The 1,153,433-nt window shown below is 42.9% G+C and overlaps 1 protein-coding gene and 1 pseudogene across 1 annotated transcript; both read right to left on the reverse strand.

Annotated features, from left to right (window-relative positions):
• Positions 1–23,297: 23,297 nt before the first annotated feature.
• LOC126266933 (chondroitin sulfate proteoglycan 4) lies at positions 23,298–574,308 on the reverse strand. Its single transcript, XM_049971625.1, has 22 exons — positions 574,148–574,308; positions 550,324–550,466; positions 530,148–530,453; positions 518,266–518,560; positions 513,723–514,025; positions 431,519–431,803; positions 378,039–378,236; positions 349,192–349,547; positions 269,437–269,692; positions 221,984–222,339; positions 203,977–204,088; positions 166,758–167,102; positions 161,828–162,250; positions 147,004–147,297; positions 136,168–136,725; positions 120,098–120,290; positions 101,008–101,163; positions 97,094–97,355; positions 71,021–71,192; positions 59,597–59,857; positions 37,389–37,712; positions 23,298–26,163 (listed from the first exon to the last, which is right to left on the reverse strand). The coding sequence occupies exons 1-22, from the start codon at positions 574,241–574,243 to the stop codon at positions 24,682–24,684; spliced, it is 7,176 nt and encodes a 2,391-aa protein (XP_049827582.1). The 5' UTR covers positions 574,244–574,308; the 3' UTR covers positions 23,298–24,681.
• LOC126268513 (U6 spliceosomal RNA) lies at positions 472,723–472,788 on the reverse strand (annotated as a pseudogene).
• Positions 574,309–1,153,433: the final 579,125 nt, after the last annotated feature.

A 1,153,433-nucleotide genomic window follows, 5' to 3' on the forward strand; every position in this document is an offset into this window, starting at 1 on the left:
AGGCTGTCTCTTTCCGCCATACACTTAAATGAGAGCGAAATGCTCGTTAACTCACAAAAAAGAGGTGAGCGTGTGGTTCAATCAAGAAAGTCAAACGTTTTATGGTGATGGCCTCTCACTGGGAGAAATGTGTTCGTTGCCAGCGTGACTATGTTAAGAAACACATATATAGACATGAAGAATAAAGACGTAGAATGTTGATTGAGTCTGTTCTGATTAAAAAGCTTTAAGAATTATCATAAACAAAATTTGGACTCTTACTTAATATCAGGTCCTTGTAGCTAGCTGTGAAAAGCAGATCTGCGAAACGAAACTCTGATGCAAATTAGCTAACTTCATAGTCACCTCTTCTTGGTAACTGTAACGACGACACATCCTTACCACTCTTGAGGTGTGCAAGGGCTGAAGAAGTCTGCAGTAGTGCCTCAAAATTCTAATTTCAGCTTGGCCTGTGTACTCTGCTCTACATTGGAGAAACCTCTCTCACTGTCTCTCTCTGCAGCTCCCTGCAAACGACCTGAGGCAAGTGTCTTTATGACTGCCTTAAAGTTAGTGTTCTAGATGGTGCACCTGAGACAAGTGTGTTCTAACTTTTCTCTACGAAACTTAGCTAGTTTAGCCAACACTGGTGTCTCGACAAACAACTGCTGGAGACCTTGTGAGTTTCGACCACGGATAATAAACAAGTTTCACAATTGACCACTCTTGTGGACTTTGTTGTGATTAACCATTAACGTGTTAATTCTCCCATGACTTGGGGAAGAAGACAGAAAATCTCTTCCATTACATGACAGATATCCAGTCCTGTCCAACGAAAGTACGTACATACACGAATGTGTGGGAACTCGCTCCCACTGCTAAAATAATTACTACGAGCCAACCAGAGAACCTGTGACTACATTTTGAACAACATTCCGGCAGTCCACACCTGGGCTTAACGCCTGCCCACATGATTCGTGGGCTCACGTTTTCTATTGTCTTTGAGTTTTTTATCTTAGATAAAAAGGTTTCCTTGCGCTTCTCACACAATGAAGTTTTATGGCACACTACCCTGTCTCCTGAACTTTCCTGGTGAACTGGGATGGAAAACTGTCACCCATTGCTATCCACCTGCATGGAGAACGGCTTCGGCAGAAAACAACTTTTTGACTCCTCCATTCCCCTTGGTGAGCTAACCTTTCACGCACCAGCTAAAAGCTCCAAGACTGCAGAATAACGAGGCTGCCTCAGTTTACCAAGAACAAAGGAGGTATAGAAATAATTAAAGATGCAGTCATTGTCAGAAGTGAATACTGATAGCATTTCTCATGCAGCCTTAGTGTTTTGACTTAGCAGACTATTGGGATCTGCATATTAAATTACAAAACTTGGTAAGGAACTGTTAGGTCTCCTGCCATCTCTGCAAAAGGGTTAGTTTTCGCTAAAGTGAGGTGTCGCAGGATGTGGGTACTGCGATGTTCGCGTACGTCTGGTTAAAGTTAACCATTTATATCGCTCATCTGGTGATACATTGGGCCGAAAAACGAACGAAGGGTAGCGGTTTGAAATTTTTAAGTGGACTGAGAGGGCTATATATAGTACAGAGAGTACAGGCCTGGAGTTAGTTTTCTGAGCAGCCTGGAGTTAGTGTAAGGTCATAGCAGAATGTTCATGGTTTAGGAGTCCTTAGTGTGTACAGCGATGAAGACCAAAACCATATTTCATATTACAAATTATCTGAAGCAATTATTTCTAAATCGAACAACACAATGCAATAGGCACCAACTTAATGAAGCAGTGCAATTGTTAAGACACTGACGTCATATTTGAGAGGTCATAGTTTGCTCAATCCAGGTATCCTGAATTTAGGTTTTCCATGATTTTCGTAAATTATTTTAGGCAAATTCCAGATTGGTTCCCTCAAGGTCATGGCCAACGAACTGTCCTATTCTCATAAAAGCTAACTCTATATTCTGTGCGTATACCCTGATGCAAAATCACACCAAAAAATTATTAATGTACAGCACTAAAATTTCTGGAATACTTTTACCTAGGAAAGATATTTAAGTGATTAACGTTGCAAGATCACATGTTAATATAACTGCTGGGATAGGTTTCCATGGGTGTTGCACTTGGTCTGTTGGTTGCAGTCCCTCAATTCGCCCCGTAACCATCACACGGAATTCACTGGCACCAGCGCATAACCTGCCTTCTTAACAACAGGCCTCCATCCTGTCCTCCAACGAGCTCTCACTTGACAGCACTGAAGTCGGAGATAGCGGTGGTTTGGGGTCGCTGGAATGCACATTAGAGGGCGCCTGGCTCGAAGCTGTCCTCTTAGTAACCTATTTGTGACAGCTTGTTATGCCACGGTAGTCCCAACTGCTGCTCAAATTCCTTCTAGAGACGCAGTACTATATACAGTAGCCATAAGCTGAACATGATGATCTTCCCTCTTGGTAGTGCCACCTAGCCCTCCATAGCCCAGTCTTCTTGCAACCATACATTCTCGTGACAGCCGCTGCCAGCATACATATACAGTGGCTACATTCCTGCCAAGTCTTTATGCAGTATCGGAGGAGGAACATCCAACTTCTCGTTACACGATCTTCTTCAAACGCAGTGTCATATTAATAACAGCGTCTTTGACGCATCAAAGCCATTATTGTCCAACATGAAATGCAATCTCAGAGGTAACTAACGCTTACGACTGTAGCATCGCTTTTTTTTTTATCCTCATAATGGTGCTATTGGCGCCACTCTTCTGCGACGGACGCAAAACTTGAATAGACGTCAACATTCAGATGTAAGAACACGCCTACCCCCTTTCGTTTACGTCGCACAACCTCTTGGTGTTGCGAACTTTTTACATCAATGTATAATTTGTTTTTGTTTCCGTTGTACTAAAATGACAAATCATATCTCTGGACGAATAAATAAATATTATACCTTATCCTCTATGCAGGGAAGTACCTTTTTGCATTGCTTCACGGAACTACCAATTAACTGGTAATTGCTACAATGATCTTAGAACAATTTGTCCTCTTTAGGGAAATAACTTTTTCTCTTGTTGATGGAAAGTATCAATTTACTGGCTGGAGCTGCGTTCGTGCCACAGAGTAAACCAGAATTGGTGATGATAGCATTAGCGATGGTGGCGAAAGGAGAATATCCTGTGGGAGTCTTTTGTGTGAGAGTCATACTCTAAATTAATGATTGCGCCAATCCCAGACAAGTTTCTAGATTAAGGTTACTGGTATACACTTTTATTTATTTTTATAATGTGAGGTTTTACATTTATTTATTAAACGGTGACGTTTGGTACCAATTTTTACTTTTTTCAGCGGGCTATAATACTAATGAGGCATTAGTTACGTACAAAGTGAAGCTGAACTCTTCGGAAGTCTCTAACTGATAATATAAATGGGTTTGTGCATTTTTCGAAAGGTGGTTAGCTATAATACGATTAGCCAAACTTACTCTCATTTTTAATATAAGTAATGAATTTTATAAATGGGCTGAATGTATTGCTAATAAATCAGTCGACTTTTTAGTATGCTTCAGATTTCGAATGAAGTACTATGCGCATTGTATCACTTTCCAAGGACTTTCATAACATAATGTTAGATACAATTTTTGAAGCTGTGGAACTGACGAACTCTTCTACTCATCGACCTACCAGCGAAGGAGCGAGGCAATCTGGAATGAGAGATGGGAAGGGCGTCTTTCTTTCGGGGATGTCTTCCATTTCCTTCCCTTCTTCCCCTAATGAGGTTTCATTCTATTGCACTTCTACCCATATTCAACCGTTCCATCGAGTGAGTCTACTACGTGGCATATTCAAAACCTGTTTTTACAGGGCAGCGTGAGTTAAAGCAATGTCCAATAGCTTCCTGTCGAAATATTTTGTTTAATTTTTTTTATCTGAAAGAAGTTAATATTTTCTATACGAGAAATGATATTAATCATCAAATGAAAAATTGTTCTGCCAAATATAGAGTAAATATTGTACTTAATAGCTTACAAGGAGTGGCATACCTGAATAACATATGATATTTTCAGCGAAATGTTAACAGAACCTTTGATTATAATAAGTGGAAGATTGTGGTAAGATCATTGAAGGATCAAGAGGACCATATTGTTGCAATGAGTGATGTTAACTGTATATCATCTACGGAAGGTCCCTTAAAGAAGAACCTCGCTTGGTATGGTGTACATGAAGTTTACGCTGTGGAGAAAAGGTAACGCTAAATGATAATGTTGCAGGTTAGGTTGTGCTGGGAAACTGCAGGCTCTGAGCACTATCGGACTTAACATCTTAGGTCATCAGTCCCCTAGAACTTAGAACTACTTAAACCTAGCTAACCTAAGGACATCGCACACAACCATGCCCGAGACAGGATTCGAACCTGCGACCGTAGCAGTCGCGCGGTTCCAGGTTGAAGCGCCTAGAACCTCTCGGCTACACGGTCCGGCTTGTGAATCAATTATCTACGTTTTATTTATGTTTTCTCTCTCTTGAAAGTGCCATAATACCATATATACGCTGCGATGTATTTGTTTTTGCCAATAAATATTTTAATTAAACTTAGTGTTAAAATCTCTGTTTGCTCTTTCCAAAACCGACGTCACAAATAGAGGTTTCCGTGAAACAAAACTCAATCTTGGAATGACCTTCGATAATTTCCTGTAAAAGCACAGTTATTGCTTTGATCGTGACCCCCCATGCCTCTTACAATCTGTATCTAACAGTGTGTTTTGCTGTATCCCTCCTCTATTCCGAGTTAATCCCTACTATGCACAGCTAAAAACATATTTCCTTCTTTGACATTGACTGAATCTTGCCATGACCTAGAATATTGTATCATTTTATATGAAAAAATCTGCTGCTCTTTTCAAATCTTGATTCAAATATTAGGGTCCCCACTTTAAAGAAATAAGTTTAGGCTCCAATCATGTTGAAGATCACTGCCATCAGTAGCAATGCATGACTCTTTTTCCCGCCTACAACTTGTATCTGAAACGATTTCCTGTATCTCGTCTCTATCCCGATTTATTCCCCATTATGGATTAAAATGGTCCACCCTGTAAGTTGTGAGCGGTAAATAACTTATAACAGTCCAGTGGGGCAAGCCCAAAGTTATTTTTACGTCTGTACACTACTCTCTATTCAGAATGACGTGCTCTTTTCTGCTTGCCAGAAACTCTCCAATCCACCTCCATAGCTGGTTTGATGTTCCGCATGCTTGCCTTGTGTTCATGAGGCGACGGCGCGGAACTGTATTGAACGCCAACCGGAAGTTAAGAAACATGGCATCTATTGTGCGCCTGTATCTGCTGTTTCCTGCTCTGTGGGTCCCGTGGACTATCGTTGTTTTCGGAGCCCATGTTGGTACCTTCAGAGGAGATTTTCGGCCCCTAGAAATCTCATAATACGCGAGCATAACACATGTTTCAAAATTCTGCAACAGATCGACTTGAGAGATTTATGTCTTTAGTTTTGTGCGTCTTTTCGACGAACGTTCTTGAAAACGGAAATGAACTGTGCTTTTTTTTTCATTTCTCAGGAATACTTCTCTCCAACAAAGCCCTGCGGTACACTGAGGCTACAATACAGCTAGTGCTTTGACATACTCTGTCTAAAGCGTATTAGTACGCCTTCAGGTCCAGTGGCTTTCCTTCCGTTGAGTGATTTCAGTTGCTTTTCTCCGCATGGTGACATGCTTTGATTTCATCCATTTTGTTGCTCGGGCTACGTTTTAAAGGAAGTATTACAGTACGATCTTCTTCTGCGAAAGAGTTTTGAAAAAATGTTTAGTATTTCGGCCCCTTCTGTGGCGTCCTTCGTTTCAGTGCCAATATGGTCAAAGAGAGTCTGGGCAAATGGATTCGACCGGTGAGCAAGCATATGTACAACGTTCTCTTCGAATTCTGATGATATTTAAATGAGATCAATGCAATTAAGAAAGATGTTATTTATATATAGCCTACATGATAACCTCCATATAATCACATATTTGTTTTGTATTTTATTCTTTGCTTGAGTCCTCCTTAGGGGGCGTGCGGCGGTTGGAATTCTACAGCAGACATCCCCACATCTACTCTGGTCCCATTTTATTATTAATGGAATTATAAAAAACATTTTACACAGGCATGATGAGTATTTTGTTTATAGCTTTTAGTTCTTTATGTGCTTAGCTATTGCTGAAACCAGACACTTAAAATAGCTTATGTATTTAAAGATCATCGTTAGTTGGAAATAAAGTTTTAATATTTGAAGCAAATAATAACAGAAGAAAAATATTTCACTACCATTAAAGGAAAATTGTTTAAATATTAAAAATGTTGAAAAGCGAAGCTGCTGTAATCTGAGAAACAAGATAGTGGATAAAGTCTGGATCTGATAAATATGACACGGTTTTTGGGTTCTGAAAATTCAGATAGAATTTATGAGACAAAGGGCTTTAGGTCACAGCTTGACTAAAAGAAGTGATGTGTTGATATGGCTTATCCTGAGGTTGCAAGGCACAGTGAATTTCGTAATGGGAGGACGAGTGTGTCGGGGTGGTAGAGGAAGAGAAGGAGTTAAATTCTACAGGAACAACAAGGCTTGACTCCATCGCGCACTGCACGGTGGCTTACGAAACATGTATGGAGATGTAGCCTAAAATTAGAAGGGTGCGGCATTTATGCAGTGATAAGAAAAGTCTAGGCATGCTATAGGGATTGAAACCTGCCACCGCTTAAATTTCGATTAATAATCAGCACTGGCGGCCAAAAACTTTCGGCATAAGAAATCACCCTCATTCTACCATCGGCCTTATCAAAAAGGGCGGAAGAGCGGTTAGAGATTCAGGGCACTCTCTTGCCCTTGGGGTGGGAAACTGCCTCTATAGGCGGAAGAATCAGCAATGACCAACAGCATGAGTCTGCAGAAGCCAATGGAAACCACTGCATTAAAGGCACATAACGTGTAGCCACAGGACATGCGGCCTGTAATTGGTCATGACGATCTCACCCCTGGCAAAAGATTCCGGCATAGACTCCATTCGGATCTCCGGGAGCGGTCTGCCAATGGGGAAAAAGATTGAATAACAAACGAAAAGATAACGTTATACGAGGCGGAGCGTGACATGGCAGAAGTATGAATCTGGTAGGGAAGCTACAAAATCTGAAAAGGGAAATGCAAAGGCTCAGTCTAGATACAGAAGCGGTCAGTGAAGTGAAATGTAAAGAAGACAAGGATTTATGGTCAGATGGGTATACGATAATATCAACAGTAGCAACAAATGGTATAACGGAAATAGAATTCGTTATGAATAGGAAGGTAGAGCAGAGAGTAAGTTACTGTGAACAGTTCAGGGTTGTTCTTATAAGAATCGACAGCAAATCTACGCCGAAAACAAGAGTTCAGGTATACATGCCGACATCGCAAGCTGAAGATGAAGAGATAGAGAAAGTATATGACGAAATTGATTGGGTAATATAGTACGCAAACGGTGGTCAAAATGTAATAGTCATGGGGCTCTGGAAACCAGTTGTAGAAGAAGAAGCAGAATAAAATGAGGCTTTGGACAAGGAATGAGAGAGCAGAAAGAGTAAATGAGTTCTGTAATAAATATCAGCTGTAACAGCGAATAACTCTGTTTAAGAATCATGATAGGAGGAGGTGTACATGTAAAAGGGCGGTTGATACGGGAAGATTTCATTTACTCGTAGATTACATAAAGGCCAGGAAGAGATTCCGAAAACAGATATTGAATTATAAGGCTTACCCAGGAGCAGATATGGACTCAGATCACAATTTAGTAGAAGAGTAGGCTTAAAATTAGGAGATTAATGGGGAAGTATCAATACGCAAAGAAGTGCTACACGGGAATACTAAGGAATGCCGAGATACGTTTGAATATCTCTAAGGCTATAGACACGGCAATGAGGAATAGTTCTCTAAGCAGAATAGTTGAAGAGGAATGGACGTCTCTAAAAAGGGCAATTACAGAAGCTGAAAAGGAAGACATAGGTACAAGAAGGTAACCGTGAAGAAACCGTGGGTAGCAGAAGAAATACGTCAATTGATCGCTGAGAGAAGGAAGTACAAAAATGTTCAGGGAAATTCAGCAATACAGAAATACAAATCGCTGAGGAATGCAATAACTAGGAATGGCAGGGACGATAAACTCCCTGCATGATACCCATGCTGTGACCCAGAGGGCCGGCCGCGGTGGCCTAGCGGTTCTAGGCGCTTCAGTCCGGAACCGCGCGACTGCTACGGTCGCAGATTCTAATCCTGCCTCGGGCATGGATGTGTGTGATGTCCTTAGGTTAGTTAGGTTTAAGTAGTTCTAAGTTCTAGGGGACTGATGACCTCAGATGTTAAGTCCCACAGTGCTCAGAGACATTTGAACCATTTTTGAGCTAAAACGAAATCGAAGCATGGAAAATCTGAAGAAATCGAAAAAAAATTATCGAAAGGACTGACTCAGCATTCAGGATAGTCAAAACAACCTTCGGTGAAATTAAAGGCACGGGTGGTAACATAAAGAGTACAACAGTAATCTACTGTTAAACTCAGAGGAGGGAGGGGATAGGTGGAAAGAGTACATTGAAGGCCTCTTTGAGGAGAAGATTTGTCTGATGTGACATAGGAAGAAACAGGAGTCGCTTTAGAAGAGATAGGCGAGCCAGTATTAAAATCAGAATTTAAAAGAGCTTTTGAGGACGTAAGATCAAATAATTCAGGAGGTATAGATAAAATTCCACCTGAATTTCTTATATCATGGGATCAGTGGCAACAAAACGACCATTCACGTTGGTGTGTAGAATGAATGGCTCAGGCGATGTACCACATGACTTAAAAAAAAAATCATCCACTCAATTATAAAGACTGCAAGTGCGAGAATTATCGGACAATCAGCTTAACGGCTCATGCATTCAAGTGTCTGACAAGAATAATGTACAGAAAATGGAATAGAAATTTAAGGATGGGTTAGATGACTATCACTTTGGCTTTAGGAAACGTTTTAACTTTAGAAAAGGTAAAAGCACCAGAGAAATAATTCTGACTTTGCGGCTGATAATGGAAGCACGAATTTCTCGACCTGGAAAAAGCATTCGACGATGTAAAATGGTGCAAGATGTTCGAAATTCTCAGAAAAATAGGGGTAAGTTGTAGGGAGAGACCGTAATGTAGATTATGTACAACAGCCAAGAGGGAACGATCAAGAACGAAGTGCCCAAATTAAAAAGAGAGTAGGACAGGGATGTAGTCCTTCGCCCCTTCTGTTCAAGGAAGCAATGATGGAAATAAAAGAAAGGTTAAGGAGTTGGATTGAAATTCAAGATGACAGGATGTGAATGATACGATTCACTGATGACATTGCTATCCTGAGTGAAAGTGAAGGAGAATTACAGGATCTACTGAATGTAATGAACGGTCTAATGAGTAAAGAATACGGACTGAGAGTAAATCGAAGAAAGACGAAAGTAATGAGAAGTAGCAGAAATGAGAACAGCAAAAAACTTAACATCAGGATTGATGGTCACGAAGTAGATGAAGTTAAGGAATTCTGATGCCTAGGCAGCAAAACAACCAATCACAGTTAGAGCAGGGAGGATATCAGAAGCAATTAGCTCTGCGAAAAAGGGCATTCCTGGCCAAGAGAACTGTACTAGTATCACACATACACCTTGATTTGAGGAAGAAATGGATGTGACACATGGACTGTTGGAAAACCAGAGGAGAGTAAGCATTTGAGATGTGGTGCTACAGACGTATGTTGAAAATGAGGTGGACTGATAACGTAATGAATGAGGAGGTTCTAGGCAGAAACGAAGAGGAAAAGAATATGTGAAAACATTGACAAGGATGAGAGACAGTATGATAGAACATCTGCTAAGACATCAGGGAATAACTTCCATGGTACAGGAGAGAAATTCGTGGCAGGCCGCATCAAACCAGTCAGCACACTGATGGCACATAAAAAAAAAGAAGTGTTCCGACTCAAAACTCGACGGCATCAGTATATTTTAGTCCATTTCTCACCGAAAATTGTTTAGTAAGGCCTGTAAAAGATGATAATGTTTCATGTTATTAACGTGCTGTAAAGTCTGAAGAGGACTTATGCTTCAAAATATGAATTTTCGTTGTAACTGTTGACTCTGAAGTTACGTTGAACTTTTAATGTGAAAGGCTCTAGTTTCGATAGATCTTGAGACTTGATGGGTTAACGGTTTGGTGTATAAAGTAACTGAGATTAAATAAAGTTACATTTCAGATTTCCTTACTTGTAGATTTCAAGTACCAGATATTTAGAATGGTTTTCAGTGGAAGGAGACCGTTTTCGAAAGAAAGTTTGCACGTTACAAACAGAGCACATTTTTCGGATGGATGTTGGTAATATTATCTTAAATACGAATACTAAAAGAAGTGGAAAATCATTAATTACGCGTTTATTTGTAGGCTTTTGAATAAAAATCTCTTTAGCATATTTTGGTGTTAGGGAAGTCTGCGGTCAGCCGTCCATAATAAACGCATGTGAAAATTACGACCGGAACAGCCAAACTGCCTCATTTCCTTTTGAAATTAGATTTGACCAGAGAGTGTGTTATACTGAATAATAGGAGTATGATTAATTATTCACGCCCATGCAGTCAGGCGGTACAATAGTTATTCTGAAACAGCATTTGGTCAGATTAGCTTACGGAATTTATTTAAAATGATAAATCCCAATATAGGAACAGTATAGCGCAAAATGTCTGCAGTGCTGTTCCTGTCTGCAATAGATTAAGGCACTAATAACCGGTTACTATCATTTATTTCTGGCTTACAGTGGTTACTGTATAACTCGTAGCAGTTATTACTACTATGAAGTAAAAAATTCAAATAATTATTCTCTGCAGCAATATAATCCGTTTATAGAAATGAACGTGTAATCCATCTGCGGGGCATTGCAGTTATTTTTTTGTCACAGTATAGATTTAAAGACCAACACTAAACGCCGGCCGATGTGGCGGAGCGATTCTAGGGGCTTCAGTCTGGAACCGTGCGACTGCTACGCTCGCAGGCTCGAATCCTGCCTTGGGCATGGATGTGTGTGATGTCCTTAGGTTAGTTAGGTTTAAGTAGTTCTAAATTTTAGGGGACCGATGACCTCAGATGTTAAGTCCCATAGTGCTCAGAGCCATTTTGAACCAACACTAAACCAATGGACAGTATTCATTGGGCGTTCGGTAAATGAAACACTCGCCGTACTGTGTGAACTTCTGAGGTGTGCTCATCTGCGTTTACGACAACCAACATGATGAATCATCAATATCTATGTTTGTTTGTTATATCGTAAGCCATTTAAATACGATAAATCACAAAATGTGTTGTTTTAGGTTGCCACTGGATACGTCATGCGATCTTGACTACTACTCGCGTACACACATCAGGGAGGATCCGAAGTACTGAGTACTGCCCTCCTTCTTCCAGGTAACAGGGATATTTCAATTCGGGAACGTCAGCACAATCGCTGCGAGGAAAGCGCAGTGCTTCTTCCGAGAAGTGTCGGTATCACTGCTTCCCTGTGCAATCCATTTGCGAACGCCATATTGAGTGTCAAGAATAGGTGTAAAGCAGATTGATGAATTCTTTCCACGAGCGTTGAAATCGGTATAAGCACGTTATCTCGTCAGTATGGGGGTTCACATGTGACAATAACGCAGTTACTCGATGGCCCCATACCATACACATATACAGACACTCACACACGCTGAAGCACACACACACACACACACACACACACACACACACACACACACACACACACCTTGCGCGCACTACAAGCCTGCTGCCAAAGAATTGGTTAATTTAACGAAACGTACCACAGAATTCTCTTTTCACCCAAAGAAACCTCTCTTTAAACCAAGTAATATTTGTACCTGTCCCTGCAGTTGTCAAACCGACTTCTTAACTAACTGCTGATGTGTAACACAGAGCAGACGTTTCTTGATTGTCCCTCCTGTAGACTCAGGAGATATCATCATACTACACGCGATTAACTAATCTTCCACGAGGCCACAAGAGTATACAATATTTTTACGGAAATATTATCAGTAGTTCGGTGTCTTGATTTTTTCTTTATTACGAGGATATTTTTGGTAGTTATGACAGCATAACATTCTCCAACCATCTACGAGTGTGTGGTCCTTTTCCATTCTTCATATTCTCATTGTGATGCAAATGTTCTTTAAATAGGACATTGGATGGGTTTTATTCCGTAGACGTTCTTAAATCTCAAAAGCAGTGTTTTAAACCTTGCCATAGAACTGAAAGGTGACAAGCTCAAACAGGGTATCCTGTTCGTGACACATGAATGATCTAAAGGCAAGTGCCTGCGAGGCATTGGGTATCTTAATGAACGTTGTTGGGTATTGTCAGTTAAAAAATTAATTTGTTTCGTCAGAACACTAGAGACTTGAAAAACAATATACATGATTTTCTTGTATGCCTAGAAGATGTGGAAAATTCTGAAGTGGTAGACGCTCTGTGCCTCCCTGAAGGTGTAATCACAAAGGTGGAGAGGCTAAATATCAGACATTAGAGAGTAATATCATTTTCGTGTTAAGTTAACAGGACACAAGAACAGAAATGTTATACGAACAGTTTTTGTGTAGGTCAGAACCTAGAGGCAGTGCTTTCCTTGTGTGGTGTTACTACAGAATACTTGTCTAGAAATTGTAACAGTCTACAGATCATCTCCAGAAAACCTTCAACTATTTGCGAGGAACCTAGATGTATTGTTCAGCTGTCATAGACGGAGAAAACAATTAATAGTTGGTGGAGATTCCGATGTAGATATCTTAAAAGATACGGACAGGAAAAATGAATTTGAATAATTATGTGCGTGCCAGAATCTAGTTACAATAGTCATTTTTCCAATTCGTGTTGATAACATTTATAGACACGTGCTCAGGTTGAATAAATTTATGTGCAACCATTCGTTAATCGACTATCTGATCAAGATACACCTTTAATGGAAATAAACAATGTAGCACCTTACAGCCCTGAGACAGGTGCATACAGAACACTGAGGCTTATTCATGAGAATCTCATGTAAGAGGAAAAGGCAATTAAGGTAAGGCCGGAATAAGGCTAAATCTAACATTACTTGCATACTACAAAAAAAATCTAATATTTTAAGAAAACCCATTAAAATGTTCAACAAAATATACGTCCTGACAAAACCAGGCAGAATATAATAGTGCACATAATAAGATTAAAAGTACATGACATATTGTTAAATGTGAGACATGATAACCAGTCAGCGTACAAGAAACCATAACAGTTAAAATAAATGACAGTATTGTTACTTATAATTCACAAGTTACAAGTCTGAAAAACAGTTTTTAAGTTTAGCAGCACAAATAGGATAAGGAGACTAGACCTCTTTGAACGTTTCAAAACATGCAGTTTTTGTTGATTTGCTTCAAATGTTCTCTGTGATGTATGCTCTGTTCTACTGCTTACCCCAAGTTCATAAACTTTGTTATCAAGACACAAGACGATTCACAGTGGGAAAAATATTTGACATCGCTGCCAATGTGGAAGGATGTAATTCCAATAGCGGCCTATGAGGCATTATGGAAATTATTAATGTGCTCAAAATTGAGTTCTATTCAACCCGTTACAACGTCTACACAAAAGCGGACGAGAAGCGTATCGAGCAAGCAGAGCAACGGGTGACGGAGACTGATAAAGAGCCCTGTAGGACAACATTGGCCACGAAGAAGATGTGGGACCTCCATTTGGATCTAAGAGGATTGCTGTGTGGTCCAGGGATCTCTGACTAGAGGTACAAGGGTCATTCTGTAAGTAGCCACTTTTTTGGCTACTAAACTCTACTTTTCAACGTTATCTCCATTCAATGCGATATCCTTACGCCACATTACTAAGAGGGCCTGTATGCCCGAATGGTACCACCACTTTACTGGTCGACGTCGGAGTCAACGTCTTGGTGCCTCGATAACCTCCCCATCATCCACGTACTGCTTCCCACGGAAAGCATCCTTCAGTGGGCCTCGCAAGGTGCAAGCAGCTCCGCACAGACAGTCCTTCGCTGCTCTTTACGGTCTTCTGTTGGCGAGGAACGCAGCGGGCACGCAGTTCTGACTACCGCGACTGATGGACCATTGCGTCAGAACTATCAACTAAGATGTCCAGCTGTGCAGCGAGGTGTTTGATTTTGATCCGTTGATCACTTCGAATGAGATTGCGCGCAGTACTGAAGTCAAAGCTTTGTGCGGCCGGCCGGCACGTGGGAGATCGGACAGGTTTGTCCGACATTTTTACAATAATGATAGACGCCTCGCCCAAAGACTCGCAGTGCTTTTGTTCACTGCTAGATCTCAGATGACATTCTGCAAGAGCCTGTGAATATCTGCGAAGCTCTGATCTTCTGCCAAAAGTAACTCAATGAGAGCTCTCTGCTTGGAACCAGTCTCCGATGCAGACGCCATTCTGAAAACCATCTAAAGCGCCGCCACCTATTGGAACTTCATGAAACTATAGGGGTTGAAGTAGAAATATTCCACCGTGTCCAACAACAAGTTCAGAATTTTGCAACGGAAACTACCCTAGAATATATATTGCATTACTTATTGAACGCCTGTCGTATATTTAAGTAGAAAACGAGTAACCCAGAACTTCAAATGCGTTTTTCCCGAAAGCGTTTTTTTTTTTTTTTCAAATTGGCAGGAAACGTAGCTCGAGAATAGTACATAAGATTCTGATGCTGAAATTGTTAATCAAAGCCAACGGTCTTGTCGCAGTGGTAACACCGGTTCCCGTCAGATCGCCGAAGTTAATCGCTGTTGGGCTGGGCTGTCACTTGGATGGGAGACCATCCGGTGTGCCGAGTATTGTTGCCCTGCGGGGTGCAGTCGACCATTGTGAGGCAAACTGAGGAGCTACTTGATTGAGAAGTAGTGGCTCCGGTCTCGAAAAGTGACCTACGGCCGGGAGAACGGTGTGATGGCCCGATTCCCCTCCATATCCACATCTAGTGACGCTTGTGGGCTGAGGATGACACGGCGGCCGGTCGGTGCCGTTGGACCTTCCAAGGCCTGTCCAGATGGAGTTTAGTTTTAGTTTTTATTCTTAATTCAATTCTCTGTCAGCATGCGTGACCGTTTTGCGCTATCTTCATCTCATCTACATCTACATCTGCATGATTAGCGCCTACTCTGCTATGCCTGGCAGAGGGTTCAGTGAACCACCTTCAAGCTGTTCCACTCTCAAACGGCGCACGGGAAAAACGAGCAGTTAAATTTTTCTGTGCGATCTCTGATTTCTCTTATTTTATCGTGTGATCATTTCTTCCTTTGTAGGGTGACAACAGAATGTTTTCGCAATCGCAAGATAAAATTGGTGATTGAAATTTCATGAGAAGTTCCCGTCGCAACAAAAAACGCCTTTGTTTTAATGATTGCCATCCATTTCACATATCATGTCTGTGGCACTATCCCCCCTGTTTCGCGGTAATACAAAACGAGCCTCCCTTCTTTGAACTTTTTCGATGTTATCCGTCATTCCCACTTGAAACGGATCCCACACCGCACAGCAGTACTCCAGAATCGCATCTTCTAACTGCTCTGCCAGTGAATCACGGTCTTTGGTTTACTCTACCCTCAATATTATCTGTGTGATCGTTTCAATTTACGTTCTTTGTAATCGTAATCCCTAAGACTTTAGTTGAATTTACAGCCTTAAGATTTATGTGACTTATAGTGTAAGTGGATGTCTTTCAATATTCATGTGAATAACTTCACACTTTTCTTTATTCATGGTCAATTGCCATTTTTCGCACCATACAGATATCATTTTGCAATTCATTTTGGTCATCTGATGACTTTACAAGACGGTAAATGACAGCATCATCAGCAAACACTCTAATATGGCTATTCAGATGCTGTCCTATGTCGTTGATATAGATCACTTCCTTGCTGAACGTCAGATATTACTCTTGTTTTACTCCATGACTTTCCGTCTATTGCTACTATCTATGACCTTTATTATAGTAAATCACGAATTCAGTAGCACAATTGAGACTATATTCCATAGGCACGCAGTTTGGTTAGAAGACGCTCGTGAGGAACGGTGTCGAAAGCCTCCTGCAAATCTAAAAATATGGAATCAATTTGACATCCCCTGTTGATAGCACTCGTTACTTCAAGAGTGAAAAGAGCTAGTTGTGTTTTACAAGAACGATGTTTTCTGACTCCGTGCTGGCTATATGTGTCAATAAATCGTTTTCTTCGAGGTAATTCATAATATTCCAACACAGTGTTACAAGACCGTACTGCAAATCGACGTTAGTGATATCGACTTGTAATTCAGCGGATTAGACTATTTCACTTTTGGCGTATTGGTATGACTTGAGCAATTTTCCAGTCTTTAGGTACGGATCGTTCTGTGTGCTAGCGGTTGTATGTAACTGCTAAATATGGAAGTATTATATCAGCATAGTCTCAAAGGAACCTGACTGGTATACAATCTGGACCGAAGACCTTGCCTTTATTAAGGGTTATCGGCTGCTTTTATACACAGAAGATATTCACTTCTGTGTTTCTCATCTTGGCAGTTGTTCTTGACTGGAATTCAGGAATATTTTCTTCGTCTTCTTTGGTGAAGGAATTTCAAAAGTCACGGTTTTGTCTCGATTTTGTGGGTGAAGAAAATGGTATTTATTCCAGCACTTTACTATTTTGTTAGATCTTAATATTTTTACGGTAATTTATCCTATGTGTTGTGATGAAAATATATTGAGAATGTATTGTACAAAATTATTTTTTTATAGGCTTCGGGATTCCGACCAAGTTTTTCTTCCACCCAGTGCAGCGGTTACAAGGAGCGTCCGATATGCACACAGAAAGGATTACTTGAATAAAAAAGTGTAAGGAATAAAAGTGGATTATTCCCTGACGTCATTATCCCCATACGTCCTGCAAATGTTAATGGCTTCCTCCGCTGCTGTCACTCCTGGGAAGAATATGCCAGAAATATTCCGATTTCTCCAGTTGGCACAACATCTTCTACCGTCTACAGCTCCACTCATTATCTCCACATGACGAAGTCAGAATATGTAAACTCAGAGAGCAATAGCGAACTACTATAAAAATGACAATCGTCACATGAACCCGTAGCAATCGAAATACCATCACGCAAAAGAAAAGCGCTACTTATTTATGTACCAACCTAATAGACCAGAGCATGCGGTACAGATCATGCAAGTTTCACTTAGTTTAATGCCGTCTTCCTGAGGTTGCAATGGTATGCTATGGTATACCCAGGAAAATTTTTCTCTAAATCATTCTTCTCTGGCTAAATGATTTTTTTGGAAGTAAAGCCATGCGATGGATCGAAATGTCTATCTTACGCATCTTGCTTGGTCTGAGTGTTGATCAGACCGCAGCGTAGATTTTCGAAACATTAATGGTAAAACCAGCTGGGTAATTAGAACGTGTCATACTCCTCTTCAACTTCTACAACTCAACGTTGTTAACTCACCAGTGATATTTACCTTGGTATCCTTCGACGATCGAAAGCTTTCACATATGTTTCTCGCCCCTTTTTTCAAAGAAGTGGAAATATAGGGTAAAATTCCCTTGGCTGTTATTGGTAGCTAGTCGTCAATGGCTAGGTACTGATGGCTGGGAGGAATGTAGGTGTTAATATATATTTTTTGGTGGGATGGAGGGGGGCGGGGATGGGGAGTTATTAGTCAGGCTTGATGCCACGCACCACGACATTCTCTTCTGTGCCAACCTCTTCATCCCAGAGTGACACTTATATCCTACATCGTCAATTATTTGTTCAATGTGTTCGATTCTCGCTTTACCCCGATTGTACTTACCGTCTGCCCCTCTGCAATTACCTCTAGTACCTTACCGCTGAAGTTTTGCCTGATGTTTTGGCATAGGTCCTATAATTCTGTTGTTCTTTTCAATGTTTTCCACATAGTTCCATCCTCGCTGATTCTGCAGGAAACCCCTTATTTCTTATGCTATCAGTTCACCTCATTTTCAACTTCCATGTATGAAACCATTTCATAAATTCTTCGATACTCTTCTTTTCAGCTTCACCCATTGCAAACGATTCACTTCCATAGAACTCTGTGTTCCAGAAGTACATGCTCAGAAATTTCTTCGTCACTTAATGGCCGTGTTTGATACTAGTAGCTTTATTTTGGGCGGGAATGCACTCCTTGCCTGTGTTAATCAACCTTTTATGTCTTCCTTACTACGTCCGTCATACGTAATTTTACATCCAAGGTAGCACAAATTTCTGCGTCGTGTTTCCCATTTTTGATGTTAACTGTACGACTTATATCATTTCTGGTACCCCTCATCACTTTCATACCTCTTTGGTTTACACTCAGTCCACATTCTCTGCTCAGCAGACTGTTCTTTCGTCCAGTACGTCCTCTAATTCCTTCTTGCTTCCATTTAGGTCAGCAACATGATCAGTGAATCTTATAGTTGAAGTACTTCGTCCTGAATTTCCGTCTCAATGCTGAACCCACCTTTTATTTCCGTTTCTTCGATGTACAGGTTGAACAGCAGTGGAGAGGCTACGTTACTATTGTACCCCCTTATTAATCCGAGCACTTCGTTAATGGTCATCCATTATTTTTGTTCCTTCTTGGTTCATATTGTATAGTATCCTTTCCCTATGAATATTACCTATATTTACAGGAATTTCACACATCTTGCACCGTTTTATACTGTCGTAAGCTTTTTCCACATCGACAGACTCTAAATAGCTGTCTGGGTTTTTGGTAACTGGTGCTTTCATTATGAACCACAAAATCAGAACTGCCTATCTGATACCTTTACCTATCCTACAGCCAAACCGTATCTTCTTTTCCATTATTCTGTGTTTCATTTTTGGCAGCAACTTGGTTTCGTGAGTTGTTAAGTTAAACGGATGAAAGTTTTTGCACCTATGTTCCGTTGCTATGTTCGGGATTGCGAGTGTAAGATTTTTTCTAAAATGGAATGGTATGTTATCAGTCTCATATATTCTGCACACCAACTTGATTAATTATTTGGTTGCCGCTTCCACAAATAGTTTTAGAAATTCCGAAGAAACGATGTCTGTCCCTTCTGTCTTATCTGATTGTAAATCTACCAAAGCTCTGATGCAGTCGGTCTGTAACACTTGGTCCCCTGTATGATCCATATGGTCTTTCTCTATTACGTCAAACAACAGTTCCTCACGCTGTAGAGGCTTTCAGTGTGCTCATTACATCCATACGCTCTCTCCAATACCTTTAACTGTGAAATTCCTTTTGCACTCTGTACGTTGACTCCTTTACTTTTAGTTTCACCAATCTTCGTCTTTACTTTTCTTTATGCTGAATCTCTGTTTCCGACACCGTTTCTCTTTCAATTACTTCACATTTCTCATGCATCCGTTTCGACTTAGGTTCCTTGTACTTCCTACTCATTTCATTCCGAAGTGAATAACGTTTTTGTATTGCTGTCTTTTCCTAAGCATTTTTGGTACTACCTTCTTTCGTCCATCAACAGAAATATTTCTTCTGTTACCAAAGATTTCCTTGCAGTTATCTTCGTGCACCGTATTATCTTTCCCACGGTTGTGATTACTCCTTAGAGAACTGCCACCATAGTTTATCATTTTTCAGTACTTTTCACGGTGGTTTTTTTCTGATGATTCTCTTCAGGTTGCTATTCATCATTGCTAAATTGTGGTCTGAGTCTACATCCACTCCTGGACACGTCTTATAACCAATATGTGATTTCGGAATCTCTGTCTGGCCATGACGAAGTCCAACTGGTACATTCCAGTGTCCGTAGGTATTCTCCAAGTCTACTTCTTTCTCTTGTGATGTTTGAACATTATATTCGCTACTGCCAGTTGAGGTTTACTGCAGAAATCTATTAGTCTTTCTTGCACAGGATTCAGTTGGTACGAATGAAGACCTTTCTGATGAAGTACCCGCCACACAGATGAGGTATTAATTCTTGTACTGATAGATGGAAGTGTTTCTACAATATCAAGAATTTTTTCCTCTCACAATGTGGAGCAGATCCTGGTCGACCAACATTATGGGTAGGTTGTAGCATTCCTGTTGGTGAAGTGCTTGAAAATACTACTCTCCTCGAAAGGCACAGTTGTGGAATCTTTCTCTATATTCTGTTTCAGCCGCGGCCATATTACCATCACAGAATCCGTAAACAAAATCATGCTCAAGTATTCCTCGGTAGTAAACATTGAGGATAGTACTACAGGGGCTTCACCTTTGCAGCTGTTCGCTTCAGCCGTCTCAAACAACGCTAAACAAAAGAAACACAATATCAATAACTGAACACCCTACATAGTTACAGAGCCGTTGACAAGGGGCAGCTAACCAAGCAAACGTAATGGCTGGCAGCGTATGATGTTCAATACGGCGTGCAAACACACCGACCATCGAACACCCCTCTTTTCACGTACGTGGACGAATACGGAGAAATGGTACTCAAATTTCATCATGCAAATAAAGTCCTCTATCATCTACTCAAGGACTGACCTTCTACTCAAGAACTGACCTCATCTTTTGATACATATGTAGGAAAACAGCCTTTTAGGTCCTTCAGTTTTCATATTTCTTCTGCACCTGAAGGAAGGTTCGATCAGTTTAGACAGATGTCACAGCCGTAGTGAATCATCAAATTGCGTTTTCGCAAGACACTCGTTACAAGCATTCCCAACTGTCTTCAGTCTGCATACGTATGCAGATTGTGGCAGCTGGGAATGTGGGTCTCGCAGGAAGCGTGAAAGAAATAAGTCTCTGTAGTCGCGCTGTTCATCTGTGTCCTCGGTGGCTCCGATGGAGCGACTGCCATGTAAGCAGGAGATCCCGGTTCGAGTCTCCACCGGAGCACACATCTTCAGCTTTCCGCATCGAGGTATATCAACAACACGTGTCGGCAGCTGAGGGTTTCAACTAATTATCACAAATTCCTGCAGCCTGTTCGAAACAACCTGCTGACAAAACGCCCGTCCACATGTTGAAAAGACTGTTTTGATTATGCTGCAGAAGTTTCGCTGATAAGCCCTTACAAAAAGTGGTTCAAATACCTCTGAGCACTACGGGACTGAACTTCTGAGGTCATAACTCCACTAGAACTTAGAACTACTTAAACCTAACTAACCTAAGGACATCACAGACATCCATGCCCGAGGCATGATTCGAACCTACGGCCATAGCGGTTGCGCGGTTCTCGACTGAAGCGCCTAGAACCGCTCGGTCACTCCGGCCGGATAAGCCCTTACATCTACCCTCACACAGTCCCGGTCTCCCTCTATGCGTTTTCCATATCTTAGGAGCCATGATGTATGAGATTCGTGGCTGTCTGTCTGCTTCGTACGAAAAACTGCAAGCATGGATAGAGTTATAGTCCTGTAGCAAAACCACGAACATTTTTCCGTGAAGGAAATGACCGTTTTGTCTCACAGTGGGATAAACGTATTAACAGTTATGGCAATTACTTAATGAAATAATAAACAGTTTATTTACATTTTACCAGCTGTTTCTTTTTCATTTGACCACCCTTATATAAATAACACAGTAAGAATGGGAGACCGGTCTCACACTCTGTTTCCATGGTTACACAGTAAAGAAGAATTACCTACGCAAATTCCAGATTTTCTTAAATTATATTTTGAAAATTAATTCACTGTGGAAACGGTGAAATGGGGAGAGGGAAGGATTGAGGGAGGGAGGGAGGGGGGAGAGAGGTGGGAGAGGTAGAGAGAGAGAGAGAGAGAGAGAGAGAGAGAGAGAGAGAGAGAGAGAGAGAGAGAGAGAGAGGGAGAGGGAGGGAGGGAGGGAGGAGGGAAGGGGGATGTTCCTATTGTCTCTGGGACGCAGAGAATGGAAGAAGCCTAGCAATACGAAGAGGTATTAGACCTTTGGAATGATATAGAACTTTTTTCAGATAACTTACAGAAGCGATAGATGTGTAAATTTGTAGCAAATAACCTCAGGTTTTATCACGTAGTGCATCTGTACCACATTCTACTACAAGGGGAGCCAGTCTAGTGCTCAATTAAAATGGCTACTTTCACTGCTGTGGAGCATACTTGTGTGTTTTGGTTTCATGAAGCGAACTTTTAGAATAACTGTTCGGCGTAAATTTCCCACCGAACACGCTAAAGAACCTCTAAGCAGGCTCAAAATTTACTCTTGGCCCAAGAACTTTGTTAAGGCGGGCTATTCCCTGCGACGTGATAAATCACCAGGTCGTTCGCGTCTCGATGATTATAAGGATATGCTTGAAAACTTTTTAATTCCACATACCCATTAAGGTGACGGATGGTGATAATTTACTACCAGCAAGACGGTGCACCACCTCATTTCCTCGTGTAAGTTCCAGATTTCCTCGATAATCGCTTCCCAGGTCGGTGGACTGCCCTTGAAGGGCCAAACGCATGCCCCCTTCGCTCCCCGGACTTGACACCATTCGATTACTTTCTATGGCTTTCGGTAAAGATCTTGTGTATGCCCTCCCCCCCCCCCCCCCCGACAAACAATTAAACCGAACTTAAAATTGAATTTTTCATGCAGCAGCAAAGCTACGCCCGACTTACTGCAACGAGTGTGGAAAGAAATTGACTACCGGTGGGATGTTTGCCGCATCGCAAATGGTAGTTACATCGAACCAAAATGACACTTAACACTCTAATGTGAAATGTGAAGTTGTTTGCTACAAGATGACACCTGTATCTATTCTGTTAGTTATCTCAATAAATTTCTATATAATTCGAAAGCCATAAAGTTCTTTTTGACTCATCCCGTATTAAGCGGACCAACGTAATGCATTGAGCGTATTGTAGACGAAATGAAAACAAACGGCTTTTGGTGTCATAGAATATCAACATTCGTGACCACGTAATTTTACATGCTTTGGTAAGTCAATGTAATGACTCATCGAATTCGACAAATATACGCAATTCACTCAAGTAAAGGGATATTATTTTCGAATACTTTGGCTGCCGAAGCGTCTGCTTGAAGGATGTTGAGGGCTTCAGGCAGGACTGAAAGCTCAGTCGAAGAAGTCCCAGTATCTACCTGAAATGATTCTAAGAAACCACACGAAACCAATAGCTAGAGGCCACAATTTGTAGGATGTTGATCCTAATTAAGAGTTCATTCTTTCATCAAGTGACCATCCCTCTCTGTACGGGTTCACTATTTCAGACTACGACCTCTTGAAAGGATTAAACGATTTGGTAGATGGGTTGTTAATAAAACGCCGACATTATTAAATAACAGTGTTTCAGAAAGTCTTCTTTTATTTCTAATAGTCATTCCTAAAAAAATACATTCCTGTATCAAGTCATTTCCACATTTTTCATACATACAATCATATATTTTTACAGTATTATCTTGTAATTGAGCCGATAGTCACAGTTTCATGTAAGTGAAACCAGTATCGAATGACAGTTGCGTTGTCACAGAAACAAATTCAGTATATTTTAAAGCAGTATTTCTGTAACGAGTCGGAAGATTTTGTATTATGTAGTGCCACACTTGCTGCAGAAAGACAAAGAGTTTATAAACACTGTAGCAGTCGAGGAAAGACCTGAACGTCTTTGGAGAGCAGGATCGTAGGTAATCGATAGGTCACAATATTATGTGACTGCGTCATCAGTATGTCAGGCATATGCGTAACAAAGTTCTAAAAAATAATTACTCTTACGATACACAACAAAATAGCCACTTGTCCGAACAGCTGTAGAGACAGTGCAGTTCACGATTTGTGTTTTGGCAACTTTTTTTCAGATTTTTTTTGCGCTTTATTTCCATTGTAGAGTTCGAATGATTATTGAGAGCTCATATAGTGATTTTTTCATTCTTGTTACTTTCAACGTGAAATATATTTTTTTAAATCTTAGATACTTCGCGAATAAACGTTCTCCAATTAGCTGTGTTAATGTCTAATGTATGTGTTAGTTACTTCTTCACATACACCTTCAGAATACACAATTTTATCGCCCTGTGTGCAGTAGTTTCTGAAACTGCGGACTGTGATATTAGTTTCTGTGTCTAATGAGCAATAATTGACCATTTCCTTGACACTCAATTTTTCACAAATTATTTTGTTATTTCATTGAGATAGGCATATTTGTTTAAGAACGTCCCAGTCCTGTTTATTGTGTCCATTAGAACGGACAGCATTTAACAATTTATAATGACGGGGCAATTCTGTTAAAAACTAATTTATTAACTTATCCGGGAACGTCACCAGTAGTGTCCGACATTTCCTCCTTTCACTTTGATTACCATCTTTTTTTATTTCACTTGCGTGTGAGAAGCTGAATGCTCACTGTTCATTCCTATGGATTGCTCACGAAGGTGTAGATGAGTAGCTAGTTACTTTCGTGTGAACTCATTGCAGGTTGTTCTGTATCTCACAAGTTACTGTTACAGACTTGTAAGTTTATATTCAAGATTATGTGTACGCAATAATTTCTTACGCTTTTGTAGCAGATTAACGACAACAAAATTCCCTTGTTTCATATATCTGGGAATCCGTGCGAAATTCTTTAAGTCTTACGAGCGTCCATGCTGCCGTAAGCGACAGTTTCCTTGGCCCTGAGATGTGCGCTGTTTGTACTGCAATTTCAATGTGCTACGTTGCCATGAACTCTCATACCCAGTACTGGTTCCGTCGCAGCATGGGGTTGTTTGTCCGTGGAGGATACGCGATTTCGGACGCATCGTAACTGCTCCACTCCTCCGTCGGTTCGTCGGCGACGCCGTAAGGGTACCGGGCATTGAGTTCGCCGTCAGAACCCGCCACGGACTCGACAGGTTCCAGAGGAATCACTTTGCACTGGAGAACGGACGGCGGCGGCAGTCCCGAACCGAGCGGAGTTGGGGAGCCGTTTGCCGCAAACCGTTTGGCGCTGATACCGCCGCGTTGGAGGCCGCTGGGGGAGGCGGGGGCCGGGGGCAGGAGATCGTCTGGGGGCGGGCGAGGCAGTGGGGGCGGCGCAGACAGGTCCACCTTCGACTGGACAGTGCGGCCGCTGGCAGCCGCCCTGGCTCTCGACGAACGGCACTTGACTACAACCGCGACGAGAACAGACACCACTACCACCCCCAGGACCATGCTCACGATGAGCACGTAGTCACTGCTCATGACAGTGCCGGAAGACTGCTCGCTCTCCCGACTGACGGGGCTCTTGGGCCCCGGCAGCGGCTGCGGAGGACCCCTCGTGGACTGGACGGCGGCGCCCACGTCGCTCGCCGCGTCGCTGACCACTCCCGCGGCCATCTCTGGCCTGACGAAGAACCTCAGCTCTCCGCGAGCGGGTTGGAAGATGGAAGCTCTCAGCACGAACTGGAAGGCGTCCTCTGCCCCGCCGGGCTCCAGCCGTGGCAGCGCCCTCGCCACGTAGTAGATGACGCCGCTCTCGACTTCCTCGTGCGAAAACTGCTTCACCTCGCGCTCGCGCTCCTTTCTTTTCTCGCCGGAGCTGCGGATGATCTTCTTGATGCGGCCCAGTCTGGGCCGGCGTTCCACCAGGTACGTCGGGTTGCTGTTGGTCAGCTTCGCCAGCGGCGTGGCGTCGAGCGCGTGGAGACCCAGTCGGTTCTTAGCGCCGGTTGTCGGAGTGAAGTTGCCGATCCTGACGAGCGGCTCGACGCTGACCTCGACGTCTATTCCGTCGACGACGACGGCCGGAGCGCCGGAGGCCCCGTCGGGCAGCCAGGCGCGCAGCTGGAAGGCGTCGCTCTCGGCCGTCATGTCGGACTGCATGAACATGACGCGCTTGGCGTCCAGGTCGGCCTGCGAGAACTCGCGGGCCGGCGAGTCGTGGACGTAGACGGCGCCGTGGCGCGGCGGCCGCGTCACGTTGTAGCGCACGTCCTCGGGCCGGCCGTTGGTCGACACGACCAAGTGGTCGGCCGTTAGCAGCGCCACGCTCGATCCCTGCTGCAGCGCCACCGGCCGGCCCAGAGAAACGTTGAGCGTGAGCGGCAGCACGTGGAACGTGAACACCGTGTAGTTGGGGTTGAAGCGGCCGTCCCACACGCGGAAGTAGAACGTGGCCGGCTGGAGCGGGCCCGAATGCTCGTAGATCAGGTTCCCAGCGTCGATGTCCGCTTGCGTGAATCTCACCACCTGCCGTAAGAGAAGAGGATCATGAACTCTTTGTAGCAACTTTGTAATTTTTTAAGTACATCATATTCGCCATTGACTACAGAAATTATTTATTTCACAATTTCAATTTCAAGAAGAGAATAAAAGCTTTCGAAATGTGGTGCTACAGAAAAATTCTGAAGATTAGATGGGTTGATCACATAACTAATGAGGAGGTATTGAATAGAATTGGGGAGAAGGAGCTTGTGGCACAACTTCACTAAAAGAAGGGATCGGTTGGTAGGACATGTTCTGAGGCATCAAGGAATCAGCAATTTAGTATGAGAGGGCAGCGTGGAGGGTAAAAATCGTAGAGGGAGACCAAGAGATGAATACACTAAGCAGATTCAGAAGGTTGTAGGTTGCAGTAGGTACAGGGAGATGAAGAAGCTTGCACAGGATAGAGTAGCATTGAGAGCTGCATCAAGCCAGTCTCAGGACTGAAGACCACAACAACAATATTCCAATTTCGGAATTTGGACCATTTTAAAATGGTACTGTGGCCGAAATGGCCGAGCGGTTCTAGGCTCTTCAGTTCGTAACCGTGCGACCGCTACGGTAGCAGGTTCGAATCCTGCCTCGGGCATTGATGTGTGTGATGTCCTTAGGTAAGTAAGGTTTAAGTAGTTCTAAGTTTTAGGGGACTGATGACCTCAGATGTTAAGTCCCATAGTGCTCAGAGCCATTTGAACCATTTTTTTGAAAATGGTACTGTAAAAGATTTTGCTTCAGTACATGTCATATTTTAGAATTCACCGTCAGTAATAGGCCTTTTTTTGACGATGTCTCCTATACATGTCAGAGGATTTTAAAGTCGAACATGTCCTGAAGCAAAATCTTTTGCAGTGCCATTATAAATTGGCGCAAAGGTCGAGAATGGAATTATGGCGAATATGATGTCCTTAAAAGAATTCTACATTACTGTGAACCCCGACCATGATACGTTAATCAACTCCGGGACTGACTAGATACACATTTTTGGATGTGTGGTCCGCCAGTTATGCAGAACACCGTTTTTCTCAGTACCCAAATATGTTTCGGCACCAGTGTGCCATCTTCAGTGGGTTTTCGTTTTTATTTATTCTGCAATGTGAACATTTTTGTTAAATGATTATAAAATTATGTGCACTTTTATTTCAAACAACAGATCGTTTCTTTTTGTAAATACCTTTACATTTGGTGAACATGATTTTTCTGGATCACTTGTGTTAATTATTACAGGTAGCTAGTCATCCGCAACCAAAAGATGTTGATGAGAAAGTTTTTTGCTGGGAGTTAACCGGTCTTCTTGAGTGCAATTTAGTCTTTCGCGTCTAGTTTCGTAATGCAAATTTGGCGCCGAACTCTCTGGTGAACAAATGAACACTGACTGGGCCGGGACACATAACAAGCCACAATCACACTGTGTTCTGGTGTAGTGAAAAGCGTTCTACTACGTTATTTGTGGAACATATTTGTCATAGTTACGTATGCATCACAACAGCTCAGCATGATGCGGAAAATGGAAGTGCTTCCCACACGAAAATGTAAGTAAATACGAAAATAGGCGCGAAAACATCGCAAAAAACTAAATTATATTCTAGACGATAGGTGAACGCCCAGCAAAAAACTTTCTCATCAACATCGTCTGGTTGCAGACGAATAGTTACCTGTAACAATTAACACTAAAGTGATCCAGAAAATTCATACTCACCATATGTAAAGGTATTTACAAAAAGAAACGATCTGTTGTTTAAACTAAAAATGCTCATAATTTTATAATCATTTAAGAAAAATGTTCACATTGCAGAATAAATAGAAACGAAAACCCACTAATGATGACCCAGTGGTGCCGAAACATATTTGGATACTGAGAAAAACGGTGTTTTGCGTAACTGGCGGACCTCACATCCAAACATTTTAACTGCAAATACGGCCAATACAAGGAGCTGCAAATGAAAAAGATAGATACACATTCTTTACCTCTCTAAACCGTCGGATGTGTAACAGAGTATATGTGTTTGCGATGAATTTGCTTGATTTGTAGGTTACGAGTCCAAAGCAGTGACGCAATTTACGGGGTATAGAGGCTAATAACATAATTTTTTCAAGTACTTTTTCTTTTGAGAAACAGTGAGTAACTACATGATGTTGGATTCGATTGGGAAGTATCTGCTCAACGACAACAATATTGGTATTATAAACAAGAGCAATGGGAGCATCGGTCGTAACAAGTTTCAAATAATTTATTACAGCAAGTCGATTTCAGTTACTCCGTGACAATCTTAACTGGAACTATTGTAATCTTTGAGTCTCGTCTAATAAAATTACGTGTTACAACTTCAACATATCAAAACTTGTTCGTTAGTTGCTATGTTCTTCTCTATTGACCCCAAGATGAAGTTATAATTCGTGCTTTTATCACAAAAGTCTTCAAGAATTTAATATTTGCACTGAAGATGGTCATGCACTGAGTGAAATGAGTTTGCTGCAATTAATTAATGTCAAACGTCTTATCAACAATGCTGCCCTTTTCTTGTTGGCAGTTACAATAGCTACATTTTATGCGCTTTTAACTTTCTGAAGGGCAGACATCACAAATATATGCTTATGTGAGAAGTGAAACTAGTTTTTCTACTTTACATATTTGTGGAATTTTTACATTTACGTTTGATATCGGTAGTTATTAACAGCACAGAGTTCCAGTTGACAGTTTCAATCTGAAGCATATGTGTTAACAAACTGTTGTATAATAACTACAATAAATCTTATATTACTGAGCATTATTAGTAATAATAATAAAATAACTTCCATGATTTAAAACTTTGATTTAACTATGTAAAGAAAAGTAATAAAAAGTCAAAAGTTACTCTGTTAGCAAATAAAATTAAACGGCAGGAATCTGCGAGAATACAAGACCTGGAGGAAACCGAGGCGTTGGTAATTGCTCAGGATAAAAAAATCGAAGAAAAGAGTTGCATGTACTTTAGGTGTATCCTAAAATATTGTGTATAGTACAAACAATTTTCCTCTGAGGATTTCATTTTTAAATGAGATACTCATTGCACATAAATAAATAATGTATTTCAAAATAATAACTTGACTGGAATCTTCAGCTTTGCAATGTTTCCTGAAGGAATTAATAGGCAGCAGTTCATGGTAAAATATCCTGTAGCAAATAAAGAGTAACTAAACTTGCTTTAAGAGACATAAGAGACAGGAAAACATGAAAGATGATCATTCATAGACGAGCTGAGAATTCTAATGCAAACGTACAATCTTCCGTCTGTGGAACATTGTGAAATTCTGTAATGGATTTCATAGACCTCTAGTTTTGAAGTGGAAGGAAACATATCTATAAAGATCACCTTATCTAACAAAGTGAACGTTGATCCCAGTACTGGGTGGGGTAGTGCAAGATGTTAACGTCTCCAGTCGCACTATTGGAAATGCGGGACTGGGGAAATTAACATTGTTCACTCATTTTGATGTGTACTCCAAAACAAATAACACTCCGTTACCACTTACAGCACCTCCAGATGAAATGGAATATTTCGTTGGTAGAAATGAATTAAGTCGCATTCACTACCATTCAAAATTTGTATGACTCAGTCAGCAGCAGTATTCAAAAAGTTGTTGTTTACCTCTTTCCATGCCTCTCTAACTTGCTTCGTTTTCCGAAATTCACTCTCTACCTACACGTATAAAAGACTAATTCTACACCACTAAGCTTGCTATTCACCAATTATTTTCGATCTGTCAGTACGTGTATCCACAAAAAATTAAGTAGTCAATATTCGCCGATGTCTGTCAAAACTGTAGAGTTTGAACTCTTGTCGAAATCACCATTCACCAGATCAAAAAACTGAAGCAGAACACGTTCATTGCGATGGATCAAACGGCACAGTTTTCATTGGACCTTACCATATATCCCGGTGAGGCGCAAATAAATGTAAAATAGTATGAATAGTGGAGATAAAAAAATGGTTCAAATGGCTCTGAGCACTATGGGACTTAACAGCTGTGGTCATCAGTCCCCTAGAACTTAGAAAAAAAAATGGTTCAAATGGCTCTGAGGACTATGGGACTCAACTGCTGTGGTCATTAGTCCCCTAGAACTTAGAACTACTTAAACCTAACTAACCTAAGGACATCACACACATCCATGCCCGAGGCAGGATTCGAACCTGCGACCGTAGCAGTCGCACGATTCTGGACTGGGCGCCTAGAAAATAGTGGAGATACATAATGTTGCTAATATAACGGGTAGTGAAGATGAGTAAAGTACCACAGGAATACTTAGATTTTGTATCAGTAACATCTACAAATCTTACGTGTTGGTGCGAGAACCATGATGACTCTAAGTACGAGGAGATAAAAAGTTACAGTTATAATATAATTAATTCGTAATTGTTTTCAGTGACCTGATGAGGTTTCGGATATGGGATCTTAAAAGAAGATAAACAAATATGTTTGCAGAAATTGATAGTTTTGTCCCCGAACAGTGGAACTGTAGTATTCCAACAGCTGCAGCTTGATACGCATTAATGTACTTCACGTTTTTGGAAGGTAATGTCGACAGATGGAGTGCATTTTTCACATATGTGAATCATGCTACGCCACTACTGAACCAACAACATGGACCACTTGTGAGTGAAACTCGCATGAAAAAATTGTGACAATAATTTTAGCTTGATGAATGACTCGTAACGAAGTGTTGATTGAAATGTTTCAAATATGATATAAATCCCTTGTCTTTCAGAGTATTCCTGCTGATTTAGAACGAGTATAATGCATAAGATACGATATCTGCTTCTATAATTAGGGATCGGTTTTCTTTGGCATGTACAACAGTTTGTATAACTTGAATTGTGCCTTTATTCTGAGCCACGTTTAATCATATCGGTCAACGCAGTTGCAGTCCACAAACAATTTACTGCAAGCGCTTTCTTGCCGAACGACGGCAGGCCAAAATGAAGAATCTTCTGCGTTCCTATAACGTTTCGAGCAGTCGAAGGAGGGAATGTAGACTTTGATGAACTCAAAATGTTTCACACTTTGAAGGTCACCATCACTTATTGACCAGTTCGCAGATTTACATCACCGCTCTTGTTCTTTTTGAATCAGACTTTGACAACAGTTTCCCACGAAGAACACGGTCGAGAGTCGAAAATAATAATAGGCTAGTTGCTGCAGCAAACAGTACAATTAGTAATGCCAATATCTATATCCTAGTAGTGCTACTACAATTACTGCGTGTTGTCACTACCTCGCAGAGAAAATTAGCAGGTTTTTAACTGCATTTGCCAGCTATTAGGAATCGTGTACGACGCCTTCAGCGTTAAACACTTATCGTTCCAGGACGATCGTAGGTGATTGCTTAACAGTGTGTGGAAACACGGACTTGCATTCAACAGGTGTTCAGGCGGCAACTTCGATATCGTGCTCATCTTGTGACGTCAGTCTGGAGGTAGTGTAAACACAGGACACAGGGCATAGGACACCAAGTACTACCGCAATCAAGAAGGCAGCGATGCCGGGAGCCGAAATGTATGTGAAGGTAGATAATACGCAGTCCTTAAATGACATAGTTATTTAACATAAACCTAAATTGACAGCGTCGTGTCGTAAGATGATGTGCAGTCCGTTTTGCGAAACAACCGTATGAGACAAGAAGTATTTGACCCTACAGAACAGTTGTGTGCACTGCGTGGAGAGGCCAACACAGGCCTAACCGTAAAGCTAAAATGAACACCCATCCGGGTGCATAAGGCCTAAAGCGACACAGGCATCACAACAAATCGACGGTGGCAAAACAAGACAAACATTGCGGTAAGAAAGTAAAATTCAGTGAGACTTGCGTACTCGCCAAGCAGATAGGGATGCTGAAGCACAAGATCAGGGAGGTCGCTTAAATATTAAAACAGTGTTTCAATATGTATAGAGAGGGGGGCTATAGGTCTGCATTTTCATTGTTATCAACCGTTGCCCAGCCATAAACCGCCGCTATGCGACCCATATCTCCCATGAGTAAAACAATTATCGACACGCTATTCCCCTATGACTGACAATCATGGCTCATATTGAATGGGAATATTTGTTCTGTCTTGGAATCGTCAGTCTTCTGCCTAGTTCGATGTGGCCAGCCACGTATTCCTTTCTTCTAGTAACCTCTTCATCTAAGAGTATCACTTACTTCCAACGTCCTCAATGATTTGCAGGACGTGTTCCAATCTCTCTCTTCCTCTAGAGTTTTTACCCTCTACAGCTCCCTCTGGTATCACGAAAGTTATTCCCTAATGTCTTTACACATGTCCTGTCATGCTGTACCTTCTTCTTGTCAGTGTTCCTTTCTTCACCGATTCTGTGGAGAACCTCGTCATTCCCGATCTTAACAGTCCAGATTAATTTTCAGCACCATTCTATAGCACCAAGTCTCACACGTTTCGATCCTCTTTTTTCCTGGATTCCCCACTCTACTATTCAACAATACAATGCTGTGGTCAAAACGTACGTAGTCAGCAATTTCTTCTTGAGATTGATGTCAATGTTTGATACTAACACACTATCCTTGGCCAGGAATGTCCTCTTTGCACGTGTAAATCAGCTTTTTATGACCTCTTTGCCTAGTCGGTCCTGTGTTATTTTACTTCCAAGTTATCAGAATTCCGTAACTTCGTCTACTTCGTGGCCTCAAATTTTGATGTTAAGTTTATCACTACTCTCGTTTCTGCTGCTTCCCATTACCTCCGGCTTTCTTCAGCTTGCTCTCAATTCATCTTCTACACTCATTAAATTCTTTGTTCCATTCAACACGTCCTGTAGTTCCTGTCCACTTTCCCTGAGGCTGGCAATGTCAGTAGCGAATTTTAGTATTGACGCACTCCGATCTTGAATTTTAATCCCACTCTTGAATCTTTGTTCGTTGACGTACAGATTGAACAATAATTTCAAAGACGACATCCCTGCCTTACACTGTCTTTAACTCGAGCACTACGTATGTACAATAACAAGAATGTGTATTATACGTCTTTCACTCTAGCTTACTTCTTTATTTCCGAATTTCAGACACCTTGCACCGCTTCACATTAACGAAAGCTTTCTTCACATCGACAAATTGTACGAACGTTTCATTTTTCTTTAGTCTTGTTTCCAGTATCAATTCCAACGTCGCCCCTCTGGAGCCCTTACCCTTTAGAAAGCCAGACTGATAGTCATGTAACAGATTTTTATTTTCTTTCCCATTGCTTGTACGTTTTCCTTGTCAGCAGCTTGGGTGTAAAAGTCGCTTATCTAATTATGTAGCAGAGCTCGTGCTTATCTGCCCTTCCAATCTTCGGGACTATCTGGATCATATTTTTTCTGTATGCCTCACGGTATGTCATAGATTCTACACACCTACTTTGATGTCGCTTGGTTACCACTTCCCCCAATGATTTCAGGAGCTTTGAAGGAATAGGGTAATAAACAGCAGCAATTCTCCGGTCCTTCCACTATAGGAGACAATCAACAATTTTTTTAACTGTGACGTAATATCATATCCAGTAGAGGGGTCGTGACGAAATATAAGACAAGGGGACCATCAACGACGCGGTAGAGGAAGATACGGCAACAGTGAACGACATGTCAGTAACACATATCTCTGACCGCAGAAGCGTGCGTACTTACGACATGGTTATTCTACACTCCTGGAAATTGAAATAAGAACACCGTGAATTCATTGTCCCAGGAAGGGGAAACTTTATTGACACATTCCTGGGGTCAGATACATCATATGATCACACTGACAGAACCACAGGCACATAGACACAGGCAACAGAGCATGCACAATGTCGGCATTAGTACAGTGTATATCCACCTTTCGCAGCAATGCAGGCTGCTATTCTCCCACGGAGACGATCGTAGAGATGCTGGATGTAGTCCTGTGGAACGGCTTGCCATGCCATTTCCACCTGGCGCCTCAGTTGGACCAGCGTTCGTGCTGGACGTGCAGACCGCGTGAGACGACGCTTCATCCAGTCCCAAACATGCTTAATGGGGGACAGATCCGGAGATCTTGCTGGCCAGGGTAGTTGACTTACACCTTCTAGAGCACGTTGGGTGGCACGGGATACATGTGGACGTGCATTGTCCTGTTGGAACAGCAAGTTCCCTTGCCGGTCTAGGAATGGTAGAACGATGGGTTCGATGACGGTTTGGATGAACCGTGCACTATTCAGTGTCCCCTCGACGATCACCAGAGGTGTACGGCCAGTGTAGGAGATCGCTCCCCACACCATGATGCCGGGTGTTGGCCCTGTGTGCCTCGGTCGTATGCAGTCCTGATTGTGGCGCTCACCTGCACGGCGCCAAACACGCATGGGACCATCATTGGCACCAAGGCAGAAGCGACTCTCATCGCTGAAGACGACACGTCTCCATTCGTCCCTCCATTCACGCCTGTCGCGACACCACTGGAGGCGGGCTGCACGATGTTGGGGCGTGAGCGGAAGACGGCCTAACGGTGTGCGGGACCGTAGCCCAGCTTCATGGAGACGGTTGCGAATGGTCCTCGCCGATACCCCAGGAGCACCAGTGTCCCTAATTTGCTGGGAAGTGGCGGTGCGGTCCCCTACGGCACTGCGTAGGATCCTACGGTCTTGGCGTGCATCCGTGCGTCGCTGCGGTCCGGTCCCAGGTCGACGGGCACGTGCACCTTCCGCCGACCACTGGCGACAACATCGATGCACTGTGGAGACCTCACGCCCCACATGTTGAGCAATTTGGCGGTACGTCCACCCGGCCTCCCGCATGCCCACTATACGCCCTCGCTCAAAGTCCGTCAACTGCACATACGGTTCACGTCCACGCTGTCGCGGCATGCTACCAGTGTTAAAGGCTGTGATGGAGCTCCTATGCCACAACAAACTGGCTGACACTGACGGCGGCGGTGCACAAATGCTGCGCAGCTAGCGCCATTCGACGGCCAACACCGCGGTTCCTGGTGTGTCCGCTGTGGCGTGCGTTTGATCATTGCTTGTACAGCCCTCTCGCAGTGTTCGGAGCAAGTATGGTGGGTCTGACACACCGGTGTCAATGTGTTCTTTTTTCCATTTCCAGGAGTGTACTTTTATTCGCCAACAAATGTATCACGCGTCACGTGTACTTGGAAATTTTCCGACCGGTTAATAGAGCAACAAATGGAGAGGATGTTCGATTATCCACCAACACGGAACACTACTACAGTGACATATAATGTTCGCCAAGTCGATGAATAGATCTATATGAACAAAATTGGACTTGCGGTATTACACACGTGGCTCATATTAAATGCACATAAGATCCGAATAATCGTTTCACTTTGTGTATCTACATTTATGCGGTGTGTGGCGGACGGTACATTCAGCGCCACTATAGTCTCCCACCTATTCTGTTCTACGCGTGTGCTCCGTCATAAGGGCAACTGCGATGCTTATTCCACATGAGGTGTGTTGGAGGAGCAGTGTGTTGCATGACTTCGTGGGACATGCGTTCACGGAATTTTGACAACGAAGCTTTCAGTGATGCAGTTCGGTTCTCTTGTAACATCTGTCACTGTAGTACGATGAGCATCACATTGGTGTTTTTGCGGTTACTAAACAAACTCGCGACGAAACGTGTGCTTTCTTTGGAACTAATTTCCTCTAGTTCTCGTGCCTGCTATCGGTCGTTGGATCAGGTTTTAATGTTCAAGGTGAATATTAATGCGAGGACTCGCATACGATGCAGTCCTTGAGGAAATACTTGAGGAGGATTTAGTGTTTTCTAGAGTAATTAACACAGGCCTACTTAGAACAGAATAAGACTTAAGGCTAAACGAAGCTGATCATGTTGCGAACAGTGCCATTATCTGTCCCATTATGAAGCGTAGGGCATCACTGAATAAAACTTACTTGGTCTGCCCCAATAACGTGCAACTTATTCTTTGAAAGTCGACTTGTAGACTGGTATAGGCGAAGAAAGATTTGTTAAAAAAAAAAAAAACTGCCACTGCTATCAGATATTGATATGGAACGGAGGAAAAAGGTCTGTCAGCATTGTGTGGTTGCGAAATATGGAAATATGTGACGCAGCCGAATAATGTTGAAAATTAAGTGAGAGCATTAAATACGAAATGGAAAAGTAGTACAAAGAGTAGGTGAGCAAAGACGTAAACTTAAGATGATGATAAAACGAATAAGCAACAGGCTAGAAGGGCATCTGTTGAAGAAATGGGCAATCTGGCGTCGGAACTTAATTGATGAAATCATCTTCGGTTATGATACATCTACATCTACATTTATACTCCGAAAGCCACCCAGCGGTTTGAGGCGGAGGGCACTTTACGTGCCACTGTCATTACCCTCCTTTCCTGTTCCAGTCGCGTATGGTTCGCGGGAAGAACGAGTGCCGGAAAGACTCCGTGCGCGCTCGAATCTCTCTAATTTTGCATTCGTGATCTCCTCGGGAGGTATAAGTAGGGGGAAGCAATATATTCGATACCTCATCCAGAAACGCACCCTCTCGAAACAAGATAGAAGTCGTCACAACGTGTTGCAGCAACGTTCTGAGTAGTTTCGTAGTAATTGGGTTCGTGTCCAATCCATAGCTTTATAGCCGCCGGGCTGCACACTTTTCTGGCTAGTAGACCAACCTTCCGGTGGATACGTGTTTGCGCCGGCCGGAGTGGCCGAGCGGTTCTAGGCGATACAGTCTAGAACCGCGCGACCTCTACGGTCGCAGTTTGGAATCCTGCCTCGGGCTTGAATGTGTGTGTGATGTCCTTAGGTTAGTTAGGTTTAAGTAGTTCTAAGTTCTAGGGGACTGATGATCTCAGAAGTTAAGTTCCATAGTGCTCAGAGCCATTTGAACCATTTTTTTTATACGTGTTTGGCTCACCCGTTGGGCTCTCGGCAGAGGAATCTGTGTACCAGCGGCTATGAAGGAACGAACTAGACATAACCCTGACAGTTCACCTGAAGATGAAGACCAGGAAACTTGTCGAAACGTTGCGACAACAGAATGTCGCGACTCGACTAATAATGAACATTTATCAAGACTCGGGCGAACAAGGGTTTTGTAAGTTAAATGCCTTTGAGATGATCGTTGTTCGAATTCCGTACTTCACAAATCATCGGCATTTCGTCTTTTGTTGTTAGTTGGGATCGCTCGGTACTTCGGTCCGCATAGTGTTGAGAGCTTGTCAGAGAGGAAGTAAGGCAGGTAGTTACCGTCTCGTTGGCGGCGCCGAGCGAGGCGTTGGCGGCGTTGACGAGGCGGCCGGCGCTGGGCCCGCTGATGACCTCGTAGACGAGCTGGGTGGGCGGCGTGTCGTCGTCCTCGGTGAGCAGCAGCTCCCTGGAGAGGGCGCGCGCCTGCCCCTGCACCACGGTGGCGTGCGGCGCCGGCGTCATCAGCCGGAAGGGCTCGTCGTTGACGGGCGACACCGCCACCGGCAGCGTCGCGTTCAGCAGCAGCACGCTGCCCGGCTCAAGCCGCAGCGAGAAGCGCACCTCGTCGCTCAGCGTGTCCGACCCGTCGTGCTGGTACACCACCTGCCGCCGCCACGGAGGTGTACACTTAGCGTCCACAACAACTAAAGGCTGCGTTTAGAGCAGCAGTAAAAACTACATTTTGCCGACAATATATCCCAACAATGTGACCAGCAACAGGAATTTCGCCGGCCTTTGCGGCCGAGCAGTTCTAGGCGCTTCAGTCCAGAATTGCGCGTCTGCTACGGTCGTAGGTTCGAATCCGGCCTCTGTCATGGATGTGTGCGATGTTCTTAGGTTAGTTAGTGAAAGGTGGCTGCACTGAGTAACAGCGCCAGAGATTTCGCCAAAGAGTATTATTCAGCCGCCTCCACTGGCAGTGCTTGCTCAAAAGTTGCTGTGGGCAGTTGTAGTTCTGAGGTAGGCGTGATCAGTGCTTGATGAGACGATGTCGATAGAGTACTAGTTGTGAACATGTCGTGTGCTCTTGTTCTGTTGGGCAAGACACCATATGTTGTTCGATTGGGGATGCTGTAATGATCAGAGTGTATTTTTCTTCAATATATATGAAGGTAAAGAAAATTTTTTATTTAAAATGTCCTAAATAACAATGCCTCTGGGTCACTGGTTCAGTCAACAAAGCATCCGGCTCGTGTTCTTGTATTAGACTGTAATTCTGGTTTATATATGCAATTATAGTATTTCTAGTTTTTTTTAAATAACTTCTGTGTAAATCGTGTTTAAAATATCTTGTCTTATTGAGGAAGAACCGTGCCAGATGTGTACGTTGAATCACACTTCCACACGCAGAACAGTTACATTTGTGCTTTGTTGTTTCGTAGCTTTATAGTTGCTGGGGACTTAATTAATTAATTGTGTAAACGGAAATTTCCTTTCATTATTTGTTGTTATTCTATGCAGTCAGATTGCGGAGTAATACTAGTCAGGGCCAACCGGTTACGAGACTTCGTAATCGGACAAACAGCGACTAAAATTAAAATTATTAGCATTTTATTTAATTAAGCCCCCATGCACGTGGCGACCGCTGCTTCGGATCGTCCCTTGGAATTCTTTTGATAGGAAAAATAGCAGACAGTAGTATTGTTGTAGTAATTTGTAGTTTAGTAATTGTAGTCTGTATTGCATGTGTAGATTTGGTACTTCAACATTTGTAGTTGTCTTGTCATTCTTCTAATGGAATTTTTGCAATATTTAATTTTTAATGTCTTGTATAGGGGTTTGAGAATATTGTACGATTATCAAGATTTCAATTGTTCGTTAATAGTGTTTGTCGGGAAGCATTTTGTGTGAATAGTATTGTTGGTGATAAAGTGTCATATTGTGTGTAATTTTCGTATAGTGACGAGTTTTTTACGTTTTGTAAATAATTACGCGATCGATGAAAAAGGCAAAAATGATGGATAGTGAGAATGACGAAATTGTTAACATGGCGAACTCGCCAATACAGGGGAACAGTATGACGAATAATGAAGTAGAAAAAAATTTAATAAGTCGGGAAAGTAGTCCGGAACCAGTTCAAAATTTTTCACAATCAAAAAGTTTTCTGAATACGAGATTAATGACAGAAGATTCTGGAATAGTATAAAACTGATAGCTTTACTGCTACGACGAAGGAAGTTACTTTTACGGGAAATGTTAGGGGCGAAAAGAATTTCGAACAAGTTAATATGGAGCAGTGGATGAGTGCAATATTAAATTTGGGATCACGGTTAGACTTACAAATAGGAACAATTAAAACTGAGATGGGAACAATGGAAACACGGTTAGACTCATTGGGATCACAGTTAAGATCTGAATTAAAAACAGAGATGGGAACATTGGCAACACGGTTAGACTCACAAATAGGAACAATTAAAACCGAGATGGAAACAATGGAGACACGGTTAGACTCACGAATAGTGACATGTTTTAAGAACTTGAACGATGAATTAAAAAAAGAAATTAGAGAAGAAGTACAACCGATTTTGAATGCTCGCAATAATAGATTAATTTCAATATAAATCAGACAAACGGAACAGGATAGTGAACAGGAAAAAAGAGATCGCGTGATAGTACAAAAATTTTCAGAGTTAAATTTACAACGCGCACACGATAAGGAAGAAATATTTGAAAGAATCGAGGAATATGTACCAAATGACAGAATAAATAACCTAACACAACAGTATGAACAGTTAATTACTAAATGTGTCAATACTGAAACCCGAGTGGCTACACTTACGGAAGACGTAAATAAACAAACAAACAAAACAAAAATAGGTAACTTATCGGAAAGAGTTGAGGAGATTTCAGATAAATTGACAAATGTTAGATTAAATGGGGACAGAGATTCAGATGATACAGCTCCATTGCCATTTTCAGAAAGCGAAGAGTACCAGAACATAAATAAACATGTTGAAAATCAAGGAAAATTTAGTGAACGCGTTAAAAGGGAATTTGAGGCGTTACGAAAGCAAGTCAAACAAATTGAAAGCGAAATCGTAGGAAAAGACAGCAGAAGAAATTTAGAATCACAGATAGCAAAGGGCTTTGAAGAAAATAATTTATTTTATTTACGAGAAGCAACAAGAGAGCGCTAGGCGCCCAAACTTGACAATAATGATTTTTATCATGGTTTTCTATCGGCATATTGGTCCGAAAACACACAACACAGAGTCAAACATAGTCTTATTATGCAGCGTAATTTTAAACAGTCTGAGTTCCGCACGCCGGCAGAATACTTCGAAGACATGATTCGAAAGAATCAATTCCTTTCCAACCCTTATAGCCCGACTGAGTTAATTCGCATTTGCTTAACTAAGCTGCCACAATCCATAAGACAAATTGCTTTAGCCGGAAGATGTAAAGACGACATTGAGACCTTTAAGACTTTGCTACAAGAACTTGAGTATGACAATGACGACGGGACTTCTTGTAATTTTTTCAGTAACGGTAATCACACTAGATTTTCTGAGAGAAGGGATAATGATCGGAATGGACGTTATATGGGTAATTTTGAGAATGACAGGCGAAATAGACAGGACAATAAATACCAGCCTTATGACAGTAACAGACGTTCTAACAGAAATTACACACACAATTATAATAACGGAAACTTCTACCGGAATGATAAATCATACGGAAACGGTAATCGGTATCATCAAGTCAGAAATTATTCATACAACAGTAGGAATTCTTACTACGGAAATAACCAGGGTAGAAGGTATAACAATAATTTCAGAAGTGACAGTCGAAATTATACAAGAAGTAGTCATGCAGATAGATAGGAAGACAGAAATTTTAATAACAGACACAACCAAGAATTTAAGTGTAACAGACATGAGGGATCTAATTGGCATTCTCCGCGTGACAGAAATTCAGAGAGACAAGTGCAAATCGTAGAAATTGATCCGCGAAATGACGCGAATAATCAAAGACGTGACGCAAATAACCGGCAATGACTTGTGGCTTCGGCTTCTGGCAGCAATATAGACGGTTCAGAAAGCAATAACACTACGACGCTACACTACGTACGCCTGTAAGACATGAGAGACATTTTGCTAGACGAAAAGGAAAATAATGTAGACAAATTTTTACATCCTGTTGTTCAAGTATGTGTGGGTAAGAATAAGTTCACTGCGGTTTTAGATTCTGGGAGCCCATTGAATGATATTAGTGAATCAGTTTTTCGTATATGTGTAAGAACTATTGCTTGTCCTGTGTTACCTGTTTCTAAAACTACAATTCGAGGAGCTATTTCTGGAAAAAGTGTGGAAGTCAAACAACAGACTAACTTAAATTTCATTTGTCAAGGATACGAAATTTCTGCTAATTTTATTATTGTTCCATTACTCAGTACATAAATTATATTAGGTATGCAGTTTCTTAACACACTTAAGGCAATTTTAAACTTTAAGGAAAGAAGTGTGAACTTGACTGTTGCTGGAATGGCGAAATGTTTAAAATTTTTCGAATGTTTAACAAAATCTGAATCAGACACAAAATGTTTAAGGTTTCTTACGTCTGATGTTTTCGCTGAGCATTATGACGACATTATGTTCATTCATGACAACGACAATAGATAGAGAGACGGGCTGGATGATATAATTAATAGCGAAGAACTAATTAATGAGAAGGTTAACAAAGCTGAAGTGCCAGATGACGCTGGAAGAGAAGAACTGCACCAAATTCTGACTTCACATGCTACAGTATTTAGTCATCACACAGGAACTATACAAGGCTTACAATATTTGTTTAAAGTAAAAGAACACACATCATTTCGAGGAAAAACGTACGCTATTCCTTTGGCTTATAGAGACAAGGTTAAGAGTGAACTTCAATGCATGTTAGATCAAGGCATTATTGAGCCAGCAGTCAGTCCTTATACCAGCCCATTACACGTCGTTCTTAAAAAGGATGGGTCAATTCGTTTGGTTCTGGATTCCAGACAGATAAATAATATCATCATTCCTGAAACTGACCGTACACAAAATTTAGATGAACTTCTTCAACATTTCCATGGAATTAAAGTTTTATCCACGATTGATACGCGAGCAACTTTTTGGCAAATAGAACTCCACCCTGAGTATAGAAAATACACGGCCTTTTTAGCCTTTGGTAACTGTTAATCATTTCGGAAATTACCGTTTGGACTTACTATATCTTCAGCAGCATTCATTCGTAGGTTAAACGAAATTTTACCTGTTTATCTCAGTGACAATATTACCTCATATGTTGACGATATTCTTATTGCTAAACGTTCGTGGAGTGAGCACAACAAAATATTGGATTCATTATTACATATTTTAGCAAGAGTTGGCATTACAGTGAACTTGGAGAAATCTGAATTTGGTCGTTCTCAAGTGAAATTTCTTGGTCATATTATTTCTACAGAAGGTATCCAGAGAATCTAGACGCTATTCGTAATTATGCTGTTCCTACTACAAAACGTTATGTTCGTAGTTTCCTTGGTGTCTGTAATTTTCTTAGACGCTTTGTTAGATTGGATAGTTTGGCCACACCTCGTTTGTGTGAACTATCTGGAAGGAATTCTAATTGGTGTTGGGATGAGGAACCTCAATCAGAATTTGAACAACTTCGTGACACTTTAGTTGCTGCTCCACTTCTTTTACATCTGGATTTAACCAAAGATTTTAGTTTGACGACGGACTCATCATACAAAGGCCTAGGTGCACACTTATTTCAAGAGATAGAAGAAAACGGCGCTGTAGTACAGAAAACTATTGCATTTGGAAGTCGTGTTCTCTCTAAACCAGAAAAGAATTATTTGATTACTGAACTTGAAGCTTTGGCTGGGCTGTTGTATAGGCTTTCACAAAATTTCGCATATTTTTGTATGGCAGACATACTAAGGTTTACACTGATCATCGAGCTCTGGAATTTCTTATGTCAACAAAATTAACACATGGAAGACTGTCACGATGGGCGCTGTATCTACAGGAATTTGATTTTAGTATTGTTTACAAAAAGGGTATTATTGCTGATGCTTTATTACGTGCACCTATGGGTTTGAAACAAAGTGCTGAGGAGGACTGCCAAGAAAACAATTATTGTTTGATGTATATTCAAGGTGTTGTGTTTAAAAATTTTATTTCGTCTTCGCTCCAGGACATCGCTAAGGAGCAAAACAAGGATCCAATCTGGAAGGAAATTAAGGAGAAGTGGAGGGGGAAGGAAAACGTAGCGATTAGACAGTATTATTTACTTCGCAATGATATTTTTTTTAAACGAAAATCGGTCGACAACTCTGTTTGGTTAGTTTGCATTCCTGATGAGTGGGTTAATAAATTGATTTGGTATACACATTTCAGTTATTCACCCTTTGGTCACAGAAAATGCTTTCATAAATTACGAGAAAATTGCTATTTCAGTAATATGGAAAAACGTATTCGATCTGTTCTTGCCAAATGCAAATTATGTCAAATGGCTAAGCCGCCAACTATTTCTCACAGAGTGCCGTTGTTTCCTATCATTCCACCGAAATTAAAGGACATGGCTGCAGTCGATTTGTTCGGTCCAGTGGTTCGTTCTACTAATGGTTTTGCGTACATTTTGGTAGCAGTGTAATTGACATCAAAATATGTGTTTTACACCTTTACGCAAAGCAACAGCTCGTTCAGTATCTAATGCTTTCATCAAACATTTTCTTAAAGGCGTGGGACTTGTTGATAAGGTTATATCAGATAATGGATCACAGTTTCGCTCTAAAATTTGGCTTCGTACTCTACGGCGTCGTAAGGTTAAATCAATTTTCATTTCACTTTTTCACCCTCAATGTAACGCTTCAGAGAGGTGGATGAAGGAAATCAATAAATTGTGTCGACTTTGTCATCAGAATCATAGAACGTGGGATCAGTATCTTCATATTTTTCAAAACATTCTGAATGAACTCCCTAATGATTCAACTTCTTTACCGCCTATATTGAAATAAAAAAATAAAGCACCGACAAATCGCATTTCTGAAATCGTTCCTTTTCCGCGTTTCTGGAAACTGCGGCATTCTGAAGTTGTCAACCTGCCTCTACAAAATATTGCATCTGCGGCTGCTAGAAGAGAGAAATCAGCTAAACGTCCTGGTCGTTTAAAAACCTAGTCAGTTGGTCAAAAGGTGTTAATTAAGTCTCATCGTTTGTCTCACAAAGGAAAAGGCTTGTGTCTGCTTTATAACGGGCCATATAGGGTTCGCTAAATTATTCATGATAACACTGTCGAAGTAGAAACTCTCATATCACGGCGCTCTAAGGGAATACATCATATATCGAACGTTATAATTTTTGTGGAATGACGTATTTTTGAGAAACTAACAGTTATACGTAAACACGCAGAGAATACAAGGATACCGCGCCGTTTTTTGGCGGCGGCACATACTCAAAGCAACAGTGAAGTCTGCGCGCCGCACAAGGCAGTCGTTGACCGCAAACAATTACTTCCCACGTCACGCGTACCTACAGCTGATCGAGAGCTCAGTGCGAATGCACTGGCAGCCGTAAACAAATACACAGTCTAATTTCTCCGAATAAATTCAGTAGAAAGCTATAGTGACTTGATGAATTATGTTATTAACGTTCAGTATTTGTCAGGATACGGTTGTATAAAATATTTAAGAACTTCAGGTAAATTCCGTGTGTGTCCGATGTTAAGAGGACTTGCTATCTAGAAAATTTCAGGAAGAATGTAATTTCGAAGAAGAAAGTAATAAACTAAAAAGGTAACTATTAATTGAGTTTATTTTTCAGGTAACATATTTCCACTTAGGTACGTACTTTAAACGTAATTCGTTGCTCGCGATTACGTGATTTATACTTTGTGTTAACTGATTTTGACACTGATTGATTGATGAACAGGGTTGTTACTTATGTATATTATGCATCGCTTGGCTACACTGCTTTTTCACTGATGTCACATTTTTTTTAATTATGTGCCTGCTGCGCATATTTATTTAAATTATAATTGTCACCAGATTAATTGTTCTGATATGGTTATGTATGTAAGTAATACTTTGTGACTTATCTGCTTGCGCCTTCATGTTTACTTATTAAGATTACATATGAACATTACATTGCCCCTAAAGACGGAAGAATCAGCAATGATCAACGACATGAGGATGCAGAAGGCAATGGAAACCATTGCATTAAAGACACGTAGCGTGTATCCACAGAACATGTGGCCTGTAGTTGAAGAAGTGTCATGATGATCTCTCCATTGGCAAAAGATTCCGGAATAGTCCCCCATTCGGATCTCCGGTAGGGGACTATATAGTAGAGATGAAGAGTAGGCTGAAGTTCAAGACATTACTCAGGAAAAATCAATAAGCAAAGAAGTGGGATACGGAAGTTCTAAGAAATGACGAGATACGTTTGAAGTTCTCTAACGCTATAGATACAGCAATAAGGAATAGCGCAGTAGGCAGCACAGTTGAAGAGGTATGGACATCTCTAAAAAGGGCCATCACAGAAGTTGGGAAGGAATATATAGGTACAAGGAAGGCAGCTGCGAAGAAACCATGGGTAACAGAAGAAATACTTCAGTTGATTGATGAAAGGAGGAAGTACAAACATGTTCCGGGAATATCAGGAATACAGAAATATAAGTCGCTGAGGAATGAAGTAAACAGGAAGTGCAGGGAAGGTAAGACGAAATGGCTGCAGGAAAAATGTGAAGATATCGGAAAAGATATGATTGTCGGAAGGACAGACTCAGCATACAGGAAAGTCAAAACAACCTTTGGTGACATTAAAAGCAACTGTGGTGACATTAAGAGTGCAACGGACATTCCACTTTTAAATGCAGAGGAGAGAGCAGATAGGTGGAAAGAATAGAATTAAAGCCTCTATGAGGGTGAAGATTTGTCTGATGTGATAGAAAAAGAAACAGTAGTCGATTTAGAAGAGATACGGGATCCAGTATTAGAATCGGAATTTAAAAGAGCTTTGGAGGACTTACGGTCAAATAAGGCAGAAGGGATATATAACATTCCATCAGAATTTCTAAAATCATTAGGGGAAGTGGCAACAAAACGACTATTCACGTTGGTGTGTAGAATATATGAGTCTGGCGACACACCATCTGACTTTCGGAAAAGCATCATCCACACAATTCCGAAGACGGCAAGAGCTGACATGTGCGAGAATTATCGCACAATCAGCTTAACAGCTCATGCATCGAAGCTGCTTACAATAATAATATACGGAAGAATGGAAAAGAAAATTGAGAATGCGCTAGGTGACGATCAGTTTGGCTTTAGGAAAAGTAAAGGCACGAGAGAGGCAATTCTGACGTTACGGCTAATAATGGAAAAATCAAGACACGTTCATAGGATTTGTCGACCTGGAAAAAGCGTTCGACAATATAAAATGGTGCAAGCTGTTCGAGATACTGAAAAAAGTAGGGGTAAGCTATAGGGAGAGACGGGTCATATACAATACGTACAACAACCAAAAGGGAATAATAAGAGTGGACGATCAAGACCGAAGTGCTCGTATTAAGAAGGATGTATGACAAGGCTGTAGCCTTTCGCCCCTACTCTTCAATCGGTACATCGAGGAAGCAATGATGGAAATAAAATAAAGGTTCAGGAGTGGAATTAAAATACAAGGTGAAAGGATATCAATGATACGATTCGCTGATGACATTGCTATACTGAGTGAAAGTGAAGAAGAATTAAATGATCTGCTGAACGGAATGAACAGTCTAATGAGTGCACAGTATGGTTTAAGAGTAAATCGGAGAAAGACGAAGGTAATGAGAAGTAGTAGAAATGAGAACAGCGAGAAACTTAACATCAGGATTGATGGTCACGAAGTCAATGAAGTTAAGGAATTCTGCTACCTAGGCAGTAAAGTAACCAATGACGGACGGAGCAAGGAAGACATCAAAAGCAGACTCGCTATGGCAGAAAAGGCATTTCTGGCCAAGAGAAGTCTACTAATATCAAATACCGGCCTTAATTTGAGGAAGAAATTTCTGGGGATATGCGTCTGGAGTACAGCATTGTATGGTAGTGAAACATGGACTGTGGGAAAACCGGAACAGAAGAGAATCGAAGCATTTGAGATGTGGTGCTATAGACGAATGTTGAAAATTAGGTGGACTGATAAGGTAAGGAATGAGGAGGTTCTACGCAGAATCGGAGAGGAAAGGAATATGTGGAAAACACTGATAAGGAGAAGGGAAAGGATGATAGGACATCTGCTAAGACATAAGGGAATGACTTCCATGGTACTAGAGGGAACCATAGAGGGCAAAAACTGTAGAGGAAGACAGAGATTGGAATACGTCAAGCAAATAATTGAGGACGTAGGTTGCAAGTGCTACTCTGAGATGAAGAGGTTAGCACAGGAAAGGAATTCGTGGCGGGCCGCATCAAACCAGTCAGTAGACTGATGACAAAAAAAAAAAAACATTTATTTGCTTATGCTGATATAATGCTAATGACCTGTTTATTATGTGAGATATATATTTGCTGCAATGCGTTTGGATTGCATATTTACACATTTCTGCTTTGTTGTCATAACTATTCATTAATTTGGTATATAGAAATGCTGATGTACGGTGTACGAACATGGAGTTTAGGCCACACTATGGTATTAATTATAAATAGTTCGCTTGGTAGATCCTCGTTATAGGGATTGTGCTACATACACTTGTTAACATTATGTTCTCTACTGGTACATTTACTCGCCATTGCATGTTTTGCTTACGTTCAGTGCCTTGTATTTTAAGATAAGATAATGAACTGCTATAATTCTACGAACGACATTGGTACAACAAACTTCATTGAAGTCACATGAGCTGGGGTTTTATGGAAGCTGTTTAAATTTATGCTAATAGGAAGGAAGCTAACGACATAACATACCAACATTAGGTTTAGACCATTGACAGTTGTTACACTGCATTCTTCGTGAGCAATTGAAATAGCAAGTGACACTTGACACAATAAATACTCCACATGTTTGCTTCTGTTTTGACATGATTCTTGAAGTGGTGTACACACTGTGAAATATTACGATCATTCACAATCCGTACTCGTACTTACTTACTGAGAGTTATTCAAACTATAGGCCGTTAGAGGTCATGTATGCATCTCTTTTATTTAATGATGGACAAGGCAACCAAAATGTATTTTGTAATTCATAATGAGTAGAAGATTTGGGTCAGATGGATTACACAGAGGTTGTGTGTGGACATTATGTCTTTGGATTGTATGGGATGATGAATTGAAGTTCGCACTAGGATTTTATCTGTACTTGTTCAAGGAGACTGTCTAGAGGAAAGAGTTGTTATGGAAGTGAAATGATATTGGCCATAAGGTTTATATGTATCGACGTATTGAAGAGGTATTATTGAGGTATTGAGATTGTGAGAAGTTGATGATTATTGGAGTTTTGGTGGATAAGAGGTAAGGTAAATTATACTGGTGATAAGGTTTATAGGTATCGACGTATTGAGGAGATATTATTGAAGTATTAAGATGATGTGATGCTGATGATTATTGGAGTTTTGGTGGATAAGAGGTAAAGTAAGCGAGGAACATACTTTTTTTTTGTTGGTTTGTATGGAACAAGGAGGATGAAGATGGCAGACTAGAACACTAGAAGATTGTCTACACACACACTTTGTTAAATCAATAAGCAGTATATGCTTTCTTTTTGGAGAAAGGAAGTATTTGCATATCATGGCACACTGACAGTTGTTGAGAAAAAGTTGGGTTGGCAAACATTGGTCTTGACACGATGACTATGACGTTGACTAACTATTATTGACTGTTATACACTGTACCACTACTACTTGATACACATATTGGGCATCAAATTTTGACAGAATTGCATTTACACAGTTAACACCATTCAATTACACAGTATTACTTAAATGTGGATGAAAGATGTGTGAGTGTGTTTTGTGTGTTTTCCTTTCCTAATCCCAAATAATTGGTACTGACCTATCTCCTAAATATTATTTTACTTGTTTGTTGTGGCTTGCACAGACACCCATAAATATTATAGGTTTACTGATATTTGTGTATTTGAAATAGTTAATATCACAATTATCTGTTATCATTTGTGTGTTTATTATAATTTGTTAGTTTAGTGTAAGAGCATTGATCATAATTTTGTAAAGCAATTGTGTGTGTGTTCAAACTGTTGTTCGTGCTTGCACCATTTATCATTGATAGTTGCACTTGGAAATGTTTATTTTGTGCTGATGAACTCTGAAGAACTGCCTAATTAGTGATAGTGAATATTATGGACTGTTACCTGCACTTGTACAACTTTGATAGAACTGCTACTACTGATGATGTCACTTGTTGCTGTCTGAGCCTGTTCAACATTACTGGGTGCCACTGATGGAACTGCTTCTACTGAGATGATGTCACTTGTTGCTGTCTGCACCTTCTCAACATTACTGGGTGCCACTGTTGGAGCTGTTTAAATACTGCTGATGAAATGTTATGAGACTGCTGTTTGCACCTGTTGATCATTGCTGGGTGATACTGTTGGAACTCTCAACTACTCTGAGGAGTGCTACTTGTTTATTGAACTATTCAAAGGATTTTATGTGAATATATGTATAACCTGATTTTTTGTGTGTTTACTGTTTATGAAATGTTATGAGACTCTTACTTGCACCTATTCGTCATTGCTGGCACTATTGATTGAACTGTTTAACCACATGATAGTTGTGTAAACTATAATGTAAAATCACATGTATGCAAGCATTTATATTCCTTACTGTATTTTATGTATTAGGTTATTGAAGGGTCAGTGCATCACCAAAATTTTTTTAGTTATATGATATTTATTTATTAATATTATATTTTATTTTTATCTGTATTTTTTGGACGAGTTTGGTGGTATTTTCACCACTAATGCAGGCAAAAATACCATCAAATTCTAGTCCGTGGAGGAGGGGCATATGAAAGGTGGCTACACATTAACAGCGCCAGAGATTGCTACAGAGTATTATTCAGCCGCCTCCACTGGCAGTGCTTGCTCAAAAGTTGCTGTGGGCAGTTGTAGTTCTGAGGTAGGCGTGATCAGTGCTTGATGAGACGATGTCGATAGAGTACTAGTTGTGAGCATGTCGTGTGCACTTGTTCTGTGGGGCAAGACACCATATGTTGTTCGATTGGGGATGTTGTAATGATCAGAGTGTATTTTTCGTCAATATATATGAAGGTAAAGAAATTTTTTTATTTAAAATGTCCTAAATAACAATGCCTCTTGGTCACTGGTTCAGTCAACAAAGCATCCGGCTCGTGTTCTTGTATTAGACTGTAATTCTAGTTTCTGTATGCAATTATAGTATTTCTAGTTTTTTTTAATTACTTCAGTGTAAATCGTGTTTAAAATATCTTGTCTTATCGAGGAAGAACCGTGCCAGATGTGTACGTTGAATCACACTTCCACACGCAGAACAGTTACATTTGTGCTTTGTTGTTTCGTAGCTTTATAGTTGCTGGGGACTTAATTAATTAATTAATTGTGTTAACGGAAATTTCCTTTCATTCTTTGTTGTTATTCTATGCAGTCAGATTGCGGAGTAATACTAGTCAGGGCCAACAGGTTACGAGACTTCGTAATCGGGCAAATAGCGGCTAAAATTAAAATTATTAGCATTTTATTTAATTAAGTCCCCATTCATTAGGTTTAAGTACACTACCGGCCCATTAAAACTGCTACACCAAGAAGAAATGAAGATGAAAACGGGTATTCATTGGACAAATATATTATACTACAACAGACATTTAGTTACATTTTCACGCAATTTGGGTGCATACATCCTGAGAAATCAGTACCCAGAACAACCACCTCTGGCCGTAATAATGGCCTTGATTCGCCTGGGCATTGAGTCAAACAGAGCTTGGATATCGTGTACAGCTACAGCTGCCCATGCAGCTTCAACTCGATACCACAGTTCATCAAGAGTAGTCACTAGCGTGTTGTGACGAGCCAGTTTCTCGGCCACCATTGTCCAGACGCTTTCAATTGGTGAGAGATGTGGAGAATGTGCTGGCCAGGGCAGCAGTCGAACATTTTCTGTATCCAGAAAGGCCCGTACGGGACCTGCAACATACAGTCGTGCATTATCCTGCCGAATTGTATGATTTCGCAGGGATCGAATGGAGGGTAGAGCCACGTGTCGTAACACATCTGAAATGTAACGTCCACGGTTCAAAGTGTAGTCAATACGAAAAAGAGGTGACCGAGACGGTTTACCAATGACACCCCATACCATGATGCCGGGTGATCCGCCAGTGTGGCGATGACGAATACACGCTTCCACTGTGCGTTCACCGTGATGTCGCCAAACACGGATGCGACCATCATCATGCTGTAAATAGAACCTGGATTCATCCGAAAAAATGACGTTTTGCCGGGTGCACCCACCATCGCAGGCGCTCCTGTCAGTGATGCAGCGTCAAGGGTAACCGCTGCCATGGTCTCCGATCTTATAGTCCATGCTGCTGCAAACGTCGTCGAACTGTTCGTGCAGATGGTTGTTGTCTTGTAAACGTCCCCATCTGTTGATTCAGGGATCGAGACGTAGCTGCACGATCCGTTACAGTCTAGCGGATAAGATGCCTGTCATCTCGACTGCTAGTGATACGAGGTCGTTGGGATCCAGCACGGTGGTCCGTACTATCGTCCTGAACCCAGCGATTCCATATTCTGCTAACAGTCATTGGATCTCGATCAACGTGAGCAGCAATGTCGCGATACGATAAACCGCAATCGTGATAGGCTACAATCCGACCTTTATCAAATTCGGAAACATGATGGTATGCACTTCTCCTCCTTACACGAGGCATCACAACAACGTTTCACCAGGCAACGCTGGTCAACTGCCGTTCGTGTATGAGAAATCGGTTGGAAACTTTCCTCATGTCAGCACGCAGGTGTCGCCACCGGCGCCAACCTTCTATGAATGATCTGAAAAGCTAATCATTTGCATATCACATTATCTTCTTTCTGTCGGTTAAATTTCGCGTCTGTAGCACGTCATCTTCGTGGTATAGCAGTTTTAATGGCCAGTAGTTTAGTTCTAAGTGTAGGAAACTGATGACCTCAACTCGTGAGTCCCATACTGCTTAGAGCCATTTTTGAACACGAATTTCAGCCATATATTCGGTATCATTGGTAACACTGTTCCCTGAAAATGTCTCCAACAATACGTTCCGGGCCGGATGTGTTTCTCGGGCCGCAATATGGCCAGGACTTGCACAAAAGCGAACTAGTGGAAGTCAGTGCACCTCTCTTGCATGTACATTTCACAAAGAAAATACAAAGGGCAATCAAATGAAAACGAGACAGATGGAAAAAATTCTGATAAACTGTATGTTACTTCCAAAGTAATTTGTATAGGCCTAACTGTTAATACATTTAGGCATGTCCTCTCCTTGTTAAGCAGGAGGACAGGACCACTGCCTATAGAAATATTACAGTTTCCAACACAGTGTCAGCTGTAATTTCATAATCAGTTTACTAGCAACCTGTTTCGATGATAAAATTCATCATCAGGCCCTGTAAATACGAGGGTAATTTAGCATGTGTGCCCCACTTTTTTAAAAAAAGCCAGGCAAACGTCCTAGTTGGTGCTTCACATTTGATGTTTGTTCTGATCGCCGGTGAAGTTTCGAAGCGTTGTGGCAGGATGGTAGAGCCGTAGTACAGCGTCAAAATGGCGTCTTCATACGACTCACGGTACAAGCAGAGTGCTGTTACTGACGTCCTCTGTGCAGAAAAAGAAACCGTGGTGAACACCCATAAAGTTTGTATGCAGTCTATGACAATTCAGCACTTGATAGGAGTACAGTTGGGCGATTGGTAAAGAGAGTTACAGCCTCAGGAAATGGAGAAACAGAGCTCCATGACCAGCCAAGCTCGGGACGTTCTGTCACAGCCACTGCTCCACACATGCCGAATCGGGCGGATGCCATTATTCGTGCCGAGTGGCGCATCACAACTCGAAAAGTGGTTCTAAAGTCGTCGGTCAGCATAGGAAGTGTGTCTGAAATGATCGAGACTGTCAGATATTCAAAGAGCTGCTCACGATGGGTTACACGAATGCTCACAGCAGGCCACAAGAGTCAAAGTAAGGTCCTTTCATCTTAATTGTTGCAGCGTTTTGAGACGACGGAGTGGCTTTTCTGTCACTTTGAAGATGATGAGAGGGTTACTCATGCTGTGAAAACATGGTTACGCCTACAGGACAAGAGCTTTTACCAGCAGGGAATACATGCCCTTCCATAACGTTGGCGTACGGCCATAGAACATGATGGACACTATGTAGACATGTTGATGTATATTGTCACCAAATTCCGACCCTTAACAACAAATATGTTCTGAGAAAAAAATCTGTGGCGTTACTTATTGAACGACTCTCGGACATAGTGCATGAATTTTCCCGAAAAGTATAAACCAGAAACTCCCACGTGAAAATAACCGGTATCCGCATAAGATCTTGTGGTAAACAACTACACCCCCACTACAAGAGCTGGTGCAGACACCAGTTATTTTCAAGTGGAACTTTCTGATTGATACCTTTCGGGAAAATTCACCCACTGTATATTTACTAGACTTTGGAAACAGGTTGCCAATAAATTGATATTAAAACGGCAGCTGGCGGTAGTGGTGAAAACTGCGATGTTAATGTATTTCAAAAATGGTTCAAATGGCTCTGAGCACTATGAGATTAACTTCTGTGGTCATCAGTCCCCTAGAACTTAGAAGAACTTAAACCTATCTCAGCTAAGAATATTACACACATCCATGCCCGAGGGAGTACTGTCGCGCCTAGAACCGCTCGGCCAAAACGGGCGGCGTTATTGCATTTAATGCATTTATTCCAATGTGAGGCAAGTGGTCAGCGCCTTCATAGAAGAATGTTTAAGATTGACTACAGAACTATTATTGTGCCGAGGCGTGGTTCTCGTCGTCCGAAGGAAATCTACGGCCGTGAATGTCTTTCGTCAGGGCTTCAAAAATATGGAAATCGCATGGGGAGAGATCAGGATTATATGGAGGATGTGTAATGGCTTCGCTGCGAAGGTTCTGCAGCCTGGTCGAAACTACAGGCGCGCCAGCTCCGGGAAAGACATGATGAGGCTTTTCTTTGACTGCAAGACACCATTGATGAACCGCAGCCGTCTAGAACGAAATTAGAATTATATTAATACCTTCCCGCGAGACCCATATTCTCACCTTGTATATCCACACACTACATTAGTAGTGTACCACCCCAAAACACTCATTACTCGTGGAAGACATTCTTACCAAGTCCCGTAAGAGTTCGGGGAATATGTGTGCATCCGCACAGAAGAAAAATGACATGACCGGTGTTGCCAGAACTGTATATTTATATGGATATATTGTCTGTTCTTAAGGACATGTCCAAAAGGAGCACACATTTTCACCTGTCCCCGGTTGATATACATCAACGCTCGTTAGCAGCTGAAGGTATTATGATAATTCTTATTTCGCTTGTCTGATGAGCTACGCCACCTCTGCACCGTATTTTTAGAGTCGTTCGCCGTGCCTTATGTGCGGCGCGTGCTAGAGAAAATGAGGAACTGGAAGAAACTGTTGAAGAAAGAGGAATGGTCGCTTTGCCATACGTAGGCAGTGTTTCTTCGAAAAATTCGGAAATTTGAGTTTAGTTCCTAGGAAACCAAACTGCAGAGGTCATCGGTCCCTAGTCTTACACACTACGTAATCTAACTTTAACTAACTTGCGCCAAGGACAACACACACACAGCCATGACCGAGGGAGGAGTCGAACCTCCGACAGGGGCAGCCGCGCGGACCGTGGCGAGACGCCCTAGGCCGCTTTCTTCGCAAACAGGAAGGGTATAGGAGAAACAAAGTGAAATAATTCTTTCGTCCGACAACGAATCTCAGAGTTCTTTTAGATCTTGGTTTAAGACGGCCTGGTGTCTATGAGATTCTCTGTAGAAGCGGGATCTCATACCTTGGACGAACGTGTCGTACCGTGGAGGACAGATGTGTCGGACATTGACGAAGTGAAACTGTGGACTAAAAAGAGGAATCTACAGTGGCCTAGCATTGCCTCAGTACAGGACATTGCATGGAATACAAGTACACCGAAATTCTGTCGTCCGCGTCTTCGTACTGGGACAGCGTTATTAAAGAAGCAGCAGAAATTCGCAGCTCGACTGCTTTGCTTGACAGGGACACAGGATTCCACTCAACACGGCATGAGATACAACGCTGGCCATTTTAAAAATTACTGCGAACACAAAACATAAATGTTGGTCTTACGAGGGATGACGCTGCGGTCGTTGACTTAGATATTTGTTTGACACGACGGGGACGGGTACACGTCAGCGCAGACACATGTTCCGGAAAGCAGCTCCCGACAGAGGGCACTGGGGTGGCCGACGGCAGCGTACAATGTAATTGACAGCCTCTGTGCGTGCGTTCATCGTCCGACAGGTAGCGTAGCTGTCCCTCTCGCTAACGATCTGCATGCCTGTGCTTTCCTAAATTTGGCGCGTTCACGCCTGTGCAGTTTGTTCTCTGACTGTCGTAATTAGCAGCCTGAGAATTGTGTTCGCTGCACGAAGATGTCACTAGTTGTGCCGACGAAATATTGTGGAATTTTCACGACATCAGACGTCTAGCCCAATAACCGAATTTGCAACTAGTCTGTCGGGAAAGCCTCGAGCAACACAATATGTACATGTTTTGGCAATTATGTACCTCTATAGTACTAGACCATGTTAAGGAGAACCACACCAAATGATTCTGTTAGTGTCGTGATGACTCTTTGGTGCTACCAGAAGCTGCAGTTTGAGCTGTGTCTGTCTCTCTCGGCTGATGATGATCCAGAAGAACAGATATTCCCCATCGATTCAATTACACTTTGTGTACCCCGAAGAAAAAAATCGCAACACCAAAGAGTAATTAATTTAGAGTAATGAAATTTCGGGAACACATTTGTCTAGGTAACATATTTAAGTTATGAACATTGCAGGATCACAGGTTAATAGAAGCGCGAGATAGGTCATTGCAAATGTGAAATGTTTGTACGATATTAATCGATGTAACCGGTAGAATATTGAAAGCAAGCATGCAAACGTGAATGCACTGTGTTGCACAGATGCCGGATGTCACTTTGTGGGATGGAATTCCATGTCTATTGCACTTGGTCGGTCAGTAATGGGACGGTTAATGCTGTCTGTGTGTGACGCTGGAGTTGCCGTCCGATGATGTCCGTTATGTGCTCGACTGGAGACGGATCTGGTGGTCGGACAGATCAAGGCGTCATACCGATACTCTGTAGAGCATGCTTGATAGCAGCAGAGATCTGTCGACTAGCGTTATCCTGTTGAAAAACACCCCCTGGAATGCTGTTAACGAACGGCAGCACAACATTTCAAATCACCAGATTAACTTAGAAATTTGCAGTCAGGGTGTGTGGGATTACGATGAGAGCGCACCCCAGACCGCAAACCACAGCAGTAGGTCCCGTGTGACTATCACGCAGACAGACTGGTTGCAGGACCTCAACTAGCCGCTTTCTAACTAACACACGCCTATCGCTAGCACCGAGGCAGAACAAGATATCATCAGCAAAAGCAACAGACCTCCACTGTGCCTTCCAATGAGTTCTCACTTGACATTAATGAACTCGCAATCGACGGTGGTTTGGGGTCGGTGGAAAGTACAGCACAGGGCATCTGGCTCGGAGCTGCCTTTAACGTAACCGATATGCAACACTTCGTTGTGTCACTGTGGTGTCAACTCCTTCTCACTTTGTTACTGCAGATGCTTTGCGTTGCACCAGAGCCATACGCCGAAACGATGATTATTTCTTTCGTTGTGCCACGTAGCCATCCAGAGCCATGTTGGACTGTACATTCCCGTGACTACCGCTGCGAGCAGTCATATACAGTGACTGCATTCCTGTCAAGTCTTTCTCCAATATCGTAGAAGGAACATCCAGCTTCTCGTAGCCGTAACAGCGCCACTTGATGCGACTGGCACGAAATTTGAATAGGTAATCATCTTTCAGACGTAAACACACACCTACCAACTTTAGGTTATGTCACACAACTCCTTCTTGGTGTTGTGATTTTTTCTATTCGTGTATCAGGACTACTACTGTTTCTAGTCATTTCCTGAAAAGAAATGAGTAGGAACCATGATGCTAGGCTGGTTACACAAGTTCCAATTTTTTTGGGTCGTCCCTACCTATTGTAAGGTAACTAGTCCTCTCATTTAAGCGCCTCTGAATATCGATTTTATTTTGTATTGCTGAGAGGTCTCAGCACATCTGAACCTGAATATGAGGACTGATCCGCATCAATTGGTACTCCTAATATCATCTAAGAATCATGACGCCGAAAAAATGTTTTGTCGCGAACAGTGAAGCTCCCAGCAAGTTTACAGAAGTGAGAAAATTTTGCCTTCCTGATTTTCGTTATGAATTGTATACTGCTAGTTTAAGGCGGATGGGCGCTGTATGACTGAACAAAGCTTTATGTGCAGGTCAGTAATGGAACGAGACATACGTCTCCTTGTTGTACACTCATGGAGAGCTAAACGAGCTTAGGAAACTAACCTTGTTATCTACATCTACACTACCTGACCAAAAGTGCCCAGACACCTATTATTGGACATTAATATGGGGTGTGTCCATCTTGTACCTTTCTGGCAGGTTGAAATCTGCTGTGGGCACTTTCAGTGAGGTATCTGAACGTCCGTGGAGGAATGGCAGCCTATTATTCCTCAGTAGCAAAATCGAAAGGAGGTAGTGTTGGACGCTGACGTCAAAACCGAAATCGAAGTTGTAAATCATCCCACAGGTGTTCTTTGGTTTCATATGGGTACTCTCGAAAGGCAATTCACTTCAGCAGTATTGTTGTTCACAAACCAGTGCGTCACAATTCGTGTTTTATGAAAGCGTGTCTTGTCAATAGATACAATCATCGTCGCCGACATGTTTCTATACTGTATGCGTTAAAATGTGACTTCTGAGGAGCTGCTCTACCACTTTAGTCCGCTCTTCTTAACTCCCGGCTCTCAGTCTTTGCGTTAGTTGGACTGATGGTAGTACTTTGCAATTCACGAGTGATTCCTTCCGCTGATTCCATGCGATTTTTTTACAGTCACTCGCAGTAATGTTCGACGGTCGCTCTTCTGAGTACATGGTGTCTTCCAGGTTTTCGTTTAGTTACAGTAATTCCTTCGCGTCTCCACATTACAGTCACATCACCTACAGTCGACTTGGGCAGCTTTAGAAGAGTAGAAATGCCCCTGATGGATTTGTTATTCAAGTAACATCCAATGACTGGTCCACACTCGAAGTCACTGTTCTCTGTTCTACTGTTAGTGCTTCTCTACTAATAAACCAGTACTCCTCGCCTCTTTTATAACTAGCGTGTCTGCCTCTCGTGCATCTAATGATGAAATCTACATTTCATAGGGGTGAATGGATACTTTTGATCAGATCTATACTCATTGGAATGGGTACGGAATGCTAAGATGATTACGCAGGCTCTAGTGGCTACTGTCATTGGAGTTAAACTCTGTATTGTTAGGCCACATCATATTTATTCTAAACGACAGACGTTTTGACCCATCAACTGGGACCTTCTTCAGAACATTGTGGCGTCCACTGTTGGTTGAACACTGTCAGAGACCAGTGCCATGTTCTGTTACAAAGGAGACTTTTCCCGTGCATGTTCTGGAGAAGCAGGATTATAGGTTAAAATTCTTGTGGGTACCATTGGTGGGCGAACGTCATGGATTAGAAAGGGATTCTTCCTGAAGTTAAGCTTGTGAGTAGTTATTGGTTAAAATTCCTTGGTGGGCCATCATCAGTGGCGAGAAATGAAAGGGGGAGAGCAAGAGACGGGGAAAAGGGCCCTGGAAGTCACCTTTGCGGACAATAGTATCTTGGATATACAATCCCCTCTTGCTCTGACCATTACGTTTCTAGCCAACAATGATCGCCAACCAAAAGCAGCAGAAGAAATTTTAACCAGTATCTCTTTTCCGGCACAAGTACGGGAAAAATGCCTTTCTTACCAATGAAGTTGGCCCACCAATGCTAACCACAAGAATTTTGTCCAATAATCCGACATCTCCAGCGCAAGCACGGGAAAATTCCCATTTATAAGACAAAGTGACTCTAGTCTCTGACAGTGTTCAGTCAACATGGGCATCCTGAAGGAGATCCCAGCTGAGGGGTCAAAAGCTTAGTTTAGAAGAAATACAATGGCTAACAACACAGAAGATTGTAATTTCGGTCAGAACACAGTTTTCCCATAGTGACAAACTTGCTGCCAGGTGACGGATATACTGCTGCAAAGTGATATTATGCCCCATTACACTCCTGATGTGGAAATCGAATGGTCTGTAAGCCACTTTACGTGGACATTTGGACGTAATGAGAGAGCGCGTTACCTCTCCGGCGTCCATCTCGGACTGGGTGAAGATGGTCTCGTTGTCGCTGCCGCTGATGATGAGCTGGCCGTGCTGCAGCGGCGCCGCCAGGTCGAGAAGCAGGCAGGCCACCTCGACCTCGGCGCGGCTGTCCAGGAAGGCGGCCACGCCGCTCGTGTTGATGCGCACCTGCGCCGACCCGCCCTCCTCCACCTGCAGCGTCGGCAGCGGCAGGAACTGCTCCAGCCCACCGGACGACACGGAGATGTCCACGTCCACCACCTGCGGAGGGCGGCACTCTCTCAGCTACACCCGTTGGCAACAGCGGAGGGTCTTAACCGTACAGTCAATCGACATTGGTTTTTTTTTCGGATGAAGCATAAAGTTCTCATTATCATCTCCAAATAATAAAGATAGATTATCAGTTTATTCCTTGTTTGTAGGTTCATGCCTGTAGCCGTGGTATAAATTGAAGCCCCCACGTTACAGTAACACAGCACGCTGCTAGAAGTGCCAAAACAAAGTGGCGAGTCCAGCTACAAATTAGCAATGGGCTTCTCATATTGTTTCATCTCTTTAGACATTGTCTACGTTACTGTAGCGTGGGTGCTTTGTCATACAACAAGACCACAGGCAAACAGACAAAAAATTAATTTAGTAGCTTTATTTTTTATGCTGATAGTTAACAAAGACTACTCTTCATACACTAATGGCCACTAAAATTGCTACATCACGAAGATGAAGTGCTACATACGCGAAATTTAACCGACAAGAACAAGATGCTGTGAAATGCAAATGACTAGCTTTTCAGAGCATTCACAAAAGGTTGGCGCCGGTGACGTCACCTACAACGTGCTCACACGAGGAAAGTTTCCAACCGATTTCTCATACACAAACAGCAGTTGACCGGCGTTGCCTGGTGAAACGTTGTTGTGATGTCCCGTGTAAGGAGGAGAAATGCGTACCATCACGTTTCCGACTTTGGCAAAGGTCAGCTTGTAGCGTATCGCGATTGCGGTTTATCGTATCGCGAAATTGCTGCTCACGTTGGTCGAGATCCAATGACTGTTAGCATAATATGGAATCGGTGGGCACGGGAGGGTAATATGGAATGCCGTGCTGGATCCCAACGGCCTCGTATGACTAGCAGTCGAGATGACAGGCATCTTATCCGCATGGCTGTAACGGATCGTGCAGCCACGTCTCGATCCCTGAGTTATCAGACGGGGACGCTTGCAAGACACTTTGAACAGTGGACGTTACATTTCAGATGTGTTACGACTCTTGGCTATACCCTTCATTCGATCCCTGCGAAACCCTGCATTTCAGCAGGATAATGCACGACCCGTGTTGCAGGTCCTGTACGGGACTTTCTGCATACAGAAAATGTTCGACTGCTTTGCTGGTCAACACATTTTCCAGATCTGTCACCAATTGAAAACATCTGGTCAATGGTGTCCGAGCAACTGGCTCGTCACATTACGTCAGTCACTACTCTTGATGAACTGTGGTATCGTGTTGAAGCTGCATGGGCAGTTGTACCTGTACACACCATCCAAACTCTGTTTGACTCAATGCCCAGTCGTATGAAGGCCGATATTACGACCAGCGTGGTTGTTATGGGTACTGATTTCTCAGGGTCTATGCACCCTAATTGCGTAAAAATGTAATCACATGTCAGTTCTAGTATAAAATATTTGTCCAATGAATACCCGTTTATCAACTGCATTTCTTCTTGGTGTAGCAATTTTAATGGCTGGTAGTGTATGTTTTTGTGCTGAGTGTACCATGAAAGAAGCCTGTCGTTGGAGAAGACTCCGACCATGAAGACTGGTTTGAACCATTTCTCTCAGGGAGACATTACGGCTAAGCGACGGTATGGTACCCATGCTATGACCTCTACGTAGTAACTCGTTTTATTTATGAGATATTTAGATAACAAAGCCATTTCCATTTATCACTACAACTGCACACAGGAGATCCATATAATGGACCCCTCTAATCCATTCACGCGTTTGATAGATTATAAGGAAACGGTTGAAGGCACCGGAGCTGGTGGGAAGCTCGTCGTTTGCGAGCATGTTCTGTAGCCACAGTATGAACTAATCGTGTCAGGGAGTTCCATATGGGAGAATTCACGTAATGTCTTCAGCAGAAATGAACAGACTATATGAAACTGTAAGTGACGAGAAAATTCTTAATATGGTTACGTTGGGCAGAACATTACAACAAAGACTCAACTGAGAGGATTTTGCTACTCTGGGAACTATCTCCAAGAAATTTTTATTTATTTATTTATTTATTTATGCATTTATTTTACCTGGCAAGATTAGGGCCTTCAGGCCCTCTCTTGCACCTAACCAGGCATACTCAGATTGAACGAGTTACAGTTTCTACATAACATTAAGGACATATAGCCTATTATGCAGTATTGATGTTAAAGAAAAAAATAGATATTATAACAGTAGTACAATGATAATTATAACAATAAAAAATAATTTTAACAATCAAGAACAATAATGATAATAATAGTAATGACTATGTATATGAAAGTAAACATACTTTTCTTTTCTGAATGTCAGTCCCATTGTTACTTGGGAATTTTCTCGTTATGTTCTTGCAGCTTGTGAGTTATTCCCATCGAGCAGAGACATAAGACGATAGAATGGGGTGAAAGAGATATATAAGAGGTAGATAGGTTAGAGGAAGAGAGATAGAACGGTAAAATTCGAAGCAGTGATGGAGAGGAGAAAGAAAGAGATGGGAGGGGCACAAGAATGGTGGCTATACCGTCCCTAATATGTAAGTTTTGAGTTCCCTCTTGAATGTTGAGTAGTTCTGGATAAGACGCAGATCACAGGGGAGCGCGTTCCATAGTCGTATGGCTGAGATGGAGAATGACATGGAGAAAGATTTTGTGTTATGTAAAGGTACAGCCAAGATGACAGACGTATCCGATCTGGTGTTGCGATTGTGGAATGATGATAGGTGTTTAACGTGAGAAGATAAGTATTGGGGGCACCAGTGGCTAAGAAATCGATGAAGTAAGCACATCGTGTGGAGATCGCGTGCCTTATGTGGGCGCATCCAACCTAGCTGCGAGTATGAAGGACTGATATGATCATACAACCGAATATTGCACACGTATCTAACGCAAGCATTCATCACTAGCTCGAGGCATCTAGAATTGTCACTATTTGTGCCGTGTTGAACTACATCGCAGTAGTAAAGATTAGGCAAGACTAGTGTTTGGACTAATTTTTGTTTAACATGGGTTGGAAATATTTTTCTAAATTTTTGAATTGCATGTAGGGAGAAGAGCGATTTCCGGCAAGCTGTGACTATTTGTTCTTCCCAGTTTAGGTGTTCATCCAAGATTATTCCAAGGTCTTTTACTGTTTTTTGGTATGGTAGTTGGGTACCATTGAAGACTATTTTAGGGACTGTTTCGCGAAATTACCGGCTGATTAACTTTGGATGAGATATAAGTATGACCTGGGATTTCTTGGGGTTTAGTTTCAGACCTAGGTTCTGTGCCCATCGAGAAACAGAGGAAAGATCTGCGTTCATACTCGCTACTGCGCCAGCAATGTTTTTGGGGTTTGCACTTATGTACAGTTGGATGTCGTCGGCATAAAGATGGTAGTTGCAGGAGTGAATCACTGAAGAAATATCATTAATGTACAGTGAGAAGAGTAGTGGACCAAGGACGGAGCCTTGGGGAACTCCAGAGCGCACGCTTTTCCATGATGACTTTTCCAACCCACAAATGACTTGTTGACTTCTGTTTTTGAGGTAGCTGTCGAAACAGTGTATTGCGCTGTTTGAGAAATTCAGCTGTTTCATTTTAATTAGTAATATATCGAAGTCAACTGTGTCAAAAGCCTTGCTAAAGTCAAGCAGTGTTAGGATAGTAGCTTCACGTCTGTCCATAGCATGTTTAATGTCATCAGTTACTTTGATTAATGCGGTTGCTGTACTATGGTGCTTTCGAAAGCCTGACTGACATTCGTCATGGATATTATGAGTTTTGAGGTAATCCGTCAGCAGTTCATGGACGATGTACTCTAGGGCTTTAGAAATTGCAGGTAGTATGCTGATCGGCCTGTAGTCACCTGCCGACTTAGGGTTGTCAGTCTTGGGTATAGGCTGAATTAAACTTTGCTTCCACTCAGTAGGATATGTACTACTGACAAGAGACAGGTTGAAGATGTCTGTGATAACTGGAATAATAGTATCTACGACGTTCTTAATCATGCCAATGCTCACTCCATCATTTCCTACTGCCTCGGAAGAGATTCTCATAAATGCCTTGTGTACTGTGCCTGTAGTGACATGTTTTAGGAAAAACTTGTCTCTCGAGAGATTGATATCTTGGGGCTGGTAATTTGTCGCTGCGTGGCAGTTTACAGCTGTTGAGAAGAAATCGTTTAATTCTTCTGCAGAAGCTTGATAAACAGCGTCAGATCTTCGCTTCCCTATACCGAAACTGCTCAGCTTTTTCCACAGTGCAGCAGGTTTTGATATGCCACATACGACAGAGCGGGCATGTCTGATTTTGGCATTCCTCACGCTTTGCTTGGTTCTGTTTCGGAGTTTCCTATAAGCTTCGTACGCCTCAGGAGTTGGGTTACGCTTGAAGGCCCTATGTGCAGCATCACGTTTATTCATTAACTGACGTAATGCAGTGGTGAGCCACGGAGCGGGAGCTCTCTTTACCTCGACAGTGCGTTGAGGAGCATGTTTATCATACAGTGCAATAATTTTGCAACCTAATTGCCGAATTTTTCCGTCTAAAGTCGGTTCATTGCTTATATCATGCCAAGAGATGTCTGAGCAATCCTTTTGAAGAGCGTCATGGTTAAAATTTTTTAAGTTTCTGTAGGTTACCAGGTGAGATTTTTCTTTGGTAGTATGCATTGAGTAATTTAAGAATATCACGACATGAGCAGAGAGTCCCGGAACGGACGTCTGATTGGCGCGGATTATTTTATCTGGTCGCTTTGTTGCTATTATATCTATGATTGTGTGGCGTGTGATGAGTTGGGTCCATCGGTGTTAAACTCATATCATTGGAGTGGAACAGTCGCCTTAGTTTTTCGGCAGAGGGAGATTTTAACTGTAAGTCGATGTTTGTGTCGCCCATAATGATTATGTCACGAGTGAGGACAGGGCAGACTGAAAGGAGGACATGGCACCGACGTTTGGAGGTTTATAGATTACTCCAATTAGCAGTTTCTGATTTGATGTATTTATTTCGAAAAACAAGAACTCTGCTTCTCGTTCGCCCTTTGCATCCGATGTGCATAGTACAGTAGGTGTCAGATCAGACCGAACATAGGCACCACCCCCGCGTCGTCTTTCACGATCTGCCCTTAGGAGAGAGTAACCAGCGATTCGGATAGCGTCGGAAGAAATGTTTGGTTTCACCTAAGGTTCAGAGACGAGGATAATGTGGAACAGCGATTGGCAGAACAGGTCACAGAACTCGTCGAAGTGAGCCGTTAGCGACTGCGCGTTCGCGTGGGCCACAAAGAGCCCGCCGCCGGAACCGGTCCGTCCCATTGTGGCCGCCTGTAGGACCGAGCGCGCTCCGTTTACCTGCTGGCCGGAAGAGGGACAAAAGCTGGATTTCGCGGGACTCGTTAAAGATATCATCTCATTTAGAGTAGGTAGTAAGATCGGAGATTGTACTGCACTAGCGTCTCTCTCAAAGTGGAAGCTGTGACTCAAAACAAGTTTTTCAGCGCAGTATGTGAGCAACTTTTTACGCTGCTTTTCAGCAACAGCCCTTTTGTCTAAGTTGGAGTTGTGGTCCTGTCATCTGAATGTCAGGTATGCCAATCAGGAAAACTCACCGCGAGGATTGATGCACTGAGCCCACCGACGAACGAGGTTGAATCTGATGTAAAACATCGTGTCCTGCTATGTGAAGAAGTAACTGCCTGATGCACACCCTCCGCGACCCTTAAAAGCCTTTTATAAGGAACCATGTCGTCATAACCGCGTGGAAAGAGATCAGGACTATAGAGTGGGTGATCGAGTGTCCAACTCTTGAGATGGTGTTTCTTGCGTTGATCGACCGGCGTCTTGTGTCGAATCTCGATCAGCATGGAACTTGGAGCACCATTCCAAAACTATAGTTTTCGATAGACATGTTGCCCCATTCACAGTCTTTATTCTCCGATGGATTTATACCGGTTTTTGTCCTTCGGCAGCCAAGAGAAGAATAACAACAAAGTGGTCCTGGTAATAACGTCGCCATAGTTCACGTTACCGCTCCACGTTAGAAAGACATGAAAGCCATATTAATCCCTTGCTACATCTCGCTGCTTGTATAACCGAATCGGAGTTGCTATACGTTGCATATACGAGGGCGAGGCAAATGAAAACCCCAAATTTCTAATTGTTGTTGTTGTTGTTGTTGTGGTCTTCAGTCCTGAGACTGGTTTGATGCAGCTCTCCATGCTACTGTATCCTGTGCAAGCTTCTTCATCTCCCAGTACCTATTGCAACCTACATCCTTCGAATCTGCTTAGTGTAGTCATCTCTTGGTCTCCCTCTACGATTTTATCCCTCCACGCTGCCCTCCAATACAAAATTGGTGATCCCTTGATGCCTCAGAACATGTCCTACCAACCGATCCCTTCTTCTGGTCAAGTTGTGCCACAAACTTCTCTTCTCCCCAATCCGATTCAATACTTCCTCATTAGTTATGTGATCTACCCATCTAATCTTCAGCATTCTTCTGTAGCACCACATTTCGAAAGCTCCTATTCTCTTCTTGTCCAAACTATTTGTCGTCCATGATTCACTTCCATACATGGCTACACTCCATACAAATACTTTCAGAAATGACTTCCTGACACTTAAATCTATAGCCGATGTTAACAAACTTCTCTTATTCAGAAACACTTTCCTTGCCATTGCCAGCCTACATTTTATATCCTCTCTGCTTCGACCATCATTAGTTATTTTGCTCCCCAAATAGCAAAACTCCTTTACTACTTTAAGGGTCTCTATTCCTAATCTAATTCCCTCAGCATCACCCGACTTAATTCGACTACATTCCATTATCCTCGTTTTGCTTTTGTTGATGGTCATCTTATATCGTCCTTTCAAGACACTATCCATTCCGTTCAACTGCTCTTCCAAGCCCTTTGCTATCTCTGACAGAATTACGATGTCATCGGCGAACCTCAAAGTTTTTATTTCTTCTCCATGGACTTTAATACCTACTCCGAATTTTTCTTTTGTTTCCTTCACTGCTTGCTCAATATACAGATTGAATAACATCGGGGAGAGACTACAGCCCTGTCTCACTCCCTTCCCAACCACTGCTTCCATTTCATGTCCCTCGATTCTTATAACTGGCATCTGGTTTCTGTACAAATTGTAAATAGCCTTTCGCTCCCTGTATTTTACCAATGCCACCTTCAGAATTTGAAAGAGAGTATTCCAGTCAACATTGTCAAAAGCTTTCTCTAAGTCTACAAATACTAGAAACGTAGGTTTGCCCTTCCTTAATCTAGCTTCTAAGATAAGTCGTAGTGTCTGTATTGCCTCACGTGTTCCAACATTTCTACGGAATCCAAGCTGATCTTCCCCGAGGTCGGCTTCTACTAGTTTTTCCATTCGTCTGTAAAGAATTCGCGTTAGTATTTTGCAGCTGTGACTTATTAAACTGATTGTTCGGTAATCTGTCAACACCTGCTTTCTTTGGGATTGGAATTATTATATTCTTCTTGTAGTCTGAGGGTATTTCGCCTGTTTCAAACATCTTGCTCACCAAATGGTAGAGTTTTGTCATGACTGGCTCTCCCAAGGCCGTCAGTAGTTCCAATGGAATGTTGTCTACTCCGGGGGCCTTGTTTCGACTCAGGTCTTTCAGTGCTCTGTCAAACTCTTCACACAGTATCGTATCTCCCATTTCCTCTTCATCTACATCCTATTCCATTTCCATAATATTGTCCTCAAGTACATCGCCCTTGTATAGACCCTCTATGTACTCCTTCTACCTTTCAGCTTTCCCTTCGTTGGTTAGAATTGGGTTTCCATCTGAGCTCTTAATATTCATACAAGTGGTCCTCTTTTCTCCATAGGTCTCTTTAATTTTCCTGTAGGCAGTATCTACCTTACCCCTAGTGAGATAAGCCTCTACATCCTTACATTTGTCCTCTAGCCATCTCTGCTTAGCCATTTTGCACTTACCGAAGGATTTCTACTAGCTCTCGTGTTTTTTCCTACTTGATCCTCTGCTGCCTTTACTACTTCATCCCTCAAAGCTATCCATTCTTCTTCTATTGTATTTCTTTCCACCATTCCTGTCAATTGCTCCCTTATGCTCTCCTTGAAACTCCGTACAACTTCTGGTTCTTTTAGTTTATCCAGGTCCCATCTCCTTAAATTCCCAGATTTTTGCAGTTTCTTCAGTTTAATCAACAGGTCATAACCAATAGATTGTGGTCAGAGTCCACATCTGCCCCTGGAAATGTCTTACAATTTAAAACCTGGTTCCTAAATCTCTGTCGTACCATTATATAATCTATCTGGAACCTGTCAGTATCTCCAGGCTTCTTCCATGCATACAGCCTTCTTTTATGATTCTTGAACCAAGTGTTAGCTATGATTAAGTTGTGCTCTGTGCAAAATTCTACCAGGCGGCTTCCTCTTTCATTTCTTTGCCCCAGTCCATATTCACCTACTACGTTTCCTTCTCTCCCTTTTCCTACTACCGAATTCCAGTCACCCATGACTATTAAATTTTCGTCACCCTTCACTATCTGAATAATTTCTTTTATTTGATCATACATTTCTTCAATTTTTTCGTCATCTGCCGAGCTAGTTGGCATATAAACTTGTACTACTGTAGTAGGTGTGGGCTTCGTATCTATCTTGGCCACAATAATGCGTTGACTATGTTGATTGTAGTAGTTTACCCGCATTCCTATTTTCCAATTCATTATTAAACCTACTCCTGCATTACCCCTGTTTGATTTTGTGTTTATAACCCTGTAGTCACCTGACCAGAAGTCTTGTTCCTCCTGCCACCGAACTTCACTAATTCCCACTATATCTAACTTTAACCTATCCATTTCCCTTTTTAAATTTTCTAACCTACCTGTCCGATTAAGGGATCTGACATTCCACGCTCCGATCCGTAGAACGCCAGTTTTCTTTCTCCTGATAACGACATTCTCTTGAGTAGTCCCCGCCCGGAGATCCGAATGGGGGACTATTTTACCTCCGGAATATTTTACCCAGTAGGACGCCATCATCATTTAATCGTACAGTAAAGCAGCTTGCCTTCGGGAAAAATTACGGCCGTAGTTTCCCCTTGCTTTCAGCCGTTCGCAGTACCAGCACAGCAAGGTTGTTTTGGTTATTGTTACAAGGCCGGATCAGTCAATCATCCAGACTGTTGCCCCCGCAACTACTGAAAAGGCTGCTGCCCTCTTCAGGATCCACACGTTTGTCTGGCCTCTCAACAGATACCCCTCCGTTGTGGTTTCACCTACGGTACGGCTATCTGTATTGCTGAGGCACGCAAGCCTCCCCACCAACGGCAAGGTCCATGGTTCATGGAGGGGATATTTCTAATAACAAATCGAAATTTCACGCCGTTATCTTCTAAGTTGGTAAGCGTGCCACAAACAGCGTGCAGAATATCCTGTAGGTGGCAGCATAGAGCAGGTGCACATATACTGTCGCAGTATCAGTATAAAGATGGCCGCCCCACTTGCGACTTACACCAGGGAAGAACAGCGTTCTGCTATTCGGTTTTTTCGTGGTGAAGGTGTGAAACCTATGGAAATTCATCGACGAATGAAGATTCAGTACGGAGATGCGTGTTTGTCACAGCAGCAAGTCTACGAATGGAGTAGGAAATTCGCAAATGTGACTTCAGTGGAAGATACTCCTCGTCCAGGTGAGGCACAACGAGTTGTGACTCCACAGAACATTGGAGCAGTTGAAGCCATATTGAAGGAAAATCGCCGAGTGACACTGAATGACATTGCGGCATGTTTACAGATTAGTCATGGGACAGCACACCATAGTGTGCATGATGTGCTCCAGTTTCACAAAGTGTCTGCAAGATGGGTGCCACGGCAGCTGACTCCTGAAATGAGAGAACGACGTGTTGATGGATGTGAAGAACTTCTTCGGCGCTTTGAACGAGAAAGTGATGGCTTCCTTGCAAGAATCGTTACTTGGGACGAAACCTGGGGAGAGCGAGCAAGGAATGGCGCCATTCCTCATCACCAAAACCAAAGAAGTTACGAACAGAGGCATCAGCAGGGCAGATTATGCTGACTCTCTTTTGGGACGAAAAAGGCATCATTTTGGAGCATTACATGCCTACAAGGACCACTGTCACCAGTGCATCATACACAGATCTCCTAAAAAATTATCTGCGGCCTGCAATCAAAACAAAGCGATGTGCATTGCTGTCAGCAGGTATCCTTTTACAACATGACAAACAAATGCCCGACACTGCCCATACAACAGTTGCAACAATCACAGACTTGCAGTTTGAGTGTCTTCCTCATCTACCATACTCAGCAGACCTTGCCCCAAGTGATTTCCATATGTTTGGACCATTCAGAGACGCAATAGGAGGAAAGAAGTTCCGGTCTGATGAAGAGGTACGACACGCTGTGCATGAAAAGTTGCGCGGACTACCAAAAGAATTTTTTTCTAAAGGAATTTATGCACTTTGTAAGTGCCGAAGGACTTGCATTAAGCGTGGAGGAGATTATGTTGAAAAGTGATACAGGTTTGTACCACTTCTGCACAATAAATAATATTTAAAAAAATATTTAATGTTTTCATTTGACTCACCCTCGTAGGCTACAGGAATGCCCTCAAACGGAAACTTTTTCATCTCCCTTATAGTTTACCGGCATACGTATGCACAATGTAGGTTCGGATTAAAGGACTCATTTACTTTTTCAAGCAATCAATTAGAGAAGAAACTTCTTAAATAAGAAAATTGTTTTGGTAAACATCTCAGAACAATTAAATATGACATCCCTCATCAAACAGAATTAAGATGGAAGACAGCTCTAAATGTCATACACTTCATAAACGTATTACATCTGTGTAATGTTTTAGGAGTCATATCTGCACAGGAACGACATTAGAGAACAAATTTCCGATCATCAACCATTGTGATAAACACAAAAATTAAATTGACAATTTCGTTCCCTCTCTCGAATTTAAATGTATTGCTGCTCAGACTGTGATATGGAACAACAACAGGTGAACACTGGAACATAAACGTTTCTGTCTCGTTGCAGCAATTTGGTTCTTGCTAAGTTACTCACCAATACGCTTTTCTACGAACTCAGAATTGTATGGAGTTACCTAAAACCACTGGCGATTTCACAGGCAAAATAAAGCAATACAAATACGCGATATTGAAATTTTGTGGAAGATACTTACATGACCCAAGATTGACTCGGCGAAGTCGGCGCGTATGTCGACAACGAAGGAGTCGTTGGTGGAGAGGCCAAAGAACTTGTGCGTGTTCTCGTACCAGACGCGGCTCTCGTTGACGTCACGCTGAGTGAAGTTGTCCGCCAGCTGCAGCTGCCTCTGGGCACCCTGTGCGCCGCTGCACACACACGCCATGGGCGAACGCGTCAGTACAGTAAAACTGCGAACTCTTTTGTCATACGCGTCAGGTACACTTCACTCCCAAGATCAGAATATGCACTAGCTACTGGGAAAATGTATTGTACTGAAGTTATTAAGCACTATGATAGGTAGAAGCAAAAGACAGGAAAGGATGTTACTGTATTCATTTCCCTTGGCTTTTTCAGTGCATTTAAGGTCTATGAGATCTGGAAGGAGAGAGAATCCTGACGAAAGAGAGTACCACCATACCGGACAGGATCAGTAGTATTGTCGGACTGTTCGCTCAATGGCTCAAATGGCTCTGAGCACTATGGGACTTAAGATCTATGGTCATCATTCCCCTAGAACTTAGAACTACTTAAACCTAAATAATCTGAGGACAACACAGAACACCCAGCCATCACGAGGCACAGAAAATCCCTGACCCCGCCGGGAATCGGACCCGGGAACCCGGGAGCGGGAAGCGAGAACGCTACCGCGCGACCACGAGATGCGTGCAATATTCGCTGAATGTTGGACGATCGTAAGCAAACGCAGGAAGCCACTGAAAACATTTCCACTTAGTGTAATGAATGGCAGGTCTGCGTATGCGTGGGTAAAGTAAGGATAATGTATATCAAAGAAAAAGAACCCTATATTTACTACTTTGATGGGGAACATCTTGAGCACGTCACATACTTCAAGTAATCAGGGTTAAAGCCACGATGCGACGTGAAACGGGACTATCAGACGAAACCGGTATTAGGGAAAGCGAACGGAAGACAGATCTGTTGGGAAGGTTCTATGAAAGTGGAGTGAGTGAACTGCATCCAAGGCGCTAGTCTAGCCAATCCAAAGTATGCAAATGGTTGAGATGGCTCTAAGCACTATGGGACTTAACATCTGAGTCATCAGTCCCCTGGACTTAGAACTACTTAACGTAACCAACATAAGGACATCACACACATCCTAGGCCGGATTTGAACCTGCGACCGTAGCAGCAGCGCGGTTCTGGACTGAACCTCCTAGAACCGCCCTAAAGCACTGTTTCAGTACCTGTACGTCTTATCAAAGAGGCATCGCTAAAGATTTTGAACGAATTCAGGACGGTATGACACATAGGAAAAATGTTACGCAGTTTCTGAGAAGCACAGTATTCGAGGAAGCCCGTGATACCATTTAGCTGACACTACCGTACATCTCGCGTATGGGTCACGCATAACATAAGTGAGATTAGGGTGAGTACCGAGGCATACTGGCAGTAATTTGTTTCTCTAGCCCATTACGCAAATGGAGTAGGACAGGCGATTAGCGATATTGGTACGAAGTGCCCTGCGCCTTCCTGTATTCTGTGGCTTGGAATACATATGTAAAGAATAATTCCGTGATGATGGGGAGGGGTAAATGTATTAATTTGAAGTATGCGAACTGGTCGGGACTCAAAAGTTACAGCCGGCCGCGGTGGTCTAGCGGTTCTAGGCGCTCAGTCCGGAGCCGCGCGACTGCTACGGTCGCAGGTTCGAATCCTGCCTCGGGCATGGATGTGTGTGATGTCCTTAGGTTAGTTAGGTTTAAGTAGTTCTAAGTCCTAGGGGACTGATGACCATAGATGTTAAGTCCCATAGTGCTCAGAGCCATTTGAACCATTTCGAAAGTTACAAGCGAAAACCGTTCTGATACCGTTGACAGTGGACCTCTTTCACTGAAAGCACTTTGCTGTCCATTTTTTGAGGGGCGGTGGTACGGACCTAATCAAGAACAGAAGTCCAGTCAACATGGGTTCGCAAGTACATACCTTAACAGCTATGAGCACTTGTTCATTTATTAATTTTTGCTACCGCGAAACACATTTCTTCTACTGGCCAGGTGATGGTAGCTCTTTAAGTTGTGCACTTTAGAACCCGTGTTCACTAGACAATTTTTTGTTGATTAGGTTCCTAGTATCTCCTCCCCAAAGGAAAGACCTTGCAGTAACAAAGGTCCACTGTCAGCGATTTTCGCCTATAACTGTCGACCCGGTCCTTTCCGGACCAGGATTCTTTAACTCAAACTGATACATTTACTCTTCTCCAACATCGCTGAAAGTTTTTAACATCATCACGGATTCGTCCTGTAGTTACAAATATGCCCTTCATAGGCATGCTATTTATCTAAAATTAAACTAAACTTCGCCCGAATAGGCCAAGAAGCCTAGCGGTACCGACCAGCCGCCATGTCATCCTCAGACAGGCGTCACTGGATGCGGATTTGGAGCGGATGTGGTCAGCACACTGCTCTCCCGGCCGTATGTCAGTTTACGAGACCGGAGCCGCTACTTCTCCAACAAGAATGTATAGAGCGGTCAAAATAAAACTAACCAGTAAGATTGTTACAATAATACAATCGCAAAGTTTTCCAGTATGCGAAGTCTTTTCGGATAGTTACACTTTTTATTCGCTAAAGATCCCATCTGCGCCACTCTGCCACTACATTTGGCATTGCAGACTTTGCTGGACGTTTTGCCAAAATACTCCTATCCTTAAACATTTGCGCAAAGTGTTTCGCATACGTTTCCCACAAACTGCACTGCTCACAACAATAGGGAATGGACACGTGTATCATCGTCAACACTGTTTCGTGTTGCATTCAGCAGGTCACTAAACACGTCTGTTATTCTCAGTCACTCAGACGTAATGACACAGGAAATACCTGGGAACACACCTTGCGGGAGGTGCAAATCCGCAGACATGAGAAAGTAAACGGGTGTTGTAGTGAAATCAGTGTTCCCGGCATTTTCTGTGATGGGAAATCCTCCTGTTCATTAACTGGCGTCATGTTAGTCTTATATTTTACGGGATAGTTTTCTTTTGTTGGAAAGTATAAGTTGTCATTGTATTCTCTTGCGTCGTCCATTTACTTGTTTATAAGTTGGAATGGTGATAGTTCTCCATGAAACACAGCGCCTCGTTATATTGACGAACACAGTGAATTGTCACGACGTTTTTTGTCGGTAAATGAGATGAGATGGGAGAGAATCTGCGGACTTATGTGCTCAGCGTGATGTACTGCGATCGTGTATCAGTCTTGCAAACACAGTGATACTGAAGTGGCTGCACCGTCCGGTATGAATCAACACAATACGACGAGATGAGCGTCCCGCTGTTGACAAACGAGACCACGACTCTGTTCAAACCCCTGAGACTACTGACGGTATGCTCGACCTCCAGTGTAACTCGTCTAGCATATAAATCACGCCGGTGGATGAAATGCGAACTAGAAGGGCTCTGCCCCATGGCATACTGCAGTTACTACTTATGATTACTATATAACTGTATAGATTATATTAATCAAAGTTATAAGGGGGCCTTACAAGCTCTAAAAGAAGAAAAGGAAAAGAAAATAAATAATCGATCAAGGCAGCTGAAGAAAAGAAGACGAGATTTTTAAGCAGTCCACAATATAATGACTCGGAAATGTTTCTGAGAAGATGTGACAAGATACTACAAAAATCTTGTAATATGAACTATTGAAGACAATAAGAGTACAAACACAACAAAAGAGAAACGTAAGATGACAGATGGCACTGTAGCTGACATGCGTAACAGTTTCAAAATTTCTTTACTTTTTTTTACACTAAAAGAGATGAATTGGTAACGTCTCTACTTAATAATAAAAACAATGACATTTTGAAAGTAATACCAGGTAAGACATACAAATCCATATGGTATTTTCTAAATTATTTATGGCATGACCACTTCACAAGATCGAGGCATAAAAGACCTATGGTCTATCAGCATTCTGTCCGTAATGTACAAGATCTTCAGTAGAATTGTATGCAGTGAATATAGCACAAGTGATGTTTTGCAATTGAACAAAATGAATAATGAGTATGAATTAACGCTTTTTGGACATTAACAGGTTTTGAGAAAGATTTCGATTCAGGGGCAACAAAGCCTGAACCGAAAGTCCTTGAGAAAAAGGGCAATAATTCAACCTGTGAAAGTGTACCTAACAATAAATTCGTCAATACTTCAAGTTCTATTATTCATGATGTTAGCGAAAACTACTACTTTCTGTTTTGAAAGACGACTCAGGGATTCAGCATCACCAAAACTATTCTCTGCAGATCTAGAAGAATTCCGCGGATCCTTGACGTGCAAAAACGAAGAATGAACACGTATTAAGCGGACAGTGAAAATTTAAAAAAAAATCGAATTTTTTTGCTTAAAATATTATGTGAGACGGCTGTTATAGTGTTCCTTTTAGTTTGCCAGAAACTCCGTTATCGAGTTACAAGGTGATTTGTGAAAAAGTATCTCTGTAAACTATTCACAGAGGGAACAAATAGTCGATAGGTAATTTCAACGAAAGCCCAACAAGCATTACGGAAATTACGAACGTACTCGAACTTGAGATCTGACCAGACTGGTGCAACTTCTGCACAAAAGCGGACGAACAGTGTATCGAGCGAACAGAGAGGCGGATGACAGAACTTGCCTGCAGGACAACTATGGCCACGAAGAAGATGGTGACGCACCTCCTTTTGGATCTGGAAAGATTGCTGTATGTTCCAGGGATCGGTGAATAGAAGTATTTTTAACATAAAATATGCACCTCAAAATTTTAAATACTTTTTCTCGAAACCGTATTTTTCGTATTGACGAGAAACACAACTTGAGAACGGTACAAACGATTGTGGTTAGAATTTGATGGCGGTATTCTAAACTGAACTATCTGCCATCTTACGTAACCGTTTCGCGATATATTCAAAAAATCTATTTTCTGTGCACGGTTTTCTCTCTATTTTGTGGGCGAAGAAAATGACATTTGTTAGAACATGGCTCTTCTTTGTTATAACGTATTTTTTTTCAATAACCCTATGTACGCTGACAGTAAATATATTGAGAATGAGTTATACATAATTATTTTATTACAGGTCTAATAGGAGGGCTTCAGAACTCCCGCAAATGATCGATGCTCTGGCAATAGTGGTCCATTCCTCCTGGTGCGTCGGTTACAGGATGAGTCCGATATCTACACAAAATTATTTATTGCAGACAAAAGTGTGAAGAATGAAAATACGTCATCAGATATGGCATTAGTTTTTCTTTTACGAGAACAAAGTCATGAAAATCACCTTTTTTGTGGCACTGAAAGAGGGCTACCCCCTTAATGAAACATATCTGAAATACTTTTGAAGGAGGAAATGACAAATGGCTGATGCTGACGATGCTACTATAAAATACTGTTACTACTATTATTACTACTACTACCAACAACAACAATAATAATAATAATAATAATAGTGATAACGGTATTGTTAACGTTTTATAAAGGATTTAACAGGATCTATATTTTTCAGTTAGGAAGCTTCGTGGTACTTAATACAGCGGTGGCCTCGTAATAACGTTTTACAGCGAAGCCTTTTTGCAGTCTCACAGTCCTCAGCTTTTACGCCATTTATATCTCAATAAACGCTAACTCTCTCATCCTTTATTAGCAAAGACGCAATTTATGTGCTATACGTCACTGTGACATAATAACAAGGGAACCTTGTTACAAGCAGGATTTCCCACTAGAACCTTTACTGCTCGCTCAATCATCCTGTAGATTAATAAATGATAACAGAAGTCCTATATAAAGTGCACATCTCTTCTGGTAATTTACATACTCATGTTAGCGTGAGTGGTCTGATGACGCTGAAATCGGAAGGATAGCAAAACGATTTCAGTGCCCGCGGTTGACTGTGTTAGATCGACATTTACATCAGTCACCAAGAAACATTACATCACTTAAACAGTCTGATACCTACTGTCGTTCATTCCAAACAGTTTAAATCTCACATTTATGTTTTTTTCGTTTAATTATAATATTACACAATTAAGGTTCGAAAATTCGACATGGTCGTACAAATAAACTTTAGGCGTAGGTAACACAAATGTTACTACAATGTGATTTAAAAAAATGAGGCTTCCTTTCTCTCACGGCAGACAAATTTCAACTCTAGAAAAATGTGCAACTTACACGTAATGCCACCAGTTAACACTTTGAGTTTGCAGATGTCAGTGAAAATCTAATATCTTTGGATTTTCCGATATTTCGGAACGACAAAGCAGTAGATTTAAGTGATCTTGTATTCGATAATACGATTGTAACAGATTAGATTAGATTAGATTAGATTAGATTAATACTTGTTCCATAGATCATGAATACGACACTTCGTAATGATGTGGAACGTGTCAGGTTAATAAAAGATGTCTGTACAAGAAATTACATTACACAAAATATTGCATGACACTAATGATTAAGTTTTTTTTTTTTTTTTTACTTACTTTATATCTAAAAATTCAGCCAATGAGTAGAAGGAGTTGTCATCTAGAAATTCTTTTAATTTATTTTTAAATGTTAGTTGGCTATCTGTCAGGCTTTTGATGCTGTTTGGTAGGTGCCCAAAGACTTTTGTGGCAGCATAATTTACCCCTTTCTGTGCCAAAGTCAGATTTAACCCTGCATAGTGAAGATCATCCTTTCTCCTGGTGTTATAGGTATGCACACTGCTATTACTTTTGAATTGGGTTGGATTATTATCAACAAATTTCATAAGGGAATATATATACTGTGAGGTTACTGTGAGGATCCCTAGATCCTTAAATAGATGTCTGCAGGATGACCGTGGGTGGGCTCCAGCAATTATTCTGATTACACGTTTTTGTGCAATGAATACTTTTCTACTCATTTACAACAGGAGATACATACCTCAATAATAGTAGCAAACATTTGCAGTAAAACAGAAAAATTAAGTCAGTTTCTTACTGAAATATCATTTGCATCACGAGCAATTCGTACCAAACGACTTGGCGGATGATTAGGGTCCGCGTAGTTCTACGGAACATATAAGATGGAATGATCATGTCGTTATTCGTCACATATACATAGAAGTTGTTTCACAATTCCTTTTACACTCTTATAGGGTTTGTAGAAGGGACTTCGATAAAGTTACGATAAGGAATTCTTTCTTTCGCTGGTGCCATGTCCCGTCCTGACGCAGGGTCAGCATGGTTAGGAACGGGGTTAGCAAGTTTGTGGAAAGGGTGACCGGATGCCCTTCCTGCCGCCCCAGTTCGGTCGCGGGCTTCGAGAGCGTCAGTACCGAGTAATAGGAAGACGTTACTTAGACTGCGTTTTGCGAGCAGTGATGATGATGGAGTCCCATACTGCTTGACAGAGCGCAGGGGAAAGATGCCGTACCGCCGTACTAGGCAAGGTCCTGATGGAGGTGGTTTGCCGTTGCCTTCCTCCGACCGTAATGAGGATGAATGATGATGAAGACAACACAACAACACCCAGTCATCTGGCCGGCAGCGGTGGTCTCGCGGTTCTAGGCGCGCAGTCCGGAACCGTGCGACTGCTACGGTTGCAGGTTCGAATCCTGCCTCGGGCATGGATGTGTGTGATGTCCTTAGGTTAGTTAGGTTTAAGTAGTTCTAAGTTCTAGGGGACTGATGACCACAGAAGTTGAGTCCCATAGTGCTCAGAGCCATTTCGAGACCACGAGCTGCGGACTTGCGAGCAGTTATGGAGTATAAACGATACTGAATGCAGCAGGCACCAGAAGAACAGGAAAGAAGGTACAGTTATTTTATTTTTAGAAAGAAAGTATCGTATTATTAAGAAAGTTTATAGTTGATTTTAGCTCCCTGCCAACGGCCAACGGCAACTTCTCTCCTTCCGTGTTTGCGACGTGCGACATAACAAGAAATACGTGGGACCGCATACAGCCATGCTCTCTTTGTGGCTACCGATATTTGTTCAGAGTTGCTGACCTCTCGGCGCCGGTGAGTCGGTCGCAGGGTGGCGCGGCGGTGAGCGGATCGACGGGTGAGCTTTAATGGGGAGGTGGAGAGAAGACGTGCGATTGCCCAAGGAGGGGAGGTAGCCCTGTCGAGGTGTTTTGATAAGGCACTGTAAAGGCGAGAGTTGTAACGGCTGTTTCTTGAGATGGTCGGCGCAGTCGAGGAGTTGGTGGCCGTTAAGCGATGACATTTTATTGGCAAATTGTAGTGGCGACCTGCTTCTCTGATGTGTTTGGACTGATAAGGTCACATCATTTCATTCACATTTTTCACTGGCCATGCACCTTCTGCCTCCCGTATTACAAGTGTACCTCACTTCAGACAAACTACCGGCCGTTGTGGCCGAGCGGTTCTAGGCACTACAGTCTGGAACCGCGTGACCGGTACTGTCGCAGGTTCGAATCCTGCCTCGGGCATGGATGTGTGTGATGTCCTTAGGTTAGTTAGGTTTAAGTAGTTCTAAGTTCTAGGGGACTGATGACCTCAGCAGTCACATAGTGCTCAGAGCCATTTGAACCATTTTTTGAGACAAACTATTAGCGAGTTCTGTCGGCCGCTGTGACCGAGCGGTTCTAGCTCCTTCAGTCAGGAACAGCGCTGCTGCTACGGTCGCAGGTTCGAATCCTGCTTCGAGCATTGATGTGTGTAATGTCCTTACGTTAGTTAGGTTTTAGTAGTTTTAAGTTCTAGGGGACTGAGGACCTCAGATGTTAAGTCCCATAGTGCTCAGAGCCACTTGAACCATTTAGCTAGTTCTGAGTTATGAAAATCTGTTAGTAATCCATGTGTAGTCGAACCCTACGCAATTTATGGCACCATTTTGATGGAACTCGTGTTGCTTGGCGTCTAGTAGCGTCGGCATTCTGCCTTACCATCCCAACCGTGGGGCTTATTGTGGCTAATGTTTTAAAACTGATTGTTTAGTTTGTTCCAGACAGTCTGGTCGATCTGGAACTGTATAATGTACGAAGGAACGCTAACTCCGTGAGGCACTTGTGCGGAGATTTGAATGTCGGCATCTACCAAGGGGTTGATTATCATGGTGGGTTTGGGCTACACCTTCGGGTTCTGGCTTGTTCTAGTATCTGACGGAAATGAACGTTCCGTTGAGACGCAGGTGCACCCAATAACAGGCCTCTGACCTAACCGTTTGAAGGGGAGGAGCACCTGGGAAGTGAAGTCGGACGCACCTGCTGTACTCCTCGCCCTCGGTCGGGCCGATTAATCGGGTCCGAACGGCACAACCAGGTGTGGCCCGTGTTGGTCGGCCCGCAGGACGTTCATGTCCGCACTTGGCAGATGCAGTGAGCTATGAACTACACTCCTGGAAATTGAAATAAGAACACCGTGAATTCATTGTCCCAGGAAGGGGAAACTTTATTGACACATTCCTGGGGTCAGATACATCACATGATCACACTGACAGAACCACAGGCACATAGACACAGGCAACAGAGCATGCACAATGTCGGCACTAGTACAGTGTATATCCACCTTTCGCAGCAATGCAGGCTGCTATTCTCCTATGGAGACGATCGTAGAGATGCTGGATGTAGTCCTGCGGAACGGCTTGCCATGCCATTTCCACCTGGCGCCTCAGTTGGACCAGCGTTCGTGCTGGACGTGCAGACCGCGTGAGACGACGCTTCATCCAGTCCCAAACATGCTCAATGGGGGACAGATCCGGATATCTTGCTGGCCACGGTAGTTGACTTACACTTTCTAGAGCACGTTGGGTGGCACGGGATACATGCGGACGTGCATTGTCCTGTTGGAACAGCAAGTTCCCTTGCCGGTTTAGGAATGGTAGAACGATGGGTTCGATGACGGTTTGGATGTACCGTGCACTATTCAGTGTCCCCTCGACGATCACCAGAGATGTACGGCCAATGTAGGAGATCGCTCCCCACACCACGATGCCGGGTGTTGGCCGTGTGTGCCTCGGTCGTATGCAGTCCTGATTGTGGCGCTCACCTGCACGGCGCCAAACAGGCATACGACCATCATTGGCACCAGGGCAGAAGCGACTCTCATCGCTGAAGACGACACGTCTCCATTCGTCCCTCCATTCACGACTGTCGCGACACCACTGGAGGCGGGCTGCACGATGTTGGGGCGTGAGCGGAAGACGGCCTAACGGTGTGAGGGACCGTAGCCCAGCTTCATGGAGACGGTTGCGAATGGTCCTCGCCGATACCCCAGGAGCAACAGTGTCCCTAATTTGCTGGGAAGTGGCGGTGCGGTCCCCTACGGCACTGCGTAGGATCCTACGGTCTTGGCGTGCATCCGTGCGTCGCTGCGGTCCGGTCCCAGGTTGACGGGCACGTGCACCTTCCGCCGACCACTGGCGACAACATCGATGTACTGTGGAGACCTCACGCCCCACGTGTTGAGCAATTCGGCGGTACGTCCACCCGGCCTTCCGCATGCCCACTACAGGCCCTCGCTCAAAGTCCGTCAACTGCACATACGGTTCACGTCCACGCTGTCGCGGCATGCTACCAGTGTTAAAGACTGCGATGGAGCTCCGTATGCCACGGCAAACTGACTGAACTGACGGCGGCGGTGCACAAATGTTGCGCAGCTAGCGCCATTCGACGGCCAACACCGCGGTTCCTGGTGTGTCCGCTGTGCCGTGCGTGTGATGATTGCTTGTACAGCCCTCTCGCAGTGTCCGGAGGAAGTATGGTGGGTCTGACACACCGGTGTCAATGTGTTCTTTTTTCCATTTCCAGGAGTGTATTTGTAAGAGAAGTGTCTGATGTAGATTATTGCCTGTATAATTGGGAATCCGTATGTAAGATTACTCTTCCTTTTAAATAGATATATTTAGGCAAGGTTTTAAAACTCTCTGTAAGTGAACTTAGGATAGCCCTTTGGGCGAGCGGTGTTTTCCGTTTTCTATAAAATGGTATTACCTGTCTCATTCGAAAAGTTGTTACACAGTTGTTGGTAACTAAAGCAAACTGATGGGCTTTATGTATAAATGTTCTCTGACTGGGAATTTATTATTATAAATGTATTATTCTTTATTTGTTAATACTAAATACAGTAATTTACAGTGCATGAGTAAAGTTATCCTTTTTAAGGTATTGCCTTTCTCATTGGAAGAGTTGTTATATTTGGTTGGGTATTGAAAGCCAACTGATTGGCTTCACGTATATATGTTCTTATTTGTTTATGAAATTGTTATTCGTGTTCATTGACTTTAATAAATACGGTGAACAATACAAGGTGAATGCTCCCCTGCCTCAAGGTCCAGTCCTTCCGCTTAGTGCTTTGGGCGTTTTATGATACGCAGGGGTAATACCGGTTTCACACTTGACGAGGCAAGTGTGCAGAGTTCGTCCTATATGGGTGAAATGTATACTCTGCCAGTAGCAGAGGCTATGGCACAGTTGTCTGTAAAACATATTGTGATTTCTTGAAGCTCCTTCCCTTGGTATCACCACTCATGTTTCGCTCAAGAAAACTCTAATCCGTCATGAAGTAAGCACTAACTACAGTAGACTAGACTGCTCGTTATGTTATAATGCTGTGCGCCCCTATAGCTCCCGGTCGGGGCACACATTTTGTTGTTGGCCTAGACATTTCACTGCCCTCTCGCTAAGCACCATACTCTCATCTGGCTTCGAGGACAGGATTTAGAATACCTCTTTCAGAGTGTTCCACATACAGTCCTCGACTTCGGGTACAAAACTGTGACCGAGAATCCTCATCCGAAAACCATCTTACCGATAAACCTTTGCTTGTTATCTCCGCAGCATCTTCCTTGACCCCCTCAAAGTTGGAGTGTGCCATGCCTATCCGTCGCATGACGCAAAACCCTTATCCACGTTCTCATGCATCGAAAAAAAAGAGAAGACAGAATGTGTTATATTTTGTTGTATTTACTGTTTTTCTAATATTCTCGTTAAACTAACAGTCTTTTGTATATGTTTACATTGTACCTTGGAGAACTGTTGCATTATTTATATATATATATGTTCCGTTAGTTTGTTCAGTAAAATATAAAGAAGATAGCTGAGTCTTCAGTGCGACGGATTGCCATCCTACTGCCCCGAGTTAGACTCCCGGCTGGGTCGGAGATTTTCTCCGCTCACGGACTGGGTGTTGTGATGTCTTCATCATCATTTCATCCCCACCAGGCGCGCAGGTCGCCCAGTGTGGCGTCGAATGTAGTAAGACCTGCACCAAGGCGGCCGGAAATGCCCCACAAGGGGACCTCCCGGCCAATGACGCCAAAGCCTCATTTCCATTTCCATGTTATTATGCTACTTCGTAGTTACTTCATTATTATTGCCTGACAGGTTACTTATACTAGGGAACAGATAAATGACCAACACAATCACCATCAAATTAATATCTACTTTGTTCAGTTATATGAGACGAAATTAAACCCCAAGATAAATGTCCACATTAATTATGAAAGTAACAGCTACAGAAATGTAATGTAAATCTGACGTGACAACATTGGCGGGGATGCCCCACTGGATGGATTCAACAAGCTATCGGAAAGAGGGTCCTTCCTGCGCGTACATTGTCTCCTCTTTTTGTGGATATGTGACAGTTATGTCTTGTGTGTATTTATAGAGTGTAGGATAGTGTACTGGATATGTGTGTAGTGTAGTGTTATGTTTCGTTTTTGTATGATGATGACTAGGAAAAGGAGAAGATGAAACACGGAGCTGGCATACAGGTTACTCCTCGAGAACAGCACCAACGGTGTCGCCGAGCTTAAAAGTCCCCATCCGACGGACGGATCACTATCAGCAGTGTCACGAGCGCTCACGAGACACTGCGGAGAGGTTTGGATTGGAGTCATGGACGTTAGCACGAAGTCCGGTGAACAGGAATTTTACGCCACCACCTCTTCTCCCCAGCCAAATACTGGCATTGAAAATTTCATCTACCACCAGGATTTGAACCGGCTTACCTCCAACGCGAGGGCCAACGTAGCAGCCTTGGCTACAGGGTCTTTTTGTAATAATCTATGACAGGAGTGCGTCAGGGGAAAAGGGAAACGGAATGACACTCGTGTGGAGTATCGGAGATCGTGTGTAAATTATAGTCAAAGTATTCCAGTTATTTGTTTCAGCCTTTATGTCAGTGTCTGCGCCTAACCAAGAGTTCAACAGTAAATGATAACAACACGATGCCATGTTTTTGTGCTATGGAATTTATATCGCCGTAGTTTTAGATTTATTACACTTGTCTTGGAAGATGGAGTATTTGATGTAAACATCTACGTTTAATACACCTGGTGAACAGTTTCTATAGCAATTTTCTCATACTGGGCGCCGCAGTTGTTGGTGTACTCTGCTAACCCTTTTAGACAGACAATGGCCGTCAGTTCTCTATTTCATCTACTTTGTAGTTACGACTTTTGGACATAATTCATTATGCACAGGATGTCACACATTTAAAAAAAATACGTGGTATCCATGAGGATGATATGATGCTCAGTAAATATTTAAAGCTGAGTGGCAGCGTCTCCACGAAATGTAATGTGTTTATAGACGATTTTGATGACTTCTTTCCATAAAGGTTAACAAAATAGATCCACTTTTCTGAACTGAAGGAAGCAGTGCAATGTATGCGAATACACAGTCTGTTTTTCAAGAATCGGAACAAACTGCGAGAACAATCGCTTAGAAGCTGATGAAGATATGTCCGAAATCACATCCTTTTCTGATACAGTCGACTTTGTCATACTATGCAGCATCCTGTGCAGTACATGACAGTGATCAATATCAACTTCCACTTACACACGAAATGTCGATATCGGTTCAAAAATGGTTAACATGGCTTTGAACACTATGGGACTTAACATATGAGGTCATCAGTCCCGTAGACTTAGAACTACTTAAAGCTAACTAACCTAAGGACAACACACATCCATGCCCGAGGCAGGATTCGAACCTGCTACCGTAGCAGCAGCGCAGTTCCGGACTGAAGGTACCGGCTCACTATTAAGTTTGGGCGGGGATTATTGGCAGTTGCTATGTGGCAGCTGTCCACGATGTTTCAGAAGCAGGGCGCCTCTGCACTTCTTCTGGTTACTCTGCCGCCTCCGTGGAAGACGTCCTTCGACTGCAGTAAAAATCATGTGGCAGCTACATGAGACTGGGAAAGCCAAATTTCAATGGAAGGCGCAGAATCACCTCAAAAATGCTTTTCCTGGTCGACGGAACGAAAGACGTTGCCTTTGTGCATGGTCCATTCTGTTTCAGAACGTTAGCACTTCGGACTTTTCTCTGTGAGAGCACGTCAGAGATGCTGTATATGCAGGGTTTGTCTGGGACATTCAGACAGGTGTACTGAAACGAAAGCGGCGGTCCATGTAGCGGTGTGTGCAGAAACTTCGAGGTTCCTCGGAAATCCATTCCACAGCCATATCCCAACGAGAGGCTAATTGCAGGATATTGCAAGGTAATTGCATAGTTTGAATGAAATGGCGTCTACTATATCCTAGAGGAGGGGGAAACTAGTCTTTAACGCCCCGTCGACAACGAGGTCATTGGAGACGGAGCACACGCTCTGATAAGGGAAGGATGTGGAAGGAAATGGGCCGTGCCCTTTCAAAGGAACCATGCCGGTATTTGCATGAGGCGATTTAGGGAAATCAAGAAAACCTATATCAAGATGGCCGGAGATGGGTTTGAACCGATGACCTCCCGAATGTGAGTCCAGTGTGCTAACCAATGCACCACCTCGCTCTGTTACCATATACTACTGAACACAAGATCATGAAACATAATTTGTTCCTTATCATCTCAGATTTCTTCCCCGACATCTATAACATGGCACAGAAGTTATTCGGGACGGCATGCTTCCTCTAAGCAGATAATCCACAACACCGACTCCCCGTCACGGATCGCTGCTCACTGCTAGAGGGCGCTTGTCCGTTAATTGGAGGCTTTGCCGTTGATAGACCTTAACTAGTGCTATCAGATCTGAAGTTTAAACCACTTTGACCCACTAGTTTAAACTTCACACTAGTTACTGCCCGCCATCCATGTGGAGCACCTGTTGGTCTCAACGCGGACTTCTAGTACTGAGTCACAAACAGTTGATTTCATCAAAGTGTACCAGCCTGAAGACGGCGTTGACGCAACGTCGAAACTAGTAGCCAAATAAATATAAAATCTTAAGTATTGCTGGAGGAGTTTCACTTTAAATAAAAATTATACCAGCTGTTTCCCATCTTCTGAATATGGATGCACGAAGATTAAACATTAAAAGTCATCTTTTAACATGCGTAATCAATAGCTAGTCTATGCGTACAGACTCAGCCGTTCTGACGTCACTTTGATTGGACACTCACAAACAGAAATAAAATTCGCGGTAAGATATGACTGTGTGCGGATTAGCGGCAAGAAAACCGGTTTTTGGCGGAGTATAGCCGCCAGGTCAGTCAGGTACTGTAGCGCCGTTACAGCCAGGGTGGATCAAAGAAGTAAGGACATGTTGGCCTCTGGTGAACCAGATGGTTAATGAGCCACGGCAGAAGCCGTGGTTTAGAATTAAAAAAAGGTTCTAATGAAAAATGGTTCAAATGCTCCTAAGGTCTATGAGACTTAAAATCTGAGGTCATCAGTCCTCTAGACTTAGAACTACTTAAACCTAACGAACCTAAGGACATCACACACAACCATGCCCGCGGCAGGATTCGAACTTGCGACAGTAGCAGCAGCGCTATTCCGGACTGAAGCGCCTAGAACCGCATGGCCACACTGTTCGAATCCTGCCACTGCGATATTAGTCGTTGCTTCCATAATACAGTGAGTATTGTCGGTCATAAGAGTTTGATGAGAGGATTTTATATTACTTACTCTGGATGTAACATACTTGTTCAACCAGGATTCAATTTTAAAATGTCTTTACTGGGTGCTCTAACTGTCTGTGGAAAATATAAGTTCGACGTGATGTTTTTTGTCTTTTGACTGATGTACTTCCACTGTTTGCACGTTGCAACATGAGGTTTCAAAATTTGAAATGTCTTCTGACAGATGTAGTATGAATTCAATGGCCACTGGTGTGGTTTTCTTCTTCTTCACTGACAGGCATAAGTACTATTCCTTCCAACTGCTCGTCAGAAATAAATCGTTTCGTCTTAGTAGTCACACAGAAATTATTGAGTTAGATACATGAAATGCTTCCTCATTAAACAGTTGCAGAAACATTACTGTTAGCGATAATAATGAGAGTGAATGAATGTTATAAGTGCCCTACTTTGTTGTGCAACTTCAGACATTTAGTTAACAAGCAAGCAAAGAGCAGCACTGATATACACTGAAGAGCCCAAAAAACTGGTACACCTGCGTAATGCTGGCCGTGATGGCCGAGCGGTTCTAGGCGCTTCAGTCCGGAATCGCGCGACTACTACGGTCGCAGGTTAGAATCCTGCCTCGGGCATGGATGTATGTGATGTCCTTAGATTAGTTAGGTTTAAGTAGTTCTAAGTTCTAGGGGACTGATGTTAAGTCCCATAGTGCTCAGAGCCATTTGAGCCATTTGAACACCTGCCTAATATCATGTAGGGCATCACCGAGCACGCAGAAGTGCCGTAACACCACGAGGTATGGATTCGGCTAATGTCTCAAGTAGTGTTGAAGCGAATTGATACCATGAATCCTACAGGGCTTTCTGTAAATCCGCAAGGGTACGAGCGGGTGGAGATCTCCTCTGAACAGCACGTTGCAAGGCATCCCAGATATGCTCAACAATGTTCATTTCTGGGGAGTTTATTGACCAATGGAAGTGTTTGAACTCTGAACAGTGTTCCTGGAGCAATTATGGACGTGTGGTGTGTCGCATTGTCCTGCTGGATTGCCCAAGTCCGTCGGAATGCACAATGGATATGAATGGATGCAGGTAATTAGACAGGATGCTTACGTACGTGTCACCTGTCAGAGTTGTATCTAGACGTATCAAGGGCCCTATATCACTTCAACTGCACGCGCCCCACACCATTACAGAGCCTCCACCAGCTTGATATGCCTCCTACTGGCACGCAGAGTCCATGGATTCATGAGGTTGTCTCCATACCCGTACACCCGATACAATTTGAAACAAGACTCGTCCGACCAGGCAACATGTTTCAAGTCAACAGTCCAAAGCCGTTGTTGACGGGCCCATGCGAGGCGTAAAGCTTTGTGTCGTGCAGTCATCAAGGGTACACGAGTGGACCCTCGGCTCCAAAAGCCCATATCGATGATGTTTCGTTGAATGGTTCGCCCACTGACACTTGCTGATAGACAATCATTGAAATCCTCAGCAATTTACTGAAGGGTTGCACTTCTGTCACGTTGAATGATTCTCTCCAGTCGTCGTTCGTCCCGTTCTTGCAGAATCTTTTTCCGGCGGCAGCGATGTCCAAGACTTGATGTTTTGCCATATTCTCTATAATCACGGTACACTTGTGAAATGGTCGTACGGGAAAATCCCCATTTCATCGCTACCTCGGGGATGCTGTGTCCCATTGATCATACGTCGACTAGAACACCACGTTCAAACTCACACAATAAATTGACAACCTGCCATTGTAGGAGCAGTAAGAGATCTAACAACTGCACCAGATATTTGTTGTCTCATAAAGGTGTTATCGAGGACAGCGCCGTATTCTGCCTGTTTACGTATCTCTGTACTTGAATACCCACGACTATACGTTTCCTTAGCGCTTCAGTGTAAAAAAGCAAGGAACAAGAAAGTGTCCCAGTCATGTAAAAATTAAATTTTGCAATCTATGTGTGTACATACCGTGAATTTTTAAAGAGTTGTGTCATTTTATCACTAGGGACACAACAGTATCATATTAAGTATAACGAGGAGGAGAAAAACAGTTAATACATTTAAGCCTTTAGCTACGTAGAATCCGTAGAAAAACAAAATCACTAAGTTAATAGCTCTATTTTTTTAAAATAAAACTGTTGTGGACGAACAAACTCATTTCCGGATCATACTGACTGAAGGATAACAGCAAAGTTAAATGCAGAATGTAGTGAAATGCTGACGCCCAGAAACGGAACGACCCGCATCGATCACATGAGCACATGGCCTGCTCGTAATAGGTTTCCTAAGGTGAAAGGAGAGACATCGCAGTTGCCAGCACCGTTCGTAGTTTTAGACTGTGAAGGGCCAAATACGAGATGCATTCAAGTTCTAAGGCCTCCGATTTCTTTTCTCCGGACTGCAAAGAGATAGAAATATGCGGATTGTTTTAAAATGAGGCCGCGTTCATTGTCAATACGTCCCAGAGATGGCAGCACCGTACGGCAGATGGAATTTTACCGACAGCGGCGAGAATGAGAACTGTTATAAATACTTAAAATGGCGACGTTTTCCTTACTTGAACAGCGTGCAATCATTCGTTTTCTGAATTTGCGAGGTGTGAAACCAATGAAGTTCATCGACAGTTTAAGGAGAGATGTGGTGGTGGAGTTATGGATGTGGCGAAAGTGCGTTTGTGGGTTCGACAGTTTAATGAAGGCAGAACATCGTGTGACAACAGACCGAAACAACCTCGGGATCGCACAAGTCGGTCTGACGACATGACCGAGAAAGTGGAGAGAATTGTTTTGGGAGATCGCCGAATGACTGTTGAACAGATCGCCTCCAGAGTTGGCATTTCTGTGGCTTCTGTGCACACAATACTGCATGACGACCTGAAAATGCGAAAAGTGTCATCCAGGTGGGTGCCACAAATGCCGACGGACGACCACATGGCTGCCCGTGTATGTTGCCAAGCAATGTTGACGCGCAACGACAGCATGAATGGGACTTTCTTTTCGTCGGTTGTGACAATGGATGAGACGTGGATGCCATTTTTCAATCCAGAAACAAAGCGCCAGTCAGCTCAATGGAAGCACACAGATTCACCGCACCCAAAAAAATTTCGGGTAACCGTCAGTGCTGAAAAAATGATGGTGTCCATGTTCTGGGACAGCGAGGGGGTAATCCATACCCATTGCGTTCCAAAGGGCACTACGGTAACAGGTGCATCCTACGAAAATGTTTTGAAGAACAAATTCCTTCCTGCACTGCAACAAAAACGTCCGGGAAGGGCAGCGCGTGTGCTGTTTCACCAAGCCAACGCACCCGCACATCGAGCTAACGTTACGCAACAGTTTCTTCGTGATAACAACTTTGAAGTGATTCCTCATGCTCCCTACTCACCTGACCTGGCTCCTAGTGACTTTTTCCGTGGCCGCACATTCACCAGCCGTGCTGTTATTGCCTCAGCGATTTTCCAGTGGGCAAAACAGACTCCTAAAGAAGCCTTCGCCGCTGCCATGGAATTATGGCGTCAGCATTGTGAAAAATGTGTACGTCTGCAGGACGATTACGTCGAGAAGTAACACTAGTTTCATCGATTTCAGGTGAGTAGTTAATTAGAAAAAAATTGGAGGCCTTAGAACTTCGTATTGTTGCCGGTACTGGAACTGCGTAAATGAAAACATGAGCGGTCTACAAAGCTGCGCCAATAATGAGGCACTGCCAAAGAGACATGTACACAAAATGTCGTTGGTAGTGGTAGACACGCAAGCAGCTGTGCAAAGCCCACTTTGACATTCACGCCTCTGCTTTCGCCTTATTACGATAGCTAGCAACACCACCCCTTTCCATTGACGTCTGTGAATTACAAAGCTATTTTATTCTAGTTAGTATTTTGCCTCCTCGCTGTTCGCCTGCCACTTCTGCTTTCGGCATAGCACTCAGGACTAGCGGGTCGTCTTCTCCAGTAATGCGGGCGCTCCTCGCGAGACAGTCTTGCGCCGAGGAAGGCAAGCACTACTTGTGTTTAGGAAACATTACTGAGGATGGACAGTAACACCAGCTGACCCACTAAGATCTACCAGGCGCCAACAACGTGGCCATCGACGAAAGCGAAGCTGCAACCTCAGGGACTATGTTTCATCCCCAAGTCACATCTTTACCGAGCGATGTGCGATAACCTTGTGTCTGTGATCTACTTAAGACGCGGCATGATCGCTAGCAGCAGCATTCGCCGGGTTGAGCCAAGAATTATACACGCGAGCAGTGTTCTTGTTGATATGACGTAGTCCTGCCACCTGGCTGCGCACATCCCCACCGCTACTCCACGTTGTTTGGATGTGCGGAGAGGGAAGAGGAACAACAGCGAAAGTGGTGCATTTGAATGGTGTTGCAGATGCACTACATACGTTTCTCAATAACATAGATCAGAAGCAAAAGAAATTTTGAGAATTAATTTATTATTTTGGGTACGCTGAAGACATGATTTTTATCTGATACTAGTTGTCGGCATATGGACAGATGCAGAAAATTTCGCATATTTTCGCACCCATGTTGTCACGTAGTCGTAATTTATTTAGTGTCATAATCGAATACTCCTTTCAGACACATATGTTGATCGAAATATTTTACCTTGTTTCCTTGCATTATAGAGACCTGTATACTCTTCACGTGGAAACTGACTTAGACCTCCTGGACAGATTTAAACTAAAAGAGTTTGTCTTTTAAATGGGAATTACATAGGAGATCAATCAGTCACATGCGTAGGGGCGGTTTCATCTGAGATGGCAAACGGTCTCGAAAACATCTCGAAAACAGATCTAAGATTGTAATGGCCTCAATACGATAATAACACTATCCTTATAATAGTTTAAGAACCACAATGAATTATTGGTACCTCGCATTTTTTAACGCCAATTAGTTTAGGGAATGGGCGTTGCTTTTTTCAATCTGTTCTGGATGTTCCATTTTCCGTTCCTGCTCTCCCTCTTTCCCTGATAAATTCAGTAATAGCGGGTCTAAAATACGAGGGTTGGAACTTAAATAGTGGCAACTACTTATTCACAACCGGTAGAACAGAGTTACATGTTTGCACCTGCTACTGTCCTTCAAAGTAGTCACCAGCGTTGTGTATAACCCGTTGCCAGCGATGTGGAAGGCGTAGTATACCGTTAGCAGAGCCTGTTCTGTTGATGGTGCGAATGGAGCGGTCTACTGCCTGTCGAATCTCTGGAACAGTTCTGATGCGAATGCCACGGAGTGGTTCCTTCACCTTCGGAATCACAAGGACGTAAGTCCGGGGAGTATGGTGGATGGTACAGTACTTCCCAGTCCCATCGACCGATCAGAGCAGTCAAAGCTTGCGCTGAATGCGCCCGCGCATTGTCGTGCAAAATGATGGGTGGGTTGCGCAGAAAGTGTCGCCGCTTCTTTCGCAAAGCTATTCGCAGGTGATGCTCCAAAAACGAGCAGTAATACTGTGCATTGACGGTCTGCGGTGGAGAAACGTAATGCGTCAGGATAACGCCATCGCAGTCGTACACGAGACTCACCACAACTTTATACCGCTCCATTCGCACCATCAACATCAGGCTCTGCTAACGGTATATATCGCTGGCAACAGGTTCTACACAACGCTCGAGATTACTTTGAAGGACAGTAACAGGTGCAAACATGTAACGCTTTTGTATCGGCTGTGAATAAATAGTTGCCAATGTTTAAGTTCCAACCCTGGTAGAAAAATCGTTCCAGGATTGTCCCTTGACTCCAGCAACATACTTTGCGGTAATATAGACACTCCCCACACTCTTCTTTCAATTCCATAGAAACTATTACACAGTTGAGTGAAATAATGTGTGCGACCTCAGAAAATTTACTATTTGTACCATTAATTTCATCACGTGCTCCATATCTTTAAATTTAGCACACAAAGCTTCTTTATGTACATAGAAATGAATCAAGTCTTTCGATCGATTTTCTGCTCTTCCATCGTCAACTAAACCTTTAAATTTTTTTCTGCGTGCTGTTGTAATGCTATTGCATAGCACGTTTCTGGTATCTATCGAATATGCTGCTGTATATCTCGCACCATAAGACGAGCCTCTTGCCAGTCCACGAAGGCCCAAGGGTAGGGTCGCTGTGTCATTCTCTGCCTTGGGGCGTCATGTGGCTGCAGTATGGATGGGCATGTGGTCATCAACTGCTCTCCTGGCCCTTCTGCAGCTTTTCCAGACCATGGAACCGCTGGCAGTCGATCAGGTAGTTGCTCATTTGGCATCATGAGGTGAGTTCGGCCCTTTATCAGTCCTCTCACCAAGGAAATATTCTCCACAGTACAGAAAATCGAACCTAGGTCTTCTGAATTGCAGACATTTACACTGAGCTATGGAGGCGGACGTATGTCCCATAACAGATATTGAGGATTAATATCCTTCTATTCTGTGATTCCCACTCATTTATAAGGCTTCTCAGTCCGCAGCTCGTGGTCGTGCGGTAGAGTTCTCGCTTCACACGCCCGGGTTCCCGGGTTCGAATCCCGGCGGGGTCAGGGATTTTCTCTGCCTCGTGATGACTGGGTGTTGTGTGATGTCCTTAGGTTAGTTAGGTTTAAGTAGTTCTAAGTTCTAGTGGACTGATGACAATAGATGTTAAGTGCTCAGAGCCATATAAGGCTTCTGACGATAGATAGCTAGACTGCCACCGTTTGTATTGACTGCCACTGGATCTGTGAACTTCTTTCATGCAACTAACAAATAGTGAAGGTAAACAGCGGTGACGCCATAGTTCTGCCGAGCTGAAGAAATCCGAGCCGACCGAAGAATACCGCACTGCAGTGCGAAATGAAATGTTGCGCTATACCGAGTATTCCGAGAAGTACCGAGAGAAGCCGAGACAGCCGAGCGTCGGCCTGCACACGGCCCGTGCAGCGTGCTAGCGTGCAGTTTGGCACGACGTAGCAGACATTTGGATATACTAATGCTCCGGGCTCTTCACACAGGACACCCTGTGGCCCATTAAACGAAGCCCTAAAGGAGCCCAGCCCAGGGTTCTGCATTAGCACCGCACCGTGACGTCACTACTGCAGCCACGAGGGATGATGTCCCACAGCAACCATACCGAGCCGGCAGCCACTTATCTCGGAGCCTTCTCCATCGCTGGCATTCCCAGTAGTCGATGCTACTGGACTGCTATTGCTTCTATGGAACTTGCACTGAGTACTTGTGCGTAGAAGTGACTGCCGCTAGTGACGTCACTGAGGATTCTGATTGCGTCATACTAGTACCAGATCACACCTGTATTTTAGTTTTGATACCGAGCGAGGTGGCGCAGTGGTTAGCACACTGGACTTGCCAAAGGGAGGACGATGGTTTAAACCCGCTGATTTAGGCTTTCCGTGGCTTCCGTAAATCGCGTCAGGCAAATGCCGGGATCGCTTTGAAAGAGCACGGCCGACTTCCCTTCTCATCCTTGACTAATGCGATGGGATCGATGAAATCCCTGTTTGATCCCCTCCCCTCCCCTAAATGAACCAAACAGCCTCAGTTTTGTTATTCCGACTTTCGCTTATGATGAAATTTGCTTTTGTGTGTTGTACAAATAATGCTACCTAGGATTCATTAATCATGAATCATGAGCGGTGCTGCAGCTCGCGTTGGTGCTGTTTGTAGATTTCCGCCCTCTGTTGGAGGCGAGTTACAATGAGGGATGATGCTCCACAGCAGCCATACTGAGCTGGCAGCCACCTATCTCGGATCCTACTCATCCTCCATCGCTGGCATTTCTTGGCATGGTTGCGGTTGTTTGTCGTCTTCTCATCTTGACTGGCGCCACTCGTTTCGCCTGTCAGCTAGTGGCAGCAGCGGCGGTTATCGATATGTAGGAACTGTTGTCCTATCTTTGGGGCGACGTGGAGGAGCCAGGTCCGCGCAGTGCGAGAACATGCCGGGACCGCTGTGGCGCGCATGGACTGGGGCTGTGGTCACGAGGGTACACGACCTCGTCGTAAACCGGGTCCAGCAAGCTTTAAGATGAGTGCATTTCAATCCTAGTAGAGCAGAGTCAGTCACCCGTTTGGATCCCATAGTACGTCTGCGATATTGTGACAGATTATCATTGTGCCCTAATGTTCAGTTTGGTGGGTCAGTATACCGATTAGTATTTGAAGACCCTATTGTGTCAGAAGCACCTGGCTCAGTGATTACACGGTGTGGTAACTCAGCTGCGAATTAATAAAGCAGTGAAGAGATTTGTTTCATTCTGCCATCCGTTGTCAGAGATCTCACAGTGAGTACAGTGTACGTCTGCGTGCCTAATGAATTTCATGGCACTCATTTGGAACTTGGTTCTGGCTCGCTTTGTGATTGTTTCCGCAACGACGAATGGTTGCTGTTTCTGGTGGGTTAAATTTGGGTTTTGCCTCGCACGCAAATCGAATGCGGCTTTAGTTACTGTTAGTTTGTCTGGTGTTCTGTACTGGGATTTGTTTGTTCAGATGTTCGGGTTTGTGGAATCGGACGGAAATCTGGTTGTGGTTCCTTCCTTGTCCCGGGCGCTCTAAACACAGTATTCTGGGGACGTAGTGCAGGCCGCCGGTTCCGGCTCGGACGTCAGGTAGCTTCAACAACATTATCATTAGTCATTCGTTAGACTGCCACTGGTCTCAGTTACCATCTTCTGAAGTGAATGCAAGTCTTGGCTGCCTATCTCATCGCTGGAGAAAATGTTTGTTGGCGGACCTTCTCAGAGGTCGATTCCTGGAGCAGCGTCTGGATCAGTGGCTTGTTTTTTGGTTCAAATGGCTCTGAGCACTATGGGACGTAACATCTGAGGTCATCAGTCCCCTAGAACTTAGAACTACTTAAACCTAACTAACCTAAGGACATCCCACACATCCATGCCCGAGGCAGGACTCGAACATGCGACCGCAGCTGTCGCGTGGTTCCAGACTGAAGCGCCTAGAACCACTCGGGCCGGCGCTTGTTTTTTGATTAACTTTTTGTATTGTATTTGCTGTTTTACAGCAGATTTCAGTTCTTTTATATGATTGCCGTTCCTGGCGTGTAAGGCCTTCAGCCGTGATTGTGGTCATTTGCTTTAAAATCCTATTTGGTATTCATATTTTATCGGTAAGCCTTAAAACCTTATGTACTGCCATTCCTGGCGTCTGATGTCTTCTGCGGTGTTTGTAGCGACTTGCCTTTAATATTTCAATACCTGTAATTTGTGAGTTGCAGCGAGTTCTTAAACAAACTTAATTTATTGCCATTTGTAAGTAGGCTGTTTAGGATTTTTTATTGGTAACGCCACGTAGCGCTCTGTATGAAAATCACTGGCTGTGCTGTGTGCAGTCTGTGGCTGATTTGCATTGTTGTTTGATACTGTAGTGTTGAGCAGCTGGATGTTAACGGCGCGTAGCTTTGCAGAGTTGTAGGTGAGCCGCCAGCAGTGGCGTATGTGGGGAGTGAGATGGCGGAGTTTTGAGATCGGGTGATCTGGACAGAGACAGTTAATTTGTAAGACTGGATGTCATGAACTGATATATATATTATGACTTTTGAACACTATTAAGGTAAATACATTGTTTGTTCTCTATCAAAATCTGTCATTTGCCAACTAAGCGCCGGCCGCGGTGGTCTCGCGGTTCTAGACGCTCAGTCCGGAACCGCGCGACTGCTACGGTCGCAGGTTCGAATCCTGCCTCGGGCATGGATGTGTGTGATGTCCTTAGGTTAGTTGGGTTTAAGTAGTTCTAAGTTCTAGGGGACTGATGACCACAGTTGTTAAGTCCTATAGTGCTCAGATTCATTTGAACCATTTGCTAACTAAGCCTATCAGTAGTTAGTGCCTTCTGTAGTTAGAATCTTTTATTTACCTGGCAGTATTGGCGCTCGCTGTATTGCAGTAGCTCGAGTAATGAAGATTTTTGTGAGGTAAGTAATTTGTGAAAGGTATAGGTTAATTTAGTCAGGGCCATTCTTTTGTAGGGCTTATTGAAAGTGAGACTGCGTTGAGCTAAAAATATTGGCTGTCAGTTTAGTGTCGATCAGAATAGGTAAAGAGCGAAATGTCTGAGTACGTTCAGTTCAGCTCAGCTGTTTGAAAATCGAATAATGCAAGATGTTTATCAGCACAGTAATTCATTAATTTTTGTAAGGGGACGTTTGAAACTGATTATGGCCCCGTCCACAATCGTATCCGAATCCTGCCTTCCCTGGACTAACAGGTTTCAAATCATCCACTGTTTGCTTGCTTACTACGAAGGACATAGAAACCGTAGCGCATGTGGGCCCACCTGACGAAGAGCAGGCGGCCGAGCTGCGGCTGGCGCGAGACGGCGTACACGACGTGCCTTGGCCGCGGCGCCTGCCAGTCTGAGGCCGTGGCCAGCAGCTGCTGCGGCGAGAGCGCGGCGCGCCGCTGCGGGAACACGTGCAGCGCGCCAGAGGCGGCCGCGCGCAGCGACACGGCCCGCACGCGCGCCGTCACGTTGAAGGGGCCCACCGTACGCGCGCCGTCGCTCACCGACACCTCGAAGCCCGCGGGGACGCTGCCACCTGTTGGAGCACGTGACACGCCTCACATCACTCCGCCACACCCCAGTTCAACTCCCACTGCGTGCGCCCGCGTCTGCGGTGCCATCTCGAGTCGCTACCGCATATGAAGTGCAATCAAACAAGGTTAGCAACACAGTTCCTTGTAACAGTTAGGCAAAGCTGGTCGCGGGGCAAAGAGCAACGTAAACAGGTCGCCGGTACGGCGAACGCAGCCGTCATGAAAACGACCTCCAGTTTTGCTTCCCTGCGAGCAGACGTACCAGTCTCCCAATGTCCTACCAGATCCTATCTGCAGAAAATCTGGATTTAACCTTGTGGTTAGATAATCGGCGGGACGATGACATGAGTGGAGAGAGATAGACAGGTAGGTATATACATATATAGATAGATACATTACTGGCCATTAAAATTGCTGCACCAAGAAGAAATGCAGATGATAAACGGGTATTCATTGGAAAAAATATGTTATACTAGAACTGACATGTGATTACATTTTCACGCAAATTTGGGTGCATAGATCGTGAGAAATCAGTACCCAGAACAATCACCTCTGGCCATAATAACGGCCTTGATACGCCTGGGCATTGAGACAAACAGAGCTTGGATGGCGTGTACAGGTACAGCTGCCCATGCAGCTTCAACATGATACCACAGCTCATCGAGACTAGTGACTGTCGTATTGTGACGAGCCAGTTGCTCGGCCACCATTCACTTGACGTGTTCGGTTGGTGAGAGATCTGGAGAATGTGCTGGCAAGAGCAGCAGTCAAACATTTCCTGTATCCGGAAAGGCCCGCACAGGATCTGCAACGTGGGGTCGTGCATTATCCTGCAGGGATCGAATGAGGGGTAGAGCCACGGGTCGTAACACATCTGAAATGCAGCGTCCACTGTTCACAGTGCCGTCAATGCGAAGAAGAGGTGACCGAGACGTGTAACCAATGGCACCCCATACTATCGCGCCGGGTGATACACCAGTATACCGATGACGAATACACACTTCCGATGTGCGTTCACCGCGATGTCGCCAAACACGATACGAAAAAATGACGTTTTGCCATTCGTGCACACAGGTTCGTCGCTGAGTACACCATCGCAGGCGCTACTGTCTGTGATGCAGGGTCAAGGGTAACCGCAGCCATCGTCTCCGAGCTGATAGTCCATGCTACTGCAAACGTCATCGAACTGTTCGGGCAGATGGTTCTTGTCTTGCAAACGTCCCCATCTGTTGACTCAGGGATTGAAGCGTGGCTGCACGATCCGTTACATCCATGCGGATAAGATGTCTGTCATCTCGACTGCTAGTGATACGAGGCCGTTGGGATCCAGCACAGCGTTCCGTATTACCCTACAGAACAATGTTTCAACTGGCAACGCCGGTCAACTGCTGTTTGTGTATGAGAAATCGATTGGAAACTTTCCTCACGTCAGCACATTGTAGGTGTCACCACCGGCGCCAACCTTGTGTGAATGGTCTGAAAAGCTAATCATTTGCATATCACAGCATCTTCTTCCTGTCGGTTAAATTTCGGGTCTGTAACACGTCATCTTCATGTTGTAGCAATTTTAATGGCAAGTATTGTAGATAGATAGAGAGAAAGAGAGAGAGAGAGAGAGAGAGAGAGAGAGAGAGGAGAAGAAAATTTTCAACCATTAGATACGTATTTCTTTATAAAATGTTACGGACAAATTTGGTAGAACTACTCTTACAGGCAATATTCAGCTTGTCCCCAAAAAAAGCCGACACGGTTAATGGGCAGGTTCCTTAAAAAGAAGTAAGTAAAGAAGTCCAGTAAACATGGGCTCTAAAAGGCATACCCTAAGAGGTATGAGCACTTATACATCTTCGTTAGTGTGAAACACACCCCTTCTACTGAACAAGTGCTCATACCTCGTAAGATATGGACTTTCGGGTCATGGTTATAAGGCATTTTTGTCTTTATATGGTCCATATTACCACTTTCCAAAACATGAAAAACAATTATCTTGCAGTGGAAGAGATGTGTTTCACAAAATCGAAGTTGAACAAGTGCTCATATCTCTTAAGGCATGCACTTCAGAGTTCTTGAATTTTTTTCTTCTTCTGGTGTCAGGAACCTGTTCCCTAAGCTTGCCAGTGTTTTTTTGGACACCTAATGTACGCTTTCCCCGCACTTCCCAGTGTGCATAACTGTTATTCACAACTAAAAGATATTTCATATGACGGTGTTTATCATATAACGCATCACACAACGTATTTTTAAAGCCTTTTGGCGCCCGATATTTAAGCATCTGACAAAAAAGAGTGAACCACTCAGAACACATGGTCGAGCCTCAATGAAACTTCGTACGCTATACGTCATCGGCGGCTATGTAAATGGTTAGAATTGCAATTCTCTGTGAAATGCAGACCGACCATCAGAAAACATCTGGTTCGTGTGTTTTCCAGGCCCGGTGGGGTACATAAAAGGCGTGAAAAATCGTTTGATCACTCTAAAGGTCACGGAGATGCCGGGTACCCATGTGAGACAACGTTATCAGCACCTGACGGAATTTGAAGAGCGGCCTCATTGTGGGTCTCTAGTTGGCCGGCTGGTCGAAGTGATCAATACCCTGATTTGTGGGGCGTTCGGATGTGACAGTGGCGCGATGTTCGACTGTATTGGAACCTTGATGGCAACCATACTAGCCGCTAAGATTCTCATCGAACACGTCTGACCACCAAACTGTACATCAACCTCATCGTAACCCATTCACATGTGTGTCTGCCGTCCAGTTCTGTGTCATTTCTCCTGTGTGAAGGTGACTGGTAGCAGCTACATTAGACTATTACCGCTACACGGGTAGAGTGCCATTAACTCTGCAATACAAACCGATGCGTCTGGAGTACTACTGAGACCGAGCAGCGTGGACTGAATGGTATCGCACTGTCTTCAGCAATGAGTCGCGGTTCTCCACTACCCGGCTGATCACCCTCAGCAAATGTAGTGGCGACCTGAAGAGGGAACCCATTCTCATAATACTTTGGAGAGACAAAGTGATGTTATTTGCGGTAACGTGATGAAGAGAGTTACCGCGTTTGACTTTAGGTCACGGTGGTTGTGGTTGAGGGAACTCGGACTGCACAACTGTATGTATTGAACATCTGATGTCTTATGTCTCATGTAACAGTATTATGGTGCCATTCTTCTGCAGCACTACCCTCGTCCGCATACGGCACAGGTCTTACTGAACTATCTATGTGGTGGTGAGGTAGTCCCGTGGCTAGCAAGTAGCAAGTCCCCCATATCTGTCCCCCATAGTACAAATATGGGGCCATTTCGGACGGCAGTTTCATCTCAACGCCAGGGTACAGAAGACCAGTTACAAGAGTGTGTGCCAGCTTGCCTCAGGGGAGGACACCCTTCCCAATCTTCCCAGACAGAGGAAGTGCACCGTCTTACTGATAATTGGGCTCATATTTGCAATGTTCTTTGCAAATTTAATCGGATTTTATATTAATTGAAATAACATCTCATAGCCTATCAACACGTCATATTTTAATTAGTTTCCTCCTCCACTCCTGGATAGTTTACTATTTCTGTCAGTGTATGATACAGCACGTGCTTGCAAAAATGCCGCGGCTTTGAAACAATTTTTGCTCCTTCTGTCGATTGTTGCACCGTGATACTTACCGCTGTGAACAAAAATGATCTGGTGCGAGTCCAGCTGGGCCTGCGTGAACTTGCGGACGTGCAGAGACGGCGCAGCGTACAGCGCCACGTGTCCGGCTCGTGGAGACGATACGATGAACGTGAGGTTGGCGGCCGACGTGTCCGCGTCGGCGGCAGCTGGAACACGCGAATGGTTACATCAACAAAATCCCACTATACAGATCAGTAGCAACTGTGGTCGCGACCATTCTGGTGCTTCGCCAGACATTTCTCAGCTAGGCTACGCTAACCTAGTGGAACCTATCGAGAGTGTGTATTACGGTCGCATGTTAAATTAGCACTTCACTATTCAGTGTCTGATATTCTTCCGAGCCACTCAAACAGCGGCCGAAGATAATGAATATAACGTTACTCTTTATGTGTTTCTGCATCAGTCATGACCCCTGGGGTCTCCTCTCAGTATCATGTCTCCCATCGCATCTTCATCTACGTCCTCTTCCCGTTATATAATATTGGCTTTCAATTTTCCTTTGTATAGGCCCTCTATACACTCTTTCCGTCTTTCAGCTTTCCCTTCTTTGCTTACGACGGGTTTACCATCTGATCTTTTGACATTCATTTTGGTGCTTCTCTTTTCCCCAACCTTTTTTCTGTAGGTAGTATCTTGCACTAGTGAAAGTTTCTTCTAAACCCTTACGTTTGTTCTCTAGCAAGCCCTGCTTAACAACATTGCACTCCCTGTAAATCACGTGTTTTAAATATTTGTATTCTCTTTCGCCTGTTTAATTTACTGCATTTTTAAATTTTCTCTTTTCGTCATCTAAATCTCTTTTGTTATTCAAGGATTTTTGCTAGGCTTTGCCTTTTTACCTGTCTGATCGTCTGCAGCCTTCACTATTTCATCTCTCAAAGCTACCCATTCCTCTTTTACTGCATTTCTTCCCCTGTTCTAGTCACCTTTTGCCTAATGGTCCCTCTGCAGCTCTCAACAACCTCTAGTTGTTTCAAGTTATGCATGTCCCATCTCCATAATTTCCTACCTTTTTCGAATTTCTTTAGTTTTAATCTACAGCTCATTATCAATAATGAGAGTCGACATCTGCCCCCGGAAGTATCTTATACTTTAAATTCTAGTTCCTAAATGTCTGTCTAACTATTATGCAATCAATACGAAACCTTCCGGTGTCTATAGATCTCTTCCACGTATGCAACCCTCTTTTCCAATTCTTAGACCAAGTATTGGCAATGATTAAATGATGGTCTGTGCAAAATACTTCCTCTTCCATTCCTTTCCCCCAGTCCACATGTACCTACTATTTTTCCTTCTCTTCCTTTTTCTCTTAGCCATAACAGGTGTTCTCTTCCTTTTCTTACTTAGCCGCTCCAGGTGGAATTACGAGCATGCTAGTTGCTGGGATGGAGGCCATGCTTGACATGCCCTCATTACACCTGAGGGTCAAATGGAGGCGGCGGCAGGGGCAAACAGGCGAAAACTGGAAATAGCTGGATACCGTTAGGACATCTAGAACCCAATACCAAAAAAGGGAACAGCAGCGCCATAGAAACTGGTATAGGCAAGGGTATCCAGAAAGAGAGATATGTAAACAGGAAGAATATGGCCCTGCGGTCGGCAACGCCTACATAAAGCAACAGGTGTCTGGTGCAGTTATTAGATCGCTTACTGCTGCTACAATGGCAGGTTATTAAGATTTAAGTGAGTTTGAACGTGGTATTGTAGCCGGCGCACGAGCGATAGGATACAGTATCTCCGAAGTAGCGGTAAAGTGGGGATTTTCCCGTATGACCATTCACGAGTGTACAATGGATATCAGGAATCCGCTAAAACATCAACTCACTGACATCGCTGCAGCCGGAATAACATCTTGCAAAAACAAGACTAACGACAGTGGAAGAGAATCGTTCACTATGAAAGAAATGCAATGCTTCCGCAAATTGCTGCTGACTTCAATACTGGGCCATCAACAAGTGGCAGCATGCGAACCATTCAACCAAATATCACTGATATTGGCTCTGGGAGTCGAAGGCCCGTTCATGTACCTTTGATGACAGCACGACACAAAGCATTACGTCTCCCCTGGTTCCCTGGCTGGACGAGTCTCGTTTCAGATTGTATAGAACGATTGGACGTGTTCGGGTATGGAGACAACCTCATGAATCAATGGTCCCTGCATGTGAGCAGGGGGTGTTCAAGCTGGTGGAGGCACTGTAATGGTTATCGCGTGAGTAGTCTAGATACAATTCGGACAGGTGACACGTACGTAATCATCCCGTCTGATCACCTGCATCCATTCATGTCCATTGTGCATTCCGACGGACTTGGGGAATTCCAGCAGGACAGTGAGACACCCCACACATCCAGAATTGCTACAGAGTGGGTCCAGGAACACTCTTCTTAGTTTAAGCACTTCCACTGGCCACCACATTCCCCAGGCATGAACATTATTCAGCATATCTGGATCGCCTTGCAACGTGCTATTCAAAAGGGATTTCCACCCTTTCGTAATCTTACGGATTTATGGACGGCCCTGCAGGATTCATGGTGTCGGATCCCTCCAGCACTACTTCAGATATTAGTCGAATTCATGCCACGTGTTCCGGCACTTCTGCAAGCCCGCGGGGGCCCTACACTATACAAAGATCTGAAACATCTAAGTCGAAATACGACCCCGGGATATATTCAGGCACAGCTACTAAAGCCTTCGAAGAGGCTGCCATGACAATACTAATCCATATAGTGTGCAAGGTGTAAGAGACAGACAAAACACTCTCAGACAGCAAGAAGAACGGAGTAATTTCAGTTCCAAAGAGAACAGTTTCTGACAGTTGTGTAAACTATCGAACTTTCAGTTTAGTATGACATGGTTGCAAATTAAAACGAATTGACAGAAGAATGGTAAAACTGGCAGAAGCTGACGTCGGGGAAGCTCAGTTTGTATTCCACGCGAGCCATTATTGGCCGAACGACTTATCTTCGAAGATAGGTGAGACAGGGTTGTAGCCTATCCCTGATGTTATTCAAGAGAGAGAGGTAAGTTTTGCTATATGGGGAGCAAAATAACTGATGATGGCCCCAGTAGAGAGGATATTGTACGTGAACTGGCAGTTGCAAGAAAATCATTTCGGAAGAAGAGAACTTTGTTGACATCTAATATAGATTTATATGTTAGGATGTAGCTATAAATGGAAATGAAACATGAACGATAAACAGTTCAAATAAAACGACAATAGAAGCTTTCGAAATGTAGTACTACAGAAGAATGCCGAAGATTAGATGGGTCGGTCAAATAACTAATGAGAAAGTAGAGAAAAGAATTGGGGACAAGAGAAATTTGTGGCAAAGCCGACTAGAAAAAGGGATCTTTTGGTAGGAAACATTGTGAGATATCAAGGCATCACCAATTTAGTATTGGAGGGAAGTGTGGGCGGGTAAAAATCGTAGAGGGAGACCAAGAGATGAAAAAAGTAAGCAAATTCAGAAAGATGTAGGTTGCAATAGTTATTCGAAGAGGCTCGCACAGGATAGATTACTTGAATTACGTAACCATTACGGCACCTCAACTCAACCTCTCGATACCAGAAATATTCTACTGTGTTTCTGTAAAGTAGTTAACATATTTCCGAGACAACATTCATTTCATTAATGTAGAGGTATTTCGATGCATCGATATGTTTATATTGCAATTATATTATTTTTATATGTATTCTTTTTTTGTCACTATGATCTTTGACGTACTTGTAACTCTTGAGTTTTGGGCACGTAAGCGATTATTAGTTTGTTGGAGAGTCGGACCTTGAGAAGGTGAAGTCTTGGACGTCATGTTGGAAGGACGCATATTGTAGTCAGCTTATAAAATGTGAACTTTAACAGTGAGGAAGATGTTTTCAAGTATGTTTTGTATTGTGAAGTGATGTTTTGTGTGTTACGTGATATTTCAACAAAAGCAATAAAAAGGAAGTGTAACTTAAATTCGAAGTGCTTATTATTTTTTTACATCACCGCTGTGCTAACTTTCAAAGGTTTAATCTTCCAGAATGGTTTGTGAAACACATCAATAAAACTTTTGAATACCGCAGAATAAAACCTAGGCCTCTTTCCATGCGAGCTTGGAATCATCACCTACATTTTCGACGAGATCAGCGTGGGAAACACGAAAAGATGACTGCCTAGTTTATTAATTATTACATGAAATGACTTTATTAACTATGCTCTAATGACACCTTCCACATAATAACTTAGTTGTTGCCCGAAAATGCAGTATTTAGCAGCGTGAGCAATACCACAATCATTATTAAATTTTGACCTTTGTTGTGGTAAGGTTGTTAGAAGCTGCACCAAACCAGTCTGCGGACTGAAGGCCACGACAACAATGAGGCTAAGCAGGAAAGTCTACGCATCACGCCAACCTCCCTGGCAGCCCCCTTCTGTTCTACTTTGTTCCACGATATTACAGCCCCTTAAAATATCAAATATCTTATTACAAACAAATATCTTATTACAAAGGTGTATATTCATCTCGGACTGCATTCCACAGAAGTCTCAGAGTTTATCTGGAACTATGATTGAAACGTCAACACATGCGCAGTTTGGCATCTCGGCGAGATCTGCGAACCTCTGAGTGGCTTCAACGGTTTACGGCATACGCGAAGTAAGTTATGCATCCATTTCCTCTCAGAACACAGGCCACGATTTGGGCAATAGACAGTTTTGCACGGTACCAGCGTTGTATCTGCTGGGGGTGACTAAATTTTATCCCGCGTTTTTCACAACGCTAGCCGAAGTTGGCTCCTGCAGTACAGAAATCGAGTCATTGCAACTATTGCACAGGGTGGGTAGAGTGGTGTCTGGCGTTCATAATGGTGTCTCTGGCTACACGCATCAGTTTATAGTGGAAGTAAGGGCGCTATCGAGGCCCTGCACTCGACGCACGTGGCGCGACCGCCAAGCTGGGGCTGCTGGTGGAACGGCAGCCGGGATGGGTTCATTTCCTGGCGGCGCACATAAAGACAGAGTCGTTACCCGATGGCCGTGCCGTGCCGTGCCCCACCGTCAAGCGGCACCCTTGGTCCGATATTAGGGCGGCCTAACTGCTAGCGCCGGCTTTGCGCCGCCGCCACTACTTTGCATCCCCGCGCCTGCGCCGTGTTGCCAGCGTTTGCTTGATCGCCTTTTCATACAGCCGAGGCTTGAACTTGTGGTTGGAGAAGCTACTCTCAGCAGCAATTTACAGGGAAGTGACGTCAAAATGGCGAATCTTCTCTAGGTGAAAGATCAGTAACTAAGGACTGGAAAGTTGCACAGGTTACACAACAATACTCAAGACAGGAAATGGAAGTAATCCGCTGAATTACACACCATTATTACTAACATCGATTTGCAGTAGGATTTTAGAACCTCAAGGAAAACAAGTTGTTAATAAATAGCCAGCACGGATTCAAAAAATATCGGTCTTGTGAAACACACTAGCTTTTTATTCACACGAAGTAATGAGTGGCGTCGACAGCGGATGTCAAATTCAATTCATATTTCTAGATTTCGGTACAGCGTTTGACATCTCTGTTCACAAGTGACTTCTAATAAAATTGCGTGCCTATGGAGTATATCCTCAGTTGTATGACTGGATTCGTCATTTTCTGTTGTAAACGTCACAATTCGTGGTAAATGACAGAAAGTCATCAAGTAAAACAGAAGTGATATCTAGCGTCCCTCAAGGAATCTTACAGAACATCTCCTGCTCGTAATCTACATAAACGATTGAGGAGACAATCTGAGCAGCCCTCTTAGTTTGTTAGCAGATGATGCTGTTCGCCCCCGGTAGTTGAGTGGTCAGCGCGACAGAATGTCAATCCTAAGGGCCCGGGTTTGATTCCCTGCAGGGTCGGAGATTTTCTCCGATTAGGGACTGGGTGTCCTAATCATCATCATTTCATCTCCATCGACGCACAAGTCACCGAAGTGGCGTCAAATTGAAAGACTTGCACTCGGCGAACGGTCTACCCGACGGGAGGCCCTAGTCACACGACATTGATTGAGCTGATGATGCTGTCATTTTCCGTCTCATGATGTCATCAGATGATCAGACACAATTGCAAAACGATTTGCAGAAGATATCAATATCGTCCGAGAAGTAGCAACTGATTTTGCTAAATCTGTGAAAACCACACAAATCTAAAAGCTGTGAACTCAACTAAATACTTAAGGGTTGCAATTAGGAATGGCTTAAATTAGAACGATCACATAAACAATGTTGTGAAGAAAGCAAACCAAAGACTGAGATTTATTGTCAGAACACTTAGAAGATGCAACAGGTCTGCTGAGGAGACTGTCTACACTAGGCTTGCTTGTCGTCTTCTACAGTATTGCTGCGCTGTGTGCGATCCACGTCAGATGCGATTAACGTGGCACACCGAAAAAGTTCATAGAAGTGCAGGTTGTTTAGTGTTATTGCAAAATAAAATGGTACTAATTTATCCAGTGAATACATGCTGTTCCAAACTACCAGCACATTGAGGACCTTCCGAAAACGTACATGTTGGTACAATTTGTTGTCAATACATGACGTGAAATGTCTTATGAGTGATTAATAGAATTTTCTTATTTTGTTGTTTCCATGTTATAATTTGTGTGTTATATTAGAATGCCTTTTCAGGGGACCAGTGCATTGAAGATTTATCAGAAACACATCAGTCTTGGTACGATTTGTTATAATTAAATGTCAGTTAAAGGCATGTTATTGGTAAAGGCCTTCTGGAGATCCTACGGCGAGAGATACTGTCAAAAATTGTACGAGTCCACTGTAGTGTAGTGGAGAGAGATGTGAAGCTACATAGTCGAAAGAAGTATGTTTGAGTCGAGATGTATTCAAATATTTCTTATACAGCTACGCGTTTGTAAAAGACTCTGGGACTCCCTTCTCCCTTACGGTGTAATAGAAGTTCCGTAATATTCAATGTTCTGTTCATATAACAGCACGCTCTCTCAAGAGTGCATTTGTCAAGTTTTGTGAACTTGGCAGGGAATATCGATATTCAAATTTCAAGAATGGACGTCAGAACCACATTACATTAACTGCTGAAATTACGAAGATAACTCGATAATCTTTTTCTTGTACCTTTGTTCCTTAACGGTGCAGGGTCGGCATAGTTAGTAATGAAATTAGCATCGTTAATTCAAGGACTGGCCGGATGCTCTCCCTGTCGCCTCTGCGCTACCCCCACGACGATATTTGCCTCAACTGTCTGCGTGTAGCGTCATTCATGAGAGAGGGATGGGAAAGCCTTTTTTTTGGTTTTTTTTAAGTGTTTGTGAAACGTGTAACTCAGACAGGACTTGGGTACCACCCCTGTATTCACCTAGAGGGATGTGGAAAACCACCTAAAAACCACGTTGAGGCTGGTTAGCACACCGACGTTCATCGTCAACCCACCGGCGGATTCCATCTGGGGCCGGCTCCCCTCCCCGTGCCGGAAGCGGCGCTGTAACAATCACGGCTATCAGGGCGGTTCGAAGGTAACGGAATGATGAATATTATAAATGATATGCTGATGTAAGTACTTTCTTGCATATTCATTAAGAAATATATAATGCAGTGCACTAGAGGCGAGTCGAGTGACAACTTTAATTTTTTGATGAGGCTGAAGAGTATAATTTTCAACTAATTGTTTTGTTTCTTTCTCTGCCAAAGCAATTACACGCCTTTCCTTTTAACATTTCAAACAGAAAAACGCGTACTTAATATGTGGATAAATCATAAGGCCTTCTGTTGTCTTACTGGAGTTAATTACACTGTGTCTGCTGATTCGTTCGTAGTACAATATCCAGTCTATAAATGTCTTCAACCTATATGTACAGAACATTAAGTGCCTTCCACAGCTGAATAATGAAATCTACTATTAGTACAAGTGCATGTTGAATCCAAAACGGCCTGTAATTGCTTTCGCAAAAAAGATACAAAGCAGTTTGCTTCAAAATATACAATTCAGTCCCATTAGAAAACTTAAGTTGTCCCACAACTCAAGAGCTTCACACATATTTGCTAATGAATATGTTTTAAGAGACACCAACTGAAAATCAGCTTGGAACCATATGTTCATCTTTGGCAGCCTGTTATCATTTAATTTGTCGTTGGCGAAGATCATTGTTTGGGAAGATTGCAGCAGGTGACAGAAGTGGTGCCTAAATGTGAACTTAAAGGAGAGGAAAGAGTTGCTCAGCTCATCGCAAAAAGAAATACCCCATGCGAAGGATAGCTCACACCAGCAGAAAATCATGTTGTGCATTTGGTGGAGGAACAGAAGCATTGTTCATCATGTATTACTACCAAGGAATGAAACGAAAACACCTACTGCATATACTAAGCAGCTAAGACGACTCCCTGTTGGCATTTAAAAAAATCTGGGTAAACCTGTGTTGCTAGCTTCGTAAAAACGGCACGAACCTATTCACCGACCAATATAAAAACAATAAGTAACAATGCAAATTCCAATTTATTTTAGTCCAGTCGGAAGTAAATGTTTTCGATTTCATGATTTTCTTATTTTTGAGCATCACAGTGATGTATAATAGCCTCAATTATACTGATTTTGCCATTTTGGATGCACAGTGATCATCATATTAACGCCACATTATGATGATCACTGTACGATCAGATGTTCAATACGACGTTCGCGACGTGTCTGCAGTATGCGATGATACTGATTAGTATATAATAATAATAATGAATCACATTCGTAAACGACCACTCACCCTAACTGCAATAATGCAGAAAAGAAATAAAGGAATGGTCAAGTAGCAGGGACATAGAAATAGAGTAATTAGAATAAATGTCCATCACAAAAATGGACAGGGAGTGTGTTCAACACTTGATAATTTCGGAATTTATTCATTACAAGATGCGCGCTGTAAAGAATAAAACCGACAAAGAGCACAAAATATTGGTAATGATGGTGCAAATATTAAACGTGGTGACAGGTACTTTGGCCACACAAGACTGTCATTCATAACCAACGACATAGCGCAAATCATTGTCAACCCAATGATTCGGAAACAACACCAGATTTTTGAATTTTTAACTGCAACATTGCAACGGTTACTCTCTCTCGGGATAGACTGACATACGTTTATTTAATTTTATACGAAACTGTTTGTAAACAAACAGGGTCTGGCGTCAGCCATAGAACACACGGAATAAACTTGATAACCTCTGTTGCTCATCTTTGCCTTCTGTTACATTATTAAATTTAAAAAAGTGGTTCAAATGGCTCTGAGCTCTATGGGACTTAACTTCTGAGGTCATAAGTACCATATAACTTAGAACTATTTGAACCTAACTAACCTAAGGACATGACACACATCCTTGCCCGAGGCAGGATTCGAACCTGCGACCGTATCGGTCACGCGGTTCCAGGCTGTAGCGCCTAGAACCGCTCGGCCAAAACGGAAGGCTTAGTAAATTCGACAATGTGGCTTGAGGTAATGGTGCCCGTACATGTAATGACAGTTTTATGTGACTGTTTTATGGCACAATTATTCAATGAATGTCACATACGTTTGTTTTATTTCTGCTGTGGCACCTGCATTATATAACCATGTTATAATATAGTTCGATAAGGGCTTCGTTTATAGAAAGTCTTATCGTGATAACCGCCGCGGGGGATTAGCCGAGCGGTCTAGGGCCCTTCAGTCTTGGACTGTGTGGCTGGTCCCGGCGGAGTTTCGAGTCCTCCCTCGGGCATGAGTGTTTGTGTTTGTCCTTAGGATAATTTAGGTTAAGTGGTGTGTAAGCTTAGGGACTGATGACCTTAGCAGTTAAGTCCCATAAGATTTCACACACATTTGAACATTTTTTGATAAACATTGTGGTATTTGAAAATAGGCAAATCCCGCAATCATGAATGTACAGTAGAATAAAAGATCTATACAATCAAATGACGGAACTTTGTGATGTTGGCGTTGGTCAAAACGCGTTGATCGTATAAGATGATGCAAGGGGTAGCGATTGAAAATGGACAGTGACTATGAACTGCAAATAGTTTTTATATTATGAAAGCCCCAAAAAATTTAATATTTATAAGAAATTAAAGAAATTATGTATATTTTCATGGAAGAGGAACATACCTGAAGCACTTCTTAAACTCAAGTCCTGTGTACTTTGTATAGTCTGTCTTCTCGTTATTCCAGTGTTATGTTCAGAACTGCCAGCAGTATACTGGTGCACCCGTACTTACGTGCTGGGATTAAGCGATGAAATTCGGAAGGAGCCACTCGGGTGCAACCACGGACTCAACTGGACTCGCCAGCCAGCGCCGCCACATTGGCGATGCAACGCGCGGCTGGCCCGAAAATATCCGCGCAATATCGCCGCCGACCCAATCTCGCCAGCCAGCCGATACCTGCCGGCTCGGAATAAGGAAACCGGGTCGACTGCCTGACATGTCGGTTGCCGCGCCGCATGGAAACCTCCCCCGGGAAGCAATAAACGGCCGAATATGTTGACTCTATAACAAAACAATAAAGCAGCCGCGGGGCGGAAGCGGCGCGCAGGCCGCCGCCATAAATCCGCCCTCCAGATTTATTCCGGAAGCCTGCCCGCACGCCTGGAGAGGGGTGGGAACTCAAGGAGGCGGCGACTCTTGCCCCCCCCCCCCCCCCCCCGCTCCTCTCACCATCCCCCCGACCCCACCCACTCCCACTGGCGAGACAGTATCAGCGAGCTGCTCCCATCCGCGCCGAGCGACTTAACAAGAAACAATTAAGCTACAGAGGTAATAAAAACTGTTATACTCGCGAAGAGTTCGTGAGCGGCGTACGGCGACCCGTCCACAACCTCACCACCGGCCGTTACTTGCGTCTTTCCACCCCCACAGCGAGGCTCCCCTTCCCTGCATCGCTCCACATCTTTGTCTCCATCGCATCTTCTTCATCAAACTTTATTATCCTCTATAAATGGCAAGAGGGGGACGAAACGCGGGATGGTGCGTCTTAAATATCCCGTCTCGACTCACTTCATTAAATGGATTCCTTAGCCGGCGGCCAAAAAAAAGTAAAACGAATCTGAAGCGTTATACTACCACTCTAAAAGACGGCAATACTGCGGAATCATTTGACTGTATAATTTCCTGCAAGTTACATTCCACAACTTCAGCTCTTAGTAGAAAATATTTAATCATAAAATATTATATTGGTTATTACCTCTTCGATATCCGAAGTGTTTCGAAATTAAAGCGGCTTGCTGGTCTCTAGTTGTAAATCAGATCAAGTATTTCGTCCAATAGCTATCGAAATAAAACTGCTGGTAGTTTCAGATGAACAGCACGCTAGATGACATCTGTAATTTCCATTTGCGATAGTATCCTTGTTTGAACCACTGAATGTTTCCTGTTACCTAACGAACTTTTCATCGAATGAACTAACTTGTAGTTTTTGGATATTTCATTTCCCGCAAATACTGATACCCATTTGTATACGGTTAAGTGCAAGTGGGCGTTTTATCTTCTAACGTTTGCATGAATTTTTCGGTGACTGAAATAAATGGTTTATGAATACATACTATTATTTTTACAAAAGGTTTATTCTAACACATGATATGTTCGTAAAATTACTTCTTGATTTATTTAGAAAACTTTGCTAGTAAATATAAGGCATCACTTAGAATAAACTGTCAGTTTAGCTGTCAACTGTATTTCACGAAAATATTCTACAGAAATATAACTTACGTGATTATAGCAATTAGGCAACGAATAGTCGGCAATTTATTCACTAATGCAATACGGGCATCTGTTCCAACTAGATGTGAACTGACATTTATGTATAACTTTTATAAACGTAAGTACACTCACCAAATGTATCCATCTACTGGTTTACTTGATAATGGCATTATAACCGAAACAAGCATCTAGTGCAGAAGAAACTCCACTATTTAAATTATTTCCAGTTTACATGGAACTACACATTACAAATCTCATATTATGAAGTAACCTATGCTGCGTGCCTGGTCGAAAAGGGAATACTTCGAAAGACAATTGTCATAAAGTTTTAAGTGATTTCTGGGTGAGAACCCCTGTTTAACGGAAGTACGGTTATAGTCCTAATAATGCGTTGGTGTGTGGTAAGCTGACTACTGAACTCTTGCCTATGCTACTTTTCGATGCTTTATCGCAAGCAATATCTAATTTACCACGGGTAACACATATTATGTTACCGCTTTTAGAGGTGTCAATATTAGATTTTCCCTTTGCGTTTTTCAATGATGCTTTAATACATATTGTTAGGAAGAGGAAATTTGTTTATCACTCAGGCTTTATTAACATTGCATTTTAATTTTCAACTTTTAATTTCTCGTAGATGGGGTTCAGTGTTTTCTATACTAGTTTGTAAGTGGTTTAGCACAAGTTCATCTGCCCGCCCCACCCCACCCCACCAACCTTCTCGCCTTCTATAGCGACGGTTTTATTACCGTCATCTATGACGCCTCCTGTTAACATCTTCCGCATTGCAGAGCGGTCGGTACAGCCTTATGTCTGCTCTTGTGTCTGCCGCTCGTTCACGGGACGGTAAGTCTCTTTCCGTTTACTGCGTTCATGATTGGAAATTGTCTCGGTCTGTCACTAGTCTATAACTTTGTCTGCCCACGTTGTCTTTATCCAAGATTTATTTCTATAGGTTCTAAGCAATCCCCTTCTTTTTAACTATGGACTATCACCCTTAGCACGCTGTGTGTTTCATAAATTGGACATGAATGACGGGGAACGGCTCGAAGTCTGTTATCCTTTTGCTATGAGTTACTCAGTCCTATTTAGTACTTTTTAGGTAAGGTTAATACGATACTGTACTTCAGTATCCCTTTATTCCTCAGACCGTTGTTAAGAATTCTTTGTGACATTTTTTTCATTACTAATTTCTGTACAGATCACCCGAGGATGCGTTTTCAATTGACATGTGAACGGTCGTAACTTTGAATAAAACTATTTTACAGCCATACCGTATCATTTCATTCAAAATCTTCAATTATAATTACAGATACCTGCTTAAGCTTTTGTATAAAGGATCGATCGCCGCAGTCCTACACGCTGGAATGTGTCTGACTCGCCAGCTATCTTCACGCGCTATTTCAGACACATTTTTATGTCTTACTGGGTTCTGACTGTACCATGCTTTTAACTTTATGATGTTTTTGATAGCACATCATCTATACGTTTACTCCTCGGGATGTCTATGAGTTAATCGAATATACACATCCAGTTATCCTTTTTGCTTATATATCACATTGGACTGAGATTTATTGAAAGACAGAAATACGTATAGATAACGATGGCAGTTCTTAATGCAATTTGATTACATCCGGTATCAGAGAAACTGAAAGCAGAATATCAAAATATCTCACTATAGCTAAATTAATCCAAGTAAAAAGTTATATTTTAATTAATATTAAATTAATTACTGTAATCACTTTGACACATTAATTACTTTAAGAAAATTCATCACAAGGCTCTTTGAACGTCAGAATCGACTTTGCAAAGCCAGTTTTATTACTTACAAATGGTGGTTACACATCGAAAGAGCTGGCATTTCTCGAAGTATAGCACTGAAAATTGTAATCAGTGTGATATTCGAATCTGACCTGCCAACAGTAATGTTATACTGCCTTGTGACCTGTTAGTTATGAAGTAAGTACATAAGTTTGAGACAGTAGTGTAGATCTCAATACAGACAGGACAGAATGCTATACACGTATTCAGGCACCAACATGCAACAGCTACACCCAAGACCAGCTGAATCTCTCGTATGAGACACACGTCAGTCAGTTATCGTTATCTGCTACAAAATTTATTTAGCGAGTTTAGGTTGAGAGCATGTCAGCCACATTGAATCAATTGCCGTGTAAGCGTGAGTGACATATGTCTGCTTCTTGTAAAATAAAATTATAATAGCTTAACTTGGTTTCTTTTACTTCATGAGTTCCCACCCATCAACTATAAACAGTATTTCACAGATAGTGAATCGGTGGACTTACAGCTGTGGGCAAAGCTTACGAGCTAAAACGGGGATAGGTGCTGTGCAGCTGACGTTTTACACATACATTGTTTACTAGATTTATGTTAACACCTGCCTGAAGTGATCAGGTATTCCGCAACGTACAGCAAAAACTTTACGGAGATAATGGAAACATCCAATCCTTGGCTCCTTTTTACACTGCCTAAATAGTTTTGTATGGTGCAATTCTCTGCAGGAAACAAGAAAGGCATTACACGTACGAAATAAATAAAATTTAATGTTCAAGGTAGTAGAGGGATAGGATCCAGTAACCTGAAGACGATATACATCTATATCCACAGACATACACGGTCAATCATTGTTAATGTGAAGTTCATGGCAGAAGTCACGCTCGAATATCTTCCCGTTACAGTAGCGTATGGAATACGGAAAAATAACTGATTACGTGCTTCTTTGGGTGCGTTAATTAGGCTATCTTCTCTTCACGGTTCTTACCTGACCGATACGTCGGGGGACGAAGAAAAACTCCAGATTCTTAACTTAATATTTCTGAATTGAAACTTCGTAAGTGCTTTCACGGGATAGTTGACGTCTATTTTGAAGCGTGTATCAGCTGAGGTTATTCAACACATCCCGTAAGTTCTTCCGCAAGAGAACAAACCTGTGACCATTCCTGTCGCCCTTCCTCGTATACGACGTATACCTCCTGTTAGTCTTATCTGGAATGTGTGCCACATAATTAGGCATTATTCTAAGATAGAACCCAAAGGTGCTTTGTGAACAATCTCTTTTGTAGACTGACTACAGTCAGTCCGACTGTCGATCAGTTCCAGTCATTCCACCAGGAAGGAACTACACAACTCGAGTTGTCTGTATTTCAACCATGCCTAGACGGTCAATACCGCGGTTCGACTGCGTCGGCATTGCTACCTTGTGGCAGGAGGGGCTCTCAACAAGGGAAGTGTCCAGGCGTCTCTGAGTGAATCAGAGTGATGTTGTTCGGAAATGGATGAGATACAGAGAGACAGCAACTGTCGATGACATGCCTCGCTCAAGCTGTCCAAGGGCTACTACTGCTGTGGATGACCACTACGTACGGATTTTACCTTGGAGGAAGACTGATAGCAACGCCACCATGTTGAATAATGCTTTTCGTGCAGCCACAGGACTTCATGTTACGACTCAAATTGTGCGCAATAGGCTGCATGATGCGCAAATTCACACCCGACGTCCATTGCGAGGTCCATCTTTGCAACCACAACACCATGCAGTGGGGTACAGATGGGCCCAACAACATGCCGAAGTGACCGTTTAGGATTGACAGAATGTTCTCTTCATCGAAGAGTGTCGCATATGCCTTCAACCAGGCAATCGTCGGAGACATGTTTGGAGGCAACCCGGTCAGGCTGAAAGCCTTAGACACACTGTCCAGCGAGTGCAGCAAGGTGGAGGTCCGCTGCTGTTTTGGGGTGGATTTATACCATAGCGTAGAGAATAATTGAGTGTTATTAATAAAACTGAGATTCGCCTACTCGTCCCAATAGCCGTGACTGTTAATGTGACGCCGGCTGGTGTGGCCGAGCGGTTCTGGACGCTACAGTCTGGAGCCGCGCGACTGCTACGGTGGATGGTTCGAATCCTGCCTCGGTCATGGATGTGTGTGATGTCCTTAGGTTTGTTAGGTTTAAGTAGTTCTAAGTTCTAGGGGACTGATGACCTCAGGAGTTAAGTCCCATAGTGCTCAGAGCCATTTGAACCATTTTTTTTGTTTTTCTTTTTTTTGTTAATGTGACCCTTCCAGGACAGGAAGATGCAAGCTTCACATGATGGAGTAACAAAAGGGGCCAATGGATATGTTTTTCAGGCGGTTTTCCACATCCCTTTACGTTAATTCTGGGCTTGTACCAGAGTCCCGCCACTGTTACACGATTCGCAACCATTCAGAACACTTAAGCTCACTTCCACGGAAGTAAGACTACACGCAGACATTTGGGGTCCACGTATTCCATCCAGTGTGTGTGTGTGTGTGTGTGTGTGTGTGTGTGTGTGTGTGTGTGTGTGTGTGTGTACAGGAGTTATTTGGCTTTGATTTACCCTTATTTAATTCTACGAATTTACCACGTGACATTTATTCTGTGATGTACTGAACGTTTCTACATAAATGCGCCAAACAAATAGAGTGAACTATAGAACGTTACTGCGGCTTAGTCTTTTATAAAAATAGAAAGAAAATCCATTAAAAGTAATACAGAAACATTAAACTGCATATCGTAGATGCTGATGCGACGAATTTCTAGACACGTTCTATTTGGCGCATTGTGAAACCGTTTCAGAACGCCACAGCAGCAAATTCTGTTAAAACATACTACAAAATTTTATCAACGAATGTAAGACACGTAATAAATTGTGGTAATTCTCTCTTCTTCTCTACAAAAAGAGTGATATGTGAGCTGTGACACTTGTTGCAGTCTAGTGAAATGTTCTTGGATTCATGTTTTCACAGCCTTACGTCAGGTATCCATACACACTAGGATTAACCTATGTTTAGTGATAGAAAATCAACGAAAAAGGTTTTTAGGCAGTTTTCATATCAACAGTCCCTAGAATTTAAGGCTGTTATTTCATGGTATAAAATTTCACTTTATAATTTATGATTGCAATGGCAGCTTTTTCTGCTGTTACAATGTCGTTATTCACCTATATTGAAGAATAAAGTCACTATGGTAGTTCTATATATTGCAGTTTCAGTGGCCGGTCCAACTGTCATAATGCTTCAGCAGGGAATTGGGAATTGCTGTTGTTTCCAGTGGGTAGTACAATGTGGCAAGAAAATGCCTTTACACCTGAACTAAATGCATGTAACAGAGTAACAAGTGAGATATTTAAAATTTGAATCGCATATCTCAGTCATTGATATGGAACAGTGCTCCTCAGATTAATTGCAATGTGGTTGCTGCGTAACTACCACGTGAATCCTGGGGCAGAGGATAAATTTCGTGTGTAGAGCAGTTTATTGTTTTCCTGTTTGTCTTTGGAGAAGAACAATAACAGATAACTTCACTTTGGAAGAGCGCTTGGTGACAAGTGTTTGAATCCATGTCCAAAGCACAAGAAGGAAAATGTTTAGCAGGGAATGGAGATGTCTCGCGAACAGTTCGGTTAGGAGCCACCAACTTTACTGACGTCGATCACGCGGGAGATGAAAACTTCTCGCCTGGGAAGTGTATCGGCTGTCTGTCGCTCCGGTCATCCATCAACATAAAGGGAAACGTGTGCCGAAGTTGGTGCATCAGTGATGCATTTGCCCTGCAAGTCGACCAGAAAGCGTGCTGCAGAAAGTGGAGTTACAAGAAGCACAGTGCAGTTCCACTTGAAAATGGGCACTGCAGCTGCTGAAGTAAATGAGTAGGCAGACATATAGTCATATGATTCTGTGCAGGGTTAAACGTGCTGCACGTGTACGTATAAACGCCTGAAGATGAACAGAACATGTTTGAAAAGCGTTGCATTATGTTAGATTAAGCACAAAGTAAAATGTGACTGGTAGCAGAAACTTGAAATAAATAATTATCCCACACAGTTACGGTGCACAAACATAGCCATTATGGCTGAAAATAATTGTGATTCTACCAGACAATTTGTGAAAGTATTTCGTACATTAGATTAAAGTTATTTAAAACATGTCTTGAAGACTTTATTTTAAGTAACATTTCTCTATATGTATGTATGTATGTATGTATGTATAAACGCCAGAATATGAACAGAACATGTTCGAAATACGTTGCATTATGTTAGATTAAGCATAAAGCAAAAAGTGAGTGGTAGCAGACACTTGAAATAAATAATTAATCCACACAGTCACAGTGCACAAACATAGCCATTATGGCTGAAAATAATTACTGTCATTAAAATGGCAATGAGGGAGTTGCAACTGTAAAATAGCTTCCTGGCGAACCTTTAATATAATTATTACGACAGAAAATATTTTGTATAAAAATGCGTTGGTTAATTGGACTTCTGAAATTCGCGCTAAAAAGCTCTCGGTGGTCGCGTGGACCTATTATGATGTCTCTGATTAGTAAGCTATCGGTCCGACACTAAGGGTCTTACGGGTCTTTGTACATTTCCCTCAGTATCTCGTTGACGAACAAAATCGTATGAAAACAATTATGCCCATCCTAAGGTGCTCATGAATCTGCTCCCGAAACACTTTATGGGGCTTGATTGGGAGAAAGTGGGTATCAAAAGAAATCAAGTTTCCATGAATTCGAATTTACTCCAGGCTACTAAAATTCCGCTATCGATTTTCTAAAATTCTTAGCAATTTTACAAACTGGAGCACATGTGTTCAACTGGGAGCGGCAGAGAATTTGACACCAGAAACGCTACATTTGAGATGTGAAGAGATCGTTAATTCATATCAGTTGTCTCCTGAAAAATTCAACCGAAGGGGACCGTACAAAATCAGGACGTCTGCGTTATTTAGTGATGATACCTCACCCGGAGACCTTCCTACTACTGGCCGCGATATTTCTTGAGGTAGGAGGCTGCCCCACCCATTGGGGCCCCAACAGAGGAGTCTGCGGCCCAGCGGCTATAGATGGGCGTTACTGAACATGAACATGACAGTCCGACTGAAGATGACGAGTAGAAAACTCGTCGAAAGGTAGCCACAACAGGCCGCCATGACTCGGCTCTTAACCAGAGAAGATATCTTCAAGGAAATTCACCGAGAAAGCCAGCCCTCACAGGAAGACATTAACCTGATTTAAATGTTCGTTGTGCGGGCCGTTGATGTGGAACCTTATCTAGAAATCTGGGTGTAAATGCGGCCTTCACTTCATTCCAGATGTCGAATGCGATCTGTTAGTTATAACTATGAAACACGTGTACAAGGTCGTCTGTACTACGGGGGGAGGGGTGTGGGTGTCATGTTTTCCCAGTAGCGAGGTAATGGCGTTCAGCATCAGCAGACAGGTTAAGGCCAAACGTTGTGCCGCACGGGACTCACGTGACCTAGGATACAATGTACCTGTTCCGCGCACCAGAGTGCTCGCTCCACAGCTAGGTATTCCCGGGCCACGGTCAGGAAGAACTCACCGAGGTGAGCGGGCGTGATGACGGCGGAGGCGCCGTCCCAGACGACGAGCCCGGTGTTGTTGACGAGCGTGGGCGGCTCGTCGTTGACCGGTGCCACGTGGACGCGCACCGTGGCGGGCTCGCTGCGCTTCTCGCCGGCCACGCCCACCACCACCAGGTCGTCGCTCAGTGTCTCGCTGCCGTCGTGCTCGTACTGCAACACACACCCACAGGACAGGATATCAACGGTCCTGTGCCGTTACCGCCAAAACTTACAAATGCGGACTACTTTCCAATTAATTTTCCTTTCTAGGAGGTTGTTGACTACGACACTCCACTCGGAATTGATAAAAGCTATATTATTACTCACAGCGAGTGGTCCATGTAACACCATCCAAGTTCATACAGTCGCAACACCAAATTATAATTAATATAGAGTAATGAAATTTCGGGACTATGTTTGTGTAGGTGACATGTGTAAGTGATTAAGATTGCATGTTCACAGCTAGATGTAAGCACGAGATAAGCCTTTGGAAATGTGAAATGCTGGTGCATTAATAACCGGTGTCACCGCTACAATGCTGAAAGTAATCTACATCTAACTATCCACTGCTACTACTACTACTACTACTACTACTAACAGCGACAAACACTCCACCACCGGTTGCATGCAATCTATCCTTTCTAAACACCGTCTGTGCCTTTGTAAAAATCTCGGCAGAATTTATCTCTGGCTTCACCCAGCTTTCCATGCCTATAACGATTTCAGCTTCGGTGCTTTCTATCAGCGCTTGAGGTTCCGGTACTTTACCATCGCAGCTTTAACAGTTTACAGTTACAATTACAATTCCGATTGCTGCTTGGTGTCGGCCGTTGTGGCCGAGTGGTTCTAGCCGCTTCAGTCTGGAACCGCGCGACGGCTACGGTCGCAGGTTCGAATCCTGCCTCGGGCATGGATGTGTTTGATGTCCTTAGGTTAAGTAGTTCTAAGTTCTAGGGGACTGATGACCTCAGATGTTGAGTCTCATAGTGCTCAGAGACATTTTTTGCTGCTTGGTCCCCGCATGTCCTGACTTTGTCCCGCACCCTTTGAGACTGTTGCCCTTTCTGTACTTGATCGAGGTCATATAACCTTAAAAAAAAAAAAAAAACAGCCCAGTCCACGCCACACAACCCCTGATACCCGTGTAGCCGCTTGCTGTGTGTAGTGGCCTCCTGACCTATCCAGCGGAACCCGATACCCAACCACCCTATGGCGCAAGTAGAGGAATCTGCAGCCTACACGGTCGCAGAACCGTCTCAGCCTCTGATTCAGACCCTCCTCTCGACTCTATACCAGAGGTCCGCAGTCAGTCCTGTGGACGATGCTGCAGATGGTGAGCTCTGCTTGCATCCCGCTAACGAGACATGCAAAAATCCATTGATTGCGCCGTACAGTTGCAAGACGTCATTTTCTTGGCTGCAGTTCCGTGTCGGTTGTAATTCGTCGGTTAGTAAAGGGCCGGTTAATGCTTGTTGTTGATGACGCTGGAGTGGTGCTCGCCTGCAGACAGATGCGGCGCTCTTATAGGCCAAGGCAACATGCCGACAGATGTTGGGTTGCAGCACGTTGTGTTACAACAACGGCATTTAGGCGAGTATTATCCTGTTGGAAAACATCCCGTAGAATGCTGTTCATGAATGGCAGCGCAAGAGGTCTTATCATCAGACTGAAGTTAGTTCCCAGTCGGGTTGCGTGGGATAGCCGCGAGATTGCTCCTGCCGTCATACGAAATCGCACCACAAACTCCAGGTGTAGGTCTAGCACCAAGTCAGGTTTGTTGCTGGCCCTCAACAGGCTTCCTCCTTACGAAAACATCGGCATCACCGGCCAGAGGCAGAAACAGCTTTCATCAGAAAACACATACACCTCCATCCTGCCATCCAGTAAGCTCTAGCTAGTTACCACTAAACTTGCAATTAGCTGTAGTCTGGGTTCAGCTGAATCCCCACTAAAGGGCGCCTGGCTCGGTTCTATCCCTGGAGTAACCGATTTGTAATGGTTTGTTGTGTCACTGTAGTGCTAACTGCTGCTTAAATTGCTGCTGCAGACGTAGTACGCTGAACACGATGGTCTTCACTCTCAGTATTGACACGTGGCCGTCGGGAGCCCGGTCTTCTTAGGACCCTACACTCTTGTGACCAGCGCTGTCAGCAGTGTTGTGCGGTGGCCACATTCTTGCCAAATCTTTCTGGAGTATCTTACGAGGAACATAAAACTCCTTGAAGCCCCGTCAAAGTCAGTGAGGTGTTGGCAATGGCGTCTCTGTCGCCTTAAAGGCGTTCGTCACTAAAATCAACTCAAGACGTGCACTCTCACACGTAACTAACGATCACGACTGTTACAGCGTTTATTTAAAGCATACCTAGTTTGTAAGCTCATACTGGTGCACTAGCTCCACTCTTATGCAACTGGCGCGAAATTTGAACGGACATAATGTATCAGGTGCTGGAACACGCCCACCAACTTTCGTTTATGTCTCTAACCATTAACGACCAAGTTGATGGTTGGAGGAACAACATCGTTTTTACAGTCTGTGGAAACCAGTTCATAGATGTTGGCCACTAACATAATCGCGTATATGATATGGTGTCTTGAATCACGGAAACTGTTTGCCATATTATAAAATTATCGAAGGAACAGGTGTTCCATTTTATTACATAATTGAACATATAAGCCCCTCAAACCTTCAGTCAAAAGGATGGACATACAAAATCAACTGTATGTTTGCAGTTACCGAAGAAAATAACTGCCTTATAATTGTGTAGGCTTCCGCTGCCAGAGTCAGTCGACGTAAAAGATTTCTGGGTATGGTATCGCGTCATAATGTATAAAGCTACTGCAGCAGTAGATTTATTAATTATGACGCGGTACCATACCCAGAAAACTTTTATGTCGAATAACTACGGCGTGTGTGTGTGTGTGTGTGTGTGTGTGTGTGTGTGTGCGTGTGTGAGTGAGAGAGAGAGAGAGAGAGAGAGAGAGAGAGAGAGAGAGAATGTTTTTTGGTATTGGACAAGGTGCGTTACACAACTGCTACGGAAGCTACTGTTAAACAATACAATTGGCGAGAAGAAGAATCAACTCGGCCAGTCTGTCTGGACACACCCACAGAATACAGAAACGCTGACGGAGAGGTCCTACCAGTTGATGAAAAACAGGTGTGAAATAAGGCATTCCTCCATTTTCTGGCAGGTTATGGAAGATTTTGCTTGTGTGCGTATGTGATGACTGCTAAAAGGAGTTGTAGCCCGTAGTCGCCCTCAAACGTCCAGTTTCCTCTGACGCCGCAAAACACGCAGGGGGACCGCTGGAGAAGCTGACAGTGGGTGTGCAATGCCCATGAGTTTCACGTACATTCTAATTGACTGACTGCTTCTTTTCATTTTTTTGTAGTGACTCCTCTGACTGGCTTATGCAGCCCGCCACAGATTCCTCTCCTGTGGTTATCTCTTCACTTCGAAGTAACATTTGCACCCCCTAACCTCAGTTATTTGCTGGCTACATTCCCATCTCCGTTTTCTCCTACAGTGTTTACCCTCTGTGGCTCACTCAGGTAAATTTATTTATTTTATTTTATTTCATTAACAGTACAGAGTAACCCACGCCTTGAAATGTACAGTGGGTCGGATGCTTCTGACTCTAATAGCAAGGATTTCTCATTGTTACAATCGCGTTGATATACAGTTGTTAATGATTTTTTTAAATAATTTAAAGAACATAGTATATAAAGATTTCTGTGATGTTACAGCGAATTGAATGCTTAAACATTGCTAAAATGGTTCCATATAATTTGTTACTACCGAGTTGATGAGAATATATTTTGTTGTTGTTGTTGTCTTCAGTCCTGAGACTGGTTTGATGCAGCTCTCCATGCTACTCTATCCTGTGCAAGCTGCTTCATCTCCCAGTACCTACTGCAACCTACATCCTTCTGAATCTGCTTAGTGTACTCATCTCTCGGTCTCCCTCTACGATTTTTACCCTCCACGCTGCCCTCCAATGCTAAATTTGTGATCCCTTGATGCCTCAAAACATGTCCTACCAACCGATCCCTTCTTCTAGTCAAGTTGTGCCACAAACTTCTCTTCTCCCCAATCCTATTCAATACCTCCTCATTAGTTACGTACTCTATCCACCTTATCTTCAGTATTCTTCTGTAGCACCATATTTCGAAAGCTTCTGTTCTCTTCTTGTCCAAACTAGTTATCGTCCATGTTTCACTTCCATACATGGCTACACTCCAAATAAATACTTTCAGAAACGACTTCCTGATACATAAATCTATATTCGATGTTAACAAATTTCTCTTCTTCAGAAACGCTTTCCTTGCCATTGCCAGTCTACATTTTATATCCTCTCTACTTCGACCATCATCAGTTATTTTACTTCCTAAATAGCAAAACTCCTTTACTACTTTAAGTGTCTCATTTCCTAATCTAATTCCCTCAGCATCACCCGATTTAATTTGACTACATTCCATTATCCTCGTTTTGCTTTTGTTAATGTTCATCTTATATCCTCCTTTCAAGACACTGTCCATTCCGTTCAACTGCTTTTCCAAGTCCTTTGCCGTCTCTGACAGAATTACAATGTCATCGGCGAACCTCAAAGTTTTTACTTCGTCTCCATGAATTTTAATACCTACTCCAAATTTTTCTTTTGTTTCCTTTACTGCTTGCTGAATATACAGATTGAATAACATCGGGGAGAGGCTACAACCGTGTCTCACTCCTTTCCCAACCACTGCTTCCCTTTCATGCCCCTCGACTCTTATTACTGCCATCTGGTTTCTGTACAAATTATAAATAGCCTTTCGCTCCCAGTATTTTACCCCTGCCACCTTTAGAATTTGAAAAAGAGTATTCCAGTCAACATTGTCAGAAGCTTTCTCTAAGTCTACAAATGCTAGAAACGTAGGTTTGCCTTTTCTTAATCTTTCATCTAAGATAAGTCGTAAGGTCAGTATTGCCTCACGTGTTCCAACATTTCGACGGAATCCAAACTGATCCTCCCCGAGGTCTGCATCTACCAGTTTTTCCATTCGTCTGTAAAGAATTCGCGTTAGTATTTTGCAGCCGTGGCTTATTAAACTGATAGTTCGGTAATTTTCACATCTGTCAGCACCTGCTTTGTTTGGGATTGGAATTATTATATTCTTCTTGAAGTCTGAGGGTATTTCGCCTGCCTCATACATCTTGCTCACCAGCTGGTAGAGTTTTGTCAGGACTGGTTGTCCCAAGGCCGTCAGTAGTTCTAATGGAATGTTGTCTACTCCGGGGGCCTTGTTTCGACTCAGGTCTTTCAGTGCTCTGTCAAACTCTTCACGCAGTATCGTATCTCCCATTTCGTCTTCATCTACATCCTCTTCCATTTCCATAATATTGTCCTCAAGTACATCGCCCATGTATAAACCTTCTATATACTCCTTCCACCTTTCTGCCTTCCCTTCTTTGCTTAGAACTGGGCTGCCATCTGAGCTCTTGATATTCATACACGTGGTTGTCTTCTCTCCAAAGGTCTCTTTAATTTTCCTGTAGGCAGTATCTATCTTACCCCTAGTGAGATAAGCTTCTACATCGTTACATTTGTCCTCTAGCCATCCCTGTTTAGCCATTTTGCACTTCCTGTCGATCTCATTTTTGAGACGTTTGTATTCCTTTTTGCCTGCTTCATTTACTGCATTTTTATATTTTCTCCTTTCATCAATTAAATTCAATATTTCTTCTGTTACCCAAGGATTTCTAGCAGCCCTCGTCTTTGTACCTACTTTATCCTCTGCTGCCTTCACTACTACATCCCTCAGAGCTACCCATTCTTCTTCTACTGTATTTTTTCTCCCTATTCCTGTCAATTGTTCCCTTATGCTCTCCCTGAAACTCGGTACAACCTCTGGTTCTTTCAGTTTATCCAGGTCCCATCTCCTTAAATTCCCACCTTTTTGCAGTTTCTTCAGTTTTAATCTACAGGTTATAACCAATAGATTGTGGTCAGAGTCCACATCTGCCCCTGGAAATGTCTTACAACTTAAAACCTGGTTCCTAAATCTCTGTCTTACCCTTATATAATCTATCTGATACCTTTTAGTATCTCCTGGGTTCTTCCATGTGTACAACCTTCTTTTATGATTCTTGAACCACGTGTTAGCTATGATTAAGTTGTGCTCTGTGCAAAATTCTACCAAGCGGCTTCCTCTTTGATTTCTTAGCCCCAATCCATATCCACCTACATTTCCTTCACTCGAATTGCAGTCACCCATGACTATTAAATTTTCAGCTCCCTTCACTACCTGAATAATTTCTTTTATTTCATCATTGATTTCTTCAATTTCTTCGTCATCTGCAGAGCTAGTTGCATATAAACTTGTACAACTGTAGTAGGTGTGGGCTTCGTATCTATCTTGGCCACAATAATGCGTTCACTATGCTGTTTGTAGTAGCTTACCCGCATTCCTATTTCCCTATTCATTATTAAACCTACTCCTGCATTACCCCTATTTGATTTTGTGTTTATAACCCTGTAGTCACCTGACCAGAAGTCTTGTTCCTCCTGCCACCGAACTTCACTAATTCCCACTATATCTAACTTTAACCTATCCATTTCCCTTTTTAAATTTTCTAACCTACCTGCCCGATTAAGGGATCTGACATTCCACGCTCCGATCCGTAGAACGCCAGTTTTCTTTCTCCTGATAACGACATCCTCCTGAGTAGTCCCCGCCCGGAGATCCGAATGGGGGACTATTTTACCTCCGGAATATTTTACCCAAGAGGATGCCATCATCATTTAATCATACAGGAAAGCTGCATGTCCTCGGGAAAAATTACGGCTGTAGTTTCCCCTTGCTTTCAGCCGTTCGCAGTAACAGCACAGCAAGGCCGTTTTGGTTAATGTTGCAAGGCCAGATCAGTCAATCATCCAGACTGTTGCCCCTGCAACTACTGAAAAGGCTGCTGCCCCTCTTCAGGAACCACACGTTTGTCTGGCCTCCCAACAGATACCCCTCCGTTGTGGTTGCACCTACGATACCGCCATCTGTATCGCTGAGGCACGCAAGCCTCCCCACCAACGGCAAGGTCCATGGTTCATGGGGGGAAGGAATATATTTTATACAATGCAAATGTCAAAGAAAAATGAAAAAAAGAAAATGTAACACAATGAGCGTGGTTAAGAATAATTTGTAATATACAGAGGGAAGTGATATGCTGTATTTGGATGAGTAATACAGTCTAAGAAGTATGTTGGTTAATAGTGGCCTATTTCTACCTATTTCAGAAACGAAGGTCTCGGTACAACCTCGAGGTATTCTCATCCAAAATTGTTTGTGCTAATGTATGTTTACAGAGATTATACAGATTAAATACTGATTGAGCACTTCAAGCATGGAATACATGAGTGTTAGCTTCAATGGAGAAATACACTTATGTTTGATACTTGTTAGTTGTTGTTAGTTCATTGCTACTTGAATACATTATTCCTTAAATAACTTAATACATTTCTGATAAATAAAATTCATTGATTATGACTTTGAATAAAGAAGAGAATATACTTCTGTCTGCACACAATAAGACGAGCAATACATTACTGCTTGTGTGCAGTGTGCTTTAAACACTTATGCAGGATGTCGTTGGGGAGAAGGAGCCTCGGAATTAAAGTTCTTTGAGCCTTCTCCTCCCAAGCGACGTTACCTTATTACTAAGGTCTTAGTATGTGGTGCCGGTGTTTTTTGTTTTATGATTGTTGCGTTGTTTGTTACTGTGTTGTGGCATGCAGTGCCAAGCATTGTTGGTTTTGGTCCCTTACATGTTGATCCCTTCTAAATCATGTTCACTTAGTGTTCCTTCTTCGGTTTCGGAATCTGTGCTCGTGCTTATGTCCTCCTATGTGGTTTATTGTGTTGTTTGTGCTTGTCTACGCCTTCTTCCACATGACTTTTGGCGCTTGTATTCTTCGTGCAGAGTGTTCGATACAATATCGGCTACACTGTTTGTTATGATCCAGTCATCGGGACTGCGTATTATTCTGGCGATGTCTTTGTCATTCTGTATAGGTCTTACTTGTGCTAGCGTGTTGCACAGCAGTGTGACATGTTCAGGTGTCCCAATTTCTCCGCATACGCAACCTTTATCGTTAGTTAGTCCCATGCGGTTTAATGTACCGGATACGGCCCAGGGCCTGTCAGGAAATGGACCACCCCCCCGGCTTAGGTCGTCATGTTTCAGTTGTAGTCTTTCGAGTACATCAGATGCATCCCACGCTCTCTGGCATGTTTGAATCCGCCATTGATTCATTTGTGTTTTGTTCATAATGTTGGTACCCGTAATTTCGGGGACTTTATCGGCCTCGTCCCTCTTAAGCCAGTAAAGTACAGCTCTATAACGTATAGTTATGTTCTATAGGGCAGGTCCCCATCACAATGCAAAGTGCCTCTAGTGACGTAGTGCTGAAGGCTCATTCTCAGGAGTACACTACGCTGACCTCGTCTTGCAGTTGTCTTGTTAGTCTGTATATTCAGTCTGTGAGCCCAAACACTTGCGGCGAAGCATGCGATGGATTCAAATATCGCAATGTGGTAGGTTCTTATCGTCGTAATAGTTAATTTGTACTGAGTTGTGTTTAGTCTTGCTAGTTTGTGCATAATTTTGGAGGCTTTGACAATTGTCAGTTTTATATGGTGGTGAAAGGTCTGTATTTCCTCTAGATTCAGTCCGAGATAACATGTGGCTTGCTTCCTCTGTATGCTTGTATTGTCTAATTTTATAACTGCATTCCTCTGTAGTGGTCCTTTGAGCAGTGAATATACAGCTATGTTTAATTTATTTTCTTTGCATCGACTGTTAATTTTCTGAAGCAGTTGCGTGCCTTTTGTCTCTAGTGCTGCTCTCGAGTTGGCTGACACCACTACGAGCAGGTCATCTGTGTAAGCCAACACACGACTGTCCAGGGTGTTCAGCAAGAGCACGATTGTGATATCCCAGAATATTGGTCCACAGATCGAGCCCTGTGGACACCCCTCTGTTATTCTCTTAACAACCTTCCGTGTACCATAACCTCCACTTCACCAATCTACCTCTGCAGTAATGGAGGAGGCTGTTGTAGAGGGAAGCTGTTGCCTCATTTCCCTAAACCTGGCGAAGAGGTACGGCTATGTCGATTAGAATGGCTACCGCGTGTTTGTCGCTGATGCTATTTGTAACTGTCAGTCTTCGGTTGATGGCGTCTTCTATTGATCCACCTTTCCTGAATCCGAACTGAAGGGGCGTTAGGCCGAGGAGATGTCTATGCGATTGTAAACGGTCACACAGGAGCCTTTCCTGTACCTTGCCGAGAGTGTTTGAGAGACAGATCGGTCGGTGCGTTTTGAGGTCTATTGGCTCTTTGTCTTCTGATTTCCTGATTATTACAACATTAGCAGTTTTACAGAGGTTTGGAATTCTACCTGTTATTAGTGCCTCGTTGAAAATGTTAGTAAGAAAAGGTGTGATTTGTGAAACTGTTTGTTTTAATGTTTCTGAAAGTATTTTGTCTGGGCCAGGTGCTTTTCGGTTTCTAAGCCTGCTGATTGCCGTCGCGACATCTTCTTGTGCAAATGGCATGGTTACACTGTCACTCATGTATGGTTGCCTCATGCTCTCTCTCTTAGGTCAGCGTGGTTTCGCTCGTCTTGTGTGGGGTCGTCATCTGGGAGGAGCCTGTTCATAAGATATTTTGCTGTGCTTCTCCATCCTCTGATCATTGTGCCGTCAGCTCGTTTTAGTGTTGACAGAATTGTCGGTGTCTTAACTCTTTCTGTTTCTATCTTGAATGGTTGTCCCCAGATGTCGTTCTGTATCTAGGTGAGCCGTGGTAAAAATTGCTGTTTTGAAAAGCGCGCCGCTGCGCGTAGTGTAAATCAGTCGCCTTCCGTTTCTGGCGGTGGCGCCGCTGTGGCAATCGCAGCTTTGGTGTCTCCCTCTGGTGGGAAAGGGGAAAAGTTGCCTGTTCACGCGCATTTAAGGGGCGATATGAGCCCGGCAGGCGGTCAGTCTGTCAGTCTGCGTCGGCGAGTCTGGTCATTTGGTCAGCCAATTTAGTCTGAGTCTGTCTCTCGTCCGCATTGGTGAGGCGGTTAGTGTCTTGTCTCTTGTGCGGAGTGCTAGCATGTGTCAGGCCGCCAGTCTGATCGAGTTGGCTCAGGCAATGGTCATTGGCGGTTGGATCGATCGGTTGGTCGGTCACACACTGGGACACAAGATGACTTGTCCGCCTGGAGCGTCGGTGCATGTGAGGTCGCCATGTGAGTCCAGTAGCCACGCCGTACAGCGAGGCGTTGTGGCTTCGCGGCCGACATGAGAGCAACAGGAGTCAACCCACAACGTCGGTCTGGCCGGTGCGAGCAGCGACGCCGTGAGACGGGAGATCGGAGCGCCTTCCTGCGTCCGTTGAAGCGGCTGGCAGCGGACGGTTCGGGAGAGCGTTTTGGAGGTGCTGCGCCAGATCTTCGCCAGAAATTGCAATTCTTAGAAGTTGAGTGATTCGTGATATGTTGTTTCAGTTACTTATTAAATTCTACTTGTTTTCTTGGTCAGTCTCTCGTCCCCAGCTTGCTCGTCTGTCTCTCGTCCCCTTTTGGTAGGCAGTTAGTGTCTGTCTGCCTGTCAATCTGCCATACGTTAGTAGCTGCCTCTGTCATGTTTGTCGGATTCGGTGTTAACAAATTTATTGCTTAAGGTGTAAAGGCCGAATTCGTGAAATATGTTTTTATCTTGCCTATCATCTTACGAGGTGGTATATGTGTAATGTGGAACATGTTCGTACATTTTACGTAAAACTGCATTTAATGGGTTTTATTTAAATGGTCATTTTAGTATATTAAGTTGCCACCCTTCTACCGTAAGAGTTCTTTTTAAAAAAAGTTGCAGTTTCGGTGGCAACTAATCTTTTATGTGAGTATTTTGTACCATTTCCATCCCTCTTACGGGGTGCTTAGTTTATGAGTTTGTGTGAGTTGTTAAAATTTTTAGTTTAAAGTAATCTGGTGTGTTGCAGATTTGCACCAGTGTCGTCTTTCAGAGGTTGTTGTGAGCGGTCGTGACTATGGCCGTGTTAAAAGGGAGCGGCAAGGTTCTCAGCGCGAAAGCTCATACTACACTCCTGGAAATGGAAAAAAGAACACATTGACACCGGTGTGTCAAACCTACCATACTTGCTCCGGACACTGCGAGAGGGCTGTACAAGCAATGATAACACGCACGGCACAGCGGACACACCAGGAACCGCGGTGTTGGCCGTCGAATGGCGCTAGCTGCGCAGCATTTGTGCACTGCCGCCGTCAGTGTCAGCCAGTTTGCCGTGGCATACGGAGCTCCATCCCAGTCTTTAACACTGGTAGCATGCCGCGACAGCGTGGACGTGAACCGTATGTGCAGCTGACGGACTTTGAGCGAGGGCGTATAGTGGGCATGCGGGAGGCCGGGTGGACGTATCGCCGAATTGCTCAACACGTGGGGCGTGAGGTCTCCACAGTACATCGATGTTGTCGCCAGTGGTCGGCGGAAGGTGCACGTGCCCGTCGACCTGGGACCGGACCGCAGCGACGCACGGATGCACGCCAAGACCGTAGGATCCTACGCAGTGCCGTAGGGGACCGCACCGCCACTTCCCAGCAAATTAGGGACACTGTTACTCCTGGGGTATCGGCGAGGACCATTCGCAACCGTCTCCATGAAGCTGGGCTACGGTCCCGCACACCGTTAGGCCGTCTTCCGCTCACGCCCCAACATCGTGCAGCCCGCCTCCAGTGGTGTCGCGACAGGCGTGAATGGAGGGACGAATGGAGACGTGTCGTCTTCAGCGATGAGAGTCGCTTCTGCCTTGGTGCCAATGATAGTCGTATGCGTGTTTGGCGCCGTGCAGGTGAGCACCACAATCAGGACTGCATACGACCGAGGCACACAGGGCCAACACCCGGCATCATGGTGTGGGGAGCGATCTCCTACACTGGCCGTACACCTCTGGTGATCGTCGAGGGGACACTGAATAGTGCACGGTACATCCAAACCGTCATCGAACCCATCGTTCCACCATTCCTAGACCGGCAAGGGAACTTGCTGTTCCAACAGGACAATGCACGTCCGCACGTATCAAGTGCCACCCAACGTGCTCTAGAAGGTGTAAGTCAACTACCCTGGCCAGCAAGATCTCCGGATCTGTCCCCCATTGAGCATGTTTGGGACTGGATGAAGCGTCGTCTCACGCGGTCTGCACGTCCAGCACGAACGCTGGTCCAACTGAGGCGCCAGGTGGAAATGGCATGGCAAGCCGTTCCACAGGACTACATCCAGCATCTCTACGATCGTCTCCATGGGAGAATAGCAGCTTGCATTGCTGCGAAAGGTGGATATACACTGTACTAGTGCCGACATTGTGCATGCTCTGTTGCCTGTGTCTATGTGCCTGTGGTTCTGTCAGTGTGATCATGTGATGTATCTGACCCCAGGAATGTGTCAATAAAATTTCCCCTTCCTGGGACAATGAATTCACGGTGTTCTTATTTCAATTTCCAGGAGTGTATTAAAAAAATTTTGTTATTTCTGCCTCTGAAGAAATTGTAACTTGATATTTACAGGGTGTTTTCTGATTATAATTTTAAATCTGTTTAAAAAAAGGGCTATTAGGAATAAAATTTCCATTTATTAAAAAAGAAATAATCTTTTAATTTGTTCCATCACTTACCATTGGCAACTACTTCCACGCTCACATAGTGTGATTAAATGTGTTAATGATGAATCGCTAGTAAATAAAGTAAATTATTTAAGGAAAGATTTTGAAAGTAAATTCACGGTTCACTGGGTTTTTACAAATTTGGTCCAGTAGTCCTGCCTTGTTGTCTTTAGCTGTTTTTGGTATATCTGTTTAGCGTCACGACACAGATGAAGTCTTATCTGTCTTTCAGGAGCTGTCTTTGCTTGTTGGTGGTACTTTCTTTTGTGCCGTGAATCCTTCCTTAGTCTTGCCAGTTCTGTCGACCACGGTTGTTTCTGTCCCCACTGTTTTTGCCCTTGGTATAGCTGCTTCCTGTGCTCTTTGTAGGACCTCTGTCAGTTCATGCGTTTTGTAATCTATACCGTCTAGAGCAGTGTGTAGCTACGCCGCCTCAACAATGTCTCGAGCTCTTTGCCAGTTGGCTCTTCGTATGAGTAAATGCTGCTGTTCGTTGTCCATGTTACGTGTATCGACATATCTGGCCGTGGCTATGACGATTGCGTTGTGATCGCTGTAGGTGGCTCTATCTGATTCCCTCCATGTATTGACTATTGGAAGAGATTTTGCGTACCCTAGAGAAAGGTCTATGTTGCTGACACCACCGGCGTCTCCGCGGTAGCCAGGTGGCTGACCCTCCCTATTCTGTATGAAGAAGTTGCATTCATTTAACACGTCGAGCACTAGTTTCCCTCTGTCGTCAGTTCTATTTGAGTTCCACAAGAGGGATTTTCCGCTGATATCAGTTAGAATGAGCAGCTTCTTTCTTTCTGAGTGTCGTGCAATGCCTTTTATTTTGTCTAGGAAAGGTTCTATATCATACGAGTACTGAGCGTAAATAGACGACATGAGCCACACCTCCTGTCCGTCTGTTACTTCTGCTGTGGCAATGTGTTCAAAGCAAAACTGGGTGATCGGTGTTGCTATGAGAGTTTTATTAACTACTATTATCGCGGCTTTTGCGTTTGGTGTTCCAGCTATTGTGATGTAATGTGAGGTACAATGAAAGTTAATCCTTGATGTCTTAACGCATGATCAGTCATCACGTCAGTACGTCCTGTCAATTTTTCCGTAAGTTCCTCAATCCGCCGATGTATAAATAACAATATAATAGTAGTAATCAGAATGTGAGCTGTGCGGAGGGCTTAGGGCTTATCCATTTCTTACCAGCTTAAGTAATTTACAATATTTTTCCATAGCACCATATTTCGAACACATTACGTCTCTTCCTTTTCGGTTTTCCTGCTATAAATGATGTATATAATCATTTTATTAATTAAACTTGCTTACAACCGGTGCTTCGCTTACATACACTGTATGGCCTGCAGAGACTTTTTTGGTGTTTTCATTTAACGGAATTTTCATGTTGTTTATTAACTGCAGCACCTAAGCTTCTCACGCTAATTAAGGCCATACAAGCATGGTCTTTTCGGAATGTACTTCAGACCAAAAAGCATTTCTGTTAGCCGAAGTCCTCAGTTTTTTGTTAATTAGGCCATTTGGGTTATTTCTTTATAAAATTCCTTTACTTCACGTCTATACTCACAAATTTTTTGTCAAAAGACTACTGGTTTCGGTCTATAATGTCCACCATGTAAGAGAGGTTATGATGGCCCTAATTAGAACAGATTAAATAACGAAATAGTATCTAGGGTTAGCTGATTGCCGAACGATATTCGAGAAATGGAAGAGGATGTAGATGAGGATGAAATGGGAAATACGATACTGCGTGAAGAGTTTGACAGAGCACTGAAAGACCTGAGTCGAAACAAGGTCCCGGGAGTAGACAACATTCCATTAGAACTACTGACGCCCTTGGGAGAGCCAGTCCTGACAAAACTCTACCATCTAATGAGTAAGATGTATGAGACAGGCGAAATTCCCTCAGACTTCAAGAAGAATATAATAACTCCAATCCCAAAGAAAGCAGGTGTTGACAGATGTGAAAATTACCGAACTCTCAGTTTAATAAGTCACAGCTGCAAAACACTAACACGAATTCCTTACAGACGAATGGAAAAACTGGTAGAAGCCGACCTCGGGGAAGACCAATTTGGATTCCGTAGAAATATTTGAACACGTGACGCAATGCTGACCTTACGACGTATCTTAGAAAATAGATTAAGGACAGGCAAACCTACATTTCTGGTATTTGTAGACTCAGAGAAAGCTTTTGACAATGTTGACTGCAATACTCTCTTTCAAATTCTAAAGGTGGCAGGTGTAAAATACAGGCTATTTACTATTTGTACAGAAACCAGATGGCAGTTATAAGAGTCGAGGGGCATGAAAGGGAAGCAGCGGTTGGGAAGGGAGTGAAACAGGGTTGTAGCTTCTCCCCGATGTTATTCAATCTGTATATTGAGCAAGCAGTAAAGGAAACAAAAGAAAAATTCGGAGTAGGCATCAAAATCCATGGAGAAGAAATAAAAACTTTGAGGTTCGCCGATGACATTGTAATTCTGTCAGAGACAGCAAAGGACTTGGAAGAGCAGTTGAACGGAATGGACAGTGTCTTGAAAGGAGGATATAAGATGAACATCATCAAAAGCAAAACAAGGATAATGGAATGTAGTCGAATTAAATCGGGTGATGCTGAGGGAATTAGATTAGGAAATGAGACACTTAAAGTAGTAAAGGAGTTTTGCTATTTGGGGAGCAAAATAACTGAAGATGGTCGAAGAAGAGAGAGTATAAAATGCAGACAGGCAATGGCAAGGAAATCATTTCTAAAGAAGAGAAATTTGTTAAGATCGAGTATTGATTTAAGTGTCAGGAGACGTTTCTGAAAGTATTTGTATGGAGTGTAGCCATGTATGGAAGTGAAATTTGGACGATAAATAGTTTGGACAAGAAGAGAATAGAAGCTTTCGAAATGTGGTGCTACAGAAGAATGTTAAAGAATAGATGGGTATATCACATTACTAATGAAGAGGTATTCAATACGATTGGGGATAAGAGAAGTTTGTAGCACAACGTGACTAGAAGAAGGGATCGGTTGGTAGGGCATGTTCTGATACATCAAGGGATCACCAATTTAATATTGGGGGGCAGCGTGGAGGGTAAAAATCGTAGAGGGAGACCAAGAGGTGAATACACTAATCAGATTCAGAGGATGTAGTTGCAGTAGGTACTGGGAGATGAAGGTTGCACCGATAGAATAGCATGGACAGCTGCATCAAACCACTCTCAGGACTGAAGACCACAACACACAACAATCGAGAAACGAATTTGGGAAGTGTGAGTAGCTAAGCAAGGCCATTAGTACTGCCGCGAGAGCGTTTGTTGCAAGACCCGGCAGGTTAGTCACCTGGACGAGCCCGGCCTGCAGCTGGGCCGTGGTGAAGCGCAGCAGCGTGGGCGCCGAGGAGCCGCCCTTGGGGGAGGCCGGCGCGAGCCGCAGCCTGCCGGCGCGCGGCGGCCGCGCCACGCGGAACTCTGTGACCTTGCCGCGGTAGTACTCTGTGGCGGCGGGCAGGAGGGCGGCGGCGGGCAGCGTGGCGGCGCCGCCCTCGCGCACGTGCACGGCCTGGGCGGCGACTGCGGCGGCGGGCGCCAGGTACAGGCGCTCCGGCACCACGACCAGCTGCAGGCGCAGCCCGCGCAGCCAGCGCACGCCATTGCCCACGTCCAGCGTGACGTGGTCGCGGCTGCGGTTGGCCGCCGCCTGCACGTACAGCAGCCGGCCCTCGTCCACCGTCGCCTGGTCGAACTCCGACAGCGAGCCGGGCAGCGCGCCCGCCTCCTCGCTGGCGTTCCAGCTCGGTTGCGCCGACAGCGACGGGGGCTCCAGCTCCAGGTAGCCGTAGGCCGGCGGCTCCACCACCGTGAACACGATGTCCGTGGGCGGGATCTGCGGGTGCATCACCTGTGGGCGACCGACAAGGCATTAAGACACAACCCACCCTACAGCGGCACACACGGCGTTAACAGTCGACTTTAACGAGGTGCCTAAGAATGGCACATTAACCAGTTGTTTCGCAGCTGAATCACTTTAATAATACACTCCTGGAAATTGAAATAAGAACTCCGTGAATTCATTGTCCCAGGAAGGGGAAACTTTATTGACACATTCCTGTGGTCAGATACATCACATGATCACACTGACAGAACCACAAGCACATAGACACAGGCAACAGAGCATGCACAATGTCGGCACTAGTACAGTGTATATCCACCTTTCGCAGAAATGCAGGCTGCTATTCTTCCATGGAGACGATCGTAGAGATGCTGGATGTAGTCCTGTGGAACGGCTTGCCATGCCATTTCCACCTGGTGCCTCAGTTGGACCAGCGTTCGTGCTTGACGTGCAGACCGCGTGAGACGACGCTTCATCCAGTGCCAAACATGCTCAATGGGGGACAGATCCGGAGATCTTGCTGGCCAGGGTAGTTGACTTACACCTTCTAGAGCACGTTGGGTGGCACGGGATACATGCGGACGTGCATTGTCCTGTTGGAATAGCAAGTTCCCTTGCCGGTCTAGGAATGGTAGAACGATGGGTTCGATGACGGTTTGGATGTAACGTGCACTATTCAGTGTCCCCTCGACGATCACCAGAGGTGTACGGCCAGTGTAGGAGATCGCTCCCCACTCCATGATGCCGCATGTTGGCCCTGTGTGCCTCGGTCGTATGCAGTCCTGATTGTGGCGCTCACCTGCACGGCGCCAAACACGCATACGACCATCATTGGCACCAAGGCAGAAGCGACTCTCATCGCTGAAGACGACACGTCTCCATTCGTCCCTCCATTCACGCCTGTCGCGACACCACTGGAGGCGGGCTGCACGATGTTGGGGCGTGAGCGGAAGACGGCCTAGCGGTGTGCGGGACCGTAGCCCAGCTTCATGGAGACGGTTGCGAATGGTCCTCGCCGATACCCCAGGAGCAACAGTGTCCCTAATTTGCTGGGAAGTGGCGGTGCGGTCCCCTACGACACTGCGTAGGATCCTACGGTCTTGGCATGCATCCGTGCGTCGCTGCGGTCCGGTCCCAGGTCGACGGGCACGTGCACCTTCCGCCGACCACTGGCGACAACATCGATGTACTGTGGAGACCTCACGCCCCACGTGTTGAGCAATTCGGCGGTACGTCCACCCGGCCTCCCGCGTGCCCACTATACGCCCTCGCTCAAAGTCCGTCAACTTCGCATACGGTTCACGTCCACGCTGTCGCGGCATGCTACCAGTGTTAAAGACTGCGATGGAGCTCCGTATGCCACGGCAAACTGGCTGACACTGACGGCGGCGGTGCACAAATGCTGCGCAGCTAGCGCCATTCGACGGCCAACACCGCGGTTCCTGGTGTGTCCGCTGTGCCGTGCGTGTGATCATTGCTTGTACAGCCCTCTCGCAGTGTCCGGAGCAAGTATGGTGGGTCTGACACACCTTTGTCAATGTGTTCTTTTTTCCATTTCCAGGAGTGTAGATATGACCTGAGCAATCTATTCTCTCAATCTTAAACAATTATACATACTGAAAGGAACACGCAAACACTTCGTGTTATTTAGCATGGTGAGAAATTTCGCCACACATAGACTTTTCATTTTAGGAAGGTATGTACACCTCTTGCCATTAAAATTGCTACACCAAGAAGAAATGCAGATGATAAACGGGTATTCATTGGTCAGATATATTATACTATAATTGACATGTCATTACATTTTCACGCAATTTGGGCGCATACATCCCGAGGAATCAGTACCCAGAACAACCACCACTGGTCGTAATAACGGCCTTCATACGCCTCGGCACTGAGTCAAACAGAGCTTGGATGGCGTGTACGGGTACAGCTGCCCATGCAGCTTCAACACGATATCACAGATCATCAAGAGTAGTGGCTGGCACATTGTCACGAGCCAGACGTTTTCAATTGGAGAGAGATCTGAAGAATGTGCTAACCAGGGCAGCAGTCGAACAGTTTCTGTATCCAGAAAGGCCCGTACAGGACCTGCAACATGCGGTCCTGCATTAGCCTGCTGAAATGTAGGGTTTCGCCGGGATCGAATGAAGGGTACAGCCACGGGTTGTAACACATCTGAAATGTAACGTCCACTGTTCAAAGTGCCGTCAGTGCAAAAAGAGGTGACCGAGATGTGTAACCAATGGCACCCCATACCATCACGCTGGGTTATACGCCAGTATGGCAATGACGAACACATGCTTCCAATGTGCGTTCACCGCGATGTCACGAAACATGGATGTGACCATCAGAACCTGGATTCATCCGGAAAAATGACGTTTTGCCATTCGTGCAACCAGGTTCGTCGTCGAGTACACCATCGCAGGCGCTCCTGTCTGTGATGCAGCGTGAAGAGTAACCGCAGCCATTCTCTCCGAGCTGATAGTCCATGCTGCTGCAAACGTCGTCGACCTGTTCGTGCAGATGTTTGTTCTCTTGCAAACATCCCCATCTGTTGACTCAAGGACCGAGACGTGGCTGCACGATCTGTTACAGCCATGTGCATAGGATGCCTGTCATCTCGACTGCTAGTGATAGGAGGCCGTTGGGATCCAGCACGTCGTTCCGCATTACCCTCCTGAACCCACCGATTCCATATTCTGCCAACAGTCATTGGATCTCGACCAACGCGAGCAGCAATGTTGCGATACTATAAACCGCAACCGGGATAGGCTAAAACCCGACATTTATCAAAGTCGGAAACGTGATGTTGCGCATTCCTCCTCCTTACACAAGGCATCACAACAACGTTTGCGTATGAGAAATCGGTTGGAAACTTTCCCCATGTCAGCACGTTGTAGGTGTCGCCACCGGCGCCAACCTTGTGTAAATGATCTGAAAAGCTAATAATTTACATATCCCAGCATCTTCTTCCTGTCGGTTAAATTTTTGCGTCTGTAGCACATCATCTTCGTGTTGTAGCAATTTTAATGGCTAACAGTGTACGTGTTGATAAAATGGGGGCAGCAGCCACTCGGATGGAGGCTATTCGGGGAATAATATCAAATAGGTCGCGAAATGGAAACGACAGTGAAAATCCGATGAAGCTTCACACATACGTGTTAGGTTGGGTCTCTAGTACGCCTGTCAATCGCGTCACTTTGATCGTTCCTGTCCTGAGCCTTCAGCACGTAAAGATGGCTAGAACAATGTTGTCTATTGCGAAGTGCGGATGCCAGCTGAGTGATTTCGCCGAATTTCATGCAATCCGACATGAACTTGTTGTGCACTCTTCTTCACGACGATTCTCAGCTGCAAAGTGCAGAGGCAATGAGGACGCCCCTACAGCGATTCCGACGGCAGTTGTTTGATCGCGCACCACATATCCTGGACTTGGACTCTTACATGAATCGCTGCCTGTGCTGTTTATTTTTGGAACACAACCTGCGACCAGGCTAGGTACAGAAGTGATGACACTTTCTGCTGGACCTGACCGTCATTTTTCAGGACAATGCTGAAGCTCGTACAGTTCCAACTATTACTGATTTGTTTGACGGTCGGGGCTGCTAAGTGCTATATCACCTACTGCACTCCCCTGACTTAAGCCCTCGTGAGTTCAACTCGATTTCTAAACTGAAGGAAACACTTCACGGCATTCGCTTCAGAACTGCTACAAATTCGTCAGGCACTAGATCGCGCCGCTCGAACTGTCAACAAAACTGACACTGCTAAGAGTATACTATGACTTCCACATCGCTGGCAACGGGCTATACACGATGCTGGTGAGTACTGTGGAGGTCAGTAAAACTTTGAGACCCATATCTATTTTGTACGTGCTGTAAATATATAGTCGAAACTATTAAGGTTCCAACACTGGTAGATTTCTTTTCGTACCATTGTGGATGAAGCCACATTATTCATTATTCAGAGACATTGCCTCATTTCGCAGCATACAGGTATCATGTCTAAGTCATTTTGCAATTGGTTTTGATCTCCTGTGCCACGGCCGGGACTTCAACGAGGTCTTCTGCTGACTAAGCAGATATGCTAACCATTATTACACCACGACAACACTATGGCTAACAGCGCTGCACGAACTATCCTCGTCAAGTGCCCTCAATAACCCGAACTTCAGTGCCAGCCTTCTGCCCATTTTCCCCTTCTTAAATCGTTAGTATTGCCGAGATGCTACTTCAGTACCGGTCTCACATGTTTCAAGAAAAATGTAATTCCATCAGGTCACCTTCTCAACACCTCCTCTATTCTCAGTCTTCTAAATTCGCACCCTACAGTTTCCAGTGTCTGGATCTTTCTTTACTTTTTTTCCAGCTCTCCATTTTAAAGCCTGCACCACATAGTATTCGGTCAATTTTTTTCTTAGATTTTTTATTCAATGACTGCCATAGCAATTGCCTCTTTTTGTTGAAATCTATCTTGTTTACCGCTATTCTTGATGCTATTTGCAGGACACATTTTGGTTCTTCCTTAGTAATATTTACCAAGCAATTGAACTTTGTAACCTGCTCTAGTTGTGGTCCGTCAGTCGTGATTTTGCTCCACTCTTCTTTCTTTGTAATCTCGTGCTTTTCGTCCTTCTCTTGTTTACTTTCATTCTGAATTCTTAACATCTGAAGAGCCCAGAATAATAATGAGCCAACTCCATTTTTATAAATTTTACAGAACATTAATATTTCACCTTAGAAGCTCTTCTTGACCTTAATGTTCAGTAAAATTTACACTTATTTTCTAAAACTGAAAAACGTAATTAGTTTTACGTATGAATAGTACACGAAAACCAAGAGCTAAGTCCATTTTTTTCAGTTTTTGAGTTTTCACCAGTACGTGAAAATACGCTGCAGACCCAATATTTCCTACTTTAGTAAGTAGGAAAAACAAGCTCAGATATACTGTAAATGGGCTTTCAACAGAACCTGTAGAAGGCAAGAAAGAGGTCAGCCAATATGAAAAAGGAGAAATAAAGGCTTTATTAAGTGCTAGTCTTCAAAGTAAATAACGATACAGGTTACAGCTCTAAAATACCGTCGTTGTCAAACATTGTCGTGTTTATGTGCATTATTATCACATGAAGCTTACGTGTCCATGCCTTTATATATAGCGCTAAAATTGCTGCAGTTTTTTGAAAATATCGTTACAGAAGGTGAGATATTGTATGAAACCTGTCGTGAAAGTATGAAATGAGCAGAAAAAAGCCAAACTAAAATATTATTTTACCATCTCATAAGATGGAAGACAGCTGCCATTGTAGGTTACAATGTTTTGACAACGTGGCTGGAGATAAAAACATGGTATTTTAAAAGAATTAAACTTAATGGAATCTGAGTTTTGCAGAATGCTAGTTTATGTGGTCCCATTTCTGTACTTCCAGTACATCTTAGAAAGCTTGTGAAAGATGAATGTGAAGCAAAATTTAACAAGTTCAGAGTTCAAGGGCAAATAAGACACGGAGAAAAAAGTTGCTGTTTGTTGTAAGGCATTCGTGTTGATACACAGAATATAAAAAATAAGATTCAATATTTAGTGTCTAGTCTTCGAACTGCCGGGAATGCCCCTATTGATAAGAGAGGAAACATGACAACAGACACCGGACATCAGGATATTCAACAGTTAATGGCATTGAGAGATATACGAGTAGAAATAGTCATTTTGGGTTAAAAGAAAGTACACCCCTCTGAGGAAAGTGTTATAAGTCAAATGTTCAGTTTATTCAAAGAGCTTACCCGAGAGTTAAGGTTTCTTATGAAATATATATATATATATATATATATATACATATTTAATGAGAAACGTAATATTGCCTTCTGTTCCCGACACAGACTCGTGTAGTACCTATAACAAATATAGAGTCAAAGTAAAATGCCTCGAAGTGGAAAAAGATAAGTGCACTGAACTAGCGTAACTAAGGCGTATTGAGACTCAAATGAAGAATCTGAATACCTTACATCAGTTTCACAAGTTGTAAAGCAACACTTTTTACACTAGGAAGAAAAAAATGAAGGAGGAAAGCTGAAAGTGCTTGGAAAAGGAAGCCATATGTATGGGTTTTAGCAAGCATCTGCCTCTCCCTAAAATTACGTTTAATGCGATATACTATAAACGACAGTTACTAGGTATGCTTTGAACACCTAAAGTTGCTCAAATGCAGAGAGTACATTTTTCCTTTTCCCGGATGTGTTGCTGGACGAGGTGGTGCTGATGTCTGATCAATGATTCGTACATTTTGTTAGAATTAGCTTGACATAGCAGTGAAAAATCTTGATACATTGTGTGTTTCTGTTCTGGCCACAATAAGAGCCACACAATTATTCGATTTTTGCACAACTTGATTACAGTAGAGATAAGATTTGACACTGTAGAAGTAATTTTTTCAAAACGAGGATATTCTCATGTCTATGTTATAAAAACATGGTACTTACAAACCACGTAGCTCACACAGTAATCCTCAAAGATATGACAGAGGTGTACACATCTGCTCGCTCAAAACCTTCAGCATTGAATATTGATGAAGCTAATTTTGTCAATGGACAGAATTTCCGAATCCCTTAAACAAGCAAAAGTGTCCCTTTCCTACACATCCACTTATAGAACTCGTAAACAGAAGTCACCTGACGCTTGTCAAATTAAGGACGACTTATAATGGACTTTGGGAGACTACTTCTTTGAAATCTTCTCATCCAGCTGAAAAATCTTAGACTGGTAAGGCTCTACGATAGTCTCTAAAAAGATATGTATTATTATTACTATATAATTTCAAATTCTACAATGTTCTACTTTACACTTTTAGGCCTACTAACCATGTGTCGTGAGAATTACCAGGATCTGCATGTTCTGAAAAATTTCTGTGGCCAGAAGCAAAAGAATATTACGGCGGTCTTCTGGTTGAAGTTCGCAGAATAGGCAGTTTTGTATTGCTTTTTAAATAAAGTTTGATTCTTACGAGGACTAATCTGAAATTAAGCTCCGATCGGTCACGAAATGGAAACCACTGTGAAGATCTGATGAAGCTCCACAGTGTCTCTACTATGCCAGTCGGTCGTGTCACGTCGCTCTTTTCGATTCTGAGTGCAGAGGAAACACTTAAACGTGCCTAGGAAATTGCGTCTCCCACCAGGCATGAGGGACTTTTGAGGTATTTCGCCTGATGTCATGCAGTCCACATTACACGACTGCCATATGGTTCCTCCTTCTCAGCCGCACTCTTCAGGAACAATGAAGATGTTCCTTCAGTGTTTTCGATAGGAAGTGTTTGATCACCCACCAATACAGCCCGTAACTGGTTGTCCCTGAGTTTCACCTCTGCTCATATGGACTGCTAGTTTTGAAGACAATACGAGGGGCGTTTGAAAAGTCCGTGCAAAAATTAAACTTACTTACACGTTTGGGGTAAACCTTTTTTATTTTTCGATATAGACTCGTTTTAGACTTACACACTCCATCCAACGCTGTTCTCAGTTGTTGATTCCTTCCGAATAATAGGAATGTCCAAGCCTGCAAAATAGCTACTAGTTACGTCAATCACCTCCTCGTTTGAATAAAATCTTTGTCCCAGCAGCCATTTCTTCAAATTGGGTAACAAATAGTAGTCTGAGGGAACCAAGTCTGGAGAATAGGAGGGTAGTGAAACGAGTTGGAATCCTATTTCCATTGATTTTGCTACCACAAGTGCCGAGGTGTGTGCTGGTGCATTCTTGTCATGGTAAAGGCTTTTTTGCGGTCAAATCGACTTCGTTTTTCTTGCAGCTCGGTTTTCAAACGGTCCAACAACAATGAATAATATGCACCTCTAATAGTTTTACCCTTTTCCAGATAGTCGTTGAGGATTATCCCTTGTCGCCATAAAGTTTCCGGCTGAAGGAACGGTTTCGCCATTTTTGGGGCAGATTTTCCCTTGGTAACCCATTGTTTAGATTGTTGTTTGGCCTCGAGAGTATAGTAATGTATCCATGTTTCATTGAAAGTGACGAAACGACGCTTAAAGACCTGCGGATTCTCCCTGAACAGCTGCAAACCATCCTTGCAATACTTCAAACGATTCCGTTTTTGGTAAGGCGTGAGGAATCGCACTACTCATGTTGCGGGTAGCTTTCTCAGTCCAAATGTTTGTGCAAAATATTATGTACTCGTTCATTCAAGATGCCCACAGCACTACCAATCTCACGCACCCTAACTCTTCTGTCATCCATCAGCATACCGTGGATTTTATCAATGGTTTCTGGAGTCGTAACCTCCACAGGGCGTCCAGAGCAGTCAGCACCACTTGTGCCCATAGCCGGCCGCGGTGGCCGAGCGGTTCTAGGCGCTCCAGTCCGGAACCGCGCTGCTGCTACGGTCGCAGGTTGTGTGTGATGTCCTTAGATTAGATAGGTTTAATTAGTTCTATGTTCTAGGGGACTGATGACCACAGCAGTTGAGTCCCATAGTGCTCAGAGAGATTAGAACCATGTTTTTGTGCTCATATGGCCACTCCGAAAATTTTGAAACCACTTATAAACTGTTCTAATAGAAGATGCTGAGTCACCATAATGTTTATTAAGCTTCTCTTTAGTCTTCTTAGGCCTTTCATAAAAAATCTTTAATCACCAGACGAAATTCTTTTTCTTCCATTTTTGGCAATCACTCGACTTCCTTGATTCACACGAATGCCAAACACAAAGAAGTATACCAATATGGCTGAAACTTTGTGTGCGTTCTTTACAAAGATGCTACTAACTAAACATGACGTCGATCCGCGCCGGTGGTGCCATCTCGCGGACTTTTAACGGACTTTTCTAGCACCCCTCGTATTTTGGGAAAGTCAGCGAGCTGAAAACCAACACAGAGAATTTGTGGATAGCGCAGGCGACTGCCTTCTGCGACGAGAGTATTTGAAAGTTGGCACAATGCTACGACAAATGTCCAAGTCGGAGCGGCGACATTGTAGAGAAGTAGCTGGAAGATGTGACTAACTGTTGCAAATAAAACGTTTTCGATTTTCACCGTACTATCCAATTTCGCGAGCGATCGGACCTTAATTTCCGAATAGCCCTTGCCGTTCAAGTAATAAAGGAAAGGCCCACCCGGTTAGCCGAGCAGTCTAACGCACTGCTTTCCAGAGTGGGAATGAGCGCCTGGTCCCCGGCACGAATCCGCCCGGTGGACTTGTGTCGAGGTACGGTGAGCTGGCCAGTCTGTGGTTGGTTTTTAGGCGGTTTTCCATCTGCCTCGGCGAATGCGAGCTGGTTCCCCTTATTCCGCCTCGGCTACACTATGTCGGCGATTGCTGCACAAGCAAGTTCTCCACGTACGCGTACACCACCATTACTCTACCACGTAAACATAGGGGTTACACTCGTCTGGTGTGAGACATTCCCTGGATGGTCTACTGGGGGCTGAACCGCACAATGACCCTGGGTTCTGTGTGGGGCAGCAGAGGGGTAACGTGGACTGTGGTAGTCGTTGTGGGGCTGTGGACCACTGCGGCTGCAGTGGGGTCGTAACCTCTCTGTCATTTGTAGGTCACCAGTTAACATACAACATACAATAAAGGCAAAGCAATTCTCTTGCTACTTCCGGTTCATGGACTCTGCTCCTTCTTTCCTTGAGTAAGGCACTCTTGCCCGTGCCGTTAGCTGAGCTGTCTAACGCACGACTTTCTGGAGTGGGAAGGAGCGCCTGGTGCCCGACACGAATCCGCTTAGCGGACTTGTGTCGAGGTCCGGTGAGCTGACCAGTCTGTGGATTGTTTTTAGGCGGTTTTCCATCTGCCTTGGCGAATGCGGGCTGGTTCCCCTTATTCCGCCTCAGCTACACTATATTGGCGATTGCCGCGCAAACGGGTTCTCCGGGTACGCGTACACCACCATTACTCTACCACGAAAACATAAGGGTTACACTCATCTGGTGTGAGACGCTCCCTGGGGGCCGAACCACACAATAACCCTGGCTTCAGTGAGGGGCGTCGAAGGGGTGACGTGGACTGCGGTAGTCATCGTGGGGTTCTGGACCACTGCGGCTGCGGTGGGGACAGAGCCTCTCCGTCGTTTCTAGGTCCCCGGTTAACATACAACACAATACGAGGTAACATGTAGCAACGAAACCTTTTATTTTGTTATTTAGGTCTGCCACAATTTCATTGAGCATCTCCTCCTATTCAGCCAACACCGTCGTCAGCGAAGCGTGTAAAGAGGAGAGGTAAGGAATCATTCTCAGAAGGAAAACAAGTGCGACTGAAGCAGGCCAGGGGCCGACCTTGAGGACGTCGGACGAGACGACGACGCTGGTAGACTCCTCGACGAGCAGCGTGCGGTTGGCGGCGACGACGAGCGGCTCCCAGTAGGCGGCGGGGAAGACTCGCACCAGCAGCTGGCCGTCGGCCGAGGCGCGCCCGCCGGCGTCGACGCGGAAGGCGACGCGGTCGCTGTAGTAGTCGGAAGCGTCGTGCTTGTACAGCAGCGCGCCGCGCTCCACGTCCAGCTGCGAGAAGCGCGACGCCGCGCCCTCTCGGCCCACCACCAGCTGCCCGTGGCTGGGGCCCTCCGTCACCTGCGAACACAGCTCACACCGTCCCATTACCCGTCCTAAGTACCCCAGCATGAGGACCATTTTTCAATCCTGAACAAACTGGCAAACGAGATCTCACTTAAAGTGATAGAGGAATTTCCTAGGAATAACGATTAAGACTTCATTGCAAACCGATCTGACTCCGTGCACTTGTCCCGTTCCGCCGACGCGTGGACTTGGCCGGTAGCCTCACGGCTGGAATCCGCCACGTCCGGGATTATGGGTGGGGGTGGGTTGCGCCCTATTCCCGATCAAGACATCCACCGATTTTGACATTAGGTGAAGTTAGGTTAGATGTAGGATAAGCTAGGATAGCAACACTAGCATAGTACTGCAGCGATCAACAACTCCGGCCAGCCCGGTGGATTAGTTCGGTGAACAGGGCCAATATCGTAGGTTTGTACAACGCTGGCACGTCTGTAACGCTGCAGGTAGAAGTAGATTAGCATAAGTAGAACAACATAATCAAGACGTAACAGTAGTGCCCATAGTGAGAGCAAAATAACTAGCGTAGAGTAAGCTGTAGTATTAACACTTGAATTGTATTAATTAGGACCCACTAATTGCATAAAGTGGTGGGTTGTTATGTATCATATATACTGAAGAATAAAGTTTTTTTTAAAAAAAGAGAAAAAAACTAATTGAACGGCCCATGAAGTATCACCCCCTAGAACAGACGGCTGAAACTGTCTCAAAGAGGTGGAACCTCACAGCTCGTGAAGGGTACAGTGGCCGATGTGCAGTGACCAGTTTTCGTCTAAACCACTGAGCGAGTTTATTCGTTTGTTCGGAAAGTAACCGATGACAAAATCGAGGCTCACACCCTGCAGTCTTTCTCAAACGATTTTGCAGAAACTATTTGGTAGAAAAACTTAATTTTTGCTTTACTTCTAGCTTTATATGTCAGGTTCATGATGATGTCTCCATCATTTCCTTAATGGTTATAGTTATTGTGATAAATACGTGAAAAAGAGAATGCGAGAAATTCGGAAAAGTGTGCAATGAAAAATAGAGGTTGCTATGCTTTTGTATTTGGCGCACATTACATAATAAGTTGCTGTGTATGAAATTTAACTAGCATATTGAAATGTTCTTTAGACTTGGGTAGAGGTACTAGCCACAAAAAAAAATGTTCAAGTGTGTGTGAAATCTTATGGGACTTAACTGCTAAGGTCATCAGTCTCTAAGCTTACACACTACATAACCTATATCATCCTTAGCACAAACACACACAGCCATGCCCGAGGGAGGACTCAAACCTCCGCCGGGATCCGCCTATTTGCCACCAATCTCAGAAAATTTATCTGATGTAGAACACCGATTTGCGATGTCGCCGCGCCAGCGATGAAGCCAGACAGAAATATCCACAAGAGTCCAAACTTCCTCACAGATTAAAACTGTGTGCTGGACCGAGACTCGAACTCGCGACCTTTGCCTTTCGCGTGCAAGTGCTCTACCGACTGAGCTACCTAAGCACGACTCACGCCCCGTCCTCACAGTTTTACTTCTGTCAGTACCTCGTCTCCTACCTTCCAAACTTTACAGAAGCTCTCCTACAAATTTTGCAGAACAAGTACTCCTGAAAGAAAGGATATTGCGGAGACATGGCTTAAAAATGGTTCAAATGGCTCTGAGCAGTATGGGACTTAAGTTCTGAAGTCATCAGTCCCCTAGAACTTGGAACTACTTAAACCTAACTAACCTAAGGACATCACACACACCCATGCCCGAGGCAGGATTCGAACCTGCGACCGTAGCAGCAGCGCGGTTTCGGACTGAAACTCCTAGAACCACTTGGCCACACCGGCCGGCATACGTGACAGTAGGATGGCCTGCCTGTAGATGCAACACTTTTGGATTTCTTTATTGGAGTGGCACTTGTTCCTGTGACCGCGTTTCATATTGTGTTGTTAATGTGGCAGGGAGATTGAAGTGCATCTCTTCAATAAAAGAGAGTATACAACTCCAGTTACACAAAAATTGGCAAAGGTTGCACAGCATCTGATTGAAATACGGGAAATGGAACATAAAGTAATGATCAGTTATAAAGGGATCACAGCAATTACCAACACTTTTAACTTTTCTTATTGCGTAAAAATGTCAGCAAGAATATGAAATGTGTAAATGAACGTGGGCAGGTCGATAACGGGGCATCAAAATGCAACCATAAAAATGAACAGCCGATCTGAAATGAATGTTTTACCAGAGAATATACAGTCCATCGGCCTACCTGGTAAAAGCAACGAATATCGAAATTTTATTGACTCCATACTGTCATGGAAGAGGAATAAAAAATACCTCGACTGCAGTCGTTACAACATAACGCCGCAGTATCTAAAATATATTCTAGAATGTCTGCCTGCTTAGCCGACAGTCACTTCTAATGTACTGAGCCTCCAAATACACACATCAAAAGTTTTCATCACCTCGGTTCTGAGACTTCCAGAACCTGTACAGAAAATTGGAATAGAGATCAACATAAACATCATTTCTGCCCTATTTATTGCTCATGAAAGGCACATATCGCATGTTGTACCACCATACAGCTAGACCTTCAGCGGTGGTGTACACACCGGTATCTCTAATACCCAGAAACACGTCGTCTTACATTGATGCGTGCAGTGTATTCGTTGTGGCATACTATGCACAAGTTCATCAAGGCATTGTTGGTCCAGATTATCCCACAGCCGTTGCGACGCCTTCCATGACCACGCCGGTCCTACATAAAACTACCCCAAAACAGCAAGGAGCCTCCATCTTGCTGCACTCGATGCACAGCCTGACAGGGTTGCCTGCAAACATGTCTCCGACGATTGTTTGGTTGAAAGCGTAAGTGCCACTCATCGGTGAAGAGAACGTGATGCCAATCCTGAGTGGTACATTCGGCATGTTGCCGGACCCATCTGTACCGTGCTGCATGGTAGATGGACCTCGCCATGGACCTCGAGAGTGAAGTTGCGCATCATGCAGCCTATTGTGCACAGTTTGAGTTATAACTCGACATGCTGTGGCTGCACGAAAAGCATTATTCAACATGGTGGCGTTGCTGTCAGAGTCTTCCGAACCAAAATCCATAGGTAGCGGACATCCACTGCAGTAATAGCCCTTGGGTGGCCTGAGTGAGGCACGTTATCGACAGTTCCTGTCTCTCTGTATCTCCTCCATGTCCGAACAACATCGCTTTGGTTCACTCCGAGACGCCTGGACACTTCCCTTGTTGAGAGCCCTTCCTAGCAAAAGTAACAATGCGGACGCGACCGAACCGCGATATTGACCGACTAGGCACGATTGGACTAGAGACAACATGAGCCGTGTACCTCATTCGTGGTGGAATGACTGGAACTGGTCGGCTGTCGGACCCCCTCCGTCTAATAGGCCCTGGTCATTCATGGTTGTTTACATATTTTTGTGGGTTTAGTGACATCTCTGAACAGTCAAAGGGACTCCGTCTGTGATACAATATCCACAGTCGACGGCTGTCTTCAGGAGTTTTGGGACCTGGGGCGATGCAAATCTTTTTTTGATGTGTTTATTAATTGGCGGCATGGTAGCTCAGGATGTTGGTGAGAGGATTAACTGCCCTCTATAATAATAAAAAAAAAACCGTGAGGGAATGGTTCAACTATGAACTTCAACTGGTGTCATGGGACATCTGGCCCGAACGAAAGCAACGATCAATACCGAACAAAATGAGATACAGAAAGTGGGGACGTGTTTCCCTACCATGCAGCGGGCCCTGGTTCGACTCCCGGTCGCGTTGGGGATTTTCCTCCGCTCGTGCCCTGGATGTAGTTGTGTCCTCATCATCATCATCTCGTCTTCACCGACGTACAAGTCGCCTAATATGGAGTCGCCTCAAATAAGACTTTCACCAGGTGGTCGAACTACCCCGCATGAGCCTGCCGGCCATCAGTGTCACACGATCACTTCATGATTTCATTGTCTGGAATTAGAAATTTTCCCATCAGACCTAAGTTTTTACTAAAATTGTTTCCCTCCATCGTTCCAGAAGAAAATAATGCAATTCGTTTAACCGAGTCTACAGTCGGAACTATGGCTACGTGCAATTATTAATCACGGAGTAAAACAGCAGGTGAATTTATTATCAACTTAATGGCTTTCAGAGCCAAACTACTGTTCAATTACATTCTTCAAGGGATGAAAGGGAAGCGTCGCAAACATCTATCACAGCAGTAGCTACAAATCACTTGACAATATACTGCATAATCATTATCGGTAACATAATGATGAATCATCTAACAACAAACTGGCACATCTGTACCTGGCGAATCTGTTGCAGTTCAATCCTACAATTGCTTGTTAGGATTTCACAGATTAGAAGAGACGTTTTGTGAGTTATTACTTAGCTATTGAGGCACATGTTAACGTTTTTAATAACTATGGTTTGCCGAATCTGGGGACCAGGACGTCAAATATACTATTGACAAAGACAACTTTTCCTCGATTCTGATATTGTAACTTAAGTATCTGCTGAAGAATGCCACATCCGATGGGTAATGTTGTTACTGATCTAGTCCACATTTCTTATCGCACCCTCTGTAACAATTATAGGTCTCAAAATATAGACCTATGCCAGTATCTACTAGAACCAAATACGGCCACCAATCGCCTTCGTCATTTTTTTTTCTTCCGTCTTCCATTCAGTACTCATTAAAGCAAGGTGTTCTGTTGTAAAATTTTCTTGGTCTCAGCCAGATATCTAGCAGACTTTGAGTGCATGGCGGGATACCCAATTGGGAATGTCCGGATGGGGACTTACTTCCCAACATTTTCGTTACGACCAAGGGAAATATCACGAAAGCTTTGTTCAGCTCCTGGGGATTTTAACTTTCATAAATACCGACGTCGCTGTGTCACCAAGCGACGATGTACGGAATGTCTCCTGTAAAGCAACATTGTACTATGCCCCTTCTGTATTTTTCTCTTCAGATTTCCGCCAAAGCCGCTTTAGAAAACGAAGAAGCCTGGGACGTGCACATTCATGTGTCATCACCGTCTAAATCGATTACGCCTTCGTTCCTTCACTGTCGATGGATATTATTAATGGTACAATGTCACCGTCCGTTAGCGGAATAAATGTTTTTATCGCACCCGTCAGCGCAACAGGAGCAATACTTTCAAAGTCGCTTAAACCGACAGCCTTCGACTCCGTGTCTCCCAAACACCGCAATCAATAACGTATTTAGTTTTTATCTACCCAGACCATGCAGTCCACTCACGATGAACGTTTCTGTTTAATTCAGTGAAATGTATAGGGTGCTGTGGGACCATATGAACCAAAGCACCTTTTTGTAGAACTAACCATTACGTAATTATTACGAAACAGATAAGAAAATTTAAAAACAGACAATGAAGGCAATACAATTTTAAGAAATAAATACAGTTTATTGTACTTAATACTTGCCGTACAGTGCAAAGCGCTAACTTACTGCGAGGAACACGTGTACGAATGTAAAGGTTTTACCGCAATGAAGGCTTTCAATTTAGAAGGAAAAATGTAGGGTTTATCAATCGCATTTTTCATCTCTGATGGAAGCTTTTTGTGTGGTCAGCCTCGTGACTTGTTTGATAAGGCCCACCACGATTATTCTCTCTCTCTCTCTCTCTCTCTCTCTCTCTCTCTCTCTCTCTCTCTCTCTCTCTCTCGCTCTCTCTCTGTTACACACACACACACACACACACACACACACACACACACACACACACACACACTCAAACACACACATTGCCATATAAAATTTCTATAGAGGAAGGCAGTGAAGCCAGAGCAGAGCCCTGTGACACCACTCCAATCAGCAAACAGATTCACAGTTGTTCTTTGTTTATTTACTCGTATACTGGATTTATTTCCTATCTATGAAAACCTATACTACAACTTTTACCCTCAATCTGTAATGTTACAAGCTATAGAAAAGTAGAGCATGTTCTACATAATGAAATGCCTTTGTCAAATCAAAAAAGATACCTACTGTCCCCAAATTATTGTTCAGCCCTAAAAGTGCCTCAGGCACAAATGAATACACTGATTTTCTGTTGATGCTGCTACCCTGGTGTCTCATTGTTACGATGTACCTGCCATGTGGTAAACATAGGATTCTGGACACTGGTTTACTGGCAATCAACAATTAAGGCGCATCGTCATTCTGATGTTAGAAACCTACAATGGGACCGGAGTAGTAACTCGCGTCTATTTCAACAATGCAATCAGACATTTCAAGGAATTCTAGGAATTTGGCGTTGGATCTTTCGAATGTAGTGTGATGCGGACTGATAACAACGAAATACACTCTAAGACAAAAAAAGTAAATAATTAAATTAGAAAACAATAAAAAAACGGACACACCACGAAGTGATTATCTGAATGGGATGCAAATCGGTAGATGTACATGCTTCAAAAACAAATGATCACAATTTCAGACAAATTGGATGATTTATTCAACAGAAAGAGCTTTAGAAACTGAGCAAGACAATAAAGCGTAGGTACACCTCTGGCCTTTATGCAAGTAGTTATTCGACTTGATATTGGTCTCCTGGGTGATATCGTGTCAAATTCTCTCCAATGAGGGCTTTAGATAGTAATAATTCCGAGCTGGTTGGAGGACTCCGTTCGTATTGCTCCAAACGTTCTCATGTGGGGAGGGATCCGGCGACCTGGCTGGTGAAGGTAGGCTTTTGCAAATACAAACAGTAGGAATTCTCCTCGCGTGCGGGAGGGAACTATCTTGCTGAAATACAAGCACAAAATGGCTAACCACGAAGGGTACAAGACAGGACGTGGAATACTGTCGACGTACCGCTGTACTGTAAGAGTGCCGCGGATGACAACTGAAGGAGCCAGAAACGGCACTGCAGACTACCACTCATGGTTGTCAGGTGGTATGGTGGGCGATATTCAGGTTGATATCCTACCACCGGGAACTCTCCAGACACGACTTCAGCCTGGTATCTAGTTAACTGTCGTGGAACTGTCTTCAGTGATGAGTGCCGCATCGAACTGAGCGCAAAATACCAACGAAGACGTGTCTTGAGACTCCCCGAGCCAGTGAGTTTCAACCTGACTCTCGCCAGCCATACTGCCCAACAACCTGGAGATTTGGTGTGGGCTCCGATGTCTTTCACAGTAGGAGCCCTCGCCGCTTCACCGTTACAGCACACCGTTACATCGAAGATAGTGTACGCCCCGTTTCGTTACCCTTCGTGACAAGCCGTCCTGGGCTTATATTTCAGAAAGACGATGCCCGCTTGCACACGGTGAGAGTGTCGACTACTGCTGGTCTTAATGTCCGCCAAACCCTGCCTTGGCCAGCAATGTCGCCGGGACTCCCCCCAATTGAGAACATTTCGAGCACTATGGGCAGAGTCTTCCACGTAGCTCGGGATGTTGACGATCTGACGCCCCAACTGGAACAATTTGCCACTATATTCCTCAGAAGGACAACTAGCAACTCTAACATTCAATACCAAGCCGAATAACTTCTTACCTAAGAGCCAGAGGTGGACCAGCATGTTACTGACTTGCTCAATTTGCGAAGCTCTTTCTCTTGAATAAAACATGAAATTTTTCTGAAATTGTAAGCTTTCGTTTGTCTGTACATGTTCGTGGCAACCGGATATTTTTTTTTATTTTTGTCTTAGAGCGTATATTGGTAACAGAAAAAAAAACATGCGAAGAATATGTATAAAGACAAATGTTGATGGTGTTGAGACAGCAACCAGCCACAAATTTATTTTCAGTTCTTTTATGCAAAGGGTACCGTTACCTGTTTCGAATCGTTACGATTCATCTTCAGTCGGCTTTTATGCTTTCATTACAACATTTGGTGCGTATTTTTACAGATTAATTTTTCCTAAAATACACATAATACATAATTATAAGCACGCCACAGAGATGGTTGCGTTACAGATTTTCATTGGACGTGACTTACCTGAAATGTCGGTTTGGAGTGTTTGTTTTCATAACATTCGTCAAACAGATGTGGACACATTCCCACTGAATTCTTATCGTTGCAGACGTAAATTTTTCTCACTGAACACACTGGATTTGTCACAGAAAAGATTTCTAACACGCACCACATGTTTTGATACATACAAAGTTCTTACAAACATATGAGTGTCGAAGATGCTCCGATATATCGTAACATTATGAAGATGTCCCATGTTTGGAAAAAGATCATATATTCATTTTTGCAACTGAAAACAGCAAACTTATTTAAAAAGAAAAATATCACAATCAGCTTTTCCACAAATAATACATTACAACAAAAAGTAATCCATGATGTAAATACCTCTAAGAGTCCCTAGGGTAAATCAGAAATATTCAAACTGAAATGCGCATGCCCAAAATTCTACATTGGACAGACAGGCAGAATTTTTGAAGTTAGATACAAAGAATACAGTCATGCTTGACAACTTGAGCAAGTCTGCATTTGCACCAAACCATTCAGTGTGAAACATTGAGAACAACTTAAAAATTTTACATCTAGCAGAAAAAGGAGCCACTATGAATATATTAGAAATGAACAAACCGAGTTAGCTAACGCCCCTTTCCTGAAAAATTTTCAACAATTATTTTCCATGCTCCAAAGCAAATAATATTCCTAAGCCTGTCTGCATATCAGGTAGAAAATTTGTATGTTATTACAATTCTCATGATGCTAAATGTAAATAAATAATGTAGTGTCTTACCTATACAGTACAAAAAAATGGAACAACTTTATTATTAATGTAAGAGTATTCGCTGTAAAACTCACAAAACCAATGTCTCTCTGTACTAGTGTAAAGGGGGTTTGAGTTGCATTAGTGAATAAATGATCTTTTCCCAAACTTGGGACATTTTCATAATGTTAGGATACATAATAGCATCTTTGACACTCATATGTTTGTAACCACTTTGTACGTATTAAAACATGTGGCGCTTGTTAGTAGTCTTTTCTGTGACAAATCCAGAGTGTTCAGTGAGAAAAATTTACGTGTGTAACGATAAGAATGTAGTGGGAATGTATTCACATCTGTTAGACGAATGTTATGGAAACAAACACTCGAAATCGACATTTCGTGTTACTTACATCCGATGAAAATCTGTAACGCAACCATCTGTGTGGAGTGATTATAATTATGTATTATTTATATTTTAGGACAATTAATTTGTAAAAAACGCACCACATTTTGTAATGAAAGCATGAAAATTGTCTGAAGATGAATCGTAACGATTCGAAACCGCTGACGGTACCCTTTGAATAAAGGAACTAAAAATAAATTTGTGGCTGGTTGCTGTTTCAACACCATCTACATTTGTCTTCAAATAACAATCACGATCTCAAACATGTCATCATATGACAAAGTTGCAACAGGTGTAAGTTTTAAATATAATCTCGAAAATAAAGTTATAGATTTTACTAGAATAAATTTCTTTTATTTCCGTCTGTGATCACAAAATTGTTAGGTCCTTAGACTACCGACTTCGGTCAGCGCTGACTACCTTCAGAGCTGTTTTTACAGATCTGTTTTAACGGATTTTAAGGTGATCGTCGCTGACCGAAGCCTGTCGTGCAAGGGCCTAAAAATTTTGTGATCATAGAAGGAAATAAAAGAAATTTATTTTGCTGTTTCTGGCTCACTGTTCTGTTGTGATATAATTTTGTTTGTTTGTTTCCATCTACGTCTCAGCAGGACTGGTGCGCAATGAAATCTGTGCAAGATAGCGCCGTAGCACGACGCTAAATTAGTCGAAGCAAAATGATGGAGTCCAGCTATAATGTGGAGTATCGCGCTGCTACTCGTTTTCTGCATTTCAAGGAGAACAACACTACAACCTGCTGTGCTGAGTTGGTGGGAGGTTACGGGAACAACACGGCATCCCATAGCTCAGTAGTCGGGTGACGTAGACTCTTCCACTGTTGCAAAACGAAGTGGCTAACCAAAATTTTGAAACATGAGCTAGAAGAGTATGCTCTGGCGTTCGAAGGCCGCTATATCAGGCGATACTGTAGAAATTGGAAGTCATTGAGAGGTCAATTTTTAACATTTTGCACTACATTTGTAACATGACAAAGATCGCCTCTTGTGGATACCACGACCACTCACCGCGACTACTCACACCCGTTAAAAAATCTCGCCGAAAGCAGCAGTGCAAATGTTGCAGTGGCGTCAAGCTTACCCAGATGACATCTTCAGGCACCTCATCACCATCTGCAACTGTTGAGTTATCACCGTGACCCTGAGTCAAAGGGAGGAAGCAAGCAGGAGGAACGTAGATTCACGAAAGCCGAAACAGACGAAATACCGTCCATTAACGGGCAAGACCACGCTCTCGTCTGGACAGTCTAAATCTCCTGATAGTGTTACAGGGCGCTGTCAAGACTTTTCCAGAGTAGTACATCTGTCGAAATTAATTTCAGCGGAGCCTGTCCGCTTGCTGGTATAAGCGGCTCATCGAAGGTAGCAAACAAGCACAATAACAGGGAGACGACATGCCAATCGGGTTCTTGTAATTTGTTATTTTTGTGGAACACCAAGTTCATAACTTAGATATCAATCCGAAAGGCAGATCGATGTAGCTGTCAAAAATTCGCGAGCAAACAGACTTTGACGTTTAGAAGTTTTGGTACCCGAAAATAGAGTACGTCTTTTGACAGGCGATGTGGCTCGGTGGTAATGCTTTTCTGCCGAGTGGGTAGTCTGTATTCGATTCCTCATCAATGCAGACATTTTTTTTTAAAAAAGGTGCATATTCTACAAACACTTCTGTGAAGCGTAAAAAGAACAAAAATGGAAAACCATCAGTAGCGCACGAGACTGGTATCGCTAGTTGGAGTCTCGTTTCGGGCATTTTTCCGTATTTTTTTGTACTGTTCAGTTTAAATATAAAATTCAATAAATATACGCTAATTAACACAAAGGTAATTCAAAACTGTCAAAATACAGTGTGCAGATCCGTTTTCTTTGTTTTCAAATGGCTAGTTTCGGACCAGCTGGACATTTTTGAGATCAGCTCTTATAGTTACAAAATAAACTGTCTGGAACTGAAAGTTTACTGTCATAATTCGTGACAGTGAAATTTCAGTTCCATATTCGACAGCATACTCTGAAACTGTAACAAGTGATCTTAAGATGGGTAGCTGGTCCGAAACCAGTGTTGTGAAAATAAAGAAATCGATCTGAAGACTGAATTTGGACAGTTTTTGTTATAAATAACAATCCCGGACAATCTTTGACGATGAATATGTCTAGTTTTTATACAAAAAGCTAACTGGCATTTTTATAAAAATGCAAGTCTTCTTATTTCTAATTACAAATCACACAAAACTCCAGTTTTCATTGCAAATATAAATTTTAAATTACCAATCTCTTCTACAAGATGTTTACTAAAGTTTGTTTCAATAGAGAAAAACACCACTTTTTTCTTCTTTATGTATTTCACTCTTAATAAAAATGCACATAAAAGATGCATCTCTTTCTAAAAATTTACCATAGGCGAGAATGAAACCCCACCGGGCCACGTGGCGGCAAGTACTATAGCACAGCCCCATACTGTCTGTTGGATATCCGATCTCAGTTTAGCGTATTAAAGTTAAATGGAAAAACTTCAAAGTCGATTTTCTCGAGAATTTTTGAGAGCTCCATCGTATGCATTGTGTGACTGTTATTTGAGTTATGAACTTCACATACCACCAACATAAAAAAAAATTACGGGTAACAGATTTCTGTATGGTCTCCTAGTAAGAATTTGTTACATTTCCTTTAGTTCACGTCTATGGTAACCGGTATTCTGTCATCAGACAATCGGTTTCGAACTATAATGAGCATCTTCAGATCTGTTTTATAAAAACAGTCTGATGACAAAATATTTGTGGCCATACACGTGAACTAAAGAAAACTTTCTCTGTATGCGGGTCACTGTTTAAATCGCGACCGTATCGCAGCTTCTATAAGAATTTGTTGTCTGTCTAGCGCTGAAGCACAGAGTGCTGTACTTTATAACCCGTACTAGCATGAGCAAGCTAGCGCAACCGGTTAGCCATGTGGTCTAACTCACTGCTGTCCGGGCGTGAGGGCGCGCCTGTTCCCGGCACCAAACCGTCCGGCGGATTAGTGACGAGGTCCGGCGTGCCGGCCAGCCTTTGGATGGTTTTTAAAGGGGTGTTCTATCAGCTGTAGCCTGTTGTAGGGTTGTGAACCACTGAGAGCTACGGTGGGGACGAAACTTCTCCGTCGTTTCTTGGTCCCCAGTTCCATACGATGCAATACAGGAACAAGCTATAATATATGTTGAAAAGTTGAGTAAAAGTATGACCAGTCACATTTTTATGATTATTTAGTCATGCTGCTTAGTCCATTTTCAAACAAGCCCTGGTTAAGGTTTTAATCTAACAATTCGATTGTGCGTTGAAAAACTAACGAATATGAAAGCAACAAACCAGTTTGTGGTGACTGAACTGTAGGTTAACCTGAGGTGAAGTTTGGTGGGGAGGTAATAGTCTATTTGTAAGTTGCTGAATCCAACGAATTTGAAAACAAGAAACCTGAGCGTATTGACAATCTGTGGCTTAGCCCGAGGTCTAGCTCAGATTGAAATGTGATGGTTTGGTTGTGAGCTGACCCAGGAACAGATGTAAAAGCAAAAAAACTACCTAAAGTGTCTTCGCTCAGCAGAAACGTAAGAAAATCTCAGCACAATTGTCAACCCACAAAAGAGGCGTCCAGCGGGGTGTTTTTACTCCATGACAATAACTCACCTCATTCCGAAGAAGACACAGTCACACATGCTGCTTCTTTGGGCTATTATATCTCTGCTCATTAATTGGGGAATTATTCTTCCGACTTGATACCGAAGGACTTCTTCCTCTCTCCTCGCATTGCTTGGCAAAATGAGGACGACGTGATTTTGCACTTGTACAAGCTATGTCTCAGCCATGTCATGCATCTTTAGAATATGTCGCATTGAAGGATGAATTTGTAGAGGACTACTAGCGGAAAAATGCTTGTATTAGAGCACAAAAAATGCGAATATATTCCTAATTAATGTACGAACTGACACATTCTACTTTCGTCATCACCTTTCATAATTTTCCCAAAACTTTTGTCAGGCATATACATGTTCTTTTTAACATTCAATTCACCTCTCCTTCCCATGCACTGTAACTTGCTCTCATCCATTAGTCGATGGCATTAAGTTGCTCATAGCCATGCCTTCTTTACACTACCACAGCTGGGTATGTCACTCATATCAAAATATATTTATGGGTTAGTAAAATTTTGGTAGTTTACCTACTTGAAATTGAAATAACTATATAATTTTACAACTCAGACTGGAGTTTATGTACACACAAATTTTGTACTGCTTATTTCTCCATGATACGTTACTTCCTTATTTATTTATTTATTTATTGTTCCGTGGGACCAAATTAAGGACAAGTCTCCATGGTCATGGAACGAGTCAATACATGAAATTATAACACGATAGTAGAAATAGATAAAATGAAATATAAGAAACATATTCAGGCGACAGGTCGTAAGTTTAAATAAAGAAAATCGACAATGTATCACTGGAATTTGCTTAATTTTTCAGCTCTTCCAGGAGCTCCTCTACAGAATAGAAGGATTGAGCCATGAAGAAACTATTCAGTTTAGACTTAAAAGTGTTTGGGCTACTGCTAAGATTTTTGAGTTCTTGTGGTAGCTTATAGAAAATGGATGCAGCAAAATCCTGCACTCTTTTCTGCACAACAGTCAAGGAAGTGCATTCCACATGCAGATTTGATTTCTGCCTAGTATTAACTGATTGAAAGCTGCTAACTCTTGGAAATAAGATAATATTGCTAACAACAAACGACATTAAAGAAAATATATACTGTGAGGGCTATGTTAGAATTCCCGGACTGTTGAATAGGGGTTGACAAGAGGTTCTCGAAATTACACCACATATAGCTCGAACACCCCGTTTTTGAGCCAAAAATACCCTTTTTGAATCAGAAGAATTAAGCTACGTTTCGACCTCTCAGTGGTTTTTACGTACCTATTTCATATGTGCAAGGAGGGTAACTTTGAGCCGCCGTGTCTCTGCTAGGAATATAGATATCAAGAAAATTTTCAAGGTTCTTCGCGATCGGGATCTTAGTAATATATCATTAAAATTTCAGCCATTTGCTGCACATATTCATCTAGGAAAACGATACACCATTTTGTTACCCAAAAACGTGTTTTTCGTGATGTGTAGGAAACCGCCCATGAATTAATATGTGCCTCCAGAAGTCCATTGAGGCGCGCAGTAGACCACATATACTCCAATGAGAGCCAGCCGATTTCCTCGATTTTCCTAAGCTAGAGGACAAGTGTAATATTCAAGCTTTGACCCTTTACTGGAGGACAGTTACAGTAAGAAGATCCTTCTGTTGATTATACAAATGGATCCTCTTTCATGATCGCAACTTAATTTTTCGAAGTGATTTTATGACTCCCACTAGTAGTTCATTAGTATATAAACCATTATTACCTGGTAGGAGATCTTCTCGCCCCAGACGTTGAGGTTGGTCTCGGCGCTGAGGTTCCACGTGCTGATGACGACGCCGCCACCCTGCTTGACGATGACGCCGGTGTTGTTGACGACCTCGACAAAGGGCGGCGAGGCCCGCACCTCCAGGATGCCGTTAGCGTAGAACTGGCCGTCGGTGATCCAGAGGCCCACCTTGCCGTACTCGTCGCCCTCGTGCCGGAAGAGCACCCGGCGCTTGTCGAGGTCCTCCTGCGTGAACTCGAACAGCGCCTCGTTAGGACTGGCCGCCTGGAAGATGCCGCCGTTGGGGATGCCGCGGCGCGTGTACAGGATGTCGGACGGCTTGGTGTCGATGTCGGCATCCGAGTAGCGCAGATCGTCACCTGTCAGCAGCCGCTCCCCTCCCGTCACCACGCGGAACACCTGCAGGCAAAACCCACCTGCTGAGACTTCCTGCACACTCAGCGCATATAAGCGAGTCGCTAATTGGAAGCGGCTAGGCATCTCACAGATGCTTCAATAAACACGAAGACCTCCAGTCACGACTCCTAACGATATCTGCGGACTAGAAAAGAAAATCGCGTTGTTCTTAGACAAATAACGTTCCCGAAGAACACATGTGTGATATTCACTAGCGTCTGAAGGTTAAGCATAATCACGAAAACGAAAAGTGAAAAGGTGAACAGTCACCCAAAATTCATCGTAAATATTTACCTGGGAATCCTTCTTCTTTTCATTTCAGTTTATTGACTTTCGGTTCGTACCCATTCATCCATGTTACTACTGGCAAGACGTTATGACAGTAAACTGGAGACGATTTTCTTGTCGCTTACGACGATACGAACGTAATGACTACAAAATATCTAGTCCCCGAGACCCCACCTGCTCGTTCTGTACGTGAAATGGGTACTCTGTGCCGTGAATAGCTGCACACCCAAAGGTAAACCTTAACAGTGAATGATACTACTCTTAACTCAGTCTTTTGTTTGTCCGTTACAAGGAGCAGAGCGTCGCGTCTTGATGAAGTTGACAACTTAATGCCTCAAAGACGCCATTTGGACCCTGTTTTGCAACCTAGAACACTAGGCCACCTGGAAGAACGTCAATCACAGAGGGGAGTCTCAGTAACCCTGGATGTAAATTTTTTTGTTTATGACACAGTCATAACCGCTTTCGTTGACAACGCATGAACCTGTGTTCAGTGAATGCCGCCTTTAGAACTTGCAGATGGTCACTGGATGGCCGAAAGCGGTTATGACCGTGTCATAAACATGTGACTGCGTCCATAAATAAACAAAAAAATTACAAAATAATCAATTACCTTCTCCATAGACAAAATGTCGTTTTTTCCAAACTCCTTGGATGTGCCACAAAGTGTCATTTTGAGGCTTTGGCGACGGTTTCGAGACGCAAGAGATGTTCGTCGTAGGCCAGAACAACGTCGATCAAGAACAGCTACTCCACAGCAAGCCCGATCCCTAGATACAACTGTCCGACGACATCGGAATACAACTACAAGACAACTGGCTGCAGTGCTTGCAGCTGCTTCAAGAGTTGCTGTTTCCCGTCAAAATTTCTATCGAAGGCTGAGATCTGCATGATTTTTTGCCAGATATCGGCCGTATGCATTCCACAGAGATGGGCCAAATGTATTCTGGAGCCTGAAGAAACTAAATAGGGCAATGAGTGAATGGAGGAATGTGCTATTTACACATGAATCCCTCTTCAGTTTGAGAAAGTTGAATATTACCCCGGAGGGAAAGTGGTAGCCGGAACAGCGTGGAAGGAGACCAGTTTGGTGGTGGTGGCTTGATGTTGTGGGGAGTCATCATGAAGAATGAGCCTACGGATCTGCATATCATTGTTGGCGGTCAGAGGAGTACTGTAAACGCTTAAAAGTACAGAGATGAGGTACTGATCCCACATGTTCGCTGTTTCAGAGGTGCAGCTCGTCCACAGTTCCTCTTTACGGCTTTGGTGGATAAATTTCTTGAAGGTGAAGACATCCGTTACATGGACAGAGCTGTAAGGTAGACGAAGAATCTGAATCCTATAGAACATGCCTGGGTTACGTTACGGGTCCGTAACTGCGTTCCGTCAGCCTCCACCAAGGAAAATTCCAGACATCCATTCTGCTCCTGCTGAGGAGTGAGATTGACTGCCAAGAGAGCTCTAGAACCATCTCGTAGAGAGTATGCCACGCCACTGCGGAGCGTGCCTGTCAGGGGTAAAAATATCCCTTAGTAACAGCCTTTTTTGTGGAAGAGATTTCCAGTTGTGTTATTTTATTACAAATGTGTATCTTAGATATCAGAACTGTTCTAAATTATGGTTCGGGGCATGCTGTATCCCAAACATATGTAGCTTGTTCAGTATTCCTGCTTGTTCAGTATTCCTTATACGGCAGTATATCCTCTTTTCATAAGTATGCTTAATTTTGGACACCTGTGAATATGCAAAGAGTTCATATAACTATAGTATTGAATAAAATGTCGCATCAAGTGGTTAAAATGTCACCAGCTCTCTAAGTACTCCTTGACCATTGTGAATTGGAGTGACTGCTGATGGGCTCCTAGGACGCCCTTATATTGTATGGCTTCCAACTGTGACGTCACTGGCGCGCACTACATCGCTACATGTGGGCATTCGTCGATTGTGCCTTCCATGTGTGATTGATGGATCCCACTTGGCATAGAGTTGCGGCTCGCCGTCTCAGAAACGATGTTGTCATTCATTTCTATTCCGATGCCTTCTTTAATCACACATAGTCCAGAAGCCGTTAGGGATAGAGCTAGTACGTAGAGGTGAGGTTCGTCACATTGTCTGAAGTAACCATTTTTCTATAGCACGCTAAACTAAAGTGGGTTTTTCGGGGTAGGGTAGGCGATAAAACTTCTGGCGTTCTTCCTCTGTTGTGCTACAATGCGAACTGTTTGTCAAACTTATGAGTGGCCCTTCAGTATTCTGAGACCTGCCGAACCTTTAACTGGTCTCCAGAATGTTTGACAAAAGCCCGATATCGATTTGACTTAGTGTCTTTTCAGCAGGCGACTTCTCTTGCCCGACACGGAGCTACAGAATTACAAGAACGTAAGTTTCTTTTTCCCGCTCCTCGTTTCCTGTCTTACTGCAATTCTAATTTGGGTCTCAACTTCATATTTCTTCTCTAGAAGGAGACTAGGTCAAAATAATACATTTTTCTGCTTTGTTTTTCTTTAAAAGAGCTAGCAGAATATTCAAAAACGATCAAAAATGTGATGGTTATTTAGGACTTGATGTATTAGTTGTGTGCGTTGGGTGTTGAGCTTGTTGTTCATTTAATTTTTGCGCACAGTATATCGACAATCGGCGCAGTTGATTTCTTCAAGTACTACGAGTTGAGCTGAATTGTGTAGTAACTGTTCAAACTGCAATCTGTCTGTGAAGTACTGGTGGAGTAGATCAAAGGGCGTACCGGGCACCTCAAGTCGAACTCGGCAGTAAACAGCGGCGCGAGGCCAACAGTACTTCAGAATCTGATGGCAGTCCGAAAAGCAAGCACGCTTATCAACACAGCTCATAGTTTCTGAAGAAGACGACTGGATCGGTCGTCGAAATATCTTCCAGAAAGAAACAAAAAATTACAACAACTCAGCGCAACACACGAACGCACATGATTGACTTCAAAAACAGTCATAAATTACATTACTTTATTTCCAAAATGTGGTTCCTTTCAGCTGTCATATCATTAGTTCCCTTTAAGCGATTTAGAAAAACAACAGAAAATTAGATATGATTGGTCGGATGGGTTTGTAAACTCCATTATCATGAAAGCGAGCGCGGTGAAGGAACCATTGCAGCACGTAACTTGGACCAGGACTTGAGTCTTGGCGTTTCACTTAGATAAAGCCACCTATATAGCAATGGTGACCTGCCTAGAAGTATCATCACAGTGTTTTCCACTTTTGTGTGAAAAATTTATTCTGGAAAGTTTCTCTAGGATTTCGCTGCAGATCCCCTCTGCACTCCTGCAGCGCTAGCGAAGAAAGTTACTCATGAGAGTCCTGGGGGATGGGAGAAGTGGGACTTGGTGAGCTTTTAGGTTGTCTCATGTGTCAGTAAGAGCGAATTCAATACGTATAGGTCGAGTATGCTTCTGTCAGATTTAAACTGTCCATTCTGTTACATTTCATTTTCAGCCATCTAGCTGTACGTTTCCTGAATCATTTAGGTGAATTCTGGGACGAGTCCTTAAATACTCCGCCGAATTTTGTAGGAAATGTTTTAAGATAGGGCCTTCTGCCTTTTAAAATTGAAATTCTTCTTTCTAGGGCCTAAGACGTTAAATGATATGCTGATGTGCGGCCTTCAGTCCAGTTTTAATACCTATTAAATTAATGTTCTTGTCATGCCCTTAAGGTATAAGATTGTTATGCTTTTGTATGGGGCCTTCAGCCGAATTTTGCACAAAATAGTTTAAGATAAGGCGTTCTGGCTTTTGATTGAAACTCTTCTTATTGCTTAATATGCGGCCTCCAGCCAAGTTTCATTAAAATTAAATTACTAAACCCTTTAGTCTGTTTACATTTAAGAGTTAGAAAATATTCTTGAGTGAAACCTCCAGAAGAACCTTGTATTTCAATTTCTTGCTTAGGCCTTGTGTCTTGGGTTTTGAGTGTCGCCTTCAGCCGATCTAAAGTTAATCAAAGGAGGGTGATTAAAGTTCTGAGTGTTTAGCATCCTTGTTGTAATATTGTGTGTTGATGAACAAAGTTTGTACGTTGAGTACAACTGGCAACAACTTATTTTGCCCCTTTCCACAACCTAATCCGCTCTATCCTGTTAGCCCAGGAATTTCAACCAGCAAATGAGTCGCGCTACCTTGCGTGTACGTAGCAGCATCGCCCTCAAACGGAAATTTTTTGATCGCGTAAAGGGCTGAGCCACTTACCTTATCCACCGCCCTGACTGGCGTGTTGTCGTTCCGCAGCAGGACGTCCACGTGGAAGACGCCGACGTACTGGAAGTCCTCCTCCTCGCTGGAGAGCGCGACGAAGTGGAAGGAGTCGCGGCGCGTCTCCGAGTCGTCGTGCACGTAGAAGACGCGCTCGGTGAGCAGCTCGCGCGAAGAGAACCAGTTGGTGGCCTCGCGCAGCGTCTGCACCATGCCGACGTCCATCACGTCGAGCCGGCCGTGGCGCGGGCCGTGCGTCACGTTGTACAGCAGCTGCGTGATGCCCGCCGTCTCCAGGTCCAGGTGCGTGCGCAGCACAGGCTCGCGACCGCCCTCCGTCACCTGCGCACGTGGTGCCGCTGCTCCACTACCACACCCCAAACAACGCTCCTTATTCATACCGCTACCTCCTACTGCATCGCCTAACCCACGCGAGTTTTAGAGGGCCATTACTGTTTGCAATACGTTCAACTCATCTAGGGTAGGCTGTTCCAACTTTGACACTTGGACAAATGCTCCAACGGCCGCCACTCATCGCACTTGTGAGCAGGAACGGGTAGAGTATGCTACAGGCAAGACGACCATCTACACATACATCCACATACAAATTCCGCAATCCACCATTCGGTGTGTGGCGGAGGGTACGTAGTACAACTTGCATCTTCCCTCCCCGTTCCACTCCCAAACAGAACGAGGAAACAATGACTGCCTATATGCCTCTGTACGAGCCCTAATCTCTCTTATCTTATCTTTGTGGTCTTTCCGCGAAATATAAGTTGGCGGCAGTAAAACTGTACTGCAGTCAACCTCAGATGCTGGTTCTCTAAATTTCCTCAGTAGCGATCCACGAAAAGAACGCCTCCTTTCCTCTAGAGACTCCCACCCGATTTCCTGAGACATTTCCGTAACACTCGCGTGATGATCAAACCTACCAGTAACAAATCTAGCCGCCCGCCTCTGAATTGCTTCTATGTCCTCCCTCAATCCGACCTGATAGGGATCCCAAACGCTCGAGCAGTACTCAAGAATAGCTGGTATTAGTGTTTTATAAGCGGTCTCCTTTACAGAAGAACCACATCTTCCCAAAATTCTACCAATGAACCGAAGACGACTATCCGCCTTCCCTACAACTGCCATTACATGCTTGTCCCACTTCATATCGCTCTGCAATGTTACGCCCAAATATTTAATTGACGTGACTGTGTCAAGCGCTACACTACTGATGGAGTATTCAAACATTACGGGATTCTTTTTCCTATTCATCTGCATTAATTTACATTTTCTATATTTATAGTTAGCTGCCATTCTTTACACCAATCACAAATCCGGTCCAAGTCATCTTGTATCCTCCTACAGTCACTCAACGACGACACCTTCCCGTACACCTCAGCATCATCAGCAAACAGCCGCACATTGCTATAAACCCTATCCAAGAGTTCATTTATGTACACTCCTGAAAATGGAAAAAAGGACACATTGACACCGGTGTGTCTGACCCACCATACTTGCTCCGGACACTGCGAGAGGGCTGTACAAGCAATGATCACACGCACGGCACAGCGGACACACCAGGAACCGCGGTGTTGGCCGTCGAATGGCGCTAGCTGCGCAGCATTTGTGCACCGCCGCCGTCAGTGTCAGACAGTTTGCCGTGGCATACGGAGCTCCATCGCAGTCTTTAACACTGGTAGCATGCCGCGACAGCGTGGACGTGAACCGTATGTGCAGTTGACGGACTTTGAGCGAGGGCGTATAGTGGGCACGCGGGAGGCCGGGTGGACGTACCGCCGAATTGCTCAACACGTGGGGCGTGAGGTCTCCACAGTACATCGATGTTGTCGCCAGTGGTCGGCGGAAGGTGCACGTGCCCGTCGACCTGGGACCGGACCGCAGCGACGCACGAATGCACACCAAGACCGTAGGATCCTACGCAGTGCCGTAGGGGACCGCACCGCCACTTCCCAGCAAATTAGGGACACTGTTGCTCCTGGGGTATCGGCGAGGACCATTCGCAACCGTCTCCATGATGCTGGGCTACGGTCCCGCACACCGTGAGGCCGTCTTCCGCTCACACCCCAACATCGTGCAGCCCGCCTCCAGTGGTGTCGCGACAGGCGTGAATGGAGGGACGAATGGAGACGTGTCGTCTTCAGCGATGAGAGTCGCTTCTGCCTTGGTGCCAATGATGGTCGTATGCGTGTTTGGCGCCGTGCAGGTGAGCGCCACAATCAGGACTGCATACGACCGAGGCACACAGGGCCAACACCCGGCATCATGGTGTGGGGAGCGATCTCCTACACTGGCCGTACACCTCTGGTGATCGTCGAGGGGACACTGAATAGTGCACGGTTCATCCAAACCGTCATCGAACCCATCGTTCTACCATTCCTAGACCGGCAAGGGAACTTGCTGTTCCAACAGGACAATGCACGTCCGCATGTATCCCGTGCCACCCAACGTGCTCTAGAAGGTGTAAGTCAACTACCCTGGGCAGCAAGATCTCAGGATCTGTCCCCCATTGAGCATGTTTGGGACTGGATGAAGCGTCGTCTCACGCACTCTGCACGTCCAGCACGAACGCTGGTCTAACTGAGGCGCCAGGTGGAAATGGCATGTCAAGCCGCTGCACAGGACTACATCCAGCATCTCTACGATCGTCTCCATCGGAGAATAGGAGCCCGCATTGCTGCGAAAGGTGGATACACACTGTACTAGTGCCGACATTGTGCATGCTCTGTTGCCTGTGTCTACGTGCCTGTGGTTCTCTCAGTGTGATCATGTGATGTATCTGACCCCAGGAATGTGTCAATAAAGTTTCCCTTTCCTGGGACAATGAATTCACGGAGTTCTTATTTCAATTTCCAGGAGTGTAGATAGAAAACAACAGCGTACCTACCACACTTCCCTGGGGCACTCCAGCTGAGACGCTCACCTCCGATGAACACTCAACATTGAGAACAACGTACTGGGTTCTATTACCTAAGAAGTCTTCGAGCCACTGACATATTTGGGAACCAATTCCATTTGCTCGTACCTTAGTTAGGAGTCTGCAGTGGGACACCGAGTCAATCGCTTTCCAGAAGTCAAGGAATATGGCATCCGTCTGATACCCTTCATCCATGGTTCGCAAGATATAATGTGAAAAAAGGGCGAGTTGCGTTTCGCAGGAGCGATGCTTTGTAAAGCCGTGCTGATGCATGGACAGCAACTTCTCTGTCTCAAGGAAATTCATTATGTTCGAACTGAGAATATGTTGGAGAATCCTGCAACAAACCGATGTTAAGAATACTGGTCTGTAATTTTGAGGATCAGTCCTTTTACACTTCTTATATACAGGCGTCAGCAGCGCTTTTTTTCAGTCGTTCGGGACTTTACGTCGGGCAAGAGACTCGCGATAGATGCAAGCTAAGTAAGGAGCCAATGCGGTAGAGTACTCTCTGTAAAACCGAATAGGAATCCCATCAGGACCTGGCGATTTGCACGTTTTGTGCGCATGCGCGAACTTCTTGACCATCAGTGCCCGTGGTCGCTCGGCCGGTGGAGCATGATCGCATACCATTTGGCACAGCTGCAAAACTGCGCGCACGTCAACCGCTTGCCCAGCGTTGCTCTCTTGCGCTCGTGCTTGCCCTTCCAGCTGCCGCGAAAGTGGCTCAGCTGTGGAACAGCCTAACCTAGTCACAAAGTCCGTGAGGCGGTTCTCAGAAGGCTGCACGCCAGAAGACTAATGCAATGCGGTAAGTCCTGCAGAGGGTCGATTGATGCAGGGACTGGCATCTGACGGTCAATGTACGAGGGAGAGTCAAATGAAAACCTTAAATATTTTTTAAAATATCATTTATTGTACAGAAGTGGTAAAAATCTGTATCACTTTTCAACATAATCTCCTCCAAGCTCAATGCAAGTCTTCCAGCGCTTACAAAGTGCATAAATTCCTTTAGAAAAAAATTGTTATCGTAGTCCGCGCAACCACTCATCCACCGCGTAGCCTACCTCATCATCAGAACGGAACTTCTTCCCTCCCATTGCGTCTTTGAGTAGACCAGCCATATGGAAATCACTTGAGGCAAGGTCTAGTGAGTATGGTGGATGAGGAAGACACTCAAAATGCAAGTCTGTGATTGTTGGAACTGTTGTAGGTGGAGTGTGGGGACTTTCATTGTCATTTTGCAAAAGGACACCTGCTGACAATTGGAGGCCGCAGGTGATTTTTTAGAAGATCTGTGTATAATGCACTGGTGACATTGGTCCCTCTAGGCATGTAATGCTCCAAAATGACTCCTTTTTCGTCCCAAAAGAGAGTCATCATAACCTTCCCTGCTGATGGTTCTGTTTGAAACTTCTTTGGTTTTGGTGATGAGGAGTGGCGCCATTCCTTGCTCGCTCTCTTCGTTTCTGCTTGGTGGAGGTGAACAGAGGTCTCGTCCCCAGTAACGATTCTTGCAAGGAAGTCATCACCTTCTCGTTCAAAGCGCCGAAGAAGTTTTTCAGAAGCAGGAGTCAGCTGCCGTGGTACCCATCTTGAAGACACTTTGCGAAACTGGAGTACATCATGTGTGTGCTGTGCTGACCCATGACTAATCTGTAAACGTGCTGCAGTGTCATTCAGTGACACTCGGCGGTTTTCCTTCATTATGGCTTTAACTGCTGCAGTGTTCTGTGGAGTCACAACTCGTTGTGCCTGACCTGGACGAAGAGCATCTTCCACTGATGTCACACCATTTGCGAACTTCCTACTCCATTCGTAGACTTGCTACTGTGACAAACAAGCATCACCGTACTGAACCTTCATTCTTCGATGAATTTCAATACGTTTCACATCTTCACTATGCAAAAACCGAATGAAAGAACGCTTTTCTTCCCTGATGCAAGTGGCAAGTGGGGCGGCCATCTTTATACTGATACTGCGACGGTATGTGTGCATCTGCACTATGCTGCCACCTACAGGCCATTTTGCATGCTGTTTGTAGCACGCTTACCAACTTACAGGATAATGGCGCGAAATTTCGATTTCTTACTACAAATTTAATGTTTTCATTTGACTTACCCTTGTAAATGTTACCAACACTGAGGTGACAAAAGTCATGGGAAAGCTCCTAGTATTTTGTCTGACATCCTTTTTCCCGGCCTAGTGCAGCAAGTCGACATGACATGGACTTAACCAGGCGTTTGAAGTCCACTGCAGAAATATTGGGGCATGGTCCCTCTACAACCATTCATAATTGCGAAACGTGATGTTACAGGATTTTGTGCACGAAGTGATCTCTCGATTATGTCCTATAAATGTTCGATGGGATTCATGTCGGGTGATCTGGGAGGCCAAATCGTTCGCTCAGACTACCCCGATCGTACTTCAAACAAGTTGCCAACATCTGTGGCCCACTGACATGTTTAGAAGCCGATCGAGGTGGCGCAATAGTACAACGGACTCGCATTCGAGATAGCACAATGGACCCGCATTCGAGATGACAACAACTGAAACTGGCGTCCGGCCATCCTGTTTTAGGTTTTCCGTGATTCAGGCAAACGCCTGGATGGTTCCTCTGATACTTCGTGGCCGCTTCATTTCCCATCTTTCCTTCACCTAGTGGGACCGATGACATCGCTGTTTGGTGCCCTCCTCCAGATCAACGAAACAAACAACATTTTTGGGAACATGAAGTCCATGAATAACTGCAGATTGCATCCAAGTAGCCTATCATACCCATTTTCAGCCAACAATCTGGGAGGATGTACGTCCCTGTGGGTCCATCCAGTGCAGATTGGCAGCCAAAACCTCAGTCAAATTCATTTGCCATCTTTCATTAACTGGCGACACTACAGAATTTGATCATTTCGCATTTTTATGTACAGTCAGAAACTCTCTTAATGAGAAATGCAGAACCGTATACAGATTTGGTTTCTGAAAAAAAAATTCATTAACTAATAGCATATTATTTAAGAAGTAACGACACTGATTATGAATTATTTCGTTAAATTTTGTATTGATTTTTAATAATGTTTTCAATAAATGTCATAAACGAAAACGTTTAAGGTGCTAGTACATTTAAAAACCCATGTATTTCTGTTTTAGCATTTTTCTTATATTTTGATAGTTGGTTTTGATTTACTATTTGTTACCAGCGCTGTAACAGAGTCGCCATTTCTGGCGTGTTTTTAGTGTGTGAACTGTGTGAGATACAGTGTTGTCGATGAAAGTGTTCATGGAGGGTTAGCAGTGATGGTATTTTCCCTTGTGCTAAACTGTAAGTAAATGTAGATGAGAAATCTGAGTAGGATAAAAAGAGAATTAGAAGAGAGGATCAATAAAGATCATGGAGGATTCAAGCAGTGAACAGTGGGCGACACTTCCGCTAGAATATGTATGTGTGAGGAAAGAGAGACACAAAGTAATCGGTTACATTTTATTAGTTTTTATTACTCTTGAATATCTTGATTTCTGCTATAAATAGCCATCTTCAGTGCATTTGATTTGCCATCCAACAAAATCGCGGCAGTACATGTTCAAATGTGTCTGAAATCTTATGAGACTCAACTGCTAAGGTCATCAGTCCATAAGCTTACACGCTACTTAACCTTAATTATCCTAAGGACAAACACACGCACCCATGCCCGAGGGAGGACTCGAACCTCCGCCAGGATCAGCCGGCAGTACATGTAACCATATGATCTTAGTGGTGAATAGTGTTTCCTTCTACCTATACACTTGCAACATCGTGTGGTAAGATGAACTGCCACAAGTTCGTTGGATTCTAACTCAAATGCACTGATGATGGCTATTTATAGTCGACATCAAATGTGCAAGAGTAATAAAATCTAAGGGGACTGCTGTGTGCTTCTCTTTCCTAATAGTCTACGGTCGCAGTGCACAACAGTTCCTTACGGAATCCAAGTTGGTTAAGCTAGTCGTGAGCGAGCGAGGTGTTTTGGTACGGGGAAAATAGCAGAAGTTGCAGAAGAGAGGTTCGAAGACTGGTGATGCCACTAAATAAGGACACACAAGTGAAAGCTGGATTCTTGAATCAGGAAGACGACACTAGGTGAGGCCTTACCACAATTACTCAAGTGAGCGAGCCCCGTGTGTCATCGGAAAAACCATTTGGAGGCATGAAAATTGCAGTATGGTATTGCTAAAATTAGTCAAGCTGCTAGGAAGTAGAAGGGTAGTAGGGTAAAGCAGCCAAAGACATGTTTGATTCCAAGATTTTACTATCTTTAGCTACATACCAGCAAGAAGCATGTGCTTGCCGGACGCTGTGGACAGGACATTGAAGCCTTTAGAAGTATTTTTCCAGTGTTATAGTTTGCTCAGAGTCAAGACAAAAATATAGATAGGCAACGGGAGCCGAACAGAACTTTACTGGCCCTCAATGTCATCTCAGATGGGTGCCCTAGTAACCTATTCCGTCCACGACATTTTCGGCAATATCAACGGAACTCACTCACACCCACTAGTTTATCACTGTAAGTCGCTCATGCCCATCCCCCGTTCTCACTCACTCATTCAGCCCAACTCGTTGTCATTATCTTTTTGTGCCTCTCTATAACTGACTTCTGCCTGACAGCCAGTCTCCTTCGTTCCGCCCTACTACTACTGCCTCCTCTCACTGTCGCTGTCTCCCTCTTCCTCTCTCTTACTTCTACTGTATCATTCGTTCCTTCCCTCTGCCATTGTCTCTTCTCACTGTCACTATATCTTTCTTCATCGTGGTCATTGTCATATACTCCGTCTCTCTTCCTTCCCTCTCCCATTGTCTCTTCTCACTGTCACTATCTCTTTCTTCATCGTGGTCATTGTCATATACTCCGTCTCTCTTTAAAACTGGCTCTCACCAATTTCCACACTCTACTTCTCTTTATTCCTCTCCCACTGGCACTGTCTACTTCAATCTTTTCCCAGCGTTGTTCTGTCACTGCAGCTGTGTCCAATTGTCCAATTGACACTGAGTCCTCTTCCTCACACGTTTATTGTCTTCTTTGCTCTTTCTATACCACAACCACTGTGAACTATGTTCCAGTATTTACTACTTTTCCACCTCTTTCCCACTGCCATTGTCTTCTTCCCTCTCAGCATAAAAAAGCATGAATATGTTCACATGCCAAAATTTTTAGGAACTTTTGTAAATGTGCTGTAACTGGTGAATGAGGCAGCTGGTACCCCACTTTTCAGTCTGAGCCGTTTAAACAGAAGCTTATACGCTCTCTTTGTGCCCTGATAGGAGCATTTTTCAGCTAGTTAACTTCTTTTACCTGCCACAGCACGGGATATCACTCATATGAAAAGAATTTAATGGGCCAGTAAAATTTTTATAGTCTGTTATTGCGAAATTGAAATTACACAAAATAATTTTACATCTTACGTGTATAAAAATTTTGCGTGTGCTTCGGTACTAAAATGTGGTTTCCAGAATACTTCTAACGATAATGGAATCATGGAGTTCTTTTCTGCGTAGTTCTCCGTGATATATTGCTTCATAAACTACGTTTCCGCCTCACAGTGGAATTTACATGAGCATGAGTATTTAACGTGTACAAATAGGATACCTTCGAACACCTGTACCTCGGAAGACGAGAAAGTTATCTAAAACACTTTTGTCTCGCAGTTCTAGGCGCGCAGTCCGGAACCGTGCGACTGCTACGGTCGCAGGTTCGAATCCTGCCTCGGGCATGGATGTGTGTGATGTCCTTAGGTTAGTTAGGTTTAAGTAGTTCTAGGTTCTAGGGGACTAATGATCACAGCAGTTGAGTCCCATAGTGCTGAGAGCCATTTGAACCATTTTTTTAAAACACTTTTGAAGATGTTTGATATCGGAATCATAGGAATATATCGTAAAAATTACACCCATTTGCTGTACATATTTGTCTTGGAACCCACATCTCGGTTTCGGTATCCGAAAGGCCATGTTTTTGGTCCGTTTCTCGGAAATAGACCAGTATTTAAGAAAAGGGAACGATGACACTTCTAGATAAAAGCAGTTTGAGCAGTTTGCTGCAGTTATTTGTCATTTAAATCTCGCCTCCGTATTTCACATACTTATTTTACGTGTACATGTAAGGTAACTTTGAACCTCTCTATTTGAGAAAAGAATAAAGGTATCAAGAAAATTATCAGAGCTGTTCGAGATAGGGGTCTTAGGTCCTATCGCAAAAAATGTCTGCTATTTTTGGTGCATAGCCGTCTTGGAACCCTGCTTTGTAAAAATGCTGAAATTACCTTTTCTGGGGTTTTCTAAGGAACCACCCACGGATTAACGCCCCTTAAAGCCCCCTGTGGACCACATTAAATCCAAAAAGAACAATCCGATTTGTTCCATTTCTCTAACCTGCAGTAATAGGTGTATAACACTCATACTTTGACCCCGTACTGCAGGATACTGACAGTAAGGTGATCCTTCTGTAGGGTATACGAATGGTCCTTAGCCCAAATGCTATCCAAAACACTTGAGCCTATCTTTCTACGACCAAAACTTTTGAGGGATGAGCCTCGGAAAAACCCTGTTTTTATGCACGACGTTTTGGATCATATTAGGCAACGTATGATGTCACATGAATATCAAATGGCTCTGAGCATTATGGGACTTAACATCTGAGGTTATCAGTCCCCTAGAACTTAGAACTACTTAAACCTACCTAACCTAAGGACATCACACACATCCATGCCCGAGGCAGAATTCGAACCTGAGACCGTCACATGCATATCGATCAATCCAAGTAGGTGACCTGATGAAGCACGAGGTCAAGAGGAACGTAGTCTCACTGGCATTTTAATTAATCCTCTAATACTTTACTTTTTGCTAATGAATGAATCAGGCTAAGACAGTAAGCTATTTTTCTTTCACGACCAGATAAATGAAAAAAGGAGAAGTATTGACTAAGCAAGCTGACTGTAAGGTTTTCTGATCGCTGGTGAAGCCTTGTAGGTTGTATACTAATCATTATGAAAGAGTTACTTTTGCCTACTTTTCACTTCAAAAAGATTTACTTTTTATTTGTGTCTATGTCTATTCAATCTCAGAAAGACTGTGATGATATTAATTTTGTTCTGAGGATCACTGAGTAGACGATTCATAGTACATGGTGTTCACTAAGAAGCTTTCCTTTTATATGTGTGAAATGTTACGTAGGATGAGGTTAGTACTCGGGATTTTGAGTCGTGTTCAGAAGTGGACAGACAAGGCAACACACACACTGTACTCACGGGAGCAAGCCTCGGCCACTGATGTCAGTGTGCAAGAAAAACACACCATCTCAAAGGGCAGGCCCGCCCTTGTGGCACAAACTCACAGGAGCGAGAGGGAAGGAAAGTAATAAACCACACGGAAAGGTAGATGGTCCGGACTTTTGCCGTCACAGAGAGTTTTAGTCGCATCGGCGCTGCATAGTCAGAATGGGTACTCTCAAGGATGGGGCAGCCAATCATCGATGCAGCCATTTTCGAGAGCTTGGAATGCAGACTAGCTGGGCCCAAACAATAACAATATAGGTAAGGCAGCCAGAGTAGGTAATCATGTGAATTTATGAAGGTCATACAACCTCTTCAACCGCAGAGGACTAACGTTTCAACCCATCGGAGCAGGATTATGTAAGGTGGACAACTGCACTAGTAGACGGTGCTCCAACATACTACCTTCTGACAACATCATCAGGGACCTGTGTCTGGTAGAGCTATGCCAAATGACGACTTAACTTTTCCCTCTTTATGAGACACATCTGCGTCTGGTTGATGATAAAAGGATTTGTGAAGCACCTCCTGATGGACCAAAACCATTAGATAGCCCGCGGTGTTTAATATTTCTGTGTTTTTGTTTCTCTTTATGGGAAATACCTGCGACTCACCAATGAGAACACTGTTTGAGAAGCAGTTTCCTTATCAGTGATGCTCTTACAGATGACCTACCCTAATTAGTAAAGCTGTGCCCCACGATCATCCCATACAGTTTGTGAGAAATGTCGATCTCCAAGACAGTGATAGAGGTCATGGAAACCTCTTCTCTTGCTTCGGACACGACACCAGGTGCCCCACCTCGTCATCGAAGCAAAGCGATGTGTCGCGTGGTAAGTTCCTGAGAGCACTGAACCCCTGCCGCTACAGAAGCGGCAGCCAGGAGATGATAACGACAGCACCCACTTCTATGAGCTGAGATACGTCATCTCTCTCTGTTGTGTGCAAAAGTGAGGTGTGACGCTGTGCTTAGAAATGCTTAGTCGAACAAAGTCAAAGTAAATAAACGAGTAGCTTTGCCTTTGTTTTTTTTCATTTTTATGTGATAGATTAAAAGGCACTGTATAAGAAAAATGTGTATCTTGCTTATATTCTGTGCGTTTTCATATTGCATTCTATTTTGTATGAGTTAAAAGTGCGTCAGTTTAAGATTCACACTCTGTTACTTGAATTCAATATATACTTATGAACTCTGCTTAATACACGTTACACACACAGTTAACCGTCTTCAAGTTATTTATAATCTCTTGTGCAGCACTTAGCAATTATGAATGTAGATTCCTGTTTCGTATAATCACGAGCGGAGCAGAGTTTTCATCGTTTTCTTTTTGTGTTTATGATTCAATCTCTGTGCCATTTATGGTCATTAGCTGTTTTTTTTTTTAGAATGAATATGGTTCAAATGGCTCTGAGCACTATGAGACTTAACATCTATGGTCATCAGTCCCCTAGAACTTAGAACTACTTAAACCTAACTAACCTAAGGACATCACACACCACCCAGCCATCACGAGGCAGAGAAAATCCCTGACCCTTAGAATGAATAAAGCTTTAACAAAAATAACTTTCTTATTTACATAAATTATGCAGTAACTGTTTCGTCTAACAATTCAATTTTCAATTATCTGTATTCAAATTAATCTTAGTGTTATTTTTAATTGTTTTTTATAGTATGATTACAAATCAGTACTGATAAGCAAGCCAAAGTGTCATATTTATACAAACAATCCTGTCGGAGGAACATCCGCAACCGAGCATTACACCGGAGGTCTAAAACACCGCCACAGTTGTAAGTCTCTTTTATTTAACACACTACCGGTTTCGGGCTCTTATAAGCCCATCTTCAGGTGTCGTACTGAAAACAGCAAGGGGCGGGAGATAATTTTTACAGGCAGCAATACACATAAAAAGGGAAAATTTGCATTGAGTTTTACGGTTCATACATAAATGTTATGTTGCAACTTCCACTCAGTTTTATACAGTTCTGTACAGCCCTGTTCAGCACGTTCCTTTACCACGCATAATGCACTTTTAACGTTCTTCATGCAACTTTTTAACTGATGTTTCCTTTTTATTCTTCATTTTAAATGTAAATCACTAATTGAAATTGTGAACGGCCGGGATAGTGGCCCCACGTTCTTCATCCCGTCAACAGATGCCAGTACTTTTGCCACTTTGGTTTACCAGTTTGCTTCCTCCTTCGCGTCCGCTACTCCATACTCTGCACTCTTTGTACACGTGCACGTTTTCACAGCACCTAACCCGACCGGCGGCTTTTAAATGTTTTTAGATTTATGTTTTGTTTTGTTTTTATGTGTATTGCTGCGTCTAAAAATTATCTCCCGTCTGTTGCTATTTTCCGTACGACTCCTGAGGATGGGCGTATAAGAGCCCGAATCCGGTTGTGTGTCAAATAAAAGAACCTTACAACTGTAGCGCTATTTTCAACCTCTATCCTATTTATGGTTGATTGAGTACTATTGTGAATCACTGAAAGGATGACTTGGAAATCAGCTGAGCCATCACCAGGATGAAAGAGGGAATGAATGTGAAGTACGAAGAAATCTGAAAACTGTAAAGCACAAACATGAACGAGAGTTGTATTAAGGAATGATTGTGAAGTTCCTTTTGAAAGAAAGAATGGGGTTTGTAAGCTGGTTTGGCAAACTGAAGTAAAGCCTTCAATGCATGAATCATAGTAAGGAGAGAGTGTGATGGTTCTAGAACTGAATGAATGATGTCTAGATTAATTCAAATGCTACTTTTAGCAGAGAACAGCATCTATGTTTCCTTAAAGATTCCTTATTACTGTGTTTAGGAGAGCCTACAAAGAAAAACTTGTTTTGGTATTGTCAGACCATGATGCATCTTGTTGCGACAACACCACTGGAAATTCTCCCCAGTTTCAGATGTGATGAAGGGCGTCACTTCATCGCGAGGCTGGAATGTCTCATGTTCATGACATCTGATCTAACTTGTCGGAACCTGCGTCATTTCTCACACTGATTTACGTATATCTGATGCTGATGTCAAGGGTAATATCAGTGACTGCCAGTATCAGACCTCCACGACCTGTCTCAGTTTTTTTTTTTTTTTTTTTTAATCTGGTTAGTTATCCCATGTCGTATACTTCTGCCATTGCACACTTCACTGGGTCATGGTAATCCACAAAAGTGATGAGGCAAAGTCGGGTGGCCCTCAAACCCTTCTGCAATCAATCGAGTGGCAGTCCTCTTTCAAAAGATAGCCCACGAGAAGTCAGGGATGAGCATCCAGTCCTGTAACCACAGGTACGGTCGCTGAGATGTGTTCCAAGATAGTGCACGCAGGTGTAATAAACAGTGTCCAGATGGCGCAGTAGTTAAAGCAGCTGCCTAGTAAGCAGGAGATACAAGGTTCAAGCACCGCTCCGGCACACATTGTCACGCATCACCGCTCATTTCACATAAAGTCATGGTGCAGCTGGCAACAATAATTTCTCACCTTTTTTCCTTCCACCTCCACCTTCAATTTACATAATATCCTGCCCTTAGTTAGCGTTGTTATATATTTGCAAATAGGAATTTTTCATTTCTCTGTGTTTCATCAATCACGATAACGGCTTTTTTGTATATGTTCATGTGTGAGCTTACATAAAATATTGCTACAAATTAGTGTCAGTTTCAGAATTAGACAAACCTCTTTAAAGTCAATGAATTTTCAATACAGTTTGAAAGAACCAACATACAGTACTGGGGCCATTAATTGATATTGTTATTCCAGTGTGAAACTGATTCATCTCAGCATCTGAGTTCATGGGGAGTGATCTGATCTCAGCTGGCCCCCTCTGATGCGGATCATTGTGACAACCAACACGTGTGACAAGCTCAGTTGGCGACTTGAAGACGATAATTTACGGTACCTTGCATGGAAAATAGCCAGTAGCACTACGTGTAATCAAGAATTAAAAATAATTACGGCTGTAAGAAAATAAATGTTTTGCAGGAGTAAGAGTACTGTCTGTGGTCCACTAAAATTTCAAGTAAGGAAAATATTTGTGAACAGTTTTATACGGGGTGGTGCCATGTGTCTTACCGAGACAAGTCACTAGTTCGGAAGGAGCAGAAATTCTTCGAGGCTTTCTGGATGTGGAAAAGAACTGGTGGTTTGAAATGGACAGATAGAATGAGGAATTAGGTGTGTTACATACAGTGATTGGGAAAAGACCAACACTGAAAACAATTAACAGTTAAAGTAATTGTCTGAAACGTTTCATTGGAAGACACTGTCTCATAATGGATGCATTAAAAAGAAGAAGAAGATATCAGGTAATTGATAACATCGATGTAAATGCATCATTCATAGCTACGAAAAATTTGGTAGAAAACAGGGAAGAATGAAGCACGTTGATCAGCTTTAATCACAAAGAAAGGTTTGTTTAAGACAAAAACACTAATTTAGACTGTAAGGCAAAATAAAAGTACTTTACTTAATTTGCATCATCCGCCAGCATATAAAAACATTCAAACCATTTTTCTAAATTAGTGGATACGCATTTAATATGGCTGTAAGGTGATCAATATACACTGTACATGGTATGCACCACTTACCGTTGCACTGTACACTGTATACAAAATGCATACCTTTTAATTCTCATTGACTTCAGATGCTTACACTTTCATAAGACCATTTGGTACTTCCAGTACTGACACTGATTTTATAATGGTACTAATAAATCGTAAAGAGCTGGTATCGATACTAGTTATTGAAACAGAGAAATTGATAATTACACATACCAGTAGTACAATAATGCCCCTACACCTGCAGGTGCATACATACGTCACTATCTTCTCCGCCGAACAATGCACTAAGTACCTCAACATGTATATTTATTCCGGAGTATGCTAATCATTACGTGATCCTCATTAGTCCGATATTAATACTCTCACTGAAACTCTGTAGTGAAAAGTAGAAAATATGTTCAGTCTTTCACAGTACTTTATTACTGGCAGAGTTACAATAAGTTAGCTGCTCTCTCCCAGACAGAGAGTCGTCTGCACTTGTTTATGACCAACTGAGGGAGAAAGCTGACATAGTGAGATCTTTGTTCGGTCGATTCATCTGAGAACTAAACTTACGAGAGCTCATTTAGTGGGGCATTAGGCTCAACACATACAGTGTTTAAAGGGTATAAGTGCAAATATTTCCATTGTTGACTGTGGACGATGTGCTGAACAACATTACATCAATATTTATGCATTCTTCAGGCTGGCAGAAATAGGTATTACTGGTAGTGTGCTTTTAGGTGGGCTAGTTCCTAAAAGTACATGCGGCGAGGGCACGCTATTAATGCTTCTTTTCTCCTTAGCAACATATCAGGAAGTGTAGACACGTGGACGCAAAACGGTTAGTCTATACTTACATGTGTAGTCAGCTTAGTGGTGCAATAAGACCGTGCAGAAAACATCAGGTCGTAAAGTTTGTGGGAAGACTGTTCGACACAGAGAAAAAACAACAAACACATTGATATGTGTGTGTATTAAGGAACCACATATAAATACGTTTGCACTCTTACCTGTTATACACTATAAGTAAGCTCCGTGGGACCACCCTTTTCTTAAAACTCGCTATCTTGATCGGAAGCAAAATATCACCCTGGATAACGGTCTCTGGTGATACAGTGGGAATGGTGTTTATTGTCGTACGTCTCTGGAAAGCCTGAAGGCCGGCTTAGGTAATGCTGGTACATATGCATCCTAGGACCGCCAGACACAGCGAGACTAACCCAATCTCAACCATTTTTGCTACGAAGTCTATGAGATATCAAGAGTTCTTATGGAACCATAGCGCCTCTGGGAATTTCGAGTCTATATGTAAACCACCGAACGGATGTGAGTCAGTAGCTCAAAGAGTTGCTATCGTATTAAGGGTAAAAGTTGTGGTATCCAGACGTCAGCTGTCCCGGGGAAATTCACCTGGGAGGAGCAAGAAAAACGTCGGTGTAGCAGGAAGCCGACAGATGAATTTGGACACATATCTATGGTTGTTTACGCGGCAATAGTCAAAATAGGAAAAAGGCCAAAATGTGCGTCGACCTTCTTTCCTTTTTTTTATTCATTTTCTGATTATTTTGATGGAGCCTGCCACGATTTGTTCTCCAGACCTAAACTCTTTAAAGTCGTACTGGAGTTGAAGTGTGCGGTGCGTTGCGTTCTCTATGCCTAACTTTCATTTCCTCAAAACGTTGTATCCAGCCCCTTCTGTTTCGACACTGTGTTACAGACTTCTCTATTTCGTCAAAGCCGGCTTCTCCTAACACACCACTAAAAGCCATTAAAACTCCTCTTTTGTCAACCACTCTCACAAATGTTCACACTTTCTAAAGGAAATTAAAGTTCCGGCACACCGTGCAAATGTCATGCCCTCAAGTTCAACACCCTGGAATAGAAGCGAAAGGTCATGCAATATACGTATCATACAGTGACATTGTTATCTTTGACTTTATTTCTGCTTCCAGAGTTCTTTGGTTCTGAAATCATCACCCTCCTAAAATATGCTATTACCAACAATAAAGTAATGACCACGTCCGAAGGGTGGACATAACCTGCATAAACTATCAAGTACTGTGCCTATAAGGAGACGAGAGTTCCTTAAAATCACCCTGCCGCATTGGATATATTTTTTTAATGCGCCACCAGTTTTGGTTGCTAGTAACAGAGGCCAAACTGCATAGTTCTTCCAAGTAATGGCGTTCGAACTAAAGATATTCATTTATGCCTCCACGGCATCTTCCCGAACAGAAGATTTACAAGTAGTTAGTTTTATGACGACAGAAAGCAGATAGATTGGCTATGATGGGGCAACAACTCCATTTATTGGACCGGAACCAGTCCTGACAATCACCAAGGGTGGGATCAAATTAGAACTACGGAACTGGCTTATGAAACAGCACGTAGGATATTGGACCAAGGTCTATAAACAAGTACATGGTAAGGTAATGATGCTCCAGCCATTTTTTAAAAGAAGCTCTGTAATCCTAAGACTGAAAAGGAAAAAGATCAAACTCATGACTGACTGATGACGGGCCATGGGAATTTCAAAAAACACCTAAACACAATGGGTATAACGGAAGAAGACCCTAAATGTAGGGTCTGTGATGAGGGTGAAGAAACTGCATCACACATAATCTTCGAATGCATATCATTGGAGTGTAAAAGATACAGAATCTTCGGGACAACTAGAACTGGTAGAGGGATCCCTTGCACTATTTAAGTGCCCTGTTTGGTTTCATTAGATATACAGGGAGCGATACCGCACAATAAACCTAGTTTCGGTGCGGGCAGTGGCGGGTCAGACCTAAGCCGCTTTGGCTTCCCTGTTAAAATGAATCAATCAATCAATCAGTGACGACAGAAGAACAAAAACGGTGCAGTGGCACCAGTACAGAAATTCTTTATTGCAGCATAAGCTACACATCGGCAGCAAACCTGCGTAATAATGTTACACAACGTCTAGAACAGGGGTGCTCAACCCGTCGATCTCGATCGACCTGTCGATCACCATAGCTTTATGAACAAATCTTTCAAAACCTTTGACAGAGATCTTTTTAAATGAGCTGTTTTGTAAGATACCAATTTGTTGAAAATTAGTGTTTCTCACACTATTTGTAGGCTGTAAGTCTAACAATAGTGTGTCCGCCTCTTCTTCCCTCGAGGGCTATTGGAAAATAGCGATGTCTCGATATATTTCCGAGCGATATCGATACAGAGAAGCGATTTCCCTTTGAAGTGGCAATTTCATGCACCGATGTTATCGTTTTATAATATTTTCTCCGGAATTTTCGGTAAGTATTCCAAATTGTTCTTTTGAAACTGTAGAAGAACGTAATTTTACTTTCACCGTGTGAAGGAATCTTACTACTATTTGAGCTTTCATCACATCCAGCCTCTCTCTTCGACTGTGTGAAGCAACTATAATTGGCACAAAGAAGTAGTCCGACTTCACTGTATCGTGGCGGTGTGTATGTAATAACAAGATTTCCGACGTGAAGAAATAGCACACCAGCTCTGTTAAAAAACAATTTTTAACGCACCTAGTATGTTATATCTCCACAGAGGCATTCTTCGAAAACAGTAGCTGAAAACGATGAACAAAAATCTAAATGGCAAGATTGGTCTTTGCGGTGGGCATAGGTGTGTGAGGGGGAAATGTTGACGCAATCGGCTCTCGGCCCAACTAACAGAAAATGCACGCAATTTTAGCATTACATTTGCTAGGTCGTCAGCGTTTGCAGAAATGAAAAACAGGAAAGTCGACAAGAATTATTCCGGACAAATCTGATAAGTGACGAAACAGAACGACGGGCCCATTGGAAACCTTTTATTGTCCCACTCACATGCAGTAACCACTGTTAGCACAGTGGTTACCGCTAAGCGTGAATTTGCACCGTTTTCCTTTCTATTCTTGCTCCAAGAGGGATAGGCAGTCTGTTAGCTTCTTGATGTACAGAATATCTAACAATAAATCAATACTTAAATATATATCTCTAAATCCGGCAGTATAATTAGAATGCCCAGCCGACATTTTTATAGTCCAATGCGTCGATAATTTTGTTGTTTACGTATCGATAAATCAATACCTCCCTTCGATATATCGACGTACGCTAAAAGCATCAAGTTAAATGTCGATATATCGGACTTCCGATATTTATTAAAATATCTGCATTTCACCACCTTTAACGCTCTTTCCCAGCAACAGTGTTTTCTCTGACATCGTGAGGTTACTACTCGCGAACGGTAACGTGGCGCGTCGCCAGTGGGAGTTGAGGTGACCGGGGAGAGGGCTCATGGTTTCCTGCGGGACTTGATCTTTGGACACAACACTTACAGAAATTAAATATGAAACATTTAGCTTAAATACGGTTAGAACTTACAGTTCAGCAAACGTCGTTTGATGAAGAAAATGCAAAGAAGTATACGGTCAACTTAAAAGCAGTGAATACGGAGTTTCGAAACAGGTTTTCAGATTTGAAGGCAATGGAATCTGTTACAGTTTTCGTAGCTCAACTTTTTCAAAATTTCGATGTGGAAGACATTTGAAGTAAAATGAATGCTCTTTTCTCTTGTAGTGAAAGTGAACTTAGAAAGGAAATGGCCGGCCGGTGTGGCCGTGCGGTTCTAAGCACTGCAGTGTGGAACTGAGCGACCGCTACGGTCGCGGGTTCGAATCCCGCCTCGGGTGCGGATGTGTGTGATGTCCTTAGGTTAGTTAGGTTTCATTAGTTCTAAGTTCTAGGTGACTGATGACCTCAGAGCCATTTTTAGAAAGGAAGTAATTCGATCCGATAATGACGTTTCCTTAAACTCAGAATACTATGAAGAAAACTTTTTGAAATTAGGTAGTGTAAAAACCTACCCTAACATTATGAAAGTGGCATTGTAAGTTTTCATCAGTTTTTGGACCAACTTACGTATGAGAGACAACGTTTTCAACGATGAACACAGTGAAAACTATATTATATTAAATTTGGCAATGATATGCAAAGCCAAGGATCTCATCAATTTTTTCACTATTTATGATGGTATATATTTTAGTTTTTTTCATTTCTTGAAAATTGAGTAGTTGGCTTACAACAGTTCATGGAGAGAATTTTGTCTTTTATCTTTTATTTTTGTAATTAAAATGTTTAATTTTGGCTACGGTACTGTTTTGTACTTAAACTTTTGTAGCAGATATCAAGCCTAAAAATGTTGAGCACCCCTGGTCTAGAGTGTCGCATTTCTCGACTACACACTCAGTTCCGTGTCCGAAATGGACGCCTAGAGGCTGTTTTCATGGCGCCGTACACGATCTTCTCTACACGAGGTGTCTTCAGCGTGTGTGTCGTGTTTATAGTATGGCTATTACCGGGATGCTTACGCACCAGCGGCGGTAACTTGATTACCGCAAAAGCGCTCGGCGAAGCCGTGAGTGCGCGCGCCCGATCCATTAGGTTAAGTGCGTCCTGCATAAGGTGGGCCTACGCACCACCCTGCTGGCCACTCCGAACGCGTCGGTAATTAGTTACCCAGGGGGCCACGAGTAGGTTGGGGCCAGAGGGGGAGGAGGGGGAGGTGACAGGATGGGACAGTCTGACAAGGCTCCCCGTTCTCTCCCTACAGGTGTCCGCAGCGCGGCGGAAAAGAACCAAAGGCCGTTCTTTATTCGCTTCGTGTTTACGCCGAGCGAGCTGCCCCAACAAAGAACGCGAAGGGTCACAACGGAGTAGACAAACAGCTTTCTTTAGGGCACCCTCGCGGTGGAGGCTTCAGTTTGGACGCTAATATATAATGCCAAGGTTCTGACAATGATTATCAATTATCGCGGCGGCTGAAAAATATCTTTGTAATGAAAGGACAGATTTTGAAATAAATTTCGCCCTTATGTCATAACCTTACTACTGTACAGTGCCCTTCCTTCTGGTGGTGTTATACTAAGAGGTATTGGATTCAAACACTAACTATTTAGGAAATCATCGTCATCAGGAAGAAAAGACGTGAATGCGGACGCCTTCATTGGAACTTGCGATAATGTTGTGGTTCGAAATTTCAAATCCGTTACAGTGCTTCGAAGGGTGAGAGCATGTGAAGCTGTTGAAGGAGGTCTGGTTTCTTAACTGGTTGCTTAGTACTATTGGAGAGTAATGTGTAGTGTTCTGGTACCGTTCCTGTCATCCCAGTCTCATTCACAACATCGGTAAAAACACGCGACTACTGAAGTTCCCGTAAACCATGCATACTCTCTCTCTCTCTCTCTCTCTCTCTCTCTCTCTCTCTCTCACACACACACACACACACACACACACACACACACACACACACACACACACCGAGGGAGACAGAGAGAGAGAGAGAGAGAGAGAGAGGGGGGGAGAGAGGGAGAGGGAGAGAGAGAGAGAGAGAGAGAGAGAGAGAGAGAGAGAGAGAGAGAGAGAGGGGGGGGGGGGAGAGAGGGAGAGGGAGAGAGAGAGAGAGAGAGAGAGAGAGAGATTGAGCATTGCAAACAAATGGAAATCCGCCTCCACAGAAACGTGTCCTAAAACGGATATCAAGGCTTACCTAAAATGGTTCAAATGGTTCTAAGCACTACGGGACTTAACATATTTAACTTAGAACTAGTTAAATATAACTAGCCTAAGGACATCACACACAACCACGCCTGAGGCAGGATTCGAACCTGCGACAGCAGCAGCAGCGCGGTTCCGGACTGAAGCTCCTAGAACCGCTAGTCCACAGCGGTTGGCAAGGATTATCTCACTAACTCCAATGTTCATTGACAAATGAGAGATGACTATGCATTGTTTTGGAGATTTCATACTCTATATTGTCAAAATTGGACATCACATTGGAAAGGAAATAGCTACAACGACTGCTCCACTTTTTTTATTGTCTTCATCGTCACCTGCTTCACAGGGTAGGCTAAAAGGGTACAGTACAGACCGACATTGAAAACAGACACAACATTCTTCGTTATTCTTGTCAGAACAACATATTTTTTGTAATAATAACTCAATTTCACTTAATACACCGATGCCGGCTACCAGTGTAGGAAGGAATGACAACTTATTTATTTAATTGATCACATGTGCACTCCCACAAAATAAATCCCTACATCCAATTTGGTGAGATCTGCGAAATGAATGCATGTATAGTCCTCTGGTAACCACAGACAGTGAATGTGCAATATATGATCATCGTTGAGACGGTCCTTTGGTTACCTTTAGTGGAACCAAAGAGATTAAATTTACCTGAGCTTTGAGCGCCTGAAATGTGGCTGACCAATACGGTAGCAAGGTGAGGCCCCACTTCGGCAGAGGTGCGAGATGACCTGAAGAACGGCCATGTTTTCATCACTCTGCCGCGGGATCTTGTGTTGGTAAGACCTGTCTTAGGTGTGCTCCGTAAAGACAAAAGCGTGGAGACATGATATGCATGTGAAATACTTAAGAGTAGTTTGGAATAATAATTTCTCTATTTAATGAACTTTTGTGGGGAGAATTAAATGTCAGGCAGGTAATATTAAGGGGATCGTAGTTATCATCGGAAGTGACCAACAGTCACAATGAAACCACGTGTAGCAATACGTTGAAATACTTCCGAGTGCTAAAGTTAAGCTGAATTAATGGCGTGTGTACTATAAGTTGGAAATATTTAAGAAATGGCGTGTGCACAACTTGAAAGTAGAGACGAGTACTTCCACATGGTGAGTACTGTGTCAGTCTCAATCTGTGTATGAGACAAAGGATAAAGAGAAGTACTCGTCCATGGTATCAGCTGAGGACTCGCATGTGTGACGAATATGTTCTTAATATTACTTTGCGTGTTATGTTTCCGTGTGACGCTTGATTAAAACTATAATACTCTGAGAGTGAAGCAAGGTGAGTCAGGTGTCTATCAGAAACGCCACTTGGCTGCATTGCACAGGAAGACGTGCATATATCCTGCAGAGTTCATGGTAGGAAAGAAAAGTTACGAAAAGGTGCAGAGTCGTGTGAAACTGGGATGAATACTAATTTAAGTGGGAAAGCTAAAAGTGATGTGATTATGACGTTGTGACTATTCCTTGTGTTGTATTCCATGTTGCCAGTGTGGTGTATTTCATGTAATTTAAGTTAGTGTGTTTTGCATGAGAGAGTAGCAAGATAGGTACAGAGGCAGTGGGTTATGCGTGTTCCTTTTGTACCGCTCGGGATGGAGGAAAATTTTCGATGGTGGGTGTGAGAGTCGAAGTGTGAGATATAGCAAAAGATCCACCATCCTATCCAGAAAGGGCACTGTAGTGTTAGATAATTACGAGACCATAAGATAGAGAATCACCAATGTAAAGCCATACCCACTGGGCGGAGTTTATCACGTGTAATTGTTGTAGAAAATGTAATGGTGTGTTTAGGTAATAGAATTATCGGAATAAAAAAGATAGTGAAAAAGAAAAAGATTGGTGGCCTTTTCCTTCGAATAGTATGTTGTCATGATATCCATAATTTATAATGTGTGTGCCACTCATATTCAGTGTAATGACCACGTGTTGATCAAAGTCGTTGGGTAAGAAAGAAAATGTGGTATTGCCAGTGCGTAGTGAACAGTCAGAGTTGTGTATATTACTAATAGTGAGATGTGCGTTATCCGTTTCCGTTGCGTAATATTCAAACACTAGAATAACTTGTAACTTTTATTGTGAGAACTACAGCTCATGTTACTAGATAAATAAGAATGAATCCACTCGCTTGGCAGTCCACTCATCTTGCAGGCGTGACTGCTTGATGCCACAGTATGTGCAAGGCGTGTGTGTGCCTCTCATAATTTCGACCCTGCCAGTATTTTGATGTTAGGGTTTGCTGTTAAGATTTTTTTTGATGGGATTTGTTAATATTTTTTCGTATATTGTGATAGTTCTAAGAAGTAAATTTTTTTGTTTGCAATTTCTTTCTGGATTGGTGAGGATCTTTTATTTTTGTATTTAATTCGTTTCTACGTCGTCCAAGGTAGGAAGATCGTTGTATAATTTTTTTTTTTGCTTCATGTCCGTAGTAACTAGGTCGCAATCGAAAAGTGTAGTCACCATGGAGGAGAGTGGTTCTGGGGTGAACGTAGCAGGCGGCATTGTGGAGCAGGAAGTAATTGTCTATCTTGGGTTAATGAGCGAGAATTCAGAAGGGGCTGAATTGGTAAGCGGACCGCGTCTAGGCGATCTGTTTGGTGGAGGGGTTTGTCCACAATCTGGGGCTTTTCCTGATGACGCGGGCGAGCCGGGACTAGGTCAGGTATGCAGTGAAAGTGAAGCTACCCTTAGCGAAGCTACGGTTTCTCAGTCAACGAGGTGAGCGCACCGAAAGTAGCAAATGACAATGTGCTACTGCAGTTTTTACAGAGGATGGATAGAGATAATAAGAAAGGATTGGAAGCGATGGACAAAGATAATAAGGAGAGATAGGGAGAATAAGGAAAGGTTGGAAGCGGTGGATAATAAGGAAAGGTTGGAAGCGATGGATAAAGATAATAAGGAAAGATTGGAAGTGAATAAGGAAAGAGTGGAAGCGATGGAAAAGATAGTAAGGAAAGATTGGAGGCAATGGATAAGGGAAATAAAGAGGCAATGAGGAAGCTACACACAGTTATCGATGAGCGTCTTCCCGCAGTTAATAATCGGTTAGATGAGGGGGAGAAGAATCTGGGTGCGTTGAAGCAAGTATGTGACGACGTGAAAGAAAAAGCCAATAACTTGGAGGTACAAATAATTGCAATAGAGAGTGATATTACAGACCCTGGGGACGTGTTGCCAAATGAGCGAATCAAAGAGGTTGTGGAGGACTTAATTGCAGATAAACAAGGGGCATTAGACAGCGTGGAAGCTCAAGTCACCCGGCAGGATGTGTCGCTGAATAGACACAGGGATGAAATTGCGGAGGTAGTGATCAGAACGAATAAGATTAGTGCAGATGTAGAAAAGATCAGTGTAAGAGACGAGACAGGTTCTGACAGTACGCAGCGAGAGGTTTATGCCGACCAGGAGGAGAAACAATTACTATTACAGTTTAAAGAGGCACAATTAGAAATAAATAGGAAACATAGGGTAGAACTAGCAGAGTTGCAACTTACGTGCAGTAGCGAAGGTGACACACCACCAGGTAGATTGCAGACGGAGAGTGAGATAAATTCTAAAAAGGAAAATAGGCAGAAAGAGGTAGACGAATTCAGAGAGTAAAAAGAACGGTGGTGTCGGATAAAACAGGCGGCAAACCCAACTGGATATAGTCCAAGGCTGCCTCAATTTCAAAATTCATTACCTTCATTGTGGGGACTGCACCTCAAAATGAAGTTTGTGTGTAACCATTTGAGGGACGAGGCTAGAGCGAAAATGGAGGAAGTTATTAAAGACTGTAGTAGCTACAAGATATTTTGTGACAAGTTTTTAAGTGAATTCTGGTCGAAAAGTAAGCAGGACCGAGTTACGGAAAGCATTTTGATGATGCCAAATTGTAACGAAGGTGGTGTAAGAGATCCAGTGGCTTGCTATCAGGAAATTCTGAGTCGAAATACGTATTTTGGATGTGACATACGAACCTGGGGAACTCATTAGCATCTTTATAACGAAGTTGACAGTGAAATTGCGCAGAGATATAGTGAGAGCAGGCAGAGTCTTAGACGATTCTGCGTCACTTAACCACTTGTTACAGCTACTGATTAATGAGAGAAACATCGTGAACGGAGACATGACTCATAGGTCAGACAGAGTCGAGGATAGGAACGGCAGAAACTATCAGAATGACAGGAGAGCATGGAATCCTAGCATTTCATTCTTGTCATAATTGATTGATGGATAGGAGAAACTAATCCAAGATATCAGCCCTTAGCATCTTGCCTTAAAAGACATGCCGCTGGCTGAAAATTGTATATGTAGCACACATACTCTGCTGATATGTAGGAATGCAAATACCATACTTCTGATCAGAAAATAAAACACCAGTAATGGCATCTGTTAGGCTGGTCTCTCAGAGCAAAATTTGCAAATTTTTATTTCGAACACTAAAGTAAAAGGACTGTTTCCTCAAAACAAATCAGTTGCTAAAAATGTTATGTAATAATGCCAATGAGTCCAGTTTAATTAGTGCGATTTGATTATTGTAGGTACTTATCACATAATGTAGAAAGTCAACATTGTTATCTGTATGGCATGGGGTACATTTATACTGCTGTTACAGGTAACATCAGTAATGTGATCCAAGTTTTTAAATTAGATGCCATCTGATGTATAGTATGTGATTGTCGTGGTGACAGTTATAATGAAATGCTGCGTATGGTTGTTCGGAATCTGGTGTTAGGGAAAGAGGCCACTAGCACCAAAGTTTCTAACACTTGTGCTGTCCCTTTCTCATAGCTTGTATATTCTCTGCACACGTTTAATTTTCATGTAAGCACAGATTCCTAACTAGCAAATTCTTTGCTGTGTATAGTGGACCATTCAGAGTCAGGTGGATTGTCCACGAAAATGCTGTACTGATTGAGACGATTAAGGGAAAACAATTGCGTGGGCGTCATCACATTTCTAACATCAAATTATGGAAAAGTTAAGGATAGATCGAAAGTAGACAAGTTATGGTAGATAGTCAGTGTATTGATCTGTGAAGTGTAACGTTGTGCAGGGTCAAATCGAACATAAGAATTTTCAGGTGGGATGTCAGGAAGTATGACGGAATAAACTGCTCGAATGAGTCACGAACAGGAGGCGACAGAGTGGTGTATGTACGTATTATTGTCACATGAATAACGATCAAGCAGAAACGACGTGATGAGTAATGAGTGGATAAAGATGGTAGATAGTGTGAGAAGCGACGTGATAAATAGTTTTTGATAAAGATGATATTTAAGGAGAGAAGCGACGTGGAGCAGTGTGTGTAATAAAGAGAGATTCGACGTGATGAAACAGTGGTAAATAAAGGTGAGTAGTGTTAATAATATGGAGGTGTCTTAGGTGTATGTTACAGAGAGGCCTGTGTATGCTGCAATCGAGATTGATGCCAATGGTGAAGGAACACCAGGACAACTGCACAACGTGAAAGGACGTAAAGGGAGTATGAGATCCAGATGATGAAAGTTGTGGAATACTGACGTAAGATGTAATATAAGTGTAAATCTAATTCTTACCATAACATTTGCAATAGGGCAAAAATAATATTTTTTGTGGTTGTTGAAGCCTGGTGCCAGTACAACTAATCAAAACAGTACCAAAATGTGTACAGTTATTTTGCAGGATGAATAATTTGTGTATTTTGTGTTCTTAGATGAAATGTCGCAATTCTAAGTTGATATTTAGCAGGATGAATAATCGATAAAGTGAATGCATAGGTAAGCCGATGGAGAGAGGTGCCAGCGTGAAAGGACGAATTTGGAGACTGGAATGCTATCTCCTAAACAACTTCATGTGTTATGTGGTTGAGTATAAGGGAGCAAAGGTATGGTATGTCGTCGTGAGTGTGGTGGTGTTAAGGTTAGCTAACTTCTTGACCTATTCTGTTGGTGTATAAATGGATTGAGTGAGAAAGAAAATGTGGTGTCAGTTCAGCGAGAGTCGTAGAGTAGTGTGATCAATGCGGACACTCCTGTAAAGGGGATGCTACCGATCCATAACTTAAACATTATTGTGCTTTGTCGTCTGATTTGGATGAACCTCGATGGCAGGTCAGGATACGACATCATGTGGATGGTACATACAAGTCCTAGAAATGTTGTAATATATAATAAAAGGTAAAATATGTAAAGAGATACTAATTCCGGTCTGTCACAAGCACAAAGGTGCATTCTATGTTGTAGATTTAGAGTCATCAGCTTCTAAAATGTTTATTGTGTTAGGATGTTAAAGTAGTTTAGTATTTAACATTATGTGGTAAGTAATCGTGAGCTGTATAGATTGTCTCTTATTTTTTGTTAGAACACTTTCAAGGGGTATTAATTTCAGTCTGTCACAAGCACAAAGGTGCGTTGTATATTGTAGTTTTAAAGTCAACGCCGGCCTGTGTGGCCGTGCGGTTCTCGGCACTTCAGTCTGGAACTGCGCGACCGCTACGGTCGCAGGTTCGAATCCTGCCTCGGGCATGGATGTGTGTGATGTCCTTAGGTTAGTTAGGTTTAAGTAGTTCTACGTTCTAGGAGACTGATGACCTCAGGTGTTAAGACCCATAGTGCTAAGAGCCATTTGAACAATTTTTTTTTAAAATCAACAGTTTATAATATGTTTACTGTGATAGGATATTGAAGTAGTTTACTATTTGATATTGTAATTGTGAGCTGTACAGATTGTTTCTTATTCCTTTATTTTGAACACTTTCATGTTTTGTATGAGGGACGACAGGTACAATCAATAGCACAAGTGTGGGCTGTATATAGAAAAGGGATATATGTTGATGTTGTATGTGTAGTAAACTAGGGTGTATGAGTTTATGTTTTTTAGAACAAAGATTCTTTTATTACCAATGTATCTAATAGATCATTCATGTAATCAGTGAGTATTTAAATACTGTAAGAATATACTTTTGTCTGTATGTTGCTAGATGCACAGAAGGGTCTGACTGTCGTAGCGCTGAGGTGCCCATGCGCCCGTACCTACATAAAAATGGGGGAGGCCAAGCTGACGCCGCCATGGGAGAGGCGACAGAGCCGCTGCGCTCCCCACTCCACTGCCGGTCGAGGTACACTCCCCAACCCCTCTACAACAGGCCAACGGCCTGGGGCGACACGCACCTACCACCAGTTATTGTAAGTTGCGCCACGCTTACGACTGGAGACAGTATCCCGCAGAGGCAACAGCGGGTGGTTTTCTGCCCAACGGCTCGCGCTGCGGCGGCGCGACGGCAGAATGAACGACGCGCGGCAGAGTCCGGCGGGCATTTTTTAACAGCAACTATTAACTAGTACTGGGCTGTGGAGCCGTGACACAAGATGACTGCTCGTGTGTCTCAATAAGGTGGAAAGTGAAGGACTGGTGTTTCCACGTTGTGAGTGGTGGAAAAGATTTTGTCTTTAGCAGACAGGACGATTGTTTTGTTTTGTCTTTAACACTGAACGGTGGGATCCATAAACTTTTGGCAGTGAATTGTTAAGTGTGCCTTGTAAAATGCATGTGGCACGCTTGGTATACTTAAAGAGCACAGTTGTCGTTTGTGACTAATTATTGTATGAACGCAAGAAACTTAAGTGGAACATTGACATTTGCATTTGTACCAGGAGACATTTCTTTACTTGGTGCGGGAATAAGTGCTGTTTGTTGGAACTTAAGACTTTTAATTACACCATAAACTGAAAGGGCAGGACCGTGGATAATAATAGTTGCAGGGCCATTTCTGGACGACCAGATTCGTGTGGATGGTACTCTGAGAGTGACTATGACATTTGTCTTTAATGTGAGATACACTTCACTGTTCAGTGCTTGTTCAAAATGCCAATTTGAGCGACTTAAAGACTTTCGTCCGGGTAACCATGGGAGAGCTATCACACCGAGACAGTGTTTCTAGGAAAGGTATCAGCAACTTTTTGACCCCAAGTAAAAGGGAATAACGTATTTGTAATTGTGTAAATAATCTGTATATTGAGCAGGCAGTAAAGGAAACAAAAGAAAAATTTGGAGTAGGTATTAGAAACCATGGAGAAGAAATAAAAACTTTGAGGTTCGCCGATGACATTGTAATTCTGTCAGAGACAGCAAAGGACTTGGAAGAGCAGTTGAACGGAATGGACAGTGTCTTGAAAGGAAGATATAAGATGAACATCAACAAAAGCAAAACGAGGATAATGGAATGTAGTCGAATTAAGTCGGATGATGCTGCGGGAATTAGATTAGGAAATGAGACACTTAAAGTAGTAAAGGAGTTTTGCTATTTTGGGAGCAAAATAACTGATGATGGTCGCAGTAGAGAGGATATAAAACGTAGACTGGCAGTGACAAGGAAAGCGTTTCTGAAGAAGAGAAATTTTTTAACATCGAGTACAGATTTAAGTGTCAGGAAGTCGTTTCTGAAAGTATTTGTATGGAGTGTAGCCATGTATGGAAGTGAAACATGGACAATAAATAGTTTGGAGAAGAAGCTTTTGAAATTTTGTGCTACAGAAGAATGTTGATGATTAGGTGGGTGGATCACGTAACTAATGAGGAGGTATTGAATAGGATTGGGGATAAGAGAAGTTTGTGGCACAACTTGACTAGAAGAAGGGATCGGTTGGTAGGACATATCAAGGGATCGCAAATTTAGCATTGGAGCGCAGTGTGGAGGGTAAAAATCGTAGAAGGAGACCAAGAGATGAATACACTAAGCAGATTCCGAAGGATGTAGGTTGCAGTAGGTACTGGGAGATGATGGAGCTTGCACAGGATAGATTAGCGTGGATAGCTGCATCAAAGCAGTCTCAGGAATGAAGACCACAACAACAACCACCAATTATGTTATATGTTTCATTCCTGAAGGGACAGCAAGTGTAACTCTATTTAATTAACATAGATGTTTAGAATAGTTAGTGATTTTTTTGTTCGTTCTGGGCTATCAAATTCACGTAGCATGCTTATTAGAATATTTGGTACAAGGATGCTTTAATTATTAGCCATTGTCGTAATAATAACGTAGCGGCTCTTGTAGCATTGGTTGTGACAAGGGACAAGAGTTTGCATTGCACAACAAATATCGGAATTAACTGATGCATTTTGATGTCGTGGACGATAATAATCTTGTTGGTGTGTTGACTGAAGCCACTTATTTGCATTATCACAGTGGTGATATTTCACATTGAAGTGTAACGGAGGCTAGTCGAAATGCAAGTTCTTGTTGTCTAAATATATAACAACAGAGAAATTAGCAGTAGAGTAAAATACGAGAGTTACTGGTAGATTCAAGAACTTATTACTAACTGTTTACCGCGTGTATTGATCAAAGTTGATGGACTGACTAGCTCAGCACCAGGTATTTGTACTGCTGGACAAGGATCAGGTTAAACTCACAGTCGAGTAGTGGTGGTAATTGCTTAAGTGATGATAGCTAATGAGGTATGACATGATGTCTTAGACAGACTATATTCGTAATCAGTCTCTAATTTGTGGTATATTTCATTGTTATTTTTCTCAGTTTAATTTCTCGGTAGGTTTGACGCACATTTTAGAGTAATGATATGGAGCCTGACATTCTACATGTAACTAGTGTACGCATTTTTTTCTTTTACTTATTTTGTTTTGTATTTAGACATTGCCATGTAAAGACTATTACAATGCAATTTATGAATGTCAGATTACTTGTTCTATGTTTGGACGGTGAGCTATTAAAAATTTTATGAGTAAAATTAGTATTTTTTTATTTGTTATAGAATTAGTGAAGTTTGGATTACTCCTAAAAATTAACAGAGATCCTGGTAACTAAGCAAATTTTTATCTCACCATTATTTTTTATTTGTACGATGTACTGTTTTATTTGTCATTTGGATTGTTGTAAATTTGTATGTGTACGTTACTCCGGATTGTGGAGAGTACAGTAATACAACAACTGTGTCAATAGTTTGGTAAAGTACCAGCATTTGGTCGTCTATTTGAGGTCACAGGGGCTAAGGTCTCCTGCTGGTTATCATCATGACTTGATACGTTTGTTCTATTACATCTTTCTTTAAAAAAAAATTGTAACTACCCTCTCATTGCAAGGATAGTACCCTGCCATTTTTTTTCTGAATGGGTAGCCGGTGGTGAAAGGGTACAGTACCAAACGAAATTGAAAATAGACACAACGTTCTTCGTTACTCTTGTCAGAACAACATATTTTTTGCAATAAAAACTCAATTTCACTTCATACCGAAGCTGGATTCCAGTGTAGGAAAGAATGACAACTTATTTATTTAATTGATCACATGTGCACTCCCACAAAATAAATCCCTGCATCGAATTTGGTGAGATCTGCGAAATGAATGAATTTATGGTCGTCTGCTAACCACAGATAGTGAATGTGCAATATATGATCATCTTTGAGACGGTCCTTTGGTCACCTTTGGTGGAACCAAAGAGATGTAATTTACCTGAGCTTTGAGCGCCTGAAATGTGGCTGACTAATACAGTGGCAAGATGCTCTCCCACTTCGGCAGAGGTGCGAGATGACATGAAGAACGGCCATGTTTTCAGCACTCTGCCGTGGGATCTTGTGTTGGTAAGACGTGTCTTAGGTGTGCTCCGTAAAGACAAAAGCGTGGAGACATGATATGCATGTGAAATACTTAAGAGTAGTTTGGAATAATAATTTCTCTATTTAATGAACTTTTGTGGGGAGAATTATATGTCAGGCAGGTAATATTAAGGGGATCGTAGTAATCTTCGGAAGTGACCAACGGTCACAATGAAACCACGTATAGCAATACGTTGAAATACTTCCATGTGCTAAAGTTAAGCTGAATTACTGGCGTATGTACTATAAGTTGGGAATATTTAAGAAATGGCGTGTGCAGAACTTGAAATTAGAGAGGAGCACTTACACGTGGTGAGTACTGTGTCAGTCTCAATCTGTGTATGAGACAAGGGATAAAGAGAAGTACTCGTCCATGGTATCAGTTGAGGACTCGCGTGTGTGACAAATTGTTTTTAATATTACGTTGCGTGTTATGTTTCCGTGTGACGCTTGATTAAAACTATGATACTCTGAGAGTGAAGCAAAGTGAGTCAGCCGTCTATCAGAAACGCCACTTGGTTGCCCATTGCACAGGAATACGTGAATATACCCTCCAGAGCTCATAGTAGGAAAGAAAAGTTACGAAGTGGGGCATTGTCATGTGAAACTGGGATGAATACTAATTGAAGTGGGAAAGCTGAAAGTGATGTGATTATAACGTTGTACCTATCCCTTGTGTTGCTTTCCATGTTGCTAGTGTGGTGTATTTCATTTAATTTAAGTAAATGTGGTTTGCATGAGAGAGTAGCAAGATAGGTACAGAGGCAGTGGGTTATGCATGTTCCTTTTGTACCGCTCGGTCTGGAGGAAAATTTTCGATGGTGGGTGTGAGAGTCGAAGTGCGAGATATAGCAAAAGATCCACCATCCTATCCAGAAAGGGCACTGTAGTGTTAGATAATTACGAGACCATAAGATAGAGAATCACCAATGTAAAGCCATACCCACTGGGCGGAGTTTATCATGTGTAATTGTTGTAGAAAATGTAATGATGTGTTTAGGTAATAGAATTATCGAAAAAAAAAATGTAGAGGAAAGAAAAAGATTGGTGGCCTTTTCCTTCGAATAGTGTGTTGTCATGATATCCATAATTTATAATGTGTGCGCCATTCATATTCAGTGCGATGGCCACGTGTTGATCAAAGTCGTTGGGTAAGAAAGAAAATGTGGTATTGCCAGTGAGTAGTGAACAGTCAGAGTTGTGTATATTACTAATAGTGAGATGTTCGTTATCCGATCCCGTTGCTCAATATTCAAACAGTAGAATAATTTTTAACTGAATTGTGAGTACTACAGCTCATGTTACTCGATAAATAAGAATGAATCCACTCGCTTGGCAGACCTCTCATCTTGCAGGCGTGACTGCTTGATGCAACAGTATGTGCAAGGCATGCAGGTGCCTCTCAAGGCCAGCATATCTTTTACAGCGCACCAATCCACCACCTTCCCGATCTTCCCAATCATTCTTACAGGGCTCGTTACGAATCCATTTTTATTTACAATTTGAGTCACTGTTTTGTATGGTAACTTTTTGCATTATACACCAAATACGTCCACTGCAAGGCAGCGCAAAACTGAATTTGTTATGTTGCAATAATCGTGCTATTGCCTTTTAATTAGATATGATTTAAGCTTTTTAAATCATTCACAATAATTGCAATACATTATTAACATACATGAATGCATAGAAGGTGCGAGACTCCTTTTCACACGGTAAGAACAGTCTATCCCAAGGTCAACAATTGATAATAACTAAAGAGATAATTTAGACCGAAACTCTAATGATATTGTATATACTGGAAGAATATTTATTTTTCGTTCTTCATTTAATGGTTCTTAAAAAAATATCTATTAACTACATTGATCCACATGAATATGGCAATTTTCGTCCAGAAATTATTGTGCGAGTATTCAAGGAGAAATTCAATGAATTAACTCATGCTACAGTAACGAAACATATCTTTGGTAAAATTCACGCAACTGAATTTAAAAAACAGTCCATATTTTAATCACTTTGTGTGAAATTGATAAAGTTGTGAACATTTGTGATATCGGTAGAGTCATTTCTTGAGAAACCCCAGATATTCAAATGCACTGTAAAGTATACAAATACATTGCGAGATATATAATGCATGGATGGTGCCCTTAATCAAAAATATTACTGTAGGAGAGATGGCAAATGCATGAAATGTTCCTAAAAAATTGTTTGATATCAGAGAACAATCAGTTAATGGATATCCATTGTACAGATAACATGATAATGGTGTTAGTGTTAATGTCTGAGCACAAACACTTGACAATGGTTACACTGTACTATACAATCCATATTTACTTGCTAAATGTTATTGTCATATGAATGTTCAAGTTTGTACTAGAGTTAAAAGAGTTATATATGCGAACCATGGAAGAAGGGGAAGTTACCGCTTCCATATCCAGATTTCCAAAAAGCATTTGACACTGCGTCGACTGGAGACTGTTAACTAAGGTACGGTCATGTAGAACAGGTCACGAGACATGTGACTGGCTCAAAGACTTCGTGAGTTATACAAGCCGATACGTTGTCCTCGACGGCGAGTCTCATGGAGACAAGGGAATCGTCAGGAATGCCACAGGTAAGTGTGATAGCGCCAGTGTTACTTTTTGCACAAGTAAATGATCTGTCGGCGAAGGCAAGCAGCAATCTTCGGCTGTTTCGTGGTGATACTGTCGTGTACGGCAAGGGCCCGTCGGTAAGCGACCGTAGGACGACACAGGAAGTTTTAGACAAAATTTCTAGTTGAAGTGAGGAGTGGCAGCTGACTCTAAATGTAGAAGAATGTAAGTTAATACAGATGAGTAGGGAAAGAAAACCCGTAGTCAGCGAATGCAGTATTAGTAGTGTGAAACATGGCACAGTCACGTCGATTAAATATCTAGGCGTAAGGCTGCAAACCGATATGAAAAGGACGATCTGGGTTTATTGTGAGAATTTAGGAAAGTGTGGTTCATCTGTGAAAAAGAGAGCGTATAGACTGCTTGTCCGACCCACTCCTCTTATCGCTCATTTGGGATCTGCACCAGGTTGGATTAAGGGAAGACATCGAAGCAATTCAGAAGCGGGCATACATACATACTTTAATCCTTGTTCCATAGATCATGAATACGATATTTCATAATAATATGGAACGTGTCACTTTAGAATAAGTTTTCTTTACACAAAATAATTAATTAATTAATAATTTTTTACAGTTACTACTTCATAACTAAGAATTCATCTATTGAGTAGAAGGAGTTGTCGTTCAGAACTTCTTTTAATTTGCCTTTAAATGTTGGTTGGCTATGTGTCAGACTTTCGATACTATTTGGCAAATGACCAAAGATTTTTGGGGCAGCATAATTCACACCTTTCTGTTCCAAAGTGAGATTTAATCCAGAATAGTGAATATCATCCTTTCTTCTAGTGTTGTAGCTATGCACATCGCTGTTATTTTTGAATTGGGATGGGTTATTAATGACAAATTTCGTAAGAGAATATACGTATTGCGAAGGTACTGTGAAAATCCCGAGTTCCTTAAATAAATGTCTGCAAGGTGATCATGGGTGGGCTCCAGAAATTATTCTGATTACACGCTTTTGTGCAATGAATACTTTCTCTCTTAATCACGAATCGCCCCAAAATATGACGCCATATAAAGCAGTGAATGAAAATAGGCATAGTAGGCTAATTTACTGATATGTTTATCACCAAAATTTGCAATAACCCTAATAGCATAAGTAGCTGAACCTAACCGTTTCAGCAGATCATCGATGTGTTTCTTCAAATTCAGTTTCTCATCAATGCACACACACACAGAAATTGTGAGTATATTACCTTAGCAACAGCCTTCCGTTCGTAGTCTTTCTTTCAATGGTGTTATGCCATTTACTATACAGAATTGTACAAAACTGTGTTTTCTCAAAATTTAGTGAGAGTCCATTTGCAGAGCTACTAGATTTGTTACCGGTAAGTACTTGAAACACACAAGTATTACGGGGATGTATTGGGAAGTCAGGTGGAAATCGGTTGAGTGAAGCCGGCGTTATTTTCGAGGAACATTACTGAGTAAATTTAGGGAACACGCATCTGAAGCTGACAGCAGATCGATTCTTCTACCGCCAACGTACCACGAAGATAAGTTCAGATTAATCACAGTTCCTTCGGAGGAATACAGAAAATCGTTTTCCCCTCCCTACATTTACGAATTGAACAGGAAATGAAATGACTGGTACAGGTACAACGCACCGTACATAGCCTTGTGGAGTACGTATGTGGATGTAGGTGGAGATACGAATCCGACGAAGCTGAAGGACTTCTATTAGAAAGTAACAGTGTTCTCCTATTAGAACAAAAAATAATAACTGAAGATGGCTAAAGCAAAATAATATAAAATGAAGAATGGCAATGGCCAGGAGAAGCATATCTGTAAAAGAGAAATTGGTCGGCATCCAATTTCATTTCGTGACCTACTGATACGACGGAATTGTATTCTCCTGGAGACATATGGCCTTAAGTTTACCTTCGATAAAGACAAAAGCTGAACAATGAATTTCAGTTTGTACTACAGGTGGCACTAGCACCCAGATTATCTGCGTTACTAGGCGGATGTGCTAACCTCTGCACCTCCGTAGCATCGTGGCTACCACAGCTGCATAGACAATCCTAGTACAATACCCTCCTGAAGTTTGTGTTAGGGAGGGCGCTAGAGTGTAGTAGTCTGTGCACCTGTGGTGGCACCAGTTCTATGGTGTTATAGTGGTTAGCACTTCTGCCTAGCAAGTAGGAGACCTGGGATCAAGCGCCATCTGTGGTAAAAATTTTAAATCATTGTTCTTGTTCTGTCCTTACCGAAGATAAACTGAAGTTTTAGGAAGTTTTTTTCAAAAGGTACCTGTCTGGATTGTAGCACTGGATGGAAATCAAATGTGAAAAAGTATAAGATTTTGAATTGTGGGGCTAAAAAAGAATGCTCAAGATCGAGTAAGTAATGATGACATATTGAATGTAATCGGCGATAAAAGAGTTCTGTGGCACATCTTGACTAAAAGAAGGGATCATTTGGCAGGAAGTATACTTGGACACGAAGAAATTGTCAGTTTGGTTATTGAGGGAAGTATGAGGGGAGACGAAGGCCGAACACGGTAAGTAGGCAGAAATGAATGTAGGCTGCATTAGTTATTCAAAGATGAAGGACAGAGTAGTGTGGAGAGATACATCAGACCAGTCTTTGGACTGCGGACGGAAACACCAACAGAGTGAGCGCGCGTCGTAGGCGGAGCACTGACCTGGAGGCGCTCCAGCGTGGCGCGGACCTCGGCGCGCGTCTTCACGGACGGCACGTGCACCAGCGACAGCGAGCCCAGCAGCGGCTCGCAGCCCGGCGCAGTCACGCGGAACCTGGACACACACAGGCAGCACGGCTCTGAGACGCTGCCCACTGCTCTTGGGCGGAGGTATTGCAGAATCTCAAGAATTCCATTACAACTGACCACCCAGAGGCTTAATTGGAGTAAAAAGAGTAAATGGTTCCACTGGCTCTGAGCACTATGGGACTTAACATCTGTGGTCATCAGTCCCCTAGAACTTAGAACTACTTAAACCTAACTAACCTAAGGACAGCACACAACACCCAGCCATCACGAGGCAGGATTAGAACCTGCGACCGCAGTGGTCACTCGGTTCCAGACTGAAGCGCACAGAACCGCATGGCCACACCGGCCAGCAAACATTTTAAACTGGTGCATTGAAGGAGATAGTGTGTTGGTGTTGCTGACAAATAAAACTCCCCCCCCCCCCCCACCCCCCACCCCTCGCCCTCCAGATTTAGTGGTAAGATGGTCCAGTGAACAGCCCGTTAAAAACTGAAAGATCAAGCATGAAAACAGGAAGAAGGTGTACTGAAGCGTGGAAAAAGAATCTAAATAGAATTGGTGAACGGTCCAAGCTAGAGATGTGCAACATCGAGCGAACTTCAATAGCCATGGCGTCGTGGTTATGTCGTCTGCGCCTCGGAAGTTTTCTTTTCACAAAATTGTGAATTGCCCGTCCAGTATGAATGAGATTTTCACTCTACAACGGAGTATGCGCCGATCTGAAACTTCCTGGCAGATTAAAACTGTGCACCGGACCGAGATTCGAACTTCGGACCCTTGCCTTGCGGGAAGCGCTCTACGATTTTTTTTTATTTTTTTATTTTTATTTTTTTTTGCGACCTCATTTTGTTCGTTATTGTTCGTCGCGGACATCCCATGACACCTGTTCAAGTTTACAGTTGATCCGTTCACTCAGTTCTTTTGTCACAGAGGGCAGCTACCCATTTGACGGAACACGCTGTGATACCGTGCCGGCTAACCATCTGAGCTACCGAAACACGACTCACGCCCCGCCCTCTCAGAGCAGATAGAACACTTGCACGCGAAAGGCCAAGGTCCTGAGTTCGAGTCTCGGTCCGGCACACAGTTTTAATCTGCCAGGAAGTTTCATACCCGTTCTGTCATTGACGTGCCAGTTCGCTGTATTCAAATTTGTGTATGTATCATGGTGTAATGTCCGTTTGGAACTGCGAGGTTTAAGGAAGGGGAATCCAGTCGTTCGTGGCTCCAATTCGTTTTACACAAGTACCACTCTTGCATTCCGTTCTGGAAATTCTGACTCTTGAATTCCTTTGTCGTAACACAGTTCACACATGTTTATTTGATGTTTTCGTTCTGTGAGAGGTCTATGGAGCATCTCGACTGCGTCACTATACATCACATTTACTTACGACGGTACTATATTCTCACACAATTTCACGTATTCTGTGACCAACGTATGGTATGGAAATTGCCAAGATTAGAGCAGGAGAACAGACACGTCGATGACCGGATGGAAAGTACATAATTTGTTGTAGAAAAAATGGAGTACAAGGAAGATTTGAACACTGTTGTCCCGCTTTGCCGTCCAGCACCGTGGCCACATAACCACGATGCAGTGGCTCTTGCACTTTGCCCCATGTTGCACGTTTTCGGCTTGGAACGCTCACAAATGTTCTGTTTTGGTCGTTTTTTTCACATTTCAGTACACCATCTTCCTGTTTTCATGCTTGATCTGTGTTCCTTTGTTGACGGGCTACCCACTGGGACAAAAAAAAAGTTGAAATGGCTCTCAGCACTATGGGACTTAACTTCCAAGGCCATCAGTCCCCTAGAACTTAGAACTACATAAATCTAACTAACCTAAGGACATCACAGACATCCATGCCAGAGGCAGGATTCGAGCCTGCGACCGTAGCAGACGCGCGGTTCCAGACTGTAGCGCCTAGAACCGCTCGGCCACTCCGGCCTGCTCCACTGGGACATTTTACCACTAAATCACTAAACCTGAGGAGAGAGAGGGGAGGAGCGGGGGCGGGGGGGGGGGGGGGGGGGGGAGGGGTGCGATGGGGAGTTTCCCTTGCAAGAAGAGAGGATCAAAGCTCGCCCAGCCATACTAATTCATGATTCCTGTGTCGTTTCTCTAGTAAGGGATGTTGCAGATTTATAGTGTTACCGTTGTTCAGTCCCATTCTGTTTCCAGTGACTACTTTGTCAGCGAAACGTGAAACTCTGACCTTCCCACATTTACATTAAATTAACTCTGACGGTTCAGCGAGGTGTGTGGGAGTAGGCCTCGGTGCAGCTGCCAATCTGGCAGTTTCACGAGTTCACGTATCTGAACTGACGGAAATGCCAAATGTTACGCAATGAAAATTTGACATGAGAGTCACTTGTAAATTTGCGATTTCTTTTCATCACTGTTACAATTACGCAATAGTTAATTAAGTGAGCTTGGTACATTTTACTGGGAGACGAAATTGTTCGATTTCTCTCCAGAAGCAAGTGGGTCTATGGCTTGGCAGAATGCGTTCTCATGGTGTCTCAAAATCACAGCCAATTTTCGTGAAAATGGAACTGTTTCCCAAAATGGTTATTGTGGACACTTCCTGGCAATAATCTGCTTGTCACAGGCACACTACCACCAGGTGCTTTAGGGCTGAAATTTGCCTTTGTAGTAACACGTCGAAAAGGAGCCGTCTTCTGGTGCATCCTTGGCATCAGAAAATTCGTGCGTTCCTTGCAAAGTAACGTCTTAACTACAATAAGCGGTGCAGATGGTGTTGACTAATGGAGAGAGACTATTCAAAACCAGTGCAAACCACGTGAATCGTAATAATGCTTTTTCCTAAGTTTCATTGGAAAGTTTATGCTCCTGTCCCTTGTTTTTACGTCGAAAAAGGAACATACTCGTTCGTCAGATTGACAGCAGCATGCAGTTTCCCCACCGAGTGAAGCTCGGGATTTGCGTACAGTTCATGAGGGAATTTGGATTCGAGAGACTTCGCTTCTCGGCTGTCGTCTGGTTCTGGCACCCTGTTTCTGTTCTTAGAGAATTTTAGTTTCACTCAGGCAGTACAAGCCATCTTTTAAGAAGCTCTCCTTTAAAACATTTTGAAATCTCATACGTATATTCTCATTTTTGCGAGCTGCCCTAATGTGAAAGTGTTACTCATTTTTGATTAATTAATCGAGGTCCTAAGGAGTTCGAAGTCATTTTATTTTAGTTTGCTACAATTTTCAGGACATTGCTCTGCATTATTCACTGTACATTGTTCTCTTCATGAGATTAAATAAAAGTTTTGTATTCTCGCTCCAACTTACATCTGGAGATCCCTAAATTCTTACAACATTCCTATGATTAGGTTACCCTTAAATAATAAATAAAAGGATTTGCATTTTAATGATATTTGCTTCATTGTGACTAGTTTCTATCGTGGGCAGTGAGAAGGCACTATTTTTAAAGATAAAAAGATACAGTGGTGTATCGAGTATTAAAGAGTTATATGTTTTACTGTATGAGCAGTTGGTGGATAAGCTATTCAGCCATATTTCGAAATCTTTCGTGTCTGTTAATTATGTCACTATTTATGTTGTTTGTGCCATACGTCCCATGTAGGAAGATTTTGCATTACTCACATTTAATTTTTGCAGGCACTGAATCAGAAAATTACCGTACCGTCAAGTCAGTGAGATTGAGGGCGCTAATGGCATGTAAGAAAGTGAGGCGTCCATCCGGAAAATTGCTGTTGGTATGTGACGAAGTGTTTCGGCAGAGCAAAGGGTATGTGCAGAATGGTTCACGGAAGGCCGTAGAACACAACGAGACGGCTCAGGCGGCACTACCCAGACCACCCACAGAGTAGATCGACACTTCATACGAATGGCATTGCAAGACAGATCTGCATCCTGCTCGTCTCTGGCGCAACAGTGTAACAATGTAACACATCTTACGCTATCAGGGGTGACAATATGTCGCCGTTTATTGCGGCAAGGGTTATGTGTGCGTCGTCCACTTCTCCGTCTACCTTTGACCAATGTACAGAAACATGTTAGAGGCAATGGTGCTTCGAAAGGCGGCGTTGGGGACACGATTGGTATCAGACAGTGTTTTCGGACTAATCCACGTTCCTTTCGACTGAAAATGATGGCGGCATTTTGGTTTGCCGCAGACAGGGGAAGCGGCATCACAGTGGCTGCATTCGCACAAGACATACAGCGGAAATTAAAGCTCTTATGGTGAGGTGTGCTACTGGTTACAACCACGAATCGCAGTTGGTGCGTATCCAGAGCACTGTGATAGTGTGATCTACGTGAATGACTCCTGCGACCCGTAGGCATAGCCTTTTTGCTTAAGACCCCAGACGCCATTTTTCAGCAAGACCGCATGTTGCTGCACGAACACGTATCTTCTTGATGTTACAGGATCTCAGCGTTTTGCCCTGGCCTCCAGGTCATCAAACTTGTCGCCAATCGAAAATGTGTGGGGTACGTTGAAAAGACAAGTGCAGCGCCGTGACCCAACGTCAGGCACCACAGCTTAGCTTTGGAACCAAGTGAATGCAAACTGGATGGTTATACCATATGTCGCGATTTGGGCCTTACATGCGTCGATGCCATCAAGCCTGGAACAAGTTATCAGGGACCATGGCCGACGTTGCGCCTACTAGGCAACAGGGCACGCTGAACGGAGGTGACTGAAATGCTAATCATTTCTGCAGGACATACTAATATACATGTTCTGTAAATGTGGACGTCCTATCTCTAGTCATTCAAGGTGTTCTATTTTTTTCTGACTTTCAGTGAACATTAGCTAATGATCACCGATCGCCACTGTGTAATTCACTTTCCTTCGCTGCGCATATGCAGGAGCGCATGTCTGAGCAGTCGGCAGACTGCGTGTCAGCCAGCAAAACCGTCTTCCAAAACTTTCTGCAGTCAATCGAAAAGTGATTTAATGTACGGTATAAATAAAAATAAGGCACCTGTAATGTAATGTGACGTTCCAGATTTCAAGAGGATGACTAAAAATCTGTGTTTAACACTGAATAGCATAATCTTGTTCGGAAGTAACACTGCTCCGTCTCAATGAACTTTATGTCCCACTGCGTGCTTCCAAGATCCCACATTATCTTCAAGTGGATTTGTTGGTTTTGGAATTTATTTATTAGTAAATATTAATCAGTTGTAGGACTCGAGAACTAGCCATTATGGACGAAATAATAAGCCTGTGTACGTTGAGTGTACACTGTCAGTTGAAATCAAAGGGGCATAATCGTTAATCAACGTAATTTGGCCATTAATTGATACAGTTTTCGAAAACTACTTCGTACACCAATGCACTAGGTAAATCGTCATTATGTTGAGATTGTATCATGGTTCATACCGATGGGTGCAGTGGGTTAGCCTCGGTAGCGACGCCATTTTCGGTTGTTTATCCGAAGTTGCTATTTTGTAAGGTTCTGATACTTGTTACCGAACGGTTGTCCCGCCGATTTTCCAACTGTAACGAGTGCTGTTTAGGTTTCGGTATGGCTGATTTGTTCGATTCGATGTGATTTATTTACATCTAGAATTCGTTATTTTAGACATATTGAGTGGTTTCAGCTTGGGGTTTAGTGATTGTGTTACTGAAAAATCACCAGGACTCATCTGGGTGGAAAGTGAGTTCATAATAGCATGTCTTCCATCCTTAGAAATTTGGTTTTGTATTGTTGTTACTGTGAATGATTGTAACATCAAAAAACAGTTTTGATCTGTATTCTCACAAAATAATTGTTATTATTATGTAATTAAGAGTTTAAAAATCATTAAATTTCAAAAGGTTGACTCTACTTACATATATCACACGAGATGTAGCTGAAATTAGTAGTGACTTCGCGTACTTATTTCCGCAAATGTTCTGCTTAATAACTATCGAAACACTTTTAAAACTTTCAAATAACAATTGAACCGAACTTTCTGAAGCCTGATAGAGGACACCCCCCAAAGTTTCATGCATTTACGGCTTACACCCTCTTCATTCGGCAACTAAGTCAGCCAGCGTCTCTCTCGGCTGGAATTAGGCGGAATGAAGTACTGAATGCATGCGAGTTGTAGTAGCCAAGCGGAGCCGACACGGTAGCTTAGCGTATACGGTCAGAGGCTTAGCTGCCTTCTGTAATAAAAAAAAGACTGAGTTCATGGACCAACGACGAACTGAAACGGGTGTCTTCTGACGTCCGCCCCGAGCATATGCAACGAACTAAAACGAACAAAATGAGGAAAAAAAGGAATAAAGTGGGTGAGGCAACAAACGGCAGTACCGAAGGTCGTAAGTTCGCATAGCGCTTGGTACGAAAATATATATTTGCTGTTCGTGTTTGTAACATATTCTGAGGCTTCTGTAATCGCCAAAGTTAAGTATTTTCTAAAATATTAGTTGTTATTTAAATGTAAGGGCGCGCTTTCTCAATAGTGAGTACCTTCGATTTCGTGAGTTCTATATGTTTAAGAAATGAAAGATGAAATTGCTGTGCGTGAAACAAGATTTATATTTTTTCTTGTCACAAATAATTCACCTTTTTTCTGAATACGTAGCGATTTCCGTGTATGTGGGCAGACAGGAATCTAAGAGCATAACTTAAACTATTGCTAATGAAACTAGCAGCAAATGCCTTTATACTCTTGCTTGTCACAAGTATTTATCTGCGATAGAATTTTTAACAATAGTAGACAGAGGTGAAAGATCCCCGCCATAACATTTTTAGACTGTCAGTCCATATATGAAACATTTTGATCCGTCAGATGCACGTTATAAACTACGTCAAGCTTCAAAAGCTGCAGTAGCCACACGCTCTCGAAAAGGTGTTTTACAATTATGTTTTTAAGAACCAAATTGTTGATGTATCTTATAGGGAAGTAGACTACTTCATCATTTAGACCTTTAGGGACGTATTGACTTGGACTAACAACAATAGGATAGTAAACTTGAGAATATGAAGTTAAAAATTATGCAGTACGATATAAAAAAGTAAAACTGTGAATGTCACACGTCTTCAGTGTGTCTCGTCATACTCACGTAGGGACATGGGTAGTTATAGAAAAGTAGGAATGACTCCTACAAAATCCGTACAGCTGACAACACTACGTTCAAGGCATGTTGTTAATTTTATTTATGCTAGCTGGTGTAAAAGAATCAGAAAACATGCAAACAAAGCAATGTGCAGACTGAAAACGGAGAATTTTTGTAATCTTAGCTGGAGGAGGAATGAAATTATTATATTATACCTATTATATTTTGACTGGTTGTTTTTGTTGATATTCAACAGAATTTTCGCAGTTATTATGACTTTTTTGGTTTCAGATTTAAAATTATTTTATGTATCTAATATTATTTGTTTTACGAAGAAATAGATCTTTCTTATATTCCACTGCTTTATTTTCTGTCATTATCGGATACATGCCACATATGATTTCGAATAATCAACTTTCACTTTCACAATCATTCTAATAATACGAAAACGTTTACTTGGAGTACTTACCTTTTGATTATAGGAGTAACCTACCAGCAGAATTTAGTGTGAAGGCATCTATTCTCAGGTACATAATAACTTTTCTGTGCCTCTTATGTTGTGGCATAACACGTATGCAATCTCGCCACATCAGAAATGAATAAAATGGTAATTTTAGAGTGTACTACATTCACCACACCACATTCTCCCCACATCCGCCACCTATTGGTAATGTTCTAAGGACACCCAAGTCTAACAGTGCGCATTTCATACAGATGTACAGGAGATTTCAGAAAACTGTGTGAACAGAAGATAGAACACCTTTAACGATAGCCAACGATGTGGCCAAACGCGACACAAAATTTTGCGGTCCGTCACCAGTGCTCGGGTTAGCTGTCTTTCGTATAGTTCAAGTGTTTTGTTTCGATTTTCATTGCCAATTTACAATACGTGCGGTTCTCTTTGGTCTATATCGTCCGTAAATGGTTTACTGTTGTTGACAGCCATTCATCCTACGACAAAATGACACTCCAAAAGGCCATCAATTCATTCTCGTTCGAATTCTGTAGCTTGCTCATAAGCTGCCCTTTGGACTGGTTAGATTCGACCAGGCATAGTGGTCTTTTATTCAAGCAGCCCGCTGCACGACAGCAAAACACAAAATGTGACACTCCTCTATAGCCCGTTCATTACCGACAATGTATGCTCAACAGTCGTTCAAACTGCTCCGCCCAGCATAAACGCTTGCTGTCACTCCGTAATTGTAAACATTTTCACGTCACGCTTCGCTTTGAATTTCCTTTAAACATTATACTCGTACACGTTTCCTTAATGGTATTCCAATGTGCAGAAACAATAATGCTTTTGCGGGAAGCAGCTAGGTATCAAATTGTACGCATTTGTTGTACAAAATGTTGTTAGCGACATTACAGCTACAGTGTTAATTGTGACACGCCAAACATTTGTCGTTCAGGCGAAAACCACCAAATTGCAGCAAACGCTCGACTTTCTCTTTGTTTCGGCAGGAAACTGTGTATGAAGGTACTAAACTGTTTGCCTGTGCCAATTAACGCAATTAATCTGAAATTATTCTCAGGACATACACTCAGTTTTATATCTTTGGCAATAGACGCTAGTCATTAGCCACAAGTGACAAGGAGAAAGTTAACACTCCTTTTATCAGGCCGTAAGTTATAGTATCTGCTAACTAGTTCGATGTAGTTCGTATTGCTGTCATCAAAACAGATACAGCCACTCCAGCATCAATAAATCAATTTACAACACAACAATACTCGTACTGAGTACGGAACACTACTCTATGCAAAAAATAATTGAAATAACTACCAGAGAGAAAGTTGAGGAGAACAGGACATATGTCCTTCATTTGTCGATATTTAGAACTATGATAAACGACAAACGTTGTCATAAAGTGCGCACCTAACAATATTAATAGCTGGTAAAGATTAGGTTCAGGATGGGATGCAAAAAGAGAAAGCTTGAATCTCTGTAAAAACATCGCATCCGACAATGTCTTATGGCATTATATAGTTGTTTTCTGACAACTGGTTACCTATTTGACTTCTGTGTTTCTACTTTTTTCCGTGGATAAGCAACACGGCCAACCACTACTTATTAGAATGCTCAAGGTATACGAGTTGGCATAGCTACCGATTATCAGTGGACAGTATCAATGTTTTCGCAATCGATGGGGTCGAAAAATTACTGTTCAAAGCTAACATGGTAGCATTTAAATTAAACTGTTTCTCTCTTTTTTAACAAGAAAATAACACAAGTGCGACTTGGATCAAGTGTGAGATAACAGATGTAGGTCTACATTCGGAAATGTGTCAACCACAGCTACTATATTACGCGAACGAATAATGTTCGACCAAACAAATAATGAAAGTGACACGAGATAAAATAATCTAAATTACATCTTGTGACAAGACCTGTCACAACATGTACTGGATCCGAGGTTTAAACTTAATTTTGCTCATGTATGACGTTTCAGTCATTGTTTCCAGACCTGCAGTAAATGAGACTCTTGCTTTTCAGAACTACGCTACATGACCCGTCGGAAAGAAGATTAGATCCATTATACGTGAAAAGTTAATATGCTCCACTGACTAAAATATAATCTTCGTACATCCATATTTAAACTGGATGATAGTGGGACATCAGCTTGTATCATTTTCATTGAAAATGAAACTCCTCTAGCTGTACGTAAGATTTCATATTTATTTCGCTACTAGTTTCACGTTGTGTCAACGCCATTTTCAAGCCCGTTCGCTCTGTGATATCAACTGTGTATGGCTGAGTACTAGAAGTTCGCGGTGAGACCAATACGTGCTCCACATAAGATGCTGCCACAAAAACGTCCATCTTCACTTCACTAACCAACAATTACTTTTGTTTTTGTTTTATAACTCACATGTCAGCACCGGAAATCCATACCTACACAATAAACCCCTTCGTTGTCCCACCTGCAACCTGCAAAGAATTTCCAAAGTGGAATACTACGCCTTGACACTATCTGTAGGGAAATGAAGAGCTTAAAGGAAAAATAACTGGCAGTAAACTGTGTTTTTTTTCTTGTTTTTCTTTTTTTTGAAACATAGGACACTATGTGACATTTATTGATATATGTGAATCCGTATCTCGTAGGTGGAAATGAATATTAAATCGAGGTCCTGATAATGCATTGGAAGAAGACTGAAGCAGACAATTGTAAATGTGATTCTACCAACTGTAAAAATACTTTATGCAGCAATAACGGAGAATCGCCGTTCCGTATGGCATGAGTAAGTTCCCATCAAAAAATTTTACGAATATCAACGGGACAACCATGTGTAAGAGTATATAGTAATTGTAAATGCTACTGTTATCAATGTTCCTTTGGTTTTTTTTTGCATCGTATCGGAACTGTAATACTGACTTCATCTCTTACGAAATTAATATGACATCAGAGAAATGTTTTGAAGATGTCAGCCTGGAAGAAAATAACATCCAGTATCTACTTGAATGATAAAATGATCCAAGCAATTTGGTTTTCCTATGAAAATAATTTTTTTTCTCACTTTGGAAGTATCAACAGCGTGTACTATTTGCTTCGCTTTTCACTTGTCTGGAATACACGCGGCCGGCCAGGGTGGCCGAGCGGTTCTAGCCGCTACAGTCTGGAACCGCGCGACCACTACGGTCGCAGGTTTGAATCCTGCCTCGGGCATGGATGTGTGTGATGTCCTTAGGTTAGTTAGGTTTAAGCAGTTCTAAGTTCTAGGGGACAGATGACCTCAGAAGTGGAGTCCCATAGCGCTCAGAGCCATTTGAACCATTTGAATACACGCAAAGCTCCGTTTGTTTTCATCCACGGCACGATACAGCTGTCCCCATCACTAGGCCCAGAGTCAACTCGGCAGGAATGTACTCTGGCGCAGGAGCAGTAAAATCAATTGTAGAGCAACTGATGAGTTGGTTAAAGAAGAGAGATCTCAGAGTAACAACTTAGGTAATTGAGGTTAACAACGGCAATCATGAAAACAGCCGTTTTCTGCAGAAAAAACAAAGCACAAAAAGAACCAGAGTAATTCCAGGGAGTAGGAGTGGATTTAACTGCACCGTGAGCTCAACACACACACACACACACACACACACACACACACACACACACACAGGGAGAGACAAACAAGCGGGCTGCTTTGACAATAGAGAATGCCGCACCGCCGCTTACTCTGCTCTGTGCACGGACAACATTCAATCATCGTTTAGAGATTACAGCATTCGCCCTTTTCAAAGAGATGCACGTGGAAACGACTACCCACAGCCCGCTTCGTCCGCCGCACCACTAGTGTATAAGGCATTCAATTCGCGACGCTCACAACCGTATTTCACGTTTCTACAAAGCTCTCATTAGTGTTAATTCAGTGAGGGTACTTTTGTGTATTTGGTTAGTAATACATGGTGGTACATGACACAAAAGTATTTCGGCAATGCTTACAGGATGTTTTCGACAGAAACTGTTGACCCGTTCGCCGCACTTACGGATTTAAGGAACGGCATCATTAATGATATTCAGTTTTTTACAACTAGCTATTTTCGTTTTTAGGACTACAGGTAACAGGTACGTGCTGTACCATTGCTGCTGCGGGACTCACATATTCTACATGTCCAAGTTAGCCGTACTGTCGCTGATATTTCGAAAAGCTTCAAGATAGGAACAAAACGTTATCGAGAAGTGGCTAAACGCTAAGTGATGAAGCTCGCCACGCGGTCAATATTCGCAACTGTTTTATCTCTTAATCTATTGAACCACATAGTTTAAAAACTGAACTTTGTTCACAGGAAGAGTAATCAATAATTAGAAGGCTAAGAGGTGTAGTGACATAAAACACTCGTTAATTACACAAGAAACATTTCTTACATATAGAAAGGATATACTGTATGTCACGTGGCACACATGGAGTTCCGTGTTTACGTCACTTTAGAGGCAGAAAAGGGGTCCGCCGGCAGTCTTCGCATATAGCATATTTCCTGAGAGTTTTTAAATCAACCAACATTATGTTTCTGAGTCCTCTTATTACTAGATTCGACTGCCGTCATAAAATACATAGTTTCTTAATCCAGCAGTCATTTCATTTTATTGAGATTTAGTATATTATTATTGCTCTTTCTTGCATCCTATCTTACCATCCAATTTTCCGCCCCACATTTCTTCTGTGGCATACATTTTTTGATTCTCAGTCGTTTTGCTCTGACTGCATGCATTACTGTTGTTTCCAGAGCTTCTCTTTCAGTCCCATTCTGTTGTGTCAACCAACAGAAACACTTTCAAAATCCTATCTCCATTGAAAGTAAGTTTCTCTTAATCTGTTGCGTTATTTCCCATGTTTCTTCTTCGTACGATGACATACTTTATATAATAGTTTTACATCTCCTGATCTCCTTTCCTGATGTAATACATATGCTCCATAAAACTCCATCTAATTGTTTGGTTTCTAGTCTCCTTTTGAGAAATGAGGTTCCTAATTTAGCTTTTACTGGAACAATATCTGTTAATAATGATTCCCAAATATTTGTATGAGTCCGCAGATTTTACTATCTCAAATTCCAACGGAATATCTTTACTCATTCCTCCAGTGACCAATCATTTTGTTTTCTGTAAATTATCGATTAAGCCCCATTTCTGGTATTCTCAGTGCAACTTTCTTACCATGCTGTTAATGTCATCTCAGTCCTCTGTAAAAATGGCTTGGTCAACAGGCAAAATGCAAAATGAAGAGGTTTTCAGCGCTCACAAACTCACTCATACTACGACAGGAATATTTACATGACCTTAAGGCAGGATTCACTGTTTTTTGTTTTATTTTCTCATTTCAGAGTTGCAATTGCAAACCTACGCCCACAGTTATGCGCTGCATCTATTACAATCTCTGGCTCCCTTTACAGTTTTTACCCTCTTGCAGTCATGCTTCCATTTATCATCCGCAACGTCAACTCTGCCTCCCTGGTGTTCAAAAATGGTTCAAATGGCTGTGAGCACTATGGGACTTAACTTCTGAGGTCATGAGTTCTCTAGAACTTAGAACTACTTAAACCTAACTAATCTAAGGCCATCACACACATCCATGCCCGAGGCAGGATTCGAACCTGCGACCGTAGCGGTCTCGCGGTTCAGACTGGAGTGCCTAGAACCACGCGGCCACTCCGGCCGGCTCCCTAATGTCTTTACCTTTTCTAAAGCCAAACTGATTGTCATCTATCACATCCCAAATTTTCTTTTCCATTCTTCACAGTTTATTTTTGTCAGCATCTAGGACGCATGGGCTGTAAAGTAAAATCTGCGACAATTATAGCAACTTGTCGGCTCTTACTATCTTCGGGATAGTGAGGATGATATTTTTCTGAAAGTCTGTTGGTATATCGTCAGTATTATACATTGTCCACACGAAAGTGAATATTCTTTTTGTTTCCACATCCACCCAATGGTTTTAGAAATTCTGGTCGAATGTTATCCATCCCGTCTGTCGTATTTGATCATAAAACGGCCAAAGTTCTTTTAAATTCTCGTTCTATTGCTGGTCCTCAGTCCCTTCCATATCGACGCCTGGTTCTTTTTCTGTCACGACATCAAACAAGTCCTGCTCCTCATAGAAGCCTTCTATGTACTCTTCCCACCCATGCACCCTCTCCTCTACATTTAACAGCAGAATTCCCATTGCGCTCTTAGTGTTAGCACCCTTACATTTAATTTCACCAAAGGTTGTTTTGACTCTTCTGTGTGCTGAGTCAGTTCTTTCGACAATCATTTCTTTTCCAGGTTCTTCACATTTTTCATGCAGCCACTTCTCCTTATCTTCCATGCACTTCCTATTTACTTCATTTCTAAGCGATTTGTATTTCTGTTTTCCTGAATGTCTTTCATCATCTGTGTAATTCTTTCTTTCACCGATCAGCTTCTTCTTTTACCCATGATTAATTCGTGGTTTCCTTCTTTGTACCTATCGTTTTCTTTCCAACTCCTGTGATTGCCCTTTCTAGATACACTCATTCCTCCTCAACTGAAATGCCTACTGGGTATCACAGTATCAATAGCCTCAGAGAACTTCAACCGTATCTCGTTATTCCTAAGTACATCCACATCTCGCTTCTTTGCTCACTAATTTTACCTGAATAATCACTTAACATTCAGCCATCTTCATCATTACTAAATTGTAGTCTGGGTCGATATCAGCTCCCGGGTATGCCTTACAATTCTGTATCTTATTACGAAATCTCTGCCCGACCATGAAGTAAAGTAACTGAAATCTTACCGTATCTCTCCGCCTTTTCCTAGTATACCTCCCCCTCTTGTGATTCTTGAATAGATTATTCACTTTACCAACTGAAATTTATTCAGGAACGTAATTATCATTCTCCTCTCTCGTTCCTACTACCAATATTATCTTCTCCCGTAACCTTTACTTCTACTCCTTCCCCTACAACCGCATTCCAGTCCCCCATGACTATTAGATTTCGATCTTCCTGGTGCTGAATGACCCGTTCGGTATCCTAATGTACTTTCTCTGTCTCTTCATTTTCTGCTTGCGACATCGTCATCTGTACCCGAATTATTGTTGTCGGTGTTGGTCTGCTGTCGATTCTGATGAAAATAATCCCATCACTGAACTGTTCACAGTAACTCACTTTCCGCCCTACCTTCCTATTCATAACGTGGTGTACTCCTGTAATACCATCTTCTGCTGCTGTTAATATTACCCTATACTCGCCTGACCAGAAATCTGTACCCTTCTTCCATTTCACTTCACTGATCGTACTATGTCTAAACTCAGCCTTAGCATTTCCCTTTTCAGATTTTCTAGCTTCCCTACCAATTGAAACTTCGGTAATTTCACGCCCCGAATCGTGGAACGCTATCTTTTCGTAGGCTGTTCAATCTTTTTCACATGGTGACCTCCAACTTGGCATTCCTCTCACGGACAGCCGAATGAGGGTTGGTCGAGATTATTTTGCCAATGGAGAAATCATCTTGGCACCTTTTCAATTACAGACCACATGTCTTGTGAATACACAGTATGTGTCTTTACTGCAGTGGTTTCTTTTGCCTTCTGCATCTTCATGCCGTGATTCGTTACTGATATTCCTAATTTTTCGGGGAAATTTCCAACCTCCAGGCGTAAGAAAGGGCGCTGAATTCTTGCCTCTCCTCCGTCCTCTTTGACAAGGTCGTTGGCAGAATGAGGGTGAGTTCTTATGCTGTAATTCTTCGGCCGCCATTGCTTATAACTTTTATAAAAAATTTAAGTAGTGGTAAGATTCGATGCCGGGTAGATGACGTTTTGATTAGTATCCAGAAACGTACCTTTTTATTGTGCTTCATTTTCTTCGTTATTGTTCTTGGAATTTCACCTGTGTGGAAGTCACATCACAGCTGTTCAAGCTGGTAGTTTGGTACTTCATTAGTTTTCTTATTATAGTAGGGAACCCTAAGACGAAACACGCTGAGATACAATGCTGGCTTCACGAGAACACGGATGTTCGTGTCACTAATCAGTTTAACGATTACCTTCGGATGTTTCCTACTTCCATATTCAAATTAATATCATAATAATTTTTTAAATAATACACCACGTAAGTTAATATGACTAAAAAGTATAAAATAATACCCATACACAATCCTAATACCCATACACAATCATAACCTCGTACAGATAGCTCCGAATATTTCTGATTGTGAATGTTTAATACCTATGAAAATGCTTGTAAGATTGAAAACGAAAAACTTGGGATGCATGTAAGTGATAATAGTAGTGGTGTAACTGACGAGAAGTGTACTACTCATGCAGAAATTATATGTTGCACGTGTCCCACTGCTTTTGTTTTACATCTTACAAAGATTTTCATAGCTAATAAAAATTCACAATCACAAATTTTCATAACTTTCTGTATGGGATTAGGAAACTATATCGGGGTAGGAGAAACTATTTACACCTTTCATTGTGATTTCGAAACATGACATACATGAAAATGCATTTTTATTTAAATTATTGTTTTCCGTTTCTTAGTCTTATTTGTGTGCAATCTTGGAATCGGTGTCAAACATTTTGATGAGTTTATAAGAGAGATTTGTCTTATATTTCAGTTTTACTTCAGTTTGTCTTCACCTGATTCAACCAGCACGTTGCTTCCTCCTACGTATATCTCACGAAAAGAACGGGAAGGTGAAAATTAGAGGTTCTAAATCACACGTAGCCTAACAAGCAATCGCTCTCCCCACGAACCATTCACAATTGGAACAGGTACAGGCAGAAATGGTTGTGGTACACAAACTATCTTCCGCCACACACTGGACAAGAAAGCGTACTAATATTGCCATATCAATCAGTTCTGTGCTATACTGAAACCTTCAGTCTTGTAGCTCATCGGAATATCAGTTTAGAATAAATTCCAAAATTTGTACCGAAGAGACAGACAAGAAAAAGATATCCATATCCCCCCCCCCCCCTCCCTCCAATGTCTCTGCTCTTTCTGCATTCAACCATTAACGCATGTCGATACTACCCATATAACACGCCAGTCCTGCAGGGGCAGCCAAGATGTCATGTGTTATCAAACTATTTCATCCCCAACCACATCCATCTACACAGATCGACGAGAAAAGCAAGTTAATATGGCATTTACATCCAGTTTGTGATCTATGTATAGAAGTTCAAGTCCGTTAACGCATCGAGAAATTAGTTTGAAATCATTTGTGAGATTTGGGAGGAATTGACAGACAAGAAAGCGACCTTATAAAAAAGTGGTAAAAAAGTGAATGTAGCTCAAAAATGTTTAACTTGTTGCAATGAAACGCTTAAAATACCATGAGATTTATAAACACCATGGCAAATCTATTTCGTGGGGCACAACACAGTGTCAGATATGCTGAACCGTTTTTATCGAGTTTATTGACAGTATAACCCAGCGGATACGAGACCTGTTGCAATTTTTTAAAATTTATTTTTCAGGCTGACAAACATCGAAGTCAAGATCGAACATGAAATCTTTTATTGGATTGATTACTATTTTCATCCACGTTCACATTATATAACATTCTTGATTAATGTTGGAACAATTACGGCTACACAGATCATTACAATCTTTCTTAAAATGACAAAATCTATACCTGGCATTATTGAGAACAGCTTTTCATCGTTCGTGTCTAGTGTAACTGAAGATTAGTCATAAAACAAAGCCGTTGTGCCATTAAAACTTAGTAACTGGCACAACCAGTCCTTACATCACTTCGTAACAGAGACTTTAAACATGAAATGATGAAAATATTGACTTTATAAGGGCACAACACCTTTGTGTTGTGACCATCGGTCAATTAGTCCGACGACGAATGATGAAAGGCTGTTTTTAATTATGTTATGTTATGTAGTCATTTTAACGGTTTGTGAAGCCGTAATGATATACACACTCATCAAGAATGTTTTATGACCTGCAGTTTAACAGATTTTTAGCCAAAACTAATAATCAATCGAAGAACGATATTGACTTCTTGGGTTCCCAGTCTCTGACATGATCAGTTTTATCAAAAACAGAACTTTTGCAATTTTGCCGTCTTGGATAAATTATTGTGACTATCATCGATACATTTTTTTAGACAACATAATTGTGTGGAGAAAACAGCGATTAATTTACTTATAATCAATTATTCAAAATGACAGTCACAATCGCTTTATTTATTTTGCGGCCAACCGGTTTCAAACAGCGATGGGGTCATCTTCAGGGAAATTTACGCTATTTGGTCGCTCGCTGGAGTCGTCACCCTGCCTGTGCACGGTTGGTAACTAGTAACAGTTGGTAATAATGCGGTTGTGACTGTCATTTTGAATAATTGATTATCATGTATACACTCGATAACAACAGGCTCACAGGGCGAGTAGAGACGGACAGGGGGCTATTACCTGATCTCGTCGCGCACGTGTGAGTAGGCCTTGCGGTGCAGGCGGTAGCGCAGGCGGCCGGCGCGCAGGTCCAGCTGGGTGAAGGTGTCGGCGAGCTGTAGGTGCTGGTGTGGTGGCGAGCCCTGCAGGTGCAGCGCGCCGTACCGCGGCGCGGCCGTCAGCCGGTACTGCACCAGCGCCGCGTCGGTGGGCAGCGGCGCCGTGCGGAAGCTGAGCTGCGCGTCCGTCAGCAGCGCGTCGCGGCTGCCGTTGAGCAGCAGCTCGTGTGCGCGCTCCGCCACCAGCTGAAGCTCCGTGAACGTCACGCGGAAGTCGTACGTCTTGGGGCTCTCCACGTCCAGCACCGACACCTTGAACTGAACACAGCGCCACCGTGAGGTCTCGGCACAAGCTGTATTCTCGTCGTCACGTGTTTAACATTGCCCTATGCATTCCTTCGCACAAGTTGTTACATCGCCGATGACGCCGCATTCCTTGCCATCGCCTCTATTCTCGAATGGTCCCAACGCCTTCTCCAGAATCATCTTGACCTTTTTGCCGCATGGTGTAACCAGTGTCACCTGAAAACCAATCTTTCCTAGACCCAGGCAATCAACGTGAGTCGTACCACTCGCTCCTTCTGGCTCCTAGATTTATCCCCATCTTCGCCAGCCCAGTCCTCCTCTCCCTCACCATCACCTACCTTGGCCACACCATTGACCTTCACCTCACCTGGATCCCTCATCTCCGCTCCATCCAATCCAAGGCCTACAACCGCCTCCGCCTCCTCAAACGCCTCTCTGGCCAGACATGGGCGTTTCATCTCTAAACCATTCTCCACATCTACAAATCCTTAATCCATACCATCCTCTGTTATGCCAGTCCCGCCTGGATATCTGACCCCCAAATTCTGTAAGTCCCTACAGATCCTCGAACGCCATGCATTCCGCCTCACCTTCTGTATACACCTCCCGTTCCCCACACAGATCCTCTACACCCACATTCCTTCCCCCCATCTGCTACTATTCCTCAAACATATCTGCATACTCTACACTACCCGCCACCTCGATCCTGCTCACCTCCTGGTGGCTCAACTCCTCTCCAATCCCCGTCCTCTGCCACGCCTTTACTGTTGTGTCCCCCCTACTCTCCATCTCTGCACCCTTCATCTCCCGTCCCAAGGTGGCTTCTGTCAACTCCCCCTCGGTCCCTCCATTTATCACTCCTATCAACAAGTTCCGGGAAAATAAGGAATACAGAAATACAAGTCGCTGAGGAATGAAATAAATAGGAAGTGCAGGGAAGCTAAGACGAAATGGCTGCAGGAAAAATGTGAAGTTATCGAAAAAGATATGATTGTCGGAAGGACAGACTCAGCATACAGGAAAGTCAAAACAACCTTTGGTGACATTAAAAGCAACGGTTGTAACATTAAGAGTGCAACGGGGATTCCACTGTTAAATGCAGAGGAGTGAGCAGATAGGTGGAAAGAATACACTGAAAGCCTCTACGAGGGTGAAGATTTGTCTGATGTGATAGAAGAAGTAACAGGAGACGATTTAGAAGAGATACGGGATCCAGTATTAGAATCGGAATTTAAAAGAGCTTTCGAGGTCTTACGGTCAATTAAGGCAGAAGGGATAGATAACATTCCATCAGAATTTCTAAAATCATTAGGGGAAGTGGCAACAAAACGACTATTCACGTTGGTGTGTAGAATATATGAGTCTGGCGACATACCATCTGACTTTCGGAAAAGCATCATCCATACAATTCCGAAGACGGCAAGAGCTGACAAGTGCGAGAATTATCGCACAATCAGTTTAACAGCTCATGCATTGAAGCTGCTTACAAGAATAATGTACAGAAGAATGGAAAAGAAAATTGAGAATGCGCTAGGTGATGATCAGTTTGGCTTTAGGAAAAGTAAAGGCACGAGAGAGGCAATTCTGACGTTACGCCTAATAATGGAAGCAAGGCTAAAGAAAAATCAAGACACGTTCATAGGATTTGTCGACCTGGAAAAAGCGTTCGACAATATAAAATCGTGCAAGCTGTTCAAGAATCTGAAAAAGTAGGGGTATGCTAAAGGGAGAGACGGGTCATATACAATATGTACTACAACCAATAGGAAATAATAAAAGTGGATGATCAAGAACGAAGTGCTGGTATTAAGAAGGGAGTAAGACAAGGCTGTAGCCTTTCGCCCCTACTCTTCAATCTGTACATCGAGGAAGCAATGATGGAAATAAAAGAAAGGTTCAGGAGTGGAATTAAAATACAAGGTGAAAGGATATTAGCGATACGATTCGCTGATGACATTGCTATCCTGAGTGAAAGTGAAGAAGAATTAAATGATCTGCGGAACGGAATTAACAGTCTAATGAGTACACAGTATGGTTTGAGAGTAAATCGGAGAAAGATGAATGTAATGAGAAGTAGTAGAAATGAGAACAGCGAGAAACTTAACATCAGGATTGATGGTCACAAAGTCAATGAAGTTAAGGAATTCTGCTACCTAGGCAGTAAAATAAGCAATGACAGACGGAGCAAGGAGGACATCCAAAGCAAACTCGCTATGGCAAAAAAGGCATTTCTGGCCAAGAGAAGTCTACTAATATCAAATACCGGCCTTAATTTGAGGAAGAAATTTCTGAGGATGTACGTCTGGAGTACAGCATTGAATGGCAGTGAAACATGGACTGTGGGAAAACCGGAACAGAAGAGAATCGAAGTATTTGAGATGTGGTGCTATAGACGAATATTGAAAATTAGGTGGACTGATAAGGTAAGGAATGAGGAAAGGAATATGTGGAAAACACTGATATGGAGAAGGGACAGGATGATAGGACATCTGCTAAGGAATGAGGGAATGACTTCCATTGTACTAGAGGGAGCTGTAGAGGGCAAAAACTGTAGAGGAAGACAGAGATTGGAATACGTCAAGCAAATAATTGAGGACGTAGGTTGCAAGTGCTACTCTGAGATGAAGAGGTTAGCACAAGAAAGGAATTCGTGGCTGGCCGCATCAAACCAGTCAGTAGACTGATGACAAAAAAAAAAAAAAAAAAAAACACAATGGCGGACGAGTGCCGAGGATATTTTTGACTCATCTGGCTGCCGATCTCAGGCCTATCTTTTTCACTAACGTGGCGCTCCGCCCGTCGGATCTACTCTCTCAAATCAGCATGAGCACCTGGTCTCCTCATGCCTGCGATAAATTGGTGGATTTTCATGGTTTATCCGCTGAGCCAGGACTGCAGTACGTTCTCGACAGGCCAGAGGACATAGCAGACTCATTTAGCAGCTGCGCTGTGTCTCGCTGAAAGTATGTTTACAGACGTTATTTTACTGTAGTATATTTTTATATTTCGAAAATGATTTCTATCGTTCTGAGGAAGTTAATATGCGCTATATTATGAAGAATATTGCGGCAGTCTCCGGCAATTTCTACATTATCTACTCATATACAGGCTGGTCCATTGATAGTGACCGGGCCAAATATCACACGAAATAAGCGTCAAACGAAGAAACTACAAAGAACGAAACTCGTCTACCTTGAACGGAGAAACCAGATGGCGCTATGGTTGGCCCGCTAGATGGCGCTGCTGTAGGTCAAACGGATATCAACTGCTTTTCTAAAAATAGGAACCACCCATTTCTTATTCCATATTCGTGTAGTACGTAAAGAAATATGAATGTTTTAGTTGGACCACTTCTTTCGCTTTATGATAGATGGCGCTATAATAGTCACTAACGTATAAGTACGTGGTATCACGTAACATCCCGACAGTGCGGACGGTATTAGCTTCCTGATATATTACCCGTGTTAAAATGGACCGTTTACCAATTGCGGAAAAGGTCGATATCGTGTTGAAGTATGGCTGTTGTGATCAAAATGCCCAACGGGGGTGTTCTATGTATGATGCTCGGTACCCTGGACGACATCATCCAAGTGTCCGGACCGTTCGCCGGATAGTTACGTTATTTAAGGAAACAGGAAGTGTTCAGCTACATGTGAAACGTTAATAACGACCGGAAAACAAATGGTGATGCCCAAGTAGGTGTTTTAGTTGCTGTCGCGGCTAATCCGCACATCAGTAGTAGACAAATCGCGCGAGAATCAGGAATCTCAAAAACTTCGGTGTTGAGAATGCTACATCAACATCGACAGCACCCGTACCATATTTCTATGCACCAGGAATTGCCTGGCGACGACTTTGAGCGTCGTGTACAGTTCTGACACTGGGCACAAGAAAATTTACAGGATGATGACAAATTTTTTGCACGCGTTCTACTTCGCGACGAAGCGTCGTTCACCAACAGCGGTAACGTAAACCGGCATAATGTGCACTATTGGGCAACGGAAAATCCACGATGGCTGCTACAAGTGGAACATCAGCGACCTTGGCGGGTTAATGTATGGTGCGGCATTATGGGAGGAAGGATAATTGGCCCCCATTTTATCGATGGCAGTCTAAATGGTGCAATGTATGCTGATTTCCTATGTAATGTTATACCGATGTTACTACGTTTCACTGCATGACAGAATGGCGATGTACTTCGAACATGATGGATGTCTGGCACATAGCTCGCGTGCGGTTGAAGCGGTATTGAATAGCATATTTCATGAAAGTTGGAGTGGTCGTCGAAGCACCATACCATGGCCCGCACATTCACCGGATCTGACGTCCCCAATTTCATTCTGTGGGAAAAGCTGAAAGATATTTGCTACCTGACCCACCGACAACGCCTGACAACATGCGTCAGCGCATTGTCAATGCATGTGCGAACATTTCTGAAGGCGAACGTTACACGTATTGTCAAATGCATGGACGGTGACGGACATCATTTTGAGCATTTATTCCATTTATGTGGTATATACAGGTAATCACGCTGTAACTGCATGCGTTCTCAGAAATGATAAGTTCACAAAGGTACATGTATCACATTGGAACAACCGTAATAACATGTTCAATCGTACCTACGTTCTGTATTTTAATTTGAAAAATCTACCTGTTACCAACTGTTCGTCTAAAATTGTGAGCCATGTGTTTGTGGTTATTACAGCGTCATCTGTCACGAAGCGATAAATGTGGTCCAAGTAAAACATTCGTATTTCTTTACGTACTAGACGAATATGTAATAACAAATGGGAGGTTCCTATTAAAGAAAGCGCAGTTGATATCTGTTTGACATATGGCAGCGCCATCTAGCGGGCCAACCATAGCGCCACCTGGTTTAACCCCTTCAAGTTAGACAAGTTAGGGTCTTGTAGTTTTTTCGTTTGACGCTTATTTGGTGAGATATTTGGCCCGGTCACGATCAGTGGACCACCCTGTATACTGCAGCGCAAAACATGAGGACGATAGTATCTGTCGCATGATATGTCTCTCCCAAGGAACATAGCTCGATGTAAAATGGCCATTATATAGGAAGAACTGCTACTATTTAGTGCAGAAGGTAACTAAAAGAAATACGCAATGAGGCCATCAGAAATGACGCTCCTGCTCAAACATAATAATTACACTCGTGTCACTGCCATTGATTATGGTCTCCTCGACATTACAGACGGCGAGAAACAATTCTCAATAGGGTGTCTGATCTATACGGACGACAGTGCGTGCTCTGCAACGTGCTCCCATGCTGATCACGAGGTTGCAGAGAGCTCTTATGGTAGGGTGTTCCATTGTGCTACAAGCGCAGTTGAAAATTGCTGGTTGGTCGTTTAAGCACGTGAAGGTGCTGGCGTATTCCCAACTCATCCCACAGGTATTCGATGGGACTGAAGTGCTGTCAACGGGTAGGCTAGTCGATTCGCCGAATATCCTCTAGTTCCCAAACCTCCCCCACCTACGATGTTCGATGCAGTGGCTGATTGTCATCCATAAAAATAAAGTCAGGGCCAAATAATTTCATGGAAAAAAGCGTACAGTGTCACAATATTGTTGAGTGGCGACTGTTATGTCTTCAAAGATTTGGAGGTCACTAATGCCATGCAGCTTTATGCTCGCCACACCATAAAGCCTGGACCACCAACAGGTCATGTTCGACAATGTTTCTTGGTGCATTACTTGCTTCCACCTCTCGGCATACGAGAATTGTCCAGCGCTGTCAAACATGATTATTTTTGTGGTCCAGGTATTACTCTGTGGGAGGCATAATATTGCATCCTGGTACTGATCTCCAAATCTTTCGACACAGTACCCTCATCGGTCAAACTTATCCAGACCCAGTACTCCTTTCTCTAGCGCGTCTTTTCAGGGATACACTTAGGCCTGACTTCAGTTTTGTGGATGACAATGCGCGATCGCGTCGAACAGCGCAGCGTACGTGGAGAAGTTCTTGGAATGAGAGTGTACTTGCCCGCCCTTTCTCCCGAATTAAATTCTACCTAGCACATATGGGATGAGTTGGCGAGACGCACTTCAACTCCTCCACGTGGACCAACGACCATTTGGCGTTTGTCACCTGCGGTGGTGACGGACTGGAACTCATTGTGTATCTACTACAGTTACTTTCTGCATTAAACAGTTGCAGTATGGTCAAAATTACATCAGCTATGTAGCTTAGCAGGGACACACATTTCGAAAGGTACTTTCGAACTTGAGTTTTCCACATCAGTTTATTTCTCGAACGATAAATTACATAAAAGGGGTCAAAAAGTGGATTGTCAAAAAGCAACATTCCAGACATGTGCCTCTGACTCAGAGTCGTAGGCATTCGTCTGAGAACTGTGGCCGTCCGCTGTGGCCGAGTGGTTTTAGGCGCTTCAGTCTTGAACCGCGCTACCGTTATGGTTGCAGGTTTCGAATCCTGTCTCGGGCATGGATGTGTGTGATGTCCTAAGGTTTGTTAGGTTTAAGCAGTTCTAAGTCTAGGGGACTGATGGCCTTAGAGGTTAAGTCCCATAGTGCTTAGAGCCAATTGAACAATTTGAGAACTGTGAAGGTTCAATATGGTAAAACGGTCCAAAAAATTGTAGCTTCTAAGTCAGTGTGATTAAAAGATACCGCCACTTACAACACATATTTAGATATTCGCAAATTCACTCATCGAAGTATGCTGGGTATTTTTCTTTGATCTAGAATCATGAAATTTGGAAAGCAAGGTTTCAGACTACAACTAAACGAGAAAATCAGAAAACTGTTAATTTGTAATTATAAGACATTGAATTATTTTAATCGTTTGTTATCGTAGTATTCGTCTGTTCATTCGTTATGCCCCCTTTTTCTCAGAAATAGATAGACGTATACCTTCCATGTATCAATATCGAAACTCGGACTTATTGAGATTTTTACTTTTATTCCAGTTCATGTAACGTGCATGTAGCAATTTCCACAAACAATGTATGTTGCAATCCTTCATTAGACTTGCAACAGATAAAAGCTTCTATCATCTGAAAATCACAGGAAAACTCACGGACTTTAAATCCGCTTGTCTATGACCAGCTGGGGCTTCACTGTTTCCGAGAACTGCAGGCCATGGCTACACTAACGAACAGTCGGGGTGACACAGCCTGCGGGTGTTCCAGAATCCATTGGAAACTGAAATATCCGTGGTCCGTCGCTGAAAACCTCTCCTGTGTTACCCGCTATGAACCCATTCCTGCCGCAACTACGAAAACCTGTACCAAGGAATTTAATATTTAGGGAGAATAGCAGCAAAAGCAACTAAAAATAGAGCATTGAAATACATGTATATGTTTTAATGTACGAACAAAACACAAGGGTTTTATTTTAGTTCTGTCGGACATATCCATCGTATGTGATCCAGTTATTTACTTATTGCGTAGTAATGTCAGTTTACATTAACAAAAAGAATACCAAACGAGATTATAAACATCATAACACAGTAACGTCACTTCACGTCAGCAGGTCCCGTAAACTCTCAAGACGAAACGAAACGAACAGCGCACCAGTAACACAGTCTTTCATTTTCTTCTGTCCCCTGTGAACAGATAGACACTGATCAGCCAAAACATTATGACGACAGACCTGCTATCGATATAAACTGATCCAGGCGATAGCAGCGACATCTGGCGAGGAATGATTGCTTGTTAGACAAACGCACGGCGTCTGTAGTATCAGTGACCATGCTGGCCCTATGTAGACTGGGAAGGCGCGAGATCTATCTAAGACTGATCGCGGGCTGATTTTGATGGCCCGGAAGCTTGGCCGTCCGGAGTGGCCGAGCGGTTCTAGGTGCTTCTGTCTGGAACCGCGCGACCACTACGGTCCCAGGTTCGAATCCTGCCTCGGGCATGGATGTGTGTGATGTCCTTAGGTTAGTTAGGTTTCGGTAGCTCACAGTTCTAGGGGACTGAGACCTCAGATGTTAAGTCCCATAGTGCTCAGAGTCATTTTTGAACCGGAGGCTTGGCAAGAGCGAAACCAAGATGAAACCAAGGTGAAACCACGTCCAGACGTCGTCGGGTTGGGGCGCCACTCTTCATAACAGATGTCAGACGTCGTAGGCTGGGCACGCGGGTCAAACAGGGCAGGCGGCGAACGGAGGGCAGAACTAACATCAAACTTTAATCCTGGGCAGAGTACAAAGGTGGTTGAGCACATTGTGCACCGAACACGCCTAACGGTGGGCCTCCGTAGGCGACGACCCACACATGTGCCAATGTTAACATCACGACATCGGCAAGTGCGACTGAAACGGGCACGTGACCATCGGCGTTTGAGGCCTGATGAATCCCGATACCTTCTTCATCATGTCGATGGGAGGGGGCGAATCCGTCTTTTCCCAGGGAAACAGCTCCTTGATGCCGACATTGCGAAATGGAGACGAGTTGGTGCTGCCTCCATTATACTCCGGGGAATATTCACTTGGGCATCCTTAAGTCCAGTGGGGCTCGTGAAAGGCACTTTTTCCGCCAAGGAGTAGCGTACACTGTTGCAGACCACGTACACCTCTTCATGATCATGTTCCCCGAGGTCAGTGGCATTTTTCAACAAGATAAAGCGCCAAGAGTGTGGTAGAGTAGTTCGAATAACACAGTAGAAAATTCCGATTGATTTGCTGGCCCCCAACGTGCCAGATCTGAACCCGATCGAACAAATCGGTGATGTGACGGAACGTGGCGTCAGAGTTCATCGACCGCCTACCAGGAATTTATGGGAACTAGGTGACTTGTGTAAGAAGATGTGGTGCCTACTTTCTCCAGTGACCTGCTAATGTCTCATAGCTTCCACGCCACGACGCGACGCTGTTGTTATCTGTGCCAGAGGTGGACATACAGGCTGTTTGGTAGGTGGTCATAATGGTCTGGTTGATGACTGTATTGTACTATCGCTGCCGAAATGTTCCCCGTACTAGAGCAGAGGTGTACCGAAGGGGAGATGGCGTTATCTATGCAAAGCACGGGCATCAGCTGATGCTTATCCGTCATCTTGGTGAGCCTAGGAAGTCTGTTTCTCCGGTAAAGCCCTTTGTTAAATCTATGCTAGCATTAATGAGTTGAACTCTGAAACAATATACTTTCTTGGATGAATACTCATCATCGGAGAGTTGAAAACTTATTTTTTAACGCCAATTCTCCGTCGTCAAGCAGAGCGTACATTGCGGCAAAACAACCAAACGTTTTATTCCTGTTTTCAGTGATCGAAGAGCAGAACTGTAGCACGAACACTTCGCCAAGACTCACCAATATGGCGTAGGAAGGCTTCACTTTTTCGGCTTAAGGACGTCTCTCTACATACTAGCCTTCGTGAGCTATACAGACGTCCCGATAGGACGCCAGCGTACGGATTCAACTCGATGCTTTTTGCAACTCTAAAAAATGGGTGTGAAATTTAAGCCCCGTCGGGGCAGTGAAGGCTTAATAAGCGATTGTATGTGTCAGCATAGATGTCCACCCTGCGCTACCCTCCGCACGAGTAGCAGAGGTACGCTCCGAGGATTGGGCTGCAGCTGTTGCATGAGTCAATCACTACCGCCGCACCATAAAACGCCAAACGTTCTCAAATCGCTGCACACTTTTCTATTTATTTTCAGCTGTAGTTATATTATCTCAACAGCGTATTAGAACCACTCTTTCTCAACAAAACAAACTCGTCCCTACAACATTACGTAATGCTGCCAGTTCTTAAAATCATTTTCCTTATCAGGAACTTGTCTTCGGAACAAACTTCCTCTGAATGTCAGGGAGATAACTTCGAAAGACTGTTAATGGCCCACCTTCTGCGACAGGTAAACAACAGCTCCATTTTCCACTTTAGCTATATTAGGATCACAGTCTCAAGTGATTTTAGCAGCGTTCCATTTTCAAATGATTACTCGTAACATGTATTTTCGTCCTTCAATTTGTAACACATGTATATGTTAGGAGTAAGCATTTGAAAATGGCACTGGAATCAACTGCCCCTTTGAAGTAACTAAAATGACTGTTATTGTACTACAGCTAGGGTGGAAAATAGTGTTGTGGCACCCGAAATGAAAAAGAAGTCTTACGATACCATAATAGTTGTGTCTTCTACGTACTTATCTGCAGCTTACTGTAGCATCCTAAGTCCTCCTCCTCTAATGTTCCGTCATATGCATATTTCTCTATTCAGTCTGATCTTTCTTTAAGCTTTATGTCACTGTCAGTTCAAACTTCTCCTCCGCCATTTTTCTTTCCGTTTCTGCTAGTATTAAATTATTAAATACGGCTTCAATAGTGCTAAACTAATTAATAGTATCTTATTTTTGATATCTGCTATTTTTTATCTTCCTATTAACAAACTAGAATCACGTAACAACTTCAATTAATTACTGTTATTTCTTTGTCGTTTCGTATTTTTGCAATAGTCCTTCGAGTTATTCCCATGTTGTCTTTACTTTCTTCTGTCTGTGTTGTTATCGATTTCTTGTTTCTTCTTACTTGAGAACCTTAAAATGTTGCTCTTAAAAAGTCTCCTTTCTCTTATTTTCGATTCGCTCATGTTGTATCTATCTGCTTCTTTCCGTGTTTCTGCAACAGTTACAATTGTTGATTTCTTTTTCCCGAAAACAGGAACATTTGTTTCTTTATCGTGCTCTCATTTATTACGTAGCGGTGCCCAAGAAAGATTATTTTTTGCTTTGCCATTAATTCTAATGTCCTCTAAATTTTCGTATACCTCATCGATACTTATCATTATCCAACCATCTGTAATTTGTGTGAACCCATTATTTTTCTAATAATACGTCATTCAAATATCTGTATTCCGTTCGGTTTATAGTTCGTCTTTAAACGTCCACTTGTATATAAAGAGTTTGGCCTTACTAGTGTAGCATAGTATTTTAGTTAGTTCTTTTAGTTATACATTTCGTTTAGTAGATACTTTCTGTCAAACCATATGCCCTTTCTACTTAGTACCTCCTAAATATACTTAATATTTCTGGATCATTCTGTTCTTTAGTTTCATATAGTTTCTCCAAGTTATTTGAATGTACCAACTCACTGTATTATGGCTAACTGTGTTTCCATATATTCTGCAGCATTTTTTATATTTGTCTTTCATGTTTACTTTTTAAATTACGAGGCTGTACAACTCATTTTTTTCCAGAAGATGTATCTGAGTGACCCTTTCGGTCAGATTTTTTTCAAAGTACTGCAAAATAATTGGAAAATGCTACGCAGTTTGCCTTAATTGCCTTTGTTTTCTTTCCCTGAATTACTGGCTCAATTTTGTGATATTTGGATTTTTTCCAAATTGCAGATTCTTAGAACTTTTTGTAAAATGCAGTTAAACGTTATAATTCTTGTTGTCTAACATAAATTTTTATTTCAAATTGCTGGATACGTTTCCCAAACATTTCGCTTTAGATATAGTATTTGATAAACTTCCATGAATAATGTTTGTTAATTGTGTTTGAACGTCAAATTGTCTACTGATTTTCTCTATTGTTTCTCAATATACTGAAAAATGCTTTGTTGAGGTCAGTAAATGGCACTATTAAATATACGTTTGCTGCTTAATGTTGTGTTGAGTTATTAATTATCAGTTTAAAAAAAATTTCCGAGCACGGTACGCCCTACCGAAAACCATGCTGACATTTTACCAGTTATTTGGCGAAAGTTTCTTCAGCTCCCAGAATATTTTATGTGCCACTGGAAGAAGTAACGATTTTTTGTTGACCTTTTTTTTCTCCCTTTTTGTGTGGCGGGTGGATCAATGCTTTTTGCCACACATTTGGAATCTTTCCTGTTTTCCAAATATTGTTAAACAGTATCTGTAGATCATTTATTCCCATTGGTTCAGGTCATTTCAGTAATTCTGGCGTAGTAAAATTTTACCATTTGCTGTGTTGTCTTTGGTTTTGATTACTTAATGCTACTATTGTTATTATTATTATTCAGTATTATTATTTATGTTGATCATTATAATTATCCTCCTAATAGTATCTCAGATATACTTAAATGAACCACAAGTACAATTAAGAATTGAGAATATATAGAATATAAAAACCTGAAGGTCCGAATCTGATCCATATTAGGAAAAATTAACAAATATACAAATAAAAAGTTGACTATATGTGAATCGTACCGAACGATACATAGCGAACAAACAATAAATATTTAAATGTCACTTCTTAAAAAATTATTAATTAATAAACACTAAAACTCCGGAATAAGGTTACGAAAGGGTTCAGGCCGAAAGCATAAGGTAAACGAAAATACGGGTGGCAAAATTGTTGCGCTAAAATAGGCTATTTTTCGAGCGTGAAATATGTGTAAACTTTAAAGGCGTATTGTACAGATTTCACCGTATAAGCAAATACTGAAGCCACAAAATCGTCTTGCAGTCTCTCATCTCTTTCAGTATTCGAGTTCGATGACTATAGTTCAAACTGCCACAATGATCAGTTTTTTTGAAGGCACCAATATGGCACGTATGTATCGTGGAACAACACATTCCTGTTCATATAAAACATTCGACGCAGAAAATCCACCAAAATTCAATATTATTTCTGCTACCTGCCGGATCGGTAGCCATCGACTATTGTTTTAGATATATTTCTCGAAAAAACTAAGTTCTACATCCTTACAGCGTCTTTTCAACGATTTTCCTCGCGTCTGTTTCACTCCGGAGTACGAGGGATAAGATCACGTGGTTACGGTTGAAAGAAGAGGGAGAGCGACTGTCCAATGAGATTTGAAACCAGAACTACGTAGACCAACAATTTATCACGATAATTAGCAAAAACACTGAAGACTTTGCAGGATTTAGTATGTGTCACTGTATCATTTTCTCTGCAATAATTTCGTAATGGTTGATACGTAAGGAGAGCCTATAACCAAAGGCGTTACAACACCCAGTGCACTGTGGACGATGTCAGATTTCTGAGCGTTCATTTGTTTGGACTAGGATCGAACGAAGTGTGGACAATCTAGAAAGATCACCTACTACAATAAACCTAGAAAGAACATGTACTAAAATAAACCTAGAAAGAATACCTACTACTGTGCAAGAAGTTCAGAAACAGATATGGTTGCGTGATGGCTTTGCGACTGTTAGATATGGGCAGGTGGTGTGATATGCGATCTCTGCTTGGTCCAAGTCTAAATGTACGAGCTGCAGGCGATAAGCAAAGATTCTGTTGCGTTGCTGACACAGATTTTCATCAAGTGTCTACAGACGAGTGGTCGTCAAAGAGCCCGCACTGACACTGTGGGGTGTCAACTTGCATAGGTACCGATTTTACTATTAACTGATAGCATACGTAAATCGGTATGTTGCGAGCCCACAGTGGACTAGACGGAAGATTGGGTCTAACGTCCCGTCCTCATCGAGGTCATTAGAGGCGGTAACTATAGTAAAGGACGCGGCAATCTGGTCAGGTCGGATCTCTGGACGTCAAGATCATTCCGAACATTTCGCGCAGCCTGTTCTGTGTTTCAGATTTCTGCCACTCTCAGCAACCCAAAAATTGTGACACTGTAATTTCCTGACGAAGTGGTCTCGTGTTGTCTTTGTCAGGCGTTTATTAACTGATTAACAAAAGTGATTTTACAAGATCAGAAATATTTGATAAATGTTGTAAAAAGCGCTTCTTACCCCTCTATCCCTGAAGTAGTTCACGGCAGAATTCACCAACGTCAGGTGAAATTGAGAGTCTTAAAATAATAACTTCTCTTTTAAGTATTTAAGTTTTTTACTGAACAGGAAAACTATACTCTTAAGAAGCTCTTTAACTTCAGTCTATGTTTTTGGATTCGGCTGTTAATTGCCAGATGAACACTATTACGAAATGCGGCTTAGAACCGCAGGCCGCAAGAGTTCGTCTTGATTCGGGAGCACAGTTTGACGACTACTGCTGTAAACAGTCTGATAATTACCACTGGATGTCGAAAACGGATTCTGAATTATAAATATTTTTCTGACTGTTGTCCGGAGAAAATAAAGTTAATTGGCAAATTACCTACTCTCCATTTCATAGACGGAAACGCCTTTTTCTTGCTGCAATCTATTTACGTTCCAGGTGCTTTTCAGCTTTTATATTTAGACATTTTCAGTGAATTTAATCGCGAATAAAACAGATTTGGTTTTACATACAATACTCGGAGATCAAATTGTTCTCCCCATAAAATGACATTAATGAATTACTACCTGGAGTTATTCGTTCTTTTTTTTCAGCCGCAACCTGTATTTACACTCATTCTGCCATAGGTTAGATTTCGCCCTGTCATTTAGCTATAAAACATCGACACATTTTCACATCACGATCTTTTTTTTATAGTTCTGATATTTTTTTAAGCTAGCTGCTGCGGAACGCCACTACTGGTCTAACACTAACTGCAGATTTTTCTTGGGACAATGTGATTTCTCTCGTTACTGTGTCTTCACTCGGTGGCTCTTTTCTTATTTGATTAAGGCAGTGTCGCCAACCTAACGAAGTAAATGATGCAGATCTAATGATTGTTCACTTCTGCTCTCTCACTCTCTCTCTCTGTAACTGTGCGTAGGTGTGCGGTTTTTGTGTTTGTTTGCGCATGAGTGTGCGTGCATTTTTCTTTTACTGCAGAGATGTTAATGTAATTCCAACACATTTGGCGTGGAGGATGTTGTACTGTGGATAGTCTGGAGGGGGTCTCAGAAATTTGACTGTGGATGTAATAGCAAATATTAAATGACAAACTCTGTCAGCATCCGTAATGCAACGGCTTTTATTAACCACTAATATCCCAAACTGAAGCGCATACGATTAACGTGTTCGAAATGTATACTGGCGTATAGCAAAAATATAATTTGTCTTTGGGAATTTATTTTGGAACGATAGACTATAAAATATTTCCCAGAGCGGAAAAATTTTACACTTACGTGTAATTACAGCCTCATCTACTTCCCTGTATCTTTTGTATCAAGGACTATAAAGAAAACTTCATTGCTTTCCAATGTAGAAATAAATAGATATCAGCCACGTGCAGTCACTGACATTTTAAAATTGCTATAGTTCAATCTCTTTAACGTATGATCTTCCGAAGATCTCAGAAGCTTTGAAAAGGTATCCACTTACACCCTTGTGGACCCATTACATTAACCATGGAGCCTAATAAGACCTCATGTACTGACAACTTCACAATTTTCCACTTTGTACCGGCAAAGTTTTCGAGATCTGATACAGCGGCAGACCCTGCAGTGCAATAGCCAAATATTTTACGGGGATGTCGATTAAAACATGCCGCGCGGGATGGCTCGGCTGTCTGCCTGTGGTTTCAGTTTTGTTCGTTTGTTTTTTTCATGGACGAAGCTACGTGGAAAGGCTTCATACTGACTCGTAAATTTGAGAAATTCAATTACGTTCCAATTCACCGGCACAGGAATTTATAACGAGCATTTTATGTCATTCACATACTGTCAGATAATATCAAAGAACCATTGCTAACGCATTACCAAATTGCTTCATGAAATCAACAAGAGATTGCAGGTCATTTTTCCATCTCTGCTTAACGACGCCCAACATTCCTTTTCCTTTGAGGTGTATATTTATATATTACTTCAGGTATTCCTTCTTCTGACATTCTTTGAATGTGTTCAAGCCATTTCTTTCTCTAATCTACCATTTTCTGATGTATGATTTTGACACCCAGTTCATTCTTTATTTCACTATTTTTGATCCGATCGATGCGTCTGTAACCAGACAACATAAAATGTAAGAAACAGGCCAATGTGAAGTAATCTCTTAACCAATCTCCATTATAGTTTGCAGTATTTTGTCTTGGGAGTCTCATCCCTGCTAGTTCCGTCGTCCACCATTGTCTGGCTGTTAGAGTCCAACTCTGTGACTCATACATAAGAACTGGTACTTCCATCACATTATAAAATGTTTGTACCGTCATTTTTGTAAGATTTTTTTGAGGCGCGAGCTATTAACAGTACCAATCAACTACTGCTATATATTTTCCCGTGCTGTGTGTCACTTAAACTCGATAAAGTCTTCTTGTTTCTTTGAATGTAGATACTTCACGTTGGCCTGTATCTTAGATTTTATGATGTGTGCTGGTTCTCGGTTTCGGATTGGAGGTCTCCTTTTGTTTTTATGTGTCATCCATTTCCATAAGGCTTCAGGCAGAAATTATTAAATGTTCTACAACAGGTATTCTATTAATCGTCATCTACATGCATTTGCAGGTTTCATGCGTTTCTTTCCTCTTTGCCTCCTCTCGTGCATATCCGGCAATTACACTCACCAGCTTCCCCAATATCTTTAACCTTAAATGTATTAATCTTTCATTTATGGAGATACATGATTGCAACCATTTTCTGTGGGTACTTTTCATCATAACTGCTACTCCAACTCTTACCCATTCATTTATACTTACTGCACTCTATATCATAACATAATCATCAGGTGTTTGGAGCCTTGTAGTTTCTTCTTTGTTCCTGATATTACCGCCATATCAGTTTCTGCAGTGTTCAATTCTCTTGCTACTTCTTGTTGTTTAGTGCTCATTCTTCTAACATTCCGTGTCACTATTTTACACATTTCCCCACTCCATTCGTCATACTTTTCGGATTTATTATGAAATTCCATTAATAATAGTTAATCAGCTTCGTTAATTCTTTCGAGTTGGTACTTGCTCTCCTCTGCAAAACTCGTGTGTTGAGTTGGGGGTGTGGTAGTAGTATTGGGAGTTTCTTTGTGAAACGGTGTGGATGGATGTATCGATACCTTTTTAATCACGAAATTGAACAGTGACAATCACCAGTACGTTTTACCGCGTGCGTCGCCGTGCTGTTCTATATTGTTTTGTGTTGCGAAAATGTACTGTGATTAGCGGTACGGTACGTTGTGCAAGAGCCCTGCAGGCAACAAGTTTGAATAAGCAGAGTTTACATTCAATATTACACTATGCTACGTGCTCAGGAAAACTGCGAATATTAAGTGTTTATATGCTAGAGCCTGGATTAATTCTGTTACGCTAATTCCGATCTGGCGTTTCATGCAACATATAGTACAATAAGCTTCATTGGGCTTTCCACTGTATGAAGACGGAAATGAATAGAAATTAATCATCCATTCATCTGTTGCTTCAGTTCAGCTATAGTGAAATACAATTTCAAGCTAAAGGACAGTCCAGCATTAGTACGTTAGTTCGTTTTGCAGCAATCTATACATATTATAAATTTAATTTCCCCGCCATGCTTTTCGGTCTGTACGTGAGGACATTACTGTAGGGATCTTGACGAGGTTTTCACTAAGACACTGATTCACGAGGAAATTTTATGTGTATAATTTTTTACTGATAATTACTGTATGGCAGTAGACATTTAAAAGGTAATGGTCGAATCCTACATATCGAAACCCACAATGATTATTTTTTATGCAGGAAGAATACAACAAAGAAATGCAACAGGTAAATTTTAGCTGCTGGAACTATTTTTTGAAAACTTTTGAAGTTCTTTTTTGTCGCACAAAGAACCAAATGGTTCAAATGGCTCTGAGCACTATGGGACTTAACAGCTGTGGTCATCAGTCCCCTAGAACTTAGAACTACTTAAACCTAACTAACCTAAGGATATCACACACATCCATGCCCGAAGCAGGATTCGAACCTGCGACCGTAGCAATCACGCGGATCCGGACTGAGCGCCTTAACCGCGAGACCACCGCGGCCGGCGCAAGAAGAACCGATTGCGACAGTGGTTTGTACAGCGCTTCCCGCCTAGCGCGGTCGAGGAATTTGGTTGTGTTGTTTGGGGAGGAGACCAGACAGCGAGGTCATCGGTCTCATCGGATTGGCGAAGGACGGGGAACGAAGTAGGCCGTGCCTTTTCGAAGGAAACATTCCGGAATTTGCCTGGAGCGATGTAGGGATATCGTGGAAAACGTCAACCAGGATGGCCGGAGCGGGATTGAACCGTCGTCCTCCCGAATGCGCGGTCGACCGTGACGAGAAAACGTAGTGCCGTGTAGTTCTGATATCCAGAGCGACAGAAGCGAATTTGAAGCACGTAGACCGCACGAAAAATTCACTAATTATGAATGTTTTGAATAAGAGGCAGGTAAATAAGTAAATAAATAAATAGCGAAATCGCTATGAGAGCCATCTTTCAAGCTTTCACTAAAACTTTTTTCTTACCAATAGTTTTACTGTTTCTCGAATGACTCCCCTCAGAAACTTAAAAACTTCTGCATGCGTTCGAAACTGTTCTGCTCTCCTTGTTATTGCTGTTTGATGATATTACTGAACAATTTTTATTCCTCGTTTCCCTGTGTAACAAAATGGATCAATGGCTCTGAGCACTATGGGACTTAACATCTGAGGTCATCAGTCCCTTAGAACTTGGAACTACTTAAACCTAACTAACCTAAGGACATCACACACACACATGCCCGAGGCAGGATTCCGACCTGCGACCGTACCAGTCGCGTGGTTTCGGGCTGAAGCGCCTAGAACCGCTCGACCACCGCGGCCGGCCCCTGTGTTACAAATCCAACAACATTTTGCTTGCACCTTTCTTTCAAGGTTCTGGTAGAAACAAGAGCAGAAGTCGTGCCACAGATAACTGGTGAATCATCTTCAGATTCCACGTCTTTGGATTCTCAGATTCTGCATCGTGTGTCGGTTCAGTCACATGAAGCCCATTGTGATTAGAATCAGTATACTGCCTCAAGCCACATCGGCCCTTCAGCCTGATGCGACAGTTTCGTATAACAGTACGAACTTCCACATAGGTAACTCATCGGTTTCCTGTCCAAAACATATCATCCTACGCCCTTAGTTTTACTTCTTTGTACCTTTTTTCCTAAAGCTTATACCTTATAGTATGAGGTTCGCTTTTTCAGGATGTGGCAAATTTTATTTTATTTTGCTCTGAGGCAGGATACCATTCCTTGCACCACACAATCTAAGGAAGAGAAGTCCTGTCCGCTATCTGTCTTTCATGAATCATGTAAATATTTTTCTCTGTGTTATACTAATTTATCAGTCCAGTATTTATTTAAACAAGCGTAGGAAACTTCCTGTAGACCGTACTCGAGCTGGTCGGTCTACCCGACCCTGGTCGTTAATCCGAGTCTGGCTCACTTCCCCGTCTCGCAGTCTAGCGAGCTGCGCACTACGCTATATGAGCGGATCAGACAAGTCTTAACTTCTAAATACTGTAATTTTTACGAAACTGCTAATATAATTTAAAAGGATGGAAGGCCATTTAGTACAGTTCTTTAAGCACTCCGACAGCAGCAGCAGAAAAAGTGAACTTAATGCTGATATCTCCGTTGTTAACGTACATCGTGTTCGGGCTAGAAGTATACATAAACAAATGATTGTAATGAAAGAACTCGTCGTTTTATGTGGTTGGGTAAATGAGTAATCGACTGAGACACTCGTGAACGTGTGGTCCTCACCATTTTACGAACAGCTTTGAGTCGTACTGCGCATGCTCACAAATGTTTACTGTGCAGCAGGCAGTCATACTCTGGACAGCCAACATTGTGGGGCCACAACAAAACGTTCAGTGTGAGCTACACGTGTTCAGCGGCGTCCAAAGAAGATAATGGAATGGGGATCCTGCTAGACGAGAAACCATTTATCAGTGGGTCAGAAGTCTTCGAGAAAGGGAAGTCTGTTTTCAAGTGCTGGAAAAATCCTAAAATGTCGATGAATGAAGAGACCGTAGAACGTGTGTGTGAAGCATTCGCTAGAAGCCCACGTACATACATTAGACAAGCTAGTTGGGAATTAACTGTCCCCCATTGGACGGTGCACAACATTGTGCACAAACGTCTCCAGTTGCGTGCTTACTAACTCCAACTTTTGTATCACATTAAACCTGAGAATCACCGGACACGATGTGATTTTGATGTTAAAATGTTGCATTGCACAGACGAAAAGAATGACTACCTTAACGTTCAGTGACGATCGACATAACTTTAGAATGTCTCGAAATGAGATTCCAGGAGATGTGACTAATAACGAAAAGGACACACCAAAAGTTAATGTGTAGTTGTGATTACATAAACATGGAGTGTTTGTCCATTAAACGGAGTCTACAGTGACAGGGCACAACTATCTTGAATGTTGGCGTACCATGCAGTTCCACAGATGTCTGACGACGTCATTTTCCAACAGGTTGGTGCCACACCCCACTGTCTTGGAGATATTACGATATCTCTCCCTGAGACTTGTCATGAGCGTTGGATAGGAAGGAGGGGGGCGGGGGGTTAGACCACTTGCCTAGCCCCCTCAGTCTTTCACAGAATTTCAGTTTATGGGTTTTTATGAAGAACGTTATTTATAAAACTAAGGTTCGAGATCAATTCGATATGACAAAACGGATCTACGCCGCTGTAGAGGCCGTAGCACCTATTACGCTTGTGAACATCTGTCGAGAAGTGGAAAACCGTTTCGCTATCTGTCGAGCTAACAAAAATGTCCGCACTGAACTGTACCAAGACGCTTAAAAAATTTGAGCTCCTGTGTACAATGTTGGGCAAGTAAACTTATACAACTTCATAGTTTCTGAACTATAAACAAATGTTTTTGTGTACCTCTAGCCTGGTCACCCAGTAAAAGGAGTAGACGAATGAAAACATGGCAGATGGAAAAAATTAAGTAAACTGTTTATTATTTCAAAACTAACAATCATAGCTGTTAAAACGTTTATCCCACTGTGGGACAAGACGGTCGATGCCTCCATGGAAAAAAAAAAATGTTTACAGTTGCCTACGAACCATAGTTATACCCAGGCGTGCACAACCCGCCAGCACAATGCCCATCTACATGCTGTTTCTACTAAGCTGCGTAAGTTTCGCTGAGAAGCCGTTACACATCCTCCGTGCTTCCTGGTCTCTCTCGATGCTGTTCCCATATGTTTGGAACCCTGAAGAAAGACAGTCGTGGCCGTACATTTGCTTCGGACGGATATGTGCACGCCTGGATACAACTGTAATTCTGTAGGCAACTGTAAGCCTTTTTTTCTATGAAGGTTGGATTGGATTGGATTGTTTTGGGGGAGGAGACCAGACAGCGAGGTCATCGGTCTCATCGGATTACGGAAGGACGGGGAAGGAAGTCGGCCGTGTCCTTTCAAAGGACAAATCCCGGCATTTGCCTGGAGCGATTTAGGGAAAACACGGAAGACCTAAATCAGGATGGCCGGACGCGGGATTGAACCGTCGTCCTCCCGAATGTGAGTCCAGTGTGCTAGCCACTGCGGCACCTCGCTCGGTCTTTCTATGAAGGTATCGACCGTCTTATCCCACAGTGGGATAAACGTATTAACAGCTATGAGGATTAGTTCTGAAATAATAAAAAGTTTCTTACTCTTTCCGTCTCCCTCGTTTTCATTTGACCGCCACTTAAAGCTATGGATAGAAACTATGCGTTATTTTACACAATTCATTTGAGTGAAAACAGGATGAGGGTATCTTAAAAAATTCAGCAAATATGTAAGGTGTAAAGCTTAATTGAATCGCAGTGTAAAAGCAAAATGATACATCACCATGGTGAAATTACAGAGGGATAACTCTGTTGTCATACCCATTATAAAATATTCGTCAAAGTATTTAATACAAGATTAGCCTCACTGAACGATGCTCTAATTTCTGGAGTCCGATTTTAATTCCGAAATGAAATATGTTTTTCAGAATGCGTTTTTACGTTTACACAAAAAGCCACAACAATGGGTTTTATTTACCTTTTTACTGTGTTCGTAGCCGATGAGAAGACATTTGACAGAGTGAAACGAAATGCATTATGGGAAACACTACTGAGTATAGGAATCCCAGAGCCCTCACTTTCCGCTGTACAATGCCTTTACGTAAACCAGAAGATAAAGGTTGATCGCCATAAAAGTGAATCAGTTTCAGCAAGCTTTTGACGACGTATCAGACAAGAGTGTCTTATTTTACACACTCTTTTTCATGTTTATTCTGACGGGGTCATGAGAATTTTTCTTAAAATATTAACGATGCTTTTAGTATTAGGAGTATAAATTGGTCTAGGGGTAGCGTCTTTGGTCCCGGGTTCGATCCCCGCCACTGCCTAAATTTTGATAAATAATCAGCATTGGCGGCCGAAGACTTCCGGCATAAGAAGTCAGCCTCATTCTGCCAACGGCCTTGTCAAAGAGGGCGGAGGAGCGGATAGAGGTTCAGGGCACTCTCTTGTCCTAGGGGTGGGATATTGCCCCTAAAGGAGGAAGAATCAGCAATGATCAAAGACATGAGGATGCCGAAGGCAATGGAAACCACTGCATTAAAGACACGTAGCGTGTATCCGCAGGACATGTGCCATGTAGTTGAAGAAGTGTCATGATGATCTCTTCATTGGCAAAAGATTCCGGATCTCCGGGAGGGGACTGCCAAGGGGGAGGTTACCATGAGAAAAAGATTGAATAATCAACGAAAGGATAATGTTCTACGAGTCGGGGCGTGGAATGTCAGAAGCTTGAACGTGGTAGGGAAACTAGAAAATCTGAAAAGGGAAATGCAAAGGCTCAATCTAGATATAGTAGGGGTCAGTGAAGTGAAGTGGAAGGAAGACAAGGATTTATGGTCAGATGAGTATCGGGTAATATCAACAGCAGCAGAAAATGGTATAACAGATGTAGGATTCGTAGGGCAGAGGGTGTGTTACTGTGAATAGTTCAGTGACCGGGTTGTTCTAATCAGAATCGACAGCAGACCAACACCGACAACGATAGTTCAGGTATACATGCCGACGTCGCAAGCTGAAGATGAACAGATAGAGAAAGTGTATGAGGATATTGAAAGGGTAATGCAGTATGTAAAGGGGGACGAAAATCTAATAGCCACGGGCGACTGGAATGCAGTTGTAGGGGCAGGAGTAGAGGAAAACGTTACAGGAGAATATGGGCTTGGGACAAGGAATGAAAGAGGAGAAAGACTGAGTTCTGTAACAAGTTTCAGCTAGTAATAGCGAATACCCTGTTGAAGAATCACAAGAGGAGGAGGTATACTTGGAAAAGGCCGGGAGATAAGGGAAGATTTCAATTAGATTACATCATGGTCAGACAGAGATTCCGAAATCAGATACTGAATTGTAAGGATTACCCAGGAGCAGATATAGACTCACATCACAATATAGTAGTGGTGAGGAGTAGGCTGAAGTTCAAGACATTAGTCAGGAAAAATCAATACGCAAAGAAGTGGGATACGGAAGTTGAATGGAGAGATTCGTTTGAAGTCTCTAACGCTATAGATACAGCAATAAGGAATAGCGCAGTAGGTAGCACAGTTGAAGAGGGATGCACAACTCTAAAAAGGGCCATCACAGAAGTTGGGAAGGAAAACATAGGTACAAAGAAGGTAGCTGCGAAGAAACCATGGGTAACAGAAGAAATACTTCAGTTGATTGATGAAAGGAGGAAGTACAAACATGTTCCGGGAAAATGAGGAATACAGAAATACAAGTTGATGAGGAATGAAATAAATAGGAAGTGCAGGGAAGCTAAGACGAAATGGCTTCAGGAAAAATGTGAAGACATTGATAAAGATATGATTGTCGGAAGGACAAACTCAGCATACAGGAAAGTCAAAACAACCTTTGGTGACATTAAAAGCAACGGTTGTAACATTAAGAGTGCAACGGGGATTCCACTGTTAAATGCAGAGGAGTGAGCAGATAGGTGTAAAGAATACATTTAAATCCTCTACGAGGGTGAAGATTTGTCTGATGTGATAGAAGAAGAAACAGGAATCGTTTTAGAAGAGATAGGGGATCCAGTATTAGAATCGGAATTTAAATGAGCTTTGGAGGACTTTCGGTCAAATAAGGCAGAAGGGATAGATAACATTCCATCAGAATTTCTAAAATCATTGGGGGAAGTGGCAACAAAACGACTATTCACGTTGGTGTGTAGAATATATGAGTCTGACGACATACCATATGACTTACGGAAAAGCATCATCCACACAATTCCGAAGACGGCAAGAGCTAACAAGTGCGAGAATTATCGCACAATCAGCTTAACAGGTCATGCATCGAAGCTGCTTACAAGAATAATATACAGAAGAATGGAAACGAAAATTGAGAATGCGCTAGGTGACGATCAGTTTGGCTTTAGGAAAAGTAAAGGGACGAGAGAGGCGATTCTGACGTTACGGCTAATGATGGAAGCAAGGCTAAAGAAAAATCAAGACACGTTCATAGGGTTTGTCGACCTGGAAAAAACGTTCGACAATATAAATTGGTGTAAGCTGTTCGAGATTCTGAAAAAAGGAGGGGTAAGCTATAGCGAGAGACGGGTCATGTACAATATGTACAACAGCCAAGGGGGAATAATAAGAGTGGACGATGAAGAACGAAGTGCTTGTATTAAGAAGGGTGTAATACAAGGCTGTAGCCTTTCGCCCCTACTCTTCAATCTGTACATCGAGGAAGCAATGATGGAAATAAAGGAAAGGTTCAGGAGTGGAATTAAAATACAAGGTGAAAGGATATCAATGATACGATTCGCTGATGACATTGCTATTCTGAGTGGAAGTGAAGAAGAATTAAATGACCTGTTGAACGGAATGAACAGTCAAATGAGTACACAATGTGGTTTGAGAGTAAATCGGAGAAAGACGAAGGTAATGAGAAGTAGTAGAAATGAGAACAGCGAGAAACTTAACATCAGGATAGATGGTCACGAAGTCAATGAAGTTAAGGAATTCTGCTACCTAGGTAGTAAAATAACCAATGACGGACGGAGGAAGGAGGACATCAAAAGCAGACTCGCTATGGCAAAAAATGCATTTCTGGCCAAGAGAAGTCTACTAATATCAAATACCAGCCTTAATTTGAGGAAGAAATTTCTGAGGATGTACGTCTGGAGTACAGCATTGTATGGTAGTGAAACATGGACTGTGGGAAAACCGGAACAGAAGAGAATCGAAGTATTTGAGATGTGGTGCTATAGACGAATGTTGAAAATTAGGTGGACTGATAAGGTAAGGAATGAGGAAAGGAATATGTGGAAAACACTGATAAGGAGAAGGGACAGGATGATAGGACATCTGTTAAGGAATGAGGGAATGACTTCCATGGTACTAGAGGGAGCTGTAGAGGGCAAAAACTGTAGAGGAAGACAGAGATTGGAATACGTCAAGCAAATAATTGAGGACGTAGGTTGCAAGTGCTACTCTGAGATGAAGAGGTTAGCACAAGAAAGGAATTCGTGGCGGGCCGCATCAAACCAGTCAGTAGACTGATGACCCAAAAAATAAAAAATTTTGAACCTAACAGTTTGATGACGACCAGGTAATGCTAAAAATTAGATGCAAACAGTAATACAAAAATTAAACCGGCTTGCTGTTACAAATGGTGTAAAAATTTCAACTAGTGAAACTGAAGTGATGGCATATTGAGGATCTGAACCAATAAGAGAACAGTTTGTACTAAATGAATAAATAAATAATCGTATTTTATACTGACGTGACGAAAGTCAGGGGATACCTCCTAATATTGTTTCGGGCCTCCTTTTGTACGGCATAGTGCAGCAATTCGACTTGGCAATGACTCAACAAGTCCTTGGAAGTCCCGTGCAGAAATATTGATTCAAGATGGCTCTACAGACGTCCATAATTGCTGAACTGTTGCCACTGTAGGATTCTGTGCTCGAATAGACCTCTCGATTATGCCCCACAAATGTTCAATGGGATTCACATCAAGCGATGTGGGTGGCCAAACAATTCGCTGGATTTGTCCAGAATGTTATTCAAACTAATTCCGAACAACTGCGGCCCGGTGACATGGCGCATTATCATCCATAAAAATTCAATCGTTGTTTGGGAACATGACGTCCATGAATGGCTGCAAATGGTCTCCAAGTAGCCGAACATTCACAGTATCCAATCCATTCCGTGCAAACACAGGCCACACCATTATGGAGCCGCCCCAAACCTGCACAATGCCTTGTTGACAGCTTGGATCCATGGCTTTGTTGGATTTGTGCCACACTCGAAATCTACCGTCAGCTCGTAAAAAGTGAAATTGTAACTCATATGACGAGACCATGGGTTTTCGGTAGACTAGGGTCCAACCGATACACTAACAATCGTAAGTGAGGCGCTGCGGACGATCACATCCTGTCAGTGAAGGTACTAGGGTCAGTCGTCAACTTCCATAGCCGATTAACGCCAGATTTGGCCCACTGTCCAAACGAATAAGTTCGTCGTACGTCCGACATTCATTTCTGCGGTTATTTCATGCAACTTTGCTTGTCTGTTAGTACTGACAACTCAAAACCAAACGCCCTGCTCTTGGTCGTTAAATGAAAGCAGTATGTCACTGCGTTGTCCGTGGTGAGAGGTAGTCCCTGAAAATTGGAATTCCCGGCACACTCTTGATCCTGTTGATCGCGGAATGCAGAATTCTCTAACAATTTCCAAAACGGATTGTCCCATGTGTGTAATTCCATTCAAAGATTGTTATTTCCGCATACAAACTTCGTTAATTTCCGTAGTGTGGCCATAATCACGTCCTATAGCGTTTCACGTGAATCACCTGAGTACAAATGACAGCTAGGGTAAAGCACTGCTGTTTTACACCTTGTTTACGCAATACTGCCGCCGTCTGTATGAGTGTATATCGTTAGCCCATGATTTTTGTCTCTTTAGTGTACGTACAGGCAATCTGTGGCGCAATGAGACGTAACGTTGAAAATGAAACCCTAGTCCAGTAATATAAAATTATAGCTCTTCCGTTATTGTATCGATGCGACGGTTGAATTTAAACGTCTGACCTATTAAGACAAATTGAACCGTCTGAAATGAGGTTTCTCCGATATGTAGCGTGACAGTCCCTTCTACATCACAAGAATATTGCTAGACAGAAATTCAAAGTGGTGTCAGTTACAAGTGTTATGAAAAATTACACAATAAAGTGGAGGGATCATGTTCAGTGTACGGTAGACAACATAACCACTCACACTGTTTTGCGATAAAGTCACAGAGGAAACCAAATATTGGTCATCCTTTAGAAGGATGGTGCAAAAATGTCTGTGGAGGAACAGGCCAATAGGTATAATCCATTATGTCGATGATGATAATGACTAAATGTTATGACTATTTACGATCGCCAAAGGACACGGGATTACAAATATACAATTTTGTTGCTGTAACACTGTTCCGAGGTTGGTATTAGTTCGTCAAAGAAAGTATGTTTCGTACGGAGAAACTCGTAAAGTCACCTTAGGAATGACCAGCAAATGAGCCGGAATACTAACAGTCTCCTTGACAGTGTCGGTCGCTGTATTTGGCTGTATTGGAGGTATAGTCCCGTTACGCATGTCCAGCCTCATGTGAGCGTGTTACTTCTGAAAATTCACTGCGTTGGAAATAAATCGTTTCATCGAAGGAACACGCCAAACAATTCTCAACAGTAGGGTAGATAAAACGAACAGATTTTATTAAACGTTTTCGACAGTTATCCCGGAGATATTTTGAATTTATTTTCGTTTGCGTAACAACTGAAACGTATTGCAAAACAAGCGCTGCTCTTATTGCTCAGTGGGCCTTTACAGTTTCAGTGAGGTGAAATCTGCTGTCTCCAACTCGTTTAGGAAACTGTCAGGCATCGCTGGTCCACACAGATCACGTCCGTGCCGGCAACTGCCGCTGTGATTCCTCACAACGACTCGGAAAAGGGATACGGGAGCATTCAGGGCTCGTGTCGGTCTGCCAGATTCATATCACGTAGCCGATCAGAGACGGCAGCGGAAGAGCAGTCGCAGTTCACAAGCGGCGAGCAAACCGATACGTCGCGCGGCAAATTGCGACTTCAGAGCCACGCAGGGCTCATAGCGGGCACCGCCATCAAATTCCTCTGAAAAATACATACCGGCTCGGCGTCTCCAGCGCTCTCTAGGCGTCTGGTGGATTCAGACAAGATGAGGAAACAATTCACGCCAACGGCTTCGCCGAGAGCAGTGGTTCCCTACCTTTCATAGACGATTACCCTGAGTGCAATTAAACATTAGGTAGTTCCCCGGCTCCGCCCCACTCACCACCCCTCCCCGCCTCCCCCCCCCTCCACCCCATCACCAACATTAGCTCCTACTTAAACCTAAGAATAAAAAATAATTTTCTTTGAGGATTTTTATGTCTTGACTGATGGACGATTAATTATAGTTAGTTTTTGTGTTTTAATAAACCACGGACTATGAGTCAATGAGACGATCGGCGGTGCTTGTGTGTGAAAATATATATGTGAGTGTTTCTAACTATCACGACGCGACCGTACGGCGAACCTACTGAGATACATGACTGGCTCTACGAATTTTTTAATGGCTTCAGGATTCTCAACAGAAAGGAAAGTAACGTTCTGTGTTTTGTAAGGACGCGTATCAGTCTCGTTGAACTACTTATACACATAAACGATTTATCACGTTGGATCAGGAGCATTGTCAGGAAACGCTGAACATGTTGAAAGAAATTTCGACTTCGTATAATGAATGATAACTATCTTTAAATCCGAATAAATGTAACATAGTATCCACGAACACGAAACGGCACCAGACAGGACCTGATTGCATGAGTTGTGGTGAAAATCTGGACCATGCCACACGATTCAGATATTTAGGGGCAATACTCGGAGGCATTAAGAAATTGGTTGAACATGGAAAATCAGTAAAAGCAAACTCGAATGAAAGAGATTTGTTGGAAGGATTCTGGGAAACTGCTCACCATTAGTGAAGAAAATCTCATATAAAACGCCAGTGCTGTTTTGTTCTTTGGAGGCTTTACTATATAGGCATGGCAGCAGACATCAAACGAATTCAGACAAGTGTAATTAGGATCGTAACGGGTTGGCCCAATATATACACGATGTGATCAAAAGTATCCGAACACCAGGCTGAAAATGACTTACAAGTTCGTGGCGCCCTCCATTTGTAATGCTGGAATTCAATATGTCGTTGGTCCACCCTTAGCGTTGATGACAGCTTCCACACTCGCAGGCATACGTTCAGTCAGTTGCTGGAAGCTTTCTTGGGGAATGATCAGCCCATTCTTCACGGAGTGCTGCGCTGAAGAGAGATATGTCATGAAGTCGACATTCCGAAACATCCCAAAGGTATTCTATAGGCTCCAGGTCAGGACTCTGTGCAAGCCAGTCCATTCAGGGATGTTACTGTCGTGTAACCACTCCGCCAGAGGCCGTGTATTATGAACAATTGCTCGATCGTTTTGAAAGATGTAATGGTCATCCCCGGATTGCTATTCAACACCGGGAACCAAGAACGTGTTTAAAACTTCAATGGAGGCCTGTGCTGTGGTAGTGCCACGCAAAACAACTAGGGGTGCAAGCCCTCTCCACGAAAAACACGACCACACCATAAAACCACCGTCTCCGAACTTTACTGTTGGCACTATACACCCTGGCAGATGACGTTCATTGGGCATTCGCCACATCCACACCCTGCCATCGGATCGCCACATTGTGTACCTTGATTTGTCACTCCTCACAACGGTTTTCCACTGCTCAATCGTCCAATGTAGTGGAGGTACACCAAGCGAGGTGTCGCTTGGCATTTACCGGCGTGATGTGTGGCTTATTAGCGACCGTTCGATCATGAAATCCCGCCTAACTGCCGTACTACAAATAGAACCTGCAGTAGAGCCTGATGCAGTTTGGAACTCCTATGTGATAGTCTAGATAGATGTTTAACTATTACACATTACGACCCACTTCAACTGTCAGTGGTCTGTGTCAGTCAACAGACGAGGTCGGCCTGTACGCTTTTGTGCTGTACGTGTCCCTTCATGTTTCCACTTCATTATCACATCGGAAACAGGGGGCATGGGGATGTTTAGGAGTGTGGAAATCTCGCGTACACTCGTGTGACACAAGTGACACCTGATCACCTTACTACGTTCGAAGTCCGTGCGTTTGCCGAACGACCCGTTCTATTCTCTCACGATGTCTAATGACTTCTGAGGTCGCTAATATGGAGTACCGGGCAGCAGGTGGCAGCACAATGCACCTAATATGAAAACGTATGTTTCGTTGGGTGTCCGGATACTTTAGATCACATAGTGTATTTGGTGTTCGTTTTCTCGGACGTATCCGAAAGAACAGGCACGATTTTGGTCTTGCAGCCATTATGAACCAAGACACGAAGGAACTAATCACATTGGATGCCACTAGTCATTGATTTAAATCAATGGCGGAAGTGGAAAATTTGTCGCAGAGCGGCATTTGAACCCAGGTCTGCTACTTACTAGGTAGATAAGCTGATTACTACGCCGTCCGGATATAGTGGTCAACGGAACTGCACAGAGTACCCCAGCACGCCTCCCGTCAGACACAAATCTCAAATTTTTCACACACCGCTGACGTCGTTCCTCTTGCCCACTATCCTCATTGCTTGCTGCATTTTGCCGATTTCCGTAAGAGGTGGAGCGTGGTGCGCATCCACACTGGAGTAAATCAATGGTTTTAATCAACTGAGGTATACTGTGAAGAGCCAAAGAAATCGGTGCACCTGCCTAATGCCGAATAATCTTCGTACATCTATATTTAAATTGGATGATGTTGGGACATCAGCTAATATAATTTTTAATAAAAATGAGACCTCTCCAGCTGTACTTAAGATTTCATATTTATTTGGCTACTAGTTTCGACGTTGCATCAACGCCATCTTCAGGCCCGTACACTTTGACGTCCTCCATGTGCAGCACGTATTGGCCTCAGCCACGCACAACTGATATCATCAAAGTCGAAACTAGTAGCCAGATAAATATGAAATCTTAAGTACAGCTGGAGGACTTTCAATTTAAAAAAAAAAAAATGTCTTGCAGGGACCCCGCGAGCACGCAGCAGTACCACAACACGACGTGGTATGGACTCGACTAATGTCTGAAGAAGAACCGGAGGGTTTTTCCACTCCGTAGCAATTGTGGACGTGTGAGATGTCGCACTGTCGTGCTGGAATGGAATTTCCCAAGTCCACCGGAATGCCCAATAGGCATGAAAGGATGCAGGTGAACAGGCAGGACGCCTACGCACGTGTCATCTGTGAGAGTCATATCTAGACGTATCAGGGTCCCATACCAGTCCAGCTACACACGCCCCACACCATTACAGAGCCTCCACCAACTTGAACAGTCGCCTGCTCACATTCAGAATCTATGGATTCATGAGGTTGTCTCCTTACCCGTAGACGCCCATCCGCTCGATAGAATTTGAAACGACACTCGTCCTACCAGGAAACATGCTTACAGTCATTAACAGTCTAATGTCGATGTCGACCGGTCCTAGTAAGGCGTGCTTTTTGTCGTGCAATCATCAAGGGTAAACGAGTGGGTCTTCGGCTCCGAAACCCCACATCGATGATGTTTCATTGAATGGTCCTCACTCTGACACATGTTGATGTCCCACCATTGAAATCTGCATCAATTTTGCGAAAGTGTTGCACTTCTGTCATGTTGAACGATTCTCTTCAGTCATCGTTGATCCCCTTCTTGCAGGATCTTTCTCCGGCTGTGCGAAATCGAAGATTTGATGTTTTTCGGATTCTGTGCGTCGACTATAAAACCGTGTTCAGACTCGCTTAAATCTTGATAACCTGCCGCTGTAGTAGCAGTAACCGAGCTAACAATTGCGCCAGACACTTGTTGTCTTATATAGGCGTTTCCGACCGCAGCGCCGTATTCTACCTGTCTACATAACCATGTATTTGAATAGGCACGCCTATACTAGTTTCTTTGGCGCTTCAGTGTGTATGAGGATAATTAGCAAGGGCTCCTATATCAGTATTGTGTGGGTACGTTGAGCATCTGGGGAATGACGGGAGGCGTGCTAGGGTAGTCCGTGCAGTTCTCAGGACCATTGTGTCTGAATAGCGCAGTGGTCGTGCATATGGCTTGTAAGCACGAGAGCTGTGTTCGAACCCCGAGCCGGCTCATATTTTTAACATTGTTTTTAGTTTAAATCATTAATGTCATTAATTTATTTGGGTTTTGGGATTGTATAGGAGTCTTTTAACAAAGGCGGTGATGTTCTCTCCAAACCACCCTGAGCAAATCAGAAGATTTTGTAGTGGAATATTACCATGAAAGATTCACCTGCCACAATCACATTTTGTGAGTAGCGACCATGCGAATTAGGTGAGAGAGATTAGTTATTTTCGCCGCACACATTAACTGAGTGGAACAGGACAGAAAATCGCTTACCTCATACCAAATACCCTCCCTGCCACATGCCACATGCATGGCTTTCCAGTACATTTGCATGCAGCCAACATATCGTAATTTTCTGGCAGGCCTTCTAACATGATTTCATTTCAGTCGTTCGACTACATAAAATGGTTATCACATGTGGCCACTAGAGAACACTGCTCTGAATGGATATCAGTCCGGATGGAAAATGAATACTAAGGTAATTCAAATATAAGAAAACATATTATTATAAATCAAGTAGTCATTAACGTTTGTAAACGCACATATATTGTATTAACTGACGTTTCACAAATGTCACTACCCTCTGAGACACATTCAGTAGGCTAATCCTTAGACAAAAGATGATTTTTTCTGTATCATTTTGAGATTTCGAAGCGGCATCTGGAGTCCGAGCATTCCATGATAATTTGATGCATTCGTACTTTCGGGGATTTATTCCAACTCGTCATTAGCCGGAGAAGAAGCTTTGAACCACTTATTTAGAAAAACCGCTCAGTAAGGGAACTTCATAAACTGCGTGTCACTAGTAACTTCACTGTACTCATAGCAAACGAGGATATATATGCGTTATGGAAGTCACTTATTTCCCTTGTTATATAGCACAATGTGACGTGGTTTACCTAAGGCATTCATGATTATCTACCTGTTCAGGTATCTGAACTGTAGATGAGTGGTCAAACTGTTTACTTCTAGATACGATTCAAACCCTGCACCTATAGCCAATGCTAAATAAGCAAACATTTCATCACGTACTGGGGCTTGAATAAAACACCAAGTATAAAGGTACGTGAAATACCTTATTTTTGACTAGCATCAAACAGCAAGTGTCTACGTGAAATTACACAACGAAAATTTGTTTCTTAGACCAAGTGAGTGTACGATTCCAATTCAACAACATGGAAGACGTAAATATGATTTCATTCAAAAAGAAATGCACACATGCTTAAACTTGAAGTGGCCTAACATAAAGTTGGACGATGTTTCCAACACAATACGTAATCATATCATTAACTAAATCAAATTTTTCACCAGTAGCTGTATGACTGAAACCGCAATGACGAGCGAAACCAGTTTTTAATTAGCGGGATTCGATCCCAGCACCTGTCACTGTGTTTTTATGATCACTAAGACACCTTAAATATAGGTTTATTTCACTAGTATTCAAAAAATGGCTCTGAGCACTATGGGAATTAACTTCTTAGGTCATCAGTCCCCTAGAACGTAGAACTACTTAAATCTAACTAACCAAAGGACATCACACACATCCATGCCCGAGGCAGGATTCGAACCTGCGACCGTAGAGATCGCGCGGTTCCAGACTGTATCGCCTAGAACCGATCGGCCACCCTGGCCGGCTCACTAGTACTCAAATGGACGTGTGTGTGAACTAGAAACAACATGACTTAAAGTTCCGTTCTGATTCTGAGTCGAACCCCAGACGTATCGTCGTCGTAGAGTTTACGTGAAAGGACGTTAACTATTGCTTTATTTCCACCAGCAGCTAGGAGTGGCGAGTTTCAACGTGAACTAGTGTGAGGCTAAGTTCCTTTCTGACTGGGTGTCTAAACCAACCAACACATATCGTTATTGTTGATAACTCAGTTTTTGTGTATGTATGCTAGCATGAAGTGACATAATGAAAATTTTTGTGCCGGAGCAGGATTCGATCCAGAGCCTCGCCTGTGGTGGAGATCTTGCAGAGGTTCAGTTGGAATAAGAGGTTCATGTAATGTTAAAATAACAGCTGATTCCTCAAGCTGGGGGGGCTATCAAGTACGGGGTCCCACAGGGTTCGGTCTTAGGTCCTTTACTGTTCTTGATATACATTAGTGACTTAACATTCCATATTGATGAAGATGCAAAGTTAGTTCTTTTTGCTGATGATACCAGGATAGTAATAACATCCAAAAACCCAGAACTAAATGATGTAATTGTAAATGACGTTTTTTACAAAATTATTAAGTGGTTCTCAGCAAACGGGCTCTCTTTAAATTTTGATAAAGCACAGTATATACAGTTCCTTACTGTAAATGGCACAAAAATAAATATAGACTTGGAACAGAAGTCTGTAGCTAAGGTAGAATTTTCAAAATTTTTAGGTGTGTCCATTGATGAGAGGTTAAACTGGAAGCAACACATTGATGATCTGCTGAAACGTCTGAGTTCAGCCTCGTACGCTATTAGGGTTATTGCAAATTTTGGTGATAAGAATCTCAGTAAATTAGCTTACTATGCTTACTTTCATTCACTGCTTTCGTATGGCATCATATTCTGGGGTAATTCATCGTTGAGTAGAAAAGTATTCATTGCTCAAAAACGTGTAATCAGAATAATTGCTCGAGCCCACCCGCGGTCATCCTGCAGACATCTATTTAAGGATCTAGGGATCCTCACAGTAACCTCACAGTATATATATTCCCTTATGAAATTTGTTGATAATAATCCAACCCAGTTCAAAAGTAATAGCAGTGTGTATAGCTGTAACACCAGGAGAAAGGATGATCTTCACTATGCAGGGTTAAATCTGACTTTGGCACAGAAAGGGGTAAATTATGCTGCCACAAAAGTCTCTGGTCACCTACCAAACAGCATCAAAAGCCTGACACATAGTCAACCAACATTTAAAAATAAATTAAAAGAATTTCTAGATGGCAACTCCTTCTACTCATTGGCTGAATTTTTAGATATTAATTAAGGGAAGGAAAAAAACTAACTTAAACATTAGAGTCAAGCAATATTTTGTGTAATGTAATATCGTGTACAGACATCTTTCATTAACCTGACACGTTCCACATTATTACGAAGTGTCGTATTCATGATCTATGGAACAAGTATTAATCTAATCTAATCTACTCGAGGCAACAAGGAAAGGATGGATCTACTCTGTATCGAAGGAGCCAAATCCCGCAAATAGAAAGATCAGATTTCAGATCCCCGTCCTGCCCTAAACTTTTCTTCATATCATTCTTAGCTGCAGCAGGCACACACAAAACCAACAGTGAAAAGTAATTCTGCTTTTTTACACCTGTCGTGCTCTTGAAACAACAGCTATAGGTGCAAGTTAACAACAACGATAGGTGCAAGTTTCGACTCCCAATCAAACTTTGTCTCATATCGTTTCAAGTACCAAACTTAATCTCCATCCAACGCAACTTTTACTTCATCTCACATTTTAACAAGGGGAGATTTTGTTATTTGTGAATGAAAACATATTTCACTGTGTTATTTTTGAAACGCGGTAAGTTACGTAATGTAAACCTGTGAGAAAACAGGTAAATCTGATTGTTGAACAAACTATAGTGTATTTGTAAACTGTTTTGCTTCCGAGGTTTAGTTCTTACGGTAAGACGTCATGAAAGTATAATATGAAATTTAATTTCCCTACAGGCGTGTTTAGAACATTATGACGTATGGGATTTTAGAACCAAATGAACAATACACTACTGGCCATAAAATTTCTGCACCAAGAAGAAATGCAGATGATAAACGGGTATTCATTGGACAAATATATTATACTAGGCCTGACATGTCATTACATTTTCACGCAATTTGGGTGCATAGATCCTAAGAAATCAGTACCCAGAACAAAGACCTCTGGCCGTAATAACTAACTTGACAGGCCTGGGCAGTGCGTCAAACAGAGCTTGGATGGCGCGTACAGGTACAGCTGCCCATGCAGCTTCAAAACAACGCCACAGTTCATCAAGAGTACCGACTGGCGTATTGCGACGAGCCAGTTGCTCGGCCACCATTGGCCACAGCTTTTCAATTGGTGAGGGATCTGGAGAATGTGCTGACCAGGGCAGCAGTCGAACATTTTCTTTATCTCCGAGCTGGTAGTCTATGCTGCTGCCAACGTCGTCGAACTCTTCGTGCAGATGGTTGTTGTGTTGGAAACGTCCCAATCTGTTGACTCAGGGATGGAGACGTGGCTGTGCGATCCGTTAAAGCCATGCAGATAAGATGCCTGTCATCTCGACTGCTAGTGATACGAGGCCGTTGGGATCCAGCACGGCGTTCCGTATTACCTTCCTGAATCCACCGATTCCATATTCTGCTAACAGTTATTGTATCTTGACCGACGATACAATAAACCGCAGTCGCGATAGGCTACAATCCGACCTTTATCAAAGTCGGAAACGTGATGGTACGCATTGCTCCCCCTTACACGAGGCATCACAACAACGTTTCGCCAGGCAACGCCGGTCGACTGCTGTTTGTGTATGAGAAATCGGTGGAAAACTTTTCTCATATCGGCACGTTGTAGGTGTCGCCACCGCTTTGAAAAGCTGATCATTTGCGTATCACAGAATCTTCTTCTTATCTGTTGAATTTCACGTCTGTAGCACGTCATCTTCGTGATTTAGCAGTTTTAATGGCCAGTAGGGTATTTTATTACTGACTTAAAGAAAAATCAAAATTTATACCGGAGGTTTTATTCATGTGTGTATCCATTTCATCTGAGCATTAAAACGAGTAAACACTTACAGTACCAATAAACTGAACCCAACATTCAGAATAAAAGTATTTTAATACATATTGATTCTTGGAACTTGCTTCTTAAATTAAAATGAAAAGAAGAATTGCGACTTTAATCTTTGATAGTGGTGCTCCAGTTGTCTATAGCACACCAAAAACTTTTAATTGCCTCCTCGTTAGACAGGCATCCTTCTGTGCTGGAAGCTTATGGGAGAATTCACTTTTTTCTGTCATCATAATGGGACTGGAATCACGGTTTATGATTCTCAATATGTGACGTACAAGGCCATTAACCCATTGGCTGGTCTTAACGACACCGGAACAGTCTCTCGAGTAAGGAAAATTGTTATATTGTGGTACGCTACTTGAAATGACACTTTCTCAGTTCGAGGCGCTGCTCTACAGTGGAATATAACAGGTAGGATAGTGTTCTTGAATAAAGGAGGCCACTAGGTTTTATAAGCAATAGTTATCGTCGCTGTCTACAACGGTGACTGTGACTATTATTTCTATATGCTTTAGTAATCAATGGTACATTTTCCATCAGTGTGTCTACCATATCACATTTCTTTACCATTCTCTTAACGAAACAAAATCTGTCACAGGAAGGAAGGAATGGGCTCTCAATGGGAAGACCTGGTTTATAGGCAGAAATCTCACTTTAATGTCATTCTCAGTTTCGGCAGAACACCCTCTGAGTATATGTGCAAGTCTTTTACAGGTTTAGGAATTCAAAAATTAACATACCTCATCAGAGCCATAGATGATTAGTGAAGTTCGTGTACCAAGAACTGACGTCGGCATCACACTCTAGTGGTGAAACAGTTACGTTGAGAAACCTCGCAAATCAGTGACCTGAGTTTCAAAACCAAAGCAAATATTTGCGATAGGCCATTGCAAAGAGCACACTTGGGCGGTTTCTACATGTGATGACGTGTCTCTTCTTCAACTCTCATTTTGCCACATAAAACGAAAGTGTCAAAGAGAGTGACGTAAGGGATTTTAAAAATAACCGGTTGATTTAAGATCTTTCGTGCTTAGCTTATAGTTGTCCTCGGTCCAGTACAAAAATTTTCGTCAGGCAAAGAGATTTGGTAACTGATACTAGTAAAAAATAAGATATTTCATCAATTACAATCGGTCTTTTGTTGGAGTTTCCATCAGGCATAAAAACTTTTCTTACCTAGCATTGGCTACAGGTATCGCTTTTGAATCAAATCCAGAGCAGAACGGTTTGGAACTTCATTTCAAGATCAGACATGTACACAGATAGATTCTCATTATACCTTAGATAATCAAAGTAACTTTGTGCTTGAAAACAATGACGTTAGGTAAGTAGATTCGGGTGTCGTCATGAGTGAAGTGTAATTGCAAGTGGTACGCTGTTGACGCTGACGCTTCCGTAGAGCGATTGACGCTGTTCATCTCGGTTTTTATAAGTACGTAGTTCAAAACCACTCGCCAAGGAAGCGACGGGTTGAGAGATTTTTACAGAAGCATGAATTGTTAGAATTATCGGAGCAGTTTTGGTTTCCACATATTCTTGCAAATCTCAAAATTTTCTTTTGATTAAGAATTGATGATGATGATGAGTCCCATACTCCGTTTACCGAGCGTAGGGGAGCGACGCGGGAGACCCGCGCCGCCATACTAGGCAAGGTCCTAGTGGAGGTGGTTTGCCATTGCCTTCCTCCGACCGTAATGGGGATGATTGATGATGATGATGAAGACGACACAAACACCCAGTCATCACGAGGCAGGTGAAAAATCCCTGACCCCGCCGGGAATCGAACCCGGGACCCCGTGCTCGGGAAGCGAGAACGCTACCGCGAGACCACGAGCTGCGGACATAGCCTAGCGAATTATTTAAGGGACATAGCTACTATTATTAGTTGTCTCAGAATTTCAAAGTAGAAGCATTCGAGAAATGTTTGTTATTCCAAGAATTTTGTGTTTACAAGCATTAAGAGCAGTCTCTTTTTTAAATACGTGTCCTCATACTTGAAACATTGTGGTATTAATTTACGTCTGATTGATTGCCATATAGAGCAGGGACGGAAGTGGTCTCTAGTGGTGACCTGTGGTAATCATTTTATATAGTCAAACGGGAGTACCGAAATGAGATCAAAGGATCCACTACAAAGTTGTATCATGTGCGATGCACGCAAATTAGTTAAAAAGCAGTTCAGGTTGTCCTGATGTTTTGACCATGTCAGTACATATAGGTGCAACCTCAAAAATGTGGAAACAATTCATGGTGGCACCTTAATTTCCGATCTGGGAAAATCTGCGCATCTAGCAATTAACACTGAAGCACCAATCGTGGCCATGGCATTAACGTATATATATAGAGAGAATGAATGTATACATTGTATTGCTTGATATAGCTCTAGTACCGAGTTAAAAGCTGCGTGCGTTCATGACAGTTTATTTGTGCACTGAGCTTTGTGCGCTGAATTGCACATGAAAATGCTAGATCCAATGTTAATGAGCGCATCGCAATTTCAGAGCGTAAGAGATTTTAGCGTGGTCTCTCTAATTGCAGTTGGTGGACGCTACGGTCCTGCATGTTGTACGTTAGTAATAGCGTCAGTATGTATTCCTTCGTTGCAGAGTTTCATCTCTGAACCTCTTCCAAAGAAAGATTAACATATCCACCAATAACAAGTAGTCATCTCGGTCTAATCACCATCAACGCACGGTAGACATTAAAAATGTGAAAGCATTTTTCAACTCCCTTTAGGTTTGAATGAAAAGACAATCATAATAAAATTTTAAAAAAGAAAAACGAAGGTCTACTGAGTCCGAACGGTAGTTGCTATTCCCCATCGTTTCATGTGAGTTTATTTTTTTATGTGTAATGATCCATTCGACGACGGGAAATTAAACCGTAATATTTCTCCCTGATCAGAGGGGCGGAACAACACCTCGGAAGAAATTGAGTGTGAGACGAAACGCTACACTCTATGGTTCACTTGACATGGTAAGGATGTCCATAGATATCGTTACTCTGGGTCTGAGAGCTACCCTTCCCAAATGGCTTAACCAGAGCACCACCTTCCACTGTCTAGCTCACGAATCTCAACACTTGCTTTCGTGGATAATCACTCTAGCGAGCCATCCGAGCACATCTGACGATCCGACTCAAAGAGAGCAACAGTGAAGACTGTTTCCTTGTAAATTTCTGATAGCCACTAACTATCGTGTAATTCTTCACACTCCACAGGAGTTCAGAGGCACCACAGTAAGATACAATATAACAGATAATTAGTGTAAGAGGCAGCCGACAATAACTACCTACAACCTAGTAGTGATCAGTAAGAGAAGCTGAAGTGGTAATGGATGAAAGTCAGTTGTTTTCAGGGAGGGGACAGAAGCAATTCTGACATTGCACTTAGAGTTGTGGAAAGATGATTTGGCGTTCAGAAGTATATAAGCCAAGGTTGCAGCTGTGTACTATTTTTGCTGAAGTTTTTTTTTGCGTCATCGGTCTACTGACTGGTTTGATGCGGGCCGCCACGAATTCCTCCCCTGTGCTAACCTCTTCACCTCAGAGTAGCACTTGCAACCTACGTCCTCAATTATTTGCTTGACGTATTTCAATCTCTGTCTTCCTCTACAGTTTTTGCCCTCTACCCGTCTAGTACCATGGAAGTCATTCCCTCATGTCTTAGCAGATGTCCTATCATCCTGTCCCTTCTCCTTATTAGTGTTTTCCACATATTCCTTTCCTCTCCGATTCTGCGTAGAACCTCCTCATTCCTTACCTTATCAGTCGACCCAATTTTCAACATTCGTCTATAGCACCACATATCAAATGCTTCGATTCTCTTCTGTTCCGGTTTTCCCACAGTCCAAGTTTCACTATCATACAATGCTGTACTCCAGACGTACATCCTCAGAAATTTCTTCCTCAAATTAAGGCCGGTATTTGATATTACTAGACTTCTCTTGGCCAGAAATGCATTTTTTGCCATAGCGAGTCTGCTTTTTATGTCCTCCTTGCTCCGTCCGTCATTGGTTATTTTACTGCCTAGGTAGCAGAATTCCTTAACTTCGTTGACTTCGTGACCATCAATCCTGATGTTAAGTTTCTCGCTGTTCTCATTTCTACTACTTCTCATTACCTTCGTATTTCTCCGATTTACTCTCAAACCATACTGTGTACTCATTAGACTGTTCATTCCATTCAGCATATCATTTAATTCTTCTTCACTTTCACTCAGGATAGCAATGTTTTCAGCGAACTGTATCATTGATATCCCTTCACCTTGTATTTAAATTCCACTCCTGAACCTTTCCTTTATATCCATAATTGCTTCCTCGACGTACAGATTGAATATTAGGGGCGAAAGGCTACAGCCTTGTCTTACACCCTTCTTAATACGAGCACTTCTTTCTTGATGGTCCACTCTTATTATTCCCTCTTGGTTGTTGTACATATTGTATATAACCCGTCTCTCCCTATAGCTTACCCCTATTTTTTTCAGTATCTCGAGCAGCTTGCACCACTTTATATTGTCGAACGCTTTTTCCAGGTCGACAATGTATATATGTAAAAATCAAGAAAAGGGGAAAAACTAGAGAAGGAATGAAACTGTTAGGGGTACAAATGCTGACGATATTGTTCTGAGACGACGTAGTACTCGTACATCTGCCAGAAAGGAAGGAACACTCAGCTCTGTTGAAAGCAATATTCAGCATACCTACCACTGAAAAAGGAGAAGTGAAGGTCATGAGCAAAAGCCCTTAGGAAGGACTACTTTACTGTATTACTGAAGCAAGTACGATAGCAATAATAGACGGGCAAGGACGAAACAAGATTTCTTAAATAAATGATCTCTGTTAGTATCAGATACGGATCAGTAAATGAGAAAGAAGTTTCTGACAGTTCAGAGGACAGCGCTATGTGGAAGTGAAACGTGGGTCAATCGACATCCAAAGAAAACTGGGGCATTCGATAAATGAATCTGTCCACGAACGTTAAAAATTAACTACGAAATGAAAATGTGCTAGAAAGGATAGATGAGGAACGATGTCTATGGGACATTATTACCAGAAGAAGGGACACGTTTGTTGGACATCAGCTGCGGAATAATGAATCTGGCGCTGAAGGAGTAATAGGAGGGAAAATTGTACGAGCGAATCAATATAAGGAAAACAGATTATGGAGGGTTTAAGAGAAAAAAGATTAAAAGGTTAGCACACGTTTGGAAAAAGACTGTACTGTCCACAAATATGCCGGTAGAAGGTAAAGAACGAAACCAAATAATGCTTGCCAGACCTAATGATACCTTAACTTTGTCTCACAGAGAATTGTGTAAGGTAATATTTAGGGAAGACATACACAGTCTGATCAAAAGCTCCCGTATACGCCTGTGTAACGCGGAATTAATCAGTAGCTGTCACGAGAAACGGACCCACCGGTACAACAGGAGGGCGGGAGTGTTGGGTGGATTGTAGAGAAGAAGTAACAGAGGAATTGGTCGGTCTGGAGAACTCAGTGAATACGAACATGGTGTAAGCTTCAACTCCTCTAAAGCTGCACAAGTCGATTGTTGGTGACGTGACTGTCAAGTGTAAATGTGAAGAAACAATCACAGTTAAACCAACACCAGGTAGATCTCATGGACTGACTGACAGGGTCCGTCAAGAACTGCGGAGGGCAGTTGTAAAATATTGCATGAAGTCAGCGGGACAAACCACTTGTGAGTTATGAAGTGATAAAGTGCTGCCATTAGTCTAGCTGGCATAATGATTGTACTAAAAATAATGGCTTGAGCAGCTGCTCTTAAGCAACACGTTTCTGCACTCAGTGCTAAGCAAAGGTTAAGATGCCGTAATGAGCGACATTACTGGACAGCGGGTGACTGAAAGCGAGTGGTTTGCTGCCACGAATCACACTATACCGTGTGTCAACCCGATGGAAGGGTTTGGGTTTGGCAAATGACTGGACAACGGTACATGCCGTCATATGTAATGCCAGCAGTGAAGTGCGGAGGTGGTGGCTACCTTAGTGAAACTAAGAAAACACTAAGTGTGCAGGGATGTAAGTACAATGTGCACTGAATGTAGTTTGGAGACAGTCGTTTTTTATATCAGCATGACAACACTAGCTCTTCTGAAGCAGCATGAGGCAATGGTTTTATGGCCAGTAACATCCCTGAAATAGACTGGCCCGCCCAGAGTCCAGGCCTGAGCGCAACGGAGAACCTTTGGGATGAATAGAACGTCGCCTTCGTTCCAGACATCCTATATCACCAACTTGTTGGATTTCGGCTGTTGATGGAGGAAAAATGGTCTCCGTTTCTTCCCCAGACATTGAAAAACCTCGCTGAATACGCCCCCAGCAACGTTCAAGCATTCATAAAGTCGAAGGATGGGCACACCCCATATTAATGTCTGTTAACATGTGTCAGGATACTTTTGATCAGATAGTTTATTGGGTTTCAGTCAGACAGTGAAAATGTGCTGCCCTAGCTCAGTTTGACAGAGATGTAGGAAAATAAAAAACAAAAAATGTTCATAAGCGATTAAAATCCAGGGTGAAAAGATGTCAATGAGAACATTCGCTGAAGACATTGCTGCCGTCATAGAATATTGGAAGGGGGGGGGGGGGAGGGAATAAAGGAATAGTTGAATGGAATGAACGGCCTAATGAGCATAGTACATGGATTGAGAACAAACCGCACAATAATAAAAGTAATGAGGAATAGCATAAATGAGATTAAAGATACACTTAACATCGATATTGACGACCACGAAGCAGGTGAAGTGGAAGAACTCTGTTGCCTTGGAAGCAAAGTAACACATGGTAGATGAATCCAGGAGAACAAACAAGGCATGCTGACACAGGAAAAGAGGGCATTCCTGGCAAAGATAGGTCTGTTAATATCGGATATCGGCCTTAATTTCAGGAATACATTTCTGAGAATAGACGTTTGGCGTACACCATTGTGGCCAAGTGATTCGAGGACTGTGGGCTAAATGGGAAGAGAAGGAAAGCGAAGTGATTGAGATGTACTGCTGTAGAACGTTAAGGAAAATTAGGTGAGCTTACAAGATAATAATTGAGGGAGATGTCCGTACCATCGACGAAGAAAGGAAGATGTGGAGACACTGGAAGTATGTAATGATTTCTATGGTATTATACTGGACTGTAGAGGGCAAAATCTGTGGGGGAAGTGTTAGGGATGTTCACTCCAAGAGTATAAAAAAAGGAACTGACACACCAAGAATCAACTATCCGAATCGAACGGAAATCGGTAGATATACCGTAAATGTGCAGACAAACAAATGATTAGAACTTCAGAAAAATTGGATGATTTATTCAAGAGAAAAATCTTCACAAATTGAGCAAGCCAATAACGCATTGCTCCGCTTATGGGGCTTATGCAAGCAGTAATACAGCTTGGCACTGATTGAGAGTCGTTGGATGTCTTTCTGAGGGACAACCTGCCAAATTCTGTCCCATTGGTGGTTTAGGTTGTGACAACCCCGAGTCATTTGGAGGGCCCTGCTCACAATGCTCCAAACGTTCTCAATTGGGGAGAGATCCAGCGATGTTCCTCACAAATGTATGATTTCGAAAGCAAAATGACAAGCATTAGAAACTTCCGTAGTGTACATGTCTTGCTGACATGTAAGCCCAGGATAGCTTGCCATGAAGCGCAATAAAATGCGGTGCAGAATATCATAGACGCACCGTTTGCTCCAAGGTTACTGGGGACGACAACCAAATAGGTCCAGCTATGAAAGGAAGTAGCACCCCAGACTATTCCATACGGACCACGTCCATATCTCACCACTGACTTCTAGTATCAGCCGCACGCAGTTGACGTCAAGAAGTGGATGGGCCTGAAGAGGACGTTGTTACAACGTTGAAACTAGTTGCCAAAATAAAATCGGAACCTTAAATACAGCTGGAGGAATTTCTTCATTATTTAACATAAATTTACACCACTTCACGTCCCACTGTCCTCCATTTCACATGTGGATGTACGAAGGTTAGCCGTATGGCGGGCGACAGCCAGGTTGGTGTCCCAGCGCTGTCCAAGGGTGTCTCCAGTCCCGTCTTCGGATTGGAATCTCATTAACTGGAATGGAATTGCCTTCAGTGATAAGTTCCACTTTGAATGACCTGTAATATGTCGATGATATTCTACACCCTGTTTTGTTGCCTTTCGTGGGAAGCTCTCTTGGGCTTACATTTCAGCAAGGTAATGCCCGTCCGTACACGGCGAGAGAATCTACTGGTTGTCTTCGAGCTTGCTAAACCTACCTTGCCCAGCGACGTCGCAGGATCTCTCCTTAAATGAGAACGTTTGAAGGATTATGGGCCGAAGCCTCAAGCTATCTCGAGATTTTGACGATCTATGGGCCAGTTGCACAAAATAGCCCTCAGGAGGACATCTAACAACTATAGCAATCAATGCCAAGCCGAATAACTGCTTGCGTTAAGGGCCAGAGGTGGGCCAGCGTGTTATTAAGCTGTTATATTTGTATAGCTCTTTCTATAGAATAGTTAATTCATTTTCTTATTGTAATCATTTGTTTGTTTGTAATTATACATCACAGATATTGATTTCCGTCCTATTCCATCAATTCCTTCTGGGTGCGTCTTTTTTTATGTCTTAGAGTATTTTCAACAAGTACTGATATGTTTATGAAGTCTTTCGCGACGGTGTCTTTGCATAAAAAGATCTCGGTTTACTTGATGCGTCAAATTTGGATCAAATCCCAAGCTTTCGATGACTACCTCCGTCTTCTTTGTCAGAGGTGAAACTGACTGTCGTGAACCGGTGAGGCTTCCGCTTTTATAAGCAGTGGACGGCTTCTCATTGGCTGGATGACGTCACGGTGAAAACGGCGCGTACCGAGGTGGCGGCCTCTATATCCATAGATTTTGTTTGCGCGCCTTATCCAGCATTGCTTGCAGCGCCATCCATCGCAACAGGCGGTATCAACTGCGCTCTTCCATGCATTTCTGAGTGCATAACCGGAGTCTGTGTTGAAATTATTTTGACAGAGTCTGATTTCAACTGCATCCCTAATGACAGAGTCCCAATAGAAGCGTGGGCAAGTAGTCTTGTTTCATGAAATAAAATCTTAAGTTTATTTAACAAACTGTGCTCAGCCACCGTTTATTTTTCTAGGTACCGGTATTTCAGGTGACGCTGATGTTCCACACAGCTGTTGCCCTCCAAATCCTCGAACACCATGCGCTCCAACTCACGTTCCGCATCCGCCTTCGTCTACGACCTCATCCCCTTCTCTCACCTTCTCCTTTTCCTTGAACACATCTGCACACTATATATTGCGCGGTGCCTTGATCCCCCTCACCCCCTGGTGACTTCCTTCCTCTCCACTCCCAACCAGTTGCCGCGCCTTTACCGTTGTGTTACACTCTCTCTCCATCTCCACACCCTTCACCTCCTTTCCCAACGCAACTTCCACCGTCTACCCCTCCTGGATGATGAGCTTTGCTGTGACATCTACCCTTCCTACCAACAGTAACCCCATCTTCTTGCCTCCTCCTCAGGGCTCCCTCTCCTCCTCCTCCTCCCTCCTCCTGAGCGGCTTCCCCCTCCTACTCCCCCTCCATCTCTTTTGTCTCCTTCAATGTCTCTGCACTCCCTCGTGCCCTGACTTCCCTCTTCAACTCCCACCCCTTGCATCTCCTGCCTCTTCGTGTACCCATTGATGCCCCTCCTCTCTTCATCCCGCCGCTTCCCCTGCTGCCCCTTGCTGTCCCCTCCTTTTCCATCCTCTCTGCCCTTTTCCTCGGCACATCGCGCCTGGCAGTTTTTATTCTTCGTCGTGTGTGCTCCAAATGGGTTTTAAGTGTGTTGTTCCATAGTGGCTTTACTACTGTGGCCGACTTTTAACGCGTGCATGTCCATTCATTTCCTTCTCTGTGTCTTCTCTGAGTTTTGAAGAATCGCCAACTGTGTTTTTTAACTTTCTGGTGACTTTTTTTAACTGTCATCCATGAATGTCTCCATTTTAGTCTCTATTTTTTACCTCCATTTTCTTTCGTTATTCTGTTTTAAGTTCCCCTTTATCACTGTATGTATGTAACATTTTATTCTTATTTTAAGTTGTCCTGTCATTGGGCTGAAGAGCGGCGGATTGTGCCGCCGACAGCCCTCCCCTGCCCATATGGGGCAGGGGAATGAAATCACAATAAAGGGAAAAAAACGGTCCACTACAGCCAGTTTTACCCCTGACGAAGATAACGGAGGTAGTCATCGAAAACTTGGGATTTCATCCAAATCTGACGCGGCAAGTAAACCGTGAACTTCTTATGCAACAAGTAACGATGCCTGGCCGCATCGGTCCGGCCTGAGGATTCTGTCCCGGTGCACGTTGCTAGTGGCGGGGCTTACCTTGAAGTCGTCGTGGGCGGGCGCGCCCTCGGTGTGCACGTAGCGGACGAGCCCGCGCGCCAGCTGGTGGTTGGTGAAGTGGTCCACGTTGACCCACTGCGACGGCGTGGAGGAGGGCCCGTCGGCGCCCGCGCCGCGCAGCCGCTGCACGTGGCCGAACTGCGGCGGCCGCACCACCTCGTAGCGCACGTCCAGGCTCGGGTCGTCCGCGTTCACCGCGAAAGACAGGTTCCCCGGCTGCAGCCGCGCCCACGTCCTGCGCAGGCCCACAGCGCCAACTAGAGTTTCATACAGCGAGCAAAACATTACATTCGACAATCATGTGTGTTTGGCAATTCTGGCTATGGCAGCCATCAACTTTTTTTCCAATTTTACACTTTTCAATTGAGCAAAGATACAGTAACTGACGGATAATGTCAGCGAACTGAGGAACGAACGACATATAGTACTGCAACTGCACTTGTCATGAGAAATTGCGCCAACAGAGTAGTCTTGTAACCTCATTGGCTGCTGCAATGTAAGATGTAGGGATTACCCTCAAGCCCGCATCTACATGGTGAACAACATTTCATTCGCTGACTAGTTTGCTGCCACGAAGTCGTCTCGTGTGCCAAACTTTTCATCGCAGAGTAGCAATTGTAACCTACATCCTTAATAATTATTTACTAGATATATTCCAGTCTCTGACGTTATGTCAGTACCTCTATCGGTTCTCCCTTCTATTCCAGTCTCGTATTGTTCGTGGAAAGAATGAATGACGGTATGCCTCTGTGTGGGTTCTAATCTCTCTTATTTTACCCTCATGGTCTCTTCGCGAGATATACGTAGGAGGGAGCAATATACTGCTTGATTCCTCGGTGAAACTTCAACAAAAGCCCTTACCGAGCCACTGAACGTCTCTCCTGCAGAGTCTTCCACTGGAGTTTATCTATCATCTCCGTAAGGCTTTCGCGACTACTAAATGATCCTGTAACGAAGCGCGCTGCTCTCCGTTGGATCAACTCTATTTGGTACGGATCCCACACTGGTGAGCAGTATTCAAGCAGTGGGCGAACAAGTGTACTGTAACCTACTTCCTTTGTTTTAGGATTGCATTTCCTTAGGATTCTTCCAATGAATCTCAGTTGTTACCTCCTGGAGTCCCCTCTAGTACCATAGAAGTCTTTCTATGATGTCTTCACACATGTCCTATCATTTTGTCCCTTCACCTTGCCAGACTTTTTTTCATCTCCTATTCAGCCGACTGGAATGGCCGAGCGGTTCTAGGCACTGCAGTCTGGAACCGCGTGGCGCTACGGTCGCAGGTTCGGATCCTGCCTCGGGCATGGATGTATATGATGTCCTTAGGTTAGTTAGATTTAAGTAGTTCTAAGTTCTAGGGGACTGATAACTTCAGAAGTTAAGTCCCATAGTGCTCAGAGCCATTTGAACCATTTGAATCTCCCCTATTCAGCGCAGAGCGTCCTCATTCCTTACCTTAACTGTCCACCTAATTCTCAACATCCTTCTTCAGCACCACATCGCAAATGGTTCTATTTTTCCGACAATGCGTGTTTCTCTACCATACAATGCTGAGCTCCAAACGTACATTCTCAGAAATTTCTTCCTCAAATTAAGACATATGTTTGATATTAGTAAACTTCCCTCCGCTCTATTTGCCAGTGCTAGGCTGCTTTTTATGTCCTTGCTTCATGGGTCTTGGATTACTTTGCTGCCTAGGTAGCAGGATAACTTACGATCGTCTACATTGTGGACCCCAATTGTGATGTCAGGCTTCTCCCTGTTCTCATTTCTGCTACGTCTTCTTACTTCGTTTTTCTTATGGCTTCCTTGCTTTGTCTATTACGAGTTACTTTGCTTCCCAAGTTGCAAATTTCTTCCACTTCACCCTCTTCGTGGTCGCCACTATTGGGATTAAGTTTATCGTTACTCTCATTTTTCGTACTCCTCATTAATTTTGACTTTTTCCGGTTTACTCTCAATCCACTTGCTGTACCTGTTACACTGATCATTCTTTTCAACACATCCTTATTCGCTTCCATTGAGTGTAATAATGTAATCAGTAAATCTTACCATTGCCATACCTCACCCTGAGTTTTAAATCCACTCTTCAGCTTTTATTACATTTTCGTCATTGCACCTTCAAAGCGTAGACTGGAAATCAGGGGCCGAAGACCACATCCCTGCCTTAAACTCTTTTTAACCGAGCACTTCGTTCTTGATCTTACAGTCGTATTGTTAAAACTAATTATTGCTACACCGTAATTCAGATTTTGTTTATAATTTTACGGGAGAACCTCCCAATACTTTGTCGCGAATATTTTGGTAGCCAGACAGAGACGAATAACTTCGTGTGTCATCGACATCAAGACGAATGACCCACCAGATATGTGTTTCAGGCTACGAAGTTTAGTCTTTACGAGGGGGGCCCAACAATACAGCCTTGCATGTAGAAGGGATCAACAGTAAGAACAAAGGGATGTCCTTCCTCTCCAGTTAAGGAATTACATTGGCATGAAAGAAAACTGTCTACTGAAGTTTAGACAGCGAACAGATACTGGAGGACCTCTGGATTAATACACATCAACTGAAAACTCTGGAGGAACTTGTAACGTTACCGATCCGTTTTGGATATTTTCTCTGGATGATCTCCTTCTATCACTAATTTCCTGTTGGTTACTTAGTGTTTTAAACAGTTATTAAGCAAATTTGCAGAACACTTCCTAACCTTATTTTTCAGTTTTTCATATTTATTGATACCAAAAGCAGTAGCTTGTAACTTTGGTGGATATAATAACACACGTCAGCAACTCACATAATCCGCTTGTGACCCAGTGAGTGGCAACACAGATAATTAAGACAGTAATTGTGTTCTTTCAGTGCTAGACCACTACCGAATAATAAATACTCACTGACCTGAAACTGGTGTATGAATTTACGTATCGACTACCTGTTGCAAGACGAACCATATGGAGGAATTACAAAATGCTCAAACACTCAGTAATTACATACTCAATGAAAATACAAAAGACGAGATAAAAGGTAATACACATACACGGTATTTGGTTTAATTGTAAACTGTATAATGAAAAAATGGTAAAAATGGTAGGTACTACTTGATGATAGGGACGTTTTAACGTGCACCTCGAATTACAAAGCCCATTTTCTGGGAAGTTAAATTCTGTAATTGCAATATTTTGTTAACTAACGTGTTACTTTCGCGAAAAGTATACATTTAAAAAGACTGATAATGGAAGGACTACTTATTAGTATTCCAACATTCTCGAATACAACAACTTTGATTAGGAATAAATATTTAAATATCTAACTTCCCGAAAAAGTAAAATGAGAAGGAGAGCTTTTAAATATGGTACGTTAATCTAAAAATAAATAATTATCATGAGGATAGAATGCTGTGGAGGACATGGTCGTAGTTACGCGTAAATTTAAATAATTTCATCAGAGAAAAGAGTGAAAGAACGCTTTCTTTCTAAAGATAAATGGAATATTGCGTTTGTCTTCACACAAAAACGAACCTAAGAAAGTACACTGATACAGATTGCTTTTGGCAACGGATATCAGGCTTCCGAGGCAAAAAAGCGCACCATAAATTTAGAAACAAAGAACTAGCTTCTGAAACCAGCGACAAAACAGTAAACAAGAATGAGATCATAATGATAAAAATAGATATACACTCCTGGAAATGGAAAAAAGAACACATTGACACCGGTGTGTCAGACCCACCATACTTGCTCCGGACACTGCGAGAGGGCTGTACAAGCAAAGATCACACGCACGGCACAGCGGACACACAAGGAACCGCGGTGTTGGCCGTCGAATGGCGCTAGCTGCGCAGCATTTGTGCACCACCGCCGTCAGTGTCAGCCAGTTTGCCGTGGCATACGGAACTCCATCGCAGTCTTTAACACTGGTAGCATGCCGCGACAGCGTGGACGTGAACCGTATGTGCAGTTGACGGACTTTGAGCGAGGGCGTATAGTGGGCATGCGGGAGGCCGGGTGGACGTACCGCCGAATTGCTCAACACGTGGGGCGTGAGGTCTCCACAGCACATCGATGTTGTCGCCAGTCGTCGGCGGAAGGTGCACGTGCCCGTCGACCTGGGACCGGACCGCAGCGACGCACGGATGCACGCCAAGACCGTAGGATCCTACGCAGTGCCGTAGGGGCCCGCACCGCCACTTCCCAGCAAATTAGGGACACTGTTGCTCCTGGGGTATCGGCGAGGACCATTCGCAACCGTCTCCATGAAGCTGGGCTACGGTCCCGCACACCGTTAGGCCGTCTTCCGCTCACGCCCCAACATTGTGAAGCCCGCCTCCAGTGGTGTCGCGACAGGCGTGAATGGGGGGACGAATGGAGATTTGTCGTCTTCAGCGATGAGAGTCGCTTCTGCCTTGGTGCCAGTGATGGTGGTATGCGTGTTTGGCGCCGTGCAGGTGAGCGCCACAATCAGGATTGCATAAGACCGAGGCACACAGGGCCAACACCCGGCATCATGGTGAGGGGAGCGATCTCCTACACTGGCCGTACACCTCTGGTGATCGTCGAGGGGACACTGAATAGTGCACGGTACATCCAAACCGACATCGAACCCATCGTTCTACCATTCCTAGACCGGCAAGGGAACTTGCTGTTCCAACAGGACAATGCACGTCCGCATGTATCCCGTGCCACCCAACGTGCTCAGAAGGTGTAAGTCAACTACCCTGGCCAGCAAGATCTCCGGATCTGTCCCCCATTGAGCATGTTTGGGACTGGATGAAGCGTCGTCTCACGCGGTCTGCACGTCCAGCACGAACGCTGGTCCAACTGAGGCGCCAGGTGGAAATGGCATGGCAAGCCGTTCCACAGGACTACATCCAGCATCTGTAAGATCGTCTCCATCGGAGAATAGGAGCCTGCATTGCTGCGAAAGGTGGATACACACTGTACTAGTGCCGACATTGTGCATGCTCTGTTGCCTGTGTCTATGTGCCTGTGGTTCTGTCAGTGTGTTCATGTGATCTGACCCCAGGAATGTGTCAATAAAGTTTCCCCTTCCTGGGACAATGAATTCACGGTGTTCTTATTTCAATTTCCAGGAGTGTACAACCACGATCCTTAATGTACCACTTTCTAACAAGATTGAACAATGCTACCGGAAAACGGACGTTAAGGTCAGTTTTCAGACAACTGATAACGTAGAAAGTATGCCTTTCCCATCGAATAGATCGAAAACTGGATAAATTTAGAAATTTGGGGCGTACACAATAAGTTGTAACGGCTGTGACCGCTATTATTTCGGCTGAACTGGTCGTTCAATTGACACTCGGCTTAGGAAACACTTGTACAGTCAACATAAAAACAGCTTTCGGTATGCAGAAGCGGGCAATACGAGACACTACTCTTGGAACATAAGTATTACACAATGTGCCTGAGGGAAGCAGGTTAGTTTTGTTAAAGAAATTTGAAATTTATAACAGTAGGAACAGGGTGGGAGCGGCAGCCTGAAAGCCATGGGCTACAAATCCCATCACCCTCCATCGAATGGCGCCTGCAAACTCAACAACGGCTCTGCCTGCGGTCGCGTCATCCACGATGGCGTGTCGTCCTCACTAATTGCCTTTAATATTAAATATACTTTACTAATTGTTCCATATTATGCACTGACTAATAAGTTTGTTAATTTAAATAGTTTTGCTTATGAATGACGATGAATTATGTCGTGTGATAAATTACAACATATGTTTGCTTCATCTATTTTTGGCCACACGACATTTTTGATCTTGTTAAATGGCATATTCTTTACCCTTTGCAATATGCACTGACACAGATTTAAACTTTTTTCTCTTTTAAAAAAGGTGGAAAAGAAAAATCTTTTCTCTCGCCAACTACCTGCACTCCTGTAACTAAATGTTAACGCGCATTTTTCATGTAAATACAACAGTCAGTATTGCTGAAACTATGAGTAGGTGGTGGGGGGTGGGAGTCATGCTTCACCCAGTGTACGTGTATGTCTTTAGTGTTTTGACAAGTTAACCAGTGTGGCGATGTAGTATATACATTTTATGATTTACTTTTCACTTAAAGTACAGCTTACATGGGATGTTTCACAGTGAATATTTTACAATTTTGGAGAATCATATTAGTTTTATGCGCGGTTGACAAAACGCAAACATTTGTGACTTACTTCTACCTTTTCAGAGACAAGTTTCTGCTTGCAGTTATGGACTGTTCCGAAAATATTATATGCGGACGTTTCTGCGTATACAATTTTTTTTACTATGTTTTACGGGCTTTTTCTCTCAGTTGCTGTCACATATAGAACGATTCGTTCAACGAAATAGTATTTCCTCTTAATAACTATTTATTTTTCGTATTTGTTGCCACTACATAATATATTTAACTTTAGTTCTTTGTAAGCTGTACATAACAAATTTTACCTTAAGATTTAAAATAAGAATATTATGGACGATGCAACGGTGTTGTACACCGCGAGTGAATTTATAATACTACATGTGATATGTTAATTCCCTGTATTTTTTATAAATAAGGCCAATAGCAATTTTTACATTGTTAATTAAGAAATTATTCTTCTGGTTTGTTAATTGTCATATCTGATGATAGTAGTTAATCAACCGAAACTGATCATCACTTTGAAATAAAGATTTTAATGTTAAATACGATTGAGACAATACACAGAAAATTTTTAAACGTTTCAAAAAGTGTTATAGATAGTTTTAACAATTTTTGTTACTTTAACTTTAGTTAAAAACGTTGTCAGTGCTCTGCCGAGCTTAGTGGCCTAGGAGTAATGCGCATACCTGGAAAGCGGAAGATCATGGGACCGAAGCCAGGTCGGGATATAAAAATTTCCAGTCTGCCTTTACTCTAACCTTCACTTCTCAACAGTGTCAAAAGGCGCCAGGAGCGGCACTTAGTACCGATTTCACTTTAAACTATGGTTCCCATTTTCGCAGTATGAAAACTGGAGTAGGATAATGGCAGAAAACTCGCGGAATTGGCTTCTAATAGACAGACTATACTCCGCCATCGAGCCATATGCCATTATTATTTTCATTATCATCATCTTCATTAATCTGACAACTATACACTGAATAATAACGTTAAGATAAACACAGTATGGATAGCAATGTAGAACTTTCAAGTATTAATAGCATACGCATATTACGTGTAGAACAGAAAACAAAAAAGGAGAAAAATTTAAGGAATGGAATTATAGTTTTATTTACATAAAACAGTTTACTGTGTCAGTCAGCAGGACGGTGTGGCTGAGCGGTGCTAGTCTCTTCAGTCTGGAACCGCGGGACTGCTACGGTCGCAGGTTCGAATCCTGCCTCGGGCATGGATGTGTGTGAAGTCCTTAGGATAGTTAGGTTTAAGTAGTTCTAAGTTCTAGGGGACTGATGACCACATATGTTAAGTCCCATAGTGCTCAGAGCCATTTGAACCATATAATTATTGTAAAGGTGGTTCGATGAACCCTCTGTCAGGCACTTAAGTGTGATTTGCAGACTATTCACATAAATGTAGATGTAGAGATCTAAACCACGGTTGCAATTCAAGAATGATGAAGAGTTACTCGAAGTTTAAGTGAATGGTTCGTACAAACAGTTTGGAACTAACTGGGATACCAACGTACTGAGGAATGATGAGATGTAATGAAGTCCTTAAGGATGTGGCTACCTCCATAAGGAATGTCGAATGGGCAGTTCAGTTAAAGAGTAATGGAAGTCTCTAAAGAATGCCAATCACACATTTTGGACAGTCAGACACAGATACAAGAAAGGTATCTGCGAAGAAACTCTGGGTAACAGAAGAAGTACTTCAGTTAATTCACGAAACAAGGTAATACAAATCTGTTCAGGGAAAGACAGGACTACTGTAATATAAATCACTGAGGAATGAAATAAGTAGGAAGTGGAGGGTACCCAAGGCAAAATGGCTGCAGGAAACATGTGAAGAAGTCGAGAAAGAAATGATCGTGGGAAGGACTGACTCAACGTGTGGAAAAGTCAAAACAACCTTCGGTGAAATTAAGAGTAAGAGTGCAGTGTCAATGCCCTTATTAAACGCAGGGGAGAGAGCAAATAGGTGGAAAGAGCACGTTCAAGGCCGCTGTGAGGGGGCGGACTTGTCTAATGACATCACCGAAGAAGAAATTGGGGTCGACAGAGAAGATATAGAGGATACAGTACTAGAAGTTAAAAAGGCATTTGAATATTTGAGAGCAAATAAGGCAGTAAAGAGAGACAACATTCCTTAAAAACTTCAAAAATACTTGCAGGTGTATAGAATCTATGAGACTGGTGACACGCCATCAGATTTTCGGAAAATTTCATTCACACAATTTGCAAAGTTCATGCACCCAAGTTCCTTGCAAAAATAATATAGACAAATTTGGCTTTATGAAAGGTAGAGGCCACAGAGAGACAGTCCTAACGTTGCTCATGATAATGGGATACATGACTGAAGAAATATTAATCCACGTTCATTGGTTATGTCGTAACAGAAAAAGCAGTGGACAGTGTAAAATGATGCTATGTGAAAAAATTTAAAAAAAATACACTCCTGGAAATTGAAATAAGAACACCGTGAATTCATTGTCCCAGGAAGGGGAAACTTTATTGATACATTCCTGGGGTCAGATACATCACATGATCACACTGACAGAACCACAGGCACATAGACACAGGCAACAGAGCATGCACAATGTCGGCACTAGTACAGTGTATATCCATCTTTCGCAGCAATGCAGGCTGCTATTCTCCCATGCAGACGATTGTAGAGATGCTGGATGTAGTCCTGTGGAACGGCTTGGCGCCTCAGTTGGACCAGCGTTGGTGCTGGACGTGCAGACCGCGTGAGACGACGCTTCATCCAGTCCCAAACGTGCTCAATGGGGGACAGATCCGGAGATCTTGCTGGCCAGGGTAGTTGACTTACACCTTCTAGAGCACGTTGGGTGGCACGGGATACATGCGGACGTGCATTGTCCTGTTGGAACAGCAAGTTCCCTTGCCGGTCTAGGAATGGTAGAACGATTGGTTCGATGTCGGTTTGGATGTACCGTGCACTATTCAGTGTCCCCTCGACGATCACCAGAGGTGTACGGCGTGTAGGAGATCGCTCCCCACACCATGATGCCTGGTGTTGGCCCTGTGTGCCTCGGTTGTATGCAGTCCTGATTGTGGAGCTCACCTGCACGGCGCCAAACACGCATACGTCCATCATTGGCACCAAGGCAGAAGCGACTCTCATCGCTGAAGACGACACATCTCCATTCGTCCCTCCATTCACGCCTGTCGCGACACCACTGGAGGCGGGCTGCACGATGTTGGGGCGTGAGCGGAAGACGGCCTAACGGTGTGCGGGACCGTAGCCCAGCTTCATGGAGACGGTTGCGAATGGTTCTCACCGATACCCCAGGAGAAACAGTGTCCCTAATTTGCTGGGAAGTGGCGGTGCGGTCCCCTACGGCACTGCGTAGGATCCTACGGTCTTGGCGTGCATCCGTGCGTCGCTGCGGTCCGGTCCCAGGTCGACGGGCACGTGCACCTTCCGCCGACCACTGGCGACAACATCGATGTATTGTGGAGATCTCACGCCCCACGTGTTGAGCAATTCGGCGGTAAGTCCACCTGGCCTCCCGCATGCCCACTATACGCCCTCGCTCAAAGTCCGTCAACTGCACATACGGTTCACGTCCACGCTGTCGCGGCATGCTACCAGTGTTAAAGACTGCGATGGAGTTCCGTATGCCACGGCAAACTGGCTGACACTGACGGCGGCGGTGCACAAATGCTGCGCAGCTAGCGCCATTCGACGGCCAACACCTCGGTTCCTGGTGTGTCCGATGTGTCCTGCGTGTGATCATTGCTTGTACAGCCCTCTCGCAGTGTCCGGAGCAAGTATGGTGGGTCTGACACACCGGTGTCAATGTGTTCTTTTTCCATTTCTAGGAGTGTATATTGGTAGGGTATACGGAAAAACGTATAATATACAATACTACATGAATCAACAGGAAAGAATAAGATAAGAAGGCCAAAAATGAAGTGCTCGAATTAAAATGCGTGTAAGACAGGAACGGAAACCTTCGCCCACGCTGTTCAGTCTCTGCACCAAAGAAGCAATGATGGAAATAATAAAAAGGTTCAACAGCGCAATTAAAATTCAAGGTGAAGGGATATCAATAATAAGTCTCACAGATGACATAGCTCCCTTCAGTGGAAGTGAAGAAGAGTTATAGGATTGGTAGAATGCATTAAACAGTCTAATGGGTACAGTTATAGAATTCTTCTACCTTGGGAGAAAAGTAACCCATGACGAACGAAGCAAGGAGGACATAAAAAGCAGACTAGCACAGACAAAGAGGATATACCTGGCTAAGACCAGCTGACTGGTGTCAAAAAATAGTTCGTAATTTGAGGAAGAAGTTTCAGAGAACGTGCGTTTGGAACACAGAATTGTATGGTAATGAAAGATGGGCAGTGGGGAAGCGGGACAAAGGAGAATCGAAATGTTTGAGACGTGTTGCCACAGAAGAATGTTGGAAAACTAGGTGTACTGTTACAGTAAGGAATTAGGGGGATTCTTCGCAGACTCGGCGAATGAAGTTACGTATGGAGAACACTGATAAGAAGAAGGAGCAAGGTGGTAGGACGCCTGTTGAGACATCAAGGAGTAACTTCAGTGGTACAACAGGGATATGCAGAGGATAAAAACTGTAATATATCCAGGAAATAACTGAGGACGTAGACTGCATGTGCTACTCTGAGATGAAGAGGATGGCACAGAGAGCAATTCTTAGCGAGCCACATCAAACCATTCAGAAGACTGATGACTCAAAACAACGCAGAAAATAATTTGAAAAAAGTGAATACCTAATAACCTGCAATGGAGACTGACACACGTTGGTCTCTTGTTCGGTGGGTGAAGGAAAAGCACGGAATGACATTACGGGGAATGAATGAATAAATAAATACGTTCGGAAGCGCTGGTAGCATGGTATTCCACTGTCAGGAAAGTCGTACTCGGCAAAAGTGATAAGCGTTAATAGGAAACGGTACAAAATTTCAGCGAACGAGACCTGAAAATTATCAATTATGGTCATAATTAAAAGTACGCAGATTTTCATATATACTAAATTAATTAAGTAACATACACACAGAGGAAAAAGTGAATCCCTCTGGTATCACTCGGAATTCGGGATTCGTTATTTTTTTTTAAATCTTTCCCAGTTATTGACGCGATCACTACTACAAATGCGTTTTTTTTTTTTTTTAAAAAAAAGCCTGAGGGACGATATTCTGTTCAGTTCTGCTGATATGCTTCCTGCTGCAGAGTTATCATTAGTCAGAACCAGTTAAATTTGAAGAGCGATATATTTGTGAAAACGACACATTGTGGGACAAGAATAAAGGACTATTCACACCAGATTCTTTAACTGAGTTAAAACTATTTTAAAGGGAATGTTACACACAACTTCACCCAACAACCGGGTTACGGATTGTACGTATTAGTAATAAATATGCTCCTTACGAAATAAGGTAATTATAATGAGACAGATGGAAATTATACTTCGTTACGAGGAAAGGCGGTGTGAATCGACTGCACAGTTTAAAAGTAACATGAAGCTGAAAGAAAGAAAAAAACGGCGATGTGCCATGGACAGGGACACTGTGTTGCGAACATCCTACCTCATGAAGAACGCGCACAAAGACATAAAAGGGCTTCAGAGTCATAGCTATACTATCAGAATAAGTCAGCTGAAAAAAGTGTAGCGGCGAAAGGCTGGTACTTAAATGGCATAAAATTTACAGCGAATCACCATCAAGACCTTGCAGAAATTATGTGTTGTTGAAGTCAAAACTACCTATCCTAATATAGACTGGATACAAATGGATAGAACTACTTTGTACCTCTAACTACACAACGTTTTCGCTGGGTCACCATCACAGAATAACTAGAGTTGGGGATTATGTCTAGCACTGATAAATGTTTTCATAATGAGATCAGATGGTTTCATGAGGTGGATGGAAAATTCGCTTGTGTGTGATCCATGGAAAGCTGTGTGTTTCGATTCTGCGGTTTAAAAGTTACATTAAGTTACACCCTGTAGAACTAAAAACATCGATATTTTACTCATATGTAGTATCGTAAGGAAGTGTCGTATTCATGAAAGTATCCAAAAAGTTATCTGTGCTTTATCGATCGTTATCAAACTCTCCAGCTATGGTTTTAAAATCTGTCTGCAATACAGAGAGATAAATAATGTTTCAAATAGAATAATACTGACATTATATCAGGGAACGTTATAATTTTCATCACAGATAACAATTTTTAAAAAGATTAGAATTTTATAGAATGAGATTTTCACTCTGCAGCGGAGTGTGCGCTGATATGAAACTTCCTGGCAGATGAAAACTGTGTGCCCGACCGAGACTCGAACTCGGGACCTTTGCCTTTCGCGGGCAAGTGCTCTACTGTACATCTGAGCTACCGAAGCACGACTCACGCCCGGTACTCACAGCTTAGAATTTTATATATCAAATTACTGAACACATTATTAGAAAAACAGCGTAACAATACCGAAAATAAGAAAATTAAATCATGCCTAATCTTACGATTTATATATCTACGATGTCATATACTTACAAACCTGCTACTGTCTTTGGGGTCTAGCGGTTAGCATTGCTAATCCTGTATCGCGAGAACCCGGTTTCTATTACTGACTAGGTCGGAGATTTTCTGGGTATTTATGTTTGACTAGTTATCATAGCTTATATTCTCCACAAAGCGTTCCACCAAAGTAGAGCTAAGTAGAAAGACTGTACCATGTGGCGAAAGAATTCCGCCGGACGTTGTGGCCGTGCGGTTCTAAGCGCTTCAATCTGGAACCGCGCGACCGCTACGGTCGCAGGTTCGAATCCTGCCTCGGGCATGTATGTGTTACCCATGGTAACCAAAGTGTTTGGTATCTCAAAAGGCACGAAATGGGAAATTTTTACCGCATACTCAGAAAGCGGAAAAACAGCATCCGCTAAGCCATAAAGGGGAGGAAAATGTGTAGTTAGTGATCGTGAAATATGGCCATTCAAGCGGATTGTAACGAACAATATGAGGTCGATAGTCGCAAAACTCACTGCAAAACTGAATGACGCACTCGCGAAACAACAAAAAGGGAGCACCGTAAGCTGGGAATTTCAGGGCGTGCTGAAATTACAAAACTAGTCATAAGTGATGCAGGTACCCCTAACAGGCAAACGCGATGCCGATGCCTTTACACCTGGGCAATTGCGCAGTGGAAGAAAGTTGTTTGGTTGTTGCACACTGTTTCCAACTTATGGCTGAAATAACATCCCAAGACTGAAAAGCAGCGGACACTCATCTCGTGCTATTCCTTGGGTCCCATGGGCACTCTGCATGGTCGAACTAGTGGCGAGGACTATGTGATCAATTCGGCTGAGCAGGTCCATCCCACGCAGAATATCGTGGTCCATAGATGCGCAGACGGCAGTTGGGGGAAGACACTGCAGGGGAATTCCTGAGTGCTGGAGGGAAAGTGCCATTCTAAATTGAAGCCTACACTCGCATTTTTTTTTATGGAGCCCCTCCGTGCCCACGCTTTCATGGTGACCATTGAAAAAGATCTGTGACCTATGCTTTGGTGAGTATCTGAAAATAATTCCGCCGAAAATGCAGCGATTTACTTTCGCCTGATTTGTTAACCAGCTGTAACTTTCAGATAAGCATCAGGAAAACTAGCTCTGAGCACTATGGGACTTAACATTTGAGGTCATCAGTCCCCTAGACTTAGAACTACTTAAACCTAATAACCTAAGGATATCACACACATCCATACCCAAGGCAGGATTCGAACCTGCGACCGTAGCAGCAGCGCGGTTCTCGACTGAAGCGCCTAGGACCACTCGGCCACAGCTGCCGGCGAAGCATCAGAAGTGGTGAACTTCGACAAAAACCTACTCCTTTCTGAGCCGTGGCAGCTGGCGCTATGGTGTTCTACTTGGATAGCTGATATAGATATTCAGCTGCCTTGCTATCTTTGACTGCTCCTCCCGGCGGTTTTCCGGGTGAACGTGCGACGGAGTCTCCGGTCGGCGTTGAACGAGCCCACTTGTGTTGGAAACAAGCCTGCGTCCCTAACCGTGGTGCATGGGCCTCGCCGTGCTCGCCGCCCTTATTTTCTATCGCGCCGGATGTACGGTGCCAATCACTGTGCGTCTTGACGTACCAAACTGTGGTGGTTCGTCGTATCATGCTAAACAGCTTCCCAGCTGGTAATTTGCAAGCTCCAAGAAGATTGCTGAAACAGATTGTGGCGTGGGTAGCTGCCGAAGATTGTTCTGAACTTGGTTCCACAGTGGCTATTTTAAGGAGGCTGATGTTCCGCATTTCGTTTCTTACCATCTGTGAAGCGTGTGTTTTAAGTGACTTTCATGCAGGCCTTAACAAGTTAAAGTGTATGGTGCTACTACTCTTTTGAAATATCGTTAAACGAGAATTATTGCATATGATTTATTATTCACCGTGCCTACTGTATATGAATTTGGTTTCGGACGCAAAATATGTTTCTTATTCGTGTTTATGTAATTCAATTAAAGTGAAGATTTGTATATTGCTTCAGTAAGAGGGCAAATGTTCAACTTGATTTTTTAATAAAGTCTATTTTGAGTCAAATTAAAATAGTAAAACAATCAGAAGCTGGTCCATCACCGGGCTTCCTACTTCCTTTAAATAACTGTGGTGAAATTGTAATTTTAGATTTTCTAAAGAATTGTGTAATACCGAGGTTCAATTTCCATTGTTATCACGTTAAAATCTGCTTCTTTTGTCAAAGCACAGCGGAGTTTACAGAGCCTCACCTCACTAATATGTTGTGCAGACGCAGTTGAGAGAGAATTTTGAAACTGTGGTTTATTAAGTTTATTAATTGCATAATTGAGGGAAAGCATGGTCAGTATCTTATGAGAAAATAAATCCTCGGCACGAAATAAATGTGTAATGCCTTCACTTATGTTGTTCCCAAACCACAGAGTTTCTTGTTTCACCAGTATAGATGGCCCTTAAGATTACATGTTTTCATCTAAAATGTCAGTAGTCACTGAAATAACCCGGCAGATAATGAAGTTTTGCATAATAACCATTTGGAAAAATACTCTCCTGCTTGTGTGCTATCATTGGCCAAAATCTCATTTCGATATCTCAAAGCGTTTATGAAGTCCGAGGAATGTTGTGGATGTTTCACTCTGGTTTTATCGCTGGCGCTACGCGATCTCCACTAAGTGTGCTACGTGAGATCAGTTTTCCCGAGATCGGTGACAGATAGAACCCTCCACCTCAATATGAAGAAAAATTTTATATTGTAGCTGAATTTCATACGCAACAAAGTATGTAATATGCACCAAACGCAAAATCATAACGGTCCACATTCTTCTTTGAAAACTGTTTTAAATTTCACGCAGTGTCCTAGTTCCACGTAAGTACTAGAATAACTATGACCATTAATGTAATCAAGGACACATCACCATAATATTGACATATAAAGCTACTAGTGAAGCAAAAATGGATTTTTTTTATTTATTAGTTTCTGTAAAATCGTTTGAGAAAGACTGCAGGGCATGCGTCTCGATTCTGTCACCGCCGAACGACGAAAAGACGGCAGACTCTGTTTGCTTCCCCTTCCGAGCAAACGTATAACTCACCAGGCGCTTTGGTCGAAAATGGGTCACTGTGTATCGGCCATCGTATCCAGCGTGGACTCTACACGGTTTAATCCCCAGTGATGCTGTGTTACAAGAAAGGGCGCCCTGTTCACACAGCTCGAGTCACCCAGTACGGATTTTGTGAGCACTAGGATGAACTGTCGCGTCAACTCTGGCCACCACGGTCACCATATTTGAGAGTTAATGAGACTTTGCGATCTGATTTCGAGACAAGGGTGGGTTATGGCTATCGAGTCCATTATCAGTATCTACACTATCCGCTGTTTAGCAGTAAGAATGATATGGTTACTTTGAAAAGCGTACATGACCCATATCTGTCTATTCTGGGACGACAGGAAGCCGTTTTAAGTTCCTATGGCTTTCCTACATCGTATTAGGCATAGCAATGTGCTAGGTTTATGGTATTTCCACATTTTTGTCCTCCCCGTGTGTATACTTCGACATTCCCATACAGGAAACTGCTAAAATGTTGCTGGCACTATATCATCTACAATAATGAAGGATTTTAATTTACGCTTAGAAATTAAAAGCTAATCTTTTGCAACTTGTAAGTCGCTAGTTTATGCAGCAGCCTGTGGAAACGGTTCTTGGGCAATTACCTTGGTCGCAGACTGGTCCATTATACAACAACAAAAGATGTTTTGCGTTCTCAATTTAAACAATTGTACGCACATCAAAAAAAGTTTTGGATCACCCAGGGTCCCAGAACTCCTGAAGATAGACGTTGACTGTGGGTATTGTATCACAGACACAATCCCTTTGGTTGTTCAGAGATGTCACTAACCCCACCAACCAAGCATAAGCAGCGCCTATTACACGGAGGCGTTCCGTCAGCTGAACAGTTTCAGTCATTGCACCAGGAAGGAGGTACACGGCTCGTGTTGTCTGTAGTTCAACCGTGCCTAGAGGGCCAATGCAGCGGTTCGATCGCGTCGGCATTGTTACTTAGTGCCAGGAAGGGCTCTCGACAAGGAAAGTGTCCAGGAGTGAACCAAAGCGATGTTGTTCGGACATGGAGGAGATACAGAGAGACAGGAACTGTCGATGACATGCCTCGCTCAGGCTACCCAAGGGCTACTTCTGAAGTGAATGACCGCTTCCTATGGATTATGGCTCGGAGGAACCCTGACAGCAACGCCACCGTGTTGAATAATACTTTTCGTGCAGCCACAGGATGTGAATGCCATTCTCCGACTGATAGTGCAACCGTATCGGGAGAATGTTGGCGAGGCGTTCGTCATCATGGACGACAATGCGTGCCCCCATTGTGGACATCTTCTGAATGACTTCCTTTATGATAACGACATTGCTCGACTAGAGTGGACAGCATGTTCTCTAGAATGAACCGTATCTAATATGCCTGGGATATACTGGAAAGCGTTGTCTATGGACGACTGGACCCACGAACCACTCTGAGGGATCTACGTCGAATCGCCGTGGAGGAGTGGGACAATCTGGACCAACAGTACTTTGATGAATTTGTGGATAGTATGCCACGACGAAAAAAGGCATGTATCATTGCAAGACGACGTGCTACTGGGTATTAAAGGTACCGGAGTGTACAGCAGTCTTGACTACCACTTCTTAAAGTCTCGCTGTATGGTGGTACAACATGAAATGTGTGGTTTTCATGAGCAATAAAAAGGACGGAAATGATGTTTATGTTGATCACTACTCCAAGTTTCTGTACAGGTTCCGGAACTCTCGGAAGTGAGGTGATGCAAAACTTTCTTTGATGTGTGCTGTAAGTAAACTTGTATAATGTGCTGTTTTATGCACATGAAAGCTTGGAGTGAGGTCCGGTTTAAAGTGAATACGTTCCATAAAAGAAATATTTTTTAAGACATGAAGATAACAGCAAAGACTATCGAAAACTTTGTTTTAAATAAAGAAATATTTACGCAATGTTGGCCCTAGGAAGTTCTTAGTAAGTACAACAGATCGCTCCATCTGCCTTCTCAAAATGAGAAAATTCGTCGAATTGACAAAGTCGTAGCATAGCGACATGCACATATACAGATGGCGGTAGTATCGCGTACGGAAGGTATACAAGGGCAGTGCAGTGGCGGAGCTGACAATTGCTCTCAGATAATTCATGTGAAAAGGTTCCGACGTGACTACTGTCGCATGACGGAAATTAACAGATTTTGATGGGGGGATGCAAGTTGGAGCTATACTTATGGGACATTCCATTTCGGAAGTCGTTAGGGAATTCAGTATTCCGAGATCCACAGCTTAAAGAGTGTGACGAGAATACCAAATTTCGCCCGCTCGGTTAGCCGAGCGGTCTAACGTACGGCTTTCCGGAGTGTGAAGGAGCGCTTGGTCCCCGGCACGAATCCGCCCGGTGGATTTGTATCGAGGTCCGGTGAGCCGGCCAGTCTGTGGATTGTTTTTAGGAGGTTTTCCACCTGCCTCGGCGAATGCGGGCTGGTTTCCCTTATTCTGCCTCCGCTATACTATGTCGGCTATTGCTGCGCAAACAATTTCTCCACGTACGTGTACACCACCATTACCATGCAAACATACGGGCTGCACTCGTCTGGTGTGAGACGTTCCCTGGGGGGTCCTCCGGGGGCCGAACCGCACAATAACCCTGGGTTCGGTGTGGAGCGACGGCGGGGTGAAGTGGACTGCGGTAGTCGTCGTGGGGTTGTGGACCACTGCGGCTGCGGCGAGTCGGAGCCTCTTCGTCGTTTCTAGGTCCCCGGTTAACATATAATACAATACAATACCAAATTTCAGACATTAGCTCTCACCACGGACAACGCAGTGGCCTATGGGCTTCATTAAAAGACCGAGAGCAGTGGCTGTGTTTGCATGAAATATATTTGGTCCTCTGGTCCTACTGAACCGATCACTGACTATTAATGGTTGTGTTCAGCTGCTTGGAAACAATTTGCTGTCATTCATGGACTTCATGTTTCCAATCAACGCTAGACTTGTTATGGATATCAACGCACCTGGTCACCGGAAGATAATTGTTCGCGATTTGTTTGAAGAACATTCTGGACAACCCGGGAGAGTGATTTGGCACCTACACCGTACATGAATACCACTGAACTTTTATGGAACTAAATCGAGAGGTCAGTTTGTGCACTGGAGACACTGCCGCAATAATGGCTAGCTATAGATGCAGCATGGCTCAATATTTCTGGAGGGGACATCCAACAACATGTTGAGTGCATGCCGAGTCGAATTGCTGCACTACAGCTTGCTAAAGAAGGCCCGCCATGATATCAGAAGGTATCCCATGACTTCTGTCACCTCGGTGTAACGTATCTGTATGCAGTGTTTTGAGGAGCCATTTGTGTTTCAAACCGTGTAGGATTGCTACCAGCCCATCGTGGTGGTGATAAACAACTACGCGAAAATTTTTATCAGTCTGTTCTGGGCACAGAGATGGAAAATAACAGTTTTCTATCACGTTTACTCAGTGATGAGGATACGTTCCATTCCAGTAGAAAAGAACAGGCGCAACGTACGCATGTGGGGAAACAGTATCTGCATACCGTAATCAAAAACACACATTCCTATCTTTCACATGTTTTGTGTCGGTTCCGGAGAAAATATTTACCGACTGTTCTTTTTTGCAGAAAATACAGTTACAGAGACCACGTGTCTGGATATGTTGGACGTCTGCACTTTGCCACAAGTGCGAGAACACGCAGAAAATTTGAATTTTGAACAGGAAGGAGCTCCACCGCAGTGGCATTTTCGTGTAAGAGCGTATTGTAAAAAAGCGCTGCTTCAACGATTGATTGATAGCAAAGCTGTCGTCACACGGACTTTGCACTTGAACGCCAATGCTGAGCGTGCCCAGTTTCTGATGTCACGCCATGAAAAAAGCACACCCGGAGGCTTTATGGATGCGCAGAGCTGTGTCGAGAGTGTCAGATGTCCGTTTTGGAACGTAGACCAATGAGGTGGAAGAACGCCACCTACTTCACAAGCAGGCCACCTCTCTTTTCAGTGCAGAATAGCGAGACGCCATATCGGATTTCAGTTGAAGGCCATATTTGATGAGTTTTATTTTGTAGTTTACGTATAATGAATATATGCTGTTTCAAATACCAGGACACTGATTTGTCGAAAACATGTAGTCATAGGTGCGATTTGTTTTAATCCCCGGGTTCGATTCCCGGCGAGGTCAGGGATTTTCTCTGCCTCGCTATGACTGGGTGTTGTGTCATGTCCTTAGGTTAGTTAGGTTTAAGTAGTTCTAAGTTCTAGGGGACTGATGACTATAGATGTTAAGTCCCGTAGTGCTCAGAGCCATTTGAACCATTTTGTAATCCCCGGTGGTTAAAGAATTTTCATGTTGTAAGTTGTATGATATAAACGTTTGATGTTTCAAGGTATCAACACATTGACGATCCACCCAAAACACATTGTAGTACTGCGATTTGTTTTAATTAATTGTGAGTTAATAATATTTTGGTGATTAAAGCGTCCAGGAGATGGTAACATACAACACATTTTCACAAGTTACCGAAGTTCACCATCATGTAATAAGCAGATACAAAGAATTACGAAACCGTGTTTGTAGTGTGTCGCAGGTGCGCCTCCCGCTATGTACCTCAAACTTTATATTCACTTTCACATTTTATAAAAGACTCTGAGACTTTCTTACTAATTTAACAGAAATAAGTTCTGTAATATTCACTGTTATATAAGTATAAATGTACTCTCTCTTAGAAGTGAGTTCATTCGATAGGCTTCATTTACAAGAGACCTTGCACTATTTGCAATAACATATTTTGCACTTTCATGTTTCAGCTGCTGTAGCTCACATATTCTAAAAATTCTCTTTATGAACAGAATCACTGATCAAATAAGAATGACTTTTTTAATAGAAAGTGAGAGTGATGAGATAATTTTTTATCTCATGTGAAAGACTACTGTAAATTTGTTCTGATTATTTATAATCGAACTTTAATAAATTGATGTTCTTGATGACTGGCCATTCAACTTCCCTTTTTGATTCATACAACGTTCGTGGTTACTGAAGTTTTTATTTAGATTTACTGCAGACAGAACGTGATTATCATATGGGCAATGGAGGAAACGTGCACTTCAATAGAGCTAACGTGGGAACTATACATTTCATAAATAAACTGTGTGATGTGAGGGTCAGATATGGCCAAGGACTGCCGCCCGAGTGCGATGCGGTCGCGTTACCACACTGAGGGACACTTACCATGTGTACAGGCGTTCTGAGCGAACAGCAGCATGGTGGAGATCACGTCAGCACGTTGCAGATTTGAATGTCACGGTCCCTATGGAGACGGCTTAAGGTGCGTATGGAACTCGCATTGCACCACTGTCCTTGAATGTCACCTGATCTCGCTACATGTGATTTTTTTGTGGAGCAACATGTCCATGCATGTGCCTCTTCCTCCAGGAACGCTGAGTGAACCTCAAGCCGCATCCCATCAGGAGTGAATGCAATAGCTCAATTCATCTTCGCTATAGTGTTGAACGAGTATGGTTGTTGCCTGGATATAAGTCGTGCGTCCAGTGGAAGACACACTGAACACATGCGATTGGACTCTTTCTCGGCGTATTCCACTAATGAATTCTCCTCGGGATATCAGCCGACTGGTGGCGTCGTCTTGTCGCAACGTTACAATCAGTTTCGTACCCATCATATTCTGGCGAAGATGACGAGTACGAAACTCACTGAAACGCTGCGATAAGACGACGCCACCATTCGGCTGATCACCTGAGAATAATTCATCACACTGAACACATGCGGTACGTAAATGAAAACTTTGATCCTAGTCGTACTTGCAGAAAGTACACCAAATTTGTATGTGCAACCAAATTAAAGAATATACCATCGTAAAATTCGATCGTTCGTCTGAAAAAGCAAGTGAAAATTTACCCCTAATTTCTTTCTTTATTAATGTAAAACACAAAATCGCATGAATCTGTTTGAAACTTAATTTTTCCCAATGTGGTTGCATTCCAGCACTATTTTTCTATGATGTCTCTTTCTTTTCATGTATCGTTAGCTATTAACGGTCTAAACACGGCGCGGGAGCAGTGACTGCCACAACCCCACTGTTCGCGGATGTATGTATTATTCGTAAGTATCCTCAGTTTCTGTTTATAGGAATACCCAGGTTTGCATTTCCCCAGATCGTTGATCGTGTCTGTCTCCTGTTTCCTTGTATAGTCATTGAGAAACTATCCGTTGAACTGAAAACATCACAAAGGCGACAGTCTATATCGCGCGGTCAATAATGCGCGTCTTTACTTTGTCGGATTTCCCTTTGCTTATACCTTTGTTAGTGCTAGCCGTCGCTGCATATTGCGATAAACGCAATGCACATAATTACATTTTTGTTCCATTTTGCTTTTCCAGCAATAACTTGTTGAAGTTACACCTCAAATATTTCATGGGCTGTGTGTGAGAGCCTCGACGAAAGTGAAGGAGAGGAGGGAAGTATGAACATGGACTTCCACAGTAGCGATTCAGAACAATCTGGCGAGAAACATTCCTATTCCTTAGACGAAATCCCAGGCAATGATTACCATTTTTACGTCAGGAAAGATGGGGAAACACTTAGTATAAACAACTCCTTATCTCTGTCCAATAAAAAGAAATCAAAAAAACACTGTAAAAGTACTACCAGGCCTGACTCTCGCGCAGAAATATTTCCTCGGAATTGGATACGATTATGATGTTTTGTTTGTGGGGCGGTCAACTGCTCGGTTATCAGCGCCCGTACAATTTCGCAATCTTTACACAGTCCAGTCTCGCCACTTTCACGAACGATGATGAAATGATTAGGACAACCCAAACATCCAGTCCCCGTGTGGAGAAAATCCCCAATCCGGCCGGCAATCAAACCCGGGACTCTGTGATCCGGAGGCAGCAACGCAAGCCACGAGACCACGCGTTGCAGGCAGGATGTGTTTATGAGATTCATTCCTACAAACATGATTTTATGTCACATAAGAATACAAGACTATTGTACGTTGTTTAAAATGCAAATATTTCGTATGTAAGAATCACTCAACGCGCCAAGTAGCTTGCGGTTGCTGTCGTCGAACAGCAGATGGGGAAATGGAAGAGCAGAGCGAATGATTTTTGGTATTTTCATATTTTTATATGGTGTACTTTGTAATATCATTAGTTTCAGTTAATATGAGAAACACATGTGTATGACTTATACAGTCATTACTCAATATTAAACATTAATAAAAGCAAAAGTATTGCTATTATAATATAAAGCATAGTTACGTATTCAAAAATCATAAAAGAAGATTGTATACATGGAAGAAGCCTGGAGATACTGACAGGTATTAGATAGATTATATAATGGTAAGACAGAGATTTAGGAACTAGGTTTTAAATTGTTAGACATTTCCAGGGGCAGATGTGGACTCTGACCACAATCAATAGGTTATTAACTGTAGATTAAAACTGAAGAGACTGCAAAAAGGTGGGAACTTAAGGAGATGGGACCTGGATAAACTGACTAAACCAGAGGTTGTACAGTGTTTCAGAGAGTGCATAAGGGAACAATGGACAGGAATGGGGAAAACAAATACAGTAGAAGAAGAATGGGTAGCTTTGAGAGATGAAGTAGTGAAGGATGCAGAGGACCTAGTGGTTAAAAAGACGAGGGTTAGTAGAAATCCTTGGGTAACAGAAAAAATACTGAATTTAATTGATGGAAGGAGAATATATAAAAAAGCAGTAAATGAAACAGGCAAAAAGGAATACAAACGTCTCACAAATGAGATCGACAGGAAGTGCAAAATGGCTAAGCAGGGATGGCTAGAGGACAAATGTAAGGATGTAGAGGCTTATCTCACTAGGGGTAAGACAGATACTGCCTACACGAAAATGAAAGAGACCTTTGGAGAAAAGAGAACCACTTGTATGAATATCAAGAGCTCAGATGGAAACACAGTTATAAGCAAAGAAGGGAAAGCACAAAGGTGGAAGGAGTATACAGAGGGTCTATACAAGGGCAGTGTTCTTGACGACAATATTATGGAAATGGAAGAGGATGCACATGAAGATGAAATGAGAGATACGATACTGCGTGAAGAGTTTGACAGAGCACTGAAAGACCTGATTCGAAACAAGGCCCCGGTAGTAGACAACATTCCATTAGAACTACTGACGGCCTTGGGATAGCCAGTCCTGGCAAAACTGTACCATCTGGTGAGTAAGATGTATGAGACAGGCGAAATACCCTCAGACTTCAAGAATAATATAATAATTCCAATCCCAATGAAAGCAGGTGTTGACAGTCCGGAAAATTACGGAACTATCAGTTTAATAATTCACAGATGCAAAATACTAAAGCGAATTCTTTACAGACGAATGGAAAAACTGGTAGAAGCCGACCTTTGGGAAGATCAGTTTGGATTCCGTAGAAATGTTGGAAAACGTGAGTAAGATTAAGGAAGGGCAAACCTACGTTTCTAGCATTTGTAGACTTAGAGAAAGCTTTTGACAAAGTTGACTGGCATACTCTCTTTCAAGTTGTGAAGGTGGCAGGGGTAAAATACAGGGAGCGAAAGGCTATTTACAATTTGTACAGAAACCAGATGGCAGTAATAAGAGTCGAGGGGCATGAAAGGGAAGCAGTGGTTGGGAAGGGAGTGAGACAGGGTTGTAGCCTCTCTCCGATGTTTATCAATCCGTATATTGAGCAAGCAGTAAAGGAAACAAAAGAAAATTTCGGAGTAGGTATTAAAATCGATGGAGAACAAATAAAAACTTTAAGGTTCGCCGAAGACATTGTAATTCTGTCAGAGACAGCAAAGATCTAGGAAGAGCAGTTGAACGGAATGGACAGTGTCTTCAAAGGAGAGTATAAGATGAACTTCAACAAAAGCAAAACAAGGATAATGGAATGTAGTCGAATTAAGTCGGGCGATGCTAAGGGTTTTAGATTAGGAAATGAGACACTTAAAGTAGTAAAGGAGCTTTGCTATTTGGGGAGCAAAGTAATTGATGATGGTCAAAGTAGAGAGGACATAAAATGTAGACTGGCAAGGCAAGGAAAGCGTTTCTGAAGAAGAGAAATTTGTTAACATCGAGCATAGATTTAAGTGTCAGGAAGTTGTTTCTCAAAGTATTTGTATGGAGTGTAGACATGTATGGAAGTGAAACGTGGACGATAAATAGTTTGGACAAGAAGAGAATGGAAGCTTTCGAATTGTGGTGCTACAGAAGAATGCTGAAGATTATATGGGTAGATCATATAACTAATGAGGAAGTATTGAATAGGATTGGGGAGAAGAGGAGTTTGTGGCACAACGTGACTAGAAGAAGGGATCGGTTTGTAGGACTCAATCTGAGGCATCAAGGGATCTACATGTACTACATTTATACTCCGCAAGCCACGCAACGGTGTGTGGCGGAGGGCACTTTACGTGCCACTGTCATTAATTCCCTTTTCTGTTCCAGTATTGTAGGGCAGCGTGGAGGGTAAATATCGTAGAGGGAGACCAAGAGGTGAATACACTAAGCAGATTCAGAAGGATGTAAGTTGCAGTAGGTACTGGGAGATGAAGAAACTTGCACAGGATAGAGTAGCATCGAGAGCTGCATCAAACCAGTCTCAGGACTGAAGACCACAACAACAACAGTTACGTATACATTTATCTAAACCGCTAAATTGGTACCTCAGTCAAAATAAATATTTGTCTGTGACGTTTAATGTCCTTATATTGTACAGACATTATACAAGTAATAATACTGATGGAACCATTTTGGAAACGCGGCACCCAGATCCGTGCGTGGTATCTCATGAGAGTTTGACGCACGCGGTATTTAGAGGGTTAATGTAATATTGATTCCGCAGCAATTAATAAATCACCTTTATGACTCACAATCTCTTTAACTAAAGAATAACGAGAAATCATTTATTTATTTTAATCTGGTACTTCTCGCTAGTAATTAACAAGTGATAACATTCTATTCGAACAGTCACAAATAGAACGGTGTGTGAGCGTTGCTACGTGTAATAATACTTTCAGAAGAAAATTTCAGTATTTGTGTGAAGGAAACTCGTGAGTGCGCTGATGGGATTGTGAATGTTGTTTGGGAAACGAACTGTGCAGACAGATAAGTATGCTACTCGCCGGTAGAACCGCCGGAGGACTGCTCACTCTCTTCACTTTTCCTCTCCCTTTCGGCTGCCACTTTCGCAGACCAGTTTATCGAGGCCGAGAGCGCCTCCGTGCAAACAGCCACTGTCAACACGAAGTGATCGATTCTTCAAACTGCCCCCTCACACTGGAGGAGAATGGTTTCGAGGGAATAATCAACGCCGAGCCCAGAAGGGCACTCAATCAAAAACCGACATCTGTCGCGCATTGGAAAACTTCACTATGGGTGCGAGTCTGTGTTTGACTTACAGAGTGGCAGAGAGTTATCAGCAGACGCTTAAGACTTCATCCTTCTTTACCTCGTGTGTGTGTGTGTGTGTGTGTGTGTGTGTGTGTGTGTGTGTGTGTGCACTCGCGCTCACGCAAGCATGTGTATATTACCTGCTAGTTGTGCAAAATTTTTCTTCAGTCTGTCAGAGACGTCTCAGGCCTTTTCATGCCGTTCATCTTCACGCACTAGTTATGTTTCCTATTACGAACTTTCTAGCTGCACAGGTACTGAGCTGATATTTCTTAAAGCTTTCAGAGTGACGGAAATATTGCAAAATTGCCTTCAGGATTCAGAAATGTAAAAATTTGCTCTTTACAAAGGGAAAGCATCTAATATCGTACGACTAAAATATCAGTGAGACACGGTCTGAATTGGTCAACTCATGCAAACACATGGGTGTAACAATCTTAGGGATATGAAATGGAACTACCGCAAAGACTCAGTCGTAAGTAAAACAGGTGGCATAAAGAGTTTGGACAAAAATATGCAGACACCATAAGACATAAACGCAGTTGCTAGCCAAGTCTGCACTGTTGTATTTGACAACGGACGGAATCTGTGCTATATCCTCAGTAGCCAGCCGGTATGGCCGAGCGGTTCTAGGCGCTTCAGTCTGGAACCGCGCGACCGATACGGTCGCTGGTTCGAATCCTGCACCGGGCATGGATTTGTGTGATGTCTTTAGGTTAGTTAGGTTTAAGTAGTTATAAGCTCTAGGGGACTGATGTCTTCAAATGTTAAGCCCCATAGTGCTCAGAGCCATTTGAACCATTTTTATCCCAAATGCGCTGGAAGCGCCAGTCATGGCGAATTTCTGGTGCTCGTATGGTGGGTGCTTTAGTAATCAACGTAACCGAAGAGTCTGGTGTGTGAAGAGACACAACATCGAAGATTTATACTGCATATAGGGAAAGACGGAAAGCACCTTCCGCTAAGTCACAATGCGGACGATAAAATGTCTTGCTACCAACTGGCAGTAACTTCTGTCCGAATGTAAGTCCCAAGAGTGAAACATGGCGAGAGTTCAGTGAAATTTTGGATAGCCATATCGTGGTATTCCTAGGGCCTCATAGTTATTTTGCAAGTTTCCATCACTGCCAAGGATTATGTGACCATTTTTCTGTTCAGGTCCATCCCGTGGTACATGTATGTCCCCCAAACTTAATGCTCTGTTCCAAGACGACAAGACTCCTGTTCACCTAGCTCTCATCGTCTGGCAATGGTGTTCTGAGCACGAAGATGCAGCACGGAAACCATATGTTGTTGAGCATTTGTGGCCTACTTTGGAGCGAAGCGTGCCTGATCGCTGTCCTCCATCATCGGTCACTATTTTGGTACACGGGTCCCTTGAAAATCATACACGACATGTATTTACCCTTTCGGAGACGACTGTTTTCCTACGTCGTATTAAACGTGGTAATGTGCTGTATTTATGATGTTTCCATAATTTTTTTAACCCCCCTCTTTTTATTTTTCAAGTCACACATAGAAGCTGCGCGCATGTAGGGCAATGATTGAGTGGAGAAGCTATGTAAATTTTATGTCATCTATAATCGCGCATAATCCGAGACGACAGGAAGCTGTTTTGTACGCCGACGGTTTTCCTACACCGTCTTAGGCATTGTAATGGTTCATGTTTTTGTCGATTCCATATTTTTGTCCAACCCCTGCACTGCGTTTCGCTGATAGAGTACTAGAGAAACCTAATCAATCTGCAAAGCAGATCGCTTGCAAAACACCCGTGCAACACATACATTTCTGTCCAGTCACCTTAATGTGATCACCTGTCAAAAGCCTGAATACCCACCTTCTGCAACCGGACCGCTGTGCGTTGTGCAGGACGGGAGTCAATGAGGCTTTGACAGGTGCTGACAGGGATGTGGAGACATGCTGACTGCAGTGTCACTGCCAGCTGCGCTAGGTTTCTCTGTTCAGGATCCATGCAACCAAAGAACCAGATCAACGTCGTCCCACGAGTTCTCGATTGGGTTTAAATCCGGGGCGTGTGGTGGCCAGAGGAGTACGGTAAACTCATCCTGGTGCTCTCTGAACCACGAACGTAAACTGCCTGCTGTGTGACATGTTGCATTGTCCTACTTGTAGATGATATCGTGCCGAGGAAAAGCAAACTGTGTGTAGGGTTGGACAAGGTTCCTCAAGGATAGATACATACTTGTGTTGATACACTTGGCTTTCCTTCGAAAGACGAGATCACCAAGAAGATATCACGAAAATATTCCCCAGACCATAAAGCTCCATTCTCCGGGCCGGAGCCATCCAAAGATTGTTGCAGTCACGGACTGTGCGGCTGGTCTTGGCGGAGGTTCGAGTCCTCCCTCGGGCATGGGTGTGTGTGTGTTTGTGCATAGGATAATTTAGGTTAAGTAGTGTGTAAGCTTAAGGACTGATGACCTCAGGAGTTAAGTCCCATAAGATTTCACACACATTTGAACATTTTTGATTGTTGCAGGGTGTTTACTCTAAGACGTTTCATGCAGATATAGCATGGAATGTGATTCATGTGAAAAGGCCAATTTCGCCACTCAGTGGAAGCCCAGCTGCGGCACTAGCCTCAAATTCCAGCTTTAGACGCCGACCAACAGTAGTCATCATGGACCAGGCGCCTACTGCGAAGGCAACTTTAGCTGAACAGTCACTGAGGAGACACTATTGGCAGCCCCTTCTTTCATCGGGGTGGTCAGTTGCTCAACAGTTGCGCGTCTATTCGCCTGTACACGTCTCCGCAGCCGTCGTTCACCCTGTCATCTATGGCCTGTGCTCCACCACAGTTCCCTCCGTACCGGTTTTGGACAGCGGCATTTTTCCATACAAACTATTCATAACAGTTTGAGTCTGTACAATATTTAAACACTGCTGCAAGTAAATGCAAATCAACTGATACTTTCACAAGCCGAGACACTGCCGCGTATAAAACAGTGACCCGTATATACAATAAGTCTCCTTTAATTTACGCCTATTGACACAAACTTTTTATTAACAGATTACCAGTTTCGGTCTATAATGACCATCATCAGATATGTTTTATAAAAACAAAGTCCTGCATAAATCTGATGATGGTCATTATAGACCGAAACCGGTAATCTGCCAACAAAAAGTTTTTGACCATAGACGTAAATTAAATGCAACTGATACTTGTTATTTTCGTAATTAAAAAGTTTAGACCCAAAAACGATAAATTTAAAGTTTCACTTCCACACCAACAGCTTCCTAACGATCCAGCAGACAGGTCTAAAAGGGAAATCGGCGGGTTCGGCCAAAAGGGAATACTCAACTAATACAGAGAATTGTCACAGCTTTGTTTGACCCATGAGAGGGTGTTATGGAAATGCTGAATAAACTGAACTGTTGCAGACAGACACGAAGTGATACGAGAAAGTGTGCTTACAAAATGTCAAGAGGTAGCTTTAAGTGATGAGTCTAGTAGTGTAGCCCCTCAACGCATTGTTGCCGTTGTGACCCGTGAGGACAATATTAGACTAACTACAGCGCGTTCAGAGGCATTTAAGGGACCGTTCATCTCGCTCCCCATGATAATTACCGCTGTTGTGCACTCCGCAATGGTTTGAGTATGGCTGTAGAATTAGCTGTAACTATTTGCGAAGCATAAACCTATCGTTAATCTGGGATACGCCTTGTGCTATCAACGTGTTTATGCGGCAGGAGTAAAGGAACGAAGATGTTCGACATTTCAATTTCAAAATTTTTTCGTGAGAGGAACACGTTACGTGAACCACATCAATTCATGCGGTCGGTAATCGTGCTAATAAACATACTTACAAAATTTTGTTGATGTATCTCATATACATGGAAGAAGAAGCTTTTTAAATTGTTCGAAGAATGGCCAATTTCAATCACCAACTTCCTCCTCGGAATGCGAAAATATTTTGTTCACGCCTACCTACGTAGGGAGAAAGGATCGCCATGATAAAATAAGGAAAAACAGAGCTCTTACGGAAAGATATAGGTGTTCGTTCTTTCCCCGCGCTATACGAGATTCGAGGAATAGAGAATTGTTCGTGGTGTTTCGATGAACCGTCTGCCAGGCACTTAAAGGTAATTTGCAGACTATCGATGTAGATAAACACGGAAGCAGTATTGTTCCATATGTGGCTTAGAAAACGTTTGCACATTTTCGCATATGATAACAGTAGATGGAGAGAGCTGGAGTACAGAAATTCCGTCTCAAGTGGCGGAGGGAGGGGGGGGGGGGGGACGTTTGGAGAGCAGGACGGCTATTGGGTTCGCCTATACTACTAATGTTACTAAAATTAAACTGCCGACCCCATGAAGATACTGGAAAAGGAGAAGGAAGAACTATGTGCTTGTGAAACAGGAGGTGTACTGTTTTTGTTAGTTTACACGGTTGGAACGACTGATGTAGGAACTAATGAAGGCTTTCGAGGAATGGGGCAATTCAGGAACAACACTTCTGGAAGGTTATTTTGGAAGAGGACCCAATTGTACATTGACAACTGGTTCACAAGTACAAATGTATCCCAGTATTTGCATGACAGACGAACAGACGTACTGAGTATGGTTCGTGTGAATAGACAAAAAAGGCTGCAAGAGTAGAATGCAATTTGCAGCGAGGAGAACTGGAAATTAGCTGGACGAGCGCGCTAATGGCATTGAAGTGGCGCGTCAGAAGAGATGTGCGTATGTCGTCAGCATGTGATGCAGTTGAAATGGCATCGACAGAAATAATAGACCGCCAAAGCAATCTGATGTGAACTGATACCAAATGTAAATGAGTGTCTTCGGATAGGTACGAGATAATTTTACAAATTTACTTTTTGAAACTCTAAACATATACAAAATTTCCACGTTATTTACTAAGTCCACACGGGGGAAAAACCTGTCTATGTAGAGTGGCATGATACTACTGCTTGTAAATTCATATCAATGCATCATGACGAAGGAACACAATGATGACGTTGCTGATTCGAAGACGAAAAGCTCTTTCGATTATTGTGAAGTGTCGTAGTATTGACCTGGCTAGATCGGGGTTGAGCCGAAGTTTTTCGGCTGCGTCTCAGAGGCACGAACTAAGCAGCTGGTCTATATAATCGATATATGAGTGTCGTAGAAGGAGAGCAGAGGAAGTGGCGAGCAGAGCGATGAGCAGAAGGTTGGCGTGGCTGTCTGCAGGTAACAGTGATCACCAAGAAGGGGCACACGGTGGAAGCGGCAGTAGGTGGTGAGGTCGGAAGCTGCATCTCCCAGTTGCTGCTCGACTCTCCTGCACCACCGTGCGTCAATTGGCAACGCTTCAGCGACGACACAGGAGCGTGCATCTGATGTTCGACTATGTTCTAAGACAGACGGTACGTAAATGGAAGGTATCGGCAGTATAACCAGTGAAGCGACTTTTTTTGCCATTTGGTTGTACGAGGGTCGGTCAAAAAGTAATGCCTCCCATTTTTTTTCTATTTAAAAAAATTAAGTTAAGTGAAAAATTTGAATTTGGCGCCATTCCTCAAACCTTCTTCTGCAATCCACTGCAGTAGTAACTTTCTGTGTCAACAGGTGGCAGCACAGCAGAAGTTTGTAAGATGGCCGACATCGATGTTCGTTTGAGACAGCGTTGTGTGATTGAATTCTTGAATGCAGAAGGTGAAACGCCCATACGCATTCATGAAAGACTGAAGAAGGTGTATGGTGTTGTGACAATGGATGTCAGCACTGTTAGACGATGGGTTCGTCGTTGTAAGTTAGCTGAAGGGCAAACACCGTTGACTGACGAAAAGCGGAGCGGCAGGCCGGTGAGTGCAGTGACTCCACACAACATTCAGCAAGTTGATGACATCATTCGTGGTGACCGTCGGGTGACTGCAGATGAAGTGTGTCGCATTATTTCTCTTAGTAAAGGCAGTGTGATCACGATTATTAAACAATTGGGGTACTCAAAAGTTTGTGCACGGTGGGTTCCAAGAATGTTAACCGATCAGAATAAAGAGGCAAGGAAAACAATAGCCTCCCAACACTTGCAGCGCTTCCGTTTGGAGGGAGATGAGTTTCTGAAAAAAATTGTGACCGGGGACGAAACATGGGTGCATTTTTTTGAACCCGAATCAAAGAGGCAGTCAATGGAGTGGCGTCACACAAGCTCGCCGAGGAAGAAAAAATTCAAAACTGTGCGATCGGCAGGGAAAGTTGTGGCAACAGTTTTCTGGGATACAGAGGGTGTGACTCTGGTTGATTTTTTGGAGCAGGGATGCACAATAAATTCTGTTCAATACGTCACAACCCTCAAAAAACTTAAAGCACGTCTTCAGCGAGTTCGCCCAACAAAATCAATGGCAGATGTTCTTCTTTTGCATGACATTGCAAGACCACACACCAGTCGTCACACCTCTGACGAGATTGTCAAAATTGGATGGGAAGTTTTGCCTCATCCCCCATACAGCCCTGACCTGGCACCATCAGACTTCCATCTGTTCCGGCCACTAAAAGAAGCTCATCGTGGGATTCATTTTGAAGATGAGGAGGCCGTCAAAACATCTGTGCGTCAGTGGCTTAGGAAGCAGAGCTGTGATTTTTACCGTGCTGGGATACATGCCCTTGTTCAAAGATGGACCAAAACTGTAGAGATGGGCGGAGATTACATTGAAAAATGACAAAATGATCCTCAATGTTGTGGTTTTCAACCTATGTAATTGCATTTAAATTTCCTGACAATTAAACGTAGAAAAAAAAATAGGAGGCATTACTTTTTGACTGACCCTCGTACCTCAGAACGTAATGAAAGTGTATTACAGTTATATTCGATTCAATTAGAATCTCTAAAGAAATTAGGACTCTTGCTCTACCATAGCTTACGATTCGTAATTATATGAACTACGTTTAGTTTTGTTGTCTTGTTCACGTAAAGTGAGAGAGAAAGAGTAACGTCTGAACTTTTGAGAAACAGACCGGTCAAAGGGATGAATAGGGCGTAAGAAGTAAATTCGTTTTAATTATCGGGTGTAAGATGTTGAGTGTATTCCGCATGTGGTTTTTAATGACGAGAAAAGCTTTATAAATTTTCTGTCTTATTTTAAAACTAGTGTTGTTGTTCAGAGCTCAGTCTGATTTGTAAAAGCATAGTAAAGCAGTTAACAGTACATGTAGTCGCAATTTTTATTAACTGGTGTTCCATATAAAACTGAAAAGAGAGGTTACTTATGTAGACAGTATTTCGAGAAGTAATCTTTTTTCTGAGAAAGGAGTAATACGACAAAACGTGACACAACTGTATAGCAATTTCTGGTTCTAGTTTGGGCTACTGCTTTCAAATAAATGTTTTTAAATTTTCTCTTTTCATTCAGTAAACGTCCAGTGTGGCCTACTATCCTAAATCAGAGTCCTGTCATTGTTTAAAAATGGCGATGGCACTTTACAACCACACCTGAATCACCTAAAAATAACGCTCCCCGGTCAGTGACGAGCGTACGCAGAGGCTTTTGTTAACGCTCGACGCCAGTTTTGTAACGGCCTTGTCGCTACTGCTGTCGAGGCTGTGATGCCACTGTTGTTACCGTAGGCCGAGTTTGTGAGTTCGTGAAACGGCTGAAACGTCTCCTTAGAACAATTATACATGACTGTGCTTAAACTGACACAAAATATTTTCTTTAGCGCAACGCAATCTGACTTTCAAAAATCCCCACAAAAGAATGGCCCTGACTAACATTAACCTATACGTTTCACAAATCGCTTACCTCACAAAAATTCTGGGTTCTCGAACAACTGCAGTACAGCGAGCGCCAAAGCGTAGTACTACGATACCTATACGCAAAGCATTTCACTTTTGTTTATCATGAGGTAAGTACATTGACGTCTGCAGAACTTAGCTTCCGGAGGACGATAACTACTACACTTCCACAGAGATTATCTTGCAACAAGACGCACAGTTTAACGCTACAGTACACGTATTTTAGTGATTAATTTTGTACTTAAAACATTTATTTTTAAATGTGATTTTTCATACAGAGCGCTATGTGGCGTTACCAATAAAAAACCTTTCATACAGAGCGCTATGTGGCGTTACCAATAAAAAACCTAAACAGCCTACTTACATTACGTAAGTAGGCTGTTTAGGTTTTTTTCATTGGTAACGCCACATAGCGCTCTGTATGAAAAAGCACTGGCTGTGCTGCGTGCAGTCAGTGGCTGGTTGGCATTGTTGTAATACTCGCCATTGTAGTGTTGGGCAGCTGGATGTTAACAGCGCGTAGCGTTGCGCAGTTGGAGGTGAGCCATAAGCAGTGGTGGATGTGGGAAGAGAGATGGCGGAGTTTTGAAATTTGTAAGAATGGATTTCATGAACTGCTATATATATTATGACTATTCAGGTAAATACATTGTTTGTTCCCTATCAAAATCTTTCATTTGTTGGTAACTGTGTCTATCAGTAGTTAGTGCCTTCCGTAGTATGAATCTTTTTCACCAAAAATCTTCGTTACTCGAACTACATCAATACAGCGAGCGCCACTACTGCCAGCTAAATAAAAGATTCAAACTACGGAAGGCACTAACTACTGATAGGCATAGTTAGCGAATGAAAGATTTTGATAGAGAACAAACAGTGTATTTACCTGAATAGTCATAATATATATAGCAGTTCATGACATCCATTCTTACAAATTTCAAAACTCCGCCATCCCTCTCCCCACATCCACCACTGCTGGCGGCTCTCCTACAACTGCGCAACGCTACGCGCTGTTAACATCCAGCTGCCCAACACTACAATGGCAGACAACAATGCAAACTAGCCACAGACTGCGCACAGCACACCCAGTGATTTTTTATACAGAGCGCTATGTGGCGTTAGCAATCGCTCATTACTTGGAAAGATACTTACTTCTGTCTGCACACGTGATAATGACAATCGTCTTTCTACGAAAGTTGAGGGAATTTGTACTAACTTATGAAATGTCACATGACTACTGAATGATATTTTTATGCTTTGCCTTTCATAATTGCTTATTCATTTGATATCTGGTTTCCAACTGTGTTGCAGCATTGGTTTTATAAAATAAAATTAAATGCATTTCCTAATGTAAAACTTTCGGTCAACAGATCTATTAAATAATAATTTTATGATCCACGTTCTTCGATAAAGGAGCACTTGGAAAGGAAAGAACAATAAGATGGGATTAATAAGAGTAACTGCAAACATAATTTTCTTTTCAACTACTTGGTAATATCTTTTGTAGAATTAGTTTTGTGGTGCACCACTTTAATGACATAGATATTAATATGTGAATAGACATTTCCCTTTTCTGCATTGTTGTCTTTACTGTAATATTTTTTCTGCTTGAGCTTTGTCATGTTTAGATATAAGTTATTGCATTTGCTGCTGCTGTTTACCAGGTGTTACTGAATTTCACTTTGTATTACTCTATTAAGCCAGTTTTACTACTGATTTATTTTTCTTGTTGCTGTTCATTGCTTCATATTAGTTGTAATGTTGCATTTGCTTTGCTAAGTCCTATATTGCTGCCTTTTATGGCCAATTTGAATTTCTTTGTTATTGTCGTTTGTGTGCTGCATTGCGTCGTCCCTTAGTTTAGCATCTGAGCTCGGTAGATTTAAGTTAGCTTAAGAGGGGGTAGACTATATAAGAAACTAACTATGATGAATTGGAAGAAATGCATTGAGAAGCTATAACAAAATGGTTTGGCCAAAAAGGTAGTGTACAGTGGAGAAAAACTATTTTTGAAAGAGGATATGAACAGAATATAGAAAGCATGCTTGGATAGGGTTTTTTTGGCTGGAGCAAATGTTGAAATAAGAGGGACGATCTATTGAATGAAGTTTTGGTTTGGACTGCAGTACCAAATGTTACACTGAAAACAAACCCTGTCCTTTCCTTTTGTGTTATCCCACTATGTGTTTGTGTACACTTGTGTATTTGTTTTCTTCCTGTCTCTGTGTATGGTTTCATAGAATTTTTTCTCTTCTAATACCAAGCTACATTCACTATGATGAGGAATACTGTTATCCTCAAATATAATTTGCATTAATAACATTTATTTACTTCGTAAAGATGTTTACACATTATTTATTCTGTTTTGTTCTAATGGTCAAAAGTTATTCTGATCTTTTATGTATGCATTTATGTCATAATTTATGGAACACTGATGTATTTGTTATTTCCATTCTTTTGTAAAGCCTGTATTACTGTAATTGTTATCTGCATTGTTATGTTCTTTAATGACGTATTTTGTACCTTTGTTATTGTATTCTGATGTTATAAAATTGTAATTGACACCAGTTCATCAAATTAAGTAACTTGTAAATTACATTTCACTGCACACAGTTCTGTTTGTAATAGTGTATGGACTATATGTGAGAAGTAGGGACTGATAGTGTTTGCATTTGTGTTAATACTTCAGTAAGAGACTAGATAACAGCATTGCTGGTTCTAAGGATATTTCAAACAAATTCTTTGTGAGTGGACAAGTGGTGGTTTATGGACTTGCTATATTGTCCACAAGACTCTTCGATGGTGATTGTGCACTTGCACAGCCGCAACAGTTGGCTGCTAGCCATCTCTACAAGGACTGTAGTCGGTCTGCACCTTTGAAGACCCACCAATACCATTATTTCTACAAGGAGTACAGTGGGTCTACATCTTTGATGGCTCACCAATACCATTATTTCTACAAGGACTACAGTGGGTGTGCATCTTTGATAGCCCACCAATACCATTATTTCTACAAGGACTACAGTGGGTCTGCACCTCTGGTGGCCCACCAATACCATAATCTCTACTAGGACTACAGTGGGTCTGCTCTGTGATGACCAACCTACCAATATTCTTCAAAACTTCGACTGACTCTGCTGTGGGTTTGCTCTGTTGTGGCCCATTACTTGTCAGTATGTCAAGAGTCAGCACTGTCTTTCCGTTGGAAGGACAACACTACTTCTTCAAGACTGCATGGAAATCCACTTCTTCCGTGTGCATTTTCCTTTACTGCTCAGATATTGAGCAAAAACACTGCTATTTTACTGTGCTGAACGATCAGGATTGTCTTTATGGACTGTGAGAAAATTTTAGCTTTTGACTAACATTGCATCGATAAGGGTGTGCATTTCATTTCTTTGTTATTGTAATTATGAATTTTTTTTCAAATCTGTATTGGTCACTGCCCGAAACAATTTCTAAAATTTTTTGTGGGGAGCATGGGAGCTATGTAAGTAGGCTGTTTAGGTTTTCTTTATTGGTAACGCCACATAGCGCTCTGTATGAAAGGTTTTTTTATTGTTAACGCCACATAGCTCTCTGTATGAAAGGTTTTTTTATTGTTAACGCCACATAGCGCTCTATATGAAAAATCACTGACTGTGCTGTGTGCAGTCAGTGGCCGGTTGGCATTGTTGTAATACTCGCCATTATAGCGTTGGGCAGTTGGCTGTTAGCGGCGCGCAGCGTTGCGCAGTTGGAGGTGAGCCATAAGCAGTGGTGGATGTGGGAAGAGAGATGGCGGAGTTTTGATATTTGTAAGAATGGATGTCATGAACTGCTATATATATGATGACTATTCAGGTAAATACACTGTTTGTTCTCTATCAAAATCTTTCATTTGCTAACTGTGTCTATCAGTAGTTAGTGCCTTCTGTAGTTTGAATCTTTTATTTAGCTGGCAGTAGGGGCGCTCTCTGTATTGCAGTAGTTCGAGTAACCAAAATTTTTGTGAGGTAAGCGATTTGTGAAACGTATAGGTTAATGATAGTCAGGGCCATTCTTTTTGTAGGGATTTTTGAAAGTCAGATTGCGTTGCGCTAAAAAAAAATATTGTGAGTCAGTTTAAGCACAGTCATGTATAATTGTTCTAAGGGGACGAACGTTTCACGGCGTCTGGTGCTATACATCTCTAAGACAATTTCTCCCTTCCACCGTTACATAGCTAGGACGCAGGATCAGGTAACAGGATAGGATGACTATGATGATGATTTTTGGGTTGTGGGGCGCTCAACTGCACGGTTATCAGCGCCCGTACAAATTCCCAGCCTTTGTTCAGTCTAATATCGACACTTTCATGAATGATGATGAAATGAGGAGAACAACACAAACACACAGTCATTTTGCGTCAGGTGAAAATCCCTGACCCGGCCGTCAACAGGATAGGAGAACGAAGGTTCTACAACACTCTAACGTATTAGTAACAAAGTCACATAAGTAAGTGAAAAAGGTTTACTTATCTTTGTGACTTGTCGAATAATGAAGCCTGCAACACTGCATGTAACATAACACAAAAAGGCCCTCAATGGCTAAGAGCAAATAATCGTAGGTAAACTTCACAATACATAGCAATTCCAATTTACAGCTAGTCTGTTCACTTCTAAGAGTTCACTTACGACGTTCCCTGTCTTTAGTCAATTCTTGACGATTATCTATAACCGAGCGGGCGAGAGCTGCTCTTCGGTCTTCCGGATGGGCTTCTGTCCTTTGTCGTCCAGTCATTGGCGCATTTATTCGGCCGGTATCTGGCCGAGGCGAAGTCGATGTTCTCATCCTCAGCGCCGTCCGTGACTCTGGCACCAGCTCACATCTTTGCGCCTGTGGTGCCTTCGCCCTGGCTGAGTCTTGTTCGAATGACACACTACAGGGTAGGTAGTTACGGGCCTACGGCGCCAAGAGGAAACCGGGGCGCCTGGATTCCTCGATCGGTGCTGGTATTTCCCGTAGGCTTGGTCCTAAAAATAAAGTTCTGCGTGTGATTTAGGAACGTGGAAAAAAAAGCCAGCAGTACTGTCACCAGCGCGCCATTCGTTTCATTACTGGTTTCAGCTGGTGGGCTATTGTTAATGCCGCTGGTCGCACTGATTATATTGTTGTGTTTCTCAACTATTAGTGTACAGGTTGACTTTGCTTTGGTTACCAGTTGTTGTCCATGTTAGGCATTATTCTCCTTTAAGATGACGTTCTATCCGACCCATTGAGCGCCATGAAGGAGCTAGGTGATGCACGAAATAACGAACGAACTACTGAAAGAGAACGGGAGGATGCAGTCCTAGCTAAAAAATTGGGCGAACATATTTCTAGTCGTGAAAACGCCAGCTGGAACCATTCTGTCGGTAGCAGTAACATTAAATGTCAATATGACAAGCGTTAACGGCGGTGAAATTCGTGACTACAGTGGTATTTCAGTCAGGAGTGGAAACGACATCGTTGTTGATGGTTACGCAAAAAGGGTATTAAAGGGATGAGACTCTTCTGTTAACATGGACCTTCCAGTATCTGAAAATGATGTATTGGGGTGGGGCGTAAAATTTGCGGAGTGTGAATGCACACCCAAAAATAATATAGGCCTGTCAGGATATCCATGCCCTTTATGGAAACATTATCGTTTGCAACAAGGAAAACAATCAGAAGAAATCATTTTATTGTTGTAAAAAATGTGAAGTGCGAATGTGTTTTGATCCCCGTTTCGTACTATACCATACCTGAGCCATTTGGTGAAATGTGGCCTTCTCCTTCATTGTAAAGTCTGCTTAACGTCAGGAAACAGGTAAGTAAATAAATATATCAGAGATGTTAAGTCAGTGAGGCAGCAGCCGCCGTCCGATAAACAGCAGTAACACGGAAGTACCCGATAGTGTGACATCTTACGAGTTCGTAACAACCAGTCAATTATTTAGTTTCATCTGCGTGCTTCGGTAGTGCTAATTTAATATTTAACAGACACAGTTTTGGTTTTTTATTTTATGTTGGAAGGTAAACCGATTTTGTGACATATTACAAGTTCCTAATCAGGACCAAATTATTTAGTCTCACCTGTGTGCTTTGGTAGTTTAATTTTTGAATACCTGAATGTTAATCCAATTTACCAGACACTCTTGTTGCGTCTTTGTCAGTGTCTACAGTAGAGATCCGCAGCGTGTTTGGATACTCGTTTGACTGTGTATTGTAGTTTTCCACATTCTTTAGAATGGATTGCGAATGTGATTGCTATGTGCGGATACCAGGCGGTTGTTGATACTTTGCTCGCAGCTCCAGGCGGTGTTTGCGTCTGTTAATCGGTTTAAGGCTGCAGTGGATGGGAATCGCTGTTGTGGGCCGGCCGTGGGGTCAAATGGACATCCAGAACTACCCTCGAGTCTGCTGACCGGTCAGCGCCGGTGGCCAGCTCAGTTACTGCCCTTATTTAGGAGAACCCCTCACCCACTCTCAAGTGTGAGGTCGCCTCGGGGTGTGGTAGGCAGCGAAAGACATTCAAAGGGGCCGCATGTAAGGCCTCAGTTATGTGACTTCCTGGCAGCTTAAAACTGTGTAGTGGACCAAGATTCGAACTCAGGACCTTTCCCTTTCGCGGCCAGGTGCTCTACCGTATGAGCTACCCAAGCACGACTCACGCCCCACCTCACAGCTTAATTTCAGTCAGTACCTTGTCGCCCACATTCCAAACTTGTCAGCGAAAGGCAAAGGTCCCGAATTCGAGTCTCGGCCAAGCACACAGTTTTAATCTGGAAGGGAGTTCAACATCAGCGCACACACTGATGTAGAGTGAAAATCTCAATCTCAATGGGTAGTTTGACAAACAGGTTCCAGGTGCTGTCTGTGGCTGACACTGTCTGTCAGCTAGAAGCAGTCGTTTGTCCCGTTTCAGAGGATACCTCTCAGCCTGTTATTAGTAGATCAGGGCAACCTCAGAAGGTGGGATGAAGGTAGTTTTGAGCCCCAATGCTATGCGCATTATGGAGCAGTGGCTGCCAAGGCGGGGAAGAAGACCAATGTGCGTTCTGTGTGCATACTGGGTACAGTCATTTCAGATGCGGAACAGGTACTTCCAGATGAGCAAGGCTGCAGTCAATTACACATGGAGGCTTATGTCGGTACCAATGATGTGTGTCACTTTGGATCGGGAGAGATTCTCCATGGTTTTGAGCGGCTATCAGAAGTAGTAAATTCTGCCAGTCGTGCTTCCGAAATGGAAGCAGAGCTCACCATGAGAGGTTACATGTACTCTTTTGCATGTCTCCTCTCATCAAATTTACTAACGTTCTATGTCATTCCATGGTAGTAACAGGCCGAATAAAGTTACTGTAATGAGAGTATTAGTACTCAGAACCCCAGAAAATAATGTTCACTTGATTCCTATACATGTTGGGTTAGTTCCATAGGTGGCCTGAGCGAGACAAGCATCGGAGGACGTGGGACACAGCATTTCCGGTTGGGGCTGCACTTCCCTGAATTCTGAAGGGTTCGTACAAAAGGCTTAAGCGCCTGGAAGAATGACTGACCTCGGTCGAGTTTCGCCTATTGTATGCAGGGTGAAACGACCTGCAAGACGTCCGAATGTCACTGCAGTTTATGTGTTTACCGTTCCGGCGCGTCCGGAACGCAGATTCCTGGCACCGACTGACTGCATTGTCCTCTTGATTCTGAGAATTCCTTGTGGACCTTGCCCTGCTGGGTGCGACTGTCTGGCGCCGGATGGCCGGTGGTCTAGGCAGGTTGTTTTCGTATCCGGTCAAACGGCAAGTTCAGTGCCCTCTGCTGAGTAGCAGAGGCGTGATTGGTCAATTTGAACTGAGGCTAGTTGACGTCATAAAGCCCCGCTCGAAATTGGAAGGAACGGTCGCTATTAGCGCGAATGGTGTTCTGAGACAGTGTGGGGGAATTTTGGAATCAGAACTGAATGCTGATTCTCGGATTTCGAGGAGAGCAGGGAAAAGAGCAATGTTGGCTTCGCTCTTGCGTTGCGTGGGCAGCAGATGGGCGATCTGATCTTCCCCAGAGTTGGACAGTCTTGCGACTTGGTCGCTCTTTTTCGAAAGAATTTACAGTTCTTCGGAAGGCCTTCGAGGCCAGGGGCTGACACAGAGTTGCTGCACAGCAGGACGCTGTCTACCGACTACGTGCTGTAGATTTCAGTACTGGTACAGTATTTTGCGGCTCCGGCATTTTAGGACCTTATCAATTTTATACTGAATCCCTCAGCAGTATGCGCGCTCGCTTTGCTGCGAGTCCACCTTGCCTGTTTCTCCATGTGATCCCATATGAGCTCTCACTACTAATTGCAATACCGCTATATAGACAGGAGATTAATATTTGATTCATTAGGACCTCCAGTCATTATCGTTAATCTATTGCATCACAGAGAGTAGGAGCCCCTTATTCTTGAGCCAAATCTTATTCTTATAATATTTCAGTGTACCCTATCCTTTAACCTACTGTTTGTGTCGATAACAATGTGCATTTATGTTCGGATGTATAATAAATCGCATTGTAATATTTAATCCGCATATCATTTCGTAGATATATGCAGAACTCCATTTCCTGTTGTTTCTTTTTTTCTGAGTAGATTACGATTTTTTATTAAATTATTGTGACTGTGCGCTCCTTATTTTACCAACTAGCATCGTCCACCATCATTTTCTTCCGTTACCGTTGTGCGCATAATTACTTAGGTGGTAGATAAGCAGGGGGTCGAGTGCATGTCTCCTTCTCATGCAAAATTCGTCTGTATTAAAGAGGCACAAACTCGTCTCCACCCCAGTACCTCGGAGCCATTTGCAGCATAGTATACAGGACCGACTTCGGACCTCTGATACAGAGTTGAGTGGAGGGTCTGAATCAGAGGCTCAGACGATTTTGCGACCATATAGTTTACAGATTCCTTGACTTGCGCCTTAGCGTGGTGGGGTTTAGGTTTTCGCTCAACAGATCAGGAGTTAGTTACAAGTAGGAGGCGGCTACATTGGTAACAGGTGGTGTGTGGCGCGGACTGGACGTTTTGTTAGGTCAGAGTGTCTCGGGGAAACACAGAAAGGGCTTTAGTCTCAAAGTGTGCAGGACTAACAGTGGAAGAACGTGGATGTAGGTACCATCGGTATAACAGCTGTGAATTGTCGAGCTGTGTTGGAAAAGTACCAGAGCTTCAAGCGCTAATAGAAAACACTGATGCTGAAATCGTTATAGACACTGAAAGCTGGCTAAAGCCGGGGATAAGTTCAGCCGAAACTTTTTGCGAAAGACTAACGGTGTTCACAAAGGATAGGCTAAGTACAATTTGCAGTTGCATGTTTGTTACTGTTAGAAGTAGTTTATCTTGTAGCGAAATTTAAGAAGGTAGTTCCTCTGAGTTAGTACGGGTGGAGGTCATTCTTCGCAACCGGCATAAAATAATAATCGGATCCTTTTATGGACCTCCAAGTTCAAAGGATACAATTGCTAGAGGTTCAAAGAAAATTCGAGCCTGATTTCAAACACATAACCGACTCATACAGTTATAGTTGATGGTGAATTCAATTTTCCCATGATATGTTGGCGAAAGCACATGTTTAAATCCGGACACACGACTGAAACATCATCTGAATTTGTGCTGAACTCATTCTCTGTAAATTATATCGAGTAGTTAAGTCATGAGTCTACTCGAATAGAAAACGGTTATTAAAACACACTTGACCTCTTAGCAACAAATAATTCTGAGCTAATAACGAGCTTCAAAACGGATACAGGCGTTAGTGAACACAGGGTTGTTATAGCGAAACTAAATACCGTAACTCCCAAATCCTCCAAAAATAAACGAAAAGTATTTCATTTCAAAAAAGCTGATAAAAATTTCCTTGACGCCTTCCTGAGACAAAATCTCCACTCCTTTCAAATTAAAAATGCACTTGTCGACTAAATGAGGCTTGAATTCGAAGATTTAGTATCGACAACAATTGAGAGACTTATACCAAATAAATTAACAAACGACGGAGCTGATCTCCCATGGTACACAAAACAAGTCAGAACACTGGTGCAGAAACAACGAAAAAGTTTGCTAAATTTAAAAGAACGCAAAATCCCCTAAATTGTCGATGTTTACAGAAGCTCGAAATGTAGCGTGGAATTCAGAGTGAGATGCTTGCAATACTTTCCACAATGAAACTTTCTCTGGAAATCTGGCGAAAATCAAAGGAGATTCTGGTCATATGTAAAGTATGCTAGCTGGAAGACACGCTCAATGCCTTCTGTATCCGATAGCACTGGAAATACTATCGATGAGAGTGTTACTGAAGTTGAGTTACTAAACACAGCCTACCGAAATTCCTTCACCAAAGAGGAAAAAGTAAATATTCCAAAATTCGAGCCAAGCACAGATGCCAACAAGAGTACTTAGAAGTATATTACCTCGGAGTAGTGAAGCAACGTAAATCAGTTAATAAAAGCAAGTATCCACGTCCTTACTGTACACCAGTTAGGTTCCTTTCAGGGTATGCTGATGCCACAGCTCCATTTTTATTTAACAATCATATACAATCGCTCACTCGACGGGAGATCTGTACAGAAAGACTGGAAAGTTGCACAGGTCACCCCAGTATTCAAGAAAGGCAATTGGAGTAATCCACTAAATTACAGGCTCATATCATTGACATCGATATAAAGCAGGATTTTGAAACATATACTGTGTCTAAAATTGAAACTTATCTCGAAGAGAACCGTCTAGTGATACACAGTGAACACAGATTTAGAGGACACCTTTCTTGTAAAACACAACTAGCTCTTCACTCACACGAAGTGTTGAGTACTGTCGACAAGCGATTTCAGAGTGATTCCGTATTTCTAGATTTCCCCGAGGTTTTTGACACCCGTACCTCGCAAGCATCTTGTCATCAAATTTCATTCATATGTAATATCATCTTAGTTATGCGACTGGATTCGCGATTTAATAATTTACGGAAAGACACCGAGTAAAACAGAAGCAATTTCTAACGTTCCTCAAGGTAGTTTTATAGGCCTTCCGTTGTTCCTTATCTATATAAGTGATTTAGGAGACAATCTGAACAGCCGTCTTATGTTGTTTGAAGATGGTGCTGCCGTTTACCGTCTATTAAAGCCATCAGAAGATCTAAACAAATTGCAAAATGTTTTAGAAAAGATATTTGTCTGGTGCGAAAATTGGTAATGTGTCCTAAATAATGAAAAGTGTGAGATCAACATCATCCGTTAAACGCCGGTTACACAATAAATCAATCAAATCTTAGCCCCTAAATTCAACTAAATACCTAGGAATTACAATTACGAACAACTTTAATTCGAAGGAAGACATAAAAAATGATGTGGAGGACGCGAAACAAAGACTGCGTTTTATTGGCGGAACACTTAGAAGATGCAACGGATCTACAGAAGAGACTGCCTACAATACGCTTGTTCGTCCTCTTTTGGAGTACTGCTGCACCCTCTGGGATCCTTACTAGATAGGGTTAGCGGAGTACATCGAGAAAATTCAAAGAAGGGCAGCACGTTTTGTATTATCGCCAAATATTGGAGATAGTGTCACTGATATTATACAGGATTTGAGGTGGACATCATTAAAACCGAGACTTTTCTCTTTGCAGCAGGACCAACTCACGAAATTTCTATCACCAACTATGTCATAATGGTAAAATGTTTTGTTCAAGGCGACCTGCATATAGAGAAACGATCAACATAACAAAATCACGGAAATCAGAGCACGTGCAGTAAGATATAGTTGCTTGGTTCTGCAGCGCGCAGGTCGAGAGTAGCATAATAGAGAATTATTGTGAAGGTAGTTCGACGAACTCATTGCTAGGCGCTAAAGTGCGATTTGCAGATCAACACATTATGGAAAAAGTATTTTTGAACAGATAGTGCAATAAATATTGCCATGTAGTTGTTCCTTGTAACTGTTGTAGTTTGTCTGCTATTTAAATTGTTCATTTGAATTCTTGGAAAGAGCATTTTTGGTTTTGTAAGTAAAAAGTAAATTGTATTAGAATTCCTGTTAAAAAGGAAAGATACCTGTCTGGCTAAAATGGGGTTTTTCATTCGAAAGACCTAAAGTCTGGCTGTCATTTCTACGAAATAATAAAATACAAAGGAAGTTATGGCAACAGTAATAATTTAAAAATATATATATATAGTTTCATGTGGTTGTCGGCCTTGGAAACAGAAAACTAAATACGAAAAATATAATTCTTCATGCTTTCCCGGCGATCTGTTGACATCTTGGATATTCGGGAATCCAGCTGGATGTTCGCATCGTTCTCGCACGATATTTCAACAGCGTGCCTCGCGGTCTTATTCAGGTTCTACCTGAGACTGGTCCTTGGGTCGATCGAGTCCAGCATGTATGCCTGGGAGGAGCTGGGCGAAGATAGATAGAGTACCCAACTTCTCAGATCGGGTCTGACACACCTCAGATGACAACCACAACCGTTGAGGAGGTCAAAACGGGCGCCGACGGCAGTCGGAACATCCGCGATTGGAGGGGTCCGTTGAAGCCGAGTCTGGCGGGCGCGGACCACAGATGGAACACTCGACTCGGCGCGGACCGATTAGGGAACGCCCAGCTCCTCCCAGGCATAAATACTGGACTCGATCGACCCAAGGACCAGTCTCAGGTAGAACCTGAATAAGACCGCGAGGCACGCTGTTGAAATATCGTGCGAGAACGATGCGAACATCCAGCTGGATTCCCGAATATCCAAGTTGTCATGAAAAATATAGTTCTCCATACTCAAATTCGTCCTTTAGCACTGACTATTCATATGCCCAATTAGTGTTATGGAAATCGATTAACACGTGATTTTGTGGTGTTAAACCCCTCCTTATTTTTGCGGCCAAGCAGAGAACGATGGACAGACCTTGTTTCCTTTTATTAAACTATTTTATTTGATACATTGATTCTACATGTCTTGAAACGTGTAATGCCAGAGTCTGAGAGCGTGTTAGAATTTTTAGTCTTTGCCCGCTGTCTACGTTTATTGCCGCAAATAATGTAAATAAACCACCAAAAATAGGATATTTCAGAAACAGATTGTTCTGAGTGGTTTTAATAAACAGGTTAATCTGGAGAAGAAAAATCGGTGTAATCGAAAACTGGTAGTTTCAACGATATACGCCATCCCTAGAGCATAGCGGCAAGAACGCTCGTGATCGTTGTTTCCGTTGTTGTAGTGTATTGTTACCGCCACGCCGCGATTTTCTGCACAGTCTTTCAGCCCGTCACCTTCTCCGTCAGAGTAAATACCACTGCTAAGTAATTTATGGAATATGTAGCTATTTCGAAACACTGTATATACAAACAAATTGAATGAAGCCACAGGCGGGTAATAAGTAACTACACAAACAAGCCTAAACATCGATTGGTACTGTATTTTAAAGTATCTATATCCTTAAGACACTAAAAGCATACAATTCTGTATGGCGCGTATACTTCATCATAAGCTCACCGGACAAAAAAAGTAATGATCCCTAGACAAATCATTACGAGCATAATTTTATAAGGTGTAATTCCGACCCTAGACATGACATCCGCTGCATTCAACTAGGTAGTGATTGTGCAGATATATCGCATACAGATTAAGCCACTCGCTGAGAATTTCATCTCGCAACTCCAACAAATTGAGGGGACGCTGATGTTGGCGTTTTACCCACTATTACAACACGTACCACAAATTTGTCCACAAATTTTCTGTGTGGTTCAAGCCAGCTGATTTTACAGGCCAGTCGAGACGTGATTGGGGAGGCACAGGTTGTTGAGAAAAGAGTCAGATATTCTTCCAGTTCGCTGAATTTGCAGCTGGTGTCTTGGAAAATACAGATACCAATAGCATACGCATCATGGAGATGTTGACAGAAAGGCAACACTTGATCATTTGAGATGTTTAAATAAACATGCTGTTTAATATTAGTGGTGACCTCAAGAGCAGGCCCAATTCATGATAACAACTCCATCCCCAAAACATCAGACCTATCTCCGGCTTGAACCTGACGTTCCACACATCCGGGCTGAAATGCTTCATTTGACCTACGGTGAACGCGACAGCGTGCGTCATTGGCTATAGTGATACGTCAGAGCACACTACGTTTCGACAGTCAGCTACGGTCCAGGTTCGATGATTTCCAGCCCGGCTTTATGCGCCTGTGGGGGCAATGGTCTCTTGCGAGATGACTTCTCCACATATTCGTTGCATGGCGATTCTGTCGCAATATTCTCCGACTGACTTGCTGTGATGGACCTTCATTCACGGTCTGCAGCGATTCCTGTCCGTTTTGGATGCGATTTTGATTCACAAGCTGTGAAATTCTTCTTCAGTGCCTCTCAGTCGGGATCTTTCCCCAACAGCAGTTTCTGGCGTCCTGTTTCGTGACCAAGTTGTGTTACCTCCCTGCTTGTAGACACGTTAAACAATCTGCCGTGAAACACCAAAAAATCTGGGAACTTTACACACACTATGGTCATGGGAAAGGCCAAACACGATTGCCCTTTTTTATCTGTCCATCATGTCCTTATACTTATCCATGTTTACGCACAATGCCCACTTGAAAAATGAAATGTTTCAATTATCGCTGCTTCTTAAGCTCACGTAGAGACAATGCGTGAACGGATGAGCACGTCACTCGATCGCTGCGCTATCTATAAAGCCTTAACGATTCATCTGTGCCTGCACACTGGGGAGACTATTTTTTTTGCCCTGTCAGCTTATTTAACCCTTTCATACGCTGCTTTTATTTGCATTGAGGATTGTTTGTAGACGAGCTTACGAGTCAAATACGTCAGCAAAGCTAGTAAAAAAAAGTCTGTTTTATGTATTTTTTTGCCAAATTTTACAATTTTTGTTTTCACTTCACAAGTACAAAGACGCGGGTAACAAGTATCCTTGGTCTGTTATAAACAGAAACTATAAACAGCATGGACCTTATAACCGTCATCGCTTCTCCAATCTGTTATGTTCCAACAAATTAGGAAATAAGTACGAATTCTGTTAACTACGCGCCGTGTAGCCAGCACAATGCCTGAACAAGAAAACCTGTGTAACCGAGACAGCGGAGGCACGCGTGAATTTCGTCAATTTTATTGAGTCGCTGATAAATACACGCAGCATTCACACTCGCCTAGCCGTAATATATGTGAACACTGTTATGACTGGCGAAAAAGCTTTGCAAATAACGCGATGTGGTACATTCAACGGTAAACGTAGTTTTATAACATTTGCCTGACAAGGACTGTTCCCCAGTGGAACAGTCTGGACGATTGACTGATCTGGTCTCGTAACACTAATCAAAACGGCCTTGCTGTTCTGGTACTGTGAACGGCTGAAAGCAAGAGGAAACTACAGCCGTAATTTTTCCCTAAGGAATGCAGCTTTACTGTATGGTTAAATGATGATGGCGTCCTCTTAATCGGGCAGCTGGGTTGGAAAATTTACCAAGGGAAATGGATAGGTTAAGGTTATATATAGTGGGAATTAGTGAAGTTCGGTGTCAGAAGAAACAAGACTTCTGGTCAGGTGAATACAGAGCTTTAAATACAAAATCGAATAAGGGTAATGCAGGATTAAGTTTAATAATGAATTAAAAATAGGAGTGCGGGTAAGCTACTACAAACAGCATAGTGAACGCATTATGCTGGTCAATGTAGACACGAAGCCCATGCCTACCACAGTAGTACAAGTTTATACGCCAATTAGATCCGCCGATGACGAAGAGATTGAACAAATGTATGATGAGATAAAAGCAATTATTCCGATAGTTAAGGGAGACGAAAATTTAATAGTCATGGGTGACTGGAATACGGTAGTGGGAAAAGGAAGAGAAGGAAACGTAGTAGGTGAATTTGGAATGGGGGTAAGAAATGAAAGAGGAAGTTGCCTGGTAGAATTTTGCAGAGAGCATAACTTAATCATAGCTAACACTTGGTTCAAGAATCAAATGCAAGGAGGCTGTATACATGGAAGAGGCCTGGAGATACTGGAAGGTTTCAGATAGATTATATAACGGTAAGACAGAGACTTAGGTACCAGATTTTAAATTGTAAGACATTTCCAGGGGAAGATGTCGACTTTGGCCACAATCTATTATTTATGAACTGTAGATTAAAACTGAATAAACTGAAAGATGGTGGGAATTACAGGAGATGGGACCTGGATAAATTAACAGAACCAGAGGTTGTACAGAGTTTCAGGGAGAGCATTAGGGAACGACTGACAGGAATGGGGGAAAGAAATACCGTAGAAGAAGAATGGGTAGCTTTGAGGGATGAAATAGTGAAGGCAGCAGAGGATCGAGTAGGTAATAAGACGAGGGCTAATAGAAATCCTTGGGTAACCGAAGATATATTGAATTTAATTGGTGAAAGGAGAAGATATATGATTCTTGAACAGAGTACTTGCTATTAATAGCGGAAATATATTGCAGAACACAATTTGACGTTCTTCGCTCTTATTCTTACTACCAAGTCCCGTACCGCCTTTCTTTTTCTGCTTCACCTACAACCGCATTCCACTCCCACTTGAACTATTAGGTTCTCATCTTCCTTTACGTACTGAACTACCATTTCAGTATTCTGATATACTTTCTCTATCTCTTCACTTAGGCAGCAAAATAACCCATGACGGACGGAGCAATGAGGACATACAAAGGAGACAAGCTCGGCCAAAAAGGGCATTCTTTGCCAACAGAAGTCTACTGGTCAGTCACAGGTCTTGATCTGAAGAAGAAATTTCTTAAAATGTACCTTAGGAGCACAGTATTGTATGGTTGTGAAACGTGGACTGTGGGAAAACCGGAAAAGATGAGTATCTAACTATTTTATATGTACAAGAAATGTATTTGCAGTTGCAAATATTGACAGCCATCACATTTATAATGGAATGACGAAAATTAAAGCTTGTGCTTAACTGGGACTCGAACCCGGATTTCCCGGTCATCGCGAGTGGTTGTCTTACCATTAGGCTATCCGAGCACGAGCACTTCGATTCGTCGTCAACCATGTGTCTACAATCCGTCCTCGTACATCCATTATGTATGTTACCGTACAGCTAAGACGTTTTTACTTGAAAGTAGCTTCCCCAGTGTCGGCGGGTAAATAAGATATTGCAGTGCCTGTGTTATTCAGATTTACGATGCAATATTCATTTGGACATGCATGCATGTCACTATAGAAGGGGTAGGAAAAGGAATGTATGGAAAACACTGACAGGGAGAAGGGATAGAATGGTAGGACTTCTGTTAAGACATGAAAGGAATAACTTCAGTGGTACTAGAGGGAACTGCAAAGGGTAAAAACTGTAGAAGAAAACAGAGAATGGAATACATCCAGCAGCAAACAATCGAGGACGTAATTTGGAAGTGCTGCTCTGAGATGAAGAGACTGACACTAGAGAGGAATTCGTGGCGGGCGCATCAGACCAGCCAAAAGACTAAAAAAAAAAAAAAAAAAAAAAAAATCAAGGAAGGGCCTTTCCTTCACACAGTTTTACTTTAATAGGTATATTTAGAGCAGGGCAGTGCTTACCAAAACAACTCTCACTGTGTCCTACATCGCTAGTGATGGAATTCCACTCCCATATACCTTCGCCACACGTAGAGCCACATCCTGAGCTAGCTGAGTTTCATACAATGGCAGCAATAATTTTTCCCACAAACTATGTCTGGAGTGGTGCCATCAGTAGGAAACCAACAGTAACTCATTCCTGGAGAGTGTGAGCCACAGTTTGAACTATTCCAAGGCAATATGTGCCTAGTGCAGACAATGAGACACTGTAAACTTTGTTCAGCCAGGCGGAAACCAGCACCGGCACATACGAAAGCCAGTCCATACAGGACACAACCAGAGATGTACAGATTTTCCTCACAGCGTCTCCTGCCTTCACCTATCTCCGCTGCAACCATTAAAGCAGCTCAACTTGCGGCAATGGAAACACAACAGTGCGTGTGTACTGAGGAGCAGTGGCCAACGGAGGCCAGCTTCGGTTGAAGCAATCCTGGCAAGTTTTCCGGGACCCGTTCAGACTGCTACCTCTGATCCATCCAACGTCACTATCCATGTATATGCGTAGATAGTTTCACTGCAGCTCATTTATCATAATGAACAGACCAAACTTGAATGAAACGTGGGAGACATTAAGAATTGGGGAATATATACCGCTCACGAAAACGAGCAGCTTCAAATAAATCGGTAGGCGATTCGCAATGCAAATTGCGTAAAAAGTTAGTAAACACTCATTCGGGAATCCCAAGTATGTTACGATCTGTTTGTAAAGTTCACTAACAATATCCCCACTCCATACATATAAGAGGGTAAAGACTCGGTGGCTGACCAGTGTGTAGAAATATGTGCAAAGGACTTGAGCCCATTTAGCGGTATATAGTCTTTCTGTATTTAGGCTAACTTTTGGTGATATACGAAAAAAACATGGCTCGGTGGATATTAAAAACACATTCTGAAGGGATGCAACGTAGTGCGAGTTTTAGTAAAAAGGAAAATCTACTCTCTCAGAAAAGTACTTTCTAGATTAACATAACATGATAAACGAACTTCGCGTTCGCCAAAATGCATTTGGGGAATTTAGAGTGAAGTATTTTGTCCACTTAGAATGAACTCAGCTAACCCGCAACACACACCCTGGACAAAGTAGTTAAAGCTGGTTCAACTAGGATCATACCTGGCGTGAACACAATAAGGTTACAGAAACTAGACTTCTATAGTCTTCCTTCAGTTGGCGTTGTAGTATAACAGACATCTTAATGTTCTTAGGTACATAGGATCCTAACTGTGATAGAAGGTTCTGCTTCATACAGAAATCGTATATAAGAGGTGACTTTATGTGATTATTACTGACAATACTCGAAAGAAGGTGAAGTTGCAGAGAAAACTACTCATGTCGAAATAAAGAAAAAAGTCCGAAATGCGCCGGAAAAATAAAAAATAAAGTCCGCAGTTTTTTGGCGTACAATGACACAAAACGGATATATATCTCATTGAACCTCGTATTGTGAGGCTCGGGTAAAAAAACGTTTTCCAGCAAATTTATTGTTTTTGAATTTATTGTTTTGGATTACAATTGGTGTTTATTACCATACTGTACAAATACGTCCATAAAAACTCTTAAACAATTGTTTATTGGTGTTTGAGAGAATGAGGATGTGAGTAAAAATTGATTCCACTGTAACGGCATAATGCCGCCACGTCGATGCCCAACTTCCCTTTCTAAACTAAAAATGTCTTTCGCTCTGGAGTTTGATGATGTGCGTAGGTATTTATAAAACAAAGCCATATTCGCCGCGCGGAGTTAGCCGATCTGTCTCAGGGGCTGCAGTCGTGGACTGTGAGGCTGGTCTCGGCGGAGGTTTTCGAGTCCTCCCTCGGGCATGGGTGTGGGTGTTTGTCCTTAGGATAATTTAGGTTAAGTAGTGTATAAGCGTAGGGACTGATGACCTTAGCAGTTACATCCCATAAGATTTCACACACATTTGAACATTTTTGAAATCGATATTCGTTTCATGTTAAAAACCAGATCACAAGGACTAAAACTTCTCCACACCGATTACAAACAGGGTATTATTGTGTTTAGCTTGGCTTTTACATTCACTTACATTTGCAATAGCTGTTTACACACGTGACGTTCGAAAATATGATTTTCTAGTTGATGTGACCACACACGTTTTACTTTATGAGAAACAGTGTTTTTTATATTCGTATTGTCCATCTAGGAACCGTATTGTATAAGCTTTTGAAGTTTCATCACCTTAAGTAAAATGACATTAAGCCTACTTCACAAAAATGGTTCAAATGGCTCTGTGCACTATGGGATTTAATATCTGAGGTTATCATTTCCTCAGAACTTAGAACTACTTAAAGCTAACTAACCTAAGGACATCACACACATCCATGTCCGAGGCCGGATTCGAACCTGCGACCGTAGCAGTCGCGCGGGTCTGGACTGAAGCGCCTAGAAACGCTCGGCCACAGCCGCCGGCTAGTCTGCTTCAGACACTGACGTTAGTTTATACTCGTAAACAGCACGTTTCAATTACATGCATGTTGAATATGCTTTATATCTCTCCGCATATAAAACCTTATCGTCCTGCACCTCGTTTTACTGTGGGAGCACGGAGATATCTCGAATACTATCAATGCTTTACATAAAAGGTAACTGTTTGTAAGCAAAGAGGAGGCATTTATCTTCAGTCGTCCTTTTTTCAGACTAAGATTAATATGAAGCTATTACAGTACATCCCACCATCAAAACAACTGATGCAATGAGCTCTTGCTAAGGCTATTTTCACATTTCGTGTAAATCTTTTAAAAATATACAACTCTTCCAGTATTCTAAACCGCGTTCTCTGTCTCTATAGTCACATGCGCTATCTGTTGTGCCACAGAGCATTTGCTTCTAGCGTCGGCACGGTAGCTCAAAATGTTCGGTCAGAGGACCGGCTGCCCTGTGTACTAAAAAGAAAGCGGTAACTCTGCTGGGTTTCTCGCCATGAATAAGTGAATAATTTTGTTGTGCTTTGGGTCGTATTTCATGACTGGTAGTCGACAATCTAGACATAGGATAAGGATCCATTTGCTAAAATTTCACAATTCCTTAGTTTTCAGCAGTTTTAGTGATGTTGCAGAGAGCGGGGAAAAGAATTTAAGTCCTTGCACAAATTGCCGCTCTATATGAGTGGAGCATGAACGCATCAATTTTCGAAAGGTTTCCACTATCAGCGTTCACTAAATTCCTTTCTGCTGTTACTTAAAAGTTGCAAATGCGTTTTGCATCACCAAATAGCTGAAATATTTGCAGAAAAAGCACGTAAACAACCTAGTATCTTCGGCTAACACTCCTGTAACACACATATAGCATCGTGATACTCATAGTCTGTGATATCACCACCGACTCTGCCAATAACAGGGCGTTTTCGACCACATGACTAAATAGTGATATTGAATGATTTTTTCATCAAAATAAGAGATATTTTGTGAGAATATTGACCGTAAATGCGATTTGAATGTTACAATCACTTCGAATATCAACAATCCGAACCACATTTTTAACAAAGGAAAATAGCGTATTATATAAGAAAGGGTGACGATATTTTTTTCTCTCAGTGGAGATTCTCTACCGACGAAGTGTACTTGATTTTGGTCAGGCCAACAGTGATACACACGAACAGTAAAATAATGAGCAATAAGTTTTTCACGTTGCTTGTCACAGGTGGTTGCTCCCGTTTAGCGCTTAGTGCACAACCGTAACATTGCATGCTATTCTGGAAGTTTAACATGACCATCAAATACATTTTATAACACTGACGGAATCAGTTCTTATTGCGATTATCGATCGATATTTCCTACATTCCGAGAGAGCATTCGGTTGTGAATTTCCAGAAGAGCAAACACAGACTACGCTGCAAGTTCCGTGTAACATCATTAGTTAATTACGTCTTCCCTGACGTCCATTTGGCAGAGCGTAGAAAACTGTTTGGTTGCAAACAGAAAACTTCTCTCATTACAGCAACATCTCCACTAATCCTACAGTAATTAGTTCACCAGCGAACAAAACCTCCAGCGTAATTACATCGATACAAATATTAAGGTAGTAAATTATTTCTAACTCTCCAAGCAGTTTCTGAAGATGTCGTCTTTGTGAGTCTGCGAGGACACTTTTAAGCAAATGAGCCCTGTTCTCGCACGCGATTTAAATAGAAGTGGACAGATTGTTTGCAAGCGGTTCCTCCGGCAAGACGGAGAAAAACGGACGGCAAAAAAGAAGGCGACAGGCGAGCGAGAGACTGTTGTTCATTCCACGCGGCTGAAATTTATTCCGCTCGTGCCCTTTAAAAGCCTCTTTAAGCGTTGGCCAAAGGCAGCCGTAAATTGTTTCATTTTAAAAAGTCTCTCCGAAGCGATCGTAAAGAAACGTTCTGGCTGCATTTTTTGTCAGGAAATGACTTCCTTTGTGGCGGAGCGTTTCAATTACCCGTGACCTCCATTCGAAAGTCAGAAACTGCTGACTCTTCACTGCAGAGCAGATGTTATTAACCCTTTCTTTTAATGCCATACAGGAGCGTCACTTGAAATGAATGCCAGAATAATTAATATGTCGAGTATGTGCTGTCTCTTTAGGTTATTGCAGAATTTGGTAAGATTAAAGTAGACGTTACATATTGAATAACGTTCCAGCACAGAACTGAGTAAGCTTTTCACTCTGCCACTATTTTAACGTCGCACAAGCGCTGTCTGCTGCCTACCATAACAGGGTCGCTAACATCGTTCTTACTTCTTTGATGATATCTTCTGCTCATTTCCATGGAAATTACCGTTTTGTTACTTTTCGTTCTACCCTGAAACATTTTTAAGCATTCATTTGTTCTCAAATCTGATATTTAATACCTTGGCAGGCTCCTCTTAGTAACTTCTCGATAGTGGCAATTATAATCAGTATTGTGTTAAACTTTTGGTTTCATTCTATGAGTATATTGTAAATGCAGGATTTTTACATTTAGAATCTAATAAACGAAAGAAAGGAAAGTTATCCTTTAGCGTTACCTCCAGTATTATACACAACCCCAAAATTCAATGAGGGTTGAGTAGAGGAGATCCAGTGTTTTAGGCAATGCACCATCTCACGCCGAATCGTAACTAATGGTGTGTCATGACGTAATTTTTTCCACTTAATGGGTGGATTACATACTAGGAAGCGCAAACTGTACTATCTTTAACAGGGTGAGACAGCTAATACAGGTCATCCCAGACATATCCAGAGAGAATAAAAACATCGAGGGGCCCATTTCCCCAAGTGATAGCGGACAGTTGGCGAATTTACAATTCTCATCTACTCTAATTATGAGAAATTTACATCATTCTCGTTATGTCTGCGGCGGTCTATCTTAGCTGCCTCACCCAATTCGAGATGAATCACAAGCAAGGTGTTAAAAAGTTGTAGTTCATGGTTGATGTAAGTCTTATTCTGAAGAATCTGAGAAACAATTTAACAATTTCTGGCCACATTATACTTCCCAAACAAGTCGTTGAAGACAATAATTTGCCACTTCCAAATGTCACCACTGAGCTTGTTGTAATGTTGTATTCCCTCGAAAGTTCCAAGCAATACTCAGATTTTCTCTTTATTAAAAAGAGAAAATCTGAGTATTGCTTGGAACCTTCGAGGGAATGTAAAAGACCAGAGCGTTACGTTGAAATGAATGTTGGTCCACCTTAAGCATTTTAAATCATGATGTTTGAGCGTCTGTTAAATAAGCAATAGAACAGCAGACACTCCCAGGTTGTGCTGCGTCGAGTGGATACATTATCCACGTGATTTTCCGCCGGTTGAAATTAATGATTAGGTGGAACAGAAACACTGCAATGTATAAGGTTGTTAATGGCAAACACGGTGATGCTCAGCAATTTCCCATGAGATTTATTACGCCGTCTCAAAATTTTAAATTGAGAAAAAGAGATACCAGGAAAATGGTAGTAGTTCTAGCCACAATCACGGCAATTAACAGTCAGAATTATCTTCTGCATGAAAAGCTTTCCACTGTGTTTTATTGTTCAGGCTGTCAAGGTTGCCCTGGAAAATATTTTAAGCATGGTCCGAGCAAATAATACACAGTTCCAGATACCCTCGGTTTTAGGACAATTCTGCAGCTTATTGCCGTCTCACTGTTCTTCCGTCCGTCACCCTGCAACGCAGTTCTCACGTGTCTCATTTTCGGAAAATGAGACCTTGGTTGTTACTGAAGAACGAAGAAACCATAAACGCATCAACTTTCGTAAGGTTTCCGCTATCATCTTTCACAAAATTCCTCTCCATTGTTAATCAAAAGTTGTAAATGCGTTTCCCATCACTAAATAACTAAACTTTCGGCAGAAAAAGTACGAAAACCCACCAGTAACTTCGGCTAATAACCCTATAACGCAGATTTAACATCGTCCTACTCTTAGCCTGTGACGCCACTAAAGCTTCAGCAAATAATAGAGCGTTTTCAGTCACGCGATCAGATCTTGAAATTTAATGATTTTGAAGCTGTAATTACATAAAAATAATTTTATGAGCATATTGATCGAACATACTATTTGGCTGTTCGCTGTACAATGCAGCCAAGGTTACGGTATTCGTTGAAAATGGTTTCCATGTGCCTTAGTACATGCGTGTATGCTGTAGCATGTTCTGCCTCACACGTTCACACTGTCCAGGCTGCATCCGAACAGTGTGAAAGTCAGCATGAATTCACTGCTCCCGTGTCTCTACATCTGGAATAGTCTCTGCATACACGATACTTTTGAGATGGCTTCATTACCAGAAATCACATGGGTTAAGTTCCGGTGAACGAACAGGCCATGAAACTGGACCCCCTGGTTTGATCCATCAACCAGGGAAGACACGTTTGAGATGCGTCCTGGCATTAAGAGCGAAATAAGCTGGAGCACCATCATGTAGCAGACACATAACCCTTGGTATCATTTACGACACTTCCTCCAGCAGGGGAGACAAAGTCACTCCGCAAGAAAGGCCAATTGATCTGGCCGGTTAGGCAACGTGGAAGGAAGACTGGTCCCGAAACTGTCACCAATAATCCCAGCCCACACATTCCGGCTGCACCGACGCTGATGTTTTGCTGTCACAGTACCATGGGGGTTCAAATGGTTAAAATGGCTCTGAGCACTATGGGACTTAACTTCTGAGGTCATCAGTCCCCTACAACTTAGAACTACTTAAACCTATCTAACCTAATGACATCATACACATCCATGCCCGAGGCAGGACTCGAACCCGCGACCGCAGAGGTCGCGCGGTTCCAGACTGTAGCGTCTAGAACCGCTTGGCCAACCCGCCCGGCATACCATGGGGGTCCTGGATACTATCCCACAGATGACTGCTATGAAGGTGTGAATAGGATGGATGACAAATCTCTGAATGGTGGTAGCCTGGTGAAGAAACCAGAGACAAAGCTGCTGCCGATGAGGAAAGTCTGCCGCTACAGCACACACTATATGTGATAGGGATAGTAACAACTGTCGTGGAAAATGTTCAACGCAGTCGTTTGCCATGCCCTGTAAAGGTACCTGCCAGGTACTGACACCGCGGTCGCCTTCCACGGTGTTAATCACATTTTCCTACATGTCTGGTGTCCGAACATTTCGGGTACGACCTTCACGATATCCTGCTTCCTGAAAGAACCCTGTCTCAGACAAATGATGAAACACTGCTGCAAATATTGAATGCTGTGGTTATTGTTGCCGGGGATAGGTCTCCTGATACAACCTTGTTGCCCATCGCCCGTTGCCATTTGCCTTTCCGTCAGTAAGCATCATGTTGGCAAGCTCTCAATTCCAATACAGAACCATTGTGTACACTGATGTATCACATCCACTACAAGCTGAGTGAGCAAGAGAATTGAGTCGGACAAATTACCAATTACTATGAGAGGAGAGGGCGCTAGGGCATGACACATGCTATAGTATTAGCGAGTCTGAAAAAAAGCTTCACATGGACTTATGCCCTATTGCGAATGTTTTCCGATGTAGAGCACGTTTAATATCACTTTTATACGTTTTTCATTAATAACTCGAAAGCCGCACATTCCCACGAAAACGTGCCTCAATACACAATTAAACTAAAGAAAGGTTCTATTTATTTTTTGTCTACGACTAACAGTTTGCGCGGAGAGATTGCGGGAATATTGAAAATCTTGCGCGACGCGCGTGCGCTGTAGCTTAGGTGCTTTTTGTAGGCCAGTTTGAGGTAGTTTTACGACTTGATAGACCACAAGCATCCCGTATAAAAATGTTCGTCTGAACTTCCTCTATATTACTGTGGTACGTTGTAACCAATGACAATGAATGATACAGAAAATAAATAGAAATGTTCATTAAAAGTGTTCTATCTCGGAAAGCATTCGGAATAGGGCATATGTCCAAATAAAGTTGTTTAGCCCATAAGAAGAGGTACTCATCAGCATTTAACTTCTTCTTCCTTCTCGTAGTCAAAACAAATGGCATGCTTGGAACAAGAGTACCATAAGGCTGTTTAGCCAACAGTCCTGTAGTTTTAGCAATAGTCCACGTCTTCGAAGCCTGTCAAAACACCTACCTTTCCTCCTGACTCACTCTGTACATATATACGTATACATAAAATTCCAATTGCTGTCAGCTGTCCAGGTATTGCCCCCATCGCGATAGGTCACACCAGGAAAATTTCCCAATACAGAAGTCTTCTGGAAACGAAAAAGATTTCTTTTCAAAAGGACAGCAACACGTCGCAGATAACGTCAATAACCTCTTTCTTTCTAACAGATTCAGAGTTTCTGGAGTCGCCGTGGTTCCACAGCAAACTAGTCGTGTCCGGCGTCCCCTAGGCTCTTTAACGTACGCGCGTTAACTTGAAGCCGTCCACTCAGGAGATATAGGAGGCCGCATATTGTTTGACCTTAATTATATAGTAGACTTTTCTTTATCATAGAGAACGTGGTACGAGTACAAGCTGTTTCAGAGCATCTGAAACTTGAGAATCTCTCAAAAACGCGTAGTTTTGGCTACAATGACAGCTAAAATGACGGGACACTGCATATCGGTTGGTAAAAGCTTCCTGCAGTTGACGTTTTTAGTGTTATTATATGTGCTACGAAAACATACCGTTTCAGTGCTACGGCACAATTGCGATGTACCAAAAGCGTTTCTTTTTGGTACAGTTTACATTTTAAAAATCAAACGTCGTTTGTAGGTACAGTCTTTAGACAGTGTATGACATATAGGGAGAACCAGCTTCCTCGTCGAAGCTGTAGTGCAGATTATAGTCTTCTGGATTCCGAGTACTAGACTGCTTGCCGCAGTCGTACGGCTCGAACGTCTATTTACGTTCTTCCGCGGAGCTTCACACTCGCAAGGTTGTTTACTTTCTGTTACTCTTCGCTAATGCTTGCACTTGCTATCTAGAATGGCTCATACGGAAAGTCTGCCATCGAGATCAACTATTGAATTTCCATTACCGTACGCATTTGAAGTGTAACAAATTATACGAGAAGAGATTAAAATTGAATCACAGGATAATACTAGAATCAACTTCTCTATCACAAGCAGTGCGGTATAAGACAAACTGATCAGTGACACTGTGTGTGACAAGATCGTACGGAACAAACAAGATGGACTTAGTTTAAGACATTCTGACAGTTATGTCGGAGCTGTAACTATTGATGATGCGGGGCATGGATTAAGAACTGTCAAAGTACTCGAGTTACCGTTTGAGGTTCCGACTGGCATCGTGGTTACCGCTCTACAACTCTATGAGAAGGTAAATAAAAATCTAAAACCTTTACGACGTACCCAGAACTTAATTGGGTGAAAGAAGTGCAGGTGAAGCTAACAATAAATATGCCGTATTATCTCACAATTTGTAAGCTGCAGAGCGATAGTCATTTATTATGGTCAACCAAAACCTTGCTCCGGCTGTGGTCAGGATGGCCACGTTGGCTCAGCATTTCTGCAACGGAGAACTGGAACTGTACAAGTACCGACAGCCGGCCGCGGTGGTCTCGCGGTTCTAGGCGAGCAGTCCGGAACCATGCGACTACTACGGTCGCAAGTTCGAATCCTGCCTCGGGCATGGATGTGTGTGATGTCATTAGGTTAGTTAGGTTTAAGTAGTTCTAGGTTCTAGGGGACTAATGACGACAGCAGTTGAGTCCCATAGTGCTCAGAGCCATTTGAACCATTTGAACCAAGTACCGACAGGTGAAGCTGTAGCAACACCTATGGCGACAGCCTTCCTTCTCCGGTATGCAAATGTGTTCCGGAAGAACGCCCCACTCAACAATGACCTCAACCAGCTGCTGGACAGTCGCGTCGAAGAGCCGACGACGGCCCACGAACATATTGTCGGTGGCGACGCCCCCCCCCCCCCCCCCCCCAAATCGAGCAGCAACTACTAACTACTGGTGCGTACAATACAGAGATCGGAAGAGAAAATGGACATCCATCGTCGGATGGTGACAATGGCTACCTTCGTCTCAGGCTACTGTGGTGACAGATTCAACCGCCCACATTTGGATACAGAAACGCACACGCGTAAGCAACGATCCTCGAAACGGCACAATAAGCGAGCCCTCACCTCGTCGAACGACTGGTTAATATGGACGAAGGGCGACGATCAAGAAAATAACGAGGAAAGGGCCACCTTACAGAGGCTACCGAGGCCTCACATCCCGAACACCACCATCACGACAGCAGCATTCGCCAAGAGCGAACTGAAAAGCTCGACAACACAGAGCTACCAGCAGTCCGCTGTAATCCAAGTCAGTAGAAGAGACGACACAGACTGACGGGGTTGGAAAGACTCGACCGACGGACAACTTTTCCGAAGGAGACTCTCCTGATGATTGTGAAGGGGGTCCACCGGAGGTCGCTACAGCTGACAATACGGGGGTGCCACCACTTTAAAATTAGAAAAATAGCCAACGTCCGCGGACAGGACGAAGCGACTTAAACAACAGATGGTGTGAGCTTCCATAGCCGAAAAAACTGCGACGGAACGAAGACAAACATATTAGGTGGCTTTTATCAATATCAAACCATACGGTCTCAAATAAAGGTGTCTTTGCTCAAACATATGTTACACGCGGCGGACATCGACAGCGTCCTCTTCCAGGAGGGCTACGTCGACGACTTTCCTGTCACGTACGGCAACGAATCCTCCGTCTCACGTGCCTCCAAAACTAACAGCGGCATAGCAGTACTTCTCAGAGAAGGCTCCACGGCAGAGGATGTGCTGTAGCTACCGTAAGCGTGAGGAATAGCAATTACGGTGATTAGTATACGACTCATCAACATCGACTCACCGTGCGGTACAGACAGGAAATGAGAGCGTTCCCGCTTCTTCGCAGAGGAAACTGCCCTGCTCTTCCATGGTCGACACGACCACTTAATCCTTGGCGGAAATTTTAATTGTGTACTTCCACCCAAAGCTCAATTTCCTCGATATACCCGTGCCCACAACTACGAATGCTGGTGCAGAATGTGCGTTTGGTTGACACCTGGGAGCATGCCCATGACCACTGTCATTCCGCTAGTCGCCTCGACCGAAGTGGAATTCTGTCCTACAACCTGCATCGACCATACGGCGTTACATGCACGACATCCCTCCTGCCGCAGTATCCGCGATCCTTGGAAAATGAAGGTCGCCCGACTGAGGGACCCAGCTTGTCGGGACGTCATTGAAGGTGTTTGCAGATATTGTGAACGACGCCTTCGGGAGTATCCCATGACCTTGCGTTGGCGGATGGATTATGCTAAACGGGCTCTATGCCGTGTAATGACGACATGTGGCCGTGAACAGGCAGTGAGGTGACGTCAGACGGTGGATTTCTGTTTCACGCTGCTACGGGAATGGGCCTTCTCCGGAGCGACAAGGCCAAAATTTATATCCATCATGCGACGCCACATCGAAGGTGCAGTGGTCATGGTTTGGACATTAGAACAGGTTACAGGAAAACGCCCATCGATGTATCACATCGTGAACGAAAGCAAAAACCAACGAAGAGCCCTGGGACGTGCAGCAAACACCCTACATCACAATAAGAAATAGGCAATGTCTTTGCAGAACATTACACTTAACTTCACACTGTACTGGATACCGAAATCATGGCCGTCAGCGAAGCCACACAGACTATTCCACTAGAGGTGAAAGCACAATTGATGGAGGAGATTGCAGAAGAAGGAGCGGTGAATAAATCACGGGACCTGAAGGTTTCGTTTTGCGATCCTTTAGGGCATTTAGCTATATGATGGCATCGAGAGTGACCGCTATCTGCCGCAAAATTAATGTCTCCTGACGGGCCCTTAACGCCTGGTTCCGTGGAGGGGCTGATTATCTCGACACATAAAGCCTCGGGTGGCTCACGGATACGGGAATAACGACCACTCACGCTCCTTATCTGTGACTGTAAAATATTTGAAATACAGCAGTGCGCCTCCGCAATTTGCGACTCGAGATCTCACTCGATCAAACGTCGAAGTCGAAACGATATGCCTGTGGCTTCGGATGGGATCCACAAATATGGAACGGCCACTGGAAGCCGTATAAATATGGACAAGTCAGTGACGCTGAATATTGTTCTTGGACTGACGGAAGAATGTGTAGCAACTTTACGGCTCTGTAATGCGTATGGATTGTTTTTACCAACGACATACGACACACAACAGCGTACAACTAAAAGAGACTAATGCAGTCAGTCCGTACAGGCGACAAAGGTAGCATCACACGGGCATTAGACGTGCTCCAACGGGTCACATATGCTAACATCTACCTAGCGCCACGAATTACCCGCTCTGACCAAGTACTCCCAATGCCGATGATGATGGCACGACAAATACTGGCGGCACTCGGTTCCTTCGTGAGTGCAGATGTTCTATTTAAAACAAGATACGACGCCCTTACCCTCCCTCCTGGTGAGGTTGCACTGGGTCTTGCGCATGTTCACGAAAGAGCGGTGGAGCTGTATATCAGCACGATGTTAAAATTCTGGAGACGACATAAGACATGTCTGATAGGAATATTAATAGAAGAATGTCTGATAGGAATATTAATAGAAGAACTGGCACCAGTTTCTCGAACTGCACCAGTGACGATACCATACATTTCCCAGTCACTTCTCCATACAAGTGCTTTTTTTGTCGAAACATCCATCGGATACTAACAAGCGGACGAACTAGGTATCCTGATGAGAGGAGGCAGCCGAATACCACTTGGCATTTGATGTGGCTGTCGATACACCAAGTTTCCTTAGAACAGGGAAACGTGCAGTGTGGTGCCTAATAGTTAACGGCAAAAAATCGCTCGATCCAGACTCCGTGCGATACATATGACGGATTCACCACTGTGCCCTCAATGCCAATCTCTATACTTCGATAAACACTGCCTCATATGCGGCCCCTCGGAACAAGTGTAGCGTACGGGACGTACTAACCACCTTCTAAAACAAACGTTGTTGAGACGGTCCAGAGAATATGATGGACTTTTGGACCTTTTTGGAGGAACGACCTCTGAAGATAGTGTGCAATCCGAAATACCGACAGTAGTTCTCTAACTTCCTACGGAGTGCTTTACAGGATTACCTCATAGCTAGAACGTGAGGATAGGAGGAGGTAAATTATCACTGCGTTGAAAAAATTGTAAGGTGTCAGGCAAATCCAACACCTTCCATGAAAACCCTGACATGATAAGCAAATCCAGTAGTATGTCACATAGCTCCGAATAAATCGTGACATTAAATTAACCAAAGTAACACGAGTAACGAGTGAGCAAATGGAATACCACAGACTAACACAAGAATGCCTAAATTCATGTCATACCTTCCCACCTTGAGACAGACGTAGTTCTGAGAAGAGAAACGAGAACAGAAGCCGAGAGCAGAACAGTGTTAAGCTAGAAGGCCCTACGATAAGGGACGGACTGGACACCCACGTCGCCAGTTAACCACTAGGACAATGCCAGCTGCAAGTTTTAGCGTGAGAATTTTTAGCGTCTTTGTTACGTCAAGGACCACCCCCCCCCCCAGCCCATGTTAAAAGCTAGAGCCCTCCGGAAAAACAGTACATATCTTACGATAACACAAAAAGGGCCACACCACCCGCAAGTTTTAGCTTGAGACTTTTTCGCGTCTTTGTCCCATTAGGACAACCCCCCCCCCCCCAGCCCAGGAACGGCAACAACTATTACAGAGGGAATAACGACAACAGGAACGGGTACTGGAGAACCAATAGACCGACAAATTATCAACAAAGAAACCACTATCAACAAGCTGAACAAGAAAAGCGAATACAGATAGAAGAGGTGGAGGTAAGACCACCAAACCCCGATAAACGTTCGAATTGACAGCTAAGCGCCCATGCCAAAGAGAATGACGCACCGACCCAGGACAATTGCAGCACCTTGAACAGAGAAGTAAAAATCTTATCACGAGAAGAGAAGAAGGAAGAAACAAATCCGCAGGGACCAGTTGAAAACGAAGACAAGAAAATAACAATATCATATTGGGACGAAATTAATTGGGAGAAGACTGACGAGGAAGATGAATTACCAGAGGCATGCACATCGAATGTAGGAGGAAAGGAAGAAGTAATGAATATTGCAGAGCTATTTGATATGGAAACCAGGGAAAGCGAATTCAATGAGGATAATGCACAGTCGACAGAAGTTGAAAATAAGTTACAAGTGGGCACACAACCCAACGTATATATTGAAGGAAGTTATGAAGCGATAATTAGAGCATTTAGATGCGGTTATGTGGAAGTAGCGACGAAAAAGGAGAAGATAGACGAGGATGAGGAAAAAGTAGAGGATGTAGAAGAAAGCGTAAATGAAGGAAGAAATAGAGAAGAAGAAATAAAACAGAGAGAAGTAGCAGTCGAAGCTTATCTACATCTACATCCGTACTCCGCAAGCCACCTGACGGTGTGTGGCGGAGGGTACCCTGAGTACCTCTATCGGTTCTCCCTTCTATTCCAGTCTCGTATTGTACGTGGAAAGAAGGATTGTCGGTATGCTTCTGTGTGGGCTCTAATCTCTCTGATTTTATCCTCATGGTCTCTTCGCGAGATATACGTAGGAGGGAGCAACATACTGCTTGACTCTTCGGTGAAGGTATGTTCTCGAAACTTTAACAAAAGCCCGTACCGAGCTACTGAGCGTCTCTCCTGCAGAGTCTTCCACTGGAGTTTATCTATCATCTCCGTAACGCTTTCGCAATTACTAAATGATCCTGTAACGAAGCGCGCTGCTCTCCGTTGCATCTTCTCTATCTCTTCTATCAACCCTACCTGGTGCGGATCCCACACTGCTGAGCAGTATTCAAGCATTGGGCGAACAAGCGTACTGTAACCTACTTCCTTTGTTGTCGGATTGCATTTCCTTAGGATTCTTCCAATGAATCTCAGTCTGGCATCTGCTTTACCGACGATCAACTTCATATGATCATTCCATTTTAAATCACTCCTAATGCGTACTCCCAGATAATTTATGGAATTAACTGCTTCCAGTTGCTGACCTGCTATTTTGTAGCTAAATGATAAGGGACCTATCTTTCTATGTATTCGCATCACATTACACTTCGCTACATTGAGATTCAATTGCCATTCCGTGCACCATGCGTCAATTCGCTGCAGATCCTCCTGCATTTCAGTACAATTTTCCATTGTTGCAACCTCTCGATACACCACAGCATCATCTGCAAAAAGCCTCAGTGAACTTCCGATGTCATCCACCAGGTCATTTATGTATATTGTGAATAGCAACGGTCCTATGACACTCCCCTGCGGCACACCTGAAATCACTCTTACTTCGGAAGACTTCTCTCCATTGAGAATGACGTGCTGCGTTCTGTTATCTAGGAACTCCTCAATCCAATCACACAATTGATCTGATAGTCCGTATGCTCTTACTTTGTTCATTAAACGACTGTGGGGAACTGTGTCAAACGCCTTGCGGAAGTCAAGAAACACGGCATCTACCTGTGAACCCGTGTCTAAGGCCCTCTGAGTCTCGTGGACGAATAGCGCGAGCTGGGTTTCACACGATCGTCTTTTTCGAAACCCATGCTGATTCCTACAGAGTAGATTTCTAGTCTCCATAAAAGACATTATACTCGAACATAATACGTGTTCCAAAATTCTACAACTGATCGACGTTAGAGATATAGGTCTATAGTTCTGCACATCTGTTCGACGTCCCTTCTTGAAGTTCAAATTCACAAGAGAAATTCCTAAAAAGACTCATGTATGATTCAGTGGAGGGTTCGTTGATGCAAGAAGAAGAAGAACAGAACCAACCCTTTCAAATTCAACCACTTGTGAAGGCCTTTGTAAAGCATATCCCAGTCAATATTGTAATTGATAGCGGAAGTGAAGTGACTGCGATCTCAGAAAATTTATTCATGCAGTGTAATGCCAATGAGGAATTGCCAGTTCCGAAAACACGTAAGATTAAAGTAAGAGGTCCTATTAGAAACAATGCTGCGTAAGTTACGAGACAAACAAGGTTAACTCTTTCGTGCCAAGGTCAAAAGATCGAAGCCAACTTCGTGATTATACCTAAACTAACTGTAGATTTGATTATAGGTGCAGATTTTTAAAATGGGAGACGAGCGATAATAGATATGGGGAAAGGTAGCGTAACAATCGGGAATGTCGCACTTCTCTTTGAGCAAAAGCTAAAATTAGAAGAAATACCAGTTATAAACAAACAATTAGAGAATGACACGAGATAAAGAGGATGAAGAATTAGAATGGTATGCACAAAAGGGGAATCGCCTCAACTCATGTTAGAAGTCCATAAAGAAATCGACGAAAATATGCAAGAAGTTCAAGGTATCTCGGAACACAGTAAAAGAGAATTAGAGGGTATTTTACGAGATAAAGCAGAAGTATTTTTACCTAAGACTGGCAGTATTAAACACTTTCAGTACAAGTTTGAAGTAAAACAGCACAAACCATTTAGAGAGCCACCCTATACAATCCCATTAAGCTACAGGAATAAAGTATTCCAGGAGATATCTAAAATGTTAGATGACGATATTATTGAACCAGCTGCCTCCCCATATAACAGCCCGCTCCATATTGTACAAAAAAGAGATGGGAACATCAGGTTAGTGCTTGATTCCAGACAGATCAACACAATCATAATCACTGAGACAGATCGCCCAAAAAAATTAGAGGAATTGATACAAAACTTCCACGGTGCTAAGATATTTCCATTAATTGATTTATGGAGTAGTTTTTGCCATAGAATTGGCCCCAGAATGTAGAAAATTTACAGCATTTATCGTATTCGGTAGATGTTACCAGTTTAAACAATTGTCATTTGGTTTAAACATATCATCAGCAGCGTTTATTAGGGGATTCAATACTATACTCAGTCCTGAAATTTTACAAAAAATTACTTGTTATGTTGATGATGTGATTATAGCAGAACCCTCTTGGGAACATCACAGAGACACATTAAATCAGTTTTTACAGATCATGAAAGAGCATGGGGTCACAGTAAATATAACAAAATCCAAATCTGGAAGGCGAGAGGTCAGATTTCTAGGACACATAATTTTCGAGAAAGGGGTAATGCCCGACCCAGAAAAACTAACGGCAATCAAAAAATTCTGTACTCCATATAGTAAGAAAACTCTCAGAGGATTTCTAGGTCTCACCGGATTCTATAAAAATTTTATTTGGATCGACTCTCTCGCAACACCACGCCTATGTGCATTGACTGGAAAAAACACGCCATGTGTGTGGGATCAACAAGCCATTGAAGAATATTTAAAAGTGAAAAACGCACTAACAACGGCACCGATTTCAGCACATCCTGATCTAACACAAAATTTTTGTATGGGCACTGATAGCGCGAAAATAGATTTAGGAGTTGTTTTATTCCAAGAATACGAACAGGCAGGGCTAGGATCATATAGAACAATTGCCTTTTCCAGTCGGGTACTCACAAAAAGCGAGAAAAACTATTCAGTCACGGAGCTGGAAGCATTGGCCATTGTATGGGGCTTCCAACGTTTTCGATACTTCCTATTCGGAAGAAAAACAAAAGTATATACTGACCACAAAGCATTAGAATTTCTGTTATCCGCCAAACTAACTCATGGGAGGTTAGCCAGATGGATGTTAATACTACAAGAATTTGACTTCACTATTACACACATACCAAGACCATAGAATGTATTAGCAGATGCTTTATCACGATGTCCACAGGATGCATCCTATAACATAAGTTTGGAAGCAGCAGAAGACCAGTTTACAATGTACTATATGAAATAAGTACCTTTCGAAAACTACATTGCGACAGCATTGAAAAACAAAGGCAAAGGACAGGACAAGGATCCCGAAATACTAGGACTCAAACACAAGTGGAGAAGTAAGGATTTTCCAGACATTCGACAGCACTATCTAGTGAAAAACAATGTTTTATTTTTTAGACGAAATGTTGCAACGAATGAGTGGTTAATTTATATCCCAGATGAACTAATTAATATGTATGTATGGTATACACATTTAAGTAATGGCCACTTTGGACCAAAGAAATGCTTTTTAAAAATAAAACAAACAAGCCATTTTCCTAATATGGAAATACGAATTAGAACAGTATTAGTCAAATGCAAAAAATGTATGTGGGCTAAACACGTCACTTTCCAAACCAAACCACCTATGTTTCCAATAATCCCTAAAAGGTTAAAACAAATAGCTGCACAAAAAATGGATATATTTTCATATTTGTCGTTTTGGAACTTACTTCTAAATATGTTAACTTGACACCAGGTCTTACTATAAGTAAAGCATTTAGACAAGATTTTCTCAGACAAGTAGGTCGAGTGGAACGAATAATTTCTGATAATGGCCAACAATACAAATCAGTGCAATGGCAGAACACGTTAAAACAACACAAAATAAAACCCATCTACATATCTAAGTACAAACCAAGCGTAAATCCAGCAGAACGATCTATGAAGTACATAGGCACTTCATGCCAATTATATGCAGGCAAAAGACACAACACTTGGGATACATACCTTAAAGATTTTCAAGAAGTAATAAATGAAATGCCACATAGCACTACACTACTACCTCCAGTTACTGTACTTAAAAATATTGAACCCCCAAACATAACCAGAGAAAATGTTAGATTTCCTATTGTACCACGTAGACAGCACAAACAAGTCATAGCAACTGCACTATCCAACAGCAGAAAGGCAGCCACTAAAAGAAAAGAAAGAGGAGATAGAACAGCAATTCTCAGTAGGCCAGAAAGTATTTGTAAAAACACACCATCTCTCCAGCAAACAGAAACACAAAATACATAAGTTTTATGCTGCATACAAAGGGCCTGTCATAATTAGCCGAACTGATCATGATAATACTGTGGAACTAATGAACCCAAAAACAGGCAAAACTTGAGGACTTCACCATGTGAGCCATATCAAAAAGTTTGAGATTAATTTTATTACTGCTAAATAATCAGCACAATATTTCAAGATTATGTTGCAGATAAGATCGTCAGGAGAAAGGAGAATGAAGAGAGAGGAAGGTGGGAAAAAGAAAGTAGTTTCAATAATAGCACCAATAGTACCATAAATTGAGGTGAAGTGATAAAGTGTAGATAGTCTAACAGCATGAAATACTAAAATGCTATACACCATGACACTACACAAAAATAAAAAAAACGAATTTGAGGATTCTTGAGTAGACGTTAAGACTCCAAATATCTTAGAATTGTAACATGGAAAGGGCGCCGAAATTTGTAAAGCTTTTTAAGAAGGCGCAAAACAATGTAGGTACCAGACATATTTTAGATGATTACAAGTAAAACTTTTTGTAAGAACCATTGTAAAAACTCCAACAAAGACCAGACGCAACGACCCACAAGTTGCAACACGAGAAGTATCAAGAAAGAAAAGGACGTAATTAACAAGACACGAGGACAGCGAGACCAACAGAGTGACCTTCTTGTAAAGAAAGTGGGCAATAAATTTGCCCGCTAGGCGGAACCCTGCTGGGATGCGACGGGACGCCGAACGCCGGATGGGTCTCCGAGCGCCCCGAATGAACGGAGCGAGCAAAAAACGGCCCGACGAGAAGACGGCTTGGGCAAGCCACTACTGGCAAACAATAAGTGTAAAAGTCACACTAATGCTATTAAACAGCACGCTGATGCACAAAACTGAAGAAAACTTCCACAAAGTAAAATATGACACGCCCAAACAATTTATCAAACTGTTACTAAGAGGAGAACTGCAAAGAGACTAGTTATCAATAAATATTTCCATATCCTGCCCAGCAAAGAACCAAGAAGCAAGTAAGAAGCAGAGAAAAAGCAGGAAGAACAGAAGTTGAAGATTCGCAAGATTGAGATCAAGAAAGAAAATGGGTGAAGAATAGACGATATACCTTCCCATATCCCTATCCTATTGTAAACTAGTCGTCTGCGAAGTATTACAACGAAAAACGACCGCTTTCAGCGACACATAACGATGACTTTCACTCATACAAAGCCAGTAAACCACGAGATTATGCACTCACAGCTCCATTCCATTATGGGACCTCCACAACAGCAACACACACTTGCAAAGCCACCAAGGAACGACGAACGAAGCTGTACATCAAATACTTGCCTACATCCATCTCGCTAAAGTTCATCACCTTTGTGCAAAAACATTCGCCAAGCTCATGCTTACACATTCACAGGATTGTGTGAATGTGTGAAATCAAATTATGTGATGTAGGAATTGTGCAAAAGAAACGTGTGAAAAACTAAATAAGTTAAGCACACCAGACAGCTAATAACTACATAATAAGATATTGACTATGGACTTAAGTAAAAAATAGACTATCGATAAAAATAAGTCATTAGTTCTGAAATGGACAGTATATAAAGAACGAAAGTAAGGTATAATAAACACTAAAACAATATGCCACTTATTTTCTCCTCATAAAAATAAAAGAATAACTACATTTTACTTATTTTCTCCTTATAAAAACAAAGAATAAAAAATTAACTTGTTGGATGTTTTCCCTTTTTCTTAACATTTGTACCATTTGTTAGGATAATATCTCAATACTTGTGTATGTATATTTCTTTGTGAAAGCAATTCTTGGAAATAATTCTTATTTGTTAGTGTAACAATGTTGAAATGAGTGTCTAGAAATCGATGAGGGGTCCCTAATAGTGTGAACAGGAAGCACTGGAATACCTCTTCATGGAATTGTACCGTTGAATCGGCAAGGTGTCACTGCTGCCAGTTACTGTGACGAGTTCCTGGGACCTCATGAGTGGTAGTTGCGAGGTGCTGTGGTACCAGAATTCGTATTGACAGACGATAATGCTCGACCTCATGGAGCACGGGTGGTTGATGTTTTCTTGGAAACACACGAATTTGCACACATTGCGTGGCCTGCTTGCACTCCCGATATGAATCCCATACAGTACGTCTGGGACATAATAGGGACACAGGTTTTATCACGTCAGCGCCCACCATTACTCTACAAGGCTTGTGACCAGTTCTGCAAGAAGAATGGGCGTTATTGCCTCAACATGAGATTGATGACATCATTCACAGCATGCCCCGCCGTTGCGAGACCTATATTGCTGCCAGAAGTGGTCACACCCAATACTGAGAACAACAACCAATTGTCAGAATTTGAGTGTAAATCCGTTAAGTAGGAAAAAACGAAGAACATTCTTGTCTACCGTTACGAATGTTGCAGTTATTTACGTTCTGTACTCTCTACATTGTTTCTACTTTGCTATTCGCCACCCTAGCTGAATGGACAGCACGCCGGCTTATCATGCCGCGGAGCCCGGGTTCAGTTCCCGGCTGAGTTGGAGATTTTCTACGCTTAGGGACTCGGTGTTTGTGATATCTTCGTCGTCATCATCTCATCCCCATTGACACCCAAGTCGCCGAAAGGCTCTCGCCACACGACATTTCATTTGTGGTAAAGTAAAGGCAACCTCGCAAAAATTTCAGTTTGTTGCTAAGAGTGAGTCAAATGAAAACCTTAAATTTCTAATAACAAATCAAAATTTCGCGCCGTTAACCCGTAAGTTGGTAAGAGTGCAGAATGGCCTGTGGGTGGGAGCATAGTGCAGATGCACACATACCGTCGCAGTATCAATATAAAGATGGCTACTCCACTTGCATCTTGCACCACGGAAGAACAGAGTTCTGTTATTCGGTTTTTGAGTAGTGAAGGTATGAAACCTATTGAAATTCATCGACGAATGAAGGTTCAATACGATGATGCATGTTTGTCACAGCAGCAAGTCTACGAATGGAGTAGGAAGTTCGCAAATGTGACTTCAGTGGAAGATGCTCCTCGTCCAGGTCAGCAAAACGAGTTGTGACTCCACAGAACATTGCACCAATTGAACCCATACTGAAGGAAAACCGCCGAGTGAGACTGAATGACATTGCGGCACGTTTACAGATTAGTCATGGGTCAGCACGCCACATTGTGGACGATGAGCTCCAATTTCACAAAGTGTCGGCAAGATGGGTGCCACGGCAGCTGCTCCTGAAATGAGAGAACGACCTGTTGATGCTTGTGAAGAACTTCTTCGGCGCTTTGAACGAAAAGCTGATGGCTTCCTTGCAAGAATTGTTACTGGGGAGGAAACCTAGGTTCACTTCCACCAACCGGAAACGAAGAGAACGAGCAAGGAATATCGCCATTCCTCATCACCACAACCAAAGAAGTTTCGAACAGAACCATCAGCAGGGAAGGTTATGCTTACTCTCTTTTGGGACGAGAAAGGCATCATTTTGTAGCATTACATTCCTAGAGGGACCACTGTCACCAGTGCATCATACACAGATGTCCTAAAAAATCATCTGCGGCCTGTAATCAAATCAAAGCGACATGGATTGCTGTCAGTACGTGTCCTTTTGGAACATGACAATGCAAGGCTTCACACCGCCCGTACAAGAGTTGCAACAATCACAGACCTCCATTTTGAGTGTCTTCCTCATCCACCATACTCACCAGCCCTTGGCCCCAAGTGATTTCCATATGTTTGGACCACTCAAAGACGCAATGGGAGGAAAGAAGTTCCGTTCTGATGAAGATGTATGCCACTCGGTGCATGAGTGGTTGCGCGGACTACCAAAAGATTTTTTTTTCTAAAGAAATTTATGCACTTTGTAAGCGCTGGAGGACTTGCATTGAGCGTGGAGGAGATTATATTGAAAAATGATATAGCTTTGTACCGCCTTCTGCACGATAAATAATATTCATAAATATATTTAAGATTTTCATTTGACTCACCCTCATATATATATATATATATATATATATATATATATATATATATATATATATATATATATATATTGTTGTCTTCAGTCTTGAGACTGGTGTCATGCAGCTCTCCATGCTACTCTATCCTGTACAAGCTTCTTCATCTCTCAGTACCTACCGCAGCCTACATCCTTCTGAATCTGCTTAGTGTATTCATCTCTTGGTCTCCCTCTACGATTATTACCCTCCACGCTGCCCTCCAGTACTAAATTGGTGATCCCTTGATGCCTCAGAACATGTCCTAGCAACCGATCCCTTCTTCTAGTTAAGTTGTGCCACAAACTCCTCTTCTCCCCAATTCTGTTCAATACCTCATCATTAGTTGTGTGATCTACCCATCTAATCTTAAGCATTCCTCTGTAGCACCACATTTCGAAAGCTTCTATTCTCTTTTTGTCCAAACTATTTATCGTCCATGTTTCACTTCCATACATGGCTACACTCCATACAAATACATTCAGAAACGACTTCCTCACACTTAAATCAATACTCGATGTTAACAAATTTCTCTTCTTCAGAAACGCTTTCCTTGCCTCGCCAGTCTACATTTTATGTCCTCTCTACTTCAACCATCATTAATTACTTTGCTCCCCAAATAGCAAAACTCCTTTACTACTTTAAGCGTCTCATTTCCTAGTGTAATTCCCTCAACATCACCCGACTTAATTCGACTACATTCCATTATCCTTGTTTTGCTTTTGTTGATGTTCATCTTATACCCTCCTTTCAAGACACTATCCATTCCGTTCAACTGCTCTTCCAAGATCTTTGGTGTCTCTGACAGAATTACAATGTCATCGGCGAACCTTAAAGTTTTTATTTGTTCTCCATCGATTTTAATACCTACTCCGAAATTTTCTTTTGTTTCCTTTACTGCTTGCTCAATATACGGATTGATAAACATCGGAGAGAGGCTACAACCCTGTCTCACTCCCTTCACAACCACTGCTTCCCTTTCATGCCCCTTGACTCTTATAACTGACATCTGGTTTCTGTACAAATTGTAAATAGCCTTTCGCTCCTTGTATTTTACCCCTGCCACCTTGACAATTTGAAAGAGAGTATGCCAGTCAATTTTGTCAAAACTTTCTCTAAGTCTACAAATGCTAGAAACGCAGGTTTGCCCTTCCTTAATCTTCCTCACGTTTTCCAACATTTCTACGGAATCCAAACTGATCTTCCCAGAGGTCGGCTTCTACCAATTTTTCCATTCGTCTGTAAAGAATTCGCGCTAGTATTTTGCAGCTGTGACTTCTTAAACTGATAGTTCGGTAATTTTCACATATGTCAACTCCTGCTTTCTTTGGGATTGGAATAATTATATTCCTCTTGAAGTCTGAGGGAATTTCGCCTGCCTCATACATCTTACTCACCAGATGGTAGAGTTTTATATATATCCTGACCCAGGCACAAGGAGATTCTTATATGGAGATGACGTAGCCCTTGCTACGCGGAGCTCATGCTTTGAAAGAGTGGAAAAAAACCTGCCAACAGCACTTAGAACACTGTCAAGCTACTACAATCGGAACCAACTCAGACCAAACCCTTCGAAAACAGAAGTGTGTGCCTTTCATTTAAGGAACAGGAAAGCTAATTGTGAGCTACATATTGCATGGTCAGGCATCCAACTCCAGCATCATTATGCTCCTAAATACTTGGGAGTCACTCTGGATAGAACTCTGACATTCAAAACTCACTGCAAGAACACCAAAATCCGCTCGAAACAACCTAATTAGCAAACTAACGGGGACACGGTGGAGATCACATCCACAAACTATTCGCTGTTCTGGAATGGCACTGTGCTTTTCTACTGCTAAATATGTTTCCCCAGTCTGGTACAGGTCGTCTCATGTTAGACAAGTAGACATTGCTCTTAATGAAACCTGCATGTTGATCACAGGTTGCTTAAGACCTACCCCAACTGATAAGCTGTACTGCCTGCCTGAAATAGCGCCACCATGGATACGCAGAACAGTGGCTGCCAACAAGGTGAGACTGAAAGTGGAACAGGACAGTGCCCATCCACTGCACGGACATAATCCACCACAGCAATGGCTGAGATCGCGAAAGAGCTTCCTGTGAATATCCGAGAAACTCGCCATTTCACCAGAAAAGGCAAGGATGGAGTTATGGAAGAAGTCGACGCCTCACCTGCAGACGCCAGAAGCTGATGAACTACCACCTGGACACAACAAGAGCTGGCTGGTGTGGAAAATTTTTAGATTACGATCAAGAGTTGGACGATCCAGAGACATCCCGAAGAGATGGGGCTTCATAACAGAAGATATGTCCTGTGATTGTGGACAAGAACAAACCACAAGCGACATGCTGCAGTGGCTTTTGTGCCCTACATTCTGCACGAAGGTTGATCTCCTGCAAGCCACCCCAAGCGCCCTGGAGGTAGGAAAGTACTGGGCACATGTAATATAAATACAATTTGTGTATATACATGTACATATTTATTGATGTGTATGGCTACTGTAAATTTGTATGTTTCTGATTCGAGGGTGAGTCACCTAACGTTACCGCTGGATATATTTCGTAAACCACATCAAATACTGACGAATCGTTTCCACAGACCGAACGTGAGGAGAGCGGCTAGTGTAATTGGTTAATACAAACCATAAAAAATGCACGGAAGTATGTTTTTTAACACAAAGTTTTCAATAACGAAGTGGGATAGAGTGTGTCCCACTGGAAACGCGTCGACGTATGTGGTATCAGCATGATGGTGCACCTGCACATTCGGCAATTAACACTAGGCTGACCCTTGACAGGATGTTCGACGGGCGTTTCATAGGACGTGGAGGACGCATAAATTGGCCAGCTCGTTCTCCTGATCTTACACCTCTGGACTTCATTCTGTGGGGTACTTTAAAGGAGAATGTGTACCGTGATGTGCCTACAACCCCAGAGGATATGGAACAACGTATTGTGGCAGCCTACGGCGACATTATACCAGATGTACTACGGCGTGTACGACATTCATTACGTCAGAGATTGGAATTGTGTGCAGCAAATGCTGGCCACCACCCTGAACATCTATTGGCCTGACATGTCGGGACACACTGTATTCCACTCCGTAATTGAAAACCGAAACCACGTGTGTACGTGTACCTCACCCCTCATGGTAATGTACATGTGAGTCAGTGAAAAAGATTTTACAATGCAACAAACGGCACTGATTACGTATTTGTTTATATGTTCAGATGTGCTAACAAAACTAACGGGGTTCCATTTAAAAAAAAACGTGGCTTTGTGCTAAAAAAACATACTTCCGTGCATTTTTTTATGGTTTGTTTTAACCAATTACACTAGTCCCTCTCCTCACGTTCGGTCTGTCGTATATATTCGTCAGTATTTGATGTGGTTTACAAAATAATTCCAGCGGTAATGATAGGTGACTCACCCTATATACACTCCTGGAAATGGAAAAAAGAACACATTGACACCGGTGTGTCAGACCCACCATACTTGCTCCGGATACTGCGAGAGGGCTGTACAAGCAATGATCACACGCACGGCACAGCGGACACACCAGGAACCGCGGTGTTGGCCGTCGAATGGCGCTAGCTGCGCAGCATTTGTGCACCGCCTCCGTCAGTGTCAGCCAGTTTGCCGTGGCATACGGAGCTCCATGGCAGTCTTTAACACTGGTAGCATGCCGCGACAGCGTGGACGTGAACCATATGTGCAGTTGACGGACTTTGAGCGAGGGCGTATAGTGGGCATGCGGGAGGCTGGGTGGACGTACCGGCGAATTGCTCAACACGTGGGGCGTGAGGTCTCCACAGTACATCGATGTTGTCTCCAGTGGTCGGCGGAAGGTGCACGTGCCCGTCGACCTGGGACCGGACCGCAGCGAAGCACGGATGCATGCCAAGACCGTAGGATCCTACGCAGTGCCGTAGGGGACCGCAATGCCACTTCCCAGCAAATTAGGGACACTGTTGCTCCTGGGGTATCGGCGAGGAACATTCGCAACCGTCTCCATGAAGCTGGGCTACGGTCCCTCAAACCGTTAGGCCGTCTTCCGCTCACGCCCCAACATCGTGCAGCCCGCCTCCAGTGGTGTCGCGACAGGCGTGAAGGGAGGGACGAATGGAGACGTGTCGTCTTCAGCGATGAGAGTCGCTTCTGCCTTGGTGCCAATGATGGTCGTATGCGTGTTTGGCGCCGTGCAGGTGAGCGCCACAATCAGGACTGCATACGACCGAGGCACACAGGGCCAAACCCGGCATCACGGTGTGGGGAGCGATCTCCTACACTGGCCGTACACCTCTGGTGATCGTCGAGGGGACACTGAATAGTGCACGGTACATCCAAACCGTCATCGAACCCATCGTTCTACCATTCCTAGACCGGCAAGGGAACTTGCTGTTCCAACAGGACAATGCACGTCCGCATGTATCCCCTGCCACCCAACGTGCTCTAGAAGGTGTAAGTCAACTACCCTGGCCAGCAAGATCTCCGGATCTGTCCCCCATTGAGCATGTTTGGGACTGGATGAAGCGTCGTCTCACGCGGTCTGCACGTCCAGCACGAAGGCTGGTCCAACTGAGGCGCCAGGTGGAAATGGCATGGCAAGCCGTTCCACAGGACTACATCCAGCATCTCTACGATCGTCTCCATGGGAGAACAGCAGCCTGCATTGCTGCGAAAGGTGGGTATACACTGTACTAGTGGCGACATTGTGCATGCTCTGTTGCCTGTGTCTATGTGCCTGTGGTTCTGTCAGTGTGATCATGTGTTGTATCTGACCCCAGGAATGTGTCAATAAAGTTTCCCCTTCCTGGGACAATGAATTCACGGTGTTCTTATTTAAATTTCCAGGAGTGTATATATATGTGTGTGTGTGTGTGTGTGCGCCTGCGGATGGGGATTTCGATGCCAGGCAGCTGCATCATTTCTGTGCCACGGCGTGTTTTGGCTACGTGTTTGCACTTCGTCACCTGCCTGCGCTTTAGCTGGGGATCAGCGGGGCCTACCTGTGCGTGATGACGAGCCCGGTGTTGTTGATTAGCGTCAGCTGCAGCGGGTAGGCGGCAATGCGCAGCACGGCGGCGGCGCTCGTCTCGATGCCGTCGGACACCTGCAGCGCGAGCCGCGCCTGCGCGCCGGCCGGGGCGCCGGGCGACGCCGACGCCGGCGGGTGGGCGTAGGCGACGAGCCCGGCGTCCAGGTCGCGCTGCGTGAACGAGTCGAGCGGCCGGCCCGGCTGCAGCGCGCGCTCCACGTGGCCGCCGGCCGCGTCGCGGCTCAGCACGGTGAACACCAGCTCCTCGGGCGGGCTGTCCGGGTCCTCGGCGCGCAGCAGCGACCGCGTCAGCACCTTGCGCGTCCCCTGCGGCACACGGCGCCCTCCTCACCTCAGCCTGCTAGCTCGAGGACGGGGACCAGCTGAGCTGGTAGCACGGGCTGGCCAAAATGAAACTGACCCGCTGAAATGTTCGTGCACCTTAAGGTAGGCGACCCAACTTACATCAACCGCACTTGGGGCAGTTGACGCAAACTGGGTTTCCTATCTTAAAGTGCATGAAATGCAGGGGGACTCAAATGTCCGTTTACTTTCGAAAATCCAAGACTTCGCGGAACAATGTTGGTCGAGGTTGAAATGATCTGGGGTTTTATTGAAACAAAAAGTGCACAAAATGACCAACAAATGGCCCTTCGTGTGACACAAAACCAATAATTAACACGACAATTGATTTTTAACACAGAAATTTTTTTTTATTTATGTTAGGGGCTAAAGACACGTAAAGTAATCTGCTCTATGCTAGTTTTCTCTAACAATCTACCCATCTAGAGACTACAAAAATTCTTGATTTTTGTTGGTGCCATTATGGCATGTCAACAAACATCAAGAACGTTTTATAATCTGAAGAAGACTAATTATTTAGCCGAAACTAGTATCCCATTCAAATAGAGACGATTTCTTGCGCGTTCTTCTTCACATAGGTTTTTAGTCCGTAACATAAATAAAAAAAATACAACATACCGCTTATCTCCAGGTTGACAGTGTGTCACTACCAATAATGAAATCATACGGATCGAGGTTTGGGTACCTGGGAGGCCAAGCATGAGGGATGTTGCACCCCACCACTCGATCCTCACCAAACGGTATGCGCAAGAGATCTTTTATGTGTACAGAAATATGGGGTGGAGTGCCATCCTGCACAAAACCGTACCTTCCAGCAGGTACCTGTCAGGATGAGCTGACTGCCTCCCTAACTACAAGTCATTTTACGCGCAATTATCACGCGACGTCACTGACGCTTGCTGTTCGGTGCTATCTGTTGGTCAGTTTTGGCACACTTTTTCGTTTAAATAAAGCTCCATGTTATTTCAGGAATGTGTTCCAGTTTTCACCTCTCTACCTACGTTATTCTATCATGAATTCACGTGTTTTCAAAAGTTATCTTACTTTCGGGTGATACTGTACTTTCTGGAACAGTTTCATTTTTCCCACTATGTGATTTAAGATACTCACAGTAACCAGCATAGTAAGACTTTACTCTCGACAGTAAACTTTCGTCAGTATTTACACTGCTTTACATCTGAAGCAACAGCATGCAGTGTCTGTGATCTCCCTTCTTTATTATAACATTGCTTTTTGACACACCATTTACTTACTTTTCTTTTGTGATGTATCATAGGCGTACAAAATTTCTAAAAAGACAATTTTTTTCATATTCGACTGTATTTACTACATACTAGCTGCATATGCAGCATTTCTCAGGTATGTCTTTCTTCCAATTCTATTAGCCTATTTCCTCCTTCTCCCTCCCTTTCTCAATTTACCCTCCTCTCTCCACTCTCCCTCTCCCCTCTCTCTGGCCACAACCTCCACTGTCTATCTCCATCTGTTCCTCCCTCTGTCCGGGATGTAGCCTTTCTCCCCTACTGTAGAATCTGTACAACGAAGAAGCAGTGATGTAAATAAAGGAAGTGGAATTAAAATAAAGGCTGAAAGGATATTAATGATACGACTCACTAATGACCTTTCTATCCTGAGTGAAAGTGAAGAAAAACTGAATTATCTGCTGAATAGAATGAGCAGTTTAACGAGTACAGAATATGGGTTGAGAGTAAAGCAAGGAAAATCTAACCTAATGAGAAGTAGCAGAAATAAAAACAGCGAGAAACTCAACATCAGGATTGATGGTCACGAAGTAGATGAAATTAAGGAAATCTTCTACAAGGCAGCAAAATGAGCAATGACGGACGGAGCAAGGACGACGTCAAAGGCAGACTAGCACTGACGTAAAGAGCATTCCTGGCCAAGAGCACTCTGCTAGTGTCAAACATAGGCATTTATTTGAGGAGGAAATTTATGAGAATATACATTTGGAGCAGAGCAATGTGTGGTAATGAAACATGGACAGTGAGAAAACTGCAACAGAAGAAATCGAAACATTTGAGATGTGGTGCTACAGAAGAATGTTGAAACTTAGGTGGACTGATAAGGTAAGGAATTAATTTTGCGCAGAGTCGGAGAGGAAAGGAATATGAGGAAAACACTGGCAAGGACAATGGACAGGATGATAGGACATTTGTTAAGGCATGAGGGAATGACTTCCATGGTACTAGAGGGAGCTGTAGGGGTCAAAAACTGTAGAGGAAGACAGAGAATGGAATACATTAAGCAGTTAGTAACCAACGGCGTTTTTATGTCTCTATGTGAACGGATGTAGGGATTTTGATACGGTTTTCAGTAATAGTCTAACTAACGAGGAAACTTTGTGGCTATAGTATATATATTCCCATTCCTCAAGTCGTCCAACCGTAGCAAGTGCTCACCGTGGGAAGTCGAGGCAGATCGCTAGAAAACTGACAAGTAATCGTGCGTACAGTCTTTGTTTTTACAGTATAACTTTTAACTCTGCGCCGATTTCAATCTTCCTGGCAGATTCGAAATGTGTGCCGGATCCAGACTCTGACAGGAGAAGTCTGTCGATCGTAGTCTACCGACTGAAATCGTAGTCTACCGGTGGAATATCCAACAACTTACAGGCCGTAGTGGAAACAGAGAATGTGAGTGCGGTATGCCGACGTTGGAGAGTTGAATTTGGAACACCACCACGGACAAGAGTGAAAATTACAAGAATCAGAGATAAGTCTGAAGTCGAAGGAACGGTGCACGATTTGAAGAAGGGACATAGCGGGCGAAAGAGAAATTCAAAGGACAATGAGAGTGCTAATGCAATAATCCAGGCATATACACGATCCCCGAAGAAATCTGTGAGGCAATACTCTCTTGAGATTGAGATCTGCAGAAACAGTGTTCATAGAATTTTGCGGTTTCAGAACTTTAAGCTTTACATTCCAAGACTTCTCCATGCCCTTAAAGAGTATGACCCTGACAGGCGAAACGAATATTGTGAGTGGTTCATTAACAGATGTGAAGAAGAGCAACGTTTACAAGAAACAATTCTTTGGTCAGATGAAGCTAGGTTTAAACTTTATGGAACAATTAACCGCCATAATTACGTGTACTGGACCAGGGAGAATCTATACGTAACCGAGCAAAGGCATTTTAATAGCAGGAGTAACAGCCTGGTGTGGTCTGTCTTCTAAATGGTTAATCGGGCCATAATGCTTTGACAACACTGTCACAGGCGACTCGTACTTGCAAATGTTGGTTATGAGAACTCCTGGTCGTAGAGTTGTGTTTGGAAATGAAGATTATTACTTCCAGCAGTATGGTGCGCCACTCACTTTCACCTGAATGTGAGGGCATTTCTCAATATTACATTCCCTGACAGGTGGATAGGACAAAGACGGAGTGTGGAGTATCCCGCTCGATCTCCAGATTTAACTCCTTTAGACTTCTTCCTGTGGGTTACTCTCTAGAAAACAGTTTAGGCTGCGAGACTACGCACGCTGGAATATGTTAGAGAGCAAATCGAGCAAGCCTGTGATGATATTCCGTTGTAAACAATAAAGTTGGCATGTCGCTCTGTTGTAAGTCGTTGCCGATTGTGTATTGCGGTAACCAGTTAGAGGATTTACCATCTTAAGTCGGACCATGAGGCACCTAACATCACTAAATTTATATTCCTAGCCCATTTTCAAAGAGTGCTTACATTATTTTGGGACACCCTGCATATCGAAATAAATGTAATGACAAGAACGCCACACTATTAATACCTTTCATGTATTGAACAGATAAATGAAATGAAATGTCGTGAGACTAGAGCCTCCCGTCGGGTAGACCGTTCGCCTGGTACAAGTCTGTCGATTTGACGCCACTTCGGCGACTTGCGCTTCGATGGGGATGAAATGATGATGATTGGGACAACACAACACCCAGTCCCGGAGTGGAGAAAATCTCCGACCCAGCCGGAAATCGATCTGTCGCGCTGACCACGCAGCTATCGGGGCGGACGTATTGAACAGATGAAGTAACAGTACACATCTGTGAAATCATCGGAAAAGAGCAATGTACCACTGTAAATCTCTAATGGTTTATACTGAAATGTACTGTAAAATGAAATCGAAAATGTGTTACGTATGGAAGTCAAGTCTGCTGGCAAAGCGAATTTAAATTGCTGAGCCAATTAAGAACATGGTACCTCGCCTTGGAATGGCTTTAAAAGTGTACACATTTCCAAAGACGAAAAACTTGGAAATAATGACCTTACAGCGCAAACTCTTTGGGTCCGATACTTCCGTTTGCCTATACAACCTGTACGTATTGGAGATCCCACGAGAAACAAAGGCCTACTAAGATATTGCTCAATCCGTGGACGGTACTGCATACTAAATATTTTGTACTTTGTAATTTCTTCATTAACACTTCTCGAGCTAGAGGAAAATGCAGACCACTGTGAACGACTAGAGATAGGACGTTCACATTAACAGGACATGTACATTAGTATGTTGCGCAGAAATGATTAGCGTTTCAGTCATCCTGGTGCAGCATAAGTCTTGTTGCCTAGTAGGTACAGCGTCTGCCTCGGACCCTGATAACTTGTTCCATGCGCGATGGTATCGGCGCTATATGGCGAGAATGGCGTCCTGTAGTATAGTCGGCCATGCTGCAGTCACCTGGTTCCAATGTTCATCTATGGTGGTTGGCATTGGGCCATAGCGCTGCACCTGTCGTTTGGCCATATCCCACCTATTTTCGATTAGTGACAACGCGTGGTGATCTGGAGGACCAGGGCAATGAGCTGACATCCTATGACACCAACAAGGCACGTGTTCGCGCAGCAACATGTGGTCGTGCATTGTCTTGCTGAAAGTGGCCTCTGGAGTGTCGTGCAGAAAGGTATGTCTACGGGTCGCAGGGTATCGTTCACGTAGGTCACACTGGCCACAGTGCCCTGGACACACACCAGCTGTGATTTGTGGCTGTACCCAGTAGCACCCCACACCATAAGGCCTTGAGTGCGTGCTGTGTGTCACTGTGATGCCACTCTCCCTGTCTGGGCGAACCAAAACGCGGCCACCAATTTGAAACAAACGGAACCTGGATTCGTAAGGAAACGCTACCTGACCCCATTCCTGTACACAGTGACAACATTCCATACACCATTCCCGTCTAGCATGTTTTTGCACGTTTGTCAAAGGTAGACGAAGAAGTGGACGACGCTCACATTACCCACGCCGCCGTGGCCGTGCGGTTCTAGGCGCTGGAGGCCGGAACCACGGGACTGCTACGGTCGCAGATTCGAATCTTGCCTCGCTCATGGATGTGTGTGATGTCCTTAGGTTAGTTAGGTTTAAGTAGTTCTAAGTTATAGGGGACTGATGACCTAAGGTGTTAAGTCCCATAGTGCTCAGAGTCGTTTGAACCATTTGTTCGCATCCCATTCTCTCATGCCAATAATGCACCCTCATTAAATCCCACTGATTTAGTGGTACAGTTCGCGCTTACGTTTGCGAGGCAACGAGAGCTGCAGGCACACTTTACTGGTAGGTGGTGTTACGGCGCGATCCCGATGTTGACATTGAACTCGCGGGTCGACATGGTTGAAATGCTAATCATTTCTGCAGAACATAGTAATGTTCATGTCCTATGAATATGAACGTCCTATTCCTAGTCATTCAAGGTGTTCTGTTTTTCTGAATATGAGTGTATGCAAACATACCCTGGGGCTGAAAACAAGACGTGGGGAATAAAGCCCATCCACTCGCATATGAAGCATCACATTAGATGAAACTACGTTATGAAACCTTCGTATCACATAAGCAACATCTAAAGCCCCAGAAAATGACGAGTATCACCTAATTACAAAAATTACGTCAGCAAGGGGTTGACCAACCGGCAGCAGTAGAGTACTACAAAACTGTGTGAGCCGTGGCCGGCTCGCAGTTTGTCACAATCGAGTGTCGTCTTATTCCTCCCTGAGCTACTGCCACAAAGAGTTGCTGACTGGCCTCCGTCAGTGGCAGTAGCAGCGCTTATCGATACCAGTACTGCTGTGCCATCTTTGGTGTAACCGCCATATTTTCATGTGTGGTGTGTGTGTGGCAGTCCGTCGGTTGGGACACAGCAGCGAGGAAGTCCCCGCGGAGCGACTCCAGGCGGGGGCCGCTGGCAGTGTGCACGCGATGTCGGGTGTGAGGCGCTAACACCGAAAACTACAAAGTTCGTCGCCCACCGAACCTGGACACTGGAGCTCAGTGATCAGTTAACCTGTTATGAAACCTCAACTGCTGTGATATCTCTTCGTTCACTGCTTTCTGGGCAGTTCGTGCCAGCAGCAAAGTATGGTGTGTTGGAGTCGGCGAAATTTTGCACCCGTCTTCTTCTGTGGTGTTTAACAATTGAATTGCTTGATGCTTATTAGTGAAGTGCACCAGTGGTATCATCTGCCTCGTTACCGTTAACGTTCCAGTTACCTGGTCTGTTTGTTAGTGAAGTTTTCCAAAAGTGTGTTTTTCTTCGTCATGCTGAGTGCTTATGGAAAAAGTTCAAGGCAATCGTAAAATGCGTTTCAGACAGGTACGTGCCGAGTAAAACTGTGAGGGACGGGAAAAACCCACCATGGTTCGACAACAAAGTTAGGAAACTACTACGAAAGCAAAGAGAGCTTCACTGCAAATCTGAACGCAGCGAAAACCTCTCAGACAAACAGAAGCTAAACGATGTCAAAGTTAGCGTAAGGAGGGCTATGCGTAAAACGTTCAGTGAATTAGAAAGTAAAATTCTATGTACCGACTTAACAGAAAATCCTAGGAAGTTCTGGTCTTACGTTAAATCAATAAGTGGCTCGAAACAGCAAATCCAGACACTCTGGGATGATGATGGCATGGAAACAGAGGATGAGACGCGTAAAGCTGAAATACTAACCACCTTTTTCCAAATCTGTGTTACCGCACAGCAGTTCCTTCTCTAAATCCTCGCAGAAACGGAAACATGGCTGACATCGAAATAAGTGTCCGAGGAATATAAAAGCAACTGAAATCACTCAACATAGGAAAGTCCACTGGACCTGACGGGTTACCAATTCGATTCTACACAGAGTACGCGAAAGAACTTGCCTCCCTTCTATCAGCTGTGTACCAAAGACGCTAGAGGAACGGAAGGTTCCAAATGATTGGAAAACAGCACAGGTAGTCCCAGTCATCAAGAAGGGTCGTCGAGCAGATGCGCAAAACTATAGACCTGGATCTCTGACGTCGATCTGGTGTAGAATTTTAGGACATGTTTTTTGCTCGCTTATCATGTCGTTTCTGGAAACCCAGAATCTACTCTGTAGGAATCAACATGGATTCCGGAAACAGCGATCGTGTGAAACCCATCTAGCTTTATTTGTTCATGAGACCCAGTAAATATTAGATACAGGATTCCAGGTAGATGTCATTTTCCTTGACTTCCGGAAGGCGTTCCTTACAGTTCTGCACTTTCGCCTGATAAACAAAGTAAGAGCCAACGGAATATCAGACCAGCTGTGTGGCTGGATTGAAGAGTTTTTAGCAAACAGAACACAGCATGTGTTAAAGTAACCTCTGGCGTCCCACAGGGGAGTGTTATGGGACCATTGCTTTTCACAATATATATAAATAACCTAGTAGATAGTGTCGGAAGTTCCATTCGGCTTTTAGCGGATGATGCTGTAATATACAGAGAAGTTGCATCATTAGAAAATTGTAGCGAAATGCAGGAAGATCTGCAGCAGATAGGCGCTTGGTGAAGGGAGTGGCAACTGACCCTTAACAAAGACAAATGTAATGTATTGCGAATACATAGAAAGAAGGATACTTTATTGTATGATTATATGATAGCGGAACAAACACTGGTAGCAGTTACTTCTGTAAAATGTCTGGGAGTATGCGTACGGAACGATTTGAAGTGGAATGATTATATAAAATTAATGGTTGGTAAGGCGGGTACCACGTTGAGATTCATTGGGAGAGCCCTTAGAAAATGTAGTCCATCAACAAAGGAGGTGGCTTACAAAACAGTCGTGCGACCTATACTTGAGTAATGCTCATTAGTGTGGGATCCGTACCAGGTCAGGATGATAGAGAAGATCCAAAGAAGAGCGGCGCGTTTCGTCACAGGGTTATTTGTTAAGCGTGATAGCGTTACAGAGATGCTTAGCAAACTCAAGTGGCAGACTCTGCAAGAGAGGCGCTCTGCATCGCGGTGTAGCTTACTGTCCAGGTTTCGAGAGGGTGCGTTTCTGGATGAGGTATCGAATATATTGCTTCAAAAAATGGTTCAAATGGCTCTGAGCACTATGGGACTCAACTACTGAGATCATCAGTCCCCTAGAACTTGGTACTACTTAAACCTAACTAACCTTAGGACATCACACACATCCATGCCCGAGGCAGGATTCGAACCTGCGACGGTAGCGGTCGCGCGGTTCCAGACTGTAGCGCCTAGAACCGCTCGGCCACTTCGGCCGGCATTGCTTCCCCCTACATATACCACCATAGGAGATCACGAATGTATAATTAGAGAGATTTGAGCGCGCATGGAGGCTTTCCGGTAGTCGTTCTTCCCATACGCGACTGGAACAGGAAAGGGAGGCAATGACAGTGGCACCGTAAAGTGCCCCCCGCCACACACCGTTGGGCGCTTGCGGAGTATAGATATAGATATAGATGTAGATGTAGATGTATATGTTGATGCTGTCCGATACGGCGTGTAGTTCGACAGACTTTGGTCTAGCTCATATTTTTGAGTGGTTATTGTCTCTTGACTATAATTAGACGCCAATATTCAAGACGTAATGCTGCTGGTATCTTCATCCTCTCTGACTTTTCCATTGTCGAGCTGTTTGTCGGGCGGAAGGGAATCGATTACGTTGTTGGTCGGTCCTTCAGCTGCCCCTGGGTCGGGTTGCCATCCGATTATTTAGTATTACGCTTGGCTGTCTGTCTGCTTAAACTTATGTTAGAGTTACCTCCTCAGGCCGATCCTGGGGAGTACTTCGGAGCACCACTGTTCTGTCGTTTTAGATTGTGATTTTCTTTTAATATCAAGTAGTGTGCAAGGCCTTCAGCCGTCTATTAATTCAGCTTGTTTTAATATTAAGACAAGGCCTTCAGCTATCTTAAATTAAAGCTTTGAAGATTCCTGTTTAAACTAATGTTTTTTAAAGAAATGGGGATTTTGCCCATTGCAAATCCTTATTATTTTCCAAGCCTTAAGCCTTGAGTTGTTCTATGTTCAGTATGTGGCCTTCAGCCGAACTTAACGTGAAATATTTTAAGATAAGGCCTTCAGCCGTGTTGTTTTTGAATGCTTTTAAGGGCATGTGTGATTAACTGTTCTAGGAAAATGAAGATTGTATGTTTTGTGCAACTGACAGTAACTGATTTTGGTCCATTTGCAATACTATAATCTGATCCGCTCTGTCCTGCGAAACCAGATTTCACTGTGTCCGTCCAGTGCTCGAGTTCGAATCAACAACTGGATGATGACCGAACCACAAGTAGAAAGAAGCGGCGGACCCACCACTAGCATCAAGACTACACTCACCGACAAACAGTGTGTCGGTGTGCAAGGCAACAGAAACGAATCATGTAATGGGGACCATGTGAGAGCAAACTTCACCCTCCAGGAGTCACCAGAATACATCATCATGTAGGAACTACAAGAAAACAGACGTCCAAGTTAGTTTTTGTACATGTACTGGTACCAACTGCCTGGGGATAGAGCAATGTTTGAGAAACTGAAAAAAAGGAAAAAAATTCAAACACAACAGAAAACGGTCAGAGAAAGGAAGGAAACTTGAGTTTTAATGTTCAATCATCGATGAGGTCACTCTAGATCATGGTCGACCAAGCGTGCGAGTCGCATGAGCGCCAAGGCTCAGTCTGTCTCTGCTTTGCTCGGTTTGTAACACCATAGCTCTAATGCTGTACTGATTTATTTTGCTTTTGTTTCATTTAATGTTACATCATTGAGCTTCTGTAAATGTGTTTGTTTGAATCGATAATATAAAATTTTATACTTCTTTCTTTGTAAGAACTTCGATGTCATGATATGATTCTATGCAATGTAGTGTATCTGTCAATTAAATTCTTTGTCCCATTTGGAGGGAACAAAACTTACTGTATATAATTGTAATTTTGTGTGAATAATATTTGGTAGAAATGTCAATATGTGCAAATGTTCTGTTTTATTTATTATATTTGTTTGCTGTTATGTAAACTGCTGATCCTCGCTTACGGTTCTTAGTTAGTTTGTATGTAAAAGGTGTTGTACTTCCCCTCGGGGACGGAACTGTGTAGCGCGCGCAAATTGTGGTTGGCCTAGGTAGAAAAGGTGGAACAAGAGTCAGTCGGGGGCGAGCCACCAACCGGGGACGAGCTACGAGTCGGGGATGAGCTACGAAACTGTGCACTGCCATGTAAAAGATGCATATTGTGCTGGTTCCGGGAGAGGCTTTTTCTGCTACTTTCCAATGCCTCGGATGGATGGATAAATAGCTGGAATTATTCTGGAATTTGTATCTATCATCGCCACCAAGAAATGACAGAGTCCAGCAATTCTACTTGCAATTCCACCTATCAACACGCAATCGCCACCACATTGCGCAATCACTGTAATGGAGCACTATAGTAATGTACAGTGAAGGATCAGCTTAATGTATGTGTTAGTGTGCTCAAATATAAGGGAATTTATAACTGAATTTATGTACCTACCTTGATTTTTCTCCTTGTCATAACACCTCTCAGGTTCCTCTCCGCTTGAACTAAAGTGATTACCGAATGTCCCTACTGAAAGAACATTAAAGACCAGTGTTTTGCTAATTAATGCCTCTTGAACATAGTAAAAAGTGAGTTAAAGTTAATGATGCTTTCTGAAAATAATTTTCCTAGTAAAACTGCTTATTAATGTGTTGTTGCCAACTTCAAATTAAGAGTTCCTAAGAATGATGCTTATAAAGTTTTGCTTAGTAAATGATCACATTATTGCCTGTTGTAAATCGCAGAAGGTGAGTCAGTATCTTACATATATGTTAATTTTGTCTCGCAATGTAGTAAAAGTGGAAAACTGCCATGTGTAATGTTATATACTCATGTTTGCTAAGTGTTTGTCTCTGTTGTGTATTGGAAGTGCATATTAATAATATAACAGGATCCACAGTTTGCCGATTGTGTTAATGCTAGGTAACAAGTAAGGGGAAGACCACTCATTATGAAAAACATTATTTCTTTATTCAAATGATAGTGAGAAGCAACCTGTTAGTGGATTCCAATTAACTTTCATTTTAAATAGTAAAGTATTTAACTGAGAGAAACTTAACCTATATCCAGTTAATGATTCTGCAGTGAATAGTAATAATAACGTTATAAAGACCATGCAGTTTGTGTAAACCCTGAAAGTAGTAGTGAGTTTCGATATGTGTTATAATCTTGCAAATACTTGTGCTGCTCTAACTGTTAGTTTCAATCTTACGGTAAACACACTTGTCAGAGTTCACTGCACTCGCCTGTAACAAAGTATAGGTTGTGTTTTTCCATTAAAGTTACTAATAACTATATTCTTGAACGAGAATGTTAATAATTTTCTTGCCTAGTTAGGCTGGGGACCGTTTTCTTTATCTGTTAAACAGTGCAGAGAGGCAAAAATTTTGTTTGTTACTGCTCAAATATTTACGTAATTCTGACTTTCATTTCCGATAAGCCACCTCCGTTAGGTACAACACGGTCAACTTAACAAAATTCCTCTCAGAGGGTAACACTGCTCTGTTGCGTTGTACCATAATCGCTTTAATAAAATAGTTTTATTTCACAACCTGCTTCAAGCTTTAAGGTTATGGTACAGCAGTAGCAGACGGTAGTGTTATAGGTTCTTCTCGAAGGTACACGGTAAAGCTCGACATTTCACTTAATACTGCGGTGTGGTATTTTTTCCTCAGCACAACTCTCTTCAGTTCACCAGAATAGTAGTGTCAGCGCTGTTAACCCTTCGCTATTCGTTTGTGGTATAAATGACGTTCACAGATCCATTGACTGTTTGCGCAAAAGAGGCACTCTAGCGACCACTGACAAGCCTTTAGGAATGAATGGAAATGGGAGAAGAGAGGCTTGGGAATTCTCAGTATCTATGATGTATACGGTGGATTCGCATAATCGACGGGTACTGCTGATTTGCTGTGAAACGACATTCTAGTACACGCAGAAAGCATTTAAAGATTTAGTTGACTGTCAAAGAGCAAACGATTACAACGATCGACAGACGGGGTTCATTGATCCGTACATCAAGAAGCAATTTGTGCTAAATTGCAGACATGGAGCACCTGAAGGAACTGGTATTGGAATAGTAAAACCTCTGTACTCACACGCATTATTCTTCTGTCAGTTGCAAGAGTATGGATACTTTTTTGTATCACTACAAAGTACGTTGGTTAAGTCAAGGAGCATCGAATCCTGTATAATTTATGAAGGAAACAGAAGACCAGGAACGAAAATATTAATTTCTGGAATAGACTGCAGACCTCACATTTTAAGTGCGCTTCATTGCACACTGCCCACAGCAAGACACTGCAGGGTGAGAAACAAATTATTTCTGATTTGATGAGGATGCAAGAATAAAACAAAATCGCGTCGTAGAAAGGACAAATTGTGGCAAACACTGCCCATTTCCCTAGGCCCACTGCCTTAGGAAAAGAAGAAGCAAAAGCACTTGAAGTTCGAAAAATTAATTGTTGTTTTTGAAAGAATTACAGGAACAGTCTCGTAACTTTTTGGGGACACACCCAATCTTGCATCTATTTTCGAACTCTTTTCGAGACCGTGTGGTGTTTCACCTGAAAGCGCCACTGTGTATGTGCAGACGTAACTAACTGATTTACAAAGCGATTTCAGTTTTAAAGACAAAGCCTTTTATGGTAAACCTGTCAAAGGCGTCTATATTTCTTTCCTGGGGTAGAGTTCCATGTCTCCATAATGAGACTGCGGAAGTGCTACAAGATTTCGGTCAACATACTTACGTGTAAACCCTTTTTTCGACTTCGAAACTAAATAAAGTCTATATCATATGGCACTCTGAGTGTCTGAGTGAAATTGTCTGCGTCCGTCCGTATGCCAACAGACAGTACCAGAAAAAAATTATATTGTCTTTAGTGTTTCAAAAATAATTAAATAATACTGAAAATTTGCTTTGCTTTTGATCTCTGTTTTTGAGAAATGTGAGGTTGAGAACTAAGTCTTATGCAGTGCGACTGCACTGACTTTAAGTGCAGCATGTTCTCAGTTTCTCCTTCATGCCCCAAGTCATGCTCAGACAATCTGCAGTGACAATGCGGGAAATGTGCATTGAGGTTGACTGCTACGGCACTTGTGCCAGGGCATGGCATGCGAACCGAATACTTGGTCCCCCTGTTGTAGACGGAGGCTTAATCAGGGGAAGGAAATCGACTGCGTCTTTTACTAAGGAAAGTCCCTACATTTATCTTAAGCGATATAGGATAGCCTGGGAAAACCTATATCTAAGTGCCTTGACAGAGATTTAGACCGCCTTTCGAATGCGATCCTAACATCGCTGCGCCACCTCGCACAGTATCAACAGCTAAAGGGGACAGGAACGATAAGAAGCAAAAGAAACATCAAGTCTTTTGACACTGTCCTGACTGTGATTTTTCTGCTTTTCTTCTTGCTTTAAGAGAACTGCCACGATACAATTATGACCAACAAGTATATCCCCAACATATACTTTTTCTGGCCTTCTAGAGATGTATATCCCCGTAATATTCCTTTTACTGCCTTTATAACCATGAAAAAAATTGCCTCGTTTTCGTCAAAGGACGTGTGGACACATTTCCTGTGTTGTGGCACATGACACTGGGCATCGTACAAAAAGATCCGACTTGGTGTATATCTATATAATCAGAAGTACGTGACGTGAACCTGTCCACAAATTTCCTGCCAGTTGACTGTAGGTTTGCATATCTGGCCATCGTTAAGTAACTAACTCTTATCGTTTTCTACCAACATTTACTCCTAGTGAATAAAATTCTCTCGCTGTCGGCAGCTGAGAATTCCTTTGGGAATAACGAGATGCTCTAATAACGAGATGGTCTCAGCAGGCGGAGAATACGACAGGCGAATTCTATAGCGCTACAGATCGACGAGGAAGATCCCAACTGGGAATGTAGTTTCTGGTACTAGCGACTTAGAATTTTTCTTTCCTAAGAAATGTAATGCAGGTTATCCTCCAACTTCTCACGGGAGTTAAACCTTGGCGCGCTCGATTTTACTGATACGCTGGAAATGCGACGTTGCCCTGGAGTAAGGTCTATCTGCCTATAGTACATATCGTCGTGTCAGAAATCAGTTCTTGTTATGTACACGTCTGTGTGTAGGTAGAAAGGAAAGAAAGGGAACATCAAAGATTACTCTAAAAGGAATATTCAGAAACCACGCATTTTTCTTAGCTTATTCTCCGAGTCTTCTGCATGTTGTCAGCCTAGGACGTAGGTTGTAATTTAGTTTTATTTCCATGCTCGATAAAGCAACCTGTCTAAGACCTGGTTCGTTCATAATACCTTCTTTCATGTGTCTGTTCCCGTTATTTGTTCCTTATGTGTCGCTGAGAAAAATGTGTGTATAGTTCTCATTAACTGCCTTAAGTGTTAGGTACATTGGCAAAACTGTTACATGCAGATTACAATGCTCGAGTTTTTCACAATCTGCAGTAATGGTCCCGACCAAATTTGCGGACGTTTGTGGGCTGATAACGTGAAGACAGTCATGAATCTTCTACGGCTTTTGCGATTTAGTGTGGACCGTGAGAGAATTAGGTGACGTCTTGGATGCATCAGCACATATTCAAACGTTTCAAAAAAGCGCAAGAACGGCAGAGAATTCACTCTTTGCGCATCAGTATGTTCTCTAACAGAGATGGATGAAGTTCCAGATATGGGTCAACAAATGACATTTGTTCGCGGATTATTTGCAGTAAATATTGATGACTTGTGCGGTCGGATAGTCACAACACACTGTTTCGTAGCTCACCACACATTTCATTTCCTGGCGTTTTACCGAAATCGTTGGGGATTTCGACCCGGCGAGTTTTGCTTATTTCCTTCTTTCTGAGATCAGATGTAATTTCTAACGCAATATAAACAGTTTAAGGGTACAAGTGTCGAGTATACTACATTTCCGTACATGGTTTAAACCTATTCTCTGTGTTGCATTAAGTGTTTGTTGTGTTTATGAGACGGTGCTACGATGGTACATCAGGGTCCGCCGTAACGAGTGTGGGAAACCAACAAAAGAATCACCCGTCGGCTGCTAGTGTATCAGACTTACAGTCTACACCCCTGTGAGTGGATTCGATGGATATCTCAGTGTGGACGTCTATCTCAAGCACTAAACCTAATGTCGACACACTAAACCTCATGACGACGCACTAGCCGGCCGTTGTGGTCGAGCGGTTCTAGGCGCTTCAGCCCGGAATCGCTGCTGCTGCTACGGTCGCATATTCGAATCCTGCCTCAGGCATTGATGTGTGTGATATCCTTAGCTTAGTTAGGTTTAAGTAGTTCTAAGTCTAGGGGGCTGATGACCTCAGATGTTAAGTCCCATAGTAGTCAGACCCATTTGAACGACGCACTAAATATTAAATCTCTGTTGATCCATCATGGCTAGGAGAAATCGGCTGGTAAGTACTTATTCAATGTCAATAAACTTCACTAACAGTCGTATACTTTAAGATATTTTATTTTATTCTGAAACCACTTATCGTATAGCGCCATAAAACATTGAATATCGTGAATTCCAACAGCAGCTTTCTGTCACATTTTCGTATGAAGCATTTGTGTAACGATAGGAATTCACGATATCCAGTGTTCGGGGTCGATGTACGATCAAGTCGTTTATTTGAATAACGACGCATGGGGCCTGTAGGTGAGAATATAAATTGCCGAAACTGGTTACTTTCAGAATAAGATAAAATATGTTAAAGAATACGGCTGTTGGTGAAGTTTATTGACATTGAAAAGCACTAAATATTATATCGTAGAAGCAGGTCTATGATGGATGAATACGTAACTGCTCAAACATAATACCATGGTGTACTTACTTGAACAAATTAAGTCAATAACAACTGACAGTTTGTTGGTGCACTTTACTCCAAATAAGTGTTAACTATGACGGAAGTTTTGTTACTTATTTTCGAAGTGAAACGTGACGGTATTTTCAGTGTCGTGTTATAGCTCTGATGAACGAATAACGAATGATTCCGTTTAAAAATCTGTCCCTTTATAAATGTTTTATCGTAACGCCCTGACGACTCCGATTTCAGATGGAGGATGAGCTACAGCGGATAAGAACCGACCAAGGAAACAATCTTGTTCTAGTCTAAATATTCGTGCGGGTATTTCGGTGAATTGGTTTAGGAAACCGAAGGAAGCTTCAAGGAGAATAGTCTGAACAGTACTAGTCATCTGTGCGTTGTAACAGTACATAACATCATAAGGTAGTTGCGACAGCATCCATACGTAATGATACAATTTTAAGTGGAGAAAAGGTAGACTGGCATTTATCGCCCCGCCAAGTACTAAGTCACTGCTAATGGAATACTGTCTTCTATAGCAGAAAAAGGGAACAGGAAATCGAGCGTCTCTTTTCCAAAGCAACAGAACAGAATTTTCCTTGATCGATTCAGGGAAATCGTGAGAAATCTACAATGAAGAGCCAAAAAAACTCGTACACCTGCCAAATATCGTGTAGGGCCCAAGCGAGCACGCAGAAATGCACTCGACTAATGTATGAAGTGGTACTGGAGCGAACTGACACCATGAATCTTGCAAGGCTGACCATAGATCTGTAGGAGTACGAGGTGGTGGAGATCTCTTCTGAACAGCGCGTTGCAAGTCATCCCAGATATGCTCAATAATGTTCATATCTAGGGAGTTTTGTGGGCAGCGGAAGTGTTTAAACTCAGAAGAGTGTTCCTGGAGCCACTCCGTAGCAATTATGATCGTTTGGGATGTCGCATTGGCCGGCTGGAATTGCCCAAGTCCGTCGGAATGCCCAATGGACATGAATGGATGAAGGTGATCAGGCAGGATGTTGACGTACGTGTCGCCAATCACAATCGTATTTAGACGTATCAAGGGTCCCCTATCATTCAGACTGCACACGACTCACACCATTATAGACCATCCACCTGCTGGAACAGTCCCCTGCTGACATCCAGGATCCGTGGTACAGAAGGTTGTCTCCTTACCCGTACACGTCCATCCGCTCGAGATACAGTTTTAAACGAGGCTCGTCCGACCAGGCAACATGTTTCCAGGCATCAACAGCCCAATCTACGTGTTGACGAGTCCATGCGAGGTGTAAAGCTTTGTGTCGTGCAGTCATCAAGGGTCCACGAGGGAACCTTCGGCTCCGAAAACCCATATGTATCATGATTCGTTGAATGGTTCGCACGCTTACGCTTATTCGTTGAATGGTTCGCACGCTTACGCTTGTCGATGACCCAGCATTTAAATCTGCAGCAATTTGAGGATGGGGTTACACTCTTGTCACGTTGAACGATTCTCTTTAGTCGTCGTTGGTCCCGTTATTGCAGGATCTTTTTCCGGTCGCAGAGATGTCAGAGATTTGATGTTTTACCGGCTTCGTGATATTTACGGTACATTCGTGATATGGTCGTAGTGGAAAATCTCCACTTCATCGCTGCCTCGGAGACGCTGTTTCCCATCGTTCGTGATCCGACTTTAACAGCATGTTCCAAGTCAGTTAAATCTTGATAACCTGTTATTGTAGGAGCAGTACCTGATCTAACCACTGCGCGAGACACCTGCTGTTTTACAGGCGTAGCCAACCCCAGCGCCGTATTCTGCCTGTTTACATGTCTCTGTATCTCAATACGCATGCTTATAACAATTTCTTTGGGCTTTAGTGTATATGGTCAGTGAAATTTGAACAAATGCCGAATGCGAGTCCAGTAGCTGAGCCAGCGCACCATCTAACTCGATGACAGTTTAGAAAAAAAGAAAGGGCAACTGGAAATTAGAGACCCTCAAGGAATGATCGAACGTGAAATTTTGTTCATATGTTATATACTTTTTGTACTTTATATGGCTACAGTCAAAGTGTCATACGTCTATTGAAGCCTAAGGATAACAGTTTCATTGTCTTGTATAGTCTCCTCCTTTTGTGCAATAGTACAGGGAGAGGACCATACGACCCGTGCGAGTGCAGGGGATCGATGTGTGGGCCAGTGTGTATTCGCTAAACTAGTGCGTACGTGTTTGTCTTCCTTGCCCAGAGTGAGCAACCGGCCTATGCCGACTTAAGCGGAGCGGTCGTGCTGAGCGGGGCAGTCGTGTGCTGGAAGATGAGCGGACAGTATCTCCTCTCATGGGTTAGGTGTTGTACTTGATCATATCGCCCTCTGTTGTGGCCAAGCGGAAGTCTTCTACTTGGGGCCTTTGTTTCTGGTGCATATCCTGCAGGCCAGGCGTTGCTGTTAACTTCGAGAAGCTCCTTACGGAGGAACTGGTCCCTAGCTCGTTAACTAACACTGGTACACGACAACGACGGCTATGAAATCGTTACTCCACGACGGTCACGGACGAAAATTATTTTGGTGGGAACCTTTTGTTCAACATTGCTTTTCGCATTTTACCGGATACTGGCACTGAACTTTAAACTTATTGCTGTCAGCCTTGATAGACAGTTTGTCCTTGTATTCAACAGCCTTGTTTATTCTGAGTGATAACGTATTCGATATTCCTTTGAGTCGGATGATAACGGTTGAATACTATGTATTATATGAATGCGTGGAGTCTGTTCTTTCGCACATGTCTGAAAGAGTAAACACCATGCATTCATATAATTTACACGCCTAGGTGGGCAATGGATCCACTTACTTCAATGCGGTTGTCTGACCTTATGTTGAAATCTCAGAGCAGCGAACGTGGAGTCGGTGGACAGGAACTGCGGATAGCTGGCGCTCAGTGGGCACAAGGATAGGCGATGAAGCGAGCCGAGACAGTCCGCGCAGCTGCGACAACGCTGTGTACCGAATGGTGCAGCGATTAACGCACCTGCCTAATAAGCAGGAGATCCCGGTTTCGAATCCGTGCCCAGTGCACATTTTCACTTGTCACCGCTGACTCTGTGCAGTGTCCCGCTGTTGTTGACAGCAGTGATCTCCTTCAATTTACATCATTATTACGTTTCTTCTTTCTTAATATCATCACCTCAGCTGTGTAATCATTTTAATTTAACAGTTGTTTGTTGTTATTAAGCAATATGGTTTTCTAGAGAACGGAAGCGGAATATACTTAAGAGCACTCAACCGTAACTATCTTTCTATGTATTCTACAGTAATTTTAAAGGATTTAATGCTCTAACCAACTACGTTTGAGCATTTTGGGTGCTTTTAGTAGCCAGATTTGATTTGCGTACTTTTATAAACAGTCTTGATCACGATTTATTTATCAAGGTGACCGGTTTCCACCACTACTGTTGTCATCTTCAGACCATTGAGTAGAAACCTCTTTCTGTTGGAGAATCACTCTCTCCAACAAAAGAGGTTCCTACTCAATGGTCTGTAGATGACCACAGTAGTGATCGAAACCGGTCACCTTGATAAACAGATCGTGATCAAGACTGTTTTTAATAGTAAATATTTGTAAGACACTGATCACTGACTTTCCCGTAATGTATTCAAAAGATTCGATTTCTGTTTAAATTGATGTTTTAGCTGTCTAAATGCCGTTTTTAATTATTTTGCTTTCTACCTATTACAATAATTCGTTATTCGGTATCCTGTCTATTAGTTATTATCATTCGAAGGCCCCAATTGGTTAGTTATACCAAAACTGGGAAAACAAAAATGTATTTCATTTACTGTTCTGAAACAAGGGTTATTAAACAATATAGTTAGTTAAAGTTTCTATTTTTTGTTATTTAAAAACTTCACTGAGGGAAAGGTTGTTAAGCATTTCATCTAGCTGAACAATAAACTTTTCGTTAATTTTAGAGATATTTCGTTTACATTTTAAATTGAGTAAAAGCTCTTTTATGATGAAATATGAAAATATTTTTGTAAGTAGATTTATATTTGCCATTCAGTAGGAGAATAAATTAATAAAAACTTTGTGCTAGTATCCTAGTTGAAAATTATCCCCTGCAGCTTACCACTTCCAAAACTCCCTCTGTCTGCCCCCCCCCCCCCCCCAGCCAACCGTTACCACATAGATACGTGGAATTACATTTTGGAAGATCGAGTTAGCTCAGCGCTACCTATAGTAGAGAAGACTTTGCCGGAAATTTTGAACCAGCCTAGATTCCACAACACCAGAAGCCAGAGGTAGAGAGACTGACAATCGAGTTTGTGTACGCAAGTTTACCATCGTGAAGAGCGCGTTAGGCAACGAGAGCTTATGCGTTGTTCTGTTGCTAAAGCACCTCTTATCACGTAGGAGCAGTGACAGAACGGACTGGATGCAAATCTGTATGTTTTTCTCGTCTCGCATGTCTGATGTATTCGAACAACAGACGCTTCCCAAAGCGATTGTCTTCTCGCTAACTGTTGTCAGTGACACCATAGTTGAATCTGTTCTGATATATACACACATGAACAAAAAAATTATTTTTTTGGGCAACACTGTTTAGAAATACATTCCCAACCTTTAGTTTGATCAAGGTCTAGGAGGTTTCCCTTGGTCATCATGCAAGTGTCGGAACTGGAAATCCCCTCACAAATTCGCGTGTCTCACTCCTAGGCTTTTGGGTCATTTGACTGAAAATGACGAAGTCCTACAACAGCTTCTCAACGGTTCAAGATTTACTGTCGATTTGTGAGAGGAAATTTGTCGAGTTGGACCTTTTCTCGCAGCCTGGAACCAAGAAATCGATTCCCTACTATCTAATTGACAGACTTAAATGTGAAAGTCTGTCATATGCACGCTGTGTAGTTGGCAACGACTGTTTGTCCGAACGTGTGTCCTGAGACATATCTGTAGCTCACTATCGTTTCAGCAGGTAAACGTTCCCTTCAACTGAAGTCCCAAGGTTTAGGTAATTATTTGAAAGTGTCATCCAAGCTCACCTATGCTCACAGTAGGACAATACCGAAATGAATCCGGCTACAGGGTCTGATATCGTCCTGGCAAGTCTAGGATATTTACTTGCGGAGTAGAGTGTTAGACCCAACATAAACTGGTCATCAAATCACAAGTAACATGATACCGCCCAAGAAAGTGGAAAGTATTTACTGAGCGGATACTATATTTGACCCAACAGATCAACTGGTTACGAAATGACAATTGGTATCAGCTCGGTTTCTGATTTTTGTTTAAACTTTGTACACTTTTAACAGTCCATCACGACAACATAATTTGTAAACAGCGAAACGTTCTAATTAGGCGAATTCGAGAGACATTTTATACGTCGATTATATACTGGTGCGTTGCGACCCCGACCGTGGGATGGCGGCGGTCATGTTGCGCTCATATTTCTTTAAATTTGTATTTTCGTCAACACTAGCCATACTATTTCATATATATTATGTTTCAAAGGTGAAATTATGAAAATAAATGTGCAATTCCATGAAATTTTATTGAATGTTCAATGTTAGGATGGTTGTTTACCAACTTTTATTGTTCGAACAAAAATTAATAGACTTTGGTTTATATAGGCAAGTTAAAAACCTTATCAGGCGCCTTCAAACTTGTTCAAGTTTGATTTACAATGAACGAGAAATTGCTTCACACATCACCAAATTCCAGCACCGATGTTTACGAAAATGTTGCGTTAAGTGTGGTTTGCATCCGAATTGTCAGAAGAAATACACATTGTTCAGAATGTCAACGAGCTTTGTGTTTCCCTAGATACTCTAAGGATTCCTTGTGGTTGAGGGGAAAATTTCTTTCAGGCCCCAAATAAAAATCGTGTTTTTATGTCTCTTCCTTACAGACGCTAAATTTATATTTCGGCTGGGTGTTGTAAGTAAAGAAAGCGGGCATATAGCGGCTGGAAACTACAGCTTTCATGAACTGCTTAAGATCTGTGAATGATATTGACTTAATAGCGAATCGCAAAAAACATGTGCAAAATATGCTTTCCAAATTTGAAACATGGCAAGGGAACTAGAAAAAATTATGATAGTAAAGAAATTGAAAATGAAAAGAATATATGAAATCAGAACTGAAAGAAGTTAATTACGTTTAGTGATAAAATAACACTGTGCAACAATGAAAATGTAAATCGAATGAAATTAGCCAATTCCTGTCAGTTCTAATGTGCTGATCGCGAACATCACAAAGACAATTCAAAATTAGCTCTACTTTTCATTTTACATCTTTAATTATGTTGAGATAATTATATACGAATTCTTATGTTAAGTTTAAAATCAAATATTATAAGGGTTTGTCAGAGTCATAATTACTAGTAACAATGGATTACATTATTGTCCCTGGTCTTACTTGTGTGCAATATTTTGGATATAAACACTTGATACCAATAGTTAGTAATATTTTTATTTCCCTCCTCTTCAACTTCAGTGACTTTATTAATGAATGTAATAATTTTTACAAATTTGTTTCCAGATTAACTGCCAGTTGTTCAAGTTGTCTACTACTGAAGTGAACAAAAATACCACGAGTTTGTGTTAACAGTGCTGACACATTATGCTATGTGTGTGGAGAAGTGATATTTGCTTCACAAAAGCATCAAATAGCTCCATTGATTAAAAAAAGCTTACAGTTCTTATTCTGGGTGCAAAATAGGTGATCAGGATAAACCCTTGGCACCACATGTGGTCTGCAATGCATGTGCCAGCAACCACAGGAATTCGAAGAACGGGAAAGGACGTTCAGTGCCCTTTGCAGTGCCCATGATCTGGCGTGAGCCAAGTAATCATGTCAGTGACTGCTACTTTTGTATGGTTCCTCCTGTCAAGAAGGGAATATCTAAGAAGAAGAAGAAGAAGAAGAAGAAGAAGAAGAAGAAGAAGAGGACAGTGATTTATCGTAACATTCCATCTACCATACGTCCAGTTCTACATGGGAAATGATTGCCAATACTTGAACTACCGGCAGAGTACGAGATTACTTATGATGGGGATTCTGTATGTCCTGAACCATATACATCATAAGATCCAGAGTTTCTTCCAAATATATCATCAACTGGTGATCCACAAAAACTGTCTCAATATGAGTTACGTGATCTCATTAGAGATTTGGAGCTCTCTAAAGCAAATGCTGAGATTTTAGCATCAAGACTGCAGCAGCGCCGGAAAGCAATGATATGTTTCATTCTAGCAGAGAAGAGAGCAACAATTCATCCCTTTTTTTAACATCCAAGACAGTCTTGTGGCATGTGTAGACATAAATGGCCTAATGAAGGGTCTGAAAAAAATTATGACCCTGAGGAGTAGAGACTCTTTACTGACTCGTCGAAGTTGAGCTTAAAAGCAGTGCTTTTATAAATTGGTAACGAGCTTCTTTCTACTTCATTTGGGAATAGTTTGCATATGAAAGCGTCATACCAAAACATGAAAACTTTACAAGAAGCCATCAAGTATAGTGACTCTCAATGGCAGATTTTTGATGACTTGAAAGGGGCTGCACTGCTATTAGGTATGCAGTTAGGGTGTACTCTATATTCTTTCTTTTTCAGTGAATGGGATTGCCGAGATCGTGCATTTCATGACAAAAAACATGAATGGCCCACCAGAAAATCTCTTCAACCGGGTGTAAAGAACATTAAGGATGAAACTCTAGTAGCCCTAAAAAGATTCTGCTTCCGCCCTTGTACATCGAGTTGGGTCTCATAAAAAACTTTGTTAAGGGAATGAGCAAATATGTTGACGTGTTGAAGTACTTATGCCGAAAATTGAATTACTTAAGTGATGCCAAAGTAAAGGAGGGCATCTTTGTAGGCCCACATATTCGAGACATTTGATGGAATCATACAACGTGATGAAAAGCAGGCATGGGAATGTTTTAAGACAGTTTGTTGACAGTTCTTAGGGAACAAATGAGCAATAAATTACAAGGGAATTGTAGACAACATGTTGTCTTATGAAAAAATTGGTTGCAACATGTCATAGGAAATGCATTTCTTATGTAGTCATCTTTGACTTCTTGCCCAAAGATTGTGGTGCACTAAGTGATGAACATGGGAAGCTATTTAATCAAGATATTGCCACGTTTGAGAAGAGGTATGCCGGAAAGTGGTGCCCTACTGTTCTAGCAGATTACTGCTGGACTGTCACAAGGGATGCTTCCGAGTATGTGTATAAACGTCAAGCCAGCAAAAAGGGTTGTCTTCTGAAATTATCTCTGAACAAAATTTGTAATTGTATATACTGTACATATGGACATTTAACATTTGTAATCCTTTATATACATTTGTGACCAGTTAAATTATATATTTTTTTGTGCTTTATGCAGTTCTGGTACAAAGTAGACTTACAAAGTATTTTCATTCATGTAATATTATCTTCATTTCTTCTTAATATTTTACTTTTGTTATTCCAGAATGGCACTGAAATTTATCCATGCATAAAACACAATTCAAGTAATTATTCACTTAAAATTTGTTGTGCTGAATCTTCGAGCATTAATGCATATTTAGTTAGTGAGTTATTCATGTAGACTACCTTTCTTAAAAAATTACAGCTAAATATTTATGAAGATGATGATTCTGTATCATTTTATACTGAAATAAACGTCACTAAATCATGCAATTTACACATTTTTACTTCAAATTAATTATTTGTAACTGTCAAATTCATCTGGAATGCACTACCGCATAGTTGTGAAAGACTGACACTAATGAACATGGAAATATGGCTATAGAAAAGTAATGGTATATCCAAAGAGATCAAGAAGCAGTATAACATAACAGTAATGAAAAACAGGAAAATGAAAGTTTTTGGGCTTCTGTTTTCGGGACCGATGACCGTAGTAGTTTTTAATGGCGGATATAAGAGGGACATAAAATGACCAATACAGGGATAACAGAAAGTATTAGAATTAAATCAGACGACGCTGAGGAAATTATATTGGAAAAAGGGGTTTGGTGTTTGGGCAGAAAAATACCTGATGATGTCCAAAGCATAGCGGATATAAAATGTAGACTGATAATGGTAAGAAAAGCGTTTCGGAGAAAGAGGCGTTTGTTAACATGGTGCACAGATTTAAGTTTTAGGAAGTATTTTCTGAAAGCATTTGTACGAAATTTAGCCGTGTTTGGAAGTGAAGCACGGACGGTAAGCAGTGTTGGCAAGAAGAGGCTTTTGAAACTTCATGCTACAGAAGAATGCTGAAGATTAGATGGGTAGAGCACGTAACTAAGGAGGAGGTACTGAACAGAAAATAAAATAAAAGAAATTTGTCCTAGAACCTGACTAGAAAAACGGATCACTTGATAGGACACATTCTGAGAACATACTGAGACATCGAGGCATCACAAAATAGTGTTGGAGGGAATTGTGGGGCGTAAAAGTCGTAGGAGACCAAGAGATGAACACAGTAAGCAGCTTTCGAGGGAAGTAAATTGCAGCAGTTATTCAAAGACGAAGAGTCTCGCACAGGATAGAGCAGCATGGAGAACTGCATCAAACCAATCTTTGGACTGAGGACCATAGTAACAACAATCAGTTACGCAGTTTCGTTTCATGAACTAAAGGCTCAGTTTTAAAAAGGATACTTTAACTTTACTTTAGTTTCGGCTTACTGAGAATGTAGGGTTGTGTTTAGGGGATTTGTGATGTTTATAGACAAAGTAATCATCAGTGTTTTTCCAGGAAAAGACTGAAAGTTTGATGAAAATGAAGATTTGCCTGGCACTTTTCTCAACCCATAAGATTATGATGTGACTAAAGTGCATCGAAAAAGCATGCAGTGATTTAGTAAACTGAATGCATGTATTTCTTTTTTTAGAAAAAAGCCGATTAAAGGGGATTTATTATAATGTGACGAGTCATTTTTGAGTCAAGGAGATGTTGTTCGAAATCTCTCCGTTACTTCCGGGGATACGTCTTTTCGATTTAAAGACATCATTTTTAAAAAAAAAAAAAATGTTGGTATTTAACGTACTAACAAAGAAACCAAGTTCATCAGTTTAAAGTTACCATATAATAATTAGTGAAATGACAACTTTTATTTGGATAACACAATGGAAGAACTACAATTCGTGCAATACTTTTTATTTCTGTATAGAATAAAATCATTCTGTCCCCTATTCCCATTGAGCTTTGGTAAAAGTTGCTGTTTTGAAGAAGGCGCCGCAGCGCGTAGTGTGAAGCAGTCGCCCTCCGTTTCTCGCGGTGGCGCCGCTGTGGCAATCGCAGCTTTGGTGTCTCCATGTGGTGGGAAAGGGGGAAGGTTGACTGTTCACGTGCATTTAAGGGGCGCTATGAGCTCCCTAAGTGGGTCTGTTGAGTCAGTCTGGGTCAGTCTCTTGTCTCCAGCTTGCTAGTCTGTCTCTCGTCCGTGTTAGGCAATTAGTATCTGTCTGTCGTGCTGAGTACTAGTATGTCTGTCGTTCGGATCAGCCTTTAATCGGTTGGTCGGTGGCGCACTGAGACACGAGATGACTTGTCCGCCTTGAGCGTCGGCGCATGTGAGGTCGCCACGTGAGTCCAGAGGGCCGCGCAATAAAGCGAGGGGTAGTGGAGTCGCGGTCGACACGAGAGCAACAGGAGTCAACCGATGACGTCGGTCTGGCCGGTGCGAGCTGCGACGCCGTGAGACGAAAGATCGCTGCTCCTCCCTGCGTCCGTTGAAGCGGGTGGCAGCGGACGTTTCGGGAGAGCGATTTGGGAGTACTGCGCCAGGTCTTGTCGAGAAATCGAAGTTTATTAGGAGTTAAGTGATTGGTGATATGTTGTGACATTTACTCGTGTTAAATTCTACATGTTTTCTTGATCAGTCTCTCGTCCCCAGCTTGCTCTTCTGTCTCTCATCCGCGTTTGTTAGGCAGTTAGTGTCTGTCTGTCGTTCCGAGCTTCCTATGTAATGTTTGTCGGATTTTGTGTGTTAATGAATTTATTGCTTAGAGTGTAACGGCCCAATTCCTGAAATATGTTTTGATCTTGCTTATCATCTTTAGAGGCGGTATCTGTGTATTGTAGAGCATCTTATCTTGTTTGCCCGAACTTGTAGAATTTTATATAAGACTGCATTTTATGGGCTTTTATTTAAATGATCATTTTAGTTTATAAAGTTACCACCCTTTCACCGTAAGACTTTTCATAGAAGTTAAAATCAAGTTGCACCGTCGGTGGCTAAGTTAATATTTTAATGTTTAGTATTTGTACCATTTCCATCCCTCCAACGGTGGTGCGTAGTTTGTGCGCTCTTGTGTAAATTGTTAAAACCTTTTGTTTAAAGTAATCTGGTGTGTTGCAGATTTGCACCAGTGTAGTCTTTCAGATGCTGTTGTGAGCGATCGTAACTACGGCCCTGTCAAAAGGGAGCGGCAAGGTTCTCTGCCTGAAAGCTCATATAGTCAAAACTTGTTTCTTTCTGCCTCTGAATAAATTGTAACTTCATATTTAGAGGGTGCTTTCTGGTTATAATTTGAAATCTGTTTCTTTTAAAAAATTCTTTTAGGCACTATTAAAGTAATTAAAATTCCGATTTGTTAAAAGGAAGTTGGTTATAATTTCACTATTTACTCCCTGTTAACTACTTCCATGCTTACATAATGTGATTAAATGTGTTAATGCTCTTGATGAATCGCTAGCAGATAAAATAAATTTTGAAGTATATTCTTTGAAAATAAATCACGGTTCACGCATATTTACTTAAAACAAATAAATAGAAAAAATTAGTAAGGCCGACCATGCTGGTTCTATTTACTCTATTCTCTGGGGTGAATGGATACACCAAGATTTTTTTAAAATGTTATTGAACCATGAGTTAGATCCCAAATGTGATAAAATTTTAAAAATAGGCGCAAGAGCTATAACTACATAGGCGCAAGAGCTATAACTACATATAATTTTGATTTTGATATTTCTTTTAATATTATCTCTTCTCTTTTTTTATATTGAAAACTGTTCCGATGCGCCTCATTTTATGACAATTACTTAATTACTTATACGTTTGTAAACAAAAAAAAATATATCAGACTTGTGTACGAGAGTAGCTCTCGAATGTGTATCAATTATAAAGCAAAATGGAAAAAAAATCGTCTTTTGGATGGCTCGAGGGAGCAGCAAAATGACACCTTTCCCGGCGGAAGCTTCCAGACACGTATCCCCGCGCGTTTTTTTTCCAGGTGTGAGAAACGAGGAGTGAGAGAGGAAGCAAGGCGAGTGGGACGGGGTGGAGGTGGAGGTTGTGCCCGGACGGCGACGGAAACGAATGCGCGCGGCGCGCCATTCATCATGCAGGCGCGGGCAATATAGTGGGCGAGGCGTGCGCCGCGGGTTGCCTACCTGGGCCAGGCGCAGCGTCTTGCCGGGCGGCAGGAAGAGCAGCGGCGGGTCGTTGACGGGCGTGACGTTGACGTGGAGCGCGAAGCGGTGGCGGCCCTGCAGGTAGCCGGGCAGCGTGAACTCCGCGTCGGGCGACAGCTCCACCTCCAGCGAGACCGCGTCCTGGTGCTGCTCCGAGCCGTCGTGCGTGTACCGCACCTGCCAGCCGCACACGGAAAGAAATGTTACTTGCTGTTTATCCGTCCACTAAAAAAAATGGTTCAAATTGCTCTGAGCACTATGGGACTTCACTTCTAAGCTCATCAGTCCCCTAGAACTTGGAACCACTTAAACGTAACTAACCTAAGGACATCACACACATCCATGTCCGAGGCAGGATTCGAACCTGCGACCGTAGCGGTCGCGCGGTTCCAGACTGTAGTGCCTAGAACCGCTCGGCCACACCGGCCGGCCATCCACTACACAATCTGAAGAAAAGCATCCGAACAACCTCAGGTAATTCGGAACTGACCACTAGACGTCACGAGAGGAGGACCCGACAGTAGCGGAGATTCGTGCACCTTCGGCTGGCTTACACTAGCAGCCGCGGCTCCAAGCAGCAAACGCGTACAGCAAACAGGAGCTGGCTTATGTATCCATATGCACTGAAGTAGGATATCTTCTTGCCCTCTTCAGCGCTTTGTCTGCCTTTAGTACGTGATGGTGGTTGTTGTGGTTCCTAGAGAAGCGAAGATATTTTGAGGACTGCGGTACCCAGTTTTAAGGTAAGTTGCTGTATTTGGGTTGGTTGATTCGGGCGAGGGGACAAAACAGCGATGTCATCGGTCTCACCGTGTTAGGGGAGGATGGGGACAGAATTCAGCCGAGCCCATTCAAAGGAACCACCCCGGAATTTGCCTGAAGCAGTTTTAGGGAAATCACGAACAATCAGGATGATCGAAAGCGGGATTGAAACGTCATCTTCCTGAATGCGAGGCCAGTGTGCTAATCACTGCGCCACCTCCGTCGGTGCTTTATTTTGTCTACCTGTGTTGTGTAAGGAATGACATCTACCAAACGTTTCATGATGATTTCTGTAAAAGAAGTACAATACGACGAGATTCCACTGCGTGTTCGTCGTGGAGTACAAGCCACCAGCCTGTCTTTCAGTATCGTTCAGAAGTAATTTCAATTTTTAAATTATATTTTCTACTTTTTACTTCTTTTCAGACTGAACTGGGACGATATGGGAAAAGTAAGAGTAAAATGGAATAAGGAGCGGATGAAAATGGAAGCGAGCGAGGGTGGCTGCTGAAGCGTTTTGAACGATTAGAAAAGAAGAAGATCGCCTCTAAAGAGACAGTATAAAAGCAGAAAAAATGAAGACTGAAGGACAGTAGAAGAAAGCTGTACTTCAGTCGCGTGTTCCAAAATAAACACACAGAGAGTGGCCGTAGAAAGTCAGTTACAAAACGGCGAAGTAAACGGGAAATAATGGGTCAACAGAAGAAACTAAAAAGTGCACTCTGTGTTCGGAGTCATTTGAAGAACGCAGAGTACTGTGAACCAAGTTCAGAGGCTAACCATTTGTTGGATGTGTGGATCAGCAGAATATACTATATTTTATTGAATGTCTCTGTAAAACAGTGAGCTGAACATTGGCGAACTAACCTGAAATCGTAACAATAAGTACCCATGGATATGTGTTCTATTATTGCTCAATAAGTGCCATTGCACGTCGTTAACAACCAATATTAGAATAGAAAGACAATGGTCGATACTCTGAGGGACATTCTACGAACGTTTAGTTTGTAGTTGTTTTATGTTCGGTTTATTCAAGTAATATAGATGTAAAATCATCACTAAATTGTGCTATTCATAGAACATGTGTTGAGACAATCAAATAATGTATTCCGATTAACCACCACAGTTTTACAGTAAGGTCAAAAAAATTTAGCCGGCCAATACTGCACGGCTCTCCCCTATAAAGGAAGGTGGGCATTATTGTCAATAGGGAAGGAGTTGGTCAGGAGACCTGAGTGGTCTAGTCATCGAATATAACCTGAGTAGCAAATCCATCGAGGAGTCGACCATTGGTGAAGTGATTGTAGTGGAAACGCGAGGGAGCGACTCATGTACTGAAGGACAGGGATCGTCGAGCATAGCAGGGGGGATCCTAAAGCAGTGGTCGTCAAACTATGGCCAGAGAGTGACATGCAGCTCGAATCAAGAATACATGCGACCCGCCGTTATCATCCGAATGTTACAATAATATACATCCAGCAACTAACAGCCGAAGTCAAATACGTCAACTAACATAAAGAGCTCCTTTAGAGTGTAGTTTTCTGCTCAGTAAGAAATAAAACTACTGAGTCATTAAAAGTGTGCTTAATTTTAATTGAAATTGGTAAGTTCGGCTGTGGAATGAGTACAGTTGGGCGCTTACCTTAGAGGCAGAGCGTTAAGCAGGGTGGCGCCTGATCACTGCAAGGTTAAAACCTACAGGGTGTGAGAGGGACTACGCTTTATTGTTTGTCTTTCAGGACTGATAATTCACGAAGTTGCGCAACTGGTTCGACACGTAAGTAAAATGGATACTTGTATTCGCATTAACCCTTTCGTGGTTGATGGATCATATACGTCCCACTAACTTTGAGCGCCAGTTCGAGTGTCGGGATACATGTTACCCAGCTCTGCACGGTGCTGCCATCTAGGGACGACTGTACTGGACCTAACAAAAAAAATCGGGACTGCACTGCAAAGCCAATAGAGAAGCGGTGACTACTTTTGTTGACTGACCTGTATATATAGCCGCTGCAACACCACTTATTTGTGTCATTCTTCAGTTTTCATCATTTCTCACTTTCCAGCGATGTCTGAAGTAAGTAATTCATCATATTATTAACTTAATAATCATTTTTTAGTACAACTACTGTGTGGAATGTATTTCTCAGTGACTGTACTATCTTATAATCGAAATAAACTTAGTGGAACACATGTGTCCCAGCAGACATTTGTAAAGATTAGCAAGGAAATTGATTAATGGGTATTCATCGAGGAAAAAGAGGGCATCAATGCCCACTTTCTTCCCTACAAAGAGAGGAGTATCTAGTGTGCCAGATGACGTCCGGCACGTGAACGTAGGCAAACATGTACCGAAAGACAGTGGCACTAGGAAGCGATGCAGATTCTGCAGCATAAAGTATAAAGAGAAGAGAACAAAAGTTGTTTGCACTGCTTGTGGTGTACCACTCTGTACCACACCATGTTTTTCCAAGTTTCATGACATGTAAAATTGTGTAAGTATTGATCATGTATCATGAAAACTGAAATTAATGAATATTTTTACACTGGCTCTACACAAATAAAAAGATTACATGCATGTATAATTTGTAGTTATTTTATTCTCTGCAAAGTCCTGTTTATGGATAAAAAAATAAAATTACAAAATCAGTCAGTCAGCAGAAAAGGTATCTTGCGTTGGTTCATGGGACATGTGTGTCCCACTCCCTGTTGTTAAAAAATGGACAACTTAAAAAATATTTTGGTGGTGAAAATGTAATCATGGGACTGAAAAGAAACTGTTATCACCTTAATATTTTAAAAATCTGTAAAAAATGAATTTTATCCATGAAAGGGTTAGAGATGGTCATTATCTAACGTGGTACCTTACTTATTTGTAACAATGAACATTAAATTAATTAAGGCTGCTTAATACACAGCAGTGAATACAAGAAACCTGGGATTTAAATAATTTATGAAACCCTTGTGATGCTGTTTCATATTCAATTCTGTACTTAAATATGAATACAGATACTGCACTGCTGAGCCAAAGAAACTCACACACCTGTGTAATATCGTTTACGGTCCCCGTGAGCACGCAGAAGTCCCGCAACCTGAAGTGAGATGGACTCGACTACTGACTGAAGTACTGCTCGAGGGAACTGATACAACGAATCCGGCAGGTCTGGCCATAAACCCCTAAGATTACGAGGGGGTGGAGATCTCTTTTAAACAGCACTTTGCAAGGCATCCCAGATATATTCAATAATGCTCATGGCTGGAGAATCTGTCTGGTGGCCAGCGGAAGTTTTTAAACTCAGGAGAGTGTTCTTGGAGCCACTATGTAGCAATTGTGGACGTGTGAGGTGTCGCACTGTCGCGCTGGAAAGGAATTGCCCAAGTCCACCGGAATGCATAGTGGACATGAAAGGATGCAGGTGATGAGACAGGCCGCTTACGTACGTGTCTCCTGTGATTGTCATATCTAGACTTATCAGGGTCCCCTATCAGTCCAACTACACACGCCTCCACCAATCTGAACAGACCCCTGCTCACATGCATAGTCCATGGATTCATTAGGTTATCTCCATACCCGTACACATCCATCCGCTCGATGCAATTTGAAACGACACTCGTCCGGCCAGGCAACATGTTTCCAGTTATCAACAAACCAATGTCAGTGTTGGGTCTCATGTACGGTTCAAATGGTTCAAATTACTCTGAGCGCTATGGGACTTAACTTCTGAAGTCATCAGTCCCCTAGAACGTAGAACTACTTAAACCTAACTAACCTAAGGACATTACACACATCCATGCCCGAGGCAGGATTCAAACCTGCGACCATAGCGGTCACGCGGTTTCAGACTGTAGCGCATAGAACCGCTGGGCCACTCCTGACGGCTCTCATGTAAAGCGTAAAGCTATGTGTCGTGCAGTCATCAACCGTACACAAGTGGGCCTTCGGCTCCGAAAGCCTATACAGATGAATGGTTCGCACGCTGACACTTGTTGTTGGCTCAGCACTGAAATCTGTAACAATTTGCTGAAGGGCTGCACTTCTGTCACGTTGAGCGATTCTCTTCAGTCATTGTTGGTCCCGTTCTTGCAGGATCTTCTTTCGGCAGCAAAGATGTCGGAGATTTGGTGTTTTACCGAGTTCGTGGTATCAGCTGTGCACTCGTAAAATGGTCGTACGGGGAAGTCCCCACTTAAGCGCTACCTCGGAGAGGCCATGTCCCATCGCTAGTGTTTCAACTATAGCACTACGTTCAGACTCACTTAAATCTTGATAACCTGCCATTATAGCAACAGTAACCGATCAAACAAGTGCGCCAGGCGTTGCCGACCCACAGCGACGCGTTCTGCCATTTCAAATCTCTCTGTATTTGAATACGCATGTCTATATCATTTCTTTGGCGCTTCAGTGTGTTATTAATCAAAGTTGTCCGCACACATACTAAAACAGACAACACTTCACCTCACTACAGTAGTCTCAGAATTGTTGGATCGGTGTAGTTGGCAGCATTCTGAAAAAGGCCTCAGTCAGCACGGACTGTTTCGAGTGGTGTTGACATGATGTGATCACCACTTGGGGCCCGGCAGTCAACTTACCGCTCTTTATTATAGCTAGTCAATTACGAGCTGCCATTATACTGACGTATGTACGTAAGTTATCAATTAATAATTCGACTGATACATATGCTGTCCGAATTGCCGCCCCACAATGTCAGTATTGGCTCTTGAGCAAAAACGTTTTACGAGCACTGTGCTAAAATATCGCATGAAATCAGCGGAGGAAATTACTCGGAGTTTCTAACTGCTACCAGCAGTCCATTTAGCACCATAGCGATGAGTAGGTAGTTAAAAATGAATGAGGAACATTTATCGATAAACTCACTATAAGCGACACATTACTGTGGTCAGTGTTAAGCTACGCTTGTGGTACTGTAAGGGACGACGTCACTAGTCAGTGGATGACTATAAACGAGTACTGCGTAATGATGAATCACCTTATGCTCCATGGCACCCCGATGGAAAGGTTTGGTTTTGGCAAACGCCTGGAGACCGTTACCTTCCACCGTGTGTAGAGGATACAGAGGATGTGGTGTTGCTTTGTGGCGGTATTTTTCGGGGTCAGGTTGTCATCCTCCCAGTGTTCCTGAAAAAACGTTAAATGCGGGTGGATATGAACACAGTTCACAGTAGAGGAGCTGTTCGATAACGGTCACTTTATCTACTTGAGAATGCTCTGTGTCATAAATCAGCATCTGTGGGCAATAATTTGTGGACAATAACATTCTTGGAAAGAAGCGGCCTGTCCAAATTTCCGACTTGAAACCTGTAGAACACCTCTCTAGTGAGATACTATGTCGGCTTCCTTTCATATCCCACGGTGCAACATTATTACCGTATCTGCTTTCGCTCTTGGGGGACGGATGTGCTTCCATACGTCGACAGACACTGACACCTCACTGAAACTGTCCCCATTAGAGTTCATGACAAAGGCGAAGGCTGAATGCAATCTTTTTAATGTTCACTTATAGGTGTCCAGATACATTACAACAGAGAAGAGAGACCGTTAGAATTTATGTTTGCGGTTCTACATTATGAATTTATTACTTTATCTATGGTCTTCTCCATTGTTTTATAATTGATGCTCCGAGCTGTATTGAGCGCTCCAGAAATGGATTGCGTCCACAAAACTATACCTCGATTAAAACAAAAAAATGGAATACAGTCAAGCACCGAAGAGGCTGATGTGGGCGATTTGCCTTGGACGGCTAGCACAATATGACTACAGGAGCAATGGTTGTACTCTTCAGTTCTGGACACGTTTGCATGCTTCCTGTCAACGAGCAGTGTTGTGTTTGCTTTGGGGGATGGTAATAGCGTCAGTTTATTGTTGCGTCCTTCAGAATATATGGAACACGTCTACGGAAAAGAGAACCAGGCTGCCGGTGATTTAGGTGGAACTTGGTTACCGACCATGGTCTGCCAAAACACATGCGAGCTTGTTGTGCGGGCCTAACTCTGCTAAACTCAGTCTTTCTCGGAAGTACCAGGTACAGCACAACATTTCAATCACTATTGCGGTGTCGCATTTTTCGGTCGGCACAATTCACTTGAGTTCGGCATAATCGTGGTGTGAGCGCTATTTACTCTTCACTATTAGTTCGTGGTATGAAAGGCTTTCACATGTCCAGTGGCTCTTTGCACAGAAAGAGGCAGTTTAGTGATTTATCGTCACAAGTATTTAAAGTGAATGGGAGTAATAGAAGAGAGGGACAAGGATTTTCAATAACTATTATGCAGTCGTATAATCGAAGAGTACAGCAAATTTGTTGTGAAACGACATTACAATACCATGCAGAAAGAATTTAAAGATTTAGTTGACAGTGAAACAGCAAAAAATTACAAATCAGGATAGCCGTAAGGTTACAAAAACAGCTCTTCTGTCGAGTGTTGTAATCAATGTGCGATTCGCTCACTTTGGTGACCAGAGAAATATCCAGAATCAGAATATTTAGATATTATTGTCACATACACAATTTTTAGAGGTGTATTGGACTTGATGTTCTATAAATGTAACTGCCACAGAATTTTTAGCAATTTCCTTACATAGTTCACACCCGCAGAATTAAATCTGTATTCATTTTGTGCTACCTCTCCGACAAAACTGCCTTAGCTTCATCATTCAATAGTATCTGATCTTCTATTGGAAGAGAGATAATTAGAGCCTGCAGCCTTCGATGTGGGTTGTTGGCGTAATAAGACAGAAAAGTATACGTACTGAAGTTTCATCATCCTTGTACCTTCTGATCGAGCTTGCTAAAGCGACCCATAATAATTTCATTTGAAATCATCGGAAAAAACAACTGAAGTAAATTAAGTCCAGTTAATATTGTGTAACTCTTGGTTCTGTAAACACAGATTCATTTGCAGTTCCGCTCAGTTCCAGAAGTGAGATTATATGACAGTGCATCGATACTTAATACTATATAAAGAAAAGATATGAACAAAGAGGAAACTACACTGTGATAATCTGCCTTTTAACTTTCTAGAACACTCACTTCGACAATTTGAATTCCCCTTAGAACTGAGGATGTAGTCAATAAAAGGTGTTTAACTAACTAGTTCTCCCTTGATATTTTCTTCCTCTTACAGGAATTCCGTTTCAGGAGAGCTGTGGAAATTTGTAACCCTGTAAGTCACCGAAATAAAAGCGAGTTCCACATTCAAGAGACACAAAAGGTCTATCTAGAGCACTATTTCAAAAATCTTTTACACTGTTGTTAGGGGGTTCTGATAAGTCTTTGAGTAACTACGAGATCTCTCTTTCTGCTCAAGACTGCTAGACAACCGTACATATTTATTGTGTGAACTGGATGAAACAGTGGAAAGAGAAAGAAGTATTGTTTTCTTGATACTGATGGGCCTTCCGCAATGATCGGCCGGCAGAGTTATGACGCTCGTACCTGCAATTATCAGAGAAAATACTTCAAGATGAAGCCATAATGACAGATACATCACAGCAACGCTAATACAAGTATTAAAATAATTAACCCCACTTTATTAAGAATATCGTAAATACGACCGAGATCCTGAGCATTCAGTCGGATCTATGCAAGTAGTCTACGTTAGAATTCTATTTACGGGAAAAATTAAGTATCTTGTGAATTGATAGTATTGTTACAGCCAGTGACTGATTTGCTTTTCTCGGTAATCAAAAGGTATTTTAAGTTTTATACTTCTATGGTCATACATATAGTCATTACCAAAGTATTAACCAACTTTTTCTTATCCAAGTTCTCCGAGGGAACCGAAGTAAGAGGATAGTTCCTTGTTGTGATGACATTCTCACAAACTGGGTTAAATTAAATTCAAATACGTCTTACAAATGCGTTGGCTCTGTGATAAAGACAATACAAATATATGAAATGAGGTGGGGCTATCGAGCTTACATATCTGTCACCAAGAACGCCTGAGTTGAGAACCATGTCGAGGACTACTGTTTATATTACTTTGGAAACGTAGAATTGTTTCCAGTTGATGGTTTGTGTCGTGGAGTGATGTTAAAACCCTCTTCAATGTCGAACATAGCAGAAAACTAAAATACACTCCTCCCGCATGAAGGTCCAAAGGTACCGGCTGGCCGCCGTGTCATCCTCAGCCTACAGGCGTCACTGGATGCGGATATGGAGGCGCATGTGGTCAGCACACCGCTCTCCCGGCCGTATGTCAGTTTCCGATACCGGAGCCGCTACTTCTCAATCAAATCGCTCCTCAGTTTGCCTCACAAGGGCTGAGTGCACCCCGCTTGCCAACAGCACTCGGCAGACGGGATGGTCACCCATCCAAGAGCAAGCCCAGCCCGACATCGCTTAACTTCGGTGATCTGACGGGAACCGGTGTTACCACTGCGGTAAGTCCGTTGGCGCGAACATAGCAGAAACGAGTCTTCAAGACCGAACCACAGCTTTGGAAATATCGGCTACCAATCCACTATAGCAATCGTGGAGCTGCCCCCATCAATTCGACGAATACAGTATTTTTACAGTCTGCTTCTGTTCTTCTTAACAGCACGACGTTTCTCAAACAATTCCACACAGCGGTATATATGCTCCGCCAACGACCTTGCCTCTAGGGTAACATGGTTCCCGTCAGATCACTGATGTTAAGCGTTATCGGTCTAGGGCAGCACTTGAATGGGTGATCGTTGTTGGGACGTGAGGTGTACTCAGCGCTTGTGAGGCCAATTGAGGTGATACTTGATTGCGATCTAGCGGTTCCGGTCACAAAAACTCTAACGATCGCGAAAGCGATGTGCTGACCATGTGTCCCCCAATATCCGCACCCAGTGACGCCTATGGACTGAGGATGAGATGTCTGCCCATTGATACCGTTGATTCTCAAGGCCTGTTTGGACGGAATTTGAGTTTGATATGTGCACAGCATAGGGGAGTTATGTAAGAATTTTACGAAGGAGGATCAGGTAGTGATAGTGGGTGGAGCATTGAGCAGTCTCGATAGGGGCCGGGAATATGATGTAGGTGGTGACCTGGTAAAGATAGCTACTCAAACTGGTGGCACAAATTTGCAGTTCGTTCAAATGTCTCTAAGCACTATGGGACTTAACATCTTAGGTCATCAGTCCCCTAGACTTAGAACTACTTAAACCTAACGACATCACACACATCCTTGCCCGAAGCAGGATGCGAACGTGCGACCGCGATCGCAGTAGCAGCGAGGTTCTGGACTGAAGCGCCTGGAACCGCTCGGCCACAACGGTCGGCTGTGCAGTTCTGGCAGCTGTTTGAGCATCATGATCGAGCTCACCTTAATGTGGCTGTTAGGCGCGTTAACGTGGGGCTGGGGAGGGCGCCGGTGGCAGAGCGCTTGGGTCGCATCTCAATGGTGCCAGTTGGGTCTATCAGTAGATCGGGTTTCACGAGGGCATGGCCTGCACGTCAGTAAGTATGGGAAGGGGATTCTGACTAAGCTTATAGGTCACAGTGGAATGGGTGGTGGTTGTTGTGTCATTCATAGAAAAAATCCTGTAATAGCTGGTGTTAGAGATGCACCTTTTTTAGATTGAAGTCAGCTGATAGGTATACCTGCTTAAAGGAAGTCCCTCTAACTAAGGGTTCACCTTCCGAGGACGTAATGATTCCAAGTAGAGAAGGAATTAGCATATTTCATCAAAATATAAGAGGTATTAGAGATACAGTTAATGAACTGCTTACAGATGTTTACTATGAAATGATTGGAATATCAGAGCACCACTTAAATAATCTGACAATTCTGAGGCTTCTTTTACCAGGCTACAGATTAGCTAGCTGTTTCTCAAGGAGTTCCTTGCGGGGGTGAGTGGTGCTGTACGTAAGAAACAGTATTCCATTTGGGTCCATAGACGTATCACGACACTGCATTGAGAAGATATTTGAATGTTGTAAAGCGGTAGTTGAATTTAGTGAAACTAAACATCTAATTGTTGTTGTTTATAGGTCCCATAACTCCGACATCAGAGCATTTCTGCTCAAGCTAAAGAGGGTTCTTGATAGACTTTGTAGGAAGTACCAGAAACTAGTTATATGTGATGACTTCAATATAAATTTTGTATATGATGGTGCAAGAAAAAGGATGTTGGTAGATCTCCTAAATTCATATGATCTGATGCAAACTGTGTTTTTTCCAACTAGGGTGCAGGGGAACAGTATCACAGCCATAGACCATATTTTTATTTATTCTTAATTACTAGATGGGCATTCTGTTAGTAAATGCGTGAATGGCCTTTCAGACCATAATGCACAAATTTTAACACTAAAAGGCTTTTGTATTCAAATCAAAGTCATATTTAATTACAAACTATGTAGGAAAGTTAATCCAACAGCAATAGAGAGTTTTTTAAACCTTGTCAAGGAACAAGAGTGGAAGGATGTTTATAGTGCCGGTAACACAGATGATAAATACAATGCTTTCCTTAACACATTTCTCTTGCTCTTTGAGAGTTGCTTTCCATTAGAACATTCTAAGTGGGTAGTAGCAGTAATGGGCAGCCTGGGTGGATAACTAAAGGGATAAAGATATCATGTAGAACAAAGTTGGAATTATATCAAAATGTTAGATGTAGTCCCAATCAAGCTACAGTAACCAATTACAAACAGTATTGTAAGGTGCTTGAGAATGTTATCAGGAAGGCAAAGAGTGTGTGGTATGCAAACAGAATAGCTAATTCACAGGATAAAATTAAAACCATCTGGTCAGTTGTGAAGGAAGTGTCTCGTCAGCAACACAAGGTCAACGATATAAAGTCAATTCACAGTAAAAATATTTCTCTTACTGATAAATCAGATTTATGTACAGTATTTAACAATCATTTACTAAGCATTACTGGTGAATTAAATTAAAATTTACTTTCTGCAGGAAATCATATGACTTTCTTGGCAAATGCCTTTCCCAGATTGTGTCTGAAACACTCCTCTGAGATACAGTTAAGAGGGAGATTGAGTCAATAATTAAATCACTGAAGACTAAGGACTCTCATGGTTATGATAGAGTGTCTAGGAGAATATTAAAGTACTGTGCTGCACATGTTGGCCCTGTATTTAGCCATATTTGTAATTTTTCCTTTAGGAACGGTCAGTTTACTGAGCGCTTAAAGTACTTAGTAGTAAAGCCGCTTTATAAAAAGGGAGAAAGGGATAATGTAGATAATTTTAGACCTATGACTATGCCATAAGTGTTTGCAAAAGTTATTCAAAAAGCTATGTATGTAAGGATAACTTATCATTTTATTTCACACGATTTGCTATCAGATGTACAGTTCGGCTTTAGAAGTCGTTTAACAACTAAAATGCTATATTCTCTTTTCTCTGTGAGGTACTGGATTGGTTAAACAAAAGGTTTCGAACGCTTGGCATATTTTTTTTATTTAACTAAGGCATTTGACTGTGTTGATCACAAAATATTGCTGCAGAAGTTGGACCATTACGGAATACGGGTTGTTGCTCACAATTGGTTCATCTCTTACCTTAGCAACAGGCACCAAAAGGTCATTATTCGCAATGTTGATAACGGCTGTGATGTGGGGTCTGAGTGGGGCACTGTCAAGTCGGGGTGCCCCAGGGATCAGTGTTGGGGCCACTCATATTCCTTATTTATATGAATGATATGCCCTCTAATATTATGGGTAACTCTAAAATATTTCTGTTTGCTGATGACACTAGCTTGGTAGTAAAGGATGTTGTGTGCAAATAGTGCAGTACATGACCTCAGTTATGGCTTGTAGAAAATAAACGAACGCTAAATCGCAGTAAGACTCAGTTTTTACAGTATCTAACACACAATTCAACGGAACCTAACGTTTTAATTTCACAAAATGGGCATACGATTAGTGAAACGGAACAGTCCAAATTTCTAGGTGTTCAGATAGACAGTTAGCTGTCGTGGAAAGCCCACTTTCAGCATCTTGTTCAAATATTTAATACTGCCATTTTTACTATTCGACCAGTATCTGAAGTGAGTGATCGTTCGACACGAAAATTAGTCTACTTTGCATTTTTCATTCGCTATTGTCGTATGGTATTATATTTTGGGGTAACTCTTTTCATTCTAAAAGGATATTTTTGGCTCGGAAACGGGCGGTTCGGGCAATAAGTGGTGTTAGTTCACGAACCTCTTGTCGACCTCTGTTCACGAGTCTGGGTATTTTGACACTGGCCTCGCAATACATATATTCCTTACTGTCGTTTCTTGTTATCAATATTAGTTTATTCCCAAGAATAAGCAGCTCTTACTCGGTTAATACTCCACAGAAAACAAACCCTCAGTTGGATCGGACTTCCTTAACTCCTGTGCAAAAAGGTGTGCAATATACTGCTGCATCCATTTTCAGTAAGCTGTCACTCGAATTCAAAAATCTTAGCAGTAATCCACGCGCTTTCAAATCGAAACTGAAGAGTTTCCTTTTGGATCACTCCTTCTATTCTGTCGAGGAGTTCTTTGAAAAATTAAGCTGATTTTTATTGTGTTGCTGATAGCGTTTACTTAAACATATGTACTTACTTTTTTAAGGTTCATGAACATTACTTTCATCTGTTATTACGTTTATGTTGTAACTTCATGTACTGACACGTTCCATGGCCTTGGAGATATGCTTCTCAATTTGGTCCTACGGAACTTGACGAGTAAATAAAAATAAATAAAATAAAAACTCACATATGCTTATCTTGTGCTGCAAGCAAAAACATATACCGCGAAAATGAAAGAATGCAAGAGTAATATTGTTGCGTAACAGAGAAGGAAATAATAAATGTGAGGACCCCAGAAGGATAAATATTTTGACACAGCTTGTAAATTTTATGCAAGAATTTTAAACAAAATACTTAAAACAACAGCAGTAGGATAACAGATAGGATTTGGAAACGGAGAATCAACGACTGACGCAGGTTTTTTTATTTTACAGCAAACCTTTGATTGCCAACTGGTTGCTGATTTTTTCAACCTCTTCAAGTTTACTTTCAGACTATTGCAGAAATTTTACCCATGTTTAAGGTTTACGACAGATTACTGACAAGCAGAGAGAGTTTAACAAAGAGACAAACTGTTTCTCTAGATTTTGAGAAGGCTTTCGGTATTATTTTTAGAAAAAGGTACGCAGAATAGATAGAAGTATGCCACGCTACTCCCATCTAGTATCAATTGGGCGCATACCTCATTCGTGATTATACACCGCAAACGCAATTTCCGGGGAATAAAAGAGCGCTACCCTTTACAGCTATGAAAAGTCTGTACAAACAAAAATCTGTGGTCTTGTAGCAGTAATATGCAAGCCGTATGTACAGAAGCGATACAAACAAATAAAGGGGACGAGACCAGCCTAAAATCACTGCTATTCCTTCATGACCTTTTAGTGATATTTTAAAGAGAAGATGATTTACAAAGACGAATTTATGAACTAAATAAAATATGTACAGATTATCGTATGAAGCTACCTTCTAGTAAATATAAGCCAAATGAGATCTGTGGAAAATATTCAGTGAGAATTAAGACGAGACTGGAATAGAAGGGAGAACCGATAGAGGTACTCACGGTACCCTCCGCCACACACCGTCAGGTGGCTTTCGGAGTATGGATGTATATGTAGAAGATAGTAGTTAGTATTAAAAAAACCGGACAGGTAAAATATATTAACTATCTTGGATACAAAATGTAGTATGAATACGGAGGGTATGCCGATTACGTTGAATAGATCCGAAAATATCTGTGCTACAGTTAATAGAACTTTGAAGCATAAAACACAGAAAGAAATAAGACTGAACGTATATAAAATAGTCACATTATCAGTTCTTTTATATGGAAGTGAACCGTGGGTACTGAATAAAAGACCAGGAAAGCAAGTACAGGGAACAGAAATATGATTTCGTCGAGAAGTGATTGGATGTAAAAGACTAGATGGAATGCGTGATGAAGATCTTCGAAAGGATTTGAAAATTAGGAGTGTGAAAGAAGAACTGGTGTAAAACATGAAGAAATGGAATGGACACCTACATAATACTGGATGTAGAGAGAACATCACGCCAGATAAAGAACCTCTAGAAAACCGAGGAAAAGATGCGAACCATAAAAGACCACATACGGCCTAATACGCAAAGTGCAGAGAAGAAGAACTGCCCATCTCGATCATCTGATCAGATTCAGGGATCACAAAATTATTTGCAACAGCCTTGATGGTAAGATCCGCTCTGTGGTGCCAATTAAAAGAAACACTGTTCTGCGTCGCTGTCGTCAATGGTAAAATGACTTTTATAGTCAGTACTTAATATGGGTGCAGTCACAAGGGATTTTTTTATTTTATTCTACGTCACAGTAAGGTCATTGCAGAACAGACGTATATTAGGCCTCAAAATCAGCATATGATCAAAACCGGTACTTGATGAAGTTTCATTTAGAAAGTTCGCAATTTTGTTCTGAAATATGCTTTTCATTTACGAATTGTGGACACTAGCTGCAGATATTGTTCAAAAGTAGGTCGAGGGCTTGAGAAGGAGCGCACTGTTGAAACAGAAGTTAGTAGCTTGGCCCTAAGTCTGTCAGAAACTGAAGGCTTACTTATTATCCCCTGCGGCAGGCTTAACCGCAGTTTGCGATTCCTTCCGCAGACAACCGTGAGCCAGGTCCCTAGAGAGGCAAGCTACCAGAACTCCTGATACTGCCACAAGTTTGAGGGCAGCCGACGCGCAACACACCAGCCTGTATCTCTCAGCACACCAAGAAGGATGTGCGGGCTAGGGAACGAATTACCTCTACACAGGAGACTAACGGAATCAAGGTTGTCAAAACTCCTCGTTCATAATGTCTGAAATGGCACAGATGTGCGAGGGTTGGAAATTTAATACTGCCAACAATTTATTTACAACGTGTACAAGTGAGATAAATGTTACGAAGTTTTACCATCCACTAAAATAGTGACAGGCGTTTTAGAATTTGTTTTGATAGTTCGAATGGAGCGGCGTATTGCCCGACGAATCGCTGTAAGAGTTCTTAAGCGCATGCGGTAAAGTGCTTCCTTCTATTAGGAATCCATTTGAAGTCACAACGGCTTAGTTCCAAAGAGAATGGCGGGGGCACAGCAATTCCCTGCTCCATCTATCGAACAAACCAGTCGTAACATGCCCATATACGCCAGAGCAGAGTCCTACAAACTGAAGCGCGGATTCTGCAAGAAGAGTCACCGTATCGTATTCTAAGCTCTTCATTTCTGGCATACATCCTGCGACTAGCTTAGAGAAAGAAGCGGTGACAGTTTCTGCAGGATCCGCCCACGACTATGCAGGACTATGCTCGGTAGCATATGGCGCAATTTGAGACTGGTATGTTCGTTCAGTGGTACTGGGAAGTGCTGTACCACCATCAGAGTTAAGCCCTTGTGACTTTATCTTGACCCTAAGATGAAGGAAGAGCTTCGCGGCATTCGCATCAGAACTGTTACAGGGATTCGTTGGGCCCTAGATCGCTCCATTCAAACCATCACCACAACTGACGCTGCTAAGGGTATCGAACGATTTCCACATCACTGGCAACGGGTTATGCACAATACTGGTTACTGCTTTCAAGTACAGTGAAACTTTGAAACGTGTATCTATTTTGTATGAGTTGTAAATAAATTGTTGCCAGTATTAAAGTTCCAACTGTCTTAAGACAATGAGTTCATCCTACCCTCGACACTGAGGTTTTCTGTGATTCCCTAAAGTCAGTTAAGGCAACTACCACAACGGATTCTTTGAAAGGGCATTGGCGGTCTCTTTATCGACCCTTCCCCAATAAGAGCTTGGGTTACGTTCCTAATGGCCTCGCCGTCTACCGAATGTTCATCCGCAATATTCCTTCTCCCTCCTCGTTGTCTTACCTGCAGTAGCTGCAATTTCTCAATGTGCTTGACTCTTAATTAAATCCGGTCTCTGTCTTTTCATCTCTGCTGCTTATAATTAATGACTATTAGAGAATATGAAGAAATATTAAAAGCAAAAAAGGCATGGTGTGGGATACCTGACGATAGAGTGCAATGAGGGTACAGGCATAAGTGTCTCGGACCACACTGTTCAATGCACGTTGCTGAAAATGCATCACACGACCCCCTCATGCTGACGAACGTATCGTCAGTAACGATTACAATGGGTTCGGCATCATCGAGACTGGACTGTGGATCGATGGAAACATGTCGTCTAGTCGGATGAACCACATTTATTGTTACTACAGGTTGATGCTCTAGTGCGAACACGTAGTTATTTATGTCAGCAGGTGCTCGAAACGCAAGCTGCAAGGCAGGCATAGGATGGTGGCGACAATATTATGCTATATGGGGCATTCACATGGACATTCATAGGAGCTATGGTAGTAAATCAAGGACTGTATAGGAACTCCGTAACGTGTACGCAGACATCTAGTACCTCCTATCACTGCAGTCGACCGGACTGGCCGTGAGGATCTAGGTGCTGCAGTCTGGAGTCGAGCGACCGCTACGGTCGCAGGTTCGAATCCTGCCTCGAGCATGGATGTGTGACTGATGACCCAGAAGTTAAGTCGCATAGTGCTCAGAGCCATTTGAACCAAGCCTATCACTGCAAACCTACGAAGGACTTATCGAATCCATGCTACACAGATTCACTGCCGCATTGCATTCCAGAGGTCGTTTCGACAAACTTCACACATAATTACTAACTGTTACGAATATTTTTCTCGCTGACGCATCATACAAAATGATTTGCCACCGAATATATTCGCAACACCGTTTACGGACAATATCTATATACACTCGTACAACTGAATATACCTGTAGAATTATATAATTACATGACACAAAGTTCAGGAGATGAGGTCACAAGTGTTCAGTTGCGTGAAAAACTTGTTTTTGCTAAAAATGGAGTGCAAATTAACCAGATTATTTTCATGTATAATTTGTATGTCCATCCCTGTGATTGACGGTCTGCGGGACTTCAGATATTCACTTATTTAATAAAATGAAACACATGTAATCGACGTTTTGATGTTAATTTAATATATTGCAATCAGCTGTGTAATTCAGTGCATCATGGCTTAACTGACGCTGAGGGGCTGAAATCCAGTCGTATACACGATCCCATCAGTGGTCTACATCTATGAACTGACTTCCGTAGAATATTGTAAAAGAGAGACTGTGTCTGCAGCTAACAGCTATCAACTTCCTGGTTGCAGTATAGTAAAATAACAGCAAAATCGATGGCAGCAGGTCTTTCATTTTATTACATACTTTCATCTGGCAAAGAAACTTTTATAGGTATGAGTATTTAAATAAAGAGATATGTAAACAGGCAGATTACGACCCTGCTCTAGGCAACGCCTATATAAGGCAAGAAGTGCCTGGCGCAGCTTTTAGATTGGTTACTGCGGCTACAATGACAGGTTCTCAAGATTAAAGTGAGTGGTGTTATGGTCGGGGCACGAGGTATGCGACACAGCATCTCCAAGGTAGCGATAAAGTGGGAATTTTCCCGTACGGCCGTTTCACGAGTGTACCATGAACGTCGGGAATCCGATAAAACATCAAATCTCAGACATCGCTGCGGCCGGAAAAAGATCCTGCAAGAACGGGACCAACGATGTCTGAAAAAAAAAATTGTGCAACGTGACACAAGTGCAGCCCGTCCAGAAATTGCTGCAGATTTCGATGCTGGGCCATCAACAAGCGTCAGGGTGCGAACTATTCAACGACACATCATCGATATGGCCTTTCGGAGCCAAAGGCACATTCGTGAACCCTTGATGGCTGCACGACAAAAGCATTACGCCTCGCCAGGGACCCGTCCACATCGACATTAGACTGTTGATGACTGGAAACATGTTGCCTGGTCGGACGAGTCTCGTTTCAGTTGCATCTAACGGTTGGACGTGTACAGGTATGAAGGCAACCTCATGAATTCATGGACCCTGTATGTCAGCAGAGGACTGTTCAAGCTGGTGGATGTTCTGAAATGGTGTGGGGCGTCTGCATTGGAAGTGATATGGAACCCCTGATACGTCTAGATACGAATCTGATACGTGACACGCACGTAAGCATCCTGTTTGATCACCTGCATCCATTCATGTCTTCTGTACATTCCGACAGACTCGGGCAGTTCCAGCAGGACAAAGCCGCCCCCCACACGTCCAGGATTGCTACAGAGTGGCTTCAGGAACACTCTTCTGAATTTAAACACTTCCACTGGCCGCCAAACTCCACAGGCACGAAAATTATTGGGTATTTCTTTGATGCCTTTCAACATGCTGTTCAGAAGAGATCTCCACCCCCTCTTACTCTTACGGATTTATGGACAGCCCTGTAGGATTCATGGTGTCAGTCCTTCCAGGAGTACTTCAGACATTAGTCGAGTGCATGCCAAGTCGTGCTGAGGCACTTTCCTACACGATATTAGGCAGGTATATCAGTTTCTTTGGCTCTTCAGTGTAGTATTTAATAATGAGAGCACTTACTGGCATCCAAAAGACTTCAAGCATAGCTCTAGACATTTTTTTATACTTTTTCTCACTCATTTGCTTATCCTCAAATATTTAATACATTAACTCATTTGTAAGGTAACTACGTTTGAAGCGGTTTTATACGTGGTAGTTCGACTATTTAAAGTATAGAGTGTTTACCGGTTTTTACTATAATGGAAATAAATGGCCATATTTGCGGAATATTCCAAACGTTATTTATGTCAAGTGATCACTGGTGGACTCTTGGTTCAAAAATGGCTCAAATGGCTCTGAGCACTATGGGACTTAACATCTATGGTCATCAGTCCCCTAGAACTTAGAACTACTTAAATCTAACTAAACTAAAATCAACACACAACACCCAGCCATCACGAGGCAGAGAAAACCCCTGACTTTGCCGGGAATCGAATCCGGGAACCTGGGCGCGGGAAGCGAGAACGTTACCGCACGACTGGTGGACTCTGTCAGATTCACCTTATAATGAAGAAACACAGACAAGCTTGATTCGTAGTGATCTGAATGGAAGAGTAACTGTGTTTTACAAGCTATAAGTTTGGTTTGTGTGATTAGATTGTCAGTCCATTTACCCCAAGTAGATGTACATCTGTGTAAGACTGCACGGTGGTATTTGGAAACCGTTGATGTAGGGACAATAGGGACTAACATCTAGTCGACGGTTAGATAATTAGAGGACTAGCTTCGATAGAATGAGAATTCGCAAGGAAATTAACTATATTTTTTCAAAGGAATCGTTCAGGTCCAGCTTCATGTTAACACAGTCGAAGAAAACATGATGGCCAAAAAGAATCTATTACTATCATACACTAGCCTTTATTCGAGGAAAATAGTTTGTGAACATAGGATTGTATGAAAATGAATCGTGGACTGTGGAAAACTGGGGAAGATCAACTGGAGCGTTTAAGGTGTGGCTCTGTAAAATGGTACCGAAAATTGTGAGGACTGATAAGAAGTAAAGTCCTCCGCAGAATCGTCAGGGAGAAGAACGTGTGGAAAACTCTGGCAAGGACAAGGGGCAGGATGACAGAACGCATGTTAAGATATCAAAATATGACTTCCATGGTTCGGAGAGGGTGCTGGAGAGGGTAAAAGCTGTAGGAGGAGACAGAGTAGAATGTATACAACAAATGACGATGCTAGTTGCAAGTGGTACTACAGATGAGGGGATTGCCACAGCAGAGGGATTCGTGGGGGGCTAATGCCGAATATTAAATAAAATAAAATAGAAAGCTTGAGGATACCAAAGATGGATGCCATTCCATCGGAAGAAAAAGTGTTGCCCACAACAAGCAAAATGATGTGGAGGAGGCAATGGAAGCAAGGTATACGAACTTTGAGGAAATTCGAGACAGAAGAAAATGGTGACTGGAGGCGAAGAAGCGGCGTCGGCCGTAGACATCCACAATAAAATGAAACAGCTTGAGGGAAACCATGGTAAACAGAAATGTGAAAGGCTGTAAGGTGATTGGCATACCACTTTTTCCGATGCGAGTCCACTTCATTAACCACTTGGCCACCTTGATCTGGTTTTTCTCCTTCCATTCTATGATTACTTATCTAGCAGCCTCGCCCAATATATTCTAAAGGCTTGGGTACAGAATGTATCTGTTAGTGCTAACGACTACACCGTAATTTTCATTTTAAAGTGAATGCAGATTTTTTACAGTAATAGCCTTGTGCGACTTATTTGAAACTCTACGCCCAGAGATACGTCTCAAAGATTTTTAGTAGTTAAATTTTACGTGTAACCCCCCCTAACTAGTGGGTAATTTCACAAAATATTGTGGAACCCTTACAGCCTGTAAATATGCTTATGAGAATATAGATTTGTACTTATGACTAATAATGGCGCTAAATTATGGTTAAGGATGGCAACTCGGTCGTAATAACAAGCGAATGGGATCTTAACGACTCTGAACATAGCCCAAACAAATAAATGCGCAATACTGAATGGAAGGGGTAATAAAAAACTAAATAGGTAATGAGTGTATCCTCCAATATGGTGGTACACTATTAGAATATCAACGGACCACATTTTACGCGACCTAAATCTTTGCCGCACGTGACTAAAGCGCTATAGACGAGTCATGAAGGAAAGTGTAACCAGTAATTGTAGAGGAAACTCAGAGATCCCTGAAAGTGTGATCAACAAATGTTTGCTCTGCTACGGCGTCGCTAGAGATGAGCTGCACTGCACATGTCGTCACTGACTCCTTGCTCGGTCACAAAAACTTCAGCGAAATGGAACATCTTATAGTCAGTCACCGAAACGCTACGTGGGGGAAAAGAAGATGGCAGTGAGAAGGTGATAGAGGGTAGAGTTACAAAAGCATTAGCTTGGTAGTTGGAGTGAAAAAGCGGAAAGGCTAACAGAGTTCGTCAGAGAGATTCGGCAAATATTTGTTGATAAACTGGTCAAAATCACAAGATGCAGATTATATCATGGTCAGTCAAAAATTCAGAAATTAGGTATTGGATTGTCAGAGGTACCGAGGAGCAGATACTAAATCGGTTTGACAATTCAGTAATGAGGAAGAGTAGACTGAAGTTTAATAGAATCCTCTGGGAGAGTCAAACTGCAAAGAAGCCAGACACTGATGTACTGCTGAATGTGGAGATGTGTTCGATGTTCTGTAGCACTGTATATATTGCAAATAACGCAGACATACCTCTCTTAAAGGGCGATCACGGAAGTTGGACAGACAAAGATTGGTGCTAGCAACGTAACTGTGAAGAAACCTTGGGTAACAAGAGATGTTCTTCAATGGATCAATGAATGAAGGAAGTACAAAAGTGTACAGCGAAATTCAGGGATACGCATATATTAGTGACTCAGAAATTAAATAAATAGCAAATGCAACGGAACCAAGGCCAAATGGTTGCAGAAAAAATATGAAGAAATCGAAAAATAAATAGTCGTCGGAAGAACTCATGTAGTTGCTAACAAGAATAATACATTAAGAATGAAACGACAATAGATGATGATCAGTATGGCTTTATGGAAGGTAAGAGCACCAGAGAGGTAATTTTCAGGTTGTAATCGATAACGGACGGAAGACTTAAGTAAAACAAGGCACCTTCATAGGATTTTTTGATCTGGAAAAAGCGTTAGACGATATAAAATGATGAATGATATTCAAAATTCCGAGAGATACAGGAGTAATTTATACGGAAAGACAGACAATAAACAATATGTACAAGACAAAGAATCCATACATATTATAAAAATGGATATATGTGTAAAGAGTGCTAACTTTTCTTATGAATGAGGACAGTATACCAAAAACCGTTATATCATTTGTAGACTAATAATTGTAGTTATTACACGTAGTATGATTTTAGGTTGGTTAGTACCTCCGAGCACGCGTGTCACAAGTAAGCCATTGTCGTTTATTTTCCCTTGGGCAGCAGGTTAGATACTGAGTCTTCACGTGTCAACGCTAAAGGGATAGCCTATACTGACAGGCGCATTCCACATCGTGGCGCAGTTACGACTTCGCAGAAAACATCAGATAGAAAAATTATGTGTTGTGCTTGTAGAAAGACTGTTAGATGCAGAGAAAAAGCAACTAGCATACTGAAGTGGGTACACATTAAGATACCACCCATATAAAAATCTTTACCTATACCTTTAACACCCTGTACGTGTTTATATGTGTGTTCCACATCCCCTCTCGAACCACTTGACCTATTTCAACCAAACGTTGAACATATTTCACTTACTGTCTGGACTGGATCGCTTTTAGCGTTAGGGCCACTTACTTATCACAGGAGTGGTGGTGGTGATGGTGGTGAAAAAGGAACGTAGCCCACGATACACAAACAACCTTACTTCAGTTATCCAGTACTTAAGAATGAGAGCACCTAGTGATTTGCAACAAAGTTTAGACATAATGTCAAATCTTTACGAATCTTTTTCTCGCTGATAATCTCCACAAATTTATGAAATGAAAATGTTTATCTATTACCACATTTTCGCTGTTCATTTAGTAAAATCGGCGCCTCATACATGACGTTTCAGCCTATTACTTCGTTACTATTAATTGTATTCACGACAAATTTTGCAGGCGGTATTGAGGTATAACAGTGAATGTTCGTAAAAAAATTTTGTCATTCCATGGGACATAACTCGAGAGATACGACTTCATAAACATTGACCTAAGTGAAAATGAAACTGTAAGGCGAAATTAGGTAGAAATACTGGTGAAATACGTGTACATATGTAGGTGAAATACGTTAAATATATGTGAAATGGATATGACATGTGTATATGCGTTCAAGACACGGGTGGAAAGCTCATCGTACACCCCTCGAACGATTTCAACCAAACTGGGTAGGCATACTACTCGTAGTTTCCATGTTGTTGGGGATAAGAATCACCAGAGACCTTCTAGAACAGGGAAATGAAAGAGGAGGAGATGGAGAGAGACAGGGGGACGAAGAGATAAGCAGAGAGTGTGGGGGGGTAGTGGATGGACAGAGAGAGGAGAGGAGAAAATAAAAAAGTGGGGGAAATGACCTGAGAGGGAAAAGAGGATGAGATGGGCACAGTATAGAAATAGGAGTAGAATTACAGGCAGAGGTGGAAGGAGAAAATAGACTAATAAAAGACATAAATAAAAACATGCCTGGATAACGCCAGGTACTCATGTAGTGCACAATAAGAATGGAAAGACGGGAACTATGTAGGGGCTACTCGGATTAAAAAAGGTGTGAGACAAGGATGTAGCCTTCCGACCCCACAATTCAATTTGTATTTCGAACAAGCACTGGCTTCAATAAAGGAAACGTTGAAGGCTCAGATTACAGTTAAGGGTGGGAAGATATCAATGGTATGAGCCGTTGATTAGATTAGTATCCTCAATGAAAGTGAAGAAGAGTTAGAGGACGTGTTGACTGAAATGTACTGTCTACTGCTTACATATTATGGACAGAGTATACCAGAAAAATACGAACGTAATGAGAAGTAGTAAAAATGAGATAGCGATAAACTGAAAATGAAAACTGAGGACCACGAGGTAGACGATACTAAGGAATTTTGCTCACTTTGAAACAAAGTAACACATGACAGACAAACCATGGAGGGCGTAAAAAGAAAACCACAACAGGCATAACGGGTATGGTGAAGAGAAGTCTACTAGTATCAAGGATCTCTCTTAATGCAAGTAAGAAATTTCTAAGATTGGGCGTTCTAGCCACAGCATTGTATGGCAGTGAATTTTGAACTGCAGGAAAACCGGAAAAGAAAAGAAGTGTAGAGTTTGAGAAGTGGTGCAACAGAAGGCTGTTGAAAATTGGGACTGCTAAGGAATGAGAAGGTTCTCCGCAGAATCGGCGGAGAAGGGAACATACCGCAAACAATGACAAGAAAAAGGAGCAGATAAATAGGATGTGTGTTGAGACACTAGGGAATATTTTTCATGGTACTAGAGGACGCTGAAACTGTAAAATCTGTAGGTGAAGACTTAATGAACACACGCATAAGTGGCCGCATGTGGTAACCGTGTGATCCAAGGCACCTTGTCACGCTCCGTGTGACCCCTCCCCCGTAAGAGGTTCGAGTCCACCCTCGGGCATGAATGTCTGTGTTGTCCATACCATAGCATAAGTTCGTTTAAGTTAGATTAAGTAGTGTGTAAGCTTAGGGAGCGATGACCTAGGCAGTTTGGTTCCATAAGATCTTACTACAGATTTACAATTTTTTACACGCATAAGTAACTGAGGACGTCTGATGCGAATGCTACTCTGAGATGAAGAGATTTCCCAGAACTTTCCCAGGACTTTATCAGCAAAATTAAGACTTCCGTTCGTCTTAGCTAATACTCATTGTACGTGATAGTCCCGTTTCACAATGCATCTTAGTGCTACCTCTAAATACCTTTACGACCCATATGCACATAACGTCCGCTACTAACCTGTTAATCCGATTCTGTGCCGTTCTTTTGTTTTAGGAATTACAAAATTAGGTAGGAAATCGGTATGTTATTGTACAAGATACGAGTGCCAACAGAGAAGCCGGCCGTGGGGGGCCGAGCGGTTCTAGGCGCTACAGTCTGGAACCGCGCGACCGCTACGGTCGCAGGTTCGAATCCTGCCTCGGGCTTAGATGTGTGTGATGTCCTTTGGTGGGTTAGGTTTAAGTAGTTCTAAGTTGTAGGGGACTCATGACCTCAGAAGTTAAGTCCCACAGTGCTCAGAGCCATTTTAACCATTTGCACCAACAGAGAAACAAGTGTCTGAGGACTGCAGACTGAAGATGAATGTAACAGAACCTGAAGGTGACGGTGGCTAAACACACTTGCTTCAGTTTGAAATTTATGAAAGCTAGGGGAAAATAATTCGTGATTTCTGGTATAGTATTTTAATACTCTCAGTCTTGAGTCTTAACGAGAAAGTTAAAGATCAACCTCACTGCTGTGGTTATGTGAGTTGAGTGTCAGCCTAGTAGGCGGTGCCCGTATGCTTACATCATGTAATCGGCAAAAATTAAAGTTATGTTATTTGGATACTGCTTGAAGAACATGCGCAAATCTGCAACACACTTCTCATGTTCCACAGTAGATTCGCTTCGGGAGAGTGCCTGAAAGTACGCAGACGTTCTTCCAAATACTTGGGGCTCATACCGCGCTGCGAAAGCTGTACAAGTCCGAACAACATGGCGCGAGCTCCGGCCGCCGGGGACCTAGGGCCTGGGGCGGGGCGAAGCTTCGGGCGGCGCCCTCAGCCATCAACCTTATGGATGCCTTCACTTTATCGCCAGAATCTCGGAGCTGAACGCGCCCGCTGAAATACCCGACCATTCTTCTTCACGAATATAAGCTCTCCGCATTATGCGTGAGTGTAAAATGAAGCGCAATATTTCACGGCTGCCCTTACTGAAGCACTGTGCTTGGCGTCAGGGAACTGATGTTAAATCATGAGGACGTGCAGCTTTTACTGATTGAATATGCTGCCCCTAAACTTACAGCTACCGCGAAGGATTTCTATAACGTACGCCGGTGTCTTTCGCACCCCAAAAAACAGTTCCCATTCCTAAAAGGTTACCTTGGTGCCACGCAACTGTACTACTTACACCAGTTTTTGAGCCAAGTACTGATTTCTGGTTCGACGAAACTTTGGAACGAAATTGATGTACTGTTTAAAAACGGTCATTTTCTAGCTCCGCCGCCAACTGGTTTACCTCGGAGTCGCTTTCAGTCAATCTGATATAGTGGATTTTAAAAGTCTGATTACAGTCTTGTTGAAATGAAGAGTCCAGACTGAATATTAGTGGTCTGTATGACACTTGAAATTAAATATATATAAAATAACGATCGAATAGTATGTCAGTTTATACCTCTCATGGAACGGAAATAGGAGAGAGTAATCAATTCGATTCGTATTCAAAATTACGAGTAACATAATGTATTTTTATGAAGTGGGTGATCTAAGAGCAAAAGTTATACTAAAAGCTGGGACAACCAACGGAATGAAGACTGACAGTTTCGCTCCTCTATGTTTGAAAGTTTTCATATTTAATTGTAAAGTCCACAGAAACTACTTGTCTACTAGTATTTGTTGTGAACTACGCGAGAAGTTAGGGTCATCATACCTTTAGCACTGCTGTAAGGTGTATAATAATTTAATAGCACTCAGTATTACTATAGAACACACACCGCTAATAGTTAACTCTAACTTTATTATTTCAACTTTGGAATAAAGTTCCACATATATAGAATTGGATAAAATTTAAAACCTACTTAAGTTTAAAATTTACTTCAGAACCGAACGACACTTATGTTTCCATGGAAGGAAAGACGGATACTGATCGGAACTCATAGCGTACTCATGACAACACATCATTGATTTCTTGTAAGCTTCCTTCTTTTTCGGTCAATGCGGTCCGAGGCATTTTGCTCTGATTGTTGCCAGCATCATATTTAAAGTATCAGGGAAGCAGGTTGCTAGCTTTACTTGCCCTGAGTCCCATTGGGTATTACCCCTAAGGGTTGAGGGACTAACCGATGGATTTGGATGTCTTTGCCGTATGAGCACAAAGGTGACCACGACTCAGAATATGTCCGAGATGCCCTGCCTTATTCCATAGTAACTGGTATCCCGACTGTCGGGACCACTTACTTGGCCACCCATACGTTGACACGCATGGGAGAAGCAAGTTTACCCAAGAGACTCATTGGTTCAGCAGTAGAGGGTAGGAGGAGTCGGGGCAGACGAAGGAGAAGGCACCTGGATTCGGTTAAGAATGATTTTGAAGTAATAGGTTTAACATCAGAAGAGGCACCAATGTTAGCACTGAATAGGGGATCGTGGAGGAATTTTATAAGGGGGCTATGCTCCAGACTGAACGCTGAAAGGCATAATCAGTCTTAAATGATGATGATGATGATGATAATGCGGTTCACAAACTTTCGACTTTAGCAACAAGTCACCTCCGACTCTGAGGCCCATAACTCGCCTCTTTCTCAAAGTAGGTCTGCTCTACCTGTTTCCAGGTTTGAAGACTTCGACTGTAAACTATGTAAAGGAACGATCGATGAGAAGCAGAGTTACAGCATGCAGAACATGGTAAGTGATGTTATTTATTCATATTAGTTGGCACTACCACGATAAATCGAGAAATGGCAACATAATCTCTAATTTCAGATTCTCACTACATGGCAACTTTGTCAGGGTGTGTACACATAAACAGTGGTAACTGCCGGAAATATAGCTGTCAGTGGTAGTAAAACTGGTGGTGTTCGTGCCAGGAAAATGCTTTTCTGAGAGGAGTTTTACGAATTCGAGGATGATATGGGTAACTATGATTTCACTAAAGATTCTGAACACGTTACAAAACGCAAATGCTCTTCAAAAGTTCTTATTAATCATGTAAATATGAATATTTAATTAAGCAAATAAACAATGTTTAGCTGTGTTCCTTGCCATAGTTAACGTGAATTTAAGTGACAAAATGAGGGTAGAAATGTTAAAGGCCATTCTTCACATTGTTTACATGATGCAGTATAGTGATTGCTAAAATTAATTTTTGTATTGTGCTGAATCGAGGCTTTTACAATTTATAATTGCAATAAGTGTTAATTCAGATCTTAATATCAAAAAACTGAAACAATTCGGTTCTTCTAAAATTGTATTTGTCGTTAATATGCGCAGCCCGTAAATATCGAGAACTCAACGATAAATCACTCACTTTGCAAGTCAACAATGTTACATAATTCTTCACGAATTTTTAAGAATAAAATTTTAGGTAGAATTTGTCATTTAAAAAATTTCGTAATTGTGAGTATATTTGAAATAATACCTTATTTCTACAAGAGAATCACACTGCATGTGCTTGAAATAACCCACTTTGAGATGTTACTGAAACTTCACTGTGCGATTTCTCCAAATAATCAACTTGACGCGTACCATCGTTTATAGTTGAGATCTTCATTTGGCGAACTCAAAGAGGCTTGTGAAATTGTTGACGCATTGAGTTCTTGCAGGAAATTAGCCCTGATGTGTAGAATGGACTTGCTTTTGAACCAGACACGGGCATTCTCGGTAATCATTCCGTTCCCTCCGCTAACAGTGTTGCTCTCCTAAGAGATGCCTTCTGGCAGGAGCTTTGGCATTATTATTTCCCACTTAATGTTATTTTTACATAGTGGAAGTATATCACAGATCACTGTCAGTCCTATTAGCGATTAAGTGAGCGCACTAGATTCTGGCCACATTCTGCAGCATGGACTATGCATTGCCTCAAAGAAACAACTTTACTTGGATTAGGGTGCTGCAGTCGAAAGCTAGCATTCCTAAAACACAGTTAGAGGTGTGGATGGATAATACAAATACTCTCCGTATCTGCAGATGTTTTATCAATCACGGCGTATATCAACATTTCTAAAGTAATTTCAGCTGTTCGGTACTTAGGCTCAAATTTTGACTGAATTTTGCTCGTAATTTACACTGAAAGAATACATACGTAGGCACCAATCAAGACCAAATTTTTATACCACATAGCCTGACATATTCTTGGTACTTTTCACAAGCTACAGTTCTCTGCTCTAATGACTGAAATTTATTTTGTGAAGTTTTCTGCAGTACGTTTTCTCTGCAACGGGAAGTCAAAAGTTTGTCATTCCAAATTTTTACATAGTGCATATTCTCAAATATTTATGATGTAGTTCTCCATAATAAACGTAGCGCTGCACCGTTGCGTGTATATAACCACCGACATGTAGGCTACGGATTAAAAATGCATTTCTATCTTTCCGACGTGCTTGTGGCAAATGCCGAAAGGTGAACTATGGAAACGTCACCTCCACATGCGTCCAAACAAGACCAAATTGCTTTTATTCTTTTATTGGCTGCTGAAGGGCGAACACCAATAGCCATCCAGCAGAGAATGAAGAATGTGTATTCTGAAAGCATGTCTCTTGGAAACCAATTGCCACTTACGGAGCTGCTACTTCATGATAAATAACGTTCCCATTATCGCAAATACCGTAATGCACAAGTTACGCTACCTCAGATGAGAGATACTCTAGCACCCGCCCTAGAGTCCTGATCTCTCCCATGCGATCACCGAGTGAGGTGGCGCAGTCGTTAGCATACTTGACTCGCATTCGGGAGCACGATGGTTCAATCCCACGTTAGGCCATTCTGATTTAGGTTTTCCGTGATTTCCCTAGACAGCTCCAAGCAAATGCCGACATGGTTCCTTTCAAAGGGCACGGTGGACTTGCTTCCCCATCCTTCCCTAATGCAGTGAGAGTGATGACCTTGGTGTCTGGTCTCCTACCCAAAACTACCCAACCCTCTCCATTGCAATCCCTTAAAAATAGCCTTCAAGGGTCGATGGTTCCTATCAGATGAGGATGTGTAGCAGACAGTCACGGACTTCTTCACGAAGCATGACACGATGTTTTACCAAACGGATGTCTTCGACCTGGTGTGTGGGTGCGATTCTACCTGACTGGCATTTCGATTCTAGACTGCACGGCCTGCGAACGGAAACTTTTTGATAACCTCTTATTTTAATCACATAACCGTACTACTCTTCTGAATGGTATAAACGTTTCAAATTTTATTAAGAGAAATTTTTATAGATCCACTAATTTTATATCGCACGTTAGTTAGCATGTGTCTGAAAGAGAAACCGGAATCGGGCCATGCAGAATTAGCCGAGAGGTCTCAGGCGCTGCAGTCATGAACTGTGTGGCTGGTCCCGGTGGAGGTTCGAGTCCTCCCTCGGGCATGGGTGTGTGTGTTTGTCCTTAGGATAATTTAGGTTAAGTAGTGTGTAAGCTTAGGGACTGATGACCTTAGCAGTTAAGTCCAATAAGATTTCACACACATTTTTTCGGAACATGTGATCCAAACTATGGAGTGTACCAAAATATCTTCCATATTTCGTTGTGGCAGCTTTCGGTAGTTGCATAAAATACAGCTGTTAATAAAAAAAAAAAAACGTGATTGCTTCACACATAGGGGCAACTGCTGTCACGACGAAAATAGGACGTACCTGCAATTGTGGCGGGAAATAAGAATAATGGGTTGCCTTTACATTTGGCCTTCGCCGATATCAAAAATTTATCTGCCCTCTGCAGGACACAGTGCTTTCCAGCCAGCTTAGTGGCACTCCATGCCGAATCGGTAATAACAGCAACCGAATACAACAATAATTGAAATAAATGGTTGAAATTCCGCAATAAGTTGTATTAAGAAATATCCTTTAGTTATTGGTGGCGACTAATTTATGACATTGTGACTTCGGACGGAGTCGTCGAGCGGTTCTAGGCGCTACAATCTGAAACCGCGCGACTGCTACGGCCGCAGGTTCGAATCCTGCCTCGGACATGGATGTGTGTGGTGTCCGTAGGTTAGTTAGGTTTAAGTAGTTCTAAGTTCTAGGGGACTGATGACCATAGATGTTAAGACCCATAGCGCTCAGAGCCAATTTTGAATGCGATGTGTGCTCTTACTTACGAAGACGGATGGTTTGAGAATGGACACAGTGTCCAAAAATAGACAGGAGCAACAAATAATGGATACTTCTTAACGCAACTTACGACGGGATTCCAACTATTTATATCAATAAGGAAAAAGTTGCCGTTCTATTTCACCTTCAGTATGCCGGAGGTCCAGAAACAACAATAGTTAAACCTATCGACCGTATGTCGCCCAAATTGATGAAAATCGTAATATTAATTCATCCTAAATTTATACCGCCACATAATTAAACTGTGAATATTCATCTCGTAGTGGGCTTTGATTTAAAAAAATAATTAGTACCGTAGATGTCCGCTGATACATCCGCATTCGCGCAGAACTCTACTCACAGGATTTGGCGTAATACTCCGCCAGTTTTTGTCTTCACTCCTTCGGACACCGGGGATCACAGTCAATGGGTAGCCACCCACAGATCCAGATTAATATGAATGTAAGATAACTCCCTACTTAAAGTACAAATCAGATAATTTTGATATTCGACCGTACAGGCTCAATGTGACTCGTCACTACTCTTTCCCAGAGGACTCTCCTTTCGATATTCGTATCTCGTAGCATTTGGCTCTTTTGAGACTGCCGCATAGTTTAACAGTTTGTAAGAAGCTGTTCGCCATATCATTTTATGTTCGTGACTGTGAGCTAGTGCTGTTTCTTGTCTCATCTCAAGGCCAGTTTTCGGCTGCACTGGGGAAGGAATTATTGTTCGTATATATCTGAGTGCTGTGGGGTCCATCCGACACATGTGACAGACCAGACATCACCGACATCACCCGTAGTGACGTGCGTGGTGCATAAATTGATATGAAAGATGGGGTAGTAGAGGAAACGGGTAGGTGAGAAATCTTGACCTCCAGCTGCAAAGGTCACTGTGGCGATACAATGGCGAAAGTGAAATTTTGTGACGGGTAAGGACTCGAACCTGGATGTTTCGCTTCTTTACAACAGTTGTCATAACCGCCTCGGCCATCCGGACACGTTTTCCGACCGCCCAAAACTCTCAGCTGGAATGCAGCGTCCTTCGTTCGTTAACCTCATCCAAGTTATAGATTCCCTAGGATTTGAGACAGACCAGATACTACTCATATACATATTTCTGTAAGAGCGCTACTACTCCCTAACCAATGTTTCAGTGTGGGTGCACTAGTATCAGCCCAAATACACTCCTGGAAATGGAAAAAAGAACACATTGACACCGGTGTGTCAGACCCACCATACTTGCTCCGGACACTGCGAGAGGGCTGTACAAGCAATGATCACACGCACGGCACAGCGGACACATCAGTAACCGCGGTGTTGGCCGTCGAATGGCGCTAGCTGCGCAGCATTTGTGCACCGCCGCCGTCAGTGTCAGCCAGTTTGCCGTGGCATACGGAGCTCCATCGCAGTCTTTAACACTGGTAGCATGCCGCGACAGCGTGGACGTGAACCGTATGTGCAGTTGACGGACTTTGAGGCCATATAGTGGGCATGCGGGAGGCCGGGTGGACGTACCGCCGAATTGCTCAACACGTGGGGCGTGATGTCTCCACAGTACATCGATGTTGTCGCCAGTGGTCGGCGGAAGGTGCACGTGCCCGTCGACCTGGGACCGGACCGCAGCGACGCACGGATGCACGCCAAGACCGTAGGATCCTACGCATGCCGTAGGGGACCGCACCACCACTTCCCAGCAAATTAGGGACACTGTTGCTCCTGGGGTATCGGCGAGGACCATTCGCAACCGTCTCCATGAAGCTGGGCTACGGTCCCGCACACCGTTAGGCCGTCTGTCGCTCACGCCCCAACATCGTGCAGCCCGACTCCAATGGTGTCGCGACAGGCGTGAATGGAGGGACGAATGGAGACGTGTCGTTTTCAGCGATGAGAGTCGCTTTTGCCTTGGTGCCAATGATTGTCGTATGCGTGTTTTTCGCCGTGCAGGTGAGCGCCACAATCAGGACTGCATACGACCGAGGCACACAGGGCCAACACCCGGTATCATGGTGTGGGCAGCGATCTCCTACACTGGCCATACACATCTGGTGATCGTCGAGGGGACACTGAATAGTGCACAGTACATCCAAACCGTCATAGAACCCATCGTTCTACCATTCCTAGACCGGGAAGGGAACTTGCTGTTCCAACAGGACAATGTACGTCCGCATGTATCCCGTGCCACCCAACGTGCTCTAGAAGGTGTAAGTCAACTACCCTGGCCAGCGAGATCTCCGGATCTGTCCCCCATTGAGCATGTTTGGGACTGGATGAAGCGTCGTCTCACGCGGTCTGCACGTCCAGCACGAACGCTGGTCCAACTGAGGCGCCAGGTGGAAATGGCATGGCAAGCCGTTCCACAGGACTACATCCAGCATCTCTACGATCGTCTCCATGGGAGAATAGCAGCCTGCATTGCTGCGAAAGGTGGATATACACTGTACGAGTGCCGACATTGTGCATGCTCTGTTGCCTGTGTCTATGTGCCTGTGGTTCTGTCAGTGTGATCATGTGATGTATCTGACCCCAGGAATGTGTCAATAAAGTTTCCCCTTCCTGTGACAATGAATTCACGGTGTTCTTATTTCAATTTCCAGGAGTGTATTATTGGAATCAATAATTTGCGAGAGGGAGTTACTGGACGAGGAACACTGCGTTGCAGTGTGCCTTAAGTAAAGGATTTCGATAAGGCGGAAAGCGTTTTCAGGTGGCCAAGGCTGCACAAATTTTCAACTTTTGCGACTGCATCACCAGAATGTCCTGAGGGGTGGAAGTCACTATTTCCCACCCTTCCTTTCCCTTTACTTTCTCCGTGCAACAACCACCCACCCCATCCAATCGTAGTAAAACCCCCAGGAATGTCTTAGTTTAGCCAGTGGGTCAATAGACGGTGGTAGAAGAGGCGTACAGTATAAGTGACCAAGCTTTCCCATCCGAGTTTTGCTGTAATTAAGCCCCCCCGTCTCTGAACTGACTTCGTGAGCCGCCGCGTAGAAATTCTGCGTAGCAATTATGTAGAGGTGCTCTGGTAGTTTTATGTCCCCTGGCGGAGCCGCAGCAGCACCGTCTGACTCTGAAAGTGAAATGCTACTGTCTATGTTTTACATAATGACGCGGGAAGAAATTTTTTGATCAAGTAATTTTTGCACGGGATGCCTTTAGGGTGCTTTTAAGAAACACCGTACAGTGATCTTGTTCACACTGACTATAAGCTAACTATTGACGGTGAGAGAGCATGGTCTGCGGCATGACTAAATCGAAAGTCTTTCTATCTACGACTGCCGACTGTGGCGCACAGTCTGTAACTTGAGCGTACAATCGGTATAGTTCGTATAAGATCGTACACTACGGTTATGCCAAAGTTATTCGTTATTTACTAATATCGACAATTGCTGGCTTTTCAAAATTAATGTGAGATACTATTAATGACCCGTAGACTCCTCTTAATGTCTGAGTGACAAAAGGCAATTTTTGTTAGCAAGTATTTATTAATAACAATTACTTGATTCTCACCAAAATAAATGTACTTTCCCTACGTATCTCTTTTCTGAGATCACGAGCAGTTACTGCTTCGGCATCTCCTCCCACAGGCTCTGAAAGCCCCAGATTGCCAACCATCTCTGAAGCCAGCTTATGAACCCACTGCTCGCTCCTTGCTCCATACGGGTTGCAGCGCTGATACACTCACTACACGTGTATGAAACAAATAAACTGGAAATAAAGTAAAATGCACTGTTATCTGCAAACGAGGGGTACTTCAAACCCATCTTCTATTTCATATAAATTATTGTTCAGTCTGAATGCATTGGCGTCGGAATTTTGTAAACTTAGTAAGTGAATGATAGTCAGAGCCGATTAGGTGGATTTCTGAGCAGTAATTTCCCGTAACGACCATTGTTTCCTTACACCAGCGGCAGAGAAACTCTGAAAAGTCCAGACAGGGCGCAACACCTTGCAGAAGCGCAATACGCGGTGGCAGGTAATAGTCAATGACAATAACTATAATCTGTACCTGCTTCTGATTCGATGGAAGGAGTAGTTCTTAAATAATTTCACGGAGCGGTTTGAATCTCTCGAGATGAGATGTTAGTCCTGCGGCCCGCGTGGTGTGTAGAACTCGTGGACCCTCTGGGGCGGAGGTGATGTTTCAGCAGCGTGTTCCAGCAGTCGGTAGAAAGTGATCGTACGTGATCAACAGGACAGAAGATTAAGAAAATAATCCAGTTCGCAGGTGTAGGTTTGGGGTTAAATCATTTCAGTTCGTTAGGAGAGCGTTGTCGTTAAACGAGTGAGCAGCGCTCAGTATGTAGGTACCTCAAGTTGGGCTGAGGACCGAAAGAGCTATCTGCACTGAGGTGTTAGCGAACGAGGCAGACTGCGCGAGGTTTCCGTTGAAGCCAATAAACTACATTACTTCCGATTAAAACATGATTATGTTGTTTGTATGTAGTTCTGCTATTGACTTTGAATAGGATTTTATTGCTGTAGAGAGTATTGGGAAAAATTATTACTAATCACTTTGAAGCGGTGTATGAATTTCTAGCGGCGTACGTATTCCATCCCTGTGATTGGATATCGGAATCTCAATGAGAGCAGTTCGTATGACCACAGGGCTGTTAATTATTGATTAGACGTGAGACCCTTATTTACATTGATTTTAAATGGGTAGGAGTTTTCAGAATCAATACGGGTCCGCCAATAAACATTTCCGTAGGGTAATTCGTTTCGCGTGTCGCAAATCGCCAAGAGTAAGTGGATACAGCCAGCGGACTCGTGACTGCATGGATGCTCCAAGGCGTGAGCTAAAGGAAAGTTTCAATGCGTCAGGTATAACAGTTAAATTCCTCTTCAGTGTCAAGCTCCATCAGATGCCTCTTTTCATAAGCGTTAACCGTAGTTAAACTAAACTAAGTAAACTCCGCTCGAATAGGCTATGAAGGCTCGACGGTACCGACCAATCGCCGTGTCATCCTCAGCCCACAGGCGCCACTGGATGTGTATGGAGGGGCATGTGGTCAGCACACAGCTCTCCCGGCCGTATGTCAGTTTACGAGACCGGAGCCGCTGCTTCTCAGTCAAGTAGCTCCTCAGCCTGTCTCACAGGGCTGAGTGCACTCCGCTTGCCAACAGCGCTCGGCAGACAGGATGTACACCCATCCAAGTGCGAGCCCAGTCCGAAACTGCTTAACTTCGGTGATCTAACAGGAACCGGTGTTACCACCAAGGGAAGACAGTTGCCGTTAACTGCCTTTATCAAAGCTTATTTGCCTACAATGATAAAATATTTTACAGACTTTTTTCTCAGGTATTTGACGTCTTTCCCTGGGAACTGTACGTACCTACCCCTGCAATTACTTCATGGTTAAACGAATATCAGTATCCTTTTGTTCATGTCTACAGGAACCACTTCACTTTAGTGCTAAACTTTGCGACATCTGGATTTTCTAATGTTTCACAGGCTTACGAATGTAAGTAGCTTCAGTTATTTACGCCAATACGACTCTGGAACGTGCAGTACATTCTTGTTATGATTACTGTTGACGCAACACCGCTCGGAATGGCAATTGGGCAGAAAGCAAATGCTTATAGATTGAAATTTTTGTCCGATAACGAATCCAACCTACTGCTGCAGTGCTGTGTTAGACGCAATGGTATTTGCTGTGCACGGTATTTGTTTCTAAACCAGTAGTCAGTGAACCGTAGAAAGGAATGCGTGTTAACAGCGCAAGCGAGCTAAACTATGCAGCTGCAACATTTCCCTCTAGTCAGTTTATAATATTGCATTCTGTACACCAAAATTAACATGTGCCACTGAAAGCATCCCAAACTACTGGAGACGTGTTAGTGGCCGAAGAATATCGCTTTAAACTGACTGTTTAATTAATCAGGTGAACATGAAAATTTGGGAAAAAAACTGAGAATTTACAACAAGGTAAGGGGTTTGTAACCAAATAATAGAATTTTGGTTTTCAGAGTCTTCAGAAACAGTGAACGTGTAACTATTAAATTAAAATTGCATGCAATTTGTAGATAGGAAGCGGCAGAAATTCTTAGCGAGATTGCTAGAATCAAATATATATCACCTGATAGCATCTTCAGCGGTATCACGCGATATCATCCTCGTTGATATTTAGAATATCATCTCCGACCTATTACTTACTTCTGTGCTCTTCTACTGTCACTTACAGTATTAATGGCGAAGGCATTATTCGCTGCGGAACTGACAGATTGCTATTTGCTAATCAAACAGTGGCTCAAAAACTGAAGCTGGAAAACTGTTCATTCATGAGAGTCATCTGACTTTTCGTTCCAGTCGACCAGCAGATGGCAGAAAGAAACTGAAAAGCAACTTTAGAAGATAATAAAGGATGAGGTGTCGTTTGTTTACCAGGGCCAACCAATAAATAATGCTGAACAATTTTTTTCTCAGGATATTCTTAACAGCTAGAATTTGGTGACTATATCAATCAATATATTTTCTTTTATGTCTGCTGTCTTTGTACAAATCCTCCATCACGTTCTATGGCCTCAGCGCCATGTTGTGTAAGAGCATGTTTTCCTTCTGGCAAAAGCTCTTGTCCTTTCGCCTATCACGCTCTCATCAACTTCAAAATATGTTTCACGCAAAGAATCTAAAGTAGCCCCAACAGAAGGAGCTCTGAGATCGCGAGGTCTGGCCTACAGAGTGGATGAAGCAGTGATGTCCAACCCAATTTGATCTGTGTACGAGTGCGTACTGTTGCGTCAGAACAAGATTTCGTTTAGATTGTTATTAGATTTAACATATCAGAAACGAGTTCCTTAGTGTGTTCAGAGTTTTCACATATGCCTCTTAATTAATGCGATTTTCAAAATAGCGTTAATCGCAGTGGGAGACAATATTACGATCTTCTCCAGTGATACGATTTCAAAAGACGGAATTAACCATTTCTGCCTTTTCTGAGACTCACTACATTTCTGGTGCTAGTATGGTCCATGACCGGTTTGTAGATAATTTTCATTCGTTTACTGATGTACCGTAAAATTATTCAGTTCTGGAACTTGTGACAACGATGCGGTCTAACATATTATTACTATATATTGGAGCTCGGGTCAGCATTCTACACATAGTTCTCCTACAGTTTGTTCTTGCACAGTGCTGCCGTTAGTGATGGAAATTACAAGTACATGCATTTCATTTGAGCTGGTCACAAATCTATTTTGTTTCTAGGAGGAAATAAACGATTGTAGACGTCTCGAAAATCATCTGTTACTGATGATAAATAGGAAGAGGTCGCTAACAGAAAGTAAAATGATATAAGTAAGATATACACTAAAGAGCCAAAGAAACTGGTACACCTGCCTAATATCGCGTAGGGTCCCCGCGAGCACGCTAAGTACCTCAACACGGCGTGCCATGGATTCGACTAATGTCTGAAGGCGTTCTGGAGGAAACTGACACCAGAATCCTGCAGAGCTGTCCGTAAATCCGTAAGAGTAAGATGGGGTGCGATCTCTTCTGAACAGCACGTTGCAAGGCATCCCAGGTACGATCAATAGTGTTCATGTCCGGGGAGTCTGGTGGCCAGCGGAAGTATTTCAACGGAGATGTGTTTGTTCCAGGAGCCATTCTGCAGTAGTTCTGGACGTGTGCGGTGTCGCATTGTCCTGCTGGAATTGCCCTAGTCCGTCGGAATGCATAGTGGACATAATGGATGCAAGTGGTCACACAGGATGCTGACGTACGTATCACCTCTTAGAGTTTCATCTAGACGTATCAGGCGGCTCATATGACTCAAGCTGCACACGCCCCACATCATTACAGAGCCTTCACCAGCCTCAACAATCCGCTACTGACGTGCAGAATCCATTGATTCATGAGGTTGTCTCCATAACCGTACTCGTCCATCCGCTCGATACAATTTGAAAGAAGACTCGTCCGACCAGGCAACCTGTTTCCAGTCATCAACGACCCAATTTCGATATAGACGGGCCCAGGCGAGACGTTGTGTCGTTCAGTGAACAAGGGTACACAACTGGGTCTTCGGCTCCGAAAGCCCATATCGATGAAGTTTCGTTGAATGGTTCACACTCTTACACTTGTTGATGGCCCAGCATTGAAATCTGTAGCAATTTGCGGAAGGGTTCCACTTCTGTGACGATGAACGATTCTCTTCAGTTGTCATTGGCAACGTTCTTGCAGGATCTTTTTCCGGCCGCAGGTATGTCGGAGATTCAATGTTTCACCGGGTGCTGTCCGCCCCCGGCAGCTGATTGGTCAGCGCGACAGACTGTCAATCCAAAGGGCCCGGGTTCCATTCCCGGCTGGGTCGGAGATTTTCTCCGCTCTGGGACTGGGTGTTGTGTTGTCCTAATATCATCATTTCATCCCCATCGACGCGCAAATCGCCGAAGTGGCGTCAAATAGGAAGACTTGCACCAGGCGAACGGTCTACCCGACGGGAGGCCCTCGTCACACGACATTTCATTTTTACTGGGTGCTGATATGCACGGTACACTCGTGGAAACGTCACGCTTGAAAATGCCCACTTCATCGCTACCTTGGAGATACTGTATCCCATCGCTCGTGTGCCGACCATAACATGTTCAAACTCACTTAAATCTTGATAACCTGTCATTGTGGCAGCAGTAAACGGTTTATTAATTGCGCCAGACACTTGTTGTCTTATATATAGTCGTTGCCGACCGCAGCACCGTATTTTGCCTGCTTACATATCTCTGTATTTGAATCCGAATGCCTATACCAGGTTCTTTGCTGCTTCAGAGTATATGGAGACCGTTCTGTATAATAGTTAAATTTTACAAATAAATTCCTCAGCCATTATAAAGCGAAAGCAGTCATGTCTACGGATTTCAGGGGTAACTGTGTGGCAGCAGCAATACTTGCCAAAACCATTGAAGTTATAGAACATAAGTCTCACTAATGAAATAAGGGATATTTGTTAATGGTTTTGCAAACAAGACGAAGTTTTATTGTGCAGTATAACTTTGTTTCGAAATACAACGTACAGTTGCTCACAATGTCGTATAAAACGTGTCAAGGCTCTGTTTTCTCTCATACCGTTGAAATCGGATGTAAATGTCAATAGTTTGAACTAACAACCTTGCTTAGATGATAATTGTTAAGTGTGTTATGAGCTGTTTTCTATGACACGATTTCCATGAACAAATAAGTACAAAGCACTGTTTACTTTTATTCCTTCGTGCAATTTAAGATTTTCCATGATCAGCCCATCTCTGTGACAAATGAATTTACTCTTCCTGTCTTCATAACACGATGTTGTCTTGCGGTGAGGTGGTATGTGACAATTAACATTTCATATTCGAAACATTGTAGCAAATGAAAACTTTATTGTGAACAAAATTAAGGGATAAAATTTACATATGTCACAGTGTATATTTGTATAAGGTTAACTTACAAAAAATATGAAAAGCTTCACAAAGTTTCCGTGGTTTACGGTAGGTGATACGGAAATTGTTTAGGATTTGTCACCAGACTGATAAATAAAATTTTACTTTTGAATTCATTTAGCGATTTGTTATCTATACACTCTGTTACGGAGCAAAGAGAATCATCCTAATGAACTTCTAAGATGAAAACATTTACGCAAACATTAATCTTCTTAGCTATGACGAAACCTGCCACACGCGAACTCGTAATATTAAGTGAGGCCAAATATTTTCCGAATACAGTGCACCATCACACTTCAGCACATATCTGCTTATTTTGTCATATCGTTAGAAGCCGAGTACAGTGCACCATCACACTTCAGCACATATCTGCTTATTTTGTCATATCGTTAGAAGCCGCCTTCCGTGAATAAATCTTCCCACTTCCTTAAGCTAACTGTTATTCGTTGTTTGGACGTTCTTAAGGTGTCTGATGGTTTGCTGACTCGGACGAATGCAGCAGCGGGCTGTCAATCAGCGGATGTTTTGACGTGGCTAAAGGGGCTGGCGTCAGGCTCAGACAGAAAAGAAAACAAAGACAGAGCCGTGTGATGAAGAACGACAGCGAAAATACAGAGTTGAGACTGTGGTTTATCTTCCAAGACGATACGAGCCTGCCACGTTAGCACTGCTTACACTTACGGTCATTATTATTTTTATTATACAAAGATGAGCCCACCTGCTTAATAGCTTGTTTGTCCATCCCTGGAACGAAATACATCACTGATTCTGCGTATCAGGGATCCGACTGTTTGCTGGTAGGTTTTTGGGGGTATGTGGCATTACATGTCTACGCACAGATCCTGTAATTTTCGTAAATAAGGGGCCACAGATTAGGGTACGCGGTGATGACGTCGGGTGTCAACCCAGATGATATCCATAGAATTTACATCAGACGAATCTGGTCACCGAGATATCAATGTGAGGTCACTGTAGTGCCCCTCAAAATACTGTAGCACAATTCTGGCTCCTACACGTTGAAAATTTTGCTGCTGAAAGACGACATCGCCGTCGGGCAAGACATCGAGCATGAATGAATGCAGGTGGCTCGCACCTGTAAGCGTGTTTTCGATTAGAACCACAGGTCCCATGCAAGCGCAGGAGAATGTCTCCTTTAGCATAGTACTTTTCCTACAAACCCGCGTCCCTGGCGCGCTTCATGTTTCGCTGTTCTCCTCGGCGTTTGTGGAGACGACCATCCACTAACATAGCAAAAATTTTATTCACCCGAAGAGGCGACACGTTTCCATTGATAGATGGACGAATTTAGACGGTACCGTGCCCACTGCAACCGTAACATTTTACGATGAACGGTGTGCTCCGAAATATTTGTTTTGTGCACCACCATTGTGCTCTTTGTGCACAGATGCCATAGATTACCATGCATCCTAATTACAGAGCAGACAAGCCTCCAAATCCCACATTCTGTGAATAGCCGTGGACGTCTAGCCATTTAGAGCCTAGTGGTAGTTTCACTGTCCTGCCTCTTTCCCTAGATGCTCACTACAGTAGCACGTGAACATTCGATCAGCTTCGCCGTTTTGGAGATATTCGTTCAAAGCTTCTGTGTAATAACAATAATCTACCTTTGTCCAAATCGCTTATTTCAGAGGATTTCTCCATCTGCAACCCATATCTTCCCTGGAACAATCCCCCATCCGTGTCTGCTTTGCTTACATACTTTTGTCACCGCGTCCCACGCCCGCAGCGCCACAAGGCCGTATCCTACGTTGCGGTGAGCACTGGGCATGATGTTTTGGCTCATCGGTGTATATCAGTATCTAAGTCAAATAATGAAATTCGTTAATATACTCTCCAGGATATTTCATCATTTTGTTGTTATTGCGGTCTTCAGTCTAGAGACTGGTTTGATGTAGCTCTCCATGCTACTCTATCCTGTGCAAGCTCTTCGTCTCTCAGTACCCACTACAGCCTACATCCCTCTGAATCTGCTTAGTGTATTCATCTCTTGGTCTCCCTCTACGATTTTTACCCTCCACGCTGCGCTCCAATACTAAATTGGTGACCCTTCGATGTCTCATAACATGTCCTACCACCCGATCCCTTTTTCTAGTCAAGTTGTGCCACAAGCTCCTCTCTCCCCAATACTATTCAATAACTCGATAACTCGTTATTAGTTATGTGATCTACCCATCTAATCTTCAGCATTCTTCTGTAGCACCAGATTTCGAAAGCTTCTGTTCTCTTCTTGTCTAAACTATTTATTGTCCACGTTTCACTTTCATACATGGCTACACTCCATACAAATACTTTCAGAAACGACTTCCTGACATTTAAATCTATACTCGATGTTAACAAATTATTCTTCTTCAGAAACGCTTTCTTCACCATTACCAGGTTACATTTTATATCCTCTTTACTTCGACCATCATCAGTTATTTTGCTCCCCAAATAGCAAAACTCCTTTACTACTGTAAGTGTCTCATTTCCTAATTTAATTCCCTCACCATCACCCGACTTAATTCGAGTACATTCCATGATCCTGTTTTTTTCTGGTTGATGTTCATCTTAAACCCTCCTTTCAAGACAATGTCCCTTCCGTTCAACAGCTCTTTGCTGTCTCTGACAGAATTATAATGTCATCGGCGAAACTCAACGTTTTTATTTCTTCTCCATGGATTCTAATGCCTAATCCGAACTTTTCTTTTGTTTCCATGCTCAATATACAAATGGAATAACATCGGGGAGAGGCTACAACCCCGTCTCACTCTCTTCCCAAACACTGCTTCCCTTTCATACCCCTCGACTAGTATGGCTGCCATCATTGTTAATAGTCTTTCGCTCCCTGTATTTTACCCCTGCCACCTTCAGAATTTGAAAGTGAGTATTTCAATCAACATTGTCAAAAGCTTTCTCTAAGTCTACAAATGCTAGAAACGTAGGTTTGCCTTCCCTTAATCTTTCTTCTAATATAAGTCGTAGGGTCAGTATTGCCTATTGTGTTCCAACATTTCTACGGAATCCAAACTGATCTTCCCCACGGTCAGCTTCTATCAGTTTTTCCATTCGTCTGTAAAGAATTCGCGTAAGTATTTTGCAGCTTTGACTTATTAAACTGATAGTTCGGTAATTTTCACATCTGTCAAAACCTGCTTACTTTGGGATTTGAATTATTATATTCTTTTTGAAGTCTGAGGGTATTTCGTCTGTCTCATACATCTTGCTCACCAGATGGTAGAGTTTTGTCACGATTGCCTCTCGAAAGGCTGTCAGTAATTATAATGGAATGTTGTCTGCTCCCGGGGCCTTGTTTCGACTCAGGTTTTTCAGTGCTCTGTCAAACTCTTCACGCAGTATCATAGCTCCCATTTCATCTTCATCTACATTCTCTTCCATTTCCATTATATTGTCCTCAAGAACATCGCCCTTGTATAGACCCTCTATATACTCCTTCCACCTTTCTGCCTTCCCTTCTTTGCTTAGAACTGGGTTGCCATCTGAGCTCTTGATATTCATACACATGGTTCTCTTCTCTCCAAAGGTCTCTTTAATTTTCCTGTAGGCAGTATCTATCTTACCCCTAGTGAGATAAGCTTCTACATCCTTACATTTGTCCTCTAGCCATCCCTGTTTAGCCATTTTGCACTTCCTGTCGATCTCATTTTTGAGACGTTTGTATTCCTTTTTGCCTGCTTCATTTACTGCATTTTTATATTTTCTCCTTTCATCAAGTAATTTCAATATTTCTTCTGCTAGCCAAGGGTTTCTACTAGCCCTCGTCTTTTTACGTATTTCATCCTCTGCTGCCTTCACTTATTCATCCCTCAAAGCTACCCATTCTTCTTCTACTGTATTTCTTTCCCCCATTCCTGTCAATGGTTCCCTCATGCTCTCCCTGAAACTCTGTACAAATTCCAGTGTATTCACTTTATCCAGGTCCCATCTCCTTAAATTCCCAACTTTTTGCTGTTTCTTCAGTTTTAATATACATTTCATAACCAATAGATTGTGGTCAGAGTCCACATCTGCCCCTGGAAATGTCTTACAATTTAAAACCTGGTTCCTAAATCTCTGTCTTACCATTATATAATCTATCTGATACCTTTTAGTATCTCCAGGGTTCTTCCATGTAGAACCTTCTTTCATGATTCTTGAAGCAAGTGTTAGCTATCATTAAGTTATGCTCTACGCAAAATTCTACCAGGCGACTTCCTCTTTCATTTCTTAGCCCTAATCCATATTCACCTACTATGTTTCCTTCTCTCCCTTTTCCTACTATCGAATTCCAGTCATCCATCACTATTTTCGTTTCTCTTCACTACCTGAATAATTTCTTTTATCTCATCATAGATTTCATAAATTTCTTCATCATCTGCCGAGCTATTTGGCATATAAACTTGTACTACTGTAGCCAACACAATAATTTCTATGAGTAATGCATTCTTTACCGACACGTGCAGTACACAAAGATTCAGTTTAATTACTTTTTATGCTATCTGTGAATTGCCGATGGTGTGTGTAACACAGGCAGGAGTAGGCAAAATGCAACAAGGAATAACAATATTAATGTGCTTATAGTAAACTGCAGGAGCGTTTATAGAAAGGTCCCAGAACTGCTCTCATTAATAAACGGTCACAACGCCCATATAGTACTAGGAACAGAAAGTTGGCTGAAACCAGACGTAAACAGTAATGAAATCCTAAACTCGGATTGGAATGTATACCGCAGAGATAGGCTGGACAGTGAAGGGGGAGGCGTGTTTATAGCGATAAGAAGTGCAATAGTATCGAAGGAAATTGACGGAGATTCGAATTGTGAAATGATTTGGGTGAAGGTCACGGTTAAAGAAGGCTCAGACATGGTAATTGGATGTCTCTTTAGGCCCCCGGGCTCAGCAGCTGTTGTGGCTCAGCAGCTGAAGAATAATTTGGAAAATATTTCGAGTAGATTTCCCCACCATGTTATAGTTCTGGGTGGAGATTTTAATTTGCCGGATATAGACTGGGAGACTCAAACGTTCATAATGGGTGGCAGGGACAAAGAATCTAGTGAAATATTTTTAAGTGCTTTATCTGAAAACTACCTTGAGCAGTTAAACAGAAAACCGACTCGTGGCGATAACATATTAGACCTTCTGGTGACAAACAGACCCGAACTATTTGAATCAGTTAATGCAGAACAGGGAATCAGCGATCATAAAGCGGTTACTGCATCGATGATTTCAGCCGTAAATAGAAATATTAAAAAAGGTAGGAAGATTTTTCTGTTTAGCAAAAGTGACAAAAAGCAGATTTCAGAGTACTTGGTGGCTCAACACAGAAGTTTTGTCTCAAGTACAGACAGTGTTGACGATCAGTGGACCAAGTTCATAACCATGGTACAATATGCGTTAGATGAGTATATGCCAAGCAAGATCGTAAGAGATGGGAAAGAGCCACCTTGCTACAACAACCGAGTTAGAAAACTGCTGCGGAAGCAAAGGGAACTTCACAGCAAACATAAACATAGCCAAAGCCTTGCAGACAAACAAAAATTACGCGAAGCGAAATGCAGTGTGAGGAGGGCTATGCGAGAGGCTTTCAATGAATTCGAAAGTAAAGTTCTATGTACTGACTTGGCAGAAAATCCTAAGAAATTTTGGTCCTATGTCAAAGCGGTAGGTGGATCAAAACAAAATGTCCAGACACTCTGTGACCAAAATGGTACTGAAACAGAGGATGACAGACTAAAGGCCGAATTACTAAATGTCTTCTTCCAAAGCTGTTTCACAGAGGAAGACTGCACTGTGCTTCCTTCTATAGATTGTCGCACAGTTGACAAAATGGTAGATATCGAAGTAGACGACAGAGGGATAGAGAAACAATTAAAATCGCTCAAAAGAGGAAAGGCCGCTGGTCCTGATGGAATACCAGTTCGATTTTACACAGAGTACGCGAAGGAACTTGCCCCTCTTCTTGCAGCGGTGTACCGTAGGTCTCTAGAAGAGCGAAGCGTTCCAAAGGATTGGAAAAGGGCACAGGTCATCCCCGTTTTCAAGAAGGGACGTCGAACAGATGTGCAGAACTATAGACCTATATCTCTAACGTCGATCAGTTGTAGAATTTTGGAACACGTATTATGTTCGAGTATAATGTCTTTTCTGGAGACTTCAGCATGGGTTTCGAAAAAGACGGTCGTGTGAAACCCAGCTCGCGCTATTCGTCCACGAGACTCAGAGGGCCTTAGACACGGGTTCACAGGTAGATGCCGTGTTTCTTGACTTCCGCAAGGCGTTCGACACAGTTCCCCACAGTCGTTTAATGAACAAAGTAAGAGCATACGGACTATCAGATCAATTGTGTGATTGGATTGAGGAGTTCCTAGATAACAGAACGCAGCATGTCATTCTCAATGGAGAGAAGTCTTCCGAAGTAAGACTGTTTTCAGGTGTGCCGCAGGAGAGTGTCATATGACCGTTGCTATTCACAATATACATAAATGACCTGGTGGATGACATCGGAAGTTCACTGAGGCTTTTTACAGATGATGCTGTGGTGTATCGAGAGGTTGCAACAATGGAAAATTGTACTGAAATGCAGGAGGATCTGCAGCGAATTGACGCATGGTGCACGGACTGGCAATTTAATCTCAATGTAGACAAGTGTAATGTGATGCGAATACATAGAAAGATAGGTCCCTTATCATTTAGCTACAAAATAGCAGGTCAGCAACTGGAAGCAGTTAATTCCATAAATTATCTGGGAGTACTCATTAGGAGTGATTTAAAATGGAATGATCATATAAAGTTGATCGTCGGTAAAGCAGATGCCAGACTGAGATTCATTGGAAGAATCCTAAGGAAATGCAATCCGACAACAAAGGAAGTAGGTTACAGTACGCTTGTTCGCCCAATGCTTGAATACTGCTCAGCAGTGTGGGATCCGCACCAGGTAGGGTTGATAGAAGAGATAGAGAAGATCCAACGGAGAGCAGCGCGCTTCGTTACAGGATCATTTAGTAATTGCGAAAGCGTTACGGAGATGATAGATAAACTCCAGTGGAAGACTCTGCAGGAGAGACGCTCAGTAGCTCGGTACGGGCTTTTGTTAAAGTTTCGAGAACATACCTTCACCGAAGAGTCAAGCAGTATATTGCTCCCTCCCTCCTACGTATATCTCGCGAAGAGACCATGAGGATAAAATCAGAGAGATTAGAGCCCACACAGAAGCATGCCGACAATCCTTCTTTCCACGTACGAGACTGGAATAGAAGGGAGAACCGATAGAGGTACTCAGGGTACCCTCCGCCACACACCGTCAGGTGGCCTGCGGAGTATGGATGTAGATGTAGATGTAGATGTAGACTTCACATTTGTACAAGAGACGAAGCACTGGACGATGAATACGTTTAAATTACACGAAAAATCCGCAGCTAACCCACACGGAAGGAAGTTTAGAGTCTAAAGGTCTAATGACGATGATTTCATTTGTTTCCAGATGTCAAGTAGGAAAGAGAACAGAAAGGAAATCGTACCTCCGTTTTCGAAGGGACCGTCCGGGCATTCTGATATATTAAAGCATACCTTGATCCCGCGGAGGACCCATTCAAGAAGGTTTGTAGATTAGTTTATGCACACACTAGCTCAATGATGACTCAGTAGCGAGCCAAGGTGTGCATAGAGCTGTGCATAGAACCTTCAAATAAAAGCTACAACAGCATTTGAAGATGCTGTCTTGGTAGTCGGGGACGAAACATGGGTTTCAACATGAAAGTCATTCGGCTTAATAACCCGGAACATTTTTATTTGTTTGACATTTCAGACCGTAAAAATCTACATTTTTCTTACATGTATTCGTTAAAATCGGCTTAGGAAAATTACAGATGACGTCAGTCTATATGCTCGGGCAAGGATTTGCACTCACCGGTTCAGTGTCGTAAACGCAGTCCAAATTTATCAATTTCCCAGAAACTCCGTACTGTTGCGGTGTCCAGTGAGGAATAAGTAAGGCAGAAGTACAGGTTTTTATTTAGCAGCCTTGGGTCGCTAAGTCTTTATAAACGTTACTGTTTTCAGATGACAAGCAATTCATTTCCAGACAAAAACTGTCGTTTAAGTACATTAGTCGTACTTAGAACTTACACAGTAACACATTCTCATACTGAGTACGAAGTAACTCATCAATTATAGCATCAAGGAGCTTCCACATGTAAAAACGAAGGTAACACATGCGTCAACAATCTATAATGTAATTGTTGAACAAGAGCCAACAGTCACACTACATAGGAGGCTCTGAGTATGACTGCAATGTCTCATCCAGAATAGGTATATTTGACTTTGTACATAGCATATGAAGTCAATAGCCTAATGTGCTTAAGTGGCATTTTGTTTGGTTCTTAGAGGTATCTGAAGACGATTTGCTTGCAATAAGATTGTAGGATTACGCTGTAGATGTTTGATGCCATATATTACTAGTGGCACTGCCCGGGTCCGCAACGGGAGCATTAAGTATCAACGCAAGACGACTTGAGAGGCGTATCGTATTTAGTTTGGGAGCCGAGAATAAAATTCGGAGAACAATGTTAAGTAAGTGAATGTCACCACTTTTATATTACTTACACCATGAAAGCAGTTCACATCAGGAATGTTTTATGTTCTATATTGAAATGCCATATGTAATGACATCTCATGACTGGTAGGAACGCGGCCCAAGTAATATGTATACAGCCAAGGTAAACGTTGTATGAGAATCATGGGTGTATGTGTGTGTCAGTTGTTCAATAAGCATTGGAAGCTGGATGAAGTGGTACAAATAAAAGAAAAAAAAAATAAGAAGGGACATGCATGACTTCCTCGTTTAGGACCTGTTATAATATTCCTCTTGTACAGCTTAGTAGGCAGTGCAATACATTGTTGAGACTCAATGCCTTAATTCTTCGTCGTGGACTTTTTATCGCAGACTTCTTTGCCATACCAAGCAAATAATAGTGTCCTGACTTAAGTTTCGTTCGAGGAAGGCAGAAAGCTGGAAATTGACTCGTGTGCTGTGCTTCTGAAAGAAAGTACCAGATGTAAACGGAGCAAAGTTGCCGAAGTACTTTCTCGGAAATCGTTTTAATTGAAGCATGAAAAATGAAACATATATTTTGGATTCGCTATGAAGTTGCTGTAAAACGACTGCAGCAAAACTGTTGGTTAAAAACATTGCCTCACATCGCAGCCTCATTAAAAAATGGCTAACGTTTCGTTATTGCTTACATTTATGCGATACTTTAAAGTTGAGTAACTCATTCTCCATTGTTCGAAGAATTTATAAATAATTAAAAGTAAATAACTCACGCTCCATTGGTCGACGAATTTGTAATGAATTGAAAGTGTGAATCATGACTGGTAATCTCAGTGAAGCAGAAACTGGTAGACTGAAACTGTTTTCAAGTTTCGAAACGCGCCCCTCAAATATCTTTAGATGTATTCCGAATTTTTGAGTATTCATCCGCAATAAATTTCTGAATCTCATTCAAGAAAAGAGTGGCCGTGACTTTATGCTCTTTAAAAGTTCTAAATACATTTTTTATCCCATGGAGGATTCGTTTACCGGTCTTCTGTATAATTTGAAAATGTCGAAACGAATAATATCTTTCGCCCTACCGCGCAGAGAATTGTGTTCGCATGTATGTTTAACAAGAGGAAATCAGAAAACGGAGAGACGAGTAATCTGCTGCGTTGCGGCTAAAATTATTCGTAAACGAAGTAAAGTTGCAACACATGTTGTATTTTACTGTATACATAAATATAGTGACGGTAGACAAATTCGCAACGCCACGACGGAGGTGTACGACATGAACGGTAGTTGTAGGCGTGAAAGATGATCAGCAACCTATGAGATAGGTCGTGGTAAGTTGATGATAGCCAAGATCGGTGAGGACGCCAGAGATTGAACGAAGCTTAATAATAGGGCTACGAAGAGCTGGATGTTCCTTCTGCGATATTGCAGATAGACTTGACAAAAACGTAGCCATTCTAATGACTACTGGAGGAGGTGGTCACAAGGATGTACGGTTGCCTTGAAGGGAGCGAAGGCGCCATAATCGCTCGGGAGAAGACCAAGTCTAAGGAAGGGTACTCGAGTGTCTCGCATATGAAGTGCCGTAAATAGGCCTCCCAGATCGACCGACGTCTTGGGTCGAATGGCGACCAGCAAGGGACTTAGCGCACCGATCCACAAATGTGGTTTACGAAAGACATGCTACCCCATATACTTACTTCAGTCTCTAAAGGATATGCACCATTGTTTATCCATTGGCAGCAAAGAAAAGTATAACAGCAAGTTGGTCGTGTTTGATCTTATTTGGTAATAACATCGTTCACTTTCCCGCGCTGATCACATGCTCGTCGGAAAGAAATGAAAGCCATATTAATACGTTGCCTACATGTCGGTGCTTACATGCCCGTTTTAGAGCCGCGCTACACTGCATATATGTTGCAGCATCGCCCTGAAATAGAAATGTTTTGGTCACCACACACATGGTATTTTACGGGCTACAAGAAGCATCTTAATTTTTATACAAATTTTCAAAAAAATTATATTTTTACCATTTTTATTATTATACTGCAAAGCTAGACCAAAACAAATTCTTACATTATAAAACCTAACCATCCTTTAAAATCCCTGAAAATCGTCATCTGAACTTCCTCTTTCTCTTCTTCTCCTTCTCCGTCATCATCGTTGTTCCCTGTCACTGTCATCGAAGGCTTTGTTTACGCCACACTTCTTGAAAGATTTAACGATAATGTCTTCTCTCACTGTAGACCAAGACTGTTTTATCCACTGACACACATGTATAATTGTAGGTCGTTCTAAACCTCTCTTCGGTGTGAATTCGTGTTGGGTTTAGTCCCTCATCCATTTGTTCCGTTCTTCTCCGGCATACAGTTTAAATGGTTTATTTGGAGACATCATAAGCGTGCGATTGTGAGCCATTCTGGAATAATAGCAAGCGCTGTATTTCCTAGTCTCAATCACTTTTCCACAGAATTTTTAAATGACTACTAAATTGATCAAGCACAAGAAATCTTCTTAAACGAAGCACATTTCCTTCTCATTCACACTCCGTTAATCTATAATTTCATACCAGCGTAGTCCATCCAACCCTTGTCATGTACGTGAACAACACGTGACGGTATGTCAAAAGGTTTGGGCATCGTTTTGCGCTTGAAAATGAATATTGGATTTAGTTTATCACCGCCAGCACAACACGAAATGACGAAACATTCGTACATTTTTCCGTGTCCACTTTATTTATAGTTACTCTTTCAGCAACATTTATGGCAACAGTTCTGTTATTCTGCACTTTAAAAGTCAGAAGAGTTTTGTCATATTCGCTTTTTGACTTAGTTCCAATTTGGTTTTCTTTCTACGTTGAATAATTCAGCGATGGAAATTTTCTGAGATATTTTGGTGTTGGTTGGCATCCTAAGTCGAAGACGCTTCGGCCACGTGACGCTACGGAGAGGGAAGACCACCGTGTTCGGCGTATGACTCTGCGAGTCGTACTGCACCTGCAGCTCGAACCGCAGTTGGAACCACAGTGACACATCAAACTGTTACAAATCTGTTACTTTGAGGACAGCTCAGAACCATTGGCCCAATACCGTGCATTACACTAACTAGAGAACACCGTCATTTGTGACGCAGGAGGTCAGCTGAGGGCCTGTGACCAACCTCTCTGCGTGCCATACACCTACATCTACACCTGGAGTTACGGTGTGGAATGCGATTTCGTATGACAGCAGGAGCACTCTGGTGACTATCCCACGTACCCTGGTAGCAAAATTATACGTCAGTCTGGCGATTCGACCTGATGTGCTACCATTCATGAACAGCATTCCATGGGATGCTTTCCAACAGTGTAACGCCAGTCCACATAACGCTGTTGTAAACCAACATGCTCTACAGTGTGTCGACATGTTGACTTGGCCTGCTCGATCACCTGATCTGTCTCTAATGGAGCACATATCGGACACCATCGGACGACAACTTCAGTGTCATCCAAAACCAAGAAGAACAGTCCCGATATTGACGAAACAAGTGCAACAGCCATATAACTCCATTGCACAAATTCACATGCGGCACCTGTACAACACACTGCACGAATGTTTGTGTGCTTGGATTTAAGATTCTGTCGGTTACGCCGGATATTAATGTACTAACACTTCACATTTGCAGTGACTTTTCTCGTGCCTACCTTAACCTGTGATTATACAACATTAATCACTTAAATAAGTTAACTAGGGAAGTTTTTTCGCCAGAGTTCAATACTCTACATTAATTATTTCTCGGTGTTGGACTCTTTCTCCGTCAGTGTACGTCCATCTTCTCGTTCTTACTCTCCTCCCCCAGCCGCTGTGCGTTTCCTCCTTTTCCAGCTTTTATGTCCCACCATCCCCTCACTCTCTAACATTCCACCTGGTTTATTGTTACTGCAAGTTCGGACTCTGTAGTAATATTGTAATCATAAGCCCATAAGCCAGAATACAACTTTAATGTTAGCTGACAACGTTTCTTCAGTTAAAAAGGTATAGCACACATTTGTCCACCCGTAGCGTGAGAAATTAGATTTAAATCGATCGAGTGATTTTTGTGATTTATGGTAATAATTCTTCCCCTTTTTGAATTATATACATATTTCTGTACCGTATCTAATAAAAATGCACACAATTCAAAACGGGGAGCCACTGAGGCAAGGTCGTTGCCGTACTGGTGTCTGAGGCCTGGCTAATGTTTTGAGAAGCGTACTCGCCACGTTCGCTGCGCCGTGCTAGGGAGGCGGCACGCACCTTGTCCTTGGTCATGTCGAGCAGCGTGAAGGCGAGCGGCGCCTGCGCCTGCCCCTGCGACTGCAGGCCCTGGCCGTGCGGCTGGCGGTCCACCTCCAGGCGGCCGTGCCTGGGCGGCTCCACCACGAAGAAGAGCACGCCCGTGTCGCGCACGCCGTACTTGGGGAAGTCCAGCACCACGTCGACGTTGCGCGTCGTCACCGGCGCCGAGCCGCCCTCGGCCACCTGCAGCGGCGTCAGCACCAGGATCTCCAGGTCGACCGGCAGCGTCGGCTTGGAGAACACCTGCAGCAGTCGCCAAACCAGCTCCCCTCAGCACCTTGTGGAGGTCGAGCGCGACGTCACAGTAGTGTCGTCGGTTATGGGAAGGTTGCTATCGATGGGTCGCCTAAAGAAATAAAAGGCAGTGTCCTGACTGACTGACTAACCATCACCGAGCCCAAACCGCTACGGGTAGAAACTTGAAATTCGGAGGACGTGTGGATCTTACACTGCAGGCATCGTTTAAGAATGGATTTTTCGAAATTACACTTATAAGGGGGTGAATCAGGGGATGGAAAACTTCTTGAAAGTATATAGTTACCAAGGGAATTTTGAAGCTAGAAATACGAAAACTGGTATTTGGGGTCTGAATCGCAAAATAAAAAATATGTGCTTTACCATGTTTTGAAATTCAACCAATAGGGAGAGGGAGGGTGAAATAGCGAGTGAAAGTTTTTTTTTGAAAATAAGTAATTACTAAAGATCTACTAAAGGACTTTTAAGGCTACATCTACGGAAATTGGTCTTTGACTTCTGAGTTAGAAATAACAAAAATACGTGTTTCAGTATTTCTGGAATTTCAACCCCTAAGGTAGTGCAATAGGCGATGAAAACCTTTAAGAAAATATTTCATTACATGAAAAAAAAAAATTTAAAGTTGCGTTATCAAAACTGGCATTTCACTTCTTGGTCAGATGTAAGGAAATATATGTTAATGGATGAAAGTTGCACTGGAAATATCTCCGTAAGACCAAAAAAGGCATGATCAACAAAAACTTCGAACTCCAGCTACCAGAATCGCTTTTAGATAATAAGTACTTTCGGAAAAGACCATGCTTATGTAGCCTTATGTTCGTGAAAAGCTAAGCAGGTGTTGCAATTTGTAAACAACACAAAAATTCGGTAATAAGTACTTTCGGGAAAGACCATGCTTATGTAGCCTTATGTACGTCAAAAGCTAAGAAGGTGTGGCAATTTGTAAACAATACAAAACGAAGGACTCTACAGGGATACATTCTACGCGAGAGAAACGGCGGACGCTAAGCCACTACATAACAAAATCTTTGGATATTGTATTCAGTATTTTATTATCTCTGTAAGTTGAACATTTTCTTTTGCATTTCCATATGGTAGACACCGAAGACATAAATATTCACTGTTAATTAAATATTTGAAAAATTAAAACATATGCCATTGGCGCAATCAGGGGGATTGGTTTCCTTCATTGGGCCAGGGAGTTTCCGTGAATGGGCTGTGAAATACTATAGACATCTTAGTAAGTGTCAATATATTTCATTTTTAATTACATTCAATAATTTTGTGTTGGCATCTTAAACTGAATAACAAGTATTCGAAACCAAGGAGCCTAAAAGTAGAAATGTCGTCTCTTTTGTACTTTTAATAAAAACTATTTAACTAGTGGTGAAAACTCTTACAAATTATTGAAAACTTAAATTTCTTTCGTAGTGGGCTACGTACACCTTATGCATACATGAAAAAAGTTTCGCATCACCTCGGTTCCGAGAGCTCCGGAAACTGTACAGAAAATTGGAATAGATATCATCATAAACATCATTTCCGCCCTTTTTATTGCTCATCGAAACAACAAATTGCGTGTTGTACCACCATACGGCGAGACCTTCAGTGGTCGTGGTCAAGACTGCTCTACACACCAGTACCTCTAATACCCAGTAGCACGTCCTCTTGCATTGATGCATGCCTGTATTCGTCCTGGCATACTATCCACAGGTTCATCAAGGCACTGTTGGTCCACATTGTCCCACTCCTCAACGGCGATTCAGCGTAGATCCCTACAAATGGTTGGGGAGGCACGTCGTCCATAAACAGCCCTTTTCAATCTATCACAGGCATGTTCGATAGGGTTCATGCCTGGAGAACATGCTGCCCACTCTAGTCGAGAGATGTTGTTATCCTGAAGGAAGTCATTCACAAGATGTGAACGATAGGTGCGCAAATTGTCGTCCATGAAGACGAATGCCTCGCCAATATGCTGCCGATATGGTTGCACTATCCGTCGGAGGATGGCATTCACGTATAGTACAGCCGTTACGGTGCCTTCCATGATTCCTAGTGGCATACGCCGGCCCCACATAATGCCACCTCAAAACAGCAGGGAACCGTCACCTTGCAGCACTCCCTGGACAGTGTGTCTAAGGCGTTAAGCCTGACCGGTTTGCCTCCACGCGCGTCTCCGACGATTGTCTGGTTAGAGGCATGCGACACTCATCCGTGAAAAGAACGTGATGCCAATCCTGAGCGGTCCATTCGGCATGTTGTAGGGCCTATCTGTACCGCGCTGCATGGTGTCGTGGTTGCAGAGGTGGACCTCGCCATGGATGTCGGGTGTGCCGTTGTTCATCATGCAGCCTATCGCGCACAGTTTCCGTCGTAATACGACGCCCTGTGGCTTCGCAAAAAGCATTATTCAACATGGTGACGTTGTTGTCAAGGTTACTCTGAGACATAATCCGTAGACAGTGGTCGTCCACTGAAGTTGTAGTCTTTGGCCGGCTTGAGCGAGGCATGTCATCGACAGTTCCCGTCTCTCTTTATCTCCTCCATGTTCGAACAGTATCGCTTTCGTTCACTCCGAGACACCTGGACCCTTCCCTTGTTGAAAGTTCTTCTTGGCACAAAGTAACAATGCGGACACGATCGAGCAGCGGTTTTGACGGTCTAGGCACAGTTGAACTTCAGACAACACGAACCGTGTACTTCCTTCCTTTTTGGAATGACTGGAACTGATCGGCTGTCGGACCCCCTATGTCTAATAGACGCTGGTGATGCATGGTTGTTAACATCTTTTGGCGGGTTTAGTGGGATCTCTGAAAAGTCAAAGACACTGTGTCTGTGATACAATAACTACAGTCAACTTCTATCTTCATGAGTTTTGGGAACAGGGGTGATGAAAAACTTTTTTTGATGTGTGTATTAGACAAATTCGATGTGGTTCATTCAATGTATCTCGCACCGCATCGCTGAACAACTCCAAGTCTTTATGTTGTTAGTATGAACAAATGGTGTTAATTGCTCGTGTTTTCCAATGATACGGCAGCAGAAATTTAATCACTATTACCATATCAATAAGACGTTTTAGCCATTAATACTAGTCAATTACAAGAATGTATAGAAAATCTTACCCAGTTTCCCTTGTGCTTCGTGACTTTGTAGAACAGGTCACCACAAACATGGCAATTCTTTGGAAATGCTGGCAACACTTAGTCACTACTAGCAAGTGCCTGCTTTCAGTATCCACAGAGAAACCGAGCCGGCCCATGGATGGAACCAGGCCATCGATAGCAATCTTATCCTACATACTAAGCCGGGTGGAACTGACACACTTCTTAATATATTCTGTGCGATTATGCTCTCGTCGAATGAATTTGTTGGAGATGCACAACAGCAACAACTCAGAGTGCGTATTGGACAACTTCTTATCGCGAAATAGGGGAGACAATCCCACAGACATGGTAGGTGAATTGGAGTGGCAATCATTAAAACAAAGGCGTTTTTCGTGACGACGGGATCTTCTCATGAAATTTCAATCGCTAGCGTTCTCCTCCGATTGCGGAAACATTCTGTTCAGGGCTCGCACTGAGAAATTTAAGTGCTTGTTTTCTTCCGCGCACCGTTCGAGAGTAGAACAGTAGAGACAGCTTGAAGGTGGTAACAGTAATCACGTAGATGTAGATGGTATACTCCGCAGATGGAAACGAAACATTGCGTCTGGCCAATAAATTCCTTAGACCACAGCATAGTAGCTCGCAGTATCTTAGTAAGTCGGCAACGCCTACAAGACATGAAGTGTCTGACGCAGTTGTTGGGTCGGTTGCTGTTACTACAATGGCTGGTTATCAAGATTTAAGTGAGTTTGAACGTGTTGTTATAGTCGGTGCATGAACGATGGGACACAGCATCTCCGAGGTAGCGATGAAGTTGGGATTTTCCCATAAGACCGTTTCACGACTGTACTGTGAATATCACCCGATATCGCAGCGGCCTGATCCTGAAAGGACGGGACCAACAACGCCTGAAGAGACTCTTTCAACGTGACAGAAGTACAACCATTCTACGAATTGCTGCTGATTTCAATGCTGGGCCACCAACATGTGTCAATGTGCGAATCATTCAACGGAACATCATCGATGTGGGCATTCGGAGTTTAAGGCCCACTTGTATAGCCTTGATGACTGCACGATACAAGCTTTATGCCTCGCCTGGGCCCGTCTATATCGAAATTGGGCTGTGGATGACTGGAAACATGTTGGCAGGTCGGACTAATCTTGTTTCAAATTGCAGCTAGAGGATGAACAAGTACGGGTCTGGAGACACTCCCATGAATCCATGGATCCTGCGTGTCAGCAGGGAACTGTTCAAGTTGGTGGAGGCTCTGTAATGCTGTAGGGTGAGTGCATTTCAAGTGATATGGGATTTTTGGTACGTCTAGATGCGACTCTGGGAGGCGACACGTACGTAATCATCATCTACGACCACCTGCATCGATTCATGTCCATTGTGCATTTCTACGGACTCGGGCAATCCGAGCAAGACAATGCGACACCCCATACGTCCAGATCTGCTACAGAGTGGCACCAGGAATACTCTTCTGATCTGATGGAGCTCCGCCGGCTACGAAATTCCCCAAAATGAACATTATTGTGGATATTCGGGGTGCCTTGCAACGTGCTGTTCAGAAAAGATCTCCCACCCATCGTTATCTTAAGGATTCATATGCAGCGCTGCAGGATTCATGGTGTCAGTTCCGTCCAGCACTACTTCAGACGTTAGTTTAGTCCTTGCCACGTCGTGCTGCGGCACCTCCGCGTGCTCTTGGGTGCCTTAGACGATGTTATTCAGGCTACCGATATCCTTGGCTCTTCGGTGTGTATCTTCGCACGATGTAAGTCCACTTGTACAACTAAACACTGAGTTATATCTGTAGCGACAGTCACAAATTACGAGTTCACCCAGCAGTCAGAAACCACACAGATGTAAGGGAGCCAACGTTTCTCTCGATTTATGAGTATTCACAGACACATAAAGCTAGAACGAAAATCTTTCTAGAGCCATAATGATGAGTTGCAGCAACAGGTATCAATGGATGAAGGCAATGTCACGAGACAGGAATAAAAACGTTGATTATCTAACCACTCAGAAAATATATATAAATAAAATATTTGTTTCTGCTTTGGGAAGAGAAATCACCTAAGACAGGTGGATCATGAGGGAAGATGTAATATGTCGTACAACATTCACGGTAATACGCACAAAAGATATATAAAAGAAGTTAACATAAGATACAATACTTTACTTAGTGTGTCAGTCTGCCGCCGTTGCTGAGATAACACACTCAAACGCAAGTCGTGTCACTCGTTCTAGACATAACGTTCGTTTCCAGATTTTGGTCTCCAAGGAGTGGAAAGGTAATGACGTACCGCCGTCGCTAAAGTAGTTGTCCATATCTTGCGTTAATTCCCCGTCGCCTTAGTGTCTCGTAAAACAGTCAAGTGTTTTAATCTTGGTGCACTTCGCTGCAAAAGCACCCGCCATTCACTCACGTGACACCGTTGAAGGTTTGACTCATTATTAACGGGTCGCAGGAAGGGAATATAAAACTCACGGACTGAGGACAGGAATGTAAGATTTTGGGATTCCTTGTAAGTTTCTTTTATTAAAGACGTAATTAATACTTTGAATACTACGAGAGAATAAATTTTACAATTCGCGTCACGAGGAGCTGCTTTCCGTCTGAATCTTTGTGAGACAGTCCAATGAGAGGGATGTGACCTCCAACTCATGCATGTACGCATTTCTTTGCAAAGAGCAATATATGGTGGCCTGGAGGAAGCCAAGCGCAGAGATTTCCGTAGCTGACTTCGAGCACATTGGTAATGCTCGCTTAGACATTGATGCACAGAAAAATTTAAGCCATATGAGAAGACGTTAATAGCCCACAATTCGTCACACCGCCATGACCTCTGTGTTGTCAGTCTTGATTTCATCTTCTTTAATTTTTGTTAAAGAAGAATAAAATAGTGTGTTTTCACTTTGCAGAGGCTCTATTTCGCTTATTGTTAGAGCATGAAACCTGAAATTAATTCTTTGCCTCTTATTACAGAAACTGGTTGTGCTTGCTGTAACCTCATAGAGGATGTCAGTAAGCTACAATTGTACACGTTCAGCGCTATGTTAGGACTTCCAAGGATCGTTGTGGTCGTTAATGATTACGTAATGGTACAGGGTGTTTCAAATATGACCGGTATATTTGAAACGGCAATAAAAACTAAACAAGCAGCGATAGAAATACACCGCTTGTTGCAATATGCTTGAGACAACAGTACATTTTCAGGCGGACAAACTTTCGAAATTACAGTAGTTACAATTTTCAACAACAGATGGCGCTGCAAGTGATGTGAAAGATATAGAAGACAACGCGGTCTGTGGGTGCGCCATTCTGTACGTCGTCTTTCTGCTGTAAGCGTGTGCTGTTCACAACGTGCAAGTGTGCTGTGGACAACATGGTTTATTCCTTAGAACAGAAGATTTTTCTGGTGTTGGAATTCCACCGCCTAGAATACAGTGTGGTTGCAACAAGACGAAGTTTTCAACGGAGGTTTAATGTAACCAAAGGACCGAAAAGCGATACAATAAAGGATCTGTTTGAAAAATTTCAACGGACTGGGAACGTGACGGATGAACGTGCTGGAAAGATAGGGTGACCGCGTACTGCAACCACAGAGGGCAACGCGCAGCTAGTGCAGCAGGTGATCCAACAGCGGCCTCGGGTTTGCGTTCGCTGTGTTGCAGCTGCGGTCCAAATGACGCCAACGTCCACGTATCGTCTCATGCGCCAAGTGTTTACACCTCTATCCATACAAAATTCAAACGCAGCAACCCCTCAGCGCCGCTACCATTGCTGCACGACAGACATTCGCTAACGATATAGTGCACAGGATTGATGACGGCGATATGCATGTGGGCAGCATTTGGTTTACTGACGAAGCTTATTTTTACCTGGACTGCTTCGTCAATAAACAGAGCTGGCGCATATGGGGAACCGAAAAGCCCCATGTTGCAGTCCCATCGTTCCTGCATCCTCAAAAAGTACTGGTCTGGGCCGCCATTTCTTCCAAAGGAATCATTGGCCCACTTTTCAGATCCGAAACGATTACTACATCACGCTATCTGGACATTCTTCGTGAATTTGTGGCGGTACAAACTGCCATAGACGACACTGCGAACACCTCGTGGTTTATGCAAGATGGTGCCCGGCCACATCGCACGGCCGACGTCTTTAATTTCCTGAATGAATATTTCGATGATCGTGTGATTGCTTTGGGCTATCCGAAACATACAGGAGGCGGCGTGGATTGGCCTCCCTATTCGCCAGACATGAACCCCTGTGACTTCTTTCTGTGGGGACATTTGAAAGACCAGGTGTACCGCCAGAATCCAGAAACAATTGAACAGCTGAAGCAGTACTTCTCATCTGCATGTGAAGCCATTCCGCCAGACACGTTGTCAAAGGTTTCGGGTAATTTCATTCAGAGACTACGCCATATTATTGCTACGCATGGTGGATATGTGGAAAATATCGTACTATAGAGTTTCCCAGACCGCAGCGCCATCTGTTGTTGACAATTGTAACTACTGTAATTTGGGAAAGTTCGTCTGCCTGAAAATGTACTGTTGTCCCAAGCATATTGCAACAAACGGTGTATTTCTATCGCTGCTCGTTTAGTTTGTATTGCCGTTTCAAAGATACCGGTCACTTTTGAAACACCCTGTCAGTTCATTATGTTTCATAAAGTTGTGCAGGTTGTCCACCGCTCCGGCGATTTGAGTTCGGTCGTGTGCTTGGCGGGCGCCGCACTTTGGGGCAGTGATGGGCAGCTACCTTCTACGCTGTCGAGTGAGCGCCCTCTGTGGCGGACAGCGGAGCACGGCTGAGGCGTGGAGCTGTCTAACGGCCCTGTGATATGCTGCGAGTTAGACACTTCGGTGTTCATCACGGAAGTCGTGTTGAGTGGCTCGGGCATAATAGCGAGAAGTATTAATGGTTGGCGTCCGCGGGCACATAGTTGACCTGTAGTTTTTCTACTGCGAATTCCGCATGACTTGTCTGAATTATCGGATGATGGCTCTAGAAAAGATGGTATTATAATAGTGGCCAGGTTCGTCGATGCAAAAAGCAGATAGTAGGTTATTTAATGGAAACCATTTACGTTGAGTTTGATAGGTACTTTGCTATTCGGTATTTGAAGTAACGTCGTCGCTATAGTTGGTTGTTGGTTGTCGTCTTGTTGTTGATACAGCAAGCGCCTTGACTTCGCTGTTTTGACGAGAGTTCACGACCTTTTTAGTGACAATCTGTTATAGTGAAAAGGTGATATTGTATGTGTAGCGACCAGAACTGGAATTCTATGGATGCACCTGGTCAGGAGACGCTGCAAATTAACCACGGTCTTTGTGTGATGGGTCATGTGGCCCATCTACTGGAGCGGCACAAGGTTAGTGTTGTCTGCTTCTGAGCTACGACGGCCTGCGACCCACGTCAGTTGTTCCGGGATTGTCACATGGTATTGCTATTATTGTTGGTCTGGCATGAGGCTAATAGCAAGACGTGAGTGGTTCATTCTCTCCCTATCTGTGCTCATTGCTATGGGTTTCGTACGGTGACGTTTTACAACTTGTGGCTTAACGTGATTGCAGATTTCACGCATGTGTGCTGGTTATGCAAGATGGTATTTGCGATTCTTGTTGAGACCTCTTTTCCGGCCCCATATGCGCGATGAAAGGGGAGGGCTGTGCCTTTAGCGGCTCTGTCTGTGGAAGTATTACACGCCTTGTGTGACCTGGTCAAATATACCAGGAAGGGTATTTGCAGAGCCAAATACAGTGTGAGCAAACAAGTAATGATTTTGTAGTTTGTGTACAGCGTAAACTGGCGTGGCTTTTGATGCAGGTTTTCAATGCTGTACTTAGTTACGAGGGCTTTCGGAAAGTAGGGACCGATCGATCGCGAAATGGAAACTAATGTGAATATAAAAAATTTTTTTATTCGCTACAGTTAGCCACACCTTCCAGATACCTCTGACTTACACATTTGTCGTGGCGTTGTACAAACTTTCCAGTACCCTCCGCACAGAAAGCAGTCGCCAGTCCTTTCCGTCAGTTCTCTACGCTGGTCTCCCTTTCGTTCTTTGTGCCAAAATGTTGTCTTGGTAGCCAGCGGTTATTGTGAGCAGAGATGAATCACGGAAGGAGCCAATTAAGGGCTGTATTGTAGGTGACCAAACACTTCCCATCGAAAACGCTGTAGCGGCAGCGGCTTCACTTCCCCTGCAGAATGCGGCCCAGAATTGCCCTGAAGAAAGAAACACATGACACTTATGTTACGTGAGCTGCATAGTTTCAGGCGAAATGTCCCACTGGATCACCATACTTGGCGGGAGACACTGTTGGTTTAGCCGGCCGCGGTGGTCTAGCGGTTCTAGGCGCTCAGTCCGGAGCCGCGCGACTGCTATGGTCGCAGGTTCGAATCCTGCTTCGGGCATGGATGTGTGTGATGTCCTTAGGTTAGTTAGGTTTAAGTAGTTCTAAGTTCTAGAGGACTTATGACCTCAGCAGTTGAGTCCCATAGTGCTCAGAGCCATTTGAACTGTTGGTTTAGACATTTTTACGTGATCACTTTAAGCTTTGAACTGAAAAAGAGCCATTTGAAGCGATCGACAGAAACACTAAAGACACTGCCCAACACACCTATGAAAAGTAGGATGAGATTTTCACACTGATTTCCATTACGAATACTAGTGTAAGAAATTTTCCTGCGTGCAGTAGTGTTCCCCTTAAATTCTATGTTAGATGTGGTGCACCACACTATTTTACGATAGTATACTGATTAGCTATCTAGTGTAAGTAGTATACAGCAATATGTAGCGCTGTTACGCTGGAAGGCATAAGAATAAAAATATCATAAGACGCGCAGAGCCAACTTAATTTGAACCGTTGCTGCTTTGATATGTAGACAGCACAGCTATCAGCGATTACACCATTAATTTATGGTGGTAATCCCGTTTTGTGTGTTGACCTATTAATGGTGAAATTTGAATTTGTATTCACACCTGAGTAAGATTTAACCTCTTGAGTAAAGGTACCATGTAAAGCCAGTTTTAAAATTTTTAGTACTGCATGAGAATATATGGATTTTGTAGATTTTTAAAAGTTATATACTTACTTAATGTTGCATTTGTGATACTTTGAACGAAACATTTCTTCAGAATGTCTTTGATACAAAGTTACCTAATCTTATGTGTTTAAAGGGTGCTAATGTTGTAACTGGGCCATGGTTCTCATACCGATCTCAGTAAACGGTCTATGGCCGTTACTGGAGGGGATCGTTCAGATCTCACGTTGCCTTCCCAGCTGGTGGTCTCGCAGCAGCTGCGACGAAATATGCACTGTAGCTTCCAAGATAATGGTGCCTACCATAAATGAACTTTTTATTAAGTGCTATTCAGCTCAATATCGTCAGTTAGTAACATTGCCAGACCTCGAACCACAAACGCAAAAAACTCGGTTAAAAATTTCTATATTTTTTATTGCACTTTGTGTATTGTAACTAAGTTCTGACTGAGAACAATACCATTCAGATAAATTTGACTGCCGTCGTGATAAGAATGTATAAAGTAACGTCCTCTTCCAGTGGAAAAAGATATAGTTGGAATGAATTCAGTCACGATTTGTCACGCAATACGAATGGTACCAAAACACATTATGCAGACTACGGCTTTTTGCTAAATATCCCAAAATGCTTAAGAAATATTGTTTCATTCATACTTACTTCGTTGTCTCGAAAAAATATCGTAACAATTCAATACAGAGAATGTATTCCACCATTTAATTAGTATGCTACCTCCAGTGTCCAGAATGAGATCTCAGTATTTCTTCTTTCAAAGACAAGGCCTACCTCACATTGTTCCTCGCTCTCTTCACGCAAACTGTTTATAACGGATACAATTTTTTACTGCAAACTGGAAATACTAACATTCCTCTGTTGCTATTTTCCCAAATCATATTTGATAGTTTCTTCAATCAAGCGCATTTAGTAACCTACAGTCAGTACTGTATAACAGAATTTTGATATGAATAACATTCGGAATTCATTTCCAACGCAGCGTATAGGCCTATAGAGGACTTGATTCGGCTGTAATGGAAAAGTAGCCTAGATATCGCTATGATGAAAGGGACTGTGGCCATACACTTTTAGTATGCTAGACGACGGTTGAACGTATGGAATGTCAGAGGCCAACGTTAATTTAGCACTGTCTCAGCTAAGATCTTTGAGAAACACCTAAGAACATGCGATTGTGTTTTCCATTACAGTCTTTAGAAACTTATTCTCTGATGATGTGCTTACTACCATTATATTATCTCTTAGAATGCTACGCGAATAGAATACGGGGCGAAAGAGATATTGCAGAAGATATAAAGAGAGTAGCATCTTTCAAAGTCACAGAAGACTCTGATTTATCAAAGCGCTCTTCTTACAGCGAGGAATGCGTTGCAATATGTTTGTACCGCCCCAGCACATTGCGTCGAGTATCGGCAATATGCTGATATGTACAGCTTCATGTCTTCGAGAAAGCAATATCAGGTATCTCAATTTGGTGCTTATTGCCTCTTCGTATTGCCAGCAAGCTAAGACCTCTGCAACGGTCTCTCCTGGAATTGTACGACTACGGGAGAGATACTAGGTTACAAAAAGGAGCGGTAATTACAGAATAATGACGAGGTACTACGGCGCGCCAAAAGCATCAGAGAAATGTGAAGGAATATTGCAGAAACAGCTCGTGTTTCAAGTGTTGCACTCGGCAGATGCGCAATTTGCGATGTCGGCGTAAAGTACGGGGATGTAAGTTACTGATTTTATTGTAAGGAACAGGACGGAAAGGTTCTATATATGTGCCCTGTATTCTGCTTCACTTTTAAATTTATAGCTAAGTGCTTTAAGTAAATACGAAGTAACAAATGCCCGGGCATTCATTTTGCTAGTTTTCCATTACGAAAATGGTTCAAATGGCTCTGAGCACTATGGGACTTAACATCTGAGGTCATCAGTCCCCTAGAACTTAGAACTTCTTAAACCTAACTAACCTAAGGACATCAGACACGTCCATGCACGAGGCGTGATTCGAACCTGCGACCGTAGCAGTAGCGTGGTCCCTGACTGAAGAGCCTAGAACCGCTCGGCCATACCGGCCGGCCTTCTGTTACAAACGAAAAAAATAATGAACTGTGTTTGTGAAGTAATACTGAAAAATATTAATTTCCATATATTCGTGAAAACACGTTTGGAATTAGGAAACGTTTTAACTAATAAGTATATAAAACGTACTAGTGTGTCGGAACAATCCCGGAGAGTTTCTGTAGGCTAAGGGCAGCTGCTTCGCATTGTCTGCAAAGAGATTCTGTAAACATCTCTATGACAATGGCTCTTCACAGCTCTATAGACCGCTGTCGTTTTCACCTACAGCCGTTTGTGCTCCGCAGTTGAAAGCTATGAAAAGCGCTGCCAGGTGTCAGTGAGTTCCTTAAGATGATTACACTGTTGGAGTGCCTAGTAGTAAAGAAAAAATTTCATGTATGATTAGGCATTTTTTTTCACATCTTTCAGTGTTTGTGACACCATATCTCCAGTACTGTATGTTGTAGCACGACGTAATATTTGGATGCATTTTGCGGCATGTGTGGGTACTGTCTGCGAAATTTATTGCTAATAGAGTTAGTAGCACAGAAGTAAGAAAATTGAAATTCGTGCATTATAACGCAAATGTTGGGCCCCCGCGACCACGCAGAAGTGCCACAACACGGAGGAGGAGGAGGAGATTAGTGTTTAACGTCCCGTCGACAACGAGGTCATTAGAGACGGAGCGCAAGCTCGGGTTAGGGAAGGACGTGGAAGGAAATCGGCAATGCCCTTTCAAAGTAAACATCCCTGCATTTGCCTGAAAGGATTTAGGGAAATCACGGAAAACCTAAATCAGGATGGCCGGAGACGGGATTGAACCGTCGTCCTCCTGAATGCGAGTCCAGTGTGCTAACCACTGCGCCACCTCGCTCAGTACCGCAACACGACGTGGCGTGGACTCGACTAATGAATCTGTAAGAGTACGAGGGGGTGGAGATTCTTCTGAACAGCACGTTTGCATCCCAGATATGTTCAATAATGTTCATGTCTGGGGATTTGGTTGCAATCGGAATGGTTTTAACTCTGAACTCTGTTGCGAATGTGGTAGTGTGGGGTGTCGCAGTGTCCGGCTAGAATTGCCCTAGTTCGTCGGAATGCACAATGGACATGAAAGGTTGCAGGTGATCAGACAGGATGCTTACGTACGTGTCATCGGTCAGAATCGTATCTAGACGTATGAGAGGTCCCGTATCACTCCAACTGCACACGCCCCACACCATTACAGAGCCTCCACCAACTTGAACGGTCCCCTGCTGACATGCAGGGTTCATGGATTCATGAAGTTGTTTCCATACCCGTACTAGTCCATCCGCTCGATGCAATTTGAAGTAAGACTCGTCCGATCAGGAAACATGTTTCCAGTCATCAACAGCGCAATTTCGATATAGACGGGCCCAGGCGAGGCGTAAAGCTTTGTGTCGTGCAGTCATCAAGCGTACACAAGTGGGCCTTCGGCTCCGAAAGCCCATATCGATTATGTTTCGTTGAATGATTCGCACTCTGACACTTGTTGATGGCCCAGCATTGAAATCTGCAGCAATTTGCGGAAGGGTTACACTTCTGTCACATTTAATGATTCCCTTCAGTCTTCGTTGGTCCCGTTCTTGCAGGATCTTTTTCCTGCCGCAGCTACGTCGGAGATTTGAAGCTTTACCAGATTCTTGATATTCTCGGTACACTCTTTAAATGGTCGTACGAGAACATCCCCACTTCGTCGCTACCTCGGAGATGCAGTGCCCCATCGCTCGTGCGCCGACTATAACACCACGTTCAAGCTCACTTAATTCTTGATAACTTGCCATTGTAGCAGGAGTAACCGAACTGACAACTGCACCAGACACTTGTTGTCTTATACAGGGTGATTCACGAAGATACGAAAATATTTCAATATGTTATTCTACAAGTGAAACTACAGAAAAAGAGTTCACATAAATATATCGCAAAATTGTACGAGGTGTACGAGGTTAAAGTAAATCATGATTTCCATTTATTGTTTTGTTATTTGTCTGATGGATCTAATAAAACATGTCCCAGATGTTTATATGCAATAGTTTTCCAGAACATCCAGAGAAGCAAAGAAGTAATTTTGTAAAATTTTTTATTTATTCACGACTTGGTCTATTTTTTGTTTTAAATTCCAGACAATTACACAAAGTTTTCAACAAAAGTTGTACAGAATTTAATTTTGGAAAAATGATGCTAATAACGTTGACTGAAACTGTAGGAATGTCTCAGATAATCCGCTTTAAAAAAGAATACCATAGCTCACGTGAATTTAAGTTAAACCGGAAAAACAAAGCTCAGTGTTAAGGAAGTTGTACAGTGCACCTACAATTTAACAATACATCCACAATAAATGTTAAAAAATGTCTCCACCAATTTCGTTGCATTTAACTGCACGTGTATGATTATATTTTGTTGGTCGTTTCGGTTTCACATGCTTGTTCTTAATTTCGTCTATTGCATTCATAATGCAAGCAAGTTATGCCTTACGCGTATTGACTTCGTTCTCATCAACTATGTCTTTCATCCATCCCCATACACAAAAATACATTGGTGTTAAATAGGGCGATGTGGGTGGCCACAGACGTGTAGCGCCACTACCAATCAATTTCTGGGATAAATGTTCATTTAAATGTGTAGTAACGGCGTTGGTGAAATGTTGAGGCGAGTCCTCATGTTGAAAATACATTTGCAATCGCATAGCAAATGGAACATCTTCGAGCAAGAGGGACATTTCTTCTTGAAGGTATTGTAAGTACGTCTCGCCAGTTAGACGTTCTGGGAAAATGAATGGTCCAATAAGATGTGCATTGATTATACCACGCCACACCTTTACGCTAAATTGCTGCTCTAAATTGTGTTGCACTGTTGCATATGGGTTAGGTTCAGACAATACGTGCTCGTTATGTAAATTGTTTATACTATCTCGAGTAAACTGTGCCTCATCAGTAAATGAAACGTATTTGTGTAACTGCCGATTAGTATTTAACCACTTGCACAACTCCACGCAAAGGACAGGATCTCCCGGATATAAATCATGCACTTTTTGTTTATTGTAAAAATAAAGATTATTGTACCTTAGATTGTGAAATACCCAATCGTTGAGAGATAAGACGTGTACTGGTACCTGGGCTATGTTGAATAGCATCGTTAATGTAGTCATCATTGTCTTCATGCATCGAGCGCTCGTACTGATTATGAACGCTAGATAGAGAACCGTTCTCCCGTAACATTCGAAATAGTCCACTAATGGTTCGTGCATTCGGAATACTCCAAGTTGAACAACGTACGCGATATTCGTTAACAGAAGCCGTAGCATTGCCATCACATTTGCCAAAAATAAACACCATATCGGCTATTCCTCTGCCGTAAATTTGAAAAGATTCACTATTTCATAAATAATCTACAAACTACAACAGTTACTTTGTGGTTTCACTTAATTACACTGTTGCTGTTATGTTCTTTCACTGAACAACTAACTCATTCCCAGATTAGGAAACCACGGAAACAACTCATTAATGGTTGCCAACAATGACATAAACGTTTCTACATTCTTAATGTAAAGTAAACGAATTCACTTGTATAATAATCTTTGCTTCTTTGGGTGTTCGGGAAAACTACAGGAGATAGACGTCTGGGACATGTTTTATTAGATTCACAGATCAATAACAAAAAATAAATAGGAATCGTGCTTTACTTTAACCTCTTACAGTTTTGCAATGGTTTCATGTTAGCGAAGTTACTAAATTTCAGATTAAATCTCTTATTAGCCGTATCTCCGAACGAAAGATTAGATGATCTATGTTTATATGAAATTTTTTCTTTAGTTTTACTTGTAGAATAACATATTAAAATATTTGCATATTTTCGTTAATCACCGTGTATAGGCGTTGCCGACCGTGGCGTCATGTTCTGCCTGTTTACATATTTTTGTATTTGAATACCAGTTTCTTTTGCGCTTCAGTAAATATATAAGATGTATGGATTTGACTATGATTCTCAGGGACAGTTAGTAGTTGGAGGTAACTGCTAAGAATCAGGGATCGGTCACAGTACTGAATTGGGCAAAAGGATGTACTAACGTAGGAACACGTAACAGACGGCGCTGGAGTTACACCTTGGGTCATCGTGTGCCTAGCGATTAAATACTGCGACGCTTTGCTTGTTTTTAAACTTAAGCATCCTTTTTTCTGCTTTCAAAAGTTCTAAACGGCTTCTTTCACGAAGTTGTGGTAGTGCTCCTATGTTGGTCTCCTTCTGAGAAATTAGTTATTCATGGTGGAGGCTGCGGAAATATGGCTAGCTGACATAAGTGCATAAAAAGCACTGTCCCCAGATGAACGTAACTCAACGTTGGAAGAAACTTTGAAGGCAGAATGATAGTTAAAGCTAGACGCATGGGACATTCCATTCTGGAAATTGTTAGAGAGTTCAATATTCAGAGATCGACAATGTCAATAGTGCGGTGAGAACACCAAATTTTTAGGCATTACCTCTCACCATGGACAACGTGGTGGCCGACGGCCTTGAGTTAACGACCGAGATCAGTGGCGTTTTCATAGAGTTATCAGTGCTAATAGACAAGTTCCACTGCGTGAAGTAACCGCAGAAATGAATGTGGGACATACGACGGACGTAACCGTTAAGACAGTGCGGCGAAATTTGGCGTTTATGGGCTGTGGCAGCAGACGACCGACGCGAGTACCTTTGCTGACAGCACGACATAGCCGGCAGTGCTTGTCCCTGTTGCCAAGAGTTGATGGTAGCATTCGAATGTAGTGGAGACCCCACGAAGTCACGGAGCGAAGTTGTCAACAAGGCACTGTGCAAGATGTTGGCGGCTCTATGATGGTGTGTGCTGTGTACAGCCGGCCGCGGTGGTCTCGCGGTTCTAGGCGCGTAGTCCGGAACCGTGCGACTGCTACGGTCGCAGGTTCGAATCCTGCCTCGGGCATGGATGTGTGTGATGTCCTTAGGTTAGTTAGGTTTAAGTAGTTCTAAGTTCTAGGGGACTAATGACCACAGCAGTTGAGTCTCATAGTGCTCAGAGCCATTTGAACCATTTTGCTGTGTACACATGGAATGGATTGGGTCCTCTGGTCCACCTGAACAAATCATTGACTGAAAATGGTTTTGTTCGGCTACATGGAGACAATTTGCAACCACTCATGGATTCCCTGTACCCAAAACAACGGCAGAATTTCTGTGAATAGCCATGGCACCGGGTTACCACTGTTCGCGACTCGTTTGAAGAACATTCTGAACAGTTCGAAAGAACCACTTTGCCTTCGAGATAGCGACGTAAATCCTGTCGCACATTTATGGGGCATAGTCAAGAGGTCAGCTACTGCACAAAATCCTGCACCTGCGACACTTTCAAAATTATGGATGCAGCCTGGCGCAATATCTCTGTAGGGAACTTGCAGCGACTTGTTGAGCATACGCCACGTTGAATTGCTGCACTGTGTGGGGCAAAACGAGGTCCGACACACTGTAGGAGATATCCCATGACTTCTAACACCTTCTAAATGTATATATCGAGCGTATTGTGGTATTCAGCACCTTGCATCAGAAGACACCAAATAGCACACCATCGCGCACATCTCACCAGACACTACGTATGGAGCTTTAATCGTACCCCATGAAGGACTGCGTGTAACTAACTTTAAGCATGAACATCACTCTATATTAAGAAAAACACGCTCTCTGCTAGGAACTCTCCATCCCAGTCAGAAATCTAGTCTGATATTCCATATTTATTCATATGGCGACATCGCCTAAGTATATCAAATATGGTATCGTCACACACGTATCTAAAGCCGTCCAGGGTCTTGAACGAACACAACGAGTTTCCCCGCAGTTAAAAACCTACTACAAATCTTCATCTACAGCTACGTCTACGTCACTATCCTGCCATTCATACTTCAGCACTTGGCCCAGGATTCATGGAACTACTTCACACTATTTCTGTACCGTTCCATTCGCGAACGGCACACTGGAAAAATGAGCACTTAAACCTTTGTTAAACCTTTGCGTATGAGCTCCGAGTTCTCGCATTTTATTACGATGTTCATTTGTCTGTGCCTGGTAGGGGTCAACAAGATATTTTCGCACTCAGAGGAGAAAGTTGGAGATTGACATTTCGTGAAAAGATCTCGCAGCAACGATAAACACCTTCGTTTTAATGATTGCCACCCCAACTTGCGTATCATACCCGTGGCGCTGTTTCCTCCGTTTCGCCGTAATACAAAACTAGCTGACCTTCTCTGAGCACTTCGATGACATCCGTCAATATTATCCGGTGAGCATCCCATAACGCACAGCAGTACTCTAGCAGAGGACAGATAAGTGTAATGTAGGCAGTCTTTGTTGCATCTTCTAAGTGTTCTGTCAATAAAAACGCAGTCTTTGGTTTGCCTCTTACACACAGTTATACTTATCCTTCTGGTCAATCACAAATGTAACGTGATAGTCTGTATTTTTCGTATGTGTTGGCAAAAAAATGGCTCTGAGCACTATGCGAATTAACGTCTGTGGTCATCAGTCCCCTAGAACATAGAACTACTTAAACCTTACTAACCTAAGGACATCACACACATCCATGCCCGAGGCAGGATTCGAACCTGCGACCGTAGCAGTCACGCGGTTCCGGACTGAGCGCCTAGAACCGCGAGACCACCGCGGTCGGCTATATGTTGACATCTCAGAGCTGTACGGAAGACAGAAGTCGGGGAAGACAGTGCCGACCACCTTCTGGGAGTCATGGACGAATAGACCGACCTCAATTGCCCACAATCAATGTTTATGGAATGTATGCTCATATTCTGTCTCCATTAAGGGCGTAAGACTGTCCAAAATTGCACACCAGACTGACACTGGCGATCTAGACACCAACAGATTCACGCATCATATCTGCAGTACAATGACATGATTGCCATTGCGCAAAAGATGAATGGTCGAAGTAGGTCAGTGGCTGTAGCATAGCGATCGCATAGGTACTGGGCTCTGGGCTCTTATTAGCTTGCATTCTTGTGTAGTGAGCTGTAGAGGATATAAACTATAGACGAAGACAGATATCGGAAGACATCCAACAGATGACGACGTAGATTGCAATTGCTACTCTGAGATGGAAAGTTTGGCACAGAAGATGAAATCGTGGCGGGTCACAGCAAGCCAGTCAAAGGACTGACGACTCAGAAAACGTTATCTCCTAGCCACAGCAGCGTAGAGAGCATCGTCAGACAGTAGCTGTGATTGAAGGAGTTGTACAATTAATCAGGAGGTTTCTGTTTTGAACTCTACTTAGACAGGCATAGGACTGAAATTTCACATTCCATTTGTTGCAGATTTGTTTACGTTTGTGTAGATTCAAACATCGTGCTTATAAATAGCAGCTTAATATCATATCCGTTAGTTGTGATAATGTATATCAGGAAATTTTATAAGATCTGTAAGATGTTTACGTCACGTCATTCTTACACTGTGACGGCAAAAGTCATGAGATGCCCAAAAATAGTACGTCGGATCTCCTTTTGCATGGCATAGTACAGCACCTCAACGTGGCGTCGACTCAACTAGTCACTCGAATTTCCTGCAGAAATATTGAGCCATACTGCCTCTATAACCGTCCATTACTACTAACGTGTTGCCTCTGCAGAATTTTGTGCACCAACTGACCTCTCGGTTATGTCCCACAGATGTTCAATAGGATTTACGTCCGGCGATCTGTGTGGCTAAATCTTTCGCTCGAACGTTGCAGTATGTTCTGTGGCCCGGTGACATGGTGCCTTGTCTTCCTTAAAAATTCCATCGTTGTTTGCGAACACGAAGTCCATGAATGGCTGCCAGTATCCGAAAGTTCCAGTCAATTATCAATTCGGAAGTACCAGTATTTTCCATGTGAACACAGTCCACACCATTATGGAGCCACTACCAGTTTGCACAGAGTCTTGTTGCAACCTGAGTCCATTGATTCGTGGGGCCTACGCCACCCAGGAAGCCTACCATCAGCTCTTACCAACTGAAATATGGACTGATCTGACCAGGTCTCGGTTCTCCAATCGTCTATCATCCAACCAAGATAGCCATGAGCCCCGGAGAGGAGCTGCCAGCGATGTCGTGCTTTTAGCAAAGGCACTCGCGTCGGTCTTCTGATACCTCAGCCCATTAACGCCATACGCGGCACTGTCCTAACGGATACGTTCGTCGTACGTCCCACATAGATTTCTGCGGTTATTTCATGCAGCGTCGCTCGACTGTTAACATTGATAACTCAATGCAGACCCCACTGCTCTGGTTCAGTGAGTGATGGCCGTCGGCCGCTGCGTTGTCCGTCGTCAGATTTAATGGCTCTAATTTGGTATTCTCGGCACACTCTCGACACTGTGGATTTCGGAATACTGAATTCCCTGACGATCTCCGAAATTGAATGTGCCATGCGTCTAGCCCCAACTAAAATTCCGCGATCAGAATGTGTTAATATCCGTCGTGTGTCAGTAATCATGTCGGAAACAAATGATTGCTTCGTCAAAGCACTGCCGTTTCATATCTTGTGTAAGCGATACTACCGCCATTTTTGCATGCACATATCAGTACCCCATAACTATCGTCACGTCAATATATATCAGTGTGATGTGAATGTAGGTTATTCAAATATTGTGGTGTCGTTTTCTTTATTTGGATATTTTATTTCAATTACGCAAACTTCTACAATCCGCCAACAAATAGGCAGGTGTTCGTGTGAATGGGAAAGCCTCTTGTCACAGACGTCTTGCATGTTGGATGTACACGCACTTTAATTTCTGAGCAACTATATTCCACACATATCTAATAATGTTTTCTATTAATGAACTGTGAACTGAATCAGAAGCTATAAATGCATGAAATGCTAAGTTTGTTTCTAACATAGTGAGAGGAGTTGAAAATGTATGAACTGTTATATCTGTCTCTGACATTGCCTTAGTTGATCTGCCATGTTTCATCTCAAGCAAAATGTGCTAAATCGATCAGCATGCCAACAACATGGGTTGTACGATTCCTCTCTAGGTGCAGTCTTATGCTTTTGCACCTGTTATGCAGCGGGGCCGTGATACTGTCGGTTTTGAGAGTTCACCACCTCACTTCTACCCAGACACACATTCAAAATTTTAATGTGCATATGGCGTCACAGGACCGTTTTCTGACGGTCTTGCCGTGGTTAAAATCTTTGACCAAGTCGAATATGATCACGGGATTTTAGTTGGAACTAGATACATGGCACATTCCATTTAGGAGATCGTTAGGGAATTCAGTATTCCGAAATCCATTGCGTCGAGAGTGTGCCGAGAATACCAAATTAGAGCCATTTGTTCATACCTGCTGTAAAGTGCTTAACAGCTCACAACGTCTTGGTGGGAAGATGAGTCCAACTGATGAACGCTTTGACTTACGGGTATTGCTACAGAAGTTGGTCCGACATCTGTTTACGAGAGAGGAAATATCAATTTCCTCTATTTGTTTCTAGTTACTCAGTGGTTTACAGCCCGCTGCACATCGCTAAAGTTTCGGGTTTGTAGAGAAATAATTTCCAGTCTATATGCTGGGGAATTATGTTGCGCTAGCGATCGGTAGGATACTGCCTAGTGATTGATATCGAGAAGTACCGCGAAAATAGTATAATATTATGCTGAAGCATGCGAAAATACGTGTGTTCTTGTAATCCCCTGGAGATGTGTGTAGAAAAGCGAGCAAGCAAGGAAGTAGAAATCACACCGGGATGGTATGCTCCCTAACAAGAAGAAAAATTTTAATGTCCATATGGCGTCACAGGACCGTTTTCTGACGGTCTTTCCGTTGTTAAAATCTTTGTCCAAGTGGAATTTCATGAAAATGGGAAAGAAAGGATTGTACATCGTAAGAAAAAATGTGTGATGCATTTAACAGGTATCTGCGCAGTAAATTCTTCAAGTTCATCTCTCTGGAAGAGACTCAGTTTCATCTGCGTTGGAACAACAATGTAATACCATGTGGAGTACAGGGTGAAAGCCGGAAAGGAAGCATCTGGAAACCCCGTGATCGTACCATGTAAGGTGGAACTGACTGACGTTGAAATAGGGTTCGGATGGAACAACTATCTGGATTATAGCAGTAGCTCATGGTTCATCTTATGTGTAGCTTCAACTGTAGTGTAGTAGGGCTACAACCGGTAGGTGCACTTTTTCACTCCAAGCATTTTTCTTTTAGACGTTTGGTTCTATGACCATACATAAACCGTGACGCTATAATTGTCGATGACTGACTTACGCTGTCATTCAGTGGAAAATACAAAATATTTCGACGAAACGGCATGTGGAAAACTAGTAACACAAATTTGCATAGTTGGGAATTGGTGGTATTCCTGCTTTAGATCCACATTCAACTACTCCTCGAAGTCACGCTTGCATATTAAGTTTATCATGTAGCACGAAACGTTTGTCATATTCTGTTGAAAGTGCTAACTTAAACAGTCGCAACAGTGACGACTACATGACCTTTAGCGCTCCTGTGTATCAAATGGTTCAAATGGCTCTGAGCACTATGGGACTTAACATCTGTGGTCATCAGTCCCCTGGAACTTAGAACTACTTAAACCTAACTAACCTAAGGACATCACACACATCCATGCCCGAGGCTGGATTCGAACCTGCGACCGTAGCAGTCGCGCGGTTCCGAACTGAGCACCTAGAACCGCTAGACCACCGCGGCCGGCTCCCTGTATATCAAAATGTTGCATAAAATTGGTTCTGTTGCACTTAAAATTAATAAATATATCTCTGTTACAATAGGCAGAATAACAGCTGCACTACAAGGACTGCGCCTAACATGTAATCGGAAGGAACCGCCGACTATGGCGTCTGACGGATGAAACTTCAGGAAGTTACACCACATCTCTTGCATGTTTGTTTCGCGACTAAGCATATACATGTTGATAATAGCCAGTTTCACGAGTTGTCTACGTAAAACCAAAGATATCTTTGCAGATACAGAAGAAAACTATAAAATTACATAAAATTATAGTAAAATTTGCTGTAAGTGTACACAATACTACAAACGAGCACTTTCCCTTCAGGTGAACCGAGTTATTTTTACTGGTGGGGCCTTTCTTCCATCGTGATGTTTATATCCTTTGACAGAACATGGCTTCGCGAAAACTACGCCGATGTGACGTACAAACAAACAAATGACGTCAATTTCAGTAAAATTGGACGATTTATTCAAGAGAAAGAGCTTTACAAATTGAGCAAGTCAATAACTGGTGGGTCCACCTCTCACCCTTCTGAAAGCAGTTATTTGGTTTGGCATTGATTGACAGAGTTATTCGATGTCGTCCTGAAGGACAGAGTGAAACATTTTGTCCAATTGGCGCGTTAGATCGTCAGAATGCCGACCTGGGTAGAGGGCCCATCCCCTAATGCAACAAACGTTTTCAACTGGGGAGAGATCCGGCGACTTCGCTGGCCAAAGTAGAGTTTGGCATGCACGTAGACAAACAGTAGAAACTGTCGATGTGTGCGAAAAGGCATTATCTTGCTGTAATGCAAACGCAGGATGGCTTTCATTGAAGGGCAACAAAACGGGACGTAGAATGTCGTCAACGAACAGCTGTACTGTAAGCGGATGACAATGTAAGGGTCCTGCTATAAAAAGTAATGGAATCCCAGACTACCACCCCTGATTGTCGGGCTGCATGGCGGCCGACGGTCAACTTGGTACCCCACCGCAGTCCGCGGCATCTCCAGATACGTCTTCGGCGTAGAATCTCATTGTCTGGAGTAGAACTGTCTTCAGTGATGAGTCTCGCTTCGAATTGAGCCCTGAGGATTAGCGAAGACGCTTCTGGAGACACCGGACGGCGATGGGATACCAAACTGATTGTCGGCTGCCACACGGCCCGACAAACCAGCAGTGGTAGTTTCGGATACCGTTCCTTTCGATAGCATGTACCCTTAAAGCACAACCGTACATCAACGATATGCTGCGCTCCGTTTTATTGGCATTCATGGCAAGATATCCTGGGCTTTCATTTCAATAATATAACACGGAGACAGTTTTTACTGCTTGTCTCCATAATCGCCAAGTCCTACCTTGGCCAGTGAGGTCGCCGTATCACTTCCCAGCTGAAAACGTTTGGAGCATTATAAGTACGGACTTGTACCCAGCTCGGAATTCTGACGATATGACGCCCCAGTTTGTAAGGATTTTTCACGATATCACTCAGGATGACATGCAACAACTATGTCAATCACGCCAAGTTGAATAAGTCTTTCCTTAGGGTCGTACTTCACATCTACCGATTTCCATTCCATTCAGATAATTCCTTCGTGGTGCCCTTTTTTTGTTGATATCTCAACAGAAAGTATCTGAATTCGACGTTTCTTATCATGTGTTCTTGATATGGACTCCAGTACAGGAGAAATACCTACAATCTGATAGCACAACGTTCTCTATGCGATTTACTTAAAATGGTTGAGACTCGTCTTGTACTCTGCTTACAGAAGGCCATTTCCATAGTGTCTTCAGACCATTTTTTCAGCCTTAGTAGTGTTTATATGTAGTGTTTACCAGCTCTAGATTTTATCGTACGACAATTATTTATAGTGGATAGCATTCCAGTCATGAGAATACGTAAGACAGTGGAATGTTTGTCCACTACGAGCAGTGTTGGTTAGAGGTATCTGCTTTGCTGTGCGTATTGTTGAAAATAGCTTCAAAAATTGGGATATAGCACTCGTTCAAGTACGATAGAGTGCTTTTCAGTTTTTTAACTGAATCGTCGGTAAGTGTAAAGCTGTGTAGTTTTAGAAATATACCTGTGTTGTAATGGAAGCGGTGACTTACAAGTAAACTTGGAGGACCCCAAATAGCGCCGCTTTCTAGTATTTAGTTGTAGCTATGCATTCCAATCGATGTGTAGCGGTCGGAGGTGTTTGCTGTAGTGGTCCTGTCGCTCCTAACATCAATCTAGATGCGCAGCATCGAGCCGCATTTTCAGGAAATGTAGACTACAACTTGGACGATGGCTGCTGTTGATGGAGCGATAAGCAACACGTCCCGATCGGCGTGTTGTGCCCGCTGGCGTGGTGCTCTGTGTAGTGATCGCGCAAACTCCTGCATACTTCTTAGTGTTGTGTAGTACGCGTAAATGAAGCAAAGCATCCAAGTAAATGAAACGTTCCCCGAAATAGTAGAATAAAAAACACAAGCATACCTCCACGTCCTAATACACTCCAGGAAATGGAAAAAAGAACACATTGACACCGGTGTGTCAGACCCACCATACTTGCTCCGGACACTGCGAGAGGGCTGTACAAGCAATGATCACACGCACGGCACAGCGGACACACCAGGAACCGCGGTGTTGGCCTTCGAATGGCGCTAGCTGCGCAGCGTTTGTGCACCGCCGCCGTCAGTGTCAGCCAGTTTGCCGTGGCATACGGAGCTCCATCGCAGGCGTATAGTGGGCATGCGGGAGGCCGGGTGGACGTACCGCCGAATTGCTCAACACGTGGGGCGTGAGGTCTGCACAGTACATCGATGTTGTCGCCAGTGGTCGGCGGAAGGTGCACGTGCCCGTCGTCCTGGGACCGGACCGCAGCGACGCACGGATGCACGCCAAGACCGTAGGATCCTACGCAGTGCCGTAGGGGACCGCACCGCCACTTCCCAGCAAATTAGGGACACTGTTGCTCCTGGGGTATCGGCGAGGACCATTCGCAACCGTCTCCATGAAGCTGGGCTACGGTCCCGCACACCGTTAGGCCGTCTTCCGCTCACGCCCCAACATCGTGCAGCCCGCCTCCAGTGGTGTCGCGACAGGCGTGAATGGAGGGACGAATGGAGACGTGTCGTCTTCAGCGATGAGAGTCGCTTCTGCCTTGGTGCCAATGATGGTCGTATGCGTGTTTGGCGCCGTGCAGGTGAGCGCCACAATCAGGACTGCATACGACCGAGGCACACAGGGCCAACACCCGGCATCATGGTGTGGGGAGCGATCTCCTACACTGGTCGTACACCTCTGGTGATCGTCGAGGGGCACTGAATAGTGCACGGTACATCCAAACCGTCATCGAACCCATCGTTCTACCATTCCTAGACCGGCAAGGGAACTTGCTGTTCCAACAGGACAATGTACGTCCGCATGTATCCCGTGCCACCCAACGTGCTATAGAAGGTGTAAGTGAACTACCCTGGCCAGCAAGATTCCGGATCAGTCCCCCATTGAGCATGTTTGGGACTGGATGAAGCGTCGTCTCACGCGATCTGCACGTCCAGCACGAACGCTGGTCCAACTGAGGCGCCAGGTGGAAATGGCATGGCATGCCGTTCCACAGGACTACATCCAGCATCTCTGCGATCGTCTCCATGGGAGAATAACAGCCTGCATTGCTGCGAAAGGTGGATATACGCTGTACTAGTGCCGACATTGTGCATGCTCTGTTGCCTGTGTCTATGTGCCTGTGGTTCTGTCAGTGTGATCATGTGATGTATCTGACCCCAGGAATGTGTCAATAAAGTTTCCCCTTCCTGGGACAATGAATTCACGGTGTTCTTATTTCAATTTCCAGGAGTGTATACACAACACCGGTGACACCGTAGCTGAATATTTATAAATAAAAGACGAGGTAATAAAGACATCTTGCCGGACTTATCAAATCCTTGATACAACCTATCTGGACTAACTAAGAAGGCATGAAACTTCGATTTATAACTCTTGGGAGTGCTAGGCATTTTGAAAATTAACAAAGAGCATTTTTAAACACCTTAGTGTCCATATAGAAGCTGGAAAGCAATTTGCAACGTTTAAAAAAGTGTGGAATTACAACAACGATCATTAAGTTACTAAAAACGTGCAAGATCTTAGTTTCATTTGCAAGCTAGAAGCACAGAAAAACTACTACAAACGTTACGAAGTTTGGCGAACGACTGCAGTGATGAGTGCAAAAATTAGTAAAGATTATGCGCAAGGAAATACAGACAATTGTCTGATGAGCCTTCCTTATCTCTTCGAGGTTAACGTCCATTCTGTTGGACTACCCCTATGCGCTTGCGGTCTACGTGAGTTTCGTAAACACTTAAAACTATCTATTTTCAGAAACCCATCGCTGATTTGTGTCATACAGAATCACCGCTGTATATGATGTAACAGGTGTAGCAACTTGTGGTATCAAAACTGCTCTGACTAAAGAAGAAGATGGTATTAAGCTACAATTTATAGCTACAGTGTTTGACTCTACACAAACAAACATTACAGAGTTTAAAGAAATGGCAGGTGACAGATCCGGCAACTGACTGAGTATGGACTGAACGGCGAGACCTCCTATCTGTAGTATAGCTCATCCTAGCAGAGCTGTCTGATGGCGTTGTCTGCATTGCTGCGGCTAGCAGCTGATAATAACCCAGCATCTGAACGACCTCTATGTTAGCACTGCGTGGTGCGGCAGCTATCTGCCCTTCTCCTCTTGTAGAATAAGTAGAACAACAGGCACGACACTGGAATGCGAATAGGGTGCGCATTTCATTTGGTGTCTACGTATTTTGGTAGCCCTAGTTGGTTGTGGACTTTTGAAACACATATTACGCCCTTTCTGTAGAGAGAATACCAGCATGCATTCCATAAACATTTATTGTGTGGAATTCGGCTCGCTCTGTCCGTTCACGAGACACAGAAATTGGTGGAGGCCTCGTTCCCTGGCTTCTGGTCAATGTTCAATACAGTTCCTGAATATCATCCCGGATTTCATATTGAACTGAAAAGCAACTTAAATTGAAACTGGCATATAGACAATGCTAAGAGGAAGGCGGAATAAAGACTGTGTTTTATTGGAAGATGCAACACGTCCACTACACTAGTTTATGGGCCTCTGCTAGAATACTGCTGCGCGGTATGGGATCCTTACCAATATGACTGACAGAAGACCTCGAAAAACTTCAAGGAAAGCCTACTCTTTTTGTACTGTGGCGAAATATGGGACAGACTGTCACGGAAATGATACATATGTCGGGATAGCAATCACTGAAGCAAACACGTTTTTCGTTGCGGCGAGAGGTTTTCACGAAATTTTACTCTCCAGTTTCCTGCTCTGGAAACAAAAATATTTCGTTGAACCTCACCTACACATCGAGAAATGATCATCGTTCATTTTTCCCGTGCGGCGTTCGAGAGTCGGCTGATAGAGGAATAGTGAAAAGTAATTCGATGCATCCCTTTCCAGGCAGGTATGATTGGCAGAGTAGTCATGTAGATGTAGAGGAAGAGTTCATAGCTAATAGCAAGTTATTCTTAGCTGTGGGAAAACCCGATGTGCTCTTTCACGAAAATGGGAGACTTTATATACGGGTGTCGCTGCCTGTGCTGTATTTGATACAGTTCTGCGCTGTTGCAATATCAACAGAATGCGGAGTGTCATACTAGATTTGTCATTGGGTTGGAGCATTTCGATTAAATAGCGTGTTGTTCCTAAAAGACAGGAAGTTCGCATTTAAGAGTAGTTACATGTATTCCTTCAGGGAATATTATTCCAGCTTGTAACATCGGTCTGTCTGGTGCTGTGTACGCGATGGTGTCGCCACATCGGCACATGTCTCAGTGCTTGGTCTAGTTGTTCGTCGACATAGTAAGCGGCTATCCAGTTTTAAAACTGAATCGCGATTAAGATCTAAGAAACCCCTCTGCGGAAACATGTACTACGTGAGGTCTTCTGATGGAATATACTGCACGTCCCAACACGCCCGAGATACGTACTGTACATCGTGAAGGTATTGTTACTGTTGACTGTGGAAATATACGAGGCTACGGAGGACAAAAGGTAGTCACGTTGATAGCCTGCGGCTCATATCGGTCGTACAGCACACTAGGGCGTCGTTCAGTGCTTAGGAGTGAAATTACCTATCTAGGTGTGTCGAGGTATCCAACCCTTATCGAACAAGAGGAGACAGCTACCTCCATTAACTGACGATGTGGCGCCATTATTTTCAGATTCGTACTGCTCAGGAAGTACTTGAAAGTCGTCGCTGGCATGAGACCGCATGACGTCATGCGGTGTGTGAGGCGAACTATGAACGATACTGGTACCGAGTTTGAAGCAGATGGCTGGCCTGTGCGGAAGCCTCAAGCGTGCGAACAGTGGCATGGAGCCACATTATGCGATGAGTTCGGCGGCAGTAACAGACGTAGTTTGTGAACTTCCATCGCGGAACGATGTGGCACTGGAGTAGTTGTGTTTAAAGAAGCATCTGCATTAACAGCTTGTTGGCCCATCTTTGGAACGAAATGAATTACTGAATCTGTGTTTCAGTGTTTGGCATTGGGAGTAGTTGTGTTTAAAGATGCATCTAATTAACTAGTGAAAACAATATGACCATCTGCTTAATAGCTTGTTGACCCATCTTTGGAACGAAATGAATTACTGAATCTGTGTATCAGCGATCCGACGGTTTGTTGGTAGGTTTTGGGGGGGGGGGGGGGGGAATGTGGCATTAGATGCCGAGGAACAGGTCACGTAATACGAGTAAATAACGGGCCGCTAAATACCGCACGCGATGATGGTGCCCTGTAGCGAACCAGATGATTTCCATAGGATTTACATCAGGCGAATTTCGCCACCGAGACACCAATGTGAGTTCACTATACTGCTCCTCAAACCAATGTAGCATGGTTCTGGCTCCGAGACACGGACAGTTATACTGAAGGTGACATCGCCGTCGGGGAAGACATCAAGTGTGTAGGGATGCACGTGGTTCGCAGCTGTCAGCGTGTTTTCTAAAGTTGGTATTCTCACGTCGAAAATATGTCGGTTAGTACAGTGTTATATAAGTTTCTCAGCTTGCAGGCACAAAACTGGAAGCTCCTGACCAAAACAATACGAGGGAAGAGATTTTCCATTCGAAAAGAATTCAGGAAGACGACGTTTCAAGCCCGGGTCGGGCCATCCAGAATTAGGTTTTCCGTGATTCCCCTAAATTGCTCCAGGCAAATGCCGCGATGGGAAAGGGCGATTTCCTTCCCCATCCTTGAGACATTCCGAACTTGTGCTCCGTCTCTAATAACCTCGATGTCGAAGGGACGTTCAACCTGATCTTTCTTCTTTTCCCCCTTCCTTCCTTCAAAGAGATTTCTGTGCGATACCCTGTAAACCGATCCCTTCTTCTAGTCAAGTTGTGCCGCAAACTCTTCTCCACAATTCTGTTTAGTACCACCTCATTAGTTACATGATCTATCCATCAAATCTTCAGCATTCTTCGGTAGCATCACTTTTCAAAAGTTTCTATTCTCTTCTTGTGTAAACCGTTTATCGTCAATGTTTCACTTCCATACATGCTTACAATCTACATTTTGTATCTTCTCTACTTCGACCATCATCAGTAATTTTGCTACCCAAATAGCAAAACGTATCTACTACTTTAAGTGTCTCACTTCCTAACCTAATTCCCTCAGTATCACCTGGTTTAATTCGACTACATTCCATTATCCTCGTTTCGCTTTTGTTAATGTTCATCTTATATTCTCCTTTCAAGACACTGTCCATTCCGTTCAACTGCTCTTACAAGTCCTTAGCTGTCTCTGACACAATTACAATGTAATCGGCAAATCTCAGAGCTTTTATTTGTTCTCCCCGGGATTTAATTCCTACCTCAAATTTTTCTTTTGTTTTCTTTACTGCTTGCTCAGCGTACAGACTGAATAACACCGGAGAAAGGTTAAAACCACCCTTTCCTGACCCTTTACTCTTACAACTAGCATCTGATTTATGTACAAACTGTCAATAGCCTTTCCATCCCTGTATATTACCCCTGCCACCTTCACCATTCGAAAGGGGGTATGCCAGTCATCATCGTTGTCAACAGCTTCCTCTGTGTCTACAAATGCTATGAACGTAGGTTTCCCTTTCCTTAACCTATCTGCTATGAGAAGTAGTAGGGTTACTGTTGTCTCGCGTGTTCCTACATTTTTCCGGAATCCAGGTTGATCTTCCCGAAGGTCGGCTTCTACCAGTTTTTCCATTCGGCTGTACAGAATTCGTATTAGTATTTTGGAACCGTGACTTAGTAAACTGATGGTGGCTTTCACACCTGGCAGCACCTGATTTCTTTGGAACTGGTATTATTATATTCTTCTTGAAGTCTGAGGGTATTTCACCTGTCTCATACGTCTTGCTCACCAGATGGAAGAGTTTTGTCATGGCTGGCTCTTCCAAGGTAATCAGCAGTCCTAACGGAATGTTGTCTACTTCCGGTGCTTTGTTTCGACTAAGCTCTTTCAGTTCTCTGTCAAATTCTTCACGCAGTATCATATATCCCATATCATCCTCATTTATGTCCTCTTATATTTCCATAACACTGCCGTCAAATACATAGCCCTTGTGTAGACCCTCTATATACTCCTTCCACCTTCCTGCTGTTCCTTCTTTGCTTAGAACTGGGTTTCCATCTGAGCTCTTGATATTCATACAAGTGGTTCTCTTTTCTCCAAAGGTCTCTTTAATTTTCCTATTGGCTGTATGTATCTTACTCCTAGTATTACGTGCCTCTACATCATTACATTTCTCCTCTAGCCATCCCTGCTTAGCCATTTTGCACTTCCTGCCGATCTCATTTTCGACACGTTTGTATTCCTTTTTACCTGTTTCATTTACTGCAGTTTTATATTTCCTCCTTTCATCAATTAAATTCAATATATCTTCTGTTACCCAAGTATTTCTATTAGCCTTCTTCATTTTACCTACTTGATCCTCTGCTGCCTTCACTATTTCATCTCTCAAAGCTACGCATTCTTCTTCTACTGTATTTCTTTCCCCCATTCTTTTCAATCGTTCCCTAATGCTCTCCCTGAACTCTCTACAACCTCTGGTTCCGTCAATTTATTCAGGTCCTATCTCCTTAAATTCACACCTATTTGCAGTTTCTTCAGTTTTAATCTAGTTTATAACCAATACATAGTGGTCAGAGTCCACATCTGCCCCTGGAAATGTCTTAAAATTTAAAACCTGGTTCCTAAATCTCTGTCTTACCATTATATAATCTATCTGAAACATTCCGGTGCCTCCATGTCTCTTCCATGTATACAACTTTCTTTCAAGATTCTTAAAAGAAGTTTGAGCTACCATTAAATTATGATTTGTGCAAAATTCTACCAGGCGGCTTCCACTTTCATTGCTTTCCTCCATTCCATATTCACGTACTACTTTTCCTTCTCTCCCTTCACCTACTGCCGAGTTCCAGTCCCCCATGACTATTAAATTTTCGTCTCCCTTCACTATCTGAATAATTTCTTTTATCGCATCATATAGTTCGTCAATTTCTAGGTCATTTGTGGAGGTAGTTGACATATAAACTTGCACTACTGTGAAGGGTGTAGGTATAGTGTCTTTCTTGGCTACAATAATGCGTTCACTATGTTGTGCACAGTATCTTATCCATGTTCAAATGTTTTATGCGCGTGACTACAGTATTGCCGATGAGCTTAGAGTTGCCTTAGTTACGTCCATAGTGTGCACGTGAAACTACAGTTGGGTAAGTGTGGCAGCAAATTAATAAATGAGTCTTCAACTCGAAGTAGCTATTTAGTTGAAGCACAATTTGCGTTAAGGATCTCTGCAGCTATTAAAGGCAGATTGCGTGACGTCTTTTAAAAAAAATTTTTCTCAGTATGTACCATGTAATGTAAAAAACCATATAGGATAAACGAACGTTTCGACGACGGTAACAGTATCCTTCTTCCAGGTCTCCGGTAGGTTTTTACGTTATGACGCTGTACGAGATGAAGAAAAGTTTCATCTCAGCTGACCCTGGCCGCGGAAGCCTGTGCAATTATACTTTCGTCGTTCATTTTTCACTCACAAAGGAACTCCGCATCGCTCAGTTCGTACCTAGCACAAGGTGAAAGAGTACGGTATAACTGTGAGATCCCACCCAGCACAACGGCTTAACTTTAAATACTAACATTTTATTTAGGCTTGCTTGTTACTGTTATGAATGTAAATTTGGAAAGAGCAATTCATCCAGTCACAGTTTCTGCCCATTTTACCACGTGTTTCAGAGAATTCAGTACGGATGTATTTCAGTTAATAAGGCGTAGACGATTTATATGTACGACTCTTTATGTGCGGCCTTCTGTATTATGTTTCATGGTCAGAGACACCTTTTCAAGTTACATTTACATTACCTACCCTTCCCACGGTTGGTTCTTCATGACACATTGTGACTAATTACGAAACGAAACATATTTGTCTTCAAGTTTAGATTAATATTATTAAAATTTTATTAAAAATAGGAAGAGAGTGTATTTTTAGTTGGAATAGTTTTCGTTTATTTAATACTTTTGAGGAATTTGTCCACATCAAATTATTTTTTCTGTTACATACAAAAGACACTGAATTTCATTCATATACGCTAATCAGCATATGACTTACAAATTTCAGTGCATCTTTTTTTGGATGACAGTGGTGATACACGTTATTGGAAGGAACGGGCTTCTGTTAATCTCTGGATCATAACGAACGGATGTTTCGAAAAAGCAAGATAACAAATTATCAGCAATGATGGTGGTGGAACAACAGTGGAAATTACTATCGTTCCTCTTGAAATGAACACTCGGACATTTCGAGTCCCAATGAGCCCAAAAACAAGGGACATTCACTCGTGTCAAGCGATGCCAACAGCTGTGCTCTGGGCGTCCTTACACAATCGTTAAAATACATAACAGTGCGGATTGCGCAAGCTGCACAGCTGACAGGCCGGGCCGCGCTCGCCTGCCTGTAGCGGGAAAAAAAGAAACACTGTGTACAGTGGCAACACACCAGAAATGTCTGCTCCCCCCCCCCCCCCCCACTCTCTTCCCCGTAAATCCTGTCCGAAAGCGAATGAGGTGACTTCACAATGAAGAGCCAGGGTTTAAATTGACGGAGATTGGTATTTTTCTCTCTATAGACATTCAATAGATTAGTTGTGAATCATTATGACCGTATAGGAACAATAAAGGCACTGACTGTACATTACACTGCACAAAAGAAATAGAGAGTAAGTTGATAGGAACTCAGCGATTTCTCGAATTGCGATGCTACATAGACCCCTCCCTCAACCCCCCCCCCCCACTGATTGGCAACACCACTGACCTTTGTTGAGCACTTTAAACATGAGTGTGTACTGGGACAATACTTGACTGGTTTCTAGCTGCCCACAGGTAGGCAACCCCTTCATCACCACTCAGATTCTACATGACCAAGAGCAGGTGCTAAAACAGCAGCATATACATCTACATTTGCAGTATAATGCCATTCAGTTGAAGTGTCGAGGGGCTGCCTGCCCACAGGAACCTAGGAGCCAATCAATGGTGGTCTCTGTACAGGTACATTTTTAAGGTGGTCAACATAGGTGCGAGGGTGGCACACATGGTGTTGCTGAACTTACAGACACCCTTTGCTGTTTTCTTTACACGCATGTTAATGTCACACACCCTATCATCACGCTAAGGAAGGCGCGCAAAGCAGAGCGATTGGAAAAGCAGAAATACACTTTTCTGCTTAGAATCACGTTCACATTTCGTGAAGAGGTTTTGAACGATCCGTAATGGTTCCAGTCCTTGTACCAGACCAAAAAATGCGGTCGCACTGCCAGACTCCAAAGGGGTGCAGTCATATTCAGTGGAGTTGAATTCTGTGATGTCCTTACAAATGGGTTCAGTCATCTGGAGTGTGTTAGCAGTGTTAAACGTTGTCAAGAAAGTCGTTCTGCTGCACATCGCACTGTGCAAACTTTCGTTTTTGACTGCGAAGTTTGTGTAAATCAATGCTGCAAGGGAAGGAGTCGTTACATTCAGGTCCTAGGTCTTTTTTGCCATATCCTAAGGAGTTCTGAGCAGTAGTGTGTGCCTGAAATGTTTACTCACCCATCCACAAGAAAACCACGTGATTTCGACACTGGGCGCCATGGTTCTTACTCGATCACCACGGTGATCAGGAGAAGGGGTGAGACGTACAAATATAATAAAGGGGGAGAGGGGGCGGTCTGTGATTACCTCCCCATCGTGTGACACAACTACGGTAGCACTGGGTACAATTTTGGTAAAATTTGCTGCCACTGTGACATCATTAACCCACCCGACGTGAACTTTTGTGCTCTGGCCTGTTTTTGTCATGTGTCGAGCATTTGCTCATTGAAGCGTCACCTACCCTGGGACTGACAGTGCATGGCCCAATGCTTTATCTTCATTACAGAGGAGAACTGTAGGCACCTCGGAGACAAATTTCAACCTTCTGCGTTACAACGGTGGAAACGTCGTAAAAAGGCTACCTTTCAGTTCTTCTGTCGAGTCTGTATTATTAAAAGACTAAAACACTAACTAAGGTTGCCTATATAATGAATTCGAGGGGCAACAAAAATTTTATTCTCTGTATTCCTCATAATTATTTACCAAATTTAATTATTTAATTACTCATTAAGAGGTATACTGCTTTATGTCAATGCTCTGCCATTTTATTTAAATCAGAAAGCAGAATTAGCTTGGACCATCCTGGGGTGCCCCAGCAGTTCTAGGCGGTACAGTCTGGAACCGCGTGACCGCTGCAGTCGCAGGTTCGAATCCTGCCTCGGGCATGGATGTGTCCTAAGGTTAGTTAGGTTTAAGTAGTTCTAAGTTTTAGGGGACTGATGACCTCAGATGTTAAGTCCCACAGTGCTCAGAGCCATTTGAACCAATTAGCTTGATACAAGCGTGTGGTGCCGACCAAAGACACAGGAAAAGAGAAACTATGTTTTTTTTTTTCAAAATGTTGCCCAATTGGGCTAGCTCTAAGCTTTATGGAAAAGAGGTGCGTCGATTCGGCTGCTATAGCGATAATAACTGCTGCCTACTTTCGGGATATAAAAGGCAGTACGTGAACATATTTTGCCTATCTTTAATCATCGAAGTCGTTTGGAATAACACTCTGGAAAAAATCACTCACTGCACAAAAGAAAGTAATTAGAATTGTGTGTGGGATTCACACATGTACATCTTGCATTCTCACACTTATGAAATTTTCTATCAACAATCAAACTGAGTCTGGAATGAAAGAGGTATTAACAACACAAAAAAGCACTGAACTGGGAGCCCTTCAAATTTTCTAACTTTGACATAGAAAATGGTGAAAGATGCAGTTAAAAATATCTCAGAAAATATGCTCACTAAAATAAAATGTTTGGCACATAGCTGAAGTGTAGATTAAATATGTTTATCCGGAACAGCTTCCACATCATAGATGAATTCTTGATTAGATATAATTAATTATTCGTGCAGAAAATTGCCAGAATGTAATCATATAATTTTTTTCAGCTTTTTAAAATATTTGGTCTATGTTTTTTTTCGGTTGCCGCGTTTCACATCATAAGGTTTATCGTGAAGATGATATATGTAACACATAACTAACTAATAAACTGAAGCAGTAGAAATGTAAGTGTAGGTTGGCATGAGGGGGCGGGGATGACGAGGAAAGAGAGAATATGGATAGAATGGAAAGAGGGAGCGTGTGAAAAATAAAGTAATGGAAACAGGATGCGATGTTAACAAGGAAGGGTAGTAAAGAAGGAGGGAAAGAGGAAGGAAGTAAAGAACGAGATGATGAATGTGGGGGAAAAAGGGAGTCATTGGAAAGGCTACGTGTGACAAAGCCTGTGGCAAAGGAACAGATCAAGGCACGAAGAGCAAAAAACTTGTTGAAAGGGAAAAAAGGAGCGTCTGAGGAATGGAAGGAATGAAGAAGGGAATTTTACAGGAAGAGAGAGTATGAGGAAGTGTGCGAAAGACGAAGAGAGGGAAAAATATAGAGAGATATAGGGAGATAACAGTAAGAGAGGAAAAGAGGAAGCAAGACCTGAGGAATTCAAATAATGAGGGACGGGAAATATAGGAGAATGGGCTAACATGTAAGTGAGAGGCGAAGGAAAGAAAATGACGGAGGGGAACAACAGCCGAATACAGACTGAACAAAAGAAGGTAATATTCTAAGTAAATGTTCGATGTAAACCAGTATAATAATGCTGTGCTTAAAGGATTCTTGTGTTGGTACTGTCGTTAACTTCTTTTCTTAGCTTCCCAGGAATATACTAATACCACTGTGTGTAGAATGAATACAAATTACATAGGAAACGGAATGTACGTAGGTCCTCTTATGCGTTAATTTCAATAACCGTTGACATTTGTTCAGGTGATGTCATAGGAATCGAAGTCTTTAGTATTTAGCTTGAGGCGTTGCTTGATTTGTCGTCTAGCATTTGCAGATGTAATTATTTCTGAACTTATTTTCCCTTTGGCCTATCATATTCGCTTTACGTCGTAAAATTCTGCTGAGTATTGTTACAGATCGTGGCCAAAAGAAAGGATTGCGCCATTCATAGGTTCACAGCAAGAGAAAAGTTTCTGTTAGTTAAAGTTAGCGGTATCCGCGAACAGCTACTGTTGTGACTGACCTCCGTGATATGGCTGGTGAAAAACGTGGCCGTGTGACCTTTGCTTAAAATTTTAATGTGTGCGCGCTGCCCCGTACACGAACAACACGAAACGAGTATTAATGAGATCTTCTCTTGAAGTTTTCCCGGGTGGCAGAATATTGTATCATCTTCCGGGCGTGCATCCGGGATACTATTATTTCCTTCATGTAATACGCCTGAAAGAGGATGGTATATTAATGAGGTCCGATGCGTAGCGGCTTACGTGCGCGTGTTAATTGATAAATGGCAACGAATTAGAGTATCTCTGTGTATCAGTAAATTTATTTCTACTACTATTATAGGGAACAAATGCCGAATAATACACATAAAATTTACGACGAACGAACCATTCCGATACATGGTTAGTTAAGACAACATGATTTACCAACTACTGTCCGCTGTAGAACAATTCACGGATGCTAGAACTCGTGATAACAACGGAAGCCTTACTTATCAATCTTCACTTTTATCAATAAAAATTGACATCGGTAGCTGTTTCATCCATAATCATGGGATTCCACCGTGTTGGGGTATCAGAAACTCAGATATAATGCGAGATTTGAAAAGTGACGTGAAAGCCCACTACATAGACCAATAAGTTTAAATAGTCACATAGCAATACAGTGTCACCCTGTACCTTTGTCATAATAATTAAATAGCTACGAAGGTTTGATTCTCGTGTTTCTGCTTAGTAATATCAGCGTTTGTTTGTGTCATGGCAAGAGTAGTGTACTAAACAACACAACTACATTTCTGTCTAATATTTTGAACAGTAAATACCGAGTTCCTACAGTGACCTATCGAAATTTACCCTCGACAACCCAGAGCACTGATTATGGGTGAGGGTACCTGGTCAAGGTGTTATTCAATTTCCGTTGTATACAGAAGCAGATAACATGCTAGGAAAACTACTACCTTAGTGTTTTAAAGGGCTGAATACGAAGTTAGAGAAGGAAAAAGCAATTGTTATTCGAGCTGACAAGGGGAACACTGGCGTTCTTTTACACGAATAGACGACTACATAAGAAAAACGAAAGAATTTTTGCAGAAAACGACATTATAGAAATTCACAAATATCCAATCGAGAAGTTTCAGACTGGTTTCAAATGGTTCTGAGCACTATGGGACACAACTGCTTAGGTCATCAATCCCCTACAACAACAACCGCACGATAGTTATGTAATATTGGTTGCATAGCTTCAGGGGAAAATTCTCACCGGACCCTCGTACTTGGCGGGAGACACTATTTTCTATAACATCTTTACGCGCTCACTAAGATGGTTCAAATGGCTCTGAGACTATGGGACTCATCTGCTGTGGTCATCAGTCCCCTAGAACTTAGAACTACTTAAACCTAACTAACCTAAGGACATCACACACATCCATGCCCGAGGCAGGATTCGAACCTGCGACCGTAGGAGTCGTACGGTTCCGGACTGCGCGCCTAGAACCGCGAGACCACCGTGCCGGCTCAGACTGGTTTGCGGAGAAAGATTGACAACTCCCAGTTTCTTCTTAACAAACATAAAAGAAACTGCTTAAAGTTACGAATATTGAACTTCCACAGCTTAGGTCTCAAGTTAAGATTCACAAATATGGAAATCCGATTTGTCCGACTGTGAAGAATATGTCATCACCATGCTACAAATTAAATAAGTTTCTTAACAATACATTTAAATCAATTTATACGTTCGATAATTATCTTGGGATCAAAAACAGTTCTGAGCCAGAAAATGCAATCAAGGATATGCATATAGCATATAATGCGGCTTTAGCATCATTGGATGTAAAAAAACCTGTACAGTAATATTCCAGCAAAAGAAACCATTGACATTATTGGATTAAATCCCCTACCCCATAACAAGACCAATACTGCACAGATTACAGAACTAATTTAAATTCTACATTTTGTTTAGTTTACAATTTTCTTACCTTCAGTGACAAAATATATTATGAAAAAGATGGAATTCGGATGAGCGATAGTCCAGCTACTACTTTAGCAGATATTTTTGTGAACGATTTAGAATGTAAATTTTTTGCCAAGTTTCCACAGCTAAAAGATAAAACGATTTATTATAAGCGTTATGTTGACGACGTTTTATTACTGTTAGAAAGCGGCTCAAATACCATCAATGCATTGGCCCAAGCAATAGGTAGCATGCTTCCAAAAATAAGTTTTACTACGGAAGTTGAAAAGAGAGCTCCATTAACTACCTTGACCTAAGTATTAGGAAAGTTGACAACAAACATAAATTTTCGATTATAAGAAAATCTACTTGAGAACATAGTATCATAAATGCCAGTTCAGCCATCTTTACAGATACAGAAAGGCCTTCTTCCCCTCTACGATTCACCGGCTTCTTCATCTACCTTTGGCCGAAACCGAAAACCGTGAAGAACTTAGCATTTTAAAGCAGTTTTCTGTAGCTAACGGCTTTTCTGTAAATGACGTCACGCGCCCCTACAGTTGACTAAAGAAACATATAACGAACAGCAGGCACACACACACTCATACGGAAAATGGAAGCAGTGAAGAAAGTACGAAAACCATTCCCATGAAATTTAACGGCAAAATGTTCCTGAAAATAGAAACATGTTTTAGGAAACCTGATATTAGATGTGACTTTCAGGTTAACAACGCCCTACAACTGCGAGTAAAACATAAACTGAGAAGGACGTATGACAAACCTGATGGATCTGGAGTATATAGGATTGATTGTAGTAGCTGTGACAAATATTATATCTGTCAAATGGGTCACTCTTTTAATGTGAGGTTTAAAGAACATTTACAGCCATGGAACACACCTGCTTTGGGTAGCATTTATTTGAAACTGGTCATTCTATAGCGAACACTAAGAATAGGATGCATATCTTACACGGGATGAGGAAAGGCGCTGCTTTTAATTTGTTAGAAAAATTGAAATTTATAAAGCGAAGAAACAAGAGGCAACAAATGTGCTTAACTGATAGAGTGATCTCGTTCCCAATGCCTACTTTGCTTTGTATGTTTCTTTTTCCGTATCGGACGCCACATGAAACCTGTTGAAGTTAGTTGTTGATCTTTCACTCCGTTTTTTTTATTACAGACACCATTTAGCACTCTGACTCCTACACGCTTCTTTTCAACTCAGTTTTTTTTATTACACAGGGCAGCTAACCCTCTGACCGAACACGCTGAGCTACCGTGCCGGCAGGGGCCATGCTAATTTTCTCTGTATAGTTCCAATGTTAGTATATGTACCGCCGAGGCGAGTACAGAGCTACAGTGCCAACATACGACAATGTTCCAATTTAATCACTGAACGCCTCTGTTTTATATATCGTGCTGATGGTTTCAACTATTATAGAGTGCCTTACATATTTACTTCTTTTAACTAGATAATCTTGCTCATGCACTGCTACGGGTTTTCATCATTCTTTTCTTGGAACGGCGTGCCGCAGGGTACGAGAGGCCCTCTGGCGGTCACGTTCCTGTAACCACTTCTCGCCTACGCGGCGTTCTGGCGTTTGGGCTAACAGAAGGCTCTGGTCATCTGGAGCAGTCCATTTTTATTCACTGGGCTTCTTTAGCTATTTGTTTGGCAATTTTTAGATTTTCTGAGTACTCGGAAACTGGTTAGTATTTATGTCTTTATCTATGATATCGCCACTTGAGCGAATGTTAATTACCGCCACTTAACTTTTTCCTTTTTAACAATCTAACTTTTGTCGTGTTGCTTTTTATTATTGTAAAGCCTTTTGGACTTTATAAGGCCATTACAGACTTTACTGACTGTATCCTCCTTTATTTTACATCGTATAGTAGTCATTGAAGAATATCTGTACGCCCCCAGTAGCGACATCTTTCAAACTTGCAACACAAAGATTTTGTGGCAGTTTGTTTTGGACAATAGTGCAGCTGACAAATGAATCTTGTGTATACTATATTTATATATGTTTGACAATGGTGGTGCTGATTTTGTGTTTAGCCTTTGACGATGCCACTATGGCTCCAGTATATTAGGACAGGTTTTTAGAAAACATCATATTTAGAACGTTCAAACACCCATGTATGTCAGTAACACTTTTCATCATGGTCTGTTTTATTGTTTCAAGCTGTAGGCAATCTGCTAGTTGTATTTGTGTTAGTCTCAAGTTTTGCTGCAAATCTGAAGATTGTCATTATAGACCGAAACTGGTTGTCTGATGACATAACATTTGTGACCATAGACGTGAAGTAAGGGTAATTTATATTATCTGTGGTTCATTCATTGCAGGTGATTAAATTTCTCAAGAGGTTATATGTTTCTAAATCCTTCTGTAGGGGTGAATTCCTTTCATGTGTTTCCCATCGGAATTTATTATTTGCCATGGCTCTGTGGAGCTCTCCTTGTATCCTTTTCTTATCTGCTCGGTTCTTTCTAGGAAACTTCCTAAACACATGCAAAGACGACCAGGTAGTGTGGATAGTCGGGTTCTGTTAGATAACAGAGCCACTCTTCAACTTTTGCCTAGGGCACTGTAAGCTGACATTTGCATGATTCACTTCGACGCTTGAGCTTGCGCCCTAATGACGGGTCGTCAGCACTGCAGCAGACTTAGCGAAAAGCCCTACTGTTAACATCACATGCCGACACGCTAATGTGTTTCGAAAATGAGCTCCAGTATAGTTGTATGAAACTGAAGTGAAATTTTTACTACAGACTTGAACTATGACTATACAAAAATGATTAGTTTTATGTAATAATTTATTTATATTGCCTAGAGTAAGTGCCATAAGAGCATCGCTTATATTTAACCAGGCATTACACTTTTCATAATAATTAGTAAAATCTGCTGCGAGATAGCTGAGGCAATTTGACCAAATGCCATTCCACAAGTATCTATATTCGCTTCGTCTGGCATCACAAGTCTCTACACAAACATTCCTGTAACGAAACTGAGCAGATAATTAAAAATTATCTCGTCATCCACAAAACGTTGTCACAGGGTAGGCGAACTATCGAATTGTACATGAGTAATTAATTTTCCATAAATAATAAGATTCAGATGCAGATCAAAGAACCAGTCACGGCTTCTCCATTTGTTGGTACTATTGCCAACGTATTTATCAGTCATCTTGAAAACCAGGAGGCGCAGAAATAGATTCATTACAAAAGATATGTAGATTACATTCTGTTGTCATGTTTAGGATGTAAAGATGATGTTGATCTGTTAGCCCGTAAGATGAACGAACTTCATCCTAATATTAAATTTTTGTTGAGCACCAGCAAAATACGACAATTTTCCGGATTTAAGCAATTAAAGTCATTCATTTGCTATGCATCATAAGAATACACACAACTTATATCATTATTTCTCATAACTCATCTATCCAGTGGAATGAACACACACAAAAAAGTAGTAGGAAACGCAGATGCCAGGCTGAGATGCGTAGGAAGAATGTTAAGGAAATGTATTTTTCATCCGTCCTTACCGAATGGTACAGGCTGAAAAGATAGTGAAGATCGAACGAAGAGCGGCGCATTTCATCATGAGACTGTTTATTCGGCGAGAAAGCTCCAGTGACAGAAGTTACAAGAGAGGCATTGTGCATCACGGAGAGGCTTAATATCGAAATTTCGAGAGAGCACTTTCCGGGAAGTGTCGGACATTGTATTAATCACTCCCATTTACATCTCGCGAACGACCGCGACGAAAACATTCGTGAAATTAGAGCTAACACAGAAGCTTACTGGAAATGGTTTTTCCCACACGCAATTCGTGAGTAGAACAGGGAAGGGGACCAGATAGTGGCACCACGAGTACCCTCCGCCACATACCATTAGGGTGCTTGCGGAGTATGATGTAGCTGTAGATGCAGATGAATTTTTGCTATCCAGAGCAGAAAAAGACAGGTTTTATACAACCAATAATAAGCAGATTACTTAGATTTCACCATAATAACATAGAAATTAATAAAAAACTTTATGTACTGTGCGCAATTGCCTACAAAACCAGCTATCATTTTTCTATAGTTAACAATGTATTGTTGTTGTTGATCTGGCCTTCAGTACAGAGACTGGTTTGTTGCAACTCTCCATGCTACTCTATCCTGTGTAAGGTTCTTCATCTCCCAGTACCTACTGCCACCTACATCCTTCTGAATCTGTTTAATGTATTCCTCTCTTGGTCTCCCTCTATGATTTTTCCCTTCCACGCTGCCCTCCAATACTAAATTGGTGATTCCTTGATGCCTCAGAATATGCCCTACCAACCGATCCCTTCTTCTAGTCACGTTGTGCCATAAACACCTCTTCTTCCCAATTCTATTCAATACCTTCTCATTAGTTACGTGATCTACCCATCTAATCTTCAGCATTCTTCTGTAGCACCACATTTCGAAAGCTTCTATTCTCTTCTTGTCTAAACTATTGTTTATGTATGACAATGTATATAATTCTAAAACTTGAGGTATTCGGAAACAAATGCATCATACACTGACGTGCCAAAACATTATGATCATCTGCTTGATACAGTACCTTGTCTGTCCGCCTTTTGGAACGAAATACTGTAAATAAATAATCCTGCATAGCAGGGATCCGACAATTTGTTAACAGGTTTGTGGACGTATGTGGCATTAGATGTCTACGGACAGATCACGGAATTCGCGCAAATAACGAGCTGCTGATATACGTACGCCGCTCGGAGTGTCCGCGCGGTTTAAGGTGCAATGTCACAGAGTGGGTGGCCCCTCCCGCCGGAGGTTCGAGTCATCCCTCGGGCATGCGTGTGTGTGTGTTGTTCTTAGCATAAGCTAGTTTAAATAGTGTGAAGCCTAGGGACTTATGAACTCAACAGTTTCGTCCCTTAGGAATTCACACACTTTTGAACATATACGTACGCGATGATGGCTCCCGATAGCGACACAGATGGGCTCCGTATGATCTACATCAGGCGAACATCGTCGCCGAGACGTCAACGTGAGTTCACTATTATGCTCCTCCAACGACTGTAGCACGGTCCTGGCTCAGAGATACGGACAGTTTTACTGCTGAAAGATGACATCGCCACCGGGGAAGATATCAAGCACGAAGGGATGCAGGTGGCTTGCTCCTGTCAGCGGGTCTTCGATTTCTACCACAGGTCTTCCATAGCAAAATACTTCTCCCATCAGCCATCGTCCATGGCTCGCAGCACGCTTCGAGGCGCCGTTCGCCTCGATGACGACGTATGTGAAGACGACCATCGACCTAGTGTAGCAAAAATGGGATTCACCCGAGGGGCTCACGCGTTTCCATTGATCGACGATCGAATCACGATGCTTCAGAGCCTACTGCAGTTGTAATTAACGATTTCGTTGGGTCAACATATGAACTCGTGGGGGTGGTCTGCTGCGGAATTCCATGTTCAATAATGTACGATGAACTTTGGGCTCCAAAACACTTGTGCGTGCGCCAGCATTGTGCTCTTTCGGCAGAGATGCCACAGATCTCCATCTACAATACTTTACAGAGCAGACAAACCTTTTCTTTCTGTGAAGAGTTGTGAACGTCCAACCATTTAGAGCCTAGTGGTAGTTTCGCTGACCTTCTACCTGTTTTCAAAAACACTCATGGCAGTAGCATGTGAACATTTTAGCAGCTTCGACATTTATGAGATACTCGTTCACTGGCTGTTCTTAATCATAAGCTGCCCTTTGTCAAAGACGTTTATCTCAATAGATTTCCCCCTTTGCAGCCCATATCTTCGCTAGGGTGATCCCCTGTCCATGTCTGCACCACTTACATGCCTTTGTTATCGTGTCACGTGCTCGCAAGTCCACCAGGCGGCATCGAGCGTTTCGATGTGCAGTCGTAGTGGTCATTATGTTTTGACTGATCAGTGTAGCTGGTGAAGATGTGGCCGAAAAGATAAAATTCATCTTTTTTCCCTTTTAAGGAAATTTTTCTTAAAAACCAAGTGCCTTGTTTCGTAGATATGATGTTAGAACTGCCTTCAGAATCGTGACACAATTGGTCAGCTACTTGTGCACAACATTAATGTAAAACCATAAAATTTGCAACTACAGATATTTATAAAATCTGCCGCACTGAGTGCAATACTTACTATATTCGCTAAACAGACAGAAACTTAAAATTACGTCCAAAGAGCATGCAGAAATATGAGGAAGAATTCTGAAGACAAATGTTTTTCACTTAATTTCAGAATGACATAGTCTCTCTCGTATCACCAATAATCTCACAGTTTTGCATAAAATGGAGAAACGTACCGTTATGCACATTTCTGAGGAATTAGAAGTCTCCAGTCATGCGCTCCATAATAAGTGCGATGTTCGTAACGAACAAACGTTTCATGTATTATAATGTTTCTTTACATTATACAGCAGGCTCATTTATTATTAACAGCAGACCGTGCTCAGTTGCTTATCGGTACATGTCATAGTAACATCGTGTTCGTATGCAGATATATCCTTTGCTGCTTCCGTTCGTCTACTATCGTTGTTTACCAGATCGACTTTTAGTTCATCACAGGGTCATAGAGCGTCGTCTGCTGTGCTTTGTCGTTTCGTAGAAACACTTTGGACAAACCTTTTTATTGTGTATCCAACAGACATACGTCGATTTACTACAGTGTAACCGACTTCTTACGATGCGTACGTTATTATTGTATTTTTATTTTGTTTGTTAGCAAGTTGTCTTTCAACATAATTTTATTTAAATAATTTGCATCCATTTTCGTAACAGACGAGTTCACACTACATTATGATAGTCTACTGCTTTTATGAACTATGCGTACGAACTGTTTTGAAAATTTACGTATTTGGATTGTTGTTGATTATGCTTAGTGTTTCTCCTTGTCTAATTCTATTGTACTTTGAAGTATGATACTGAGTAGCTGTCGCTAGATAATGTCCTCAGGTGGTGATTTTAAACAAACAGAAAAGAGCAATTGGTGCGGACATTTTCTCCAAAAACATTATTCCTAATTTTTCCGCACATAACGTCCTGAATTTATCAAGGCGTAGATGTGGCGCATTAAACAAAAATTACGACTGGACTGAGGTTTCGTTAGTGGAGAAAATGCAGTATGTTGTTGTGACTGGAAAGTCTGGTGACAGATGTGGAAGTAGGTTCAGGAGTGCCCACAGGGAAGTGTGTTGGAACCGCTGCTCTTTATGTATAATAATGGCCTGGCACACAGTATCCACAATAATGTTCGGCTTTGGGAAATTATGCTATTATCTATAATTTATCTTTTTTAGTCATCACTCTGTTCTCTGGTTTGATGCGGCCCACCATGAATTCCTCTCTTGTTCCAATCTCAACAACCCCAAACTTATTTGTTGCACGTATTCGAATCTCTGTCTTCCGCTACAGTATAACGGAAATTATTCGCCAATGTCTTACTACCTGTCATGTCAGTGTTTTCCATGCTTGCGTTTAATCACCGATTCCGCGGAGAGCCACCATATTTTCAGTACTCTTCTGAAGCCCCACCTGTCCACCGCTAAGATTCTCTTCTTTTCTCGTTTTTCCACAGTTCATGAATCTCTACCATACAATGCAGTGCTCCGAACGTACAGCCTCAGAAATTTCTTCCTCATATTAAAGGCTATATTTTATATAACTAGATTTATTTTGAGCAAGAATGCCCACTTTGCCTCTGCCAGTCTGTTTTTTTATGTCCTCTTTGCTCTTCCATCATATACACTGCCAGAAAAAAAATTGTGCACCTGGAACGACGACGTCGATTTTGATCCGATGAGCCGGCCGGGGTGGCCGAGCGGTTCTACGCGCTACAGTCTGGAACCGCGCCACCGCTATGATAGCATGTTCGAATCCTGCCTCGGGCATGGGTGTGTGTGATGTCCTTAGGTTAGTTAGGTTTGGGTAGTTCTAAGTGCTAGGGGACTGAAGACTTCAGAAATTAAGTCCCATAGTGCTCAGAGCCATTTGAACCATTTTTTTTGATCCGATGACGGCGTATGCCGCCTGGGGTATAGTAAATGTACTGATAATGGTTTCAACGTCTTCCGCCAACAAACAGCGTAGTGACATAGCTACCAGGGCTCCATCTTCGTCTACCCTTTAGTACGGAGTCCTCACAGCCAGAAGGCTCAGTGTGGTGCAAACGTGTGAGGCAAACAGGTAACCGTGCCAGGCAGACGCAATAGTGCTTCCTCCAACCAACTGAGCGATTTTAGAACGGATCAAATATTGACCTCCGTGTGGCCAGATGGTCCTTTAGTAGGACTGCCAAGTTGGAACTTCTGCGTCAATTGTGCAACGATGATGGTACCATTGGCCACATGCATATTTTCACACATTTAGACGAGGTTGTGGAAGGCCACGCAGCACAGAAGCTCTGCAGGATCATGATACTGCATGGGCGATAGTGGCAGATCGTAGAGCTAACCCAGCCCACAGCTCTGACGTGTCAATACGAAATTTGCGAGCCGGTTATTAGCAGTGGGAGTACGGAGACACACGCATCTCTAGCCCGTCTACCATTCACATCACATTATCAACGTGCACCGCTCGACTGGAAGATGGAAAGTAGCGCCATAGTCTTCAGCGATAAAAGCAGGTTTTGCCTGTGAGGAAGAGATGGTCGTTCGCTTGTGGCTACGGCGTAGAGCTGGTGAGCGCTGTCTCGTTAAGTGCATTCGTCCAAAACACAGGCCCCGCAATAGACCTTTAACTCAATGAACACTTGCTGTTTCCTTAAATAACGTAACTATCCGGCGAACTGTCCGGACACTTGGTTGGTGTTGTCCAGGATACCGCGCAGCATACATAGCACACGCCCGTTGGGCACTTTGATCACAACAACCATACGTCAACACGATATCGACCTTTTCCGCAGTTGGTAAACGATCCATTTTAACGCGGGTAATATACCACGAAGCAAATACCGTCCGCACTGGCGGAATTTTACGTGAAACTACGTACTTATACGTTTGTGACTATTATAGCGCCATCCATCACAAAGCGAAAAAAGTGGTACAACTAAAACACTCATATTTCTTTAGGTACTACACGAATATGTAATGAAAAATGGGGGCTCCTATTTAAAAAAAAAACAAAAAAACGCAGTTGATATCCAGTTGAGGTATTGCCGCACCTTCTATCGGGCCAACATCTTGTTTCCCCCTTAAAGCTAGACAAGTTTCATTCTTTGTAGTTTTTTCGTTTGGCGCTTATTTCGTAAGATATTTAGCCTGGTCGCGATCAATGGACCACCCTGTGTATTACAAATAAATAAATATTAAACAGTGGAAAATCCAGGATGAAATATAACAATAAGATGAAAAGGATAGCTGCTACTCATCCTATAGTATAGATGCTGAGTTGCAGAAGGCCAACAAAAAGACTGTCGGAAAGTTCGCTTTCGGCCAACACTGCCTTTGTCAGATATAGGCAGCACACACACACACACACACACACACACACACACACACACACACACACACACACACAAAACCACAGGCGCGCGCGCGCAAATAGAACTCACACACACACACATACACATAAATCTAGCAGCTAGATGCAACTGTCAGAGACTGTGGTCTTGTGTGTGTGTGTGTGTGTGTGTGTGTGTGTGTGTGTGTGTGTGTGTGTGTTGGCCAATAGCTAACTTTTCGAAAGGGTCTTTCTGCGACTCAACATGTCCACTATATGATGAGTATACAAATTAAGATGTAAGACATAAAGAGGAAACGTCATTGCCAAATATCTCGGAAAGTTCCTGACTGATTTACTTTAAATTTTTACATTCTAATGTACATTCGGATAGACACAGCGAAACGTTGTTACCAAAGAGGAAAATTATATGTATGGCTAATTGGCTTATGTTTAGAATATTAATATTGAATCTGTATATGCAATAACAATAAACAGGGCTCAAGGTCAGAGAGAAGGGGAAAAGGTGATGGTCAGAGGGGTGGAAGGAAATAGAGACAGAATGCGGAAAATAGAGATGGATATAGAGAGGGAACTTGAGAAAATAAAGAGAGAAGGGGATGAGAAGATAGAAATAAAAAGGAGGAGCTGATGGACAGAGATGAGGGGAGAAAGAGAGAGCAGGAAGAGATAGAGGAGGGAGGAGAAGATGAACACAGAAAGAACGAGGAGGTTATAGACGTAGAGGGGGGTGGAAAGGAGGAAATAGATAAAGAGAGGAAGAGGAGGAGGAGGAGATGGACAGTGACAGGGGGGGGGGGGGGGAGGTAGGGGGAGAGAGGTGGAAATTAAGGCGTATATCCAATTCCCATTTATGTTAGAAACGTGTGCTTTCTCTTTTCTTTCTTTTCCATTTAGCCAGACAAAGCTGCAGTAACGCGTGGCTGCAAACAGCTACAGTGGCCATCCCAAAAGTATACACCTCAGGGTGACACCCGCTCCCTGGTTCACCTGCGATAATCTTTGCGATTCACCCACCTCAGAGTTTTGTTGCGACATGTACAATTAACAGCTAAATGTTCTATGTTTCTGTGCGATTTCGCTGTTTCAGGTGTGGTTTCAGTCATGTGAGGAGATGTGTACTGATGCGTGTTTGGAAGTGAGCGAAATGTAGGGACAATGATCTATGAGTAATGTCACTTCGGCCAATGCGTGTAAAGGACGAAGAAACATTCGGAAACAAGCTAAGATTGTCGTACCGGACGTATCGAAGGTTTTTTTTACTAATCTAGCCAACAGTGAACACAAAGAACAACATAAATTCTGCAAAAGTCTATAGTATTTTCGAATCGACAGCACTCCTTATTAACAGTGCAGAAACATTGGCAGAATCTCCAGATGTGAACAATTGTTTTGACTCTCTAAAAAAGGGATATAAATAAAAACAGAAATTATGGAATTTTACGATTTTGACATAACATTGGTGCGTAGATACCAGGACAGAGGTGACTATCCGATGGTTAGAAAAATACGAAGTGATAACTGTGAAAAAATTAGTTATTGTGGCTCAGGGATCTCCGTTCTTTGTCTTCTCTGTTCACTTGGTCTTTAACTCAGAAATTATAATGAGGGACAAAAATTTTTAATGTTATGCAAAGATACCTCAGCAGCAAGAGTGTAGTTTTGTGTAAAGCGCACTTAATGCACGCATAGGACAACTGTCTTAAACTATACTTCGATAAATCTTCACAATATCACGCACAAAAATATCTTTTGCTCAACTTCAGAACAAATATTAGCCTGAAAGTACCTACAGTTACTTTTGTACATCGTATATCGGCAATCTGGTTGATGGCTGGAGTGACGAAATGCCAGTAAGAGCTGCAAATAAAAAAAAATCGGAAAGTCGGTAACATTATCAGTCGCATTATGGCGAATCGTCGGTACTCAAAACAACAGTCTCTCTGATGTCTAATTTGTTACAATAATTAACTTCAGTGGCTGTTTACAGCTTTGTGGCTCGAAGTTTCTACAACGTCCAACAGAAAAGAATTTCATCAGCGACGACATTTTTCGTTACATTATCTGAACTGTTTCACGCATATTACAATATTTAATTTTTTACCTCAGGATACTTTTATATTATCATGATATAATATGTATTACATACATGTATAAAGTTTGTGAATGTTCATATATTATTTGCAGTCCAAATATGTAAGTGGTTCTGTTTTTTCCACATGTTAAAGTATATATATATATATATATATATATATATATTTGATTTTTAAACTTCTTGGCCGGCCGTTGTGGCCGAGCAGTTCTAGGCGCTTCAGTCAGGAACAGCGTGACCGCTACGGTGGCAGGTTCGAATCCTGCCTCGGGCATGGATGTGTGTGCTATCCTTAGGTTAGTTAGGTTTAAGTAGTTCTAAGTTCTAGGGAACTGATGACCTCAGATGGTAAGTCACATAGTGCTAAGAGCCATTTGAACCGTTTTAAACTTCTTGCAACGTAAACTTTTTATTTTTATTGTTTTCGTAGCACCTGGCAAGTTTTCATGGACTAGAGTAAAATAGTTTTTTCGGAATTTTTACTAACATTTGAAATTTTCACTAACTATCAGTGCTTTAGGTCTCTGAGATGTCCTTCAGATAACTATATTTGTGACGGCCACTATAGTAACAGTAACAAACTCCCCTGTCAGACCTCGTGGGCGAGACGTATGCTACATCATACTCCATCACCGGCCCAGCTGCGCTTCATTATTACAGTGTGTAATCCGACACGGAAAATAAATGGAATGGAGAGGCATGAGGTTAACACACCGCTTTCCCTGCCGGTAATGTCGGCTTTCCCGAAACAAGAGAGTGGTGTTACACGCAACAGCAGATTTAACCAGCAAAAGCTCTCTAGGTGACTGATGTATGGATATTTTCTGCAATTTCCTATTTGGAATATGAGCTAGCGAAACAATAACAACGTTTAAAAAAATCTATTCGTTACGACTGAGGCGGATCTAGATTAACAGTAATATAGCCAATACCTGATTCATTTTGGTATGACAAAATTATTGATGATTACACAGCATCCTACCACAGTTTTTCTAGTTAATTACATGTACTTGTAAACGCAAATTCAAATTGTAAACTTGATACTTAAGTGTAGGAAAATTATGGACTAGCTGAGTACCCCACGTTGTCCAGGTTTGTATTTACTCAAATTCTATTACTCGATCTTCTTTCCCCCCTCACTCATCACTTACTTCCTTACTTCGCCCTCTTTCACCTCCGTTCTCTTTCACGTCCTCCTTCCCCCACTATCTATCCAAGTCCTTCCGCCCTCTCTCTATCCATCTGCTGCTGTCCACCCTCTCTGTCCATTTGCTCCTTCCCCTATCTCTCCACTTCTCCTCCAGCTCTATGAGTCCTTCAACTCCTTTCCCATCTCCTCCTCACTCCGTCTAGCGCCTCCTCTTCCCTCTCTGTCCATCTCCCCTTTCTCTGTGCATTTGTCCTCCCCATCTCTCTATCTATCTCCTCCTCCACATATCTGCGACCATGTCCTCCTCCATCTCTATCTATCCTTCCTCACCCTTTTCTCTCCACGTAATAATCCCCATCCCAACAGGCCTTTTCTGTTTCCGTGCTCACGGTACTGCTTACAAGATGGTAAATAATATGAGTACCAAGTTTGGCTGAAATCTATTTTGGGGCTTATAAGGAGATTTGTACGTGGGGCTCTACCTGCATACGAACATGTCACGTATATTTAGTGTATGTCACTCAAATTTGTAGACTTACACTATGTGACCAAAAGTATCCGGACACCTGGCTGAAAATGATTTAAAAGTTCGTGGCGCCCTCCATCTTCAATCTGGTGTTGCCCCACACTTAGCCTTGATCACAGCTTCCACTCTCTCAGGCATGCGTTCAGTCAGGTGCTAGGAAGTTTCTTGGGGAGTGCTACATTGAGGAGAGGTATCGATTTCGGTCGGTGAGATCTGGCATGAAGCTGGCATTCCAAAAGATCCCAAAGATGTTCTCTAGGATTCAGGACAGGTCTCCGTGCAGGCCAGTCCATTACAGGGATGTTACTGTCGTGTAACCACTCCGTCATAGGCGGTGAATTACAAACAGGTACTCGATCTTCTTGAAAGATGCAATCGGCATCCCTGATTTGCTCTTCAACAGTGGGAAGCAAGAAGGTGCTTAAAACATCAATGTAGGCCTGTGCTGTGATAGTGCCAAGCAAAACAAGGGGTGCAAGCCCCCTCCACGAATAACACGACCACACCATAACACCACCGCCTACGAATTTTAGTGTGGCCACTACACACTCTGGCAGATAACGTACACTGGGCATTCGCCTTACCCACACCCTGCCATCGGATCGTCACATGGTGTACCGTGAATCGTCATTCCCCACAACGTTTTTCCACTGTACAATCGTCCAATGTTTACGCTTCTTAGATCAAGCGAGGCGTCGTTTGGTATTTACCAGCGTGATGTGTGGCTTATGAGCAGCCGCTCAACCATGAAATCCATGTTTTCTCACCTCCAGCCTAACTATATAGTACTTGCAATGGGTCCTAATGCAGTTTGGAATTCCTGTGTGATGGTATGGATGGATGTCAAACTATTACACATTACGCCTCTCTCCAACTGTCGACGGTCTCTTGTCAGTCAACAGACGAGGTCGGCCTGTACGCTTTCGTGATGTACGTGTCCGTTCGCTTTTCCACTTCACTATCACATCGGAAACAGTGGACCCAGTGATGTTTAGGAGTGTGGAAATCTCGTGTACAGACGTATCTCACAAGTGACACTCAAACACCTGACGACGTTCGAAGTCAGTGAGTTCCGCGAAACGCCCCAGTCTTCTCTCACACAATGTATAATGACTAGTGAGGTCGCTAATATAGAGTACCTGGCAGTAGGTGGCATCACAACGCGACTAATATGAAAACCGTATGTGTTTGCGCGTGTCCGCATACTTTTGATCACATAGTGTACGTTTTTATAATATGAATGGATTTACATTAAAATATCTGCGTAGCGAACCTCGGAAAAACATGATCTTGCCTCTTAAAACTAAAATGTCTTCCAAGTCAAGATGCCCCATTTAGGTAATTCTTCAGGTGCTCTGATCCAAGTTCTCTTAGACCCCTTGACGGTATCCCGCTGTAACGGTTTGGTATCCATCCGGCTGCTGCTGTGCACGCCGCGGTAGCTCCCTCACTTTTGAGGTTTTGAATATCTACGCCTATGACAGCAAAAATAATCTACATTTCCCTTTTATTGTGTAGGTACTGAGAGAACCTATGACGTTTTATATCACTTAGTGCGTGACATAGGCGGCTACAAATCTGAAGATACATTGACAACAAAATCTTTTCTGTCTTTATGTTCTGTTACATTCCTATCAAACTCGTTAGCTGTTCGACATTTAGATCCTTGTGTTCGGATCCTATTCGGGATTGCACTGATGTCCCTGGGTGGGTGAACACTGTCGAAAGACAGAAAGATGTATGAAGGGGTTTATGACGTGGCCTAACGACTCAGAACATCTTATCATCAACGACAACGGCCACGGAAGCCTCCAGACGTAGATGAAGATAAGTTACCATTAACTGAACTTGACAGAATGGAGGCTTCTAGATACGTACGAGAAGAATTTTCGGTAAATGATGTGAGGAACACAGTGGTGGATTACATTTTGACTTCAACTGTGTCTGTAAACTGCCAGTTAAGTAAATTAAAATTTTTGTAAAGATTCTTATTGCTCCGTTCAATGAATGTGTTTTTTTTCAAAATGGCGTAATGAAACATCTTTAACTGCTTGATCAACTTACTTATCGTATTTTTCCGTTGTCGTTCCGTTTTTGAAATTTTCCATTCAATTTTTAGAATACATAGATCAGTGGACTTCTTCTTGTGAATCCTGTCCAGGTTATTTTCTCGAATTTTTCCCTTAAAACGGACCATTCTTACACTAAGGAAATTAATCACTCAGCGTGTTCCCAAGCCACTTCTTGGCTTACGAGAAGAAATAACGAGAACAAAATTTAAAAAAAATTACAGTAGAACGAATGAGATGAAGTATAAGAGGTGATAAAAAAGTTTATATTTGAGGGAGTTGCTGCAACTTATATGCAACGTAGTGCGACTCGAATGTGGGTATGTAAGCTCCGCAATGTAGGCAAGGTTTGGTGTGACATTCGTGTTTTTCACATGTGCGTGCGTTGTATCCGTACAGTTGGCGACGTTACTAGCAAATGCAAGACAGGGCCAACGTGCTGTTTTTCTTTTCCTGACTGCCGAAGGGCAAACACCAGTAGACATTCATCAGAGAGTGATGAACGTGTGTGCGGCAGCTTGAATGTCGAAAACCACCGTTGTCGAGTAGCGCGACAAGGCTTCCACATAAGACAACAGTCGACCAGGGAGGTTAGCCTCATTGTTGCAGGTTCCACCACTGGGAACCGGAGTCGAAAGCGTCGACGATGGAGTTGTGTCATCCATCGTTCGCTCATCCCAAGAAGTTAAAGAGTTAGCCATCTGCTGGAAAGGTGAAGCTCATTGCTTACTGATTTCAAGGAAACTGAATCCCGGTCACTAGGGAACGATACGACGCAGCGCTAAAGAAACTACGACGTGCAGTTAAATTGGCGAAAAACCGTGACAAGTCGTGCTGCTGCTTCATGGTAACGCACATCCCCATATCACAAATGTTGTAACGTAGAAGTTACGCCAACTCGACTGGCATACACTAGCACCCGTCCAATTTTCCCGATCTCTCCCCATTTGATTATTATGCTTTCGATCTCTTAAAAAAAGGCCTTGAAGGGTTGACGATTTCTGTCGGACGAGGATGTGCAACAGGCAGTTACGGACACGGTGATTTACTAAACAGTGATCTTGAACCTGGTCCCCCGGCAGGATTATTGCCTCCACGCTCACGGCGATTTTGCCTGATTGCTTACAGATTGTGGATTGTACTGCCTTAGAACGGAAACATTGAGATAGACCCTTATACTGTACATGCTGTTATTTGCCTTTAAGACAGCCGTGTCATGCCGTGTCTGAAAGATGTCAAGGTGCCAATACTTACCGAGGCCCCAGCAGCCCACAAGTCACCGTGTAAGGGCACGACAGCCGTCCACTGCTGTGGGAGTGCCAAAAAAAAGTGGTTCAAATGCCTCTGAGCACTATGGGACTTAACTTCTGAGGTCCCCTAGAACTTAGAACTACTTAAACCTAACTAACCTAAGGACTTCACACACATCCATGCCCGAGGCAGGATTCGAACCTGCGACTGTAGCGGTCGCTCGGTTCCAGACTGTAGCGCCTAGAACCGCTCGGTCACCCAGGCCGGCTGTGGGAGTGCCCGCCAGCTTCATCGCTGCAGTGTGCCGTTTGGACTGCATACTGCACAGACTGGTTAGCGTCATCGTCTAACTCATCAATATGGTTTTCGATAAGACGATCGTGTGCACGGTTCTGTATAGACAGTAGGCGGACAAGCATGAAATGGGCCTCAGCATATACTCTATTTAATCGTTTACAGCCTCCTACAATCAGGAAACTTGGCGCGGTGGAATGGGCTGCGTGTCAACGATGCAGATAGTTATACCACAGATACATCCACATCGTGAAGTTATATTTGGAAAAACCAGTCTAAAGTATCATTCCTGAAATGCGGCAGCTGACTTTCCACTAACTGCAGAGCCGCAGCTGGATGATTGACTGAGCTGACCTTGTACAATTGTTATGTTTTTAGACTTCATGAAGCTGTACTGAACGATTTAATGACTACATCCTCCTTCTGGGACGGCACTTCTGAGGAGGATGTTGTCACAAGAGGAAACAACCCTGGCCTTCTACGGGTCAGAGTGTGGAATGTTAGATCACTGAATGGTGCATGTAAGTTACACTAGTTAAAAAAAGAAATGGATGACTCTAAAGATGATCAAGTTTCAACGAAACTAGTTATACAAAAACAGTGCAACTGAGATGGCAAAATAAACAGTATATTTTAAATACCAAAACAGATGCAGAATCTCTCGCGATGAGCACATCGCCAGTAGTCAGAAATGGATAGGTTGCATTTAGACGTAGTTGGGTTTAGTGAAGTGAAGTGAAATTAGATGAACTGAAGCGAGGTTGCCGGAAGAGCAGGATTTAGAATCAGGTGAAAAAGCGTATCAAAACAAAATCAAATACTGTAGTGTGGAAGTAGGTATAATAGTGATCGACGGAAAGGTGACAAAAACTCATCAAAACAAAATCAATGCAGGAATAGATGTAACAGTTAATGACAAAATAGAAATGTGGTTGAGTAACTGTGAACGGTAATGTGAACGCATTATCGCAGCCGTGACAACATAAACGCAAGACCCACTAGCGGTAAAAGTTTACATATCTACTAGCTCCGTAGATAGAGAAGAGATTGAAAGAATGTATGGTGTGACAAATGAAATGCAGCTTACTCACTTCTTAACAGGATATGAAATTTTAATGTGACGAGGAACTGCAATTCGATATTAGCTAAAGGAAGAGACGGAAAAATAAATGGAGAACATGGACTGGGAGCAAGAAATGAAAAGTGAAACTTGCAGGTTTGTGCAGAGCCTAGCTTAAAATATAGTTTAATAATCGTGAAAGAAGTCTGCATACGTGCAACAAACCTGGAGACTACGGGAGGTTTCAGAGATATTGCATAAATCATATTTTAAACTGCGAAGCTTTTCCATGGCCAGATGACGACTCGGACCGTAGGTTACTGGTTATGAACTGTGTATTAAAAGTTACAAATTAGATAAAGCTAGGAAATTAAGAAGATGGGATTCAAGTAAGTTGAAAGGAATAAAGATTATTCACAGTTTTAAAGGGAACATTGGTAACTATTTATTGAAACACAGTAGGAACACAAAGAAGGCGAATCAGTAGCTTCGAGAGATGGAAAAACGAAGACAGCAGGGCAACAACGACAGAAAACGACGAGATCCAGTAGGAACATTCGATAACACACGAGATATTAAATTTGTCGAACGAAGGGACAAAAGTTAAGACTGCAGCCAGCAAACAGGTAAAAAGGAATACAGACATCTGGAAAATAACATTCACAGAAGATGTAAACAGGTTAAGCTCGAACGGTTGGACGAGAAATGTAAGGCTGTGGAAGCGTGCATAAATAGGTGGAACACAGATGCCACTTTTGGGAAAAATTAGAGAAACCTCTGGAGGAAATGAACAGCAAGAAAACAAATAAGACATAAACTAAAATGAGCTAGTAGCTGTGATACTGCGAGAAGAAGTTCACAAGACCTAAGTCGAAACAAGAAGTCTGAATTAGACGACATTACCTCAAAATGGTTAATATCTTTGAGAGAACTTCACAAGCCAAAACTACAGAACAGGCTGTGTAAAAAAAGTAAAAATCCCAATTACAAAGAGGCTGGTGAGTGTTACTGGCGTGTCTTATGAGTCGCGATGTCGTAATATTTCCAGAAATTATTTTCAGAAGAAGAGAAAGAGTGGCAGAAGCCGACATTCGGGAAGATCCGCTTGGATTGCAGAGAAATATACGAACACGCGAGGTAAAATTTAGCCTTTGATTTATTTTATAAGACAGATTGGAAACCTGCATCTATGGTATTTGTAGATTTCGAAGAAAAGCTTTGTCACTCTCTGGAATTCTTAATGTGGTAGGGATTACACAATGAATGAAACGTTAGCTACAACGTGTAGAGACTGCAGCTATATCACTTGGTAGACATGAAAGAGAGACTGTAGTTAGGAAAGAAGTATGGCAGGGTCGTAGACAACTCAGTATTATTGAGTCCGTACGTTAAGAAAGCATTAAGGGAAACGAAAGAGCACTGTGGAACAGGAATTGAAGTTCAAGGATGAAAAATTCAGTGTTTGCAGATGACATTGACAGAATTATAAAGACGATATACACTTGTGTCTTGAAAAGAGGTTATAAAATGAACAACAAAATAAAACAGTGTAATGATAAGTAACTGATTACATAAGTCGATTCAGGGATAACCATGTTAGGAAATGAGACACTGAAAGAAGTAAATGAGTTATGTTAATTGGGAAGCAAGATAATCGACGATGGGGCAGCACGATAATCGACGATGGTTGAGGTAGAGATGATCTAGGATCAGAACTGGTAAACGGAAGAAAAATTTAAATGTTTGTAACTCTTTTCTAAAAGTGTATGTCTATATAAATCCTTATACGATTACGAATCTGGGAGGATAAGCAGCAGATTCAGGAAGAGAAGAGGAGCTTATGAAATGTAATGTTACCAAAAAACGTTGCTGACTGAGGCCAATTGGGGGAAAAGGAATTTATGATACAATTTGACTGAAAGGACTGGTTGATATAGGACACATCCTGAGACATCAACGAGTAAATTAGGAAATGAAGGGAAGTTTTTGCCGTGAGAAAGTGATGGAAGAAGAAACGGGAGTCGATATGGAAGACATAAGAGATCCAGTGTTGGAATCAAATGGAGCTTTGGAAGTCTAGAGATCAAACATTCAAAGGGGATGGAAAATATACCTTTGGAATTTCTAAAATCAGTGGAAAAATGAGAAACAAGCGACTAATCCGGTTGATTTGAAGAGTCTATGAGACTGCAGATGTATTACCGAACTTCCGGAAGTTTATCATCAGCGTGTTCCTGAAGAACACAAGAGCAGTAACTATGAAAACCATCGTATATTCAGTTTAACATAGCATGCAAACATTTTGCAGACAACAGTAATGGAAAAGACCCTGAGGACATTAGACGATGATAAAATTGCGTTTCGGGAAGGTAAAGGCACCATATGTAGTTATGAAGTGGCGCTTGTTAACAGAAACAAAACTAAGGACAAACCAAGACAAAATCATGAGATTTATCGACGTACAAAAAGTTCGATGATGTAAAATGGTACAAGATATTTGAAATTAGCAGAAAAATAGGTTAAACTACACGGGAAAATAGATAATATGCATAATAAGAAAGATGGAACAATAAGAATGGAAGGTAAAGAACAGAGTGCTCGGATTAAACAGAGTTCCGACTGATGAGTAATTTTTTCGCCCCTGTTGTTCAATCTGTACATTGAAGAACAATGACGGAAATAAAAGATAGATTCAGGAGTGGGAATAAAATTCAGAGTAAAAGGTTGTCAACTGTAAGATTCGGTGATGATATTGAAATTAAACTGAAGAGAGACAAAAGTAATGATAAGTGGCAGAAACCAGATTAGTGATAAAGTTAACATCACAACTGGTGACCATAAAGCAGATGAAATTAAGTAAATGTGATACCTTGGAAGCAAACTAATGTATGATGGGCGAAGGATGGTGAACGTGAAATGCACTGTAACTCAGGCAGAGAGGGTATTCCTGGCACGAAGAGGTCGACTAGTAAGAAACGTGTATCTTAATTTGAGGAAGAAATTTCTGAGAATGTTTAACTGGAGCACAATGTTGTATGGAAATGAATCATGAACTGCTGGGGCACTGGAGAAGAAAAGAATCAAGGCATTTGTGACGTGATGGAACAGACAGATGATAAAATTTGGGTGAACTCATAAGATGAGAAATGCGAAAGAGAATGGGCGAGGAAATAAATATATGGAAAGCAGAACGAACAGGATGATAGCACATTTTTGAAGACTTTAAGGAATAACTTCCATGGTACTAGACTGAGGTGTGGAAAGTAAAAGCTATAGTGAAGATCGAATCTGGAGTATATCCGACAAATAATTGAGATGTAATGTGCAACTGCTACCCTGTGCTGAGTAGGTTGTGTTACGTGGAAGCTTATCGCTAAACAGACATGCAACGTATTGTAGAACGCTACGTGCACATCCCCATGGTCAATGTAGTCGATACTTTGCCGTTGGATCATGACTACACAAAATTTTCAGTACTACCAGTTACTGCCCAGCTAATTACTTCTTCTCTTCCCTTACTCTTATTACGGTGAGGGTAGTGTTACTTTCTGCAGCCTTGAAGGCTTCGCAGCTGGTTCGGGAAACACAGCAGTTTACTTAAAGGACGAGATTGGGCTGCAAATGCGTTCAGGGCTGAGATCTGTCCTTCAGCGCAGTTAGACAGCATGGAATTTGCTTCCGCCCGTCTCTGCTCACCGGGTGGCCCAAGGACCAGACTAACCGTTGTAAAACTCCGTTGTATGACACCCAAAAAACAATTCCTTATGGAAAGATAACTTGTATAGCCAGGTGCAGACGCCAGAATGGAATATGTGTGGGATCCACCGTTACCCTGGGGTCTTGCCGTGAAGGAATTTTAGTTTAAATTCCTTGCAACAGGCTCTCTGTTTGGCTCAAAATAACTATTTTGGTAGAACGTGCACTTTCACACACGTCTTCCAAACTCATCTTTTATATTGCATGTTTGTTGGGTCTAATAATACTAGGTCTGTTCAAAAGAATCCGGAACATTCGTAATTTCATGCCAATTATGTTTTGGAGCGACATGCGGTTGGCATCCCCGCACATGCCTGTGTTAAGAATGCCGGAAGTTTCATTCTTGTGTATCTGTTAGTTGTAGTTCAGTTGTGTATTCAGAAGACTATTGTGTCAAACAGTTCGCTAAAGTCGAGATGGCAGACTTAGAGGAGCAACACGTCTGTATTAAATTTTGCATTAAACTAAAAAAAAAACTTTAAGAAGATACAATACCTTAAATGTTGCAGGAAACCCACAGTGATGACTGATTAAGCCGTATTGTGTGTTATGAATGGTTTACACGGTTTAAAAACGGCCGGACGGAAGTTAAAGAAGAACCGCGTTCAGAAAGCCTTTCGACGTCCACCGACGATGCTCATGACAGGAACGTCAACGAAATGGTACGTGCCAATCTGCGAGAGAGACTGCAGAAGAGTGTGACATTTCAGTTGGATCATGCTATGAAATCCTGACACAGCATCTTGGAATGCATCGTCTTTCTCCTAAGTTCTTCCCATGGCTCATGAGTAAGAACACAGAGGATTTCGCCTCGCAGCCTGTAAAGAGCTTTTGGATAGCGCAAATGAGAACGAGATGTTACTTAAGAGAACAATAACTGGTGATAAGATGTGGGTCTATGGCTATGATGTCGAGAGCAAGGTTCAGTCTTCATAGTGGGTTGGGGAAGATTCTCCATGACATAAAAAACTCGTCAGGTCAGATCAAATGTCAAAGCCATGCTGATAGTTTTCTTTGACCTTGAAGGATTAGTTCATCACGAATTCGTGCCACGAGGACAAACTGTTAACTGATGGTTATCGGGAGTGATGCCATGCCTGCGAGAAAATGTGAGAAGGTGATAGCTTGAAATGTGTCGGGAGATTTCATGACACACAGCGCACTCCCACATTCATCCCTGTTGGTGCGTGACTATTGCACAAAAAACCAAATCGCTATTCTGCCTCATCCTCTGTACTTCCAGACCTGGCTTCTGTGAATAATTTTAATTTCCAACGTAGGACGCACCGTTGAAAGGACGAAAATTATCAACGATAAACGAGATGAGAGAAAATTCGTAGGTGATGCTTTGCGCAATCCCACAAGAGGCGTACAAAAGACTGCTTCCGGAAGTGGAAACGACGTTGGCAGATGTGTATCAATTGTGGAGGAGAGTATTTCAAACGAGACCATGCACAATAAGTAAAAGGTAAGGTAGAAAAATTTTCTGTACAAAGTTCCGGAATTTTTTGAAATCTCGTATGAGTAAGAAAATGAATTTCGCAAAAAATCGAATACGAGAATTATTAAGTCTCAAATATTGAGAAAGCTACAACTGCTACAAATTGAAGGTGCAACTATTTTGTAGATATGACAAATAATGAAACAGATATACATTTTAAAATGGGTTTTGTTATGTCTTCGATGACGTACAGTCTGAACGTTTACGTCTCTCTCAATGGTGAAATTTTTGGCCACGCCCCCCATCCCAATTTTCCCGCTATGGACGCCCTTGTTTCCTGTAATGATGGTCTGCATCTGCATCTACATGTACACGCTGAAAACAAAACTTAGGCGCCTGGCTGAGGGTTCATCAAACCACGGACGAACAATGCGATCAGTCCATGCTAATATTTATGATCTCCAAAAAATTCATAAAATGCAACCATAACATTCTACAATAGATTGACGTCAGCAGATATCTAGGACAATCCTTCTTGTAAACGTGAATGACCTGCTACTGTTTCCAATAGATCTGAACGCTTGGTTGCTGCCTTGCATCACAGTAACCTCTTGTAAGATTTTTGTGTAAAACTCATAGTTTTCTCGATGATTTTAGCTGATTTTCTATTTCGCTATCAACAGCACTTATTTCAATCTCATACAATAATCGCCACGCCATTTTCGGTGTCTTAGCGCTGCAGTAGTACATAGTACTATCCTGGTAACGTGTGAGTAATACTCCCTTTCGATGTGTTTTGATCACGTTATTGAAAGTCCTTATTTGCAATTCCATGACGAGAAAGAGAAAGGGAAAGGTGTAGGACACCACAACACTTCCATTTCGGGAAATAAGGCGCTGTAAGTACCGCACGTATTAACATACGAGGTGTCTGGCTTAAAAATATAGTGATATAAAATATATTGGCTTGAGAAATAACTGACATATTTATTGACGGAATGTTTCTATAAGCATGGTAACCGATTCATACCCGATACACTTCGATTGTGCTCCATAAGTGGCACGACAGACATTTAATCTCTACTCCATTTCTCTCCAAGTGCCTTACAGGATTGCAGGTGTAACAACCGCGATAGCTGAAGCGCCAAAGAACCTAGTATAGGCATGCGTATACAAATACAGATATATATGAAGAGGCAGAACGTGGCGCTGCGGCCGGCAACGCCTTAATAAGATAAATGTCTGGCGCAATTGTTAGATCGGTTACTGCTGCTACGGTGGCAGGTTATCGAGATTTAAGTGATTAGTCAGCGCACAAGCGAAGGGCACAGCATCTTCGAGATAGCTATGAGGTGGGGATTTTCCCGTATGACCATTTTATGTGTATACCGTGAATATCAGGAATCCGGTATACATCAAATCTCTGACATCGGTGCGACCGGAAAAAGATCCTGCAAGAACTGGACCAGCGACGACCGAAGAGACCCATTCAACGAGACAGAAGTGCAACCCTTACGCAAACAACTGCACATTTCAGTGCTGGGCCATCAACTAATGTCAGTGTGCGAACCATTCATGGAAACATCATCATCGATATGGGCTTTTCGGTGCCGAAGGCCCACTCGTGTACCCTTGATGACTGCCTGACACAAAGCTTTACGCCTCGCCTGGGCCTGTCAACACCGACATTAGACTGTGTATGACTGGAAGCATCTTCCTTGGTAGGACGAGTCTCGTTTCAAATTGTATCGTGTGGTTGGACGTGTACGGGTATGGAGGCAGCCTAGTGAATCCATGGACCCAGCATTTCAGCAGGGGATTATTTCAGCTCGTGGAGGCTCTGTAATGGTGTGGAGCACGTGCTGCTGCAGTGATATGAGACCGCTGATATGTCCAGATACGACTCTGACAGGTGACTCGTACGTAAGCATCCTGTCTGATCACCTGCATCCATTATTGTCCGTTGTGCATTCAGACATATTTGGGCAATTCCAGCAGGACAATGCGACACCCCAAACGTCCAGAATTGCTACAGAGTGGCTCCAGGAACGCTCTTCTGAGTTTAAACACTCCTGGTGGCCACCAAGGTCCCCAGACATGAACATTAGTGAGGATATCTGTGACGCCTTGCAACGTGCTGCTCAGAAGAGATCTCCACCCCATCGTACTCTTGCGGATTTAATGACAGCACTGCAGGATGTATGGTGTCAGTTCCCATTGGCACTATTTCAGACATTAGTTGAGCCCGTGCCACACCCTGTTGCGGCACTTCAGGTGTACCAGTTTCTTTGGCTCTACAGTGTAATAAAGTATTGTCTATGCTTTTAAGGGACCATGAAATCGATGGACTACCTCGCCCAGTCCAGCAATCTGGGAACTCATGATTCAAGAAATTCCTCGCGATGTACGCAAAATGGCATGGTGTACCATCTTCTTAAAAGACCACGTCATGAGGAAGGTGTGGCATAGCTTACAGCTCCACGTGTCTACGTACGATGATGGGTGAACCGTAGGCTCTGCGAAGAAGAATGGGTCTATAACGCTGTCCTTCAACAAACTAAACCACACACTCACTTTGGGAGAATCACGTTCACACTGCGTCACTACGTGGTGGGGCGAGTTGCGGCAATTGTGCAGTGTTTACCAGGCTAGAAGTGTGGAATATAGCGTCGTCTGAGAAACAAACGAAATTGATGAATGCCTCGTTTTCATCTGTTTTGGCCAGAACTTTCTCCGCGAATGCCTTCAATCGCTGCCTGCCCTGATCCTTGATTTTGTGACGAAGCTGCAGTTAGTACAGCATTAGACGGAACCTTTTATGCAGGACATAGTGTACTGTCGAACGAAATAACTGTAACTGTCTACTTGCTTGTCGGATTGATTTACGATGGCCCCGCCGGAAGGACGTACGTATTAATTCAACAGTAGCCTCCGACAGAGCCTGCTTAGCGTGGTGGCCCGATATCGAAAGCAAATTCGTTCATTGCCGAAGCTGTTGGTTCCGTTTCTGTTCTTGCATAACTGGGAATACCGTCAGTTGGCCACAGTCCATACTCAGGCCGAAAACGTCGTTGTGCCAGTGTAACAGGCTTAAGCTGCACGGGAGAAAGTACACAGAAAACATTTTGCTTTGGAGGCGACATGACTACTGACTAGCATTTATGTAAACAACGTAGTTAGGCGCTTGTGCACGCGGTACCAACTGCAAACACATAAAACATTTTGAGTTACCATACTTGTTGACTGCCAATGGCCTTGGTTTAGTAGTAACAGCGGTTCCCGTGAGGTCACCGAAGTTAGGCGCTGTCGGGCTGGGCTATCACTTGGGTGGGTGACCATCCGATAAGCAGGGTGCACTCGGCATTGAGGCAAACTGAGGAGCTACTTGGCTGAGAAGCAGCGGCTCCGTTCTCGTAAACTGACATGACGGCCGGGACAGCGATGTGCTGACCACGTGCCCATCCATATCCGCATCCCGTGACGCCTATGGGCCGAGGATAACACGGTGTCCGGTCGGTACCTTTGCGCTTTCGTGGCCTGTACGGGCGGAGTTTAGTTACTAGTTTTATACTTGTAGAAGCAAGCCAGCAATAAAACTTCCATTTACCTCAAGTTATTACATTTTATATTACCGGGTCCTCACAACTTTACTTCGGCCAGTATCTCGTCTCCTGTGAGGACCGGGCGTGAGTCGTGCTTCGGTAGCTCAGATGGTAGAGCACTTGCTCGCGATAGGCAGAGGTCCCGAGTTCGAGTCTCGGTCGGGCACACAGTTTTAATCTGCCAGGAAGTTTCAGATCAGCACACACTTCGCTGCAGAGTGAAAATCTCATTCTGGAAACATCGCCCAGGCTGTGGCTAAGCCATGTCTCTGCAGTATCCTTTCTTTCAGGAGTGCTAGTTCTGCAAGGTTCGAAGGAGAGCTTCTGTAAAGTTTGGAAGGTAGGACACGAGATACAGGCAGAAATAAAGCTGTGAGGAGCGGGCGTGAGTCGTGCTTCGGTAGCTCAGATGGTAGAGCACTCTCCCGCGAAAGGCAAAGGTCCCGAGTTCGAGTCTCGGTCGGGCACACAGTTTTAATCTACCAGGAAGTTTTTTAAGTATTTTGTTAGTCATAATTCATTATCAACGAGGCTAATTTTCGGTATCGAAAACTTACAAAGCATAGGACTGTGCGTTCCTGTGCGCGGGTGTTACATTCTGCTTACATCTATTTCACTACTCTGTAGTTCAGCCACAAGTGTTTGACAGAGGGTTCATCAAACAACTTTAAGGCTATTTATCTACGTTCCACTCAAGAACAGCACGTGGGAAAAATGTACACCGAGATCGTTTCGTTCGGCCTCTGATTTTTCTTATTTCATTACGATGGTTATTTGAATCTCTGTTAGTGGGAATCAACAAAATATTTTCTCGGTAATACAAAACGAGCTGTCCTCCGTCACCCTATCTGGTACGGCTCCCATAGCGGATTGAGGAGGACTACGGTTCAAACCCGCGTCCGACTGTCCTGATTTAGGTTTTCTACGGATTCCCTATATCGCTTCAGGTAAATCCCAGGACAATTCCTTTGAAAGAGCAGGTCCGATTTCCTTCCGCATCCTTGAAAGAATCCGAGCTTGCACTCTGTCTCTACTGACCCCGTTGATGACGGGAGGGTAAACCCTAATCTTCCTTCCTCCCTACGTTCCATACCGTACAGCAATACTCCAGAAGACGGCGAACAAACGCATTGTTGATAACCTCTCTAGCATATCTGCCGCATCTTCTGCGAATAACCACAGTCCTTGGCTCACCTTCCGCACAGATTTTCCTATGTGATTATGGCAATTTAAGGTGTAATCCATAGGTAATTAGTTCAGTTGACAGCTTTTACACTGAAGCGCCAATGAAACTGGTATAGGCATACGTATTCAATCACAGAGATACGTAAAAAGGCGGAATACGGCGGTGCGGTCGGCAAAACCTATCTAAGACAACAAGTGTCGGACGCAGTTGTTAGATCGGTTACTGCTGCTAAAATGGCCGATTAGCAAGATTTACTTGAGTTTAAACGTGGTGTTATAATCGCCGCACGTGCGATGGGACACAACATGTCAGAGTTAGTGATGACGTGGGGACTTTCCCGTACAACTATTTCATGGGTGTACCGTGAGTATCAGGAATCCGGTAAAACATCTAATCTTCAACATATCTGGGAAAAGATTCTGCAAGAAAGGGACCAACAACTATACAAGAGAATCGTTCAGCGTGACAGAAGTGCAACACTTCCGCTAACTGCTGCAGATTTCAATGCTGTGCCATCAACGAATGTCAGCGTGCGAACCATTCTACGAAACATCATCGGTATGAGCTTTCAGTGCCGAAGGCCACTCTTGTACTCTTGATGACTGCACGACACAAACCTTTACGCCTCACCATGGCCCGTCAACACCGACAGTGGACTATCGATGACTGGAAACCTGCTGCGTGGTCGGACGAGTCTCGTTTAAAACTGTATAAAGCGGAAGGACGAGTACGGGTATGGAAACAACCTTATGAATCCGTAGACCATGAATGTCAGCAGGAGACTGTTCAAGCTGATGGGGGCTCTGTAATTGTGTGGGGCGTGTGCAGTTGGAGTGATGTGGGATCTCTGATACGTCTAGATAGAACTCTGATAGGTGACACATACTTAAGCATCCTGTCTGATCACCTACAGTGCAATGGGACACCCCACACGTCCAGAATTGCTAGAGAGGGGCTCGAGGAACACCCTTCTGAGTTTAAACACTTCCCTGGCTACGAAACTCCCCAGACATGAACATTATCGTACATATCTGGGACGCCTTGCAACGCGCGGTTCAGAAAAGTCTCCACTCCCTCACACTCTTAAGGATTTATGGACAGCCCTGCAGGATTCCCTCCAGCATTATTTCAGACATTACTCAAGTCCATGCCAAGTCGTGTTGCGGGACATCTGCGTGCTCACGGGAGCCCTACACGGTATTACGCAGCGGCACCAGTTTCATTGGCTCTTCAGTGTAGATTTGTGTGATTTATCATGTAACTGAAATGTAGCGGATTGCTCTTAGTACTTATGTGGATGACCTCATACTTTTCACTACTCAGGCTCAATTTACACTTTTCGCACCATTCAGCAATCTTTGTCTAAACCATTTCGTAATTGGTTTTGTTTTTCTCATGACTGTGCCACACTGGAAAGGACAGTATGATCTACAAACAAGGTAAGAAGGCTGCTGGCTGCTCAGATTTTTTCCTAAAACGGTTATGTAGATTAGCAACAACAGAGGGCGTGTAATACTTTTCTTCGGGAAAACCGAACACCATGTGTACTTTCTCGATGACTGTCCGTCAATTACTGCGAACTGACAGACAATCACGAATCCAGTCGCGCAATTGAGGTGATAGTCCATAAGCACCTTCTTGTGACGAACGGTGTTAAAAACGTTCTGGAAATCTAGAAATACGAAATCAATGTGAGATCTTCCTTCTGATATCAGTCATTATTTCCTGAGAATAAACTACTAGTTGTGTTGCAGAAGAACGATTTTCTAAACTGTGATAACTGCACAGCGATACCAAAAGTAATGAGATACCTCCTGATACCGCGTCGGACCAATTTTCTTCCGTCTTAATACGGCAACTCGACGTAGCATGGACTCAACAACTCGGTAGCAGTCCCGTGCAGAAATACAGAGCCATGCAATCTCTATAGCCCTCAGCAGTTGTGGAAGTGTTGCTTGTGTTGGATTTTGTGCATGAACTGACCTCTCGATTACGTCCCGTAAATGTCAGATGGGATATACATCGGGCGATTCGGGTGAAGAAAACATTCGCTCAATTGTCCTGGAACGTTCTTTTACAAATCGCTAACAACTGTGGCCCGGCTACATGGCGCATTATCATCCACAAGCATTACACTGTAGCTTCGGTAGATGGAGTCCATGAATGGCTGCAAATGGCCTCCATGTAGCCGAACATGCAGAGGACCCAGTCCATCACTGTGAACAGCTTGGACTCCTGGGTTCATGGGATCTGTTCCACGCTCGAACACTATCATCAGCTCTTACCGTCTGAAATCTCCCATAGCCCATAACGCCAAATTTCGACGTACTGTCCTAACGGATACGTTCGTCGAGCGTCCCACATTGGTTTCTCCGGTTATTTCACGCAGCGTTGCTCGTCAGTTAGCAGTGACCACTCTAAGCAAACGCCGCTGCGCCGGGTCGTTAGATGAAGACCTTTTGCTATTGCGTTGTCCGTGGTGACATGTAATGGATGAAATGTGGTATTCTCAGAACATGGTGGATCGTTACTTACATTTTCCTAAATTGAATGTCCCATTCTTCTAGCTACAACTACTTTTTCGCGTTCAAAGTCTGCTAATTTCCGTCGTGCGGCTATATACACATCAGAAACCTTTTCAGATGAATTAACTGATAACAAATGACAGGCCTGTCAATAACTGACCTTTTATACCTCGTGTACGTAAAAATACCGGTAACTACGTAAGTCTTTACCGCTATCGGATGACTTTCAACACCTCGGTGTGTGTGTGTCATTAGTATATTTCGAGGTAACTCATAATTCTCGAACACAATATATATTCCCGAAGTCAAAAAACGACGTCAGCGATATGGGCCTATAATGAGTAGGATAACTGCAGTTTCTTATCTTGCGCATTATGTGGTGAGCTTTCGTCAAGCGAAGATTTTTATATGATTGTTAATTCAGCATGATCCGAAAGCACTCTGATTGGTCTACTGTCTGTATCGGATGACTTGGCTTTATTAAGTAATTAAGTGACTTTCATTCATCGAGGTATCTACTTCTAAGTTACTAAGATAATTTTCCGTTTTCTTGGCGAGTGTTGCTTATTTGTGAGTGCGGACTTTCTGGATAAATGAAGGCCTCAGAGCAGAGCGTGAAACCACTAGCTAGCTGCAGGTGGTGTTGGAAAAGTGGTGGACATTTGTTGTACAGTAAATCTGAGAGTGATGTTAGGGTACAACTCTTTCCTTTGAACTGTATTGCTGGACTGTTGTGTGGAAATATCGACGGGAGTTGTTAGGGGCCACATGGAGCCGTGTGTTATCCGTCATCTATCACAAATCAGCTTTCGGATCTCTCGAACTTTCCTGGAAGTAGTAGGATTACTAAAGGGCTTCGATATTGACATTGGATTAGTGAGAAGTTTACATAACTCTGCCTCACGGATCAAAGTGGGTCTCGCATTCGGTATTCCAGAGTGATTTTATAGGGAAGCAGAGCAGAAAAATAATCCGAACTCGCGAATATACGTTTCCGATTAAATCCTGTGAGCAGTACTCTGAGAGCAGCGAGAGTCGCGCGCTGCATATCGCCAACAGCATGCGAAATGGTGGCGGCTGCCAGTTTGATTTCGTGGGATGCCATGGGAGCACCGCATTATGGAGAAAGGGAACGTCTCAAGATACTATGGTATTTTTCATCGGCTTTCCATTACTAAGAGCAATGTCAAAATCGGTTTTGTGTTACCACTTCCCTGTTTTAAAACAAACAGTGTATCATTCTGTTTTCAGGCTTCCGTACATGGGATGGTACAAGCGGAACCCTTAACGGATCATTCTGTTGTCCATCTTTCCTACTGTCTTTCCAATTGTTAAGAATCCTTTTTCTTTTGAGCAGGTTGACGTATCAAGTTCAAATTTGTGCCAGATACCTTGGCGGTGTAAAAAGTTTCAGCTTCTAAGTCAATGTAATAAAAAGATGCAGCCATTTATTTATTTCACATATTTTAATATTGGGAAACTCAGCCATAAAAACCTAGAATCATGACTTTGGGTTAGAAGCAACGTTTCACATTACAAGTAAAGGAAAAAAATCCGAGAATTCTTAATCTGTAATTATGACACACGGAAGTCTAGGAATTCCTGGGACCGATATTTTTCTTTATCGATATCAATAATAAGCAAAAATCATCGAGATCTTCGGTTCTCGCGATGAATGATGTAATACATAATTAAGTTTGTATAGAACCCTCAGAACTCGTAATGTACTTACACTTGTCAATTATTATCTATTATGTTCATATGGTTACAAACTTTTTAGCAACGGAGTCCTTGCATGAAAAGTTCTCCGCTCACTTGCACCGTCCAATTCTGATAAAATTCCAACTTTCATCGACTGCCTCCATCATCTTTCTTATGGGGTAAACGTGACTGTCGTACTTTACAAGCATGACCTGTGGAATCAGTCGTTCGATAATTTTTATATTCATTTGCACGTACCTTCTTTCGTAACGTGATGATGATAATTTTTTGGCAATCAGGATCTTAAGTCATTAGTTTTACAAATTTCTGGTACTCTCAAAAACATTCACACGTCCCATAGAATTCTGTGCTCACAGGTTCCAGCTGATTTGAATTCAGACCACTCAGCGTTCCTCATAGTACGACCGCATTATTGTGCCACCTATATCATCGATATGAGCTTCGTCCTCCAACTATATCACATATCTAGTTCGTTTCTCCCATTCCTACGGGTCGTCAATGTATTCTTGCCATCTGTCTGCTCTTTCTTCTACTATGAATGGAGGTTTTTGATCTAAATTTCGTAGGTTAATACTAACTTGTACATGTTATTTAAATAATGTTACATTTAATATTCCTTTATTTCTCTTTGTCTCTCTAGTGTCTCTCATTCGTTCTTATTTTACCTGTATATACTGTAAGTAGGCTGTTTACGTTTTCTTATTGGTAACGCCACGTAGCGCTCGGTATGAAAAATCACTGGCTGTGCTGTGCGCAGTCTGTGTTTAGTTTGCATTGTTGTCTGCCATTGTAGTGTTGGGCAGCGGCAGCTGGATGCTAACAGCGCGTAGCGTTGCGCAGTTGGAGGTGAGCCGCCAGCAGTGGTGGACGTGGGGAGAGAGATGGCGGAGTTTTGTAATTTGTAAGACTGGGTGTCATGAACTACCATATATATATTTTGACTATTAAGGTAAATACACTGTTTGTTCTCTATTAAAATCTTTCATTTGCTAACTATGCCTGTCAGTAGTTAGTGCCTTCAATAGTTTGAATCTTTTATTTAGCTGGCAGTAGTGGTGCTCGCTGTATTGCAGTAGCTTGAGTAACGAAGATTTTTGTGAGGTAAGTGATTTGTGAAACGTATAGGTTAATGTTAGTCAGGGCCATTCTTTCGTAGGGATTTTTGAAAGTCAGATTGCGTTGCGCTAAAAATATTGTGTGTCAGTTTAAGCACATTCGTGTATAAATTGTTCTAAGGGGACGTTCCATAGCAGGGTCGCCATATGGAACGTCCCCTTAGAACAATTTATACACGAATGTGCTTAAACTGACACACAATATTTTTAGCGCAACGCAATCTGACTTTCAAAAATCCCTACGAAAGAATGGCCCTGACTAACATTAACCTATACGTTTCACAAATCACTTACCTCACAAAAATCTTCGTTCTCAAGCTACTGCAATACAGCGAGCACCACTACTGCCAGCTAAATAAAAGATTCAAACTATTGAAGGCACTAACTACTGACAGGCATAGTTAGCAAATGAAAGATTTTAATAGAGAACAAACAGTGTATTTACCTTAATAGTCAAAATATATATATGGTGGTTCATGACACCCAGTCTTACAAATTACAAAACTCCGCCATCTCTCTCCCCACGTCCACCACTGCTGGCGGCTCACCTCCAACTGCGCAACGCTACGCGCTGTTAGCATCCAGCTGCCGCTGCCCAACACTAAAATGGCAGACAACAATGCAAACTAAACACAGACTCCGCACAGCACAGCCAGTGATTTTTCATACCGAGCGCTACGTGGCGTTACCAATAAGAAAACGTAAACAGCCTACTTACAATACTAGCAGTTAATTTCATTTCTAAACTGCCTACCTCACTTCATTTACCTACATTTTCTTTGTGTTATCAATAAAATAGAGTATTTTTTGAGTTATCTAGGATCTCTTTCCGTCTTGTTTCAGCGTATCCCATCCTGCCTTAATTATTTCATTCTTTATTACCTCCCTCAGTTTTTCCAATGAATTTATCTGGATGCTTTTACTTAGGTCGCTGGTCAGTTCCTCCGAGAACTTCCACTTCGTCTCATTCTTCATAAAATTCCAATATTTCATTTCATAGGATTGCTAGGTAACAACGATCACTACTTTGAACTAGAGCGTGGCTGTACCTATTCATATGACGAAATCAGTTCACGCTACGGCCGGACCTACGATAATCTTGTTCGAGTAACACACGATGTGATCAGCCGTGCTGCGTATATGTCTGCATCCTGAGGTGCTTTTCCTGGTGCAGAGGACGCCGCGCTCTAGAATTGGTCTGCTTGTGCCACTACCAACGTGGGTGTAAGCTGCTTTTTTTCTGCTAAATACAGTTAGACTACGATTTAAGAAGAAACAGTTACAAGTCAACTGACGACGAAAAAGCAAGGTTTACTGATTTTTATATGACTGTGTTTCATCTTTGTTCGACAACAGAAACATTTTTAATAGTTTTTTGTGAGCGCTTTTCATGCGAATCGGATGCCTCTGTTTAGGTAATTCTCATATACTTCCGAAACAAGTAAACCATTACTACTTTTGCATCGTGAATAGGCGAACAGCGTAAATTTTAACACCATCATGTCTTAGTATTCATAGTGAATAAAATCAAAGTTAAAATTCAGGCCTTGGTAGTGGAAGGTGTTAGTTTCAGACTTTATAGCTTTTATTGTCCAGATAACCTCTTCTCAACGCATTTGCAATAGGAGAGGAATAAAAGAGATCGTCATAAAATTTTAATTACCACCTCGAAAAACTATCTGAAATACACAGCATTAATGTTTCACAACAATAATCATTTATTGCAAACATCAGTGCTTCGCATTTTCGTTTTTAATTTGTGTATGTTCCTGTAGCAATGGCATACTCCATAAAAATCGAAGAAATGAAGACACTTAATCAATGTTTTGTTTGTTTTGCTAGGGTAACATAGCGCTTCAGTACAGGAGGCAGAACTAAATAACACGGTCCACCGATAAAGCGGAGCGGACTGCTGTAATTTGTTTTCTGCGCTTGAAGAAGAGAGGAGGGTGCAAAAATCCATGCTGAGTTGGTGTATGTGCTGGCAGTGTACCATCATACAGGGGTGGATGAAAATATGGAAACATCGAAGACACAACACATTACCATGAATAACACCGTGGATGAAAACGGGTGGCATTGAAAACAGCCTTCATGCACACCGTCTGAGTAAATACAGGTTCTGCATGTTTTTCAACGGAATGTTATGTTATTCTTCCTGCAAAATAGCGGTAAGTTCACATAACGGTGATAGGGTGGATAACGATTACTCACTCAACTCTTCGAAGTGGGTCGCAAAGGCTCTATAACCTTAAGATGGGAAGGGCAGGAGAGATGCTACATTTCATCCTCTTGCTCACAGACCAGTGCAGGACGATGCGAGCTTTGTGAACATAGCCTCTGTCCTCTTGCAACACAGCATAACCACTGGGGAACGGACACTGTACCACGGGATACACCGCATCACCAAGAAGGGTCGCATAATACTTGACTGTGACCTTGCAGAGTAACCACGGGGACCACGAAATACCTGATACGGTTGCCCAAATCATAACTGAACTCGCAGCGTATTTCACTTTTGGGACGTAAACTCTTCCTGAAGTTGAAAACAGTGTGAAACAAGGCTCGTCCGTCTAAAAGGCTTCCTCCGTCACCTCCATAGCCTAGATTTTACGGCTTCGGCACCACGTTCTCCCGTCACAGGCATTTGCGTCAATGCTTAGTGGTTTGGAATTCTAGCCCTCCCTGTAATTCCTCCTTACGTATCACCGTTCGTGTTGTTTTTTTGTTGACAGGGATCGCTAGTGTGACATTCAGTTCTACAGTGACATTAGCAGATTCCGTCCTCATATTTTTCGTGACGGCACTGTTAAGTGACTGTCTGTCACTGTTGCACTATGCGTACTTCCTCCAGCGGTTGATGCTTTTCTTCTGTGTGTCGTATAGATCTTCGAAGAATTTTAAAACACTAAACACTTCAGTTACTTTGCTTACGAAAGCACCTATCACACGGGTGCCAGCAATTTATTCATGTTCAAGTCGACTTACTTCCGAAATAGTGTACTCGCAAGTAAACAGAACACTCTTTAGAACACGACTAACATTTGCAGATACCGTTCGTCGTCGAATACAACACAACACCACAACCTGCGTGTAAGGCTAGCGTCTGCATTTATGTTCAAGCATCCATTTCTCGCGGTCTTTCGATATTTTTGTTCTACCCCTGTATGACAAAACGATTACGAATCGCACACTCTTACAAAGCCTTCACCCGAATCTGAATGACGGACGAACGGAGTAGCAGACCATTTCTGTGTGAACACACGGGAAACGAAAGAGAAAGCTCCAAGGCCAGGATATCACAACCTAGGCGATAGCCTAAAAAGTGGAAACCATCCGTGGCCCAGTTTGAGCATCTTAGACTTAATTTGGAATATGAGAAAGATTGCCGCAGACTGGGTTTCGAGTTCCTCAGACGTCATCACTCTGCACAGGATACGTACTGGGTTTATGAGCTTTCAAATTTTGCTTTTGTCTCTGTACTCTACCGACACGGAACGCAATGTCTTTCTCCTCTTTCCTCCGACCAAGAATCCACTGCTTGGCACGAATTTCCGGAATAACATTGAAGTGATTTTCGAAGTGGAACGCTACGTAAATAGTCAAAATACATTACATAAGGCAAACAGAGAGAGCTATATCTGTAAGATTTAGAGAACATCTTCTAGGAAAATAGGGTACTAATTTTCATAATTCATCCTTTGCCGGTCACTTGTTAATCACAGGCCATAAACTCAAATACTTTCCAGATGTCAGTATTCCACAATCCAAGAAAAAAGGTCTCCGACTCGATATCCTTGAAGAGCTAGAAATTTTCAAGCATCTGTCGCTTAAATACGGTTTCATTCTTAACGAACAATTGCAGATGTGTAATAAAATCTTTTTTCAAGGTTTAAGGGCGTTACTTAGAACTGCCTGAGTTTTGAAATTTTCCTCAGAGTAGTGTCGGGAATGTCGGTTTCCCTTATTCAACTGCCATTGTCAGCCTTCTACTTTATTTATAACTACCTGTAAAAAGGCTGATTTACTATTTTTGCAAACTTTCGTATTTGCTACTATCTGTTACTAACGAATACCTACAGCTATGTAATTTTGCTCTTAACGTAGATGTTTTTATGTTTGCCGCTTTGTTACTAGATGGCACTACTAATCCTTGTGTTTATCTCATGGCAGTGTTGGCTTATATGCCTTTTAGTCTGATGACTCTTGCGCCGTGTATGTGGCGGTCTTAGCCGGTTACAGAACTTAACCTGTGCCACCGATCGCAACTACGATTGCATTATTCTGTGATCACTGTCTGTCTTTTTTGTTATGACCTATATTCTTGACTCATGCAACAAAACCATTTCATGTGAGAATTGCACTGCTGCTGAAAATTTAAAAGTTGGCATGTGAGTTCATGTAAGTTCGGTTTTCTGGTTCTTATTTGTGAATTTTCACATATGTAGCTATTTGGTGTATATTACCTTTACCTTATATATATTTTCTTAGGTAACTTTTAACATTCTGATGAAGATAGTCTTAGAGCTGTCGAAACCTGGTTAATGTGTTTTTTGAAAAAGCTGTGTACATTCGGTTGGCTGACTGTTACATTGTATATAACAGTCAAAATTCATTTTTCCGTAATGGAGATACCTATCAGGTGATGTATCTTTGGGAGTAATGAGTGGCAATGAGTGTTTAATATGCAGGGCTAACGCCATCGATAAGTTTCATCTTCACAGCTACACTTTTCCAGGTTAAGCAAAGTCGTATGGCATCGTTGGCTGGGAGACACGTAAGGGCAGGTGCAGCTACCTGACTGGCAAGGTTTCGTGTCATTCGCCCACAATGGCATCTTCCCGTCAGAAAGTGAGACAGTTGTGTGTTTAAGTTTTCCTGGTATAGTGTGGGTGACTGTAGTGGGTTTGAGTAGTGTGGTACAGTGTTTGTGTTGGAGGATGATGAGAAAAGTGAAAGAAAGGGTGAAATCTGGTGCCACTAAATAGCCTACTCCTCTCAAATAGCATCAAGGGCGCCGTCGAGCTTAAGATCCTCATCAAACTGACGGATCACTATGAACCATGTGATGCTCCATCATTTCATGAAACATTGAGGAGAGGATTAGAATTTAACCCAGAGAAAATGTGTGTGAAATCTTATCGGCCTTAACTGCTAAGGTCATCAGTCCCTAAACTTACACACTACTTCACCTACATTATCCTAAGGACAAACACACACACCCATGCGCGAGGGAGGACTCGAACCTCTGCTGGGATCAGCCGCACAGTCCATGACTGCAGCGCCCTTAGATAGCTCGGCTAATCCAGAGCATTGCCATCAATAATGATGATCGGGGACTTCACGCAACCAACGCTCATCCTCCTTGCCGTAAGAGCATCGGAAAAGCAGCGAACAGCACGAGGCCTACCCAGGCGGTTACCCATCCGAGTACTGGCCACATGCGACGTTTCTTAACTGCGGTGAACTGATAAGGCCCAGTGTATTCTACGAGGCAAAGTCAATGGCACACTGCTAATCTTCCAAGTCGAGTACACACTAGGCCAACGAACGACAGCCACCCGCTTCACGAGCCGAGATTTGCTTAATGTGTACGGACGGCAAATTGGAGCCAACGAAGCGGTTGGCGATGTTTTCGGTAACATCTGACAGCGGTGATATGAAAGCGTTGGTGGTTGGTTGGCCTTGAAACCCTTCTCCTAGTGTGGGCGCTTTGTCGAACGTTTCTTGGTTCAGTGGCGATTTGCTGTGTCTCTAGAACGATTTCAGGACAGAGGCAAGTCATACTTAGTATGTTTTATTGACAGGTTTCGCTTTTTAATTTACCAAGAGAAACACCAGAATTTACAACTGGAAGTACAGTAGATGGCCGTTAAATTTAAGAGAGAAACCTGTCAATAAAAAATATTGAGTGCGACTTGTGGTTGTCCTGAAAAACTTAACTTCAATAGTCGCTGTTTTCCCTTTAGACAATGATTGCTCTTGCTAAGTGCGTGTATTTATTGTGTCTAAAATACTGAGGTAGAGAGTGGAATATGGATAGAGCATTACGAGGAGCTTTACTATCTTTGGCCCGAAACAAGCATGTTCTCTGAGCATTTTTTTCGCGGGATGTGTTATAGATATCAATGTCAAATTTGGTCAAAATATTTACTTATATTTCCTCTACTTATATTTTGACCGGAAATGTCGAAGAGCAAAGGTGGAAGTGTCGTCGGAACGAAATGAAATTTCGATGTAGACATCCACGCGCGGTATGTCACAGGTCAGCCGGTTCGTCTGAAATCGAAATTGAGTTTACGTTTGCGAAGTATATAAGATTCTTTAGATCCGAGTATTGGCTACGTTTCGTAACTAAGGTGAACTGATGAGGACCGGTGTTACTTGGACCATAGGAAGCAAAATGGCGGCCATTTGAACAAAAATTGTATATTTATTCATCGATTTTTCGTCTTCGTCGGCCAAGTAAAAGTATTTATAGTTGATGGATAGGAATAAAAGTGGTACAACTCTTTGAAAATTTAGTTAGCTTCGTCGCAAACTAAGAATCATGCCAATCGGTTCTGTAGATTTGAAGTTATCATATCGCGCGATAAAAAAAAGTCATTACGAGAAAAACGCGTTTGAGGTTTGACTACATGTAAATGCAATATTATGCAACTTACGGTCAATCAGCTTTCCCGGGTCCATAAACTAGTCCTTCCCCTTCCTCATAGAGAGCGTTCTGCTCGATCTGGGCCATCCTGCGCTGCTCCAGATCCGCTCGTACGGCCAGTGACAAGCGGTTTTCGGCCGCATGAATCATGTGGTCGTCGCTTGGGGAACTGCGTCGATTAGAGTCCCAGGGTGATGTCCATCGTTGTCATGGTCTCCACAATTGCTGCTCACCCTTCGTTGAAGCTGCTCACTGCCAGGAAGGTTGCAATCTCAACAGTCTTCACACCAGAATGCAAATGCTTGGGGACTAACTTCAAACACACGCTTTCAAACTTTCATTTGAATTTTGTGTGTTTCCTCCAAAGCACCAGTACTATAACTCGTCCTCAGAAAGAAAAACACTGGTGCGTGGAAAAGGCCAATTCCAGGCAGGTGCATTGTTTTGTTCAACCGCTAATAACAAACATTTCCGTTCCCTATTCGGAAAAGCCCTTTCAGGGGTAGATTCTAAACACTTGTATGGATACAAAAATGCTGTTTTTTAAAAAATCTATTTTTTATCCAAAAGATAGTAAAGCTCCCCCTAAAGCTGGTAGCTTTATCGTGAATGGGATTACTTATAAGCCTCTACAAACTGCGATTTTAAAAGTAAACTGGAAATATTAGACTCCTGGGGGGAAATAGCAGCAATTACACTCCTGGAAATGAAAAAAAGAACACATTGACACCGGTGTGTCAGACCCACCATACTTGCTCCGGACACTGCGAGAGGGCTGTACAAGCAATGATCACACGCACGGCACAGCGGACACACCAGGAACCGCGGTGTTGGCCGTCGAATGGCGCTAGCTGCGCAGCATTTGTGCACCGCCGCCGTCAGTGCCAGCCAGTTTGCCGTGGCATACGGAGCTCCATCGCAGTCTTTAACACTGGTAGCATGCCGCGACAGCGTGGACGTGAACCGTATGTGCAGTTGAAAGACTTTGAGCGAGGGCGTATAGTGGGCATGCGGGAGGCCGGGTGGACGTACCGCCGAATTGCTCAACACGTGGGGCGTGAGGTCTCCACAGTGCATCGATGTTGTCGCCAGTGGTCGGCGCAAGGTGCACGTGCCCGTCGACCTGGGACCGGACCGCAGCGACGCACGGATGCACGCCAAGACCGTAGGATCCTACGCAGTGCCGTAAGGGACCGCACCGCCACTTCCCAGCAAATTAGGGACACTGTTGCTCCTGGGGTATCGGCGAGGACCATTCGCAACCGTCTCCATGAAGCTGGGCTACGGTCCCGCACACCGTTAGGCCGTCTTCCGCTCACGCCCCAACATCGTGCAGCCTGCCTCCAGTGGTGTCGCGACAGGCGTGAATGGAGGGACGAATGGAGATGTGTCGTCTTCAGCGATGAGAGTCGCTTCTGCCTTGGTGCCAATGATGGTCGTATGCGTGTTAGGCGCCGTGCAGGTGAGCGCCACAATCAGGACTGCATACGACCAAGGCACACAGGGCCAACACCTTGCATCATGGTGTGGGGAGCGATCTCCTACACTGGCCATACACCTCTGGTGATCGTCGAGAGGACACTGAATAGTGCACGGTACATCCAAACCGTCATCGAACCCATCGTTTTACCATTCCTAGACCGGCAAGGGAACTTGCTGTTCCAACAGGACAATGCACGTCCGCATGTATCCCGTGCCACCCAACGTGCTCTAGAAGGTGTAAGTCAACTACCCTGGCCAGCAAGATCTTCTGATCTGTCCCCCATTGAGCATGTTTGGGACTGGATGAAGCGTCGTCTCACGCGGACTGCACGTCCAGCACGAATGCTGGTCCAACTGAGGCGCCAGGTGGAAATGGCATGGCAAGCCGTTCCACAGGACTACATCCAGCTTCTCTACGATCGTCTCCATGGGAGAATAGCAGCCTGCATTGCTGCGAAAGGTGGATATACACTGTACTAGTGCCGACATTGTGCATGCTTTGTTGCCTGTGTCTATGTGCCTGTGGTTCTGTCAGTGTGGTTTTCCACCGTCGTCGTTTCTTCTTCTTCTCCTTCTTCTTCTTGTTTTTCTAATGCCATGCTTCTTGCAGTAAAATAAATCTTACAGGTGCGACTACTGTTAAATCCTCTTCTCCCCTCATAATATAGTCAGGTGAAATCGTAATTAAAATGCTACTTCATAAGAATAGCTTTCCTAGAAGGCCAAATCCCTAGTAAGCAAGCCCTTCGTTTGGTGTGGATGAGAAGCCGAACGCCAATGCTTTAAAGCCCAACTTTCAGCCGATTCCGGTCTCCGTCGTTCGCCGTCCTCGTCGGCCTAGTGCAGCGGGTGGCAGGCAGAGGGCAGTGGCGGCACGCACCTTGTAGCTCTCCGCGTAGTCGGGCTTGACGCACATGGGCTGGCCGCAGTCGGAGCAGCGGAACGAGTCGACGCCGTGCTGGTGGCAGCGGGCCGCAGGCACGCAGGGCTGGCGCGCGGCGCACGCGAACGTCCACACGCAGTCGGGCAGCACGCCGTGCGTGACGCGCGCCTCGGGGAAGCCGACGCGCCGCTGCTCGGCCCACATGTTGCGCACGCAGCCGCGGAACGACGCCGTCGCCGAGCGCACGCCCTGCGTCCGCGCGCGCGCCCGCTTGTTAACCTCCGTGCCGCCCACGAACACCTGCCGGCACACGGGAACCCCCGCTAGCTCGCCCCCACAGCACAGCACGAGATGCACGTACAGCAACAGTACGAATTAATTAGAAATAAATTATGGAAAAGTATAGGTCACAAGGTACGTATATTAGAAGGTGACCGGTTTCGATCACCATATGTTCATCTTCAGACCTTCAACTGAAATATAATACAGTATATAAATTAGAGGAAAACATTTTACAGCGTGATGCCAGCGTTATCCCATCAGATATGAGCCAAAAATCTGGGAATTTGTGTTAAGGTCTTACGGGACCAAACTGCTGAGGCCATCGGTCCCTAAGCCTACACACTTCTTAATCTACATTGAACTAACCTACGCTACGGACAACACACACACCCATACCGGAGGGACGGTGCCGAGACGGTAGCTTAGCGTGTTCGGTCAGCGCCTTAGCTTACCTTAGTTCAAATGGTTCAAATGGCTCTGAGCACTATGGGACTTAACTGCTATGGTTATCAGTCCCTTAGAACTTAGAAATACTGAAACCTACCTAACCTAAGGACATCACACACATCCATGCCCGAGGCAGGATTCGAACCTGCGACCGTAGCGGTCGTGCGGTTCCGGATTGTATCGCCTAGAATCACTCGGCCACCACGTCCGGCGCTTACCTTAGTAAGAAAATAAAATTTAAAGAAAACCGAGCGAATGGATGTACGTACAAACTGAACGTGTGTCATCGGACGTCCGCCCTGAACAAATTCAGCGAATAATATAGAACAAAATGATTTTTGCCAGCACGATAGCGCAGCGTGTTCGTTCAGTGTGTTAGCTGCCCACTGTAATAAAAAAAACTGAGTCAATCGACCAACAAAGAACTTAAACGGGTGTCTTACGACGTCCGCCAACAAAGAACTTAAACGGGTGTCTTACGACGTCCGCCACGAGCAGATGCATCGAACGAAAGCGAACAAAATGAGAGTCTAAATAAGAAAAATAAAAAAAAGGGAAGAGTCGAATCTCCGACAGGGGGAGGGGGCGGGGGAGCCGCACGGACCGTGGCAAGGCACCTTTGACAGCGCGGGTACATAAGTTGAGAGAACTACATACAAAAAGATGTACTTTTAGTAAAGAGAGCGTAAAACTTACGTAGAATAATTTTATGATAAAAGAGAAACAGCTTGTTGGTTGATTCGGGGGAGGGTACCAAACACAGAGGTCATCGGTCCCATCGGATTAGAGAAGGATTTGGAAGGAAGTCGTCCGTGTCGTTTCAAAGGACCGTCCCGGAATTTGGCTGGAGCGATTTAGACAAATCGCGGAAAACCTAAATCAAGATGGCCGGACGCAGGTGTCACCCATCGTCCTCCGGAATACGAGTCTAGTGTCCTAACCACTGCGCCACCTCGCTCAGTAAACACCTTGTGAATACAGCTAATGTCAAATAAATACACCGAGAGCTTTAAGAATAGGAAACAGCATCACATTCATTGTGTGTAATTTGCCCTTTAGGCCCATGCTGGAAAAATAATTGCTATATTGTTGGTTTCTATGGAGACGGTGGACGCCGTTCCAAAGATACAACAGCGGGGGTGATTTCGAAAGAGATGCTGGACGTCCCTTGTCGATACTTATAGCCATCCTTTGGAGTCGCTTTGCTGCTACTTCTTTAACGTACTGAATCTCCTTAGAAATCAAAATACAATTATTATTTTTCCAGCATCCCACTAACGAGCAAATTACACCAACGAATGTGATGTTCATTTGTTTCCGTTTTAAAGCTCTTAATACATCTATTTGACAATAGCCATATTGATAAGCTCTTATTCCTTTATTATAAAATTATTCTACGCATTTTTGAAGTTCTATTTGCTAATATCACTTTTTTTTTGCACATAATCCTCTCGATTAATACTCGATATCATGCACTCAGCTGTAGGCGGAGTCTCCAGTATTAAAAAGCAGCTGTACATCTCTATCATTCAGAAGTTCCTTCTCCATGCACGACCATTGTCGATAATTTTATACCTAATATTAGGTTCTCCTTATGTATCCCTCTAATTTATATCTTGTTTTATACAGGGTGAACATTAATAAAACAATAAACGGCAGGGACGTATTACTGACTGGAAATGGAAGAAAAATCTCCTATGAACTTGTATCACGAAATGCACCGTTGCCAGGTTAGATGGCGCTGACGAATAAAAGTTCCTCTGAATCGTTGCGTGTGTTCCTTGTACACGCAGGCTGGGTGACTGACACAGGGCACTATAAGGAGCAGAATGGTCCGGTATTCATGTCGGAAACAAGCCGAGATGGTATTTGTGTACGGCCAAGCAGGTGTAAACGGTCTATACCAGAACACGTACTCTCACCAACCACATCACACAACATTTCACGTCCTGTTTGAGCATTTATGTGCCCATGGGCCCTTCCCGGCAGACGATCGTATAGGGAGGCGTCGGACTTTTCGTACACCACATCTGGAGAACCGAGTTCTACAGGATATGCTACCTCTTGACCGTTTCCATCTGTTTGGCCGTACACAAACACCGTCTCAGCTTGTTCCCGACATAAATCACGTGATACATATTTTAAGAGTAGAATTTGACGAGAAACACAATGATGAATTCCATTTCGCAATATCTTTGATAAGTAAAAAGTTGTACATAATTTGTTATAACATGTGTAATTCGTCATGCAGAGTGTTCAAAGGTAAGCACATTCTATTCCTGTCGTTACAGATTGGTAGTTAAAGGACAACATGCCGCTGACCGAAGAAGAGAGGATAGAAATCATCCTGCTATCTGGCGACCGGAGTTCCATGACAATTACCAGGGACTTCAACCAGCGACACCTTGGCAGGGAAACCATCACCGAAAGTGGCGTCCGGATACTAATCAGAAAGTTTCAAGAAACGACATCAGTGGCAGATAAGTTCCGTACGGGCCGTCCCCACACAATAACATGTAATGCTGCGACCACGGCAGTGTTAGCAGCAGTGGCCATGACTCCCGTCCAAGGTATCGGGCAACTCGCTCAACGGCACGGCATCCCTCGAAGCAGTATCCACCGAATCCTACAGCAAGAGAAAAGGCATTAATTCAAAATGTAGCTCCAAAAGCGTCTGGCGGAAAACGACCCAGATTGACGGACTCAGTTTTGTGAGTGACTGTTAGCAAAACACGCCACCAACTACAATCTTGCTTACAACGTACTCTTTAGCGATGAGGCGAATTTTTACGTCAATGGGCACGTCAACAAGCATAACCTGCGATACAGGTTTTCGGACAATCCCAGGTGGACGTCTTGCTGTAGGATTCAAAAAAGTGGAAAAGTGAGTACATGTTGCAGCATCTGGAACGCGTCTCGTTTGCTCTATGTTTCTGATAGAAAACCTCAGTATTACGACCTATCTGCAGATTCTGGATGAGGTGGTCATGTCTACGGTTCTCAGACGCGATGGAACATTTCCTTTGTACTTTCAGCAGGACGTGGCACCAGACCATTTTGATGCCTGTGTAGTGGAATAGCTTGACATGCAATTACCCAACTGATGGATTGAGCATGCTGATCCGATGAAGTGGTTACCACGTTACCTGATCTGACCCCTGTAGATATCTATCTGTGGGGTACCTGAAGTCCGTGAAGTGTAGCACCTGGAACAGCAGATTACCGAGGAGTGTGATACTGTCACGCCGGCTTTGTTGCATTGTGTGAATGCAAACATTCTTTAACGGATACCCAAATGTTTTCAGACATGTGGACAGCATGCAGAACATATTTTGAACAGTGCACTTTGTTTTGCAATATGTTGCGTGACATTTGCGTCGTGATTCATGACGAACTACACATCTTATAACAAAGTACCTATGAAAAATCCTGCGAGACGGACTTTACCACTTTGTTTCTCATTAAGTTCTGCCCTTAAAACATGTACCTCGTAACCAGCCTCCAATCGAAGAAACGTGAGCTGAGTTCAATATGGCGGACTCCAAGATGGCAGATTGCTCGTCTCGTGACGTTTAGCCCCTCCGAACGTTTGGGACACCCTGTAGTCTTGACTGGCCGTGTACCAGTTTCTGCATCACCTGGCTAGTATGATTTCTACGACTAAGGTCAGTTGAGAGATAAAGCTAGTTTTCTCGCTCTGGCATTAAAGAGAGGCTATCGTCTGAAGAGCTCCCAGACTCAAGTGTTACATTTACTCTGTGTTTTGAGCATTGAGCAGTGAGGAAGCTGTGTGACAAAAGAGCTTACGTACGGTGTCAGCGAGGTCGAAGAAGCGGCTGCCGCCCGGTGGGAGGCGCAGACTGGAGACGGCGCCATCCACGGAGACCTCCATGAAGGTGGGGTTGAAGTGGACGGCGAGCGTGTGCCAGGCGCCGTCCGCCACGGCGACGTCGCTCTGCAGCTCTGTGGGTCCATTGCCCTTGTTGAGCAGCAGTCGCGGCCGGCCGTCCACCAGCTCGAGGGCCACGAAGTCCGACTGCGTCGTCAGCCCCGCGTTGTACACCAGCAGCCCCAGCGGCGACGCCGTCTTCACGTCCATGCGCCACCTGCGTGCCACAGCCACCAGCGTCACACCTTACCCATTCTGGAACTGTGTGCCCCATCGGAACTTTTGCTTTTCGCCAGTAAAACTTTTACTATCTGAGCTATCCGGGCACACTTCTCACCTCGCCTTACAACAATGATTACCAAAATACAGTGGGTAACTGAAGCAAGCAGAAAGATTTGTGTGTTCAACAAGCTACACTGCTGGCCACCCAAAATTCAACAACCTGAAGGAAGCATCCAAATCAAGAGTAACTTTCAGCTGTCGTTAGTGGCGACGAAAGACGCAGATAATTAGTACTGCAGTGAAGGCGCACATCATGGGGGCCAGTAGCGCCATCTTCAACCGCTCTATAAAGGGTGAACACACGACCGTGTGGACGTGCCGGAATTGTTCTTCTGTGCAATTGTTTTGAATAAGCAGCTTCAGAACGCCTCGTAGAAGAAAGCGAACGTCTTTCATGCATCTTTCGGAATCCGACCGAGTAAGAATAGTTGCCTATAAGGATTGCGGGTTACCCTACAGAGAAATTGGAGATCGTGTCGGACGGAAACAAACAGCCGTAATGAGGATCTGTAATTGCTGTCTGCAGAAGAGAATGAGGGACCAACGAGACCGATTTCACCCACCTCCTTGCTACACTGCAAATAATAATGGGCATATTGTGCGTCACGCAGTGATTGATCTCTCACCCACATCAGGAACTATATGACAAAATATTCGGTCTGTTGCGCAACAAGCAGTGCTCGCGCATACGATTCGTCGTCGTTTGCAGCAGAGTAGGCTGTCCGCAAGGCGTCCATTGCTGTGTTTACCACTGCTGCAACACCATAGGCGTTAGCGCCGGAAAGGGCGCAATGAACGACGGATATGGGCAGTGGAATGCTAAGATATTGTTCTTACCGACGAGTCCCAATTCTAATAATTTCTTTCATAATACGGGGCCACAGTCGTAATATATTTCTTTAAAGTCATTACCGCCATTAGACTGTTGTTTATTTGTGTGGTTTCATTTACACTTACACGATCATGATTTCGGCTTCAAAGTGCCATTATCAAGTGTTTTAAGCGTTATACGGTGCCTAAGATGACATACTCTCGTATTAAAATACACTATCAGACACATTTTCTAAGGGTCGATATTTCTGGTAACGCCTACTGCTTTGTTTCATCACTGAGTATTCCAAGATGGTATACTCACTTGGTAATGGCACTTTGAAGCCGAAATCATGATCGTGTAAGTGTAAATGTAACACTGCAAATAAACAACAGTCTAATGGCGGTACTGACTTTAATGAAGTCCCAATTCTGCCCGCACTGCCACGATTGTGAGATTATAATCTGGAGTCTCAGTGGTGAGAAACTACTCCTGTATGTGGTATTATGGTTTCGGGTGTTACTGGATTCCACTCCCCCCCCCCGCCCACCAACACCTACTGTCGGCAGACAAACTAGCTGGAGCTACATCTGTTGAGAAGTGTTGGAGCCTGTTGTCCTCCCATACGTTTGGAGCTTGGCGAAGGGCACATTGCAGCAGGATAAAGCGCGACCGCACTTGTCACGCTATCTTCAAGACCTCTTCTTCGGACTACGTTGCAGCTTTGTTCTCACTGTACTCCCGACCTCTCACCTACGATAAATATCTGGTCGATGACTGTTGAACTTTGACAATATGTAAAAGCAGCATGGACTGCGGTACCCCAACAACACATCCAGAGCCTCTTCGATTCAAAGCCGAGGCGTGTAGCACCAGTTATAGCCAGAAATAGCAACAACACCCAATAAGGATTTCATCATCTTCCTCACTTCACATGGGGCTGTATTTTCAATCATATGATCTTTGTTGAACGCGTAATATCCCAAACCAATGTGGTATCTTGTGGTGGTTCTTGGTGTTGCGTTTTGGATGGCCGGCAGTGTAGATAAAGAGACGACATATACAACATTTAACTCTGGACCGTCGCATACAAAAGAGCTTTCGGTCAAATATAAAGGAACAGATTGTAACATGCCATTCTAGTTAATCATTTGATCACATTCTCTAACCAAGTACACAATTCATAAGGAGTGATTAGGGGCATGTTTGTAATTACTGTGCCACTTTTTAAACTCGTAATTTTGATTTTTGCCTGATTTCCAATATAATTAATAATCATGTTCTTTGACACCATAATGTTATTATTTTAAATAAAATTACCATTTATCGCACATTCCAGAAAACTCTATTGTTAGCAACCAGCTTGAAAGTATGTACAAATTATTAACCAAATATCCGATTAAAAGAGTGTTACATTTATGAAATTACTATGTTATTCAGATTTATTTGACTTGACTGCTTGCAAAACCTCTCTCATAAAATTTCGTTATGAAAAAAGTTTTAGCAGTTTTCTAATTGTCAATCATGTTATCATGTACAACCAAATTATGTAAGTCGAATTGTGAAAATTCATAATTTTTATTTAAAAGTTTAATTACATACAGACTCCAATTGTGAAAAATTTTAGAACGTCATTTATATGAAGGTTTCTGGACCCACCAATGTGGAGCCTTGTCGGAATTTGTTGTAGTCATAGTCCAATAACCTTCTATGTTAACATTTGTCAGTACGCCTTTTTTAATGGAAAAGATTTTGTCAAAAATTGGTGCAAGTACAATGAATAAATAATATCTAACTGAAAAAGTGATCTTGTTACTAGACGATAGGCAAAAGCCTAGGCAGAAATTCAGTTATACTTGCAAAACCTCTACATCTACATCTACATCCGTACTCCGCAAGCCACCTGACGGTGCGTGGCGGAGGGTACCCTGAGTACCTCTATCGGTTCTCCCTTCTATTCCAGTCTCGTATTGTACGTGGAAAGAAGGATTGTCGGTATGCTTCTGTGTGGGCTCTAATCTCTCTAATCTTATCCTCATGGTCTCTTCGCGAGATATACGTAGGAGGGAGCAATATACTGCTTGACTCTTCGGTGAAGGTATGTTCTCGAAACTTTAACAAAAGCCCGTACCGAGCTACTGAGCGTCTCTCCTGCAGAGTCTTCCACTGGAGTTTATCTATCATCTCCGTAACGCTTTCGCAATTACTAAATGATCCTGTAACGAAGCGCGCTGCTCTCCGTTGGATCTTCTCTATCTCTTCTATCAACCCTACCTGGTGCGGATCCCACACTGCTGAGCAGTATTCAAGCATTGGGCGAACAAGCGTACTGTAACCTACTTCCTTTGTTGTCGGATTGCATTTCCTTAGGATTCTTCCAATGAATCTCAGTCTGGCATCTGCTTTACCGACGATCAACTTCATATGATCATTCCATTTTAAATCACTCCTAATGCGTACTCCCAGATAATTTATGGAATTAACTGCTTCCAGTTGCTGACCTGCTATTTTGTAGCTAAATGATAAGGGACCTATCTTTCTATGTATTCGCATCACATTACACTTCGCTACATTGAGATTCAATTGCCATTCCGTGCACCATGCGTCAATTCGCTGCAGATCCTCCTGCATTTCAGTACAATTTTCCATTGTTGCAACCTTTCGATACACCACAGCATCATCTGCAAAAAGCCTCAGTGAACTTCCGATGTCATCCACCAGGTCATTTATGTATATTGTGAATAGCAACGGTCCTATGACACTCCCCTGCGGCACACCTGAAATCACTCTTACTTCGGAAGACTTCTCTCCATTGAGAATGACGTGCTGCGTTCTGTTATCTAGGAACTCCTCAATCCAATCACACAATTGATCTGATAGTCCGTATGCTCTTACTTTGTTCATTAAACGACTGTGGGGAACTGTGTCAAACGCCTTGCGGAAGTCAAGAAACACGGCATCTACCTGTGAACCCGTGTCTAAGGCCCTCTGAGTCTCGTGGACGAATAGCGCGAGCTGGGTTTCACACGATCGTCTTTTTCGAAACCCATGCTGATTCCTACAGAGTAGATTTCTAGTCTCCAGAAAAGACATTATACTCGAACATAATACGTGTTCCAAAATTCTACAACTGATCGACGTTAGAGATATAGGTCTATAGTTCTGCACATCTGTTCGACGTCCCTTCTTGAGAACGGGGATGACCTGTGCCCTTTTCCAATCCTTTGGAACGCTTCGCTCTTCTAGAGACCTACGGTACACCGCTGCAAGAAGGGGGGCAAGTTCCTTCGCGTACTCTGTGTAAAATCGAACTGGTATCCCATCAGGACCAGCGGCCTTTCCTCTTTTGAGCGATTTTAATTGTTTCTCTATCCCTCTGTCGTCTACTTCGATATCTACCATTTTGTCAACTGTGCGACAATCTAGAGAAGGAAGCACAGTGCAGTCTTCCTCTGTGAAACAGCTTTGGAAGAAGACATTTAGTAATTCGGCCTTTAGTCTGTCATCCTCTGTTTCAGTACCATTTTGGTCACAGAGTGTCTGGACATTTTGTCTATTCAAACCCGAATCAAAATTCAAAAAATTAATTATGAGGCAGACGCACACGCTTAAGATTCAGGCCACATTACTGCATGAAATCAGATTAATAAACCAAAGGAATGGGAGGGGGAAATTGACTAATTTCAAAAATTAAAAAAAGTGTTATAACAAGAAAAGATTAGAATAAACATATTAATTTATTCAAAGAAAGAACGAATATTGAAATGCAGCTGACTCTATGCCAAAAAAAGTTAAAGATACAAAAAAGCACCATAAGCTCAAAATAAAGCGAATCTTCCGTTTGACAAAGTTGCTTCGAAAGTTTGAAATTGGCACACGTAAGCGCAACTGATGTTCTGGAAGAACTCGTGATTTTCCTACTGATCGATTACAATAACTGCTTTGCTGATAACTATGCATCTACCAGTACACTGATGGACGTGGAACAAGTAATTACAATGTTGAGACTTAATTCTGATCAGCGATTGTCCCAATATATCGGTATTGCTATTATTGCTCCCCATAAATTACCAGTGAGAGACATGCAAAATGTTGCCTCTGTCTCTGGCTCTCTGAAGTGCGACGCTAGGATTGCGATTCTGCACACTCGAACACTGGACCCCCGACTGGCTGCTCCAATAGAGACCGTAGACTGTACCGATGTCTTCAGCGCTTAGGTCCACCTTCAAGTCCCTTCTTATCTATCAGAATAGAACAGCCTGCTCTTTCCTTACCACCAAGCAAACAGGACTGACAATAATGTAACATTTACTCTCTCTAAGCCAAAGGTATAATTGCTTCTTCAGCAAAATATCCCATCCAAAATGGGCATCATGATAAAAAGCCCCGATGACTTCTCTGTCGTCCCCTCTTCTCTAAAAGACTTCCTTCTATGTTGTCTCACCTCACGTCATCACATGAATTTTAACAACTGACAATTTTGCATACAGCAACAGGGCTCGCTTACCAGGTTGTGGGAAAGTTAAAGAACTGTGCCTGTGGCTAGCCACTAATTCTTCAACCTCTACATGTTTCTTTAAAAGCTCGAGGGTTTTTATGTGTTGAACATGGCAGAATGCTGACCTCTTGCTGATATAAGTTCTCTCTTCCATCTCACAGTTCTGTTCACCTCGCCGGAAAGGAAACATGCTATAACGCCAAACAGAAGATACTACCATCAGGGAGCCCCCCGGTGACGCAACTTCCACCCTGAAAACCCATCTCTGTCTACCTGTGACTTGGTCCAACTCTGTGTCTGTAAATGCCTGTCCCAGCTACATAATAAAGGTCAGCGTTTTCTGCTACACCCTCCATCACCTGTCCTGTGTCCAACATGGGTGGCGTCTCGCAAGCTCTCTCAGAAAAGTTAAGAACAGAACCAGCACCATGTTAAATATGAAAAAAGCTAATTAAGAGAAGACGTCACCAAGAAGTCAGAATATAAGGTCACTGCAGTCATATTCACTCTTCAAAACTATTATTGTTACATCGTGCTTCCTCGTCATCCTCTAGATGCATTATCACATATAATAAGAAGAGACAATCGAAATGGCTGGCCATTTCTCAGACTTACAAGCGTTTTCAAAAATTGATCCCATTTGGACGTTACCAAAATGGCTCTGAGCACTATGGGACTTAACAGCTATGGTCATCAGTCCCCTAGAACTTAGAACTACCTAAACCTAACTTATCCAAGGACATCACACAACACCCAGTCATCACGAGGCAGAGAAAATCCCTGACTCCGCCGTGTACGTTACCATCCGATATTTTGCCTCACCCATGATGTACACTGGAAATATAGCAATCACTTCAACCACTTTTTATAAAGTTCAAATTCATGTAAAAAATTATGATTTCTCGCAAGTTAATCGAGTAGTAGCCACTTGATAGATATGTACCTAGAAGGGCGGTTTGTGATGGGAGTGACGCTCCATGGTATATAGTCACTGTAACAAAACTCATGAAGATGTAGAAGGTATTTCGTAGTAGCCACTTGATAGATATGTACCTAGTAGGGCGGTTTGTGATGGGAGTGACGCTCCATGGTATATAGTCACTGTAACAAAACTCATGAAGAGGTAGAAAGTATTTCGTAGCTGGTGCAAGACGAATCATAGAGCTGCACGTCGCGAGATGCTGCATGAAACATATTTGGCTCTCAAGAGAAAAATGCATGAAACGTTCAACTACTATTGTAGCAGAATATAATCGAAAAACTTCTCATAGAAACAAGAACATTATTATAGTATAAAAGGTCAGTTGGTGGCATGAAAGTTAATTTCCAGATACCAATGACGAGACATGAACTGAAAATAAGGGCAGAAAAGCAAAGCAGAGGCACAGACTGTATTTTTATCTGTTCCTTTACAAACCAAAATCTAGAGGTATTTCTCAATTTAATACTCGTACCACTGAAAAGTTGTATGGATATTAGAAGCAGTGTTGTTGAGAAACAAATGGAATCGTTAACATTGCCCAGTCGAATACCTGTCAGATCCTACTCAAATTTTCAGCGATTTATCCTCTCTTTTGACCATAATTTACATTACTCGAACAAGAAACTGTGCCTAGTGGTTGGAAGAAGGCACAGGTCACTTCCATCTACAACAAGGACAGCAGAAGGGACCCACAAAACTATCGTCCCATTTCCTTGACGTCAGTTTGTCGTAGAATTTTAGAATGTATTCGCAACTCAAATGGAATCGTTTAGATTGTATGTAGTTCCATAGCCCGATCGAATACCTGTAGGATTCTACATCAAATATGTTATTTATACCGTATATTAATGGCCTTGCAGACAATGTTAATAGTAAGCTTAGACATTTTCGCAGGTAGTTACCGGTAATCTAGTAATGCCTGAAAAAAGCTGCACAAAGAGTCAGATATCAATAAGATTTCGAAATGGTGCGAGGACTGGCAACTCGTTTCAAATGTTCAGACATGTAAAGCTTTCCGTTTAGCAAAACGAAAAACGTGTAAACTTTGATGATAACTGCAGAGACTCACAGATGAAATCGGTCAACTCAGACAAATACTTGCATCTAACAAGCAATTGGGATATGAATTGGAACTGTTACACAGTTCAGTCGTAGATAAGAGTTATCTTCAGTGTTGTGAGGGAACCGAATACCTCGTAGGCATACCGACATTCTATCGTCAGGAACACCTGGTCATGAAAAACGACAAGCCATTTAGCTTGTCTCTTTTCATTCAATATGATACTTACTTCAACCAGAGAACAATGCAGAGGTAGGATCTCACAACAATGCTTTTAAAGGCTAAACATGACTGCAGTTACTAAATGTGTTGACTTTTTGGTGACTTATTTCTTGAATAGCATTTTCACATTTCACCTGATAGTGTATTTGTTCTTTGCGTTTCTGAGAGAGCTTGGGAATCTCATTCACATGTGGTGGAGGTCCAGCAGAAAAAAAACGAGCTTTGTGATGCAGCTGGGACACAGGTGTTCATGGAAACAGAGTTGGGCCGTGCCGCAGGTAGAGAAGTGCTGTCAAGCTGGAATTTGCGTCGTCGTGCAGTTTCTTGGCGGAATGCAGCTGTTGGTCAGTTTTATGGTATGTTTGCACATTTGCCTATCGAGCAGAGAGCTGTGGCATGGGAGAAGGCCGGTGCACAGCACATACTAAGAATGTCTAAAGCAGATAAAAATCTCTCGCAGTCTAAAAAACATGAAACTGTCGTAGATTTAGCAGCTAGTCTCTGGCATAGTTCTTTAACTGTCCCGGGACCTGAGAAGTGAAGCTAGCTGCTGGATGCGAAATTCCGATTGTTAAAACCCATGTTATGTCCCGAAGTCGCATCATACAGAGGGAAGTATTTTTGGAGAGGAGGGTACGATAAAGAGGTCACTGGACTTTTCTTTTTAACATGATGCACATTCTTAATGGGATATTTTGGTAAAGAAGCATTTACGCTACAGGCAGACACTCAGACACTAGACAGTTGTAAAATGATTAGTGGCCATGTTTTCTTGGTGGTAAGGAAAGAGCGAGGTGTTGGAATGAGTCAGACATGAGATATTTCGACGCAGGTTGTGGTGCTGAACACAGCTTTGCAATATGGAGCCGCCACTGGAGCAGTGAGTCGGGGGTCCAAAGTTCTCTGTGCGATCCTAGCATCGTACTTGAGACAGCCAGAGACGGAGGCAACTTTCTGCTCCTGTTGGGCTGCTAATTAACGGTGAGCAGTTATAGCAGCACCAGCATATTAGGACCATACCACACCAGTATTTAGTCTGAGCAGTACTATTGTGTGTTCCACATCTATCATTGGTAAATGCATCCGTTTTTTTTTTTCAGTTTAACATTCGGCCAAGCAATACTGTAGTTATTTCAGAACATATGTTGGGCTTATAGGTGCCAATTTCAAAGTTCCGAAGTATTTTTGCCAAACACAAGATTCACTTTGTACAAGTTCATGGTACTTTCTTATGTTTTTAAATTCATTCTTTTGTCAGAGTCAGATGGCTTTCTGTATTTCTTTCATCGTGCATCTTTTTATTATTTTTATGCGTTAGTTTTTAACTATTTTCGTATGAGAAATTAGAAGCATCCTCGTTTCGTTATTCCACCGATGTTACCGTGTATACCATGTGTAGAAATATGAAACCGGAATTTCCCTGTAGATGGTGCTGGCCGTCAGTGTAGGGCACGTGAGACCACGTCCGCAATGCCATCTGCTTCCTGTAACGGTTGACGACGAATGTCAACACACAGTAATCCAAGTTCCATACATCTGCATCTGTTACAAACCCGTAAACAAGTCGCCTTTTATGTCTACGAACTACGATTTTCGGACAGCATTGGTTATCTGTTATCATTTAAAGAAAACTGGTGCAGGATCGCATCGAATTTTCTTGTCGAAGCTCTCCGCGATCATGCTTTTAGGATAACATACTGTTTCGAGTGGTTAAAAATAAAAGAGGCAATTTTGACGTGAGAAACGACGAGCGCGGGAAACAACCGAAAAAGTTCGAAGATAACCTTTTGGATGAAGATGATGCTCAGACTCAACAGGAACTCAGGGAACAATGGAATATGTCGCAGAAAGACATTTTTCTTCGCTCGGACGCTACGGGAAAGGTGCAGAAAGTGAGAAGATAGGTTCCGCATGAACTGAAAGCAAATCGGAAGACCACTTGTGAAATGCTGCTCACCAAATACAAAAAAAAGATGTTTCTTCATCGAATAGTGACAGGTGATGAAAAATGGATGTATTATGACAATCCTAAGCGTCGTAAATCATGGGTGAATCCCGGCAAACCATCGACATATACTGCGAGATCAAATCGCTTTGGAAAGAACAGAAAATCTGTGTTTGGTGGGATCAGAAGAACTGCTAAAACCTGGTGAAACTGTTAACACTGATCGCCACCAGCAGCAAGTGATCGATTTAAATCTAGCATTACGTGAAAAACGACAGGAATATGTAAACAGGCAACACAGAGGCATATTGCTCCATGACAACGCCCCATCACACACACCAAAACGGGTCAGGGAAACGATCGATGCGTTCAATTGGGAAATACTAGGGCATGCGGCCAGTTCTCCAGACTTGGCTCCGTCCAATTATCGTCTAATTGCAACATCGGGACACGTTCTCGCTGAACAACGCGTCAGTTCGTATGAAAATTTACGAAAATGACTCTTTGGCTGCTTCGCTTCAAAAGAAGAACTGTTTTTATGGTGTGGCATTCATACACTACTGGCCATTAAATTGCTACACCACTAAGATGACGTCCTACAGACGTTAAATTTAACCGACGGGAAGAAGATGCTGTGATATGATTAGCTTTTCTGAGCATTCACACAAGGTTGGCACCGTTGGTGAACCCTACAAAGTGCTGACATGGCGAAAGTTTCCTACCGATTTCTCATACACAAACAGCAGTTGACCGGCGTTGCCTAGTGAAACGTTGTTGTGAATCCTCGTGTAAGGAGGAGAAATGCTTACCATCACTTTTTCGACTTTGATAAAGGTCGGATTGCAGACTATCGGGATGCGGTTTATCGTATCGCGACATTGCTGCTCAAATACAGAACGTCGTGCTGGATCCCAACGGCCTCCTGTCACTAGCAGTCGAGGTGCAGCCACGTCTCGGTCCCTGAGTCAACAGATGGGGAAGTTTGCAAGACAACAACCATCTGCAAGAACATTTCGACGACGTTTGCAGCAGCATGGTCTATCGGCTCGGAGACCACCGCTTCGGTTACCGTTGACGCTGAATCACAGACAGGAGCCCCTGCGATGGTGTACTCAACGACGAATCTGGGTGCACGAATGGCAAAACGTCATTTCGGGTGAATCCAGGTTCTGTTTACAGCATCATGATGGTCGCATCCGTGTTTGGCGGCATCGAGGCGAACGCACATTGGAAGGGTGTATTCGTCATCGCCATACTGGCGTATTACCCGGCGTGATGGTATGGGGTGCCATTGGTTACACGTCTCGGTCACCTCTTGTTCGCACTGACGGCACTTTGAACAGTGGCCGCTACATTTCAGATGTGTTACGACCGGTGGCTATACCCTTCATTCGATCCCTGCGAAACCCTACATTTCAGCAGGATAATGGACGACCGCATGTTGCAGGTCCTGTAGGGGCCTTCCTGGATGCAGACAATGTTCGACTGCTGCCCTGGCCAACACATTCTCCAGGTTTCTCACCAACTGAAAACGTCTGGTCAATGGTGGCTGAACAACTGTCTCGTCACAATACGCCAGTCACTACTCTTGATGAACTGTGGTATGGTGTTGAAGCTGCATGGGCATCTGAACCTGTACACGCCACCCAAAATCTGTTTGACTCAGTGCCCAGGCGTATCAAGGCCGTTATTATGGCCAGAGGTGGTTGTTCTGGGTACTGATTTCTCAGGATCTATACAATGAAAGTGCATGAAAATGTAATCACATGTCAGTTCTAGTATAATATATTTGTCCAACGAATTCCGGTTTATCACCTGCATTTCTTCTTGGTGTAGCTATTTTAATGGCCATTAGTGTAGCTTGCCAGAGAGCTGGGAGAAATGTACAAATAGCAATAGTGATTACTTTGAATAAAATATTGTTTATCAAAGTACAGAGGTGTAATTATTGCAACCAACTTCCGGTTTTATGCTCTTCGAGGTGATCCGTTGCGCAGCGCTTACCTGACGCCGGTGCGCGAGATGAGGTTGGGCAGCGCTAGGAAGGCGTCATTCTCGACGAAGCTGACGTCGCGGTCGCTGGCGGCGTCGAACTCGGGCGCGCAGGTCCAGGTGACGCCGTGCACGTCGACGTGGCCGTGCCTCTCGCGCGCGCGCCGCAGCACGTCGACGCCGTTGTAGCGCACGTCGGCGAGGCAGCCGCGCAGGTTCTCCAGGTGGCCCAGGAACAGCTCCGAGAAGTCGCCCTGGCTGCCCACGAACAGCCCGAAGTGCACGTTCAGCTCGAAGAAGCGCCCCGGCAGCTTCTCCCTGCAAAGGCGGCGCCCGCGGGGGGCTCAACAGGTCTGCCCTCTCTACACCCGCGGCGACTCGTTACCGCCAGCCGTGGGCGCCTCTAATCAGCGGCGGCGGGCCACACTCGGCAGCCATTACTCACTGAGCGCAAACGAGGCGCCACAGGGAATAACAGGATTAAGATCTCCGCACAAGGGAAGAAGGGTCTGGATAATCTATGCAAATAATGCCCGATTCTAATACCATTTCTGCTGCTTCTCAACAAGACGTTAACGACAAACTTCTCATTCCAATTTGGAACAGTCGAGGTGAAGAAATTCTGCTGCTTGAGGAGCAAAATAATGCTTACCCCACGAACGATGTAGGAGACAGACTAGAACAGCCAAAAAGAGCATCCCACGACAAATGAAGTAGACTCCAAAATGCAGGAAATGTAACCACAATTGCGAATATGAAACGGCATCGGCTGAAAACTGAGGTGACTAAAGTCATGGGTTACCTCCTGATACCATGTTGGACCTCCTTTTGCCCGGCGTAGTGCAGTAACTCGACTTGACATGTAGATTCAACAAGCCGTTTTAAGTCACCTGCAGAAATATTGAACCATGACGCCTGCATAGTCGTCCATAAGTGAGGAAGTGACCCCTTGGAGGGTTTCGCGTACCAACTGCCCTCTTGATGGTGTCCCTTCCAGTGGTCCCGAATGTTTTTCAAACAAATCGCAAGCAATTGTGGCCCTGTGACTAGGCGCATTGTCACAGATTAAAATTTCACTGTTGTTTGGGAACATAAAGTCCAGAAATGGCTGCAAATGGTCTCCAAGTATCTGAAGCCGACCATTTTCAGTCAATGCTCATATAAATGTAGCTCACACCATTGCGGAGCCACCACCAGTTTGCACTGTGGCTTGTTAACAACCTGGGTCTATGGTTTCGTGGCGTTTGAGCCCCTCTCGAAACCTACCATCAGCTCTTACCAACTGAAATCGGGACTCATCTCACCAGGCCACAGTATTGCAGTCGTCAAGGGTTCAACCGATATGGTCAGCAGCCAAGAGAGGCGGTGCAGGCTATGTGCTGCTACCAAAGGCATTCGCCTCCACCGTCTTCTTACATAACCCATAAACACTAAATTTCGCCGCACTGTCCAAACGGATACGTTCGTTGTAAGTCCCATATTGATTTCTGCGGTTGTTTCACGCAGTATTGATTGTCTTTTACGTCTGACAACTCTACCCAAAAGCCGCACCTCTCGGTGGTTAAATGAAGGCCGTCGGCCAGTGCGTTGTACGAAATTTGGTACTCTAGGCGCACTCCTGACACTGTCCATCTCGTACTATTGAATTCCATAAGATTTCCGAAATGGAATTTGCAGTGCGTCTAGCCCTAATTGCCATTCCGCATTCAAGCTGTATTAATTCAAGTTGCGCCGCCGTAATCACTTCGGAAAGCTTTTTACATAAATCAACAGAGTACAAATGGCGGGCCAACAATGCATTGCCCTTTTATACTTTTATACGTCCTGTACGCGATACGACCACCATCTGTTTATAAGCATATCGCTATTATCATGTTGTATATTGGAATGACGACAGAGAAACTTCGTGCTGGACCAGGGACCAAAACCCGTATTTGCCGTTTCATGCGAGCGGTAGCTTTAATCACTTCTGCTACCCGTGCGCGAACCACGTCCTAACGTAGTCCTTATGTCACAACCTCCACTCGTACGTTACGTATATTTCTGTCAAAGAACGTCACATTTATTTAGAGCTAGGGCTTGGTATTGGAGAATAAATAAGAAGAAGCAGAGCCTATGTTATTAAGAAGTACAGTGCCAAATTCCTTCGTATATGCGGGCTTGGAAGTTCGCGTCTGGTCGTGATTCGTGCACGGATAACCGAAGGCGAACGCTCGCGTAAAGTGGGACATCCGGGTTTGAGACCCAGTCTGTCACATATTTTCACTGTCGCCATTTCAATACACAGTCGATGGGTGTTCATAATCACCACCACACGTATATTTGCTGTTTCTTGACGGTTATACTCGCTGCAGTGCCTGTTGCTTCGGACATGCTCGCGTGTTCGAAGTTTGCATCGTTCTTCCTAATAACGATGCCACTGCTATTTTGTATTTATTCGTCAATACCGGCCTCCCCATTCTCATGAAACATGTTCTTCCTTGATGGGAAGATTGGCTTCGGCCATCTTTCGTACACAGATACTCGAACGTTCAAGGCGACTCCTCGCGTAAAGAGGGGAATCCAGGTTTTAGTTCCTCTCTACCACGAATTTTCGCTGTCGTCATTCCAAAACAGAGCTGCTGGAGGTTCATACTTGCAACTGCGACTACATTTCTGGAATTTCTTGTCGGCTGTGGTCGCTGCAGTGCCTTTTCCTAGGGACGTGCATACATGCTTGTAGGATAATTGCATTGTATTTTTTAATGACACAGGCACTGTTATCTCCCCTCTACTGGGAAATTTTCATAACGACAGTCGCTAGCAGCGTTCTAAATCCTTTTGACACCGCACAAAAGTAGTTATAAAGACAGCTTGAATGTGCCGTACGGAAGTGAACCATGGGAACTCAGACAAGCAGAAAAACACTAAATACGAGGGCTTGCTGAAATATAATATTTGCGAATTTGTTAAGTAAAAATTCCTAGAGGTTTTTGAATGGGACAAACACTGTTAATGTTCTAAATCTTTATTCTTCATGTCTGTGTGATTCTATTTCAGTATAGTCGCCCTGCCACACATTTCCTCCCAACGAGAGATCATTTTGTTGATACTAAAATGGTTCAAATGGCTCTGAGCGCTATGGGACTTAACATCTTAGGTCATCAGTCCCCTAGAACTTAGAACTAATTAAACCTAACTAACCCAAGGACATTACACAACACCCAGCCATCACGAGGCAGAGAAAATCCCTGACCCCGCCGGGAATCGAACCCGGGAACCACGGCGTGGGAAGCTAGAACGCTACCACACGACCACGAGATGCGGGCTTTGTTGATACCGTCACTATAGATTGTTTCATTTACTTGACGAAACCACAACCTCACCTTTGCTTCCACTGCTTCGTTACTATGAAAGTGCCGTCCTCGAGTTTTGGAAACAGATGAAACTTGGATGGGGCCAAGTGGGGACTGTATGGAGAATGATCAGTGACAGCGAACCCAAGGCGTCGTCTTGTCGCGAACATGTCAGCGCTGGTGTGTCACTGGCATTCTCATGATGAAAGAGAGGGTGCTCCAGGGAAGAACTCTTCGAATTCGAAACTCGATAGCAGCACGTTGTTTCTCACATACCGACACAGTTAGGTTATACACCGCCATGTTACATGCTACAATTCGTAGTCCTCTAGCCGCAGATATCGGCAAATATTTAGACATAGAGAATAGAGATTTAGAATATTAATAACATTTTTAAAACTGGGAAATCTTTAAGAGTTTTCACATAAAAGATTGAGAGGCATTACTTTTCAGCACGCCTTCGTATTTTCCTTGAAGTAATTTCAGAATATATGTGAGTGTCATTTCGAGTACGTGTCATGTTATTCTGAACTCGGCTTGTTACCAACGCAGCTAGTACTTTGAGGTACCACCTCTTATAAAGAGGAACCAACCACATGTCCATAATAAGAAAAATGATTCGTAATGCACGATAAACTGGTTCTTATTCGCAGCTTATAGCCACTCTTGTCTAAAATGAATGACAGAGAGACAGCAAAGCAATGAAGTTTGCAGAGCGGGAATGAAAGTGCCAGGCTTAAAAATAGGCAGTGTGGCAGCATTTAACAATTTAGGTAGTGGTCACACTGCTAAGCACAGACTTGGGATTCTGGACGGACAATGATCAAAGTAGTGCGGAGATGTAAAAAGAATATCGTCTTGTTGAACTTAGAAATTGAGAAAGCTGAATGGACAAATTTAATATCTTCAGCAATAAAGAAATCTTAGAAGCAAAAGCCCGAATACCAGGATACGACTAGGCAATGAAATACACCTAAGAGCCAAAAAATTAAGACCACTTGCTTAATGGCGTGTTAGTCCAATTTCATTTAAAATGGTACAGGGATGCACATTTGGTGTAACTTGATCAATTTAAATTTTGCCACTATTTAGCAGCTGTCAAGCCCGTTTGTTTTATTTAATAGAAACATGTTAAGGACAAGCCTGACATTCTCAGTAAATTCTGTTAACGTGTTATTTGGGGTAGTATACTCGATGTTTGCCATTAAAGATCTTTCTTTTGTTTTCGTCACACTTTTCCATTAAAAAAAAATCGTCACTATCATCTTGTGAGATTTTACATTTGTTACTTTCTGTAACTGAGTGTAGATATTTCTACCTGCCGACTCATATGGGAAGACGTTGGACCACTCACGTATTGCTTATGGTGCAGGTCTATTTTGCCATAATAACTTACCATATACGTGTTAGAGCCGTATATTTCTGCTTCTATAAAGAACTAAGTTAATAAGTTCATGACTGCACGAATACACCGTCGTATGAAAAGTTACTGCATTTGCATTACAAAAAGGTTATGGCTGCCTTTGCGGAATACTGTTCATGCTATCAACGTAACCAAAACGCGTAAATGACAGCATCGAAACATTGGCCGTTAAGCCAACAAGTGAAGTGCCTACACGGACTACCCTGCTGCTTTCAAACACAATAACGATTGCCACACTTGACAGAACAGTTTACCAAGCACACATTATATGGTTTATGACGAACAGCTATTACCCGAACAGCTATTACTTGAGGGAGCCAACGATTTCTGGTAGTGACAGATTCACCAACCAGTCATTCCCCAAAAATTGTCTTTAGAACTGCAGCAGATGAGAGTCAAATAAATGAAAGTCAGCCACTCAGTTTTTAAGCAAAGGTTCCTCGCTTCTATTGTCTTCAGGGATACTGTGTCATACTACATTCTTATTCTCTATCTGATAATGCAAATTATTGAGACTGCCATGGAGTACAAATCTCTGTTACTGAACTGCACTCCATTCACTCTACGGGACACAAAGAATAACCAAGTTATAGTAACATCAGCTTCTATGGAGATTACTAAACATTGGTCTAATGGACTTTAAAAGACTGCTATCTTTTAAGAGTTCTAATGTTTGACATTCAAAGAATTTCTTTAATAAAATGGTTTATTCATGTTATTAATTATTAAATTTTCAGACTGATGCATGCGGAGGCGTCGTACACTTCCCTTCCTTTTCGTTTATTGGCGTTAGACCAGAAGGACATATAGCCAAGGTTGTGTACACATTTTATGTTTTTTATCGGCTCTTGGCCTGAAGGCCACATGGCCACGGTGAAAACATAAACAGCTCCTCATCCTCCCCCAAAATAGTCGTCGTTGGGACCTATGCACGTCGTCGCCCACACAGCTGCTGATACATATTGGCAGGAAGGTCCCGTACCGGCTCTCTTGCAGTAGTAATGACCTCTTCAGCCGAATGAAATCTACACCCGCCAAGGAGTGCATTCATACGGAGAAAGAAAAGTCGCATGGTGCGAGACACGTTGAACGGAGGCTGTGAGGAAACGGTGCCCTCTTGCTTTATGAGTTCCTCAAGGACAGATCGATGTGCAGTTGTGCTATAGTGTAGCAACAGCTAGTTCTTCCCACGCTAAAGCTCGGGAGGCTTGCGACGAACTGAATCGCGTAAACAGCTAAGGATCACATCGTTGTGGGTTTTGTTTACAGTTGCACCAGCTGTGTAGAAATCCAAGTCAACAATTCCATTTGAACACTTCAAGTATCACACTGCCTTTTAACCAGTGTTGTCGCTATTTTTCTGTGGTGGCGACAGTGACATTCTCTAAGTGGCGGATTATCGCTTCAGTTGCACATCGTACGGGGAAGACCATGCTTCGTTTCAGTATGATCCGACTGGCAAACGTCAGATCGCCACAGGACTACTGATCACCTCTCCATGAACCGTCATGTAATAGGCATGCTGGTCTTGCATGAGGATGTATAGCAAACTTTACAGGGAAGCATGAGACATGTTCAGGTCATCAGTCTGAATTTTGTAGCGCTTCCTGTGAAAGACTCCTATTGTGCTGTGAGATGGTTCACCGTTTTGAAACAGTTGGCATATACTAACATTGCAAACTCTTTAATCTTGCGAATAGGTCGGAATGTTTGTGGCTGAACAGTTCACATATCATCGTCCAAACAGTCTTCCCTTGCGTAAAGTCACAGTTCTCCGTAAACACTATGTGCCATTACGGTAAAATTTCTGCATTGTGTGAGACGTTTCGATGCTGATTTTGTATAATCTCTGGCAGATCTTCATGTTTATACATTATTTGAACTGCGATATCCTCAACTGTGTCTTGCTGGTATGAGAAAGGAATTGACCAAGTACGATACCATGGCGGCACCTATGTCCTCAAGTGCACTCAGAAATACACAAGATAACATGTGCAGCATACCAAATTGCGAGACAGGGAGTTGACCCACACGCAGATCGAATCTGCATCGCAATCTAACGACCATCGACTGGTTCACCAGGCAGCCTGAGTGTGGATTTTAGGTGGTGTCCCATGCTCATGAAGGTAAATTCTAGGGTTGTCCCAAACTTCGCTTCAGATAATACTGAGCCGTGCGCGATACATACCTAAGTTTCGTGCATGCAACCGTTCTCCGAGAAGATCTTTGCCTGGTTGCTGGGTAACTAGTGGGCACAATTCCGCATGGCGGAAGTGATGTGGCGCCGAGCGGTGATACACGGGCGTGCAGTCGTATGGTGAGGGAGCTGGCTCACTGGAGGTGTCATTTCTGAGTCACTGAACGATCAACCATTTGATGGCTGGGAACCTGGCCTGAAATTTTTTCTTAGCTGAAAACTGTAGTAATATCTTTTTTGAGCACCTCCCTCTGTCACTGGGTAGCGATCTGAACTTGTTAAACAACTGTCCTGAAACCCCATCATCCTGGTTATGTTGCACTTTTCAAGTGGTTTTTTTTCTGTGTTTTGACTACTAGCGGTCTAGAATGAGCTTGTTAATTAACCTGTTATACTCATTGTTGCTATTTTCAGCATGTATTGGGAATTTCAGGGAGCCTGTGATATATGTCGAATTTTTTGTAACTGCAGCAAGAGAGCAGTTACCGTATGCCACTGCGTAGCACGATGGTGGCCAGCTATGCGTGGTACATTGTTATTCTTTTAGTGAGCTGTGCTCTTAAAGAGATTTGCCTTAAGACTTACTTTGTGATATGCTTTTTATTTCCTAGTGTATGATGTCTAGTTGATTTCTCTCTCTCTCTCTCTCTCTCTCTCTCTCTCTCTCTCTCCCTCTCTCTCTCTGTGTGTGTGTGTGTGTGTGTTAGAAGGTGTTTTGTTAATACAATTTCATATGTTGCAATGGAGAATAGCATTGAAACTTCCTGGCAGATTAAAACTGTGTGCCCGACCGAGACTCGAACTCGGGACCTTTGCCTTTCGCAGGCAAGTGCTCTACCATCTGAGCTACCGAAGCACGACTCACGCCCGGTTCTCACAGCTTTACTTCTGCCAATATCTCGTCTCCTGCCTTCCAAACTTTACAGAAGCTCTCCTGCGAACCTTGCAGAACTAGCTCTCCTGAAAGAAAGGATATTGCGGAGACATGGCTTAGCCACAGCCTGGGGGATGTTTCCAGAATGAGATTTTCACTCTGCAGTGGAGTTTGCGCTGATATGAAACTTCCTGGCAGATTAAAACTGTGTGCCCGACCGAGTCTCGAACTCGGAACATTTGCCTTTCGCGGGCATGTGCTCTACCATCTGAGCTACCGAAGCACGAAGTATTGACTAAACACTTTTAAGATTATGTAAGCATTGTATTCATTACATTTAATCGTATTATGTAGGGAAAATTAAGCAATAAAAGCATTTTCACAAATACGGTAGAGTTCAAAAGTCAGAGTAAATACCCTCTTCTAACAGTAACTATTGTTCTACATTTCGCGTTACACACACATCAAAAAAAGTTTTGTATTACCTCAGTTGCGAGAGTTCCGGAACCTGTAAAGAAAATTTGAATGTAGATCAAAATAACATAATTTCCGCCCTTTTTATTGCTCATGAAAACCACACGTTGCATGTTGTACCACCATACAGCTAGACCTTCAGAGGTGGTGGTACAGATTGCTGTACACACCGTTACCTCTAATACCCAGTAGCACGTCCTCTTGCATTGATGCATGTCTGTATTCGTCCTGGCATACTATCCACAAGCTCATCAAGGCATTGTTGGTCCAGATTGTCCCACTCCTCAACGGTGATTCGGCGTAGATCCCTCAGAGTGGTTGGTTGATCACGTCTTCCACAAACAGCCCTTTTCAATCTACCCCAAGAATGTTCGGGTAGGTTTCATGTTGGAGAACACGCTGCCCACTTAGGTCGAGGTGTGTTGTTATCCTGAAGAAAGTCATACTCAAGAAGTGCACGATGTGGGCCGAATTGTCGTCCATTAAGACCAATGCCTCGCAAATATGCTGCCTATATGGTTGCACTATCGGTCGGAGGATGGCATTTAAGTGTCGTGCAGCCGTTACGGCACCTTCCATGACCACCAGCGGCATACGTCGGCCCCACATAATGCCATCCCAAAACAGCAGGTAACCTCCACCTTGCTGCACTCGATGGACAGCGTGTCTAAGGCGTTCGGCCTAACCGGATTGTCTCCAAACACGTCTCCGACGAAAGTCTGGTTGAAGGCATATGCGATACTCATCGGTGAAGAGAACGTGATGCCAATCCTGAGCGGTCCATTCGGCATGTTCTAAGGCCCATCTGTACCGCGCTGCATTTTGTCATGGTTTGCAAAGATGGATTTCTCCATGGACGTCGGAAGTGAAGCTGCACATCAAACAGCCAATTGCGCACAGTTTGAGTCGTAACACAACGTCCTGTGGCTGCAAGAAAAGCATTATTCAACATGGTGGTGTTGCTGGCAGGGTTCCTCCGACCACAATCCGTCGGTAGCGGTCATCCACTGCAGTAGTAGCCCTTGGGCAGCCTGAGCGAGGCATGTCATCGACTGTTCTTGTCTCTTTGAATGTCCTCCATGTCCGAACAACACCGGCCGCGGTGGCCGTGCTGTTCTAGGCGCTCCAGTCAGGAGCCACGCTGCTGCTACGGTCGCAGGTTCGAATCCTGCCTCGGGCATGGGTGTGTGTGATGTCCTTAGGTTAGTTAGGTTTAAGTAGTTCTAAGTTCTATGGGACTAATGACCGCAGCAGTTGAGTCTCATAGTGCTCAGAGCCATTTGAAACAACATCGCTTTGTTTCACTCCGAGATGCCTGGACACTTCCCTTGTTGAGAGCCCTTCCTGACACACAGTAACAATGCGGACGCGATCGATCCGCGCTATTGACCGTCTGGGCACGGTTGAACTACAGACAACACGGGCCGTGTACCTCCTTCCTGGTGGAATGACTGGAACTGATCGGCTGTCGGACCCCCTCCGTCTAATAGGCGCTGCTCATGCATGGTTCTTTACATCTTTGGCCGGGTTTGCTGATATCTCTGGCAAAAGGGACTGTGTCTGTGATACAATATCCACAGACAACGTCTATGTTCTGGAGTTCTGGGAACCGGGGTGATGTAAAACTTTTTTGATCTGTGTGTTATTAAATTAGAAAACTATCTTTACTACACACTTTTAATAGTAGCCTATGTGTTAATTTCGGCTGTAAGCCGATTCCAGATTTTTTCAAAGTCCGTCCAGCAGTGTCAGCATGAAGGCATAAGAAACATACTCAAAAACAGACTTTATAATATAATATGTTTGGGATTGTTATTGTGTATACATGGTTAAGAAACCCGGAAGTGAGTCTCGCTCTGGAGTTCTACGTGCCTGCCATTACGTTCCTCAACTGATAACTAATTCAAAACATACAGCCACCTTGACGAGTTATATATTTCCTGAATGCAGTGGCTGCTTTATTAAAGCAGCTGGCCAGCTCTTTGCTATTACGTAGGAATTTCTAGTTTTAGTCAGACTCGAAATAATTTTCATTTGTTTAACTGTGGAAACGTGAAATCTTTGTGTCGACCGAGTGTCTGCTGGCTCATGTAACTTGAACCATTTATTAATATCTGTTTGTTCTGCCACTCGCATTGCTCCTATTGTTAATAGATACCGTTCTTCAGGTGAAAGTGGAATTCACGAGTTTGGTTTCAAGCACGAGATTTCCTTTGTTTCAGAATGCTTTTGTTCTGGCGCGCAATATATGTGATGTGTGGTGAATCTGAGTGAAGGTGAGAACAATGCGCGCTTTCGTGTATCAAGTTAAACTGTACTGAAATCAAAATATCTTGCACTTGCTCATCCCATGCTGTCATTTTCTACAGTTAGATCCTTCGCGTTAAAACAGGCATTCTGTTTCAGGTTTAAATAATGTTTTTAACAGAAAATAGGCTGTTCTAATGGGATTTAAACGAATAAATAAAATCCGCGCATCTTCAGTTTTAAAGATATCAAATAGCTTGTAGTCCAAGTTGTGAGGGATGAGTAAGTCCACTCCATGATGAAATTTTACCAGATGTAGCACATAATTGCTTTCCTTTCAGTTTTTTGCTTCGGGTAAAACACTCTGTAAGGTGGCAGAATAAATTAAGGTGAGAGTTTTATACATCGCAAAGGGAAGGTGAACATAGTACCTAACTTAATTCGGCAATAAGGAGCAATTTTGTCTAGCAGTATGTGATGCAAAAAGGGATGACATTCAGTCAGCAGTAATTAACACACCGTTCCTATAGTACATGTTTGAGCGGAAGGTGAAACATGCAGCAAGAGGCGTGTTAGTGAGGAATTCAGAGGGTCGAGCCGAGGCAAGGCCGTGCTACAGGGGGTACCATGGAAACCAGTTAAAGGGGTGTCCCAGGCGGAAAGTCAATGACTGACCAGGTGACTCAGATTGGGAGAGCGAGTATAGTGGCCCATCTGATGGAGGACAGGAAAGGAAACTTTTAGAAAACTGCGTTTTGGAATTCCAAGTGGATCCAAAACAAGACCAGTGACGCATTTTCCGACCACATGTCCAGTGAGTGGAGTCAATGTACGCATTTAGGCATCTGGGACGGGCACAAAACGTCCGATTGGTGTAACGTGCTAGGAAGGAGAAAAAAGCCAAAGTTTCGACGCAGTTTAATGGTAGGGACCTTGCGATTGGTAGAGAGTGTTACCACAAAATAAGAGGAACGCTCCTGTTGGTCGAAAAAAGCCGTTATGTGAAAACGAAAAAACCCAGGTGGGGAGAGAGTTCGGCTATGAGTAAGACAAGACGGAAATTTTCGTGGACTCTTCTCTGAACTGGCGTCAAGTGCAGATTAGAGCACATTTGTTTGAATACTGCGTTCACAGTAGCTGATATCCAACTAAAAATTAACTGTAGCACCGTTTAGTTGCAACTGTGGAGAAACGAACCAGCCAATTAGTTAATTGCTCTCGTGAGCACTGAGAGAGAATTATAATATACACACTGCTACAACCATCCGCGTGTATATTGCCACATTCTAAGACTGGGGATGAGTACTTCTTCTCTCATATAACGAGAAACGTAGCAAAGGGGTAATTAGTTTTATAGGAATTTCAGCGGAAGAGAGCGGTCTAGCAGACGACAGCACATCGCAGCTTGAGGTAAATACCGCATGCAGAGGTATAAACTTGTTGGTTCACCAGTTTGCGTCCACTGCAAACCCGAGCGATCTTGGGTAATCGTTTTCTCAGTTTGTCACATAACTAACCATCCACCGTAGACTTGATTGTCATCCTACAAATAGTACCAAACTTCGAACCGGAATCAGATGATTTTCGTGGCAGTGACCAACATCATAACGTAAATGTACGAAAAATTTTGTAAAGAAACTTCTAGTTAAACTTCAATATTATCGTGTTTAGGAAAATTTAATCTTCTGAGAGTTAATATTTAATAATGTTGTGTTTAGGATTACTTCACTTTTTGATGTTTACGATATGTGTTATACTGACATCAGTCTTTTTTGTCACATTGAAAACTGTGTATAAGCGGTTATTTTTGTGCTAATATTGCGATATTAAAGACGTCATTGCAACTTACACGGTTGTCTTCAACCTTAGAGTAAGTAAACCACAAATATTGCACCTTCCAACTTTATGAGCAAGTTATCCTCTAGTTCTCACAGTACTGTTAGGTAGCTTCATAGAATAGTAGTGCAGATGTTATGGGTTACCAATGTGCATTCAGAATCGTTATCAAGTCTGAGCTTTCGGTTGAAAAATAATATATTAATTCCGTTGGGATTTTGAGTGTAATGTGTTTCCAGTTATCGTTACTGATTAACGTTTTGGTGGATGAAAATGTTTTCCGTTGCTGTGCAACATTTCAGCAATATTTAAATGATTGAATGTGTCCTACATCATCATCATCATCATTTAAGACTGATTATGCCTTTCAGCGTTGAGTCTGGAGCATAGTCCACCCTATAAAATTCCTCCGTGATCCCCTATTCAGTGCTAACATTGGTGCCTCTTCTAATGTTAAGCCTATTACTTCAAAATCGTTCTTAACCGCATCCATGTACCTTCTCCTTGGTCTAACCCGACTCCTCCTACCCTCTACTGCTGAACCAATGAGTCTCTTGGGTAACCTTGCTTCTCCCAAGCGTGTAACATGACCCCACCATCTAAGCCTGTTCGCCCTGACTGCTACATCTATAGAGTTCATTCTCAGCTTTTCTTTGATTTCCTCATTGTGCACACCCTCGTGCCATTGTTCCCATCTACTAGTACCTGCAATCATCCTAGCTACTTTCATATCTGTAACCTCAACCTTATTGATAAGGTAACCTGAATCCACCCAGCTTTCGCTCCCATACAACAAAGTTAGTCGAAAGAATGAACGTTGCACAGATAACTTAGTCTTGGTACTGTATTCCTTCTTGCAGAAGAGAGTAGATCGTAGCTGAGCGCTCACTGTATTAGCTTTGTTACACCTCGCTTCCAGTTCTTTCACTATGTTGTCATCCTGTGAGAATATGCATCCTAAGTACTTGAAACCGTCCACCTGTTCTAACCTTGTTCCTCCTATTTGGCACTCAATCCGTTTATATTTCTTTCCCACTGACATTACTTTTATTTTGGAGATGCTAATCTTCATACCATAGTCCTTACATTTCTGATCTAGTTCTGAAATATTACTTTGCAAACTTTCAATAGAATCTGCCATCACAACTAAGTCATCCGCATATGCGAGACTGCTTATTTTGTGTTCACATATCTCAATATCACCCAGCCAGTCTATTATTTTCAACATATGATCCATAAATAATATGAACAACAGTGGAGAAAGGATGCAGCCTTATCTTACCCCTGAAACTACTCTGAACCATAATTTACCGTCAACTCTAACTGCTGCCTGACTCTCTATGTAAAGACCTTTAAATGATTGCAAAAGTTTGCCTCCTATTCCATAATCACGTAGAACAGTCAATAAGTTCCTCCTAGGAACCCGGTCATATGTCTTTTCTAGATCTATAAAACATAGATACAATTCCCTGTTTCACTCGTAACACTTCTCCATTATTTGCCGTAAACTAAAGATCTGGTCCTGACAACCCCTAAGAGGCCTAAACCCACACTGATTTTCATCCAATTTGTCCTCAACTAATACTCGCACTTTCCTTTCAACAATACCTGAGAAAATTTTACCCACAAAGCTGATCAATGAGATCCCTTTGTAGTTGTTACAATCTTTTCTGTTTCCATGTTTAAAGATTGGTGTGATTACTGCTTTTGTCCAGTCTGATGGAACTTGTCCCGACTCCCACGCCATTTCAATTATCCTATGTAGCCATTTAAGACCTGACATTCCACTGTATTTGATGAGTTCCGACTTAATTTCATCCACCCCGGCCGCTTTATTGCACTGCAATCTATTGACCATTTTCTCCACTTCCTCAAATGTGATCCTATTTCATCATCATTCCTGTCCCATTGTACATCGAAATCTGAAACATTACTGATCGTATTTTCATCTACATTGAGCAACTCTTCAAAATATTCCCTCCATCTGCCCAAGGCATCAACAGGATTCACCAGCAGTTTTCCTGACCTGTCAAAAATACTTGTCATTTCCTTCTCATCTCCCTTTCGAAGACTGCTAATTACACTCCAGAATGGTTTCCCACCAGCTTCACCCAAGGTCTCCAACCTGTTTCCAAAGTCTTCCCAAGATTTCTTCTTGGATGCTGTAATTATCTGTTTGACTTTGTTTCTTTCTTCAACATAACTTTCTCTGTCTATTTGAGTTCTAGTATGTAGCCATTTTTGATATGCCTTCTTTTTCCTTTTACAGGCTGCCTTGACTGTGTCATTCCACCAAGCTGTTTGCTTCATCCTACCTTTATACACTACTGTTCTAAGACATTCTTTCGCCACTTCTAGTACTGTGTCCCTGTACCTTGTCCATTCCTTTTCCAGTGACTGCAATTGACTACATTCAACTAACTGGTACCTTTCTGAGATCACTTGTGCCTGATTTCCTTATCCTGAAGTTTCTCCACTCTTATCCTCCTACACATGGACCTGAACTCCTGCACTTGCGGCCTCACAATACCAATTTCACTGCAGATTAAATAGTGATCAGTGTCATCAAAGAAAGGCCTGAATAGACGTGTGTCCCTCACAGCCTTTCTGAATTCCCTATCTGTTATTATATAGTCAATGACAGATCTGGTTCCCTTGCCTTCCCAAGTATACGGTGAATGTTTTTATGTTTAAAAAAGGAGTTTGTGATTACTAAGCCCGTACTGGCACAGAAATCCAAGAGCTATTTCCCGTTCCTGTTGGCCTCCGTATCCTCTCCAAATTTACCTATAACCTTTTCATACACTTCTCTTCGATTCCCAATCCTGGCATTAAAATCACCCAAGAGCAGAACGCTGTCCTTGTCCTTTACTCTAACAACTACATCACTGAGTGTGTCATAAAAACTATCCATCTTATCTTAATCGGCCCCTTGTGTCCTACATTTGAAATTTTTTTCATTTGCTGCACGTTTGCAGAATATCAGCCTTAGAACATTTTCAAGCACCCTATTAAACGGAAGCACCGTACATCGAGTGTGTTAGCAACCAGGTGCAGAAATGGGTGTTCTACCAGAGTGAAAATTTCGCTGGCATCACTTTCAAAACAGCTGTCCATTTAGCCGTACAACCTCAGCAAGTCTGTTCTGTAGGCCTTGCTCACCGCAGTACAATATATTATCCGGGATGTTGACAATGTTTTCCTCAATCTGAGTCCTGTGCTGGGCACGGTTTGTTGGTTTTATCTGGTAAACAAAGCTCTTCAGATGTCACGTATAGTCACAGACTGAGAAGACTTGAGATCGTGGCGCCAAGTGTTGCGGGCAATCTTTAAAATTATGCGATCCCCAAACAAACGTGTCACTGGAGCTATAGGCAGTGAATAAGGTGGCTTTAGTCGGTTGAAGTTGAGTGAACAGAATGTCAAAACCTGTAACAGAATGAAGCCTTGGAGCCAAAAATGTCTCACTGACGTTGGCGTCACCCTGAGGAGTCACACTAACAGCGGAGCCTGCTTTACCATGAAAAGAAGTCAGGGTCGACCATTCTGCAACAAGACACTGCACGCCACGTAGCAACTTTAGCACTTTTTTTTGTGCCCAGTACCGCATGTTCTGGTTATTCACGTAACCACTTAGATGAATATGGGCATCATTCGACGTCCAAAAATTTTCAGCGATTTTAGCAAACAGGTTTTCAGAATAGTCAATTACATTTCGGACATGCAGCCGCCCCAAAAAAATTTCCTCCACTGATATTTCGGCCGCGTATTGTCCGGCCATCCTCAGAGTGAGTCAGAAGTCTTGTTAATGGACTACTCATTACGCCGCGAGAAGTTTAAAATGCCGGTTTTCAGAAAATTGTATCCGCAATACAGAATAATGAGGTTTTAGTTCTTGACTAATCGGAAGCTTGTAAGGATGAAAGTGAAGGCTGTGGAATATTCTTTACCACCTCCTACGTCCGAGACCCAATGGGTAGGAAACTTTTCATTGTGAACTACGAAGACTCTTTACCAAGGGTGCTTGCACAGCATCGACGCTATACCGACTAGGCTTCCTTTTTTTTTCCTTATACCGACACAGTCTCTTAAAAGTTAGGAACCTACGTTTTGATTACGTATGATGAAGGAAATTGACCTGATAGTGGCTCCGAAACACACTATGTGCTTGTGTGATAGTGTCACAATGGCTGTTAATACGCCCTCACGGCGACCACACACATTTCGCACCGCTCCACTGTAATTAAACGTCAGTTACTACCCGATAGTTTGGCGTTTTCCCCCAACTGTCGATCATGAACAGGATTGGAAACATCAAGATTAAATGATAACGTTTCTCTGCGCCACCTGTACACGGGGTGATCAAAGCTGAAGGGTTGCAAACCTGACTCAACCACCACAGAATGTAGATGATAACGAGATGGTGCTTATATAGTAATGTGAGGAGTATCTGGACTGCACGATCGACAGTCAAGGGAGCTTTTGTGTTCATTTTATTTTATTTTATTTATTTTTTCTTTTTTTTTTGCATGCGAAAATGTGACATACAAAATATGCCTCCATGCTAGAGTTCAATGTAAATGATAAAATCACAGGGTATATATCAGAATGCAATGTGTCTTACTGAGAGCGAATTGACGTTTACAATGGCACAAAGAGAGTTTCGAAGAATTTTAAGGTACAATCACCAGGGAATTAGGAAGTAAAACCCAGAGTTCAACAGAACGTTTATAAGGTGTGCCAACTTACGGAAGCAAGAGCTGGACGTTAAATGAACCAGGCAAGATAATGTTAAAAGCTGCCGAGGTGATTGAAATTTTTAACAAAAACAGAGGACACTCACGATAATTTTCAGTATGCAAGAACGGATAACGATAAAGAAAATTGGAAAATAAGCCCCCCCCCCTGCACCCCACCTCCCACTCTCCCCCAACCCGGAGCCGGTCACCTTACCTTACAGCTCGCACATCTTCCTACGATGCTTTGTAAACGATAGCTTTTTCTTAACACGATTTGTGAACAAATTTTCGTTGCGCACTGCTACATGTAGCCATGTTGTTTCTGGACAGTGTAAGGCGAGAAACTGAATAGCACTGAACACTGACCGTGCCACCAGGGGTGCACACACTGGCGTATGCGAATGCGGAAACAAAACATTATAAAGCTGAAAACAGCTGTCATTAACTAGCGCCGGTTTAAATTTTTAAAGGCTAAAGTCGTAAAGAAAATTTATGGACATAATGTATATTACAACAGTTGAGAACCAGGTATTTCGTAAATGACCCAACCAGCCACCAATTCTTTTGGAATGTTTTATTTTATTGCCGTAACCGGTTTCCCGCTACCATGCCGATTTTCGGAGGGATAACATTTTCATTATATAAATGTTTTGATCAACAGCATGTTGTCTGCTCCACACTGCACAAGAATATTCGAGTAGTTAGTACCACTTTATCAGTTGTTTCATTAATAAAAATACGCTAATGTGGCTGCATTATATATGGTGCAAAATACTTGTGTTCACTTACGTATATTCCAGTACATGGTGGTTCGTTTTGTTGTGGTCCACGTGATCTTGTAGCTCGATGTATATGTTCTTAAATTGCACCACAGCACACATATTGTAACTTGGCACACTTCGCAATATTCTTAAAATGCATGTTGGGCATCGCACAGGTGTTATACACTTGACTTTCTTTACAAAGCAAAGACTATCATTAAGCTAAGGTACAAAGGTATTCTTCATTAAATATCGAACAAGGATATAAACAAGACAAAGATGATGTGTGGGATATTTTATATGTTAATAACACAAAAATGTTTGCACCCTAAGCGTAAACTTATTATTAAGACACAGCAGGATAAACTGTCTTTACTAGCAGTTTTTATACGGCCAGTGATAATTATTAACGAGATCCTTCAAATCCATGCGATTACATATTATAAAGTAGACATATATGTAAGCTTAAGGTGAAAATATTTTTCTGTTATTAACAGGTTACATTTTGCACATCCCACACATCATCATTTATTCGTTTACATCCTTGGTCGATGTTTGCTGAATAATATCTTTGTATCCTTTCTTAATGATAATCTTTGCATTGTAAAGGAAAACATGAAATGTGTAACACACTTGCGATGCTCAACATTCACTTTAAGAATATTGTGAAGTGTGCAACAGTAATTGATTTACAATCTGTGTATTGTGGTGGAATTCAAGAACATACACATCGAGCTAAAAACCACGTGGACTACAACAAAACGAACCACCATCTACTGGAACATATGCAAGTGAACACTCACAAACACACACAGACACACACACACACACACACACACACACACACACACACACACACGCACTTTAGCGTAGTTTTATTGATGAAACAACTCAAAGTGGCACTAAATACTCAAACATTCTAGCGCAGCGTGGAGCAGACGACATACTGTTGACCAAAACATCTATGTAACGAAAAATATTAGTCATCTGAAGATGGGCATTGTCATGTAATAAAATAAAAGTGATGATATTATTCAATGGAAAAGTTGGAATTTGAGATTTCGCTTACTGTTTTATCAATCCCAAGTAGCGCAAGAACCATGGATTGACCATTGTCACAAAATATAGCATTATGAAATGTGAATAGTCTATAGTCTTTACTTGCAGTTTCGCGCGGCTTGAAGCACAGGTAGCGTCCTATTGATTAAGAAATTGCATTATCGTCTTTCTAATTACTTCACGATCGTAGATACGATCATACCCGGTGGTGATGTTATTGTTATGACAAAACCATTTCCTAAGGGACCATAAAGATATTAAGGGCGCAAAAACAACTGTAACATCACACATAAGGGAAATTCAAGATTAAAGCTGATGCAAGAAGACTATAAGAGTTTTCTTTTGTCAATGTAACAAGCACATTGGACTGCTGTCCTTGGTGTCTGTAATCTTAGCAAAATGCATAATTAAAATGAAAAGAATACTGAGGATATGATAGGAATGAGCACTGCTAAATGATTCAATATTTCGAGAAGAAATATTTAATTACAACTGACATATATATCGTACAGTATGCTTAGTACTATAATGACGGTAGATTTTTATGTCCGTTTTATGCCCATGTCCATTGAGCGCTCTTTTATATAGCATTTGTCCTTTTGAGTCGCCCGTGCGTCGTCACGATAAGTTATAACAGTTCTTTTTACACTTCAATCAAACTTAGACGGAACAGTTTTTATACATTTGGTAAAAATTAGATCTGACTGCCACAAATCTGCGTCCGTCTTACTTAAGAGAAAGAGTACAAGTGTTTAGCGCTCAAGGCTCCATTTGTCTTCCAGCGAACGAAATAGCGAAGGATCGCATATCGATCCGTATTCTTCTGTACATGTTGCCGCCCAGAGACGACGAATTACATTATTTAGGAAATTCGCCAGTCGCTATGCGACGCTTTATTATACATTAATCATTCTTCATAAACAAGTATTCGCCTTCTGGTCGAAAGTGTTAACTATTTGCTGTTTTAATGAAGCAAAAAGTAGCGAATATCACAGCATTCTAGTTCGATATCACTTATGGCAGCAAAATGAAACATTCAAAAAATATTTGCGGCTGCTTGCATCATTCACCAAAAATCATTAACGGACGCGGAGTTGAGAACTTCCAACATGGATAATATAACCAGGTTGGAGGATTATGTTTAAGTGTGGTTCATCCAAGTGTATACCTGCTTTTGTCGAAGCAGTATTGTTGCAAAATGTTGGGTTTTGGTCAGTGTAGGGTAGCAGCGGCGGATACGTACGTGACGACGTGAATGGTGTCTATGGTGAGGCTGAAGGCGGCGTCGCGGCGCGAGATGAGCACTTCGTGCCACTGAAGGTCATCGAGGCGCAGCCCCTTGGGTGACGAGATCTCGCGCTCGCCGTCGCCCACGTTGATGCGCACCTGTCGGCAGAGAGGGCGGCAGCCGCTGTCAACCGCGTCCTCAGTGCGGCAGCGCAGCTGCTGCGAGCAGGTGTGGCAGGCCGGTGAAATGTCTCGGGTAGCTAGAGAGAGTGTCGTGTAGTACCAAAAAGCAAAAAAGTGGGGAAATCTGCAGCACAAGCTCTTGACCGCGTCATTAGCCTCGCTGTTCGTAGGGCAGGGAGGGATATGGCCAGATGAGTGGACCTGGAGCGACTGGAACTAGGAAAGTTCCCTGTCCCAATCTCGAGCGGAACTGGGTACCCAGTGCTCTACTCACTAACCACGGCTATCCTACAGTATTACTTAATACTTATAAGGGCAGTCAAATGAAAAAGAGACAGATTTAAAAGAAGAAACTAAACTGTTTATTATTTCAAAACTAGGTCGCCATAATCTTTAATACACTTATCCCACTGTGGGAAAAGACGGTCAGTGCCTTCGCCGTCTGAAGAAAATCGGCAGGCACGAATCTCTTTCTTCAGGCGCTGTATAAGCGCTCCGTCTTCAGGCCACAATTGGCTCATCGGGACCAGCCGACCGCCGTGTCATCCTCACATGTGGATGCGGATGGGAGGTCGTTATGATGGTTTTCTTTGACCGGAGCCGTTACTATCCGGTCGAGTAGTTCCTCAATTGGTATCACGGGGCTGAGTGCACCACGAAAAATGGCAACAGTGCATGGCGGTCCGGATGGTCACCCATCCAAGTTCCGGCCACGCCCGACAGCGCTTTACCTCGGTGATTTGACAGGAACCGGTATATCCACTGCGCAAGGCCGTTGCGCATAGGCGCTGTATGGAGGATGTATAATTGCTTCTCAGCGAACCTTTTGCAGCGTATTTAAGAACCTTCAACATCGCAGCGCGTCAGCAATCGTTGGTTAATATATTAAAAAACTAGAAACCAGCCTCGATTGCGAAAAAAGCACCTAATGTTAACCTAGGTTTCGGCGTAGATAACTACACCTTCTTCAGAACAATAAAACCCACAAGTGCCTGAGAAGAGCTTCGTCAATGATTAAAAGAACACGATAGCTATACATTTATAAACGAAAAAAAGGCAAACACAAACAGTACATATGTCTAAACCACTACTTAACTTAATGGTGTAACCTCCACTTCACACCGACCATGGCGGGTCATGGCCCATCGAACATAAGCCGGTGTGAGGTGGAGGTTACACCATTAAGTTAAGTAGTGGTTTAGACATATGTACTGTTTGTGTTTGCCTTTTTTTCGTTTATAAATGTATAGCTATCGTGTTCTTTTAATCATTCACAAAGCTCTTCTTAGGCACTTGTGGGTTTTATTGTTCTGAAGAAGGTGTAGTTATCTACGCCGAAACCTAGGTTAACACTAGGTGCTTTTTCCCCAATCGAGGTGGGTTTCTAGTTTTTTTAATGAACTTTTGCAGCATAGTCGAAACAACCTGGCAACATGTGGGTGGACCCGCAGAAGTTCCACTGGAAAGGCCTTACACATCCTCCACTAAGTCTTAATCTCTCCCCAAGCGATTTCGAAATCTTTTAATTTCTGAAGGAAGACATTCGTGGCTATCCATTCGCTCTGAACGAGGAGGTGCACTCATAAGTCCAACTGTGCTTCTGTAGGAAACCGCAAACTTTTTTCCATGAAGGTTTTGACCGTCTTGTCTCACAACTATGGCCACTACTTTTGAAATAAGAAAGAGGGTACTTACTTTTTTGCCATCATCCTCTTTTCATTTGGTTGCCACTTGTAACAGCAGGTACCTGCACTCCATCCCCCCCTCCCCTCTCTCTCGAACACACACACACACACACACACACACACACACACACACACACGCACACGTACACACACACACAGCAGCAGCGCAATCATGCTAGGAGTAAGGTTTTGAAGCCAGATTAATTAATTACACAGAAAGAAATCCAAAGTGTCCCATCAAGAACACCTGCATCGATGTCTAGCAAAATGATACTCAACTATTTACATACCTGTGGGGCATGTTTTTTAAAAATTTAATACTTACGTGTCTTCAATATTTTAATTGATGAAAAAATTTATTCGCACAGAGTAAGAATAAAGTGGCTACAATTGGTTGTTGGGTGCCTAACTTTAGTGGAACTTTTCAGGTGGATGTCGCAACACAGCAGGTTCGGGGGACGGCCACGTACAGCGTATCGAAATTTTTAAGACTCTGAGAAAAGTTGAATCATTGCCGTGTGGAACATGCATGCATGTACAGTACCGTATATTCTGGTTATTCATGTACGTGCAGTTCCGTTGTGCGATGTCTCCTGAACGACTAGTGTTGAGGAGGACTCAGCCAAGAAATGTAGGCACGTGAACTTTTGCGGATGGTTTACACCACGAGAAGTTCGAGTGACTAGAATGAGAAGTAGATGGACTGAAACAGCTAAAATCAGAGCAGAAGTTAAGGTAGAAAGACCGTCGAAACCAGATTACTGGAAGCTGCGCTAACGTCTCTCGTTTCCACGCATCGTTAACCCATGGCACCATACCAGAGACAATAGAGACTTCACTATGTAGAGAGCCAGTAAATTGGGATTCTCAGTGGCACGTAGTGATGCTCAGCGACGAATCTAGCTTCATTTTCCGGTGGTCAGACTGGATTCAATCAGTCCGTAGTCTACTTATTGAAATCTCGCTCGCAACGGCAATTCTGAAGCCCATACCTCTCCAGCTCCTATACTCGTGATGCGAGGAACTATTTCATATGACAATAGGACTGAGTTGTTAATTTTCGAAGGGATGTACAATGCTCGCCAATATGTAGCAAGATGTTTAACACCCATTGTTATGCCGTCAAATGGTAGATTTCAGCAGGTTGAAGTAAGACACCAATTGCAGTTCAGTCACAAACGCCTCCAGAAACGTACGACTTCTTGATTGGCCTACCCTGTTTTCCTACATGTCACCAGTGTACTACGTCCACGATGCCGTATCAAACTATATCCTTGCTTGCACATCAGTCTTCAGCCATCAGTCTTCAGGGACTGACACCACATTTGTCTCAGACATGACAAGAAATTCCTCAAAAAGAAATTGGGAAGTTAAACTATCCAGTCACATTAATGCAGCCACCCGTCAATAGCGTCAATAACCACCTTTTGGAGCGCGGACGTGCAGGCAGAGAGAGAGAGAGAGAGAGAGTAGGATCTCCAAGGTCCCTCAGGGATGTGCAGCCATGCCGACACCAGTCCCGGGTTTCTCGGTTGAGGATTCATTGCGCGAACAGCGCGATCGAGGTAGTCCAACAGATTCTGGATTGGGCTTAAATCCGGAGAGTCTGGTGGCGAGGGAAGTAAGGCAGACTATCCTAGTGCTCTTCGAACCTCGCACGCACAATGCGAGGTATCTGACATGTTGCATTGCCCTGCTGGTAGATGCCAACGTGACGAAGGAAACACAAAACTGCATGTTGGGATGGACATGGTGCGAAAGGACACATCTATACTTCTGTTGATCCATTGTGCCTTCCAGAAAGAGATCATCCAGGGAATGCCAGTGGATATCTCTCCGCTGGAACATATAATGTGATTCGTCTGGAAAGGCCACCTGCCGCCACTCGACGTCCGATTACGGTACTAACGTGCACAATCCTACGTCGATGAGCTGCAATCTACATCGTATACATGATTACTGTGCTATTCAAAATAAAGTGCTTGGCAGAGGGTTCAATGAACCACCTTCAAGCTGTCTCTGTACCGTTCCACTCTCGAACGACGCGCGGGAAAAACGAGCACTTAAATTTTTCTGTGCGAGCCCTGATTTCTCTTATTTTATCGTGATGATCATTTCTCCCTATGTTAGTGGGTGACAACTGAATGTTTCCGAAACCGGAGGAGAACACTGGTGATTGAAATTTCATGGGAAGATCCCGTCGCAATGAAAAACGCCTGTGTTTTAATGATTGCCACTCCAATTCACCTATCATGTCTGTGGCACTATCACCCCTATTTCACGATAGTACAAACCAAGTCACCCTTCTTTGAACTTTTTCGATATCATCCGTCAGTCCCACCTGATGCGGATCCCACACCGCATAGCAATACTCCAGAATAGGGCTGACAAGCGGGGTGTAAGCAGTCTCTTTATTAGACCTGTAGCATCTTCTAATTGTTCTGCCAATCAATCGCAGTCTTTGGTTTACTGTACCCACATTCCAATTTAGGTTATTTGTAATTGTAATCCCTAAGTATTTAGTTGAATTTACGGCCTTCAGATTTGTATGATTTATCGCGTAATCGAAATTTAGCGGATTTCTATTAGTACTCATGTGAGTAACCTCACACTTTTCTTTATTCAGGGTCAACTCCCAATTTTCGCACCATACAGATATCCCATATAAATTATTTTACAATTCGTTTTGGTCATCTGATGACTTTCAAGACGGTAAATGACAGTACCATCTACAAAGAATGTAAGACGGCTACTCAGATAGTCTCTTATGTCGTTAATATAGATCAGGAACAATAGAGGGCCTATAACACTTCCTTGGAGAACGCCGGATATTACTTCTGTTTCACTCGATGACTTTCCCTCTGTTACTACGAAATGTGAGCTTCTTGACAGGAAATCACGAATCCAGCCGCACAACTGAAGCGATATTCCCTACGCACGCAGTTTGGTTAGAAGACGCTTGTGAGGAACGGTGTCGAAAGCTTTCTGGATATCTAAAAATATGAAATCAATTTGACATCCCCTGTCGATAGCACTCATTACTACATGAGTATAAAGGGCTAGTTGCTCTTCACAAGAACGATGTTTTCTCAATCCGTAATGACTATATATCAATACATCGTTTTGTCCAAAGTAATTCATAATGTTGGAACACAGTGTATGTTCCAAAGCCCTACCGCAAATCGACGTTAGTTATATGGACCCGTAATTCAGCGAATTACTCCTATTTACCTTTTTGCATATTGTTGCAACTTGAGCAATTTTCCAGTCTTCAGGTACGGTTTTTTCTGTGAGCAAGTGGTTGTATTAATTGCGAAATATGGAGCTATTGTATGAGCATACTCTGAAAGAAACCTGACTGGTATACAGTCTGGACCGGAAGCCTTGCCTTTATTGTGATTTAATCTGCTTTGCTACATCGAGAATACTTACTTCAAGTTTCTCATCTTGGCAGCTGTTCTTGATTCGAATTCAGAAATATTTATTTCGTCTTCTTTCGTGAAGGAGTTTCGGAAAACCGTGTTTAATAACTCTGCTTTAGTGGCACTGTCATAAAGGTACTGATTGGATTTTCTGCCACATTCCGAGACAGAGTTTCCTTGTGGAAATAATTAAAAGCATCCCGCATTGAAGTACGCCCAATATTTCTAATTTCTGCAAAACTTTGCCAATCTTGGGAATTTTGCGCTCTCTTAAATTTGGCATGCTTTTTTTCGTTTCTTCTGCAACAGCAATCGGATACTTTTGTGTTCCTTGGGGGATCAGTACCATCACTTATTAATTATTTGGTATATGTCCCTCAATTGCTGTCGATACTATCTCTTTGAAATCATTCCCATCTTTTCTACCCTTACGTGATCAGACCGGAATGAGTGGACACTGTCTCTTAAAAAGGCGTTAAGAGCTTTTTTAAATAGATGTACTTTGCGTTTCTTTTTGATGGTTGTAGGTGTTACGTTATTCAGCGTAGCAGCAAATGCCTTGTGGTCGCTAATCCCTGTATTCGTCATGATACTCTCTACTTGTCCAGGATTATTTGTTGCTAAGAGGTCCTGTATGCTTTAGCAACTATTTCCTCTTCGGGTAGACTCGTGAACAAATTGTTCAAAACAATTTTCTCAGAAAGCATTCAGTGCAATTTCAGATAACGTTTCATGCCTGCCGCCGGCTTTAAACGTATACGTTTTCCAGCATATCGACGGTAGATTGAAGTCACTACCGACTATATCGTGTGAGAGGGTTACCTCTTTGAAATGAGACCCACGTTTTCTTTGAAATGTTCAGCAAGTACATATGTCGAGTAGGGGGGTCGCTAAAACGATCCAATTAGTAGTTTGGTCTGGTATAACCTCTACCCATACTATTTCGCACGTGCTATTTACTTCAATTTCACTACAAGGTCAACTACTTCTGACAGCAATAAATGCTCCACACCTACTGTATTTAAGCTATCCTCTCTGAACCCTGTTAGGTCGTTTGGAAAAATTTCGTACCTATAACTGTTGGAGCTTCAGTGCCTTCTATTACGGCTTGGAGCTCTGGTTCCTTGCCAATGCAGCTACGACAATTTACAACTACAATACTGATAATTTCTACAATTACATTAATGTGTATTACCTGCCCCCTTTTAGACGGACTTCCTTTCTGTGGTTTCCTGAGACACTCTAACCTAAAAAAAAAAAAAAAAAAATTCCCACACAGCCTGCGCTCAGGCCTGGGTTCATAAACCAGGAATGGTGAATAGCATCTCCGCAGAGTTTTACAAGTATTGGGATCGTGTTTCATGTTGTAACACTTTTCGCTTCCATGAAGTGTACTTTCCATGATTCTCATTCACAGTTATAAACTCCACGTATTGGATATAACACCGTCGTTTACTGTAGAATGCCGAAAGAGTGGATGAAATCTAGGTTGTTTTTTCACTATATCTTACAGATTTTCTGGACCATCCAGTTCCAGAGCCTATAGATTATTCCACGAATTTTACGGGGTTCAGACGAAAGACGTTTGTTTTGCCGCACGCTTGGAGTTGTCTAAATACTAAATACTCGTACTTAGACTAGATGTCGTCATCCGGCGGCGATCCAGAAACTTGATGAAACATCTGGTGATTTGCTGGCCATTGCATCTAGTGCCCTGTCGTAGGACAGCTCTTGCCCATGTTACGGATGATCCACTTAAATCGGATTTGGTAATAGACACGCATTTTCAGCTGTCCCCATAGAGGTACGTCAACAACACCTGTCGGCAGCTGAGGGTTTCAATAAATTATCATTTATTCTAGAGAAGCTACACGGTCATCAATGGAATCTGTTCTTTCGAGAACAGTTACTGTCATGAACAGTTAAAATGGCTACCCGGCCATTGACCTTCGTCTGTGCGAATGCGCACAGGTTGCCCTAGTGTGCGCGAGTAATAAGTGGATGGGCAAATATCTATTACGACCATTCCGTGTGTAGATTGTGGACAGCTGGGAAAGTGGGTCTGACGTGAAGCGTGCAAGGCATAAGTCCTTGCAGTTGCGCTATTCATCTGTGCCCTCGGTGGCTCAAATGAATAGAGCGTCTGCCATGTAAACAGCACATCCCAGGTTCGACTCCCGGCCAGGGCACACATTTTCAGCTGTCCCCAGCGAGGTATATCAACAACTCCAGTCGGCAGCTGAGGGTTTCAATTAGTTATCAGCTAATAGATGTTGTTGCATCTTACGTTGTTCTATACAGAACGCTTTAAACGGTAGTCCATTTTACTAATGCTTTTAACGAATTCATTTTGACACTGACTATTATTGCTATAATACGTCAGTTTTCCATTATAACCATTGATGTGGTGGAGGAACCTCTGGTTGTCTGAAAAATAAGAGGCCAACACAAATGATAGTGACACTTCAGTTCTGGAAACCTTCTCTCCATTGGCCAGCTGTTCTTGATAAACAGGACCTGGTGATATGCAAAATATTCAGTGGGCATGCCACATTGATCATAACCGGTGACTAACTGCGGCTGCGGTCGCTCAACAACCCCCCCCCCCCTCGCTACTCAACAACAGAGGGCTGTGGGCAATGGTGCACATGTCTGTCGTGCACGCATCTGTATATCGAGCGCAGATCTATACATTATATTACATCGTGTACGTTGTACAACAAATTTAATAATCTTTTAATATCAAATCGTTTCAGCAGTTTGGTCGTGAAAACGCAACAGACAGAGTTAATTTCGCATTTATACTATTAGTATGGATTACTGAATCTAATAAGTGACACGTTCATCAACGTGAAACTTAGTGTAATATCATAATGGTTTGCGGTGGTCCTGTTGGAAGCGGTACACCGTTGTATTCGGTCCACCTACTGTTGGGTGCTCCACCTATTGTTCGGTGACCTACACTTCAACATGGAATATGTTGTTTCTCATATTGTAAACAAATACATAATTGGAGTTGAATCCGAAACCTTGGGAATTATGGTCTGACATTTACTCACGCAACGTGCCTCACAGTAATATAAATATTTCCTCTCTCTCGACAGTAAAATATGTTCGGTTACTGTGCATTGTGCGCTGTGATGGGATAAATGAAAGGACAGAAAAACACTAGGAAACTCAAAGAGGGGATGAAGAATTTGTATCAACGAATGAAACACAAGTTAACACCTAACATTATGAGAACACACATAAAATTACTTACATTTTCTACATCTACATCTACATCCATACTCCGCAAACCACCTGACGGTGTGTGGCGGGGGGTACCCTGAGTATCTCTATCGGTTCTCCCTTCTATTCCAGTCTCGTATTGTTCGTGGAAAGAAGCATTGTCGGTATGCTTCTGTGTGGGCTCTAATCTCTCTGATTTTATCCTCATGGTTTCGTCGCGAGATATACGTAGGAGGGAGCAATATACTGCTCGACTCTTCGGTGAAGGTATGTTCTCGAAACTTTAACAAAAGCCCATAACGAGTCTTCCACTGGAGTTTATCTATCATCTCCGTAACGCGTTCGTGATTACTAAATGATCCTGTAACGAAGCGCGCTGCTCTCCGTTGGATCTTCTCTACCACTTCTATCAACCCTATCTGGTACGGATCCCACACTGCTGAGCAGTACTCAAGCAGTGGGCGAACAAGCGTACTGTAACCTACTTCCTTTGTTTTCGGATTGCATTTCCTTAGGATTCTTCAAATGAATCTCAGTCTGGCATCTGCTTTACCGACGATCAACTTTATATGATCATTTCATTTTAAAACATTCCTAATGCGTACTCCCAGATAAATCATGGCATTAACTGCTTCCAGTTGCTGACCTGCTATTTTGTAGCTAAATGATAAGGGATCTATCTTTCTATGTATTCGCAGCACATTACACTTGTCTACATTGAGATTCAATTGACATTCCCTGCACCATGCATCGATTCGCTGCAGATCCTCCAGCATTTCAGTACAATTTTCGATTGTTACAACCTCTCGATACACTACAGCATCATCTGCAAAAAGCCTCAGTGAACTTCCGATGTCATCCACCAGGTCATTTATGTATATTGTGAATAGCAACGGTCCTATGACACTCTCCTGCGGCACACCTGAAATCAGTCTTACTTCGGAAGACTTCTCTCCATTGAGAATGACATGCTTCGTTCTGTTATCTAGGAACTCTTCAATCCAATCAGACAATGGGTCTGATAGTCCATATGCTCTTACTTTGTTCATTAAACGACTGTGGGGAACTGTGTCGAAAGCCTTGCGGAAGTCAAGAAACACGGCATCTACCTGTGTCTCTGCCCCCCTTAGTCTCGTGGACGAATAGCGCGAGATGGGTTTCAAACGACCGTCTTTTTCGAAACCCATGCTGATTCCTACAGAGTAGATTTCTACTCTCCAGAAAAGTCATTATACTCGAACATAATACGTGTTCCAAAATTCAACAACTGATCTGCACATCTGTTCGACGTCCCTTCTTGAAAATGGGGATGACCTGTGCCCTTTTCCAATCCTTTGGAAAGCTACGCTCTTCTAGAGACATACGGTACACCGCTGCAAGAAGGGGGCAAATTTCTTCGCGTACTCTGTGTAAAATCGAACTGGTATCCCATCAGGTCCAGCGGCCTTTCCTCTTTTGAGCGATTTCAGTTGTTTGTCTATCCCTCTCTCGTCTATTTCGATATCTACCATTTTGTCAGCTGTGCGACAATCTAGAGAAGGCACTACAGTGCAGTCTTCCTCTGTGAAACGGCTTTGGAAGAAGACATTTAGTATTTCGGCTTTTAGTCTGTCATCCTTTGTTTCAGTACCATTTTGGTCACAGAGTGTCTGTACATTTTGTTTTGATCCCCCTACCGCTTTGACATACGACCAAAATTTCTTACGATTTTCTGCCAAGTCAGTACATAGAACTTTACTTTCGAATTCATTTAACGCCTCTTGCATAGCCCTTCTCACACTACATTTCACTTCGCGTAATTTTTGTTTGTCTGCAATGCTTTGGCTATGTTTATGTTTGCTGTGAAGTTCCCTTTGCTTCCGCAGCAGTTTTCTAACTCGGTTGTTGTACCACGCTGGTTCTTTTCCATCTCTTACGATCTTGCTTAGCACATACTCATCTTACGCATATTGTACGATGGTTTTGAACTTTGTCGACTGATCCTCAACACTATCTGTACTTGAGACAAAACTTTTTGCGTTGAGCCGTCAGGTGCCCTGTAATCTGCTTTTTGTCACTTCCTACGTTTATTAATATTTCTATTTACGGCTGAAATCATCGATGCAGTAACCGCTTTATGATCGCTGATTCCCTGTTCTGCATTATCTGTTTCAAATAGTTCGAGTCTGTTTGTCACCAGAAGGTATAATATGTTATCGCCACGAGTCGGTTCTCTGTTTAACTGCTCAAGGTGGTTTTCAGATAAAGCACTTAAAAAAATTTCACTGGATTCTTTGTCCCTGCCCATTACGAACGTTTGAGTCTCCCAGTCTATATCCGGCAAATTAAAATCTCCACCCAGAACTATAACATTGTGGGGAAATCTACTCGAAATATTTTCCAAATTATCCTTTAGGTGCTGATCCATAACAGCTGCTACCCGGGGGCCTATAGAGACATCCAATTACCATGTCTGAGCCTGCTTTAACCGTGACCTTCACCCAAATCAATTCACATTTCGGATCTCCGTCAATATCCTTCGATACTATTGCACTTCTTATCGCTATAAACACGCCTCCCCCTTCACCGCGTAGCCAGCCTCTGCGATATACATTCCAATCTGAGTTTAGGATATCATTACTGTTTACGTCTGGTTTCAGCCAACTTTCAGTCCCTAGTACTAATTGGAGGTTGTGACCGTTTATTAATGAGAGCAGTTCTGAGACCTTTCTATAGACGCTCCTGCAGTTTACTATTAGCAGATTAATAATGTTATTCCCTGTTGCATTTTGCCTACTCCTACCTTGCCGCGTCTCAGGAGGCGTCTTGTCGGGCCTATGGAGGGAACTCTCTAACCTAAAAAGCCCCCCTGTGCACTCCACACGCACCCCGATACCCTTGTAGCCGCTTCCGGCGTGTAGTGCACGCCTGACCTATTTAGGGGGACCCTACATTTCTCCACCCGATAGCGGAGGTCGAGAAATTTGCACCCCAGATCTCCGCAGAATCGTCTGAGCCTCTGGTTTAAGCCCTGCACTCGGCTCCAAACCAGAGGACCGCGATCGGTTCTGGGAACGATACTACAAATAGTTAGCTCTGATTCCACCCCGCGAGCGAGGCTTTCCGCCTTCACCAATTCCGCCAACCGCCTGTACGAACTGAGGATGACCTCTGAACCCAGACGGCAGGAGTCATTGGTGCCGACATGAGCAACAATTTGCGGTCGGGAGCACCCAGTGCTCTCTATCGTCGCCGGTAAGGCCTCCTCCACATCTCGGATTAGACCCCCCGGCAAGCAGACAAAGTGAACACTGGCCTACTGAACGCTGGCCTACTTCCCCGACATTTCCGCTATTTCCCTAAGGGGCTCCATCACCCGCCTAACGTAGGAGCCCCTAATAACTAATAAACCCCTCCCCCCGTGTGCCTGCTCGGACCTTGCTGAAGGAGCAACCGCATGTCCACTCACAGGCAGAGCGGGCGATGCCACACGGCCAGCCTCCACATTTACCCTCCGCCGCCTCGTGCGCCGCGAATGCCGTTGAACCCGTCACTCCCCTTGGGGAGAAGGTGGCCCAACCGCGCCCGGTACCCGCGAAGATGTCTCGACAGCAGGGACAGTGGGTGAAGCATGTAACACCTGGGGTGTACCTTGCGACACACCAGACTCCCCACTGCCGCTACACTCCGAGGCAGCAGCCTGAGCACGGCTGACCGCGGCCATCAACACGCTCAGCTTTTCGCGACGAGTGGCCAGCTCCTCCTACGTCCGTACACAGCAGTCACACATCCTATCCATCCTAAGGAATCAATTTACTGAAGAGACTTAATCAACTTTTAACTAGACTGCTAGTTCACTATAGGCGGCTGATTATTGACTAAACTGTGATTGCTAACCACTTCTTGTAGAAAACAATGAAAATAGCGCTACCTGTTCTGGACTGTATTGAAAACAAACACTAGCACTACTGGCACTATAGTTGACTAAAGGGACTCTCTCTGACTGTATTAAAAACAAACACGAAATCTATGGAACACTATTAATAGCACTCGACAATTAAGGCTTCCTAAAAGTAAAAACACACGGAAGAAGAAGTGACAAGTAAGAAAAATACACTTAATACTTAAATTAAGGTAGCTCGCTGCACATAAGACGTGAAGCAGACGACACTGACTCATAAACTAAGCACTGCGAAAATTCCCACAACACGAGGTCACTTCTCAGTGATGATATCACTATTCCACGTCACACTGGCACCATCAGGTCTTTTACAGCATCTTTTTTTGGCAAATAAGGTTTCGACCATCCTCCGAATATGAGACGACAGTTGATCACGACAAAATTTGACACAAAATCCCAATCTGAGCGATGTACTATACGCATTCATGAAGCAATGGGTGAATGTGCAGTATTATAGACTCAAAATTGCGTTTCAAGTAAGTGAAGCAGCCAGTCTGATATCTTACTTACAGGTCATAGGTTTTAATGCAGGTAATAGTTCGTATCGTTTTATTAGCTTGTAACTTTATTTTCTAAACCGTCTGTGCCAATAGTTTAAAGTGATTTTAGATTTTGGTTTGAATAAAGTTTTTTTTCTGTCTGACTCAAGTAAATAACATTATTATCAGCTAAAATAGAACGTGTAATAACCGAATCATGAAAAGTTTTCAGTAAAATATAAAAATTGTCTTGGTGTGAATATTGGCAACAGTCCTTGTAAGTTAGTTAGAGGTATACAGCACCAGACACTTTCATCAGTTCGGTATATGGTCATACGCATTAAGAAACCACCCGTGTCATGCTCCCCGGACTGCGAAATGCATCCAAAAAGCATAATTAAAACAGGGCCAAACGCAGGTCACTAATTTACTATCAGGGGAAAGTTCCAGCCAGCAACAAAATTTGTCCCTAACGTATATCGAAACCAGTGCCTCGTGTTATGACCAACCGACAGAGGGAACTGACTAAGTGAGAAGAATTACATTTAATGAAACTTCTGTGAAAAGGGTTTGTAAAACTTGCATCATTGTACCTCTACACTTCGGTTAGTGGTTTCTTTTGTACCTTTGCATATAAGTTCGTAGATATGGTTGTCACTTTCATCGTTATGCATTAAGTTGATGCATAGGTTCGTAGCGTTTTCTCACATGTTATGTAGAGTTAACACATACACGTACCAGAGACGTAAGTCATCAATAGCATTTTCTCCTTCACTATTTACAACAATCTGCCAACGCCGGGATAATTTTTCGAATTTAGGACCGTAGAAATCTCGTGGTTTTGAGACGAGGAACTCGTCGTCTTCAGACGGCATTTCCATTAGGAAAGGAAGTTCCTTGAAGGCTGTTCGATAGTGAGCGAAAAAGGTGAAAATCTGAGGGCACAAGATCTGGTGAATAAGGTCGGTGTGGTATGACTTACCAAACAAACTTCTAGTGTTTTAGAAGAATGCGGGAGGGTGTTATCGTGGACTGGCATTACTTCAGGCAGTCTTCGTCAATATTGTTCTTGGATGAAGTCTGAAAGATGTCTCAATTCTTGAAAATTAATGTCAGCAATGGTGGTTACATCTCGAAGAAATGCCATTAGAACGGATGCGCAACCTTATGTTTTGAAAGATGCGCGCAGGTCTTTGTACGGGAAGTTTCTGCTTTGTTTGGGCTCAACCGTTCCTTTACGTCCCTTATGTTAGCATAGAGAGACCATTTCTCGTCAGCAGTAGCTTGCTCTACCCATACGCCGGTTTTTAACCTACCCCCTTTGATGCAAATGGCGCACAATAGTGAAATACCACAGTTCATCAGATTTCACCGTTCTCAAGTAGAATGACATCCATCATTATGGATTACTGATTTTAAACGTTCTTCAGCAAACCCGGAAGTTCTTCCTGAACGTGGACACTCACTAATGTCACAACGATTATCTTGAAAACAAGAAATCATTTTCTTGCCGTGCTCTGCCCCATGGCATTTCCCCACACACCGTGCAAATGTGTCTGGATGCCTCCGCTGCTCTCACCCTTCTTCTGAAATCTAAGAGAAGAATATGTTGGAAATGTTCCGATTTCTCCACTTGGCACTCCATTTTCTAGCGTCCAGAGTTCCACTCTTTATCTCCAGATGAGAAGATGACAATATGTAATCCCAAATAGTAACAGTGAACTACAAATAAACAATGACAATCTATAAATAAATCCATAGCTATCGGAATACCGAAATGAGAAACAAAAACGCTGCCAACTCATGGACTAACGTAATATAACTGAACCTAAAGGCTCGATTTGAGCAACAAAAACTGGCTTCTTTCATGATTCGTTGTCTTAAATGCCATACGTTCAGGAGTGTACCCTATTCCTAATGCAGTTGTCGGCCAGAGTGGCCATTTGTTCAAGCAATGGGTTAGAGCATCCAATAATAAGATGAGGTGGCAAGCGTCGTCTATGTTTTACGTGGTTCTTAGGACTCACGTGATAAGCCAGTGTCTGTGCTCTTCTGCATGTTCATGTAAATTCTTGAACAAGCATTAAAAGCAGATCAAAAGCCGACCCAGAGTCTCATTTCCATATGAACACCAAATCTACCTCCGAAGTCGTTTTGTACTGTCTCCAACCCCAGAGACCTGAAAAATCTCATCTTGGCTACTCTCATCACAATTTGCCACTCACGTTCCTAAGAAGCGTGACCTCAAATAACGCGTCACCTCCAAACCGAGAGATTCATAGTACCTTGCGATAAACGTAGGGTTACTACAACGGAAACTTATAATGAATATGCTCTCTCTGTCGTTTACGAAATTTCCTTCTGCTTTCAATCCCTGTAATTGATCATATAAGAAACCAAGCCTGTTTGAAAAGTGTTCGAAGTAGTGACATGGAAGAAAACAGAATGCGACTTTTCGATGCTCGTAGAAATAGTGTCTGCAGAAAGTGCAACCAATCTGCAGACGAAAATTCCTTTTCTTTATTAACCAGCGGTTTAACTGGCACAAAGAGTCATAGTTTCATAGTATGGTATTTTATCTATCTTCAGCAACTGCAGTCGCGTATAATGAAATAATAAGCAACCACTTGCACACAATAAATTTAATTTCTTTACCGATATGCGATAGGCATAACTTTCCGAAGAAGGTAAACTAAGTGCCCGAAATCGGTAAAGAATTTAAATATCTTTTATGCAGTCAGCTGCTTCTTCTTTCATTACAGTTTCATGTTTACCATCTGTAGAAGAACGTAACCGGAATTTGGTTGCAATAATTAGACGTTTGTTGTTTGAAACTGATAATCAATATTTTATTCAACTTAATCTCCATTTCTCCCACCTTTTCGGCAGGCTATGAATGCCGCACCATAAAAACAGTTCTTCTTTTGAAGCGGAGCAGCCAAAGAGTCATTTTCGTACATTTTCATACGAACTGAAGCGTTGTTCAGCGAGAACGTGTCCCGGTGTTGCAATTAGACGATAATTGGACGGAGCCAAGTCTGGAGAACTGGCCGCATGCCCTAGTATTTCCCAACTGAACGCCTCGATCGTTTTCCTCACCCGCATTGCTGTGTGTGTTGTAACGTTATCATTGAGCAATATGCCTTTGTGTTGCCTGTTTCCATATTCCGGTCGTTTTTCACATAATGCTCGATTTAAATCGATCATTTGCTGTTGGTAGCGATCAGTATTAACGGTTTCACCAGGTTTTAGTAGCTTCTGATACTACCAAACACAGACTATTATCTTCGATGTTTTACCTGGATTCACCCATGATTTACGACGCTTAGGATTGTCAAAACATATCCATTTTTGATCACCTGTCACTATTCGATAGAGAAACGACTTTCTTTTGTGTCTGGCGAGCAGCATATTTTACAAGTGGTCTTTCTAGCTGCTTGCTGTCTTTCCTTCAGTTCATGCGGAATCCATTTTCCCGCCTTTTGTACCTTTTCCTATACCTTTCAACCAAACAGAAACTGCTAATGCGTCGCATTCAATGGTTTCGCAAGTTCCTGTTGAGTTTGATTGTATCATCATTCAATAAGGCTTGAAATTCGTTGTCTTAGGATTTTTTCGGTGGTTTCCCGCGCTCGTCGTTTCTCACGTCGAAATCACCAGGTTTAAATTTTTTGAATCACTCGAAACATTGTGTTTTCCCAAGACCATGTTCGCCGAAAGCTTCGACAACCATTCTAAGCGATTCTGCTGCCGTTTTCTTCAAATTATAGCAGAAAACCAATGCTGTCCGCAAATCTTAGTTCGTAGGCACAAGACTCGACATGTTTACTGGTTTCAAACAGATACCAGTCTATGGAACTTGTGTTACTGTATGTTGATATTCTTCGTCAGTCGTTACAGGAAGTAGATGGCGCTGCAGACGCGGTCTCACTGATGTCTAGCCCCATCTATAGGGGAATTCCAGTTTCATACTTCTACACCTGGTCTAGGAACGACCTTTGCAGACCACCCTTGGCCGCAACAGGCACATGATGTATGCCGACGTCGAAAGAGGCTCGAGTGAACGTGACGTATTCTGTGGTTTCAGTTCTCCAAAAATCAATGCTGGAGAAATTAGTGTTTCCAAAGATACTGATCTCTTTCGATTAGTTAACGATTTATACTTTCCATTCATTTTGCGATCCATGTGGTTCCTTTAGACGAAGCAGCTCGAAGGAATTGTGCTTTAGGATTTACAGCAAAATGGCAATAGGAATTCCTCTTACAGTTTTCATATGAAGCATATGCCGATTTCTTTTTTTTTCCGGAGTACTGTTACTGATGACTACCTTATAAGAAGAGGCTGTGGTTACTGTTAAGCTACCATGAAATTATTGTCGACTTATATAAGAATGTGTTTTATGTTGTTACCTTCACACAATGTCGAAAATTCCGTGAGGATTTTGGATGGAAGAACGTTTGAAATGGTTTACATACAATACAGATTTTTGTGCTCCTCATGTTCACGCGTAATGGTGAGTGCTTTTGAATCATGATCTTTAAAGCTTCATAAATACTGGTTTTCATAAAAATTGTACATCATTTTTCATTTCTATTCACCATTATGTAGACGTAGTTTGATATTTCGTACAAATAAAAAATTACTCTATGAAACCATTTCCAATTCCTATTATGTGTACAAGCTAAAATAACATACAGTATAACAACTTCTATTGTTACTTGCAATTTTTATAGTATACTCTAACTGCTCATGACATGCTAGAAGCATTTTCCTGTGTGAGCCAAACCAAACTGACCTCAGCTTCAGATCCAATATTTAAAATTGTATCTTTTAATGGATATCAACAAATCATTCTATTCATATACTGGGGATGGGCATATGGCACCTGCATAGAATGACGGCGAAAGAAGTTGCGAAATACGAGGGACAGTCAATAAATAATCCAATGTATTGTTTTCTCGGAGAGTTTCGGTCGAAAAAATGTGGAATTTGTTGTTCGCACACACTGAACTTTTTCTGGAAAGAATGGTTAGGACACTATAAATGCACGCTACAGGTTGAAATTCACTTACGACCATACTGATTTTAGTTCTGAACGCTTTGTCTCAATACGTTAGTCGAATGATATGATGTTACCTGCACAACGCCTCGGCAGGGATCAGTTTCGATTTTAGCGTTGTGTATGTAATGACCACGACACCGAATGGACAGTAACTTTTACGTTTGCCTTCTTATTCCCCTTGCACCAACTAGTGCAACTAACTTCGTTTTCTTTTCACGAAATCATTAAATATTGTGACCGAAACATTTGTTCACTAACGTTTAGTGTGTTGTAGAGTTACAAGAATGCCTACTGAATACAATTGTAAAAGTCTTCAAGTTAGTTTCAAAAGAAAAGTTGGTTTTAACATTAGAGAGGTACTTGGTACAACTGACAGTAAGATGTTCTTAGATTCCACGTATTTAGTGAACCAACCTACCTTGCCAGTCATTAAAGTATAATCTGACCTACAACACAGCTTGATAATTCTCCTACACAACTGCCATTGGTTAAAGTCGAGGTTAAAGTCCTGTTAAATGGCAAAAAATGTCCCAGTGTTGAAAGCTGATCGAGCTATGAAGCCGTGAAAATGCAGTTCGCTTTAACTTTTGGAGCTACCAAGACACATGTACGAGTATTTCTAAACAAGACATATTTTCCCAGCAGCTACACGTCGTCGCCTGAGGCTAACGGATCTGAGTTGTCTTTATTTGGTGTCGGTGCTTACAACTAGGATGCGGTTGTGTAAATAGTTTCAATTTTTGCCTAGTACGTATAACTATGTTTTTGTCAGTAAAAATGCAATCTGCTTGAAGTGCTTTTCACAGGAAATGAGTATATTCTAAAAGTCAAAAGGCAAAAGAAAGTGTGAGTGAGGGAGAAAGAGAGAGATAGAGGAGGAAAAATCAAAGAGAACCTCTAATAACGAGCCAGCAGACAGCTAGATGAAATATGTGGCATCATGTACATCGCGAAACGCCCTTTAGCTTTTGAGCAGCCGGCTTGCACATATATGCAATTATAATATTTAAAAGACCAGAGCACTGTTAAAGAGGTGCTGACATTCACGCCTCGATTCTCTTGTCACCCCTTTTTGTGAGGAAAAGTGACAGTGGTAATCAAAGCGAATCTAACAAAACGTGATGCCGTCACAGGAATTTATAATTCAGCAGGAGGGAAAACGTTTTACTTTACAAACCCACACACATCAAATGGCACGGTTTCTGAAGTGAGTTACGTTAACGAATGGCTGTGCTACCTACACAACACGGTCTGCCGGTAGTCCAGCGTCTGCTTTGTTGTAATTTCAGCAATACCCAAACACTTTGTATAACAGTACGTTCTAATGTGAAATCAATACAATTATAGAGTTACTAAAATGGCAAAAAAGATGCAGCTACTGAAACGTTTACCGTGCTGCTATCGTCAATGTACATAAGGGTACATATGTACCCTTACAGGTTTATTAGAACCCTGGTCCACCTTTACTAATGTAAGAAATTTTTCGCTCACCTGTGTACATCTAAGTACCCTCGAATATACTCGCGATGCGTGTACGTATCTGTAGAGGAGAAATATGTCACTTCTTTGAAAGTTGAACACAACTTTCGTACCAAAGAAGTACAATTAAGAAAATGTGAGAACATTCCGTTACCATGATTTCTTCTTTACTGACATAACGTTTCACTTGTTTATTTTTGATAATGTTCTTGCTACATGGCATGTTCTTTACCACAGAGGGTCTCCTCACTAGGTATCTAAGGAAGGAAAACTATATATAAAAACTAGTCTAAAAAGAAAGTAACAGAGACGTCACTACAGAGGGAGCGCAAGCATTGATTACGGAAAATTGGTCGTATTTTGTAAAGAAATTATCCGCGATTTAACCTTATAGGAAATTAGGGAATACAAAGTAAGCCTAAATCACCGTACCCTGATTTGAGTCCTGTCTCTTAAGCAATACAGTGTGATTTAAATTAGTTGGGATATGAAATCTGGGATCCTAGCTTGCGACGTTGTTATGACAAATGTTTGTCTGCTGCCAAACACCATAGTGCCTTCTCTCCACGTCATGGAAAACCGCTTTAATGTCTCCGTCTCAAGCAAAAATCAGAAGACAATTTGAAATTTGCGTGCGATGTAGATATCTAATTTGCGTCTAAGCATGCTGGAAAGCTATTCTTAGTTCTCACAAGGAACAGAGCCGGCCGTTGTGGCCGAGCGGTTCTAGGCGCTGCAGTCTGGAAACGCACGACCGCTACGGTCGCAGGTTTGAATCCTGCCTCGGGCATAGTGCTCAGAGAGAGGCATTTGAACAAGGACCAGAGCTAATTTAATGTTCTTGAAACGAGTAAAATTTTCGCCTACGAGAAGTTGTTTCAAACTTACAACGTTATGTCTCGAAAACTACTGCAGTCACTCAAGCAGATTTTCCATTGATTAATAAATTCCGGCTCAAGAACGGGGCTTCCCGTAGTTTGGTATCGTATTTATTTTATTATGTATGAGGAACGGAAGATGGCTTTCTTTTTCACATGAAACTTGTAATAAATATAAAGCTTAAAAAGTCTGTCCTGCAAAAATCCCGTAAAATTTCTAAAATTGATTTAGTTTCTATAGTCTACAGTGCCTCCGCTACGCCCTTCCTTAGCCTACTTTCATCGCACATTAAAAGGTACGCGAGACTAAAAGTTATACGAATATTTACTGCAACATTTCAACTGAGATCTGGCGAGTACTATTATAAGAAAGATGCACTGTAATGTTACTGAGTTGACTTTGGAATCCGCTAATATCAGTCATGGCAGCTACGCAAGGCTGGAGCGAAATTTTATAGCAGCATCGTTGCAGTATTTTTCACGAGACCACTACGTTTGGCTTTTGACAGAATCGACAGAATCAACGTAACAGTCAATAACTAATAAATACTAATTACTGGTAACCATGTTATATTTCGTATTTCAGTGTATTAATCGTCCTTTAAGTTAACCAGAATTGTTCGCTTGTAGTTTGAATTCCCTCTTAAGATTGTTTTGATGATGTGCCTACACACACAGGCCAAACACGACGAATTAAAAAATACAACAATATCAAGGCAGAATTTCCACACTCCAAGTGATATATTACAACGAACAGTGGGGTGCTTCAACATGCCTCTACAGGAGAGGCTGCTAATGTACTCTCGTGTGGTGGCACGTTACTGATTATAACACTTTTGTGACATCATCATACAGAAAAAGCCGAACTTTTCGCAGTGACTCATAATGGTGCCATCGCCTAAAGATGTTAACCTTAGCGGCCCCGATTATGCCACATAAGAGTAGTGGGTTCTGTGCTAATAAAGGTTTTAAAACTCTCCGATCTCATTGTAATCAACTACACGAACAGGACACAAAAATCCACAAGCAATCAACACAACCACTTACGTGAAAAGATAAACGTAGAAAGCTGACGACACTCTTCACAAACGGAAGATACCAATGAAAGAAAGACAAGCTTTCCCGTTAGGCGCTACAGTCTAGAACCGCGCGACTGCTACGATCGCAGGTTCGAATCCTGACTCGGGCATGGATATTTGTGATGTCCTTAAGGTTAGTTAGGTTTAAGTAGTTCTAAGTTCTAGGGGATTAATGACCTCAGAAGTTAAGTCCCAAAGTGCTCAGAGCCACTTGAATTTCCCGTTAGGAGGTCGAACCAACACACTGGTGGTTTCTTAAACAAGTATGCCATATTTTCATTTTTTTGTTGGTAAGTGAATGTATATTATACGGGTACAAATTTTTTTCTAGCATTTAAAGACCATTTTCCTACCACGTGTGTTTATGTGCGGCGCTCACTTTTCTGTCACCCACTTTTTTGCATATCTCCTAAATTGCAAGATAGAGATTTTTTTTTTACTCCCGAGTGTGTTGGCTAACCTTGGAATTCAACGGTCGGTATTCTTTTGTTTCTGCTGTTTGTGAACAACACGCTTTCAAAGATGCGGTTAGTTTTGTTCAAGTGGGATAGCGAATAGTTGTTATAGAAAACTTGCAGGTATACTATGGGCAAGCAATTAGGAGAAATTTAAAAAAATCTGGAGGCAATGAAGAGAGATGTCTGGGCATAGTCTTCCATGGGTCCTCTACTGATGATAAGCCATGTCACGGATTGTGTCCATCAGGAGGCAATTCGTGGTGCAAATACAATAGGACTCAAGGAACTGGAAAATCTTATTCTCACTAGCATTCTCTTCCTGCTGCTGTTACTACAGCAATTAAGCCTGTTCTCGGAGACTTGGCTCATCCTGACCTTCTAAGGAAATGTCTGCATGGGTAGACACAGAACCCAAGTGAATGTTTCAACAGCATAATTTGGAACCACCTTCCTAAAACTGTATTTGTAGGCATGCATACAATGAAACGAGGAGTTCATGATGCTGTTATTACATTCAATTGTGGTAATATGGGAAAATCTTTGGTACTGAAAAAGCTGGGAATTAATCCTGGTGAAAAGATGATCACTGGGCTGCCACATTGCGATAAAATGACGATAGCCAATGCAGACAGGTCTGCATCTAATATGGCCAAGAAAGCAAGACAAACATCCAGAAAGATGAAAAAGAAGCTGGAAGACTTGCTACATGCCAAAGGAGGGCCATTGTATGGAGCAGGACAATTTTAATTAACTGTAAATAACAAATTTCAAAAGTTATTTTCTTTAAGGGGCCGACTTCGAGAAGGAGAGGCACCACAGGACATTTTAATTTGCACTGTCTATACTTTTACAAATAAATTCATAAAACTTTGTCAGCATGACCAGGAAGGATTCGCGATTCACATTCATAGCAGTGGAAGTCCAAAAATACGAAAAAATAATATTTTTTAAATGAGAAATTTCATGATTTTTTTTCACTTACTTTAGCTGCATTTGTTGCTATAGGTGCACTTTTCTTCATAAGTAAGAGAGATTCTTCGATGAATTTTGCACAGCTTACAAACCATATTTACAGGTGTTTGAAACTATAGAATTTATTTAATCTATGGAAAAATGAATGGGCTGTTACGTTTTAAACTTAGTGTTAAGTTAATTACCTCAATTTTTACCACAGTTTTTAACAGATTTGGGAAATTCTAGAGTTTCATACACGTGTAAGTATGGTTTGTATGCTGTGTAAAATTCATCGAAGAATCTCTCTTACTTACGAAGAAAAGTGTACCTACAGCAACAAATGCAGCCAATACCAACTCAAAAAGTGATGAAATTTCTCATGTAAAAAGAAATTGTTTTCTTATGTTTTTGAACTTACTGTGCTGTGAGTGTGAATCACGAATCCTTCCTGCTCATGCTAACAAAGTTTTATGAATTTATTTGTAAAAGTATAGACAGTGTAAATTAAAATGTCCTGTGGTACCTCTCCTGCACCTAGTCGGCCATTTCAGGTCCTACCCCCCTTGAAGTTAATTTAACGCAAGCTAAAATTTTCAGTACATATGCCGCATTATATCAGAAACTATCATAGATAAGTGAATGAAATTTTCAGAGACTCTGCATAACATAAAAAGCCACCTCTGGTAATACATTAATTAATATTCTCCCATTAGAAAGTTAAAAAAAATTCTGCAGACAAAACTTAATATTTTTTGTTAATAAATTTTATTAAAAGTATTTCTTAATAACTATAAAATGGATAAAGTAGATTTTAGTACAGTTGACTCTATCAGCATCATGTAACATACAGTAAAATATTAAGGTCCTGCAGCAAGTAGTTTTCTCAGAAATGAATGAAGATAGGCAGGGTGGGGTCCCCCTAACTGAATCTGTTTACGTTTGTGCAATTCTTGGTACTCTGGAAGCAGGAGGAGGGCGGCGTACCGTACCTTGAGTCTGCCGGTCTCGAGGATGACGAGGCAGTAGTCGATGCGGCCGGCGGCGAGGAAGAGCATGGCGTCGGCGCGCCGGGTGCGGAAGCGCATCTCCAGCTCGGTGGTGCTGCGAGCGTCCTGCAGGGGCACCGCGATGTAGCTCGCCCCGTAGAAGGACGCTGCAACAGCAGAGCAGCCAGGGCCGGCGTCAGCCACCGCACAGCACGCACCCCCCCCCCCCCTTTTCCTCTTTCTCCCTCCATGCATCCACTTTCTAAGTTCCTAACAGCAAGATAGCCTGATTTAGGGAACAGTAGGATAATGTGTTGCGTTCTCTTATTGGTAGGTGTGGGCATTTCCTGTCACTTACAAAGTGGAGACAGGAATCATTTCTTTATTTACAACAGTTTCATATAGATCTACGTTATTACTCTGCAATTCACAATTCCATCCACTCTCGAACAGAGCGCAGGAAAAACAAACACTTAATCTTTCTGTGCGAGCTCGGTTTTCTCTTATTTCATGATGATCGTTCCTTCCTACGTAGATGAGCGCCAAATATACATGTAACACATGGTGAGGAAATAATAAATAGGGTGGAAACTTTAATATATATATATATATATATATATATATATATATATATATATATATATATATTTTTTTTTTTTTTTTCACGCTCTGAGGAGAAAGCTGGTGACAGAAATTTCACGAGAAGATCCTGCCGCAAAGAAAAGGGCTTTTGTTTTAAAGATTGACACGCCAATCCGCGTATCACATCCGTAGCACACTCAATCTTGTTTCGCGATAATAAAAAATAAGCGATCCTTCTATGAACGTTTCCCATGTCTTCCGCGCAGCCCTGCGCCGCGCGAGACATCTGAGATTTTGTACTCTCGCTAAGGTAAGTTATTTACAATTTAATAAGTTAGTTTAGTAAAAACGATGAATCACAGGTAGCAAATGCGTTTAATAATCATTTCTTTAAAATAGCAGAAAACATAGGGACCAAAAATTCAAAAGCAAATTCTAAGCAGAATGTAGAAAATGTAGCTTTCATATAATTCAGTCATACCAACTTCTCAAACTAAGAAAACTACATGTTTTTTTTTAAAAATAAAAGCTCATCTGGTTATTTTGGTGTTTCCAATAGAATACTAAAAATCTGTTCCAGTGGAATAAGCCCAGCAATGAATGTATCACTAACTGAACGCATTTGTCAGAGAGACTGAAATTTGCTGGTATTAAACCTGTCTTTAAGAAAGGTGATATGAGAAATGTCAATAATACTAACCTGTTTTACTGCTGACATCACTGTAAAATTTTTGAGAAGATGATGTATTCTAGAATAGTATATCACCTTAGCAACAACTGTATCCCTAGCAAATCACAGTTTGGGTTTCAGGAGGCTTGCTCTACTGAGAATGTTATTTACACCTTCATTCACCAGATGCTAGAAGCATTGAATAATGAAATAGGGTGGACTGACATTTTCTGCGGTTTCTCTAAGGCATTTGACTGTGTGAATCATAGTGTGCTCCTAAAAAATTGACGTTTTATGGGACTTATGGTACAGCCAACCAATGGAACCAATGGGTAATGTCACATTTGACCAAGAGCATGCAGAAAGTTGTACTAAGTAATTCAAGCAATATAGTCCAAGCACATAATTCCGACTGTGGAGAAATCACGAATAGGGTTCTCCAAGGTTCAGTCTTAGGCCCACTACTGTTCCTCATATAATGAGCGATTTTCCGCCTCGTATACAACAAGCAGAATTAACTCTCTTTGCTGATGACACTAGTATTGTAATAAGCCCAGGCATACCTACAGACACAGAAGAAATGGAAAACCCAACTCTTAAAAGTATCATTGACTAGTTTTCAGCGAATGGTCTTATCCTCAATATTAAAAAGACACATTTTCCGTTCTATACGTCATGAGCTACTACATCAATGGTACATGTAACACATGGTGAGGAAATAATAAATAGGGTGGAAACCTCAACTTAAAAAAAAACCATTTTAGAACACCTAAAACATCTTAGTTCAGTCACATGCGCGCTTAGAATCATTGTAAGTCTTCAGGAGAGACAAACCAGTAATTTGATATAATTGCATATTTTCATTCAACAATGTCACGTGGAATAATGCTATGGGGTAACTCATCTTTAAGAAAGAAATCCCTTATTGCGCAAAAACGTTCTTTAAGAATAATATGTGGTGCTCATCCACTATCACCTTGTAGGCATCTATTTAAGGAGTTGGGCATTCTGACTACTGCTTCACAGTATATTTCTTCCCTCTTAAAGTTTATTGTAAATAACCCACTACAGTCCAAAAGGAGAAATGAAGTACACAATTACAATACCAGAAGGAAAAATGAAATTCATTTCTCCACATTAAGCTTGTCTTTAGCACAAAAGGGCAGCACAATGCTGCAACAAAAATGTTTGACCACTTACTCAGTGCTGTGAAACGTCTCACAGACAGCAAAGTAAAATGTCGTAACAAACTGAGAAAGTTTCTCCTCGACAGCTCCTACTATCCCGAAAAAGAATGTCTATTATTGTAATTTGTAAAAGGTGGTAGGTAGGAATTACTAACTCACATCTTTTTTAGTTTTCCCTCAGAATTGTTCAGAATGAAACCGAATGCGCAAATTAATTTGCGATTTGAATGTAAAATGACTCTGAGCATCATTACGATTTACCATGTAAAATCATCCATGGAACATTTAACTATCTGATGTTGATCCCACACCACTGAGCAGTACTTCACAAAAGAAAGGACAAGCGTAGTGTAGGCAGTCTATTTAGTTGACCTGTTGCATTTTCTAAGTATTTTACCAATAAATCGCGGTCTCTGGTTTGCTCTCCCGACAATATTACCTGCACTATCGTTCCGAGTTTAGTTATTCATAATTTTAATCACTAAGTATTTAGTTGAAGTTACAGCCTTTGATTTTGTGTTTTTTACCCTGTAACCGAAATTTAGCGGATTCTTTAGTACTCCTGTAGACGACTTCACACTTTTCCTAATTTAGAGTCAATTTCCACTTTTTGCGCGATACAGATATTTTGTCTATATCATTTTGCTATTGGTTTTTATCTCTGATGACTTCAGAATAAGGTAAATGACAGCACCATCTGCGAACAATGTAACTGAGTTGCTGAAATTGTCTCCTAAATCCTGTATGTATATCAGGAACAGCAGAAGGCATATAACACTTCCTTGTGGAGAGCCAGATATTACATCTGTTTTACTCGATGACTTTCCGTCAGTTATTACTAACTGCCACTTTCCTGACGGGAAATCACAAATCCAGTAGCACAACTGAGACGATACTCCACACACTCCATAGATACGCAATGTGGATTACAAGTTGCTTGTTAGGAACGTGTCAAAAGCCTTCTGGAAATCTGCAAATATGGATACAGTTGGAGATTCCCTGTCGATAGCTCAATACTTTATGAGAATAATGAGCCAGTTGTGTTTCTCAAGAATAATATTTTCTGAACCCGTCTTGACTGTACGTCATTGAATCGATTTCTTCGAGGTAACTTACAATGTTCAAACACAGTATATCGTATGTTTCAAAATCCTACTGCAAACCGACGTTAGTGATGTGGGTCTATTTTCTCTTTTGTGAATTGGTATGACATGTGAAGTTTTCCAGTCACATACTATAGGGATCACGCGGTATAGAACTAAGGGAGGCATAACCAAAACTCTGGTACGTATTGACGTTTCGGACTCTTGTTTTCATTAGGGGGACAAAGATATTAAAATAGTTCGACACCATCCCGAAACACTTATCATATTTTACTAGTGATGACGTGGCAGCCTGAAACAGAACGATCACCGGAGAAGTTAAGACTACAGCAAAGTTCCAAATATAACGGCAAGCCAAAGTGTTATCTTAGTCAAAGGAAGAATCCGTAACGTCCATAAATCCAAGTTCTCTGGATATGCCTCCCTTAGTTGTACGTTACTTGATAAAACACACGTATCAATTTTGTAATGAAATACATATAGATTTTGAGATTAAATACCCAGTTGATCTTTGCCACAGCATATTTCGGGTTAAAGGGTCTCCCCTTGGATACTACACACTGATCATGGCAAAAGCCGAGAAGGTATACAAGTCTTTGGAGCTATGTGACTTTGGTGTATTCTTCCCGGCGTTCGTCGTGTTTCAGACCGTCACGACATCACTATTTATATACGGTAGGTGTTTGCAGATGGTGGCGGGCTATTTTAATATATTCTTTGTACATACGAACTCTTCCTCATGAAAGCTAAGTGTAGAATTATTGTGTCAGCATATTCTGAAGGAAGCTACTAGTTTACTACAGAAATATCATGACCAAATCCTGCAGGTGCGTTGGGAAAGAATCGGGGTGGACATCGAACCATAGTTCGTCATTGGTGTGGAATACATTGTCGTGGAGAAATAGGCAGTCGCTACAAGCAACGGTCCAGGGCGGTAATGAAGGGGCAGAGCTGTCTTGTGCTAGCGCAGCGGTCTAATACGGCTATGCCACTAGAAAGGCGCTCTGTTGGCCTACTGTGGCGTGATGACGTCATCCTGCGAAGCCTTGCCCCTGTCCGGCTGGTAGCATCTGGTATCGTCGGACGCCTAGTGGAGTGGGATCTCCTGAGGGACTTAGTTCGACCCTCGGCCCATCGACATTGCGTCTGGAACCAAGTAGGTGGTCCTGCAGGACGGCGAATGGAGATGTCTGCTGACAGTTCTTGGATGAACAACGATACGCTCAGGGCGTCTGCCTGCTTTACACCATCGCCGATTGAATAGCACTTGCCAGTTGGACAGTCAGAATTTATACGCGGCAGGTCGGAACTGTTGATGAAGAGAGCCTTCACGTCTCACTTATTCCACATGCAACAATCCCGCCGAAGCGTTCCAGGTTTCGGTAACATCGTTTGCTAACCTAAGGACATCACACACATCCATAAATAATATACACATTTTAGTAGGGATGCCCCGATAGCTGAGTGGTCAGCGTGACGGACTGCCGTCGAACGGGCACGGGTTCGATTCCAGGCTGGGTCGGGGATTTTCTGCACTCAGGGGCAGGGTGCTGTGCTGTCTTCATCATCATTTCATCCCCATCCGGCGTCGGCGTCCAATATAATAAGACCTGCACCAAGGCGGCCTGACCTGCCCCGCGAGTGGCCTCCCGGCCTGTCATGCGAAACGCTCATTTCCCTTTCCATAGTAGGAATACAGAAATGGAAAATCAAGTTAGTGGTAAATATAGTTTACGACATTACGAATAAAAACCTTCTGGCTATTTGGCAGCGTCACTTTGAAACGGTCAAACCAAATACAAAATAGACCTTCGGCAATTTTTAAAGAAGTGATTAGACTGCTTGAAGGACAGACGAAAGTCTATTTGCTAGCTGTTTTGACTGTTTCAAAATGACGCGGCAGACTTATGCCGGCTACCACGATTGCTCCTGCTTATCATTTTCTTCATTTTCAAGTAATACTTAACGAGCGTGGTGGCACAGTGGTTAGCACACTGGACTCACATTCGGGCGGACGACGGTTCAAACCTGCGTCCGGCCATCCTGATTTAGGTTTTCCGTGATTTCCTTAAATCGCTTCAGCAAATGCTGGGATGGTTCCTGTGAAAGGGTACGGCCGATTTCCTTGCTCTTCCTTCCCAAATCCGGTCTGTGTGCTCCGTCTCTAACGACGTCGTTGTCGACGGGACGTTAAACACTAATCTCCTCCTCCAAGTAATACTTACACTTAACGCCGTAAATTATTTATTGCATAAAACATCTGCCTTCTTCAGATTCCCCCAGTACTAGAAACGTTAACCTCTCTCTACGCCAGTCGCGTTGTCTCTTCCTTTAGACAGATTTTTCACGTCTTCTGTTTGTCAATGATTTTGTGGAGAACCTTTGTTATGTGCTCTTAATTTTCAGCATCTTTCTGAAACATCACATCTCAGATGATTTTGTTCTCTTGTTCCAATTTTCACACATGAAATGTGGCTTTCAAGAAACTGAATCAGTGACTTCGATAAAACGGAGAAATATTTTTAAATCTCTTTCGCCTGATGCCGTCTGTCAGTACAGAAAACGTTTTCCTTTTTCTTCCTACAAGACGGAGTAACAGAGTAAAATGAACGTAACACTTCAATTCATAAACTGAAACTAGACTACTGTGTTTTCGGTGAGAAAGGGTACTTGGCATCTTGTCTGGTAAGTTATACCGTGGTGAGACACACAGAACTATCAGAAAAGTGACGACTCTCATGTAGCCAATATTGAGAAAACAGAATGGCAAAAACCAACAAGCCAGCAATGAAGTTTATATGGGCTCTCTAAATAAACGAATATAAAAAGGAGAAGAAAAAGAAGATGATAATGGTGGTGATGATGGAGAAGTTCGTAAGTTGTAGGCATTTCTAGTGTAGACTAGTACCAGTAATTTCTGTCGACATTTAATGTGGCGTGAAGACAAATGGTTCTACCGCATGAGAGAAGTGCGTGAAGAGGACTCATTCGTATCCGTAATTTAGCGTAATCTCTACAGGCTCCGTGCCACACAAAAGGCCGACGCCCGTGGCTTCCCTCTGCCTGGATTTAACGCAGGAACGCGCTGCTGCCTTCGTGCTGCCTAGAGCGGAAATCTAGATTAGTCGCAATAGACCGCGAATGTGTAGCAGCTTTACTCAAGCAAACACCCCCACTCGCAACTCAGCTGCGAGGCTCCATTTACCGAGTGTATGAAGTGCAGCAGGAAGGACTCTGAAAGGGAACCCTTTCCTTTCCTCTCTCTGTCTCTCTGTTCCAACAAACGTCGAGCACACGCTCGCACGAGCGCGCACACACAAACACAAACACATACACACACAAGCACTCACGCGATTGTTTCGTGTAGCCGCCCGAAGAACACGCTCTTGCTGAAGAACACGTTCTTGTAGCATGTTCGTTCATGAAATTAATGGCTATAGGTCGAAGAGGAGAACACTTATTCTACAAACAGTGACATGTTCACATTTTTATCTACATCTACACCTACACAATTATTCTCCAGTTCACGATTACGTGCTTGTCAGAAGTTTCATTGAACCACTTTCAGGCTATTTCCACTTTCAGGGTCCTATTTTTGATCTTCTGCTAATTTTGCTAGATACTGAACAACAGCATCAACTGCAAACAATGTAATAGGACGCTCGGATTGTCATCTAAGTCGTTTATGTTGATTAGGAACAGCAGAGGGCCCATAACATATTCTTGGGGAACGCCAAATATCCTATGTGACCGCTCTGAAAGGAAATCACGAATCTGGTAGCACAACTGCGGCAATAATTCATATGCATGCAATCTGATTAGAAGGTGCTTATCAAGAACGACTTTCTGGAACTACAGAAATATGAAACCAATCAGATGCCCGGTTCATGGAACTCGTTAGTTCGTAAGAATAGAGAGCTAATTGTGATTCACAAGAAAGAAATTTTTTGAATCCATGTTGACTATACACCAGTGTATGGTTTCCTTCTGTGTATAACGTTTGGCCGAGAGAGATGGTTCAGTGGTTAGCACACTGGACTCGCTTTCGGGCGGACGACGGTTCGAACCCCCGTCCAGCCACCGTGTTTAAGGTTTTCCGTGTGTTCCCTAAATCGCTTCGGGCAAAGGGCGTGATGGTTTCTTTGAAAGGGCACCACCGACTTCCTTCCCAAATCCTATGGGACCGATGACCTCGATGTTTGGTCCCTTCCCGCTAATTCAACCAACCAACCATAGAGTTCGAACACAGTATGTGTTCCAGAATTCTGCTGCAAGTAGGTTACAGTGAAATTGGTTTATAATTTAGGTTACTACTTCTATTTGCTTTCTTGTACGTCTGTGTGATCTGTACCACTTTACTGTCCTTAGGTGAAGATCTTTGGCGTAGAGGGTAGCTGTATATAAGTGCTAAATATAGGGCTGTTACATCAAAATAGTCTGATAGGGATCTAACAGGTTTACGGTCTGGACCAGAAGAGTTGCCTTTGCTGACGTAAGTTGCCTCGCTTCGCCGAGGGTATCTGCTTTTAAGTTACTTATGTTGGAAACCACCTGATTCGAATTCTGTAATATTTAGACCTTCTGCAAATGACGAGTTGCATAATTTTGACAGATCATGTATAAACATTGGGAGAAAAATACGGAAATGAAGATTTAATTTAAATTTTTAAGTCGTATTTAGGGACTTACTAATGTCCTGTTACAGCTATGACTTTGTAAGGCTACCGTTAAATTTAGCTTTTGTTCTATTTGTTTCAGTGCTCTTATAGATAATCCGTGAACAAAACCATAGCGTCATAAATGAATCTCCGAAGAATTTTACGAGGTCTAAAGAAACGAAACATTCTACCTCGAAATGATTACAGTCGCAGATAACCGCTCTTCGTGAAATTTTTGCTTGAAACTCGACTCGTAGCGTGGTATTCTGAGTACGAATATGACTATCCTGTGATTCTGGGAGGGTAACGATCAGACTAGCAAAGCCTTAAGGTTACATTTCTTACACTGCCTGTCCAGAAAACTTGCGAGACTATTTTCCTGGGCGCACAAGCGACATCAGCGCGGTAACGACGGTGGAATTTTGAACTAACAACTGTAAACAGGACATGGGCATTCGACTAGGCAGTGAATGGGTAGTGTTAAGCAGCGGACGTGTGACTGTAGTGTTTCATCAGCGAGGCTTTGTCAGAAATCGCAGTGGGGCAGTGCTCAAGATGTTGTCCACAATGATTTGAAGAAGAGAAAAATGTGTACAATGCAAAACGAGGATAATTTTTCCTGGAAAAACATCATCACTGGCGACGTGCCTTGGTGTAATCATAACAAATCCACCACATAACGACGAATTGCAGTAGTTCACATGAAGAGTCAGCGCCTTGACGGTATACCCTATTCAAGCCAATGTAAAGTGCCAGTTGAACATTATCCCAACAAATCGATCTATGGACATTATGTACGTTGTCCGCAAGTGTGTGAGTGTACGTGCGCGCGTGCGTGCGTGTGTGTGTGTGTGTGTGTGTGTGTGTGTGTGTGTGTGTGTGTGTGTGTGTGTGTGTGTGTGAGGTGTGGGGTGGGGTGGGCCTGGGGGAGCGAGGACTGTGTGGAAAATTTGAAGCCTTAAAAATACCATCTTAATGTTTCCCTGTTTTTTAAATTAAAGCAGCCTCGAGATTTTTTAGACAGACAGGTAGTGTTTAGTACAAAGCAAGAAAAAGTTGTGTGGCATTCCTATCCGTAATTTAGCGTAGTATTTACACGTTGTGGCCCATAGCTAGTCGATAAGGGTTGTCTTCCTCAGGAAATCCTGGCACCTTTCCACCTGGTATACGGGAGCTGTGTCTTTCAGAATGTCAGCTGAATATAATGATTGTAAGGGATGAATACAAAGAGTGGTATCACGGTTGTGTTGTATGGTGATGAGAGAAAGTAGCGGTGAAACCCACTTCCGGCATGGCTTGTCCTTTGGAGTGGAGTTGGATTAATACTCCCATCTGAGGGGAGGATGAAGTTCAACAAAATCGTATGGCCTCACTTAAAGATACAGAAGAGAAATGTAGAATTAAATCAAGGGACCTGGGGTAAGGTCTAGTAGCCAGAAACTTGTGATACCCCAGTTTTATGAAAAGTAATCTGTGTCGCCGTTAACTATGAGACAGATTTAAAGTGGTAGCGGGTGGTTGGGGGATGGAAAATTGTTTGGATCATAAAATAAAGTGTAAGTCCTTGATATGCATGGGAATAAGATGTGTCAAACAAAGGTCGCCCCACGTTCGAGGGAAAAAAAATGAAAATATCGAATTACTCAAGTACAAAGCATTTGTGTGTGTGTGTGTGTGTGTGTGTGTGTGTGTGTGTGTGGGAAATCTTAAGGGACTTAACTGCTAAGGTCATGAGTTCAAATTACTCAAGTACAAAGCGCACGCGCGCGCGAGTGTGTGTGTGTGTGTGTGTGTGTGTGTGTGTGTGTGTGTGTGTGTGTGTGTGTGTGTGTGTGTGAAATCTTATGGGACTTGACTGCTAAGGTCATCAGTCTATAAGCTTGTAGACTACTTAACCTAAATTATCCTAAGGACAAATACACACACCCATGCCCGAGGGAGGACTCGAACCTCCGCCAGGTCCAGCCACACAGTCCATAACTGCATGGCCTAAGACCGCTCGGCTAATCCAGCTCGGCTAAAAGCATTTATAACCAAATTCTTAGTTGCCCTGTGGAGTTTCTCGTTAACAAATGATTGAAAAATATCGAGTGACTACACTTAGCACCTGCATAAACGACTTAAGTTCAATAATGAGCGTCTTTCACGCCGATGCCAAAAATAATTTAAAGATTTAAGTTGATGCAATACAAGTGGTTAAGAAAGAGTTACTAGACAAAACCAAAAAATAATTATCTTTAGTAACTGCACAAACGGCTTAAGGCCCAATGATAAACATCTACCATGGGTAAGTAATTTCAGGTAAAACAATTTTACAAACAATTGTATTAATGAACGCGATTCCTCTGCCCGAAAAATCACGTTTGACGTATGCTAAAGGCCGCCTCTAGTCTGTCACCTCGATGTATTCAGACTGGACTTGGAAGAAACAGTTGCTTCAAATCAAACACAACTGACATGTAAAACACCAAAGCAAGATAAGTGCTTAATTTCAGAGGTTACAGGGAAGCTAACAGCGGAAATAACCGACCGACGACACAAACTTCAACCTAGACCGGCGGCAGAAACGGTAAATAAACAAATGGCAATATAATTATATCTTCCCAGCCGTTTTCCCAAAATAGGTATCTTTCCCACAGATGCAGAGGAATTGCAAAACGACCAAAGCACACAGTGAGACCACTAAGAAATGGCGATTAAATGGTGGCTAATTTGTCCTGTGATACATACATACAGGCAGAATTAAACACTATTATAACTAAACATGAAACAAAATTGCAGACAAACAAGCTCGACAGCACTGAAAGTGTTAAATAGTTATTAAATATAGAACGCCGATGAATTAAGCCAACTGGGAAAGCATTAAACCCGATAAACACTATTCCAATGAAATGGCAAATCCATCAATGAATTAAAAGACTGGTGAGCATTGAATAAACCTATTTTCATAAAATTACCAGTTAATCTTAGAGTAAGTACTTCAAACATTACTTAATAGAACAATAACAGCAGTATCGATAATGCCTACATTTGTCTAATCGAAATTCTTTGTTTTATTTACTTAACGTGGCTTCTGTATCACCAGGCTCTTTGATATGACCGCCGTGTAAATGTCTTATCTATTATTTATGACCATTTATGAAACTGTAATAAATCTATGAATGTTATTTCAAAAGTAATATACCGGAAGAGAAGGAAAATGTTAAAACCTTACTTGTAATACTAATTCATGCGCAGAGAAAGTAGGTTTATACTCATGTGAAGCTTGGAGGGCAGTGTTTGGCAACGGAACAGGCTATGCGAGAATAGAAAAGGTGGATCGGGCAGGCGAACTGCAACGCTCCTGAGTGGTACGAGTCAGGTATGACATGAAAGCGGGGAGAAGACTGCAAGATTCTAGAATATAGGCTAGGGTGTGGACATAATTTGGCTTATGATTCACGGCATACGTTGACTGGCTTTCTACTACGAAAATCTGACGTTTAGAAAAGAATTTTCAGAGCTAGTTACACAGTAAAAATCACGGATCCTTTCTCCGCCTTTTTTGAATAGCACAGAAGACCTACATTGCCACCTGCTTCATCTCAAATTAACAGCTGAGTGCTGTATAATTGCGAGGACCAGTTATGTGTTCCGTATACTTTGTGTTAAACCACAGTATTTTATCCTCAGTCGCCATGTCGCAAGGCTACTATAATTCCGAATATATTATTTCACTGAACTCAAAAGCCATTATCTTCCTTGACAAAAGTTAATAAAATTTGTGGAGTTGTATAGTAACTAATTATTCAATGAGTATAAAATTAGAAATACTCTATTTTCTTAAAAGGACAGTTCAAGTGACATGGGAGTACAATTACTAAGATAAGATATAAAGTATTCAGTTTAAAGATTCATCTTATTGAAATAAAAGAGTTTATAATTTCATATGTTATTTATAATTTTATGTGTTACGTAGTTAACAGCGTTTCTAATATTATGTTGTGGCTAAAATGTTCAACTTAGATCCGAGTCTTCATAATCAACTCAAAACAAGTTAGTTATCTTGAGAATGAACTGAAAACACAGACAAGTGGTATCAGTAGTTCAAATGAAAACAGGACGTGGCCAGATCCCAAGGAGGAAATGGAAGTATTTAGCGCCGCGCAAATTTCAATAGCAGCAGTTAGTAAAGCGGTGGTAGACAGTGAGGAAATGGGCGTCGAGCAACGTACGTGAGCTACGAATAATACTGAGATTAATGCGTCCGTAATAAAGAGAACGGTAGAAGATGAAACCCTCGGCTTTTCCGTCGAATCAGTCCTGGCTAACGAATCGCCTGCACAACAAACTGTTGTCAGTAAGCCGGTAGATGTGGATACAGACTATTATTTACGAGTTAGTGAAGTTCACGGAGACACCCAATATACGATGTAAGGGTAGACGTCGCTACAACCGATGAAAATGACATTTCAGAGGATGAGCCTGCTGAGAACTTGTAACATTAGGAGGAAACAGTGACCCTAAGTATACAGTGTGGTCCATTGATCGTGTCGGGGCCAAATGTCTCAAGAAATAAGCATCCAACGAAAAAACTACAAAGAACGAAACTTGTCTAGCTTGCAGGGGGGAAACCAGACGGCGCTATGGTTAGCCCGCTAGATGGCGCTGCCATAGGTCAGACGGATATCAACTACGTTTTTTTTAAAAATAGGAACCCCCATTTCTTATTACATATTCGTGTAGTACGTAAAGAAATATGAATGTTTTACTTGGACCACTTTTTTCGCTTTGTCGTAGATGGCGCTGTAATAGTCACAAACGTTTAGTATGTGGTATCACGTAACAATCCGCAAGTGCAGACGGTATTTGCTTCGTTATACATTACCAGTGTTAAAATAGACCTTTACCAACTGCGGAAAAGGTCGATATCTCTAGTGGTATTTTAAAAAATGAGAAAAATAAAAAAATAAATATTTACTTAAAGGCAAAATAAATGAAAAACTTAAAACTTCTAAAACACAATGTAAATACCGAACAAAATTCAAATAATGTTTATGTAAAAGTTTGTATCACATGTTCTCTTTTGTATTGGTGCATTATGTGTTCTGTTCTATGTATGTGTCATTTATATATTGGTGTACCTACTGCTTGCTCTATGTAACAAAAAATTTCTTCTCCACAGTGAAATCTTATGTAAAATGTAACAAATGTGCTGTTATGTGAAAGAGGTCAAATGATATTCTTTGTCTTTGTATTGCTGTTTATCTAAAGTGAATGTTGTGATGTGTTTTCAACTTTTTTTTTTCGTCCAACGTTGTTTGATGCGTTATGGATGTTTTACCGCTGTTTCCCTAACAGCAAAAATCACTGAAACATGGGCAGGTGTAACAATATTATCAAAATGCTTATATTTGTCTCAAGTAAATTCTTTGTTCGTTTTTACTTAACGTGACTTCTGCATCACTAAGCTCTTTAATATGATCTCTCTGTAAATGTTTCATTCGTTATTGACGACCATTTATGTAATCGCGATTAATCTATGAAGGTAATTTCAAAAGTAATGTACCGTATGGGAATGAAAATGTTAAAACTTTCCTGGTAACACTGGCTCGTAGACAAGGAAAGCAGCTTTGTAATCATTTAAAACTTGGAGAGAAGTCCCTCCGCAACGGAAATAGCTAGGTGGATATAGTAAAAGAGAGTATAGCGGGCCAACTGCAAGGCTCCTGTGAGGCTTGAGTAAGTTGGTGGCTAGCAGACAAAGCGTGCGCATATTATGACCTGAAAAGGGCGAGAAAAACTGCAAGATTCTGTAACACAATCTAGGATGTGGACATAATTTGGCTTGTTGTTCATGGCTTACTTTGACTGGCTTTGTACTACGAAAATCAGAGGCTAAGAAGAGAATTTTCTGATCAAGTTACAGAGCAAGACCCATGGATACTTTTTCCTCCTTTTTTGAATAGCACAGGAGACCGACACTGCCACCTGTTTCATCTCAAATTAATAGAATTTCAGTATCAAGTAAAGTTCAGTCCAATAGTATCAAGTAAACTTCAGTCCAGTAGTTAACTTCCTTTATGAATCACACTGGTACTTGCACAATATTGCCAAATCAGGGTGGCGACCGTCCCCTTCTAGATAATTGCAGTTAACATAATTACTAATAGAAACTTGGTTTTATTTCTGTTTGTTTTTCTTTTGTTTCTCCTCAGTAGCATTCTTTCTTAAGATTGTTTTTGAATTGTGGGTTAGACTTTACTGCAATAATTTGAGGTGGTATATAAAGGCGTAAAAGGTCTTACAATCGTCTCTCTGCACTTTCACGATACACTAGATGCAAATGTGGTGCAATATTACGAACTCTTCATAATACAAACCCAGCGTCTCTTCCGAAATTTTTTCATCTAAAACCTCTGAGTATCTGCATACATGGATATTGGTTTGAAAAATTATTCCATATTCTAATGGCTAGCTCACTCAAAGGTCGTAGTAAAAACACTTTGGATGACTCTGGACGTCCAGTGGCATTCCATAAATGTTTTAGGAGACTTCGGATTAAATTTCTGGTGATGTTAATCGTTAGGAACCACGGAGTTCTTCCTTGGTTCACTCATTTTATAGCACTACAACAACGAATTGCTTAAATAGACTAAATAGACACTCATATGTAATAGTGTTAGCAAAGTAAGAAAATTTTTGAAGACTGAGAGTTTTTGTCGGCTGCATTCTCATCGTTGGCCGCTTACGTAGAGTTCTTGAGCCATCGTAGCAGTGGGGTGGGTGAGGTGTGGAGCGGGGGGGGGGGGGGGGGGGTAGTAAGTGCGTGCGCAAGAACAGGGGACTCGGTCGGTATTGCGGTAGTGCTCTAACTCACTAGGCCGGCAAGATGACGTTTCAAGTGCATTGTAGCCCGGGTACTTGCAACGGGCAGCTCGCTCCGCGGTGCCATTTGTAAGCACGCTGTCTGCCTTCATTGTCCATGCACTTGTGGAAGCAGCCAGTTCTTCCTTGTATCGTGATACAAATTTCATGACGACTTCCAGCAGCTTGTAGGACTTTGGGGAAGTTTCAGTTCCGGAAGAACATACAATACGTCTTCAGTTCATCTCTTTCTGACACGTTTTGTAAAACACAGCACACATTTATTACGTCAATAGAAAATCCATCTCGAACTTTCACTTGGCGATGAAAAAATCTCCGTTCTCCATTTATTTGCCAGGGTGTATTCTATAAACAGCGTAGTCTGTGGCGGTCATTTTTTAAAGATTCTTTTGTTTTTTATTAAACTCCTTCCTCCACAAGGACACATTAAATTTTCATGTATACGAAATGCCTCATCTCCGACAATGATGCATGGCATCGATATCCCCTTGTTTGATATAAGGCTTTTCTCTTAGACTTTTAAATTTTTACTAGCGAGATTTTCATGGAAAGCTAATTCCATAAAACAGATGAGTCACTACATTTTCTGTATGGTCCACCACAATGTAAGTGAAGTATTTTAAGCAATGCAGTGCTTTACTAGACAAGGTGGTGTGTCCAATGACTTTCTCCCATCTCTGAACAGATAAAGCCAGTTAGAGCGGGAGCTACATTTCAACACGTATTTATAAATACGGTGCAACTTGACATGGTTAATTGTCACTGTTGGAGGTGAAAGTAGCAGTAAGAACAGACAAAATCGTAGGAAAAACCTGGTATCCAACCCACCCTTAGTGTTGTAATCTGGAACTTAAGACACTGAGCCACAAAGGCACATTTCTGGACAAACCATAAATAAGTTATTTATAAAACACACTACACTGAGACAACAGACAAATGCTAATTCTGTACGGGATTCAAACAAAGAAAATACAGTGTCATTGTATGCTATTCGTTCTTTAATTTACAGATAATTTATTGGCGAATACTTTTTGTAATGACCTACTTATACGAAGAATTATCCAAACAGAAATCTATTCGAATAATATCCATCTCGTTTCAGTAACACACCTTACGCTTCCTTTCTCTTTGTGTTCATATTACCAAACGTGACAAGTTCTACAACTTCAGTTTCTCGATTTACTCACAAAAGCCTATGGTGTAGCTGGATTAGAGATTTTTAGTTAATTATAAACAGAGTTGAGAATTATAGCGTTTTTAATTTGTTCTGTTCAAAATATGTCTAAATGTCAGTGCGATTTTACCAGGTGACTGAAAGCGAGAGTTAATTCATTAGCTATTACTTCACTGATATACCGGGTGATCAAAAAGTCAGTATAAATTTGAAAACTTAATAAACCACGGATTAATGTAGACAGAGAGGTAAAAATTGACGCACATGCTTGGAATGACATGGGGTTCTATTAGAACAAAAAAAAGTTCACAAAATGTCCGACAGATGGTGCCGGACAGCAAAACGTCAGTGACTGCGCATGACGCTCGTGTATAAAAGGAGCTGTGATGAGAGAGAGAGAATCAGATGCGCCAGCAGTCGCAGAATGTTGACGTTACGTGAAAAGGCGCTTTTAGTGAAGCTATGTTATCAGAATGGCGAATGTGCTAGTTCAGCGTTAGGATCCTATCGCCATAGGAAGGATATTCGAACTGGTAAAGGTTCGTTGACAATTGCAGTTGTGCCGAGAGTGATTTCGAAGTTCGAAGCCACGGGTTGTTTAGACGATAGACCCCGTAGTGGCCGACCGAGCACAAGGTGTAATGCTGCTGAGTCAGTTCAAGAAGAAATGGAGACTGAAGCGGATTCGTCTATGCACCAGTATTCCATACAATACTGTTTGGTTGGCACTTAGGCGTATCCTCCGATGCTATCCGTACAAAATCCATCGGCATCATGAACTGTTACCTGGCTATTTAGTGAAGCGGAGGGCATTTGCGGTGGGGGCGTTTCAAAAGATGGCGGAAGATGACGATTGGTTGAGTAACGTGTTGTGGACCGACGAAGCTCATTTCACGCTCCAAGGGTCTGTCAACGCCCACAGCTGCAAAATTTGGGCTACCGAAAATCCTATAACTGTCGTGGAAACTCCATTGCACGACGAGAAAGTCACGGTATGGGTTGGATTTACCACATCTACCGTTATCGGGCCTTTTTCCTCGAGGAAATGTATGATTTTGGTTTTGTAACTGCTACCGCGACGGGTGAGAGGTACACCGATATGTTACAGAATCGCATCATCCCCAGCCTGGCTGATAAGCACCAGCTGGAACGTATGATGTTTATGCAGGATGGCGCTCCATCCCATATTCCTACACGAGTGAAAGATCTCTTGCACGCGTCGTTTTGTAATGATCCTGTGCTCAACCGCCACTTTCGTCATGCTTGGCCTCTCAGGTCCCCAAACCTCAGTCCGTGCGACTATTGGCTTTGGGGTTACCTGAAGTCGCAAGTGTATCGTGATCGACCGACATCTCTAGGGATGCTGAAAGACAACATCCGACTCTAATGCGTCACCATAGCTCCGGACATGCTTTACAGTGCTGTTCACAACATTACTCATCGACTACAGCTGTTGTTGAGGAATGATGGTGGACATATTGAGCATTTCCTGTCAACAACGTCATCTTTGCTTTCTCTTACTTTGTTATGCTAATTATTGCTATTCTGATCAGATTTAGCGCCATCTGTAGGACATTTTTTGGTTCTAATAAAAACCCCTGTCATTCCAAGCATGTGTGTCAGTTTGTACTTCTCTATCTACATTATTCCGTGATTTATTCAGTTTTCAAATTTATACTGACTTTTTGATCACCCGGTATATGACTGAAACAACTGCTTTCCAAACATTGAATATTCCGGAATCAGTTTAATTTTCGTTATACTGTGGTAATATTTGGTGAATTTCAGTTTCACCTCCTCCATAGTAAACATGGAAAATCGACAGCTAAAAAGAAATTCTAATCCTAAACGCATTTCAACGCTTACTGGGCCACCGGTAAGTAATGTCGAAGCCGTGTAGGTAGAGTCTATGTTTTCTTACTGGCACGGCAAGGCTGTGCGACTATTGTCCGTTAGTCCCTGAGTAAGAGCTGTGTGATACCGAGTCAGCCACGTGCAGCCGCCTGTCAGTGTATAGTTAGTGATACAGACGAACGCTGTTCAGGCATTCGCTACGCGGCTGCAATGCTCTACTTCTGGCTACCTCCTATTCTACTCTTACTTGCCAATCAACTTGTGTCAAAAATTCCTTCCACATGCAGAGTTCAAACAGGGCTACCTCCAAGTCGAGCACCACCCCTAGGACGTTTGTTAGTGATCTGAGCTGTAGAGGCGGGTAGCATTCAGTCTAGACTACTCAGGAGATTTCCATTGTTGTGAACGGTTCCGATTTCTTCTGACAGTCAATTTCAGTCGGTCGTTTTCCTTACAACTTATAATACCCACATTTTCCAACCTTTCACATGCTAGCTTTGCATTAAGACATGGATCGTAACTTGTGGAGTTCCACTAGCAAACATGACATCATACTGAATGGAGTTCTTTCTAATGGAAGGTTGTAATGAATACAGTAAATTTTAGGAAGGCGTGTTACAAAGAAATTTAAATAGATCAAAACACTGTGCAAGTGTTTTGGAAATCCAAACACAACGGAAATGTTACAGAATAGACAATCAAAGCCACTCGATCGTAGTGAATAGCAGGTTTTCCTGCAAGTGTTAGCAAAATTCAAGTGACTGGCACGCACTTGATGCGTTAAGTAGATCACGGCAGAACTCTGCAGAGAGTGATACTCTCCTCATAACAGATTAATTCGTCATTCCTACCACTCTATATAGCCTTGTCCAGTAACACTGGCAGTTTTCTGGATAATCAATTCATTACACAATGATAAACAAAGATGCACGTTACGACGAATGCAGCGAACTTAGAGAAATAGAAATGCAGTGTAAATAAAAAGAGAAAAAATATTTGAATAAAAAGAGTTTATAACACTAGATATGCAAACGGAATATATGAAACTCTTCAAGTTACCGCTCAGGATATATAGAAAAATTGACAAGGCTTCCGTACAAACTTAATTAAGTATAGACCATCCATTCCGTGAATCTAGGATTTCGACGATTTTTGCATCTCATTTGCAATGGAAACGAGCGTTTGGCGTCATTGGCTAGGAGGTCCCCTTGCGGGGCAGGTCCGGCCGCCTTGGTGGAGGTCTTATTACATTCGAAGCCACATTGGGCGACCTGCGCGCCCGATGGGGATGAAATGATGATGAAGACAGCACAATGAGGAGAAAATCCCCGTCCCAGCCGGGAATCGAATCCGTCACGCTGACCACTCAGCTATCGGGGCGGAATATTGGCAATGATAAAGGCAAGATACCAACCCCAGGGATTCCAAGACTTTCGATAATGTTTAAATTTCAAGATGGACGTCGAATAACAAACAGCAAAGTAAAAAGTTTTTTGTGTGATATAATTACAAAAATAACAGTGTTCTGATTTTTTTCCCTTACTTGTAGTGTGAAACGTTTCTTCTTGCCATATTTCATGATTCTACGTCAAGGGGAAGTATCCTACATGTTTTAATGACAGAGTTTGTGCATATGAAAATAAGTAATATAAACGTCCCTATCTTTTGGATTGCATTGAGTTGGGAGCTTACATTTATTACATCCTCAAGTTTATAATATTACTTGAAAATACAGTTCTTCAGTTGCACAGGTAAAAAAATTTTCAACTTTACCTAGGTTTCAACTACTCTAAGGCAGCCTTCATCGGAAGTAAAAAAAAAAATACATTACCTATAACAGAGTTTTGGAATAATACAAAAATTATTAAATTAAACATATGTAATAAAAATACATCGTAGCTAACTGCTACGGTACAGTAGACAAAGAAAGCATACTTATATAGAGTAAATAGTTCTGAAATGGTTTAGAGCAACAGTGCTCACGTTAAAGATAAACATATATTTGTACATTATAAAATTTTCCTAGGAATGCACAACTTGATTAAGACGCGCCGCTAAGGGTCGCGTGTGCGGCCGGCACTGTAAGCAGCATCAGACTTACAGGCGAACGGGCCGTGGATGTTAGCAAGTCCACACCTTGTATCGCGCCATCTAGTATTGAATGCTTGTAATTTACAGTGACAACAGCTGTCAGAAGCATTGGAACAGGAGCGCACGTAATGTGCTGATTAAATTATGTCAGATAGTATGCAACAGATCGAAAGTTAAACAAAATATTATACTGTAAAACAGGGAGAGAGAGAGAGAACAATATTTAAGGATACAGTACGGGAAGCATAATAGCAATATTCCGCGTTAAATGATTTTAAGCAAAGGGCTTTACACCATCAAAGAAATTTTTATCACGTAATTGTAATTGCTCATTGAGGATTAAATGGTCGTTACGGGAAAAATGTTTGAAAATTTCCAACTGTTCTAGAATATCAAGTCTGAAGCCTTTCTTTTCCGTATGTAAGATACTACTACCATGAACATCTTTAGGTTTGTGTCCTGTGATAAGAAGGTCAGCGAATGACGAATTATGTACGTTTTCGAAATTATTTATATTGTGCTTGTACATTCTTTTTTGTGTTTATTGTTATCGAAAATCTAAAGGCAGACGATTTACTGTTTATTACGTTGCAGTAGATACCTTTTACCTACTTGTATACTGAAAGTTAGCTATTTCACTTGTGTTTGACGTTAGTCATGCGCTCTGATTTGTTGATTTCATTGTTAACACACCTACTTAAAGCTTTTAAAGATTTCCGCCCATACGACATCCAGCCGCTTTTGACTCCCAGCGTTTCCGGCGCCACAAGGCCATGGAACTTGTCTTTCCCCTACTAATTCATCTGTAACACCAGGTATCAGGCTGTCTGAAATATGCAGGCATCCTATCGTGTATAAACAATATACTTCCTCTTTTCTGTGCGGGTACATACTTTAATAGATTTCAAGGAGGGGCGTCACTAAAGTCCTTGTAAGAGAAAATCTGTTCCTAGAAACATTTATCACGAGTTTGTGACCTAACTAGTCTGAAGAAGCTTTTCCATTAGTGACTGCAAATGCAAAGAATTCAAAATTCATGTTCATGTAGGCTTTTTTTTTCCTTCTACGTCCAAAGTTCTTCACAGCATTTCTGGCGCACAACGGAGGACTCCTAGCTGGAACAACTGATACATCGCTATAATCTATAAATGCAGAACCTATGTTTTCTCCGATCCGTTGTGATTTTAGCGTGTTGAATTTCACATACAGTAGCCACATATTATTTTTTCAGCTTGACGTTTGGGACCCGAATAATCAGTACAGTCACAAGAAGTCAACAAGTTGGAGATCAGTGTGTCACAGGTGATTTTAGATGATCCCTTATATTTGGAAATGGTATTTTCTACCACTTTTTAAAATGTAACTCGCAGCACGTAAATCTGTGCCGTTGTTTCAGTTCAGTGACACTTCTTCAACCATTCTGTAGGTCTGCTTCTACATTGATAAGACGTATGCATGGATTTGCGCTTGTGAAAAATGTCAAAAATGAAATCGCAGAGGGCACTGGATACATCACACATGGTACTTTTTCTCTGTTTCAGATTCCTGTGAGAGTTCTTGGTGCTATGTGAATGCATGGAAATTTGATCACTGTCAGTGCCGTTGTTTTCACCAAAGAAATTCGGCGCCGAAGACAAATGGTAGCAGGAAGAGAGCCCTCTACTACATACATTGCTGTATGAAGTAGAGTGCTTGCACACTTGCAACTAATCTCATCACTCGACTATTGTAAATAAAATGTGGGCACCATCAACGTAACAAGTGGCAATCATTTCTTAAAATATTGTACTAGATAAATACTCTCATCTGTAGTTTGATGATGAAAGAGTTCTGAACCTAGTCTCAATGATGAAGAAGTAATTCATTCTGGACTGTTGTAGACTGTTTTTAGTTAAGGCTGTAGTATTTGATAAACAATTCGACCTTCGACGTTAGCTGTCCGCTAGCTCTTGTTTACAGCTGATGGTCTGTAGCTGTGACGACAATTAGTTGGAAACAGCTGTGACAGATGGTGGGTAACTCATGACAACTGGCCGGCTACTGGCTGAGTGAAGGTGTGTTGCCGTCTATTTGGCGGATGTAGGACGTAGTCCCTGGCGTTAACGTCCTCTGTGTCGGAAGACTGACAGAACTAATGGTTGAAAGACAGGACTCTTTTAATATCTTGTGGCTGGAGCATTGTAAGGTTCCCGTTATGTGCGCCATAAACGTTGCGACTGTTCTGAAGTACCTGGCGCCACACAGGAGAATGGAAGCTGGGGGTGCTCTCCGTGCTTACAGCTGCATACCGCGTGTCACCGGAAACACAGCAACTTAACATCTGAGGTCATAGGTGTCTATCCTAACTTCACTACTAGGATCCTTTCCGACCTGGAATACATTAACCCTTAATACGTGCCACAGTCACGGAAGAACAATGAGGCAACTGTGGTTGTTTACCAGCTAAAGGGTGTGTTTTGGCTCTAAGCACTATGGTTCAAATGGCTCTAAGCACTATGGGACTTAACATCTGAGGTGATCAGTCCCCTAGACGTAGAACTACTTAAACCTTACTAACCTAAGGACATCACACACATCCATGCCCGAAGCAGGATTCGAACCTGCCACCGTAGTAGCCACGCTGTTCCGGACTGAAGCGCCTAGAACCTCTCGGCCACAACGGTTGGCGTGTTTGTTTGTCACCTGATCTAAGGGTGTTATTGTGACTTCTAGTTTAGTTCGTTCTCGCCTTTCATCTGAATAAAAGTTCGTCCTGTGAAATCTTTTATTTCGCTATTAGGTTAGGTATCTTAATCTCCTTGCAGGGGATCATGTTTCTTTCCCAGTCAGTTGTTTCGCTGCACCCAGTCTGATGTCTTCACACCACAATTTTTAGATGTACAACCCTCTATTTCATACGGAGTCAGTCATAAACATTCTACCCTTTCCTTCCACTAGATTCCGTGTTCCAGTTAGTCATGACAGCTCTCCATTATGTTCACTACTGCTCTCCCCCCCCCCCCCCCCCTCCATTATTGCTGAAGGAGAATTCTATGTTATTTATCCCATAACCTAATTACGTCATATCTACCGTCATTTCAGAGTTATAGCTTCCGACAACGAGAGCTTTAATCCAATGTTTTTCGGTATATATTTACTTTTGTCTACGCAAGTCGTTTTCAGCGTTGTTCTTTACACTGGCCTCTGTATCACTCAGAACTTTCCTTCCTGGTTCTGTCTTCCATCTTCAGTTTGTGTGCTATTTGTTGGGGCAGGGCAAAGCTGACACGAGAATTAATTTTTTTTTTTTCTTGTGGTAGAGAACTACTGTAAATTGCCTGCACTTTCATTAAGACATGTAAATAAACTTGAACGAATCTAGTTCCAACGTATGTTTGTCTCTAATAATATTTAAATGGTATTTGACGACGTCATCATAAACAAACAAAAAACGGTGTTCACCTAGATATGTTTGATGATTCATATGCACTACCAGTATGTTCTAAAATTTAGACCATGAAAAGATCTGGTACACTCTGTGAATCCTCTATATAATTCTGTAGTTGATTATAGCGTAATATTCGTATAGATTCCAGACGTATCTTTGCGAAAAATATTTTTCTTCTCATCGAGAATAGTACTACTATTCTAGAACTGCTTCTAGACATCCTTATACACCGCAAACCATAGCGGAGAGTACATCTTACTAATATGATGTATTTGGTTTTCCATTCCATTCGCGTACCCAGATCTCTCTAATATTAGTCACATGACCCCAAAACGAGACATTCCATGATGACAACTTAAAGACTGGACAGTCTTATTTGGAAACATGTACTTCAACGTAACTAACAGGGGACTAACGGGCTACGTCCTCTGTCTATACAGAATTCTCATTTATGATTCCCGATATTTCCCACTACACTTTCTTATTGGCTGTACCGACTTGTAGCAGGCTGTCTCTGTATTCTTCCCAATTTGTTGTGTCTTCTACTTGACCAGGAAAAAAACTGAACAGCAGCCTAGAAATGGTTCAAATGGCTCTGAACACTATGGGACTTATCAACTGAGGTCATCAGACCCCTAGAAATTAGAAATACTTAAACCTAACTAACCTAAGGACATCACACACATCCATGCCCGAGGCAGGATTCGAACCTGCTACCGTAGCGGTCGCGCGGTTCCAGGCTACAGCGCCTAAAACCGCTCGGACACACCGGCCAGCAACAAAAGCCTGGAATTGGTCTTGTGTGCGATTTCCTTTATAGGTGTATTGAAATAGAATCGAGTAATTATCATCTTATCGTAAAACCTACTGCCGTAAATTTACACTACTGGCCATTTAAACTGCTACACCACGAAGGTGACGTGCTACGGACGCGAAATTTAACCTACAGGAAGAAGATGCTATGCTATACAAATGATTAGCTTTTCAGAGCGTTCACACAAGGTTGGTGCCGATGGCGACACCTACAACGTGCTGACATGAGGAAAGTTTCCGACAGATTTCTAATATACGAACAGCAAATCACCGGCGTTGCCGTGTGAAACGTTGTTGTGATGCCTCGTGTAAGGACTTTGATAAAGGCCGGATTGTAGCCCATAGCGATTGCGGTTTATCATATCGCGACATTGCTGCTCGCCTTGGTCGAGATCAAATGGTTGTTAGCAGAATATGAAATCAGTGGGTTCAGGAGGGTAATACGAAACGCCGTGCTGTATCCCAACGGCCTCGTATCAATAGCAGTCGAAATGACAAGCATCTTATTCGCATGGCTGCAACGGATCGTGCAGCCACGTCTAGATCCCTGAGTCAACAGATGGGTACGTTTGCAAGACAACAACCATCTGCACCAACAGTTCGACGATGTTTGCAGCAGCATGGACTATCAGCTCAGAGAATATGGCTGCGGTTACCCTTGACGCTGCGTCACAGACAGGAGAGCCTGCGATGGTGTACTCAACGACGAACCTGGGTTCACGAAAGGCAAAACGTCATTTTTTTTCGGTTGAATCCAGGTTCTTTTTACAGCATCATGATGGTCGCATCCGTGTTTGGCGACATCTCCGTGAACGCACATTGGAAGTGTGCATTCGTCATTGCAATACTAGCGTATCAACCGGCGTGATAATGTAGGGTGCCATTGGTTACACGTCTCGGTCACCTCTTGTTCGCATTGACGGCACTTTGAACAGTGGCCGCTACATTTCATATGTGTTACGACCCGTGGCTCTACCCCTCATTCGATTCTTGGGAAACCCTACATTTTAGCAGGATAATGCACGACTGCCTGTTTCTGGTCCTGTACAGGCCTTTCTGGATACAGAAAATGTTCGACTGCTGCCCTGGCCAGCACATTCTCCAGATCTCTCACCAACTGAAAACATCTGGTCAATGGTGGCCGAGCAACAGGCTCGTCAAAATACGCCACTGAACTGTGGTATCGTGTTGAAGCTGCCGATTTCCTTCCTTAATACGATGAGACCGATGACATCTCTGTTTGCTCCCCTCCTCCCCCCGTCCCCCCCCCCCCCTCCCCAAAAATCAACCTAACAACCAATCTACGTTTGAAATACTCGATAAACGACTTTGTGATAAAACTAAGTTTTGCATTTGTGTCACTGTTTTGAATAAAAAGTGCTTGGAACGACGTTTGCTGCCTCCATACTGTTACCTCCATAGCTGAACGGGCATGCAGTATGAGATTATGGCACGCTTCCACAATCGGTGCCAGAGTAATTAATATCCCTTTGGATGTACTTAGTACGATAAAATTCTAAAACAACCGGTAATTGGGCCGTTTGCAGCGGTGTTCCTCAGAGAACAGACTACGCCCAGAGAAGGCCGCTGCAACACGGCAGTAACGTCGGTTTAGTATTTTGTGTTTGTGAGTACTTTATAAGACGATGGAGCAGTATTCGAGACTGATTTAAATATGGGACGATACGTGCCGACGTTGTAAAATGAGATGCAAATGCAGAACAGCAAACGCAGTGCGCCATCGAGGTGGGGACTTTCCCAGGGAGTCGGTGTTTTCACTGAAACGAGGGCGGTAGCCGCTTGCCCGCGCCTGGAGAGGTGGGCTCGAGCGAACCTGCTGGAGAGCTGGAGAGCGTTAGAGGAGAGCAGAGCGGCCGGGATGAATTATGCCGGCCTGCCGAGCATGCAGCGTCGAATTAAAATGTTGCTCGAGCCGCGCGCCGCTCTTTACGTTCTGCGGCCGACGACTCGCCTCGGATGCGCCTTTCGCCCCATATTACATTTTTTGCTGCGCATCCACTCGTCTCTTTATTGCCAACAGCCCAAACGTCGCTCAGCTTTGTGCTTCGGCCTCCTTCGCTTTATACTCGGCGAGTACCGCTCGGAACGCGGCACTGAACATAAAATCGTTCTCTAACGAATAAGTGCGTAATTTTCTTGTTACTAATTTATTGTGGTTCCTTACGTTTCAGTTCGTGCTGTAGCGTGACAACAACAGGAGCGGGCAGACTAACTTTATTATGTACCGTAAAACAAGGACACTTCATCGAATTTAAATGTCATATTTTCTGTTGTGTACTAGGCCTAAGGAATGCGCTAAAGAGTTTAGATGGCACTCACGAATCCGGCCACTTTCTTCTTCCGCGTCACATACACCAGTGCGTCGCACTCATCTTCTCTTCTTTTAGAGATGCCAGCTACCGAAGAGAGCACTGTCAAATGGGACTACTTTCATTCTGGCTGGAGCTGGGCGGAAATGAAAGCCCTGCCATCGAAAAGTAGAAAAGACGACGCACCGCGGCACACAACACACACACACACACACACACACACACACACACACACACACACACATAGTGTGCAGATCCTGCAGTCAGACAGTACAGTGCAGTACAGTCATACAATGAAGACTCAGTGGCTGATGAGACTTGTGGGCTGTATCGCCATGGTCGAAGAAACATTTGCGTTCCTGACGTTTCGTCCATATCTGCGCTGGATATCTTCGGAGGTGCTCCTGGCAACACTGAGTCTTGCCGTTTAAGACTGCTCAGCGCAGCCAGGAGCAGACCGCAGATGTCTACCGCAGCTGTAGAAGAAAAATTAGTGAGCAGTGTGTACTTCCACGGCACGTTTCCTGAGCGTCGTTTTTGGTAATCGACAGTGTTTGTGCGCGATCGGGCTCTAGCATCTCGTTGCTGTCTTTTATTGCTTCGCTTCTATTTCGTTTTTCCGACGTTGTTCAGGGTTGGTCTTTTATGAAGCTCTTTCGTTTGAACTCCCGCCCGTAGTGTACCCACTATCGATTGCGAGATCCGTCTTTGGTGTACTTTGAAATCGTAGGTTGGTAACACGACCGACTCACGTGTTTACTGCTGCAGACTCCTTAGCCTCTGCTATTTATAGGCGAGCGCGGTCACGCTGGAGGAGGATGTCGCGCAGTGGCCTTCGTGTCTGCTCTGGTGCCGTCGACATCCTACCTTCCGCGTACGGGAGTCGTTATCGAACCCGCACTTCTACCCGTGGAGGAACGCCGGCCTGGTTGGGCCCCTCTGTCCGCTCTTCACTGGTTGTCCGCGGGAGGCGGATGGCAGTCTAGTCATCGCCTGCGTCGACGAACAAACAGTAACCATCATGGGGCGGTGGAGCCGCCGTTCAGCGAGGGTTTGAGTCCGGGAGCAGTTCGGCTGGGTCGGCTGGGGACGGCTCAGAATTGTGCACAGCAGTCCCGGACAAACGACGACGTGCGCTGAGGGAAAGGAGAAAAGAAGTTAAGTGTGAATGTTTCAAGTTGATCGTTCTTTGGGATTGAGTTCATCCAGTCGTCTTTCCCGCCTTGTGGCCACCGCTGTGGCAATCCTCTGTTCTGTTCACTGGTGCAATTCTGGCAGTGCATATTCCTCCACGCATCGTTGCTAACCGGTGTAGTGCCATATTTTGGTAGTTACTTGTGTACGTTTGCACTTCTATGTTTTGGTAGTCCATCCTCCCGCACTGTGGTTGCAGAATTTCGGGTTGGGAGTTAGTTCCTTGTCTCCCGAGATCTAGTGCTGTATTATTAAGGTTAATTCTAGTTCATTCTAGTGTTCTATTAATCCCTGGGTATAGGTGTCCGCCATACCATTTTTGCGCTGTATTTATTCTAAGTGAGCTGCACTGACAGTAGTTGGGGGTGGGGGTGGGGGTGGAGGGGGGGGGGTTAGAGTCCTGTCACGGAGCTGATAAGGGGTCAGATTGGTTTCGGCTTGCCAGTTGGAGGCTGTTGCCTTAGAGGTTTGTTAACATTGGCATGTCGGCGTTGTCTAGCGCTACCGGGACCTAACGAAGAACATTAGGGAATGTTGTTACACGTTCTTGTTTTGATTTCGATACCTATATTTATGAAGGCAACCGCATGAAGTAAGATCTGTTCTGAAGCTATGCTGGATTTGTCACGCTTGAGATTTTTGGTATTGTTTTAATCCCGACAATTTGGGTGTCAGGAATATGGAACTCTGTTGTTAATGTTTGCCTTGAATAGCGGATACGCTGCTAGATTAGTACGTGTGTAGTGGCATGGCGTCCTCGTGAAGGCATGCCCACTAGACTGCTATTGCGTCTCCTCAAAGTGTAATTTCCATCTTACTAAAACCCCCTTGTTAAAAGGAAGGAAGGAAAAAAAAACTTTAGAAATACCTTCTATTTTCATTAACTTGCATTAACATCTATTTGCATCGATGTAGCAGTCAGGGCGAACAGGCTTAGATGGTGGGGTCATGTTACACGCCTGGGAGAAGCAAGGTTACCCAAGAGACTCATGGGTTCAGCATTAGAGGGTAGGAGGAGTCGGGTCAGACCAAGGAGAAGGTACCTGGATTCGGTTAAGAATGATTTTGAAGTAATAGGTTTAACATCAGAAGAGGAACCAATGTTAGCACTGAATAGGGGAACATGGAGGAATTTTATAAGGGGGCTACGTTACAGACTGAACGCTGAAAGGTATAATCAGTCTTAAATTATGATGATTATTGCATTAACTATCTTACCTGTCGCTTAAGTAAATATCTGCTCAGTGATTAAGCTAATGGGAGTACCTATCCTAAAAACAACTAGCGCACTTCTGTTATGGTGGCCCTCGTGCCTATTTTGGTCCGAAAGATTGTATAAGCAGGCTTACATGCTCCGTATCGAACTTCTGATATTGTTTTTTTGAGTGATTGTGGATTATTAAAATTAATTATAGTGCAAAAGTTTGTATTTTACCAACAGTGCTTATAAGTTATTAATGTGATTGGCTGGAATGTAATACGAAAGTTTTAGGACCATAGGTTGTCCAGGTAGAAATTTTAAAGCCATGCTGTGTTGTGAATTCGTGTATTTATGTTTTACACTCCTGGAAATTGAAATAAGAACACCGTGAATTCATTGTCCTAGGAGGGGGAAACTTTATTGACACATTCCTGGGGTCAGATACATCCCATGATCACACTGACAGAACCACAGGCACATAGACACAGGTAACAGAGCATGCACAATGTCGGCACTAGTACAGTGTATATCCACCTTTCGCAACAATGCAGGCTGCTATTCTCCCATGGAGACGATCGTAGAGATGCTGGATGTAGTCCTGTGGAACGGCTTGCCATGCCATTTCCACCTGGCGCCTCAGTTGGACCAGCGTTCGTGCTGGACGTGCAGACCTCATGAGACGACGCTTCATCCAGTCCCAAACATGCTCAATGGGGGACCGATCCGGAGATCTTGCTGGCCAGGGTAGTTGACTTACACCTTCTAGAGCACGTTGGGTGGCACGGGATACATGCGGACGTGCATTGTCCTGTTGGAACAGCAAGTTCCCTTGCCGGTCTAGGAATGGTAGAACGATGGGTTCGATGACGGTTTGGATGTACCGTGCACTATTCAGTGTCCCCTCGACGATCACCAGAAGTGTACGGCCAGTGTAGGAGATCGCTCCCCTCACCATGATGCCAGGTGTTGGCCCTGTATGCCTCGGTCGTATGCAGTCCTGATTGTGGCGCTCACCTGCAGGGAGCAAAACACGCATACGACCATCATTGGCACCAAGGCAGAAGCGACTCTCATCGCTGAAAACGACACGTCTCCATTCGTCCCTCCATTCACGCCTGTAGCGACAGCACTGGAGGCGGTCTGCACGATGTTGGGGCGTGAGCGGAAGACGGCCTAACGGTGTGCGGGACCGTAGCCCAGCTTCATGGAGACGGTTGCGAATGGTCCTCGCCGATACCCCAGGAGCAACAGTCTCCCTAATTTGCTGGGAAGTGGCGGTGCGGTCCCCTACGGCACTGCGTAGGATCCTACGGTCTTGGCGTGCATCCGTGCGTCACTGCGGTCCGGTCCCAGGTCGACAGGCACGTGCACCTTCCGCCGACCACTGGCGACAACATCGATGTACTGTGGAGACCTCACGCCCCACGTGTTGAGCAATTCGGCGGTACGTCCACCTGGCCTCCCGCATGCCCACTATACGCCCTCGCTCAAAGGCCGTCAACTGCACATACGGTTCACGTCCACGCTGTCGCGGCATGCTACCAGTGTTAAAGACTGCGATGGAGCTCCGTATGCCACGGCAAACTGGCTGACACTGACGGCGGCGGTGCACAAATGCTGCGCAGCTAGCGCCATTCGACGGCCAACACCGCGGTTCCTGGTGTGTCCGTTGTGCCGTGCGTGTGATCATTGCTTGTACAGCCCTCTCGCAGTGTCCGGACCAAGTATGGTGGGTCTGACACACCGGTGTCAATGTGTTCTTTTTTCCATTTTCAGGAGTGTATGTTGCAATGTGAATTTAAATGTGGTAAGCCCACTCTTTGTGGTTAGTAGTTAAGGATTTAAAAGTGCGTTCACTTAGCGCTTGCTTATGTGTTGTGTTATTATTATTTTTAAAAATTATAATAGGCGTTTTAGTTTCTTAAATTAAAACCTTTCCAATTCGAAAGTGGTGGCCCTCCCATTTTGGGCAATTGTAAGGATCGAAGCAGGATTTACGAAGTTGGCGTTATGTATTGTATGTTATGAATAAATTATTTTTGTGTTAAATCACGTCTGATATGTCAATTCCTTGGCCCCGTCCACACCTTCGTCGTAGTCTTTTAATATGAAATGATCAGACACCGTTCCAATTAGGAACCGGAAAAAATTTCTTAGTTAAAAATACAGTCCAGTCTTCATTTCGCCTGTTGGCATCTTCAGAATATCTACAATGCCAAAAATTACAAAAATAAGTATATGGGAAGTTCCTGATCTTATCTTGTGTAATTGTGCAAAAGCACACTCTACTCTAAAAGCGTTTGCATATTTATAGAAACTGGTCACGGCGCATCCATAAAATGATTACGCGATGCAAATACATCGGCAAAATGCGATTGGGATATCAAGAAGTTGAAAATCCCTAATGCCTGTCAAGCTGGTTCGTGAAAAGACCGGAACGTTGAAAAATTACAGCGGAAAAAAGTACCTGAAAATAATTGGATTTGAAACCGGCAGCTAAGGAGGCAGTGAAAACAAATACTGAAAAATCATTTAGTTACCTTTCTCGTTGCCATGCGTGAAGGACATAGCCAGGTTAGGAACACATACACAGCAGAGATTCGTGGAGTGGGAGCACAACATGTATGACTAGCTCCACCGACAAACAGAGAACCCGGTAAAGTATAGTAATCGGGCCTAGAGTGTAATTAGTACAGTAGATGAGACAAATTTCGTTGGCATTATCCACTGCACGGGACTGTATTCACATACAAAAATCACAATATACAATATCTAAAATGGCAGCCCTAAAAAGAGTGAAATTAACTGGCATCTATCCGAAAAGATAATTATACCTTATGTAAAGTTCGTCGTAACTACAAAAAACAGGAATGAAATTACGCCTTAGTGATAAAGACGTCAAACACATAACAAAAGAGATGCCAGCATATTTTACAGCCCAGAGACTAAACTTCTATAAAAAGAGACGTCATTATATCAAAAAATTGATTTTTGCTTATCATCTGATCACTAAGGAGGCTATCAACACCAAAAACAGTGCGTTTAGAGATTTCAAATTTTTCAAATTACTTTAGTTTGAGTCCTTTATGGGAAAAATGCAAAATCTGCATATTAATAGGCGGACAATGGCCAGATTAGATGTTCTGAAATGACAAGTGTTTTTTTTATCTGCCTTCTTTTTGTGAACAGAAGTTCCTGAAACATTATTTTAAACATTCTTCACGCTTGTGTAACATACCCAGCGCTGCACTGGGTACATTGTGATGTGTAAACCCCATAATTAACATATATACTTGTTTGTGCCTGGTCATTATGGAGAAGCTGATGTCGTAAACTGGCACCTCCAGTGAAAGCTATACGTGCGTTTGTACGCCGAGAAGGTTGGCTAGGTCGTAAGACATGTAGACTACGAAAGGGAGGGAGATCCACTCTACCTCTGGTCTAGGGCACTCGACTGTAGATGAAGCGTCCAATTACAGTTTCTTTTCTTTATACACTACAGAAATACTGTAGCCATTTCTACTTGCTATAAATTCTAGATAATTCAGTTCTTCGCGGATGGCATTTTTACCGATTGGTAGACCAAGGCTTCGGTCCATCACGGAGCTGAAAAAACTTTGTAAGGTCCAGGATGGTCAGATGTAGCGTGACCGACTGAGCTGCTAGTGACTGATTTTCTGTAGACATCAAAATTAGCTTGATCATTAATCAACTGCAAATGGAGGACTAGGTAATTTAGTTTACCCGAGTCATCCATAATTTCATTTGTAAATAATCTTCAGCAGTTCATCAGATTCATTGGCAAGCTACTGTATTTCCACTGAAAAGAGTAAATATATCCTCAACGTAACGTTTGTAAACCAAAATTTTCTGGTCTGGGGTTAAAGTATTCCTGAAATAATTTTACTCAATGAAACTGATGAATGTATCGGTCAAAAATCCCACGAGGAAACTGTCCATTGCTAAGCCATCGTCTTGTCTGCAAGGAGAATAATTTGCAAAGAGAATTATTAAAAGAGAAATAATTATATGAGGTAGGAACTTTAAGTAACGTAATAATTTCAATGATAGATGCTTGAAAAATTGTCTTGAATAACTGAACTAGTTTCCTCTAAAGGCACCTTTGTGTCATGTCCACAAACAATAGTAACTAATTAGGAAGTATTGAATCGGATTGGGGAGAAGAGAAATTTGTGGCACGCTGCACGTCCTGATCTTAAGATGCTTATGATTAGAAACTGGAACAAGCTTCTCGGATATACACCTGTTTATGAGGTGATTTTATATTTAAGATCATATAACGAAGCTACTGCGGTTTTGACAGCTCAACAAGGCAGATACTTATAAAATTTCTACCATACAGCCGGGCAGACGCATTAGCAACTAGTACAGTTCACTGCCTGAAGGCAGTTCAGTACCCTGCAATTACACTTCGGCGGATAGCGCCACAGCTTACATTCTGAAGACTACACTCCAACTCAGCAGCCACTATTTACGGAGCAATAGATACATTCAAACGAGTGTCTGTATAAATTACTTTCATAGTGGCATTATCATACACTGACAAGAGACTGCAGAGTTATTTAGATTTTATTGTGTTAGGTGTAGGACATCCAGTGCCACACATCAGACTGTTACCAAAAGTTAAGTAAACTTACTGTCTTAATAAATATTACTGGTTATTTCTAACTGTATTGCCACATTTCGGTTCTAACGGCACCCTGTCAAGCAAGTGTGTAAGTTGATGGTTTAAGGGGCGACCAGAATGTTTCCATTAGAGGTCGTTGCTGCAGGGAAAAATGCAGCGTAAGGCGACTCCTATGCGTGTATACAAGCACCGACATATACGCAAAGGATTAGTGTATTGTTCGTGTATTTCCGACTTGCGTGTGATAGATGTGGGAACGTGAACTACGGTGACGTTACTATATATGCGTCCAAACAGCACCAACGAGTTATTCCTTTCTCTGACTGTCAAGGGACGAGCACCGTTAGACATCCATGGGAGAATGAAGAAAATGTGGATGAGGCAGTACGTCTGCAGCAAACCCCAGTTGTGGAATGGTGCGCCAAAACGTGCTGCTTCATGATAACGTATGCCCCATGTAGCAAACGCAGAAGTTGCGGCAACTCAATTGAGACCAACTCCTACGTCCGCCCTGCAGTCCTGGTACCTCCACGAATGACTACCATTCCTTTGATCCCTTAAACAAGGCCTTGAAGGGTCAACGATTCCCGTCAGATCAAGACGTGCAGCAGGCAGCTACTGACATTTTTACGCGGCAGGGCACGTTCTTTTACCAAACGGGTACCTTCAACTAGGCACGTTGGTCGGATGATAGCCTCAATACTCACGGAGATGTTGCTGATTGACATACTGATTCCGGACAGTATGGCCTTCGAACGGAACCTTGATGGGCTATAGCAGCAAACAAGTGTTCTGCTGCTCAATTAATAGTAACATTCAAACACAACATCCGCAACAATCTCCTTAGGAAATCTATACGTGTTACTAAATTCCTGTCCTCGCCTGTTTTTCTGTCAGTATATGAAAACTACCCTCAGGAACTGCTGTAGGGATTTTGTTACGGTTTTCACTAACAGATAGACTGATTCACGTGGAAGGTTTGTGTACATACTTTACATCACCGTTATGCCAGACAAACCGTACTGCTGTAGACACTAAGTGCAACCTGTACGAAGCCGAGAAATATCGCTACATTTTAAGACAAACCACACAAAAAGGAGAGAATTTAATATGGAAACACGAATCCGTTTTGTAAACCCCGAGAAAGATTTCGATTTGATCAGCTGACATATTTTATGTAGTAGTTTAGAAAGACGGTGGTACTGCGCTCACTTAACGGAAGTTGTTAAAAGGCAGTATCACGAAACAAAAATTGTACTATACACATGGAATAGAGAAGACAGGAACTAAAACAACTGACAGAGGTGTGAGACAAGGGTGTAACGTATCGCCTGGACTCTTTAATATTTATCTTGATGATACTTTTAGACAATGGCTAACCGCCCGCGGTGGTCGAGTGGTTCTAGGTGCTTCAGTCCGAAACCACGCGACTGCTACGGTCGCAGGTTTGAATCCTGCCTCTGACATGGATTTGTGTGATGTCCTTAGGTTAGTTAGGTTTAAATAGTTCTAAGTTCTAGGGAACTGATGTCCTCAGATGTTAAGTTCCATAGTACTCAGAGCCATTTTTAGACAATGGAAACCCAAGGCTGATCGAGGAGTAAAAATAGGACCGGATAACCAGATAAACATCTTGGTACTTACTGACGACTAAATAATTTTACAAGTGAATGAGACCACATTTACAGGGACTCCTATTTTAATATTTCATACAGAACGACTATGATTATGGTATTTAAAGCAAAAACCTGTACGATCAAGAACTGGTCTTGCTTTAGAATACGTTTCTCATTAGTTCTTAGATTGTGACGTAAGCTACCAGTTTGAAAATGACGTAAAGAATAAGTTTCATAAATATCAGATAGTGTTTCGTATGATACAAGAATACTAGGCAACAAATTGCCTAAAGTAGCAAATATGAAACCATGGCTACATTAGTGCTGACGACGGCTCAGGGACTTGGGCAATACGAAAGCAAGACGAAACACGTATACAGGTCAGTGAAATTGAAGTTAGGAACCGTCAGAAATGTGGGAACCTGAGCGACCAGATACGACATTATGACAGCAAAGCTGATTTTGGAATTTGTCTAGTTAATGAATAAAGGTGAATGAAATGGCTGGAACATATTGACAGGAAGCCAGAAGGAAGACAGACAATAGTACTGAACTACAAACCGAGGAAAGCAAGAGAGAGGAAGACGTCTAAAATAGTAGCAGGCGAAAGGCCTACTCCTTGGAAAGAAGACAAAGGAATTTTCAAAATATCAGAAAGTAGTCATACTTTACCCTTTCTACATTGAAATCTTCGCTAATCTGTCAAATCTGATGAAACAGACAGTCTCATTCCTCTCACCTGATATCATTGGAAAATATGTATTCCCTTTAGAAAATGTCAATGCTGGGTGCGCAATACATTTCAAATATCGAATTTCGATGTTAAGACTGAGTAAGCCAATTCCTGTTCGACGACATTCTCATGACTGACATTGAAAACCTATTTTAACAATTCATAGATTGACTCACACCTGTAAGTAAGAACTAATGCTATGTTTTAGACTCTAGACGTTACAGAATCTCTTTCTTTTAGTACCACTTTTCGTAGGAGCTGGGACAGGTTAGCGTGCATGGGAGGGGGGGGGGGGGTGAAAGTAGCGAGTGAGGTGGGTATTTTGGAATTTGTTACAATTAACTATGAATAAGCATGAGATTCACATGGTGCAATGGTGGAGTGAGTTACATATATGGAATTAGTTTAGGCATCCTAGAATCAAAATATTTACTTCCATGCTTAAGACAGGTAAGGGCTTCACTTGAGTTTGTTTTTCGGACAGTGTAAGTTTTGTCACATGATTAAATTAAGTTTTAGGGTGAAGACTGATCAAGGAGGGGAATTACATGAAGCTGATTAGGTACAGTTTCTTCCAGCCAGTCAGAAGACAACAATTTCGCGATCTGGAAGCGGGAGACATCGTAGCACGCTCGTCAATTGGAGTCCAGATTTAGGTTTACTAACGTATGGACGTGTTGCCCGGTGCACTAGTAGTTTCATAAAACGGCTCGAATTAGGTATTTTCTGAGAAGATGACTAGCATGGAAGCTAATGATATTAGCTATAAACGATTTTGTATGGCGTACTCTGCAGCCTTATTTCAGAAACTTCAAATTACAGAATTGTGGTGAACTACACTGACTAGTGATATTGATAGGAACACCTGTGAAAAGCCTGAGTAACCCCCTTTTATAGCGCTGACCGATGCAGGAAATGCAGCAAGAGACTCAGCGAGGATCTGGAAGGTGCCAACAGGAATATCAAGATCTTGTGGATCCATGGCTTGAACAGCCAGATCAAGGCGGTCCCACAGAGTCTCGACTGGGTTTTGATCCGGGCAGTTTTGTGGCCAGGGGTACGGTTTAATTGACCTTACTGCTCTTCGAAGCAAGCACGTAAACTGCGAAATGTATGACACATTGCATTATCCTGGTGTCGAGGGAAAACGAACTTCATGTACGGGCGGAAATGGTCTCCAAGTATCGATGCATACTTGTATCGACCTACTGTGCCTTCCGGAATGTCGAGATCGCCCAGTGAACGCGACGAAAACATTCCACTGGAAATAACGCTCCTTCCGTCGGCCTGGGCCCTTCCGACGATTGTTGTAGGATGTTTGTTTCAGACGTTTCACCCTGTACTCGCCAACGCCAAGGGAGCATAAAACGTGAATCATCTGAAAAGGCCACTTGTCGGTACTCGTTGGACGTCCAGCAGTGGTAACTGCTTGCGCATTCCAGCCTTCGTCGCCGATGAACTGCAGTCTGCATGGTTGCCTGCTGCGAAGGCCTATATGCAGCAACGTTCATTGAATCATCGTTGAGGAGACACTGTTGGTAGCCCCTTGGTTCATCTGGGCGGTCAGGTGCTCTACAGTTGCACCTCTATTCGCTCATACACATCTCTGAGCCGTCGTTCACATCTATCATCACAATTACCTTGGCACCGATTTTGGATAGCACCATTTTGCCAGTGTGGTATGCTTCAGCCATAGCGTGCGCTCGAACAATTTACATACAGCCATTTGGGAAATGCTTCCGTCCTTGGAACGAAGCCAATGGTCATGCCGCTTCAGACGTCAAAATCGCTCCTTTTCCGCATTACGACAACGACTGCAGTATTTTCAGCGTTCCCCCCTGACCCGCTTTCTACAGTCTCTACTGTTAGTACTGCCACCTGCTGTCTGTGCAGCACGTTGACTTCTAACATAGGCGGTTGTCTGTGCAGCACGTTGACTTCTAACATAGGCCGTTGTCACATTAATGTGACTGGAGCGTGTATATAGTATGGGGTAATCATATTACATATAAAATTCGTATTTTAAAACTACTGACTGACTGTTAAAGAAGCGGTTCTTTGTATAGCAGATATCTAGTTCCGGGCTTAAGTTTGCTGCTAGTCAGAGAATGTGCTGTGTGAATGAACGGATTACGGTAGTACAAACCTTGAGCTAATATTTCTTTTACGTCACTAACTGCCTGTCAGGGTAAACTTGGTAGTAGTATGTGTATAGCTAAAATTTCTAGAATTGGTTTTATTCAGTGCCTTGATTGGGTAGCCTCTTTTCAGTTATGATACAGCAACTTTTACGCCACCTGCTGACATGTATGGAGCAGCATGCCCTTAATACAGCTTTTTAAGGGTGAAACACATCATAGAGTGCTTCAGGGCAAGAAGTGGTTCTGAGTAGCTCACTGAGCTAGGTGGATAAGTTCAGGAAAAAAGAGCGAGATCGTGTAGCCACATCGTGTAGCTTCCTGGAGAGTCAATGACTCTGTCTTTTCGTCAGGTACTGAAATACAGAAACAACGGAACTCTTGGATGTAGTAAGGTACCAGGGCACAGAAAATAAATAAATAAATAAATAAATAATGCGTGATCCAGAAATGATTTTACTTAATAGGCACTGAACTTTAGCCTTTTAATTAAATGTAAGGAAGGGGCAAAATACTTTAATAGTGGAGAACTGAGAAGATGTCAGCTTAAAATCGAAAGAAATGGATTGCTCGGTGGACCATCTATCAAAAGAATTTCAGATGGCACAGTATGAAACCAAGACTTACTACAACGCAATAAGTCGTTTTCAGTTTACTCATGTTCCAAAGACAAATATACATCAGTAGTCAACACACCAACTGAGACTTGTAAGCCAACAAATGAAAGGAAGGAATGGGCAGTCGTAAAATACAGCCTTAGCTGTATCAAAGATAATGTTACTTATCCTCTTCAGGTGAAATGAAAAAGACTCTCAGTGATTGCTCACCCGAATGTATAAATAAAATCTGAGCAACTATGTCCACGATGTTTTCACGAGAACAACGGTAAATGTGTATGTCACCTTCTTCATAGCAAAGTTGTTAACTTCTTTATTTCATATCGATATGCTCATATCTTACGATGAGAGCAAGCTATCTTCTTACAACATCTGTGCACGAGGGCGCTCAACGAGAGAGCATTATTATTAGTCAAGGTGTGTTGGGAAGCGTACATGGGGTTCAATAGTTAGTAAATTTTTATCTGGAAATGAGCCGCTAAGTATTGAATACAGATTTGATGGTAATGAGTGAATAACAAGACGTTGTTGTTGTAGTCTTCAGTCCTGAGACTGGTTTGATGCAGCTCTCCATGCTACTCTATCCTCTGCAAGCTTTTTCATCTCCCAGTACCTACTGCAGCCTACATCCTTCTGAATCTGCTTAGTGTATTCATCTCTTTGTCTCCATCTATGATTTTTACCCTCCACGCTGCCCTCCAATGCTAAATTTGTGATCCCTTGATGCCTCAGAACATGTCCTACCAACCGATCCCTTCTTCTAGTCAAGTTGTGCCACAAACTCCTCTTCTCACCAATTCTATTCAATACCTCCTCATTAGTTTTGTGATCTACACAACCAATCTTCCGCACCACATTTCGAAAGCTTCTATTCTCTTCTTGTCTAATTTATTTATCCTCCATGTTTCACTTCCATACATGGCTACACTCCATACAAATACTTTCAGAAACGACTTCCTGACACTTATATTTATACTCGATGTTAACAAATTTCTATTCTTCAGAAACGCTTTCCTTGCCATTGCCAGTCTTCATTTTATATCCTCTCTATTTCGATCATCATCAGTTATTTTGCTCCCCAAATGGCAAAACTCCTTTACTACTTTAAGTGTCTCATTTCCTAATCTAATTCCCTCGGCATCACCCGACTTAATTCTACTACATTCCATTATCCTCGTTTTGATTTTGTTGATGTTCATCTTATATCCTCCTTTCAAGACACTGTCCATTCCGTTCAACTGCTCTTCCAAGTCCTTTGCTGCCTCTGACAGAATTACAATGTCATCGGCGAACCTCAAAGTTTTTACTTCGTCTCCATGAATTTTAATACCTACTCCAAATTTTTCTTTTGTTTCCTTTACTCCTTGCTCAATATACAGATTGAATAACATCGGGGAGAGGCTACAACCCTGTCTCACTCCTTTCCCAACCACTGCTTCCATTTCATGCCCTTCGACTCTTATAACTGCCATCTGGTTTCTGTACAAATTGTAAATAGTCTTTCGCTCCCTATATTTTACCCCTGCCACCTTCAGAATTTGAAAGAGAATATTCCAGTCAACATTGTCAAAAGATTTCTGTAAGTCTACAAATGATAGGAACGTCGGTTTGCCTTTCCTTAAACTTTCTTCTAAGATAAGTCATAGGGTCAGTAATATCTCACGTGCTCCAACATTTCTACGGAATCCAAACTGATCTTCCCCGAGGTTGGCTTCTACGAGTTTTTCCATTCGTCTCTAAGGAATTCGCGTTAGTATTTTGCAGATGTGACTTATTAAACTGATAGTTCGGTAATTTTCACATCTATCAACACCTGCTTTTTTGCGATTGGAATTATTATATTCTTCTTGATGTCTGATGGAATTTCGCCTATCTCATACATCTTGCTCACCAGGTGGTAGAGTTTGATCAGGACTGGCTCTCCCAAGGCTGTCAGTAATTCTAATGGAATGTTGTCTACTCCCGGGGCCTTGCTCAACTTAGGTCTTTTAGTGCTCTGTCAAACTCTTCACGCAGTATCATATCTCCCATTTCATCTTCATCTACCTCCTCTTCCATTTCCATAATATAGTCCTCAAGAACATCACATCTGTATAGACCCTCTATAAACTCGTTCCACCTATGTGCTTTCCCTTGTTTGTTTAGAACTGGGTTTCCATCTGAGCTCTTGATATTCATGCAAGTGGTTGTCTTTTCTCCAAAGGTCTCTCTAATTTTCCTGTAGGCAGTTTCTAGCTTACCCCTCGTGAGATAAGCCTCTACATCCTTACATTTGTCCTCTAGCCATCCCTGCTTAGCCATTTTGCACTTCCTGTCGATCTCATTTTTGAGACGTTTGTATTCTTTTTTGCCTGCTTCCATTTACTGCGTTTTTATATTTTCTCCTTTCATCAATTAAATTCAATATTTCTTCTGTTACCCAAGGATTTCTACTAGCCCTCGTCTTTTTACCTATTTGATCCTCTGCTGCCTTCACTACTTCATCCCTCAAAGTTACCCACTCTTCTTGTACTGTATTTCTTTCCCCGATTCCTGTCAATTTTTCCGTTATGCTCTCCCTGAAACTCTGTACAACCTCTGGTTCTTTCAGTTTATCCAGGTCCCATCTCCTTAAATTGCAGTGTTTTTGCGGTTTCTTCAGTTTTAATCTACAGTTCATAACCAATAGATCGTGGTCAGAGACCACATCTGCCCCTCGAAATGTCTTACAATTTAAAACCTGGTTCCTAAATCTCTGTCTTACCATTACGTAATCTATCTGAAACCTTTTAGTATCTCCAGGGTTCTTCCATGTATACAACCTTCTTTCATGATTCTTGAACCAAGTCTTAGCTATGGTTAAATTATGCTCTGTGCAAAATTCTACCAGGCGGCTACCTCTTTCTTTTCTTAGCCCCAATCCATATTCACCTACTACGTTTCCTTCTGTTCCTTTTCCTACTGTCGAATTCCAGTTACCTATGACTATTAAATATTCGTCTCCCTTCACTTCCTAAATAATTTCTTTTATCTCATCATACATTTCATCAATTTCTTCATCATCTGCAGAACTAGTTGGCATATAAACTTGTACTACTGTAGTAGGCGTGGGCTTCATGTCTATCTTGGCCACAATAAGGCGTTCACTGTGCTATTCGTAGTAGCTTACCTGCACTCCTATTTTTTTATTCAGTATTAAACCTACTCCTGCATTACCCCTATTTGATTTTGTATTTATAACCCTGTATTCACCTGACCAAAAGTCTTGTTTCTTCTGCCACCGAACGTCACTAATTCCCACTATATCTAACTTTAACCTATCCATTTCCCTTTTTAAATTTTCTAACTTAATGATGATGATAGTATCTATGGTTTGTGAAAAAGAGTTTTGCGAAGAGCTGATTTAAAGTAAGTTTACAACTTTGCATACTTCTACGTAATTAGCATCCTGTTGTAAAATTAACTGTCATACCGAAACTTGATTCAAACTTACCTCATTGACTGCTCACAGTTCCGAAAGTTAATTCTCTTTCCTCAGAATTACATTTTTGTGCAAGAGTAGAGATTTCACAATTCTGAATGTTATTTTAAGCTTACCATTTTAATTTAGCTTTTCTGCAGCGCTGCATGCTGTGATCCACTTTCGAGAAGAAACTTTTACTGGAGAAAGGTATGTGCAAGAACAGTTCAGGACAACAGTCATACAGTTATGTTATACAAAGATAATAATGTTATTACAGAGTTAATCAGTGATTAGGCCATATAACCTACGTTCAGTTTTGAAGTTATTTTCTTGCTGTACAAATGAAACGAAATGAGCGTATGGAATTACTGGCCAGTAGACCTCATCTAGGGAAGCTCGGCCGCCGACTGCAAGTCTTATTTTAGTCGACGCCACATGGTATGAGTTCCATGCTGGTGATGAGGGTGAAAAGCAGATGAGGACAACATAACACCCAGTCCATGACAGGCGAAAATCTTCAACCCAGTCAAGAATCGAACCTGGGCCTGCTGCATTGCAGGCAAGCATATTACCACCCAGCTAAGCAGGCGGGCTCTTGATGTAAAGTACAGAGTGTTTCACTCAAACCTTCCTGATTTCAAGGACTCAGGAAAGAAAAACCACAGTAGATACGACAATGAAAAATACAACACATTGTAGAGCATCTCAAAGAATTTATATTCCCGCATCAGAAGTGCCAAGTATCGTCGCCAGAGTGCAGCATGGTGGCATGAAGTGAAAATGGCGATTCCACAGCAATGCACACAACCTGTAGTATGGTTTGCAGAAACAAAATCGCCGATTACTGTGCAAAGAAATTATCGTTGCGTGTATGAATGTGATCCACGTGATGTGAAAACAATTAAGGAGTGGTATAGTAAGTTTCTGGCGACAGGAAGTGTACGAACACATTCTGGCAGTGCACATTACATGGTGTCAGAAGAGGCAGTGGAAGGCATCGGCCAAATGTTTCGCAGAAGCCCACGTAGGTCAATTCGTCAAGCATCTAACCTACATGAAGTACCTCGATCAACATTGCATCGTGTAGTTCACCAGCGTCTTCGTATGTGTGCTTACAAAGTGCACATTCTGCAACATCTGGCGCCAAACGACAAACAACACTGTTAACATTTGCTGTGAACATGCTGCAGCGTATTGATATGGATGCCAGCTTTCTGGACAGATGTTTATTCTCAGATGCGGTGTAAGTGGGCTGTTTAGGTGTTCATGTTGTTAACGCCACGTAGCGCTCTGTATGAAAATCGCTGACTGTAATGTATGGAGTCTGTGGCTGGTTGGACTCATTGTTGGAATATTCGCTTGTGTAGTGTTGGGCAGTTGGATGTGAACAGCGCGTAGCATTGTGCAGTTGGAGGTGACCCGCCAGCAGTGGTGGATGTGGAGAGAGAGATGCCAGTTTTCAGAGGTAGCTATAAACAGACGATCTGGACATGTGTCCACCAGAAAGAGTAAATTTGTAATACTGAATATACACTCCTGGAAATGGAAAAAAGAACACATTGACACCAGTGTGTCAGACCCACCATACTTGCTCCGGACACTGCGAGAGGGCTGTACAAGCAATGATCACACGCACCGCACACCGGACACACCAGGAACCGCGGTGTTGACCGTCGAATGACGCTAGCTGCGCAGCATTTGTGCACCGCCGTCGTCAGTGTCAGCCAGTTTGCCGTGGCATACGGAGCTCCATCGCAGTCTTTAACACTGGTAGCATGCCGCGACAGCGTGGACGTGAACCGTATGTGCAATTGACGGCCTTTGAGCGAGGGCGTATAGTGGGCATGCGGGAGGCCAGGTGGACGTACCGCCGAATTGCTCAACACGTGGGGCGTGAGGTCTCCCCAGTACATCGATGTTGTCGCCAGTGGTCGGCGGAAGGTGCACGTGCCCGTCGACCTGGGACCGGACAGCAGCGACGCACGGATGCACGCCAAGACCGTAGGATCCTACGCAGTGCCGTAGTGGACCGCACCACCACTTCCTAGCAAATAGGGACCCTGTTGCTCCTGGGGTATCGGCGAGGATCATTCGCAACCGTCTCCATGAAGCTGGGATACGGTCCTGCACACCGTTAGGCCGTCTTCCGCTCACGCCCCAACATCGTGCAGACCGCCTCCAGTGGTGTCGTGACAGGCGTGAATGGAGGGACGAATGGAGACGTGTCGTCTTCAGCGATGAGAGTCACTTCTGCCTTGGTGCTAATGATGGTCGTATGCATGTTTGGCGCCGTGCAGGTGAGCGGCACAATCAGGACTGCATACGACTGAGGCACACAGGGCCAACACCCGGCATCATGGTGTGGGGAGCGATCTCCTACACTGGCCGTACACCTCTAGTGATCGTCGAGAGGACACAGAATAGTGCACGGTACATCCAAACCGTCATCGAACCCATCGTTCTACCATTCCTAGACCGGCAAGGGAACTTGCTGTTCCAACAGGACAATGCACGTCCGCATGTATCCCGTGCCACCCAACGTGCTCTAGAAGGTGTAAGTCAACTACCCTGGCCAGCAAGATCTCCGGATCTGTCCCCCATTGAGCATGTCTCACGCGGTCTGCACGTCCAGCACGAACGCTGGTCCAACTGAGGCGCCTGGTGGAAATGGCATGGCAAGCCGTTCCATAGGATTACATCCAGCATCTCTACGATCGTCTACATGGGAGAATAGCAGCCTGCATTGCTGCGAAAGGTGGATATACACTGTACTAGTGCCGACATTGTGCATGCTCTGTTGCCTGTGTCTATGTGCCTGTGGTTCTGTCAGTGTGATCATGTGATGTATCTGACCCCAGGATTGGGTCAATAAAGTTTCCCCTTCCTGGGACAATGAATTCACGGTGTTCTTATTTCAATTTCGAGGAGTATATATATATATATATATATATATATATAATGACTTTTCTTTTGAACAGTATTAAATTTGTTATCTATCAAAATCTTTCATTTGCCAGCTATACCTATCAGAAGTTAGTGTCTACAGTAGTTAGAATCCTTTATTTAGCTGGTAGTATTGGTGCTCGCTGTATTGTAGTAGTTCGAGTAACGAAGATTTTTGTGAGGTAAGTGATTCATGAAAGGTATAGGCTATTGTTAGTCAGGGTCATTCTTTTGTGGGGATTATTGAAAGTCAGACTGCGTTGCGCTAAAAATATTGTGTGTCAGTCTAGTGATGATTAGAATAAGTAAAAATAGAAATGTCTGAGTATGTTCAGTTTTGTTCAGTTGTTTGAAAATAAAATAATGTAGAATTTTACCAGCACAGTCATTCATAATTTTTCTAAGGGGACGTTTCAGGGGCAACCTCTCATGTACCAGGAAGGGTTAATAGGCATAATGTCCGGAGTTGGGGTCCGCAAAATCCGCATGCTGTCATTGAACATGTTCGTGATAGCCCTAAACTGAACATCTGGTGCGGACTAATGCATGACAAGATTGTTGGACCGTTCTTCTTTGCAGAACAAACAGTAAATAGGTCAGTGTATTTGTACATGTTGGAGTAGTTTGTGTACCCTCAGATACATGACTTGCACCCCAAAATAATTTTTCAACAAGGTTGAGCTCCGCCGCTTTGCTCAATGGCTGTTCGCAATTTCCTGGATAGGAAATTTCCCAGTCATTTGATCAGACGCAGAGGACTCATTGCATAGCCACCACGTTCACCCAACATTATGCTTCTTGATTTCTTCATGTGGGAATTCGTGAAGGATCGCGTGTATGTGACCAAAGTGGACGATGTTCTTACGTTGCGACATAGTATCACTAATGCGATTGCAATAGTAACTTTGGAAGTGCTACAAAAAACTTGACAGAAAACTGAATATAGTCTCGATATTCTTCATGCTACAAATGGTTCACATGTACAGGTGTACTGAATATAAATAAATAAATTATTTGAGATGCTCTACAATGTGGTGCATTTTTCATTGTCGTGTCTAGTGTGATTTTTTTCCTGGGTCTTTGAAATCAGGAAAGTCTGAGTGTGACACCCTTACTTTGATAGAAAAATTTGATTTATTCATGTGTGAAACTTTTTTCGTATCTGGTTTCGTAAGGTACATACATAAATCTCCAGTGGACTTTAAGTAAAGTAATTTAGATAATTTAGTCAAACAAAGTTTAGTAACTCATTTGATTGCAATTTTTATTAGTTTTATTTTGGTGTATCTCTCAGTTGTTGAAAACTGTTCACTGTGAAGTCAGAGACCCCGGATTGCTCACTCTATTGCTCAATACAAGGCTTAAGTAATCACATTTTACAGTAATTCCTTTCGCACACTGTACAACCCACACAAACCGAGTAGAAAAGTTACAATAACAAGCAGTTAAATTAATTCTCAGTACAAAATTTAATCATAGAAAGACAGCGAGAATAATGATAAATTAAGAAAAGAGCACAAATCTGCTAAGCAAGAATGACTGCGCTCCGAACAGACAGAAACCTTGAGCAATGTAAGTTAGGCACTGGCAAAAGCTTCTCAATAAAATGAAATTAACTGAAAGCATAACACATTACATAATGGTCTTTACGACCCAGTGGATAACTCTGAATTTTTGTACTGTCTGTGCTCACCAAATAAGTCCAAGTGACGACAATGCCTAAGATTCAATAATTCCGCTTTGTGCGTGAATTCTGTAGCTGTAAATAGCAGGTTAAGCTAAAGTTCCGTCATTCACCTAACCCGAGCGACACGTTTCTCGGGTCTGTAAATTGATAAGATTCGCTGATGTCACTGGTGTCCTCAGTGAAAGTGAAGGAGGGCTAAATATGTTTTGAATGGAATGAACTGTGTAATGACCAGAGAATGTGGATTGAGGGTAATCTGAAGAAACACGAAAGTAATGAGAAATAGGAAAAATGAGGGCAGCGAGAAACTTAACATCGGAAGTTAAGATATTCTGCTGTCTAGGAAGCAATGACCAATGATGGGCGGAGCAAGGAAGACACAAAAAGTTGGCTAGAAATGGAAGAATCGGAAATTCTAGCCTACAGAAGTCTAGTATCAAACACAGGCCACAGCTTGAGGAAGAAATGTCTGAGAACGTACGTTTCGAGGATACCATTATTTGGTAGTGAAACATGTGCTGTGGGAAACCGAAGCAAAAGAGAATCGAAGCATTTGAGATATAATGTTACAGAAGAATGTTGATAATTAGGTGGATTGATAAGGTAGGTAATGAAGAGTTTCTCCGCAGAATTTGCAAGGAAAGGAATATATGGAAAACACTGGCAAGAAGAAGGGGCACGATGACGGGAAATATGTTAAAACATCAGGGGATGACTTCCACGATACTAGAGGGAGTTGTAGAGGGTAAAAGTTGTAGAGGAAGACAGAAACTGGAATACTTCCAGCAAATAACTGAGGACGTAGCCTGGTAGTACTACTCTGAGATGAAATGGTTGGTGCAGGTGGGAGATTCATTGTGGGCCGTATTTAACCAGACTAGTGACTCAAAATGAATAGCTGGTACAATGGCGCATGCATTTCCCTCGAAATAATATTCAGTTGTAGGTAACTGCTCGTAGCGTCCATAGCCCACATGCCTGTCAGCACTTGCCCTTGAAAGACCATCTGCCAGCTGTTGCCAGTTAGCGACTGAGAGCAAGCTGACGCGCCCCGCTGCTACCCTGGTATACTTGTTAGCTACATGCAAAGAGGTTATGCCACACTTTCCACTTCATATCTAAACAGCGCACGGATCAATTACAGGATCGTATAGATTATTCTAAGATCGGAAATTACAGCGTTTGTGGAAGAAAAGAATTTTCTCTTAGGCAATCGGTATGTAATCAAAAAAAGACCATTTTTGTGTTGTAGCATCTCAGAAAATAAGAGCTTGGATTAAACAGTAATAATTGAAGAAATGCAGTCACATAATTTATTGTTTGATCAATTTATATTGATTAAAACCTTATGCTCGAATTTTGTATGTTTAATTACATTGGACTGAGCAAGGAGAGCCATCAATAACATCTCGAGGTACGAGAGTCACTGTACCCGAAGTTTCAGTATGACGGCGTTAATTGCTGAGAGCGCTAATGAAACCCAGCAGTCTCAGTCTGAACGCGTTTGTTTTGTTTATAACTTCCCTTTACCATGCACCGTGGTTGCCAACCGAATGCGTTTTCATCGGTTCCTCCTGAGCCAGTGGGAGTGAATGTAGGTGCTGATACCGTTGTCCCTAGAGCGTTGGTAACATGAAATCTACGGCAGTCTCCTGTTTTTTCTCAAACCGAACTAATAAAACTGCACCTCTCTCTCACACTATGCCTGCAGTTCATCCGGATCATATCCCGGCGCAGGCGAATCGCCCTGAATAGGACAAAGAAGAAAGATTGCAAGAACAGCAGCCTTTAGCGTAGGGAGTCCATCTTGGTCTGTTTTCCGATACAGAAAGAGCAAGCGGTGGCGAACAGCAAGTGTTGGCGAACCGAGGAAGTTAACCACTCCTGTGCGCATTAAGCGATGTTTTGCAGAAACAACCCCGTCGCAATGTTGTTAGTAAATAACCGCCGTCGGATCTGCCGCAACGTCAGACGCCGCCTCTTCCTCTCCGGACTTCGCAGCGAAGCCAGGTAAACAACCTATATCGAGAGAATTTAGCACTCATATTCGCTACGCCTTTTTGCCCTTTCCAACCATTTGTCGATACTTTTGCCTCGCGTGTTAGTCTGACTGTTTTTAAAGTGCATTCCTCAAGTTAATAGTAGGCTATGGTCAGACACAATGTCAATTGTGCTCACTACCTTGTTTGCAATTCTGGACAGACACTATTTTAAATGGTTCATTATTATGTCAAAGATTACCATAAATCGGTATGATACATTACCTGTTATGTAGAGCTAACACTACTGTTAGTTGCCAGTGATTTGCCTTCTATTCAAATCTCATTGTTTATTGAGCAATACAGCCACGCTCTGTTCAACAAGTTAATATTATGTTAGTTTGTGAAACCGTTTTCCTGGTGCTTCCTCATTTTCCACTACGCAGCTATTCTAGTCACAATTATATTCCGCAACAAGACCCTCAGATCAGAATGCCGGTTGCCAAAAGCTACATGCACCTAAGGTGTTGTAAAGTTATAGCTGCGATGTAACGCGTTGAGTTTTGAATAATGTACAAAGACGATCTAACTGCAAGGGGGAAAGGTGATGCAACATTAAGAAAGTGGCTATTACTGAATGGAAATAGCTAAACCTTATGGGTGTATTTTATAGAATTTCGTGATGATTGATCAAGATTAAAGGGCTACATAACACTTAGTTTCAGTCTTCAAAAACTTATTATTTTCCAGTAAGCAGTTGTGAAATTCATTTGTGTGATACTAGAAATTGGCATTACAAAAGCCGTAATAATGTAACGGATAATCTGAAAGGTGATTAGTGTTCAAATATCCATAGAGGGTAGGAGTAAAGCTATAATGTCGATATAAAACGCGTAGAGCCATCATGGTTGATCCTGACAGAATAAATAAAGAAATAAAATAAATACTGCATACATCCACGGGTAACGTAATACCATCCCTCACGCGATACTTTACATGCCACCTTCACACATGATATCCTAGGGTTACCAGCTCTATTCCGTAATTATCAATTTTTTACTTTTTCAGTTGGGATGTACAGTGGCACATACTATGAAAATACTTTGATCTGCGACTGGACTAAAAATTCTAGATAGGCGCCAGGCAAAACGTTGGACTCTATGGCTCATTATTGATAGAACTAAGTTCTGTTGTGGGACAAAAGTTCTGAAAATGTCGCAGTTGTTAGTGAAATTCTATAGTAGCGATAAACTTTTTTGCAGTGTATTTTATTTATTTATTTATTTATTTTGCAGCTGAGGCTATGGCTTTATCTTCGATAAAAGTAATATACCTCCCTAACTAACGCAATTGCTGAACCTGTTCCCAAATCTGATCTTCGATTAGAGTTTTGCTTCTCACTCGTTCTTTCCCATGGAATGCCATCGTTTAATTTTATTTGCTGCTATCTTAAAATTATAATGACTTCAAATTAAGTTTAAAAGATGGATTAATTTATGTAGTTCGTCTTCAGAATTTGTCATTAATGTATTGTCGTCTGCAAATAGTAGAATATTCATATATTTATTCTTTATTACATTTTTCTTGTGGTTAGGGATCCCTTTTGGCGCTTTATCTTTACGCGTTATGTCTTTCCGCTTTTGCATGACATTGCCTATATAAAATCTACATCTACATCTACATTCATACTCCGCACGCCACCCAACGGGGTGTGGCGGAAGGCACTTTACGTGCCACTGTCATTACATCCCTTTTCTGTTCCAGTCACGTATGGTTCGCGGGAAGAACGACTGTCTGAAAGCCTCCGTGCGCGCTCGAATCTCTCTAATTTTACATTCGCGATCTCCTCGAGAGGTATAAGTAGGGGGAAGCATTATATTCGATACCTCATCCAGAAACGCACCCTCTCGAAACCTGGCGAGCAAGCTACACCGCGATGCAGAATGTCTCTCTTGCACAGTCTGCCAATTGAGTTTGCTAAACATCTCCGTAACGCTATCACGGTTACCAAATAATCCTGTGCCGAAACGCGCCTCTCTTCTTTGGATCTTCTCTATCTCCTCCGTCAACCCGATCTGGTACGGATCCCACACTGATGAGCAATACTCAAGTATAGGTCGAACGAGTGTTTTGCAAGCCACCTACTTTGTTGATGGACTACGTTTTCTAAGGACTTTCCCAATGAATCTCAACCTGGTACCGCCTTACCAACAATTAATTTTATATGATCATTCCATTTCAAATCGTTCCGCACGCATACTCCCAGATATTTAACAGAAGTAACTGCTACCAGTGTTCAGTGTTTGTTCCGCTATCATATAATCATGCAATAAAGGATCCTTCTTTCTATGTATTCGCAATACATTACATTTGTTTATGTTAAGGGTCAGTTGCCACTCCCTGCACCAAGTGCCTATCCGCTGCAGATCTTCCTGCATTTCGCTACAATTTTCTAATGCTGCAACTTCTCTGTATACTACAACATCATCCGCGAAAAGCCGCATGGAACTTCCGACACTATCTACTAGGTCATTTATATATATTGTGAAAAGCAATGGTCCCATAACACTCCCCTGTGGCACGCCAGAGGTTACTTTAACGTCTGTAGACGTCTCTCCATTGATAACAACATGCTGTGTTCTGTTTGCTAAAAACTCTTCAATCCAGCCACAGAGCTAGTCTTATATTCCGTAGGCTCTTACTTTGTTTATCAGGCGACAGTGCGGAACTGTATCGAACGCCTTCCTGAAGTCTAGGAAAATAGCATCTACCTGGGAGCCTGTATCTAATAATTTCTGGGTCTCATGAACAAATAAAGCGAGTTGGGTCTCACACGATCGCTGTTTCCGGAATCCATGTTGATTCCTACAGAGTAGATTCTGGATTTCCAAAAACGACATAATACTCGAGCAAAAAACATGTTCTAAAATTCTACAACAGATCGACGTCAGAGATATAGGTCTATAGTTTTGCGCATCTGCTCGACGACCCATTTTGAAGACTGGGACTACCTGTGCTCTTTTCCAATCATTTGGAACCTTCCGTTCCTCTAGAGACTTGCGGTACACGGCTGTTAGAAGGGGGGCAAGTTCTTTCGCGTACTCTGAGTAGAATCGAATTGGTATTCCGTCAGGTCCCGTGGACTTTCCTGTGTTGAGTGATTTCAGTTGCTTTTCTATTCCTTGAACACTTATTTCGATGTCAGCCATTTTTTTCATTTGTGCGAGGATTTAGAGAAGGAACTGCTGTGCGGTCTTCCTCTGTGAAACAGCTTTGGAAAAAGGTGTTTAGTATTTCAGCTTTAAGCGTGTCATCCTCTGTTTCAATGCCATCATCATCCCGGAGTGTCTGGATATTCTGTTTCGAGCCACTTACTGATTTAACGTAAGACCAGAACTTCCTAGGATTTTCTGTCAAGTCGGTACATAGAATTTTACTTTCGAATTCACTGAACGCTTCACTCTTAGCCCTCCTTACGCTAACTTTGACATCGTTTAGGTTCTGTTTGTCTGAGAGGTTTTGGCTGCGTTTAAACTTGGAGTGAAGCTCTCTTTGCTTCCGCAGTTGTTTCCTAACTTTGTTGTTGAACCACTGTGGGTTTTTCCCGCCCCTCACAGTTTTACTCGGCACGTACCTGTCTAAAACGCATTTTACAATTGCCTTAAACTTTTTCCATAAACACTCAACATTGTCAGTGTCGGAACAGAAGTTTTCGTTTTGATGTGTTAGGTAGTCTGAAATCTGCCTTCTATTACTCTTGCTAAACAGATAAACCTTCCTCCCTTTTTTTATATTCCTATTAACTTCCATATTCAGGGATGCTGCAACGGCCTTATGATCACTGATTCCGTGTTCTGCACATACAGAGTCGAAAAGTTCGGGTCTGTTTGTTATCAGTAGGTCCAAGATGTTATGTCCACGAGTCGGTTCTCTGTTTAATTGCTCGAGGTAATTTTCGGATAGTCAATAATGTCACTCGATGCTCTGTCCCTACCATCCGTCCTAAACATCTGAGTGTCCCAGTCTATGTCTGGTAAATTGAAATCTCTACCTAAGACTATAATATGCTGAGAAAATTTATGTGAAATGTATTCCAAATTTTCTCTCAGTTGTTCTGCCACTAATGCTGCTGAGTCGGGAGGTCGGTAAAAGGAGCCAATTATTAACCTAGCTCGGTTGTTGAGTGTAACCTCCACCCATAATAATTCACAGGAACTACCCACTTCTACTTCACTACAGGATAAACTACTACTAACAGCGACGAACACTCCACCACCGGTTGCATGCAATCTATCCTTTCTAAACACCGTCTGTACCTTTGTAAAAATTTCGGATGAACTTATCTCTGTCTTCAGCCAGCTTTCTGTACCTATAACGATTTCAGCTTCGGTGCTTTCTATCAGCGCTTGAAGTTCCGGTACTTTACCAATGCACCTTCGACAGTTTACAATTACAATACCGATTGCTGCTTGGTCCCCGCATGTCCTGACTTTGCCCCGCACCCTTTGAAGCTGTTGCCCTTTCTGTACTTGCCCGAGGCCATCTAACCTAATAAACCGCCCTGCTACCCGTGTAGCCACTTGCTGCGTGTAGTGGACTCCTGACCTGTCCAGCGGAACCCGAAACCCCACCACCCTATGGCGCAATTCGAGGAATATGCAGCCCACACGGTCGCAGAACCGTCTCAGCCTCTGATTCAGACCCTCATGACGGCAAAAAATCAGAACACTAAAAGATAATTAACAAGAGTAATGAAATTTCGGGAAAACCTTTGTCTACGTAACATATTTAAAAGATTAACAATGCAAGATCATATGTTAACGCAAGCGCGAGATAAGCCTCTCAAGCCTGCGGGGTGGCCGAGCGGTTCTAGGCGCTACAGTCTGGAACCGCACGTCCGCTACGGTCGCAGGTTCGAATCCTGCCCCGGGAATGGATGTGTATGATGTCCTTAGGTTAGTTAGGTTTAAGTAGTTCTAAGTTCTAGCGGACTGATGACCTTAGAAGTTAGGTCCCATAGTGCTCAGAGCCATTTGAACCATTTTCTAAGCCTGTCAAAATTTGAAATACTGGTACTCTAATAACAGGTGTAGCCACCAAAATGTTGATTGCAAGCATGTAAGCGTGCATGCACTGTGTTGCACTTGGTCGCTCAATACTGGGACGGTTAATGCTGCCTGTGGGAGACGTTGGAATTGTCGTCCGATGCTATCTTATGCGAGATCGATTGGAGCCGGTCAGTGTGGCCGAGCGGTTCTAGGCGCTTCAGTCTGGAACCGCACTACCACTACGGTCGCAGGTTCGAATACTGACTCGGGCATTGATGTGTGTGATGTCCTTAGGTTGGTTAGGTTTAAGTAGTTCTAAGTTCCAGGGACTGATGACCTCAGAAGTTAAGTCGCATAGTCCTCAGAGCCTTTTCAACCATTTGAGGTCGACTGGAGACAGATATGGAGACCGAGCAGGCCAAGACAACATGAAGACACTGTGTAGAGCATATTGCCTTATAACAGCGGTATTTGAACGAGCGTTATCCTGTTGGAAACCATCCCCTGAAATGCTGTTCATGAAAGACACTATAACAGGTCGAATCACCACACTGACTCACAAAATTTGAAGCGGGATAACCACGAAAGTGCTCCTGCTGTTATACTACATCGCAATACAGACCATAACTCCTTGTGTCGGTCCAGTGTTTCTAGGCCGCAGGTTGGCACAGGCCCTTAAGTAGTGTCCTTCTAACCAAAACATTGTCATCACTGGAACCGAGACACAAAAAACACAAAAGACGTCCATCCTGCTCTCCCATTACTTCTCGTTTTACGCCGCTGAAGTCACAAACGATGGTGGTCAAGCTGTCCTGGAAGTAACCCATTTGTAGCAGTTCTTTCTATCACTGTGGTGTCAGTTGCTACTCAGTTTGCTGCTGCAGATGCAGTACAATGTGGCAGAGCCATACGAAGATATAACAGAGTAGGGGTTTGATACAAAAAAATGTTATGCAAATAAATAATATTGATTATAAAACATCCAACTTTCGCATAACGCCTTTAACACCTTAACTTTGTTTTTCCCTTCTTTTTTCCTTACTAAGAATATTAATCCCCAAGCTATGCATAGCGCAATACTAACACCTCTTCCTCTTTCTGAGCTCAACATCTCACTCATTATGGAGGGGTGCTGACTCAGTTTTTCAGGATAGCAAATGGGGAGTTGCGGTACAGTAAATGGCCCAGAGGTCACCATTGTGTGTGTATGTGTGTGTGTGTTTTGTGTATGTCTGTAGTGGAGATATGATTCAACAATGTGGCATTACATCATGTAATAAGTTATTTGTAAAAAAAGTATTGTATACCAGGAGTAAATCTAATGATTGTATCTAACTAGAAGTCTATAAATATATGTGTACATGAATTAGCTTATTTTAAATTGGTCTAAACTTGTAAATACTTTGACATGTCCTATATCCTTGTAAAAAGAGATCTATGGATGAATAAAGCTACTACTACTACTAGGGTTTCCCCTCGCGGTAGTGCCAAGTGGTGGCCCGGAGTACCATTTCTGGTGACCGTACATTTCCGTCACAACCTTTTTCAGAAATCATGTACAATGAATCGCAGGGAGAACATCCAGCCCCATTAAATGACCTCTTTCAAACTCAGTGAATGTCGCACCACTCCGTCTTCGAGTTACAATTTTTTTCCGCCAGTGCAAATATTAAAAAGAGTAGGTGATAACGTACATCCTTGCCTCACGTTCGTTTTTTTAATATCTCTTTTCCTGTGTAATTGGGGGCGTCACGTACAACGCAAGTTTCATTATACAGACTCTTGATGTAGTTTAGTAAGTGATTTCGGTGCCCACATTTTGCCATGGTTTCCCACAGGCTCTTTCGCGCCATCCTGTCAAATACTTTTTCGAAATCCACGAAATGTAGACAGGTTTGTAAATTGTATTCTCGTCTTTTCTGTATTATTTGTTGCACTGTAAATATTTAATCGCTACGTAATCTTCCTTTCATGAAGCCACTTTGTCCGTCTGGAAATAATACTTCTTTAACCGTCTTTAATATGTTATTTAATACAGTGAAATATGTTTTTAGGCAGTGCTTAACACACTGACACATCTATAAATTGAAGTTTTGCTGTGATTACGCTTTTGCAGTTAGCCGGTCTTCTGGAATTTTAGTGTTTAGCCAGCAGGGATGTATCACATGTAAGACTCGGAATTTAAGTAATACTCTACCATGCTTTATTTACTCTATATTAATCGCGTCCAGTCTAGAGCATTTCCTGATTGTCCGTTTTTAATTAGATCTGTCATTTCTTGTAAGATAATTAAATCTGTGTTAACATAATCAGTCATATTTTCATGATGACTTCTTGCCTTTGGATTATACCGCAGGTTCTTGTGATGTTTTGCCAGATGTTCCTGGCGTATTACATTTATTTATGATATATTTTTCTCAGATGTGTTTAAGTATCTTAATATTTTGAAAGCAAAGTCTTGTCTGCCGTATACGACACGGTCTATCGCTGCTAAAAATTTGTCCCAATTATATATATGAGCCTTTTGTTAGTGATTTGGCTTTATTTCTCATCAGCTTGGTAGTTTACTTTTGTTTTGTCATTGGGGGATTGCAGAAAACACTGGTAAGCTCTTTGTTTCATTCCAAATTTTAAGCCTAAAATGTGAAACAAACTTACTATAGCACTATCTAATTTCGATGAATTATGTAGTCTAAATGAAACATCAGAAAAAGTTTATTGACAATAGAGTGCAATACATAGTATAAACTGAAACTGTGGCTTCATTATTGTAAAGTAGGTGTTCAATGTAACAACCACCTACAGCGTTAATTAATGAGCCATGTTTTGACTACTAATCTGTAACATTCTGCGCTACCGTCTGGTGATATCAGACGCTGTAAAGGTGCGCTCAACAAGCTCAGGCATTGTTCCTATTGGCGCTGAGTACACAATCGACTTTAATTACCCCTGCCGAAAGAGAGAGCTGAGGTCAAGGGAACACACAGACGAAGCGATTGAGCAACTTCTGATAATTAAAATCAAACACATTTGTAATAATCGCTTTCGGTACAGCTATCGATTGATTAATCTTGAAACAATATGTGGGGGTCGGCTAAAGAGGTATCTTCGTCGGCGTGTAAAATGTTTTTCTTTTGATAGGTGCACTCATTTAAAATGATAATAGATGAAATACCTGTCTCTTTAATTGCAAGCGACGGCTCTGCTCCAACAGTTTTGACAGTGAGGTAATTAAAAGTAAAATTAATGCTGCGGAACTCAAGTAAACTGTCAGGACGATTAGCTTGGCGCACTCCATGGTGACGTGCGGAGCTATTGTATAATTATTCTGGTGTTAAAAAGTGCTTAGATTCTTCACCAGAGTGGTGTGGCTTTTCACTTGCACACTATTAAATAGTCTCTAAAAGCATCAAGTTGCGGATGCGAGAATTTCTAGTTTTAATGACGCTGTGAAAGTCTGTGGGCCACAATTGCTACTGGAACAATGACTCTGGGAGGTTTCATGTTACTTGGCGTGTATTAATTTATCAGAGACGAGAAGAAGCTGTGTGAGATCATTCTCTATCAACGTTCCGATGGCGCAACCACCTTACACATCCGACGATTCAAACCACCCAGGCAAGACTTTCTTGTTGTAAATAAAGTAACAGTCACAATAGGTCAAAGTGAAGCAACAGCCATACATAACTGTTCTATCCAACTAATAACTTGTACAGAAGCCAGCGTCTTTAGAATCTTAATAATATTTTCAGAATTCAGTACTTCAGAATACACTGCTAACAAAGTAGATCGTTCAAACTGGATATATTTAAGCTTCTTGCATCGGTCGCCTTTACTTTTCCATTTGCGGATGTAAATTTTCCCAATTGAAACTTCATGATCCAATTAACCATTTTCAATAAATCAACACATAAAAGTGTTTGAAGATGGTTGCTAGAACATGGTATTAAAACCAGTATGGCTCGTTTTCCAATTACAGTTCTGGGTATAAAGCATAGTTAGCAAATTTGCTTTTAAATTAACAGTAAATTTCAAAATTTGTTTAAATTAAACTAGATCTTCAGAGCTCGGTGATCGTAAAAATGCAGACATAATAGTTCTTCGAGAGGGATTAATAAGGTAGGACACAAGCACCTTTAACTATGTGCCTCCAGTATAAGCTGTTCAACAGTTGGTTATATTCACAGTATCAAAACGATATTGAAGATAGGCAGTACTATGATTAAGGTATCGGTCTCGGGAGTAGGGGGTAAATTTTACTATCGAGCCCCTGCATCCATCAGTTACCTCGGAACTGATGGATGTTGGCCTTAATTGTTCAACAATAATCCATTTAGTATGCGCACGGTTCAGTTCATAAAGAACGATAATGATAACTTTATTTGACCAAATAAACACATTGCAAAGGCTCCAGTGAGTTATGGGGCGAATCTTTCGAGTAAAATGGTAACTTCTGCGAAGGCTAAAAATTACCATTTGTGCTACAGCCAAGGTTACGCTCCACGGCTACGCAGACGGTACGTACAGCATCTGATGTGGCGCGCAGCGTCCAAAAATGCGGAACAACAGCTTTCGTGACTCACAAGCGAACTTCCCCATCGCACCCCCCTCACATTTATTTATAAGTTGGCACAGTGAATAGCCCTTGAAGAACTGAACACAGATCAATAGAGAAAACAGGAAGAAGTTGTGTGGAACTATGAAAAAAAAAGCAAGATATACAAACTGAGTATTCCATGCGCAAGATAGGCAACATCAAGGACAGTGTGAGCCCAGGAGCGCCGTGGTCCCGTGGTTAGCGTGAGCAGCTGCGGAACGAGTGAGAAGTTTACTTTCCTTGTATTCGCAGAGTTACGATCTGTCCGTTCGTTCATTGACGTCTCTGTTCACTGTGATAAATTTAGTGTCTGCGTTTTGCGACCGCACCGCAAAACCGTGCGATTCGTAGACGAAAGACAATGTTTGTTTAGGTGTAGCGTTCCCATACTACGGCGCAGTTACCTCGCATCGGACGGACGGACAGATAATAATTGTCTGAAAATAAAAAAAAATTAAAGTTTTCACTCGATGGAACACTTGAACAAAGGATCTCTTGTTCTGCAGCTGCTCACACTAAACACGGGACTATGGCGCTCCTGGGCTCAAATTGTCCTTGATGTTGCCTATCTTGCACATTGACTAATCAATTTGCATATTTTGCTTTTTTTCATAGTTCCACACAACTTCTTCCTGTTTTCTCGATTGATCTGTGTTCAGTTTGGCAAGGCCTATCCACTGTGCCAACTTATAACTAAATCTGAGGGGGGTGCGATGGGGTGGTTCCCTTGGCAGTACAAAAGTTTTGTGGTGCATTTAAACGATATTAAATTCAGCAAATAATTATATGACGAATTGGTCACAAAAATATCAGTCTTGTAAACTAACTGCCAAATAAGAAACCTGCAGTGATAATATGAAATTGGTTGCCACTTAAGAGCACAAAATGAATGTACGTAACATTGCTAGTGTTCAGCCACCCTCTATGACGGACGTCTTGCTACATAATGTAGTTTATTAATACTAGGTATATTTAACTGTATAACCACTGGGCAAATAATGATATGAAAAAAAATTTCTGCACTATGTTCAAGATTCTAAACCATATAATACATTTTGTTGGCCGGTCGGGGTGGCCGATCGGTTCTAGGCGTTACAGTCTGGAAGCTCGCGACTGCTACGGTCGCACGTTCGAATCCTGACTCGGGCATGGATGTCTGTGATGTCCTTACGGTAGTTAGGTTTAAGTAGTTCTAAGTTCTAGGGGACTGATGAGCTTAGAAGTTAAGTCCCATAGTGCTCAGAGCCTTTTGAACCTTTTGTTTGTTTCTTGTGTTTGTGTTTGTTTGTTTGTTTGTGTGTGTGTGTGTGTGTGTGTGTGTGTGTGTGTGTGAAGAAAGGATGTGGGGAGAGGGAGAGAGAGAGAGGAAATTTATGTCCATGTGCCCTGTGTGAGCAGACTTTCAGTGAGTTACACTAGAATTTAATTCGTGTAAACGCTTTTTTGGATTTTTATATATTAGTATCGTTATGTACAATGATGTCTAGAAAAGAAAGTAAAAGAGAAATAAAAATAAAACTGTGACTGCAGAGAGACATCCTATTATTAGTCGTGAAATAAGTATCTTAGACCGAGAAAGAGGGCGTATATTGATCAAGTACCATTAGCCTAAAAAGTTCATTAAGGTAAGTGGTGTCTGATTACTTCAGGCTGCAGCAATCTGTAATTTTTCAAACAAATTGTCGTCAGCTCATGACGCGCTATCGGATCCAGGATTCCCTCTGCGCCGCAGACCTCCTTTTTTTTATTTTTATTTTTGACACAAACTACAACGCTGTTACATCTGAGTCTATTGCAGCATGTCGAGTTCTTGGCCAACTTGTGCGCAGTCTCCCCTGAAGCTTAGATAAAGACATAAAAAATGATTCTGACCAGCCTAGTGGAACAAGCTGCGGTCTCTCGAGTATATTACACTTAGAGTATTGTGCTCCTTGCGCGGCGTACAGTATTTTTAATTCTGGTGGGGCTCTATTTTCTGGTGCCATACCGCTTGTGTACGTTCTTTTGTTGGAGGCAAGTTGGGCGCGGCGCGGCGGTCGGCAGCGATTGTTTCCGGCGAGACAATGCTTTCCCTCCCCGCTGATTTACTGGTCGTCCGCGGGGACCGGCGCGGCGCCACTGCTCTGGCCCCCGCGCGCCCTGGTTTTTCATTTATTTTCCCTGAGATTAAAGCTTCGCTTTTCCGCCGTCCGGTACTCTTAACAATTTCTCACGCCTGCGCTACGCGCGTGCGTGGCGGCTTTGTGGACGCCGCTTCCCGGTTTCGGCCGCGGCGCACCGCGTTAAGCCGCCTCCAGAGCGGTTCCTCCGGTTCTAAATGGAAAAATGGGCCAGTGACGAATGATGCTGTTTAGAACGAGGCGAACGGGACGAAAACCCTGCACGACCAGCAACCGAAAGAGGGGTGTGCGCCAACCCGGACCGCAACTGACAACCCTACCATTCTCGGGAGGTGGACTAGTTTTAACGCACAGTGGAATGCGGCAATAGTTGCAGCAGTTGGGTTAGGGCCACACATAAAAAAAATAGGCGAGTCCACGAACCCATCCCAAAGGCTGCAGCTGTGCAGGAAAGACTGCAACACGGCAGTCCCGTCGACGGCAGTTTCTTATTACGTATCTTTGACATAACAGTTAAGGCTTTCGATCTTGGATTCTTCGGCAGTTTCTTCGAAAAATTTTCTGAGTGGCTGGCGTTGTCGCCGCTTCACCCTCCATTGCTGTCCGCCGCCGGTAGTTGAATGGTCAGCGTGACGGATTGTCAATCCTCTTGGCCCAGGTTCGATTCCCGGCTGGGTCGGGGAATTTTCTCCGCCCTGGGACTGGGTGTAGTGCTGTCATCATCATCATCCTTTCATCCTCCATCGACTGCAGGTCGCCGAAGTGGAGTCAGATTAAAGACCGGCACCTGGCGAACGGTCTGCCCGAAGGGGGGCCCTAGCCATACGATTAAATAAAACCTTCGATTGCTGGTGATGGACTGGAGTAGAGCTCGGGGCCGCAGATTCATTTACCTGGCGCGCGACTATCCAAGAGCTTTCCCGCGGTCGTTACCGTTGCGATTCTACTTTGCTATCAGCAAAGGTCGTTCCCTTTCAACACGGAACTCCAGGATCAGTTTACCATGAGGCTTTCTTTTTTCCCGTTGTATTTCTACAGCTTCCCTGAACGTGCGGGTGTGATAGCTTCTCTACAGCAAGAACTTCGTGGTGGTTAATTTTAGTGTGTGATCGGTCTCACACAGCGCTTGCTTCGTCACGGCCGATTTGCCTACCTGCCCCAGTCTGAAATGTTGCTTATGTTCGGCGATCCTTTTGATGTCTGATTGTCCAATCATTCTAACATTGGCTTTTCCACGTGTACATGGTATACGGTATATTTAGCACATGGGTCCCTTTCCTCCTTTGTCAATCTGAGACACACACACTGGTCTTCACCAGTTTATAAATAGTCTTCAAGCCAGATTTGCGCAATATACGGCGGATTCTGCCCGTTGCTCTGGGTATGTCTGGCAGAAACGTCGAGTGACACATAGAGGAGAAAATGATGACGATGAGTTGGGATAAGGGGACGCTCGACATCAAGATCATCAGCGCCCTGACGAAAAGTCAACATGAAATCTCAGGGGTGGGGACGAAGGCTGTCCCCACATGCAGAGCAGTTTATAACGTACTAAAGTCTGCCGCCCTTCCCCATCAGTTTAGGGATGAGACCTGATAGTTCACAAAATGTCAGCACTCTGTTCGGATGACATGGCAACTACTTCAGTTTTGTTCCACGGACCTGTCTTAAGAATCTGTACTGCTGTCGATTGACCATAATATGTGTTACCATCTATTTCTAAATTCCACTATAGACCTCTATGAGCTATTACATAGATACAGAAACATATTTGAACCCTTTTACTATTGTTTTTACCATTACCATACGATTATAATTTTTTATTCTGGTAGATCTAAATCCAAATACTTACTTAACTTATTATTAATACTATAATCTGAAAGTATGTGGATACTACAGCAATTCGTAGCCACACGTCATGAAATAACAAAAAAACTATAACTTTCATTGTTGAAAAAGATTTGTGAAGTTAGGGCGAATGTTTACGACAACAAGCCAAAAATTAAGTAGATAAGAAAAGCAACTGAGTATTTTGCGCATGTCAGTCGCACATTTACATACTAAAAACGAAACGTCGTTAGGGACGATAACAATACTTCGTTTGTGATTTTAGTAGGAGAATAAAACCGAAAAATTTCACTGATGTTAAGGGCACGTCAAGTGTAGAGTTATGAAACGAAAGACTGACATATTGACATACAAAACACTGCACAGACTGTTAAAATCCTAAAATGAGTGGAATTGTGAAACAGAAAAATTAAGATTAACGAAACGAATTAGGGAAGTGAAAGCAAGCATCCATTCGTACACACAATTAGTTGTGTGATATTTAAAAGCGTAGAATAGGAATAAAGGTGAATCAATTCAGGGATTAGGGGACACCATAGGGCGCTACGCCCCGTGAGGTAAGCCGAGAGAGTACGGTAACTAACCCTACCTCCTTGCTGCATGTCCACATTACGTGATAAAGTATCCCCGACTGAAAAGCTCTTATCTTGACTCAGACGCTTTTATCTTGACATTGCATTACCTAAGGGCTGGAGCCCTGCTGCTACCTGCTTGTTAAAAAAAATCACGAGCATCACGAAGGTAAGGATCGTAAAACAAGCGTTTTCGTTAGGTCGATCCAAGATGGGTCTACATCTACATGGATTCACACCAAATCACATTTAAGTACCTGGCAGAGGGTTCATCGAACCACCATCACAATTCTCTATTATTTCAATCCCGTACAGGTCGCGGAAAGACCGAACACCTATATCTGTCTGTGCGAGTCCTGATTTCCCTTATTTTATCATGGTGATCCTTTCTCCCTGTGTAGGTCGGCCTCAACGAAATATTTTCGTGTTCGGAGGAGAAAGTTGGTTGTTGGAACTTACAAGAAGATTCCTCCGTAATGAAACACGCCTTTGTTTGAATTACGTCCATCCCAAACACTTTATCATTTCAGTGACACTCTTACCCCTATTTCGCGATAATACAAAACGTGCTGCCCGTCTTTGAACTTTTTCGATGTACTCCGTCAATCATATCTGGTATGGATCCCACACCGCGCAGCAGTATTCTGAAAGAGGTTTGCCTTCCCCCAACATTTTCTATGTGTTCCTTCCAATTTAAGTTGTACGTAATTGTAATGCGTTGAATTTACGGCCCTTAGATTTGACTGATTTATAGAGTAACAGAAGTTTAACGGTTTCCTTTCAGCACTCATGTGGATGACCTCGCACTTTGTTATTTAGGTCAAATGCCAATTTTCACCACATACAGATTTCTTTTGTAAGTAGTTTTGCAAGTTTTTTTGTTCCTCAGATGACTTTAATAGTCGATAAGCGACAGCGTCATCTGCAAACAACCTAAGGCGGCTGCTCAGATTGTCTCCCAAATCGTGTATACAGATAAGGAACAGCAAAGGGCCTATAACACTACCTTGGGGAACGCCACAAGTCACTTCTGTTTTACTCGATGACTTTCCTTCAGTTACTACGAACTGTGACCCCTCCGACAGGAAATCACGAATACAGTCGCATAACTGAGACGATATTCCACAAGCACGCAATTTCACTTCAAGCCACTCATGTGGTACAGTACAAAAGCCTTCTGGAAACCCACAAAAAATTGATTCGATTTGAAATCTCTTGTCAATAGCACTCAACACTTCCTGCGAGTAAAGACCTAGTTGTGTTTCACAAGAACGATTTTTCTAAATCCGTCTTGACTGTGTCAAGAGACCGTTTTCGTTGAGGTAATTCACAATGTTCGAACACAATATATATTCAAAAATTCTGCTGCATATCGACGTTAATGACATGGGCCTTTAATTTAGTGGATTACTGCTACTATCTTTCTTGAATATTGGTGTGACCTGTGCAACTTTCCAGTCTTTAGGGACAGATCTCTCGTCGAGAGAACGATTGTATATGGTTGTTAAGTATGGAGCTATTGCATCAGCATACTCTGAAAGGAACCTAATTTGCAAACAGTTTGGACCAGAAGACTTGCTTTTATTCAGTGTTCAGGTTGCTTCACTACCCCGAGGCTATCTACTTCTACGTTACTCACGTTGCCAGCTACTCTAAATTAGAATTCTGGAATATTTACTTCGTCGTCTTTGGTGGAGGAATTCCGGAATGCTGTATTTAGTAACTCTACTTTGGCAGCGCTGTCTTCGATAGTATCTCCATTGCTATCGCGCAAAGAAGCCATTGATTGTGTCTTGCCGCTAGCATACTTCACATATGACCAGACTGTCTTTGGGTTTTCTGCTGCGTTTCAAGACAAAGTTTCATTGCGGAAACCATTACAAATATCTCCCATTCAAGTCCACGCTAATTTTCGAGCTTCTGTAAGAGATTGCCAATCATGGAGATTTTGCGTCTGTTTGAATTTGTCATGTTTTTTCGTTGTTTCTGGAACAGTGATCTGTCCCATTTTGTGTACGAAGTTGGATCAGCTCCGTCATTTGTTAATTTATTTGGCATAAGTCTCTCAATTGCTGCCGATACTATTACTTTGAAATCAAGCCACATCTGGTCTACAACTACAGTGCGCTATTAATTTTGAAGGAGTGGACATTGTATCTCAGGAAGGCAGGCAGTGATTTTTTCTCTGTTTTTTGGATAATTACACTTTTTGTTCATTTTTGGAGGATTTGGGGGTTACAAAATTCAGTCTCACTACGACAACCCTGTGTTCACTAATGCCTGTATCCTTTTTTGATGCTCATTATTAACTCAGGATTATTTGTTGCTAAGAGGTCAAGTGTGCTTTCACAACCGTTTACTATTCGCGTGGGCTCGCGAACTAACTGCTCGAAATAATTTTCAGTCGATTAAAACAGATTTCTCTGGAGAGAAAACACCATTTGCTTTGAGACGCGTTGGCTTCCTAAAGCAATATACTGTATAAAGCACTTCCCCAATTGCGCTTGTGCATGGCAGCAAAGCAGTAATCGGAAAATCTTCTTTCTGATACACGAGATGCATGCAAGCTTTTTACGCTTCCTGACTGGGGACCAAAATCTCTGAGGGCCACTGGGTCGCGATAAGTAACTTTCATTTCTAAATTTCTCTAATGTTTTGTAAGATTCTACAAACTCTGCTGTCAGCGTAATACAACATGACAAAATACAGAATAGTGTGGTAGCTTCTCAGGAGTTGTTCTGGTGGTTAGCTCCAAAATAACCATCCCATTTCAATTACGTCGTTTTTATCGAGCAGTCTCACACAGATTTCCGTTGAGTTCTCTGTAGCAATGCCCTCTCTCCAATCAGCATAATAGGAGCGAAGATAAGAACTTAATGTCCCGCCGACATCGAGTTCATTGGAGGTGCAGCACAAGCTCGGTCTGATTCGAGGATGGCGAAGGAAACCGGCCGTGTCATTTCTAAGGTATCATCCCGACATTTGCGGGGAGCAGTTTAGGGAAATCAAGGAAACGCGCCCGTACTTACAGCATCTGCTCAGTGAGGAGCAACTACTGTTATTAACAGATCACAAAACTAATAGGAGTGCCTGTAAGATGTAAAACTGTTGCACACTATTTTACGAACCTTCCCGCTCTGGCTCACTGGCGGACGCATTCTTCCAGCAAAGGATTTCCTCGCAAGGGTGAAAAAGATTCTACAAATGTTTGGAGGCTTCCACATGCGGATTCCGACCGTCAGAGGCATCGCCAGATACTCCTTTCCAGCCAGATCTGCCGTAAGGCTGCCAGTGTTGCATCTCGAGGCTTTTTTTGCATACACTCCTCTGGTACATAATTAGAGCTCACATTAGTTCATGAGAACAATTACATACAAATAAATTACTGAATAAAGGTTTCCTTCACTTGTCATTCTTTAAAATAATTACACAATAATTATTACCAAAGTGGAATGAGGCGCAATGGAATGTGAACTCCATCTCGGTACCACGCCACCGGACTCTATGGAGGGTATGTCGGAGTTTATTACGGAATATAGCTTCAAAATCATATCAATGAAAGAAACAGAAGTAAAACAAAATACAGGCAGGAAATAGTTCAAAAAAATGTTCAAATGTGTGTTAAATCTCATGGAACTTAACTGTTAAGGTCATCAGTCACTAAGCTCACACACTATTTAACCTAAATTATCCTAAGGACAAACACAGACACCCATGCCCGAGGGAGGACTCGAAGCTCCGCCGGCACCAGCCGCATAGTCTATGACTGCAGCGCCTGAGACCGCTCGGCTAATCCCGCGCGGCTGCAGGAAATAGTATCTGTCACAATATTTATATCAGGAAATCGAAGTAAATTAATGCTGTAAACGTGCTCGGTGGCCCGGCTGTTAAGTGCCAGGCTCCACATAACAAAGGCTGGCCCTCAATCTACAGCCAGTAGTAGGATTTCTACGTCCTACATATCATGGTCTACGGCTAGCGTCATTTATTAGTAATCAAAACGGCCTCGGTCCCGAACTCGGAAACAAGCCACTTCTTAAGTCTTGGCTTCCGAATACCTCCGACATAAGAAGTCACCCTCATTCTTCCAACAGCCTTGTCAAAGATGGCGGAGGAGAGGACAGAGGTTGAGGGCACTCTCTTGCTCTTGGAGTGGGAATCTGACCGTAAAGGCGGAAGAATCAGCAATGATCAACAGCATGAGGATACAAAAGGTTAAGGAAACCACTGCGTTAAAGAAACATAATGTATATCCACACAACCTGTGGCCTGTAATTGAAAGTATCATGATGATCATTCCGTTGGCTAAAGATTCCGGAATTTTCCCCATTCGGATCTCCGGTAGAGGACTGCCAAGGGGAAGGAGACCACGAAAAAAAACATTGATTAACCAACAAAAGGATAACGTTCTACTTGTCGGGGCGTGGGATGTCAAAAGCTTGAGCGTCGTAGGGAAACTAGGAAATCTGAAAAGGGAAATGCAAATGCTAAATCTGGATGTAGTAGGTGTCAGTGAAGTGAAATGGAAGGGAGACAAGAATTTCTGGTCAGATGAGTATAAGGTAACATCAACTGCAGCAGAATATAGTGTAATGGGAGCAGGATTCGTTGTGAAAAGAAAGGTAGGGCGGAGAGTGTGTTTCTTTCAACAGTACAGTAATAGGTTTCGTTCTTATCACAGTCGAAAGCTGCCGACATCGTCAGCTGAAGATGAAGAGACAGAGAAAGTGTTGTTGTTGAGTTGTTGTGGTCTTCAGTCCTGAGAGTCATTTGATGCAGCTCTCCATGCTACTCTATCTTGAGCAAGCTTCTTCATCTCCAAGTACCTACTGCAACCTACATCCTTCTGAATCTGTTTATTGTAGTCATCTTTTGGTCTCCCTCTACGATTTTTACCCTCCACGCTGCCCTCCAATACTAAATTGGTGATCCCTTCTTTTGGTCAAGTTGTGCCACAAACGTCTCTTCTCCCCAATCCTGTTCAATACTTCCTCATTAACTATGTGAACTACCCATCTAATCTTCAGCATTCTTCTGTAGCACCACATTTCGAAAGCTTATATTCTCTTCTTGTCCAAACTATTTATCGTCCATGTTTCACTTCGATACATGGCTACACTCCATACAAATACTTTCAGAAACGACTTCCTGACACTTAAATCTATACTCGATGTTAACAAATTTCTCTTCTTGAGAAACGCTTTCCTTGCCATTGCCAGTCTACATTTTATATCCTCTCTATTTCGACCATCATCAGTTATTTTACTTTCTAAATAGCAAAATTTCTTTACTACTTTAAGTGTCTCATTTCCTAATCTAATTCCCTCAGCATCACCCGATTTAATTTGACTACATTCCATTACCATCGTTTTGCTTTTGTTGATGTTCATCTTATATCCTTCTTTCAAGACACTATCAATTCCGTTCAACTGCTCTTCCAAGTCTTTTCCTGTCTCTGACAGAATGACGATGTCATCGGGGAACCTCAACATTTTTATTTCTTCTCCATGGATTTTAATACCTACTCCGAATTTTTCTTTTGTTTCCTTCACTGCTTGCTCAATATACAGATTGAATAACATCGGGGAGAGACTACAACCCTGTCTCACTTCCTTCCCAACCACTGCTTCCCTTTCATGCCCCTCGACTCTTATAACTGCCGTCTGGTTTCTGTACAAATTGTAAATAGCCTTTCGCTCCCTGTATTTTACCCCTGCCACATTCAGAATTTGAAAGAGAGTATCCCAATAAACATTGTCAAAAGCTTTCTCTAAGTCTACAAATGCTAGAAACATAGGTTTGCCCCTCCTTAATCTAGAATCTAAGGTAAGTCGTAGGGCAGTATTGCCTCACGTGTTCCAACATTTCTACGGAATCCAAACTGATCTTCCCCGAGGTCGGCTTCTACTAGTTTTTCCATTCGTCTGTAAAGAATTCGCGTTAGTATTTTGCAGCTGTGACTTATTAAACTGATAGTTCAGTAATTTTCACATCTGTCAACACCTGCTTTCTTTGGGATTGTAATTATTATATTTTTCTTGAAGTCTGAGGATATTTCGCCTGTCTCATACGTCTTGCTTACCAGATGGTGGAGTTTTGTCAGGACTGGCTCTCCCAATGCCGTCAGTAGTTCCAATGGAATGTTGTCTACTCCGGGGGCCTGGTTTCGACTCAGGTCTTTCAGTGCTCTGTCAAACTCTTCACGCAGTATCGTATCTCCGATTTCATCTTCATCTACATCCTCTTCCATTTCCATAATACTGTCCTCAAGTACATTACCCTTGTATAGACCCTCTATATACTACTTCCACCTTTCTGCTTTCCCCTCTTTGCTTAGAACTGGATGTCCATCTGAGCTCTTGATGTTCATACAAGTGGTTCTCTTATCTGCAAAGGTCTTTTTCCTGTAGGCAGTATCTACCTTACCCCTAGTGAGATAAGCCTCTACATCCTTACATTTGTCTTACAGCCATCCCTGCTTATCCATTTTGCACTTCCTGTCAACCTCATTTTTGAGACGTCTGTATTCCTTTTTGCCTGCTTCATTTACTGCATTTTTATATTTTCTCCTTTCATCATTTAAATTCAATATTTCTTCTGTTACCCAAGGATTTCTACTAGCCCTCGTCTTTTTACCTACTTGATCCTCTGCTGCCTTCACTACTCCATTCCTCAAAGCTACCCATTCTTCTTCCACCGTATTTCTTTCCCCCATTCCTGTCAATTGCTCCCTTATGCTCTCCCTGAAACTCTGTACAACCTCTGGTTCTTTTAGATTATCCAGGTCCCATCTCCTTAAATTCCCACCTTTTTGCTGTTTCTGTAGTTTTAATCTACAGGTCATAACCAATAGATTGTGGTCAGAGTCCACATCTGCCCCTGGAAATGTCTTACAATTTAAAACCTGGTTCCTAAATCTCTGTCTTACCATTATACACTCCTGGAAATTGAAATAAGGACACCGTGAATTCATTGTCCCAGGGGGGGAAACTTTATTGACACATTCCTGGGGTCAGATACATCACATGAACACACTGACAGAACCACAGGTACATAGACACAGGCAACAGAGCATGCACAATGTCGGCACTAGTACAGTGTATATCCACCTTTCGCAGCAATGCAGCTGCTATTCTCCCATGGAGACGATCGTAGAGATGCTGGATGTAGTCCTGTGGACCGGCTTGCCATGCCATTTCCACCTGGCGCCTCAGTTGGACCAGCGTTCGTGCTGGACGTGCAGACCGCGTGAGACGACGCTTCATCCAGTCCCAAACATGCTCAATGGGGGACAGATCCGGAGATCTTGGTGGCCAGGGTAGTTGACTTACACCTTCTAGAGCACGTTGGGTGGCACGGGATACATGCGGACGTGCATTGTCCTGTTGGAACAGCAAGTTCCCTTCCCGGTCTACGAATGGTAGAACGATGGGTTCGATGACGGTTTGGATGTACCGTGCACTATTCAGTGTCCCCTCGACGATCACCAGAGGTGTACGCCCAGTGTAGAAGATCGCTCCACACACAATGATGCCAGGTGTTGGCCCTGTGTGCCTCGGTCGTATGCAGTCCTGATTGTGGCGCTCACCTGCACGGCGCCAAACACGCATACGACCATCATTGGCACCAAGGCAGAAGCGACTCTCATCGCTGAAGACGACACTTCTAAATTCGTCCCTCCATTCACGCCTGTCGCGACACCACTGGAGGCGTACTGCACGATGTTGGGGCGTGAGCGGAAGACGGCCTAACGGTGTGCGGGACCGTAGCCCAGCTTCATGGAGAGGGTTGCGAATGGTCCTCGCCGATATCTCAGGAGCAACAGTGTCCCTAATTTGCTGGGAAGTGGCGGTGCGGTCCCCTACGGCACTGCGTAGGATCCCACGGTCTTAGCGTGCATCCATGCGTCGCTGCGGTCCGGTCCCAGGTCGACGGGCACGTGCACCTTCCGCCGACCACTGGCGACAACATCGATGTACTGTGGAGACCTCACGCCCCACGTGTTGAGCACCCGGCCTCCCGCATTCCCACTATACACCCTCTCTCAAAGTCCGTCAACTGCACATACGGTTCACGTCCACGTTGTCGCGGCATGCTACCAGTGTTAATGACTGCGATGGAGCTCCGTATGCCACGGCAAACTGGCTGACACTGACGGCGGCGGTGCACAAATGCTGCGCAGCTAGCGCCATTCGACGGCCAACACCGCGGTTCCTGGTGTACCCGCTGTGCCGTGCGTGTGATCATTGCTTGTACAGCCCTCTCGCAGTGTCCGGAGCAAGTATGGTGGGTCTGACACACCGGTGTCAATGTGTTCTTTTTTACATTTCCAGGAGTGTATATTCTATCTGAAACCTGTCAGTATCTCCAGGCTTCTTCCATGTATACAGCCTTCTTTTATGATTCTTGAACCATGTGTTAGCTATGATTAAGTTGTGCTCTGTGCAAAATTCTGCCAGGCGGCTTCCTCTTTCATTTCTTTGCCCCAGGCCATATTCACCTACTACGTTTCCTTCTCTCCCTTTTCCTACTACTGAACTCCAGTCACACATGACTATTAAATTTTCGTCACCCTGCACTATCTGAATAATTTCTTTTATTTCATCATACATTTCTTCGTCATCTGCAGAACTGGTTGCCATATAAACTTGTACTACAGTAGTAGGTGTGGGCTTCGTATCTATCTTGGCCACAATAATGCGTTCACTATGCTGTTTCCAGTAGCCTACCCGCATTCCTATTTTTCTATTCATTATTAAACCTACTCCTGCATTACCCCTATTTGATATTGTGTTTATAACCCTGTAGTCACCTGACCAAAGGTCTTGTTCCTCCTGCCACCGAACTTCACTAATTCCCACTATATCTAACTTTAACCAATCCATTTCCCTTTTTAAATTTTCTAACCTACTTGCCCGATTAAGGGATCTGACATTCCACGCTCCGATTTGTAGAACGCCAGTTTTCTTTCTCCTGATAACGACATCCTCTTGAGTAGTCCCCGCCCGGAGATCCGAATGGGAGACTATTTTACCGTTGGAATATTTTACCCAAGAGGACGCCATCATCATATAATCATACAGTAGAGCTGCATGCCCTCGGGAAAAATTGCGGCCGTAGTTTCCCCTTGCTTTCATCCGTTCGCTGTACCAGCACAGCAAGGCCGGTTTGGTTATTGTTAAAAGACCAGATCAGTCAATCATCCAGACTGCTGCCCCTGCAACTACTGAAAAGGCTGCTGCAGGAACCACACGTTGGTCTGGCCTCTCAACAGATACCCCTCCGTTGTGGTTGCACCTACGGTGCGGCTATCTGTATCGCTGAGGCACGCAAGCCTCCCACCAATGGCAATGTCCATGGTTCATGGGGGGGGGGGGGGGGGGGGGGGGGGGGATAGAGAAAGTATATGATGATATGAGGATATTGAATTCGTAATAAAATATGTAAAGGGACATGAAAATGTAATAATCATGGTGGACTGGCCACGTTTACAAGAAAAAGTCATAGCAGGATATGGGCTTGGTACAAGGAATGAGAGAGGAGAAAGGCTACTGAGTTCTGTGATAAATTTCAGCTAGTAATAGTAAGAATCACAAGGGGAGGAGGTATACTTGGAAAAGGCCAGGTGATATGGGAAGATAGCATTTAGATTATGTAAAGGTCAGACAGAGATTCCGAAATCTGATACTGGAATATAAGGCGTATGCACGAGCCGATATTGACTCAGATCACAATCTAGTAGACTGAAGTTTAAGACATTAGTCAGGAAGATTCAATATGCAAAGAACTGGGATACGCAAGTACTAAAGAACGACGACATAAGGTGGAAGTTCTCTAAAGCTATAAATACAGCAATAAGGAATAGCTCAGTACGCACTGCAGTTTAAGAGGAATGGAAATCTCTAAAAAGTGTCATATCGGAAAATGGGAAGGAAAACATAGGTTGAAAGACCGTGACTGCGAAGGAATCATGGGTAACAGAAGAAATATTTCAACTGAACTATGAAAGGAGGAAGTACAAAAATGTTCTGGGACACTCACAAATACAGAAATATAAGACGCTGAGGAATGAAATAAATAGAAAGAGCAGGGAAGCTAAGACGAAATGGATGTATGAAAAATATGAAGAAATCGAAAAAGAAATGATTGTTGGACGGACTGACTCGGCGTACAGGAAAGTCAAAACAACCTTCAGTGAAATTATAAGTGAGGGTGATGACATTAAGACTGCAACGGGAATTCCACTCTTGTTTGGATATTTGTGGTAAGGTCTTATGGGACGAAACTGCTTACATCATCGGTCCCTAAGCACACACACTACTTAATCTAACTTAATTTACGCTAAGGACAAGAAACATACCGACGGGCTGAGCTGCACAGACCGTGGCAAGGCGAACGAGACCGTGTGGCTACCCAGCACGACAATTCCACTGTTAAATGCGGAGAAGAGAGCGTATAGGTGCAAAGAGTATATTGAAAGCCTCTATGAGGGAGAAGAACTGTCTGATGTAATAGAAGAAGAAACGGGAGTCGTTTTAGAAGAGGTAGGGGATCCAGTATTAATGACAGTATTTAAGACAGTTTTGGAGGACTTAAGATCAAATAAGGCAAAGGGGATTGATATCATTTCACCAGAATTTCTAAACTCATTAGAGAAAGTAGCAACAAAACGACTCAACACGTTGGTGTGCAGTATGTATGAAGCTGGCAACATACCATCTAGCTTTCCGATAAATATCATCCACACAATTCCGGTGACTACAAGTGCTGACAAGTGCGAGAATTATCGCACAATCGTCTTTGCAGGTCATGCATCCAAGTTGCTGACAAGAATAACATATAGAAGAATGGAAAAGGAAACTGAGAATGTGTTAGATGAGGGAGGGGTATTCAGATGTTGCGGTTTATAATGGAAGGAAGACTAAAGGAAAATCAAGACAGCTCCATAGGATTTGTCGACCTGGAAAAAGCATTCGATGGTGTAAAATGGTGCAAGATGTTCGAAATGCTGAGAAAAATGGGGGTAAGTTATTCGGAGAAACTGGTAATATACAATAAACAGAAGCGCCTCGAGGAAATAGTAATAGTGGACAACCAAGGACGAAGTGCTTAGATTAAAAATGGTGTAAGACTGCGATGTAGTTTTTGGCCCCTATTGCTCAATCTGGACATCGAAGAAGCAATGATAGAAATAAAAGAACGGTTCAGGAGTAGAATTAAAATTGAAGGTGAAAAGAATATCAATGATACGAGTCAGTGATGACATTGGTATCCTTAGTGAAAGTCAAGAAGAATTACATTATCTGCTGAATGGAATAAACGATACAGAAATGGACTGAGAGCGAAACAAAGAAAGACGACAGTAATGAGCACGAGCAGAAGAGAACAACGAGAGATTTGACATCAGGATTGATGGTCATGAAATGGATTAAGTTAAGGAATTTTACTATCTAGCCAGCAGAATAACCAATGACGAACGGTACAACCAGCTCATTGACATTGTAGTGAGAAGGAAGTGCTTCTCTGGGTGGTATCACGAACCTCGCGTCTCGCTGCTTCGGTAAGTCCCCAGTCGCACAGTGGTAGCGCTCAGTCGCCATGTTCCATGTAGGTGGTGATCCCGCTGAAGTGGAGTGTTTGGAAGCCAGCTGTTAATTGTCAAAACGTTTGTACTATACTTGTTTTAATACAGAAATTGCTATGTCATACACGTCACAGAATCAGAATTTGCAATATGGCGGCTCTGGACTAAGCCGTTATATTCGACCCTTTACAACACATTAACACAGTTTTCTGATTTAACATAATGATAGACACAACCCACGACACGTGGAGTTCTGATAACTAATAATTTCACTTTATATCTTGTTCAACAGCTGACATATGTACTCACGACCGTTCTTTTAGAGTCGCCCCGGTTACTCGACCGTGCGTTTTTAATGGCTCCTCGAGACAAACTTGCCCTGGCTTCCCGAAGGACAGGGGAGACCCCCCCCCCTTTTCTCCCTCAGCCAATAAAGACACTTCTTTCTTTTTCCCATCCACCCACCCACCCACCCACACACACTATATACATATATATCCATACTTTCAGCCCATGGGCTTTCAGATCGTTGTTGCTAGGAGGATCTGAGGTCACGTTAGCGGACATTGCGACGTAAGTTTGTCTCTGAACACTGTCTCAGATTGTAAGATCCTCCTCCCGAATAGTCGAATCATGTCCCTACTAAGGTTGCACAACATTGCCTCCAATGTTTTCATCACTAATGCTCCCTGCTGACACTTAATTGTTAAATGTACATGTAGCCTGGCTGCTGCTGAGCACTCCAGATCGCATAAATGTGCGTAATACTTGGCTTAAACACGTGAAAGGGAATGCACGTAAGCATTACAACGGGGCAATAAGGACACCAAAAGCAGACTAGTACTCACAAAAATGGCATTCCTGACCAAGAGAAGTCTACTACTATCAAACATAGGCGTTAATTTGAGGATGAAATTTCTGAGACTGTAAGTTTGTAACAAAGAATTTTATGGTAGCGAAACATCGACTGTGGTACAACCGGAGCAGAAGGGAATCGAAGCTTTTGAGATGTGGTGCTACGGACGAATGTTGAAAATTGGGGGGTCTGATAAAGTAAGGAATCAGCAAGTTCTGCGAAGAATCGGAGAGGAAAGGAATATGTGGAAAACGCTGACAAGGAGAAGGGACAGGATGATAGGGCAGGTGTTACGACATGATGGAATGACTTCCATGGTGCTAGAGGGGGCAGTGGATGGCAAAAGATGTAAAGGATGACAGAGATTGGAATACATGCACCAAATAATTGAGGACACAGTTTGCAAGTCCTTCGCTGAGATGTAGATGTTGGCACAGGAGAGAAATTGGTGGTGGACCACATCAAACGAGTTACAAAACTAATGGCTCAAAAAAATAATTTAGCAACGATTTTTAATGTCAAAAATAGCGATTCCAGATTGAACTGTCGGGCCTCTGTAACTGTCAAGGTAAGTCAGTTCAGGGGAAGGCGAGAATACCAACTCAAACAGCACAATGTTTAGTAAAGCGCTTTAGCACTCAGATGCTCTTTCCTTTGTCTTTCGCTTTACATAAAAATTAATAGTTGTTCCAGGGAAGTAGAAAATCACTAAGCACATATGGGAAGATTGTTACACGGGCAAACTGCGAAGTGGGTCACACATTTGAGATCAACACAATTGAGAATAGTTGTCCTACAGCGAGGCAGAAGAGTAACAGCAACTTATGTGGCCCAAATAGGTTTTTCAACAATTCATTTATAGCATAACTCAGTGACTTTGATAAACACATTACGTATGTGACGTCGCCACAGCAGTTGTCCAGACCAGTTTCTACCACAAAGGAAGAAACAGTAATAAAACTAATCCTTTAATTCTGATCACGATTGGAACTCCCAGTGAAACAGCAAGGAAACTCATACTGTAATGAGACAAATCTGTTAATTAACTGAGAAGTCGTCGATTTTAATTACACTTTAATACGATTATAGTAAATATTCCAGGTCTGCAGCGTATGTTGGCCCGGAGCATCATCAATTGGAGGCGGGAGGGTAATATGGCCATTTCCCGTTCATTTGACATAGAAAACCTCGAATACAGTGAAATGTAGCTTAGTTTCTAGGCCGTTATTTCGAATTGTCGTATAAACCACGCGATAGTGGCGACAGAAACGGCTCTCCTACGTTTTGGGAATCCTCAACTCTTCGGGCCATCGAAGATGAATGCAGGGATTTGGCCAAGCATGTTGGCCACAACAGCAGGACCGGTTATACCTCCAACCTTTGTTAAGTTGGCTACAAGGAGCTTTTCGTATACCGCGGAGGTGCACTGTAGTTCATCGATTGAGTCTTTAAGTACTACGGAGAACAGTTCTCCAGGCCACTCCATCGCAGTCTCTAAAGGTGTTGTTCATCGGGCAACAACTGCCGCTATTTTGCAGGAAGTGTTGTCTTCCATTACCTTGGGAGCACTCTTGCATTAGCTATCAGCGAACTGCTAGTGATGTTTACCATTGCGAAGCACGCTGCAACTACAATTGTGGCATCTGTGTTGTCGCTACGTTTACACCATCAGTGCAATTCGACACGTAGGATGGTAAGTTCTACTGTCCAACCCCTGTTACTGTGACTGCATTCTTCACCTATGACTCGCGCCTTAGGCAACGTTGATTCATAGTATTTCATTTCTGCGCTCTCTCTAGAGACTGGTTATTATTCTGAAGAAGTTATTGATTGTGTGAACTTTTGTTCGTTTGATTTGTGCTACAGCAAGTGGCTCGCCCAGTTGATTTATTATTATTATTACAGTTTAAGAAACTTGTGATAGGGCTACCTCTCATTTACGTATCCATTTATAAATACATACATTGCCAGACTACACAGAAAATCATTGGTCTGTACCTTCTCTGCTGCCCCTTTCTGTTAATCAATTCTGTACTAAGCGACGTAACATCTTCTGTTAGAAACGAAGTCTAACGCCTGGAGACTGAAGATCAGCAGGTGAGTGATCTGCTAGAGGACGATGATGGTTGGTACATCTTCGAAGGCCATTTCTATCAGGTTTCGATACTCTCTGTTAATACAGTCTCTTAAGAGGAGAGACGATAGAGTATTTGAAGGAACACCGAATGTCCGGCCTTCAAAATTAGACGAACTTCTGTATTAATGAAAGTATGTGACTGAAACGAGTTTTTGGCACTGGTCGGGTACATTACAATACGTACATAATTAATCTTAAAGAACTGTACATTATTTTAAATTTTGAGAATTCTGTGTGAAGAGAAGTCCCCGTGTGCATAAATTAGAGCATCTAAAGGTTCTGACATGGTTTCATAACTGTTGTACACAAGATCGTGGTTATTATCCCTCCAAGGGTAGCCAACTCCAGTCGTGGTCGATGATCAATAATCAAGCGAATAGGCAAGTCAAGAAAGCAAAGCTTCTAAGACAGCTTACACTGTCCTGTGTACACAAGGTCGAGCGTTAGTTTGCTGAAATATGGCACGTTTAATTGCCGTGTGCACTGTTAGACACATCCTCCGAACATGGGTTAATTCGTTCCTTCTGGGTGAAGCAATTTTCACAGACGACAGGCCATCAGCAGAATCGATAAGGTGCGCAAAATCCATGAACGAGGAGACTGACCCATCTCTGCCTCCGAGGTAGCTAATGCAAACTACTGAGGAGGCGTTTAGCAGAGAGGTAATTGTCTTCAGTCGCGGTGTTGGATAAAAATTTAAGATTTTTACTTGCTACGGGAAGAGTGGTGGTCGGATTACATTCCCAATCACAAATCTATCCTCAAGTCCCGCTACTGCCTCTCATCGAGTGAATGTGGCATTGGCCTTGATGATAGAAGCATTAAGTTCGCTACAGCACCGATATCCATCAACTATACTAGCTGAACTCTTTATACATACTGGCAGTTATCCATATTAAAGGGTTACAGTGTACAGATGGAAGCAGCGCTACGCACGTGCTGTTTGACGCTCAGCAAATATCCAGACCTCCGAGTCAAAAATTTCGTGTGTTTCTTATATACACTGGTGTCCAAAATTAAAACAACAAACCGTTATTTCCTCGTCCTGTGTCTAATTCACGATGTATGGAATATGGAATTGCTATCAATGGAAAACCACACCAGCTATGACATCAGGACACCTATCAAACTGGATGGTGTTCGCTGGTTAGTCCCAGATCCCCAATTGCTGTGTGCACAGTCACAGACAGTACAGTTTGGCACAGAGAAAACGCCTATCAGACTCCTTGCGGTGGAGGAAGAATGGAAGCAGGACAGTCACAAACTTATGGAGCCCGATTGCTTAATCTGAATCTTTCTGTTGTTTCTCGGATGTGGCGACAGTTTATAGAGACCGAAACTGTATCCCGAAGACCAAGGCAGGGCCGACCATGTGTGTTATCAGAAAAAGAAGCTCGTTCTTTGGCTGTTAAGGCGCGACGGTACCGCCTTAGTACTTTGCAGCATCCACTGGACGTATTGTATCGAGGTAAATGGTGTAGAGAAGGCTACGACAGAGTGGCCTTTATTGTCGGCGACCTGCTGTCTACACAGGCGAGAAGTCTTCAACTTGACATCTGTACAGTCGAAGAGTGGGCCAAAGTTCTCTTCACAGATGACTCCCGATTTGGTGTGGAGATTGATTCTCTACGGATTCGCAGCTGAAGGGAATGTGGAACACGATTCCGAAACCCGACCATTGTGAAAAGAGACTGATATCGAGGAGGATCGCTAATGGTGTGGCCAGAAATTATTTTGACCACTCTAACACATCTTCACGAAACTGTACAGGCGAATCAAAAAAGCTTAACTGCTGTCAGGTACGGTGACGTGATCTTGGAAACTCATGTACGGTTATGGCGTGATGCTGCGCGTCCAAACTTCGTACTGATGAACGATAATGCTCCACCTCATAGAGCACGAGCGGTTGAGGCTTCCTTGGAAATGGAAGATACTACACACATGGGGTGGCCTGCCCGCTTTTCTGATTTTAATCCCATAGAGCATGTCTGGGGATGCACTACGGAGATGGCTTGCATCACGTCAAGATACACCGCAAGCAACCTCACAGGAAGAATAAGGGTTACTGTCGTAACATGACATTAATGACTTTGTTCACAGCAAGCTCCGTCGTTTTCAGGCCTCTACTCCTGCCGGAGGCACTCACTCCCCATAGTGAGCACATTAATCAGTTGTCGGAATGTGTGTGAAAAACTGTTAAGTGGGAAAAAACGAAGTACATTTTCGTCTACTGATCTGCATGTTGCAGTTGTTTACAGTCTGTATCCTTTACAATGACTCTACTCTGTTTTCACGTGTTCTTACTGTCTTGTGGCAAAATTAACGCAAACTCGCAACGTTTCCGTTTGTTGCTTTAATTTTGGACGCTACTGTATCTCACCAGAGTTTCGAGGAAAGTACTGTTATCACTACCCAGGAAATGTAGGCTGTAGCAGTCACTGCGAGAAATGTCGCACTGGAAAACGGATGTCTAACCATTGTAAGTTGACGGCTGGAACAGAATATACGCAAATGCAAAATGTATAGAGTATGGCTTACCAAGAGGCAGCGAAACAATTCTGGCATCGCGGCCAGTGATGGAAGGGAAAATTCACCAGGTTGCTTCCACCGCAATTGGGGAAACCATTTATCGATGTAAAGTATAGTATAATGTTTCGAAACATGGGAATTCAGAGGAGATAACTACACCACGTCGACAAAGCTCAATTCTTGGTAATGATACTTACGCGTGGTCTAGGGTTACCGACTTTGAAATAATCAAAACGTCCAGGATCCCGCTTTCGTAGCTAACCACTGCTTAAATTTTGAATAAAAATCTTCAGCCATTACAGCCGAAGCGTTTCGTCGCGTAGCCATCATTCTGCTAAGGCCCAGGGCGGAGGCATTCTCTTGCCATAGGTCGGAAACTGCCACGAAAAAGCGGATGATTCAGCAATGATCAATGGAATGAGGATTCATAAGGCATTAAAGACACAAAATGCGTTATTTGCACATTTATTATTTTATTGTTAGTGCCATTGATCCTGATAGCAATGGAGTTGCAAGGATAAGGAACGAGTCAGTATTTTTACAATGTTAACAATACAGCAGCACAAATTAACACTTATATGTACACATTCAGATTTACAGTACCAAAGTATTTGAAAAACAATATAACATTACAGCAACAAATAGTTTCATTTATGCCTACATTGCATGGCGAACTCGGTTGTACAATAAAAACTTGTTCCTATGTACTTAAAGATTGACTAATTGAGTAGAATGACTTTTGTATTAGATATTCCTTCAGTGTGCTCTTGAACTTCCGTGTTTGAAGGGCAAGACTTTATATGACACTGGGTAGAGCATGGTAAAGTTTGATGCCTGTGTAATTTACTTCTTTCTGTACAAGGATATAGTTTCACTGTGTGTTGTGACCATGATATTTACTATTGGTTTTGAAGAGAGGGTGTTTTTGTTAATGAAACGTACAAGGGAGTATATGTACTGAGATATCATTGTAAATACCTGTAATTTCCTAAACAGATTCCTCATCAGTGACTTGGTTGCACACCACTCATGACACGTATAGCTCTGTTCTGAGCAATAAAAACTTTTTTTGCCAAAGGCTGGTTGCCCCAAAAGATGATTCTGTAAGCCAAAAGCGCATCAAAATATCCGAAGTAAGCAGCTCTTATGGCCTCCTTATGTGTGATTGATGCAATTATGCGTAAGGTAAATGTTGCAAAATGTAGCCTTTTTTCTAGATCTAGGATATGGCTGGACCAATTTAGCTTGCAGTCTACGTACACACCCAGGAACTTAACTGAGTCGGCTTGCTTTATTTGTTATCCATTAGCCGGCCGGTGTGGTCGAGCGGTTCTAGGCGCTTCGGTCTGGAACCGCGCGACCACTATGGTCGCAGGTTCGAATCCTGCCTCGGCCATGGATGAGTGTGATGCCCTTAGGTTAGTTAGGTTTATGTAGTTCGAAGTTGTAGGGGACTGATGACCTCAGATGTTGTCCCATAGTACTCAGAGCCATTTTAACCATTTTTTGTTGTCCATTCATTCTATATTTATATCCCCCAGTTCCTTGTGTGCTATGTGAAACTGTACGTAATAAGTGTTTTATATATTTAGAGAGGGTCCATTACAGTTAAACAATTTCACAATGTCATCAGATGCATTGTTCGCAGATGTTTCGCGGTTGTTCGATGTTGCTTTGTCAACTAGAAGAGAAGTATCGTCAGCAAACCGGGTGAACTTGCTGACTGACCTGGTGCAGTGTGGGAGGTTATTTCTAAATATAAGAAACAGTAAAGCTTCCAGTACAGAGCCTTGAAGCACTCCCGTGTTGACTTTGCCCCACTAGGATAAAGCTGGGATTCCACTTCTGTCAGTAATTATTACTCTTGGTTTCCTATCTGTAAGGTAGGATTTAATCCACGTTCCCATTATTCCACTTAACCCATAGTAGTCTGCTTTATGAAGCATAATTTCGTGGTTGATACAGTCAAAAGCTTTTGATAGGTGACATAGGATTTCAATTGGTGCCAGTTTTCTGTTAATAGATTTGAGAATTTGATTGGTGAAAGAGAAAATAACATCATCAATTAATAGGCCTTGCTGGAGGCCAAACTGACATTGACTGAGAATGCTACGGCTGATCAGATGATTAAAAATTCTCCTGTATACCAGTTTCTCGAGGACCTTTGAAAAACTTGTTGAGAGGAATGTTGGACGGTAGTTTGTTGCAACAGTGTTTTCACCTTCCTTGAAAAGTGGTTTCACAAAAAAATGGCTCTGAGCACTATGGCACTTAACATCTGAGGTCATCAGTCCCCTAGAACTTAGAACTACTTAAACCTAACTAACCTAAGGATATCACACATATCCATGCCCGAGTCAGGATTCGAACCTGCGACCGTAGCGGTCGCGCGGTTGCGGACTGAAGCGCCTAGAACCGCTCGGCCACCACGGCCGGCTGTGGTGTCACACTGGCATATTTTAATCTAAGTGGAACAATACCTTGTTTTAGGGGTTCATAAAAGATGTGACACAAGATTGCATTTATATAATCATGACCGTGCTTGAGTATCTTTCATCACTCTGATTGTCTTATTCCGCTCACTAATTGTTATTGGGGTTATCTGCATCTGGCAAACTCTAGAATTATTAGCTTTGTGCAGAAGGGCTATCGCACCATCTATTGAGCCTTCACAGCCATTTTTTTCTGCAGCTGTTAAAAATATTTATTGAAGATATTAACAACTTCCACAGAATTTTTTACAGTATTTCCAAACTGCATGAATTCTGTGTGAGTCATGGACTCTATTTTTTTACCACTCTCCTTTTTTATAACTTGCCAGATGGTTTTTGATTTGTCATTTGAGTTATCAATTTCAGATGTTATGTACATAGTTTTGGATTTTTTATTACTCCTTCCACAATGTTACAGTACAATCTATAGTCGTCCTCTTTGATGGGATTATCAGATAACCTCATGGATTCTAAAAATTATTTTTTTCGACAGGAAATTCTGATTCCTTTAGTAATCTATTGTTTCCTTTTTGCGGCCTGGGGATTGTTTCTCAAGATTATTTTTGATAGTACAGTTTCAAGTAATGACACAAGCTCATTAGAGAACAGATTAAATGTTTAATTAATATTCCTCTCCATAAATACAGGGGTCCAGTCGATCTGCTGTAAGAGAAGGCTGAAGATTTCTAAGTTGTCATTATTGACTGGCCTGACAGTTTTAAAGGAGTGTATAGGTTTATCACACAGTTTGATATCATTTGCTGTAGCAGCTTACCATTATGAAATGACAGACCATTCAGAATTTGACTCACAATGATACTGCTGCTTCTGTATATGTCCAGGAATATATTATCAATTGAGCTCTTCCAAGTACTAGTTGCTCTAGTGGGAAAGTCAACTACTGAAATTAGGGTAAATGGTCCCATCAAATGTTCTAGTTCTCTTCTGCAGCTATTTGCAGTTAAGACGTTAAAAAAATCCAAGTTAATTATATCCTTGTATTTTGAATATATTTGGTTCAAAAGTTGTTCCATATGGTTAAGAAAGATACATATTTTCCCTGCAGGGGCCCTGTAAACTGCCATTCATAACTGACTTGTTATTTGAAGTAATTTCGATTGCACAGGCTCCAAAGTGAGAATCTACATCGTAAGTACTTATGTCTAGGGATTTATATTTTACATTAGTTTTAACATAGACTACACTCCATCGTTTTTCCTTTATGGATCTACAGTAGCTGACTGCTAATGAGTATCCATCAGTTTGAGGCATTTCAGTTCCACTTGTCACGTGGTGTTCTGCAAGACATATTACTTGTCCATGATTTACAGATTTAGCGTCGGTAATGTCTAGATTTAGAAGCTCCAGTTTGTTTCTGAGATCATTGATGTTTTCGTGGAATACAGAGTTTACTGCTACTGGTATTTCTTGTTTCGTAGCTAACCTTCGATAGCTTAGCATCCCCCCCACAAAATCGGACTGTTTGGTAAATTATTACACCTAGGATTATCACCAGTCTTAACATTTAGCCTAAAAAAGCCTTAGAAACAGACTGTTGATGTTGGAATACGATACTGACCGCGTGATTATTTCTTGAGGCTTATATCCTATTTGAATCAGTTACAAGTCGTTTCCCAGGCCATTTAGATTGTAAGTGGTCCATGAATAATGAATTTGTTGTTAGCACATTCGAGCAGATGTAATTTCGATGGATTGCTCACGCGCTGCCTGCTATATGTAAGCTATAAGAGAATCTCAGACCAAAGAGCAGTGTTGTATGCAGTAGGAACTGCGTGGTAGTTGGAGTAAATAGTTGCTACCGAGCAGTCTGGTGTATCGTGTTGGCTGGGCCGGTCGTGGAGGAGCGATGGCGGAGCCTGAGCGTTGTAGGATAAGGTAAAAGCAGCCTCGAGCATATGTAGTATTGTTATATCAAGTCCCATGTAAATGTTTTTTAAAAAATCGCTTAATAACAATCTTTCTCATGAAAAGTAACTTTTGACAATCATTCATTTCAATTTAAAGAATTTACTGATTTCTCCGATCCTTGGTCATCCGGATTATTGAAAAGAAAAATCAGTTGTTTCCTTTTATATAAGACAAATCTATCGGCCAGCATTGCACTGAGCTGCGCCATAAAATTTTCTTATAGGAGCAGATATATACGCATTATTCGGCGACCTTTCTGAGGTAAGAATTTTCAATTTTTTTCAGAATGATCTTTCAGGGCCATGACGCAGCACTGCCGACGTTCTAAATTTACCAGTCATTATTGAAAGGTTATAAGTGAGCGACAATTTTATTGAAAGGTTAATCACATTGTATTACTGGTAGGTTACGGAATTTATCTGTTGGTAGGTTACGCTAAATGTCAATGTCATGGTTATATTTTTTACTTTTGGGTGGTTTCGGAACTTTTACTGATGAGAGGTTACACTAAATGTGAATACTATTCATATTATTTATTTTGTGGGGAGGTTACAAGATGCAATACCTGAGTCGTGTGAAAGTGGCGACCAGTATTGTTTATATTCACTACAGTAACGTTTTTGAAGTATTTGGCAATTGATTCATATTGCTCATTAGCTGCACTTACGTCAAGATTCACGCATGACCATTGTGGTAGGTCGTGACGATGTGGGATGTTGAGAACAACATCATTAGTATGAGGTAAGTGACTCAAACATTCCTTTAGTTCCTGACAGGCATTTGATGTTTCCTTTTTAAAGATATCGTTCGATCCTTCAATTACCAGAACGTAATCGTTTGTGGATAACTTACCGTCTTCTGCCGAGTTTGCGCGTTTCCTCAGTTCAGTTAAACCTTCATCTGGTTTGATGAATTCCGTAGCAACAATCGTTGTAGATGCATCACGCCCTTGGCTGACAGCAATTAGCATCCGTTTTTTTCTTGATTTTTCTTCCTTGGAGCTTTGAGACTGTGGATAATGGTGTTGGGAAGTAGCTGCGTGTTGATCCGTCTACCTTCAGAACTATTATTCACCTAAGGCACCACTTATTTGAATTTCTGTCGTACGCCAATTAAGCGTGCCTTCACGTATAAATTGTGAAGAAAGGGTTTTGTCACTGTAAACACTGTAATCCTTAGAACTGTTTTTCACTAATATGGCTGGCGAGCACTTATTTGCGGCGTCTGTATCAGACGTCTAGGAGAGATCTGGACTGCTGTTCTTATTGAGTCTGCATAATTCAGGCTTCCACACTTGTAAGCAATGTGAATTATTCTTTAGTGATGGGTATAGATTGCCACATCGATAATGAAATTCACTTTTGTAGCACACACAAACGACACCATTCTTAGTCTTTTCGGAACACTTTTTGAAAGGCTTGCACAAACATTTTCGTTTTCATTCGATTTACTTTGGATTTACCGTTTTTGATTTCTACCAATGCACTAAATGGTTCATGATGTATTACTTTTGGTTTTTAGTGTGATATTTCCTGAAGTATCACTGAAATAATTTCGGTAGTGGATCTGTATTCATTTAGCTTTAGGCCTAAATCTTTACTTTCACATTTCGAGCAGAACCAGATTTTCTGACTTAGATTAGTATTCACATTGCTGAGATGATAAATAGTATTAAATTTAAAACACACCATACCTTTATTTGCTGTCTTTTCGCAGGATCATAGTTCCTAGTTAAAATTTTCAGACACTACATGGCAGTTGTACTCAGGTGAAGACGTGCTTGCATCACACGAGTAATTCGCTTTTCTGTTTGCTTCTGCCTCAATATTTTCAGTAACTTTTGATGCAATGAAGCGTGAAATACACTTAACACAATATATAACCAAATTAAAGCAATTTGTACACTTTTCTACCCACAGAACATGTCGCCTGCAATTTAGAAAGAGAAGAACGTTTGGGAAACACTGGAAAGGAGAAGGGACAGGGTGATAGGACATCTGTTAATACATCGGGGAATGAACTCCGTGGCACTAGAGGGAGATGTAGAGAGTTGAAAGTGCACTAGGAGACAGAGATTAGAATACAAACAACAAATAATAAAGGTAGTAGTAGGGTGCAAGTGCTGTTCGCAGATGAGGAGGTTAGAGCCGGGAAGGAATTCGTGGTGGGCCGCACCAAACCATTCGAAAGAGTGAAGACTCGACGCATAATACGCAAGACGCATAGCCGGCAACTTTCTGTTCATTGAATATATAGAATTACGACACGTATTGCTTTCTTATCAATAGAACGATGAGGAAATTTGATAATTTTTTATTTTGTTCGTCTCACTTGCATGAATAAACAATTTTTGGTGAGTAGTTAACGGTTTCTGGCTCACATGCCGATTCTCAAACCACCTTATCATTAACCATAACTAATTACACAATATTGCGCCAGAAGGCAGTTACAGTTACTAACAAGGTGTGTGGTTTGAGAATGGGCGTGTCTGCCCGAAAACGGTAACCACTGCAGCCAAAGTCGTTTATTCATACAACTGAGACGGACAAAATAAAAAATTGCCAAATTTCCTCAGAACTATACAGTTGCGGACCTGCCATCCCGAAACAGCATGCCTTGAATCAGCAGATAAATAATGGTCGTATTCCATGTTCGTAAAATAAAACGGCATAATTACAAATGGATTTTTACCTGTTCATATTTATCATAAATGTAATTATGACATTTGACCGCTACGAATTTTGTTTAGAGGGAGAAGAATCAGGGAAAAACAAGAACCGAAGGCCTAGAAGGAAGCGCTCGGCTTAAGACATGCATAAGAGAGGGATGTAGTCTTTCACCCCTATTCATCTATTCATCTAATCTATTCATCGAAGAAGCAATGATGGAAATAAAAGAAAGTTTCAAAAATGGGATTAAAATTGAGAGTATCAATGGCAAGATTGGCTTATTACATTGCTATCCTCAGTGAATGTGAATAACTGCAGGACTTGCTTAATGGAATAGTGTCTAATGAGAATATGGACTGAGAGTAAACCACAGAAAAGAGTAAGTAATTGCGATTGGGAGAAATTAGATTAGTGATGAAATTCAAAATCGGATTGCTTGAAAGAGAGAAGGTAAGGAATTCTGCTGTTTTGGAAGCGAATTAACGCATTACGGACGAAGCCAGATAATCACCGGCGAGGAGGGCATTCCTGACCAAGAGAGGTCCGTTCATCATCGACAAAATTTCAGAAAAATGGAGGGTTCAAGCTCTATGCTGAAGCGAAAGAGGTTGGTACAAGAGAAGAATTCGCGACGGGCCGCAACCACCAAGGATTCTATGATTACCGTCCTCCTGCATGGTAAGTGCGATGTCTGCATCCTGTAATGCTAATAAAGACACATTGTAAACAGGAACGTAATGGCCGTTGCACGGTGTTGTGCTCGCCATTAACCTTCTCGCCCTCTATGACAGGCCCTTTTAGGGCAGTGGTTCCCAACCTTTCTTAGACCGTTACCTACGAGTGCAATCAGACACTAGTTAGTACTCTACCCCACTGCACCCCTTCCCCCTCCCTGCCATCTGTTGCCCCCTACCCACCTCCCTCACATTATCACCAATATTAGCGCCTAGCTAACTTATAGAATGAAAGACTTTGCTTGGAACACTTTTATTTTTGAAATGATGAAAGAAGAATGATATTTAGTTAATTTGTGTGTGTGTGTGTGTGTGTGTGTGTGTGTGTGTGTGTGTTTTAGAACAAATGACGAAGGGATTCGTGGTGCATCGCGAGTGCTACTCACAGGTCCTTCTCAGAAATGAAAGCTAACAATCGAAGTGAGTGTACGCTCTTGTTACAAAACATACGTCCCCTGCATTACTCCTCTCCGCATACTTCCTTAACCTACACCCTGCAACCCTATTTAAAATCAAACAATTTCAGATGTATGCACTATGTTTATTGTTCGTAAGTCACTTCATTGCTGCTCTCCTTACTTTGAACGGGCAGAAGTTCGGCGACTTCCGGCTGTTAATGTTTTCTATCTAACCCGTCTAATAAAAACAGTGCCGGCCGGTGTGGCCGTGCGGTTCTAGGCGCTTCAGTCTGGAACCGCGTGACCGCCACGGTCGCAGGTTCGAATCCGGCCTCGGGCATGGATGTGTGTGATGTTCTTAGGTTAGTTAGGTTTAAGTAGTTCTAAGTTCTAGGGGACTTATGACCACAGATGTTAAGTCCTATAGTGCTCAGAGCCATCTAATAACAGTACTTAAACTGTGTACAGCACTATAGTAGCCATTATGTCGTTACTGCTGTGTCGTGTTGTCAATTTATTCATTTGTCTGTTTCGAAGCGAGTAACAAAGCAATTTCGGGACTAATTCAGGTACTATCTACAAACTGGAGAAGCCAGTTTCTTGAGATCTTTAGCATTTGTTTTCTTGATATATTTAGCATTTGTTACGTATAGCACACATTTATCGCTCGTGATTTATGAGACAAAGCACTACATATGTATGTGGTGGGTGGAGTATGTAAAGAACCTGTAATATCCACTGCATAAATGCTACTATTTGAGCAAAAGTAATTATTAGAAACTTATATAATCAAAATTAGTCTTACAAAATTCTAATAATAGTAATGATGTTTTGAAAATAATTTAGTTTCGTGACTGAAACAGAATGGAATAGTTTAGTTTCTACCTCTCAGAAAGTTTGTTTTCACCTCCCAGGGAGTAATTACCACCAGGTTGAGAACCGCTGCGTTACAACGAGCGACAAACAACCATATCGAACTGTATGCAACAGTCACTACAGCGCTCATCGTGGAGATTGCCACAGGGACTGGCTCAAAGGTATCTTACTACTTTCCGATCCTCATACTAAATATTCACAGCAATTAAAGACCTAACTAAAAACAGTAGCGACTATTTGTGAATAATACAATTCACTGAGGTAAGATTTTCGATTCTTTCGCGGCGCTATTCTAAAATATTATCTTCGGTTAATACATTCCAGTGCTAAATAACGAAATGTTGCTCTACTACATTTTAGAGGAACTCCTGACACTGTGCTGGATAGAGCTAAGGAGGCAGACGCCAGGGCAGCGACTTTCAGAAAGAATTACGACGACTGTCTAAAACGATGCGACATTGCTTTTAGTTATCGTGTGGAAACGATCGCGACTGCTGATGTAGTTAATAATGTTTTTTTTTAAATTTCCCGACATAGTCACAACTGAAGGATGAACATGAGATACGCTGAGATGTGCAAAAACTGGACATTTTCATTTTTAACAAGATTTTTCCCCCTGTAAACCGCTATAAGTACCGTAGTTAACAACTTGAGATACGCTGAAAGTATGAGAGAAACCTCCTTGTACTGTATGTACTGGCACCAGATTCAGCGCAAGTTCCTTTGTCTGAGACATGAGGAACGCTGAATGTGCAGAGCGAGCCTGACAGCGGTGGTTAACGTGATACAACCCGTCTCTCGCTGCCTTTTCCACATGTAGCGAGCAATAATACATTTTACTTCATTTCAGTTATTTTCACCACGAATCTTTTGTGTGCGGTGCCTTGTGCTGGAAAGGAAAGGAAATATCAGCAGCAGTGAGAAGAATACCGAGCCAAGAATTCGAGGAACGCATTATGTAACTAACAAAGGGATGGTTCCTGCACAGAAAGGACCACCATAATGTGGTGTAAGTTGATATCATTAGAATTTAAATTTGTTCTGTGCAGCATGATGAAATGAAACAAAGTATTGTGTAATTTTGGCGTTCAGACTGCAGGAGCTACTCACCTTTCACTGACCAAAGAATTAAATGCTGTAAAAAAAGAAGGTCTTATTAGCCATGGCCGATTTTCTTGATATGAAATCAAGAGAATTTTATTTCTCCTTGTGCTAGTGATGTTAATACTGTATTCTTACTCACTACTCAGAAATGAGTGAGGTGATGCTGTGTTCATTCCGCGTTTTTTGAAAGTGAAGCATGGCGCTTAACATTTTTACCTAAATTGTCATTTATATTCCTTTTTAAAATCTGAAATTATTACATTTTTGCAACAGTTTTTCTGTCTGACCCTACAAATGACGTGAAAATATAATAATTCTTTCGGATTTAATGACTTGCAATGTGAGTGTGTCATGGTTGTTCTTGTTTTCTCACATTCTGCTATGTCCCACATTCAGCGTTTCTCATTTCGAGTCTACAATTATCTTCTCATATTATTGATTTGAGCCGTCTCCAATGGCCATCTTTCGATCTAAAATTAACAAGTAGAACAGCTATACAATTTACAATGTGACATAAAAATACGTCCAGCACTACAAAACAAAGATGATAAAATGCTCAAACCTAGTTGTTCCACAGGAGGGCCGTTAGTTGTCACTAAAGCTTATTTTTTTTATTCCACTGCATAAAATGTAGTATTCTGATACATTTTATATAGTAGAATCGAAAAATAAAAATCTATCCGCTATCGACATTTGGTGGTGCTTACAAAAGTGATGAAAATGCATTACGTGAGTGAAATTGCTTCTTTAAAATAAGGAGCACAAATACTCTATTCAAAATTTAATTACTTAGATATTGTATATATGATTCTTGTTTCTTTTTAAAGTAAAAATATCATAAAAATTTATAATTTGTAGATGTAGACTTGGCCTAGGTGCTTACCGTTGGTTTGTTTACATCATAGTCGGTCGACTCTCAGAAGTATAACATCCTTACGTCTTGGGACTCTGAGTGAAACATATACAGTCACCGGATGGTGTTTTGGTGTATCCGTAGCAGGCTCGTAGTACTGCGACTTCTGCCAGTATTAGAAAAAAAAAACCGTAATCTTTGTCTGTCTTTCGTGGCTGGTTACCTGATTCCTGAGAAGTTAAACTCACCTCATGGACAGACTCAAAATTCCAATGTGTCCACACATGTCCTCCCCATATTTTAACTTCATGGAAGATACTTCGGATAGCTGAGGGACTCTTTAAACCCAGTCACTAAATTTGATTGGCCCAGCAGAATATTACGGTCATGATCTACGTTGCAATTCAGGTAACACACGCACGCACACACGCATGCGCGCCCACACACACACACACACACACACACACACACACACACACACACACACACTCACGCACACATACACAGTTTAAAAACGGATAATAAGAGAAGCAACTGTTGGGGTTTGAGGTTGCGTTTTTGGAAGTTACTAGTATTAGGTAGGGAAGAAAACGGTATGAGGTGGCTGCCAATATGGAAAGAGAATTAGCATGGACGATTTATCTACGTCGCCCAATCTATCCAACTTCTTAGGTGACATATGTTTTATCGGAGTATGCCTTGTAAAACTAACCTTCATACCCCGGTTCGAAATCGTACCCGAGATAGATACGTATCTTTCTCGTGTGAATTCATTTGAACAAGTATCTTTCGAGATAAGGGGCTATTTTTTCGAAGTTTCTCTTTGTATGACGTGTAGAAGAAAATTCTGTACACAAACCTTCCTCGTGAATCGGTATAACTATTAGTGAATACCACACGAAATTCTGTGAAGTAGTTCCTGAGATTGGCCCTAAAATACAAACGGTAGCCGCGACTGGAGACGTTAATTTTTACTCTTAGTTACATGTTCCACAGAAAATTTGACTGTTTCTTTCATCGTAATGATGTGGGACGAATAAGTTTACAGGTTATGTATACATGCTTGGCATTAGCACTAATGAACACAATATTTTTTAGTCCTGCAGATGCAACTACTGTTATATAATCATGCTGCTCTCTTTGTTTTCGGCCACTTTTTCCGCCGTCGCAGACAAGTTATATGGGTTAAATATCTGTTTTTCCGACTATATTAAAATCCATTTAACACCAACGCCGTTTCATTTTGTTCTGAAGCATCTTCAATGGTTAATGTAACAACGTAGTTTTTCTGACTTTTCGTTTTCCTAGGATCGTGAACAGTCTGAAGGTTTCAACTACTATAAACAGTATAGTCACGTTTTATTTTGTCTCTTACGCCATTCTTCGCTTTCTTCTATACATATGTGGTAGGCTTTAGCACACGGCACTTACACCAACACTAAATATGGTCACGTTTTTGTGTTGTGAAGAGCTACTGCCATCTCGCCATTCTGTGAGCTTTTTTTTCGATGAGTGCAATGTGTTCCTCTATTGTTTAGTTCCGGTGGCAGTGACAGCGACTGCTATTGCTATCTGTGTGTTTCAATTATTCGACTGGTGTGTGTGTGTGTGTGTGTGTGTGTGTGTGTGTGTGTGTGTGTGTGTGTGTGTGTGTGTGTGTATACACGTTTATGTATTTATTCATGATCCTAACTAACCGAAATTATAAGAAAAACTATTGTTACAGTGGCTTTATGACGCTTGCAAAAGGCGGTGTTTAGCCTTTATAGTGTAACTTGAACTGGTCAGGCCCGTATAGGGTAAAAAAATTGCAGCAGAAAACGCTATAACGGGAGCAGGGTTCGTTATGAATAAATAGGTAGTGCAGAGAGCGAGTTACTGTGAAAAGTTCAATGATACGATCTCATCAGAAACGACAGCACTCCAACACCGACAACAATAGTTTGGATATACATGTCAACGCCGCAAGCAGGTGATTAGGACACAGAGAAATTATATGAGGATACTGAACGGGTAATTTAGTATATAAAAGCAGATGAGAATATATGAGGGTTGCCAAGAAAGTAATGCACCGCATTTTTTTTTTCTCAGCTGACAACAATGCCACTACTGTGAAACGTTACGTATGTATTATTTGAAGTCTCATGACTGAGCGCGCCAAGTTACCGTCACCTCCGACAGACAGCGTAGCAGCAGGACACTTTCAAAATGGCGTCTGTAGATGATGAGGTGATGTGCGTTAAAAGCAACGTGCTGTCTTGAATTTCTCACTGCTGAGAAATAAACTATGCGGAATATTCACAAATGCTTATGCAAGGTCTATAGAGCATCTGCTGTCACCAGAAGTACAGTTAATAGCTGGAACCGAGGGTAAGGTCATCAGAGGGCGGTTCGGCGGAGCTCCAAGATTTGCAGCGGTCGGGGAAATCATCCCCGGCTGTCAGGCCTGACAGGTTGCAGCGAGCTGATGTCATTCGCGAAAACAGATGAATTACGACTTGACAGTTGGCGCTGCATTCTGCCAATCAGGAAGGAAGTGTGAGTGCAATTATACGCACTCTTGGATATTCAATGCAGGATAGGTCCCGCGGTGTCTAACGGTGGATCACAAATCGCACAGAAAAAAAAGTCTTCATTTTTTGCAACGTTTTGAACCTGGGGGGGGGGGGGGCTTCTGGTTCCGGACTGTGACAGGCGATGAAACCTAGGTTTCATGGCGCCAGTCCCTCTCCCCACAGAAGAAAAAAATTCAAAGCATCTGCTTCCGTTGGTAATGATATAAGTCTATGAAGGTGTGATTCTCATTGATGTTATTCCAAGAGACGGTACCATTGCTTTAGAAGCATATGTCAACACATTGACAAAGCTAGCTCCAATATGCCCTTCTTGAGACTTAGGCGCTACAGCAAAGCAGGAGATGTTTTGCTGCAACACGATAACGATCGGCCCCACACAAGTCTGAGGACTGTTGAACACATCGCAAAACAGGGTTGGACAGTGTTACCCCATCCACCCTTCAGTCCTACCTAGGCCCCCTCGGACTGCGACTTGTTTGGGCCGTTGAAGGATGCCATTCGAGAAGAAACTTTTCAAATGGCTCAGAGCGCTATGGGTCTTAACATCTGAGGTCATCAGTCCTCTAAAACTTAGAACTACTTAAACGATACTAACCTAGGGGCATCAAACATATCCATGCCTGAGGCAGGTTTCGAACCTGCGACCGTAGCGGTCTCGCGGTTCCAGACTGATGCGCCTAGAACAAGTCGGCCACATCGGCCGGCCATTCGAGGAGATATTTTGAGGACGATGAGGAGGTGATTCACACAGTGCAGCAGTGGCTCCACCACTAGGACAAGGGCTGGTACCGACGGGGCATACATGCTCCTGTTTCCCCTTTGGAGGAAGGCCATAGAGCGAGGTGGAGATTACATGGAAAAATAGAGTGTGTAGATAAAACACCGTTCTTTCATGTAGGTAATTCTATTTCTGTTCAGTAAAGAAGTGTTAAAAAAATCCTGTGCGATACTTTCTGGGTAACCCTCGAAACAGTCACGAGGGATAGGAAGGCAGTTGCTGGGGGAAGGAGTATAAGAAAGGTTTACAGGAGTGTATGAGAGTATGGGCATGGTAGTAGGAATGAGAGAGGTGAAAGGGTAACTGAGTTGTGCAATAAATTGCTCCTAGTAGTAACGGATACTCTGTCCAAGAATCACAAGAGGAGGAGATATACTTGGAAAAGGCTGAGTGATACAGGAAGATTTCAGTTAGATTACATTATGGCAGACAGAGATTCCAAAATTAGGTACTGGATTGTATGGCATACGAGGAGCAGGTACAGAGTCAGTTCACAATGTAGCATTAATGAAGAACAGGCTGAAGTTGAAGAGATATGTCAGGAAGAATCAATACACAAAGAAGAGGGATAGGGAAGTACTACAGAAAAACGATATACGACTGAAGTTCTCTAAGGCTATAGATACAGTAAAAAGGGAGCTCAACGGGCAGTGAAGCTGAAGACGAATGGACATCTCTAAAAAGCGCAATCACAGAGGCTGGAAAGGAAAGCATAATTACGAAGAAGGTAACTGCTAAGAAACCATGTGTAATAGGATTAACACTGCAGTTGACCGATGAAAGAAAGAAGTACAAAATGTTCAAGAAAATTCAGGAATACAGAAGTACAAGTCTCTGAGGAATGAAATAAATGGGGAGTGCAGGAAAGCTAAAACGAAATGGATGTATGAAAAATGTGAATATATCGAAAAAGAAATGATTGTCGAAAGGGCTGACACAGCGTATAGAAAAGTCAAAACAACCTTCGATAAAATTAAAAGCAAGAGTGTTAACATTAAGTGTGGAATGGGAATTTCACTATTAAATGTAGAGGAGAGAGCGGATACGTGGACAATGTACACAGTGGGCCTCTATGAAGGGACAAATTATCTGATGACGTGATAGGAGAAGAAACAGGAGCCTATAGTGAAGAAATAGGAATCCAGTATTAGGATCAGAATTTAGAAGAGCTTTGGAAGACTTAAAGTAAGACAGAATGGACCGATAGCGTTCTATCGGAATTTCTAAAATCATTGGGATGAGTGGCAACAGAACGATTATTCACGTTTGTGTCTATAATGTATGGGACTGGCAATGTACTAGACAATTAGCAAGGTTGCGAGGGCCGACGAGTGCAAAAACTATGGTACATTCAGCTTGAGAGCTCTTGCATCCAAGTTCCTGACATAAAATGCAGAGGAACAGAAAAGAAAATTGAGGAGGTATTAGATGAAGATCAGTTTGACTTTGGGAAAGATATAGGAACCAGAGAGGCAGTTCTGACGTTGCGGTTGCCAATAACGTTGCGGATGATAATGAAAACAAGACTGTAGAAAATCAAGCATCGTTCATAGGATTTGTTGATCCGATAAAAGAGTTTGCCAGTGTAAAATGGTGCAAGACGTTCGAAAACCTCAGAAAAACAGGGATTAGCTGTAGGGAAAATGTACATGAACGAAGATGGAATAATAAGAGCGGAACACCAAGAAAGGAGGGAACAGATGAAAAAGCGTGCAAGGCAGGGATGTCGTCTTTCAGCCCTGTAGTTCAATATACACGTTGAAGTAAAATGGATAAGAGTGGAATTCTAATTAGAGGTGCAATTGTATCAATGATAAGATTCCATGATGATACTGCTATCATCGCTGCACGTGAAGAATTTCACTACCTGTTGGGCTGAAGAGTCTAATGAGTACAGAAAATGGATTGAGAGGAAAGTGAAGCAAGACGATATTAATAAGAAGTAGCAGAAGTGAGCTCAGTGAGAAACTTGACATTGCAATTGGTGATCACAAAGTAGATGAATTTGAGGAATTCTGCTGCCGAGGTAAGAAAATAACCCATGATGGTCGGAGCTAAAAGGGCATTCCTGTCCCGGAGAAGTCTTCTAGAATGAAACATAGGCCTTAATTTACCTAAATGAGAATACACGTTCGGAGCACAGCATTGAATGGTTGGGAGACATTGACTGTGGGAAAACCGGAACTGAAGGGAATCGAAGCATTTGAGATGAGGGGCTAAAGAAGAATGTGGAAAATTTTGTGGACTGATAAAGTAAGTAATAAGGAGATTCTCCAGAGAAGCGGCGAAGAAAGAACTACATGAAAAACACCGAAGAGAAAAAGGTGCAGGATGATAGGACATCTACTGTGAAACGTCCCCTTGGCAGGGTCGCCATATGAAAAGTCCCCTTAGAAAAATTATACATAACTGTGCTTAAACTGACACACAATATTTTTAGCGCAACGTAATCTGACTTTCAAAAATCCTTACAAGAGAATGGCCATTTAACATTTACCTATACCTTTCACAAATCACTTACCTCACCAAAAATCTTCGTTACTCGAACTACTGCAATACAGCGAGCGCCACTACTGCCAGCTAAATAAAAGATTCTAACTACTGAAGGCACTAACTACTGATAGGCATAGTTAGCAAATGAAAGATTTTAATAGAGAACAAACAATGAATTTACCTTAATAGTCATAATATATGTATCAGTTCATGACACCAATTCTTACAAATTTCAAAACTCCGCCATCTCTCTCCCCACGTCCACCACTGCTGGCGGCTCACCTCCAACTGCGCAACACTACGCGCTGTTAGTATCCAGCTGCCGCTGCCCGACACTACAATGGCAGACAACAATGCAAGCCAGCCACAGACAACACACGGCACAGCCAGTGATTTTCATACAGAGCGCTACGTGGCGGCGGCGTTACCAATTAAAAAACCTAAACAGCCTACTTACTCCAGGCTGCTCAGCGGAACGCGTCCGAGGTTTTAGCAGCTCACTGCAACATTCAGTCTTTACCTGCGCATTACGAAGAACTTAGCCTCCTCTTCCACCAACTAAACTACCACGTAATCCTCTTATCCGAAACGTGGTTGAAACCACACATATCCTCTGCATCTATTCATCTCCCAGGGTACACATTTCTTAGGGCAGACAGATCAAAAAAGCGAGGTGGCGGGGTCGGCGCATATATACGAACAGATCTCAAAGCGAAAGTCTTATGTACGTCAAATCCTGCTGAAGAAAAAGAGGCTGAATTCATGTTCATTGAAATAAATATACAAAGTCGGAAATTCTTGACTGGCGTCGTGTACAAGCCGCCAAAAATAAGCTCAATGAGTTCCTTCCAGTCGGAATTACATTCACTTCAGTGTCAATACGAACATGTCATCGTAATGGGTGACTTGAACATAGACCTGCTAAGAGACACTCCCTCCGCAATAAACCTAAGAAGATTGTTTAGTTGCAATAGCATGAACATTCTTCCATTGCAACCTACACACCATACGGCGTACAGTCATACTCTTATAGACGTGATAGCAACGAAACAGACTGACAAAGTAAGAGATGTTGGTCAATCATCGGCCCCTGGCCTCTCAGCACATGATGTAATATTCCTGGCCTACTCTGTGCAGCCCCCAAGGATCAAATCGCGTTACATAACTTGTAGGAACATGAAACGTATTGACCTTGACGCTCTAACAGCCGATTGCTCAGAAATCTCATGGCATCAAATAATCAGAGAACCTACAATCGACGGCAAAATTAATGAACTTGGTGATAAACTCACTGCCCTCTATGACAAACATGCACCTGTGCGCACAGTCCGTGTAAGAAAATCTCCTGCTCCATGGCTGACAGCTGAATTACGTCAAATGATGACTAATAGGGATGCTGCCCACAGGCGTTTCAAGGCAGATCCGAAACCCGAACGTTTTGAAGAATATAGAAAGCTACGGAACAGAGTCAAACAATGCATTCGCAATGCCAAAATCAGGCACGCTCGCTCCCTTGTATGCAGCGATCTGACACCCACGACTCTATGGAAGAATCTCCGTAGCTTGGGGGTCGGAAAGGCAAAATCGGAAACTACTTTTCATGTGTCAGCTAACGAATTAAATGAATTCTTCTCTGCACCTCTGAATACCAGCACGGCTGATAATTACCGTCCACAAGAATCTCCAAACAGGATAACTAACAACGATACCTTCCATCTAAAACATGTAACAACAAATACGGCAAGAAAAGCAATAATGAGAATCTCTTCTGATGCAATAGGCAACGACAGTATCGGTATAGCCATGATTAAGAATGTTGCCGATATCTTAGTACCTGTCTTAACTGACATATTTAATTTTTCCCTCGTGAACGGAATATACCCCACTGCATGGAAAAGAAGCATAATTCGACCCATCCCTAAGGTCGAAAACCCGCAACTGCCTAGTGATTACCGACCAATTAGCATACTGCCTGCTGTTTCCAAAGCACTGGAATATATTGTTCATGACCAAATCACTGAACACTTGCATGAATTCAGTCTATATGACAAATTTCAATCCGGTTTCCGTAAACATCACAGCACAAACACTGCTGTAATTAAAGTAACTGATGACCTGAAATATGCCTTCGACAATCGAAAGGCAACAATATTGACGCTACTGGACTTCAGCAAAGCTTTTGACACTGTTAACTTTGACATATTACTCAGAAAAATGCAACAGCTTAATTTCTCTGATAGTGCAATGAGATGGTTTGAAAGCTACTTAAAAGACAGACAGCAATGTGTTGTCTGCGCAAATGAAAAATCTTCCTGGAAACATGTTTCTTCGCGAGTGCCACAAGGATCAGTCTTAGGACCACTTTTGTTTTCTTTATATGTCAACGATATTTCGTCGGTTTTGTCCTCCTGTAAACATCATTTCTATGCCGACGACCTCCAGCTCTACCTAAGCGTCAGACCTGAAGACGTAAACACTGCAATCGCTCTGATGAATGATGATCTGTCTTCAGTAGTGACATGGGCGAAAAATCTGGGGCTTAAATTAAATGCAAAAAAGACGCAAGTAATCTTAATAGCCCATCAGAAATTAATAAGTTCAGATTTCCGCCAACGGCTACCTCCTATTCTGCTCGAAGGTACTCCAATACCATATCAGAAAACAGTGAAGAACTTGGGTGTAACTTTGGACGAGCATCTCAACTGGGCGGAGAATACAGTCGCAGTGTGCCGAAAGACGTCTGCTTGTCTCTATGCTCTCAAAAAGTTTCGGAACATATTCCCACAGGACTTGAAACGCCAGCTCGTGCAAGCACTCGTTCTACCGAACCTCCACTATTGTGATGTGATTCAACAAGGCATGAGTAGTGAAAACAAAAGACGGCTAGAGCTAACCATGAATGCCTGTGTGCGTTACACCTGCAAAATTCGCCGATATGATCATGTTAGTGCTTCATACTCCGAGCTAGGGTGGCTGCGGCCAGACAAACTGCGTGACTACCACACTCTATGTCTACTTCACCGACTCCTCATCGCGCAAGCACCCCAGTACCTAGCTTCAGAGATTAAAAACCTGTCATGCCATCATAATCGAAACACGAGGTCACTCTTATCTGGTATCCTAACTGTGCCCACTCACAAAACAAAAACTTTTGCAAACTCCTTCTCAGTTGCCGCTGTCCGCCTCTGGAACAAACTGCCCCTTACCTTGAGGAAAATTCAATCCCCTGTGGCTTTTAAGAAGAAGTTGAAGCATTTCCTACTATCATCCGCATAAAATTCTCCACAAAATTAATGTGCAAGGCCAATCCTCTCATCTGTCAAATAGCAAAGCTAGCGTCTCGTATCTTGCTGCTGAGATGCCTTCATCTATCTCTATTAGCCACGCAGTCTCCTTTTCCTTTATATTTTCCTTAATTATGTTTCATCATGTCTCTCTATTCTTCTCCTCCCTTCACCATGAGTCTCCCTCATACTCCCTGCTGCCAGCACTCCTATCTTAAATCTTTCTCTTCAATAATGCATTTTTCGAGGTGTACCTTTCTAATTGTTTATCTCACTTTTTGTATTAGATGTAGTTTAACATGCCTACTGAAACATATGACTGTAAAATAAGTAGAATGCCTGGTTAGATGTAAGAGAGGGCCTGATGGCCCTAATCTTGCCAGGTTAAATAAATAAATAAATAAATAAAATAAATAAATAAATACAACTGAAGTATCACGCAATAAGCTTCATAGTACTAGAGGGAGCTCTAGCACAGCAGAGAAATTTAGGAATTGGTAGTGGCCGCATCAAACCATTCAGACAAGACGTCCGAAAAATATATACGAGGGCTATCCACAAAGTACATTACGTTTTGGAATTAAAAATAAATAAAGTATCGGAAATTTTTTATTTTATACTGATGAAAGCCACACTTAAATACTACTTTTCTACACAGTGGCCATTTAAATTAAGGCACTTATTGTAGCGATGGACAAGCTTGGAAATTACTTCGTCGTAAAATTCGGCCGCCTGCGCCTTCAACCACGTGGTTACCTCTTCTGTAAGCTGTGCGTCGTCATCAAAACGCTGCATAGCCAACCACTTCTTCACTGCAGGAAATAAGTGGAAGTCGCTCGGTGTCAGGTAGGGATGAGGGACGATGAGGAAACAATTCCCACTTAAAAGATTCGAGAACTTCACGAGTGGCATTTCCCGTGAATCAGCAAGATCTTTGAGCCCAACATTCCCCTGCGCTTGTTTTGTATTGCTCTTCTGAGGTTGTGCAGGGTTTGGCAATACCTTTGAGAGTTTATTGTAGTGCCTCTTTCCAGGAAATCCACAAAAATCACACCTTTTCTGTCCCAAAAGGCAGTCGCCATCACCTTCCTTGCCGACATTGTCTGCATGCATTTCTTGGGTTTTGGGGAGGAATTTGTGTGCCCCATCAGATAGATTATATAATGGTAAGACAGAGATTTAGGAATCAGGTTTTAAATTGTAGGACATTTCCGGGGTCAGATGTGACCACAATCTATTGGTTATGACCTGTAGGTTAAAACTGAAGAAACTGCCAAAAGGTGGGAATTTAAGGACATGGGATCTGGATAAGCTGAAAGAACCAGAGGTTGAACGGAGTTTCAAGGAGAGCATAAGGGAACAATTGGCAGCAATGGGGGAAAGAAACACAGTTGAAGAAGAATGGGTAGCTCTGAGGGATGAAGTAGTGAAGGCAGCAGAGGATAAAGTAGGTAAAAAGACGAGGGTTGCTAGAAATCCTTGGGTAACAGAAGAAATATTGAATTTAATTGATAAAAGGATAACATATAAAAATGCAGTAAATGAAGCAGGCAAAAAGGAATACAAACGTCTGAAAAATGAGATCGACCGGAAGTGCAAAATGGCTAAGCATGGATGGCTAGAGGACAAATGTAAGGATGTAGAAGCTTATCTCTCTAGGGGTAAGATAGATACTGCCTACAGGAAAATTAGAGAGACCTTTGGAGAGAAGAGAACCACGTGTATGAATATCAAGAGCTCAGATGGCACCCAGTTCTAAGCAAAGAAGGGAAGGCAGAAAGGTGGGAGGAGTATATAGAAGGTTTATACAAGGGCGATGTACTTGAGGACAATATTATGGAAATGGAAGAGGATGTAGATGGAGACGAAATGGGAGGTAAGATACTGCGTGAAGAGTTTGACAGAGCACTGAAAGACCTGAGTCGAAACAAGGCCCCCGGAGTAGACAACATTCCATTAGAACTACTGACGGCCTTGGGAGAGCCAGTCATGACAAAACTCTACCATCTGGTGAGCAAGATGTATGAGACAGGTGAAATACCTTCAGACTTCAAGAAGAATATAATAATTACAATCCCAAAGAAAGCAGGTGCTGACAGATGTGAAAATTACCGAACTATCAGTTTAATAAGTCACAGCTGCAAAATACTAACGCGAATTCTTTACAGACGAATGGAAAAACTGGTAGATGCGGACCTCGGGGAGGATCAGTTTGGATTCCGTAGGAATGTTGGAACACGTGAGGCAATACTGACCTTACGACTTATCTTAGAAGAAAGATTAAGAAAAGGCAAACCTACGTTTCTAGCATTTGTAGACTTAGAGAAATCTTTTAACAATGTTGACTGGAATACTCTCTTTCAAATTCTGAATGTGGCAGGGGTAAAATACGGGGAGCGAAAGGCTATTTACAAGCGTGTATTCGTCATTGCCATACTGGCGTATCACCCTGCGTGATGGTATGGGATGAAAGTGGTTACACGTCTCGTTCACCTCTTGTTAGCACTGACAGCACATTGAACAGTGGACGTTACATTTCAGATGTTATACGTCCCGTGGCTCTATCCTTCATTCGATCCCTGCGAAACCCTTCATTTCAGCAGGGTAATGCACGACCGCATGTTACAGATACAGTACGGGCCTTTCTGGATACAGAAAATGTTCAACTGCTGCCCTGGTCAGCACATTCTCCAGATCTCTCACCAACTGAAAACGTCTGGTCAATGGTGGCCGAGAAACTGGTCGTCACAATACGCCAGTCACTACTCTTGAATAACTGTGGTATGGTGTTGAAGCTGCATGGGCAGCTGTACCTGCACACTCCATCCACGCTCTGTTTGACTCAATGCCCAGGCGTATCAAGGCCGTTATTACGGCCAGAGATGGTCGTTCTGGTTACTGATTTCTCAGGATCTATGCATCCAAATTGCGTGAAAATGTAATCACATATCAGTTCTAGTAAAATATATTTGTCTAATGAATACCCGTTTATCATCTGCATTTCTTCTTGGTGTAGCAATTTAATGGCCCAGTAGTGGAAGAACATCAGTCGTAACCTGACGGTAGTAAGGCAGTTGCCTTGACGTTAGGCTCAAACAGTCTCTAGAACCCGTGCAGAAGATGAATTACGTTTTCTGGGAGTTAAATTAGAGACCAGTGCCTAGTCTGTTAATAACTGCGCTTCCTCGCTCGGTGGAACAAAAGACGTAATTACCTCAGATCCGATATGTCACTTAGATGAATTATCACGGAAGTAAAATGAGAAACCTTTTGATTTGAACTGTGATATACGCCAAGTGAAATTGGCTCTCACGCACAAATGACGCACAAAGGAATTCTGCCGAATGAGCGCTGCTATTGTTCTGCAAGTACGTCCTTTGTGTACGTCTAGCTTAGCTGTCCAAGATGAAAAGTGAAAGCGGTCCTTGTTAGGTGCTACAAGTAATACTTCTCAGTACGATGACCTCCTGCTGCTGGCGCCATTCGGAATGACAATGGGCGACATGCTCTCTGTGTGGCGGTGGCGGCTAGCTTTGGCCCTCGGCCGTTGCATGCGGTTCTGCCCCGACGCCCAGTCTGACAGTGCTGCACGCTGCTTCAAAGAAGCTGTGCACTCAAAGGATTATTTCCTCATATTACGGCCAGCAAGGAGGAATCAATAATGCCGTTTCCCTGGCCCTCGTGGAGACGCCTCGCTCCGAGCAGCAGGCTCGCCGTTATTACCGAGTCCGCTCCCGTTGTTCCTCTAGCTATGTACGCTGGTAGGACTCAACGAATATTCAGATCAGTGGGAAGCAGTACACGTTGCACGTTAGCGGTCGCAGAGAGAGAAAGGGGAGAAGTAAACAAAACAGGACGCTACTGACCGTCAGATACCGCAGCTCGGGAGGAGACGGGATTTTGTCATACTGTACTTTCGCGACGCCTTTCCCTTCAGATTTAGTACTTCGTCGACGGCGACAGTATTACAAACGAATTACTTTCTCAGCTTAACATAGATGAAGGAGAGACGGTGTCTTTGTTTGCGTCTGGCCTTTCCCTGCAGTAACCTAAAGAATCCAAGAGTATTACAATTTCGAACAACTTAAATTGGAAAGGACAGATAGAAAATGTTGTGGGGAAGGCTAACCAAAGGCAGCGTTTTATTGGCAGAACACTTAGAAAATGTAGCAGATCTACTAAGGACGCTACCTACACTACGCTTGTCCGTCGTCTTTTGGAATACTGCTCCGCGGTGTGGGATCCTTACCTGTTAAGCCTGACGGAGTACATCGAAAAAATTCAAAGAAAGGCAGCACGTTTTGTATTATCGCGAAATATGGGAGAGATTGTCACAGAAACGATACAGGATTTGGGCTGGAATTCATTAAATAAAGGCGTTTTTTGTAGCGGCGGAACCTTCTTCTTGTCGTTGTTTTGGGGGAGGAGACCAAACTGTGAGGTCATCGGTCTCATCGGATTAGCGAAGAATGGGAAAGGAAGTCCGCGTGCCCTTTTCAAGGAACCATCCCGGCATTTGCCTGGAGCGATTTAGGAAAATCAGTGAAAACCTAAATCAAGATGGCCGGACGCGGGATTGAATCGTCGTCCTCCCGAATGCAAGTCCACTGTGCTAACCACTGCGCCACCTCGCTGGGTCGGAATCTTCTCACGAAATTCCAATCACCAACTTGCTCCTCCGAATGCAAAAGTATTTTGTTGTCACCGACCTACATAGGGCGGAACGATCACCACGATAAAATAAGGGAAATCAGAGCTTTTACGTAAAGATATAGGTGTTCATTCTTTCCGCGCGATATACGAGATTGGAATAATAGAGAATTGTGAAGGTAATTCGATGAACCCTCTGCCAGGCACTTAAATGTGGTTTGCAGACTATCCATGTAGAGATAGATATAGAAACTGGGGTAGTCAGACATTATTTGAACAGTCATTTGACAGCTGTTTTGGGTCTGGAGTGTACACGCCGTTTATGGTACTTCATCCATTCGTCAGATGAGACATTAAGCTCGACTGTTCCTTTGGCTGTAATTGTCAAGGTTTAGCTGTATGCTGCGTCTGGGTTTCACCATCGTTATCCAGCTGCTGCGGGAAGCAAGGAAAGTGACACATTCATCGCCCGCACCTCGTGGTCGTGCGGTAGGGTTCTCGCTTCCCACGCCCGGATTCCCGAGTTCGGTTCCCGGTGGGTTCAGGGATTTTCTCTGCCTCGTGATGGCTGGGTGTTGTGTGATGCCCTTAGGTTAGTTAGGTTTAGGTAGTTCTAAGTTCTACGGGACTGATGACCTAAGATGTTAAGTCCCATAGTGCTCAGTGCCATTTTTTTGACGCATTCATCGAGAAACTGCATTCGTATTTAGGAGGGATAGAGTTCCATGAGAAGCCCGACCGACGGGATTACGGTTTTACTAGATTTCTTTAACAACTTCAGGCGAATGTTCGGATAATTCCTTTTTAAAAGAAGTTAGCGATTTCGCTGCTAGTCCTTCATCCGAGCTTGAGCTTCATCTCTGATCTCCCCTTCGATGGGTAGTTAACCACTATCTGCGTTCCTATTCCTGATTTACTCACACTGTGCGCCTACTCAACAGTCTCCTATGGTGAACGCATCATTTGTTTTCGTTCGGACTCTACGTGTGGAGCCGACAGGTATGATGGTGAGTGTTGCCCTACACAGAGAACGCGACCTTCCACACAACATAAAGCGGAGACAGACTATAGGGAGTAAAGGGGAGCTCACTCGTGTTTTCAATAAACTTTTGCAATAGATTGAACACATCCCTTCTAATTGCGCAATCGAACAAAATACAGGTGAAGGACACCTTTCTCGAGTACGATTAGTAACGACGCATTCAACGAGAATCTGCATCCCGAATAGGAAAGAGTAACGGATGTTACCTCAAAATGTCTTGCAGCTTCTCCCGCATCGAAGGTTTGTAGATATCGCAGGCGAATTACATTCAACACTTCAAAATCTAGGTAACAGCAGGATTACTGGGATAGGCTAGAGCAGTGGTTCCCAACAGGTGGTCCGTGGACCCCCAGGGGTCTGCGAACTATGCCAGAAGGATCCTCAAAATACTATTAAAATAAAAAATATATTACATATATTTCATGCAACAGATTTTTAGTTTTGGCCGCTTCCTGCATGAGCAGAGCTTTAGCGAACGCTAACTTCTGCGTCTGGCGTCTTCCTAGAGCCAACTGACAATAGCACATTCTAGTGCGAAACTAGAATTAGATAGATGCAAATAGTTCTGCTGTATGCCGTTAGACTATGGGCGCTGCCTCTTTCCAGCTGACAACTGACAGTCACTTTACACAGAAACTCGCATTTAAGACGAAAATCGGCCATTGTTAATTTCTTTCCAGTGCTTTCACAGACCGTATTGTTTACATATTAAATATTATGTATTAAAACAGTAATGTATGTAAAGCATTGTTTTTTGGGGAAGCTACAGATAGCGTAGTTAAAAATGGACCGTTGGTAAAAAAATTGGTTCGTTGAAATGAGAAAGGCCTACAGATGCAGAGGAAGATAATGCATATGTTATACTAAACATCCAGATATGAATACAAAGATTTTGAGCGACAATCAAAAATTTAACAATAAGGCCAATATTTATCAGTAACGAATATGTCAATGTTTTTTCTAAGTACCAAAAATAGAAAACGTATAAAAAGACTCTTAATTTGGCCTTTTTAGGTACTTGATACTGTGATATGACAAGGTACCTATCATTCTCGATGAAGGGGTCCTCAAGGAAGTTTTGTTGGGAACCCCTGGGCTAGAGAGATACAGCGGTCAAAATGCCGAGGACCCTCAGAGGCTGTAGGGGAAATACTCAGCGCTAGAGGGGAAAGTGCCGTTCTAAACTGCAGAATATGCTCATATTTTTTATAGATATTAAGTGGAGCTCCTCCACGCCCACACTTGCATGGCGACAATTCTAAAAGATCTATAGTGACTTCTGCTTTCGTTAGTACCTAAAAGAATTCTGCTGAAAACGCAACGATTTATTTTCGCCTGGGTTGCTAACCATTCGTAAATTTTAGAGAAGCGTCATGAGTGGTGAATTTAGAGTAAAACCTACACATTTCTCTGGTTGCCATGTAAAAATTTGCTTCTTTTGCAAAAACACAGTGGAATTTAGACTGTCTCATCTCATTAACATGCTGTGGAGATAAAATTGCGAGAGAATTCTGAAACAGTGGTTTATTAAGTTAGGAACTGAGGAAAAGTAAAGTCAGTAGCTTATGCCAAAGCACATCATCAGTACAAAAATGACATATGTTATTCCAAAACCCTTAGCATTTCTCGTTTCATCAGCTATCGATAAACGATATAAATTACATTATTTCACCGAAATAGTCTGTAGTTATTGGAATAACATGGTAGATAATGAAGTTTCACATAATAACGGTATAGTAAAATACTCTTCTCTTTGTGTACTATCATTCACCAAAATCTCATTCAGATATCGGAAACCGTTTATGAAATATGATGAATCTTGGGAATATTTCACTTTGGTCTTATCGCTCGCGCGGCGCGTTTGCAAACGAGTGTGCTATATCATATCAATTTTCTCGAGATTCGTGACAGATTTATACCTCTAACCCAGTTTAATTAGAAATTAAATGTCTTAGATAAATTACATACGCAACAACATATTATGTAATATGCACCAAACGGAAAATCATAGCGAACTCTATTTTTCATTGCACACTTTTCTGAATTTCGCGCAGTGACTTATTTTCACGTAGGTATCACAATAACTATGGAGTATTATCGGAATAATGGGCGCACAGTTATGAAGCTGACATATAAAGCCACAAGTAAAGCAAAAATGAATTTTTCGTAACAAATAGTTTCTGTAAAATCGTTTGAGAAAGATTGCAGCGTTCCAGCCCCGATTCTATCATCGCTGACGGGCCGAAACGTTGAAAACATCTTCTGAACCAACGAATGAACTCGCTTAGCGCTTTCGATGGAAACTGTTCACCGCACCTCGGCGACAGTATCCTGCACGAGTCGTCGAAGTAGGGAACAGTTGTAACACTTGCAGAAGGCCGTTGAAGAACATACAGTTAGTATCCATTCTGTTGGCTCTCGACGTATTTAACATTCCTCCTGAAACAGTGCAACTTTTCCAATAACGAAAATTGTCTTTGAGAAACGTGTGTATATATTTGGTTGGAGCTTACAGTTGTCCGACGGCGAGTTTGTCAGCGCCCTTATACATATTAAAAGCAAAAAATGTAAATAAAGTAACGAAAATTCTTGTCACGCCGTACGGAAGAAACCTGTAACATGATACTCATTCACTCACTGCTACCTCAGCCCTGCTGATCTGCACAATTACTCCCCATCTCAGACGCATTAAGATAACGGAGAAAAGGTGAAAGTTGCAATATCTTGGATTAAAACAGAAGTAAAATGACGGTTGATCTAAAAGGTAGGCATACTGAAACGTGACTGCCAGGCAGCTTACGAAAAACATGGATGAACCAGCACCCTGTAAACGCTTTAAGAACACTTCTCTAATATATTACTACACAAGTTCGACAAACCACAAAACCGTAAACTGTTACCACATTCGTTTGAACGTTACGGGGGAGAGATGGCAGATCTGTTGGCAAATGCGCCTCTGCCCTTTTGTCTGAAACTGAAACACAGACCAATAAAACATGGCGCACAGTGATTTGTATGACACAAGCATGACGCACTGGAAGTTCCTTTCGCCGGAACAAGAAGCCATGCATCATAGGGCTATGGCCTATGCGATGACGAGTAAGGAGAATCTCGTCCCGTCTGGATGGCTGGAAGGAGACACCTCACGGCCGCATTGTGGGCTTTACTAGACGGAGCTTATTGTCCTTCACTTCCAGCCGCTTTATCTTCCCGTCAACTCATGACCCTGCGCCTCAAGAGCGAGACGACTGGGGATACTCTACGAAATGCGGTTTCGAATTTTGCAAGTAATTTCGCCCGAACATTTTAGTGATAATAAACAGAAGAAATAAAAAGTGATAAAATTTGAGTACATCACCAGTAACCCAGCGCCGCAAACGCTTCCGTATTTCTATCCAATATCTGAACTACTTACTTTTGTGCACTGTTAATTCTAAAAGCCCCAGTGAAATGTACTCTTGAGAATAAAACGAAGTTACGATTAGTTGGTATGAGAACATCCAAGGAACATTTTTGTGAACGAAAGTCATGACATTAATAAAACTGACTCTCACTTTATATCTCTACATTGGTATCCATTCTTGCACAACAGATTCCCCAAATCGATGTTGACCGTCGCCAGTCCATTAAGTTGCTTGCTCTCTGTACTCTTCATCGTAACCAAAATGTTTCCTGCCCGTAGATCCTTTGAGTTGTGTGTGTGTGAAATCTTATGGGACTTAACTGCTAAGGTCATCAGTCCTTAAGCTTATACACTACTTAACCTAAATTATCCTAAGGACAAACACACACACCATGCCCGAGGGAGGATTCGAACCTCCGCCGGGACTACCCCCACAGTCCATTGCTGCAGCACCCTAGACCGCTCGGCTAATTCCGCGCGGCTAGACTCTTTGAGATTCGTGAAAACGTGCATGATTTTGTTTTTCACTGTCTAAATCGTTTGTATAGAACGACTACGTAGTCAGGTTTTCATCACGCAGATTTGTTCTTCCATTGCTGAATATTTTATACAAGGGCCTCTCATCTATTTCGGTCATTACTGTACCGATTTAAGCTTCCTTTCGTCGAGGTTTAAGCTTTCGAACATAGAAAAGTGAGAACAACAGCTCTGATCTCAACGTAGGTGAGGATTTGTATCACCACGAAATGCACAGTAGCAGCTTGATTCGACTAGCACTCACTGAATACTGAGATAAAACATGGAAGAAACGTTCGAAAGATGATCGACAACAGTCTTCGCAGCGAGAATGCTCCATAGGTCATTATTCCCTGGATTACCCTGATGCCATTTACCTTAGTCTCAAGAAAACAGGAAAGTAAGTGTAAGCTGGTTCTTGAACATTTGAATTGGCCTCGAACAAGGTGCAATTTCCTTTCATTCCATTGGAACAACATGACTCACCCGCCGTAGGAAGGGAACGTTTTAGACTTGCTCTCCGTCATAAATCGCCCCGAAAAGATAATGACTGCTGTAATCTGGAGCTGTCTCATTTCTGAATCCTGCAGTAACAAGGCGAATCCTCTGCAGTATTAACATATTCAAGTATACGTTCCGCATCTGGGATCATTTGCATACAAAAGAGATGCTAGTTTTTAATTAACGGCCCCGCTACAGTTGGAAACGCTAAATCTTTTTTAAAGGGGAAAGACATCGGCGTGCGGCGTACTGCAAGTTACGGCCATTTTGTGCTAATTGCCCGCAGCATGCCGCTCGTATTCGGCCAGACGCGGCCGTACATCACGAGTATTAGCTCATCTCGCCGTAACGCCGGGCAATTTATAAGCGTGTTATGAACACCACTTTGCGTGCCCGCGGCAGTTTCGCATGAAATTTACGGAGCTATTATAAAAGATTCAGTCGCCACCGTCGTACGAGGAAATCGACACGACGGAAGGGCTTTTTGTTCCTCATGCCGACTGTAGCTGCGAGCGCCCCGAACCGGAATAAATAAACAGGGCGGTGCTTTATGGATGTCCTGTGCCAAACGCGCAGCGCGACCCCCAAGATAGAGTGGCACGCCAGGGACGTAGCAGCGTGTCCTCCTCCTGACTTCGTTGTTCTTCTGTCCCCTACAACATCCTTCGAGAGAAATATCCGCCTCGCCGTGGAGAAGTAAATTCCACTCAGAATTCTAAAAGCACAAGCGGCAGTAGTCTTTCTTTGGCGTTATTCATAAAGAGAAAGTTTTTGTTTTAAAACAACAGACGCGGCCCCCCACGGTTTCGCATGAGTAGCACTATCTACGGCCGAACGACTTTCAGGCGTAGCGGTAATAAATTACACATATACCTCGTGAATCAGTCTCTCTAATAGTGAAAACCGTATGAAAATCCCTATAGCAGATCATGAAATAAGCCTTCACATGATGTTGCTGTTGTGGTCTTCAGTCCTGAGACTGGTTTGACGCAGCTCTCCATGCTACTCTATCCTGCGCAAGCTTCTTCATCTCCCAGTACCTACTGCAACCTACATCCTTCTGAATCTCCTCAGTGTATTCATTTCTTCGTCTCCCTCTATGATTTTTACCCTCCACGCTGCCTTCCAATACTAAACTGGTGATCCCTCGATGTCTCAGAACATGTCCTACCAACCGATCCCTTCTCCTAGTCAAGCTGTGTCACAAACTTCTCTTCTCCCCAATCCTGTTCAATACCTCCTCATTAGTTATATGATCTACCCATCTAATCTTCAGTATTCTTCTGTATCACCACATTTCGAAAGCTTCTATTCGCTTCTTGTCCAAACTAGCTATCGTCCATGTTTCACTCCCATACATGTCTACACTCCATACAAATGCTTTCAGAAATGACTTCCTGACAAATATATACTCGATGTTAAGAAATTTCTCTTCTTCAGAAACGCTTTCCTTGCCATTGCCAGTCTACTTGGACCATCATCATTGAATTTGCTCCCCAAATAGCAAAACTTCTTTACTACTTTAAGTGTTTCATTTCAAAATCTAATTCCCTCAGCATCACCCGACTTAATTCGACTACATTCCATTATCATCGTTTTGCTTTTGTTGATGTTCATCTTATATCCTCCCTTCAAGCCATTATGCATTCCGTTCAACTGCTCTTCCAAGCCTTCTGCTGTCTCTGACAGAATTACAATGTCATCGGCAAACCTCGAATTTTTTATTTCTTCTCCATGGAGAGACAGGACTTGGTAGGGGACTTTATAAGACGCTGACCCTCCAAAATGTTTCGCAGAAAAAAATGGCTCTGAGCACTATGGGACTCAACTGCTGTGGTCATTTGTCCCCTTGAACTTAGAACTACTTAAACCTAACTAACCTAAGGACATCACACACATCCATGCCCGAGGCAGGATTCGAACCTGCGACCGTAGCAGTTTTCATTGTTTTGGAGACTACATTAATAAAAATTGGCCAGATGGGGGTAGAACTCGCGTACTGACGGTTCTATAGCAACATACACTGAAGCGCCAAAGAAATTGGTGTAGACATGTGTACAGAGATATGTAAACAGGCAGAGTTAGGTGCTGCTGTCGGCAACGACTGCCTGTGTCTGACGCAGATCGGTTGCTGTTGTTACAATGACAGATTATCAAGATTTAAGTGAGTTTTAACGCTGTATTACAGTCGGCGCACTATCAATGGGACACAGGATCTCCGAGGTAGCGATGAAAAGAGGATGTTGCCGTACGACCATTTCACGAGTGTACCGTGAATATCAGGTATCAGGTAAAAACATCAAATCTGCGACATCACTGCAGATGGAAAAAGATGATGCAAGAACGGAACCAAAGACGACTGAAGCGAATCCTTCAACGTGAAAGAAGTGCCACCCGTCCGCAGATTGCTGCAGATTTCAGTCCTCGGTCAGCAACAATTATCGCGTGAGAACCACTCAAAAAATGGCTCTGAGCACCATGGGACTGAACTTCTGAGGTCATCGGTTCCCTAGAACTTAGAACTACTTAAACCTAACTAACCTAAGGACATCACACACATCCATGCCCGAGGCGGGATTCGAACCTGCGACCGTAGCAGTCGCGCGTTCCAGACTGTAGCGCCTAGAAGCGCTTGGCCACCCCGGCCTGCGAACCAGTCACCGAAACATCATTGATATGAGCTTTCGGAGCCGAAGGACCACTCGTGTGCCCTTGTTGACCGCAACGACACAGAGCTTTACTTCTCCCATTGGTCCGTAAACACCGACATTGGACAATGGACGACTGATGACTGGAAACATGCTGTATGGTCAGACGAGTCACGTTTCAAATTGTATCGATGGGCGTGAACAGGTATGGAGACAACCTTGTGAATCCATCGACCCCACACGTCAGCAGGGGACTGTTCAAGCTGGCGGAGACACTGTAATGGTGTGGGCCGTGTGCAGTTTCAGTCATATGGGACCCATGATACTTCTAGATACGACTCTGACAGCAACACGACGTGGCATAGACTCAACTAACGTCTGAAGTAGTGCTGGGGGGGGGGGGGGGGCAGGGACTGGTAACATAAGTCCTGCAGGACTGCCCATAAATTTGTAAGACTACGAGGGGGTGGAGATCTCTTCTGAACAGCACGTTGCAAGGCTTCCCAAATATGCTCAATAATGCTCTGACAGGTGGCACGTTCGTAAACATCCTGTCTGATCACCTACATCCATTCATGTCAGTGGTGCATTCCGACAAAGTTGAGTAATTCCAGCATCAATGCAACACCCCACACGTCCAGAATTGCTACAGAGTGGCTCTAAGAACACTCCTCTGTGTCTAAACACTTCCGGTGGCCACCAAACTCCCCAGACATGAACATTATTGAGCATACCTGCGATGCCTTGCAACGTGCTATTGAAAAGAAATTTCCACCCTCTCGTATTGTTACAGGTTTATGGACAGTCCTTGCAGGATTCATGGTATCAGTTCCCTTCGGCGCTTCTTCAGACATTAGTCTACTCCACGCCTTGTCGTGTTGCGACACTTCTGCGTGCTCATGGGGGCGCTACACGATGTAAGGCAGATGTACCGGTTTGTTTGGCTCTTCAGTGTATGCACATAGCGAGTTCAACCCTCCGGAAATCGAGGAAAATGACGATTTTGGCCTGTTATCAATACTGACACTGACAAAATATCGGACCCCAATATTCTAAGACTTTCAAGAATGTTTTAATTTCAATTTTGAAGTCGGATTACAAATGACAACCTTTTTCATTTGGTATGGCCACAAATTAACTATTCGATTTTTTTTTCCTTTACTGGTATTGTGAAACCATTCTTATTGTCAACTTTCATGATTATACATCAAAGGGAAGTACTGTATGAGTGAGTTTGCGAGTAACAAACATGTCTAATATACGGCAGTATTTTTTGATTTCACTTACTTAGAAGCTTAACATTTTTGCACCACCAAAGGACTATAGACTTCAGTATGTGACATCAATTTCAAACTGAAGGAGAGAAAGACATACAGTCAGATAACAAATGAAAAAAAAATAGTGTGATATAATTACAAATTAACAATAAGGATTTTTCCCCTTACTTGTACTCCGAAACATTCCTCCTTTCCAAATCTTATGATTATATCCCAAAGGGAACTACCCTGGTGGTTTTGGTAAGTAATCTGCGGATGTCCGAATATGCTACATTAATGGCCGTATCTTTTGATTACACTAACTTAGCTGCTTCACCTTTTTACAGCTGCAAGCGACCGTAGACATAACTTTCTACTTGATGTGTCTACTTGTTCCTGCTGAAAATGTTTTCGTACAATTGGTCACACAGACGGACGGACAATAATGTGATCCTGTAAGGTTCCCATTTTTACGGATTGAAGCACGCAACCCTAAATATAGAAAGAAATTAAACTGATAGTTTTAAATTTTCGCCTGTTCTACATAGTCACCCCCCACCAGAGAACAAAGCACATAACGTTCATACACCTAATGTGAAGCTGTCACAAGAAGTCCTCCTCTGGGATGTTGTTCAACGTACGCTTTACACTGACTTGAATGTCAGTGATGCCGACAAATCGTTCACTCTTTGTGTAAATTCCTGTACTTTGGCGTTTGACACTATGTTCTTACTGATATCACAATGTCTCGTCACCCATATAGATCTTTTCTAGAAAAGGATTGACCATGCTCTGCATTTCAGTCAAGTCGCGGCATGTACAAGGCGTCGTTGTTTTTGTTCGGTGTTCAAGCCGTGCGGGCAAACTGTGCACACACTTTTCTCTTAAACAAAACATTCAGATGAATGTCTTGAATACCTCATTTAGTGATGATGCTCCCTGGTGATTTATGACACAATAACGTTGAAACTTTACAGTAGCACATCCACTACTTTAATACTATCTGCTCTTAAGGCTCATTTATGTTTTGTTAGGCACCATCACCTTCAAAATAATCCCCTTGGGCCAGAATAAAGCGATTCCGACAGTGGAATCCATTCTAGAAGTGTTTCTTTGTTGGTGCGTTTAGTACCCTCTACAACTTCGTCTGAATCTTCCACTGAATCAGATGTTCATTTCTTCAACTTCATTTTTAACTTGAAGCAGTTACACGGATCTCGGTCTGTTGAGCACAGTGTAATCTCGTTTTGAGAAAAAAAAGGGCTCCTTTATGACGTAGGCAGTACGCGGTCTATCATTGTGGAGTAATCAGTCGCTCGTACGCCACTTCTGTGGAAGTTCTCTCCAACGCCTAAAAACATCGAGACAGAAGCCTTTAGTGACTATTTGTTCAGAGGGACGAAGACCTTATGAACAATCACGTACGACTCACTCCAAAAGAAATGCACACTATTTTTTTAAAAACCCATCTTTTATTCTACATGTTTGAAAGTTTTACAGTGTGTAGATATATCCTTTAGGAACAATACTTTCATTTCTCTACATAATTTCCATCCCTCTCAAATGAGTTACACTATCTTTGAACCAGCGCCTGTATACCGGTACGGTAAAACTGGACCAACCTGTTGGAGCCAGTGTTTGGTAGCTTACACAAGAAAGTCATCATTTTCAAACCTTGTTCGACGAAGAGAGCCTTTCAGTTTCCCAAAGAGATGATAGTTACATGGAACCAGGTCAGGACTGTAAGGAAGGTGTTTCGGTGTTGTCCATCCGAGTTTTTTGATCCATTGTCAACGTCCTGGGAACCCACCTGGCACAACTCTTTTTAACGCCAACACTTTCACTATTCTGCGAACATTTCCTTTCCATATCTAAACGTAGCGTGACAATTCGTTCACTGTGATGCGTCTTCCGGCAGCCACTCTCTGCACATTGTCTGGAGTGTGTGCAGTACGAGGCCTGCCGCTGCGAGAACAATGCTTAATATTGCCGTGGCCGTTTTCATCACGTAACCTGCTTCCCCAACGACTACCTGTACTGTGATCGACAGCAGCATCTCCATACACCTTTTACAACCGCTGGTGGTTGCTTCCCACGGTCTCGTGTTCACAGCACAGGAGTGCTATGACAGCACGTTGCTTCTGACTTACGTCAAGTGAGTGTAGCAGCCACCTTGAAGACATGCTGTAGCAGCGCCACTCACGGGAACAGGTTGAACTGAGTTTGAAAACAAGCGGGAAGGATGTATCTACACACTATAAAACTTTCACACATGCAGAATGAAAACAGTCTTTTTAGAAAAATAGTGTGCATTTCTTTTGGAGTGACATTTTGCTACTCTTGACTTGTCGAGATTCTTTGGCTAAGCTCAGAAAGAAGTCTTCCAATGGGATATTTGCTACTCAGTTTCACTGTGTTCGGTCAGAGGGCTGTTCGCCCTCTGTAATAAAAAAACTGAGTAAATAATCAACGATCAACTTGAACGGGTGTCGTAACGTCCGCCCAGACCACACACAACGACCTATATCGAACAAAATTTAAAAAAAAAAGTGGTCAGCGCATCAGGATGTCAATCCTAAGCGCAGGGGTTCGATTCCCGGCAGGGTCGAAAATTTTCTACACTCAGGGACTGGGTGTCGTGTTGCCCTAATCATCACCATTTCATCCCCATCGACGCGCAAGTCGCCAAAGTGGCGTCAAATCGAAAGGCTTGCACCCGGCGAAGAGTCTACCCGACGGGAGGCCCTAGTCACACGACATTTACATTTTTCATCGTGTTAGCCATAAACATAACTTTTGTCACCATTGGTAATCATTGAAAGAAAGTTTAGATCATGTTCAAGTCTTGTTCATCACTCGGTTTGAAAAGTTGTATCTGACTTTAAGTGTCGGCAACAGTGGTCAAGCGGTTCTAGGCGCTACAGTCTGCAACCGCGCGACCGCTACGGTCGCAGTTTCGAATCCTGCCTCGGGCATGGATGTGTGTGACGTCCGTAGATTAGTTAGGCTTAAGTAGTTCTCCTCCCCCCATGAACCATGGACCTTGCCGTTGGTGGGGAGGCTTGCGTGCCTCAGCGATACAGATGGCCGTACCGTAGGTGCAACCACAACAGAGGGGTATCTGTTGAGAGGCCAGACAAACGTGTGGTTCCTGAAGAGGGGCAGCAGCCTTTTCAGTAGTTGCAGGGGCAACAGTCTGGATGATTGACTGATCTGGCCTTGCAACATTAACCAAAACGGCCTTGCTGTGCTGGTACTGCGAACGGCTGAAAGCAAGGGGAAACTACAGCCGTAATTTTTCCCGAGGACATGCAGCTTTACTGTATGATTAAATGATGATGGCATCCTCTTGGATAAAATATTCCGGAGGTAAAATAATCCTCTATTCGGATCTCCGGGCGGGGACTACTCAGGAGGATGTCGTTATCAGGAGAGAAAACTGGCGTTCTACGGATCGGAGCGTGGAATGTCAGATCCCTTAATCGGGCAGGTAGGTTAGAAAATTTAAAAAGGGAAATGGATAGGTTAAAGTTAGATATAGTGGGAATTAGTGAAGTTCGGTGGCAGGAGGAACAAGACTTCTGGTCAGGTGACTACTGGTTTATAAACACAAAATCAAATAGGGGTAATGCAGGAGTAGGTTTTATAATGAATAGGAAAATGGGAATGCGGGTAAGCTACTACAAACAGCATAGTGAACGCACTATTGTGGCCAAGATAGATACGTAGCCCACACCTACTACAGTAGTACAAGTTTATATGCCAACTAGCTCTGCAGATGATGAAGAAATTGAAGAAATGTACGATGAAATAAAAGACATTATTCATATAGTGAAGGGAGACGAAAATGTAATAGTAATGGGTGACTGGAATTCGAGTGTAGGAAAAGGGAGAGAAGGAAACATAGTAGGTGAATATGGATTGGGGCTAAGAAATGAAAGAGGAAGCCGCCTAGTAGAATTTTGCACAGAGCAAAACTTAATCATAGCTAACACTTGGTTTAAGAATCATGAAAGAAGGTTGTATACGTGGAAGAACCCTGGAGATATTAAAAGGTATCAGATAGATTATGTAATGGTAACACAGAGATTTAGGAACCTGGTTTTAAGTTGTAAGACACTTCCAGGGGCAGATGTGGACTCTGACCACAATCTATTGGTTATGACCTGTAGATTAAAACTGAAGAAACTGCAAAAAGGTGGGAAATTAAGGAGATGGGACCTGGATAAACTGAAAGAACCAGAGGTTGTACAGAGTTTCAGGGAGAGCATAAGGGAACAATTGACAGGAATAGGAGAAAGAAATACAGTAGAAGAAGAATGGGTAGCTCTGAGGGACGAAGTAGTGAAGGCAGCAGAGGATAAAGTAGGTACAAAGACGAGGGCTGCTAGAAATCCTTGGGTAACAGAAGAAATATTGAATTTAATTGATGAAAGGAGAAAATATAAAAATGCAGTAAATGAAGCAGGCAAAAAGGAATACAAACGTCTCAAAAATGAGATCGACAGGAAGTGCAAAATGGCTAAGCAGGGATGGCTAGAGGACAAATGTAAGGATGTAGAAGCTTATCTCACTAGGGGTAAGATAGATACTGCCTACAGGAAAATTAAAGAGACCTTTGGAGAGAAGAGAACCACGTGTATGAATATCAAGAGCTCAGATGGCAGCCCAGTTCTAAGCAAAGAAGGGAAGGCAGAAAGGTGGAAGGAGTATATAGAAGGTATATACAAGGGCGATGTACTTGAGGACAATATTATGGAAATGGAAGAGGATTTAGATGAAGATGAAATGGGAGATACGATACTGCGTGAAGAGTTTGACAGAGCACTGAAAGACCTGAGTCGAAACAAGGCCCCCGGAGTGGACAACATTCCATTAGAACTACTGACGGCCTTGGGACAACCAGTCCTGACAAAACTCTACCAGCTGGTGAGCAAGATGTATGAGACAGGCGAAATATCCTCAGACTTCAAGAAGAATATAAAAATTCCAATCCCAAAGAAAGCAGGTGCTGACAGATGTGAAAATTACCGAACTATCAGTTTAATAACCCCTGGCTGCAAAATACTAACGCGAATTCTTTACAGACGAATGGAAAAACTGGTAGATGCAGAAATCGGGGAGGATCAGTTTGGATTCCGTCGAAATGTTGGAACACGTGAGGCAATACTGACCTTACGACTTATCTTAGAAGAAAGATTAAGAAAAGGCAAACCTACGTTTCTAGCATTTGTAGACTTAGAGAAATCTTTTGACAATGTTGACTGGAATACTCTTTTTCAAATTCTAAAGGTGGATGGGGTAAAATACAGGGAGCGAAAGGCTATTTATAATTTGTACAGAAACCAGATGGCAGTCATAAGATTCGAGGGGCATGAAAGGGAAGCAGTGGTTGGGAAAGGAGTGAGACAGGGTTGTAGCCTCTCCCCGATGTTATTCAATCTGTATATTGAGCAAGGAGTAAAGGAAACAAAAGAAAAATTTGGAGTAGGTATTAATATTCATGGAGACGACGTAAATACTTTGAGGTTCGCCGATGGCATTGTAATTCTGTCAGAGACGGCAAAGGACTTGGAAGAGCAGCTGAACGGAATGGACAGTGTCTTGAAAGGAGGATATAAGATGAACATTAACAAAAGCAAAACGAGGATAATGGAATGTAGTCAAATTAAATCGGGTGATGCTGAGGGAATTAGATTAGGAAATGAGACACTTAAAGTAGTAAAGGAGTTTTGCTATTTAGGAAGTAAAATAACTGATGATGGTCGAAGTAGAGAGGATATAAAATGTAGACTGGCAATGGCAAGGAAAGCGTTTCTGAAGAAGAGAAATTTGTTAACATCGAATATAGATTTAAGTGTCAGGAAGTCGTTTCTGAAAGTATTTGTTTGGAGTGTAGCCATGTATGGAAGTGAAACATGGACGATAACTAGTTTGGACAAGAAGAGAATAGAAGCTTTCGAAATGTGGTGCTACAGAAGAATACTGAAGATAAGGTGGATAGATCACGTAACTAATGAGGAGGTATTGAATAGGACTGGGGAGAAGAGAAGTTTGTGGCACAACTTGACTAGAAGAAGGGATCGGTTGGTAGGACATGTTTTGAGGCATCAAGGGATCACAAATTTAGCATTGGAGGGCAGCGTGAAGGGTAAAAATCGTAGAGGGAGGCCGAGAGATGAGTACACTAAGCAGATTCAGAAGGATGTAGGTTGCAGTAGGTACTGGGAGATGAAGCAGCTTGCACAGGATAGAGTAGCATGGAGAGCTGCATCAAACCAGTCTCAGGACTGAAGACAACAACAACAACAACAAGTAGTTCTAAGTTCTAGGGGACTGATGACCTCAGAAGTTAAGTCCCATAGTGCTCACAGCCATTTGCATCATTTTTGACCTTAAGTGTTATCTCCAAAAGCTTGCCCCAACATCTGGTCAGTTTCTGCAGCGGTTTCCCTAAGTTGAAATGAAAACTTTACACAAAACACGCTACTCTATCGGACCATCTATCAGAAAAGAGCAAACATAAATTGATCTATAGCGACTACTAAACACGCCACTCAGTTCACAGCCACTTCTCATAACCATTTGCACGCTAACTTCTTCGCTTTTTTCAGATTGAACACCACCACTCAAGTAGTGAAAAAAGTGAAAAAAATTAGGCTTTCATTAATTAAGGTCACTTTGAAACATTTGATTTACACTAATGGAAATGTATACATTTCAACTGATACGCACTTTTGTATTCTTCCATAGGCAGCACGTGGAATTTCGGTGATCAGTGCACTATGAAACTTCCTTACCTGAAACAATGGTAAAAATAGTGTTCAGTGACAAAGAATCCAATATAATTTACAAATAGAAACGCTAAAAATTTCTACATCTACATCCATACTCCGCAAGCCACCTGACGGTGTGTGGCGGAGGGTACCCTGAGTACCTCTATCGGTTCTCCCTTCTTTCCAGTCTCGTATTGTTCGTGGAAAGAAGGATTGTCGGTATGCTTCTGTGTGGGCTCTAATCTCTCTGATTTTATCCTCATGGTCTCTTCGCGACATATACGTAGGAGGTAGCAATTTGCTGCTTGACTCTTCGGTGAACGAATATCGAAACTTTAACAAAAGCCGGTATCAAGCTACTGAGCGTCTCTCCTGCAGAGTCTTCCACTGGAGTTTATCTATCATCTCCGTAACGCTTTCGCGATTACTAAATGATCCTGTAACGAAGCGTGCTGCTCTCCGTTGGATCTTCTCTATCTCTTCTATCAACCCTATCTTATACGGATCCCACACTGCTGAGCAGTATTCAAGCAGTGGGCGAACAAGCGTACTGTAACCTACTTACCTTGTTTTCGGATTGCATTTCCTTAGGTTTCTTCCAATGAATCTCAGTCTGGCATCCGCTTTACCAACGATCAACTTTATATGATCATTCCATTTTCAATCACTCCTAATGCGTACTCCCAGATAATTTATGGAATTAACAACTTCCAGTTGCTGACCTGCTATTTTGTAGGTAAATGATAAGGGACCTATCTTTCTATGTATTCGCAGCACATTACACATGTCTACATTGAGATTCAATTGCCATTCCCTGCACCATGCGTCAATTCGCTTCAGATCCTCCTGCATTTCAGTACAATTTTCGATTGTTACAACCTCTCGATACACTACAGCATCATCTGCAAAAAGCCTCAGTGAACTTCCGATGTCATCCACTAGGTCATTTATGTATATTGTGAATAGCAACGGTCCTATGACACTCTCCTGCGGCACAACTGAAATCACTCTTACTTCGGAAGACTTCTCTCCATTGAGAATGACATGCTTCGTTCTGTTATCTAGGAACTCTTCAATCCAATCACACAATTGGTCTGATAGTCCATATGCTCTTACTTTGTTCATTAAACGACTGTGGGGAACTGTATCGAACGCCTTGCGGAAGTCAAGAAACACGGCATCTACCTGTGTCTATGGCCCCCTTAGTCTCGTGGACGAATAGCGCGAGATGGGTTACAACGACCGTCTTTTTCGAAACCCATGCTGATTCCTACAGACTAGATTTCTAGTGTCCAGAAAAGTCATTATACTCGAACATAATACGTGTTCCAAAATTCTACAACTGATCGACGTTAGAGATATAGGTCTATAGTTCTGCACATCTGTTCGACGTCCCTTCTTGAAAACGGGGATGACCTGTGCCCTTTTCCAATCCTTTGGAACGCTACGCTCTTCTAGAGACCTACGGTACACCGCTGCAAGGAGGGGGGCAAGTTCCTCCGCGTACTCTGTGTAAAATCGAACAGGTATCCCATCAGGACCAGCGGCCTTTTCTCTTTCGAGCGACTTTAATTGTTTCTCTATCCCTCTGTCGTCTATTTCGATATCCACCATTTTGTCATCTGTGTGACAATCTAGAGAAGGAATTACAGTGCAGTCTTCCTCTGTGAAACAGCTTTGGAAAAAGACATTTAGTATTTCGGTCTTTAGTCTGCCATCCTCTGTTTCAGTACCATTTTGGTAACAGAGTGTCTGGACATTTTGTTTTGATCCACCTACCGCTTTGACATAATACCAAAATTTCTTAGGATTTTCTGCCAAGTCAGTACATAGAACTTTACTTTCGAATTCATTGAAAGCCTCTCGCATAGCCCTCCTCACAGTGCATTTCGCTTCGCGTAATTTTTGTTTGTCTGCAAGGCTTTGGCTATGTTTATGTTTGCTGTGAAGTTCCCTTTGATTCCGCAGCAGTTTTCTAACTCGGTTGTTGTACCACGGTGGTTCTTTTCCATCTTTTACGATCTTGCTGGGCACATACTCATCTACATCTACATCTACATCTACATCCATACTCCGCAAGCCACCTGACGGTGTGTGGCGGAGGATACCCTGAGTACCTCTATCGGTTCTCCCTTCTATTCCAGTCTCGTATTGTACGTGGAAAGAAGGATTGTCGGTATACTTCTGTGTGGGCTCTAATCTCTCTGATTTTATCCTCATGGTCTCTTCGCGAGATATACGTAGGAGGGAGCTATATACTGCTTGACTCTTCGGTGAAGGTATGTTCTCGGAGCTTTAACAAAAGCCCGTACCGAGCTACTGAGCGTCTCTCCTGCAGAGTCTTCCACTGGATTTTATCTATCATCTCCGTAACGCTTTCGCGGTTACTAAATGATCCTGTAACGAAGCGCGCTGCTCTCCGTTGGATCTTCTCTATCTCTTCTATCAACCCTATCTGGCGTGGATCCCACACTGCTAAGCAGTATTCAAGCAGTGGGCGAAGAAGAGTACTGTAACCTACTTCCTTTGTTTTCGGATTGCATTTCCTTAGGAATCTTCCAAAGAATCTCAGTCTGGCATCTGCTTTACCGACGATCAACTTTATATCATCATTCCATTTTAAATTACTCCTAACGCATATTTTACGATGGTTTTGAACTTTGACCACTGATCCTCAACACTATCTGTACTTGAGACAAAACTTTTGTGTTGAGCTGTCAGGTATTCTGTAATCTGCTTTTTGTCACTTTTGCTAGACAGAAAAATCTTCCTACCTTTTTTAATATTTCTATTTACGGCTGAATTCATCGATGCAGTAACCGCTTTATGATCGCTGATTCCCTGTTCTGCATTAACTGTTACAAATAGTTCAGGTCTATTTGTCACCAGAAGGTCTAATATGTTATCGCCCCGAGTCGGTTCTCTGTTTAACTGCTCAACGTAGTTTTCAGATAAAGCGCTTAAAAAAATTTCACTGGATTCTTTGTCCCTGCCACCCGTTATGAACGTTTGAGTCTCCCAGTCTATATCCGGCAAATTAAAATCTCCACCCAGAACTGTAACATGGTGGGGAAATCTCCTCGAAATATTTTCCAAACTATTCTTCAGGTCCTCAGCCACAACAGCTGCTGAGCCCGGGGGCCTATAGACACATCCAATTACCATGTCTGAGCCTGCTTTAACTGTGACTTTAACCCAAATCATTTCACATTTCGGATCTCCGTCAAATTCTTTCGACACTATTGCACTTCTTATCGCTATAGACACGCCTCCCCCTTCACTGTCCAGCCTGTCTCTGCGGTATACATTCCAATCTGAGTTTAGGATTTCATTACTGTTTACGTCTGGTTTCAGCCAACTTTCTGTCCCTAATACTATATGGGGGTTGTGACCGTTTATTAATGAGAGCAGTTCTGGGACCTTTCTATAGACGCTCCTGCAGTTTACTATTAGCACATTAATATTGTTATTCGCTGTTGCATTTTGCCTACTCCTACCTTGCCGCGTCTCAGGAGGCATCTTGTCAGGCCTAGGGAGGGAATTCTCTAAGCTAAAAAACCCCCATGTGCACTCCACACGTACTCCGCTACCCTCGTAGCCGCTTCCGGCGTGTAGTGCACGCCTGACCTATTCAGGGGGACCCTACATTTCTCCACCCGATAGTGGAGGTCGAGAAATTTGCACCCCAGATCTCCGCAGAATCGTCTGAGCCTCTGGTTTAAGCCTTCCACTCGGCTCCAAACCAGAGGACCGCGATCGGTTCTGGGAACGATACTACAAATAGTTAGCTCTGATTCCAACTCGCGAGCGAGGCTTTCCGCCTTCACCAATTCCGCCAACCGCCTGTTCGAACTGAGGATGACCTCTGAACTCAGACGGCACGAGTCATTGGTGCCGACATGAGCAACAATTTGCAGTCGGGTGCACCCAGTGCTCTCTATCGCCGCCGGTAGGGCCTCCTCCACATCTCGGATGAGACCCGTCGGTGGCAGACATAGTGAACACTGGTCTTCTTCCCCGACCTTTCCGCTATTTCCCTAAGGGGCTCCATCATCCGCCTAATAAACTCGTCCCCCCATGTGCCTGCTCGGACCTTACTGAAGGAGCAGCCACATGTCCACTCACAGGCAGAGGGGGCGATGCCACACGGCCAGCCTCCACATTTACCCTCCGCCTCGTGCGCCGCGAACGCCGCTGAACCCGCCACTCCCCTTGGGGAGAGGGTGGCCCAACCGCGCCCGGTACCCGCGAGGATGTCTCGACAGCAGGGACAGTGGGTGAAGCATGTAACACCTGGGGTGTACCTTGCGACGCACCAGACTTCCCACTGCGCTACACTCCGAGGCAGCAGTCTGAAGACGGCTGACCGCGGCCATCAACACGCTCAGCTGTTCGCGAAGAGTGGCCAGCTCCTCCTGCGTCCGTACACAGCAGTTACACATCCTATCCCTCCTAAGGAATCAATTTACTGAAGAGACTTAAATCAACTTTTAACTAGACTGCTAATTCACTCAAGGCGGCTTATTATTGACTACACTGTGATTGCTAGCCACTTCTTGTAGAAAATAATGAAAATAGCACTACCTGTCTCTCACCTGTATTGAAAACAAACACTAGCACTACTGGCACTATGGCTGACTAAAGGGACTCTCTCTGACTGTATTCAAAACAAACACGAAATGTATGGAACACTATTAGTAGCACTCGACAATTTAAGCTTCTTAAAAGCAAAAACACACGTAAGAAGAAGTGACAAGTAAGAAAAATACAGTTAATACTTAAATAAAGGTAGCTCGCTGCACAGCAGACGTGAAGCAGACGGCGTTTATGTCAGCGAGAAAACCATCAACACTTACGAGTCTCAGTTTTAACGCGACAAAGTGTAATCTAGCAAAGTCATAAAAAATGTTACAAATAAATAATAATTGCCAAACTGGTTACACAGTTCGGTGTAGCGTTAAACTGGTGTTTCCCCGTGCGGATATAGGACTAAAGGCGCTGTTGTGTGGCATGTGCTGCATTATTAATGGGCTGGTCTTTCCTTTCAAATGGTTGAAGTTCTCGATGTACACTGTCTACATATAGACAAACCGATCGAGGTGACGCAGTGATTAGCATACTGATTCGCATTATGGACGACGACGGTTCAAACCCGCGTCCGGCCATCCTGATTAAGGTTTTCCATGATTTCACTGAATCGCTTTAGACAAATGCCGGGATGGTTCCTTTGAAAGTGCACAGCCGTCTTACTTTCCCATTCTTTCCTAATTCAAAGGGGCACATGATCCCACTGTTTGATCCCTTCCCACGAATCAACTAATCAACCAACCTTCCCATTTTCATCTACTCCTGTTACTTTTCTCCGTTCATTTATTCCACTCTCTCTGTCCATCTGTTACTTTTCCGTTTCTCTCTCTCTCTCCACTTCCTACTCTCCACGTTCATCTCCTCCTACTCCTCCCTCTACCTATCTCTTTCTGCCCCTGTCTGTCCATCTACTACTAATTCCTTTCTCTCAATATCTCCACTTCTCCTGTCTGTTTATTTATTCCTTTCACTCTCTCTGTCTAGTTCCTCCTCCCTCTCGTCTGTGCCCATCTCCTCCTTCCCCCCCCCCCCCCTTACAGCAGGACTGTGGTTCTTACCCCCTCACTATTTCTTTCCAGATGGTAACTAATATTTATATGAAATTTTTGTTGACATCGGTAAGGGGTTTAGAGGAGGCTTTTACCGATGACTTTGCCCATGGACACACATGTTAAATAAATTTCACAAGTTTGTGCTGTTGTTGTTGTTGCTGTGGTGGTGGTATTCAGTCCGAAGACTGGTCTGATGCAGCTCCCACACTGCTCTGCCCTGTGCTAAACTCTTCATCTCCTAATAAATATTGCAACTAACATACTTCAGAGTATGCTTACTACAGTAATCTCTTGAGCTCAATCTGCTACTGCATTTGTAATTCTACATGACTTGTTAATTTCCTGTAGTTTTCTTTTAGAAGTAAGCCAACAACACTTTTTAGATAACCCCATTATTAAAGGGAATTTTTCTTTTTGTTTGCCTGTTCTCAGATCTGAATATGGTAGATGAGCTACTGAAACTGTTCATCAGCTTGAAAAAAAGAATGTTAAATGCAGCTGTGACAATACATAAAAATTTTGGAAGCTTTAAAATGTTTTACAGGAAGTTTTTAAATTTTCAATTTTTAGTATCTGCTTGTGATTGCTCTCTCCTTTTCTTACAAGGTCAGATATATTGTGGAAGTACTGAAGTGTACGCCGTTTTGGAAGGAATTATACTGCAGTATCTGCTTGTGTCGAAATTGGGGATTGTTTCATCTCTGTGACTGTTAATGTTTGTGTGTGTGCGCCTGGGCCGACCAGTGTGGCCGAGCGATTCTAGGTGCTTAAGTCTGGAACCGCACGACCGCTACGGTCGCAGGTTCGAATCCTGCCTCGGACATGGATGTGTGTGATATCCTTAGGTTAGACAGGTTTAAGTAGTTCTAGGGGACTGATGACCTCAGATGTTAAGACCCATAGTGCTCAGAGCCATTTGAACCATTTTTTGTGCGCCTGTTAGGGCGTGGTAAGGTGGGAAGGGGGGTGGAGTGAGAGAGAGAGAGGGGGAGAGAGAGAGACGTGAGCGTATGCAACTGTAACTGCAGGGCTATGCACCTTCAAAATCACCTAATTAGATTTTTTTTAAAGTTTGTAGCGTACTGGTATTCTATATTAATAGACGTAATTTAGGTTAGCGATGCTAACGTCTGTCACTTGAATACATATAAAGTATTATCACTTGTGGATTGGTGTAATACAAGTACCAAGATTTCTCAAAAAAATTTCCATTATAATATCTAATTTGAGCAGTGGTGGTAGCTTAAGGGCCAGTGACGGTATATACACTCCTGGAAATTGAAATAAGAACACCGTGAATTCATTGTCCCAGGAAGGGGAAACTTTATTGACACATTCCTGGGGTCAGATACAGCACATGATCACACTGACAGAACCACAGGCACATAGACACAGGCAACAGAGCATGCACAATGTCGGCACTAGTACAGTGTATATCCACCTTTCGCAGCAATACAGAGATGCTGGAAGTAGTCCTGTGGAACGGCTTGCCATGTCATTTCCACTTGGCGCCTCAGTTGGACCAGCGTTCGTGCTGGACGTGCAGACCGCGTGAGACGACGCTTCATCCAGTCCCAAACATGCTCAACGGGGGACAGATCCGGAGATCTTGCTGGCCAGGGTAGTTGACTTACACCTTCTAGAGCACGTTGGGTGGCACGGGATACATGCGGATGTGCATTGTCCTGTTGGAACAGAAAGTTCCCTTGCCGGTCTAGGAATGGTAGAACGATGGGTTCGATGACGGCTTGGATGTACCGTGCACTATTCAGTGTCCCCTCGACGATCACCAGAGGTGTACGGCCAGTGTAGGAGATCGCTCCCCACACCATGATGCCGGGTGTTGTCCCTGTGTGCCTCGGTCGTATGCAGTCCTGATTGTGGCGCTCACCTGCACGGCGCCAAACACGCATACGACCATCATTGGCACCAAGGCAGAAGCGACTCTCATCGCTGAAGACGACACGTCTCCATTCGTCCCTCCATTCACGCCTGTCGCGACACCACTGGAGGCGGGCTGCACGATGTTGGGGCGTGAGCGGAAGACGGCCTAACGATGTCCAGGACCGTAGCCCAGCTTCATGGAGACGGTTGCGAATGGTCCTCGCCGATACCCCAGGAGCAACAGTGTCCCTAATTTGCTGGGAAGTGGCGGTGCGTTCCCCTACGGCACTGCGTAGGATCCTACGGTCCTGGCGTGCATCCGGTCCCAGGTCGACGGGCACGTGCACCTTCCGCCGACCACTGGCGACAACATCGATGTACGGTGGAGACCTCACGCCCCACATGTTGAGCAATTCGGCGATACGTCCACCCAGCCTCCCGCATGCCCACTATACGCCCTCGCTCAAAGTCCGTCAACTGCACATACGGTTCACGTCCACGCTGTTGCGGCATGCTACCAGTGTTAAAGACTGCGATGGAGCTCCGTATGCCACGCCATTCGACGGCCAACACCGCGGTTCCTGGTGTGTCCGCTGTGCCGTGCGTGTGATCATTGCTAGTACAGCCCTCTCGCAGTGTCCGGAGCAAGTATGGTGGGTCTGACACACCGGTGTCAATTTGTTCTTTTTTCCATTTCCAGGAGTGTATATACTCGAGACTAGGTCGGAGAAGGTGCTCCAGTACAGAGATTTTCTCTTTTATTCGCTTTCATAGTCTGAATGCGACATGTAACGTTGAATCTGAAAGCGCTGCCGCTTTCTTAAATGTCGCTTATATTGTACGCCCTGGGCTTGCACTGAGGGCGGATCCTAAACGAAAGTCGATTGTCCAATACTGAGCAGAAAAAACGTCATTCGAATCCTTTTACCCACTCCTTGTGATAAACGCTTTCCATTGAGTCCCACCATTCTTTTATTCAGCCGGTCATTAGCAGCGCAAACACGCTTCCGATCTCCGAAGCAGCTGTTGGTCGGCGACAGCAGTATACTATACAAGACCAGACGGGCAACTTTTTCCACGCCGCACCCGTGCTCATGAAACTTGTTTCTTTGCCTCCCTGGCGCGCAGTCCGCCTGAGCCGTTTGTATTCAAACGGCAGGCATTTCCCCACACAGCACGGGCGAAATGTTGCAACTGAATTTCCGACTGCCTCCGGAGAAAAAGAAGGCAAACTCGTAACTGGCGCGCTCGACGCTGAGTGGCGCTGCTGTCGCTGCTTCTACTGCTCAAAGGAGGCAGGCGCTTCACCAGGTGGCGCTCACACACACAGACACACAGGGCCAGTCCTACAGGGCCGCCCCCACACGTCCTGCCGGATACTTGGGAATGAATAGCCTTCCATCCTCCGACAGTTGGCCGAATCTGCTGCGCGACGCAAAACCAAACCCCCTCGCAGTCCGGGACCACTTAATCCTCACAGAACGCCGTCCCGTCTGCTACGCGCATCAAAGTTTCCGGTTTTGTGCTGCAAATGGGATCTTAATCGTGGTACACGTCCGGTACGTAAATTCTGAAGCACTCTGAAGTTTATTGATCACCGTTTCATCTGTAGAATTCTGCATGTGGCCACACGTTACCAGGGAGGAAGACGGATTAAATCGGTTTAATTTTTCTTAAGCGGCGCCCAAAAAGCTTGTATGCAGGGTTTGAGAGTTTGTAGATTACGTGGAAAGACATTTTTATGCGGTAGGAACCAGTCAGCTGCATGATTTTCCCACGTGAGCTATAACTGAGATCAACTGTTTGCATGTCCTTTCAATAATGTAGACTATTCTCTCGTTATAATGTAAAACGTGTACATTTATTTTTCGCTATAGAAATTTCTCTCAGTGAAATGACGCCTAAATTTACTTTTTTAATCTATTCCGGCACTGATGTATAGAACAGCTTTCTCAAGCAATACTGATTTTAATTTGCTTTTGAGACTGCTTCAGTGTGTGTCATAAACATTAATTCACAAGGTAGAGTGTCAAAAATATCTTCGTTCGTAACTTTTCCCCTTTCTTGCGCAAAGGTAAGGTAAAGTTGTGAGTAGAAGAGGCCATTGTTGTTCCAAGTTTGATGATTACGAATAACTTTAGATAGAGATATATTTTAAGAACAAATTGCAGAAGGCTTCAAGGGTATTTACAGAGTATTAACTTTATATAAAATAAATTCTAACTTGTACATGGGAAACAGCCTATTAGTATTAACCCATATTACCATGATAAAGTACGCCTATTGTCTTGTGCTGCCGTCACACATATCAGTAATGTCGCATTGTGTTAAGATGATGTCTAATATTTCTCCAATCAAGGTATTATCTGTATGCATATTTAAAGATTCTCTGCAATATCTTTTACATTTTCACTTTTCCTTGTGCTATATTGTCATTGCCGTTATATACTGCCTTGTTAAAAATTACAAGCATTGTACTTTTTGTATCTTACGTGATAAACCGTGTGGATCAAAGAATTTGTCAAAATTTCAATTCCTAATCTGTAAAACCTGTTTCTGTGACAATCTAAGCAGGCCTCTGCCTGTGACACTGTCATTTAATGTCTACTAAAGTAATCAGAAGACCGAAACCAATTGCAAAATGATTTAGGCAATGTATCTGTATGGTGTGAAAAAATGAAAATTGACTCTAAATAATGTAATGTGTGAGGTAATCCACATGAGTGATAAAAGGAATCATTTAGATTTTGGTTACACAGTAAATCACACAAATTCAAAGGTCAATCCATCTACATATCTATTGATAAGAATTATGAACAATTTAAATTAGAATGATCACATACATAATGTTGTGGGGAAGACGAACAAGAGACAGCGTTCTATTGGCAGAAGACTTTAAGATGCACCACCAAAGCATTATAGAAACAACTACACTATGTTTGTCCGCCTTTCGCTAGAATATTGCTGGGCGACACGCAATCCTTGCCAGAAAGGACCGACGAAGGAAAGTTGAAAGAAAGGTAGCTCGTTTTCTATTATAACAGAAAAGAGGAGAGAATGTCAATGATATGATTCGCTAGTTGGGGACGCAATCATATAAACAAAGGCGTTTTTCGTTGCAGTGAGATCTTTTCACGTAATTTCTATCACCAACTTTCTCCTCTAAGTGCGAAAATATGTTGTTGATGCCAGCCTTCTTAGAAAGAAAGGAACATCGTAATAGAGTAAATCTGAGCTCGTACGGAAGTATTTACGTTTTTGTTTTTCCCGCGCACTATTACAGGGTGGAATGCTATAGAAACACTCTGAAGGTGATCAATTAACCTTCTGCCAGGAATTTGCAGAATAGTCATGTAGATTTAGATGTAGATGGTTCATGCCACCGGTACATTTTTGCTGTCCTTACAACTTTATCAAAGAGACTAAAATGCGCAACAGAACTATAGCACGACTTTTTCGAAACACCGTGATTTTCTGTCATTGCGATGCGTTTACATTTGTCTCAAACGCTGATACAACCTTCCCATGTAATTGTGTAAAAGCCTGGCACACTACGGCGTCACCCTAGGGGACGACGACGCTGCAAACAGCTAGGTGTTCACATGTGAGAAATATAGGTTAGAGCGCAGAACTTCATGTTTTTGTAAACTAGGTTAATGATTACATTTTGTCCCCAAATTCCACCACGGTTCTGCCCAACTCCACCGGAGGACGTGTCTCACTATGAGAAAGTCGCCACAGGCCTTCTTAGCCACCTCTTCTTTTGACGCCTCTGCGATGCAACTCCGACGCCCAGCGGTGAAAACGCGCTTTTTTCTTATGAGTGGCCGAGGAGGATATTTCACAAAGACCGACGCTCGGAACGTGTACTTACAGGCCACAGGTAGGCAACCAATTGATACACCTCCCACCCCGTCTGGTTGATGCAGGCACGTAGAGCTGCTTATAGGTTTTCTATGTAGAGGCACGTTTTTAAAATCCTCAATAAATGAGCGATGGTGCCATTGAGAATTTTGCCAAATGTGATAAACAACCTTTGCCGTAAACTTAGTGTATGAAATTACAGAGTAACCAAAAATAAAAGTCGATAAAATCAGGTAAAAACTGAAAGTGTTATAAGACTTTTGCAATGATGTTATGATTATAAATGACAGGCACAATACTGTACTTTTCGTTTATAATACGTTGTTCTACTAAGAAGCGAAGGAAGAATCAATCAACATGATTTTATGAACATGGAAATTTACGGCTGAGGACACACTTATAGACGAGTTTACAGCAAGCGGTACGTTTTAGAAATTAACAAGCTGATAGATTCTTTGACGGACTATGTGAACTTGGGGATACGATCAAGTTTATAACAGCTCACGATCCAATTAAAATCTTAAGCAAAAAAAAAAAAAAAAACTTCTGTAGATATTTCATTTCCGATAGAACTGTCCATAAATGTAAACAACCAAAACGTGACCGGCAGAAATATATATAAAATCAACTAGCGTATATGCCTATGACATTTAGTTATATAGGTGTCACAAGTGAAAAAAACCCTTAGAAAAATTTATAAATTACTGTGCTGATAAACCTCTTACATTATTTGATTTTCAAACAGCTGAGCAAAACGTCCTCAGACATATCGCTCATTACCTATTCTGATCAACACTAAACTGACACACAGTATTTTTTTTTTAGCGCAACGCAATCTGACTTTCAATAATTCCTACAAAAGAATGGCCCTGACTAACATTAACCTATACCTTTCACAAATCACTTACGTCACAAAAATCTTCGTTACTCGAACTACAGTAATACAGCGAGTGCCACTACTGCCAGCTAAATAAAAGATTCAAACTACTGAAGGCACTAACTACTGATAGGCATAGTTAGCTAATGAAAGATTTTGATAGAGAACAAACAATGTATTTACCTTGATAGTGTTCAAAAGTCAGAATACATATAGCAGTTCACGGCATCCAGTCTTACAAATTCACTGTCTCTGATGGACACACGTCCAGATCATCCGCTCTCAAAACTCCACATTTCTCTCCCCACATCCACCACTGCTGGCAGCTCACCTCCAACTGCGCAGCGCATCGCGCTGTTAACAGCCAACTGCCCAACACTACAATAGCAAACAACAATGCAAACCAGCCACAGACTGCACACAGCACAGCCATTGATTTTCATACAGAGCTCTAGGTGGCGTTACCAACAAAAAAAACCTCAACAGCCTACTTACACAAGTAACGTACCACACGAGTGTTGCTCAGAATGTAATGCACCGCAATTTTTTCTTCAAGAATTCTTTATTGAACATAATGAGAATTACACACACGTAAGAATGGTGTTTTACGTACACGCCCTATTTTTCCACTTAATACCCATGCCGTTCTACGGCCTTCCTGATGCGCGAAACAAGGGCATCTGTGCCCTGTCGGTACCAACCCTTGTCCTCGTGGCGGAGCCAGTGCTTCACTGTGTGAACCACCTCATCACCCTCAAACTGGCTGCCTACTGCCGAGTCGTCATGCGTGTGTCCTCGCCAATTACTACATCAGTTCGCTGGAACATGTCGGGTGTGACAGCCGTGCATGGTCTCCCCGGCCGCTGCAAATCGCGAAGCCCCGCCGAACCGCCCTCTGATGACCTCACCGTGCGCGTCCAGCGTCTGACCGTACTTCTGTTGACAGTAGATGCTCCATAGACTTCGCACAAACGTTTGTGAATATTTCCCACACTTTCTTTCTCTGCAGTGAGAAATTCAATGACGGCACGTTGTTTGTAACGTACATCACCTAGAGAACCGGCCGCGGTGGCCGAGCAGTTCTAGGCGCTTCAGTCCGGAACCACGCGGCTGCTACGGTCGCAGGTTCGAATCCTGCCTTGAGCATGGATGTGTGTGATGTCTTTAGGTTAGTTAGGTTTAAGTGGTTCTAAGTCTAGGGGACTGATGACCTCAGATGTAAAGTCCCATAGTGCTCAGAGCCATTTGGACCATTTTGAATCACCTACAGACGCCATTTTGAAACCGTCGTGCAGCTAGGTTATGTGTAACAGAAACCTGGCGCGCTCACTCAGGAGACTTCAAATAATACACGCGTAACGTTTCGCATTCGTAGCACTGTTTTCGGCTGAGAAAAAAAAAAAATGGTGCGCGTTACTTTCTGTTTGACGCTCGTAGTATTGTTCAGTGCGAAGAATGTTTCGACGCAGTCTTCAGAGAAATTTGTAATACCGAAAACACATTTTCTATACTATCACACCTTCCGGTACTACTGCTCTTAAGTTAATTTTGTCACTCCTGAAACATTTTTAGTACAGAAAAAGGAAAGCCTGCGCCCTGTCACTCGGTTAGTAAATAAGAAAGATGGAAAACGATTTATTCAGGGCTTGACGTGTCGGTGTTGAGTGATCTGTTTGATTTATTCGTCGGGAGAGATGATTACCTCTCATCTGATCTCTTGTGAATTCGATACTGTCCACAATGGATGGATGAAACGAGCGCTGAGGCGGTTTTCGATGGCAGCGGCCGCTCCCGTCTTTAGGGGCGGCGCCCCTGGACCTCCGGGCCTACAACTAATTACCCTCCCAGATTGCCTCTTGGGCCTATCGATTGGGAGGAGAATAATGGAGACGGTGAGGCGCTGGGCTCTACAAGTAGCTTCTGTCGTCTGGCCTGCACAATAGGTGGCGTGGGCTGTCGTCGGAAAAAGTCATTCTGGGAAGCCATCGAGTTGTACGTGCCAGGCTGGCAACATAATGGACGGATTAACGTCCTGTGCTTCTACTGATCCAGCGGAAACTACATCTCCTCATCCGAGGTCTTATCTCCTTCGCTAACTTCAACGTAAACCAAAAAATTCCATTTGAAATATTATTACTCCTGCCAGTTTTCCACGAAGGCAAGTTTCGGTGCCCTATCTGCCATCTATCCAACATCGATACTCCGGTAGCAAGATATGCTGCTTGAGTGTATACGCATAGATGATGGTTTGTCTACAGCTTGCTCATTCATGAGAACTTATAATAATAAATACCTAATCGCAATCACAGCTTTAACAGAAATTAATAATGACGAACAATATAAACTACTGGCCATTAAAATTGCTACACCACGAAGATGGCGTGCTACAGACGCGAAATTTAACCGACAGGAAGAAGATGCTGTGATGTGCAAATGATTAGCTTTTCAGAGTATTCACACAAGGTTGACGCTAGTGGCGATACGTACAACGTGCTGACTTGAGGAAAGTTTCCGATTGATTTCTCATGTACAAACAGCAGTTGACCGACGTTGCCTGGTGACACTTTGTTATAATGCCTCGTGTAAGGAGTAGAAATGCGTACCATCACGTTTCCAACTTTGATAAAGGTCGTATTGCAGCCTATCGCGATTGCGGTTTATCGCATCGCGACATTGCTGCTCGCATTGGTCGAGATCCAATGACTGTTGGCAAAATATGGAATCGGTGCGTTCAGGAGGGTAATACGGAACGCCGTGCTGGATCCCAAAGGCCTCGTATCACTAGCAGTCGAGATGACAGGCACCTTATCCGCATGGCTGTAACGGATTGTGCAGCCACGTCTCGATCCCTGAGTCAACAGATGGGGACGTTTGCAAGACAAAAACCATCTGCGCGAACAGTTCGACGACGTTTGCAGCAGCATGGGCTCTCAGCTCGGAGACAATGGATGCGGTTACCCTTGACGCTGCATCACAGACAGGAGCGCCTGCGATGGTGTACTCAACGACGAGCGTGGATGCACGAATGGCAAAGCGTAATTTTTTCGGATGAATGCAGGTTCTGCTTACAGCGCCATAATGGTCGCATCCGTGTTTGGCGACATCGCGGTGAATGCACTTTGGAAGCGTGTATTCGTCGTCAGCATACTGGCGTATCACCCTGCGTGATGGTATGGGGTGAAAGTGGTTACACGTCTCGGTCACCTCTTGTTCGCATTGACGGCACTTTGAACAGTGGACGTTACATTTCAGATGTTATACGACCCGTGGCTCTACCCTTCATTCGATCTCAACGAAACCCTACATTTCAGCAGGGTAATGCACAACCGCAGGTCCTGTACGGGCCTTTCTGAATACAGAAAATGTTCGGCTGCTGCCCTGCCCAACACATTCTCCAGATCTCTCACCAACTGAAAACGTCCGGTCAATGGTGGCCGAGAAACTGGTCGTCACAATACGCCAGTCACTACTCTTGAAGAACTGTGGTATCGTGTTGAAGCTGCATGGGCAGCTGTACCTGTACACTCCATCCACGCTCTGTTTGACTCAATGCCCAGGCGTATCAAGGCCGTTATTACGGCCAGAGTTGGTTGTTCTGGGCACTGACTTCTCAGGACCTGTGCATCCAAATTGCGTGAAGATGTAATCACATGTAAATTCTAGTATTATATATTTGTCCAATGAATACCAGCGTATCATCTGCGTTTGTTCTTGGTATAGCAATTTTAATGTTCAATAGTGTATGTGCGGCTTGGCAAGCTGGGACTGTGCAGATCCATCACAGATCAACTCACAAATTTTCTCGTTCCTCCTAATCAAGATTATTCCTAGCATTACATGACAGAAAAATCTTACTTATATCTTTTTAATAACTCTTTACTACGAAATGCTTAGTGTCCTTTCTTACAGCGATTACCTCTAGCCGATCTCAGAAAATTAAGTGAAGTGTGAATTACGTTCCAGTGCGACGGTTAAGGTAAAACAGTCGTCAAAGGTATCGTTTCCCGTTTAGTTACAATGATCGCGCTTTTAATTTAAAAACTTGCAATTAATTTTTTCACAGAATAACGAAATTCTAACATTTATTTGTAAACGTACCTTTGTTTGAAAGAGCACGGCTACTCTATAGTTTTGATCTGGTCGGAAACATTGGCTCCATCTATTACCAAGGAGCGCAATTAACATGGTTTTTCCACTCTAGCCGTCATTGTACCACACTCTGCCGTCAGTTATTAAATGGTTCAAATGGCTCTGAGCACTATGGGACTTTACATCTGAGATCATCAGTCCCCTAGAACTTAGAACTACTTAAACCTAACTAACGTATGGACATCACACACATCCATGCCCGAGGCAGGATTCGAACCTGCGACCGTAGCGATCGCGTGGTTCCAGACTGAAGCGCCTAGAACCGCTTGGCCACTCTGGCCGGCGTCAGTTATTGAAGTTCTCTCCTTTCCCACCTGCGATTTAGCGTCAATACAATAAAAAGAATTTCTGTACAATGTCCCCTTACATACTATTCTGTGCTTGAAACAGAGAAATAAAAGAACTGAAAATTATTTCAATGCCTAGTTTTACTGTCACCCTTACCATATCATTCATCAGTTCACAACGCTTCCTTCCATATCCTGTTCTTAACCATAACCATATTTTCTGATGCGATACTTTTACTTATAAGGTTCATGTAGGGAGATGAGCTCCTTCAGGTTCCTTAGTTAATGTGGTTCTTCATACTTCCTCGTAAACTGACTCTTTACAAGTTTTTGAATTTGAGGTAGATCTGTCATTATCTCTTTAGTTGACATTTCGATATAAGGAAAAATCTTAAGACATAACCTTCACGTAGAAAAAAAAATATTCAAATGTGTGTGAAATCTTATGCGACTTAACTTCTATTGCCATCAGTCGCCAAGCTTACACACTATTTAACCTAAATTAACCTAAGGACAAACACACACACCCATGCCAGAGGGAGGACTCTAACCTCCACCGGGACCAGCCGCACAGTCCATGACTGCAGCGCCTTAGACCGCTCGTTTGTGTAGAAAACAGACGCAATTGATGCTTTCTATGAGCAGAGAGAGCACACTGAGATCATTGCCTAAGTGATTTGAGTTCCAGTTCCCCCGCTTAGCGCTAAAGCCTCTGTCATTACTAGGAAATTATCCTTCCTGATGAATTTTTTCGATAGCCTCCTGTCCCACTACCGAGCATGAAAAGAAATATAGTGGTACCAACATCGTGTTGCAGGTGACGAATTTATAATGACTGTTTTAGGTTTTCGCAAAGCTTTCCCATTGATTATGAATCTGAATTGACTTTAATTGCTTAAAGGTGCCTGAAATAATCGCCCAAGGCGGTGCGTTACGCGTCTCTATTCCACTTTGGTTGCTTTCCAGACTGAGGGAAACAAAATCTGCGTGCGACGAAATAAGGAAGTTGACGAAATGTTGTGTAAAGAGAAAAAGACGATTTGACTGCAAACGAAAAAGTGAACAGATCTTTCTGTAGGAACTTTAACGTAATTACGTCTTGTAATTGGAAACGTTTCCGCCGGTGGGCATGGTTTTAAGTTATTCAAGAAAACCGTACAAAAGTGATCTTCAAACACTCCTCCGTCCCTACACCCATGCCTCACCAGTGAGGATTCGTTGTATGTTGTTCGTGGCCTTCCCTCTTACACTCATTTACGACTACACGATATTAGACATTTTTTGTCTCTGCTGACTGGCTCTTAAGCTACTGGCTTTGTCTGCTATTTTGTTAATATTATTAATTTAAACGTGCCTGTCAGGATAATGAAAAGAAAAGTACTTTTGTCAAGGTCACGCTACAACTAATTGCGCGGACTATTCGATCCGAACTTACTCTTAACAGTAGCTTAGTTGTCAGACTTCCTGACGAATACATCGATGTAATCGTTTATTTTACACTGTTCAAATTCACAAAATTGTTAGGTAAAATTTGCACATACGTCAATTTCACAATTTGTAAGTGCTCGACTATGTCGGTGGCGTAATAATTCCAGTCTATGGAGACTCAAAAAGGCCGAATTTAGAAAATAAATCTCACGGTCGCAAGTTTTTGTAGAGTGTTAGGAGCGAGTACCATGAACAACGTTCTAGAAATTTAGACCGATGGTGGATGAGTGTTAAAGTAGGGGTGTGTTCGAAGGTCGCTTCTGTACATTTTCCTGGAACAACTTGAAAACTACGGCATGTAGCGGAAACATACCCCAGTAAAAAATTTGACTATATTAAATGTCTTGCATAAAATATTCTGTTAATTTTGTATGTACAACTAATAGTCTGCTCGTGGAAAGCAAGAGAATATGAAAATTTCGCACATAGTATTTGAAGCCCCGCTATAACATAACGGGTTGCATAAAGCAGGGGCAATTGTATCACCCTAATAGGTTCTCAACTTACATTTACTTCCTGAAATGACGACAATGTACACCAATCCAGCTAAAAGACGCTCTTTGCGGTCACTGTATACTCTGAGCAGTTGGTGTATTAAAACCTGGGTTACATTTTAATACATGTAATTTTTCATACGAACATCACTATCGTAAACCCTCTTGCGGCACACTGTACGGATGGAATTTGCTCTCACTTGCATGATAATGGAGTTGAAATTGCTACAAATCTAACACGTTTTCGTGAAACCTTATCTTCGTTTCACAAGCTGTAAAACAAGCAATCGTGGCCGAGAAACGAGATTAAGTTAAGAATCGCAGTCTGAAATTAGACCGACAGGAATAATACTGTATTCTGTGTTCTCTTTCTGGGGTCCCCTTAAAGCATTTAGTCTTGTTTCAGAAAACCATTAAGGATACAATAAATTAAAATGCCAGAACCATGGGAGTGCTAATTAAAATGCAAATTAAGGCACTCTGAAAAGTCTTACAATTAACAAGACAGTTATTTAATTAGCAATTCGAAGTAAACGTCTTTCGACTTCTCCGGCTGAGATTGCATTCATAAAAGTTTATTTTGAAACCGTTCCGAGGAAATGTTCTAAATATGGATGTCTAAATGTTGGCCTAACGAAGGGACCTGACAGTCTTATAGACTTGAGTGGGGGCAACCGATAGAGGAATGCTGATTAAGAACAGTCTTTTTCCAGTAGGATATTCGAATGCTCCGATACGGAAGTATCGGAATAAGTGAAGCAACAAAGGTAATGGAATTGGAACTGCGTCAGACACGCTGCTTTTAAGAATGAAAACAGTCGCACAGCTTTAAGCCTTTCTAGGGAAAATGTGAAAAATTTCTTAAATTTTCCCCATTAGCAGTTCCAGCGGATTGTCCAGTACTATACGAAATTAGTCTCATACACCCCAGACTATGCATATCCTCATCACACTGGCACGTAACCGCTGCAAGGAGTCGAAACAAATTGTTTCATTGTGGGTAACAACAAATGTTTCGAAAACGTTGGGGACTGCATGACTACAGAGGATATACTGCAGGCCATCAGTTTAAACTTCACTCGAAATTAAGATTATTCATGAGCTTCTTACATTGGCATCGGTTGTTTATAAAGGAAGTTAAATGGGATCCATTTTTATATGAACTAAGCTGTTAGTATTAGTTTCCTTTGTCAGTACCGAGGTCATCCGCACATGTGAAGCTAGCAATTACTTCTTTCTATCCTTAATTTATAATTATTTATCATTTTACACATCTTCCACATACGCTGTTATTCGAATATTCCTACTGGAAAGATGATGGGTCTGATATATTTGTTATAGCGTTATGATGTGTGAAATGTTGTGAGACTTTTTCCTTGGGGAATCCATTTAGGATCCATTTCGCATACACTCTATTGTAGTAGTCATTTAATGATAGCTACGACAAAGTTCCATGTTACGCACTTTGGTTGCGTTACTTTCGTGTTCAGAATATGACTGTCGTGCAGTGCTCCTTCGAAACCACGTATGACATTTGAAGATGATAGGTGTGGACCAAAACTGTTCATGATGTCATAAAAAATGATTGTGTCAAAAATAAATAAAACTTCTTACTGCACAATTGAGGTTACTGTACAAACAAAGACTAAAAATATGGTCTAGAACCGGTGATTCGGTTTAATGAGGGCAGTGTAAGGAAGGTTCCACTGCACATGGAGACTTGCTGGATACAAAATTTTATCCTGCTGTATGGCTACGCTGGCAGTTGGATAGTGCTACGTAGAACCAGAAGAAGAAAGCCGTTCTGATTTTTCGCTGTAGGCTGGTAATGTAACTGGATAATGAATTCACTCCCATGAGCAGAAAACATATTGCCAAACGTTCATTAGTGTCAACATATCTCCAGCTGTGGTAGGCTAAATAGAAGGCTCGGCAATGGAGTGTCGCAAACAAAGCCCTCTATAACACAATTCTCATTGCCAGAGTCACAAGTTAACAGCTCAATAGCAGTACAGCTACAGCGGTGATAAGAAACGCTGGAGAAGCGAGAACATGGCTTCTACGGTAGACACAGCACTGGCTGTAGGTTGCGAAGCCTTTCTTGCATTCGCAAACCATAGCCAGAACAATTGCTTTGGGGACATGACGGAACGACTCTTCAGCTTTCAAGTCTCGCAGTAGTGGCACCCTCAGTGGAGTCACAACAGTTGCGAGTTCTTTCATATCGCTGTCTGACGAGGATGTCAAACAACGTGAATGAACGACTGACGGATCACTGGGGCTGGGCCAACGATACTCGTGTTCGAACAAGATCGAGATTTCCCGACACACTGCAACGTCCGATACAGTATCGATCGTGTTCTAACTATAACGTGACAGTCTTGGAAATATTAACATCGCACTTCACTATATTATCATGATTGTAATCTTTTATTTATTTATTAGTTGTTGTTACGCGTGACCAACACCGTAGAAAATATATCAGTCAGTGTTTCACAGTTTCTTTTATTGCTAAAATCCACAATGCATTAACAAGCTAACACAGGTCGTTGTGATACTACCAACGCAAGTCACTAGATCGCACGCCGATCAAAAGATCGAACAGAATCCGAGATTTCTTAATCTGTGATGTAAATTGTTCGAGCAGCTCGAGCAGTGTTCAAACACAGCCCTACTAATCACCAGCCTAAGAACGCCTACTCACCAAGTAAACTCTTCCTCAACGCTGCTTGTGGTTGCTGGGCAATTAACCCAGGCGCACGACACATAAATCGTACATCTCAAATGAATATGGGGCAGCATGTAAACAAAGTGTAGTTACGTAATGGTTCAAATGGCTCTGAACACTATGGGATTTAACATTTGAGGTCATCAGTCCCCCAGAACTTAGAACTACTTAAACATAACTAACCGAAGGACAACACTCACATCCAGGCCCGAGGCAGGATTCACACCTGCAACCGTAGCGGTACCGCGGTTCAAGACTAAAGCGCTTAGAACCGCTCGGCCACACCGGGCGGCTGTTACGTAATGTCTGTTTTTTCTCAAACGCACCTTATTCTAAAGCAATGTCACCTATTCTGTTTAACGTTTATTTTGAATAGGTGCTGCATGGCTAGTGCAGGAAATACTCAGGCATGAGAAAAAACAATGGTGACTATATCCTTCACTCTCTCTTATTTGCCGATGACATTGTAAGATTCTCTCAACAGGAATAGGATATGGAAAATTTGCTTGGAAAGATTAGCGATACAGCAAACGGGGTTTGGAAGGACATGAGGAAGTCTGTGTGTATGGGATAGGACTTGGTGAAAAATGACTCAGAAGAGGGCGAAATAAAACGTGCAGAAGAGCAAATATGTGAGAACAATAATAAATAACTCCGGTACATGTGACAAGGGTATTAGTTCCATAACAACAATGGGGAAGGAAGGTGCTACAGCCTTGCACATGTCGTATCCAGACGTGGGTGGCATTATGCTTGCTTTAGAAGCTCACCGCTCAGATCAGAAGTGACAATGGATTTAATGTGATCCATTTCTCGATATGCTAGCGGATGTCTACAGGAGCGAAACAGTGACGGGTCAAGCTGAGGTCTCTGTGGTTGGAGACTGTACAGAAAGATTTGGATGTTAGGCTAATGGGGTAGATATGGAGATGATATGGAAATTAGACTCTGAGTTGGCTTACTGGTCTGCGTTTTATTACTTCTTCTCCTGTTAGCAATGAAGATGCAGAAGAGCACAGACACTTGTTTGGAAAAAACATTGACGAGGCTTACTAGTAAAAATGGCTTCTCCGGCTTATGACTTTGTTAAGACGCAGTAACGTACGGTATTCCTGACCACGCACCATGGAAGAGCTAGATGCCACTGTTCTAATCAAATCCTTAGGTGCTAGTACACTTCACAATCAAAGTGACACGCAGACTTAGACAAACGTACAATGGAAACCAATAACTCTAGTCGCGAGGTATGAAGACCGAAGTTTTTGCAAGTCCTTCTTAGTGCACAAAGATAATTGGATCTGACTGTACTTACATAGTATCTGCTTTATTATCGTCCATTAGAGGCTGCTGTCGTTTCTTGGAAGACTCTAAGTCTGCCTTGCTTGGCGTTCGAAGCCCCTGTATACGGCGTTTTGGGCTGCGTCTTTTTTTACCTCCACTGTCTGCAAAGAAACATTTGTTCCCGCAGCTTCGCTGCATGCATCTTACATTTATAAAATTATTCCTGCTCTTGCCGCCTCCCCAGCATTGTAGACAAGGGATGGCTGCATGCTCATCTAGTTCTTTCGTTTTCCAGTTTCTGAGTCTTCGTATTCACTAGCCTGGGATTCTTATTGCTCTGTCGGGCTGCAGGGATGGCTGCATGCTCATCTAGTTCTTTCGTTTTCCAGTTTCTGAGTCTTCGTATTCACTAGCCTGGGATTCTTATTGCTCTGTCGGGCTAGAAGCCCTGCTTCTTTACAAAAGTAACACATCAAGAGTCTCGCCTGATCCTACAGCCTTAAATAACCCTTAAAGTTCGTATCGCTGACACCCCGTCGCTCGCAGGCTTCCAATTTTCCTATGATGACCTCTGCATAGAGTTTCCTCTATCCTCCTCTGTGTTGGTAATCCACTAAAACTCGACTGCATGGCGTGTATTTTCCTGACGTGTTCCTGCATAGTGCAATTCCTCGCTTGACGAAATCCTCTCTTACACCTAAAACAGTACTCTCTCGGGCGACTGAATTCTGCAAACTTTTTTAGAAGAGGTGGTGGACGCTTCTTCTGTTAATGCCAGTTCTACTGCTTGTGCTAAGTTCACATTCTCTCCTCTTGCTCTCACGACTATTTTAAACATCTCATTTTCGGTTCCCTGTATGAACACCGCATGCACCAGGTTGCCAAATGCACCACGGCTATCTAGAACGTTTCGTGCCCTAATCTCTCATTGGAAGGCTTTTCAAAACTGTTGTTGCAATATGTCAACACGACTTGCCCATTCGGCCATACTTTTGGCCCTTTTTTTATGCTGGAGAGTAGCAAACACGCATGGTAATCCAAAGTCCGTTCAACTCATAGTTCTCCAGTAAAATTCCTTTGCCATCTGCCGAAGTTGCTGCGCACTCACGTGAGAGTAGTTTACTTCGAGCCGCTCCCGCAGTCTTAGTTTTTTAAAAAAATTGAATAGCCCTCTATGACTGTGGCTTCGCTTTAGTTCGAATGCTAGCTCACAGTTATCGATTCCCCTTCGGTGTTGTCAGTAAATACGTGCCGTGGATTCAAATGTTGTTTTCCGCAGTCTGGGGTGTTGTAAGTGCTGTGAAGGCGTCCTCTGATGTTTACTGTTGCGGACAGGTCGTTGCGATCTCGTAATTCTTTAAAACGGGACGGTACCTTGTTTTGCTTTCTTGCTTCTCCGCTGTTGTACACTACAAAGGACAGCTCAGCGTGTGCACCGTACCTGGTCTGCCTCGGAAGCTGAAGCGGATTCGTCGTAAGATGCGGCTTACTAGTCCTGCTAAACGAAAATCCTGTCTTCAGTACTCTGAGGCTTCTTTCTCCTTAGTAAAGGGGCTCAACCAGAAATGGAAGCCACCGCCAACATCTGATAGCTTACCAGTTTTATATGACGTAACACAACCTGGGTCCCGACGTACAGGGTGGTACACGAAATATGTTACCATTTTGGTTTTGAATATAAACTTTATTGTTAATACAATCTGAAGGAACGTATACTAAAACGAAGAGCCGTCCATGGAGATTTGTTCTAACTCAGTCACATGCTCAATATGTCCACCATTTAGTTTTCTAACTTTCAAACGAACACTGAAGTTAGTGATCACCCTACGGCACATGTCTTCCCTAATTTAACTGCAAGCTTGAAGAATAAGTCTTATGAGCTCCATTAATCACGTGGACGTTTTGGGAAATTTTTTTCCTTTAGGTACCCTCAAAGAATAAAGTCACATGGATTGAGGTCTGGACTATTGTCCGTCATTGAAGCGACCTGGAAACCTGAGTGACATAATCTGCATGTCGAAACGCTCGTGTAAAAACACCAACACAGTGTTTGCAGTATGTGGCCTTGCTCCATCTTGCATGAACCGCTGCGTGTTGAAGGGCAAGGCAGTAGCAAGAAGCTGTAGAATGAAGCTATTGCGAAGCATGCTCAAATAACGCTCGCTGTTCACAGTTTCTTCAAAGAAAAAGGGTTCAGTAAGTCCGTGACTGGAAATTGCTGCACACGCTGTGATCCTCGGAGTATAATGTTGTCGTTCATGAAGCACTTGTGGGTTTTCAGTGGACCAAAAACGTACGTTTTGTTTGTTAACCACACCGTCTAAATGAAAATGCGCCTCCTCTGAAAACCAAACGTTGTTGAGAGTTTCTTCCCTATCCTCCGCCCACTGAGCAAGCAGTAGTCTCTGCTGCTTGTGTTCTTCAGTGAGCTTCTGTGCACAGGTCATCTTGTTTGGGTACATATGAAGGTCACTTTTAAGAATGCGTTGAACGGAACGTCTGGATATTCCCAATTGCACTCTATCTACACGATTTCCCGGGACTTCTCTGTAGAGCAACTCGTACCGCTTCAATATTCTCCGGCGAACAACCAGGCTTAGGCCGAGGTCGCTTCGCTTCCATTACTGCTCCTTCCTGTACATATTTATCGTACAACCTGTGGATGGTCTTCTAGCAAGGGACCTTTCGTGTGTTAAACTGTTGTCGAAAATGCCTCTGAGTCACAACAAGGTTTTGCGTTTCATGAAAAAGTAACACAATTGCCGATCGTTGCTGTGTCGTCAGCCATTGCTGCTTACTAGTCTCTTAGCGGCAGTATTGTGAATTACACGTCATTTAATAAGTCATTTGTTTTTCCAAGCTCTGCTGCTACTACTGTAGAGATCCCAGCTGGATATCTTATGTGCGTCGTAAATTGTGAATGAAACAATTGGTAATACATTTCGTGCTCCACCCTGTACTTACTTTAGGTCATTATCAGATCAGAGGCGACGCGGTATTTAAGCTCATCCGTTCTTGGTACACGAGCGGATGCATACAGGAATGAAAAGCGACAGGTTCAAGCTGAGATTTTTCAGATCTCTTTGGTTTGAGACAGTATAGAAACATTCGCATGTTAGGCTAAGGAGGCAGATATGGAGATAAGGAAGAGCGATCTGATGATGCTTACTGGACGAGGGTTACTAGAACAGATAGCGATACCCCATTGTAACTTAAGATACAGTAACATATGGTGCTATTGATACTCAGAACCAACCACGGAAGAGTGTTTTGATCGAACCCTTAGAAGGTATGCACGGGCAACCTTTTGCATGTCTTCTTTAAAGCACAAAGTTAATGGAGCCTGTTGTTCACTTACATAGTACCCGCTGTAGATCGTTAATCCGAGGCTTCTGTCATTCAAGGAACTCTCGACCTCTGACGAACTCTGTCTTGTTTTGTTTCTGAGGGTCCGTACACTGAGGTGACGTAAGTCATGGAATAGCAAATATGCACGTATACAGATGGTGGTAGTATCACGTACTCAAGGTAAACAAGAGCAGTACTTTGGCGCAGCTGTCATTTGTACTCAGATGGTCCATGTGGAAAGATATCCGACGTGATAATGGCCGCACGGAGAAAATTAACAGACTTTGAAAGCGGAATGGTAGCTGAAGCTAGGTTCTTAGGACATTCCATTTCGGAAATAATTAGGGAATTCAAAATTCCGAGACTCACAATGTCAAGAATGTGCCGTGAATACCCGATTTAGGGCATTACCTCTCACCACGGGCAATGCAAAAATGGTTCAAATGGCTCTGAGCACTATGGGACGTAACGTCTGAGGTCATCAGTCCCCTAGAACTAAGAACTACTTAAACCTAACTAACCTAAGCACATCACACACACCCATGCCCGAGGCAGGATTCGAACCTGCGACTGCAGCGGTCGCGCGGTTCCAGACTGTATCGCCTAGAATCGCTCGGCTACCCTGACTGGCCGGGCAATGCAATGGCCGACCACCTTCACTTAACAACCGAGAGCAGCGGCGTTTGCATAGAGTTGTCAGTGTTAATACACAAGCAAGACTGCGTGAAATAATTATCGAAATCAACATGGAGCATACGACAAACGTATCCGTGGGGGCAGAGAGCGAAATTTGGTGTCAATGGTTTATAGCAACAGACGGTAGACGTGAGTGCCTTTGCTAACAGCAAGACGTCGCCTGCAGCGGCTTCCCTGAGCTCGGTACCATATCGGTTGGAAAACAGACGAATGTAAAATCGTGACCTGTCCAAATTTTGGTCGGTAAGAGCTGTTGGTAGTGTTAGAATGTGCCGCAGACCTCTCGAGGTCATGGACCCAAGTTGTGAGTCAACAAGACAGTGTGAAAGCTGGTGGTGGCTCCCTAATGATACTTTTACAGGGACTGGATTGCATCCTCTGGCTCAGCTGAACCGATCACTGATTGGACACAGTCGTGTTCGGCTACTTGAAAGCGATTTGTAGCCGTTCATAGACTTCATGTTCCCAAACACTGTACCACAGTTGTGTTGCATTTGGTTTGAACAACATTGTGGACAATTTGAGCGAATGATTTGCCCATCCGACTCGCCTGACATGAATCCCATAGAACATTTATGGGACATAATCGAGAGGGGAGGTGGTGCATTACATAGTGCACGGGCAACACATTCACAATTACGGGCGGCTACCGAACCAGCATGACTCGGGAGCCCAGTATTTCTGCAGGAGACTTCCAGCGAGTTATTGAGATCATGCCACGTCGAGTTGCTGCACCACAGTGGGCAAAATGAACTCCAAGACGTTTCAGTGTATATATAGAGTTTGGGGATGTGTTACTTGTAGATGATGTGAGACTGTGTAAGTTTTTACCTGCAATGAACAATCAGTGAGAATGAAGTCAGCGGTGGCCCAATGCATGTGGCCTCTTTATGGACTGATGAAAGTGGACTGCACTGTGCACCTCTAACTAGGGCTTACAGTTTATATTAGTTGAGATTTTTCTATTTTGTTTCTTGCAACCTTCCATGATTCAGTTATTACAGATAGAATAATACGGAATAATAATGTTTGGCAGGACGCCACTAAAAGAGTACTCCACAGTGCAGTGGAGGACATAGTTCAGTATGGAGTTGAGATATGACCGCCAGCCGAGGTGGCCGAGCGGTTCTAGGCGCTACAGTCTGGAACCGCGCCTCCGCTACGGTCGCAGGATCGAATTCTGCCTCGGGCATAGCTGTTAGCAAAGGCACTCATGTCGACTGTCTGTTGCTATAAACCATTAACACCAAATTTCGCTCTCTGTACTCACGGATACGTTCGTCGTATGCTCCATATTGATTTCGATAGTTATTTCATGCAGTCTTGCTTGTGTGTTAACACTGACAACTCTACGCAAACGCCGCTGCTCTCGGTTGTTAAGTGAAGGTCGTCGGCCATTGCATTGCCCGGCCAGCCGGGGTAGCCGAGCGGTTCTAGGCGCTACAGTCTGGAACCGAGCGACCGCTGCAGTCGCAGATTCGAATCCTGCCTCGGGCATGGATGTGTGTGATGTGCTTCGGTTAGTTTAAGTAGTTCTAAGTTCTAGGGGACTGATGACCTTACAAGTTAAGTCCCTTAGTGCTCAGAGCCATTTGAGATGTGACCACAAACAAAGAAAGTTTGGGAGAAAATTAGAACAGTGGTTTTGGACTACATAAAAAGGCGTCTGCAGTTAAGCAAGAGAGTATACGAAATGAGGAGATACGGAGGCGAATGGGGATAACGTACTGCATAGCAAAAACTTTAGAGAATAGAACACTTCACTGCAATGGGCATAGGTGTCGAAGAAAGATTTCAGTCTGGGTGCCGTCGGAAGGAGGAGGTGAGAATGGTTCAAATGGCTCTGAGCGCTATGGGACTTAACAGCTGGGGTCATTAGTCCCCTAGAACTTAGAACTACTTAAACCTACCTAACCTAAGGACATCACACACATCCATGCCCTAGGCGGGATTCGAACCTGCGACCGTAGCAGTCGCACGGTTCCGGACTGCACGTCTAGAACCGCGAGACCACCGCGGCTGGCGGAGGTGAGGACTGCCAGCGCTAAGGTGCAGATAATACACACGGAGAGCAATTGAAGACAGATGTCTGCAAAGAAAGAGGCCTACAGGGAAACGCCTAAGAAGCATAAGAACAAGAAGAAGAAGAAGAAGAAGAAGAAGAAGAAACCATTATTCCATCGTGTAGGTGGCGTGACATCAGTCTTATTACCTGTTTCGATGCGGCCTATTGCGACCTCTTTTTTAAACCAAGATCTTCATTTCAGATTGGATGTTACATCAAACGCCCTCGATTAGCAGTAGATTCTTTTATATACACCCAGAAGGGGAGGGGAAACGAACTGAATCTTCACAGGTTGAGCAGGTATTTGATGTTATTTCGATAAGCAAAGAACTGATTCATATTTATTAAGAACTTGGTAGTATGAGCCCATTTACTAGTAACACGTAGCAGCCACTCTCTCGTATGGATGGATGCACTTGTCGTGTTCTAGGCCTTCCATGAACTATTCTCCACATACCCATTGCACTCCCGAAACACTTCGCGGATGGATGCATCACATTCTCTCATGCCAATAATGCGCCCTCTTTTAAACTTATTGATTTGACGACAAGGTTCGTGCATACGTCTGCGAGGCATTCTAGACGTCTGCCCAAGTCACACTAATCCATTACCTTCTGTTTGTAGCGACTAAAAGGATAGCAGTCACATTTTACCGGTAGGTGATGCAGCGCGATACCGACGTTGATCATACTTGAACCAGCGAGCTGACATGGTTCAAAAGCTAATCATTTCTGCAGAACATACTAATGTACATATCTTGTGACTATGAACATCCTATCTCTAGTCATTCAAGGTGTTCTGCGTTTTCTGAATATAAGTGTATTTTCGCTGTGTGTAAGTAAACGAAGATATAATTAACTTCGGACTACATCTTCTAGGTGCTTCATTTTCTTTGTCAGGAAGTGTTTTGCTGGAAGGAGCAGATGAGCAGTTGTTAGCGTCGTACTTAGGAAAAAATAAATGTACATCATTTGGTTACTGTGTGATGGGCATTGAGGAATTATGGACAAAGACTCATGGAAAACTATGTGCCGGGTAAGTGTATTAAAGGAAAAGACTCATCGTCATATGTTAGCAAAAGATCTATCCGAGGACACGAAAAAATTATGGTCCTCTATAAAATCATTAAGTGACCCGCCAAGGTAGTCGAGCGTGCTAACGCGCTGCTTCCTGGACTCAGGTAGGCGCGCCGGCCTCGGATCGAATGCGCCCAGCGGATTAACAACTAGGGCTGGTGTGCTGGCCAGCCTGTTTGTGGTTTTTAGGCGGTATTCCGCATCCCACTAGGTGAATACCGGGCTGGTCCCCACGTTCCGCCCCAGTTACACGCGTCGCAGACATTTGAAGCACGTCCGCACTATTTCACGATTTACACTAGACGCAGACAGTTGGGGTACACTGATTCCGTCCTGGAGGCTACGGGGTGGCGGCAGGAAGGGCATCCGGCCATCCCTAACATTGCCAAATCCGTTGTATCCACACCGAACCTACGATCGCTGCGGGACTATGGCGTAAGCGAAAGAGAGATAAAATCATTAATGAGTCGAAGGTTTCTTTGGTTTGGCAATGGAAGACAGCACAAGAAAAATCGTTTTAAGTCTCGCACTTAAAAAAATCATTCACGCAGGAGGATCGTACAGACATAGCTCTGTCTGACAGCCGTACAGACTCCCGTTCCTGCTATAGAGACAGAGATTTGATAACAAAAACGACGCCAGGTCCTGATGGAATCCCAATTCAGTTTTGCCGACAGTAGGCTACGACGTTGACAACTTTCTTACATTGCATTTATCGTGAATCTCTCACCCAGTGCAGCGCCTGGAAAAAAGATCAGGTGACTCTTGTGTATAAGAAAGGTTGAAGACCGGACCCGGAAAACTTCAGAGCTAAATCCTAACCTCGTTTTGCTGAAGAATTCTTGGTTAAATTCCCTTATTATGGCAGACCTGTTCACAAACCAGCACGGAAGTAAAAACGAGCGCTCGTGCTAAACTCAGATTGCCCTATGGCACATACCTGTAATATCCTGCGAAACGTGGATGAACGGCAACAGGCCTGTTCCTAGGTTTCGGGAAAGCGTTCAACACGGTGCTCCCCTGCATACTAGTAACGAAAGTAGAAACATATGGATTATGTTTCCAGATATGCGAATAGCTCAAGAACTTTGTACTTAATAGAAGACGTAGTCGTCCTATAAGGTGAGAAGGTGAGAGATAAGGCTATCAACAGGAGTGTCCCACAGGAAACAGGGCAGAGCCACAAAGGACCACTCTTATTTTCTATATACATAAATGATGTGTCGGACAGCACGAGCAGCAATATACGACTGTTTCCTGATGATGCGGCAGTGTAGGGGAAGGTGTCGTCTTTGAGTAATTGTAGGAGGACAGAAGATGACTTAGATAAAATTTCTAGTTGAAGTTACGAATGGTCCAATGGCAGCTAGCTCTAAATGCAGAAAAATTAAGTTTTTTTGGAGTTGGGTAAAGAAAACAATACCGTAACTTTGAAATGCAACATTAATATTTTTATATATAAGAACGTATCGTTGCTAAGTGGTATGAAACGAAACGATCACGTAAGGACTGTAGTGGTGAAGGCGAATGGCCGCCTTCTGTTTATAAGCAGAGTTTTAGGAAATTGTGGTTCATCAGCAATGAACAGCGAGTCTTGAGTACTTCAACGGGATGGCGTCCCCGTCAGGTCGGATTAAAGAAAGATATCGAAGCGATTCCGGGACGGGCTGCTAGATTTGTTACCGGTAGGTTTGATGAATATGGGATTGTTACGTAGACGGTTCGTGTACTCAGGTGGGAATTGTTGAAGGAAAGATGAGGTTCTTTTCGTTAAACAATACTGAGAAAATTTAGAGAACCGACATTTGATGCTGACTGCAGAACGATTCTACTGCCGCTAAGGTTCTTTCGTGTTTCCCTCGCTCCTCTTGGAGGTGTTATAGGAACGGAACAGAGTAGTAGTGGTACAAAGCATCATCGTGTGGCTTGCGATTATGTATGTACATACTGACAAATTTCCAACTCTGTTTTTCTCTGTTTTGTCCTTTAGGGCTGCCTGTAGTACATCTACATCCAAACTCCGCAAGACACCTGACGGTGGGTGGCAGAGGGTACCAGACAGGGGCTGTCTCGTTTGAGAATAAACATCTTTCCAGGAAAGTAGCATCCATATCAATACTTTGCAGCATGTCTGCAGCAAATTATTGCCGTCGTGGTTTGTCGTTCGGCGTCAGCTGTTGCAGAATTTGCACTTTGTAAGCACACATACGAAGACGCCGGTGAACTAGACGAAACGATGTTGATCGAGGCACATCAAGTTGCCTACATGCTTGACGATTTGACTTACGTGGGCTTCTGAGAAACGTTTGTCTGATGTCCTCCACTATCTCTTCTGAAACTCCGTAACCTGCACCGCCAGAACGTTTCAGAACACTTCCTGTTGCTAGAAACTTCATATACCATTCCTTAATTCTTTTTACATTAGGTGGATCACATTCAAACACACAACGATGATTTTTTTGCACAGAAATGGGCGATTTTGTATCTGCAAACCACAGTACTGATTGCTCGTGCTGCTGTGGTGTCGCCATTTTCACTTCATGCGACGATGCTGCACTCCGGTGACGATACTTGGCACTTATGACGCGAGAATATAAATTCTTTGAGATGCTTTTCAATGTGGTGCATTTTTCATTGTCGTATGATGTTTCAGTGGGACATCCTGTATTGTACCCAAGAAGCTGTGTTGTCTACACGAGCGCTGTTCCTTGGCCGCATATTCCTAATAGACCCTAGCACGAGGATATTTGGGTTTCGATACGCAGGTATGCATAAACAGAGAGGCAACCGAATAGCGAGGTGAGTGTAACACGGAACGTGGGCCTTAAGCGACATCACACAAGAGGATGACACCAAGTGTTGGTGAGGCACTGCAGTTGGAGGGCGACGCCCCTGCCTACGCCGCCGCTGCCATTTGCCTTTTAAATGGCGCCGCGTGGCCCATCTGCATACTGGTCCACACCCCAAAGGGTCGGCGCCCGCACGAGCCGTAGACCCGCTCCCCGAAAAAATCTGCTTCCGTCCCTGGTGACAGCCCTGTTTCTTAAAATTTAGTCTGAAATTAGCGCTCTGTTTTGTGAGTGTGGCAACGAAGTGGTGACCGCAGTCAAAAAGGCGTCTGAATCGATGTTGCTGTTACCGATCATTTATTAACAATCCCACGGGTAATATAAAAGGAGCGTTCAGTATGTAACACAACACTTTTTTAAAATGAAAGCAGGTTGGTTTTACTCAGTATTACAGTACACCTTATTATACCTCACTCTTTTCGCAAAGAAACCCACTTTTTCCGACATAATATCCGTCGCTTTACTGGGAGGCCCTGTACGCTCGCATGGTATCACTTTACGGTATGACGTCAGAAACAACTTTTTGCTGCATCAGTAACCTGTCCATAATACACGTACTGATTTCCACCGAACGCATCCATAGTCGGGCTAAGCTGATGGAAGACCAAAGGTGAGAGATCCGGGCTGTAAGGTGAACGAGAAAGAACCCTCCAATTAATTTTATGAGTTCCTCGATTTAGCAAATTTCTGTGAGGATTTGCGTTGTCATGGAGATGGAGATACTCGTTTGTAATTTTTGTGGCACGAACACGCTGAAGTAGTGTCTTCAATTTCCTGTGGTTAGCACAATACACTTCAGAGCTGATCGTTCCATTATGAGCGGAGGACATCAAACAGAACAACCCCTTCGGAGTCCCAGAAGACCATCCTTATGAGTTTACCACCTCTTTGGCTCGATAAAAGACGCATTTCGCCGAAATACATGGGTGATGGGGACGCTGTTGATGCAGCAAGTTCCATCCGACGTCGGCCAGCAGAGTAGTACCATGCGGGTATATAGACCCTCCCAGTATGGTGGTGTGAGACCATCGCATTATACGAAGGTTATGTTGAAACAATGGTTTTTTAGCCAAAAAAAGTGGAAAGTAATACGGAGTAGTGAAATCGTGGCTAAAATAAACCTGCTCTCAGACAGAAAACCGTGTTGCATTAATTACTGAACGTCCCTTGTAGCTGCAGAATACTGTAATGGAAGTCCTCCTGCAATGATACCGAAGATATCTGGCGGTATATTTATGGTTCAAATGGCTCTGAGAACTATGGGACTTAACATCTGAGGTCATCAGTCCCCTAGAACTTAGAACTACTTAAACCTAACTAACCTAAAGACATCACACACACCCATGCCCGAGGCAGGATTCGAATATGCGACCGTAGCGGTCGCGCGGTTCCAGACTGTAGCACCTAGAACCGCTCGGCCACCTCGGCCGGCCGTATATTTATGCAAATTGTATGCTTCATGAGCAGGAAGTGACCATAAACGCCGTGAGTTTGACATTGCTTACCATAAGGTGTCAATACAATCTAGGAAAATGACTCAAGGATACCGAATCTGTTATAGAGCGTGACAATGATTTCTACCAACTACATTTCGTAACCTGATCATGTGTTTTGATGTCAGGAAACCGTGGTCTACTGTGGTTCACTCCAAGTGATCAGTTCAGATTGATACTCGTTTCTCTGTCAGTAATTTGTGTCTTGTTAATAAGGGAACTGTTCATTTCATTGTTTTCCCAGTGGTCATGGGTCGTACAGAGTATTACCCCTGTCCACAAAGTCATACTTGTGCACTCCTAGCGAAGTACGACGCGCGTAAGGTTACGAGACGTTTTACACGATTGTCAATAGGAAAACGTTATAGGACGCGGAGCACATCTAGGCGCTGCTACACTTCCAGAACAGCTTTAAGCCTTGTAATACGAACGCATTATCCATAACGCGCATAACAAGAGGGGAACGGTGCCTTACACCTATCTTTACATATAAAAAATAAAATCAAATTCGCCGAGTGTTGTTGACTTATATTAACAACTTACTTTGTAAAGAGGCGTTGGTGCATAAGTAGAGTCCGGAACCTGAACTTACCTTTTTAGCAGATTCTTAGCTACATAAACGCATTTTTATAAGGTGTGCTAGGCAGGTGAGTGGGGTGAGGGAGGGGGGGGGGGGGGAATACTCCTCCACGACCAACCCAAAAAATTTTAAAAATGCTGATTTTGACGACTTTTACACACAACACACAGTTGAAGAGATACTGATGCGTAAGTGACGTCCTGAAACTGAAAATATTGAATGTGACATTCAATGGGGTATGTGACATTTAACTGTAACACTTAATTTCTTTGGCTAAGTTTAAATGACAAATTTAAGATGGTTGTGGAATCTGGTAGGAGATGTCATTAAAACAATACATAATTTTCCACATTTTAGAATATAAGGTATCTGCTTAAATTACATTTTCGAAACGTGGATGTGAAGTGCCCTAGTTCCTTCCCCCTCCACTCCCTCCACCCTGTCCCACTCTCCAATTGGTACTGCGAGGGTTAAGCCTCATTTTAACTTTTGAGTCAAGGCTAAAGTAGTGACCATTCAGTCATCGAAGATAAAGACCCAGCAGCAATTTACTCAAAGAAATTGCAAGATACGAGTAGTTGTAATTTTTTTTATCATGAAGGGTTAAAAAATGTTTCAAATGGCTCTGAGCACTATGGGACTTAACACCTGTGGTCATCAGTCCCCTAGCACTTAGAACTACATAAACCTAACTAACCTAAAGACATCACACACATCCAAGCCCGAGGGAGGATTCGAACCTGCGACCGTAGCAGTCGCGCGGTTCCGGACTGAGTTATGGAGTCGATTGCTTTTGACCAGAATCAAGTAGTTTTGGGATAAAACACGACATTCCTCTGAAAGAGATACGTGACTGATTAATTGAAAACTTTCGTTTGTTTAAACCTGCAGCCGGCGCTCATATGTATAATATTGTTTTGTACTGGTGCATTGCTGTTTTTCAATTGCGCTCCCACATTTACTCCTCCATTTTTGGTTCAGTTTACACTGTGAAATGCAGCAGTAATATAAAATAAACAGGGAGCTGGGTGAGAAAAAAATTTACGATCCGTGCAAGAAAATGACCCAGAATCTGAGCTATCAGCACAATCCCTCAATGGGGCAGTTGTGTACGAGGTAATTAGAATCGAATAAGCAGTTGACTGGTACCTGATGCAACTGCCCTGTTTAACGCTTCGAGTGGTCATTACCCACTTGTGTGCGGCAACAGACTGGTGTAATGAAAGTTTATTTTATTACTGTTTAATGAAAGAGTGATTTAGCTCGTATGATGTAAGTTTATTGTATTGTTGTTGAAGTAAACTAAGATTAAACTGTAATACTGCTCATACATCTTTGCCTCGGTTATATAAAGAGAGCTGCACTTCAGATGTGTAAAAGTATGCCCCGCGCCAGCTCGTGTTATAAGAAACCGGTTGCGGCTTACAGTAGCAGTCTTCAGACGATATTGCTCATGGGAGGCGTTTGGTAACCAGGGCATCACCTTTAAACGAAATGCACTTTCCCATTACTGGTCATATTGCCTCTCATACTCATAACTGAGTTCAATTACCAGACTTTGAGCAGTGATTACAAATGTAACATGGATATACTAAACTCTTATGCTGCAATGAGTTATTCTGGGGACCTCGAATTGTCCGGAATGTCTTTCACCAAACCCGAACAGTTGTGGCCCGGTGACGCGGCGAATTGTCATCCATAAAAATTCCATCACTGTTGCTAACGTGAAGTCCAGAAATGGCTGCAAATGGTCTCCAAGTTGGCGAACATAAGCATTTCCAGTCAATGACTACTTCTGTTGGACCAGATAGCCTACTCCATTCCAAGTAAGCACAGTCCACATCATTATGGAAACACCACCAGCTCGCACAGTGTCTTGTTTACAACTTAGGTCCGTGGCTTCGTATGGTCTGCGCCAAATTCGAAATATACCATCAGCTCTTAACAACTGAAATTGGGACGGATCTGACCAGGCCACTGTTTTCCAGTCGCCTACAGTCCAACTAATATGGTCACGAGCCCAGCAGAGGCGCTATAGTCGATGCTGTGCAGTAAGAAAGGCACTCGCGTCAATCGTCCTCTGCCATAGCCCATTAACGCCAGATTTCGTCGCACTGTCCTAACGGATAAGTTGGTCGTACGTCCCACATTTCTGTGGTTATTTCACGCAATGTTGGTTTTCTGTTAGTAGTGACAACTCTACTCCGACACGGCTGCTCTCGGTTATGGGTAGAGGTAATGTCTGAGATTTGGTATTCTCAGCACACTCTTGAGACTATGGGTCTTGGAATATTGTATTCCCTAAATGTTTCACAAAATGGAATGTCACAAGTGTCTAGCTTCAACTACGATTCCGCGTTCAAAGTCTGTAAATTCTCTCCGCGCGGCCGTAATCCGTCGGACACCTTTTCACATGAATCATCCGCGTACAGACGACAGCACTGCCAACGCACTGTTCTTTTATATCTTGTGTACGTAATACTACCGCCGTCCGTGTATGTTCACATCGTTAATCACCTGTGTGAAGGATCAGAAACTGCTTTTGCCCAACGGCCTTCAAAAGGGACAAAGTACAATTTTTTCCCCTGTAACGTTAAAACCACCAGAACGTCACGCGAAGTTAACGCAGTGAATTGTTAAAAAAAAAAAGTTGCCCGTGCCTACAAAGAGAAGTAATAAACGTGAGGTCGATTGAGCAGCACCAGAAGAGCAGTCTATGTATGATTTGCATGGTGGAACAAAGTGGACGCGGCGACACTGCTTGGAACATTGGTGCGTCTGCCAGAAGCAAACGGAAATTGTATCAACATAAAAACCGTTCTGGTGGCAGGTGTTAACCTTCGGTGAAAGATCCCCATGTATTTAGGAGGTAGAAAAACACAGAATTTTACCAACAGCTTCCCCAAGGGTCAACCTGTATTTAATAGAGCATTGTGTGTTGCTTCCTGTGAGCTGTTGTGTAACACGTGCAAAGAATGTAAGCTTTTAAGAGGAAAGTGATGGACAGTCGGTTGAAGATAGCTTTCAATAAAAGGTTTCCAATTAGTCATGTGGTTCCAAAATACGCAAGATTAAATTTTGCTAGCACCTCAGTAAATGCAAACCGTGTTAAGGCTAAGTGTGAGCGCTTATCCACGAATCGAGAATCGCGACGATATTTGTTATCGATATCAATACCTATCGATAGAGGCAAATTATACCTATATCGATTACTGAGAAAAAGGAGTCTTAACACAACATCTGATATAATTACAAAATATAAGTTTTCGGAATTTTTTCCTTTGATTGTACTATAAAACTTTTCTTATTGCCAAATTTAATGATTCTGTGTCAATGGGAAGTACACGATTGGTTTTTTATGGTTCCGGATTGTGAGTAGCAAAATATGTGACTTAAAACGGGCGTGCCTTTTGATCGCATTGACTTAGTAGCTTCAACGTTTTACATCGTCAAGGGACCATAGAGCTTAATGTTTGATATAAATTCAAGCTTTATACGTCTACCCATTCCTGAGTGAAGGGGACTTAAACAGTAACAGAGGCAGAGAGACAGACGTCGAATTTGTTTCTACCGACTAAGGTACGGAACCCTACAAGTGAAATCCGAATGGCATACAGGACCAATCACTTTGCTGAAACTATGGGTGCTAATATCTCCAGGTATTCACTAAGTATAATACCTGATTTTTTATATGCCGACTGAACCGTGAATTTACTTTCAAATCTTTTCTTAAGAATTTACTTCATTTACCACCGATTCATCAAGAACATTAACACATTTAATGACACTATGTGAGCCTGGAAGTAGTTGCTAGTGGGTAACTGATGAAAACAAATTAAATTTCTTTCAACAAATGGAAATTTTATTCCTACAAGAGCTCTTGATATTTAAAACAGATTTAAAACTGTAATCAGAAAGCACCCTCAAAATATCAAGTTACAATTTTATTCAGCGGCAGAAAGAACAAATATTGACAGCATGAGCCTTCGCGCTTAGAACCTTGCCGCTGCCTTTTGACACGGCCGTAGTCACGACCGCTCACAACAAACTCTGAAAGACTACACTGGTGCAAATCTGCAACACACCAGATTACTTTAAACTAAAAATTTTAACAACTCACAAAAGTACATAAACTGTGCACCCCGTAGGGGGGATGGAAATAGTACAAAGCACTAACATTAAAAAAATTAGCTTGCCACCGAAGCTGCAACTTGATTATAAAAAAAATGAAAAAACCCTCTTACGGTGGAAGGGAGGCAACTTTATACTAAAATTACCATTTAAAGAAAAACCCACGAAATGCAGTCTTACATAAAATGTACAAACATGCTCTACTTTACACATATACCGCCTCTCAAGGCAATAGGCAAGATAAAAACATATTTCAGGAATTCGGCCGTTACACTTCAAGCAATAAATCCCTTAACATCGAATCCGACAAACATGACAGAGGCAACTATTAACGTACGGCAGACCCAGACAGATGGAAACTGCCAAACAAATGCGGACAAGAGACAGAGGAGCAAGCTGGGGACAAGAGACTGACCAAGAACACAAGTAGAAACTTAACAAGTAAATGAAACAACATATCACGAATCACCTAACTTTTAATAAACTGCGATGTCTGGCGAAGACCTGGCGCAGCACGCCCAAAACGCTCTCCCGAACCGCCCGCTGCCAGCCGCTTCAACAGAAGCAGGAAGGCGCGTCGATCTCCCGTCTCACGGCGTCGCAGTTCGCGCCGGCCAGACCGATGTCGTGGGTTGTTGACTCCTGTTGCTCTCGTGTCGGCCGCGAAGCCACGACCCCTCGCTATACGGCGCGGGCCACTAGGCTGACGTGGCGACCTCACATGCGCCGACTCTCAAGACGGAGAAGTCATCTTGTGTCTCAGTGCGCGACCGACCAACCGATCGATCTATCCAACCGCCAATGACCATTGCCTGAACAAACTCGAGCAGACTGGCGGCGTAACACATACTTGCACTCCGAACGACAGACAGACACTGACTGTCCTACACTCACCCGGCTGACCAACTGACCGACTCGCCGAGACTGACAGACTCAGACTGACTCCATGCCGAGCTCATAGCGCCTCTTAAATGCAAGTGAACAGGCTATCTTTCCCCTTTCACACCAGAGACACCAAAGCTGCGACTGCCACAGCGGCGCCAAAGCCAGAAACGAAGGGCGACTGCCTCACACTACGCACTGCGGCGCGCTCTTCAAAATAGCAATTTTTTTTCCCACGGCTCACCGACTTGCATCTGATTTCCTTTATTGGGAACAATGTTATCGTAAGGAAGCATGCCCATAAGATACGGGTGTTACTCGGGAAGCAGGCCCTTGTTAACGCAGCCATTGCTGGTGCGACCGGTAAACATGTACTTGCGGATGGAGTAGTCAATCTTAATTAGATAGATTTTGCATGTGAGGGAAAACTCTCTGCTGCAGGAAGGTTTAATAGATTAACTTACTTCCTAGATAGATGCTAAGCCTATCAGAAGAACTATAACCGAAGTTACGGGTTTGTGTGAAATGAATAAAGTTCCGAAAACACTACAGGCTAAAATAACTTTATCTACACGCAAGGCACTTTGTAAACTTTCTCAATTACGCACATCTTCGAGTCACCTTCCTTCCGTAGTTAGATAATTAAATTCTAAGTTACACGATAAGAAGACTGTTGTCACAGATGCGGATGGAGGGAATTCAGTCATCCTTGTGTCGTCCATTGGCTATGTGGGGAAGGCGTTAGAATTTCTCCTTTCTATTCATATAGTGGAATCGTAGAAGAATCCGTTCCCAAAGTTTACTAATAAGCTAAAGAGGTTATTTAAAGGGTCGAACTTCCTCTTCCCTACAGAAAAGATTTGAAGGAGTCAAATCCCGATGAATTCCATACAAGCTGTTCTTCGCCCTCGAGTTAAGCTGCACAAAAATAACGTTCCGATATGTTCGATGGCTCCAAAGATGCTAATTACAGTACCAATAAATTTTGATACGATATATTGAAAGCTAGTTTCGCTTTTATCGAGTCATGGTCTACTACAAACAGTTATGAGATAGCTAAGCTATTGAGAAAAGCCGTGTACCACAAGGAACCATTATGGCTTGCTTAGGTATCACTATATACGAATATACATCAGATACTGTGAGAGTAAATCTCTTGAGGTACCTGAAATCTTAGAGTTGGTGGAAGTGATACGATTACTACTGTCCTTCAGTTATTTTGTACTTATTAATAAAATATACTATAAAAAAGATGGTCTCGCAATGTGCTATTGTCTCTCCGGTATACCCGGTGATGTTTTCGACGGTGTCTTACAGAAGAAATGTTTTTAAAGTAATAGTATAATTTGTCACAGTGTGATTGCTTATCATGACGTTTTTGTATTATTAAGGGCAATGAGCAGAATTCAGATGATCTGACAGACACGTTCAATCAATTGCACTCAAACATCATGGTTACTCTGGAATTGGAAAAGAATAAGCCACTCTATTATTTAGACCTACAGACAAAGAACGTACGGATTTCTCATTGCATGTTTTTAGGAAATATAGTTATTAGTGCTTACTCTTGCCACTCCAGAGCGCACAGACGAGCGTTCTTCTTCCCAGTGTTCAACATATCAGACAAGTTAGACCTGAACCAAGCATGCACTAAGAGAAATCAAATATAGTCACGCAGACAGGGCTGCAAAATGATTATACGGAACGTAAAATATGGCATTTAGTTTTTAAAGACAAATCAGTCACACCTGTGGCAACGGATGAAGCTTTAAAATTTGCTTCTATCTCTTATACACGCCAATTTTTCGAAAGTATACCAAGGGTATTTAGGAAAGCTGAGGTACAGATAGGCTTTCAGACGCACAGAAAGCTCGAATCAGTGCTACGCAGTTCGACTGAAAAAAGACTAAGTAATTTTTTGAAGTCATGAGTCAACAAAAGATCGTGTGGATCCTGTGATAAGATATGTATTGTGAAAACGAGTCGTGAGTTTCAAACAAGGTTTAAGGAACACTCCGCCGGCCGCGGTGGTCTAGCGGTTCTAGGCGCTCAGTCCAGAGCCGCGCGACTGCTACGGTCGCAGGTTCGAATCCTGCCTCGGGCATGGATGTGTGTTTAAGTAGTTCTAAGTTCTAGGGGACTGATGACCATAGATGTTAAGTCCCATACTGCTCAGAGCTATTTGAACCATTTTTAAGGAACGCTCCAACAAAAAACTTCTTGGTCTTAGGATGCCATTTTACCATACAAACGTGGTATGCATACTTTGGAGGCAATGGAAAAATCTTTAACTGGCCTACGAAAAAGTTCGAAAGTTAGAGTTGGATAGTTTGCAAGAGACTGACATCCACAAAAATTTCATGTCAGTCCACTCTAGTCGGAAGGAGATTTTAGATATTTTTCAAGATTCGTTATAGACACAGATATTTTCGTTTCTCAAGGCATTCTCAGTTACGTGATGTGTACTTGTATTGTTAACATCTGCTTGGTCTACTGTATTTATTCTTCCCACTTTTTAGAGCGGCAGTAATAACACTGTAATGTTACGTTCCTTGGCAAGTCCCGAGTTTTTGGACCGGTATTATAGATACAGAGCCTGTCGTTTTCCTACAACTCCTTGATCCGTTACACTTGGTTTCTTGTCCTCCCCACCCCCACCCCCACCCCTTCCTGCTATGGACGCTTTGCACACTATTGTTACTGTCCTACGAGTAGTTTGTATGTAAACATGAAATACAGTTTGCATTGACGTTAAATTTTATTTTCATTTTATATGTCTTAAATTTTTGCACTAGCAGAACAAGCTGTACCTAAATGTTTCTTGGAAATGTCTGTTTAGCTTTTCTTCCATCCATTGTCAAGTCTGACGATGTACGGCGCCAATGTTGCTACTATTCAGCCACCTGTTGCCAGCCAATCCTAGGTATGTTTCTGCTTCAAGTATTTTGTATGAACAACTAAGAGTTGTTCTTATATTCCACTTCTCGGTTCTGTAATTTCGGTGTATTTCACTACTTTTTAATTGATGTCTGAAGATGAGTAAGTCCAAAACGCATCATATTACAAACAATTAGGGCATTGTATTCTTGAAGACGACGTTTTGATTAGCGACTACTCTAGGCTTTATGCAGTACTACTGTTCATTTGCAAAGAAACTGTTTCTGAATTTTCTCTGTAAGTCGTACAGTACTTTAGGGTTCATATGAAAGTCCAAGAGCATCAACCAATTATGGCGTAAATTTTTCGATGGAGGTCCTGAGACACTTTGCCAAATGCAAGAACTGGAGTTCATCCATTACAACAAGTGATGTTCAGTGACATTCTTCATAGTCATTAGGGACTAAAAGGCGAGTTAAGACTACGCTTTTGTTAACACACGTATGTGTGTGTGTTGTAGATATGCAACATGAAACCTCATGCATACGAATGAGCCCTTTCTGTATTCGAGGGTGCCACTCTTCCTCCAACTGTTCCGAAGACTGTAACACTATGGCAATATATCTTATGTTAATGACGTATCGCAGCCTCGCGGAGACAGAATGAAAATATGTAGAGGCGCAGCTTCTCTGGGACAGGAAATTCGAGACGCTAATAAGGTACCAGATTACCCTCTGGGTAATTCAGCACAATCTTGTTTAATATTGTAGCTCTTCATTACAGCTACTCGCTTATGCGCAGGAGGCAGTCTGTGGAGCTTCACGAGACGAGAATAAACACAGGGGACACCTGGTGGCATCCCGCCAGCCTCTCCGATGCCGATACTAGACGTGAGCTTTTCTTCACCGGTCACTGGAAGCTTTCTGGCCCTTATCAAAACCGATATCTCAATGGAAAAAAAAATTTGCGGTAAGAGTAGGCCGATAGGTTTCACGTCTTCAGCGCTATGGATTATATGGATACGGACACGTAACAACTTACAAAATACAAATTACTGACACCTTATATCACTCTGTTGTCTCTCCGCCTGTTTGTCAAAAACCCTTTCTCCCAGGCTTAGGAAGACGTAGAACGTTGAAATTTATGTCACATACTGAAGCCTACGGTCCCTTGGCAGTGTAAAAATGCTGTAGCTCCTAAGTTAATGCAGGCAAACTGATAGCCTTTGGAGAACCAGCCCTGACAAAGCTCTACCATCTGGTGAACAAGATATATGAGACAAGCGAAATACTACCGGACTTCAAGAAGAATATAATAATTCCAATCCAAAAGTCCAAAAGAAAGCTGGTATTGACGTATGTGAAAATTACCGAACTATCAGTTTAATAAGTCAGAGATTCAAAATACTTACTCCAATTCCTTACAGACGAATTGGAAAACTAGTAGAAGCCGACCTTTGGGAAGATCAGTTTGGATTCCGTAGAAATGTTGGAACACGTGAGGCAATACCGGCCCTATGATTTATCTTAGAAGATAGATTAAAGAAAGGCAAACCTACGTTTCTATAATTTGTGGACTTGGAACAACCTCTCTTTCAAATTCTGAATGTGGCAGGATTCAAATACAGGGAGCGAAAGCCTATTTACAATTTGTACAGAAACCAGATGGCAATTATAAGAGTCGAGGGGCATGAAACGGAAGTAGCGCTTGGGAAGGGAGTGATATAGGGTTGTAACATGTCCCCGATGTTTTTCAATCTGTATATATAGCAAGCAGTAGAGGAAACAAAAGAAAAATTTGGAGTAGGAATTAAAATCGATGGAGAAGAAAGAAAAACTTTGAGGTTTACCGATGACACTGTAATTCTGTCAGAGACAGCAAATGACCTGGAAGAGCAGTTGAACGGAATGGTCATTGTCTTGAAAGGAGGCTATAAGATGAACATCAACAAAAGCAAACCGAGGATATTGGGATGTAGTCTAATTAAATCAGGTGATGCTCAGGACTCACTCATCAAAACATATGTGGTAATTCGCGTTGACCCAGAATCATGAAATTTGGTAAGGAAGAAGCATTCGCAGGGAAAGTAGAGGAAAAAAAACCGGAAATTGTTAATTTGTTGTTCTATCAGAAGAAAAGAAATATTTTTTTCTTATTTGTCATCTGACTAACAGTCTCTCCATCGGTGCGTTAAGACCCTCTTTTCTCAAGAACAAGTAGACGTATTAAGTTGAAATATATGTCACATACTGAAGTCTATAGTCCCTTGGCAGTGTAATAAACATAAGCTTCTAAGCGAATGGTATCAAAACATAAGGCCATTTATGTCACATATTTTGATATTAGATATCAGACTCATCATAACTAGTCGGGTATTGGGTTAAGATCATGAAATTTCGAAAGAAGCAAGGTTTCACACTACAGGTAAAGAGAAAAATCCGAAATTGTTAATTTGTAATTATATCGCCCGCAAAAAATTGTTTTGTCATTCGTTATTAGACTTCAAACTTAAAATTAAGGCACTGTCGAAAGTCTTGGAATTCCGGGGACCGATATATCGCCAGTATCGATGTCGATAACAGGCAAAATTGGTCGAGATTCTCAATTTTCAGACTGGGTGAACTGTCTACGTATTCACATAATTACGTTTGTACGGAACCCTCAGCCCGAGTCATTCTCGCATGTGGGCAGTTTCTTCTCGTTACTTTTACCTGACTTACGGATGCAAGTCCATATTCCGTAATATACGCTGATTAGACAAAATTTAAAATGAAAATAAATGAGAATATAAATTATTACAAAGTTCTTCGTATTTCTCGACGTTGTTCCTATGATGACAATATGTTTGAAGGAAATCTTCATTGCTAGTAGAACGGCACTGATTGAAACATTAGTGCATCAAATAGATTTATGGTAGCTCCATGAAGGTAATGAATGAATAATGACATTTAGTGCCCATACGGCGCGAAGAAATGACTACTGTTTGGAGCAATAAACCAGTTTCACATGCATAGATTAGCGTTTAATGTTGATGCCACAAGGAACATTACAGCAGGGGGCGCTGACGTGCTGCACTGCGGACAGGCTTTATTGCTTCCATGGTTCTGTCAATATGGCCAGCACAGTGTCTCAGATTTGATAATGGGTTACGCAGAGGCGCGTACACGGGCAGTGAACAAGCTGCTTTCCTCTCGCACAGAAATTCAATATTCTTTGTAACTAACGTATTGAAATAAAACCCAGAAATTTACTAAAAGGTGAGTTCCACCTTGGCCTCCGCACGGCTCCTTTTGCAGGGTTTCCTGTCGAGGGCAACTGTAGTTCAGAGCATAAAGAATCCTAGTTTGCTGATGGCACCAGATGTCATCATTTAAGTGGTGTACGACTGAATAACCCTCTGGTCGGTAGATGGTTCATTTCCTATTACTCAATTTTGTAGCCTCTTCTTCTTTACTAGAACTTCAAAAGTCTAAATGACCTACCGATAAGCGAGTAAAGCTTAATTTACGTAGTAAAGTACAATCAGTTCCACAGGAAACTGTACAATGTTATCTGTACGAAATAAAAGGCTCTATTATAAATATATGGGTACAAGAAAATACATGTCATTACTGAATGACATTTTCACTCTGCAGCGGAAGGTAGGATACGAGATACCGGCAGAAGTGAAGCTGTGAGGACAGTGCATGAGTCGTGCTTCGGTAGCTCAGATGGTGCCGGCACAGTAGCTCAGCTTGTTCGGTCAGAGAGCTAGCTGCCCTCTGTAATAAAAAAAACTGAGTGACTGGATCAGTAACGAACTTCAATGGGCGTCAGGTGACGTCCGCCAAGAACAATTGAAACGAACAATAACGAACAAAATGAGATCACAAAAAAAAAGATGGTAGAGCACTTGCCCCCGAAAGGCAAAGGTCTCGAGTTCGAGTCTCGGTCGGGCACACAGTTTTAATCTGCCAGGAAGTTTCACATGTCATTACTAATAGCACAATTACCTAATAGTTAATGCAATCGCCGCCTTTATCGATTATAGTTTGGAACCTTTTTGACATGTTTTCACTTGATTTTTCTGCGTATTCTTACGGTAATGATCTCCATATCGTCTTGAGTTTATGTGACTGCTGCTTCAAAGTATATACTGGCTTTTCTTGAAGCTTCATCTTAATATACGACCAAACATTTTCGATCGGATTTGCATCCCTAGACACTGAAGGTCAATCCATCGTGGACACCCCATTGTCTTGTTCCTACGCTGTACAGAGACGGCTGCAATGTTTCGGATCATTATCCTCTTGAAGCACCCAGTTTGCCTCGTTCGAACCAAATAGCTCCTTAACGGAGCTCAGTTCAGCGTTTTAATTGGCTGTTAATAACTGCAAATAGCCAAAACATTCAGCTTTGATTCTGATTATCTATACACTGTGGAAAAGGGCATTGATTACAGTTTCTGGACCACTACCAGAGATGTCGCTGCGGACGATACATTTAAAATTATGGCGTTTACTTACTTGTGAAACTATCTGTATCATGATATATAAGTACAATGAAAGGCTTACGTTAAGTCACAGCAGAGATACATCGTAAGTATTTTATAGTCTTTGTCATCTGGCGAAAAGATAAACATTTTGCCTTATAAGCTGGTGAACTATATCCAAAATCCATACCGTTATTTCCTCTTTCTTGCGTACTTGTTTCATTTATGAATATTTTAGACTGTGTTGAAAAAGAAGTTCAGAAAAAGTATGTTACAAAAGGGCAAGTAAATAGACTGTACGGCTCTGCAACATTCGCTATCCAGCTTTGTATCTGACAGTTACCATATGTTTGTATTGTAGTAGCTTATTTTCCTGCTTTTATGAAACGCTGTCCTTCTATATTTCACCTTCGTATCTTTTGTAGTCAATTAGTCACTCACTCACCTGATAAAATAACGGTTACATGTCAGTGACGAAGGATGAAATAGGAAAGTACCATGACTGTAAACTGTACTTGTTAAGAGAGACTTTTGTAGGAGAAAGTGCAGACTGAGAATCACACTCGTATTTACAACTGATTTGAACCAGATAAATTTAAATTATTACTGTATTTCTGTTTCTTACATTATTTTGAAATCATTATTCAATTTATACTTCTGTGTGAAGGCAAGCTGTCGTTTAACGTCGTTGCAAAAATTCCGAAACGAACTTGACCGACTTACTTCATATTTTGGCTCATACAGTAGCAATCGTTGGAACTGACACACATATTATAATCAGAAAGGGGCAAAGTAATTAGCAAAATCTCGAAAAGTTCTTAATCTATTCACTTCAGGTTTTTATACAATACTCAAATATACCTACTAAAGGCCTTAGACCCAATGTTTTGTATTATATACGGTATAGTAACATATTTCAAACCCATCATATTACATAAAGAAAATACGATGTTCAAGGTTATTACCAAAAATATCGGAACATTTTTATACAATACTCAAATAAACGCTGGGACCGACGCAGGCTGCATGTTTTTATTATGTGTGGTATATAAGTGCATGTGTATATACTATACGAAGGGCCAAAGTTTTTCATAAAGTCTTGGCCAATTTATTTCCAATTTTTAGCCGATAACCTAATAAAATTTTGGACAGACAGGCTATATAATTTTCAATATATAAATATAGTTATGTAATGATATACAAAGAGAAAGCAATGTCACAAGTGAAACCTGTTAGAAAATATCTAGAGAAGTTCTTCACCGACTTGAGTCAAATTTTACACAATACTCAGATAATCATATCAACATTTAGATGTCTGAAGAGTATATATTTTTTAAAACGACAACATACTGGTTTCCTGTTACAAATGATTGCGAGAAAGGTAAATACTGTGCTATGTTGTGCTGTGAAAATGCGCCGTTTCGTATCCTTCCTTGCACTTTATTTTAAATACCATAGCAGGGCATTTAAACAATTAGACAAATGGTTTCTCCCATACATACTCCTCCTCTTACACATAATTTTAAACAAAATTTTATAAACAGCTATTTACTGTTTTGTTTTCTTCCTCCCAGACGGTTTTAACAGGAACAGAAAATTGTGTTTATGGCTGTCGGCTTGTGATTAAAATACTACTACAGAATCTGAATCGTCTGAAATTTGGTAATCCTACCCATCACCAGATTAAAACTGTGCGAAATACCGTCATTAAACCTACCATCTTCACAGATCCAGCAGCTAGAGATGTATCTCATACCCCACATACAGTGATCCCAACCGATTAACCCATTTACTTCACGGAGCTTCGCTTTCCAATCAAGGTTTCGTTGGCTGTAACAATAAGGAATGCTCAAGGTCAGTGAGAGTGCTTATGTGAAGAACGACAGAGAGGGGAGGTAGTGCGTTGAAAAATTGATTTAGAGAGAGATGAAGACAGAGGAGGTGGTGACAGATAGGGTAAGAGGAGATTGACAGAGAATGGGGGTGGAGGGAGGGAGGTGATGGACAGAGGGAGCGGAAGAGGAGGAGGAGGAGATAAACGAAGAGAGGGGAGCCGAGGAGATGGACCTAGAGAGGGGGAGACGATCAAGACATTTATCCACTTCACATACATATTTAGCCATTGGAATGCGTTCCTGGGTCTGCTAGTTTTGCATATGTTAAACCGCAGACGTAGCAGCCATCTCAGCAGAAACAAAAACCTCTGGCGGAGATATACACTGATGGTTCAAATGGCTCTGAGCACTATGGGACTCAACTGCTGTGGTCATTAGTCCCCTAGAACTTAGAACTACTTAAACCTGACTAACCTAAGGACATCACACACATCCATGCCCGAGGCAGGATTGGAACCTGCGACCTTAGCAGTCGCACGGTTCCTGACTGCGTGCCTAGAACCGCGAGACCACTGCGGCCGACGATATACACTGATACTTTTCACCTATTTGATAGTATGGATACCACTTTTCAAAGGCAATACAGTTGCGAGAGGCAATGATTCGACAAGTCCTTGGTACGTTTCAAGAGAGACGTTGCAGAAGACGCCCACACTCACTCACGCGTTTTCTCTATATTACGGGATTATAACTGGCGGGGACGGAGCCGGCAACCGATAGCGTCCCAGATGTGTCCCAGATGTGTTTTGGTGGCCAAAACATTAACAAGAAACTTCCTTGTAGATTATAATTGTATGCCAGATCGAGAATCAACCTCGATACCTTTGCCTTTTGTGGACAAGTGCTCTACCATCTGAGCTACCAAAGAAAGACTCACGACCCGTCGTCGCAGCTTTAATGCCGCCAGTTCCTCGTCCTCCAAACTTCACAGAAGCACTCCTGCGAGCCTTGTAGAACTATCATTCCAGGAAACATCAACTAGAGTTCACTATCATGGTCCTCAAACCACTGCTGGACTGTTCTGCCTTTGTGAAAGGGACAATTTTAAACAGCTAGAGAACGCGGTTAGGGAAATCAAGCATGAAGGGGTGCAGTTGGTCCGCAGTAACCTTCACGTAGTCAGCGGCTGCCATGATGCCTTAGATTACCACCACACGTTGAATGAAAGCTCAGGTGAATGCCCTCCATGGCCAAATAATGTACCCAATAGCCTGCGTCCGTGGCGTAATACATGTTCCGAATTATCTTCCCTGCATCACAGCTTGTAATAACAAACGTGATTGATCCTACGTGGCTACAAGTTTCCATTGATCCACGCTCCAATCTCGAAGATCCCTTGCCCATTGCAATTTTAACTGTCGATGTGGTTGGGTTGACATGGTAACACGTACGTATCGTCTTCTGCGGAGACTCCTTTTCAACAGTGAATGCTGAAGATAATTCTCATACTGTGCCTGCAACAATACTGTACTGTGCCTTGAAATCTGCCACAGATCGACTCCTATCTGGTTGTAAAGAGCGGGCAAGCTCCGACATTCTGAGCCGTGGTTCACTACTGTTCTGTATTCAAAGTATCCTGTTCCTCGAAGTCATAATATTCTCCTGAGAATCTACCGCACAAGTTGTTGCCTCCTAGTTGCCGTCTCCTACGTTATTTTACAGGGTTCTGACGTTTTGTTGCGTTTAAGGTTTCAGGATGACTTAATGTTTGGTAACATCTTAATTTTGTATTGATCTAACGTTTTTTCTTATTTTAGATGTTCCTAGCGATATCACTGAAAATTTATGGGCTAATATGCCGTGGTCGTTGTGAAGGTTGCACCGTATCAATAAAGACCAATTACTTTCAATCGAGAATGTTGGCGTTACCATAGACATTGTCGAGGTGGGCAGTGGTGCCCTCTACACACTGCCCATATATCTACATCTACATCTACATCTACATGACTACTCTGCAATTCACATTTAAGTGCTTGGCAGAGGGTACGTCGAACCACAATCATACTATCTCTCTACCATTCCACTCCCTAACAGCGCGCGGGAAAAACGAACACCTAAACCTTTCTGTTCGAGCTCTGATTTCTCGTATTTTATTTTGATGATCATTCCTACGTATGTAGGAATGATCATTCGGAAGAGAAAGTTGGTGACTGAAATTTCGTAAAAATATGTCGCCGCGACGAAAAACGTCTTTGCTGTAATGACTTCCATCCCAATTCGCGTATCATATCTGCCACAATCTCTCCCTCATTACGTGACAATAAAAAACGAGCTGCCCTTTTTTGCACCCTTTCGATGTCCTCCGTCAATCCCACCTGGTAAGGATCCCACACCGCGCAGCAATATTCTAACAGAGGACGAACGAGTGTAGTGTAAGCTGTCTCTTTAGTGGACTTGTTGCATCTTCTAAGTGTCCTGCCAATGAAGCGCAAGCTTTGGCTCGCCTTCCTCACAATATTATCTATGTGGTCTTTCCAACTGAAGTTGTTCGTAATTTTAACACCCAGGTACTTAGTTGAATTGACAGCCTTGACAAGTGTACTATTTATCGAGTAATCGAATTCCAACGGATTTCTTTTGGAACTCATGTGGATCACCTCACACTTTTCGTTATTTAGCAACTGCCACCTGCCACACCATACAGAAATCTTTTCTAAATCACTTTGCAACTGACACTGGTCTTCGGATGACCTTACTAGACGGTAAATTTTAACATAATGTGCGAACAACCTAAGAGAACTGCTCAGATTGTCACCCAGGTCAGGAACAGCATAGGCCCCAGGACGCTTCCCTGGGGAACACCTGATATCACTTCAGTTTTACTCGATGATTTGCCGTCTATTACTACGAACTGCGACCTTCCCGACAGGAAATCACGAATCCAGTCGCACAACTGAGACGATACCCCATAGGCCCACAGCTTGATTAGAAGTCGCTTGTGAGGAACGGTGTCAAAAGCTTTCCGGAAATCTAGAAATACGGAATCAACTTGAGATCCCCTGCCGAGTGCGGCCATTACTTCATGCTGATTACTTATCAATAGATCGTTTCCTTCAAGGTGATTCATAATGTTTGAATACAGTATATGCTCCAAAACCCTACTAAAAACCGACGTCAATGATTTAGGTCTGTAGTTAGATGCATTATTCCTACTACCCTTCTTAAACACTGGTGCTACCTGCGCAATTTTCCAGTCTGTAGGTACAGATCTATCGGTGAGCGAGCGGTTATATATCTGTGCTAAGTAGGGAGCTATTGTATCAGCGTAATCTGAAAGGAACCTAATTGGTATACAATCTGGACCTGAAGACTTGCCAGTATCAAGGGATTTGAGTTGATTCGCAACCCCTAAGGTATCTACTTCTAAGAAACTCATGCTATCAGCTGTTCGTGTTTCAAATTCTGGAATATATTTGGCGCTCCCTCGAGTTCTGGTTCCAGCCCGCCGCTGTACCTCTGAAAATGTCTCCCTTAGTCGAAGAGTAAATGTTACGAGAAAGTTTTATACACAGACCAAGGCCTATTAGACCAGAAGTTTTTTTAAGTGATGCCAGTACCGGCCGTGAAAGCTTAAGCCGTCGGCACACTCACCGTGCTGTCGAATGTTAACGTTGAGCGTACTAAGTTCAACGTGCTGCTGAACGCTCAGGAACGATGCGACTTGTGTATACGTTACGTGGGCCCCAACGTGGTATACGCGATCGCAACGCACTCCAGCGGCAGTTGCGGGATGTCTCTAGTTCGTAATTCACACTGTTTATTGAACAGGCTTCGGAAAATTCCCACGTTAGCTCTATTAAAACGCACATTTCCTCCATCGTCCACGAAAGAGAAAGTACCATGTCCAATCAATAAGGACACAGACTTATAAAAGTTCCATTATAAATAGCGAGGTACAAATTTGGAATACTTCTCCGCATAAGATAAACATTATTTCATCATTCTCACATTTTAGTAAAACACCGAGGTCAGTCTTACATGATCACTGTTCTTACCCTGTAGCAGAATCTTTGCAACATGTGAATCACGAAGAGAGAGAAAAAAAGCAAAATATCTTTATACAAGTAGCGCAAGCTGTCCTGTAGATTAAGCCAGTCGCCCCTCAAAAAAAGGAGAACTTATCTTTATATAACATCAAATATTATAGCATATACTTACATTAAACTAATAATAAAGAATCAGAACCTAACGAAACCGCGAATGTTAGGCGAAAAAAAATTTGGTAGTGTTTGAACGCGAACCACCGGCCCATTTAAAATCTCAACAGTTGACAGCGACGCTACTCATTACGCTAAACCAACAACGCACGCCTGGAATCTAATCATATTACGTAAACCCTTGCAGAAAACGTTAATCGTAGACAATTATGTTACTAATTGAAATTTACTTACAACAAATTGTGTCAAGAACAATGCGTTTTCGGTGGATCTTCAGTGTGTCGCTGTCTTCAAATAACCTACTCTCATAATACATAAGTTACAATAATTCTTTGGCCACAAATATGACGTTTTTCATTATTTTATTGGAACGAATCACACAGTTAACAATTGGTTTTCCAGTGATTCTTAATATGCTGGTGCTCAGAAACGGCATATATACGTATAAGTTTGAAATGAATGCCAATGTGGCGCCTCACAGCTCTGTACTGAAGGGAGACGGCATGCGTGTTACGTAGGTGGCGTTGTGCCATCTCAATGGTCAACGCTCAGAAATCCTGACATGCCAGATATTGTTGTGCACGTTCAGAAAGACTCCCGAAGATGCTATTCCACGCTTTGACGTTAGAAACTCGGCACGCACAACGCTCAACGTTCGGATGCACGGTCCGTGTACCGACGGCCTTAAAGTGTACCGAGTGCCGAGCGGAGACTCTGTGTGAAGTCGGGATAGCTGTTGGGAACCTGTGAAGTGTCAACGACGCCACAAAAAAGTTATTAGAGTTCGGTTATTTATTCACAGTATTTGGATGTCGTCGTTCTACCGCAGCAGCCTCGGTGGTTGCTAATTCAGTTGCGTGTTGGATTCAAGTCGACGTCCGTCGAGACAGCTCAGCGTTTGCACGCATCACAGGTGATGTCAGAGATGCTGGCGGCGAGCGTGGCTGCAGTCAGTCCAGCTGTAGCCTTTGATGACCTATTTGAGATGTACCTGGTGTCGGTAGTCGCGTTGTGGGTTAATCTCCTCCCCTATCCCTGGTAGGTTTCAGCACCCTAAGGCTCTTGAATGTTGAGTAAGAACGTGGAGCCCAAGCTGTTGCTGTTGCTGGCTTCCGCGTTGAAGTCTGGTATCGGCAGCAATCTGCGATGTGGTGACGTTGCAAGACAGTCAGTCCACCCATCAGTAGCTTGCAGGCAGCGAGCAGCATGAAGTGCGTCAGGTGAAAACCGTCATCTTGAGTACATCTTCGGCTAGTTCACAGATTGTGCTGGAGCATCTAGGACATAAATTCACCTCTGTATTGTAATCATGGAATCCAGTATTATTACTGTGAATGCCATCGATCCCGATGATCGACTCATGACAAGAGCTGCAGAGCTGTGAGGTTGCGACGTAAAGCTCTTATCGTAATGAATTTCTTTCTTTCTTTCTTTCTGTCACTTACGCCATAATCCCGCAGCAATCGCAGGGTCGGCGTGGTTACAACGGATTTGGCAATGTTAGCTTTAGGGACGGCCGGATGGCCTTCCTGCCGCCACCCCGTACCCCCCAGGACGGAATCAGTGTATCACAAATGTCTGCGTCTAGTGTAAATCGTGAAAGAGTGCGGACGCGTTTCAAATGTCTGCGACTCGTGTAACTGAGGCGGAACGTGGAGACCAGTCCGGTATTCAGCTAGCGGGATGTGGAAAACAGCCTAAAAACCACATCCAGGCTGGCTGGCAAACTGGCCCTCGTCAATCCGGGGCCGGCGCGCCTACCCGAAGTCCAGGAAGCAGCGCGTTAACGCTCTCAGCTACCCCCTGGCGGGTTGATCGTAATGAATGAATGTCCCCCCCCCCCCCCCCCCGTTATTCTGGTACATGCTCCTACACTGACATAACAGGCTGTTAACTTGTGTGTCGGTTCCTCGCTAGGTGCTCTTGCAAGACGCCTCATGAGCTAATGAATTGCTTGTCTCGCTCTCTTTAGTTTCCATGCCTCTGTTGAAAGAATATTTCCTTCTCGGCAGACAGTGCCATCGATCTGACCCATTTGCGACATAGTGCCTCGCTTTCTGTTTCTGCTTCTGCCTCTCTCATGACTTGTCTTGGCCTGAGGCAATGTGAATGACGTTTCATAACTGTTTTTCTAATTTTTACCCATTACTGTTCTTTGCTAAAGCAACTGTATGATGATCATTGTGAATTTGTTTGTTTTATTAGTGCTCTCATAGCTTGTTTTCCTGTCTGATCTGTTACAATGCTTCCTGGGAAAAATTCTACTTTCTGAGCTGTCCCTTCTAACTTCATATAGCTGTTCTCGATATTCTTCATATGTATACTGTATCTTTCAGACAGAGACCTGTAGCTTTCTGTGGCCACCTGCCCCTGGATCTGGATAGCCTCATCCAGTCGCCAATATCGCAACATCGTCTCACAGTGCCAGACAATCTACCTTATACCTTCTATATTGCATTCCAGTCGCTTATCGGCCATTGCTTTCAATTCGCGTCGCCTTTCACACCTTACGGCCAGAGTTGATAAATCCTACGTCAGTAGTCTGCCTGGATAATAGTGTTACAGCCATCTTGGTTCTTTCGTATGCCCTTAAAGAGAAGTACACGGAAGCGCGGAAGAAACGAATAGGCATACGTATTCGAATACAGATATATGTAAACAGGCAGAACACGGCTCTGCGATCGAAAACGCACACATAAGACAACAAGTATCTGGCGCAGTTGTTAGATCGGTTACTGCTGCTACAATGGCAAATTGCCAAGATTTAAGTGAATTTGAACGTGGTTTTATAGTCGGCGCACGAGCGATGGGACAAAGCATCTCCGAGGTAGCGATGGAAAGGGTTGTACTTCAATATCAGGAATCCGAGTAAAACATCAAATCTCTGACATCGCTGCGGCTGGAAAAAGAGCACGGTAGAACGCGACCAACGACGACTGAAGAGGATCGTTCAGCGTGACAGAAGTGCAACCCTTCCCCAAATTGCTGCAGATTTCAATGCTGGGCCATCTACATGTGTCAGCGTGCGGCCCATTCAACGGAACATCATCGATGTAGGCTTTCGGAGCGTAGTACCTCTCGTGCACGCTTAATAACTGCTTGACACAAAGCTTTACACCTCGCCTGGGACCGACATTCGACTGTTGACGACTGGAAACATATTCCATGGTCGGACTAGTCTTGTTTAAAATTGTATTGAGTGGATGGACTTGTACGGGCACGGAGACAACCTCATGAATCCATGGACCCTACATGTCAGCAGGGGACTGTTCAAGCTGATGGAGACTCTGTGATGGTGTGGAGCTTGTGCATTTGAAGTGATATGGGATCCCCGGTACTTCTAGATACGACATCTGACAGGCGACACGACAGTAAGCATTCTGTGTCATCAACTGCATCCATTCACGGCCATTTTGTATTCCGACGAACTTGGCCAAATCCAGCAGGGCAATGGGACATCCCTCACATCTTGAATTGCTACAGAGTCGCTCCAGGAACACTCTTCTGAGTGTAAGCATTTCCGCTGGACACCGAACTCTCCAGACATGAACATTATTGAGCTTATCAGGGATGGCTTGCAACGTACTGTTCAGAAAAGATCTCCAACCCATCGTACTCTTGCCTATATGTGGACAGCCCTGCAGGATTCATGGTGCCATTTCTCTCCAGCGCTACATCAATTAGTCGAGTCCATTCCACGTTGTGTTACGGCACTTCTGCGTGCTTCCGGTGGCCCTACACGATATTTGGCAGATCTGCGACTTTCTTTGGCTCTTTAGATATGACAAAGCTTAGCTTATATACTGAGCCCAATGCAGCATTGTGCTGTGGATCCACTGCTTAAATTGACTTCGGTGGAACAGCCTCTAGGGCAGTGAGCTGAAATCAGTGAGACAGGCATATGTCCTGAACAAGGCTACTAATGATCAAACGCTGGTGGCTTCTGCGTTAAGCCGATTGTTTGTGGAAATGATCTACGCTGCTGCTGCTGCGGCGTCCTACGCGCATCGATGCGTTTATGCTCGCCGACAAAGGGTGAGTGACAGTATCAGATTTCAGATTACGCCAGACCAGTGAGATCAAGAGAATGCATCTGGTGCCAGATTAAGGTTAAACACAAAAGAGAGAACGACGCATGCCTGTGATACACGTTTAATACGTTCTGTGGTGTGCACTTATCATTTGCGGGATCCCGACTTAACTGGAAATATTAGGGAGTACTATTGGTCAAATCTGTATCTGCGCTGCCTATAAAAAGACTGTATTTTTAACTCTGAAACACCTACTGATAGTCATGGATTAAATTAGCTACACATTTACATAAATTCCCTCTATAGCGCATACCAGAGAGTTCTTGTATTATAATTTTGGTTCCTCCACAATACGCTCGTCATTCGAAGGCGGAAATACACATCAGCTGTGTACTTCTACACTTACCGTACACTCTTCTTTCTATGCCCAGTATGAGATATATTATGATGGTAGTGGGATATCTTTTCAATATGTATCTATTATTGATTCTCAAAATTCTGCCAATATCCTTTTGCCAGAATAGACTATTTCTTCTTAAGATTCTGGTGGACGTTGCCTCAGCGTACCTCTGCTTAGGTAAAAACATGGTGGAAATCATATGTAGTGTAACACGAGGGCGTACTGAAAAGTAAAATCTGTGGATTTTTTCTGTAAAAACTCTTCTTCTTAGATAAAATTAAAGTTGTTAATATTCTACACCATTATTCTTCATGTCTATACTTTTTTTCATCAACATAGTTACCCCGGAGACGAAGAACACATTTCTCCCAACGAGAGACCCGACTGTTGATACCGTCACTAGAATATTTGGCTTCGATGACGAACATCGCGCCGCTTTATCAGTGAAGTGCTCGAAGGTGTTCTTCAAGTTTTGGAAGAAATTGGAAACGGGATGGGGCCAAATCGGGGATGTATGGAGGATGAATGGCGACAGCGAAACCAAGGTGTCAGATTGTTTCAGATATCGCAGCACTCGTGTGTGGTCTGGTATTGTCAGACTACCAGAGAGGACACTCCGTGTGTGGATGATTTCTTCGAATTCGAAACTCTATTACAGCACACTGTTTCCACGCATCGACGTACTTACATTACACAGCGTCTTGTGACACGCCGAAATTCTGAGCTCTCCAGCGGCAGGTAAATCAGTAATGAAATTTCGGGTATACGTTTGTCCAGGTAACATATTTAAGCATTTAACATTGCAAGATTGCAGGTTAATGTAAGAGAGAGATTTTTTTTCAGTTATCAGTCTTCTGCCTGGTTTTATGCTGCCCACCCGAATTCCTGTCTAGTGCCAAACTCTTCATTTCAGAGTAGCAATTGCAACCTACACCCTCAACTAATTGCTGGCTGTTTTCCAGCGTCTGTTTTCCACTACAGTTTTTACTTTCTACAGCTCCCTCCAGTATCCTGGAAGTTATTAATCTACATCTACATCTACATTTATACTCCACAAGTCTCCCAACGGTGTGTGGCGGAGGGCACTTTACGTGCCACTGTCATTACCTCCGTTTTCTGTTCCAGTCGCGTATGGTTCGCGGGAAGAACGACTGTCTGAAAGAGTCCGTGCGCGCTCGATTCTCTCTAATTTTACATTCGTGATCTCCTCGGGAGGTATAAGTAGGGAGAAGCAATATATTCGCTACCTCCTCCAGAAACGCACCTTCTCGAAACCAGGCGAGCAGGCTACACCGCGATGCAGGGCGCCTCTCTTGCAGAGTCAGACACTTGAGTTTGCTAAACATCTCCGTAACGCTATCACGGTTACCAAATAATCCTGTGACGAAACGCGCCGCTCTTCTTTGGATCTTCTCTATCACCTCCGTCAACCCGATCTGGTACGGATCCCACACTGATGAGCAATACTCAAGTATAGGTCGAACGAATGTTTTGTAAGCCACCTCCTTTGTTGATGGACTACATTTTCTAAGGACACTCCCAATGAATCTCAACCTGGTACCCGCCTTACCAACAATTAATTATATATGATCATTCCACTTCAAGTCGTTCCGCACGCATACTCCCAGATATTTTACAGAAATAACTGTTACCAGTGTTTGTTCCGCTATCATATAATCATACAATAAAGGATCCTTCTTTCTATGTATTCGCAATACATTACATTTGTCTATGCTAAGAGTCAGTTGCCACTCCCTGCACCAAGTGCCTATCCGCTGCAGATCTTCCTGCATTTCGCTACAATTTTCTAATGTTGCAACTTCTCTGTATACTACAGTATCATCCGCCAAAAACCGCATGGAACTTCCGACACTATCTACTAGGTCATTTATATATATTGTGAAAAGCAATGGTCCCATAACACTCCCCTGTGGCACGCCAGAGGTTACTTTAACGTCTGTAGACGTTTCTCCATTGAGAACAACATGTTGTGTTCTGTTTGCTAAAAACTCTTCAATCCAGCCACACAGCTGGTCTGATATTCCGTAAGCTCTTACTTTGTTTGTCAGCCGACAGTGCGGAACTGTATCGAACGCTTTCCGGAAGTCCAGGAAAATAGCATCTACCTGGGAGCCTGTATCTAATATTTTCTGGGTCTCATGAACAAATAAAGCGAGTTGGGTATCACACGATCGCTGTTTCCGGAATCCATGTTGATTCCTACAGAGTAGATTCTGGTTTTCCAAAAACGACATGATACTCGAGCAAAAAACGTATTTTTAAATTCTGCAACAGATCGACGTCAGAGATATAGGTCTATAGTTTTGCGCATCTGCTCGACGACCCTTCTTGAAAACTGGGACTACCTGTGCTCTTTTCCAATCATTTGGAACCTTCCGTTCCTCTAGAGGCTTGCGGTACACGTCTGTTAGAAGGGGGGCATGCTCTTTCGCGTACTCTGTGTAGAAACGAATTGGTATCCCGTCAGGTCCAGTGGACTTTCCTCTGTTGAGTAATTATAGTTGCTTTTCTATTCCTTGGACACATATTTCGATCTTCAGTTAAAACTTCCGGGCTGGGAGGCCGTGGTCGATGTATAAAATTTCCACCTGACGTTTCGTCTCCAGCTGCGGGAGACATCTTCCGAGGTCGTCCGGCTACTGCCACTGAGGCTCTAGGTACTCTCGCATTTATAGAGCGAGAGTTCCTAGAGCCTCAGTGGCAGTAGCCGGACGACCTCGGAAGATGTCTCCCGCAGCTGGAGACGAAACGTCAGGTGGAAATTTTATACATCGACCACGGCCTCCCAGCCCGGAAGTTTTAACTGAAGACTATTCCGGCCGTGAAAGCCTGCACTGTATGACATATTTCGATGTCAGCCATTTTTTCGTTTGTGCGAGGATTTAGAGAAGGAACTACAGCTCGGTCTTCCTCTGTGAAACAGCTTTGGAAAAAGGTGTTTAGTGTTTCAGCTTTAAGCGTGTCATCCTCTGTTTCAATGCCATCATCATCCCGGAGTGTCTGGATATTCTGTTTCAAGACACTTACTGATTTAACGTAAGACCAGAACTTCCTAGGATTTTCTGTTAAGTCGGTACATAGAATGTTACTTTCGAATTCACTGAACGCTTCACGCATAGCCCTCCTTACGCTAACTTTGACATCGTTTAGCTTCTGTTTGTCTGAGAGGTTTTGGCTGCGTTTAAACTTGGAGTGAAGCTCTCTTTGCTTTCGCAGTAGTTTCCTAACTTTGTTGTTGAACCACGGTGGGTTTTTCCCGTCCCTCACAGTTTTATTCGGCACGTACCTGTCTAAAACGCATTTTATAATTGCCTTAAACTTTTTCCATAAACACTCAACATTGTCAGTGTCGGAACAGAAATTTTTGTTTTGATGTGTTAGGTAGTCTGAAATCTGCCTTCTATTACTCTTGCTAAACAGATAAACATTCCTCCCTTTTTTTATATTCCTATTAACTTCCATATTCAGGGATGCTGCAACGGCCTTAAGTTCACTGATTCCCTGTTCAGCACTTACAGAGTCGAAAAGTTCGGGTCTGTTTGTTGTCAGTAGGTCCAAGATGTTATCTCCACGAGTCGGTTCTCTGTTTAATTGCTCGAGGTAATTTTCGGATAGTGCACTCAGTATAATTTCACTCGATGCTCTGCCCCTACCACCCGTCCTAAACATCTGAGTGTCCCAGTCTATATCTGGCAAATTGAAATCTCCACCTAAGACTATATTATGCTGAGAAAATTTATGTGCAATGTTTTCCAAATTTTCTCTCAGTTGTTCTGCCACCAATTCTGCTGAGTCGGGAGGTCGGTAAAAGGAGCCAATTATTAACCTAGTTCGGTTGTTGAGTGTAACCTCCACCCATATTATTTCACAGGAATTATCTACTTCTACTTCACTATAGGATAAACTACTACTAACAGCGACAAACACGCCACCACCGGTTGCATGCAATCTATCCTTTCTAAACACCGTCTGTGGCGTTGTAAAAATTTTGGCTGCATTTATTTCTGGCTTCAGCCAGCTTTCTGTACCTATAACGATTTCACATGTTGTATCATCCTGTCCCTTCTTCTTATGTTTTTCATGTATTGCTTTCCTCGACGATTCTAGGGAGAACCTTCTGATTTCTTCCTTATCAGTCCACCTAATTTTCAACATGCTTCCATAGAATCACTTCTCAAATGCTTCGAGGCTCTTCTTTTGAGGTTTGACACAGTCCATTAATGCAGTGCTCAAAACGTACATTCTCAGACATTTCTTCCTCAAATTAAGGCCTTTGTTTGATAGCAGTAGACTTCTCTTGGCCAGGTGTGTCCCTTTAGCCAGTGCTAGTCTGCTTTTTATGTTCTCCTTGCTGCAGTCGGCGTGGATTATTTTGCTGCCCAGTCAGTAGAATTCCTTAACTTCATCTACTTCGTGATCACCATTCCTGATGTTGACTTTCTCGCTGTTCTCATTTCTAATACTTCTCATTACTTTCGTTTTCCTTCGATTTACTCTCAGTCCATATTCTGTATTCATTATCCTGTTCGTTCCACTCAGCAGGATCCTGTAATCCTTCCTCACTTTTACTGAGGACAGCAATGTCATCAGCGAATCTTATTATTCATATCCCTTCACCTTGATTTTAAACTCCACTCTTCAGCATTCTTTGATGTATGGTCTGGACAGTAGTGGCGAAAGACAACATCCCCATCTTACTCACTTTTGAATCCGAGCACTTAGTCCTTCGTCTCCTACACTTACTATTCCCACTTGGCTCTTGTACATATTGTAGATTACCCGTCTTTACTGTAGCGTATCGCTATTTTTCTCAGAATTTCGGACATGTTGCAGCATTTTATATTAGCGAGCGCTTTTTCCAGATCCACATATCCCTTGAACGTGTCTTGATTTTTCTTTAGTCTGGCTTCCATTGTCAACCGCAACTACAGAATTGTCTCTCTGGTGCCTTCACCTTTCCTAAAGCCAAACTGATCGTCGACTAACAAATCCTCAGTTTCCTTTCCCATTCTTCTGTATTTATTCTGGTTAGCAACTTGGAAACATGAGCTGTCAAGGTGATGGTGCGATTATTCTCGCGGTTATAAGCTCTTGCAATCTTCGGAATAGCGAGGATTATATTTTCCGAAAGTCAGATGGTATGTCATCAGACTCATACATTCTTTCCACCAACGTGACTAACCATTTTGTTGCCATTTCTCCCTACGATTTTAAAAGTTCTGATGGTATGTTGTCTATCGCTTCTGTCTTATACGATCGTAACTGTTCCAAAGCTATCTTAAATTATGATTTTAATACTACTATAGTGAACATTGTTTCTTCTTCTATCACGTCATCGGAGAAGTCTTCGTCCTCACACAGACCTTCAATGTACTGTTTCCACTTATCCGCGCTCTCCTTTACATTCAGCAGTGGAAGTCTCATTGAACTCTTCATGTTAAAACCCTTGCTTTTAATTTCAGCGAAGGTTCTTTTGACCTTTCTGTATTCGGAGTCAGTTCTGCCGACAATCATTTCATTTTCGATTTCTTCACATTTTCGCTGCAGCCATTTGGTCTTAGCTTCCCTGCACTTCCTTTCATTTTTAAGTGAATTTTGTTTCTGTATTCCTGAATTTCTCTTAATATTTTTCCGAATACCTCTATCAGTTACAAAATTTGTCAAAAGCAAATTTATTTATTTAGCAACATGTTCCGAGGTGATACCTTATCATCAGACTATACTCGCATTACAAAAACGTTTAACACAGATATTAAGTCTCCTTTATGTGACTGCTGTAATCATATTTTTCGTGGTGGCAGTCATGTAAAGAACCTTTGATATCTATATATACCTGTGTTAAATGTTTTAGTAATGCCATTGTAGCTTGATAATGAAGTATTACGCCGAAACATGTCGCTAAATAAGTAATTTAGCTGTCAATAAAATTTTGCGACTAATCTCCCGACACTTATGTGTGCGTGTAAGCGCGCACGGGCGTGCGTGCGTGTGTGTGTGTGTGTGTGTGTGTGTGTGTGTGTGTGTGTGTGTGTGAGAGAGAGAGAGAGAGAGAGAGAGAGAGAGAGAGAGAGAGAGAGAGAGAGAGAGAAGAGAGAGAGAAAGAGAGAAGTCATTCCAAATGTGAAATGCTGGTACATTAACAACTGGTGTGACCGCCATAATCTCGAATGCAAGCCTGCAAAAGTATAGTGCCAGACGTTAGTTTGTGGGATGGCGATCCATACCAGTTGCACGTGGTTGGTCAATACCGGTAGGCTAGATTTTTTGCGAATGAAGTCCCTTATGTCTTCAATTGGAAACACATCTGGCGATCGAGTAGGCCAAGGATACATGTCGACACACTGTAGAGCATCTTGGGTTAGAACAGTGATAGGTGGGTGGGCGTTATCATGTTGGAATACATCCACTAGGATGCTGTTCATGAGTGACAGCACATAAGGTTGATCCACCAGATTGACGTACAAATTTGCAGTCAGCATTATTCGAAATCGCACCCTAACGACAACTCCAGGTGTAGGTCTAGTGTATCTGGCATGCAGGTTCCTTTACTGGCCTCCTTTTAACCAATACACCGCGGCACAGAGCAGATCCGGCTTTCATGAGAAGACACAAAAGACGTCCATCCTGTCCTTCAATGAGATCTCACTTGATACCACTGAAGTTGCAATTGGCACTGGTTTGGGGTCGTGGAATGTAGAATACAGGACGTCTGGCTCGGAGAGGTCCTTAAAGTAACCGATTTGTAACAGTTAGTTTTGTCCCTCAGGTGCCAAATGCTGCTCAGATCGCTGATGCAGATGCAATATTTTACACCAGAGCCATACGCCGAAAACAATGGTCTTCCCTCTCAGCGGTGCCACATGACTGTTCGAAGCCCAGGCTTCTTGTTAGCGTACATTCTCGTGGCCACCGCCGCCACCGCCAGTTATCATGTAGACTGTAGAGTGTATATGTTCCTGCCAAGCGTTTGTGCAATATCGCAGAAGGAACAACCAGCTTTTCGTAGCCCTATTAAACGATCGCGTTCAAACTCCAGTGAGTGACAATAATGGAATCTTGACTAACATCAAGTGACCACACCTAATCGCCAAGTTTATAAACGCTCAGGACTGTTACAGCGTATAAATACAGCAAATCCTCGTAGTGGCGCTACCACCTCCATCCTTACACGACTGCCGCGAATTGCAAATGCTGTCATGTTACAGATGTAGAAACACGCCTACTAACTTTCGTTTATGTCGCACAATTCCTTCTTGGTGTTGCAATTTTATTCCGTCGATGTAGACTTGGAGACTAAAGATGTAGAATGGAAGAACGTCTGTTTTATGTAAACAGCTTTAAGAATTTTCACAGAAAAAAAAGAATAGAGTGGCATTACGTTTAAGCACTGGAGCTTAGATCGCACATGTACTTTTACGATGCACTTCACTTTCCCACACTTCTGCTATTAAGTGCAATTAGACCATTTAGATTCCCTATAAATTAGTTTTTGTGCTTGGTGTGTTTAATATATTTGAATGTGCTGTCCTCTCTCTCTCTCTATCTCTCTCTCTCTCTCTCTCTCTCTCTCTCTCTCTCTCTCTCTCTCTCACACACACACACACACACACACACACACACACACACACACACACAGACACACAATTTACTTATTTTTTGAGAGAAAGTGAGCTGCATCAAGGCAAACATTTTTTCTGAAGACTAAAATAATGGAATTTTAAAGATTTTATTGTCTGTGATCCTGCAACTGTACGCTATTTAATTACATAACGTATATATAGCCTCTCCGGTTGCTCAAATTTTTAGTCAATTGTCCACGGTTTCGGTTGCACGAAGACAGTCTTCATCAGAATAAAAAGTCACATGGAATACATTTAATCACACCATGGTTTAAAACGTCTGAGCAAAGGTGCTTAAAGCATTGTCTGATTACATGTATTCAATGTAACTCTTTATTTTGATGAGGATTGCCTTAGAGCAATTGAAACCGTGGTTAACTGACAGACATTTTATGCAACCGAAGTAGCTGTATATACGTTCTGTGACTAAAACAGTATTTGCTGTTATTATTTACGCTTATTATTATCATACTGAAGTTACAGTTGTAGAAACAGCCTATTGGACAACTGTGTTCCATAACTTCACAGTATCGGAAGAAATATCAGAATACCTATAACGAAAATTTCCATTGTGTTGGGAAATATAATAGCTTTGGTCTTACGTTTAATGAGAATTAGATTCTTCGTAATATCTGGATAGTATACATGAAACACTTTAGAAACTATCTATTAGGAACAGTCTATAATAAAGTCGTGTTTCGAGGAACGTACATTACGAGTACTAGTAGGAAGCATGCACTGACTATCTAGAAAAATCAGTTCGATTGTATTGTCAGGTCCGTTAATATCATTCTTTATACAATTTTCGTACAGGCACTATGAAACACATGACCTAGACAGTATGCTGCACGCATGTTATTGTTGACACTCGCAAACAACGCTACAGTTGTAACCTTCTGAAGAAGGGGAGTAAGTGCCTCAAACCGATTGAGAAATTAAGTTTGTTTTCTGCAATCGGTTGTTGATTATTTCGGTATGATGACGCGATGATTTAAGGTAAGGCCGGTATTACACTATCAAATTTTTTTGTCAAAGATTTGATCAAAGATGTGATCAAATCTTCCGTCAAATATATTTGACAAAGATCTTTGACGTAGCGCTAGAAGGGGTATTACACTGTCATATTTTTCGTCAAAGTTCAATATGGCTGACAACAGGAACTTGTTATTAACCGCAGCAGTTGCATGCACCACAGTTGTACTGTGTGCACATGCTGGGGGGTGGGGGGGGGGGGGGGGGGGGGAAGGAAACGAACGTACCTGGGTGAAGCCGTGGGTTTTACGACGACACCAAAAAGTATTCAACAAAAACTTGTTACGTGAGCTTATAGTGGTGGAGGACGTCAAGTCGTACATCAGTTACTTTAGAATGGATGAGCATACATTTCTCTATGTGCTCACTGAAGTGTATCCTCATATCAAAAAGCACAATATTCACTTAAGAACTGCTACATCTGCAAAAGACAAGCTCACTCTAATACCCCGATTCCTTGCTACAGGAGAGGGTTGGGTTAGGTTACGTTCAAATGGCTCTGAGCGCTATGGGACTGAGCACCTGTCGTCATCAGTCCTCTAGAACTTAGAACTACTTAAACCTAACCAACCTAAGGACATCACACACATCCATGCCCGAGGCAGGATTCGAACCTCCGACCGAAGCGGTCGCCCGGTTCCAGACTGTAGCGCCTAGAACCGCTCGGCCACCCCGTCGGGCGGTTAGGTTAGGTTAGGCCTCCAACCTTCTTAATCTATTTTTGTATTCAGGGTGTCTCAAGTTGTAAAGCGCCTCATCAGCTTTATACATCTCTATTAATTTTGTAGGTGTCTGTACACACTAATTGTATTTACTGGCAATGTTGTGCAAAAAAACAACAGGTGACAGAACGCTGCAGCAATGCCAGCGATTCACGTGGTAACTTGTCACATTGCAGTGAACAGAAGACAAGTGACTAATTTGATCAAATCTGCAGCGAGGGCCTAGATTTAATCAAATACTTGACGACATTTGACAAAGTTCCCTATTACACCATCAAATTTCTTTGACAAAGATATTGGAGTAAGAAATTTCATAGTGTAATACCGGCCTAAGCTCGGAATATTTGATGTGCTGAAAGTTGCTTACAGCGGCATCTAGTTTGACTCTACTGCTATGCCCTGAACTGTGCTTACCCGTTTGGTGGGGGTGAGACGAGGGGATCGGGGACCACTGTGGCCGGAGCGGTGCATGAAGCGCTGCTGCGGTTTGGCGGCAACGCGTAAATCAAGCGGCTGGCCGCGCGCCGCCAGTGAGGGATTTATGTGGGGTCGCGCCGAGCCCTGTGGGCCACACCAGAGCGGACCCGGACCCGGAACAGACCCAGACCCGGGGGCGGCGGGGGCGGCGGGGGCGGCGTCGGCGGCGGCCGTCCCAGTAGTCCCCAGCCGGCCCCGGCGTGGCGTGGCGTGCCGGAGCACCGCCGCCGCCGCCGATCTGATTAGCGGCCGGAATTAGCGGCACAAAAGCTGCGGATGCCGCGCCGGCGCGAACAAAAAGGGACAGAAAAAACAAACCCGGCGCGGGGAGAGAGGCGCTGCCGGATGGGGGAAGACAGAGCGCAGCCGCGGCGCGGGATGAAAAGCCGTGGCTGTGTGTGTGTGTGTGTGTGTGTGTGTGTGTGTGTGTGTGTGGTGAGAGGACGAGCCTAATTAGGACTGCCGCGTCACCGCTACGACCGCCCGCACGCCGCGGCGCAACACAACGCAACGTCACCGATTGATTTATTTGATCGCCAGACTGTCCGGATCTACGTGCATTTCCATTTTTCTTTCCACATATCTTTTTTATTCTTTCTTTTGTACCCCTATTTTGTTTTCGCAGTACAGAGCGGCCGTTTCTACCCACGCCGATAACTCGGTGCGGCATGTTGGTGTCGTTTCGCACTCCGTGTTTGCGTTCGTATGAAACCGGTTGAGGGTCCTCCAGTGCTTGTCACACTACGGTACCGTTAAGGGTTATTGTAGCCACGTATTGGGGGATGGCAGTCGCTCCCAGGTTGAATAGTGCGCTCGGTTCAGTCACTTGTTCCGGCTCGAAGTAGAAAATAGGGGTGCTAGTTATCTCAGTAACTGTTAGGATTATGAAGATGGTCTATGTTTTTCAACAGATCTATTAGTACAAATTTAAACACAGGACTGTTGCTTACTGTCAAACTAAAATATTTTCTTTTGTTATATGGCCGATTTTTAGCGTTCCTTACGTCAACGGGTGACAAAACGCTGATACTGCAGACCAATAACTCTACATGCACGCTGAATACGTTTCCGCGAGATAAATACCTTGGTGTCTGGCTGGACCGGAAATTACTCTTGGGGGAACCACATACAACATATGACCAACAGAGCAAGTGCGAGGCTCAAACAGCTCTACCCTATGCTCAACAGGCGTAGCACACTGAACAGACGGGTGTCGAGGTCCATGTACATGACGCTTATTCGACCCCTGATGACGTACGCAACCCCTGTCTGGGGATACGCTAAGCCAACACGCCTGCGCCGTCTGCAGATAATACAAAACAAAGTACTCAAAATCATGAGAAATGCTCCACGATAGACGCGCATAGCGGATCTTCGCCGGGAATACCGACTTGAGACTCTCACGGAGGTAATCCACAAACTCACTACAAGACTATACAGAAACTCCAGACATTCGCGGAAACCGTTTATTCCGAATCTGGGGAACTGCGGCCACAACTATATATGGAAACACCGCAGACCAACATCTGTGCCCAAGTATACGCAAACACAGCGGTACAGGTCAGCCACTGTTTATCAGCCACCTTTACTGGATATCCAGTTGGAACAGACTTCACGCTTGCCGAAAAATTGGCACCAGGCAGGGAAGCCGTACCGTACCGTACACTACATGCAGACAAGCTATACACCCCCCCCCCCCCCCCCCCCCCCATACAGTGAGATGATCTATGGACGTTTGAACTGATTTAGAGTAAATAAGTATCTACTAAAAACAGACTTCACTGTCACTACAAAATCTGTAAATTGTCCCATAGTTTTTTCTGCTCAATTAGTATTAAAATAACCTGGCATTCTATCTATCTGCTTCTCTGAGTCATTGTTATCCTTTGTCTACAGTGTCCAGATTAGACGATACGACATTAATGTTCCACATGCTGCAATAGAAGCAACGAGAACAAACACATATGCGTTTAATTTAAGACGATCCCTTTTCAGTGGCATCCTGGTGGCGGTGTGGTTAAGGCGGTGCACTTTATTATGTGCCAAATTCCCGCACGGCAATCTGTCGGTTCTGTGCAACTAGTTATTCGTTGTTAATAGTATACGGAGCTCTTGGGAATGTGCGCTGTGAGACGGAACAGGCATAATTGTGTTAATGGAGTTGGGTTGATTTGGGGGAGGAGACCAGACTACGAGTGTGTTAATGCGTGCTAGGGGCGTGATTAAGCGTATCAAGTAGAAATTCACTATTTATAGCTATTAGCGTAAAACAGTTGATTACTCCAATGATGTTAATAGTTTATGGTGTTACTGGAAATGAATGGAAATGAGCGTTTGGCGTCATTGGCCGGGAGACCCCTTGCGGGCAGGTCTGGCCGCCTTGGTGCAGGTCTCATTACATTCGACGCCACATTGGGCGACCTGCGGGCCGGATGGGGATGAAATGATGATGAAAGCACAACACCCAGTCCCTGAGCGGAGAAAATCTCCGACACAGCCGGGAATCGGACACGGGCCCGGAGGACAGCAATCCGTCACGCTGACCTCTCAGCTATCGGTGCGGACATTGTGTTAATAGGTTTCACGTGACTGAACCAGTGACTTACTCTTGCCGCATTAAGATTTTGTTGTCATTGCTTTTATGTGAAAGAGCTGTTAAATATTATTGTATAAGAAGATTTTCAGACATATGCGTGGTTGGGTGATAGTGTTGTGAGTAGTTGATGGTGTGTTGGTAGCCGGTGTTTTAGTTTTCTCATGACGGTACTAACAGTAGAATGAGGTGTAGTTACAAGTCGTATCTACTGTTCCAAGATATGGGCATTTATTCTTTGGAGTCAGAAGTTTTTCCGTTATTATTTCTGGTTACTGCCGAAAGTGAAGCATTACAGACTGTTATGTTGTTGCCCAGTTGTCCGCATAGTGCGATACTGAAATTATTCTATTATTTTTATAACGAGAATTATGCTGTCGGTTCACTTAGCCCTACTTATAGTTCTTCTTTGATACAGGAATGTATATTTTGTTTTATTGTAAGTGGTCTGCTATTTCATTAATTATGTTTGGATGCTTAGTAAAAAAAATTAAAGTGAGGCCCTTGTCACCACATGCCACGGACTAAATTCCACCCAAACAACACTTTTCACAATACAGTGACAAGCAATCAGCCTTCCCTTCAAACTTTAACATTCCTGTCGTCACCACCAGTAGATCCAAACGCCATGAATTCAGGAACTGGAGAAAAATGAACCTCGATAACTGCTGCTTTATGTGACCTTTTAACGACTCGTGTACGTTTGTCGTGGCTTCCAGTTTATCGTCACTAACAGAAGCGAGACTGACCGCTGAACACTACACAATGCAACGCGTTGTCCCTGTTGGCTGTACATCACGCTAGTTCGCGATGGCAGTGGTGTGGGTAACCGATAAAAGGCACATGGTAACGGCCGGCCGCTGTGGTCGAGCGGTTGTAGGCGCTTCAGTCTGGAACCGCGCTGCTGCTACGGTTGCAGGTTCGAATCCTGCCTCGGGCATGAGTGTGTGTGACGTCTTTAGGTTAGTTAGGTTTAAGAAGTTCTAAGTCTAGGGGACTCATGACCTCAGATGTTAAGTCCGATTGTGCTTGGAGCCATTTGAACCCATGGTAACGGAAGATCCCAATCTAGCTGTCAATAATTAGTTTTCGAAGTTACTGTCTGTCATCTCTGTGCGGATTTCAGTTGCCATCTGTCTATTCCTCAGAGCCAACCAGCTAGTTTTACTAGGTTTTGATGCAGTATGGACACGCGCATAAGCGTACAGTTTCAATCTAACAGGCATGGAAATACTAGATTATAAGTTTCATTCGCCCAGGGTGTTTACGTTCTAACGTGTTCCACTTTCGGCAGTGTATATCCAATTCAGGTTCCGTAACGCGTATATGCACTCAGCCCACAGAAAGAGCCCTTATCACTTTTTTTATGCAACGCCCAATTGTAAGTAGGCTGTTTAGGTTTTTTTATTGGTAACGCCGCCACCACGTAGCGCTCTGTATGAAAAATCACTGGCAGTGCTGTGCGCAGTCTGTGGCTGGTTTGCATTGTTGTCTGCCATTGTAGTGTTGGGCAGCGGCAGCTGGATGCTAACAGCGCGTAGCGTTGCGCAGTTGGAGGTGAGCCGCCAGCAGTGGTGGACGTGGGGAGAGAGATGGCGGAGTTTTGAAATTTGTAAGAATTGGTGTCATGAACTGCTATATATATTATGACTAGTGAGGTAAATACATTGTTTGTTCTCTATTAAAATCTTTCATTTGCTAACTATGCCTATCAGTAGTTAGTGACTTCCGTAGTTTGAATCTTTTAGTTAGCTGGCAGTAGTGGCGCTTGCTGTATTGCAGTAGTTCGAGTAACGAAGATTTTTGTGAGGTAAGTGACTTGTGAAACATATAGATTAATGTTAGTCAGGGCCATTCTTTCGTAGGGATTTTTGGAAGTCAGATTGCGTTGCGCAAAAAATATTGTGTTTCAGTTTAAGCACAGTCTTGTATAATTTTTCTAAGGGGACGTTTCACAATGTTAAGGAACTGATAGCGAAGAAGTAGATAAAAGAAGACATTTCTTAGACCGAACGACATATTGCGTTATTACACACTGAGGAGCCATAGAAATTTCTAAACCTGCCTAATATCGTGTAGGGCTCCCGCGAGCTCGCAGAAGTGACGCAACACCACATGGCATGGACTCAACTAATGTCTGAAACAGTTCTGGAGTGAGTAACACCTTGGGTCCTTCAGGGCTGTCCATAAATTCGCAGAGTACGCGGTAGTGGAGACCTCTTTAGAACAGCACGTGGCAAGGCATCCCAGATGTGCTTAAGTACGTGTCACCTGTCAGAGTCGTATCTAGACATATCAGGGGTTCCATATCACGCAAACTGCTCACGCCCCACACCATTACACAGCCTCCACCCTCTGCTGACATGCAGGGTCCATGGATTCATGATATTATCTCCATACGCGTACACAGTCCAATGACGGTGTTGACGGGCCCAAGCAAGGCGTGAAGCTTTGTGTCGTGCAGCCTTCGGCTCCGAAACCCTATATCGATGACGTTTCGTTGAATATTTCGTAAGCTGACACTTTTCGATGGCCAGCACTAAAATCTGCAACAGTTTGCGGAAGGGTTTCACTTCTGTCGCGCTGAACAGTTCTCTTCAGTCGTCGATGGTCCCGTTCTTGCAGGATCTTTTTCCGGCCGCAGGGATGTCGGAGATTTGATGTTTTACCGGATTACTGACGTTCACGGTATACTCGTGAAATAGTCGTACGGGAAAATCCGCATTTCATTCCTGCCTTGGAGATGCTGGGTCCCATGGCTCGTGCGCCGGCTATAACACCACACACATTCAAACTCACTTAAATCGTGGTAATCGTACATTGTAGCAGCAGTAACCGATATAACAACTGCGCCAGACACGTGTTGTCTCATATAGGCGTTGCCGACCGCAGTGCCATATTCTGCCTGTTTACATATATCTGCATTTGAATGCGCATGCCTATACCAGTTTCCTTGGCGCTCAAGTGTATTAGCGACGCACCACTGCAGTACTTAAACTAGTTCTCCGACTCTGCAGTCATGGATACAATACTGAGGGAGATAAATCTCTTATTCAGTGCAGTAGACAACGTAATTTGCTAATGCAAAGAGAAATGAACTGGGGCAGCAATATTTCTCTCTTACGATGAGAAAGATGGCTGGAATAGTACTTTGTGTTCTTGTGGCTGGGTGGGTAGAACTGTATCTCAGATTGGCTATGCCGCTTTTAAGGAAAATCTTGTATTTTCGATAAATAAATACGAAAATTTTATTTTGTCTAACAGTACTGTTCGCATGAGTATACTCAATGAAAAAGAAACAAGTTTTCCTGTAGATCCTTTTGGGTTTGCTAAATATAGCTTCAACTAAATATTATTATGTAGCCGTATAATATCATTGTAACATCTCCCTTTCCTAACCGACCATCCTTATCCATTAGCCACGATCACAAATTAATCTTGCGCTGCTCTCTCTATTCCAATCATCAGTTTCGGCACATCTAATTCGGGAGTGTAACAAGCAATTATCTTCTGGATAAATAAAGTGAAAAACCCGGCCGTTCCGCGAAAATGTATTTTTAAATGATTTTGTTACCGACGGTATAGTAATGAGCTTATCTTATGAACTCGGTAACAACGAAGGCTGTAAAAGACCGACAAAGTTTTCTTTACTTCGCCCTAGTTGCCCTGCTGGTTTCTGATACCGCGCTGCAGTACCATTGTCTGGCTACAGAAGGCAGGCAGGAACGCTGGTGTGTCGCTACTAGGCTGCTTGTTTCCCTACGTCTTTTGCTGTCCGTGTGCGCTAATGTGAGGAATATCGAGGAGTAACACCTAATATCGTGTTGGACGTCGTTTTGCCCGGCGTAGTGCAGCTTGAACTCCACAAATCGTATGAAGTGCCCTGCAGAAATATTGAGCCATGTTGCCTACATAGTGGTCCATAATTGCGAAAGTCTTGCCAGTGCTGAAAATTGTGCACGAACGGACTTCTCGATTATGTGCCATGTCCAGCGATCTGAGTGACCAAACGACTTGCTCAAACTCTCCAGAATGTTCATCAAATCAGTCGAAACCAGCTGTGGCCTAGTGACTTGGCCCATTCTCATCCATAAAAATTCAATGTTGTTTGGGATAGTGAAGTCTCCGTGTTGCCGAACATAATCATTTCTAGTCAGTGATCGGTCCAGCTGAACCAGAGGACCCTGGCCATTACATGTAAACACAGCCCACACCGTTATGGAGCCATCGCCAGCTTGCACACTGCCTTGGTGACAACATGGATCTATGACTTCGTGGGGTCTGCGACACAATCGAACCTTATCATTAGCTCTCGCCAATTGGAATTGTGACTCATCTGAGCAGACTAGGATTTTCCAGTCATCTAGGGTCCAACCGATAGGGTTAAGAAGCCAGAACAGGCGCTGTAGATGACAGAGTGCTTTTGGCAAAGGTACTCTCGTCGGTTGTCAGCTGCCATAGCCCATTAAAGCCAGAATTCGCCACACTAGGCCTAACGGATACGTTTATCGTATGTGCCGCACTGATTTCCGCGGTTATTTCAGGCAATGTTGCTTGTGTGTCAGCACTGACAAATCTACGCAAACGATTCTGCTCTCGCTCGTTAAGTGAAGGTCGTCGGCTTCTCCGTTGTTTGTGGTGAGAGGCAACGTCTGAAATGTGCTACTCTCGACACGCTCTTGACACTGTGGATCGCTGAATATTGAACCCCCTAAAGATTTCCGAAATGGAATGTTCCATTCGTATAGCTCCAACTACCATTCAGCATTCAGGGTTCAAAGAGTGTTAATTTCCGTACACCTCTTCACATGAATCATCTGAGTAAAAATGATATCTCCGCCAAAGCACTGCCCTTGTATAAATTGTCCACGCGATTCTTCTGCCATCTCTATGTGTGCATATAGCTATTTCATAACTATTGTCACCTCAGTATTTATGCATATTCCAAATATCGCATTAAACTAATTGGGATCTCTCTATCTAATAGACACCAAAACGTCACTTTCCATTTTTTTTTTTTTTTTTTTTTTTTTTTTTTTGTATCTAGAAAGAATCAGGTGACTGGGTCTCGCGCGTATCATGGCGTGAGCAATATTTCTTTTTGCTGCCTCCAAACCTCTTTGCAATAATGTAATTGTAAACACGTGGCGAAAATTAAGGTGAAATGGACCTGAAGACTCTTTCGGGAGACTCCCTTTATGTTTCGCTATTTGACTAGTTTAGTAGTTTGCAAATAGGGCAGCGACGCTACGAGCTCTGTGATCTCCCACAAGTGGCGACCGCAGAAATAGCAGCAACGGCACGCACGGTGTCGTGTGCTGTCTAAGCCAGCCGCCAAGCCGGCCTGATTACAATTAGGAGCAGTGGCGGCGAATTTCTCCAGGGACTGGAGCCGCTGGACAATCTGATTTCGCCGTTTGTTCTCTGGCCGGAGCAAACGAGCCGTGGCAGATTTCGCGGGCCGGTCTCGGGTGTCGTTTCGTGCAGGCGCGCTCAGTGCCGGGATCTTGGTCGCAGGGCTCACTTTGCGGAGTGCTACCCCTAAGGGAGGAAGGACTCCTCACCTACCAGTCTGGCGGTCTCTCTCCTCACATTCCTCCTTATTTGCTGCTAGTCACTCCGCGCATCGTACAGCGTTCTACAAGATGAAATCACTGTAAAATCTATCATAACCTCAATATCCACTCTCCCCCACATATCCAAGTTCTAAATTTCAAAGCCAATAGTAAGAGAGTATTGTAGCATAAAATCTGTTTCCAAAACGCCCAGTAATTTCTCAAAATGTCCAGAGATTTTAGAAATAGAAAACTACTTTTAACGTAGAATATCTTTAATTCCTTGCGGAAGGGCATGTCCACGTAGTAGAGTTGGTCTTCCGACCTGATCGGTAACATGCCATGCCCGCCTCCTGTCAACAATAACAAATCCGACACGGTTATTAGATCCACAAATAGAAACAGAAGTCCTTAGGAAAAGGAAAAAGACGTCACACCTAAAGATATAAAAAATCTGTACAACTGACAGACTCTCGCTAAGCCACGGTTTGCAGACCAGTGTTCATAATAATATTGCTTACGGAAATACTGGTAACCGTCGATCTTCGGTAGTTAGGTGGGTCAGTCTGTCGCCGGCAGCGCTGCGAAGTAGTTGCGCTCCAGAGCTCCACTAGAGAGGCGAGTATCGCGTGTCAGGTTTAGTTAGGTCGCTGCTAAATGCCGTCTTCCTTATACATCAACATGGCGCACAGCTATCACAAAATGATTTTACATTTCACCGCTTTTATGTGAGTCTAGGCTTTCTCGGAGAATTTCATATACGAGGTCTTCACGGGTTGTCAGCCGAGTAGCGTAGTCGTCTCGTAGCAACGTTTCGATGGAATGGATCATCTTCGCCTGAAGATGATGGGGACGCATTCCATCGAAACGTTGCTACGAGACGACGACACTACTCGGCTGACAACCCGTGAAGACCTCATATATTTTACCGCTTTGGCGAGACTTCACTCGCCCCAAAGCGCTTCACATCCACGATGTTAAAATACAATCACAGCGTCTCACTGGCCATCACCTGTCCATAGCACGTCAACTACGTAGCGTGCACAGAATGCCCCAGGTGGCCAACAGTGGACTGCCTCTCCGCCATTCCGATGGCAACGTGGGCCGCTAGGAGCGCTAGCAATGCTGCAGCTGTCTGACACACAATGTTACCAATATGACTCCCTAATTTACATGGTGCATCGCATATATAACGAAGCTGATAGAAATACTCGAAGCAGAAGAAGCACTGTATAGCTTGCAACATCCCGAATATAAAAACAGAATAAAAAGTGAGACCTATAAAAAAGTTGCGGATTCTGTTAGCCGTGAAGTAAGGTCAGGATATATCCCCGAGAATATAAGGGGAAAAATTTACAACTAATGTGGAAATAAAATTTTTTGATGACTGCAGTACGTATTAAAGTTATTTGCCTTCACATATTCCTCCTTCAGTGCTTTATAAATAGCTTCAAATGTTTCTGATGTTATTTTCGTCAATGTGCACTGCAGCATTAGAGTGCTACACCGGTAAGTCTGTCTTTTGCGGATGTAGCGTTTCTGAGAAGCGTGCTCAGCTTCATAATATGAGGAGCCACTTTCTTGAGCACATATTGAAATGTACTCTCGTCCATTCCCAAAAAGATTTTCAAGCGACTTTACATCCTCTACTTCCAGCTCCCGTAGCCAATTTTGTTCTAGGCTATATCTTTCGCATCTCGCCGTGAAGTCTTGGAAGGTCTCTGTTGGATTCTTTTCATGCAAATTTCTAAAAACTGTTCTCATTTACGGCATACATTCCACTTCTGAATTTACTATGGTGTTTCTGACTATCTGCGAGGAGATTGAGCAGTGGAACGTGTTAATTTTACACATAAACAAGAACGATCTGCCACACTACTACACTTTAAAACACAGTTTACATGTAATCCATGTCACACAGTCTCATATGGAATCTACATCCCCTTTCTTTTATGTAGTATATCTGATAAACTACTGTCATCCCCGTGCCCTTCTCTGTGAAAGCATGAATGTGTAAATGTATTTCTAGTTGCATGCTTGATGGCAGCAGGCAAGCCTGTCTCCAAACAATAGAACCAACGTCGGAACAGGTTGCTACGCTTTCTAAAAGCAGAGAGGGTTCTGTTCTTGGTATGGTCCGGTCCGTCCCTTGTCATGTTGGCATAGGAAGCTGCCTCTCTGGTTACTTCCGATTGTATCTGTTAAGCAACCTCGGCAGGGGCCCAGGCCAGTCTGTTCGCAGCGAGCGTCTGAAGTGGTAAGATCTCCAGCTAAGCGCATCTCTGCTAAGTCCATAGGACAATGGATTTCCTAAGTTCAGCCTAACTGAAAATTTAATTACCCATGTTTCAGGTTTGTATATAAAATATCTTATGTTATCTTAAATTGCAACATACTGTAATTTGAGTGTGAAGTTCAGAATATCTTCCAGTAGTTACTTAGTCACTACTTTGTGAGCAAAGTGGAACCACGTCTTGATGATCCGTAACTCTAACTAAGACCATCAATCTTAAGTGACAATGTGCGTGTGAGTATAACGTCTCGTCTTTGTAATATTTTTCAATATAGCAACTTTCTTTATGTTAAACCCACGTGGGGTGTACTTTGTGAGACCAGTACCACGTTCTTATATAATTGTTTGACCCATCAGGTTAATAGTATGACGATAGTAACCAGTTGGAGTCTTTTATTTTGTAAATTGCAGTTTGATGTAATTTATTTTAATTGTCAAAATTATTGTGGAGTCACACTCTTTGTGTAAACCAAGTTGACCACTTGAAGCATGTGGTGTAATCATCAAAGTATCCCTCAGCTATTCTTTTCGAGAAGATTTCACAGACAATTAGTATGAATTTAGTATACAAGTGTGTGGTAATTTCATGACGGACAAGATTGCGCTACGACTGTAACTTCTTTGGGTGAAAATTGAATCGGTTGGTTGTGGTTAATTTCCTCTTGCATATGTTTCAACGTTCTTCTTGTGTTATTTTATGGAATGCAGTGTTGTATGCAGTCTCCCAATCTTGGCTGCATATTTGATGTGTTCCGTAAGATTACAAACTCACATTTTCACAATCCTAAATAAGGCACCAGTTTAGATGTGACTCAAGTTTAAGATGCTGAAATTTTAACGGAATAATCATCAACGTTAAAATAAATGTCCAAATATAAACTGATTTATTTCTTTTTATTTAAATTCTCTTTATATATCAACGGTTGTCGTAAGATGACTATTAAAAGTTAATAATTAAAGTTAGTCTGGTTGGCAATTTGGTAAACTAGACTGGATACCTGTTGAAACAATTGCTCAGTAATGCAAGGATAACACCCCCAGATAGCTCACAGCTTTTAACCCGCTTTTATTATCTTGAATATCAGCACCGCTTTCAGAATAACTTAATGCATCAACTTTACAGGCTTCACCCAAGTATGTTTCCTTTTCTTGTGCTTCTTTTGCAAATGCAATGACAATGCAATTGCAGTGCACGCAATTGCAGACCAGGTATAATTTTACTTACGGCATCGGTGGCGCAGTGAGTTGATTGTTGACCATTCATTACTGGGAATTCATTTCACCACGAAGTAAATAATTAATACCGTTCTTGCTCTATGGTTGACAGATTCTTGCATGTGCCCTTGTCCGCTCAGTAATTAGTTATAATCGTAAAATGAACATTTCATAACAAAACATTTACATTATTGGAAAATGGTGTTACCAACATCACCACACTAAACCGCCGATGCCGTCGGCCATTATGAAGGAACTTCGACGAAATATTTGATGACAGTGTAATACCCCTTTTGCGCCACCTCAAAGACCACTGTAAGAGAAAATGTAATTGTATAATATCGGCCTAAAATCCATCTATCAACACGGCCCCGCGGATGCACTTTGTTGCGAGAATCATAACCCAACTAACAATTTTTAGTGTTACATATTTGAGACTGTTTTGTAGATTGACAGAGACGCAAAAACAGTACAAACTGCAATAATAGAGTCGCCATAAAAACCAGATGTTATGCAGAGAGTGTACAGTATTGGAAAGTACAGTATAATTTATGAGGCTTACTATTACGGCACTGGTGATAGCCATAGGGAAGTTTGGTAGTAGGTGTAGCACTCATTTGTTTTCCCAAAATTACACGGCTTCTGGGGAACTAGGGCACAACTGAACAAGAATGGTTGCATGTCACTCGGAAGTCCCGAAACATATCACACCTGATACGGTATAGGCTATGCTACTGTAACACCGTATTTCTAATTAGTTTGTGAATTGGTAACATGAGTGGAAGAAAAAAGAAAAGCATTACCATCACTGAAAAGCTACGAATTTTGAGAGTTGTGAAAGAAAACAGTAATCGAAAGGGAGTGGATATTGCCAAGGAATTACGATTATCTGCGTCTACTATAAATTCAGTAGTAGCAAAGGGAAAGAAAGTTGAAGATTCTTCATGTGTGTTTGGAATTTCTACTAGTAAGCGGGAAATATGAAGACGTAGAAGATTGTTTTTTGTAGTGGTTCAGGCAACATAGAGCAGAAGGCTTTCCTATTAGCGGCCCAATGTTTTGTGAAAAAGCAAATGAATTTGCAATTCGACTAGGTGAGAAAAATTTCAGTGCTCCATCAGGTTGGCAGCACAGATTTAAGGTAAGATATGGCATCAGCTGTCAGAATGTACATGGCGAAAGCAAAATTTTGATCCCGAGACTGTGCGAGAATGGAAGGAAACCCGTTTGAAAGAACTGACATCCCTATATGCTCCTATAAACATTTTCGATGAGGACGAGAAGGACTTTCTTTATAATGTAATGCCTGACCGCACAATGGCATTCAAAGGCGAGAACTGCAACGGAGGAAAACAAAGTAAACAACCTGTGTCAGTAATGGGAGTGAGAAGCTACCCCAACTTACGATCGGGAAATTTGCCAAGCCTCATAGTTTTAGGAACATTGTCACGTTTCCCACAAAATACACTAGTAACAAGAAATCGTGGATTACGACAAAAGTTTTCGAAAGCTGGCTTCGAAGTGTCGATGCGAAAATGGGTACAGTAGGCCAGAAGATTTTAGTGTTCGTAGGCAGGTGTGCAGCACATCCTCCCCTTATTTCCTATTTAAGAAATGCGACCGTGAAATTCTTTCCAGAAAATTTCACGAGTGAGCTCCAGCCACGTAACCTGGGAGTATAACATAATTTTAAATTACCATTATCGCAAAATGCTCTTGCAACCTGCCATCGGTTGTGCAAACATCGAAAAAAAGTAAGAAATGAAAATAATCATTTTACAGGTAAGGTTTTTACTTGTCATTTACTTAATGTTGTGCTACCAGAGCCAAAGAACACTTCGAGAAATTATTAATGAATTTGTTTCTTCTGATCGGCAATGCACTACATTGCAGCTTCATGGCACAGTGTTTCAGACGATACCATTCGGAACTGATTTCGAAAAGCCGGATTTTGAAATGAAATCCATGATCATGGTGGAAATGATCATACTGGTGATATTTCACCTAACGATGAAGAATGGAATCGACTTGGAGAGCGGGATAACAAGAACGTTGATGAAAACTTCGTCACTACAGAACCCATGACTGTCGCTGAGATAGTTCAATGTGCATCGCGGGACCTGGACGAGGGAGAACCTGACGATGAGGATGATACAGAAGAGCCTCAGCATTCCTCCGTGACTTTTAACGATGCAGTAAATGCGTTAGAAATAATTAAACAATTTGTGACACGCCACAATGTTTCTGAGGAAATAATGACAGAGTTATCTCGTTTTCAGGGTACAGTGTACGCTATTGCCGCCTCAAAGACAAAACAAGCAAAAATTACGGACTTTCTTAAGAAATGACGTTTTCTTCTGTGCAGAGGTTTACATTTTTCTTTATATCCTTGTTAAGTGTGGTACCTAGTAAGCCTATATAACGCTTTGTAGAATGATACCTTTTATTTACTGAATTTTTCATATGTGTTTAGCAACTAATTTGATTGTATGATGCAATATTTCATTTATACGTTTTTCACATTTATACGTTTCTTTTCTGTAGTCCGTTGAAAGACGTATAAACAAAATGTAACGGTACTTAGTAATTACAATTAGAAACAACTTAAAATTGGAACAGTCACACAGATATTGGTTTGGGGAAATCAAAGACTGCATTTTACTGTCAGAACATGTAGAGGATAAAAAAAATATCCTAAAGAGACTTAATTACTTTGAAACCATTGCTGAAGTAAGTCAGCGATGAATAGAATATATGAAATTAACTCTAAAACGATCTGGATCGCAAAGGCACATTTGGTCTAAGGTGACAGATTTCGATCATCACGTGATCATCTTGACACCTTCAAAACCATGTTGATGGACAACGGCTGTATATGGAGCAGCAACCTCGGAACGGCGCTGTTCCTGCTCCGGGTAGAGCCTCTGTCCGTCAGTATGGTTTTGAAGGCCTGAAGATGATGATGTGATGATGATCACCTTCTAATAAACGTGTCCTTGCTATCTAGACTGTTTTATAATGAATTTATACTAAAGAGACTGCCTACAGTACACACTTGTACTTCCTCTGCTTGAGTATTGCTATGCAAGCTTCTGACTTTCTTTTGTAATCAGGCCTTTAGTAAAAATGGCAAAGGTAATGTTAATCAGAACACAGGAAGGAGTTGTGATAAATACATTTATTCATCGTTAACATCACAAGACAAAAAAATGGCTAAAGAAAGGTCACACAAACATTTTTATTTGACAAACGCTTTCACTAATATGGGATCTATGGTGGACGAAGTGATCAGCTGGGGATCGACACACGACGCTAACCTGAGCACTAATCGCTTATCTGACTTCATACACTTGAATCCAGGGTATGGCACAAAAACTACGCCACAATCAAGCATCTATACTATTCCATAAAGAAAAATATAGTTCCAAAGAACATTGTGCTGAGAAGCATATATTGGAGCCCTACGCCATAGCAGCGAATACTTTACCCTTTGCTGGTCAGGGCGGCCCACCACGATGCGTTCGGCGACCGAAGTGATGGACGGCAGCAATCTGTTAATATTGGCGCGCGCCCGAAAAATGCTGGTACTCAGTCTCGCGTTCGGCTAATTGGGAATGCAGGTACTTCCCTATGAGCCTCTGAGACCCCAGTGGATTCCAGTGTGCAGGATGACCCGTTTGCTCGTCTGCGAAACCATTTTGACTCCGTCCCACGACTATGCATGACGGAATATGTCAAATGTTTAGACGGACGACTCAAAACAAGTGCGTACACCCAAGCATCACTCGTTGTGTGCATGACGGCAGAAGCAGTACCTCTGATGGTTCAGAAGGTTACTGGCACAGGCTGTAAGGGGCACACTAGCAAAGGACACAAGTCTCACCATTTAGATAAAGACCTGCTGTTCTTTACTAGCGAAGCGCCAGTACAAGAATGTCCTCTTTCTCTCCGCTTTCCTCGCCATCTCAGTAGCAAAGCACATTTACATCTTAAGACTACTTTATCACAAGCTAATCACGAACTGGAGTGTTCCATTAGATGACAGGAGACTGCTCCTTGCTCTGCATACACAGCTTTCACCAATAAGGGAGAATGGGAAAAAAGATTCAGCTCCGCAGCCTGTTTCCCACACGTTCACGCCATTCCTTTTGCTAGCAACATGTTCTGAATGGAACCACAGCTCTCCACAAAAAGATCGGTATCTCCCATCTTGAGCCCATTTAGAACTTTCTGAAGAACGGCCATAAACTCGCTAAAGGCCTCGTGCCTTCACAAAAATGTTTTGTAACAGAGTCTGGACATCTGGGCGCCAGTGACCTGTCCCAAGGAAATTCGTAGAAATCTCATATTTTTCTCATCGGCTTCGTGCCTAACAAGGGCCCATCCTCTGCTTTATTGCCGGCCTTCAATACTCTTCCCATTGCAGCGGCGACTTTTCAGCGCTAGTCAGCCTACCTGGGTGTGGCTTCTGACCGACTGGCGCCGTCCAAGGTGTCTGCAAATTGAGATCATGGAGCTCGGCAGTCCACAAATATTTTCACCCAGATTTCGCAGGAAAAACGCTCCCCTCGGCCCTCAACCGCCTTACAGTTTTATTGCAGTCACTTGAATCGGCACACTTCCTTTGAAGTCAGGTAAAGCTTAGTGTTATTCCTTCATTAGAGCCCACAAGCAAGATTGTTAATTACTGCCAACCATTTTATCATATGAAAGAAGTCAGATTGAAACCAGGTATAGCAACCAAGTAGTAAATATCATCTTCCTTAAGAACCCTAAGCAGCAACACAATATTAGAAGTGAGAGTGCCCTCCAATCTTTGAGCTGTTCGGTATGGTATCCACATCAGACAGAACTGATGGAGAACATCGAAACTGTTCAAAGAGGGCAGCTCGTTTTGTATTTCGAAAAATTTGGCGATAGTTTCATAGATTTTATACTATAGTTTGGGAGAAATTAAAAGAAATGTCGTTTCCATTGCGTCGAAGTCTTTTCATGAAATTTTGAAATTTTAATCTCCAACTTTCTCCACCAAATGCAACAATATTTTATTGACCCCCACCTAAGTAATGATGAATGACAGCCATAACGAAAGATCATGTATTAATTTGTGAAGTGCTTTACCTTGAATAAACCATCAAATTTTTCTGAAATTATCATTTGTTTGTCGGCATGTGTAACGATTTTCGTTCCATTCGGATAACTCCTTCTTGGCCCGTTCTTTTTTTTTTACTAAGTTCTTACATAATAACACATACAACTGAGTATTGACATAGAACAAGTAACAAGACGAGTTCCGAGAAATCAAGTCTTCGAATGAAGCACTGAGGATACGGTTTTGAATTTACGACATCCAGGAATATATATCACTTTATAACAATATAGTTTATTTATTTTTAAGAGCTGCATCTGTGGCTTGAAGATGGCACAGTGGAATACCGAAACTGGTAGTCAAAATAAAACAAAATAACACCTTAATTACATGGCTGATGGCAAATGTCATTCATAATGAGTAGTCACATATTCTTCCGGCCCAATGGACTTCGCCGTTGTCGTCTTATTGTGCTTGTGTGAGCAATGGCCTGTTGTTAGGTGACCGAGTCCCAGTGTTCATTGCCTGCAGTTCCCATCGCAATGTCCTCTCATTAACAGCTTCGGATGGACCTTCATTCATTGGCTGCAGAAATTTCCATCGAGTTTGGTAGTCATTTTGGTTCACAAACCGTGAAATGTGTCTCTGTGTCTCTGGTCCACAGTTCTGATGCCGTATATCATGGCCTCATGTGTTATACCACTACTTGTGAACACACTGAACAGTCAACTGCCAAACACAAACAAATTCAGAAACTTCAGACAGTCAAACTTGAGTTCCCACTTTTGTCACTGTCACATACTGATAATGACTTATGTTTACGTACAACGTCCGCTTGAAACATAAATGTCGCACTGATCACTACTGCGTTTTCGATAACTGCATCACCTGTAAATGTTTAGCTATTTGTCTGTGTGTGCACGCTCAGGTGACAAATTTTTTGTATGGCGATTTCACATGCTGCATCGGAGCCCGATAACAGGTTACAAAGGTTGGGACATGTAAGAAATAAAGAAAATACTCTGGTGACGACGCGTTATTGCTGAAACTAGTCTCTGGACAACAAGTAAAGTATTTACATCAAGTTGAGTTCACAAATCTCAAATTTGCGAAACTATAAGTGGAGTCAATAATCTTAGAATACGTATCTAGTATTAGGTGTACATAGAATTCAAAATGAAGAAATAAGCAAAATGAAAGACTCTGCAACTGAAATCTGACAAGAAAAGAAAATGTTTCTGAAGTTTAATGAGAAAGAGCACACTAGCCACCTCTAAATGTTGTAAACGACACAACTGGTAGCAGACTGTCATGTAACACTCTACTGATGAATTTTCTCAAGGCAGTGATGCGGTTTGCAGGTGCAAGTTGGTTATATGAAATCAATGCAGTAAGGTGGGTCAATGTTGGTATGTGATAAAAAAGTGTTTGGACGTGCCCCTGACTACATTATGAATTAATCGGTTAGTGTATCAACATGTTGTGTGCATCGTGTCCGCATGGAATAGTGTATCACCAACAGCAATACAACACGCTCTAGACCTGGAATCGTGAAAATATTCGGGAACTGGATAGTCCCTGACAGGGCATCTGTTGTGTGGCCTGTAGAGCACTGATTTGGCTCTGTCCAAATGATGCGAGTAGCAGAATGCAGTGATAAACCAATGGCGCTTTTTAGCAGCAGTGTGTAGCCCCCTGTGCTGCAGCTGTGATTCTTTGGAGGTGGCCTTCGTACCATAGTTTGGGGCCAACCATTAATATTATCCTGAACATGAACCTCTATGTTTATTTCAACTTTTTGGTGATCAACTTTTACACTTCTACAACATCATGATGACTACATTTTGGAAAGACCCGTCTTCCAAGATGACAGGAGCCCACATTCACAGTTTACAACGTGTACACACCTGGTACGCGACGAACTCCACTACACCTCGATCATTAAAGCAGTGTAGACGTCTCCTCACGGCTAGCGGCTAGCTGTGATCATCCAATACTTGTCTATAGCTGGTAATGTATATGTATGTTTCGTCTGCCACTGTTCTGGAACGGTAGCACTTTTGGCCACTATACCCCCACATGGTCAAGGGGCTGGGCATAACCTTTGAGTAACCACTTCATTGCCTCTAGTTTTCTGCTGTGTGAGCAACATAAAAAGCTGTAGCCATAATGGTGCAGTAACTTCTGACTTGAGAACTTATTGTTACTACCTAATACAGTGTCAGTGTATTGAACACTACAGTGTCCGAGCATCAAACTGTTGAGGTGAAACTATATTTTTGGTCTAATAAATAGAAAAGAGTAAGAGTTGGGTTACCGCCGTTATAGAAAGGAAGGAATAGATCTCAGCATGCACAGTTGAGTTTTAAAGTATGGCGATGAGAAGGATGGAGAAAGATGTGCACACCCTTTGAGAATCACCGTTATAGTTAAAAATTTTACGACAGGTCTATAAAATAGGAATCGATTGCCTAATTCGGACGACGAACCATTGGATCTGGTGTGGTTTACGAGGTCTCATGAAATAAGGGGTACTGTAGTTTATATGATGCGTGTGATGCGGGCTAGCGAGGGGGTATATACTTTTATGTAACACGAACTTCCGGAGTACTTACGAGCTAACTCGGGTTGGCCACTAAGCAGGGCAATTGCGCCCAGAAGCCCACCGCGAGTTGAGTTAGCGCAGTGGCGTTTCCAAAGACTCGTTTCCTCGAGGCAGAAACTGCTCCTAACGGCGGCCAAGTAGCCCTCGATAAAATCACCCCGCCACTTAGGTCAGTTTGTTTTCCCGTTCACTCTAACAGCGCCATCTCCCTCTCTGCTGCGCGTGTACTTGTGTGTGCGCACATGTGTGTGTGCGTGTGTATGTGTTCCAAAGTTGTGACGCGATTGAGAGTAGCGCAGTTGAGGCGGAACTGCATTTATTTTCTGGCCGTCGCGCGACACAAACGAGCGGTCTGGCCGAGAGCGGCGCGTGCCACCCTGGGGGTAGGGGCAGATCCTTGGGGAGGGGGAAGAGCTAGCTCGGTGGGCGGGGTGGGGTGTGGGGGGGAGGGAGGGGGAGAAGGTCGCCTGACGCATGGCCCGCACGCTGCCGTTACGGCAGCGCTGGCGCCGCGGGCGACCCCTGCGTCTTGGAACTGCGACGAAAGACCTGGCGCCGCCCCAAAGCGTTACCCCAACTCCGCTAATTCCATCCGTGAACTAGCTTTTGGCTGCGGGATTCGTGGATAGCCAGAATCACAAAACTAATCGACGTGTTACGAATATCTGGCACGTACTGCTAACTTGTTCGTTTGTGGTATAACCAAATTGCAAACTGGTATTTATTGCACAACTATCTACACTACTGACCATTAAAATTGCTACACCAAGAACAAATGCATATGATAAACGGGTGTTCATTGAACATATATATTATACTAGAACTGACACGTGATTACATTTTACGCAATTTGGGTGCATAGATCCTGAGAAATCAGTACCCATAACAACCACCTCTGACCGTAACAACGACTTTGATACGCCTGGGCATTGAGTCAAACAGAGCTTGGATGGCGTGTACTGGTACAGCTGCCCATGCAGCTTCAACACGATACCACAGTTCATCAAGAGAAGTGACTGGCTTATTGTGCTGAGCCAGTTGCTCGGCCACCATTGACCAGGCGTTTTCAATTGGTGAGAGATCTGGAGAATGTGCTGGCAAGGGCAGCAGTCGAACATTCTCTGTATCCAGAAAGGCCCGTTCAGGACCTACAACATGTGGTCCGTCATTATCCTGCTGAAATGTAGGGTTTAGCAGGGATCGAATGAAGGTTAGGGCCAGGGGTCATAACACATCTGAAATGTAACGTCCACTTTTCAAAGTGCTGTCAATGCGAACAAGAGGTGACCGAGAAATGTAACCAATGACACCCCATACCATCACGCCGAATCAAGACGAATACACGCTTCCAATGTCGTCAAACACGGATGCGACCATCATGATGCTGTAAACAGAAGCTGGATTCATCCTAAAAAAATGACGTTTTGCCATTCGTGCACCCACGCTCGTCGTTGAGTACACCATCGCAGACGCTCCTGTCTGTGATGCAGCGTCAAGGGTAACCGCAGTCATGGTCTGATAGTCCATCCTGCTGCAAACGTCGTCGAACTGTTCCTGCACATGGTTGTTGTCTTGCAAACGTCCCCATCTGTTGACTCAGGGATAGAGACGTGGCTGCACAATCCGTTACAGCCATGCGGATAAGATGCCTGCCATCTCGACTGCTAGGGATACGAGGCCGTTGGGATCCAACACGACGGTCGTATTACCCTCCTGAACCCACCGATTCCATATTCTGCTAACAGTCATTGGATCTCGACCAACGTGAGCAGCAGTGTGGCGATACGATAAACCGCAATAGCAATAGGCTACATTCCGACCTTTATGATAGACGGAAACGTGATGGTACGCATTTCTCCTCCACGCACGAGGCATCACAACAACGTTTCACCAGGCAACGCCGCTCAATTGCTGTTTGTGTATGAGTAATCGGTTGGAAACGTTCCTCATGTCGGCACGTTGTAGGTGTCACCACCAGCGCCAACCTTGTGTGAATGCTCTGAAAAGCTAATCATTTTCATATCGCAGCATCATCTTCCTGTCGGTTAAATTTCGCGTCTGTAGCACGTCATCTTCGTGGTGTAGCAATTTTAATGGCCAGTTGTGAACATTCGACGCGATATGGAGCTGGCAGTAGCCGAAATCGGCCAGTAATATAATAAATGAAACTTGAGTCAGAAGGTACTTCACATCGAATATGCACTGACGTCCAAAATTAAAGCAACAAACGGCAAGTTTGCAAGATTTTAAAGAATACAGAATGTAAACAACTTGCTGCATGCATATCGGTCGACAATTTTTTTTTCATTTTTTTTAACTTAATGAATTTCCACACAAATTGCAAGAACTGATTAATGTGCTTAGTATGGGGTGTGACCACCTCTAGCACTAATGCAGGTCTGACAACGAGGAGACATGCTGTGAATGACGTCCTCAATCTCATGTGTTGATGCATTAACACCTTTTCTTCCTGCACAGCTGATCACAAGTCTTGGAGAATGGTTGGCGGTTGCCACTGTTCTGGAACGATAGCACATTTGGCCCAAGCTCCCACTCTTCCTAGAGTCTGCCACAGATACAGTATGGGGAGAGTGATCAGGTCACTCCGTGCGTGCAGCACCTTCCATTTAAAAAATATCAACCATCCGAGCTCTATGAGGTCGAGCATTATCGTTCATCAGTATGTAGTCTGGGCCCGCAGGACATTGCAACAAGAATGTAGTTATCAGCGAGAGCAGCGTAGCTTTTTTCACCTGATGATGGTCGCCAGTAGGACCACTGAAATATTATGTTCAGTTTAATCCGGGTGGAAACCCGACAAGAATTAGATATATTAATACGCCGGGAAAATCTACATAGGCACAACAGCGCATGAGATCCCAAGTTCGCCACATGATACCTGATAGCAGTTAAATCTTGCTGTTTCCCCTGTACAATTTTAAGAAGAGGTGTACGAGTGGTCAACATAATCCCAGCCCACTCTATTAGAGATACACCTCTATACAGGTTTCTTTCGACAATGTTTAGATCCAGAAATCTTGTTCCACGTGCCCTCCAGATGCGAATCCGTGGGGAATCACTCTCCAGAAGAAACCGGGACTCATCTGTAAAATGAACAGTCTCCCACCGTTCGCCCGTCCAGGTGAAATGCTGACGTCTCCAGTCCAGACGTTTACTTGTGTGAAGATGCGCCAGAGGTAAACAGGTGGCAGGTCTCCAACAATAGAGGCCACTCTACTAAAGGCTTCTGTACACCTTTTGCCTCGATGCAACACATCTAGGGTATGCTACGAGTTCAGGTTCCATTTGCAGTGCAGTAGCAAGGCGGTACCGTCGTGCCCTTACAGCCAAATAACGGTCGACGCTTACTGATGTCACACGTGGTCGGCCCTCTCCACGTCTCCGGGATACAGTTTCAGTCCACTGTCGTCTCATCCGAGAAACGACAGAACGACCCACATTAAGGCATTGGGCTACATCAGTCTGCGACTTTCCTGCCTCCATTCTTCCTATGGCCTTTCATAGCAGACTCTGCAGGCGTCTGCTATACACTGACTGTGGGACTACGATGCAAACAGTATCCTGCTTAGTAGGTGTCCTGACGTCACTGCTGGAGCGTTTGTCAGTTGATCGGAATGCCGTCTTCCGTGCAGAAAACGATCGCAACGACGTCTGTTGACAGCTTGCATGATTATATCTTGCACTAGACACAAAACGAGGCAATAACAATTTGTTACTTTAATTTTGGACATCAATGTAGTTCACAATGAATACGTGGTGTCACCGCAAGACACCACACTTGCTAGGTGGTAGCCTTTAAATCGGCCGCGGTCCGTTAGTATACGTCAGACCCGTGTGTTGCAACTATCAGTGATTGCAGACGGAGCGCCGCCACATGGCAGGTCTAGTCTAGAGAGACTCCCTAGCACTCGCTCCAGTTGTACAGCCGACTTTGCTAGCGATGGTTCACTGTCTACTTAGGCTCTCATTTTCAGAGACGACAGTTTAGAATAGTCTTCAGCTACGTCATTTGCTACGACCTAGCAAGACGCCATATTAAGTTAGTATTTATATTGATATTGTGAATCATGTACCGTCAAGAGCGACGTTCATGATTAATGGATTAAAGTTAAGTATCCAACTAATTACTTCCGCTTCCTGAATTCTAATTCCTTGTCACGTTCCAGACCTCACGTCAGTATAGTTCTTCCCTCCTCAAGCCAGCCTGTGTGAGCTAAAGCGCGTGCATTTCTGCCTCCATTCGTAACACGGTGTTCGCTCTTCTGCCAACACAACAGAATATAGTGATACTTTTGCATACCTTATACTCGTAGGTGTCCTGCGTCAACAACGGCGCCCATAGGATAGTTTTTAGAGAAGTGGGTTCAAAAAATGGCTCTGAGCTTTATGGGACTTAACTTCTGAGTTCATCAGTCCCCTAGAACTTAGAACTACTTAAACCCAACTAACTTAAGGACATCACACACATACATGCCCGAGGCATGATTCGAACCTGTGACCGTAGCGGTCACGCGGTTCCAGACTGTAGCACCTAGAACCACTCGGCCACACAGGCCGGCCAGAGAAGTGGGGCTAGACCTGGAAGTATGAAGTACTTTTATATCTTGGAAGAGGAATGGCAACTTCTAAGTAGCCATAAAAACGCTGAAGTTCCGATCTCGTTAAAAATCCACATAATGTGACTTTTAAATCATATTCTTGAAAGAAAAGCGCCAGTCAACACATTATTTTTTTCCTTTCGCTCTTTGAAGTGGTCGCTGTAGCAAGTAGATATTTACTGATACCATTATTGCTCCCCTGCTCCGACCACAAGCGAGTAGATTATTCCTGCTCGTCGGTCAGGGGCCTGAAGATGGCGTAATAAAGCAACGAAACTTCGACTTGGTCCAGTAATTTGGCTATCAAAGAACTTTGTACAAAACGTGGTAAGAGCAAAATAGCCTTAGGAGAATTGAGAATTGAGAATTCAGTTCCTGAAACTACCTGTGAGGGTTTGCCTCCTCGCCCCCACCTCCATTGCACCCCCGATTCTTGTAAAAGATCGGACACTGACGCTACGCTTTAAGAAAAGCTATTTTTAAACAAACTTCAAGGCTTATATCGTCATAATTCCTTAACTGTGTGTCGGACAAAAATATAATTTTGCGGGTGTATTCAATGGTATACGTAGGTACTGTCTGCAAATATATTGCGAATACAGTTTGCAGCAAAGGATTAAGACATATACTTATTTTCTTACATTAATATCTGAGTTATTGAGAAATCCATTCGACATAAGATTATACCTCTTAATGAGTAGATCATGATAGCATTTTAAATTTTTCAAATCAGTCAATAATAATATGAAATAATGAAAATCAAATTTTAATACCCCTGGAAGCTGTTAGGCAACTTCCTACGGAGACGGTGTAACAGTTTTAACCGTTTCGTTGTGTCGATTTGTCAGGCTGCAGAGTCGAAGTAAATGTGAGCAATGAAGAAAAACATAGAAAGCTGATGTAGGAACAGAGATGCATCAGAAATAGCAAACCTTTTCAAAAGACGAAGATGGTGCAATATAAGCCAAGGCACATCGGAGATTAAACTTGGAAGAGTGCGAACCCCTGAATGCAAATATTTGAAAGGCGATGTTTGCAAAATGTAACATGTGTCGTATAGACAGCGATGTGTGGAAAAGATACGCAGTGTTTACCGGACTGTTACAGGAGTAGTAGGAAAACTTAGGATTTAAAATTTCATCTAGGACGAGATCGCCTGAGGTGGAGCATGACCTTCAAATGAACATGAACGGGGCAAGATGTGCATTGTCAACTTTCCAGATGCAAGCGTATATTGATCTGAAATGCCGTAGTGTCCAAAAAGTTTCTTAACATTTTCGGAGAACAGCGATCTTGTAAGCTATATAAAATCGATGAAAAACAGACTGCATCGCAATGGTTATTTTATTTAAGACGACCAGCTTCGGCGTAGTCTTGTGCCATTTTCAGACTAGCACCATCAATTGAAGTCTACGACGTCCAGAACAGTCAGTAGACCTCAGTCGCTGAAACAGCTGCTACAACGATTACAAGTTGAGTCAAATATACAAAGAAAGATCTTGACAGTACGACCTCTCTTATCGGTATGAGCTTGGATATCCTCTGGCACCAATTCAAGCAGTGAAGACTACCACAAAGCCTTGAATCCTCTTCTGAGGTCAGTTGACCCCCAACTGTTGTACCTGGTCTGTGGTCTCCTAAATACAAGAACGGGACGGAGTCGACGCTCGAGGTGGTCCCGCCAATGTCCTGCTAGGGACAGATGTGGGAATTTTGCTGGTCGAGTACATCAACATCACACACACACACTTCACAAAGAAAAGTGCCATATGTGGCTAAGTATTGTCCTGTTGGAAAGTGGCACCACCATGCTGTTGCGGGAGAGGTGACACACGAGGAAGCAGACTGCCCGTGACGTACCATTGTGCTATAAGAGTTCCCACCTACATCGTGATACCAGGAGTAATAGCGCAGTGCCTCTCCAAAATTTTGTTAGAATGGGATCTCTATGCTGTTCACCATCGCATTCGCCGACGATGGTCATCGGGAGAACTGCAGAGCTGTGTGCTTGATCAAGGCCCACGTCAAACCCAGCCGTTTGTGTTCTGGTATTAAGGGCATCCTGTGCATGGGACGATACTTCCCTAGTCAGGTTATTGATAGTGTGGGATGACACAAAATATTCCAGAAGGCCCATTACTTGTTCTCATAGGACAGACACAATGTGAGCTACCAAGTGCTTCACGCCCAGTAAGACGGCCCTCTCCTTTAGTTATCAGATGTAGTCACCGGAACCTTGAAGCCGAATGCGCGTGCCCCCACGTTCACATGCGGTCCAACGTGGGACCACTAGCACAGCTCAATGCTCCACAAACCTAGATATAGCACGATTTGTCCAGCTGACCAGATGGAGATCCACAATGTGATTCCTTCCAAAAATGTTCAAATCTGTGTGAATTCCTAAGGGACCAAACTGTTGAGGTCATGCTAATAACAACAAACGCACACCCATGCCCGAAGGAGGACTCGAACCTCCGGCGGGAGGGGCTGATACCTGCCAAACTCCGTCAGGCTAACACGAGTATGTGGCATCTCCGTCTCCTTCCTATGATCTACCAGCACACGATGCTTTCCACCCACCTAATAGGGCTTTGGCCGTTCTACCTGTCACACACAATTGCTAATCAAAAAATTTACGTACCTCCTATTGTACAAAGTGACATTAGCAACCTACCAAGTCTTCTGTATGCTTTACCTTTTTTTTTTTTGGTCCGATAATGTAATTTTGGATGTCCACTGAGAATTTAAATCTCACTCCTGCCATATTCATTGTGCCACGTCCAAAAGCCTTGGCACCGTTCCTGGAAACTACTTCCAATTGGGTGTCTATGGACTATCGTCTCAGTTATGATGCTGGATTCGTGATTTCCTGTTAGGAATGTGATAGTTTTTAGTAACTGAGGTGAGCTCATCGAGCAGAAGCAATATCTGGCATTCCTCAAGGAAGTATTATGGGCCCTCTTCTGTTTCCGACCGACACAAACGATCTAGGAGACAATCAGAGCACCGCTGTTAGAGTGTTTGCAGATCATGCTGCCATTTATCGTCATGTTAGATCATCGGTTCATCAAAACGAATTGCAAAATGATTTTGACAAGATATATGTTTAGTGCAAAAATTGGTAATTGGCTCTACATAATGAAAAGTGTGAAGTCATCCACATGAAATATGGAAATCAGCTTACGGCGTCGTGAGCCGGGAGTCCCATGATCGGGTACGTTCGGCCGCCGAGTGCAAGTACTTTCTGCATTCGACGCCACATTGAGCGACTTGCGCGTCGGAGATGGGGATGAAATGATAATAAGGACAACTCCACATCCAAACCCTGAGCGGAGAGAATCTCCTGCCCCAGCTGGGAATCGAACCCGTGCCCCTTGGCGTGGCGTTCCGCCGCGCTGACCACTCAGCTAACTGGGGCGGACGTCCACAGGAATACTAAAATGAATCTGTTAAATTTCGGTTACACAATAAATCACTCATATCGAGAGGCTGTTAATTCAAGTAAATACTTAGACATTACACTTAAGAACAACTTAACTAGCACGATCACATGGATAATGTTGTAGGGAAAGCAAACGACAGACTGCGATTTATTGGTGGAATCCTTAGAAAATGTAATAGGTCTATTAGAGACTGCTGGCACTATGCTTGTCCTTTCTATTCGGAGTAGTGGGTCAGATAGGATGACGGAGGAAATCGAAAAAGTTCAAAGAAGGGCAGCTCGTTCTGTACTATCAGGAAAAAGGGGCGAGTATCCACGGATGTCATACGACAGTCATTAAAACAAAGATGTTTTTCGTTGCGGCAGGACATTTTCATGAAATTTCAAAAAAGTGGTTGAAATGGCTCTGAGCACTGTGGGACTCAACTGCTGTAGTCATCAGTCCCCTAGAACTTAGAAAAACTTAAACCTAACTAACCTAAGGACATCACACACGGCCATACCCGAGGCAGGATTGGAACCTGCGACCGTAGCAGTCGCGCGGTTCCGGACTGCGCGCCTAGAACCGCTAGACCACCGCGACCGGCCATGAGAATTCAATCAGCAACTTTCTCCCCAGTGTTTTGTTGGCGACAATCAATATACGGAGAAATCGTCATCATAATAAAGTAAGAGAAATCAGAGCTCGCATGGAAAGAGTTCCAGAGTGGAACGGTAGAGATAAAGCTTGAAGGTGGTCCGATGAACCCTCTGCCGGGCACTTAATTGTGAACTACAGAGTAATGACGTAGATGTAGTTTATAGACGAATGTTGAAAATTAGGTGGACTGATAAGATAAGGAATGAGGAGGTTCTACGCAGAATCGGAGAGGAAAGGAATATGTGGAAAACACTGATAAGGAGAAGGGACATGATGATAGGAAATCTGCTAAGACATGAGGGAATGACTTCCATGGTACTAGAGGGAGCTGTAGAGGGCAAAAACTGTAGAGGAAGACAGAGATTGGAATATATCCAGCAAATAATTGAGGACGTAGGTTGCAAGTGCTACTCTGAGATGAAGAGGTTAGCACAGGAAAGGAATTCGTGGTGGGCCGCATCAAACCAGTCAGTACACTGATGACCAAAAAAAAAAAAAAAGTTATAGTTTCTCCAGCAAGGGATTAAACATCGGTAACTTCACTAATTAATGTTAGAGAAAGGAAGTGCTGGATACTGTAGAAAAATTTTACGCATCATAATGTTTTAGAAATAGCGTGGACACACACACACACACACACACACACACACACACACACACACAAACGTCCAAGTCTGAAATACTGTACAAAATGGTTGTCCTTTATAAATTAGTGTTATAGTCCAAAATGTATTTTTTGGTTTCCAGGTTAACCTGTTCCAGAAACATTTACGGGTGGTTAGTGTAACGGGTTTGGTAGCGAATCACGTGCACCGTAAATTCAATAACTTTGAGGTCTTCTCGTCTGAGCCATTAATGTCGGCGAGGGGGGCCACGAAACAAAGTGTAACGCATGGGGGAAGGAAGTTTACGTTTGTAAATTGTTGCCGCACGATGCATTAGCAATTTGGGAGATAGTGAGAACATTAAAGAGGTCATGTTTAACGATTTAACAAATGGCGGCCCTTATCCCGCGCCACTTTCCGGCGGAGGGCGATAAACGCGCCGGCCGGACGGAGCTCGCTGTATCGCGGCCGTTAATTACGCCGGCACGCAACGCAGCGCAACTCAACCCGAAGCGGCCGGCAGCCGGAGTCGTTGCAGCTGTGACGTCACTCTCTAGGTCTGAGCGCCGTCACCGCTATTGAAGCCACAGTTCTACACCCGAAAATGAGGAGCATGTCGCTGCACCGAAGCGACCGCCGCTGAATCTGTTCGTAGGAATACGTGTTTGGGGTCATGACATATCATTTTATCTTTTATGGGGAAATCAAAACCACCACCCAACCGCAGTAGAAACAGAACTACAACAATCAGATTCAGTAGAACCGCACGTACTAAGGAACAAGAGGTTCCTCACCACAGACAGCGCCTTGCAACTTGGGACCGAGGACGAGCCGCGTGTGGTCCAACTGTGGCTGTAAGCGACAATGTGGTTTGGGGCACCAAGTTGGCTCGGCTGAGTGTGAGGGGATCGGGTTTGGTCACGTTGACCGTCTTGGTTTGGTACGAGGCCTGTTGACTCGGCGGTTCCCCGAAGGTGTCTCGTGTGCTCATTATTATAGCGGTCTTGGCCCTGTGTGTTCCTTGAGCACCAAAATTTATTTAATTTGTAAATTCAAGTCATTTACCTCTATTTTGTGAATTCTATTTGTATGAATTAAATTACGGAGAGTCTGGTGTTTTGGAATGTCTGATTCATTAGGTGCCGTGGTCTTTGGATTCTGGGTTACTTTGCCGTCTGCGAGACCAACGAGCTTGGAGTCGGTAACTCATGTTGGACAGTCTAAGGATAAGGCGATGTTGGTGGTGTCTGGGTTTGTTTCCTGTCCCGGTATGTTGCCTTCCGCTGTCAATCAGAATCAAGGAGCTGCAATACGAGAGATGTGGATTTAGTAAGCATGTGGTCAGCTGTAAATCTGACTGGACAAAAGAATTTAAAATTGTTTAAGTGCGGAGAACTTTTGACTTTGGTGGAGGTCGTGTCTGCTAAGGGAACCCTTTCCTGACTGAGCACTCGGTTACGGGAGATTGTGAAAGGGACTAGTGCTGCCGTAACTTAGACACTGTCTCAGTTTGTTCCAGTCTTAAGGCTGTTGTTTGTGACGCAGAGGTCATCGAACATGTTGGTCCCACAATTCTCTTGTGGACCTGCTGCGTGTGTGCATCGACTGCTGACATCCTGTTCCCTGAACCTGCCGTCTCCTGCATCATTTCACGGTGCAAAGAATTGAGTTATGTAACTATGTTAGGGGCTTCTGCCTCAATATTATAATTTTCGGTTTTATTATTCCTTTATTAAGAAAAGGAGACATCATCAAACAGCGCATTTGTATTAATGTGAGTGTAAGAGTTTCACTCTTTGGGTTAATGTGAACCGCCACTGCCGAGGTTGTTAAATTTCCTTAAACTTTATCATTTGGCGCCGGCCAGGTTTAAATTCCCTGTTTCTTAATTTGTTGAATTCATTCTTGAAGTTTTGGTATCTGGCACTGGCCAAGTATTTAATTAAACGGATTTTTAGATGTGGAGGCAGTACGTTAAAGTAGTTTCATATCAGTCTGGATCACTTTTTTAAATTTGAATTGCGGTAGAAGATTCTGGAACGCCAGCTGCTAGTCCTTGTCAGAATAATTACGCCGTATGTTGGCACTGATAACTTTTTTCCTTTCCCTAACCGTGTAAAATTCAAAATTTGGCTAAATTCTCTTATATTTTGTTCAAATTTTTGCAAATGCCCTGTGGCCGTGTTTCTAAATTGTTAAAGATTTTTTTGAATTCATTCTATTTTAAATTTTTTAAGTGGTCTACGGGTAGCGTATTTAATAAGTAATCTGGACGTTCTAGGTCTCGGGTTCGAAACCCGCCACCGCTTATATTTTGACTAATATCAGCATTGGCGGGCAAAAACTTTCGGCATAACTAGTCATCCTCTTTCTGCCAACGGCCTTGTTAAAGAGGGCGTTGGAGCGTACATAGGTTCAGGGCACACTCTTGTCCTTGGCGTGGGAAACTGCACCGAAAGGCGGAAGAATCACCAAAGATCAACGGCATGTGATTACAGAAGGCAATGGAAACCACTCCATTAAGGACACTTAATATGTATCCACGAGACATGTGGAAGTAATTGCATAGTTAATTAAGGGCACATTTTCCCTATTTTCAATTTGTAAATTATGTCGTTCAGTGTTTTATTTAATAAAAAAATTGCTCTGAGCACTATGGGACTGAACTTCTGAGGTCTTTAGTCCCTGAGAACTTAGATCTACTTAAACCTAACTAACCTAAGGACATCACACACATCCCTGCCCGAGGCAGTTCCAGACTGTAGCGCCTAGAACTTCTCGGCCACCTCGACCGGCTTTATTTAATATACATAATATACAGTACATGTATTTTGTCTTATAAGATGTATGGAGTTAAATATCTTACACCATTCCTTGCACCAATGTACACCACTTACGGCGTCATTTTACCCAATACGTCGGGTAAAATGACGAAATGCAGTGATCCCATCATTATCAGTTTTTTCTAAGAACTGTATATTTATGGTTTTAAGATTTGTTACATAGAACACAAACAGCTAATACTATACGAATATTGTAGCCTTTAGGTATTATAGACTGAAGATCCAAAAGAACTGGTATACCTGCCTAACATCGTGTAGGGCCCCTGCGAGCACGCAATAATGCTGCAACACGACGTAGCATGGACTCAACTAATGTCTGAAGTAGTGCTGGAGGAAACTGACCCCATGAACCCTATAGGGCTGTCAATAAACTCCAAACTGCATCAGGATCCACTGCAAGTACTATGACAGTTGGGCGCGAGGTGAGAAAACTTGGATTTCAAGGTCGAGCGGCTGCTCATAAGCCACACATTACGCCTCGTTTGGTGTAAGGAATTTAAACAATTGACGACTGAACAGTGGAAAAACGTCGCGTGGAGTGACGAATCACGGTACACAATGTGGCGATCCGATGGCAGGGTATCGGTATGGCGAATGCCCGGTGAACTGCCAGCGTATGTAATGCCAACAGTAGTGGTGTTAGCGGTGTTGTTATAGTTCAAATGGCTCTAAGAACTATGGGACGCAACATCCGAGGTCATCAGTCACCTAGACTTTGAATTATTTAAACCTAACTAACCCAAGGACATCACACGCATCCATGCCCGAGGCAGAATTCGACCTGCTACCATGCCGGCAGCGCGGTTCCGGATTGAAGCGCCTAGAACCCCTCGGTCACAGCCTCAGTATTATGGGGTGGTCGTGTTTCTCATGGAGGGGGCTTGCACCCCTTATTGTTTTGCGTGGCACTACTACAGTACTGACCTACAATGATGTTTTAAGCACCTTCTTGCTTCCCACCGTTGAAGAGTAATTCGGGAATGGCGATTGCATATTTCAACACGATCGAGCACCTGTTCTTAATGCGCGGTCTGTGGAGGAGTGGTTACTCGACAATAACATCCCTGTAATGGGCTGGCCTGCACAGAGTCCTGAATCCTATAAAACACCTTTAGGATGTTTTGGAGGCCGATTTCGTGCCAGGCCTCACCGACCGTCATCAATACCTCCCCTCAGTGCAGCACTCCGTGAAGAATGGCCTGCCATTTCCCAAGAAACCTTCCAGCACCTGATTGGATGTATGCTTGCGAGAGTGGAAGCTATCATCGCTAAGGGTAGGCCAACACCATATCGAATTCCAGCATTACCAATGGAGTGCGCCACGAACTTGTAAGTCATTTTCAGCCAGGTGTCCAGATACTTTTGATCACAGAGTATCTTATCGCATCTCGATCAAGGCTCACTGAGCGATCCCTGACCAGCTGATAAGTAACTCTCAATTGTAACACAGCTGCCACATGAAAATTTGTATTCATTTTACTGTATTCAGGGGTCATGTAGAATATGTACAACTGATCTTCCAATCAGCAGGAACACTCTGACATATATTGGGTATATGATTTTCTGATGTCACCGAAAATTCAAATAAAGGACGCACTTGTATGTTTCAAAGTACACAGATTATTGAGCGCTTTGCCTTCGTGCATTCTGTTCCGAATTCTATAAACCTGTAATTTCTCACTTAAACCTGACTTGTATCTTTGTGTAGACCGTTAAGGAATGTATTTGTAACCGCTAAGCAGGAAGTCACTTGTAAACGGTTATGGAACGATACACATGTAGAAGCTGTAGCACAACTGCTTGTGCTTGATGTACTTTACGGACTTAAAAAGATGATATTTCGAGAGTAAATTAAATTCAGAATATTGACTAATGGGAAGGTAAAGAAAAACCAATAAAAGGCTACAGGATTTTTTCTTCCACTTGTCCGTTTTTAATACACTTGTACCAAGGACACTAGATGGTGGTAGGCTTAGTCAAAGAATTTTCGTGAAATTTAGACACACTAACGACGCAGAATGCTTCAGTATTCAATGCAAACCTCTAAGGCGCTAAATTCTGACTTATGACAGAATGAAGTGGAGGAAACTTAGGATACACTGCTCTTGGAATATTTTGGAAGTTATATGTTTGCATGCATGAATGGGAAACGAGAATAACTGAATTGGAAATTGATTAATGACAAGATCTAAAAATAATGAGTCATTTTGTGAAAATACAAAAAAGTGTGTATCTGTAAATTTTTGTTATTTTCTTAATTGCTTTCTAGTGCTATTCTATAGAACTATAAAGCGGTAATACCCCACGTTGAAGGTGTAACGGTAACACTAGTAGAACAGTGTACTAGAATCTAGAATAATAAACAATAAAACACTTTTTTAAATTGGGTTTTTAGTTTTCATTCCCTAGTTGTCTTTTACGCTGCTTTGACATTTGTAATAAGTTACAATTTTTACAGGAACAGGACTCGAACTTCAGCATTTCGTAGGAAGTTCTATTGCTTTGGAACCACTCGAATATCCCGTACAGATCATAAACACCACTGTTTCCCTTTCATTGTACACAAACTCCCAGTCTATCGTCTCCAAACTGTAAATGGGGTGGGACAGAGTAAACGCTGCGTTGATCGCACATGTATTAACAGAGACGAGCCGGTGTGTACTTGAAATTCCTCTGTTGCTCTGTAACGCGTGCTCGGGTGAGCTCTTAGAAGAAGGTAGGATCCTGTTCCCGGACACAGTATAAAAAAACTCTCATTACTCAATCATTAATTTCACGCCCGTTGGTAGGATCACACAGACAGCACATTTTCGTCACATTAATAAAGTTTCTGCTGCTTACTGATACGAAATATACATTTTTCGACTAAACAAGGTATTACTGCCGATGGTCTCACCGTACTGTTTCATTGGTCGAACAGTGAAACGATGTTTCACGCTCACGGTAAGCCATTTTACACTAAACATTCGGTACAACGGCGACTGAAATTATTAAAAGCAGCACTGCCGGTTTATCTACAGAATTACATCATTTTCGTAAAAGCGCCTGCGCTCTTTCTCGTCGCGAATGTTCATTTCATTTCGCGAACGGAACTGCGCGGGCCATAATTGCGTATGGTGGAGAGCGGGAGAGGAAGTCTATCGAATTAGGGACCAGTGTGTCCTGCTGTCCATACGACACGCTTCGCCTCACACTGCCGCGTGCTCTCGTTCCAGAAAACGCGTCTATCGTGCATGCTTTTTTACAGTACTGGACAGTGCGGCGTTTATGCAATGAAAGCAGTGCTTGGCAGCCTATGGTAAAGGGACCACGACCGTTTTGATTAGGAACGGGTAGACGCTCCAAGTTGAAATTTATGTCACTTGCTAAGGCCAATGGTCCCTGGTCAGTCTAAAAGACAAAAGCTCCTACGTTACTAAAATCAAAGGTAAGGCCATTTATGTCACATATTTTCGTACTCTTAAAGTCACTCAGCAAAACCTATAGGATATTCTCCGTTTGCCTTGAATCATACAATTTGGCATGAAGCACGTTTCGACCGTGGAACAAAATAAAAATATCCGAAACTGTAAATCTGTAACCAGACCACACGAAATAAACCTTTTTGTCATTTGTCATCAGATTGTCCGTCCGTCTGTCTGTTAGGACCCATTTTTCTCAGGAGTATATAGACGTATCAAGTTGAAATTTGTCCCTTGGCTGTGTAATAAACGAAAACTTTTAAATCAATGGAATCAAAATATACTTCCATTCGTCACACATTTTTACAGTTACGAAAGCATTCTTCTAAACCTATAGGGTACTTCCCGTTAACCTAGAATCATAAAATTTGGCAAGAAGAAAAGTTTTACAGCACAAGTAAAGGAAAATATTCGACAATTGTTCTTGTGTAGCAATACAACAACAAAAAATGTATTTCTCTTGTCGTTTGTAATCCGACATCAAATATGAAACTAAAACAATCGGTAGTTCTGATTTCAGACTGAGTTGCAATGGTAAAAGCCAAACATCAAACAAGAAACGACTTTATTGCTCTTATGACGCGTTTAGGAATTTATCTGTCTTCAGATATCCAGGAGCGATTTATATATATATGGAGTTTCAAGTTGAATGTGAAACAGACATTCACAGACTACTCTGTGACTGTTTCACATTCAACTTGAAACGCCCTATCTGACGCATAATATTTGTTTCAGATACAACTTCAAATCCCGTATCTATGTGCAGGAATCCTCGATATTTGATGATGCTCATATGAACAATAAGTCTTTCTTTGTCCAGTGTTTGACTTCAACCATAGCTGCCCAGCCATGCGTGAATGGAGAACTGATTATAATGGTCATGTGCCTACTGCATGGTTTGATGGCACGTTTATATTATTGAGATAGTAGGCAAAAATGGTTTAGATTTAAGAAACGGATGTATTTAATTTTGTACAGAACCCTCAGTGAGTGAGTTCATTTTTCGTTTATGTACTTATGACAGAAATGGGATTTGCGGTTATCTATTTGGGACTTTTGTGTGTTATACGATCAGTCAGCGTAAACAGTGAATGCTTAGACATATTCACTTTGTCGTTTAGTAACAGCTTCCTTCGAGCCTTTGTTTTGTGTGTGAATTTGCTTGTAAGGGCAAGAGGTGTCTCTCATTATTTATTCCCACTAGTTTCAATTGTTTCCCTATCACAGTATGCATAATTGACTGACCATTCATACGGTACAACGCAAGTGTTTACAGGTATTAAAATTTTTAAAATATGAAAGTGAATGAGTAATCCGTTAGTCTGTAATAGCTATATTGATAGAAGTCGATTAGAGGCGCACAGAGAATCTCTAATCGACTTCACTAAATACAGCTACTGCAGACTATTGGACGTTTCATTCAGTTTTGTGTTACGTGTGTGTAAACTCTGTATTATAGTGGATGAATGGTCAATCAGTTGTGTATAATTACTTCAGCTGGGGCTGCCCTAGTTCTGAAATTCTCTCTGGTAGTATGTTTGTGACTGTTTTCCCTTAAATGTTCTGTGGAACTTGAGTGACGTGTCCCATATTTCCATGCTCTGGCATGTTCTTTCTACCGGGTGTCGAATGTGCTGCTTATTTCTCCTACATACCTTTCATCACATATATTGCATTCCAGTTGGTATACTCCTGCTTTCAGGAAGATGTCCGCACCTATTATTATTTTTCGAATGTCCTCTTGTATTGAATTGTCTGTTTTGAATGCTACGTTTAATCCTTGTCTCTTGGAAATAGCTGTAATTTTATGTGTGAGTTTGTTCTTGTCTGTCATCGTGTAGCATCTTGACTCTTTTTCCTATTTCTCATGTATTCTTTGTGTTGTTGTTGTTGTGTCACGGTGTCTGCATGTTTGAGTGATGTTTTGTTGTGATGTTATTTTCGGCTTTGCAAGTAATGACTTTACTGACGCTATTTGTTGTTTAATTTTATTTTTCATTTTTGTGACTATATTAGTATTGCACCCAATGTCTGTTGCTATTTATGTGTTGACATATGGTTCTTCGTGGTAGTTTTTTTGTGTTGAATGGAATAGTATTGAGTCTATGAAGCACATATCTGAGTGCTGATTGTAATCGTGAATACGGGTGATTTGAAGATTTAGGGTAAATTTCAAAGCTATATTGATTGTTTTCTCTTTTAACGGTTAAATCTAAGGAGTTTACTTTGGTTGTCATGTTCCCTCACACTGAGAATTTTACGTTTTTAGTATTGTGTTTATATCTGCATGCAACAGGCAATTTTTTCCGGAGGTTCAGCACTAAAAGAAAGTATATAATCAATACATCTGACCCAATAGTATATGCTGTAATTCACTGTTTTGGACGATTTCATCCTCGTTATCCAAAGTGATCCTGACTTCGACAGGATGTGGTTCATGCAAGACGGAGCTAGACCACATTGAAGCAGGACAGTTTTTTTTGTTTTGTTTTGGTTTTAGGGCGCAAAACTGCTATGGTCATTAGCGCCCGGTCTGTGACTTAGGAAAAGGTAAAAAACGAAAATGGAAACCAGCAGCAATGGGATCGAAACTCAAAAAAATGGAGGAACTAAAAACAGAAGGAAAGCTTAAAAAACCACTACAGAAAGGGGTTGGTTGTCCCCAAAAAGAGCTTCAAATGACTGACGTCATCTCACTGGCACTAATAAATTCGAGAACGCGATCGGCTGAGCGCGTGTCATCTGCTAAAATGGATGATATTTCAGGCGACAGCTGTACACCGGCGCATAACGGAGTAAAGTAGGGGCACTCATGTAAAAGGTGCCTTACCGTCCACAGCTGAGAGTAGTGGGGACACAGTGGGGAGGATCGCCGCTTAAAAGATGTCGATGGCTAAAAAGACAGTGCCCTATCCGGAGTCTAGTTAAAATTACCTCCTCCCGACGACGCGTTCGGGAGGAAGAGGTCCAAGCACAGGAAAGAGCTTTCACGTCCCGCAATTTATTATGGGGAAGTGTCGACCAATGTGCGTGCCATAAAAGAGCAACACGACGACGTAAAACACTCCGTAGAAGCAGGAGAGTGATGTACTCGAGAACTCTGGGGACAGCATTCTGGCTCTGGTATTCCCAGAGGGCACTGGAATGGGCCTCAATTCTCCGGATCTGAACACATACGACTCCTTTTGTGGGGCTATATGGAAGACAATGTGTACAGCAATAACCCCAAAGCCAGTTCTGAGCTTAAAACAACCACTAAAGAGGTCATCGATAGCGTCGATGTTCCGACAATTTATCTGCGCTACATCATCGCCAATGATGGTAGCCATATCGACCATTTCATAACCTAAATGCGAATGTCTGCAGTGAGGTTTACATGTGTAATAAAGTGTGTGCACGCCGTAATTTGTAACTGATTTACGTTTTTCTTTCATACAGTTCAATAATTTTCACGCTGTACAAGTACACACAGTAACAGAACAAAAACGCAAAGATTATGCGATCGGAGGATGGCATTCAAGTATCGTACACTCGTTACGGTGCATTTCATGACCATCAGCGGCGTACGTAGGCCCCCCATAATGCCACCCCAAAACTACACGGAACCTCCACCCCGCTGCACTCGCTGGACAGTGTGTCTAAGCCGTTCTGCCTCACCGGGTTGCCTCCAAACACGTCTAAGGCGATCGTCTGGTTGAAGGCATATGCGACTAAGGAAGAGGATTCAAGATGGTAAACTATGAAACAAAAGAACGAACTCGCATATGAAATGTGTACCATGGGATGGTCCTGATCAACCAAAATCATCACATAATCCTTGGCACTAATGCAGCCTGGCACAGTACCCATGGGTCCCATGGAATACCACGGTGTAGCGGCCAAAATCATCAATGAACTTCCACTATGTTTCATTCTTGACACGCAAATTCGGGCAGAAATTGGTAACAGCGTGAAACAAGACTCATCTGACCGAATGACACTTATCCAGTGCTCCATGGTCCATGTTTAATGGCTTCGGTAACGCATTTTCCTGTTATGAGCTTTTGCATAATTGATGAGTGATTTTGAAATTCCACATCACTCTGTAGTTCCCTGCTTATGGAGAACATTTCGTGTTATTTTGGTGCTGACAAGGCTCACAAATGAGAGATTCAGTTCTGCACCGATTTTTGCAGCTGTCGTTCCCTTATTGTTCATGACAATCCTCTTCAATGACGGTCGCGATCACTCAACATACACTTTCGTCTTCGTTGTGACTTGAGGGTTACTTTTACATTCTCCCGACATTCGATATGAAACTACTATATGGGATGGCCGGGGCGGCCGAGCGGTTCTAGGCGCTTCAGTCTGGAACCGCGCGACCGCTACGGTCGCAGGTTTGAATCCTGCTTCAGGCATAGATGTGTGTGGTGTCCGTAGGTTAGTCAGGTTTAAGTAGTTCTAAGTTCTAGGGGACTGCTGACCTCAAATGATAAGTCCCATAGTGCTCAGAGCCATTTGAACCATTTTTGAACTACTATATGGTGTCTGCTGAAGAACCAAAATCTTCGACTACGCTGATTACGAAAACACCCCCAATACGAATATCATATGTGACTAAGCTCTGACATGATGCAGTCACAACAACGCAGAACACTTTTCAGACCATTACTGACACAACGCATCGAGGACGTGGTACATGTGCCGCTGTTGGTTAAATACGACAGTGAAACTTGCTGGTTTCGCTAGCATCTGCATGTACACACATCAAAAAAAGTTTTGCGTCGCCTCGGTTCCGAGAGTTTTGGAAACTGTACAGAAAATCGGAAAAGAGATCAACGTAAACATCATTTCCGCTCTTTTTATTGCTCATGAAAACTACACATTGCATGTTGCACCACCATACAGCAAGACGTTCAGAGGTGGTGGTCCAGATTGCTATACACACCAGTACCTCTAATGCACAGTAACACGTCCTCTTGCGTTGATGCATGCCTGTATTCGTCGTGGCATAATATCCACAAGTTCATCAAGGCAGTGTTTGTCCAGATTGTCCCACTCCTCAACGACGATTCGGCGTAGATCCCTCAGAGTGGTTGGTGAATCACGTTGTCCATTAACAGCCCTTTTCAGTCTTTCCCAGGCATGGTTGATAGGGTTCATGTCTGAATAACATGATGGCCACTCTAGTCGAGCGATGTCGTTATTCCGAAAGAAATAATTCAAAAGATGTGCAAGATAGGCGCGCAAATTGTCGTCCATGGATCCGAATTCCTCGCCAATATGCTTTTGATATGGTCGCACTATCGCTCGGAGGATGGCATTCAAGTATCGTACTCTCGTTATGGTGCATTCCATGACTACCAGTGGCGTACGTCGGCCACCCATAATGCCACCCCAAAACTACAGGGAACCTCCACCCCGCTGCACTCGCTGGACAGTGTGTCTAAGCCGTTCAGCCTCACCGGGTTACCTCCAAACACGTGTAAGGTGAGCGTCTGGTTGAAGGCATGTGCGACACTCATCGGTGAAGAGAACGTGATGCCAATTCTGAGCGATCCTTTCGGCAAGTAGTTGGCCCCATCTGTAACACGCCACATTGTGTCGTGGTTGCAATGATGGACGTCGGGAGTGAAGTTGTTCATCATGCACCCTATTGCTCACAGTTTGAGTCGTAACACGACATCCTGTGGCTGCACGAAAAGCATTATCCAACATGGTGGCGTCGCTTCAGTGTTCCTCTGAGCCATAATCCGTAGGTAGCGGTCATCCACTTCAGTAAAAGCCCTTGGGCGGCCTTAGCGAGGCATGTCATCGACAGTTCCCGTCTCTCTGTATCTTCCCCATATCCTTATAACATCGCTTTGGTTCACTCCGAGACACCTGGACATTTCCCTTGCTGATAGCTCTACCTGGCACAAAGTAACAATGCGGACGCCATCGAACCGCGGTGTTGACTGTCTAGGTATGGTTGAACTACAGGCAACGCGAGCCGTGTACCTCCTTCCTGGTGCAGTGACTGGAACTGATCGGCTGTCGGACCCCCTCCGTGTAATACGCGTTGCTCATGCATGGTTGTGTAAATATTTTGGTGCGTTTAGTGACGTCTCTTAACAGTCAAAGGGATTGTGTGTGTGATACGATATCCACAGTCACTGCTATCATCAGGACTTCTGGGAACCGAGTTGGTTCAAAAATATTTTTGATGTGTATATGTTCGAGCCGGCCGGGGTGACCGGCCGTGTGGTTCTAGGCGCTACAGTCTGGAACCACAGGACCGCAGGTCCGAATCCTGCCTAGGGCATGGATGTGTGATATGTCCGTAGGTTAGATAGGTTTAAGTAGTTCTAATTTCTAGGGGACTGATGACCTCAGAAGTTAAGTCCCATAGTGCTAAGAGCCATTTGAACAATTTTTGTATATTTTGGAGCATACATTTTTCTCGGTGTTTCCATATGGTTGGCCACGCTTCATGCTTCATGCTGGAAAATAATGTGAAAAATCCTGTCATACTTTCCGCATGACTGAACTGACTATTGACTGAATGCATTGTTATTGTGTTAAAGTATGACGTCATGAATTGCTTTGCCCCGCGACCGTCATGTGATCCTGGCCCGCTGCTGCTCGCTTTCAGACTAGTTGCTTGATTCAGTTCGGGTCAATTCGCCAATGTAAATTAATTAGGGATGTTAATGTTTTGGACTGACAGCTAACGAATTTAATTAAACCGCATCGCCGTTTGGCAAGAACTATAAAATATTTGTTTACAAACGGTGAGTGGACCGTTTAAACACATTTCCCTCGCTAGCTGCATCCACAGAGACAGCTAAATAAATAAATAAATAAATTAGTCGGCAAATACAAATCAAAGGCGATCTCTGAGGGCTAGCGGAACAAATTTGTGCGCTGTACTGTTCATTAAAACTGTGTTATTCTGCCAGTGGTTAAACGTAGACAGAGACAATAGTTGAAATACAACGTACGCGGTAATACGACAAACCTAAGACTTTATTCAATTGAAGTACTTCAGATTTTTCCCCTCTTGTTTTTTTGTGCTTTTATCATACTATCGACTCCTTTACGAAAGAGTGGGTCGATCAAGAGTTCACTTTCAGTCTCAAGTGGAGCGAAGGGAAGGCTTCGTTTGATTTATAGGACACTGGGAAAATTTAATCTATCTAAATAAGAGACTAATTGCAAAATACTTGAATAGTCTCCAGTGGAGTATTGCTCAAATAATTTGTGATATATCTTCTCTAGAACTTCAGTGACCGATTATGAAACACTAAACCTGCCTCCAAGCCGATTTCTTTACTTAATTTCGTTTTATCTGTTTCAGTTATACTATTTTCATGCCAGAATTTGGTCGTGTCCCATTTTCGTGGTATTAATGTCGCTCTCCGTGCATCCGACACGCCTATGTGTTGTACTCAGAGGAATCAGGAGAACCACTGAATGTTATTAATTTCTCCGTGTCAGGGTCATGTTCATTCCGCAACATTAATGAAAAGTTAATCCAAATGCTTTTCAGAATCTGATTAAGTTCACACGACTAATTTCGGCTTTTATATTAGACGATTATTAAGTGCAAATATTAATACATAATATGATGATCATACAGATACTTTTGATATTTATAACAGAAGATAACAGACAATCTTATTTAAGTACAGAACAGGTGCAGAGCTTATGTGGTGTGTACAGTGGCCACGTCAATTGATGAAAACAATAGACGTAAACTAGATTTTTTTTAAAAATGGTCCCCCGCTCAAAGAAGTCATCAGAAAAATGTTTATGTAAACTGTAAAAACTATACAATCAGGTATTTTAAACTGTTAAAATGGTTGAACTTAGAACGAGGTATCTGATGTACAACAAAATTACAGTGCATGTTTTTCAGATAAAATGCTGGTAGTAAACGATGAAACAGCAAAGGTCAAGTAGATTTTAAAAAAGTGTTGCGTCCAATGAAGTCATGAGAAAAATGAACGCGACGTATATTATAAAAACGTATAATCCGAGAAACTGTTGACATGCTTTAGCTTAAAAGAGTTATTTTGTGACATGTTCCGGAATCATAGTGGAATATTTTACAAATAAAAACTGAGCATAACTGATTGAAATTAATAAAAGTGTAAAACAGTTGTCATGAATGAGGAGTACTAGTCGAGCGACAAGGTACGACCACAAACAGGTAAAATTTGAAATACGGGAACTGCTGAGGGTTTATCATAACTTGGACGTATGATCGGCTGCATACCGAAGTATTTTTACAAAAAAACTAGCAACAGCTGCAAAATTCAGGAAATTCTTTAAAGGAAGTTGTCAGTAACCGTCTCAGGAATTCAAGAAACTGGTGTTCCTTGATGAACACTGCTCATTAAGCATCTTACCATTTGTTTTTTTCAGGTGAGCGTAAATTTATGAACAGATCTTCATTAAGCTAAGATAAAGTTCAACGTAGCTCTGGGCGAAAAGCCATGAACGAAAAAAAATGGTTCAAATGGCTCTGAGCACTATGTGACTTAACATCTATGGTCATCAGTCCTCTAGGACTTAGAACTACTTAAACCTAACCAACCTAAGGACAACACACAACACCCAGCCATCACGAGGCAGAGAAAATCTCTGATCCCGCCGGGAACAGAACCCGGGAACCCGGACGCGGGAAGCGAGAACGCTATCGCACGACCACGAGATGTGGGCGCCATGAACGAAAAACTGTCATGAACCAAGACCTGACAACCTGCAAAATTGACCAGCAACTGTGAACAATTCAGTCCGCAGCTCGTGGTCGTGCGGTAGCGGTCTCGCTTCCCACGCCCGGGTTCCCGGGTTCGATTCCCGGCGGGGTCAGGGATTTTCTCTGCCTCGTGATGACTGGGTGTTGTGTGATGTCCTTAGGTTATATAGGTTTAAGTAGTTCTAAGTTCTAGGGGAGTGATGATCATAGATGTTAAGTCCCATAGTGCTCAGAGTCATTTGAACCAATTAGCCATTCAAGATCTTGATTTAGCTTTTGACTGTAATAAACTTAATTGTTTGAAGCAATACGCTGCTGATACTCTCTGAAATTCTTAAGGCAAATATGAACCATGACACTATTACTTCAATACGCGCCACCTCATCACCCATTGAAAATGGTGTAGTCGAAAGCGGTAGGCATAAAACACGATAGTAACTTAAGCTGTGTCACGCTTAGTATTATTAAAAAGCTTAGTGTCCCCATCAGAATGGACTGGCAGTGGAATTTGAACTTATCCGAAACTCGGGGTTGTGAACGGCTGGTTTTCTTTCACTCAAGCGAGAGTAACAGGAATGTTGACAATCATGAACTACAAAAATACTTCAAGAGACCAGGCTAATAACCCGGGGGAACGTACTTCGAGACGAAGAAATTTAATATGCAACCGAAACATCGCTACTGGATCCGAAATGGTCACACTTGCCTGGTTCAGGCTACGACTGCTATTCCGATTTGGATTAATGCTACTCGTGGTAGAGTACTCACGTTGGCGAGCTTACTGCTCGCTATTTGACTGGTCGCAGTCGATATCGTCTATTAACCTCTATTGAGAAACTGCGTAATCGAAAGACAAGTTACACGGTGAACGCATTGCGATCAGTCAGGAGTATTCGTCGAGCCCAGCAAATATTAATTGTTGTGTCCGTAATTGGAGAAACAACAAATAACGATTGGCGTGAGTTCCAAATTCTGTTTATTGCCAACAGTTCCACAATATTAATAGAACTTGGTGCCTGATCAAGAGCAGCGACTGGGTTGCAGAGTCCAAATTCGGTATGGTAAACAGTCGTAGCACAGTGTAGCGTCGTTGCTGGGTGCGACGTCGACGTAGCAAGTAGGTAGCTCAACACGAGACTGCCAGGCGTGGCGACGTGTGCGGCTATATAGGACGAGTGGTGGAGGAACATGCCCGAAGTAACCGAGTCCGCTTGTCGTGTCCTGTTATGATTGGCGGCGCGGCCTCACGCAACTATCTCTCGGGAGGACGCCGGCCGAGGTTGCCCTGACAGTGCGGAGGCACTCAGTGTGTGAGGCCCGCACCTGCGCTGTACACCTGTGCAGAGCTGCACATAAGCGGGCCGTGCCGGCCGTTGGCTGTATGTCATAAAGACAGCGGCCACGCAGCTCCTGGCGCTACGGTGTTGGCATTGACCATACCACCCTAATATTTCCAATCATGGTGGAGAGTTCAAAATTTATATACAGAAATATATTTTTGATATCGCGATTCTTCTCAACGTGTTTGACAAATCTCTGCTCAGAAATTTACCGCACTACAACACCCCCCCCCCCCCCTCTCTACGACAGTAGAGTCCGTGGATTGGGTGATCCAAATACAGTTTTAGGGGTGAATATCGAAACAAGGCCCCGGGAGTAGACAACATTCCATTAGAACTACTGATAGCCTTAGGAGAGCCAGTCCTGACAAAACTCTACCATATGGTGAGCAAGATGTATAACACAAGCGAAATAGCCTCAGACTTCAAGACGAATATAATAATTCCAATTCCAAAGAAAGCAGGTGTTGACAGATGAGAAAATTACCGAACTATCAGTTTAATAAGTCACAGGTGCAGAATACTATCACGAATTCTTTACAGACGAATGGAAAAACTGGTACAAGCCGACCGGGGTAGATCAGTTTGAATTCCGTAGAAATGTTAGAACACGTGAGGCAATACTGACCTACGACTTATCTTAGGAAAAAGATTAAGGAAAGGCAAACCTACGTTTCTAGCATTTGTAGACTTAGAGAAAGCTTTTGACAATGTTGACTGGAATACTCTCTTTCAAATTCTAAAGGTGGCAGGGGTAAAATACAGGGAACGAAAAGCTATTTACAATTTGTACAGAAACCAGATGGCAGTTTTAAGAGTCGAGGGGCATGAAACGGAAGCAGTGATTGGGAAGGGAGTGAGGCAGGGTTGTAGCCTCTCCCCGATGTTATTCAATCTGTATATTGAGCAAGCAGTATTGGAAACAAAGGAAAAATTCAGAGTAGGTATCAAAATCCAGGAGAAGAAATAAAAACTGATGACATTGTAATTCTGTGAGAGACAGCAAAGGACTTGGAAGAGCAGTTGAACGGAATGGATAGTGTCTTGAAAGAAAGATATAAAATGACCATAAAAAAAGCAAAACGAGGATAATAGAATGTAGTCGAATTAACTCGGGTGATGCTGCGGGAATTAGATTAGGAAATGAGACATTTAAAGTAGTAAAGGAGTTTTGCTATTTGGGGAACAAAATAACTGATGATGGTCGAAGTAGAGAGGATATAAAATGTCGACTGGCAATGGCAAGGAAAGCGTGTCTGAAGAAGAGAAATTTGTTAACATCGAGTATAGATTTAAGTGTCAGGAAGTCGTTTCTGAAAGTATTTCTATGGAGTGTAGCCATGTATGGAAATGAAACATGGACGATAAATAGTTTTGACAAGAAGAGAATATAAGCTCTCGAAATGTGGTGCTACAGAAGAATGCTGACGATTAGATGGGTAGATCACATAACTAATGAGGAAATTTTGAATAGAATTGGAAAGAAGCCGACCGGGGTAGATCAGTTTGAATTCCGTAGAAATGTTGGAACATGTGAGGCAACACTGACCCTACGACTTATCTTAAAAAATAGATTAAGGAAAGGCAAACCTACGTTTCTAGCATTTGTAGACTTAGCTTTTGACAATGTTGACTGGAATACTCTCTTTCAAATTCTGAAGGTGGCAGAGGTAAAACACAGGGACCGAGAGTTTATTTACAATTTGTACAGAAACCATATGGCAGTTATAAGAGTCGAGGGGCGTGAAAGAGAAGCAGTGGTTAGGAAGAGAGTGAGACAGGGTTGTAGCCTATCCCCAATGTTATTCAATCTGTATATTGAGCAGAAGTAAAACAAACAAAAGGAAAATTCTGAATAGGAATTAAAATCCATGGAAAAGAAATAAAAACTTTGAAGTTCACCGATGACATTGTAAGCCAGCCGAAGTGATCTCGCGGTTCTAGGCGCGCAGTCCGGAGCCATGCGACTGCTACGGTCTCAGGTTCGAATTCTGCCTCGGGCATGGATGTATGTGATGTCCTTAGGTTAGTTTGGTTAAATTAGTTGTAAGTTCTAGGGGACTGATGACCACAGCTGTTAAGTCTCATAGTGCTCAGAGCCATTTGAACCATTTTTTTTAATTACATTGTAATTTTGTCAGAGCCAGCGAAGATGATGCTGAGGGATTTACATTAGGAAATGAGACACTTAAAGTAGTAAAGGAGTTTTGCTATTTGGGGAGCAAAATAACTGATGATGGTAGAAGTAGAGAGGATATAAAATGTAGACGGGCAATGGCGAGGAAAGCGTTTCTGAAGAAGAGAAATTTGTTAACATCGAGTATAGATTTAAGTGTCAGGAAGTCGTCTCTGAAAGTATTTCTATTGAGTGTAGTCATGTATGGAAGTGAAACATGGATGATAAATAGTTTGGACAAGAAAAGAATAGAAGCTTTCGAAATGTGGTGCTACAGAAGAATGCTGACGATTAGATGCGTAGATCACATAACTAATAAGGAGATATTGATTAGAATTGGAGAGAAGAGGAGTTTGTGGCACAACTTGGCAAGAACTAGGGACCGGTTGGTAGAACATGTTCTGAGGCATCAAGGGTTCACCAATTTAGCATTGGGGGGCAGCGTGGAGAGTAAAAATTGTAGAGGGAGACCAAGAGATGAATACACTAAGCTGATTCAGATGAATGTAGGTTGCAGTAAGTACTAGGAGATGAAGAAGCTTGCACAGATAGAGTAGCATGGAGAGCTGCATCAAACCAGTCTCAGGACTGAAGACCACAACAACAACACCGCGCGGCACACGCAGGGGTCTTGTAACAAAACGAAAGGAGCAGCCAGTTACTAATGAATCCCACCAAGTGTACGGATGACATGGTTAAGGACCGCATCGTGCACCCTGAATAAAGCAATGATATTGAAATTACATTCTTCTGTTCTGTTATTGCCACAGTCACAACATCACTTCAGTGGTTTCAATAATGTCTGCATCAACATCCATAATAATATAGCGTCGTTTTACAAGCTGCGTAATTTCAAATGAAACAATCGAGGTTTCGATACCTGTCTCCGCCATCATCCTCACGAGTCGAAATCACTGAGTGCCTGTACTGGCGGCTGGCACAGTGTTTTGCCGTAGCTGCGTCTGGAACCTTTCAGAACGGGGCGGAGTGGAGCATGTGCCGAAGGAAAACTGGGCAGCCGCTAGCGGCTCCTACCCAAGACGGGATGGAATGATGTCACATGTTGCGAAGTGCTGGCGTCACGTATGAAACTGTCGCTCTCGCGTCCCTACAAGCGTGAAGTCTACGTCTTTGTTTACGCTCAATGTCAAACCGGAGCGCTTGAGGCAAGGATAGATGTATACGAGAGGTGTTTTGGTATTTTGTGTAAAATTGGATCATGAAGTTTATGTTAAATTTTGCAGTAAAAAAGACATAAAGTGTATCATAGTTTTGGGAATATATATTTGAGTAAACCAAGGGTTCCAGAGAGGTACAAACTTTCAAAGTTTGCCCTGAACACCTTGAAGGTGACGAACGCCGTGGAAGTCCAAGCATATCACTAGCCGATAAAAACGTGGAAAAAGTGAAATACTTTATTAAGAACGATCACCGGATCACAACGGAGGGGGTTCAAAATTATCTCGCCCATGAAATTTTTTCGATTGTTTTGGGGACCAAATGCTTGACACCAAAATCTGTTCAAAAATAATTTATTTTCGAACAAAAACAGTGGAGAATGCAAGTCACTGAGGAAGCGTTAAACATTCCGTAACATCTACGCTAAGGCTCAGTAGTGCCAGTGGAGATATTCTGGATCGCAAAATATCGAAAAAGTGCTCAATAAGGGGTCAAAAGTGATCAATATACTCATTGTTCTTTCCGATTTTAATGTCATGGTGTACCTTGAGATTGCCTTAAAAGGTCGGTCTGCCAGGAGCAGTTCTTTCAAAACCATATACATGAAGCACTCTGATCAAAACGCTCATACGTCAGGTGTAAGAATTCGTGGTTTTTGCACAAGTATAATTGTGCTGTTCACACTTTCGTAAATTTCTGGCAAAAATAAAAATGATGCTCTGGCCCCCATATTCGCCAGGTGTGGCCCAGTATCACTTTTACCTGATCCAAACGATCAGAAAAACCTTAAATAATCGTCGTTTCGCAAGCTTAGTTGGGATTAAATCCGTATCGCCGGGACAGCTAAAAACTATTCCAAAGATCGACCTCCAGAATTATTTCTGGGATGGGAAAATTCGTTGAAATATCTGATGGGGGCTATTTTAAAGCTGATAACATTCATATGGGCTGATAAAATTTTTTTCAGGAAACAGAAATTCTCATTACATTTGTACTCACATACTGTCTTACCCACGGAAATGACAGCCCGGTCTTAGGTGTTAATAACATGAGAAAGCTTCACGAACGTAAGAAGGCAGAAGTTACGAGGCAAACAGACAGCGCCAGAGCACGGCAACAGGCTTACATAATATGTCAGATGCTTCAAGTCACGAAGAAGGAAGTTTGACAGCCAATGCCACCATAGCGACGCTAGCTGCGCTTAAGAAATAACACTCTAAACATTATATACTGTTCAGAGCGAGAGTAAGTGAGGGATAAGGGAGAGTGTCTCTGAAAATGGTACATATACGTAATGGAGAGCCTATAGAAGGTGCAGGACATAAATTTACAACAGACGCCACCCTCCTTCCTCTCGCCTTCTGAAAAGCAGTGCACAATTAGAACCAATGATATGACAAGGGCTCTTTAACATTACGCAAAGCCAGGGACTGACAGAATCGAAGGGGAAAGTGATTAAAACTCGGACGCAGACGCTCCGAAGGGAGAGCCATGGCAATTGGAGCGGACGGGAGGAGATGATAGATATCACAGGCAGGTCCCAGTGGAAGTAGAGAGACGGCAGTGTCGGAGGAACAGCCGAAGTTATTAGCTAAGCAGAGCCGAACAGAGTTATCTACTGCAGTTCGGAACAGTAAATGGCATTCTAGTTCGGTAGCTCAGGACTCACGCGTGAAGTCTTATAGGAGAAGCCGTACCTAGTTTGACAGATTCCTTTAATAAACGGAACGGCGCTAGTTAGTAGTCAGGTCAACCGATTATTTCCCTCTCTTCCCGAAACCTGTCGCCAAATTCCAAGCAACACTCACGTTTGGGACGAGACGACACACACACACACACACACACACACACACACACACACACACACACACACATGCGCGAGAGCGATTGCTACGAGCAGCGAGCTAGCGAGACAAGGTGGTGAGCCACATGCGTGCGTTGTCAAACAACAGTCGGCTGGTATACCGACCAGCCTGAGTATAGCGGTTATGAGCTCGTTTAGGCAACTTCTGTGCTGATACCAAATTCAGCCTCACAGAATACGAAACACAAATAATTAAAATGCAATATCACACAGTACTAATTTACTCGATTCACAGACAGATGGCGAGCACGACTTCACTCACATAGGTTATCTGGATTATTCTGACGTCAGGGAGAGCATCAGACCACAAAATTAAATAATAAAATAAAAATCTGTCAGATCCTGAAACAGCGGACCATTAATAGACGGGATAAACGCTATGGAAAAGAAAGTATGTGTGCGTGTGCGTGTGTGTGTGTGTGTGTGTGTGTGTGTGTGTGTGTGTGTGCGTGTGCGTGTTGTGAAACGCAGGAAGTGAAACAGAGGATCGACACTAGTCTGCTCGTATTTGCAGCTGAACCTTAACGCAATTGAATGTCTGATTAGACAGATAATGATGACAAGTCCCATTAACGCTGGATTATTCTATACGCAATAAACCACTGTGTTCATAAGATTAATATTCAAAAGGGACGTTAAGGGGAACGAGCACATGAAACCAGTCAGCAAAAGCACGTGACAGAGGTTCCTAATACTGATAATGAAGCGTACTTCGCCATGGAAGCGAAGGTTTAGAAAAGTATCATTAGACTCTCACAGCATTCGATTCATAGAGAGGGGAGAGATAGATAGATAGATAGATAGATAGATAGAGAGATAGAGAGAGAGAGAGAGAGCGACCAAAATTTCCAAAGAAGAGCGATGCGTTTCGTCAGGGGATCGTTTAATAAGCACTATAGTGTTACCGGTATACTCATTAATATCCATTGGAAAACGCTAAAAGGGAGACGTTGGGAATCACGGAGAGGTATACTGTTCAAAGTCCTTGCGCAGATATTCTAAGAACTGACTGGAATATTCTGACTTCATAACTGGAATTCACAGACTTTTTTTCTTCTTTTTTTTAAAGACATAATGTTCACGTCAATGACAAACTTTTTATTTCCACTATTGCAATTTGAGCCTTAGGCAGCTTAAACAAAAAATGTTCATATAATATTTTACAAAAAATCGTTGTGTATTTTGACATTCGGCCGATTAAACAATTTGAAAAATGCGGCACTGTAACCATGTTTACTTACATGTTCTGGCTTCAAGCAATTTCAGCTTTATACACGCTGACACATTCATATATCGTTGTCATTTGCTATTAGATACATTCGTAAGTAGAGCGAAAACACATGTAGATATATCGTAAAACGGCACAGTCTGTACGTACACATTTTTGTTCCACCACCACTAGTAACTTTTGCACTAAACCACTGCAGCGAACGACTATTTACAGGCTACTGGTAGCCGTTTTGGCGAGTAAACGGATTACAGATATTGTTATTGTTCTGAGTACAGCGCCATTGCAGTCCAGCGACTGGACTAGGATGCATGGGGCTATGCACTTGTTTTACAATTACGGAACGGACTGTAATATCTTACATAACCTACTCTTAATGTTAGAAGGGTGTGAAAACAGGGTGTAATTTATTTCCTTATAGGTTTTTTAAAAAGAACATCGTGAAGCTTTTACATCGTTTTACATAACTGTAGGTATAGTGTAAGTTCGTCTGTTGCCTACTCTTAATGTTAAGTTAGTATAGGCTGTTTATCTCGTGGTAGGTTTTTAACACAGCATAATTCCTTAACCAATTCACGGCTTGGTGCAACCAGTGGTTCCTTCGTATCAACCCCTCGAAGACCCAGACGATCGTCATAGGCCGCACCACTAGCTCCTTCCGTCGCCATGATTTCTGCCTCACCATTTATGACCGTCCTATCCACCTCACTCCTACCCTCAAATACTTTGGCCTCACCCTCGACCGCCATCTCACCTGGACTTCCCATCTCCTTGCCATCAAAAACAAAGCTCACAACAGACTCCACCTCCTGAAACTCCTGTCCGGCTGGACATGGCAGTCTGCATCCTTACACCATCCTTCACAGCTACAAATCCTTGATCCACCCCATCCTTTGTTATGCCAGCGTAGCTTGGAATTCCGCCCCTCCCAGGTTGTATAAATCCCTCCAAATCCTCGAACGCCATGCTCTCCACCTCGCCTTCCGTATCCGCCTCCCGTCCCCCACGCGCATCCTCTACGACCTCACCCCACTCCCCCACCTTCTCCTTTTCCTTGAACACATCCGCACACTATATATTGTCCGCCGTCTTGATCCCCCTCACCACCTGGTGTCTCCCCTCCTCTCCATCCCCAGCCCGTTGCCGCGCCTTTACCGTTGTGTCCCACCCTCTCTCCATCTCCACACCCTCCGTCTCCTATCCCAGTGCAACTTCCACCATCTACCCCTCCCAGATTATGAGCTTCGACCTGACATCTACCCTTCCTAACAACTCTAACCCCATCTTCCTCCTGTCTCCTCCTCAGGCCTCCCTCTGGTCCTCCTCCCTTCTCCTGAGCGGCTTTCCCCTCCTACTCCCCCTCCTTCTCTTGCGCTCCACTTGAGTGTCTCTGCACACCCTCCTGCCTTGTCTTCCCTCTTCATCTCCTGCTCCACTAGTTTTCTGCCTCTTTGTGTACCCACTGACGCTCCTACTCTTTTCATCCCGCCGCCTCCCCTGCTGCCCCTTGCTCTCCCCTCATTTTCCATCCTCTCCGGCATCCCCAGTCTCTCCCTCGGCAGGTCCCACCTGGCAGTTTTACTCTTCATTGTGTGTGCTCAAAGTGGGTTTTATGTTTGTTGTTCTGGAGTGTATTTAATACTGTGACCGACTTTTAACCTGTGTGTGTACCTTCAGTGCCTTTTTTGTGTTTTAAGAATCGCCAACTGTGTTTTTTAACTGTATGTCGACTTCTTTAATTGTCCTCCCTGGACAATTGTCAGTGTATTTTTACCTCCATTATCTCCCCTTACTCTGTTTTACGTTCCCATTTTTTATCTCCTTACATATGTAACATTTTATTCTTGTCTTCGTTGTCATGTCACTCGGCTCAAGAGCGGAGGATTGTGGACCTGACAGCGCTCCCCTGCCCATATGAGGCAGGGTAATGAAATCACAAAAAAAGAAAAAAAAACAGCACAATTAAAATCGCAAAGGTCCTCATATTTTCCCACACAACGTCAGGTACTTTCTAGATCAGCAGCATGCTCCCACACAACCACCTTCATTTAATTAAAACGCAGTTTGTGTGACACTCTGTCAACTTGATACATGTTTTAAGCATATAGATTGATAATCGACATATGAGTACAGAAATAGGTACATATAAGATGTAGTATTTAAGGCTATAGTTGTTACATAATTAAATTAACCATACAAGTAGTGTACATTGTCGTTCTGACGAGATTTCGTCGTTTTATGATAATCGTAATACAACTTTCTTTTAATTATTACGTTAGTCTAAACAGTGGACATTGGCTATGTTCATCTGTAGAATAGTGTTTTTTGCGTTCAGCATTGGGGACATGATATTGGGAACTTAGTGCCACATGTCTACAGATATCAATAGTGTTTGATGATTACGGACCTTTTTAACTGCTTTTTACCTGAGCTACTTTTTGTGGGTCCACTGTAAGAGCCAATAAAAATTATATAGGTGTCGTTTATTTTTCAAGTCGGTTTGGTCATTTAAAAGTATATCAGGATAAAAAAAGTAATATTTTGCGTTTTCCCACATACATCCCGCGAAATGAACAGAAAGGATAAAATCACAGAAATAGGAGCTCATTTGTGGCGTTCTTCGCATACAGCATTTGTGGCTGTAACAGGAAAAGGTAGGAATCATAGTGGTAAACGCAGTACTCTCTTCTACATACGTTAGTGTAGCTGGAGGCTGTATAGACGTTCGTGGAATTCCTGGCAGATTAAACTCGAGTGTCGCACTGCGACCTGAGCCTTTTTCTCTGACGGCCTGGAACGTACTTTTCCTGTGCTGGGAAGTTTCAGGTCAGCATACAGATTATAAATTCATTCTGGTTAACGAAGTTCATGTTGACGTAGGAAGTCGACAGGGAAATAACAAAATCGAAGACAAAATTAAAGTGCAGTAAATTATGTAATGTAAATGGTGAGTTCATTACTGGTTAGTAAAACAAAATTTCTCTGTCCCGATCGGATTTTTTTTTTTTTAGCATGTGAGGTTTCAGTGCCTTAAGTACCATCATCCGATTTAAAATGTTTGCCTATGAAACACATTGAGTCTTCTTCTTATGGGGTTGCAGTATGCATTGGTACACGAGTCGTGCCAAGTATTTTACATCTCATGATGGTGAGTAAGGTATAGAAACTCAACATATGATGATAAACTTTTCGACTGAGAGCGAAACTCTGTATAATATTACTATTCATTGGACTGTATCCATCAGCATGCTACACAGGGAGGAATGGTCAATATTCATAGATATAACACGAACAGTCATTCGATTCTAAAAAGGCTAGTAATCGTAATTCCTAAAATGCCCATCATAAGGGATATGGGCACTTGTTCAGCAAAGGAGATATGTTTCACAGTAGCGCAGACGAACCGAAGTGCTCATAGCTCCTTGGGTATGCGTAAAGCTCATGTTTACTGAACATTTTTCTCTTGTTTTGGCTCATAATCCCACCTCCAGAAATATGGAAAGCAAAGAGTCTGCAGTAGAAGAGATTTGTTTCACAGTATCGAAGATGAAGGGGTACTGACAGCTTTTAAGGTATGCATTTTATAACCCATGTTTACTAGCCTTCTTTGCTCCACATAGTGTCCAATCCCTGAATAATGACCATTCCTCCTTAGAGATTCTAAATATGCACTCGAGCAGTTTTATAAGATTCCATTATAAATGTATTACATATATAAATCAGAGTGTATGGGCATATGTTAGAGATCTCCTCCCAAACGCATGCACTAATTTGAATTTTGAATAGAAATGGCTGGCCTCATGAGTGTCAGAACTGTTGCGTTTATATCTATTAGCTCCAATAGGAGTGGAGATGCAGACAAAATGTGTTCCTGCCTTCCTGGTTGTAGGAATGTTGTTCGTGAACAATATCGACCTTCTCAATCAAACTGGTTTGCGAAGCATCAGGCTTAACAAATGGTTTTCTGGGCCCTGTCATGTGGGCTGCACTGCATAACATGCATGTTGCGTCAGAGTAGTTTCAGCCTGCTTTATCGACCTGCTGATGGCAGGTGCAAATAAATGATTTCAAAGTCCCTGAAGTATAGCCTGCTTTGCTTGACAGGCAAGTTGTGGGAGTAGTATCATTGGTTTAAGAGAGTGTGGAGGAGGAGGATGTTGAGAGATGAAACAGATACTATGGACAAACAGAGAGGTGAGGAGGGGATGAACACAGAAAAGGGACGAGAAGAGGTAGATAGAGAGGTGGGATGAGATGATGGTCAGAGAGAAGGGGAGGTGCAGACGGTCAGAGAGAGGTGGAGGAGAGGGGAGGAGGAGGAGTAGCAATTGGTAGGTGGAAGCTGAAGATGGGGTAATGGGCAAGTGGGAAAGAAAGAGGGGTAGGAGGCGATGGGCAGAGAGGGAGAGGATGATACGGACGTAGGAAGAGGGGAAGAAGATATAGTCAGAGGAGACAGACAACGAGATGGGGAAGTAAAGGCTGAGTAGGGAGGAGCAGATGGACTGACAGGGGAAGGAAGAGCTCCACACAGAATGGAGGGGAAGGAGATGTATGCAATATATGTGTCGAATGCTTGCATAAACGAAACAGTGGGGAAATGGCCAGTACGTTATTTAAGATTTTTAATTATTCATATAGTAGTAACTATTTAACATGAGACAAAATGAATAATACATGAATGACTGAATATCAGTAGTGTAATCAGTTATTTTCTGGCCACAAAACAGTCTTCATATATGAAACTTCCTGGCAGATTAAAACTGCGTGTCGGACCGAGAATCGAACTCGGGACCTATGTCTTTCGCGGGCAAGTGCTCTACCAACTTTTTTTTTTCCTTAATCTCATTTTGTTCGCCTTTGTTCGTTGCATCTGCTCGGGGTGGACGTCGTAAGACACCCTTTTAAGTTCGATGTTGATCGATTAGATTTTTTTTTTTTTTTTTTCAGAGGACTGCTAACCCTCTGACCGAACACGCTGAGCTACCGTGCAGGCTAGCAACTGAGCTAAAAAAATGGTTCAAATGGCTCTGAGTACTATGGGACTCAACTGCTGTGGTCATCAGTCCCCTAGAACTTAGAACTACTTAAACCTAACTAACCTAAGGACATCACACACATCCATGCCCGAGGCAGGATTCGAACCTGCGACCGTAGCAGTCGCACGGTTCCGGACTGCGCGCCTAGAACCGCGAGACCACCGCGGCCGGCGCAACTGAGCTACTCACGCACGACCCACGCCCTGTCCTCACAGCTTTACTTCTGTCAGTACCTCGTCTCCTACCTTCCAAAATTGTCCGCCAAAGGCAAAGGTCCCGAGTTCGAGTCTCGGTCCGGCACTCAGTTTTAATCTGCAAGGAAGTTTCGTATCAGCGCACACTCCGCTGCAGAGTTAAAATCTCATTCGAGTCTACATATATGCTTTGCGCTGCTGAAAGTCTTTTAATATGTTGCATTATTCTGTACTCCATGATGACAAACAAACCAACTAGGCATGTTTGTGAAGCTAAAAAATACTCTTTGAATTACGGATATAAGAGTATATAAGAAAAGTTATTCGACTTGTATTTTCGTATGATGAATCAAATTAATAACCACATCGAAATCAACCAAGTGTCGAGAAAAGTGATCAAACAAGGAGGACTTTGTTTATGAAACTGATTTTAACTGAGTAACGAGTACATAATATGTATCACAGTTGCGGATGCCACGTGTGCAAAAGAACAGACACAATGCAAGCATGAAAAATGAGTGTTAAGTATTTTACAGAATAGAGAAATCTGATATTGGAATGTAAATTAAAGCTATTTAAGTTCATTTAGCTGAAAACAAGTACTAAGTATGTTAAAGGGGGATATCTTTAAGTTTAGCTGGGAATAACAGAGAAAAAACCAGAGGCCCAGTGTAATTAGGTGAACGCTGTATTAAGCACAACTGCTGATTGTCGAAGCAACTCTAATATGCCTACTTCAATCCATAATCTTTGAACAAGAAGTCATCTTTATTTATCGCCCCCTATCGTATGTCGAGGTATAATAAATATATAAATATGTGGTGGTGTACACGTGGGACTAACCGACAAGAAATCGCAACGAGATACAATCGCTGCGCGCAATAACATTACTAAACATCTCCTGAAATTTTTAGCATTTCTTCTGAGTTATTTTATGATCATACGTTTGTTTGGGCACACGACAGCGAGGTCTTCTGCGAAATTACTTCTGAAACACTGTGTAAACAAAAATGTACAAAAATCTATACAAGTTTCTGAAAGGAATTTCGAATTGTGATTCCAAAGAAGTGCCTAGCGTTACATGAGAAACCATACTCTAGACTGAGAGCAGGGCTGAGTAATTTAGCGCAATAACCGGCGGGCTACTTGTTGCTGGACTGGAAGAAGCGCGCGGGGGTAATTTGTCAGCACGGAGCAGTCCGCTGCTCGGGAACAGGAGGCGCCTTGCTGCCGCTGTTGCAGCACTTATCTCGACCTTTACACCGCGCTGTTCGCGTTTCCTGCGCCGACGCTGCTTCGCATTTTCCCGCATTTAAAGCGCCACAGGCAGCGAAGGGGTGACGTGTCGTCGCTACGAGTCCAAGTTACCCCTTCCGTCTCACACACTTCTGTGTTTTTACTTTATTTTAAATTCATGTTCATAGAGATTAAGGGAAATAGCGAATACGTTATTTGCGAAAGATATTACCGCTATTTGACTATATAATATGGTTTATTACACGATGTAAATTTCTGCCTTAAGCATTTTCAGTTATTACGACTGGAACAAGCAAATACTTGTTTTCTTAGTTACGTATCAAAAAGCATCTGATTTGTGTGGAATACAAGTCTTCGTTAAAATATATATGTTGCGTTACGTGAGTTTGGTACGTAAATATTAATTGGCTGGTGGCTTCATGACCTATTAACAGGATAAGACTGCGAAATAAAATTGATGATCAAATCACAGGTTTACACTTAGTTTCACTGTGTCCAACCAGCAGTCAACAAGAACGTAAGTAAAACTATCGTCAAGATCGTCACTGAGACGTCACAGTGTGCATCATGTAATGTACCGTATGCCAGGGACTCAGGTAGTGAAATAGTTTGCTTAACAAGCTGGTTGCATTATCTTTCTGATTAGCAAAAGATGTAAGGATCACGACATAGACCATCGTAATTTAACGGAAACGTTCAACACTTGTGAGATCGTAAAGTATTTGATACATGGCCTGTTATAAAAATAAATAGATATAAACATCGTTAAGGATTACAACCACCTTACCCTAATGTTTTCCGTAGACAGGTAAGCAAAGAATGTATATTTGACAAACATTGCTCAAGTAAAGTGGATAACAATAATTTTTCATAAACTTGTTGATATAGAAAATCTGCTCTGCAATGTATAAAGGTACAAGGTGTTTATTAATGGAGAAATATAAGCATAAGTTATAGGGAAAGAAGATAACACGTGTTTCATAAACTACTATCTTGAAGGCGTTAGGTCTGGTAATATACGTAGCACATGTTTTGGACCCAGCACTTTCAGGGCCTCTGCTAACGCAGGGGGCAAATTAACTATTATCATTGCCACATTTACAATAACAATACTGTTTAACGCTATGTGATCATGAAGAAAAACTTGGCAATTACAGATCACTGACATAAAATTTTGAGCACTTGCGAAGGTTTCACGGATAAAGTCAATGTATACTACCGGATCAAAAGTGCATACGCACCTATTAGTGGATATTAATATGCTCGGTGTTCACCCTTCATCCTCATGACTGCTTGGACTCTACTGGGAACACTATCAATGCAGTGTCTGAATGTTTGTAGCAGACAGTTCTCTCCCTTGAGCCGAAATCTGAGAATGTAGTAATGTTCGTTGTTGGTGTCTACAGTGAAGTCGATGTTTTCACCCAACAGCTGTTCCGATTGGTTCAAGGGCTCTGGGCAGACTATTCCATATGAGCAACGTTACTGTCCACAAACCATTGTCTGACACTTGCTGCTCTATGGCACAGTGCCCTGGCAAGCAGATAGAAACCGTCATCGCCTCCGAAGTGTTCCACTACTGTAAACAGCACACATTGCTATAAAATGTGTTCATGTTTTCCGTATTTAGCATTATCTTAAGCGCAATAAGGAGGCAATCACGAAAAAGACCCCCATATTGTAACATTACCTCGTCCGTCCTTTCCGCGCTACACGTGATGGTAATGTCCCCAAGAAGTCGCTAAACCCAAATCCTTCCATGGGGTTGCCACAGGGTATAGTGTGATTCATCACTCAAAGTCACTCATTTCCAGTCATAACTGTGTAATGGCCTGTGTCTTTACGATACCTGAAACATAGGTTAGCACTAATTACAGAAATGTGTGACTAATGAGTAGCTGCTTGACCACTGTACGCCACTCTTCAAATCTCCCTGCGTACACGACTGTGCATCGACTGGACTGGACTGATAACTTTGGAACTCACTAGTGGCTTCTTTGGCTGATTTCATGTGAATTTTTACAATCACCCAACGCAAGGCTCTACGTTTCCTGTCCACCAGTACATGAGGTGTGCTTCATCTTGATTTAGCTTTGGTTGTTGCATCGCACTTCCAGCTCGCACTCATATCATCAAAATTCCATCAGTGCATGGGGTGTGTGTGCTTGGTCTTGATTTAGCTGTGGTTGTTTCTTCGCGCTTCCAGTTCGCAGTCATGTCACCAAATGTCGTCAGTACGTTGGAAGCGTCAGTGGTGGTCAGAACAGTGTTCTGTGAATGCATTATGTCGGAGATAAGAGAATTCGAACGTGTGCGGTATGTTGGTGCTCGTATGTTGAGTGTTTCCGTAAGCAAGATAGTCGAAGTGAGGAGCCCTATCAGATATTTATATTGCTTGCACGCATTACGGAAAAACATTATCGGCTAATTCACAACGCAGACGAAAGATTCTGTTGAGTGATCATGATGGACGGTCGTTGGATAACATTGCGACGAAAAATAGACGACGACAGCTGCAAAAGTCATTGGAGAACTGAGAGTCGCACTCGTGAATCCTGTCACCACCAAAAATACATGAAGGAATCTCCATAATCAGGGAACAGCTGGGCGGACAGGGTATTCCAAAACCACTCAGCAGTGATGCAAGTTGCGGTACCGAAGTCATAAAACTTGGACTATGGGACAACCGAATAAAGCAATTTCGTCGGATGAATCTGTTTTCAGACTGTTTACAACTTCTGGCCGAGTTTACGTCCCACTAGCGAAACGTCTCTTAGATATGGTGATGATTTGGAAGCCGTGTTTTAGTATTCCATGGAATCCACGACTACTCTTCTAGGTCGCAGAATTGCCAAGGATTATGCGACCATTTTAGCTGATCATGTCATTCGTATAGTAAAATGTTTGCCCTCAACGTTGATGATGTGGTCCAGTAGGACACAGCCCGGTTCACAGAGCTCGCATCGTCCATGATTTGGTTTCTGATAATGAGAAGGGATTGTCACATCTCCCCTGTCCACCACAGCCATTAGATCTCAATATTATTGATCCTTTATGGTCTACTTTGGGTATAAGGATGCGTTATCGCGATCCAACTCCATCATTATTACCTGAACTAACTGTTATTTTGCGTGAAGAATGGAATAATAGTTCTTTAAAAACATACAGAACCTTTACTTATACGTTATGAGACGACTGGAAGCTGTTCTGAATGGTAGCGGTTATCCTGTAGCGTATTTGACATGCTGATTTGTTGTGTGTTTTGTGTTCTCATAGTATTGTCCAGCCCTTTAAGGTGATTTAGAGTCTTCGGTAATACTAACTACGTTTCTGAGATAATGGTTCAGAAAACTAGGGGCATGGCATCAATTGTTTCTTATATTCGTGAAATAAAAATAAATTTAAAAATTAAGAGTACATACAGCTGAATAGGGACACCATAGTTCACTGCTACTTTGGTCTGTACCAACGTAAACTGCTAAATGATTAGAATTACAGCATACGTGTGAGTGTCATGCACTATGTAACAGGTTCCTAATTGATAAGCGAGAAATTAGCAATGTAACTTTCTTCAAAAATTTCTTCAGTGTGGAGTGCTTCTTTTATTCGTGTAAACAGGCCATTAAAAATATCTTTAATAATGCTGAATAATCAAGAATTACTAAATATTCACACTGTTTAATACGAATCACCGCAAAAATAATATTCGTGCCTAGAAAGAATTGTATTTTTATTGTTTGTACTGTCTTAACAACTGAAATATATTTGTATTAGCACTTTGAGTTAATGAATGTAAACTACTGAATGTGGAACTGTTAAGCTGTGTTTATTACTGTGCTCTATGTGCCAGACAAATACATGCCCAACAAAAACGATAGTAAGGATGGCTATTAAATGATTTAAACATACATACCACTTACGGTATACACTGAAATCAATTAAACGTTTCTGTAAAGATTTAATTTCACTACATCATCTAATTGACACACTTGATAAATAAACTTAATTACACATCAGACTAATATGCATGTAACTGTCAAACACCTGATGACAGTAACTTGTCATCAGTACACGTCTTACTAATAAACGTATGTGAAGAGTGACTGAATGAACAGAAAATTGTTTCATAAATGTATAATACAATTGCTGACCTCAGAAATTCCGTACCACACATTATTATTATCACTTGCTTTTGTCCAAATAATACCTTCTAACTGATAAGCTACTTCAGAAAATTATTACATGGAAATATACAAAATATGTCAGGAGGCTGACTCGTTTGTTTCCCGGACTAGCAATTATATGGAGAGCGAAAGTAGCTGATCTTTATGATATTGTTTGTGAAGCTCAGTAGTGCTTCTTCCAGTTCATGTTTCCATGAATACGTACATTTTAGATTTTGAAGAATTCTAGCCTGTTTATTGATGGCTGTTTATATGCTACGTAAATTGTTGTACAGAACTAACAGCTTACGTTTTTTCAAAACATGGGGGTACTCTGTTCTCATAGAAAAGCATCATTAAAAATCTCCTATTTTGCTCTCTCTCTAAATGGATTTATTATAGCACTAGTTACATCTGAAAAAGAGTGACAATTACGCTTGATGAATGTTAAATGGAATGTTATTGGCAGATATAAGGAAAAGAGAGGACCCATAATTGAATCCTGTGTACTCCCTTCATGAATACTCTCCAGTCACTAAAACTTTCTTCCTGTCCAACATAGTTTGAATTATTCAGTACAACTTATTGCATTCAGTTTCTAAGGTATTATTAAAACCAGCTGTTTTAAAAGCCACAAATCCCACGAAGATTGTATTTTTAAGAGGGTAACATGATGTACATAATCAGTGCCTTAGAAAAACCGTAAAATGCTAACCAGCGATATTTTATAACACTGCTGGATCAGGATATTATGACCAATGCCCACTGCGAGATTCAATGCTTCTCCCGTGGTGTTGCGCGGTAAGGAAAGAACGCAAGCAGAACAAGGACGAATGGGTCATCATTATAGCGAAGAAACGGTTCGCAAAAGTGGAAATCCACTGATACAAACAGTTTTGACAAAGGGCACATTGTTATGGCCTTTCGGCTGAATACTACATTCTTTGAAACGGCGAAGCTGTCGTGAGCATCTCTGGAAAGTGGTTGCAGGATGATGAAATAACGAGTAAGTCGTATAGTCGTCTTGTTACAAAACGCTGATGTCTGAGGATTTCCCGCCGTGTAATCCAGGATAGGAAGAGATCTGTTGAAGATCTGACGTCATAGTACAGTGCTGGTGCAGGCAAAATTGTTTCGTATCACACCGTTACAAGGCCATTGTTGAACATGGAGCTCCACAGCACACGTCCCCTATGTGGTCCTGTGTTGACACACAAAGGCATTGTCAGGTACGATTTCAGTGTGCACAGCGGCACTGATCTTCCACATTCGATCAATACCAAACTGTCGCCTAGTCGAAAGAATCGCATATTTACTACCAGGTCGATGGTTGGGTTCTTACACGCCGTCATCCAAGCAAATGGTTGCTTGAGAAACGCACTGCTCCACAGATACAGGTCTGTGGGGGCATAATTATACCACAGGGAACACTGATTTGGGCATCCATGGGATCTTTGGTAGTAATTGAAGGAATAATTACAACTAACTACGCGACAGTTACTGCGGACCACCTTCATCGCTTCGTGCTTGAACTCTTCTCCGACGGGTATAACGTCTTCCAGCCGGATGACTGTTTCCTGTTGCAAAACCAGAATCGTGTTACAGTGGTTTGGGGGGAATTGTAGTGATCTCACATTGACGTCTTGGCCTGGAAATGTTACCGATCTGTGCCCATTAGAACACATATCGGGCGACAACTGTGTGCTCGTAAACCACCGTCCTGCAATTTGCGAGAATTGCTTGACTTATGCGTAGACATGTGTTGCCTTATACTCTTGGAAACCTATCAAGGACTTGTAGAATAGTGCCAATCACAGTCTCTGTTGCCCTGTGTTTGAAGAGTGGAACGACACGCTTGCTTCGTCTCATCGTTGCATTTAAGGCTTGTAATATTTGGTGAGTAAATTTATAATTAATTTTCTTAGTCAACACACACTTCTGGAATCCAAAATGTGATGTGATAAGTTAATTGTTTTACTTAAAAATGAGATTGCTCATAAGTACATTACTTTTTCGAATATTTTGGAAAAAGAAGCAAGTAAGGAATGTGGGTGAGAATTATTTATGTTTTCTTGCCACATTTTTTTTTACAAAGAGGTTTAACAATGAAAAAATAATGATTTGTCTGTAAAAATTCACTATTCCAGCGATACACCGCAGTTATCACTGAAGAGACTCCATATAAAGTAAGAACAGATCATGAGAATTATGTCGTGAATTAAACCAACATAGTGTGAGCTTTTTCTTTTTTAGAAGTTTCACAACTCCATTATTTTTAGTAAACATTGTTGGTACTACTTCTAGTTGCTTAAAGTTTTATAAAATGCCCTTTCTGATATGTTCTCTACTTCCTTTAAATGAACCATTTAATCCTATTTTTGTTGCTACACCGCAGTTGCGGAGAATACCCATTACAACATGGTTCCAGCTCTTCCAGAAACTTCGTTCCTCCTGTTGGTGAAATAGGGTAATGCGTATCATCACAGTCCATACAGAAACATATTAAATCGTGTGTTTAATATCACTAACCAACGACTTTGTTTCAATATGAAGAATTGTTAGTAACGTGGACTGCTCGCCATTAAAATTGCAACATCTGAAAGTATATCACAAAATTTTGGCATCTGCAACGGTAGTGAGATGTGATTGTCTATTCCGTATGCTTAGTGCAGTGCGGTGTGCAAGTCGACCAGATTCTGGCTGTTATTTGTGCAAACTGGCTATTACACTAGTGAAGGCAACACACAAGTGGCCAAACAACCAATTCTGTGCTTTGGTAGCATTAAACAGAATCCTCTAACTATTACAGTGCTAATAATTCACTCTTGCTATGTGGGAATGCAGCCTAAGTTTCATCGCCAGCAAAATAAGATTCAGTTCCACTCTTATAATAGGAAAGTGTCCATTTAACTTTCCCGACTAAAAGAAAAGAATATTTTTCTCGTAACGGCACCTGTATTACATTGGAAACACCATAAAAGTGAGACAACAATTCAGTGAGCTATTATACTGAGACGATATTTATTATAATGAAAAGGGCCACCCCATTAGACCACTGTGAGATGAAATAATGGAATGAGAAAAAGTTAACTTCGAAATACTAATTTACTTGCCCTCAATCAATATTGTTCAAGTAGAGGCTGGGTTAATTTACAATTACTTTTTCCAAAAGGTAAATATCAATATGCATACAATGGGAAGACTTTTTTTCTTTATTTTATTTAATCATTAGTACGATGATCTTCAGATTCAGATACACTGCGTCTCTACATATGCACATGAATGCTCTCTGGAAGACTGTAAAATGATATGGAAATCACTTTCCAAAGTCTGAGCAATTTACAAAATGTGGGTATACTGGGAAGCAGCAACTCTTGATCCCAGCATGACACAGGAATACAGAGAAGAAGCAATCAAACGTTGTGAAACAGACTCGTAAATTGTGAGCCATGCAGCGAAAATATAAAGCAGATGATACACGTGACCTTTACTCCAAAACAGCTAAAGAATCATCAAACAACGACTTTCCAACGACGAGACACGACCAGCCACTATCTACTCGCCCCAATGGATCTCCAGAACGACTCTAGACTCCCACATGCCACTCAAAATTACTGTAGAGGAGGAGGAAATGGCGAAGTTTGCCACAGTAACAACTGAAAATGGTCGTCTCTCTTACTGAATGCAGAGAATGTTGACAGAAGTTACTCCTCCAGCGCTTGTTGTGTACTCTGTTAACGAGCTAAGGGTTGGGAGAGTACTGGCCCTCCCCATGCGATTGACAGAAAGATGTCTAGCCGTGGAATGTAATTGTTTAGGGAAATGTAGCGGTGGCTCCTTCTCTGCATTCTGTTCTAGGAAAACCTATTGGCTTTTATGCAATTCTCATGGGAACTCTCGTGGCTCGCACTGCACTCTAAAGCGCTTCTCACGTACTCTGGATTAGGAGATACTCAAAGTGGCTTAGTAGTGCGCCCACAGCTCATACGATTTTTGGATGGGAAACCTCCCAAATTTCCGCTATTGCTTGCCCGACGCTAGCAGCTGGCATTTTTCGCAACATTCCAACAAGTGGGAAAACTAGCTAAAACACCAGAAATCATCAGTTCTGCCGCTTCGTTTAGAAAGTTTACAAGAATACATTTTGTGGTGTATCAGGAAAAAAAAGTTGTATTAAGATGTTTGAGATGGTAGAATTGCAGAGTCATCGTTGTATGCGTTGTTCGTATTAATGTCGCCTGCAAGTGGTGAAAAATTAATCTAATGTCAAGCTAACACTTTCGCAGACTAAATGGTTCATATTTGTTAGCTTCTGATTAAAAAAACCATCACTTAAGCTATACTGTTGCACTTGATATACGTGAGCTCTTAATTCATGGATATATGAGGCAATAAAAAGATTTGCAAGAAATATCGTAAAATGACTCACTCCTTGCTATCAGTACAATTTGAAATTAAATGTCAAATACTTACGCAGTTTCATATACTCAAGCTAGGATCGTATGTTTTACTCTTTTCTACTTATGTTCTGGTAGATAATCAGAGATTTTTTGTTTAAATACTCGGCAGGATCATTTATTCCATATTTTAAGCATTTGTTGAGCCTTAGAATGCGGTTTGAAATATACTGAAATTTAAAAAGTCCGCGTAATGGCGGATGAAATGGCAATCATAATTGTTTTTGCTTTCGCAGCAGCTGTGGTAAATGTCCGCGAAATCTTAATTAAGTGACAAATGGAGGTTATTGTCTAATAAATGAATACATGTACGCGCGATGTATTAAGAGACAATGTATTAAGAAACATAACCCTAATTCATCTACCACAATACCGACCTGTAAGTCCAGATAAGAACAATCGCTTTTATAACAAATGAAACAAAAGTAGCCCGATACGACGTAGGGGCAACAAGATCAAAATCAAACGAGCAATAAAGATCAATAGTTAGAGATTCTAATTTTGAGCCCAGAAAGTTCTTCAAATCATTCGCGAACAATTATCGCCATGTGACATGAAGCACTGTCATCCATAAAAATGGTTTCGTTGTTTGGGAACATGATGTACATGAATGGCTCGAAATTAAGTAGCCGAACAGTAGTCAGTGATCGGTTCAACTGGACCAGAGTCCACTCCATGTAAACAACTGACACTTGGGTCTACGGCTTCGTGGGGTTTGCGCCACACTCGAACCCTACCATCAGCCCTTACCAACTGAAACCGGGACTCATCTGACCAGGGGACGGTTTTCCAGTCGTCTAGGGTCCTACGGATACTGTCAAGAGCCAAGGAGAGGCGGTGCATGCGATGGCGCGCCGTTAGCAAAGGCACTCATGTGGGTCGTCTGCTGCCACAGTCCATTAAAGACAAATTTCGCCGCAGTATCCTAATGGATATGTTCTTCGTACGTCCCACGTTCATTTCTAAGATTATTTCAGTCATTGTTGCTTGTCTATTAGCACTGACAACTACAACTCTACGCAAAATGCCGCTGGTCTCGGTCGTTAAGTGAAGGAGGCCATCGGCCACTACTGTAATATCTCTTTATATTCTACTAATAATCCCTGCACAATACTATGAGTAAATTACGTTTCCTACTTGACCGTCTATATACTCGCAGAATCGATGCGCAAAGTAGTACAGTACTATTACCATTCCATGAGCGCATAATCACTCTTTGTAATATTCTCTGTGGGGTGTGTGGAGAGGACTCCAAGGGTCTTCTCCGTGCCGATTAGACGCATTGAATAATTGTAATTTTGGTATCGAGGTTACTGGAAGAAAGAGATTGAAAATATATGGTAAGCTAATCAAGAGAACAATATAGAGCATTTACATCAGTGGTTTGCAAAAAATTTCATGATATATGTAATCTCTAATTGGAAATTTTCACGGAGGTGTCGTTTCGTTGGTAATAAGAAGGGAACTTCGGGCGAAATGGAAACGAACCTGCTATTATTAGATCCAAGAGCTCCATTATTTCGTCTGATGATTAAACTCTATCAAAGCAAACTTTCCGCTTGATCTGAGGTTTCCCGACAGACAACGGGCCGGCCGGAGTGGCCGTGCGGTTCTAGGCGCTACAGTCTGCAGCCGAGCGACCGCTACGGTCGCAGGTTCGAATCCTGCCTCGGGCATGGATGTGTGATGTCCTTAGGTTAGTTAGGTTTAATTAGTTCTAAGTTCTAGGCAACTGATGACCTCAGAAGTTAAGTCGCATAGTGATCAGAGCCATTTGAACCATTTTAACAGACTGCGCAACGCAAGAAAACCAAGACATTTTATTTACACAGGATTGCAGATCGTTTGGAATCATCGAGAATGCAGACAAGGAGAGTCATCGTCCGATTCTGATTAAACAAGTGAAGCTTAATAATAACTTTCTTGAGCGACTATGATGACTGTGATTTGGATGCTTATGAATGAGATTATTAATAAAATACTAATAACTGGCTTTCCTCCTCACCAGCAACCAGTATAAACACAATATTAATTAAAATTATACTACCTTGTCCATGGTGAGAGGTAAAGGCCTGAAATTATGTATAATCGTCACACTCTTGACACTTTGGATCTCGGAATATCTGACGATTTCCGAAATGGAATATCGCATGCATCTAGCTCAAACTTCCAATCCACATTCAAAGTCTGTTAATTCCCGTCGTGCGAACAAAATCACTTCGGACATCTCTTCACATGAATCACCTGAGTAGAAATGACATTTGCACCAATGAACGTCCTTTTATACGTCGTGTATGCGATACCACCTCCATCTGCAAATGTGATTATCACTATCCCATCACGGTATATGCTCAGAACCGAGAATTGCGACGTCACATTTTAGACGGGCACATTAGAGACACTGGGCAACACCTGCGCAGAGTTTCACCGGAGTTTTACTGCGTTTTTAATTCTGGTACCCACTGAGAGTTGAAAAAAAAAGGGCCCTATTATTTGGAAAATTAGCCTTGTCTCATGGGATGAAAATTTTACAGCCTAACTAAAGACTTAATTACACTACTGGCGATTAAAACTGCTACACCAAGAAGAAATGCAGATGATAAACGGGTATTCATTGGACAAATATATTATACTAGAACTGACATGTGATTACATTTTAACGCAATTGGGGTGCACAGATGCTGAGAAATCAGTATCCAGAACAACCACCTTTGACCGTAACAACAACTTTGATACGCCTGGGCATTGAGTGAAACAGAGCTAGGATGGCGTGTACAGGTACAGCTGCCCATGCACCTTCAACACGATACCACACTTCATCAAGAGTAGTGACTGGCGTATTGTGACGAGCCAGTTGCTCGGCCACCATTGACCAGACGTTTCCAGTTGGTGAGAGATCTGGAGAATGTGCTGGCCAGGGCAGCAGTCGAACATTTTCTCTATCTAGAACGGCCAGTACAGGACCCGCAAGATGCGGTCGTGCATTATCTTGCTGAAATGTAGGGTTTCGCAGGGACTGAATGAAGGGTAGAGCCACGGGTCGTAACACATCTCAAATGTAAGGTCCACTGTTCAAAGTGCCGTCAATGCGAACAAGAGATGAGCGAGACGTGTAATCACTGGCATCCCATACAATCACGTAGGGTGATACGCCGGTATGGCGATGACGAATACACGCTTCAAATGTGTGTTCACCACAATAACACCAAACACGGATGCGACCATGATGATGCTGTAAACAGAACCTGGATTCATCCGAAAAAATGACGTTTTGCCATTCGTGCACCCAGGTTCGTCGTTGAGCACGCCATCGCAGGCTCTCCTGTCTGTGATGCAGCGTGAAGGGTAACCGCAGCCAGGGTCTCCGAGCTGATAGTCTATGCTGCTGCAAATGTATTCCAACTGTTCGTGCAGATGTTTGTTGTCTTGCAAACGTCCCCATCTGTTGACTCAGGGATCGAGACGTGGCTGCACGATCCCTTGCAGTCATGCGGATAAGATGCCTGTCATCTCGACTGCTAGTGATACGAGACCGTTGGGATCCAGCACGGCGTTCCCTATTACCCTCCTGAACCGACCGATTCGATATTCTGCTAACAGTCATTGGATCTCGACCAACTCGAGAAGTTATGTCACGATACGATGAACCGCAATCGCGATAGGCCACAATCCGACCTTTATCAAAGTCGGAAACGTGATGGTACGCATTTCTCCTCCTTCCACGAGGCATCACAACAACGTTTCGCCGGGCAACTGCGGTTTGTGTATGAGAAATCGGTTGGAAACTTTCCTCATGTCAGCACGTTGAAGGTGTCACCACTGGCGCCAACCTTGTGTCAATGCCCTGAGAAGCTAATCATTTACATATCATAGCATCTTCTTCCTGTCGGTTAAATTTCGCGTCTGTAGCGCGTCATCTTCGTGGTGTAGCAATTTTAAAGGCCAGTAGTGTAATATTAGTCAGCGGCGTTACGGATTGTGATGTTGGATAGAGATGAAAGTGGAGCCTTTTATTTAGATGGCTAAATAAATGGGAGGAACGTCACGCATGTAGTGAGGAGAGGCAGGTGTCTTTAGAGTGGAGAGGCGGCCGTCCTCTCCTCTGGATGCCGGGCACGGGCGCCGCCTCAGCCACGGACGCCCTGAGGTAACGAGGCTCGGCCAGACTGGGCCCGCCGTGCCGCGGCGAGCACGGAAACCCATTAAGGTGGGCCGGGGTAGCGCCGCTGTTGGCCCAAATTGAATACAGCGGCCGCTCCTAGCGGCGCGACGACTCGCCGCCTGTCCTTTCAGCGCGCCCTGCCGCTTCGCCGCCCCCACTCCGCCTCCGGCCTCTTCATTTCGGCACGTAGAGAGCCTGCTCCGGTGTTTTCGTGACCACGCAACAGTGGAGAGTACATCAGTGTTACTGAATATTACTGCAGTGTGATCGTATTTAGGCGAGGATGAGGGTGGGAGCTGGCACGTAGTCTTTTACAGTGGAGTTATGTAAGCCGTCACTGTTATCTGAAATAAATGAATTAGACACCCTCTAAAGTAATGAATTAAGAATTCAGTAGCTACTACATGAAGCACAAATTACAATCATGTCTAATTCGGTGTATTCCGTTAACACATATATGCCCACGTGATCGAAAACGACACTGCTGATACCTGACAAGGTCGCCTGCATTCAGGCTGACCCACACAACACATGCGCCAGTCGGGTCCAACAGAGCATTCGGCAGGTCCCATTAATTTGGCAACGTTGAAACTCATCTTGTGCGACACTGACATATGAGGACGACTGCACCCGTTTCAGCAAGAAAACATTAAGTTCAACATATTACTCTCGTGGGTCGGTTCGCAAGAAGATGCGCGCACTTTGTAAAAATAAAACTGTGGAATAGCTTGCCGTTCGTAAAGTATATTTTACAAGACAAATTCTTTGCGGAGTTTCTTTCATAGTTATACTATCTTTTATGTTACTTACCTACCTAATGAGACTAATTAATAGTGAATACGTTGTAATAATAAGAATGATTATCAAATTTCAATTAATAAACATTTACTAGCGTAAAATATGTTTCATTTTGTTTATTCAAGACAATGTTTTGCATCTATCGCTAGAGTCGAGAGCAAACTTGTAGTTTGAATTCTGAATGTAGGTCTCGACAATGACGCTTGAAGTCACTGATACATTGTAAAAATGACTTTATTGTCACTATGCATCATCTCGCAATTTGCAGAAGCGGCTGCAGAATCTTTTACTGGCGACGCACTAGCAACACTCACCAGTGGCTGAGTGAAATCAGCCCGAAATCTTTGTAAGTCCCTCAGCTCATGTTGTAAGCTAGCTTCCATCTTTTAGAATGTGAATAAAAATGGCAAGGTACTGTTAATCAGAACAGAGGGAGAAGTTGTGATATAAATGACAATAGATTTATTTATCCTTAACATCACAAGACAACAAAAATTACAAAAGAAACGCCACACAAACATTTTTATTTGACAAACGCTTTCACTAACTTAGGGTTTATGGAGGAGAAAGCGATCACCTGGGGATGAACACACGACACTAACCGGAACCCTAATCGCTTTATCTGACTTCACACACGTGAATCCGGGCTGTGGCACAAACACTACGACACCATCAAGCATCTATACTCTATCGTTAAAAAAAAATGGAGTGAAAGGACAGGGTGCTGAGAAACATATATTGGAGCCCTATGCCATAACAGCGATTACTTTACCCTCTGCTCGTCAGGGCGGCACACCACGATGGGTTCGGCGACTGAAGTCAAGGACGGCCGCAATTTGTTATTAAAGGCGCGCGCCTGAAAAATGCAAGTATGCGGTCTCGAGTTCGGTTAATTCGGTACACAGGTACTTCCCCATGAGCGTATGAAACCCCGGTGGTTTCTAGTGTGCAGGTGGACACATTCGCTCGTCTGCCAAACCAATTTGACTCCCTCCCACGACTATGCGCGACGGAATATGTCAGATGTTTAGACGGCCGACTCAAGACAAATAATTAGACCCACGCATCACTCGTTGTGTGCATGATGCTAGAAGCAGTACCTCTGATGGTTCAGAAGATGACTGGCTCAGGCTCTAAGTGGCACACTAGCAAAGGACACAAGTCTCACCATCTCGGTAGAGACCTGCAGTTATTTACTAGCGAAGCTCCTGTAGAAGAGTGTCCTCTTCTTTCTCCGCCTTCCTTGCCAGCTCGTTATCAAAGCACACTTTAGCGCAAGCCAATGACGAGCTGGAGCGCGGCATTCGAAGCTCAGAGAGCGCCCCTTGCTCTGCATACACTGATTTGACCAATCAGAGACTTTAATTGGGAGAAAAGGAACAAAGATTCAGCTTCCCGACGTCTTTCCCATGCGTTAACGCCGTGTCTTACGCTAACAACATGACCAGGATGGAACGTCAGCCCTCCATAAGAAGCTTGTTATCTCCCCTGTTGCGTCCATTTCGAAGTTTCCGAAGAACGGCCATAAACTCGCTAAAAGCCTCTTCGTTTTACAAATATGTTTTGTAACAAAGTCTGGAAGTCTGGGCGCAAAGACCTGTCCCACGGAAATTCGTTGAACGCTCACAGTTGTTTCGCCGGCTTCCTGCTTCACAAGGGCCAATCCTCTGCTTTACTGCCGCCCTAAAATACGCTGGCGATTGCAGTGGCAACTGGTCGGCGCCAGTCACTCTACTTGGACGCGGATGTCGGCCGACCGAATTTGAAAGGGGTAAAATTGTGGCCTTGTGTCAGGCGGGACGGGTTTTTCTGAAAATTTCCGCACAAGCTAGACATGCTGCAAAGATGCTGATATCAGTGGTCATGTAAACATTCTCACACCTGCAGACGACTTTCTGGATGCCCACGTAGCACAGACTCCCACCAGGTTCGTCGTATTGTAAGAGCAACTGTGGCAGCTACCGCAGCACAGGGCTTCAGAGCTCCGATGAGTCAACACGAACAGATTATCAGCAGGGGCAGGCAAATCTCTAGCTCCACTCACGCCACAGCATCGACGGGCACGGCTTGAGTGGGACTGTCAGAGAACGAACAGGCGCGGTGTGGTCTTCAGTGAAGAGAGCAGAGTCTCCCTGAATGCAAGTGATGGCCGTTAGAGGTACAACGTGTACGTGGTGAGAGCTGTCTCATGGAGTCTAATACACTCTGGCCCCACCGTAGACATTAAGGTCTGGGGTGCGATAAGCTACAGGTCTCGTTCACCTTTGGTATTTCTATTGGGGACACTGATCAGCACTCGGTGCGTGCAGAATGGTGTTATACCGGCTATTATGCCATTCTAGCAACAGGAAGGTGAGCTGTTGTTCCAACAGGAAAACGCTCGGCCGCACACTGCCAGTCAAACTTCTCAGACCAGAATGATCTCTGGTCTAGTCCCCAGTCGAACTCGTGGGGGATATGTTGGGACGACTCGTGAGTCTTTATCAACCAACAAATCTTACAGAACTGCGTGAGCAGGTCGTGCAGACGTGGCGTGACGTAACTCAGGCACTATTCGCCATCTGTACGATCGACTGGATACCAGAGTCAGCGCCTGCACTGCCACCCGTGGAATCTATACCACGTACGAATATGGATGTTACGCCGGCCGAGGTGGCCGAGCGGTTGTAGGCGCTACAGTCTGGAACCGAGAGACCGCTACGGTCGCAGGTTCGAATCCTGCCTCCGGCATGGATTGGTGTGATGTCCTTAGGTTAGTTAGGTTTAAGTTGTTCTAAATTATAGGTGACTGATGACCTCAGAAGTTAAGTCCCATAGTAATCAGAGCCATTTGAACCAACCATATGGATGTTTCAGCATGGGTCGGTCGGTAACTGGTACCTCAGAACCGTCTGCGCTATTGATCTGAAAATGTAATCGTTTCATGTACACCATATGCCCTGTTGAAACAATAAATCTTGAGGGAAGTGGAAACCTCAACAACGTATTAACTTTTTTCCGGTTGTGTATTCGCGGACTTTTACCACGTAGCCAGTATTTTGTCTTTTGTCGTACCTTCTAACGAATTCAAGTATTTTTTTGTTGGCTTTATTTACCTCAACTGCGTCCATAAAGTCATATGGTATAATATTTTGGGGTAACTCTTCAAGTCAAACAAAAGTTTTCAGAGTCCAAAAGCGTGTAATACGTATTATTTGTGGAGTAAACTCACGGACGTCTTGTAGAAACCTCTTCAAAGAACTGGGTATACTAGCTACTGCCTCTCATTATATTTACTCCTTAATGAAATTTGTCCTAAATAATATATCTCTTTTCCCAACAAACAGCTCAGTTCATACATACAATACCAGGAACAAAAATGATCTACACAAGGACTTAAAAGCACTTACTTTAGTTCAAAAAGGGGTCTACTACTCAGGAACACTCATCTTCAATAATTTGCCAGCAAACATAAAAAATGTAGTTACAAATAAAGATCAGTTTAATAGGAGCCTGAAAGACTTACTAGTGGCCAACTCCTTCTACTCCATTGACGAATTTTTTAATAGAAACAAATGATATGTTGTATATATTCATCTATAAGTATTGTTATTCCAGCTTAAGAAAAAAGTGACATGTTCCATATCCACGAGGATCTCCTCAACACGGATCTATGGAACGAAAAACTAATCTAATCTCTAATATAATCTAAATCATTGTTCACTTTAGATAAATTAATGTCTCTTTTTCCGTAGTCCTTCTTGCTCTGGGTAGCTGTTTTTTCAAACATAAATACCTCTCAAATACACTTAGAATATAATCACGTCTTCCATAGTGGCTCTTTTCCTCCCAGAAACCTACTGAAACATCCAACTCGATAGCTGTTAACAGAACCACTCTACTATGAAGCTCTTGGCATTATTGAAAAGCTATACCACGTACGAATATGGATGTTTCAGCTGGGTTGGTCAATACGTGGTACCTCAGAACCGTCTGTGCCATTGATCTGAAAATGTAATCGTTTCATGTACACCATATGCACGGTTGAAAAAATAAATCTTGAGCGAATTGGAAACCTCTAGAAGGTATTAATTCTTTTCCGGCTGTGTATTCACGGACTTTTACCACTTAGCCAGTATTTGGTCTTTTGTAGTACCTTCTAACGAATTCAAGTATTTCTTTGTTAGCTTTATTTACCTCAAGTGCATCATTGCTCAATTTAGATAAATTAATGTCTCTTTTCCGTTGTTCTTCTTTCTCTGGGTAGCGGTTTTTTGAAACATAAATACCTCTCAAATACACTTAGAATATAATCACGTCTTCCACAGTGGCTCTTTTCCTCTCAGAAACCTACTGAGAACATCAACTCGACAGCTATTAACAGAGCCACTCTACTATGAAGCTCTTGGCCTTATTGAAAATGCAATCTCAGTACGGCAAGCATCCGAAGCTTGCTTTCAGATGCTGCCTTAAGAAAAGTCTTAAAACCGGCAAAGGTAGTGAGAGCTCGGCCCATTCACAAAAACTTTTTCATTGGAGGGAGAACAAGCAGAAGTGCAGCACTACGCTTTCCTTTATAAACGTTTTTCCGACCTTCTCTCAGATCATTACGCCATCTACTTTTTGAATTCTCCCAAAAGTAAAGATTTCCTAATATCCTAATTTTTCTATGTATTACTTCATAATTCTTTTTATTTTCTTCAGTTAGGGATAAAGGTACGCTCCACATACTCTTGCCCCAGGCCCGCTTACTCTCAGCAATATTATATTTTAGGAAAACTTCTATCACTCTTCTAATAATAACAGTTTAACAATCACATTCTTTACCAAGATGTCATTCTAGGGGTTGCATGAGTAATCGATATAACATTGCTACAATGTTTTTAAAACCAAAATGAGTACGTTTACGTGCACCTAACCTACATAATTACGCTCTTACGGAACTGATTAACTTTGTCTTCGTCCTCCATCATTCAGTTTTGAGAGGGTAGTCAGTTTTGATGCGGTCTTAAGACCTCTGTGTTCTCAGCCTATCTCTTATTGTCTAAACACTTCTCACACGATGAAATCCGTCATTCTTTTAAGTGAGACACGTTTAGTGTGAATACAATGAAGAAAAGTTGTTCGTGTACTGTGTGCCTCTATGGAAATCCTGAACAGGAATTCTGCATTTCATTGTACATTTCCATTGTTCACGGTGACCTTTGGCTGTAGCAGGTAACACTACGATGTCACTAGGTTCTCGCCCAGTTTACCTACTCGATGATTTTCTGTATCTTCGCTATCAGAAGAAGTACTAATTTACCCCAGAATACTTATTTGGCAATGGACGTAGCAGTAGTAGGCTAGAATTGGACAAAAAACAAGATATAAATGTGAAACATAGATTGTTCAGAATGTAATAAACTACACTCCTGGAAATTGAAATAAGAACACCGTGAATTCATTGTCCCAGGAAGGGGAAACTTTATTGACACATTCCTGGGGTCAGATACATCACATGATCACACTGACAGAACCACAGGCACATAGACACAGGCAACACAGCATGCACAATGTCGGCACTAGTACAGTGTATATCCAACTTTCGCAGCAATGCAGGCTGCTATTCTCCCATGGAGACGATCGTAGAGATGCTGGATGTAGTCCTGTGGAACGGCTTGCCATGCCATTTCCACCTGGCGCCTCAGTTGGACTAGCGTTCGTTCTGGACGTGCAGACCGCGTGAGACGACGCTTCATCCAGTCCCAAACATGCTCAATGGGGAACAGATCCGGAGATCTTGCTGGCCAGGGTAGTTGACTTACACCTTCTACAGCACGTTGGGTGGCACGGGATACATGCGGACGTGCATTGTCCTGTAGGAACAGCAAGTTCCCTTGCCGGTCTAGGAATGGTAGAACGATGGGTTCGATGACGGTTTGGATGTACCGTGCACTATTCAGTGTCCCCTCGACGATCACCAGAGGTGTACGGCGTGTAGGAGATCGCTCCCCACACCATGACGCCGGGTGTTGGCCCTGTGTGCCTCGGTCGTATGCAGTCCTGATTGTGGCGCTCACCTGCAAGGCGCCAAACACGCATACGACCATCATTGGCACCAAGGCAGAAGCGACTCTCATCGCTGAAGACGACACGTCTCCATTCGTCCCTCCATTCACGCCTGTCGCGACACCACTGGAGGTGGGCTGCACGATGTTGGGGCGTGAGCGGAAGACGGCCTAACGGTGTGCGGGACCGTAGCCCAGCTTCATGGAGACGGTTGCGAATGGTCCTCGCCGATACCCCAGGAGCAACAGTGTCCCTAATTTGCTGGGAAGTGGCGGTGCGGTCCCCTACGGCACTGCGTAGGATCCTACGGTCTTGGCGCGCATCCCTGCGTCGCTGCGGTCCGGTCCCAGGTCGACGGGCACGTGCACCTTCCGCCGACCACTGGCGACAACATCGATGTACTGTGGAGACCTCACTCCCCACGTGTTGAGCAATTCGGCGGTATGTCCACCCGGCCTCCCGCATGCCCACTATACGCCCTCGCTCAAAGTCCGTCAACTGCACATACGGTTCACGTCCACGCTGTCGCGGCATGCTACCAGTGTTAAAGACTGCGATGGAGCTCCGTATGCCACGGCAAACTGGCTGACACTGACGGCGGCGGTGCACAAATGCTGCGCAGTTAGCGCCATTCGACGGCCAACACCGCGTCTCCTGGTGTGTCCGCGGTGCCGTGCGTTTGATCATTGCTTGTACAGCCCTCTCGCAGTGTCCGGAGGAAGTATGGTGGGTCTGACACACTGGTCTCAATGTGTTCTTTTTTCCCTTTCCAGGAGTGTACATGGGGTAGGGAGGAAAAGGGGGAGTACATGAAGAGACGATATGGATTTATTTTTAAAAACTGCAGCTATTCATTTTATCCTCGAAAGAAGCTGATTTAATTTGCTGAAAGCCGTCCACGCACACGACCGTCTCTTAAAAGTATCTGCAGCTTGTAAAGACGTAAAGGCAATATTTCCAAGAGTCAGAAGAAGATAATAGTGAAGTTGTTTCACTTTCTCTGTGTTGTAGTCAGCTGTATAGCCGTTGAGTCCGAATCTTCTTATCGTAGATAATACAGTTAAGGAAACTTGGTAACCTCCGTCATTCTTTGTCCCTTTCAACTTGAACATTAAAAAATCGCACTTCCTATGACATTACAAACCACTGCCACCAGAAATTGGCAAGGGCAACAAGGTGTTGCTATTTACTGCGAAACTGTACAGTAGATTAACGAATCCGCATCGTGCAGTAAATTACTCGACTCAAATTTATCATCTAGAGGAATGATGGCGCATGATCTTCATACGACGGAATTTAGTAAATAATGGCTTATTCGACTGCCAAACTTTAATTGGCCAAGTAAACAGATTAATCTAAAGTGTTAGAACTGGCTAGTAAACTGTCCCGTACTTTAACTTTCATTCCTTAAAATTTGACACTGATTACATCTTTTTTCAAGTTAATAGCTACGTTTTAAGCACGAGACTGCTGTCTAGGGAATTCTGATGGAAAAAAGATACAAGAGAGTGTATGAACTGCGGATTTTCGCACAATGTGGCGTCATGGTAAACTAGCCAAGACGCAGCTGCTGCTTTTTCCGCTATGTGGCTGTGTCTTGACCAACTGTGGGACTCGCTTGTCTTTGACTTGTGTATGGTAACAGATGGGACTGTCCCTTCTAGACACTCCAGCATCTTTTTGGTAGTCAGAGCCAGATAATGCAAACTCGCCCAACGGACAAATTAAGGCGAAACTGCACTGTCCAACACATTACTGTGGGCACTCGTCAAAAGCCTGGATTACAAACTTCTGCAGCACTCACTGCTGCGAGACGTGCAGGAAGAGTGTTAATGAGGTTTTGAAAGGTACAGACAAGGATGTTGAGCCATGCCGACTCCAGCGCCGTGGGCAGATGCGCTAGGTTTCTCGGTTGATGATCCATGGCGCGAACAGCGCGATCGATGTGGCCAGAGGAATACTGTAAACTCATTCTGGTACTCTTCGTACCACGCACATACATTGACAGCTGTGTGACATGTTGCATTATCCTACTGGTAGATAAATCGTGCCGAGGAAAACAAACGGCACTTAGGGGTGGAAATGCATACTTGTGTTCATCCATTGTGCCTTCGTGAATGACAAGATCACCTAGAGAATTCCACAAAAGATTTTCCAGATCCCAAAGCTTCCTCCTTTGCCCTGGACCCTTCTGACGATTGCTTTCGGTCAATGCATACCGTACACACCAACGGTCATCTGTCTGAAGGAGCAAGAGACGTGACTCATTTGAAACGGCCACCTTCCGCCAATCAGTGGACTCGTCGGGTCGCGCCAGGAGACCAGTTGTCTCCCGTCGCGTCGAATTAACCGTGGATCGGCTGAATTTACCCATAGTTGTTCACCAGGGGTAACTGGAAGATAAATGTCCAGCGATCATTGCTGGGAGTTATGTGGGACTTGGACTCTGTAAGCAACTGCTGCAATTGAAAAATCATCTTGAACGCTTGTTGCTAATCTCTCTACTTACATGCCCGAGAAATACGTTGCTCAGACTTGGTGGAGGACGACCTTGATATTCGATATGCTATTTGGTATCTGCAGAAATCATGGGCATTGCAGACTGGCTGAACCATATGGACTTGTTTGGTGTGCACCTTCGCTTCCAGAGTTTATGACCTGCTATTCGTAGTTATCTGTGGTACCGAAGGGCTGCTTATATTGTTTAATTTAGACTTAAGCTAACACCAGTGTTATTTAAAAGGACTTTAAAGGTCGTGTTAACAAACACTGGTAATTATTTTATATCACTCTTATTTCTTAAAACGTTTCTTAACGATTCTGTCAACACTTGCAGTATTTATACGAAACGACTTGTTTCGAACACTACAGATTCATTTTCTAGCATGGCCTGCTGAGGCTGCACTGACAGTGCTTGATCTTAATAATAAACATTAAAGTGGCAAAAGACGCTTTAAAAATGTTTCCAGAGTGAATGCCACAATCGACACCTGTGGACCAGTGTTCATAGGTCATCGGAACCTGGAATCGCTCTGACTGGAGTAGACTTGTCCTCAGTGATAAGACCCGCTTCGAACTAAGCCCCAATGACCAGTGGAGACATGTCTGGAGAGGCACCAAACAGCTATGGGGAACCAGCCTGATTGTCACACGCCATATGGCCTGACAAACAGGAGATACGCTCCGATATGCCATTAAATTTCACAGCACCATCCATTTGGTTGCCAACCACGACACCCTTATAGCACAGTGGTACGTCGACGATATTCTCCACTCGATTTAGTTTCCATTACTGGCAAGCCATCTTGAGTTTACTTTTCGGCAAGATAATGCCCTTCCGCACACCGGGGGAGAGTTTCTGCTGCTAGCCTCCGTGGTTGCCAAAGCCTACTTTGCCCAACGAGATCACCAGATCTCTCACCATTAGAGAAAATTTGAAGGATTATGACGAGGGCCTTACAATAACCTCGGGATTTTGACAACGTAACTCGTCATTTGGTCAGAATTTTGTACGAGATCCCTCATGGGGACACCCAGAAACTCTGTCAGTCAATGCCAAGCGAACAACTGCTGGCATAGATGCCAGAAGTCGACCAACACGTCGTTGACTTGCTCATTTTGTAAAGAACTTTCCTTAAATAAACCATCCAGGTTTTCTGAAATTGTAATCATTTGTCTGTCTGTAAATGCGTGTCACTTCTACTGATTTCTGTCCCATTCTGATAGTTAGTGCATGTTGCTGAAGCCAACTGGGAATTGTTCTTTAAGTTTAATTTATACATTATTTTACTGATGTCCATTTGTGTCACAGTGTTCTTTTACAATTTAATAGCAGCACTGGAGCGTGGCAAAAATCGACAGTTTAATCTCTTGAGTTAAATTGTTCATTTTACAATTCTGGAACTGTTTTGCCCAGTCAGTTGCATTCATTCCAGCTTCTCAGAATCAAGGTGTTAAAGAAATATATCACAACAATTTAGACTAACCCTTTAGAAATTCAGTCTTGTATGGTTCAACTGTTACGTTTTTGTGACGTGGCACCTTGTCACACCCAGCTCCTTGCTTGTCATAGTTTTTCAAATGTGTTCACATTTCTACGGAGCTCAAGACGCTTGGTAGAGTTCCTTGCTTTCTCATTCGTTGGCATCGTCAACTGACAACCAAACTGCCACATTCCAAGGTAACCTAGACCTCGTCCGAAGATGAACAAACCAGCCAAATCCGATAAATGAAAAACAAATTATCATAGAATGGAGACTAGTCGCAGTTTTGTCAACCTTTAAAATATATTTCAAATAATTCCTGGTAATATGTGCTGTAGACTTCTGCAAACTGTGCCGGACAGGAAACAAACTATTAGGGTGCCTGTTTGCTACTTGCGGAAAGCCGCTTATCCCAGCAAGAGCCCCAGGCCCTCCACAAAAGTGTCAATCCCCAAGAGTATTACAAACCCTTTTCTGTCAAGCCCTCTCTAGGTTAGTCTGTTGACGACTATGCGTTCAGAATCACTTCTTTTACTGTGCTCCATTGAATGGATGTGAATGCGGGCTTCCATTTTTTGTACCATTTAAATTTATGGAGCTCTATAGCCCCGAATAGATGCTGCACTTATTCCAGATTACACAATTCCGATAAGCCCAGTTGCATCTTAGTCTTAATGCCAAAGGTACATCTTTTATATAAAACTGAGACTATCGTATTGCTTGTGGGCCACACTAAGTATGAAAGCCAATGCCACAAAATGTAGAGGAACCTCTGTTGCCAGTAGTTAAAGATGATATAGTGCCTGTACGAGGGATAATGCTATTTCGTCCAATGAGTGGGCAAGCCGACAGTTATTACCATCAACTCCTCCCAGGAGCCACCCTTGATCGTTTCCACTTTACCACGTGCTAGTCCTTTATACTACATGGATACCAGACTATCTTACGCCACGAGGAAGATGAGAGCACAGAGACACTGTCAGATATAGTTGACCAGTGCGCATTAAACCATACCATTCGGCAGAGTCCTGTATTTCGTACCAAGGATGGCACTAGTTTTGCTTTGATTTCAAGGTTGACTCTACTGTAGTTTGATAAGTCATTGAGGAGCAGTGGCATGCCCTCTCTGGTGGAGGGAGTGTTATGTGGAGTAAAGAGCGAGGAGAGTGCACAGTGAGCCGAGTTGCGTGTTTATTGACTGTGCAGGACAGCACAGTGCTGGAAGTTCGCTGCAAGCCGAGTGCCAGCTTGCTGACGGGGGAGAGACAACCACGGTGAAACTTCCTTGCAGCTTAGAGAGCAGAGCGCACACATACAGTGGCGGAACGTTTCTCTCTCCCATGTTAGATTGCAGCTGGGCCCGTGTTTTCTAATGCTTTGGACACAGAACGGTATAACCCGACCAGTACATAAATATGAGTAGCTGCATTAAGAAAGGTAGCTCTTCATCACCTATTTCGAGATGGTATTTGGCTAATGTAAATATTGTGATCAAGCACAGAGAACCATAAGTGACTGTGTTAATCTGAGTGGACAGAATGAATGACAAGTTGAGGTTCTGGATACAGACCTATAACGGATTGTGCTGATGTGAGAGTCACAGAGAATGTTATTACCTTCTTGAATGTTGACTGTTATACACGGTGTAGACTCACTCATGTGACTACCAACTATGTTCACCGTCAGTGTTGGACACCCACTCACAGACGGCACGTGGGAGCACTTACGGTGGAGGATATATAAAACATGTCAGGGCGACGCACAAAACGGTGCAGTCATTATCGTTATGCAGAGATGGAGCTACTGTATTTATCTGACATCGAAAAGGGCTTTTGGGCCTAGGATGGAAACCTTTCTGAGAGGGCGAAGTTTTTAACCTTTTCGCGTGCCGCCATGTTTAAGGGGTACCGTACGTGGCAAAATGGCGCTATCCAAAACCGGCCCCGAGGCACCTGTAGTACACCAGGTTGAACAACGGCTGTGAGATGGGTAGGGGCGATTGAACCTGACACTGTTCAGCAGCTGATCACCAAGGTGAACCAAGGGGTCACCAACAGTGTCTCCTTCCAGTGAGCGTTGCTGCTTATAAACCTTCACAGCCGGAATCACACTAGCTGCTAGAGACGAAGGCTGAATTTTCACCCCACAAGCGCAGATGGCCGTCCACTGAATGACCACAGGTGGCCTTTTCAGATGAGGTACAGTATATGCTCCATCTGGCGGATGGCCGTTGCCGCGTATGGCGCAGCAACAGTCGTCGTAGGGGTCCACGCTGGAGTGAGCGTTATAATCCGGGGAATGATTTCATGTCATTCCCTACATTTAGTTTGTTTCTTGTTCGGGACGATGGCATCTACCAGCATGACCCTTCAGCTTCATTTACGTGGTGTGAAGAGTACCAAGTTGTGTTAACCATACACTCCTGGAAAGCAAACTCACCGGATTTAAACCCAAGGTCAATGCACTGGAATTGTCATCTCTGTCGGTACCGCCTCGAAATTCAATGATGCTCTTTGCATGCCCGTGCTGCCACAGGTGGTTATTGTGTCTGCTGATAGGTGGTCACACTAATGTGAATGGATGGCGTAGCTGCGTGTGTTAAAGAGACCAGCCATCCTGCGTTATTGGCTACATCCATACTATTAATGCTGGCAATGACTGCTGTGTTCTGTGGCTAATTCTGAACTGTTTCTGGTAAATGATCGCGTAGTTAACTTTCGTGTACACTGTATGCGAGGCTGTGGATATATTGAGTTGTACTGGGGTGGATACTACTGGCAGCCAACTAAATTGGCAAGTATCCATACCCTGTCTAAAAGCGAATCAACTCCTCAATTTCTTAACTGTGTATATTAAACGTTTCGTATTCAAGATTCATAAGAATTTCTGAAGTTTGCTTTTGAACCGTGCTGTATCTACACAGAAGCGAATAAATCGCCGCACCAACAAGCAGTTGTGTGACATAAAAGAAGGTTGGTAGAGATGTTTCTACATCTGAAACATGTCTATTTAAATTTCGCGCCAGTCGTATAAGAGTGGCCCTAGTAGCGCCGCAATTAGAATGCAAAACAGGCTTGTTTCAAATACATGGTAGTAAACGTTAGTCACCTTTGACATTGGTCGTGGTGAGCTGATGTTAGTCAAGAATGCCTTTAAGGGGACGAAGACGCCAGTATCAACAACTCACGGAAAAGTAAACTCAAGATGGCTTGCCAGTAAGGGAAACAAAATCGAGTGGAGAATATTGTCGACGTACCACTGTGCTATAAGGGTGTCGCGGTTGGCAACCAAATGGATGGTGCTGTGAAATTTAATGGCACATCGGAGCGTATCTCCTGTTTGTCAGGCCATATGGCGTGTGACAATCAGGCTGGTTCCCCATAGCTGTTTGGTGCCTCTCCAGACATGTCTCCACTGGTCATTGGGGCTTAGTTCCAAGCGGGTCTTATCACTGAGGACAAGTCTACTCCAGTCAGCGCGTTCCAGGTTCCGATGACCTATGAACACTGGTCCACAGGTGTCGATTGTTTCATTCACTCTGGAAACATTTTTAAAGCGTCTTTTGCCACTTTAATGTTTATTATTAAGATCAAGCACTGTCAGTGCAGCCTCAGCAGGCCATGCTAGAAAATGAATCTGTAGCGTTCGAAACAAGTCGTTTCGTATAAATACTGCAAGTGCTGACAGAATCGTTAAGAAACGTTTTAAGAAATAAGAGTGATATAAAATAATTACCAGTGTTTGTTAACACGACCTTTAAAGTCTTTTTAAATAACACTGGTGTTAGCTTAAGTCTAAATTAAACAATATAAGCAGCCCTTCGGTACCACAGATAGCTACGAATAGTAGGTCATAAACTCTACAAGCGAAGGTGCACACCAAACAAGTCCATATGGTTCAGCCAGTCTGCAATGCCCATGATTTCTGCAGATACCAAATAGCATCCGAATATCAAGGTCGTCCTCCACCAAGTCTGAGCAACGTATTTCTCGGGCATGTAAGTAGAGAGATTAGCAACACGCGTTCGAGATGATTTTTCAATTGCAGCAGTTGCTTACAAAGTCCAAGTCCCACATAACTCCCAGCAATGATCGCTGGACATTTATCTTCCAGTTATCCCCCTGGTGAACAACTATGGGTAAATTCAGCCGATCCACGGTTAATTCGACGCGACGGGAGACAACTGGTCTCCTGGCGCGACCCGACGAGTCCACTGATTGGCGGAAGGTGGCCGTTTCAAATGAGTCACGTCTCTTGCTCCTTCAGACAGATGACCATTGGTGTGTACGGTATGCATTGACCGAAAGCAATAGTCAGAAGGGTCCAGGGCAAAGGAGGAAGCTTTGGGATATGGAAAATCTTTTGTGGATTTCTCTAGGTGATCTTGTCATTCACGAAGGCACAATGGATGAACACAAGTATGCATTTCCACCCCTAAGTGCCGTTTGTTTTCCTCGGCACGATTTATCTACCAGTAGGATAATGCAACATGTCACACAGCTGTCAATGTATGTGCGTGGTACGAAGAGTATCAGAATGAGTTTACAGTGTTCCTCTGGCCACATCGATCGCGCTGTTCGCGCCATGGATCATCAACCGAGAAAGCTAGCGCATCTGCCCACGGCGCTGGAGTCGGCATGGCTCAACATCCTTGTCTGTACCTTCCAAAACCTCATTAACGCTCTTCCTGCACGTTTCGCAGCGGTCAGTGCTGCAGAAGTTTGTAATCCAGGCTTTTGACGAGTGCCCACAGTAATGTGTCTGGACAGTGCAGTTTCGCCTTAATTTGTCCGTTGGGCGGCTTTTGCATTATCTGGCTCTGACTACCACGAAGATGCTGGAGTGTCTAGAAGGGACAGTCCCATCTGTTACCATACACAAGCCAAAGACAAGCGAGTCCCACTGTTGGTCACGACACAGCCACATAGCGGAAAAAACAGCAGCTACGTCTTGGCTAGTTTACCATGACGCCACATTGTGCGAAAATCCGCAGTTCATACACCCTCTTGTATCTTTTTTCCATCAGAATTCCCTAGACAGCAGTCTCGTGCTTAAAACGTTGCTATTAACTTGCAAAAAGATGTAATCAGTGTCAAATTTCAAGGAATGAAAGTTAAAGTACGGGACAGTTTACTAGCCAGTTCTAACAATTTAGATTAACCTGTTTACTTGAACAATTAAAGTTTGGCAGTCGAATAAGCCATTATTTACTAAATTCCGTCGTATGAAGATCATGCGCCATCTTTCCTCTAGATGATAAATTTGAGTCGAGTAAGTTACTGCACGAGAAGGATTCGTTAATCTACTGTACAGTTTCGCAGTAAATAGCAACACCTTGTTTCCCTTGCCAATTTCTGGTGGCAGTGGTTGGTAATGTCATAGGAAGTGCGATTTTTTAATGTTCAAGTTGAAAGGGACAAAGAATGACGGAGGTTACCAAGTTTCCTTAACTGTATTATCTACGATAAGAAGATTCTGACTCAACGGCTATACAGCTGACTACAACACAGAGAAAGTGGAACAACTTCACTATTATCTTCTTCTGCCTCTTGGAAATATTGCCTTTACGTCTTTACAAGCTGCAGATACTTTTAAGAGACGGTCGTGTGCGTGGACAGCTTTCAGCAAATTAAATCAGCTTCTTTCGAACAGAGGATAAAAAGAATAGCTGCAGTTTTTAAAAATAAATCCATATCGTCTCTTCATGTACTCCCCCTTTTCCTCCCTACCCCATGTAGTTTATTACATTCTGAACAATCTATGTTTCACATTTATATCCTGTTTTTTGTCCAATTCTAGCCTACTACTGCTACGTCCATTGCCAAATAAGTATTCTGGGGTAAATTATTACTTCTTCTAATAGCGAAGATACAGAAAATCATCGAGTAGGTAAACTGGGCGAGAACCTAGTGACATCGTAGTGTTACCTGCTACAGCCAAAGGTCACGGTGAAAAATGGAAATGTACAATGAAATGCAGAATTCCTGTTCAGGATTTCCATAGGGACACACAGTACACGAACAACTTTTCTTCATTGTATTCACACTAAACGTGTCTCACTTAAAAGAACGACGGATTTCATCCTGTGAGAAGTGTTTAGACAATAAGAGACAGGCTGAGAACACAGAGGTCTTAAGACCGCTGCAAGACTCGAACGAGGTTGTGTAATAGGGCTACGGGAAGCTGGGTGTTCCTCCTGCGATACTGCAGAAGGACTTGGTAGGAATGTAGCCACTGTACATGACTGCTGCCATTAATGGTCATGGTCGGGTATGGTAGCCAGAAGACCGGGCTCCATACGGTCATGTGGCGCTACCGAGGGGAAGACCATAGAATTCAACGTTTGGTTCTGGCGCATCGTACTGCATCTACAGTAGCAATTTGACCAGCAGCTGGCATCACAGTGACACAAAGAACTGTGAAAGTTTGTTACTCAAGGACAGCTCCGAGCCAGACGCCCTATAACGTCCATTCCACTGACTCCAAACCGTCGCCTTTTGCGACTTCAGTGATGTCAAGCGAGAGCTCGAGGAGAACAGCAGGGAGGTCTTTTGCGTTTTATGATAAAAGCTGGTTCCGCCATGGTGCCAGAGATGGCCATGTGGTGGTTAGGAGGAGGCCAGGTCTGTAGCCAACCTGTATGCAGCCTAGACGCGGTGGACTTACACCTGGGTTTGGGTTGCGATTTCGTTTGACAGCAGGAGCACTTTCATGATTATCCCACGCACATCCGAAATTTTGTACACCAATCTTATGATTCGACCTGTCGTGTTGTCATTCATGAACAGCATTTCAGGGGATGTTTGCCAAAAGGATAATGCTCGGAAAAATATCGGTGTTGTAACCCAACGTGCTCAACAGGGTGTCGACATGTTACATTGGCCTGCTCGGTCACCATGTCGAGCACATATGGGACATCATCGGATGACAATTACAGTGTCATCCACAAACAGCATTAACCGTCCCTGTATTGACTATCCAAGTGCAACAGGCATGGAACTCCACCCCACAAACTGATATCCGGCACCTACACAACACAATGCATGCACGTCTGCATGCTTGCATTCGATATTCTAGCAGTTACACCGGTTGTTAATGTAGCAGACGACATTTAACATTAGCTGTGGCTTATCTCGCGCTTACATTAACCGGTAATATTGCAATACCAGTCACTGAAATACGTTACCCTGTCGTCTTCCAGAAACTTCACTACTCTACCTTCATTATTCTCTGGTTTCACGATTTGCTTCCCGTCAATGTGTAAAGCTTGGTGTGCTCTAGTTTGCACTTTTGAGATAACGTTACAATACTGACAACTGTTTGAAACCTTTTCTTACATTTCTAATAAAAATAAAAGTATAGTCATTAATTTGCAGCTACACCTCAGTCGATCCCGTCCTTTAATCCTAGCGGCCAGCACCATCACGAAACAGACGGCTGCCCCACTGCGGGACGTGGCAGGTGGCATCTCGCAGCTACTCCCTCGCCACGCGGACTACCACCCTCCAGCAACCCCCCCCCCCCCCCCTCTCCACCGGATTGCCACAGACTGCCCTATTTCACGGAGGAAACGGAGTGAGGCGGCAACGATTCGCCAGAGATCAATGAGGGCGCCCGAGCACACACACACACACACACACACACACACACACACACACACCATTCCCCTTCCGGCCTGGCCGTCTTCCAGGCGTCTCCGCCACCTCGGCCTGGCCACCGCAGGCTGACGTCAGCACTCCCAGAGAAGCTGAGCTGCCGAGAGCTACGCGGAACTGAATCATCGCCTGCGACGTTTGTTGCTTTCCCCAAACTCCGGAACACATGTTTTCGTCGAAAGGGAGCTCTGAGATATGCATTACTGAGTTAACTCGAGGTTTTCCCCTGGATAATACTATTTTCTTACAGTCAGTCTGAAAGTCTTTTTAAAGACGTTTTAGGATTTTGTGCCAAAATATACATATCAAAAAAAGTTTCACATCACCCCGGTTGCCAGAATTCCTCAACATAGACGGCGCTGTAGATATTGTGTCAGACACAGTCCGTTTGACTCCTTAGCGATACAACTAAACCCGCCCAAAGATGTAAACAAGCATGCATGAGCAGCGTCTATTAGACGAAGGGGGTCCGACAGCCGATCAAGTCATTTCACCAGGAAGAAGATACACGGCTCTTGTTGTCTGTTGTTCAACCATGCCTAGACAGTCAATACAGCGATTCGATCGCGTCCGCATTGTTACTTTATGCCAGGAAGGGCTCTAAACAAGGGAAATGTCCAGGGGTCTCGGAGTGAACCAAAGAGATATTGTTCGGACATTGAGGAGATACGGAGAGAGAGGAACTGTCGATGACATGCCTCGCTCAGGCCGCCCAAGGGCTACTACTGCAGTCGATGACCACTACCTACGGATTATGGCTCGGTGAAATCCTGACAGCAACCCCATCATGTTGATCAATCCTTTTCGTGCAACTACAGAACATCATGTTTCAACTCAAATTGTGCGCAATAGGCGTCATGATGCGCAACTTCACTCCATACGTCCATGACGAGGTCGATATTTGCAACCACGACACCATAAAGTGCGGTACAGATGGGTCCAACAACAAGCCGAATGGCCCGCTCAGGATTGGCATCACGTTCTCTTCACCGATGAGTAACGCATATGCCTTCAACCATACAATCGTCGAAGACGTGTCTGGAGGCAATCTGGTCAGGCTGAACGCCTTAGACACACTGTCCAGCGAGTGCAGCAAGGTGGAGGTTCTCTGCTGTTTTGGGGTGGCGTTATGTGGGGCCGACGTACGCCGCTGGCGGTCATGGGAGGGGCCGTAACGGCTGTTCGATACGTGAAAACCGTCCACCGCCAGATAGTGCAAATATATCGGCACCATTTTGGCGAGGCTTTCGTCTTCATAGACAAAAATTCGCGCTCCTATAGTGCACATCTTGTGACTGACTCCCTTCAGAATAATGACATCGCTCGACTAGAGTGGCCAGTATGTTCTCCAGACATGACCCCTATCGAACATGCGTAGGATAGACTGAAAAGGCCTTTCTATGGACGACGTGACCGACCAACTCTGAGGGATCTACACCGAATCGCCGTTGACGATTGGGACAATCTGGACCAACAGTGCCTTGATGAACTTGTGGATAGTATGCCACGACGAATACAGGCATGCATAAATGCAGGAGGACGTGCTACTGGGTATTAGAGGTGCCGGCGTGTACAGCAATCTGGACCACCTCCTCTGAAGGTCTAGATGTGTGGCTTAGCTGTATGGTAGTATAACATGCAATGTCTGGTTTTCATGAGCTATAAAAATGGCGGAAATATTTATGTTGATCTCTATTCCTACTTTCTGTACAGGTTCCTGAACTCTGGGAACGAAGGTGATACAAACCTATTTTTGGATGTATGTATTTTGAAGGAGTTCGTCATCTTCTGGCAATGATGTTGGCTGCAGGTGTGCAATCGAAGGACCACTATATCACTGCTGTAGCGGTAAAGAAACGCACAAGATACAACGGAAGGAAAGTGCCCAGTAAAAAATGATGGAATTTTTTTGTATACAGTTTAAAGGTGAGAGACTCAGCTCACTTGAAATACTGTTATCAAAATAGAATTATCCTTTAGCGTAAGATTTATTGGTACACACTGTCGGAAACTGCAAGTCTTACACCTTGAAGCACCATTACAACACCTTACAAACTCTCAGAAAACTTGTAGCACATCAGGGGTGTTAAACAATTAAACTTCTGTTTGATTTCGGAGTGATGATCACCATATGGATGCTGGTGTCAAAGTAGGTAGACGTCATCCCAGTCACTTAGAATTTCTCTCTTGTGTCAAAGTTTTCGTCTTCAAATAGCACTTCGAACCTTCGCCTCAATTGATTGCTGGATGTATCCCAGTCTCTGACTTCCTCTATAATGTTTACGTCCACAGCTCCCTCTAGTACCATCGGAGTTATTCCCTCACATTTTAAGAGCTGTCGTATCATTCTGTCCCTTCTTCTTGTCAGTGTTTTCCATATTTCTTCGCCGATTCTGCGGAGAATCTCCTCATACCTTATCTTATCAGTCAACATCATTTTCAAAATTCGTCGTTAGCATCACATCTGAAATGCTTCTATTCTCACCCGAAGACCTATTTGATACTTTTAGACTTCTCTTGGTCAGGAATACCTTTTCTCTAGTGCTAGTTTCCTTTTGATGTCCTCCTTGCTCAGTCCATAATGAGTTATTTTGCTTCCTAAGAAGCAGAGTTCTATAATATCACATACTTAGTGATCGGCATCCTGATGTTAAGTTTCTCGCTGCTCTCATGGCTGCTACCTCTCATTATTTCCGTCTTTCTTCGGTTTACTCTCAATCCATATTCGTACTCATTACGCCGTTCATTCCATGCACCGGATCCTGTACTACTTCTTCGGTCACACTGGTGATAGTAATGTCACCAGCTAATCTTATCATTGATATCCTCTCACCTTGAATTTTAATTCCACTCTTGAACCTTTCTTTTATTTCTGTCATTGCTTCTGGGCTTACAGATTGGGCAGCAGGGGCGAAAAAGACTACACCCCCACCTTACACCCTAGTAAATCCATGTTCTTCCTTCTTAGTCCTCCACTCTTACGGCGCCCTCTTCGCCCTTGTACGTATTGCATATTACCCGTTTTCCCTATAACTGACCCCTATTTTCTCAGAATTTCGAATATCTTGCACGATTTTACATTGTCGAACGCTTTTTTCCGGTCGACAAATTCTATGAACGCGTCTTGATGTTTCTTCAATCTTGCTTCTATTATGAAGCCTAACGTCAGAACTGCCTCTCTTGTGCCCTTACATTTCCTGAAGCTAAACTGGTCGTCATCTAGTGGATCCTCAGTTTTCTTTTCGGTTCCTCTGTATTTTATGCTTGCCATTAACTTTAATGTATGAGCTGTTAAGAGCGATAATTCTCACACTGGCAGCTCATGTTATAATACATAATGGCTATTAAATAATAAAATTTTCTTTCGGTTTTGAACTGATGTTCATCTTCTGGAGACTGGTATGAAAGTGTGGGTCTTCCCACCACATCCAGGCGATCTTTATAGTGGACAAATCAGAGGGCTGGGCAGGGTAGTCGAAGATCTGCACATTCCTCAAGGTGCTTGTGGCTTGAACTGTAATCTTGCCTCTTGCATTACTCTGTTGGAACATATTTGGTACACTAGTCATGAAGGTTATGACGACAGGGTTAACTGTTCTTGCCACATACTACAGAATGTTCAGTCATCTAATACTTTCTCACCAAATGACTGTGTGTGTTTGAACCGTGAATTTACTTTCAAAACTTTCTCTTAAAGAATTTAAGAATTTACTTTATTTACTAACGATTCATCAAGAACGTTAACACATTTACACACTATGTGAGCGTGCAAGTAGTTGCCAGTGGGTAACTGATGAAAACAAATTAAATTTCTGGAAATGGAAATTTTATTCCTAAAACCATTTAAAAAAAGATTAAAATATTATAATCAGAAAGCACCCTCTAAATATCAAGATACAATTTATTCAGAGACAGAAATAACAATTTTACTTTTTGACAGTATGAGCTTTCGGGCTGAGAAGCTTGTCGCTCCTTTTTAACACGGCCGTAGTCACGACCGCTCAGAACAACCTCTGAAAGACTACACTGGTGCAAATCTGCAAATCTGCAACACACCAGATTACTTTAAACTAAAATTTTAACAACTCACACAAACACATAAACTATGCACCCTGTAGGAGGGATGGAAATGGTACAAACACTCACATAAAAAAAATTACTTGCCACCGAAAGTGCAACTTGTTTTCAAAAGGAAACTCTTATGGTGGAATGGTGGCAACATTATATACTAAAATGTCCATTTAAATAAAAACCCATGAAATGCAGTCTACATTACACATATACCGCCTCCCAAGATGAAAGGCAAGATAAAAACATATTTCTGGAATTCGGCCTTTACACCTTAAGCAATAAATTCGTTAACACCGAATTCGACAAACATGACAGGCAGCTATTTAAGTATGTCAGATTGACAGACAGACATAGAGACACTAACTGCCTAACATATGCGGACGAGAGACTGACGAGCAAGCTGGGGCGAGAGACTGACCAAGAAATCAAGTAGAATTTGCCAAGAAAATGAAACAACATATCACGAAACACTTAACTTCTAATAAACTGCAATGTCTGGCGAAGACCTGGCGCAGCACCCCCAAAACGCTCTTCCGAACCGTCTGCTGCCAGCCGCTTCAACGGACGCAGGAAGGCACGCCGATCTCCCGTCTCACGGCGTCGCAGCTCGCGCCGGCCAGGCCGATGTCGTGGGTTGACTCCTGTCGCTCTCGTGTCGACTGCGAAGTCACAACCCCTCGCTATGTGGCGCGGTCCACTGGACTGACGTGGCGACCTCACCTGCGCCAACGCTCAAGACGAACAAGTCATCTTGTGTCCCAGTGCGCCACCGACCAACCGATCGATCTGACCTCCAATGACCATCGCCTGAACAAACTCGAGCAGACTGGCGGCCTAACATATACTAGCACTTCAGACCACAGACAGACATTAACTGCCGCACAAATGTGAACGAGAGACAGACCAGCAACTGGTGATGCGAGACTGACCCAGACTCACTCCGACTGAACAACTGCCGATTTTTTTTCTTTACTGTAATTTCATTCCCGTGCCCCATATTGGCAGGGGAGGGCTGTCAGCGGCACAATCCGCCGCTCTTCAGCTGTGTGACACTACAACTAAAACAAGAATAAAATGATACATACATAAGGAGATAAGAAAGGGGAACATAAGGGGAGAAAATGGAAGTAAAATATACACTGACATGGAGACGATCTTGGGGGACAGTTAAAACAAGTCACCAGAAAGTTAAATAACACAATTGGCGATTCTTAAAACACAGAAGACTCTGAATGCGCAGGCACAGGTTAAAAGTCGGCCACTATAGTAAAAACACTCCGGAACAACACACTTAAAACCCACTTGGAGCACACACGACGAACAATAAATCTTCCAGGTGGGACCTGCCGAGGGAAAAGTGCAGAGAGTATGGAAAAGGAGAGAAGAGCAAGGGGCAGCTGGGGAAGCGGCGGGATGAAGGGAGGAGGGGCATCAGTGGGTTCACGAAGAGGCAGGAGACATGTGGGGCGGCAGAGGAAGAGGGAAGACAGGGCAGGAGGGAGCGCAGAGACACTGGAAGGAGACACAAGAGATGGAGGGGGAGTAGGAGGGGGAAGCCGCTTAGGAGGAGGGACGGGGAGGAAAGGGAGCCCAGAGGAGGAGGCAGGAAGAAGGGGTTAGAGTTGGTAGGAGGGGTAGATGTCAGGGGGAAGCTCATCATCAGGGAGGGGTAGACGGTGAAAGTTGTGTTGGGAAAGGAGATGGAGGGTGTGAAGATGGAGAGAGGGTGGGACACAACGGTAAGGGTGCGGCAATTGGTTGGGGGTTGAGAGGATGGGAGAAACCAGAGGGTGAGGGGGATCAAGGCGGCGGACAATATAGAGTGTGCGGATGTGTTCAAGGAAAAGGGGAAGGTGGGGGAAGGGGATGAGGTCGTAGAGGATGCGCGTGGGGGACGGAAGGCGGATGCGGAAGGCGAGGCGGAGCGCATGGCGTTCGAGGATTTGGAGGGCTTTATAGAACCGGGGAGGGGCGGAAATCCAAGCATAACAGAGGATGGGACAGATCAAGGATTTGTAGGTGTGAAGGATGGTGGAAGGATGCAGACCCCACATCCAGCCGGAGTTTCAGGAGGGGGAGGCTACTGTGAGCTTTGCTTTGGATGGTAAGGAGATGGGGAGTCCAGGTGAGGTGGCGGTCCAACTACCGAGCTGATAGTGCCCCTTAAATGCACGTGAAGAGACAACCTTTACCCTTTCCCACCAGAGGAAGACGCGAAAGCTGCGATTGGCATAGCGGCGGCACCGCCAGAAATGGAGGGCGACTGCTTCACAGTACGCGCTGCGGCGCGCTCTTCAAAACAGCAGTTTCTACCACAACTCAGTGTTGAACATGTATAACTATGAAGATCGCTTCTTGCTGTTAACTGCCGCCAGGTACCATAGCCCATAGCTGGAATCCAAAACGTCCTACTTACTGTGGGGGTTGAATCGGGCTCTGCACTAGGCTAGTCTCTGTTGATGGTGGATCAGTGTCAGAGGTGAACGATCCAAGGTAACTGGGGATCTCAATCCAGTGACAGTAACCAGTCGCCAACGGTTCGTAGTGACACACTGCCTCGACATAATTCACCTGGGAGACCTGTGCCTGTTCGTCTTGTCGCTCTGTTGTCTCAAGTCCATCTAGTCTCCTATTTGTCGGTACGTTGGTCCTATGTCCCACATGCCGAAAGATCCACCTTCCTCTAAGAATCAATGACAGCGCTAAGCTGCATACTATCTCTTGGTATGGTGGATTGCCATCTCCACCTAAAATGTGACAGTGACATTAGAAACTACACAGTAGCCACATGCACGACACTATAATGTGTACGAATTGCTCTTCTCCGCACTGGGTACACTGACAATAAACACAGTGACAATAAACTCTGATACAGTTCAAATTTTAATCAACATATTTCACAAGCATGAAAATAGTGACACATCAATTTGCTAGCCTTGAGTTAAGATGCTCAAAGCGACCACTTTCTATTTCCGTCAATACACGTTGCATATTGTTGAAAGGCAAGTTTTCAGACATGTGGGTTGATGTACTGCTTCAGGCAAAAATTTCATTATCCTTGAGCCGTCTATTACAGCGACAGTGCAGTCCATAGACGCCTGTGGAGTCTATTATGAATGCACTGTTCCAAGTTGACTGCTGTTATTGTCTTAATGGTCAAAGAATATGTTGAAAGAAATGTAACAAATATTAATGAATATGAACAATAGATATACTTGCTACAGTGACCGGAATCGGAAAAGACCGGAAATGACACGCAAAACTGCTGAGACTGGCCGAATGGGAGCCGACAAGAGCAAACAGGAGGACAACAACGATGGAAAGACAGACAAAGGAGGCGAATGGCAGAATAACAAGTACAGCGAGTAAATCAAGATCGAAAACGTAGGACGTAGCGAATCCAGAATCAAAGCAACGATGTGTGACAAGAACTATACAACAGTGCAGTGAAATATCAAATGACTGACTCAGCTTTCTTTGTTCTGTTTCCTTTGTGTGTGTGTGGGGGGGGGGGGGGGGGGGGGGGGACTTCAGGTCACAGGGCCATCAGCGGAGCTACTCTAACTGATTGGAGAACGGAAGCTCTGTTTTTTTTATTACTTACATTATTTCACTTTGAAGACGCAGCGGATGGATGCAACTTGGAGTTCCTTATCACCCCAAAATGGCATCCGTTTTTATAGCTGGAGAGGTGTGTGGTCGTCTCCCGAGCAAGGTACTGAAGGACGACAGTACGAATTTGCCGATTATCCGAGTCCTTCGGTAATTACGGGCACTAGGTAATGATACCAGTATTCAGGGCGCATGATTCAGATGGTTCGTGGTTCCTAGATGGTGTCACCGAAGAACTTTAACTTTCGATACAACCATCGCGCGATCGACCTAGTGACTGGTTTCAACAAATTCATGTTTGCTTCCTCAAGTAACGTCGGAACCGTCCCAAGAGGAATCGCATGCACACTCCAATGATGAGCCTTGCTTTTGATGTCGTGGATAACCAGAATCTTTCGCCATTAACGGCTGCCCATGTGCGGCTGTACATTAAAGATGGCAGTATGATGGAACGGTGAGGTCGTTGCTTCGTTTCTAGCCTCAGGTCGCTGTTGATGAAGAAGGGATACAATGTCTTCGTCAGCTTCTGCCTCTTGTGTAACGTGCTCCATATAACGCTGGAAGAGAAGTTTGGATTCCATCTTCGCTCCGAAATAACTTGCGTCCGTGCCTATGGAACGTGTGTGCCGTTGATGATAATTTTGTCTCGTAGGGAGCACCGCTTTTTGCTGTAGTATGTCGCAGTCGTCATAGCTAAGCTCAATACTACTGGCCCTGCACCACTGGAACGCCCCTTGCTGATCTGTTCTTTGAGGCTGCTTTTCACGCTATCTTTGTTATGACCAGCAGTAAAAATTACCGTGTCATCGGAGTATTGACCTAGATGTCAGTGTGGCTCCACAGCCATATCATTGACATAAAAGCTGAAGAGCACGGGTGGTAAGATGGAGCCCGAGGGGTGCCAGCCGACGTGTATTTAAAACTGGATTGCCTCTGAACACGACCTATTCTCGAAAAGGTCGCCGACCAGTTTCATGTAGACGTCTGGTGTACATATTTGTGTCAACATTTTGTGGACTAAGTTCTGTTGTCAGATCTCATTATAGGCAGTCTGAAGATCCAGAAATACCCTCACCCTTAACGTTTCCAGTTAAATCCCTTTGTGCATTGTCAGCTGTCAGAAGAATTTGTAATGCTGCATTAAGATGTGAGTTGAAACCGAGCTATGCTGCTCAAATTGTGTCTTCCGCCGCCAATGGTTGTGTATTCGGCACAGTATGCTGGTAAATAATTCCCGAACCTTGGACATGGCGCTGAGGAGACTGATGATGATCTAGCAGTTACGGCTACTGGCATCAAAGGATATCAATGGACGCTGTTTGGTGGGAAAGACGCCCGTGTCTTCATAGCCAGATCTGTAGCAGCGATGGGAAAGCTCACAGGTTACAGCAGTGCTGTCTAGCTGTCACTGCCGTCCATGCCTTCCGGCGGGCATTCACACTCTCTGGATCGGGATACGAAATTTCATTTGTGGCTCTTCCCTATACAAAATACCATACACAGAGATAATGGGAATGAAACAAGACGAAGTGAGTATTATTACCCATCATGAGGCAAGAAAAACATACCTGTCGAAAATACAAGCTGCTCAAAACAGCCTGACGGTGGTAACACTGAAAGTGACCTATTCGCAGTGTAATTCAAGTTGTTGCAGTGTGCCATGGTGAGAGTATCCAGAGTGTGTGATATTCAGAAGATGATATTCCCCACTGGCTTTTCGTGTTTGCACTCGATACAAAGCAGTCAAACCAGATGGGACACCAAAGCTTCATAAATGTAAGGAAGAGTGACAAATTTCCAATAACTTTGTAATTACACTCTAAGCAAAGAAAAAGAAAGAAAGCGGTGCACCTTGAAGGACTTAACCGAATGGGACGGGAATATGTAGATGTGATGAAACAAGACAGAGTGAATATTATTACGCATCATGAGGCAAGAAAAATATACCTGCTGAAACTATAAGCCCAGACAAACATATTATTACAGTTTCAGAAACATTGGATGATGTATTGAAGAGAAAGAGATACACAAACTGAGCAAGTTAATAACGCGTCGGTCCGTTTCTGGCCCTTATGCAATCAATTAGTCAGCATGGCACTGCTTAATTGATTTGTTGGATGTCCCCATGAGGGATATCGTGCCAGACTATGCCTATACCAAAACCCATGCCTGGCTGGAGGACGCAGCCAATAAGACTCCAAACGTTCTCAATTGGGAAGACATACGGCAACCTTGCTGGCCGAGGTACGGTTTGTCAAGCTCGAAGGCAAGCAGCAGAAACTCTCTTTGCCATGAGGGGCAACAAAACGGGGCGTAGAATATCGTCGACGTACCGCTGTGCTGTAAGGGTGGCGCTGATAGCAACCATACGGAACCTCCTACGGAAAGAAACGGCACCCCACACTACTACTCTTGCTTGTCGGGACGAATGCTGGGCGAGAGTCAGTTTGATATCTGACCCTGTTTGGGACCTCTCTGAACACTTCTACTGCTTGGAATCTCATTGACTACAGTAGAATAGTCTTCACTGTGGAGTCCCGCTTCGAATCGAGCACAATGACCAGAGAAGACGTTTCTGGAGACGCGACGAACAACGGTGGGATACCGGCCTGACTGTCACCCGTCATATGGCCTGACAACCGGAAGTGATAATCTGGGGTGCCATATCTTTTCATAGCAGGACCCCTTTGGTTGTCATTCGTTTCACCCTTAGAGCAGAGCGGTACTTCGACGACGTTCTATGCGCCATTTTGTTGCCCTTAATGGCAAGTCATGGGTTTAAATTTCAGGAAATTAATGCCCTCCGTATCCACTGCTTGTCTTCGTCCTAGCCAAACTTTACCATGGCCAATAAGATTGCCACATCTGCCCCAGAGGAGTACGTCTCGAGCATTATGGGTAAGACCTCCACCCAGATCGGGATTTTGATGATCTAACGTGTGATTTGGACATAATTTGGCAATATATTTCTCAGGACGGCATCTAACAGCTCTGCCAATCAATGAGACGTTGAATAACTGCTTGCATAAGGTTGTTGTTGTTGTTGGGATGTTTAAGGGGGACTAAACAGCTAAGGTCATCAGTCCCCCATTCCAAAAAAACCGGCGAAACAAAATTTACGGAGCAGGTAAAACCCCAAGGGGGGAGGAGACGCCCCTCCCCCCAGTCACTGAAAGAACACCAATGTGGCAGCGAACACTAGAGACAAGAAGAGTACAGACGAACACTGGACAGAAAGAAACGGAAGAAAAGAAGATGGTCGGAGACTGGTTGACTGACCATGGGAACAAAAATTGGGAAAGAGTCAACCACCCGAATACACACATTAAAATCTGCGACCAATGGGACACTCGAGGACAAGATACACAGAAAGGGAAAGGGACAGGTCCCCCCTAAATGGAACCATAAAAAGGACTACCACGGATAAAATTTAAAACGTCGTCAGCCATGGAGGCATCGTCGCATAAAACCAAAGGCAACGTGCCCGGGAGATTAAAAGTCTGCCGGAGGGTGCGCAGGCGGGGACACTCCAACAAAATATGGGCGACCGTCAACCGGGACCCACACTGACACAGGGGGGGATCCTCCTGACGAAAAAGATGTCCGTGCGTCAGGTAGGTATGGCCGATGCGGAGCCGACACAGGATGACAGAGTCCCTGCGAGAAGCACGCAGGGAGGACTGCCACACATTGGTCGTCTCCTTAACAGCCCGCAGTTTATTCGGATAAGTCTGGCTACGCCACTCGTCACGCCACATCTGAAGCACCTTACGGCGCAACGCCAGCTGCAAATCACGAGCCGGGAGGCCGATCGCCAAAGTGGGGGCGTCGATCGCCCCTTTGGCCAGCCTGTCGACACGTTCATTCCCCGGGATGCCAACGTGACCTGGCGTCCAAACAAAGACCACCGAACGACCAGAGCGGGTAATGGCAAAAACAGACTCCTGAATAAAGGATACCAGAAGAGAAGAGGTATAGCAGCGGTCGATAGCCTGGAGGCTGCTCAGGGAGTCACTGCAGATGACCATGGACGTACCTGAGCAGGAACGCATATGCTCAAGAGCGCGCAATATGGCCACCAGCTCTGCAGTAAAAATACTGCAGCCAGCCGGCAAGGAGCGCTGTTCAACATGGGCAGCGTGAGCAAAAGCGTAGGCAGGACGACCATCCACCAGGGAACCATCAGTGTAGACAGGCTCACAGCCTGAAAATGAGGCGACGAGCGCAAGAAAACGGTGACGGAGGGCCACATGCGGAACCGAGTCCTTGGGTTCCCGTGCCAAGTCCAGGCGGACGGACGGACGGGTCATACACCAAGGAGGCGTGGGTGCACAGGCCCAGAAGGGCGGCAGAAGAGGGAACGACCCCAGTTCAGACAGCAGGGACTGGACGCAGACAGCAATGGAAAGCCCAGACCTAGGTCGCCAGTCGGGCAGAGGGAGAACCCTGGCAGGGAAAAGCAGGCGATGATTGGGATGGCCCGGTGAGCAATGCACGTGGACAGCATAGTCGGCGAGCAGTCGGTGGCGGCGAATCCGCAGTGGGGGAACCCCGGCCTCCACCAGCAGACTATCCACGGGGCTCGTACGGAAAGCGCCAGTTGCAAGCCGAACCCCACAGTGGTGTATGGGGTCCAACAACGTCAACACTGAGGGCGATGCAGACCCATAGGCCAGGCTCCCATAATCAAGCCTGGACTGCACAAGGGCTCTGTACAATCGCAACAGCATGCTGCGATCTGCACCCCAAGACACATGGCTCAGGCAGCGGAGGGCGTTGAGGTACTGCCAGCACTTTTGCTTCAGCTGAGTAATATGAGGAACCCACGTGAGCCGGGCATCAAAGACGAGTCCTAAGAAGCGGCTAGTGTCCACCACTTCAAGTAGGTGACCATCGAGGTAAAGTTCCGGATGAGGGTGGACCATCCGACGCCTGCAGAAGTGCATAACTCGAGTCTTGGCCGCAGAGAACTGAAATCCATGAGTCAGAGCCCATGATGCCGCCTTGCGAACGGCTGCTTGCAGCCTGCGTTCGGCGACTCCCGTAGTTGTTGAGCTAAATGAGATGCAGAAGTCGTCAGCATACAAAGAAGGAGACACCGACGACCCCACGGCTGCAGCCAGACCATTAATGGCCACTAGAAATAAGGAAACGCTCAACACCGAGCCCTGCGGGACCCCATTTTCCTGTATATAAGATGAACTAGTGGCGGCACCGACTTGCACCCGGAAAGAGCGGCGCAATAAAAAGTTTTGAAGAAAAGCTGGGACCTGACCACGAAGACCCCACTCGCGCGCCGTAGCAAGGATGTGATGCCTCCATGTTGTGTCATAAGCCTTCCGCAGATCAAAAAATACAGCAACGAGATGCTGACGGCGGGAAAAGGCCGTACGGATAGCAGATTCCAGCCGCACCAAATTGTCCGCAGCAGACCGGCCCTGACGGAAGCCACCCTGGGATGGAGCGAGGAGACCGCGCGACTCAAGGACCCAACACAAACGCCGCCCCACCATACGTTCGAGCAATTTGCACAAAACGTTGGTTAGTGTAATGGGACGATAGCCGTCCACCGCCAGAGGGTCCGCACCGGGCTTCAAGATGGGAACGATAACACCCTCTCGCCATTGCGACGGGAACACGCCCTCGCTCCAACTGCGGTTAAAGATGGTGAGGATGTGTCTCTGGCAGTCCCTGGAGAGATGCTTCAGCATCTGCGCGTGGATGCAGTCCGGTCCTGGCGCTGTATCAGGGCAATTGGCGAGGGCAGCGAGGAATTCTCTCTCGCTGAAAGGAGCATTGTATTTTTCAGAACGACGTGTGTGGAACGATAACGGCGTCCGCTCGACGCGCTCCTTTAGAGAGCGAAAGGCACGAAGGTAAGTTGCAGTCACAGAGCTCGTAGCAAAGTGCGTGGCAAGGTGGTCAGCAATGGTGGCAGCGTCCGTGCAGACAGCGCCGTCCAGGGAGATTCCAGGGACACCCATAGGGGTCTGGTATCCATAAATCCGCCGGATGCGGGACCACACGAGCGACGGGGAGACACGGGAGCCCAAGGATGAAATGTACCTCTCCCAGCATTCCTGCTTACGCCGCGCAATAAGACGAAGGGCCAAGGCACGGAGCTTCTTAAAGGCGATGAGGGTCTCCTGAGACAGGTGCCGCTTATGACGCTGGAGAGCCCGCCTACGGTCGCGAATAGCCTCAGCAATCTCCGGCGACCACCAGGGGACAGACTTCCTCCGAGGTAGTCCAGAAGAGCGAGGGATGGCAGTCTCGGCCGCAGAAATAACTGACGAGGTCAAGACACGGACCACCTCGTCAATGTCACCCTGTGGGAGAGAAGCAATGGTGGCAGCGGAAGTAAAAGCCGGCCAGTCAGCCCTGTTGAGAGCCCAGTGGGGCAGGCGCCCAGAAGAATGACACTGGGGCAGTGACAAATAGATGGGAAAATGGTCACTACCACACAGATCAGGATGCACTCTCCAGTGAAGGGATGGGACAAGTCCGGGGCTGCAAAGAGAGAGATCGATGGCCGAGAACGAGCCATGGGCCACACTGAAATGCGTGGGAGCACCGGTGTTCAAGAGGCTAAGGTCGAGCTGAGCCAACACATGCTCCACAGCGCGACCGCGGTCATCGGAGACAGTCCCACCCCATAGAGGGTTGTGGGCGTAGAAATCGCCCAGAAGCAGCAATGGCGGCGGGAGTTGAGCCAGCAGCGCAGCCAAGACATGTCGGGGGAGTTGCCCATACGGAGGAACGTAAACAGAGCAAACAGTAATAGCCGGCGAGAGCTCAACCCTGACAGCGACTGCCTCTAAAGGCGTCAGAAGGGGTAATGGTGAGCTACAGACAGAGTGGTGAACAAAGAGGCAAACTCCACCTGAAGCTCGTTGACAGTGAGCGCGGTTCTTATAGTATCCCCGATAACCGCGAAGGGCAGGGGTCCGCATTGCTGGAAACCAAGTTTCCTGAAGAGCAATGCACAGAACAGGGGAAACACTCAGAAGCATCCGGAGCTCAGGCAGGTTGCGGAAATAACCGCCGCAATTCCACTGGAGAATGGAAGCAGGAAGGGACTGGGAGGGCGTGAAGGCGACTAAGAGGCAGACGGCCCCGCAGAGTCAACGGCCACCACTGAGCGAGAGGCAGCTGTGTCCATAGGAGAGGTCCCCGAGGGTTCCGTGAGGGCGAGATCCGCGGCAGAGGCGAGGATCTCCACCGCATCCCCAGAGCCAGAGCTATTGACAGCAGGCGGTACTGAAACTGCCGGAGCATCCTTCTTCTTGGACACGTTCCAGTCCTTCTTCTCGCTTCTGTCCTTTGGCTTAGAGGGCTGGGAGAGTTTCTCTGAAGGAGCGTCGGAGGCTGACGACGACGCAGAAGCCCTACGACCAGCAGGTGGATGAACCTTCAGCCACTGGCTAACATCCGGCGGGGTAGCAGAAGAAACGGAAGAAGGGAGGGCCCCGAGGGACCCCTTCCGCGAGAGAGGAGCCGGCAGAGACGACGCCGGCGGAGACGACACCGGCAGAGAAGGGGGAGGGGGAGGGGGAGAGATCGAGCCCCCTGGTTTTGGAGCAGATGTCACTCCTGAAGCATGTGCGGGGGGAGTGACAGAATGGGGTTTGCCCCCAACTGCTAAGGGGGCAACAGAGGAAGGCTTGCCCCCAGACACGAGGGAGGCAGACAGAGATGGACGGCCCCGAGGGCCAACTGAAGGCGGCACAGAGGAGGCGATAACTGCCGCCCGCGAGGGGGACGATAACGTAGCTGCAGCATAAGAAGTTTGAAGAGGGACAGGATGCAACCTTTCAAATTTCAGTTTTGCCTCGCGATAAGTAAGCCGGTCCAGGGTCTTAAATTCCATATCTTCCGCTCCTTATGAAGAACGGGACAGTCCGGCGAGCATGGAGAGTGGTGTTCCCCATAGTTGACACAGACAGGCGGAGGCGCACATGGAGAATCGGGATGAGAGGGGCGTCCGCAATCTCGACATGTGGCGCTGGATGGGCAACGGGAAGACATATGCCCAAACTCCCAGCACTGGAAGCACCGCATCGGGGGAGGGACGTATGGCTTGACGTCACAACGGTAAACCATTACCTTGACCTTCTCAGGCAATACAGCACCCTCGAAGGCCAAGATAAAGGCACCAGTGGCCACCCTGTTGGTTTTGGGTCCTCTGTGCACACGACGGACAAAATGCACACCACGTCGTTCCAAGTCAGCTCTCAGCTCGTCATCGGACTGTAACAAGAGGTCGCGATGGTAAATAATCCCCTGGACCATATTTAAGCTACTGTGGGGAGTGACAGTAACAGGGACGTCTCCCAGCTTATCACACAAGAGCAACGCCCGTGACTGGGCTGGGGAGGACGTCTTGAGGAGGATGGACCCATTACTCATTTTAGACAAACCCGCAACTTCCCCAAACTTATCCTCCAGGTGTTCCACAAAAAACACAGGCTTTGTCGAAAGAAAGGAGTCACCATCAGTCCTGCTGCAGACAAGGTATTGTGGTACATAAGGCTCCTGCTTGGCACTAGATCTGCGTCCCTCCCATGGCGCAGCCAACGAGGGGAACGACTGAGGATCATATTGTGCAGCATCGAATTCAATTTTGCCTCGCTTAGAGACGCTGGTGGCTGTGCGACCACCAGCTTGGTGAGATTTATTGCGCTTCATTGCGCCACATCCGCCCAGATGCCACCTACTCCGAACGAGGGCTCTCCCCAAGGGCGCCACCCAGCCAAAGCAACGGGTACCTGGCCGATATCCCATTGCCCAGAGTCCCCGTGCCCCAGACAAGATGGGCACATACTCCTTGGCATGCATGGGGAGGAAACAGCTCTGGCATCTGTAGTGCGATTCCTGCGTGGTCAGGGGGCTACCACCAAGAGGGTACATGACGACCCCACCACAACGGACTGGCTACCGTGCTGGATTTTAGGTGTTGAAAGGGTCCACAGTTGCCGTGGGCGCTAAGAAGGGGATTGCGCACAAGACGAGGAGGCAACCCAGAAGACATGGAGTGTAAATCCCTCCACACGACAATAGATAGCATGCAAGATGGAGGTGCACGATGGACCAATAGAAAAACACCACGTAAGGCGTCCTTCCCCAAATGGCACGCACTAACCACGGAAATTTTGAAAATGGCAGGTCAAACCCAAGTGGGGACCATTACATAAGGCCGAAACTTCGAAGACTCCTTTTAGTCGCCTCTTACGACAGGCAGGAATACCGCGGGCCTATTCGTACCCCCGAACCCGCAGGGGGGGCTTGCATAAGGACCAGAGGTAGTCCAACGCGTTATTGACTTGCTCATTTCGTGAAGCTCTTCTTCTTGGACCAACCACCCAATTATTCTGAAATTTTAACCATTTGTTTGCCTGTAGGTGCACATCGCATCTACCGACTTCCGTCCCAGTGGGATGAATCCTTTATAGTCCTTCTTTTGTCCTAGAGTGTACTTTCCTGATATCTGACCTAGTCTTCACCAGCCTAAGTCCTTCTCGGTGTAATGGTATCAAAATATGTGTCAACCGTGGCACAAAAAAGTAGTGTTTCGCTACAGTGAAGCATCCGTATCGGCAGCGTCATTATCTTCACCTTTCATCACAAAGCAATCGGGCACTTAGCCGAGAATGGAACTTCTGTGCAGCGATGACGGCTAAGCTCTTAAGCCCTCCGAAAGTCCTTAATCAATTTAAAGCTGTCAAAAGCAGTGCTGCAGCTGCCTCGGTAATTCCGGGACGACGACAGGCGAGAGTAAAGCATCCGCCTGCCGTTCGGGCGGGTCCGCGTCCATTTGCTGATTGCGCCGGCGTTTAATCCCCGCCGCCTCCGCGCTTAAGACAGGCAGCCCGCTGGCGGCGGATCAGCGCCACTCCAGAGATCCTGTCTATAACGGGAAATTCGCACCTACGCGACTTCGCTCTCGGGATTAATGTCTATAGCCATCTTGCGCGGACTTCGCTCGCCGGTAGATATTTTATTTGTCGACGTACTTTACCCCTCCGGCATCATCTGTGACCCCGAACTTTATCGGAGAAAGAGCGATTATTTTCTGTGAGTGCCAGAGAACAGACGCACATAATCACAGACACATCGCTGATGAGAGTCTGTTCCAGAATTTTAGAATATGTTTTATTCTTACGCACCATGAGTAGTTTCAGAGAACGGTTATCTCCTCTGTTGATATCATCATGTATCCCGTTCACAGAGATTCTGGAATCTCTTCACGCTCTGTAGGTTAGAGATCTCTAGACCACCGTAGACCAAGGCGCTAAGATTTACTGAAGGCGATCCACAGAGTTCCTCAAATGTACCCAGTATCGCACCAGATTTGTGATTCGATTCACTATTCCCTAGCAGATACACCTATACACGTTCTTAACAGAGAGAATTCAAAGGAGTGTTTCAAGTCATCGCATCTACCATCTAGGGATGATAGATCACGTCGTCAACATTTGTTAGACACAAAATATTAGCTGACGTTTCCTGTATGGCAAATACATAGTGTGAGGCGACTACCACTGCAAATTGTTCTTCATCCGTTAAAGACATTTATAAATAATTTTGACCAAGACTGACAGTTCCAGGGTTCATGAACAAAACAAACTCGCAATTCAAATAGTAACTGAGATGCAAACATCAATGTTTTTAAGAACGGAAGTATGCTATTTTTGCCGCCAGAATATAAGATTAGGAAGAGGCAAATGCACTACATAACTCTTTTGTAGATGTAACTACTATTTAACCATATTTCTAAAAAAATACAGGCATATGAGCATGCTTTTGCCGTTGAACAATATAAAAGTAGCACTAAATATTCAAATATTAGGTGTTAACCTCTGCCGGCCGCGGTGGCCGAGCGGTTCTAGGAGCTTCAGTCCGGAACAACGCGGCTGCTACGGTCGCAGGTTCGAATCCTGCCTCGGGCATGGATGTGTGTGATGTCCTTAGGGTAGTTAGGTTTAACTAGTTCTAAGTCTAGGCGACTGATGACCTCAGATGTTAAGTCCCATAGTGCTCAGAGCCACTTGAACCATTTTGTTAGCTGCCTGCACCTCTCGCATTTCAGTATTTTGTTATGATAAGCGATACTGAGTGAATATGTTAGTAATTTATAAATATCTGTGTATAACGTGATAAAAATCTATGTAGCATCGGTATACAGGTACATAATAAATGCCTTTCTGTTATTCTGCTGTACATCGAATTTGAAAGCATGCATCGTCATAAAATTAATACGTGAACAAGAAAACTGAATTAACGATTTGCAATATTAGTCATTCAACGAAACTTGTATATATTTTGTAAGCTACTTTGCCATACACGTGCACTATGGAACTTAACTTCTGAGGTCATCATGAGGTCATCAGTCCCCTAGAACTTAGAACTACTTAAACCAAACTAACCTAAGGACATCACACACCTCCATACCCTACGCAGGATTCGAACCTGCGACCGTAGCGGTCACGCTGTTCCAGACTGAAGCGCCTAGAACCGCACGGCCACAGCGGCCGACTGTTAATCATCATTGATTTGGTAGACAATGCAGATGTGGGATATATCTTTCAGCGCTACTTGCTTGTGTTGTTTATTCAGTGTTATTCTGTGTGCCCGTTTGTAATTATCTTAAGGGATGATACTGCTTCCCTGTTATTGCTTCCCACTTGGAGGTTACCTGCGCTGAATTAGATTATGTTTAGTATAAGTATTTTTTATTATTATCCTGCTATGCCCACTGAAAGCAACAGTTTTCAGTGTATCTAAGGGGAACATTTTCTATTTCTTTTTGACGATATTCCGTGATCACGCGCAAGGGCTATAATTGTAGGCGCTTCCCTTTTATGATATGTATCTGTGAATAAAAATATATATTTAATATAAGCCTAGTTCGGTACAAACCCCAGACCTTCAAAATCGTGCGCTACTAATAAACAATGTTTTTAAGCTGTTAGTTTTCTGTTGCTTTCTAAATCTGATTTCTCTCTGTTCTCGGTCCATTCTTTTCAATTAAAACTTAATGGCTATTCTATATATAATAATTTATGACGAAGAACGTGGCAGTTATTAACATATACAGATTTTCATCGAGGATCTCTGTAGTTATGTATATTTTTGTAGAATTAGGTGGGAAGCTACCTCGACTACCTGAAGAGCGGACGCAAAATATGCGCGAGATTGAGTCAAAAAATTCTGTTATCCACAATACCGTTTTTGACGAACCTTCCCGGAATCATGCAGCGTGTGATGAAGGGTTGCTGCGAAGTCAGAGACGGAGTTTAATCTCGAGATGAAAGGAATGAGATTCATCACGGTGTCTTTGGAAACAGAAGCTATTCGCAGGCGTCAAATGCTTCTTACGGCATATCAGAGCGTCACAGGAAATTCCTCTTAAATCCCGCTTTCCGTTCACTCTCTTCCGGAAAGATTTCGGTAGCCTGTTTTCCATCGCAGCGCTATTCGCATTTTGCTTTGTAGAACAATATATGCCCACTCTGTACTCCCGCAGAAGATAGCTCGTGGCTACACCTGGCCAGCCTCCTCCCTGCGTCAGAACCGACTTTTAATTAAAACGCGGCGTATGACCGTTTCCCGCAAATTATATTTACATCTGCTGCCTACGGTACAAGGCCCTCCTTTCCCGAGGCGACTCGTAAGCCTACCGCTAATGAAGAACTGTCACAAAAGGATTTTCCTGACAAGGCGGACATTCCATGTTTATTTTGTAATTTCGACGAAACGCTCCGCTGTGGGTATACTAGCTTCTGAATCATACAGTTAATAAGAAACGAGGCGCAGGCATCGTCATTACTTATATCCATCTAGCACATCTACTCTATTTCATGCCAATAAAGGGCGCTTACCTGCCAGGAATGTAAAACGGTGTATCATTCAAGACACGAGACCGTCATTATTAAAAAAAAAAACCCTGTGATATGGCTGTACTTTTCAATTTCACAAACGGAATTAACGTATCTTTAGCTTTGCTTTGATATTTGTCTACACAGGGAGTAGCATATTACTTTCAATCCAGAGTTTTAAGTGGTAAATACCTCTGACCCATTCCTCTTTCATCCTATACGTAGAAGCATAGCTGAAGATCAAAGTAAGCAGAAGTAAGTAGCTCAGAAAGGAGTGTTGTGCTAAATATTACAATCTCATTATCAAAATTTGCATGAATCATTGTGTGGGTTAACAAAATATTCAACGAAGTAGAACACTGCAGTTAAAGTTTTTTCCTTCACATTACGACTATTCATATAACTATCCGCGTCAAAATGAACTATATCCTTTGACGAAGCGTGAATGCGGAATGTCAATCAAGTTTTAGTGTTCCCCATACAAGCTTCATGGAGGACGAATATATTGTTCGCTCACAGTGTGCAGCATTTAGAGTGGTAGTAATATTCAGACAAACAAAAATGTTCTCAGTACTGAACCACTTCGTTTAATTCTTGGCTACCAGCACAATAGTCCACGAAATATTTGATAATGAGACAGAGAATCTTAAAATCAGTCGTGTGAGTAAATAAAAGACGTTGCCACAAGGACCGTGGAAGGACCGCCTCCTCTGTAGTAAAAGTATTGATATCATGTGGAGAATGAACCTTGGATTTCAAACGTTTTTCAGTCGTTCAATCTTTAATCGTCACACATCAGTTCCGGGTGTAGTGACAGTAACAGAAGTTCCTTCGGTTTCTTATTTCTGTCGCCAAATGTAGACGACTGCACAATTTCAGATCAAACTGTTGTACTGCGGCATTGGTTCTTCATTTTTGTTGGAGTATTTGTTATTTTGCAAAGTAATTCTGGCACATTTATTCGGTTAATCAGGTTGCAGGCAGATTGGACTGTTATTCTCACAGGTAATTCTTTCGAATTATTTCTATGGGTATGATTGAAAGAGCACTTAATGACAACAATGACTTCTTCATATGAACGACGTCACTACATCACTGGAAAGATTATCGAATACTGAAGATTCTATGTAACTTAAAAGTAATTGGACAGTTAAACTACTGGATGTACAGTTGCGCAATGTACCCTGATTTACTGCTGGTGGTTTGTATTTGAAACAACGGCTGGAGAATCTTAGCCTTTTAATTTCTTTCAAAGTAAAAAGGGTCCGTGGTGAAAAAGGGCATATGGCTCTATTTTTATTAGGGCTTCTTTCTGTGGCTGCATTCATCAAACTCACCCATGTAGAACCACTTTATTCTTGAAAAACTGACCTGCTTCCTCTCGAAACCTTAATTGCGACACGACTTCTGGAGGCAAACAGGTAGTAAAAAGTTTGGATTTATGCGATGTCACTAGGAAACAACATAGTGTCTCGTTCTTGTTAAGAGCGAAATTCTCTGTTTCAGAGAACCATTTATTACTTTTTTTCCTGGGGATCTTTCCGGAAAATCCAGGATTTTCGGTCATGCACGTCTCCATATTTGTGGCTGGAACATTACACCCATGAGGCTTTCAATGTTAGTCCTAAACTATATTGCACCGATACTTCCTTCTAAATTTGGCCCAGTGGGACACAGTATGCCACCAGTTTGCTTACTAAGGGGGTTTTGTTGTCAGAACAAAACTTCCTAACTTTGATATACAACGCCATGTGAAACGTGATCTCACGTTTATGAAACCTACACAATCGGGATCGTAACAGCATTTTAACATTACCAATCACAGTCTGCCACCATGTGTCTTCAGATTATATGCTGTAGACGCAGGATCCTCGAGGATTGAATTACCCTCCTCATGTTTTCCGAAACATCTTAATGTAGTCTAACGATGTCGACACGACAGTTATCACTGTGCCAAATTTATTTCGAAGCACAAGAGCGTACACTTATTGGTCATCGAGAGGAAATTTATCCTAGAAAAACTTTTTTTTCTCTACTACATCATCGTTTCTTAGACCTAACAGAGCAACAGATGTGGCAAAATCTATCGATCTGGAGAATATAGAGCTCCTGCATGAATAGCTGTGCTACAAGTCTAGACCTTCACTTCTTTATTTTCCCCCCATCATCGCAGTTCCAAAAACGTTATGGCAGTCGGATACAATTCTATTGAACTCTCCGCTCTTTTCAAAAATCCGAGTCCTATCCAACCACTCGATCGATTGTAAGTCGAATGCTACAGATGAAAATTCCTCTGTAAATTGTTACTTAAATTCTACGTAATAAAAATTGATTCTGATGTCTTAGCTATCACATAAGACTGTCTGGAGTTGTCTGTTCCTTTCTGCAACCATTGTTCTACTTGCGTTCACTTGATTAGCTATGTTCGTGTATTCGTTATTTCGTTGCCTGATGCAAATTATTCTCAGCATTATTAGCTTGTTGCAGGGATGACACTCAACATAAACTAAATAATTAAATTTAATGGCTCTGAGCACTATGGGACTTAACATCTATGGTCATCAGTCTCCTAGAACTTAGAACTACTTAAACCTAACTAACCTAAGGACATCACACAACACCCAGCCATCACGAGGCAGAGAAAATCCCTGACCACGCCGGGAATCTAACCCGGGAACCCGGGCGTGGGAAGCGAGAACGCTACCGCACGACTAAGAGATGCGGGCCATAAACAAAAGCACCTTACTGTGCCTAAATTGGCATATTGAATGACTAGCTTAGCGCCCGCTGCATTGGTCGAGTAGATTGCAAACTTGGACTTTTTTTTGTTCTTCTTTAATTGAATTTCTAAAGTTTCCACACCAAATAAGGCCATAGAAGCATGGTATTGGCCGAATTTATCTCTGGCCAAATAACCATTCTGGTTTTTGTTAATAATGTCCTTTGCGGTCTTGTGGATGTACTTCCATAGAAACTTCATCCCTAACACATATTCCTTTACATCTAACCAAGAAGTGATATGTCAGACTTCATAGATTTACCGTTAACATTTGTTAAGCTAACGAAATATTTTCTTATAACTTTCGTCATCTATTTTACTCCCTTATTGGTTGAATTTATAAAAATGATGAAACACGTGTTTTTTATTGCTGAGAAGCTAATGACCAATTTTAGTAGTTCTGCCTTCAAAATTGCCCTTTTTCACCCCCTTATGAGTGTAATTTCGAACAATCTCTTCTTAAATGCCCATAGCAAAAGACCCACACCCTCTCCAAATTTCAGATTTCCATCCTTATTTGGGCTGGACAATGACGAGTCAGTGAATCAATCTGGCTCTATTCCACCCCGTTTGCGGTTGAATTTTCAGAAACAGTGAAATAGTAATTTTTTCAACTGAGAAGCCAAATATCAATTGTCATAGATACAACTTTAAAAATGGTGTCACAATGAAATATTTCCATGAAGCATTCCACCCTCCCCCATATTTCACCCTGTTAGGCGATGAACATCCAAAAACAGTGAAACGCAATTTTTTTAAATTTCAAACAGCGAAGCCAACGACAAACTTTCATAGATTTATCTTCAAAAATGCTTGCATTAGGAAATTTTTCCATAAAAATTTTCATCCCTTATTTCACTCCCAAAAGGGCTCAATTTCAAAAAATACTGGAACATGTAATTGTTATTTCTAGTCAAGAAGCCAAATTCAGATTTCGTATAGAATTAGCTTAAAAAATGCTTTCATAATGAAATATTTCATAAAATACCCCCTTAAGAGTTGAATTACCAAAAACAGTGAAACAAGTACGTTTCATTTCTAACCGATAAAACAAATAGATACAGCTTTAAACATACTTTAGTAGTTGTTAAATGAAGTTTTATTTTCAGAAAATTTTGCATACTGTTTTACCCTCATAGGTGTTACATTTTGAAAAAATGCTGAAACACATATTTCTTTATTTGTGACAGCGAAACCAAATACCGATTTCCATAGGTCTAGCCCCAAAATTGCCTTACGACATGTTTCCAAAATGCCTTTCCTGTCCTATTTCACCTTTAAAGAGGTGAAATTTTAGGAAAATACTTCTTAAACGATGCCTATGGTATAAGATTAAGACCTTCTGCAGATTTCAGGTTTCTGTCCTTTATGGTTTCGGCTGGGCGATGACGAGTCAGTGAGTGAATCAGTCAGTCGGAATATTGCCTTTCATACACGGAGATTACACGATGGCCGAACAATCGATTTTTTTATTTGTGTATGTTATTAGCCCTTACCACCCAGTTTCCTTCCGTAGGGTGTAACAAACAGAATCATCCGATTTGGCACGCCTATATTTCTACATCGATATTCATACTTCGCAAGCCACCCAACGGTGTGTGGCTGAGGGCACTTTACGTGCCACTGTCATTACCTCCCTTTTCTGTTCCAGTCGCGTATGGTTCGCGGTAAGAACGACTGTCTGAAAGCCTCAGTGCGTGCTCGAATCTCTTTAATTTTACATTCGTGATCTCCACGGGAGGTATAAGTAGGGGGAAGCAGTATATTCGATACCTCATCCAGAAAAGCACACTCTCGAAACCTGGCGAGCAAGCTACACCGCGATGCAGAGCGCCTCTCTTGCAGAGTCTGCCACTTGAGTTTGCTAAACATCTCCGTAACGCTATCACGATTACCAAATAACCCTGTGACGAAACGCGCCGCTCTTCTTTGGATCTTCTCTATCTCCTCCGTCAACCCGATCTGGTACAGATCCAACACTGATGAGCAATACTCAAGTATAGGTCGAACGAGAGTTTTGTAAGCCACCTCCTTTGTTGATGGACTACATTTTCTAAGGACTCTCCCAATGAATCTCAACCTGGTACCCGCCTTACCAACAATTAATTTTATATGATCATTCCATTTCAAATCGTTCCGCACGTTCTGTGACTAATAAACACATACAGTGAAACAATGAATTTACTTTTTTGATGAACGCAAAACTAAAAAAAAATTTTTTTCATACCTCTTAATAGGTCTTCAGTATGCCCTAATTGAGATGAATAGATGTTCAGTATGTCCCTGATGAGTTGCACGGCCTATGTCAATGTGGTATTCATATTGTTCCCACGCTGCAGCTAGCATGTCTTGAGTTACAGCTTCCGCAGCTGCTATTAGGCTATGTCTCAGTTCATTGATTGTTGTTGGTAACGGAGGCACATAAACAGTGTCTTTTATACCCCCCCCCCCCCACAATAAATAATCATATACAGTCAGGTCCGGTGACATTGGAGATTAGTAATATAAGGCTGAGTCATTTGGTTCAGTGCGAAACATACATCGTTCAGTAACCCTTTGATTTAAAGTTTCCGCACATCCAGATGCCAGTGTGCCGTGGTGGCCATTGCCACGTAGGACTCGAGTTTTCTCTTTCGAATAGTATGTTGTTCACGCACGTATCTCAGATAATGTAATAGTTAGGATTTATTTTAAAAATCGGATTCTTTTTGATTAACCCTGTATTATAAACGCGATTTGCGTCTGAACAGACCCGGTTAGTTTGTAAGGGATTCGCAACGCAATTTGAAGCCTCTGCGTTATCTTCGTAACTGGGCATCAGCAAAAATTAAAACTACATGAGACTTAATTTGATTCATAGGACACACAACAGTTTTGACATACGGCTTGTTTAATGCCGTGAGAATTTCATGAGCCACTGGAATAAAAGCAGCAATAGTGGCAGCTATCTGGATAGTCATGATATCATATCTATGGTTATAGCAAGAAGACTCTTTGGAAATTCAGAAGAGCATAATTTTCCAGATGGTGCGTAGTGTAAAGGTGGCAACACTGATGCAGAAGTTTAATGAATGGCACTAGTGTTGCTTCCATTTTTAAAGCCGAATAAACTAACAGTACACAACGCTTTGGTATGATATTCAGAAGTTCAAAAGACCTCAATCAACATATGAAGCCATGGACCTACTAACCAGTGCAATCAACGACCACAATATTTGTACACTCGCTAAAATAATAATATTGATAATAAAACTAAAAATTAAGAGGATAGTGCAGCAATCAAAAGGGAGGCGAAAAAAATGTACTGAGCCGCGCGCGCTTTCGGTATGTAAACAAAAGCGCGATTCAGTCTCTCTGCCTGTAGCTAAGCAACAGCCAACTTGACGTCTCGCAAGAGGATAGGCGCGTGGTCTGCAGCGTCGAATTAACGCCGCTCTGAATCAGCTCTGCTTCGATTGCTACCGACCAATAACAAGAGGACAGCAATCTACCAGCAGTGGCTGGGGTTACGTCGGGCTTGGACGCTGCAAGCAACTACCGGAACTGAATATCTCTTCGAGCGAAGTTTTCATTTCCAGAAAGTCAATTTACGTACCTTTATAAAACGACGTTCGACCTTTGTGAAAGACGGCCTTGCTACTACTTCTGCTGTTGGCTGCCTGCAAACGAAGCGGAATGGCAGAGCCATATCGACTCTCTTAGTGAGCATCTTAATGTAATCGGCGTTATTCCCTGTGCTGTGATGTTCTTATATTGTGTGTTTTATGATTCAGTTAATCCCTGTGTTGCTAACAGGCCTTTACCGGTAGTTATATTTGTAAATTAGATTTGCTTCACGCTTATGACTATCTATCTATCTATTTCATTTGTGATCTGTGAACAAGTCATGAATATTGTCAGTTGTGCCTGTAACGTGTACTCATAATGAAGACAAGCTCATTTTTCCTGTCGTAAGTGAAGTCTTATGGGAGTTTTGGTTCAAATTATATTCATCCACTTTTGTTTGAATTTTAGGAAAGGGAAACTACGTATATTGCTTAGCGTTTCTCTTTCTTTTTTTTTTTTGGTCATCAGTCTACTGAGTCGTTTGATGCGGCCCGCCACGAATTCCTTTCCTATGCTAACCTCTTCATCTCAGAGTAGCACTTGCAACCTACGTCCTCAATTATTTGCTTGGCGCATTCCAATCTGTGTCTTCCTCTACAGTTTTTGCCCTCTACAGCCCCCTCTCGTGCCATGGAAGTGATTCCCTCATGTCTTAGCAGATGTCCTATCATCCTGCTCCTTCTCCATATCAGTGTTTTCCACATATTCCTTTCCTCTCCGATTCTACGTAGAACCTCCTCATTCCTTACCTTATCAGTCCACCTAATTTTCAACATTCGTCTATAGCACCACATCTCAAATGCTTCGATTCTCTTCTGTTCCGGTTTTCCCACAGTCCATGTTTCACTACCAGACAATGCTGTACTCCAGACGTACATCCTCAGAAATTTCTTCCTCAAATTAAGGCCGGTATTTGATATTAGTAGACTTCTCTTGGCCAGAAATGCCTTTTTTTGCCTTAGCGAGTCTGCTTTTGATGTCCTCCTTGCTCCGTCCGTCATTGGTTATTTTACTGCCTAGGTAGCAGAATTCCTTAACTTCATTGACTTCGTGACCATCAATCCTGATGTTAAGTTTCTCGCTGTTCTCATTTCTACTACTTCTCATTACCTTCGTCTTTCTCCGATTTACTCTCAAACCATACTGTGTACTCATTAGACTGTTCATTCCGTTCAGCAGATCATTTAATTCTTCTTCACTTTCACTCAGTATAGCAATGTCATCAGCGAATCGTATCATTGATATCCTTTCACCTTGTATTTTAATTCCACTCCTGAACCTTTCTTTTATATCCATCATTGCTTTCTCGATGTACAGATTGAAGAGTAGGGGCGAAAGGCTACAGCCTTGTCTTACTCCCTTCTTAATACGAGCACTTCGTTCTTTATCGTTCTTTATGGTCCACTCTTATTATTCCCTCTTGGTTGTTGTACATATTGTATATGATCCGTCTCTCCCTATAGCTTACCTCTACTTTTTTCAGAATCTTGAAGAGCTTTCACCATTTTATATTGTCGAACGCTTTTTCCAGGTCGACAAATCCTATGAACGTGTCTTTCTTTATGTTACAAATATTCCGTTTTATTGGGTTCAATCCCGGTTTGTATTTCTGCAGGATTAATTGGGCTAGCTTACATACACAAGTTTAAATATATTACTGCCACTTGAAACCACTTGTGTTATTTCTAAAATTTCCCATTTGTTTGATAATGTTCTACACCGATAAAAAAGTTTTGCATCACCCCGATTCCCGGAAGATATACGTTGACTGTGGATATTGTCTCACGGACACAGTCCCGTTGATTGCTCAGAGATGTCACTAAACCCACCGAAAGATATAAAGAACCATGCATGAGCAGCGCCTATTAGACAGAGGAGGTCAGACAGCCGATCACTTTCAGTCATTCCACCAGGAAGGAGGTACACGGCTCGTGTTGTCTGTAGTTCAGCCATGCCTAGACGGTCAATACCGCAGTTCGATCGCGTCCGCATTGTTACTTTGTGCCAGGAAGGACTCTCAACAAGGGAAATGTCCAGGGATCTCGGAGTGAACCGAAGCGATGTTATTCGGACATGGAGGAGATACAGAGAGACGGGAACTGTCGATGATATGCCTCGCTCAGGCCTCCCAAGGCCTACTGTTGTAGTGGATGACCTACCTACGGATTATAGCTCGGAGGAACCCTGACAGCAACACATTTGTGTTGAATAAGGCATTTCGTGCAGCCACAGGATGTCGTGTTACAACTCAAACTGTGCGCAATACGCTGCATGGTGCGCAACTTCACTCCCGAAGTTCATGGCGAGATCCATCTCAGGAATCACGACACCATAAAGGGCGGTATGTATGGGTGCAACAACATGCCCAATGGACCGCTCAGGATTAGAATCACGTTCTCTTCACCGATGACAATCGTCGGAGCCGTGTCAGGCTAACGCCTTAGACACCAGTTTGGTTATGAATCAAGTTTAGTATGCTAAAAATTTAACAGAACAATGATCAATGTTAAAATAAATGTCCAAATATAAACTGATTTATTTCTTTTTATTTAAATTCTCTTTATATATCAACGGTTGTCGTAAGATGACTATTAAAAGATTATAATTAATGTTGGTCTGTTTGGCAGTTTGGTAAACTAGACTGGATACCTGGTGAAACAGTTGCTCAGTAATGCAAGGTTATCTTCCCCAGATAGCTCACAGCTTGTAAACCGCCTTTATTATCTTGAATATCAGTACTGCTTTCAGAACAAATTAATGCATCAACATTACAAGGTATAAAGCTTCACACGCTCAGTCGCGATGTCTGTAACAATGGACAGGTCCGAATAGGGAGCAAGATTACCAAATTAAAATCGCTACGTAATACTTTGGAGTCGAAGAGCTCATTCACATTAATTCAAATAAGGGTCTAATTGCCAAACAAAAGGTGCCATTTTCTCCGATTAGTTTTGCTGAGGGAACGGAAATATTTTGATGTAATATAGAACATTTTTAAACTGAAAAAGGCTTTATAAGGATCGCTTTGAATACGTACTACAGGACACGTCCTCGATTACCAAATGCTGTTGGTCCATTCTGATCGACACGTCCTAGTCTGAACATCTCTTACAAATTTGAATTTATGAAGCACGTTGACGATAAAGTTTTTTAGTCGGACTTAAAAACGCAGTTTTCCTTCGTGCTAAGCTGGCTGACGCTTGAATCATCTGTATAGTTTTGCTAGTGAATCTAGATTCAGGCAGATGTGCAGAAAACATGTCTAGTAAAACTTTTGGTACTTTGACTGGAGACGTACTTCCATGCAGTTAAATTGCACTCTTGAGTGTCCACGCTACGTAGTCTGCCACTTGAGCTTCTTCTCCAGCGAAATTCCACAGTATCAAAAAGCAATTAACATAGTCTCAGTCTCTCAGTCTCTCAGTCTCAGTCTCTCTCTCTCTCTCTCTCTCTCTCTCTCTCTCTCTCTCTCTCACACACACACACACACACACACATACACACTCAAAACTGTACATATACATGAAAAGGTACGCACTTTCGCAGAGCTTTCCTCCAAAGGCGACAGGCTGTGCTTGGAGAGGAATACGATGAGCAGTACTTTTTGAAGATTCCTTACCTGAAACAATGATAAAAAGTGCCCTTCAGTGATAAAGAATTAAAAAAATGCAAATAACTCACTGTCTATGATGAGAACAAAACTGCCCTAGTTCTTATTCATAATGCGACACAGCTAAATATAATCCAGGGTTTTCGTTCTATTTCTAGGAAACAAACCATAGTTGCCAAACATCATCAAATCGATGCAGCCTTAAAACTAAGTTTTGTCGCCTTTTCCTGACACTGAACAATGTCGACCGGTCAAGCTTACTTATCGAGTTCTTAACATTCTCGATACACATATTCACCAACTACCTGCACCTAGTCGTTGTGGTCACTCCTTTTTTTGCCATCTACAATCAGCATTCCCATCCATTAATCCAGTCGACTTTTACTCAGTGGGTTCACTGAAATCACAAACATTGAAATGGTACCAGTTGTTATTTCCGCAGCTGTATACAACTTACAACCATGAATCTGAATTCTTATATCTTGTGCATCGTTTACACGTCGCTGTCAATAAAAAAAAAAAAAGAATCAATAAGTTCAACAGTCATTTTGCCCTAAAGCCAGGTTGTGAAACAGATCTTACACTCATCACATTCCCTTGCATACTAAGAACTCTTTTTTACCTATCACATACCATGAACACTTCGATACAGTTGTACACGCAAGTCCTCAAAAGATTGACCACTGTACAAACTAATCGCAAACAGAGTGAGATTTTCACTCTGTAGTGGAGTGTGCGCTGATATGAAACATCCTGCCAGATTAAAAATATGTGCCAGACCGCGTTGGAGTTTCGGTCCGGCACACGGTTTAAGCTTCCGGAAATAATTCCAGCAATACATATCTTTCAAAAATTGTAATAGATCCATTTAAAAATTCGAGGAGCATTTATAGAAAGTTTGTTTGTAGTGAGAAAAATAAGAGAAACTACCGAAGAGCTCTAGGGTGACAAAATATTCGAGTTTATGTTGTCACATCTTGAAGCCGATCAGACTCGAATTTTTTCTGGAAGAAGGAAAAATTTTACTCTGATGTGGTAATGCTCTTAGGTAATTTTTTAATGATTTTAGATGCAAAAATATGGACCCGTTTACAAAACGTGCTTTGTACCCTTGGTATCATTTTACGGACGAAAATAGTAAATTACGAAATATTGTCGATTGCAATAAATAGTAAAATGATCATTCATTAGTTACCATGCATACAAACACTAACAATTTTCAATTATACAGCGGAATATAGCGAACCAACGACAACCCTGCGTTCTGATGTTCATGGGCTGCTGCACACTGCCACAGTGATTTACTGAAATTTTCATAGTGATGCCCAACAGTTGGCAGCATATGCTGAAAAGATTCAGCATTCACAAAAGTGAAATTTACGTTTCCATTGGGAAAAATACTTCTGTTGCGGCTAAGACACAGTATAAGTCAGTAAACACAATTGTAACTCCAGGCTGTGAAATGGTTAAACTACTGTATTCCCGATGTCTCTCCTTAGAGTCGCCAGGCGCATTTACTCTGGTGTTTCGGCAGACATTTGCAGTTTCGTTCTTACATTGTGCAGCTGGAGTCAGCCCAAATAAATACTCCTCGTCACGTCTTTCGTGCGAACCCAGCATCGACAGAAAGCATCTGCCTCTTCCCTATGGCAAACAGAATGATTTTCAAATCGGGTTTTTACGTAACCACTCGATACAGGGTTCCCAGATTAGTGTAGTCCGAAATTCGTTCTACCGATATGTATTAACAAAGAGAGTGAAACACGAACAATAAACACCTATCCAGCAGCGAGTCAGTAGCGATGTATGTCTGTCGGTAGCAGTCAGCGTGGGTCAGGGAAGTATTGTTGCTGCTTGAGTACTGGATATGCTTCCAGTTTTACTGTCCCTATTAATACTCATCGGTAACAGAAACATTGCAGTGGACTAATCTGGGACCAGTAAACCGAATGGGTACTTAATACTCCAATTTAAAAATCATTTTGTTGGTAACGGAACAGAAACCGACGCTTTCCGTAGATAATGTGCCTCGTAAGATATTCGTGATGAACACTATTTGTTTGGACTGACTTCTGCAACAAAGAGCTAAAACGAGATAGCAAATATCTGCTGAAACACGAGTGAAACTGCGCCTGATGACTATTAAGAGAAACAACCCGTATATTTAAACTAAACCATATTTTACAGTCCACTAAACAGATTAAAAACTTATAGAAGAGATTAGAAACGTCTCACTCGGTCAGGAAAATGATCGCCACAGGAAAAGTGACAGATTACTTTAACGACGAAGAAACCAACAGCAGACAAACATATTTATTATTTTACATGAAAAATCACAAATAAATTAATTCTTCACTGTCGAGCTTCTCAATCGCCATCTCCTCTTACGAATACCATTCTTAACGAACTTTGTTCATTAGTTCATTTGAGCAGAAGTTGCAGTAGTTTCATCATACTTTTCTGAAATGAAAATGGTCACTTATTCTAACTTAGTGTGGTGGCGGAATCATGGCAAAAAGTTCACAATGACCAACTGACAAAGTTAGTGACATATTTTGGTATATAGAGAATGCTGATCATCGGAAAATTCAAGCTAACAGTGTTTCAGTGAAAAAAAAAAAATCCTGTCCCATATCTAACACGTAGGTGACAGTCGATTTTTTTTAAGTCGTAAAATTTATTTCGATTTTACAATATGTGTCTTTCCCCCTCTTACAAACCAGATGTCTTTTAGGCAACTTGGAATATACCAACACAAAAGGGCCTTTATCAGAAAAAAACTTATAGCAACTCAAAACATAAGCAGGTTGACTAACACATAATAAAACAGAGTTTATCACAAAACACTCCGCGCCATCTTGATAATATACAACACGAAATGGTAACAGAGACGGTTGTGAATTTCAGTGGGAATCTCTGGAGGACTGACGACAATCTTCGTGCAACTGATGTTGTGCATATTTAGAAAATTGGTGATCAAAGGAGGCTGTGCAACTTTTCTATCACCAAGGCATCTCTAGCTAAATGAGCATGCAAATAAGAAAGGTTACGGTGTATACATGGAAATACAGATGTTTACCCCAGCAACAAACGTTAACTGATTAGAACAGGGTTATTTACGGGTCTGTTTATTCTGGAACTTTTCCGAAGAATGTTTCATAACTGAATATGCAGATCCCAATAAACAGTAAAGACATCAGAAACTGCATAAAAAATGCCAGCAATGTTCAATACTGCCAATGACCGCATTTGTAATTATTTCAGTATCTCCTTTCCTCTTGGTATGATATGGGAGTCTGGTTATTTTGGCAGCTTTGTGGCCTTTACTTAGCTTCACTTAGGGGAACGGAATATTCATAAAGTTGTTCACCACTGAAAAACATTCTCTGACAGGTAGAGAGCAGTAGAGAGCAGTCTGCCATCCAAGACCAGCAGAAGTACCGAGGGGGCCGGGTAGCTCTGCGTAAGAGGCGCAGGGAATGAGGGCACTGAAATAATTAAACGGCCACTTGCTGTAGAGATCGGCAATTCACTTTCATTTCACATACAGACACAGAATCATGAATTTGTAGTATTAGACATGTCAGAAAGAACATACACTACGGATGTAACAGTAATATCTATGCTATGTTTGCCATTCGTGACAAATCGTCAGCGTGGATGAACTCTGCAGTCTGGTCTCTTGCGGGAATCCAGATGCAATGCGGCAAGAAAAGAGGATGGTTGAAAGGGGGGGGGGGGGAGGGGAGTATGGATCAGTGTGTGACAGACTGAGAAATGGAGGTGGACAAGATTCGTGCCAAGACAGCCAAGGCGACTCCTCGGGTATAGAGAGAAATCTGTGTTCGGGTAGCAGTCCGGCACAAATTTTCACTTCTCGCCATTGAATTATTTCTGAGCAAATCTGCAAATGAGATCAGTAATTTACTTTCGTACTGTACACATATGTCCCACTTAACTGCAGACGTAGATTGCAAGTGCTACTCTGTTGATACAAGGTGTCAAGCACGGTAGTAGCCTGTCTCCTATTTTGTTTATAATATTTATATAGACTATCTGACTGCGGAATGGACGTATAAGATTAACGGAAACATTATTTCGTCAAATTTTACGCTTAAGACGATGCTTCTTGCTGACAATCAGATTACTACAAGTAAAACCGAAGACGAGATGCAAAGACCAATATAAACGATATCGAAGCTATGCGATACTTACAATTCCAAAATTTTCGTAATTAAGACAAAAATAATGACCTTCAAACGTAAATATGTTGTTATAACAAAAATCGTTATCGGTGATATCGTGTTAGAGCAACTCAAAGGGTTTTAATTAGTTAGGAACATACATCAGTTATAAATGTGAAAAGGATTTTAGAAACATATCACCTATGTTCCAGCAACTTGTTAAATAAAAGTATAAAAAGAAAAAAAAAACAGAAAATAAACACGAATGAACTTCTACAGGGTAATGACTATCCCTACTTTTCTCTGTGGATCTAAAACATTGCCGTCGTCAAGAGCTGATAAAAACAAAATAAAGGCTGCCAAAGTGAGATTCTGAAGAGAAGAAAAATGATATAACCTTTCTCATAAAATTTCAAATGAAAAAGTAAGGAAAGAACTAGAAATAAACCCTTTGGAAGAAAAAATTGTTAACTAGAGAAGTGTTTGGAGATTACATGTATATAAGATGCAAGAGGAGAGGATCCCTGTTTTGAAGTCAGAACAGGCAACATTGACTAGTCTATAGAGGGCAGAAGAAGAAAACCAATTTAAATTGTATTAATTTAACTACTTGGTGAGAAAATTAGCAATCTCATTCTATTACCCCAAAGTTCAGCTGTAAAGTATACTTATATCTGGGTTGTATTTCGGGTTGTTAAAAATGGTGGGGTGAATAGAAACAGTGATCATCAGTGTTCCTTTGACGAAGATGAGAAATTTGGTGGGAATGAAGAACCTGCTGACACTGTTCTCAACCTTGGAGATGACGTTGAAGTTAAAATATAAGGAAATGGAAGCAGTAATTCACAATGTATTTAAAAGACCAATTAAACAAGTTTATTTTTAGTCTGGGGAATGTTGTTCGAGAGCTCTTCGTTATTCCTAGATGTACGACTAGTAGAATCTAATACATCATTTTTGAACAGATCTTAGATTTAATTTATTAACAAACAAACCAAGTTCATCAAGATTATGTTTCACTAAAATAATTACAGGGGTAACAATTTTTATTATTAAAAATAATAATAAACCACAAATATTACAATACTTTTAATTTTTATATGGAGTGAATCTTTTTTTTTAATTACATAAGTTTTGTTTCTTAATCTCATAGATCCTAATCAGATTTTGACATGTTCCCAGTCACCTCAGAAACTCTGAATAGAAAAAACAGTGAGATTAACAGTGATATTTATATTTACTAATCTTTGTGGGGGGAACAGAAACAACAAACTTCCTTTTTTTTTGTAAAAGTGTGCTATAGGTTCCAGATCTATTTGTGAATTCAGTTTTCACACATATCACATTTAATTATAATTTTCATATTTCTTTTTGAAATTATCAATTTCTTTAAAGTTGGAGACTGTTTTTATGCACTACCTTTGAAGTTAATTGGCTGAAGCAATCTACTTCTACGCACATGCACTTCAAACCACCGTGCAGATCTTAGTAAAGGATAACGATGTTAGCAATTTTCTGTCCTTTTCTGGTCGCGTATTGAGAAAAAAATTGTTTTATGTCACTGTTCGCCCCCTAATTTGCCTTCATTGCGTTTACAGATTCTGTAGATTTACCCTACTGGGCTTCACCAGAACTACATATTTTCTCTTCCCAGGATTTACATTTAAATTCCGCTAGCATCTTAATTACACTTTCATATGAGCTGTAACGATCTTCTATGATCCTAGTCGCCTGTCTCCGAATTCGTGGATGACTGTTGCCACACATACTTCATGAGTACTGCAGGAGCTGGAACAGCAGAACTGGTCATACTGGCGTCTTGCAAGCGAGTTCCTCTATGAGCTCTCTGCACTTTCCCATAATCCTTCCAACAAAATCTCTCGTTGGCCTGCCCTAATACTGATATGAGAGATTTAAATCGCTGTCTTGAATGCTTTTAATTTGTTACAAAAAGGTGTCCCAATAAATAATAATGCCAGGGCAAACTAATAATCCTCAGTACCGAAACTACAATATCCATGCGCCATGCACTGAAGACTTGCTTGCCATGTACATGCGTGGATGTAACAGACAATATTTCACGTAGCTTGTCTGTGCCTGCTACAGGAAAATACACTCCTGGAAATTGAAATAAGAACACCGTGAATTCATTGTCCCAGGAAGGGGAAACTTTATTGACACATTCCTGAGGTCAGATACATCACATGATCACACTGACAGAACCACAGGCACATAGACACAGGCAACAGAGCATGCACAATGTCGGCACTGGTACAGTGTATATCCACCTTTCGCAGCAATGCAGGCTGCTATTCTCCCATGGAGACGATCGTAAAGGATGTAGTCCTGTGGAACGGCTTGCCATGTCATTTCCACCTGGCGCCTCAGTTGGACCAGCGTTCGTGCTGGACGTGCAGACCGCGTGAGACGACGCTTCATCCAGTCCCAAACATGCTCAATGGGGGACAGATCCGGAGATCTTGCTGGCCAGGGTAGTTGACTTACACCTTCTAGAGCACGTTGGGTGGCACGGGATACATACGGACGTGCATTGTCCTGTTGGAACAGCAAGATCCCTTGCCGGTCTAGGAATGGTAGAACGATGGGTTCGATGACGGTTTGGATGTACCGTGCACTATTCAGTGTCCCCTCGACGATCACCAGAGGTGTACGGCCAGTGTAGGAGATCGCTCCCCACACCATGATGCCGGGTGTTGGCCCTGTGTGCCTCGGTCGTATGCAGTCCTGATTGTGGCGCTCACCTGCACGGCGCCAAACACGCATACGACCATCATTGGCACCAAGGCAGAAGCGACTCTCATCGCTGAAGACGACACGTCTCCATTCGTCCCTCCATTCACGCGACACCACTGGAGGCGGGCTGCACGATGTTGGGGCGTGAGCGGAAGACGGCCTAACGGTGTGCGGGACCGTAGCCCAGCTTCATGGAGACGATACCCCAGGAGCAACAGTGTCCCTAATTTGCTGGGATGTGGCGGTGCGGTCCCCTACGGCACTGCGTAGGATCCTACGGTCTTGGCGTGCATCCGTGCGTCGCTGCGGTCCGGTCCCAGGTCGACGGGCACGTGCACCTTCCGCCGACCACTGGCGACAACATCGATGTACTGTGAGTCCTCACGCCCCACGTGTTAAGCAATTCGGCTTTACGTCCACCCGGCCTCCCGCATGCCCACTATACGCCCTCACTCAAAGTCCGTCAACTGCACATACGGTTCACGTCCACGCTGTCGCGGCATGCTACCAGTGTTAAAGGCTGCGATGGAGCTCCGTATGCCACGGCAAACTGGCTGACACTGACGGCGGCGGTGCACAAATGCTGCGCAGCTAGTGCCATTCGACGGCCAACACCGCGGTTCCTGGTGTCTCCGCTGTGCCGTGCGTGTGATCATTGCTTGTACAGCCCTCTCGCAGTGTCAGGATCAAGTATGGTGGGTCTGACACACCGGTGTCAATGTGTTCTCTTTTCCATTTCCAGGAGTGTAGTTTACAGGCTAGACTATTATATCTAAAACTGTGAAATCAGAAGAGGCATTAGTGACAATTGCTATGAATATTCTTTGAAATAAGGTCTTTCGAGTTTTAGAGAACCAATTATCAGTGATATACAGGGTGTTACAAAAAGGTACGGCCAAACTTTCAGGAAACATTCCTCACACACAAAGAAATAAAATATGTTATGTGGACATGCGTCCGGAAACCCTTACTTTCCATGTTAGAGCTCATTTTATTACTTCTCTTAAAGTCACATTAATCATGCAATGGAAACACACAACTACAGAACGTACCAGCGTGACTTCAAACAGTTTGTTACAGGAAATGTTCAAAATGTCCTCCGTTAGCGAGGATACATGCATCCACCTTCCATTGCATGGAATCCGTGATGCGCTGATGTAGCCCTGGAGAAAGGCGTATTGTATCACAGCCGTCCACAATACGAGCACGAAGAGTCTCTACATTTGGTACCGGGGTTGCGTAGACAAGAGCTTTCAAATGCCCCCGTAAATAAAAGTCAAGAGGGTTGAGGTCAGGAGAGCGTGGAGGCCATGGAATTGGTCCGCCTCTACCAATCCATCGGTCACCGAATCTGTTGTTGAGAAGCGTACGAACACTTCGACTGAAATGTGCAGGAGCTCCATCGTGAATGAACCACATGTTGTGTCGTACTTGTAAAGGCACATGTTCTAGCAGCAAGAGTACAGTATGAAATCATGATAACGTGCTCCATTGAGCGTAGGTGGAAGAACATGGGGCCCAATCGAGACATCACCAACAATGCCTGCCAGAACGTTCACATAAAATCTGTGTTGATGACGTGATTGCACAATTGCGTGCCCATTCTCGTCAGCCCACACATGTTGATTGTGAAAATTTACAATTTGATCGCGTTGGAGTACACACTGACGAAACTAAAATGAGCTCTACAATGGAAATTAAGCGTTTCCGGACACATGTCCACATCTTTTCTTTATTTGTGTGTGAGGACTGTTTCCTGAAAGGTTGGCCGTACGTTTTTGTAACACCCTATATATTACACAATTCATAGCTAATTTCCTGGAAATAGGCTAATCACACTGGCCATGTTGCGACTTATAGGAAGACATACGGTGGCGAGGAGACTTTCGAACTGATTCAGTAATGTGTGTAACTGCGTAATAAAATTCGGATAAAATCTCTATCTTCATTTGCATAGAGTTCACATCCTTTGGCATAAGGTAATGAGCTGGTGGAAAAAGAAATCAGTCGGACTTTTATTATATCTTATATAGGTACGGATATCGATATCAGTTTCGACATATCATATGTTGCCCTTACTCGTCTGCCGGACTGGCGCACTCAGATGCCGCATGGGGATGTTCCATCTTAGCAGGTAGCTTTGGTTTTGGCGTCTGGCGATTTCGTACTCGGGAATCAGTTACTCTGGTTCGAATGTCCTTGCTAAGCAGTCGCGGGAAAAGCGGATCGAAATGCAAGACCTGGGCGAGAACAGTGATATTAGTATATTCCCCTCAAGGCTGTGGTTTACAGTGAAAAATATGATGTTTTGAGTTGGAATCAATTTGCAGTGTTAGTCGGACACACCTGAGGCGTGCTCAGTTCACGCGTTTGGGGCGCGTGATATCTTTAATGGAGTTTTTGTATGAACTGAAAAAAAATAGACGATATTTTGCTGCCATTATGGCTTAACTGAAAGCAATGGCTAACTCGAGAGTTGTCAAATCATGTGGATGCCACTGACTTTTGAATGAACCTCGAACATCGTCGGCACATTGTCTCTAAACACTTGGTTTAATAATATTGCTACCAAATACAAACTGTATGCACAAGAACCAAGAGATCAGAAGATAGAAAGCCCAAAAACGAAGTGCTTGGATTAAAGTGAGGATAGGAGAGGGATGTAGTCTTTCTCTGGAGCAGCGCTGTCGGAAATAAAGGACACGTTCTACAATGGGATTAAAATTCAAGATGAGAAGATATAAAGGTTTTCGTTCTCTGATAACACTACTATCTTTAGTGAAGATGAAGAAGAATTACATTAGAGCGAACAGCATAAAGATTACAGAATCTGGACTAAGAGTAAATCGAAGAAAGATGAAGGTAATTAGAGCTAGCAGAAAAACAGCGAGGAACTTAACATCGAAGTCGGTGATCACAAAGTAGAAGAACTTAGGAATTTTGCTAAACTGTTTGCACAGTAACCCATGACGGACGAATCTAGGGGGACATGAGAAGAAGCAGGCTAGCACAGGCGAAGAGGGCATTCCTGACCATAAAATGGTTCAAATGGCTCTGAGAACTATGGGACTCAACTGCTGTGGTCATTAGTCTCCTAGAACTTAGAACTACTTAAACCTAACTAACCTAAGGACATCACACACATCCATGCCCGAGGCAGGATTCGAACCTGCGACCGTAGCAGTCCCACGGTTCCGGACTGCGCGCCTAGAACCGCGAGACCACCGCGGCCGGCTCCTGACCATAAGACTTCTTCCCATATCATACACGGATATTAATGTGAGGAACTAATTTCTGAAAATGTACGTTTTGAGCACTGCACCGTACGATAATGACTCAGGCCCTGTACGGAAACCGCAACAGAAGAGGACTGCAGCGTTTGAGATGTGTTACAATAGAATAACGTTGAAAATTAGGTGGACTGATAAGGTAAGGAATGAGGATGCTTTCCTCAGAATCAGCGAAGAAAGGAACACATGGCGAACACTGGGAAGAAGGAACAGGATAGTAAGACATGTGTTAGGACATCAGAGAATAATTTCGATGGTTGTAGAGGGAGCTGTAGGAGCCAAAACTGTAAAGGAAGACAAAGATGAGAACACAGCAAGCATATAATTGGAGAGTAGTGCTCCCCTGAGATGAAGGGGTTGGTACAGGAGAGGAAATCGTGTCGGACCACGTCAAATGATAAGACTGACGTTTAACAATAAATAAATAAAATAAACTGTGATTTCAAGAACACTTTTCCAGAATTTTTTATGGATTTACTTAACTGTTTATGTGGAGGAATGAGAAGCGAATTTTGGAAGGGTAGGTGTCACGTGGGCACATTGTTGAGAACTTAGTTGCTGCCATGCGTGTACTTTGGAAGGGAGGCTATAAAGCGAATCAGTGGTCCGATGTCCCACTAAAAGTACATCAGCCTAAAGAGTTCAGTATTCAACAACTGTTAATCAAAATAATAGTAGAATTCTTTAGAATCTACAGGAGTTATATATGAATGAAAGACGTGGGTAAATTACCACATAAACTGTTAGTTCAGAAGCCATGACGCACTGCAGCAGTTCCTCGTCCGTACGCTTAAAAAGATTATAAAATTAGCAGAAAGCTTGTGGGAACTTTCTGCCACAGTAATCCCTGTCCCCGAGGCAGCGCCTAACCGTCACTTTTTAAAAATCTTTTTTTTTCCCTCATACTCTTTCTTTTTATGTTGCATTCAGCGGCGCGTACTCGGAAAATCCGGTAAAAGCGTTGCAAGGCGCGTGGCGCAGAGGTGACGACAACAGAGAAGGAGGGGGATCGGAGGGGCGGCGTTTGCTGAGAGAGATGTGCCGCCTCCTGCGGGGCTGTGCTGCCCGGGCTTGCAGCTGGCACGGGGGCGGCGGGGGCGGCGATGGCGCAGCTTCCGATCCCACAGTGGTACCTATGGGAAATCAATCGTATGGACGCAACTGCCGCCCGCGCCGGCAACGACTATTTTCGCTCTGTGCTGGTCCCACCCCTTTACATAATAGAAAATCACATCTCGCGAGAAATGCGCACCGCTGCGCTCGATTGCTTTGTGCAGAACGACACCGTCTGAAGCCAGGGCCGCCGGCAGTCGCAAAAGAGAATCATTTTCGTATCCATTTCTTTGTCTTTGAAAGGACCAATAGCGACCGGTACCTGGAAAAAGTAAAGGAACTTCGGGAACTTCGAATAGTTATTGTTAGCTGAAAAGAATCGTTTGAACAGTGGTTCAACATCCGCCAAAACAAAAGAAATGAGACTGTGTAACGCACCCTTTCGTTACTACTGTGTATACTGCTTTTGTCTGTTAAAATCCTGCCGCGGAGAGCCAGGCATAATGTGATTGCTCCAGTGTTTTTTGCTGAGTTCAAACACTTAAGTACTAATTTTTAAACGTGTGTTTACGCAACGGATTTTTATATCTTTCAAACGCAGAAAATGTGCAACTTAAATCACTTAACAAAAGCAAGTCTTCTGGTCCAGACGGTATACCAATTAGGTTCCTTTCGGAGTGTGCTGATGCATTAACTGCATACTTAACAATCATATACAACCGTTCGCTCGACGAAAGATCCGTACCCAAAGATTCGAAAGTTGCACAGGTTACACCAATATTCAAGAAAGGTAGTAAGAGTAATCCACTAAATTACTGGCCTATATTGTTAACGTCGATATGCAGCAGGATTTTGGAACATATATTGTGTCCCAACATTATGAATTACCTCGAAGAAAACGGTCTATTGACGCACAGTCAACATGGGTTTAGAACATATCGTTCCCGTGAAACACAAGTAGCTCTGTATTCACATGGAATGTTGAGTGCTATTGACAAGGGATTTCAGATCGATTCTGTATTTCTGGTTTACCGGAAGGCTTTTGACACTGTAACACACAAGTTGCTCGAAGTAAAATTGCGTGCTTATGGAATGTCGTCTCAGTTATGTGACTGGTTCTGTGATTTCCTGTCAGAGAGGTCACACAGTTCGTTGTAATTAACGGAAATTCGTCGAGTAAAACATAAGTGATTTCTGGCGTTTCTCAAGGTAGTGTTAAAGGCCCTTTGGCGTTCCTTGCGAATATAAGCGATTTGGGAGACAATCTGAGCAGCCGTCTTCGGTTGTTTGCAGGTGACGCTGTCGTTTATCGACTAATAAAGTCATCAGAAGATCAAAACAAACTGCAAAATGATTTTGAATATATCGGAATGGTGCGAAAAGTTACAGTTGACCTTAAATAACGAAAAGTGTGAAGTCATCCACATGAGTGCTAAAAAGAACGCGTTAAAGTTCGGTTAGACGATAAATCCGTCTAATCTAAAAACCGTAAATTCAACTAAATACCTAGGTATTACAGTTACGAACAATTTAAATTGGAAGGAACACTTAGAAAATGTTGTGTGGAAGGCTAGCCAAAGACTGAGTTTTATTGGCAGGACACTTAGAAAATGTAACAGACGTACTAAGGAGACTGCCTACACTACGCTTGTCCATCATCTTTTATAATACTGTTGCGCGGTGTGAGATCCTTAGCAGATAGGACTGACTGAGTACATCGAAAAAGTTCAACGAAAGACAGCACGTTTTCTATTATCGCGAAATATGAGAGAGACTGTCACAGAAATGATACAGGATTTTGGATGGACATCATTAAAAAAAGGCGTTTTTCGTAGCCACGAAATTCCAATCACGAACTTTCTTCTCCGAATGCTAAAATATACTGTTGACACCAACTTACGTAGGGAGGAACCAGCACCAAGTTAAAATAAGGGAAATCAGATCTCGTAGGGAAAGATGTAGGTGTTCATTCTTCCAGGCGCTATACGAGATTGGAATAATAGAGAACTTTGAACATGGTTCGACGAACCCTCTGCCAGGCATTTTAATGTGATTTCAGAGTACCCATGTAGATGTAGATGTAATCTTACTGCAACAAAATGTTAGGGAGAAAGTCTGTGGCTGGTGAACTTTTAATCTCCATCACTGAATTTCTGGAGGCTATCACAGCTCCTACTGTTTTACACAACATTATTGTTTCTCTCTGTTCACCTCCGTATTAAAATAAAAATTGTTAGATGATTTTTTTTATTCAACAGTGCCATCGCGCTGATGCCCTCGGTTTGCCATCTAACTATGTTAGTATCCCCACTGTTTTCCGGCATCCCCACACCATTCACTGCCGTTTAGTCTTACGTCCACGTCTCTTGATATCTTATACTGTTCCGACTGTGCTGTGAAACTTCTTTGGCGCCAGTTCCAGAGTAATGAATCTCGTAACACAATAAACTTACCACACCTACCTCTTCATATTGTATAAGAGTTGGGTAAAAGGATTCTCTGAGTTTTGAGACTGTCGCTGTACCACTGGGATTTTAACTAAGACTTGGTTGCGGGTCCAAACAGCGAGACCCATCGGTCCTATCGGATGGGGAAGGATGGGGGAAGTAGTTAGCTGTGCCCTTTCATAGGAATCATCCCGCATTTGGCCTGAAGAGATATTGGGTCATCGCGGGAAACCTAAATCAGGATGGCCGGAGGCGGGTTTGAACCGTCGTCCTCCCGAATGCGGGTCGAGTGTGCTAACCACTGCCCCACCTAGCTGGGTAAACTAATACATAAATGTTCTGATATTGAAATTGGGGTGGAAGAACAAAAAAAATTGTGAGCTGGCGCGTAGAAAGCGATCGTTAAGGGTACGCTACCAAAACGAACATCGTTGGCAGAGTGACATAATGTTGTGAAAATGACCAAGGAATAATGAAAGCGAGCGGAATGAACGAGTCGAGGGAAATAACGTTCAGCAACTTACTATTTCGTTAAATTAAGGTAGGAACTATCCACAGATGATGATAAAAATATTCAAGATATAAGTAGCTTGTTGTACCAAAAGCTTAGCTGGGTTCACATCTTCTATTTTTCTGTTTCATCAACGTCAAGCAACGACAACCTATTGTTACTGGAGGGCCTTATTCAGATACCAGAGGCGTTCAATAATTAGTGCAACACATTTTTTCTCGGCAATTTTCGGCCGAAGAAATGCGCAATTTGTAATGGAATATACTGGAACATTCACGTTTCAGCCCCTTTAGTTTCATGAAATTTCGATAGGTATCGGCGCTGTAGTATACTTACTCTTCAAAAAGGCTTCTATAGCGGAGGTGCGTTCCTAACAAAGAGCTCTCATTAAATTGCGAGTGAGCTGCTTCTGTGTTGGCAGCGCTGTGTAGCCCTTTGCATTGGATCTGTGACTGCGCTTTCTTTGTAAGAGATTCTGTGGCTGGCTGGACTCGTTGTTGGAAGTTAATCGCCAGTAGTGTTGGGCAGGTGGAAGTTAATCGCCAGTAGTATTGGGCAGTTGCAGGTGAACACCCAGCAGTGATGGATGTTAGATGTGAGTGATGGAGGGTAGAGGTCTGACGTGTTAGCGTAGGCTAACCGACTTGGAGACTGAATATTGTTCATGATTATATAGTTTTGTACTAAATGTCAATGACGATTTATATTCGTGTTTGAACTGAATGTCACATTATTAAGGTAAAAAAAATACATTGTTTGGTTTGCAACAAAATCTTTCCTTTGCTAACCACATGCCTATTGGTAGTTAGTGGTTTTAGTAATTCGAATCTTTTATTTAGCTGGCAGTATTGACGTTCTCTGTATTGCAGTAGTTCGCGTAATGAAGATTTTTGTGGGGTAAGTGCTTAATGAAAAGTACAGGTTATCGTTAAGGTTTATTTTTAGTCAGGGCCATTATTTTGAATTAATTGTTTGAAGTCTGGTTGCAATCTTTCTTTTTTTTTCAGTCAAATTGCGTTGTGCTAGAATATTGTGGGTCAGTGTTGACAAGATAAGAAAACGAGAAAGTACGTTCAGTTTTACTCAGCTGTTTCAGAATCAAATAGAAGTTTCGTCTTCCCAGTCATTCTGCAATTTAAGTACAGACACGCACATTTAAATGAGGAAGTTTCAAAAATTCCTTTGGAGGGAAACCAAAACATCGCAAATATTCACAGGCAATTACAGAATACTATGGAGACCTTGAAATGGACAAAAGCACGGTGAGTTGTTGGGGCGACGCGCCTGTAATCACAGCAATAGCAGGCCGACCTGGCACCTGCTTGCCGGCAACACACAGCCACACATACACGGCCTGCAATGTTGGAACGAGCAGACATTCGTATTCGAGGTAATCGACGGATTACTGTGAAACGTCTCGTTTCTCAACCGGACGTATTGTTGGTAGTGTTGGTAGCTCGCCCACTAGTTAGTGTATTCAAAGGATGGGCCGCTGAGATCCTCGCTGCCTAACAGAAGACCATGAAGAGTAACGAAGGACCGTCGGTGTGGAATTACTTGCAGCATTACCAGGAGGATAGAGACTAGGTTTTATCGAATATCATCGCAGGCAATGAACATGGGGTCACTACTTCGAAACGGAAGCAAAACGGCCGACCATGGAGTGGCGTAACATCACTTTTCTTCCGAAGAAAATGTTCAAAACCGAACCCTCGGCCGGTAAAGTCGTGGTGACTATCGTTAAATCTCGTGCAGATGTATCCCACCAGCCTAAATTATCCACACTAAGCTGAGGTATTCCTGTGTTAGATTTATATTAACACTTTATAGTTGTATAATGGTCTGCACGGATTTTGATCGAATTGATCCAGTAATACTCTGACGAACAAAAAATCACAACACCAACAAATAGTTAAAGCAGAATAACGGAAATTTCGAGAACACATTGGTCTAGGTAATAAACTTAAGTGATTAACACTGTTAGATCAAAAGTTAATGTAGGCGCGAGATAAACCATCGCAAATGTGAAATGCTAGTACAGTAATAACTGACGTAACTGCAAGAATGTTGAATGCAAGCATGCAAACGTGCATGCATTGTGTTGTATAGGTACTGGTTGTCTGTCTCATGCATAGAGTTCCATGTCTGTTGCACCTGGTCTGGTAATAACGGGACAGTTAACGCCATTTGTGGATGACGTTGATATCCCATATGTGCTCTATGGGAGACAGATCTGCTGATCGATCGGACCAAGGCAATATGTTGACCCTCTCCAGAGCGTGTTGGGTTAGAACAGTGGTGTGTGGGCAAGCATTATCCTGTTGGAAAACACCCATGGAATGCTGTTCGTGAGGTCATATCAACAGACTAACGTACAAAACTGCATTCGATGTACTAGGGATGACTGCAAGATTGCTCCTGCTGTCATACGATATTTCACGTCAGACAAAAACTCCAAATGTAGGTTCAGTGTGTCTAGCACGCAGACAGGTTATTTGCCGACCCTCAACTGGCCTCTTTCTGACCAACTCAAGGCCAACACTAATACCGTGGCAGAACCAGCTTTCATCAGACCTCCAACCTGCCCTCCAGTGAGCTCTCGCTTGACAACACTGAAGTCGCGAATGGCGGTGGTTTGGGGTCAGTGGAATGCACACTACATGACGTGTGACTTAGAGCTGTTCTTGAAGTAACCGATTTGTTACAGTTCGTTGAGTCACTATGATGCCAACTACTGCTCAAATTGCGGCTGCAGATGCAGTACGATGCGACAAAGCTACACGCCGAACACGATGGTCTTGTCTTCCGCTGGTGGCCATCTGGAGCCCGGTCTTCTTGCGACCGTACATTCCCGTGACCGCCGCTGTCAACAATCATGTACAGTGGTTGCATTCCTGCCAAATCCCTCTGCAATACAGCAGAAGGAAAACCCAGCCTATCGTAACCCACTTACATCACCTCGTTTAAATTCAATGAGGTACTGATAACAGTGTCTTTGTCGCCTTAAGGGCATTCTTGACTGAAGTGAATTGACCAGTCCAGTCTCAGAGGTAAGTAACGCCCACCACAGTTACAGTGTGTATTTAAAGGATATCTGATCTGCATCCTGATAATAGCGCTACTAGCGTCGCACTTGTGCGACAAGCGCGAAATTTAAATAGACATAGTCTACAAACTTTCGTTAATGTCGCACAACTCCTTCATGGTGCTGCGATCTTTTCCGTCAACGTAACTTGTTATTCATGCACGAGTTCCACACAGAATGTTGTAATAAACAAGGATAAATGTAGACCTCTGTTTCATTTCATAGTTAGAGGAATAACCCGCTCTTTATCTTGTGAGAGTACTCTCTAATGAATTATCCACTGCCTGAGACCTTTTTCATGAAATGCACTTGAGTCCATGGAGAGTAAACTGACTATCGGCGAGATCAGCTGATGTGGATCGTGACGTCTACAGGGGTTCGTCGAAGGCTCATCTGTATTCTAAAACTATAAAGTGATGTGGGAACGTAATAAGACGTCACGAGTATTTGATGTCACTTCAGTGATTACAAAATCGCGTCAAATTTACAAAAGAGCTCGGCGCTACGAGCCCTTATCGGTATGACGCTGCACCCCTACTGGTCTGGGTACAGCACTGATTCGGTTGAGAAGGGCATCATAAAGCCTTTTACACACATCCAAGCCAAGCGGATAAATTCGGCCATCACGAATAGGCTGGCCATTAATGGAGAGGACGTCGAACAGGCCCAATCTTTCCTCTGTCTCGGAAGTATAGTCCATACTGCAGGAGGGGCTGAGTATGGCGTCCGTAGTCGCATCCGCAAAGCAAATGGTGCATTTGTCGAACTGTACCATGTCTGGAGAAATAGGAACGTCTCAAAGAAGACCAAACTCCGGCTTTTCAATAGCAATGTCAAGGCTGTTCTGTTGTATGGTTGCGAAACTTGGTGGGAAGGTGACTAACCACACCAAAAACCAGCTACAAGTTCTTCTCAAGCGCTGTCTCCGGCGTTTTTTAAATGCGAGTGGCCTGATATAATGACAAATGAAAATCTTTGGAGGGAGACAAATCAGCAACCAATCAATATACAAATCAAGGAAAGAGAATGGAACTGGATTGGGCATACATTGAGGAAACCAGATGGAGCTGTTGACAGGGTGGCACTGGATTGAACTGTAACCGTCAAAGGGTTAGAAAACGTAGTCGTCCCGAACAGACGTGGAAAAGGACGATCGAGAGAGATGCTGCAGAGGATGGGAAAACCTGGAGTGAAGTGAAGAGACTTTCTAGAAGTCGTAAAAGGTGGAGGAATTTCGTCATGGCCCTATGTTCCATAGGGAACGACAGGAACTGAACCAGTCAAGTAAGTCAAGCCAGGCTGGCACACACCTATTGTAACTTTTCTTTGATGCCCTGGTTACGGACAATGGAACGAAGCTGACTTCCGAGCTGGTCCCACACATGTTCAGTTGGCCTCAGATCCAGATATCTGTAATGTCCACGAAAATGCCTCAGCATCAAGCATACAGTTCATGGAGATGTGTGCCATGAGTGGACGAGCACTGTCCTGTTGAAAAATGTCACAATGATACTCTTGCATAAGAGATAACACATGATAACGAAAGATGCCCCTGGTGTACCAATGGGCTATCAGAGTTCCCTAGCTCACTAACTGACCTGTGCTGAAGACATACTCAGTGGCTACTTACACCATGATGGCAGCAGTATCACCACTATGTCTTTCCAAAATATAGGAATTATGGGACCTCTCCCTGGGTCTCCATCACATTGGCCACTCATGGTCATCTAGGGTAACGCACAACCGCGGTTCACCGCTGAACATCATATGACGCCGTACTTCATCAGTCGATATTCCAACTCACAGCACGACTCCAAATGCAGACGTCTGTGTTGTGTCTATAATGGTAGGTGGGTTAAACAAAAAGTTTCGAAGGCTTGAGATATTTTTTTGGATTTAACTAACGCATTTGATTGTGTAGATCACAAATATTTCTCCAGAAGATGGACCCTTTCGGAATGCGGGGAGTAGCTCACAATTGGTTCACCTCTTATTTTAGCGACAGTCAGCAAAAGGTCATTATTCACAATGTTGATAACGGTTGTGATGTGGGGTCTGCGTGGGGTACTATCAGGTGGGTGGTGCCCCAGGGATCTGTTAAGGCCACTCCTATTCCTTATTTATATAAATGATATGCCCTCTAGTATTACGGGTAGCTCTAAAATATTTTCTGTTTGCTGATGACACTAGCTTGGTAGTAAAGGATGTTGTGTACAACACTGGCTCGGTTTCAAATAGCGCAGTACATGAACTCAGTTCATGGCTTGTAGAAAATAAACTAACGCTAAATCACAGTAAGACTCAGTTTTTACAGTTTCTAACACCAAGTCAACAAAACCTGACGTTTGAATTTCACAGAATGGGCATATGATTAGTGAAACTGAACAGTTAAAATTTCTAGCTGTTCAGATAGATAGTAAGCTGTCGTGGAAAGCCCACGTTCAGGATCTTGTTTAAAGACTTAATACTGCCGTTTTCACTATTCGAACGGTATCAGAAGTGAGTGATCGTTCGACACGAAAATAAGTCTGCTTTGCTTATTTTCATTCTCTATTGTCGTACGATATTCCACTTTTGAGGTAATTCTTCTCACTCTAAAAGGATATTTTTGGCTCAGAAACAGGCGGTTCGGGCAGTAAGTGGTGTGAGTTCACAAACCTCTTGTCGACCTCTGTTCATGAGTCTGGGTATTTTGACATTGGCCTCTCAAAAAGAAAAAGTCTCTGAGCACCATGGGACTTATCTCTTGAGGTCACCAGTCCCCTAGAACTTAGAACTACTTAAACCTAACTAAGGACATCACATACATCCATGCCCGGGGCAGGATCGGAACGTGCGACCGCAGTAGTCCCCCGGTTCCGGACTGCGGCGCCTACAACCGCACGGCCACCGCGGCCGGCTTGGCCTCTCAGTACGTATATTCCTTATTGTCGTTTCTGGTTACCAGTATTAGTCTATTCTCAAGAATAAGCAGCTTTCACTAGGTTAATCCTCGGCAGAAATCAAACCTGCATTTGGATCGGATTTCCTTAACTCTTGTGCAAAAAGGTGTGCAGTATACTGCTGCATCCATTTTCAGTATGCTGCCACTCGAATTCGAAAATCTTACCTGTAGTCTGACGTTGCATGATATACCGCATCCTCGGTGGATTTCCCTTGGCTGAAACCGAACTGCAGGGGGCAAAGAAGTTTCTCCTGTATTTTGGGAAAAACATTTACCAATGAAATTGGCCTTAAGATTGTGGTTCTCGTGGGTCTTTGTCTTCCCCCTTTAAATATGTTCGAGAATTTCCAGATTCTGGGCACCCATACCTGTAAAAGACAAGGCCTGGTAACAACACTGAACGCGACCAACAGTAATACGGTGTGGTGACCGTTCTACGTGTCACAGAAAATTGCAACTCTTTTCATTTAGATGCCCGCCGAAGGTGTGTAGGTGTACGAAGTCACACTGCCATCCGACGACGTCTACTCGTTGCTTTACTTTTTTCGTTAGACACTGTCTGTCATTTATGTTGTTATCAATACCCTCTACATGGAGTGTGTCCTTTTAAATATAATGAGGACGTAGAATCGTATACTTTGAAAACGCGTGCTCCGGGTGACCAGCTGGGGCAGCTCTTGAGTGTGGCAGATCAGCGGCGGGCGCGTCGCTATGATTAGTGCGGTGCTAATGAAAGCTGCGGGGCACTCCCCGCGGACTAGCCGGCGGCAGCGCAGACGCAGGCCGGAGGGCACGACGCGCGACCGCCGCCACGTCATCGCCGCTCGCAGCGCCGCCGGCGGCCAAACCGCAGACGTACGAGAGGGGGCGCCGCAATCAGGCGGCTCCGCAAGTAATAGCCCGGCGTGGCGTGTTAGCGCCGCAGCCCCAATTACACCGCCAAACCGCACGCCCGGCACCGTGCAATGCATCAACTGTCCTTTTTTGCCGTAGTTCTGTTCTGTCGCCTCTCTTCTCTGCCTGTGCGTAAAAGTATTTTTAGTAGGGCTGTGGCTTAAATATCGACATATAGATACAACTACGAGTTCTATCGATACGTACAAGTGCGATATTGTCTCCTCGGATATGTTAATATCAAAATAGCAATATAGAGAGCAGTATTTTTATTTTATACTACATTTTTTCACAATTGTCGGTAATAATTTGTAGTAGAACATAACTTTACTTTGACAATCTGAAGCAAGGATATGCGGCACGAAAGAAGTCCGATTGCACTGCGGGGTGGCGGTGTGAATAGAATAACAAAATCTCCGATTTGCAATCGTTCTTGTGAAATTGTTGTTGTTTGTTGTTGTCTTCAGTCCTGAGACTGGTTTGATGCAGCTCTCCATGCTACTCTATCCTGTGCAAGCTGCTTCATCTCCCAGTACCTACTGCAACCTAAATCCTTCTGAATCTGCTTAGTGTACTCATCTCTCGGTCTCCCTCTACGATTTTTACCCTCCACGCTGCCCTCCAATGCTAAATTTGTGATCCCTTGATGCCTCAAAACATGTCCTACCAACCGATCCCTTCTTCTAGTCAAGTTGTGCCACAAACTTCTCTTCTCCCCAATCCTATTCAATACCTCCTCATTAGTTACGTGATCTATCCACCTTATCTTCAGTATTCTTCTGTAGCACCACATTTCGAAAGCTTCTATTCTCTTCTTGTCCAAACTAGTTATCGTCCATGTTTCACTTCCATACATGGCTACACTCCAAACAAATACTTTCAGAAATGACTTCCTGATACATAAATCTATATTCGATGTTAACAAATTTCTCTTCTTCAGAAACGCTTTCCTTGCCATTACCAGTCTACATTTTATATCCTCTCTACTTCGACCATCATCAGTTATTTTACTTCCTAAATAGCAAAACTCCTTTACTACTTTAAGTGTCTCATTTCCTAATATAATTCCCTCAGCATCACCCGATTTAATTTGACTACATTCCATTATCCTCGTTTTGCTTTTGTTAATGTTCATCTTATATCCTCCTTTCAAGACACTGTCCATTCTGTTCAACTGCTCTTCCAAGTCCTTTGCCGTCTCTGACAGAATTACAATGTCATCGGCGAACCTCAAAGTTTTTACTTCGTCTCCATGAATTTTAATACCTACTCCAAATTTTTCTTTTGTTTCCTTTACTGCTTGCTCAATATACAGATTGAATAACATCGGGCAGAGGCTACAACCCTGTCTCACTCCTTTCCCAACCACTGCTTCCCTTTCATGCCCCTCGACTCTTATTACTGCCATCTGGTTTCTGTACAAATTATAAATAGCCTTTCGCTCCCTGTATTTTACCCCTGCCACCTTTAGAATTTGAAAAAGAGTATTCCAGTCAACATTGTCAAAAGCTTTCTCTAAGTCTACAAATGCTAGAAACGTAGGTTTGCCTTTTCTTAATCTTTCTTCTAAGATAAGTCGTAAGGTCAGTATTGCCTCACGTGTTCCAACATTTCGACGGAATCCAAACTGATCCTCCCCGAGGTTTGCATCTACCAGTTTTTCCATTCGTCTGTAAAGAATTCGCGTTAGTATTTTGCAGCCGTGGCTTATTAAACTGATAGTTCGGTAATTTTCACATCTGTCAGCACCTGCTTTCTTTGGGATTGGTATTATTATATTCTTCTTGAAGTCTGAGGGTATTTCGCCTGTCTCATACATCTTGGTCACCAGCTGGTAGAGTTTTGTCATGACTGGCTCTCCCAAGGCCGTCAGTAGTTCTAATGGAATGTTGTCTACTCCGGGGGCCTTGTTTCGACTCAGGTCTTTCAGTGCTCTGTCAAACTCTTCACGCAGTATCGTATCTCCCATTTCATCTTCATCTACATCCTCTTCTATTTCCATAATATTGTCCTCAAGTACATCGCCCTTGTATAAACCTTCTATATACTCCTTCCACCTTTCTGCCTTCCCTTCTTTGCTTAGAACTGGGCTGCCATCTGAGCTCTTGATATTCATACACGTGGTTGTCTTCTCTCCAAAGGTCTCTTTAATTTTCCTGTAGGCAGTATCTATCTTACCCCTAGTGAGATAAGCTTCTACATCCTTACATTTGTCCTCTAGCCATCCCTGTTTAGCCATTTTGCACTTCCTGTCGATCTCATTTTTGAGACGTTTGTATTCCTTTTTGCCTGCTTCATTTACTGCATTTTTATATTTTCTCCTTTCATCAATTAAATTCAATATTTCTTCTGTACCCAAGGATTTCTAGCAGCCCTCGTCTTTGTACCTACTTTATCCTCTGCTGCCTTCACTACTACATCCCTCAGAGCTATAGTTTCCCCTTGCTTTCAGCCGTTCGCAGAGCTGTAGTTTCCCCTTGCTTTCAGCCGTTCGCAGTACCAGCACAGCAAGGCTGTTTTGGTTAATATTGCAAGGCCAGATCAGTCAATCATCCAGACTGTTGCCCCTGCAACTACTGAAAAGGCTCTTGCCCTCTTCAGGAACCACACGTTTGTCTGGCCTCCCAACAGATACCCCTCCGTTGTGGTTGCACCTACGGTACGGCCATCTGTATCGCTGAGGCACGCAAGCCTCCCCACCAACGGCAAGGTCCATGGTTCATGGGGGGTGGTGTGAAATTGTAGTAGAACGTAATTTCACTTTCGTTGTGTAAGACAGCCGCACTACTTTTTGAGCTTTCATCATGTCGTCTTTCTCTTTCACTATGAAGCTAATATAGGAGGAACAAAGATGAGGTCCTGTTGCACTATGTGTGTGTGGGGGGCGGGGGGGTGGAGGGGGCGGGTGGTGATGGAGGTGTGGCGGTGATGTGAATGGAATAACTAGATTTCCGCTGTGAAGAAATAACACACCAGTTACATCAAAAAACTGTTTTTAAAACAACTAGTGTGCAATTCTTCACGTCAGCATTCTTCAAAAACTGTTGCTGAAAATGAGGAACAAATACCTAAACAACAAGAATGGTCTCAGCTGTTAGCGGAAACGTGTGATGGGAAATGTTGACGTAATTGGTGCTCGGCGCTTCCAACAGAAACTGCTACGTTTAGCTTCACCACACAACTGGTAGGTCGCTGGTGTTGGCAGAAATGAGAAAAACAGGGAAATCGACATCAACTGTTCCCGACATATCATATATGTGACGAAATCAAACGACGAGTCCAACGGAGACCTTTTATTGTGCCACTTACGTACAACTCCATTATTAGCAAAGTGATGAAAGCCAGACTGAACAGACATTGTTTTCATTTCAATTCTTGTTCTGAGGGGTATAGGCAGGCTGCTAGATTCTTGATTTACACAATATCTGCGATCTGAAGTTTTCCCGGCGTATTTCCAATTCGAACAATTCTCGGGTATCGTCGTAATTTGTCCACAGTATTTCGGCAGGCGTACACGCTGCCATCTTCAGGTGGTTCCTGACGAATGCTGTGCTGTTCCTCTCGGCGCCCTATATATACTAGCCGTTACCCCTTCCACCGTTCCTCTCCTGGTTTCTTTGGTGCGGCCGGCGCGGCGGTTACTGCAGGTTGTGGGGGAAGCGGCGCCTGGTTCTGAACTGGGGTCTGCAGTCTCGCTGCTGCCGACACCGGGGGCGGTCCTCGATCCCTGGGACCGCATCTTTCTCTCCAGGCTGAGTGCAGGTTTCCAAGCCTGACTAAGTTGAAGGCCACTGTCATTATTAATTAGATCGTCCTGTAGTCGGATTTCGATGGCATCTTTAGTAACGCAGTCTCAGAAGTAGGAGTATTGACAGAGTATTTTTGTTTTTTCATAGCCCATAGTATGGCCAGTCTTTATACAACGGTCAGCCAGGGTTGATTTAGTGACCTGGCGTAACTCGGTATGGCGCTTATGTTCGCGGCACCTCTCTTCTACAGTGCGGACTGTGTCCTAGATGTAAGGTTTTCCGCACTGACAGGGAATTTGATAAACGCTTGGTTTCCGAAGGCCTAGGTCATCTTTCACTGAATCCAGTAGAGTCACGGTTTTTGCAGGGGGTCGGGATACACATTTCACATTGTGTTTCCCCAGGATTCTACCGATTTTTCTTGAGGTGTTTCCGACATACGGAATGCACGCCAATGAATTGTGTTCTCCTGTTTCTTCTTTATGTTCTCCTGGCGCAATCTGCCTGAGTGCGTGTCCTATTTGCTTCATTTCTAGCAGTCCCGTCCATGTGTCCAAACAACGAACGTGAGATCCACGAAGCGGAAGAAACAAATTGGTTTGTTTGGCCATGTGGACGGGACAGCTAGAAATGACTTTCTCGAACACCTCAACTCGCTGCACCCCAAGATACAGTTCACGATGGAGGTGAAGCAGGATGGTGTCCTACCGTTTCTTTACGTCCTGGTGAAATGGAAACATGACGACAAGCTGGGACACAGTGGGTACGGAAAACCTACACACACCGATTTTTACCTAAATGCATTCAGTTGCCCCCACAACTCCCAGTGTCAAGGCGTTTTGCGCACACTTCTTCACAGGGCACGATCGATCTGCGATCAGGAGAGCCTTCCAGCAGAACAGCAGCTCTTCGTGACTAAATTTCGGAAAAATGGGTGTAACCAAAAGTAAGTAAGCAAAGTAAGTAAGTAACGTAATCTGAACTTTGAAGCTGTTTTATAAATGAGACTTCGATATGATTGTGTCCCATTTTAGTCTCCGTATATGAATCAGTAAAATTCTTGTAGGATCACTTCCTTTTGTCTCTTAGGGGGAGGGGGATGGAGAGGGGATGATATAAATGCTGTATCACAGATAAGTGTGGGCATGGATTTGGGGAATTCTTAAAAATTTTGCGCGTCTACGGCCGAAAGGTAGAAGTTGCGGTACCGATGAACATATCGGTTAGTGGCCACTGGCAATGTTGTTGTTAAACAAATAGTTATGTGATACATCCTTACGACTCCGCTCGCAGACAAGGAAGCCCGGCCTAGAGGGCATTATAAACAAGTGTGGATGTGGGTGTAGCGCAATCAGTCACAACACAGGGCACTGACGTGTTATGAGGAACACCTCAGAGACCCTCTATTTCCTCCATCTCTTCACCATTTCATGGAAAGAAAAGGGCAGGTGTATGAAGGCCGCTAAGCTACTGTCATCTGTCTCAGAAGAAAGTACGACGCGACGCCACAAGATGTTTACGGTTCGAATCCTCCATCGAGCATGGATGTGTGTCACGTCTTTAGGTTAGTTAGGTTGAAGTAGTTGTTTCTAACAAGGGAACCTCCGCATTCCACCCCCTTCAAATTTAGTTATAAGTTGGAACAGTGGATAGGCCTTGAGAAACTGAACAAAGATCACCAGAAAACAGGAAGAAGTTGTGTGGAACCATGAAAAAAATAAGCAAAATATACAAACTGAGTAGTCCATGTGCAAGACAGGCAACATGAAGAAAAATATGAGCTCAGGAGTGCCTTGGTCCCGTGGTTAGCGTGAGAAGCTGCGGAACCAGAGGTCCTTGGTTCAAGTCTTCCCTCGAGTGAAGAGTTTATTTTCGCAAAGTTATGATCTGTCTGTTCGTTCATTGACGTCTCTGTCCACTGTAATAAGTTTAGTGTCTGTGTTTTGCGATCACACCGCAAAACCGTGCGATTAGTAGACGAAAGGACGTGCCTCTCCAATGGGAACCGAAAACATTTGATCGCAAGGTCATAGGTCAACCGATTCCTCCACAGGAAAACACGTCTGATATATTCTAGAAGACACTGGTGACGGCATGTGCGCATGTGCGTCACATGCCAGGAATATGTTGTCGACCCACGTAACTTGTACACTTGGCGGATGGGTAAAAAGATTCTTCTACCTTGCCGATTTAGGTTTTGTTGTGGATGTGATAATCACTTCTAAAAAAAAAGTGATGAAAACATATGAGTTTGTCACATAAACTGCAACAAATGAATGCAACAGTTTCACAGTGGCACAGTTTTCCCTGTGTCTGTCAAAACATATGTTTTCAAATTTTTCCGTGTGTAGACCTTCAAATCCTGCATATGTCCAAGCAAATCTGAACATGTCCTGGAATTTTGGAGAGCGAAGATGATTACGTGTGAGTGCCTGAACTTTGAAAATTGTCTGAAAATACAAAATTAAAATTGTCAATCGAGGGAAGACTTGAACCAAGAAACTCTCGCTCCGCAGCTGCTCACGCTAACCACGGGACCTCGGCGCTCCTGAGCTCACATTTTCCTTGATATTGCCTATCTTGCACATGGACTACTCAGTTTGTATATTTTGCTTATTTTTTTCATAGTTCCACACAACTTCTTCCTGTTTTCTCGATTGATCTGTGTTCAGTTTTTCAAGACCTATCCACTGTGCCTACTTGTAACTAAATCTGGGGGGGCTGCGATGGGGTGGTTCCCTTGTAAGTTCTAGGGCACTGATGAACTCAGATATTAAATCCCATAGTGCTCAGAGCCATTTTTGAACATCTATGGTGGACAGTTGTGTAGCAAGGGGTGAGTAGTACTGCGTGAATAGTGAAAAAAGTGGCACAGCTGAATATCGTCACCAATGGAACGGCTCTGCCAGCTTACGTTGCATACGGTGAGGCAGACTTCTAACAGAAGCCATTTGTGTCATGTGTTGTAAGCTCTGCCTCAAGTATTTCCTCATAAGTGAGTGGCGTTTTCATGATACTTGAAGAGGGGATTGTTGGGAGGGCGTGAGTAGGGTTGGTTCTGTGTCAGTAGTCACTCTTCCAGCTCCCTCGTTGCCAGTTTTCCTCAGAAGGATGGAAGTGATGTGCCGTCGCCGGTGGGTTCAGTGAAAGAAGATTCACAATTAGTTGTTTATTTCCATAACATTACAGGTAGTGTCTTGACTCGTGGTTGGCGTCATCTGTCAGTGCCCGCTGAGGAACCGCGTCGTAAGCGGCTTTCAGCCGCTCACAGCAGCTGACACCGCACATTTCGTTCCGGCCGGCTGCTGCACTGGCGGTTCGCCGCTTGCGGTGCCCCTGGCACTGCCGCGGCACTGAGTAGTGGCGCACGTGTAATGAACTTACACACTCTAATTTGGGAAGTACTCTGTCCTCTCCCACTCATCACCCGTCTTCATCATCCTTCGTACCGCGATGACTGTTGCCGTGTAGCCTTGAAATGCAACGATATTGTGCTGCCATCCAGGTAGGCCCCATTCAGTCCGCCGGAAAGGCAGTAACGCTGGTATCATGAACATGGTAGGAAGGAAAGACGTTCAGGTCCTCCCATGTGCGACCGAGGCAGACTGTGGTGCTCACCTCTGCGACTAGTGATTACGGCGAGGGTGCCATTTCTCCCAGTAGTGGCTGCTGTTGTCCGTAGAGTGCTATAAATCTACAAATATTTTCCCCTACTATCATTTTTTCCCGTGAGGTGTATACAAACCGGTAGAGGAAGATTTCTCTGGCGGCAAATAAAATTAAACCAAAAAACACTTTTCCATTTTTTATGACCAAGAGACAACACATTAACACAACCCAATTTCAATTGCAGTAGATTTTCAAAAATGCCTCCATTGACACGTAAACAAAGGTTACACTATCGGATCATGTTCTGTCTGACACCGGCAAAAACCCAAGGAGTACCACGAATTGTTCCTGCTGCTGCTACTATCCGGGCAACCAGATTCTATTCTGATGCAACAGGAGTAGCGTAAACTTGGATGCGTATCTCTCCCCCACAAAAAGGCCAGAGAGGACATATCTGAGAATCGAGCAAGTCATGGTACAGGACCATCTCTATCAGTCCACGTTCCTGGGAACAGTCGGTCTAGGAATCGACGCACACTACGAATGAAATGTGCCGGCACCCCGTCTTGTTGGAACCACATGCGTTGCGTTGTAGGCTAAAATGGTCGAAATGGCTCTGAGCACTATTGGTCTTAACATCTGAGGTCATCAGTCCCCTAGAACTTAGAACTACTTAAACCTAACTATCCTAAGGACACCACACATATCCATGCACGAGGCAGGATTCGAACCTGCGACCGTAGCGGTCGCGCAGTTTCAGACTGTAGCGCCTAGAGCCGCTCGCCCACTCGGGCCGGCGCGTTGTAGGGAGCGGGAGGTCTTCCAGCAATTCTGCCAATACTCTGGCGAGAAAATTGTATAGTGTCTGCCATTTAATGACCTAGGTAGCAGATACGGCCCAATTAAACAGTCCCCAACAACACCGACCCATATAATAACGAATAACTGCACTTGGTGAGCGCTAGTAACTGTGGCATGTGTGTTATCCTCACTCCAAACATGTGAATTGTGCATGTTGAAGACTCCATCACGACGAACGTTGCTTCATCTGTAAACAACACAGAGGATGGAAATGTAGGATGCATTTCACACTGTTCCAGGTACCAGTGCGAAAACTGTGCTCTGGGTGGATAGTCAAGTGGCTCCAGGTTTCGGACAAGCTGTAAGTGACATGGACGTAATAGTTCCTCTCGAAGGACTGTTCTTACATTCGTCTGATTCGTCCACATGTTACGTGCAATTGCACGAAAGCTGATGGAAGGATCCCACTCCACATGCTGCAAGACAGCTTCCTCAAATTGCAGCGTTCTTACCGTGCGACGGCGTCCCTGTCTAGGTAATCTGCTAAATGACCCGGTCTCACGCAGTCGTTGGTACACAGCAGCAAAGGTCTTATGATGCGGGATACGGCGATTAGAATATTTTTGTTGATAAACCCGCTGTGCAGCTCGTCCGTTGTGGTGCGCTACGTAGTAAGCTCCGACCATATCAGTGTACTCACTCCAGGTGTATCGCTCCATTAGTAAACAGAGACAATGGACTACTACCCTGGTGGACAGAAGTTGCCTACAACTGAAGAGCGTAATACACCCTCTAACAACTGAAGAGCGTAATACGGCATCCACCGGTTTAAATAATCCTCATAGAAAAAAATGATATTAGGGAAAAATATTTGTTTTGATGTCCCCTACAACCTCCCAGAGTTTGTCGGTTAAAATACTTTTCACCCTGTAGAACTGGTTTGCAAAAGCTTTCGATACGGTTTTTTGCATTCCTCTTGGCCTTACTTTCGTCACACAAAGTAGGTGACGTGACCCTGTTTGGCTGCTTTGACCCAACACATTCTGCTCGCCAGAAACATCGATGTGGCGTTTCGCCCTGACCCAGTCTCGGAGGCGAAATGTTCTTAAATCGGCCGACTCATGTCGGCATTGCGGTAATATAGACAACTTCGCTCTGGTACTTTGAAAATTTTACCCGTTTTGCTACCCTATACAAAGTTGGCGCCGGCTGATGTGACCGAGCGGTTCTAGGCACTTCAGTCCGGAAACGCGCTGCTACTACGGACGCAGGTTCGAATCCTGCCTCGGGCATGGATGTGTGTGATGTCTTTAGTTTGTTAGGTTTAAGTGGTTCTACGTCTAGAGGACTTATGACCTCAGATGTTAAGTCCCATAGTGCTTAGAGCCATTTGAACCATTTGAACAAAGTTGGCACGCAACAGTACTTCGTCTCTGCTGAAAATTACTGAAACATGCGTGATTCTGTTTCTTCGTTAATAATGGGCGTGGGCCACTATGTGGTATGTGAGATCTTACGTTTTACACCCCAGGGGTCTCGGATGCGAAAGGGCAAAGAAACTGATAAAAAAAAAGAAGCAAAAGGAAATGATGTCACCTTAGTTACGTCCTGTGTAAGACATGAAAGCCTAGGGAAAAGGCTACAAATTGTTATATAAATGTTCAATTAAATTAATGAGACGTATTGAAGCCAGTATTTGACACTATTGTTTACACTGCAAAAACGGAAAAACAAGAAAAGGTGTTCGTAATTTCGTCCCCCAAGAAAACTCTGTAAAGTAGGATCAGTTTAAATATACTTACCCTTCATAACCCTACGAGGCAGTTTGACTTGAATGTGACGAATGAACAACCTTTTCAAGTGTTTTCAGCCTTCCAAAGATGTGTACCATATGAATTTGTATGTCTGTGTAGATTAGCACCATGCTCCGTGATAACAAACAAAGCATTTCCAGCAATAGTCCATTTCTGACGCCTTGCGTTCTCCCTTCTCCCATATCAAAAAACTGAAGCAATCCTTACAAATGGCAAATAAATACTGTAGCTCATAACCCTGGGACGAAAATAGGAACAGCGCAGGGGACGAAATTACGAACATACCACATTTATTACAGTTGCCCTTATAGCGACATATATCACACACTCGAGTCTAACAATTACATAGCACAAACTACAACGAACGAAATTCAGTCGTATGTCTGAATACGAATCAGTGCTCACACTAGGAACTTCGGCTGCTGATTTGACTACTTCATTAACTCACCTCCACATAAAAAAGAAAAGAATTCCTCCGTACGCCGGCCGGTGTGGCCGTGCGGTTGCAGGCGCTTCCGTCTGGAACCGCATGACCGCTACGGTCGCAGGTTCGATCCTGCCTCGGGCATGGATGTATGTGATGTCCTTAGGTTAGTTAGGTTTAAGTAGTTCTAAGTTCTAGGGGACTGATGACCACAGTCCCATAGTGCTCAGAGCCATTTGAACCATTTGAACCATTCCTCCGTACACGCAAGTTACGCGTGTTCCACACAACAAAGTCTCTCAGCAATAAAGTGTGCAAAGGTCACGCATTTGCGTGCAGCTAAAAATTTGTTATCAACTGTGGAAACTGAAAATACCTAAGGGGCGACATTAGGAGCGGGGAAGATATTAGGACCCCTTATCTTACCATTTTATCCATTGAGCAAGTAATAACTTAAAATGTGTCACTTTTTAGGATTCTTTACTTCGAAATATGGTGTGGTCTGCGGGTAAGTAACTGCGTCCTCAAAATAATAATTAATATAAGTACTACGCAATAGTATTACGAGGGAGCCCAGAAGCACAAACTGATGCTAACAGGTGCACTGTGAGGGAGCATCTCGCCATGACAGGAACGGAATTAACATGGCTGGAATCAGCGTCTCCTTTTGGCCATAATGGACTAGTTATTCTTTGCACGAATTGTATATGTCAAATTTGTCTTTACTCTGAACCATAGGCTATAACGCCTCTTCTTCTTGCTGATTTAGTTTGATTTGTACTTGGCCTCGGCTAAAACTCGGCGACAGTCGGTAGAGTGTTGAGATCGTTATCAAGTTACGAAGACGACGTTACACAAAATAACAGTGCTGAACCGAAATGTCGACTTGCATGAGGTATTTACTTCACCAAGAATCGTAATTAATCGTTCGTAATCGATGTTAAACTGATTAATGACAAAATATTAATTATAAAACCAATAGAGTCACATCCACAACAAATTCCGTACAAGCTGGTCGTTCCCTCAAGTATCTAAGAAATCTCAACAGTGGGGTTGTTATTTGTGTCAAAGATTCTACACAAGCGCCGAGCGCTGCAGTCAAATATTATCACTGCCCGTAATTATTACTCGGGAGTTTCATGTCAATAATTTGATAGAATTTTTAAATCACAAATGCACGACATGGCACGAGAGGGTGTTTCACTGCACAACATCATTCACTTCCTAATCGAGCCTTGAGAAGTAAACTTTCCCAGGTGTTGGGGGGATTTAAATTATATGCTTCTGACCTATAGCTGAAGTTTCATAAACCACTAACTATTATGAATGAAAATTGTCTGTCAGTGTTCGTTGCCTAAATCACTGTCCAAGTAATGTTTAGTTCAATTATCTAGTTAAAGTTCACTTTATTTTACTAGGTAAAAGTCCTCCGTTAGAATTCTAATACTGCGATATTTGAAGTCAGAAGATCGTATTACTGCGTCATAATAGATCGCAATTATTCAGTCTCAAAAACAATCTAAGCGCGCCTACATGTACGAGCATTCAAATATATGACCTGCTTCGGCTAACTCTCGTAACGTAGTGACAATGCTTTGAATTATACATAGTCATTACTCACGATTCCCAAAGAGTACTCACACGGAGTATTCTTTGGGAACGTTGGTGCTACTTTGCGAATGTTAATTTATGCTAATTTTACGATTTATTATGATTTTTATTTTAATTTTAGTGAAATTTAATCTTTCTTTCGTAGATTTCTAAATTATCAAGTCTTAGATTCCTGATTTAATTACTTGCTATTGTCCTAATAATAGTGATAAGTGGAACTTCGTTCGCTTATTCACTTTTCTGGGAATTTGGGACTTGGGGGAAATCTTTGGGGTATTGGGAGCTAATTTTTGATTTTTATTTCTCGTCCGAGGAAGTGGCATTACAAGGCCTCTATCATGGCACATATTTTTTCGCTTAAGCTGTGGACTGCATGAAGATTCAGCTTATCCCATATGTACCATTCCATTCGGTACCTCACAGTCTTTAAATTTTGGACATATTCGCTTTAGCATGTCACCACCTCATAATCCATAACAAGTTCCTCTGGGCTCTTACCACACAACAGTTCATAAATTTATTTTTGGAGTGCCTGTTTGCCTCGTACACCATTTTAGGCTGCGATTGAATAGGGACCAGTCTCACGAAAGGGTTTACACTAAGCCTAATGCTGATAAACGCGAGTCGCGTTGAAGTAGTCTCGTGATATTTATTCGCTAGAGTTCCCAATGCGCGATATGAGCACAGCTCTGCGATTCCTTGAAAACTACCTTGGCCCATTGCTACACACGTGCAATATGTCTTTATCTTCCGGCTATAATGAACAGCTTTCCTTCTACTCTTCTTTCCGACGTGTGATGGGACAAATGTTGAGGGAGGATAAGAAGAAGAAACAGAAGAAGAAACAATATATGAATTCGCGGCAAATACTAATGAAGAAACTTCACAATACAATTAAGAACTTCGCAGCTTTATTTTGTGGTTTTATGTGTGAGTGTAAGTGATACCATGAATTTCCAGCTGCATTTCGTCGTTGTTTTGATAGTCGTTTTTCCTCTGCGCGGAGTATGAAACGTCAGCGGCATAGCGGAACGCGGAATATACTCCGTCTGTTAATAAAGACGCACGGCGGATGCACAGCGGTCGGGCAGTGCGCCGTCGCAACTTGTAGCAACAGCCGGCTGCCCACCACCAACCCCTTTCCTCACCCTCCCGTTTCATCCCAGAGGCGAACCTGCTGGAAGGTCGGTTTTATGTCTCCGCCGGCGGACGTCCCCTAAATTACTTGAAATCAATTTTAATCAGGGATTCTTCCAACTCAATTTCGCAACGGCCTTCAAGGGAGTTCCAATTAAATTCCATGTTCTTATTAAAAAAAAAAAAAAAAGGAACCACGTATCGACTTCTATGGACCGACATTAGTTTCAGGTCCGTCCGTAAATCTTGCTAAACGCTGGAACGGGAAGAGGAAATCACATTTTCGTGAGAGAAAGTGTCTGAAAGAGGTGTTTCCTTCCTCATTCCTGCCTGTTATAGATTGAGATTTCTCGTGCTGCTGCTACGTGGCTACACTATGGCGACAAAGTTTTGAGAAGAAATTACAGTATTTACTGTAACGACTTTTTCCTGTGGGTATACGCTTTCGAGCCAGCCATATTAGTCCTTAAACATCGGTAAATGAAATATTTGTCATTATGGCACCGTAAAACAGGATATTAAATCCCGGCGGGTCAGGGATTTTCTCTGCCTCGTGATGGCTGGGTATTATGCGATGTCCTTAGGTTAGTTAGGTTTAAGTAGATCTAAGTTCTAGGGGACTGATGACCTAAGATGTTTAGTCCCATAGTGCTGAGAGCCATTTGAACCATTTTGATATTTAATTTTACACTGTCAGTGACATACTGGTACAGTCACTCGCAAAAATAGTTAACATCATTCAGTGTAGTTTTCACGGCCGGAATTTGCACCAATGATGATCTATGTTGCATGTGAATAGGGCTGTGAGTAGTGCGAAGAACTTTGTGTGGGCCCAAGCACCGTTATCCAAGATGGCGGCGATGATGCCAACTGATTACGCAAGTACCGTTATCGGTTATTCAAGTGCACCAGCGGAAATTTCTACCTTGTGGCCGTTAGTGTTCCAGTTACCTGCCCTGGCCACTAACTTAATTTCAGGCAGTGCCTTTCCTCACTTGTCGCTGTCCAACCCGGTGTGTACTTTTCACAGCTTAACACATAACATATTTGATTGTGGATAATTACGCCCGAAGCATTTTGTGTTTGAATTCTCATGTACCGATTTCTGGCAAGCAAGTCGTTTGTTGATCGGTCCCTGGCTGTCCCTTACTTGGATTCCGACGGATCAAGTGTAGTTGGGCTCACCACCTGTCTCACCTAAGTGAACGAGGGAAGACCGACCCCCTGGAGGCTTCTGAGTGCCGATGTCTTTACTGTCTTACTCACCGATGTTTAATTGTCTGTTTATAATCTATCATAGCCAATTATTTAAAAAAATCTTGGTTTCACTGTGTTTTATGTAAATTAAACATCTTCACCCATGTATAGGCTACGTAAGTTTGAATTCCGGAAAGTGTATATTTGCTCAAAGGTTATTGCCGTTGCGTTGTCTTTCCTTTTAGTGCGGTTTCAGCTACTTAAAACTTAAGGCTTATGGTTATATTGTTTAAAATTTTGGAAAATTAATTGTGGGCCTTCAACGGCTTGGAACCTTATTCTTTTAATTACCCTTTAAGCAAAAACATTGCGGCCTTCTGCCTTTGAAAGGTTATGGTAATTTATTTTAAAAACTTGAAAATTTTACTGTGGTTTCAGTCGTTCGTATTGCATCTTGTTTATGTTTGCCTATCCACCCTTGCCTTGAGGCTTTCAGCCTAGCTGTGATATATATATATATATATATAAAATTTAACTGCGCGTGTTCAGTCACTTGAAACTTACCTTGTTTATTTCTTAGATTTCTTGTTTGGAAGCCTTCAGTCCTGAAAGATTTGGAGCTTGAAACTCGTAGTTGTAAAAGTTGGGCTATGTGCCGCTTTAGTTATAAATGTGTTATTAAATTACAATTTTAAGGTGAAACTGACCCCAACCTCATTTAGCCCTTTCCACAATCCTAATCACCTGTTCTGCCCAACTGCTGTTTCAACCTTTGGTCTTTGTCAAATGGGTAACAGCTGCTGCAAGCCCTGCAACCGTCATGAATAAAAGAAATAAATACGACCAGAGTCTCTAGTGCTCGCGTCAGCGTTAGTCACGTACTCCGTCGTTATGTGACACTGGATAAAAACATATGACGGAAAATTCGCGCTTATGGCACCTGTCAATAAACAACTGTGTTATAAACAAGCATTCGACGCTGAACATGAAGCCTTTCAAAGAATTTTACCAGACTGTGATCCCACAACGAACTGAAGCATACCTGATCGAATATTCCGGTAGACAAAACTATAATAACTATTTATAGCAAAATATTTGTTCCATTGCATATTGTCATCTGTTGATGATGTCTTTTCCATATCTGTATCAAATATTAGGAGTGTACTTTGCGTGACACATGTCATGCCGAAGAAGTTTCTATCTGTGTTATTTTGCATAGTTGGAATTTGTGTTACTACGACACGAAGGACCTCAAGCACTTCTCTCAGGATGAGAGGACGTTTAGGGCCCGCCTACGATATTGTCGTAAGAGACGGACCTTATGGTCAGGTGGGATAAGAAAGGATATTATTGCTTGTTGTATCTGCCGAGTTGACAATATCACGGCGTCTGCTGGTTGATACATGAGTGAAATACCTTCATAACCATTATTGATCCTGTGTTGACAATTTTTTGCCGTTGACCTCCGAGAAAAGGTAATTAATTGTACAACAACCTCACCTAAAACTTGTCTGCCGGACGTAGTTATTGTTTTATCCTATTTATCTCTATTTGTTAATATTTAATCTTTTATATTGTATATTTCTCTTTGATGACAGGACAAAAGGCACAGATGAAACTTATGTATTCGTCTGAGGAAACTGCGGTATTCACAACAAAACCTGTTAACAGGGCAGAGTAGGATTCGTAGGAAATTAACTAGTGAGTTATTTGTTCCGCAAATCTTAGCAAATTTTCTATCGAAAAGACGGGGAACAAGTCACTTTAAAGCCATGTGTACAAGATCTTTATGTATCAGATCGATTGTACTTATATTTGTTAAGGAGAATATTTTCGTCTCTGTCGCTACTCTTGTTTGGAGTGAAAGGCAGATTTAACAAGGAAACACATTTTTCTACTGCACTCCACATGATACCAGTGTACAATTAACTATTCTTCTGAGAAACACGAAGAGTTATCTAGAAGAAACTATTACAGATTAGATTTCAAAAAATTTTGCTCGGTGAAAAACATTTTATGGTATAGGCCAGTAGGGCATACAATAAAAACTTTTGTTGCGTCACATCAAGTTCTTTTCAGAGTTACTGTTTTCTTTACTAACGAAATCTGAACTTGTAATGGTTTGTTTTTAACGATACTCATCAGCGATTGCGGCGTACGTATTTTGCGGAGTTGGAATTAGAATGTCCGACTTCTTCAACAGACGTCAGCTAGTGAACTCTATATTTCATTCATAGTGATCACTTTTGTACAGATGAGTACTTTATTCCTAAGTGATGTGTTACCTTGACAAATTATACCATTATAAGACATACATGTTGACATGTTGTGTTTGTTCCCAAGACTATATATTTAACAAAACTGAATACATTGTCACTTTCTTAAAACTAAGAGTCCATTGGTAGTAAACGACACGTATTTCCGTGAGAAACATCATTTTCTTCTCATGCTGTTTGAGTGACCATATTACTGAAACCCTGTGTGTTCTGCACGACGTACCATCTCTGGTTTATGTTCGTTAGGCGACGGATTAAACACATATTTAAAAACGTTCAGCACTATTTTAGTATTCTTCTTGTTAAATGTAACAAAAATCAATTGCTTGTCATATCTTTTATAAAAAAATTTCATGAACAACACAATTCCTTGAACAGATTACAGCAACTAGCAACAGGTATTACAGATAATTTTAAAACTAAGGCAACCAGAGCTAAGGTAATTGTACACAACTGACTGACAATTCAAACAGTACAAAAGGTATTTCCGAACAGGTGTTAAAACTATTAAAATATAAAACTGAATGAAAAGTCCAATAGGCCGCTGTAGACGTATTTATTTAAGTCGATTGGAGACTCACAGCATCGGTTTCGCAACTTTTCAGTTGCATCTTCTGGTGTGTATAATGCTATGTAATATGGTCTAGAGAGCTATTACACAACGCCGCAGAGTAACCGTTGGCTTGGGTAGTCAAAGTTGTCAGCTTTCTTCGATTGATCGAAACCATCATCAATTATGAATGTCCAGCCTGTGTTAAAATCATGAACTGTCATCACTTTGTTGATTGAAATATGTTCCTGTGGGTCTTAGTCAGGCAACAGACGACGCCCCATTGGACATTCATTACTGATGATGGCTTTATTAACTGAAGAAGGCTGACAACTACGTCTAGCAATGCCAAATGTTTCTGTGCGGTCTTCTGTAATAACTTCTAAGACTACATGACACAGCATTATGTTCACTAGAAGATGCAACTGAAAAGTTACTAGACCGGTTGCGTGAGTGTTCAACCGACTTAAATAAATACAGTTACAGCAGTCTATTGGACTTTTCATTCAATTTTATACGAGGGCTATCCACAAAGTACATTACGTTTTGGAATTAAAAATAAATAAAGTATTGGAATTTTTTATTATACAGATGAAAGCCACACTTAAATACTACTTTTCTACATAGTTGCCATTTAAATTAAGGCAGTTATAGTAGCGATGAACGAGCTTGGAAATTCCTTCGTCGTAAAATTCGGCCGCCTGCGCCTTCAACCACGTGGTTACCTCTTCTTGAAACTGTGCGTTCTCATCAAAACGCTGCATAGCCAACCACTTCTTCATTGCTGGGAATAAGTTGAAGTCGCTCGGTGCCAAGTCGGGACTGTACGGCGGATGAGGAAACAACCCCCACTTAAAAGATTCGAGAACTTCTCGAGTGGCATTTGCCGTGTGGGCCCGGGCGTTGTCGTGAATCAGCAAGATCTTTGAGCCCAACTTTCCCCTGCGATTCAGAGGTTGTGCAGAGTTGGACAATACCTTTGAGAGTTTATTGTAGTGCCAGTTTCCAGGAAATCCATAAAAATCACACCTTTTCTGTCCCAAAATAGGTAACCACGTGGTTGAAGGCGCAGGCGGCCGAACTTTACGACGAAGGAATTTCCAAGCTCGTCCATCGCTACGACAAGTTCCTTAATTTAAATGGCAACTATGTATAAAAGTAGTATTTAAGTGTGGCTTTCATCTGTATATAATTAAAAAAAATTCCAATACTTTATTTATTTTTAATTCCTAAACGTAGTGTACTTTGTGGATAGCCCTCGTACTTTAATAATTTTAAGACTATATGTAAACACCTGTATCACTGAATTGTCTATCATTTATGTACATGTTGTGGTAGTTTGATATTTAAGGGCTGTAATATTGCGTGATGAAACGTATATACACCATTCTTATTTTGAAAGGACTTTAGTAATTCTTTTGTGTATACGGGGTGATTTTTTTCCATCTTCTACAAACTCTAGGGATTGATCGATGAGAGGATACTGAACGAAAAACGTGTAATGAACGTATGTTCGGAAATGCATGGTTTCCATGCTGGAGACAATTTATTAACTCAAACATTGTTACATGCGCTGTACCAAGCAGCCACAGTTGCAGTATGTGTTGAAAATGGATTACATGTGCCTCAACGCAAGCATTCATGCACCGTAGAAAGTTTTGTCTCACACGTTCACATCGTCCAGGCTGAATCGGAACAGTGTCAAAGTCAGCATGAATACGCTGCTCCAATGTCTCCACATCTGGAATGGGCTCTGCACACACTATACTTTTGAGATGGACCCATAACCAAAAATTTCACGGATCGAGGTCTGGCGAACGAGCAGCCCATGCAACTGGACCCCTTCGTCCGATCCACTGGCGAGGGAAGACACGATTGAGATGCGTCCTGACGTTAAAGGCGAAGTGGGCTGGAGCACCAGAGGGTAGCAGCTAGATACCCTTCGAATTATCAATGGCACTTCTTCCAGCAGGGGAGGCAGAGTCACCCGCAAGAAACGCCGACAGTTCCGGCTTTTTAGGCGACGTGGAAGTAAAAGTGGTCCCAAAATACGGTCGCAGTTACTCCGGCTCACACATTCCGGCTGCCCGATGCTGATGATTCGCTTTCACCATTCCATGGTGGTCCTGCATACTACCCCACAGGTGACTGTTGTGGAAGTTGAAGATAACACTCCGCGTAAAGGTAGCCTCATCTGTGAACAGGATGGATGACATAGATCTCGGAATCGTGGTTGCGTGGTGAAGAAACCAGCAACAAAACTGCTCCCGATGTGGAATGTCTGTCGCTTGTAAGTGCTACACGTTCTGTAAGGTCGCTCTGAGTGGCCATCTGGTATGAGGCGCCATGTCACGGATTGCGCGGCCCCTCCCGCCGGAGGTTCGGGTCCTACCTCGGGCATGAGAGTATGTGTGTCGTTCTTAGCGTAAGTTACTTTAAGTAGTGTGTAGGTGTAGGGATCGATGACCTCGGCAGTTTGGTCTCTTAGGAATACACACACATTTGAACATTTGATAAGGGTAGTAACCACTGTCATTGTGAATGTTTCACACGGTCGTGTGGCTTACCCTGTACTGGCGAGCCAACTGACTGGTAGCGACAGTGTTAATCACTTTTTCCTCCAACGCTGGTGTCCGTACATTTCGGGTACGTCCTTCCCGATCTCGTGCTTCCTGAAACGACCCCACCTCAGGCAACCAGCGTAACGATGTTGTAGACATTGAATTCTGTGGTTGTTGTCGGCAGGGTAGGTCACCTAATACAACCTTACTACCCGCCGCCCATCGCCATTTGCCTTTCCATAAGCAAAACACCATGCCGGCAAGCTTTCGATTCGAATATGGAACCATTGAGTACAACGCTATATACCATTCATGACGAGGAGAGTGAGCAAGAGAAGTGAAACGGACACAACATTGCCAATGAGTGTGGGAGGAGGGCGCACTAGGGCATGATGTATGAGGAACAGTAACACCCTCTAGAACGAAACCAAGCATACTGCAATTGTAACTGCATGGTAGAGCGCATATTAGACCGAAGTATCTGTAGCAAAGTATGACTGAATAAATGGTCTCTAGTGAGGAAACCAACCATTTCGGGACGTAAATTCATCCCATATTCAGTCATCGATCAATCCCCACAATTTGTACACTGTGGTAAAAAAATCACCCTATATAAGTATGAGTACGTTTTTCTGGAACATTTTAGAAAAAAATGTCAATAATAGAGTTAAATGATAATTATTTAGACTTTTTTCTGCCATTTTTGTTATCAAGAGGTTTAACAATGCCATACTGAAGTCAGTATCATCCAAATGGCTCGTCTGATGATTTTTTCACGACGTAAAATGGTGTATTTAGTTTTTCATACTGAATATGTGGTTCTCAATAGGTTCTCTCTACCTTTACGCCCTTACTTTGAGCAACATGTGTGTATGTTGTTTCTGCGTTGGTAGTGAATTGAGTTAGAGTCTGACACAGTTGTGTAATGAAGCAGGTGAAGGTCATGAGGCTGTGCCGCATATAGACTAGACATCTACAGGAGCCAATTTCATTAAAACAAGCTGACGGACGGGTTTCTTCCCCAATGTGATAACCTTTTATAGAAGAAAACGTTGGGTAGGAACGTACGTCGGGAAGCGCACAGGACGAAAAGGTTTGTATGTGTGCGGCGATACGTTTCACAAGGCGCATCTTTCCTTTCGTTTTGGTTCGTCTCTGCCAACAGTAACAGAAATAGGAAACAGCAGCAGCGCGAGAGGATATATCTATGAAGGGCGGAGGGCTGAGCGGTGCTTGGCCTGGTTGCTCACTGAGACAGACATAGCAACAGCGGCAGCAGCAACAGAGGCTGGGATTGCGATCCTAGCAAGGTGGAGGCTCTAGTCCCTCCGTCTGCTATCCACTGTGCAGGGCCAAGCGCAGAACGCGCAGCTGCCAGTAAAGGGGACACGAGCCGTCACCGCGCAGGATATAAATACACCAGGAGGAGTAAACTAAATCACAATATTTTTCATTCGACAAGACCCACAGCATGTTACATTTCACAGTATTACATTTTCGAAAGAAAAGGTCCAGAATAACTGTAATAAGTGATATTCCTTATTACGGTAACTGTTGCGGCGTTATTTCCATTCTCAAGTAAAGTCTAGTCTAATATGACGTCCATGTTGTATCCTCATAGTGAAGAAAAAACGCAACACATCATGGTCGGCATACGATTATTCACCACAATTCGTGACAAAAGTGTTTATAGCAAATCTAGTCCCACCAACAGGTTTAATCCTTAACCTGAAACAACAGTCTCTCAGTCCCATGGTTCATTTTTAACGTTGCGGGTGATAGCACTGCAAAAAAAAAAAAAAAAAAAAAAAAAAAAAAAAAAAAAAAAATTATTTTCCAAGTATCTTCGCTTTAATGTTTGCCGTGTGTAAAGCAACATTCAACAATCAGATTGTGTTTCTCAATGTAACGATAAAGTATATTATTTAGAACTGAGCGCGAAACTGGGTACCTCTCTGACCGCGTGATTTTAGTGCAATAATCTAATTACTGCATATTTTCCTTTCAATTGTTTTTTCGGGATTCCTTATTTCATAGCGTTTTATTATATGCATGAATTCGTTAGTTTTCAGCTGTAGCATCGAACGATATTCTAAGAATAATAGCAACTTTGCAGCTGATCCACATTTTGAATCTTGGGTGCAGTATGGAGTATGTGGTATAGATGAAGAAGAAAATGGGAATGACGATGACATTGTTGATGATTACTGTGCTGATTCTCATTTTGTTGTAGCTGGTGGTTACCATGAAACAGTGTGTGCTACGAGTGAAGGAAATACTTCATTGGTAGAAGAGCCAGTTGTGACCTATACCACAGATAATTATTCACACTAAAGAGATCTTTATCGCATACTCAACAAAACATTCTGATAGGAGGAATGCTTGCACTAAAAGTAAAAACGGAATTTGGCGTAAACGCCTACCAAATCTCGAAGACAGTAGAATTATTTGATTACGACGTGTTAGAGGTATACTAGGTGATAGGATGGAAAAGAGGAAGACATGTATGAAGTGTCCTGCATCAGAGAAAAGGAAAAGGACGTATAAGCAGCGATACGAGTGCGCCAAATGTGGTCAGCCAATTTGCGTGAAATATGGTAGGTGTGTCGAGTGAGCAAAGATTCTGCGAATTAATATTTTCAATTCATGTGATTATTAACTTCGTTACGTTTTTTTGCAGTCTGTTTAATTTATACTTGTAAATGTTGCGACTGGTCTAACTACACTAGCAGTAATTTCACGACTCGCAGTACATGACTGCACACACTCACGATGTTTCGTGTTCATTTTAAATAACGTAATCAACGAAGTCTGTACAAGCGCTGAATGCCATTTCATCTGCTTATAATATGAAGTAGTTGACTATTCACTTAACTTTTGTGAGCTAATGCAGAGTTATCTGTCAGTTCTGGGTACACATACTTCAAAGATGTTTCAGGTTACGGGTTAACAGAAATGTGATTTTTAAAAAAGTCGGGCTCTGGCAAACGCTGTAACTGTATGTAGCATGGCCAGTAGCAGGTAGCCAGAACTCTGTCCTCTGCTGGAACTGTCTCACTATCACAGCGAGACGACTCAGTGCCATGGGGAAGGGGTTTGCACATTCACCGATCTGAGTTGCGTACAAGCTAAACTCTTTTTTTTCAGTTAAAGCATTAATTATATTCAATTTACACATCCACACTGCGGTATCTTGTGTCTTTATTCTTTACTGATACCTTTAAACATTAAGTCATATCTACATCTACATGACTACTCTGCAATTCTGCGTGGCAGAGGGTTCATCGAACCACAATCATACTATCTCTCTACTATTCCACTAGCGAACAGCGAGCGGGAAAAACGAACACCTAAACCTATCTGTTCGAGCTCTGATATCTCTTATTTTATTTTGATGATCATTCCTACCTATGTAGGTTGGGCTTAACAAAATATTTTCGCATTCGGAAGAGAAAGTTGTTGTTGTTGTTGTCTTCAATCCTGAGACTGGTTTGATGCAGCTCTCCATGCTACTCTATCCTGTGCAAGCTGCTTCATCTCCCAGTACCTACTGCAACCTACATCCTTCTGAATCTGTTTAGTACACTCATCTCTCGGTCTCCCTCTACGATTTTTACCCTCCACGCTGCCCTCCAATGCTAAATTTGTGATCCCTTGATGCCTCAAAACATGTCCTACCAACCGATCCCTTCTTCTAGTCAAGTTGTGCCACAAACTTCTCTTCTCCCCAATCCTATTCAATACCTCCTCATTAGTTACGTGATCTATCCACCTTATCTTCAGTATTCTTCTGTAGCACCACATTTCGAAAGCTTCTATTCTCTTCTTGTCCAAACTAGTTATCGTCCATGTTTCACTTCCATACATGGCTACACTCCAAACAAATACTTTCAGAAACGACTTCCTAATACATAAATCTATATTCGATGTTAACAAATTTCTCTTCTTCAGAAACGCTTTCCTTGTCATTGCCAGTCTACATTTTATATCTTGTCTACTTCGACCATCATCAGTTATTTTACTTCCTAAATAGCAAAACTCCTATACTACTTTAAGTGTCTCATTTCCTAATCTAATTCCCTCAGCATCACCCGATTTAATTTGACTACATTCCATTATCCTCGTTTTGCTTTTGTTAATGTTCATCTTATATCCTCCTTTCAAGACACTGTCCATTCCGTTCAACTGCTCTTCCAAGTCCTTTGCCGTCTCTGACAGAATTACAATGTCATCGGCGAACCTAAAAGTTTTTACTTCGTCTCCATGAATTTTAATACCTACTCCAAATTTTTCTTTTGTTTCCTTTACTGCTTGCTCAATATACAGATTGAATAACATCGGGGAGAGGCTACAACCCTGTCTCACTCCTTTCCCAACCACTGCTTCCCTTTCATGCCCCTCGACTCTTATTACTGCCATCTGGTTTCTGTACAAATTATAAATAGCCTTTCGCTCCCTGTATTTTACCCCTGCCACCTTTAGAATTTGAAAAAGAGTATTCCAGTCAACATTGTCAAAAGCTTTCTCTAAGTCTACAAATGCTAGAAACGTAGGTTTGCCTTTTCATAATCTTTCTTCTAAGATAAGTCGTAAGGTCAGTATTGCCTCACGTGTTCCAACATTTCGACGGAATCCAAACTGATCCTCCCCGAGGTCTGCATCTACCAGTTTTTCCATTCGTCTGTAAAGAATTCGCGTTAGTATTTTGCAGCCGTGGCTTATTAAACTGATAGTTCGGTAATTTTCACATCTGTCAGCACCTGCTTTCTTTGGGATTGGTATTATTATATTCTTCTTGAAGTCTGAGGGTATTTCGCCTGTCTCATACATCTTGCTCACCAGCTGGTAGAGTTTTGTCATGACTGGCTCTCCCAAAGCCGTCAGTAGTTCTAATGGAATGTTGTCTACTCCGGGGGCCTTGTTTCGACTCAGGTCTTTCAGTGCTCTGTCAAACTCTTCACGCAGTATCGTATCTCCCATTTCGTCTTCATCTCCATCCTCTTCTATTTCCATAATATTGTCCTCAAGTACATCGCCCTTGTATAAACCTTCTATATACTCCTTCCACCTTTCTGCCTTCCCTTCTTTGCTTAGAACTGGGCTTCCATCTGAGCTCTTGATATTCATACACGTGGTTCTCTTCTCTCCAAAGGTCTCTTTAATTTTCCTGTAGGCTGTATCTATCTTACCCCTAGTGAGATAAGCCTCTACATCCTTACATTTGTCCTCTAGCCATCCCTGTTTAGCCATTTTGCACTTCCTGCCGATCTCATTTTTGAGACGTTTGTATTCCTTTTTGCCTGCTTCATTTACTGCATTTTTATATTTTCTCCTTTCATCAATTAAATTCAATATTTCTTCTGTTACCCAAGGATTTCTAGTAGCCCTCGTCTTTGTACCTACTTTATCCTCTGCTGCCTTCACTACTACATCCCTCAGAGCTACCCATTCTTCTTCTACTGTATTTCTATCCCCTATTCCTGTCAATTGTTCCCTTATGCTCTCTCTGAAACTCTGTACAACCTCTGGTGCTTTCAGTTTCTCCAGGTCCCATCTCCTTAATTTCCCACATTTTTGCAGTTTCTTCAGTTTTAATCTACAGGTCATAACCAATAGATTGTGGTCAGAGTCCACATCTGCCCCTGGAAATGTCTTACAACTTAAAACCTGGTTCCTAAATCTCTGTCTTACCATTATATAATCTATCTGATACCTTTTAGTATCTCCAGGGTTCTTCCACGTATACAACCTTCTTTCATGATTCTTAAACCAAGTGTTAGCTATGATTAAGTTGTGCTCTGTGCAAAATTCTACTAGGCGGCTTCCTCTTTCATTTCTTAGCCCCAATCCATATTCACCTACTATTTTTCCTTCTCTCCCTTTTCCTACACTCGAATTCCAGTCACCCATTACTATTAAATTTTCGTCTCCCTTCACTATCTGAATAATTTCTTTTATTTCATCGTACATTTCTTCAATTTCTTCATCATCTGCAGAGCTAGTTGGCATATAAACTTGTACTACTGTAGTAGGTGTGGGCTTCGTATCTATCTTGGCCACAATAATGCGTTCACTATGCTGTTTGTAGTAGCTTACCCCCATTCCTATTTTCCTATTCATTATTAAACCTACTCCTGCATTACCCCTATTTGATTTTGTGTTTATAACCCTGTAGTCACCTGACCAGAAGTCTTGTTCCTCCTGCCACCGAACTTCACTAATTCCCACTATATCTAACTTTAACCTATCCATTTCCCTTTTTAAATTTTCTAACCTACCTGCCCGATTAAGGGATCTGACATTCCACGCTCCGATCCGTAGAACACCAGTTTTCTTTCTCCTGATAACGACATCCTCCTGAGTAGTCCCCGCCCGGAGATCCGAATGGGGGACTATTTTACCTCCGGAATATTTTACCCAAGAGGATGCCATCATCATTTAATCATACAGTAAAGCTGCATGTCCTCGGGAAAAATTACGGCTGTAGTTTCCCCTTGCTTTCAGCCGTTCGCAGTACCAGCACAGCAAGGCCGTTTTGGTTAACGTTGCAAGGCCAGATCAGTCAATCATCCAGACTGTTGCCCCTGCAACTACTGAAAAGGCTGCTGCCCCTCTTCAGGAACCACACGTTTGTCTGGCCTCTCAACAGATACCCCTCCGTTGTGGTTGCACCTACGGTACGGCCATTTGTATCGCTGAGGCACGCAAGCCTCCCCACCAACGGCAAGGTCCATAGTTCATGGGGGGAAGAGAATGTTGGTGACTGAAATTTCGTAAAAAGGTCTCGCCGCGACGAAAAACGTCTATGCTGTAATTACTTCCATCCCAACTAGTGTATCATATCTGCCACACTCTCTCCCCTATAACGTGATAATACAAAACAAGCTGACCTATTTTGCACCCTTTCGATGTCCTCCGTCAATCCCACCTGGTAAGGATCCCACACCGCGCAGCAATATTCTAACAGAGGACGAACAAGTGTAGTGTAAGCTGTCTTTTTAGTGGACTTGTTGCATCTTCTAAGTGTCCCGCCAATGAAACGCAACCTTTGGCTCGCCTTCCCGACAATATTATCTATGTGGTCCTTCCAACTGAAGTTGTTCGTCATTTTAACACCCAGGTACTTAGTTGAATTGACAGCCTTGAGAATTGTACTATTTATCGAGTAATCGAATTCCAACGGATTTCTTTTGGAACTCATGTGGATCATCTCACACTTTTCGTTATTTAGCGTCAACTGCCACCTGACACACCATACAGCAATCTTTTCTAAATCGCTTTGCAACTGATACTGGTCTTCGGGTGACCTTACTAGACGGTAAATTACAGCATCATCTGCGAACAATCAAGGAACTGCTCAGATTGTCACCCATGTCATTTATATAGATCAGGAACAGCAGAGGTCCCAGGACGCTTCCCTGGGGAACACCTGATATCACTTCAGTTTTACTCGATGATTTGCCGTCTATTACTACGAACTGCGACCTTCCTGACAGGAAATCACGAACCCAGTCGCACAACTGAGACGATACCCCATAGCTCCGCAGCTTGATTAGAAGTCGCTTGTGAGGAACGGTGTCACAAGCTGTGCGGAAATCTAGAAATACGGAATCAACTTGAGATCCCCTGTCTATAGTGGCCTTTACTTCGTGCGAATAAAGAGCTAGCTGCGTTGCACAAGAGCGATGTTTTCTGAAGCCATGCTGATTACGTGTCAATAGATCGTTCCCTTCGAGGTGATTCGTAATGTTTGAATATGATGAAGTTCTTACAGACGTAAATGACCACTTCATTTCGTCTATGACAGATATACTAACGTCGTCTGCATCCAATGAAGCACAACAAAACAACAGGAAGCTACACTACATTGCACGTTACTCTACACACAATATTTCCAGCTTGTACGTTTGACGTCCGGGCTTATCTTCACGGAGCCGGTACGTACATGTACGAGAAAATTTCACTTTAGATAAGTCGTTCAAAGTGACCACCATGCATTTGCAAACACTTTGCCTTTCGTTGGACCATACTTTCCTGTCCCCTATGCAACATACCTGCATCCATCATTGCCGAAGCTGCATTCAAGGGAGCTGTTAGGTCGTGTACATCCATGGGTATAATACTGTAAATTGTTCTTTTAATCGTCCATATAAAAAAAATCTAGTGGATTAAGATACGGGGAAGGTGGAGGCCAGAACATTGGATCTCCATGACCAATCAGTTTCCCTGGAAACGATTCATCAAAATGGTTCAAATGGCTCTGAGCACTATGCGATTTAACATCTGTGGTCATCAGTCGCCTAGAACTTAGAACTAATTAAATCTAACTAACCTAAGGACATCACACACATCCATGCCCGAGGCAGGATTCGAATCTGCGACCGTAGCAGTCGCGCGGTTCCGGACTGAGCGCCTAGAACCGCGAGACCACCGCGGCCGGCCAAACGATTCATCCAAACTGTGGCTGTGCACAATCTTGCTGAGACAACAGCTGTCGCCGAACACCAAATGGAACGTATTCTAATGGGTCAGATTAATTATTCCAAGGAAATGTGCTACACAAGGGCTCATTCAACTTGTTCGACAATAAGTAAGGGCCCAAAAGCATTCCTCCCATGGTTGCAGCACGCCGGCTTATGCCAAAGTGTGTCTGAAAGCCACGTTGACGGGTGAAATATGGGTTATGTTCAGATCAGCAATAGTTACTGTGGAAGTTGAAAATACCTTTGCGAGTGAAGCTAGATTCGTCAGACCACATCATGTTATTAATAAAATTTTCGTTATTTTCCATTTGGCGCAAAAGCCATTCACAAACCTGTACTTATGGAATGTTGTTTATCCGCTGGTGCTGAGCTGAAGTGTAATGATATGTATGCATCTCTACATGGAGCAACACTTCAACAATCAGTCTTTCAGATATATGCAGCTTCCATGCAATATCACGGGTACTTCACAGAGATAAATGTTTAACACCTTCAAGAATCGCGTCGTATATATGTGGAGTATGTCTAGCTGTTGGACGATCTCTGACCATAACTTGTGGACGAAGATTATCAGTTTCCCGAAGCGTTGCTCCACGCGACGAAAAACATTCTCAGCGGGATGGCGTCGTTGAGGGCACCGTGCAGCATACGCATGACTACCAGTAGCAGAAGCAGCAGGTTGGTTATCGGATGCACCAAGCACCAAAAGCATATCGATATTCATTGTTTGCGTACTCCATCGGGAAGCCGCCCTTCATGTATTTGACAGTTATGGTTGTGCTCTGCGGGGTTAGTATGCATTGCATGTTTAATGGATCCCATTGTCACGTGATATGATGATGTCATGTGAAAAAATGAGCCGGCCGGGGTGGCCGAGCGATTCTAGGCACTACAGTCTGGATCTGTGCGATCGCTACGGTCGCAGGTTCGAATCCTGCCTTGGGCATTTATGTGTGTGGTGTCGTTAGGCTAGTTACGTTGAAGTAGTTCTAAGTTCTAGGGGACAGATGAACTCAGACGTTAAGTCCCATAGTGCTCAGAGCCATTTGAACCAATATTTTTGAAAAAATGACGACTTGTTTATGAACGACGATAACTAGGGAACGGTTGTCCTAAAAATTATGAAGGAACCCGACAAGGATTCGAACCATAGCTCCATGGCGCAGGTGGGGTGCGAGTGTCCAAGCAGTCTAAGTAAGTGAGCTACGAGGGATAGTATGCCAGTGCATGCTGATACACATTCCTCTGAACATTTCGATGCACAGCTCTGAATATGTCGATGCGCTGCACTACGTGACACTGTTGCAAGGTCTTCCTTGTCGTTCACGTGTTTTCAAAATGCACCCAGCCTGATTTTGGTAGATAAGTTTTTGTCTTGAATATGAATGAGGAGCCTCATAGCAACTAGCGACGAACTAACGTCGCCTGGCTGGCTATACACGTTACTTCCACGCAGCTCACCGAAGCTTCAAAGGGTGCGGCGCCATACGCCGCCACTGAAAATAGGTGCAGCTGTCTTCGACGTGAGCAGCTGTGATGTCACCGCTTCTGTCACCCCAAGTGCAGCGCCGCCGTGTTTCAGTTCCGTCGTGGAGTCTCATGACGAAGAAGCCTTCCTTTTACTTCTACTACGGAATAAGAAATATCACCAGCTTCCAGAAGGAAGCTACGGTCCTCAACAACACGACGGTAAGTTTCGTTTGCATTTTCCTGATGTCGCTGGAAGCCATTATAGAACAAGTAAAAAATTTTTCATCACTCTTTAAATGTATGTTCAGACCTTGCTTAAGATATTTGCACACTGAATGAGAATTTAACAAATATAGCATTCGATTATCCATCATTGTCCGTGGCTCGTGGTCTTGCGGTAGCGTTCTTGCTTCCCACCACGGGGTCCCGGGTTTAGTGAAATCAGTGATACAAAGTGCTTCTCACCAAACATCTGTCATGCTCGCAGCCAAAACAGTGTCAAAAATATGCCCAGTAGACTACCAGTTTTTTAATTAATTTTTTCATTATTTGTACAATATTGTCTAGGAGACAAGCATTACTTAGTGGAAAGTTCCAACTACTCATAACTATTTTTATTATTACTATTATTACTATTATTATTATTTTAAATGATTTCCTTTACATTGTGCCTATAAAATTCTATTGTTTACTCACACTCTCCTTTGTGCTTCTCTTATATAATATAACAAAATTTTCTCACTTCTTCAATTTAGGTATAATCTGTAGTACACTCCTGGAAATGGAAAAAAGAACACATTGACACCGGTGTGTCAGACCCACCATACTTGCTCCGGACACTGCGAGAGGGTTGTACAAGCAATGATCACACGCACGCCACAGCGGACACACCAGGAACCGCGGTGTTGGCCGTCGAATGGCGCTAGCTGCGCAGCATTTGTGCACCGCCGCCGTCAGTGTCAGCCAGTTTGCCGTGGCATACGGAGCTCCATCGCAGTCTTTAACACTGGTAGCATGCCGCGACAGCGTGGACGTGAACCGTATGTGCAGTTGACGGACTTTGAGCGAGGGCGTATAGTGGGCATGCGGGAGGCCGGGTGGACGTACCGACGAATTGCTCAACACGTGGGGCGTGATGTCTCCACAGTACATCGATGTGGTCGCTAGTGGTCAGCGGAAGGTGCACGTGCCCGTCGACCTGGGACCGGACCGCAGCGACGCATGGATGCACGCCAAGACCGTAGGATCCTACGCAGTACAGTAGGGGACCGCACCGCCACTTCCCAGCAAATTAGGGACACTGTTGCTCCTGGGGTATCGGCGAGGACCATTCGCAACCGTCTCCATGAAGCTGGGCTACGGTCCCGCACACCGTTAGACCGTCTTCCGCTCACGCCCCAACATAGTGCAGCCCGCCTCCAGTGGTGTCGCGACAGGCGTGAATGGAGGGACGAATGGAGACGTGTCGTCTTCAGCGATGAGAGTCGCTTCTGCCTTGGTGCCAATGATGGTCGTATGCGTGTTTGGCGCCGTGCAGGTGAGCGCCACAATCAGGACTGCATACGACCGAGGCACACAGGGCCAACACCCGGCATCATGGTGTGGGGAGCGATCTCCTACACTGGCCGTACACCTCTGGTGATCGTCGAGGGGACACTGAATAGTGCACGGTGCATCCAAACCGTCATCGAACCCATCGTTCTACCATTCCTAGACCGGCAAGGGAACTTGCTGTTCCAACAGGACAATGCACGTCCGCATGTACGTGCTCTAGAAGGTGTAAGTCAACTACCCTGGCCAGCAAGATCTCCGGATCTGTCCCCCATTGAGCATGTTTGGGACTGGATGAAGCGTCGTCTCACGCGGTCTGCACGTCCAGCACGAACGCTGGTCCAACTGAGGCGCCAGGTGGAAATGGCATGGCAAGCCGTTCCACAGGACTACATCCAGCATCTCTACGACCGTCTCCATGGGAGAATAGCAGCCTGCATTGCTGCGAAAGGTGGATAATACACTGTACTAGTGCCGACATTGTGCCTTTTCTGTTGCCTGGAGTGTATATGTAAAACAGTTTCTTCCACTTCTGCTCCATTGATCATGGTGAAGTTTCCCTCATACTGTCCCACCTAACAGTGTAAACTAGAGAAAGAGATCAAACCAAAATACACGATGAGCCTGTGGCATCACAAATGCATCACATACAGAAACATGAACTCAAAATCAATGTATCGATTCTAAATATAAACTGTTATGCCTGTCCTGCAATGTCTACCCCCCACCCCCCACCAAAAAAAAAGATGACAAATGGCCATGTAAAAGGGTTTAAGGAACAACAATAAGAGAAAAACGAAAAAGAAAAACTATAAAAACGAAAACCTATAAAATGACAGTAATATTAACCAATACTAGGAATATAATAGGTTAATAGAATAAAATGTCTTTTTTAATGTATCGTTGTAAATATATTTAAATAAATATACCTGGTTACAAAAAAAAAAAAAACATGCCCGGCGGGGTCAGGAATTTTCTCTGCCTCGAGATGACTGGTTGTTGTGTGTCTTTCATCCTCATTTCATCCTCATTCACTCACAAGTCGCCGTAGTGGCGTTAAAGAACTTGTGGAGCGGTGGCTATCGCCCTTGTATAGACCCTCTATATACTCCTTCGACCTTACTGCTTTCCCTTCTTTGCTTAGAACTGGGTTTCCATCTGAGCTCTTGATGTTCTCCTATCTCCAAAGGTCTCTTTTATTTTCCTGTAGTCAGTATCTATCTTACCCCTAGTGAGATAAGCCTCTACATCCTTACATTTGTCCTCTAGCCATCCCTGCTTAGCCATTTTGCACTTCCTGTCGATCTCATTTTTGAGACGTCTGTATTCCTTTTTCCCTGCTTCATTTACTGCATTTTTATATTTTCTCCTTTCATCAATTAAATTCAATATTTCTTCTGTTACCCAAGGATTTCTACAAGCCCTCGTCTTTTTACCTACTTGATCCTCTGCTGTCATCACTACTTCATCCCTCAGAGCTACCCATCCTCCTTCTACTGTACTTCTTTCACCCATTCCTCTCAATTGTTCCCTTATGCTCTCCCTGAAACTCTGTACAACCTCTTGTTCTTTTAGTTTATCCAGGTCCCATCTCCTTAAATTCCCACCTTTTTGCAGTTTCTTCAGTTTTAATCTACAGGTCATAACCAATAGATTGTGGTCAGAGTCCACATCTGCCCCTGGAAATGTCTTACAATTTAAAACCTGGTTCCTAAATCTCTGTCTTACCATTATATAATCTATCTGATACCTTTTAGTATCTCCAGGGTTCTTCCATGTATACAACCTTCTTTCATGATTCTTAAACCAAGTGTAAGCTATGATTAAGTTGTGCTGTGTGCAAAATTCTACCAGGCGGCTTCCTCTTTCATTTCTTAGCCCCAATTCATATTCACCTACTATGTTTCCTTCTCTCCCTTTTCCTACACTCGAATTCCAGTCACCCATGACTATTAAATTTTCGTCTCCCATCACTATCTGAATAATTTCTTTTATTTCATAATACATTTCTTCAAGTTCTTCGTCATCTGCAGAGCTAGTTGGCATATAAACTTGTACTACTGTAGTAGGTGTGGGCTTCGTATCTATCTTGGCCACAATAATACATTCACTACGCTGTTTGTAGTAGCTTACCCACATTCCTATTTTCCTATTCATCATTAAACCTACTCCTGCATTACCCCTATTTGATTTTGTGTTAATAGCCCTGTAGACACCTGACCAGAAGTCTTGTTCCTCCTGCCACCGAACATCACATATTCCCACTATATCTAACTTTAACCTATCCATTTCCCTTTTTAAATTTTCTAACCTACCTGCCCGATTAAGGGATCTGACATTCCACGCTCCGATCTTTAGAACGCCAGTTTTCTTTCTCCTGATAACGACATCCTCTTGAGTAGTCCCCGCCCGGAGATCCGAATGGGGGACTATTTTACCTCCGGAATATTTTACCCAAGAGGACGCCCTCATCATTTAGTCATACAGTAAAGCTGCATGCCTTTGGGAAAAATTACGGCTGTAGTTTCCCCTTGCTTTCAGCCGTTCGCAGCACCAGCACAGCAAGGCAAGATCAGTCAATAATCCAGACTGTTGCCCCTGCAACTACTGAAAACGCTGCTGCCCCTTTACTAGTTTAAGTGTCTCATTTCCTAATCTAATTCCCTCAGCATTACTCGACTTAATTCGACTACATTCCGTTATCCTCGTTTTGTTTTTGTTTATGTTCATCTTATATCCTCCTTTCAAGACACTGTCCATTCCGTTCAACTGCTCTTCCAAGTCCTTTGCTGTCTCTGACAGAATTACAATGTCATCGGCGAACCTCAAAGTTCTTATTTCTTCTCCTGGATTTTGATACATACTCCGAATTTTTCTTTTGTTTCCTTTACTGCTTGCTCAATATACAGATTGAATAACATCGGGGAGAGGCTACAACCCTGCCTCGCTCCCTTTCCAACCAGTGCTTCCCTTTCATGCCCCTCGACTCTTAGCCGGCCGGAGTGGCCGAGCGGTTAAAGGCGCTACAGTCTGGAACCGCGCGACTGCTACGGTCGCAGGTTCGAATTCTGCCTCGGGCATAGATGTGTGTGATGGCCTTAGGTTAGTTAGGTTTAAGTAGTTCTAAGTTCTAGGGGACTGATGACCACAGCTGTTAAGTCCCATAGTGCTCAGAGCCATTTGAACCATTTGAACCTCGACTCTTATAACTGCTATCTGGTTTTTGTACAAATTGTAAATAGCTTTTCGCTCCCTGTATTTTACCCCTGCCACCTTTAGAATTTGAAAGAGAGTATTCCAGTCAACATTGTCAAAAGCTTTCTGTAAGTCTACAAGTGCTAGAAAAGTAGGTTTGCATTTCCTTAATCTTTCTCCTAAGATAAGTCGTAGGGTCAGTATTGCCTCAAGTGTTCCAACATTTCTACGCATTCCAAACTGATCTTCCCCGAGGTCGGCTGCTACCAGTTTTTACATTCGTCTGTAAAGAATTCGTGTTAGTATTTTACAGCTGTGACTTATTACACTGATAGTTCAGTAATTTTCACATCTGTCAACACCTGCTTTCTTCGGGATTGGAATTATTATATTCTTCTTGAAGTCTGAGGGTATTTCGCCTGTCTCATACATCTTGCTCACCAGATGGTACAGTTTTGTCAGGACTCGCTCTGTAGTTCAATAACTGTCGCCCTGAAGCAATACTCCATAGGCGCACAATTTGATTAGCAGCTCTAAAAAATGATGTTTGGGTCTTGACTTTAAACAGAAGAGGGAATTCCTCCAGGGTATAACTGCAGTTTACATATGTGTAAATATTTGATTAGAAAAAAAGAGCAGTGTCCTAAAACTACAGTACATTCCGCAGACCCTAGCGGGCTGGAATGAAACGTGGAAATAAAAAGAAAAAGCTATGTATTGGTAGTGTTTCACAACAGACCGGAAACGGAGCCGAGTACCTGCGTAGCACTGCGCGTCCGGGCGGAGCCGAACAGAGCCGACGAGAGGCGAGTGGCTCCGAGCAGGGGTCCGGACGAAGCAGGCGGAGGTCGGCCGGAAATTGGAGCGCGCCTGTCGGCTGATGGCTCAGGCCCAGAGCAGACGGCTGCTGTCTGCCGTTAGCCGTCTCTGTCAGGGGCCCGCAATTAACCGCCCGGCCGGCCACGGGGGAGCCACGCCCAGCTGCCGACTGCAAGTGGGATCACCTGCGGCGGTAAACTACTGCCGCGTCCTTCCAGAGCCATACAAAAACGAGCTCATTTTGTGCCAATCGATATGTACACTTTGTTCTGATGATCTTCAGAGGACTGCTTTGACGCAGCTGTCCATAGTGTCTACCCTGCGCATGCTCCTCATCCAGGGCCGTTTCTACCATTAGGCAAGACGAGGCGGGCAAAATTTTAGGGGCGGGTAATGGCGGAAAAAATTAATTTCAAATCAAAGGGCGAAAAAGTTGAGGAAATGAGGACATAAAATTAAAAAGAGGAAAAATTAAAACACCAAATTGCATTCGAAAGCATACGGAACAGGTACTTAATAAGTTTCTACTGACTTTGTCTAAAGTTATCGCCTAATAAGTCTGTACTGATTTTGTCTAAATTTAACTCGTTGCCTCTACCTACCGAAAACTGATGCAGCCGCTAAAGAAACAGAAACAAACAGGACCTTTATCCATGTCTGTCAAGTGTTGGAGAAAGGTACGTGCGCTGACGTCTGATCATATTGCGACTTTATACCTACCTCCCTCAGAATCTCTTTTTGTTTGTGTCTCTGCAGCCGGCCGCGGTGGTCTAGCTGTTCCAGGCGCGCAGTCCGGAACCGCGCGACTGCTACGGTCGCAGGTTCGAATCCTCCCTCGGTCATGGATGTGTGCGATGTCCTTAGTTAGGTTTAAGTAGTTCTAAGTTCTAGGGGACTGATGACCACAGATGTTAAGTCCTATAGTGCTCAGAGCCATTTTGTGTCTCTGTAGCAGATCGTTTGCCAAGTGTCAAGTGTTTTGAGTCGTTCTGTTGATTTTTTTCTTCTACTATTATGTCCTTGTGGTGTCACCGCCAGACACCACACTTGCTAGGTGGTAGCCTTTAAATCGGCCGCGGTCCGGTAGTATACGTCGGACGCTCGTGTCGCCACAATCAGTGATTGCAGACCGAGCACCGCCACACGGCAGGTCTAGAGAGACTTCCTAGCACTCAGCCCAGTTGTACAGCCGACTTTGCTAGCGATGGTTCACTGACTTCTACGCTCTCATTTGCCGAGACGATAGTTAGCATAGCCTTCAGCTACGTTATTTGCTACGACCTAGCAAGGCTCCAGTATCCGTACTATTGATATTGTGAATCATGTACCATAAAGAGCGACGTTCTCCATTGATGGATTAAAGTTAAGTATTCCACCAGCTACGTCCGTTTTTCTCAATTCTAATTCCCTTGTCATGTTCCAGACCTCACGCCAGCCTGCGTGAGCTGAGACGCGTGCATTTCGGCCTCCTTTAGAAAAACACGGTTGGCTCTCCTGCCAACCACAACAGTCCTGTGGATAATGAATAACGTGTTCGCCGGCCGGTGTGGTCGAGCGGTTCTGGGCGCTACGGTCTGGAACCGCGCGACCGCTACGGTCGCAGGTTCGAATCCTGCCTCGGGAATGGATGTGTGTGATGTCCTTAGGTTAGTTAGGTTTCAGTAGTTCTAAGTTCTAGGACACTGAAGACCTTAGAAGTTAAGTCCCATAGTGCTCAGAGCCATTAGAACAATTTGAATCACGTGTTCACGAGCTGTGTTTTTGTACTTCTCTTTCAACGTATCTAAAACGAGTAAATGGTAAGCGCAATTCATGAAAATGAGATGGTGTCTATGTGTGAGTGTCTGAGTATCCCAGAAAATGAGGACGTCTGCTCAAAAATGGTTCAAATGTCTCTGAGCACTATGGGACTTAACAACTGAGGTCATAAGCCACCTAGAACTTAGAACTACTGAAACCCAACTAACCCAAGCAGAGCACACACAACCATGCCCGAGGCGGGATTCGAACCTGCGACCGTAGCGGTCGCGCGGTGTCAGACTCAAGCGCCTAGAACCACTCGGCCACTCCGGCTGGCAAGACGTCTGTTCACCTCAGTTTCATTATTAAGGCTGTAACAGGAGATTTGTGTTGTTTTGCCTTTGCATGTTGCTTGTGGTGGGGCGGGGTTGTGCCGGGAAGACCGATGCTAGTAAAACAAGTGGGGGTGTCACTTTTCAGCTCCCATTTAGCGCAGCAAAACACCTAGGTTCAAATGGCTCTGAGCATTATGGGACTTAACAGCTGTGGTCATCAGTCCCCTAGAACTTAGAACTACTTAAACCTAACTAACCTAAGGACATCACACACATCCATGCCCGAGGCAGGATTCGAACCTGCGGACGCAGCAGTCGCGCGGTTCCGGACTGAGCGCCTTAACCGCGAGACCACCGCGGCCGGCATACACCTAGTAACAGCCCTGTCCCTAACTATGCGTAACTACGCAAGTTACGTTGTAACATATATGCAACTAATTCCGCAGCAGCAGCGGCTAAAGCTGTAACGTATACGCAACTAATACGTATCGTAGCTACAACCAAGATCGCCTATATTCGTCTGTGAAACTTGGCTCGATAAGCAACCCGAGCTATCAGCAAACGCAATTTAACTTGCGAAACACTGTGTGTCAGTTTCACTGTCATTTAAGCCCTCAACAGATCGTTACATGAAAAACTTAAAACTAACATCTGGATAAGCTATCTGACTGCGTTTTTGAACAAAAATTTACAACTGATAAAGAATATAGCACATGGCATGTTGTGTGTGCCAGTGAATTTTACATTCATCTCTTTAGACAACTGCATTTTTCCATGTGGTTTACAGCAATGCGCAGCAGCATGCAGCAGCAGCAGCGGCTAAAGCTTATTGTTGCTAACAATGAGTTTAATAAAAAGGATTTTTCTTGGTTCCTGTTAACTACTAAATAACTTTTGAGAAGGGATTTCATTAATTGTGTTTAAAACATGAACAAGTATTAACAATTATAGTGACAAATGAGATACACTATGTGATCAAAAGTATCCGGACACCTGGCTGAAAGTGACTCAAAAGTTCGTGGTTCACTAGTTCGTGGCGCCCTCCATCGGTAATGCTGTAATTCAGTATGGTGTTGGCTCACCCTTAGCCTTGATGACAGCTTCCACTCTCGCAGGCATATGTTCAAACAGGTGCTGGAAGGTTTCTCGGGGAATGGTAGCCCACTCTTAACCGAGTGCTCCACTGAGGAGAAGTATCGAGGACAGTCGGTGACGCCTGGCACGAAATCGGCGTTAAAAACATCCTAAATGAGTTGGAACTCAGGTCAGGGCTCCGTGCTGGCCAGTCCATTACAGGGACGCTATTGTCGTGTAGCCACTCCATCACAGGCCGTGCACTATGAACAGGTGTTCCATCGTGTTAAAAACGGAATCGCCATCCCCGAATTGCTCTTCAACAGTGGGAAGCAAGATATTGCTTAAAACATCAATGTAAGCTTGTGCTGTGGTAGTGGCAAGCAAAACAACAAGGGGTGCAACCCACTCCTTGAAAACACGACCACACTATAACCCCACCTCCTCCGATTTTTACTGTTGGCACTACATACACTGGCGTATGACATTCACGGGCATTCGCCATACCCACACCCTGCCATCGCACAGCCACAATGTGTGCCGAGATTCGTTACTCCACACAACGTTTTTCCACTCTGGATTCGTCCAATGTTTACGCGCGCTACACCAAGCGAGGCGTCGTTTGACATATACCGGCGTGATGTATGGCCTTTTTGAGCAGCCGCTCGACCATGAAATCCAAGTTTTCTCACCTCCCGTCTAACTGTCATAGTAGTTTCGGTGGATCCTGATGCAGTTTAGAATTCCTGTGTAAGGATCCGGATAGATGTCTGCCTATTACAGATTACGACCCTCTTCAACAGTCAGCGGTCTCTGTCAGTCAACAGACGAGGTCGGCCTGTTCGCTTTTGTGCTGCACGTGGCCCTTCACGTTTCCATTTCACTATCACATCGGAAACAGTGGAACTAAGGGATGTTTAGGAGTGTGGAAATCTTGCGTACAGACGTATGACACAAGTGGCACCCAATCACCAGACCACGTTCGAAGTCCGTGAGTTCCGTGGAACGCCCCATTCTGCTCTCTCACGATGTCTAATGACTACTGAGGTCGCTGATGTGGAGTACCTGGCAAAAGGTGGCAGCACATTTCACCTAATATGAAAAAGTATGGTTCTGGAGTTGACCGGATACCTTTGATCACATAGTGTATGTGTCAATAATGGCTGACTGCTAGATTAACAAATTATTTCAATTTCAAAGTTACTTTAACATTTAGTAACCACAGCATATTATTTAGATGTGGAGAATATTTATAATTATTTGGTGGATAAGGAGGCTTCCTGCACTGAGATGCAAAACATGTGATTATTGAAAACTTTGACTAACAATTACGAGCCTAATACTGCAATTGCTTCTGCGCTATGCTTGTGAATTTTACTTTGAATTCCATCTTCAAGCTTAGTTCAGCCATCTAAATCTCTCCCGGCTATACAGGGTGTTACAAAAAAGAACGGGCAAACTTTCAGGAAACATTTCTCATACACAAAGAAAGAAAAGATGTAATGTTGACATGTGTCCGGAAATGCTTAATTTCCATTGTAGAGCTCATTTTAGTTTCGTCAGTATGTACTCCAACGTGATCAAATTGTAAATTTTCACAATCAACATGTGTGGGCTGACGAGAATGCGCACGCAATTGTGCAATCGCGTCATCAACACAGATTTTATGTGAACGTTCGGGCAGGCATTGTTCGTGATGTCTTGATTGGGCCCCATGTTCTTCCATCTACGCTCAATGGACCACGTTATCATGATTTCATACGGGATACTCAACCTGTGCTGCTAGAACATGTGCCTTTACAAGTACGACACAATATGTGGTTCATGCACGATGGAGCTCCTGCACATTTCAGTCGAAGTGTTCGTACGCTTCTCAACAACAGATTCGGTGACCGATGGATTGGTAGAAGCGGACCAATTCCTTGGCCTCCTCGCTCTCCTGACCTCAACCCTCTTGACTTTCATTTATGGGGGCATTTGAAAGCTCTTGTCTACGCAACCCCGGTACCAAATGTAGAGACTCTTCGTGCTCGTATTGTGGACGGCTGTGATACAATACGCCATTCTCCCGGGCTGCATCAGCACGTCAGGGATTCCATGCGACGGTGGGTGGATGCATGTATCCTCGCTAACGGAGGACATTTTGAACATTTCCTTAACAAAGTGTTTGAAGTCACGCTGGTACGTTCTGTTGCCGTGTGTTTCCATTCCATGATGAATGTGATTTGAAGAGAAGTAATAAAATGAGCTCTAACATGGAAAGTGAGCGTTTGCGGACACATGTCCACAAAACATATTTTTATTTCTTTGTGTGTGAGTAATGTTTCCTGAAAGTTTGGTCGTACCTTTTGTAACACCCTGTATAAATGAAATCAGGCCTTGCGTGTCATTACCGACGTGAGGGCAGCATGACACGTCTCTTGTCTCCGGGCTCTCGAACGACACTAACACTCTCGCAGGCAGACATCGTCTCACAACAATGTTTAGAATCTTGCTCCCATGTTTCGCTCTCAGATTGTTACTATCGATATCTTAAGTGCTTAAACAAACCAGAGAATAGCGTTAAGTTGGATATGTTGTTTTATTTACTGGTGAGTTCTGACACACCTTTGCATCTGCGCCCTTTAGTCAAGTCTCGCCCGGTGTTCAAATTGTTCAACCCCACGCTTCCTAGCATAACCAAAGTGACTATACCATGATGCCTCAGGATGTGCCCTAATAGAGCTCTGCATAAATTTCTTCTTTCCCAATTCGATTTAGTACCCCCTTGCAACGTATCATTTCCCACCCCTCCAGGTGTGCTAGCCCCGTTCGTTTACCCCGCCCACGTTGGTTATGTGAGGAAGGGTACGGGATTAAAAGCTTCAGAGAGCGACCCAGACTGGGCCGCGCAGTTTCAAATGGTTATAGATTTCAGTCGTCATGGGAAGGAGGTTTTATCTCGGCATGAAGATTAGCTGTGACATGTGACGTCACCGGATGACGTAGGCTCCACCACTGAACGCGCGATGAAGTACGTGATTTGATAACGTGACGCGTTGAAAATTTTTCATCCACGTTTGGGGTATTTCCCGACATTCGCGGCCCCATATGTCCTTGTGCCACCTGATACGCTGAGGTTTTCTAAACGTTAGTACAACCAACCTGTCTATTGATTTATTTCATGGAGCGGTTTGGAACTCGCCTAATTGAGTTGTTGCCCGTCAGTCTTGGTGTGGTTCAGACAACAACTTGCGACCGCTCTGGACAGGAATTCATGTTTTAAAGAGGTTTCTATTTTGAAAGTCAGGAATTTGTGATCCGACGTGATCAACTAGGTTTCTTCTCGTATACGGAAAACCTACAACGCTTCGAAAGCGCGTTCCTGAGCCGAGGCGTCGAGTTCTACTTAGGTAATTTCCTGTTTTTGTCGGAGAGAGTTCTGGATTCAGCCGGTATTACACGACACGGTAGTGAAGGCAGCAGAGGATAAAGTAGGTACAAAGACGAGGGCTGCTAGAAATCCTTGGGTAACAGAAGAAATATTGAGTTTAATTGATGAAAGGAGAAAATATAAAAATGCAGTAAATGAAGCAGGCAAAAAGGAATACAAACGTCTCAAAAATGAGATCGACAGGAAGTGCAAAATGGCTAAACAGGGATGGCTAGAGGACAAATGTAAGGATGTAGAAGCTTATCTCACTAGGGGTAAGATAGATACTGCCTACAGGAAAATTAAAGAGACCTTTGGAGAGAAGAGAACCACGTGTATGAATATCAAGAGCTCAGATGTCAGCCCAGTTCTAAGCAAAGAAGGGAAGGCAGAAAGGTGGAAGGAGTATATAGAAAGTTTATACAAGGGCGATGTACTTGAGGACAATATTATGGAAATAGAAGAAGATGTAGATGAAGACGAAATGGGAGATACGATACTGCATGAAGAGTTTCACAGAGCGTTGAAAAACATGAGTCGAAACAAGGCCCCCGGAGTAGACAACATTCCATTAGAACTACTGACGGCCTTGGGAGAGCCAGTCATGACAAAACTCTACCAGCTGGTGAGCAAGATGTATGAGATCGGCGAAATACCCTCAGACTTCAAGAAGAATATAATAATTCCAACCCCAAAGAAAGCAGGTGCTGACAGATGTGAAAATTACCGAACTATCAGTTTAATAAGCCACGCCTGCAAAATACTAACGCGAATTCTTTACAGACGAATGGAAAAACTGGTAGATGCAGACCTCGGGGAGGATCAGTTTGGATTCCGTCGAAATGTTGGAACACGTGAGGCAATACTGACCTTACGACTTATCTTAGAAGAAAGATTAAGGAAAGGCAAACCTACGTTTCTAGCATTTGTAGACTTAGAGAAAGCTTTTGACAATGTTGACTGGAATACTCTCTTTCAAATTCTAAAGGTGGCAGGGGTAAAATACAGGGAGCGAAAGGCTATTTATAATTTATACAGAAACCAGATGGCAGTAATAAGAGTCGAGGGGCATGAAAGGGAAGCAGTGGTTGGGAAAGGAGTGAGACAGGGTTGTAGCCTCTCCCCGATGTTATTCAATCTGTATATTGAGCAAGCAGTAAAGGAAACAAAAGAAAAATTTGGAGTAGGTATTAAAATTCATGGAGACGAAGTAAAAACTTTGAGGTTCGCCGATGACATTGTAATTCTGTCAGAGACAGCAAAGGACTTGGAAGAGCAGTTGAACGGAATGGACAGTGTCTTGAAAGGAGGATATAAGATGAACATTAACAAAAGCAAAACGAGGATACTGGAATGTAGTCAAATTAAATCCGGTGATGCTGAGGGAATTAGATTAGGAAATGAGACACTTAAAGTAGTAAAGGAGTTTTGCTATTTAGGAAGTAAAATAACTGATGATGGTCGAAGTAGAGAGGATATAAAATGTAGACTGGCAATGGCAAGGAAAGCGTTTCTGAAGAAGAGAAATTTGTTAACATCGAATATAGATTTATGTATCAGGAAGTCGTTTCTGAAAGTATTTGTTTGGAGTGTAGCCATGCATGGAAGTGAAACATGGACGATAACTAGTTTGGACAAGAAGAGAATAGAAGCTTTCGAAATGTGGTGCTACAGAAGAATACTGAAGATAAGGTGGATAGATCACGTAACTAATGAGGAGGTATTGAATAGGATTGGGGAGAAGAGACGTTTGTGGCACAACTTGACTAAAAGAAGGGATCGGTTGGTAGGACATTAGGACATGTTTTGAGGCATCAAGGGATCACAAATTTAGCATTGGAGGGCAGCGTGGAGGGTAAAAATCGTAGAGGGAGACCGAGAGATGAGTACACTAAGCAGATTCAGAAGGATGTAGGTTGCAGTAGGTACTGGGAGATGAAGCAGCTTGCACAGGATAGAGTAGCATGGAGAGCTGCATCAAACCAGAGTCAGGACTGAAGACAACAACAACAACAACATACACGACACGTCTGTAGTATACAAGCCTGCACCAGCACCTCAAGCGCACAAGTCTCGAACTACCAACCTTTTCGTTAGCCCTGTTTCCCAAAGTACCAGTCTGCACCAGTGTTCTAGGGTACGTATTCAGAACTGCGGGGCTGTATGTGTGAATTAGTATGAAAGCTGATATTTTTGTACGGCTATTATGTTCTTATAATGAAACTTCTAAGAGATTTTGGTTCGTATTTATTAAGCAACTATTTTTATCTTTTGCAGTTACAATCACATAACTTCACGATTATACAGAATTATGAACTAATGTATTAGTTTTATGTTATGCTGGTACGAGAAAACGATTGCTGATGTTTTCATAGTGTTCTGAACAGGGACTTGACCATCTATCCAGCGGTCGCCGTTACAGTGTCCGCCTTTGTCGTTAGGAGAAGGGCAGAACGACATCGGAAAGTTGGGAGGGGAAATGGGTTCAACTCTGGCTGGGAAGAAGGGGAGAAGGCATGAACATATATACTTCTTGTTAATGAACGAGTTCATGCCCGAAGATCCATGGGAATTTTGGAACTTCGTCAGAATAAATGTGCCTTGTTTTGACAAGCTGCTGTCGATCGTACATGATAGGAATCGCGCAAGTGATAATGTAGTAATGGACTCTTTTTTTTTTCAAAATAGTTCTGCCTACAGTTACGCTCTGGTAAAACTGAGACTTCGTTGTTTTGGTACAGCACATAAATGTTGCAGTAAATGGTAGAAATATGCCGGTAGTACTGGTAGCAAAAGAAACGTGAATGCGTAAGAGAGGAACTTGGAGTCGACGACTTCTGTCTCTTTTCGTTGTTTGTTTGGTTGTCTGTTTTCGACATAATTAGACCTGCACATCATTCGGTGTTAGTCCAGTCTGTATTTAATATCCTTTCATTTCATAAGTAATAAAAATTAGTTGAATACGTAACTTCTGCACTTTTATGTACACAAAGCATTTACTTTTGCTCCAAGTAGTGTTTACATGTAAGCTGCTTTTTCTCAGAAATGTTTTTTTTTTGTTTATTAGGAATTTAATTTCCAATCAATCTTCTTCTTTGTTTGATATGACTGTTGCAATCTTTTTTTGAGGATGATTACAAACGGGAAATTATTTAACACGTTGTTCTAATACTTCGACAGAGATCTAAATGCTTATTTGGTCAATTATTATAGTCTCTAGTAAGTAGATAATACACATCTAGGACTGAAAAAGAAATGGCTCTGAGCACTATGAGACTTAACTGCATTGGTCATCAGTCCCCTAGAACCAAGAACTACTTAAACCTAACTAACCTGACATCACACACATCCATGACGGAGGCAGGTTTCGATCCTGCGACCATAGCGGTCGCGCGGTTCCAGACTGTAGCGCTTAGAACAGCTCGGCCTATCGGACTGAAGGCCTACTAATATTTTTGAAGGACAATAAGTTCGCCTTTCACTGTTAAATTTACATAAAATACCACCATAAATTCATGATGAGAGTAACTGTAAATTATTTCGAATTCAACAGAGACTTTTGCGGTGGTAATCTTTATTACCATTTCCAAACCTGTTTTACGAAACTGTTAGATTGAAAGCAAAGGTGTAGCTTGTTCTCGTGGCAGTATTTTAGTTTCTTACAATCGCTTGCTCTCACGCCCCGCAGTCAGATATCAAGTGATTGTTAGAGCAGCACTCAGTACTATTTCGATCCCTGTGGCGTACCGGGAAAATTCGCACTCGTTCCAACTTGAAGATCGTTTGCCCACCCCTACTACTTGCACTTCAAACGAATGTATACATTTAATCACAACCACGATAGCTTGGCTCTTTTCATTATTTTGTTGAAGTGAAGATGACCTGCAACGGCCCCTAATAAATAATCAGTTAATGGATATCTGTGATTTAGGGTCTGGTGTAGAGAACTAGAGTGGAGCCAAACAATCTGCTGGAACTTTCGACGATTCCCAGCGTAACGCACGAACGCACCGCTGAATTATTTACGCCATTCTCGGGTGTCGCGAACGCCGTAAGGATGGCGTCTGATCCAAAAGGGAAATCGTATCTTCCGACTCAAAGGCGAGAGAGATCGCCAGTGGAGGGGAAACACACGCGACGGAGCGCAGCGATAAACAAAAACGGAGGCTGCGCGGGCTGAGAGGCAAACAGTACATCCCCCCCCCCCTCCCCTTTCCAAGCAGCAGGCGACCCGATATTTCGGCGGGAGGGGCGGCGGAGGGGTTCGTTTCTGGAGCGGTGCCACCTGGTCGCCCGACAAAGGGCTGCGCCGCCCACGGGCGGTCGCGGACAGCGGACGCCGCCCGCTCCGCTGCAGTCGCCATAGGGGCCCTAATTATGTCGCGTTAACACCGCGCTCGCATCCCGCTGCAATTACAGCGGCCGCGCTGCCGGGATACTTAAACAAATCCCTCCCAATTAAACTGACAAAACAATCGTCTCTGCTGGGACATCCGGTGCAAGCGGCCGCGCTAAAAAAAAGGAGGACCGCTCGCAGTACAATATGTTTGTTGCCCAACTGGCCAATGAAAGGGCGCGCTCTCATAATTTGATTTCAGATTTAGTTTCAAAAGCTCGCTTGTTGTTTTTTTGAAATTCGTAATACTGCAATTGTTCTGTGATATAGGGAGCAAAGGCAATGGTACCTTTTACCCTTTTTCCTCCCTCTCGGCTGTGATCCTGCAATCGTGTGGTTTTCCATTGTTCTCTTTGATTACCCACCGGTGCGGTGCACACTCCACACTGCTGCTGTGTACACTATGTTGAACAATGCTTATGAAAAAGTGATATATATCGTTCAACATATGGGTTTAAAACTATTTCCTACACATGCGCTTTGGTTTTGTTTATAATATCCATAAAAAGTTAAAAGTGCTTCACCCAGATTTTGTGGTGAGCACAACAGAGGAATTAGTGGAGGGCCGCATCAGACCAGTCATAGAACTGACGACAAAAGAAATCATCAAACCAGAGACGAAACGCTCTGTAGTTCGCTTTTATTTCTCCAATTTTTGGACTAGCTAATCCTAGTAGTTGCATGAGAAGGGATAAAGGTAGTTTATGTTCAGGAACGTTTTTCAGGAAACGGTCACTTAAGAGTACGTACATTCATAATGAAAGACCCGTTTGAAACTTCCTAGTGAACTGTAACTGTTTGCCAGATCGAGACTCGAACTCAGGACTTTTGCCTTTTAAGGACGAGTCCTCTACCAACTGAACTACCCAAGCGCGACTCACAACCCCTCTACACAGCTTTAATTCTTCCAGTTCTTCATCTTCCACGTTCCAAGACCTAATTGATTGCCATACATAATGGCTATTGGAGAATATGATTAACCGTAACATTAGAGACTGTTGGAAACCGAGTAATCTAACGATTTTCTTCATTCTCTCTTAATTTAAGTAGCAAGCTCTATAATGAGTGGATGTTGAAAGCATTGTGGACAGTGCAGAAGTAAGTGGGCTCCCAAGGAGTAAAAGCGGGCTGGCTAACTCCTAGCCATTTCGTGGAAGGACGCCTGGGGATGGCGCATGTCAGTAGCCCATAGGCCAGGCAATTCTTTTCATTTTCGGCACCGGCGCACCCAGGCATCATGGACATAAATAAGATGGCAACGTGGTGCAGGAGCCCCGTGCTGCAAATTAGGTTACATCGGAAAGTGGGAGGAGGGAAAGTGATTTAGCAGAAGGCAGTATTGTACACCAAAAATATCTATGTTTTTCTCGTGCCACAGAAAAAATCTTGAAATCGGATCCGCAGTTTTTGGCCTTCGAAAGCATGAGAACCACGATGTTATTGTAACCAAAACTAAATGATCATTCGCTATAAAAATAACAGGAGTTGGCTCATATAAATAAATAACGAGGTTACACAGAGAAGTCCGGCTGTGCCGATGAGGGTGGCCTCATTAGTGAAAGATAGCTATGGAGAGACAGTAAGACGACTTTTTTTCGGTGTAAACCCCCATTACTGGTTAACCAAAGAAAATATAGCCCGGAGAAGGGACAAGCATGTTCCAAGAAGCAAATTGATTCGTCGGCACTTGGAAGACTCAAAGCCCAGCTAATATGAACGCAGTAGGAGATGCGAAACATGGCAATGTGAGGTTTCCGCGAAGAAACATCCCATCAAAAAATCGCTTTAACTTCTCCAGCAACATCTACAACATCATCTGATGAGAGACGCCGCCACCCTGCGGAAGTCAGAGCTGATGTATTGACATAGAGAAAAGTGATTTGGCTTTGCCATTGGCAAGGTTCATTGGTGCCACCAATGACTGATTTCTGCGGAGAACTTCAGCCTCCACCTGCAACGCTAGGTGAGATCGAGCTGCAAACACAGCACGATGTTACTTTGCAGCCTTGCACTTTTAATTTAACGAACAGTTTGCATTCAACTAAAACCACAGGAACGATGTATTCCCTTCTTTAGTACTATGTGCCTTTCGATTAACATCATAGTAATCACTGAGCGCTTTGTGATTGCAGTTCATTCACTTGTGTGTCTATTAGAACCTTTCTCCCCACTTCTTTGTCAGATACGCCAAAGTGTTTTAGATTAGTACTATCATGTTTGTCTATTCGTTAAATTTATCAGACTAAATCAAATGAATCCAAATATTTCCTCATTCAGCAGTCATGGGAGTCTTAATCCATTAGTTTGGGGGGTGACTAATTAACGTATGTTATTTTCATATACTTTGCGAGATCTACAACCACACCCGAATGAGCTCTATCACTTACTTGGTATCTCCAATAGGGACGTTCCTATATTAGATTCGATAAGATATTTGGTATCTTCACAAATACCTGCTGCCCCAACCGAACATTTCGACATAATCCTGTGGTGCATGAGCCCCGTGCTGAGAAATAGGTTACAACATCGGGAAGTGGGAGGAGGGCAAGTGATTTAACAGAAGGCATTACTATACACAAAAAAATCTATGTTTTTCTCTGTAAAGCACCACGTGCCACAGAAAAATCTTGAGAAGTCACCTGTTCGGTCTTGGAGATACCACAGTGGTAGAAGGTTCAAATGGTTCAAATGGCTCTGAGCACTATGGGACTTAACACCTATGGTCATCAGTCCCCTATAATTACAACTACTTAAACCTAACTAACCTAAGGACATTACACTACACGCAGCCATCACGAGGCAGAGAAAATCCCTGACCCCGCCGGGAATCGAACCCGGGAATCCGGGCGTGGGAAGCGAGAACGCTACCGCGCGACCACGAGATGCGGGCAGTGGTAGAAGAAAAATGGGTGTGTGGGTGGGATGGGGATTACAGGAGACTCATATAAACAATATGCCCAGATATTTACAATTGTATTTTTTTTTTTAGAATATGTCGTTCAAGTGATTTTCGGCAGTGAAAGTTGATAGGGCTTACGAAAACAGACAAATGTCTCAAACGTTTTCTTGTCGCATGAAAATTTACATCGTTCCTGCACGTGCCAGACTGAGGTATGGCCACGTCGTTGCGTAAGTTGTGAGTTACTTTTCGAGGATCACCAAACCTTCTCCTTCTACAGTTCTCTAATTTTGGTTTTAATTTATATTTAGTTTATAACTCAGTTACTTACGTATTCGACTCAGTTACTTACAAGCTTTAGACATCATAATGATACTGGCAATTCTCACTTTTATTAGCTTGTTCCTCGATGACGTTATGATGATTTTTTGGCATTTCTAATCGCTTTGACATCATTGTTAATAAGTTTCGTATAATGTGAATAAAAAGTAACAAGAATTACAGCACGTTGCATCATGGTGGCATAGGTTGCCCTACTTTATTCCTTCCTTATACTTATTTCCTATTGAACTACCTTCGGGATTTTAACTTACGTCAGTAGTCACAGCTGCAGACAATAGTCTCTTAATCTTACTACTCTGTAGGCTATGAGTAAAGTAGTCCCCGCTGTTTTATTGATTTGAATTTCATCAAAAACTAAATACCGAGTAATCTGGCACTGGATTTTTAAATCTTTGTGTAGCCATATTGCAGTGGACTTGATATCTTCTCTTGTCTCTTACTTTTTTCATTTATTTATTACTTTCTTCTGATTTTTTAAGTAGGTGTTTGGTATAACCACTTGAAACCTGTAGTATAAATGTCTTTCTCGTCACGAGTTTCCCTCCTCTCCCCCTTCTTCGTTTTCTTTGTTTTCAGGTAGCTCTATAACTACTTCATCCTCAAAACAATAATGGTCCACAATCACTTGACTACTGTATTTCTAGCAGCATGAAGATTTTGTGTGAGTTCCTTACCTACATTAGCATGGGATCCTATTGAATAAAGTTTGGCTTTGATCATTTCGATTATAATGACTCGGTAACTTTGTTTGTCACACTAATCCATTCCGTTGCCAACATTCCTATTGAAACCTTAATCTTAGTGGAGTCTGACAGCTGTGACAATAATGAAGTTCTGCAGTTGAACTGCTTCTGTAAATTGGAGTAGCCCCGTGTGACACTGCGTCGGCTATGTTTCGTATAGAACAATACTGTAGAAGGATTTCAGATTTATTGTGCGCTTGCCTAACAATCTTATTAACCGTTGCTAGGGAGCAAATTACTCTAGACGTTTCATAGAATTGAAATTTCTTAGCGTACAACAAGCTGTTATTGGAAATGTAATCAATGGGCACAGAAATTAACTTCATGGTCGCTCGCACTGAGCCGGCAGTACTTCGCCTGCGACCGTGAGAAATCTTAATCTTAGTGGAGTCTGACAGCTGTGACAATAATGAAGTTCTGCAGTTGAACCGCTTCTGTAAATTGGAGTAGCCCTGTGTGACACTGCGTCGGCTATGTTTCGTGTAGAACAATACTGTAGAAGGATTTCAAATTTATTGTGCGCTTGTCTTACAATCTTATTAACCTTTGCTAGGGAGCAAATTGCTCTAGACGTTTCATAGAATTGAAAGTTCTTAGCATACAACAAGCTGTTATTGACAAGACTCAAAAATAAAGGGAAGGTCCATATGCAGCAATGGAAATGTAATCAATGGGCACAGAAATTAACTTCATGATCGTTCGCACGGAGCCGGCAGTACTTCGCCTGCGACCGTGAGAAATCTATAGAACAGCACACGCACAAGCAGTTCTTTACGAATCCGGATCTGATAAGGTCCACCAGGTAGTCCTTTTCTGCCTGGCGTTATTCGGCTTCTACGGGAAACAACTGATAACTTTTGTCATGTCGCAAATCAGTATCTACATCCGCATCCTTCACCCTGCTATCCACGGTGGACGGTATCTTTTACTACTCCTTGTCATTCCCTTTTCTGTTCCACTAGCAATTAGAGAGAGAGAAGTTGACTATATTTTCCACATGGGCCGTGATTTATGTTGTCTTCCGCAGTCCTTAAACTGCGACCACGGTAGCACCAACATCGTGGAATTCCGCCGATTAACGACGTCTCCCGAAGATGCCCGATGTTTTGAAATCAACATGCTAGTACGTGCACCATCTCAGTACAAACCGATCTGAATCCTGGAACGTGCAGACCTCGGACGACAGTCGGTGGAACTCAATGTTTCTTTCCTTAGGTCCAATAGAACAACATTTCCACATACAAAAGATGACTGTGAGAGGCTTATTACATTCGGCAAAATGAAGGAGTTTATGGCTCTCTGGAGAATCCAAAGAGATCTATTAATCTTTCGCCTCTTCATTGTTGCCGACTCTGAGGCCCGCAAAATACAATAACCATACTGGAAATCTATTAAGATGAAAATTCTCGTTGACGTTGTATAACACGTTTGCATGATTTGGCCGAATTGAAATAGCTTTTCTACGCTGTGAAATGTACGTCGACATTTTTGTAAGAAAACTGTCTTCATTCAATTGTCATTACAAAAGTGCAGATTTATTTTGAAACGGGTGACAAGGGCGTGTACCTAGTTAGAGAGCACCAACAGTCAGGTCCTAAAGGAAGGACTAAGGGGAACAAGTGAACATCACATGTCGTTAAGTACCTGCTCCAAAAATATATTAACCACAGGAAATTATTTTCGAAAACAAGGCAAGCGAGAGTACGTTGACCGCTGCAACATATACAGCAAACATTTTCTTTAACAGTGAAAGAGAAAAAGAAAAATAAGTCCAGCTCTGAAAGATATCACACGTACAGTGGGTGTAATCAAGGGAGCAACCGAGAAATATGGGCTATCTATGGTTTAAATGTAGAACAAGTATATTGGTTTCCATATGAAGTAGTCTGCTTATTGTAGTAAAAGGTCGAGAGGGAGATATACTACTGGCTCCAAGAACAAAGTAACTGCCACTTATTAAAGTTGGTCCCCTTTGTCAACACAGTGGTAAGATGAAATCTAGGGCCGAAATTTAAAAAAAAAAAAAAAAAAAAAAAAAAAAAAAAAAAAAAAAAAAAGCTGTAAACAGATGAGCCAATTTTCATACCGGAAGGCCCCTCCAAGTAATGACCAAATAAATGCAAAATGCGGTGAAATCTGGTTTCGTAGGACAGAGCGGATCAGGTTATGGTTGTGAAAAGGGGCCAAGATCAGTTTCTGTTAGTTGCACAAAACAAATAAACTCTATTTTGCTAAAAACACTTAATCACACATGCCCTTAAAAGGATCCCAAAACAATACGGCTGAAGGCCCGAACACAAGTTATTAAGATTGCCTTAAGAAATACACATGACTGAAGGCCTTAGTTACAAAAAAATTTACATAAACACTCGGCTGAAGGCCACATAGTAACATAGAACAACGGAAGGCTTAAGGCCTGGATCACAAGGATTTGCAGTAGAGCAAAACCCGCTTTTTTAAAAATTTAGTTCAAACAAGAATCTTCAAAGTTATAACTTAAGACGGCTGAAGGCCTCATTTTAAAATTAAAACAAACTAATTTAATAGGTGGCAGAAGGCCTCGCACAGTACTTGAGATAAAAATCACAGTTTAAAAACAACAGGCCAGTGGTGCGCAGTAGTGTTCCAAGGGTGAGCCTGAGGAGGTGACTCTAACGTAAGGTTAAGTGAGGTAGGTAGCCAAGAATAAGGTTACGTAATCAGATGGCAGCCCGACGCAATGATGGCTGAGTGACTGACGAACAACCTAATCAATTCCGTTCCGCCGACCAACAGGGCGACAGCCGAGGTCAAAGATACCAGCAGCACCACATCTTCAAAATTGTCGCCTAAAAACAGCCAAGGCACAATAACCACTAAAAAATACGAACCACACCAAAGGCGGTCGAAATACACGCGATGCCGGACAGCATCAAGACGGCGAAGAAAAACACACTGTGGAACACAACGCTCAGAGTGGCCGTGCGGTTCTAGGCGCTACAGTCTAGAGCCGAACGACCGCCACGGTCGAAGGTTCGAATCCTGCCTCGGGCATGGATGTGTGTGATGTCCTTAGGTTAGTTAGGTTTAATTAGTTCTGGCGACTGATGACCTCAGAATTTAAGTCGCATAGTGCTCAGAGCCATTTGAACCATTTTTGAACACAACGCTAATGCCCTCGCCCTCCTCGCTGCTCTGTCCCACCCAACCGACTGCCTACTCCAGTACGCACACAGCATTAACTTAATTTCTCAGTCGAAATTAAAGCTAGACACAGTTCCACGAGAAGACTTCCACAAGAACTCGAACAATCGTAAAAGCAATCACTGTGTAACAACAATGACGAATGACAAGTTGACACACACACACACACACACACACACACACACACACACACAGACACACACACAGAACCCGAAGCGATCGCCGACCAAATATTCGGCGACAAAGTATACGTCGTTCGACGAGACGACCGATCGAACTACCAATCAAGCTTGTCCCCACCCAGGTCATGTGTGTCGGCAACGGTCGGGTGAGTCATGGCTGTCTGGAGATCACTGCAGCTCCGACTCCCTTGCTGTCCAGAACTCGGAGACACAGCGACCCAGGCACACTAGCTCGGACCCAACTATGCAGGGGTACCACTTGCCCATTGGCCACCCGACATCTCTGCACAAGGAAAGAACAGACCCACGTCCAGCAAGATGACCAACTGACGAGGACCAGAAACGGCCAAAAGACCAAATACACGTCGCCCGATGAGACGACCGACCGAACGACCAACCAACAGTCGTTCCCGCTCCAGTCTCCTTCCGTCGGAAAGTACGTGTATGTCGCAAGCGGTTGGCGAGAACTGGCCGTCCATATCTCACTGGCGCTGCACCCCAACTGAAGTACCGACAGACGACGACCCGCATATACTAGCGGTCGGTCCAGAGATAGTAGGGCAGTACACTTATCGATGACCGCTACTGCTCCCACTCACGGGGAAGCAAACCAGCAAATTAGTGACGCCAGTAAATCGAATAAGAAAGGAGACGGCGGCACCGGAAAGACAAGCGCTTAAGCAATAAACGGAACCAACACGAGTCCCGCGTAGTTCATTCGGGAACGCAGCAGAACTGAAGTTCAAAACTAAGCGGCAGGCAAGCGCCAAGGTGCTCAAGCGAACTGCAGGCAACCTACACAAATTTCCGGCGAGCATTACAAATGGCACTCGCCTATGAACATAAGGAGGGAGGACGTTGTTCTGTCCTCGATTGGAAAACCAAAGAAGGCTTTGATCCAGTGTACGGCGTTCCGAGCGACTCGGGCAGCCCGCTGACTTCTGCAAGAGGAACCCCGAAACCACTCTAACTAGCGTAGCCATGACAGGTGTAGCCGGGATAAGAACGTCACTTCACATCACGTCACGTCACCAACTACATCGTCCTGTACGGTAAACGCCGGGCCACGCCGCTCGCACAGGATAATCCGTGCACCACCATTAATGGCCAATTGCTCCCCAAGAAACACGAACACTACGCCGGACACCACTACCAGCTCTTGCAAGCTTCGGCCACCACCTTTCTGCTCGCACGAGACTTCCCTTCCTAACACAGAGGGAGAGACCAAAGAGCCTCCAACTGGCAGATGAATCGCTGAACTCGCTGGGTGCGAGCTGTCGAGCTAGCAGCACGGCTCTACTTCTTTATTGGCTTCTAAAAGTATTTTACCCACAGGTAAATTGAAATTATTAGATAGCAGTTGACTGCACAAATTGAAGGATGCATATGATTTGGAAGCAATTTAGTGAAAATGTAATTATCTTCATTAAATTACTCTGAGGTGGTCCATGGTCTAGTACTCCAGTAGAATTAGAGTTCATAACAGGCACGAAATTATCTCAATCTCTTGCTCAAGTTATTACGTATATAGAACGAATGAAAAAAAAGTTGCCGTATGGTTATGACTAGCTACTTCCATTTTCTGATGTGGGATGTTTTTCAATGTCGCCACGAACGATCTCGAGTAACATTCCAACGACTATGGAATGTATGATAGATGCCACATTATTCTCGAGATTGATCTACTGAAGCTCATTCACAACCATTTGGTGTCGTTTTAACGGAAAATGCTCAATACAAGACTGCTGTCTCTGCACGGAAGCGTCGTGGCATCCGTACGGCACGAAAATGACGAAGGAGCAGTTTCATCAGGCTGTCGGCCGGTCTTAAAGGATTATGTCTTGCCCTGTTGTCGGTGCCATTGGGACCACTGTTCGCTCAGTGGGATTTATGCTGTCGCACCAAGATCTTCTGCAGTATATCGCAAATGCTTGTTCTCCACATTTTCTAAATAGCGCTTCACGAAGAGAACGACTTCTTGGCTTGATTTATTACCATCACAAATGACTTCTCATAAAAGTAATACTAATGAGTTGATCGAATATAACCTAACAAGTATAGCAGTGCACCTTTGAACTCATCTGATGCCTTATTTTAATCCGACCTGACGGGTATCCCACACCGACGAGTCCTACTCAAGTATGCGTGTGCTGTACACCGTCTCCATTGTAGATCAGCTAAACTTAAGCAGAATTCTACGGACAGATCCATGCCGACCATTCGTCTTCCCTACGACCGACTCCACGTCCCTTTCCATTTCATGTCGCTTTGTAACACTGCGCCTAGACATGACATCTGCATCAACAACTACATGGATACTCTGCAAATCACATTCAAGTGCCTGGCAGAGGGTTCATCGAACCACCTTCACTTTTCTCTATTAATCTAGTCTCGTATAGCGCACGGAAGGAATGAACACCTATATATTTCCGTACGAGCTCCAATTTCCCTTATTTTATCGTGGTGATCGTTCCTCCCTATGTAGGTCTGTGTCAACAAAATATTTTCGCATTCGGAGGAGAAAGTTGGTGATTGGAATTTCGTGAGAAGATTCCGTCGCAACGAAAAACGCCTTTACTTTAATGATGTCCAGCTCAAATCATGTATCATTTCTTTGACACTCTCTCCCATATTTCGCGATAATACAAAACGTACTGTCTTTCTTTCATCTTTTCCGATGTAGTCCGTCAATCCTATTTGGTAAGGATCCCACACCACGTAGCAGTATTCTAAAAGAGGACGAACAAGCATAGTGTAGGCAGTCTCCTTAGTAGGTCTGTTACGTGACAGTGTCATGTAGCACACCATGAACACCGTATTCTAATATTATAGGACTGTTTTTCTTCCATCACCACATTTAATATATAAGAGTACGCCGCCGAATATGTGAAAGGTGCTCTCAGAAACTACTTTACGTGTTTTGGTATGGTTATCACTAACAAGTAGACTGATTATCCAGCAAGATTTGCGTATATAATTTACTAGCGAGCCTGTAAAAGCTTCTCAATCGCTAAATATGTCTGGGAATTGTGTACAAGGTGCAGAAAAAAGAGCTACACTTGGCGGTCGGTATGTGATTCCTCATCTCAATTCAAGACAAAAGTGTATGTAGCAAGACTCAGTTCCACTACAAGGTTTGACATAAATGTTACTTTAAAAAAAAAAAAAAAAAAAAAAAAAAAAAAAAAAAAAAACGAGGCTCTCGCAATGTTATAATTACGTGCAAAGTGGCCGAGAACAGGTAGCATGAACTCTGCAGTGTGACGGAGCTATTCCGTAACCTCGGTGAGGCAGACAATGCCGTGGGGAATGGTTACGCAGAGTCGTTGACGTTCAGGTTCTGTTACCATCAAACATTACATTTCATGAAATGTATTCCCTCTTGTGAATATGAACAACTATCAGTTGTTCAAGAAACACAAGAGGTCGACCTATACTCGCAAAAGGCGGGGGGGGGGGGGGGGGGGGATCCGGGAAGATTTTCAGTCAGATAACATCACGGTCATGCAGAGATTCCGAAATCCGATACTGGATTGAAAGGCATACCCAGAAGCAGACATAGATTCAAATCAGACTTCACTAGTGATGTAGCGTAGGCTGAAATTCAAGAGACAAGTCAGGAAGGATCTATGTGCAAGGAGGTGAGATATGGGAATCTCTAAAATCTTTGGCGACATACCATCTGACTTTCGGAAAAGCAGCATCCACACAATTCCGAAGACGGCAAGAGCTGACAAGTGCGAGAATTATCGTACAATCAGCTTAACAGCTCATGCATCGAAACTGCTAACGAGAATAATATACAGAAGAATGGAAAGGAAAATTGAGAATGCGCTAGGTGACGACCAGTTTGGCTTTAGGAAAAGTATAGGCACGAGAGAGGCAATTCTGACGTTACGGCTAATAATGGAAGCAAGGCTGAAGAAAAATCAAGAAATGTTCATAGGATTTGTCGACCTGGAAAAAGCGTTCGACAATATAAAATGGTGCAAGCTGTTCGAGATTCTGAAAAAGTTAGGGGTAAGCTATAGGGAGAGACGGGTCATATGCAATATGTACAACAACCAAGAGGGAATAATGAGAGTGTACGATCAAGAACGAAGTGCTCGTATTAAGAAGGGTGTCAGACAAGGCTGTAGCCTTTCGCCCCTACTCTTCAATCTGTACATCGAGGAAGCAATGATGGAAATAAAAGAAAGGTTCAGGAGTGGAATTAAAATACAAGGTGAAAGGAAATCAGTGATACGATTCGCTGATGACATTGCTATCCTGAGCGAAAGTGAAGACGAATTAAATGATCTGCTGAACGGAATGAACAGTCTAATGAGTACACAGTATGGTTTGAGAGTAAATCGGAGAAAGACGAAGGTAATGAGAAGTAGTAGAAATGAAAACAGCGAGAAGCTTAACACCAGGATTGATGGTCACGAAGTCAATGAAGTTAAGGAATTCTGCTACCTAGGCAGTAAAATAACCAATGACAGACGGAGCAAGGAGGACATCAAAAGCAGACTCGCTATGGCAAAAAAGGCATTTCTGGCCAAGAGAAGTCTACTAATATCAAATACCGGCCTTAATTTGAGGAGGAAATTTCTGAGGATGTACGTCTGGACTACAGCATTGTATGGTAGTGAAACATGGACTTTGGGAAAATCTGAACAGAAGAGAATCGAAGCATTTGAGATGTGGTGCTATACACGAATGTTGAAAATTAGGTGGACTGATAAGGTAAGGAATGAGGAGGTTCTACGCAGAATCGGAGAGGAAAGGAATATGTGGAAAACACTGATAAGGAGAAGGGACAGGATGATAGGACAACCGCTAAGACATGAGGTCATGACTTCCATGGTACTAGAGGGGGCTGTAGAGGGCAAAAACTGTAGAGGAAGACAGAGATTGGAATACGTCAAGCAAATAATTGAGAACGTAGTTTGCAAGTGCTACTCTGAGATGAAGAGGTTAGCACAGGGGAGGAATTCGTGGCGGGCCGCATCAAACCAGTCAGTAGACTGATGACCCCCCGCCCCCCCCCCCCCCCCCCCCGAAAAAAAAATGTCACCTTAATATCACGTCACAATGTGAAGTATAACGGTCAAGAAATTTACGAAATTTTTGATAACCACGTTTTCCATTTACGTATTATATATATATATTTAAAATATATATCTCAATCCTGTCAGGAAGTTTACTGGAGTATATCCAAAAAATGGCAAACGAACTAGTCAAAAACTTTTCGAGATATTTGCTAACAACTTTTTCCTATATTACACATATATATCTATGTGGTATATATGTACAAAAACTCGTCGCCGATATCCGTATAACCGTTTCTTAGGGTATCCTGTAAAAATTTAATTTCCTCCATAACTTCTAGTATTTTTTCTTAACAACCTTTCCCATTCACATAGCGTATATTACTTGTACACCATATACTGTATATTTTTAAAAAATGCGTTTCTTGTGTCGGTTCGAACGTTTATTTGGCTGTCGTGTAAACATTTTAAGCAAATCATGCAGTAATTTCGCTAGATTTTTTGGTACAAATGTTAAACTACGACTTCATATCTCTGTCCCATCGTTTATTAGAGTACCATGCAAAAATCTGAAGTAAATCGGACAAGATCTTGTCGCTAAGATTCTTTCCCTCTTATGTAAGGTGACTAGATGAAGGGGAACATGCCACGTCATTTTTTCGAAAAATTACAGTAGATTAGTTTAAGCAAACTACAGAGGAGCTAAATTATATATGTGCCTGTTTTAAGGCGCGGCTCTCCGTTGTAGGACTCAGCTTTTTAGCTATTTCACTATGCCAGCAGCGTAAATTTTCGTTTACATTCAGTACAACAACAACAACAACAACAATGTTCCTCTGAATTAGCGAATGTATTTTTTGCTACCCATGCTAGACGTAACAGCACAATTACCCTAATTAATAAAACTTGCAGGCGTACGTGCTTTTCGCCAAGCGTAAAGCCTAACCTACCTGAACAGCAGGTACAAGGGACGCAGAATCGCAGTAAAGAAAACTGGACTAATTAAATAAGGGCATTAAAAGAAATTTACGCCCGAAGCACCGCGACCGCGGAGGTAAAAGCTCGGTATCGCTCGAGACGAGGGCCACGCTCGCTGTACATCTGTCCTAAATTAGCGTAGATTTAATGGCCGCCATTATGGAAAACAGGAAGACAAACGAGAGGAAAAATGAGAGCGTCCAGCGGCGATTAGGGCCGGAGCCGCGCTCCGGAGCACGAGGCGGTGAACAGCGCGACCTGCGGGACAAAGCTGCAGCGCGGTGCGGAGACCGCCATTATGCGGCGCCAGCCACTGGCTTTCTGCACATAATTTATACAGGGCTGTTGACTCGCACGTAGACAAACGGTGGCGGTGTCGCTCGGCGGAGCCCGCGCGCGCTCCAGATTTATTGCCGGCCACGCTGGGTGGCTCCCCACCCCTGCTTTATGGCGGTATTGGAGGGCGGCGCTGAGGAGTCGCCGGCCGTGTTTATCGCGCTCGCCTACCAGCCATCAGCCGCCGGCTCGCACCCGACTTTCACTGCCCGCCGGGGTTTTTCACTCCGCCTCGATTCCCCGATTAACACTCTTCCGATTAAAAGTCGTAAGCTACTTCGATTCAAAGAGCAGCGCGAGCTAAGGCTTATTACGATTCACTGCAAGAAATGCAGCGTGGGGCTATAGGTATTCTTGTTTCGCGTATGCAGTAGAGATGGATCGAACTCGTTCATTCCCGTGATCTACTTCATGGTCGAAGGGGACAAGTTCCCGTGAACTACTTCATTTATTCCACTCTTTGCCGTGAAGCGTTCAAATGAAGTAATTCTTTCACGAAGCACGGAAGCCTGGCGAAGTTGCCCAGTTCGCCGCTCAGCCGCGGCTACGCTCGCTTCGCCTCGCTCGTACAATAAAGCTTCGTAATACTTCATAATTGTACCAACAGATGGCCGACCTATACAGTAATGTGCACGCAACGTTTTACGCTCTTACAGCGTCTGAGTTAAGCCTAGGACGCCCAAGCCTTTTTTTCTAACTTGGATGCCTAAGGGGGGAGGGGGTGGTTCGGCGAGCCCACAGGTATTTAATAAGTTTACTGATGCAAAATTACAACTTTCAAAATGGTTTAGGTATTTTAACTAAGGTATCGGTTTATAAATGTTGTTAATTGTTATAAATATTGGATTGAGTGAATAAAAAGTTAACATATTACAATAGAAAATAAAGATGTGTTCATATGCAATAGACTACTCTCAGTCCTCAACGTCAAGGCAAGAGACACACTTCACAATTTTTTCTGAATGTATGTTACACACGTTTATGACACTGTCCACAATACTGTTTTGGTTTACTTAGATTGTTGTACTTCTGCTTCTTTGTTTTAGCTTTTCTTACACAAACATGGCACCGACCTCTCCCTACAGGAGGCTGAGGTGCATCTGTTGTCATTTCTTTGATTTTCTTTCTTAGGATAGTCTCCATTGGTTGAACAATTTGGTTAGATAACCCTCTTGCATTGGCATTTCTTTCTTTTAACTGCAATTGCACTAGTTCCATCGCAGCTTGCAGAAGATAAAGTTTCCGTTTGTTGTGTTTCTTTTCATTCCATCTTGGATGTTGTTGGATGAATATGGTGTTTGCATTGATAGCCCAAATGTCGATGAGAGAGTAAAATACAGATAGAGGCCATCACTTTGTTCCCCTCTTGTAGGTGTACATACGTGCCATTTGATCAAAGGTATCAATTCCACCTTTAGTGGAATTATAATATGCATTTATCTCGGTTTTATTCCTCTATCCTCCAACTGTGTCTTTATCTTGGTGCGTTGTTGACAAAATCAGTAAGTTCTTACTTGGTTTCGTTTTTGCTGTGTAGGACACCAAAGTTACTGGAGGCCTACGTGTTGGGAACTGCACTAACTCACTGCAAGTTTACAAGATAAATAACAGCTGACTAACATTAACAATCACTTCCTCTGAAAGTAAACCGATAGTTGTGAATATCAAGAATACCAACAAACAAGAAACTAACTTGCATTGTTGTAGAGCTGAGAAATGCGAAATCCTACTAAGCGAAATTTTCTATAGCATGAAAGCCTAAGGGGGGGGGGGGGGGGGGGGGGAGGGTCTTCGACCCATAATAGGTTTATTTTTTTTTCTTTCAAAGCAGGAATTTTCTATAAAATATAATGACACTAACGTTTCATAAAATAGCCAACAAACAATAACTCAAAGGGAATATGTAGTATGAATGTTACTTGGGCAAAGGTAGGGTACATAAAAAAATTGTGGGTTCAACGAACCACCCCACCCCCCGTAGTCGTCCTAGGGTTAACTGAAATAGTGCATGGTCGAAGGGACAAAGGAAAGGTTAAAAGAGAAGCCTGTGACATATAAAGAAGGTATTACGTTTAATCTTGCTCTACATTTCTCATGAAGGCCCCAAAAAAGTCTTTATCTGCCAAGTGAAACTTTTTTTGTTGTGTTCATGGACTGAAAACTAGGGCTATCAACGAAATGCAGTCCAATTTTAAGTTCCTTTCAAAATTTGATCCAAAATAGAATGAGTATGTTTACCACTGTCACAAAGTCTATATACCTGCGTTAAGTAATTATTCTGAAGTTTTCTTGTAGATTTTATTTTTGTTGAGAACAATAACCCTTTAAATTCAAAACGTAAACTGCCACCTGTAGTCATTGGTACGAATTCAGGTAAAATCCCGCTTTATTTTATTCGTAAAGCAGTTTTTGTGTCTGTTCACGCTTATACAATGGGTATCAACTCGCTATCGCGTAAAAGTAATGAAATTTGGGGTTTCTTCGCCGATTTAGGTGATGGGAAAGCAAAGTGCAACTGTTGTTCTAAGTGTATTTCGCCGCGCGATTCGTCGATAGGCAGTAGAGGGAGGATTGAAGTGAAGAGAGAATGAGTGACGTAGCGCCGATGTAGTGAGAGATGGAGAGGGGAAGAGAGTGAGTGAACTAGAAAAAAGTGTGGAGTGTGCTATCTGTGAAGAGTTTGAAGTATCAGTTCATTTAAATTGTGTGGTTAGTTCACACTTCACAGGAGTGAAGCGTTCATTTGAACGACTCATTCACGAGCTCCCCATCACTAGTATGCAGATACTGGCACAGTAGAATCTCGGTAAACCGTCCGCTGCGAGACCGGAAGCATGGCCGGAACGAGAAAGACATCGGATTATCAAATGAACACTTATTGACCGAATCGTAACAACACAGTATTTTCTGCCGTTAGCTTCACTACAGAGATTTTTACCTGTCGCAGATTCATTTTCTGCAGCGCTTCTTGTAGGGAGCATTTTGTAGTTTAAGCCAGACTCATCAAAGTTACACACTTGATCAGAAGTCAGATTAAGTTCTTTAGCAAGCCGCTGTGGCCGAGCGGTTCTAGACGCTTCAGTCCGGAATCGCGCTGGTACTATGGTCGCAGGTTCGAATCCTGCCTCGGGCATGGATGTGTGTGATGTCCTTAGGTTAGATAGGTTTAAGTAGTTCTAAGTTCTAGGGGACTGATGACCTCAGATGTTAAGTCCCATAGTGCTCAGAGCCATTTGAACCATTTTTTAAAGTTCTTTAACTAAGTTTTCAGATTTCGTACCAAATTCTTTTGCAGCTGCTTCTTCAGCAGTGCGCATCTCACTTGGAATATATTTCGATTACCATGTCGTTTTTTTCCACGTATATTATTAGCCTTTACTCGTTGTAAACTTTTTATTGTGATTGTCTCCATTTCATTATTTCACACAAAATCAATGCTTTTTTATGTTTGGTCGAGACAATAAAGCTCTTTTCTTCCCTTCTGCTCACCCACAAGACATTCTCTAGAATTTCACTTTCAGACATTTTCAGAGTTTTTCGTATTTCATCACCGATCGTCATTGTATGACTCAAGAGGTGTCTAATTTTTTATCCAGTCTGTAACAGTTGCTATGCCTACCTCAGTTTTAATGTTTTGGCTCTGAGCACTATGGGACTTAACTTCTGAGGTCATCAGTCCCCTAGAGCTTAGAACTACTTAAACCTAACCAACCTAAGGACATCACACACATCCATGCCCATGACATGATTCGAACCTGCGAACGTAGCGGACGCGCGGTTCCAGACTGAAGAGCCTAGGACCACTCGGCCACTCCGGCCGGCAATGTTTTGAAGAGAGTAGCCTTTTCCAAGCTTTCAAGCACTTTCGGTTTCTCCGCTAAAGACAACGTCTCATGTTTACATTTAGTTGATGCCACAATTAACTTTTACACACATCTATATGAAAGAATAACACTATCAATGATTTATAAAACAAATGTGTACACAGTAATATCTAACGGTTGAGTTCGGAATAGATTATTTCATACTAAAACTAATCGCGCTGCCGTACCTATCAAAGACCAATTGTCAACTGATCCATCTCGCAAACAATGAGCTGCGTAAACAAACACTGAAAATAGGACGGTCGGACTAAGAGGGGATTCATACTATCCATGGTCGTATTAACAATATGCTACTGCATACAGTCTAGAAATGGGTTTTAGATGCACCTCACAACGATAGTCTCTTCGTCTCTCCATAAAGCATCTATCACTTATAGTTGTTGACGTCACGGTTTCTAGTCGTATATGCCTTCATTCAGGTATATAGCGAGTGGCCGTAATTATGGTTAAGCTATTCACGAACGATCACTGTGGGCTGTAATTATCGTATGGCAGCGAGATTTGGTAGATACGCTAATGCGTTAATGCGGTACCGATTTACGCTGGAAAACTAATTTAATTCAGTTGTGGCCACCAGGAGCAAATCTGTCGCCCTACACAGTTTGTATTACAGCCACTCGTCAGTGGACAACCCATGACAACCATTATGGCTATAAAGAGGAGAGACCGTACGTTGTTAGTCAAACGGTTAGTTAACGGCGCCAATTTCAGTACTGCATTAAGAAAGTGTCGCCGACTGAAAGGTCTGACTAGAGGCTAGATGTTATTAAATGGTTTAAAGAAGACGATAGTTGAATTCTAAACCACGGGTGAACCTGGTGCGACACCTGGAAGAGGAAGGCGTCTTATCCCGTTGTAAGTTATTGAAGAGGTTGCATTTGCTGTAACTGACCATGTAGCACGTGTCCCGGGCAGTGTTAGTGCTCGTGCAGTGTCAAAAATGGTTCAAATGGCTCTGAGCCCTGTGGAACATCTGAGGTCATCAGTCCCCTAGAACTTAGAACTACTTAAACCTAACTAACCTAAGGACATCACACACATCCATGCAAACCTGCGACCTTAGCGCTCGCGAGGTTCCAGACTGAAGCGCCTAGAACCGCTCGGCCGGCCTCGTGCAGTGTTACGACACTTGTCCGTTCTATGGTAAACAGTACGTAAAGTTTTGTGATCGATTTTTCAATGGTATCCGTAGAAGATCCAAACGACGCAGCAATCGAAACCTTATGATCCGCATCAATGTTCTGAAGCTGCTCTTCGTTTTCTGACATAGTCGGTACAGCTTTGTTATAGAGGGCAGACGAGTGGGTAGAGGTTCAGGGCACTCTCTTGCCCTCGAGGTGGGAAACAGCCCAATGATAAACGGCATAAGGGCGCAGAAGGCAATGTAAACCACGACATTAAAGGCACATAATGTGTATCCACAGTAGAGGTGGCCTGTAATTGAAAAGTGTCATTAAGATCTCTCCAATTGCCAAAGATTCCGGAATAGTTCCCCATACGGATGTCTGGGAGAGGACAGCCAAGGAGGAGATCACCTTGAGAAAAAAAATTGATTAACCAAAGAAAGGATGACGTTCTATGAGTCGAAGCATGGAATGTCAGAAGTTTGATCGTGGTAGGGAAGGAGGAAAACCTGAAAATGGAAATGCTAAGGATCAACCTCGATATAATGGTGGTCATGAAGTGAAGTGGAAAGAAGACGAAGATTTCTTGTCAGATGAGTATAGGATAATTTCAAAAGCATCAGAAAATGGGGATGAGTTCGCTAGGAACGGGAAGGTAGGGGAGAGAGTTTGTTACTGTGAACAATTCAATAATAGTGTTGATGTTCTCAGAATCGACCGCAAACCGACTCCAACAATGATAGTTCAAGTACACATACCGACGTCTAAGGCCGAACATGAAGAGGTAGAGAAAGTATTTGAGGATACTGAAAGGGTAATTAGGTGCGTAAAGGAAGATGAAAATCTAACGGTCATGAAGAAATATAATGCGGTTTTAGGGGAAGTAGTAGAAGAAAGGGTTACGTGAGAATGTGGGCTTGGTACTACGAAGGAGAGAGAGGAAAGACTGAGTTCTGCAACAAATTTCAGACAGTAGTAGCGAATACTCTGTTCAGAAACACAAGAGATGGAGGTATACTAGCAAAACGCTGGGAGATACGGGAAGATTTAAATAAAATAACATCATGGTGACGCAGTGTCTCCGAAATCAGGTAATGGATTGTAAGGTGCACCCTGGAGCAAATATAGACTCGGATCACAATTTAGTAGTGATGATGAGTAGGCTGAAGTTCAACACCAGTCAGAAAGAATCACTGCCCAAAGAAGTGGGTTATGGAAGTACTAAGGAATGAATTGATACGTTTCAAGTTCTCTGAGGCTATAGATACTGCGACGTGTCATAGTTCAGAAAGCAGTTTAGCTGAAGAGGAAGGGACATATTTTAAAAGAGCAGTTACAGAAGTTGGAAAGGAAAATATGGATACAAAGACTTAACTGCGAAGAAACTGTAGGTGATATGAGAAGCATTTCAGCTGATCGATGAGAGAACTAAGTACAAACATAATTTCGGGAAATTTTGGATACAGAAACACAAATCACTTCGGAATAAAATAAATATAAAGTGCAGGGAAGCTAATACTAAATGGCTACATGACAAATGTGAGGAAATGGAAAAAACTAATAGTTGTTGGAAGAAGTGATTCAACATATACAAAAGTCAAAACAGCCTTCGGTGAAATTAAATGCAAGGGTTTCATCGATAAACGTGCAACTGAATTCCACTGTTAAATGCTGAGGAGGGAGTGGGCACGTGGAAAGAGTGCATTGAAGGCCATTATGAGGAGGGGAAATTTGTCTGCTGACGTGATAGCTGAAAAACAGGAGTCGAGATAGTGTATCCAGTATTAGAATCAGAATTTAAAGGAGTTTTGGTAGACTTAAGATCGAATAAGGAAAAAGGGATAGATAGTACTTCATCAGACTTTCTAAAAGCATTGGGGGAACTGTCACCAAAACTATCACTCACGTTGGCGTGTAGTGTGCATGACTCTGGCGATACACCATCTGACTTTCGGGACAAAAACATCACCCACACAATGCCGAAGACGGCAAGAGTCGACAATTTTGAGGAACAACGCAGAATCATGCATTCAAGATAGTGACAAAAATAATATACAGAAAAATGGAAAAGAAAAGTGAGGAAGTGTTCGAGGATGATCAGTTTGGCTTTAGGAAAGATATATTCAGCATACAGGCATTTCTGTTATTGTGGTTGGTAATGGAAGCAAGACTAAAGAAAAATAAAGACACAGTCATAGAATTTGTCGCCATGGAAAAAGCATTCGACAATATCAAATGATGCAAGACGTTCACAATTCTGAGAAAAATAGTAGCAACTATAGCGAAAGATCGGTAATATTCAATGTGTATAAGAACCAAGACGGAACAATCAGAGTCGGTTACGAAGAACGAAGTGTTTAGATTAAAAAGTGTCTGAGAATGAGATGTAGTCTTTCGCCCCTACTGTTCGATACGTACATCGAAGAAGCAATGACTGAAATAAAAGAAATGTTCGAGAGTGGAATTAAAATGGAAAAAGATAGCATATGAACGATAAGATGCTGATGACATTTTTTTCTTCAGTGAAAGTGAAGAAGTTTTACAGGATCTGCTGAATGGAGCGAACAGTATAATGAGTACAGGTACGGACTGAGAGTAAATCGAAGAAAGAGGAAAGGGCAGCAAAATAATCCATGACGGACGGATCAAGGAGGACATCAAACACAAACTAGCACTGGCGAAAAGGCCTTAATTTGATAAATACATTTCTGAGAATGTACTTTTGGAGACTACGGGAAAATCGGAACAGAAGAACGTTGAAAATTAGGTGGACTGATAAAATTAAAACAGAGGAAGTTATCCGGAGAATCGGTGAGGAAAGGAATGGTTGGAAAACACTGACAAGGAGAAGGGACAGGATGGTAGAACATCAGTTAAGACGTAATGAAATAACTTCTATGGTACTAGAGGGAGCTGTAGAAGGTAAGAACTGAAGAGGAAACCGAAGGATGCAATTGATACTGAGATGAAGAGATTGATCCAGAAGAGGAATTCATGTTGGGATTCATCAAACCAGTCAGAAGATTCATGATTCAAAAGTAATTAAATAGGAGAAAAATGGACTGCTATTCCACTATAGACATTCAGACACCTCATTGAAACTGTCCTCAGCAGTGTTCAAGCTGTCATAAAGGTGAACGGTGGACGCATCTTATATGAATGTCCATTAGTAGGTGTCCAGATACTTTTGATCGATCAGTGAACGATTAAAGATAGATGATGGAAGGGACCGATCCACTGGTCCCTGAATACGACATTTTAAAGTAGCAAAATGTGGTGAATCCTATTATTCGTATGCACATACGTCATTTACTGTACAGATTGTGTACAAAAATGTGTCACCTGTTTCACGATATTTAACCTACGAATCACGAGGAGATCGTCCTTCTTTGCCGAAAAGAGGCGGCATTATTCGTTTTGTACGAACAGTCTTTATACTTAGCTATGTTTGAAATCCGCAGGTTGCTCTACTTCTGAGTAACAGTGGATTCGTCTAATGGTCGAAAATACGATAGTGCTGAAGTCGTAGTTCTGACTACTTTTCTGGGCTAAGTACTGAGAAATTTCTGTCACCTCCACTTCATAATCACACAGCACAATATATTTATCATTCCAGCAGCAGCCATCTTATATTACATGAAAGTCAGTATTAATTTAAAACATTTATCCCTAATGAATGTGGAACGCTGCGACAGCTATGAATGAAGTTCACTGGAAACAGTCGCTTTTCATGACAGCAGTATTTTTGTTCTCCTTTACTGGTTTCGACACAAACAATGTTTGAAAAGTGATTTATGTAGCATGAGTAATCTTAAGAAATCAAATTACCATTATGATAGAAGTTAACTGCAGATATCTCGCCACTGTAAGTACTTGCTCCGAATTTTTTCCCTGTCTTGCCACAGATACACAAACAGCCCCACAGTGTTATGAACGATCAGAAAGAACTGCAACCCAAGATAATGTGCCGTTAGGCAATATCAAACCGTTAATTGTAAAGTGAAAATTATTTCCTCACGAAAGGCATTTGATGCAGGCATTTCTGGAAAATTCACGAAGAAAAAATTTCCATCGATGGAATGATCTGAGCCACAATAATGTCCCCATAAATATATATATGCTACTACGCAAATACGCAGTCAAGTCACATTAAAGAGACCATCACATGTGTTCGACGTCAAAGGGCAAACTAAACATTCACAGACGACAGTTGGCAGCACTAGAATTGGAGGGTGTACAACGTGTGCCTGGGAAACGCGGGAAACAGTGCAGTGGTTGCCGTGATGCGGAAAGGCAGCCATTTATCTGACGTCCAAAAGGCCATGATCGAGTCGAGGGTGGAAGCATTTCCGAAGTGGCTAAATTTGTAAGCTGTTCGCATGCCGCCGTGGTTAAGGTACACAGCGCGTTGCAAAATGCAGCAATCCTGATCCGGAATCGAGGCCGTCCACAAAAGACCATAAATGACAGGGGTGAACAACGGCTGTTGAGATATGAGCAACTGAGCCCCCCCCCCCCCCCCCAGGCGGTTACCAACAGTGTCTCCTCAACGACCGTCCAGCAAACATTACTGCGTATGGAACTCCGCAGCACGCGCCAGTTCATGTACGCGTGCTGACCGCAGTCCATCGACGACGAAGGCTGGAATTTGCCCTCCGATAACGCAACTGGACGTGCAGTGAGAGGCGACAGGTGACCTTTTCAGATGAATCACCTTTTATGTTCCACCGGACAGATGACCGTTGGAGAATACGGCCCTGAAGCAATCGTCGGAGTAGTCCAGGCCGGAGGAGGGAACGCAACAGTCAGGCTAATCTTTTCGTGGCTTCCCTGGGCGAACTCGTCATTCTGGAAGGCACGCTTCTATCCTTGGAAACCGTGGACACCCCTACATGCAGGTTGTTGGTTTCTCGGCATGACGACATCAACCAGCAGGACAATGCAACCTGTCACACAGCTCGCAGTGCTTCGAAGAGCTCCAGGTTGAGTTTACCGTGTGTGTATTGTGCATTGTGTCTTAAAGCGGGGGCCTAGAAAAGACGGAGAGGCTTTGTCCCGCCGTAGCACTATGTGGTACACAACCCCACAACAGGCACAGTAGTCCACCCACCCCACTGCCGCCCCACACCGAATCCAGGGTTATTGTGCAGTTCGGCCCCCAGTGGGACCCCCGGGGAACGTCTCATACCAGACAAGTGTAGCTCCAAATGTTTGCGCGGTAGAGTAATTATGGTGTACGCGCACGTGGAGACAGTGTCTGCTCAGCAATTGCCGACAAAGTGTAACTGAGGCGGAATAAGTGGAACCAGCTCGCATTCGCCGTGGTAGATGGAAAACCGCCTTAAAAACCATCCAGAAGTTGGCCGGTACACTGGACCTCGACAAAAATTCGCCGGGCAGATTCGTGCCGGGGCCGGCACGCTCGAGAAGCAGTGCGTTAGACCCCTAAGTTTACCGTACTTCCCTTACCACCAAATTCCCTGAATTTAAATCAAATCGAGGGTCTATGAGACCACCTTGATCGGGCTGTTCGTGGCGTGGGTACTCAACCGGGAACCCATGCGCAGCTGGCTGGCTCTGAGCACTATGGGACTTAACTTCTAAGGTCATCAGTCCCCTAGAACTTAGTACTACTTAAACCTAACTAACCTAAGGACAACACACATCCATGCCCGAGGCAGGATTCGAACCTGCGACCGTAGCGGTTGCGCGGTTCCAGACTGTAGCACCTAGAACCGCTCGGCCATCCCGGGCGACGCGCAGCCGGCCACAACACTAATTGTATGTCGGCTTGGATCCACATTCCTGTCGGTACCTTCCACAACCCGACACTCTAACCGCACGTCCACGGTGATAAAGGTAGTTTTTCAGGCTCGACTGTATATGTGGTTACAGGAAATTACGAAAAGAAACCGTAATATTTCGAGTACGAGAGTAACTCCTAGTACTTCCCCACGGAAACTGTTGCTTCGAAGCTACACCATAAACAAAACTAACCAGTGCATTATTACTTTGCTGCAGATGTGGCACTCCCCGTCTGATAGTAATCATGTGATAAACTTAATGTATAATACGATATATACATGTCTAATTTCTGTTGATAGGTGGTAATCACTGGGAAAATCATAAATACAAAAAGAATCAGACGAAACTAGTAGCAATGATATAATCTAAAGGTGGAACATACCCTTCGAAACGAGAATGAAAAAAATACTACTGCTAGCGCATCACTACACTCACCTATGGTACAGTAAAAGTTATTTTAACGAAGTATCTACAGACACACAATCGTACCGATGTTTGTTCTCTCCCTCCCTCTCTCTCTCTCTCTCTCTCTCTCTCTCTCTCTCTCTCTCTCTCTCTCTCTCTCTGTAAAACACACACACACACACACACACACACACACACACATTTTCCAGAGGAAAATGTAAAACTACTCGACGCCCTGAAATCCGTTTACGAGAGATTTGTTGGCTTTTTGTTTTGCAGTATCACAGAGGGTGAAGAGAAGTTGGGTGAGAGCGGCACTCCACGTCAGCAGGGTGTCTAGAGGGCGCTCCAGGCTGACTGTCTGCCCGGGGCTTTGCTCATCTGTTTTTGGTTCCGCTGGGCAGCGAGAACTCATTTGATTTTCGGCTGTGGCCTCTGCACCTGTGAAAGCACTTCAGAATCGTTTGAAGAGGAATGGAGTAAACAGATTTATGACTTGAACAACTTGCCTCGTTTCTCTAGTGTGGAGAGGTCATAGTGAAAAGTGAAAGTGGAATCTGCTCTGCGATGTATGAATTGTGCTTGAAGCAGATTTACTGCTCCCGCGTACTTATTGTTCTACACGATAACTATAAAAGATTATTGGGGTTTCGATACTCGTATATCAAATGGTTAACGAACAAGATCCCAAACAAGAAACAACCAAAATAACATTTATACATTACTGATATTTATAGTTTATTTAGTTACACAGTACCTGTCTATGACTCTCTATACTACTTTCAAGTTGTTCTCATTAACACTCGTGAAGCAAGAACATGAATTTGGAGTTTATTATTGTTTTTGGTCGTGCTTCTGACTGGTTTTAAGCAGTACACAAAGATTTCATCTACTGTGCAAATTTAATCTTCTCACTGCAGCATTTATGACCACTGTGTACAACGATGTTGATAATTATGACCAAAATCACTAAATTAAACTGGAAACTTTCAGTTCCTCCAGCCCTCTCGTCTCCTCTACCCATGCACGTAACTGAGAGACTGAGAGCAACGTCAGAATAGAACCAGCCACCGTCAGAATATCATTCAACTAAGTCCTACAGAAGTTCTTCATGTAAGTAGCGACGTACATCAGCGAGGCATTGAGGTTCAGCTCCCTGACTATCCATCCTCGTGGATGGTGGGAACGCACCCATACATGATTAGCAAATATAAATAAAATAGTCTCTGTCTGCAAAGTTGATTTTGTGACTTTTATATTAGGTGACCCATTTCGCTTCGTCTGGCCCCATCCTCTCATGCACCTGTGTGCACATACTCATCTGCATCTTATACACTACACTGAAAAAGTTATACGAAATTGTGTTCACGATAGAATTGAATGCACTTTGGCACATTTAATGCAGACACAAATCAATACTCGGTCTTCTGCTTGTTTAGGATGGGACCCTGCATTGGTTTCATGATCAGGACAATCTTAAGGTTCTTACACATGTTCATATCACTGGAGTTATTATTGAAAAACACTCACACAAACATATTGGTCCTTAGTATGATTCATATCTGAATTCTTGAAGTTGGTGTAGAAGTGGCGGAATAGTGGCAGTAAGCGCATGGTGGCTATCAGATCTCACACTCTTGATAACGTATGCTTTTTATAAATTCTTCTTGGCGACGTATTATCCTAGTTTAAGAGCGATTCCATAATACTGAGAGCAACATGCGGCAACCGAAACCACGTAGGAGGCAATTTCAGTATAAATTGGCTTTCAAATTCCTCACTTGGCAGCATCGCTGTTAATCGTACAACAGCTAGCCACTGACTGCGTAGCGTGCTCACCCAGTAGCCACCCCGATGGACCTCCAAAACCACCTTTTAGCGCGCGCAATGCCACTTCCGTAGCGAAGGGGGTTCCCTACACCTTTTGAACTGTGCAATCCGAATTCCCTAAGCATGAACCAGTTTTCAAAGTACAGTTTCTTTTTCTCAACATACATATTTTATAAAGTTTCATTCTATTTAAGCCTTATTTTAGTTTCCATAAAACATACACTACTGGAAATTGAAATAAGAACACCGTAAATTCATTGTCCCAAGAAGGGGAATCTTTATTGACACATTCCTGGGTTCAGATACATCACATGATCACACTGACAGAACCACAGGCACATAGACACAGGAAACAGAGCATGCACAATGTCGGCACTAGTACAGTGTATATCCACCTTTCGCAGAAATTCAGGCTGCTATTCTCCCATGGAGACGATCGTAGAGATGCTGGATGTAGTCCTGTGGAACGGCTTGCCATGCCATTTCCACCTGGCGCCTCAGTTGGACCAGCGTTCGTGCTGGACGTAAAGACCGCGTGAGACGACGCTTCATCCAGTCACAAACATGCTCAATGGGGGACAGATCCGGAGATCTTGCTGGCCAGGGTAGTTGACTTACACCTTCTAGAGCACGTTGGGTGGCACGGGATACATGCGGACGTGCATTGTCCTGTTGGAACAGCAAGTTCCCTTGCCGGTCTAGGAATGGTAGAACGATGGGTTCGATGACGGTTTGGATGTACCGTGCACTATTCAGTGTTCCCTCAACGATCATCTGAGGTGTACGGCCAGTGTAGGAGATCGCTCCCCACACGATGATGCCGGGTGTTGGCCCTGTGTGCCTCGGTCGTATGCAGTCCTGATTGTGGCGCTCACCTGCACGGCGCCAGACACGCATACGACCATCATTGGCACCAAGGCAGAAGCGACTCTCATCGCTGCAGACGACACGTCTCCATTCGTACCTCCATTCACGCCTGTCGCGACACCACTGGAGGCGGGCTGCACGATGTTGGGGCGTGAGCGGAAGACGGCCTAACGGTGTGCGGGACCGTAGCCCAGCTTCATGGAGACGGTTGCGAATGGTCCTCGCCGATACCCCAGGAGCAACAGTGTCCCTAATTTGCTGGGAAGTGGCGGTGCGGTCCCCTACGGCACTGCGTAGGATCCTACGGTCTTGGCGTGCATCCGTGCGTCGCTGCGGTCCGGTCCCAGGTCGACGGGCACGTGCACCTTCCGCCGACCACTGGCGACAACATCGATGTACTGTGGAGACCTCACGCCCCACGTGTAGAGCAATTCGGCGGTACGTCCACCCGGCCTCCCGCATGCCCACTATACGCCCTCGCTCAAAGTCCGTCAACTGCACATACGGTTCACGTCCACGCTGTCGCGGCATGCTACCAGTGTTAAAGACTGCGATGGAGCTCCGTATGCCACGGCAAACTGGCTGACACTGACGGCGGCGGTGCACAAATGCTGCGCAGCTAGCGCCATTCGACGGCCAACACCGCGGTTCCTGGTGTGTCCGCTGTGCCGTGCGTGTGATCATTGCTTGTACAGCCATCTCGCAGTGTCCGGAGCAAGTATGTTGGGTCTGACACACCGGTGTCAATGTGTTCTTTTTTCCATTTCCAGGAGTGTATATTACAAACTTCCACTTTCCTTCTGACAATCCAATGACCTTCATTAGTAAAGAACAACCACTTCGTAGTTACACACACATAATTACACAGTATAAACTACTTATAATCGGTATTGGTGTTACAACCCTACTTAAATCACATGGAGCACGTGTGGTATGGACAGAGGAGACCTGTTGCACCATGTCCACCTAAACCAACGACCATCTAGTAATTATCAGCCGGACTGGTAGAGGAATGTGATGTCCTATCACAAGAAATCCTTACAAACCTTGTGCAAGAATGGAAGCACGTTGCAGAGCATGTACTGCTATCTGTCGTGATCAAACATCCTATTAGAAACCATGTCCCTCCAGTTTCACTGTCCAGGGAATCACCGTAAATCACGGGGCCTTCAGTGTTATTATTGTCTTCCAATAAAAGTGTCATTTGCGCTAGTCTCACTTCGTATTTCTTTATGATGTCTTCAGTACTATACTGTAGCAGTTATTTCTAATTATGGTCAAAGTTTCATCAGGCTATGTCTCTTGTTAGTGAGGCAACACAGGAAAGTTATTTTCGTCATTAAATTTTTCACACTAATGTCGATGCAATCATGAAATATAGTTTTAGGAAAATTTTGAGGTCTGGTCCGGAGGTCCAGAAATCGCTAATGCGAAAAAAATGTTACAGAACCAACTCTTCAGACGAAGGTTATTTATTTGTAACTGTTATTCAGCTCTTTGATAGAAACATGTGAGTTTCAGACTTTTAATTCCCAATGACAAAGAAAATACACTTAAGGTGGTTAGTCTCTTTGATTAGCAAATAAAAGCGTCCTCAGTCCCGGATTCGAACTTAAAATTTTAACAAAAACTGCCAAGGGGAGATTACAATGAGAAAAACGTTGAATAACAAGTGAAAGGGTGGAGTTCCTTCAGTTGGAGCGTGCAATGTCAGAAGTTTCAGCGAGGCAGGTAAGATAGAGAATCTGAAAAGAGAAGTGCTAAGGCTCGATCTAGATATAGTAGGGGTCACTGAAGTGACATGTGAATAAGACAAGGATTTCTGGTCAGATTAGTGTAGGCTAATATCAAGAGCAGCAGGAAATTCGTTATGAATTGGAAAGTAGGATGGAGAGTGTGTTACTGTGAACAGTTCACTGATGAGATTGTTCTCATCAGAATCGACAGCAAATACTGGAAACAATAGTTCAGGCATACATGCCGACGTCGCAAGCTGTAGATGAGTAATTAGGGTAATTAGGTACGTAAAGGAAGAGGAATACGTAATAGTCGTGGAGGACTGGAATGCGGTTTTAAGGGAAGTAGCAAAAGAATGAGTCAATGGAGAGTATGGGCTTAGTACTAGGAATCAGAGAGGAGAAAGATTAATTGAGTTCTGCTACAAATTACGGCTAGTAGTGGCGAATACTCTGTTCAAGTATCACTAAAGTAGGAGGAATACTTGGACAAGGCTGGAGATGCCGGAAGATTTTAATTAGATTATATCATGGTCAGCCACAGATTGCAAAATAAGGTACTGAATTGTAAGGTGTATCCAGGAGCAGATACACACTCAGACAACTATTTTCTAGTGACTAAGACAAGGTTGAATTTTAAGTCAGGAAGAATTAGAGCAGAAAGAAGTGCGGTACGGTGATACTAAGGAATGAAGATATACACTGTAAGTTCTCTGAGACAATCGATACTGCGATAAATAATGTTTCAGTAGGAAGTACAGTTGAAGAGGAATGGACATCTCTAAAAAGGGCAGTAACAGTAGTTTGAAAGGAAAACTTAGGCAGAAATAAAGTAACTGCGAAGATAGCATTGGTAACAGAAGTAATACTGGTGGCTGATGAAAGAAGGAAGTAAAATAATGTTGAGGGAAGTTCAGGAATAGTGTAATACAAGTCACAGAAGAGAACTGAAGCATGTGAGATGGGGTGCTACAGAAGAATGTTGAAAATTAGGTGGACTAATAAGGTAAGAAATAGGAAGGCTGTCCGCATAATAGATGAGGAAATGCACTTATGGAAAACATTGACTATAAGAAGAGTTGGGACGAAAGGTCATGTGTTAACACATCAAAGAAGAACTTCTATGGTACTACTGGTACTAGAGGATGCTGTAGAGGGTAAAAAACTTTAGAGCAAGAAAGGAGTTATATAACTGAGGACGTAGGGTGGAAATACTACATTGAGATGTCCAACTTGGCTCAGGAGACAAATTCGTGGCGGGCCGCTTCAGACTGAAAAAAAAAAAGCTCTGGAACATGATACAACGGTACCATATCTTGTAGATGCTTGTCGTAGTCATATCGAGACCTGCTTCTAAGTGGACCCAGGGCGACAAGCAACGGGATTCAGACAGCAATGTGTGTTGTATTTTACGTGTGGTCCGAAAGTGGTACGTTTCCGGACGTGAGTTTCTATGCTAAACTTAACCGTTTTGGAGCCCACTGCAAGCGGTCAAAGGCTGTAAACAGAATTAATCTACACCCTGTATATTTCACACAAGCATCCACTGATCAGAGAGAACATTATGAGCACCGTCTAGCTATCGGTATAAACTCGTCTAGGCGATAGCAGCGTCGCCTGGTGAGAAACGAATGGTTGTCAGACACACGCCCAGAGCGTGTAGCATTAGTGAGCGTGCTGTCCGTGTGTAGAATGAGGAAGGCGCGCGATCTATCTCTCTGTGTTTGACCGGGGGCAGATTGCGATGGCCCGAAGGTTCGGCACGAGCATTTCGGAAACCCCACGATTTGTTGGGTGCTCGAAGAATGCTGCGGGGCCACCTTTCATTACAGGTGTCGAACGTCGTAGTCTGGGCAGACTAGTAAAATAGTACAGGCGGTGACCTGTCGTGGAATTAAAGTTAGATTTTAAGGCTGGGCAGAGTGCAAGTATGTCTGAACACACAGTGCGGGCACTCTTAATGATGGGCCACCGAAGCCGAGAACCCACGAATGTGCCTATGTTAACACCACGATATCGGGAACGACGAGTGAAATAGGCACGAGGCAATCGGCACTGGTTGTTGGCGCAATGCCGTTGTGTTGCGTGGTCTAAGGAAACCGATAACTGGTTCAAGATGCGGATGGGAAGGAGCGAATCCGCTGTCCTCCATGGGAAAAGCTCTTTAAAACCTGTACTGCGGGACGGACACAAGCTGGTGGCGGCTCCATTGAGCTCTGGGGGATATTCGTGTAGGCATGCATGGGTCCAGTGGAGGTAGTGCAAGGCACCATGACGGCAGAGGAGTATCTTACACTTTTTTTATACAACGTACAGCCCATTATGACGCTCATGTTTCCCGACGGTAGTGGCATTTTTCAGTAAGATAATGCACCATGTCAAAAGGCCAGGAGTGTGAGGGAGTGGTTCGAGAAACAGAGTGCCAACTGAATGTGTTGGCACCATCAATTCGCCATATCTGTAGCCGACTGAACACGTGTGAAATGTGACTGAACGTGGCGTCATAGCTCATCAACCCCCTTCCCGCCATTTACGGGAATTACAGGTCTTGTGTGTGGAGATGTGGTGACAACTCCCTCCAGCGACCTACCAAGTCTCATTTGCTTCCATGCCACCACGCGTCGCCGCTGTAATCCGTCCAAAAGGTGGACATAGAGGCTGTTAGGTAGGTTGTCGTAATGTTCTGGATAATCAGTGTATTTTTCATGTACGTTTAACTTATATCCACGATAGTTAACCTGTATCTGTAGCGGACTTCACTGTGCAGGTGTATCTGAGCCCTGAGGAAACTTATGACTTTGCCTGTGTAAGAAGTACTCAAAACGTTGTGGCAAATGGCTCAGTATTTTAAGTGTGGAAAAGGACACTTTTTCGTAATAGAGTGGTTATTCCATCTCATGCATTCACATTCACTTATATACATACTCCTGTTTTAAACTTAGTTTACCTTACTGAACGACACTAATAAGGGACAGATGGAGTTTCATACATAAAGTATTCAAAGTTAACTAAACGCAGGAAATAAATATTAATATGTTGTTTCCGAACATTTTTACATATCATCCGCCTTTATCTTCTGGGGGTAGCATAGGTATCTTACTGGCACAGTAATTTTACACTACTGAAGAGTCATGGAGGCTTGTTGATCAATGTTGAGTGAAAGTACTCCACGTTTTCCTGAGTTATGTCAGCTCTTTTCACCACTACCTTCAGTAAATGAAGAAAATTTGAGTTACGCTATGGGTGTCTCACAGCCAAGAGTGATTTCTTCCAAATAACAACTGATACGTGCCCCAAGTTTGGTAGAAACTACCTCAAGCGTTACAGATATATTGTGACATGACACTGTCTTTTGTCTTTGCCTGCCACCCTCTCCAAGAAAAAGAAAGTGAATCACCCGTAATAGGATATGTCATCTGAATTATCACTAATGGATCTAGCAACGACCATAACTTTCCATTCGAAACTAATAGCTCGTTAACGAAATCCTTTAGATATTATGGGCTCTCTTCATCCCCACCCTCACCCTTGCAATATTTTTAAGTCAATAATTTTAAATACACGACGGAAAAGAATCGCAACAAAAAGGACATATGCGACATAAACAAAAGTGGGAAGATGTGGTTCTACATCAGAAAGACGATATCTGCTCAAATTTTGCTGCAGTCGCACAAGAGTGGCGCTAGTATCGCCATTATGAGGATGCTTTAAATGCACTCTATAACGGCCACGAGAGTTAGTTACCATTGAGAATGGACATGGTGAGCTAATGTTTCGTCACGAATGCCTCTAAGGTTACACCTCACTGAGCTTGAACGAAGTCTATAGTAGGGCGACTAGAAGCTGAATTTTCCTTCTGCGATACTGCAGAAAGTCTTGGCAGGAATGTAACCATCGTACGTGATCGTTGGTACCGGTGGCCGTGAGGATGTACGGTCTGAAGAAGACCGGGGTCCGGTTGCCCACGTGGCACTATTGAGAGGAAAGATCATGTTGTTTGGCATATGGCTCTAGTTCATCATACTGCATCTGTAGTAGTAATCGGAACAGCAGTTTTCACCACAGTGACACAACAAACTGTTACAAATTGGTTTTTCAAGGACATCTCAGAGCAAGCGTCCTGTAGCTTTCCATTCCAAACCACCGCCATTTGTGACTTCTGTGGTGTTTAGCGAAAGCTCGTTGGAGGGAAAGATGGAGGTCTGTTCTGTTTTCTGATAAAACTAGTTCTGTCCTTGTGCCAATGGCGGTCGTGTATTGGTTAGCTACACTGGACATACACTCCTGGAAATGGAAAAAAGAACACATTGACACCGGTGTGTCAGACCCACCATACTTGCTCCGGACATTGCGAGAGGGCTGTACAAGCAATGATCACACGCACGGTACAGCGGACACACCAGGAACCGCGGTGTTGGCCGTCGAATGGCGCTAGCTGCGCAACATTTGTGCACCGCCGCCGTCAGTGTCAGCCAGTTTGCCGTGGCATACGGAGCTCCATCGCAGTCTTTAACACTGGTAGCATGCCGCGACAGCGTGGACGTGAACCGTATGTGCAGTTGACGGACTTTGAGCGGAAGGCTGGGTGGACGTACCGCCGAATTGCTCTACACGTGGGGCGTGAGGTCTCCACAGTACATCGATGTTGTCGCCAGTGGTCGGCGGAAGGTGCACGTGCCCGTCGACCTGGGACCGGACCGCGGCGACGCACGGATGCACGCCAAGACCGTAGGATCCTACGCAGTGCCGTAGGGGACCGCACCGCCACTTCCCAGCAAATTAGGGACACTGTTGCTCCTGGGGTATCGGCGAGGACCATTCGCAACCGTCTCCATGAAGCTGGGCTACGGTCCCGCACACCGTTAGGCCGTCTTCCGCTCACGCCCCAACATCGTGCAGCCCGCCTCCAGTGGTGTCGCGACAGGCGTGAATGGAGGGACGAATGGAGACGTGTCGTCTTCAGCGATGAGAGTCGCTTCTGCCTTGGTGCCAATGATGGTCGTGTGCGTGTTTGGCGCCGTGCAGGTGAGCGCCACAATCAGGACTGCATACGACTAAGGCACACAGAGCCAACACCCGGCATCATGGTGTGGGGAGCGATCTCCTACACTGGCCGTACACCTCTGGTGATCGTCGAGGGGACACTGAATAGTGCACGGTACATCCAAACCGTCATCGAACCCATCGTTCTACCATTCCTAGACCGGCAAAGGAACTTGCTGTTCCAACAGGACAATGCACATCCGCATGTATCCCGTGCCACCGAACGTGCTCTAGAAGGTTTAAGTCAACTACCCTGGCCAGCAAGATCTCCGGATCTGTCCCCCATTGAGCATGTTTGGGACTGGATGAAGCGTCGTCTCACGCGGTCTGCACGTCCAGCACGAACGCTGGTCCAACTGAGGCGCCAGGTGGAAATGGCATGGCAAGCCGTTCCACAGGACTACATCCAGCATCTCTACGATCGTCTCCATGGGAGAATAGCAGCCTGCATTGCTGCGAAAGGTGGATATACACTGTACTAGTGCCGACATTGTGTATGCTCTGTTGCCTGTGTCTATGTGCCTGTGGTTCTGTCAGTGTGATCATGTGATGTATCTGACCCCAGGAATGTGTCAATAAAGTGACCCCTTCCTTGGACAATGAATTCACGGTGTTCTTATTTCAATTTCCAGGAGTGTATACCTGGAGTTATCGTCTGGCCTGTGATTTCATATGACAGCAGGAGCACTCTCGTGAATATTCCACGCTCCATGACTGCAAATTTGTGCCTCAGCCTGTGATTCATGAGCAGCACTTCAGGGGGTGTTTGCCAACAGGATAACGCACGCCCACGTACCGCTGTTGTAACATGTTCTACAGAGTGTCTACATGTTTCTTAAGCACCAGATCTGTCTTCTATCGAGCACATACGGGACATCATCGGACGACAACTCCACCATCACCCACAAACAGTATTAACCGTCCCTGTATTGAGCGACAAAGTGCTACAGGCACTGAACGCCATCCCACAAACTGACATCCGGCAGCTGTAATACACAATGCATGCACGTTTCCATTCTTGAAGCCAACATTCTGGCTCTTACACCTGTTATTAACGTACCAGCATTTCATATTTTCAAAGACCTATCTCGCGCTTACATTAACCACTGATCTTGTAATGTTAATCACTTAAAATATGTTACCTAGACAATTGTATTCTCTAAATTTCATTACTATACAATAATTATTTACTTGAATTTGCGATTTTCTTATGCCAATGCAATAGAGTAATACACAAAATTTGCTTGTAATTACTCCGGACGTTGTTAAGTTATGCTTCTGTGTCATCCTTTTTTCACCCAACCCTCATTCCTGTGGGCTGTAGATGGCTGTTATCGCACAGTACTGCTGTCCATATAGTAAAATATTTGTACCAAGTCTTCTTGAAATCCATCCAACAGTTTATATTTATAATGATTACTATCAATATGTGGTTAATTCGTTATGCAATCTCTTTCGTTAAAGCTTCCAAGCATTTAAGTGGAGGAATAATTCTATACTTTGCAATTTATATAAAAGTTTCAGCCAGAACAGATAATGTATTTGGTGATCCCACGTAAAGAGATTTGTATCGTTTGTAGAATAAAACAACTGAGCATCGAATAAAAAGGAAATTCTAGTGAAACTCTAGAATCGCCTCTAGCGTGAAATATCTATTTGCAGTGAGTGACAAAACAATGGGTGACTTAATTCCTAAAATCTTTGTTGAAATATGCCAACAACATTATTCGTGCATTAGTCTTGCCCTTTCAGATAAACATTGATTTTCTTAGTGAATTATTTATTGGGAGGCAAAGTTCATGTCTCTCATTTAAATATTTATTTCCGTGTTCGGTACTGAAATGACGAGACTGAGCGATCCTTGAATTAAAAATATTTAACTGGCGTACGTCTATGTGTTGGGATAATTGTCCTCGTTGTCATCTATAGCGCTGAATGTTTCAATTTTCATGAGATTGGACTCCATATTTAGGTTACCAAATCGACACTACCCCGACACTTTGATTATGCAATGGCATGTAATGAGATGTTAATATGATGTGAGAGCAGCGACTGCATTCAGAAGCATTTAGGGCCGCCTAGGGACTCTATGTCCGTCTAGAAATTATACCTACTGAATGTGACAACATGAAAGGAAATAGATTTATAATCTGACGTGTTTAGCCATAAGTAGGCATCTCTTACTGCGTAATAGTGCAGAACTGCGTGTTTTATATCGTTTTATATGAATACCCCATCAAATATCATTGAAGGAATGAATTTGTAAGTAACGATAACAGTCGCTAAAGGATGTTCTACGGTACCATTTCGATGTCTAAAATCTTCTATGGATTATCAGACCCAACAGTATTGGTTAAAAATTCACTTCTTCACTAAGGAAAACAGCCAAAGTAATCGGTGTTAATATGATTACAAAATGGATAATAGAAGTTTGTTCTTACTCTTAGCTGCGTATGAATCTGCAGATTATTTAATATGGAGAATACAACAAATATCTTCTAGTTGTCTTGAGTACATTTTTGTTATTTTATTAGTTCACTGCACTGTCAGGCTCGGGATCCAAAGTTTTCATAATCGAATGGAACATAAACCGCAGATCTTGTGGCTCAAATTTGTAATATTAATCAATCAGACACAATCAGTACTAAAGCGGCACGCAATTATCAGCAAAATAAATCTGTACAGAATGTGGCTGAAGAAACATTAATTACAAAATCCTCAGTTTTGAAGAGGAGTGGAGTTCATTATCTGACGATCTTTACCAATTTCGGTGCTCCTACTTACAACTTGTCTTCGTATTCAGCATCCATTCTGAGTCCTCATGCCGAAACATGCAAACACCATACCTCCAGTGCTCTGGTTTTTGTTCAGAATTTGAAGCCTATGTCTCAGTCTCACGGATTTCCTTGTCCGTTCTGATCTTATGCCACTTTTTACTGAAGTTTTCTTGAACATTTTTTGTAGTTAATTTTTAAAAAGTTGGACGAAGGAACATCTAAGCTTTATCGCCCTGTGTTGACGTCGACATACTTTTTATTTAATTACGAATACTTTGAACAAACTGACGGAATGGCTATGGATAGTCCATTATCCCCAAAGTCGCCAGTTTTTTCATGGAAGATTTTGAGGACAAGGCAATGACGACGAGGTTCTTAAAAGCAACTTGTTTTTGGAGATACGCCGACGATACGCTATGGTATGGCCACGTGGAAGGGGTGCTCTGGATCGTTTTCTAGATCATTTTAATTCTCTGCATCCCAATACTAAGTTGACGATGGAAATTGGAAAGGGTGGAAAACTTTCGTTTTTATTACTCTTGGTGTACAGGAGGGATGATGAGACATTAGGACATAGTGTTTATCGTAAACCTACACACATGGAGCGATATCGTAATGCATCAAGATGTCATCCTCAGTTTACCCTCCATTCAGAGGCTGTTGCACGCAGCGACTGTTATTGACTTGTAAATAATAATTTCAGTTATCAGTCATCTTTTTGAAATTTTATTGGCAGATCTAGATTTCAGATAGAAACTAGCCGTCCTCAATGCCATATCTTTTTGATCAATTCATGTAATGCCTGTTGGTCGGGCTTTATTCACAGTTCAATGAAATGCATTGATCAAAAATGATAGTGCATTGAGGATGACTAGTATATAGCTGAAATCTAGATCTGCCAACAAAATTTCAAAAGGACGACTGATAGCAGAAATCCATTATTTACAAGTTGTCATCTATCACACCAACGCAAAAGGGTCCTTCGTAAATTGATAAAAAGAGGTCATGCCATCTCAGATGCAGATAGTTTGAGATAAGAACTGGGTCATCTAAAAGAAGTGTTTAAGCGGAATGGTTATACCGACTATCAGATCCGTTGTGCTCTACAGAAGATACAATCTAATCGGTGGTGTTCCACTTTTCGGAGGAAGCGTATCTTCAAAAGCACGAAGAATTTTAAAGAGATTTGATATTAACAGTGTAATCCGTCCGCCAACTAAGACTGGAGAATTGCTGGGTGCAGTGAAGGATGATTTGGGTTTGATGAAGCCCGGTGTCTGTAACATTCCCTGCCGTATTGCCTATATTGAACAAACGATTCGTACGGTCGAGGATCGATACCTGAAGCACCATCGCAACATGTTTTATTTCATCCAGAAAAAGATGCGGATTGCCCCTGCGTCGCGTTAGTGGGACTGTGCAGTGAAAGAAGCTACTGAAATCTGGCTATCTGACAACATCACAAACAGAGGTAAGGGGTATCCTTTAAGCAAGAGTTGGAATCCTGTTTGGTTTGGCATTAAAAAACCTCCGTCTTTGTTTCGGTCGTCAAAAGGTGCCAACAGTGTTTGATATCGATTTATCGTTTCCACGACTTTTCACCACTGGTTCCCTGTCGTGCTTTGACCTACCGGGCAGTTACGTTCGCCCACGCGCGGTGGGTCTATAGGCAATGCATGAAGGAGCCGCCACTGCGGTTTGATTTCTGTTGCGGCGTGTTAGTCCGACGGCTTATTCACCTGTAGACGGTGGCCAGCTGGACGGCAGAAATATTGTGTCAAGCCGACGTTACGTTCCGCCTGGAGACCCGATTTGAATATCATCAATTAATACGCCGTGAAAGTTTACGGAGCCACAACTAAAAAGGAAATTATTTCTTACAGTAAACTGCGTCGATGCATTGAATGATGAAATTTCTACTTTTACTAAACTCATAATAATCCCCTCGAGACATATTCACCACAGTAAAAGCTGCAATGTGTTCGTAATATCTATTGCCTCTTATTTTGTGAGGCACAAAAACTAACCATACAGTACTTTTATCTGCATCTCCTGTCGCACTGATGAATATTTGAGCCCTGTTCCCTATCACGGGTTGCTATAAATTTTACATTTGTGCAGCGGGAATCATTATCGGTCACTGATAATTAGTTACGAGAACGGTGATTCTAGTGGCAAGTTAGAACTCAAAGTTCTGCCAGTGCCCATTTCCTTAGGAACGTCGCACAAGTTTAGCCCAGAGTTTGGAGGTAATTTTTCCTTCATCTGAAGCTAATCTACATTCTTGTTAAATTATTTACCTAAGTTAAGAAAGTCACACTGGTTCTGCTGACTGTAACATCTCAAGGCCAGATTCGTGATAGATTTTCTTCCTTCGCAGATGCCACCATTCCTTCGCGAAATTTACGTGCTGTATTTCGTCGAATCTGTCTAACTGGTCAGCGTATGTTGATGTAGCCCTATTTGAGTTGTTGTTGGATATGTGAAGAAAGGCATACAGCGTAAACTAGAACCTTTCTCCTATGGAAAAACACCAACTATACGTTCTCTGGGCACGGATAAATCACCATAAACAAAAGTTCACACTGTCCTTCATAAGATTAAGAGGTTTGCGAATTATCCAGGCCAATCGAAAACGGCCTGGTATAGGAAGTGCATATAACCATTTTCCTCCTTTTGACGGAATGTTTCTGCTGATGAAACTTCCTTACACCATGGCGTCTTTAACAAACTACCTGTGGACATACGACTACTTTTGGGTGTTGGCATTCTGTTGTTGTACTAATGGTATGTACGTTCAGTACACTGCCTGTTTAACCGGAAATATGACTCCAAATGAATAGACAGGGATCGTATACTCGTGTGTGAAGAGAACGTCCCGTCATCTATTTAGGTATATATAGTTAAATAATGCCTTGGCTAACAATAATCATCGATGATGCAAAACACAAGCATACGTTGTGCTACGACCGCTTTGTTTCGTATGACTGCGTGTGCCAGTTGCTATGATTAAATATTTACTCGTAGTAAAATAATAGCTATAATAGCTACTGGCCACTCTTGATTTTACGTGAATGTATTAAGGACAATACATACTTAAGTAACTTTTTTGGAAGTAAGAAAAATGAATTCAGATTTCCAGGCATCTAAGATCATCTTACTTTTGAGCTGCAGTACTACGTAACTCGCGTTTTTCTGTTAAAATTAGAGAAAAAAATCATATAGACATTCATAAAAGTCTTCCTTATGTTGCAGCGGCAAAATGTCTGAAGCGTTCGGCGATACCAGGCAAGGACGTATGAAACGACGACAGTCACACAAAAGTTATATTTCGTGGGAAGCTCATGCCACATTATACTGATAAACACTTTAACATATTCAGTCAGCATAATAATATTTTTGTATTTAACGCAAGGAGGCCAGATAAGTGTTATCATGAAAAAGTGGTCTATTGTATACACGACTAAGGCTACTTTTCTCGCCTGTAAGAACACAGGTTACATGGTGCGTGATGCAGACGATAATGCCTACCGTATGTGTCATGTAGTTCGTATTTCAGAACAACCGTACAGAAACAGCTAAATGTACAGAAAATTTCTGTTCGTCAGTGACGTTATGCACAATATTAACAAGCGCGACACAAGCGTGGCTCGTGGCCGATTACAAAACGCTGTTGATTCTATTCGCCACTGTAGGGCTTCATTAAAACGTAATTATGCGTCAGCGTATAATCCATGAGGCATAATCAAAATGTTGCATCCGTGACTACAGCCTGCAGAGAGGACGAATATTAGAATAACAAAACAGGACCGAGCGATTAATTGAAGCACTTATGGTCTGATGTGGAGACAGAGACTGACGCTAACCTGTCATACTTACATTAAGAGAACTTCCAGGTCATTAATCCTTTTACATATGAGTGATACCACACATCCGCAAAATCACGTAATCGTTCGGGAATAATTCATTCGTCTTCGTAAGTCTCCTGGTTGTAGAACTGATTATAGTCTACACGAAATAAAAGTATCTCTAACGCTACTTACTTCCAGACTTCAGGCAATACTACCTCGGCTTGGCTCTTATTGAAACAACTACCTCGCTTGAAGGCGCAGTAAAGACTGCTAATCTTTAAAAGAAAATCTTCGAGGCGTGGTCATGATACAGTGGTGCCTCTGTTTTCCAGCTACGTCAATTAACGATATTATTTCACCTGAAGGTGGATATAGTTTTCAGACGAAATATAAACTGCAACTTACCAATTGTCGGAGATGCTGAGTCGCAGATAAGCACAACAAAAAGACTGTCACAGTATAAGCTTTCGGCCAATAAGGCATTTGTAAAAATAGCGTCGGACAGACAGACAGACAGACACACACACACACACACACACACACACACACACACACACACACACACACCTCACATACACATCACTGCAGTCTCTGGCAGCGGGCCTCAGCTGCCAGAGACTGAAGCCATGTGTGTGTGAGTTGCATTTGCGCGCGTGTGTGGTGTGTGTGTGTGTGTGTGTGTGTGTGTGTGTGTGTGTGTGTGTGTGTGTGTGAGAGAGAGAGAGAGAGAGAGAGAGAGAGAGAGAGAGAGAGAGAGACGGCTGTCTGTGTCGCTATTATCTGACAAAGGCCTTGTAGGCCGAAAGCTTATATTGTGACAGTCATTCTGTTGTGCCTATCTGCGACTCAGCACCTCCGCTATTTGGTGAGTAGCAACTGTCGTTTTCATAATGTTGTTACATTCATGCATGGATTTTCTATTGTTTGAAATATGAACTTTTTCTGATTAAACGTAGCTCGAAGCTAAGAAAGTAGTTACAGGGGAAGTCGGCTGAAGGTAGCCTCAAAGATCCAAACAAATGTGCAAGATTACTTTGAATAGTCTGTCACGCATGGAAATTATGCAAGGCGAATAGCAAAGTTTGTCTAGAAACGACTTTGCTGGCAACATCAATATTTCAGTTTGAGGTTTATGAAGTCTTTGTAAACTGATGTGAATACTGCTAAAGACCAGTTTTATAGGGTACCTTTTGTGGTATCGCGGATTAGTTAACTGGGCGCTGGAAGGAGCCGCTAAGGGAGAAATAGTAGATCATATAAGAGGTAGAATGTACGCTGACGTGTCACTGTCTAAGCCAACGGCTTTGTCGCATTAGTAACACCGGTGCCTGTCAGGTTGCCGAAGTTATGAGCTGAAAAGTTTGACTAACATTTCGATGACTGACGGTCTAGGTTTGTCGGGCGCTTTTGGCTAGCGGGGTGCACTTAGCCCTCGTGAAAGCAACTGATCAGTTGCATGACTGAGAAGTAGCTGCTCCGGTCACGAAAACTGACAAAGGCCGCAAGAGAGGTGTGCTGACCACATGCACCTTCATATCTGCATCCAGTGATATCTACTGGTTGAGGATGGCATGTCGGTCTGTCGATACCATTGGGCCTTCCGAGGTCTGTTCGGAGGGACTTACTGTATATGTTCGCCATGGGCGAAGTGACAGTGCGTGAACTGATACAGTCCCGGGGTGCAGACCGGATGAACCGCTTTATTACTCACGACGTGGCTCAACGACAAGTGCAATAAAACATCAGATAAACTCAAATCAGCATAGCTTCTGCCAGTTGACAACTATTTTAATATTTCGTAAGCATTTATCAACTTTCCCATTCTCCATATATACAGTGTAATATACTGCAACAACACAAATATTGTGTCTTCGTCCTATGCGCTTAAACCAGTCCTTTTTTCCAATTCTTTGCATCGTCAATAGAGTAACGTGCGAAATCGTTACACGTTTTAGAAGACACTGGTGTTCCCTTTTCGTACCAATCTTTTTTTCTTTTTAAAAGTTCCAAAACTATAGCTCTAGACAAGATACTTATCCGAAGAGCCAATTAATTTAATATGACCATCGCTACAAAATACTGTGCACTCTCCGACATCTGATGGAGGACTGCGCAGAGCGGCGTTGTGTCTGCAAGGAGTAATACTACTGACTTGATGCGGGGACGGTTGTCGAACATGGTCTGTTCATATAAACTGAGCATTTGAAACGTCGTTTACAGCACGAACGCCTCGAGCGAAGCTGCCAAACGGATACTCCAGTATTTACATATTTGCCGTTAATTAAAATTACGTCAGTATATTTTCATGCAGTAAAAACTTTGTCCTGCATATAACGAATGGTGTGAAAACGTGATGGCTGTTACCGTTACTGGAATCTTTTACGTGGGGACCACAAAACATCAGATGTTAGTGGATGTGCACGTGCGGCGTATCACCATCTTTCATTCGGCGTATCATTAATACGAAGGACATGGGAGCACAATGCAGAGAGATCGAGCAGACGGGTGTACTAAAATGACTTCACGGTGGGTGGTAGGGATGTGGACGTAGGGAAACAGTGTATAAAGAAGGCTAGAAGCACCTTCCTGAAAGATTACACATGCAGGAAGACAGCAGCTTTGTTCGACTGGTTCTGGCTAATAAACGGATGAAAATAGCTAAAATCCGGGAAGAATTTACGGGCAGTATGTCACCACGAACCGTTGGACACAGGTTACTGGATGATAAGATTTTCTCCCAGAAACTCTTAATATAGCTAACCAAACTCACAGTTATGTTAAATAAATACACACTGTTATCCGACTTCTTTTACAAATTTATTATGGTTACTGCGCAACTTTGGTTTCGGGTTATAAGCCAATTTTCATGTACATTACTTATTTCAAAGATGATAATACAAAGATACACATGACCATAAGGTAAAGATAGTCATCTCAACTTCAGGTATCGATCCTTGGCTTAACGTAAAAATTACTTCAATGACCATTCTTCTGACAAATTACATATGGAATTACATGATTCAGTAATTACACTAACATGACTAAAAATTCATAGGAATAAAGCTATACATCAGCCTAGAACTTTTTGTCTATTGATGGACAGACCCCCAAACCTTACTTCTCTCCCAGAGTTGTGATATCATCTACAAGATGTGAATAATTGAATTGCCTTGCTCGTTTAATAACAGGTGTGGGAATGTACATACCTATTTTTTAATTTCGGGGATTTCTAACTGGCTGAGTTTAGCCCCCTTTTCCTCTGTGTGTAAGTCATGTGCATCTATTATGTATTTGTCGTTTCTGTTAAGACAATGTTCCGTAAAGGCTGAATCATGCTTGTTCAATCTCCAGTTTCTATGGTGTTGTTTAAGCGCGGTGCACACTGACGTACGCGTCTGTCAATGAAACGAGAAAACCCAATTCAGTTATGCACCTCTTTTAGATGATATCACATTTCAGTGATAGAAGTAAAACTTTGGGCCTCAGTCCATCAGTAGATAAAATTTCCAGGTTGATGGTTAACATTACTCCTAGTCATATTTTGTCATGTTAGTATAATTGCTGAACTGTGTAATTCCATACGTAATTTGTCAAAAAAATGGTTATCGAAGTAATTTTTACATTAAGCCAAGGATCGGTACGTTAAGGAGTTGAGATGACTATCTTTCCTTTTCGTCGTGTTTATCTTTCTATTATCATATTTGGAATAAATATTGTACTTGAAAATGGGCTTATACCCCAATCCAATGTTGTGCAGTACCTGTTATAAATTTGTGAAACAATTCAAAAAACAGTGCATATTTAGTTAATTTACAGTGTTTCACCAAGAACCCACAGTTGAGTCAATTAATAAAATGTCTTAATATGATTCATTTTCATATAGCTGAAGTACCCAGCTGTGAAAGTTACGCTGCTACATCGCTGAACAGGTGCCGACAGGCGACTAGTCTGCAAATCCGCACTCTCGCTGCGTGCGGACTTGCGGTAGCCCGTCGACCCGGCGATAATCGATTGTCGCTGTCGAGGCTGTGTCAGCGTGGCGCGTCGCGGCCGCGGGGTCACGGCCGGCCGCACCGCAGCTGCTGCGGCCGCGCCTCCTCTCGATCGTCAGGAAGCGCCGGCGACACAGACACCCACCCCTCAGGCTACGCACCCACGTTTCGTCGACTTGTTTTCCCCTCTCGATTTTCCTCGTGCTTACAGAGAGAGAGACCAAGCTGAATTCTCTGTGGGAGCTGCGAAACAGTTCCAGACTGCGTACCTTTCCGTTTTATTGGACGGAACGGTAGGTAACCTTTTCTGTCAGGTTCATTTAAAGACTTACCTTAGGTAGTAAACAAGCAAGTGTGTGAATCCACAATGATTCTTTCTCTCTGCAGTTTAGTGTGTGCTTTATCGACCCTGGTTGACATATTAACTCAGCGTGACGAAGCGGTTTCTGTACCCAAAAACTTAATGTTGGTTGTCGGTTCTTTCATAGATTAACCAGTCTTCTGACGGCTCAAGACACCCGCTCATAGCTTGAGTTGTGGTGATATCTCTGGTAATATTTCACATAAGCACTCCTGCATCTTTGCTCGCTTAAGTGTTCTGGAAGAAATGGTTTTGAGTATTAATGGCTTACTCAGACCTCTGAGGTTGCTTCTTGGTGCAGTTGTTTTGAGAGAAGATATCTCTGCATACAAAAGGTAATGACTGACTGCATGATCATCTCTCGGCCCTAACCACTAAGGATAGAAACTTGAAATTTCGAGAACGTGTGGCTGTTATACAGTAAATGTCGTTTAAGAACTGATTTTTCGAATTCTTAACTTAAGGGGGTGAAGTATGGGATGAAGGTTTTTATTTTTGAAAAATGTTGCTATTAAGGCAATTTTGAGCTAGACACATGAAAATGAGCGTTCGGTTTCTAGGTTAGAGACGAAGAAATATGTGTTTCAGCATTTCTGGAAATTTAACACTTCGGGGTGAGATAGTGAGTGGAAGATTTTTTTTTAATATATCATTACTAAATATCTACTGAAGTTTTCTTAAAGCTGCATCTACGAGCACTGGTATTTCTCTTCGCGGATACAAGTTACAATAAAGAAAAGTGATTGATTGTTTTTGAAAATTCAGCATCTATGCGGGTGAAACAGAGGATTCAAGTTTTTTTATGGAAATACTTCGCTCTCCAAAGAATATTGAAGTTAGGAACAAAACATACGCTTGTCATTGTTTTTGGAAACTCAGACCTAAAGAAGTGCCATAGGGAGTGAAAAGTTTCATCAAAGTATTTCACTGCGGAAGCATTTTTGCAGCTAAGTCTTTGAAAACTGATATTCGGTCCCCGTCAGAAAATAAAAAATACTTGTTTCAGCATTTTTGGAAAAGTCACCATTAAGGGGGTAAAATAGTGGGTGGACGTTGCTTTGAAAACAAATAGTTACTAAATAATTACTAAGGCTACAAGTGTGACAACTGATATTTGACTGTGCGGTTAGAAATTAAAATAAAATTAAATAAACGTGCTTCAGTGTTTCTGGAAAATCAACCCCTAAGGGAGTGCAAAAGATGATGAAAGGTTTTAAGAAAAAATTTCATTAGATTAAAAAAATTTAAAGCAACATTAATGAAAATTGGTATTTCTCTTCTCGGTGGGATATAAAGACATGTTTTTAGGGGATGACAATTGCTCTGGAAATATCTCCACAAGAACGCAAAAGGCATAATTAACAAAAATTTTGGACTCCAGCTACGAGAATCGCTTTTTGGTTAGAAGTAAATTCGGAAAAGACCAAGCTTATATGACATTAATTAACGTGACACGTTTGGAATGTGATGCAAGTTGTGAACAGCATAAAAATTCGATTAGATTAAAAAAAAATCTCTGCTAGTTTATAGAATAAAATATCACTTCAGTTCCAAGTAATATTCTTAATATATTCCACGGTCAGTTTCGAAGCTTGAAGCTTTATCTTCAGATGCCACCAAATAATTATAAAGACATGAACTTGTGGCGGTCGGGCCAGGCAGTCATTGGGAGTCGACCCACTTCAAAGACACTCATAGAGGGTAGGAACAGCAACCTCAGTGACCCGCCTGCACAGCACAACATGGCAGTGATTAGTAGATGACGTTGTGTCAGAGAAGAAGCTGCATTCGCTCATTTTCTTGCGACATTAACCACAAAAGCATTTGAGAATACAGTAACTGGTTGCTACCAGTCGGTGACCATCATCAAATTGTCTAAGAGATCAGACTGTCTAAGAGAACAAGTTGTGGGTGTTGACGCCATGCCTCCGTTGGATTTTCTATCAATAGAAAACTCATTTTTGTATGAATTTAATTTTTTACTGTTTCGGAGAAGAATTCAAATAAATAACATGAGCTGAAAATTTTGTTACAAAAGCAAAATGAGTTATACTGTACTACAAAACGTTGCTATTGCTTCCGTGATCGGAAAATTTTAAAATTTGTGGTAAGGTCTTATAGGACCAAATTACTTAGGTCATCGGTCCCTAAACCTGCACACTACTTAATCTAACTTAAACCAACTTATGCTAGGACAACACACACACCGATGCCCGAGGGAGGACTCGAACCACCGACGGGGGAGCCGCATGGGCCGTGACAAGGCGCCCAGACCTTGCGGCTACCCCGCGCGGCTGCTTCCGTGTTTGTGAATAGTCATAAAGAGATACATAACTGCAGACCCTGAGAGACAAATGTAAGCATCCGAAGTATAATAATTGTCGCACGCTTACAGATTAATGTGGAAATAAGTAATCGTACATCATAGAGATAACTCTCAACGAATATGTGAAAATTTTACAGGCAGTTTACGTAGTCTATGTATCTATTTGAAGTTATTTGGTCCTTCTGCCTTTTCACTTACGTAGTTGGCTCTGTCGCTTGTTATTTTCGTTGGTCTGCCCTCATCTTTTTTTCTTCGTTCCTCTTGCCTGTAAATGTTTTGTTTACCGTCAATCTGTCTCAGGTATTTTTTTCATATCATCATGAAATAGTCTTGAGTTTTTTATAACTTTATATATAGACTATGTATCTAATGTTATATTGTAACGCAATTACGCAAGGTATTGAGTTTGTGTTTGAAATGTTATACAGTTTGGAAAATAACGAAACTACAGGTGACATATTTCCGACATACCAACACAGTCAGAGAATCACATACTTTTGTCTATTACTCGCAGTCCGTAAAACGAAAAGTTGCGACTGAGGACTAAGACAACATATTTATTATGGAAAATCTTTGTAAATAATATCACAACATAATAACATTTGCTGTTCCTAAAAGACATAGAACCTGTTCATAAAAGTACTGTTGTATGAGTTTGGAAAATACTAGTTAGACCTCTTTATGGAGACTCATGCCGTATATGCCTGCTATAAACCATAAGTCCAATGGAATATTGTGAACAAACCTCAAGTCTATATGGCCTTCATATCCGCTGAATATCTGTTGCGGTTACGTTATTAACATTATACTGAGTCAACGTCAGTTTAAACATAAATGACAACACTTCGTTCGCTCAACGTATATTACACCAGTAGCAGATAATCAGTAAGCTGGCGATTTATCTGGCTATAATTCTTCAACTAGTTGTTTTTTCTGTATTTTTAGATACGATTTATTTTACCATTAACTTGTTTTTGAGGCACTGCAGGCTCTTCGTCAGATGGTAGTGCCGACCAAATGTAGGTAGACACTAAGGTCATGGGGATGGCGAAAATGAAGCAAATTTTGTAATAGGTAACGAACGTTTATGAAACGGAAATGATGTTACATTTTGGGTACTTACAGTGAACAGCATCGAGGTTTCCATAGCAAACCCAATTCCATAATGTACATTACCATTTGTACACTCAAATATGCACAGTATTTAGCTACACTTGGCTACACTCTTATTCGAGAATGAAAACATTGTATGTAAAGACAAAGAATAGGTGTACAATTGATATAATGCTTTGTTATTTCATGATCTTTGGCCTGAGATGCACTGAACTGGAAAATAAATATTTACAAGGTGAATCTTGTTAGCTGCAGGTGGTTTCTTATTTTGAGAATATACAAATAATCCACTCTTTCATCACACGGTAAATAGTTCACTGTATCTGTTTATCTCCCGTATACCTTTTTAATCTGTATTACTTGTTCACTGTAAATATAAGAATCCAAGATTCACGTAAATACATTAACCACATTTGTAAATATATGTTTTGTAATGCAGTGCACCTCGGTCCAAAGATCATGATGTAGCAAAGTGTTACATCTATTGTATACATATTCTTTGTATTTGCATCTAACGTTTGCATTCTGCGAGTAAGTGTGGAACCAATTGTACCTAACTACTGTGTATATTTGAGTGTGCACATGGCAATGTACATTAAGGAAACAGATTTGCTACGGATACCACGATGCTGTGCACTGTAAGTACCCAAAATGTAACATTTCCGTTTCATAAACGTGTTGTTACCAGTTACTAACTTTCCGTCATTTTCGGCAGCCCCATGACCAAAGCGTCTAGCTGGACTTGGTTCGCGATACGATGTTCCTATAACACCGTCATTTAACGATGAGCCTGCAGCGACTCAGAAACTAGTTGATGGTATAATAAACCGTATCAAAAAAGCAAGTGGTTGAATATTTATAGTCAGATAAATTACCAGTTCAATTCACAGTTGCATTTCGTCATCCTTTATGGATATACTGAAATCAGTAAGTTGATGAACAGATATTGCTGGAGGATAGTTGAGAAACAATCCATAGCAGCCTGCCTATATTAGACAGGTTTTCATCATATCATATAATGTTATAATAAAAGGATTTTTATATTTCACAGAATGAGTTTACCAAAGGGTATTAGTTTTACAACAGCTCATTTATACTTCAGTGGATCAATAATAATTATTGCGGTCACACATACTCTCTCTCATATCTGAATCAGAGACGGTGAGAATAAAGCAGAAAATCCAAGTAGATATCAATGCATATTCTCCCTCTTTAAATTTCAAGTCTTTTTCTGTTGACACCTTTTCTTCTGTCTTTCTTTTCTTAGGTTTTTATGTTTTGACTTCGAAAAGTAATAACTGTCTTCTCATACTGCTAATGTTTTAAATCTACTCATATAATTATTTATAGATTAGTACATTACTACTGCCATTATTCTTAATTCTGTCTCCTCAGCAGCATTGTTTTACTGTTTCGAGGAGTATCATACCTTCTATAGTGTGTCACTGTGATTTTCATATGTATTGTTACATCCTACATAGTTAAAATGATGCACTGTTTGCAATATTTCGTTACCGACAGCAATTTTTGATATTTCGTGGTCTCGTTTTTCCCGTTTTGATTTTCCTGTTGATTTTCTTCGTAGTTAATAATCGTATGCAGGGTCTTTCTAAAGGCACATGCAATGAAAGGCTACAGTTTCCCATGTATGATGGCGTAGCAAAGGTCGTAGCACTGCTTCAGGCTGATGAACAGTACCTTGTGTAACTTCAAACTGTAGGTTTGACTTCTCCCATTGTTCGTCTGCTTCTCATCCCACAGAAGCTGTGCCTTGAGTTTGGGCACCGGCTGAAATTTTCATTCCAGAGAACGACAAGTTCGAGAAGTGCGATTGCTCATACAATGGTCTCTGGAGCAGTGGAGCTATCAAACCTTGCTGGGCGAAACAATGCTTAAGACATTAAGAGTCTGTTGTTCTTCAACGAATGGATCTGCTTAATTTAACATAGATCTGATTAGGAGAGTAGGTTATGAACAGTGGATGCTGAAAGAGGCGGACTGTTATTAAAGTATTTTTATTTTCACTTGAATTTCATGTTGTGTGAATCTGCTTTTTATTTCAAGAGGAAAGTCGCATGTATTCATACAAATACGCTTTGTGCTTTAAATTTATTTCAAACTCACGTAGAACGACAACAGAAATATTTTGTGTATGAAAGTACTTATTACTGATTCAAATATGTTTGCATTCATTACACTAAAACAGACACTCTTCTCAGATACGACAAAGGACATCCATATTAGTCAGCTCTGAAAGAAAAACACAATTTTGCAGATAGAAAGAAAACAATTTTGATTAATTGCCCATTACACTCGGAGAAGGTAAAATTGAAATATTTTTTTGATTCACGGATGCGGAAGACGGAGAGGAATAAGCGATGCAATTCAAATTCTGTCCTTTCATAGGAAATGAATATCACAGGGTACAGAAGTGTTTTCAGTTACTGACGGAAGTAATAAAGTTGTAAAAGCGTGCAGTGTAACAATCTGTATCATGGAAATAAAAAGTGAATATAATTAGCAACATACAATACGCTAATAGTAGCGCACATTTCGCAGTGGAACACAGCCGAGTCCTCCTATTCAATGGTGTAAAATGCGAGTATATTACCACAGTAAAATACGCGAGTAACAATATCAGGGGACATTCGGCACCAAAGGGTACTTTGCATTCAGTTATTTTGCATTCAGATATTTTGCATTTGTCCGGCGACTTCAAGCGTTATAGAACAAGCCAATAGCTCGCAAAGGTAAATAGATAGGGAGAGAGAGAGAGAGAGAGAGAGAGAGAGAGAGAGAGAGAGAGAGAGAGAGAGAGAATCAGAAGCAGCAGCAGGAAAGGGAAGGAGGAGAAAGAGGGGGGGGGGGGACGGAGGCGGATAAGAATACGAAGGAGAAGATGTAGCAGTGGTGGTGGTGGTGGTAGTAGTGGTCTGGGTTTCTCTTTGGGATAATCATATTTGTCACAGTAATCTATGAAGTTCTATACATATGTATTACGACAGTATTTTAATGGCTCGATCTCACTCGAACACTCTTTACAATCTCGTCTTCAACATCGTCATCACTGATTGATATTAATTGCTTGGTTTAAAATACTGTCTTTCGTAACTGGACCTGAAAATTTGGCTGCGAGTATGTCGTAGCCCAATAAAAATATGGAATATTTAAATGACACAACACTATTTACAGTAATCGAATGTAGCAACAATTACTTAGCTGAAGGACAGCAAAGCGTCAATAATTATCATGTACTAACACATTGTGACTACTGCCACTATTGATTTCGAAAATCATTTAGCGTCTTCGTTTTCGCCTTCGTGAGATATATTTTGTACGCAAAATTGTGATTCTGTCATGATCCAAACATTTTCCAGCCGGAAAAGCGTCGGCTGTCATGCTTTCCTCTAAATCAGAACTCCTTTATATTGTATTTCTCCCAAGGTAATTGTTGTCGGTACGTATAAAATTTTGAGAAATCGCTTATTGTAACGGTGTGATAAGTTTGTCATAACGACACCAGTTACCAGACTACGAAATATGTTACCATATATATCATGTCTGATACAAAATTTGTCGAAAACTGTTCATTGATTCTGGAGAAGTTTTTTCACCACTCTCTTTTTGAACTGTAACTAACGTAAAATTTTGGCACCACGAAACCATTTTAAGGTACTAGCTGAATGAGCAATATTTCTGTATGCTTAAATATGAGAAAAATAAGATAAGTATAAATTAATATTTAAGAAATTACAAAACGGAAGATTTTTGATGTTGTTGTTGTTGTCTTCAGTCCTGAGACTGGTTTGATGCAGCTCTCCATGCTACTCTATCCTGTGCAAGCTGCTTCATCTCCCAGTACCTACTGCAACCTACATCCTTCTGAATCTGCTTAGTGTACTCATCTCTCGGTCTCCCTCTACGATTTTTACCCTCCACGCTGCCCTCCAATGCTAAATTTGTGATCCCTTGATGCCTCAAAACATGTCCTACCAACCGATCCCTTCTTCTAGTCAAGTTGTGCCACAAACTTCTCTTCTCCCCAATCCTATTCAATACCTCCTCATTAGTTACGTGATCTATCCACCTTATCTTCAGTATTCTTCTGTAGCACCACATTTCGAAAGCTTCTATTCTCTTTTTGTCCAAACTAGTTATCGTCCATGTTTCACTTCCATACATGGCTACACTCCAAACAAATACTTTCAGAAACGACTTCCTGATACATAAATCTATATTCGATGTTAACAAATTTCTCTTCTTCAGAAACGCTTTCCTTGCCATTGCCAGTCTACATTTTATATCCTCTCTACTTCGACCATCATCAGTTATTTTACTTCCTAAATAGCAAAACTCCTTTACTACTTTAAGTGTCTCATTTCCTAATCTAATTCCCTCAGCATCACCCGATTTAATTTGACTACATTCCATTATCCTCGTTTTGCTTTTGTTAATGTTCATCTTATATCCTCCTTTCAAGACACTGTCCATTCCGTTCAACTGCTCTTCCAAGTCCTTTGCCGTCTCTGACAGAATTACAATGTCATCGGCGAACCTCAAAGTTTTTACTTCGTCTCCATGAATTTTAATACCTACTCCAAATTTTTCTTTTGTTTCCTTTACTGCTTGCTCAATATACAGACTGAATAACATCGGGGAGAGGCTACAACCCTGTCTCACTCCTTTCCCAACCACTGCTTCCCTTTCATGCCCCTCGACTCTTATTACTGCCATCTGGTTTCTGTACAAATTATAAATAACCTTTCGCTCCCTGTATTTTACCCCTGACACCTTTAGAATTTGAAAAAGAGTATTCCAGTCAACATTGTCAAAAGCTTTCTCTAAGTCTACAAATGCTAGAAACGTAGGTTTGCCTTTTCTTAATCTTTCTTCTAAGATAAGTCGTAAGGTCAGTATTGCCTCACGTGTTCCAACATTTCGACGGAATCCAAACTGATCCTCCCCGAGGTCTGCATCTACCAGTTTTTGCATTCGTCTGTAAAGAATTCGCGTTAGTATTTTGCAGCCGTGGCTTATTAAACTATAGTTCGGTAATTTTCACATCTGTCAGCACCTGCTTTCTTTGGGATTGGAATTATTATATTCTTCTTGAAGTCTGAGGGTATTTCGCCTGTCTCATACATCTTGCTCACCAGCTGGTAGAGTTTTCTCAGGACTGGTTGTCCCAAGGCCGTCAGTCGTTCTAATGGTATGTTGTCTACTCCGGGGGTCTTGTTTCGACTCAGGTCTTTCAGTGCTCTGTCAAACTCTTCACGCAGTATCGTATCTCCCATTTCGTCTTCGTCTACATCCTCTTCCATTTCCATAATATTGTCCTAAAGTACATCGCCCTTGTATAAACCTTCTATATACTCCTTCCACCTTTCTGCCTTCCCTTCTTTGCTTAGAACTGGGCTGCCATCTGAACTCTTGATATTCATACACGTGGTTCTCTTATCTCCAAAGGTCTCTTTAATTTTCCTGTAGGCAGTATCTATCTTACCCCTAGTGAGATAAGCTTCTACATCCTTACATTTGTCCTCTAGCCATCCCTGTTTAGCCATTTTGCACTTCCTGTCGATCTCATTTTTGAGACGTTTGTATTCCTTTTTGCCTGCTTCATTTACTGCATTTTTATATTTTCTCCTTTCATCAATTAAATTCAATATTTCTTCTGTTACCCAAGGATTTCTAGCAGCCCTCGTCTTTGTACCTACTTTATCCTCTGCTGCCTTCACTACTACATCCCTCAGAGCTACCCATTCTTCTTCTACTGTATTTCTTTCCCCTATTCCTGTCAATTGTTCCCTTATGCTCTCCCTGAAACTCTGTACAACCTCTGGTTCTTTCAGTTTATCCAGGTCCCATCTACTTAATTTCCCACATTTTTGCAGTTTCTTCAGTTTTAATCTACAGGTCATAACCAATAGATTGTGGTCAGAGTCCACATCTGCCCCTGGAAATGTCCTACAATTGAAAACCTGGTTCCTAAATCTCTGTCTTACCATTATATAATCTATCTGATACCTTTTAGTATCTCCAGGGTTATTCCACGTATACAACAGATTTTTGATAGGTAGTCTAAATTTCATCTATATCTAGGAATATACTAAAGTAACAGAACATTTATTAATCTCATACAATAAGTAAAGAATTTTATAAAGAACAATTTTAGCATAAAATCTGAACACGTAAAGCTATTTAATTTTTTTAAAATCTACATGTATAAAAAAATCGAAGACGTTGGTACGAGTATTTGTTTCTTCTCCTGCACAATCGCTACGTACCGTAAGAGTGAAGCTATTTCTCCATTGGCAATTCCTTGGCACTTAGGATGCCAGTGACAATGCTTTCTCAAATAATATTTTTTTCTGAAGAACTGTCTTTCTCATTTATTTCAGCCGGAGATTACAGAAGAGATATTGTTAGAGCCCTCGACTTATTATCAACATCATGAGAACATGAGAAGTTCCAGTTCGGGCATGATGTCTGCACTGGTTGTTTGACTCCCTTTTACCATTTTTTAACAGTTATTAAGAATCACATGACCTAACAATATGCTGCATGAATCTTATTTTCGACACTCGTAATCAATTCGGAGGCTACGACTGTCTGAAGAAGGGCAATAGGTGCCTGAAACTAGTTCAGGAAATAATATTTATTTTGTGAAACTAGTTGACGGTTTTTACAATAAATATAAATAGAGTTGATGGAGATGGGTTAAATGCTAATCAGAAAATCCCTTTAGAAACAAACCAAAGGGAAATATTAAAATACTGGGAACTAAGTTATAAATTAAATTCTGCTCACGATCATATGTACTTGAATATATATATTACAAAATAACTATTGAGGCGCGGAGATGCAATATATAGACGTAAACATTACTGCGCACTGACTGTTGAATCTAAAGGTCACAGTTGGCAGCTTAGTATCATAATAATGGTAATTCTTGAGAATCACAAATATGTGATTAAGTATATTCGCAATGTAAAACTGCTTGTGGTAAAAAGCCTCCTTGAAGTGAAATCAGAAAAAAAGTTAATCAACAAATGACGACTGCCTGCATACGGGATCCGCAACTAGAAAACAATGGTTACCTGACATGATCATTCAGTGCAAGAGGTAACCTATAGTTTTTTTTTGATAAATAATTTATTTAGCACTATCTCAACGCAATTACTGGATTGCTAGTTTCGCAGTATGTATTGCCATCACCAGTCCTACAAAACAGAAAATAGGTCGAGATTGCAGGATTGCAGTCAAACAAATAAAAAAAGTATAGTAGGCCATATACAATAACTCAAAAATAAAAATCAGATGCCCATAAAATCAGATAATGTGTGTCACATCATGCAATGCTTAAACCACTCTGTCACTATACAGTATGCTGTAAAATAATTCTCTTAAAATTCTGCTCATATGGACAGATACAGTCTACAGTCAACATTCAATAATGAATACATGTAGCAAGTAAATTTTTTAAAATAAAAACCTACCATAAAGAAGTAGAGGTATTACGATGAAATGCTAGGTGGGTATGCATATTTTAAACGAGTATGCACGGCACGAACAAGAGAAATACGTGCCACGTTTTGCCCCTACAACAAATTCTGTTGCATACATTGTATGGTATGAATTTGTTAATGCATTTTTTTAATTTTCATTTTACGGCCTCCTATTGGACTACTGTGGTCAGTTATGCAAGGGTGTATACAAGTTATTGTTATTCAGCAATATTCAGTTCAAAAGTAATTCAATAAGAAAACTCAATTGCGCAATGTTATAGACGGATTATCCTAAGTCATTATTAGATGAAGGGTGTTTAGCTCTTCTGTCTGCCAAATACTTCTTCATTCTTTCAGATATTTTCTTTCCTTCTTCGTCTGAGATTACTCTACCTGTAGCCCTTTTATTAATCTTCGCTTGTAGTCTGGCTTTTGTGTCTTGCAGTATTCTGGTTTTTCTGTTTTATTTTTTAGGTCATTGTAATTTGGCGTTCTCTTATGACTGAAATATATTGTCATCATTACATCAGAAACTGCCATATTTGATCCGATAAGGACGCAAAAAAAAAAAAAAAAAACTGAAGTCATACACGCTCAAGTCAAAACTATAAAATGCAAACACAGAGGCATGGTAAACGACTGTATGTCAGTCCCAAGCTAAAGAATAGGACACATCTAAACAAGGCACGTACAAAAAGGACTAAAACAACAATACAAGAATGGAGATCCAAAACTAAAAATTAAGTGGACCACACCATATTGCTTTGGTGGATGAAAACAGCTGATAAATCAGATGGCAAACCCAAGATGGAAGGTAAATTAGTAAAAAAAAGGCATTCCAGCAGTAGTGTTAGACAGTTAAAAGTTGGCCGCAATGCGTACAATGTGGTGGGGCAGCGCGACTGAGCAAATGTCGATGGCTAAATACAATTTGTGTAAACCGAGCGAGGTGGCGCAGTGGCAAGCACACTGGACTCGCATTCGGGAGGACGACGGTTCAATCCCTCGTTCGGCCATCCTGATTTAGGTTTTCCGTGATTTCCCTAAATCGCTCCAGACAAATACTGGGATGGTTCCTTTGAAAGGGCAAGCCGACTTCCATCCCCGTCCTTCCCTCATCCGATGACACCGATGACCTCGCTGTCTGCTCTCATCCCCCAAACAACCCAACCAACAATTTGTGTAAACTTCGCCATTACGATTAGTTGGTGTATACTATTTTGATGTTATATTTCTTCTGTTAGTTCTAATGTTAAACAAAAGAGTGACCCTGAAAAAATTATTTTTTAATGACGTCAGACAGTACAGGCCGCCATCTAAGGTACCTCTCAGCACTAGCTTCCGTTATACTCCAAATCCAAACTTCAGTCACTCCGAATAAAATCTTCTCGGATTTTGAGACGCATCAATTCGTATAAAATTCTCGAGCATTCAATGGCTATCTCCACCATCGTCATCATGAATAAAACTGCCGACTACCGGGGCTACGCTACGCTACCGCAAATTCACGGAGCTTCGTACTCCGGTGTGTTGTAGGGTGAGCGGATCACGCCATTCCTATTTCTTCCTGGGTATGTTGGAAGTTGTCCTCTCGTGGGAATCTTCCTCACGGTTGCGTTTCTTCTTTTAGTTCATCTGGCTCATGTTGCGGCGTGCCTTCACTCCAGCAACAGATCTGGCCACCTCGTGGTCAGGCGCCAGTGCACTTTGTTTCCCAGGTTAGGTACAAGATTGTTCACCGATATCCGGGCGGCCGTTTAAAAACGATGCGCGGCCTGGCGGAATCGGTGCTTGAGGAGCGGTACTCCCGCTACTCTGTGGAGTTCTCCGGTGTTGAAGTCTCGTTGCAGATGAAGCTCCAACCTGAGCGCCTTGTTCTGGACCTTCTGCAGCTTTGCGATGGAAGAGTATGCCGCGTTGCCCCACAGCACAGCAGCGTACTCTAACACTGGCGTGATTAGTGTCAGGTGCAGAGTTATGCCACAGTGTGGGGGCAGGATCGTCACTGGAATGAGTAAGGAGTCCAACAAGTGCAATCTGCCACGCACTTTACCCCTTACTTCCCTGACGTACGCCTTCCACGTCAGGCGCCGGTCCAGAGTGACGCCTAGGTAGCGTCCTGTGTTCGACCATGGGATGGGGCCTCCCATAATGCTGAGTGGCTGGAGAACGGGAGGAATACTGCCGGGGCTGGCACGATTTTCCGCTTATATACCCACGATTACGACCGCTGGCACCATTATAGAGGACCGTAAGGGCGTGTGCGCGGAAGTTGAATTGGGTAGCTCATGGCAGCTCCGGCCTGCCGTGGCACCGTGTTCCACGAGAAAGATAGGCCGCGGCGCGTACGTCACAAACGTAGGCCTGAACTCGCTCGCTCACCTCAGCAGATAATATGCGTTTCTAAACCTGTTAACTCGAAGCTGGGCGTCTACCTACTAATGGGAATTGCATCTTTGGCTGTAACCTGGCATTATGATGTCTTACTGATTTAAAGTACACAATTTAAGACCTGTACTCGATATAAATGGTATAACGTCTTCTTTATATCAGTTAGTCTCTTCTGCTTAACAGTAATTATTTTACACAAGAAGTGGTGCCTCCTTATGCAACTGATAATCACTGTGAGATAATTTTAATTTTATTGTACCCCAGCACATCTGTATGAAATTATATGTAGGCCTATGGACTTCCCATGATTGTAGGACTAGTAACAGTAAGAGTCCACAAAAGCGGATTCCAGTAGAAAATCCAATTTTCCTTTGTACATACACACATAAATATGAGTTAACAGATATAGAAACATAGTTCGTCTGCTGTTTTGAACGAGCTAGCGAGCGAGCTCAGCCAAACCTTCGTGACGTACGCGCCGCGGACTGTCTTTCTCGTGGGCCTCGGCGTGGGACAGAATGACGTCAGGTGACGCGAGGGGTCGGCACAACGTTTTAAACTGGCGCTCCTGCCTCCCTACAAGCGTTAAGCGCTCGTCGTTGTTTCCTTCCTACAACCAAAGCCCGCCTCCACGTTCAGCTCAGTGAGTACCCCTCGTCTCTCTCAAAATTGCTGCTGCTCATTCTAATCTTAACCGCTACTTTTATAACGGAAACCCAGTATGTTGTCCCATGAGTACAAATGTATTTGTATCAGTTTTTCCATGCAATGCTCAGATACATCCGACTTGTCAAGTTCCCTTTGCTTAACATGTCTCTTGTGCTCGATACAACGCTCTCCAGCTGTGCGAACTGTCTGACCTATATACACCGCGGTGTTGGCCGTCGAATGGCGCTAGCTGCGCAGCATTTGTACACCGCCGCCGTCAGTGTCAGCCAGTTTGTAGTGGCATACGGAGCTCCATCGCAGTCTTTAACACTGGTAGCATGCCGCGACAGCGTGGACGCGAACCGTATGTGCAGTTAACGGACTTTGAGCGAGGGCGTATAGTGGGCATGCGGGAGGCCGGGTGGACGTACCGCCGAATTGCTCAACACGTGGGGCGTGAGGTCTTCACAGTACATCGATGTTGTCGCCAGTGGTCGGCGGAAGGTGCACGTGCCCGTCGACCTGGGACCGGACCGCAGCGACGCACGGATGCACGCCAAGACCGTAGGATCCTACGCAGTGCCGTAGGGGACCGCACCGCTACTTCCCAGCAAATTAGGGACACTGTTGCTCCTGGGGTATCGGCGAGGACCATTCGCAACCGTCTCCATGAAGCTGGGCTACGGTCCCGCACACCGTTAGGCCGTCTTCCGCTCACGCCCCACCATCGAGGAGCCGCCTCCAGTGATGTCGCGACAGGCGTGAATGGAGGGACGAATGGAGACGTGTCGTCTGCAGCGATGAGAGTCGCTTCTGCCTTGGTGCCAATGATGGTCGTATGCGTGTTTGGCGCCGTGCAGGTGAGCGCCACAATCAGGACTGCATACGACCGAGGCACACAGGGCCAACACCCGGCATCATGGTGTGGGGAGCGATCTCCTACAATGGCCGTACACCTCTGGTGATCGTCGAGGGGACACTGAATAGTGCACGGTACATCCAAACCGTCATCGAACCCATCGTTCTACCATTCCTATACCGGCAAGGGAACTTGCTGTTCCAACAGGACAATGCAAGTCCGCATGTATCCCGTGCCACCCAACGTGCTCTAGAAGGTGTAAGTCAACTACCCTGGCCAGCAAGATCTCCGGATCTGTCCCCCATTGAGAATGTTTGGTACTGGATGAAGCGTCGTCTCACGCGGTCTGCACGTCCAGCACGAACGCTGGTCCAACTGAGGCGCTAGGTGGAAATGGCTTGGCAAGCCGTTCCACAGGACTACATCCAGCATCTCTACGATCGTCTCCATGGGAGAATAGCAGCCTGCAATGTTGCGAAGGTGGATATACACTGTACTAGTGCCGACATTGTGCATGCTCTGTTGCCTGTGTCTATGTGCCTGTGGTTCTGTCAGTGTGATCATGTGATGTATCTGACCCCAGGAATGAGTCAATAAAGTTTCCCCTTCCTGGGCCAATGAATTCACGGTGTTCTTATTTCAATTTCCAGGAGTGTAGATGCCGCCACATTCGCAAAGGACACAATATCAAAGGACACCATACACACCGGGCATACGCAGACCTAGGTCCTCTTTAAATGCGTGCAACATGTCTAGTGTTTTGGGGCGGGCCGGAACACTGGTCTCAACCCATGTCTCTGCGGCACATGTTGTAACATTCTACTCGTTACCCCACAGTATGGCAGGAAAGCAGCCGGCTTGGCTTCTTCTGCCGATTCACGAGGCGTCCTTCGTCGGTGACACCTGAAAGCGTTTGCAGTGTCTCTTTCGCTATAATCTTTCTCTATGAACACCTGTCACTAGTGCACCGGACTATAGGTGGTTGTCATCAGAAATAACTTTGGTTATGTGTATCAGCGTGTTCAGGACCTCTTTATTCTGTACCCGGTGGTTAAAACTATGATCGTTCAAATATCGAGATGACTGGGTGTTTGTGCTGTCATCATTTCACCATCATTCATGAAAATGGTGAGACTGGGCTGGGCAAAAGTTGGGAATTTGTACGGGCCCTAATAACCACACAGTTGAGCGCCCCACAAACCAATCACCATCATCAAATATCGATCAGTGTGCGTCGATTTCCTGTACACAGAATGAGCAAGCCGGCCTCCTGCCTTCCACTCAAGTAAAAAACTAAAAATGGTAGTTTGCCCTCCTGCTCCACCTCGATGGTAAATTCAGTGTTCGGATGGAATCTTTCATGTGAGCCACGAACTGCTGCAGCCTATTTTTACCATGAGGTCTTACCAGGAAGGTACTATTGACGTACTTTAGGAAGCAAGCCGGAAGCAACATCGCAGAGTTCAAAGCATGCTCCTCGAAGCGCTCCATGAAGAGATTCGCGACTGCAGGACAGTGTGAGCCCAATGTTGTGCCATCCATCATTTCATAATATTCGCTGCAGTACAAGAAGTACGTTGACGATTCCAGGTGGAAACTATTTGGTCAAAATATCCAGCTGGAATCCTCTTAAAAAGTCCAGATTAACCATAAGTCGATTCGGCCTATTTTTATTTTACAATGAAATGAATAACCCTGGCTGCATACAGTCGTTGATGTAATTGTGCCCCGACTGGGACTTGAACCCGGGATCTCCTGCTTATATCTCCTGCTCTATCCATCTGAGTCACCGAGGACACAGAGGATAGTGCAACTGCAGGGACTTATCTCTTTCACGCCTCCCGTGAGACCCACATTACCAACTTATTGTCCTGCACTATATTCATAGTGCCCTTGTTCATTATACTCATTACTCGCGACTTTTTGTCGATTCCCGTAACAGTTCGGACAAATGGTTGAAATGGCTCTGACCACTATGGGACTTAACCGCTGACGTCATCAGTCCCCTAGAACTTAGAACTACTCAAACCTAACTAACCTGCCCGAGGCAGGACTCGAACCTGCGACCGTAGTGGTCGCGCGGTTCCAGACTGCAGCGCCTAGAACCGCTCGACCACTCCGGCCGGCGATTTCGGACACAGTTTGTGCATCTGCACAGAAGAAGATGGTCAAATGGCCGGTGAGCGTTAACTGTATATATTTGGAGATGGTATCTCTTCTGTCGGACATGTCCGTTATCCTCATATATATTTTCATTTTCTTGAGTGCTTCAACAAATGCCTACGAGTTTACAACATGCTGTTCATTATATTCCTGTTTTGGCTCTAAAAATCCTTCAAGATATTTAGTGATTGTGTGGGTGTGAGAGCAGATTTCAGTAAGAATGGGTGTAAGAGGAACATGTTCCTTACGTATTTTCGGCAGTTCATAGAGCATGGGAGGCCTGGCGGCGTTAGGCATTAATTTATTCACCACTTCATCTGGTAAACCAGATTCCTTTAATAACTTCTCTGTCTTCCTGACTGTGGCCTGTGTGAGATCGCGACTAAGCTTCCAGTACGTGTCATCTTCTATTATATGGAGCACCTTCAGGCGGTAGTCTCCTGTGGTCAGAACCACAGTGGCATTCCTTTGTCGGCTCGCAAGACTAACCAAGTCCTCGCTCTCGCGAACCACCCGGTACAAAAGAAAGCGGTTCTGAACATTTTAATACGCAGACGACGATCACATATAATCTGAATTGCAGCTTTTGAGACAAGTGTATCCGCGAAAGACTCCGCGAACACTTTAGTTACCCTATCGCAGCCAGCGTGGCTTTATACCACAAAGCGACAAAGTGTGACCTGCATTTGTCTTGTTCCAGCTATGCATACTCTGACTCCTACACACTTTATGATAGAACACCTGACATGTCCTTGTAATGACTCGACTATATTATGGTATGTTTCTAATTAAAAATCTTTAATTATTTGAGGCATTCATTATTGTGCAGGCTGATTCTTATTATCGTTTAAAAACCTCCAAACAATATATGTGCGCTGATACAAGTAAGTTAATGTAAGACACATGGGGTCGCAAAAGTCGGGAAATACCTTGAAGGTGTTGACGAATGTTGAACGTGTTACGTCACCGCATGACGCAACTTTGCACACGTGCAGCGTCTGTGCCTGTCCATGACATATTACCATCCGAACCTAAGTGCAGTAAAATAAGAACAGCTCTTGCTTGGTTACGGCGAGGACACTAATTTTGTAACTCATAGGTTTACAAAACATTACGTTTTCAAAATGTGTTCGAAATTCGCTCCTTTTGCTGGAATGCAAGTATTCCATCGCTCAGTAATCCCTCCACCCACGGGCCCGAAAACACCCTCTATATTTTGTATATGACGTCACATGTACAATACTTGTCATCCACTTGTCTCGCTGTCACCTATGTTGCTAAGGGTTTTTCAAACGTTAGTAAGAATCACACTGTGCGTTTACTTTGATACGAGCAGAATTTTAGGAGAGTTATTTTGCAGCATATTGGATAATCCTCCTGTGTTAAGCTGTGTAAGCTCAGTATGACGTAGCGCCTAATGCACGGTTTTATGAGTACGTAGATTTTGTTATTGAGCTCTTCTGTATATCCTACTACATTTATTTTTTTATTTTTTTCCCTTTTATCCTGTAACCTCCACTCTTTTTGTTTGTTTGTTTAATACATCTTTTGATGGCAATAAATATTGACGAAACCAGTATTCCAGTATCTGTGTTAACGTAGTGATCTTGGCAAATAAATTGATTTTCAAAAGAAGACAGTAATACCATTGTCAACCTAATATGATTGTGTATTAGTAGACAGACACTGAGTACGAAAAAAAAATCTAGATACTGTATGTGCGAGCTGGCTATAAAAAGAACGGAAAAGGGGTATACGACTCCAGCTGTCAATTGTATGCAGACACCTTCGCTATATTTGCTCCTGAGATGGATCTACTCTTCCTGACAGCAGAAATTCCTGCCCGTTTTGAAACCGACTTATTGTCAAAGCGTGACACTTGATCCGATCGTTGTCGGTTATGATCTTCTTTCGATTGCTGCTGTTGTGCCGTGTTACAGCGCTATGATTGGTACAGCACCGCTTGTTGGCGTTATTACACCAACAAATTGGACAACTTCATTCATTGTGTGGTGGTGCGTACACACACACGCGATTGCGCCATCTCAAATTCTGTCACGTCTTCATGTCGCCTCAGTTTACGTGTCCGAATCTATACAACCAACTGTGCCTTACTGTAAGAACAACCGTTGTTATGAAAATATTTGTGGGAATCGAACGTTGAACTTTTTGAGAAAGGTTTCAGTGCCATTAATACTGTTAATAATTTGTTCTGCACTTTCGTATTTGGTACTGATAAGTATGCTTATAAATACTATTATTTATGCTAACTAAAAGTTCTCTAGCACTTTTCTTAATCATAATTTTTCAGACATTGTTTGTTTTTGTACTGAATTAATTCCAGTAACTGTTAGACACTGATTGTTTTTATGAAATTAATTAAATGAGAAATTTGTCTAATTCTGCTCTTTTGGCCAGTACAATAAAATTTGCTACTGGAATAATTAAAATTTGTACGTGCTCTGAATTTTACTCTTATCCGCGTACATTGATACAAAGAGAAACAACAACAGATAATAGTGTACGATACAAAGTTCCAAGGTATTTTCTTTATAGAATTGTCGTAGTTCTCATCAGTGTACAACAGAGAAAGAGGGAAGAACTCTTTAATACTCAAATAAAATATATAGTTTCCACTCTGTAACATTGTGTATCATCAGTTAAACCAGATATTGTAGTCTACACTGTCTCCTGAGCTATCTGATAACAGGTTCTGGCGAAATGCCCTACTCCGTTTATGCGTAAAGAGCCTTAGCAACTGTGGGCCAATGGCCTTCTGTGTGCATGATCATGTAGGTGTCGTGTGAGTGAGACGCAAATCATCGATCACAGCAAGTTTGTCTGTTCTTGTTAGGTTGAATATCTTGAACGCTGTTTCTGGACACAAGGAAAATTTGTTGTATCGTTCCCAGGTCAATTGTCCGTGTACTGCAGCCATTTTATATTTACCCAAAATTTATTTTTTCCCTATCAAGGTAAACAGGACGAATAATTTCACTGAAACTAAGGAAATCCTTCTGTTCAAGTTGAACTGCATTTGTCGGTGGTTGGAAGTAATCTGATCAAATGAGTCCAACCGCTAGGTGTATCAATTTTTGCCGTTGTATTCTTTTATGTTCTCTCGATAAGTGTATAAATGGAGTTAGTCTCCATGTGAATGTGACCACGTTCAAGGAACTTATGATTAATAACGTCCCAAGTTACCACTACAGTATTTTTCCTTGTGCAGTATATCCATAAGAATAACTGAGCAATTAGTATTCATTTTGTGGCAACTACAGGCGACTTATTCAAGTATTGACAGTATATACCTGCAAACACAAAAAAGCTTGTTCATTTCCTCTGCGACCAGTAATAGTTTCACCCGACAGTTAAATTGGAAGGCCACTGCGATGGTTTATGGAAAGGTATCCAACTAGGTAAAAGTGGTATTGGTAGAAACTTTTGGAATCAAAGCATAGGAAATAAATGCTTTGATTTTCCCAGCTTTATGTCTATTCTTCTGCTCATAGCTAGATCCTGTTATATTTAAACCTTCGACCGTAGATATCAGTAGGCTGGGCTTGACGTCATTTTCGGGGTTAAAACATCACCCGGCTGAGACCACGTGACTATTGGCGAAACATGGTGCCTTCGTGTTTTGTTTACAGGTATTCAGAGCGCTTTGTCGTTGGGAGCGGCATTACATTTTATGTATAAGTATCGTTATGCTAACGAAAATTTGTTCATTGAAAACTGCTGAATTGAAGTTTATATAAATTTTACACACATAAAAGCGCTGTCACGTAAATTATTTGTTGAAAGTAAAGTGTGTGGTATCAATTTTGGAATGTACAATTGAATATTTGATCATAAACCCACATAATATATTTTTTTTTTTTTTTTGTAACAATAAGTTCCCTAATGGCGAAGCAGGTACGGAAGATGAATGTATCTTGATGTGGAGGATGGTGAGAAACGTACATATATTTATAATGAAAATGTATGTTGCTGTATTTACAGTGGGTACTATTAGTAGAAAAAGTTGACGACAGTAAAAAATAATGGAATCTGTCTACCACAGCTAATGTATACTGTCCTCCAAGTGCATATAAATTTGGCAGAAACAGCGTTGCACAGAAATATTTGTGATCAGCTACCTACAAGATTTAATACCAGGCATAGTGTTGGCGGTCTAACTTTGTAAATGTAATTCTAGCACCTTTACAGTGTGAAGAAGCATATAACATTAACACATATTACCCCAAAAGGTGGAATATTTCTGAGCCCTGTAGATGCATTGCTATGCAGCACAAATATGTCTATGTACAAGTCCACGACCAAGGTTGGCTCAAACTGTAAGCAGTGGGCTATTAGAGTTCCTAAACTAAAGTGGTTTGAGTTTATCTATCATGGTGCGTTGCTTCACTTATTTCACGTAGAATTTCCTAGGTTTAGCATTTTAACAACACTTAACATTCCTTCCCAGCTGCTTTTGCCTTGCTTTCGTGGACAAATACACTCCTGGAAATTGAAATAAGAACACCGTGAATTCATTGTCCCAGGAAGGGGAAACTTTATTGACATATTCCTGGGGTCAGATACATCACATGATCACACTGACAGAACCACAGGCACATAGACACAGGCAACAGAGCATGCACAATGTCGGCACTAGTACAGTGTATATCCACCTTTCGCAGCAATGCAGGCTGCTATTCTCCCATGGAGACGATCGTAGAGATGCTGGATGTAGTCCTGTGGAACGGCTTGCCATGCCATTTCCACCTGGCGCCTCAGTTGGACCAGCGTTCGTGCTGGACGTGCAGACCGCGTGAGACGACGCTTCATCCAGTTCCAAACATGCTCAATGGGGGACAGATCCGGAGATCTTGCTGGCCAGGGTAGTTGACTTACACCTTCTAGAGCACGTTAAGTGGCACGGGATACACGCGGACGTGCATTGTCCTGTTAGAACAGCAAGTTCCCTTGCCGGTCTAGGAATGGTAGAACGATGGGTTCGATGACGGTTTGGATGTACCGTGCACTATTCAGTGTCCCCTCGACGATCACCAGAGGTGTACGGCCAGTGTAGGAGATCGCTCCCCACACCATGATGCCGTGTGTTGGCCCTGTGTGCCTCGGTCGTATGCAGTCCTGATTGTGGCGCTCACCTGCACGGCGCCAAACACGCATACGACCATCATTGGCACCAAGGCAGAAGCGACTCTCATCGCTGAAGACGACACGTCTCCATTCGTCCCTCCATTCACGCCTGTCGCGACACTACTGGTGGCGGGGTGCACGATGTTGGGGCGTGAGCGGAAGACGGCCTAACGGTGTGCGGGACCGTAGCCCAGCTTCATGGAGACGGTTGCGAATGGTCCTTGCCGATACCCCAGGAGCAACAGTGTACCTAATTTGCTGGGAAGTGGCGGTGCGGTCCCCTACGGCACTGCGTAGGATCCTACGGTCTTGGCGTGCATCCGTGCGTCGCTGCGGTCCGGTCCCAGGTCGACGGGCACGTTCACCTTCCGCCGACCACTGGCGACAACATCGATGTACTTTGGAGACCTCACGCCCCACGTGTTGAGCAATTCGGCGGTACGTCCACCTGGCCTCCCCCATGCCCAATATACGCCCTCGCTCAAAGTCCGTCAACTGCACATACGGTTCACGTCCACGCTGTCGCGGCATGCTACCAGTGTTAAAGACTGCGATGGAGCTCCGTATGCCACGGCAAACTGGCTGACACTGACGGCGGCGGTGCACAAATGCTGCGCAGCTAGCGCCATTCGACGGCCAACACCGCGGTTCCTGGTGTGTCCGCTGTGCCGTGCGTGTGATCATTGCTTGTACAGCCCTCTCGCAGTGTCCGGAGCAAGAATGGTGGGTCCGACACACCGGTGTCAATGTGTTCTTTTTTCCATTTCAGGAGTGTATATCAATTGCCTGTTTCCATTTATAAGTATCTAGAGCTCAAAAATCCAGGCATGCAATATTTTTCGTTTGGACACGAAATCTTACTTTTTTAAAAGAATTTTAGTAGCATTTACCTTAGTTGATGGCTTTTCTAATAATTTCGTCTCGCTGCCCACACTACTGGCGTGTGACGTATTTGTTAGGTATTTGAAACAGCAATGGCAGCAGATTTAGCTCAGTTTTGGCTGAATTTTTCCGCAAAGAAAAAACTTTTCGCTGAAGAAAAACAGAGTTTCCTTAGGACTTAACACGGTAATTTATTAAGAAATGGAAAACTATAGTAAAAAACATCGGAAGATACGGTGTAGTTTTGAAATACCGCCGATTTTCTGCCAACAGACACGTGACTATATGTTCGTGCCACGCAAGCACATAGCCTCTGTATAGTATGCCCAGTCTGCTCGTATCGATGGTGGAAGATTTAAACAAATTTTTTTTTACTTCTCTATTTTTGTTCCTCATTATTGACATTGGCTGTTACAGGAATGAAAAGTCTGAAATATTCTTCACCAACGTATACTTTGGTTATTGTTGCAAGAAGTACTTCCGTGTTTATGATACGACACTGGTTTTCAAGAAAGCAGTGCCCTGTCGTTTTCATCAAAATTAGTTACTCTAACATATAAAGCTTGGTAACTTCCTTAGCCGATTAAGTAACGTATCTGAAATTCATGAAAAATTGGCACTGCTTGTTATTGCATGAAGCCACAGATATATAAACACCACTTCAATGACACTTCTCGCACCGGCGTTGGAGACTCACGCGACCACCTGATACCAGTTCTACATCATGTGCAGCTTTCCACAGTGCCCAGTACGCTGGGCTTACAGTGTTAGCGAATAACTGGAGATTCACAGAACTGGTTGGCCTTTCGCTCGAAATGTTAAAAAACAAGTAGAGAATGAATCGACGTGAACCAAGCCCGATGGATGATTAAGGGGAGGAAGCCGTCTCCACCGGTTGTTCATATTTTTTCACGGTAATATCTCATAGGAGCGCAGCGACCAGAGGCACTTATACTGGGTTGGTGCATAAGTTCGTAATGTTTTTCCATAAGTTCAATACACGCAACAAATATACATAGAGAATTTAGTCATCAACAATGTAGTCTCCTTCACTATTTGCAAAAGTCTGCCAACGCTGAGGTAAGTTTTCGGTTACGTGACTGTAGAAATCACCTGGTTTCGAGGCGTCAAGCCTTCTTCGGAGAGCATTTTCGTCAGAAAATGAAGTTCCTTGAAGGCTGTTAGATAGGGAGCACAAAATTGTGAAAATCTGAGAATGTAAGAAGCCGGCCGCTGTTCTAGGCGCTTCAGTCTGGAACCGCGCTGCTGCTACGGTCGCTGGTTCGAATCCTGCCTCGGATATGGTTGTGTGTGATGTCCTTAGATTAGTTAGGTTTAAGTAGTTCTAAGTCTAAGCGTCTAAGAGTCTGACGACCTCTGATGTTAAGTACCATAGTGTTTAGTGCCATTTGAACCATTTTTGAGAATGTAAGACAAAGTGAAAAGGCTGTGTAGTGTTTAGTGTCAGACTAGCAGAATGCATACGGTCGTTATCGTGGAGTAGCATCACTTCACGCAGTCTTCCTCGTCGTTATTCTTGGATTGCATCTGTAAGACGCCTCAGTTTTTGACAGTAAATGTCAACAGTGAAAGTTACACTTCGTGAAAGCAGTTCGTACTGGACCACACCGTCGCCGTTCCACCGGATGCGTAACATTATTTTTTTTGGACGCGCACAGCTCTTCATAGTGAAGTTGTTGCTTTGCTTGGGCTCAACAATTGCTTTCTCTTCCTTAAGTTGTCATAAAGCCACCGTTTCTCCTCACCAATAACTGTACTGGATATGAGTGGTCGACGTTGTTCACGAGCCGATTGATGACGAGGAAGTAGAGATACACATATGGCCACTGGCTGATTTTTGTGATTTAGGCATAGGGGGTACGGCACATATACGAGGTGCGACAATAAAGTAATGAGACTGACTTTCTTTGCAAGATGTGGCAACGCTGCAGGCTTGCGTAGGCACAATACCTTTGACCTTGGTCTATAAGCTGCTACTAGTCCAAGAGGCACATCAGTGCAACTGGTCAGTCGCGAGTTTGGTGTAATAAGTTAACATGTGTTTGTGTCTCTCGTCAAGGAAATGGAATCGCATAATATTCCGCTACGGTATGGCATTTCTTTTTGCGTTAAGTTAAGTGAAAACGCGACGAAAACTTAAGGTAAGCTTCAGAAGGCTTTTGGAGAGGAGGTTATGTCAAGGGCTCAAGTTTTTCATTGGCATAAAATGTTCAGTGAAGGTGGAACGAATGCTGAACATGAAGACCACAGTGGACGACCATGCATGCTTGTGTGCTTCTTTGATTCCAAGGGAATTGGTCATAAAGATTTGGTGCATCCACAACAAACAGTTAACCAATATTATTACAAAGAAATTTTAGAAAGACTTCGTAAAAAGAGTTCTTCGTGTCCCTACCAACAATGCTGATAATAGGATTCTGCATCACGATAATGCGCCATCCCATACTGCTCCCTCAATTGAGCAATTTTTAACCTCAAAACAAATTGCATTACTACCACAACCACCTTATTCGCCAGATATAGCTCCGTGCGACTTTTTTTATATTTCCAAGAGTTAAACGGTGGTCAAGGGACACCATTTTCAAACAACACAAGACGTCCAAAAAGCTGTGACGAGGGTTTTGGAGGATGTTACAGAAGATGAGTTCCAGAAATCTTACCATGAATGGCAGAAGCGCTGGAAAAAGTGTGTGCAATCAGAAGGGAACTACTTTGAAGGAAACAACACTAAACTTGACTAAAACGGTAAGCAATTTTTTTCACATCAGTCTCATTACTTAATTGTCACACCCCGTATACTCTATTTTTGAACTTCCCCCATTGCATGAATGTCACACGATAATGGAATGATCACATCTGCCAGCTCCAGCGTGCACTGACTTGGATCATTGTGGATTAAGGTTTTTAAAAGTTCACCATCGAACGCGGAGAGTCACTACTGTCAAACGATCCCTTTTAAAACGAGAAAACCATTTTCTTGCCTTGTTATCGCCAAACATGGCCCAAATACTTCACTGCCTCCGCTGTTGTCTCCTCTCTATTGAAATCAAGCGGAAGAATATGTCAGAAATTTTCTGTTTTCCCACTTGACCATTTTCTAGCGTTCACAGCTCTACTCTCTAGTCTCCAAGTGACAAAATGACAATATTAATCTCAAATGAAAATCTATAAATAAACCCATAACAATCGGAATTCCAATATGCAAAACAAAAACACTTCGAATTTATGTACCAACCCAATATATACTCATTTTATATTTTCCGACCTCTCTGCCGTATAAGATGGCCATTTTCCACTTCAAATTGTTCAATGACATTTATTAACGCTAGATGGAAAGCCATTAGACACATAAAAATGGTTCAAATGGCTCTGAGCACTGTGGGACTTAACATCTGAGGTCATTAGTCCCCTAGACTTAGAACTACTTAAATCTAACTTACCTAAGGACCACACACACATCCATGCCCAAGGCAGGATTCGAACCTGCGACCGAAATGGTCGCTCGGTTCCAGACTGAAGCACCTAGAACCGCTCGGTCACAGCGGCCGGCCCATTATTCACATACCTTTTTAGGATGAAAGCATTAAATTTCTACTTCTTATGGTGCAACGTGGGAAGAAATAGACTACCATGTAGAAAAGGCCTACCTTAATCGTCTTTGATTTTGAGAGTCTAGAAAGTAGTGTACATATTTTCAAAAGAACAGAAATATGACGAGGGGGACGTAAGAGAAATGAGAAATAGTACTCTGAAGGGAAAAAACGTTTGTTAGTGATTCATGGAAGGTTGTGATGTATGTGGAGAAGGGACAGTATTTCATCTCCTAATATACTGTTAACTAATTTCTGAAGCAGGTTTCGCACACTTTCAGACGCAGACAAATAAGGAATGTGACTAACTCTTTTTCAAACTTCCATGTATACGTTTCTGCTCCTGATCACAGTTTCAAGCAGACTAAATATCTAATGTCGTCACTCTCCTATCCACCTCTCAGTAACGAATCAGTGAACCTTATTGATGGCTGGCAGAGTAGATTCTGTCAGCAAGTGTGTGAGAATTCCTTCCAAAATTAGTTGACAGTATATTAGGAGCTGAAATACCTACCCTTTTGCTGAAACATCACAATCTTCGATGAGTCACAATGAAACTTTTTTCCCTTCAGAGTACCCATTCTCTTTTCTCTTATGGCACAGACAGCTCTTGCCGTAATACCTTCGTCTCGTTTGTATTCGTTTGAAAATACTTACATTACTTTCTAGACATTGAGAAGAAATGTGATTAAGATAGGTATTCTCGAAATGGTAGTTACTGATTGACTCTCAGTGGCTGAGAGAAGTGTTAACAGAAAATTACTAGTGGTATATACAGGTATATATGTATTACACTTTGCCTGGTAAGTTACTCTGGTAAAATTGACACTTGAAATTTTCTTTAGAATCAGGTGAAAATCTGAAGCAGGCACACCGCTAAAATCATACTATTTCAGAAATAACTTCTATAACGAAGCGTGCAGAAGATGGAAAACATATTAATATAGTAGTGACTTCATGCAATTATTCTAGAAAAAAATTTCGCCATAATACAGGGTGATTCAAAAAGAATACCACAACTTTAAAAATGTGTATTTAATGAAAGAAACATAATATAACCTTCTGTTATACATCATTACAAAGAGTATTTAAAAAGTATTTTTTCACTCAAAAACAAGTTCAGAGATGATCAATAAGGCACCCTTCAAGAAACTCGAGCAATATCAACCCGATACTCCAACTCGTTCCACACTCTCTGTAGCATATCAAGCGTAACAGTTTGGATAGCTGCTGTTATTTCTCGTTTCAAATCATCAATGGTGGCTGGGAGAGGTGGCCGAAACACCATATCCTTAACATACCCCCATAAGAAAAAATCGCAGGGGGTAAGATCAGGGCTTCTTGGAGGCCAGTGATGAAGTGCTCTGTCACGGGCTGCCTGGCGGCCGATCCATCGCCTCGGGTAGTTGACGTTCAGGTAGTTACGGACAGATAAGTGCCAATGTGGTGGCGCTCCATCCTGCTGAAATATGAATTGTTGTGCTTCTTGTTCGAGCTGAGGAAACAGCCAATTCTCTAACATCTCCAGATACTGTAGTCCAGTTACAGTAGCACCTTCGAAGAAGGCCGTCCAGAACTTTTCCCTTTGCACAAACACCCATTCTCTGTAAACTGTTTATACCAACATTTAATACACCACCTATCAGGAAGTTTAACACCATACTTCGTTCGAAATGCACGCTGAACGACTGTCGTCGATTCACTTCTGCCGCACTCAATAACACAAAAAGCTTTCTGTTGAGCGGCCGCCATCTTAGCATCAACTGACGCTGACGCCTAGACAACAGCGAACAAATGTACAACTAAATGAAACTTTATAGCTCCCTTATTTCGCCGACAGATAGTGCTGCCTTTTGTCGTTTGCAGAGTTTTAATTTCCTAAAGTTGTGGTATTCTTTTTGAATAACCCTGTATAGTTCTTTAACGAACTGTTTTATAAAATGTGCATCTACCAGAACAAAATAGGCCCAGCACACAGGAGACGAGCCTTCATGGCAACATCGACAGTTTCTTTATATTGCCAGACCTAAAGAATTTCTCGAAATAGGTTTTTAACATAGCCATTTTTCGTGAATATTTCGTATCACAGTGATTGTGGTTGGTGTTGACGAAGTTCCCTAATTACCGGCGAGTCTCATTTACGTCTCAGCCCTGTGATCTGTGCTCGTCCGCTGTTAAACAGTTGCTCCGTGCCACTGCCGAATAACTCTCGGCAATAAGGCTCTTGATAACTTATGCAGCCCTGGTGTTTAATAGCGTGTCGTGACGTCGTCGTAGCATCTGCCCACTGTTCACTTCCGTGTACCTCCTCGTCGCGTACTTTTTATTTCCTTCCCTGCGCGGCCGACGTGCGTCACTTAGCAGATATTTATGACCTCCCTGTACACAAGTAATGGCCTTCTTCTTGGCTTAATTGCCGTAATTAGTGACGCAGCGAGCTGAGTTGACTTCGATTTATGAGGTGTGTCGCCATCTGTAGGGTTTTTCTTCTTACGGCCCATTGTTTCTCCGCTCCTCTTGCGTACAGTAAATTTTCGAAAACATAAATGATGAATCGCATACAACAATTACCTACGGGTATCTGTAATTTAGTCACACAAGTAACAAAAAGACTGCACAGACTGACTGAAAGCATTCTACGTCGGTAGTAAAACTAGGGCAACAGAATGTGAAAAGCGATGCCGAGTGAACTACATCACGAAATGAGACATTTAAAGTAATAATTTTATTTTATCCATTATAAATGTCTCCTGAAGAAGCAGACAAGTTTTCCTATTTGGGTACCAAAGATGTCTAAATGGAGAGGCTATAAAATGGAGATTTTCCTGTAGCAAGTTAAACATTTTTGAGGAAGAGAATATAAATTCAAAAATTAGAAAGTCTCTCCTGCAGGCATTGGTTTGGAGTGTGGCCTTGTACGGAAGTGAAACGAGGATGACAAATAGTTCAGACAGCAGGAGACTTGAAACTTTTGGAATATGGTACTACAGAATAATTACGAAAATAATATGGATGGATCGAAATAGTAAGGCTGTTAAGTAAAATGGCAGAAAAATAAATTAGTGGCATAACTAAATTAATGATCTTATGAACCAAGGATTTGTCGGTTTCGTAATGTGGGACGTGTGGGGACTAAAAACAGTAGAAGGAGATCAAAGCTCGATTACAATTCACGGGGTTCACAAAAGTGACCGGTTCACCTCCTAAGTTCGAGTCGGACCTCCTTTCCACCGGTGCAGTGCAGCAACTCGACGCGGTATAGACTCAACAAGTCGTTGGACGGCTCCTGCAGAAATATAAACCACGCTGATTCTTTGCATAATTGAGAAAGTGCTACCGGTCCAGGATTTTGTGCACGAACTGACCTCTCGATTATGTCTCACAAACGTTCAATGGGAAATTACGTCGGGTGACCTGGGTGGCTAAACCATTCGCTCGAATTGTCCACAACGTTTTTGAAGCCAATCACGAACAGATGTTGCTCGGTGAGAGTGTAACACCATAGCTCTACTGCTCTACTGATTTATTTTGCCTTTTGTTTTATTTAATGTTATGTCGTTGAGCTTCTGTAAACGTTGTTGGATTGAGTCCATACCATGAGACTGTTTATTCATTTCTCTGTCAAAACCTTTGATGTCTTTTAGAATGTGGGAAGTGCGACCTATGTAATATGAAAAAATGATATGTTTGTTATTCTCACTTAGTGTCTTTGGTTATCTTTGAGACTGAATAATTTTCATTAAATAATTTTTGTAGAAATACTAATGTGTGTAAATGTTCTGTTTTAATTAATATGTTTGGCTGTTGTTATGTAATTACTGACCTCCACTTAGGGTTCTTGGTTATTTTGTATGTAAAAGGTGGTGTGGTTCCCATCGGGAACGGAACTGTGTAGCGCGCGCTAATTTTGGTTGGCCTAGATAGAAAAGGTGGAACCAAGAGTCAGTCGGGGACGAGCTACTAATCTGTCAACTGCTCGTGTAAAATTAGGGTATTGTTCTGGTCCCGAAAGAGGCTTTTCCTGACGCTTTCCAATGTCTCCGATGGATGGATAAAGAGCCGGAACTATTCTGGGATTGGTGTCTACCATCGCCACCAAGAAATGACCGAGTCCAGCAGTTCTACCTGCAAATCCACCTACCAAAAGGCAATCGCCACCACACTGCGCAATCACTGTAATGGAAAACTATAGTAATGTACAGTAAATGATCAGCTCATAGGATGTTATAGTGAATAAAAATACAAGGTAAAATTTGAATGAACTCTTGTACCTACCGTAATTTATCCTCAGTCACATATCCACTTAGGTTCCCTCCCACACTAAAGTATTTACTGAATGTCCTTTATTGAAGGCATATTGTAATTAATATGGCATTAGAGTGCGCTAAGATTAATATCTTAAATTTGTGTTTCACTGCAGTAAACGTTCTGAACTGCAACTGTTGAGAGTTATATGTTCATGCTTGCTTAGTACTTGTTTCTCTAATGTCCTGAAAGTGTTTAGTTTGCTCCGCTAAAGTGGTCAAGATTAAGGGCCCCCTTCATTGAATGTAGTTCAAATCCAGAAAGTTACTTAATTAAAGAAAGTTTTAATTACTGTTGTTATTCAAGTCAAATTCTGTACAATATTGGGCTCCTCTTGTGTATTAAAAGTGCATATTAATAATGTGATAGGATCCACAGTTTATCGCCGGCCGCGGTGGTCTAGCGGTTCTAGTCTCGCAGCCCGGAACCGCACGACTGCTACGGTCGCAGGTTCGAATCCTGCCTCGGGCATGGATGTGTGTGATGTCCTTAGGTTAGTTAGGTTTAAGTAGTTCTAAGTTCTAGGGGACTGATGACCACAGTAGTTAAGTCCCATAGTACTCAGTGCCATTTGAACCATTTTTTTCCACAGTTTATCCTTTATGCTCATGATACATAACAATTAATAGAAAGACAACTATCTATGAAAGCAGTAACTTCTTTATTCAAAATACAGTGAGAAGTAATTTTCTAGTGAAATACATTTATCTTTCATTCTAAATGAGAGAGACTTAACCTATGAGCAGTTCATAATTTTGGAGGAAACTACAATTACAATTTTTTTGTCAGATAGGAAAATGTTTGAAAGGTAATACTAAACATACGTCCAATTTATGATTATACAGTAAATATTAACAGTAATGTTTTAAAGACCATTCAGTTTGAATAAGCCCTGAAAGAAATGTGTGTATTGTTATTTGTTATTTTTATGCAAATAGTTTGTTTTGGACTGGCAGATCCAACCTTACCGTGAACATACTGTATTCAGGTGCCCGGATTCATTGCACTCACGTGTGGCAAAGTATAGGTTGTGTTTGCCCGTTAAAGCTACTCACACCTATTTTCTTGAGCAAGAATGTCAATCATTCTCTTGCCTAATTAGGCTGGCGACCGTTTTCTTTATTCTTTGAACAGTGTAAATTGGTAAAATAGTGTTTGTTACTGTTTAAATATTTACGTAATTCGGACTTTCATTTCCGATTAGCTACCTCCGTTAGGTATTTCACGGTCAACACAATCAAAATTCCTCTGAAAGGGTAACACTGTTCTGTTGCTTTATACCATAATTACTCTTAACAAAGTAGTTCCATTTTACGATCTACTTCCCACTTTAAGGTTATGGTATAGCAATAGCAGACGGAAGTGTTATACCAACTGAAGTCAGGACTTATTAGCCCAGTCCACGGTTTTCCAGTCGTCCACATTCCAACTAATATGATCACAAGCATAGGAGAGGCGCTGAAGGCGCTGTCGTGATGTTAACAAAGGTACTCGCGTCTGTCGGCTGCTGTAGTAGCCTGTTAACGGCAAATTTCGCTGCACTGCCCTAACGGATATGTTCGTCATACGTCCCACATTGATTTCCGCGGTTATTTCATGCAGCGTTGCTAGTCTCACCCGTGGTGAGAGTAATGCCAGAAATCTGGTGTTCTCGGCAAGCTGTTGACATTGTGGATCTCCGAATATTGAATTCCCAAAGGATTTTCGAAATGGAATGTCCCATGCGTCCAGCTCAAACTATCATTCCGCGTGCAAAGTCTGTTAATTTCCGTCTTGTTGCCATAATCACGCCGGAGACCTTTTTCACACGAATGACGCGAGTACAAATGACAACTCTGATAGTGCGCTAACTTTTCACACCTTATGTACGCGATACTACCACCATCTGAATGTAAGCACATTGCTATCCTATGACTTTGTTCACCTCACTGTATGTATGTTGAAGTGGAGACAAGTTTCACTCATTATAAACTAATGTTTGAACGGAAGATGACAACATCAACATCAAATAGGACAAACCTAGAGATACAGGCCGTATCTTCCAGGACGCATTATAGGCACAAAGAATTGTTAGAATGGAGTGATGCTGCCGAATAACCGAGGCGCTGTTAACAAATTCCATACTTGCATCTCACTGTCAACATTACAAATATACAAGCACAGAACCCGAAGGAAAGCCATAGGTTTGAATATCTGGAGGAAAGTCGAGTTGAAAAGGTTAAAATACAACTACATTCACGAAAATTGTTGTTCTGTCATTCTACGTATGTACATTGTGTCGGATAAAATTTCATGTCAATAAACATCACGTAGATCATAGTTTGTGTCATAATAAATCAGTGTGGTGGACCAGGAATCGAACCCAGAATCTCACCTTTCGAGGGCAGTGCTCTTACCGCACGAGTTATCCGAGGAGGACTTAACAATTCCGCCACATCCTTTCTTCTGGGAGTGCTAGTACCGCATAGTATACAGGGAGAACTTCGAAGTTTAGGATATAAGATGTGGCATGATGGAATTAAAAGAATGATGGAAGGTTGGGAGTCGTGCCTGTATTGCTCAATCGGTAAGAGCACTGATTGCGGAGGGCAAGGTTCCAAGTTCGAGATCACACCGGCACACAGCTTTAATCTACCACTAAGTTTCATAAAAGCGTACGATTCGCTACCGAGTGAAAATTAATTCTGAGAATCGCAGTGTACTGGTAATGGCACATACACATAACTATCAATTGCAAATTATCATTACCTACAGAAGGCAAGACTGGTGTTTATTGCTCCGCAGCCTTTGTTGGGCCGAAAACCTTAAACCTGCTATTGTAATGTCGTAGTAGCGAATAACTGATGTAGATATGGCAGACTTCTATGATGAAACATTGTGTCACAATGTAAATTTGTGTAGTAGTGGTGACAAAGCTGTTGCGAACTCTAATCTGGGCAGAATGAGATTAATGGTAATACACTAGAACACTAGGTGACGTATACAGGACCTGAATGCAAATGCTAAACCGGCATTATGTCGGATTAGTGGAGAACGTGCCTCGTCACTGCAGGAGTAATTGATCGAATTGCAAGTTGCAGGCGCCACCAACGTACCAGTGTACGGCAGATGGATGCAACAAATCAGACATCACCCTTGTACGTGTGGTGCAGGTTCAGAAATGACTTCATGTGAAGTGCTATAGAAGTGCTGGATCTGATGCTTTTGGTTTAAGGCATTGAAAGGTGTTCCCTATCTGACTTCGTGTATTTATACACAGGGGTCTAGATTATGTTTAAAATGGACAGAATGTGTACACACTGATAAACAATGTATACATTTTGACAAACAAAAGGCGAAGTACTGAAAATTCTTCTGAAACATTAACTGAAAATCTCAGGAATCAGTGAACCGCTACTATTAAAATGTACTCGTCAATGGAGTGAGGTGGAAGCCCATGAACCTAGAAGATAAAAGGACACCGGGAACACTATCTCCGTGACGAAAAAAAAATTGATGTCTGGAATATTTCCTACAAAATAATAGGGAAAAGCAACAAATGTGATCATCATGAAAAATGTATTGCGGAAGATGAAAACACAAAAATGAACTTCATTTGTGACCTTTTTCTTTGCGATTAGGCCGCACATAGATGGAATAGTTTTTAGTGAACGAGACTTTTGGTGAACATATAATAGTCAAACGAAGAATTTGCATCTGTTAAGCTCCATGTTGAAAGAGCAAAATTTGAATAATGTCAAAAACTTCGCTTATGAAGGAATGGCAGTGAGAAGTGACAAATATGGAACACCTGTGATCAGCATGGTTCCCAACATCTTCGTGGGATCAAGTTCAATTCAGTACCTTACATCACATACCGTCTAAATGGATCCTTTTACCACAGCCGAGTACCATGCAGTTGGAGATGACTTGTGTAGTGGTGGACGAGGCTGTTGTAATAACAGTAAAGAAAGTCTGCAGCTTAGCGTGCCGTCTACATTCGACTATAAAAATTCACGAGTAGGTCACATGGAGAAGGATGGAAGGTGGAAATGGACATAGACTGTTTCTAGGAAAAATCTAGACTCTCGTTGAAAGAACGTAATTGGTAATTTGTGGAAGGGTGCTACCAGGACCGCTTCAAGAACATTTTTCCACATAACCTACTTATAATTTGGCGTATTCCCCCCTCACCTCCCGCCCCTCACCCCTTTCTTCTCTGGTAAACTTTCATCTGCGCCATTTTGAAGGCTACATATAGCGCCGCAGCTTCATGAAACAACATGGCCGAGAACGTTCCACGATGTCCCGCAACAAATTCGACACTTTTAAACCCAAATGGTCTGATTTAAAAAAGATGCGTTACTTATTAAACTGTCCTTATATTCACTAAACGGTGTATTTTAACCACGGAGCACGCGTATAGTTTACAGATTTAACCGTTTGGGAAGTGATTCCTCGGTTATCGCGAAAACCAATGACGAGGCTCCTTTTGCCGTCAGATAAACCAACCCGTTTGCCCATTGCTACACGCACTGCACTGTTATCCGCGTCCTCCGAATACGGTTCGTAAACTGTCCACTGTTAATGCTGCCACCTCTCGTCTCTCAGTGGTTATGACACCTTGAAATCGAACATAGGGAGGGGTCACATTAATGTCACGGGACCGCTTAGTAGCAGTCGTAGTACTGCAAGCAGTACCAGAAGATGGAGAAAGAAGAATAAACGCATCTATTTTATATCAGTTGTAAATCTGTAACCCTCTTATAATGACAGCCAGGAAAAAGCAAACAAATGACGAATGTTTCTAGCGCGCATTACCACCGAGAATGGGTAGGTCGGGCACGTTGGTTCCCCGATTTCGGGGGAACACAGCGCCCGTAAAACAAGCAGAAAGAAGAAGGCGGAAGAAGGAATGGAAATTGTATGTAAATTCGCGGCGGAGAACGCGGCCGAAAACTTGTCCGTGCGGACGCGGCGCAGCTCAGTAACGAGGCTGGCGTCGCGACTGGGGCCGGGGCACCGCCTCAGCACAAACACTCAGCCAAAGGTACGGCTGGAGCTCGCCCGCCGGCAGCGGAGGCGGCGGCGGCAACGAGCCGGAAAAAGCCGCAACTTTCCGTCCGGCCACATTCCGGCGCGGGGGCGGAGGGCCGGCTCTGAGAAACTCCTGCAGACGTCTCGGCTGCTGAAGAAGTGCCGGCCGACCCGGGACCGCGCCGTGTTTATGAATCGGGCCGAAGCGGAGAAGGGGGGGCCAGTGCTGCGAAATCCCGGCGCCGTCATAAATGTTATTGGTTTACGGCCGCGGCGCAACGCGGCTCGGGCGCCGGTGCAATTTAGCGGGCCGACCCGGCCGCCCCTCCCTCCCCACTTCCCTGCCGCGGCTGCGGACTTCTTCATCGCCGCCCGCGGCAGCACATTTTACTAATAAATGCGATATTTCCCGGCATTTTATACCGCAAGCCAGCTTGCGTAGCCGAGGGAAGATGTCCGACACCGAAATTTCGCGCCACGTAATGGTCTGTGGGAGTGGGAGAAGATCCGCAAACTGTACGCAGTCGCCTCGAGTCTACTGTAACCGGCGATTAAAAAGTTTCCGTTTGAGGGCATTGCTGTAGCGCATATGCAACGAAGAGCGCCTCCGAAAGGTGATAATGTGATAACTACGGCCTCTTACTTCAGCCAGGTAGGAAAAACGGCAAAGGCTGGACCAGTGGGCATTTTACACCCTTCATTCACTGGTAGAGCATAAATTTATTTTACCCAGTTTCAATCACGTAACAGCCAATTAAGCCCTTTTTAAGCAATTAAAATCGCAAGTAATGAGACATATTTAAAATTCAAGGTAAGTTTAATGACTTGACAGAAACTTTAAAGTTAACTTTAACCCAAGGTACCGTGTTACTCTTTAAGGCGGAACCTGCCCTATATGTGACACACAGTCAAATAAGGGTAAATCCGTAATAAAGCCAAAAGTAAATATAAACATCAGTACAGAAACAGAACAGCAGGGCCTTAATCACCAAATGTGGGATCCCAATGCACACCAAAAAACGATTGAGATGAAGGCCACAAGCTAACAGATACAAATTCAGAATTGTACCGAGTATAAACTGAATAGGAACATTAAGTTGTGTCGCTGCGGTTGGAGGAAGCAGCGCGAAAAACAGAGCCAAGAATATGGTTCAAATGGCTCTGAGCCCTATGGGACTTGGCTTCTGAGATCATCAGTCCCCTAGAACGTAGAACTATTTAAACCTATCTAACCTAAGGACATCACATACATCCATGCCCGAGGCAGGATTCGAACCTGCGACCGTAGTGGTCGCGCGGTTCCAGACTGTAGCGCCTAGAACCGCTAGGTCACTCCGGCCGGCCAACTGTATCACTCTAAATGACGTAAACACCCGGCTAAGCAAGCCGACGAGCCATAAGTAAGTTGGCTGTGACCCTGGGTAACACGTACCAGCAATGGAGTACAAAACATTATTAAGACTGTTCCCTGCAGCACGAATAATTTTAATTAGAAATACAACCTACAGCCATGCATCAAATAAATAACTCTTAGGGTAGAATTAGTGACCTGCGTTCCTACCAAAAACCTTGACAACCAAAAGATTTAAGAAACCACCTACAAATATTTAAGAAAATAATTTCAGCAACAAACTGGTAATACCAGTGTTTATCTTTTTAGACCATTAACGCAGCCACAAGAATGCTCGCATGACATTCATATCTCATCCGTTTACACATTACTCCAAAGCGGTTTGGAGATATAAGCGTCCTGGAACATACTAAAATTTATCTGAGACGCTTAAATAGTACAGACGCACTGTATAATTTCTTAGACAGCATAAGCCTTTAACATCAGGTTTACGGAAACCAAAACCCACACAATAACACGAACAATTGAACATCCGTGGTAACTGGTCATACTACACATTTCGCTGTGCCTCCAACTCAAAACTACAAGGCCAATTATTTACTTTAAAAATCAGAAGAACTAATGGTAGGCGGAGAAGAGCAGGTAACGCATAAGTTAATAAACACCGCCTTCCCAATATGCATTCTTCTGCGCTTTACGCTGGGTGAAAGTTCACAAGCATGACGGATAAATATGGCCAACACACGAAACGAATTATAATAAGAAATCAGTCACGGAATCAGTCTAAAAAGTGTACTAGACCTTGTAACCTCTTTGCCCGTCGAATATCGTAGAGTCAGCGGCGTCATTACCCAACAAACAGAAGGAAGACGACCAATTTGAGAGTGAACACTGCCCTGACAGCTCGGCGCCCTTCTGAAATAACCACACCACAAGCCTCGTCGGTACTCAACAACTTACACGGGGTAACATGACCCACGTATTTGTCGTACGCCGACAGCTAACACCACGGCGAAGAGGCCTTGCGGAAAGCTCGTTACAGCTTCGTTCCTCAGCTCAAACAGCCCACCAAACCAGCAACCACGCCCGGAGTGCCACACCGGAGGGCGCTGCGCACCAACAGTCAACAGCAACATGTTAGTCGAAGATCACAAGATTAGTGATCTCGATACATTGTGAGACAGCTGCTACGGCTCAGAAACCAAGACGGAGTATTCGGCGAATGATAGTACCTTAAAGGGCGTGTACTTTGGTATACTATAAAGTGTCTCAACTCTTGTATCCATATATATACTGAAGCACGAATGATTTTTAAAGCGAATGATATACTTTTTTAACAGTAACGGTAACGGAATTCAAAAGCGCTTGTAAAGAAGAAATGCTTCTTAATGGTGAGGACGAAACTGTTCACGAAAGAATCCGAGAACTGTTCTAGAACTGAAAGGCAAGTCGGCCGGAATCCGCTACTGCGTTTTAAACAAGTCCATGCCAGGAAACGTCGTTGTATCAAGCATTTGGACGGTGTACTTGTCTACACTGCAGAACTAGCGGGACTCTGTTGTACATCGGCAGGTCATTTCTGCTTCAACATTCGTTGCATGCAAACGTATTACGTTTATACGGCGAATGGTGCCACGAGGCGTGTTGCGAAGGAATGATGTGCAATCAACCAGAGGGTGAACATTCTCATCTTTCGCCGACATAAATTCCACCCTTATCATCTGATACTACACTCCTGGAAATGGAAAAAAGAACACATTGACACCGGTGTGTCAGACCCACCATACTTGCTCCGGACACTGCGAGAGGGCTGTACAAGCAATGATCACACGCACGGCACAGCGGACACACCAGAAACCGCGGTGTTGGCCGTCGAATGGCGCTAGCTACGCAGCATTTGTGCACCGCCACCGGCAGTGTCAGCCAGTTTGCCGTGGCATACGGAGCTCCATCGCAGTCTTTAACACTGGTAGCATGCCGCGACAGCGTGGACGTGAACCGTATGTGCAGTTGACGGACTTTGAGCGAGGGCGTATAGTGGGCATGCGGGAGGCCGGGTGGACGTACCGCCCAATTGCTCAACACGTGGGGCGTGAGGTCTCCACAGTACATCGATGTTGTCGCCAGTGGTAGGCGGAAGGTGCACGTGCCCGTCGACCTGGGACCGGACCGCAGCGACGAACGCATGCACGCCAAGACCGTAGGATCCTACGCAGTGGCGTAGGGGACCGCACCGCCACTTCCCAGGAAATTAGGGACGCTCCTGGGGTATCGGCGAGGACCATTCGCAACCGTCTCCATGAAGCTGGGCTACGGTCCCGCACACCGTTAGGCCGTCTTCCGCTCACGCCCCAACATCGTGCAGCCACCCTCCAGTGGTGTCGCGACAGGCGTGAATGGAGGGACGAATGGAGATGTGTCGTCTTCAGCGATGAGAGTCGCTTCTGCCTTGTGCCAATGTTGGTCGTATGCGTGTTTGGCGCCGTGCAGGTGAGCACCACAATCAGGACTGCATACGACCCAGGCACACAGGGCCAAAACCCGGCATCATGGTGTGGGGAGCGATCTCCTACACTGGCCGTACACCTCTGGTGATCGTCGAGGGGACACTGAATAGTGCACAGTACATCCAAACCGTCATCGAACCCATCGTTCTACCATTCCTAGACCGGTTAGGGAACTTGCTGTTCCAACAGAACAATGCACGTCCGCATGTATCCCGTACCACCCAACGTGCTCTAGAAGGTGTAAGTCAACTACCCTGGCCAGAAAGATCTCCGGATCTGTCCCCCATTGAGCATGTTTGGGACTGGATGAAGCGTCGTCTCACGCGGTCTGCACGTCCAGCACGAACGCTGGTCCAACTGAGGCGCCAGCTGGAAATGGCATGGCAAGCCGTTCCACAGGACTACATCCAGCATCTCTACGATCGTCTCCATGGGAGAATAGCAGCCTGCATTGCTGCGAAAGGTGGATATACACTGTACTAGTGCCGACATTGTGCATGCTCTGTTGCCTGTGTCTATGTGCCTGTGGTTCTGTCAGTGTGATCATGTGATGTATCTCACCCCAGGAATGTGTCAATAATGTTTCCCCTTCCTGGGACAATGAATTCACGGTGTTCTTATTTCAGTTTCCAGGAGTGTATATCAGGCAGTCGGAGGAGGTGATTTCGAAAATCGTATAGAATATTGCTGGTTTTCTTCTGCGTAAGTTTCTCTAACGTGCGCTTTTTACCTATAAGGCAATGTACACAAACAATAGTAAATTAAATTTACATAGCTTCCACTACTAGGCAATTAGAAGTGCACTCTGGCTATGGCGCGGCACCATAGGAAATTCCTTCGTATGACCTTGCTTAGTGCCAGGGATAAGGAAACCACCGCGATCAAGTACTGAAGACGGCGCGGTAGTCGATCGATGGCCATGTCGTCCACAGTTATTCGTCAATTGTCCCCCATCCGGCAGCTGAATGGTCAGCGTGACGGATTGACAGTCCTCTGGGCCTGGGTTCGATTCGCGGCTGGGTCGGGGAATTTTCTCCACCCAGGAACTGGGTGTTGTGCTGTCCTCATCATCGTCCTATCATTCGCATCGACTGCAGGTAGCCGAAGTGGCGTCAAATTGAAAGACCGGAACCCGGCGAACGGCCAGCTCTTAGTCATACGATTAAATAAATAAATTCGTCATTTGAAGCGATATAGAGGAGCGGTCGGGGTCTAGGGGCAGCATCTTTCATTAGTAATCGAAACGTCCTCGGTCCCGGATTCGAAACCCGCTATCGCTTACATATTGATTAATATGCAAAATTGGCGGCCGAAGAATTCAGCATAAGAAGTCACCATCATTCCGCCAAGACTGTGGAGCCGGACTGAGATTTAGAGCACTCTCTTGTCCTTTGAATGGGAAACTGTCACTTAAAGCGGAAGAATCAGCAATGATCAATGGCATGAAGACGCACCAGTACGTTACAGACACATAACATGTATCCACAGGACATGTGGCCTGTAACTGAAAAAGTCTCATGTTGTTCTCTCCATTAGCAAAAGATTCTGGCATTGTCCCCCATTCGCATCTCTGGGAGGGGACTGCCAAAGTGGAGCTGACCATGAAAAAAAGATAGAACAATCACCGAAGTGATAACGTTCTACGAGTTGGGGCCTGAACGTGGTAGGGAAGCTAGATAATCCGAAAAGGGAAAAGGAAAGGCACACTTTAGATATGGTGGTCAGTGAAATGAAACTAAAAGAAGACAAGGATTTCTGGTTACGTGACTATAAGGTAAGTGACAGTAGCAGAAAATGGTACAACGGGAATAGTATTCGTTATGAATAGATAGGCAGGGCAGTGAGTGTGTCACTGTGAACAGTTCAGAGATAGGGTTGTTTTTATCAGAATCGACAGCAAACCAACACCGACAATGGTAGTTCAGGTAATGCCAACGTCGCAAGCTGAAGATAACGGGATAGAGAAAGTACATGAGAATATTGAACGGGTAATACAGATGAAAAACTAATAGTCATGGGGGACTGGATTAGAGTTATAGGGAAAGAAGTAGAAGACACGGTTATAGGCGAAATGGGCTTGGGACAAGGAATGAGACAAGAGAAAGACTAATTGATTTCAGTAATAAACTTTGGATAGTAATAGCAAGTACTCTGTTCAACAATCAGAAGTGGAGGAGGTATACTTGGAAAATACAGGGTGTTACGGGAAGACTTCAGTTAGGTTACACCACGGTCAGACAGAGATTCCGAAATCGGATATTGGATGTTAAGGCGTACCCATGAGAAGATATAGACTCAGATCACAGTGTAGTAGTGATGAAGAGTAGGCGGTAATTTAAGAGATTAGTCAGGTAGAATCAATACGCAAAGCACTGCGATGCGAGAGTACCAAGGAATGACGAGATACGCTTGAAGCTCTCTAAAGCTATAGATACAGCAATAAGGAATAGCTCAGTATGCAGTACTGTAGGAGAGGAATCGACATCTCTAAAAAAGGCAATCACATAATTTCGAAACAAAAACATAGGTAAAAAAAGGTAAATGCGGTGAAACGATGGGTAACAGAAGAAATTAGCTGGTCGATGATAGAAGGAAGTGCATAAATGTTCAGGGAAATTCAGGAATATAGAAATCCAAGTCACTGAGAAATGAAATCAACAGGAAGTGTAGGGAAACTAAGACGAAATGGCTGCCTGAAAAAGGTGAAAAAATCTAAAAAGAAATGGTGGTAGGATGGACTGACTCGGCTTATAGGAATGTCAAAAATACCTTCGATTAATTTGAATCGACGATGGTAGCATTACGATTTTAAAGAGAATCCCACTGTTAAATGCAGAGGAGAGAGCGGATAGGTGGAAAGAGCATATTGAAGGCCTCTATAAGGGGCAAGATTTGTCTGATGGGATAGGAGAAGAAAGTAGAGTCGATTTGAAAAGAGATAGGAGATCCAGTATTAGAATTTAAGAGGGCTTTGGAAGAGTTAAGTTCAATTAAGGCAGATGTGGTATATTACATTTCATAAGAATGTCTAAAACCAGTGCGCGTAGTGCCAACAAATCGCTAAGCACGTTGTGTGTAGAATATGTGAGTCTGGCGACATACCATTTGAAAAGTATTATCCGCAGGATTCCGAAGACTGCAAGAGCTGACAAGTGCGATAATTATTGCTAAATCAGCTTGACATTTCATGGATCCAAGTTACTGACAAGAATTATATACAGAATGGAAAAGAAAATTGTGGATCCGTTTTGCTTTATGAAAGTTCAGTGCACCGAAGAGGCAATTCTGACGTTGCGGTTGATAATGGAGCAACGTTCACAGGATTTGTCGACTGGAAAAAGCTATCGACAACGTAAAATGGTGCGAGATATTCGAAATTCCGAGAAATATAGGGGTAAGCTGTATGGAGAGGCGGGTAATATACAATATGTGCAAGAGCCAAGAGTGAATAATGAAAGTGGAAGACCAAGAACGATGTGCTCGGGTTAAGGAGTGTGCTAGACAAGGATGTATTCTTTCGCCCCTACTGTTCAAACTGTACATCGAAGAAGCAATGATGGAAATTAAAGGAAGGTTCAGGTGTGGAATTAAAATTGAAGTTGAAGGGATATTAGTGATCCGGTTCACCGATGAAATAGTTATCATGAACGGAAGTGAAGAAGAATTTTGTGATCTGCTGAATGGAATGGTCTAATGAGTAAAGAATATGGATTGACAGTAAATCGAAGAAATACGAAAGTAATGAGAAACAGCAAAAGTGAGAAAGTTAACATCAAGATTGCTGCTCACGAAACAGATGAATGTAAGTAATTCTACTGCGTTGGTAGCAAAATAATTTTAATTTGAAAAAGAAATTTCTGAGAATGTACGTCTGGAGCACTGCATTGTATAGTAATGAAACATGAACTGTGGGAAAACCGGAGCAGAAGAGATTGTGTGGTGCTACAGATGAATGTTGAGAATTGGGTGGACTGATAAGGTAAAGAAGTAGCCTATGCTTGTTTTGCTGCGTATAAAGACAGAACCTCGGCTGAGAGCTCTGCCTGGCGGTGTTTACGCCCGCAGTAGCCTATTCTGTCCACATTGCTTTCCAATTTTTGAGCATTTCTCGGATTAGTTTGCAAAATGTTTCAGCATCAACCTTAACAAACATTATACCATTGTACTTGTCTTTTCATGGGCTTTCCAGTGCCATTAAAACTTGTCATTCTATTTAAAACTCAAATTTACTTAATTATCTCTACCGACGATACAAGAACTAAGACACTGTATCACATACCAAAGTACTTGTCCCTTTGGATACTATCATTTGCCGAAAACCTTGTTTCGATACCTGGAACCGTTCACGAAATAACTGCGGTGTTGGGTGCTATATGACTCCTGTATACGCACCGACACGTAGGCAAGTAATTAATGTGGCGTTCGTTTCTCTCAGAAATCATGAACTAAGGTGAAGTTATTACCAAATTCTTCCAAACTGGGCCAAAGTGCTGTTTATCTGTTCTTGTCTGCCATAGGACAAACACCGCTGGACATCCTTCGGAGAATGAGGGATGCGTACGAGTCAGCATATCAGTGACAAACCTCCACTATAGAATGTAGCGCCCAGCGCCCAGTTCCGTGCTGGTTGCGATGGGACACAAGATGCTGGTCGATCTGGCAGGCCACTCGAGCACCCACCCTTCAGTCGTGATCTCTCCTCATGTCATTATCACGCCAACGGTCCGTTAAAAAAACTTTTAAGGGCCGACGTTTCCTGTGGGACAGGGATGTGCAGCGGGCTGTCACGCATCTCATCATTAGTGTGTCGGTGAGATTACTGCCTCATTGTTCACGGCGATTATGAGTGATTGGCATACCAGTTCTGGATTATACGGCCTTCTAGTGGAAACTCTGTGATCGCTCCTAATATCACTAAGAAGCAGGTTAATAAACTAGAGGATGTGTCAGGAAAATGGGCAGTTTTAATTACTCTTTGAAAGTTTCAGTGCCTATTGTGTATTATTTAATGGTTTGTTAATTGCAGTTATGGGTTTCCCGCCGATAGCGCATCATCAGACTGCAAAACAAAAACAAAAAAATCCATTAAATCTCAAACAAGTGAACTTAGCGAGCAGCAGATGTGATGCTGTTAATAGATTAATGATTTAAAAAAAAATACATTTTATCCTTACTTTATCAGACTATGAAACATTTAGTAGGGGCTCCATTGGCATATAAAATGGCGGTAGAAATCAACATTGTCATACACTACAAGTTAACGTATGGAAACCATCAAAAGAGGAAAAAAACGTAAATACCACGAACATTGAACAGAAAGAATTAGGTGGTGAGTGGGGAGTGGAAGCGAATAAGTAATAAAAAGAAGATGTCTTGTAATTACAGCTCACTGCAGTAGAAGGAAGATTCCGTGCCAACGGTAGGTAATGTTTAGAACCATAGAACTGAGTAGGTTAAATTGCAGTTCCCTCGGCGACCATAAACAAAGCCATGTTATCGACAGGGAACTGCATGAGTTAAAGGTAAATGCTGCCATTTGGCAGCGCTGGAGGAGCAAGAATGTGAATGACGTTTAATGGCATAGGAAGGAGAGGGAGGGGGAGGAGGAAGAGGAGGAGGAGGAGAAAGTGGGAGAGGTTAAATATTTGGTGAAACTTATGTATTAATATGAAGGAATGGGAAAAAGGGATATAAAAGAACGAGATAAAAAGAGGAAACGGTGGGACTTGAAGTTAATGTAAAACAGAAGGCAGTATTGTGATAAAGAAAAGGGGAATCTCTAGAGGATAGGTTTTTTCTAATTTTTTTTCTTTCGGCTTGAAAAGAATGAAAACAATGGTGTCGTAAGTGTTGAAAATAGCGAGAGAGGCCACGTTTCTTTTCATTCTTCAAACGCCTAAAATGTTACTCCAAGAACACCATACATTTCCCTTTTCCGGATATTTCATCACCTCTCCTTTTCTTTCCTCTTCCCCTCTCTCTTCCCCTTTCCGTCCCCTACCACTGAACGTAGTTCATATTCGCGTTCCTCCTGCACTGTCACCTGGCTAGTCGTCAACTCACGAAGTTCTAAACGTGTATCTACCGTTGGCACCGGATGTTCCTTCGACCATGGTGAGTTTTAATTACATGACATCTGCTTTCTACTCCTTTTATTTGTCATTTACCCCCGCCCCCCCCCCCCCACCCCACCACCCTAACTCGTTAAAAAGGTTCTGAGCACTATGGGACTCAACAGCTGAGGTCATCAGTCCAATAGAACTTAGAACTACTTAAACCTAAGTAGCCTAAGGACATCACACACATCCTTGCCCGAGGCGGGGATCGAACCTGCGACCGTAGTGGTAGCACGGTTCCAGACCGAAATGCCAAGAACCGCTCGACCACACCAGCCGGCCCCTAACTCGTTAGACTCAAAGTTTTTGATACTTATCTTTTTACATCTTTTTATGATTTCTGTAGGTATATATAACGAGCAACCGTACTACTAAACACTTTCAGCCCCTAACCAATTTTTTTTAATTCACGTCTTAACGATATTAGATCCGATGCTTGCTAGGTCACGTGTCTGAGCTGTATTTATTTCTCTATTGCTCCTGTCTGATGACGCACTAACCACTTCAAACTAGTAATTGGAATTAATAAATAATTACGTAACTGTAACAGAGACTGTTTACTCATTTGAATCATTTATGTACTGTTGCTGCATACCATAATGGAATGGAATATATTGTGTCTAAAAGTGGAATGGTATTATTGGCAAAACTGAATATTTGTCAAATGTTTCAGGTAGGTACGCCATTTGCTGAGGCAGAGCGCTGAAGCTGGCATTAACGTGCTGTGCTGTGAAGGCGTTTTACAAAAACGATGAGTATATTGCTGCCGCTAGACGAAAATATCGTTACAATTTCAACATTAGAGCGAATGATCTTCTACCATCGGCAAATGTAGTCTGATTAAAGGTGAAAAACTTTGAAGCAACACGTAGGCCAGTAAAGCTGAAATCGATAACAAAGTCCAGAAGTTGTCGTTCACAGGAAGCTATAGACGAGTTATAAAACATTGAAACCAAGAGCCCAGACCGTTCTTTGATAAAGACCGCGGGGGTGATTTTAAATTGCAATCGTGCAAGACACAGGCTGAGCAACAATTAAATGAAAGTGATTAAGAAAATCAAATTACTCTGACCGCCGACTAAATGAAAGATTATAAAATTTGCTATGGATGAGAGACGAGGCACATTTTCATATCAATGGCTACGCAGCCAACAAAAATCCCGTTACTGGTGCGACGATAATCACAAAAAACTGCATCAACGTCCCTTGCACAGCCAGAAAGACAGTGTGGTGCACTGTCTTCAAACGTCACCGGCCGTTTCTTTTTTGAGGGTGAGCACGGACGAGCAAACTCAACTTGAGCAGTTCCTGCAAGTGGGTACTGATTTCAGTAATATGGTGCTACGGTTCAGTGTCCTCAAGCTTCAATAGCAGCAAGGGCTAGGGATATTTTATCGATCTCCCGACCTACTGGTCTGTGTTTACTTGCTTTGGGAGTTCCACAAACTCAGTGTGTGTGATAGACGTTCAAATGCTTCAAATGGCTCTGAGGTCAGCAGTCCCCTAGAATTTAGAACTACTTAAACCTAACCAACCTAAGGACATCCCACACATCCAGGCCTAATATAGCATTCGAACCTGCGCCTTTATCAGTGGCGCGGTTATAGACTGAAGCGCCTAGAATCGCTCGGGCACAGCTGCCGGCTGTGGTAGACGTCCACACAATCAGAAACACTGCTTTACTGATGCTTGAATGTGCGATTAACGATTTACATCGCAGGCTGTCTGAGTGTCAGCATAACACTGGTGGGCACCTACAAGACACCATTTTCTAAACATGAACCATGCGTGAGACCGCAATAAGCAAATTTGTCATTGCTGTAAGTATCTTACAATATAATCTTCGGCTTCCTTCGCTGTGTCCAAAAAGATCCACTTTTATGCAATCCCCATATTTCCTGTAGTGCCAAAACTGTTAGTCTGCTATGGGAACTTATGGGGAGTCAGCCTAATGGCACCTTAGGAATAACTAAATTTGCTTAACACGCACCTTGAACAGACAGTTGGCTACTATAGAGCTTAGCTGCTGTTGTTCATGCATCTCTACATGCTAATCTATTCCATGCATCGCTCATAATCACTCATTAACTGCTGTAGCTTACAAGTAAATCTGCCCAACGGATACAATTCGGCATTGAATATCTTGTAGTGTGGAGCAACATAAGAGATACGTATTGCTTTATACTGGCCCATACTGTCGTTAAAGGGGTTGAACCATCACCTTGACAAAAAAAAATGAATATAATATTTCTGAATTAATACCGTTGAAATGGTAACATAAATTTTAAAAAATTAAAATAAATGTTGTACGGTTTTTAATGTATGCTAAAGTGGGGCGTCTAGATTTGTCGAAAAAGTCACTTCTTTCAAATTCACTTCCCTCTCTATTTTTTTTTTTCATTTCGACTTTTGACTTATATCAAAATGTGTAACATCGTTAATACCAAATCCAGTAATATATGATGATATGGTATTCCAAAGAATTACTCTTGTTGTGAAATTGCATTTGTCTCATGTGCTTGGTGTGCAAGATTAATGTGGATTTGGCATTTGTTGATCCAAACAATTGTGCTCTTCCTCTTACTGTACAGTTCTATAATATGTTACAGCAGTAATGTACAAACATCTTCAAATGCGACGTAATTAACTCTGAAAAGATCAAAAATTTATAAAAAGGTAATGTAAAAAGAAAACAACAATGCAGCAAAAGATTTTTTTATATTTCATAAATTAAAAGAAAAAATATATATAGAAAATTCATTTGAAATACACATTTATCTGGGAAAGACATATTAAACAACCAAACATGACAGTTGGTATTAAAGCACATATTGGGCATGCGTACAGCGATAAAAAGATATTTTAGCATATTTATGACGAATCCGCCTTTGGAATACCACTTCACTATCTATGATTGAATTTATATAAACGATGCCATGCGTTTTGCTATAATTCAGATGTGGAAATGAAAAACAAAACTTGGGGAGGGGGGGGGGGGGCGGGAGGGTGAGAGAATTTTGAACGAAATGACTTTTTAGACGTAATTGAAGGCACCGTTGGTACGAACATTGAAAACCACGGAACTTCTTCGTCAAGTTTTTCTTTTATTTGTTAGCGTTTCGCGGCATTCGTTCTGAAATAGTGTAACTCAATTTCTTTCAGGGAGGTAGCATACCGCCTAAAATTGATTGGGCACCTATAAAAAAAAGTGTCTCTTATTTTGCTCTACTTTGCAACGTATTCAACACCGACCGAAATTGATTTCTAACCCCAGGGTTGGTTTAATTGTTAGATCTATATGAATTTGGTTATTGTAGTCAATCCTTGGTCTACTATTTTTATCCCCCACCCAATTCCCTTCATTAGCAAATTTCTGATTCTCTGAAGCCTCAGGATATGTTCTATTGGGCTGTAGCATGAATATACTTTCTCCCCAACTCGATTCTTAATTATTCAATCTACATATCTAATCTTCAGCATTTTCCTGTGGTGCCACTCGACATATCTTTAGGAAGGCGGCGTTTCTGATCGCCATCCGACCACCCCATTTGTGTTTCCAGGGATGTCCTCAGATTAATTACTGACAGACACCGGATGATTCCTTTGAAAGGACGCTGCCAGTTTCCTTCTTCGCCGTGGTGCATAACCCATGAGGTTTTCCTCCACAAATCTGGGCTTTCCTACGTTACTCTAGTCCTCAGGTTGAACAAGACTTTTTTAGTATATCTGACTCTCAGTTTGTACATCAGATTCTCATTCAGTCTTGATAACACCCATGACATTGGAAAAAAATTACCAGCAACTTTAATTTTGACTTGCTCATTCGCACTTTTATATTTCTGACTATCGCAATGTCTTCCTCTGAATAGACTGAAGATTTGTTTTTGAGACGTAGTGGAAAAACTATGGATCATCATATGATGACACTCCCAAGCAAGTCTGGTAAATCTGTGAGTTGTTTCAATACGTCAGAGGAAATGTTACTTCGATTTTTGGCACATCTTCCTGTTAGGATATCCGTGTTGGGAATCACCCGAATGCTCAAACGTCGGGCTTCCCACACAATTCCACCATTTTTGTGGATGTTGTCTTTAGTTCTAACAGTGACAGGGGAGTAAGACACGTTACAATTTCGACCTATTCGCAACTTTCAGAAAACCATTTATCCAGTTGTTAGTGAACTGCAACTGTTCCGCATCACCACTGTTCCGTGGCGCACTACAGGAGCAAACAACAGATTTAGACATTCGCACTGATACACCAAGTATGGAACCTAATAGGAGGCTTCAACCATTAAAGGACTTTCTAAATGGACGGATACATGTGCAGCAGCCTCTCTTTGCCGATGTATCACATTCTTCAGATGGTCTACGGAAGCATATATTATGACGAATGGATACGTCGTAGTGGCCAGCTCCAACTTCCTTCGAAAGCCTCGTTATCCAGAGTAGATCACACTGCAATACTAGAGCGACTTCTCATATGCTAATGGCTTAAATTCGGATACCCTCATTATTCTGATAGAATTAGGTAGTCTGTTATAGTAGTAACTACTGTACCAGATTATAGACCTGACAGTTGAACTATGGTGCTGTCACAAAAATATCACCACGCTGGCGGTAAAGGGGTACAGTGGTATTGGGGACAATGAAAGTGTCAAACCTCTATTTAAGAGTGCCATTCCCCTTGAAACAAAGAACTATGGCCATGTTCTTTACGCACACTTTCTGCAAGATGTGATGCGTCAGATAAGAACCGTACGGAACAGTAAGTATCGCACTTACTATCAACTAAGGGGAAAGCATTGCGCAGCCCTACCACCAAATAACCCTGCATGATCGTGGTCTGCCTTGGTATGTACCACAGAAAATTTCTGATCACGATGTTCCGTTTACACTTTAACGACACACGGTTCCTACTGCACTTCCGTCGGCTACAGATGACTGACTCACTCCCATGTGATTGTGGAACGGAGCAGGGCATCGACCACATCGTCTTCGTTCTCTGATACACCTCCCAACGAGAACAATGAACATGCTACTCCCAACGCAATATGTGTTACTGCTCAAATATATACGTATATTCAATAACTCTTTTAGCGGGTGAGTGTGTCAGGATAATATTATCGTGTTTACAAACAATGTGTGTGTCGTTGTATATGTTATTTATTTGGTAGCACCAGATGTAGCAGAGACTGGCTAGGTGGATCATGTCAAGGGCCACAAATAAAAAAACTAAAATAAAATAAACATAAAAGAGATATGTAAGTAGGCTGTTTAGGTTTTTTATTGGTAACGCCACATAGCGCTCTGTATGAAAAATCACTGGCTGTGCTGTGTGCAGTCAGTGGCTGGTTGGCATTGTTGTAATACTCGCCATTGTAGTGTTGGGCGGCGGGATGTTAACAGCGCGTAGCGTTGCGCAGTTGGAGGTGAGCCGCCAGCAGTGGTGGACGTGGGGAGAGATGGTGGAGTTTTGAAATTTGTAAGACTGGATGTCATGAACTGCTATATACACTCCTGGAAATGGAAAAAAGAACACATTGACACCGGTGTGTCAGACCCACCATACTTGCTCCGGACACTGCGAGAGGGCTGTACAAGCAATGATCACAAGCACGGCACAGCGGACACACCAGGAACCGCGGTGTTGGCCGTCGAATGGCGCTACCTGCGTAGCATTTGTGCACCGCCGCCGTCAGTGTCAGCCAGTTTGCCGTGGCATACGGAGCTCCATCGCAGTCTTTAACACTGGTAGCATGCCGCGACAGCGTGGACGTGAACCGTATGTGCAGTTGACGGACATTGAGCGAGGGCGTATAGTTGGAATGCGGGAGGCCGGGTGGACGTACCGCCGAATTGCTCAACACGTGGGGCGTGAGGTCTCCACAGTACATCGATGTTGTCGCCAGTCATCGGCGGAAGGTGCACGTGCCCGTCGACCTGGGACCGGACCGCAGCGACGAACGGATGCACGCCAAGACCGTAGGATCCTACGCAATGCCGTAGGGGACCGCACCGCCACTTCCCAGCAAATTAGGGACACTGTTGCTCCTGGGGTATCGGCGAGGACCATTCGCAACCGCCTCCATGAAGCTGGGCTACGGTTCCGCACATCGTTAGGCCATCTTCCGCTCACGCCCCAACATTGCGCAGCCCGCCTCCAGTGGTGTCGCGACAGGCGTTAATGGAGGGACGAATGGAGACGTGTCGTCTTCAGCGATGAGAGTCGCTTCTGCCTTGGTGCCAATGATGGTCGTATGCGTGTTTGGCGCCGTGCAGGTGAGCGCTACAATCAGGACTGCATACGACCGAGGCACACAGGGCCAACACCCTGCATCATGGTGTGGGGAGCGATCTCCGACACTGGCCGTACACCTCTGGTGATCGTCGAGGGGACACTGAATAGTGCACGGTACATCCAAACCGTCATCGAACCCATCGTTCTACCATTCCTAGACCGGCAAGAGAACTTGCTGTTCCAACAGGACCATGCACGTCCGCATGTATCCGTGCCACCCAACGTGCTCTAGAAGGTGTAAGTCAACTACCCTGGCCAGCAAGATCTCCGGATCTGTCCCCCATTGAGCATGTTTGGGACTGGATGAAGCGTCGTCTCACGCGGTCTGCACGTCCAGCACGAACGCTGGTCCAACTGAGGCGCCAGGTGGAAATGGCATGACAAGCCGTTCCACAGGACTACATCCAGCATCTCTACGATCGTCTCCATGGGAGAATAGCAGCCTGAATTGCTGCGAAAGGTGGATATACACTGTACTAGTGCCGACATTGTGCATGCTCTGTTGCCTGTGTCTATGTGCCTGTGGTTCTGCCAGTGTGATCATGTGATGTATCTGACCCCAGGAGTGTGTCAATAAAGTTTCCCCTTCCTGGGACAATGAATTCACGGTGTTCTTATTTCAATTTCCAGGAGTGTATATTATAACTATTAAGGTAAATACATTGTTTGTTCTCCATTAAAATCTTTCATTTGCTAACTGTGCCTATCAGTAGTTAGTGACTTCCGTAGTTTGAATCTTTTATTTAGCTGGCAGTAGTGGCGCTCGCTGTATTGCAGTAGTTCCAGTAACGAAGATTTTTGGTGAGGTAAGTGATTTGTGAAAGGTATAGGTTAATGTTAGTCAGGGCCATTCTTTTGTAGGGGTTATTGAAAGTCAGATGGCGTTGCGCTAAAATTATTGTGTGTCAGTTTAAGTACAGTCATGTATAATTGTTCAAAGGGGACGTTTCATATACTATATTACAAAAACATCATTTGCCATTTAAAAACCTTTCACCCTCAATTTTCTTAAATTTCACAAACAATCTCATGTTAATACGCTGTTGGACTTTGCACAGAACACCCTCGTCTGTAGTAGTGCCGCAATTTAAAGTTGAGAAACAAACATAAACTGTGAGATCTTCAAGCAAGATGAAGGTGCCTCCGACCCAACTCACACTTGCCGCCGTAGTTTGTTAGCATCTGTTGAGTGGCGTTGACTAAACTGCTAGTCTTTGTTACTGTGTTCCGCGTGTAGTGAATGGGAAGTGTACAGTCAAGTTATAATTTTTGCAATACAATAAACGTTTTCTACTATCACTGTATTAAAGTGTTTGTCAGAACGTATCATTATGTAAATCTGACTATCTAAGATGTATAAGAAAGACAAACGTGAAATGAGTGTTCTACCAAGTTAGCAGCCCACAGTAAGGTTTTTAGAATGGCATTGTTCTTATGCAATGATAACAAGAAAACTGTCTTAGGAAAGCACGCTTCCGACCACGGAGTGGGTATTAACGGACGATCCTGACGTAACGCTACGTGCAATGTTGCCGACAATACAGCCTAATGTGACATTCAAAAATACAAGCAATGTGGTCTTTATCAGGTACAGATGGAATTTCTGTTGTATGATTTCGTAGAATAAATGAAATGAAGCATCTGAGTTGGTTATTGACTTCGTCCTGTGAAGGTAATACACTGCCCCGCAAAACTCGAGAACGTGATGATAAAATAACATAAGATGTGGATTGATCTCTGGGAATTTGTGAAAGTGAGGGAGTATGATATTAGTATAGAAGTCACTCAGTCGTACAGAGAAATCTGGTCGTCGTAAGGTGTGAGGTCAGCCAAATTTGGGAGATATTGCAACACGAGGCAATTGAATCAACGGAAAAAGAATGTGTGTCAGCGAGCGAGCAGTTATGCTGCACTGAGGTGGTGTTCTTCATTTCAACATGGGCCAGATACACCATGTGGCTGACTTTACATGAGGAAGAATCATCGGGAAAATGGATGAACGGCGAAGCGTGGCGAGTGTAGCCCTGTAATTAGGTATTCTTCACAGCATGTGCATGGTGAAAGTTGTCAACTATAGACACTGCTGCCCAAGGGAGAGGGTGTAGTCGATTACTGTCAACTACAACAGGAGATGATCGCTACAATATGCAAGAGGCAAGAAAGGAACCAAGTGAAAGAATGGATGCTACCGCACCCAGATTTACCAGGCCTGCAAGATACGCAACCTCACTTGCCCCCCTCCCCCCTCCAACCCGCAACACAGACACACACACATACACACACACACACACACACACACACACACACACACACACACACACACACACACTGGCACAGCGACTCCAAGAGGCTGGTCTCCTTGCTCCACGAACGGTACGTTGTGTGCCGCTGTCACCCACACATTGGTGCACAGCTGGGGATGGTGCCAAGAGCGTAGGGGCTGGACCAACGAGAAGTGGCGTTGCGTGCCGTTCTCAGATGAGACCAAATTCATTTGGAGTAATTGGAGACGTACTTTAACATGGAGAGAGTTGGGAATGCACCCAGGAACATGGTCTGACATAATCGTTTTGGTGGTCTAGATGTTACGATATGGGGAGGCATAATGTTCGATGGGCGTACTGACCTCCAAATCTTTGAACATGGTACACTCACCAGCTAATGTTAGTGTGACACTGCGCTCCTCCCCGAATGTGTCTCTTTTCAGGAGCGCATTCGGTTCTGACTTCATTATTTTTGGAAGATCGCATCGAACAGCGCAGTGAAGTGGCACTTGGAACGATATTATATTCGGCCAGCGGAGTGGCCTGTCCGTCCCTGTGAAAGAATCCAATCGAGCACGTATGGGTTACGTTGGGGATATGCGACGCAACACTTTGTTCTATTCTTAGATCCCACACATGCTCGATGGGAGTTATATGGAGGGAACGGGTAAGTCAGTCCATTCGCCATAGCGTGTCCATTCGCCATAATGCACGGAAGAATGAATCAGTTACATGACGATCAGTTTGGCTTCAGGAAAGGTAAAGCCACGAGAGAGGCAGTTCTTACGTTGCGCTTGATAAGGGAAACAAGATTGAGGAAAAATCAGGATACGCTAATAGGATTTGTCGACCTATAAAAAGCGTTCGAGAATAGAAAATAATGCAAGATGTTCGAAATTCTGAGAAAAAACAGGAGTAAGCTCTAAGGAAATATACAATATGCAATATGAGAAAAAAACAAGATGGAACAATAAGACTGTAAGATCAGTAACTAAGTACTCGGATTAAGAATGGTGTAAGACAAGGATGCAGTCTTTCACACCATACATTGAAGAAGCAACGAGGGCTTTAAAAGAATGGTTCAGGACCGGGATTACAATTCAAGATGAAAGGACACCAGTGATAAGATACTCTGATGACACTGCTATCTTGAGTGAAAATGGGGAAAAATTAGAAGAGCTGTTAAGTTGTTAATTGAATTAACGTTTTAATAAGTACAGAACATGGATCAGCCAGCCCAGGCCATCTGCTCTATGGTTTAAATACCTTCTTCTACTTTTCCATGTAGTGTAAGTTCTCCCTATTTTTTGTTCTTTGCATTCGTTTCCTTTTTACGTGTGGTTCCCCATTCCTTTTCCCCCCTTTTACTTTCTCAAACGTACTTATGAGGTTTTTGTACCTTGAGCCTTGCTTGCGTCAGGGAAAAGGGACGGATGACCCTATAGTTTGGTCCCTTTGTAGCAGAAAGCAACCAAGTAACAGTAATGAGAAGAGCGAGCAGCAGCTTAGCATCAAAATCGGTGATCACGAAGTAGACGAAGTCAAGGAATTCTGCTATCATGGAAGCAAAATAACCCATGACGAACGAAGAAAAGAGGATATAAAAATCTGAGTGCCACAAGTGAAGATAGCTTTTCTGACCAAGAAAAGTCTTTTGATTTCGAAGATAAGCATAATTTTAGGAATAAATTTCTGAAAATGTACGTTTGGATATCAGCAGTGCATGTTAGTGAACCACGGAAAGTGAGAAAACTGAAACAGAAGAGACCCAAAGAGTCTGAGATTTGATGCTACAGAAGATCGTTGAAAATCACGTGGACTGATAATGTTATGAACTGTGTATACTTCACAGAATCGAGAAAGAAAGGAACATATGGAAAACACAAACAAGAAGAAGGGACTGGTTGACAGGACATATTTTAAGACTTCAGGAATAACCTTCAAGATACTAGAGGGAGGGCTGTAAAAGGTAAAGACCTAGAGAAACATATAGACTGAAATACATCCACCAAATAACTGAGGACGTAGGGCACAAGTGCAGTTCTGAGATGAACGGATCAGCGCAAGAGAGGAATTATCGATAAGTGTGTGCATTTGATATCTTTGTTAGCGTTAATATAAAAAAATTTTAACACATATCTATTGGCCAGTGCCGAAAACAATTTGTAAAATTTTTGGTGGGGAGCTTGGCGGCTATGTAAAAGGTTGTTTAGGTTCTTATATTGGTAACGCCACGGCCACGTAGCGCCCTGTATGAAAATCACTGGCTGTGCTGTGTGCAGTCTGTGGCTAGTCTGCATTGTTGTCTGCCATTGTAGTGTTGGGCAGCTGGATGTTAACAGCACGTAGCGTTACGCAGTTGGAGGTGAGCCACCAGCAGTGGTGGATATGGGAAGTGAGATGGCGGATTTTTCAGAGCGGATGATCTGGACGTGTGTCCATCAGAAACAGTACATTTGTAAGAATGGATGTCATGAACTGCTACATATATTATGACTTTTGAACACTATTAAGGTAAATATATTGTTTGTTCTCTATCAAAATCTTTCATTTGCTAACTATGCCTATCAGTATTTAGCACCTCCGTAGTTTGAATCTTTTATTTAGCTGGCAGTATTGGCGCTAGCTGTATTGCAGTAGTTTGAGTAACGAAGATTTTTGTGAGGTAAGTGATTTGTGAAAGGTATAGGTTACTGTTAGTCAGGGCCATTCTTTCGTAGGGATTATTAAAAGTCAGACTGCGTTGCGCTAAAAATATTGTGTGTCAGTTTAGTGTTGATCAGTATAGGGAAAGAGTGAAATGTCTGAGTACCTTCAGCTCTGCTCAGCTGTCTGAAAATCAAATAATGTAAGAGGTTTATCAGTACAGTAATTCATTAATTTTTCAAAGGGGACGTTACAACCGCTTATAAAACACTAATACAACGTATTCTTGAGTACTGCTCGAGCGTTTGGGATCCCTATCAGGTCGGATTGAGGGAGGATATAGATGCAGTTCAGAGGCGGGCTGCTAGTTTTGTTACTGGTAGGCTTGATCATCACCCGAGTGTTATGGAAATGCTTCAGGAACTCGGGTGGGAGCCTCTAGAGGAAAGGATGCGTACTTTTCGTGAATCGCTACTGAGGAAATTTAAAGAACCAGCATTAGAAGCTGACTGCAGTACAATTTTACTTCCGCCAACTTACATTTCGCGGAAAGACCACAAAGATAATGTAAGAGAGATTAGGGCTCGTACAGAGGCATATAGGCAGTCATTTTTCCGTCGTTCTGTTTGGGAGTGGAACAGGGAGAGAAGATGCTAGTTGTGGTACGAGGTACCCTCCACCACGCACCGTATGGTGGATTGCGGAGTATGTATGTAGATGTAGATGTAGTGCATTTTAAGTAGCGTATCGTAACTCATAATGCGTGAGATAAAGAGCGTAAATTACGTTGACTGTGCAAAGTAATGGAAAAGACGTTATGGGAATTATTAGCTTCTCGTTAGCTGCTGATCACCATGGCTGATGGTTATTCCGCTCTGTCTACCATGACACCTGTTTGACACGGCAGAAGGCATTTTGTTGTGGTCTTCCCCTTGCTAGTTTCACGTGCTTTGAGCTAGTAAAACAGCCTCCAAGTCTCGTGAGAGGCTTTATTAAAATTTAATTAAAGTTACGGCGAGTAATTGCATTTCAGATATAAGACGCCTAATTACGACAACGTCATACTGAATTTAATTAGGTCGTCGACGAAAAAAGTGTTCAGGCTACTACAAAAGGGCTCCTGCTCTGGGGAAACAAACTTCTACAGTCGTTTAGCAACAAAAAGCGATGACATAACCCCCACCCCTCTTTCTAATCTCTCCTCGATCTAAACATTCAAGAAGCGCGTGCTTGAAGTCTTCCGCAAGGTGGATATGATTAAGAACGAACGATTGAAAGGTTTGGTGCTTTACCTTACTTACTGATTAACAATACCTGTAACACAGAACATTTCAAATCTCTCGCACTCTTCTTGTTGGTTTTTCAACCTGTTTCGGTTTAGTTTGGCACCACTTCCTATTAATATAATCTGGGCGTTGTTGTATTACAGTCTCAATTTTCTGTAACTTGTTGAAACAGGTTCCGATTTTTTATTTTATTAAACTTTTATATGTGACTAATCTGCATTAGTAACGGTTTGAACTCCGAAATAAAACCTGCGTATATTACTCACTCGTCACCAAAACAAAAAGCTTTACACGCTATGCAACAGTTCAGTAGTAAAATGGTAACGACGAACATCGGAAACATCATCATACTGAAGCAGCATATTACTGTTTTCCTGATTATATTTGTTAAATAATGGTCATCTTAACATGCGAGAAGCTTAAGAAAATAGGTTTCATAATTGAAAGTCGATATCGCAATAATCAAGTATTTATTCATATTAAACCCATAATGGAACCCTATTGCAAAATGAGTCTTAAGCAAACGAAAAAAAAACAGAAAAAAGGAAAATAACATTAAATATTGAAGCTAATTATGTGAGTCTTTGAAATACATCGAAAGGAAGACTTAAAGGCTCACCTGCACAACCTGCGTTTTTGAATGCAAAGGAAATTACGCAGTCCACTTCACATTCAAGGTGCACAAAGATTCAAACCATGAGCTGCTGTGACTGCGTATTGTGAAATGTGAAACAACGACTCATGCGACAGCATAAAGCGACACTTACAATTGAACCACCATTACGGGACGAAGACCACGAAGCGAATCATAGTCATTATGGGAAGATACCCAGGAAACGGATGAAGATAATTCAGAGTTCTCTGACATCAGCTAAAACTCCGTTGGAGGGTGTAACGCCGGAAATGCATATCCTCCATTTCCATCTGCTGCACTATAAATTTTTTTCCTTATTTTGTTACCTGAAGATATGACATTTCTGTGTCTTTATATATTGTAATTGTTTTGCTATATATATATATATATATATATATATATATATATATATATATATATATTGTTTTGTGAATATTATTTCTATTTATACGCTGGGTCTGGCCCAGGGAAACTATGCTATCGAACTAATACATCGATAGGTCGTGTGGAGAACCAAAGTGTTTAGGATCTTTGGTAGTGTTAACTCTGTCGCGTGTGGCGCGCGCAGAGGGGGAGTGGCTGGAGGACGGCAGTGGAGCAAGTGCGTTGTGTAACGCGCCCACGAGTTGCCGCGCTTTCGGAGTGTGGCAGCATGTAATTGCGCTGGGCTTGCTATGTTAGTTTCTGACACGGTGTCGCGGACGGGAAGCATTAGCTGGCGCACATCTAGAGCCTGTTTCGCCTGGTGACCGTGTCGAGAAGAAGGCGCGCCAACATCCAGTTTCTGCAACAGCGACGGCCGACAATGAGTGACTGTCGCCACTTCCTCGATTGACGGCTTCAATCAACGAATAAGGAAGACTGGAAGCACGTAAAGTTTTAGTACTGTATGGCAGTCCTCAGCTTTTGAAACTATTCAAATCTTAAAATTACAGCAACTTAGCATGAACCTTTGTTGCTCATTGTCCCAATTGCATTACCAAGCAGGGCCCCTTCCTTTTCCGAAATGAACTCGAGTGTAGCTGAAATTCAAACGCCAGCATTAAAGTAATATCATTCCATTTCACTGCCTTAATTTCAAAGTTCAGTTAAAGTATTCACAGCTGGCTACAATATTTATATTACAAAGGCACAAATTAAGAGTGGGAGTTCGTTGCCATATTTTAGCTTACCTGTGACTGAAGCTCAGCTTCTTACATACTAAATTTGTTAATTGTTCAGAATCATTTAATTCAAGTTCAAAGTTAAATCTCTTATTTCTAAATTGCTTAGATTCAAGTAGCTTTTGAAATGATTGTTGAGGTAGCCCAAGACTAACCTTATTTTATTGAATTTCGTAGTGCTTCAGAAACATAGTTCACTATTAATTTCAGTCACTAAATTAACTTTCAATTTTCCGGTTTTATTAATTCTTTTGCTAAATTAAGTCAGAGTGTAGCGAAATTTATTACTTCTGACAAACTTTCAGTTTTCACTCTACACGTGTCAACCTTCAGTTGCTACGCTTCTAGTGCTAATTATATGTGTAATAACCTTTCTTTTTCAGTTACTATAGTAATTGTCCATAGGACTGGCGACCGTAATTTCCCCCAATCTCATGCATCTAATTACCGATAGTTAATTGTTAACGTAACGGCCACACATTTGCTTTCTTTACTAACTTTACCCCTTTTCAAAATTAATTTCCACCAGTTTCATTTGCATTTTTCCTTCGATTTAGATGTAACCCTTTCCTCCCTCTTTAGCGACAGATTAACTTCGGTGACGATTGCTTTTCCCAAATTTCCATTAGGTACACGCGGTTTAATTTTTCACTGTCATTAAGGTCGATAAGTGAGGGGGAGACGACATACTTTGACTACGAGTTACGTCCGCAACTGGTCAGCAGGCAACATAAAATGGAGGTCGCTTGCTAATGATATCCGCCTTCGCACACTGTCGAAATCGCTAGATGAAATTGGCTGTTCTCTGCAGCGAAAGCGGCTAACTATGACGTTAAACCTGATAAGCTATGTTTCACTGAAAACTTATCGCGAAAAAGAAATGCTCGAACATGAAGTTTCATCCCAAGTATGAACTTTTAGAATCTGGAGTGTTGGATGTTCACCAATCACAGCCTTAGTGTGAAATCTAGAAGGAACCACTGGTTCTCTTCGTAGACTTGGAACACACTGTCGTTCCCATCCCCATTACAAACAGACCGACGGCAAATGTGGCTCCCAAACACAACATCGGTCACAATTTTTGATCTCCCATGTGGGACTCTTTTAGGAGGGCCAACCAAACCCGCTCTTACAAAATTTCAGATGCGCGCCCATATTTTTGCGTTACACCTTTTACACACACTAAAACAAGCACATTTCACCACTGCCACGAGAATGCGAGGTAAGACGTAACATACAGCTATAAGTGGCCCTCTATTTCCACGAGACTCGGAAAGCTTTTTGTGTCGGTGGTAGGTTTCCATTTTCTGCATTGTTTGTTCATAAAATCTTTTGCGAAAGGACGCCCACTGGTGCCAAGCTGCTGGTCGTATCGCATGTTGAACCCGCCGTGTGTTTATCTCTAGGTCTGAGCTCTGTTGTACTTTATGTTCCAGACACAGACGGCTGTGAGCGGCAAACGGACCCACCGAGGTGATTCTCACACAGATGTTGAAAACAACCACAACTCAGTAGTAGGTTCCTCTTTCCACAGACTTGCCTCTGCATCTTTCGCTCCAGCCTTGCCGGACAGCCCACCCAGGAGGAGCTAAGAACAACTGTTTATCGCAGCGTACGAGAAAAACATAATTCCTGCCCAGTTCCCAGAAATTCATGCAATTCCGTAAATTTTTAAAATTAAAGGTATAAAGAAATTAAATCTAAATTAATATCCCATTATCGCGGGACATTATAAACAATGGACATAAAATTATCATGGGAAATCGATAATTCGATTTTTTTTCATATTACATGGGAAGAGGAGTTCTCAAATGGACCGACACCTAACAGGATAGTCACGTGGATTAAATTAAGTCGCAGCTGGGAGAGGTCTAATATGACGCTAATAAAGATTCTTCTCAGTAGTAGCTAGAATAGTGCGAAAAGTGGCAGTTGGCCCTAAATAACGAAAAGTGTAAGGTCATCCACATGAGTGCTAAAAGGAAATCGTTAAACTTCGGTTACACAATAAATCAGTCTAATCTAAAAGCCGTAAATTCAACTAAATACCTAGGTGTTACAATTACTAACACATAGAAAATGTTGTGGGCAAGGTAACCAAAGACACCGTTTTGTTGGCAGGAGACTTGGAAAATGTGAAGACATACTAAGGAGACTGCTCACACTACGCTTGTCCGTCCTCTTTTAGAACACTGCTGCGCGGTGTGGGATCCTTACTAGCTAGGACGGACGGAGTACATCGAAAAAGTTCAAAGTAAGGAAGCACGTTTTGTATAATCGCGAAATATGGGAGAGAGTGTCACAGATATGATACAGGATTTGGGCTGGACATCATTAAAAGAAAGGCATTTTTCGTTGCGACGGAATCTTCTCACGAAATTCACACCACCAACTTTCTCCTCCGAAAGCAAACAAATTTGTTCACACTGATCTACGTAGGGAGGAACGATCATCAAGATAAAATAAGAGAAATCAGAGCTCGTACTGAAAGATATAGGTGTTCATTCTGTCCGCGCGCTGTACGAGATTGGAATAATAGAGAATTGTGAACGTGGTTCGATGAGCCCTCTGCCAGGCACTTGAATATGATTTGCAGATTATCCATGTAGATGTATAACTGAGATCCGAATAGCTCTTGAACTTCCTCTCCCCTCATGCAATAAGTAGTCACGCCTGTTGCAGGTTACGTTGTTGCATCCAGTTTCTTCTATCTGCTGAGTATATCTGGATGTGACTTTTCAGGCTTTCCCGACGAATATGTTGCAAATACTTTTCTCAGGTTTGTCGTCGGATCATATTTTGCAACTGCCACAACATGTCGCTAATACAGTTGTTCGACATCTTTAGGTTGTTATAGCTGACGTTGTCAGTGCAATAAGGTACGACTGAGTATAGGTGCTCAGCGGCCTCGAAACTTACCAGGCCAGGAGCAGGCAATACGCTTGCGCGAGAAGACGCTCGCACTCGGAGTAAAGCGGCGCTCGTAGTGTACCCTCCCGGGAACTGCAGGAAGGCCTTTCACGAGTGCGCTGTGGGCAGCGACTGTACTGCCAGAGACTCACGTGGCTGAAATCTGAAGTAAATCTCAAGCACTGCGCTGCGTTGAGATATGAATCGGAGGTTCTTGTTTATTCTGGTTTGATTTAATGGCAGCCAGTGCCGCATTCTGATATATATGGCCTCCTTAGAAAAACAGTCCTATAAAGATAACGTGGAGAATAAAACTTCGGTCTTGTAGTTAAACATGCGATGTCCTGTGTCCAGGCTACCTCTGACTTACCTGGTTTGCTCAGGCGTGTATGACGATGCTGTCCAACACAAAGTTCTTAAACTGTTCTGCATATCTGCTCAATCTAAAATTTCCCACATTGGCAAGAGATTTTATATAGGCCACGGCTATGTTTCCTAAGGCCAAGATCGTCTTTGACCGAGTGCAACAAATTACTCAATTTTGCAGTTGGCCGGAAAACTCTTGATGTCGTGTCTCTTAAGGATTCTTTCTATTCTTGAAGGCACGCCTCTAAAAGACGGCGAGAACGCCGTTGCAACGGGTGTGTCCACATCTTCATTTCCGTCTCTGCTTTGAACTTGCACATCACAGAGTGCATAGCGTATCTTCCAATCACAATAGCTGTTTCGTTTGAACACCTGTCTTAGGTATCTTCCATATCAGTCTCTGAGATCGCCAAGCTATTATTTGACACGCTCGGTACAGAGGAGAAAATCAGAGCAAGGAAGGAATCATAGCTAAAGTTCTACAAACCCGTGTCAATAGCAATGGCCTCCATGATAGTCAGAAATGGACCATAAGATATAAAGACAGAAGCGGAGTTTAAATATATCAAATGCAATTTATTAGAAGTGTGGAAGGAGTCTCAGTAACTTGAACGGAACTTAGTAATTAAGGAGTCGTAAGATGGATAATATTATGCAGACACTTAGCAAGTACTGCAATAAATGTATTTGCCACAAGCAGCAATCAGAAAATAACAGAGTCTCCTTTATGAGCAACTAAGACTTCCTTTCTTAAAGATGATTTACGCCAGAACATTATTCCCTCGTATGTATGGTTGGACCGATTATCATACAAGTGACATCCCAAAAAACGAAATAATTCTGCTTGTTATATATTTAATGGAAATGGTTTACATGTAATAAAGAAGAACAATAGAGGATGAAAGACTGAGACTTGTGGAACTCCTACGTGATTCCTCTCCGGCCATAATAATCTCCTCTTATGACTGAATTGCTAAGTACACCTCCCTGCATCCTTTTTAATATGTAGGGCATTACCCATTACTTGGCTACACCATTAATTCAATGAAACATTACATTATCAAGGAGAATAGTGATTTTCGAAGACAAATGCCTTAGGTTGCAGAAAATGCCAACCGGCGCTACTTTGTTATTTAATGATCGTAAAATGCGGTATGTGAACGTGTAAATCACTTTCACAGTAGAGCAACTCTTTTGAAATTCAAGCTGTGATTTACTGAGGGTATTATTATTGCTCAAGTTGGATGCTGTTCCAGAAGATATCAGCTTCTCCAAACTTTTAGAAAGTGACTTCAGTAGTGAAACAGTTGAGTAGTTATTGACACCTATACTGTCACCTTTCTTATTGAGCGGTTTACAGACGACACATTTCAATCTCGCTGCGAAAATGCCTTGAATGAAATATGCATTGCATGTTTCAGATAAGACAGGTCATATCAAATGGGCACACATTTTCAATACTCTATTGAAAACACCGTCAAATCGAGATTAGATTTTATTTTTTGAGAAAATACACAATTTTCTTAATGACAGAAGGAGAAATACACTCCTAGAAATTGAAATAAGAACAACGTGAATTCATTGTCCCAGGAAGGGGAAACTTTATTGACATATTCCTGGGGTCAGATACATCACATGATCACACTGACAGAACCACAGGCACATAGACACAGGCAACAGAGCATACACAATGTCGGCACTAGTACAGTGTATAACCACCTTTCGCAGCAATGCAGGCTGCTATTCTCCCATGGAGACGATCGTAGAGATGCTGGATGTAGTCCTGTGGAACGGCTTGCCATGCCATTTCCACCTGGCGCCTCAGTTGGACCAGCGTTCGTGCTGGACGTGCAGACCGCGTGAGACGACGCTTCATCCAGTTCCAAACATGCTCAATGGGGGACAGATCCGGAGATCTTGCTGGCCAGGGTAGTTGACTTACACCTTCTAGAGCACGTTGGGTGGCACGGGATACATGCGGACGTGCATGGTCCTGTTAGAACAGCAAGTTCCCTTGCCGGTCTAGGAATGGTAGAACGATGGGTTCGATGACGGTTTGGATGTACCGTGCACTATTCAGTGTCCCCTCGACGATCACCAGAGGTGTACGGCCAGTGTAGGAGTTCGCTCCCCACACCATGATGCCGGGTGTTGGCCCTGTGTGCCTCGGTCGTATGCAGTCCTGATTGTGGCGCTCACCTGCACGGCGCCAAATACGCATACGACCATCATTGGCACCAGGGCAGAAGCGACTCTCATCGCTGAAGACGACACGTCTCCATTCGTCCCTCCATTCACGCCTGTCGCGACAGCACTGGAGGCGGGCTGCACGATGTTGGGGCGTGAGCGGAAGACGGCCTAACGGTGTGCGGGACCGTAGCCCAGCTTCATGGAGACGGTTGCGAATGGTCCTCGCCGATACCCCAGGAGCAACAGTGTCCCTAATTTGCTGGGAAGTGGCGGTGCGGTTCCCTACGGCACTGCGTAGGATCCTACGGTCTTGGCGTGCATCCGTGCGTCGCTGCGCTCCGGTCCCAGGTCGACGGGCACGTGCACCTTCCGCCGACCACTGGCGACAACATCGATGTACTGTGGAGACCTCACGCCCCACGTGTTGAGCAATTCGGCGGTACGTCCACCCGGCCTCCCGCATGCCCACTATACGCCCTCGCTCAAAGTCCGTCAACTGCACATACGGTTCACGTCCACGCTGTCGCGGCATGCTACCAGTGTTAAAGACTGCGATGGAGCTCCGTATGGCACGCAAACTGGCTGACACTGACGGCGGCGGTGCACAAATGCTGCGCAGGTAGCGCCATTCGACGGCCAACACCGCGGTTCCTGGTGTGTCCGCTGTGCCGTGCGTGTGATCATTGCTTGTACAACCCTCTCGCAGTGTCCGGAGCAAGTATGGTGGGTCTGACACACCGGTGTCAATGTGTTAATTTTTCCATTTCCAGGAGTGTAGATGATATATTCAGGAGAATGAATTTTTGGAAATTTGCTTTTTCAACTAACTGCTGAATTTTTCCATTTAACTATTTTCTACTATATTTAAGAATTGATTATTAAACGTATTTGCTGCTTCTGACTCATCATTTACAGCCCTTCTATTTTATTCCGTACAGGTATTATTCTATACTGTGACTGGCTGTCCAGTCTCTCTTTTCATAATTCCTACAGTGTTTAAGCCTGTTACCAGAATTACTCATTTCTGACATAATGTGCATGTTCCATGGTTTTCTAATAACCTTTCTCACTAATTTGAGTGTTTTTGGTAGTGTGCAACTACTGTATTATCTCTACTTGTTCTTGTCTACAGATTCATTTCCCTCTTCCATTCAGAAGATACTTTAATCTCCTAGGGATCCATGGTTTTTTTTACACGGCTCCTTAATGTGATTTTCTATTTACAAACCATCATATCAATTCATCATCGTATAGATAAAATGTTATTTCAACATTTAGCTCATTAGACTTACAAGGAGACCTCACGGCAATTTGATTTTTTGTAGTTTTTTTATATTTGTGGTACGTGAAGTTCAGAAATCAAATATAAGTCAACCAATGCATTTCGATGTAACTCTAAAATATCCTCGAGAAAATCGACTTTGAAGTTATGACAAATATATGTCTTCTTCTTTATAACTACATATCGTACACAAACATCCAGTAGTGGTTGCACGGTTAAATTCTTAATTACCGATCTGTTATAACACTGTTTCGAATTTAAAAATTAGAAATTATTTTGGGTTCTTGTTTATTTTACACTGACCGGAAATGTCGACTGAACATGCACGTTTCTACAAACATGCATAGTATACGGGAGGCCAACTCCAGCATGCACAGTAACCCAGCAGACAAGCCCTTGGGCATGGCCATGAATAACATGTTGCGGCGTCACTTGCTTCCTCAGACAATAAGGGTATTACACAATAGAAACCAGATCACCCTCAGGTGTAGGCTACAAGTATATTTTAAGTATAGAACATTCCCTGCTGAAACATAATCTCAAAATAGGATTGTATCCACACAGAACGCTGTAGTTGAAGTCTTCCTTACCAGCAAGTGTAACTACGATGGTTAACAAGCTGACCTAATTGTGGAAAACAGAAGGTTGAACATCTGAACATTCAAGCCATTGGGCACATCCTGTCACCCGCTTCATGCCAGGAGAAACCATCAGTCTGACAAATATTGTTCAAGAGGATTTCAACATGTTAGTACATTAGTTGGTTCAAATGGCTCTGAGCACTATGGGACTTAACATGTATGGTCATCAGTCCCCTAGCACTTAGGACTACCTAAACCTAACTAACCTAGGGACAACACACAACACCAGCCATCACGAGGCAGAGAAAATCCCTGACCCCGCCGGGAATCGAACCCGGGAACCCGGGCGCGGGAAGCGAGAACGCTAAGTACATTAGTGAAACCTCACAAACTTCTGAGAAGGATCATTACTTCCCTAAGAAAGTGAAATGTTACTCATTGCATCATATTTGGGTTACTAAGAAGTACATGTATGTTTCATTTGTACATAAGACATGATTTCCTTGGATTTTCAGTATGAAAAAGAATTTATTGTTTTCAAGAAATCTTTGTCAGTGAAAAGGTAGTAGATTTGAAGAAGAATTTTTATTTTTTCCCCTACAGGACAGTTTCAGAGAGGCGTTTTGGCCTCCAAAAAGAGTTTAAGACACTTTCAAGAACAATTTCAGTTTCCCAGACAAATTTCATTTACTGAGAAGAATTGCAGTTGACAGGAAGATCTGTTAAACCGGGTGACCCATGATCAAGCCCGCACGTGGCCGCAGCTCACAACAAACTGGCGCTGCACTTTGGCCTTGCACCAGCTTTCACCTTTTATCATTAACTTGAGACGTCACACCATAAGCCAATTAAATATGGAACAATTTCAATCATAGCTCCGTGCTATTGTCTGAAACTAAAATTACTGCTAGGTCAGATACGTTGTCATAGTGCTACCGATGGCAGCTGAGACATGTTATATGTAAGCCTAGAATGATTTATTCAAGAATGTTAATTTGAGTAACTTTGTTTTTAGGGGAGAGTTGGGCAGAAGTGGATACGTGAATCAACCTGAGGACCTCCAAATCTCTGTGACTAGTGCTTACGTTGACCTGATAATGCTCGGAATTAGTAGCAGCCTCGATTTCGGGGAGTTGTAGATAATCGTCATTAGCGGATGCCTTAGAGGTTTCCATCAACATTTCTGTAATATTTTGAGTGCAATTTTTTCCAATGGTGGCGCTTCTTGGAGCAGTGTTTTGAAGAGAAATATTATCTGATAAGAAATAGGTAAGTAATTAATTAGATTAGATTAGATTCGGCCGGTGTGGCCGAACGGTTCTAGGTGCCTCAGTCTGGAACCGCGCGACCGCTACGGTCACAGGTTCGAATCCTGCTTCGGGCATGGATGCGCTTGATGTCCTTAGGTTAGTTAGGTTTAAGTAGTTCTAAGTTCTAGTGGACTGACGACCTCAGATGTTAAGTCCCTTAGTGCTCAGATCCATTTGAACCATTTTTATGATAAACATAATGCGAATGCAAGCTTTCCAACGCCATGTTCTGTTGAATTTTGCGCACTTTAAACAATAAAGGAGAGTTAAAAGCAAAACACTACAAGGGGACATACTGAAGCTGCGACATTCCTGTGTGACTCTGCCCAAGGTAATGTGGTCCAAGACAAAGTTCCTCACTAATCAGCTACCGTACAATTTCCAGAACCACAAGAAGAAAAATATCAGATAGATTTGTTGCAGTTGCACCACCATTCTTTGCGTTACCAATGCTTCTAAAGCCGCCACAAAAGGTTGACTTGCTAGAAAGTGCAGAGAAGGTGACAAATATAAAAAAAGGGCAAAACTGTAACACCGCTCTCCTCCCCTTACAAAAATGACTTGCAAGCGGAAGAAATATCAGGAAACGAAAATAAAAATACAAAAATGAGGGTTTTTATGGGAAATAACTAAAAGAACCAAGACGCAAAGGAGGCGAAGATGCAGGAAACGAAAATTGCGAAGATTAGGCTGACTCAAAAAAACTAAGTTTCTTCGACTTCATCAGGCGTTAAAGAATCAGGAGGAGGCTGCATTTTTTCCAATCGGCTATATTCAGAGTTATTATAGCAGGAGGGATGAATCCAGTGTCGTGGACAGGCCCATAAAGAATGTTCCTTTCTGCGCAAGAAGACAACTAGTGCTTCGGTGTTATCTGTTGTTGAAATGTATATTTTTTTTATTGTGAACAACTGTTTGTGAAAAATCAGTTTTGGAACTTCAAATAGATTTTCCCTTGGTAGTATTTACACCGATGAGCCAAACATTAAGACCATCTGTTTAATAGCGTATTGTTCCACTTTCCAAAGACAATACAACGGAACTTCTGTTTGGCATAGACTCTAGAAGTCCTTGACTGGATTTCAGAAGTATGTGGCACGTGATGTCCGCACAGATCAAGCAGTTCCCGCAAATTACTAACTGGTTGTTTACCAGCACGCATCTGGCGCCTGTGTTCCAATGAGTACAGATCAGGCATTTTTTCTGGCCATGATATGAATATGAATTCACTATAATGCCCCTCAAACCATTGTAGCACGATTCTGACCTTTAAACATGGACAGTTATCCTGCTGGAAGATGTGATTGCCGTAGGGTGGGATTGGCTTCAAGTGTAAACAGATGCAGGTGGTCCACAGTAATGTTCAAGTGGTTCACTGCTGTCATTATGCCTTCTATTATCACAACAGATCCCATGGAAGCCCAACGCTATATACCCCATAGCATAATTCCTCCCACACCAGCCTTAATCTGCGGCGCAGTGCATTGTTTTGTGCATCTATTCGCCTGGATGACGGTGTGTAAGGACTCAACGATATACATGGTGTAACAAAAAATGTGATTTATTCGACATGTGACAATTTTCTATTGATTCGCGGTGAAAACTCAGTCAGCCTATGCCCACTGCAGTTATAACTGATGATGTCATTGGGTCAACCCAGGAAAGTGCAGGGTTCGTTGTGAAACTCCATTTCAACAATGATCTTTGAACGATGTGCTCCGAAATACTTTTACCTGCACCATCATTGTGTTCTGTCGTCAGACCTACAACAGATCGCAACCTGTCCTGGGTTACACAGCTGGGGATCCTCAAACCTCTATGATTTGTAATGAAATGTGGTAGCTTAATAGCAGACGGCAAACTCGTTACGTAACCATCCTTCAACTACTTTCCATAGGTGCACGCGATTGTAGTACGCAAACAGGAGACAAGCTTCGGTGTTTCAGAGATTATCGTTTCCAGCAGCTGGGGCATAAAAATGTGCTCTTTGTCAAAACCGCTTATATCAGTGGATCTCAGCGTTTGCAGCCCATATCTTCGCCAATATTTCGTCTCTCTTCTGCATACTTATGGTTCAAATGGCTTTGAGCACTATGAGACTTAATTTCTGAGGTCATCAGTCCCCTAGAACTTAGAACTAGTTAAACACTAACGAACCTATGGACATCACACACATCCATGCCCGAAGCGGGATTCGAACCTGCGACGGTAGCGGTCGTGCGATTCCTGACTGTAGTGCCTAGAACCGCTCGGCCACTCAGGGCGGCCCGCATACTTATTAAACAAAAAAATTAATAAACAAACAAATACAGTCAGTGAACGCAGTACATAAACACCCACATACAACAGTACAACAAAACACTGTACAAACAGGCACAAACAGTGACAGAACAATGATAACACCAAGAATACAGGAAAACAAGGAAGAAGATAAAAGGTGGTACACAATGACATACAAGCAAAAACTCACACATAAAATAACGAACATTTTCAAAAGACAATGGATAAACATAGCATTCAAAACAGAAAATTCATTTAAAGGCACATTCTAAAAATAACAAAAAAACTGAAATATCTACCAAAAAGCAGGGATATACCAACCACAGTGCAGCACATGTGATGGAGGGTATATAGGAGAAACCAACAGAACATTTGACACCCGATACAAAGAACACATCAGAGCATCGGAATATGGAACGAGCCACTCAACTTTTGCAGAACATCTGAGAGAAAATCACCACAAACCTACTGCAAGAGAAAATGATATGAAAATAATTAGAATAAATAATGAAAGACATCTCCTAACAGTACAGGAAAATTGTCATACATAAAAAACAAAGACTAAAAGAAACCACTACTAAACGACCAAGTAAATATGACTAACAACTCACTGTTTACACTGATTGAACATATAATAGACAGAAATCCCAACAAATGATTACACATCTGATTCGTCTCTTAAGTATAAGCAGGAATATATAATAATAATAATAATAATAATTATTATTATTATTATTATTATTATTAAGATTAAATAAATGAATAAAAAGAGTAATAACAATAAAATAAATAATTTTTATTTTATTAAAAAATTATCTCCATCTCTAACACACACACACACACACACACACACACACACACACACACACACACACGCACACACACACATATTCACAAAACAGCTGAATGCAGAAAACTGAGAATGTTGGCAATACTTAAAAAAAGAAATCCAAGCCTTTATTAAAGAGATGGCAGTTACAGCGATGTGTAACATAAACAGTGAACTGAAAGTGAACTGTAAGATGTCCACCTGGTTGCCAGATGAGAAAAAGCAGTTTGCTTGGATGCAATGAATTAGAAGTTACGTGTAAGTACCTTTCCATTTCATAAAAAAAGTTAAGGAACTGTATTTAAATCTATAACCTATATTGGAATGTCTGTTTTGAATGCTATGTTTATCACTTGTCTTTTTAAAATGTTTGTTACTTTATGTGTGAGTTTGTGCTTGTATGTCATTGTGTACCATCTTGAATCTTGTTTCTTGGGAAACCATAACCTATGTGTAAAAATGGACAAATCGTGTAATGTTTCCGGACACCCACTGAAGATGCCTTGTAAAAAAAGGCGAAACGCGTCTGGGTGCATAAATAAAAATAAAAACTTGGATGTGCAGCATGCAAAAGCGGCATTTTCTTTGAAATTACTGCAATGAATTAATGGTTCAAGAACACAGTTCAGCCCCGCTTACCGATACATAAGATTTACTTTGCTCCATGTCATGTATTATACACACCTGAAGACATCTAGAAGTGTATGAGCCGTAATTCCGTGGCAGCAGTTGCCGGACATTTCATGGAAAAATCTCTATGCTGGGAAAGTTTTAATTTTTTTAGCATTTCATTTGCTACTAATGCAGCTAAACGTTTTATCACCACCTGCCAACTACAAGGGCCTAGTTTCATCATATGGTATCCTTTTCTGAACGGTAATAAAAATCAACTCTACAAAGTTTTGGTTTTCCATACAGAAAAAATTGCTTTTCACTTTTTTTTATGTTTGCGTTCTTATTGACAAATATTTCGTCGAATCATCGGCGAAAGGGTAGAGAAACGGGAGAATTTGAACATTCCAGTAGTATTTTTGATAGCGATTATCCGAAATGCCAGTAACGAGCGAAGCGAATTAAACACCTGTACGCTTTAAGAGATTTCTAGCCCTACTTGCTGAGAGCAAAACGCAGAGAAACCTCCATCTGCAGCCTGGTAGAAATATCCGTAAGAGGGCGAAAGCGCATTCAGTTCGGGCGGCCTGGAGCCATTCGTCGCAGAGCGGTGGGGGCGCCGTTGCCGGCTCGATCTTAATTAAAGAACACAAAGCTGCGGGTGCGACAGCGGCGCCGCCAACCGGCAGCTGGACGCCTGATTTGCGGGCCGCCGCCCCCACCCCGGCACCTCCTGCGCCGCCGCCCCGTGTTCTGGCGGATTACCTGCAGAACGCCCGCCCCTCGTGGCAGGGGCAACTGCTCCTCCCTGACACAAAACCCTGTTTATGCCGCCGCCTGCGGCCCTCTCATTCCAAACGGCGCTAGCGCAGCCGCGTAAATTCCCTCAGCTCCTTGCCCCAGCGCGGTCCGAGCCCGTAGCTAGGGCTTTCACTGAATTTTCCCTGGACACGGATACGTACCTTACTCCGCCCTAAAAGCGGACCCTTCTGGAACTTTACAGCTAGACTGAGAGGAGGGCACAGGTAGGAACGCCCCCAGCACCCAGTTTCTTCGCACATTCTTCCTCACCTCGTATCAGGATGTTAACAAAGGTACTTCATCTCGTCTATCACCAGTCCTCTGCGTTTCTGGAGAGACACTTTCTACGCCGATAATCACACCAGTTTGTCTGGTGTCTTCAGAACATTCTATTAAGTCAGTGTACAATAGAATCCTTGCCAGCCACATGTTTTAATTGTGGACAAACTAATCATTTATTCTTATACCTTTCTGCTTTCACATTACGAAATGGCTAAAACAGGCACATGGGCGCTCAATCTAACGGCTTCCAGGAGAGACAAAAAACGTTCGGTATTCCATTCAACTACTGCCAACTTTAAAAATTTGAAATATTGTTATATTCTACTAATTAGGAGGTACAATATTATGTTAAAGGTATAACACAGTAAAGCAACTATCGGATTTAGAAATTATGTCCATATCTTGTGGCAGGCTAACTCCCAATGCGCCATCACTCAGACTTTAATGGTTACCTGCTGAACTGCACGCGATCTGAGAATCTAGACACGGCTGCTATTCTTATTACACAAGTTTATCAGGCCAGTTCGCACAAAAGTACACGATGACTACCATTTTCTGCGAAATTAAATCGCCACCGTCAGATAATTCCTATAGAAAAAAATCTGGTCCCATACTTTTTTTTTCTATACAAATGATCTGAAGATAGCGATAGTAACCGTTGTGTGTTTTTGTGCGACCTGGGCAAATAAACTTCTGAAGTAAGAAGGACAACCGTGCTTTTACTCAGACTGTAGTTAGCTACTTAGTTAGTTACTTTCAAGTTCCTGGATCATTTTGCACGATAAATCGTCATGATGTGGAGCGATTAATTTTACATTCATATTGAAAATTAATATGTACATCTATTTGCACTCTAAACATAACCATATAAATATTTTTTTCTCCCCCGAAATAAAAACAAGACATGCACCTCGAGTTAGCAGTTCCTACCCACCACCTTTTATACAATACAAACATAGAAATTCTTCTACGGAATACATGGTGCAAGTTTTTCAATTTATTTTCAATTATTTTTGCAGCGCTGTGCACCCCTGTCTGCGCTAAAGACAATCTTAATGTTGAGTTCAAATGGTTCAAACGGCTCTGAGCACTATGGGACTTAACTTCTGAGTTCATCAGTCCCCTAGAACTACTTAAATCTAACTAACCTAAGGATATCATCCATGCCCGAGGCAGGATTCGAACCTGCGACCGTAGCACTCGCGCGGTTTCGGGATGAAGCGCCTAGAACCGCTCGGCCACCGCGGCCGGCTTAATGTTGAGTAATTAATGTCATTTTTCTTATAGTATTGTAAATATGTACCCCATTGTTCCTTTCGAACTGTAGTGGATTATTTACAACAAACTTCACGACGGAATAAATATAAAGTGAAGCAATAGTCAGAATGCCCAACCCCTTAAACAGATGGCTACAACATGATCGCGGGTGAGCATCACATATTATTCTTACAGCACGTTTTTGGGCAATGGAGACCTTCTTTCTTACAGATGGGCTACCCCAGAACATTATTCCATATTATATTACTGAATGCAAATAAGCAAAATAAGTCAACGATTTCTCTCTTCTCAAAATTTGCTATGATTGTAACTGCAAATGTGGCTGGACTACGTTGTTTTAGGAGGTGCAAATTGAATATGATGTGTGTTTGTGAAATTCAGGGTGAGACTATTCGCAGAAAGAAAGTCAACGATACTTTTGGGAACTTTGTTCACCATTTCTTCCATATCTGTATGTATATTGGGAGTAATTAGAAAAGTGGTGTTATCTTCAAAAAGAACTAATTCTGCTTGTAGTACAGTAGACGGCATACCATTTACGTATACGAGGAACAGTATTTGACATAAGATTGAGCTTTGGGGAACCCGTGATTTCGCTCCATTCAGAATTATGTCCCTGGATTCTATTACTTGTTGAATTACTACTAAGTACAACTTTCTGCATTCTTTTTGTTAGGTATGACACGATCCATTGGTTGGCTACACCATCACTCCCATAAAATTTCAATTTATCTAGGAGTGTACTACGATTCACACAATCAAATGTCTTGGTTAGTCAAAGAAAATACCTATTGGTGCTATTTTGCTATTTATTGCTTGTCGTATCTGTTGTGTGAACCTGTAAATGGCATTCTCAGCAGAGCAAACCTTCTGAAACCCTAACTATGATTTTCTGAGGATATTAATGTTGTCAAGGTGAGATATTAATCTAGAATACAACACCTCAAGTTTTTTGTAAAATAATGTCAACTACGAAATAGGTCGATAGCTACTAGCGTCTCTCGTATCACCTTCCTGGAAGAGGGATTTAACAACGGCAGTCTCTCTGGAAAAATGATTGAGATAGTGATGCATTACATATTTTGGACAACACAGGACTTATTATGTGGGAACGAATCTTTAGTACTCTATTGGAAACACCATCAAAACCAGAAGAGCTTATGTTCTTGAGAGAACGTATGACCCTCTTAATTTCAGAAGTAGAAGTCGGTGGTACATTCATATGATGTCATTTTATAAGAGTTACTCCTTTAACACATTACTGTGATCTTTCTCTAGAACTGTTGGTCCCTAAGCTATCTACTACGTTTAAGAAATGAGTATTAAATACATTTGCTACCAGTGACTGGTCATTTACAATCCTTCCATTCAATTCAATTGTAATGTTATCTTCTTCTGTAGTTGGTTGTCTTGTCTCTTGCTTCACTATATTCCATATTGCCTTAACTCTGCTGTCAGACGTAGTGATTTCTGACATTATGTGCATGCTTCTTGATTTTTAATAACCTTTCTTAATAATTTTGAGTAGTTTCTGTAGCGCGCAACTACTGCGTGGTCTCTACTTCTTCTTGCCACAAGATACATTTCCCTTTTCTATCATTTTTCTATATTCCGTTATTTGAGAATGAGAACTCTTTGCGGCTCCCAACAAACTTGACCGGTAATTTCAAACATATTAGAAACTTATTCTTTTTGACATCCAAACAGAGTAGTGAAAAGAAATAAGTTCACTGCTTATTTCATTTTCGCTGCTCATGTAGTAAAATTTCAGTATCAGGAACCTCGTTCCAATTTATTTTTTCTTTAGTACTATCTCTACTAGCAACACAATCTTGCAGACAGTATCGACATACACCACAGAAAGTAACTCCAAAATTGGATCATTGTATGACACTTAGTTCAGGATATATAAGGGCCATAAACATTCAGATGCGTGAAGAACGAGCTTTACTTGAAGCGGTGCTGTTGTAGATAGATTCTTTATATAATGGGGGATAGTAGGTTACTGGTAATGCCCTACAAGGCATGCAGTGTATCAGTCGCATTAATACATTCGCGCAAACGAAAATTTTAAAATTAAAATTTTCATGTTGTGTCAAAAAACTAATTAATTACATCAGCAACTACATTTTTAATTAAGACAAATGTACCAGACGTAATCCACGAGTTTGTTTAGAATCATACATGTTTCCTACTGGGAATTACCTTGCGGGCTTATGTTAACAACGTGAAAACTATCACTCTACTACAATATTCTATAATGTTGCATGCGTACTGCTTATATAATTTGATGGGTGACGCTTGCAGCAGATGTACTCAAGCACTTTCTAGTATATTTCGTTTTAATTATGGTCTGCTCGCAACGTTGTGTACATCGTAAGATGGTGAGTTACTAATGTTACTTAACAGTAAAGGCAGTGTGTTGTACAACTAACGATTGTGGATTTTATCCAAAAAGGGAAATATGTGAATTTTGCAAGGGTTAAAGAATATTTTTAGCATGCTGAAGCAACTAGTCTTACTATTGTTTTGGTTCTCTTAATCTAAAAAGCACAGTTACCGGTTTAGAATTTACAAATTCGTCATCAAAGAGCTTTCACAATTTTGTCAAAACGCAAGTAGTATACAGGTGCGTGACCTACGGTGAACAGAAATTAACAACTTAAGATATCTGTGGGAATCCAGGTTGTGATACAAAACTGTTGTTAAAGGTGCAACCTAGATATTCAACATTCTTCTCTTATGTTATTAGTATAATGTAATAACGATTCCAGAAGCGCTGCTAAGTCAGATAGTTTTATTCGTTATGAAGACCTGTTTCGACAAGTAGACACTGTCAAGTTATGTCAGATGGGTTTGGCAACCACGCTTATCGTGGCTCTGTCGCTGTTTCTCTGTTTCATTCCGTTCCATTAGTATTCCTGGAGTGATAATGGTTGATTGCACTATATGTCACTTGTTATCTGATATAACTTTCAACTTGCCTTCCTTTTCTTTAGAGCAATAATTGTGTAACGGCTTATTTATAATTATGTGACAGTTTGAAACTTCCTGGCAGATTAAAGCTGCTTGCCGGACCTAGACTCAAACTCTGGACCTTTTGCGGACGAGTGCTCTACCATCCGAGCAACCCAAGCACGGGTCGCAACCCGTCCTGCAGAGTGAAAATTTTATTCTGATGTGACAGTTCGTCAAATAAGCTGTCACGTAATTACTGCGCTAACAACGTGAAAGTTATATCAGACAACAAGTCATATATAGCATAACCATTAGTTACTAATCCAAGAACAGTAATGTAGTAGTACTAAACGAAGAGAAAGAGACAGAACTACGATAACGTATGAAGCAACGAATCCACCTTCCTCAGTGCGGATGCACAAATGCGTCCGACCTCCCTTGGGAATCTCAGCACAGAGAGCATGTTGGAAATGCTGTGGTGCTGGGTGGGAGTGTGGATAGGCCGTGAAGCGTGACGAGACAGTTCGTGTGGTTGCGATGAACTCTGTGGCCGGGTGGCGCAGTTGATTAACGCACCAGTCTTGTAAGCGGGAGATCCAAGGTTGGGATCTCGGTGTGCAACACATTTTTCACGCTGATTCCGCGTGAAGTCCTGATCCAGCTGACATCACTAGTCCCTCCCGTTCCTTTCCTTTCCTTTCTTCCCCTTCACCTTCAATTTATATATACTGTACTACAGCTGCGGATTCCGCTTGTACGAAAGAACAGACACCACACATTCATATCGAAAACGATCTGATTTAGCAGTTTTTGTTGGAATCGTAATTACACAACGTTCTTAAAAGATGTATACCACGCAGCGGGCCAAAAATACTACTCATGTTATTAACAGCTGACCTTTTTTTTGTCCAGTAGCAGCAAATGTAAACCAAAGTACCACGTGTTTCGACGAAATAACACCAGTAATCTAATGATGCATTTGTGTATTTGAAAACGGCAATTAAAAATGCATTTTCAGTGAAGTGAGGCAGAACAAAATGATAGCTGCTTGCTGCTGTAGATTATAAATATTCTATGTCACAAATCGTGCACGTTTCTTGGAAAACATATTATTTGGCGAAATGAAAGGCTGAGAGATTTGCAACTGTGGTAACCAACGAACGTAGTAAAGCATTGTATTAATAAACTATTAAATGTATAAATATTTTCTATTTTAAACATTTTGTTCTGTGTGGTATACTTCTTCTAAGATAAATTCATGGTAATCTAAATCTACAGTTAGTTCACACCAATCAAGATTTTCTGGCCGACTACCTATAGAGAAATTTTTGTGGGAGTCACATATATTAAGGTTGCCAGCAACGTATATCTCCTTGAAGTCGGGTTAGTAAGAGGTACTTAGCTGATCCTATTTCCTACGGCTATAGCACGCTGGGCTCGTGTTTGTCAGCCTGTTTTCCTTTGGCATACCAAAGGATGTTCCGAACTTTCGCAACACCCTAGCGTGTGACTTTCTTCCTAGATGTAAGGAAGCAAACACATAAAGTACACAGAATATATTTTTTTAATTATTGAACGATTGTGAGATAAAAAATTTACCAATTACTCCAAGAAACGATCTGGTGAGAATTTTTTTTATTTTCTACTTAATTTGTCTGAGGAAGATTAAAAGTCCCTAAAAATGTCACAACACGCCAGACGTGTTTTCGCGACACTTCCGTGTGTCGCGAGAAGGCGGTTGACAAACGTCGTGCTAGATGTCCCATAGGGTCGACAATTCCAGATAAATGAAAAGTGGGAAAAGTGGGTGAAGCATTTGGCGTATACGACAGGGTACGATATTCTACTTGTTGGTAAGTAGGAGAAAAATGCTATTCTCTCGATTTTAGTCCACTGCTCGTCGTCATGCGGTAGCGTTCTCGCTTTCCGCCTCCGAGTTCCCGGGTTCGATTCCCGGCGGGGTCAGGGCTTTTCTCTGGCTCGTGATGACCGGGTGTTGTGTGATGTCCTTAGGTTAGTTAGGTTTAAGTAGTTCTAAGTTCTAGGGGACTGATGACCATAGCTGTTAAGTCCCATAGTGCTCAGAGCCAATTGAACCTAGAGAGATAAAATATCAAATGCGTTGTGGGTTCATAGGTCTAAGTCCACTTCTGAAAAAATCCTGTAGAAAAATTGTCTACCACCGCCGCCGGCCGGTGTGGCCGAGCGGTTCTGGGTGCTTGAGCCTGGAACCGCGTGACCGCTACGGTCGCAGGTTCGAATCTTGCCTCGGGCATGGAAGTGTGTGATGTCCTTAGGTTAGTTAGTTTTAAGTAGTTCTAGCTTATAGGGGACTAATGACCTCAGAAGTTAAGTCCCATAGTGCTCAGAGCCATTCGAACCAAGCCACTTCTACCACCGCCCCTCTGAATGCTCTAATAGAACATTCAAGTGTTATATAATGTACGGTTTGCTGCTCTTTAACGCAGTCACATTCAGGGCAAGGATTACATCCCCAATGGTGCACCAATGTTCCACATCTGCCCCGGTCTGTTGCGGTCCGATTGAGTATGCACCACGGCGGCTGGAGGTTGAAGAAAAGCTGTTGGTTAGTCCCAAGGAGTTCTGATTATTTGTTCATGAAAGACTGTTCCTGACACTAATTGTTCCAAGCTTCTTGCATGTTGAAGTTACTTTCCTGGCGTAAGCAACGTCTCGGTGAAAGTCTGCGAAGGAAAGGTGCCCAAAGAGATCCTTTTCGGGACCCTGAAGTTCGTAAGACAATTTACCACTGAGAAGGCATAAGCAGTGCAAGGAGTGTATGAAGAGGTTGCAGATGGAACAGATTTAAGTTCGTGCGTTACTGAGAACATTAGTAGCAGGTGTTGTATTAAGGTAAAAAAGCAATACTTGTCTACATGGTTTTTCACAAATCATGTTGCACACTTCTAGAGGTTGTAGAGCGGACTTAAGTAGATCAAGATTTACATTGGAGCCCATGTATGGAAACGCTATCCAACGAAGCTATATATAGGGTTATTCTATGATGATGGTGCCGTTATTCCATGGTGATGTTACAAAATTTGTAGGATGATAGAGAAGCCTAAATGTATCAATGTGAGGTAATGGTCGCTGTACTGAAAACGAACGACTGTGGACTGTATGTTCCGGTATTAATGTTGCTAAAATAGTAGAATAGGCAACTCGCAGAGGTGATCGTATGGACCAAAATAAGAAAATAAGTCGAGTAAACATAGGCTCTAAGCTGCATACCTCAAGAGCTATGAGCATCCGTCGAACGGAGGAGATGTATTTTAAAGAACAAGTGCTCATAACTCCTCGCGTATGCATTTTAGGGCGAATGTTTACTATATACGTTTTTCCGTCTTGGTTCATACTACCACCTCTAAAAGTTGCATACCCTACATTCTTAGCAATGATAGTAGACGTATTCCACAGTCTGTCCATTTCCGGTACAGCGACCCTCACTTCAGATTGATACATTTATCCTTCTCCAACATCCTAGAAAGTTTGTAACACATCACGGAATCACCCTATATATATACATACATTTACGGGTGCCGGTTCCTATAACTTTGACACTGTTTAGCATCGTTGAATGGATGGCTTTTCCGTACATGTTTTCCTATGTAAGCTTGACCTACTATGTCCCCTGTACAACCGCTAGAAGTGAGTAACATGAATTGGGAAATGCCCTCCATAACATCTAAATGTAATTTTTTTATGTAATTGAAGTACAGCTGTTTAAAATGTGTAAACCAGTTAAATGAGATGCTCGTGGTTAACCAACCGTAACCTCCTGGAAAGAGACTCGTACAACTGCAGTCGAGAAATTAAAATGTTGATTTCAGTCACCATATTTGTTTTTGAAAGCCTGCAACCGTGTCAGTGACGATTTAAATTACTAAATACTGCGCCAGTTACGTATTTTCATGCTTAGCACGACGCCTTCCACGAATTTATTCCTATTTCACTTGCAACTATTTACATTACTGTCACCGAGTTTGTACTCGTATTATCGATTTTACAACTGCAGTAAAACCGTAAAACGACGACTACAGGGCAAGAGTAGCAGAACAATGCACATACAGACAGTAGAGACAATACCCACGTACCTATTGCAGGTGAAAGTAGGAATAAATGCCTGACACGTGTTGAGCTATGCATGAAAAACCCTGACAGGTGCAATGTTTCTTTATTTAAGTTATTAAGATTTTCGTCATTAACTTATTAATCTTCTCCCTGAGTGAATTCGTTCCAAATTATGCCATTAGGTTTGAATATTAATACTAGTAAAAATGTATACTGCCACTATAAAAATGCTTTCAAACTATTTTAATTCCAGTTAAATTACAAATTCGTGCTATTATGTGGACTGAATAGAAATTGCTTGTTGACGCCTTTTAGGAATTTTACCCGTCGTTTATATCTCACTTCCTTGCAAAAAAAGTGATTTTTAAAAAGATATATTGTGGTGTGCTGGTCAAGGTTATAAGACACTAGTAAATGTTATTAGATCAGTCGTTCCACCATCCTATGGCATTAAAAAAGTAGAATTGGCTTTCTTTTAATCTTTCCTTGCAAAGATATCATATAGGGCTGATCTGATTAATCTATAACCTATCAGTGAACAAGAAACCATAAATTTTACAACGCTCCCGTATGTTCTCCCTCGCAATGACGCCAGTTTATGCCCATACTACACTCAGACCTGTTGCAAACAATTCTACAAGTCATCAAGCAGTGACATTGAATTACGCATTCCGCATATTGTTTCGTGTTCTGTGTACTGTTTAATTTTTTTAAGATGTTAATCATCCATACGAAGGTCAGTAGATACGGAGTGCAAATCGAGTGTGTTTTCTCTCTCCATCAGGTCAGCACTGCGTCGGCGACTTACATATCCGATTCATACGCACCTCGATTTTCGCATCATCTTGCCATATTACTCACCAGGGATTCAGGGACACGCAGGCAACGCTACGCTAAGTAATTAACACACCAAATTGCAGCTCCCAATTTCACATGTCCAGAGGATGCTTGTTATGTGAGGAATGTCTTGCTCTATCACCTTTGGAGAATTCAGCTACAGCTTTTTGCATACATCTGATGATTCGAAAGAGACCTCTCTGAACTACTCTTTAACACAAACGGTGGGATAAATCCATCAATGCTAGGAAAAGAAAATGTTGGGACCGAAAGGTACAAACAAATACAACGGAAATTGTGCATTCATAGTACTAAAAGATATTATAATAAAAAAATTATAGCTCCTAGGTATAATTTTCGCCAGTTCTCACATTCGTCAGCGAAACGATAGCTTCTGGGATCGAGTTCCAGCCCGTCACACAGTTTTAACCTGTCAGGAAATTTCAGATTGAAGTACTCTGCGATGCGGAGTAATAACGTATTCTGAAAATAACATTCTAAGCTGTGGATAAACTTTTTTTCCGTAATATCCTTTCAACCAGAAGTGCTAGTGTTGCAATTTATGTAAGAGAATTTCTGTGGTCTTAGGAAAGTAGCAGAGTGTTTCTAGCGGGAATACTGTTGACAGGGACATTATTGAGCAGTGTCCGCCTGGATAGCTCAGTCGTTACAGCATTTCCCGGTGAAAGCAAAGTTTCCGTATTCGAGTATCGCTCTAGTACACAGTTTTAATCTGCCAGGAGGTCTCACATTATTGTATTAATTCAAGTATGTATTTCAACAGAAAAGAAGCCAGTGAAGAAGGGTCTGCTTATATAATCTACAAAATGTACTTTCCAGGTGCTAAATTCGCACAGAGTTTTCAGAAACACTGCTGTATAAAAAAAAGAGATGTATAGAATTCTTTTCTTCATAGCGTTCATCGTAAACAAATGACATCTGAACAACTGCAACTGTTTCTTATTTTTTAACATACATATAGTTGCGAGCAAGCCTTAGGTTCTGTTTGATAAAGTACTTTATGTGCCTAGCACCAAGAACTATGAGAATTATTTGACGTGGTCGCCGTAGAACGAACGTAAGAATAAAAATTATATTAAAAGTGGATGATACCTAAATTAAGCAATGAATCAATATTTTATTTGCATTAATGTTCACAGCAACCACAAATTTTCTAAATGAAAGCAATACGTTACTCTAGCTGTAATTGGTTGTTAGCCATATTACGGCTATTTTATAGCGTAACCCATAAAACAGACATATGTGAGTTGGAGTCGACCACTCCGACTGGAAATTTAGCAATTAACAGTAAATATTTCAAAGATACACACGACGATGTAAACGACTAATAGTTTCAGGAACTTCTTTATTGATAAAAGCAGGTTCACTTCTTTACTTTACACATTAATACAGTTAATTAATTTTCTCTGAGATCGGAATCTCTTAAGGCATTCGGCGTGATTCAGTAGTTGGCCTGTTAAGTCAATACCCTTGTTGGATGACGCCCCAATCACGACGACAAAGACGTAGACGCGTTATACAAAATGTTGATCTGGCGGCTGAATTGTAGCCATTCAGAGCCACATTATCCTAAAGTCAAATTACTTCAGGAATACTGTATCGGTCTCGTGAGGTGGACGTGCTGCTATCGCCGTAACAGCAATTTTCAGGGATGATGAAGTAAATAACAAGGGATGAAGAAAAGGTATTATCGGGGAGGGAGGGAGGGTGGAGGGTAGAGGGGTGTGGTTAGGACTTAAGTGTCACGAAACTCAAGCAAAGAAATACACCAGGAACTGACGTTAAGGACATGAGAATGTACTTGTTTACAACCTGCTAGGAAACATAACAAATACCAAGGTTCAGAGTGTTTGTATGGCATAGGAAGTTCGAAATTACATTGAGAACATATGTAATTATACATAGAATATTATGCAGAAGCAGATAACGAGGAAAAGGGTCCTGTAGCACAACTTAATATGATACATACGGTAATCTGCAATGCCAAACCGTACAGCATGTATTAACGTCGATACCAACTGGATCTTTCATGGAACACTAAGTTGTAGCAGGAAGTCGCGGTACCTGAAACAAAAATAACGGTGGTAAACATAAATACTGTTTTATAAAACACTACACAAGATACAAAAATAACTAACTGTAACGTATGAATTATGTAACATGTTTCTGACATGTCAACTGGGTGTTACAAACTCCTTAAAACAGAAAATCAAATACTGAAGAGATACCTTATTACGAAAATGCATGGATGAAAACAGAAGAGGCTGGCGGAACGATTGCTTTTTCTGTAATAGAAGATAAACTAAATTCCTTTTCTTAACTCACAGCGCTTTAGATTTTGCGTCAGAACGGCACGGTATCGCTACATGCTCAGTAAGCATATATCAACAGCTCAAGCATTGCTGCAAACATTCCGATGGCATACACGTCAAAACAACAATTCAAAATAGCGACCACAAACATCATCAAACAGTTTACAGTGACACAATAATCAATTTTTGTCTCCGTCTTTCACCGAGAGAACCAGCGTCTGTCGAACAAATAAACAGAAGTAGAAATCAATTTCCCATCAGTCGGAGATGTGGTTTCATGAACTAACTACATCAGACGCTTTGAAATGAACCATCTCGTCAACTAGCGGATGGGACCTTCCAGGTGATGGAACAGCGTAGCGTGAAGCGGGTTGGTACTCCTTCAATTTGCGAATACACAAGCTATTACAGAGAAATTGAGGTACCCCGTCATTAAACATTACCCCATACGCTTCCATGTAGCAATATAGAGTGAAAGATTCTTCCTTGAACCTGAGAGGTATTTTTCTGAATTCAGGTGGTTCGGCAAGAGAAGGTACTTTCATTTCGCCCGCAGTACACTTTACACAGTCTTAAGTTAAGAATCTGTAAAATATGTCCTTCATGGCATATAAATATGGTGCATGTTCTTCCAGATATGTCAGAAGAAACACCATATATACTGGGTGGTCCATTTATCGTCACCGGGCCAAATATCTCACGAAATAAGAGTTAAACGAAAAAACTACAAAGAACGAAACTTGTCTAGCTTGAAGGGGAAAACCAGATGGCGGTATGGTTGGCCCGCTAGATGACGCTGACATAGGTCAAACAGATATTAACTGCGTTTTTTTAAACAGTAACCAACATTTTTATTACATATTCGTGTAGTACGTCAAGAAATATGAATGTTTTAGTTGGACCACTTTTTTCGCTTTATGACAGATGACGCTGTAATAGTCACAAACATATGGCTCACAATTTTAGACAAACCATTGGTAGCAGGTAGGCTTTCTAAATTCAAATACAGAACGTAGGTATGTTTGAACATTTTATTTCGGTTGTTCTAATGTGATACATGTACCTTTGGGAACTTATCGTCTCTGAGAACGGATTCTGTTATAGCGTAAATAGTGTAAATACCATATTAATGCAATAAATGCTCAAAATGATGCTTGTTAACCTCAATGCATTTGGCGATACGTGTAACGACATTCCTCTCATCAACGAGTATTTCGCCTTCCATAATGTTCGCACATTCATTGACAACGCGCTGACGCATGTTACCAGGCGTTGTTGTGGGATCACGATAGCAAATATCCTTCAAATTTCCGCACAAAAAAGAAATCCGGGGACGTGAGATCCGGTGAACGTGCGGGCCATGCTTCGACCACTAAACCACCTGTCATGAAATATGTGATTCAGTACCACTTCAACCCTAAGCGAGCTACGTGCCGGACATCCATCATGCTGGAAGTACATCGCCAGTCTGTCATCTCGTAGTAACATCGGTAGAACATTACGTAGGAAATCAGCATACACTACACCATTTAGATTGTCATCGATAAAATGGGGGCAAATTATCCTTCCTCCCATAGTGCCGCACCATACCTTAACCCGTCAAGGTCGCTGATGTTCCACGTGTCGCACCCATCGTGGATTTTCCGTTGCCCAGTAGTGCATATTATGCCGGTTCACGTCACCACTGTTGGTGAATGACGTTTCGTCACTAAATAGAATGCGTGCAGAATATCTGTCATCTTCCCGTAATTTCTCTTGTGCCCAGTGGTAGAACTGTACATGACGTTTAAAATCGTCGCCATGCAATTCCTGGTGCATAGAAATATGGTAAGAGCGCAATCGATGTTTATGTAGCATTTTCAACACCGACGTTTTTGAGATTCCCGATTCTCGCGCAATTTGTCTGCTACTGATGTGACGATTAGCCGCGACAGCAGCTAAAACACCTACGTGGACATCATCATTTGTTACAGGTCGTGGTTGACGTTTCACCAGTGGAATGGCTGAACACTTTGTTTCCTTAAATATCGTAACTATCCGGGAACAGTCCGGACACTTGGATGATGTCGTCCAGGAAGCCGAGCAGCATACATAGGACACGCCAGTTGGGCATTTTAATCACAATAGCCGTACATCAACACGATATAGACCTTTTCCGCAATTGGTAAGTGATCCATTTTAACACGGGTAATGTATCACGAAGCAAATACGGTTCGCACTGGCGGAAAGTTACGTGATACCACGTACTTACACGTTTGTGACTATTAGAGCGCAATCTATCACAAAGCGAAAAAAGTGGTCCAACTAAAACATTCATATTTCTTTACGTACGACACTAATATGTAATAGAAATGGGGGTTCCTATTTTAAAAAAACGCAGTTGATATCCATTTGACCTATGGCAGCGCCATCTAGAGTGCCAACCATAGCGCCATCTGGTTTCCCACTTCAATCTACACGAGTTTCGTTCTTTGTAGTTTTTTTTCGTTTGACGCTTATTTCGCGAGATATATGGTCTGGTGACTATCAATGGAGCACCCTGTATATACGAGTATTATTAAGGCAAAGACGGCCATTGATCTCTTTAGTGCACGTGCATACCAACTTGAATTCTTATGGAAATCGACGAGATAGAGTATGTAGTGTAACCTGACATTTGGGATCTGAGGGAGGGCGTGCTAGTGCGTGCAGCTGTGCTGACCTCTGTGTCCGGATGGCGTAGTGGTTAGGTCATTCGTCTAGTAAGAAGGAAAGTCGGATTCGAATCCCGGGCCGGTACAAATTTTCAACTTGCTCCATTGTTATAACTCAATGCCCACTGGGACAAAAGTATTTAATTCTTTGTGTCCTTAATGTTTCGTTTCTGTGAGATGCTGGTATGATCACTAATTCATGTGTTGACGAATAAGCAACCTGTTTTCATTCCCTAGGGCGCCTCTGGCCCTCCAAAGATTTTATAGCTAATACAGTTGTTGTTACACGAGAATGGATTAATCTCTGAAGTGATACAGAACAATATCAAAGTTGGCTCGTGTTTGGACGTAGTTCTTGCTTGCCACAGCACTGTGCGGTAAAGTTTGTCTGCTGTGTGTGATGTTAGCAGTAATCACTGTTTTATTTCTTACTCTGATCTTAGGACAAGACGACTGGTATTACCCATGTATCATCTGCAACATTCTTACTATGACGTGCCAGTCAGGCATGGTTGGTATTTACTGAACTTTTAGGTAATGGCCCTTAAAATTGTGTTTATTAGTTCTCACCTTTGAGCTTGAAAATGGCAGTTCAGCTGAAATAGCGCTAGAGAAATAAATAGATAAAAACATGGTGACGGTGATTTAATTTAAAAAGACTGCGGTCCCCAACAAAAAAAAGTTTCCTGTGGTTCATATGGTATAGAATAATTCATCGTTAGTTTCCAGCCAACTTGTATCCAGTGGCGTCACTTTTTACACCACCTCAAGCGTCGCTTTGGATTGACTTCAGAATGAGCGGCTTATGAAGAGCTGCGCGACCACTGTTCGGATGTCTTAACTCCCTACCCAAGTAGAAACTCACCGGTATTTCCTTACGCTGATATACCACTTTTTTTATATCAATTTTCCGCAAAGCTCGATGGTCCATCTCTCATTATTCGAAACGTGAAGAGACTGGGAAATGAAAGATCGGGAACTTGTACGGGGGCTGGTAACCACTATGTTGAACGTCCCACAACTGATCACCATCATCACATCATCATCATCGGTCCCTCTTCGTTTCTCTCTCTCTCTCTCTCTCTCTCTCTCTCTCTCTCTCTCTCTCTCTCTCTCTCTCTCTCTCCACCCTCAGTAAACGACATCTGCCTGTTCTAATTTCATCTGTGGCTGTACCTTCGTGCTTCCAGTTCAGAATGACATGGCCAACAGTCGGTTTGGTCAATTGTAGAAGGGTCAAAAGATTCCGGAATAGTCCCCCATTCGGATCTCCGGTAGGGGACTCCCAAGGGGGAGGTTTCCACGAGAAAAAGATTAAATAATCAACGAAAGGATAATGTTCTACGAGTCGGGGCGTGGAATGTCAGAAGCTTGAACGTGGTAGGGAAACTAGAAAATCTGAAAAGGGAAATGCAAAGTCTCAATCTAGATACAGTAGGGGTCAGTAAAGTGAAGTGGAAGGAAGACAAGGATTTCTGGTCAGATGAGTATCGGGTAATATCAAAACAGCAGAAAATGGTATTACAGGTGTAGGATTCGTTATGAATAGGAAGTAGGGCAGAGGGTGTGTTACTGTGAACAGTTCAGTGACCGGGTTATTCTAATCAGAAGCGACAGCAGACCAACACCGACAACGATAGTTCAGGTATACATGCCGACGTCGCAAGCTGAAGATGAACAGATAGAGAAAGTGTATGAGGATATTGAAAGGGTAATTCAGTATGAATAGGGGGACGAAAATCTAATAGTCATGGGCGACTGGAATGCAGTTGTAGAGGAAGGAGTAGATGAAAAGGTTACAGGAGAATATGGGCTTGGGACAAGGAATGAAAGAGGAGAAAGACTAATTGAGTTCTGTAACACGTTTCAGCTAGTAATAGCGAATACCCTGTTCAAGAATCACAAGAGGAGGAGGTATACTTGGAAAAGTCCGGGGGATATGGGAAGATTTCAATTAGATTACATCATGATCAGACAGAGATTCCGAAATCAGATACTGGATTGCAAGGCGTACCCAGGAGCAGATATAGACTCAGATCACAATATAGTAGTGATGAAGAGTAGGCTGAAATTCAAGACATTAGTCAGGAAGAATCAATACGCAAAGAAGTGGGATACAGAAGTTCTAAGGAATGACGAGATACGTTTGAAGTTCTGTAACGCTATAGATACAGCAATAAGGAATAGCGCAGTAGGCAGCACAGTTGAAGAGGAATGGACATCTCTAAAAAGGGCAATCACAGAGGTTGGTAAGGAAAACATAGGTACAAAGAAGGTAGCGGCAAAGAAACCATGGGAACAGAAGAAATACTTCAGTTGATTGATGAAAGGCGGAAGTACAAACATGTTCCGGGAAAATCAGGAATACAGAAATACAAGTCGCTGAGGAATGAAATAAATAGGAAGTGCAGGGAAGCTAAGACGAAATGGCTGCAGGAAAAATGTGAAGACATCGAAAAAGATATGATTGTCGGAAGGACAGACTCAGCATGCAGGAAAGTCAAAACAACCTTTGGTGGCATTAAAAGCAACGGTGGTAACATTAAGAGTGCAACCGGAATTCCGCTGTTAAATGCAGAGGAGAGAGCAGATCGTTGGAAAGAATGCATTCAAAGCCTCTAAGAGGGTGAAGATTTGTCTGATGTGATAGAAGAAGGAACAGGAGTCGATTTAGATGGGATAGGGGACCCAGTATTAGAATCGGAATTTAAAAGAGCTTTGGAGGACTTACGGTCAAATGAGGCAGAAGGGACATTAAAATTGCTACACCACGAAAATTAGTTGCTACAGTAGCGAAATTTAACCGACAGGAAGAAAATGCTGTGATATGCAAATGATTAGCTTTTCAGAACATTCACACAAGGTTGTAGCCGGTGGCGACACCTACTCCGTGCTGACATGAAGAAAGTTTCCAACCAATTTCTCATACACAAACAGCAGTTGACCGGCGTTGCCTGGTTAAACGTTGTTGTAATGCCTCGTGTAAGGAGGAGAAATGCGTACCATCACGTTTCCGACTTTGATAAAGGTCGGATTGTAGCCTATCGCTATTGCGGGTTATCGTATCACGACATTGCTGCTCGCGTTGGTCGAGATCCAATGACTGTTAGCAGAGTATGGTATCGGTGGGTTCAGAAGGGTAATACAGAACGCCGTGCTGGATCCCAACGGCCTCGTATCACTAGCAGTCGAGATGACAGGCATCTTAATCCGCATGGCTGTAACGGATCGTGCAGCCACGTCTCGATCCCTGAGTCAACAGATGGGGACGTTTGTAAGACAACAACCATCTGTACTAACACTTCGATGACGTTTGCAGCAGCATGGACAATCAGCTCGGAGACCATGGCTGCGGTTACCCTTGACGCTGCATCACAGACAGGAGTGCCGGCGATGGTGTACTCAACGACGAACCTGGGTGCACGAATGGCAAAACGTAATTTTTTCGGACGATTCCAGGTTCTGTTTACAGCATCAAGATGGTCGCATCCGTGTTTGGCGACATCGCGGTGAACGCACATTGGAAACGTGTATTCGTCATCGCCATACTGGCGTATCACCCGGCGTGATGCTATGGGGTGCCACTGGTTACAAGTGTCGGTCACCTCTTGTTCGCATTGACGGCACTTCGAACAGTGGACGTTTCATTTCAGATGTGTTACGACCCGTGGCTCTACCCTTCATTCGATCCCTGCGAAACCCTACATTTCAGCAGGATAATGCACGACCTCATGTTGTAGGTCCTGTACGGGCGTTTCTGGATACAGAAAATGTTCGACTGCTGCCCTGGCCAGCACATTCTCCAGATCTCTCACCAACTGAAAACTTCTGGTAAGTGGTGGCCGAGCAACTGGCTCGTCACAATACGCCAGTCACTACTCTCGATGAACTGTGGTGTAGTATTGAAGCTGCATGGGCAGCTGTACCTGTACACGCCATCCAAGCTCAGTTTGACTCAATGCCGAGGCGTATCAAGGCCGTTATTACGGCCAGCTGTGGTTGTTCTGAGTTCTGATTTCTCAGGATCTATGCAGCCAAACTGCGTGAAAAAATAATGACATGTCAGCTCTAGTGTATTATATCTGTCTGCATTTCTTCTTGGTGTAGCAATTTTAATGGCCAGTAGTGTAGTTGACATCTGTGTTGACAACTGATATTAGACTTCTAATCACATTCGTCAGTAGAGAAACGTAATCACCTCAGGAACCGACGACGAACGTCCAGCTTGAATGGGCCCACACATTCCGGTCAGAGGGGACACAGGCGCGTCTGCGTGGGGTCGCGCGAGTTTCTGCGTGCGGACGCGTGTAGGGCAGAATCAGCTGAAATTCGGGCAGCTAATCCCTTTACACGATCCCAGCGGCGTATAATGGCAGGCGGTATTTGTTGGCCACCGCTCACATCCGACATGGAAAGCAGAAATGGCTTTAGCCGCATTTGCTTCCACAGCGAAATGCGGCAGCAGACCGGGAGTACGCGCAATCATTTCGATGCGACGGGGAAGTCCCGTGTGTCGGGGTGGATCAGTATTAATGAAACCTTTGTAACAGCTCTCTGCTGATTAAACGAGAACTGCTAACGTACCTGCTCTAAATTTATTAGTCAATCTTGACGCTTTAACAGAGAATTGGTTTCTGCGAACCTCTGATTTCCGAAATACGTGTGCGCAGTAGGATGCAGGGGTCGAAAAGCCATGTGATAATATCCTTGCCCGTTGATTCCAGCGACATGCTTCATAGCTTGAAGTCGGCGACATTTTACACTGGTTACCCATAAACAGTTATGTTGTAAAAAGGAATAAGTAAGTTACCTCTACTGTGTACAAGTGCACGTATCAACATTACGACATTCAATACAGGGTGAGGCACTTGAAATGGTTTTTGGAAATACCTGGAAAACTACCAATCGCAATTAAAAAACGGTAGTAACATAAGTTTTTTGTCTCCGAGGGGGACACCCCGTGACACCAAACTCTACCTATCTGTCCCAGCCGGCCGGAGTGCCCGAGCGTTTCTAGGCGCTACAGTCTCGAAGCGCGCGACAGCTACCGTCGCAGGTTCGAATCCTGCCTCGGGCATGGATGTGTGTGTTGTCCTTAGGTTAGTTAGGTTTAAGTAGTTCTAAGTTCTATGGGACTGGTGACCTCTTAAGTCCCACAGTGCTCAGAGCCATTTGAACCATTTTATCTGCCCCACCCCCAGGAGCGGCAGGTACGTGAATACCAAATAGGAACGCAGGAAGAATGCACATTCTCAGTGAAAAAATACGCAGCTTACGTATCTAAAAATTTTGGTTAGGTAATAGATGACGCTGAAATCGAAAAAAAGGATATTAGTTAAAACCGTCAAAGAATTATATCTCAAGAAATACTTCTATACATCAGATTATGATCCCAGGAGGATAGAGAAGCAGTTATTCTAAAATATTTTATGAGAAACCGGTTTTTAAGCAAAAAAAAATTTACTGTCAAGAATATAATAAATTTGATCTAAATTGAAGGTGGAATGGAGAGAAAAGGTTCGAACTGATGATATGAGCTGGATTGAGACTTTATCTGAAATCGGCGGCGAGGAGTGAAAATGGCTGGCGGACCGGGACTCAAACGCGGGATTTCCTGCTAGCTAGGCAGCTATGTTAGCCACTGCGCCACACCAACGCAGTTTATCGCAAATGCACGGGTTGTCTTCGTGCGCTCCCCGGCCAACTTACACTCCCATCTAGCGCCACCTATAGTCAGTCCCCGTCTATGTCCACCTTGCTGGCTAATTTTTAGATTCCCACTGGAGGTCGAAGGATATTGCGCATCCTCAGTGAAGCTTGTGGGTTCACTGCGCATCGAGGTTAATCATTTATATGAATGCGTGGCGTCTGTTCTTTCGGACATGTCCGAAACCTACTACTTTCTGATCTTAAGGAACTCAAAAGTATGAAGGGTGAATAACTATGAAAAAGAGACAGGTCAAACACTTTGCCTCTTTTCATAGTTTTAAATATCTCATCTTGTATACAGAGTGTGTCATTATTATACGCTTACTCGTCAATTTCTTGGGATAAATAAATAGGAAACGTTATACCAGGGAGGAAATCGAGGTAATACCACATCAGTGACGCCGATTTGTAGGGGGGTTATGGAACATACACTGTTCTTCCTTCTTCTGTTCCTTCGCCTCTGTGCCGTCTAAGGAGTCTGCTTTTTCAACATCTGACCAATTTTAGTTCAGGATTTATCTCTGTGATAGATGCTCTTCCTGAGGCCACAGATGCCGAGATAACCTGAGGAAAAAGATCTGTACGCTATCTTTCTGAGCGTCACCACAAAAAAGCGAATGGTTCAAATGGTTCTGAGTATTATGCGACTTAACTACTGAGGTCATTAGTCGCCTAGAACTTAGAACTAATTAAACCTAACTAACCTAAGGACATCACACACATTCATGGCCGATGCAGTATTGGAACCTACGACAATAGCGGTCGCTCGGCTCCAGATGGCCACCCCAACCGACGCGTTACCACATTTTGGCTCTTTGTGTACTAGTATTCTACGAGGCAGAATTTTGAGACTAGCCCAGCGTTTGCTGACATATTTTCTGCGGTCCTATGCGGCCTACTACTTTCTGTTGACGGAAAGACTTCGTAATTTTCTACTTTAGACACAAACAGTCTTTCATAGGGAGTAGTTTAAGTACAAAATGTGTAGGCATTTAATAGTTTTTTTGAATACTGTCAATAGCGAAAAATATGTATTATATTTCAGTTTTAAAGGAAATTTTTAATTTCGCCTTTACAGAGGCTTACATGCCATGAAACTTTGAAAAGCTGGGTGTAACACGAAGTGGTAGATCACTATCAGAGGTAACAACTTTTGCTTTCTTCACTTTAGATTTGGCACAGAACCGCTATTTTTTTTGTGGATGAAAACCCATCAATCAGTTGCTAATATGAGTCGGGAAGACAACTGTTATGTCTTTTGCATTTCCGTCTGACGTAATACGTATGAGTTGATAATAACGATATTGGAATATACAGTGCCACTATTTCACAAGTCTGCCTGTTATGTATCTGGCCCCGATCTTAGTAAAATTTATTACATGAACTATTATAACGAGAGAAGTGAGCTGAGTTTCGAATACAAGACGGCTCGCGTGCGTGACAGACAGAAGCCAAACAGGGTATCGGGGGCTTCCCAAAGCTTCTGCACACTGTTTGCTTCTTCGAGGCTGGTTAAATACACCAGCACATACGCCAGCAATGGTGCGTAATGGAAGAGAGATAATCAGACATTAAGGCGACCACATGCAGAGAAGTGTTAATGTTCCAGGAAGAGAGTGAAGAGGCCCGTGTGAAACCAAAATCATTTAAGAACGATATAAGAATCATGTAGCAATGAGTTGAGTCAGTTTTAATTTTCAGTGCTGAGCAACCAGAGGGCAGTTACGCTCTGCTGCGGTATCTGATAGAGCAGTAACACTTCAACTATGAGAAGATGGTGGTAGACACGGGTAAACAAACAGTAACTGCAAGCTAAGTAGTGTTTTACAATATTCGTTGGAATAGTGCTGAAAAGAGACTGTGGTATCAAGGAGTTAGAATAGCAGAATTCCAGTGAATATCAGGAACAGGTTACTGCTTGGTGCTTGTCTCTTGTACGGTAGGAAAAATGGCCTATGAGTGTTACTGACGTAGTTCACAGCGTTGACGATTGTTTAGTTAGGCCAAGTTGCCGGTAGTTAGCAGCCGCTTGCAGTTAAGGAGTCGTCTGTGATAGAGATCCTGTCTAGTAATCACTGAAAGCACATAACGTTCTGATAAGGGGTTTTGGTCCGAAACCTCACCAAGTAGAGACGTTTGTTAAAACAATAAATTGATTAAAGAAAGTTAAATAACTTCCTATTTCAGAAAACCATTCTCGCCAGCTGCATGAGAGCTACCAACCTTCTGTAACCCAACCCCCCCTTCCCACCAGCAAAGGATGTTATCTCCCTCTCACCTCCTCTATAAACGTTTATAACAAAGCAAACTGAGCCCATGATGTCGTTAACGTCCTGACTGCACCACGCAGATGGAGAGAACTGTGCCGGTATGCGACATAATTTTTTTTTGTATGTTGGGTGTATGTTAGTAAGTTGTTGTGAGTAGTGAGGATGGTAAAGAGAGAAACATAGGAAGCACGAGCAGAAATTGTAGCTATTGTCACCGAGTTTCACCACATGAAGAAGAAGCCGTTACTAGAAGCAACGCTCAAGATCAGAAGCAGCAGCACCCAAACGAATGTTCTAGAAGGAGACTGAAGAGGGTCGTGTATAACCAGAGCCAGACAGACTGTGAACGGTGCGGGTAGCTGCTTCCGAGATTCAGGGGACCACTAGAGCCCGGCATATAAGTGGCAAAACGGAGGTAGGTACATTCCAGAACAGGCACGGCAGCGCAACGAATTAAGAATAAGATCCCTTGGTTTGTAATACAATGACGTTCTCCAGTAGCAATAGCACACGTATAAGGGGTAAGGATGGTTTAGTTTTAGTTCGAAGGATATTTGATGGTAGGAAACGAAAATTAAAAGAATTCAATGAAAAGGTGAACGCCATTTTAAAAACAGGGAAAACTTAGAATGTAAAATTAGTATTTTCAATGTGTGGGATCGAAAACAGACAGGGATGCTAGAGCAAAAAAAAAAAAAAAAAAGTAAAGGCTAATACGATTAACTGGCCTGAAGTGAGAACTGATTATTGATTCGTTGGCCTAGAGAAAGCGTTCGAAAATGTAAAATAGTGGAAAATGTTCGAAGTTCTGAGAGAAATAAAGGAAAGATGAGTAATAAACAATATATACAAAAGCCAAGAGGGAACAACAAGGGTGGAAAACAAGAATGAAGTGCTTGCTGTTCATTTTGTAAATCAAAAAAGCAATGACGGAAATAGAAGAAAGGTTCAAGAGTGGAATTAAAATTGATGGTAAAAGGATATCAATGATAAGATTCGCTGATGACACTGGCTGTCCAAGTGAAAGAGAGTTACAGGATCTGTTGAATGGAATGAACACTCCAATGGGTACAGAACGTGTATTGAGAGTAAATCGAAGAAATACGAGAGTAACGTAAAGTAGTACAAATGAACATACCAACAAACTTAACATCGGAGTTGATGATCATGAAGTAGATAAAGTTAAGAAATTTTGCTAGCTAGGCAGCAAGATAACGTATCAAGGACGGTGCAAGGCGGACATAAAAAGCAGACTAGCACTGCGAAAAAGGGCATTTCTGGCCAAGAAGTCTGCTACTATCAACTAAATTTGAGGAAAAAAAGTCTTAGAATGTACGTTTAGAGCACAGAATTGTATGTTAGTGAAATATGGACTAAGAAAACTGGAACAGAAGAGAATCGAAGCATAAGAGATGTGGTGCTGCAGATAATGGTTGAAAATTAGGTGGACGTATTGAGGTAAGAAATGAGGTGGTTCTCCTAAGAACTGGCGAGGAAAGAAAAATATGGAAAATACTTACAAGAAGGATGGGCAGGATGATAGGACGTTAAAACTTCAGGGAGTAAACTCTATGGTAAGTGAGGGAATTACAAAAGGTAAATAGTTGAAATGGCTCTGAGCACTATGGGACTTAACATCTGAGGTCATCAGTCCCCTAGAACTTAGAACTACTTAAACCTAACTAACCTAAGGACATCACACACGTCCATGCCCGAGGCTGAATTCGAACCTGCGACAGTGGCGGTCGCGCCGTTCCAGACTGAAGCGTCTAGAAGCGCTCGGTCACAACGGCTGGCTACAAACGGTTAAAAGTGTTGAGGAAGACAGAGCTCGGAATACATCCAGAAAATAATAGGAGATGTAGGCAAGTAATTCATGGCAGGCCACATCAAACGAGTCAGAGAATTGATGAACAAAACACTATGACAAAAGAACCGTAGATTTCTGTGCTTGCAGGATGTTTCAAGCCAGACAGTATTCTGTGAAATCAATTACTTCCGGGGAAAATATGATAGATGACCGATCGAAATCATTCAGTGTGGCTGTGATGCACATAACGTTTAACGTTCTTTTAAAGTAAAAAGAAGTAACTAACTTTACCATTACGCTGAATAAATGTCTGAACTGTGGAATGGATTCAAAACTCGAATTTTCGTATAGCGTGTTGTGTCAGCAAGTGCTGTACTTGCTCTGTGCTTTTGTTGGCAAAAGTTTATACTAATCGATTGGACAGTGCTACACCTAATACCAATAAAGAAATACAGTCGCTGCGAAATACACTCAGCCCCTTGAGCACTGAATCCTCTGACCCTGTTCAATAATGACTGATAATTGCTGGCTGTAATACTTTAAAATACACATGAAATTGGTTTGGCTGACAAATGAAAACATGTATGAAAAATCCAACTTCTTTGAAAAGTATATGACCTGGACTGAGAGGCGCTACTGATTACAGTCCATTACTAACACTGTGTTGTTGTTGTTTTTTTTTTCAGCAAAATTATATTGCAAGTTAAGTTTTCCTTTTCAAAAACATCTGACAATTGAAGTTACATTACTCACAACTGTTTCACAAACGATGAGATTTAAATACAAAGTATTATCTATCGTCACTAATCCAATATAAAGGCTAAACGTTAGATTACTTATAGCTCTGTTCACAAAAGTGGAATACCTAACTAGCCTTTTTTTATCAAAACAGTTTACGTACATTATAGGGTTACTCACCAACTACAAATTATCAGCCAACTTACGTATACTAACGCACTGGCAAAAACAAAAATTATAATTATTTAACATCTTTACCTTGCTTGTATGAGGACTTGTGCTTCAAGGTTAAACAATATTGACATACATTAATGTAACACTTTGTGGCTTCACACAGCACACCACAAAAACTGCCTAATCCGTCGTCTTTCCGTCACAGACCGCTATTTAAAACTGTGCGCCAAGCGCTCCCTTACTCGAGCACTATAAAAATCTGAGAGAAGAAGCAGTATTTCTGTGTCTGCGGTCTTACACCATCAGCGATATAAAGCCTACAAGAGAGGCATCGTTTATAAAATCATATTCGGGTGCCGCATACAAATGTGCGCCAGTAGACTCCTCTCGACGTATATGGAATGCTTAAAGGGTGCCACAGAATTAGTTTAGGCTGTGTATGTTTTGTTCAAGGGTTAGCAAATAAGAGAATACACATGAGAGTATGGAGCTGAGCGAAAACCATTGACTTAGGCAAAGCTGTTGAAGTAGCAGATCGACAAGATAGTGCGGGGATGTCAGTAAAAGAGAAAAACCAGCTTTAAAGGGGAAAATTTGGTAGAATAATAGTAAAGAGCAACCAAAACATTTGAAACAGTGTAACTGTGGTATAAAGGGGCATTCTGCCAAACACTGCCGCCAAATTACCAAAGTATGATGGGTACAGACACACACCATTGCAGAGGAAGTGAGGAAGTTCCAAAATTATCAGTACTGTTGTGGACGTATCGATGTCTCCTGCCCATTAAGAAAGCTACTGTCGAGTTGCAAACGGCAGACCTTATGACGCTATTTTTCAATTTCATGCTTTTGTTTAGGCTCTGTATTTATTAAGGCGAGGTCTTACACTGGATTACCTAAATGAATGGGCTGAACTGAAACTGGATTCCGAACAGCTGAACACGAGTGAGAACCTACAGTGCAACAATTCTGTAGTCCTATACAGTTCCTTAAGCACGGCTCAAGTAATAATAAATAGCTTCGAATTAAATTCATACTATTTTCCGAGGGTAGATAACCAGGTAACGACAATAATAGTTACAATACGGTGTTCTCTACCGTAGCAACATAACTAATGCAATTCAGCACGAGATACCAAAGCAACTGTCACATTTAATTGAGATCATCTACATAGCACTTAACTACAAAGTATCTACTTCTGCTGCCATCACCATGTAGCTACTGCCACAAGTTACGTACAAAACGATCACTAGCACAAAACAAACTAGGGTATTTCCTTGGTACAAATTTCGAGAACAAATCATTTACAGTCACGGCTTTGTTAACAGTAATTTACTTCCTGTGTAATACAATTAATCTCGCCTAGAGCGTGGATCTCGCCCTCAGAGAATACACCCACATGCTGAAGGCACCATCAATCAACAACGACAGCTTGCCAGCACGATAACCACGGACGTCCGTGCATAATGTTGTTGCTACCCAACATATCTAGTGCAACGGTCGAACACAACACAGTGCACTGTATCTAAGCACTAAGCTACCAGGGTGTAACGGTCAGCTGCTGTGGCACTCAGGCAGTGCGCCTCTTCACGAACGGAAGCCCCTTTCTCCGCTTCCACTGGAATCATTGTCCTTCCGGCCGGCAAAAAACACGAACTCTTCTGGGATGATCTCTGCCTTTCTTGTTTGATTTCCTTATACCATATTTGTAACTTCATTATAATCCATATGACTACAGTAACATTCTGCATAAAGCTACTTATTTTGGTGTATCGCTAATAATGCGATAATTCTAATTCGAAGAATGGCATTAGTTGCCTGAAACCGGTAAAGAAAAAAATAATTCTTTTGAGCAACAGGATGCAGATTTTTTTTTCCACCAAATGCAATTATGTAGTCCCGTAGGGTTCCGAAGCCAGAGTCACTGAGTCTCATACATTTCGATGCTGTTGTTGTGGTGGTTGTTGTTGTTGTTGTTGTTGTTGTTGTGGTCTTCAGTCCTGAGACTGGTTTGATGCAGCTCTCCAATGCTAATCTCTCCTGTGCAAGCTTCTTCATCTCCCAGTACCTACTGCAACCTACATCCTTCTGAATCTGCTTAGTGTATTCATCTCTGGGTATCCCTCTACGATTTTTACCCTCCACGCTGCCCTCCAATGCTAAATTTGTGATCCCTTGATGCCTCGGGACATGTCCTACCGGCCGATCCCTTCTTCTAGTGTAGTTGTGCGACAAACTTCTCTTCTCCCCAATCCTATTCAATACCTCCTCATTAGTTACGTGATCTGCCCACCTAATCTTCAACATTATTCTGTAGCACCACATTTCGAAAGCTTCTATTCTCTTCTTGTCCAAACTATTTATTGTCAATGTTTCACTTCCATACTTGGCTACACTCTATACAAATTCTTTCAGAAACGACTTCCGGACACTTAAATCTATACTCGATGTTAACAAATTTCTCTTCTTCAGAAACGCTTTCCTTGTCATTGCCAGTCTACATTTTATATCCTCTCTACTTCGACCATCATCAGTTATTTTGCTCCCAAATAGCAAAACTACTTTACTACCTTAAGTGTCTCATTTCCTAATCTAATTCACGCAGCATCACCCGACTTTTTTCGACTACATTCCATTATCCTTGTTTTGCTTTTGTTGATGTTCATCTTATATCCTCCTTTCAAGACACTGTCCATTCCATTCAACTGTTCTTCCAAGTACTTTGCTGTCTCTGACAGAATTACAATGTCATCGGCGAACCTCAAAGTTTTTATTTCTTCCCCTTGGATTTTAATACCTACCTCCAAATTTTTCTTTTGTTTCCTTTACTGCTTGTGCAATGTAAAGATTGAATAACATGGGGGAGAGGCTACAACCCTGTCTCACTCCCTTCCCAAACACTGCTTCCCTTTCATGCCACTCGACTCTTATAACTGTCATCTGCTTTCTGTACAAATTGTAAATAGCATTATGCTCTGTGCAAAATTATAACAGACGGCTTCCTCTTTCATTTCTTAGCCCCAATCCGTATTCACCTACTATGTTTCCTTCTCTCCCTTTTCCTACTGTCGAATTCCAGCCACCCATGACTATTAAATATTAGTCTGCCTTCACTATCTGAATAATTTATTTTATCTCATCATACATTTCTTCAATTTCTTCGTCATCTGCAGAGCTAGTTGGCATATAAACTTGTACTAGTGTATTAGGCATGGGCTTCGTAATGTAATGCGGTACGATATTCAAAAATGTTTATGTTAATTTCGCTAAAAGGTGCTGAAGAGCGCGTGATTAGACGTGCGGTCTTAGGTGCTGCAGTCATGCATGGGCTGTGCGGCTGGTCCCGGCGGAAGTTCGACTCCTCCCTCGGGCATGGGTGCGTGTGTTTGTTCTTAGGATAGTTTAGGTTAAGTAGTGTGTAAGCTTCGTGACTGATGACCTTAGCAGTGAAGTCCCATAAGATTTCACACACATTTGAAATTTTTAGGTGCTGAAATGGATAAAGTACTCATATCTTCGTAATGAACAGAGATAAAAGAAAGGCAGTCCCCCCTGTTATCTAAACAGCGTTATCCAAATACGTCCTTTAGTTTGCTCCTAGATAATTTATTCGGATTGGTCAAGATAAATGGTAGAAAGTGTATACTGTATAGAGCCCCTTCAGTAATGAGAAGCGGTAGGCTGTCAAAAATGTGAGGTGAACGAGGCAGCATTTACTGTAGTTTATACACCTTTTATGCGAAGGCATACAGTGATGAATAGATTTTCAATAAATAGCTTTCCAGAACCCTAAAGAACCAGCAAGTTACTAATGCGCAGTGTGGGAGTGAAGTAGGTGGAAGGTCAAACAGCAGAAGCGCATCGGCGCATGTGAGTGCTTACAGGGAGGTGTGAGCTGACCCGCGTCTCTGAGTGGCTGATTGATTATTCACATCCCCAAGAACGCGTGATCTGGGTACGCAGTGAACAAGGCTTCCCTCTACCGCCGCGGCGCGCAGCAGTGAGGCAGCAACTGTACGAGACCTTAGGCGCAGTAGTTTAACAACCACCTAAAATTGAATGCTACCAACTGATTCCAAAATTTTACGTGATGATCTGGGAAGATGAGGAATGGGGGAATGTAATATAGAGTCTTCCTGTGCGGTTTTTCTGCTATCCTTCATTAATTGGTAGTAGTGTACATTGCTGCGTTGCCGCGGACAATCCGACTAGAGCTCATCTTGTAGTTTTGTATATTAAGTCTTCTACATCTATTTCGAGAAACTACGAGTTTACGGTGATATGTAACACTGATCATTCGTCAGCTCAACATAAAATAGCCTTTTCACATAATGAAACTATAATGAAGGATTAGAGAGAGAACCATCCTGATCTCTTCATTTCTTCCCTTTTTCGTGAAATGTTTCAGAACTGAACACACATTTCCTCTCAAAGTACACTGGTGGAAACATGTCACTCTGTCAACACGACTCTAAGGGTCATAGACGGAGCATGAATGTCTCTCTAGGGCTGAATTAATTGTCAGTATGGTGAGTTGCCCGCTTAGTTGGCGAACATTACAGCAACGTTATTCGAACATTGAACCACTGCCGTGATACTTACCTTCACAGATTTGCCTACTAACAGCTCACAACCTAGTCGAAGCGTCTTAGAGTACTAATCAAAATGTCCAAGTTCCAATGTTCGATCTCAGCAAATGGCGGCCGATGACGCAAGAAGTCACCATCGTTCTGCCAACGGCCTTGTCAGAGAAGGCAGGAGGAGTGCTCAGAATTTCTACGCAGTCTCTTAGCGGCATAAGGGAGCCGAAAGCAATGAAGGCCACTGCGTTAAAGACTCTTAAGGAGTATCCACACAGCATATGGCCTTACTTGATAAATGCAATGATGATTTTCTCATTGGCAGAAGATTCCGAGGGAAAAATCGAATAACTCGGAAATGGTAACGTCTTATAAGTCCGAGCATTGAATGTTAGAATGAACGATGTGGTGGGGAACATAAAAAAAAAACTTGAAAAGCGAAACGGAAAAATTCGACCTAGATATAATTAGAAGGGGGGGGGGGGGGGGGTGAGGTGTCAGTGAAGTGACATGGAACGAATTTGTGGTCAGACGAATCTAAGAAAATATTAACAGCAGCAGAAAATTATACAACACAAGTAGGACTGGTTTTGAGTAATTTTGGTAGGATAAAGAGTGCATTACTGAGAGCAGTTCAGCAACAGATTTATTCTCATCATAATGGAAGAAAAACCAACGTCAACTTCACTACGTCGTGAGCAGAAGATGAAGAGAGAAAGAATGATTATGTAAGGATAGAGAACGGTTAATACTGAGCCTTGTTGCCCCTCGCGTTGGTGATGCTTGTATGTTTGTGCCCCCTGTTGGAGGCCAGACGGTATCGTTTTGTTGGCTTGGTTGCGGTTGTCTTCTTCTCGTGTTGACTGACGCCACTCGGTTTCGCAAGCGCTGCCTGTCCGCCAAGTGACAGCAGAGGCAGTTATCGATATGTAGAAACTGTTACCCTATCTTTGGGGCGACTTCGTTGATTTTCCGGCTCGTGTGGAGACTGAGGAGGAGCCAGGTCCGCGGAGAGCCAGAACACGCCGGGACGGCTGACGGCACGCATGGACTGCCGGATGGAAGGGCTGTGGTCACGAGGGTGCACGACCTCGTCGTAAACCGGATCCAGCAAGCTTTAAGATAAGTGCATTTCAGTCCAAGTAGAGAAACCTCCACCGTTGTGATATCTCGCGATTCTCCAGTGACTTGCAGCGAGTGGAGTGCTTGGGGAAGGCGGACCTGATTAGCTTTCCTCGACTTCTTATTACTATTTACTGCGTTCACTTGTTACAATTTGTTAAGTTCAACCAGCGGTAATTTTTCTTGCCTGGTGGCCGCTGACGCCTCAGTTACCTGCCCTGGGGATTAGTGTATGTAAAGGCAGTGTACGTTTCCTCGTCTTGCCGCTGCTGTCCGGTAAGGCATGTAGTTTTGAGAGCTTTCTTGATTATAGGGCGGATGGCGATTCTTCTACTCTGGTGGCGATGATTCCTTTCTCGTTCCGGGTGATCTAATCACAGTATTGTGGACGTAGTGCAGACTGCCGGTTCCATTTTTGGCGTATCGTTCCATCGTTGCACCTGGTTTATCGGACGTCAGATAGCTTCTGCAAGATTGTCATTAATCATTCGTTACGCTGCCACTAGTCTGAGTTACCGTCTTGTGAAGTGAATGCAACTCTTGTCTGTCTATCTCATTGCTCGCGAAAGTGTTTGTTGCTGCACTTTCACAGAGGTTGATTCCTGGAGCACCGTCTGGAGCAACTGTGTTTTTTTTTTAAAATTAAATTTTGCTGTTGTATTTGCTATTTTAAAGCAGGTTTTAAAGTCTTTTTATATTACTGCCATTCCTGGCGTGTAAGACCTTCAGCCGTGATTGTGGTCATTTGCCTTCAAATTCTAATTTGATTTAATTTTTTTTCATATTTTGCAGCTTCAAACGTGACTGTACTCAATAAACTCGAGGTACGAATTAGAAAACGCCTTCAGTCACAATTTTTCGTGTTTTATTTAGTACACGGTGCAATTCGGACCCTGTGGGTCAATCTTCAGGAGTAATTCGTCTTAATAAATGATTTATTTGTTCTCTTGATTGAGATAAAATGCATATGCCTGTCACGAAAAGCTCTAATGTTAGGTTACGTACTCTGTAAGTCAGACACGGAAAATATGTGTAAAATGGTTTTTTTTATTGGTAACGCCACGTAGCGCTCTGTTTGAAAATCACTGGCTGTGCTGTGTGCAGTCTGTGGCTGGTTGGCATTGTTGTAATACTCGCCATTGTAGTGTTGGGCAGCGGTAGCTGGATGCTAACAGCGCGTAGCGTTGCGCAGTTGGAGGTGAGCCGCCAGCAGTGGTGGACTTGGGGAGAAAGATCGCGGAGTTTTGAAATTTGTAAGACTGGATGTCATGAACTGATATATATATATTATGACTATTAAGGTAAATACATTGTTTGTTCTCTATTAAAATCATTCATTTGCTAACTATACCTATCAGTAGTTAGTGCCGTCCGTAGTTTGAATCTTTTATTTAGCTGGCAGTAGTGGTGCTCGCTGTATTGCAGTAGTTCGAGTAACCAAGATTTTTGTGAGGTAAGTGATTTGTGAAACGTATACGTTAATGTTAGTCAGGGCCATTCTTTTGTAGGGATTTTTGAAAGTCAGATTGCGTTGCGCTAAAAATATTGTGTGTCAGTTTAAGCACAGTCTTGTATAATTTTTCTAAGGGGACCTTTCAAGTGGAAAAGATGAATAGTGTATACTTACCAAATAATCCAAGAACATCGTTTTTAACGTTTTAGTAACATGAAGTGATATGCTTGAAAACGATGGAGGAAAAAACTTACCTGTTACTAAATGTTAAAAACGCTTTTCTTTGATTATTTAGTAAGTTTACACTATTCATCTTTTCCACTATTCCACAATTTTCCGCGTCTGACTTACGAAGTCCGTAACCTAACATCGAACCTTTTCGTGACAGGGATTTGCATTTCATCTCATCCAAGAAAACAAATAAATAATGTATTAAGATGAATTACAACTGAAGATGGACAAACAGAGTCCGAAATGCATGGCGTACTAAATAGAACACTAAAAATTGTGGCTGAAAGCGTTCTGTATTTCATAGCTCGAACTCTAGTTTGGCATTTGTATTTTCGTAGTAAGCTTTAAAACCTTATTTACGGCTATTCCTGGCGTCTGATACCTTCTGCAGTGTTTGTGGCGAATTACCTCAATATTTCAATACCAGTAAGTTGTAAGTTGCAGCGAGTTTTAAACACTGTTTAATTTATTGCCATTCCTGGCATGTAAGGCCTTCGCCCAGATCACAGTGGCTTGCTTTTAAAACATTATCCGTTGTAGCTCTCTTTAATCGTAATTTGATAAATTGTAACTCACTGAAAACACTATTATTTACACTGTTGTTTATTCCTTCATTATTAACGTGTGCTATTTTTTATTTACTGTTGAGTCTGGAATTACTGGTTTAAAATAAATTGTATGTAACTGGAAAAGGCAACCAATAGTAACTGATTACGGCCCCGTCCACAATCGTAACCGAATCCTGCGTTTCCTTGACTACCACCAGGTTTCAAATACAGTGGAAATGAAACACAGTAGTATGGAAAGAAACAGTAACCAGAGTTAAGGGACAAACGGGTGTATCAGAAACGTGAGGAGAAAGTCTGAGTTCTGGACTGAATTTCAGTTAATAATATCTAATTCATCCTTCAAAAATCATAGGATGATTGGTTCTACTTGTTAAAGGCCAGGAGAGACGCGGATACAGTTGTATTAATAACGACCAGAGAATTACAAACCTGATCCTCGATCGTAAGGAGTAATCAGGAGCAGGTATGGACTCCGATCGTAATTTACGAGAGCTGTTCAGTCAAGAATGACCATAATTCTTTTTTGACAAATTACTTTCACTCATCCCTGTAATTCTGACAGTCCTTCTCCAAATAGTCTCTTTTAGATGCGATGCACTTGCTGCAGAGTTTCTGATAGCCTGTAAAGATAAGATGGGAAGCATTTATTTTTACAAGGTATACAGGAACAACATTTGCAATATGCGGCCATGCCTTGTCAAATGAAGCATCCAGCCTGTTTCACGAACATGTGGCCTTTTTCACCTTATACGGGCTAGCAAAGCTTGCAGGCCATCCATGCAGTATTGTCCAGTTATGATGTGTGTGCAGGTAGAATATGCGGAGAAACTAGTCCATGAATATTAACAATCGAGATGACAGAACTATCACAACAGAAGCAACCAGTTCTGCGTTTTTCGAGGTTGGTGATGAAACAAATTTCCACATTGAGTTTTGCAGTTTGCTCTCAGGATCAAAATGGTGTAGCCAAGTATCATCAGCATCGATTACCTTTGTTAGATACTTCGGATCTTCTTATAACATCAATTTTAACTGTGTGCAGATCTGCAGGCGAGTGTCGTTTTGCTCGAGGATCAGAAGTCCTGGAAACCATCAGCATATGATAGGTGGCAGCTAATTAAATATTAAACGTTACAGAACGTGTACGTAAGATTATTCGTCGAAACTCTCTCACAATGACAGTAGCGATGTTGATTTTCCATCCGTTAAAGAGGTAACAAGTGCGCCAGAAAATTGATTCTTTCCCCTCTTTAAACAATGTAAATCAACTTCTGGCTGTGCTGTAGGGAAGAACAGTTTCTCAATAGGTCTGCTGTAACACTGCATGGGCATCAGATGAAGACTTGTTGACATGAAAGCAGAATTTCAAATCCGCGTATTATTATTCGGGCATACGTCCATTGTTGCAATAGACGATACTGATCATGCCTCAATTGCTCGCCTATCAGAGGTGGGAATCTGAGTGCTAACAATGAAAATAATACGGCGTGTTTGTTAGACGTTAAGCTAAAACATCAGCAGTTTGAATTCTAGCACGACACTTTGAAGAGCTGACGTAACAATGATGAAGAGTATATTGAAGTTTCAGGGATCATTCAGAAGGACCAATGTAGAAAGAAGTGTGATACTGAAGTGCTCAAGAGTTATGAGATGCGTTTGAAGTTTTCTGAGGTTGTAGATACTGCAGTAATGAGTATGACATAGCCAGTTCTAAAAAGGGCAAATCACACATCTTGGACAGTCAGAAAGGTACAAGGAAGGTATCCCAGATGAATTCTTGGGTAACGTGAGAAACACTTCAGTAGGTTGGCGAAAGAAGTAGATAAACGTTCAGAAATTGAGAAGAACTGAACAACGTTAGTCATTTTGGAAGGAAATAAAAGGAAAGAGCAGGGGAGCAAAGTCGAAGTGGCAGAAGGAAACATGTGAAGAGATCGAAAGAAAACTAGTTGCTTAAGGACTCAGACAGCAAACAGAAAAGCGAAAACAATGCCTGTTAGGTTATCTACCGATATAATAATATCCCGGAACGACATGTGAATGATTATGGAAAATCTTCGGCGAAATTAAAAGCAAGGGCGGAAGCATTAACAGTGCAATGGGAATTCCTTTTTAAATGCAAAGTATAGAGCACGTAGGTAGAAAGAGAGTATTGAAACTAGTACGAGGGGATGGGCTTGTCAGTAAATGCGACAGAAGAAGAAATGTGAGTCGATATGGAGACATAGGGCTCACAGTACTCGTGTTAAAAAATGGTTCAAATGGCTCTGAGAACTATGTGAGTTAACTTCTGAGGTCATCAGTTGCCTAGAACTTAGACCTAATTAAACCTAAATAATCTAAGGACATCATACACATCCATGCCCGAGGCAGGATTCAAACCTGCGACCGTAGCGGTCGCTCGGTTCCAGGCTCTAGCGCCTAGAACCGCACGGCCACTCCGGCCGGCACTAGTGTTAAACAGTAGGTCTATTTGGAGAACTTACGATCAAATAGGCCTACAGTGGAAATCACATACTAAACTAATTTGGAACTTCTCAGATGATTGGGATAAGTAGTAACCAAACACCTATTCAAGTCCGTGTGTAGAATCTACAAGACAGGTGAAATTCTATCAGACTTTCGAAAAAAATACCATCCAAGAACTACAAATGCAGCAAGAGCAGATTTGTGCTAGAACTACCACACAATTAGCGTAACAGCTCATGCATTCGAGTAGCAGACAAGAATGACAGAGAGAAGAAAGGGAAAGAAAATTAAGAACCTGTTGGATGATGAGCAGGCAGGTTTTTCGTAAATGGCAGTATATAAAGTATAAATACAATAAAATAAAATACAGATAAAGATGCGAAATCCTTGTAAACCGCGACGCGGCGAGTGTTTTCGAAATTACAGCGTCGGCGTAGAAGCTTCCTCGCGTGAAGTTCTCCCGCCGCTGCTGTAGTTAGAGGTAACGGCTCTTAAGCAAAGAAATACGCGTCAGCGGGGTGAGACGTCACAGAAGCCGGAACGCCGGGAGCCCTGCGGTTGTGCGCAACCCTGCCCGGAAACCTCCAGGGAGGCGCGCGCGGCGTTGTTAGAGTCCTGCCGGCGGCCCATTACCGTCAAAATAACGCCGCCGCCGACGCCGCCGCCGCCTTCCCGTTTCCGGGAGAATAAATACCGCACCGCGGGACGCCGTCTCGGCCGGGTTTAGTCCCCCCTCCCCTTTTCCTTCCCCAGTCTTCTGAGGGCGTTTCTTAAAAAAAAAAAAAAAAGAGCCGTAGGCTAGGGAGCGAGGTGGCTGCTAAAAGCTGACGGTGGTGGTGAGGGGGTGGGAGGGGGTAACGGTTATCGGCGATATTGCGCGAGAGGCAAAGCCGGCAGTAGGCGGTGGGCGAGCGCCGCAGCCGGCCATCCGCAGCACCTGCTATAATAGATCTGCGCTGCTGCCGCCGCCACCGACGACGCCAACGGCCCAGAAGAAAGGCGCCACTGGCCCGCTGCCCCGCGGGTGTTCTCAATTCAATTTCGCGCGCGCCGAGCAGGCCGGCGAGCGGCGGTAATGTGGAGTATAATACCGCCGGCCCCGGGAAAGCAAATACCCGGCCCCTCTGAGATGTTCAATATCCACTCGGACCGCCGGCGGCCACCGCCACAGCCCGCCCCCGCACTGACCCTGGCGCTGTTACGACAACTGACCCCCTTCTCCTCCCCCTCCCCTTCCCCCTGTGCTAACCAATCTGCTGTACGCGCTTCTGTTGTGTTCCTCGACTCGCTTTGCCCCGCTCCGCCAGCTGTGACGAAGCATCGTGTAGTCGTTAGTGAGGGACAAAGGAGCGGGTGACGGCAATTGCCCTAGGAACCAGCGTTTGCTCGTTGATCTGCGAGTCAACAACGCTGTGCTCGATGCAGAACCATAGCTCCCGGAGAGTTCACAGGTTCGCCCGCGAGCTGTGTGACGATGAAATGTTAGCGTCCGACTTACCAACGCTTTTCGGTAGAGAGAAGCATGAGGAATCAAATCGCACCTACCATTTTAACCCCAGGTGGTGTATGAAAACATCAAATAATTCTCTAGTTTACGTGATGCAGCTGAAAGAACCTTACATGGCAAAAGGCAGTGAGTCAATTACAGTTTATTTCAGAACTATGTCAGTTCCTAGTATAATTTACGTAGGAGAGTTGTTCCGAACAAAAAAACAAAGGCGATGAATCAGCCAGCAGAAATGATTTTTCTACTAGCGACTTTAGAATCCACATGAGGTGATCTCATCAGAAAGGAATATATAATACTCATATTAGCTGTAAGCAGTATATGGTCGATACCGAAGCGCATCATATGAATGAAAGGATTAAATTTGTTGGAAGTCCTATGATACCCTGCGCAAAAGAATTAAAGGATTAAAGGATCACTTTATTGTTCACCGCGGTCAATTTCTTCATTTGCGACGTGCAGTCTTAAATTTGGCTCGTAGGTCCCTATAAAATTCCTTTGCAAAGGTGCAAAAGGGTGGCCCTATTCAACGTTACCTTGGTGCTCGGCGACACTTAAAACACTTTCGTGTCAGCGTATACAAAACAAACACCAGAACACAAAAGTGCATGTGGGGTGCAAGATAGGTTAATGATATCTCATTGGCGTCAAATTTCACCACAATTCTGCCCAGCGCCAAACGTCGAGGTATAACATGAAGGGAAGGTCACCGCCGGCCGCTGTGGCCGAGCGGTTCTAGGCGTTTCAGTCCGGAACCGCGCTGCTGCTACGGTCGCAGGTTCGAATCCTGACTCGAGCATCGATGTGTGTGATGTCCTTAGGTTAGGTTTAATAGTTCTAAGTCTAGGGGATTGATGACCTCAGATGTTACGTCCTATAGTGCTTAGGGCCATTTGAACCACTTGGAAGGTTGCTTTCCCCTTATCCACATCTCACCCCTTCTCTTTGCGATTGAAATGAAGATAAGAACGATACCCAGCATTGAATTACCTGGTTTTCTTTTGGGTGGCCGAGGGAAACTTTTCAGATAGTCCAGTGCTCACAATCGACAGGAAAAGGACTGAAGACGTGGCACAATGGGTGTTAATCAACTCACCATTTCATCTCGGTCGTTAGTTTACACATATTTCGCTGTCGAACACGACAGTTGGCTGTGTGACGTGTAACAAAATGACACTATTGACCTTTGACCCTGCTCATTCCCATCGTACAATTCAAATCTTCCCTGAGGACGTCATGAGGCGGCAACCCAATTGAATATAATCTGACACATTTGGAGAGTAATGGAGTCACTATTTTTGCTCTGGTTTACAGGATGGAACCACAAAGGACCGTCAAAAACTGTTTGATGAAATCTGAAGATGAGCTGAAGAAGGAAAGGGTGTTTATGCTTCCTGTGGCTGATCATTGTGGAGTGCAACATCAAGGCGTGCTTGAAGAAAATGGCAAATGGTTTGTCTAAGACCACCTCTGCCCCACAGTTCGGCGAGACTCTCGATGGTATCCGCGCACGTTTGTTAACCAGTTTAAAATGTGCCTGTACAGATAAAAACATTGACCGATTCCTAGGTGACTGTGGGCAGGGAACCCCTTCGACACCCTTCGATTCCATGTGCCCAAGTAGGGGCACTAGAGCAGCAGCGTAGCGCCAGTCAGCTGAAGGTTGTGGAAAGGTCTTTATTCCCGCCTGTGTCTAGGAGTCGGTCAAGGATTGTCTCTGTACTGGTACATTTTTAAATTGCTCAGCATAGGTGCCCAGGTGGCACCGAGTGTGTTTCCGAATTGAAGCGCCTTGGAGGGACTCTTTCCGTTTTATTCGTGCATGCCCGGCCCTCCCCCCTCTCATCTATGGTATTGCTCGTTGGGACATCGCAAAAGAGGAGGGCTGAAAATACATCAGCACCTTTTTCTGCCTCGATCACATTCAAATGTCATTATGTGGTTTTGATCGGTCCTTAGTGGTTCCACCTTGCATACAGGAGCAAATATTGCGGTCAGCGTATGTTCCAGCATATATCTCGTTATATGGGGTTCCTGCCCACAGTGTCCGTAAAGGAAGGTTGAATCGCTCGATAGTGTCTGCAGAGTCAAGAACGTCGTCCTGTTGCACATCGCACAGCGAAATGTGTGTAAACGATCTGCCGAAGCATCGGGACCCTTTTGTTAACACCCTTTACGCCTTGTTTTAGGCTTTTCCGTCTCCAGTCTGAGCGGCAGTGTCTCTGAAATGTTTTCCTCTGCCGTCCATAGCAAGGGTTGGGGTGTGAGATGAGAGGTGACAGGTCCAAGGTGGCGTTAGGCAAAATTGTGGTAAAATGTGCTGTAATCAACCAACCTCCTTACAAACCACCTTAAACCTCACTTGAAATGAGCTCCCGCTTGTTTATTTCGCATGCGTCGGAGCCTTGCTGTTTGAATTTCCGCCGAGAGTGACGTCGCAGGGCGTCATGATTTTGCACCATTGCTGTAGAAGATGGCGGGCATCGTTCAGCCAAATTTCAGACTTCTGCGTCGTAATGGAGGAAAAAGATATTGTTCCAAAGAAGTGACCATCTGATTTTTTTGCGCACTGCGGATATGAAAGACTGATGCATAAAAAGGAAATAATACGGAGCCGCAGAGAACCCTACTAAAGGAAGAGCCCATAAAAGATGACGGAACAGTATTAATAACAGTAATCCTTGAAGTTGTTGATAAAACGAGATGGCAGACAGGAAATGTGATAGCACTGCCTCTCAAATACGAGTTAGATGTCCTAATCACTGTTTGCCACATTTTTCATTACAGCATATTTCGATGGTAGAGTGAGGGGAGTATAAACATCTACGTGATAACTCTGCTATTTACAATAAAGTGGCTAGCAGAGGGTTGAACCACCTTCAAGCTGCCTTTCTACCGTTCCACTCTCAAACGCCGCGCGGGAAAAGCGAGCACTTAAATTTTTCTGTTTCAGCGGGGATTTCTCTTATTTTATCGTGATGATCATTTCTCCCTATGTAGGTGGGTGCCAACAGAATGTTTTCGCAGCCGGCCGGTGTGGCCGTGTGGTTCTAGGCGCTTCAGTCTGGAACCGCGTGACCTCTACGGTTCGCAAGTTCGAATCCTGCCTCGGGCATGGATGTGTGTGATGTCATTAGATTAGTTAGGTTTAAGTAGTTCTAAGTTCTAGGGGACTCATGATCACGGATGTTAAGTCCCATAGTTCTAAGAGCCATTTGAACCAATATTTTCGCAATCGGAGGAGAAAACTGGTCACTGAAATTTCATGAGAAGATCACGTCGCAAAGAAAAACGGCCTTGTTTTAATGATTGCCATTCCAATTCACGTATTATGCCTGTGGCACTGTCTCCCCTACTTCGCGATATTACAAAACGAGCCGCCCTTGTTTGAATATTTTTGATGTCATCCATGAGTCCCACCTAATGCGGATCCCAAACCGTACAGCAATACTCCAGAATAGGGCGGACAAGCGTAGTGTAAGCAGTCTCTTCAGTAGGGCTGTTGCACCTTCTAAGTGTTCTGCCAATCAATCGCAGTCTTTGGTTTGCTCTATCCACGAATTTATCTATGTGGTCGGTCCAATTTAGATTATTTGTAAGTGTAATCCGTAAGTATTTAGTTGAATTTAGAGCCTTCATATTTGGGTGACTTATCGCGTAATGGAAATTTAGAAGATTTCTTTTAGTACTCATGTGAATAACTTCACACTTCCCCTTTTCACACAACACAGATATCGTATGTAAATCATTTTGAAATTCGTTTTCGTCATCTGACAACTTTACAAGACGGTGAAAGAAAGCATCATCTGAGAACAATCTAATAGGGTGATTCAGATTGTATCCTACGTCGTTAATATAGATCAGTAACAATAGAGGGCCTATAACACTTCCTTGGCGAACGCCGGATATTACTTGTGTTTTACTCGATGACTTTCCGTTTGTTGCTACGAACTGTGACTTTTCTGACAGGAAATCACGAATCCAGTCGCAAAACTGAGGCAATATACCAAATGCACGCAGTTTGGTTAGAAGACGCTTGTGAGGAACGGTGTCGAAAGCCTTCCGGAAATTTGAAAGTATGGAACCTTGAACGTCGACCCAGTTCAGCCAGGGAGTTTTCCACTCTTGGAATGCGCTCTGGAAGCGCTTTTCCGGAATGTCCTTCAAGCACTACCAAATCGTGTCGAATCGTATTTGACCTCTGCTACGGTTTCATGGTGGTGTCCTCTGAGGCAATTCACTCGGGGAACAATATAAAGTCCATTAAAGTGAAATCGGGACTATAGGCGGGCTTGTTAGCGTTTTATGTCGTTTCGGAACTGGTAACCGTTGATTTTTTGGTTGAACCTTCGATTCCGGCCTGGACTGAAATCGTTCGTGCACGTGACCTCCAGTCTGAGTTTGACGCATCACACGCATATGTAGTACATTGTCCTCTCTTTCTGTTCGTGGACCTGGTTTGTCCTTCACTCTCACTCACCTGTTTTTTAAGCGCTTTGTAGTCTCCAAAACACAGTTTCTGACAGGATTTCCAATCAATTTTTCGTTCACTGCCAGCGACTGCTTATCCATTTTCCTGAGTCCCTACAGGAATTTATGGCGTGGTATTGCTTGTTAGACTGTTGCATTTCTAAGCTTCGACGAAGGCTGTACACGGGGACACACTAAAACGACGATATGAACATGGACTGAAGACCATAACAACAACATACTCGAATTCAACAAGAATATCGTAGAACTGGAAACACAAACTCGTGGATGCGACATATCTACAACTGGCAGCACTTTATTAAAGGAGTAGAAGTGAAAAGAATAATAAGCTTGCTAACTAGATGCCAGATTAACAGTTAAGACGCCGAAGGAGTAATACTTCTAATTCCCCTTTTATCATCGATTTTTAGGTTTTCGTGATTTCTTCAAATCGACAGCAGCGAATTATACTTTATCTCTTCTGCAAAGAACGCAACCGACTTTCTTCTCTATCTTTGGCCAATCCCAGCTTGTGTTCTCAATGAGATAGTCTCGTCGTCGATAGGACGTTAAAACCTTGCCGTTTCTTACATTTAAAACGAAAGACTTCCAACGAGTTTACGTCACGTAATCACGAGGACATTCAAAAGGGTGAACTGGCGTATTTGTTGAAATATCCTATTCCACTTTGTCTTCTTTGTTTCACGGCGTCTTTTTGCCGCATATACAGTTAAAAAGGTTAGTAGACTGAAGGCGTATTTTGCTACTGTAATAAAAGTCTTATTAAGACCAAATGCGTTCCGATTTTTGCTAATATGTCCTAAGTTCTGTGTGTGTAAATTATTGCTTCACTATGGTAGAATGATGGGTGATCCAGGGTGTGTACGTTGGCTAGTTTATGCCATTTTTGTGGTCCCAGAGCAGTTGTCCTCCATCTACTACATGCTGTATTAGTTTAAACAACATATAGTAAGTAATGTTTGTTTGGTAATTTACTATGTATTTTTTTCCTGTTATTGTCTTTTAGATTTGGAAGTTCTGTTGTTCGGTTAGGAAAAGCTTCTTTTTACTGAATCTCTTTTCGTGTTTGTTTCTATTGTAGCAGGGTGGCCATTTTTTCAGAGGCGTTCTGCAAATGTTTTCTGGAAGACGGCATATTTCCATACTATTTCATGTACTGTGTATCTTATTTCAAATATTCTGCTGGTCTGCCCTAAAAACGCAGCATCGTAAATGATACAATGGAGTTTGTGAATGTCAGCTGTTTGATCTATGCCAGTGTGATCTTCCTCCATTAGACTTTTCTCTATTGATTTATTTCTTTGGTATGTCATCTATTTTCCTTGTTTCTTGAGGATATTCCGAAATCTGAGTATTAATTTGTTTCTTTACTTGAGTGTGTACCATTTAGTCTATTGAGATTTGGTGTTGTATTCTTATTATGTACTGGTGTTATTGTTGGTGTGCATGTGGATGTTTTTGGTACTTGGATTTGTATGGTGTTTTGTTTTATGTTAGCATGTTTTATTGATCTTTCTTATTTGGTACTGTAGCCAGAGGTACTCGGTTTCTAATATTTTTTGTTTAGTTCCTTACTGTAACTGTGTTTCGCTGATGGACTGTGTTTAGTTTGTGGAGCACATACCTGAGGGCCGCTTGCTTTTGGGTGCGATGGTTAGTGTCTGTTGTGCTCATTTTCCTGCAAATGGTGAATGAGTGTTGGTTGTTTTTGTTTGTGTTGGATATTCATAGAATGTTGCACTGGTTGTTCTTTCCCTAAATTTACGTTTCATGCAGTGCGTTTATCTCTGTGTTTAGTTATTCAAGTTTATTTTCTGGTACATCTACCAATCAGACGATGTCATCCATGTATCTCCAAGAATATAATATATTGCATTTTCCTGTCACTGCTTTCTCTAATACTTTTCTTCTATGTTGTTCATGAAGGTATTTGCTAACTTGCATGAGATGAGGGAAACCACTTATTATCATTCTGCTTATACGTAGGTTACTTTATTAACTTCGCACCAGTTTTGATCAGTAATGAGGTGTAGGAGTTTAAGTATCATGGTCCTGTTCTATTATACTGATTGCTTCTCTGACTGGGATTGTAGAATTCATATGGGATTGTGGAGTACTTGTTTTACTCTTAAATTAGATTAACATAGTCGTATCTGGAATATGTAAGCCCTTTGTTTGGTTTATCAGTCTTTCTGTGTCTTTCATTGATCTGTCGTTTGTGTTTATACTGTTGTGTGAGTGCATTTACTAAATTCTGACAGGGATGTTTACAGGTGCTTTTCTATAATTTCTTATCAGTCTCACAGCAGTGATTACTTTGAGAAACTTGGTTGGCGATGGAGTTTTGGAGCATTTGATTCCATAGAGAGAAGAAACGGGGGTTGACACGAAAGAGATGGAGTGTTCAGTGTTACAGTCATAACTGAAAACAGCTCCGGAGATTTGAGATCAAGCAAGGCATATGGGCTAGGTAACATTCCATCGGATTTACTAAAATCATTGGGGGAAGTGGCAACGAAACGACTGGTCACGTATATATAGATGGCGGTAGCATCGCGTACACAATATGTAACTGAGAAGTGCATTGGCAGGGCCGTCATTTGTACTCAGGTGATTCAAGTGAAAATGTTACCGAAATGATAATGGCTGCACTATGGGAATTAACGGACTTTGAACGTGGAATGGTAGCTGGAGCTAGACGTGTGGGACGACCATTTCGGAAATCAATACGGAATTTTCAAGAGTGTGTAGAGAACACCAAATTTCAGGCATTACCTCTCAACATGGTCAACGCAGTGGCTGATGGCCTTCACTTTGCTACCGAAAGCAGCAGCTTTTGTGTAGAGCTGTCAGTGCTAAGCTACAACATTGTGTGAAATAACCGCAGCAATCAAAGTGGGCAGTACGCCGAATGTATCCGCTAGGACAGTGCGGTACGACATCGCCTGCAGCGCCTCTCCTGCAATGGTGACGATACCGGTTGGAGCTTAGACCATAGGAAAACCGTTACCTGGTGATATGAGTCCCAATATCAGTTGGTACGAGTTGAGGTTAGGTATCGAGTTTGGCGCACATCCCCATTAAGAATATGGCGCGAGTTTGTTGAATTGTAACTCAAAGGCACTGAAGACAACTATTTACAGCCGAAATCTAGGCACGCAAGAGTAATAAAAACTGATGGGATACCAACTGATTGCTGTGCAAATTCTTAATAGAATCAAAACTGATTTGAGAAACATTCTGGACAATTTGATAGAATAGTTTGGCCACTCAGATCGCCCGTCATCAACTCAACGACATTTATGGGACATAACTGATAGATCTCTCTGTGCACAAAACCCTGCACAGACAACACTGTCACAATTATGGGCTGTTATATAGGTAGTAAGCCTCAGCATTTCTGCATAGGACTTCCGACATGTTGAGTCCATGCCACATTGAGATGCTGCACCTCGCCAGGAAAAGTATGGACCCACACGATATTAGGAGGTATCCCATGACTTTCGTCATCTCAATGTATCTGCGAGAATCAACTGCGGAAGACCAAGAACGAAGTGCTTGGGTTAAAAAGAGTCTAAGACGGGGATGTAGTCTTTTGCCTCTACTGTTCAACCTAAACACCGAAGAAGCAATATGGAAGAAGAAGAAGAAGAAGAAGAAGAAGAAGAAGAAGAAGAAGAGGAATGATTCAAGTGTAGGATTAAAATTCAGGGTCAAAAATGTCAATGGTAAGTTTCGGTAATGACATTGCTATCCATAGTGGAAGTCAAGAAGAATTACAGTACCTGTTGAATGGAATGAAAAGACTAATGAGCATAGAACATGGATTGGAAGTAAATGGAAGAAAGGCGAAAGTTATGATAAACAGCAGGAATGAAAACAGTAAGAAACGTAACATCAGATGTAGGAATCATAAAATAGACGGACAGAGCAAGGAGAACATAAAAAGGAAACTAAGACTGGCAAAGAAACATTCCTGACCAAGAAACATTCACTAGTATCAAACGTAGACCTTAATTTAACGAAGAAATTTCTGAGAATGTACGTTTGAATCACAGCACTGTATGATAGGGAAACATGGACTCTGGGAAAACCGGAACAGAAGGGAATCGTAGCACCTTAGGCATGGTGCTGCAGAAGAATATTGACGATTAGGTGGACTGACATGGTACGAAACTTGGAGGTACTCCGAAGAATCGGCGAGGAAAGAAATATATGGGAAAAAGAGACTACAAGAATGGATTAGGTGTTAGGACACCTGTTACGACATCAGGGAATTAACTCCCATGGTACTAGAACGAGCTGGAGAGGGTAAAAACTGTAAGGGAAGGCCGACATTGCAGTACCTCCCGCATATAATACAGGACATAGGTTGCAACTGTGAACCTCTTGGATTGGGTCTGACTTTAGTCTTACGATTTTATTCTCTAACTGAATTTTTGTGTCTTGTTATTGTTTATCCATGTGGTCTATTGCGTTCCCTCTGTCTGTTTTCTTTATGTATTTTTTCTCCAAGATTTTTCAGAGTTTTGGCTTTTGTGGCTGTGATAATCTCATTTGTTTTGTGATTTTCATGTCTTCTATCTACGATGATTTTAATTTTTGACTATAATTACTGTTGTTAGACCTATGTTTATGGTGTCTGAGTTGTCCCTCGTTTCTTCACTATTTTCACAGACTCTATGATCAAATCCTCTATGTAATTTTAATTTACTTTTTGAGTTTGATGTTAGCGATGGCCGGCCGGGGTGGCCGAGCGGTTCTAGGCGCTACAGTTTGGAACCGCGCGAACGCTACAGTCGCAGGTTCGCATCCTGCCTCGGGCATGGATGTGTGTGATGTCCTTAGGTTAGTTAGGTTTCAGTAGTTCTAAGTTCTAGGGGACTAATGACCTCAGAAGTTAAGTCCCATAGAGCTCAGAGCCATTTTTTTGTTAGTGATGTATATGAGGCGTGGGTAGAATTCATGTGTGTGTCTGAGCCTGTTTGGGGGTCTGAGTGTATATGTTGGTCCATTAATAGTTTAATTTTTTTGTCCTGTCCTTCCTTTAACTGCTCTATGGTACTGCGCGTCTTACTACTCGCCGTTGTCGAGCATATAGTGGAGAAGGGGCTGTTATTTATGGAGTCATCCAGGTGCAAGTGTGATTCGTCTGTGTATAATGTTCTCATTTCACATGATAGCTAACGTTTTTGTGCTGCTCGTGAATTACTTCTGATGGTTACTTTGACATGGACAGTAGGTCACTAAATTTACAACATTTATTAGACTTGATGTGCTGAATCGTCTGATGTAGGTTGAGGTACATACTTTGGTACTTCCAGTGAGGAGTGGTGTCGTATTCCACACACGCGTATTATAAGCTTGTGAACGACTTACGTAACATAATAAAAATTTAGTTTTCAGTTATAGAATCAATACTAGCTACTCCACGTCCTATGATCGAGGAAAAAGTTTTGTCAGATCATGACGTTAAACTGAAATTTACAGTTTCCAGAATATTGTTGTTCATAACAAGCACTGAGTTGTTTACCTCAGTTCAATCCTTTTCTGTTGATGTAAAATGTTTTTCTGCGTCTCTTCATGATATGGTTTGAAACGTTTTCGCCCAAAACTCAGAAAACGAGGAGTACTTGATTCTGCGACGTTCGTATGCATCTAATTGTCGCTGGGATAAAGTATTAAGTGCATCGTGACGTTGGTGAAGTTGAAATAAACTAGAGACTCAATTCGATTCGATTCGAGTGTTATCCACAAAGTTTTCAGTTGGTAAGAACTCTTTTTCCAGTCATCGCCTCCTTGCTTGAGAATCCCACTATTACAGACTGTGCTTCAGGCAGGGACTAAAGTGAAAAGCGTGGTTCACTTACTTTTACTCAGTGGAAGACTATCAGTGCTGCGTTTGCTACGATACAATAGTTCGTTGACGTGTAAGGCACTTGTGGCACATAAAAAAATGTTATTAAAATGAGTTTTACATCTCTGTAATTGATACTAACGATAAAAATGAAATCGTGACAGAAATTGACATACTTAGTAGGTGGTACAATCGCAGTCATAAAGGAACACAATTGTGTCCTAAGTTGTTCGTGTTATGACACAGGCAACAAGCTTGTGTCTTAGAAGGAGACCAACCAGCAGGTCCTAGAGGGAGAGCTGGGTAAACTACTGAGAAACTTAGGAAATTTGTGGTAGGGTCTTATGGGACGAAACTGCTGAGGTCATCGGTCCTTAAGCCTGCACACTAGTTAATCTAAATTAAATTAACCTACGCTACGAACGACACAAACACCCAAGCTAAACCACTGAACATCATTTGTTACCGAGTAGTGCAAGATGAAACTTCAGTTTTTAACCATAAAAAAAGGAATTAAATATGAAATAAATGGAGTGAAACATTTTAGGTATTCTATAACGTTTTCCCCGAAATATTGCAATTTATCAAAACATTAAATATGAATAATTCACATTGAAGGTCATACCAGGTACAGCGTAACCTTAAATTGCAGTAAACTAATAGAACGGCTGTACGTCGGGTCAGGGCATAAACCCGCAGACGAAACAACAGACCCCATACTTAGTGTCGGGATCCAGCACCCCCTCCCCCTCCCTAAGCACTCCCTTGTCCCCAGCGATAGTATGCCGATATAGGATAGCTAGCGTTCTAAAACATTTACATCAAGACTCTCTTAAGCAGTAGAACCTGGATGCAAAAGAAATCCAACAACTAATATTAAGTTAAGGTTGAAGTGTCATTACACGTTTACTCGCCTCACGCTCCTAGTTAAAGTTAACAGGTTCGAGCGAGATACACATTGAAAACCGGAACTGCTACCGGCCAGAAATCAAACTTATTCACATCTTAAATGTAGAACAAATATCTGCACAACCTTAATAAATGCAGCAGCATCCTTCAAACTAGCACCCATAACTCAACATGTACCATGGTCAATTATTTGCTTAACGATCAAATAGGATCTTCTTAAGAACTTTAGTCGCCGGCCGCGGTGGTCTCGCGGTTCTAGGCGCGCAGTCCGGAACCGTGAGACTGCTGCGGTCGCCGGTTCGAATCCTGCCTCGGGCATGGATGTGTGTGATGTCCTTAGGTTAGTTAGGTTTAAGTAGTCCTAAGTTCTAGGGGACTAATGACCACAGCAGTTGAGTCCCATAGTGCTCAGAGCCATTCAGTTGCCCTCTTGGAATTGTTTTCAAGGCAATTTACATATAATTTGACAAAGACGGGCATCATTTAAATCAAATAAAAAAGCCACTTATTTTTCTTAAAGGTTTTTGTGGTATCTACGGTGAAGGAAAAAACTTACTGGCTGCTAAAAACGGAACAAAGCAGATCTCTTTTTTAAAGGCTAACACAGTTACAAGATTTGACATAGAATTAGGTACAGGCATCTAGGTCCTAAAATTAACTCACCAAAGCAACTGTCTGGACCTTACTTAGAATTGGGCCCCAAGAAATTTTTAGAAACATTTACTCCAAACATAAGACAATATCCCCACGGGAGAAAGTTGAGAACGTGCCTCAAACACTTTCAAATTCACGTTAAATGTAAATAGGGGAGACCAGCACAACAAAAATTGAAAAAAACGAGTGGAAGGTCAGCACCAAGGTGCTTCGAACGCATCCAAGAATAGGTAATGGAGGCAAGTCGCTGGATAACATACAAACAACGCTCACTATACATATATATATATATATATATATATATATATATATATATATATATATATATATTATTTTTTGGTCATCAGTCTTCTGACTGGTTTGATGCGGCCCGCCACGAATTCCTTTCCTGTGCTAACCTCTTCGTCTCAGAATAGCACTTGCAACCTACGTCTTCAATTATTTGCTTAGCGTATTCCAATCTCTGTCTTCCTCTACAGTTTTTGCCATCTACAGCTCCCTCTAGTACCATGGAAGTAATTCCCTCATGTCTTAGCAGATGTCCAGTCATCCTGTCCCTTCTCCTTATCAGTGTTTTTACACTTATTCCTTTCCTCTCCGATTCTGCGCAGAACCTCCTCATTCCTTACCTTATCAGTCCACCTAATTTTCAACATTTGTCTGTAGCACCACATCTCAAATGCTTAGATTCTCTTCTGTTCAGATTTTCCCAAAGTCCATGTATAACTACCATATAATGCTGTACTCCACACGTACATCCTCAGAAATTTCTTCCTCAAATTAAGGCCGGTATTTGATATTAGTAGACTTCTCTTGGCCAGAAATGCCTTTTTTGCCATAGTGAGTCTACTTTGGATGTCCTCCTTCCTCCGTCCGTCATTGGTTATTTTACTGCCTAGGTAGCGGAATTCCTTAACTTCATTGACTTCGTCACCATCAATCCTGATGTTAATTTTCTCGCTGTTCTCATTTCTACTACTTCTCATTACCTTCGTCTTTCTCCGATTTACTCTCAAACCATACCGCTTACTCATTAGACTGTTCATTCCGTTCAGCAGATCATTTAATTCTTCTTCACTTTTACTCAGGATAGCAATGTCATCAGCGAATCGTATCACTGATGTCCTTTCACCTTGTATTTACTTCCACTCCTGAACCTTTGCTTCATTTCCATCATTGCTTCCTCGATGTACAGATTGAAGAGTAGGGTCGAAAGACTACAGTCTTGTCTTACTCCCTTCTTAATACAAGCACTTCGTTCTTGATCGTCTAATCTTATTATTCCCTCTTGGTTGTTGTACATATTGTACATGACGCGTCTCTCCCTATAGCTTACCCCTACTTTTTTCAGAATCTTGAACAGCTTGCACCATTTTATATTGTCGAACGCTTTTACCAGGTCGACAAATCCTATGAATGTGTCTTGATTTTTCTTTAGCCTTGCTTCCATTATTAGCCGTAACGTCAGAATTGCCTTTCTCGTGCCTTTACTTTTCCTAACTGATCGTCACCTAGCGCATTCTCAATTTTCTTTTCCATTCTTCTGTGCATTATTCTTGTAAGCAGATTCGATGCATGAGCTGTTAAGCTGATTGTGCGATAATTCTCGCAATTGTCAGCTCTTGCCGTCTTCGGAATTGTGTGGATGATGCTTTTCCGAAAGGCAGATGGTATGTCGCCAGACTCATATATTCTATACACCAACGTGAATAGTTGTTTTGTTGCCACTTCCCCTAATGATTTTAGAAATTCTGATGGAATGTTATCTATCCCTTCTGTCTTATTGGACCGTAAGTCCTCCAAAGCTCTTTTAAATTCCGATTCTAATACTGGATCCCCTATCTCTTCTAAATCGACTCTTGTTTCTTCTTCTATCACATCAGACAAATCTTCACCCTCTTAGAGGCTTTCATTGTATTCTTTCCACCTATCTGCTCTCTCCAGTGTAATTCCCGTTGCACCCTTAATGTTACCACCGTTGCTTTTATGTCACCAAAGGTTGTTTTGACTTTCCTGTATGCTGAGCCTGTCCTTCCGACAATCATATCTTTTTCGATGTCTTCACATTTTTACTGCAGCCATTTCGTCTTAGCTTCCCTTCACTTCCTATTTATTTCATTCCTCAGCGACTTGTATTTCTGTATTCCTGATTTTCCCGGAACATGTTTGTACTTCCTCCTTTCATCAATCAACTGAAGTATTTTTTCTGTTACCCATGGTTTCTTCGCAGCTACCTTCTTTGTACCTATGTTTTCCTTCCCAACTTCTGTGATGGCCCTTTTTAGAGACGTCCATTCTTCTTCAACTGTGTTGCCTACTGCGCTATTCCTTATTGCTGTATCTATAGCGTTAGAGAACTTCAAACGTATCTCGTCATTCCTTAGAACTTCCGTATCCCACTTCTTAGCGTATTGATTCTTCCTGACTAATGTCTTGAACTTCAGCCTACTCTTCATCACTACTATATTGTGATCTGAGTCTATATCTGCTCCTGGGTACGCCTTACAATCCGGTATCTGATTTCGGAATCTCTGTCTGACCATGATGTAATCTTATTGAAATCTTCCCGTATCTCTCGGCCTTTTCCAAGTATACCTCCTCCTCTTGAGATTCTTGAACAGGGTATTCGCTATTACTAGCTGAAACTTGTTACAGAACTCAATTAGTCTTTCTCCTCTTTCATTCCTTGTCCCAAGCCCATATTCTCCTGTAACCTTTTCTTCTACTCCTTCCCCTACAACTGAGTCACCCATGACTATTACATTTTCGTCCCCCTTTACGTACTGCATTACCCTTTCAATATCCTCATACACTTTCTCTATCTGTTCATCTTCAGCTTGCGACGTCGGCTTGTATACCTGAACTATCATTGTCGGTGTTAGTCTGCTGTCGATTCTGATGAGAACAACCCGGTCACTGAACTGTTCACAGTAACAGACCCTTTGCCCTACCTTCCTATTCATAACGAATCCTACACCTTTTATACCATTTTCTGCTGCTGTTGATATTACCCGATACTCATCTGACCAGAAATCCTTGTCTTCCTTCCACTTCACTTCACTGACCCCTACTATATCTAGACTGAGCCTTTGCATTTCTCTTTTCAGATTTTTTAGTTTCCCTACCACGTTCAAGCTTCTGACATTCCACGCCCCGACTCGTAGAACATTATCCTTTCGTTGATTATTCAATCTTTTCCTCATGGTAACCTCCCCCTTGGCAGTCCTCTCCCGTAGATCCGAATGGGGGACTATTCCGGAATCTTTTGCCAATGGAGAGATGATCATGACACGTCTTCAACTACAGGCCACATGTCCTGTAGATACACGTTACGTGTCTTTAATGCAGTGGTTTCCATTGCCTTCTGCATCCTCGTGTCGTTGATCATTGCTGATTCTTCCGCCTTTAGGGGCAATTTCCCACCCCTAGGACAAGAGAGTGCCCTGAACATCTATCCGCTCCTCCTCCCTCTTTGACAAGGCCGTTGGCAGAATGAGGCTGACATCTTATGCCGGAAGTCTTCGGCCGCCAGTGCTGATTATTTATCAAAATTTAGGCAATGGCGGGGATCGAACCCGGGACCGAAGACGTTTTGATTATGAATCAAAGACGCTACCCCTAATTTTTTATCGTTGTGTTTGGTCGTTGCGGACATCGCAAGACATCCTGTTCAAGTTCGGTGGTTGATCTTTCCACTCAGTTTTTTTATTACAGAGGCCAACCGGCTCTCTGACCGAACACGCTGAGCTACCGTGTCGGCTCCCTAGACTACAGGTAAACTTAAGGAAGCGATTCCGAGCTTTTTCCTGTACCAAGGAAACCGAATGTGATGTTGACTCGGTGACCGGCAAAATCCTGAGGCGAAGGCATTCCGGTCTTTTAGCGCAGGAAGGGGCATGACCGGTGGGCTTCGCCGAACTCGCGGCAATTCTCCGTGAGGAATCCGGATGCTGCACGAGTAAGTACAGCCGGGGCAGGACTAAGCTGGCCCAGCACGGCACATCGACAGCCTTACTGCCCTGCACAAACGCCGACGGCCAACGCTCACACCAGAAAAATAGTGCGCCGGCAGTGGTGACGAATTGCTCTCCGGGAAGCTCAATGTTGCACCGGACACACCGTCCACCACAGCCGCCCAGTTCCGTCAGCTTCCTCCCTATCCGCACAACCCCCTTCCTATCTTCCACCAGAGGCCAAACCAAAAACCTTGCAATAGGCAAAGACGGTGATCAACCCGCCGGACGGGATCTATCGAACTCCGCTCACGGCTCGTATTGGAATTAAAGTCAAACTTAGTGTGTACGCTTCATCAGCGTCGCACAGAAAAAAAAACAAAAAAGTGGAAAATCGATATTTTCCTTTGCAACGTTAGTTTTTCTTGAGGAACAGTATCGCAGGAAATCTTACTAATATCTGCAATTAAACATTCGTGACAGAAAATGAAAAAACTGTGAGAGGCATGTTGCGTATGTATAGCTGATGTTTCGTCCAATTTTGCCAACGCAGTATTCCAATTGTTCCAACAATCCCTTGGTTGTTATCTACTCATACATGTTTTAGTTTCTTGTTATCGTTTCTTCTGTTTGTTTGCTTAAAACTTCCTGTGAGTCGCAGAGGCGTAGTGGCAAGCTCTTTTCCAACACCTATTGCTTTTCCAATGAGAGAAATGAGATCCGTTGTTTCTGCTTCACGTAGGGCACACGTGAAGGCTACCGAGGAGCAAAACATTTACATGGTTAACTAAATGAACAAAAAACAAATCTGATAAACGTCATAAAGCACATAATAGCAAATACCTCTACTTTTTTAATAGTACTCGTAAAGATACGAAATCTCATCGATGCGTGAGGCACGTTTTTGTCTTGCAGTGACTACTAACATCATAATATTGAACGAAAGAAGTGTATACATGATTATTTTGACACTAGAGGGAGTGTTGCAACTTCAATCTATAGAAAAGCAAGCATACCCACTGAGGTACTGGAATTCTTTAAGCTTTTAACAGCCTATAATATTCCTGGTCTGACATGTGCGCGAGCAATTATTTGTATATTTTCTCTTTTCCGAAATCTCTTCCACATTTGTTAAGTTTATGCATAAACGTAATATTTGAAGGTCAACTACAGCAACAGATGTTTGTAATGAAAGGACGTGGGACGACGTTGCTAATTTGATCTGAGAAACAACTAATGAATCAGGGCGAGGGCTCCAATCGAGTAACTGCATCACTGAAATCTCAGTGAATCAATCTGGGTGGTCCGTTTTTCGTGACAAGACGAAACTAGTTTCTTTAGGCCGTAACAGTCGGTTCTTTGATCTCCCTGGGAGAAGGCTCATCGAGCTGTAGCACATGAAATATTAAATCACTTTATTACGTAAATGAATAAGAGATTTACTTTACTTCAACACATTACGTTAACGCAAGAGTACTGTCATGGACTACAAAAGCTTTACTTGATGCACTCGTTAACAAGTTGTTCTCTTGAGGAACGGTGTTCAACATTATCAACAGTTCAAGTTTGTCTGAAACTTTAGCCGCTCACTGGTCGTACACTATGATGTAGCCTGCTGAAGCTGAGGTTACGATTGGGGTAGAGCTCTTCCATACTCGGCGCTGTATTGACCTCAGACTGAGGCCACCTAGTGCTCACAAGAGAAAAGCGTTATCGCAACCCTCTCAGATTTAGTGGTAAAATGACCCAGTGGATAGCCCATAAAAACTGTAAACAGATCAAGCGTAACAACGAGAAGAAGGTGCACTGAACTGGGGAAAAAAGAAACATAACAGAAAGAATGACCGGTCGAAGCTCAAGATCGGCCACATCGAGTGTAGGGCGAGGATCGCGGCGTCGTGGTTGCGTAGTCACGGTGTTGGACAGCAAAGCAGGAATTCCCTGTTGATATCCCCCTTTTCTCACAAAAATACGAATTTTCCGTGCGGTCACTGACGTTTTTGTTCTCCTTCTGTAGTCTTGGCAATTGTCATACCATACGTTGGTTATAGGATATGCTGCTTGGTGCACCACTCGAGTTCGTTCCGCATATTCCTGTGACTGAGACTGTCAATCTTGTCTCAGTAGCTCGATGCATGGTGCTACTTAGTTGACAGAAAATATCCAACAGTTCCTCATTCCGCCAGTACTTCGTCTCCTACCTTCCAACCTTCACAGAAGCTCTCCTGCGAACCTGTTTAATCTGCCAGGAAGTTTCATATCAGCGCACACTCCGCTGTAGATTGAAAATTTCATTCTACAAACACCCTCCAGGCTGTGGCTAAGCCGTGTCTCCACAATATCCTTTCTTCCAGCAGTGCTAGTTCTGCAGATTGGAAAATTTCGCAGGCCGCACCAGTGTTCAAGAAGGGTAGTAGGAGTAATCCATTTAACTACAGACCTATATCATTGACGTCGGTTTGCAGTATGGTTTTGGAGCATATACTGTATTCAAACATTATGAATCACCTCGAAGGGAACGATCTATTGACACGTAATCAGCATGGCTTCAGAAAACATCGCTCTTGTGCAACGCAGCTAGCTCTTTATTCGCACGAAGTAATGGCCGCTATCGACAGGGCATCTCAAGTTGATTCCGTATTTCTAGATTTCCGGAAAGCTTTTGACACCGTTCCTCACAAGCGACTTCTAATCAAGCTGCGGAGCTATGGGGTATCGTCTCAGTTGTGCGACTGGATTCGTGATTTCCTGTCAGGAAGGTCGCAGTTCGTAGTAATATACGGCAAATCATCGAGTAAAACTGAAGTGATATCAGGTGTTCCCCAGGGAGGCGTCCTGGGGCCTCTACTGTTCCTGATCTATATAAATGACCTGGGTGACAATCTGAGCAGTTCTCTTAGACTGTTCGCAGATGATGCTGTAATTTACCGTCTAGTAAGGTCATCCGAAGACCAGTATCAGCTGCAAAGCGATTTAGAAAAGATTGCTGTATGGTGTGTCAGGTAGCAGTTGACGCTAAATAACGAAAAGTGTGAGATGATCCACATGAGTTCCAAAAGAAATCCGTTGGAATTCGATTACTCGATAAATAGTACAATTCTCAAGGCTGTCAATTCAACTAAGTACCTGGGTGTTAAAATTACGAACAACTTCAGTTGGAAGGACCACATAGATAATATTGTGGGGAAGGCGAGCCAAAAGGTTGCGTTTCATTGGCAGGACACTTAGAAGATGCAACAAGTCCACTAAAGAGACAGCTTACACTACACTCGTTCGTCCCCTGTTAGAATATTGCTGCGCGGTATGGGATCCTTACCAGGTGAGATTGACGGAGGACATCGAAAGGGTGCAAAAAAGGGCAGCTCGTTTTGTATTATCGCGTTATAGGGGAGAGAGTGTGGCAGATATGATACACGAGTTGGGATGGAAGTCATTACAGCATAGACGTTTTTCGTCGCGGCGAGACCTTTTTACGAAATTTCAGTCACCAACTTTCTCTTCCGAATGCGAAAATATTTTGTTGAGCCCAACCTACATAGGTAGGAATGATCATCAAAATAAAATAAGAGAAATCAGAGCTCGAACAGAAAGGTTTAGGTGTTCGTTTTTCCCGCTCGCTGTTCGGGATTGGAATAGTAGAGAGATAGTATGATTGTAGTTCGATGAACCCTCTGCCAAGCACTTAAATGTGAATTGCAGAGTAGTCATGTAGATGTAGGTTCGCAGGAGAGCTTGGAAGGTAGTAGACGAGCTACTGGCGGAATTAAAGCTGTGAGGACGGGGCGTAAGTCGTGCTTGGTAACTCAGTTCTTAGAGCACTTGCCCGCGAAAGGCAAAGGTCCCGAGTTCCAGTCTTGGTCCGGCACACAATTTTAATCTGCCAGGAAGTTTCATATCAGCCCACACTCCGCTGTAGAGCGAAAATTTCATTCTAGTTCCTCATTCAATGTCAAATTATCTCCATACACCATGTATATATGGGAAAATCTTTGTGGTACGACTGGACAATGAGTCAACACCATCATTACCGAACATAAGTGGCATTGCAAGTTCGGGCAGGTGGAGGAATCGGATATAGGGGAGCGTGCACTGTGTGTGCCCGACTACAAAGTAAAATTCGCCGACAACGAAGTTGTAGCTCGAGAGAACTATCATACCCGCATGTTCAGGACAGCTACAGAAATACACGAACATAATAACAGCAATAAAGAAGAATGCCTCAAGGTGAACAGACCCTAGAATCAATTTTTTTTAACCATTTTACCTTGTTTCTATAGGAAAATTAGCGGTAATAACAAAGGTTAATTTTTTTATATAAAGTAAAACAGTCCCAACCTCAAAGATGTTTCTTTATTTACTGGTACCGGTTTCCGCCACTGTTCTGGTCACCATCAGACTGCTTACTCAGTGAAGAGAGGAACGTAAATGTACTTAGAGGTATGTAAACGACAAGCACGAAAAGAAGCTGATACATCAACAAACACGTAGAAGAAAGACAGCTGTAACTATGCGAGTCTGCTGAGCTGGCGAGGAGCAGGCGCTGCTCTGGAGGCATAGAACCACTGTTGCATGACATGCAATTTACATCGCTTAAATAGCGGAAGCTTCACCCAACGTCAGCAGCATCACATCACTGTCAGCCAATGGCCATAAAACACCTTAAATAAAGCATAAATACAATTGTTTGTGCACAATATTTACGTCCAGACCATAGGCATAAGGAAAATACAAATAAGCTTTGTCAGACAGTAATATAAAACTTAAAATTGAGTAAAAATCAAGAAAATTATCTCTTATACATAAGCTATTATCTATGAATATAGGTAACATTTTTCTCGCCATCTATACTTTTATATGCTATGCTCTTGTCCCTATAGAAGGCAACTAATGTTTTATATCGTAAAACTGTTTGCTAGTAACTCCTTTAAGGGGTTAAAGGTCACTTTGTTTTTTAATATAATTCTGAGAGAAATAATCATCAATGCATAATAGTTATTTCGTTCTCTGATGGTAGTAGTAACCTATCGATCTTGATGACCGTACCTTGATTACTGGCAAGCCAAAGATTGTAAAAATGTATCACTGATGTGTAGTCGTAATACAACGATCATCAGAACGTTATCATGGTTACTGACTGCGTCCCCGATAAACAGCTTTGCTTCATGGTTGTATAGATGGCACCAGGCATCTTCTTATACTTTAACAGCTTATTTTCTATTTTTACTCATTCTTATGTTTTATGTTATAGTCTGATAAAGCTTATTTGTATTTTCGATATCACTATGGTCTGTAGGTAAATACTGTGCACAAATAATTACATTTAGGCTTTCTTTAAGGTGTCTTCCGGTCGCTGGCAGACAGTGATGTAATTATGGAGAAGGTGCGAGCAGCTTCCGATGGTTAAGCGATGTAAATTGCGTGTCTTGCAGCAGTGATTATATGCCTTCTAGAGTGGCGCCTGCTCCTCGCCAGCTGCAGCAGAACACCATGGGTACAGCTTTCTTTCTTTTACGTGTTTGTTGCTGTACTATGTTTCTTTTTATGCGTGTACTCTACGTTCCTGTAAATACATTGATGTTAACCTTTTCACAGAGTAAGGGATCTGTTGATCACCTAAACAATAGCCGAATCCGGCCACCAGTAAATAAATAACGATCTTTATATGGTTGGGCCTGTTTTATTTTATAAAAAAGTTTTAATATCCTGGCTTTCTGTGCTGCAGAGAATGACCCTTGCAGGTATCATGGGTAAAACTACAGCTTTAATGACCACGGAAACGCCCATGCAAGTAGGTGTGCCACGTGCACGTAATCTGCAGCCGCGAGCTCGGCGCCAGTCCACGTATGGTGCGTCCTTCAGTTGCACGCATTTGCGTGTGGAAGTGGAGACTGTATTTTCTGCCCAGCATGAATAACTTTTCACTCTGTCACTTTAGAAGACGTAATAAAAAGAATGACAGAGAATGAAACGCACCAAATTCTTCCTGAAGCTTTCAAACTGATCTGTCAAATTGCTACAATTCCCACAACAAGTATTGAAATCAGCTTTTCTTGTCTTAAAAACGTATTTGAGGAATAGTATATCCCAAGATGTCTTACCACCTCTAGCCAAGCCCGCCCATACGACGATCTGTAGGAGGGGGGGGGGGGGGTAAGGAGGAGGGTTCAAAAAATAGCTCTGAGCACTATGGGACTTCTGAGGTCATCAGTCCCCTAGAACTTACAACTACTTAAACCTCACTAACCTAAGGACGTCACACACATCCATGCCCGAGGCAGGATTCGAACCTGTGACCGTAGCGGTCGCGTGGTTCGAGACTGTAGCGCCTAGAACAGCTCGGCCACCCCGACCGGCAAGGACCACCTTCAGACTCACTTAATTCTTGATAAGCTGCCATTGCAGGAGCAGTAACCGATCTAACAACTGCGCCAGACACTTGTCTTATATAGGCGTTGCCGACCGCAGCGCCGTATTCTGCCTGTTTACATATCTCTGTATTTTAATACGCAAGGCTATATCAGTTTCTTAGGCGCCTCAGTCTACAACACTACAGTACGGTGTGGAATCCCGACCAGGTAGGACTGATGGCCCCTTAGACAGAAAAACACAACAACTTAGTTCCCCATCCCTTACTAATCTACAAATGCAATCCCTGTATTGTTTACAATAGACAACAATGGAAGCCCCTTATACAGTGCAATTGCAAATATACCGATCCCACATATTACACTAAAGGCAACAGAACAAAGCAACCCCTAAGCACATCTGAAACATAACGTGTAAATTGAACAACACATAAGAACAGTTGAAAATCATAAGTATTTCCTGAACATGTCATGTTGTTGTTGTGGTCTTCAGTCCTGAGACTGGTTTGATGCGGCTCTCCTTGCTACCCTATCCTGTGCAAGCTTCTTCATCTCCCAGTACTTACTGCAACCCACAACCTTCTGAATCTGCTTAGTGTATTCATCTCTTGGTCTCCCTCTACTATTTTTACCCTCCACGCTGCCCTCTGATACTAAATTGGTGATTTCATACAGGCAATAAATAAAAAGAAAATCTTGACCGACAGTAAAAAAAGGTATTTTTTAAACAAGCCCATTATATACATACCATTCCTAAGCTGGAGCAAAGTTGTTCAGATTAAAGAGTTGGAGGTTAGAGGATCTAGGTGGTGCATGAGATTTGGATTCACTTGTCTGTTACATAGTTCATCCTCAGACTTGTTTTAGTTGGTTTCTGACATCTGCATATGAAATTTCCATGCTGGTTTCTCATCTCTTCATTAAATTCCATTCCATGGAAGATGACCCAATGTAACACTGAAACTGGTTGCACAGATAAAATGACAACTGGAAATATATATTGCTGAGGGTGTTTTGAATTGACATAATATACTGAAAATTCTATGTCCTCCAACCATGTGTATAAAGATGGACTTAATGGAGATTTCAGTTGTAGACATTAAGTGAAAGGGTATTCGAGGTAGTCTACATGATAATTCTACTGCCAACACAGACACCATGGAAATAACATAAGAGAGATCAGAGCAAGTGCGGAGCCATACAGCCAATGTTCAACTGATAAGTAAGCGGTTAGAGCAAAAGAAGCGCAGAAATCTGTGCCAAGAACCTTCCACCATCTACAATGCTTTGGAGTATGTATATATTGGACAATAAGTGGATCTAACTCTAATGTACAAGTAATACTTTAAGATCTGCTTCTAATCAACATCGACTGACGGTATTACACACAACAATGGGGTTACCGCATTCGCAATCTACATGTATCATGGGTGCTGAATACAGGACAGGCTGAACGTGTTCCCCATCCTTATCAGAGGAAAGTTTGTGATGACTACTTCCTGCCCCTGCCCTGCAAATATAGCATTTTAGAGCATTTTCCAAATTAAAACCCTGTAATTATTTTATGGAACAATGTGAGAGTAAAGTCTTGAAAGGAAAAGTGTCATGTTGATGTAATATTAAGAAAATCATGCATCTGCCACTGTTATTTAGTCCATATTTAAATATGGACACCGTTACTGGCACAGGAAAAACATACTTTGCCACCAGCCTCCGCAGAAAAAAGGACGAGTATATATATATATATATATATATATATATATATATATATATATATATATATATATATAAGAGAATCCTGCAGCTGGCGTTGCAATGCACGATCGCGACGGGCAGTGGAGAAAATTTTGCATACAAATCCATTATTTACAGTTCGTTCCAAAGAAGAAACTTCTGCCACCTCTATAATTTATAAACTCCATCCCTCTTACATCCTCAAGCGATACATAGAAGAATAACAGTCGGTAAATCGCCGCATTCACTCTAACTCCTCATATTTTCTTATTGTAATTATCTAGCGAGGCATATGTGTGGGGAAATAATATGTTGTCCACCTCTTCCAGGAACACTCCCGGATTTTTTTCAGCAATAGACCTCTCCGTACCCATCACCATGGTTGAAATGCCTAACGCACACTTCTGTGGTTGCACTCGACCTGATAATAAGCTGGTTCGGATCCTGGTGGTGTACAAAATTTTCACTGCTTGTATTTGCCTGGCAAGGTTGGAGAGGTGGTAGTATTAACATCCTGGTCACCAGACTTTACGCCAATGTTGAAGTTTAAATACCAAACTTCTATACAGTTAGAGCATGCAACAATGGTGATGGTGATATGACCTTTGGATGGGGTCGTTAAGCTTGGTGGTCACCCTGGTGCTACTTGCAAGGAGTAGGCTAGGTGAAGGCACTAGCTTTTGCCATGTCCCTTCTGTAATCATCATCATAAAACGCAAACATTACACTGCACACTACACACACACACACACACACACACACACACACACACACACACAGAATACATACATGTCGTGTTAAAAATATAGTAATGGAACATGTTGCAAACAAATAAAAACAAAAATAAATCTCTCCATGATATGCAACAGCTGTCTCGTGGCACCCACCACTGGAGTTTGTTTAGCATCTCCACAACGCTCTTGCTCCAGTCAAACGATGGCGTGATTGGCATTCTGCATTGGATCTTGTCTACGTGTTCTATCAAATGTGAGCTGGAAAGTGTCTGGGACTGACAGAGAATACTCAGCAATCGGTCGAACAAGTATTTTGTAAGACACCTCTTTCGTGGAGGAATTATATTTCCCTAAGATTGCTACAATGAATCTGAGTCGCTTTCCTCTACATTTTGTTTTACGACACCAATGCAATTTAGGTCACTATGGGCGATTACTTTCAGGTATTTTAGGTTTTCTAGTGATGTTTTATCAGCTGACAAATTCAGGCACTGGTAATCTTTGGTAAACCATGGCCTTCATTCGTGCATGAATTTACGCTCGCGGGCCGCCTCATCAAGACTCGAAAACAACGCTCCGGCCGGCCGGAGTGGCCGAGCAGTTCAAGGCGCTTCTGTCTGGAACCCCGTGACCGCTACGATCGCAGGTTCGAATCTTGCATCGGGCATGGATGTGTGTGATGTCCTTAGGTTAGGTAGATTTAAGTATTTCTAGGGGACTGATGACCTCAGCTGTTAAGTCCCATAGTGCTCAGAGCCATTTGAGCCAACAACGCTCCTGGAGTACAAAGCCGAAACTATAGCATATATAACAATTTGTCCATTTTATTTGGACTGTTGAGCTCTGTGGCGGTGGATAATGATATTTCACTGAAAAAATACGGCAACCAGCCACTTTTTTATTGCTTTTTTTTATTTACGCCAATATGCATTTCGGGTTTGCACCCATCTTCAGCTGGCAAATTACATGGATCTTCAGTTACTACAGTAGTACAATCTCGACAGCAGTTTGGATGCTGCAGCAGACCTGTGCAAAAGCAACGACTCCAATCATTTACTTCAATTTCGCGAATTTAAAGTCACACACTATCAGTTGTTCATTTTACTTACATTCTCCTCTCCTTGTTTTTTCCTGGCTTTTCTTCTTTTTTGCAACAACACAAACACTTTTTATCACGTATTTTGCACAGGCGCACTGCGTTATCCGCCATGTTGTCGACTGATAGTTTTTGTTTACATACAAATGGTTTATCTATGGACAGAGTTATATTTTTACGAAAGTTTTGAGGTTCTAAGATAAGCTATTGTTTTCTAAATATTGACTTGGCTGATAGAAGTATTCTAAGTACTATGTATACTTTTTTTGTAGTATTGAAGATAATAAACTAGCATAACACATTTATACAAAGCAGTAATTCATACATTTACAATATAACAAAGATAGAATTAAAATATTAGAATTAAGATTTTTATGTTTTATATTATTACATGCATTTGTTGGGTTTATAATAGATTACGTTATTTCTTTATTGTGCATAGTGAGTGGTTTGATAAGTAGAGTGTAGAAGTTTCTTAGAAATATTCGGTTTGGCAGCTCTGTTTGGTCGTTAAGTATGTGAGAAGGGGATGCATGTTTATGTGAATAAATTTCGATTTCTTCTAGGAGGTTCATTCTTTTTCCTTTGTTGGCTAAGTGGAGAACTTGTAGGTTATGTGATATGTCTGTTACTTGAAATTGAAGTAAATGATTGGAGTCGTTGCTTTTTCACAGGCCAGCTGCAGCATCCAAACTGCTGTCGAGATTGTACTACTGTAGTAACTGAAGATCCATGTAATTTGCCAGCTGAAGATGGGTGCAAATCCGAAATGCATATTGGCGTAAAAAAAAAACCGCATTAAAAAGTGGCTGGTTGCCGTATTTTTTCAGTGATATAGCATCTATGACGTTAATATTTATGATATAACGCACCGATATGATTCGTAACCCTTTTATGACACTATGAATCCAAACAAGTTTTTTCTTTTGTTGAGTGTATTGGTTTTATGTTCACTTAAAGCTTATCGGTGTGCCGGATTGATACCAACTGTATATGTTCCAGTGGCCGCCGGTTGCCCGCATGTGGTGTAATTCTACAGTACTGAATTTCAAGGTTTGTTTATTCATACCACGTTGCACTCATATTCCGAGTCAGGTCCCATTCCCTGCATCTGTCAACGATCCTCTGCAGACCTCCCTACAATTCTCTACAGTTTTCTGGCATTGCTATTTTTGTGTAGATAACTGATGGTTCTTTCAACATTAACCACTGCATTATTTATACTGGAATTGATCCTTTGCAGGTCAGTCGCAACCAGTCAATCGTGACGCCACTACGTGATCCAAGTGTATTACTTTTTATTACTGCTACAGAGCAACTTCCTGAAAGCTACGACAGTAGCGCCACATGTGTATTGTACTCAAAATATTATCCATTTTCAAAAATAATAAATGAAGATAATTTAACTTAGATTCAAGATAGATTTTTTTCAATCATGAATAGAGATCTGTAATCATAGATAGGTATTATGATAAGAAACCTGCATGTCTTTTGTAGCCATGCTGTTACTCTCCATCTTAAACTGTATACTTAGGGAGGAAATTTAGTGGTGTTTATTTATTAGAGTTCACCCCCAATCATACTGTAGCTTGACAGGTATATTGCATCCTTAAACAGTAAAGCGAGACCTTATGGTAAGCTTCATGTATTCGCGGCATCTTTAATAATTGTGATTAACATTGTTCCGTGGTAACACCAAGTGCCACCCGGCCAAATGCATCAGGATCAAGGATAAAATACATCGGCGGTGCTACGTGGCTTGCGACACCTTGCTTACTATATTGCGTCCTTGTGCAGTAAAGCAATACGTACTGCGAAGCCCCAATCTGTTTCTGACATTTTTGATGATTGTGACACACGATCATTGATTTGTACTCACGTGTTTGCATGGCAACAACAACTACTTACAACGGAAATTCCCCATCGCAGCTCGCTTCCCACACCTGGGTTCCCGAGTTCGATTCCCGGCGGGGTCAGGGATTTTCTTTGCCTCGTGATGGTTGGGTGTTGTGTGATGTCCTTAGGTTAGTTAGGTTTAAGTAGTTCTAAGTTCTGGGGGACTGATGACCATCGATGTTACGTCCCATAGTGCTCAGCGCCATTTGAACTCATCGCAGCTCCCTCATATTTAGTGGTAAAGTGGGCCAGCGGAAAGCTCGACAAAAACTAAACAAAGATTAAGCATGAAAGGAACTAGATGTACTGAACTGCGAAAACAAAAGCAAAATAGAATCAGTGAACAGTCTAAGGTGAAGATGTAAAACTTCGAGAGCCTCGCAAGAACCACGGTGTCGTTGCTGTATGGTCACAGTGTTGGGCCGTGAAGCCGGAGATCCGTGTTCGTATCTCCCTCGTGCCCCACTTTCTTTCACAAATTTGTTAACTGTCCGTCTGTTGGTTATAGAATATGAGTCATATAATAAGAATGTATTACCGTCGCAAGTATATGTGATGAACAGTGAGATCAGGCGAGAAGCCTCATATACCTCTCTTAGAAATGAAAACAATAAATAAACGGGTGTGAACTATGTCACAACGAAGGAATTCAAGACTCAAAATTTCCAAAACGGAAGCACGAGGCATAACGTGTGGTGCTTGTGTAGAACAAATATGAGGTACTTACGTCAGAATGTCCATTCGTTACACGTCGCTGGTACAAACAAGTTTGGAAACAGCGAACAGACACGTCAATGATCGGACCGACAGTTCATAAATGGGGCATGTCAGAGATTTGAACCTGGATCTCCGCGGTCGCAGTTCAGCACCGTGACCACATGACCATGACGCTACGGTCTTTCACGGTCGCTTGATATTGGATATCTTGATCTTGGACCGTTCACAGTGTACGTTTTGCTTCTTCCTTCCACGCTCAGTACACCTGCTTCTTGCTTTCATGCTTGATAAGTGTTTGGCTAATTTACCAATAAATTTGAGAGGGTTGCGATGAGGAGTTTTCTTTTCTAGTGAGGAAATTTAGTGGTATGTATTGATTAAACTATAGCCTCGATGTTTTTTTAATTAGGGAAACCACTCCCAAGTGAACCTTACATGCCACCGAAGCAACTGTATAGATCAAATGAAATAAAAAACAAGGTAAAGCCAACCAAATGTTAACGTCGGAAGTAACCTTAGCAAGATGGGTTACTGTGTTGTATGGATGACTTTAATATCGGTCTTAGTAGAACTAAGACGAGTTTCTTGACAGACAGTGGAGACGTTAAAGAAGGACATGTTAAAGAAGAAAATCTGTGATGCATTTAAGTTTTCTCGAATTTCATCTCTGAAGGACGTGGTGTCAAAGCCAAACCACCATTCCCCCAACAAGGGAACAATATTACTCAAATATCGTCCTTAATAATTCTTAGTGGCGAGATGACTGAATATGTGACGAATGGTATGAGGGAAGCAAATCTTCGACGTATCTAGTATGATAAACCGGAAAATAATTTCATTTACTTGGTTCTGACTCTTCAAAATAATTTAAAATCTCTCAGAACCTGAACCTTACTATGCAAATCATTCATTATATATAGAGGCACCATCATTCATCATTATATACGAGTGTTTATAGACATTCCACTGGATTTTTTCCTGTACTGACAGTAGTAGCAAATCGTTTTACAGTGAGTGATCCATGTTTGAAGAGGCTTAAGAATGGAGCAGCAATAGAGCATTAAATCGGACCTGGTTTTGGAAGAAAACATCAGTTTAAGCTGCACCCCTATAACAACTATTCCTAATAATATTTGTCAGCTGTAAAAGTGGCGACGGGACCCAAATAAAGAAGTCTGCATCCATAACCACTATATTTGCATCGTCTTGGCAATTTAAAATCTAATCGGAAACAAAGTAAAATTATTGTTTTTATCATTTAATATACACTCCTGGAAATTGAAATAAGAACACTGTGAATTCATTGTCCCAGGAAGGGGAAACTTTATTGACACATTCCTGGGGTCAGATACATCACATGATCACACTGACAGAACCACAGGCACATAGACAGAGGCAACAGAGCATGCACAATGTCGGCACTAGTACAGTGTATATCCACCTTTCGCTGCAATGCAGGCTGCTATTCTCCCATGGAGACGATCGTAGAGATGCTGGATGTAGTCCTGTGGAACGGCTTGCCATGCCATTCCCACCTGACGCCTCAGTTGGACCAGCGTTCGTGCTGGACGTGTAGACCGCGTGAGACGAAGCTTCATCCAGTCCCAAACATGCTCAATGGGGGACAGATCCGGAGATCTTGCTGGCCAGGGTAGTTGACTTACACCTTCTAGAGCACGTTGGGTGGCACGGGATACATGCGGATGTGCATTGTCCTGTTGGAACAGCAAGTTCCCTTGCCGGTCTAGGAATGGTAGAACGATGGGTTCGATGACGGTTTGGATGTACCGTGCACTATTCAGTGTCCCCTCGACGATCACCAGAGGTGTACGGCCAGTGTAGGAGATCGCTCCCCACACCATGATGCCGGGTGTTGGCCCTGTGTACCTCGGTCGTATGCAGTCCTGATTGTGGCGCTCACCTGCACGGCGCCAAACACGCATACGACCATCATTGGCACCAAGGCAGAAGCGACTCTCATCGCTGAAGACGACACGTCTCCATTCGTCCCTCCATTCACGCCTGTCGCGACACCACTGGAGGCGGGCTGCACGATGTTGGGGCGTGAGCGGAAGACGGCCTAACGGTGTGCGGGACCGTAGCCCAGCTTCATGGAGACGGTTGCGAATGGTCCTCGCCGATACTCCAGGAGCAACAGTGTACCTAATTTGCTGGGAAGTGGCGGTGCGGTCCCCTACGGCACTGCGTAGGATCCTACGGTCTTGGCGTGCATCCGTGCGTCGCTGCGGTCCGGTCCCAGGTCGACGGGCACGTGCACCTTCCGCCGACCACTGGCGACAACATCGATGTACTGTGGAGACCTCACGCCCCACGTGTTGAGCAATTCGGCGGTACTTCCATCCGGCCTCTCGCATGCCCACTATACGCCCTCGCTCAAAGTCTGTCAACGTCCACGCTGTCGCGGCATGCTACCAGTGTTAAAGACTGCGATGGAGCTCCGTATGCCACGGCAAACTGGCTGACACTGACGGCGGCGGTACACAAATGCTGCGGAGCTAGCGCCATTCGACGGCCAACACCGCGGTTCCTGGTGTGTCCGCTGTGCCGTGCGTGTGATCATTGCTTGTACAGCCCTCTTGCAGTGTCCGTAGCAAGTCTGGAGGGTCTGACACACCGGTGTCAATGTGTTCTTTTTTCCATTTCCAGGAGTGTAGAACATCGAAGATGTCCCCAAAACTAGTGCATTTCTGAAACAATCATTATAATTCAAATAACATTTCCTGTTTTCTGTAATCGGAGAGTAAAACTGTAAACAGTCAGTATCAAAAACTTTTTTCTCCTTTTTTTATCTTCGAAGAAACGAGAACTGCCGTCATCGTGACTATGCAGCAACACCACGCGTGTTAGTGCCGTTCCTAGAATGCCTCAGATTACTAATTCTGTGCAGAGGAAAAGTTTATCTCAGATAACAAGTGGAGAAAAGTCTTCACGCAGCAGTGTTCTGCGAAACTGGCACATCGGTCTAATTAAGTTTATTCCGTCGGCCGGAGGCAGGCTGTACAATTTCATCCCGCCCGCCAGAAGAGAGTCGTTAAAACACTTAGCTGAAATAGTGCTGCAATTATCTCAATTACGAGTCCTCCGCCTGCGGAAATTGATTTGGCTTTCTCAGAAAATGAAGACCAGCAGCGGAAGCACTAGGCTACTAAAGAAATGGTGTTGGTACTACTAACGAGATACTAGCCCAGGAATGATGACCGAGATATCATCACAGAGTTTGATATCTGAAGCAGCCAGTATGCGCTGTCAGCGACTTATTTTCATTTTAAGAACGGACTGTAAGAAGGAATTAAATGTAAACTATGCGGTTAGCAGGAAATGTCTTCAAAACGTTTGTGTCTTACCTGCTTTAGATCTGGAAATTACTGCAGAGTCATTAAAAGCCAGCAGAGGAAGGAAAATACATTGTGACATTTGAAAATTCAATACTTCACAGAATGATGTAGGGAGAGAGGTAAAAATTGACGCACATGCTTGAAATGACATAGGGATTTATTGAAACCAAAAAAATTGCAGAAAATGAGGAATATATGTTGCTTCAGTGACACAAGAATAACAAATAGAATAAAAACTGATTTCTAAGGAGGACGGCCGGGAGAGCGGACTGCTGACCAACATATCTGCATCCGACGACGCCTACAGATTGAGGATGACACGGCGGCCGGTCGGTACCGCCGTGGCTTCAAGACCTGTTCGGACGATGTTTGTTCATTTCCTATATTCATCATAACGAATCCTCATCATGTCTATCGTCATTCATCAAGAATGGCTGTTGTAAAGGGACAATGTTATGACAGTATGTCGGTAAATACGGCGAGTAATTGCCGCCGGATGTTGTCTTTTAGCATCCATAATAAAGTCGGGCTAGCTCGGTAGACTTGCGTCTTCACATGAATTGAGATTTGGGGAGCTGGGAGGCCAAGTGTAACGGAGGTGGTGGCTCACCACACGATGCACACAAACGATTGCGCAAAAGTATTTCCACAATTGTGGAACCATCCTGCGTAAAAGTCGTACCTCGCAGCCGGTGTTTATCAGCCAGTCTAGCGACAATGCGATTCTGTAACATATCGGCAGATCTCGCACCCGTTACTCTGACCATTGGAAAAGGAACATTCCTCGAAGAAAAAAGACCCGATCATGACTCATATGGTAAATCCAAACGACACCATTACTTTTTCGTCATGCTGTGGGGTTTCGATGACAGTTATAGTATTTTTGGTAGCTCAAAGTCTGCAGCTGTGGGTATTGACAGACTCTTTGAATGTGAAATGGGCTTCGTCAGTCCACAACACGTTAGACACCCAAGCGTCATCTCTCACATTTTTTGAAGTACCCACATCGAAGTTGCTCTTCAAGTCACAAAATCGGTGCCTTACAGTTCGTGATGACGCTAGATTTTGTATGGATAGGCATTGGAGCGTATGCCTTAGTTCTATCCAAACAATAGTGCGTGGAATGCCGGCGCAACATGCGACAATATTAGCGCTGACTTCACGAAGCTAACGTCTCCATTTCAGACGTGTTGCTGTCGGCCCCGTCTGTTGGGCAGTTTTTGCACTCGTTTTTTATGTCAATAAATTTCACGTCATTTCAGACAAGTTTGTCAATTTTTACCCCTCTGCTTAAATTAAAGTTTAAATGCGGTGTCGAGAGTGACGCACTAGCACAAGTGGCGAATAGTGAATGAAAGACACAGCTATGAAACATTTAACTTTCATTTTCCGACAGGGGCCCCATGGAAGACCTTTATTTAGAAGATCGAACAGGGGTATTAACATGGCTACTTCGAATACCTTGTTTGGTCTTGGCAGACAGGATGTACACTTGTTTTCTAAACGTTTTTAATCTGGTTCTTGCGTTGCACCTCGTCTGTCGACCGCTAGTAAAAGAAGCGCAATGAAGGTTTACCATACGGGATGACCTTGGAAGTATGTGACCTGATCTTATTTGCAGGTGTGAATCAAGAAATCACTTTTAACATGGATTAATCGAAGCTAATCACGGGGATGATGAAGAAGAGGAAGGGCAGTACCGCAATCATAACAACAGGAAGTGCCCAAATTCCACTTCTTAATAGCGATATATTCTGCATTCAAGAGCGTCAAGGCAAGAAAATGAACTATCATCTCTGAGATTGGGAAGAAGGTGTTTACTGGTCTTCAGGAGATGGAGGAAGAAATAGATTAGTGTTTAACATCCCGTCGACAGTGAGGTCATTAGAGACGGAGCACAAGCTCGGATAAGGGAAGGATGGGTAAGGAAATCAGCCTTGACATTTCAAAGAAACCATCCCTGCATTTTTTTGAAACGATTTAGGGAAATCACGGGAAATCTATGTCATGATATCGGGACGCGGGTTTGGAACGTCGTCCTCCCGAATGCGAGTCCGGTGTGCTAACCATTTCGCCATCTCGCTTCAAGTTTAGCTCCAACTTCAGATTTAATCAAGCATCATTTAAAATAACTGTTATATGAATGTAATAATTGAAGCCTCTAGAATTTTCAGACGACCGAGGGAGAAATTCAAGCAACGCTAGAGCATACTGGTGCGTAATCTGGCCATAGAACGTGGCATCTTGCCGTGTTGTGCCGACGACGGCTGGCGGTTGTCCATGAGCTTCTCTGTGATGGGTACGGACAAACGTAAGGCTTACCGACAAACCTATGCCCTATTTCAAAACTCGGACCCATCAAGGAAACATCAGACTGCCAGAGTAGGCTCTACTTTCATTGCTATCCTAAACGGCAGTGCCTACTAAAATTTATGTTAATCTTGCCAGCGAGTTCTAGGGGAACTCTCCAGGTCTGTTATGTTGCTGTTTACTGGCTGATCCGAATGAACAACTATCATCCTAGAATGCATCCGTGCGCTCCTGGCGTTCTTATTCAAATCAAGGTGCTTGCCTATCTGGCACCACCATCTTAGCGATCATGAAGAATGGCAGTTTCCCAAGACGTTGCCATTACATTAAGCTATTCCAGAACTACATACGTAAAGTGGCAGTCTTGTCTCGGAGGATCACACAAAATGGAGAAGTAGTTTTTAAATTTGTGGCTCTAATGTAGAAATGACAAACATTCCGCCATAAACTGAACTGACACATTTTCGACTTTGGGGATTCAGGAGGTAATTGTGGAGCTTGAGGAAAAGACACCAAAAGCTATCCGACGTGCTGAAAACACAGGGAAAGCATAAAATTTCTGTGATTTAAGATGGAATTTATGTACTTGACATCCACAGGTTAGTGTAGCTGTAGGTCTGTTCAAGTAACTTTATATTTTATGATGCCTGATGATTATCTGAGGTTTGAAATCTGTTGAAAGAAAAAAGGAAGAAGAAGAGAAGGAGAAAGAGAAAATTTTTTTTATTGCAGCCCTCGGCGGTGAACTATGACGTTTCTCAGACATATTGTCTGACAAAAAACATGAAGCTCCAAAAGACATCATCTGATATCCATGCAACGTCGTACTCGTGGTCACAATTGAGGTGAACGTATATCATGAGACTTGCATCTCTGACAGGTAGAGTAGCCAGCAGGGTGAACTGGTAATATTTGTGTTTCGAGATGTTACCGCACTTGGTAGGGACATGAACAAATAAAGATAAAAGAAGGAAGATTAGTGTTTAACGTCCGGTCGACAATGAGGTCATTAGAGACGGAGAACAAACTCGGATTGAGGAAAGAAAGGGAAGGAAACCGACCAGGTCCTTTCAAATGAATCATCTTGGCATTTGCCTTAAGCGATTTAGGGAAATCACGGAAAACGGAAGCCATGGTGGTAGGAGACGGATTTGAATCGCCGTCCTACCGAGCGTGAGTCCAGTGTACCGAACACCGCGCTGCATCGACGTGAACAGCGACAGACGTTGAGCGATCATTTAGGAGGAGACAGGGATGCCGAGTAGTCATGTGGCACAGCGTTTTCATCACGTGACCGAGTTTGAAAGGAGCCTCATTGCAAGTCTGCATTTGGCCAGCTGGTCGGAGAGTGCCATATGCATATTTGTAGGGTATTCTCTTGTGACAGTGGTCCGATGTTGGATAGCATCAGAACGTGAGGACAGACACATTAGTTGTCAGGGTACTGGACGATTATTTCTGACCATCACAATGGTGGACCGCCATAATGTGCAACAGGGAGCATGATAATCGCTTCACATCTGCCCCCGCCATCGCAGAACAAGTAATGGACTGTCTCTAACATTCTGTGTCATTCCGCACCATTCGTTGAATATAGCAACAGCTAGACTAGGCACAGAACTAACACCCAATCCTCCAGATGCCAGATACTCAAGTGGAACAGACGTAAACCTTAATTAAAAGTAACACCATAACTAGGAAGTACAGGAAAGGCGCTTTTGTGAATGATTATTTTAAACATGTCTCGTAGATTAGTTGTTAGAGCGGGAGGTCGCCGCACCAACCATATCGCGTTCAAACCCCACTGATAACAATTTCTTAACTCTTACATATGACTCTTACCACAATCTATTGGTTATGAACTGTAAACGTCAACTGAAGAAACTGCAAACAGGTGGAAATTTGAGGGGATGGGACCTGGATAAACTGAAAGAACCAGAGTTGTAGAGAATTTAAAAGAAAGCATTAAGGATCGACTGACTGGCACGGGGGAAAGAAATACATTAGAAGAAGAATGGGTAGGTTTGAGAGATGAAACAGTGAAGGTAGCAGGGAATCAAGTATGTAAAAAGACGAGGGCAAGTGCAAATACTTGCGTAACGGAAGAGAAATGGAATTTCATTGATAAAAGGAGAAAATATAAAAATCCAGTAAATGAAGGAGGCAAAAAGGAATACAAACGTCTCAAAAATGAGATCGACAGAAAGTGTAAAATGCCTAAGCAGGGATGGATAGAAGCCAAAATAAGAATGTAGAAGCATATATCACCAGGGGTAAGACAGATACTGCCTACAGCAAAATTAAAAAGAGACCTTTGAAGAAAAGAGAACCACTTGTATGAATATGAAGAGCTCAAATGTAAAACTAGTTCTAATCAAAGAAGGGAAGACAGAAATGTGCAAGGAGTTTGTAGAGGTCTGTACAAGAGCAATGTACTTGAGGGAAATTTATTCAAATGGAAGATGATGTAGATGAAGAGATACTGCGTGAAAAATTTGACAGAGCACTGAAATACCTAAGTCGAAACAAACCGCGGTAGTAGGTAACATTCCATTAGAACTACTGATAGCCTTGAGAGACCTAGTACAACGAAACTCTACCATCTAGTGAGCAAGATGTATGAGACAGGCCAAATACCCTTAGAGTATATTAATTTCAATCTCAAAGAGAGCAAATGTTGACATATGTGAAAATTACATAACTATCAGTTTAATACGTCGCGCCTGCAAAATACAAAGGGGCGATTCTTTACAGACGAATGGAAAAACTGATAGAAGCCGACCTCGGGGAAGATCAGTCTGGATTCCATAGAAATGTTCGAGCACATGAAGCAATACTGACTCTGCATCTTATCTTAGAATATAGATTACGGAAAGGCATCCTACGTTTCTAGCATTTGTAGACTTAGAGAAAGCTTTTGACAATGTTGACTGGAATACTCTCTTTCAAATTCTGAAGGTGGCAGGGGTGCAATACAGGGTGCGAAAAGCTATTTACAATTTGTACAGAAATCAGATGGCAGTTATAAGAGTCGAGGGGCATGAAAGGGAAGCAGTGGTTTGAAAGGGAGTGAGATAGGGTTCTAGCCTATCCCCGATGTTATTCTATCTATATATTGAGCAAGCAGTAAAAGAAACAAAATAAAAATTTGGAGTAGAAATTAGAATTCATGGAGAAGAAATAAGAACCTTGAGGTTCACCGATGACATTGTAATTCTGTCAGAGACCGCAAAGGAAATGGAAGAGCAGTTGAACGCAATGGACAGTGTCTTCAAAGGAGGATATAAGGTGAATGTCAACAAAAGCACATGTCCGACAGAACACCTCACCTGTCTATACAAGTGTACTCCGCAAAAGAACATCGCTACAAACTCAGGAAAGTCCTTTTAAAGTCAGTAAAAATCTTCTCTCACGTAACAGTTTCACACATAAACAGTAAAAAAAAAAATTGTTATCAGCGGGGTTTGGACGCTGGTGCGACGACCTCACACTCTACCAACTCACCCACGTGCCATTTTCAAAACGATCATTCAGATCCTGTACTAAGATCCTGTACTCAGTAGTTCTGGTGTTACTTTTAATTAGAGTTTACTCATGTTCTGCTGGACGACAGAACAGCACGAACTAAATCGGAGTTTTTTTGATGCTCTATCGACACACAACGTTGTACCGATCTGAGTGTCTGACATCTGAGAGGTTTGGGTAGTAAGTGGTGGACATACGTCTTCTCATGTGGCATTATCGTGGTGCCAATTCCGGACAGGACTATGTTCCTCCACTCAAGGCACGTGCCTCCATTAACTGTCCGCGTGATTTTCAGGTATTCGTTTGACCAGCAAGATCATCAGATTTGTATCCGTTACAACGTATGTGGAACTAACTCATATATCAACTACGTGCCAGTACCAGTTTCCCGGATATCAAGCACCAGTTACTACAACTGATGTGGACCAGCTTGCCTCGAGAGGGAGAGGATACAACGGCTTGTTGGTAAGTGACCCACAGTGTCAAATACGTTATACAGGGCGTTACAAGAAGGCACGGCCAAACTTTCAGGAAACATTCCTCACACACAAATAAAGAAAATATGTTATGTGGATATTTGTCCGGAAGCGCTTAATTTCCATGTTAGAGCTCATTTTAGTTTCGTCAGTATGTACTGTACTTCCTCGATTCACCGCCAGTTGGCCCAATTGAAGGAAGGTAATGTTGACTTCGGTGCTTCTGTTGACATGCGACTCATTGCTCTACAGTACTAGCATCAAGTACATCAGTACGTAGCATCAACAGGTTAGTGTTAATCACGAACGTGGTTTTGCAGTCAGTGCAATGTTTACAAATGCCGAGTTGGCAGATGCCCATTTGATGTATGGATTAGGACGGTTCAATAGTCGTGGCGCGGTACGTTTGTATCGAGACAGATTTCCAGAACGAAGGTGTCCCGACAGCAAGACGTTCGAAGAAATTCACCGGCGTCTTAGGGAGCAGGGAACACTCCATCCTATGACTCGCTACTGGGGAAGACCTAGAACGACGAGGACACCTGCAATGAACGAGGTAATTCTTCGTGCAGTTGACAATAACCCTAGTGTCAGAGTCAGAGAAGTTGCTGCTGTACAAGGTAACGTTGACCACGTCACTGTATGGAGAGTGCTACGGGAGAGCCAGTTATTTCCGTACCATGTACAGCGTGTGAAGGCACTATCAGCAGCTGATTGGCCTCCACGGGTACACTTCTGCGAATGGTTCATCCAACAATGTGTCAATCCTCATTTCAGTGCTTCATTTTAGTTCTCTTTACGGATGAGGCTTCATTCCAACGTGATCAAATTGTTAATTTTCACAATCAACATGTGTGGGCTAACGAGACTCCGCACGCAATTGTGCAATCATCGACACAGATTTTCTGTGAACGTTTGGGCAGGCATTGTTGGTGATGTCTTGATTGGGCCCCATGTTCTTCCACCTACGCTCAATGGAGCACGTTATCATGATTACCATACGGGATATTCTACCTGTGCTGCTAGAACATGTGCCTTTACAAGTACGACACAACATGTGCACGATGGAGCTCCTGCACATTTCAGTCGAAGTGTTCGTACGCTTCTCAACAACAGATTCAGTGACAGATGGATTGGTAGAGGCGGACCAATTCCATGGCCTCCACGCTCTCCCGACCTCAACCCTCTTGACTTTCATTTATGGGGGCATTTGAAAGCTCTTGTCTACGCAACCCCAGTACCAAATGTAGAGTCTCTTCGTGCTCGTATTGTGGACGGCTGTGATACAATACGCCATTCTCCAGGGCTGCATCAGCGCATCAGGGATTCCATGCGACGGAGGGTGGATGCATGTATCCTCGCTAACGGAGGACATTTTGAACATTTCCTGTAACATGTTTGAAGTCACGCTGGTACGTTCTGTTGCTGCGTGTTTCCATTCCGTGATTAATGTGATTTGAAGAGAAGTAATAAAATGAGCTCTAACATGGAAAGTAAGCGTTTCCGGGCACATGTCCACATAACATATTTTCTTTCTTTGTGCGTGAGGAATGTTTCCTGAAAATTTGGCCGTACCTTTTTGTAACACCCTGTATATTCCAGTCGATTATGTAATCACTGAAATAACATCACATCCCCTTTCAACACGTTTCGTTTTCTCCTAACGTTGTATGCGTTCAGTTGATACTGAAACGGATCTGTAGTGATTTTAAAGCGCTTTAAAACTGCCTGCCAAATTGCCAATTTTATGTTTATCCGCCCCACGCTGGCTGATCGACACCTTACAAGCTTATCATGATACGCGTCAACTAATACTTGAAAGCGGTGTACTACGACGAAATTGAACTATAGTGTGAAAGAATTAATACAGCCGAAAGCGGAAATGTTGATTCTTCTCGAAGGTAACTAACTATTATTCAGGTTCTAAGTCAACGAATCTGATCTTACCGAAAAATGCTGGTATTATACACAACATAAATAATCATATCCAATATTATTAAAGTTAGATTTTATCATTACGAACATTATACACAGAAGAGCCAAAGAATATGGTATGCCTGTCTAACACCGTGTAGGACCACCACTAGCACGTAGATGTTCCCCACCACGACGTCGCATGGACTCGACTAATGTCTGAAGTAGTGCTGGAGGTAGCTAACACTATGAATAATGCAAGGCTACCATAAATCCGCAAGAGTACGAGGAGATTGATATCTCTTCTGAGTAGCACGTTGCAAGGAATCCCAGATATGCTCAATAATAGTCATGTCTAGGGAGACTGGTAGCCAGCAGAAGCGTTTAAACTCAGGAGAGTGTTCCTGGAGCCACTCTGTAGCGCACAATGGACATGAATGAATACAGGTGATCAGATAGTATGCTTACTTACGTGTCACTTGTCAGACCCATATGTAGACATATCACGAGTCCCATATCACTCCTACTGCACACGCCCCACACCATTACACAGCATCCGCCAGTTTGAACAGTCCCCTGCTGACATCAAGGGTCCCTGGATTCAATAGGTTGTCTCCATATCTGTACACGCCCATCGGCTCGATACAGTTTGAAACTAGACTCGTCCGACAAGGCAACATGTTGCCAGTCATCAACAGTGCAATGTCGGTGTTGACGGACCCAGGCGAGTCAGTAATTAAGGGTACAGGAATGGGCCCTCGGCTCCGAAAGCCCATATCGATGATATTTCGTTGAGTGGTTCGCACGCTTACACATGTTTATGGTCCAGCATTGAAATCGGCAGCAATTTGCGGAATGGTTCCACTTCTGTCACGTTGAACGATTCTTCCGTCGTCTTCCGCAGCGAGTGTCGGAGACTGATGTTTTAGCGGATTCCTGATATTCATGGTACTCTCGTGAAATGCTAGAACGGGAAAATCCCCACTTCATCGGTATCTCGGAGATGGTGTGTCCCATCGCTCGTGCGCCAACTATAACACCACGTTCACACTCACTTACATCTTGATAACTTGCCATTGTAGCAGTAATAACCGATCTGACAACTGCACCAGACCCTTGTTGTCTTATATAGGCGTCGCCGACTGCAGCGCCGTATTCAGACTGTTTACATATCTCTGTATTTGAATAGGCATGCCTGTAGCACTTTCTTTGGCGATACAGTGTATAATCTTTTGTAGCTAACGGGGTTTGAAAATGAAAAGCATATAAATTCTGAGAATGGAAAGTCTCGTGGTGGTAACACTGAATAAAATAATCTCGGGTTTCCAATCGCAACTCCGGGAAACCTACTTTAGATGAGAATGCTTCAGAAAAGGACAAAATTTGACGAAACATTCGTTGTGGCTCGCAGAAACGGCTTCTGCGATCGTGTAATTAAAGAGACAACTGAAATATAAATCACTAAACGGAGACGGTGGTCTGCAGCTCAGCACGGTGTGGGATCTAGCGATCGCGTTGTTGAAGCGGGCGCATGGGACGCCAAGTCAACCTATGTCCGTACATGGCGGTGCCGCAGGCACCAGTAACCGCACAACACGCGATCAGTGTATATAAGGGGCGTAAAAGCTGCCCATTGTCATTCATTCCACTTGACAAGGGGGTCGTTGAATTTTAATTACTTGACGCGGATGGACACTCGAGAACTTTTCGTATAAATTCTAGTACATCGTGTTTTGCTTTAATTCTTACATTCATACTTCAAGAGGACCAGTGTATTCCCCATGGTAATATCAATCGTAAAAACCTTCAGAGCAGAAAAAATCGAAGCATCAGCAGCAATGTACGAAGGCACTGATGCCACAATGACATTTTTTAATGAGATCATCTTAAGGAAGAACAACTTCGTTAAGTTTCTAAAAACCTCACAATCTTGGGATAATTTCGCTAAAAACCAAGAATATGACAGCACGTTTCTCGAAAGCTGAAGTGAGCTGTTGTTTACGGATCCTAGCGTACATTTAATTATTTTAATCGCTTGTACTTAGGCTTTTCGTTTTCTGTGCGATGAGAATAGGGAACATTTGTGATGGGCGATTGTAATTTTTGACGTGTCATCAAGTAGGGTTGACAGAACGGCGTGCACTGCTGCGGAATCGTTTTTAATGAACACATCTCAATTCCAGTTCCATCGACTGCTGGATCATGGTATAAGGAATGATAGCTTTGCACAGCCCCTAGTCACAACCGTACAGAAACATCTCTATTTTTAGGATTCTGCTTCTCAATCGGTAAAAATGGAAGCTTTATAGGACCACTTTGTGGTCCGTCCTTCCATCTGTGTGTCTGTCCGACTGTTAGGACCCATATTTTCAGGAAAGGGAACAAACAGAATCCTACAAAACGTTGAAATTTATGTATAGAATAATTTCTACAGCGCCTTGGCATATGTAAATAAATTAAGCTTCTAAGAGAATGCAATCAAAATGTACAGCAAACTCATCCCTCAGAAGCCAGAGATAGTCTACATACAAATGTTTTTTATTCCAGTCTTTGATCACAATATCAATTATTTTGACGATGACGGGTTTCAGTCAGTAATGAACATTCTCAGATCTTTACTACACCATGTCCTAAAGTGATTAGGCCGCAGTGGCATCGTCAAAACATATAAATATACTAAGCACATCGTCCATACAGTCATTTTGCAACTGAAGAAGAAATGATTCGGAACTATTTTGTAGGAAATTTAATGTTGTTAAATTTTGTGCTGGGATACGTTTTCGCTAGAGGGCGTAATTTTCCATATATTCACGGAAAATATACTGGTCAGGATTTCTCTTATGTTGTTCATGACACTCGCTCGGATCACTGTACAAAAATTTGCTACTGCATAAATTATTTATCTCATTCTACCGTTTTTGGTCTTCGTTGACTGGCCTTATTACTCCACGAGCTTAGTCGAGCACTTAAAAATTATAAACCTGACGTTTGTGTCAATTTTACTGAAGAGTTTGTGAATTTTAACCGTATAATATAAACAATTACGTCGTAGTATTTGTCAGGACTTCTGACTACGAAGCTGCTGTGCTTGATAGGGTTAACTTTGGATCGAATTATCAACGCAATAATTTTTAGAATAACGTTTCCGAAAGTCTTTTTTCTTACATTACCCTCACCAGCATGTTTGAATTAATAACATCAACGAAATAACCGACCATGTTGATGGCGTAACAGCCTAGTCAATAGAGACTATAAAATATCGAACATAGGGTAATTCGGGTACTCTGAAATTTTTGTACATTGGTAAGACGGAGTACCACTAACAACATATCAGAAATACAGACCTGTGTGAGTTGTGTATGGGAGTGACAATGCGTTTGAAGGTCACTTTCATAATTTTCTTTTTTATAACTCGAAAACTACGGACCAGTACAGAATTTTACTACATTACATTTTCTTCAAAAATTGTCATTTTAATTTTTTCTATAGGACTACGGGTTTGCGTGTAGCGAGCGACAGCAGATGACAATCTCGCACGTAGTTTTTGAGAGCCAGATAGAACATTTCAGGTTGCATAAAACGACAGCTGGCCGGGCTGCTGTAGGTAAAACACAAACGGTAACTGCTGGTTTGAACTGCAATTAGCTGAACGAAAGATGAATCGTTGCCACTATATGAGGCAGTAACGTCGCTACATTTTGCAGGCACCACTTATGCTCTGCGTCACCACTTCTATCTGCAAGTGCTCTTGCATTTCACATTCTTCAGTATCTTCTCTGCATACCTGAAGAATGGCTAATCCAAAGAAGCATAGTCGTTTGTTTCCAGAGTGACTGTCCAGCACGAAGAGCTTCTCAGGGCTAAGAGGGGGTTTGTGAGTCGAACCTGAATTTCCTTCAGGCAAGCTTCAGCGTGTGATGATCAACCCACGACGTAGTACTTCTCTTTCAAAATATTTCAGGCCCGCTAATGTTCCCAGTAAATTTAAAAGACCTATCACGTCAGGAAGCTAATTTTAATTGTGAAAGAATAGAAAATTATACTCGTTGAGTAACTTCAGAGACATTTAGTGCGACAGCTTTCTGCGTGTAATGATCTGAGCCCTAACTACAAACCTGCATGGTCCCGGGACTTTTATTAAGTACATTCGTTTCGCTTACATCGTAAATGACACACTGATTACGGACCTAGGAGCACCCTCATGTCACTGCATGTAGTGGTTCGGGTGTAAATTCAATGAAATGGTGCTAATTGGCAAAATAGATTCATAGAGGAAATACTTGTACTGGATTAGGAACGGGACGTCGGCAGAAAGGTCAAACAAGTGAGAAAGGCATTACGTTGATTTCTATTATTAACTGCCGGTTACACGATTTGTTGAGTATGAGCACCGATGATGCCGACGAGATGCTAGATCCGTAAGACGACGTGGCAACAGTCGCTCGCAGCAGTTTCGGTGGAATCTGATCAGCGTCTTCCTGTATACTGGCATTCAGATCACAAAGAGGCTGAACCTTTCCGTGATAAATATGTTGTTTAAAATATCCTCAGACCCAAAAGTCACATGCATTAAGATCAGATGACACTGCAGGCCATGCATCTGGAAAACCTCTGGAGATATCACTTTTATGGAAGGTAGCATTAGGCAGGTCTTTCACTGGGCGAGCTAAATGAGATGTTTCCCTGTCTTGAGTGAAAAAAGTGGCTGCCACACAGTTGTGTTCTTCCAAATCAGGAATCACGAGCTGTATAAGGAGGCCTCGATAAAGTGCAGACTTCATGGTACTCCTGAAAAGCACTCCCGATGTATTCTCTTGAAATAAAGACCTCAGAATAAAGATGCTTCTCAAACCGCACCACACACCCATGTACATTGAGTGCAATGGCTCTTTGCGCACAACTCGCTGTTTAACAATATCCCAAATTCGGCAGTTCTGTGTATTCACTACCTGCTGTAGTGTAAAATGTGCCTCGTCACTTCATAGAATATTGCCCGGTCACATATCAGCAACTTCGACGCGTACCAGAAACCGAAGAGAAAATTCAGAACTTTGCTACAGATAATGATTTTTCAGTTCCAGCACCGTTTGCATCTTGTACGGGTGCCAGAGTAATACAGACCGCTAAATTTTCCGTACTGTTCACCGTGGGATGGTCAGTTCTAATGACACAGCACGAGCACTGTCACAGCCCGTATCACGTGCTGCTTGGTCAGTTGCAGCAACATCAACCTTGTTTATACTTTCACCGGGATAGGACGCCTTCCTCTTCTAGGTGCCACACGAAGCTCACCCGTGTTTTGGAATTTCATTATTATCTTCTTCAGACCATATAATGGCATCAGGCCTCCCTTCAGAACTTTCAGTCGGCGATACTTTCTCAATGCTGCATAGTAATTTCTGCTGTTCACATAGAACAGCATTACTAAGAGCGTACAGTCTGTCTTATGGATTGTCATACGGTTCACTTACATTACGGCTTGTCAAATGACAGTTTAGGGTTCACAACGTCATACAAACAGCGTACAGAGCCAGATTTGCACCTGGTGGGCAAAAGTGGAACTACTGTTTTTCGGCGTAAATCAGTTCCGAATTAACGCATTAGCGTACCATAAAGGTTTCGCTGCTGTATAATAATTACTGCTCACACTTGACGTCTGTTAGTGGCCGCACTTCAAATCATCAACACATGTACATACTTCTGTACGTCTGGACCAATCGAGAAACTAGAATTATATCTGGATACTGACGTGGAAACTGTTTTATGATAAAAGGCAAGTTAAGAAAAGTGGAAAGCATAGTGAAATTTTCTCCATGACGGTAAAATTGTGAACGCAAGTAGGAACTACACTCTGGCAGCAAAGGAGAGACCTGTCTGTGTTGCTCGCAAGAGAACCTCGGATGAAAAAGGCAATCACACTCAAAATGGAACTGGAAACACGTTTGTCCGCCTCGAACTATCTATGACGAGAGATCCACATTGGTTCGTCCACTCGACGTGATCAGGGCCTTGCTAGTATTTGGCACGTTAAAGCAATTTATTCCTGGATATATATTCTCGACAAGTAGAGAGATATACGAGTAATGAAACTATTTACATCGTTTTTCAACACGGGTTGTCATCACAGCCGCTAGCCACCGGCATATGCTATCTGCCGTGTGTGGGCGCCTTTATAGCGGACTCGGGACATTACGGCTGATAGCAGGAGAGATAAACAGATCGGTAATTCCCCGCCTCATTACCGTTAGCATTTCATATGCAGGCGTTGACAGTTTGTGAACACTGTCGGTTGTAATGTCTAGGTTTGTCGCGATGGTGCAAGAACTCTGCGGCTCTCTGGGTTTGTGGCACTGTATTTTACTCTGCTATGTGCTCTTATCGCGACCTCTCCTTCCACGGGCGAGTGATAATTGCAGGTATTACAGTTAATGGAATCTCCGACCGTTTTTAGCACACCCAGTGAGCGAACAGAGCGTGGAGAGGACTGCAAGTTGAATCTTGTCGTTTGCAGATACAGACTTACGCGGGCGGTAATATCCCCGGGATGGAAGGTGTTTTTCATCTTTCCTTTTCTTATTCTGAATCATCAGTCTTCTGACTGATTTCATGCAGCCCACCGCGAATTTTTCTCCTGCACCGACTTCTTCCTTTTCGAGTAGAAATTGCACCCTATCTCCTAAATTACGCGCACCAAAAAAAGGTCTGCATCACCCCGGTTCCCACAACTCCTGTCTATGGATATTGTATCACACACACAGTCCCTTTGGACGTTCATAGATGTCACTAAACCTGCCCAACGATAGACGCAACCATGCATGAGCAGCGCCCATTAGACGGAGGGGGTTAGACAGCTGATTAGTTCCAGTCATTCCACCAGGAAAGAGGTACACGGCTCGTGTTATCTGTAGTTCAACCATGCCTAGACGGTCATAACTGCGGTTCCTCTTAACAAGGGGTGTCCATGCAAAGTTTTTCGGACATAGAGGAGATACAGAAGGATAGGAACTGCCTATGACATGTCTCGCTCAGGCCGCCCAAGGGCTGCTACTGTATTGGATTACCGCTACCTACGGATTATGGTTCGGAGGAATCCTGACAGCAACGCCTCCATGTTGAATAATGCTTTTCGTGCAGCCACAGGACGCCGTTTTACGATTCAAACTGTGAGTAATAGGCTGCTTGATGAGCAACTTCACTCCCGACGTCCGTGGCGAGGTCCATCTTTGCACCCACGACACCATGCAGGGCGGTACAGATGGGCCCAACAACATGCCGAATGGAATGCTCAGGATTGGAATCACGTTCTCTTCGCCGATGAATGTCGCATATGCCTTCAACCAGATAATCGTTGGAGACGTGTTTGGAGGCTACTCGGTCAGGTTGAATGACTTAGACAGACTGCCCAGTGAGTCCAGAAAGGTGGATGTCCCCTGCTGTTTTGGGGTGGCATTATGTGGTGCTGACGTACACCGCTGGTAGTCTTGGAGGACGCCGTAACGGCTGTACGATACATGAATGTCATCCTCCGACCGATAGTGCAACCATATCGCCAGCATATTGGCGAGG

This window comes from Schistocerca gregaria, chromosome 4 (genome assembly GCF_023897955.1).
Source record: "Schistocerca gregaria isolate iqSchGreg1 chromosome 4, iqSchGreg1.2, whole genome shotgun sequence".
Classification (NCBI taxonomy): domain Eukaryota; kingdom Metazoa; phylum Arthropoda; class Insecta; order Orthoptera; family Acrididae; genus Schistocerca; species Schistocerca gregaria.

Coding starts and splice junctions, on each gene's coding strand:
- LOC126266933 (XM_049971625.1), bottom strand. CDS start 574,243: ATGCGCTTCCGCACCCGGCGCGCCGACGCCATGCTCTTCCTCGCCGCC. Junction 431,804..513,722: donor ACTACGCGGAGAGCTACAAG/GTGCGTGCCGCC, acceptor CGACTGCTGCAG/GTGTTCTCCAAGCCGACGCT. Junction 378,237..431,518: donor TCGACATGACCAAGGACAAG/GTGCGTGCCGCC, acceptor TGCGGCTGGCAG/GTGCGGTACACGCACGACGG.